This window comes from Parasteatoda tepidariorum, chromosome 5 (assembly GCF_982258835.1).
Source record: "Parasteatoda tepidariorum strain Cologne lab strain chromosome 5, Ptep-v5.0, whole genome shotgun sequence".
In the NCBI taxonomy this organism is placed as follows: Eukaryota; Metazoa; Arthropoda; class Arachnida; order Araneae; family Theridiidae; genus Parasteatoda; species Parasteatoda tepidariorum.
In genome coordinates, this window is record NC_141759.1 from 58,720,534 (window position 1) to 59,675,360 (window position 954,827).

The window sequence follows — 954,827 nt, forward strand, 5'->3', positions numbered from 1 at the left end:
TTCCAACTATTCGAATAAAAGGGGGAGGGGCCACTGTAAAAATCGTTCCAACCCTTCCAAGCCATGTTTTTGACAAATGATATCCATCCTCATTAAATGCACAAGGAAGTAAAGGGTTATGTTCTTCTAACTCTCTCAAGTGCTAAACTGCTATACAGCATTTAAAACAATAGGAATGTATCATTAAGGTATTTCCTCTCTCTCGTTGGTAGGCATTTTTAAAAAGGCATTACATTTTTCCTTTTCAAAATAATTTCTGATTTTTAAATACAAATAACAACAGTTATGTTTACTGTGTCATAATGAAAACTGAAATCATTTGGGTTTTCGCGAAGTCATTATTTCGCCATTAGCTAAATTACTGCTCACAAGCCTTGGGATCAAATTATACTTTAAGTTTTCTGTACAACTGCACATGAGGGTACAAATTGCTAACTTTTTTCAAAATTTCAATATCTGTAGAATTCTTATAAGCATAGAATGGGAACGGCTGCATGCATTGCATAAATTTAGTTGTCTAACTTGCATACTTTCATTTGATTTACTTTAAAATCTAACTATTAAAGATCATCAAAATAAAAAATAAATCAATACTCAAACTGTCTACATTAGGATTAGTTTTTAAAATATGTTTCATTGCAAATATCTTTATTGGACTATTGCTGATATGGAAAAAAAATGAAAGATTATGTAGATGGTAAATTATTTCTAGATTGAAAATATTATGCCAGAAAGGATATTAACCCATTAGTGCCTAGCGCTCTTCTAAAAAAACGTTTCCTTTTTAAAAAGAAGGAAAAAAGTGGTAGCACAAGTGTCTCATTTTTAGGATACTTTTGTTTTCAGAAACACATAGTTCTACCAACCCTAATATATTAATTATATTTCGAATTTATATTTTAATTTAATTATATTTTATTCATAATTTGATCTGAAGTCACCGCTTAGCGCTTTTCTTAAGCTAAAGTGGTAGGTAACAGTAAAAAATATCCACTTGGTGTAGATAAATATGCACAACCACTTTTTTACACCCATGTGTTTATCATAAATGGAACCTTTTTTGTGGCGGGGCAAATATGGGTTAATATGAAGAAGGAAATTTTTACAATAATTTTTGCGTATTTTTCTTACAACTTCTAAAGGAAGGAAACTCTCTTTCGAATTGAGTTTCCTTCTAAAGGAAGAAGTCCTTTATAGAGTTTAATGAATTCGTTTTTATATTATAGAGGTTAAAAAAATTATTGAGTTTGAAAAAAAAATTTCTAAACTCAAAAGTTGAAGAGACCACTAAAATAGTTCGAATTATTGTAAATTACTTTACAAGTTTTAATTTTAAGAGCGATGTTAATATACAAGTGAGTTCAGTGACCCGAAATATATATACACACTATCCTTTAAGATACAGTGCCTTGCTCCGAAAAAAAGGTGAATGCCTTAATAACTTTTGATTTATTGACTGGACTAGGAATCACTTTAAATAGTTCGAAAGTATGACCCAAAAAAAGCTTTTTACGCAAATAAAAAACTTATTTACGAAAAATATTTATTTCCATACATTTTTTTTAAATTAAATAATAATTTTTTATTAAATTTACGAATGGCCGAAAACAATTTAAATTGTAAGTTATACAAATGTTAACACCTAGTATGATATAAGCAATTTTAAATTTCAAAATTCAATGGAAATCGAAATAGTTTTTAGGAAGAAAAAAAATTTATGTACGACTACAGCGAAATGCGCAATAAGTGAAATTGACATTAAAAGGCCAAAACTTTCGACAGCTCTCCTGCTAAAATATCGGGACCACATTTCTAAGTTTATGACTGCTTTCGCATAGTTTGATGGTCGCGTTTCCAAATCCGTTGAAAAAGATTTATGTTTATTCAACAAAAAATCATTTTAGTGTCTGACTTAGCGATCTGAAATGTCGTCAGCACTAAATAATCGATATATTTTAAGTAAGGCTCTCGAAACCTTTAAAATTGATACTGAGAATGTGCAAATCCGATCATTAGCTAAAACATCATTAAAGGATTCATGATTTTTTTTATTTATTTTTTACCATCGAAACTCGTGATGAAATCGTCATTCATTTTCCTCCTCTCTACGACTTTTCTGTTTGTCTTGTCTAGAAAATATCCGTAATCTTTTTCATCATCCTCGACATCATTTTCCAATCTATTCTTATTTTTGTTCAATATTTTTAAATATTTGATTTGACCAGAAGTTTGGTTTTATTTTATATATAATGCAGGATAGAAGAAAGAAAAGAAGAACTGAAATTAAGAAAGTCCCCATATGTTCCAGTCAAACCAAAAGGTTAGCCCTTTCCCTTTTCTAATCATCTTCAATACTTTTCTTTTCTCTTTGTTTGTCATTCTTAAAACCTTCACTTTCCCTGTTCTATTCTCTCTTTTTTAAACACTTTTAAATGAATAACACGAAGATCTTTTTTTTTCCTCTTATTTTAATCATTCTAGATTTTTTTTCTCACTTTTCCACTTTTTTCTTTGCTTAACACCTTTAACTAAATATAATTATCCAAAAATTCATTATTTTTTATATTTACCATTCTCAATATTTTCCTTTTTCTATTCTTCGTTCTCTCTAAAACTTTAAAACAAATGCTTTTATCTAAAGTATAATCTTTCATATCATCAACCTCTCTATTTTTCAATTCATTTAAAATTTTTAAATGAGTGCCCCAACTAAGCATGTTGTAGTTTTTTATTTTATTATTCATTTATTTATTTCTAACATTTTTGATACGTTTTGCTTCCTCACAGAGAAAAAACCGCTTCTAGTACCATTTCCAGTAATAAAAAAAAAGACTTCTGGTATTAAAAACCAAAATATTATGTATCTAAACAGTTAATTTGGTAAATTTTCCGTTCAGATGGTAGCGGCTTACCGTAAATTCTGGTTTTCAAAATTATAGTTCTTATTACCACACATGTATTAAAAAATACAAACTGAAAAGGGAATTTAACCGAATAAATGGTTTTTATACCATGCTCTAAGGCAGAGGTCGCCAAAGTGGTCTATATAGACCCCCAGGGGTCTATTTAACAAAAGCGGGGGTCGATCTGAGACAGGGGGGCGAATCGGGGTCGATCCGAATCGGAAGAGTCGATTGTGGTTCGAAAAAAAAAAACAGTTCTCAATACGCAAATCACACATACCTAATTAAGTATGTAAAATTTGTGAATTTTTTTTTATAATTGACTCAATATCAGTTTCTTTATAAAACATGAATTAATAAACGTATATTTATTGGGGTGAAACAAGCATTTACGTACCACCGCGCAGTGGCACGAACTCAGCGCAGTTTATAAGTCATATGCATATGTGCGCTTGTCCAAATGTCACGTGTGACGAGCATTGACGTCACAAATGCAAATATCATACGCAGTTTCCGGTATCTTTGCAAACTGTGTTGAATATTTGCAGTGTCATTATTAAAACTTTTATAGTTTTGAATAATTAGTTATTGTTTCGATAAAACCATTCGTTTAGTTTAGATATCAATTTTAATTATCAATGCACAAAAAAGAAGGTAAGCATTAATAATATGGATTAGTACAGCCCGCGAAAAAACTATAGCACACTTTGTATTTTTTTACGAGAATTACAAAATTGACCAATTTTGACGAAAATTAAAATTGACCAAGTTTGAACCCAATATAGCGAACCTTGCAAAAAAACACCAGGCACACCCATCTCATTGATCAAGAAGCAGTAAATCTTTAGTTACTTTACTTATTATATCTACTTATACATAATTACTTATTATTTAATAATAGGGTATTTAAATTTCAATGTTAATATATTTTTCATAAAACTATTGTTACACAATGTACTATTACTTTAATAAATGTTTAAAATCATAAAATAAATGTACAAACACAGTATCTAATAGAGTTTTATTTTAATTAACAAAAAATTACTTTTGTGGGGGTCGATGGAGATTTCGAAATATTATATAGGGGTCGATGATCAAAAAAGTTTGGCGACCCCTGCTCTAAGGCATCATGATAAATTACCTAATTTCATTACTTATAATGAAACTATATTTTACTGTTGATTTTACCAAAATCATCACAAAAGACTTTCGGAAAAAATTATCAAAATTTTTGGTTTCCCCATAGAGCTAGAAACACTGTAAAGTTAACCATATTTTGGAAGTTTTGACTATACTTTTTTTCACGGAGAAGAGTCTTCATTTTTCTAGAACATTTTTAAATAATGGCCTTGTCCTTAAAGTTCTTATTTTTCCTTCTTTTATCTTTCTTAACCTCTATATCTTTCTCTTCTCCATTTGTCTTTCTTTTCCTTTTTAAAAACTTTTTTAAAAAATATCTTTGATTCAGACTTCAGTCACATTATCTCCATTTTCTCTATTCTATTTTTATATTATTAGACTCTTTGCAATGGCCATTGCCGTAAAAAATTTTTTATATTATCCTTGATATTTTATACTTCCTAATTGTTCTTTTTGTTTAATAATTATAATTAAACATCACCCACTAAAAGTTTTTCTTTATTGTTTTTAGCTTCTTCGCTATCTTCCTCATATCTAATCAACTTGTAGAGTGACATTTCGTAAAAACTTTCGTCTGAAAGTTTTTTTTCTATATTTTTTTTTTACTCTGATAGTTTTCTCAATTTTTTTATCTGAATAACCGTTCCTTGTATGGAGTGAAAAAACTTGGATATCAATAAGACAATACTGAACACTACAAAATCACACACTGTAATCATACATTGTAAAATAAATACCAACACAAATAATAAAGTGTAAAAAGTCCACTGTTTTCTTTTTATTCATTATTATTTGTTGATTTTCTCGGTGGCTTTACGTTATTAAAGTAATGATATTTAAAATTTACCTCAATCAAGCTACTTCCTCATGTGCTTATATCTTAGAGAGGCCGGAAAAAATATATCATAAAAATGTACAGTATTGGTGCAGCTGTATCAGTTTACTCATGAAATACTTTGTATCTCTATAATAGTATATTTGGTACCTATTAAAACTGCATCAACCCTAATGTCAGTATCGCGTAATACCGAAATTATCGTCATTTATGTCAATAATAGTATCAGGGGTCTGTCTAAGTTTTTCTGAAAGGTACCTATTTTGTGAAAATTTAGTCATAATTTGTGAAAAATTAAAAATTATATTAAAAAATCGATACAAAAACATGGTAAAAATATAGATTTATTGTTTCTTAAGGGATACAAAAATAAAATTTTACGAAAAAGCATTTTGTGAAACTACCGTTTTTCCTAAACTTGAATTTGTGAAACTACCGTTTTACCTAAAATTGAATTTGTGAAGGTACCGCTAAACGGTAGTAAATTCGGCCTGGACAGACCCCTGAGTATGGAAACTTTTTACAGTTCCCCTTACCGAATAAGTACATTTTTCCATTGATTTTGATTTTTAGTTCATAGCTTTTTTTTCAAGGGTACCTATTACCAAAGTTAACTAAGCATCATTCAGGTCAATAGTAGCTTGCTGTTTTCTTACGTTCTCTTAAGCGAATTAGTACTATTTTTTCCATTAATTTTGTTTTTCAATACAAAACTTTTTTGTATTTATTGAAATACAAAAAAGAAAAAATAATCAAGAATACAAGAGAGAAATAACATAAAAATAATCAAGAATACAAGAAAGAAAGAATAAATTGAATACAATCAACGGTAATTGCACCGTTGATTTTAAATTATTTAGTTTTTATTGAAACAAGTTTTAAACGCATGACTATAAACAAAAGAATCACGTGGTTTCAGATAGCCTTAGAAATACTAATTTGATCACGTAGTCTACCTATGCCACCACGATCACGTTTATCATTCAGATAACCCAGCATAAGGAATAAAAATAATTAGGTATTACAGAACACGCAATAAAAAAAATTTTTGATTTGAGCTATAAGCAAGCAAACTTTTTTTTAAATATTTGAAAAAACGGAAACCTCTAAAACTTATTTAAAACAATAATTTCCACTAAGCCAGTAAGAAAATTCTATTTTTAAATATCTCTAAATTAAAAGCATAATTAAAAATCAGGCTTCGCGAGTTGTTTACAATTATGCTCCTTCATATTCATGTTGAATGTAGCCTTTTTAGAATTCACGGTATACCCGCATACAATAAAAGACATAATTACTGAGTTTGTGAATAAATTTTATGATTGAATTGATAAATAATTAGGTGTTTCAAGTCACTAAATGTGTGTATTAACAAAAGTATAAAATATATACCCAAAAATATCTGATTGATTGATTAAATAATGGTTAAATTCTAAAAATTTAAACTAAAAGTAGTGATTATGGAATTGTTTGCATATAATATTTCAAATTTTAAACTAGCCAAAGTTTGCCACAATTCTTGCATCCTAAATTCTTTCTTATTTTTTCATAAACTATCGAGAAGTTTTACAAAACCATAAAACTTTTTCTTTAGTGCATTAACTTTAATTAGTTAAGTTAAAGTTCCTATTTTTGTGGAACATTCTTAAATATAAGATTGATCAAAACGGTTTTTTTTTTAAATTCCATACTTTACTTTTTACTCATTATTGCAAATCATTTAATAAGTTTTCATTTCGAATGATTTTTATTAGACAATCTCATAAATAAATCATTGCAACAAAAATTTTGTTTTCATAAAAACGCGCAGCATTTAATTTATCTTTATTTACAAAAACTAACTGCATAACTAATTCGATAGCTCAAGAAATTAAAAACTACATACGTATTCGGTAAAAATCTAATCAACATATTAACAAAACTTCGTAATTACTTATAAGAATCCAATACTTAGATATGAATTATGTACCTGATATGTAAGTAAATTTCGCACCTCAAAGAACAACGAAGAAAAAATAAAAACACCTTCAATCTATACGCCATTTGAAAAAACATGAAATGCCGACATGGTGAAAGGTGTTGCCAGATTTACTTTTTCCCCTTCGTCTGCCTGATCACAAGTCAATTTCGATATCGAAAGCAGATCCCTAGGCGAATGCTAACCGACAAATTAACACCGTATCTTATTTTTTGCGAGATTTTTTTTCTTTTTTACAGTTAGCTTTTTACCCGCTCTTTTGGTTTTCCGGAAGCCTCATTTATGCGGCAGACGACATTTGCATGATGTTCCGCGAGAGGAAATGAAAATGCCATCAGGTGTCGCTTCTTCTGCAACGCAAAGTTGTAGTTCTTTTTTACTCTTTTTTTTACTCTCCCCATCTTGTGCTTACTCTTTTTCACCATTTTTTCAAAGTAGGTTTTCTTTTTTTCGAGGGAAATGAAGAAAAAAAGTAGAAAAAAAAGAGCTATAAGCAAGCAACAAGCTACTCCCGAAATAAAATAAAAAAATAGTCTGCTTTTTGCTTGATTTCTTAAGAACTAAACTCAGTAGGTACTATTGATTTCTTCTTAGCGCCTTGTTCTTATTTAAGCAGTTTGTTTTCGCTTTTTAAATCTTATTTTGTTTTAGAAGAAGAGTAAAAAAGTCACTGAGTGAAGGAGGTAATAGAAAAACCAAAACTTTGAAGTCAATAACGTTTTAAAGTAACTACTTTAGAAGATTTTCCCCGTGGCTTGTCTTGACCTTTAAAAATGAATGGTGAAAAAAATATACGTTATATATGAAGGAAAAATAAAATTTTAAATATCTTTTTCATTTGTTTCTTTTAGCAATACGTTAAAAGTTTCATTATTTAATATTTAGACGTTTTTGGATTGCTTTTTCTCCATTTTAAGAGACCACAATTACTTCAACTGATATATTTAACAGTGTAAATTTAAAACAAAAACGAAAGGAAGAGAATTTTTAAAATTTTTTTGCTTCTTCATAAAAAGAAAGAATTCTCACTGTGTCGTGGCGGAAAGATTTAAGGCTCGCATTTTTTACAAAGTGCAGTATTGTTATGTGTTTTATTCAATAGAAATAAAAGAAAATTATATTTTATTAATAAGTGTTAAATTAAGCTTTCGAAATTTATAAACAGAATGTTTTGCAAATCAGTAGAACATAGTATTTTCTACCTTATTCCTCACGAGTTCGAACAGTTATCATTATTAATTATGTCATTATTTATTATATCATTATTAATTATATCATTATTAAGTATACACTTTTTTTAAATGTTCAAAAATGACAATTCAGGTTAGTAGATATTAACTCCATTGTTTGAGTTTAAACATACGTATGATTTTGTTTTTGTTTGCTAAAAAATAATAATTATAAGATAGTAAATTTTACGTGTCTTTGTGAGAGCTCTCACTGATTCATGGCGGATGGATTTAAGGCTTTTGTTTATAACATGATGCAATAGTGTTAAATAATGTGTTTTTTCCTACAAAAATAAATTATGTTTCATTAACACGTGCTAAATTAAGTTTCAGAAACTAATATACGAATGATAATTGGAAAAAGACTGGAATCTGACCAATTGAATATAATAACTTCCACCTCTGCTCGTAAGTAAATGAAAAAGGAATTTACTTTGGACCTATGAAATCGGGCTTTTAGGGTATTGCTCCTTGAAAATATTCACAAGTAAACACATTTGAAAGGCCATTTTTGGTAGTATATAAGTGTAAAATACTTAGTACCCCCACCAGAATGTGATTCTAAGCGCATGAATGTACAGCAACAGGAAGTATATTTAAAAAAATGATTTACGTCAAGCACAGAGAATAATTATCCATTATAAACAATATGAAAAAGTTATATTGTATCATAAGCAAAATATAAAGGAGGAATAATGAATAACATAAAAATAAATGTTTTTTACGTTAGTTTAAAAATACATAAAACAAAAATATCATATAAAAGCTTTTCCATTTGTTCCGAATCTGTCATTTATAGTTGTTTATTGCCATTTCTCTGATTTCATAATTTTATTTTTATTGCACTTAATATTTTGTTTCAAATATTTTAAATTAAGACAGAAGACAAAAATCAACACAAAACAAAAGCGTAATCTTGCGAGATTAACCTCTTTTGAGATTCACTGAGTCGCAAAATCGTTAGTTTCTTTCAGGGAAGCCCTTAAGCAAAACAGTTGTCGTATACAGAGAAAAATTAAGCGTAAACTTGATGCTATCAAACAAAAGCGATACATAAAATCTACGATACATAAAAGCGGGAGCATAAAAGTAAAGAACAAGGACCTAAAGACAAAAGTTAAGTGATGAAAATGAAACACTAGAATTCTGAAGGGACAAAAGAAGTGAACTTTTGGCCATATTGTGAATTTTATTTGCCTTAGAACTCAGATCTACCATCAAACTTTATTACCAGTCTCCACTTCGAAATGAACTTCCATTTAGCGATTAATACAGACACCTTCTAAGCCATTTATTCCATTGGAGTCCTTCGAGGCGCGAAATTCACGAAATTGCGAGTCCTCACGCCAAGCGGGAGCCTCACTTACAAGCAAGGCAGTCTATTAAAATAAGGAAGTTTTCTCAGCACCTAATTTAGCAACCGATAACACAGCTCCCGCACAGTGCTTACATCAAGATTCCTCTCAACTGTTTCTTTTTGTTCGAACATTTGTCTCTTGGCGGGAAAAATTATATTCCAGTTCTCTAAACTCGTGAAATATCAAGCACATGGGGAGAATCCTACTTCCCGCATAAATGCCACTTAGCAGCAAAGGCACGGCAAGCTGTGTGGCCGCCACCCTTCCCTATCCTTTTAATAGCCCTTTCTCTTAAAATATTCTACCATTATCTCAAGCCGCCATTATCAGCAGCGTTCCTGCCGTGCTTTTAGTATCCGCGGAATGGCAACAGCGTCAATGCCATTCTTCCCGCGCGCGCGAAAACCTTCGAAGCGCGCTGGCTGCCGTGGGGTTTTAAAGAGAAATAAATAATTTTAAACGCTCTACATTTGTTAACCGGCTATGTGAGTAGGTTTTGGGATTGTAGAAATTAAACGAGTTAAAGAAGTTCTTACAGAGACAACGTATGAACTGTAGTTATACACCATCTAGGAAAACTGTAGGTGCGCATCACTCATATGTATTTTTGTGACATGGCTAAGATGTTTAGCAAAAGATTTTGGAAGGGGGAGACACAATTTTGCTTTGTTTCTGGCAAAGCACCGAGTAGAACGATCTTTTCGTTTTATCAACTTTGTATTCTGCGTGAAGTCGTAACGTATGGAAGACGTTACAAACTGTCTGGACGTTAGATGAGATAATGTCACGACAGTTGATTGAATATCAACCCAGTTTTAATTGCTTTTTTGGCGACGGCGTGAATTGTCACGTTAAGTTGACGTTATCTTAAGCCTTGACTTGATGTACCCATCACTCTGCTGTCTTTTCATTTGTTTAAGAAGTCGGGGAATAGTATCTTTTAATTCCTTTTAAAATAGCTGGAACATTCCTGTGGTCGTCTTATGTTAAAATAAATTTAAAAATTCTTTGTAAACCTAACTTGCTGAAACATGTGTAAAACTTTTTACTGTTCTGTTCCGTTAAGCAACAAGTAACAATTTCAAAACGTGTTCATTAGCTGTTTCTTCCATCAAAGAAAAAAATATATGCAAAATATGTATGCCTATATGTTTACAGTTAAAATTCATACAAAATTAATTTATATATATTATCCAGTACGCTGAAGTTAATGCTTAAAATATATATGAACTCAAACTAAGTCTGATTGATTTGCTAACTTACATTTCGCATAACTCCTTAAACGCCAAGTAAATTTTTTTTAAAAAAGACAATTATTTGAATATTAAAATATCTTTAAAATTTCTACTTTATAAATACACTTAAAACAAGAAAAACTACTCTTTGACTCGTTATTTTAATGTTTTAAAGATAAAGTTAGTTTAATAAACATCAGACAATGCTACTACTTATATACAACGCTTGACAATCGCAAAGGAACAGTTACATCTTTTCGGAATAATTAATAATAGAAATTAACTGAAGAAACGAAACTTTAGGTAGATGCAATAAGCATTTTTTTATGCAAAATAGTATAGTCACCTCCAAATAGAAAAATAAGAAGATTTTTAAACAAAAAAGATGCTTCTTGGACGATTTCCAAATAGCCTCGAAAAATGGGTCTTCTACCAGAATGAAACAGATATGAGTACCTCAGTAAGATGTGTGATAACCCCTGGCACTAATACAGAAGGGCATCCCAGGCATTTTTATAAGATTTAGGTCCGGGGAATAGGCATGCCATTGCTTACGGACAATATCCTCACTTTTCAATGCATCCAATATCTCAGTGCTCCTGTGTGGCCGAGCATTGTCGTGCATAAATAGAATGTGTGAACGTACCACACCACTAAAAAGACGAACATGATCCAGAATAATTTATCTGCAATAGCGCTGCGATGTAACACTACCTTGAGCGAAGATGTGAAGCTGTGTTCTGCCACTGTGCATGGCACATCAGCAGACCTGGGCCATACCAATCACGTTTATAAAGATATTGTTGTACATAACGTGTTCCCCTTTCTCTTCACACTAACTGGTGGCCAGAACCACTTGTAACAGGGAAACGGCATTCGTCCCAGGACATTACTCTAGACTACTGGTGACCCCAACCCAAATGTTCTTTACTTCAACGTAATCTTTCCCGACGATGGCGTGGGTGAAGTGGGATGCATCGAACAGGCTTCTGTGCACTTGATTTAATCGCCGTGAAATGATTGTGGCTGTAATATGTGTACCGGTAACGGTTGCAAGGCCAGCTGCTATCTGCCGAGAAGTGACATTTTTGTTCTTTTTCGCAACTAGGAAAGCATATCTATCCTCTTGAGGTGTGGTGTTCCAACCACGACTATCGGCGTCCTTTTGCATAGCATTTCCACCTTCAGCGGCCCTTTTTTTATTCTGGAATGACACTTTTTTTACACTCCCATGACTGCGGCCACAGTGGTGACACTTTGACCTGCTTTAAATCCCCTAACTGCTCGTCCACGATTGTTAACACAATCTTGCTCACATTTTGCTCTTAATTATTGCAACACCACGCTGAATTTAACAGAAATGAGCTCAACAACTTACGGTGCTATTTTGATCTAACACCTAACAGCATGATTTTTCGAATGAATGAAGAGCTTGTATGCAGCGCCTGTTAGGCAGATAACGAGCCCTGCTCTACCACGCTTTCTGCAGTTGATTTTACAGCTATTGGGCTGCTGTCGGGAACACTAATTTACATAACTCAGTTGTTCCTTAGCAATTGTCAAGCAGTGTATATGAAACTTAATATAAGTACTTAGCATCTTTAACTCAATTTAAGTACAACCAGTTTGCTATCCTACTCAAACAAATTTCCTCTTACGTTATTCAAAGAAAGGAATAAGCTTGGAGGATTATTATTTTTTACGAATTCGTCCATGTAAGACATTACTAAAAAGTTCTATTGTTTTTAGTTAAATAGTATTATTAACAACAAAATCTTTTAAACAAGTATCTGAGAACTTTTTTGGGTATCTTGAAATCATTCAGACTATTCTAAAAAGAATTTTCTGAAAGAATAAAAATACAAAGTTTTCTTTTATTTGCCAAAAGTACCCTAAATCATTAATTCTTCTTACACGAAATTTTATAGAAAATGTATTATAAGTTTCTCTTATAAACTATACTAATTTGAATCGCAACTGTCTGAATAATTTGGATTCAACTTATTTTTGTTATTATAAATAGTAAAAAGAAACTTTGATATTTTAGTAAAAACTATTATTATGGCTAAACAAATGCTATAAAATACAAAATTGCCATAAATTACTACATTACTATAAAATACAAACTGCCATAAATTACCAACTGCTATAAATTACTAATTGCTATAAATTACTAATTACTAAAAATTCATAATTACTATAAATTAATAATCTCTAAATTAGTAGTAAACCACTATTATTTATTTAAGCACTATAATAATGAATTTTCTTACTATTGTGAAGACTGATTATATAGTGAAATTAGTACATATGATCATTCACATTAGTACATGCTTCCATTGTAAAATTCCAGTCTTGTCAATGTTTTAGATTAAAAAAGATACAGTAAAATGTACACATTTCTTTTATCAATATACTTTTATTAGAAATCAAAAGTCCTAATTGGTGTAAAAGCTTCCGAAAGGTCATTTACAGTGTAAATCACGAAAGATTTACTTACATGTTATCAAGAACTTTAATATGATTTGAAGGACTAATCATTGGCCGTTACTGAAAAGAAGAAATTTTGCATTCAGAATTATGTCTTATTGTTTATGGTTTCTTAAATAATTAGTGAATTATTAATCAGTAATTAAACAAATGTAAAATTGTTTCATTTCCCTCAAACTAAAGACTCATTTTTTTCCCTCCCAAATAATATGTTTTTTTTTATTCAATAAGGTTTTTTTCGTTCGTTTAAATAAGAAAAAAAACTAAAGCCTAAATTAAGTTCTTTTTTTTTTACTTTACAATTTTAAAATAAGTATACTGAGAACTAGTATGGAAAATAAAACTTTCTTTCTATTTTAATCACAATTAATCTGACATAAAATCCCTTACTTTAAAACTATCCTCGAATCTATTTTTCTGAATATCTAAAAAGAAGCTAAAGTGTTTATTAGTTGAAAACTGCGACGAAAAAGAAAATAAGCAAAAATTAAAAGATGGACGCGATTCGCATAATCTATGCATACGCACTTCAACACTTTTAATTCCTTCTATTTGAAAGAATATTTTTGAACAACTCTCTTAAACAATCTGAAGATTTCCAGAACAAACCGAAATAAGAGAAACGATACGAATTTTTCATCACAGTGACTGCTTTCAGAACCAGAAAAATATTTTTCCAGCCTCTTAATAATTAACAAAAATCTTCGTTCGCAAAGAATCAGTTTTCAACGAAATGAACTCATTCCCTTAACAAATTCTTCATTCTTTCTCCCATTTTTTTTAAAAACTTTCACTTTTCTCTCAATTTCTGTTCACACAGTTGAGTTAAGAAGGAAGGGAGAAGTGTTTGTTTATTTATAAAAACAAAAATGAATGAAGAGATTAGAGTCACACGCCTTACGCTTTAACCTTAACTTCTATATAATAAAAACAAAATACATAAATGCTTGAAATGTCGACAGAAGCAATAAGGTCCTCTCTTCTTTAACTTGAAGAGATGAAATTAGTGAAATTTTAAAAGGGAAGAAAAGATGAATTCGAGAAAAAAAAAATGGCGAAATAATTTTTAAATGAGAACGTCAAGTGAGAAAAGTTTTCTGGAGAGAAAAACCGAATCATATTTACTTGGAAAAGATTATTTAAATCAGCAGTCGAGTTGCCACGCTTGGAATACCGTATATCCTTTATTTAAAGGCATTAACGCTTAGAGGCTTGCATTACGTATGTGGTCACTCGACTTTTAATGAGTCTCTTTTGGGAATACGAGGGAATAATAGCTTTCGTATATAATGCTTTCATATCATTGTTGAGGAGTGTTCGTTTTTTGCCCGCAAACCCCCTTCTTTGGGGATTCGTTTCTTTGTTAAGAGTTAAAAGATTTTCGAAAAGATTATTGTTGGAGCATTGGAGTTTAATGTATGTCGTTTGCATTGAAAGCCGTGAATGTATTAAAATATCATTTTTATTTTTTGAAGTATTCATTTTTCCTTTCTTACGTACTTCGAAAATGAAAAATTCTTTTTTAAACAGACTGAAAATCATTGTTATGTAAGGTCGAAAGAAAAACAAATCTCCATTGAATTTTAAAGTTAATTAATTAATTAACGGTTCCCATTAGCATTTGTGATAAATTTGAAAGCGAAAAAAAATTAATTTGCATTAGAAATAGTTTAATGAATACATTCTAGATCAATAATTTTCGTCACAATCATTGAGAGCTAGATTAATAAATATTCAGACGGAAATGTCAATACTTAATTTCTTACAGAGAACAAAATAATTTTTCTAGAAACTTTCTTGACACATTAAATCATTTTCACTTTTAAAAGACTAATTTAAAACATAACCATCTTATTAGATTCTGTACTCATAAGTTTTTTTGATTTCTGAATAATATAAATGGCCTAAATTTTTTAATAATAGTAATTATTTAAGATTACTTGATTTACGAAAATTACTAGGTTATCTGCAAAAATCAAACAAGTCCAAATTTTTCTAAAAAGCTTCAATGCATTTTCTTTTATAGGCAATATATATATTTCATTTAGTGCAGAAACCAGGAACAGATGTAATATCATATTTTTAAGTCTGGTAAGTGTTGTGTAACAAACTACATTAGCCAATTGTACAATTTCATTGGTCTTTAAGCAACTACAACTTCATTGGTCTCTAACTAACAATGTATAAATCTGGACCTATCTTGTCCTTGTATCAGGCCCTTAAATGGATTTATCCGATGAAAAATTAAATTGGTGTTTCTGAAACAAACGAAAACGAGATAAATTAAATAAAAAGTCAATTATCTGTCTTTACATTATGTTAGAATATTATTACGTAGAAAAATGAATTAGCCCAATCAAATAAGACAGAAAAAACGATTAGAATTCCCAGGAACTAGGAATAATTTTGTTTCACTGTGGGCATCACGACTGATGATGGTGATGATGGTTCGAATCCCAGCAACGGCAGGTCGATAAGAATTCCGCACCTGCCTCGCACAGACCACAGTGCTGATGTAAAATATCCTCAGTGATAGACGGATCATAGGTTGCCGTCAGATTAACCATGAGAGGTTTTCAGGATTTTCCTCTCCATGCAGCGCAAATAAGGGTTAGTTCCATGAAGAAAAAAAGTTATGCCACGAAGGCAAACTTCTTATAATACTTGATCCAGGAGTTCCCTTGTATTCTAAATCGGGTTCAAAATTACGCGGCTATAGAGTAGAATATTGATAGTCGTAAATTCAAAATTGGGTTGGCTGTTCAACGATAGTGATAAAATAGTAATAATAAGAGTTTGCGACGGTTTCTGAGATGAGCTAAACCTGTAAGAACCGAAAACTAGATTTCAGTATTTTTTTTGTCAGTTTTTGCCATTTAAAATCTAAAATATGCATCGGTCAGAAATTTTCGAATGCACCAAAAATAAAGAGCTGTAAGTTCTGCAGCGAATGGTATCTGTAACATTGAATTTAATTAACTGGTTTGGACAGAATAAGAAGTCGCTAAATGCTTCACTTCTGATGGAAAAAAACATTCGTTAAAAGGTCGTCAAAGATACGAGAGTTTTAACTGGACTCAATACAATGTGATAATGAGCCCCCAAAGCTACTCACTAAAGATGATGTTGATAAAAAAATTTAGAACATCACTAATTTACTCCAATAAGCCAACAGAGCTGCAACTACAAGCTATAGGGCAAAAACGCAGTAAAACAGAATACACAAACTGTTCCAACGCACTCAACTTATTTTAGATCCCTCTAAATTGTAATCAATGCATCTCTGTACTTTCGGACATTCTAGACTGATTTCTCAGCTTCCTCAGAGAGATTTAAATTTTTCGAACACAACAAATTCATCAAAAGGAGGAAAACCTCTAATATCAACAGCATCCGCTCCAGAAAAAAAAAATTACATTTCCTAGTCGTTCCAAGTTCGCGAAATTAACTGAGATAATTTCTTGTTCTTTTTAAATTTAATCTGGGATACTTTTTAACGAATATTCATAAGAGACTACAGAGCATATAACTAATATATATATATATATATATATATATATATATATATATATATATATATGTATGTATAATCGCTAGGCTAAAATGGACTTGATAGCAAGCAAAGCATAAGCTCAGTAAGTGTGTGCTGCTTTATGAAACCCAACTAGATTCAAATTTTAAATTTAAAAGACATGAAATGATTCAAAGTAATTTTTTTTTTAAAAAATCCTTCAGAGCGACGATGCGTCATCGATTAAATTTATTGTGATTAATATTAGTTCCTATTCTAAATTTTTTTATAGTAATTTCTTTAATTGTTTTAGAAGTTTCTTACGTATGATCAATATCTGATTTATTATAAATGATTTCTCAGATTCGTAGCAATAAAAAGTGCTCGAACGCTACAAACAAATTAATCAAGGTAGAAAAAATTCTCTTATTTCAACAGCAGCCCTAAAAGGAGAAAAAATTCATTTTCTTAGTTTGTATCAGGTTCAAAAAGCGGAATAAACTACTATTTTATTTCTTTTTTTCTATCCCTTTTTCTTATCTGGCCTAAGAATGATAATATTTTTAAAATATTTAAATGATGTTTCCGAACATAATACTCGCGTTAATGTGTGATATTTCGGAAATATAATAGACGTGATAGATAGCGAAATATTGAGTATGAGTGTGTACCACTGATTTCATAATTTATTAAAATAAATAAATAAATAAAAAACTTTATTATGAATTTTCTAGTAGATTCCTATTAAGAAGAAAAGAGCTATTGAATGAACTCCATTTAGCTAATAAAGCTCCTATCATTAAATTTTGTGAAGACAAATTGTAATTTTTAAATTATTTCAGACGCCTCTGAATTGTTATCTATCTATCTCTTTAATATGTTTTTTGACATTCTTACAGACGATTTCTCAGTTTCAGAGCAATTAAAAGTTCTCGAACGTTACAAACAAATTCATCAAGAGGAAGAAGAAAAAAAAATCTCTAATATCAACAGCAGCCACAGTCGAAAAAAAAATATTTCAATTTCTTAGTTTGTATCAAGTTCGAGAAATGGAATAAGATAATTTTTTATTCCTTTTTTTCCTCCCTCTTTCATATCTAGCCTGGGGATGTTGTCATTTTTTATGAATATTCAAATGAGATTTCGGGTCTTGCTGCAATTTTTTCCAAGTCATCAGTTTTATTTTGTAGCTAATCATTCTTATTAGCTTTTTTCATTCGATTCCTTAATAAGGGCCATTTAGAGATTTTTATTTTTTCTCATTCTCTTTCTGCTTTTTTCATTAATCATTTTTAATCTATCTTAAGCCTTTTTGTTTCGTCTCAATTAAGCTCTCGTTTTTTGTGAAGTTGCTCAATACTAGATGGCGCTTTTTTTTTCTTTTAATCTCTTCTGCAGTGTCCGCGCTTCTTGCTAGATTAATATATATTTTTTTTCGCGTTGCCAGTTTCTTTGTTGAAAAGGAAATTCATCGTTTGCCCCGCGCTCCTGATGTTACATAGAAATGAATTTAACTTTTTGTCCCCTTTAAATGAATTTTTAATTCGACTCTGAAACAAACAAAAAAGTGACGTATGAGCCACAACCCGGAGGGGAAAGGAGAAGATATTTTTGTCTGCGGTTTCGTTTTCGGTTTAATTGGTATTATTTATTGATATTCCGCTAAAATGAATATGAATCTTGAAAGGACACTTTAGTGGAATAAAGATTAAATCAAAATTGATGTGATTTTGAATTCTAAGTACCAATGATTTATACTAATAAATATAAAGATTTTTTTTAAGCTATGATATCAGAAGCAGGGGAAAAAATCGTTTTCTATAATTTCTATTTAAACTTATATTTTATTGTAACTTTGATTGTAATTTATTTTGATTTTTTTGAAAAATTACGTATTTAATTTATTTTAATTTCGAGATTTTTCCGGCAATGGTGTCTAAAACTTGAAAAAAAAAACTTCTTTTTTTTAAAATTGCATTTTTTTTATCATGTTTTATATTGATTTTTACTTATATTTTATTTTATTTTGAATTTTACGAAAATTTCATTTTTAATTCAAATCAATTTCGAAATTCTTCTTTTTCTGTGGTATCTGGAACGAAAAAAGCCTGTCTTCCAAAAATTGCGTTTTAACTTAGATTTTTTTTTAACATTTTAATTATATTTTATGTTGGACCTGGATGGCAAAGTTGGTAGGGCGCTGGAGTCACGTTCGCGAGAATGAGAGTTCGAGTCCAGCCGGTAGAAGACGGTGCTGTTAATGCTGACTGGTGCATGTTAAATCAGTCGGGTCACAAGGTCGTCCATGTTCCCATAACAATTTATACCTCTGGGTGTACCGGATTGGAGATTGGTCGTTCTCTGGTTCAGGTCAAAATTACTATCTGAGGTTGAATGAATGGGTCAGCCCTATAAGCGGTCTGACGTATGGGCGTCGCAGAAGTCGAATTCTTGGCCATAGATGGCGCCACTGAAAATCAAGAACAATCCTCCCCTTAGTCTTAATGGCCTACGAGAACAAGAACATTAAATTTTTTTTAATTTTCCTGAAAATTACATTTCAGGTTATATTTCGCTCCATTTTTTATTTTTATTGTCGCACAGCAGCTACCCTAATTGGCTGTTGATGATAGACTGTTATTCATCAATGTGACACACTGTGATAATCCAAAGATAATAGAACAAATGCGAGCTATAGTTCACATTAATTTAGAGCAAAGAGAAAATAATGCTATTAATTATCCGGTCTCCTTACCACGCTCCCTAACCATCAGACCGTATGAGGACATTCCTTGCTTTGAATCTGCTAGGGGCATTACGTTAGAGTTAGTTTGTAACCACTACAGCACGATCGAGAAAAAACAATAAATCAGATTCTTATCCTTTATCAAATGGAATCCCATCCCAAGGCATAAAAGACGTAGACTCTACTCTCCAGTCTGTTTGGGCTGTTTTACATTTTAGGGTAAAATAGGTACATAAAAGGTTATATAGGTAAAATTGGTTTGCACACGTTATTCCGAAGAATTTGAGTAAAATGACGAGTAAAAGACAGGCATACGATGGAAATTTTTACCCAAAAAATATATTATTTAATATTTATTGTTACTAAGCATAATTGGCATAAAGAAATAACCTTAAAATTTCCTAGATAGTAAGGGCTATACATAGTTGCTATATTAAAGCAATAGAAAAAGTAAGCTTTCGCACGAAATGTGTGCCTGATAAGTTGCAGAAATCTTTTGTTTATTGTATGTTTTGAGAGCTTAAGTAGAATTTGCATATAATTACAAGTTTCTTATTGGAACCCTCTGGGCAATAGAAAAAGAGGAAGACCTAAAAATGCTCGGGGATAGCATGATTGTAAAATAATTGAAAACAATAGGAAAGACATGGAGTAAGGCAAAATATCTACATGTGCGTATGTAATTCTTCGAATCAAACTTATGTTTTCATAAAAGTCCAAAATCTGAGGAATATTGACATAATCAGGTGAATATTCAAGTATCTTTAACAACGTTCGCATTTTTAATTTTCGTTTCTTTTTTTAAAAAAATCAGAATAGAAAATAAGCTAATATCTCTATTTTCCTTTTACGATGTCTTAAAAGATTCTTAAATATTAATATATACCTGTTTAAATGAAAAATAATGACATTTAAACTAAATAAACATTTTACTATCGACAATCATTGATTTCAGCTTTACACATTGCATATTTCAAGTCACATACTTGTCAGAAATTATTTTAAAAAAACTGATAGTAAGAAAATCCAACTTTCTATTATATATCAAGCAAAGAAAAACAAAATACCCGTAACTACCACTATGACATGTTAAAACATGTACATCAAATTGTTAAAGATTTTAAGAGAAAGCCACGTTATGACAAGAAAAGTAAATAGTAGTTACAAATGTTTTATTTTATAGATAGAAATTAAATATTTTTACTACTCTTTTTATTTTTTACTCTTTTCCGGGCATATAGCAGCCCTGATACATAAATACTATTTATTTCTCATCTTAAAGATATTTTTAAAAAATGACTTTTAAGAAGAAAATTTTTTTTAAGAAAGTGAAAAGAAAACCAAATGTTTTAGTTTCTTTCTATATTAATAAAAATTATCACTCGAAACAATATATGCGGAAATAAACTTTGCTCTCGAACAAACAATCGAATTCACGTTTAAATGGTAAACGAAACTTGTAAGAAGGGAATTAAAAAAAAAACCAGAAAAATTCCTGGCGAATCAACCATCTGCTTAAAATGTGACAAATGGAACAAGCACCGGCGCTTAAAACCGTCAAAAATCCACTACTTATTCTAGTCCTTAATGAGGATTGGACAGGAGAGGTTGGTACTGAAACCTCGCGTGATCTCGCCACCCCGCGTGATCTCGCGTGATCGAGAGGACAACGAGGATGGGTCGTGGCCTTCCCATTAACAACCTCAAATGCAAGGTTCGAAAGATCACGCAGTCTTCGGGAACTATGCAACTGGTCAGCAGCTACATAAACAAGAATATTTACACATGGGGATGGATAGAGGAAGAAAAAAACTACCATAGGATGGAAGAGGGAGTCGCTAGGGATAATTAAGAATCAAAGTTGATAATTGAAGCAACAAGATCACTTCGCGTGAGTTAATTTGTGAAAGGATGGTATTGCTAGTGGAGAAACTAATAGCTTGGCGATTTTTAGTTTGTTATAAGGAGATATAAAAAGCGCCAGATCTTTAGTTGTTTATTTGCCAAAATTCTTCGTCGTGCGATACATTTCGAAGAACTTTTGTTTGTAAAGATGGCGCGTAATTTATATTTCGTTAATTATGGACGTGCCAGGGAGTAAAAATATTGTTTTACTGGCAAAGATATGGATTTCTGGCATGCAAACAGCTTTTGCTCCAGAGAGAAGAAATAAATGATGCTGAGAATTCGTATTCTGATTGGACATTTTTAAAAGTTTTGCAAAAAGGATTGGAACGCGTTCGTGCACGATTGTAATTAAGCTCGTATCGTCTTTTTATGCACCGCATCTTTTAAAATATAAACAATTCCTGCTTAGATTCGGTAATTTTTATGGTAACAGTTTATGAATATTACGTGTGAATTATAAATATTAAAAAATAAAATTGCGGAAAAAAAATTGAGGCGTAAAGCTGTGTGTGTATGAATTATTGTTTTAATTTTTTTTTCTCGGAAAGATAAACTTGAGCTAAGTTAATGTGTAGAATATTGATCATTAGAAATATTTGCATTATATATACATAACTAAGCTACGTATTTTTTTGTACTTCTCCTCCCTTTTTATACTTTAATTTACTTAAAATTTACGGTTTCATTTATTCATTTAAAATGATTTCATTTGAAGAAACCTATTATTTTGGTTTCATATTATAATCTCTTACATTTTAAATATGTTTCAACTTTGGTTTGTTTGTCAAACTTACTAACAAAATATTTTAAAATTTGTTTGAAACGCTAATTTAAAACTGTATTTGACAAGTCCGGTGCTTTAAAAAAATTATGAATCTGCTTATATACTGACATGACTGGTCATGGACAAAATTAATAAATTGTTTGTTGCAAATTTTTTATTCTGTAAAAGGTTCACTCCCGAAATAATTAATTTACTAGTGTAAAATCTAGTTTTATTAAATTCTATTATAAAGAAAATTATGGAAAAAAAACATATTTTATGTAGCTATTTGTTCTAATAATTATTTTTAAAATTTTGTCGGTATATTTTTAATGCTTTTTTTATTGTTTTTTTTAAATATTTCAGCTTTAAATTGCTGCTTAAAAGGGAATCATGACATATGATAAAAGTTTTTAACCTATTTTTAATACTTTATTATACTATTCCACAAAGTATTTTTTGATGAGGAAATTTTTATTCATTAATTTATTTATTTTACATAATCGAAAATAAAAATAAAAATTGAGTTCAATCTTGAAACATGATTTCGTGCTATTATATTTTCTACAACCCTAATCCCTAATGAAAAAAGTTAATTTTAAAAAATACAAAGAGAAAAACAAGAATCTCGGAAAGAAGTTCTTAATCAGACACATATAACCGAGCTACCCAGTAATCGAGAAAAGGAAAATACCAGTTCTCCCCTTTTTCCCTGCGCTTTTCTCTAAAAACATTTCATTACTTTTTCATTTTTTTCAAAAGTTCCATCCTTTGATGTGTCCGTAAGGGTTAAATTTCCAAATCTGAAACTATCTAAAATTATTCAAGGTAAAAAGTTTTGCTCATTTTGTTTCTGTAAAATTACAAATTATCAATCAATTTTCTGTAAATTTTACAGAAACTTTCCATTTTCAATTTTCTGTAATTTTACTGATAATTATTTTATATTTTATACATAAACATATTTTTAATAAATTATTGGCAGTAGATTTTCATGTATTATTACCAAAATTTTTTTTTCAGTGAAAGCTCTAAATTGAACCATATGTATCCGCCCAAATTAACCCATAATAAAGTACAAACATAGTTTTAAAAAAATTATTTGCTCCATAATATTGTTTAATTTCACTCCGTATCTAGTTTGTAAGCAAAATTACCCAATATTGAGATTTAGCGTAGGGATTGGAATATCGAAAGAAATTTGTAAAGCAGTTCGGGGTCACCGTGTGCCATATTTTATCACACTTTTGAAGGGTTCTGAGACAGGTCCTGGGTTCAATCCTCGGGCCAGGCAAGGTTGACTCAGCCTTTTATCCCTTCAGTGGGTCGATAAATGAGTACCAAGCATGCTTGGAAGCTAAAAACTGGGGGGTTCGCATAAGGCTGACCACCAAACCGGAGCATCTGCTCCTGCACCCCAGAGCCCAAGATCAAGAAAACTGAGATGGGCACAGTTGGCCTTGGCCCTCAGTAGACAGTCGCGCCGCTGAAGTTTTTTTTCTTTTTTTTTAAGGGTTCTGAGAGAACTACTTTTTGGAAAGACTACTATTTGTGATTGCAGGTTGTCTAACTTTCTTAAAAAGTTAATGTCATTTTTTCTAGAAAACAATCAAAAGGTTCAATCCTCTTCAATTGACATCCATGTAGATGCTATCGATATTTGCGTGAAATAAATATTGATATCCATGCATTAATAGTCGCTTAGCTCGAAAGCAAGCATTCAGCCCATTGATTAACCCATTGTAGTCCCATTTATTTTAATACCAGATTGAGAGAAAACGGCCAAATTAAAACCTGGCAGAAAATTTTTGAAAAGCGATATTTTTTTAATGTATTTTGTCTATTAGCTACCAAATTTAAATTTAATACTTATCTGCATAACATTTATATGATGGGACAGTTATCTTCTGAAATAGACTGATTGCAACATATTTTTGCCTCCACTTTTTTACCTATTTAAAATAAATGTGTCTCCACTTTTCATCATTTGACAAGTCTCACTCATCCAATGATGTCATTAGATTTGTCAAACGTTATTCTTAATATTTATTAATTCGTTAAATTAATCATGGATTTGCGGCGTAACTACCACTATGAATATTAAATGCCAATCCGCTAGTATATAAAACATGTTAACTTAGTTCTCTTCTTAGGTACCTTTTGTTAAATGAAGGCTGCTCGATTATATTCTCCCCTCAATGGTGACCTGCAGACGTCAATGGATGGTCCAGTTTAAACTGTTGATTTGCTTAAAATATAGCGATCAAAAAAAAAAATAATAATAATAATCGGTAAAGTAAGTAATACTTTCCCGGTCAATATACAAAAATAAAGAAAAAGGTTTATGAGCGAAAAATAAATAAATAATAAAACAGCATAAATCAACTAGTTGCATTTGTTCATCAAATTTTATCACAGATAAAATTCCGAAAGGGAAGCAATGTGGCAGAACTACCACTTTAAATATTAAATACCAATTCTCTAGTACAGTGTTGACCAAACTTATGAGTTTTGTGTACCCTTTCTAAATTTTTTGTAACTCTGTGTACCACTAATAAAAAAAATTACTGTATTTTTTACTATAAAGAAATTGCACAAAAGTTAAAAATCACAACTGGCTGTTGACACGACTAATTATTAACTGTTAACTCTGCAAAAAATAGCCAATCGAAAAATACGCATTCGTAAATTTTCATGACTAGCTCTGTTTTTAAATAAAATTACTTGAAATTTTCGCTTGTTACAATATATTTCGCATAAAAACACGTACCCCCGTTAGACTGTTCCCGTACCCCTGGGGGTACGGGTACCACTCTTTGGGAAACACTGCTCTAGTTTATAAGACGTATTAACTTGAGTCTATCTAGATGAACCTTTTGATAGATCTATCTGCTCTCAGATTTGTTGCTTATGCGAAAACATTATGCATTTTTAGTATTTATAATATTCCCTTTTGAACAATGTTCACAGGTACTCAAGAGACATTTTTCTAAATCCTCGTAATAATTGTTCAAAGAGAAGAAGGAGGAGACTGTAAAAGAAAAGCTTCAAATACGAGCCACCCTTTTCTATTGTTTTCTTCTCAACACTAATGGGTAAGCATAAAGAGTCACATCGTTAACTATCTTAACAACTCCACCTTCGAACACGTGATCACGGCCAATAGCACATCAGAGTTGGCCCAGTGCCGTCCCAAGCGATTGTGGCCATCATTAGGGCCGGCGCCACTTACAGAGCATCAAAGTTTGGTTCCTGACCATCGAAGCAGAACCCGAGACAACAAAAACAATAAAGTTACTTCTTTTTTAATACCTTGTTTTTCTTGTTCGATTGACTGGATTGTTTGGAGAAATTGTATTCTTTCTTTTCTTCATTTCCTGCAGTAATGGGGCAAGGGAGGGCGTTTTGATGTATGGACCAACAGCGACGCAAATTTGCGGGCGGTGCAGAAATTCCATAGAAAGACGGTGTTTTCGAATTCAGTTTAACAGTTAGTTGAGCTACTGTAATGCGTCTTTATAACCTATTTAGGCAGCCAGAGGGTTGAAACATTGACGGATTTTTTTTTTTTTTTTTTAAACCGAATAGCTGCTAACAACGCCCAGGTGACTTCTCTTGCATCTTTTATCTCCGTAATTCGGTATCAATTGCTGTGAAAGTGGATTCCATTGTATTTTGACGACGGGTCCACTTCAAATGGTGTCATTAGTTATAGATTATTTTTAAATCGTACTTGATGAGGGATGTCAGGGGAAAAAAACATTGGAATGTGGTATATTTATCGTTGGGTGATAAAGGAAATGATAGGTTTTCCAGAAATAAAATGAGCTGCTTTTTTCTATTTCCTTTATTTAGTAATGGTGCGCAAAACTTGTCCTTTCTTTTTAAAAGGAAGAGTCAAACGTGGAGAGAAAAAAATTACATAAAGCCTTGATGTTAAACAAAGAAATCTCTTAAATGTTGCATATCTTCTATTACTTGGTCCTTGAATTTGTTACAATGTTAGAATTTTTATTCTAAAATTACGGTAAAATAACCGAAAACAGTCTGTTCATCCAACTAACCGTAAATTTTACTATTCATACTGTTTTGTAACTGTTTACAACTAGTGTGGTTAAAAAATCGTGCATACAAAGCTATACTGGTTTTTATCCATTTTAACTAGCATAGTTTCAAAATCGTAAAAAGGAAATTGAACCGTACTTTTTAACTGGACTTTTCATTAGGTAATGAGCATCGGAGTTTGGTTGTGGTTCAGTTGTGTGTTTATCAAATGAATCATGAAAAGTGGTGTAAATAGTTTCCCCGTTGTTTCACCTATCGTAAGAGATGTGAAATACTAGACTTTTTTGTATTAAGCAGCTTTATGGTGCTGTAATTTACGCGTGAATTAAAATATCGTATTCTGATAGTCCAGGGTCATAAATTGGGGAGTGTAGGACTCTGGAAACTCTTCACGTGTTGAAGGAAATGGAAAAAATAGAGTGGTGTCAACTCTGGGTTTCGAACCTCCATTTTATCGGTCATGAGATTGACAGATTAGCCTTCTCTGGTATAATATGTAGTATGTACCCAGCTGTAAAGAACTAAGTGGTTTCATTTGGTGGGCACTTTTCCTGCGATAAAATTCTGGCTCTTTAACCATATTAGGTGAAAAGTTTTAACAAACGATTTTTCTCACAGTTAACAGTTTGAATACCACCTTACTTTTAATCATTTGACTTTTCTACTTGAATAGGGTATAATAAAAATTGAATAAATTATTATTTAACTCTAATTTCAGAGTTCTTCAGTTTAAAGTACTGAAAAATGCAATTCTTAAAAAACTTTGCAAAATAGACATAGTTCAAGTTAATTAGTTTGCAAACATAAGTAGTTAATTATTAATTGTTTAAACTTTTTTGTAATTAACCTAAACATATTTTTAGACCTTAGTTGTCACCATACGAAAGTGAAGGGGTGAGAATTCAGGACTAATAAGATCCCCTCATTGGGAGGTACTATTTTGCACAAGATGAAAGAAGCTTTGGCCTCTGGATGGTTGACCGTGTGAAGCTAAGCGCAGATGACTCTAGGGGTTAAAATTCGTTGTAAGACTTCCGGGTTATTACTTCCGATTGATTATTACGTCCAAACATGAGAAAGCTCGCCATCTAGTATTATTATACTTTTTTTTAATAACCGTAAATATACTTTTATATATTATATTTAATATCTATTATATATAATTCTCTTACGTGGCTCCCAAATTTTGGCTGTATTTCTTTTCCGCCGGTGGCAACGTTTGCTTTGTTTTGAAAACACCAAAGCATTCTGCCTTTTAATGATGTGTTTCTGATCTAATATATATAATTCTCTTACGGGGCTCCCAAATTTTGGATGAAGTACTTTGTACAACTAAATAAGATTCTTTTCACAACAGTTAAATATTTACTTTATTTTCTTCATTCATAGAGAAAACAGTCGGCAAAGAATTCTGTTAGGTTAAAAAACATTTCGCTAAAAAAATAACGAATTCTAAAAGAAATAAAAATAAACAACTTAAAAAATAAAAATGCTGTTGCCAGCCATGGAATTTTTGAAAGTTAACTTAGCAACATAAATCAAAATGACATAGAAGCGCAACTAGATCAAAATTATGATACCTGAGCACTTGACGTAGCAAATCCTTCAATTCTAAAAGTGTAGTATCGCCAAAAGCCCAAATTAACAATTGTGTTCTTAAAGAAATTCTATAAAAAGTTTTAAATAAACAACCTACTTCTACAACTGCTTCTTGAAGAACTTGGCTCATTGATTAAAAATATTGTTTTAATTTTACCGTACTAACTTTACTTCTACTTTCATTATTGCTATGACCCTCTTTCATTACATTTTACAACTTCATGCTAAATTTGAGGACTTTAAGTTGTTTTGTGGTTGAATACTGACAGAAATGTGTACATAAAAAAATAATATTTAGAGATTAAGAGTTGCCTCAGAAAAATTTGAATTGTTGACATTGAACTTAACAATGGAAACAATCGTTTTTGTGAAAAATTGAATTGTATTGTTGACATCAAAACTAAAAATATTGTGTTTCAACTCAACAATACTACCTTAATTTATACTTTAGAATTGCCTCGGAGAAATTTGAATTGTTAGCAATGACTTAAACAAAAAGTTTTATTTTAACTGACAAATACTATATTATAATTTTAACTTTTTCTATGACTATACTAATTTTCTTACTCTTTTCTTTGTTTTTTATACATTTTATATTTTTGTGATGAAATAAAAAACTTATAGCCTGCTTCTGAGCACTGATGAAAACACAAAATGATGGGCTTCGTCAACAATCAAAAATATATGCATTTATTTTACAAATTCCATATTATTAAGGTGGCGCCCTTCAGAGAATTAAAAATACAAAATTATCTTCATCAAAGCCGATGCTTTACATCCGACGTTCAGTGGCAGACTACTATTTCATATTGTTTTACAACACATGGCCTTAGCCCTCTGGTGGGAAAGACTTTAAAACAAAACTTACAACAGTTACTTTTCTCAACAACTGAAATTTAAAATAGTGTGATTAAGAAAAATATGTGAACTGCTTGCAATTTCAAATTAATATTGAAATGTAAAGGTTTAGAATTTTCTACAGTGAAAAGTTTTCGGAACTTCAGTATTCAAAAAAGTATACAAAAACTAGACGTTAAGAACGTATCCAATGAGCGAGCAAAGCGAGCATTGGATTGCGAAGCAATCCGAAATGAATTGCGAAAGTAGTTCCGGGGGTTGGTGAGCGCCAGCGAGCAGGGGGCGAAGCCTACTAGTATATATATATTTTAATAACAATTTTTGGGGTTTACGAGAGCTAATGTTCAACTTCGCAGCCTTGCAATTTTGAACCCAATCCAGAAAACTAAGGATCTCGAGGTTCATGTATTGGAAGAAATTTTAGCTTCGTGGAGGACTTTTTGTTGGAACTAACTCGCATTTGCATTACATGGAGAGGAAAACTGCGGAAACCGTCCACGGTTATCCTGACGGAAAAGGGACTCAAACCCATGATCCGTTTATCACTGAGGATATTTTATCTCAGCACTGTGGAGGGTGAAAACCGGATGCGGAATTCTTATAGACCAGCCATCGCTGGGATTCGAACCCGGTTCACCTTATTGGAAGGCGAATGCTCTATCCCCTTAGTCTTCACGCCTCTATTATTATACTTCATGTTTTTACAATATAACAGCTTCTTTCATTTTAAATATCAATGAAACAAACAACGAAAAAATTCGGGAGACTCCACAAGCATACAATGATGCAACTCAAAGAAATGAACGTATTTCTCACAAAAATAGCCAAATAAGGAAAAACTTTCAAAACATGTCAAACATTACATTTTATTTCCTCCTGTTCAAGTCGAATGTCCTACCAATCAGGCTATCCAAACACTGTTAGCATAGACGTCGCTAAAATCGTTGATTATTAAAATATTAAAAAAATGGCGGACAAAATTCTGTTTGAAGCATTGCTTTGATTTGTTTTCATGATATTATTAGTAGCTGCATTTGAGGGGGTCATTTGGCGGACACATTGAAGTATTTTTTTTGATCCGGCGACAGAGCTTTGCTATTAATCCAGACATAGAGTGGGTGTCAAAATTTCCAAAAAACATACGTATGGTAAAAAACATTTATCAAACATTTTTAATTTCATTTAAGGGATCCTTAATTTTACTTAAGCAACCCAAATTTAAAGGATCCTAATCTAGTTTTCTGTTCAGAGTATTGCATGTTAAAATTAACTATGTTACCTACATTTGAGGGATCCTACTTTCGATTACGGTCTCAATCATTACTTTAATTTGTATATGAGGTGGTCATTTGGCGGACACATTGAAAAAAAATTAAAAATTTTTTTGGTGTGAAGGAGAACTTTGATATTAATGTCAAAAGAAAGGGTGGGAGTAAAAATTTTTAAAAACTAACTAAACATTTACTAACATTTACTACATTTATAAATTTTTTAAAAGAAAAAAAAATTATTTTGCTTGTAACTCTATGCTATTAGCATACGTGTTGCTAAAATTGTTGATTATTATAATATGAGGCTAGTTAAAAATATCTCGTATTTAACGGATCCTACTTTTGATTTCGGTTTCAAGCTTTGGATTCATTTATTTACATAATATTTTTAATATCTATATTTGAAGGGTTTATTTGGCCCGGTGGCTGAGCGGTAGCGCTTCGCGCTGTCGTGCCACAGGTCCCTGGTTCGATCCTCGGGCCGGACAAGGTTGACTCAGCCTTTCATCCCTTCAGTGGGTCGATAAATGAGTACCAAGCATGCTTGGGGACTAAACACTGGGGGTTCCGCGTTCGGCTGACCACCTGACCGGAACATCTGCTCCTGCACCCCAGAGCCCAAGGCCAAGAAAACTGAGATGGGCACAGTAGGCCTTGGCCCTCTATGGGCTGTCGCGCCACTGAGTTTAGTTTAGTTTATTTGGCGAACACTTTAACATTTCTTTAAAAAAAATTTATCCGGAATAGAACTTTCATATTAATATCAAGACACGGGGAAGGCGTCGTAAAATCCAAAAATACATACATATACTGAAAACTATTTATAAAACATTGCTCAAAATTTTTTTTAAAGTGTTATTGACTCCCTGTATTATTATCATAGGTGTCGCTAAAATCGTTCATTATTAAAATATATAAAGCATAATAAAAATATCTGTGTAGTCTACATTTAACTGCTTTTACTTTTAACTCCAGTTTTAAGCATTGCATTCATTTGTTTACATAATATTGTTAATAGCTACATTTGAGGGGTTTATTTGGCGGACACTTTAACAGTTTTTCTAAACATTTTTTTCCAGAACAGTACTTTGATATTAATATCAAGGGACGGGGAAGGCGTCAAAATTTCCAAAAATACATACATATGCCGAAAAATATTTATAAAACATTGTTTAAAATTTTTTTTAAATGTTCTTCACTCGCTCTGTTATCAGCACAGGTGTCTACTAAAATCGTTGATTAGTAAAATATATAAGGCATTATAAAAAATGTCAGTGTAGTCTACATTTAATGGCTCCTACTTTTGATTCCAGTTTCAGGCATTGCCTTTATTTGTTTACAGAAAATTTTTAATAGCTACATTTGAGGGGCTTATTTGGCGGACACTTTAATAATTTTTTAAAATTTTTTTGTCCAGTACTTTGATATTAATATCAAGGGGCGGGGTAATAGATAGTAATATTTGAACGTGGGAAGTAGAGGCACAAGCGTAAGCAAACAGAATTTCTTTTGATACGTATATGTTAAGTGGATAATTTTTATTAATTTAAGTGAATGAAAACTGTTTTATGACAAGTAAAGACAATTATTGCGAAGCAATCATCGGGGTTGGTGTGCGGCAGCAAACAGGGGGTTTAGCCCCTATTTGTATGTGTGTGAGTGTTAAGAAAAACTTAAATAATAATGAATTTCTTACAACAATTGATTATGAAAAAACTCTGCATTTAAGCTGGAGTTAATAAAAAATTAAAATATGTTAATTATATATAATGTTAATTATATATATATGTTAATTATTAAATTATATATATCAATGATTATCAATGATATCAATGAATCTAAATTATAAAATTTAAATGTAATTACCAATAATATGATGCTGAGAATAAAAATCAACTCGCCAGTTGTAACCAACAGCTATTACTCTTTAGCGTGAGGAAGTTTTTCACTAAATCATATTAGTTATATTATGTTTAATGGTGATTTCAATATGTCTAAGCAATTATTGTGAAATTTGCTAACTGATATAATTAATAATTGATGCTAATATTTGAAAAGAGCTTACCTCAGTGAAGATTCAATCATAGTTTTTCAGTTTTGAAAATTAATATTAAGAGTCATGGAGTCAACTGTACAATTTCTTGAAGAAATCCAGCCTGAAAAGATTTATTTTTTCGTTTTACTTAAAAAAAAAAGAAAAAATTTTCCACTTAATTTAAAAAACAGTCAAAATATGTGAGAATAAGTTATGGTTGTTTTACTTACAATCCGCACTACTATCTGCCGTATGCATGCGAGTTCCATGCGTATACGAGTGATTGCTCCGACATTTCTCCGTAGATGCAGTGGGATCGAATCTCACTATATTCATGCTGTCTACCTCAAATTTTTGCTATTTGTTTTTCAAAAGAAAGAAGTTTTAAAGCCATTTTTAAACTCATAAAGGATGAATAAAACATATACCATAGCTTGATATATCTGAGTTTAGAATGTCTTTACTATAAAAATACGGTAATTTTCCCGGGACTTTTTTCTTCGAGCACAATTGTGCTTATACAGCATTTTAAATTTAAACGACCACCATTTTGTACAATTTAAGTTTTTATTATAAAACTGAATAATTCTCGCGAACAACACGTGATTCAATATGAATAAAAACAAGAGCGTGCACATGAAACGCAAGCCCCAATCATCAGTGACAAATTGTTAATATTTACCTGTTTAGAGACAAGCAAATGTTAAAACATTTGGTTAGCATTTTAAAAGGGCGTGAAGGGAAGTATACCTTCCACCTTCCTCATTAGTTTTTAAATTCAATTGGGAAGCAATTTTCCCTCCTATGGCTTGTGCGGTCAATTGCTGTAGTCTTTGCATACATGTTAAAAAGAAATCCAATGAATGGCTTTGTTTACATATATGTGTGTCACAGAAAGTGCGTCAAGAAAAGAGGACAACACTTGGGAGCTATTTTTTCTAGTGCGTTCTGCTCAATTGATCGTTTCTCATTAATATTATTTGTAGTTTGGTTAACACAGAATTCATAAAATCAGTTCTTTATAAGTCAATAAGTTCAATTCCTTACAGAAGGAAAAAGTTTGGACAAAATTTCTGCTTCTTTCTCGCTAAAACAAATGACCTTAAAAATCCAATTAATTTTAGGTAATAAGGAAAGGGAATATTTTTTTTATAAATCAATCTCGATTCCAAGGATATTTTAACATAACATTTCTAGAAAATTGGCGGTAAATTTCAATTTCTAGTACCAGTACTATGTGTCAGTTGTAAGTGGCCATCGTGACACTTGTAAATGAGATAAACTTTCCTTATTTAAATTCAATTTTCATAAAAGAGAAAAAAAGTATTTTGTTCTTAATACTTTAGGTTTCTGACTAGTGCAAAAATATGATTTTGGGCAAAATTTTCGAAATCCAGTTTATTACAAATTTAGAATCCCCTTAATCCTAGTTTTCTAAAAATAATTTACTTTTGTTTGTAATCCAATTATTTACTATGTTATATCAGTTTTTGTGTAAGGTGATAACAGTGGATACACTAAATTTTAAGTCCTTGAATCTGAAAATCAATGTTTTCACATTTTACACCACTTTTAAGTTAGATGTCTCATATTGTTTCTAAAATAATTGTCTAAAATTTTTTATGGATGCTTAGGATTCTAGCACACATGTTTTGAACTACAGAGTAAGAGAAAAATACAGAACTTCATGTTTCTTGCATGTTATTACGCAAAGATAAGTTCGGAAATTTTTAAAAATGTCCTTTTTTAACTATATTGATTCCTAACTCAGTAGTATACGCGCCGACTTTTAAGATAATAGTTCAAAACATGGCTGATAGCCTTCTAAATAAAATACTGAAAGGATTTTTTATTTTAGGCGATAAATAATTTTTTACAGTGTTTAGCGTATATGCAAAAAATTCCTTATTTTTACCTAAAAATGACCATTTATAAAAAAAGAATGATAATATAATAATATGGGCCGCGATGACTCAGGGGATAGAGCGTTCGCTTTCCGATGAGGCGAATCGGGTTCGAATCATACCGAAGGCTTGTCGATATGAATCCGCACCTGGCTTGCACCGACCACAGTGCTGACGTAAAATATCCTCAGTGCCCCTTTGCAATCAGGCTAACAGTGGGAAATTCTCGTGTTCTTCCTCTTCATGTAACGCATATACGGGTTAGTTCCATCAAAAAATCCTCCACGAAGACAAATTTCTCCCAATACTTGATCCAGGAGTTCCCCTGTCTTCTGGTCTGGGATTGGGTTCAAAATTATAAGGCTATTGAGTTGAACATTAGTAGTCGTAAACCCTAAAATTAGCTCGGCGATTGAACGACAGTTATAAAATAAAATAAAATTAAAGAATAATAATATATTCTTTTCTAGTTTTAAAACTTTTTTCAGATAATAAAACAAACTAATTCTTAAAAATTTTATATTAATATTTAAAAAAAACTTGTTGAAACTAGTCGGATACCTTAAGTCCAGCTCCTTTTTAAGTAAAAGGGAAATATTGTACTTAATTATTGTATGTAACTTTTCTTTCAATAACTTCAGATGTATAAAGTTGCAATCTGAGCAATATCAAAATGCTAGTCAATTTTGTTTATTATAAGGGAATATTTCTTAAACTAGAATACGAAGAACCATTCCAGGAATGATGAGCGCTAGAGAGTGGTAAACTTCAGAAGTTTATTTTGAAAAAATTAAGTCAAAGGTAGATACAAACATTTTAATAATTGAGTACTCCAAAATAATTATTTTCAAATAAAATATCAAAATATCGGGGCCTCGTAAAAAAACTGCGTTATCGTACACGAGTTACTGTTTTTAAATTGTAGCGAATTACCTGTATAACAGAAACTAATTTTAAGAACTTTTTTGTAACAAATTATTATTTAATAAAAAAAAAACAATTTATGTAAATGTCACGTACCTAAAATTCGTAAATTTGTTTTTCATAAACATTGTACGTTGCATATTCGAAAACTTAATTTCAATAACATTGAGCATTTTTGTTTTCTTTAGCAATTTTGTAATCATAAGTTTTAAAATTATTCATATTTTATTCGATGCCTCTGGAAAAAAAAAGTTAAGAATTTTTTTTATTAATTAATGCAGAGAGGTAAAGATTAATTTTTTAATTCTTCTCAGTCCAAAACATCTTTCTTATGCATAGATTATAATTAATTTCAAGCGCAGGACTTTATTTTTTTTTTCTCAAACTGCTAACTAATGCATTAATTTTTTCTTTCAAAAAAAAGTTTTTTTTAAAAAAAAAAATACTCATTTGTTGAAAATGGTAGGGCTGCTTCCATTTTTTCAGTAATTTTAATCTTATGCTTTGCCACCGTAAATTTTATACAACGCCAATAACCGTAACGTGCGAAACACAACGCTAAATTAACAAAAAGAAAAGAAAAAATTATAAAGCGTATAAAATCGCATTAATATTTAAAATGTTTATAATCTTGCGACAAGATATTTTAGTCTTAAGCCTACTTGATGAGCTTTATCAACAAAGGCAAGTATTTTCTAGAAAAAGAGAATTAGCAAATATTATAATCAAAATAAACCACTTTTTCTCGAGTTCTGTGACTACTAATCAGATTTCTGACTGGAAACACCGACGGTAGGGGGCGCGCCAACTTTCCTTAGAACCAGCTGTTGCCATTTTCTTTTTTGTAAAACTTGTTAATTAAAACGCTGAAAAAAAAAGGGCATCTACGCTTTCGTCTGGTAAAGGTACTGGTGAAAAAAGTGCAATTTTTATAACCTAATTTATGAATTCGTAATGTACAAAAAAAGATGCAAAAAAATAAAGCAGGGGTTAAAAAACAAGTTAAGTTTAAGAGGGGGACAAAAGTCTGTTTTTCATTTGGGATAAAAAGAGAGAACTGCATTAAAAGATAGCATCGAAGATATTTTTATACGGTCTAATGTTTAATTGCAGGTGGTGTCGTAAGTATACAATTACTTCGGCCGTGTCAGAGAAGAGAGAAAAAAAATGGCGAAAAAACAATAACCATAGAGGTAGGCGGTAAAAAGAAGCAGTGTGAAATAAAATTTTGCAAAAGCCATGATTTTTTAATTGCAGTGTCTTTTTTGCCCGAGCATGGTTTCATTTTTTTAATCTAACAGAAACAGTTAAAGATAAAAAATAAAAATTTATAAAAAAAAAAACCCTCAAATGATTAAAAAATGTAAAGACTCTCGTTAGAATGTTTTTGTTTATCTTTCCTTTCAACAAGATGAAATTACTATTGCATACCATAAAGAATAGTTTCTTTTTGTTGCGTATGATACTTTTTTTGGGAAAAATTAATTTAATTACTTAATTAAATTCTTACCCTAACAAGAAGTTTCATCTGATGTTTTCAATGATATATATTTACGTACACTAAAATGTGGGTTGCTTGCGTATGATTCATCTGTAAACAAAACTATGCCATTTTCTTTTTCTCATTTAGAGGAGCATTCATTATGACTTTTTCACTTTTGCTGATTCCAGTTTTTTAAATAAAACAACATTTTTAATTATTTATTTCAGAAAATTAATATATCCCAAAAAAGTAAATTAAGTTTTTTAATCATTTGTTACAAATTAAAATTAAGATTTCTTTTCTTTCCGTTTTAGCTCTTTATTTTATCATGCTGAAATAAATTTGACTTTTTATTTTAAAAGATACCTATAAAATAGTAGATTATATTTCAAAAAAATGTAATTTATAATAAATACAAGTAAAATTACAATACAAATGCAAAATTTTATTAAACATTAGTTTAATTTCTCAAACTTGAGCTTGATTCATACCTAACAAGAAGTTTTCATCTTATTTTTTCAATTAAATATATTTATGAACACTAAAATGTGGGTTGCTCGCGTACGATTCATCTGAAAACAAAACTATGCCTTTTTCTTTTTCTCATTTAGAGGAGCATTCATTATGACTTTTTCACTTTTGCTGATTTTATTTTTTCAAATAAAACAACATTTTTAATTATTTATTTCAGAAAATTAACATATCCCAAAAAGGTAAATTAAGTATTTTAATCATTTGTTACAAATTAAAATTAAGATTTCTTTTCTTTTCATCTTAGCTCTTTATTTCAACATACTGAAGTAAATTTTACTCTTAATTTTTAAAAAATACCTATAAAATAGTAGATAATATTTCAAAAAATTTAATTTAATAAAATACAAATAAAATTGTAATACAAATGAAAATTTTTGTTGAAAGATTAGTTTAATTTCTCAAGCTTGTGCTTTATTCTTACCAAACAACAAGTTTTCATCTTATTTTTTCAATTAAATGTAATACTAAAATGTGGGTTGCTTGCGTATGATTCAACTGTATACAAAACTATTTAATATATATTTTTTATTTTAGCAGAGCATTCATTGTGACTTTTTTGCTTTGGATGGTTTTTTTAAGGAATAAAACAAATTTATTTTCAATTTTAGAAAATTAATATGATCCCAAAAAGTAAGTTTTGTTAATCATTTGTTACAAAGTGAAATTAAGATTTCTTTTCCTTCTTTGTTTCTTTCCTGATTGATTTCGAATCCAGCCGGCTGAAGACTCCCGTATAGTGAATGGCGACGGTTTTTCGGCGGTTATAGTTGCGAATTACTGGAAAGTAAATTTAACCAAATAAATGGCTTTTATGCTATGCTCTAAGACTCTAAGGAATCATGGCAAAATTACCAAATTTTAAAGCATGTAATAAGACCATATTTTATTGTCGCATTTACCATAGTGTTTACCCAAGAGCTTTGGTAAAAATTATGGAGCTTTTTGGTGTATCCATAGAGCCAGAAACACGAGAAATTTTACCATATTCTAGTTAATTCGATCATACTTTTTTTCTTATTCTGTAGATTCCTACAATATTTAGAGTGGATGTATAATAACAACTCAAACAATTTGTATAATAACAAGTAAGCAAAGTTTATTTAATCGGCGCACTATTATAAGGTCTTGCATATTTGTTTAAATTGTTGTTAAGATGAAGCAGTTAAAATTAATTTTAATAATTAAATTTTATTAAATTAAAAATAAAATGATAATGCTTAAAATATGCTGTCACTTTATATATTCAACAAAGAAAATCACCCATTAAACTAAGTGAAGTTGTTATTTACGAGTGTATTAAGCTTTATTGTAAATTAAAATGAACAGATAATTAGGCAGATTAAGAGACCTATTTTCATTATTTACACATGACTTTATTTTCAAACTAAAATTAGCTCCATTTTGATTTTACTTGCTTTTTTAAACAATAGATTGAGCCACGATGGCTCAGGGGATAGAGCGCTCGCCGTCCAATGAGGCGAACCGGGTTCGAATCCCAGTCGATACGAATTCCGCATCTGGCTTGCACCGACCACAGTACTGACGTGAAATATCCTCAGTGGTAGACAGATCATGGGTTAAAGCCCCCTTGCTGTCAGGCTAACCGTGGGAGGTTCTCGTGGTCTTCTTCTCCGTGTAACGCAAATGCAGGTTAGCTCCATCAAAAAGTCCTCCTCGAAGACAAATTTCTCCCAATACTCGATCCAGGAGTTCCCTTGTCTTCTGGATTGGGTTCAAAATTACAAAGCTACGGAGTTGAACATTAGTAGTCGTAAACCAATAAAATTGGGCCGGCTGTTCAACGACGGTTATTAAAAAAATTAAAATGGATTAAATATTATTATTGTCAGCATTAACCTCATGACATATCCACACTAATTTCATATTATGTTTCGTTGTTGTTGTTGTTGTCGGCCATTTAGGCAGAGGGGATGCGATTCTTCATCTTTTCCAGTGGATCTATCTATGGCCAAGAATTTGACTTCTTCCACACCCATACGTCACACCCGTTTATAGAGTGGACCCATTCATACACCCATTTATTCATCCTCAGATCGTAATTTTGACCTGCACTAGAGAACGATCAATCTAAAATTCAATACCCTCAGAGGTACTACTTTGTTATGTGAACATGGAGGATTTCGTTACCCCACAGATTTAATGTGCAGCAGTCGCCATTTACAACACGGGGAGTCTATCGCGGGCTTTATACGAACTCCTGTTCTAACAAACGTGAGTCCAGCACCCTGTCAACCAGTCAATCCCGACCACATTATATTTTGTAAAAATATTATTAAAAACAATATGCATCAAAATTTGTTCTTGTATATTCAAAATAAAAACTTTCAAATTTCAATGAAAATTCAGTATACTATTGATATCTCGAAAACCTTGTTATGTCAAAAAGCTATTTATATATTGGTGGATATATAAAGGCTTTATATATTGGTGGATATATAAAGGCTTTAAATATTGGTGGATATATAAAGACTTTATATATTGGTGGATATATAAAGCCTTGGCATTATATATCCACCTAATGTTAATTTGAATTCCTATGTCGAAGTGTTTCTTCTTAAAACCTTGTTGTGACGAATTTTTTTCCAAATAAATTTTTTCGGGAAATTCCTAATATAGGCTCATTGCAAACCAATTCTTTTCTATTTAATGCATAATTATTTTTGTCTTACTTTTAAAAAAAAGTTATAATTGTTGTACTTAGACTTATAGTCTTGTAGTTATTCTAATGTTCCACGACTCTACCTTTTAAAGTAATATTTTAGAATATATTGTTCCACTTTTTAGAACATATTTAATTCTGAACTTGCTATAACGAAACTTCGCTATCTCGTCCCTTCGACTTGAGATATCGAGTGTATACTGAACAATACATATTTAAAATAATGATTCATAAGTTCTTTTTGTCAATATATAAAAATTGTATACGTCAATACGTAAAACATTAAACACCTCCCCCCTATCTGGACGAAATGCGAGAACGCATGTCAATAGATCTGTCATAAAAAGTTGGCAGAATAGAAGGAAAATTTACACGTTAACTAAGTAATCACTGTGCTTTTGGTTTATTTCAATAATTAATATAAAAATTAAAAACTAAATTTCCCAAAAATTTTGAAATTTCCGGAGAGGTTGTCTTTGCCTTACAAAGCTTCCTTGGTATGCATAGTTAAAAACAGTCAAAATAATGCTTACAACAAATTATAAATGTATTTGTTCGCATTTATATGCATAAATGTTCTAAGAATATCATTTTTAAGAGTAGTTAATACCATAATTATAATAATTACTATTTTATTATATTATTTTTAAAAAGTATGCAATTATAATTATAGGAGTTAGTATTTAATAATAGTATTTTGAAATATTATCAATGCCATAGTTGCCATACTAGTTGAAATTTTTTAATATTTTTTAAGACTTCGAAATAATAAAAGTTTTACATGTTTAAAAAAATAGACCAATTAGACGGCTGAGGCAGCTAATTTCTTTATAAAGTTTATTCATATATGGTATAGAAATGCTTTATAATTAAAAAATCCCGTCAAAGCAATATTTACAATAATGATTAATATGCATAAATAATAGTATAAAGGTACAATATATTATAAATAATTAATGATGTGTTTATAATAATTAATTCATAATTTATTTAATAGATTTTTTAATCGTACAACTGTAGTATTTAATTAATAATATTTTTTGTGAAATAATTAAAATATGATTATGATAATAATTTACAGCTTAATTGTTATTACTTAATTTTCTATTTGATATATTTCAATTGTAAAGAATTACTTACATCAATTAGTTATTAACAGGTATTTTTTAAATTGTTTCTTGATATGAAAATCATCATTAACTATTCTTCATGAAGGAATTTTTTCATAAAATTGTTTTTTTAATGGAGAAAAATTAATTTAAACTAAAATTAGCTGATAGATTTGACAGATTTTCTCAAATTCACTAAAATGCAGATTAAAGTAAAATGCTTGCTGAAGAAACATTTCCTAGGTGGACAGTGAATTGATTGAATATAAATAAATAAAAAATAAGTTCGTCTGGGCTTCTAAGATTTTTAATTTACCATATAATTTTAATTCAAGAACCAAAATTTAATTTTATGTCAATTTCGGGCTTTTCATGTGAATCCAAAATCCGAAACAATGCTCATTATTTCATTTCTTGAATATTTGAGATTTTCCCCTGGCATTATAACCATCCTCTATTGGCGCTAAAGTAAATTGCCAAAGCTATCAAAATCGTGCCAAAAGCAATCTGAAAACAAATTATTTTTAAATGAGTAGTTGTTTGTTCTTCCTCACCAAAAGTAAACATCATATATCTCAAATCACCCTATTAATTTTATTTGCTTTTCAATGCAATTATCAACCAAAGGTGTTTTTTTTTAACCATTCCACTTGTCGTCGAGATAGCTTAATAAAAATGTTTACTGTATGGCGTATTCTATGCAAGGTTGCATTTATTTTTCTCTATAAACTTGATCTCATCCTAACAGAAAAAAACTTTCGTCCTTACAGAATTAAAAAGACAAATAAATAAAAATTCCTTCAGAGTTCCTTTTTGGATGTTTTAATTTACTCTACCAGGTACAAAGTTGTTCTGAAAATCGCAGTTTTCCGTGCTATTTCCATAGCGAGCAATGACATCCCGTGAATTGCCTAAATGTGACCCGACATCTATGTGCATTGCTGCAGACGGACAGGTGGTAGAAAAGAGTCACGACATTACACCTTTTCACTTCACTTCCTTTTTTTCAGATTCTCTTTTTTTTTACCATATAATTTTTTTTTTCGTTTGCTAAACATTTCTTTTCAGGTAGGAAGATTTCGAACTTTCTCACGAGCACCAAAACCGCCTCGTCGTTCTATGATGCTCTAGAAAAGAACTCCATTTAACTTCACGAACTTATTCTAAATTATCGGGTGAGTTAAAATAGTTCTTATTCATCCCCCTCCTCCCTTATGTTCTTTTTGTTATCGTCTGCTTCGTTATTTTAAATCTATGGAAAACTGGCAGCATTTATACTCTTAATGCCATCAGACGATAAGTTTGAGAAAGAAAAAGAGAGCGAAACGATGAGCATTTATGATTTTGTCTATCAGATTGTTATCTAGGATTGCTATTATTATTTTGTTCATCATAATGTAGAATCTTGCACAATTTCTTTATTTGTTATTTTGATTCAATTTTGGAAAATAAATACTTTTGAATTGCTTTTTTTAAATTCTTTTACAGGTCATTAGAAGACATTTTCTTTCCTTTGAACAATTGTGAAAGAAATACACAATCACAAATATAATACGACTTATATTGGATCAAGTTTTTCCAGCTTATATTTCTGATAAAAATTATTTTTTGACAAGAGAAAAAATTTTTTTTACTGTTCTTTTAAAAAAAATTATTAGTATGATTAAAGTAAAATGAAAAAAATTAAATAATTATAGAATGAAAACAAAAGTAATGAAACTAAATGAAATAAAAAAAATATAGAATTTAAAAATCGAGTCAAAACAAATGTACTTATAATCTGAACAAATTTTTGAAAATTATGGATTTTGACTACGTATTACAAGTCTGCATATTATAGGTTTATTAAGCTTTTTTAGTTATTTATAATCTGAAACGATCTTTCACTAATTCCCTAAAATGCTGATCATTAATTAACAAATTTTATAATTCACAAAATTGCTGATTCATTAATCCACGTTCTTTCTTTCTCCTCTGATTTTCTACTAACTATATCAGGAATTATTTTTAGCAACTTTCACCATTGTTTCATGAACTTATAATATGATTGATGCAAACATAACATTAAAATTAGACATTTTTAAAAATAACCTCACGTAAAGTGAATTTAGTAAACAAGCATTTTAGAGCCTTGGTGGCTCAGGGAATAAAGCGTTCGCCTCCTAATGAGGTGAACCGGGTTCGAATCCCTGCGTTGGATGGGCGATGAGAATTCCGCTCTCGGTTCGCACCGACCACAGTGCTGACGTAAAACATCCCCAGAGGTAGACGGAACGTGGGTCAGAGTCTCCTTGCAGTCAGGCTAACCGTGCAATATTTTCGTGTTTTCTTACTCCATGTAGCGCAAATGTGGGTAAGTTCCAACAAAAAGTCCTCCATGAAGGTGAATTTCTCCCAATACGTGATCCAGGAGTTCCCTTGTCTTCTGGATTGAGTCAACATTGCAAGGCTACGGAGTCGAACATTAATAGTCGTAAATCCAAAATTTCGGGTCTGCTGTTCATTTACGGTTATAAAATAAAATATAATAAAATGAAACAAAATATTTGTTGCCCAGTGTAATTAATTAAAATATGCTGTTTCATGTTGGAAACAAATTCTTTTTTAAGGAAAATATCTTTTCTATTTATAAAAATTATAAAAAATTATATAAAATTATTAATTATTATTAATAAATTATTATTTATAATTGTTATTTATAATTGTTATTTATAATTAAAAAATTATATAAAATTATAAAAAATTATAAAAATTATAAAAAAATAATGAAACCGATTGCATATTTCAAAGCAGCGATGCAATAGTATTTAAGATCTGTTAAAAAAATCTCATGCAACAGAAGAAAAAAAGAAAAAAAATATTTTCCCAGTGGTGTCAATAAATTGACAGATCTTTCATCTTTATGATAAGTTTAATCCAATGATAATAACTATCTAACCAAAGAGGTAAAATAGATTTTACTTGTTTAATCCAAATAACTTATAAATAATAATCAAAACAATAATAGTTATTAGTTTTTTATAGTCATAGTAAATATAAGTATTCTATAGATAGTTGCACCTATGTAAATTAACCAATGAAGGAGCAATGAAGGCTCTACTTAGACAAGAGGTTAACTTATAAAGGAGTGATTCAATTGTTTTAGCAAATTTGGTACTTGATTATTACGATCATATTAAAGAGGTGATCAATTTAAGCGGAGAAATTATTATGGTGAAATTACGGCACTGCATAGTAATGACATTTCAGATGGAAAAAAAACCTTAATTATAAAAATAAAGATGTACGGCATTTAAATCATTCATTTGGTAATTTTTTTTATTCATATGATAACGATTAAACAGAAATTCTGGTTTTCCAAATTATAATTCTTTTTACAACATATTTAGTAAAAATACAAAACTACATAGTAAATTTACCCGAATAAATGGTTTTTATGTCTTTCTCTGAGGTATCATGAAAAAATTATCACATTTTATCCCTTTTAACCAATTTTTATCACATATTATAAAGCCATATTTTACTGTTAATTTTGCCAAGCTCATCACCTTTTTTAAAAATGCCCTTTTTGGTGTTCGCATAGAGCCAGAAACATAATAAATTTTACCATATTCTGGTAGTTTCAACTATACTTTTTACTCAGTGTATAAAGGTGGTTAACTAAACAGATTTCACTGTACTTGTCTTGTATTTACTACTTTTTTATATTTGTATACTTAGGCGAAATAAATAAGAAAATAAAACTATAGCTAAATCTAATTGGCGAAAAATAAATTATTAAAGAAACTGATCAATCAAAAAGATGTTATTACTACTAGATATAACTCTAAGTACAAATCTTTAAATGTAAAAGGCTAAATTCAAAAAGAAAAAAAAGACTGAAATTTAGATCATATTTTTGATAGATTCTAAGTTTAAAATAAAAATAAAACTCACGTTTAAAAAAAAACTTGTTTTATAATTGAAAAGGTTTAATATTTTGTTTAAAAACTCAAAAATCTACCAGCTCTGACAATCTTCTGGCTATATAATTCTCGTTAGTTTGTCTAAAATTGGTTTAATAGGTTTAAAAATGATAAGTTCGTGCATTAAGTTTTAACGTTTGTTTTCTTTCTTTCTTTTTTGTTGTTGTTGCCTCACTCATTCTTTTTGATAGTTCTAATTAAAAATTTCAAGCGGTTGAATTATATCTCTACAAAATTTGAAATTAATATTATTTTGCATATTCTAATCTATGTCTTATTGGTTAAAAATTATAAGAGTTCATGTAAGGAGCTTCAATACTATCCTCTTTTTTAATTTGTTTGTTTCATTTTCAATTTAACAAATGTAATTAAACATTTCAAATTGGTGAAATATCTGTGTTCAAAATTTAAATTCTTCATTATTATACATTTTCCATGAAATGCGTACGCGTTTCTTACAACACGTTTTCTCATATTTTGAAAAGCAAGTTTCTCATTTGTTTATTTTAAAATTTAAATGCTTCAAATATGATAGAGTATAGAGAACGTTATCATTAACTACCTGTTTGTGTATAAAATTAATTTCATTACAATTAATTATGGCATTTTGAGTAATGTCACAATTAAAAATGTAATAGGGAATTTCTGCTTAATTTTTTTTTGTAAGCTATAGTTTCAGTTTTCAAGAGGGTAAAAAAAACAAAATTTAATTTGTTCCTGGCCCAATATGATGGTGTTTTCAATACAAATGTAAACAAAAACAATCTCGAGCTCAATACCTGCTCTATTTCTGGTTAGAAAGTTTGCAACTGCTTACAACAGCTTATTCTTCGAGGCGATATTTTCAAACGGATAATTTCGTTTTCAATAAAAGAAGTAAATTAGATAATTCATGAGCTCAAATCTGCCGTATTTCGTAAGATATTAATGTTATTAAGTAATTCTGGTGAGTTTGAAGTGAAACTCTGTTTTAGTTATTTATGGATATATTGCTAAAAAAGGTGACATGGTTGCTAGATTTTGAATAACTCGCTTTTTTGGCAGTCCTGATTTGGCCACTTTCCATTTGTTTATTACTGTTTGCTCTTGTTGCAAGCTGTGCACCGTCTTACGTTAGTGTTAGCACCTTTAGCATTGCAAACAAAAGTATTTTCAGCATTGTAAACACAAGTATTAAGTAATCAAATACCACGTTTGCAAGAATCTCAAAACACAATGATCACTTTGTGAGTCAAATGGCTTTAAAATGTACCGGAAACAGTAACCCGGAAGTATACGCGGTATGGAGCTTGTAGCGTTCCCTAGTGTAGAAAACACCATTCATAAGATTTTAAATAAATAATGCATTAAAATGAGCATGAATATTTTTTTTTCTCTATTCTTTTAGAAATTTTGATATGTGCCTTTAGATTTGCTATAAGGATATATTATGCTTTAGATTTGCTGCATTTTTAGTATGGTCCTACATCGAATTACATTATAAAGCAAGTGTACAGTGACACCTTTTGACCACCTCCATCAGTTGATCACTATTCAATATTATATTAGAATTTTATTTTTCTTCATTCTATTAGAAATTTTCGACTGTGCTAGACATAATATTCTTCAAATTTGCTGCATTTGTAACATGGTACTACATCGAACCACGTCATAAAGCTAATTAAACTCCTGAAATTTGAATATGTGATCTAGTGACATCTGTTAAGTTGAGCTCCTCTAAGTTGATTTTAATGATCAAGTACCAAGCTTACTAAAATTATTAAATTACCTCTTCTTAAAATGATCACTTGTCTAAACTAAACTAAACTCAGTGGCACGACAGCCCATAGAGAGCCAAGGCCTACTGTGCCCATCTTAGTTTTCTTGACCTTGGACTCTGGGGTGCAGGAGCAGATATTCCGGTTAGGAGGTCAGCCGAACGCGGAACTCCCAATGTTTAGTTCCCAAGCATGCTTGGTACTCATTTATCAACCCTTTGAATGGATGAAAGGCTGAGTCAACCTTTCCCGGCCCAGGACCGGACACAAGAGCGCTACCACTCAGCCGCCAGACGTCGCTTGTCTAAACGGACCATCAAATTGTTGCCCCCCCCCCCCAAGTGGTCAACTTGCACAGGTTTCATTGCACCTTAAATCCCCTTTTCTTAAATTGACCACTTGTCTTAACTGACCATCGAATTGTTGATCCTCAAGTTGTTAACTTACACAGGTTTCCCTATACAGTAAAACCTGTGAAAGATTATCACTTCTCTGAGTTAATCACCTTTTTAATTTGATCTTAATGATCTAGCACAAAACTTGCTAAAATTATTAAATCATCTCTTCTTAAAGTGACTACTTGTCTAAGTGGACCATCAAATCGTTGCCCCTCAAATGGTAAACTTACACAGGTTTCATTGCATTGTGGTTCAACTCGAAAAAACGCATTTAAATTAATACATTATAAAGCTTGCAACTTACTTTCAAGATACTTCAGTATAACTTATTATTTCAATATCAGATTTCACTGCCTAGTGAAACCTTTGTAAGTTCACCATCTCTCTAAGTTGATCACCTTTTTAATTTGATCTTAATGATCTAGTACAAAACTTTCTGAAATTATAATTATCACCACTTCTTAAAATGACCACTTGTCTAAGTGAACCATCAAAATGTTGGCCCTTAAGTGGTCAAATTACACAGGTTTCATTGTACTACTAAGGTTCAGCTCGAAAAAAAGACGTTTTAACTTAATACATTATAAAGTTTGCAACTAACTTTCAATATATTTCAATGTAACTAATTATTTCAACTAATGAAACCTTTATAAGTTGACCACCTCTCTAAGTTGATCACCTTTTCAATTTGATCTTAAGGATCTAGCACCAAACTTGCTAAAATTATTAAATCACCTCTTCTTGAAATGACCACTAGTCTTAGTGGATCATCAAATTGTTGCCCCTCATGTGGTCAAGTTACACAGGTTTGATTGTACTACTATGGTTCAGCTCGAAAAAAACACGTTTTAACTTAATACATTTTAAAGCTTGAACGAACTTTCAATAAATTATTTCAAGGTACTGTTATTGCAATTCAATATTGTACCGGTTTATTTGAGAATATAAATAAATTTAAATATAAAATAAAAATCTCACCGCATTCTGCATTTTCGAATTTCATGGCTGAACTTATGAGTCTCCATCATGTTTCAAAATCATTTTGTTTAGCATGTGAAAAACTAATTATCAAGCCATGCAAACTAATTATTGCTTTACTCATGGACTACCGGAACTTAGACAAACATTCGGAAGTTAATTTGGTAAAAAGAGAAGAAGTCTCGTAAATATAAGTTGAAACTTAAAATGATTTTTCTCTTTGAAGAAAAGAATAATATTAAACTTGCGTTATGAATTTTAATTAGTTTTTGTTTAAAATAACAAAATTCTGTGTGGTAAACATTTAAAATATCATCACTGAAAATTTCAAAAAATTACACGTTAATTTTAGTAATATGAAAACAAAATGAAGTATCATTCATTTGGAAACTTATTTCATGCCAAGAAATTCTTAATTTGTATTCTAAAAATTCGCTTGCTGTGTATTTTTTAAATTGTTAATTAATTTCAAAAGCGAGCTTCTAAATTTTCGCAATGATATGTTATGAACCGGTATAAGCATAAATACATATCTTAAAAACCAATTTTCCTACGCACTTCCCTTAATGAGTTGCATACGAAATTTCTTTCGAACAGTTCGTTGCAAAGAAATCTTTTTCAGTAATCTAGAACTTCCTATTTTCCCCGCTGTTGCATTTTAAAAACAAAAGAAAGGAACAGAGAAATAGACTTCGGCAGGATTACGAGAAATTCTTAATTTCTTAAGCTCTCGAGTGGGCCCCGAAAGTATGCAAATGCCTAGATTCGAACAAATGAGAATACTTTTTGTTCTTTTTATTATTATTTTTTTGTTCCTTCCTTTAACCGTTTCGCCTTCCTTCAGTATTTAGTCGAGCTCACCGCTACGAAGAAGTTTGGCAGCACATGTCAGTAATTCACCAGAAATAAAAAAAAATGAAAGTAAAAAACAAAAAAATAGAACGTAGAGTGGTTTAAGTTAAAAGCAGAAGAAACAAAAGTAACCAAATAGAATGCTTCATAAGAAACGGCGAAGATGAAGAACAAAAACAATCTGTGTTTAGTTAATTTAAAGTTTGGCGCCGGTGTTCTTTCTAGATTCTGTTTTGAAAGTGAAAATTCTAGAAACAAACGATGCACAAAATTACCAATCTTTTCTTCCTACAGAAGCGAGAATGGAAAAATTCGAAAGAGAGAAAATATTTTTCCCTTAAAGAAAAGCAACAGTAAAAGTTTTAGTGGAATAAAGTGGTTTTAATACTCCCTATTTTGTTCGCCTTCCCAGCGTTTTTGCCCCTTTAAGCATTTTACGTATTATATCGTCTGCTCCATGAATATTCAGCAAATCTAGTCTGCACCTTTTACCTCCGCGTGACTGGCAACGGACGAAAACATTTAAAACACGAACCATTGCATGATGGACGCTAACTCCTGCGAGTTTTTCGCGATGTCCTCGAAATTTTGCGTTAATTATTCCATAAAAGTACTTATTTTTCCGCAAAAGTGTGGTGGATTTTTCATTCGGTGTAAACTAACAATTAACGTCGCTTCTCATGCTCTTTATTTTTGTTCCAAATTCGAAACGTGATGCTTGCTTTTCGAAATTATAAGTTTTTGCAAAAGAAGAAAGTGTATTTATTCCCATCCAGGAAAACCTTTAGAGTCTTTTCCCAAAGTAAAACAAATCCTGCACGCAGATGAAGATACAGAGAGACGTGATTTCAAATATACATGTCGTTATTTGCATACTTTGCAGCAGCAGCTCTCCGTCCTTTTTGCAATTGCACTACCATACAGGATGTGCGATTGCAGGAGTGCTACAACGCACGACTTGAAAGCAAAGATAGAATTGCTTTTTTTTCCCTCCTCTTCCTGACAACAGAGAGTTTTCTTAGAAAAATTCACTGAATATGAAAATAAAGTGGTGAATTAAATCACACCTGCTTTACTTTCATCAGAAAAAAAAAGATAATGAATGTTAAATAGTGGAAAAAAGTTTTAAATAAGGCATTCACAATACAGAACTCTTATAAAGATTAATTTCAAGAAGAAACCAAATAATGCACGTTTTGGGTCTTTCAAAGAAAACACATTTTAATTTTTAAGCACATTAAAATTTTATTTAACATACAAAGTATGCTTGTTCGCATACTTTGTGTTTCCCTATGGCAAACATTAATGTATGTAATATTATAAAATGCCTCATACGAATCTGTAAGTATGAAATTATAATTTAAAATAGCTATCCCTTATTAATTCTAAAGCGCAGAAGCTCTTTACTTCTCAAAAAGTGATAAATGTTCATCAGAGTTAATATGCAATCGTTCTTGGAAATAGCAATCATTAAAAAAAAGTTCCCTGGGTACTGCATGGCGTCATGATTCGAACAAATCAAGATGTTCAAATTTTTTTTTAAGTCCCCGTATTTAAGATCAGGACAAGCAGAAATGCGTAGTTTTTTTCTGGCTCCAGTCTCTTAAATAGCTGCTGGAGTAGTAAAGTGACTTATGCACGTTAAATTTATCGAGTCGCAAAAGTCCTCCATGTTCCCATAACAAATCAATACCTCTGAGGGTACTGGATTGGAGATCGATCGTTCTCTGATTCAGGTCAAAATTACGATCTGTGGGTGAATGAATGGATGTATGAATGGGTTCGCCCTATAAACGGGTGCGACGTATGGTGTGGTAGAAGTCGAATTCTTGACCATAGATGGCGCCACTTAAGAACAGGTAACGCACACTCTGCCTTAGATTTGCTCGGTTTCACCAAACAGGCTTGCCCGTGTGGTAAGTGGCATTAGAAACAACAACAGCAACAAATAGCTGATGTAAAAAGACGCCCGATCTACAACATCCTCAAAAGGGAAACTTCACCATAAAGTGTTAAATAAATAATGGATATGAAACCCAATTGTTTCTTGCATTTTCTCCAAATTACAGCGATTTCATGTCAAATATATTTTATAATTATTTGTAAAATGTTTACTGTTTGAAAGTCGCATATTAATGTTTAAAAAGGGGGGAAATAGAAAAACATCAAAATCTTTTTTTTCTTTCTTTCTTTATACTTCTTATGCGACTTCCAACAAGGTTGCGTTAAACGTTTAACGCTACATTTTTATAGGCCGGGAAATCACTTGGTAGGATCCAGTTTTCCCTCATTCATTTCCATATTGCTTTGGTTCTCACTAGCATAAAAAAAATAATAAAAGTCATAAAAGTATTGTTTTTCTACAAATATTTTTTTAGTTTGTTTTGATACACATATAATTTAATATGGTAGTATTTTTTATGCTCAAATTTAGTGGATAACAATTGCAAAAAAGGAGTGAAAACAATCCCAGGGACAATGCGACGGATTTAAGGTTATGTCAAGGTACGTCTCTTGTGAATATCAATTGATTGTTAAGTTTTTCTCTTCTGAAATTACATTATGACGCATTCGCATACATTATTAATACAAATACATTTTCCAGGGCGAGACGATGAGGCAACCACAAGCACTTCCACTGGTTGAAGAGGTCCAAGAGGGCACAATATTACCGTGATTACAGAGCACGGAAGCGAGCGGAGCAGGAAAAAGAGTCGTTGAATAGAACTAGTGATCTTTCTACGACTGCTGATTCTTCTACTATTAACGTCGCAGGTTGCGAAGTTTAACTTCTTCCGCGCGCAGGGACTCCACTCACTATTTTTTTTTTTTTTTTTGAACTGAGAGGAGGTAGAAGGTGTTTGTTATAAACACTTTGTTAGACTTCGCGCACGTTTCTGATTTTAACAAGACTTCTGAAAATCTAAATTAATGAGTATCATTACGGAGCGCTTTGTATGAGGTAGTTGAAATGTTTTAATGGGAGATTACCAAATATTTTAATACGTTAAAACAAGGTTTTTCAATATTCACTTTCACAAAATTTATTTATTATATCGTCTACGGACTCCTCTACGGAAAAATACCCGTATTATGAAATTTTCAAACTGCTTGAAAATCATAATTTTCCCCCCGAAAGAGGCAACTTTGGACGCTCGATGTTTTATCATCCGAACGCATGAAGCGTAATTGTGGAAAATTTTAAAAAAATGAGACGTTGACTGGATATTGCGCAGTTGAAATTCCAGGAACAATATAATGATAAGCCATACTTCCAATTTGTTCAGAAGAGCGCCTTTGATTAAATCGAACCCAGTATTTCGATATAAAAATATAATGCTTTAGCGTAATTTCTTTAAATCTGATTGAAATTATGGAAAGTTGTTGCCTACTTATATAAAAGCAACACAAAGAGAAAAATTGCTGCAAAAATGACACATTTTAAAAAATGTCTCTTATTACTATGTTGTCGCAAGGTCTTCGGTTAAAGATCGTGCAAATTTGCTGCTCAGTCAAAGAAAAAAATTTCAGCTAAAGATTATGTATCGTACAAATTTGCTGCGCCTTAAAAAGGTACTAAGTTGAACTATGAAGAGAAGTTGTACCAATCGAGTAAGAAAGAGAACTCCTCGTTGAAGGTTTTTAGGAAATATGCATGAAAACATGATTTAAAATATCGATAAGTGTTTCAGACTAAATTCAGATCAATTTCTATTCTAAAATTAAATTATTAAAATTTATAATTGAATTGAGCTGACCGGCCTGTGTATGGGCTAGGGAACTGCTCTTGCATCAGAAAGGTTCTGGGTTCAGGCATGGACGTTCTTTCCTTCTCTGTACTATCTGTCCTTACTTTGGGAGCAACGTCGGGCCACCTAATATGGTGCCCCTGAAAGAGTGGCCAACAAAGACCTAGCCTGTATGCCAACAATAGCCAATGTAGTGGCCAACAATGGCCTGTATGACCTAGATCATTATCCAGGTGGGCATTGGAGAAAAAAAAATAGTGCGTGGAGTCCCTTCGCGTGGAAGAAGCTAAACTTCGCAACGTTAATTGTAGAAGAATCAGCAGTCGTAGAAGGATCACTAGTTCTATTCAACGACTCTTTTTCCTGCTCCGCTCGCCTCCGTGCTCTGTAATCACAATAATATTGTGCATTTTTCCCTCTTGAACCATTGGAAGTGCTTGTGGTTGCATCAATAATTGTGTATTAATAATGTATGTGAATGCGTCATAATGTAATTTCAGAAGAGAAACAATCAATTGATATTCACAAGAGACGTACCTTGACATAACCTTAAATTCGTCGCATTGTCCGTGGGATTGTTTTCACTCATTTTTTTACAATTGTTATCCACTTAATTTGAAAATAAAAAATACTACCCTATTAAATTATATGTCTATCAAATCAAACTAAAAAAAATATTTATAGAAAAACAATGCTTTTATTATTTTTATGCTAGTGAGAACCAAAACAATATGGAAATGAATGAGGGAAAACTGGATCCTATCACGTGATTTCCCGGCCAATAAAAATGAAGCGTTAAACGTTTAACGCAACCTTTTTGGAAGTCGCATAAGAAGTATAACTTCAAAAAATAATTGAATTGAAAGTGAGGCTATTCTTTTTATTATAATGTAATATACATAATTGGAGACCTCAGGGGCAAAAAGTGATTACCCACATCCTAATAAAATTTCATTTATTTTCTGTAAATAATCATAACTAACAAAGCACTTCTTTCTGTTCAAGTCATTTTTAACGATTGCTAAACTATAAAGATAGCAGTAAGTCTTAAATATATTTCACGAAAATATAAATCATTCTTTTCTCTAAGCTACGAAACTGGAGAATATCCCTTTTTACCAAAACAGTCGTGCTAAGTTCTTATTCTTAAGATATGTAACGAGACTGCCGTTATATTCTAACAATTTTATTCGCTGAGGTAAACTTGTTATACGTTTTATATGCATCCTTAGTTGTTTCTTTAAACTGCAATCATTAATTTTAATCAAATAGCAAGTTAAATCAAAGCTAGTAAAAGTAATTATCTCCAGTAAATATTCTTGAACACTGCGAATAGCTACGTTTCATTTAAGTCCTATGAACTTGTTTACATGACGAATGTTACGAGTGCTTAATAAACCGTCGAAATGCCGTCATTAAAGCCAAGTATTTCTGAAAATTTTCTCAAGATTTATTACTTTTACACAAAACTTTTCACCATTTTCCATACTCCCCTATTAACCGACATAAAAGCATTCTTCTCCATTTCCCTAACTGGGTGGGGAATTTAAAAACGCGACCCTGCAACAGTCTCTTAATACAACAAACCAGAAAGCTGTTGCCACTAAATGTGAACGCAATCAAAGATTAATTTATTCCTATTACGTAAATATTTTAGTGTAATGTAGCGAAAGCATTTGCGGAACAATTAAGGGCCTTTAAAAAGCCCGCCGCCGAACGAACGATTAATTAATTTTTCGTCTGCAAGGAAACCAGAGAGTTTACGTTTCCGGTTAATTGTCGAATTAATTAATTAAGCCTCAATCTAAGAAGCCGAGGTGGTCCCCATCCCCTGCGATAATAAAACCGTTCTCTGCTGGGGGGGGGAGTAAAAGAGGGAAAGGAATCGCCGAATAAACGAATTAAGAGAACGCGAGGAAAGCTTCCGTAATCTGGCAACACAAATGAAACGAACGCTTTTAACGATTCTACTTCGTTTTAATCGTAATCGTGAATTTTTGTTCGTTCGCTCGAAACTTAAATGGTCCAAATCGTTTGGTGCCGATCGGCAGCTTTTCTCTTTTCTAACCCTCTTTATGCAGAAATTAAAACATAAAATGTTTTCTTTAATGTTTTGCTCTTTAATTGTAACGCAATGGTTGGATTATTTTGGCAAGAAAATGCATTAAAAGCATCGAGGATTTTGTGGAATTTTCTTCCGAAATCGTTTTCTCACCGTTTTATAAGAGTGCAGGAAAGACACTAATTAAAAGAGAAAACATGAATCTCGCGATCGTTAAAATAATCGCGGTAAACCATGCTTCGATGAATTTGATGTCGGCACGGAAAAGATTCTTCCCAATAAGAAACTTCAATTTGTATTCTAATTAATTCTTCACGAAGATTGCTTATTTGTGTTTACATTCCATCGTTACTGAAAACATTTGGGACTTGAGCTGCTCTTTTTCTTAGGTTGTTGCTGAAAGTACAATTTGCTTAATAAAGAAGCGAGCTCTTCCGCTGTAATAATGACGTTATAAATGCAACTGCATTAAATTTAGAACTTGTGGAATATCTTTAAAATGCTCTGTGTACTAAAATCTGTAAACTGCCATTGCTTCTTTAAAATACCGAGATTTAACTTAATCTTTCTTGATCCAAACGGACAGTTAAATTTTAAATAGAATAATTAAGAACGAACTTCAGTTTGTATAGCAAAAATAGAAACTTCTCCTTATTTCAATTTTTGCTCTAATTGTTTCTTATCCTAATAAAATGTATTGAACTATTAAATTCTACATATATAGCATAAAGTTAGAAATTGAGGAATATCTTTAAAATGCTCTGTGTACTAAAATCTGTAAACTACCATTGCTTCTTTAAAATACCGAGATATAACTTAATCTTTCTTGATCCAAAAATAAAAGTGAACGGACAATTAAATTTTAAATAGAATAATTAAGAACGAACTTCAGTTTGTATAGCAAAAATAGAAACTTCACATTATTTCAATTTTTGCTTAAATTATTTCTTATCCTAATAAAATGTATTGAACTATTAAATTCTACATATAATATTGCATAAAATTTAGAACTTGTGAAATATCTTTAAAATGCTCTATGTACTAAAATCCGTAAACTGTCATTGCTTCTTTAAAATACCGAGATTTAACTTAATCTTTCTTGATCCAAAAATAAAAGTGAAAGGACAATTAAATTTTAAATAGAATAATTAAGAACGAACTTCAGTTTGTATAGCAAAAATAGAAACTTCTCCTTATTTCAATTTTTGCTCTAATTGTTTCTTACCCTAATAAAATGTATTGAACTATTAAACTCTACGTATAATATTGCATATAGTTTAGAGCTTGTGAAATATCTTTAAAATGCTCTCTGTACTAAAATCCGTAAACTGCCATTGCTTCTTTAAAATACCGAGATTTAACTTAATCTTTCTTGATCCAAACGGACAGTTAAATTTTAAATAGAATAATTAAAAACGAACTTCAATTTGTATAGCAAAAATAGAAACTTCTCATTATTTCAATTTTTGCTCTAATTATTTCTTATCCTAATAAAATGTATTGAACTATTAAATTCTACATATATAGCATAAAGTTAGAAATTGAGGAATATCTTTAAAATGCTCTGTGTACTAAAATCTGTCAACTACCATTGCTTCCTTAAAATACCGAGATATAACTTAATCTTTCTTGATCCAAAAATAAAAGTGAACGGACAATTAAATTTTAAATAGAATAATTAAGAACGAACTTCAGTTTGTATAGCAAAAATAGAAACTTCACATTATTTCAATTTTTGCTTAAATTATTTCTTATCCTAATAAAATGTATTGAACTATTAAATTCTACATATAATATTGCATAAAATTTAGAACTTGTGAAATATCTTTAAAATGCTCTATGTACTAAAATCCGTAAACTGTCATTGCTTCTTTAAAATACCGAGATTTAACTTAATCTTTCTTGATCCAAAAGTAAAAGTGAACGGACAATTAAATTTTAAATAGAATAATTAAGAACGAACTTCAGTTTGTATAGCAAAAATAGAAACTTCACATTATTTCAATTTTTGCTTAAATTATTTCTTATCCTAATAAAATGTATTGAACTATTAAATTCTACATATAATATTGCATAAAATTTAGAACTTGTGAAATATCTTTAAAATGCTCTATGTACTAAAATCCGTAAACTGTCATTGCTTCTTTAAAATACCGAGATTTAACTTAATCTTTCTTGATCCAAAAATAAAAGTGAAAGGACAATTAAATTTTAAATAGAATAATTAAGAATGAACTTCAGTTTGTATAGCAAAAATAGAAACTTCTCCTTATTTCAATTTTTGCTCTAATTGTTTCTTACCCTAATAAAATGTATTGAACTATTAAACTCTACGTATAATATTGCATATAGTTTAGAGCTTGTGAAATATCTTTAAAATGCTCTCTGTACTAAAATCCGTAAACTGCCATTGCTTCTTTAAAATACCGAGATTTAACTTAATCTTTCTTGATCCAAACGGACAGTTAAATTTTAAATAGAATAATTAAAAACGAACTTCAATTTGTATAGCAAAAATAGAAACTTCTCATTATTTCAATTTTTGCTCTAATTATTTCTTATCCTAATAAAATGTATTGAACTATTAAATTCTACATATATAGCATAAAGTTAGAAATTGAGGAATATCTTTAAAATGCTCTGTGTACTAAAATCCGTAAACTACCATTGCTTCTTTAAAATACCGAGATATAACTTAATCTTTCTTGATCCAAAAATAAAAGTGAACGGACAATTAAATTTTAAATAGAATAATTAAGAACGAACTTCAGTTTGTATAGCAAAAATAGAAACTTCACATTATTTCAATTTTTGCTTAAATTATTTCTTATCCTAATAAAATGTATTGAACTATTAAATTCTACATGTAATATTGCATGAAATTTAGAACTTGTGAAATATCTTTAAAATGCTCTATGTACTAAAATCCGTAAACTGCCATTGCTTCTTTAAAATACCGAGATTTAACTTAATCTTTCTTGATCCAAAAATAAAAGTGAAAGGACAATTAAATTTTAAATAGAATAATTAAGAACGAACTTCAGTTTGTATAGCAAAAATAGAAACTTCTCATTATTTCAATTTTTGCTCTAATTATTTCCTATTCTAATAAAATTGATTGAACTAAATTCTATTTATAATATATCATAAAGTTTTTACTTCATTTTGTAATAATAATAAGAGGAAGAAACTTCAATTTTTAATAATATTTCTGTTAGTTCTGCACAAAATTTTTTATTTGTGTTTAATTATTGTTAAAAATATATGGACTACCGTTACTTTTTTTCTCTGTTGCAAAAAGTACAACTTGTTTAGTAAAAAAGTTAACATTTTCAGTGTAATGAAAACGTCATAATTGAAACTCTAATAAGATTGAAACTTGTGGAGTAACTTAAGAATTCTCTCAACACTGAAGCCTGTAAATCACGATAGCTTACTATAAGATTAAATAGAAGATAATAATAATACTAAGTAATAAGTAAAATATTAAGATTTTTCTTAAACTTTCTTGATCTCGAATGAAATTAATCATGTCATTAAACTTTAAGTAAAACAATTAGGAAGAAACTTTATTTGTCATAATACTAATAAGAAACTTCAATTTGTAATAATAATTCAAATAGGAGGAATGACATCCATGACATTTTTTAAAGAATATTACTATTGTTATATTTAGTGAGATGTGAAAGATTTAAATGAAAATAAATAACTTTTCATAGAAATGAGTCAAATAATACATGCTACTACACTTATTGAATCTCCAAGAGTATATTGAAGTTCATTCCCTCCAAAAAAAACTTTTATTTCTATTTATATGCGAATAGGTGAAAAATCAATGTTTTTAAGAGTTTAGATATTGACTTTCATTCGGTTATTCGAACGGCAGATGTGCTGGCCACTCTTTCAAGGGTCACCATATTAGATGAGCTGGCCGCTCTTTCAAGGGTCACCATATTAGATGAGCTGGCCACTCTTTCAAGGGTCACCATATTAGATGTGCTGCCCACTCTTGCAAGGTCACCATATTAGATGAGCTGGCCACTCTTTCAAGGTCACCATATTAGATGAGCTGGCCACTCTTTAAAGGGTCACCATATTAGATGAGCTGGCCACTCTTTCAAGGTCACCATATTAGATGTGCTGGCCACTCTTTCAAGGGTCACCATATTAGATGTGCTGCCCACTCTTGCAAGGGTCACCATATTATATGTGCTGGCCACTCTTTCAAGGGTCACCATATTAGATGTGCTGCCCACTCTTGCAAGGTCACCATATTAGATGAGCTGGCCACTCTTTCAAGGGTCACCATATTAGATGAGCTGGCCACTCTTTCAAGGGTCACCATATTAGATGAGCTGGCCACTCTTTCAAGGGTCACCATATTAGATGTGCTGGCCACTCTTTCAATGGTCACCATATTAGATGAGCTGGCCACTCTTTCAAGGTCACCATATTAGATGAGCTGGCCACTCTTTCAAGGTTCACCATATTAGATGAGCTGGCCACTCTTTCAAGGTTCACCATATTAGATGTGCTGACCACTCTTTCAAGGGTCACCATATTATATGTGCTGGCCATTCTCTCAAGGGTCACCTTATTAGATGTGCTGGCCACTCTTTCTAGGGTCACGATATTAAATGTGCTGACCACTCTTTCAAGGTCGATCACCATATTAGATGTGCTGGCCGCTCTTTCAAGGGCCACCATATTAGATGTGCTGTCCATTCTCTCAAGGGTCACCTTATTACATGTGCTAGCCACTCTTGCAAGGGTCACTATATTAGCTGTACTGGACACTCTTTCAAGGGTCGATCACCATGTTAGATGTGCTGACCACTCTCTCAAGGGTCACCATATTAGATGTGCTGGCCACTCTTTCTAGGGTCACTATATTAGATGTGCTAGCCACTATTTCAAGGTCGATCACCATGCTAGATATGCTGACCACTCTTCCAATTGTCACCATATTAGAAGTTTTCAGCCACTCTTTCAAGGGTCACCATATTAGATGTGCCAACGGTACCCTCACAGTAATAAGGCCAGATAACACAGAAAAGGAAGGGAGGAACATCCATGACTCAGATCGGGACCTTTCTGACGTGAGATCAACTCCCTAACCACCGTACGCCCTGGTTGGTGCAATTGAACCATAATCAATTACATTTGTTTCATTTCTTTTAATCAAATATAAAAGATAGGCGTTTATTTCTCTTAATCAAATATAAGAAGACCGGGATTGCGGGGTTGGTAGAGCACTGGGCCCATGTCCAAGAGGTCGTGGATTCGATCCCCGCTTGCCGAAGACTCCCCGTGTAGTAAATGGTGACTGATGCATGTTAAATCTGTCGAGTCTCAAAGCCCTCCACGTTCCCATAGCAAATCATACCTCTGGGGGTACTGATCCAGGAGTTTCCTTGTCTTCTGGATCGGTTCAAAATTACAAGGCTACGAAGTTGAACATTAATAGTCGTAAACCCAAAATTGGGTCATCTGTTCAACGATGGTTATAAAATATAAAATGAAATCAAATATAAGAGATAGGCGTTCGTTTCTTTTAATAAAATATAAAAGATGGGTGTTCATTTCCTTTAATCAAATATAAAAGATGGGTGTTCATTTTCTTTAATCAAATATAAAAGATAGGTGTTCATTTTCTTTAATCAAATATAAAAGATAGGTGTTCATTTCCTTTAATCAAACATGAAAGATAGCTGTTCATTTCGTTTAATCAAATATAAAAGATAGGTGCCATTTCTTTTAATCAAATATAAAAGATAGGTGTTCATTTCTTTTAATCAAATGTAAAAGATAGGTGTTCATTTCTTTTAATCAAATATAAAAGATAGGTGTTCATTTCTTTCAATCAAATGTAAAAGATAAGTGTTCACATCTTTTAATCAGAAGTAATGATAACTTCTCTCAGAAATGATTTTTATGATACACACAGTCTCACCCATGAAGACTATAAAAATTTCATACGATTCTTGTAGACCTGATAAATTTTGCTTGGCATTTTCTTATTATATCTTGCTCAGAAATATCTTTCCATTTTTATAAATTTCTTTCAAAATCAATAGCATCTGCTAGTGAAACAAATGTAGATTTGTCTTTACCAAGCAAGGATATTGTTTTAAACCAATTTTACCCTAGTCAAAATTTTGTAATAATATTTCATATATTAATGGAATTAAAATTCGTGGAAGAACTATTACTACTGCTATTTTTCTTCTGAATAGGAAAAAAAAAGTAAAGTTTAATAACGCTATGTAAAACTCTAGAACACTGTCAAAATCTAAAACTACGTGAAATTTACAACTACCTTTTATTGCAATTCCGTAGTGGACTGATCGTAAAGACACGGTTCCCAGTAGAGCACCGAAGACAAGCATCACTGGCTGCGGACCGTAAGCGGGTGGGTGACCACTTTGATCAGATTACATAGAGACCGAGGGTGCTCGGTATCGATTCTCGTTAAACTGTTTTATCGTAAAGTGCTCAACTTCAGACTACCAAAGAGGAGGAGCCATCCTCTGTGCAGAGGATCAAAATTGCAATGGCATGTCTTCGGATCATCCTCGGGGATGTTTCCCAAACCGTCGCCAATAGCCCATTGTGCAGCTCTAGTGTGACATAAATAAAATACCTAACTACCTACGTAATTACAATATTTTTTTCAATTAAAAGTACATTTGATCATCAATATTTTTTTGCTTGATTTCGCGAAAATTTGCTACCAAATAGAATTTGCAGACAAACGAAATGTTTTTGCTACCCTTGAAAAAAATTAGTAAGAAATTATTAATATCAAAAATAGTAATTAATTAATGATTATTATAAGTATTACGAGAAAAATTTACATAGATTCTATAAATAAAAAGAGTTTTTACTAAAAATATTTTTGTTTACCAACAAAATTTCAATTATTCTGATAAATTTAAAATAAATAAATAAATTGATATCGACCATGTAAATATGTTTTTAATTATTGCACATAGATGGAAATAAAATAAATTTTATCTTTTCCATTCCCATTTCACTCTCACATTTCACACTCTCATAACAAATATTTGCAATCAATTGAACGCAAATAAATGCCTAAAACAATCCCATCAAATTTAATTTTTTATTTTCAAACAAGAAATGAAGAGGGGGAAAAAAAGTGAACATAACCCACTTTTCTTCTCAACGCTTTCAAGACAAATTGAAGAATCCAATTTCTTTTGTTTGCTTCTTCATTTTCACTCCCCCCTTCCTTCAGGTAAGTGGGAGGAAGGGGGAGGAAGCTAATGATATAATTGCGGGCAGAAGGGCAATTGAGGGGGCGGGGCATATTCACGTCCCCCTTATCGGACCTTTATATCACTGCCTGACCCTATCCAGGGCATTACCTACCTACCTGTTTATCTATCTTTATTTATTTGCTTTTCACTATATTGGTTTTGAACTTATTTTTCCCTTCTTTAATACATACGTCTTTATTTTCCCTTCAATCTTTTTCTTTGGCGTTGAGATCTTCATTTGGCGATGCATTTTTGTTTTCATTTTTTTTGTTTTAATTTTTTATGTTCCTTTTTGCGCTACGGGCAGGAGTGACTAGGAAAAAATATTGATAGACAGATCATGACTTTTTTAAAATAAAAACTATAAGGAAATATTGGATCTTAAAAAAAGTTATGGAATCTAATCGTGTAATATTTTTATTACTATTTCTTTCTTCTTTTTTTTTATATGTACTTCCCTACAATTATGTAAGAGTTTAGTTTTTGGAATTTTTCAAATTTCTCAGAAAATATTTATTTTATAACTTTGGATAACGCGATTTCTCATACGTATCGATAAAGTTTAAAACTTTCGTAGTTTTGAGGTACCAGCAATAAATTACGAACGAAAAAACAGTGTTTTTAAACTATACCAAAATGTTTTTAAACTATATCCTATACCAAAAAATACAGCAGTAAGCTTTTTTAGCTTAAATGAATAACTTTAGTTATTACAGGCATTAACTGCACAAAACTGTCTAAACTTAGTTTAAATATTCAAGAAAATAGGAACATTTTTATAAGAACTGTTTTTTTTTTACCATACGTTTTCTTACTATTACTGTAGATCCTATCAGAATTTCCAATTTCCAATGTCCAATTAAATTTCTGTTATACGATTATGAAACCATGCTAGCTGTAAATGGTTAAAAAAATCGTATAGTTTTGTATTCGTGATTTTTTTAACCATGTTAGCTGTAAAATATTTCAAAACCGTAGCTTTAAAAAATTTTCATTATCGTAAACTTTACGGTTAATTGGATGTACAGAGATCTTCCGGTTATTTAACCGTAATTTTGGAAGGAAAATTCTAACAGTGCACAAATTTCATTTCATATCATTAAACAAAAATTAATAACAAACTATAATATCTTGAAATGATTGGCAACAATAGTAATTGTATTAAAGAACGAAAACAAGAGAAATAAAAGATGCCTTAATAGGGGATGATCTTAATGCTGGTGTCATTTTTAATGAATCTTGTTTAATTTTACAAAAAAAAAAAATTTTTTTGAAAAATTCCAAACCATTTAGAACTTTCTCTCAAAATTTGTATAAACTACTTAGAAAATTGCTGGCATAGTTTCTAAACCATAAACATAAACGAACATAGGAGCTCTATAGGTGCTGCGCCATTTAAAGTGAATGAGAGTATCGTATTTTAATAGTCTAGGGTCACCGATTGAAGAAAGCAGGTGTAGTATATCTACCACTACAAAAATACAATTCCAATTCATTAGTATATAAGAAATGTTAGTTAACTCGATTCTATGGTAGGGTACCTAAACATAGATGACGGTTGACATTATCGATAATTACGAGCCCCACATTGGTGACCCGAACGTGATGTAAACACGCCTACCTTGGTAGAGACGTCCACTACGATTTGAACACGCCTACCTCGATGGATGGCCCACATTGAACAGTTGACTTGTGACTGCGACATTATCCACCTCCTCGTGCTGTTGCTACTCAGTTTCGATCTCACATAACGTACAACGCATTCATTCGTCTGCTAATGGCAGCACAGGAGCGACGACGACCGTGAACTTAATACAGCTCTCACGATCAGCATTCAAAAAGTACGGTGATCTTAATACAGCTCTCTCGGCTTCTCGCAAAGCAGCAATGAATCAACTAGTGGTATCCGTTCATCGAATTCTATCACAAATATAATTCTGGTGGGGGAGTACTGTAGTGTATATCTACCACTACAAAAATATGATTCCAATTCCCTAGTATATAAGACATGTTAACTCGATTCCATGGAGGGGTAACTCAACATAGATTAAGGTTTACATTGTCGATAGCTACGAGCCCAACAGCAGGATAGTGGAAACTCTTCATGCATTGAAGGAATGGAAGAAATATTGTGGTATCAAGTCGATATTGTGGTATTAAGCTGGTCATGAGATTGATCTTTAGCCCTCTCAGCTACAGTGTAAACACAACTGCCCGGAAGAAATGTTTTTATAAGATGTGCCCAATTGGCGTGGATAGAATTCTGGTTTTTAAACCGTGTTAGGTAAAAACAATCAATAAAAGTTTTTCTCACAGTTAATAGTTTGAATATCATCTTTTTTTTAATGGCTATTTGACTGTTTTGGTTGAATATGGTAAAATAACAATTAAATAAATTGCTTTTTAACCATTTTTACCGAGAACTTTGTAACAGTGTATTTAAAATTGTACTCAAGGAAATTTCAGTTCATTATTCTTTTGTATTCTAGACGTATTTATTAATACGTCTTTAGGATAGAACTAAAAATATTTTGAAACTTAAAATCTTTGAAATTGTTGGCAAGTAAAAGAATACATTCATTTCATACTAAAGGGAAATCATTTTTGCGATTATCACAAAGTTCCTTATGTTGGCTGAGTTTGATACCTTAAATAATTATCTCTCACTTATGTAACAACGCTATTTTGGATATATTCTAAATTTTCAAAAGAACCCCACTCAAATATTATACATCGTCCACTCATTTTGATTCATATTACCGTCAAAGGACAAATTAAGTTCCAAGTTGTCAGTCACGTGACGCAACGTACAAATAGTATATATACATAGAGCTTTAATTTAATTCTTTGGAACATGGCCAAATCTTTTCTAGCGAAATAAATCTCTTAAAATCAGAAAAGCTTGGTCGAAGGAACACAAGACGACTCGGTTACAGTTACAAGACGCGGCAGCTTGAGTTATTCAAGAAACAGTATTCTTTAAAATTATTAATGCGCCACTTTTCTAAGTATGAAGGATTGCTCGCTAATTAACATAAGGTAGCCAAAAAGGTGTCATTCAAACAGTAGTGACATTGGTTAAGGCACATCAAGTGAGGTGCGTTTAAGGTTGAATGAGAATATGGGATTGTTTGACTTGAATAAGAATCGCCAAGAGGAGCCAGTTTCCTTGCATTTTAATAGATTTGTTAAAACGGGTTAAATGGAAAATATTGACATTAAATTTTTTGTTTTATATTTTATTATTAGTTTTTTTTTTAATTATTGTATATTGAGTGTAGTGTGACTACCACTTCAAAATTACAATTACAATTCACTAGTATATAAGACATGTTAACTCGTTTCTATGATGGGGTTGACATTTTCGGTAGCTTCTCTCCCCACATTGGTGACCTTCGGACGTGATTTGAACATGCTTAGCTTGACAGACTCTCTCACTTCGATATGAACACAATTTAAAACGGCAAAATTAAAAAAAAAATTTTTAAAAAAATTTAAAAAATCCTGTGAAAAAGTGTTTTTAAATTTTCATTTTTTTTTTAAATATTCAGGAGAATTTGCTTAGATTTTGAATTATGTAATTGAAAATTGCACTTTTTAACAGGGCTTAAAAATTTTTGCTCATTCAAATTTGTTCATTGAAATTAAACATTTTTTATTAGTTTTGTTTTTGTTGTTGTTGTGACTTATCCTCCAAATGCCTGACGAAGTCAGACGAGGTCCATCAGACAGTTGACCCTAAGGAAATCGAGTACCAAAAGGGGGGATGAGTATATGTCCTCTCTGGAAAGTCCCAAACTGTCCAGGATGTGTTATATTGTTATTAAATTGAATAATAAGTATAATGAAACGAGTACGAAAACAAATATAATTGAATTAGATAATGAATTGATATATCAAACTAGTCAACTTTCTATATTTGGCAAATAATGATAAAAAAAATAACCCCTTAGTTAAAGCATAACGTGTTAAGGATCACGACTAAAATACCCATATACATCAAAAACTTTCTTTTTCTCATTTATTTGAAATTGATCAATTACAACCGATAAGATCAATCTATCTCAATTTAAGAATGCCTCTGATTCATAATCATTAGCCAAGCCATAAAGTTATCCATGCAATTGTATCATCAGTCATTCTGATAATACAACATCGCCAGCCCTGTTCAGTTGAGGTTAACCCTAACATTGCAAGATCCGGCTTCTTAAAAGTTTCACCGAGCAAGGAAAGATACATTTTTAAAGGAGGTATTTTTTTTTTAAATTTTCGAACTGCTGTTTTTAGTTACATTCGATATGAATCACAAATTAAAAAGAACTTTCAAAAATATTTTAATAATTTGTAGTATTTTAGTGTGTGTTTATAGATCTAAATTTCATTAAATTTCGAACAACCCAAACAATGGAACTGAAACTTGAATAGTGAATGAAGAATAAATAATAATATTTTATCGAACTAAACTAACTTAACTAAAATGCAATGTTAGAAAAAACTAAAAAAGCGCCGTTTAAATATCACTTAGACATGTTTTTTTGCAAATCTGGATTTCTCGTCATAAAAAAATTAAATAAAAAACAAATAAATAAAACAAATAATAAAATAAAAAAGCAAGCTCCTATTCTTCCGTTAAAAAGTCAAAACATCCCCGCCCCTTTTCTTTCACTTGAACTTTGTCAATCTAAGTTTAGGGTGAAAATGAAAAGAACGAAGTAAATTTGCACCAATTTAATGAAAATTTAACTTTTAATTGATTTTATAAGATTATGTGTAACATACATCTTTTTTCTCTGGTTAAAACTGTCGTCATCTGAAAACGCCTTGAAGAAATTTATTTTTAACTTTTTCTTCTTCAAATGTAAGTTTTTTAAAGTGTAATTTTTTCTAAATGTTTTTTTCTTTCTCTTTTTGCATTTAAAATAATTTGGGAAAATAAGAAGTTTTTAGCTTTCTACATAAACGTCGTTGACATTAGTTTTTCCTTCCACCTCCCCCCCCTTCATCAAAAATGAGAAATCATTGATCTCATCACCCCCTTGGGTTCTGACGTACTATTTCAACGAGCCTAAACTAACAGAAGGCAAAATTATTTAAATAATTGAAAAGTAAAATAGATATTTTAATAAAAAATTTTAAAAAAATATATGTTTCTTAATGGAGAGAACATATAATTATAACAATTTAAGCGGAATTAAGTTAAATCTTTTCAAATTAAATGAATAAATTTTGTTTATCTTTTAGTGAGAATAAGATAATTTTGAGATTAATTTCAGATGATTAATTTAAGATAAAATTCTGGTTGTTTAGCCGTGTTAGGTGAAAGCAGTTAATAAACGGTTTTTCTCATAATTAACAGTTTGAATACCATCTTTTTTTATGGTTATTTCAATGTTTTGTTTGTATACTGCAAAATAACAATTAAATAAATTGTTAACTATCTACTTTTCTCGCGAAATTTCTAGCAGTTTGACTGAAATTTAACTGTTTTTGATTTGTTTCTGTAAGTCAATAAAAATAAGTGTTACGTGCATTTTCTTTATTCCCTTTTTTTTCTTTTAAGTGAGAAATTTTTTTTAAACAGCAGCTTAAACGATTTAAAAAGGAAAGAAGATGTTTAAAAGTATAAATAAAATTTTAACAATTGTTTTGGTAATATCGATGCAAAAAAAAAAATGCGAAATTTTAGTTAGAAATAATATTAAATTCGTATGTGTGTTTGCTAAGGCAGTGTTCTTCTTAAGAGTATTTAGAAAAGCTGCCCTATTTACCAGCCCTTTGATCACTATTTATATGCCCTCTTTGCCCTTTTTTGTAAAAATAAGCTGCCATATCTTAAAAACACTGATTTTTTTATTCATATTCCATTTTTAAGAAGGATTAATTACCTATTAAAATTATAGTTCGGCACAAAAATTATCTGTGCTTATAGGTTTAATTCTGATTACTATTGCAAATATTAACTTCGCACAGTGGGCCAGAAGACCTTGAATTTTGGCCAAAAGTCAAAAATTAAATTTCAACTAAAACATGTTTAGTCAGCTTTAATATCGCCCAAATTAAGTATTCATAATCATTCCAAACATTTTAGTTTACTTTTTGGACCGACGAGAGTGCAATGTAGTGAAAAATATGTTTAAAAATTTTTTTTTAAATATAACTTTTAAATTTATATTTCAGAAATATATATATATAAATTTCACCTTTCTGTTACATTTTTATCAGAGTAATTAGTCTGAAAATAAAGAATAATTTTTCAATTTGTTGAATTAGTTAATACTCTTGACAAACTTATAGTTTATATTTTATCATTTGACATTTTACAATGTTTGACTCACTTTCGAAACTTATCTCCAAAAAGTTCCACTAGGTAATTAGCTAAACTTTTTTTTGTTGTCTTCTTTGATGTTTCTTCTCTCGAAAAAACCTGCCCCATTTTGCCCATATTGCGAAAGTGGACTAAATATACCGAAAAACAAAAATTTTCTTTTTTTCATTTTTTCGCGTTATTTTGTATAGATATTCATATAAAATATTATTATTGTTCTAAATGAAGTTTATTTATTGTGAAAATTGCATCCTACTGTCTGAAATATTTGTTTTACACAATGGTTTCAATTTTTTTTTTATATAGATGGAGCTGTTTTTCAATTCCTTAATATCTTATGATAATGCGATGGAGGATATCGATTCTTCTAAACGAACTATGTTATGTTTATAGTGAAAATAAGTCATTAAATTTCGGATTTAAATATTAATTTTTGGATTTAGCATCATTTATAATTTATCGTATATAAATGTATTGAATAAATACGTTTCACAGGTGAGTTACAGGTGAAATGCATAGAAATGATGCAATATTTCCATTGGTAGATCTAAACAAACATGAACTCGGACTTGGAGGTTATAATTTTAAAACAAGAATTGGTTGATTTAGTCCACGGAAGATTCAGTTATGTGTCACAATGCACAAATTTAGTATTGAACTATATTACGGAAAAAAGAAATGTAGATATAAAGATGGTAGAGTCTGATGACTTAAGTAGATTAATGAAGTCTGTGAATACATTGTTATGCAAATTCAAACAAAAATGGGATGCATCAAAGACAGATTTCTGCTATATTTAATTATTTAAAGGTTCAATATTATTTTTTTATTTTTGCTCGCCATATTTCAGCCTCTCTTTTGCTTGTTTTTTGGGTATATTTAGTGTATTTCAAAATTTCAACTATGAATTCAATTAACCTGCACATAAAAACCCCTAAATACAAATTTTGAAACAAATTTTATCGAAATACTAATTTCGGCCACGAAACCTTGGATGCTGGCCCACTGTGCTTTGTAAGGATTATTCTCAACTGGTTAAATTTTTGAAAGTTTCTCTTTTTTCTCTCAAGGGGGTATATTTAAATGTTTTTTAATTGATTTTAAATTTAAAATTATTTTTTAAATAAATACCCTTTTTTATTAATAAAAAATGCACCTTTAAATATTCATCATCATATCTGGCTAGACAGCCCAGGGTGGACCAATGCCTTCCTTTGAATTCGAATCCACTTCTCTCTACTTTTGACACTTGTTCGCCAGTTTTTCTCCTTTAGAGTAAGGAAATCAGTCTCAACTAAATCCAGCCATCTCAGCCAGGGTCTACCTCTTTTCCTGTTCGTTAGGGGTTCGTGTAATAGGATTTTCTTTAAATTTGAGTCATCATTCCTTTTGAAACATTCCTTTAAATACTCATTTTCTAATAATTTTCGGTGCAAAATTATAGAAAGATTCTTTTAAACAGATTATCAAAAAAAAAAATTTAGTTTTTTTTTTTTTTTTTTTTTTTTTTGAAAAAAAAAATGAATTCACAAAGAATGTCCATTTTTTAGCATGCCTTTAATTATTATTTATAAGCTACAAATTTTTATCTTAATTAGATAATGAGTGAAAATTACTTTTTTAAATATACACATAAAAATACTATAAGAGGGTAACTTAAAAATTGTTGAGGATCAAATTCAGTTATTACATGATATTACACATTTTGATAAATGTGTAATATCAAAATGTATTGTGCAATTTAAAAAAAAAAACTTATGCATTTTTTACGATGCTAAGTGGGTGCTCTTTCAAAACTCAAAGTACCCTTTTCTGTGAGGAAGCACTCTGCAATTTTTATTCCTAGCGGGAGAACTCTGACTAAGGTATAATGTTTGAAACCAACTGCGATATGTTTTTGTGTGATGACAGATGAAATATACGGTGAATTTTAATTTGTCTTATAACTAACTCTGAACAGCTGACCCATTTTTGGGTTTACGACTATCAATGTTCAACTCCATAACTTTGTCATTTTGAACCCAATCTAGAATCCAGAAAAACACTTAGATCAAACATTCGGACAAAAAAAAATCTTTATTGAGGACTCTCTGATGGAAATAAGCCACATTTGAGATACATGTAGAAGAAAACCACGAAATCTCTTATAGGTTTTTTCGATGGCAATGGGATTCTAACACAGGATCCGACAACTACGGAGCATGTTTTAAGTCACCTCTGAAGCCTGTGCGAGCTGGGACTAAAGAGAACTGCGATTTGTTTTAATGTAATGGCAGATGAATACTACGTGGAATTTTATTATATTTTATAGCCATTGAGCAGCCGAATAATTTTTGGGTTTACGACTATCAACATTCAACTCCATAGTCTTGTTATTTTGAATCCTAACAAAACAAAAGGGAGCTCATAGATCAAGCACATGGATAAATTAGCCTTCGTGGAGATTTAGCTTCATAATTTCATAAGATATAAAAAATGGTTAAATAAGTAAAAATAATTGAGTTATCAAAATTCTTAAAATCTTAAATTTAATAATAAAATCAATAATCCGTATTTACCATATCAATGTAAATAAAATAATTTCATAAGATATCAGAAACGTGATGATAAAAGTCATTTTATGTCATCAAAATTCCTAAAAATTTCATTTTAAAAATAAAATCAATAATCAGTCTCAGTCATCTTAATAAGGATAAAATAATTTCACAAGATACTTGAAGTAATTAAAAAAATAATAATAATTTAATTATTAGAAATCTTAAAATTAGCTAAATCTAAGAATTAGCTTTGATTGAACTAAACAGCATTGGCGTTGCAAGTAGAAGAAAACCATGAAAACCTCCCAAGATAAGCCCGACAGCAAAAAAAATTATAACCCATGATCTGTCTCCCATTTTACGTCAGCACTCGGTACCAACCGGAAACAGAATTCATATCGACCAGCATTAACTGGGATTTGAACCGGGGTCACCTGGTTAGAAGGGTAGCACTTTATCATGTAGGCCATTACTGCTTATATGAAATACATACTAATATGAAATATCCTTGAACACTTAGCTTTGCAAAAGCATCTCCTGAATTGCATCAAAATAGTTGTCATCGCATTGTTTTATTTCATTTTTAAAATTAATCAGAACTGCAGAATGTTTCAGCAAATTTAGAGCCGTAACAAATTAGTTTGAATTTCACCTTAGATTATCATTATCTTGAGAAAGAAAAAAAAGAATTTAATAGGATTCTCAACTATAATTATATAACATATAACTACTATAATAATATGTTAACTAATCTTAGACATTTAATGCGAGTAAAATAGTTACACACTAGGAGGCTCCGCCCCCTGCTCGCTAACGCTCGCCAACCCCCGAGAATTGCTACGAAATCCTATGTGGTTCACGCCGTTAACCATGGCTCGCTGCGCTCGCTCGCCAATGAACACAATGTTCTAGCACAAAGACATAATATATTATCATCAAAGACACAGTATTGTACTTATGTAGAAGAATTCTACCAATGTTCTTATTGGCTTTTAAAAAAGTGTATTAGCTATTTAGATTGTACATGGTGAAAAAATCAAAACATTAGCTAAATAAGAAACATATTAGCAAAATAAATTATCAAATATTGCTTCACTAATATTCTGCATTTTAAAGCGTGAAAATTCAATGCGTAAAAAAACGCGAAATATAAAAAAAATTCAATGCATTCAATACAAACACTTAAACGTTTTTTAGACGTTTAGGTAGCTCCCAGTAGAAAAATATCAATTCAACAGCGGCCTTTTAAAGCATTCTCACTTCAATTAATTAATTAATTCCTAATTGAGTTTAAATTAAATATTGTCATGTTTTTAGTGCATGAATCAGAATTGAACAACCTGATAATGCTCACTCTGGTTATCTCACTACGTGCTCTTGCGCGCCGAATCCAATCAATTAAAAATGAAAACTGTTGCCAGCGCGAGAAAAGAAATATCATCGGTTTTATTGACACATACATACATACGTACGTATTAGCGTTTTATATAAAATAGATTGTATACTCGAAATATAAAAATTAAAAAAAATCTTATTATAAGGTGTTTTAATATTATGATATGAATATCTAGTTACTTTAAGGTGAATAAAATAAATTAATAATAAACACCGTACACTAGAAATGCTTAAGTTAGAAAAATCAATCATCGGAATCAGTCACAATCAATAATCTGCATCAGTCACCTCAATAGGTAAAAAATAATTTCATTATCAGAAATCTTAAAAGCTTAACTTTAATATATCAGTAATCTATGCGTATGTCGTCATCTCAATGGGAATAAATTATTTAATACGATATCAAAGAAGTTTAAATAAAGAAAGATAATTTTATCATCAGAAATCTTTAAAGCTTAAATTTAAGGATTTCCGATAATCAATAATGTATGCAATGTCTAGATAATACACTTTGATAAAATAAATAATCTGTGTCTATCGATCTAATGGCGATAAAATAATTTCATTTTTTTTTTCCAATGCCGACTTGGCTTGACATTTCGTCAGTTCAGTCTCATTAGGGTAGATTTGTTGGCCACTCTTTCAGGGGCACTACAATAGGTGGGCCAACGTTGCTCCCCCAACCTGCCGTGCCCAGGATTCAAACCGAGAATCTTTCTGATGCAAGGGCAGGTCCCTGATTCCTACATAGCCCGGTGGGCAATAAAATAAATTCCTAAGATATCAGAAAGGTGGTTATTGTTGAAAATGATATCAGAGAAATTATAATAAAGAAAAATAGTTTTATTTATAATGTTATTAGATATCTTAAATAATAAACTTTAATAATGATATCAATAATCTGCATCAGTCATCTCAATAGATACAGAAAAATTTCATAAGATGTCAAAAATTTTTAAGTAAGAAAAAATAATTGTGTTATCAGAATTCTTAAAAACTTAATTTAAATAATAAAATCAATAATCTGTCGGTCATCTCAAATGAGATAAAACAATTTTATAAGATATCTAAAATTTTTATATAAATGAAAATTATTTTAAAATCTCATCAGAATTCTTAAACACCTATCTTCAAGAATAAAATCAATAATTGGTCTCAACGATCTTAATGAGGATAAAACATTATCATCAGATATCAGAAACGTTTAAATAACAAGAATTCATTTTATTTAAAATGTTATCAGAATTCTGAAATACTAAACTTAAATAAAAAAAATCAATAATCTGCAATCAGTCTTGTCTATGGAGATAAAAATATTTCATAAGATATCCGAATTGTATAAGAAAGAAAATCATTTTATAGCATTATAAGAATTCTTAAAAGCGCAACTTAAACAATGAAATCAATGATACACTGATGTCTCAATAGAGAATAAAATAATTTCAAATTATCAGAAATATTTAAATAACAAGAATTCATTTTATTCAAAATGTTATCAGACTTCTTAAATACTAAACTTAAATAAAGAAATCAATATTCTGCAATCAAGTCATATCTATAGAAATAAAAAATTTCATAACATATCAGAATTGTGTGGAAAAGAAGAATCGCTTTATAGTATTATAAGAATTCTTAAAACCTCAACTTAGATAATGAAATCAATGATTCACTGATATCTCAATAGTGGATAAAATAATTTTAAATTATCAGAAACATTTAAACGACAAGAATTTATTTTATTTAAAATGTTATCAGAATTCTTAAATACTGAACATAAATAAAGAAATCAATAATCTGCAATCAGTCATATCTATAGAGATAAAAAAAATTTCAAAAGATATCAGAATTGTATAGGAAAGGAAAATCATTATATAATATTATAAGAATTCTGAAAAGCTCAACTTAAATAATGAAATTAATAATTCACTGTTAACTCAATAGGGGATAAAATAATTTTAAATGATCAGAAATGTTTAAATAACAAGAATTCATTTTATTCCAAATGTTTTCCGAATTCTTAAATACTAAACTGAAATAAAGAAATCTATAATCTGCAATCAGTCATATCTATAGAGATAAAAAATTTCATAACATATCACAATTGTATATGAAAGAAAAATCGTTTTATAGTATTATAGGAATTCTTAAAAGCTCAACTTAAATAATGAAACCGATGATACACTAATATCTCAATAGAGGATTAAATAATATCGAATGATCAGAAATGTTTAAATAACAAGAATTCATTTTATTCAAAATGTTATCCGAATTCTTAAACACTAAACTCAAATAAAGAAATCAATAATATGCAATCAGTCATATCTATAGAGATAGAAATATTTCAAAACATATCAGAATTGTACAGGAAAGAAAAATCGCTTTATAGTATTATATAACAGCTCAACTTAATCAATGATTCACTGATATCTCAATAGAGGATAAAATAATTTTAAATGATCAGAAATGTTTAAATGACAAGAATTCACTTTATTCAAAATGTTATCAGAATTCTTAAGTACTAAATATGAATAAAGAAATCAATAATCTGCTATCAGTCATGTCTATAGAGATAAAAAATTTCAAAACATATCAGAATTGTATAGGAAAGGAAAATCGTTTTATAGTATTATAAGAATTCTACTAGCTCAACTTAAATAACGAAATCAATGATTCACTGATATCTCAATAGAGGAAAAAATAATGTTAGATGATACCAAATATGTTTTTAGACTAAAAAAGAAACTTTTTATAATGTGATTAGATTTTTTTTAGAAAAATTTTTTATTCTAATAATGAAATTAATAAGCGTCAGTAATATTAATGTGAACGTAGCATATGCATATCATATGGCGTATTCTAGAATTATTTTTAAAAAAATCAAGAACAGGTGAAAAAAAATGACGAGCAAAATAAATTGTTTAAGCGGTTTTAATGATCCTTATAAATGCATTAAATTATCTTCCTTCTTCGCATTCAATTATTTAAAAACATACTAAATAATTGCATTTTGAAGTTACTTCCTACAAAGAGTAGGGTTAGCAGAATTATAAAAACTCGGCAGTTTCAATCATTTAGAGTTCTTAAAAGATATTTATGACATTCATTCTGTTGCAATTATTTACATTTTTTGAGCATTTATTGCTGCAGTTTTGGGAGAAAGAAATCTGCATTTCAAATGAAATTATTGTAATAAATGAATTTGAGGTTTAATGTGGGTTTTTATGAAATGGCATTTTTTTTTTCTTTCTACTTTCTTTTGAATAGAAACTGGGAGATTTTGGAGAAATATTTAAATTTCGGTGTTGAGTTATAGTGTGTATTTTTAATCTGAAAAAAATCGTAATTATCTTGAAAAATAAAAGTAAAAAATTCAAATAAAATATGAAAGAACCATTAATACATTAATATGAATACAAAGTTAATTAGATTTTGAAAAACTAGTATATTACCTAATACTTATTATTTCGTTGAATTTCGTTTTTTTTTTCTAATTATTTATTTTCTCTTGAATAGTTTTCTAGATTTGCGGCACTTTAGAAAATAAAATGAATTTGGAACGACCAAGAATCGAGTGAAATCGTTAAAAAAATATTTTTGAACTGTAGTCTTACAATAAAACAAAATATAATGTGTGTTATACATATTATAAATCATACAAATGTTAATACATGTGTGTTAAATGAAAAAATTATATATTTTCAGATGCAATTGCATTTCAATATTTTATAACAATATAGACATCATCATTAACAGGTAGATTTTTACTTTGTATTATTATATACTTTTAAGTTTAAATTTACAAGTATTTAAACACTTAAATATGAATATCTTTTATTGATTTTAACAGTATTTATAAAATTTTAAACTTATGTTTAAAGTGTGCAAAAATTTTATAATTTAAAAATTCAACTGAAACTTTTCAGTTACTTGTAATGATGAATATATGAATATAATAATTCATAAACAAAATAATATTCAAAATATCTTTTCATTTTATACTATTAAATGTCGCGAATTTCAAAGTGGATGAATTTCGAAACATTACGAATATTATTTTTTATTACAGCTGTAATACAATGATTTATAAAATACAAAATTTATACAGATATATTATAAATCAGAAAACTTTAATAATGATTTTGTGAACATAATTATTGCAAAATGTTTTTACTCCTTATTTAATATTAGATATTTTGAGTTTTAATTTACACAAATTTCAAATTATAAAAATACATATTTAAAGAAAATTATAACTAATAAATTATAAAACCTTTGCATTAGAAGTAAAAAGATATTTTAAAAATAAGAAAATTAACAAAGACTTAAATTATTTGTAATTTTAAAATGGTGAATTTAATCTTTACTAATAAGTCTTAATTGCATGTTATTAGCTACAATGAACTTAAACTCACGTGAGTTTTAATATAAAGAGATGAATACTTTTTACTGTAAGTTTCGACAATTTATATAACATATTAATATTAAAAGTTCGCAGACATTTTTTTTTAATAAACAGAAAGTTCGCTAGATTTTCAATTGTCTTTTACATTAAATTTTTCAAAATAATTATTGAAAACAGTTTTTTTTCTCAAAGTTAGAATTAACTCCAAGATATGCTGACGCTCAGAATTCTTGTACGAATTTTAGAATATAGATGGGCATGTACTTTTTAATTATCACTGTATGAAAGACTAAGGATGCATCAATACTAAAAGTAGAGAAATATTTCATAAACAAGAAACTCATTGGAAATTTAGTAATTTATGTTAAATTTACAGACGTCATCATAATAATTTCACGCATTTTTTTTTTCATATGTGATAGTTTCAACTTATATAAAGTAAAAATATAGCAATAGATTATATATTTTCAATTATGAATATATTAATGGGTTATGAACTATCTGTAATAATAATATTCTCTCATTTTACATATGAGAAAGAACTTTTGAAAACTACTGGGTCAATATTTTTGCAAATTCACCTTTGCCCATATCATTAGAAGCGATTTATTTAAATTTGCACGAATTTTAGAAAATGAATACATTTTAATTACTGCTATATAAACTATTTTAATTGTAGCTTATAAAAATATATATGATGAAATAAAGATGATAAATTTGGAGATATAAATATTACTAATCACAAAATAGTTTTTGCTTCATAGTACAGGAATTAGGCTTAAAAAGCAGGTGTATGTCTTTTACTCACGTATGATTTTTTATTAAAACTTAATGACTCATAAAATATATGCATAAGAAGTGTAAAGACTTTACAAAAAGAAAAATAGTACAGAATTTTAATGATTTTAAATTAATTAGATTGTTTTCATAATTTTAAATTGGCAACTTTGTTCATCGTCCTTTTTTTAGTAGGTTCATTTTATTTCAAATGCTTATTTACAGAGCTCTACTGTTGTAATCATGATATTTAAAGTATATTCTTTTAAAAACTAAATTTTTCTAAAATAATTTTATAGTTAATGAATGTCTTAAGGCCTTAATGAATAATAATGTCTTAATAAATAATTAATTATTAATAATGTTATTAATGTTAAGTAATTAATTATTATAATTATTATAATTAATTATAATTAATAATTAATGTTAAATAATTAATTATTATGATTAATTATAATTAATAATTATTGTTAAATAATTAATTATTATAATTATTATAATTAATTGTAATTAGTAATTAATGTTAAATAATTAATTATTATAATTATTATAATTAATTGTAATTAGTAATTAATGTTAAATAATTAATTATTAATTAATAATGTCTTAATAAATAATGTCTTATGTACATTATTTAGGCATGTATTTCATATACTATTAAAAATTGTGCCTCAAGCAATGCCGTATTAGTATTAATTGTACAAATTAATTAATGTAAATGAACAAACAGTTACCGACCAGGATAGCCTGCTTGGTAGGGCGCTGAACTCTCATTTGTGAGAACGGGAGGGAGTTTAAATCCAACAGGCCGAAGGTGTAGTAAATAGTGACTAGTGCACGTTAAATCTGTTGGGTCACAAAGCTCTCCATGTTCCCATAACAAATCAGTGCCTCTGGGGGTTACACTGAGGGATCCACTGAATTAGACATTGATCGTTCTCTGGTTCAGGTCAAAATTACAATCTGTGGATGAATGAATGGGTCCGCCCTATGAACGGGTGTCACGTATGGGTGTAGCAGAAGACGAATTCTTAGCCACTGACCGCGCCACTAGAAAACAAGGACAATCGCATCCCTACTACCCTTATGGCCGATAACAACAACAACAAACAGTCGTTACAAAATTTCAAAAAAAAAATTCTAAATATATTTAACTAAAAAATTAAGAGTAATATTTCTTTTTGTAGTTTTAAACAAATATTACTAAACAGCGTTACTTAAAATACTGAACTGTATCGGTCCTATGAAGATCTCATGCACATACATTACATCGAACGAAATTATACATTTCCTTTAAGTTTTTGCTACACAATCCAATTAAACAAATGACTGTATATATAATGACTTATTATTATTGAACGGTTTTATGTATTTATGTCTTATATAAATGATTAGTTTCTATTAGAAAATATTAAAAAAAAAGTGTTTAAAATATATTCCATTGTATAAGCAAACATTGAAATTTATAAATAACTCAATTAACAAAAATCATTTTTAAACTTGAATATATTTTCCGTTTTCCAAGGAATGTAATTTAATTGCTTTAACCATTTAATTAGAAATTAAATCTGAGATTAAGGAATGTAAATTAGTTTAATTACATTAATTACAAATTTCCCTCTGATATTCTCAAAACTATTAAAAGGGAATGTATAAATACTAAAAAATAATGATTAATACAATTATTCATTAACGATAATTTTTGATGTTTAAATTAAGTGCAGAAGAAGTATATATTCAGTAAAAAATCTAAAATTAATTTAAAATATATGATTAAAATTTGAAGATAATTACGCAAACTTGACAAATACTTTCCTAATTACCACAATCATTTTAATTACTCTTTATTATAATTAAACAGCGCGAAAGACTAATCAATACTTTCGCCATCTTTTCAAGAAATAGCTGAGTTTTAGAATATTTAAATTAACACTTTTTTTGCTTCCATGTAATTAAGTATTGTTTTTAAATAATCGGTGCATATAGATATTATCGCTACCTCGTAAATAAAAAAAAAAATAATGATCATATTTCTCACTTTACCTTTTTTGCTCACTTTTTTCATGGAAGAAAATTTCACATTCTAAAGAAGAAATTTCAGCGGCAAGTCAATAACTTCTTTAAATTTCGCAAAAATAAATTTAATAAACCTCCCGTTTTAAATCTCACGTTTAATCCATTCCGAGGATTAGCTTCTTAAATGTTTTACAACAAAAATTTTATCAATAAAAGTACCACCGAAGTAATTGATATTTAAGAAAAATCAATCCATTTCCATTTTTTAATCTCATCAAACTGAACAAAGCCTTCACAATAATTTTATAATATTAATTTATTGTGAATATTATTAATATTCACAATAAATTAAATACATATATTTAGTTGAATGTACTTAACTAAATGATTCTTCAAAAGATGAAATACTCAACCCACAGAGTTATGTCTTAAAGAAAGAAAGATATTCTTAATTGAAACTCTAGTTAGTTGTCCTTGAGATCCTTATCACGACGATTCTACGGTTTTCATTGAACTTGATTAAGCAAAATGAGACAACGAATTAAATAATGTACACTGTAAAAATTTCGGGATCAAATACTGTATAAACTACCTGCACTTTGGGTATGAAATAATATCCATATAACCATAAAATCCATATAACAGTAAAATACATTTTACTGTAAAATACATTTTACTGTAAAATCCATTGCTACCGTAAAATCCATCTTACCGTGAAATTCATTTTACCGTAAAATTCATTTTTACCGTAAAATTAATTTTTACCGTAAAATATTATACCGTGATTTTTGTAGTAATATTTATTTAGTAAGAAGAATTACGTGATTTCAATGTAATTACTACTGTAAAAATTATGGTATACCAGAGTTTTGATGGCAAAAAGCACCAAATTCCTGAAAAGCCGATACTTCTTACCGGAGTTTAATCCGGAATTTCTTACAGTGTGTAAATGGAAGTATAACTCATAAATGCCCTTAAAAATAAATTTTCATCTTTCAAAATGCTTAAAAATTAGTGTTTTGTGCCCACAAATTTTATATTTAGCGAATTATTAGATAAAAAAAATTCCTTACAAATGTTTTAAATATTTATGGAATTATTGCAATAACATGCCTTATGAATTTTTTATTAAAAAATAGGAAAATTATTTACAAAAAAATTCTAAATTTCGTTCTGACAAAAGTTTTGATTTTTGTAACCATATTAAAGCACATATAATATAGTCGAAATTTGTTAACATCGACTTCGGAAAGAGTTTTTAATTTTTTTTTACGTAATGAAAGCATTTTTTATTATTAAATATCTAAAAACGACCTTTGAACTATTTTTATGGACGTTAAGAAATATTTGCTTATTTCATATTATTTTGTTTAAAAAAATTACATAAACAAAAAATTCTTTTAACTTTATTTATAATTATTTTTTAAATTAATGAAAGCATTTTTTATTATTAAATATCTAAAAACGACCTCTGAACTACTTTCATGGATGTTAAGAAATATTTGCTTATTTCATATTATTTGGTTTTAAAAAAAATTACGTATACAAAAAATCCTTTTAACTTTATTTATAATTCTTTTTACGTAATGAAACATTTTTTATTATTAAATTTCTAAAAACGACCTCTGAACTATTTTCATGGACGTTAAGAAATATTTGCTTATTTCATATAATTTGGTTTATAAAAAAATTGCGTACACAAAAAATCCTTAAAAATAAGTTTTCTTCTTCTGAAAGACGTAAACACTCGAGAACTCAAAAATGAGCCACAAATTTGGGAATATTAAATATTAATTTGGGAATTAATTTATTTCAAAAGAAACTTTACAAACATTGTATAAACTTGTGGAATGATTGAAATTACTGAAACCACGACTATTTTACTTAATTTATTTGTAAGTTAATTTTGAAAACTTTAAGCTGCTTTTTAAAACTAACCATACGGATTTTATGACAACATTGAACAACACTTAAAATGTCGATGTTTGTTAACGTATTTTCAATAAGAAGTTTGTATTTATTTATATCCGAAATAAAAATATTATTCTATTGCTAAATATGAACAAAACGCGCTCTAAATTTAGAAAATATTAATTTATTTCATGCAATCTAAAGAAAAAAAAGGATATCGCTTTTGAGTTTTTGAAAGGAAAATCTTCCCTTAATTAGAAATAATTCTTTTCAGATCTTTTAAAATATACACTGAGAAGCGAAGAAGTATATAAAATTAAGAAAGATCTGTATGAATCTGTCTTGTAGAGAAAAATCTCTATGAATGATTTTTAACCGAAGTCTCTTTCTCATTGTGTTCTTATTTAAATGAAAAGAAAAAAAGAAAGCTGGAACTCTTCAACTTCTTTTTGTGCTCTCCTCGTTAAACGCTCAAGTTTTTGCATATAAAAAAGGAGAAAAGAAAAGGAAGAAGAAAACGAAACAGAAACAAAACTAACTTTTTCATCTGTTGTTGGCGACAGGAAGGTAGCGCCAAACAGAGCACAAACGCCTGTAAATCTGGCCAACCCGTAATGCAAAGCTTCGCCCCTTGATGAGCTGTCGGGGGAGGATATGGGTGAGGGTAGGAAGAGAGAGAGATGGAGAGGGGGGGAGCAAAACGAAAAGCGAGGGAGAAGACATAATTAGAGAGGCAGAACGCGCAGACGATAGTCCGGCAAGCACACGTAAACTCTTGCAACTGCGTCTTGAAGACCTAGCTCATCTGGAAACTGACAGAAGGTGCGAGGAAAAAGTTTCGTTTGGACGAAGAACGAAGGAACAACAGGTGAGAAAAGTTTTCTTCTTATTCGATATCGTTCGAATAACGGCGCCAATCGGAAATGAATCGACGAGGCGCGCGCCTATCACGTGGTAGAGTTCGGAGAAAGTCAATCGAAGCGCGCGCGCTGTTCAATCGGAAATGATTCGATTCGCTCGAGCGCATGTTCCACAACTTTTCTACCGGCCGCTTTCGGTTTCTGATCAGCCAGTTTTCGCTTTGCAGTTTGAATGAATATTTATTTTGAATCATTGCTTATTTTCTAGAATAATTAATTTATTTCGATGCTATTGGCTCTATGATTATGTTTAAATGCTATTGTCAATCTCTATAAATGTAATATACAAAGAAAATAGTCCTCTAAGCATTTTTAGTGGGTAAAAGAATCCTGCGAAATTAGTCTAATGGAGATTCAGATATCTATGGCTTTCATCAGCTCAAAATAAATAAAATTCTATCGATATTTACCTGTAAATTATTTATTAATCCCTTTTGTAACGGTATTTACTAGTAATATTTATTTACAATCCCTTCTTTATATTATTATCTGTAATTATGTTTCTAATTTAGTCCTCTAAGTGAAATTAGTGAAAATAGTTCTCTAAGCAATTCAAAGCATTTTTATTGGGGCAAAAGAATCCTGCGAAATTAGACTAATGGAGATTCAGATATCTATAGCTTTCATCAGCACAAAATTAATAAAATTCTATCGATATTTACCTGTAAATTATTTATTAATCCCTTTTATAACGGTATTTACTAGTAATGTTTATTTACAATCCCTTCTTTATATTATTATCTGTAATTATGTTTCTAATTTAGTCCTCTAAGTGAAATTAGTGAAAATAGTTCTCTAAGCAATTCAAAGCATTTTTATTGGGGCAAAAGAATCCTGCGAAATTAGACTAATGGAGATTCAGATATCTATAGCTTTCATCAGCACAAAATTAATAAAATTCTATCGATATTTACCTGTAAATTATTTATTAATCCCTTTTATAACGGTATTTACTAGTAATGTTTATTTACAATCCCTTCTTTATATTATTATCTGTAATTATGTTTCTAATTTAGTCCTCTAAGTGAAATTAGTGAAAATAGTTCTCTAAGCAATTCAAAGCATTTTTATTGGGGCAAAAGAATCCTGCGAAATTAGACTAATGGAGATTCAGATATCTATGGCTTTCATCAGCACAAAATTAATAAAATTCTATCGATATTTACCTGTAAATTATTTATTAATCCCTTTTATAACGGTATTTACTAGTAATGTTTATTTACAATCCCTTCTTTATATTATTATCTGTAATTATGTTTCTAATTTAGTCCTCTAAGTGAAATTAGTGAAAATAGTTCTCTAAGCAATTCAAAGCATTTTTATTGGGGCAAAAGAATCCTGCGAAATTAGACTAATGGAGATTCAGATATCTATGGCTTTCATCAGCACAAAATTAATAAAATTCTATCGATATTTACCTGTAAATTATTTATTAATCCCTTTTATAACGGTATTTACTAGTAATGTTTATTTACAATCCCTTCTTTATATTATTATCTGTAATTATGTTTCTAATTTAGTCCTCTAAGTGAAATTAGTGAAAATAGTTCTCTAAGCAATTCAAAGCATTTTTATTGGGCAAAAGAATCCTGCGAAATTAGACTAATGGAGATTCAGATATCTATGGCTTTCATCAGCACAAAATAAATAAAATTCTATCGATATTTACCTGTAAATTATTTATTAATTCCTTTTATAATGGTATTTACCAGTAATATTTATTCACAATTCCTTCTTTATATTATTATCGGTAATTATGTTTCTGATTTTGTGTATTATTCATAATTATAGGTGTAAAATTAAAAGTGTTATTCCTTTATTATATTATAAAACAATCTCATGATATTTCCCTTTTACAAAAGATTTTATGATTCAGATGTATTTTACAATTATTAAACGATTAATGAGCTTTATCTGTTTTTCATAAGTCTTATTAATTTTATAATAGTTTTTATGTGTATCTGTATTCAGTAAAAGTGTACGATTAAAGTAATGAATAAAAAAAAATAATTTAAACTTCTAAAGCAATACTAAGAATTAATTTATCGCACTATTGCTCTTTTTTTTTTTTTTCAAATAAACAAAATTAAAATAAGATTTATTTAAAAAAAAAAACAGTTTGTAGATAGAGTTGAAAAGGAAACATAAAACTTTATCTCAATAGAATTGGAAACAAAATTTGTGGAACCTAATCTGTAATATCACAACAAAAATATTCGGAGTTTTGTAATTAATTAATATTTAATTTTAATGTTACTATCGATTAAGCTCCCAAAACCAAAAATTATGGCGCCATCGTGGGGGCAGTGCGAAGTTAAATGTGAAGTTTATACGTAAAAATGTATACGTATGTTTCTTTGCAATTTGCTTTTTACTAATATATTAATAAACCTGTGCCTTATGCTTTAGAATTGCTCAAAAGCAGGTTAAAACAAATTCAAAATATTGATCAAGATTTTAAAATCTGAGAAATTGAGGAGATATTTAACATAGTTTTAAAGCATTTATTTGATATCTTTAAGTCGCAATAATATATTTATCATAATTCTATTTCTTTTCATTTAATTTAGTATCACGTAGAAAATGCTTTTTTTCTCTTCTTTTTTTTTGCGATTTAGAATAAATCTAAGTACAAAATGTCGCTTTTCTACTTGAAAAATAAATTAAACCGTGAAAAAATATTAATTTCCTTTTATAATCAATTAACAATGAACTTTTTCAGTCCTGGTTATTACTTAATTAAAACATTATCAATTTATATTTTATTTATATTTTATTCGATTTTTAATTTGCTATCACAAAAAGAACTTTTATTCAATCAAAATTCTCATCTAATGTAAACTCTTCAGTAGTATTTAAAATCTCCAATTTCATTTCCAAATGTGCATCAATTTTAGAGTAGATTTCCATAATCATGTACGCTTGGACACTTTTCAATTAAATTAAATATGCATAATTTAGTATTTGATTTTGTGACAGTGTAACTTTAATTTTATCATTTGTTTTATTGTATTTCTAGTTTACTTGTATAATTATTTCCATTATTTTACCTATGCCATTGTATTCTTAGTTTCATCGTATTATCAGTTTCACAAAATTATTAATTTTAGTGCATTATAAAATTTATTTTTTTACTATTGCTTTTTTGCTGTAAAATTGTACATTTCGCAAAATAAATTTAAAAAAACAACTTGATAACTTTTGCTCTAATGAATGGATTATCACATGCCAAGATGCAATCTAAAAGCGCCAATCTGAAATATTCTAATTAATTAACGCAGACGATGTTTTAATTTGCTATAAAGCACGATAAAATTCTTTGAAACATACTTTTTACGGATTGAATTGGATTTCTAGCTATTAAACCTCGCAATCTAGAAAATATGGCTCCCATAGTTTGATCAAGAGAACTGTCTAAATTTTGACCCTTAATGTTTATTTTACTTTTTGGTAATTTTGATAATTTTGGTAAAATTAACAATAAAATATGATTTTATTATTTGTTTGAAAATTTGGCAAATGTGGTATAATTTGGTAGCTTTATCATGATCCTTTAGAGCAGTGTTTCCGAAACTTATGGCTTTTGTGTACCCTTTCTAAATTTTTCGTAACGCTGTGTACCACTAATAAAAAAAATTGCACAAAAGTTAAAAATCACAACTGGCTGTTGACATCACTAATTATTAACTGTTAACTCTGCAAAAAATAGCCAATAGAAAAATACGTAATCGTAAATTTTCATGGTTAGCTTTGTTTTTAAATAAAAAATTTTGAAGTTTTCGTTTGTTTCAAAATATTTCGTATAAGAACGCGTACCCCCACTAAACTGTTCCCGTACCCCTGGGGGTACGCGTATCACACTTTGGGAAACACTGCCTTAGAGCATGACATAAAAACCATTTATTCGATTGAATTTACTTTTCAGTTTTGCATTTTTCACTAAATATGTGGTTATAAGAATAGTAACTTTTGAAATCAGAATTTTCAGCTAACTTTTAACACACGAACGGAAAAACTACTAAATGAATGGTTAAAATATAGTATATTTTGGGTTTTCTACAGGTTTTTTACTGTTACGCTAATTTTGCGGTAACCATATAGTACTGTAATTTTGCCAGAATATTTTTCTCCTTGTTGATAAAATTTAATGATTTTCTACAGACATTTACGGCATAAGTAAAGACTTTTGTATTTTTGTTCATTGTTGTAAAGTTTCACACAAAATCTGTATGATTATTAGATAGAAATATCTAAATGAAAGCTGTACCGGCTTGCTATTAATAAGAAAAATAAAAATTTTTGTTCTTTATTAACTATTTTGAAACTATTTAAAATCAAATTAAAACACAATTTTTCGATGAAAATTCTAGAACTTATTTAATTAATTAGTTTTTTTTAAATAGAAAATAAATTTTATGTTTACAGGTAGATGCAAACAATTATAACTTGTAAAATCACATTTCATTGACGTCCATATTTTAAATTTCAGAAAATTTTATAAAACGTTAAACACGGTTAAAATCTAATAAAAATTAATATATCTTTTAAAAATCATATAAATAATTTCTTTCAAGGTCAAATTCATATTAATATATACATTAGAGCTTAAATTAATGCTTAGAAAGTCATGCTATATTTTTTTATCAAACTTTTACTAATATTATGGAAAGTATAATGCTAAATTTCAATGTCAGTTTGCAATTAAAGTATATAAATTTGTCAATTCAAAACAAGTAAGTATTTATAATTACTCCAATAAATTCAAATTATTGTTTTTCTCACTAAATAGTATAGTAATTAATTCTTATTAAGATTGTATCAATTACTTTTATTTACAATAAATTTACTGTTATGTAAATATATAATTTTGTAATTGTAACTATGATTATAAGTATAAGCATAAAAACGTTTATAACGTTAATGTGTTTTTAAGGTATGAAGTTATGGCAAAAACGAAACCCAATCTACATCAACTTTTTTTCCTGAGATTTGTCATTAAGAAATTTTAATTTTATTTTATAATTATAATCAAATTCTAACTTATGGAAAGGAATAAAGAAAAGTAAAATAAAAACAAATATCTTTATAGAAACAATACAAATTACTTATGTCAATAGATACAGTCATATTACTAATTCAACACTATAAAGTTTCAATCTTATAAATAAAATTAAATATTATAGGTGCAATTTAAATTTATTTTAAAACTAATAGTAGTTTTGAATATATAAGATATATTTATTTATCGATAACGAAAAATTCAAAGATTGTCAAAAATAAACAACAAAATAAGGACGAATATTTATAATTTTAAATTCAAAAATTTATTTTTCAACACAACAAATCGTTAGATTAAATTGAATGAAATGTTTAGACAACTGTTTGAAAAATATTAGAAAAGTCGTTATAACCTAATGGTTGTTTTCAAATCAAATAAATTAGAAACTTTTCAAAACCCTATTTACAAGCAAGTATTATAAGGTAATCATAGTTTTTTTTTTCAATCGCACCATACCTAAAATATATTTAGTCTAAATAATTTATGCGTTTATTTTATTCTATAAATATTGTCTAAATAAATTTCACGTTCTTACAGAGGCTGTTTCTCTTAAAATTTATGAAAAAAGTCTTTATTTAAATTTTTCGCACGGTTTTTACAAAGAAGTATCATGGTCTATTTCAAATAGCTCGTTAAAACACTTATTTTAAGTCGAAAACAAACATACACTTTGAATTTATTTTTTTAGTTGTTTTCTAAATTCTTTACCTGAATATAATTGGTAAAACTTGGATTTACTATTTATGATGACTCTTAGGCAATATCACAACTCCACATTTATTTTTATTGCAATGAAAATACAAAGAAATTTTTTAAAATTATTTTATATTTTTTTTTGGTTTTTTACGTTTAGTTATATTTATGGTATATAATAATAAATTTTTCTTATCTTTTAAGTTGATAAATATGTTCTACTAGAAATTAATGGGATTATGATTAATGGGAGTTATACACGGAGAAAAAATTCTGCTAAAATTACTACACTGTATGGTATTGATCATTCTGATAAAAAAAAATTCTGTTAATAAAAACCACATTTACGATATTTAAATCCTTACATTTTAATGTTTTTAACGTTCATATGAAAACGGTTTACAAAAAATTCTGATTTTTAAAATTATAGTTCGTATTAGTAAGCATTTCGTAAACATTTATTCGTATTACATTTAGTAAAAATACAAAACTGAAAAGTAAATTTAACCGAAGAAATGGTTTTTTATTCCATGCTCTAAAACATAATGACAAAATTAACAAATTTTGAAACATTTGCCAAATTTTATTACATATTATAAACTAATATTTTATTGTTAATTTTACCGTAATTATTACCAAAGCGCTTTGGTATAAAACTATTGTGCTTTTTGGTGCTCTCATGTAACAAGAAGCACGGTAAATTTTACCATATTCTGTTTTTTTTAACCATGGTTTTTTGCCGCGTTGCAGTTACAATACTGATTAATCTATCATGCGTAAAACAGAAAAAAATAACTAACCATCCTTTGTTTTTGTTGATTATACTAATAAGTGACACGAAGGAAAACAAATCAACTTTTTTTGCTGATAATTTTTACTAAAAACACTGAGTAAAAAAAATCAAACAATGACTAACGTGACTTATAGTTGCAGTGATGGCTAATGTGCCATAAGAGAAACCGCAATAATATTACTATTACTATTATTAATATTAAGCTAATATTATTAATCAGTGCCCTTTATTTGCACTGCTTTGGAATTAAAATAATATATTTATTTCTTGAAATATGCTGTATTTGTAATAGTTCTTTCAGTGTAATTTCTTTTTATAAAAAATCTGCGAACAGTGAAACTATTTTGTTCAATACTTCAAGAAACTATTTTGTTAAATGGGAAACTATTTTGTTAAATTCTTCGATAATTTATACGTTTAGAAAATATTTTCCAGATCTTGACGATTTTTAACCCAATTTTATACAAAATACTATTATTTTTACTCGTAATGGAGAAATGGGAATCTATTTTGTTAAATGGGAAACTATTTTGTTAAATACTTCGATAATTTATACATTTCGAAAATATTTTCTAGGTGTTGACGATTTTTAACCCATTTTTTTACAGAATACTATTATTCCTAATCGTAATGGAACAAAAATTAACGAAATAAAAAATCATTTTATATATTAATATTCCTTTTTATGTATAATATATTATTATGTATATCTATATTTTATATATTAATTAAATAGTATTATGCAATTATAGCACATATTTATAATTTTGAATCATAAAATTTATTTTCTTTCTTTCTAAAAAATTAAGATGTAAAAATGCCTTATTAAGTTTCTGTTTACTTTTAGTTTTTTCTCTGTTTGCTAACCTTTCTAATACTTTTTTACAATACAAATAATCTATTATTAAAATTTCTGCTATACTTTGGGTGAAATTTGTTCGATATCTTAATACAAAAAAGAATGCTGGAAAAAAAAGATTTCATAAAACTTTACTTTTTATCTTTACGTTTGAAAATATATTATCTGTCTCGCTTATGTTTAGTAATATTAATTGTTTTTACATACTAACTAAACAATGATATGTAGTTATAGCATTAATTTTCAATTTTTTTTAAATTATAAAATTCATTTTATTATTTTTCAAAATGACAATTAAAACCTTTCTAATTCTGTTATTAAAAGAATGCCAAGAGTATTTATTCTTTAAATGTTTCTAAATGTTTCTCTCAAGTTACAATTTTATTTACACTGGTTATCATAAATTAAGGAAAATTCACAAAAATCGCGATAACTCAAGAAATTACACATGGAATTTTATGAAACTTACCCACAATATACAACACATAGTAAGGTATTAAACAACATAAAAAGAAATTATCAGACATTAATAGTAGTATAGAAATTAGCACATGTATAAAATAAACAAATTGGAAGTATCGGTTTGCAATAGAAAAAGTACCTTTAATATGGAATATGATTGCCTCTAGAAGCAATACAGCACAAACAGCGATGTGTGATGCTTTCAATTATGCGGTCTATCAGTTCAATAGGAAGTGAGAGCCATTGCTCTTGTAAAGCAGTTGCAAGCGTGGCAAGGGTCTGAGGGGGCGGATTGATGGCAGATACACGCCTCCCTAGAGCATCCCAAACGTGCTCGATAGGATTCAAGTCCGGGGATCGAGCTGGCCACTCCATGCGAGTAATTGTTTCCTGTTGAAGATAATCATCAACAATGCGAGCTCTGTGTGGTCTTGCATTATCGTCCTGTAACAGGAAGCAATCACCAATTGCCCCGGCATATGGGCGCACATAAGCATCAAGGATGTTGTCTCGATAAACCTGAGCATTCACGGTTCCCCTTGGAAAGACATGGAGGTATGTGCGCCCTCCTAAGGATATGCCTCCCCAAACACAGACACTGCCTCTTCCGTATGCATCTCTTTCACGGATGTTTGATGGATGATAACGGGTCCCAGGTTCTCTCCATATCAAATAACGTCTACTGTCACTTTCTAGACTAAACCTGGACTCATCCGTAAAGAGAACAGGCCTCCATTGATCTGACGTCCAGTGGACATGTTGTCGGGCCCACTGCAAACGGTCTCTCCTATGGCGTGATGTGAGCGGCACGCAAATGGCTGGTCGTCTCGCATACAGACCACCTTCGTGGAGCCTTCTGCGCACAGTTGACGTTGACACCAACCTTCCGGTGGCTGCAGCAAGAGAGGATCTAAGATGTGTCGGAGTAGCGGTTCTATTCCTGCGTGCACTTAATGTCAAATATCGGTCATCGGCACTGGTCGTAACAGTTGGCCGTCCTTGACTGAACCTCCTAGATGCCGAATCTGTGGTTTGAAATTGCCTCCAAAGTCTATGAACCACAGATGGACTCACATTTAGCCATCTGGCCACTTCTGATTGACTCTGCCCTGCCTCTAGTCTCCCGATGGCTCTCCATCGTAGTTCTTCAGGCAAATGATGCCTAGAGGTCATTATTACGAATTGGCTATCTCAGATTTTCAATGTCGCAATCACAGTAAAATTTGTGTGCTTTCTCTCAAACTTGGACTTTTATGCTCCAGGCAGATGACGTAAGCCGAGTGCAGCGCCACTAATTTGCATATTGCAATTTTACTCAGCTACTCTTAGTGGACAACATATGCAAATTTTGCACGGTTTGGCTTACTTTTGAAAGAGTTATCGCTATTTTTGTGATTTTTCCTTAATTTATGATAACCAGTGTATATATTTCTAAAATCTGTGAAGCAGTAATAAAATATGCGAAATTTCTAAAATGCACAAACTCTTAAAAACATTTCCAAAAAACTTGATAATTGTCAATCTAACTTTGCTATTGAATTAATGTTAGGATTAATTCAAATGAATGTTAGGGATATTATTTCGATTTGATATAATTTTTATCATTATTTCAAGGCTGTTGTTTACTTAAATTAAAACATTTAATTTATTAAAATATTTAATAAATATTAGACATCATCATGCAAATATGCCATTTATTTGCAAAGTTTTTCATAATAAACTTTTCTTCCTAATTATTAAAATCCCATTGACATTATATATATATATATGTATATAACGTCAAAATGTAGAGAAAACAAGGTAAAAATTACAGAACAATGAAAAAGGGGGGAAAAAAAGGAAAATAATAATACAAATAAAAATGACAAAAAACCGGAAAAAAGGGACAAAAAAGTTCTAAACATTTTAAAAAATCCGGAAAATAAAAGATATAATCTTTTCATCAGCTCACAAGATTATATCCACAAAAAAGAGTGCTTTCCAATATGGCATCAATATAGCCGAAGCAAAATATATCAATACAATAGTGTGAGACACTCAAAAAACTATTACAAAAAAATTACAACAAATAAAATAGAACACAATAAGTAAAAATATCACGTAAAAACCGAAAATAAAATATAAAAAATTGTTGTTTTATTGCTTCGTGTTTTTTTTGTTTTTATTTATTATGCTATATATATATATATATATATATATATATATATATATATATATATATATATAATATATGTATATAAATAAATGCCTTTCTTTTCATAATTTCTATTTTCAAAATCTAAGAGTATTTATTCTTTAAATGTTTCTAAATGTTTCTCTCAAGTTACAATTTTTTTTATATATTTCTAAAATCTGTAAAGCAGTAATAAAATTTGTGAAATTTGTAAAATGCACAAACTCTTAAAAACATTTCCAAAAAACTTGTTATAAAATGTTAGTTTTTCAATAATCTAAAAAAAAATTTTAAAAAAGATTTAAAAAAAAGAAGCTTTGACTTGAAGTTAAAACGTTTGCAAAATTATCTTTTCAGAGAAAATTATCTAAGTCGTTCCACAATTTTATCCTCATTTCTGACAAAAAAACACAAAAATATTCTACGATCATTACCGTGAACCGGCATAATAAACTTTTACAAAATCTTTATCTTCCACCCTGATCTAAGTCACGTCACGAAAAGATGATAATCAGAACTGGTCACCAATAATTTGTAGTCTTTCATTCGTTATCTCGCCTCCTCGGGGGCAGTTTATGGTACATCCCCATTAGTTCCTCATCACGCCCACTTATGGATCTTATCAGTCATGGATTTGATATTTCTATGCACAATCTTTTTTTCTTTATATATATATAAATATATTTAGAATTTTTGTCCATATTCTCCGGTGAAGTATAACTCGTGAGTTCTGGCAGTTATATCTAGATATTCACTTTATAATTATGTTACTTAACTATGCACAGACGAGGAATTGAACTTTAGAGCGTGTTACACCATAACATCGTTCAATTTTTGAAATTTTAGAGCTGGTAGAAGGTATTGGTAGAACCACAATATCGTTCAAAATTTGAAATTTTAGACTATAGGCCGGGATAGCCTGGTTGGTAGGGTGCTGGGCCCATGTCCAAGAGATCGTGGGTTCGATCCTCGCCGGCCGAAGACTCCCCGTGTAGTAAATGGTGACTGATGCACGTTAAATCTGTCGAGTCTCAAAGTCCTCCATGTTCCCATAACAAATCAATACCTCTGGGGTTACTGATCCAGGAGTTTCCTTGTCTTCTGGATAGGTTCAAAATTACAAGGCTACGGAGTTGAACATTAGTAGTCGTAAACCCATGAAATCGGGTCTGCTGTTCAACGACGGTTATAAAATAAAATAAAATTTTAGACTATGAGCCGCGATGGCGTAGGGGATAGAGCGTTCGCTTTTCAATGCGGCGAACCGAGTTCGAATCCCAGTCGCTACGAATTCCGCATCCGGCTTGCACCGACCACAGTGCTGACGTGAAATATCCTCAGTGGTAGACGGATCATGGGTAAGAATTCCTTTGCCGTCACGCTAACCGTGGGAGGTTCTCGTGGTCTATCTCTCCATGTAACACAAATGCGGGTTAGTTCCATCAAAAAATCCTCCACGAAGGCAAAATTTCTTCCAATACTTTATCCAGGAGTTCCCTTGTGTTCTGAATTGGTTTCAAAATTACAAGGCTACAGACTTGAACATTAGTAGTCGTAAACCCCTAAAAAAAGTTGGGTCGGCTGTTCAACGACGGTTATAAAATATAAAATAAAATTTTAGACTATGTGGCTGGGATAGCCTGGTTGGTAGGGCACTGAGCGCATGTCCAAGAGCTCGTGGGTTCGATCCCCTCTGGCCTAAAACTCCAAATGGTGACTGGTAAATGGTGACTGATGCACATTAAATCTGTCAAGTCGTAAAGTCCCCCATGTTCCCATAACAAATCAATACCTCTGGGAGTACTGATCTAGGAGTTTCCTTGTCTTCTGGATTGATTTAAAATTACAAGGCTATGGAGTTGAACATTAGTAGTCCAAAATTGGGTCTGCTGTTCAACGACGGATATAAAATAAAATATATAAAATTTTAGACTATGTTGAACCATACTATCGTTCAAGTTTTAAAATTTTAGAGCGTATTGAACCACAATATCGTTCAAATTTTGAAATTATTAAGCGTTTTGAACTATAACATCACTCTAATTTTGAAATTTTAAAGCGTTTTAAAGCATATTATAATACAAATTTTGAAATTTTATAGCGTAGTGAACCATAATATCGTTCAAATTTGTAATTTTTAGACCGTGTTTAAGAACAATATCGTTCAAACTTTAAAACATCTTGAATTATAATATCGCTCAAATCTTAAGAACGTGTTAAACCATAACAGCATTCATATAACCTTAATACGCTCAAATAACCTTGATGCTGCAACCTTAATATGGTGTTAGTCTTATACTAAACCATAGTTCTTCTTAAACTTGATTTCAAGATGTTAACTAGTTCAACTTGAACGGAATCATGGTCCAAATTAAAGTTTGTTAATCTACGTATGACTAATCTTATTAATCTTAATCGAAAACTTAATATAGTACTAATTTTGAACCAAAACAAACTATTTCTTAAATTTGATGTCAAGATGCTGTAGTTCAGCTTAAATGTGAACATTATCCAACTTAAAACCTTATTATGTGTTATTATGTCTAATAATATATTGTAATATTATTATTTACTTACTCCTCGGTTGTACAGTCTATGAAGAACCTTGGCCTCATTATTAGTACTATTTTATATATTTATTGATGCTTCTTATTATTGATACGATTTTATAAATTTATTGATACAATTTTATACATTTTTACACTTATTATAATTATTGATAATAATGATACTAATTAAGTTTTTCTAATCAGTCACAAATAAAAATTTAACATTATTATACGATATCCTAATCAAAAGGGTAATAAAATATAATCGATATTTTTTCATTTACGTGTAGCACGTTCTTAGTAAACACTGAATATAATTTTATTCATATTATTTGACGCACGATATCCATGTTAGAAATAAATAAGAAATAAAACTGACTGGATATTATTCCGCGCATGCGTTTTTCTGTCATAATCAATCTGCAATAATACTGAATTCATATTACCCGTTGCTTGATTTATGTGTTCATTATTCATATTGAATAAACTTAATAAACATTATTCAATGCACGAGTTCCATGTTTGTAATCGATATTATTTAAATCGATATCGATAATATTTGACACGTTCCATGTATGCATTAGAAAAAATAACATTTGTAACAATCGTAATCATAACTTTATTTTATGCATATGCATATGTAACATGTTTGTAATCGATATTAATTAAAATTTTATCGATATTATTTGATGCCTTCTATTTTTGTATTAATCAATAATTAAAAACTAAAATTATTAGACGTATGAGTTCCATATTTGAAATTAATTGCGATTATAACTTTATCGATATCACTTAACGTATATGTTCGTGTTAATAAGGATTATCGCGTTATCTATATTTTTCAACTAACGAGCTCTAAGTTTTTAACAAAATTGATTCAAACTCTATCAATAATATGCGGTGGGCGAGTTCCAGGTTTTGCGATCCGTAATCAATGATTAAAACTTTATTGATATTATTCAACGCAATGGAACTTTCAAAACAGAAATTGAGAAACGGAAATGTGAAATTAAAAGTAATTGCGATTATAACTTTATCGATATCATTTAACGTATATGTTCGTGTTAATAAGGATTATCGCGTTATCTATATTTTTCAACTAACGAGCTCTAAGTTTTTAACAAAATTGATTCAAACTCTATCAATAATATGCGGTGGGCGAGTTCCAGGTTTTGCGATCCATAATCAATGATTAAAACTTTATTGATATTATTCAACGCTATGGAACTTTCAAAACAGAAATTGAGAAACGGAAATGTAAAATTAAAATTAATTGCGATTATAACTTTATCGATATCATTTAACGTATATGTTCGTGTTAATAAGTATTATCGCGTTATCTATATTTTTCAACTAACGAGCTCTAAGTTTTTAACAAAATTGATTCAAACTCTATCAATAATATGCGGTGGGCGAGTTCCAGGTTTTGCGATCCGTAATCAATGATTAAAACTTTATTGATATTATTCAACGCAATGGAACTTTCAAAACAGAAATTGAGAAACGGAAATGTGAAATTAAAATTAATTGCGATTATAACTTTATCGATATCATTTAACGTATATGTTCGTGTTAATAAGGATTATCGCGTTATCTATATTTTTCAACTAACGAGCTCTAAGTTTTTAACAAAATTGATTCAAACTCTATCAATAATATGCGGTGGGCGAGTTCCAGGTTTTGCGATCCGTAATCAATGATTAAAACTTTATTGATATTATTCAACGCAATGGAACTTTCAAAACAGAAATTGAGAAACGGAAATGTAAAATTAAAATTAATTGCGATTATAACTTTATCGATATCATTTATCGTATATGTTCGTGTTAATAAGGATTATCGCGTTATCTATATTTTTCAACTAACGAGCTCTAAGTTTTTAACAAAATTGATTCAAACTCTATCAATAATATGCGGTGGGCGAGTTCCAGGTTTTGCGATCCGTAATCAATGATTAAAACTTTATTGATATTATTCAACGCAATGGAACTTTCAAAACAGAAATTGAGAAACGAAAATGTAAAATTAAAATTAATTGCGATTATAACTTTATCGATATCATTTAACGTATATGTTCGTGTTAATAAGGATTATCGCGTTATCAATATTATTCAACCAACGAGTTCTAAGTTTTTAACGATATTGATTCAAACTCTATCGATATTATGCGGTGGGCGAGTTCTATGTTTTACGATCCGTAATCAACAATGATTAAAACTTTATTGATATTATTCAACGCAATGGAACTTTCGGAACCGAAATTGAGAAACGGAAATGTAAAATTGAAATTATCAGAGGGGAATACTAATTCTTTCACTAATAAACAGTGAATTACAACATGTTGTCCAAAAGATAAAATCATTTCGACTTTCATTACCCTAAATAGCACAACTCCTCACCTTTGAACATCCAATACAATTGAAAGTGGGGATTTTGCCTCAGTTAACCGTAAGCAGGCACCAAAGAACAAAAGCAAATATGCATCACTATAACGGCTGGTACGTGTGGCGTTCAGGCTTCTTTAAGCATTAAATCGAACCTTCCCCCTTGGCCCACAAACGAGAGAGTTTTGATTTAAAATATGGCGCCTTGGGCAATAATGCACACTGGCTAATTCGCGGTCCATGGAGCATCTGATTTGTTGGCGTTAGCTTTTGTAAGTTACTGGCTTGTTCTCGGTAATTAGCTCTGCCTGTGACTCTTGGAATCGGTGGGGATTAAGGCTTGGAACGACTTTTCCTGGATGAAATGTTTCTTCTGATTGCGATTTATGCAACAAGGATGACACATGGACGTCTGATATCGACTTCGGGGAAGCATCTGAACGTCGAATCATTAAAATGGTCTCTATTTCATTTTCTAATTGCCGATTGCAGCGTGTCTGTATTGTTAATTTGTCTGATTAGGTCCCATCGAGATAATAGGTTTCGATCGTATGCAATTTTTTGTGAGTTGCTCATTGGTTTTTATGAAATGACTTCTGTACGCATATTAATAACGCTAAATTGGATAACGTTTATCATCTTCTTTCAGTTTACTTTTGAAGGATATTTATATAGATTTGTACTATTTATTCATCTTAATAAATAGAATTTCATGTTGTTTTTAAATAACCACTACTAATGAATGACAAAGAATTAAAAAATACAGCTCTAAATTCTCTTTTGTCCTTTATCTTAAAAATAATATTTGCTACTCTTTACTATAATAAATATTTTTAATGAAACTCATTCTTTATAACTTATCTAAGCTTTCTATTCAATTGTATCTGAGTGTATAAATCAACCCGTTGCGCAAGCCGACATTCAATTCTTGATTACAGAATAACAAACCAACCGCTAAAAAAAAAAAAAAAAAAAAAAAAAAAAAAAAAAAAAAAAAATATATATATATATATATATATATATATATATATATATATATATATATATATATATATATATATATATATATATATATATATATATATATATATATATATATATATATATATATATATATATATATATATATATTTATATATATATATATATATATATTATAAAATTATCAACAAAATTTCTTTCATTTAAAAAAATTCCCATTGTTCTCTTTGGATATGATGCAATTGCCCTTAAATAAAGATGCATAATGTAATTGAATCTGACACCAATGATTTTCTGGAATCATTGAATTTTGCTTCATGCTCTGTTTTAAAATAATGCGTTGTGTATTTTGAAATACTGTTAAATAAATTATTTCAAATTTTCTTAGCCTTAATTTCTTTAAATATAATTTAAAGTGTATTTTTTATAAAAAAAAAATATGAAGAAAGAAAATGGGAAATTAATTGTATAGGTAGAAATAGTTATTGAAACAGAGACACAGAGTTATTTATATCTGTCTCATTGCTTATAGTGCATTGATAATTTCCAATAATTACCGATCAACGAATGTCTGACTTTATTACGAGTATATAATTCGACCCCCTGATGCTTGTAAAATTTTGGGGGTTTGAAAAGACGACCGATATATACGGTAATTATTGCTAATGAATAAATTATTATTTTAAATTTTTAGCAAATGTTGAAATCCTTCTATTTTTTAAAAAATATGAATTTTTCCTAGATAATATCATTTGCATCCCATAAAAGAATCTTCGTTTTGTGTAACTTTTTATTTTGTCTTCTCACAAACTGCTTTTATTCTAAAATTGTAAAAACTATTTGTTTAATTTTGAAAAAAAAAAAAAAACAATCTTTGCGAGAACGTATAAAAAGGATAGCAAATCCTTCGCTCGAGCAAGCGGATGATAACAAATAAAAAATATATAAAGTTCATTTGTGACATTCCTTAAAATTAATTCCTTAGTGACCAAAATCCACTATTTCCGCATAAATTATTTTAAAATATTATTTTCTTTTTAATATTATATGATATGTTATTTATATTATTTAATTTACATTATATTATATAATTTATTTATATTGTAATATTATATGATATGTTATTCATATTATTTAATTTATATCAGATTATATAATTTATTTTATATTATAATATTATATGATAAGTTATTTCTATTATTTAATTTATATCATTTTATATAATTTATTTTATATTACAATATTATATGATATGTTATTTAAAATTATGTATTTGGCAACATGAACCACGTCTCCGGATTGAAAATGTAACCTTTTGTCTATTTAATTTTGACTTGTAAGCAGTTTTATTATAATATCCAAAAGAAAAGGGATAGGTTTGCTTAATTATTTATTATTTAAATAAGTGCAGTCCGTTGAAGGCCAAGGGGTCATGGAGGTTAAAACTCCACAATTTCGTGATCAACTGCATGTCAGTTCTTCACAATGACAGTTCGATTATTTATTAATCAATATTAATTAGTTAATTAATTAATGTGTGTACAGCTAATTCTTTGGTAAGCAGTACATTTTTATGACATTTTTTAAATCACTCATGCTATTAAATTTCGGTATTTCTTGACATTATAAATACTAATTATACTAATAATTATTATAATACTAATACTAATTATTATATTATACATTAATACTAATTATTATATTATAATACATTAAAATGCTAATTATAAAACAAAAGAAAAATGAAGCAGTATTTTGTTTTATTAATTTTCCATTTAATTACATGATAATTTCTTATATAACGAACCAAATATATTTGAAAAATATTACTTTGACATTAATGAATTAAGCACGTTTAAAAAAATACTATAAAAAAAAAAGCTGAAATTTTCATACATTTTTATAATCTTTAAAATAAAGAAAGATACCATTGATACAAAAAAAGCTCCACATTAAACTTAGGTTATTTATGCAAATTTCGCGAAATGAGCAACGCATTTCTTAGAGTATTTTCGCTTAATTTGACAACACTGGTCTTTTAAAGTTTAAAATTATTTTCTACGAAAAAGATAATATTCTATCCCGAGTTCCTGTTGGACCACCTGCGCAACGTCTTAAAACTTCTCTTAAATCTCAGTTTTAGTGTTCCCTATAGAGCAAGATCCGCGGTCACAGACAAAAGCGCTGAGTTAACTAGCCCCGTGTTTGAACAATACTAAGAACACACACTTCAAAACACCGCTATAAATTCTATGGGTCTTTTTATTGAAAAGCAGGCATGAAATTGGTACATGAGTCCATAAGACACATACCTACACCCTCACTCTCTTAGAAGATAGTTACGGTTAAGAAGAAAAAAAATCTGTATACCTTGGACACCTGCAGTGAAAAGCTCTTTAAAAAAAATAGGCGGTGCCTCGAAATGCAGACGATTTTGTTCGTCAGGCGAGAATTTTGAGACGGCTGTTCTTTTGTGTCGAATGAAGGCATATCATAAAGTTTGACTGCAATGCCGAAAGGTAATAAGGAAGACGGTGTTGAGGTGTTCTGTCTCTTCTGCTGTTCTTCAAATTTTTTAAACGCCTCTTGTGTTTGTCGATGGGTTAAAGTTTCATTTCTTTTAGGTGGTTTCTTAGAACAACGAAAAAAGGTCGTGTTATAAAAAGTCTTAAAATAAATATATTAACGTCATAAAATTTGAAAATATTGCAAAAGTGTAAAATTTTAATTGATGTAACTGCCTTTGTTAAACAATGAGTTTTGAAAGAAGATGTGTTACCCGCTGTTTTAAACTAAGTATTTCTTAAACATTATTTCTCTTTCTGACGAGGTAATAGCAAAGAAACCACTTTAAAATAATTAAAGTTTAAACATTCAGCAAAACAAATATTAATCCACCTTGTATATAAAAAAAATTTAAAACATATCAATCATATGTAACTGTGTTATGAGGAATTGCACTAAAAACTTATTTGGTCTTCATAAAAGAATATTATAAGAAAGAATGCGCAATAAAATTTTTAACGCTTTAGATATATTGACTAAAGTACTTTGAATAACAAAATAAAAAAAGTATAAAACTATAAAATTGGATGTTAAAATATAAAACTTAAGTTTTGAAACATTATTTTGAAGTATTCATTAAAGTTTTATTATATTAAAGTTAAATACATAATACCTTTCAAATATACCATCATCATAACCTTTAGTTTTACATAAACTTCATAAACTTACAAATATAAACGTAAACTTACTTATTCACATTATGAGTTTTGATGTAATTTAATAAACATTACGAGTAAAAATTTTTATGGTTCAACAAAAAATCCTTTATCGTAGATTTTTTTTATAAAATTTGTTGAGAAGTTTAACTTATGTTGATAATTCCTACCCTCAATTTCACCTAAATTCATTTTACTGTTAATAATAACAATAACAGAAATTTTATTTAAGATTTTAGAGAAGATTATTTATTATGATTATAAGATTTAATTTAACCAAAGCTCTAATACGATAATTTCCCACAAGTTTAGGTAAAATCATCAGCCCTATTTTTGTATAGAATTAGTTGAAATCTTAAGTAAAGCTCTCCTTGTATGCTAATAAATTTTATCACAAGTTCAATAAATTTTAATATTATAATTATTAAAAAGAAACTGAATTTTCACTAAATTAAATAAACATTTCATACATTAGTTTTAATTATTCATCGTATATATAATTTGTTTTAAATTTATAAAGTTATAAAAAATTTAATGTAAACACATTTCTCCGTTGTACTAAAGGAATTAATTTTAGCTTTAAATATTTTAATACTTAAAGAAATTAGAATGTTGGGGAAATTCAATACATATTTAATGGGATAATTTTTACAGGGTTATGTAAAATCATATGTTGTAGATTCTTCTTTGAAGTTTTTAGAGTTTAAAATTGATAAATCGAAACAATTCTTTTTCCTGTTTCATTTTATGCTAATGGCATCTCGACCTAGTTTTAAAAAAATTAATGTTATAACTATTATTAAGAAAAATTCTGATTATTCTGATTTAATTTTAATATCCTAATTTTTTAATAAAATCAATCATACCAGAAATTAAAAGAATATAACTCCTTCATTTTTAGATTTCAAAAAAGGCTATTTCTCAGTAAATATTATTCTTAAATGCATTTGCAAAGAATAGCGTGTTGATAAAATACATTAATGTATGCTAGAGAAAGAAAAATAATATGTATGTTTGTATATATGATATATATATAAACAAATGCACGACCAAAACATTTTACCAGTAGACTAAATTTATAGGACTTGCGAAAGAATTTTATGGTCGACTAAGGAACACGTCTTCTCTTTCCACCAATTCTGTCTACCGTAACGTCACCTTAAAACTGACATTTTTCCTTCTTTTTATAGGTAATCTTATGGTTTCTTATTTCAACAAGTGTCTTTTATCGTTATATCAGATCATGAACAACCGTTCCTCCCCTCAAAATGTATTTATTAGGAATGTCGAATATTGCAGACGATCGCGTTCTTTTCTTTAAAGCTACTGTCTAGCCTTATTGAATTCTTTCATAACAAACGATATTTTTATTACCTCAGACGATATTTTATCTGATAGAATAAAATATGATAATGGAGATAAAGAGAGTTGAGTTCTTTTTCAACATAAAGCCATAAAAAACCTGATTAATCTGTAAATCCATTATTAATGAAGGTGGATGCAGAGCTGAATACAAAATTGGTTTCTCTCATATTTTAGCAATTATTGCATTTCATTTGATGGAGTTTGAAAGTTATGTTTGTTATCATGCAAAATATTTTGAAACTTTAGAACATTTACTATATTTTTCATTATTATTCATGATTATTGTGATTTTCATTAAAGTAAAAGTGATCAGAACGCTTTTAGGAAAAAACTGTTCTTTAATTTGCCTTTTGTAAGTTGTTTATCTTGTAAAATTTGTATTTTATCTACTTTTTTAAGTAAGCGTAACTTTCTACTTATAAAAAAGACATTTAAAAAAAGACACACTTAAAAACCATAGTAAAGGAAAGTCAATACATTTTTAAATTAATGAACTGTGATGGAAAAAAAACGAATTTTATTTCGTTTTTACTTTTGGATTAAATTTGTGTATATTTCATACATATTAAAGTAATTTTAACCACATAGCTCTGATTTTTGTGGTTTATTTTTAAGTGATAAAATTTTATGAATGATGTTACGAATTTAATGCATTCGTATTTCGTACAGTGCGTTTGTTTTAGCATTTTTGGTTGAAAAATAACTGAAAACGTAAAAACTCTTCCAAGCAAACTAATATTAACTACTGAAGTAACTATTTTTTGAAGTAAAAAACACCACTTTCTTTCTACTTTCGAATATTTATATTGGAACATTTAATTATCACGTATCTTTGCTGAGGTCGGTAATTTTTTATTGCCATAAAAATTTCAATTTAATATTTATTAAAAGTTTTAATCCAAGTTATATCTTTCGAATTTGTTAATGTATTGTTGATTTGAACCATATTGCTCCTTAAGTTCGTTCGACCACTAGAAAACATGATTCAATTTACACTCTGGAAACCACACGAAACTATATTTCACCCTGAACATAAACATGATTCAATAAAACCCTTTATTGAGACAGACACAATGTATGAAATTTCTAGGAGCAAATGGTTAAATAACAATTTTTTTAATTGTTATTTTACCGTATTTAAACAAAACAGTCAAGTTATCAAAATGAGATGGTATTCAAACTGCTAACTGTGAGAAAACCCGTTTATTAAATGCCTTCACCTAATACGGTTAAAAAACAGAATTTTATCGCACCATCTGGGCCCGTCTAATGAAGCCACTTAATTCCTGGCAGCTGGGTACATATTAAAGCTGAGAAGGCTAATCTGGCAGTTTCAGGACCGATAGAACGGAGGTTCGAGTCCAAGCATTGACACGACAATATTTCCTCTATCCCCTGCAATACATGGAGAGTTTCCAATATCCCGCATTCCCAAATTTGAGTTTTGCACTCTCTAATGTCTCTAATGTCTTGCACTCTCTAATTCTAGTTACCTAAAGAAAAGCCCATCTGTAATGTTCAGATCATTTTTACGGTTTCAAAACCATGCTAGTTTAAAATGGTTAAAAAAACGTATATTTTGGTATTTATGATTTTATAACCATACTAGCTGTAAATGGCTTTAAAACCGTACGGATAAAAATGTTCTTTACTGTAAATTTTACAATTTAATTTTATAAATGGACTGCTGCATGTTTTTTTTACCATAATTTTAGAATGAAAATTCTAAAATGTAATAATTCTATGTGCTGATAATATGGTTCAATCTTGAAGCAATTTTTAGAAGAATGTAAAAGCAATTGCATATTACAGGGGTGGCCAATCTGCGACTCGCGAACCAACATGCGATTCTTTGAAGGATTATATGTGGCTCTCGATAAATGTACCTGAGTTCCCTATTCATTTTTGTGCTATTATATTTTAAAAAATTATTTTCGTTCCGTATGTATTTCAAAATGTCTTTTAAATTACTGAGAACAAATATGAAAGACTAAGTGCAACGTTGTTCAATTCAAGTTGAGTTTTCCATTTCCAATATAATTATGACACAAAAAGCATCTGGAGAATTATAATTAATAGAGATGCAAGAAGATCAAGCTCTACAATTAAAATATAAGGCGACGACAATTACTGAATTTTAGAAATTTGTAACAGAATCGAATTATCCTGAATTAAAAAAGGCTGCTTGTCGAATTATTTCAATATTCGAAACAACGTGCTTATGTGAATCATTTTATTCCACTTTAAAATTCGTGAAATCCAAACACCGATCAGTATTAACTAACCAGCATCTCAAGGAATTACTGAGAAGTGCTGTCACCAATTATTCACTAAATTTTAAAGAATTTTCAAGAGAAGTAAAATAAATGTATTTAATTTTAAATTCAATACGCATATTTTGTACTTTTACTTATATGTTTTCAGTAAATATAATTTAAGTAAACAAAAAATTGTAATACCTTTTTATCATACCTTTTAAATACGTATTTAATTGCTGCTCGCGAAAAATTTCAAATTTTAAAAAAATGACTCGACTATGTAGGAGCTTGGCCACCCCTGGCGTATTATTTAAAGTTACTCATTTTTCTTTGTAAAAATTTAAGATTAAATCAAACTTTACTATTATCACAGAAATTGAATTTACAGCCGTTCTCGTGTCCTTTCCATAAACTTAACATTTCAGATCACGTTTTATCAAAACGATATAGCATTTAGCTTCCACAACTCAAGAGTTTCTTAAAAGTTTATGATTTTTCATACCTTATCAGATTAACGTCGAAATGAAAAAATGTGGCATTTGACTTGTGCTAAAATATTAATGAAAAAGAAATGAAATATTTCATTTATTTCGCACGGATTCAGTTTGATCCCTAGATACTAAATGAAGGCAGATGAACTTTTCTAATAAAGATATTTCTTTACACGTTTTTGAGATGTTTATTAGACGCTTTTATAGCATAAATTATTGTAATTTATGTTTGATGACTTCTGATAATAAAGCATGGCAAATATTTCGCTTTATGAAATGCCTGATGAATATTCTTTATGCGTTTATCTCGTTTTTATGCGTGATACACCATCTCTATTTTATTGAAATAAAACGATTGAATTAGTTTAATGTACTTCGAACATTTTGTAAACAATCCTTGCAGTACATGTCAGTATCCAGTAGATTCTCTTTGCATTGTTGAAGTTAATGTTAGCATATGTTATTCTAAACACCTCAATAACAAATTATCCGCGGTACTTACGATACTATACGAATATGTAAGGGACAAAAATTAAATCACACTCTCACTTATGCAGTATTTGCTTATTATACTTACGTATTGTGTTACCCGTGGACTAACATTTGTTCAGGGTCAAAAGACGTTCCCTGTATGCCTAAAATGTAGTGCCCACCAGGCTTCACCAGATCATTTGCTATCCTGTATGGGACTGGAGAAAAATTTTATTTTGGAGGATCCGCAGATGGTGTTTGATTTTCTGTCGGTGAACGGTCTCCTGGACTTGGTCTAGCCTTGTTCTGGGCCAAGAGGAATAAGTACCACCACCACCACCACGTATTGTGTTAATTTTCGACTGTATAATTTTAAACCTCGAAATGCTTGAAATTCTGCTTATTTAAAAAGGCTGATGGCTGGAGGCGGCTGGTATACTATAAAAGTCTTCGGAAGTTGTCTGATATCAAATGTAAATGTCTTAATGCAAACCAGTGTATGATTCGTGAACATGCTGCAGGACTTGGGCTTTGTAGTCGAACAGACTTTTCAATTACACCCCAAAAATATTCGATAATAATATAGATGATCGAAATTTTCAGTCCAAACCAATTGTGAAAAAATTATAAAAAATCGCTTTGCCAGTCTGGGAAATTCCATCGCTGTTAAGATATAACGGATAGAACAGTGAAGTGGATAGAACTGGCTGCTCGGGGGCCGCATCCGGCCCTCGAAGCCCTTTTTGTGGCACGCCAACTAAAATATATTAGTTGCAATCTTTTTGCGGACAATTTTGGTAAAAAAAATCTATATGCGTTTGAAATACTTTTCTCGTTAATAAAAACCTAATTTCTTCGTTTCTGTAAAATTTATCATACCAACGATGCAAAAAAAGTTATTTCTCAGGTTTTGCATCCACGAAAATATTTATTCCAATACAAAAATAGTCGTGTATGTTGCTCTTTTTTACTTCATTTTTTTTTTTTTTTTTTGTATTTTGTGAATATAATTTAGCATATGTCTATCAGAAATTTTCTCGAAGAAATTCTCCGATTTAACTTTTTGAAATCACTCATTTCCGACGAAATATTTACACACGCATTTGTAAATTTTAAATTTAAAATGTAAATATCTATTCTCTGGTGGTTGCAGCAGACAAACCTCAATCTTGTCATTGAACATTTTGTGTGCTAAGTTTTAATACCAACCTTTTTAAAGTTTTATATCCTAACAATTAGATATCTGTTGCACATTAATTGTTTAATACATGGGTGCACATTAAAGTTATTGTAGGCAGAATTTTTTAATATGCAATTAAATATTTTTAAAAATCTACTTCTTATTTTAATTTGTAATTCAATACTTTTGTTTTGTACAACTTGGTAAGAATCTGACAGTAATATTTAATGTTCCTTCAAACGTAAAAGAGTCCTATAGAAAATTTTGATAAAGTTGTGGCCCGCCATTTGATTTGTGTTTTTAATTGTGGTCCCCGGCCTCACGTAAGTTGGAAATCCCTGGGATAGAAAGATAGCTATATTGATAAATGGATTGATCTTCCATTATAAGAAGTCCATGTCAATTGGGTAAGAACACGCACATTTAAAGACCTAACACCAGTTTGCGAAGTGTTTTATTAAAGCAATTGAATTCCGTTGCTTTGTAGTATCTATGCTACACTCGACTCTATCATAAGAAATCATGAAATCATTGAAGTCATTTAATTCCCAGCTTTCAGATTTGATTACGTCTATTTTTCTTGAATTCTTGAGTTTCGGGTCTTTTAATACCCATTTGATAGATAGATTGACCCCAATTCCTCTGGGATTTTTGAATTTCGCATCGATATTGTTCCATGTCAATACTATTCCTCATGAATTTAGCATCAATACGGTTTCGCGTTTGTTATCTGTTAATTCCCAGTTTTCAGATATAATTACTGATTAACTAGACTAGTCCTGACAACACACGGCCTACTTATATTTCCGTACGCTATGCCACTACCACCTGTATATTTGCACGCTTCTATCCCATGACTTTCGGTGTTTCAATGTATCTTTTATTTAACTAAGTTTATAACTATAATTAGTAATAGTTGCATTGAGTTATAGTTGAATAATTCGTAAAAATTCCTCATTAGACTTCTCGAAAGGAAAAATTTAAGTCTAACTTAAATGAAAATTATCTTCTTTGCTACTTGTAATCACTATAATAATTAAGTTACTTAATCTAAGAACGATTTCGTATAAGAAAAAAAAAGTTTCGTTCAATTTTTTAAAGAACTTTATACTAAGAAGAATCTGATATGGTTTATTAAGTCTCATATTTTTAAACATCTGAAGAAAAAAAACTAGCGTGACGGAGAATTTTCTTTTAATTTTTTGAAAGAATTCGATGTTTAGATTAATCTAATGATTAGTTTTAGTTTAATATTTAGATGAGTCCAAGAAATAAGCGTGTAAAAAAGATTTTACCTTTTTTTTAAAAAAGAAAGAAAAAAAACTTTTTATTTAATATAATGTTATGTATTATATTTAATATAATATTTATATAAGCCTAAAAATATTTATCAAATTATAAAATAGCTTTATATAATATATTGTTTTAATATAATATTTAGATGAATCAAACGAAAAGAATTCGTCAAATAAAGAATTTTTGCTTAATTACATACTTTGTTTAATACATTGAATCAGACATACCATATATATATATATATATATATATATATATATATATATATATATATATATATATATATATATATATTCATATGTCTTTAATTTTTCTTTGTTTTATCTTCATTTTGAACTTATATATATATATATATATATATATATATATATATATATATATATATATATATATATATATATATATATATATATATATATATATATATATATATATATATATATATATATATATATATATATATATATATATATATATATATATATATATATATATATATATATATATTGTATTGAGTTCAATATTCTTATCAACCAAGAAAAAAAATCTCGTAAGGAAAAAGTTTCGTCCAATTATTTATTCCAGTTAAACGGCGCCATTAACAGTGTTCTGGTACAGCTCCAAGATAAGATATACTAATAAACTATCTATTGCACAAATTTTGTAAACAATTCATGCATTCGCCTTCTCTAAAGCAGCGTTAACAACCAGTATTAAAACAAAGATAATGAACTGTTGATTAGAAATCCAGTTTAGCTAAATATAAAATTTCAAGCTTGGTTTATAAAATAATTTACACTTCCGTTTTTTATTGGAGAGAAATCAGATATTTGTATTTCCTTGTAGAATATTTCCTAGATTATATAATTAAAAATTGTCTGTAAAATTATTTTTAGATAATGTGAAGCTCGAGATGTTTATAAATATTAATGGAAATAATAAGTAATTTGTGACATAATTTAAAATTTAGAACAAAAAATAATAATCCTAGGAGAAAACAATGCTTTATTAGCATAAACTTTGCATAGTGAGATATAATATTTCAGTGTTAGTTAAACAAAAATAAATAAAATAATTTATTGTAGGCTATTTTCCCTTATTCTATTTTTTATGGAGAAAAAAAAAAGGGAAGCCTAAAATATAAATTTGCACATAAAATTACATGTCTGGTCGCACACGAATTAACTGTTCACTTTTTTTCTTCAAAAATCTCTTTCTTATTCCTGTCTTGTTGACACTATATACCTTCGAAACGTCACGTAAAACCCATCAAACATAGAAATGATCGTTCATGCCACTTTATTCATTCGCAATTCACCAGTTCCCGATGTATCACCCTGTGAGAGACAAACAGCTGGTATCATCTATTCCTAATAAATCCTATCAACTTTAATCAACTTTCCAGACAATGGAAAAAAGAATCATCGAGCAGTATTAAGATAAAAAGAAAAAGACCACCACCCTGTTTTCCAGCAGTAGAAAGAGAAAAGGAAAAAAAAATGGCGCAACCTGGCTCCGGAACCAAGCACGGAATCTAAATTATAGAAAAGAGCACGCACTTATGTTCCGATTATTGTTATTGCTATTGCCCAGCTAATTATCGGAATGCCACCAGATGGCGATGTTAGGAAAAGGGTTTCAGAGGAGTACATCTATAAGTTTTCTTGCTATCACACGCCAACTTCAGCTGATGCACGTACATTTGGCAAATTCCAATTGGCATCGAGGAATTCACGTAAGAGGCCCAAGTCGTCACGCTAAATGTAAAGTTTCTGATTGGTTGGAAAACGAAGTGTCACCTCCTCTTCCTAGTTACTTGAAGCAGAGGAACATTAATATAGATTTGGAACTTCTTAATGGACTTCTAGAGACAATAAAGCGTAATTTGCAGTGATTCGAAGAAGATTTTTAGGGTTGGGTCAAAGGTTTGGATTAATGATCTAAGAGCACCATTCAGAATTCAGAGTGGCCCAAAAAATACGACAGTCTTGTTGAGTTAAATCCTAATTCCTCAAAAAAAAAAAATAAAAGCAGATTACTAAGCAATAGACAAAGACATGAGCTTAAATAGGCAGGATGGACTTAGGAATGCATTTACCTCGTTAGATGAAACGAAATAACCATCTTAGGAAATCTTTCGTGATATTGAATCCGTTGAAATTCTTTTGTTTTAAGAGGAACAATCAATATAAAGATAAAAAGTTGGTAAAGAGCTCACCTAATGTTAGGTTCTATTTCCTGACTCTTGCAACAACCTATTATAATGTTTTTATTATATGTTTAAGAAAATAATGATAACTTTTTCGTTGGGTGATATAGACTGAAAGATATCACGTAAAAAACTGAAGTGTACATTTACCTATACGAGATTTTTACATACGATATTTTTTTTTTTTTTTTGATGAACATTGTGAACTATAAAAGTATTTATTATCGCAAACTATAGCAATTTAATAAAGATATTGTTTTTATTCTTAATCATATTTGTGTTACCATTAAACTTAGTTATCTTGATTTTTGCTTGATAACAAAACTACAGACAAAGAGATTAAAGACTAAATATATAAGCTACTTTAGAGTAATATCTTTCGGCTGTTTCAATAAATATTTATTACATATAACAATTCAAATGTAACACGCATGAGCATCCATATTCATAAAACATGGAACACAGTGTTAGAGCTAAATTATAGCGGAAAAACAGATTCACAAAGTTAACGTTTGCAAGTGTTGAAGTGACTAAAAAAAGCATTTAAAATTGCTTTTTTTTTCTTTCTTTTTATTGAAAAATGACTTAACAAAAGAGAAAAAAATTCTTTGACAAAAGACTGTTTAAATAAAATAAAAAGTAAAACATAGTATTAATATTTTTTGAGAGATATAATGTTACAAGTATTGATAGTTAATTTTTTTAATATAAATTAAAAGTAATGTGTTATTTATGGAAGTTGGGATCATCTTTAAAAGATTAATTTACCGTCAATTTGAGAAAATTTTAAAGTATTTCCCTAAATCTGCTCTATATTATTTGACATTAACTAGAAAATAGAAAACATAATTACTTTTTTAATTCATAGTCCATGAAATGGATGATTAGTTGCAGAGTAACACTGATATAAGTTCGGTTATCTAGGGTTAAAAAAAAAACGATGAATTTGTGGGGTTTTATTTTAAAAAATAAATTAAGAACAATTTTTATTTAACACAAAGCTATTCTCTTCTATCACTGATTAAGTCGTATCTATTCAAGCTCCCAAAACTTGTTATTTTAGTTTCTCTAAATAATGAAAAAAACAAACAAACAAACTGGAATTGCCATTTTATGCTGTCAATAGGTAGTATTTGTGGAGTCGAATAATTAGTTGAGTAACATACTTAGTTATGAATCGACTGTTTAGTTACCGAGTAACATTGATTTAAGTTCAGTTATCTAGGGTTAAAAGAAAATACTGAATACATAGAATTTAATATTTTTAAAAATAATAACAAGAATTTGTGTAAAAAAAAAAGTATTTTTAAGTAGTCCTTTAAGCCGTATTTATATTCAAGTGGTCGAAACTTTTTAATTTAGTTCCTTTGAGTTCTCATAGTTCCTTTAAAACAAATGAAGAAAAAATTATGCTGTCAATAGGTAATATTTGTGGAGTCAAATAATTAGTTGAGTAACATACTTATGTTATGAATCGAATGTTTTATAACCAAGTAACACTGATTTAAGTTCAGTTATCTAGGGTTAAAATAAATTCATAAAATTTAATATTTAAAAAAAAAATAATAATAACAAGAATTTATATTAAAATTGTGTATATTTCTGAATTTTTTCTTGAGCCATACTTATATTCAAGTGCCCAAAACTTTTTATTTTAGTTTCTCTAAATAATGAAAAAAATGATAATAACTGGAATAGCCATTTTATGCTGTCAATAGGTAATATTTGTGGAGTCGAATAATTAGTTGAGTAACATACTTAGTTATGAATCGAATGTTTAGTTGCAGAGTAACACTGATTTAAGTTCAGTTATCTGGGGTTAAAAAAATATTGAATGCATAGAATTTAATATATTTAAAAAAATAATAACAAGAATTTATGTAAAAAAATAATAATTTTTTTTAAGTATTCCTTTAAGCCGTATTTATATTCAAGTGATCGAAACTTTTTAATTTAGTTCCTTTGAGTTCTCATAGTTCCTTTAAAACAAATAAAGAAAAACATTATGCTGTCAGTAGGTAATATTTGTATAGTCGAATAATTAGTTGAGCAACATACTTAATTATGAATCGAATGTTTTATAACAAAGTAACACTGATTTAAGTCCAGTTATCTAGGGTTAAAATAAAAATTCATAAATTTTAATATTTAAAAAAATAATAATAACAAGAATTTATATTAAAATTGTGTATATTTTTGAATTTTATCTTATGCCATATTTATATTCAAGTGCCCGAAACTTTTTATTTTATTTTCCCTAAAGATAAATAAAGGGTGGGGGGGGGGGGAACGAAATCTTAAATAGCCCTTTTATACCGTCAATAGATAGTGTTTGTGGAAACGCTTAGAATTTTTAATGTCCCCTACCCTCACCCAACACATCTTCCTTTTCGATTCTTTTCAAGTTCCTTTGTCCGTTCAGGTAAGCGCTCTGTAATAATGAGCCATTTGCGCATTTTTCGAACAATACATTTACACGATAAGAATAATGCTGAAAAAAGGTGTATTCTAGCCCCTCGTGTGCGCTTTTACCTCAATGTCAAGAGAAGAGGTTAATTTGCTTTCTAGCTTCAAGCTCAGTATGGTATTTTCTCATTTTTATGTGTCGTTCAAAACCATCACTATCCCTTGAGAGAATAATTATTTTTTTAAAGGGATAATTTTCCAATTTTTTTCTTCCTTTTGTTGCTTTTACCGGTCCTTCTTTATGCAAAATAATCAATTGAAATATCGGCAGACATCATACGTTCTAATAATCATTAGTTCATTTAATCGATGGTTCGTTCATTAAATCGATTATATTCTTAATATAATCGATTTTTAAAATTAATTTCCCATTTGGAAAAAATTTATAAATAAAAATAGAAGCTTATTTAGCTTAATAAAAAGCTTTTCATTTAAAAATAAACATATTTAAGTAACTAAAATCTAATTTCAAATGAACTTTGAAATTTGAATAGTATTTAAAAATGCATGTTACAGAAAAATAAATTGCTTATTTCTATTTATTGATTAGCAAGTATTACCAATACATTAGATTGAATTGAACAATGAGAGATCATAACTGTTTTAATTTTTTTTATATAAGTCTGAGTATAGGTTGCGACGTTATAATAGTATTTCTATATTACTATTGTAATAAAAAATTGTCCAAAACTCATCTTAAGAGAAATTCGTACTTTAACTAAAAATGTAATAAATTATGTAAGAACAAATTTAAACAATCATAAACTAGATAGTTATACAAAATTATTGTCAACTTTGATGAATTCAGTTGTTACAGTTATGTAAAACTACTGACAAATTTAAATAAATTAGTAGTTATAGTAATGTTGCAAAATTATTTTTTATTTTATTTTATAACCGTCATTAAACAACCGACCTAATTGTGGGTGTATGACTACTAATGTTTAACTCCGCAGTCTTGTAATTTTGAACTTAATTCAGAAGACAAGGGAACTCCTGGATCAAGTATTGGGAGAAATTTGCCTTCGTGGAGGACTTTTTGATGGAACAAACCTGTATTTGCGTTCATGGAGAGTAAACCCACGAGAACCCCCACGGTTAGCCTGACGGTAAGAGGACTCTCACCCATAATTCGTGTACCACTGGGGATATTTTACGTCAGCACTGTGGTCAGTGCAAGCCGGATGGGGAATTCGTATTGACCACCAATTGATTCGGACCCGTTACGCCTCTATTATTAGGTTAACGCTCTATCCCCTGAGCCATCGCGGCTCATGCAAAATTATTGACAAATAAAATGATTTCGCCTGGAGTCAACAATTTCTTAGCATACTGGTATACTCTGTGCAAAAGAAAAACTATAAAAAACTAGGTGTCGATTGTTAAATGATTTTAATCCCATTTTATTTTATTTCATTTTGTTTTCAAGTTTTCTAAACCCAAACATTAATTCTACGCCGATAACTAATAATTAATTTTTGCTTTAACTTTATTTATTAGTTGAATACGTTATTGAATTACTCTAGAATCGTTAAATCATAATATGTTTTAAATTTGCAACAAACTTATTATGGTACCAAGTTAAACCGCATATCATGCAAATTAATCCCTCTCGAACTTGATTACATGATACTATAATTCAATTTGAACGGAAACGGTGTTCAATTTATTACCAGATTTAGCCAGTTCACACGATATTATGGTTCACAATATAGATATTATGGTTCAGCATAGAATCGAATGTATGTCATGTAGTTATAATTATGTAGTTTAGTTGATAGAATTTGTTTCAAAAGAAAATGACAAACATTTTTTTTTTTTTACCGACACTGATAATCTTTGCACGATACCTAAGCACGATGGATTATTGAGTAAAGTACTTTAGTATTAAAAAAAATCATACATTTATTTTCTCGGTCATTTGTACTGAGAAAAATTGCCTTTTTTCCGGACCGTAACCTCCTCCTATTCCTTTAAAAATATAATATCTTCTGCAATCTGTATTACATTTCTTGAATATAATAATTATAGATTTAAAATTGTGTTTCAATAGATATTGAATAAACCAACATTATAAATAGTTCATAAATGTCTAATTTACCTCTTACGGAATATGTATAATATTAACTTTAAATATATAAAGCAAAATTCATTTATTAATTTTCCTACTTCGCAACCTCTTTGATTTTAGAATTTCTTTCAGTTTATATTTTTCTTTGGGGGGGGGGTAATAGTATTGTCCAAATAGAAGGAAAAATACATTTATACTGAACTGTAAGAGAGTTTGTTTAAATAATTTTAAAATTAACTCGTTTTATGGTGTTAAAATATATAAACAATAATACTAGGTGATTATTTTCATTATTAAAAACAATTAATATGAAATGGACTAATTTTATTTGTAAAGGCAACACTGATAGGAGATGTATACATCTTTATATATAAGAAGAGAGTGGAATGATAACACATAGCCAATCACAGAAGACTTCTGGTTAGTAACGCACAAAACAACCAATCAAAATTGAGAACGCATGTGTGCGAAAAGGTAATAATTTTTAATAATGATGCTTGCTAAAATGTTACAACTAAACTTACCAGCTATAGCTGAGTGGCGATTTTTATTTTATTTTGGGTATGTCTAATTATGGTGTCACAGTATTCCATTGTTGTCCGTCCATTTCTATTGGCCTAAAAATCACGAGGTAGGATCCAGTTTTTCTTCATTCATTTCAATATTGTTTTGTTTATCATCAGCATAAAATTAACAAAAGTCGTAAGGGTATTGTTTTCTTTTAAATATTTTTGCATCCCTAATTTAAAGTTATTTTCCAGTACTGCTATTATTAGCGAAAATATTAAGTTATGGTTGTGAACTCATCGAATTTGCTTGAACAATGTTATAAGAATGTAAATGTCATTTTAAAAAATGATTACTTAGAAAAATCACTTCTGTTCACCAAGAGATCTAAATGTTTATAGTACTAATAGATAGTAATATTTGGACGTGGGAAGTAGAGGCACAAGCGTCAGCAAACAGAATTTCTTTTGATACGTATATGTTAAGTGAATAATTTTTATTAATTTAAGTGAATAAAAATTGTTTTCTGCCAAGAAAAGACAATTACTGCGAAGCAATCATCGGGGTTTGGTGAGCGGCAGCGAACAGGGGGCTTAGCCCCCTAGTACATGCATAAAGAGAGGGCAATTGCATTTTATCTCCCCGTTGAAAATATTTGTTATTTCCTTTTATTTGCAAGTCAAAATAAATCAAGTTAGATTTTTTTTAAAACGAAAAACAAATGTTTTTGCAAATAAGATTTGTTTATGCAATCGTTTAAATGCAGTCAAAACTTTTGCTATAGTAGAAAAAAATGAAATTTTTTTCCCCAATGTGTATTATCAATACTCTTGTTTTAAAAGAAAAACTAATTTTTTTTCTACTATTTTCTCTCCAACATACCTATCAAATCAGACGTTCGTATTCTTTTCTACTTAATAAAAAATAAAAAAAAAGTTGTTGAGAATTCTCTTATTACTCGTTTGGTGAAAAAAAAAAACTTTCCTTCTAAATTACATTCTACCCCCACCACTATGCTTGGGGCCAAACACACACTACTCAATCATTAGCTTTCTAAATAAATCGCAAGTTACGGGTATATCTCATTCGCCACTTTCGTATTTGCAGCAATTTAGCAAGCAAGCGTTGCTTTGTTCTTTTTCGAAATGCGATCGTTTGGTTGTTGAAAATCAAGCCATTAGCTGTTGCCAATAGTCGCGGGGAAAATAAATAAGTAAAAAGAAGGTGAAAGGAGATAACCTCGAGGTGGAGTGAGGGAGACTCGATGACATCTCCTCGTCGTCTGTGAGGGGAGACAAAAAAAAAATGAAATAAAACGACTAAATAAAAATAAAGAAATAAAGGAAAGTGAAGCTAGCATAAAATGTGATTCAAAAGAAAGAACAGTAAAAAAAAAGGGTCGAAAAAAACCGCAATTTCAGACAATCTTCGCAGATCGGAATTCAGAATGTTTTTGTTCCGTTGAAGATGGCAACATCAACATATAATGACACAAGTTTGGGAGATGGAAAATGGTAGATGTCGTGTTCTATGAGTCGCATTACGATCAAAATTGCTCTTCATTTCTTTTCTGTACTGAATAATAATCACCTCAGACAAACAAAAGTTTGACTTTTTTGTTCGCGTGTTTTTGTTCACTTTTTTGCAAAGTTCTATCGAAGAAGGTGATTTTATTACGGGAAGAAAGAAAAATATATATCCGAAAAGATTTCTTCAAATAATCAGATTCAGAATACATTTGCGATTCAAAAACAACAAACGTTTCCGTAAGTAATAACATGGATTGATTTTTGGTTTGTTTCTTTCAGAATTCAGAGAAGTGAGAGTAAAAATGTCTTGTAAATATATTATAAAAATTAGATTTTTTTTTTTGAAGTAAATGCAATAACGTTTTTATAATTCTTGTTCTTATAAATTTTGATAAAGGAAAGCATTTATCTAATATATGAATCACAATTAAATGACTTAAACCATAATTCATAATTTTTTTCAGCTATGGAACATTAAATCATAGACCATCTTCCGGCGGAACCCCAATTTTATTTATAAAGTGTATAAAATACATTTGTGGGCGTATTAACTAATAATATAAGAATTATATTTTTTAATAAAAAGAGGAAGAAATTTTTTTCCACATTAATAATTTTTTCCTCATTAATTATTTTATCATTAGTAATTTTAAATTAGGTTTATATCCGAAAGTTGAATTCTTACTTTTGTTGCAAATTCAATTAGTTCAGATTTTCCTTTTTTTTTTCTTTTTGTACATATGCACATGAATATGAAACAAATAAGCTGAGTAAATAGTTTCTGTTGGAATGAAAGCTAAAAAAAGAAATGTTTTAAATGGTCACCTACGCAACATATTTCTTCATTAACGAATTTAGTTATTTTCTTTTGAAACACAAGATAGGAGAAGCTAATGCAATTTTTCATAAATGTATGCTTTCTCCTTAATTTATTCAAAAAAAATTATTATTAGAAAAATTATACATTTTAATAATTTGTCATTTCTTTTTCATTGTCATTTTACTTTACAAAATAGTAGATTTTGTCAGAAATCTACTATTTTTAATCTAATGAAGTTGTAAATTAACTATCTGCGTAAGTTAGAGTCCTATTTCAAATAAGGTGAAAAAAAATATCGAAATTCTCATCACAGTCATAATAAATCAGAAAAAAAAACTTTATTTAATTATTTTTTTTACTACAATTTTTGCAGTAAAACAAAACGTTCATTCAAAGAAATATTGGTAAATTAGATTGAGACCAGTATTTTTTACTTGTCTTCTGTCTTTGATATAAATTACAATTATAATTAATAAACCTTTTCCCCGACATGAAGCATGAGTGAAAAAAAATACGACAAATGCTATTTCATATTCGTACTAAAATAAGCATTTTAAGTTGCTACTCAAAAACAACATTGAGCAAGTTATGATTATGAATAAGTTACAATGTTATATGTTAATAGGTGATTTACAAACACTCTATAGGGAAATTTCTTTGTGAAACCCCGATTTAACGAATTCGTGGGGACCAAAAATATTATTCGCTAAATCGGGGATAATTCGTAATATCGGGGCAAAATAAAAAAGCATTGACCAACCTTACGGAATATTCAAACGTCTCTAATAAGCAAATACACAAAATAAATAGAAATCCTACACTTTTTATTCAGGAACTTAAAATACAGCGAATGATTACGCGCTGATTGATTTGAAATTTTAAAGCATTTCGTGAGTAAGGTTTGCTTATTTCCTTGATTTCTTAGTTAAAAAAGTTCTTTTTCTGACGTCATGAAGAGAAGAAAATGCTCCTTCATTTACATCTTGCTGCATTAGGTAAGTTTTCACTGTTTCCAAACCGTGTAAAGCATCAGAAAAGTTTTAATGGAGATTCAATATCATCGTCTTCTGTGTCAGAGTCGCTCTTCATAGTTTCCTATAAATCTACTTCATTAATTTCATAAAATTCGCTAAATCGTGAAATTCAGTAAATACGGGTTCGTTAAACCGGGGTTCGACAGTATTTCCCCTGCGACATCTTTTCAATTCAAAGTCATGATTCATTTACACAAAATATTGATCATTGAAGAAGTTTATGCCTATAAATGTTTATTTAAATTGAAATATCTATCTTTTGTTCTTTCAAATTCGATTTTCATTGCGACCACTTTTTCATTTCAATTATTAATAAATAATATAAGCAACAGATATGTCATTGAGAAACTTTTATTCAAATAATATGCTTATAATTTAATATGTTTTATTTAAATTAATTTAGATATCTTTAATTTTGCTATTTTCTTAAAAGTTAAATCCAATTACAAAAACCTGTCATTTCAGTAGCTGCTGAATGATGTGTTCAATACATAGTTCATTGTGGAAGCTTTATGCAAGTAATATGCTTATAAATTTATATGTTTTATGCAAAATAATTTAGTTATATTTAGTGTTACTCTTATGTTAAATGTTGCAACAACCTATCATTTCAGTAACTTCTGAATAATATACACAGCATATAGTTCATTGAGGATGTTTTATGCAAATATTACTCATGTAATTTTTTTTTTTTTTTGTAAATTTAATTTAATTTGTATATCTTTTATTTTATGGAAAATTATCAATATCTTATATTTATCCATTAATATATCACTGATGAATTATTATAACATACAGCAAAAAAAAGTTCTGAAGCCATAGCTATTACATAAATTTAATTTTTTAGATTGCGTTGAAAAGTTGATATAAAATATTTAAAAATTAATTTTTAAGTTAGATTTTATTATTCTTAAGTCAAAATTATTATTCGAGAAAAAGAGTAAACTATAGTCGTTCTTTGCTGAACTTCATGATCTATTTTAAAGTATATTAATGTAATATCCTTAATGTTAATGTATGAATTACATACATACATGAATAAAAATAATTAATAAAACGAGAAAAGGGGAATTTTTTTTAAAATTAAGTCAGAACTGGAGAATGATTTTTTTAGAGTCTCAGCTATGTATACATCTTTAATTTTTTTTAATGATAAATTTAAGAATATTTGGCAATATTCTTTAAAAAAGAAAAACAAATCTAGATTTTTATTAAAAAAATCAGCGCAAAAGTACGGATACGTTTTTTACAAAAAGAAGAAAAAAAATCACATAAATTTTTAACTTATACCCCAATCAACAATTCACATGAATCTTCGAATATCTTTGATTAAATTCGCTTTTCCCTACAAAATCCCTCAGTTTTCCCTTTTTTTCTATCAAAACAAATAATCAAAAGAAATACACGATAAACAAAGCAACATGTTACTGTACTCAATCGAAAAGAGAGCTCAGGAAAAAAGAGGGGATAACAATAAGAACGATCTATTTATTTTAAAAGTATATTAATGTTATATCCTTAATGTAATTGTATGAATTATATACGTACATAAATAAAAATAATTTATAAAACGAGAAAAAGGGAATTTTTTTTAAAAATTAAGTCAGAACTGGAGAATGATTTTTTTAGAGTCCCAGCTACGTATACATCTTTAATTTTTTTATAATAAATTTAAGAATATTTGGCAATATTCTTTACAAAAAAAAAAAAAAAAAAAAGAAACCAAATCTGCAATTTTATTAAAGAAATCAGCATAAAACTACTGATACATTTTTTACAAAAAGAAAAAAAAATCCACATAAATTTTTAACTTATACCCCAATCAACAATTCACATGAATCTTCGAATATCTTTGATTAAATTCGCTTCTCCCTTTTTTTTCCATAAAAACAAATAATCAAAAGAAATATATGATAAACAAAGCAACATGTTACTGTACTCAATCGAAAAGAGAGCTCAGGAAAAAAGAGGGGGATAACAATAAGAACGAAAGAGGGAGTGATATGGGAGATAAAGTCATCCTTTTGCTTCATTGATTTCTTTTCTTTTTTTGTTTCGAGGGGTGAGAGGGGATTGTAATAATGCCCCAGTGATCCCATCATGTCTTCTGTCTTATGGTGGATTTACCTCCTTAGGGAAGGTGTACCACTGGGACAAAGACTATATACATATCCTTTCTTTACTTTTATTTGTTGATAAAAAAAGGTGGACATTTTTGGGGAAAAAATCACTTTTTTTAAATATTTCTTTTTATATTCATTCGATATTTTGTAATCTAATCATGTTCTGCTGCCCATCTATTGATATTTTAATTTAATGGTTTTTTAAACTAGCTGTAAAATGATTACTAATGTTGTGGATTAAACTAATTACAGAACTATTTCAGTATATACAGAACTATTATAAAAGTATTTTTGTATACATAATTGTTTACTTAAGTATGTATATTTTATTGTTTAGTTAAGTACGCTTGGATAATTGTTTAATTAAGTATGTATACATTATTAATTAATATAAATACATAAAAGCCTCTTTTCAAAGAAAATTGTAACACCAATAAAGTATGAATTTTTTGAGCGAAAAAAAAACATTTCAAATAATCTGTTAAACGAATGAATTAATGTGCATAGAAAGCGGACTGGTGTAGAAAGCGGACTGGATAGTAACTGGAATCAAAACTAGTCGAAATAACTAATGAATAAAGTTTAATGAATTAGTCCATTTATTTGGCTACTTTAATGTCATATTAAATATTTTCTTGCAATTAGAGCATTTGTTGTGTATTTGAAAATGTGTGTTTATCTTAAAAATTGTTTACTAATAACAAGCCCAGGTACAAAATTTATTAACTACACCATTAAATAAGTTAATGAGCTTCAAGTTTATAAGCTTCATTTCAAGTTTATTTAAACTTTGATATAAAAATATAACTGTTCAACTTTCAGTTGCTTAATTTTTGAATTTCGCTTTGAATAAAAACTTAATATGTACTAAAATACGGTTTGTAATCACATTATCCAATTTCACTAGTTTAATCTAAGACTTTATTAAAAAGTTTTGCATTTGCGCAAGTTAAATGCAAAATTAAATCATTTCAATTTAATGGCAAAATCATTCTTTTTACAACAAATAACTACTACAAATTAACTTTATTGAGCAAAACAAAAAATACATAAGTTCAAAAATAATTTCTAAAAAAGATATATTCTTCATCAAGAGGATGTAACCTGCCCAGTTGACTTAAATAAAAAACACAAAAATAATTCACAAAATAAACATAAAAAAAGCCATACAGAAAATTAAGAATCACCAAATATTTATACGCATTAAATCTATACAGCACACAAAATATATACATGAAAAGATTATATTTACATTATGATTTATTAAACCATGTGCATTTAATTTGATTCTCGTTTACAAAACTACTACAGAATTGCACTCAAATATAGTTCCAGTATTGCTTTTTACTCTCATAAATATATTTTATAAGATTTTATTTTTGAAAATAAAAATACAAATATGCACCAAGTACTGATTTTTGAGTTCTTATAATTTGCATAATTTTATATAAATATATCTTTTAAAATTGCACGCTACACTCAAAAAATTCTAGATAAAAACCATTAATGACTCTTTGTTCTAATAAAAAGTAATTAATTTTATCAAAGAGACATAAATACAGAAAAAAAACATTCATTTTCTCATTATAATCTAATTCGCTTTGTTTTAAAATTCACAACGAAAATTAAATTTCACAATTTTCATTTAAAAAGAGCTTTTTTTTTTCATACCTCGCAATAATACATATTTCCTTCCTCTCTCTCTCTTTTGTATTTCATCCCCGAAACGAAAAGGTTTTTTCAACCTTTCATCAACATTAGAATTAAATTCATTTAAAGAAGTGAAAAATTTAATACCTTTTAATATACTCCTGATTGTTTCAAAGCACCTTTCCATAATGGGTGGAAATTTCTCTAAATAATCTAAATTCCTTTCAAAGTCTTGTAATTTTTAATTACAATTTCGAAGATGACACAACTTCAAACGTATGCTAATTTTATTAATTTATAATTGTGTGAAGAAAAAAAAAAGATTAACGCACATGCATGTCGGCGTAACAAGTAATGTATGACTTTAATTATCAAGACATCATTTATTTACTATTTACTCAAGCTCTTAAAATATAATTGAATGTACTAATCATTGTTATTCCCCGTCTCGGGGAAAAATTTTATGTTTAACAGGAAAATATAAGATTCTTTTATTAATTTACTGCAATAGTTTTATACACGCGGTGTTGATTTCAGTACTGCATAAGCATTTGAATTCGGATGAATGTTTTCTGCGGCTTTTGAAAATGTTTCGGATTTCATTATAATTTGAAAATAATTCTTCGCATAAAAAAGCATTCAGTTTTTTGCGGAAAATGAAAACGCTGCTAATTTTTGATTTGTTAAACTATCGATGCGTGGATAATTTTGAATTTGGATTATATTTAAAAAGTAATGATTATTTAAAATAAAGAATGTGTTTAAAAACCAAAAAAAAGCTATATCATGATTTTGTAACATTTTTAAAACTATTTAAACCAGGTTTGTTAAAAAGTTAAAAAAAAATTTTTTTTTTGAAGTAGTAAAAAAAAGATTGAAATAATCAATACGAATAAAGAATGTGTATACATTTTGAAAACGTAAGAAATGCAGGTTTTAAGAAAAGTTATTATTAAATGATTTTAAACATTCACTCTTATTTTAAAGTGGTAGAAAAAATCAGTGTGATTGAAGAATAAGTATGCATTTTAAAAAAATAAAAAATATAGGCTTTTAAAAAAGCCATTTTGAAATAATTTTAAACATTCACTCTTATTTTAAAGTAGTAGAAGAATTTTCAAAATCAAGGCGATTGAAGAATAAGTATAAATTTTGAATTTGGATAAAATATATGCTTTAAAAAAAGCTATTTTGAAATAATTTTAAGCATTCACTCTATTTTAAAGTAGTAGAAGAATCTAGTTGATCAATACGATTGAAGAATCGAGATACATTTTGCAAAAATAAAAAAATTCATGTTTTTGAAAAACTATTATGAAATAATTTTAAGCTTTAACTCTTAAATTAATTTATCCAAGATTCTTTTTGTCTAATTACCGCTGTAGTTGATTTATTGAATTAGTAAATTTGTACGCATATTTGTAGATGGATTTCAAATTACATTCAGTACTTACGTATTTTAGATATTAAACTAATACTCTTCCGTTTTGCTTTTGAAATACAATTGTGTTTAAACTAGGAATCTAACTTAATGAACTTTAAATAGATCATGTTAAATTTTCAACTGTTAATTGGAAGCTATTAAAGTAAAACTTGTGCTCCATAAACCTTTTTAATATTTAAATCGATTGTTTTTTTTCCTTCCTTTTATTTTCTTTACATTAACTGTACAAAATCCTGAGGGGGATTGTCATGGAAAATACATGGTATATTTCTTTCTTTTTAGCTGTAGATATTTTGGATAAATTTAATTCACAAATGAAAATTTTATATTTCTATTTATAAGTAAATATACTTTATATTTTAGTGTAAAAATAAAAATAACTATTCATTTCGATTTTTTATAATTCTTCCAATAATTTTAAGCTTAAAAATGCTGAGGTTTAATAACAGCTTCAAATAAGTATTTTAGATATTTTCAATTATTAGATATTTCAACTTTCAATTTATAACTGTAATTAAAGTGTAAGACAAATACTGATAAGTATTTCTCGCTATTCTAATTCTAATAATCATTTCAACTTTAACGGATAATTCAACAATAACTTAGCCGAAGTATGTTCAAAACAGAAAATACTTCAAAAATACTACTTTTTTGGCTTCGAGTTGCATCTTTAAATTATTTTTTTGTTTGCCTATTTAGATCATTGGCAAAGCGTGCCCCCTCCCTTGGCGCTAGAATAAAGAGCAACCCTCGCTATCCGGACCAAGAGTCGCGTGAGTGTCCAGCCCTGGTCCATCCAGTGATTTCCCCGGGGTCAGATGTCCGGTTCTGCCACAGACATAGCCCCTAACGGCCGCTCTGGGAACCAGGGCACGACCACAATACCAGGGCGCCCGCTCGTTGCCCACCACTTCATAAACATTCTTCTGCCGCCCCCAAGTGTCTTCCTTTTCCGCCCTATCGCCTTACCAACTACCTGCGTATCTTCCCTTAATAGAAGGCTGATATCAGTGTTAGTGATTTGCGACTATGGGGTTAGTTCGCTGATATTGTTCCTTAATAACCTCGAAAAGGTTCGGCTGTCCAACCCAAATGGAAAAAGCAAAGATATATGCTCAATATTACTTTCTCTTGCCTCGTTTCCTTTGCAACTTTCTTTTGTAAGAAGAGTTGTAGCTTATATTTGGCTATCGAGTTAATATTAAAAATAATAATATCGTAAATGCAAACACGGATAGGAAAAAATCCAGTAGACTTTACGAAATAATATTAATTTTATGACAGTTGTTGCATAATAGAATAAATATTTCAAATATGAAGAATTTTAGGGATTTTTATGGAGAATTTTGGGGATTAATATTAAAAATAATAATATCATAAATGCAAACACGGATAGGAAAAAATCCAGTGCATTTTGCGAAATAATATAAATTTTCTGATAATTGTTGCATAATATACGAAATATTTTAAACATGGGAAATTTTAGGGATTTTTAGTGTCGTCAAAGTACAAAAACTTTATGACTATAAATTTTATTTTTTAATTGTGATTGACATTAAAGGAAATTGAAGTTAAATTTTTTTTATTACGTTAAATCATAATTTTGAATAATAATAGACAAGTAATTTATTATTGATAGTTAAAAGATTTTTTAATTAACTTGAAAAGGCGGTTCTAAATAAAAATGAGCTGGAAATTGAAGAACAAAAAAAAAGCTTCAAATTCATTATTTTAAATGAAGATCACTTCATTATATATTAGTAATACTTAGTTAAATATTCAAGCAAACTACGTGTAAAAATTCTATTTCAATCGGAAAAGGGGATTTATTTTTAGGAGACTTATTCAATTTTAGGGAATATTCTAAAATGTACAAAAAAGGATAATTTTTATAAGACTAATAGACTGGGAGAAACTGGTAAAATCCAGTAGACTACTGGTAAATCCAGTTGAGTTGGCAGCCATATAATATATATTTTTTAAACTCTAACACACATCTCTAAACATTTATTTAAGCAATCCTGATTATTGATAAATCTATATTACTTAAAGCGCATGCAATCATTACTCACATATTCACTGGTATTAAATTCATTAACTGTAATTTAATAAATATAACGCTTCTGAACATTATATTATATGTTTTTTTAAAAAACATGAATAATACAAAAAACCTAACTCATAAATAATAAAAATAGCTATTACATACATTTTTTCAAACTCTAGCGTAAATTTCTGAACATTTTTTTAAGTGATACTGATCATTTATAAATATATATTTTATTTTATAACCGTCGTTGAACAGCCAACCCAGTTTTGAGTTTATGCCTACCAAAATTCAACTCCTTAGCCTTGTAATTTATACAAGATCCAGAAGACAAAGGAACTCGTGGATCAAGTATTAGGTGAAATTTGCTTTCGTGGAGGACGTTTTGATGGAACTAATCCTCATATGCGTTACACGGAGAAGAAAACCACAAAAGCCTTTCGCGGTTAGCCTAATGGCAAAGGGGCTCTAAACCCCAATTCTACCTCTGAGGATATTTTACGTCAGCACTGTAGTTGGTGCAAGTCGGGTGCAGAATTTGTATTGACCAGTCATCCCTGGGATTCAAACTCGGGGTCACCTCATTGGGAGGCGAGCGATCCCTTGAGCAGCCACGACTCTATAAAGACATATATTCAATATATTATATATTACTATATATTACTAAAATCACATAAAATCGTTTTCACATAGTTTTATATATTTCTTGAACCTAAACTCATTTAATGTAATTGAATAAATATAATGTTTCAGAACTTCCTATTGTATATTTTAAAAAAATATTTGCATATACAAAAAAACGACAACTTGCTATTCATGAATAAATTGCTTTGCTTTATATTGTTAGTTTTGTCAAATATATGTTGTTCATAGCCGGAAAACAATATTGTTGTACTCAGTTTAATTTTCATTAAAATTTTTTCTTTTTCGAGTTCGATTTTCTTAATTTTTTTCTAATTTCTCAAAAACTCTTGTAGAGATTTCTGAATGGGCTTTTAACACGTGCATGGAATGCAATTCAAAAATCTGAGAATCAATCGAGCAATTTCAAGGTCTTTGACTTGATTTCTGAGACTGCAACTGTCAATACATACGCTTGCTCTCAGTGGCCCCCATCCCCCCCAAGCTCTTGGGCGCATTCTTATTTTATTTTATTTTATAACCGTCGTTGAACAGCCGACCCAATTTCATGGGTTTACGACTACTTACGTTCAACTCCGTAGCCTTGTAATTTTGAATCAATCCAGAAGACAAGGAAACTCCTGGATCAGTACCCCCAGAGGTATTGATTTGTTGTGGGAACATGGAGGACTTTGAGACTCGACAGATTTAACGTGCATCAGTCACCATTTACTACACGGGGAGTCTTCGGCCGACGAGGATCGAACCCACGACCTCTTGGATATGGGCCCAGCGCCCTACCGACCAGGCTATCCCGGCCTTGGGCGCATTCTTGGGCAAATTCTAAATCCCCCCTCCCAAACTATTTGTTTTATTTAGTGCCAAAATTCCTCCCAAGCTTTAAGTGGGCGCATCGTGCGCCCACCTTCCCCCCTGATGGGGGCCCCTGCCTGCTCTGTTGGTCGCGAAAATGTTACAAAAATTAATTAGGAGTTTTTGTGCATCACTGATAATAACTAATCATATGTATCAAATACGCCCAAAGGCACATATTAAAAAAAAAAAAAAAAAACACCTTTAGCCTCACAATTATACTATCTACCAATATGTATTTGGACACGTGTGATTGAGAAGAAAAACAAACTTTATTCATAATCAATAGTTGGTAGAGCCTCCACGAGAGGCAATTACAGCGTGAACCCTCCGGGGCATATTTTTAACAAGTCCTTGTGTGACGGCTAGTGGTATTTTCTTCCATTCGGCTTGTAGAAGACATGTAAGTTCCTTCAACGATTTTGGACGGATTGTACACCCCTTAATTCGGCGATCCATCGCGTCCCAGAGGTTCTCGATAGGGTTCAGGTCTGGGCTCTGGGCAGGCCAGTCCATTCGATTAACCCTATTGGCACCATACCAAGCTTTGGTGACCCTCGCAACATGACAACTGGCATTGTCGTCCTGGAAGTAACAGGGATCCACCCCGTAAAACTGCCACAACGTGGGAAGCACATTGTCATCCAAAATAGTGCAGTAGGCATCTTGCATGGGACTAATGCCGATGTTGTTCCCTACACGATATATACAGATGACGTATCTCAGGATCGCAGGTATAGTCATTTGCATAGGTGTCCAAATACTTATTGGTAGATAGTGTATCTGGTATCCGGACATCCACACATACGCCATGTTATGTGTTTGTCTTTCATAGTTTGGCCTGAGTCCCTTAGCTGCAGTGAAAAACATGTACTCTGAGATATATCTAGATATTCTGGACGATATTGCTCTCCCAACTCTATGACAATATTTCGGGGAGTGGGCCGGGATAGCCTGGTTGGTAGGTCACTGGGCCCATGTCCAAGAGGTTGTGGGTTCGATCCTCGCTGGCCGATGACTCCTCGTTGTATTAAATGGTGACTGATGCACGTTAAATCTGTCGAATCAAAAACTCCTCTATGTTCCCATAACAAATCATACCTCTAGAGGTACTGATCCAGGAGTTACCTTGTCTTCTGGATTGGTTCAAAATTGCAAGGCTACGGAGTCGAACATTAGTTGTCGTTAGCCCAAAACTGGATCGGCTGTTCAACGACGGTTGTAAAGTTAAATAAAAATTTTCGGGGAAGGCCCAATTCTCCTCTGACAGGATAATTGTTTTATTCGTTATGTTGTGAGGAAGCAGATGTTTGAAAACTAGTCTAGGCTTCTCAAATCCGTAATCTAAATTTTCTAGAACACTTTTGAGGTGAATTATAACTCAGATTCTAAATAGCCTGTCAAACCAATCATACTCCCTGTCAGAACTCAGTTTAACCGTCTGGAAGTCAATTTCTATGACTACCAGTCAAAAACTGATGAAAAGTCTCCCTAGATGTGTTCTGTCATTGATGCAAGAAGGGGAACAACATCACATGAATACATACCTCAGAATTCCCGGAGTTCGCACTACTGGGTATCTGGACATGTTTGGCATGATGGTGTATGTATCTTCTGCTTCACCTCTAGCTTATTTCGGCTGCCTGCCAGCTAGCGCCAAAAATCAGACAAGGTAGGAAAAACAATGCACTCTTTAGACTAAAAATGCTATGTACCTCAAACTGAACAAAAATGGAGTTTGGCCACTTTTCATAGTAGGTTTTTGGTTGATCATAAGCATAGCTTTCCAAAGTGCTGATCTTTGAACACTTTCAAACAAAAACAAATTTTTGCAACTTAACTCTTATTCTATTTGGAGTACAAATTAGTTCGGTCCGTTTTTTCGTGAACAAAAATGCATTTATTTCAGAACAAAAGTAATGAACAGATTAATCAAAGTATTGTCCATCGCTGGCTGCTACTTTTTCCCCACCTCTCAGGCAATTTTCGAATTCCATCTCGAAAAAATTTCTCGTCTTTTGAGGCGATCTAAGTTAGGAGCCAATTTTCGATTTCTGCAAAAGAAGTGAACTGGTGACCTGCCAAATCATGCTGCATCCGTCGGAACAGCCAGTAATCAGAAGGAGCAATGTCTAGCAAATACAGCGGGTGCGGTAAAACATCCCACTCGAGCGTTTCCAAATAATTTTTTACAACTTTTGCGACATCAGACCGAGCATTATTATACAGAAGAATAACTTTGCCATGTCTTTGCTCGTATTCCGGCCGTTTTTCCTGTGATGCATGGTTCAAACGAATCAATTGTAGCCCATACCGATCGCCCGTAATGGAATCACCAGGTTGTAGCAGCTCATAGTATACAACACTATTTACCATTCTTGAAACGTCGAAACCATTCCCAACATGATTTATCAGTTGGAGCATTGTCACCATAAACTTCCACAAGTATTCGATGCTCTCCAGCTGCACTTTTCTTCCAATTAAAGCAGAAACATAAAACCTCTCGCAAATGGTGCTTAGCTACTACAAAATTTGATATATTCAACAAAGTAAAAAACAGGGTTTTTGTATGAAACTCAAAGCGATATAAACTGGATATTATTGGCAGATATTTAACCTCTCTGAAGCCACCGAAACCAGCTGTCACTATGAAACATTCATAACAGCAGAGCCATCTCTTAAAAACGGACCGAGCTAATTTGTACTCTCAATAACTTAAACAATTATGAACATATTATAAAACTAACACCAAACTGTTATTAAAGAGCCATTTCCTTTTATTTCTTGGTCCTGTAATTATCGACATCAGTATCCTTATACATTTCTCATCGATATAAAGCTCATTTACCCTTTTAATTCACCTTAAGTTACAAACTTTTACAAGTCAAACTCATCTCGAAGAAGAACTTTGCAGATACAACAGGGGAAAGAACGCGCCTGAAGCTTGAATGAATGCGTTTAGTCATTGGTATCGAGGGAATTATACTTTAGAGACCCTGCAACTTCAATTTCTCCATTTTAAATTAATCTCTTATAGTGCACAGAACTTACACTTAATAGAGATATTCTCTGAAGCATTACGGGAAGCTAGTCGGAAGTTTTATTGGTTTGTTTTGAGGCTCGCTTTTGATTTCCACTCAATGGTTTTCCAATCGCCGAGCTTCGCATTTAATTGCTCATTCTTTACGAACTAAATTTTGTGATTCCAACGAATTTCTAATAAATAGGAGGCTCATTAGCTCCTTATTTGAAATTCTAATTTTAGATAAATTGAATATACTAAATTTAAATCTAGCGTTAAGAGAATAGACTTGTAAAATTTTGAGTTATGAATTGCATGTAATTAAAAAAAATTAATTATGGAAAGCCTATGAGAATAGATTTGTAAAATGTTTAGTTATTGACTGCATTTAATTAAAAAAGTTTAAATATTTTAAAACAACATAAAAACATTTTTTTTAATTGCTCATTCTTTACGAACTAAATTTTGCGATTCCAACGAATTTCTAATAAATTAGAGGCGCATTAGCTCCTTATTTGAAATTCTAATTTTAGATAAATTGAATATACTAAATTTAAATCTGGCGTTGTAAAACTTGTAAAATTTTGAGTTATGAATTGCATATAATTAAAAAAAAGTTTATTATGTAAAGTCTATGAGAATAGATTTGTAAAATTTTAAGTTATTGACTGCATTTAATTAAAAAAAAAATATTTTAAAACAACATGAAATATATTTGAATATATTGAAATATTTTATAATTAAAAAAAATTAATTATGTAAAGCCAATGAAAATAGACTTGTAAAATTTTAAGTTATTGACTGCATTTAATTAAAAAAAAAATTAATATTTTAAAACAGCATGAAATATTTTTGAATATACTGAAATATTTAATAATTATATACCGAAATTTTTATATGTACAAAAAACTTAAATATTACAATAATTAGAGAAATTTTTTCGGGATGTGGATCATTCTAAACATTTTTCAAAAACAATACATTTTTTTTAAATGTTTTTCAAAGCAGAAAAAGGAATAAATTTTTTCAATAAATTCATTAATAAAACAAAGAAAAAGTTTCAATTTGTATGCAAATTTTAATGGATGGGTAATCTGTCTACGTTGGTTGTAATAAGAATCGGTTTTTATAGGCTATGGTGATTGAAAAAACAGTTACTGTTTTTTGGCGTTGAGCTGCTTTTCTTTCCAAACTTTTATAATTAATTGGAAAAAAATAAATATGTTTTCTTTTATTTATATTTATTTTATTTTTGTATTATTTTTACTAAGTAAAAAAGGGGTTAGGAGGGGACAAGACTAAAAATTAAATCGCTATAAAGTAATAAAAGGTCTGTTTTCAGATAGAATAGCTCAAAAAAGAAAGCAACCAACTAATTTTTAAAAAAAATTTTTTTAACTGACTCGCCTTTTTTTTTTTAAGCATCTAAACTGTTTTCCAGTTTTTAAAATTAAAAATTTTGTTTAGAGGGTAAAAAAAAAACTAAAAAGTAAATAATAGTTGCAAAGGGGAACGAAGCTTTTTTTTTTTACTAACTTATGTCTTTTTTTCAGACAAAACAGGAATGATGTTAACTGATCTATAAAGATTTGGGTGGAAATTTGAAATAAAGAGAACTGATCTGGTATAAACCAAGCATTTTAAATGTTTTTATGTTATATTTAGTTTTCGAAATATATTTAAAAAGTAAAAAAATTATGTTCAGAAAATAAAATAAATCACTTAAAAAAAGAAGAGGAAAAATGCGAAAGGATATTCAAAAATTTATATATATATTAAGTGGTTAATGAGGGAAGGGAGCGGGTGGGTTTTCAACCAATATTTCTCAGTATTTATATTTTGTTTTTAAAACGTTTATTGAAAACAAAAATCTATGTTTGCGTTGAAAAAATTAGAAACAAATCAATAAAAAAAAGAGCGATGAGAAGACTATTTTTGAATAAAATCTCTCAAAGAGTAACAATGTTAAAGAAAAAAGTTTACATATTTGAAAACTAAATAGACAAATCTGGTTTTTAAACTAAGCGTAAAATAATATTGATTACCTGGATAGGATGTTTAAATTCAATTCAGGAGTAATATAATGCTCCTGATTATGCAACATAAAAGAATCAAAACATGATAAAAAAAAAATACATAATCCAGTTTTTCAAACCCTTTTTTTTTCTATAATAGCAAATTCAAATAATGGTTGAGGAAACAGCACTTTTTATCGTTTGAAAAAAAAAAAGCATTTTGCCTACAATCCTGTAGCTTACTATTTCGAGACTTGCGAATTTCAGAGAAAGTCAATTTAAACAACAAAAATTCTTTTTACAAGAAATTCTCTCTCCCTGCAACGTGAATACAAGCGACTTCACTCTCACTGCAGAAACATAATGGACTCACTGCACCCCGAAAACCTCAAGTAAATGCGTTTTTAAATTAAGGGAATTATTACTTCGGGCTCGGTGGCAACCTCACGAAAAACACCCCGTAAATTACTTTAAAACGATTGATCGTGGCACGTGCTTGATGTTGAGGGTTGAGGAATAGATTATTTCTCTTTTACGTCTCTTATTTTTACCTGAAAGTGTTCCTTGTAAGGTGGCACCCACAAGTATTTGCCAGAACACAAAGGTTTACTCGCCAAGCCTCAATTAACAGAAGGCATTGCATTGTGGTTTGGTATAGATGTGTTTGGATATATATATATATATTTGTGGTAAAAAAAACACTGGAATGAAGAAACATTAAGAGTAAGGAGTGCTTCAGACGTCAATGGATCCCGTGGGGGTCAGGATGGGGTCGTAGGGGACCGCCCTGAGATCCTATTGTTCGGCCACCGGGCAACTGAAGCTCTTCATTCTAAGTTTCTTGGCGATGAGACCCCTGAGAATAAGCCTTGGCTGAGAAAAAGAGAGAAATAGAAGAGATCTTTGAAATGTGATCCGGCAGTTTTATTTATTTACGGCCCTGGAGTGGCTTTTTGCTTTTGCTGAAGGAACGTGGTTTTAGGTTTTTGTCTCTGAAGATTTGCCTTAAAGAACGACAAAAATACGATGACCGTGTACTTTTTTTTTTCATGGAGAATGTGTTTTTATGATATGGTCGGTATAGTAAGATTTGATGATATTGCCCGTTTAGTTGGACAAGGTAGATAAGGAATTAATGCAAGAGGATTCGCTCCGAAACAAATGGTGAATAACGTTTGTTAAAGAAGAATAGCAAAACTGCATTACTATACAAATGTACTTAATCTGTTGATACTGCTCTACTTTCCAAAAGGGCGCAAAAGTTCCTGACTTCAATTATTTTTATTATCATCGAAGATTGTATGGTGGCAAACGAATTTTTTAAGGAGTAGATTCGAATTTAAATTAAACTTCCACCCTTTATTTAGCCTCTGTACTTCAAGATATTTTGTAACTATACACGACTGTTATTTTTTTTAGAGTAATGGTGTTTTTCTTATACTTAAACTGAATGCCCGATCTTATCATTAACTAATCACTTATCCGAAAACTGGAACAACTTCTCGTCAGCACTAGCGGATTGGGCAAGTACGGAATGGTTTTATCTGTGACCGTGTACATAGTTTTTTTGCAGTTAAGTTAGAAGTTCCACCTAACTTTGAACCTGCTCAGACGAAGTACTTGTTACAATCTCTGTGTTAGTTGATATGCTTTTATCAAACTTCTACGAAACGGGAAGAATTTCATTTACTTCAGACTTTACTTGAGCCTTGCTGCATATAAATATTGAATGTTCAGGACTACTCCAGAGCCAAACTTTAAATCCTTATTTTTCTAGCAGTGCGAGATACGATCTAACTGCAACCTCTCTAAGGATTATCTAAGAATAATTTGAAAGTTAAAAAATGTAATGTTTCTATTGTTCAAGCCCAATGTAGCCTAGACGATCAAAGCTGAAGGACATACATTTTAGATCACCAGTGTTTGGTTGCGTTAAAAACTAATTTGCTACGAAAGTACCTAATAAAAAACTTGTGTTTTAAGCAAGATATGTAAATCAATTGATATTGAATGTAAAGAATTACTGTACAGTCTATTTGATTATCATTTACAAAGTAAGGTAAACAAATTGTAAAGACCAATTCAAAATCTTCGTAGAACTGAACAGTGTTATCGCCAAATTAAAACCTACTTGTCTCAATCCGGTTTTAGTTATAAAACTAAATATTATCTTTATAATCATTTTATATATCATTTTAAATTAAAAAAAAAAAACTATTTTGTTTGCAGCACAATTCTCTATAGTTAAACAGTTTCAAATAATGTTCTGGACAGAGCTTACCAGTAAGTCCAACATATCAGCCACCTCCCTTCTTATTTACCGTAAAATCGAGATTCTAATTTGTGAGGAGGAGAAAAATCAGATTATTGAAAAGAATCCATAAGTTTTAAAAAAAGTGGAGTAGTTTCATCACTGGAAAAAATATGGCCAAAACTACCAGAATTCGATAAAATTACCATGTTTCTGGCTCTATGGGAACACTAAAAAACTCATTAATTTTTAACCAAGGCGCTTTAGCCATAATTTTGGTAAAATTAACAATGAAATATGGTTTTATAAAACGTGATAAATTGTGTTAAAATTTGGAAACCAGTTTTGAAAACCATAATTTCCAGTAAACCATTATATGAACGGAAAAATTACTGAATTAAGACTTAAATATAATATAGTTTGGTGTTATTAAGCAGAATTAGGTATTTTTTTTTCCAGAAATGCTATTACCATACAGTATGAAAATTCTATCAAAAAATTTTTCTTGTTATGTGACATAAATTTAAGTAACACAATTTTTATTCTAGTAATCTATTATTCCATGATTGTTGTCTCTAATGTATATCAATTTAGAAAGAAGGTACTTCGGAACGAATAGTTTAAACCTTTTAACTAGACTAGCTTTAAACCTTTTAACTTAACTAGAGAATTCCTTGGTAGAAACAGTTCTAACATGCGAAGCATAAGTTATAAATAAATTTACAAGGGTCTGTTTAGAAGAAATTTGGGTCTGTTAATGGACCCTTCACAAAATATTTTAACTTTAAAACGGACCCCTCACAAAATAATTTATCTTTTAATCGGACCTTTTACAAATTTTTTTATCTTCATTATTGTTTTGTTAATCGAATAAACCCTTCCCAGGAAGGAGGGAGGGTAGAAAGACAGATGTAAACGAACTAAATTTTGTCTTCGGCAGACGCTTCTTCCTTTATTCTTCCGAAATGAATATTCTGCGTTCAGCAGTACAGGTTAAATACCAAATATTTATATGGTGCATCGCTAATTTAGTAGCTGCAATTGCTGTTTATTTTTGAAAATTTCATTGTTTTAATTATAATTTTACAGTATTGAGCATAATCTTGTATGTCTTTACAATATAAAGACTCCTTGAAAAAGTTTTTTGCAATAACAGGACCCTATTTGCACAAATTCACAAAAGCGAACTCTGGTTGAAAGTATGTGGCTTAACGTTTATTTTATATTCATAAATGACGAGTAATTTTTTCACAATTTTACAAAAACGGATATTTCACAAAGTGTCTGGACAGACCCCTGGTTTATATAAATAAGTGAGCTCAAACCATGCTTTTTTATTCATTTATTAAACTCATTACTAATTAAATTATTTGATCCGCGTAACTCAATTTTCATATATCATTTAAGATTCTGAAATTCAATCCAGTGTTGAAACTTAATAATTGATATTTTCCTCATTTTCATCTGCCAGGTCTGAAAAATCGTCTTGAAGCAGACCCTGATTTGCCCCAATTCGTTACCGTGATTCGAACCGGATTCCTTACATTCTTCAGAGAAATTAACTGATGAAGAGGTAACTACTCGAAAATCCGTCCAATCGCAGATGGCGTCGTTTACGACGTGACGTCATCATTCCGCAAATGATGGCGCGGCCCCAAGGATTTATGAGATGATCTTTTAACTATACCATTATCGTTAGTGGTACCACCGCACCACAAAATGGCCATCGTTATGACAAGGACATCACAAAAGCCACCCACCAATTCTCCCCCCTCAGATCCTGAACACACTGTGTGAGTCGCGCATGTATTAATTAAACGCCTTTATTGCTCATTATGAACATTTTCGAAGAGATTTCGGGTGTGGGGGGGGGAATGGCAGGGAGTTTCCTTTTAAAAAGGGAATATCTTCACTGGAATAATTAAATCCCGAAGTTTTCATTTGGCTGCATTCTCTCTTGGATAAGACGTCTAGCTGATGATGCCAGCTATTCAATTTGGCGCCTGTGTTAGGTGATGACTAGCATATGTATTTTAAGTTCTAAATGACGACTCACTGATATTGCTACATGCATTGAGATGAATAATCGTCGCTTGGTAAATATCATTGTGTATATATTTTGTAAAGCTGCACTACATTAAGAACTAAATATAACTAACGCTTATAGAAGGATAGATATTTTAGGTGAATATAAATATATTAACGTTTTTATCGTCATAGATAGAAAATTGGACAGACAGTATTCTTTTTTTTAAAATTTGATAACGTTAAAAAAATAATTTAAAAATATGAAATATGCATCATTAGCTTTTATTGAATTTTTAAATTAAGTGTAAGGTTTCATACAAACTATATAATATAAAAAAGAATGGATAAGGGTGAATGTAACCAACTGGAACACTATTGGGAAATGAAGAACAAAATGATAGATGATTCTAAAGAAAGTATTGGTATCTCATGGCATAAGTATTGGTCACTAAGTATTGGTAAAGAAAGTATTGGATAGTGTGCTTTTGATTCAATATCGAAGAAATATAATGTTACAAAAAATATGCTAATTACAAGAGAATTTTGAGATATTTTCAAACAGTTTTAAATTAACGATTGTTACGGACTTGTGGCTAAAGAAACATTAAGTTCTAAAATTTAGTTATTAAACGAAGGCCTTATATTTTCATTCATCTGTTAGCTCTGAAGCACTTCAGGACACAAGCCTAATAACTTCTCTGTTGTATGACATTTGAAAATAACATGCAACATTTGAAAATGAAAGTAATGAATATCACAATTGAAATTAACATTCCATCAAACATTTTTAAACGTTTTTTGAAGATAGACTTCGATAACCTTTTAGATATTTTATGGCGGCTGATGCTGCATACGAGTATATCAAATGCTTATGACTTGTAAAAGTGTAAAAATAAGTATATCCTGCTGTGTCAGAAAAAATACTTTCATTTGCTTCTAAAAAGAGCCGCGATGGCTCAGGGGATAGAGCGTTCGCCTTCCAATGAGGTGAACCGGTTTCGAATCCTAGTCGATACGAATTCCGCATCCGACTTGCAACGACCACAGTGCTGACGTGAAATATCCTCAGTGGTAGACGGATCATGGGTTACAGTCCCCTTGCCGTCAGGTTAACCGTGAGAGATCCTAGTGGTCTTCCTCTCCATGCAACGCAAATGGAGTTAGCTCCATCTAAAAAGTCCTCCACGGAGGCAAAATTTCTCCCAATACTCGATCCAGGAGTTTCCTTGTCTTCTGGAGTGGGTTTAAAATTACAAGGCTACGGAGTTACATTAGTAGTCTTAAACCCATAAAATTGGGTCGGCTGTTCAACGACGGTTATAAAATAAAATAAAATATGCTTCTAAAAGGAACACGAATACAAGCAACAAAGCATAAGTTTTTTTAATCTTTTTGGTTAATTATCAAATTGAGAAAGATACGTCACCTGCTTTATTGGAAAACAGAATGATAATAAAATAACATTGTATTCCACGTGCGACTAATGGTACATGAGTCGAATGCTAATTGAATAATCCGGCATTTTACTGGCAGCAGCGATCATTTTGGCTTATTGGAAAAGTCTCCAATATTTTTTAATCGGCCAGATACTTATTGCACTAAGCCCGCATACCTTCAAGATAATTAGAAAATAGATCAGTCAGTGCTCTATCAGCCTATTTATTTGATGCTGATTTGGAGAATAATGAAATATTATTGTAAGTTGCTTCAGAAAAGGTTAGTTACAATAAGCCTAAACAAATTCAGACCTTCGCTCATTTCCTAATTAGCCTAAATATGCAGGCTAATTGCAATAAGACTAATAATATCAGACAGATTAGAAATTACTGAAGACTTTTCCAAGTATCCAAGTGCTTTGCAAAATTTCGGAGATATTTGAAAGAAGACAGATTTTTCAAGTACAATATTATATTAAGTACTTCTGACTTGTAGCACAGTGGAACAAGAATTTCATAACAGACTGCCAAAAGTGAACAAGTCAGTTATTGTAAAAATGAGATTATGATCATGTCCCTAAATTGTTTAAACTCCACTCACATTTAGTTTTTCGTGAAACAAAAGCTTATGACAATATATGTAGCAAATCCTGTGCCTATTATCAGGTGCCGAAAATAATTAAGACTTTCAGATAAAATCTTAGCAGCAAAAAATTGCTTGGTTCTAATTGTGTCTGGAAAATTAGAATTGTTCACTTTTATCAGTATATTAAGGATATCGTTTCTGAGACACAAAATAATACAAGCATCAGGATTTAACTATTCTATTAATTTTATTCAGTATTAACTTATAAAGGTAGGTAGATGCTTTATTTGTGTCGCACTAGAGGTGCATAATCGGCGTTGCTCCAAAATGGATGATCCGAGGACATGCCATCACAATTTTGAGCCTCTTAAGAGGAAATGACTTCCCGGTTCGGTAGCCTGATGACCTGCTTGAAATCGAGTACTTTACTATAGAACTGTTTAACGACAATGGATACCATGCACCCTTGGGCCCTACGCAGGCTGATTAAAGTGGTCCCCGACCCGCTTACTGTCCGCCGCCAGTGATGCTTGAATTCGATGTTCTAATGGGAACGGTGTCTTTACGATCAGCAGACCGCGGGACAAGTTAAAAGGGTATTTCATCATTTACACAAGTAATTAAGCAAGAAAAAAAAACAATGCATGGATTTTTGACTTTGGAAACCACGAGATAATATGTTCTGGTTTTTCGTCTTAGATTATTGAACAGAACTGTAATGATTTACCCCTTAAAGTATAACTTTTAAATTTACATAAGTTCTTCATTCATTCGCTTTGAATAGCAAACATAACTGCATAAAATTGTCAGAAATGACTAATGGAAGATTTAATTGCATTCCTTTCATAAAGAGAAATATAAAAACCTTTTGTATTAGTATGCTAAACAGTTGACAGTAATGTCTCTCATTGTCTCCCTTAGCAATGTTTCCAGTTCCGCCGATGACTCGACAAATGCATGCGTCTACTGGCGATTTTTTTTATCAAGTCCAATCACGTATTGTCGCTCGCCATATATGACACATGTGCTCAAAAATCCATCATAAAGTCGTATGGGGTATAGGTTAATGAGGTTTATTTAAAATTAATATTGGGAGCGCCAATTTAGATGATCGGACCCTGAGATAAACACGCCCAATTGACCGCTGATGTTTCCTTCTGGCATGCAGGTCACGCGTCAAAAAGTTGAATTGTCGTAGCCCAGTGTCCATTTTCATGAATAAGTAATGAAATGACAGTGAGTGGGTGATCGGAGTTTAGTTGATTTATTCCCTTTGGATAGGGACATTAAACACATTGTGAAAATATGAAATAAATTGTTTTCCCTTTAATTTCCCTACTGATTAGAATTAACAAAAGAAGGAAATAAAATCCACTATCAGTAAAATGTATTAGTTCTATGTGATTTCAAATATTTTTTGGGGGGGATCTTAGCTGAAAAAAGTTGCAAATGACATTTGCGAAAATGTTCTTGGGGAAAGACTTTACTTTAGTCGAATTCTACACTTAATCAAACTTATCTAGCCAAGTCCTTAAATTTCGAAGTTCGCAGTGGATTGAGGCATCTAAGTGACATCTTTAAATGGATTGGAAGGGACTACAATAAATTAGTTACAGTTTTAGAAAGATTCGCTTTTAGCTCATAATGAAGTGCCAAGAGTACGTACACACTGGCAGTTTAACTATTTCTCGCATATCCAACAATATCAGAATCTGACAGTCAGCAAAAACCATGCGAGCAATATTGCTTGATAAAAGAAAAAAGAAGAAGAAAAACAAGAGTGTAATATAGATTTTAATGAGAATTGAGGGTTTAAAGATTTCTCCAACCGAAAACATCCTGGCAAGAACTAAATGTATGACAAAAATCTTTTTGTTTTCTTTACCACACATAACCATAGCATCGTTGCTAGTTTACTCAAATTCATTATCAGATTCTTCCTCCGAATTAATAATTCTGAAATTATTTATTCCGCCATGAGTATTCTTACTTAAAATACTGAGTAGCAAGTTAAGTTCCAAAGCACATTCATTATCTGAGCATGTAGGAATGCACCTTAAAAAATTCTTTAACTACAATCAAAATTTCATACTTGGCACAGAGTTCTAACTAGGGACAGAAATTTATTTTTCATTCCTCGACGTTAGACTAACCTAGTCATTACATTTTGACAGCATATTTGTTAAAATAGTGTTAAATCGATAACCAAGTCATTAATTCTCTTGAAAATTTAATTCAATTGATACGAGGTTCTAACTAGTGACAAAATGGTATTAAGGTTCAAGAATCGACTCACCTAACGATTAATATCAGATTAAATTATCCTTCGAAACCGAGTTTTGAATTGATGACTGAGTCATTGATTTATTTCAAAATTTAAGACAAACTCCTAACTAGGAACAAGCCGGTACTTTACATTTTCTGTGTTTGATTAACGTTGGCATTAAAATATAACAACTTATTGCATTATTGCATGTTTGTTTAAAACAAAATGCTAAATTTATTAAAATCATTGATTTACTCTTAAATCTGTATTTTATAGAGAAAGGGTTCTAACTCGAAAGAAAATGATATTTTTCAAGTTTTGTGATTGTTTAACCTAAACAATCAATATTTCATCGGCAATTATATAGTCCTTCAAAATGGAGTTGGAATTGATAATTAGGACTTTGATTTAATTATTATTAAAAAAAATTTTTTTTTTATGGCTTAAAATAAATTTTGTTGTCCAAACAATAATATTATTCCAACAGATGTGTATCTTGATTATATGCTACGTCTCTTAAGTTATGTTTCATAGAAGTATATGTCACAGTTATAATGATAAAAACACTACTTTTTTTAAAAATATTAAAAACTAAATATTTCTCTCACCAGTCAATCCCCAACCATATCTGATCCCATGCGAGCAATAACAACATGCATAAACTAGGGGTTCTTTCCTTTTTATATAGAGATATATCTTATCAACTTTAAAATTTGGAACAATTAATTGCTAGCACGTCTTACACCAGTTTTTTAGTAATATCTTGTGCATTTCTGTGATTAATATCCATATTTATTTTCCCTCTGTCGGAACAATCAACTCTTGTGATCAATAGGGCAAAATTTAACTATTTTGTAATAAAAAGTTTTAACAGTTTAGTACGTAATTTTTAATAAAAAAAGTACTAACAGTGTGCATATTAGAATGAGTTTTAGAGCTGGAATATATGAAGCGACTATCTTAAAGGTGTTCGACGTAGATCAACTTTTTAAACGCCATTTTTAGTCTTTCTTTTTCTTTTTTTTTATTTTTTTATTTTATTTTTTTTTTTTTATTTATTTATTTTTTTTTTTGAAGCGTACAAGTTCAAAACCATTATATGTAACAGGGTGTCTCTTAAATGCTGCGACAAACTAAGTGAGTTTATCAGAATTAAAATTGCATAGAACCCCTGCCCGGAAATATCGCTGTACACCGTTAGGGGTGCCTCTCTATTATGACCAGTTCAGAAGCACACAAAGAAACAGTTCATGATTAGGGAAGTGCTCCTAGCGGCTTATGCCGACATTTCCGGGCATGAATCTCTTTGCAATTTCAGTTCTGATGATGTGCCCTAACTCTCCTAAAAGTATGTCGCTACATATATGTGACTCCCTGTTATTAATAATGTTTATAAGCTTGTGCTCTTCGACAAAAAATAAACTAAAAATATCATTTAAAAAACCTGGTGCTTGGAGAGAGAGAAATTAATTGAAAATTCAAAATCAGCGACTCAAAAGTATCTAAGATTTCTGAAAATATCGCATGCAACAGAAAACAAAAAATTTGTCCCCAGTGTTATGTTGTAGTTAATTTACGCCGCACTAGAGCTGCACGATGGGCTATTGGCGACGGTCTGGGAAACACCCCTGAGGATGATCCGAAGACATGCCGTCACAATTTTGATCCTCAGCAGAGGGGATGGCACCCCCGCTTCGGTAGCCCGACGACCTGCAAGCGAAGTCGAGCACTTTACGGTAGAACAGTTTAACGAGGACCAATACCGTACATCCTCGGTCCCTACGCAGACTGATCCAAGTGGTCACCCACCCGCTCACTGACCGTAGCCAGTGATGCTTGACTTCGGTGATCTGCTGGGAACCGTGTCTTTAGTCCACTGCGGGACCAGTGTTATGTTGAATTTCCATACATTTTTTAGCCAAATATTGCAGCTTTTTGTAAATTTTCTAATATTGAAAAACTGGATTACAACCGCTTTTCCTTTTCACAAAAATGTGGCTTCTCTTCTTAAGGACATTTTGTTCAATTTTCGTAATAATTACAGATGGACGAATATTTACCTAATAGTCATAAATAATCTTCAACTAATTCACATCAGTTGAAAAATAGCATATTATTTACTAGACGCATAGCCTAGAGCATATTGCTTACATATAACGACCTAGATTCCGAAAAATAGCCTCATAAATAAAAGAAGTATACTGTGAAAATAAAGACTTTATTGTTATTTGTAGGAACACATCCTTAACTGTAAACATATTATAAGAATACTTTCATAAAAACTGAATATTCCTCACACCATCGAATCCTCAACCATAGCAGGATCTGTCAGTCAGTCAGCAGAAACCATGTGAGAGATAGCCTCATAAAAACAACATCCCTGCATTAGGGATTTTTTCCCCCTCTTACAGGGACATTCCCAACTAACGAATCCAGATGACAAACGCCACGACCGCCTTGTGATGGTCAATTATCAGACCAAGTGCTTCCATTAACTTCTCCCGTTGACCATTATGACATTTTTTTGTTTTGTTTCTACGCTGACCAGAGGCATCTCTGTAATGAGAGTGTCACAGAGTGGGGGAATCTTGTAATTCATTGGTCAGTTCTCAATTTACTGCCCTGTCCGATAAAACATCATCAAGTATTCAGGGTAGGTTTGTTAAAATGTATGAGCTGGTTCAGGTATTGTGCGTGGGTGGAGAGGGTCATCGGGTGACAGGTGGGATATGGCTCGTGACAGTTGGAACGAATGTAAACGTGAAGGAAGGGTGGATGTAAAATTCATGTAAAAAATGGTTACTTATGCATTGTTGATGAACTCGCGCTGATGAATTGTAGTTCTTCAATATCTCTATGCTACTTTAATTATTAGATTTATTTATCCGTTTGTATTACGAATGCTGCGCTTACAAAAACGAATATTGGTTTTGTATTCACTTTCATTCTCTCAAAATATTTATGAAAATTTTCGAAATAGTATTTATATATATATATATATTTTGCTCCAAACTTTGTATGGATAATTTAATAATCCCTCCTGTATCTATTTAAATGCTTCAATAAAATATTCAAGCATTTTAATTTAAAGTTTTTTTTTAAATTTAATTATACTATTAAGTTATTCAGCGTTCAACTCTCTAAATAATGTTTGCAAGTTTCACAAGAAATGTTCCTGTAATAATAAGATATTAGTTTGCTATGTAATAATAATTATTAAAATTAAATTGTTCCAAAATACCTTATATTTATCACCAGTTAAAATAAATTTCTATAATTTTTTTTCTCCATAGAGGATGAAATCCATACCATACTGAAATTAGTTTAAAATGAAAATAAGAAGTGACGGAAAAACGGTAAATAAATTTTTATTAATTTATAATTTGAAAAAACTAAAATCTAGATTTTTAACTAAATAAACACGAAAAAATACTGCACTGTATTTTAAAGATATTTCTTGTAAAAAAATTCCATATTTCTGGTTAATAAAACCAAAATATACAGTATTTAAACTATTCATTTAGTAATCTGTCCGTTCATATGATAACAGTTTACTGGAAATACTGAATTTCAACATTGCAGTTCTTATTACAACGTATTTAGTAAAAAAATGCAAAACGGACTAGTAAATTTAACCGAATAAATGGTTTTTATGTTATGCTCTAAGGTTTTACGATAAAATTTCCAAATTTTAACTCATACAAAAAGAGGGGGAGATTTTGAGCAAGCAACCCTTCAATTTTCAAACACAAATAACTGAGTGTAAGCAACATATTTGGATAAAATAAATAAAGAAATAAATAAAACAGTGCCCTGGCAGTCCATTGAGGGCCAAGGCCTACTATTCCCATCCCAGTTTTCTGCAAACTATATATGTCCATGTAATACGAACATAACACGAAAACAATAAAAACGCTAAAGAATTATTTGCTTATATGCAATAAAATTGCCTGAAAAATATTTAAATATAATATCAGAGGATTGAAAAGAATTGCATTATTGCACATCTTATCATTATTAGAGGATAAACTGTTTGAGACGAAACGCGTTAAATAAAGTTTCGACTTAGCTTTTTTATACAATTTTCAAAGATATAACAAACAAAGAAAGAAGTTTATTTTTCTTCTATTAAATAACAATTTTGACAGCATTGCATTCTATAAATATTACTGCATTTAAAGAAATACTTTTAGTACATGAATAAAAACAAATTAATTTTTCTTTCTAACAATACATTTACAATTTTTATACAATTTTCAAAGATATCACAAATAAAGAAAGAAGTTTATTTTTCTGCTATTAAATAACAATTTTGACAACATTGCATTCCATAATTAATACTGCATTTAAGGAAATACTTTTAGTACATGAATAAAAACAAATTAATTTTTCTTTCTAGCAATTCATTTATAATTTTTATACAATTTTCAAAGATATAACAAGACCCGCAGTGGACTGATCGTTAAGACAGGGTTCCCAACAGATCACCGAAGTCAAGCATCACTGACTGCTGGCAGTGTGCGGGTGGGTGACCACTTGGATCAGTCTGCGTAGGGACCGAGGGTGTGCGGTATTGGTCCTCGTTAAACTGTGCTACCGTAAAGTGCTCGACTTCGCGTGCAGGTCGTCGGGCTACCGAAGCGGGGGTGCCATCCCCTCTGCAGAGGATCAAAATTGTGATGGCATGTCTTCGGATCATCCGCAGGGATGTTTCCCAGACCGTCGCCAATAGCCCATTGTGCAGCTCTAGTGCGACGTAAATGAACAACAACAACAACAATGATATAACAGATGAAGAAAGAAGTTTATTTTTCTGCTATTAAATAACAATTTTGACAACATTGCATTCTATACTTAATATTGCATTTAAAGAAATACTTTTATTATATGAATAAAAACAAATAAATTTTTTTCTAACAATACATTTGCAATTTTTATACAATTTTCAAAGATATAACAAATAAAGAAAGAAGTTTATTTTTCTGCTATTAAATAACAATTTTGACAACATTGCATTCTATAATTAATACTGCATTTAAGGAAATACTTTTAGTACATGAATAAAAACAAATTAATTTTTCTTTCTAACAATACATTTACAATTTTTATACAATTTTCAAAGATATAACAAATAAGAAAGAAGTTTATTTTTCTGTTATTAAATAACAATTTTGACAACATTGCATTCTATAATTAATACTGCATTTAAGGAAATACTTTTAGTATATGAATAAAAACAAATTAATTTTTTTTTCTAACAATGCATTTACAATTTTAGGTACAATTTTCAAAGATATAACAAATAAGGAAATAAGTTTATTTTTCTGCTATTAAATAGCAATTTTGACAACATTGCATTCTATAATTAATCCTGCATTTAAGGAAATACTTTTAGTATATGAATCAAAACAAATTAATTTTTCTCTCTAACAACACACTTTACAATTTTCAAAAATATAACAAATAAAGAAGGAAGTTTGTTTTTCTGCTATTAAATAACAATTTTGACAACATTGCATTCTATAATTAATCCTGCATTTAAGGAAATACTTTTAGTACATGAATAAAAACAAGTTAATTTTTTTCTCTAACAACACCGAATGATAGACAATGTAATTCGTTAAATAAATTAAAAGTAAGGCAAGCTGTTTTAAGCAGAATACACAACACCCTTTTCCATCTGTAGCAATTTCAAAATCCCTCATCCCTTAAACTTTATTAACCCAAGTTGCCAACTTTCCGTATTGTGTCCTGTGAGAACGATTGAGTAGCAATGCTCCCCCTGTTGTAAGGGTTGATCATTCAACCGTACCTACTCTAATAAAATTAAAGGGAAGGGTCGGTAGGGAGCCGTTGAGGGAAAATGTCGGCCAGAATGCATCCTTACGGCCCAATTATCGCATTTGCATTGACAGCGGACACTGACCAATACAGATTTGACTCATTCATTACTTGGATGAGAGGTAAAGTGGTGAGAGGGCTTGATTTAAAGCTTTGACAACTTGATTAATTTATTTAAATAATTTATTTCAGTAATTGATTTTAAATTATAATTCAAATATATTTTTGTAATGATTTTGAGTTCAAAGCAATTTTATGAGTTTTTAAAAAAATGTATTTAAATAAAAATTTGGTTTAAAGTTAATTATCTGTTTATAGTTATTTGTATCCTTTATAATTCTATTCCTGGCTTGTTAATTAGTTAAACTTAGCTTATTTATTATTATTTTTATTTTTCTCGGTTTATGCAAATTATTCGAAATTAATTATATTATTATCATTTAATCATATTATCATTAATAATAATAATATACTTTAAAAAATTATTATAATAATAATATTATAATTATATATATATATATATATATATATATATATATATATATATATATATATATATATATATATATATATATATATATATATATATATATATATATATATATATATATATATATATATGTATATTATGTTATATATAAGTTAGGGATATATATACATTATCCCAAACTTATTTAATTGAAATTGAATATTAAAATCTAATATTTTTTTCCTTAAAAAAATCAATATTTTTTTCTTAAGAATCATATGATAATATAATAGTAGTAACCAATTTAACAATTGAGAAAATAATATTTAAACCATTTAGCATGTTACAAAAAAATGATTGCAAAAAAAATAAGAATAGAAAGCAAAAAGAAACAATTTACTTTCCTACAACACACAGTTTCTAACTATTCTAATCAATAAGTTTTGTAAGTAAAACTACGCTAACATTTAACCTTCTGCTTACGGCTGGTACAAAAAAAAATGGACCAGAATGACGTGCTAAACGCCGTAAGCGAAAGGTTAAAAGGGTTCTGTGAGTTAGAACCTTTTTATAACCAGTGATGACTTTTGACGCCTCTGATTATATTTAGATCCAAACTATAATTTCAAAATTGTTCGGTTGCCTTTGTTAAATTACCAATGAAACAGAATGGTATTTTTGAAGAGAAAATATAATATTTCTATTAACAATATACTGAACAAACTATGAAAAAAAACAGGCATTTATAAAATAATGCATTAGTATTTCTTACAATAAAATAACAAAATAAAATAACTAAATCAAAATAAAATAACTAAATTCTTCAAGAAGTTTTCAAAATGATCATTTTCAACGTTTATAGCAATTCTTTTAAGTTTTCGTTTCGAAGTAAACTATAATTCGGCTTATTTTATTCATTTTCAGCTTATGTATATACACCAAAAACAAATTCATAACTAGACTAGATACAGCACAAGGACTGTAAATTTAACTTTTGGATGTAAAATTTAAATTGAGATTATTAATTGTAAAGCGATGAAAAATCTTCATTACTCAATATTTAAAAAATAGTATTTTATAGGTTATAACGTTTACATTTACCCTAGTAAATTAATTTATTAAGTCGGGGTTCCGCCAAAACAACTTATTTAGAGTCACATTTTTAGGGTTCCGTAGCCGAAAGAAATTGGGAACAGCTACACTAAACATTTAACAAGACATTGCCGAAAAGCAACCTAAAGAATGTATGAATGCGAATAGGGAGCGAACACAAACTCTCCCCTTTCCTGCAACTACCTTCTTTTGCAATTTAATGAAATGCCTCAAGGAAAAGCTACCTATACATTGACACGTGGGCTGTTGAGGAAAATCGAGTCAAATTTTAGGAACTTTCTCAAAATGATAGAATTTTTTTATGAAATACAGTATTGATCTTATAAATTATTATTCTTTTTCCACAGGAGGAATGGTAATAATAAGAATAATTTTTATATAAACAAAGTTATAATACTTCTCTTGGGAATTTTATACTGTTCTGTAAAATGTCAATTTTCTTTCAAAAGCATAACCAATATGTATTGTAAACATAGACATTCACTCTTAGAAAAATCGGTTCAATGCTTCATTCAAATACAAAATTTGAATAAAATCGGTGGAATAATTGCTGAGAAATCGAATTTTAAATGTACGGCTTTATTAAAAAAAATTTCGATTTCTCATTAACCATTCACTGGTGTCATGCAAATTTTGTATTTGTTCCTTAAAATAATTTGAAAATTTGTGTACCTTCAGTTCAAACTTTTTTCCACTAATATCAAATGAAATAATAAAAAAATTATAAATATTAAAAATTATTTTTTACATTATTATTATTAAAAATTATTTTGTAAGTGAATTTTATAATCGTGAGCTTAAACATTTTCGATGAGCTTAGGAAATTCTCGAGATATGGCGAAATGTCCAAAAAGTAAAATTAACATTAGAAACTTTGGATCATTGTCCGAACCAAAATTTTGGGACCATATTTCCCTGATTGAGGCTATTGGATGGTTAGAAATCTAAATCCGTCGGGAGAAAATGTGTTTTTATTCAAAGAAACTACGTTTTGTGTCTGATTTCGTACTTTAAAATATCTTCTGCTCTAATTAATTTCTACATTTGAGGTCACTACCCTGAACCATAAAGATTGAGTCCTAGTACTGGAAAATCCAATCATGAGATCAAAAGTTATTCAGAAAGATTCTTTTTTTAGATTTTTTTTATCGCACAGTACATTAAGTTCTACCTACACTCTCAGAATAGTCAGTTCCACGTTAAATCATTATATCTGTGCAAATTTGAACTATGATATCACTAAATCATTAAATTGCTGAACCATGGGTTCCATGCTATCTGAACCAAAACAATTTTGAATTTTTTTTTTTTTTTTTTTTTTTTTATAATGCTCCTCACACTATTGCATTGATATATTTTGCTTTGGCTATATTGATACAATATTAGAAAGCACTCCTTTTTACGGATATAATCGTGTGAGCTGATGAAAAGATTATATCTTTTATTTTCCAGATTTTCATTAATTTTTTTCCTTTTTTTCTGATTTTTTCTTCGGTTTCTTATTATTTTTATTTTTACTATTATTTTTCCTCCCCCCTTTTTTTTTCATTGTTCTGTAAATTTTTTCCATGTTTTCCATTTTGAACTTATTATATTATATAAGTTCTATTTACTTGCAGCTTATGCGCAGTAAATAAAACTTATTGTTTTTCTTTATTTTCTTCGTGTTTTTTATTCTTTTTATATTTATTTATTATGCTAGCTATATATATATATATATATATATATATATATATATATATATATATATATATATATATATATATATATATATATATATATATATATATATATATATATATATATATATATATATATGGAGAGAGAGAGAGAGAGATGGATATACAACAGATAGATCGAAAATAAATAGATAAATCGATAAAAGGCTTTGACTACTTCAGCTTCCCACTGAACATACCTTCTAAAATATTCACTAAACCACTGCTTCACACTGAACTAAACGTCGTTATACTTTAGTCTCTCACATCCCTAACCCTCTCCTCCATTCATTCTAATCATTAACCCAAATGACGAGTCAGCATTTGTTCGAATCTACAACAGAGGATTCGATGATTAACATTTCCGAAGGAGACTAAACAAACTCAGGGGTGTTCGGTCGTTGCCGATTTCCGGACGGACGGACCCTCCGATAATGGCGTTCGGATGACAAAAGGGGGAATCAAATAATGAGGGGGATGCCAATTCGTTCTCGTCCGAAGCGCCTTGTCCCCACACCTTTGTGCAACACCCTTAAATGAGAAGGTGGGCAAAATTCGAAGGAAGTTAAGCATTAACCCCTTCTAAGGGTAGCGCCGTGTATAATTGTAGCAATTAGTGATCAACCTCTCCTTTTCCCCCAAAACACCTCTTTTCAATTCTTCTTCGAAGGATTAGAAATCGGATGAGCACTCGTTTTCTAAAAGGGTTGTTCGCTGACTTTGAATCTGGGAGTAGGAGCAATTTTGGGACAATAACAAGAATTAGGAAATGTGGGTTCAATTTCGGTGTTCTGGTTGGAACGTTCGTATTGGAATCTTTGTGGTTCTACTAAGATAGAGTCAACAATTAGAACACTCTTTCAGAATTAAGTTTCGGAATTCTCAAGAATTGCTTAAATCGCTTGCGCATTATTTAGATACGATATTTGTACTGCAAATTATTTCTTGCTTTCAGTTATAGATTTTTTTTCTAAAAATATGAATTTTTATTTTCCTCTTTTAAATATTCTTTTCATCTTTCTTAAGGATATTATAATAGAATTCAGATAATCCTTTCTATTTACTGCATAAAAATAAGTTTTATTCCTTCTTTTTCTTCCTTCTATTTAAGCATTAACATTTAAAATTTTCAAACACCACTAATTTTATTCAATCTATAAAAATATTCCTTTTTTGGTTACATTTAATAAGTTTAATAGTGTAATCCCAGATTTACTTTAAATCTTTCGCTTTTGAAAATTTTAATTAGCTGATTCATAAAACAGTAATTATCTTTAATGAAAAATATTAGAGAACGGAACGAAACTAATCAAGAAACTAAACGAACTCAATTCTGCTACATATATTTTTATTGCTGCGTTCGTGTGTTCAAAATTACATGAGGAACATTTAGTGCCTTAAATTCACAAACTTCGTTGGTTGTTCAGTGATCATGATAAAATAAAAGATTCTATACCTTTATCCTTCTTTATTAAGAGGCATATCATATCAATAAATTACTATTGCCTTTCTTTGAATCCAAAAGGACTTGTAGCAATATAATGACAAGCCACAGTTACAATTTATTTTTATCAAAAAGCAACATGATTCTCGTGTAGGTACTGCGTTGTTTCATAATATTGCGGTGTTATCTTTCAGGAAATTCCGAATACTTGTGATGTATGTAACAGGAAACAGTATTAAGGGATAATTTGATATAAAAATGTCACCTTTCCATAAAATGTGGCTTATCACTATACTACCACAAGCCTTAGAATTATCATTATTTTAAATAGATGTAAACGCTCCCTCTGATATATTTATTTTATTCTTTATTAATCTGATATATTTATCTTGTTCAGTGATGATGATAAAATTAACTCAATCCTTCCTTATTCAGAAACAAAATTATTCTTGCTTTTCTTTGAAACCTAAAAGACTTGCAGCAATATAATGACGAGCCACGTTTTCAATTTGTTTGGAAGAACGTTTTTATTCAAGAGCACCATGATAACCGAGTGGGCAATACGTTGTTTCTTAGTATTATGCCTTTACCTTTGAGGGAATTTCGAAAACTACTAAAGTGTGAAACGGGAAACAATAAAGATACAATTTGATGTAAAATAACACCTTTCAAAGAGTGTGGCTTATCATTATCAGGGGTCTGTTGAGAAGGAATTTGGATCCGTTAACGGACCCTTCGCAAAATATCTTTTCATAAAAACGGACCCTTCACAAAATATTTCAACTTAAAAATGAACCCTTCACAAAATGATTTATCTTTTAATCGGACCCTTCACAAATTTTTTTATCTTCATTATTGTTTTGTTAATCGAATAAACTCTTCCCAGGAAGGGGGGGGGGAGAAAGACAGATGCAAACGAACTAAGTTTTGTCTTCAGCAGACGCTTCTTCCTTTATTCGTCCAAAATGAATATTCTGCGTTCATCACTGTAGGCTGAATACCAAATATTTGTACGTTGCATCTGGAATATAAGTAGCAGCAGCAATTGCTGTTTTTAAAATTTAATTTTTTTAATTATAATTTTATTGTGTTGAGCATAATATTGTATGTCTTTACAATTTAAGAACTCCTTGAAAAAGTTTTTTGCATAGAACGGACCCTATTTGCACAAATTCACAAAAGCCGAACCCTGGTTGAAAGAATGTGACTTAACGTTTATTTTATATTCACAAATTACGAGTAATTTTTACGCAATTTTACAAAAACGAACCTTTCACAAAATATCTGGATAGACCCCTGATTATACTTCCCCAAGCCTTTCAATTATGTTGTGTTTCAAAATATATGTAAATTCACCATCTGATATATATTTATTTTATTCTTACAAAAATAAATGTATCTATTATTAAAATTAATATATCTATTATAAATATATCTGAATAATTATTTTATTCTTACAAAAATAAGTATATCAGAAGAATTTCAGAATGTTGTATGTTTAACCGAAACTGTCATCTTTCCGAACTAAGTAATACTTCCCCAGTTTTCCATCCCGAATATTCCAAACTTGTGTCCTTTGGAATTATGACTGTTTAAGGGTAATGCGCATTTCGAAAATAATGATACCATTTCGCCTATTAAATGCATCACCATTAGATCTCCCCGACCGGTGTGACAGATGGGAATGGTAAACCAGCATTTACGGTGGAAAAGCAGTTCGGACACAACAAGCAATTATGTGGGGAATTGCTGGCAATTATTTCAATTACACCATGCATTACCAACACTCAAGCCTTCACTCCAACCTCAACTGTGGGTAGAGATCATAATTGGGGAAATTAATTAATACCGATATTCGTAATATCACCGTGCCTACAGTTCCCCCTTTCTCGTGAGGAAATGGTTGCATCACAGGAGTTGTAAGAATAATTAACAGAGCGAAATTGAATTAATTTCTGAAATTTCATTTCCCATATGAAAAAAATCTATTACGACGGTTATAATTAATTTCATTTGTCTTGTGGCGTAACAACCACTATAAATATTAAATATCAATTCACTAGTATATAACACATGTCAACTTGATTATATCTTGAGGTACCTTTTGATAGATGAAAGTTGACATAGTCGTAAATAAAATCTACAACTGTCTCGTTTTGATTTATTTTTTCTGGAAAATGTTCAATTTTTAAAAAAAACTTTTGGAGCGAGTTGAACAGTGGACAGTTGCCGAAATCGTACAACTTTTCACATTGAAATTTTAATCAGTCACGAATCTCAGACAATAACATTCGAAATATTTTAATAATGAAGTATACTAATGAATATAGAATGAATGAATGTTTTAATAATGAACTGTGGGTAGAGATCATAATTGGGGAAATTAATTAATACCGATATTCGTAATATCACCGTGTCTACAGTTTCATATTCACCCTTTCTCGTGAGGAAATGGTTGCATCACAGGAGTTGGAAGAATAATTAACAGAGCGAAATTAAATTAATTTCTGAAATTTCATTTCCCATATGAAAAAAATCTATTACGACGGTTATAATTAATCATTTGTCTCGTTTTGATTTTTTTTCTTTCGGAAAATGTTCAGTTTTTTAAAAAAAACTTTTGGAGCGAGTTGAACCCTGTTAGTGGACAGTTGCCGAAATCGTACAACTTTTCACATTTAATTTTTTATCTGTCACAAATCTCAGACAATAACATTCGAAATATTTTAATAATGAAGTACAGTTTTTGGCCATTAATATTATTTTTTAGGTAATAATATTTGTGCAGTCAGTAATTATAGCTCTTATTACCCAGTGCCAGATTACCCACTAAGCCATGGCCAGGGGCCCCCTTAAAATGGATTTTTTGAAAATAAATTTTAAAAAATTAAAAAAAGCAATGATTATTAAAAAAAATCAATTTCAAATATATATGTTATGATTATAAAATGTTATGATTATTTTTTAGTTCTAATTTAACAAAATAAAGTAAAATTTAATAAATTATTATTTATTTTAATTTTAAATACGCTTCCTTAAATAAAAAGATATATAATTAATTCTATATTTGAATAAATAAAATATGTACGATGAAAAAAAAATTTATCTAAGGGCCCCAGAAATTTGAATGGCCTAGGGCCCCGCGTGCGCTTAATCCGGCACTGTTATTACCACACACATACAGAGCTGTAAAGTAAATTTAACCAATTACATGGTTTTTATGCCATGCTCTAAAGTACGATAAAATTACCAAATTTCGTCACACATTAAAAAACTGTATTTTATTGTTAATTCTACTAAATTTGTTATAAACCCACTTCTATAAATGTACGGAGCGTTTTGGTGTTCCCATGGAAACACAGTAAATATTACCGTATTCTGGTAGATTTGACCAGACTTTTTCTTTTTTACTCAAAGTGAAAATAATTCATTTTGGCCGGAGTACAAGTTATACGATAAAGGAAATCGGTTGGCTAGTTCGTACCACCCGTCCCCAAAGTCATACTCATTTTGGAACACTCTAAGAATTTATCATCATTTTTCGTTTAAACTGCAAGACGAGATGGTGTAGGTGTGTTTGGTCTCCTGATTGTCAAGTAGATTTCTCGTATATTTCTCCAATTCAATTTCTCTTTTTCTTTCTAAGAGTTGAGAAATTTAGTACTAGGTGCAAGAAATTATTCTCATCCATTTTGCGACAGTTTGGTTCTAGTACAATTTAAATGACTTGGAAATTGATTTTTTTTCAGTAGTTGAAATTGATAAGTAGCTGTACACGAGGTGTGATTTGGGCAACTAGCCAACGTATTATTAACAAAGTGTTATTCCATTCTTCAAACAATAGTCAGCTAGCAAAGAAATTAGTAGAACATAACAGAATAAGTTAGTTAACAATTATATGATACTCTTAATAATCTGAACATTACTTTAGTTCTGCTTTATCCTTACACAGGTAGTTCATAAATTACATTGAAGACTGAAAATTAACACAAGTATAGAGTTCTTAAACTCTTCTACGCCCGGTTGAAAAGAGCTTCCCAATTTATCTATTCACCGGAGGGTTCTCAATTCAATGCTTTCTTAGAAATCGGCTGTGGTACGATTTGGGAGAAGAACGATTTAGGCAGCTTTTTTTTTGTAGTACTGCTTAAACTTAATAATGAGGTACTATGATATTTACGACGATACTATGGTACTACACTATACTAAAACAGAAAAGTAAGTCAATTTGCCATCTTAGGACGGTTGCAGTTAAGAGATATTTTTTTTTATGTTGTAGAATATAACAACTCTTAAAATTATAATTCCATAATTTTAGGAATTCTTAAGTTAACTTGAAAAAATACAATATCTAGCGAAAAATATCAGTTGAATAAATAATTCCTCGCTCCCCAAAAAAATTCCAAATGCATGAAATATATCAGAATGCTACGTACAAAATGTAATAAAATAAGTTAAAATAACTATTAAGAAACTTTCTAGTCGATTTCTTTCAGGTTTATAATTTTTACCTTTATTTCATTTCTTTTTTCGATTTTGCTTTACCATAATTATTGTTTGACAGCCTTAAAAATTCCAAAAAATATTTAATTTTTTTTATTTAAATAAAAGTTTAATTAAAATCAATCAAATTACTACATGTTTTGCCAAAATATTCATAAATTTCCATCTGGTGGGTAATATGTGGATAATATGTAATGTGATACATGCTAAAAATATAGTCTTGGTTGATATAATTTTGGGCTGGTATTTATATCTTTATATAAGATAATGATCGAAAATGGAACAAAATGTTTAAATTAAATTATAATGACATAAAAATGTTGCATTCCACATCTTGATTCCTTCCTGTTGTCCAAAAAATGTCCATAATACATTATTAAAACTTACAAAAAGAAAAGATATTTAGATAAAAATCAATAATTTTTTTTTAATATTCGATTTTCCCGCACTAAAAATAAATTTCAGAGTAAGAATTTTAATTAAATTTCTGACCACTCACAATAATTTTTTTGTTTTCTCAAAATCTTCCCTCAAACCTTATGAGCTGCACTACTTATTCACGCAAACAATAGAGACTTAAAAATTCAATCATTTTTTTTCAAATATTTTCCCATATTTCACAAATAAATTCGATTTTAATTAAAAATAATTCGATTTTAATTTTAAAAAAATCAGATAATTAACATACTCCCCCCCTACCAATGGCTTGTTTTCCCAAAAATGTCCAAGAAATGTCCTGACTTACTCATACATGGATTGCAGGAAAAGATCCTTTGTCCTGACATAATCCTCCTTTTAAATGCTCAAAAATCCTTTCTCTCCCTCCTCCCCCTAAAATAAATCACCTTTTCCCATCCCCTTTATTGCCTTAATGGAAAAATTCTATATCTAAACATCACTGCTGAATTTTTTTGCATACCGGACAAAGTCCGGATCCGGCACCTGGGACTGCGTTTAGTGAAGCGTGATCCGGGTTTTTATCCTGCATTTCATTCTTCGCGCGTGGCATGGAAATAATGAATCCTGGAAGGGGCCCGGATCGCCACGGATTCTTTCAATTACCTCTCTTTCTTTCCTATACCTTTTTTCTTCCCTATTATTATTATTTCTCGTGCCATATTCGAACGGTGGGGATGCAAAGGGGTGGGCGGCGAGTAATTTTATTCAAAACCAAGCGGTTGCGCTTTGCATATAAAAGGCGCGAGCGAAATTTTGTGTCGAAAAACCTGTTACGAGTAGACTTGTCACAAAAGAGAGACAAGTGGCTGGGAATAATAAATACCTTCGCATAAAAGGTCTCTGGCGATAAAAGTTTCATCGGGGAGACTCTATGGAAGATTTTCTTCCCAAAATTTCCCCATTAACTTCTTCCTTTCCTTCAACCTCTTTTATTTTATTTTTTTTTTATTTTATAAAAGTTTCATCCCCTGTCCCCCTTTTAGAAGAAAATACCAAAACCAATTCTCAATTCTCATCATACGGTATTGTCGTATCTTAAAGTTGGCGCGCCATAACAATTGCGGCGCATTCCTTGCTTATAACTCCGCCCGGACTTGGTAAATCCTTTTTTCAAGGCCTGCTCCCGGATAATGGATGACAGGAGTCTGATTTTTATCCATACGATTGAAACATTACCGGGTTAAGTCAACGCATTTGAATTTTTTTTTTCTTTCTATTTTGATAGCATCTAGAATCAAAATTTTAAAAAAATAATTAATAAAAATTTAAATTAATTAATAAAAATTGAAAACACAATAGGATTTTAGGTACTTGCAAAGCGAGAAGACGTGAACTAATTACGCTTAACCATGTGATTTAAATCATATTTAATTGGATACCTGTAAGCGATGTCAAGTGTGTGGGTCGAACCTGATTGGTTTCTAAACCAACAAATGCCGCGATTTACCTATGATGATGTCACTTGCAGGTATCCAATTGGGTATTTGCACTTTAAGAAAAAGAAGATCACGGATGCCCACACATGTGGCCTATGACGTTCATAAGCAAAAAGGCGTGTTAAAGTTGAGCTAAGTTTACCCACATAAGTTAGAATGTTAATTGAATTATTTTCGTTTCGGAGAGGCCAGTGCACAACGTCAAACTCATCCAGGCCTTGCTTCATTACTATTTTAAATTCTAGTTCTAACACTATTTTAAGTTATTCGATTTTGCTCTCTAAGAAAATAACTTCTGATGATTCTGGACATTGTCCAGTTTTTGCTTCAGGGCAATTTTAGGTCCTCACTTCTTGATTCTATCATGGCAAGAATATAACTGTTGATATCTCTATACTGTCTTAGCCTTGCTTCACTTCTTAATCATTTCCTAACTTCCTACGTCCACAGTGATAAAAATATAAAAGCAGATAGCACTAGGTACAAATGTTTGGTTGCAATTGTGTAAGTACTTGATCTTGCATAATTGGGGTGTATGGTAAACCCGTAAAGTAACAGTTTATGAAATTGAAGCTCCCCTAGAAGCGTATGACGACATTTCCTGAGATGAGTTCATGTGAAATTTTAATCCTGACTATTAGCTCTAATTCTCTTAAAAGTTTGTCGCAACATTTATGCAACCCTCTATTACAGTGTTTCCCAAACTTACGACTTTTGCGTACCCTTTCTAAATTTTTCGTTACGCTATGTACCACTATTAGAAAAATTTCTGTATTTTCTTAAAAAATTTTTACTTTTCATTTTTGTTACAAAATTTTCGGTAAAAAATTCTCAAATTTTTGTAAAAAATTCTGTGTTAGAGTGATAAAAACTATATTTTATAAAGAATAATCTAAATAAGTAGAATTTATAACAAACCTTTACTATAAAAAAATTGCACAAAAGTTAAAAATCAAAATTGGCTGTTGACACCACTAATTATTAACTGTTAACTCTGCAAAAATAGCCGTAAGAAAAATACGTAATCGCAAATTTTCATGGTTGCTTTTGATTTTAAATAAAAAAGAAAATTAAATTTTCGTTTGTTGCAAGATAATTCGCATAAGAACGCGTACCCCCACTAAACTGTTCCCGTACCCCTGGGGGTACGCGTACCACACTTTGGGAAACACTGCTCTATTATATAACGTTTTTAAGTAGGTACGTTTCAACTATAGAACCGGTTGCAGATTTGAAATCAACGATACGAAACTATCTAAGCTCTACAAAAAAATCTGATTCAGCAGAAAACAAAATTTAAAAAAATTGTTCTTCGATGTAATTTTGTCTTTGCCTTGCTGCACTATTAACTTAAGTCCTAGCTTTCTGAGTCAATCGAAATTAATATACACCGAAGAGCCATTAGATTATGACCACCCTCCATCTATGATAATGGGCTCGCCCAGGTTTTCATGGTTTCTCGCCCAGGAACAATGTTTTCATGGTACACATTAGAACCCATAATCCTCATACAACAATCCCTGACGTCGGTGAGCTACTTGAACATGGTTGCAGACCAGGTTCACCCATTCATGGCAACAGTTTTTCCTGCGGGGGATGGTGTTTACCAACAGGATAATGCACCATGTCATAAGGGTCGAATCGTCGAGCAACATTCCAGTGACTTTCAAGTCATGTCTTGGCCCCCAAATTCACCTGACCTTAATCCAATAGAGCATTTGTGGTCCTACTTGGAAAACCAAATTCTTGCTGTCACGCTACCCCTTCGCAATGTGAGGGAATTGCAGGACCAGTTGGTGAGAGCTTGGTACCAGATACCTCAGACTACCTATCAGCACCTTGTGGAATCAATGCCACGGCGGGTGCTAGCAGTTTTGAGGGCTGAAGGTGGTCCTACTTGTTATTAGCAGGGTGGTCATAATGTAATGGCTCTTCGGCGTATAACCACTGACAATTCTAAATATTTTCTTGACTTTACATCACTACTACTTTCAGTTTTAACTTTTTGATTCTATCGTGATAAAAATATAACGGCTGATAATCCTATGAGAGATACTCCATTAATTTTGCTTCACTGCAATCATAGAAAGAAGTCTAAAAAAGACTCAAGTCGTAACTTCTTGACCCGACTAATATTATTCGATACTGCATTGGTTTAGATTCAGTACTATTTTTTTTATTCTTAACTTCCTTCTTTAGTCCATTGTGACAAGAATGTAACTGCTGGTAAATCTAGATACTGTCTTGCATGTCCCATAATTCCCCTAGAATTTTTTAAATAACCTTCCCCCTTTACAGCGTGCATTCTCAAATCTCAAAATACTCACCCTGTGACTTAACGGTCGACGATAAATATAAAGCTGAGGTTTTCAAAAATGGGAAGTAATGAAAAACGGCAATGATTTTTAAACGCCTTCTCTCCCAGATAATTGAATTTGGGGGTTAAGTTTGTCTCAATACATGCATATTTTCTTCTGAGTATTTATCACGGGAGAACGGGGGGAAAAAGGGATTTTTTCCCATCTATTTCTCTTTTTTTTTCCCCTCTAAATAATATTGACTTTAAAATTAAATGCTTCAGATTGAATTACATTATTCAATTTCTTTTGCGTCAGGAGAAACTGCATCATCGCCGTTTAAAAGGAAGAAAATTGACCCGAGTAAAAAGAAGAAGAAAAAAAAATAGACTCTCTTTCGTGATTTATGAAAAAGTTTTCTGATTTTTTTCGTGTTACTTTTGATTCGCTATTCTTCTTTTGAATACGCTTAACAGCGATTTCTATTATTTTTGAACACAAAGAACGGCAATTTATTGGGGAAATATTTCTATTATTTATAGTGTAATAACATAAAGGTTTATAAAAAGAAAGCGATGGGAATTGTGTTTTATTTAAAATTTCTTGATTAATCGATGACAACGATTATTTAAAAAAAAATATATAATGTAAGGATTAATTTATGCAGATAAAAGAATAGATAAATTATTTTAAAAATAATTATTTTTATTCTTACTGCAAATAAAAAAATAATATTTTTATCATCAACAATTTAAAACAGTATTCTTAGAAAACAATAAAAACTGTAGTAATTTATTTTGCTATATTGTTCTTTGGTTCATTGATTATTATAACCATTTACAAATTACATAAAATAATGACAAAATCTATATTATACTAAAATGAAAGCACTGAAACTACTTTTAATATGTATGACGGTTATTTGTTAGAAAATTTCTTCATGAATTAAAACTTAATAAAAAATTTCGAAAAGGAAAGGGATAAAATCTTATTTTATGATTTTATAAACAGCTGATTACTATGATCACTAATAGCGGTATTAGTTTAAGAAGTAATTAATAAAGTACTGTAAGTTGTAAGTGGAAAAAGAAAAATATTTTTTTTTACTACACATTATAACAAAATATGCACAAAAAGTGTATGTTATGCTTTTGTTTAGTTTGATCATTGGTATTTTGTATTGATCCTCATAATTCAAAGTGTAAGTTCTTGAAATATAAGTAGAATAAATAATAAATTTAGTTATGATTAAATGTTGTAAGGAATATTGTATGGAAGAGAAGAAAAAAATGTCTAATGTTTTTCATTCTTTTTGCTAAAAGAGCGGAACAATTAATGTATAATTCCATAATTTATATTATTATAAAAATTCATAATAAAAAGCGGTAGAAAATGTTCTATATTTTTTTATTTCTTGAATAATTGTAATTTCAAGTAACAATTATTTTTTTAGAAGAACTACTAATGCAAAAGATGCTGTACCTGCTGTGTGTCAAAAAATATTTCCTAAAACATATAAATGCTTATAACTTAAAAAAACAATAAAAAGCCTTAAAAATTTTAATGATATATTTCATTTCTTTTTTCCCTGTATTGACTATTTTAATTAGAAAATAATTTTTTTTTAAAAATAAGTCATGCATAAATAATACCACACATTCATTTATAAAACATTCTTATGTTTTTACAAAAATTCTTCACGATTCCAATTTATAACTGTATTTATTCATAAAGTAACTAAAAGTTTTTATGAAAAAGGAAAGTTATTAAAGGTAAATATCTAATATTTAACATAAAAGATCCAATTATACTTAATTTCAAGGCTATTATATCAATCAATGGTTATAATCATTAACGTATATTAAAATAATTATATTTTTTTCAATGTATAAATATTTTTAAGGTATGTGTTAATGAGACAGAATTTATAAAATCCATATCAATAGTTTATGTTTTCAATTGCAATAAATAATTAAAACTAAATATCATTAATTAAAATGCATCTTTGTAAAATTGGCATTGCATGAAATGTATTAAACTGAGTTATTTACGGTTATTTGACTGTTTTGTTTAAATATGGTAAAATAGCAATTCAATAAATTATTATTTAACCATTTCTTCCGAGAAATTTCTAACAGTGTAAGGGTTTAGCAAATATAATAACAAAATTACATTAATATTAATTTGGTAAGCAGTAATATTAGTTTTTAAATTTAGTTTTAAAAAAAAATATTTTTTATTTTTTACAGGTTAATGTTTGTGTTATGTCATGCGCGCCGCCGATAGTAAAGGACCAGCTCCTCCTTCCCCGCCTCTTTTTTCCCAACTTCAAGCTAGTGAATCAGCTTCAGGTAAGAGAGTCAGTTTTTTAGAATTTTCAAAATTAAATTTGATTAAACATTTAAATTATTTAAAATTGCATTTATAAACATAACTTATATAACTTATATATTTAAAGTTAAAGTTTGATTATTTAAAAATAATTAAAAGTTGTTTCAAATTTGTGATAGTTGTTAACAATAAAGTTAATATTTCTGTTTCCAAACAATATACAGAGCCTGATTTAGAAATCCTGGGGCCTTGGCAGAGTACTGTTGGCGACCCATTGGTCAGCAAAATTTACATGTGCAAAATACTCTTTGACCTTTTCAAACGTAAATGATGATATACTAGGAAGCTTCGCCCCCTGCTCGCTGGTGCTCGCCAACCCCCGGAACTGCTTTCGCAGTTCATTTCGGATTTCTTCGCAATCCGATGCTCGCTTTACTCGCTCATTGGATACGTTCTTAACGTCTAGCTTTTGTATACTTTTTTGAACACTGAAGTTCCGAAAACTTTTCACTGTAGAAAATTCTAAACCTGTACATTTCAATATTAATTTGAAATTGCAAACAGTTCACATATTTTTCTTAATCACACTATTCTAAATTTCAGTTGTTGAGAAAAGTGACCGTTGTAAGTTTTGTTTTAAAGTCTTTCCCACAAAAGGGCTAAAGCCACGTATTGTAAAACAATATGAAATAGTAGTCTGCCACTGAACGCCGGATGTAAAGCATCGGCTTCGCTAAAGATAATTTTTTATTTTTAATTCTCTGAATGGCGCCACCCTAATATGGAATTTGTAAAATAAATGTATATATTTTTGATTGTTGATGAAGCCCATCATTCTGCTTTTTCATCAGTGTTCAGAATCAGAACAACTATAAGTTTTTTATCTTATCACAAAAATATAAAATGTATAAAAAACAAAGAGTAAGAATTGCTCTTCTGGAGTTTCATTAGAGCAGCTCTCTCTTCTTCGGAGATTGTTATAAACCGTACGTAGGTTATTAAGATTCATGAAATTTAACTTAAATATGAAATATTAAAACTGCATTCAACTCATAACTAATAATATAACAAAACGTGGAATAGTAAAGCGCTCAATTCAAAATAAAATAGCAATAGCATAACACTTCTCATTTCTGCCAATGAAAAGGAACTATTTCAGTACTCATAACCAACCAACCGTTTTTTTCTCGGTGACAATCGGAGATAGACATATGATGCTCACTACGTGCTCTTGCGCACCGAAGCCTATCAATTAAAACGTATTAGCGTTTTATATAACATGGATTAGCCATATGATGCTCACTACGTGCTCTTGCGCGCCGAATCCAATCAATTAAAAATGAAAACTGTTGCCAGCGCGAGAAAAGAAATATCATCGGTTTTATTGATACATACATACATACATACGTACGTATTAGCGTTTTATATAATATAGATTAGTAAATTTGTGTTTTTCTTTATTTAAATTTTGTTAACTCACAACTCTTTAAAAAAAACATACACAAATTTTAGGGCCACCTAGACATGCGGAGACACTTTCTCCGGGTCACTCTGGCCCTATGATAAATCATGTCCTGAAAATATGTAAAGAAAGGATATTTTATAGCAGTAAACTTTTCAAATATTAAGAGTAAAAGTATTTAAATAAAACTGAATTCTTAAAAAGCATCAAAAGTCCCTGCCCAATGTGATGGGTTTTAATTTTATACCAGGGTTCTTTTGAGCACTAAATGACACATCGTTGCTGAGCCACTATTATTATTATTATTGTTATTACTATTGTTGTTATTATTATTACCATCGTGAATTGGACAAAAAAAAAATCACGAAATCAATTTAAACGTATAAAAGTGTAATTCAAATTTATCGAAACTACAAGGTAAATATGCTAATTCTTTCTACACTAAATATTTGTTTCCAAAAATCACTAGTACCACTAAATGTGAAGAAATGGCAAAACCGAATAAAGTTTGACATCAAAAAATATTTTCAACTAAAAGCTATCAGCGAATTTCAAAGAACAATGAAAATTCTAATTATCTTGCGTATCTATATTCCATTCCTCATCTTTTTATGACATGCCAAGACACGCGTGCGAAGAGGTAGTTAATAAAAATCATTCACACGAAAGAAAGTGGGGGGGCAAAAAAAAAGTGCCGAATTCCCTAAAGAAAATTAATGAATAAATTAGGTGTGAACTGAACCGCAAAAACCAATATCTTCTTCCTTTATTTGAATTCTATAACTGAATTCTTAAAAAGCATCAAAAGTCCCTGCCCAATGTGATGGGTTTTAATTTTATACCAGGGTTCTTTTGAGCACTAAATGACACATCGTTGCTGAGCCACTATTATTATTATTATTGTTATTACTATTGTTGTTATTGTTATTACCATCGTGAATTGGACAAAAAAAAATCACGAAATCAATTTAAACGTATAAAAGTGTAATTCAAATTTATCGAAACTACAAGGTAAATATGCTAATTCTTTCTACACTAAATATTTGTTTCCAAAAATCACTAGTACCACTAAATGTGAAGAAATGGCAAAACCGAATAAAGTTTGACATCAAAAAATATTTTCAACTAAAAGCTATCAGCGAATTTCAAAGAACAATGAAAATTCTAATTATCTTGCGTATCTATATTCCATTCCTCATCTTTTTATGACATGCCAAGACACGCGTGCGAAGAGGTAGTTAATAAAAATCATTCACACGAAAGAAAGTGGGGGGGCAAAAAAAAGTGCCGAATTCCCTAAAGAAAATTAATGAATAAATTAGGTGTGAACTGAACCGCAAAAACCAATATCTTCTTCCTTTATTTGAATTCTATAACTGAATTCTTAAAAAGCATCAAAAGTCCCTGCCCAATGTGATGGGTTTTAATTTTATACCAGGGTTCTTTTGAGCACTAAATGACACATCGTTGCTGAGCCACTATTATTATTATTATTGTTATTACTATTGTTGTTATTGTTATTACCATCGTGAATTGGACAAAAAAAAATCACGAAATCAATTTAAACGTATAAAAGTGTAATTCAAATTTATCGAAACTACAAGGTAAATATGCTAATTCTTTCTACACTAAATATTTGTTTCCAAAAATCACTAGTACCACTAAATGTGAAGAAATGGCAAAACCGAATAAAGTTTGACATCAAAAAATATTTTCAACTAAAAGCTATCAGCGAATTTCAAAGAACAATGAAAATTCTAATTATCTTGCGTATCTATATTCCATTCCTCATCTTTTTATGACATGCCAAGACACGCGTGCGAAGAGGTAGTTAATAAAAATCATTCACACGAAAGAAAGTGGGGGGGCAAAAAAAAAGTGCCGAATTCCCTAAAGAAAATTAATGAATAAATTAGGTGTGAACTGAACCGCAAAAACCAATATCTTCTTCCTTTATTTGAATTCTATAACTGAATTCTTAAAAAGCATCAAAAGTCCCTGCCCAATGTGATGGGTTTTAATTTTATACCAGGGTTCTTTTGAGCACTAAATGACACATCGTTGCTGAGCCACTATTATTATTATTATTGTTATTACTATTGTTGTTATTGTTATTACCATCGTGAATTGGACAAAAAAAAAATCACGAAATCAATTTAAACGTATAAAAGTGTAATTCAAATTTATCGAAACTACAAGGTAAATATGCTAATTCTTTCTACACTAAATATTTGTTTCCAAAAATTACTAGTACCACTAAATGTGAAGAAATGGCAAAACCGAATAAAGTTTGACATCAAAAAATATTTTCAACTAAAAGCTATCAGCGAATTTCAAAGAACAATGAAAATTCTAATTATCTTGGGTATCTATATTCCATTCCTCATCTTTTTATGACATGCCAAGACACGCGTGCGAAGAGGTAGTTAATAAAAATCATTCACACGAAAGAAAGTGGGGGGCAAAAAAAAAGTGCCGAATTCCCTAAAGAAAATTAATGAATAAATTAGGTGTGAACTGAACCGCAAAAACCAATATCTTCTTCCTTTATTTGAAAGATAATAACCCTACGCCGAGCAATCGCATGCATAAATATAAATAAACAAAACGCATCGGCGTGATATGAAGGAAAAAAAATAGTTGAGGGAGGGAATGAAAGAATATAGGTATTTTGAAGATCTGGCCATAATAATTAGAGAGTGAGATTTGGTATAACAAGCGACCCCTTAACGACCGTCAAATTCAATGCTCACACCGCACCACACACTCTTCGCAAATAATAAGAAAATAATCATCGGGGAAACGCGTAGAAAAAGAGTTCGGTGAGGAAGAAGAAAACGTTTAATGCACACACCTGATGGTTTCCTGATCCAAATCTTCATTCATCACTTTAAGAGAGCAAAAAAAAAGAAGGAAGAAAAAAAATTAAGTAAATACATAAAAAAGTTCGAAAAAACAAACTTTTTCAACAGAGAGGAAATAAAAATGAATTTGCTTAACGGAGTACTACACGCCACCAATATGCATCAGTCTAATGAATTTTTTAAAAGAAAAATTTCAAAGATAAAAAAATAATAATAAAGGGAAAGATTTTTAATATACGATCGCAAGGGGAAGGGGAGTTTTTTTTATTTTTTATTCCTTTCTAGCATCCTTTATTTTTTTTATTTATTTACGGATGAACCCAGCGTGTAATTTGTTAATTCGGGACTTGCATGTTAAAGACTAATTTTCACTATCTTCGCAGTCATCTACAATTCTAAACTGTGAGAAAATTGCGGAAATTTTTCGGATTAGGAATAGGTGGGGGATGTTGGAAGGAAGAGAGTAAATACTGTAGATTGTTATGGACCTAGATAAGAAGTAGGGGGATAGAGATTATTTTTCAATTTGCATGGCTCTATCCTTTAAGAAGAAATCGGGTTCTCTTCTGCGAGGGAAATTTAACTTAAAAGTTTTTGCTTCCACTAAAAGATAGAAACAAATTACCTAAGGCGTCAAAAGTAAGCTCATTAATAACGTTTGTGTGCCTATAGTCTAACATACTTAATGCAAATTTCAGCAAGTTTTGAGTTTTTTCGGTTTGTTTTATTTAAAAAGTTTAGAGGGGAAAAAAGGGCATTTTTTATTGTTCATTAATGTTTAGGTTTAGCATCTTAAATTGTGTCGCTAAAGTTTGTGTAAAATTATACCATAATAAATTTAAAAAAATAATTATTTATAATTTATTTATTATAAACTTTTTCAAAGTCATTTAATTTATTATCCATATTTTAAAAATATAAATGAATATTATATATGGAATCAAGTTTAAGAAACATGATATCATAGTTCAACTTAACGCTTCCTTAAGAGTAGTAAATTTCAACTATATAAATTATCTACGTTTATGAACTTTGAATGGTGCAAAAATACTTATAAAACTTTTGTATTTAATCTTAAAAAGACACACATTTAGTGAAATTTTATATTCTTAATTTTGCTTTCAATTTATTGTTAAAAATGTAAAGTTCTTAAAGAAAATATGCCAAAATTTTATCATTTTTTATGGAACAAAATTAACAAAATGAATTTCACTTGTTAAGTGATTTTTCTTGTTTTATTTATAGCTTTTACATAATTTGAAAAAAAAATTAAAAAGAAAAAATTAGAAATAAAATGTTTACGAAATGTGAAGAAAAATATTTTTTTAACAGAAAAATGAAACAAATAAAAATGTTTTTCAAGTAATAACTTAAAAAATATTTACCATTTTTTTATAATAATTTTTTTTCGTTTCAATAATTATTTATTTCGTTTTTTAAAAATTTAAAGTTTTATACATAAAAAAAAGGAAAAACAAACTGATAGAATAAAGAAAAAAAAACTAAAGCATTTTTCCTTTCAAGTAAGAAAAAGTTGGTTAAAAATTTAAACAAAAAAGGAAAAACCATTACAAAAAGTACCTAAAGAATAATTACAAACTTTTATTTGTTTCTAGTTCAATGACGGAGTACTATTTTAACTATGAACTTTTTAAGCAATTAGGTTCGTAAAAGCGTAACGATTGAATGTTTTTCTCTTAACACTTCTCGTTTCTTCTTAATTTATTAAATTCCTTTTCTGCGTCTTAATCATTCAGGTGAAGCGACATTCAGTTTTTTTCGTTAAAAAAGAGGAAAAAAATTCAAAAATGTAAAGTATTTAGTGGCAAGAATTTTCTTCTGTTTGCCTTGTTATGCATTTACGTTTTACTGAGCAAATTGCAAGAAAATAAATTTAAGCAAAAAGAACGGAATTCAAAAGATCTTTGAAAGAAATTTTTTTTTCTTCTAACATCTAAAGTAAAAAAATCGGATATAATTAATATTTCTGTAAAAACCGCAAAATTGCTTTTTAAAAAGTTTTGTTTGATTTTTCTTATTGACTAAAAAGCTTTAACATTCTTTTTCTGTGAGGCTTTCTCATTAGAAACTAGTGTCCTAATAATGATTGCACAAATTTAAAAAGAATAACATTTATTTTTATTTTATTTTTTACTTGCTGAATTCTCTAACATTTTTCTGTACATTTATTCCTGTTAGTTTAAAAAAAATATAGTTATAACACAAAAAGATCCATAAATGTTGTTAATTATTTTTTTGAGCTGAACATTGATATTGTGCAAGTTAAAGGATTAAAAAACTATGCTTATGTAATACTTTAAATAAAAATGAAATTCTTCGAGTTATTTAATAAGATTAATTTTAATTTAAAGTTAATTGGAAATTCTCTATTTTTTTACAATTAGTCGAAGACTGTTTTGGCTATGCATGATTTATGTTTATACGCTTAAAAACATATTTTGCGAACATTTTTATGGCGATTAATTTAAATAGAAAATTCAGCGTAAAAAATAACGTAAAAAGAAATCAGTTAAAATCAAAGTTATAGCAAATTAATTTGAATTTTAGTTTTGCTTTTATAATAATTCTTGTAAAAGAAAGTTTACATTTTCTATCAGTCAATTTTTCACCGTAAAATTACCGTTTTGTTTTTGAAAAATATAGTTCTCATTACCATAGATTAAAAAATATAAAACAAAAAAATAAATTTGACCGAATAAATGGTTTTAGTTTTATCCTCTAAGGTTTCGTGATAAAATTGCCAAATCTAACAACATTTACTAAATTTTATCACAAATTATAAAATCATATTTTATCGTTAATTTTACCAAAATCGCTACCATAGCACTTCGGCGAAAATTATCAAGTTTTTCGGTGTTACTAGAGTCAGAAATACAGTAAATTTTACATTATTCTGGTAATTTTGACAATTCATTTTTTTTTTCTCTCAGTGAACGTTTGTTACAGTTTACTGACTTCTTAAAATTTTAACGACCTAGGAATGAGTCTTATATTCAATTCCCTTTATATTCTTTATATTATAGAATATAAAGGGAATTGAAGTAAAAAATAATTTTGCTTACAGCTAGAAGACAAAATATATTTTTTGTTTGGAAACTATTGATAGGTTTTATAAGAACCGTTTTTCCATATAGTGGTTTTTTCAGATATCACTTTTTCAAAATTGTCATAGGAATATTACGATTTGTGCAATAAATTATAAATTTTGAATAATATCAACAACAAAAAATATTTATAATTATTTTTTTAAACACATTCCATGAGTAAATTTTGTTAAACTATTTTTTTTTTTTTTTAAATTCTACTAAAATAATTATTGTTATCTTCTAGAGTTTTTAAATTGGATAGTTGCCAGGAAACAAATCAAAGAAAAAAGAGTCTTATTAGAATCTTCGAATGATTTAAAAAGAACAATATAATCAGCAAAAAGTACTCATACTAAACGGTAGTGGAGGGGGAAAAAAATGAAAAAAACACGCCTTAACTTTTTGGCATTTTGACATTTTTCTCTTCTTTTTCCACCCTTCTTCCCTCGACTCCTTCCTTTCCTCAAGAAGTCGTAGAAAAACAAATGAGACGAACTAATTAATTCGCAACTTCGTTAGCGTACCTACGACAGACGACAGAACGCAAACGAGTAGGGGTAAAAAAAACTACGTAATTCCAACAGTCCCATCGTCTGCTAATTGCAAGCACTTACCGTCGCCAGTGCTACAGAAATTATTTTGGCGTCCATTTCCCCCGATGCGACTGCCTGCCAGCTAAAAGGAAAACCTTTAAGGTTAATAAATCATGCTGAAGCACGGGCCCCGATCCACCACTTCATTAAATTTACATAATTAATTATGCGTAAAAATTAACGCTTTAATTCGTCCCGGGGATTCCCCGGACGATCCGATAGAGATCAATTAGTCATCGTGAGTGATTGTTCCAGGTGACATCCAGTTCTTTGTTTACATCCCTTGCTACACGTGTTATATTTGCCTGCGCTTCCCCTTCTCCAAGATGGATGGTTTATTACTGCTTTATCAGGCGATGACACCCAAGAGGGACTTAAGGTGCCTTTAACTTGCGTGAAATATGGGGATTTGGAAGGTTTTTGTTGTTTGACTTGTCGCCTTCTTCTTATCGAGTAGCCTTAACTTATCCAGTTACCTTGACAGCAGTTCCCTCGGAGAAGTGCTATTGCTTATTGATGTTTTTTCCTGTTCCAAGGAGTACTTACAATTAAGGTGCACTCGAAGTCATTCAAAGGAGATGTGAATGAGCAGTTATGACAGTTTTCTTCCATGTGTGCACTCGTTAATTTGGGCATAATTCATACAATTCACTCGGGACGATGTAATTAATGAGCTCTCTGTTGCCTCATCGGGAAAATGTGGTAAGAAGACAAATGTTCGAGTGTTTTGCCCCCCTTTTTTTTCTAATAACAGATTAAAGGTCCACTTTTGAAGCTCTATTGCTGCTGTTTGCCATTTTCATGTGAGAATTCATACTCCTCTAGATCGTTGAAACACATTTAAGTACGGTGATTATGAGTTCATGATACCAGCTTTAAGGGCTATTGATAACCGTCGTTGAACAGCTGACCCAATTTTGGGTTTACGACTACTAATCTTCAACTCTGTAGCCTTCTAATTTTGAACCCAATTCAGAAGACGAGGGAACTCCTGGATCAGGTATTTTATTTTATTTAATAACCGTCGTTCAACAGCCGACCCAATTTTTGGGTTTACGACTACTAATGTTCAACTCCGTAGCCTTGTAATTTTGAACCCAATCCAGAAGACCAGCAAACTCCTGTATTGGAAGAAATGTGCCTTCGTGGAGGACTTTCTGATGGAACTAACCCGCATTTGTGTTATATGGAGAGGGAAACGGTTAGCTTGGCGGCAAGGGGACTCTAACCCATTATCCGTTTACCACTGAGGATGTTTCTCGTCGGCACTGTGGTCGGTGCAACCTGGATGTGGAATTCGTATTCACCAGTCATCGCCGGGATCGAACCTCGGTTCACCTCATTGGAAAGCGAACGCTTTATCCCCTGAGCCATCGCAGCTCTAGATCAAGTATTGGGAGAAATTTACCTTCATGGAGGACTTTTTGATGGAACTAACCCGCATTTGCGTTACATGGAGAGGAAAATGGTTAGCCTGGCGGCAAGGGGATTCTAACCCATGATCCATCTGACACTCACGATAATTTACGTCGGCACTGTGATCGGTGCGAGCCGGGTGGGGGATTCGAATCGACCAGGCATTGCTGGGATTCGATCCCTGTTCACCTCATTGAACGACGAACGCTCTATCCCCTGAGCCACAGCGGCTCTTTAAGGGCTATTATTGAGCACCATAGCAATCATTTATAATTTCTGAACGTATGGGCACAAGTAATTTTTGGATGAAATACAGGGCAATCAAACACCTGTCCACTTCAGTTTTAATCTGCGCAATTGTCTGAATGTCACTACAAAAGCGTTTGGGGGGGAGTAATCCATTGGTCACCAGATCTTTCAATTTATTGAGACTTGATCATTTGATTGGGATATTTGAAGAATCTTGCTTGAATAACTCAAATAAAGATATCGCTTCTCAAACGAATGAACGTGTACGTTAAATACTTTCCACTTTCTAAAACAAACAATCACTTGACCATCGCTGTCAATCTGGTATTACTATTGTAGTGCGAAATTTTGGATGTTGTTGTAAACACTGTTTTTGCCAATAACGCTGTCAGTAAGCATTTTGTCTTTCCCCGTTTATCCGATACAATAAATTACAATTTCAACGATCCGTATCAATTGCATTACTAATTCGGAATCATTTTGTATTTTCATGATATTCCAATCAGTTGAAATCATTTACTTGACTCTGCTATTAGTCGCAATACTAAAAGAGGAAAACAGATGTAATGAAACATATTGAATGTTCTCTGAAATGTATCTCGTGTTACGGTAAAACAAGATAAGTTACATTTTTAAGTTAGTGTGAACTATAAGTTGTACATTTTTAAATTCCCTTTTCTGTGTGTAGGTTATTGTGAAAACCCGAAACCTACTGAATTTCAACATTCACTTAGTCTCTTTGATAAGTGTTTAAAATAGCTTTGAAAAGTGGGTGACATTATTGATTATCGGATTGGTGACTTTATTGGCGACATTGACCTTTGTCAAAGGTTATCATTATTCCACACTTATATCGGCGAATGACAAAACTCAGCAGATGGTAAATGTCAGAAAAATTTTTATTTTTTATTTCTCAACAATTACAAATACGGCTTTAGTGTATGTTAATTATCGTCATTTTCCAGTGTAAGTGAGAAATAATTTATCGAATTAACTAATTAAGTAACGAAATAATATAAAAATTATTTAATGAAACAAATAAACAATAATATAACAAATATTTTAATAGCTGATATATTTTAAAAAAAAAAAACTGAGCTACCAACTAAAGCATCTTATCCAGTATTTACGACCAGTGCATGATACTGCCGACATTTGCCGATGTTAGTGAAAAATAATGATAATTTGCTATTTTTTCGGACATTCACCCAAGTTACTTAGTGAATGTTGACTTTCATCGGAGACAGTCGACATCAGGGGTCTGTCCAGACATTTTGTGAAAAGTCCGTTTTTGTAAAATTGTGAAAAAATTACTCGTAATTTGTGAATATAAAATAAACGTTATCTCACATTCTTTCAACCAGGGTCCGCTTTTGTGAATTTGTGCAAATAGGGTGGTGCGTTATTGCAAAAAAAACTTTTTCAAGGAGTTTTTAAATTGTAAAGACATACAAGATTATGCTAAACACTGTAAAATTATAATTAAAGAAATTAAATTTTAAAAAATAAACAGCAATTGCTGCTACTAAATTAGCGATGCAACAGGTGCAAATATTAGGTATTTAGCCTATACTGCTGAATGCAGAATATTCATTTCGGACGAATAAAGGAAGAAGCGTCTGCCGAAGACAAAATTTAGTTCGTTTACATCTGTCTTTCTTCCCTCCCCCCTTCCTGGGAAGGGTTCATTCGATTAACAAAACAATAATGAAGATAAACAAATTTGTGAAGGGTTCGATTAAAAGATAAATTATTTTGTGAAGGGTCCGTTTTTAAGTAAAAATATTTTATGAAGGGCTCGTTTTTATGAAAAGATATTTTGTGAAGTGTCCGTTAACGGACCCAAATTTCTTCTAAACAAACCCTGGACATGCACTAATTTCACACATCAACAGTAAAGTAACTCGTAGCTCTATCCTTTATTAATCAGTATCAGTCTTCGTCAGGTTGTCAGATAAAACATACAGGGTAACAACCTTGGCGTTATATTATTAAAACCCTTGTAAGACATGAAATTGAAGTAAACACATAAAGGGCAACAAATTAAAATTTTAAGAAAGGGGGACAAAACGAAAGCGCTCTTGAAATTTTTACGCATCACTACTGAGGAAAGAAGGACTGAAAATAACACAACCCTCTTGATTCGGGAAAAAAGACAGGATCAAAAGGCAATTAATAGAAGCGCATCCAAGAAACTAAACGTGTTTTTATGTTTTCATTCCGCTTTGTTCATTCAGATTCGACAGATTTTGAATGCGTTCTTGTTTTCTCTAACTTAAATAATAATTTCTGAAAACTAGCGTAAATAATTTCGTTACTTCTTTTTTTTTTATAAAAATTCTAAAATGACAAATATTCTTAAATGTGCATTAAGGGCAGTTATTATGGAACTTCCCGCATAAAAGTGCATGGTTAATACACATAAAGCATTAAGTATTTAAATATTAAAGGGTTTGCTTAATCATTGTGTAAAAAATCTAATGCTACTGTTTTTCATTAATTTCACAGCTAGTACAAAAAAGTTTTCTACCTTTAAAATCACATACATCAAATCATATAATTTAAAACCATATACCTCAAGTCAGTATATAAGTCCTCTACCTCATTTTCCTTAAAATATTATTATTTAACTTCATATACATCAAATACTGACTTTTAAGTGAATCAAAATTTCTGAAAGGTTAATACGTCATTATTAGATCCACATCTGTTAATTAATCATTATTAGATCCACATATACAATTACTTCATATACATCACATGCTGACTTTTAAATGAATTAACAATTTCTGAATGGTTAATCCGTCATTATTAGATCCACATCTTCAAACTCAAATTTAAAAATTGCATGTTATCCCATATTTGAAAAACTGAATATCTAATACTACTTCATTTATTACTTTAATTTTACCTCTCGGTATATTATTTTTAATACATAAATATAAATAAGATGATTTTTTTAACCTTAAAAAGCAAAAAATATTGAGCCCAAACCGGATTTTAATTTTATAGAAAATGGAAAGTGCCATACGCACCTGCAAAACATAACTCCGCCCTAATTGCTCCATAAATTCCCGGTCTTTGTCGCGTAGAGGGTGTAAGCCAAGCACTTAAAAAAAATACAAAAATGTGAAATAAAATACAATAAAAATTTTCATCAAATACGGTTAAAAAGAGAAAAAAATATTAAATCTCCACTTTTGAAATGATATTACATCATTCGAAAATGTTCTCCAGGGAGGGAATACATTCGAAATAGAGGGAGTCTATTAAACAAATCGTGTAAAAACAGCGTGATTTCAATCTCGACGAACAAGACGAAAGCAAGGTACTGCTAAAGAAAAAAAGAAGAAAAAACATGGAGCTCAGGGCCAACGACTGGAATGAAAGCACAAGAGAACCTCATGATGGCTCAATTTTATCGTGGCCTATTCGGCTATGTGGCCACCCCCACACGTGCTCAATACTCAAATGATGTATTACTAGGCGGTAATCGTAACTATCGCCGTTTTATTGGAACATGGAAAGTAAACAAATAGCGGTCTTATCTTTATCATGACTTTCTTAAAGCCACTTTTTTTCCTCTAAAAAAATTCTAAGAATCTTTTAGTTTTAATTCATTTTTCTTTCTAAATATTTCTAACTCACATTTAAGCTATTCAATTATACTAAATTTTTAACAATATTTAAAAATCAAATACTCAAATGATGTATTAGTAGTCGGTAATCGTAACTATCACCATTTTATTGGAACATGGAAAGTAAACAACTAGCGGTCTTATCTTTATTATGACTTTCTTAAAGCGATTTTTTTTTCTTTGAAAAAAAAAATTCTAAGAATCTTTTAGTTTTAATTCAATTTTTTTAATGTTTTTAACTCACATTTAAGCTATTCAATTATACTGAATTTTTAATAATACATTAAAAATCAAATACTCAAATGATGTATTACTAGTCGGTAATCGTAACTATCTTACGTTTTATTGGAACATGGAAAGTAAACAAATACCGGTCTTATCTTTATCATGACTTACTTAAAGCGATTTTTTTTCCTTAAAAAAATAATTCTAAGAATCATTTAGTTTTAATTTTTTTTTTTTTTTTAAATATTTCTAACTCACATTTAAGCGATTCAAATATAGTAAATTTTTTATTATATTTAAAAATTAAAGCTAGAATAAAATACTAAAAAATCAGCGCAAATGACAATTTTTTTTATTAGAAAAGTGTTCGTAACCTAATGATTGCATAATTCAGGGTGCTTAGCTTTTTTAAAAAATGCTTAAAGGTGCTTATTTTCGATTTTCGTTTCTTAAAAGCCCTTAAAGGTGCTTTTTTCATTGGATGTTTTTAAAGAGTGCTTAATTTTCTCTTTTGCAAAATGAGATTTTTCCTTTACTACGCTGATTTTCGCTTCGAATTATGCAAAAAGAAAAGACGCAGTTCACATTGTTCTACTCTCCGTTTTCACATTAATTTGACCCCAATCTATTTCGGCTTATTGTCAATCCGTAGCGTATGAAAACGCCATTCATAATTTCATGATTTTTGACAATTGTCAAAAACAATGCTATATATATATATATATATATATATATATATATATATATATATATATATATATATATATATATATATATATATATATATATATATATATATATATATATATACACAACACAATATATATAGCATGTGAATCGATGTTCTGGAAACTTTGGAAGCAAAAGTGTGGAAATATAGTTTTTATTTTATTTCTGGCTATTATTGAAATATGGAAATAGAAATAAAAATTTAGTGCATAATACAAAATCTCGTGAAAACATAATCACGATAAAAGATATCCATTAAAAATTATCCTAAAATAATCCATTCCTTTAGAAACTTAAAATACACGGAGAAAACATTCTGTTAAAATTACCATAATATATAATAAAGACATTTTTAATTTAAAAAAAAACAACATAATTTTGGTTTATAAAATTAAATTATGCTGTATTTAAATCATTCGTTTAGAAATTCTTCAGTTGATATGGTAACGCTTTACCTGAAATTTAGGTTTTCAAACTTATAGTTCTTATTACACACATTTATTAAGTACGAAACTGAAAAGTAAATTTAACCGAATAAATGGCTTTTATGTCATCGCCAAGGTATCCTTGCCAAATTCTGTCGCATTCGCCAAATTTAATCACAGATTATGAGACCACATTTTATTTTAATTTTACCAAAATCATTACCAAATCACTTCGGTAATAGCTCAGCTTTTAAGTTTTCCCACAAAGCCAGAAACACGATAAATTTTTATCATATTTTGGTAATTTTGGTCATACATTTTTTTTTTCTCGGTGTACCAATATCATTAACTGCCTGCCACCCCATAGATTTCATCAGTTGTTTCAATAACGTTTCCCTAACTGATGTTCGCCCAAAAAGCAAATCGAAAAAGAAAGTTCATGACTTCGAAACACTCCATTATCGGTATAACAGCCGGATTTGACCTCGTGACCCTCTCACATGCAGCCCCTGTTCACTGTGCTGTAGTCCGTCTCCACTATTTATCTGAATTGTTCAGACGTCGTTTGAGATGTCTAAGCACAATATTTAAAAGAAAAGAAGAAGAAAAAGAAAATGGAATGATGTAACGCACGTTTATTCGGGGGTGGAGACACGAAACGATTGGGAGATATGAAACCCACGTTGATTGTTGGTCTACTCTACTCGAACCGCTGATTAATGGGTTTGATTCGTAGAATTGTTTTAAAGGGCGTTGTTTTGGGATAGATTGTTGAATCGAAATATATGTTAGTTAAGTTTTATTTTATAGAATTTTTAAAAAAAAGAAGAAATCGAAGCTTGATTACTTTAATTCAATTTCATAAATGGGTAAAAATCATTTGACCTTTTGCTTACGGCTGGTACAACATTTGGACCACATGTGATGGTACTATATGGTACACCGTAAGCCTACGGCTGGTTCAACATATCTTTTCTTTTCTTTTCTTCCAGACGTGGACACGTACCTAGGTTTGCAAAACCCTTAACCGTATAGTCCACGTCTGGACTACAGTCTAACTCGCACAATGCACAGCACATAAGCAAACAATTACAAAATGGTTCAACATATGGATCACATGTGATGGTACTATATGACAAGGCTCGAAAAAACTCAGAAATTTTACCCGTCCCCGAGGACGGCTTGTCCAACAATGCACCCGTCCTCATTTGAAACTAACCCGTGGCTTCTAAATAAATAAAAATACAATTTTCTCTTTTTTATTACAAACATTTATATAAATTGCACAATGAATTAGTAGTTACTAGGATTACATTATACAGTAATAAAAGAAATACTAGGTTACTAATAGTAACCTAGTATTTCTTTTATGAAATAATTTATTTATTTATGAAAATGGCCGTCCGCGCGGACGTCGGATTCGAGAAATTCGTTGCCCGCGAGGAATTTTTGACCGCCGAGGACGGGCGGTTTTTCGAGCCCTGCTATATGATACACTGTAAGCTTACGGCTGGTACAACATATGGACCACATGTGATGATACTATATGATACAACGTAAGCCTACGGCTGGTACAATACGGATCACATGAGATGGTAATATATGATACACCGTAAGCAAAGGGTTAATGTTCATGCTCAAACACGTCGAAATGAAAAGAAAAAATATTGACCTTCTTTTTTATATCTTCTAAAAAAATCTATAATTATTCTTTTGCGCCTTTACTTTATTTTAGTTTCTTTTACGCATATAGTGTAATATTACCTTTGAATTACACTTTTTTCTTTTTAGTAAATTTAAGTAATTACAAATATTTTCTTACAAATGGTAAATATTAAATTCTTACAAATATTTTGAGCTACTAACTACCATCGCCGTCTCTCCCTGGCTCCTATAAACGCTTTCTAAGAAAGTTTATAAGCTAGTTGGGATGTTGGAACTTTTCTAAAGCAGCGGTTCCGAAAAAGTGTTCCGCGAACCCTTCGGAACCCACGGGATCCTTGGAAGGGTCACAGGGGTTCTGGCAGTTAAGACTTTTTTAAAAACCTGTAGCGATATTTGTTTTATATCCAATCGATATTAATTTAGTATTTCGGTTATTTTTATGAAATTATTCAAGCAATATGGCAGTTAGTCAAAAGTTAAAAAGATGCTATTATTAAAGAAAAAAAAAAAGAAAAAACAATATTGCTCTAACAATAACAATATTTCTCCAGCAATAATTGATCTAGTATTTTCCATTCAAGAGAAATAACCAAATTCATGATTAACGGAATGTGTTTCTCTGGTTACCATTCTCAATGTTCATAAGAGTTTTCTTTTATTTTCATTTAAATAAAAACAGTAATTCGGCTTATTTCATTCATTTTATGTTTATGCCAAGCACCAAAAACAAATTCATAACTAGACTAGGTGCTTCTACCAGACTTGTGAATTCAACTTTCTGACATAACGCCTAGTTTGAGTTTCAGTAACCGAAATTTTAATGGGTGGCAGATTATATAAACAAATTTTTATTGGCATTTCAACGACTTGTTTTTCGATAGCAAAAAATAACTTGTAAAAGATTAAAACCTTGAAAAAACATAGTATTGGTGGAAAAAAAGGAGTTCAAAATAATCTACTTCATTTTGTGTTTTCGTTAATCACATTGTGTGCAAATAATTAATTTGACATAATTGTGCTGCAACCTATAACAATTTAAATTTGCATTTTGATACCAGCAATGACAAATACAAAATCAAAGAAATAATTACAAATATTCAAAGCATGGATGTGACAAGTTTGTTTCTCTTTTTTACGCGATATAGCAAAGATTAACTTTTTGTAATTTGTGGAAGGTTTTATAACAAATTGGAGCTGCACATAAGATTTCATTTGTATTTTACTTGCTTTCTTTTTTCGCTTCAGCTTTTAAAAGAAAACTATTTCTTTTAATATTCTGAAAGGGCCGTGGAGGCTTAGAGGATAGAGAGCTCTCCTCCCAATTAGGGGAACCGGGTTCGAATCCCAGACATGACTGCGATCCCAGACATGACTGACCCAACGGATTCCGCACCCGGCTCTCACCGACCACAGTGCTGACGTAAAATATCCTCAGTGGTAGATGGATCATGGGTAAGAGTCCCTTGCCGCCAAGCTTACCGTGGGAAGTTTTCATGGTCTTTCTCTCCGTGTAACGCAAGTGCGGGTTAGTTTCATAAAAAATTCTTCCCCGAAAGGCAAACATTTCTCTCAATACTTGATCCAGGAGTTTCCTTGTCGTCTGAATTGGGTTCAAAATTACAATTGTACAAAGTCGTCGTAAACTCAAAAGAACATGAGTCGGGTGTTCAGCGATGGTCGGTTATAAAATAAAATATTTCTTACAATGTGGTACAGATACTACAAGACTAATATAAAACTATGCTAACTTAAGCAGAGGTCTGTCCAGACATTTTGTGAAAGGTCCGTTTTTCGTGAAATCGTGAAAAAATTACTCACATTCTTTCAACCAGGGTCCGCTTTTATGAATTTGTGCAAATAGGGTCCGGTTATTGCAAAACGCCTCGGCACTGTAAAATTATAATAAAAAAATTAAATTTTCACAGCATTTGCTGCTTTTAAATTAGAGATGCAACATACAAATATTTGGTATTTAGCCTATACTGCTGAACGCAGAATATTCATTTCTGACGAATAATGGAAGAATCGTCTGCCGAAGACAAAACTTAATTCGTTTACATCCATCTTTCTTGTTTTCTGCCCTGGGAAGGGTTTATACGATTAACAAAACAATAATGAAGATAAACAAATTAGTGAAGGGTCCGATTAAAAGAAAAATCATTTTGTGAAGGGTCCGTTTTTAAGTTAAAATATGTTGTGAAGGGTCCATTTTTATGAATAGATATTTTGTGAAGGGTCCGTTAATGGACCGAAACTTCTTCTAAACAGACCCCTGTTAAGCGTAAGATTTTGCAGTAGAATTTTATTCATTTATTTGTTTTTTTAATTAACATGACTTGTAGTAGTGTTTCCTTAAAGATAATGTGTAAGAAAAAAAATTTAAAAAGTCTTAGTTTTCTACATTGGATGATTGAATCACATTTTTTCAAATGTGCCGAAACAAACAACACTAGCAAAATGACTCCACAAAACGATAAATCAGTTTGAATAGGGGGAAATTCCGATACGGGAAGGGGGGGTGTCTATGTTCCTCTACCATTTTTCCTCCTGCGGGCCGCCTTGGCGCCGCCCCTGGAATGTTGCGTGCATTCCTTTAACCCAATGAAACGAAGCGCAAATACCTAAAGTTTGAAGTCGCCGGGGCTATTGGTTCTCATGATCTATGTCTTTGCGCCGAACGCCGATCGAACTCATTCGAACGCGCACTCGCACCACACCCTTCGGAGCCGATCGGAGAAGGGGCGCAGCGGAGCAACAGGCGAGAAAAAGAGGTGTCCACTAGAAAGTGCGAGGAAAAGTGAGCTTGAGTTTCAGCAGCTATCCGGTTCAACGTCTTTTTTCGTCATTGTAAATTTAATGACTTTTTGTTGTTGCTCGAATTGTAAAATATTTTTTGATCAACAATAATATCACTTTTGTTGACTAATGTCTCCTAACTCTCCTAACTATGGTGAGGTGATTTCTGCACAAAATGCACAGAGATGCCAACTGCTCCAGACACGCCAAAATATTTAAAAAAAACGGTAAATAACTGAGTAAATTTTGCAAATATTGGAATTTTTTTGCTTGCTTTTTAAAAGGTATAGCATGACATATGTACTATAAAGTGGTGAATTAAAAATATAAATTTGCATTTTGATACCAGCAATGACGAATACAAAATCAAAGAAATAATTACAAATATTCAAAGTATGGAAGTGACGAGTTTGTTTCTCTTTTTAACGCTATGTTGCGAAGATTAACTTTTTGTAATTTGTGAAAGGTTTTAAAACAAATTGGAGCGGCGCATAAGATTTCATTTGTACTTTACTTACTTTTATTTTTTTTTGCACTAAAAAGTGGTGAATTATATAAGCCTACGAATTATTTAGAAATAGTGGTGGATAAAAATCTACTAAATTAAATTTATAAAACCAAGAATCACAATTGTTAAACTACCACTTTAAAATATATATTTGTTGTCCGGAGCAAATTGGAATGCATCATGCGCTTGTAAGTTTATTTTTTCTTCTTCTAAATTGGTAGTAAAAAAATTTGCTCATTTACTTGTTTTGCATATTATTTACTTACTCTTAAATCTAAATGTAATCCATGTGCCAAATATGCATTGCATGGAATACTATTCATTGAAACCTCCCTCATAAAGACTATTTATTTATTTATTCAGTTTTTTTTTTCTTTTTCTTTTTTTTGACACACTGAGCGAAATGTATAAAGACACATTGTTAGCAACGCGTTTACAAGTTTTTACCCGTATAGCTTAGGAAAAAGTTGCTTTATTGGAAAATTCACATTCCATAGAAGTCAAATAATAAATTCTATAATGGAATAAAAGAAAAAAGGACGTGAAATAAGTAAGAAAAAAAAAGCTAGGCAAACTTTGCGTTTGGCTTTTCTTCGTGGCAACAAATAAAATTTATCACTTTTAAAATCGACAATCCCTCCACCGAGCAGCTGAGCTATACTTCGTAAGTCTAGATCAGCGGTATCCAAAATGTATTCCGCGGGTAAGGACTATTTAAGATTCATAATTACATTTACTTAAATAACTGCATTTATATTCAAGCAATAATCCATAATTTATTTAATAAAAAGTGACACATTTAAAAAAAAAAAAATTTCAATAGCAATATCTTTGATAAACTATGAGAAGGATATGCATTTATAAAAAATTCCATAAGTATTTCTCATCGAGCCTGAATGGAAAAATTCAAATCAAAATAAAATAACCAAAATCAAGAATAAAGAATTACGTCTCTCTGATAATTATTCTCAACATTTATTACAGTTCTTTATTGAAAACCATACTAAGTTTATTTCGTTCGCTTTCATCATATTCATACACCAAGAATTAAAATATTTCATTCTACACGATAAATATTTTCAAAATAATTAGTATTTTTTTGTTACTATATTTACCAGTTGTTGATGAACTGTTTATAATATCGAAGTTCCTCAAAAAAAAAAAAAAAAAACTGGATTATTTTAGGGTTCCATAGTCGAAGAAAATTAGGAACTTGTAGATTCTGCTTGTGGAATTTATCTTCGGGTGAATGCGAGGTAAAGAATGTTTACCCTTTTTATTTGGCTTTGCCTTTTTATTCATTCTGTTTTTACATTAGACTCGCTGTATAGTCCCACTTAGTTCACGATCTTGTGTATTTCGTTTTGTTTAAACTTTGCGTAGGAACTCTTAGGCCATTCTGCCTGTTTCAGTCTGCGAGCAATTCAATTTTAATCTCCTCTAAATCCACCCATGGGAGCAAAATGAGCCATGAGAAGCGTATGAAAATGCTACTACTAAAATTTAACTATGAAATTTCTCTTTCTTTAAAGCTGGGCCCAAAACCACGAAGAAGTTTTGTTAGAGTGTTTTTTTATTTATTTATATCTTTATTTTTTTGCTTTCTTTTTTGTCCAATTGTAGACGTTCACTCGCTTAACTGGGTCAGCACTGAAATACTTCCGTCTGTTAAGAAATGACTTTGCACTCAATGTTAATCTACTGTATTGGAAATTTTGGAGTGTGTTTTGAACCATAATGTCATTCGAACCTTTAAGAACCTTAATATGATTAAAAGTTGAACCATATTATTCTATTTCTTAAAATTTATCATATGAAATCATCATCACAAAAATAGGGTTTCTCAAAATTGAGCAAAAATGCGTCAAAATACCTGCAAAATATAGTCGAATTTGAAGACTTCATGTTTTTAAAACTGAAACAGCATTTACTTATTCTTGAGCAAAATGCATTTTCTCAAAAGGGATGTGGAAAGAGAAATGTGTGAGAGAGCTGTAAGCTGACCGCCGGCAGGATTCGAACCAACGACTTCCGGGTTCGCTGAATGATGCTCTTACCACCATGTTGAATACCCCAGTCCAGAGAGAATTAGAAAGCTTTGTATACTGACCGTGGGAATGACACATCATGACATATTAGTATCCAATTTCAATGTTTCAAATGTGATTCCGAATGTTTAGTCAGGAGATCGGTAATTTTTGCTTATTTCGCCATATACTAAAAACTTTAAAGCGAATGGAATGTGTCGTTTTAGCGCCCACTATATAAAGCTTCCCAACTCCCCCTGGTCTGGGGCGTACAACTATGGTAGTTAGAGCATAGTACTCCAAAGTTCCTTGGTATAATCCTGCCGGCTCTCTGACACATTTCTCTCTCCACATCTTTTTTGAGACAATGCATTTTGCTCAAAAATAGGTAAACGCTGTTTTTGTTTTGAATGCATATTATTTTCAAATGCAACTCTATTTGTTTCAGAGCTTTTTCGGCACACTTTTTTATGATGATGGTTCAACTTAACTCGAAACTTTGCTCAATCTAAAGCTTTATTAAAATTAATGCAGCTTTGCCTTATAATATGGTTCATGCATGATATCGTTATTTTGGTTAAATACTGAACCGCCTTTCTCTTAGAGTGAAACTAAGCAAATAGGGACAAGGCTATAAAAACTCTATTTGTGCAAATCCACGTCTGGGATAGTTTCTTCATCAGCAATCCAAAAATTATCAATTTAAAAAACACAAGAAATTGTATCGATTTATTACACAGCGGAAAAAAAATTGAAGATCAAATGAAGTACACAAATCTAACAACTGATTTCATATTATTAACTAATTAGACAGATTATTAATGATAGATTGTTGAAGTGGAACACTAAGAGATCTACTCGACAGAATTTTTATTTCGTTAACTCCTGATACGAGGATGACCATAGCATGAACATGACCGAACTGCGCATAACCATTGTGTTATATGTATTAATAGATATGTAAGAGAGAAATTTACTCTGTGCATGGTCTTTAATACAAATTTTATGTCTGAACCAAAATGAAATTGTGATCAATCGGCTAAAATGAACATTATTAGAAATTTTGGAAGGTATTAAAAATCGTTCAAACTCGCTGCAATCTTAATATGAAGTTTAATTGAACCTTATTATAGTATTTTTTAAGAACTTCATTAAATGATATTAAGGTTCAACTTAAACGTGGAACCTTATTATATATCAAAGCTGCAATAATTTTTTTTGTAGAATAGATTAATTAAGATTATTTCGCTAAAAGGCAGTTATTAATTGCGATCTAAATTATTATTTTAGCAAAAGATGAAAAAAAAACTGTTAATCTAATGGTGGTCAATGCGATGATAGAAAAGAAAACATTCGAGAAACCTACCTCAAAAAAAATTTTTTTTTTTTTGCAAACTTTCAGCAAAATTGAAAACATTACCTTTGTTGCGCACTGATACATCAGAAGCTGTTTATAAATCATCTTTTTTCGTTGAAAAACTCCATTTTTGATGTTTTATAGGATACTTTCAGAGTAATTTAACTTAAAATTCTGAATATTTTCACTAATTTTTACTTCCCAACCAATATAATATCTAAATTCCATCCATTTTTTTCGAGTTCCGTTTTTCAATTTAGTTTCCGAGTCCAATTTTATTATTTTATACAATCTCTCATTTGAGAAATCTTCTAGATTTTACATCTTGAAAGATTTTTCATATTCGTCGTGACCTCTATCGTGTTCCAAAATGCTTTCTAAAAATCTGTACCAGAAAAAAACACCTTGCATACTATGGAATAATATTCTAATGCGATAATAAAATCTCATAAAACATATTTAAACTTATACGTTAATCATTAAGTAATATTTAACATATTATAATTCGATGTCATTTAATCCACTAGAGAAATACGAAAAAAAACTGCCTGTAAACTTTTTATTTTATTTGAGAAAAAAAAGAGATTTGTTAAAAGAGAAAATTATGGAGCGCAAAGTAAAATTTCAGAAAGCTATTAAATCCCAAAATTATGCGAGATTGCACAATGTAAAAAATGTAATGTAATATCTCTTCGAATATGATGTTGAACAACTAAAAAATTGTATGAAGAAAAGCTTTATTTTTGGTTAACATCAAATCAAGCTTTCACAGACAATTTAAGGGGTGTAATTTAAATCTGAACACTTATGGAATAAGCTTACACAAAACACTCGTCTCTAGATTGTTTATATTTGAATACAAGTCGACAAGAATTGGTAGAAGTCTCATATTAATCAAAACATAAGATCTCTGTTAAAATATATGCATGTATGTTTTTAGTTGTGTAATAAGTATAATTATATTCCAATTTTTAAATCTTTATGAACTAACTATACTAAGTGATTTTTATCATACATAATTTCTACCTGCTTACGTTCTGTTGAGCCTATTTCCTATTTGTCCTCTCTAAGTATTCCCTATTTGTCTTCTATTTGTATTCTCTCTATACTGCACGTATGTTTGATTTACGAATTAGTTTAATTTTGAAAATTTACGGTTCCTAATTAATACTTCTCATTCTAAATTTTCGAAATTAATGATTCTTACTTAGCATTATTGTAAAAATAAACTTTGCGGACACTTATCTTACTGTAAATATGATTTTTTGTGCTACTAAATACAAAAAAAAGAAGAAAGAAAGAAAGAAAGAAGAAAAAAGAGTGGTGGCGGCCTCTAAATAGTGTACAAGAACATTTTTTGTGGTGAGATACACGAAAACTTTTTACAGAGTAGAAAAAAAGGACTTCTACAATTCTACTTGGTTGTTATTTTGCAAAAATAAAACATATGCAATACTTTTTATGACATGAGAAAAATCGAAAAATAATTATGAAAATCCACCTTAGATTATTGATAGGTGTTGCAATTAGGTACTAGCAAAGCGAGAAGAAGTAAAGTGATTATGCCTAACCATGCGATTTTAGTCAGATTTAAATGAATACCTGTAAACAACGCGACGTCAGGCGTGTGTGTCGAACTTGATTGGCTACTGAATCGATAAATGCTAGGATTAACATATGATGACGTAACTTGCAGGTATCCAATTGGTAAAATCGAAAAGAAAGAAATACTTAATAGTAGATCTATTAATTTCCGTGTGCTTATTGTACATTTTTAGTAAGGTATATAAAATGAGAGTTTTTTCAAAAATGAGTTAAACACAAAATGAATTTTTATCGCTTCACACCAATTCCTGGCATATGCCTGTAAACATTGGGTATTCTATTTTTTCAAAAATGAAGTAAAAAAGTACGCACTTTTAGGGTCGCAAATGAGTATTTCAGTGAAAGTAAAACAAAACTGCTATCAAATTAAATGAATCTCTCATGAGAAAGGTGAAATCGAAAAAATCAAACACCTGTATAATTATGGACTATTCTACATAAAAAAAAAAAAGTTGAAAGCCTAAACTGAAGCTATGTAAATTCTAAAATCAAAACAATAATTTATCATAAAATCATGTCAGCTTCAAATTTAGGGGTTTGAAACTTTTTGGAACTTGCTTAATATGCAATATTAATCGCAATATAATTGCAGTCATATTTTTTAATTTGAAGTATGAGCGTAATTAATTTTTAATTATTATTCTTATTGATAGTAGCATATTATTATAAAAATGATTTTGTTTCAATTTTATCATAGTTCATTCAAATTATTATGTAAGAAAAAACAGTACCCAATTTAATATATATGCAATTAAGTGTGATTAATGAAGGGTCTGTAAATATGGTACTGTAATACAAGCAATATATGAAATAATAGGCGTGTAGCCTAAATTAGTATATGCTTCATTGAGTGTTTTAATATGGAAACATATTAAACAAAATTATAAGTCAAATACTCAAAATTTATCACTTTAATTGTAATGAATTCGACTATTCACTAATTGAATTAAACTGAGAGTGTAAAAAAAATAGAAGTAAAACAAAATTATTTGTTAAAAACAAAAAGTTTTCTAATAATCAAAATACAGAAGTAAATATCATGACTTCAATCACTTTGCTCCAAATCGATTGAATGGTTGGCGTATCCGAAAAATGCGTCAAGTAATTCTGATTAGCCGCCAAGTCAGCCAATCAAATCGAGAGCTCTATTTCCGAAGATGGCTTTGAGAAGAAAAAAATGAAAGGAAAACAATGAAAGGGGGTGGAAATCATCGGATATGAAGACACCGATCAGTTTCTTCCACGGCGATTTTCGCCTTGAATTACTAGGGTTGCCGGACGAATTCTTTTCTTATTAAAATAATGCTCTTCGCCAAACATACGCCAATAGCATTTTTTAGGATTAATAAGAAAAGTTTAAGAAAATAATATTAAGTAAACCTTTATAAAATTTTTAGTTCAAACATAATTTAGAATATCTATAAATTTAAAAACTCCATGTGATTATGTTTGTTTCGATTAAAAGTACAGAAGAATATCGAAACCATCTGTTAAAAAGAAGAATAAATAAATATTGCATATTATGCAGAAAAAAATAATAAATTTTTAATTCGTTCACCTACAAATTATAAATAAGACACTGTCAAAAATATGACTGAAATTGATCCATAATCAAATTGCCCAGAAAATTAAAACTTCATTATATAATGCCATACTTGTACTAAAATATAGTTCTGTTATTCAGATTAAGACCTTATTAAAGTAATATTTTTAAGATAATATTTTTCAAAATACCGATTCTGCAAGTAGTTAAGAACGCTCTATCCGCTGACCCCCCCCCCCCCCCCACGGCTATTATGGAATCAATTTTAAAACCGTCGTTGAACAACGGACCCAATTTTTGGGTTTGCAAATACTAATGTTGTAATTTTGAACAAAATCCAGAAGACAAGGGAACTCCTGTATTGGAAGAAATTTGCCTTCGTGGAGGACTTTTTTGATAGAACTAATTCGCATTTGCGTTACATGGAGCGGAAAACCATGAAAACCTCCCACGGTTAGCCTTACGGCAATGGGATTCTAAACCATGATCCGTCTACCATTGAGGATATTTTTATGTCAGGGCTGTGGTCGATGCAAGTCGGATGCGGAATTGGGATCAGAAAGTCATCGCTGGGATTCGAACCCGGCTCACCTTATTGGAAGCCGAACGCTCTATCCCCTGAACCATCTCGGCTCCTATCGAATCAATTAGTGAGAGAGGCGAGATGGAAAAAGAAAACCAATTAAGTTTCTAAGTTAAACAGAGAAGAATTGAAAGATGATTATGTGAATCGCCTCATCACGTTTCATCTGCCAAACAAACTGGTTTTGATGTTGATTCGATAGACTTTTTAGATAAAACTCAACTAATTTCGATGGCATTTTTCATAGTCAACAAGTGTTCTAAAAATATACATTAAGGGTATTCCTAAAAGAACACTCTGTATAAGAAAACGGTATAAATACGAAATGATGGTAATGTAGGGGAGCAAAATATCTTACTCAATTTTTTGAAAAGTTAAATTTATTAATTAGTTTTATTCAATAAGCATCCTAATATTAGTTTTGAAAAATAAGAAATTAAATTCTGTTTCAAAAATGTACACGCTCATATTTTTTTCCTTTATATAAATAATGTTAATAAAAAACAAATCTACGCATGTATGTATTCTATATACTGCTGTGTAACTGAAAAAAACAACATAAGTTCTTCACGGTAAATTTCGAGAAAAGTAGTTTGACAGCTATTTTCTTCCTATTGCTAATGCTATGAACGCTAAAACAGAATTTAGAAAAACAAATAAAACAAAATTTATTTTTTGAAAAACTCTTTTTGCATTATGTAACTTATCATACATAGACGTCAAATATATAAAAATCTCAATTCTGAATTTTTTGTCGCTTACGATGATTTTTCAATTGCATGGTAGTATAATTATGATTTTTGAAATTTTTTTTAAAAATCTATATGTTGATATTAGGATTACATCGGATCTATAATTCGTTTTGTGATAATAATATAAACATTGAAACTGTTCACCTCCATTAAGAATTTTTTTTTCCTTCTTATTTCATTCTCCTACATTTCAAGTCTATTTGTGGGGGTGTAAAAGAGTGTCCCCTTTCATCTACACCCTCAACAACGCATTATTCTACACTTGCAGAACAGAAATGACATTAGAACCTTCCTGCAGGAAAAGAGGGGTTACAAGGGGTAAGGGGGTCGGAAGAAACAAGGGGTTCTGCTAATAGTGGTCGTTGCCATTCCTCTCCCCTCTGCTCTCTATCTCTCCCACACTTTCACTCCCTTCTTCACTCTTTAAGGGATCACATTTGTTTTGGCGCCTGTAAAGTTCGCTCACCGGCAGAATAACACTGACAATTCGCCCTAGCGCGTGGAATCGACGCCCCCTCGCGGCCGTCGAAGTTGACTTTCGCGGGTGAATCCGAATTCTTGGTGCGTCGTTTCGACTTCTCCGCGCGGAAACTTTCTACGCTCTTCTGTCTGTCAACAGGTAAAGTTTTATATCATCCATTAGTTTTTATTTCATTCGATTAGTTCAGATAATTTATATTCGATTTTATTTACTCCTTAAAATGAAAAACATATTGATTGAAAGTAAAATGTTACATAAAGAAAAAAAATTGTGACATTTTCTATTTTTTACGAGGATTTTTCCGAGTGGACAAAACTGTTTTGCTTCAGTTTTTATTTCATGTTTCGAATTTATGTTTTCGACATGAAAAAAAATGTCATTTATTTATTTGTTTTGTTTATTTTCCCTCTTTAATCTTCAAATCTTTTTTTTTTCGCGTTTATTTATTTTTAGTTACGTATACTTTGTCATTCGTAGGAAGGGGAAAAAATGAATAAAGCACAAGTAAAGTACAGAAATGGGCATACTATAGTTTCAGTTCTCTAAACAAGAGCTTTAAGGCCCATTCCATAGTGACGTGTGTGACATTCGGAGTCACTTTACAATGTTTTACAATAAAAATACCCTCTCCTAAAATTGATGGGAAAAGCTTGTTAATATGGATTTGTTATGCATGAGTGACAGGACATTTTAGTGTAAAAAGCATTTAGTTTTAGTTTTTGCTTTAAATAGAAAACGACTTTAAAGTCATGTGACGTGTGTGACGATTTTGTAAGGAAAATTTTCAGGTTGATCTGCAAATTAAATTTTTTCTGTGATTTATATTCATATATAATATTTATTTTAATTTAAATGGGTAATAGATACTTCATATAATTTCTATCAATCACTGTTTTATTATTTCAAGTCATGCATATTTATTTAAAAAATAAAAATGCTTGTGACGTGTGTGACTTCAATTGTGACGTGTGTGACACTTGCAAATAGTTATAAAATTATTTATTATGAAACTTAGGCAATAGGAAAAACTTACAAATTAATTGAGTAAAATAGGTAAAATAAGGTTTAGCAGCATATTTTTAAATAAGAATATTGTAATTTATAGTTTCTCAAAGTAAAATTGTCCACGTGAAGTAGCTGGAATTGGAGGATCAAGTTTTCCAATTACATTGCCAAATGTATAGTGGGCAATGTCAGGGTTTCTTGGCCATTTCCAGTACTTTCCAGATCTAATCATACAAGAGACTTCAATTTCTTCTGTTTTTACAGTTTTCACTTCACCAGGATACTTTTCTGCGTCATAAGTCACAAGCACCCAATCTCCTTCATTGTAGGTTTCACATTCATTACTTCGTGCTGACTTAAGAAGTTTAATATTTCCTTCAGAGGAACATTCAATTACATGGACCTGTTTGATGCCTGTTACTTGAAGTACTTCTTCATTCCATAGTGACATTGAAATTGACTTTTCAGTAATTTCTGCTTGTGATATATAAAATACCTGAGTCTTTGGCATTAGTTCTGCAGCAACGTTAGCAAAATCTTGTGCACTCTGAACTACAATTGCTTTATCACAGCAACTCATAACCCGCTGCCGAACTAGAGATTTAGCAGAGCCACCAATTCCATCCACTATTCCTTTTCCATGTGAAGTGGCAAAATACTTCCATCGGAAAGGTCTAGAGTATTTAGCAGAGAGCACTTTTAGTAATTTTACCATAAAGCGATTCTTAAATTCGCTTGATGGCCCATCACTCCATATAACATCCACTTCCGGTTGAATTGAATCTTTTCTTTTCTCTAACTTTTCATACAAGTGGAGCAAGAAGCATGATATGGTATCTTTGTCCTTATTAAGTGCATCTGAACATATTAAGTATGTTTGACATTTACTATCATAGATGACTGCTGCTGTGAACAGTGTAACACTTGCTCTGCTCCACAATGCGGATTGTACTTCATGCTGATATTCTGCTGAATATGACATGGCAAAATCTATCTGCAAGACTCGTTTCCTTTTATCTTTTTGATCAGCTTGAAATTCACTTGCTTGAATTCTCTTAATATTTGTATGGTCTCGCATTTTACCAAAATCTTCCAATACTAAATCAATTAGCTGTTCTACACAGCCCTCTTCCAGTACTTTCTTTAGAACTGTCCTCTCTTCACATTTCTGTGTTTTCCAATTATACCACTGTACAGGTTTTTCCCTGTCAGATAGAACTTGTTCTGGAAACTTTCTGCCATCTTTGCACTCATTGCACTGGCCTTGCCAACAAAGTGAATTTTGTTCTGTATCACACAAGATACTTTGCCACCATTCGTTGCTGTAATTGATTTTCAAAGCCTTTAACTTAAGAATAAAGTTTTCATGAATCTTGCACTTACATTGATCTGCAGGTGTTTCATGCAAAAGCAAAACGTTTGGCGGTCTTAGGAAGCAGAACTTCGAAAATCCGACTTCCAGGTTATCTTTCTCCATTTTAAATAAACTATAGGCTTCTCTCAGATACATTGTTAAGTAATACTTCCTCAGCTTAACTTTCCTACCACTATTATATACAGTAATCTCATCATTCATTCCAGGCATAGTATACACAACATCACTACGAAAGTAAAAATTTTTAATTTGATTTACAGTTTCTTCTGCTAAGCTGTTGCCATGAAGTTGTGTTTCGAATTTATTGATTACTTTTAGTCCAACATATTTAGCAAGTCCATGTACAACTGCTTCACGCTTTCTGGGAGAAAAAGGAAGTGCTCTCACAGTTTTTTTAATAGCTTTTCCAAGTGCTTGAGGTTTTCTATAAGGAGATTTAGAAATGCTAATTTCTGTAGAATCATCATTTTTTACAACATCATCTTCATTCTTTTTAGCTCTACTTTTCCTCTTACGCATTGCTGCATTAAGCTTATGTGCTTTTTTTTGCTGTGCATTCATACCCTGTATCCTATTTTTTCTGATTGCTTCAATTCTTTTATTTTCTTTTGTCTGGTATTCAGGATCACTTGCTTTCTTTTTAGCTCTGGATTTTCTTTTTCTTTCTGCTGCTGACATTGGTTTCTTTTCATCCATGATTTTAAAACTCTCAAATTTAATCCAATTTCTTTAAAAGAATAAACTTTTAAAATATTTAATCAAAATCTTTAATTTGTATGTAGCTGGAGAATAATTTAAACATGTGCTCAGGTAAAATTAGAATTTCTAGTGAGTGTTCTAGTTAGTGTTGCCAGTTTTAAATTCATAATTTTCTGTTGCCAATTTTAAATTCATAATTTATATCCATTATTTATAAACATAATTTTGTGCAGCCATTTTCACAAATACTTTTTTAAAAGACAAAACTTTAAAAAATGTGAATGCAATAACTTTAAAGTAATTGCGAAATAGCTACTAGAAGTTGAGTGAGGGTGTTGCCATTTTTAAAAATAGTTGCCAAATGATGTAGGTTTATTAAATTTTAAAACTATTTTTCAGTATTCTCTGTTTTATATAAAATAATGTATTCTTGTAAGCTTTTTAAATTGAAAATCACACACACCACAATTTTCACACACGTCACAATGTGACGTGTGTGACATTTTAAAATTTAATTTTAAAGTGTAAAATATGTAACAAAATTAAAAGTCCTGATAGATTTAGCCATCTTGATGCACACTAATTTATAAACTAAGTTTTTTAGTTAATACTCACACACATTAATGTTTTATATTAACTTTTTAAAGTGAATGTGACGTGTGTGACTATCAAAAAGTGTTTTTCTTTTCCCACTGGTAAACATATTTAAAAAACTTTTTTTAATTAAATAGACCATGTGTTTTACCTTTGAAACATTCCATAACATTATTTTTTAACTCCAGTTTTAATCATTTTAATATATTTATCATCTTAAAGTAAAAAAAATGGTGACTGTTCAAATCATATTAGAAATCGTAAAACAAATAGTGTAATAAAATAGTAAATTTTAGTGTATTAATAAATTTTTTTGATCCAAATCATTAGCAAATTTGAAAAATTCAACTTTTTTTACATTAGAATGAGCCATTATTTTTATCAATTTGTTAGTTTGAAATTTTACCCCCTTGGTATAGCAAATCATGGAATGGGCCTTAAACGCTATTCAAACTCTGAGAAGATCACTTAGTTGCGCATGTGTTTAAAGGTGTTAAGACACTCATTTGGTGTTTAGACACTGAGGAAGTTTCTTGTTCAGAGAATCAAAACTGTAGTATGCCCATTCCTGTACTTCATTTTTGCTTTATTCATGTTGTTTTTTGCTATAGTCTACGTAGCACTAAATATACCCTATCCTTCTTTTCGATTGCTCACTCTTGTTGCATGCCATTTACGTTTTTCGGTTTTTGAATTGGGTAATCATTATTTTAATTATCATTAAACTGTATACAAAATAATGATTATTGGCTATATATTTTTACTTTCACTTACATTATGTTAATTCCAGAGAAAATAAGTATTTTTCATCTGAATTCTCCCCTGAAGCATGAATAATGAATTTTTATTTATTTTCGAAGCTAATTTCAAAATTAAATGTAATTTTTAATGCTAGTTCTTTATATATTTTATCTTTTAATTCTATGAATAAAAATGAAATCATATTTCATTCATTTAAAATTTCCCATAAAGTTACGCTCCTTACGTGATTCATGGCTTAAGGCTGATAGAATTCTCTTGACTGAATATTTTTTGTGTGGGGGTGGGGTGTTCTTACTTTGCTCTGATGAAGTTTTAATTATACTTTTGGAGTATTAAAATTTAGTTAAATATATTTTTAAGCATTTTCAAACAATAAAATAAATAGTTTCAGATTTCTCCCTTTGTCTCTTAAGAGCTGTTATGTAGATAGCTAGCAGATATATTTCGTTAAAAGAATTTCTCGATAATTATTACAGTATAATATTTTTTCCGTTTGTTTCATTAGTTTCCTTTATGTTTTAAATAAACTACTTTTAAATCATGAAAATTAATAATGTGTATAGAAATAGTTCTTTTTACAAACTGGAAGTCAATAATATTATTACAACTTTATTGTTTATTATTTTTTTAAAAAAAAAATATGGATAGTAAGTGCATTTTAGAATTTTAAATAAGTAACATATTCAAAAAGAATATCGTTTTTAAATCTGAGATACCGAGGCAAAGCGGATTATTAATTTTAAACAACCGTTTAGTTATTATTTATAATTAAGTTTTTTATTTCTTTGAAAACTAAATCTGGGATTTAATATTTATAATCAAATATGAGAAGAATTAAATTACATTATTATGTGGTTGTACTTGAAACATACGGCAAATTAACACGGCATCATGATTCAACCGGCACTAATATTTTAACAGTTATTCTTAGAACCAGTAATGTTTTCAGGCTAGAATAAAGTAATTTTGAAACAACTGTTTTGCCAATAAATAATTTAATAATATTATAAAATAGAGCCATAAGCGAAATGCGAATACTTAAAGAATTTTTATTTAGTGGATTTCATTGTATAAAAAATTCAGAAATTTGTTATCATTCATAACAAATTCAAAAAATAAGCAATAAAAAAACTTCTAGTATGAGTCTTATTCATTTGTTTAAGCAATTTATCTCAATTAAAATCAATACATGCTTATAAATAAATACTTTTTTATAAATCACTATTGGCACACGAAAACTATTTCTACTTATAATCATTTACCAAAATATTTAAATAGTCAACCCAAATGTAAAAAATTTTAATGAAGTATTTTCAAATATCTTTTTAAAAAATTATAAGTGGTTTATTCTGCTTTTTCTATTTTAATTTACAACAAAGAGAGTAATGTTACATTTATTGCGAAGCAACAATATTCTTTAATTACGAGTTAAATGAAATTTTTAAATATTGTTAACCACTTTTTTAAAACCAAACGGAATTCGAGTTAACAGACTCTAAAATGATATTACATGAGTTTTTGAAAACTAGTTTGAAACCGTTGCCATTAAACCATTGCGTGGAATTTGTGGTGTTTTAAGCATATTGTGGTGTTTTAAAGTATTTGGTTTAAATTTAGGCTATTTAGGTTTTAATATGTTACTACTTATAAAATGGATATGTTTAGTATGATATTATGACTATTAGAATAAGTAAAATAATTTCCGCTTTAAAATTTTTTTTTAAGGAAATGCACCAGAACAAGTAAATTAAGTTGAAATTTAAATTCAATTTATATCTTAAAATCTGATCATGACTCTTTTCTTTCAAGAAAATAAATTTCCTTTAAGCTAATTAGTAAAATGCAATTTCATTTGGTAAATTACAACAAAAAAATTACATTATTGTTTCTCAACTTGAATAATAGCTTAATAACGAAATTATTATTAAAACTTTATTTAAAGTTAGTTTCAAACAAACAAGGTTCCAATATAATTTTATGTTTTGAGCAACTTTTTTGAATATTTATTTTTTAAGCAACTTTTTTTAATCTTTATTTTCTTTATGATAACCATTTAAAAAAATAAAACATGCTTTGTTCTTCTGATTGAGGTTGCAGATTTAGGACTCAAAAATTTTAAAAAGTCCCCCCCCCCAAATCCGATAAGGAGCTTATAAGAATTATTTTCAACTCTACTTGTTTAATTAATATATTTATCCTATTCTATTAGGATATTTTTGTAGATAAATTACGCTGAAAAAATAATTAAAATCCAAAATTTAATCTTATTAACTTGTGAACCAATTTTTCCTTTTACTTGAGAAGTTCGTAATTAAACATCATTTAGTAATCTATTTCCTATTCATAATTTATAACAATAAATTTAAAACTCTACTTTAATACTTTAAAATCAACAATTAAAATTTTTTTATTTTTTTATCACTTTGAGTTAAGTGATCACGCAGCTCCTGCCTCAATCAGCTGGCGCAGCTCGCATTCATAGCTGAAAGTTGGGGGTCATGAGTTCGTTCCTGCCCACTAGAACTTGTTGCTGTTTTCGCAACAACATGCAGGTTAAATCTGTCGCATTTAAAGACTTTCTAATTGTACCGTATGAAAGTTTAGAGAGAAGTGTTAATAGCTCGGGTACAAATCATGTCGACTGAAATGATCAAAATTACTTTCCGTTCCACCATGGAAATTAAAAGTTTAACCGAGAAGAATAAGCTAGCTGTTTAGTCATTGCAGAGACTCGATATGTTATTGTTTGTTAGTGGAATTTATAATTTAAATAGCAGAAAAAATACCGTTTTTTAAAGACATTATGAAAATTAGATAATTCAAATTATTTGGGAATGCTAAATACTAATATATTTGTAAAATGCTAACATGCCGCATAAGAGATTTATGCATCCATAATTTCTATAAGAAATATATTAAACTAAAAAATTGATTTATAATTTCTATAAAAAATATATATCAAAAAAAGTGATTTAAGTTAGAAAAAAAAAGAATCACATGGTTTTATTAAAAGAAAAGAAAAACAGTACCGATCCTATAAAAATCAAGTTTTCAGAATTTTAAATTTGAACTCTCTCTTAATAATATAACCTAAAAACCATTTTTAACGGTAATAGTGTATGAATTTTGCAAAATTTGAAAACAAAATTTAACTTATCGCTTATAAGCACTTCATTAATATAGTGGTTTTAAAAACTCTAATAAAACATATTTTGCTTTCTTTTTATGTTTTACCTTTAATATATGGTCAATAATGGAATTGTTATCAAGCTTTCATGAGCAAAGTTATTATGCAAATCAATAACCACATCCTATTTATTTTAAGATGTCCTTCAAACTTTTAATCGTGCAATTTCAATAATTTTTAGAGAAATCCAAAGACATGAGTTAGCTGCGTTTTAATATTTGTTTTAATATTTTTGCTATAATACTATTTTTGGAAATAAGAAATATGTTCCACTTAGACTTAAATATTACATACAGATAAAAATCATTCTTCTTAATAAATTCATAAATATTTTTATTTGAAGGTTTACTGATAGTTCCAAACGATGTTTTCACTAGGAATTCAAAATAACTAAGAGGGTAACCTTAAGATGCGTTAAAGTCAACAAAAACAGTGACGATGAATTTACCCCCTCCAATTTTTATAGCTTCCGGGGTAAAAGTCAGAACATCCTGTGGGAAAATGTGAGATTTACGAATGGAAAATATGGGACATGTGAGAAAATCGACGACAGGAAAACAATTTATAGCAAACATGGCTGTTTTTCATGATTGCAAGGTGAATAATATACGACTTGTGAACTTTCCGATCGTCAGGTCATAAAAGGTGAAAAAATACTTTGTCTCATGTTACAACGTTTCTTCTTTTTGAATTGAATTGGCTTGGATTTAACAGAACAAAAATCAAGAATTTTATAGGATTTTTTTTTCTTCTATCATAATAAACAAATAACGGCATGCAACAAAAAATTTGCAACATGAAACTACTATGAAAAACTCGATATAACATGTGCAACAAATTATAATTTCGCTATTACGACAAATTTTCAAACAACCGTCAAAATACTAATATTAAAGATACAAAACTTGCGTGTCTTTAACGAGTTAAAAATGTAAGCCTTACAACGACAACAAAATGTTTAGGGAAATATAATTTTGTGTGGTTTAAGTGAACATTATTACAAGAAAAATTATACGAATTTGCAAAAACTTGATGGTCAAACGTTCTTGACGTAGTCTGCAGAATTGAGCGCAGTCTACTCTAGATGTCGAAAGAAAAGAAAAGCGGTACAAGAAGAAAAAAATTATGGTAAAATTACCCCACTGTATGGTAATGACATTTTTGTAAGAAAAAAAGAGCATAATTTTGGTATTAAAAACCGAAATATACGGTATTTAAACCATTCATTACATAATTTTTCCGTTCATATAGAATTACAGCAAATTCTGGTATTAAAAATTATAGTTCTTATTACAAAACACTTAGTAAAAAATACAAAAACTGAAAAGTAAATTTAACCGAATAAATGGTTTTTATGCCATGATGTTAGATATAATGATAAAATTCCCACTGTTACCAAAAACATTACCAAAGCGTTTCGGTAAAAATTACCGAGTCCTTTGGCATTTTATAGAACGAGAAACATGGTAGATTTTATCATATTCTGGTAGATTTAACTATAATTTTTTTATTAATGTAAATATGCTTATTACGCTTTTTAATCTTTCTAATGATATTTTAACGTTAACTACTTGTATTTGCTCATAATGACAAGCTTATTATAGCGACTATTCAATCTGATATTATGAATTGGTTTATAACAAACTTTTACAGTATATGAAATTTAGGAGTGTGTTGAACAACAGTAATGTAACCTTAATACGGTTCTTGTACATGATAAATTTAGTCAAATTTATTATGTGCAAATTTGTTCTTCTGGGCGGATTTACCCCGATAATATGGTACGATCTTTATGGAAACAGTGCTCAATTAAAAAACGTATAAATGATGCGGCAAATTTAAACGACTGTCAGGTTTAAATGTACGACACCATACGAATCACTATGATTTTAAGTACAGAAATATTTCGTAATATGTTTTACATAAAAGCGTAACTATGGATAAGAAAAAATATTTCATACTAAGTGTGGTCATGCCATTAGTATCGCCTTAAAAAATTTTATATACATTGTAATTTCAAAATAGGATTAAAGTATGAACTATAAGCAGAAATATTTTAAAATATTAACAGCTTTTTTATATACGCCGATTAAATATGAACAACTTGTCACAGACATCAAAAATTCTTAAGGTTTAGTTTTCTAATTTTGTCGTTGAAGCACTTTCTTAAAAAGCTTTTTAATTTTTTTTTCTTCTTTTTTTTGAGAATTCGTATTATTGATTAATTTTTTTTTTTTTGAGAATTGTTAGAGCATTTTTTTGAAAGAACAATTTTACATTTTTTTTATATACAAAGCATTATTTCTTAATCCCACATTTGGATAATTTTAATTTTTGTTAAAAATACAATGTTAATATTTGAATTATTTGCTTTTCTTAAGAAAAAAATTTTTTTTATGAAAAAAAGGAGCTTCAACAACTTTAAACTTTAAAGTTTCTAAACTTCTCGAATTGTCCTGAAAGTAAAACCTTTCAGATCTCAAGAATTTTTGCTAGTTAATTTCTGTTGAAAGGAAATAAAAATCAGTTTCTTTAATATACTGAATAATAAAATATCCCCTAAAAAATGTGGTTCCTTCTTCATCATCGCTTTTTTTTTTAGAGTAAGGGTACCGTAAAGGACTTAATTTTAAGTTATGTTATATTTTTGATTAGGTTATCTATTTAACTATAGAGCTATTATAATTAAATAACTCTACAACTAATCATATGTTCTATTAAGTGGTGCTTGTTGAAACTAGAAAACTCTTTAAATATGAAAAACTTTGACTAAAAACATTATTTTTCAAAAAGGGTGTTTTAAAGTTAACTAGTTTTAGAGACGATATTTATTCCTACGATATTTACGTAGAAAAAAATAAGGTAATACCGCGTATCTAAGATTCGAAGAACGTTGTTCAGCCTAGAAACTGCAGTTTAATCAAGATGTTCATTGTTTAGTAGTGTGCTTAATAAATAATTCCTAAAAAATCATGGATAGTCATACTTTTTTTTAAAATTACTTTTTTAGATAAAGTCAAATCACTCCGGAATACCTGTTAACTCTATGAGAAATTTAGATATGCTAGAATATTCTATTTAAAAATACTCTATTTTGTATGACAATGTAAGTAAATTATGCATGTAATTTACAAATGATGTAGTCATGTAGTTATCTTCTTCCTCAGCTGCACTACACTCTTTGATGGCCCAGTACAAACTCACATCAAGGGAAGGTGCCGAAACCTGGTTATACCCGATCTTACCCCGAGAGCAGAGGGTATCGAAACTTTACAAGACAGTGCTATTATTGAGCAAATTCCTAATTTTTTGTTAAGGGTTTGAATCTTAAGTGAACGTAAAATAAGTTTTAATAAAAATAATTTTCGCAACTGTAATGGTCTATATATAACTGAACTCAGTGGCGTGACAGCCCATAGAGGGCCAAGGCCTACTCAGTTTTCTTGACTTTGGGCTCTGGGATGCAGGAGCCGATGTTCCACTTAGTTGGTCAGCCTAACGTAGAACCCCCAGTGCTTAGTTCCCAAACGTGCTTGGTACTCATTTATCGACCCACTGAAGGGATGAAAGGCTGAGTCACCCTTGCCGGCCCGAGGATCGAACCCAGGACCTACTTTTCGCAACTGTAATGATCAATATATAAGACTAGTTTAGAAACTAAAGAATATTAGAGAGTTGACATAGCAAAGCAAACATTTCTACAAAGGTGCCATGAATTAATCAATAACGCGCCAATATGGTAGGTCTCTTTTTTTGACTAGTAAATTGTAATTCAGAATTTTTCAGCTAGATAACACAACTAATTTCGAGACAATTGAGGTACTTGTCTCACATTACTACTCAGTCTTTCCTATCAGTATTATTCATTTACAAAATAAAGTTTTACATAAAAAAATCAATGCGTTTTTACGCATTTTATTTTGAATTAACTTAAAATTTTAGAAATCTGTTTTCTAGGAAAATCGCTAACGTTGCTTAACGTTTAAGCAAAAAAATTACCTTTCAATTTAAAATACATAAAAACAATATGTTACCTCATATTTTATTTGTAAATTGAATGAAAATTTTAAAAAATACTTTTACTACAAAGTTTCTCAGAACAAAAAAGGAACAGGAACTATTTCTTTAAAATAATTTAACAATTAATGGTCAATTAGTTTAACAAAAACACAAAAATTATTTACTCTTGTGTTAGAAATGCCATAAGCACAAACGAGGCAAATGATTAGCAAGGTATCAATCATTAACAAATCATGAACTAAACAAGACAAATAATAAGTATTTAATCAATGAAAGGCGTTATTAAATTAACAACTATAGCACCCATTACTGCAGAATTAGCAACCATACTGTATTAAAACTCTTTATTATGTCATGTTTCAAATTAATTAGTAGTTTAAAGTTATAGAAACAATAAATACATGTTGGCTTCAAGTTCAGAAAATAGTTTGCTTGAAAAATATATTAAGAAAAACACAAAATCTATTTACTCTCAAGACAGAAATTCCACAAACACGAAAGAGATGAATAATAATCATTTAGTTAATCAAAAGCATTATTAAATTAAGAGAATTAGCAACCACAACTACATTGAAGCTCTTTATTGATTAATGAAGCAAAGAGCAATAAGGTAAATTTGTCAGATAATTGAAAGGAAAATGCATATGTAATTCGAAATGATACAACTCATTTTGCGGAAATAGCATTCATCAGACAATTTCCTATCAATCTCTGCATTATTTACCATAAACATTTCGCGTTCGTTATTGCAGACCTTTAAGGATGTTGTTACTCGAATCATTTCGCTCAGCAAACCCAATAATGTTATTAATTATTCGGCTTAATTTGATGTGGCATTTAATCGTTTTACCAAGGAAACGCTTGATAAGATTTGAAATTCATTTATCTAAGAAGCGTTTATTGTTTACTGAATGTTATTATGTCAGATTAATTACAATTCTCTGTTCTTTTAATAAAAAATTGAATTGAAATAAAAATTAAATACTAAATTAGATTTTTCCTACTTTTTTTATTGTAGTTACACAAAGAAAAAAAATTTTGGTAAAATTATCGTACTGTATAGTAATGACATTTCTGGTAAGGGAAAAAAACATAATTTTGGTTAATATATTCAAAATATATTGTATTTAAACCATTCATTTGGTAATTTGTTTTATTCATATGGTGAAGGTTAATATGGCTTTCGGATCAGAAATTGTTGCCATTTCGCTGCTCTCTAAGAGAAATATCCGCCAGTTTTTTTTCTTCATGCTTTAGGGTTATAGTGGAAACACTTTTTCTCTAGGCCTTTAATATTAAAGTAAAACTCCGTAATCATTTTTGTAAACGCCACAAGTTTACATTTACTATTTACTTTCAGTACAGCATAAACATTACGTGTAAAATAATTTGTAACTCAAAAAAGGCCATGAAATTATTTTATTTTACGTAAGAAATTAAAACTGAATACTTAATGTTTGCTCTTGAAAAGAATATGACCTTTTTGTCATTTTGTTTTTGAATTTTGATCGAAATTAAGTATATTCAGGCATTTTTTTATAACAGCATTCTACAGCAATAGTTTGTAGTCGTTGTTAAATTTTTTGAACAATAGCTTATATATTTTTATTAGAAAAGTATAAAACAAGGTTTTTTTGTTTATTTAATTTAGTCTTTATTATTTTAAGAGCTTTGGTAATGATTTTGACAAAATTAACAATAAAATATGGTTTTATAACATGTGATAAAATTTGGTAAATGTGGTAAAATTTGGTAATTTCATCGTGACACCTTAGAGCAAGACATAAAAACCATTTATTTGGTAAAAAGAAATTTCTCTTTGTATTTTTTACTAAATGTGTGGTAATAAGAACTAAAAGAAATCAAGAGAAACATAGACCAAGAAAAAATTCCTTTTCAATTTAAAAATAATGAATGCGTAAAAAATTATTTTTAAATTTTGTGTTTGAACATAATTATTGATCAAAAAAGTTAATTTCTCTGATAAAATTATTTTAATTTGTTTTCACCAAAAACAAGGAATTGCGTTATGCCGTAAGTTTTATCGTTAAATGCCCTAATGTTTCATCCCACTTTCGAAATTCAAATTTGAATTTATTTTTAAAACATAAATAATAAAATTTATTTTTGAAGCATTATAGTTAATGTTACTATTCATTTAAACTCCTTATCAAGCAAAAAAAAAATTTTTTTACCCTTAAAAAATGAAAAGTATAAATAAAAGTATGGCCCGAAGTTATGAAGGTTTTAATCAATAAGATATTTTAGATGATTCTAAACAATCACTATTATATCACAAATATTAACAATAAACTATAATAAAATCACTTAAAGTAGTGACTTCAATTTTAAAAAAGAAATCATCTGTTTTAAAACCAATAGTAATATTTTAAACGTAAATTATAAATCATATTTAGACTATTGCAGATATTCATATGAAAATAATGAAATACTTTTGAAATTCTTCAAACTACTTACTTGAATTAATATAATTTTAAGAGTAGCGCATATTTAGAAGAAAAAAAACATATTTGTTAATCACGAAGAAGTTTTTTACTAAACATCATTAATGGCTTTTACGAAACACGAATAAAATACTGAAACTCATGAAATAAATACAAGGCGAACATCAATTAACTAATACAAAAGCTTACCTTCAATTTATTTTCTTATTTTACTTATTTATCTTTATTTATAAGTCACTGGCAATTTATTTCTTATGATTAATATTTCGTTTGAAATGGGTTCTTGTAATTCGATTTTCAGTAATGTCTTGTAAGGTGAATTACCTTCCATCGAAAGTTCTTGTAATAAGCAAATAGAAAAAGTTATTTAGATTTATAATTTTCTCCCTGCGTTATTTGACTTCTGCTGTCATCTTTCTAAAAACCGTGGGAAATTAATTTCGCGACTCAAGTTGTTATTTCCGTTATTACCTGCAAACGATTTTTTTTTTATCAAAAGAAAAATTCATTATTGCTGATGGATTGCTATCGTCTGTTCCATTTCATTATTTCTTTTTCATTTGAAAAAAAAGAGATATTTTTTCATATTGCTGCTAAATTACTATCATTTTCATAGTATAAATCTAAATTACGAGAAATTTTGTGAGAAAATTGATTAAGATCATAATTAGAGTTTCCTCTGCTAAACAGAGCAATATTAAAAGTTTTATTTCTGTAATTAATTCAGGAATATGTTTTTTGAAAATCGTTTGATATCGTTCTTTTCTCAGACAGTTTATATCTTCATAAATATAAAAATAATATTAAAATTAAATTTTTAAAGAAATATGTTTTTGAGCATTAAAATTTACTCTAATAATTGGGAATTTAATGCATACTAATTTAATTTTGATTTTTTTCCTTATATTTCGTAATTTTCAGTGATTTCATATTAAATTGAATGTGTGCTATTTTAGATAAATTGCTATCGTCTGTTTCCTTTCATAATTTTTTTTTATTTAAAAATATTTTTTTCATGTTGACATATAGATATTATATTCATAAGCTGACTATCTCTCTTGCTATATTATGAAAATTTATTCAATAGTATCTCTACTTCATAAATTGATAAATATTGAACTTTTATTTTCTTAAATTTAGTTATATATTTTTAAACGCCGCTTGATATCGTTTTTTTCCTATTAGTTTGAAACTATATAGATCATATGTTAGTTGTAAAAAAATAAATAAAAAGCAACAATAAGTTTCTAACTTATAATTTTGGGTATTAAAGCAATTAAATTGAATTAAGCATTTCATTCAGTTTAATTTATTTAAATTTCAAACTATTTATTTCCTACGATTTCGTTATTTCAGATCATTTGATAATTAAAAAAATACGCACAATTTTGAACAAATTGCTGTCGGTTTCATTTATATATTTAAAAATTTTTTTTATTACTAATTGCCAATTTTATATCGTTAACCATTTATTCTTTTCCCAAACATAATGCATGCTTATTTCAGGATAATTTTAATTTTATTTCCTTTGAAATAGTCTCTTGAATAATAATTCTGATTTAATTTTTCCACTCATGTGGTAACGGTTAACCGAAAAATTCCGGTTTTCAAAATTATAGTTCTTATTACCACAGATTTAATAAAAAATACAAGACAGAAAAATAAATTTTACAGAGTGCCATGTCCTAAGGTGCCATGATAAAATTACCACATTTTCCAAATTTTATCACATGTTATAAAACCATATTTTTTCATTAATTTTACCAAAATCATTACCGAAGCATCCGATAAAAATTATCGAGATTTTTGGTGTTCCCATAGATCCAAAAACATGATAATTTTTACCATATTCTTGCAGTTTTGTCCATAATTTTTTTTCTCAGTGTGTTTTCTACTTTATTCATTTTTATGCGACGCTTTAATAGAAATCTTTGATTAAATTAAGGATCCAAAATGTAAATGGTATTTTTTAAAAAATTATATACTGCAGACTAGGATAAACAGACCTTAAGTATAAAATAAAAGCAACGAGATAATTGTTTCATGGTTTTCTTCTTAAGTAGTGAGTATCTGAGTTTCATTCCAAAAGTTGTGCAACAAGTATCCCAGTCTAAATAACCGTATGTTTTAGATAACTTTTTTAAGTATTTAAAATTCTAGAAAGCAATTTTTATGTAATTCTAATTCTAAGAAAAAAGTGTACCAGAATACAAAACTACCAGAATAAGATAAAATTTACCATTTATCTGGCTTAATGGAAAACCAAAAAGCACGGTAATTTTTACCAAAGCTCTTTTGTCATGACTTTCGGTAAAATTAACATTGAAATATGGTTTTATTATCATTCTTTTTGTCAGTAAATTTGGAAAATGTAAAATTTAATAAGTTTATTATACTTTAGAGCATGAAGTAACCATTTAATCGGTTAAATTTTCTTTTCAGTTTTTACTTTTACTAAATGTGGGAAGAACTGTAATTTTGAAAACCAGCATTCTTGGAATATCGTTATCATACGAACGGAAAAATTACCAAATGACTTATCATAAAACATCGTATTTTTGGTTTTATTTCCAGAATTATGGAATTTTTTTTAACCTAAAATGCCATTGTCATGCAGGTACGGTAATTTTACTAGAATATTTTCTTCGTGAACCCAAAATAAGAATGCCTAATTTCCTATACATGCATTTATAAAATGTAACATTAAAAGCAAGTGCAAAAACATCTTATTTAAATTAAATAATATTCTGTGAAACTCGGATACAAATTTAAGATGTTATGGATAAAACAAAAAAAGATTAAAAGTTAAGTTATTGGGTCTATGTTTTTGTTAAAATCTCACATAATTTATTTTTCCGAAAGAATACCGATTTTAGTTTTACCCTGAAACCGAATTTCTCTTTCATTAGAATTTTTCAAAATAATTTTAAACTCGACTGCATACTTTTTTCTAAAACAATATTATTTTAGCCTTTATAAACAACTGAAAGATACATAAACAGATTAAAATATACTTTAAAAAGTTTTCCTTTCATAGGAAGTAATTATTTCTATTAACTCTTCGTTACAAATTCTTTTGAGACTCATTTTGTTGTGAAAAAGACGTTGTGGCGATAATTTTTGCAGCCAAAATACACTTGAGAATTGAAAAGTGGGATGTTTGAATGCTTTTGAACCAAAAACAGCCAAAACAGTCATCTCCATTTCAGCCAACGCCAACCTACTGTTTCCGAACTTTAATATCATTATTATCTCCATTTTCCCAGTTACTTGTGATATCAGCGAAATAGAATTAGAAGAAAAAGAAAGTCCATTTAAGTAAACGGAAATGAACCGTATAAGAAAAAGGTTCTTGGTTCTATTCTAAACTCATAAAACGTTCTTTTTTTCCCCTCCTTTTGTTCTGTTTGAAGGTGACGATTTCCGCAGTTGATAAAAATACCATCCCCATTAAAGCAAAATCCTAATTGGCTTACAAAGACGCAGTCTTTTTTGTTGTAAATAATAAGATTATTGCTAAACACTTTTCAGATATGTTTTCTGAGAGCATCCACGTATAAGTTCTAGAATTTTTAAATATCTATTTGATACATTTTCAAAAAGTGTTTGAATAATTACTGAAGAAAAATTGCTCAGTGTGTTAAGCTGTAAAATAGATTCACACATTCGATGCGGATTTTTTTTTAATATAAATATCTAAATACATATTGAAACTAAAATATAGTTCTGAGACAGATTAATTGACTGCAGAAGTCAAAGGAAACATACAATTTTTTTAAAAAAAAACGGCTTAATATGAGACTGTTTGTTGAAAATTAAACAATTATGGAGTAATATTTTTATGTACGCAAACACATACATATAAGCATGAACTCTTTTTCTGCAAGTTTTCAATCGTAAAACTGTTTTTCGTTTGTCTAGAAAATACTAATTATGGTTTTATACCACACTCAGACAGATTTGTTATAAGCTATAGATTCACAAAAGTTAAAGTTAAGTTTAATAATTTTTTACACCCTATTAGAAGTAGTATACTCTTGGAAAAATCGGTTAAATGTTTAAATATAGTAGTGATACTTTAAACCATTTAACGATGCAAATTTTTTGCTGTATTAATAAGGTGTTAACTTGTACCATGTTCAAATGAACTATAAATACACCAGTTAAGTTGATCTGTCCCGTCTTGATAGTTATGGATAATTTACTCAACGTTAAATTATAATACGGTACAAACTTTGCGTAACCTGAATGAGGTACTACATTTAATCATGTTTCCTTTCTAGTTGAACCATTTAAGTTATCAATTTATTTTGACGAAATATTAATGATTAATAGCGTTTTTAAAAAGTTCTTAAAGGTGCTTATTTTTGATTTTCGTTTTTAAAAGCCCTTAAAGGCGCTGTTTCCATTGGATGTTTTTAAAAAGTGCTTAATTTTCCCTTTTCCAAATTGAGATTTTTCCTTTACCATGTTGATTTTCGCTACGAATTATGCAGAAAGACACTGTTCATATTGTTCTATTTAATGTTTTCACAATTAATTCAACCCCAATCTATTTCGGTGCACCGTCAGTCCGTTGCGTATGAAAACGCCATTCGATTTACGGGATTCAAAAATTTTGACAATTGTCAAAAACAATGCCAAAAGGCTTTTTTTTTTTTTTGGACGGTTAAAACCAGATAAAAACGTCAATTGTCAAAAACTTTCCCACCCTGCCTAATTATAATATTTTTTTAAAGTACTTAAAAATATTACTTGAGTGCTTGGAAAGTGCTTAAAAGGTGCTTATTTTCTGCTGTATAATTTGGCTACGCACCCTGTAACGTCAACGTATTATTAGACCGGTATTTCGGACCAAAATGGTGCAAGTTTGCTGCAATCTAAGAAAGGTCATAGTTTAAACTATGCTTCCGCTCAAGTTGAACCATAAATAACCAGTTAAGTTGAATTGTGCTAACTTGACCATTATGACAAATTAATCCGATGTTTAAACATAATACGATGCAAATTTCACGTAACTTCAATAAGGTATTAAATTGAACCCTGCTTCATCTCATGTTGAACCATAAATATCAAATTAAATTTTGTCAACTGGATAAAAATGAATTATCTTATCGTCAAATTATAATACCGGTGATTTGGACAACGGTGCAAATATGCTACAAATTTAAAAAGGTGTTAATTTGAACTATGCTTCCACTCCAGTTGAACCATAGATCAACTGACGAGTTAACTCAATGTTGAAACATAATACGATGCAAATTTCATGCTACCTCAATAAGGTTTTAAATTGAACCGTGCTTCATCTCAAGTTGAACTATAAATATACTTATTAAATTGATTATGTTGATGGGATAATGTTGATTAATAATCTTATCGTCGAATTACAATACAGGTAATTTGGACCAATGTACGGTGCAAATTTGATACACCTTAATAACGCCTTAACTTAGGCTATGTTTCCGTTCAGGATCAAATAAATCAACTGATCAAGTTCCATAACTATTGTAATCAAATTTAAAATGTACAGTCCGCAAAAAAAAAAACGAATCACCCTGAATAACTTTCGTTCTAATGATTGGATTTTCACGAACTAAGTGTCAATCTTAATGGTTCCTGGGGGTGACCTCAAATATGCTAATTAATTAGTGCTAACTATTAATTAAGTTACGAAATCAGACACAAAAACGCACTTTCTCTGAATAAACATACATTTTTTTTCACATATTTGGATTTTTAACCTTCAAAATATAGGGGGTAGCCGCAATCTGGGAAAAATGGTCCCCATAGTTTGGTCAGGAGAGCGATCCAAAGTTCGTTCCCCTTAATGTTAATTTAACTTTTTACGTTTTTTGTCATATTTTCAAAACTAATAAAGCAATTTAAATAAAATTGCACCCACTCATAAAACTCATTTACCCAAAGATAATTTCATGAAAAAAATAATTTTTAATGATTATTAATTATTTTTTATTATTTAATTAAAGAGAGGATGAAAAAATCTTGAATTATAAGGTATGAATTTTTTTATACCATATTAATCTACATATTTTTCAATTGAAAAATCTAAAGTTTCAACTGTTTTTATTTATTAGAAGCTGAGAAAAATTAAAATTAATTATTTTTAAAAAAATAATTTGGCGACAATAAAGAAATGATTAAATGGGACGATTAATATTAAAATGTGATAAACTTGCGAGGAACTTGACTTCGCGCGCGTGGTGTAAAATTTCATTCATATTTTTTTCGCTAATAATCGTTTGCTAATCTTTTAATTTTTATTGATTTCTAACTATAAAATACAATGTTTCCTTTTTAGTCGCTTAATAATTTATTTGCAATTTAGTAAAGAAATTTGAATAAAACATTTTGAATAAAAAACACTTTATTCAAGGAATGTCTAGTTTTATAAAATAGGATATGATATGATCTTCTGATAGAATATGATTATACACCAGATTGTGCTTATTTAATGTAATTATTTTTTATTTTTTTATTTTGTTTTTCAATAACTGATACAATTTCAATAATATACATACGTATGCATAGATTTGGAATAATATGTTTATCAATTTCTTGAATATATATTTTATAAATATTAATAAAAATACGTAGTCAACTTTTTTAAGTATCTCTCACAACATCACAAATTTCTCAACATCTTATAGAGTAAATTAACGAATGAAAGAACACTTAAGCTTAGCTTGCCTTTAAGAAAAAATCATAAAAATTTCAAAATTTGTAATTTTAGCTAAATGATGGTGTCGACATATTTGTTATTAAATACAAATTATGTAAAAAAAATTAGATAATTTAGATAATATTGCTTTAAGCTTTTGGTGGTTTAAATAATAAATAGTAAGATAACCAATAAGTAGTAAGATAACCAAGTGAAGGAACAGTTCCTACCAGTGAATAAACACTAAATTTTCCAGTGAATGAACACTTACTTAATTTAGAAAATGTTTGATGCTCGTTAGGAATCCATTGGCCACACAAATGTCTAAAAACAAGATTTTTCTCGGAATTACAACATATAACCACAGTTAACGCAGCAAATGTTACTTTTTTTCCGTCATGGAATGGAAAGTAAAATATGTTTGAATACATAATTTAAAAAAAAATGTCTTTCATTTTTTTTTCTCACAGTTTAATAGTCCGTTCTAAATTATGAATGTTTATCATTGCGTAATCCGATGATGCTTTTATTATTATTATAATTAGATCACTTTTTTGTTTATTCTTTTGGTGGCTTATTATTTTTGGTGGTTTATTTTGGTGGGTTTGGTGGTTAAGCTATTTTTTAATCTTTTTAAGTATTTTTTTTCTCTTCGTCATATTTTCTGCTTTAACTTTTTTTCAGCTCTTTCAATCTCTTTAAATTTTCGTTCCTTGTCTGAAGTTAATGCAAAAAAGTAATTTTTTTCTTTTGATTTAACCCTCCTCTTTTTTCCAAATTTTTGGCCAATGTAAATGTATCTTTCTTTTGATTTTCTAATACCATTTCTAGAATTCCTCACTGGATAATAAATGAGAAAAAGGTGTTTCAAAGTTTGAGTCAAATCCATCTCTCATTGACTTATATCTAGTGGGTCTTTAGCAGTACTTACCATTTACTTATGGAACCAATTGTTTTTGCAACTAACAATGCCTCAAGAGGACTTATATCAAAATCAGTTTTCAAGATACTTTCATTATCAATGTTCGTTGTATCAGTTTCAGTGCCAAAATTTGATTAACCAAATGTTCTTTTTGAAATAAATTCTTCAATATTGAGAAAAGCACAGGCTATTGGATATTTGGGAGATTAAACTTTTCTGTCGTCAATGTTCCTTTAAAAATTTGCAACATAACTTGTGAGATTTCCCTCTCAAGCTTCTGAAGAAATAGTGCATCGTAACTCTCGAAGCATGTATTTTGTTGATAAGTTGTCTTGCTCATTAACTCTTGGTGTCTGTTTTGCATGCATTTGTTAAAGGCAACGTTTTTTACATCGAATGGAAAAATATCGCATTTCATGAAAGCATTTTAATTTCATCAGTTGATGCCTCAAAATCTTATTTAAAAATGGATGTGAAATTTTCTCGACATATTGCTTTACAATTCTTTTAAGATCTAACGGGAGATTTCCCTGAATTGGGTAGAAAACTAAACTAGAAAATTTGTTTTGATGAACATAACTTGCTCAGTTTCAAATTAATATGAGATTTATACCTATCCAAAACAAGCAAAATAGGGAATTTGATAGCATTTTTAATTAGGCATGGGTAGAAACATTTGCAATATATTTGTAAAATGTTGCTGCGGTCATTGTTTCATTTCATGAATCGCTTTTTTGAATGAAATATATAGCAGGGACTGATTCTGTAATATCTCAAAGAATTCTTCAGTAAGGAAAAACTACCAATCGAGGTACTTTTTCTTTCCTAGGTACTTAAGAATATAAATCCTTATAATTTTTAGAGTCAAGGATTTTTCCAGTTTAAGGGCAGTATTCAACTCTTGTTTCGTTTGCATTGTAAATGCAATCACTTTCTAAAAGGATGCCAGGGCTACTTCATCTAAAGTTCTTAAAACCAGTATTTCGAATATTATTCTCTAAGGGAAGTTTTGCCTCTTGAAATTATCTTCACACTGCACTGAGTTATCGGTGGATGTCGGCTTAAAAAAAACTTCACCCATTTTTCACCTGGATGATTGTCTTTAAATGGATTTTTCCTACCAGTTCCTGTCTGGACGTTAAAGACCGCAATAAGATAATAACTTAGCTAATTATTAGCACAAAGGCCTGCAAAGAAATTTTCTATTCAAGCTTTTATTATTATATTTAGTCAGTGAACATAGCTTATTAAGGCGTCTAAGGTATGATGTAATAACTAATCACTACATTTATAACGATAAATAATTAACAAATATTATTATAATTCTTTAAATAAATTTAGCAATTAAATTTGCATTTTGAAATGAAATTGTTATAGGAACTATTCATACAACATTTAACTGAATTTAAGATATCCTCTATATCACAGAACTACTAATTATCCTTGTAAAATCATATTTCGCACATACTGTTCATTCACTGGGAAATCTATTCCCAGTGAAGAAACATGCCTGTTCCTTCACAGGTTAGAAGTTGTTTTTTGTACTTTTAACATAATTTTGATGTATAATATGACTAAAAGTACAGGAAAATTAAAACTTGTCTTTTATTTTCATTAACTTGAAAAAATCCCAATAAAGGAACACTTGTTTATTCATTGGTTTTTCATCGTTTGGTAATCCAGTTAATAAGCACCCCCTAATCTCAGTACTTGCTTATGTTATGATGCTTGAAATAAATACAACGTAACTTCAATAACCATATTTTGAATTCTATTTTTCACAATGAGAAAAAAAGCATTATATTACGCAATTAATTGTACTTTAAACGGATAACTACCACCACTGACCTTATAATTGTGTCAAAGAAACAAGGCGTTGACCAGATACTAACAAATTCAAAACTTTTTCCCGAGATGACTCTAAGACCAGGTAACTCAATGCATTGTTAGATGACTTCTTATTGTTATGTAGTATGCTACTGTTACCAATCAATCTAAATTAAAACTTTTAAAATCTTATTTCTAAAAAATATCTATGAAATGTTCATTCACTGGGGTGTGTTCCATCACTGGTTGGTTTACCCTATATCGTCTTAATCTTAAAAGAAATTTTCGGAAGTGTTTCACAAGTGTTTCGCAGAACTATTTTACCTATTATTTAAGTAAATTTTGACATTTTTAAGAATCTTATTCTTTACCCTTTTACATTTATTATTTCTTCATTAATATACTAATCAATTTTTTTAGTTCTTTAATTTAGGTTTTCTTTAAAGTAAAGTTCCTTTCTAAATTATAGTCAAGTTTTCTTGAAAAGAATTATTGTCTGCTAGCTAAGAATAAAATCTTGCAAAGAAATTAAAAACATTCCGCTGTTTAAAATTATTTAATGCAAAACAGCTGATTATTTACTAAGCATACTATTTTTTTTTGAAAAAAGAGTATAAATTATTCATTGTCTTTCTTTTGTTTCTCGTGACTTCAACATAGATTATCTAAAATATCGTTGATGTATTTTAAGTCACTACAAATAGTATAAAGATACCGAACATAAAAAGCTGTCGTATTCGTAGCCAAAATTTTTAAGTGTCTTAAAATATCTCAGTATCTTAAATGTCGTTCTAACATCTTAGTTGTGAAATTAAATTTTTAATTATCTGACCACGAGTGATTCACTTATTATTTCATTATATATTTTACTCTTTCTTTATGATATCAAGTAGATTTTTTTCCTAATAATATACTAAACTATTTTGTTTAATTTTTTACTTTAGCACGATTTCCAAGATATTATTGTAGTATAATTTGTTATCAGGAAAATGCCTTATTTTGTTAAGCAGGAAATACTAAAAATTGAAATTTGTAAGAAGATTCCGAAGCCGTGCCAATTTTAGAGTCATCTGATTTTAAAAAAATGCTATAAGAAATACGCAATTTCCGAACTCATTTTAATAAAAATAAATAAAAAACGTGGCAAGAAGGCGAACATACTTTTTACAGAATCTGTGAAAACTAATTTTTCCCATATTTCCTCAAAAGAGGATAAGAATGATATTGCTCTAAGAGACCTACTCAATAATTTCGCTATTTCCAGAATGAAATCTGTTTGATCGAAACATATTATTCCCTGAAAATTAAAACGAGGAAAAAATTAGCTTTTATTATTTATCTAAGCTTATTCCATTTATTTAATGATAGCGGTATTAAGGTTAAGAATATGCGATGGAAGCCCCGTTTACTATTATAATATAAATGCATTAAATCATGTAGCTTGAATAATTTATTTTAAGCAAATTATTTAATAATTTAAGCAAATAACGGCGTAAAAATAAACTCGATCAAAATACTCCGAAAGTATACCCTAAAATATATATAGAATAAACTTTGGCATCGATATACATAAAAAATACCTTTTCAAAACTTATTTTAATATCGAGTGAAAAATTTAATATGTTGTGTAACTAAATGGATAATCTCAAGAAACTGAATCGAAAGTATAAAAATTTCATTGATTTAAAAAAATAATAGATGATAATAAAAGTAGACATGTTTTGAGCGTCCAATAATGAAAGTCACAACTTATTCAAGCCTGACAAGTCTTGAGAATGGGCGATTATATTTGAACGCTCAAGGCATGTCGACTTTTACTTCCCTCTTCATACGTTTCGAAGTCAGTTGAGTTTTTATCGTCAATTATACTGTTTTACATTTGGGTCTTGATCATTATTTTGATAAGGATTTTCACTCGTTAAAGTAAACATATGCATTTTAATATTTAACAGGATTCATGTGGTCTTTAAAAACGTAAGAGCATCAATATTGTAAAAGTTATATTTAACTTAAAAATTCAAATTTCGAGTTAATAAAAGTAAATATTTTATCTTTTAAGTTTTTCAGTATCTTAAGGATCTTACTAGCTCTGTTTAAAAAGAGAGTATCAGATATAAATAAGAAAACATAAATAATCATAGTAGCAGTATTTGGTGGTAAATGTAGCTTATCGTAATTGAAGAATATGGTGTGCGACATTGTATGGTGAATTTGCGAACGTAAGTTTCAGAATGCATCGAAACACGAGGATGCAATTTGCTGATCATCTTTATCCAAAGAAAACCATGTAACCTAAATATCTAGCAGAATGAAGCGATTTTATAAACAACGAATCATACAATATGCAACATATTATTTCAATATCTTATTCATAAACATAACATATTTCAATGTCTTCAAAATGCGTTAAACATTCAGCAATTCCTTGAGTTATAGAAAAAAGAAATATCGTAAATTACAGAAAACCTTGTGAATGAGCATTAGAATTACTATATAATCTACATTTTATTTTTCAAGCATTTTTTTTCATCTTCAAACTTTTTTGCCTAGAAGACTCGATTAACCCTTTCACACTGACTGTCACAAATACGTGACAGCATAAAACAGTATTTTACCAAGGTAAAAAGATAAAACTGGTAAACAAAGTAATTCTTTAGCAGTTTATTTGTGGGCGGGGTTATAATTGTTTGATTTATTTAATTCACCATTACTTAGTTCAAAATAAAATTATTTAGTTATACTTTGAACTAGCATTGATTATATATATGATTAAACTAACAATAATTAAATTCAAGGCAGCGTAAGTCCGTGAAATTAGCAACGCCTGTATTTAAGCTACCATTTTTTATTTATTTACATCCTGATTCTGATTTTGTACGAATGCTTTCATGAATCACTGTCCCCAAGGGGTTAAAGCTGTAAAAATGATTATCCCTAAAATTTTGTATATAGCTGTAATAAATTTTGTCAATTTGATTTTAGTATGAAATACTCGAATAAATTTAGCAAAAACAGCATAATCTAAACAATATCAGATAAAAAGTTCATGCATTTAAATTCTAACAACTTAGAAAATCATAAATAATTTATAAATCGATTCAAATTTTCTTTTCAAAGGACATTAAATTTTTTTTTTGCTTTTTAGACAGAAATCAGCTTAAAAATTGTCTATTGCCTAGAAACTTCGAGAGATTTTCTATTAACAATGAATTAAACCTCTCTGAGCAATCACGAAACATTATTTCAATTTCTTTACAGTCATAGTATGGTTGCCTAGCAACCTAGTAAAATTAAGCATTCTTCTTTTGAATTAGTCAATGGGTTATCTTAAAATATTCATTTGTGCAGGCGACTTTTTTTGGCGGTTTTCTGGACTATCGCCAAATATATAAACCTTTATTGCTACCCAATTTACCACCCAATTTTTTTGAAATTTTGTCTACCCCCCCTAATTCAAGTGTCTAGATTCCAAATATGCAAAAAAAAATATATGTTTATTCAGAGAAAGTACGTTTTTGTGTCTGATTTCGTAACTTAATTAATAGTTAGCACTAATTAATTAGCATATTTGAGGTCACCCCCAAGAACCATTAAGATTGACACTTAGTTCGTGAAAATCCGATCATTAGAACGAAAGTTATTCAGGGTGATTCGTTTTTTTTTTTGCGGACTGTACAGTGCACCAAAAAAAAAACGGACCACCTGAATAACTTTAGACCTTATAACTAAATCTTCAAGGTTTTAAGACTTAATCTTAATGGCTCGAGGGGGTGATCTCAAATATGCTAATTAATTAGTGCAGACGATATTTTATGTTACGAAATCGAACACAAAAACGTATTTTCTCTAAATAAACATGCCTTCCTTTTTACAGATTCGGAATTCTGACCCCAAAAATATAGGGGACAGCAGCCATCTGGGAAATATAGTCCCCATAGTTTAGTCAGGTGAGCGATCCAAAGTTTGGACCTCATAATGGTAATTTTATTTTTTGCGTATTTCGCCGTGTCTCGAGAACTTTTAAGCAAATTTAAAAGAAATTACACACGATTATAAAATTCGTTTATCTAAAGATAACTCTATGCAAAAGAAAAATTTTAGTAAATATTTTTGTTATTATCTTATTTAATAGTAGTCAAAAAAATTTTGAATTGTAGCATTTGAATTATATACCATTTTTACATCACTTTAAAGTGCATAATTTTGCCTGGCAAATTACAGAGTTTGAGTGAAATCGGCTAAACAATTCCTGAGAAATAAATTTTAAAAAAGTCGTCATATTTAAAATTCGATTTCTCAGGAATTATTCCATTGATTTCGCTCAGATTTCGTATATTCCATGTAAAATTACATTCTTTAAACTGATGTAAAAAATCGCGTACCTTGCAGTTCCAAATATTTTTGACTATTATTAAATAAAATAATAAAAAAAATAAATAAATATTTACTAACATTTATTTTTTGCATGCAATTATCTTTGGATAAACACATTTTATAATTGTGTGCAAAATTAATTTTTTCAATTCGCTTAAAAAGTTTTCAAGACTAGGCAAAATACACAAAAAATTGAGTTAACATCATGGGGTTCAAACTTTAGATCGTCTCTTGACCAAACTATACAAATATATTTCCCAAATTGCGGCTACCCCCTATTCTTTTGGGGGTCAGAAATTTAAATTCATTGAAAAAAATGGTATGTTTAATCAGGGAAAGTACGTTTTTGTGTCTGATTTTGTAACTTAAAATAACGTTTGCCCTAATCAATTAGATTATTTGATTTTACCCCTCGAACGATTAAGTTTGAGTCTTTGAACGTGAAGATCCGATCATTAGATCAAATATTATTCAGGGTGGTCTGTTTCTTTTTTTCGATTCACTATACATTATGGTTCAACTTAACCAGATATTAAGGTTGCAGCAACTTTATGGATTTTAAGGTTTAATATGCTCAATTTCCTATACTGTGCTATGCGCGCTGATCTCAGTGCTGACGTAAAATATCCTCAGTGGTAGACGGATCATGGGTTAGGGTCCCCTTGCCGTCAAGCTGACCGTGGGAGGTTTTCATGGTTTTCCACTCCCGTGTAACGCAGATGCGGGTTAGCTCCATTAAAAAAGACCTCTACGAAGGTAAATTTCTCCCAATAATTGATCCAGGAGTTCCCTTGTCTTCTGGATTGGGTTCAAATTTACAAGGCTACCGAGTTGAACATTAGCAGTCGTATACCCCCAAAAAATGGGTCGGCTGTTTCCTCGACGGTTATAAATATACTGTGTAGTTTAGTTAGTTTAACCTCCTTTAGCCTTCTTAGCTGTGTGTTAGTTTTGTTAGTTTAACCTCCTTAGTTTTCTACTCCGTACTGAATGGAGCGAAATCGAGACCAATCTCGAAACCACCAAGAAAAAATTCCCAATTTAAAAAAAAATAATAAATGTCATTAATCTGTTTCATATTATCGTAAAGTTGAGGGGGGAAAAGACAACAAAACCTATTACACTTGACCCCTTCTCAGTAGGTTTAAAATCAACGAACTGCTTCTCACGAAGGGCGTTTCGAATTTCAAATAATAGTGAACCCTAACTGTGCCATCTTCTTCCAGAGTTATTATAATCCAACTTGATTGCGTAGGGGCGTCGAACTTCAAAATTCATACCTGACCATTTTTGAGATACATATATTAATCAAAATATTTATCTCTTAAATAAATTGTCGCATAAGTTAGGAGCCAATATAAAACAGAAATCTAAACTTTATATTTTAACTGTTGAACCTCTGTCATTGTTGGACAAAATAAATTATAAATTAGTTATCCTTTTTTGATATCTGCTTATAGTATTAAAAATATTGAGTATTCTAAAAAAAAAAAATAATATAACTCGTAACAATTTGAATGAGTTGGTTCAAAATTTACTCTTACACTTCACTTTTCACCCATAGTTTTTATTTCAGAACTTAAATTTCGATATTTTTTATTTTATTTTAATTTATGAAAGTTTTTCATAAGTTCTTTGTGGTAATCATGAATCCTTATGATAAATCCACCTATTAAATTGTAATTTAGAAGGGGGGGAAATAAGAAATAAAGTATTTACCGTAATTAAACTACATTTTTAAAAAAAATTGAAAATTAAACCTATCAAAGCAATCTAGATTCAACAATAGTTTCACAGCCAGGAAGCAAATTCTTCTCTTCCAGTGTGATTTCAGGTGAAGCTAGTTAGGGAATTTAACCCTCTTTCATTTTCACTACTTTTTAATAGTTTTTCAATCAGTTAATTTGAAGATAATATGAGACAAAAATTGAAACTTACTCTGGAGTTTCTTACCTTTTTCAGCATGAATCTTAAAAAGTACTCTAATTATCATATTACAGCTATTTATCTATCCATAGATACAAAAACGGAGGTTCTAAATAATTATTAAAAAAAAATTCAAACCGTGTTTTATATTAGCACCATATACTGTTCCACGTTAGCCTCCTTCACGTTGTCCACTTGTTTTTGATTGCCTGTAACAAATTACGCTACATAAAACACATTCTACGTTTTAATATCTGAAAATAACCGGACTTTTCAGAACAAAACCGTAAAGTTATTATTCAAGTGGTGTGCTTCAAAACTTCTTTAAGTCTAGAAAAAAATTCTGTATTATAAAAAGCCTCTAAAGTAATGATAAGGTTATTTAATGTTTTTTTAAATTTAAATTTTCATATTTTCAATTTTTGTGATCATTATGAATAGTGTAATGTATGCGTTATTCATAAAATACTCCCAAACCTTATTTTCTATTTCTATTAAACTGGCAGTAAGTATGCTTCACATTAAAGTCAAGATTTTTGATATTTGAGTAGCGCTTATCACAGTTTTTTACTAGATTTGAGTTGTTTTATAAACTTTTTACAGGCAGTTGTTTTGTTTTCTTTTTGAAAATAATTCTCTTATTGATTATTAATATTTCTACATTATCTACAACTACGTTAAAACTTTCTGTTATTTTACAGCTTTAGATAATTCTCAGCATGTTTACAGGAAAAGATATCAAGAAAGCCCAATGAGGTATGTATATTTTCTTCTTTTTTGATAAAATTTTTGACTTAATTTTGGACCATGTTGAAACACATTCATAGATTTTCAAACTTTTTATCCAATTGAAATGGGGAAAAAATTACAGAATGTTCCTATGATGCCGCACATCCTGTACACCTACAATTTTCTATTAAACCGAAAAAATTTCACTCTCATTTACATATTGAAAGAAACGAATATTTAATGTCATTGACGGAGGTAAAGCTGTATTGAAGTTTAAAAAAACCTGAAGAAGTCCATTTTTAAAGCTCTAAAAGAATCTATTTTTTTAACTTTGAAGAGGAGCATATTTAGAGAGAGTTAGTACTCAAAAATGTAGGGTTAGAATTTAGTAACTATCACAGAATTTGCTTGTCCTGTCATTGTCAGTGGATGGGATATATAAAGATTACTCATTTAACTTCAAACGCATAGGACTCTAGTGTATATTTTTCAGAATGGTTGATACATTATCAAAAAACCCAATGAACCAATTTACTTGAAATTATTTTCAAAATTTTGTGAATACATAATTTATGTGAGATCAAGTTGATAGTTTTTAAAAAAAAATATTATTATTTATACTACTATAATTTACTAATTTAAATAAAATCACACTATTGTTTTCAAATGATCATATCATGACGCATTTCAACATTTGCTTTTTTCATTTTACTTGATAAATTTAAAATTATAAAAATAAGATTTTATATGAATTTAATTTTTCAAATACTTTTGATTGTTCATGTCCTGCTCACATTCCTTTTAGGAACGTGTATAGAAAGCGCTTTATTTTAATTATTTTCTTTATAAGATCAAAATATATAATATATATATATATATATATATAAAACAATTAAAAACTATTCATTGATCAATAAAAAACAAAAACAATTTCATTTTATAACAGTGTATGAAATTCTTTTAAAAAATTTTATTAAAGAAAGCTGCAAAAGAGTAGTTTTAAAACCGACCTTAAGACTTTAGAATTATTAAGGACAATTCCTGTTCTGATCTACTCTTAATTAGTTTGGCCAAATGGATCAAATCAAGTCCATTTTCCATCAAATTCGGGATGTATGAATGTCAAAAATTGACCGAAATATTGCCCAAGTTGTTCAGATAATTTTTTATAGGATAAAACGATAATTTTTTAGAGAGGAAAGTTAATTAAATATTTGTGAATACCTCACGTTTTAATTCTTTAATTTCACCTCATGGTCAATTTTCGATCAAAAATAATATGAATTTAAGCTTCTTTAACATACTTTTTATTAAAAACCCTTGTTTTGTGTCCAAAAAAAACCGATGTCAGCATAATTGAAAGTTGTTCCATAAAGTGAAATTCGAATTATAAATATTCTTCATAATACAATGTCCTTCATTTCTTACAAATTATATTAATTTAACGTTAATTTTCGAAATCAAATTAATCTTAAACCAGAATTTTTTGTACCGATCTATTTTAAATATTAGTGTTAATGTAAATAAATAAGAGAAAACACACGTTTGTTAAATGAAAAACTATTTAAACCTTTTTTTAACCTTATTTAAATCCGTTTTTAATTTAAAAAAAAAACCTTTTATAGGGTGGAATCTTCAACAATGTCCGATCCCTCCTGCGGCCTTCACGTGAGTAATGCTCTAAATGCTCTTATTATTCTAATCTAAACGCTTTTTCGTTCTTTTTTTTTCTTCCATTGTTGGTTTCTTGAGATTGCTGAAAAGTGAATCGCAATGTCGGTTTTAAAAGTAGACTTTTTTTTCAAGTGTGAACTAGAAATCATTCATTTTCGACGTCATTTTTAAAATCATTAAGCATTATAGGTGAATCCAGAATAGAAATACAGAATGTAAAACGTAACATCTCAAATTTTATTTCAACATTCTATCAGTTCAAAACAGGATGAAGGGATCAAGAAAAAATTTGCACATATTATTATTCCAAAAAAAAAAAAAAAAAACTATAAATTATTAAATCTGAAACTATTTTTAGAAATAAATTATTAAGCATTACAAATATCAGGTTTACAGATTTAATTTTTTTAGTAATGCAAAATATACTCTTAACAATGGACTTTTTCAATAATAGAATTAGATCATTCTATTACTAAAATCTGCAGATTCTTAGCTTAACCCTTTATTGTTATTTACTAATAGCGCTAGATTTAGTTTGAAAAACATCACTATATATATATATATATATATATATATATATATATATATATATATATATATATATATATATATATATATATATATATATATATACAACAAAATAAATAAATACAAGAGAACACGAAGAAAGTTAAGAAAAACAATAAGTTTCATTTATTGCGCATAAGCTGCAAGTAAACTGAACTCATTAGATAACTTCAAAATGAAGCTAAAACATAGGAAAATTATAGACATGTGAAAAGGGGGGGGGAGATGATGATGGAAAAAAACTGATTTAAAAAAAATTGTTAATTTTAAAAAATTTCATCCTTTTTTTTAAATCAGTTGTTTGTTATTTTTTTTCATTATTATTCCCCCCCCCCTTTTTTTTTTCTTCATATGTCTATAATTTTCCTCTGTTTTATCTTCATTTTGAACTTATCTAATGAGTTCTGTTTACTTGCAGCTTATGCGCAATAAATGAAACTTATTGTTTTTCTTAACTTTCTTCGTGTTCTCTTGTATTTATTTATTTTGTTGTGTATATATATATATATATATATATATATATATATATATATATACTTTGAGTCTTTAATCATTTAATACAAACAGTTTATCGTCTTGAATGCCAAACGTAACCAGTGTTTATACTAGTTCTAAGTCATGCCATCTGAATAAGTGACTCTGCTTGATGCTTAATAGCATCTTAAAAAATATTCTTATGCATTTATTTCCAATTTAAGTTAAAATAATTTTTTTCTTTCAATCAGTGATATAGATTATTAATTAATGAGGACGTTGTCCAATCAGAGATTACTCTGTACTAATTAAAATATTAATATCAGGCTCAATTTTGATAACTTTGAGCTTTTTATCGATTTAAATACCATACTTAACCAGCCTCCATCCTTGGCCTAAGTTGTGTCATTTGACTAAGCGAAACTGTTTGATACTCAATTAAAGAACACATCACATTTTTAAAAATTGATTGAAGATTCAATTAGTCCTAATTTGATTAATTACTGGCAAAGTGTCTCAGGGGTTAGAGTGTTTGCCTTCCAATGAAGTAAACCGGGTTCGAATCCCAGAGAGGGTGGGTTGATACGAATTCCGCACTCATCTCGCACCAGCCCCAGTGATGGCGTAAAAATATCCTCAGTGTTAGACTGATCATGGTTAGAGCCCCCTTGCAGCAGGGCAAACCGTGGGAGGATTTCTTCTCCATGTAACGCAAATGAGGGTTAATTCCTATCAAAAAGGTCTACACTAAGGCAAATTTCTCCAAATACTTGATCTAGGAGTTCCTTTGTCTTCTGGAATGGGTTCAACATTACTAGGTTAGAGAGTTGAATATTAGTAGTCGTAAACCCAAAAATTGGTCGGCTGTTCAACGCCATAATAAAATAAAATTACAACAAAGAAAATTTTCATTAAAAGTGCACTGTACTTCGTGTAATAATTTCAAAACAAACAAAATCGTATAATGAACTCTAAAATTTAATGCACTTTTCCTACGTAAAACAGACAAAAATAAACTAAATAATATAATATGCATTGATAACTTCTTAAGAACTTAAGATTTTATTCAAACTAATGATAGTTTTCTTAAAACAGTGGTATTCTTCCGCCTTTAAGAAATCGATTAGCAGCCACGTGCATTTGAGGAAATTCTTTCTGTGCTATGCAATTGAAACCCATATTATCTGAATAACATATTCCTAAAATTTGAACAATAGATGAACTAGAAAAGGTAACTCCATACCTGGTAATGAATTTGTAACCAACTGAACAGATTTTTGCCTTTAGAATTTCCACCATTATTTTAATCGCGTGGGAACTTCAACCAACAATTACTGAAGGCCCGGAGAAGTACTTTAAAGGCAATAGTAATAAGCATAAGCAGAGAAGTGAAGTGAATTAAGTTCATTATTCCCATCATTCCATCGGAGAGGCCGGGCCATTACGATCGAATTCAGAGCCTTTTGCAGTTCTTTCCGTTAATGGCTTTTCTAAAATGATGCCGCGTAGGTCATCGCGTACCCACCACTGCTGTGAGCCATGAAATGGACTGAAAGGACCTTTGACCACTCAGAATGACCATCCAAAAGGAATGGACTTGTTGGAAAATGGGAGAAATGCTTAGATGTGGAAAATCTCACTCTCTTTCGGTTAGATATCATTTCATGGTTTTAGAGAACATTTGGTTGGTTGGAACTACCAAGCAATGGGGATACCTAAATTAACGTATGGAAATAACACTCCATCGCAGGTCTTGGGTAATTTAAAGAGAACGGTTGGGCATCTGCGTCAACGCTTTTAAAACCCATTTGTGGCTTCTGTAATCTATTTGTAAGTTTAGATAACAAGGATTCAACATGCTGCACTGATTCGGAATAGCCAATATCCGTCTTCCTAATTATTTGGCTTTGGAGATGCGCGTTTCAAATTTTCTTATCGTTTAAGATCTCAGTAGTAGTTAACAAATAAGCAATGATAGTATTTGCAAATATGTATTCAAATAGTTGCAATTGGCAAATAAGTATTCAAGAAGTTGTGTTCCACTAATGAATATTGTAATGGTGATATTTAGCGAATAAATACTCAATTTGTAGTGTTTTGGCAAAATGATACATAAAGATAGGAGATGAGATCTTCCTTTATTATTAATTGTCCCTGTCTTAACAAATTAGCATTCAAAGTCAATAATCTAGCAAACTGTTATCAGGAGTATTTAAAGTATGAGTCTTAGAAAATAATACTGCGTGCACTACTATCCATCATATCAAATGCACAGTTCTTAGAAATCTCCTTTGCTTTTAATATATTTATATTATTTAGCAAATAAATCATAATATTAATATGTAAACAGTAGCAGTATGTAAATAGTAAATTGCTAGTAAACGCAAACATGTAAATATTATGACAATGGTATTCATCAAATGATAATTTTAATAATACGTCACACTTAATTTTCAGTTTCAACTAGACTTATATTAATTATATATTTATATTAATATTTTACCCAACAAATATATTTATTAAATCAATCGGAACAGCATTGTAGTCCTAATTATTGCTTTCATTTGCTTAATATCCTCGTTCTAAGTAACTTAAATTACATCTTATATGAGGGTAGTGTTTTCTGATCAGATAAATAAATTTACATTAACATCAATGTGACAATAACAACAATAATAACAACAACAACGACAATAACAACAATATGTATTAATGCGTTTAAAATTGCCTTATTTTTCATCAGTTAATAGAAGCTGAATGAAACGCCCCCATTTCGGATCTCTTTTCAAAACATTCAAAAATGATTTAACGGCATTAAGACGGTATACCAACTTCATTCAATGTAGCAAAACATGGACATTATTATGCAAAAAAGTTTTTTATTTTATTTAAACTGCTTAACACGAAATGTAACATATATTTGTAAATTGATCCATTTTTTAAGATTGATTGTAAATAGATAGGTTCACGTCAATAAACACGTACGATAAAATTCACTATAAACTCTGCAGTTCGTTTTGCATTGTTTAGCGTAATTATATTATTTTTTCTTGATTGAAATTGGGTGGTAGTTGCCTAAAACAAGAAAGGATTTCATGAATACTTTTAAAATTGTCTTTTCAAAATGTAACATGAATTTTAATCTTAAGTTCCGAAACTGAAACGTATTTTTTTCAACTGTTATTGGTGGTAAATTTGAAATTTATATGCTTGTTGTGTTTCTAAATTTATGTTTCTGCTCGCATCAACATTTTCCATACACACAGTCTACATGTCACGTAATTTCGATTCTCTTTAAACTGTCAGATAAATTTGTCTGCTAACTATTTATCTTACAAACAAAAAAACATTCGGGTAAGACAAATATAATAAATGAGCTGAGAATACGCCTGGAATAGCTTTTATGATCTAAGTCAGAACCGTGAAAACTCTCTACCTCCCATTCCCAATTAAATATATGGTACATATTTATTGCCGAAAGTGACCAAGTCAATAATTGGAAAAAAGGAGAACATATGTCCAAATCATTTAAACACCTGTTTCCTATTGGGGAAGAAGCAGAAGCCAATATTCATTGCTGATACGCATGCGCCTATTAACATGGACCAAAAATAATCTTGTTAAATAAGGGTGTTTAATTCCAGTTGTACCTAGAATATTTCACATTTGACTTGGTCACTTTTGTAGTGGAAGAATGGTGCCTAGTATGCAATAGTTCCCATATTATAGGAGATCCCGGTTGTTGCTAATGAGACGGTGGGCTCAAACAAAAACAGTCAAAAACACATGTGAAGATTGTGCGAAGACAACGTGGAAGCAAGTTGTCTTCGCACAATCAAAACGCAATGATGTTTTAGAAGTTTTTCAAGTTGAAGTGTGTTATTAGTCAAATGCAAGTTATTTTTGTTATGCTTCATACATTCTTTTTGTCATTAAGTTGTCTATAAATGAACATGGATCGAGATTGTAATCAATTACAGCTTAAGTGTTTAACAAGCCTTGGTACTATCTTGATATTATGACACATTGAGATAGATCTTCCAAATTTTTGAGATTTGCTAATATTTATCTCTTGAAACACATTGAAATACTTAAGTTTTGTAAATTTGGCCGATTTCTAATGATTTAAACAGATCACATTTACATTAGATAAAATAATTAGAAACGTCATATTGATGACTATGCTTTAATCTTAATTGTAAAAAGTCTGTCTCATATTGGGTACCTTTCCTCTATACCTCTATACATTAATTGCTCCAATGTCATCTTTCAGTGACCTTCATCAGACCAAAACTGAAAATCCAATAACGTAACAATTGCATAATGTACAGAACATAGCCTCAACCATTAGCTGTCTAGATATTTTCCCCTTAATATCAAACACTTGCATAAGCATTGACGTATCGTTTACAATGAAAAAATTACTGCTTCGCTTGTAAGACCTTCAGTGGAAATAATAGGGTGTATATAGGATGTTGGTGAAAAGATTGAGAGTTATTTACTCTTTTACTTCCTTGCTGCAGCGTCGTTTATGCCCCTTCCCCCTCTACCAACGTTATCTGAGCCACGCGACACTTTTTGAGTTACGGCCCATCGAAAGTTGTGTGGACAAGGAGACTTTAGCAGACGATCGTAAAATTTCCGACATCAACCGGCCAACCATGGAGCTTTCCGAACCATTGGCTCTGGATCCATCGTAAAACGATAGCTCCGGAAGAAACAAAAAAAAAATTGAAGTTGGTTATTGAAGTGAAGGGGAGAGCCAACTACCTGTTAGGAAGACAGTGGGTTATCTGGTCAACACCGGTGACAGGTTGGCTTAAAAATACGAACTGGAGGGAGGTAGTCGGCACTGGATCACTCGCGTGGAAAGCGTCGTCCAACCAGCCAGAAAATTGCGCCAACGCCGCCGATGACGTCACGCGGGGCCTTATCTACCCGCTCAGGCCCTCTGGTGACCGTAATGAACACTTCAATTATTCCTTTCAGCGGTTTGCCCCCCTACCCTACCATCTTAGTCTTTGTTTGTAAGCTTTTCTATTCCCCCAACCTCTTGCAACTGTTCCCTATTATGCGCGCTAATCCTTTAGCTTTCTCTCTCTCTCTGATCTTCCTCGTCCACCCTCTATTTCCACCCCCAATCGTCTTTTCGAGAATGTTCTCTGCTGATTCTCTTTATTTCCCCCTCAAACCCCTTTCTCTAGTCGGCACCGGTATGTCGGCTACCGACTCCGTCAATAATTATGACCGGGTTGGCCAACATTAATTCCGGTATGCATACATGTGCAGCAGGGCCCCTGCCAGAAAGCGGAAGGAGAAACCTTTTCGTTTTACTCTTCTGTCTGTCCTTCTTCCTATCCGGGAGAAGAAAGTACGAAAGAGGGGGTAGCCGGATGGTCCGGGAGAGCGAGAGGGGTAGAGAGGACGAGGTTTATTGTTCGAGAGGTCTTCCTCATCGCTGTGGTATGTTCGCACATTGGTGGTGAATGATGTCGCAAGAATAACTTCCATACGTGAACGAGAATGTATAAATTCTTTTGGGTCCCTGGCTAAACAATGATTGGTCAGCAGACGCCGCTCAGGCTGGATGGCTTTTAATTGCATCGACATTCGGCTCTCATCTAGAAAGGGTGGGCGTCGAACGACCGCGATGGGTTTGTGGGGGGAAGGGGGATCAGATTGTTGTCTCGCTTCTTGATGACAAATGTCTTTTAAGATATTTTGTAATGAAGACGATACATTTGTCGTTACTGAGGGGATTTGATTTGGACCACGAAGTTAAATATCAGCAGCGTGTTGTTGAACTGTTATGGGTGATATTTTTCATTCATAAACTTTTAAAGATAACGCCGTATTTCTTTGTATCTACCAAAGCAAAAATTATCAAATTACATTCATTGTGCTAAGAACATTCCTGCTCAGTAAGCAGTAATTGTAGAAATTTTCCGCAAATTTAGTAGGGTTTCAAATCGAGCTGTTTTGCTGAGGTGATGCGGTTGATTACTTTCATTAGAATTTATTATTTATAATCTAATTTAGTTTTACAATAAAATGTATGGATTGTATTAATTACTTCAAGGCTGATTTAATTTCTATTATTATACTTTTTGAATGATTTAAGCATTTTCTGGTTCAATGGAATTTCCTCTAAAATCAACATCCTTTATATTATTTGTAAATAATAATAATCGACCTAATCTACGTATATGTGCAACAGCCGAGAAAGCTATAAGCTGCCATTCTCACGGCCGGCTGATCGGGGGGGGGGGGCTCTACTCCCAGTCTAGACATCCCTAAATTTTCTCCACTCCTTAATGCATGAGAGATAGCCTTCTTCTCCATTCCATTATAATATAGTAAAATATTGTAGCAAATTTTTAAAAAAAAAAAAAAAAACCTTTATGGCGAACTTTAAATTATTATGTTATTATTTCTATTCGCAACTTATTAAGTTTGTGTGTGATTAAAGCCATAATATTATTTATTTTAAAATCTTATAAGAAAGTATCTTACAGCAACACTCGTTTGAATATTTTAAGAAAAGACCAAGCAGAAATAGAAAATTTAAACTGAAATGATTGAAGTAAAAATCTCCTTTGTTCCCTCTAAGCAAGAACGCCTCAGGAACCTTATGGACATTTTTTGGATACTTTCTTTATATGCTTCTTTATATCCTGTTCATTCCGGTAAAGTTTTATTAGTATACCCTCATTTAAATCTTAGAAAGGAAGATTGTTCCTTTGAATTATATGCTCTTTTAAAAAAGAAGGAAATTGTAAAAAAGGTGAACTGTTTGATATGCACAGTTTCAGATTTATGCTAATCGGTCAATAGAGACGGGAGTACAATTATGCCTTTCATACAATACATTAAGATCTTTCTGATACTTCAATATCTAATCGAAACATTAAAGTGATATAATAACAAAGATTATCTTCTAATACAAAGTTGCCACTCTAGACAAGTAACAATTCTACAATTATTTTTTAAGGTAAATAAAAGTCTTCCCTAAAATCTTTTGCGGCACCAAGCAATTTTTAAATTCTACAATACAATGCATTTCTTGCAAAATTGCAAAGACGTTTTAATTAAAATTATATAGGTTTTAATGTTTATTGGCTATTATTGGTTTTAATGCTTTATTTTATAACGTTTTATACACTTTAATAAAATTAAAACATATCATGATAAAATTGCCAAATTTTATCACGTTTACCAAATTTATAACAGATTATAAAACCATATATGATTTTTAATTTTTCTGGATTCATTATCAAAGTGCACCAGAAAAAATTACCGACCTTTTTTGTGTTTACATAGAGCCAGAACCACGGTAAATTCTACCATATTCTGGCAGTCTTGGCCATACTTTTTTTTCAAGAATGTGATCCATTTTATTTATTTTTGTGAGAAAATTTAAAATAAAGCTTTATTGAAACTTGAAGCGGCAAAAATGCAAACGGTATTTTTTTAGGAGAATCGTTCTGAAAATAGCGAAGTTGAGAAATAGTTTGAAATTCTTATCTAGAGTAAAATTCTTTTAACCAAAGAAATACATTATAAATTTATATATTGTATTATTGCAAAATATCGATTCAAGCTTACGGATTCAATAAAATTCTCTTTAATGAATCTAATTGGTATAAATTGCATTTTTCTGACAAGTTTTAAAAGAAAGCTTTGATTAAATTAAGCGGCAAAACAGCAAGCGATATTTTTTAGAAGAATTTTTACGTTACTCTGAAAATGGCTAAATAAAAATATAAGGAAGAAAAAAAAATGGCTGAAAATTCTTCTCCAGCGTTCTTCTAAATTTCTCTCGTCATATAAACTAAAGACAGAATTGCATTCAAGACTGTTGTGTTATAAATTTTCAGTAAAAGCTGACACATCGTGCTTCGGGGTTATTCAAAAGAAAATGAAATATCTTAAAATCCATTTCCCAAACTACCCTTTTCAAAAGACACGAATCGAGTAAAAGTTTTAGACCCGAGACTAAAAATGGGCGACACGCATATGACCGTCTGAGTAAATGGCTTAAGCTTTACGCGCACATTCGGGACCTTCAATTTGCGAACTTCGAAAACAATTTTCTTTCTTAAATAACTGCGACGAATTCCGTATGTCAAATCATTTGTATCCGTCGCTCGGTAATTTTTTTTCTTCTTCGTGCCATTATATATGTTTCTTTAAATTCAGTTTCTTTTTTTAAGCGAGGCAAAATTTCCGAAATTCTTTCAATTTCGAAAATTTGGTTGAACTGGTTTTTCTGGCCACACAATTCAAATTTTTTTTTGAGATGTCTAGTATGGCTAAATAAACCTAAGCATTATGGTTTTATGCAGTTTTTTTTTCGAACAAATTTTGTTTGTTGTTTTTTCAATTATATTTATTGATTTTAAGGATAAATGAAAATTTCCCATGATAAAAAAAATTTTAAAAAGAGGCAGAATCAATATATATATATATATATATATACTGATTTGGATGATATTAAAAACAATTATAACATTAACGATGCATAAATATAAGTATTTCCCAAAAATCTAACATCTAAGAAATGCTTATTACTAAACTATACCTAATTATACTACCTGTTATTACTAAACTATACTATACCTAATTGTATTATTTTATTATTTTATCAAGGGAAAAAAAAACAAATAGAGGCAACATATTGCATGCCTAATACCTCAAATTGTGATTTAACGACGGTCTTGTGTTCTAAAACTGCTTTCGAAAGATGCTATCAAATTGAGTAATTATTCAACAGCAGTTTACTTGTGAAAATAACTAAAAAGGATTAAAATCTTATTTGGAATTTTCCCTCTCAGTCTTCACCCCTTCTACACTCGATTTCATCGAGGGAAAAATGTTCTTACAATAAAGTTTTAAAAGTGGAGCTTTTTTACCAATGACAATTCAAAGAATATTTGCAAAATAGTCTATAGCTTATTACTGTCTCTAAAAACGCATATTTAATGTCTTAAAAATAACAATATAACTTTCAAAACACAATGTAACGAAATTTAATCAAATTCAACTTTGAAAAAATTTTAAATCCAGTTTAAATTGCAATACATTATGAGTTCTGAATGAAGCTACAGTGTTTCTCGGGAGAAAATTGAAATATTCCAGTGCGTAATTTATTATTCAGCTTTTATTCAGAGACGATACTGGCTAACAGCCAGTAAATATTACTATGAGGTTAAAACTATTTGCATCAAAATGATTTGCTGGCATCATATAGCTTCAACCATCTATCGAGTAATATATATATTATAAGCCCCCTTCACAATATTATATATATATATTTGCATTGACTACGCTTAATATTTAATGCAAGTCAGGCGAATTCGGAGTATTGCCCGTAAATTCCTTAAGAGTAGATGGACATGTTAGAATTTTAGTGAATCGTAAATTAATTTTGAAGTTTTATGCAACGACCTCTTGATACAATGAGTCTGTTGAATTTCAAATGGGAGAAAAGCTTGTTTCATGAAGGATTCTTAAGTTTGAAATTTAAGAAAAGTTTAACATTGTGCTAATGCAAATCAAATTTAAACTTTTCAAATATTTAACAAACATTGTCATTTATACAATAAAGCTTTATTACTTTGTGAACTGAATATATTTTGAATATTTTATATTTTAAGGGGAGGGGGTGAAGTTTTGATTCATTTCGTACACTATACAGGATTTGAGTACCAAATGACATAAGAAGGACTATTTGATTATAGTTAAAGTTTGAAGATTTTGTATATATGTATATAATAACATACATATATGGCAATACTTTTAATTTCAATGATTCTAACAAAAGTAAGAGCTAAAAAGTACGTACTTTTGCTTATACTTGATTACTTTTTAAATTTAGTACTTTTGCTTGTTTTTTTGTCGCTTTTTTAGGAGAAAGGTATTTGTAACAAAAATATCGGGAAAAATCCTTACTTTTTTCTCGAATTTTCAGAAAAAATTTCTTAAAAATGAACCGATTTTTTTAAATTAAATATATTTTTTAAACTATTAATTTAATATATAATATATTGTCTTAAAAAACTAAGTTCTTTTTCATTTTTAATTATATTTAATTAATGAATTAATGTTCTGATTCTATATCATATGTATATACACATTTATATTAATTGTAAATATTTAATTAAAAGTAACTAAAATAAAAATTTTCCTTGTTGACCTAAGTAGGTATTGAAAAAATTTTACTTAAAATTATTCATAATTAATTCATCATAAAATTACTTGTTTATGATAAATTCGGTTTTCTAACCCCCAAAATGTAGGAAATAGCCGCAATCTGGGAAATATGGTCCCAATAGTTTGGTCAGGACAGCGGTCCTAAGTTTGAACCCCTAATGTTAATTTTGCTTAATATTAATAATACTTTTTGTGTGCTTCACCATATCTCTAGAAATTTTTGAGCGAAAAACTCATGCTCACAGTTATAAAATTCGTTTATCCAAAAACAATTATATGCAAAAAATAATAATTTTTAATAATTATTTATTATTTTTTAATATTTTATTGAATAACAATCGAAAAACAAAATGAATTGTAAGAAGAAGAAATTGCTTACACAATTTTAAAGAATGTAGTTTTTCTAAGGCAAAATTCAAAATTTGAACGAAAAAGGTTGAATAGTTCTTGAGAAATAGAATTTTAAATGAAGTCGGCATAACGCTTTATTAACTTTGCAATTTCCACAAAAAGTTCGATTTTCCACAACATCATTTTGGCACATCATTTCATGCATTGTAAAATTGCTAAAAGGCTTTGCTGCTTGTAAGAGTCGTATACGTAAAACATACTTTCTAAAATTGATTTGATATCAGCATTTGACTTAGAATGAGCAGCTAATATCCCATTAAATTCAGATAATGAGAACAATTATAATTTCAACAAAGTCTGCTTTGATTAAAATAAACTTATAAAATTTGTACATTTTATTACATACGAGGTAATTATTATATGCTTTCGTTTACTCTAAATATGAACGTGCTACTTATAGCGATATTTTTATGTTCATAAGTAGTAAGGAAAGTTTATTATACTTATATAGAAAATGTAAGTAATTTAATATCATACCTGATAGCGTTCGTATGTTAACTACTGTCATAAAATATAATAGTTGTAGGATTTTTCAATTGTTTTCTTCATCGGATCCTTTTGAAAAAAGTATAGAAATATTGTTTGAGAAATTATAAAAATTATTAAACTATATAAATGCATTAAAACAATAACGGATGCATGGAGAAAGAAAATTTGATAAAATTACCTTACTGTAAGGTAATGACATTTCTAATAAAAAAAAAGAATTTTGGTTAATAAAACCAAAATATACGGTATTTAAACCATTTATTTGGTAATTTTTTTCGTAATGGTAACGGTTTACCGGAAATACTGGTTTTCAAAATTGTAGTTCTTATTACCGCACATCTAGTAAAAAAAAAAATTTTAAAAATTAAATTAAATTTAACCGAATAGTTTTTATGCCATGCTCTAAGGCAGGGGTCGCCAAACTTTTTTGATCGTCGACCCCTATATAATTTTCGGAAATCTCCATCGACCCCCATAAGATAAATTTTCTGTTAATTGAAATAAAACTCTATCAGATACTGTGTCTGTACATTTATTTTATGAATTTAAGCATTTATTAAAGTAATAGTACATTGTGTAACAATAGTTTTATGAAAAATATATTATTGTTGAAGTTTAAATACCTTAATATTTATTAAATAATAAGTAATTATAAATAAGTAGAAATAATAAGCAAAGTAACTACAGATTTATTGCTTCTTAATCAATGAGATGGGTGTGCCTGGTGTTTTTTTGAAGGTTCTCTATATTGGGTTCAAAATTGGTCAATTTTAATCTTAAATCCCCTCGAAACTCCACATTTAATTTATTTCTTTACTTAGTTAAGATTGAATTTACGTGACTGAAACCGGCTTTGACCATATAGGAACTTGGAAATGCTAGCATGAATGACTGAGCTATTTTGTAAAGTTTTAGATAATTTTGCATTGTATTTATATTTGTCCAAAATTTGCTTATTGTTAAATTTTAAAAAAGCGTCTTTGCTTCAAGATCTTATAATAATTCAGCAAGCTTCTTGCAGGTTGATGTCCACATTTTCAATTTGAGCAGAAAATGGCACAATAATCCAATCAGGGATGTCAATGTTTTCCAAATCAACAAAGCACAGTTTAAAATCGTCGCTCAATTTTTGAAGATGTCCTGTATTCTTTCATTTCTAATTGTCGCAGATTTGAAAAATACTGATAATCCTTACGTAGCAATGAAAATCTAAATAAATTTAATTTTAGGAAGCCTAATGGTATTGTTTGAACTTCGATAATTGTTACATCTTTTCCCTGCAGCTTTGTTTGGACATCATTAAATTTTCCAAATAAGTCCTCTAAATAAAAAATATGGTTCTTATTGTTTTGGAGTTCGTCACTCAGATCAGGGTTTATTTCACTGAGAAATTCGGTCGAGGAGTCAAATAACTGAACGAGCCTTTGCAGGCATACACCTCTAGACAACCATCTAACTTTGGTGTGCAGAAGTAATTGATTAAATAACTCGTCGTTTTCCTCACAAAGTTTGGAAAATAATCTTGATTTAAGAGGTTGGACATTAATTTGATTGATACACTTCATACAAAACTGTAAAGCTTTATGTAACTCTGGACTCAGATATTTTGCTACTAAGTTGTTTCTATGCAACACACAATGAATAGTACGTATATCGGGCACTTTTTCTTTGAGAAATGTAGCAAAACCTCGGTAACGCCTTATCATAGCAGGTGCCCCATAATGTGGCTACCGCTATTATATTTTCAAGAAGAATTATTTAAATATTCGTGTAAACATCTAAAAATTGTCTCTCCTTTTCCATCTGTTTCAAAATATTTAGCAAATAAAAATTCATCAATGAATTGTCCTTTTATTTTTCTGAAATATCTAACGTACACCATAAGAATAGCAGAAACGCCAAAAACAGATTCATCAAGTTGAATAGAGAACTTGCAATTTTTTAGCTCTGAAACTACCGTATTATCTATTTCTTCAGCCATTTCGTCGATACGCCGTTTTACAGAATTTGTACTTAATGGCAATGACTTTAAAACATTAACGGAGTCTTTTTTCATTACATTCTCAATGACGTCTTTAATTGCAGGTATAACAATTTTTTCAGCGATTGTGTGTGGTTTCCCCCTCTTTGCTATATTAAGCAAAATCTTGTACGAAGCTATTAATCCTCCTTCAGTTTCAACTTCAGTAGACTGATTCATAAAACTTCTTAAGGAAAAATTCACATTTCGATCAACTATAAGTTTTTTGAAAAATTCAAGTAAATTTTTTTTTATCTGAGTGAACCCTAAAGATGATCTTTCATTTTTGACGGTTTCTTGTAGTCATTTCCAAAAGTTTTTCTCATCGAAGACACATAGAAATCGTTTCATTTGTTTGTTATAAATGATGTCTGATGCTAAGTCAATTATAAAAAAATTCACAAATTTTACATACTCAATTAGGTATGTGTGATTTGAGTATTAAGAACTGTTTCCCCCAATCGACCCTTCCGATTCGGATCGACCCCCTGGCTCAGATCGACCCCCGCTTTTGCTAAATAGACCCCTGGGGGTCTATATAGACCACTTTGGCGACCTCTGCTCTAAGGTGTCATGAAAAAATTAACAAATCTTTATCACTTATTATAAAACCATATTTCATTTTCAATTTTATAAAAATCATTACCAGAAAGCTTTGGTAAAAATTACCAAGCTTTTCGGTGCTCCCATTGAGCCATAAACGCCGTAAATTTTACCATATTCTGCTAGTTTTATCTGATGATACTTTTTTTCCCATTGTAGTTTATTGGAAAATAAATAACTTTACATTCTTCTGAAACTCTATAACTTATAAAGTATATAATTCATGAGTATCTAATTATAAATCACGTTTATAATTAGAAATAATTCTTAATTTAATTTAGTATGCATAACAGATCTGTTTATTTCCACATCAAATTCATAACAAATAAATATTTTACTTGAAACATCCGCTGCTGGAACATCCGTAAATCTCGCCCGAAATGCATTAATAACTTTACATCTCTATAACTTATATCTCTATATAACTCTATATCTCTATAACTTATAAAGTATATAATTCATGAATATCTAATTATAAATCACGTTTATAATTAGAAATAATTCTTAATTTAATTTAGCATGCATAACAGATCTGTTTATTTCCACATCAAATTCATAACAAATAAATATTTTACTTGAAACATCCGCTGCTGGAACATCCGTAAATCTCGCCCGAAATGCATTAATAACTTTACATCTCTATAACTTATATCTCTCTATAACTCTATATCTCTATAACTTATAAAGTATATAATTCAGGAATATCTAATTATAAATCATGCTTATAATTAGAAATAATTTTTAATTTAATTTAGCATGCATAACAGATTTGTTTATTTCCACATCAAATTCATAACAAATAAATATTTTACTTGAAACATCCGCAAATCTCGCCCGAAATGCATTAATAACTTTACATCTCTATAACTTATATCTCTCTATAACTCTATATCTCTATAACTTATAAAGTATATAATTCATGAATATCTAATTATAAATCGTGTTTATAATTAGAAATAATTCTTAATTTAATTTAGCATGCATAACAGATTTGTTTATTTCCACATCAAATTCATAACAAATAAATATTTTACTTGAAACATCCGTTGTTGGAACATCCGTAAATCTCGCCCGAAATGCATTAATTGAATCACTGGTTTGTTTCAAAACTCTGAGATGACGATGAATTCAATCAGCATAGCTTTAAAATTTTATCCCGAACAGCCATGATGTGATCCTTGCTTTACTGACCATAACTCCATAGATAAATTTTCGAGAACTTTGGACAGAAGACACGAAACTGGATTAAATCACTACCCTTTACCCTAATCAAGAGGAGGGGAGGGAAGAGGAAGATCCAGACATTCTGTCACTAATGTATTATCAAAGATTTTAATTCTGTGGCTAGAGGATGTTAGAGGAGAACGTTTTAATGAGTGCAGGGGAGAAATTTCCTTCCCCTTATTCATTTGCAAACGAATCCTCTTCGGCCCATCCTGGCAGATACCCCCCTACCAAACCTTCAACAGAAAAGAAGGGAGCATTTTCGGTCCAGAAGCGAACCCAACACGGTTCATTACATAAACAAACGACGTGAACCTGTGTAGCCGTGCGTGTGGAGAGAAATGAAGATACAACTGGAAGGGGGGAATGTTCGGTTGGGGTATAAAAATTGTTCTACTAAGGGAGAAGGGAGGAATGATTTCTATTGTTGAGGAGAGAGCCCTCTCTCCTGATCGCAACTCTTTGGTAACGTCGGCGTAATAATTCGCCATCATCTTGCCATGCTAACCTTCCACACGTATCAGAAGGAATAAATGAAGTAATTTTGGCAATGGGGCCGGCCTAATTAGAGAGTGTATCATGTGGTGGTGGCAGCCAGTAACCCTTTATTGCCCAAATTAATGGCCGGCCCTCGCCAGGGTTGGCATTGATGCGGTAGTTACAAGTGCTATTTCTTGATTAGTCTCAGCTTAATGCAGCCTAATGCAATTAGTATTCTAGTTCAAGCGTAAAGCCAAACGCTCGCTTTTACACTTTGTACTTCTTCCTTGCATACGTTCCTTGGGATTTTGTGTATGTGCGTTGGGCGATTATCTCTCTCTTTTACCGGATTGCGGAGAGACAGAAAAGGAGTTGAAGTATGGGTGGGTGCTAGAAGAAGAGCCTTTTATGCTCGGATTGATGCCAGATCCTCAACACAAAAATTAACTCTTCTTTCATACCTAGTTTTTATTCTTAGGTTTGCGGACGATAACGCTGGGTTTTCTGTTCTTATCTCTTTCGTCTAATTAAAAACGTCGTAAATTTGGTACTAAAATTATAAGTGTGTTTTCTGTTTAGGAAAGAAGAAAACAAGGTGAATTTTTTTTTCCCCGTAAGAGAAAGCCATTATACATTAGCGAAATCAGATATATAATGTTAGCTCTTAATCAGTATTGTGAAGGGATGATTTGCTGTTTTAATTTTGGCAACGAGCAAATGTAATTATAACTTATATTTTTGATGTTATTACAAAGTAAATTACGCAAGAAAACAAAACAAAAAAAAGATTATCTTGTATAGAACCTAAAAGAAAAATTTTCCCGTCTATTACGTTAGCTTGATTTAAGGGGTGAATAACTTTTAATGATGCTTCATTAAGTGCACCCAGAGTTTTGGAAATATTTATTGCACTTTTTAATCGGTTATACTGTATAAACTTTTAAAAAGAAACAAATTCACAATAAAATACACAAAAAGTGACATTTCACCATAAAATGTGGCTCTTTAAAAAATTATATTAATATAAAAAGGCTAAGATAAGTTCTGAAAAGCATTGGTACAAATATAAAAGTTGTTGCCCTAGTTCCGAAAATTTTTTTAAATGGCATTCATCCAATTAGCATTTCGTACATAAAGATTCATAACTTTTTCACGATATAAATTATCAGAGAAAAAGTTTTCACGCCTTTAAGATTTTAAAGAATTAAAATGCCAATGTCATGTCTCTCTGTTTTATTTTGATTTAGGTAACGAAATCAGTTTTTGAGTCAACCATTCTAGTCAAGGGTTTAATAGTGAAGCTAATCAATTCATTCAAATTGCTTAATTTAACTGTGGTTAGAAATAATTGATTGAAATCAACAATTCAAATCGTTTTCATTATGTAAAATTAAATGAAATATGGTAAAATTAATTCAATTATTGTATCCAGTTAATACAAATCAATCCGTCATAAACTTTAAGTCAATAATTTAAAGTTATTAATTCTAAAAAAAATATGTTAATTGGTTTTTTATAGAATCTAAGAAATTATTGAAATCAAAAAACAGTTTCCTTTTTCAAATGCTCCCCTAATGACCCCTATTATTTAGTAAACATTAATGCTAAGAAGGACGTATAAGTTTTCTAAAATATCTTATCCATATTAAGAAATAAAAATATCTTTTTCACTTTCTGTGGAGAAAAAAACACTGTTTAGTTTCCGTTAAATTCATTATAATAATTTTAAACAAATAATATAAAAAATTTTATTGATAGAATTAAGACTAAATTTTAAAGTTCTATTAAGATCTTTTTATAAAATTAAAATTTTCGACTTTGTTTCGTAATAGATACACCAAAATAGTCCGTTTATAGTTTAATCATAATTAAGCGAGGATTTAGGCCCTTGAAGTCTTACGTGGTCAACCTTTTTAAATCCTCTCTAAATCGTCCTCTATTACAGCTTTTCCAAACTGTTTTTTGTTATGGACCTCTAAGCGATCGAAATTCTGTAGACGAAGCACTGATTTAATAATTATCTTAATTTGCAATTATGAAAATATAACACAAAGAATTTTGATTAGTTTGAAAATGTATGATTTAAAGAATGACATTTTTTATTGTTTTCATAATTTACAATTGTGAAAATATAACTCAAAGAATTCTAATTAGTTTTAACATATATAATTTAAAGAATGGCACTTTGTATTGTTGGATTAATAAGAATTATAATTAATTGTTATATTAATGACTTAAAATTAGTTTCTATATCAGACAATCAAATTCGACAAGCATGTTAAATTCTGAATTTTTTTTTTTAATGACATTTTTAGTTTATTTTTTGTTGAAGTGTACAAGTTTAAATAAGTTATATAATAAGTTGAATAATTTTGCGAAAAACATCTATGAGAGCTAGTACACATCATCGAGATTCAAATTGCATAGAAAACATTCATGCCCGAAACTTTCATGCACTGTTTCCTCATTATGAACTGTTTCTTCGTGTGCTTCTGAATAGGTAATAATAAAAAAGCGCCAATAAGATATTTAGGGACATAGGTTCCAACGCAATTTTAATTATTAATGATCCGATTATGATCTTAGATCTCAATGGCTCAAGAGAGCCGCAATGGCTCAGAGGATAGAGCGTTCGCCTTCCAATGAGGCGAACCGGGTTTGAATCCCAGTCGATACGAATTCTGCATCCGGCTTCCACCGACCACAGTGCTGACGTGAAATATCCTCATATAGTAGACGGATCATGGATTAGAGTCCCCTTGCCGTCAGGCTAACCGTGGGAGGTTCTCGTTGTCTTCTTCTCCATGTAACGCAAATGCGGGTTTGCTCCATCACAAAGTCCTCCACGAAGGCGAAATTTCTCCCAATACTCGATCCAGGAGTTCCCTTGTCTTCTGGACTGGGTTCAAAATTACAAGGCTAAGGAGTTAAACGTTAGTAGTCGTAAACCCATAAAATTGGGTCGGATGTTCAGCGACGGTTATAAAATAATATAAAATAAAATAAAATGATTCAAGAGCCTAACCGTAAATGCTTTTTAATGCAAAAGATATTTTAAGTTACGAAATCAGACATAAAAACGTACTTGCTGTGAATAAGCATGCCTCTTTTTTAATGGATTAGGATTCCTGATCTTTAAAATATTGGGAGAGGAAGCCGCAATCTGGAAAATAAGGTCTCAATAGTTTAGTCATGAGAACGATCGAAAGTTTGAGTCCCTTAATGTTAATTTTATTTTTTGCGCATTCCGCTGTCTCAAGAAGTCATATTCCTAAACTCGCATTTCTCAAGTCCAACTCTTCCATTTATGAAACAAATGGTTTTATACTCAAGAAAAGACTTTATTAACAAAATGCAACCGCAAACATGCTTTCTCAAGAAAATCAAAACATCTGCTAAAAAAGTCTAAAGATCTAGCTAGACATCTTTGTCTTTCAAGGAAATTGCCTTCGCCTTTTTTACAATGCGATAAACTTGAGTGGGTAAGCGTTTTTCCTGCTAACCTAGAGTAGTGAAGGAAAAACAACTTTTACAGTTTTTGTCCTGTCACGTTAGTTGGAAAAAGTGAAATATGTATTGAATTGATTTACTCGAAAATGTAACTCTCAACTCAAGTTTTAAATACTTTGATTTTTTAAAATATATGCAATATCTGAGTTATAATAATTGAACTGAGCGATAAATCGTTACTTTCTGAGTGATAAATAGCTGGACAGCGTTATATTATGAACTTCACGAAATCCTAAGGCTAATTTTAGAAGAAACTATTATCAGTTCATCTTAAATGCATGAAAATCGAAAATCTTTATTTTTTATTAATTAATTTCTGTTCAAACCAAACAACAACAACAAAAAAATTGGAATTAAGTCTCTGAATCAGTATTTTAAAATTATGTATCTTCAATTTTATTACTTTTCGTTATAAACTTAACTATTACGTCATTTAAACTCATTTTGGATTTTGTAACCTAATCACAAAAATATTTTGAACTCTGCTGGATGTTTACATCTTTTGATAAGTTACTTCATTGAATTAAAAAGTTATTATTAAAAAAATATTTTCATTTTTATGCAATGACATAGGATTTTTTTTAAATTTAATACTTTTCATGAAGTCAATCTTATATCCCAATGCGTAATCGAAACTGTAGGTGGATACTTTTAATAGTTCTATTAACATTAGCAAACATTTCAACCATTATTTAAATTTTTACATTATTTTAACTTTATATTAATTTTACTTAACATTATTTTTTCATATTATTTTAGTTTTTTTTTCTTCTAATTATTGAACATTATAACATGATTTTACTTATGAAGATACATCCTTTGATATATGAAGTTTTAATCTAAGGCATTGTTGCAAAATTTTGTTAATTGCTGTTACAAAGTTTTGTTAATTGCTGTTACAAAGTTTTGCTAATTATTATTGTTAAATTTTATTTAAGTGTGGATAAAATTTAGTTTATTTTTACTCAACAAAAATCCCTTTTAAGTATAAATCTTCAGGAAAGTTTCTTTTTGCTCAATTTAAATTTTATAAGTAAGAACTTATTGTTATATTTTCTGAGTATTCGTGAATTTTAGAATATTTATTATATTACTTATCCGGATATCCTTGTACAAAGATAAAATGAGATTCAGACAAAAGTATTTGTTTATAAATCCCAGTCATTTTTCTAAAGCTAAATACCTTTTTAAATTTAAGACTTCGGGAAAGTTTCCTTTTCAAGCCATCAAACTTCAATCCTGAAACACAGTCGAAGAGCAGGAATCTGGGCTTCTATTGTAATGAATGAATCTTAAGAATTACTCTCCTTAGCTTTTCAAAAGGACAAACGATGTTGGCAATCCTTCGAAAAGATAGACACTTATAAACTTTAATTCATTTCTCGATTCCATTCTTCCCCCTACTTTCTCAGCCCGAATTCTCTTCCCCCTCTCCCAATTCCTGCAGAATGCCCCTACAGGGAATCTGGGAATTAAGGAATTAATACTCGCAGACTTTTCCCCCTTCTTTTCTGCATTTATAGAGTCCGCTGACAACTTCGAGGTCCCTTTGACTGGTTGAGATAAATTTTGTGCATTGTAACCAACCATTGCAACTAACCTTTTGATTCTAAGAAAGTATAGGGGCTTGAAGCAAAAGGGAACGTTTACTAAAAGGAGATTAAACCTTTTAGCATAAATCACCTTTTATTAAAAGGGGGACCCCACGCCTTTCTAGTGATGGCGACTTTCTTGGCGTTAATTGTTCTTAGTGACGCGAAAAATTTTAAACTACTTCCAATTTAATTAGTAGTAGACTGCTGGTTATGAGAGGTGAGAACTTTGGAAGGGGGGGGGGGCGACTTTTGAAGTTAGCTGGCTGTGTTATCGCCGCCAGTCAGTAGCTCCCTTCCCCCCCCCCCGTCTGTCTTGGACAGTTATAAACTCTTCCCGAATTAATAACTTACCTTCAGGTTATAGGTTACTCACTTGTTGCCAGATTCCAGTTCAAAAAGTCCTTTATTACTCGCGCTTTAGGTTGAGCCTGCTTCGGTACAAAAGAAAAGGTGAATAATAATTCGTCTTTTCAGCGTTATGCTAATCGAGATCAGAGTTGTTATCCGTAATTAAAATTAACTGTGACCGGAACTGGATGTGGTGCTTTTCAGAGTCGGTGATATTCTGGTAAAATTTGCCGGTTAGATCAAAAGCATATTTCCTTTTCATAAATCTTTTCATACACGTCAAATTTTACAGTAAATTCCAGGTACAAGAATTGGAATTACTCTTTTTTTTCATTTAATTAAGAGGACTTGCGCCGAAGTCCGAACTTATACTTGTTTATATGCTCTTTTTATTTAAATTGCATTTCATATTTTTTTAAATATGTGTTTTTAAATGCATGTTAGTTGGATACGATCTTTTCCTTAGATCCTTGAGAATAACTTGCCTCATTATTATTCCCTTAATAGAAATTATTTTACCAACTATGTACTTTTTACAAATCTTTAGGTCATGAACTTGAAATTTTTGTTATTAAAAAACTATTTTAAGAATTAAATGCTTAAAATAATCGTTATAAAATACCTTGTAAATTAAAAATTATATATTTGAGGAAAAAAAACTAGACGAAAATGCAACCTGATTGGGAAAACTCTGATAAATCAGTCTTTAAAATTTTCAATTTTCAATTTTGTCATTTTAATTCTCTAAGCTATCTTCCTTATTTAAAAGTAAGGAACTTAGTTATAAATTTAGCTTATTCTTAAATAATAACTCTCCTTGTAGTAAATGGTGATTGGTGCTCGTTAAATCTGTCTGGTTACAAAGTCCCCCATTTTCCCATAACAAGTCATGGCTCTGGGTGTACTGAATTGGAAATCGATCGTTCACTGATTCAAATCAAAATTTCGATCTGGGGACGAATGAATGGATGTGCGAATGTGAGCTCCCTGTAAACTGGTTGTGACGTATGTGTGTGGCAGAAGTCGAATTCTTGGCCTTAGAAAGGCACCACTTGAGAACAAAAAGAAGCGCACCCCCTTTTCCTTAATGGAATACGACAACAACAGCAACGAAGGTGGGTCACCGCTCTCCCTTTTAGATATTATTTCTGAAGCTCCAATTACAAGCAAAAATATAATTTAGTACTTTTTAATCATGAAAAAAAAAACAGTTTCATAGTTACTAAAAAATGATAATATCATATTGATGTATGATTTTGCATGTTAAAGAAATTAAAATTATGAATAACTATTTCTCTTAGATCTGCATAACTGCAAAACCATGTTTAGAACATTTTACCTTGAAAAACGATTGTGTTGAGAAAACGCTGGTGTTTCATACTTTATTTCATAACCATAAATAATTAAACAGGGTTCATACGCACCTGGAAAAAATTAAAAATGGTAGCAATATTAATATAATTTTTTTTATATATTATTTGGTTCTAGTTACCAGAATATATCCTTTTCTCTAAGTAAATATATACATAGATCCGAAGATGGTGGATATTATTTTGATATTTGAAGCTAATATAACAAAATTTAGTGGAAGCTATATAACTTTAATTTGATAGTGGAAGCTAATATAGCTTTATAACAAAATTGATACCAGTTAATAATTTTTTCCATGTGAGAACGAACCCAGTTAAAATGCTTCATATAATACTTTTCACTTATTTTAGCCTAAGTCAATACAAAATAATGAAAAAAAGTATGAAAAATATTTTCAGCGGCAAAGGGTTAATTTAAGTAGAAATCTATTCTTTATTATGTGGATTAATTTTAATGGAAGGCAAATGAATAGGAGTATAGTTCAGTTTCTCAAAACTACCACAATTTTAGTTTATCTAAATAGAAAGTTAATAAACAGTTTAAAGAAAAAGTTAAAGTGTAAATTTTTAATTTGATGCCATATTTCAGATGTGGGAAGTAGAATTATCTTAAAACTTTTTCACTAAAATGTATAAAATGTTTAATTAAAAAGTAAATAAAAAAACATTTATTTATAACAAAATTTATCTATTCCGCATCAAAAAAAAACGATAAAACTATTTTTCTCAACAAAAAAAAATTCGAGTTGGGGCTGGAGAAAATTTTACTTTTGGGATCTAGGTAAGTAGTATTATTGGTATTTAAACAATAAAGACACTTATATCACAATCCATAGTTTCATTTCTTTATCATATTTCCACAAATAATTAAATGATGAACGTCTAATAAAAATACAAAAAAAATTTGGAATAATCACTTTTAAAAATTTAACTCATTTTCGATTAAAAAATATTTTTAACATGATGAGGTTGAGCTTAATTTAACGCATATTAAAGTTATTCTGCTCTTTTGATTAGTTAACGCAAAACCTCAGCTTTCTTGATCCGAAATGGAAATCTGACATTTTTCTGGCCAGCAACTGATCCAGTTACCCTGGTATAAGGAACTTATAGCGTCTCTGTTGTGTTATTATATACAGCTGCATCAGGATATTTCTTGTGGACATCTTTGAAGGCATGAAAATAAACTTTTGAAGAAAATAACCCCATCCCGCTCATAAATATCCTTTGTTCCCAGTAGAAAAATATTACAAACGTTAACAATAACAAACAAACGTTTCAATAACAAACGTTTCTCAAGTGAAATGTTCGAGATTATCGATACCGATTGAAATACGTTTTCGAAACACCGATTGAATTCGAACAAATCAACTAGGGAGTAATTGAGAATTTAATGCTTTTTCGATGAATTATGAACCATTAAACTTTTGTGTGCGCGCCACTTTAAACTCACCCTATATTTTACACCTCCTAATATTTTTCACCAATAAAAATGACTTTCGATGTTTAACATTTTGGTGGACGTAGTCGGTTAGAACGAAACTAACAATATTAAGAGGGAAAGGTAGTGAGCTCAAGCTCGAATTCATAGCATGAACAAGCAACAATTCGTCAAGAATTAAAAAAAAATATTCCCTCTTCCTTTAGTATAAAATTAAAATTTGAAAAAGGTTTAAGGAATCAAGTGTCGACCATGACATTTAACCGGCATCGGAACACCGTTATCTGAGTTAAGTTATATTTTAACTCAGACGATGTTATCGATCATTTCAAAATATATCGAAATTTATTATTTGTCAGCCCCCCTCTTCATCCTGCTTGACTATTTAAAAAAAGAGGTTGAAAGGTTTTGATAGTATAAAAAAGAATTCATTCAAAGAAAAGATTTTTTTTTACATTATTGAATTACAAGGTATTTTGAATGAAAATGAATCAAAGTATTTTTTGTATTATTTTATAACGGTCATTAAACAGTTAATTTTGAGTTTATGACTACTAATGTCCTCTGTAGTGTTGTAATTTTCAAGCCAATTCAATGACAAGATATCTCCTGGATCAAGTATTGGGAGAAATTTGCGAATCGAACCCCGGTCACCTCATTAGGATGCGAGTGCTCTATCCCCTGAGCCACCACGGCTCCTTACAAAACGTTTTGTTTCTTTTGAATTAAAGCATGTGACTTGTTTGGCTGAGTTAAGTGAGCTGTTAAAAAGCTGTATAAAAAATCTGTTTAAGCTGTATAAAAATAAAAGAATGGGAAATAATGACCAAGATATGGATCACTTGAATTATATTCTCTTAAAACATTGATATGTCCCTCTTCTTTATCTTATTCAACCGTTTAAACGAAAATAATATACTTTTGAAAAATTAAAGAAATGTTAAAACAATTCCTGCCATGAAGACTTCGGCAAATAGAAAGAACTAATTAAAAGCTGCAATATTACGCAAATGAACCATTTGGAAAATAGATAACATTCATAGTAATGATTAACCAATAATCATAGAATAATTTTCAGTTTAATCATGATTGTTACTTATTGATAATGTAGTAAAAGGTAATCAATCATGCATGCAGTCCGCTTCTAAAGCAAATAAGAATTATATAATTGTTGATTATTGAACCTTGATATTCAATTTTATCTATTGTCCACTTCCAACAATTGATTGAGAAACATTCACATGATAAGCTTACCGGCGAATGAGCCATCCGCAAACAAATAAAAGCGATACTATTGTTGACCACTGACCATTGAAATAATCAGCTAATCAACCCAACTGTCGCCAAACTCCCACAATACGAGAAAAGTGAACAGCAAGCTGAATAACTGACGGATATAAATCAGTAGTTAATCTTGCACGTATCATTAGCGACCAATCTCCGCGCCAACATATATCAATCCGTCACCTCGGCGCTGAAAACAGGGATTGAATATGTGCGCCATGGCGCGCCACGGTCAGAATCCCGTAAATCCCTTCGCAGATTACGTACGATTCAGTGGACACGCGTCCGAATCACGAAGCTCACACAATACGGAGCTGACCACCTGCTAGATTAGCCACAAACAAGCGGTTTCGGACCTCCAGTTGGAGACCGCTGATAAGCGAAAGAGAGAACAGGAGGCGGTCATCCGACGATGGCCACAACATTAAGTAAGAGGCGCTCCAAACTGACCAGTGGTCATCCAACTAGGCTGACCGCAGTCGAACGGTTTATCTATCTTCCCCTTTCCCTATTCCCGATCATCACCCTAGTCATCATCATCATCAGCGAGAGGCAAGTGTGAAACAAGGGTTTGAAGTCGAAGGGGGGGAGGACGAAGGATTTTGAAGGGGGGGTCGGCGTTTCTCCCGTGTGTAGCGATGCGCAATCTAAAGTGGTGGTTGGAGATAGAGGCCCAAGATAGAGAAAGAGCGAGAAGTACAATGCGCCAGCGAGGAATTAATTACCATTAGCAGCGGAGGAGTCACAAGTGGGGGCGCTCCCTCTTTTCTGCTGGAAAAGTTTGAGAGTTAATAGTTATTACTGGGGAGTTATTAAGGCCCTTAATGAATATTCATGGCCGGGTCCGTATAAAAGCGTACATAAATCTGTAACGCATGAACTGTTCCAACAACAAGATCCTTGGCTGCCTCTAAACAATGCCAAATTAAAACCCATTTGCCTATAATGGAGCAGAAAGCGCTTGATTAATGGTAGTCTCGGTTGCGCGGGGGTAGTCCAGGAAGTTGGATTCACTCCCCACCCCCACCGCTTCGAAATTAATGACGCCTGCGACGCGCGTCAACCGGAGCGTGACGCGTCTGCGCGACGCCGGACACCCAGGTAAAGGTCGGCTTATTGTCGCCAAGATGGATGAAGAGCAACCCTTCGGTTACGCAAATCGGAGAGAGGGGAATTAGAGAGTCATCCTCTCTGTTACCGCAAGAAGGTCCAAACCGATTGTGGGACTGGACTTCATTTTCAAAAGCCCATCACCCTCCCACGCGATACCCCTATTCAAACTTCGCTCGTTGAATGGGCTTGGGGAAGGGGAGATTGTTCCAGAGTTTTTAGTCGCTGTGTGGCGCAACGGCGCTCAGGTGTGACCCTGAATAAGTTCTACATCTCATTTGTAGTTGACAGAATACTTAGTTGTTCGCTCATTGGCAGGCTCATTCTACGCGTTTTGTAAGAGTGAATAATATTAATGAAAACAAAACGACAGTTAAAAATTAATCATTGTTATTCATTCTTAGTATAATTGTTTTTAACATTCAACATTTATTCAACAAATAATTATTCATTTATTGAATGACTGTTGATAAATGAAATAATATACTCATTTATTAATTCAGTCATTAGACAATTGTTGATTCATCGTAGTTGTTTCATTAAGTAATTGTTCAGTCATCGAATAAGTTTAAAAAATCTGTATAAAGCTAATAAGGTTTACATCAAGATTACACAAAACTATTATTTATTTATTTATTACATTTTGATGAAATAAGCTTATTAATATCGTATTAAGAAATAGAGTAAACAAATGTTTGATTTATTCGTAAAATAAGTAATTAAAATATTAAAAGCTAATTAAACCTGATAGAAATATACCCCATCCTGTAATTCTTATATGCCTTATTATTGCATTATTCAATTTCAATGTCTGTAAATTTATCATTTGAAATTTTAACAATTTAAAACAAAGCGAAAAGTCTAAAAACTAATAGTTACCAATGGTCAATTAGACTGAAAATGTGTCAATAGATAGTTATTATTTCACATTCTAAAGTTATAATTAATTATCTTGTCCAGTTTTTCCTATAACCTCAATTCAAGTCTTTATAAAAGCATCAACACATCAGTTTTCAAATATTTCAAAACCGAATTCGTTTTCCCGTTTGTGTTTTTCTTTTTTTCCTTGCAATGATATGGAAGATGCAAATAAAAAACTTATTCAGTGTAGTTTGTTCAGCTACTTTACAGTCAACAGTTTTTTAAAAACAACAATTTATAAAGTTTTGCTACTACAAAACAACTGAAAAAATAACAAAATTTTCAACCACAGTTTCAAATTAGAAATTTTTTTAACCACTAATTAACATCTACACAAATTAATGCAAGGGCTAAATATAGAAGTATTTATTTTATTAATAAACTTTAAAACTGCTAATATTTTTTAAAATTTTGTTCATAAAAAGTTTATTTTCTTAATTAATAGGAGCTCATTAACTAATGAGAATTAAATGTATCCCGTACTGGATGTTTCTCAACCAAATTTAGAAGTGCAGAATTTAGAAATTTAGAATATGCATTCTTTCACACTTTAATTACAAATTAGAAAATCTTTTAATATTTTTGCTATTTTTTATTTATTTTAGTCACTAATTTTCTTCAATAATTATTCTGGTTCTGTTATATGTCAAGTACTATTAAATGTGTCTATAATAAATTCATATCAGCTGATTGAAATAACTGATTTGAATCAATCTTAAAACAGGCCGAGAAATCAATCTTTTACGCATCACCTGGTTTTAAATAGTTAAAGTTAGTTAATAGTATAGTTTCAATGATTTGAATCAGTGTTAAATTGGATTTTATTCAAAATACCATATTTGGTCCTGATTATCACCTACAAAATAAAAACAATACAAATTTAATTAAAATAAGTGATTTGAATCAGTGCTTAAACAGACCAATTAAAATCATTTGAAAAAAAAATAGCTTAAATAAGCACATAAGAATTCACGTTTTAAATCATTGCCATAACGAATAAATGAATTTTAGTGAAATTAACGTTTTCTTAATAAATGATACGAATCAACGATTATAATCAACACTTATGATGTTCTTTAAACTGTTAATTTAATATAATTATATGTGTTATATTTTTATTAAGCCTAATAAAAAAAATCTTTAGCTTTAGTCATGTACTAGAATTAGCAATTGTTTCTTCGTTTGTCCTCATTAAAGAAACGATGGATTCTAAAATTTCGTTTTTGTAATAATACCTAATCATCTGAGGTAATTAACCAGGGGTCTGTTTAGAAGAAATCTGGGTCCGTGAACGGACCCTTCACAAAATATCTTTTCATAAAAAAGGATCCTTCACAAAATATTTAAACTTAAAAATGGACCCTTCACAAAATGATTTTTCTTTGGGGGGGGGGGGGCAAGAAAGATGGATGTAAACGAACTAAATTTTGTCTTCGGCAGACGCTTCTTCCATTAGTCATCCGAAATGAATATTCTGCGTTCAGCAGTATAGGTTAAATACCAAATATTTGTAAGTTGAATCTCTAATTTAGTAGCAGCAATTGCTGTTTATTTTTGAAAACTTAATTTTTTTTATTATAATTTTACAGTGCTGATTTAATCTTGTATCTATTTACAATTTAAAAACTCCTTGAAAAAGTTTTTTGCAATAACCGGACCCTATTTGCGCGAATTCATAAAAGCAGGACCCTATTTGAGCAAATTCATAAAAGCAGGACCCTAGTTGAAAGAATGTGACTTAACGTTTATTTTATATTCACAAATTACGAGTAATTTTTTCACAACTTTACGAAAACAGGACCTTTCACAAAATGTCTGGACAGATCCCTGGTAACACAAACAGATAATTGCATTTTATACAATCATATTTGCTTCAAATTATATTTTTTAGCACAGAAAAAATATGCACTTTTTGTACGATACTAAAATTACAATAAGCGACCTAGGGTCACTAGCTCTACAGTAAACTATTTAATTCCTTTCTAAGGATGCTTTCCTTCAACCAGCAAACACAAATAAGTAATTCCATTATTTACCAATCGCATTGCCACAAAATGAAAATATCCTTTTTTCCTTCTGAGATTCTCTTACGCAGCAAAATGCACTTACTTGCCAATGAATTAGAAACCTATGAATTTTTTTTTCATTAAGTGCTCCCTAGAATCAAAATCTGTTTACACGGTAGATTAAGCATCATATTAGAATTAGAAACCTATGAATTTTTTTCATTAAGTGCTCCCTAGAATCAAAATCTGTTTACACGGTAGATTAAGCATCATTAAAATGCTTAAATAAGTAAGTTGTATGAGTGCATTTCACTATGAACGCAATAGAATTAAAAAAAAAAATACGACACATCTATCATCATTCGAAGAAGAGATAATTGTTGGTGCCTGTTCAGCAGGAGCGACAATTATGAAAGCAATAGAACTCTCTGAGTTCTCAAACTCAAAACCATATCAAGAGCAAAAGTAGTCATACAGTGTTCTCCTTAAGAGTTTTTAGAAGGACGGCCCATCATATCTAACCTTTGATCCCTATAAATGTGCCTTCTTTTGCTCTTTTTGTAAAAATAAGCCACCATCCTTTAAAGAAACACTGACTTTTATTCATATTCGATTTTTAAGAAAAATTTATTTACTGTTAAAATAATAATAACCAACAAAAATTATCTGTGTTTATAAGTTTAATTCTGATTACTACTATAAATATTTACTTTGTTATTTTCAACTGGTTAAATTTTCAAAAGTTTCTCTTTTTTCAAAGGGTACAGTAATAAATTTTTTAAGTGATTTTAAATTTTGAAATTATTTTTTTTAAATAAATACCTATTTTTTCTTTTTAGAAAATCACCTTTAAATGTTTATTTTCTAATAATTTTTAATATGAAAAAATCTTTTAAGCAGCCTATCAAAAAAAAAATTTTTTTTATTTTACTTTTTTTTGAAAAAAAAAATGTTTGCATAGATTATTCCTTAGCATGCCTTTAATTATTACTAATAAACTACAAATTTTTATCTTATTTAGATAATGAGTGGAAATTACTTTTTGAAATGTACACATAAAATAGTATAAGACGGTTACTTAAAAATTGTTAAGAATAAAATTAAGTTATTACATGATATTACACATTTCGATAAATTTTTATGGTGTTAAATCAGTGCCCTTTCAAAACCCAAAGTGCCCTTTTCTGTCAGGAAGCACCCTGCCCTCTTTTATTCTTAGGGAAAACTCTGGTCATATCAAAGTTTTTCAAGAATTGAAAACAGAAACCACATTTTTTATCTCGAAGGCGTAACTGAACAACTAACAACTAAACAAGACCGTGATCGACGTAGTCTTCGATGAAATGTATGGCAGAAAAAAGACTCTACTGTACTTTAGCTGCAAAATACCTCCCACCAAGGCTCTTTTTAACCGATTTCGGTTAAGTATTGCAGATACTGAGAATAAGTAGTCGGATTACTGCGAGGAAATATATAATTTCTCAAAATGCCAGATTCAATTGCAGTAATGTTGGTAAAGGCAACACTTACATCTGAGGACTGAAAATTGGTTATATTGACGAATGAAACTTGTAACGCCTTGTTTTGCACTGGTGGAAGGCGTCGAATTTGTCAAGAATCCCACAAAATCATGAATTCATCTTGCCTTGCTAGAACTGTGCACCGTTTTGGTGGGAGTGTCATATATATGAGGGAATGCTTATCTTGTATGGAAGTGGTGCCCTGGTGTTTCGCTATGGTAAACAAAATGCCATGCAATATCTAGCCTTTACTATCTCTAACATATCAAGTACAACTTGTTCAAATTAGTTCAATGAACTTTATTATAACTTCCAACACTTTTCCTCGCCCCCAACAATCACGGATTTTGATCTAATAGAAAATGTCTAAGACATGTTGGAGAGGCAAATACGAATGAAATCTCCTCGTCCGTTTGATTTGCATTATCTTTAAGTCCATTTAGTCAATACATTGCATTCTCTGGCATAAATGCACTCCAGAAGTTTGTAGAATCGACAACCTCGTGGATGCTGGCTGTTATTCGTAGAAAAATAATTCCAATAAAGCATTAATCTAAGGTTTCTAATTAATTGGCCAGTATGTGTATGTCATCAATCAAATGAAGATAAGGTATACTTTGTGCTACGCAAAGATGAAGTGAAAAACTAAAGCACAAAGAAATGCACAAAAATGAACATAATAGTTTCCATTCTGTAAACGAAAACCGCAGTTTTAAAACATTAACAAAAAATGTGTTTCTAGCTATTCCTAAACGTAAATAACACCAATCACAGTCACTATCAATAATTTAAGAAACTGTTAAATAAACTATTAGATTCTCATGCATATAGATTTCTCATCTAAATAACAAATACAAATAAGTAACTCTACTTTTTACCAACCGCATTGCTACAAACTGCAAACTTTTTATGTCCTCTAAAGATTTTTTTTTTTTGCTTTCATTTACACTCAAACCCCAAATATAAATAAATACTTGCTGTTATGGTCACGATCCAAAATTTAAGAAGCTGGGAAATAATTCCCATTCATTCTTCTAACTAACAAACGCAAATAATTAACTCCATTTTTTACCAATCGCATTGCCACAAACTCCAAATAAATAACCGCTTCGCTTTTAAGGGGAAACCATTCGCCTATGCAAATGAGAACTAATCCTCCCTTGATTGTTTCATTAACCCCTTTAGGATTGATTAAAAGGAGGGATAAAAGAACCGAAATCCACTTCTCTTCATAAAAGGGCCCCAATGAATTATGGGAATAGATGTTGCAAGACCAGAAATTAACATTTTCTCAATAGTGCGAATCTAATTGAATGCATCTCTGCCCGGTCATATAATTGAAAATGTTTGTCAACTTGAAATGGATAGAGTAGCTCTTCTCAGCTCATATCAAGATAGCTCATATTTTAGCGACGAAGAGGACTTCCTGTCATATTTTACACATACTTTGTTCGGTGTCAGTTACAGTTAGATGTAAAATAGTTGCTTGGATTAATTGCATTTCCATTATAGCTCATTGTGTGTAGTTTTTAATTAATATTTATTAAAAGTTATATTTTCGTGTGGATAAAATCTTTGATGAATACAATGCATTGGTGCGAGAACACTCCCTAAAAATGCAAGTTGTTATACATTTAAAAATATATATATAAAGTGTGTTATATTGACGCGTACACAAAGTGTTCGGTGTTAACCAACCTTAATATATTCAAATTATTAAAAAGCTATAAAAATCTGATTAATCATTATTAACAGAAATGGGGTTAAAAACTTCAAATCTAGTTAGATTGCCGGTTTATACTTGAAGATGTTTTGAATGATCATCTTTCCTCTCCTCTCAATTTCTATGGTCATTATTTTAAGCTTTAATAGGGTTTTTTCCCCCTTTACTTAAATATTATTTTCTGATCTGATTTATTTGTGAAAAAAAGCTGCAAAATGTATAATAAGGACCGTAATTATATAATATTCTGTATATGGTTTGAGTAAGAGAAGTAGAACACTTAAACTGGGGTTTTCTCAAAGTAGCGTTTTCCACTATCTTGGAGTCAACTTACTAAGACATTTAACACCACGTATGTAACTAATGAGAATTCTGTTGTACGTAGTTTTATTTTCATAGTTTTTTGGGGGAAATTAAACGCTAATATTTGGTTTCTAAGGCACTTTTTTAAAATATACCACCATTTTGTTTAAGAGCATATTAAGAAACTCCCGAACGGAATTAAACATCAGAAACATCAACCATAATGAAGTTATTGAATGTTCAGTAAATAAAATAATACGAAGTAATGAATTGAAGAGCTGAATATTTGAAGAGAAAACAAAGTATTTTTGAGAATAAATTGAGTTTAAGTTTATAGAATAGTTCCTATTTTAGTTTTATTTAACTATAAAACATCTATTTGCTTTATTCCAATGAAAGATCAATTTGGCAATCTTTGAGTATTTCTGGAACAGAAAGTGCAGTTGGTTAAAAATAGGCGATTAACAACGTAGAAAACCTTTCACCTTGCATCATATAACGAATGGCAATTTTCAAAGGTGGTTAGTTTGAATCAATGTTAGAAACATAAAACTAAATTATTAAATAATTCAAAAATAACAAGTTAATTTGCTATTTTTCAAATAACTCCAATAAGCAGTCCTACTTTATCGTGCAAAAGCATATTAAATTTTTCATTATTTCATTTCATTTTTTAAATTAAATCTAGTTCAAACTAATAGAAACTAATAGAATAATTAACAATACATTTATGTGTTTTTACTTATTTTCTTTAAAGCCAGTTTATAATACATGCTTTTTTTTCAACAAATTTGTTGTGTCCATGGTAGAGTTGAAATAATGTAAAAAAATTTAATACTTTTATTTTTTCAACCTTTGGGCGTATAAATTAAACATTATAACCTTAGAAACATTAGAAACATTATTTAAGAAACATTATTTTAGAAACATTATTTAAATGCTAGGTAAATTATGCAATTTTTACTATGTAATTACAATTACAATTTATTTGTTTTTTAATTACAATTTATTTGGTTTTGCAAATAAGAAATGAAGTTGTTACATATAATGGCCGTTTGTAGTAATATTATTTTAATTTGTCGTAAATTTTATTAAGAATGCAATTAACACAAACGCTTCTCTCTTATTCCGCTAAAAACAAATATAATTTTTATTTTCCTTAAATCCTAAAACCATATCTTATTTTCTTTACTTATAACAAACATTTTATTAGAATATAAAATAAATAAAGATTACATAAAAGCATTTGGTATGAGATAATTTAGAGGGGGGAGGGGGAAAAAGACGATATCCAGACGCACAAAAGTGTTTACTTGTTTGTGATCTTTTTAAGGACTTTTAAAACACCGATCCCATGCAATACCGTTTTAGCCATTATTCTTTATAATCTAAAAAGTGAAAAAAAGGGCAAATAAATAAATAATACCTCTTATATAAACTTCTTCCCCTAAGCTATCATATTTATTGCTTACGAAAAGCCTAGACACAATACTGGATGAAAACAAACCTTTTGAGATCCTTCTTTAATTTTTTATATTTATATATATAAAAAAAGAAGAAGAATCCTAAAGCCGTCTATCTCCAATGGCTATTATCTTCTTGAAAAGCATCTTATTGTTGAAACGTGGGCGAATTCGGTGTGAAGAGGTTTATGTTTTCTCTTGAAGAAGCGAGATCCGCTTTCAGAGTGTGAAGATCACTGACGTTTTCCCTTAGTTTTATCCAGATGACATGGTTTTTTGTTTGGATTTGACTGTTTGAGTGCTTTTGATTTAACTCTTCCCTCTCAAATATTATTGTTAAGGAAGGGTTACGGTTACGACTTCAATAGAAAGTTCACATGGGAAAGGGAGATTCTATGCAAAAGAGAAATTAACCTTTTGGCGCATAATCGAAAATGGCGCTTGACTGTTTCAAGTAGTGGAATGTGATGTAGAATTTACTGCAACCTTAATATGGTGCTAAATTGAACCATATTATCGTACTGTTTGAACTTTAATACTGCTATTATCAGGGGTCTGTTTAGAAGAAATTTAGGTTCGTTAACGGACCTTTCACAAAATATCTTTTCATAAAAACGGACCCTTCACAAAATGATTTATCTTTTAATCGGCCCCTTCACAAATTTGTTTATCTTCATTATTGTTTCGCTAATCGAATAAACCCTTCCCGGGGGTCGGGACAGAAAGATGGTTCGAAACGAACTAAGCTTTCCTAGTTTCCCTAAGTTTAAATTCTAAATGTAGTATTCTAATAAAATATTTCTATATTTACAAACATCGCGCTCACATTCTTATTGATATTAAATGATAATTTTTTTCGTAAATAAATTACTGATCAATTTATATTTATACATAAAATTAATTAATAGAATATTATGTAAATAAAAATTAATTTCTGGCAATTTTTTAAATTTAAATATTATAAACTTAAGAATTGTTTAAATTTACCTAATGCGTAGCACATTAAAAGTGATACATAACTAAGGTGTAATATTTAAAATATGTCAATCGAAATTATTAAAAATATGAGTGATTTTGTCTCCATTATTCGTCCGAAATGAATATTTTGTGTTGAGTAATATAGGCTAAATACCAAATATTTGCATGCTGCATCTCTAATTTAGTAGCAGCGATTGTTGAACGGAATCTTGTATCGATTTACAATTTAAAAACTTCTTAAAAAGGTTTCTAGCAATTTTTGAAATATTAGGACCCTATTTGAACAAATTCACAAAAGCAGAACCCTGGTTGCAAGAATGTGACTTAACACTTATTTTATATTCACAAATTATAAGTAGTTTTTTCACAATTTTACAAAAACAGGACCTTTCACAAAATGTCTGAACAGACCCCTGATTATTAAACAACTCTAACGGAAATACAGTTCAAACTAACAATTTATTAACGTTGTAGTAAACTTTCATTATATATGTTCAAAATAACTATATTTGGTTCAACGAGGAACCGATATTTCGGAAAATATAAAAACATTCGTTCAGTATTGAACTGCAAATTTTTCTGTAATGTCAGGTATTAAATTGAATCATGCAACTGATTAACATTGCCTGAAACAATATCATGATTCCTCGCGTTCAACAAGGTACACTTTAAAAAATTCCGGATCAAACTGTTGTAAAAAATACTCCCTGTGTATATCATCCATTTTACCATAAAATTTTCTACCATAATTTTTATTTAATAACAGGGATTCCGAAATTTTACTGTAAATATGATTGTAAAATTTAAGGCGAATTTTCAGAAAAATGGATTTTGCTGTAAAAAGTGCCAGCCGTAATTTAACCCGTAATTTTTACCGTAATTTAACCCGGAAATTTAAAGAAAACTCATTTTTAAATTAAAAATCAAAGCTATTTAGAATTTTGTAATTCTAAATAGTAAAATCTAATCTTGTTTTAATTTCTGTTAATATTTTTCCGTTTAATGCATTCGATTTAAACGACCCTTTCAAATGTTGTAGATTAGAAAAAGTAATGGTTACGACTTCAATAGCAAGTCTTATGAAAGGGAAATCCTATTAAAAAAGTATGTTTTTTGCTTCGTTTGCACGCAATCAAAAATGGCGCTTGTTTATTAACTCGGTTATAAAAATCGACTATATATTGAATTACAATATCAGTGCTATATCATGCAAGTTTTACTGCAATCTCGATAATTTGTTAAATTGAATCATTACGACATCGTGTAATCAAGTTCAAGAAAATTATCTCTCAAGATAATATTGCATTAAAATTTAAGCAATATTGTAGTTCCACACTTTCCAAAATTTTTAGCAATGTAAGAAGAAATGCTTAAATGAAAAATTAGAAATATTCAAAAGGCATGGTTTTGTTTGAGTTTGACACCTGAGAGCAATAGATTTAACTCTTCCTTTTCAAATATTGCAGGTTAAAAAAAAGTTACGGTAACGACTATAATACCTGGTTCTCGTGGGAAATTGAGAACGTATTCAAGAAATTTATTTTTTGCTTCGCTTGCACATCAACGTATTGGAAAACAATCGAAAATGGCACTTGCTTATTTACGCTTTTATAAAAATTATCTCAGTGTTAAACTCCATCAATAATACATCATGCATTTTTTTTAACATAAAAACATTTCAAATAGAACCATGTTTCCGTTCAAATTGAGCATCAGTATCTTGTAATCAAGTGTAAGCAAATAATAATTTTTAAGAATAATATGGTTTAACTCGACACCGTATTTTAAGTTTGCAACAAATGTTCAACGAAATTTTTAACTGTATGGAAGAAAATGGTCATGGAAAAAATCGAGATGCATTTATTCTCCTCTGAAAGTTATAAATCTTATTAAATTCTGTTTCATTTGTGAAAAAAAATTCAAGATTTCATTTAATAATTTTCATTTGCCTTTTTAAAAAAAACTTGATTTACATGAAATTAACATTTATTAATATGGTTACTAGTCGTTTAATAAATTACTAGTATTTATTAAATATAAATATTAATAAATATAAATATTAATAATATTTTTTAATATTAATATTTTGCTTTTAAGAACGATTTAGTTTTCTAGAATACTATAAATATTAGATTTGCCAATGGTTTATCACAGTTGCAAACGATATTTCTGAAACTAAGATTTTATTCGATTATCGTTTTTAGATGCATTATAAAATACAAAATTCTACTTTTAAAATGATTTAGTTAGCGACTATGTTATAAATATTAGATTTATTAATACAAAAACACAGTTGCAGGCGATATTTTCAAAAAAAAGATTTTATTCTATTATTGCTTTCAAGTGCATAAAAACAAAAGTAGTATCCGACACTAATTTATTCTTATTTTCTTTTATAATTTTGAAAAAAGTCATTGTGCTACTTTGACAAAAAAAAAAACACTTTTGTACTTCAAAATCTCTAAAGCCAAACGAAAAGTTCGATTATTTTTCTCACAGAACAACTACAACAGTTATGTAGAACTTCCAATCAATTAATCCAAAAAAAATAGACCACGGGGAAAGTCCCCACATCGTAGGGAACCACGTAAAGCAGTAAACTTCCCTATATCTATGCAAATTGGTTTTGTTTCGGTGGAAACTCGGTGTATAATATTGATATAAAACGCATCCCTTAGTAAAATCCATCGAAAGCATTGAGTGTTTTGTACATGCACCATTTACAAAAGAATGGAATATTTTACGTACAATTTCGTGTAAAGGCAAGTCTATTTATTGCTACTACTGTATTGTGAGGGACTATTATAATGGAAAAAATAAAGTTCGCTATTTTGTCCTAACATATATATATTCGATATTTATAGTCAATACTGTATACATTTATGGAAATTACCCTTGCTCAATTTTTTGAATCTTCGAGAAAGTCTGTATCGGTTTTTCCCCAACTCCAATAGAGCTATTGAGTCTTATACTATTTCTACAATCCAGTCGCTACGAACATTTCCTACTTTAAAATCGGAATATTTAAAGAAAATAGATTTTCAATTTTGAATTGGATAGCTTTAAAAGGAAATTTTTTTAAAAAAATTTCGAACGTCACTATTTAGAAACATTGTAAAATTATTAACAGTATGAAGTTTATTATTAGTTCTAAATCCTTTAAATTAACTTTAAAAAATTAATAACATTTTGTTTGATTTAATAAATTAAATTCAAATAAATGTTAAAACATAACATTTATTTAAGACAACAATATATTTAAGAAAAAATAATTATTTCCTAGTTTTTACACATATTTCTTTTTTTCTGGAGCGAGGCTAAAATATTTCATCAAAAAAATGTGTATCTCAAAGTTTTTTTTCACATTCTTACTAAGATTTAAACTTTCTTAAATACTATTTCATTCTTTGTAATCTAAAATGACAAAACGAATTTTGAAAGCTTAGAAGGTTAAATATAAACTCAGCGTTTTCGTCCTAAAAAAATTTTAAACAGATTTAGAAATTTGTGTTTACTTATATACATGAGTATTAACCATGAAAAAACCTATAGAGCATGAGACTTTTAAGATAATTTTCAATTTTTACAAAATCAAATACTTTTAAAGAATTCTAGTAAAAAATATTTTTTCAAGAAAAAGCCTTATCCAAAAGTTTTCCTAATAAAATATATCATAGAAAATTAACCGTAATACCACATGAACCATGTAAAAATAAATGAAATTCTAATGTCGATATTCTTCAACTTGATACCTTGCTAAAATTGCAGCAAATTTATTACGATTTAATGAGAATCCGTGTTTTTAATAGGGATTAGAGTATTTATGTTTCCAAATTTTTTTATTAAGAAATACAGCAAAAAGTCGTAAAGGAAAATTTTTATGATGTGATGCAACTGTTTGATAAAACCACTATATTGCATAGCCAATGGGTGAGGTCCGCGACATGGAGCTTTTGAAGCCCTCTCCAAATTCTATCAACTTTTGAATAGTGAAAAATCGTTTGACAGTTGCCTTCTCATAAATCGTTTGACAGTTGCCTTCTCATAAATCGTTTGAAAGTTGACTTTTCAAACAATCCAGTTACAGTTTTCACGTGAGGTCATTATCTTGTATTTAATAACAATTATTTTATCGATATTATACTTAATTATATCTTAAAAACAAACTACGATGAAAATTGTTAAGATTTGAAAAATAATCTATTATATATAATTCTCTTACGTGGTTCTCAAATTTTGGCTGTATTTCTTTTCCGCCGGTGGCAACGTTTGCTTTGTTTTGAAAACACCAAAGCATTCTGCCTTTTAATGATGTAAAATATACAGTCAGTGCAACGTTTAAAATATATTACGTACAAATGAAAAGTGTATTTTGAAAACATTTTGAAAACTCAGAACAAAATCGTTAAATTCTAACAAAAAGAGAAGAATGGTGTATGTCTACCCTTCCCCTGATATTAAAACCGATTAAATTTTTTTGACTATTTTCGGATGATAGTGAGCATCCAAAGACTCCAAATCAGAGAACTGACCCATTGTAAAAATTTAAGCTCGCAATTCGATATGCTCATGTTAACTTCTAAATTGTTGTGAATATATTGAAATGTAATATGCTACGATATTATTAATAGTGTAAAATTGTAGCGTATTTGAACAAATTTATTGTTTGCAATTTTTCATTTAGAGAAACACGTAGTAAATGTCGTATGGAGAAAGCTTTCCTATAATATTTTAAACCATAATACCTCATTTCTGACACAAAAATGAAACTTGTATGTCGATATGTTCATACTTTATACCGAATTGGAAGTGAATATATTCCGATTTAATGCGCTTCAATGTTTTTAATAGTGCAAAATTGTAGCATATTTCAACTTTGTTGCTATTTCAATTTAGCAAAATAGGAAAAAGTTCGTTTGGAGAGAATTTTCATACAACGATTATTACAGCCATTCAATGAAACCATAATCTCCCATAGCCAATGAAAAATAGATTAAACTAGCGCATCGATATGCTTAACTTCATGCCTAAGTTGCGCAAATTTATTACAATTTGATGCACACCAGTGTTTTTAATGGTACAAAGATGTAGCATATTTGAAACAATTTATAGTGAATGATTTTTCGTTGGAGATTGTCATTGCAGAAAAATCCATTGTGAGAAAGATTCTATATAAAAATGTGACTCCTTTTCAAGTTGAACCGTAATATCACAGATTTAACAAAAAAGATAAATAAATTTAACTTTCATGCCGATGCAACTGATTAAGATTTATAACTGTGTAAAATGTCAGATTATTTAAGAAAAAATTGTTAATTAATTTTTACTGTTCACTCTAATTTTATTCACACTATCAATTTACCTGAAACTTTTCTTTAGAACTGATTTTCCGTAGTAAAGTGAATAATTGAAAAATAATCTACGGCAAAAATTACATTCGCTTTACTACGTGAATGCTTTATTCATGATAATATACCCAATATAATAAAAAAATGTTATTTCTGAAAATTGAATGCATATATAGTAATAAAAATTTTCAGTCATCTAAAACTGAAGTACAAGATTAGATCCTTATCCCTATTTCACACACAGCTGAACAAAATTTCATATATATGCTATACAAATAAGCTTCATAACAATCTAGTATATTTTCTGCGGCAGAAGCATAACTGCTGGCGTTATCTTTATAAGTCCAGTTTCATTAACGAAAATGAACCGCGTGAAGTCATATGGAAGCTCATTTGCATAAATAGCTAGCGTCGTGCTCACCGCCGATTAGCGAATCGTACGAAAATGCGAGGCCCCCCAATTGATCCCCGAAGCCTCGTTCGAAAAATACTTATCGCCTTTATTGTTCGTATTTGGAGCTATAACTTCTTGATGCGATTATGAACCGAAGAAGGGAAATTGCTTGTTCCGGGAATTAGAGTATTGAGGATATCGTTCAGCAAAGATTATCCAGAGAAACTCTATAGATATATTTCTTTTCCATGAAAACTTCAGTTGGTGGATTCAAAATATCAAATATTTGAAGGATTTTTTTTTCTCAATATTTGTTGCTGTTAATTTGCATATTTTATTATGCTTATCAATTAAAAATTGCTTATCCAATTGTTGTAAGCATATTGTACGAAACAGAATTCAAAAATGTTTGCAAAACAGTATTCTAAAATGTTCTCAAAGAAATCTTCAACGATGCTTGCTAAAAAATATTCACTTTTTTTTTTAGTTAAACGGGATTTAAAAAAAGTTTATTAGAAAATTAAAATAAATTTTGCCAAAATCCATAGGAGTGACCTTACTACAGATGTCAGAAAAACGCAATTATTAATATCAAAATATAAAGGGTACATCGTGTTAAGTAGTACATAAAAATAAAATTCAGTAAATATGTTTATGAGACATTTTTTTAATCTATTAATTTCAACTGAGACAATCAATCAACTAATAAACGAAAAACAAACTGTGAAGGAATACAGGTATAAGCACAACTAATGAGGAAAATATTTATGGTTAAAAATTTAACCGAAACTAAGTCTGTAATACTATATAAACAAAACATGCTGAAAGAGCCGTTTCTTACTGAAAGGCAATGAATAAAATTGATGCATATTTGAAATAACTTATTTTTACTATTTTATTAATATATCATGCTTCTACAATTTTAGATATATTATATATTATCGCAGCTTATCTCTAGCTGTAATCTTTTTTGCTATTGGACTAACTATTTAAGATGATTTCTGTTTCTTATCTTCTGTTTCTTATATATTAATGAAACTGTTAAAAAACAGTTATAAAAATAGCATTTGTTCCTTGAAAAAAGTGCTAGACAGAGACACTAAATATTTAGCAGAAGTTTTCTCTAAAAATTTACATATTTTAATATCACTCAGAGAGAGTAATGGAATGCTGAATACCCCCGAAAAGCCACGAAATATTTAAATAATGATAAAATAAACTTTAAATAATTCATCAAAGACCTTACTAAAATGCACAGTAAAAAATTCTGGATCAAATTACGATATAAAGTATCGGCACTTTGGGTGCGTCATCCGTAGAATTCATTTTTACTGTAAAATACAATGCAGCAATTGTTACAGTAATATTTATTTAGAGTGATTCAGTGATAATGCTGTTATTATTACTGTAAAAATTACGGTACATCAGATTTCTTGTTCCGTTGCATGTTCCGCTGGAATTGGATTTTACAATAAAAAGTACCGGCACCTTGAGTGCCGGTACTTTTTACAATAATCTGATACGGAATTTCTTCATATTACAGTACACTGTCGAAACAGTGTCAAGACATGATTAAAGCTTCGAAATTTTATTAATAGATGGAATTCTAATTCTTTTAAAATAATATCAAGTTTAAACTTATTTTCAAATGAACTAACTTGTGAGGGAAAAATAAAGTAATGAAACTTTTAAATAAAAACTACCAAATGTATTGTAAAATAAAAAAATTTCTTCAAGGGCAGCAACGCAAAAATAATTTCTAAGTAGTGTTGATTGAGTGATGTGTCCATTCTGAAATACAAATATTAAACAGTATATAGATTATATTAAAAGTATTTTAAACTGTTTCCATCTGTATATCGTGTAAAATAAGTTAGCTTTTTCACAAAAACTGTAAGAGAAGCTTAATACGATATGCTTTTAATATCTTGCAGATATGCTTTGAATGAAGTTTTGGAAAAATATCTATTAAACTTTTACTCTAGGATGCATGAATTACGTATGTTGTTTATTGTGTAGTTGTGACATATATGTATAGGTAGTATGAAAGAATTCCTTATTCTAATTAAAGGTCGATTGGAGCAAGATATTTTACCTCGAAAAAATCCCTAAACTGATAGAAAAATGAGCACAAAAACAGAAATTCGTATAGTGAAACCAAAAACTAGTTCTATATTAAAAACTTTCTATCATATATGAAATGATTGCTCCAGTAGGCTTGGAATTAATAAGAATTTCTCCCATCTTTCTACTTTTTATTAATAACATGTGAAATCCTAAGATAAAGCATGCGAAATTGACGTATAATGACTAAAGTTAAGCTCAGTGACTGAGTAGTTAAAATCACGACTTAACTGCCTTTAAAAGCAAATCAAATGTATACTAAACTAATAAAAATATTGTGATTGGCAAAAAAACGCGTTTTATAATTACAATTATATAATTCTGAAAAATTACAAAATTTTGATAACCGTTATTGACTATAATTTAATGGATTAAAAATAATTAAATATATGTGTAAAACATAATTATATGTCAAACAATGTATGTAAAATATATCACAATTCATTATTCAGATTTTATTGACACATTTAATAAAATCTGCAATGGATCAGAATTTGTTTGAGACATTGTCCATCAGGGGTAGATATAAATAATTTTTCTGCGAGAAGTTTTAAAATTTTTGTATTATAGTTTAAAAAATGTAAAATTGCATTCACAAATCGTAATAAAAAATACTAATTATTTTATGATTTTTTTCTTCGTAAACTAATGATTACTATTTTTGCAATATTTTCTGATATGCATCAATCATATGTCTGTGATACAATCATGATGAAAAGCTTAAGCAATTTTAGAGTTTTGTTGCAATTTTTTTATTTGTTCAGACAGTATAATTATTTAGCATAATTATGTAGGTAATTTAATCAAATAAATATTTTATACATTAGGTTTTTTAAAAATAAATTTTCTTTTAGCGCAATTGTTACTGATCACAATTATTTGCTCAAAAAATTTATATTTCATTATATTGAACAAAAATAAGCATTAATATATATTAAAAAAATTAACAGATTGATGCTGATAGATTTTATAGATACATTTGATATAAGAGATACATGCCGATAGTATTAAATGATGTATCTAAAAAAAGTATCATTTTTATATTGTTTAGTAAAAATATTAACAATCTTCAGAACATCAAACACGATTTCTCATATCTAATAAAACAAGAATTATGCGCATAAAAAAGATGCTCTATCATATCCATTTTGTTAAAAAGAAAGAAAAAAAAAGACGTAGAAACAATAAAATCAAATTTATTTTATCAAAAATAAAGAAAGAAAGAGATATTTTCCGTTAAGAAACTTCTCCGTCCGTCAATGAAAAGGATAATATTAGAAAGATTACGGCATCATTTTGATAACTTTAATTTATATACTATTGTTTTTTAAATTAAATGAGCGTATTTCTCCCATAAATGGGCATCTGCATATTGATTGACGAATGCAATTATGCCACTCTTGTTTCCTTATATGCAATATATCTCTTGCGCACAAAAATGCATATGCAATTCAAATCATACGTTTTTGGGTGATAATATGGAATTGTTATGCTCTCTCTTACTGGTGAGTGGCTATTTTCGACTTGTGAATTATGCCTAAATAAAGCATTCCCGCAACAGCCCATAATGGGCAAAAAGAGTCATTAAGGTTAAGAAATAACCTGATCAAACTAAAACAAATTAAATGACTTAATATTTTCAATTTTTATGAATCTGAAAAGAACATATTCCTAAATTTTGCAGTTCATTTGTAATATTGTAGCTAAATTAGAAAGAGAGAGGGGGAAAAACAATAAATTGATTTCTGTATTTAAATTTACCAAAGAAAAAAAATTAAAATCAATAATTTAAATTCTTTAATATTTTCAATTTCTATAAATTTAGAAATAACAGTCTATCTAAACTTAATAACGTAAATAAATGAAAAAAATACATATATTTTTGTATTTCCATTCTCTGAAGTCGTGTATTGAATTTTCCTCTTTTCGACAGAGGGCAGCACTAGGAGAAGAATGTTTGGACGATGAGTGTGAAGATGAAGAGAAGATCAAAGATCATCCTGGACGTCGAGAAGAGGAGGAGCGGATGACGCAATCCCCCGACACGCTCCTTGGCTCCATCAATTTGCACATGGAACTCGCAACGAAGAAAAGAGAGGTGAGTGCTGCCATCTCCTAGACAATTTAGTAACTTATCAGTTGCAGAGTTGTTATTTACTCAATACTTTTTTTTGTGTCTTTTTTCTTGTATTTTTTTCTGTTAAATATTTATGCCACAAATGAATATCGTAAAAAATATATTACAATGCAATATACATTACAAATGAAATTATTAAATTACTTTTCCTTTCATTTGAATTTTTCTAAATTGTATATAACGATTTGGCAAAAACACAAATTTTTATACAACTTTAAATATAGTTACTAAGAAAGAAAGAGTAACGAAGTGTCTTATTCGTACTTTGAGTATTGATATGCGTTCACCTGAAAATATTTATATTATCAAAAACCTGAAAGTTTTAATTCGAAAAAAAATTGAATCTTTTGCGATGCGAGCTTTTAAAAACACAAAGATGAATGATGAATATTTGTAGTGTCTCCAAAATGTACCAATTTTTTAGATGTATCACTTTATTAATTTTTCAACTTAATTATCAACCTAATGTAGTTAAGTTTTTTTTTTTTTTTTCTTTCTAAAAAAGAAAATTTATATCTTTGAGCAGCTTGCTGTTAAATTGGATAAATGTGGTGGACAAAACTCACCTAGTTGATAAAATATTGAGAGAAAAAAATAAATAAAAGTATAAGTTTCGGTGATTATCCATTGTTACATAGTTAATATTTATTTATTATCATTTATTTATCTTAAAATTTTGAATGAATTTCGTTAACTTCCAGAACAGAACACGAAGAATAGATTACATATTTTAAGATATACTTATGATTTTTTTTAACTCATCTAACTTTAGCTATTTTCTGTAAACTGTAACTTTTATCTATACATTTTAATTTAATACTAATTAATTCATGAGTTTATTTTTCTACAAAAAACGTGTTTTGATCGAAATAGAATGAAGATATGTTTAACTATTCTAGAGAGCTTTATTAAATATCTTCTAACTTATATTAAATCACTAAATGTATATTTATATTAAATCATTAAATTCTATCAAGGACTGCTAAATTTAAATCCAATTTTTTTCTTACAGAAAATAAGAACAGTCAAAATTAAACAAGTGCCAAAAATTGATAATTAAATATAATATAAATTAAATATAATATAAATTAAATATAATATAAATTAAATATAATATAAATTAAATATAATATAAATTAAATATAATATAAATTAAATATAATATAAATTAATAACAATGTAAATTAAATATAATATAAACTAAATGTAATATAGATTTAACATAAAACTATTTCAAAAAGAGCTATCATTATTATGTGAGCAGAAACAGTTTCACTTATCACTAATTTCCTAGCTTCATTCATAGTTGAAATTTAATTATAACTATATGATACGAATAATTTTTTGCCGAATTTCTTTCAATACGAAAGTTTTTTTCCTATGTTTAATCTACTTTTGTACATTCTGACTTCTAATATGGTTATGACTTCCTTTTTTTTTTTAATGCATAAATTTGTTTCAGGTATCTCACCTTGTAGATGAGATGCAACGACTTCAATCAAGCATCAACAATTTGAAAGAAATTAGCACATCAAAAGTAAGATTCGTATATAACATTTCATTCTATGGTTTTTATAGGAAATTTCATTAGTTTTGTGATAATATACGCATTTGCGTTTTTTATAATAACAGTAGATTTATTATAACTTCCTTTGGAAATTTGAGCAAGATGCAATTTTCGTCATTGACTCACTTACGGGCCTTGAGGATGATGTTTATTTAAAATCATATAAAATGTTATTAATTTTAAAATTTTTAAGCTATGATCCCCCGCAAAGTAAATAACTATGATCAATGAATTTTATATTATTTGTTTTTAATTTAAAAATCCTGAGAGCTTTTTACTTTGAATGCTAAGTTTGACAGCTCAAATATTTTTTTTTACTACAATAATAAGCTTACAACAGAGCAACGATATACAGCCAAAGACCAAGTGTAAAACAAAAATCTAGGAAGCACAATTTTTCTATTAAAAGAATCGCAAAGTTTCAGAATCCTTAATTTAATTTACTCCTATTGGCAATGGCATCAATTTTATTTTATTTAGAAGAAAACTCAATTTCCTTTTTTAAAAAAATAGAAGTTTTAAAGAATTCCTTATGTTTTAGATATCTCAACTTCAAGACATGGTAACAGAAAAAGATAGAGTAATCAAGGATCTCGCTGAAAAGCTACTTCGTCAGCAAGATTACACCGATTTAAAAAGAGAACTACGGTAAGCTCTTCATAGAGCATCCACTTTTAAATAGTTTACACTGGGGAACAAGCTTTTTGTTGCATTTATATAAATATTATCTTGCCTAATTTATGGTGTGTTTATTTCAAATCTTGAATTAGTTTTGCTCTTAAGGCTACAGATTTTTTTGATGACATTTTTAGTCTATTTTTCGTCGACATGAATAGGTGTAAAAACGTTATATATAACAGGAGTACATTTCATCAAAAAAATATTAAAAATACCATTTAAAAAATCCATAGCTTGAAGAAAAAACCGATTGCAAGTTTAAAATCAGTGAAATGAAAGTTTCTAAAACCTGTTAAATCTCGAGCAACAGAAAACAAAAGAAAAATTGTTCCCCGGTGTTATTATTAATGAAAATTTCTAAATTTTCATCGTGCTAAATTTTTATTTAAATGTTTTTTATTCAGACTTTTAAAAGCTCTTGATATGGGAGGTTGGCAGGCTTGGGGCAATGATCAAGCTGAAGCAAATTCACCGACCAATGAGAAAACTCCTTCTGAACCAGCTGACACAAACGGAGCTAGAATGACACCTCCATCGGGTATGAAACACTTAAAAAATGTACTTTTGTTTTACACGCACTATTTGATAGATTGACTAACGCTAAATCATATTATTATTCAAGTTATTCCTACTAAGTAAGTAAGTTAAACAACATGAAAGAGTACAAATTACTGCATTAAGTAAGTTAAACAACATGAAAGAGTACAAATTTTGACTACATTGTTTCTACGTTTAAAAATACTTTAATATTACTTAGATTATTACGAGTTAAACAATTTTTTTAACGGTGCAACAAAAGAAATAGCCAATTCTACTTTTGTGCACTCAGATATTTGTTATTCCTTAAAAATGATTGAAAAATAATCATTGCACCATATCATATAAGGTTTCGGTTGAGATTTCTGCCATCACTTTTCTCCTTCTTACACTTAACTATATAATAATATGGCTCATTTTAAATGAAAATATAGATTAACACCACAATAAATTCAGCGACATTACGATACGAATGATGCAATTCGGCGAATACGATAAATGAAAAAATAAAAACACGTCAATAGTAAATTCGCAGAATTACTTTAAACCGTTATGATTCAATTTTGAATTGACTCTCCAGAAGATTGATTCTAATATTATTAATAACAAAAATATAATCTTTTCGTTCAATAATGCTTCATTTAAGTCTCAGCTAAACGTTTTAAATGATTCTTGATAGAAATATATATGAAAGTACATATCATAAATAAGTATGACAAGCTAATCAAATCTGATGCAAAATTACAGATGACGAAAGTGTTGGTGGTACTGAAGAACCAACCTCGGCATCCACTCCTCCCTCTGTGTCTTCAGTAGTCGATCAGGTGGATGTAGTATCAACAGAGCAATTGCAACGATGTCTTCGTATCAATGTTGACAGATTCTGCGGGGAGCCTCTGAATACACTCACCATATCAAGGTGCGTGCGCGAGCTGCTGAGTGTCAACAACATTGGACAAAGGCTATTTGCAAAGCTAGTCCTTGGGTTATCACAAGGTATAAATCATATTTGTTCATTTTGAAAAGTTATTCTGTTCACTGTTAGAAATTTCCCAGTAAAAATGGTTAAATAGCAATTTATTTAATTGTTATTTTACCATATTTAAACCAAAACACTCAAATAACTATTAAAAAGATGATATTCAAACTGTTAAGTATGAGAAAAAAACGTTTAATGATTGTTTTTTTCAATTACGGTTCAAAAACCGGAATTCTATCCGCGTCAACTTGGCCCACCTTATGAAGCCATTTTGTTCCATGCAGCTGGATACATACTGTAGCTAAAAGGGCCAATCGGTCAATAACTGGCTGAACAGGGGTTCGCATCCCTGCGTTGATGCCACAATGTTTCTTATTTTCTTTCAATACATGAAAATCTTCTAGTATCCTGTACTCTTCAATCGCTGACCCTAGACCAGCTCCTCCAATCTTTTTATCGTCGAGCAGCGGCCAACGTTTGATAATTTTATTGCGGCCCGTTAAAGGGAGGGGGAGGACATTGATATTTTAGATGGTTTTGATTTAATTGTATTTAAACATTCCTTCAAAACAAAATACAGATACATGCGCGGTATTGATGCGGCTTTAGATGACGTCTCTCACCTTCCAGTTAACCTCTCATCCACAGAAAGAGTAATAAATTCGAGGGAAATATACCACGATAAAAAAATGGAAATAATTTAATGTTCCCCGGATGGCCCAGTACCATTTGATCCAAGGATTGGTACCACTCCGGGGTGTATTAGAATACGAAACTGTCATTCACTCATAAATGGCGCAGCATCCACAACATTCCAATGACTATTTAAGTTATATTTTTATGGCTTAGAAACTATCTTAATTGTAAATGGTTACGAAACCGAATAGTTTTGTATTCGTGGTTTTTTAACCGTACCAGCTGTAAACAGTTTCAAAACCGTATAGGTAAAGAAAAGTTTTTAACTATAAACTTCATGGTTAATCGGATGGACAGTTATAGCCGGTTATTTTACCGTAATTTCAGAATGAAAATTCTAACAGTGTATTAGCTTGATGAAAATGCGTACTTTTAATAAAAATTCCCTAAAAAAATAAGGAAGCTTTCAAAATGACTAATCTAGTGCTCATAAATTTGTTTCAGGAACGGTGTCAGAGCTGTTATCGAAGCCAAAGCCATGGGACAAACTCACTGAAAAAGGAAGAGATTCCTATAGAAAAATGCATGCTTGGGCTTGCGATCAACACTGTGTCCTTCTGCTGAAGTCATTACTTCCTAAAAAAGGCAAAATTTCTATTCTTTATTCCTTTTGTTTTTGGTAGATATTTCAAGTTTTCTACTGGAAAACCCTTAGATTAAATATTAACTAACATAGCAACCTAAGACAGCAGACCATAAAGAATATGATGTAAGGAAAGTATTGTCAAAACAAACATTTTTTGAAAATATAATTGTAATAAAATTAAAAACAAAGTTGGATTTGATGCATGCAAGAGAAAATTTAGGAATTCAAAAATTACTCTAGAAATTTTTTAAGATAAAGTCATTCAAATTTTTTAATTTTTTATTTCTACTGTTTATTAATTTAACTAAATAATATTTTTTCTTTGGGGTCAAAAATATTTTCCGATGGTCTGAAATAAATGCTAGTTATTAATTTGATCTAATAGTTACTAAACACTAAAGCCATTATTTTTGTTTCACTCTATTTGAAGTCTATTTGCACTGTATTATTTTTTTTTTATCTAAATCAAAGAACTTTTTTCATATCCTTGATAATAGATATTGGACTAAACTTATAGTACAATCTTTTATCAATCTTAACACATTTTTGTATTTAGTATACGCTCCAGCTTAAGAATTTCATTACTTCCGAAAATATCTGATTAATTCCAGATTTCACTAATTTAATAATAAATGAAATTAATTCTGTACCGAAATCCTAACTATGTATTGAGTTAATTTTATCAAAATAAATTAATACCTCAGTTCAACTTACATTTACGGGATTATTTATTATCTCTCATAAAAGAAACCCTTTTTAAGAAATTTCCTGCAAATAACTCCATAAATTAATTTGTTTCTGTACATGTGTAACACGTAATAAAGATGAAATATTAGTATAGAGAAAAGTAAATTATTAATTTTGTACCTTTATCTCATGAACAATCATTTATGAAATGAATATCTAATCAGAAAACAAATAAGCGAACATTTATTTATTGCACGAACATTCAGAACTAGGAAAAACATATACTTATATGAAACATATGGTAAAATATTCATTCATTGTTTAAAAACTTCGTTTATATCAGCAAAAAAAAATTGCCTGAATCGAAGGAAACATTATGATTAGATTCTTAATTTAAGAAAGGACTATTTTTCGGAAAAGATATTATTTGTACTAAATTTATTTGATTTGTCATCGGAGTGATAAGAATTATAAGCTGAAACCGGCTATATTTTTATACAATTGCTACGCTTTTGTTTTCATTCACCGTCCATATATTCTGTCTTTAGAAGAGTTTCTCGAGCATTGATAATGAATAGAATTTAATTTTTAGGTCGAGATGGTTCATCAAAAGCTGAAAACGAAGACCGCAACCAACTCATCAACTCTGAATCTTGTCCTCCTCCTCAGTCTTCAACAGAGGACAACAATAACAATTCAGAAGTACCACTTCCATCTCATCCACAAACTCCGCATAAGGACGTGAGACACCACATGCATCACATGGGACATCATCCAATGTATGCAGATGTTATGAACGGGTCCAAAGCAGCCTTTTGTCATTACGGTCCAGAATTTCCTCCCGTAATGCTGGCTCACATATATCAAGAGGAACTCTTGAAGCTCATAAGTAATTAATATTAAAGTTACACTCAAATTATTTTTTGAAACAATTGTGTATCAGGTGTATATACACCGAAGAGCCATTACATTATGACCACCCTGTTAATAACATGTTGGACCACCTTTAGCCCTCAAAACTGCTAGCACCCGCCGTGGCACTGATTCCACAAGGTGCTGATAGGTAGTCTGAGGTATCTGGTACCAAGCGCTCTCCAGCTGGTCCTGCAATTCCCTCACATTGCGAGGGGGTAGCGTGGCAGCACGAATTTGGTTTTCCAAGTAAGACCACAAATGCTCTATTGGATTAAGGTCAGGTGAATTTGGGGACCAAGGCATGACTTGAAAGTCACTGGAATGTTCCTCAAACCAATCCATGTCGATTCGACCCTTATGACATGGTGCATTATCCTGTTGGTAAACACCATCCCCCGCAGGAAAACTGTTGCCATGAATGGGTGAACTATGTTCAAGTAGCTTACAGATGTCAGGGATTGTTCTATGAGGATTATGGGTCCTAATGTGCCCCATGAAAGCATTGTTCCTGGGCGAGAGACCATGAAAACCTGGGCGAGCCCATTGTTATAGATGGAGGGTGGTCATAATGTAATGACTCTTCGGTATATATATATATATATATATATATGCTTCACTTTCTTTAACTAAACAGCTTATTAATGACAAGCTTTATTTTTAAATTATATCAAATGGTTTTTTAACGGTTTAATTCGTAAAAGAGAGATTCAACAATTTCTGGTAGTGATATCTAGTTCCTGGTAGAATGTGATCCTCACTTTCACGTACGCATGCTCTACTTTTGCTCTTTAAAGAAAAAGTAATTGCTCAATTGTAAATGCTCTGAATAGAACATATATAAGTGAGCGTATGGAATGTTACTTGAAGAAAATAGTAAATCTCTCTAATGTATGACGGTCTTACATATAGTTTCTCCAAATTTACCCATCACTGAAACTTTCCGAGAACTAGCAATCGAACTCTTTTAAAAATATGAGAAGACTAATCCATTCCTCACCATATTAAAGAAATTGTTTATAGGCAAACGTATGAAGGATGGACAACCCGAAGAACAAGCAAAACAAGCACAAGATGAAATTCGACAAGCTCTAGCCATCTATCACAGGGAACTGACGTTATTAGCCACTCAAGGATCTCACCACCCTGATCCATCATGCCATTCATGTCCATTGCACCGGAGGCCCGATTGTGGTATTCCATATTGCCGAGACCAGCCATCTTGTTGCCTACCACATCCTCAACAGCAGAACACGCATGAAGTGAGTATATTTGTCACGTAATTTTAATTCAATACTAAATTTATTCGTTAGTTAATTGGTAAATTTCTTCATTTCCTCACTTAAAGGCTTATTAGTGAAAAGATAAATCTGTTCAATAATTACAGTACAGCATTGCTTTAATTTACAACAACCACTGCAACAATATTCATATTGTTTATTCTATTTGTGAATTTGAGCTTTGGATGCAATAGGTTTAAAACAGTAAAAAAAAAGAAAACTGTAGATCTTCAATTTTAAGTAAACCCCAACACGCCAACTGATAAAATTTAATTTAAATTTGCTAACATCTTAAAATGACTAATTTAATACAATACAATGACGTAAAAAAAACCCAGCTTTATTTCTTCGATAAATGTAGTTTATTTCACACTAGCTTTCCTTTCACTATGCAATTGAATAATTACAAAAGATTAGAAAAACACAATCTAAACTTCCAGAAATTATACTATTTGCGCCAGATTAAATTTTTCGCCAAAAATAAAATTTAGAATACAAAAGCAAGCGCACTTTTTTTCCGTAACTGAAATGCTTATATTATTCAAATGCCAATAAAAGTTTTCTGACTTATAGTGAAAATAAAAGTCATGAAATACCGTTTTTTTCTTTGTTCTTTTTATAAACGTTACATTTTCAGAACGTTTAGTTGTTACGTTTTTGGAAAAAGGTGTAGTTTTTATTTCTTTACCATATAAATACAAGTTTTGTATCCTAACAAATAGGACCGTCCATTTCTAGAAGTTCAAAAAGTTATTGCTTAAAGTGCTCTGTTTTATTCCACTCAAAGCCGTTTTTCAATGGTGGAAGACTGTCTTATCTATAAATATTTGACTTAAATTTCACGAAACTGACACAAAAAGATCAATAACGAATACTGATTTTTCTAAATTCAACTTTTTATTCCAGCATGGTAATTTCTTCTCATCGGATGCCATGAAGGTACTTTCTCCTTACTCAGGAGCTTCACCATTAATACCTCTGCCACCTGAAGGACAACAAACTTCGAACAGTGAGGAAACTTCGCCCTTACAGCGAATGCAGTCCATCACCAATTCATTGCTTAATCAAGCAGCGACACCTAGCTTCAGTACTTTACCTCAAAGACCGATGAAAGCAGTCTTACCTCCAATCACTCAACAGCAGTTTGACCACTATAACAATCTCAACACTGAAGACATAGTAAAAAGAGTTAGTATCTCTATTTGTCCAAAAGTCAACGTCACGAAAAAGTCTGTCATTTTATTAAATGCTAAATAATGTAGGGCAAAATTTATAGTCGACTAAATTAAGCAATGAGAGACAGGGCGAATAAATTAAGCAATTGGCGATTAAAAAACTGTCTGTAACTTGTTGTTTTTTTCACCCCATGTACATTTTATTATTATTTTTTTCATGAATATAGAATTATAAAGGATATTTTATAATATATAAAATCTATTCTAAAATAAATTAATTCTAAAATCATAATATTCTGAAAATTATAATGTTCTAAAAATCAATTTATTCTAAAAATTATAATATTCTGAGAATTACTTTACTCATAAAATTATAATATTCTAAAAATTAATTTAATTTTAATGCTTGTTTCTTAAAATTTTTCAGTTTGAAAAATTAACCTTGTAATGCTTACTATACTTTGAGTAAGATTTTCAAAACAAATGCCTTGCATTATTATGCTCAAATATGCTAATTAATAAGTGCAGACGATATTTTAAATTACGAAATCAGGCACAAGAACGTACTTTATCTGAATAAACATACCTTTTTTTTTCGACCGATTCAAATTTCTCATCCCCAAAATGCAGGATGTAACCGTAATCTCGAAAATCTAATAAATTGGGACCATATCTCCCCGATTGTGGCTATCCCCTATATTTTGGAGGTCAGAAATTCGAATCGGTCGGAAAAAAAGGTATGTTTATTCAGAAAAAGTACGTTTTTGAGCCTGATTTCGTAACTTAAAATATCGTCTGCACTTATTAATTAGCATATTTGAGGTCACCCCCTCAGGCCATTAAGATTGAATTATAGAACGTGAAGATCTGATCATTAGATCAAAAGTTATTCAGGGTGGTCCGTACATACATGCATACATATATATGTACAACAGTTTTTTTTTTTTTTTTTTTATCTTTTAAACATTTTAAGTTTTGAAAAAGCAGTCATATGTTTTGAAAAGCGACCGCTGTTTAAGATGCTACAGCTGGCCACTAGTCTGTAGCAAAATTTCCTAATTTTGCTCTAAACTATATAATCTTGAATATTAAAACAAAATTATTTCTTATAATCTTCCTGTATTACAGTTTAACTTTTAGAAAAGCGTTGGCAATTCTCTGATATTTTAATTGGTGGTTAATCGTGTACAAGGAAAAGAAAATAAATTAATTGATTAAAAAAAAAAAACAGGGCTCTTATTTCTCCTACTGTAAAAGTTTAAACATTCATTAACGTTCATTAACAAAGGAAAATCCGAATGAAATTTTTTAAAATTATCTATTTTAATGCACTGTGGTTTTTGATTCCGTCTCTAAAAATACAAGGGTGAATCCAGTAAAAATTAATACATTTAAGTCCTTTTAAAATGCAATAATTTATAATACACCATCAGGTAGATGTTAGATCAATTTTCAATTAAATTATATTTTTCCTTTCATTTGCTTTTGATCTTCCACCTATTTCAATTTTGCATTTCAATTCTTGAAGCTGTTAGAAGAACAAACGAACGGCAATGATTTTAGTTTACTAACAGAATAAATTTACAAAAAAATAAAATAAGGTGAAATGGCAAACATGTTTGTGACGCTGACTCTCGGTCATGTTTAAAGTCGCGCATTAGTTACAACTGTATGAATTACAACGCTTTAGATTATAATTTTTAAAGGGTATACTTATAAAACTTTCATGGTTACTAAATACTTGATAATTCGGTAATTGTAAATCGAGAAAAAAATGAAGTGATTAATGATTTAAACCAGATTTAATTGGATACCTGTAAGCAACGTGACGAGTATGTGTCGAATTTATGCCTGGATTTACCTACGATGACAACACTTTCAGGTATCCAATAGCAAAATCAGGAGTCTGTCCAGGGCAAATTTACTACTGTTTAGCGGTACCTTCACAAATTCAACTTTAGGAAAAACGGTAGTTACACAAATTCAACATTAGGAAAAACGATAATTTCACAAAATACTTTTAATAAAGCAAGTTCTACGATTCTCCTCTCCTCCTCTTAAAATTTTGTTTTTGTATGACCTAGTCGAAAATGTTCTCATAATGTAAAAAACTTTTAGTGTTAGTATTGTTAAATGCATGTTTTATTAAATTCAAGTTGAAATTCAACTATGAACAAAGGTTTTTTTTATAAATTTTTAAATTTGTATAAAATTTTAAACTGAAAATTTTACAATAGCAAAAGTATTTTTGAATATATGAGGAAAACGTATAGAATCTTATCAGTCATTAATGATTTTTATTTGTGATGACAATTCTTAAAAATATTTTCTTACTCTACCATTTTTGTGTTAATTTTTTAATATAATTTTTAATTTTCACAAATTATGTCTAAATTTTCACAAAATAAGTACCTCTCAAAAAAACCTAGACAGACCCCTGAAAATTGTGTTCTTTCTTACAAAAAGGTGCCAGAATTATTTGCATGTTTCTTATATTTTAAAGGACTAATTAACATACATCCAGAAAAGTTTGCTCACGTTATTAATTTTGTGATGTTCTCCTTCAAGGTGAAAGAACAATTATCCCAGTACTCTATCAGCCAGCGGTTGTTCGGGGAGAGTGTCTTGGGACTGTCACAGGGCTCCGTCTCCGACCTGTTGGCCCGGCCCAAGCCCTGGCACATGCTGACACAGAAAGGTAGAGAGCCCTTTATCCGAATGAAGATGTTTCTCGAAGACGAGAATGCCGTTCACAAATTAGTCGCCTCTCAGTATAAAATAGCTCCTGAAAGACTGATGAGAATGGGAGGCTATGGCGGCGTGCCTCTACCACCAGGTAAAACTATATGAAAGTTCATGTACTCAATTGAAACTAAAATATAAGTGAGACTAATTTTTTTTTTTAAACTTCTAGAACAGGGGTTTCCAACTTACATGAGGCCGGGGGCAGCAATTAAAAACACCAGTCAAATGGCGAGCCGCAACTTAATAAGAATTTTATATAGGATTCTTTTATGTTTCAAGGAACATTAAATATTACTGTCAGATTTTTATCAAATTGTACAAAACAAAAGTATTGAATTACAAATTAAAAGAAGAAGTATATTTTTACATGAGAAATAAATTTTTTTGCTTCGTTGGTATATTAAATTTCACAGAGGCGAAGAAATTAGTTTTTTTCAACGAAGAAAAGTACTTTACACCCATATAGAGTTTTTACGAAAATTGTCAGCAAAAAATGACTAATAATATATTTTAATTCCCGGGCCACAAAATAAGGCTTGGCTGGCCGGATGTGGCCCGAGGGACGCCAGTTGGTAACCACTGTTCTAGAAGGATCAATTTGATTTTTAGGAAATTAGGGATGAAGTAAAAATGACCTCGATTCCTTTTCATCCATTTAGTACGAACAAACATGTAAAAAAATTTTTAAAAAAAGTCCACTGAGAAAAACTCTGCGAGTTTTGAGAAAAACAAGTAATAGATCGTTCAGAAACGTTAACATTAACCCCTTGGGGACGGGTGATTCAGAAAAGCATTCGTACAAAATCAGAATCAAGTTGCAATTAAATAAAAAACGGTAACTTAAATGCAGTCTTTTCTAATTTGACAGACTTACTTTGCTTTGACTTTAATTATTGTTAGTTTAATCATATATATAATCAATGTTAGTTCAAAGTATAACTAAATAGTTTTATTTTGAACAAAGTAATGGTGAATTAAATAAATCAAAGAATTATAACTCCGCCCACAAATGAACTGCTAAAGAACTACTTTGATTACCAGTTTTATATTTTTACCCTGATTGATACGGTTTTATGCTGTCACATATTTGTGACAGTCGGCGCGAAAGGGTTAATAACCGTAAAGGCTCAAGCTTTAATGTTTTTTTTTTCTTGCTCACTCTTATTTTATTGCTAATCCTTGATCCCATCCTCGATTGTTTTTTGACCCAAGGAAAATTTTTAGCTCCTGGCAAAGACATAGCTTTATTAACCTTAACCGGAACCTTAAAATTTAAAAAATATGCGGGATTTTTTCACCCTCCTTCATCTTACGCTAAGTAATTGTCAGTTTGTCCTAAAGAGCTTTTTTTCCGTTTTAAGTATCGACTGTACTAAAGAAGCCAGAGGATATTGGAGCTATTTTTACTTCTCCTTTAATTACCAAAATTAAACTCAGATATAATATCAATTTCAAGGGAATTGATATTTTAATATATATAAAGTCTTTGCACCGTTAGACATGATATACCTATTTTATTTATCCTTAATATTAATAGTTTTATTAATAATTAATATTAATAATTTATCTTTAATATTATCTTTAAATTGCACATAGACGTTTTAAAACCACACAAATGAAATTAACCACTCAAAACCACACAAGTGAAATTTTCAAGTGAAATAAACTTTTTTTGTGTTAACACTGAGAGGAAAACTTCAAAACCTTCTACGGTAGGATCAAGGATGATAAGGAGCTCATATCCATTTATCATTTAGAACCAAAACAAGACGAGAACAGTTATGGTCAGAATTCGAACCTAGGTTACTGCAATGGGAATTGAACGCTCTATGCACCCATAGAGTGCTTTAAAATATATATGCGAGTAACAAAATTAATTCTATGTTTATTTTTTTACAGGATCAAACAGATTTAGCCCAGTAAGCTCTGCTGAACCAACTTATCCCAGCCATCGCCAAATCACTTCAAAACCATCCCATCCTTCATCTCCTCAGCCACCCTCTACACCTGAAAGTCCATCTGCACCTCTCACCGCTCACAGTCCATCCGGCAGTGCTGCCTTGCCATCAAGTGGAAATCTGAAGGGGTCCGGCATGCCTGGTCGAAGGGGCAGTCGCTGTCTTGCCCCCTATGTTCAACCGTCAGTTTATGAAATGGCTGCTGTCACCACAGATTTGGACACTCAGATCATAACTGCGAGGATTAAAGAAACTTTAACCGTCCACAATATTGGGCAAAAGGTCTGTGTTTATGCCTAATTTTGATCTGATTTGACTAATTACCTATGATTTACAATGCTATAATATTTTACTGTTATAACCAGAGGTCTACAAATCTCTGGCAACTGGTCGCCATGGCGCCAAAAGAAATTTTAGCTTGCGACCAATGCTACATTAAAATTTAACTAGAAAGCAAAAAGATATAACACTACTTTTTATTCCATAATACGTTGGCTCTTAATTGGTCCTGGCTCTTAGAACTTTAATATTTTTGTAAACCCCTTGTTATAACAAAAACTTATTATCCATTAATTAACATGCCATTTTTTTGAATAAAAAGTAATAAGTATATTTATTGATTGTGTTTTAGTTACGGGAGACTATTCCTTTGCTAAATTGTCTCTTAACTATGGTAAATTGGAGAAGTAAAATATGTAAAATATGTATTTGTATCAAGTCAGAAAAAATATTGATCGTTGAAAAATTACTATAAATGACCAATATTATTGTAAGTTGCACATTTGATACTTATAAGAGAAACTTACTCATATTGTTGGATTTTGTTGAGAGCAAATCAGACTGAAAGTCACGTAGAACAAACTGAAAACTTAACTTTTATTTTACATCAAAAGGAATCTAAAAACAATAAGATGTTGCCAGCACAGGAAACTCAAACTATCTAACTAATCTCAAACTCAAACCTCAACATCCTCCCCACCCTGGTCGACCTCGAGGGGGATGACCAGAGCTACCGGACGGGTTATATTGTGACCATTAACTCTCAGCTCACAGGATCTCATTTTTCCGTCTCGTCCTTCATGCAAGTTCACCACTCTAGCTTTCTTCCACATGTGACGTGGTCGGACATCTTCTTGTAGAAGTACAATATCGCCAATTCGGATGTTAATGATATTGTCCTGATTACGAACTTGATGAAATGACCGCAATTGAAGCAAATATTCCTTAGACCATTTTTTCCAAAAGCAGTCGAGTAAGTCCTGCTGCTGCTTGTAGAATTTTCTTAGCTTTGTGTTGTTATTTGGGCTGGATGGAATGGCCGTTAGTTTCCGTCCTGTCAAGAAATGGCTTGGTGTTAAGGCTGTGGAACTGTCATCTTCGTATATCAATGGTCGGCTGTTCAGAGCGGCTTCTATTCCAATGAGGGCCGTGGACAGACCTTCCTCGTCAAGAAGTGCTCGTCCGAGTACCTTTCGTAAACATCGCTTGACAACTCCGATTAGGCGTTCCCACCAGCCTCCCCACCAAGCCGCTCGTGGGGCGATAAATTTCCAAGTTATGCCATTTTGGGCATAGTATTGCTGAGTTTTAGCTGATGACAGAACTTGCCATAGCAGAATCAAGTCCTTATTTGCTGCATGAAAAGTGGTAGCATTGTCGGTATAGATTGTGTGTGGGAGTCCTCTGCGGCCAACAAAACGTTGTAGTGCCAAAAGAAATTTGTCTGTGGTAAGATCCGACACAAGTTCGATGTGTAATGCACGTGTTGTTGCGCAAGTAAATAGTGTTATGTAGGCTGTGTCTCTTGATTTCAAACATCGAATATTCACGGGTCCAGCAAAATCAATTCCTGTGGTAGTAAATGGAGCAGAAGGTACAACTCTTTCAGGAGGTAAAGGAGCTTCGATTTGTTTTCCGTATTTTGCTTTGGACAGCTTGCAAGGTAGGCATTTGTGAATAACTTGCTTTATAGCTTGACGTCCTCTTAAAATCCAGAAGGTTGAACGTAACTCGGACAGGATTATACGCACACCTAAGTGGTGGAGTCGTATGTGTGTATGCTGGATCAAAAGGTGGACAAAATAGTGTTTACCATCGAGCAATAAAGGGTGTCGAGTGTCAGATGAAATGTTTGAAAATTGCAGCCTTCCCCCAAGGCGTAAATAATTATCTTCGAGAAAGGGATTGAAACAGGAAATTTTGGATTTTTTCGGCAGGGGACGTTCAGCTTTTAAGGCATTTATTTCAGCTGAGAAACATTGATTCTGTACAGTCTGTATCCAATAGTTTTTAGCTTTCTCTATTTCATTACAATTCAATTCATGAGTTATGCGTTGCTGAGTGTTACAGTTGTATACAAAACGTAGTATCCAGGCAGTCACACGAAGAAGTTTCGTATAAGAACTATAACGTGATATGTCTATGATGGGTTCTGTAGTTGCAACGTAGGAGGATTGAAATTTGGTTTTTCGTGATTCAGCTTCAACTAAAGGCTGTGTACGTGTAGATAAAACTTTGATAGGCCAAGTTTCTGGATCATGTTTTAGCCATTTCGGGCCGTGCCACCAAGATTCTAAAATCGATAACTGTGATGGAAAGGTACCACGAGTAAGATGATTCGCTGGGTTATCTGTACCGGGACAGTGGCGCCATTGTGCTGAAGTAGTGTTTTGAAGGATTTCTGTTGTTCTGTTGCAGACAAATGTTTTCCACTGGTTGGGATTTCCCTTTATCCAACTTAAAGCTACAGTAGAATCGCTCCATAGTATGGCAGTGTGGGAATTCATGTTCGTTTCCCTGCAAAAGTATCGGAGTAGGCGTGCTCCTAGTAGTGCAGCTAACAATTCAAGTCTCGGAAGGGTGACCTTTTTGATTGGGGCTAGTTTATTTCGACTGCAAATGAGATGGATCTCTGTGGAAATATCATCTGCGTGACGCGCGTACAAGCAAGCACCATATGCACGTTCCGAAGCATCGCAAAACACATGTATGGTAACGTCGGAATTTTCGGAAAAGCCAATCCATCTTGGGATGCATATTTCATTCAGATAGTGTAATTCATTTATCCACTTGTGCCACTGCTGTGCTACAGATGGAGGTAATAGTTCATCCCACTGAATACCACTAAGCCATGTATCTTGAAACAATATCTTCACAACTACTGTAACTGGAGCAAACAAGCCTAGAGGATCGTAAAACTTTGACATCAACTTCAGTAGTAAGCGTTTTGTTACTGGTTCTTTACATGCTTGAACAATTTTTGTCTGCACATCAATTTGAAAAACATCACTGTTAGTATCCCATTTAACACCCAAGACTTGCGTAATGTCCTTAAACGAGACGTTTTCTTGTTTCCACATATCTTTCAAAATCTTAGAATTTGTAGTCCATTTGTCTAATGGTAGGCTAATAAGTGATGTAAGTTGCTGCAGTTCTTGGTAAAGAATCAGAGCTTCAGTATCCGTAGACGTTCCCGTAACAAAATCATCCATATAGGTGTTATTCTCAATGTGTCTAGTTGCTGTAGGATATGCTTGTTTGTGTTTTGTAGCTAATTCACGAAGAGAAGCTGCTAATAAAAATGGACTAGAGACGAGTCCAAATGGAAGGCGTGTGAATCGATAGGTTACAATGTTATCTTCAGTGCAGAGTTTCCCATCAGGAGTATATGTAGTATTGTACCAAATAAATCGTGTTGCATCTCTGTCTTCTTCTGCTAGAATCAGCTGCAGAAATGCTTGTCGCCCATCACTAGTGATTGCTATTTTAGAAAGTCTAAATCTCAACAGTGTGGCTAAGATATCGGGAAGAAGATTTGGTCCTACTTCAAGAGCGTCGTTCAAAGATGGGTGACCTGGAGAATGTGAAGATGCATCAAAAACTATACGCCACTTAGTTTCTCCATTTGTGATTTTCTTTACTGCGTGATGGGGCAAGTAAAATAAACGTTCTTCATTATGTGTTTCCGAGACAACTTCAACGTGTTTTTTATCAATGTAATCTTGCATGTGCTCAATATATTTTACTTTGAAGTCTGAATTTGCATGCATTTTCCTTGTTAAAGATTTAAATCGTTGAATTGCGACTTCATAATTGTTCGACGAAAGTTGAACTTCTGGTTTCCAAGGCAATTTTACAACTCTTCTACCATCGATGATTTCAAAAGATTGATGAAAGTTCGTTAAGAGTTCAGAGTTGTGAGGACTTATTTTTTCTTGTGTTGGTTGTATGCCAATGCTCTCTAAGTTCCAGAAATTTCGTACCACATTGTCTAATTCCTGAGTTGAAGTATCCACATCAACATTATGAACCGTTGAAATGAAGGAAACTGTTGCGTGTGATCGAGTTCCACTAAGTACCCAACCAAAACTTGATGGGACCAAGGCCAGAGAATCCGACAACCTGACTGGAGCTTCAGAATTCATAACAATCCAGTAGTAATCTGCACCGATTAAAATCTCAATTGGTAAGTTCGACAATGAATCATCTGGATCAGCAAGTTTCATTCGCTTGTTTTTAGCAAAAAGTGAAAGATCCGTTGATGAAGGTAGGTGTGATGCATATTTGTTGGAGCTTTCAAATGCAGTAACATTAACTTTAGATTTGTCCCAGATACTTGATAACTGAAATTTGACTTGTCTTCGCATGTAGCCAACATTAGCTGGGGATTCGAAGGCTTGAATGTCCAAATGTCTGGTTGAAATTACTGGAAGTTTTAAAGTATCCACAAGATTAGAAGAAACGAAACTAGATTGACTTCCACCATCCAAAAGACAACGTGTCAATTTTGTAATGCCAGTGGGCCCAGTTATGAAAACTCGTGCAGTTTGCAAATGAACGAAATTGGAAGGCGATACATCAATTTTGTTTGTAGATGTAGCCACAGGCTGCTCATTGGTTAGAGGTTTGCATATTGATGTATGGTGTTTTCTCTTGCATTTGGAACAGACAAATTTTTCTCTACGAGGGCAAATTTTTTTGGTATGTCCTCGGTTAGTGCACAAAAAACATCTATTACTAGTCTTCAATTTCTGTATGCGCGCGTCTATGTCCGTTACAACATTGCACTGTTGAGGCCAATGTCCGACAGTTTCACAGAAAGGACAAAAGGGTGACATTATTTTACTTTTGGTAACTGATTTAGAATTCACATTAAAATTTTCTAAGGAGGATTTAATAGGATAATCTGGAGCAAGTGAACCTTTAATATTACTTGCAGTAATTGATCCCTCGACCTCTTCTGATAAAAATTTCATTAATTTTGAAATATCGCTTTCACCAAAATTTTCACGTTTGGCATGTACAATCCAGTTACGACAGATTTCATGAGGAAAAGCACGAAGTATTTTAGGAGCCAAAATTCTTCCGTATGATTGAGTTTTTTCTCCTAAAGCATCCAAAGCCTGTATTCTTCGATTACAATCAATATATAACTCATTTATTGCTGCTGGAGAGTGATTTTTGACAGGTTTTAGGTTTTCTAAATAATCGAGATGAGCCTGTATTATTTTATCTTTATCGCCATATTTCGATTTCAAAATATTCTTTGTTGTTGCATATGTTTCTGCAGTTATATTAATTCCATCAACTATTCGTTTTGCTTCTCCATCTAAATATCCCCGCAAAAAAACATGCTTGCCAATCAGCGATAAACTTTCGTTTTTGTCGATACAGTTTTCAAAACGCTCCCAAAAACTATGGAATTCTTCAATTTCGCCGTAAAACATATTTATTTTTATTGTAGGCAACTTTACTGTAACATTTGAAGGCGAAGCTGAAAAATTATTTATATTGGCAGCTGTTGGCGATGTTTCAGAAATTGAATTCGTATTCCGATTCGCTGTTCTTTTGAAATTAAATAACGCCAAATGAGCATATTCTGTGTATCTTTCGCATTCTATTATATCTTCCTGATATTCTTCATCATTTAAAAAATTATGTATTTCATCGTCTGCCAAGGTTAATTCTTTAATTTTATCTTGTAAACGTTCAATGTTGTATTCCTTTTCAGTTTGTGTACTAGCAGCATCGTTCAATTTCGTCGTTAGTTTCGTAATGGCGGTACGTAGCGTTGTTCGTTTGCGTTTAAATATTACAAGTTTTTCACTACCGGTAGCCATTCCAATTCAGATTTTTGACGAAAGTAATTATAAAAGGTTCAGTATGACTTACCGAGTTATTTCGGCACCAAATGTTGGATTTTGTTGAGAGCAAATCAGACTGAAAGTCACGTAGAACAAACTGAAAACTTAACTTTTATTTTACATCAAAAGGAATCTAAAAACAATAAGATGTTGCCAGCACAGGAAACTCAAACTATCTAACTAATCTCGAACTCAAACCTCAACACATATATTGATAATAATTAAATACCATATAATCAGTTTCATTTTAACACATAATATTTTTACATAACATAATGTCATCTAATATTTTAATTATTTGTATGATTTTAAATTGTTTAAGAGATGCAGTTGTATTACTTTGAATTATTCACTTGATGTATTTATTATATCAAATCTTGATAGCTGAGGTACCTGCTATTTATTTCTATTATCTACAAAAGAACCATTTACAATTGGGTATAATATAAAAAAAACACAACTACTTCCACTTAGTAGGAATAACATTTACCATGACGCAATGCTAAATTCTATGCCACTATCCACATAAATGCCACTATCCACATAAATCAATTATTAATCAAAAATCGAATATCAATTACTTTTCTTTATAATGCAATAAAATCTGGCGAGCAGCTATTTAAACGATCAAACACTTCGTTTGTTTATTTGTGGCTTGAAGTTAGGCTCGCAGAAAATGCCGTTCATGGGTTAAATTTAGTAGGAATAACACAACCTGTGACGTAGGCTATAGTATACCCAATTATTGTAGAGTACTGTGAAAGAGGTGTTTAAATTATATTTAAAATGAGAAAAAATATTAAGTTTTGACTTTGCCTTAATAGATAAAAAATATATGTTAAATAATATTGTCCTGTAAAATAATTTTAATAAATTAAAAATATATTAATTAAAAATATATTAATTGAAAATACTATACTCGGTAGCTTAAATCTAAGTATGCATCATTTTCATTGACAACCACGTACAGGGGTGAAAGCGAGACGGAGAAGAGGAAAGGCTGGTAGTAAAACCATTTCAGTTATAGCAAGTTTTGGGGAGGAGTTTACTTATTCTTTTTTTAAATTGTTCAACAATATCTACTTTATCTTGGAAAAGAAGCAGTTTTATATATATGCCAGAATTATAAAAGAAATCTTGATAGTTACAGATATTTCATTTTTTTCGAAAAAAATGCTGGAATGAAATGTTATACGTACCAGGTTTTTCTCTTTTCCGTCTTTCTTTATAAGGGCTTTCACCCATGACCACGTAATAGCAGTAAAGAATATTCCTAGACATAAACTAAAAAAGGACCACCACTTTTTGTTTTTATCTGGAATGCGTTTATCCTTTTCGAGGAAATTTAGTGCTAATCTTATCATAATTTGGCATAATTTTACTCTGTCGATATGATAAAATGAATTTGATTACAAAAAATCAAGATTTTATTCTCTCCGTACAAGCTGTAGAAAAAAACCCGGTTTGTGTTGCAGGAAAGCTTACAAATCGAAAACAGAAGTTGGCTGGCGATCTACCGGTAAAAGGAAATTTTAGCTTTCATGAATTAAAATGTATAAACATTTTTCGTAGAAAAATATGAACTTATATGTGTATGCTAGTTAAAAATATTAAGGTAACAAAGGATTTAAATTTAACGAATAACTTTAAAAATAATATAAATTTTAATTAATTAACTTTTATCTGTAAGTTAAATCAAATTTTATGAAGATTCTATGGTTCTAAAAATAACCTTATTGTTTTTTTTTTATATAGTTGTTTGGTGAGGCTGTTCTGGGCCTGTCTCAAGGCTCTGTCAGTGAGCTGCTTTCAAAACCAAAGCCCTGGCACATGCTCAGCATCAAAGGCCGGGAACCTTTTATTCGAATGCAACTATGGTTGAACGATCCAACAAATGTTGAGAAGCTTCAAGCCATCAAGACAGAAAGACGCGAAGGTAGATAATTGACATGTCATTCAATAAATTTAGGATTACATTAAATTAGCAGTTAATTGTTCTTCATGATGCTATGCCATTTTAAGGAAGACGAGCGCATTTAATAAATTCAAAATAATTATAATTGCTACAGAATTTTTTCTGCAGTAAACTAATTCGTTAAGTTCTGTCCTTTTGAACCTCAAGATTATTTCAACGGTTAAAAAAAAAACCGGTGCAGCAACTTAAAATTTACAAGACAAAACATAATTCACTGTTTGCTCACTTACCATGTAAATACCCGGAAGCCATGCTTCGAAATAAAAAATATTTTAATAGTCAGAGGGGTAGGTACTTTATAGTTTGTAGTAGTGACTGAGAACGGAGGTTTACCCTCTTAATTGGAAATGGTTAAAGAAGTTGTAGTTAGAGTATATTTCCTTGAAATATAAGGCTTTTTTCTTTAAAAAATTGTAATTTCCCCCACCTTTGCAGAAAAAAAAACTTTCGTACTAAAATAAGCTGATTAAACTCTGTAAGGGTCTTTAGCAAACAGAGCTTTTTTTCTAGCATACGCTTAGAAATTTCAGTTCACACTTGTGATTTAAACTTTAAAATTAGGGCCAGAATTTTTATGATCCGAAAAATCTCTACAAGTGCTGTAGCAAAAAAATCCTCTCAAGTTGAAATAATTCTTTATAATTAATTAAGAATTTTAATCCAATCATTATTTCTTAACTAAATTTAGATGCTATTGTATTTAAAAGCGGACAATGCTAAAAAAAAAATTGCTCTAAATAACTCTTGATTTAATGATTGGATCTTTACGTTCTAGGTTTCAATTTAATGGTTTGAGGAAATTACCTCAAATATGCTCATTAATTAATGCAGATGATATTTTAAATTATGAAATCAGACACAAAATGTACTTTCTCTAAATAAACACACTTTTTTCCCCGGCAGATTTGGATTTTACTGATTAGAAAAGTCGTATTTTTGAAATTCAGTTTCCTAGAAACAATTCAACTAATTTCACTCAAATTTTTTATTTTTTCATGTAAAATATCAAGCTTTAAAATGCTGCAAAAAATTTTATACCTTATAATTCAAAATTTTCTTCACCATTCTTCAATAAGATAATAAAAATTATAAATATTTACTAAAAGTTATTTTTTGTATGAAATTATTTATGGGAAAACGAGTTTTATAATTGTGTGCAAAAATATTTTAATACGCGTAAAAAGTTCTCGAGATATAGCGAAATACGCAAAAAGCAAAATTAACATTAAGAGGTTCAAACTTTGGAGCACTCTACTGACTAAACTATTGGGACCATATTTCCCAGATGGTGGCTACCTTCTATATTACGGGGTCAAAAATTCAAATCCATTGAAAAAACGGTATGTTTATTCAGAGAAAGTACATTTTTTAGTCTGATTTCATAACTTAAAATATCGTATGTACTAATTAATGAGCATATTTGAAGTCATCCCCTTTGACCATAGGGATTGAGTCTTAGAACGTGAAGATCCGAACATTAGATCAAAAGTTATCCAGGGTGGTTCGGTTTATTTTCTTGCCGTGCTGTATATCAATCAGTATGCAACTATTATTAAAAATCTAAATAATAATTTCTGGTAAAAACAAGGTTGCCAGATGTTATCGAGAGTTACAGTATAACTGGGTGACGATAGGGAAAAACGTACGTGGTGTCAAAAATATGGGTATGACTAAATAAAATTAATATTATGTGGTTTTTTTTTCCATTTAAAATTCTAACATAACCAGTTGACATTAGTTGCGACGATTCACGGCTGATTTCACAACATTTAATTTTGAAATAGGTAGCGGGGAACGAAATGCAATGTTTCCCGCCTCACAAATAAATCAATGAAGTAATAGTTTGGTTATCAATTCTTCCTTTTTACCCTGATTGTCTCTGTCCCGTATAAAAATCAAAAATCTTAAAAATTTACATCGAGACCCCAAAAAATCATAAAATGTAAAAAATATCCTAGAATTTGTTCTCTCCTAGAAAATATCCTCTCAAAAAATGCCATTTAAATTTAAAAATGTTTCTTAAAAAGCAAAAAGAGTAAAAATAATGCAAAGGTCATCAAAATCCGGGTATTTACTTGTAACGTCGGGTCATTTTCTCTTCTGGTTAGAAACTGAAGTATTATACGTGAATAATAACCAAACCTATCTCTACTATTTTACTTAAACAGATGGTTTTTACATTAATGTATTTTGTCATACTAATTCTTCTAAATTTTCTCTCGTTATTGTTTCAAAATACGTATTTTAAATTTTCCAATCAGAAATGCACCAAAAAAACTTAATAATTTTCGCTAGTTAGATCTCAACATTTTTTTCATCTTTTTTTACGCTTTTTCTTTTCAGTTTTTTACTTTCGCCCAATTCAATTAGAATTAGGCTTTTTCTCTTGAATAATTATGTTTAATTAAGGACAGCTATTTGTTTGTTAAAAATTATGTTAGCGTCAAGCAAAGTTCAGTCACGAATTAAATAGGCAATAATTCAATTACTGGAGAGAAATTCTATCATGCTTCCCTTGAAATAGTTTACCGATGAGTTCGAAATTTATATTTATTCAGTTGGCTTATCGCCATCTGACACATCATGAGCTTTTTGCTTTCCATCTGAAATAGTATTTAAGTAAACAATCTAAAACGAAGTTCAGAATTACTGAGGAGATTGCTCATCACGATTTGATCGAAATATATATATATTTTTTATACATAGAGAGAGAAAACTTAATGTATAAAATCAAAACAAAAATAGAACTCTTTCAAATGCAAAACTCTTGATAAATAAATTGTAGGTTCGTGTTGTTTAATTTTTAAATATTATTAATACATCTCTTTCGAACTGTTTAAATTATACATGTCTTTTTAAAACTTAAAAGCTGTTCTTGAAACTGAAAAATTAGAACTTTATTCTCAAAATTTAAATGCGTTTCGTTTCTATTATTACACTATTATTTTTCTACGATTTTTTTCTAATACAATTAAAAACAAAATTTTATTTAAAAAAAAATTAATCTTTTGTGAGATTAAGTTAAACTTTATATTTTTATTTGCAGTTAGTTACACATTTAAAAACACTTTAATTTGATCTTAGAAAGTGTATAAATTAAATTAACATAATTTATTCTTTATACTGAACATAATATTTTGCTGCGAAATTAAGTTTTTTAAGTAGTTCAATTTATATATTGTTATTTGCGTCATTTATTATGTTGTTTTTAATTTTAATTATTTTCTAAACTTTCATTCAAATTTTAAATCAACGTTTGAAATTATCATGTTCATTCTGTAGATCGAATGTCCATGTTCATTTTGTAGTTAGCGGGAGTCGCTTAGTCTTGCATTTTACAAAAATAAAATGTGTACGTTACAAATATAACTCACGAAATCTTTTTTGTGAAAACCTGTTCTTAACTGTAGCTCCAATTTTTTACACTGAAACTCGGATGTCATATACATCATTGGACGTGAACCTTTCAACATATCAAATTTTAATTCTCCAATAGCACCTCTTCAGAATTGTAGAATGTTCCACATAGTCATTTTTTTATAACACGTTTTACAATTAATAGTTCCCGAATTAATTATCTAATCATATTTCCCGTACATTTTGCTATACATCAACGTAATTTCACGTTTTTAAGTGTGAAAGTTTTCGCGCAGTAAAAATGTATCGTATTGTTGAACAACTTAAACAACGGAGGCAAATCAGGTTTTTTTAATATGGTGAGAAACAACAAAAAAACTAGACAATACTAATTATTAAGATTGTTTTAGGCGGTTATGTTTTAAGCATTTATAAATTTCTATTTCATCTTGTTCTTGAATTTTTTTAAGTTTCATCAAACTCATTTGAACAGTTGTATTTCCCCACTTGTAACTCATCTACAATTCTTCTTCTATATGCTCTGGTATATTTAGATTTGTCATATCTATCATTTCTTTGCATTAGTTTATTTTTTTATCTCAATAGAAATGCATAATTCCAGTTATAATGTATAATTCAAATTTAACTTTCACAAATTACTTTAGCATCTATTAGTACAACATAATTTTTTTACCTATTAAATCAAGCTCATACAGCAAACTTTATTATTTCAGCCAATAAAAGGAGACGCAATGCTATGGATACAGACGGTCCATCTCCACTTTTACCTTGTGGAGAGCAGCCACCATATCCGATTGATCCGATATTCCTATATCCCTCATCTGCAAAGAAACCCCGAATCCTGTTTTCCGAGGAACAGAAGGAAGCTCTGAGATTAGCCTACAATTTGGATCCTTACCCAAGTACAGCAGTCATGGAATTTTTGTCTTCTGAGTTGGGCCTATCTATCCGCACTATCACCAACTGGTTCCATAATCACCGGATGAGACTGAAACAACAGAACCAAGAACCAGAACCACCTCCTTTTCCACCACCAGAAAATACTACTTCATTCGATCCCATCCGGTTCAGATTGTTACTTGGGCAGAGGTTGGCAGAAATGTGCAAGAACCAACAATCAACGGCGAATCAGCTGCTTCCTTATTTCTCAGAAGCTCAGAGGGTGTTCTGCCCTCCAGGATTGTCTGGAGTTCCTCCAATGATAGAAAAACCAGATTCAGACAATACTTTGGACTTGAGCGTATCAAGAGACCAATTTCCACCAAAAGAAGAAAAGATAGACAAAGTCGATGAAATGGATAAAAGAACACCTCCACCAAGAACGGCTTCATCCACACAAGCGACACACTCTCTGGCAATTGATCTAACCCCTTCTGCAGATAAAAGTTCTGCCACTTTTGATACCAGAATGTCACCTATAGTTTCTTCCTTTGAATACACCCGTTCTACGAGTGCGAAATCTTCATCATTAGACCTCAGTTATTCAACACTCCAAAGACTAGCAAACCAGGACATCCCTTCTAGTACAACTAATAATTCATCGCGTAATCCATCACCAGATATCGAGGCAATACTTCAGAGAACTGCAGCCAGACTTAATTTCACTTCTAGTTCAGTATCCACCGATTCACCTGTAGATTTACGCGATGAAAAACGGCCTAGTATTCCACCTCCATCAAGCAGTGGTAGTAGCAACCGTCGAAAACCTGCTGCACCGCAGTGGGTTGATCCAGGATTAGACTTATCTCCAGATAGTGATTTGTGTGGCTTTGACGACGACGATGATGATGATGAAGACAATGATGACATTTTGACCACTCAAGCGACTAGTGCAAATCAAGTTATCAATGGCGTTTGTATTCGCCAAACGAACTTCACGCCTCATCACTCTACAATGGACCCTGCATTGCGTCTAGAGTCAAATCAAATAGCTTTTTGTAGTTCGGTCAAAAAAGAAGACGATAAATCTCGCTTTGAAAGGGAACAAAATATTCGAAGACTAGAACGGGCTATATCTGAAAATGAAGCTGGTTGGGACGATATTAGTGACGATGATGACGATATATAAATTTGTTACATTTGTGATATTTGTTTTTTGAGTGATGTGAAATTGAATGCGCCATTGAGTGATATCAAACGGTGTTCAGTGCAACTGAGTAATAGTGATAGTGCACCAACTGCAGGAATGGATTGCATTAAATACTTGCTAACATTCAGATTTTAAGGGCTATGGAACGCTTCTAATAGCCTATATAAAATGTATACCCAAAACTTCCAGTTAAAAATATGACAGGGTTAAGCTTCGCATGCAGATCAAAATCATGGAAAATTTTACAGAAAATAGCATACAAATATAAACAATTCGATATGTAGAGTGCATTTATATATTGTTATCTAAATAATCACACTTTAAAATTAAGCCAATATTAACGTTTTATTCACATTATTTCTTCGAATGATAAAAACGTTTTATACGGATTGTTAATGTAGCATTAAAAAAACTTAACACTGCTACACTTCAGACAATACCGAAACGAGCAGTGAACATTTGACCAAACTTATAAGCTCAATCATAATGATCAAACATTTTGATCTAGAGGAATTTCTTTAGAAAGCTCTTTTTTCCTTATCGGAATTAGATATCATCCTGTACTTAATGTAAATACACAGCTTCAAGATGTTTTGTGGTGTTGATTTTCACTTTACGTTTTTCATAGTGGCGAGTATTAATTCTTTGTTGTTCGCCGAATCCTTACTCGACCCAAGAACGCGGCATTAGCTGTGATAACCGTTAAGCCTTCAAACCCAACTCAGAAAACGCATAGTTCATCTTCTTTGCATGCAGTATAAAATTAAAGGTTCATCTTATGGTGGTCTTTTGTGAGAAATGAAAAGAGAGACGGTCTTCAAATATTTGTATTATTTATTGTGTTTGTTGGCTTTTTGTAACACGTGCAATCATACATGTTTCATCTAATGAATCATTGTATCTCTATAGATTCGAATACCAAACGAAGTGAAGGAAAACTTATCTGTATTAAATTATAATTTCTATTTCAATTTACGAATTATTAAATTAAATTAAAACAAGTTATATTAAGGATGTTTAAGCTGTGTTTTAAGAAATATGCGTTTATAATTTAATTTTTTTAATTTGTTTATTTGATTAAAACGATTTAAAATACTTAAAAAAAAATTTTAATTAATATAAATGTAAAATTTTTGGATTAAAAACCGACTTATGCTAGTTCTTTTGCAAACCTTTTTTTCCCCCTCTTCACTATTTTTACAAATCATGTGTTTATTTGCCTATTCTCTAAATTCCTTTAATTTTCTGTAATCTAAATAGGTACTTAACAGGGGTTTTTTTTCCTCTTCTCAAAAAAATAATTAAGTTATTTAGTTTTATAAACAAAATAAATTTGTTCTAAACGTCTCTTAACTGACATGTATTTTTCCTTTTTTTATTAAAAAAATTTTTTTTTTGTTATTTATTCATTTTTGCGATCAGTGACAAATTAATTCAAGCGCTTTTCACTAAATTTAGCTCAGAATAATGTCAGAGATGCCAACTGCTCCGGACAGACCAAAATATTTAAAGAAACGGTAGATAACTACAAAGTAAATTATGCAAATATTTGACTATTTTTGCTTGTTTTTTAAAAGCATAGCATTACATTAGAACTAGAAAGTGGTGAATGATATAAGGCTACGAATTGTTTAGAAATAGTGGTGGATAAAAATCTACTAAATTGAATTTATTAAACCAAGAATCACAATTAACAAACTACCACTTTAAAATATATATTTGCTGTCCGGAGCAAGTTGGCATCTCTGTAATATCAAAACAGGCTTTTTTATTTATATAAAAACCAGAAATTTAAGAAGAAAAATTAAAACAATCATGCAGGATGATTCATTTATATGGCATTCATTGATGAAAAAGAATTTTCTTTTACTCGCGCAGCTTACTAACAGTTTTGTGAAAAACTTTTTATTACCTACGTATGCATTAATCTTAAACGTTTCATTACATTCATTTCTTAAAAAACATTTCATTTCTTAATCTTAAAATTATATAATGGAAAGCACATTCATTAAAACAGAATAACATTTTTAAAATTTATATGCTGTTTGAAATACATTTCAATTTTTTTAATCGAAATATGAAACATTAAAAAATTATTTTCCTGTCACAACCTGTTTATTTTAAAGAGATTTAACCATGTTCTTCGTTTAAATAATTTATTTCACCAAATAAATTATTTAAACGAGGTTCGTTCAATAAACTTTATTACTCTTTTACTCAAAAGAACTCTATTACAAGCAAAAATATGCAGCAACATAAAAAAAATACAAATTTTGTACTCACGATTGTGCATAGTTGTCACAAATACAGACACAATTGTCATACTGTGAGATCAATTTCCTAAAGCCTTCATGATTTTAAAAAAAAAGTCTAGAAAATTAAGGATTTTTACTTCTTCACAGTCAAGAAAAAAAATGTGGACAATAATGCAAGACTATACGAAGCTAGGGATCAGGTTTATAGCCTGAGTTGGATGGAATTTGCACACCCGACTTACAAACCCGATCTTGCCCTATCAAACTTGTCCCTCTGTTATGATTACGTCAGAGTTATTAAGAAGCTGTTTTCCATACAATGAATAAACGCAGCAGGTTGTGAAGAAATGAAAATCTTTAAATTATTCGACAATTTAACGGAACTTTTTACTTGGACGAACTTAACGAATCGGCAAGTGTATTAATGTCAGTAGCAACGATGCAACAAAAATACTATTTTTAGCTAATCTTCTTTTTTTTCTGTATTAAAGCTTTCCTGAAGGAAAAAAAAGAGTAAAGAAACTTTCGGTCTGAACCTGCACTTGTTTTTTATAGTTCCTAATCAAATTAAATTTACCTGGTAGTCCCTTAAGTTATTTAAATTTATTTGTAATAGTTAAAATGATACGTTATCCTCAGATTCGAACATAAGGACAACTCAATTTTAGAAACCCTTCCAAATTAGAAAAATCTTTTTCATCAATTTAATATTTTTTTGCGTTTAATTTAAATTCTATCTTATTTTTAAGAACATACTAGACTTGATGTTTTATATATTAAAAGATTTAAAAACGAAATTTTTATTTTTTTTAAAAATAATTTTGAATCAGTATGGTAAACTAATTATTATTATTATTATTATTATTGTAAGAGGAAATTTTTAAAAAAGTTATTTTTAAAAAGTAAGAAGCAGCTTCATCTGAAATTGATAACAAATTCTATTCTTTTTCATATATGATGGTTATAAAATCGGTTCTTGTGTTTCAAGTGTATTACTAGAACGTTTATCGAAATACCCAAAATGTCACACACATTTATTTCAAAGTGTAAGAAATAATTTTTTAAAAATCTATTTATGATTTCGTTGGAAAAAAAATTCTTTGTTTAGAAAATTGTGAAGTTTTTACGATTAAATTTTTTATTATTTTCTTTTGAAATTAAATGAAATACTAAAAGTTTTTTTATTAAAAATTTTAAATTAATTAATTCAAAATCGTGGCATAAATCATTTAAACTAAAATTGATGAGTAAGATGCATATTTAATGTGTCTGCTACTTTTTTAAATTTATATTTTATTTTATTTTTTTAATTATGCATTTATTTCTGTTTTTTATTTTTTTAATTTCTGTTTTTTATTTTTTTAATTATTTATTAATATTTTGAAACTTACGATTACAGTACAACAAGATCTACATTTTTACTCTAATAGTCTAACACTTTCTAATACTAAATTAGAGTTTCTAGTAATAAGGATCCAAACACCTGAAGTTATTTTACACACTCCTTTTATTTTATTATATATTACTTTCAAATATCATTTTAATAATAATTTGTTAAATTTATTTAATAAAACTTGGAAGTTTTTCGCAAAAACTAATGACTGTTTTGCTTCTTCTAAGCAAACAAAATTATCTTCTTCTATCTATCAAATTGTTAACATAAATGCATACCTCTAAGTGCAATACAAATAAAAATAAAGGCTAAAAAAATTAAGAATGTATTTTAATTATTTTACTTCTTATTTAAAAGAAAATAAGAACGTTGTATACGGTTTGTGTTTTACTGTTTTGTTTAAGTCTCTGTTAAAATTTATTTATTCATTGAAGTAGTTTATTGGATGTAAATAAATAAAATATGTTTTCTTGTCTGTTCTCATTTTGTGTTATACTTACAGCACAATAAAAATATTTATAAAATTCATAACAAAGATAGTACAATCAGTTATTTGTAGATTTAAGATATCCGATATAGGCACGGAGAAAACTTTCAGAACACTATGACTATCTCAATAAAGTTAATTTACCAAACTCAAACTACGTAATCAAAGTGTTCTGTAATAACCACCTTTCATGTAAACTTTTTCGGTTGGCAAGTTTCTGACAATTGACGGCCTAACCATCATGTCAAAAAAAACTTTTTGACATTGCTGATGACGACTGTCAAAAGCCCAATATTTTACTGTAAAAATAATTACTAGCCATTATAAATATGAAATATTTTAAACAAAAGTACATATAAAATTACAAATTATGAACAATTATGTTTTGGAATCATTTGAACTTTAAATCCTCCTTTTGCGATTAAATTCTTAAAAATTTTCTTTTGAAGATAAGTAAAATACTAAAAGTTTAATAAATGTTATAAATTAATTAATTCAAATATTTCAAAATCATGGCATAAATCGTTTAAACCAAAATTGATGTGAATGATGAATATTTAAGGTGTCCGTTGCTTTTTTCGGATTTTTTTATTTATTTTGAAACTTAAGTTTACAGTACAACAAGATCTGCCTTTTTATTCTAAATAGTACATTTTTACTCTACATACTTTTTGTTTTGACAATTACTGTCAAAAATCCAAATTTTTGTTTAGAAAATATTAAATAATTATAAATAAAAACACGCAAAATTAAGATTTATCCAATCTGATCATTTGTTTAATTCTTGAATATAAATATACAAAAGCAATCATCTTATGAAGAAAAGCGCTTAACAATTATGTGTAAAATAAATTTTCATTTATTCCCATTTTAACTCTTCATTTCCCCGAACCATGCGATTACAGAAAAACAACTTCAAACTCTCTGTTCTCCAAGTTTTTGTTTTTTTTCTTTTTCAGTTTTGAATGAATAAAACCGAAATTTGAAAACATTATTTTAGCATTATTTACGACAAGTCTTGAGAAAAAAAGTGAGTTAATGAATTACCAAACTCCCTCATCGACAATTTAGAGCAATTTGTAAAAGTTTAAGTCTGTGAAAACTAATCTGGAAGACCTAACAAAGAGTATGAACATGGAAATAACTTCAACGAACTTCACTATTCCATAACAGAAATAATTGAAGAATCTATGCTGGTAGATGTAGAGGATAGGGAAGTGTGTGCACAATGCTACAAATTTAATTAGTGATTCCGAATAGTACAGCATCTGTTGCAAGGTTATTTAGCCCCCAAACCGAATTAAAGCAAAATATCGTAACAGATCGATTGGTAAGCATTTGAGTAAACCTAATGAGAATAGCTAATGAAAAAGTAGATACAGAACGTTTTCCATATGATAATGCCGCAAAAATATTCAATGGTTTAGAAATTAGAAGATGTTAAAAATTTATTGTAATTAAAGAAATATTTTTTTTCCAAGTCTATTCGTGTTTCTTTAATTTTTAGAAATCTCACTTAACTTTTTGAAATCTCACCCTGTTTTTGAGAAAGGCTGAGAAATTCTCTCCCATTTTTTTCTGTAATGAAAACACTGATATATCCTATGTTGGAATAATAGGAAATTTATTCCAACAACTGTACTAAATAGTGTAAACCCTTGAAGTAATTTATTGAAAAATTTTTTTTAACTAATTTAAAAATGATTTAAAAAATTTTGTATTGTAAGGTATACAATTTTTTGCATCATTTAAAAGTATGTAATTTTATATGGCAAAATACAAAATTTAATCGAAATCGGTCGAATTGTTCCTGAGAAATGCAATTTCAATAAAGTGAGATATTTAAAACTTAATTTCTATTATAATAATAAATAACAACTCATAGTTATTACCTTCAATAAATATGAGTTAAAACTGAATAGTTATAATATAGCAAATGATATTGTTATTAAAGTATTGATAGTACCATAATTTTAGAAAAAAACAGTTAACAATTTCACTAGTTTTGGCGATATTTTTTATTCGTAACATATAGTATAAATCGCAACTTATAATGCAAATATTGTGCATGATTTAACATCTAATAAAATGTCCCCCAATGGTAGAAAAGAAACGTATTGTATTTTTAACAGTTTTCTTTTCTTCAGACTTCTACAGTTTATGAAACCGAACCTTGATATTTTTAGAATTCTTGTCAAAAATGAAATGTCAAATAAAGGACTGTAAGTTAATATTTAAAATGGAGAAAACAAAAACTCTAACAAATCATCGAAACTGGAAACATAAAAACCGGGTTGATTGCCGAATGAAACATGGAGAAGTTTAAGAGCAATTCCTATAAACACCTCCATACTTTATTTAACAAACAAACTTGTAAAATGTTTTGTCATCCCATCTTCTTGACTCGTCAGTTTTCTTCAGCGTTTTTGCTTCTCCTCACTTTGAATATTAATTTTCGACTGAAAATCTGCGTATGTTCTTATACTCGTTTATGATAGAAATTCTAAAATTATAGATCTAGAGCAGTCATCACGGAACACCTTGTATATAGATCTAAATACATTTCTATTCCAAGTGTTCTTATCAAATTGGAACTTGATGTAATTAGTACTTCAAAAAGTTTATCCTCGGTGTGAAAGTCACTCTTGACCTAAGATAAAATACACGATGTCCCGTTAAGAGAAAAATTAAAGTTTAATTCACCGAAACTTCTGAAAATTCTACGATTTAAAGGCTGTTAACTGATTCAATTTCAAACTGAGGGTATAGAAAATTAATTATGATTGTGCAATATCCTTTTAAGTTTTTAGTGCTTACATTTGTTTAAATAGCCTCTTTAAACTACTCTGGATACAAAAGCTCAAAAGAAAAGTTGAAATTAATGAAATGTAGAACTAAATATACACTGAACGAATAAAATTATTCTTCGTAACTTCAAAGCTGTCCAGAGCAAGTCCACTATTACATGCGGGATGATCTGAACTCATAATTTCACCTACAGCTTGTTATGCGGGCTTCATGTATTTTGATGTTTAAAGTTACTTCTTTTCTTCACATTTCATAGAAAGGAAGTTCAAGTGCAAAAACATTTTTAGAAAATTCAAGAGTATTTATTATATTATAGATTTTTCAAATGAAAAGTATTAATTTTCCAGTGGCACGTGCAGAACATTTTTGATCACTTGTCAGTTATAATTTTCAACTTGAAAGTATACTAATGACTAGGCCCGGATTTTGATGACATTTGCATTTTTGGACAGCATTTTTTGTCTTTTAGAGCATTTTTTTAGATTTATAGGGCATTTTTCTTTAAATTTTTGGGCGTATTTTGCATTTTAATGCATTTTTTAAAGTTTTTTGTTAATTTTTCCAATTTTTATTATTTTTTATCAATTTTCATTATTACACTGGCTTCCAAACAATGAAGAAAATCTATAGGATATTAACAGGTGAAGCAAAATCTTTTCAAATTGAAGAAGAATTGTCAGTAAGTAAGACCGTCTTTTTCAAGTACACGCCTATAACATCAGTAGACGTTGAAAGAAGCTTCTGCAGGAATGAAAATTTACTTTCAGACAAGAGACGCTCGTTTACATTTCAAATTATCGAAAAACATTTAATAATCCAATGTAATTCTGACATTTAGTAATATGATGAGATGGAAGTTGTTATATCCATTAAAGTTTCTATACAAAATAAAAATATTTTGGTGTCAATATATTTTCCTTTTTTTGTTATTTTAGGATATAAAACATATTTTTCAAACTTTAATGAGCGTAGAACAAGTATTGCATTGTTTTATATTTTTTAAATGACTCATAATAATTTTAAAGAGCTAAACATTTTTTTAATTCAATATTTTTACTTTATTTAAGGCATTTTTTGCCCAATTTTTGCATTTTTAAGGACATTACTTGAGATTTTTTAGGTCATCAAAATCCGGGCTCTACTAATGACAAACAAATTAGTCAAATAGTTCTTAAGAAATCAATTTCTTAGACAAGTGATAGATAATTTAAAATTCGATTTCTCAAAAACTATTTAACCAATTTCGTATTTTAACATATAAAATTACATTCTTTAAAATGATGTAAAAATATGCATACCTTACAATTCAAAAAATTTTCGACTGTTATCAAATAAATAGTTATTGAAAATTATATTTAGCATGAAATTATATTTGGATGAAAGAATTTTATAACTCAGTGCAAAAGTTTTTCAACTCGGCAAAAAAATTTCACATTTCTAAAGATCTGTCAAAATACGCAAAAAGTAAAATTTTACTTTGAGGGTACCCAACCCTCGATCACTGTCCTAACCAAACTATTGGGACCACATTTCTAAGATGTGGCTACCCCCTTTACTTTGAGGGTCAGAAATCCTAATCCGTAGAAAAAAAGATGGAAGGGGTTTCAGAGAAAGTACGTTTTTGTATCGGATTTTGCAACTTAAAATATCGTTCACACTAATCGATTAACCTATTTGAGATCATGGTTCATTAAGAGTATTAAGATTGATACTCAGAACGTGAAAATCCGATTAAAAAAATCAAGTTATTCAGGATGTACCATTTTATTTCGTATTACAGAATAAATATTTATTTTAAAATAAATATCATGATATACATTATTTTCTTAGAAAAAGTCTCTTTAGCGAAAATAAATATTTCACTGTAAAAAAAGTTTGCCCAAGATGATTATTTTAAAAGATTAGGAAAAAATTCCGCCATTTCATTTTAAGATTTTATTGTAAACTCTACCTGTTTCCTCTACTCTACTCTACCTCTTCCATAAATATCAATGTTAAAGATGAAGTTTTAATGTTGATTAATTTAGAATGTCGATTGAAATCCAAAACATTTCATCGAATTAGTCAATTATTACTATTTTTCTTAGAACAGGTGGTCCAGGAAGAATATTTTACTTTTGAGTTAGTTTTAAACTATGCAATCGCTTAGTGGTTGAAAAACCAGTCTTGTCCGGCATGAATATTTTTATTCATGCCGGAAAAGAGAATTAAAAGAGAAAATTTCAGTTATTTTATATTTTCAGTTAAATAAAATTGTCATGACACTTGAAATAAACTAATATTATGCATTTCAAAAAAAAAAAAATTTTATAATATATGAGAATCTTGTTTCTGCTTGCTAATATTTCAATCGATAAAAATTTTGTTATATGCAAAAAGAGTAAAATGATATAATAAAACTTTATATTAATGAAATGTGGATGCTTATTGTAGATATTGCTTTACATGATATGTTTATTTTTGTTCATACAATAAATAAATTAATTCACATTTATTAATTAAATTTAAGGAACATTTCTGCATACCCATTAAAATCTTATATTAAATAGGCATGCATTTCTTAAAAAATTAGTGTTTAAAATTTATGATCTCATTCCGGTGGATTAGAAAAATAAAGTATAATAAGGATAAAAGTTGATAATTTTTTGTACATTATAAGACACGAAAAGAATCCCTTGATTGTAAAATACAAATGATCATATCAATATTAAGACATGATCATTTGTATATTCTTATAGTATGTGTATTTACAATTCATGAAAATATGCACTCATTGACAAAAAAATTAGCGCACCAAGAAGGAGTCGTCAAAATGAAACGAAATTTTACGTACGTAATGACTACTTTGATATAAGTAAATTATTAGAAAATCAAAGATTATCGTTTTTCTTTGATTTTCTTATATACTTATACTTTTCTTATCTTTCTTGATATACTTATACAGTCAAACCCCGCTATAGTGAACACCCGGATATAGTGAACGAAAGTTTTGATTCCGTGCCTTGCCATACACGTATAGTGTTATTTTTTGTGGATATAGTGAACCAAAAAAGTGAGGAAGTTGGATATAAGGAACTTCTTTCTGTCTTCGACTGATTTTCTCTCTCATTTTTTTGTAATAATTTGGAAATTTCTGCTTCAAAATAAATACATATACCGATTTTTAAAACCATTTATAGAGGGTAATGTAGCGATAAGCATTTTTCCTGCTTGCTTCTTTTATCTCACTTTCCCTTGCCTAAACAAACCAAGCAGATGTTTCCAACCCAGGCAGATGATGCACCTGTAAGATGTAAGTGGGATCATTATGCATTTTCTGTCAGAGGGAATGAGTAATTATTCATTATTGGTTAAAGAGTTGGACACTAATATGTGTTGATAAGGCCCTCAATAATCAGAAAAATTGAAATAGATGCAATCAAGCTGATATTTGTAGGGAATATAAACTGTCCAAATCTGCAGTTTATAACATATGGAAAAATAGGCAATCAATATTTTCTGCTCATGAAAAAAATTTAGCTGGCAGAAAAAAGTTGAGAAAAGAGCAGATCAGAAGGACGTTGAAAAAGCATTGCTGAAGTGGTTCACAAATCGAAGAAGCCGCAATCTTCCAGTATCTGGACAAATGTCGATGAATTTGCTAAGCGATTTTATGAGGCTACTTTTATGTGCTCGAATGGCAGGTTAGATAGGTTTAAAAAGCGGAGATGGGAAGTGTTTCCATATCTGATGTTGAGGATTGCTCATCAGCTAAAGATTACTAATATTTATTTTGTACGCAAGACGAAGAGTAATGAAAAATAACACTTTTTTTGCTACTGCATAATATTTTTCAGTCATTTATTTAAATAATGTGTAATAAAAGGGTGGAGTTCGAGAACCATTAGTTAAATTGCATGCGTAACGGATATAGTGAACTCCCGGTTATAGTGAACCGAAATTTCAGTCCCTTGAAGGTTCACTATAGCGGGGTTTGACTGTATCAAAGTAGTCATTACGTTTGTAAAATTTCGTTTCATTTTGACGACTCCTTCTCGGTGCGCTAATTTTTTTGTCCATGAGTGTATATATAATTTCACTATGGTTCTGGAAATTTCTTTCATAAACTAAAGAGTTAATTTATAACTAGCTGAATAACCGTTCTTCGTACATGAGACAAAAAGCAAATGATCAATAAATCAGTAGGTATTTATCATCACTACGAAATCATGCACAAAACGGAAAAACAATTCCATTTTTTAATATTTATTATTTATTGCCCTTCCCAATGGTTTTATGCTATCAGACAAAGCAAATTATGTTTTGAGAAGTTCATCCCTCCAAAATAAAGATAATTATATTCAGTATTATTTGGCATAATGCTCTTGCTCGAGGTTAACAAAATTAAAAAAGCTCGATAGTCAAAAATAACCTTAATCAATAATTTTCTCTTATACATATTCCTTTTATGGGCCGTAAAAACACCAATTAGCATTACTATTCATTGCTAAAATTAATAAAGCATTATTGGCTTCAATAATGATAAGGGGATTTCTTATGATTCTTCTAGATGAAAAAAAAATACCTTTTCTCCATTAATTTAGTTTTTCAGTACATAACTTTTTTTTTTTTATTTCCATCTGTACCTACTATCAAAATTAGTTAAGTATCACTAGCGTCAATTACAATATGGCAATTTTTTACGGAGTATATACATGAATAAGTACCTTTCCTCCAATAATTTAGCATTTTAATAAATTATTTTCCATTTCAATTTGCACCTGTGACCAAAATTAGTAAATTATAATCCCAAAAAAATTAGTAGTGACACTAATATTTTTATAATATTTAGCAAACGAATTAACATCGATGCATATTTCGAATGCCGTAAAAAATCACCCAACTCTTATTGACTCCTATCATGCTTAATTGAATGCGGTATTAAATACTTCCGGTTTGCTGCTAACTTTGTTAATGAGAACCTATTATACCAAGGTGTATAATATAGGTTCTGTGTTAATAGATTTTTACCACCATCCGAAACGGCTAAGTACTCTAATATTACCATCCTACACATTCAGGGCATCTAACATACAAACTTTTTTTTTTTTTTTTAAATATTTTTTGCATATTTCAGAGCGGCTTCATACTATCAGATTTACCATAATCGGAGTTAGAAGTTCGGAGTTAATCATATCGTATCATCATCGGAGTTATGCATATTATACATATCGTATCATTTAAAATGTGGCATTCGAAATTTACCATAATTTTTCCATGGCTTGATAGATAACTTTCATTTTATTTCATCAGTTTTCGTTGCGTTTTTATAAATTAAGTTTCACTGCTCGAAACGAGTGATTCAGATCATTGATTTAAATCTAGTGATTTTAACTCTGTTTGAATTCAACTTATTCAAATCTCTATTCGAATTAAGTTATTCAAATCATTATTCGAATCAAGCGATTAAAATCAAATGAACGGAGGGCTCATCCATGAACGATAAAACTTATTCCCTGAGGGATCATATTCTATAGTATCAAAAACAATTACGATACAATTAAAGTTTCGATTACATAAAGACAAATAGAAATTTATTTACAGCTTTACATTTTAAATAGGTCCATGTAAAGAATCATATCGTAAAAGGAAATCTGGATTTAAATTCCATAGGTCTATAATAATAATAATAATTCGCTTATTCTGATTGATCAAAAATTGTCGCGTATAAATATTCTGAATATCGTTATTTAAAGTCAAAACTACATTATGCAAGAAAATTATTCACATTTTAATACTTCAAGTTCTATTTAAATGATTTTGCACAGACTTAACGTAAAAAATATCATTTATCTCTTTAATGCTTTATTTTGTTTATAATAATTTTAAAAAAACGCTTTTTATTTATCATGTTGATAAATTATAAGGTTTCTATGTGCTATCAATATATTTTCAATACTTTGTAATTAAAATTACATTTTAATTAAATTACTACTTATTACTGTTTAAGATTAATTCTAGTGCATTTCAACTCACTGTACGTTAATAAATTATTCTAAATGATTCAGCGTTAATATACACTCTACGTTAATAAATCATTCAAAATATTTTTAAAATAGAAAACAATATAACTGAAAATACCTGCTTAGTATGTCTTGTATCAAATTGATATATGGATTTGTAGATCTTCAGATGTAGAAGATTTTGATTTTAGGTCTTCCAATTAATTTGTTGGACAGAGACATACTCATTTGTTGATATCAATCAACAATAATTAGACACAAAATTAAAAAAATAATTCGACATTATTGTCAGAGAGTTTTTTTTCCCCATAGTTTTAACGCAATTTTTGACTTCAATCGAAGAAAATAAGTAAATAATTGACAAAATAATTCTCATAATATGGAGAATAACACATTTCGATCATTCTAAAACATAATTCGAGCTGAATCAAAGTTGAGTTTCACAAAAGGAAAAAGAAAATCGTCTGCTGTTTTATAATTATTATTTGTTGAGGAAATTAAAGTCTAAAATCGTTTTCTGTTTGCAAATTAATTTGTTGACTTTAAAAATTGCTTGTGTTCACATATTAAAAAATCGTCTGCTTGATTTTGTCATTTGCTTTTTTTCATAAAGAAAGTCGTCCCGCAGTGGACTGATCGTTAAGACACGGTTCCCAGCAGATCACCGAAGTCAAGCATCACTAGCTGCGGTCAGTGTGCGGGTGGGTGACCACTTGGATCAGTCTGCGTAGGGACCGAGGGTGTGCGGTATTGGTCCTCGTTAAACTGTGCTACCGTAAAGTGCTCGACTTCGCGCGCAGGTCGTCGGGCTACCGAAGCGGGGGTGCCAGCCCCTCCGCTGATTCGAAGAATTGTGATGGCATGTCTTCGGATCATCCTCCGGGATGTTTCCCAGACCGTCGCCCATAGCCCATTGTGCAGCTCTAGTGCGACGTAAATTAACAACAACAACATAAAGAAAGTCCACATTAAATTATTCAAAAAAAAAAAAAAAAACGACTATTAGTAATTTAAGCAAAAGATTTTTTTTTCTTTCCATTTAAGCTTTGAGATTGATCAAGAGAGTCTCAAAGCAGCGAATCCGAAGCATTGCTTTCGACCGAAATCAGTAAAAATGATTTGATGGAGACAGTAAAGAATATAGATTCCGTGCGTGCTCTATTTTTACCCCAAGCGAATTGTCCTGCGAAATAACATTCTTTTTTTCTTTTCTCATTTCTTTATTTCCCGTATTATTTATAACGGAGAGCGGCAAAGAGCAATAAAACCGAAAACATCTATGTCGAGCCACGAAGCAATGGCCTTATTATAGGGTGAACCAATAAGCCAAGCATGAATAAAATTCTAATAGTGATGTACTTGTACATCAAGAAGAAAAAGACATCCCATACCCACATATATGTGACCCATGACGTCAGCACCAACTAATCTTTACCAGTAAAATGGCGTATTAAAGTTGAGCTAAGTTTCTCTACATAGGTTACAATGTTTATTAGAAAGTTAATTAAATACAGAGCCGTACCGCACATCGAATAAGTTAAAATATATTTCTTTCTCGTCTACTTTTACTCAACTTCGAGGCATAATTAGTTTGTTTATGTGCCACATGGCTTCGTGCCTGTCTTTATGTCAAATCTCTGTGTAAATATATAGTGAAAAAATTGAAATCTTTGAGGAAGAATATAGACTGTGTTACCTAAGAGAATTCATACTTGATGGGCCTGGCTTACTCGAAATAGAATGGGAAGAACAGTTGCTAACGCAAACAAATACCACGCTTCAACAACCAATCAGGATCGAGATACCCACACTTGCATGTATCCCATTATGTTAGTGATAATTTTATAAGCATTCAAATTTCATTGCAATTCTACTACCGTCGTATTAGAATTATTTCACCATCGCATACAAGAACCATGATTCTATATAGAGGGTACTTCTATGTCTTCAAGTTTTGTTGTCGCCACCATAAGGGTGGATACTTAGCAAATATTTCATATATTTTTTTAAGAAATAATTGAATGCATTTAAAACTAGTTTCATACTAAAAAGTTAGTGCCAATTTGTTTTTTAAAAAAAACTATATAAGTCAGGAAATATTTATAGAAAATTTAAACAAAGAACTTGTTTTGCTCAATACACGCTAATTTATAACTATGAAAATCATAACCACAAAAGTAGACTTTTTGTTGATTTTTTATAATTTTTTGAACACTGAATTCGTTTGAAACTAGTCTCATATTAAAAAGTGATCATCAATTTGATAGAAAACAATCATCTATGTCAAAAAATATTTACATAATTATGCTAATTTCACGCTAATTACATGCACGCTAATTTCATAATATGAAAATTACTACAGCAAGAATCATTTCTTTGTGATTTCTTTCATATAAATTTTCCAAAGCGAAATTCATTTAAAACTAGTTTCTTACTAATTAGTGAGTAGCAATTTATTTTAAAGTATCCATATATGTCAAGAGCTATTTATAGACAATTTAATAAATGAACTTATTTGGTCCAATACACTGAAAGTTCAGAGTATGAAAATTGCTAATGCTAAGGTGGACAATTGGCAAATTTTTCGAAACTATTTTGATATTTTAACAGTGAGTAGTATTTATTGGTTTGAGAAAACACACTTAATGGTCAAGAGAACATTAAGTCACCTTTACATCCTGGAAAATCAAAACAGGGCGTAAAAAATGGTGCATGTTTCTGAATCTGCTTCTCATAACCGCAAGTAATGAAGTTTATTTTTTTCTTTAAATGTTGTCTTCAGTAACTTAGGAGAAATAACATTACCCTCTTAATAAGGTGACCAAGTTTCAATCGCAGCGGTGGCTTGTTGGTACGAATTCTGCTCCCAGTTTGAACCGACCCCAGTGCTGACTTAAAATATCCTCATTGGTAGATGGATCATGGGTTGCAATCCACTTGCCATCAAGCTAATCGAGGGAGGTTTTCCTCTCCATGTAACACAAATGCATGTTAGTTCCATTAAAAAGTCCTCCACGAATATTAGTTTCCCTAAATACTTGATCCAGGAGTTCCCTTGTGTTATGGGTTGGGTTCAAAATTACAAGACTGCCTCGTAAACTCAGAATTCGGTCAGCTATGAAAAATAATGGTGCATTCAGTGAATGAAACTAAATAAAAGTAGTTCAACATATACTTTTCGCATGACACTGAAATACGTGAAACATGCCACCTAGTGGTATGCATGCTATTGATTTGCCATTTCTGTTCTATGGCATCAAACAAATATTCAGAAAACATATACATTTGGCAAAAGAATGTATGCAATTATATTAGCAAAAAGATTTCATGAAAATGGCTCACTTCTTTATAGTGTGCAAACAGAAGGTATTGTTCTGCCAAACTTAGCCTTTTTTTTTCTTTTAACGAGAGGAAGAATAACAAAGTAAAATATAAATTCAACTAACAAACAATTTATGTAGAAACTTTGTTTGCATATGAATAATATTAAATAATAAAATGATCTTTAAGAAGCATAACTTTGATTTTATTTTAAACACTAGCTATGTTTAGTAAAATTTTAAAAATATTTTGTTGTCAGTTATTATCAGATAACTATAATCATTAAATTAACTAATTTCGCACACAAAAAATAATAATAATAATAACCAAAATTCTAACTCTCTTCTTCTTCAAAAAAAAAAGACGAGGAATAAGATTTTATAATCCATAAAATGCCATATAACTTCATCTTGATCCTCATTTTACATTAAATTCAGCATTACTTTCAACTAAAAATGTATGCATTTAGATTTGATTGATAAATCTTCAATAAAATTTTAAAAAATGTTAAGAAATTTATTAAAAAGTTACCAATACTTAAAAAAAAATACTTGATGTTTTGTGAAGAAAAAAATTAAATTAAAAAGAAAGAACAGTTTTAAAAAGGAGAATTTCACAATATATTTATAGTTTCTTTTATCACTTCATTTTATTGAGAGCTCTCATCTTTTCAAGGAATTTTTGAACTATTAAAATTCTATTTTTATTATATTTTTCATACTATTAAAAAATTAGGTTATATTTTTGTTTATTTATTGGAGTAATATATGGAGTTTGTTTTACAACTGCAAAAAATCTAAATTTAAAAACGGAAAAAATTAAAAGGAAAGGTTTCAATAGAAAAGAATTCTGAGGAATATGCACGTCTTGCAATTGAACTTTAAAATTTTATATTATCTACATAATTTACACAGATAAGGTTTCTTTTTTTTAAAGATATTTTCCTTCCAACCTGCGATAAACTGAGAAAAAAAGTAGAATTCAATATTAGACCTTAAAAACCATCTGCAATGTGCTATTAAAAAATGTCTATGCAATACATAGACATTACAGTAGAATTAAGATGAGACAGGCAGAGTCAATTGTAAAAATGAATAAAAACAGAGACAAGTAAAAAATCTGTCAATTCTGCTCATAATAACCATACAAGGCACAAAATTAATGGTGGCCCTCCAGAACAGTAATCGATGTAAAGGAATAGTATGCTGTTTTGTTTTCTCGACTTTCAGTTTCACATTTTAGTCTATTTAATTATCACTGAATAGCTTATTTCATCTTGTTATAAACATAACACATTCTCCCTGTTACCTTTTTGAACATTCAAAATTTATATTATCTATATCATTTATACAGATAAGGTTTGTTTTTTTTAAAGATATTTTCCTTTTAATCAGTGATAAACTGAGAAAAAAAAAGTAGAATTTAATATTAGACCTTAAAAACTATCTGCAATGTGCTATTAAAAACTGTCTATGCAATGTTTAGAATAGGATTAAGATGAGACAGATTATTTTTTGTTAATGGTAAAAATGAATAAAAACAGAGACAAGTAAAAAATATCAGACCAGTAAAAATGCATAGTAATATATTCTAGTCATTCAAATTTTCTTAATTTTTACCCCTATAGTTAAATATTGTAAAAAACAATATTGTTAAATACATCAGAGAGCAAAAAAAAGCAAGCAATCACTATAACACTATTCTTGTTCACCCAATAGAATCATTGAGGATGGCCACAAACATTTAAAAAATTCCGACTTTTCCAGCCTAATTTTATTGAATATCCCTGATTTTTGTAATCTGTGACAAAAATTTTATCATTAATTTTTCTGTTATATCTTGTTATGATAAAATATAATAAAAAATATTTATATTGGCGATTAGAATTGCATTAATTGTAAAATATTTACAAGTCCATTTCTTTAGGAAAAATCTTGGACTTTATTTTATCTTGGACTCAAAATTAATTCATTTTCCTAACTTTTTTATTATTTTATCTAAATTACCTGACATTTCTAAATTGAAAAAATTGCCCTATTTTTTTCCCGTTCTGTGGGCACTTTCATCATCACATACATTTAAATTTGATATAAAAGAGAAAAATATTTTAAAAAAAAACATCTTGTTAACAAATTCAAAATGAAAGCCCATCTTAAATAATAAATAATTACAAACAATTAGTATGAGAGAAATTAGGTTTTATTCAAAGTTTTCATTTATTTTTAAACATTAAAAACAAATGTTATGTAACTTTATAAATATCTTTTAAAAGAAACATAATGCTCTAAACAAAAAACAATCTATAGCATTACAAAAAAAAATAATAAATAACTGAAATATTTTACTTTAAAAAGACAGATACAATGTTTTTATAGCCCATTATATTACAATCAGAAATTTTTAAAAATGGTCAAAAGAATTTAAAATTATAAAAATATAAACTCTCAGGATAATTTAAAATAACATTTACTTATTAAAAATATTTTGAACTAAGTGCAAAATTCAAATATAATTTAGCATGTAAAATTTAAAAATAACAATGGACATATATATTTCAACACAATTTAATTATGGCACAAGATTCAATATAAATTTCAGTTTTTAAATAAAAGTTTCAATAATCAAACTCAATAGTTACTTTAATGCAATCAAATAATACATTTATTAATATATTTAAGACTCCTGAAAATTTTTAAACTACACATAAAAAAACAGAAAATGTATTGTCACACACTAACCAACGCAAAAATTTATATAAAAAAAAAGCATGAAAACCCAACAGATGTATTAATGAATGTATGTCTTTTTATTTCTTACAAATAATTTAATAGTTCTTAATTCTGACATTTAAATTAACAATTAACTTAATAACTTCTACCAAATAATGTAAAATTAATTGGTTTTCTATTACAACTGGGATTTATGCATTTTGTTTTAGGTTCTAATTTGGCTGGCTGCTTAAATGGTATACACAAGCTTTTAGCACCCATTGATGGAGCTCTAGGATCATCAATTTCTGCTGCAGATTTAGCAGCACTTTCTTTTTTAATGCTACCTTCACACTCTTTATCACCACAAAAAGGTGCCATGATAATACATTTCTGATTCAATTTTTTACACAAATCATTAAAATCGTAGGTTACAACAACATGCTCATCCATTTCTTTTTTAGCTTTGGCAAACATACAATCGTGAATATTATCCAAAAGTTCTTTAACTGAATGAGGAGCAGAATCCATTTTGAGAGTTATCTTTTCCCCTGTATCTCGCCTCACTGCCACAAACTGTTGTTTAGCCAGGTCCTTTGGTCCTATTTCAACTCTGATTGGTACACCTTTCAATTCCCAGTCATTGAACTTCCATCCCGGGGAATAATTGTCTCTAAAATCACCTTTAACTGCTATGCCGGCTGTTTGCAACGTTGCCATGAACTCTTTACATTTGGCTAATAATGTATCCTTGTTGGCCTGAGATAAAGAAGCAGTAATTCCACATGGGACTATAACAACCTGATGAAGAGCTACACGAGGAGGCAACACCAGTCCAGTGTTATCTGCATGAATCATTACCATAGCACCAATAGCACGGGTACTCAGTCCCCAGGAATTCTGGTAAACAAATTTCTTTTCATTGGTCTCAGGGTCCTCATACATTATTTCAAACATTTTTGAGAAATTCTGTCCTAAATGATGTGATGTACCTCCTTGAAGACCTCTACCACTAGCAGCTATATAACATTCAACAGTTGTTGTAAAATCAGCTCCTGCAAATTTTTCTTTCTCTGTTTTACGACCTTGGATGACTGGCACTGCTAACAGATGTTCATACACTTTAGTATAAAGCTCCAAAATATCAAGTACTTCTTTCTCTGCTTCATTTTGAGATGCGAAAGCAGTATGACCTTCTTGCCATAGGAATTCTCTAGTACGAATAAATGGTTGAGGATTTGAAAATTCCCATCTTACGACATTACACCACTGATTTACTTGCAATGGAAGATCTCTATGAGATCTAATCCATCTAGCAAAAGATGGGTACATTACTGTTTCACTAGTAGGCCTGATGGCAATTGGTTTTTCTAAATCAGATGAACCAGATTTTGTAACCCAAGCAACTTCTGGAGCAAAATCTGCAATGTGAGTTTTTTCTTTTTCTAATACATTCGAAGATACAAACATTGGAAAATAGCAATTGGTAACACCCATTGCCTTGATAGCAGCATCAAAAAACTTTTGAATTGCTTCCCATATGCTATATGCCCATGGACGAAGTACATAACAACCACTAACATCATAATATTCAATCATTTCTGATTTTGTCAAAACTTGAGAATACCAATCAGCTAAATTGTCTTCTTTTTTTACTTCTAATCCAAGTCTAGTAACTTTCTTTAAACCACCATCAGCTTCCTCTTTACTTTCAATTTTCTTAGGTGCTGGATTATTTTTCTGATTTTGTTTCTTTTGCTTTTCTACAGTTGAATCCTTCAATGGATTATTTGGTTTTTGATCTGGCTTCCAATCACTATTAGTAACAGCTTTAAATTCTTCTTTTAGTTTTAACAACTTTTTAACTTCAGTATCTATAACAGATTTTTCAGCCTTTTCAGTTTTCAGCTTTCTTACCAGATCACCTTGAGATCTTATTTGTTGATCAAGATTTGAAGCATCACATGAGGGTTTACCTAAATCATTACCTTCTTTACATGATTTACTATTTAAAGCATCCAATTTTACATCAGGCTTCCAATCCATATTAGAAACTTTCTTGAAGTCTTCCTTGAATTTTAGAAGTTTTTTAACTTCAGTGTCAATAATCGACTTATCAGCCTTTTCAATTTTAAGTTTCCTCACAACATCTCCTTGCGCTCTTATTTGTTTATCCAGCTCTAAAACATCATCAGCCCCGGTTGACGAACCACAGCCAGTACTAGTGTTACAGTCAGTAACACCAAGCTTTAAATCAGGCTTCCAATCCAGTTTTGAGCATGCTTTAAATTCTTCTTTTAATTTTAAAAGTTTCTTTACCGCAGTATCAATCACAGCTTTGTCAGCTTTTTCACTTTTTAGTTTTCTAACAAGATTGCCTTGATCTTTTATTTGCTGGTCAATACTTATAATGTCAGCGTTTCCAGATGAATTGCAGCTAACATTTGTGTTACTATCATCAGCATCAAGCTTCAAATCAGGTTTCCAATCAATATTAGAACAAGCCTTAAAATCTGTTTTCAGTTTTAAAAGTTTTTTTACCTCAGTGTCAATTGCTGCTTTATCTGCCTTTTGGCTTTTTAGCTTTCTTACAAGATCACCCTGATCTCTGATTTGTTGATCAAGTTCAAATACAGAGTTTGTACAATTACTGTTAGATTTCAAGACTGTATTGCCACTTACTGGGTTTTCCAATTTAATATCAGGCTTCCACTCCATGCCCATGCAATTTTTAAAATCTTCCTTTAACTTCATCAATATTTTGACTTCAGCACCAATGGTCTCTTTACTAGCTCCATCACTTTTGATTTTTCTAACTTTATCACCCTGCTCTTTTATTTTACTCAGCAATTCAACACCAGTTTGTATAATACCTTTCCCTTCGTCTTGAGGTGATCGTTCAAAATCCTTTCCTTTCATACTAATTATCTTTTCTTTCTCACTTTCCTCTTTGTACCATAAACGTTTTACAAGACTGGGCAGGGTTGAAGTATCCTTGGTTCCATCTGGAATCGAGAACAATACTACAGGCTTAGCAACACTTACATGTCTCAAAGTATCAGGATCATATGTTTCATCACATATAAAGAAACCCTTTCTCTGAATTTGAATTATATCGCCCTTTTTTAATTTTGCAAGATCAGGATCACCGAGCATATGTACAACTAGCTTAGTACTGTCATTTAAATATTTTTTAAAATCATCATCTTTACCTAAAACTGGTTTAGTGATAAGATGATTAAAATAAACACACATACATGGGGTCAAAGGAACATTTTCAGTATCAACAACCCATGTAACTTTAAGAGTCTTTTTATAGTCTTTATTTTCAAGATTCAACTCAGTAACAACCAGATTAATTGCTCCAGTAGAGCTTCTTTCTATACGCTTAATTAGGAGATTCCCCCAGTTAATGAAGGTGACGTTTTCTCCAATTTTCATAGCTTCTGCATCAAACCTATCAATCTTAAGTTTAGGTCCAACAAAGATAGTTTTTGTACCCAGTTCAGGGTTTTTTGGATGTTTAGCAACCTGCAATTCTTGATAAACAGCATTTTCAACAATAACAGACACAGCATTTACCTCAACAGCATTGTAGCGAGGAGATATTGGATCAATGACTTTCTTGTTAAAAGCCCAGATCTTGTCCCATTCCATCACTACTACAGAACGTGAAGAGCCTTGAGCAACGATAAATTGTTTCAAACCTTCAACTGTCATTCCTCTTCTTAGAACCCCACGGACAGTTGGCATTCTGGGATCATCCCAACCATCAACATATCCTTCATTAACAAACCAGGTAAGTTTTCTTTTAGACAAAACAGTATTTGTCATATTCAACCTAGAATACTCATAAATATGTAATTTTCTCAACTTCAAAGCATCAATAAACCAAAAAAATTGTTCATCCCGATCATGATATTCGGTGGTTCTCAAGGCATGAGTTACACCTTCTTTACTGTCAACAATTGGACAAGCGAAATCATAGGTTGGGTAAACTTTATATTTGTTGCCCGTTTTTGGATGAGGCATATCTTTACAACGATAAATAGTAGGATCTCGTAAACATCCATTATCAGATTTCATATCAATTTTAGCTCTGACACAACAAGTTTTCCCAAAAGCCGTACCTTTTTTCATTTCTTCCCACATACTCCAATTTTTGGCAACATCATTATTTCGATTTTTGGATTCCATTCTTTGTTCACGTTCATTTTTCATAGTCTCTGGATCTGTATCATCAACATAAGCCATGCCATTTTTAATTAAGGATTCACATTTTTCTAAGATATCATCAAAGTGGTCTGATGTATAAGTAAAGAAGTCTGGTTTGACTTGAAGTAATGCAACATCCTCCAAAATTACTTTTTCGAAATCTTCCTTCTCTTTCTCTGGATTAGTGTCATCAAATCTAAACACTAACTTTCCATTGAACATTGTTTGATAGTGAGCATTTAGAAGTGCAGCTTTGGCATGACCAATATGCAAGAAACCACTTGCTTCTGGTGGGAATCGTACCACAACTTTGCCCATTTCAGCGCCTGGCAAGTCAACGAATTTACCTTTATCTTCAGTCTTTTCTTTAGCATTAGTGACAGAAGTCATCGGAAACATTTTGAAATACTTCTGAAAGGCAGGCTGTTCACTTAAATATGAAAACCATCTCTTTACATTTGATGGTAGAGTATTATCAGCGATCATGCTATGAAACTGCTTATTGCTAAACAAAGTACTAGCAACACAGATATCGGCTAAGGTAATAGCATCTCCTACTAGAAAAGTTACCATTACTAACGAGCAATCCAGCTTTTGTACACAATCTTTGAATTCATTGACAGAATATTTTCGACTACAAGTTTCTAGCCAATGGTCAATTTCAGTTTTTTCCAATATAGTACTGCCATAAAGAGAAGGAGCAAACTGTCGTGCCAGAAATCGACAGATCGAATTCACAGATGTAAAATTTATCAACTCTGTAGATGGTTTTCGATGGATTTCTAATCCTATCACATTACCGTACTCAATGCTAGTCGCTCCTGAAGGTGTGAGTTCAGATGTAATAAGAATAGGAAGAGATGACACACTTTTAGTGCATGTAACTTTTATATTTTTTAGTTCCACCATGGTGGATTTTAGGAGTTGAAAATTCTGATAGCACTATAATCAACTCACCAGGTCAAATAATTTCTTACGAAAGCGATCGCTTTAAATTATCAAACTCCAACGTGTCAAAAACACCGAAAGTTGAATCAGAAAGCATGCAGAAGAAAAATAATTGACATCAAAATTATCTTGAGTTGAGAACGTCACTAGCTGATGCAATTCGCAATAATACTCCATCTGAAGTGAGTAAAATATGCGACGAGTTTCGAATGACAAAAGAAGACACATCTAGCACCCGTCTTTTGATAAATCGCAAATGGTGGGCAAATACATTTCTATAAAGTAAATTATTTGTCTTTCAAAATCAGTTTTTTAAACAGGAAAATTAGGTAAAAGTCAAAAGTTTAATTTGACTGGTTTCGGTTTCGATTTCTATATTTTCATTTGAATTTCATATAACTTTTGGCAACAAGCTGTATGTTGATTGATATCAGAAGCTTTCATCGTCGTGAGTTAAGAATTTATAAATATGTGTTGACGTTTAGGAATGAAGATATGGGGGATAGTTCACCATCTCCTTCAGGTAATAAATTGAAACTCATCAAATTATTTTATTTTCTCATTATACATTGTCTTGCCAAGTTTATGGGTTTCTAATTATGTTTATTCTTTTTAATTTAGCAGATGAATCTTCAAGTGTTTGTGCAGGATGCATGAATATCATCGACGATGATGAATTTTTAGAGGCGTTAAGCAATGAATGGCATGTAGATTGCTTTAGGTAAAACGTTAAGAAAGAAATTTATGTTCTATTTCACCACGAATTGCTTTTAGTTTACTCATTAATTTAAAATTTTAAAAAATTTCTCTCAATCTTGTGTATGACTTAGCTAAGATGTTTCTTAATTTCAGTGTAGGGGTATTATATTGATGTTTCCTTTAATCAGTGTTTTTAATATTATTAAGCAGATGTCATCATTTACTTTAAATCTAATGTCTCTAAATGTGCTGACTAATATCTAATTGATACTTTTTGTCACAACAATGTACTGGTACAAATAATCTAAAAGATTTTTTCCACTCTAAATATCAAAATTACAAGTAAATTAATACAGTTGATAAAACCTGTTAAATGTCTCATTTATTTTTTCAAATTAAGTTTTAGGTAAAGTGTATATATGTAATTTTTAGTTTAAAAATTATTGTCAAATCTCTAATTGCTAATCCATCTAATTTCTATAATAATTACTTTAGATTTAATAAAAATATCAATTATATTCCTTCAAATTAAGTATTTTAAATAATGCCAAACAATTCTTGAAATTTCAATTTTATTATGTAAGAAATCTGGAAGATTTCTATATCATGATCTACGCCAAATCTTAGCAAACTCCAGGCAGTGGTCCTCTAGGAATAAGACAAAAAAGCCTCACAGAAAGTGACTAGAGTGAAGAGTATAACTCATATCCTTTAGTATAGTATAACAGTATAGAATTATTTCATATTTTACTGTGTAACTAAAGTTTGAAATTATAAAATTGATATGAACTTTACTTCATGAATTTTTTTAATCAAATATTGAAATTTTTCAACAAAATAATGTGTATTAAGCTATTTTTTGAGCTTACAAATTAATTTTTAATAATAATTTACAAGTTAACGAGGAATTTTTGCTTATCGTTGTTTTTTTTTAAAAAAGTAAAATTAATTTATCTTAACTTAGTTATTTACTGTCTTCCTTTACTAACAGTGTTTTAACTTATTTCTTTTGAGGAACAATTTGTTCAGTTTATTTCCTAAAAATTCATTCTATTTCTATATTATAGTTTTTTTACTTTATCTTTTTAACTTTCTTTAGTATAATAATTACTTTTATTTTCATAGGTGCTCTGTTTGTGATATCTTGTTATCTAACTGGTATTTTGAAAAAGAGGGACTTTTGTTTTGCAAAGATGATTATTGGTCCAAGTACGGAGAGTCTTGCCAAGATTGCAATGCTGTTATTACGGGTCCAGTTATGGTAATGAATATTTATAATTATGTAACAGCTAATGTTTATTGCATTAGATTGATTCATTTTAATTCACATACTTTTGTGTTGAGATTTAATTTTATATGTTTTTAATAAATTCTACCTAAGAAAATTAGTTACTTTTTTAAAAAATGATTTTAAAGAATTAACAATTTTTTGATGTTACTTAGCCTTTTTTTTTTTTTTTTTTTTTTTTCATATATGCATCCTTATTAAAAATCAAACATATTTTTGGGCACAAAATACATATACTTGTCAATGAGAACACAAAATATGTATCACTGAAAAAATTGGTTTTTGGAGAAAGAGACAATTATCCCTTACTCTTCTCTTAATCAACAACAAAAAAGCTGTAATTTAGTTCTACTTACAATTTTGCTGTCAAAATTTTATATATTTGCTATATAGCAACTAGGGTTGGAGTTTTTGCCGGCGAAAAGGGTTTTTTGCCAGGACAGTGGCAAAAACTGGTAAAAACCGGCAAAAACCAAATTATCTAAATTGCTGATTAAATATTATTACAAAATACTTGAAACAAATTTAAATCAATCATTAGGAATAATAATTTTGATACATTACATGAAAAAATTATTTTTAACATATTAATAATTAATATAATGGTAATAATTTTTAAAAGATTGAAAGTTTGTGATCTCTTTTCATTTTAGAATCCTAAAATAAATGTTTTTTTACAAATAAATAAATATTATTATTTGCATAATATTATTATTTATTATAAAAAATTATTATTTGTACAATAATTAACTACACATGTTGATAGATATTTTATGTTTTGAGTTATAGTTATATTAATTTAAAATAAGTTCATTTCACTGGAAAAAAAAGAATAATCACAAATTTTCCAATCAATAATGTTTTAAACTACTAAAATGATATATTATTACATTATCATTTAATTATGGAATAATAATTTTGTTAATTTTTTTGTAATTATTTATATTTATAGTATGTATTTCAATTTTAGGAATAATTTTGTATCAAAAATGTGTTTTTGTCCTCTCATCTTGGAAAATATAGGTTTTTGCCACTTTTTGCCAATTTGCTTGGCAAAAACCTGTTTTTGCCAGGACGGTTTTTACCGGTATTTACCATGGTTTTTTCCACCTGTGGCAAAATCTTGCCAACCCTGATAGCAACCTTATTATATGAATTTCATATAGGTATGAATAATACCATTTCTTGAAACTTTTTCATGATCTTTCAAAATGTGGCATAAAATTTTCCAGGGTTATTGTTATGTATGCCAGGGTTATGCTGTTTCTGTAAAATATAAGTTGTAGTCAGTCCAAATCTTTTTCTAGAAGTATATTTTGGGGAGTGAAGTTTTATATTAATTATTTATTTTCAGTTTCTTAAAAATAAGCAATAATTAAGAATTGCATATCTATCATAATGTCTTATGAAAAACATTAAGTGAACAGTCTAAAGTTTTAAATTTATAACAAAATTGAATAAATCATATGTTTATGAATTTATAAAGTTGTTTTATGTGTAAAAATATCATTTAAAACATTTCCTTAGCAGTGTACGTCGTCTGTTTTATAACTTTAAGTATCTTTATTTTGCAATTGTCTGTTGGATTATAATGAAATTTTATAATTTGTTGTAATATTTCAACAAATTATAAAATTTCATCTCCTTCAATTTTTCCCCTTCTCCCCTTCAATTTTTACAAAGAAATATAATTTTTCATTAATTTTTTTATGAATATCCTCTTAAGTTAGCTCAGGATTTTTCAAAGGAATTAGGTTTAATTTAAAAAATATCAACTACAGCCAAATAAATAAACAACTGATGCATCAATGGCACTTTACTGATACACTTATAATAAAGATGGGCGTGTTTTACCAAGCTCCTACCTAAACTAATTACTAATCGATTAGTAATAATAACTTAATAATTGGTTAGTTTTGCCAATCACAAACCGATAAGTAATTATTAATTTCAATATGTTGTAAACATTGATGTTGTGAGCTAAATAACTAGTAATTCAAGGCAAGTAAATTTGTATTAATTAAATATATTTTTTGGCACATCGCGTGTTGATATTCACATATAGTCTTCTGGAATCATTTGATAACTGTTTCAAAAAATTTTACAGATTAATAATCTTTATGCCATTAATTGCCTTTTATTGTAATTGTGACATGATATCTATAAGTTTATAGTTTTGTCTGATATTTATGATTTTATTACAGTCTCTTGTTAAATTGCTCTGAAAAATATAAGTTTTAAAAGTGAAAAGAGTCACTTTCTCAAAAAAATTTGTGAGGCAAAACACCATCTAAAATATTTGTGACACTATAACAAATGTGTTTAATTTAAAGCAAAATTTTCTATTTTCAGGTTGCAGGTGATCATAAATTCCATCCAGAATGTTTCAAGTGTACCAATTGTGGTGGATTTATTGGCGATGGGGACTCATATGTTTTGGTGGAACGGTCAAAGTTATTTTGGTAAGTTTCATGAAAGTGATCATTTTATTAGTATTCTATATTATTTTTTATTCTTTTCTCAATGTGTTGCTTAAATTTTTCATTATATTAACAAATCATGCAATTTCAAATCTATAATTTAACTTATATTGTGGTTTATTTTTTGTTCTATATATCCATATAAACATACCGTATGTGCAGTAACTACCACCCTTAATATGTATTTTTCAATTTACAATGAGGAATGAAGTAAAAAAAAGTATACATAGTAATAGTTGCAATTTGATATTTAATGAATACAGGAACGAAAAAATTTATCAAAATCTGACTAAACAAGGTTGATGTTGGAAGAAATAGAGAGCAATTATTAAAAACAACTCTAATTTTCAATAGACAATTAAACTGGTTTTTCATGGCACCTTCATCTTTAATGATTAAACAGATTTTGATGGCTATTGTTTTTCTAATTTAGGACCCTTAAGGTGTATACTTTTTGACAAAAATTCTAAAAGTATATAATTAAGGACTGTCTTTACAAAACACCTTGTATTTGGTTGATATCCAGCTTAAGAATAATTTTTCTCCAGTTTCAATTCGTGTTTGTTGCTATGTTATTTGTTATTATAGAAAGTATAGTTTATATAATTAATACTTTTAAAAGAAAAGTTGGGGGAATTCAGCTTTCACAACTGTAAGGCATTGATATTGGTTTTAACTTAAGTTTGAACTATTATAAATGCATTTTCATGCTTAATTTCTAACGATAGCTCTTGTAAATATATAAGAAAGAGGAAATCTATTCTCCATTACTGAATAAGACAATCAGATAACATCTAGCTTGTTAAAATTATAAATATAAATAAAGTTTGTACTATAATGTTTTTTTTTTTTAAATATAATTACTTTATGAAATAAAAAAATTTTTCACGAATAACATCAATGTTATTTTTGAATTTTGTAAGGGAATTTATTAACTTTTATTTCTAGTGGTGGCTGTTATAAAAGACATATGCAGCCCATTGCTGAGCAATTCAGTCGCCTACCACACAGTATCCAGCTTGTTGAAATTCCCGTGAATGACAGCGGCTGTGAAAGAAAAATTAAGCTCTCTGTAAATAATCCAAAATGCTCAACAATCAGTGGGGTTCGATTAGGAGTTCATGTTGTAGAGTATGTATTAATTTATCTCTATTCATTTGTTTGTATATTTTTTTCAATATTCAAGCTTAAACAATTTTGAAAAATTAGTTTTTAATTATTCTCATTCATAATTTGATAAAGTAACAGGTTTTTATTTCAGATTGTTGTACCACTATAGGTGAGTATTTTTGTATAACGTATTTGAGATTTTATCTCTACTTGTAAAAAATTTTCCATTCTTTCCTAATTGCTAAAAATAACGATTTATTCCAGTGAGGTGAAGATAATATCTATTAATATATGAAAATTATATCAACCATGTACAGTGAAACCCCGATTTAACGTTTTCTGTCGGACTAACGATAAAAAACGCTCGAAGCGGAATAACGTAAAATCGGGGTTAAAAAAAATCTATGCATATTTTTAAAAATTGACACCTACCAGTTAAATTGATGGAAAAAATGAGTACTCTTTACTTGCTTTTCGTTTCTAGCTACAATTTCGTATACAGCTCATTCAATACTAAAAATTTTTTGCAAATTTTCTACTTGATTTACATTTGCAAGTAAAAATTGTTTTAGAGTTTTTATGCTTTGTATCGCTTGATCAGCTGTTGGCACGTCTTCTGTTATTTCATCGTCATCAGCACTATCGTCGGAATCAGGCATTAAATCTCTTATGAAAGGGATTTCTGAAGTAATGATATCTGTGTCACAGTCGATGTGATTATTAAATGTTATGCATCATCGACTTCCGGAAGGTCCTCAACTTCAGACACGCTACCTTCTTCCAAAACAACAGTGCTCTCCTCCTCCGATATTGAAAATCCTGCTTTATTGAATCCATTGATAATGCACTTTCGGTCGACACTGTCCCAAGCTGAAGATATCAAATTAAGAGCCTCAAGAACATTAATTTTCGCCTTAGAAGCATCCTGAAAGTAACCGGAATCAAGAAACATTAGAGATTTTCTAACCAGTTGCTTCCGGCAACTCTCTTTAAATGATCTTATAATTCCTAAAACCAGTGGTTGAAGTTTGCTCGTACAATTAGCTGGAAAAAACTCTATTCGCACGTTTTTCAATTTAAGGTTTAAATAAGCAGTGCATTGGTCTAGGAATAAAATTATGTTGCGCTTTTGAAAATTCATTTTCTTATCCAGTTTTCGAAGAAAATTTTTAAATAATGCTTGCGTCATCCATGCTTTTTTGTTTGAAGTGTAATCGGTAGGAAAACTTTTGATATTTTTGAAACACCGTGGTTTCTCTGCTCTACCGATCACAAGAGGCGTTAACTTTTGGCTTCCATCGGCATTTGCACAAAGCAAAACAACATTTTTGAAAGCTTTCCTCCATGGCAATTTTCACCTTTAATTGTCAATGTCTTGTTTGGCAATAGGTTGAAAATCAATCCCATTTCGTCCGCATTAAATATGTCACTTGGATTATAGCCCTTTAATAAATTTGGCAGAGTTTCTTATTTTCACTGTTACACAATTGTCATATCCACACTATCGGATTCGCAACAGATAGATTTGAAGCATAAATTGTTCCTTTTTTTTTAATCGATCGATCCAGCCGTTTAAAGCACTGAAGCCTTGGAGTTTAAGCCTTTCAGCAATTTCAAGCGCCTCTTCTCTCAGGATGGATCCATGTATAGGTATCTTTGCTGCTCTGGTTTCCTTGAACCAGTTCATTAAAATGTTTTCTAACTCATCGTACGAAGATGTTTTAAGGGTTTTTCTCTTCTTGGCTTATTTTCCGAGTATTTCAGCGTTTAGTTCAGGGTTCGTTGATTTAAATCAGCTTGATTTAAATCAGCTTGATTTAAATCACGATTTAAATCATGATTAAAATCAAATGATTTTTTTAAAAAAATCATTGATTTAAATCAACTAATTTATATATATATATATTATATTGATTTTAAAAGTTAAAAAACAGTGCTTTAAATATTGATACTTTTATTATTTTCTTTTCTTAGTTTTAAAATTTATTTTAAATAAATTGCTGCATTAATTAATTTTAGTTAACGAAATTACTTTCTTTCTTGGTGTGTGTTAAACACATTTGAAATTACATGTTTAAAAATCTTTTGATTCTTAACATTGAAAGTACAGATTAAAGTAAATATTTAATGCTGTCTTAATATAGACTTGCATAGCTGTAGAAAGTAAATAAACATGATTTTTTTTCAAAAAGAAAGAAAAGCAAATGTTAATTAAAATTCTACCTTTTGATTAAAAAAGCATGGAATTCAAATCTACATTATAGTTTATTGATGGAAATTTCTATGTTTCTAAAGCGCGAGGTAATATTAAAAAGAAATTACCTTAATATGCCAAAAATAGAAAGAAAAAAAAAAGAAGCTGAGTACAGATATTTTTTCCTGATATAGTGTCATTCTTCCCTTACAAAGTCTATTTGAAGCAGTAGGGTTTATTAACTGGTATTTTTTCTTCTTCTTATAATATGTTTACGGTATCTTTGAAATTATCAGATTTTCTTTTGTGAAAAAAAATCCAATGAGTACATAGATTTTTTTAAAATGTTTTTTAGCTTAACTTATGTATTTTGATATAGGATTAAAAATGAATATTTTAACATAAAAATTTATAGATTGAATATTTATTTTTTGATGAATGACAACATTTATAAACACAATCTGTTGCATTTATTTTGCCATTTTATAAATCATGAGGAGAAAAAAAAGAGATCACAATTTTAAATTTAAATTATGGTGGGCTAATTGAAACTTTGTGTTACTAGTTAAAGTAGTATTCTTTAAATTATCTATTTTATCTTGTCTTTTAATTTCAATCATGCCCTTGTATCAAAATGGTCGCTATGCATTATAATGGAAAATTATTTTAGTAAGTTAGAGCTTCTAAAATATTGTTATAATATAGTTTTAATATTAATTTAATTTTGATTAAACATTTATAAGGTTTTTTTAATCATAAATTAAAGCTCTTATAGTGTTTTTGAATAGAAATCAAAATAATCCGATTTTTTTGATTTTTTTTAAGAAAATCAAAAAAATCACGAACCCTGGTTTAGTTCTACTGAAGCTTCTTGCTTTAAAGTCATTTGCAAAGTTGAATAAGCAATACCCAAAGATTTGGCAAGATCAACTTTCTTTAGCTTTTTCGATGATTTCAGCCTTTTCGGCCAGAGAAAAGCATTTTCGTTTCAACATCTTCTTTCGAGAAAAGAACATGATGACTGAGGTTTTGAAGATGAGAAAAAATGCTATAGCCTTTAAACTCAAACAAAACTGACTGAAAATCTCTTTTGGTATGCTAGCACGGAAAAATGAGTAAAACCATTTCGAATAGAATAAAAAACTTTTTTTTGATCTGTTTGTAGAAAAACGCATCAAGCGGGATTTTCATAAAAGGGTTAACGCAAAATCCGGGATTTCTTAACATTATCAGTATAGGCAATTTTTACGGATCAGCAGAAAATGACGTAAGAAGCAGGATAATGTACGAAACGGACAACGTAAAATCGGAGTTCCACTGTATTTCCAAATCTAAGCACATCCATGTGAAAGCTAAAGAGTATGCTTTTTATTTAGAAATTCACTCAAAACTCATACATAAGCCGCTGCTTGGAAATAAAAATGTGCCCTCATCTATTGTAGTAATGGTAGATCCAGTAAAAAGTGAATGATGAGTAAAAAAAGCATGAACCTTCCTAATTCATTATTAGAAAATTAAAAAATAGTAGTATTTCTTTCAAGTTGTCCTTTTTGAAGTGTTTCTTTTTAAATTTTAATATTTCAATTTTTTAGCTATTATTTTAGATTTCGTATGTATATTTTACGATCTTTACTGATTATTGCTAATGCTTGACAAAAGGAGAAGTATTTCTTTTAGCGATGTTATCCTGGAATTTTTTTAAATAAAGGGAATCTGATTATAAGCCACTTTCCTACTTTATCTTTTGTAAATTTCCTAAAAAGTCTCATCTTATGTTCGAAAATATATGGTAATCTATTGGTTTATTCTAAACTTCGAGGTATCTTAAAATAAGCGTATTGTAAGTACCATTTATATAGATTAATAAAAGATCATCTTCCACTTTTGCTTACCATTATGACATCACATTTCCTGACAGTGCTAAGCCAAGCATACATTTTAATCATCATGTAAGGATTTTTGTCTTGATGGCATGTTTGGTTTTAAAATGAAAGAGCACTAACATATGAACTTTTATCGTTAGTTTTTTTTTCTCCCTCTGAGCTGAAACAATGAGGAAGTCTTGATGCAATAGTAATACATATAAAAATTTTTTTTAATATATTTTAAGTGCTGTTTCTTTTTTATTGAATTGTATGATAAAACTTTTAACATATACTTCTTATAAAGCAACCTACAAATTTTCCATCAACTCTTTCATTTAGTATTGATATGAGCCCAGATCTGATGTCAATTCACGTTGGAGATCGTATTCTCGAGGTCAATGGGGTGCCAGTCAAAAATCAAGCTTTAGAAGAAGTAAGAGGCTGTTACTTATAAAGTGTTAATCTGAGTTGTCCCATTTTCTTTTTAAATTACTTCAGATTTGTCATTTCTTCCAGATTGAGGAACTGATTAAAACTGCTAACAAGCCCTTGCAGCTGACCATTGAGCACGATCCCAATGTTATTCCTAAACATCCAGCCATTCCATATTCACATCAGCAAGTAACAAAAGAAAGACTGTACAAAAAAAGGGATGGAAGATCACGCCAACTTAAACGGGGTAGCAAAGAAAGATCTTCCTCTTTGCCAAGATTTCTTGCTTGGTGAGTAATATGCTTTTAAATCTGTGTCACATTAATTTTCCATATGTTCTGCCAACTTCTTCTAAAATTTAAAACATTTAATCGCAAATTTTTATTAGTCTTTGTGAATATATTGGCATAGATGTTATGAAAAAAAATCTATATGCATCTATTGATTAAAAAAAGAAAAGCTAAAATCAATACAGTTTTAAAGTATGAGTCAAAAGTTTACTTCTTCTTCTTGGGCACTACAGCCTATGACAGGCCAAGGCCGTCCCAATAAGTTTTTGCCATCTTGATCTATTCTGTGCCATGGCCTTCCAATTAGTTATTCCTATTATCTTTAGGTCCCTCTCAACTTCGTCCAATACCTCCTAGAAAAGAGTAGGCCTCTGCACGGGTTACCATAAATATCCTTTAGTAGTCCAAACGTAATGACATATTTCATATTTTCAGCCACTGCGCAGCTTAGTACCCCGAACGTAATGACGTCTTTCTTATTTTTTATCAACTGCGCAGTTAACTTCGTCACATCGGACTACTAATTTAATCCATGCTGAGACCTTACTTATTCTAGGAGGTGTTGCTTCGTCCTACTACCTAGTCAGTCGACGACCCTTTTTTCTTGTTCCTTCTGGTTTTAAAAAAGTTACTTTTTTTGTGGAGATTTGGTCTTCAGATCTATAAAGGTGTCCCAGCCATCAAATGTGATTGGCCTTAATAACATGAACTATGTCTGGTTGTTTATACTTTTTATATAAATAAAAAAAAAGTTTACTAGACTGTTTAAATATGCTTTTAAAGGGTTGAAAGATATCATTCAGGGCCTGCCTTCCCCTCTTCTTGAATAATATTGTTATTTAATGAACAACCCTTTTATAACTTACTCTTACTGAGTTTTATTTATTATTGTTATTATTTTGAATTCACTGCTCCTTTGAAAAAAATTTTCCTTTTGTCTGGCTAATGTAATGGAATATTACTTATAGAGCTCCTCCCATTAAGTGATATCAATATCAGTAACCAATGCTTCCTTAAAACACCTTTGATAAGTTTGATTTATTTATTTTTTATGAATTTTATTTTTCACAGTGTTACAAACTTTACCCATTTTAATATGATAATTTTTTAAATTTAAATATGTAGCAATATTTCTATTATTTATGTTTTTAACTCTACAGTGAACAATTATTTTTAGTACTCAATGAACAATTATTTTTAGTACTTTGTAGATATTTGCAATGAAAATATGTATTCAGGTTAAAATTAATGTGCAAGTTAAAATTAATATTTAATATACAGTGCCATTGTTGTGAACATAAGTTGATATTAAACGTAACGTAAATAAATAACAACATTAAAATATAGAACAAATTTTTTTGCATTTTGATTTAAATAATTTTTTTTACATTTATTTATTTATTATTATTATTTTTTATTTTTTTTGGAAGGATAAGAAAGATAAATTCGCTCTTTTTTTGCATGAATAAGGTAATTTTATAATTGGATTGCTTTTTATTGATATTATGTTTAATATCTGATATTTCTAATCTAATATAAAAAATAAAATAAATTATGCTATAGCATAATATATGTTTTTTTTTAAAATTTTTAGTGACTCATCTGCTTCCAATAAAAACTCGTATGATCTGAGTCGTACAAAGTCATTCCGTGTTGAGCCGAAGAATCACAGAATTTTTCGTGCTTCTGATCTAGTCCAGGGAAAACTCTTAGGAAAAGGGTTTTTCGGCCAAGTGTTTCAGGTAATCATATTTTTACAGTATATTATGAGGTTCAGCTTTTGAAATAGAAATATGACTATTCAAATATTTGAAGTAAAATTCTATTTCAAATAAGTACTCCAAAATCCTTTTTGCATAAGTGATTTCAGTGCTCATTAATGTAAACACTATTTTTTTTACGACATATGTCTAAAGAAATGTACTATTTTTACTGTAATATGTTTTAAAAAAAACTTTTTTTTAATGCTTTAAGATTTTGCAACCTGAGAGTTATTTATTATGTTGCTCTTAAAATTCTTAAGCCTAAATTTAAAGAAAATCTTTCAAAACTAGAAAGTTAATTAAATGTTCACTTTTTAAAGAAAATATCTTAGGTGGAGACAAGAACATGCCTATACTCTACCTAAGATACTGGAATTAAAGAAATACAAAATTTGGTTCCAATTATTTTATGAAAGTAACATTCTATGTTCTAAATAACATTCTATATCATCCATCTAGAACAGTGGTTGCCAAACCAACCATGGGGAGCTGCAAGTAGCTAATGGGGACATTTTCAGTAGGTAACATTATCACTCCTTTTGGCTAGCTTTGATGCTTCACTGTGTTGATGCATGAAATATTTATTTTTTGAATAGTAGTTTTTGATTGATAGCTCACAGTATTACTTAAAGAAACAATAGTTTAGCTCAGAAACTTCATTGATTTGGCAACCACTGATCTAGAGTTTTATGACTATTGCTTTTTTGAAAGAATACAAATTTCTGGTCCAAATGTCTCAAAAAAATTATACATTGAGTTTAATGGGGATTCGTTGTTTAATGTATAACTAATATCTTGTAATGTGTAGTTTTATTTTTATTAAATATGTTTCTAGTTTTAAAAAAAATATAAAACTTTAGAGTTCAATTAAAATATTTTATTTGTTCTACAAAGGAATTAAAATGCATGTTACAAGATTTTAGTTAGTCATATAAAATTAAAAAGAAATTTCACCAAATTCTGTTCACAATATCCTGGAATATTTTTATCATAAATTCATATCTTTTCTCCCTCAAAAACATGAAGATAAGGAAAATTTAACTTATGTTCCATGTTTCTCTCAACTCGAAGATACAAAATATGTTTGAATTTTCAAAAATCTTTCAATGGAGACTTTATAAATTTATATGAATCAGGTTTTTAAATAAAGCATTGTATACAACATTTTACATATGATAAAGGAGTGGCTCAAATTTTATGTTTTTGTAAAGTCAAAATTTATGTGAATAAATTATATTGAATCTTTGGTAGCAGAAATAATCAAATCACAAATTCCTCCCATGCTTATGAAAGTACATCACTATCCCCTTCTCTCCTTTGCTTTATATCTGATTTTCACTCTAGTAATTTAACATTCAGAATTTAATTTAAACAAAAAGATGCTTACACAAAACAAGATACACAAAACAAAACTCTATTCTTTTCAACTTTTTTTGTTTTTGTTATCCGAATCAAATTAGTTTGTATTTGCTGACTTTAGTGCCAAATTGAACGACTAATATTTTGTTGGTATGGAATGTTTCAAACATACCGCAACACTTTAAATTAACATGCAGTATTAAAAATAATTGAACCAGTTTTTTAAGCGTAAAAAATAATTGGGAGATATGTATGAAATCTCTATAATTCCACAAGAAGATTTCCATATTAGTGTATGCTATTAGAAATATCAGACATGCTTTAAAAGTGATATATTCCTAAGAACCTTTTGCAAATACTTTAATTTACAATGTAACTGTGGTTAAAAAATTCTGACCTCAAACTCATAGAAAAAAAAAATTTCCAGTTTTTTCCCCCCAAACTCAAATATGAAGCTTACCAGTTACCCAACTTAACTAATACGAATACCAAACTTATTGCAATTTTTTTTTTTTTAAATTTAAAAAAAAAATTTATAAAAGTGATTTTAATGTCTTTCATAAGCATTGTTCATGTACCCTTGTTAACCAAAACAAGAAAATCACAGCCCCCTGACCCTCCATTAGGTACTTACATAATATTCCAATAGAGTAAATATTATCGTAATTTTTTTTAAGGAACAGCTATATTCAAAAATGTGAGTATAATGTTGATGCACTTGCAGAAATCTTTTATGGGACTATTCTGTAATTTTTAACTTTTTTTTAAACTTAAATTTGTATTATTTTTTTAAGGATTCATACGGTTTTGTTAAAAAAAAGTAATTTTAAAACTATCTTGCTTTTTATCATTTTCTGGAAGAAACAAAAACTTATGCCATGTTTATAAGTATAACAATATAATTAAAAGAAATTTAGATTTAAGATTTCTAAATGTAACTTTCAAACTTTCACCAGACTGTAGGAATTATTACCACCCTTATTTACCACCATTAGGATGCATATACTGTTTTGGTTGAGAGCTGCAAAAAAATTTTCTTCGCTTTGGGACTTGCAATCAGTTTAGTTTTTATATCAGTTAAGGATAGATTAATTAAAACAATATCAATTTAATATGAAAATTTACTGAGAAGTTATGTTTCATATATTTTTAAATTGCAAGAATGATATCTGGAATTAGAATATTTTGAATTGGAAACTTAGAATAGAATTAAATGATAGCAGGTTGTCAACTTCTATGTAAAAATTAATTTCATTATCTTTTTACTGTATATAAATTACTTGCATCTTTAATTTTTAAATTAATTCTTTGATCTTCATTTATTCAAAATATCTTTTAGTAAAAACGTGTTTTTAGGGGAGTGTTAAAAGGCTGAAGACTTTAAATCTTTTTACATCTTGAATTAAAGTACCTCTATTATTTGCAATTGTAAAGTTATGCTTTTGATGTTCTTTTATATTTTTTTTAAAGTTTATCAAGATTTATTTTTGAAAAACAGCTGTAAAACCTCATATGTAGTGCTTTCCAATTAAATTTTGGTTGGAGGGCAGGGTCTCACTTGACCATTTAATATATATTTAGCCTCCTAACAGTAAGTTAAGCTCTCCTAACCCTTTATCATAAATTTCAATTTACTACCTCTTTTTTTTCCAACTATTTTATGTTCCTTTCATAAATAATAATTGTTGTTGTATTCTTTGACTTAGTTTTTCTAAAGCATCTGTTTCCTTATAAGGTGACCCACAAAGAAACGGGCGAAGTAATGGTTATGAAAGAACTTTATCGTGTTGATGAAGAAGCTCAAAAGAATTTTCTAAAAGAAGTAGCAGTACTTCGATCACTGTGCCATGAAAATGTACTCCATTTTATTGGTGTCTTATATAAAGACAAGAAATTGCACCTAGTCACAGAGTACATCAGTGGTGGTACATTAAAAGAAATTATTCATGATCTTAATCAAACTTTGCCATGGACTCAGCGAGTAAGCTTTGCTAGAGATATTGCATCTGGAATGGTAAGCCTACTTTGTTTTCTCTTTTGTATTTTGAAAACTCTTATGACTTAAATATAACTAATTTGTGTTATAAATTATTTTTTTTTGTAACTAAGGCAGCTAAAATTTTTGACTTTTTAGGGTAAGTAGGGTAAACAATGTGTTGATGTAACTTTTCGGATTTTAGCTGATTACTAGCTAAATTACTTTCCATTTTTTTAAAAAACATTTTCTGTTTAAATTTCATCAATTTCTTACTTTGTATCAGAGTTGGCCAAAAATGTAATCGATTACATTTTTTGATTACAGTAATCAATTACTTGTAATCATGATTACAATTTTCAAAAATTTTGATTACAGCTGTAATCATGATTACAATATTGATTACTGTAATCAATTACTTGTAATCGTGATTACAAAGTTTGATTACAGCTGTAATCATGATTACATAGTCGATTACAGTAATCAATTACTTGTAATCATGATTACAATTTTCAAAAATTTTTGATTACAGCTGTAATCATGATTACAATTTTGATTACAGTAATCAATTACTTGTAATCATGATTCCAAGTAATTGCGATTACAAGTAATCACAACAAAAACGATTACAAGTAATTATGATTACAAGTAATCAAAATATATGATTACATGTAATTTGATTACATGTATTTTGATTACATGTAATTATGATTACATGTAATCTAATTACACGATTACAAGACTATTGTATTCTTATAAATGATTATATTTTACAGTAGATAGTAGAATGTATTTTATAATGATACATTTTGCACGTATTAACATATACTGCATTTTGTACGTATTTGTATACATACAAATGAATGTAACTAAAATGTATGTACATATGATTTTATCTAGTGCATATGTTCAGACATTTTATTTTCACACACATGTACATACACTTATATTGTAGGTATAAAATATATGTACGTATGTATATAGATAATAATTACGTATGTATGTGCGAACAATGTAGACATGTACATTTATACACAATGAATATATGCATTTTATACAAATATTTGTGTATGTAAAATGTTTATCTATGTTCATGTACGCATGTATATACAAGTACTTGTGTTTGTACGAACATATATACATTGTCTGTACAATGTATGTCCCATGCATGTATGTGCAATTTATTTATGAACAGTATAATATATGTATGCATGTACAATATAGGTATATCTGTAGGATGTACAATATATGTATGTATACACGTACATGATATGCATGTCCAGTGTATTTATGTACATGTACATAATATGTTCATGCTCAATGTAAGTATCCAAATATGCATAATACATTTGTGTACGATTGTACGTACATTGGGCGTATTTATATTTTACATATATTCATACATACATTCGACATGCATAACGTACATACATACACACATTTGAGATGCATATATTGTACAGATGTATATACATATAGCGTACAGATGTATATTCATATATTGAACATATAATGAAATGAACATATAATGTTCATATAATGTACATATGCGTGTACATATACAGTACATATGTGCATAAATATATTGGGCATAATTCTTTCGTACAAATTTTACATGTGTACATGTATGCTATCCCTATCTATGCATATGGTGCAATGTATATATGTCCAATGAATGTATCCACACATGCACAATACACATATGTTCCATGTATGCATATCCATATGTACTATATATGCACGTACAATACATGAATGTATGTACATACATTGTACATGCGTACATACATTATACGTATACATATGTATATTACATTTATGTCTAAATATGTGTACAATGCAATAAATAAAATGCATGTAAGTTAACTTTTAATGACTCAAGCAAGTTAAATGACAAAATCAAACGATATTTAAATTTAGTTTTCAGCTTTAATTCTTCTATATCATTTTGAAATTCTCTGAATAAAAAATTATTTTCAGGTATTTTCATGAAATGTTTGACAATACAGATTTATTTTTTTTATAACATAATGCATGATTTATAGAAATTTTTTAAATGGTAAGAAAAACGGTAAATTTTATGAGTGGAATTAATATTTAGAAATTCCAAATAAAATTATCGTTTGCTTTCTAAAAAATATGAGGTCGAGTTTCATATGCCTTAGAATAAATTTTAATAACTTTACTCATATAAATTTTTTTAATGTATGCACAATGTATGTGTATATTGTAATTACGTATATTTAAATATACGCATGTATTTGTACATTACTTGTAATTATGTACATGTATACGTTGTATGCACATGCATACATTGTGCATCTAACTATTTTTTGTACATCCATGTATTACATGCGCATAAGTATTAACAAAGTATGTAGTTATACAAGTACATACGTAAGTTGTACATAAGTACGTACTTTGCGTGCACATATATGGTTGTACATGTAAATATGCATGTATACATGTACGCATTTTATTTACGCAACTATGTGCATATATTGTACCTTTAAGTAACATTCTTACATATTGTACGCAAATACGTACAATTTTATATACAAACGTACATTGTATATACGTGCTATTATCGTAAATTTATACAATATATGTACTTAAGTACATAAAAGCATGCAAACGCATAAACATTATTTTCATATACGTTCATACATACATTGTCTATGTATACAAAGATACAAAACATTGCCTTTTTGTAGAAACTAACATACATGCGTACATGTATCATAAATGCATAATTATATGTACTAAGCATATGCGCATTGCATTAAGTATATTACAATATAATTATGAATATTGTACGTACAAACAACGTTTGTGCATACATTGTATGTATAGGAATCGCAAATTGTACGTTCATGCGTGCGTACATTCTATGTACATAAAAATATGTAAACACATGAATACTTACATAAAAAATTTGACTATAGTATACAATCGTAATAACTTGTAATCGTATAGTTTGATTACAAGTAATCACAATTACATGTAATCAAATTACATGTAATCATGATTACATGTAATCATATATTTTGATTACTTGTAATCATAATTACTTGTAATCGTTTTTGTTATGATTACTTGTAATCGCAATTACTTGTAATCATGATTACAAGTAATTGATTACTGTAATCAAAATTGTAATCATGATTACAGCTGTAATCAAAATTTTTTGAAAGTTGTAATCACGATTACAAGTAATTGATTACTGTAATCAAAATTGTAATCATGATTACAGCTGTAATCAAAATTTTTTGAAAGTTGTAATCACGATTACAAGTAATTGATTACTTGTAATCGTGATTACAAGTAATTGATTACATAGCTGTAATTATCTGTAATCAATTACAGTTGTAATCGATTACTGTAATCAACGGCCAACTCTGCTTTGTATCATATATTTTTTAAGATGTATGACTGAAATATTAACTTTACTAACAAGTATGCTTTATTCATTTTTACAAACATAACACATAGCTTTATGCATGAAACTTAACATCATGATTCCTATATTACATATGCTATCAAAGTCAGTTTGCAAAATTATTAAATTCTAACTTTAGTCACCAAAATTGTGTTCAAAAAACAACATTGTTTTTAAATCTTGCTTATAGGAGAGTCCTCTATTTAAAACTATTAATTTAAACTGAAATATAGCTATTTTTAAGTGATCCCATAATGTAAGTGAAGATTTTAATGAAGGAAAATATAGTAAATGGTAATTTAAAGTCACTCAAATTCCTGATTTTTAAAAAAAATTCAATTATACATAGTCTAAAACTAAAATTCCATGTATTCTAAAGCTGATTTTAAAAAAGAAAAAATGATCACGTTTATGTCATTTAACAAGTTCTTTCTTTAAGTTTATTAAACAGGACCTTTTTTAAACATTTATTTGGTTTCTAATTGTTTTTAGGTTCCTGGAATAAATACTAATAACTACAAAATGTTCTATCCTATATTTCCATTAACAAATTAGCCTTGAATGTAATTTTTATGTATGTTAAATAGTTTTATGTTTTGTTTTAGGCATATCTCCATTCAATGAACATCATTCATCGAGATTTGAATTCAAACAACTGTCTAGTAAAAGAAGTATGGGTTTTATTTTTACTTGCATCTGCTCTTTATTTACACTTTTAATATATTTATCATATTTACAATTTATGAGTTATGCATTTTTGCATATAATTGTAACTCTTCCTAAGTATTACAATGTTTAATTTTTTTTTTGCTATATTTTTTTAACTGTTTTATAAAGATATGTTTTTAACAAGTTGTAAAAATCTATTGAAATTCATTTTTATTATGTTTATCATACTGACAGTTCAAGAAAGATAATTTAGATTAAGAAATATAATATTAGAATATTTAAATTTATGTAAATGTTGCATTTCATTCATACTATACAATATTATGTATTTTTACATTTAGTTTATATTTTTGATTAAGTTTCCATGAAAACGAAAGGTGGAAGCAACGCATCTATTACTTGATAATGTTTGAACCATTTTTTAATTAAACAATTCTAAAAAAAAGATTTTTACAATCAAGACAAAAAAAAATTTCAGATGTAGGAAGAAAATTTAATATTAAAATTATTAGATTTTTTAAATAAAAAGATATATTTTATGGACATACAACCTATTTTGAAATAGGGCCACTAAAAAGAAAATTTGATTTTCAAGAATGATATAAATTAAGTTTTTTATATCATTTGATAGCAACTTATATATTCTTCAGTTTAAAAAGAATTAAAACTTTGATGGACAAAATCAATTTTATTACTGACTTTTTTCCTTAAATAAATTATTTGCATCATTAATTTTTAAATATATATTTGAATCGCATTTGTTTTGGTTAAAAAAAATTATTTTCAGAGGAATTGAAATCACAGAGGATCTTTCGATGCATTAAATTTGTATCTTCACCCCTGCACACACACGCATACATATATATAAATTAGCACTAGTTTAAAATGGCTGCTTTTGACTCCTAGGTCACTGGTTGTACACCGTCTTTAAATATATGTTAATTGCGCATATTTTAAAACTTTAGTGAGTTTTGTCTAACTTCATTTAGCAAGGAGAAACGGGTGTGACGTGCGATGTGGCTGAAGACGGATTCTTGGCCCTAGATGGCGCCACTGAAAAACAAGAAACACACTCTCTGCCTTAAATTGCTCGGCTTCGCCAAGCAGGCTTGCTAATGTGGCAAGTGGCATTAGAAGCAACAACAGCAAGGAGAATAAATTTTTTTGTTTATTTAACATATGGGGCGTCCCCAAATTCACTTGTGGGCCACCCTGTTGTTGCAGAATTTTCCGAATAGGGCATTCCATTTTATCCTTCAAAGTGTGAGTAATCAAATACTTGTTGTTATAAACTTTAGACTTTAAAAAACCACAAAGAAATAAGTTCTATTGTATTGAATCGCATGACTTAATTGAGCCATACTGAAACACTAAAACAAGAAATTGCGCTACCAGAAGATAGCACAAAAGATGCCCAAAATTCTACCCAACAATGAAAACATGTTCTTTTGTGTAGCACTCCATTTTACATAACCCCGAACTATTCGAAATTTTTTTGGCACATATTTTACAAAATCAAATCTTACACAAATTTCTTATCACAATGTATTTTATTTGTAAGGGTTTTTTTTAATAGAGTAGTTATAAATTGATAACAAAATTATATTTTATTAATAAGTATCAAATTGTGTCTTGTAGGACAGAACTGCAGTAGTGGCTGATTTTGGTCTGGCTCGAATAATTTCTGACCATAATATTCATCACTCCTCTCGAAGATATGGAAAACGAAGTACTCCAAAAAAATATGAAAGGAAAAAGCGATATACTGTTGTAGGAAATCCTTATTGGATGGCGCCTGAAATGATGAAGGGGAAGAAGTATGATGAGAAAGTAGACATATTTTCTTTTGGAATTGTTTTATGTGAGGTAATTTTTTCCACAGCTTCTTTTTCAACATTTATTTTTTCATGCAGAACACTCATTAACTGATTCACAAATTCCCTTATCACAGAAATGATAGTTATGGTAAACAGGGAATATTAGCTCCTGTGTGCTTTTTTTTATGTATTTGTCATTGTTTATCGTAACTAGTCTAGTCTATGAGTCCGTACACTTTTTGAAAATCAAACACAGGAAGGGTGTTTATGCAGGCAAAAAAAAAATAATAATAATAATCCTATTTCACACATTCACATGGTTTTTCATTATATACATCATTAAATTTATTCTTTTTTTCATTAAATGCATTTTAATAAATGTATTACTTTTTTTTTTCAATAAATGTATTTTTCAAAAATGTGTATTTTTACAATTTGCCAATAGTTTAGTTTTAGTTATTTATTTTTTATTTGTCATTTTGTAAAAATAGTCAATTTGACTATTTCAGTTTATTAATAACATGAATACTTAACTTATTATGTTTAAAAAAGTTACCAAATATAAATGGTTTGGAATTGAATCTGATGAATGGTTTATTCATAAAAGTTTAAAATTTTAATGATCTACAGAACTGTTTCATATTAATTTGCATGAAAAGAAATACATTTTAATAAGGAAAAAAAAGGTGTTCCAATCAAAATTAAATTTAAAAAAAAATTGCATTTTCCCGCAAATTCTCTTTTTAATGTAGCTTTAAGTTTAATCTATTACCTGTTACATGAAAACATACCAAAATATATAAACTAATTTTTTTTCTCAATTTTCTTTACAGTTATTGTTCGAAATTGGATTCAGATAGGGTTAATATTGCTGTGTTCTAAAAATAAAGAAAGAGTTGTGTACAAAGCATATTATAAATTAAAATAGCTAAAATTTGTTGTTGAATTTTGATGATCGAAAAAAAAAATTTTTTTTTAGAACTTTAAGTTTGATTATTTGATGTAAACAGTAACAAAATTTTTAAACCAAAGTTTAATCTTGAAAACTTTAAAAGTATCATCTTATGTTTATGGGAGAATGTGTAAACAAGCTAAATTTTTCTTAGAAGTTTAATTTTTAAAATTGTATTTAAATTCCGTGTTATTTAACCAGTTATATTTTTCTGTGTTAATTTATATATATATAAAAATCAACCTAAAGTAACATGCAATAGTATCATTTTGTTTCTTTTTAGATCAGATGTAATATAATCTTCTAATTATGACACTACATTTTTAATAAATAAAGATGTCATATTTGAATTGTAGTAACATTTTATTTTCAATATATTCTTAGATTATTGGCAGAGTTTTGGCTGATCCTGACTATTTACCGAGGAGCCATGACTTTGGATTAAATACTGTAGTCTTCAAAGAAAAGTTTTGTGCCACATGTCCAGAAACATTCTACAACATTGCCTTTCTTTGCTGTGATTTGGACCCTGAAAAAAGGTATTCGAACTAAAAACATAATGCTATATTTTTCAATTTTGTACTGTCTAACTCATAAAGTGCACTCTGGGCTTTAAAGTCTTTTTTTTTTCTTCCAAAAACTTGTAACCATATTGAGAACTTATCAACTGCTCAAAAATATATTAACAATTTTGAGGAATCATATCTAAAAGAAATGTCTTAAAATTAAAGTATTAATTAAAATATATAATTAATTTAAAATATATATTTCTTGCAGCTTTATGAAAAATTGGTTTCTAGTATTTTTAATACTATGCTATTAAGTAAATATTATAAGTAAATTTTTTTAATATAATAATTAGATAGCGATATAAACCAAACAATATTTTCTTTGCTTTGTTTCTAAGAATGAAGCACATTTATTTTCTCTTAGTTTGGTGAATCTCAAAAAGACAATAAAATAAAATATTGAAAAATTTAATACAAGTTTAGTCCTCAAAAGGTTTAGTTGGCAAATAAAGTTTTTAAGTTATTTTTAATTTCTGCTGAATATAATTTTTCAATATCTTAAACAAATATTATTGTAAACCTTAATAATATAATTTGTCAAATATTATTTTTAAAATAGCCTAGGGTCTATGTAATTACAATATCCCTTTTTTCAACAAGTTGGACCAAAAAGCTCATTTATTTTTGATAATTAATTAAAATTCATATTAATAACACTCTAATGTTATCAACATAATAAAAAATGAATATTTTATTTGAAGGCCTCCATTTGAGCAACTTCAGCCTTGGTTTCAAGGTATGGTAATCCACTTTGCTGTTGGGGCTTCTTTACCGGAAGAAATGGTCAATGAGGTGCTTAATTATCGCCAAAGGAGTCCTACTTCATCTTCCTCAGAATCAACTCCTGAGGCTCTGGTCCACAGCACTACCTGTCCAAGTCTTCATGCTTTGAGCAAGCATGATGATAGCTCATTTGACTCCTGTAATGCAGTTACTTACGAGTTGTAGGTAAAATGCATTATAGTTTATAGTTTTAAAGTAAGTATCAGTGTATAATGATCTTTTGTAATAATTACCTACCAAATGTCCAAGAAATGACAAACGGTTTGAAAATTAGTTCATGCAAAAATGGAAGTAGATAGAACTGCTGTGTTATAGTAAGAAAGTAAGATATTTAGTTTCATTAAGTTTTTTAATTAGTTAAAAAATTTGTCAACAGAGGGCACCGATAAATAAGAAAACTTTTCAGACGAACTTTTCAAAATAAAAATTTTTTGCAGGAATTGTGTGCTCTGGTCGGAGAATAAAATTAACTGTTGTATGTGCTAATATTTCTGTCAGAAGGTCTAACATGCGGCATAAAACATTGTTTTGTAATTTTTTTAAAAGGATTTAATTTTTTTAATAGGCTTTGTTAATCTTTAAAATTTATCGTAAGAATAATTTCCTAATTTTCTTAAAATGAACAGAGAATGTTTTCTGATTTTTGATAAGTTCAGTTCAAACTGCAAAATTGCTTAGGGGCTGAAAAGCAGTAATACTTTCTGTTACATTTAAATACTTTAATAAAAAGAAATAAACAGAGACTTTCTGATATTTTAAATGTTTAGTTTAATTGTCATAAAATTTGAGATTGTTTATATTTTACATTTTCATGAATGCCAAAATGAAAATGTATGTTAATATTTTATTTGGTAAAAATTTGCCTAATTACAAAGAAAGACAAAGTTATAGAGTAAACATTAAATGAAGTTATTTATTTATGGAATGTAAATGAAAATATTGGTTGTTCATGATATTTTCTTTTGTATTTAATCTTCATTAAATTTAATCAGCATTTCTGTGTGTTCATTAAAATCTCATATTATATTTACTTGGACTGCTTAAAAAATGAAGGTTTCATTTTGATTATTATTTTGCAAATTTACTGCGAATAAAGAATTCATGCATTTAAAAATACAAATGAACATATTTTGTGCTACAAGATAAGTACATTTCATTTTACAAATGTATACAATGCTTCTTGAAATTCCATTTTTTATCTTTAAAGCAAATTATAATTTAATTATAAAGCAATTTATAATTTAAAACTAATCACATAACAAATTTTGTGTTACAAAAAATCATTTCAGTAAATTTATCATTATACACTTAAAAGGCAGAAAAATTACTGAAATAGTTATTTGCATAACCATTTCTTTAACTAATCTTTTTGGTTATAACCAAGCAATATTTTTTTCAGCATATACTAAAACGTTATGTTATATTTAATGTAAATAATTCTGCATGTATAATAAAATTTTTAAAAAAAACACTTATTTCCAGGTGGGATAGTAGATCTTTTTATTGTAAATAAGAACTTTTTTTACACTTTTGATGGTATTTTCATTTGTTTCATATGTTATTTTTATTTATTTCTCAGGTGACTGACTTGAAGAAATCTGATAATCTTAGTGTTATTTTTTCCTCAAACGTGAATCTCATTGTATAAATTCTTCTCAGTATAATTTTTATGCTGTAAATGTAGCATTTATTGTTTTGTTTTTAAAAAGACAAGGATTACATTATTGCAGTATTTTGTTATCCAATGTTTTAGTATTTTCCATTTACACAATCACTAATATGAACATTCCCAGCTCTATTCGAATCGACCAAGAACGATGTGATATATTCTTTCAAATTTTTCTTTTTGGTCATTCTAAATTTTATGACATCATATAAATAATCATTAAAAACACTAAAGAGAATGAAAATATTTTTACTACACCCTTTCCCTATTATCAAAAATTATTTGAGGTTTGAATAAATTTAGATTCACATTTCATTTATTTTCCCCTTAGAAATCAACTACAGCATCAATTATTGTGTAAAATACTATCTGTCTAACTGAAGAACTCCCTCGCTAGTCATTTTAAAGAACTGTCAGTGTCTTCAGTTACGAAGAGAAACAGATTAAAATAGGAATGTGGGTTAAACATTTAGAACAGATTTTGACTTGGTTGATCAAGAGAAGTATCAAAAGCTCCCCACTTTGAAATGCATTTTGCTTTGTCTTCTTAATATCAGTCAGCTTCAAACTCTGTGCGGGATGTTCTCCGGATAGACAGACAGTATATTACTGATCTTAAAAATAAATAAAATAGGAAAAATAGATCAAAGCACGCGGCTTGCTATGCTCTCCTTACAAAAGGAAGGATATATTTTCACCAAATTTTAAAAAATTGGTTACAATGGTTGTTAAGAGATGACATTGGTAACTGAGAAATACTACAGAATAATTTTTTTAATTTTAGGATAAAACTAACTGATGGAATGGAAGTAACTGTTGGTAAAAAAAAACATTATATAGTTTTTACAGCCAATAATGCCATCTGTTGACGAACTTTGTAACTAGTTTTTGCTCTTGGTGAAAAATAAAGCCTGACATTCTAATATAATTATTAAAAGTAAATATTACTTATAACATTACTTTCAGAAATAATAATTTCCAATTTTTTTTTTTAATAAAACATCCATTTTACTTATCTAAAAAAATTTGTATACTTTGAAGGAGTAATTCTCAGCACAAATTTTCTGAAGTCATTAATTTTATATTTTTAATGTTATTAGTAAATATTTTTGTTGTACTGTTTGTCTACGATAGGTACTCTGACAGACATTCGTCTGGAGGGGTGGCGGTGACTATGGTAACGAGGTATGATTATTTCAAGTAGGGGTGCGGGTCCCTCTTTAAGACTGGTTTTGGCGCGAGAAAATGAGACCTCTTTCTTCGGTCTATTGTGTTAGCTTTAGAGTGAAGAGAAATAAGTATTCGCACCTGAAACATCGTTTTGATCGTTCGATTTCCTCTTTTTTAAAAGAGTCAAAATTTTAATAGCGGTAGCACCCAAAATTTGATATCATAATTTTTACATTTTTTGTTGTTTTTTAAAAAGTATATATTATACAAAACAAGAACCCAAAACGATTTTTTTTAATTAATTTATTTTACAAGATATTAACAATTAAATTTCAAAGCTTTTTTTAATTAAAAAATAAATATCTAAGGATAGAATGAGTGGATATTAAAAAAATGTATCTCATTTTACGCGGAAATAATTAAAGTTTTTGATAAAATAATTATAATAAAACAAATGTTTAAAAAATTTAATTTTTCTTGCAAAATCAAGTTGTAAGATGAAAAACAAAAATGTTGTTAATGTCGTACAAAGTTCAAACAAAACCCATTTTAAAGTAAATTTTATTCTGAACAAAATGACTTTTCAGAAAAAATGGATCGCAATTCCACAAAAAGTTATAGCTTTTTTCGCGAAAAGCTGCACCGCGACGCGCTCTGCCACTCCACTCTGCTGATCGCTCAATCGCGCTGTATCAGTTGATTTGGAGGGAATTTAAAAGCCTCAACTAAAGTTTCACAAAATAACAAACATTATATTAAATAATAAATTTATATTTTTAGGTGAATAATATTATGAATAATTAGTTATTTATAATTTACTTACATAATTTTTTGAGTTCAGACTTGGAACTAGAAGAATATATTTTATTTACAATTATTTTATCAAAAACTTCAAGAGCTTCCGCATAAAATGAGATAAAAATTTTTAAAATCCATTTATTCTATCCTTAGATATTTATTTTTTTAATTAAAAAGAGCTTTAAAATTTAATTGTTAAGATCTTGTAAAATAAATTAAGTAAAAAAAAATCGTTTTGGGCTATAGTTTTTTGTAATACATACTTTTAAAAAAATGTAAAAATTATGATATCAAAGTTTGGGTGTAACCGCTATTAAAATTTTGATTCAATGACTAATTAAAATTGTTATTTCTATGTAATGATTGATAAATAGGATATGTATGGAAATAGTATAAAATTGTTTAAAGCAAGCTCAATGTTTTATTAATAAATAACTCATCTCTAAATTTATCATACATAGTAAATTGGTTATTAAGAAAGAAAAAAATAAATTTGCTAATAAAAAACTGTTAGAATTATTTTTTTAATAAATAATGAGAAAAACTATGCAGGTTACATTAAAATAAAAATAAAAAAACGTAATTTAAGCGCACAAAAAAACTTAGATAATTTCAGATGGTTTGATGGGTGTAGATAAAAATCATCGTTGATAGTTTTAGATTTCATCCTATATGCAGTAACTTGCTTTCAGTTTTTAAAAAAAGGAAAATATAAATAATAAAAACAAAGGTATATTTAATATTTTTTCAGCACAGATAACGTGAACTATTTCTATTTTCAGCAAAAGTTTTATCTCCTTTTAAAATCAGAGTTAATAAGTTTAAGCACTTCACATTTTCCAGAAAACTCAAGTAATAAAAGAAATTAACTGCTTTAAAAAATGTGCAAGTTTAGAAATTAAACCATCTAACAATCAATGAACATTCATAATAAATATCGTAAAATTAAAAAAAACTGTACTACCCTTAATGTCAGAATTTATTCACTTTTTTCCTTTGTATTTAAAAAATAACAACCAATTGAGTAGAGCGAATCATTTCAAGTAAGAAAGAAATATCCATGCGAATCTTAAAAAAGTTATTGAATCAGATTAAATAAGTCTCCTACTGGTGGCTGAGTCAGCCAATCTGGTATACTTCCCATACATGCAATCATCGAAGCTACCCTCCCTAAAATGCCCTCTTCTTGTTTCCATAGCACCAGACTGTCGCAGACTTTGTGGCCGTCAGAGTACCTATCGTAGACAAACAGTATATGTTTTCTGCTAGTTGGTTTTTCTTCTCTTATTAAACCAGGTTGTTGATCAAAAAATGTAAAACAAAACATTATTTCATAAGAATTTCTCAATATGTATATTATGCAAACATAATGAGTACTAGTATATTTTAATTTTTAAAAAAGTTAAAATGTTTTCTAGGTTTTAAACATATTATCCCTTTCAAAAAAAAGTCAAGAGCTTATAATTTCTTAAAGTACAGTACCCTTATCAAATAATTGTTCGGGACAAAATAAAAACATAGGTTTAAACTTCTAGAAATTAATGTGTTCTTAAAATAGAGCATTAATAGTAGATCAACCTCAAATAAAAACTTTGCTCTTGAAAGAGTCAATAAAGTTTAACTACAGTAATTTAAATATTGGTGCTTTTTTTTATTACATTTCACTACAAATGTACATAAATTGCTATGAGATGGTAAAGTTGCTTTCATTATTATTTGAATTTTATAGCTGTATATTTTTTATAGAAATTAGTACAAACTATAAGTTTAGCATTGTTATTGTACATAAATTTTACAATCAAAAAAATTTCTGGTCAAATTAGGTTTTTTTATTTATTTTTTAATAACTTTATTTGTTGCTTTGTTTACTTAAAAGTAAAATAGTTTGTATTCATTGTTTTTTATTTGAAGATCTTATTGAATATATACGTACCAACTAGTTAGCTTTTCTTTGTTACCTCTTATTAAATGAAATTTATGCACTCTATTTAAGGCATGTGTTGGTTACTAGTAGTAAAATATTTAGGATTTTTTAAATGTAGGTTATGCCTATTTCTATGTCTTGTTTATAAAATCTATAATTCTAGTGCCTATAATGAGATGTATTTAGAATTTTCATCAGCTGATTTAAGAATAAAATCTAAACATTCTTTTCTATTCCTATTAAAGCAATAGCTTTAAACAATATTTTCTTACACTGCTGTACATTATTTATTACAGTACAAGTAAATCAGTAGTTATAAATTAGGTATTAAAATACTCAAATGCTGTTTGTTATGACCATTTGATCCTTTTAGTTTTCTTTTTAAACCAATAATTAGTATGTTATTATCCTAGTGTTTTAATGTTTTTGTCTTCTAGGTAGCTAAAACTAATAAATTTTATGTACCTTACTGCCTTTTGAATGTACTTTTCTTAGAAAAAGCTAATTTTTAGTTATTTATTGTTATAATTTTTCCTCAGTTTTATGACTTAAACTAAACTAAAATAGTGAAAATAAGTAAATTTTAAATAAAATATCATAAGAGTCAGAAAATTAATGTATTTGCGATACCTATGAGTGCCGTATATTTTTCGATAAAAAATATCCCCGTAATTTTTTTTGAATTGTTTAGACCCAATTCTAACAGCAGTTATAAATGTTTTGTGATGTATTTTATGTTTAAAAATAAATCATAATTGATAAATTATTGACGAATCAAAAATCAATGAAATTTGATAAAATTTGTCCAAAAATATCAGGTTTTTTTTTATAGTTTTTGTAGACACTTTGAAGTTTTTTTAAATCTGTATGCTAAAATCGATACTTTGTTCACTTCAATCATCACTTATGAGTTTAGTTTGCCCTTTCGCGAAAATATATTCAATAGTATTGATTTTATTGCCCATGTAGTGTATTTAAGCATGAGATTTAGTATGGATATTTGACAAGCATTTTCAAATAAATAATGCACTATACTGGTAATATGTGATAAATCATTAAGAGTTTTATTTTGTTTGCTTTATGGTTTTACCAAAATGTTATTATTTTGCTCAATGTATTCTATTTCTTTATTCTATTTTGCTATTTCTTTATTCTATTTTGCTATTTCTTTATTCTATTTTGCTATTTCTTTATTCTATTTTGCTATTTCTTCATTCTATTTTGCTATTTCTTTAATCAACTCATATAAATGAATAAGAAAAGTTCAAAAACAAAAAAAAAAAATTATTTTTACTGTTATGCATAAATGTGTGTTCTCTCTACATTATTTCATAATAAGTTTCATTGATTACAAAAAACCAAATTAATTTTTATATTCGCCTTGATTTTGTTCATCTTGCAATATATCTGCATAAATTATTCAAACTTTTATAAGCAAAAGGCAGTTGGGTATTAAAAGTGCATATTCTTTTTTTAAAAAAATCAAAATGTTAATTATTTTTATTTTGCTATCTGATTTATTAAAGCATTTATTCATGACGTTTTTGTAAAAATTATAAAATGTCTTCCTTATGTTATTGTTGAAACAAGTGAAGTGCCATTATATTTTATTATATGTTATTAATTTGAATTGTTATTTTTATGTTGCGCATTGTTAGAAAGGTAGACACTAAGTGATTCGGTTTTATTTTACTCAATGTATATATATTTGTAGTTTTGATATTAAGGATTTATTTTGCATTTAATTGAAAAGAGCTATAAACCTATTTGTTAGTTAGCTATTGGAATTTTTTTTTATTTTTAAATACAGATCATTGAAACAATTTAAAGAATTTAAAGTTCTTCATTAGTGTGAATTTTAATATTTAGTGATAAAAAGCTCATAATAGTAAAATTAATAACAACGAAAGGCGATGAACAAAGTCTTGACAGTGAAAAAGCTTTTTTAATGTCATTATACTATTGACTCCTTGACCAAATTTATATAATTTATTCTAATTGGAACTAATTATTATGAATCTTACCTGACATCTAGAAAATATTGACCTTCTCTGCTGAATGTCAACTATCACATTGTTTTATATATTTGATATTAATTTGTTTGTTGATATTTTAATATGTATTCAATATTTTAATATCTGAATTGAATAGATTGGGAAAAACTCTGAATGCCGAGCTCTGAATGCCTGTTTCCTCCTCTGTCGATTCAATTGGAATATTTATAAAAGTGTTCTGTATTGTTTAACAAAAACTTTTCTCAAACAAATAGCTAAGCTTTCTGTAAACAATCATGAGAATAACATAAAATCATGATGCTGAACATTCAATTTAAAAAATAATTGAAAAGCAATTGTTGGTTTCCTGGTCCATAATCATAGTTTAATCATAACCAGACTAGTCTTTAACCAAAATGAAAAGCATATTGGTTGTTCTCATATCGTAAATTTCTGAAGTTAAACTGATTATTTCTGCTATTTGTATATATTATTTCATCGACTTATTCTAATTTAACTGATGTTTGTCTACACCATAAGTTTCATTTATATGACAATTAAGATCTGACTCATTAAGCAGTATATCTTAGCTTATAATTTTCTTTTTCTTCTATGATTATTGATTTTTGTTTATGCTCAGTCTTCATTCATGCGAAGTTTATGTTCACCTTGTTATTCTAATCACCATAACTTAAATCCTTTTATGTTCTGCAATAAAATCCAAGTCATAATTAGCCTTGAAAGCTCGTTTTTTACAAAGGAAAGTTTGACTTCATATGCTTAGGATAACCTTATGCATAATTAAGTGCCATAGTTTGGAATACTCCGATGTTGAAACAAGTCCAGCTTCTCTAAAGCTGTTGAATATTTTTTTTTTTTTTTTAAATTCTTTTCTCACCTGCAATGAATTACTATTGACTTTCTGCAAGACACATTAAATGTATTTTATTTAAACATTTAACTGTTTATCTGAATTTAGAGCCTGTCATTTATATTTATTTTTACAGAGTGTTTTGTAATAACCGCCTTTAATATATGTTTTCAGGATCCTCTATGATTAAAAAGTATGCACATTGAGAGTCTCAAAATATTAAATGAAGATAATAGGAAAACGTTTTTAAAATCTAATAAATAACTACTGAGGTAGAGAGCGGAAAACATAGCCATAGTTACATCAGGCATTAAAACTGGTTTTAAAATTTTTTATTCTTTCTGGCTAGTAATTCAATAAATTGCGACAGCGTTTTTGTTTCTTTCTCAATTAAGCAACACTTTGCAGCACATAATGTGCATACTTTTTTATATAAAGGATTCTAAAAATATATGTTAAGGGTGATGATTAGGAAAAACTCTGTGTGTATTTTTTTTTTTTTTTTTTAATTTTCTAAATCGTTCATGAAAAAGTTTTAGTCAATTTTTAAGCAATTTTCCTATATGCAGCTGGTTTAAAATCTATTTCTTACTTATTTACCTATTGTTAAGTTATGTTATATTTATCAGTTTGTTACAAAGTGGTTATAGCACATCAAAAAAAAATTTTTTTTCAAAGCAATTTTTTTTCTTGTAAGCTGGTGATCTATGATCCATCGAACAATATGTGTTATGGACTGAGATTTGTGCCTGCCATATATATATATATATATTAGATATGAAAATGCACAGAGTTGGATTTTCGTCTTATTGTTTTTATGAATATTAATACTGAATATGTGTGTTATTTTTATTTGTTAAAAGTATTTGTATTATCGTTATGTTTGAAATTTCAACTCAGATATAATAAATAAAACTTTTTTTTATAAACAATAATGTCTGTTTATTTCTATATTTTTATGCTGTTAAAAAAAAGTTGAAAGCTCATCTCTTTCAAAAGACATAAAGGGGAATATTTGTAGTGATAGAAAGTATATCTCCTATTTTATTACAAAAGTGATACAATTTGCATTTTTTGTTTTAAATGTGACAAGATAATTACTGATTTACCCATAAGCAGATCTGGATTACCCATTAAGCCATGCCCAGGGGCCCCCAATGATCAAGGGCCCCCTTAGAATGGATTTTTTTAAATTAAATTTTAAAAAATTTAGAAAAACAATGATTTTTCAAAATGTTATGATTATATTTTAGTTCTAATTTAATAAAATAAAGTAAAATTTAAGTTATTATTATTTATTTTAAATAAGCTTTCTTAAATGAAAAGATATATAAGTACTTTTATATTTGAATAAATAAAAAATATAGGAGAAAAAAATTTAATCTCAAGGGCCCCAAAAATTTGAATGGCCTGCGGCCCCTCGTACGCTTAATCCGGCCCTTCCCATAAGCGCATTTAGACATTTTTTTTAGGGTTAATACCATAATTTTACTTTCAGATATAGAGTAATGTAGTGTTAAATTTATCTGGAAAACAAAATCAGCGATTATCATGGAATTTAGGTAATAGGAGTTGTAGAAGTTGCCATTAGTTTTAAGCGATGTTGATTGGTCGATTTCCAATTCTTCACTATCTTATTCCAGAGGGATACAGGGCTGCAATTATAAATTAAGCATCATAAACTGCTTAAATGAATAATCAAATCATGATAAAAAAAAATGTTTTATTTTGGAAAAATATGGTTGTAGTTTATTTACGTCAAGGGATGAGATTTTTTCGCTTTTGTCTCTCGAATTTCAGAATTTTTATCCAAAAACTCCGCTTTTCTGAAATTTTCGGGGGCTTTTTTTTTAAATAAATATTCCGCTTTTTCTGAAAATTCAGTCGTTGAAAAAAAATAATTATTTATTTCTGGTTTTCAAAGATAAACAGAAAATTCAAACTACGTATAATTGCCTACCCTTCCGCATGTTTACTTATTTTAACGGTTTTTTACGCGCGGACAAGAAGATTTTCTGCATTTTTACCCGTCCGCTTGATAGCTCGTAATTTCTTAATCCAGACGTCGCTGCATTTTAATATCAAACATCGATTTTCGTATTAACCTGATTTAAAAGTTGCGATTCTTATTCACGCGATTTCAATATCGTTCATTGCAATTCTTATTTACGAGATTTAAAAATCTATTATCGCGATTTGTATTTACGCTTTTTTAAAATCTATGTACCTATTCGTAGTTAACGCGAGTTTAAAATCCAATGTCGTGATTCGTTTTTGCGATTGTAACATCAAACATCGATTTTCGTATTTACACGTGATTTAAGAATTTGGCTTTCGATTCCTATTCACGCGATTTAGAAATTGTGCATCGTGATTCGTATTTACGCGATCTGAAAATTACGCATCATGATTTGTATTTTTACATTTTTGAAATCCAATATTGAGTTTCAAATTCACGTGATTTCAAAATTCAATATCGTGATTCATATTCACGCGATTTTAAAATCCAAGATCGCTATTTGTATTCTCTTGATTTTAAAATCCTTCATCGCGATTCTTATAAGAAGTAAGTTTTTTTCTTGAATTAGTTACTATAAGACAGTTTTTCTATCAACGATTATTGGTATATATAGGCATTACAGCATCAGCGAAACTGTATGAGAATATGTTACTGATATTTTTACTATAAATCACGTAAGATTTACTCGCGTTAAAATTCAGCTTTTTTGCCTTTTTGCCAATCTCATCCCTGTACGTCGCACTAGAGCAGCTCAATGGGCTATTGGCGACGGTCTGGGAAACGTCCCTGAGGATGATCCGAAGACATGCCTACAATTTTGATCCTCTGCAGAGAGAATGGCACCCTCGCTTCGGTAACCCAACGACCTGCACGCGAAGTCAAGCACTCTACGGTAGGACAGTTTAACAGGGACCAATACCGCACACCCTCGGTCCCTACGCAGATTGATCAAAGTGATCACCCACCCGCACACCAACTGCAAAATATGGAGCTTCAAAGTAAAGAGAAATCTTCAATCTTTATGTAGATATAGTCCCGCAGTGAACTGATCGTTAAGACACGGTTCCCAGCAGATCACCGAAGTCAAGCATCACTGGCTACGGTCAGTGTGCGGGTGGGTAACCACTTGGATCAGTCTGCATAGGGACCGAGGGTGTGCGGTATTGGTCCTCGTTAAACTGTGCTACCGTAAAGTGCTCGACTTCGCGTGCAGGTCGTCGGGCTACCGAAGCGGAGGCGCCACCCCCTCTCCAGAGGATCAAAATTGTGATGGCATGTCTTCGGATTATCCTCCGGGATGTTTCCCAGACCGTCACCAATAGCTCATTTGTGCAGCTCTAGTGCGACGTAAATTAAAAACAACAACAACAATAATGTAGATATAAATTGTTAAAAATAATAAATTTTGAAATGCTCTGAAGTTTGTGCTGCAAGGTTAAGTAAGCCCAACAGGTCACCTCCGTCCAATCAAAAATGCGAGAGTCGCGTTTACGTTAAAGTAGTTTCCAGCAAGAAAAGTTAAGGAATCCGTTGACTATTGCTTGATTTAATTTATTTGCAAGGCTCTTTTTTCTTACGCATTCAAATGTGTTAGCGGAAAAGAAATTAAATTAAAGCAAAACACTTAACCACCATGTGATCAAAATTGTGATGGCATGTCTTCGGATCATCCTCAGAGATGTTTCCCAGATCGTCGCGTCCATAGCCCATTGTGTAGCTTTAGTGCGACGTCAATGAACAACAACACCAATTCCTCTTGGATTTTCAGCTGCATAGCGCGTTTTTCCACTGGAAGTTTTGTTTTTAATTGCTTAAATTACTGGGCTATGACGCTACAAATTGAGGTCTTGAGGAGAAGAGGTATTGATGGTAAGTTAACTATTCTTTGAAAGTATTTTTGCTTCATTATTTTATTTCTGCTCCAATCATTGAACATGAACTACGTGAGTCTATTTTCCGCAAGTCAAGAATTTAGAATTTAATTGGTATCAGTTCTCGTTAAATTGTTCGACCCTAAAGAGTTCGACTTCGCATGCAGGTCTTCGGGCTACGAAAGCGGAGGAGTCATCTCCTATGCAGAGGATCAAAATTGTGATAACATGTTTTCTGAGCATCCTTGGGAATATTTGCCAGACCGTCGCCAATAGCACACTCTCCTCCAGATCAAAAGTTTGGGGCTGTCCGCTGCTACAGTAGCAAGCGAGAGCACAATTCGAATGGGGGTTGCAATGGAGGAATGAAGAAGTCGAATGATTTATTCATGTTGACCTATGCCGAGATCAAGACAAAAATATTCACCCCACACCCCATAGATCCACACCCCTATTCGAAGGGGTGTGGGGTGAATATTCCCGCCACAACGCGAGTCTGTTGTCTGGAGGATTTCTTCTGAAAAGACGAAATTTAACTGGGGTCTCTATCTTTTAAGGAATTGGTAACTAATTTTAAACCATAGTTTCTACTACAGAATGGCAACAAGGAAATGATAACGTCGGATCAATGGGCTTTTCGCATTGTGATTGGCTGTTGACTATCACTCATGGTTGCAAGAATTTGGGAAGTTATCGCGTTTATTGTGAATTAAAATAAAAATTTCAATAATTTTGTGCACGCCTGTCTGTGTTCTCGCGTAATCTCGTATTTGGTGTGATGAAACAATTGGTTCATTGATGGATTGTGTTTACATTTATTTCGTAAACAGACACTGGAAAAGAGGAGATTTGTGTTTAAAAAAGAAATTAGGCGAAAATGTTTTCGAATTTTTAGATATTTATAAATGTAACAATAAAAATGAATGTTTTCTTTGCTATGTTTATTATTTGTTTTTAAATAAAAGTATGTCATTTTGATATTAAGAGTATGTTCTTAATACTTTGCTCTTAATACTTTTAAATTAAGTATTCTCTTATAAAAGCTTAGCTGCAATATTTATATAATTTTCTTACATTCTGTTGTAAGGAAAAGAAAATTCGGATCTAAATTAAAAGAATAATTATGCCATGTAATGTCTAATCATCCTATGCATATTTCCTAACATTTGTACTTAATTATTAAGCATTATAAATTGTAACATAAAAAATAATTCTGGAGTAAAGTTCAAATTGATGTTTAAGTGTTTATATATTATGTTTATTCGACATTAAAAGTGTTTCTACTTCTAACATTTTATAAATGAATTTGTAACCCGCAGTTTTAATAAAATAAAATTATCGCTAGTTAATAAAACTATGGCAAGAGAAAAATTATCGGTAAAATTTTTATGTGGTTATCAATTATTATATATTTATTTGGAAGTAATGAAAAGTAATAATATATTTGTGAATCTAAGCACATCATGATAAGCAATAATATTGAAATGATAAAAATTCTGTGGAAATAACAATAATATTGGAAATGAAAAAAATTCATGTTACATGAAATTTATTTTCGAATAGTTGACTACTTACTTTCATGATGATAGATTAGATTTTTGATTACATATTATTTACTGCTGTGTATTAAGAGTTAGGTCAAATGTGCATCAAGTGGCAGTATAAAAATGTTGCTTTTTTTAAACTTACCACTGCTTTATTAGAAAAACAATTTTGTAGCAATCAAATAATAAATATATAAAAATCTATATTTGAAGCATATAAGAGTAAAATTTTTTATTTTTTGATTTAGAAACTATCAATCAAAAAGATCCTTTAAAATTTGAATTATATTTATATAATAAGTAGAAAGAAATATTAGCAAAGGAAAAATTTCATAATAAGTCATTGAACAATATATCAATCACTTTTGAACTGACCCCCCTACTATTTTAATGAAATTTGATGGAACATGCACACATGATAAAGTAAACAATTCGAACAGTTTTTAATTTGAAATTTGTCCAAGTTATAAACACTTGAAAAAATAAAATTTTCACTGAAAAAACCACTAACTTGCATACATATAAATAACTGTATTTTTTTTTACTTAAAAAAAGTTACTTTAAGAACTTTTATTTTATAAGTTACTTTTTTTTTACTTTAGAAGAAAGTAAATGGTGTTTAAAAAAAGATTTGAAACACCATTGCAATAAACCTTTCATTTGATACCTTATATGACTTTCTAAGGCTAGGTCAACTTTCAAAGCAACCTGATTTGACCTGTGATATGTGGTCTCAAAGAATTATGAAAGAAATATTTTTTTTTAACTACAACATTCTTCTACACCTTTCAAATTTGTAGCATAGAAATTGAAATTTAAAAAAAAAAAAAAAGCATTAATTATTGCAAACCAAAATTTTTATTAATTGAAAGTGGTATGCTGTACAACTTTTTTCCCCTTTAAGACATTTCATACAATATACATGGAAAACTGAGTAAAAAGCCTAAAATTCTTAAACCAATATATAAATCAATGATCATTCATACCAAAAGTAGTATTTATCCCATACTTTTGTCTCCTAAAATGTATCGAAAATAACATTTTTATTTTTAGCAAGTGTATTATATTTTTCTTATTAAAAAATGGTTTACCTTTTGATATGCAAAAAATATGTGAAATAGTTACAAGATATGAATAACATTTATTTCATAGAAAATATTTTTTTAAATTATGATTATTAACTCTGTTACAATATGTTATGAACAGAATTAGTAATTTTTTAAACATATAAGCATTATAAAATTTTGTGAAATAGTTAGGAATGATGTAGTGCTATTTTTTTGTTAATTATTTTTATCTCATTAGACGGTATGAAAAAATCTTAACCTGTTGTTGTTAGTACTTCAACCTTCTAAATGATCTGTGATTTATTTACTTTCAATATCAAAGGCTTCTGTGGGTACGAGTATGACAGTGAGGGTCCATGAGGCTGTAGAAAACGTATCTTAACTTCTTCGTAGTTTATATTTACATCTAAAATACATCGTATCCACCATTGGCTGTACTGCAAAATTACAACATACCCTCTAATATCTTCTAAGAGCAGTTCTAAAGGATGTAACACCACTGACTGGATCTTACTTTCAGATGAATTTTAATACATTTTCGTTTTAATTGATGTGTGGCTTTCGTGTCTGTTTTCATATATTTTTTTGTGTACTGGAGATTGTGTGGCTTTTCAAAAAAGTGTCTATATTTCTCACAATCATAATATGATTTTATAATACACAAAATTTGTTTATTGAACACAATATTAAAAAGTGTAAATAATTTACTCTAATTTTTATTTCATCAAAGTTTTTTTTAAAATTTTTTATAGGATTGTTTTGTGTTGAATGAATATCTAATTTAAATTGGTCTAAATGTTGCTAGCATATAGATATATATATATATATATATATAGATTTTTTTTTCTGAAAAAGTTATGTATGAATGCTGAAACATGAAGGAAGAAATTTTTTTTACAGTACAACTATCGTTTTATGTTGAAAGGGCATTTATTTTTTATGCTTTGTTTAGAAACATAAAGAGACCAAAGAACATCTTAAGGGATTGTGGATCTCATTTTAAATCAGCTTAAGTAAATAGAATTAAATTGTTTTTTATTATTTGAATTAACAGTATTTGTTTATGCTTACATGGTTACTGCTACTTTATAGCCTAAAATAATAATTTCTTGTTTTGTAATCAAATGGAGAAGTGTATTATTTCTTCTTAGTCTAAATCAACTACAGTTTAAATGGTCATAAAAAGTATATTTAATTCTTAATTTATTTACCATTTGTATCAATGTTAATGTACTCAAAGTTTGGTATGAAATAAAACCTAATATAAAAAAGAAGCTGCTTTTGTACATAGTCTTAAAAAAAAGCTACAAGTAAAGTAAAGTTTCATTTTTTCATAACATGTTACACATATATAATTTTTTTTTTCATTTTTTTATCATAGCTAAAATAAATTTTCATAAATTTAATACAGAAAATGAGATTTGTTAAATATTTAGTTAATTTTTTACTCATGAAAAAAAAAATATATATATAATTTTTATTTTATTTGCATGTATAGAATTGGCCTTTTATGTATAATCTGCACTAAGGCTCTTTCTCATTCTGTTTAGCAGTTTTGGAATTTTGACATTTTTTTCAAAATAATTATTGAATATAGCTTTTTTTATTTTATTTATTTTTGTCATTTCTTAGATGACCCTTTGACTATCCTTGAGCTGCAACCCGCAAACAGTAAGCCTATACTTATCCCCATGATTCATGCATAGAATAAAAAGGCATACCCCATTAATTTAACAGTACTTTTTATTATTTATTTTTAATTGTTTATTTGTAAAATCGCTGTTTGAACTCTAATGCACCATTGAAAAAGATTTTCCTTAGAGCATGAGTGGTGAGTTTTCATTGCTTATTACTAAGGAAAATAGTGAGGTTAACTGGTAATCAATAAATAATGTTTCAATTTTGATTTGCTACGTTTTATATATGGATTAATTGTATTTGAAGAGAAGTGTGCTTAGGATAAAGCTCAAACTGGACTGACTCTTTCTAGATGAAATTTCAGTTATAGTTTAATGACAGCATTACCAGAATCGACTACACTGTTCCAAACATCAATGATATTAAAGAAAGCTCATCAATATTTGCAACATGCCTGATAAACCTAGTATGAAACACAAGGATAAAAGCAGCAGAATTTTATTTATTTACTTTTTTTTTTTCCAGAGTGCCTTCGACATTCTAAATGCTCCTCAATATCGTTTGAACACTAAGTTGTTCTTTTTTTCGTAAAATCTATGCAACTTTTTACAATAGCTCATTCTAAAGAGCGGTCGAAAATATGAGCACAAATGCTATGGCAATTCGCATTTCCGTCGTATCTATGAAGTTAAATTCAAGAATTTAAAAATATTTTCACATTACAGTAAATTTTATTTGTCCAAAACTAATGTTGAAGTTCCTTTAAGAATTAAAGATTATTTGTATTTTATTCATTAATGATTATAAAAAGAAGTGTATTTTAAAAGGTATGAAACATTTTATATCATTCTTAACATCATAATTTTGAAGAGACGTAGTAATTACAAGAAGTTAAAAAATGATATTTTTAAATTTTAGGTATTAGAAAAGCTATTTATCTTATTAAAATTTAAATTTGATTGTGAAAATTACCTAATTAATAATCACGTAAAATACTGTATATCATACAGGGTGTTCTGTAATTACATCTAACACGTTGTGAAAGCTGCAAATTGATATTTCATAAAGGAGAAAAAATGACAACTTCATCGTATCAGTTAAATTAATTGGTAAATAGGCGGTATGAAAAATAGAAAACCAGTTTGAATGGCCGATGACACACGAACGTGTTAAGTTTTAATCGCCTTCTAAGTTTTGTTTTCTCTAGTAATCACAAGTTTTTAGTCAATCCCACCTTCATCAGTCGTGATTCATTAAATTTTGATTTTTTTTTCCTTGCCTAAATATTAATTTATGACCCTTAATGTGTGTACTCGTTTTTTTACTTAAATTTCATCAAGGATTTTAAAAATATACATTAAGGTTGAACTTTATGAAATGCCCTGTTTAAGTTGAAACCTTTTATTGTTTTTAAATGAAATTATTACGACAACCAGTTTCGACAACAATGATTGTAATAGAATGATTTGAATGCAGTCATCCAACTCCATCCAAACTCAAATATGTTATGCAGTTTAAGTAATGATATTTAAAAGCTTTAAATCTGACTCTCAAAAAAAAAAAAAAAAAAAATCGGGATATTACTGAAAAATATTGTGATTGGAGCGCGTGGTTTTTATTTTATTTCATAATCGTCGTTCAACAGCCGACCCAATTTTGGGTTTACTGTTACCAATGTTCAACAACGTCGCCTTGTAATTTTGTACCCAATCCAGAAGACAAGGGAACTCTTGGATCAAGTGTTGTGAAATTTTTTTTATTGAAACTAACCCGCGTTTGCGTTACACGAAGAAAAAAACCACGAAATCCTATAATCCGTCTACCGTGGAGGATATTTTGCATCAGCACTGTAGTAGGTGCAAGCCGGGTGCGGAATTCGTATCGACCAGCCATTATTGGGATTCGAATCTGGTTCACCTCATTCGGAGGCGAATACTCTTTCCCTTGGTTCCATCTTCACTGAGTATTAACTCTACAGGATGTTCCAATTTTATTGATTGGTACCAATTTTATTGTTTTGTCTAAATTTAGTCATCTTCTAAATGTAAATAGCAATTCGATCGTAATTTAAGGAAATAAACGGTTTTTTTTCTCTTAATCCGCAATGATTAATGAGAAGCAACCATGAGGGTTGATCAGCAACGTTAACAAGGGGCGGAACTTTCCAGTTTTTAATTATAAAATTACAAAACTACGGAGTTGAACATTAGTGGTCGTAAACCCAAAAATTGGATCAGCTGTTCTACGACGGATATAAAATAAAATAAAATCTATCTATTATAGGCCTGGATAGTAGGGCACTGAACCCATGCCCAAGAGTTCGTGGGTTCATCCACAGCCGGCCGAAGACTGCCCGTGTAGTAAATGGTGACTGATGCAAGTTAAATCTATCGAGTTGCAAAGTCGTCCATGTTCCTATAACAAATCAATACCTCTGAGGGTACTGAAACAAAAATTTCCTTGTCTTCTGAATTTGTTCAAAATTACAAGGTTACTGAGTTGAACATTAGGAGTCGTAAACCTAAAATTGGGTCGGCTGTTCAACGATGGTTATAAAACAAAATCTTTATTTTAAATAAGGCGAGTGAAAAAGTCTTTCTCACAGTTCAAATAAGGGGAAAAATCAAAACTGTTACTCGAGTAACCAAAAGTAGATTACAAGACAGGATGTGAATATTAAAGTGCAAGAGCGTTTAATTTAGAATAGTAAATTAAGAAAAAGACTTCGACAAAGGAATAACATAAAAAGATTAGTTGAAGCGCGTTATGTTACACACACACATATATATAGGGAGGGGGGAGAGACTCCCCCCACTCTATAGGTACTGCCGCGGTCATAATTTTACTTCTTATAATCTTAGCTTAACTAAATTACGCCGAAGGAAAAAAATGTAGCTTTAACTTAAACTAAACTCAGTGGCGCGACAGCCCCTAGGGGGCCAAGGCCTACTGGGCCCATCTCAGTTTTCTTGACATTGGGCTCTGGGGTACAGGAGCAGATGTTCCAGTTAGGTGGTCAGCCGAACGCGGAACCCCAAGTGTTTAGTTCCCAAGCATGCTTGGTACTCATTTGTCTACCCACTTAAGGGATGAAAGGCTGAGTCAACCTTGCCCGGCCTGAGGATCGAACCCAGGACCGGTGGCACGGGAGCGCAAAGCACTACCACTCAGCCACCGGGCGTCTAGCTTTAACTTAAGATAATTTAAAATCTGTTCTCCTATTTATATCCAATTATGTTAGAGGCTATGTGTCCTTTTCGCTCGCACTCACTTGTTTTTTCCTATATTTTAAAAACATGAATGTAATTATAAATGGATGCAGAATTTAACAGAGTATTTATAGTTTGTCTAAGCTAAGAACTCCCCCCGCCACATGGTCTGAGGCCGTCTGCTGCTATGGATACAAGAATAGCGTATTCCAGGGAAGGTAGCTAGCCGACCGGCCTGTGGAGGGGTTAGGGAACTGCCTTTGCACCAGAAAGGTTCTGGGATCGAATCCCGGGCAAGGCATGGATGTTCTTTTCTTCTCTGTACTATCTGTCCTTACTGTGGGAGCAACGTTGGCCCACCTAATATGGTGCCCTTGTAAGAGAGGCCAACAAATCTGCCCTGTTAATGTCCGAATTGACGAACAATGTTAACACAGGAGGGCATTGGGGGGGAGGGAAGGTAGCTTCTCTTCACTCTAGGGCTAACACGATAGACTGGAAAAAAAGTCCTCTTACTCTCGCTGAATCTTAGCCAAAATCTGTCCTAAGCAATGACCCCACATCCCTTGAAATAGTTAGACCTCGTTACCATAGTCACCGCCAAGGGTCTTGACAAATGGCTAGGCGAGTTTTTACTTTAGACAAACTATACATTAACTAGTTCATTAAACATTTTTTTAGAAAAAATTGCACGTTGAGACATAAAGGTTTGCCACCCCTGGACTAAACCATCCGACAGAGAGCAATGAAATTTGGCATACTAATAGTTCGTCGCACGAAGGTTACTGTTCACATTAAAACATTATATTACAAACCGTTCGAGCGAAAAACGGATTGGAACTTTCTTGCGTCATGTCCACTTAATTACATGTCGGATAATCGAATAACAAGCTTACACGAATGGAACCAAATCATTTTGTATGCAACTAATGTTAAACTTCCCCGTTTAAACTGACATTCTTTGTTTTTTGTCCCCGCCTAATTGCATGAAGAAGAGGTACTGAAATGAAAAAAATTTGTTTATTTTGGAGAAATGCTTCACTAACTAAAATGAAATTTTCGTTTTTCAGTTAAGATAAGGATACAATAGGTGGTCACTTCAAAAGGGTCCTGTTCATTAGTTGGTCTAAACAGGTGTTAGGGGTAAAATTGAAAAAAAAAAATCTAATCTTGCTGCTAGTTATACATTGAAGTGAGCGACGAGTGTTTTACCCCTCTTTGAATTATAGTTTGTTTACGGTAAGAACTCCCCCCGCCACTAAATCTGAGGCCGTCTGCTGCTAAGGAAACAAGAATAGCGAATTTCAGGGAGGGTAGCTTCTCTTTACTTTAGGGCAGTGTTTCCCAAACTTATGACTTTTGTGTACCCTTTCTAAATTTTTCGTAATGCTGTGTACCACTAATAAAAAAATGAGTGTATTTTTTACTATAAAAAAAATTGCACAAAAGTTAAAAATCACAACTGGCTGTTGACACCACTAATTATTAACTGCAAACTCCGCAAAAAATAGCAAATAGAAAAATACGTAATCGTAAATTTTCATGGCTAGCTTTGTTTTTAAATAAGTTTGTTTGAAATTTTCGTTTATTGCAAGATATTTCGCATAAGGACGCGTACCCTCGCTAAACTGTTCCCGTACCCCTGGGGGTACGCGTACCACACTTTGGGAAACACTGCTTTAGGGCAATATGAAGAAAAATGATTCCCTTTCTCTCCCCCACCCGAGACAAAATATATCCTAAATAGTGACCCACACCCCTATTTGAAATAGTTATACCTTGTTACCATATTCACCCCCACAAGTCCAGACGAATAGGGGAGTTCTTACTTTAGACAAATTGTACTTACTTACACATCATTTAGAATTTTAAAAAGGTACAGAGTGATTTGTTTTGTAGTCAAGATTTGTGGTCCCCTCCTGGTGCGCTATTAGCTTTCATAAGAAAAAATTTCAAAAACGTAACAAATCAGTATACAGTGTGTCTTTCTCTTAAGTAAGAATAATTATTGCTTAATCCAGAGAATAACTCTGAGAATGATTGCAAGTTCAGCAAGAAAAGGATGGATTTGAATTAATAGAGGGGGGGGGGCAATGAATCTGGGAAACGATATATTAAAAAAAATTCCAAACTAAAACAGCTCATTAATTTGGAAATTCTCAAGACAAGGTTAGAAAAAAAAAATTTAAAATAAATAATCTGACTATACGTTTGAGAGGAATACGCAATTATTCATGAAAGTCTTAATAGAAACTGAAAGGGAAAATCTAATTTTGATAAATTGACGAATTAAACGGGTATAAAAATAGTCTTCAATTATAGATTTTTTCGGAAGGGATCAAATAATATTTTAGTACCTATATATTATACTATTCACTAATATTGATTTATTTTTATATAACTTTAAATGACATTTATATTTTATGATCATGATTTTATGTCTAACACAGATACTATTAGTCAAAATTCTTTATTGATCATAAAACTAAGTTTATTTAATCAAAACACTATAATTTGCATTAAATACCATTAAAAATAAAATTTCGCAGAAATTTAGGATAGAATATTGCACTATCCTTTTAATTGAATAACCCGCTCAATTGCATAGATTTGGCTGGAACTGATGATATTCCTTTAAGCGGGGTTGACTGGTTAAGCCTTAGCCGTTGTTTCCTCAAAAATCTTAAAGATAACATCATTGATACTTTATAGCTCTATTTAATAACAATAAAAAAGAGTTATTGCTTGTACTTTATTTAGTTTTTTTTCTCGCTACGTCATAATTTCAATCAACAACAGTTCCGCAATTGACTGATTGTTGACACGTTCTCAGCAGATCACCGAAGTCGAGCATAACTGGTTGCTGTCAGCGTGCAGGTGAAAAACTACTTGGATCAATCTGTGAAGGGACCGAGGGTGTGAGGTATTGTTTCTCGTTAAAATGTTATACGTAAGTACTTGACTTCACGCGCATGTCGTCGGTCTATCGAAGTGAAGGGAGCCTCACCTCGGCAGAGTTCAAAATTGTGATGGCATGTCTTCAGATGATTGTCAGGAATGTTTACCAGACCGTTACCAATAGCCCATTGAGCAGCTTTAGTGCGACGTAAACAACAACAATGAAAAAAAAAATTTACGTGGTAGCACTATGTCACCAAATTATCTCTGAAGTTATCTGAAATCACGTATTTAATTTGTCACGTCTGTCAAAATGTGTTTCGGTATAAGTAAATAATTTAAAAACAGCGGTAATTAAAATTAAAAAAAAATTCTTTTGCAATGAAAGGCAAAATTAATGGGAAAGTGGTACTAATTTGCTTAGGAAAAACGTAGAAAATTACTTCAGTTTTATTAACAGCTGTCCCTCTTTTCTTTTTCTCTGGCCTTTTAATTCCTAGTAAGAATATATATATTTTTTTGGTATTCTCTCTTTAAAAATAAAAAGTCAAACAGCTGATAAAAAATATTTGTTAGATTACGGAATTATATATTTTACTGAAATATAAAATTCAAAATAATTAGTTTGGAAAAATCTTTTTTTGATTCATATTCAAAAATGTATTAATGATTTTGTAAATTAAAGAAGTTTCAATTATAAATAACTATTTCGCTAAGATTTAAATAACTGCATATTAGTTAAATTGTTTGGAAGTGAACCGCGTTTGAAATATTTGACTTTTTATGCAGGAAAAGACATGGTGTTTCACGTTATATTTCATCTCACCAAATATTATTAAACTTCTAAATTTATTTCTCACCTATCCTGACATGAATAAATACAAAGAAATAATGAAAAAAAATATATTTAATGAAAATTCTGAGTCAAAGTGTTAATGCTGATGCTCAGTTCATTTAAGTAATGTAATAGATGCATATTGAAATACTAAAAAGTAAGCCATTATGTTACAAAAAGCAACATTTATGGAGTTCAGGTACTTATTCGTATAGATTAATCGTAAACAAGCGCCATACTATTATTGTCGCCAATGATGCTTAATTAATATGGGTAATTCCTATTATATAAATTAAAAAAATTACTTATTTACAAAAATTCCAAGTTAATGGTTAATTTCGATATTATGACTAGTAATGTTGAATACAGTTAATCTCAATTTTAATGGGCTGAACAACAAAAAACAGGTTTTGTTATGTTTTTGCTTATTAATTTTGTCAGTATATACCGTTCAGTTTTGTCCACGATTTCATTGGGTTGTTCAGTACCGAGTTATTGTTTTTTTGATTTTATTAATCCTGTTCGAAGAGTGGATATTTAGCTAGTTGAAAATAAAAAAAAGTTGAATTACCGTTCGTTAAAAATAAGTTAACTAACGCTTTTCGTTTTTTTTTTTAAAATATGGCGGGAAAATTTATTGAATTTCGTTCCGGTTTTTTGGTTTTCCTGCTTTCTGATTTCCGGATAACGGGTTCTGTACTGTATAAGTTTATCCTAAAATAGAAATATTTTTTTTAATAGAGTAATAGAAATTTTTTTAATAGAAATAATTTAAGTATTCATATGCATGTGCTGCTTACCTGTATTCATACAATTATCAATGATTTAAAATTTATTCGCAGAATTTATATGCAGTCATTCTGAATTTAATTTTGTAACAAGAGCAAACAAACTTTTTGGTTTATTGAATTGTTTTTATCACTTTAATTAATTGCATTAGCTACAAGAAGATTGGAATTTGAATAAAATATTCAAAAACATTTATTATTCTTACATTTTTAATAAACTCAACTACAGCATATCTACAACCCATCAACTAAACAAAAATTATAAATCTGAACACATGCTTGCAGCAGAAAATAATTTTACAGAAATTCTATAGACTTATAACAAATTTAAAGGCACTAAACTTAGTGAATTTGGTAAGTACTGCATAAACAAAACCTTAAATAGCTTCTGATCTAGTTATTATATCTTCACACACGAGAACTCAATCTCAATGGTTTAAAAAGGTGACTAGCAAATAAGCTAATTACTTAGTGCAGTTGATATTTTAATTAATGAAAACAGAACATACTACTTTATCTGAATTAACATACCTTTGGATACCTAATAGGGTGACCTGGGGTAATTCCTGATCAAAAAATGCAAACATCTGTTTTGTGAAAAAACTATTCAAAATAGAATTTTAATATTTACTGGAAATTTGAGGCTATATGGGATGAGTCCTATGCTACCTTCTTTTGTTTAAAAATCTAATTAGAATTTAAAAGATTTTAAATTTTTAGTGATAAGGAATTACCCCTTCTCTTGATCATTTCTGGGGTAATTACTGATCACCAGTTTTTATAGTAAATGGGCTGTTTAAAAATAATTATACAATGGTAATTAACAAATAAGACATTAAGATCAAACAAATAAACCAAAAAGATATTTTTAAGCAGCTATTAAAACGTTTTATTTAAAAGCCGGAATAAAGATTAACACTTCAGCTCTGGCAGCAGCTCTCACACTGAAATTTTCATTTTCAATCTTTAAAAGAAATTTGCCATTTTTGCTTTCTAGAAGCTTAGTATCCTTTTTAGGACTATAATTTCTCACCATATTTATATTAGGTTAATTTATCAACTTAAAAATTATTCTAACAATGTACACACATAAAAATAAGATAGAAGAAAGGTAAGACAAGCTAGAAATGGTGCATATCAGAACATATTTGTCTTGTATGCAGCTAAAAACAAATTTTGTGATTATAGTTAAAATATATTTTATAGTCCTAAACGCTTTTCGTTTATTTTTATGAATTTAAAAAATATACAATTATATTTAATACATATAGCAAAATCAATGACTGAAATGTTATCTTGTTACGGTACAGAGATATTCTTCAAACTAAATGAGACTCTGCATAAACCATTGTAGAAAATCAAGTCCTGGTAAATATATCTCACAGAAAAGCTTTAAGCAGACAATGCTGTGAGACCATTCCCCGGGACAAACATGAATCATCAGCAGAATCCAGGCAAAAGCTAGAAGAGAACAAGTTGCTTCAAATTAATATTGTAATCAAGATACCTTGTTAAGATTTCAACCAATGGTTAAGTATATAGATAAAAGCACAACTCTTCAAATTGTGAATCTAATAAAGGATTGCATACATTAGTTTGAATCAATTTGAATTACAGAGTGAAAGAACTTTTAGCACAGAAGTATAAGTTTTAAGTTATAAGCACAGATTAACAGAAATTTTTTTATTACTATTAAATCTGGCATATCCATCTTTTTCCACGCATATGGCATACTTGTGACACTTTCAGAGTGGTCTCACAACTCTTTTGGGAGGAAGCATCACTCAAACTCATACTCGGGGATTTGACACATCTGTCACTTTAAAATCAAGACATAAAAAAGGAGTGTAAATTCAGGGTTTGAAAAAACCCGGGGATTTTTGAAAAAACCCAACCCACCTGGGTTTTATTGAAAAAACCCGGGGAAAATTGGGTTTTATTTGAAAAAACCCGGGGAAAATTGGGTTTTTTCATTTAGTGCTCATAAATTTGACTGTGAAAATATTTTTATTTATTAAATAGAGTTGTATAAGTAAACACTAAAATTTCATCTGACTTTTACCTGTAATAAAATTAAACTGGAATAAATATTTAATGGTCTTCCATGTTTTTATAATACGATTAACAGAAAGTGAAATTAAAATTACGTATAATTATAAAGAGTATCAGTTATTTGCCCCTTTTTTTCAAATATTTAGATAAATATATGCATTTTTAGATACATTTTAACTGTATAGTTTCAAAAGACAAATTAATCTTAAAATTATAAAAAAAGCATATATAAAAAGTTATAGCTTATCTTTTTAAAATCAGAAAATAAAACTTTAAATTTGTTTATTGTTGTTTAATGTATCACTTAATAGAAATTTTTGTTTGTTTGCTTTCATTATTTTAAACATGATTAAAAGAAACAAAATAAATTGTATTCAATTAAAAATAATATTTAAAATCTTAAAAATAATATTTAAAATAATATTTAAAAAATCTTAAAAGTAATATTTTAATTTTTAACTGTTTTTTAATTGTGATAAACTTTCTCCAAATAGTTAAAAATTGTCAGCAGATGTTAAGAGTTAACTTAAAAAAAAAGGTCCAATTTTTTCCTTTATTATTATTATCATACAACAGATTCAAAGGGTCTACATTTCTCTCTTAGATGGTGATACACTTTTACGAGTTTTGTAGCTTTATCTATTTCGAAGTTTACTCTGCACCAAACCGAAACTTGAAAAGTGTCTTTCGATAGAGACAGAGGATGCTGGTGCTGAGTTCAAATAAAAAAGAATTGTCAGAAATTTTGTGGAAGCTAGGAATTTTATTTATTTATTTACTTATTTTTTTTGCCATAATTTTCCACTATTTTTTGCACTCAAGCATCATTGATTTTGGAAAGTATTCAGGATCAGAAATTTTGAATGCCATAACAAGTGGCAGAAATTCTGGATGATGCTTAGAAAGACAGTTTTCTGCTAATTGGTCTTGTTCATCATTTAAAAATTGTCCCCTTGTTTCGGGATCCAGGATGCATATGCTAATAAATGAAGTGGCTGAACAGCCTGATTGAATCTTTTTACAAAATGTTTTTGGGGTTCTAATTCATCACACGATAGTAAGTTAATTCATATTTCAACAGCTTCTGAAATTGAAATGTTTTCTGATTGAAGCTTTTTTAAAGCTTAAGTAACAATTGATATCTGTTTTTCCCAATTGATAGTTTATTGGTAAAGCCCAACATTATTTAATATTTTTGACATATTATTATTAGATTCATTTTGATGTTCAAGAACAATCTCTTCATATTTATGGTAATTATTGGCAAAAGTTTTTACGTGCTCATAATATGAATTCCACCTAGTGTCATTGGGTCATCAAGCAGTTTTTTTCATTTTCCCATCCATGTGCTTGATGCACATTTCTAAAATATTTGTTAGCTTCAACGATGTGTCCAATGATAGTATTAGGAGCTACTTCTTTTTGAATCAAATTTAAAAAAACCAATTAGTAAAAAAACACCAAGTGGGTTTTTTCAAAGTGGGCCCACTTGGGGAACCCTGGTTATATGTATTTTATATTAAGTTTAAATAACGCATTATCACTACCTATTTGAATCTTCTTTATTGTTAAGTGCATTATGTTTCATAATTTTTTAAATTAGGAATTATAAAATATAAATGCAGTAATATAAAAGGAACAAGTTTATTAATCTTTTTGTTTTCACACACATTTATTTACTATATTTATTAAGCATATGGATATTACCTATTATAAAATTATAATCTGTAAATATTTATAATCAGTAAAAACTAAAATTTCATCTGACTTGAGTTAAATAAAAAACTGAAATAAATATTTAATAGTCTTACATGTTCTTATAATAAGGTTAATAGAAAGTGAAATTAAAACTACGAATAATTATAAAGAGTATCAGTTACTCGTCCCATTTGTTTTCAAATAATTAACCCTAGGAAAATAATTTCATTTTTAGATAAATAATTTTAAAAAGTTCTCTTATAAAAAGTTTTAGCTTTTTTTTTAAAGCCAGAAAATAAAACTGTTTAAATTTGTTAATGTATCACTTGGTAAAAAAAGAAAAAAAATTTTCTTTTCAATTTTTTTAAACATATGAATTAATAATAATAATAACCTGTTTATTAATATATAAAGCATGCAACTATATTTGAAAAATTGATCTTTTCAGAGTATATTATTTAAATTTTTATTTGATTTAATATCATTGAAATATTACTTTTTGAAAAAACCCACTTGAAGTTTTCAATAGTAGATACCTACTATAAAATTACATGCAGATTCCAGTTTCTTTTACTTACTAATATTAAAAACTTAATCATATAAATCTTGACAAATTTGTGCTGCACTATAAATTATATAAAAGTAAATGCAAAACAATAAGTTTTAGTAAAAAAAAAATTTTTTTGTTGAAAAAACCCACTTATCGTTCCAAGTGGGTTTTTTCAAAGTGGGCCCGCCCAATAAAACCCGGGCGGGTTTTTTCAAAGTGGGCCCACTTGGCGAACCCTGTGTAAATTATTGCAACATTAGCTTTGTTGCTCGATTTTTTCTTTTTGCAGATCCCCAATTTAGTCAGGTTACTTACATCTGAAAGAGAGGGAAAGTGTCTGATTAACATTATTTAATATTTCTATTGCAGCATCAATCAGGGTTTACATATGAAGACTAATGGCTTTAAGAACAAGACAATCACAGGACATTACATCACAGCATTTAATAGTTAGTCACAGCACAGATTTTATTATATTTTCTTTACACAACATAAATGACCCCACAGCCAATTGTTCAGTTGGTGTGTGCACTGTTGAGTCACCGTTTACCCTAGAGACAGCCACGTAGGCTTCTTAAAGGCACGAGTCCATGATGGATCATGGAATGTGCATGTTGTGTTATCCCCACGCTGACTTTTAATGATGAGCCAGTACATGTTGATGTGTTTGTCCATTGTTCAGGTTTGATTGCACTGTTCCCAGTTTTTTAGTATCTAATCATCTAAATTCTGTCGACATCACCAGTTCCTTAATGAATATTATTTTCTAAACCTTTTACAAGAATAAAAAATAAAATCATAAATTAATTTTCTAAACTTATTAGTATCTAGATCAAACATTAAATTAGTTTTTATTTAGAATGCAATAAATGCCACTGATAAAAACAAAAGTAATAAATATTTTTGAAATAATCAAAGTAAAAGAATATATATTATTAATAAAAGAGGAATATACTAACTGGTAGGGCACTGTCTTTTCCTTAACCACGGTGTGATTAAAGACAAATACTGATAAACATTAAAAGATCATTTAATTCATTCTGACTTTAATTATTTTATTAATACTGTAATAATTTATAAACAGAGCTGTACTAACAGTAAACAATCCATACTATAACAATACAGTTGGGGAAAAAAAACTCACAACGATTAAGGTATAATGCCACTGTTAAAAATAAACAATTCTCCGAATAATCAAAACATTATAGTAATAAAAGAGAAAGATACTAACTGAGACACTCATATTAGCTTCTGTTAAGTCTAGATCTCATTTAAGCTAACAAAGAATAGAATTAGATCAATCTCCGTGCAATCTAAAATTTTTTATAATCTCTTTTAGTGTTGAACATATATCCATTGCTATTTAGAAATAGCAATTGGCATTATTCATTAGTGTTATTAGCATTATTCATTTAGTATATTTTACCAAAGGCATTTAAAGTGGAAGAGTATTTATAATTCAGGTACAATGCTCTAAACAATCTTCCCTCTGTCCTTTAAGGGTAGAACCAGAATCATTGAGAGAGAGAACTAGTCATAAAATATTCTATTGCATCTAAAAAATTTTCTGCATTGTGTAAAGTAGCACAGATAAGAATATTAGAAAAAAACACTCTCTACTGAATATTTTTCTTTACAGCATCATAGTACTAAATCTGTTCAAGTACTGTCAGGGATCTGTCCAGACATTCTGTAAAAGGTCCGTATTTGTAAAAGTGGAAAAAAATTACTTGTAATTTGTGAATATAAAATAAACGTTAAGTCACATTCTTTCAACCAGGGTCCTACTTTTGTGAATTTGTGCAAATAGGGTCTGTTATTGCAAAAAAAAAAACTTTTTCAAGGAGTTTTTAAATTGTAAAGACTTACAAGATTATGTCCAACACTGTAAAATTATAATTAAAAAAATTAAAATTTAAAAAATAAACAGCTATTGCTGCTACTAAATTAGAGATGCAACATACAAATATTTGGTATTTTGCCTATACTGCTGAACGCAGAATATTCATTTCGGACGAATAAAGGAAGAAGTGTCTGCCGAAGACAAAATTTATTTAGATTACATCTGTCGTTCCCCCCCCCCCGGAAGGGCTTATTCGACTAACAAAACAATAATGAAGATAAACGAATTTGTGAAGGGTCTGAGTAAAGGATAAATTATTTTGTGAAATGTCCGTTTTTATGAAAAGATATTTTGTGAATAGTTCGTTAACGGACCCAAATCTCTTCTAAACAGATATCTGACTGTGACTACTCTTTCTTATTTGTATGGGATGAGTTCTGGTTATCTGGCTAAATGTCAAGACAAGATTACAATATTTTTATATTATTAGTATATAAAGTTGTGTATAAATACACTTCTTTTTTTAGCAACTTTGCTATGCATTCTTCAAAGATGTTTGCCAGTTGAATATGGCCCTGGCAGTTTAAATGTATGTGATCTTAACCAATACATTCATCCACAGATAAAGCTGATTCACAGAACATTAGCCCAAGTAAAATTCACAAAGTTTTAATTACTTCATTGAATCGCTTTATAGTGACGTTTTCAAGATTAACAAAATGTTGATGCATACGCTGATCTTTCAGCAAGAGAAATTTCTAAACTCTTCGTTCGAGAAAAACAACTCAGAAATATTTCTGTATTGTGATCTGCCGTGCCAACTACAATCGCCAAGGTGCTAAACAGATTTTAAACTTGCAAATTTAATAACAAAAAAAAAAAAAAAAACATGTAGATAGTTGTCCGGGGGTGGTTACAAGTTATACCTTCTGAGTTCCCTTCTCTTTTTATTAGTTCCTGGCGGCTGGCTACCCAGAATTATTCTTCCACAGATAACCAAACAAAATCTCCCTAATAACCCCACAAATTTTATTAACCACACAAGCCAGTTTTTTAAAGTTGGGCATTGTACCCAATTGCACATCATTAGTTCCTTTATTATTAAGAAAAGCAAAATAAATTATTATTTTATAGCACAACCATAAGTAATATTAATAAAAAAATAAATAAGTATCTGAATTAGAATAGTTACACAAGATACTAACAATGCCAACAAATGGTTTAGATACATAATCATTAAATATGTAAATAAATTACATTTCAACTTACCAACATGAATTAAGACAAAAACACAATCGTCCCTTCACAACTGCACACTTAATTTGTCCACACCGATTCCAGGGTGTGCAAATATCGATATCCCATTTTCATTCAGCATTTAAGTAATTAGCCAAATACTTCTCCAAGGAATCACCTAGTAAAAAAGTATTTTATGAAGAGAAAGAAGAAATATGAAAAGTTTGCTTTACATTGTCCACGTAAACTGTCAAAAATCTTAGGGTAATGAAAAAAATACAATTATAGATATAGTTTGAGAAGTTAAATAATTGAAAAAATTCAATTTCATATTAATATCCAATAAAGATAACTTAAATTTAAGATAACTTGCTAATCTGAATTATCTTCTAATTTATTATAGTATTTGTATTATATATTTTAAATAAAACAAATTATTGAGTACAAATTGTTTTGCACATATTGTGATACACCTATAGAATAAAAAATTTTTTTGAAAGTATGCATGCTCATAATTTATTCAATAGTTAAGACAACCTAAAAGAATAATAATGAATGCAGTAACTGTGAATGAAAATGATAAATATTATCTAAATTTGTTCCATTTCTCTCAGAATTTTTTTTTAGATTAGTTTACAATAAAATTGAAACAAATTATTTTAGACATGATCAAAACCCTCTTCACTATTTTTAAGAAAATTCAATATTAATCTTTCTGTAAATAATAAATTTTAATTAGCAATATATTTCATAGATAAAAAAGATACCTCTGTATTATGTCACTAAAATAAACATAAATCAAGTAATTCAACTAAATGAAATTTCATTACTAAACTGCTTCACACAATTTCGGCAGATCAAACAAAGGATTTCTAAGGAAGCAGAGAAAAACTTTGATAAATGAATTTTTATAACGATTTTCTTAAAATACATACATTTTACAAACTATTTACTTTAAAATCTAACGCGTGGTATTCACAGATATTTAATAAAATTCATTAATCTTTTTAAAAATTTCATGTAATTTTTTTATATACTGCTATGAAACGTACACTAATATTATAAATCTTTAATTAATAAGAATTACCTGTAATTAAAACTTTTATGATGATAAAATATGAAATCCCGCGCAGCCAAATACAGAAAATGGCTTCCTCTAACAATAGCTTTTGTTTAAACAACGCCAATTGCTTTGGCGAAAAAGTTTGGTCACACAATCAATATAGGGTTATAAGAAGATTGATGGATAAAAGCTAGCGTCAAGCTCACTCCGCCCAGTTACCAATTCCTAAATTGACCAAATATCATTTAACTGCACTATTTTTATTGAAAAAACAAAGTAAGCTAGAAGCTTAAATGATATGTAGTATACTATTTAGTAAGCTATAAGCTAAAATAATTTTTAGGATATATTCCTTACGACCTATCTTCCTACCCATCCTGAATAATAAACAAATTGAAGAAAATTGGCGCGAGTGTTTAGAAGTGAAACATGTCTGTTGAACATTATAGCTTTAATTTTCTAGAGGAAATTTATGTTTTTATGATTGATATTTTCTTGCTTTTAAATATTTAATGAATATTACCCCTTTATTATAAAATGGATTCGTATTTTGATATTGAAGCTGTTAATAATTTGGGGACTTTGAATTCATTTGGGGCTTCATTTACTTCTCTTAAATTAATTGCACACCCTCATTTTCACTCAAATAAATTTTTATATGTTTTCTTCGCTAGTACGAGTCAGATTACTTGCTATAAACTTTTTGATAAAAAGCCAATTTTGAGTTCCGAACATAGTTCAAAAGAAAATATTCATAATTCATCACTGGCTACATTTTTACATTTTCAGGTAACTATTTTTTATTGATTTTTTTTAACTCTATTTTTTTAAAATTTGTGTTGTTTATTTCAAATTTCTTCTACGATTATAATGTTTTTTAAACTAAACATAAAGTTTTAAGTTATCTAATAGTTAAAGTTATAAGTGTTTGTTATAATAATTCTCCCATGGGTAAATTTTCACATTGGTGCCTGCCTCTTAATAATCGCGAAGTCTTAGTTACGGGATTACTTTTCTTAATTCTTCCATTTGTCATTGTCTTATTCTAATATACTGCACACAGTGGATTTTTGAACCTTTGGAAGTCATTTACTAGTACAGTAGGGAACCGATTATCCGGAACGATCGGGACCATCGCTATTCCGGATGACTGATTCTTCCGGTTTTCTGAATCGCTACAAAAAGCGGTTTTTTTATTGTTAAACCCAACTAAAATTAGAAAAATATTTAGAAATAATCTTAAAAAGAAGAAAAAACGATGAAGTAATACACTAATGTTTATTTCTAAAATGATGGTAAGGTAAACATCTTTCAAAAAAGAAAGAAAAATCCTAAAATCTTATGAATAAAAATATTTTTTTTTTTAAATAGCGGGAAAATTTGTCGAATTTCGTTCGGGTTTTTCGGTTTTTTTATTTGCGGATAACGGGTTCTGTACTGTATAATAACTAATATTATAATCGTATAATAATAGAATAATAATGTTATTGTTTTCGTATGTTTGTTTTAGGCAGAGGTATGCGATTGTTCAATAGAATAATAATATAATAGTATAATAACTATAATTATAGTATAATAACTAGTAGGTGTTATTTACTAGTATGATTAAGCAGTATAAGCACTTTGGTTTGCTATATATATTGTATTACTATATCTTAGCTTCTGAATTAATTCTTTTTTTCATTTTAAAAGTAAGTAAATAAAAGCATTTTACGATTGTTAAATAAGAATGACAGCATTGTGGTGTTAGTGAGAGTTTTTTAAATTTTGCTTAGCCTGTATTAATACATTAGGATTTCATCATTACAAGCCACAAAATGCACTTTAATGAAACTATTCAACTTGTTAGCTTGTTTTAATTTCTATATTTTCAGATTTATGTAAAAGTGTTTACATAAACATAACCTTAATGATTTAACATAATAATTATTAATTTGTTCTTATCTTTTTTTCTTTTTTATTATCAAATCATAGCTTGATTCATTAATTTCAGCTTTGTATCTTGTTATCTCATGTTTCAAAGACCATCTCCAATATTGTGCAGCTTTAATACGATCTAAATAAAGTACCTACCTATAGTGCAGCTGACAGGAGAACTCCTCCAGACACCCGTCTCGCGTTGTGGCTGGTACTATGGTTACGAGGAAAGGTCACTTCGAATAGGGCTGTGGGGTGAATAGTTTTGTCTTAATCTGAGCTATAGGTCGTCATGAGTAAACCAATCGACACCTTCTTTCCTCCATTTCACTCCCATTAGAAATGTGCTCTCGCTTGTTACCATAGCAGCAGACAGCCCCAGACTTTCAGTCTGGAGGAGTTCTCCTTAAGGCCGCACTATACCTGTCATCTCCTCTGTTAACTGTAATTTTAACAGAATTATCTTTATATCTCTTCTGTTAGTTAATTGTAATTTTAGATTTAAAAAGTCACAGTTGTGTGACTATTACTTTAATCATGAGCCTTGAGTTCTTTAACATTGATATTTAATGTTTGTTAAATTTAATAATTTATTTATTGTTAAATTGTGGTACAAATATTCACACTCATAATTTTTTTATCCTGTTGTAGCAAACATTACGCTTTTGTGTACCTCTTTTGGATATAACTTCAACTAATGATGATGTCTGGGCTATAGGAAATAACTGCCTTTTGTCTATTCGGTAAAAATTCAGATTTAAATGTTTGTTTTAAAAATTAAATTGTTCCTCAATTGAATGTCTATTTATCTTTAAATTGGCACAACTTCTAATACTTAAATTTAATAAGTTGTTTTTAAACTGGCATTATATTTTGAAAATAATATTTTTTAAAACTGCTTTTATAGTAGATGCTAGTTTTTTGTATGTTTTAATTCGTTTCTAATTCTCATGTTGCTTAGTTTAGTTTTTTTTCTTTCTTCCTTAAAGAGCTTTCTTAAGTTTAATCTATTTTCTACCAAAAATATTTGCGCAAATTAGCAAAGTGTAGTTAAATAAAAGACTAAATAATATTCCCCCCCCCCCCATAGGAACGTTTTTGAGAATAAGAATTCCGTTCAAACTGATGATTGCATGGAACCATCTATGAAAAGAGAATATCCTTTTTATGGCTTTGAAACACTCGTGAGTGCAAACAGTTTTCAAGAGCACATTTTCCAAAAGAACTTTTACTGCTTCAAGTGTGATTTAATTGAGAATAGTATTTTAGTATGTCATGAAAATACAGAGCTATCTTCATGGCAAATTGTCTTAGTCATTAACAGTTCTACTTCTACACGGAATAATTTGGAATGTATTAAACTTTTGAGCTTTCCTTCATCATATTCAAGTGAAAATGCATTGTGGGGAAGTATGTATATTTAATTATTATTATACTTAAGTATTGTGTATCTGATTTTTAAAAACTATTTAAAGAGATTAGAAGGAAGATAGAATTGAATTGTATTGTTTGCTGAGGGAACAAGGTTTAATTCTTACTGATTTTTGCAATTAGAAATATTTTTTTTTCAGGCATAAGAGGGGGAGAAGAACAAAAGTCTTAAAATGCCTGTTAATTGTTAAGATTTATACATAACTCATGATTAAAGAGAATAAAGTAATACTTTAGTAAAACATCTAAATTATTTAGAAACATTAGTAAGAAAAGGTGAGACATTTAACATAGCATTTTCCAGATATGGAGTAAATTCTAAGAGCTTAATATTTCCACCATAGTTCATAGTTCTTAGGAATAAAAAGGAGTAGGGCGCTTTGAGTTTTGTATACTTAACATTGAAAAAATTTATCAAAATGTGTAATATAAGTGAATTTTATGTTAAACAATTTTTAACGTATCCAAAAACAATTTTTATTTTTAACCTATGAGAATAATTCTAACAGAGTAAATATTTGTAATAGTAATTAAACATATAAACATAAGATAATTTTAGCAATATGTATTTATTGTTTATTTAAGAACACAGAACAAATTTTTTTTAAAAATGGAATTTGAATAAAAAGGCAGTGTTTGTAAGGGATGGATGCTTACCTTAACAAGAAGGGCAAAGAGGACACATTTATTGGGATGAAAGGGCAAGCAGTGTGGGCTGCCCTTCAAAAAAACGTTAAAGGAGAATACTGCATAGTTATTAATATTATCAGTAATTTTTTGAAATTTTCAAATAAATCATGTTGTTTTCATTGCAATAACTTTTTAAAAATACTTTAAGTAAGTAAAGTTTGTATTTTATTTAAAAGAAATTATTTAACAAAGAAGAAAAAATTCATTTGATTTTATAAAATTCCTAAATAAACTAGTGCTTGTGCTAAAAAAATTGATATCAAAGTATATTGAAATAGTAATAATTTATAATTATAATTTGTAAATTGCCCTTCACAACAAAAAAATTTCAACTTTTTTATTTATTTGATTAGACTATTTCCTCTGGGCTGTCTGAATAAAAAAAATCTTAGAACTTTACATGTATTGTTATTAGTCAACAAAATTCATGCTGAAATGAATATTTTACATGTTCTAACATCTTTTCTAATTGCATATTAATGAAAGCATTTTAAATATACCAATCAATTAATCTAATAAACTAAAAGGAAATTGATAACATAGTTGCTTACATCAACACTCTTTTTTTTCAGTATGAATAAGTATTATTAGCAGAGAAGTATAATTAGCAAAGAAGTATTAGGCATTGCTAACAAAGAAGTAAATTAATAAATATTAATTAAATAAATTAAGAACATTATTATTAACTAAGAAGCATTACATTATTTAACACTCAGCAAGTGGATGCTCTTCAATATTTTATTTTTAAAATGATGATATAAACTTTTATCTTTGCTATTTTTGTGCACAGCTTTAACTTTATGAGATTAACTTTATGAGATTAACTTAAAAAAAAAAAATTAGTATAACTTTAGGAGTAAAAGAGAATAAGCTAACTTTGGTTCTTATTTGTTTTCATTGTTAAATTCTATAACATTTAGGTCTTATTATATATTATCAATTTTCCTTTTTTCTCATCCCTTTTGGCGCATATTTATTAACCTAGTTTAGTATCTTGGGGATTTTTGTCAAAATTCAAGCGGTGCTTAATATATATTTTAAATATTTCAAATGGAATATTACAATTCTCGGTTGTACCCTGGGCAGTATAATTTTTGTTCCTCCTTATTTATGATGATATTTTAAAATCTGTTTTAAACTAATATATTTAATCTAATTTTTAAGCACTGGTATTTATAGTGATTTTTTAAAAATCTATTTTAAGCTAATACAATGTTACATCTTGATCAAAGAATTGTGTTATATCTTTATTTATTTTTCAAGGTAACAAAGAAAGAGTTGGGAAACCAGAAGTCTTATTTTCTGATTCCAAGCATCCTTTATGGAAAAATATTTGTGATTCGAAGACCAGATCACTTTCAAACTATGTGGTCTTAATAGCACAACCAGATGGAACCATTCTTTATTCTTTGTGTTCATGGGCCTGTCAAAGGAAAGAATTCAAACAAGTATCTTCATTACAAAAATTGTGCAAACTGGAGGAGCCTATTTTATGCTTTTATTTCAGGGAAAACATTGTAAAATCCATAAGTAATTCCTTTTGATTTATATATTTTTATATTCATTTGAATCTGTCACCCTTTTAGTTTTTTAATGTTTTATCTGAGTTAGAGCTTTGTAAACTATAGATAACATACCTAGCTGAGGTCTTGAAATGAAATTTTTAGATAAAGAAATTTTTTTGATAGAATAACAGCGAAAAATTAAACTAGGGTAGTTCTGATAGCTTTGTCGGAAAAAAAGCTCTGGTCGGGACAAAAATTTCATATAGATAAATATCGGTTGATTAAAAGTTCAATGGTTTTGACGAAAAGTCAGTAAAAAGACAAAAAAAGATTCATAAAATGGGATTTTATCTACGAAATTTATGTTTTGAAAAAAATATTTCCTCTTAGTTGTAAAATTTTAGTGCTTAGCTTGCATCAAAGCTCTCTTTCTGAAAGTTGTCTTATTTCTTTTTAAAATTTTACTTTAAAGTCTCCTTTGCTTTGAAATTTTTTTTTTCAATGCAAAGGATTTTTTTTGAAAAAAATTTTGAATTTTTGAAAATTGTTTTTTTTTTTTTTTTTATAATTTTTTTTCTTATCTGTTTTAACCCTTTGCTTACGGTGTGCTATGCTGTACCATCACCTGTGATCCACATGTTGTACCAGCCGTAAGCAAAAGGTTGAAGTTTTGTGTTGAAGATATTTAAGACTGATTGCATTCAAAAATTTATAATTTTTCCTTTTATTGAAATGGGAAAATTCTAGAAAACCAACAGGGACTGAAAATATTATTTTGTGTTATTTTCATTGTAACTTTTTCATTGAGTTAAAAATGTATAAAATTTATGTTTTTGGAAATTGAGAGTTTGATTGATGCAATTTAGGCAAATGGGTCAAACTAGTTTCAGTAAGAATGTTAAGTTTCTAAAAATAATAAATTAAATATGCATATTTTTTTGTTAAGATTTTATTCTGTTTTCTAAAAATATATCTGTTACAGAATAATTTGAAATATTGATCAAAGAATTATTATTAAATAAAAAATTATGACATCATGAGAAAACTATAAACTGATTTGTTTGAAAAGTCAACATTCAAATGTTTGTTTACATTTAAATTTTTAAAGTTAAAATAATTTGGAGTGTGTTCCATTAACTCCATGCTAAAAAACTGATTCAATGTTTCTCCCATATGCAGTGTTTCCACGATTACATATTACAGGAAAAAACAGAACTGTTTTACTCTGCTCGAAATAACAAATTCAACCTTCTATATTCAAAACAACCAAGGTCTACTGTACTCAGAAATAATTTAGTAGTTTTTTTTCTTCTGTTGAGTACTCCCCTTTATTGTTTTCAAAATTTAATTATTAACTAAATAAGTTCTAATTAAGTCTATATGCTTATTTTTTTAGGATCAAGTTTCATGATTATAATTGGAGAAAAGGGTAAATTACTTTTAGTAACATCAGAAAAACTGCCCAGTGATGCTGATTCGAATCAACTTGTAAATGGTCTATGTATTTTATCTTGGCAACTGCCTTCATCTGTTCAGAGTTTCATCATTTTGGATGATTGCATAATTTATTGTTCATTTAAAGGAGAAGTATGGATAACTAAGTTTTATGCAAATGATTCTCAGGAAGATGGTATTGGGAATCAGTGCATAAAAATTACAAATAGAGCATCTGATTTTAAAAATATATGCAGCCTGTCTTTGATTAACAAAGAAGATGGTGAGAATAATTTAAAGATTTAAAATTATTTGTGCATATATTTAAAATTTTTATAATTTATTTTGATTTTTACATATCTTAATTTATTTGGACTCTGATGTTGTTTATAAGGGTGTTTTTACCCTTCCGAAACAGATATTTTTTCACAAATTTCTTCTAAAGTTGTTGCATTTTTTTTTAAACTTACTAAATCGTCTTCAAAAATTCTAGTTTTGCTCCTAAAACTAATTTTTGCTGAAAAAGATATTAAGATTTTATGGTTTTATTATTGATGAATTTTATTATTATGATAAAGTTTTTTTCTAGTTTATTAAATTTATAGTTCCAAATGACACTAAAAGTAGTAAAACTGTCATAAAAACTATTCCAAAAGTGCAAAATTTAAGTTGAAAAAACTTTTTTTTTATTAAAATTTTTCCCTGAATCACTTTAAAAGAATGGTTAGTCTTGCTTCTAAAATTAATTTTGGTTGAAAAAAGATATGATTTTAAGCAATTATGTAGGATAAGTTTTTTTTTTCTTTTTTGGTTTATCTCATTTGTACTTCTGAACAATTTCATGAGTATGGAAACTGACACAAAAACTATTCCAAAAATGCAAATTTTAAGTTAAAAACGTTAATTGCTTAAAAATTTTTCTGAAACGCTTTAAAAGAACCATAACATATTACTAGGTTTTGAAATTTCTTGTATTCAGATCTTGGTTTCCCTTAATATCTGATAACAGCATTAAAACATATGGGAGAGTGGCGTACAACCATGTATTTCCATTGGGAGGAAATTAGTTCTGTTTTCTAGCAGACAAACTCTGAATTACACGTTACTAGCTCAGAAGAAAGACCTATCATTTTAATTACCGTTGTTAATTAATTCACAGCATCTGTGAAGATAAGTTTGTTTTACTATGTGAACTCTAATGTTCTCTTGTTTTTAAGCTATCCTTATTTATTGGTCATAAGAGTCATAAAAATTGTTTTCAATCCAACTTATTTACTAAAGATTAATACCCTGACAAACAATAAGAATTTTGTCCAATAGTAGCACTGTTCTGTTTTGTTTCGATAGCCTCTGTGCTATGGCAGTGGAGACAGGGCAGTGGAGGAGGAGAAAACAATTATACATCCAAAGCTAAACAAAAGTTTTATGGCCCTAACAAAAAAATTTGTTGCACGCTTTTTCTTCAAGCACGAAAAGCCTTATTTTTATATTTTGTAGAATTTTTGAGGATCCTTTGTGCAAAATTGTAGTTTTTATATAGATATAAAAAAATTCTTTGCAATTTTCTTTTTAAAAAAAACACGTATTAATAAGCAATATTTGTTGTAAGGAATTTTGGTTAGGCCCACAACAGGCCCCAGGATAATTGTTTCAGGACATAATCTTCTTAATTTGTCCTTTAAAATAGAAATGTCAGCTACTTTTTCACTTAAGTTCTAGCGTTTCTAATTTTCCTTTAGTGTTTACATGTGTATCCGGTTTTACTTTACTAGTAGAGTAGGACTGGGTGATTTGACTTTTTCTAGAAAATAGTCATTTATAAAAAAATGATTTATCAGTCTCATGATTTTTTTGAAACGTCTTCAATGATTTTTTAGGAATGATATATTGTACACAACTAAACAATGAGTATCCGTTTTTAGTTTGACTAAACAATGAATATCAGTTTTTAGGTTGAACAGTTTAGTTCCAACAAGCTTTTGAATCTTAGCTACCAGATATTACACCACATATTAAGTAGTGTTAAAAATCATGCAGGGATAGTTTAATTACATATTAATTATACATTCATAGAGTTATAAAAGAAGTTATCTGGACAAGTTTTTTTTTATTAATTTTTTATTAAATTTCATAAAATTTAATTTATTTTCATTTTGTTATTTAAATGAGAGCATAAATATTTGTTTTATAACAAAAATAATCTTATCCTTTTCAGCGATTATCTTTTTAAAATCTTTTATATCTATCATAGAACAGAATCTTCTATCATATAACAGAATTGTCCAAAATTTAAAATATATTATTTATTTTTATTATTGAGTCTGTACCTTTAGATTATTGTCTCCTATAATTAGAGATTAATTTGAATACATTTTCTTGTTATTTAAAGATAACTATTTTAATTGCAGGGCTTTTCATAATGGTTACAAACACTGGTAATATGTATTTGATGAAGTATTCAAATAAAACAAGCCTTCTTAACAATAGATCACTGCCTGTTTTGATGAATGGAATATTGGAACAGAGTATGTTGTTGAAGGATTTAGCATCAGTGAAACATTCCCAAAGTCGATTATTTGTTGCATTATCAACATTTGCTAATATAAAATTTGGAGGTAAACTGTTTTTTAAATACCCTAAATTAATTTAAAGTTAATTCATATTTAACTATACGAAATCATGCTTTTCAGAAGTATGTAATTAGAATTATATTTTAATGTCATTGTTTTCTTTTAAGAGTAAGTTGAATTGAAGAAAAATAATTACATTTGTTTCATATTTTAGTTACACACATACTATGTATGTAACATACATACACATGCAATCAAAAATCTTTTAAAAGGGGGGTTTCCATGGTCCTTAAAAACTGCTTAATTTTTATTTTGGAAAATAAGGACCCTTAAAAGTATTTAATTTTGGTACAAGGTTTTTAAAAGTTCTTAATTTTTCAGCTTCAGTATAGTTGATAGGAACAATTTTTCAGATGAATTTTTTAAAACAAAAATTGCTCTTTTATTACCTAGAATTAGACCATGCATCGAGGGTAGAGCATTTTAGAGAGAGAAGAAGGGATGTGTGTGAGGGGGCTACAAGCAAGAGGAAGAAAGCGTGTCCTTTCATTAATATATTCTGCCTGGAATGGTACTCTCAGAGGAGAGTGAAGCATTCTAAAAGGAAATAATAGAGTTTGGACAAGGAATTAACTGCACAGGGAAGAGATAGTGCGTTTTGGGGGGGGGGCAGTTCTAAGGTACCTAAGTAAAAGACCCACACTGACCTTCAAAATCGATAGAATTCAAGAAATTCAGATCTACTGGTAACCCATCTGCTTATAAGGAACGAAGTAAAACCATAAGAAAAGAAGTACCAGAAAAATTTTTTGAACTAGAATCCATAATGAAAACTATTTTTTCAAAACATTTTGAAGAATTCAATAAATTTGTATAATATTTCAATGTGTAATAAGTAACTGTAAATTTATATAAAGCAGTAACATTTTTAAAAATTAATAATTTCACTAAAAATTAAACAGATTTGTAATAAACAGGGTTTGAAAAATCCTGGGTCACCTAGGTTTTTTTTATTTTTTTTTATCAAAAACCTAAGGTTTATAGAGTTTTTGATGAAAACCCTAAGTTTTTTCAAAAATACTTTAAATTTTTATTCCTGAGTTCTAAATAAGAATGCATGATTTGCTCCTGACAAGAAAGTTAAATAATTCATAACTATTTATAACTTGTTTTGTTGCAGTGTAAATTTTTTTTTAGAACTTTTAGATTGTTATGCTATTATTTTTATTTCTTAAGGATAAGCAGAATGTTACATAAAACTAACTTTAAATTACTCGATTAAAAGATCCCAAACTTTTTGTTAATAATGTCTATTATAAAATTCAAACTTAGATTTCAATTATAATTTTATTATCATTTAAATATCACGTTATTAACATTGTCACTTAATAAACTGTTTTTTTTTTTTATATTAAACTTTTGCTTGCTTTAAAATTAATTCATGTTTTTTTGCCAGATTATTTAGTAATATTATGTAAAGTTAATTCCTAATAACAGTTTTGGCTGGAAATAATTTTATGTTAAACACAATATGAAAATAAACATAAGTATAAAAATATAGTTATAAAAGTAAACATCACACATTTGCTGTTTAATAATAATTTCAAATTGGTTAAGTTATGTACCATTTTCAACATATTTTTCATGAAATGTTTCAATATTTTTTTAGTAAACGTTTCCTGATAAGATATTACAGGATTACTTTATAATAAAAGAATAGCACTTTCAGTTTTAAACTGTTAATTTGCGATATAAATAAAATATTAAATCATAATAATAGTAGAGAATAATATTAAGAATGATAGAGGATGATAAAGAAATTTCTGAACAATGATTGTTTGTTGGTGTAATTTAAACAGTATTTTTCACCTCTTGCTTGCCATAATTTAAAGAGTCTTTACTAAGCTTATTTTTCCTCAACGGTTATCCCATACTCGTCATTGTAAAAAAAAAAAAAAGAGTTATTCTTAAGCATTTATAAGAAATCAAACATGGATGCAATTAGACAGTTCAGTTCTGCTCACTAAAGTTATCTTACATAGGTGGTATGCATGAATCTTGTTTCAGCATTCACAATGGGTGGCAATTCTTAATTCAACTTCGGTCACTTCTCATTTTATTCAATTAGAAGAAATTGCTTGTGTGTGCGTTAAAGAAGTATCTTGTGCATGTGTTTGACCAACATTTATTGATTTTATTTTTACCTTTTTAAGTTCTGAGTTTTTTTAAGTGGCCACCTCCTAACATTGGCCGCAAAGACTCAGTCCCATAAGAGTCTGTGGTTTGCAGGTTTTTCTGTTTATATGTCTAAGAAGCTATTAAGATTGAAAGAAAACTGAAATTTACACAAAATTATTAAATTTTATTAAATGTGTAAAAACTGCAAGTACGTTGAACCTCCTTAAACTAAGGTATTTACTCAAAGAGAACAAGAAAAGGACTCATAAGACAAAAAATTAAAACTTAACAAAAAGAAAAACTATTTAAAAAGATTTTTTCTCCAAAAAAAAAAAAAGACAAAACTAAAAATTCATAAAAAATTATAAAAATTAATAAATTAAAAATTAACTGCGAAAATATATGATTTCTTTTTAATATATTTTTTACCATTTGCTAAATTATTATTTCTTGTAATTCATTATTATTTTAAATAATTTTTTTGTTTTTGCCTTTTGTTTAATTATACAAATATATATGTTATATATATTATTTTTTCGTATTCAAACCAATAATGTTGAAATATTGGAGCATTAAATAGAAATTATTGTAATCTTATTAATAGAAACACGCCTTATTCTACACTATCTGGCCATTAATGACCGGACACTTCTCATTTCGGATACATGAGGTGCTAGTATCAAGTCAGTAGGGCGTAGGGCCGCTACGCGCCCGAATCACAGCTTTAACCCTTCTAGGAAGGCTATCCACTAGGTGTTGGTACACGGCGGCAGGTATTGCCCGCCATTCCTCCTGTAACATGTTGAAGAGTTGAGTGGTGGTTTTGGGGCGTTGTAGTCTGGCCCTCAACTGGCGCTCCAACTCATCCCAAAGATGCTCAATTGGATTGATGTCGGGACTTTGGGATGGTCAGTCAAGTTCTTGCACCCCCATTTCATCAAACCAGTCCGTGATGGCATGTGCTTTATGAATGGCAGCGTTATTGTGTTGAAACACAAACGGGCCATTACCGAACTGTTGCCACTGGGTGGGAAGCGCCGAATTGTCCAGGATGTCTCTATATCCTTCTGCGTTCAGGGTTCCACGCACTAACACCAAGGGTTCAAGGCCAAACCATGAGAAACAGGACCACACCATAATTCCTCCACCGCCGAACTTCACAGTGGTGACAATGCACTCCTGTAGGTACCGCTCTCCGGGCATTCGCCAGGTCCACACCCGTCCATCAGAGTGCTACAACATGTAGCGCGACTCATCACTCCACATGACGCTTTTCCATTGCTCTACTGTCCACTGGCGACGTGCTCTGCAACACTGAAATCGGTGGCGGGCGTTTGATGGAGAGATGTTTGGCTTATGTGCTGCTGCTCGTCCATGGAATCCTTGCGCAATCAGCTCCCGACGAATGGTACGTGTACTGGCAACACTGCCAGATACAGCCCGGATGCTGGTAGCGACAGTGTTCAACGACATTTGTCGGTTTGCCTTCACTACACGTCGAAGAGATCGTCGATCCTTGTCGGACATTATTTTGGGCTTGCCGGGTCGGGACTGCGGTTTTATCACTCCCTCTCGTTCCCATTTCAACACTAGGGCTGGGCAATGTCAGAATTTCGATATTGTGGTATATTGTGAGCTTCATATCACGATATTATGATATACCGCGGTAATTAAATTGTTATGTATATTATAAATGCTAAGACTATTTTGCAATTAAAAATTAATGTGTTTAAAGAGCATCATTTAAAAAAAATGGGGTACTTATCCTATATTAGCTCGCAGCATAATTATCCCATGGAATCAACTAATTATAAAACATCATTATTTTAAAACAGAAAAATTTTATTAATATAAACATCAATTACTAATATGAACATCAACACAATTATAAACATCAAAACAGTTATAAACATCAACACAATTATAAACATCAACAATTATAAATATCAACACAATTATAAACATCACAAGGAGATCCGACAATCTCGGATATTTTTTAAATCAGAAACACGCTATTCTCAAAATGAAACCAAAATCAGTAACTAAGTATACCATGGAGGGTTGATATAACGCGCGGGTGTTTGAAATCCGATATCGCCAATACCACGGATATGACGCATGCGCTTTAAAGTCAAATGATACCACAATATATTGTAGGAGAAATTTCTAGCTGCCGAGAGGAGGTATCGTAAATATTACGAGCAAGCCTTTGAGTTCTTCACCCCTAAATCAATCACGTGCCATACCGCCACTTCCTCGCCGCCGGTCGGCCGAAGATATTGGATAGCGGTGAGTACCGAGAGGTGCAGGCATACCGAAGTTCAATAACTCGGTATTGCCGAAGAATATACTTCCGAATATCATTACCGCGGTATCAAAGAAATACCGGTAAATGACGGTATTTCGGTATATTGCCCAGGCCTATTCAACACGACGTCACCAACTGTTGACCGATGTATCTGAAACTTGTCGGAGATGGCACGTATGGAATGACCAAATCGGTGGGAGCCTATGATCATGTCCTTATCAGCCTCATTCAGCTCTCGCCGTCCACTCATTTTCACTGTTAACGCTCGCATGGCCGTCGCCTGCTTGCGAATGGTCTTTCCCCCTCCACAGGTTGCGTATTTATTCCACCAGGACGAGTCCACCTGCCTTTCAAGGGGTGTCCGGTCATTAATGGCTAGATAGTGTATACTTATATCCAATACTTGTGCCTATCCAATACTTATTCTATACTAATGTAAAAGATGGGCTGTTCAACATTGGTACTTAAAACGTTGGTACTTTATTTGTATATTTTGAACTCATTTAATCTGCTTTATAAATTTTCATTAAAAATATTATTGAATTGTAACTTCTTCAAAACTAATCAATAATTTTTACTATATAATTGATAATTATTAAAATCTTTTGTACAAAATTATTTTTTAAAGTACATATATATTTTTTAATTGTAGTAAGTGTTTTTATTTATTTAAATCTGCATGTTTAAAAATATGAAATTATTGTGGAACACCATTATTAGTTACTAAATTTATACACAGATAGATTTAAGGGCCGTTCAAAAAGTACGCACACGAAAATGGAGAAATTTTAACCAGCTTCCCCCTTTGTATATTACCGTACATAAGGTCTTACCCCTCCCCCCCCTTAGAATACACACATTTTATTAGTCAGCCCCCTTTTTTCATAAAAATTATGTGACATTTTGCGAGACAACTTTTTTTGAAAACCGATTTACTCATTCTAACAAGTGGTCGGCGTGTGAAAAAAAATACAAGAGCAAACATATGTATAATACATGTGTAGGAAAAAGTCAAATTTGAATTTGGTGTATGCTTATAATGCACGTACTTTGTATAATACCTCCTCCACTCTCCATCATACAAAACCGTAGAAAATAGCAAATCCCCCCCCCCCTTCGTGATGTACATATTTTTTGAACGGCCCCTTAAGTGCTTAACTCATAGTTGCCAAATAAAATAAGTTTTTCACATACTTAAAGAAATTAACTAATTATATCAAATATATAATTTGTATTAACGTATAATAATAAGCTTTATAAATTATTAAAAATTGCATGGGAATCCCATCATTGGATCAAAAGTTTATTTTTGTTTTCTTGACTATCTGTGCATTAATAAAGGCATGATTCTATATGATATGTTTGTAATCTTTTATAGCAATTAATAAACTTCGTTTGGATTGTAAAATAACTGAAGTAGAAGACTTTTCAAAAAAGTTATTAATAAATATAAACTTGGATGGATTACAGCACTTAAACCTGGATACCGAGCTTTGGATGATTTCTACATCAATCTTCAGCAATTTTCAGACAGATTCAGCAATTGTTACAAAATGTTCACCTTTAGTATTAGGTAATTTATTTATATATATATATATATATATATATATATATATATATATATATATATATATATATATATATATATATATATATATATATATATATATATATATATATATATATATATATATATATATATTAACAAATCACTTGCAGTTATTTTTGACAACACGATTAAATTTTTCTCACTTTCTTTTCAGGCCAAACTTTGCATCTTGAAGTCTTAGAATCCAATTTTTGTCCATCTTACAGCTCTCTTTTTCCTTTATACCTTGAAGTCGGTCTAATTCTAAGAGTGCCAAAAAGTTTTATGTCCATTGACTGCTTTACCGACATAGTAAAAAAATTACCTCTTTATATCAAGACTAATACTGCTATATTGACTGAATTATATTTATTAAAAAATAAGTCTAAAATGCTCCAAAATTCAAGGCTCAAGAATGCCCAAAATATAAACATTTTACAAGAAATATCAAATAATAATGCCAGAAATCCTTTATATAAAAAAGAAAATCATGTTCCTGAAGTATTTATTCCAATTTTCAATAAATACACTTATTGTCTCTTAGAATCTACAGCTGAAGAGTTTGTTAAAAATCTAAATAAAGGTATGGTAATATTATTTTATTAAAATATCATGTTTTGATTAAATAATTTATAATTATAAATGTTTTGATTAAAATTTCTCTTATCCTAATTTGTTATAAATGAGAAGTAATATACTATGCTAAACTAAATATTGAATCACTTAAAAATTATGTTTTTCTATTTGTTAAGTATGTATAGGTTCATAATACAATTGCTACAAAGATAGTAGTATAGGCATAGATCTTTAATTGCTCTATGATAAATTTACATTGAATTTTTATATTTCCTGTTTATAATACGACTTGACTAGGGAAACGTTACTATTTCCTTTTTTATCAAGATTTTTGCTACCCTAAATAGTTACTAAATCCAAGATTGAGAAAGATAATAAAATATTTTATTATAAGTATATTAGTTTTACTATATGTATAGATTAAATCTAAGTAGTTTCATTATGTAAAATGATGTATGTAGAACATAAGTTTTAGAGTTTATTTTATGTAGAAGTTGAAGATTTCTTTTACATTATTTAGGATAATTAAGTTGAAATTTGATTTCTTACATACATGTTCTTTTAGGTCTGAAAATGTCTAAGTTTAGTTGAACAATTCATTTGTAAAGTTGCATTTCTTTATGAAGAAATAACGATCCAGTCAATATTTTGATTGTTTCCCTTTTATTGGTATCTGTGCGACTGTAAATTTAACGACCTGAAAGGAACAGTTCTGCCAGTTCTGAGGGTTAACAAGTATTGGTGTGCTAGGGCATTATCTGTAACTTAAATATTAGGAATTTCTTTAGAACAAAAAATTCAAAATTTTCAGCCTGTCATATTTTAAAACAATTTTAAGAATTATTATCGATAATGTTTTAAACAATTAAAATATTAGTTAAAAGTATTAGAATTTAAATTCGTCTTCTGACAAATTTTGATCCCTAAGGAATGGCTGGACCTTACTAATCATAGAATCATTTTGATATTTTCTTTTAAAAATTTTTTTTAAAATCTCATATTGCTGTTTCTTTCTGAAATCCTATTTTTAAGATTAATTTATAAAAATAATGCTTTAAAAAGTAATATTAATTTAATACATTTGGAAATCTTTTAGAGGTAGGATTGGAGGAGTCCATTTTCCAGGCAATTTTGGAGAGAGGCTCTTTATCACCAAACAGCGATGGTAATAACTTACTGTGTCGAGATCAGTCTGTTTCGTTGTCTGTGTTCCAAATAGAAAAAATAGTTAACATTAATATTACTACTGAATCTATGACTATATTGGGTTTGAAAACAGCAATTGCAGAACTTCTCCTAAGCAATCAAGTCAGTATATTTTGCATAATTTCTTCTAGTTTAAATAACTAAATTCAGTAACTTTAGAATAAAAAGTTATAATTTGAGTTACATCATGCTCCCAAAATTAGACAATAATTAAAAAATTGTTGAGAGTGCAAAGTAAAAAAGGAATGCTTAAATACTTTTTGATCCAATGTCTTTTTTCCTATTTCTGCCAAAGGTATTTTGAGTTATGATGTCGGGCAAAAAAAATTAAATTTTTTGATATAAGCAATTTATTTTATTTTATAACCATTGTTGAACAGCCGACCCAATTTTGGGTTTATGACAACTAATGTTCAACTCCGTAGCCTTGTAATTTTGAGCCAATCCAGAAGACAAGGAAACTCCTGGAGGTATGGTTTGCTACAGGAACATGGAGGACTTGACTCGACAGATTTAACATGCATCAGTCACCATTTACTACACGTGAAGTCTTCGAATGGCGGACATTGAACCCACAGCCTCTTGAATGTGGGCTCAGTGCCTTACCAATCGGGCTATATCGGCCCCAAACGTTTTGTTGGTAACAGATTTGGCTACTTTTTTTGGCTACTTTTAAATTAAATTATAAATAACTCTTAAGAATTATATTTTTCATGAAATTATCATCGCTTTACAATTCTGTGTAATTTTTTTTAAAATTTTGTTAGTTAGCTTCTGAGATAAATTGCAAAAATGGTGAAATTAACATTAAGGGGTTCAAACTTTTGAATGCAATCCTGAACTAACTATTTCTACCATATTTTCCCGATTATTATTACTCCCATATATTTAAAAGTTAAAAATCCAAAATGGTAAAAAGAAAAAAAAGGTATGCTCATTGAAAGAGAAAATTTTTGTGCCTAATTTTGAAATTTAAAATATTATGTGTACTTATTAATTCGCAATCAATTCCTAAAAACATGGCAATGTTAAAACATGGAAATCTGATCAATACATTAAAAGTCATCTAAAAGTTCCATTTTGGTACATGCATTTTCACTGTCAAATGAACAAAACTTTATGTTCATTAGTTATAAAATTAGCTGATAAGTTTATAATTATCAAGTTATTAAATAAATTTATTTATACTTTATTCCATTAATTAAGCGCAAATATTTATCCTTTTGCAGCCTAAATCACTCTATGAAGCTTCCAACTGTGTTAGTATACCTGCTAGTATTTTAAAGAAGTGTGAGGTGGGTATATTTTGTTTTATTACATCTATTTTTAATTATGAACTAGGTAGCAGAAACTCATCAGTATGGCAGCCGGTGTTGCAAATTATATTACATTTCAGATTTTTTTAAAAAAAGGAGAAAAATTTTTGCAACTTATTTTCAGAACATATCTAAACTTATTCCCAATCAAAATTTTAAAGCTGAGCTTGAAATAATTCTGTAAAAGAAAAATAATAAAAGAAATAAAGCAGTACATATTAAAAAGAAACTTAAGAAATAATATTTAGTTCTGAATTTTTAAAACCATTCTTATTGCACTGATTACACCAGTCTTTCTAAATTACATCAATCTGGTTATTAATTTCATATGAATTTTTATGAAAAAGATATGATAAAGTTATCGCTCGTACTGTTCTTTATCATATTTTCCATTACAAATTAAAGTTATAAATCAATTGTTTTGAAATGAATAAAGAGTGTAAATGTCTTTTGTTTATACTAGTTAAACTATTATGTATGCAGCAACAGTATTAGTTATTCAGAATGACTCCATAAGGTCTGTATTCTATAATTTGCTTTATAGCGGTAAGGGAATTATATAGGCTGGGATAGCCTGGTCGGTAGGGCGCTGGGCCCATGTCCGAGAGTTCGAAACCCGCCGGGCGAAGACTCTCCGTGTAGTTGGTGACTGATGCACGTTAAAATTCTGTTGAGTCGCAAAGTCCTCCATGTTCCCATAACAAATCAATACCTCTGGGGGTACTGGTTCGATACAGATCGATAGTTCTCTGATTCAGGTCAAAATTACGATCTGTGGATGAATAAATGGATGTATGAATGGGTCCGCCTTATAAACACTTGTGACATATGATGCGGCAGAAGTCGAATTCTTGGCCATAGATGGCGCCACTAAAAAATAAAAATCTCACACTCTGCCTTAAATTTGCTCGGTTTCACCAAGCAGGCTTGCCCGTGTGGCAAGTGGCATTAGAAACAACCAACCAGGGGAATTATAACAGTGATTGGAACTTCAAAAATATTTTTTTCCAAGTATTTGTGTTTTAAATTTAGAATTTAAGTGACCATAATTCTGAATTATTAAAGTCAGAGGAATAAATAGTACAACAATTAGCAAAATGAAATGAATTCTTTTTATATCAAAATGATATCATTATTGTAATTTTTATTATGCTTTCTATTTTTTAAGAATATTTTTATATTAAATTTAGCCTATTTTTTTATATTATGGCATCATTGAATGCCTTAGCTCGTAAATGCAGTAAGACAGCATGACTCTATTATGTGCCACACAGCAATGTTAAACACATAGAATTTAAAATCTGTCTCTTCATCTTGAGACGATTCTCAGTGTATGCGAATGTGTGTATTTTACGCCCACTTAATGCACAAGTTATTTCTTTCAGAAATTCACAGTATTCCTTTATCGTAATATAAAATAATCTTATGATATTACCTTATTATGGAGCATTTTATGGTAAAGAAATATATTATTACTATTTAACAATTGTTAAACAGCAAATTAATTATCAAGTTAAATGTATTTTTATAATAAATTTTTTGAGAAATCGTGTTTAGTCAACACATACAATTAATGTAAAAAATACAAAATAACTATTTAAAATTCTAAACAGCAATATTAATAAACAATACAAAACAATTTTTTACATTATTGCTCAGTATTCCATCACTTTTTATAGAAACCAAGAATTTTTTAAAAAAAATTCTGAAGTTACAAGGGTAAATGAGCAAAATTAAAATTTAATTTTATCCCAATCAATAGAATTAAAAACTAAATTTGTCATAACATATCTATGTTGATAAAAGAAATGTTTTTGAATTTTTTTTAATGTAACAATCTGTTGAGCCTTAAGAAACAAAAATGATTCCAAAGCAATTCTGAGAGTAGATGAGTAAAGTGAGCAGGAAGTTGAGCCTCCAATGTAATACATAAAAAGTCACATTATTTTTTTTTAATAATTCATCATTAACTTTAAGAGTTATGATTTGAAAAAAGAAATATTAATGATACATTTTTGTTTTTATAGGAGTTATCAAAAGAGTTAAGAAGTATGTATGGGCAAAATGTCAATGCTAATGATTTTCTAGGAAGAATTTTCAAAATATATTGTAAATTAAGAAAAGAAATTTCAGAAAAATTGCCCTTGTGATCTATGAACATATGCTAATATATACATAATATATTTTTCTGGTAAAAACAGTGTTACAATAATTAAAAAATATATTTAGAAGATTTAAGCTGATTTTACAATCAAAATTTACAATAAAATATATTTATTTAATGAATGCATTTAAAATTGTTTGATGTTTCAAATCGATGCATGTAAAAAGGAACTTCATTAGTGAAGCAGTTGTAATAAAATTTTTGTGTGTGTGTATATGCTATTAATACAATGCGTATTTTATTCTATGAGGTATAAAATACAGCATGTATTCTATTCTATATAAAAAGTAAATTATTCTTTGGTTAATTTATAACTAATTAGTTAAAACCTTTTTATGAATTTATTTTATACGAGTCATTAAAAGTGATAAATTATGAACTTTTTAAATCTGTTACAATTTAACTTCTCTGATAATATTTGTTGTTAAAGCAATTTTATTGTAAATTAAAATTGTGCCATGTATATAAAAGGTTTTTAAGTTATTAAATCTTAAAAACTGATTTTTTAGTTAAGAAAAAGGCATACAATGATTTACTGTTTTGTGGCTTTTCTGCATAAGTTATTCAGTTCTACTGCTCAAATCACAAATTAAGAATTTTATTAATATGGATAATTTCTATGATTCAATGTCATTTGGAAATTGAAAAAATATGTAAAAAATTTATTTTAAAATATAAAATATTTAGTTACAATAAAATCTCATGTTTTTTTATTAATTATTCATCATTAATCTTTTCAGAATGTAAATTAAATTATTAAATGTTATTATGAGATTTGACAAAGTAGAAATTTTCATTTCTGGAAGTATATTCTGAGGAAAATATTTTAGGTTTTAAATTTCAGACAGCTATATTTTCAGTTTTTTTAAAAATTTATTTTTCTTAAATAATGTCTTAAAACTCGTTATAAATATTTTGTGCTTTAAACTATCTATAAAATGTTAATGTTATAAAGAAAAATATTTTAAGTTTCTTATACATTCAAGAAAAAGTATTTTTAGGCAGATAATGAATGATGACAAATCGTTAAAACAACCCTATACTGTTAAATTCTTATTATACAAGACTTAATCTTACTACACTTTGGTTACTAAATAGCAATTTAAACTGTCTCCAAAACGTTTCATCGTTGTTACCTGATTGCTATTACTTTTATGGATCTTGTTCAATTAAACAGCTCAATCAGTCTAATTCAATTACTGTTAGCTGCAACAAATCTAGTTGCTACAAAATGGCACTTATTTTTCCCATGCTATGTATCGTTATTTATAAAACATAAGTGCTTCTTAATAATGACAACTATTTAATCTAAAAAAAAAAAAGTAATAAAAATCTTAAAAATAAATTCTGCAAATATGAGCAAAAGTTATAGAAAATTTATTAAATATTTTTCAACATAAAATATATAAATCTTTGCAAACAATTTCAAGTTATTGTTTTATTCTAACATGTTTGTCTGCATAACAACTTTTTTCCTGCTTGAAGCACATTACTATCCAATTTAACTGAAAGAAAGAAAAAAAAAGTAAAAACACCAGATATTAATTAAAATATATTCATAAAAAGAAACATCAAAACTCTACTCACATAGTTTATGCTGTCCTTTCATAGGAATTTTCAATTTCAATTCTTGCGGATTTTCACAAATAAATACATAGGGTGAAGCACTCTCACCTTCAGGAAACTACATAAGAAAAGAAACGCTTTGCATTCAAAATAAGTCAATTATATCTCCAATAAAAATGCATTTATATTGCATTTTTTAAAAAGAATTTAACAAAATAAAAAAATATTTTTCTATTTACAGATGTTTGCTTTTAACATTTTTTAAACGCAACACCAATCAGATTCTTTATTATTAAAAAAAGCTGTAGAGTAGAATTTCTCAGCATCTAAGCCATTCTTAAATGTTGATAGCTTCTACTCGTTCAGGACAAAAACTGAAATGTTACTGTCAAGAATAGTCTTTTTAGAGGGGAGGGAAGGACTTTGAAAAACTCAAATGAAATATGAATATTATAAAATATTTCTGAAGGAATAAATAAGTTCTTTTAAAAATAAATTAAACAAATCAATGTGGTGATGGGATAGCCTGGTTGGTAGGGCAATGGGCGCATGTCCAAAAGGTCAAAAGTTCAATCCCCGCCAGCTGAGCACTCCCCGTGTAGTAAATAATGACAAGTGCACGTTAAATCTGTTGGGGCACAAAGTCCACCATATTTCCATAACAAATATCTCTGAGGGTACTAAATTGGAGATCGATAGTTCTCTATTTCAGATAAAAATTTACGATATTTGGATGAATGAATGGGTCTACCCCATAAACGGGCAGTAATTTGTGTGTGTGAATGAAGTCGTATTCTTTGCCATAGATGGCACCACTGAAAAACAAGAAAAGCACCCTCTGCCTTAAATTTGCTTGGTTTCACCAAGAAGGCTTGCTGGTATTGGCAAGTGGTATTAGAAACAACAACAAAACAATGTATTACATTACTTGATTTTTATATTCTTCTTGGGGTAAACAATCCACAACATCTACACAGCCTAGTAAACATCCTGTAGGATATGTTTGAGGAAAGGCACAGTAACCTGTAAAAAAGAATTTTTTTTTTACAGGAATTAAAAAAAATATACTATTAAAATGCTAATTACTGTTAAGCAAAAATTAATGTTTAATTTCATTTATCGTTCATTTAAGTTATTTTTTTTATTGGTTACTTGAGCTGCAATAACACAGTAAAGACATTGAGCTGTAATAGTGAAGAATTCCAAATTCTTATCCCCAAGGCAGCTTGGAACCTACTCAGCTTCATATCAATGGGTATAAGATTGTCCAGAAAGCAAAGACTGCTATGGAGCACAATGCTAACGAAATGTCTTTGATCATGTTATCGGTCACTAAATTGTGGAGTCTTATGCATATCCGTCCGGCATTGTTTGTACTGCCATTAACTAAATCCAGGCATTTTTTGATAATTATTTACTGCAATATACAAATGGCAAACTTTTGTTATTTGCCTAAGGTGATTTATCCCCTTCCCTCTCATTCCCGCTTAAATGACGGGTTCAGGTTTCGCCCTCTATTTCTCGCTTCCGTGATATTGACAGGCTGGAGTGTTCAGTAGTAACGCGCCAATAAGAATAAAACTAATTTATTTCTTTTGACCGGAAAACATTTTATTTCTCATTTTATACACCAGATGGCAGTACCAGGATATTTTTAAGGTAATTGTAGATAGTTTATTTTAAACTAGATGTCAGCACTAATCAAATACAAATACAAAAAAATAGGCACTTTTATGACAGTTTTCTTGAAAATTAACCGATCGTTTAGGAGTTATTGACGATTTTCGTCATGCAAGCGGATATGTTTTAACCTCCATGGCCCTTTAGACCAGCAATTTTATTTTGGCCATGGAACCTTAAATCATCGACTTTCATATTGTCGTAATCCCAACTTATAAAATGTATCATCAGCAGTGAATGTATTAACCAAAAAGACTACAAATTAATTTGGATATATTTAGTGTGAAGAATCAAACTTCTTTATTGCATATTTACAGTTAGGTTATACGTCAGGGTTACGCCATCGACTTCCATTTGGCGTATCCCTAACTTATAAAGTTTATCATCTACAGTGAATATATTAATCAAAAGGACTACAAATTAACTTTGATACATTTAATGTGAAGAATCAATCTTAATGAATACAATTAATGCTTAATGAATTACAATTAGGTTATATGTCAGGCCATTGAATCCAAAGGTCTGTAGCGGCTTCTAGTTTTGAATTTGCTTTTGGCATATGACGGGCCAGGTTAAGGTTGTAATAAGTTAAGGGTGAATAAAATAAGCTGAATTACCGTTTTCGAAAACAAATTGTTATAAACTAAGAGAACAGTTATCAGATAAACATAAATCTTTATTTTTGAATTTAGTTAGTTTGAATTTGTAAATATGTATGCAATATTTGTAAATGCATATCTTTTTCATAATTAACTTAATGTATTGCTATTAGAAACTAAAAATAGGTTTTTTAAATTTTACTATTATTTTTGGCATTTTACATAAGTTCATAAAAAAAAAACAAATTAATAAATAAGTTATGGATTACTGGTTGGATACAAATATAATATTTTACAAATTAATTACTGGTTATGAAAAATAGAAGTTCTAACTTTTAAAATCCCTGTCACCTCACCACAGAACCCTAGGGCTCCACAGAACACCTTTTGAAAACCACACCCCATAGACCAACAATGGGCTGTTGCAAGAATACTTTTTGTTTTTTTTTCAGTATTATTTTATGTGTTTGCTTAAATTAAAAAAATATAAAAATAGTTAAAATCCTAAAAAAAATAGTTGTAAATGTTTTTTATTATAGCTTGGTATATTAAGTACAAAAGAAAGAATTTTTATTGAATGTCCCCAATTAAAACTAAATCCCCTAAATTTTTTTATTTATTTCCAAAGCACTAAATAGCATGATTATGTTCTTAGAAAGTACCTACAAGCAACAATGGTTATTTTCTTTTATTTGTAACTGTTGCATTTAATTTCTTTCACACTTAACTTTTAATGTGCATTTTCTTACTACCCAGTTCCAAATTGTTAATTACATCATGTAATTAATATGTTATTTTAATAAGTGAGTTACATAAGAGGTTTGGGACAACTTTTAAAATTATATTCAGTACTGGTCTTAAGCTTGTTTATTGTTTATCCATGAAAAGATTCTTAATCATAGAATTTTGAAAACAAGGCATGACAATTATGGATCTTAGCAATGTCAACTTTCAGTTGCTATAACAAATAAAAAAAATTTAAATTTTGTTTCAAGACAAAACTATCACCAATAAAATATCTCCCCAACCTTGTCGCCTTGAGTAAAAGGTCTCAATATCTGTTATTTCTTCTTTGATGGGAACTTTTCCAGCAGCATGTATCCACAGACGCCCTCTATAACTGGTATACCACACTCTTCCTTCATGCCTAGAAATAAACAATTAATTGGCTTAACTTATTTATATACAGCTAGACTATCTGGAAGATAAAACAATGACAAGATCACTCCAAGTTTAATTTTATGAGAGCAATAAAACATTTTATTATAGGATCACTTCAAAAGAAAATGTGGGGGCCGGGATAGCCTGGTCGGAAGGGTGCTGGGCCCATGTCCGAGAGTTCGAACCCCGCCGGCCGTAGACTCCCCGTGTAGTTGGTGACTGATGCATGTTAAAATTCTGTCGAGTCGCAAAGTCCTCCATGTTCCCATAACAAATCAATACCTCTGGGGTACTGGATTGGAGAAGTCGAATTCTTGGCCATAGATGGCGCCACTGAAAAACAAGAATTGCAGACTATGCCTCAAATTAGCTTGGTTTCACCAAACAGGGTTGCCCCTGTGGCAAGTGGCATTAGAACCAACCAACCAGAAAATGTGCTTATAAAACAGACTTGTTAAAAAAAAAAAAGAAAATGACCAAGTCAATCTTATTTCCATATTTGATACTAAAAATTAACAAATATGCTAACGAAATTGGCCTTCAAACAGAAGCATAGAAATCAACTCTGAAAAGATCGAAGAGGTTGATTCTTTTGTTTATCTCGGAGCTATTGTTGATAAACAGGATGGAAGTAAGGATGTTTCTCAGAGAATCAGACAAGCTAGATCCTGTTTTAGAGGTCTGTACAAATTTTGGAGAGCCTCAAATATAAAATTAAAAACAAAAGTAAAAGTCTATAAGGCTGCCGTGCGTTCCATTCTTCTGTATGGTGCCAAATGCTGGAGTCCCGCGGAAATCAGAAAAGAAAAGCTTTTCAAAATAGATGCTTAAAAATAATACTAAAAATCTTGTGTATTATAACAAATAAAGACCTTTTAACAAAAGCTAATATCCAATCTGTTGATAAAGAAACTTTTAAACGAAGATAGAGATGGCTCGCCCATATACTAAGAACAGATAGAAACAATCCTGCAAATGTTGCAAGCTCATGGGCGCCTGACGGAAAAAGAAAAAAGAGGGAGACCGGGACTAACATGGCAAAGATGCATTAAGGAAGATCTTAGTAGAGCAGAATTAACTGGATGGGAAGAAGGACGTTGCCAGGCCAAAGACGAGTGTGTGGAGAAAAAAACTCGAAGCCTTATGTGCCAGTTCGGCACAAAGAAAATAAGTTAATAGATATTACTGATAGTTTCTTTTAATATAAACTTAATAATAATATAACAATTTATACAGTTTTAAATAATAGAGAAAAATACACATTACATATTTTAAAATCTTTTAACAAATCCTAAAGAAAATATTTCAGAAAAAAGAATAATACTAACTATAAACTAGTAAAATTTTAAATTTGTATTACAAAACAGAGGAGTAAAATGAAAATAAAATATTTTAATCTTAGAATTTGACAATTGATACAAAAGAAAAAAAAAACCCTTTGAAATAAAACATCAAAGTTTAAAATCAGTTTAAAACTGATGAAATAAAAATAAAAATAGCAAAGTAGAAACACTAATGAATTATAGAAACAAATTAAAAATATATTTTGTACTTCTTGATTCCAGCAGTCAACAATGATGCATGAGGCTGATGCATACTGAGGCACATCCCTTCATCTGACATTTCTTGTAGCTCTTTATCTTGAATTCTTAATTTAGAACGTTTGTCGACACCTTCATCTATAGGAACTGCTTCATAATAATCCCGATGACGTTTATCCTCGATAAACTAAAAAAAAATTTTGTTTAAAAAAAAACTTTTAATGTAAATAGCGAATCAATTATAGGAAATCAAAACCTCTATGACCAAGGTTATATTTATCCTGATTCGTAACTTTTTAACTGACCTTTACTTAATTTTTTACCTTCATACTTTCGGAATTTTACTAGAAGATGGTGACTGGGTGAATGATAAAAAAAAATTCAATTTCTCTATAATAATCTCAACAAAGAGAGAATGTTCTTACAAGGGAATAACTCAAAGGAAAAGTGACTCTACATAAGACATCCTATACATACCTTCGCCAGAATTTTAAAATTGAAGGGGAAAAAAATGTGTAAAAAAATTATCATACAACTTTTATTTCTTTGATGATTGCAGCTGAAAACATTAATTCATTATTGTCACAGCCAGTAATAAAAATTAAAGCGACATGTTTTTAGCTAAAATATTTTTATAGCAACGAAAATTCCTATAAAAGAATTTTTAGTGATATAAATCTTCCAAAATATATTGAGCTAAGAATTTTAATACTTTTTTTTATTTTTAGATGTTTTATAAAAAAGGCATAAAAGTAAAAATAAAAAAGAAAGAATACATTTTAGATTATAAAATAAGGCTGAAAAAGATAAAATAATTAAAAAAGAAAACATTTTATTCTTGGAAATCATAATATTTTGTTTTAAATATCTTTTTTCTTTTCTTTGTCTCAACATAAAATTTTTAGAAAAGCATTTTTTAAAAAGTTATATTAATACATAATGGACGCCATAGCATTAAAAAAAAAAGCAATTTAAAATTTGTTAACAGTGACAATAGCAAGAATACGGGGGAACTGGAATTTCCTTTCGAAAAATTAACATATTGGAAATACTTTTTTATGTATATATATATATGAATGACTGAAATGCTATCAACATGCATACCAAGTTAAAACAATAATTTGCTATCAATATTTGTTTACCGTAAATTTTACAACACTATTTCAAGTTTTACCAGAATAGAGAAGATAAGTATTTTTTTAAAAGAAAAAAAAAATAGTTCAGTGGAAAATTGTCCGAAACAAAACATTTTGTTATGTAAAAAATAATTCTGTATCAGATTTTAAAAATGTACTATTATATTAACAATATTTTGAAACAGGTAATTCAGAGAGTCTTAAAATATTCTTAAATTTTTACCTAATATAAGCAGTAATTAACAAAAATAAACAAGAATCATTGAAAATATTTTTTTTAAATGACAAGCGTGAAAAATTACAGTATTTTAGTGTACCCTCATAAAAAAGATACACATTTCTTTAAAATTAAAATAAAAGATTATTTTAGCTGGTTATCTTAGTAACTAAAAAGGGTGATATATTAAAATATTCTCTTGGTCTTGAAAGAACTTGATATTTACAGCTATAACTAGAACACATTTTAACTTCATGATCTTGACATTTAAATACAATTATATCAGATTTCAGAAATTTTTTCTTATACTAAAAATATTCAGAAATTAATTGAGTTGACACTTTTTTTGATAATGTAATGTAAATGTTTATAATGTAAGGAAATGTAAAATATTCTGAATTGAAATAATTTTTTTTTTTTTAAAAATGCAAAAAGGTGCAAACTTTATTCGGTAAGAAGTCACAACATTTTTATAAAAAAGGCTATCAAAACAATTTTGCAATTTACTAATCTTTGATAAAATATACCTTAACATTAAATTAAAAACACATAAAAAGAACTATTCAAAAGGAATACTATTATTTTTTAATCCTCTAGCTTACGTATATTTAGGTAGATGAAAATATATATACAAAACAAAAAGAATACACTAAAATCCATTAAATTCCGTATCAGAATCAGATTCTCAGCAAAGTTCTGCTCAGTTATCGGAAGGTCCAGACATGCATCATCCTCACTTTTGATGTCTTCTTCCTTATTTGTGTTATCACAGACTAAATGACCTTCACTCTCATAGATATTGTTACTGATGCAATATTTTTTAAAAGATAAAATTACGACAAGGAAAGGTATATGCTTTTTTTACCCACTGTGCAACCATTACTAGATCTTTTCGTTACTATAAGAGAGTGGGTATATTTTAATTTCCAAGCATTGCATGCCTTATTTATTTTTTAACATTGGCTTATATATATATGTATATGTGCTCCTCACACTATTGTATTGATATATTTTGCTTTGGCTATGTTGATACAATATCAGAAAGCACTCTTTTTTGAGGATATAATCGTGTGGGCTGATGAAAAGATTATATCTTTTATTTTCCGGATTTTTCAAAAAAAAAAATTATAAATTTTTCTTATTTTTCCCTCAGTTGTTTGTTATTCTTTTATTATTGTTTTTCTTTCCCCCCTTTTTTCATATGTCTGTAATTTTCCTTCGTTTTATCTTCATTTTGAACTTATCTTATGAGTTCTGTTTACTTGCAGCTTATGTGCAATAAATGAAACTTATTATTTTCTTAATTTTCTTCTTGTTTTTTTGTATTTATTTTGCTATATTGTATATATATATTATATACACGAGTTTTGAATTTTTGACGAATTTCAAGATAAAAAGTGCACTCTTCGACTTAGATGAGTTAAAATTCAGAAATATACGGCATATATTTTTTCTTCTTCAAAAATACATTTTAATTTCGATATTTCTAGTTTAATTTTCATTATTTTTTTTTAGTTTAATATTTGACCAAAAATATATTTTTGTCAAATTTATTTAAGACATTTAGTTTTATATTTTTTAGTTTAATGTTTCGATTTTATTATTTCCTTAAAATTAGTTTTTATTGATGACAGATGTATTACTAAGATCTCCAGTACATATATATTATTAAATCGTATCTTTAGGTGTAATAACAATATTTAGATTTTCCATGTAAGAAGTTTTTAGCATCATATATTTTTTCAAATATTTTTTTATTTGCTTTTTTATCTTTTGGGGTAAATGTTAATTCTACTTTATTGTATAACTATTTATTTATATACATGAGTGAATACAAATCTATGTCTGAATCAAAATGTAAATTATGTCTAAATCAAAATGTTTTTGAGTAGCGAAAAAAATTTTTTAAGCAGTTATGATCAAAATGTTGTGTCATTGAAATGTATTTCCCAGCGTTAACAAATTTAAATGAGAAAAATTATAAAATTTATTAATTAAAATCTTTCAGATTTAATTTATTTAAAAAAAAAATTTGTTTCCCAGAGGTAAATTATTTTTTGTTAACTATTTTGATGGTATAAAAAGATTAGATTAACTATAAGATCGTCATAATCACCTAAAAGACTTTAAGCAGATAAAATTTTGGAAAACTGTTTCACATTTAAAATGATAATATATAATTACTATTCATAAAATGATACGTATTTCAAAATAATAAAATGAGTAAAAGTTTATGACCCTTGGCATTGGCCGCTACCTAAGAAAAGTTGGCACGTTCTGTTGGAAACAATTCAGTATATGGTGATAGTGAATCAGAAATATTAAAAGATGCTACAGTATCAGGAGATCCATCAGAAAAGGAAAATGACTAAACAGAAAAACTTTAGCGAAACGTAAAATCAAATAAAAAAGCAAAGATAAGGACATTGTAAGATTTAACTGCTTTATGAATAAATACATATTATACAACTTTTAAGATATCAGTACAGTTAGTCATTTGACTGAAATGTTAAAAAAATAATTGATATTCAATTTCCAATATTCCAAAAGTTTCGGTCTCACTTTGAGTTTGTAACATATAGGTTTGACTGTATATTAGAATCGGATTTTAACAATTCTCCAGTCAAATACTCCTAAAAATATTATTATACTTATTTGTAATTAATATATATACTAGAAAATTATGAATATATGATTCAGTAACTTACAACAGGTTGAATATTCGAAGGCAAATCTGAAAAGTCATGTTCTTGGAATTCAAATATACTTGTATCAGATTTTAATAAATCATCTGGATCAATACTTAAATCTGGTATATCTTCAACTACTTTTCTTCCAGCGAAATCGAAAGTGAAAGCGTTATTTCGGCGACTATGCATTTTATCATGCATTTCCTCCTTTTTCTTATTTAATATTTTTCTTTCTTTTTCAGAAAGCCACTGTGAATTCACATGAAAATAATCATTTTCATCATCAATAACTTTAGTTCTTCTCTCTCTGAAATTGAGGATATAGGAAATTGAGGAATTGAAGGAATAGATTGAAAAAAAACAGCACATACAGTGTTTTTGCTAGAAAATTTTTGGATTATTTTCTCATAAATCTATTTTTTAAAGCATTTTAAATCTTTTTTTAAAGTAAATTATGTCATACATACACCTCATATATGTCTAAATATAGTTTTTTAGAAATCATGTTGTGAAAATGTATATATAGGACGTGTTTCATTTTGTGATATTTTATTATCAACGTTAAGTTCGATAAATTAAAACAATACATATAATATGACAGTTTAATAAGAAAAAGCAAAAAATTTATAACTAAAAAGAAAACATGAATAGTAAAATATATGTTACATATAAAAGCAAAAATAACCTAGCTTTTTCCTAAAACCTTTTAACAAGTTTGATAAATTTAAAGAATAGCCGTGATGGCTCGGAAGTTAAGGCACTGAGCTATTGTTGAAAAAAAAATGGAGATTAATACCCAGTGGTGGCTTGAAGTTTACATAGCTTTAGATTGATGTGTACAAGTTGGTCTGGGAAATAAAGGTTGGTTGTGCACATTATCGACTACATTCTCAACATCATGCTGTTTATCACATGATTATGGAATCTTAATCACCATGATCCCTGACGGGTTGTTGCAAGAATACTTTAGATTTAAAGAATGATCAATATTCTTACATTCTTAAATTTGAAAATTCTAATTACTAAACTCTGTGGCAGAATTTTTTTGAGCTACCTGCAACAAAACTCTCTAGCACTAATATCTTTCTGCAAGACACTTTTAATAATAACAAACATATATGCTATTAATTTAAAATTTATAAAAAAGCGCTGTGTATACAAAGAAAAAGCCATAATATATATTTTTTTAATTGCTCATGTAATAATTTTTTATTCTAATATTGTAGGTGATATTCTTGCATTCTGTTGGGGGGCAGGAACGCACAAATCATTTCCTTCTTCGCATTTTGTAAATAATTAACACAGTAAAAAAATAATTAAAAATCATGGAATCCGTAGTAGTAATTGCTGTAAAAAAAATCGAAGACGAAATCACGTGAATCGGACTCCTCAAAAGAATTTTTTTGAGCTATCTGCAACAAAACTCTCTAGCACTAATATCTTTCTGCAAGATACTTTTAATAATAACAAACATATATGCTACTAATTTAAAATTTATAAAAAAGCGCTGTGTATACAAAGAAAAAGCCCATAATATATATTTTTTTAATTGCACATGTAATAATTTTTTATTCTAATATTGTAGGTGATATTCTTGCATTTCGTTGGGGGACGGGAACGCACAAATCATTTCTTTCTTCGCCTTTTGTAAATAATTAACACAGTAAAAAAATAATTAAAAATCATGGAATCCGCAGTAGTAATTGCAGAAAAAAAGATCAAAGACGAAATCATGTGAATCGAGCTCCTGAAATGCGAATTTCGTATCGAGATTAGGTTGTTGTAATAAATAATGTTGTATAAAAAATATCGGACTTAAAAACTATGGGGTAATAGCAATAAATGCCAAAAATTCGATAGAATTATTGCCTGAAAATGTAAATACTCAAATGCACGATTCGAATTTCCCATATTGTTTGAAATCTATTACGATATTTAAAATCTACGAGAAAATCAATATCAATAACTGCTGAAAATACAATCGAAACATTGCATCGATTTACTATCGGAGTAAATTGAGAGCATGAAAAAGTGATTATCTAAATGCATGATATGAATATTCCGTGTAAATTTCTGCAGAAAAGAAAAGAAATGTTTTTTTTTGCTTTCCAAAATAAAAAATTTTCTGTAAGAACTCAATAACGTTCTGCGACAATATCGCCGTGATTTTGCCGCAGGGTTACTAAATAATTGTGTTTTTAAAGAGAGTATTATAAAAAAAAATTTTAAATTACACATTTATATTGTAACACATCTTACAAACACTCATATATAAATATATTAAAGAAAATTGCTACAATTAACCCGACCTGCCTTTGGGGTGAGTTAAGCAGAACCTTGATCTCTATATTTTTAAAAGTCATTGAAGAATCATGGCTATGATATCACAAAAGGATTTCTTAATAACAATAGTGATTTTTTTTTAAAAATTAGTTTTGGTATTAAAAGTTTTAAAACTTTATTTTCTATTTCAATCATTTGGAAAAATGCAAAATGTCTTCACATTTCTAATTGGGTATAATATGAAAAAAACACAACTACTTCGATTTAGTAGGAACAACATATGACGCAATGCTAAACGAATGGAATTTAGTTGTTGTTTATTTAGTTATTGTTATTAGTAGTTGTTGTTATTTGTTTTAGTTGTTGTTGTTTATTTAGTTGTATTTAGTTTCAATAACTTTTCTTTATAATGCAATAAAATCTGGCGAGCAGCTATTTAAACGATCGAACACTTCGTTTGTTTATTTGTGGCTTGAAGTTAGGCTCGCAGAAAATGCCGTTCATGGGTTAAATTTAGTAGGAACAACACAACCTGTGACGTAGGCTATATTATACCCAATTATAAAAATGAAAATCATAATATTAAATAATAAGATAAATTTAAACATTTTGATTATTATGAAGATGATTATATTAGCAGGGTTTTTTAAACCTAAAACTTCTTTCTTCTAAAGCAGAGGTCGCCAAAGTGGTCTATATAGACCCCCCAGGTGTCTATTTAACATAATTGGGGGTCAATCTGAGCCAGGGGGTCGATCCAAATCCGAAGGGTCGAAGAAAAAACAGTTCTTAATATGTAAATCCCAAATATCTAATTGAGTATGTAAAATTTGTGAATTTTTTTTATAATTAACTTAATAGCAGTTTCTTTATAGAACATAAATTAATAAACGCATCATCAAAAATGTGGACATCAACCTGCAAGATGAGTTTGCTGAATTATTATCGGATCTTGAAGTAAAGACGCTTTTTAAAAATTTAACAATAAGTAAATTTTGAACAAATATAAATGTAATGCAAAAATATGTAGAACTTTATGAAATAGCTCAGCCTTTTTATGGGAGCTTTTCCAAGTTCCTATATAGTTGAAGCCGGTGTCAGTCACGTAAGTTCAATCTTAACTAAGTACAGATATAAATTAAATGTGGAGTTATGAGGGGATTTAAAATTAAAATTGACCAATTTTGAACCCAATATAGCGAACCTTGCAAAAAAACACCAGGCACACTCATCTCATTGGTTAAGAAGCAATAAATCTGTAGTTACTTTACTTATTATTTCTACTTATTTATAATTACTTATTATTTAATAAATATTAAGGTATTTAAATTTCAACATTAATATATTTTTCATAAAACTATTGTTACACAATGTACTATTACTTTAATAAATGTTTAAATCATGAAATAAATGTGCAAACACAGTATCTAATAGAGTTTTATCTTAATAAACGGAAAATTACTTTTATGGGGGTCGATGGAGATTTCGAAAAATTATATAGGGGTCGATGATGAAAAAAGTTTGGCTACCCATGTTCTAAAGGCTTAGGGCCAGATACATCAGGGATATATATAAATTATAAGATAATCGAAAACTTGAAACAAAATAATAATAATAACATGAGAGTTTAAATTGTTATATATGAGAGTTATAAATTGTCTGTTTTAATGAATGATATTTAAAAACAAAATCATAATTGTTTGGGTTAAAAAGTTAAATTGTCATAAATGTAGGGATCTTAAGGCAATTTTTTAAGCCAACATAACAATGGGATCAGGATATAAAACACAACAGAAAATAGAATAGCATCTTAAGGAAAAAGAGAAAACTGTCAAGAAAATGAAAAAAGGAACATAGTTAAAGAAAATGTATTGCATTTTTGCAACTTAGTACATTAAAAATCAGTAAGAAAAAAAAAAGAAAATCTGAAAAATTAGGAACTTTAAGATAGAAACAGAAAATGTATAAATACTACTGGTACTTTTCTATTTTGCTGGTGCGAGCATTTCAGCATTTTAAAATTTTATTTTATTTCTTTAAGTTTTTTTTTTAAGCTAACGAAACCAAAAAAAATTACATTTACATAAATCCGGTGACTTTTCATTGTCAACTTTATTGCTCACGCTGGCGAAATAGAAAAGTACCATGCTACTTTATGCATTATTTTAAAGGGCAACTTTTTGGACGTGCTAAATATTTGTTTATCTAATGTGTATGGACCTCATTTAGTTCATCTTAAAAAATAGTTGAGCTGTATTTACTTTTCTTGAATTGGCAATTTCTACCCAGGGCATTTAATCACTTCTTTTAAGTAAAAAGAGGGAGGTTTCAGTTTAACAAAACAGAGATTTTAGAAAGTATTTTTGAGTAGCTGTGAGATAGGTGTAGCTGTAAGGTATACAAATTTATATTTTTACATGACACAATATCTTCTTTAAGGAGCTAATAACCAAGAAATATATTTTGTAGTATATAAAGCTTTTATGTAGTATTCTGAAGTACAACTATAAAAAGTACCAGATAAAATTGAAAAAGATAATGAAAACTATACATACGCATTACGGTCATATTCAATTAGTTTGTCTCGATGTTGAATAGCACTTTGAAGTTTAGAGTCCAATTTAACATTCATATCAATAGTCTCATTGTTTGAATCTGTACTCATTAATTTATTATAGAGTTTGAAGCTTTGTTTACTCTGACGTGCAATTATTTCTTGTTCTCCTCTAGTGCAAACCTTAAAAAAAATTAATAAAGATAACATTTAGTAATAATATATATATAGACAGATAACAAAAACATTAATATGGCAATATTCTTTTTCAGAATGTACTCTTAAAACCAGTATGAATTAAAAAAGTACGAGAATCTCCGGTAGCTTAAAATTTTAACTAATAATTGTTTTAAAACATCAGCTTGGGAAGAAAGTTCGAACTAGGTTAACGGAACTTTGATATCTTAGTTTTTTTTAACCCTTTCGCTCCTAATGGGTCACATACGTCCCAAGCAAATTTCAAAAAACTCGTTTGGGACAGAAAACCTTCCCTGTCTAATGGGAGACTTTCCCACCCGTGCTGCCAATATTTTTGAAGGTATTTTCATTCACAGAACATAGATGGCGCTACCGTGCATAATGCTGTCCTACTCATAGTTTATACTACCAAAATTTTTCCGTTGTAAAAAATAAACTCGTCGCGGAAGGGTTAAAAGCTTTAGAGCTGATTTGTTACCAGTATGCTTCTGCTTTTTGGTGATTTTTTTACTGCCAACCAGTTTTGGCATATTTCCATTGGTGCCAATTTCAAGACATCCCAGATTGGAATCAAATATTGCAGTCCAACAAAATTTTCATTTATCAAAATGTTATCATTGTAACTGAGAAAAAAAAAAAAAAACTTCATTGCACTGATAAAGGAGTACCAAAACTTTTATCATGCACTACATGTATATGTGCAAGCATGTCATATTGCTGTAATAAATCAACAGAATCTTTGCATTTTAGTAGAACTCAAAATAACACAAACATGTGACAGAATGAAAGAAATACTGAAATGGTTTAAAGAAGCCAAGTTGTCAACATATTTTAAGATATTAATGCACAATTACACAAAAAGATACTGAAAATTCACATGTCTGATAACATGTTTTAAGCATGCAGTTAGCAAAAATGGAATGCCCGTTCAATGCATGCTACGATTAAATAAAATTTCCCATTTCTAATTTGTGTTTTTAGATCTTCTTTACATGAGCCCTCCTTGCACCTTGTGGTGAAAAGTAGAACTAATTTTTAAAAGCAAATTTCTTTTCTCATAATCCATATATACGAAGTTTCATTGATATTTGTCCATGAAAATTGAGTGTGTATTGGTTTAAATAGAGTAACTTTTATAATGGTTATATTCAACATTGCATTATCATATTCTACAGGGCTTATTTTGAAAAATGGTATAGTTGTTTGATTATTTGTCAGTTATTGTTATGTGTGGGATAACGTAAAATTCAGGGTAACAAAAAATAGAAGTATATTTTTTAAAAATTGACACTCACGAGATGAACTACCAGAAAAAATGTGTAATCTTAGGCAGTGGCGTACGCAGAATTTTTTCAAAGGGGGTGTTCAGAATTTTCTGAAACTACTAAAAGAAATTCGAGTCTGTAATAAAGCACTATTATTTCCCTAATTTAGACAGCTAGACAATTTTGACTTTTTATTTAAACAACATTGTTCAGTTAAATTTTGATTTGATTTTTTAAGTTTAAGAACATAATGTAATATCTTCTGAAAAAAGTCCAATGTCATATGGGTGGGAAGTAACACTTTGAGGGCCACTTTCACATTCATCAGATTTTGTTATGCTAGAAACGTTTTCTTCAACGGAAGTATCACTTTTCTGTACAACAGAAAAACTTACATTGGTACTAGATGCTGTCACCTCACTAAGTTCAGGTCGTGATTTTTTCTCAAAGTAATAAAAAATTGTTAAATTCTTGCCTTTTGACATCCTAAAGATCCAAGAACAACAAATATATATATATATATATATATATATATATATATATATATATATATATATATAAAAGTAGGCATAAGGCACATAAAAATAGTCTTAAAAAATAATAATTCGCATAATTTTTACTAAAATTTTAATTTTTGCCATTTTGTCTGAGCTCAAGGGGGGTGTTTAAACCCCTCCCTTGCATACGCCACTGATCTTAGGATGGTTTTTTACTTTTAGATACAATTTCAACAGGCTATTTACTTTTAGATACAAAAAAACAAAAACAAATTCAGAGCTTCCAGAACATTTATTTTTGATTGAGAAGAATCTTGCATGCTACCAGAAACTAGAAAAAGGAACATCTACCAAATCAGTAAATGTAAAGTCTACCAAATCAGTAAATGCAAATGTAAAGTTCTTTAAATTATTGGATAATTTCAAGATTCAAAGTCTGAAGTTTGTTAAAAAATTCCACTAACAAATTTTACAATTTAAGCTTCCATACTTCCACCTACCCACCCTTTTTGTGCTTTGTCCATTCCACAACCATTCTCATTTAGACCTAAGGGGGAAAATCCCTCTCACCGACCAAGGGACAATAAGATTGAATAGAAGAATTTCAGAAAATCTACAAACAGCTAATAAAGTCTCGTTTTTTTAGGAAGAAAAAAGAAGACCCGGGTAAAGTTAATGTGAAGGAAAAAATTATTTCCATCTGTTAGAAGAACACACTAAGAGGGGTAACTTTTAAAAAAAAAATCATTTATAAATAAATAAATAAAAAAAGCATAACATCAGATTTAACATTATTTATATAGGCAATTTTCCCAGACCAGCAGATAACGACATAGCAGAAAATTACACGGGGATATTTCCATATCGTGACCTGTCACACCATCTACAATCGCCAAGGTGCCAAATAGATTTTAAACTTGCAAATTTTTTTTGTAAAAAAAAAACCTGTAGATATTTGTCTGGGGGTGGCTACGAGTTATATCTTTTAAGATGTTTCCTATCTGTGATGTTTTTTTTTTTTTTTTTTTTAGTTTCCCAGGAGCCACTGCCCGAAAGTATGCCCAGACTTGGCAATTATTCTGCCACAGATCACGATACCGAAGTCTCGCCAATTACATAGTCCCCCTCAATATTTCAGTCAAATAAAGACAATTTTCATAAACCATTGATTTAAATTTTTCAAAGTTATAAACAAGAAGAAAAAAAAGAGATATCTTTTTAATATGCAAAATTTAGGAACTACAAATTTTCTGAGCATTCTAATTTTGTCCTCCTGAAAAATTTAAACCATGGGGCAGTCTTTGCAATAAGTAGTGTGGTTGCCAATATAAAAATTAAACACAATATTTGTATGAAAATTTCTTGCATTTACCAAATGTTTACAAGTGAAACAAGGACCAGATCCTTCCTGCTCGCAAACAATACGGCCGCACTTCAGGCAGTTATTTATTAAATTGTGCCTAGAAGCTTCACATGTGCATGGTCTCCTGCCAGGAAGAAGATATTTATCCTGGGCTAAATCAGATGCACTCAAAGGAACAAATTTTGAACTTTTTCCTGATTTCCTCATGATCTATTTTCAAAACTGAAAAGTAATTTACAACAATTAAAATAAATGATGTTAAAGCAGGAATGGTCAATTATTTTTGAGTAATAACCTAATAAATTGAATTTGTTAAAAAATAAATTTATTTAAGACTAAAATCAATCATAGTCTGCAAAAAGCATTCAGAGAAAAAAAACTTAATCACATAATCTGAAAAACGATACAAAACGCCTCCATAAACTTCCTATAAATTTATATGATTTATTCTCACTTCTTTCATTATTTACATTTTACAATGTTTAAAGTAGCAGATGTAGATACCTGTTACTCACACACTAGTACCCGTTCTTAATTTTTACTAGTTATAAAAAGGAAATTTTTTTTTTACTGTTTTACCTTTTCTTGATCCCTATTGGTTACAAGATGTAAAAGTTCCTACAGCGACTGCGCAAAGTGCTATTGCTCCGCCTATCACATGAATTTGCATCTGTCAACAAATACAACATGGCAACATTGTAAGCGTGATTAGAAACAAGCACGTGTCATCGGTTATCATATCGTTTAAATTGAGAGGTATTTATTTAAATTAAGATGTTGCAATTAAGAAGTGTTTTGTTATATCATTATTTAGTTGTTGAATATCATTTAAACTAATTTATTAATGTGAAAAATTCTTGATCATACTGACTCAATTTACAATTTATTTTACATTATTGATGTAATTATAATAAAATAAGTACCTATAAATAATCTTAACGATGTACTTATTTAGAATACATGTTTTAATAAAGCATATAAATTTAACATGCTCATGAAACTAGGAATGTTATGAGGAGTTGAATCAAAATTTTTATACATAAGATGTATAAATCATAATATATTGTATTTACACATGCATTAAACTGCTTTTATGATAAAATTTGCTAATTATAATAAAATCAAAATTAATTAATTTGGCAAATGTTATAAATTATTATAAAATTAGATTATTTTCTTATACCTGGGTATTTCCTTTAGCTCACAGTGTAAGTGTTATTTTGCAAAATCTTTTAAAAACTATTAGTGCCATGTCCATTCAAAAATTAATCTAAATTAAATAAAGTAACCCTCTGTTTGATATTAGATTCTTTGAAATAACAGTCTATGTAGTATCATCCTTGTTTTTTTTTTTTTTTTAAAGGAGATTGTCAGAAAATTTTATGATACATTTTCTAAATATGAACTGTAAATTTGTTGATATATTGAGAAAAAAATAGTTATAACCTTAATTTAAATGAAGTTATGCAAATAAATAAACTTCCAAAAGGCAAGTTTAATTATAAATGTACTTTTTAGTTTTTTTTATTATGTTGCTGATTCAAAAATATTAAGTGAAGGCTCATTTCTTAATTTAAGTCCAACCTTAATTAAGTAAACAATAACAATCTCCAGCTTTTTTTTAAGAAAAATAACATATATTAAAAAGAATTGTGTTGTATATTCTTAGGATTTATATTAATATCATAAAAATGTTATTTAAAGTTCATTTTTAGTATAAAGCTGTGATTTGTGTCTTAATGGGAGTTAAAAAGTTTATATAAAAAAAAAAAAAAATTACCTTATATATTATATATAAAACATATCTCAAAATAGGAACAACTTATCAATCAGACTCTGAACTTATATTTAAAAGAGATTCTTTTAATCTCATGTTTGTTTTTACCTTTAATTAATTGATTTCTATATTGATTGAGGAGAATTCTCTCTATTTGTCTGAAATATTGAAGACATTAAGACAATTTTAATTATTTAGGGGGACATAAACAATTAAAAGACTAAGGCTACCAAGGCATCTTTAAATTTATAAAATCTTTTTTGAAATGAGGCATAAACCCTTTCCTTATGTTATTTATTACTTAAAAGGTCGATTACAAAGAAATTTATTTAATAGAATATCATTTATAGACGGTTCAACTAAGAAAGCTAATGCTAGTGTAGTATCTGGTATTTAATGGTAGCTAAACATACCTAGTATTTAATACCTGTTAGTTTTTATCTCTTATGGAGCTGGAGCTGAGATAAGAGAACTAGAACTATTCATAAAATTAATTTTTTAGATAATCAATAATAATTAACTGTAGACGCTAACATATTATAGTTATGTTATGAGTTATTATAGAAAATTTTCAAAACATAAAAAAATTTTTATCCTTCAAAATTATTTAAAATTTTTTTTTTTTTTTTTTAAAGAATTTCTTATGTTGAAATAAAGTTGTTATTTATTTTGAAACCACATTTTTGTTATTAATTATAATTATTTCTTTTTCGAATATTTTGTTTTAAAGATGATAAGAAACAAAAGTGGTTATTTATTGTCTGCGGCTGTTTTCTCAACTCACCTCTTCGCGGCTATTCTTGATGAATGAAAGAACTGTTTAATTTAGGAGTGACTTCTTTGTTATGATTAATTTGTTACATTACGATTATATTTTCTAAAACTGTGGGGATTTGATGTGAGAGTGCTCTCTCTTTTTCGTAAAGAGATGCAGCATTCGGCGAAAATGACTCTTTTCACCTAGGCTTTTTACTAAAAATGAAGGAGATGGTTGGGGGATGTTGTGTATGCTCTGACGAGCGTGGTTGGGCTGAAAACCCCCTTGTTTATTGTGATGGCCAAGGTTGTAATGTTGCTGTTCATCAAGGTTAGTGTAATCAATAATTAGCTTTATTGCAATATAGATTAGGTTTTAAAAAACATTATAGTTTGTGGTATTTCCATTAGATAATTAGTTATGCACAAGGGCAAACCTGCTGTCGCCATCTACTTGGAGGGGAAGGGGGGGAATGTTTATGAAAAATTTGATAACTATAAATAAAGCTTTAAGTGGATTTTTATTAGTTAATTTCTGTTAAATGGGAGATTCGTTAAGAGAAAACGAACATTCATCTTTAATATTTAATTTTTTGAACATGTAGATCACACGAAATTTAGAGGTGAAATTTTTCTCCACAACTTAAAATTTAATTTTGTGTTTTCATTTAGATTGTTTATTATTTTATTGTTATAAGATTAATTAGTTTTTTTTCTTCATGAAAAATCCATCAAATACGTTTTTCAAGAACAATATTTCCTGTTAAATGGGAGATTCCTTAGGAGAAAACGAACATTCATCTTTAATATTTAATGCATATTTAATATTTTGAACATGTAGATCTCACAAAATTTAGAGGGGAAATTTTTCCCCACAACTTAAAATTTAAATTTGTGTTTTCATTTAGGATTGTTTATTATTTTATTGTTATAAATTAATAAGTTTTTTTTTTCTTCATGAAAAACCCATCAAATACGTTTTTCAAGAACAATATTTTCTGATAAATGAGAGATTCCTTAGGAGAAAACGAACATTCCTCTTTAATATTTAATGCATATTTAATATTTTGAACATGTAGATCACACCAAATTTAGAGGGGAAATTTTTCCCCACAACTTAAAATTTAAATTTGTGTTTTCATTTAGGATTGTTTATTATTTTATTGTTATAAATGAATAAGTTTTTTTTTTCGTGAAAAACCCATCAAATTCGTTTTTCCAGAACAATATTTTGTGTTAAATGGGAGATTCCTTAGGAGAAAACGAACATTCATCTTTATTATTTAATGCATATTTAATTTTTTGAACAGATAGATCTAACGAAATTTAGAAGTTCAATTTTTTTTCCACAACTTAAAATTTAATTTTATGTTTTCATTTAAAATTTAAAAATAACCCTTTTTTTATTTTATTGTTACATGATTAATAAGTTTTATATTTCATTAAATACCCATCAAATATGCTATCACTATTTCAGAGGTCCCCTACAAATTAAAAAGGGTCAAATTCAGTTTAATGTGCAGTTTAGTGTATTTTTTACCAATTAAATGACTATAGTTATAAGCTTAGAAAAGGACTAATTCAGTGTGAAATATTATTTTTTTTAAATGCTAAAGTGGTACATAATTAAAAATACCTTTTCAAATATATAAAGGAATCTAGAAGAACCTGATTTAAAAGTTATTGTTACAAATATTTGAAATAATTCAAAGATTTTAAATGTTCGAATTTATTATTTATTAGAAATTAATTATCGTTTACTCTATAATTATGCTATGATTAGAGAACTAAGAATTTTTTTTTTCACTGTTCTTAACTGAAATGGAAATGTTATGTTGAAGATTCTAAAGAAGAATGTCTAATTGCAATCTTTTGGTTAAGCTAAAATAAAATGGATAAGCTACACTTAAAAAATAAAATTAAAAAGCATTATAGGAAGTCAAAATATTTCTAAAGTCTTACAAAAAATATTTTGCATGAAAAATTAATAATTTTTAATAGATAACAATAAAGTTATGATGCATCTTTTTTTTCTATGAAGAATTAATTAATTTCCATATGTTCTTAAGCAGTAACTATATTTCAACATTTTAAATCAATCCGGGGTCTGTCCGGGCTAAATTTACTACCATTTAGTGGTACCTTCTCAAATTGAACTGTAGGAAAAGCGATAGTTTCTTGAAATACTTTTTCTTAAAATTTTATTTTTTTATCCCATAAGAAACGATAAATCCATATTTTTGTGCTGATTTTTTAGTATTTTTAATTTTCACAAATTATGTCTAAATTATCACAAAATAGCTACCTCTCGGAAAAACCTAGACAGACCCCTGTCAATGATTTTATACCTTGAATTTTATTTCTTTAAAAAATTAGGAATTTAAAAAATTAAAAATTTGCTACCGTAAAGATTCTAAAAACAAAAATTTAAATTTTTTTTAAACAGACCCTTATGATGGTTTTATGCAAACTGATTGGAATTAAAGAAAAAATTGCCACCTTTTTTTTAAAAAAAATGTTGAGAAAAGAATTGAATTAGATATCTATTTTAGATAGATATAGATATTAATCGTCAGACTTAGATAAAAAGAGAAACTTTCTACTAATACAATATCTCAAATACCTCTGCAAGATAACTTGTAATCCGTTATGGTGAAATTTGTTTGAAAATCACAGATTTGCTTTAAAAATATTTTAATTATAAAACTCCTTGTTAATATTTACCACAGGGAGTTTTGATTTTAAAAAAAATCTGAAAGTAGAAATTCAAAAATGTTATATGCAAAAGCACTTTTTAAATAATTCATAAGTAACTGAAATTTGCAGAAGAAAAATATAATGCAAATGTTATCAACAGTTCAATAAAAATATCGATGGAAGGTTTTATTTATTTACTTAAATTGTGTGAGTTCAAATCTCGATTTAAGATTTATAAATCGCATGAATACTAGTATCAATATTTGGTTTTAAAACTGTGTGAATATGAATCTCAATGTTTGAATTTAAAATCATGCGAATATGAATTCTGCTGATTTTTGATATAGAATTGTGAAAATACAAAACATGCTGTGCGATCTTAAATCATGTAAATATGAATGGCGATGATGGATTATAAATCATGAATGTAATTTGACTTTGCGTGGGTGTACAACCTTTTTGACTGAAGGGCCACTTGACTAACAAAGGTCCACACGCATATTTAAAAACGTTGATGGAATATATAGTAATATTTATTTAAGCATCAATGTTCTGAGCGTTAACTTTTTTTATCAGTAAACTTAGTAACATATTTGAAGAGAATGTTCATGAATGTAATTTGACTTTGCATGGGTGTACAACCTTTTTGACTGAAGGGCCACTTGAATAACAAAGTTCCACACGCATATTTAGAAACGTTGACGGAATGTATAGTAATATTTATTTAAGCATCATAGTTCTGAGCGTTAACTTTTTTTATCAGTAAACTTAGTAACATATTTGAAGAAAATGTTCATGAATGTAATTTGACTTTGCATGGGTGTACAACCTTTTTGACTGAATGGCCACTTGAATAACAAAGGTCCACACGCATATTTAGAAACGCTGACGGAATATATAGTAATATTTATTTAAGCATCATAGTTCTGAGCGTTAACTTTTTTTATCAGTAAACTTAGTAACATATTTGAAGAAAATGTTGACGTATGCCTGTTTAGGCAGTGCGATTGTTCTTGTTTTCCAGTGTTTAAAACTTTAAAAAAACTGTTAGTTCTAAGAATTCAGAATGATTTTTATGTACCATTTTTGCTATTTTTTTGTTTTTAATGTAACACTTTTTAACAGAGCGTTTCAGATAAACTATTCGTTTATTATAACTTTTTTTCTATCAACATTTTGTTCTGGAAAAAAGAGTTCTAGGTAAGTCAAATGTTCTTAGAATTTAAGCTGAATAGATTTTTGAAGCATTTGATTCAATCTCATGATTCACAGTTAAGTCATTAATTAAGTCATGTAATTCGATCTAGTAATCAAATTACTTGAACAGAATTAAGATCCAAATCACTTGATTTGAAACAAAACATTCCTTGATCCAAAACATTCTACTCAAATTACTGATCTGAATCCAAATCGAATAATTCAGATCAGGAATCCGAATCGCTTCATGGGAATAACTGGTCTGAAACCCTTGATTTGAATTGCTTGATTATCGGTGTTGTGAACTACTTGCTTCAAATAGTGTTCTAAATCGCATGATTCGAATCATTGATCTAAATCGCTAGATTTGAATATTGATCTAAATTATGTAAATCGAATTAGTGTTCCTAATCAATTCCTAAGAATCAGTGATCCGAAACGCATGATTTAAATCGATTGTCTCAAATATTGTTCTGAATCGCATGATTCGAATCAGTGATCTGAATCACTTTATTCGAATAATGATATGAAATTCATGATTTGAATCACTTGATTCTAATATTGATCTAATTCACACGATTTGAATCAGTGATCTAAATCACTTCCTGGGAGTAGATGATCCAAGACACGTGACTTGAATGGCTTGATTTGAATTAGTGATCTGAATCACTTCATAAGAATCAGTTATCTGAAATACTTAATAAGAACCAGTGATTCGAATAGCTTGGTTCAATTATTGATTCGAATAGCATGATTCGAATAATGATCTGAAGTGCATGATTCGAATTAGTGATCTGAATCATTTGATTCAAATGGTAATCTAAATTGTATGACACAAATCAGAGATGCAAATCGCATGATATGAATCAGTGATCCGAATCACTTCATAAGAATCAATGATCCAAATCGCTAGATATGTATCACTGATCTGAAATCTCAATCTCTTGATTCGAATAGTGACATGATTCGAATCCCTGATTTGAATCACTTGATTCGTATAGTGATCCAAATCATATGACATGAATCACATAATTTGAATCAGTGTTCTGAAACGCTTCATGAGAATCAGTGATCCGAAACAGAATGGATTAATCCACGGTTTAAACCATCCTGTCCAAAACCCCTTTGTCCAAAACTGTCTTAAACTGTCCAGAACCCTTTTACTCAAATTATGTCACAATTTTTTCTGAACAATATTTAAGAGGTAAAATAAACATAGAACTAATAACATATTGATAATTAAATATACTAGAGAATATATGTTTTTAAAAGTATAATGTTTTATTAATATTGTTTGACTCTTCAATTTAAACAAAGGAAGATTAATCAGTAATCAAGTTTAATTGGTCCTCTCATTCAATAGTACATAACTGAAGTTTGACCTTGCCATACAGGTTAAAATATTAGGGACTAAGTGCTTGGTTCGTCATAAACAGGTTTATTTATTTATAGTACTATTCAAGAATGCTTTTATTTCATTCATGTTCAATTCTTTTAGCATAGGGGTGATACATCACCAGTGTCAGTAACTGAAACTGATGTTATGCCCTTCAAAACTGTTAATGCATTTTTCAGTTATTTTGTATTTTCAATTTAAACTAATGTATTTATATTTAAAAGCAATTTTTTTTTTAAATAGATGTCTTTTTTATCATCCCGTGATGCAGAAATAATCAAATTTTTTTAAATAAATATTGTGAAAAATAAAAGTTTAATTTTTGAACAAATTTATTATTTTTTTTAAAGAAAAATTATTATTTTTAATATTGCCATATTTATCCTTATGCAAAAATATTATTTATCAGTATTAAAAGCATAGTTATATTTAAAGGATTAGGTATTCACTTTTGTTGTTCACTGAATTGTGGAGCTTCAAAAATTTTAAACCTTTTCCTATTATATTATATTATTTTCTTTTAATAAGTTATAGTAAATTGTATAAAAAATATCAAATATTTATTGATACATGTAATTATTATGTGTACAATGGTTACACCTATAGAATTTTTACCTTTTACCAAAGTTCAAGGTTTTGGACACTTTAAGACAGTTTAGGACAGTATTACCCAGTTTAGGACAGTTTTACCCAGTTTAGGACAGTAAAACCCAGTTTAAGACAGTAAAACCCACGTGTCCTGTCCAAAACCAGTTTAGGACGTCCAAAACCCCAACCCTGGCGCTAAGGATGCTTAATTAATTGTGGTAATAATATCCTTATATAGGTGCTAAAGCAAAAAAAAATTTTTGCTGCCCTCCAAAAAGGTTATGAATCAGAAGTTTCAGAGAATTTATATAAAAAAATGTACCACTATTCATAAACAATTAGACTAAAATGTGTTAGTATTAAAAAAGCCATTTGAAGGAACTACAAAAGCAATTCCGAGGATTGGTGAATGCAGCGAGCAGGGTCTCATCTTAATATTTTTTGCACTATATTTGTATTAAAATTAAAAAGATAATTTTGAACCCTCCCTTCAACAGAAAGGCAAATACGAGGGATAATTATAATAATCATGCTTTTCTAAAGACAATAAAATGATATTAAAGCATATGAATACTGCCGGAAATTGTGAATCAATCATTTTTATCAAATTTATTATTGAACCACACACTGATTTGAAGCAGTTAGTGATTGGAATCAACAGGAGGTTCGAGTCAGTAAATGATTTGAATCACCTAAGTAGACTGATTCTATTGATTCAAATCACTTTGATGATTCGTTTTGCCCAACTCTAATAGTTACCCTCTAAGTTGTATCTACATGTATAAGAAAAGTGTTTTAAAACGGAAAAAACTAAATAAAAACCGAAACAAAAATTGTTCTTAATTTTTAAACAAAAAATTTTATGCTAAAAATCTCAAATTAACTTTTCAAATTTCTGCATTTTTTAGAAAAAAGTGACCATAAAAGAATAATGTTCATTAGAAACGCTCTTTAAAAAATTCTGTGTTGTAATCAAAAGGTTAATAAATTTTTTTTCTTCTCAGTTCTGAAATATAACTTTAACTTTGAGAATCATAGTTTTCTGTGTTACTGATTATTTGTCTTACCATATGAGAAAAAGTGATAATAAAAGAATGAAAATTATTAGAAACACCCCGTTAAAATGGTGCTCTATAATTAAAACAAAAAATAGCAAAAACGAAAAAAAGCAACAGCAAAGTGTACAATCCTTAAAACAAAACAGTATTGAATAAATGACGAAATTGACTTGCCTAAATGTAATTTTAAAAAAATGAAATCAACAGAACAAAATTCATGTTTTAGTATAAAGTACAAATCTAGTTTCAAAATGTGTATATATATATTTTTTTTTCAGAATATAAATTAACAGGTTTTCAACTATTTCTAATCAAAACTATTTCTAATAATGTATAGGGGTGCACAAACTTTTTGAGTGAATGGGCTACTTGCACAGCAGGTAGGATAAGAAATGGCCGCACACATAATTATACACATTAATGACAAATAACAAAATTTTTATTTAAGCATAAACTCCAATTTTTTTTATTAGTAAACCTGGAATTAATCAGTAATATTTTTAAAAAATTAAATACTTTTAATTATTAAAATTCATTTGAAAATCAAAAAAATTAATACTTTTTTTTTTTAAAAAGGAAATTTTTCTTTTTATCAAAGTTGATAAATTAAAAAAAATATAAAAATTGGATAAAAGAAAAAGGTTTTTTTGTCATATCACTTAGTTCAAAATTCATTTTAAAATAAATTCAAACTTTAAAAAAAAAATTTAATCCGCTCAGATTTAAAATATAAGAACTAAATCAATAAATACATATTTTGATTAGTAATATAAATTCAAATTAAATATTTTAATTCAGGAAAATTTATAGGGTTTAAACAAAAACCAAGAATAAAATAAAACCATAAACCAAAATAAGATTCATTATTTATTTCGTATTATACATCAAACATTATTTCTATTTCTTGAATTATTAGTGGTTTCATGAAATTTAATTAGGAAAACTTTTCTTTTTCGTTTTTTTTTTCCCTGTAAAAAATCACCGAAGTTACAAAAAATGTTTTAAAAAAATTACAAACAGTGAGCAGCTTAAAAATCGATGTTTTCTGACACCTCTCGAATTCTTCACGTTGCAGTTACATTGTATTAAAATATTGAAAATCTGTTTTACATTGTTTTAAAATATCCGAATATATGGCTCTAATTGCCAGAAGAATAAATTAGATTGATGATGAAATTCGACACAAAATTCTATCAAAAAGTGATAATGCGCTCGTCAAAATCAAGGGCAAAAAAAACTTGAATTACGATAAAATCAGCACAAACAAAGTGTGTCAAGAAGTAATTTAAATCAAAAAATCAAGTAAATCAAAAAGTAAAAGCCTTATTTAAATTTGCATATTGTAGTAAAATTTAGATTTTTTAAAACCAAGTGGAAATGACAACCAAAAAAATAAGTGAAAAGCGACTTGTATTTACGAGAAATCGATATGAACAAAGCGTGTCACAAAGTGATTATTTAAATGCGTCGTAATGATCTATAAGTAAAAATTTGGCATTTTCAAATCACATGGAAAAGTGTAGCAAAAACTGACTTTCAAAAAAAAGTTTATTAAAAAAATCATTTTGTTTTATGATGAAATAGGCGTAAATAAAGAAAGTTAAAAAGGACGCAATGAAAATGTATAAAATATTAAATGCACAATTTAAAACTTACAAGTTGTTGTTATTTCGTGTTAAATGTATCAGAATTTTAAAAACCACATAATGAAATTTATAAACAAACTAGATAAAGAAGGATAAAGAATCACTTGGATTTAAGATGAAATTGGCAAAAGTAAAGCAAGACAAAAAGTGAATATTCGAAATTCGTGTATCTTAATATCATATTAAAAGTATTGTTTTTTTTTTTAAAAAAAGGCATGCCAAATTCCCTAGCAATTATGGTGGAAAAAGTAATTGATCTATGATAGAATAATAGAACGTAGATCTATAATAGTATCTATGTAAATTGAGCTCGTCAAAAAGTGGCAACTCAAATGTGCGATTCAAAATTTTTTTAGATTGTGTTTGACAGCCGAGATTCTCGCAGAATATCATATTTGTCATGTCAACAATAAAAGAGAAACGAAGTTTCTGAATAAATGAGTTTATTTAAAAACATTAGTAATAAAGAATGTCACAAACAGAGTGACGAAAAGAAAGAATACAAAATGATCTGCTTCTACAGAAGCTTAAATACAGATAGCAGGTGACGTCAAGATCCACGCAAGAACGACCAACAGCAAATGAAAATAAACTGGCCGATCCCCGCAGACCATGACGTCACCGACGCAAGTTGAATGCATGAGATCGACGACGGAAAATCGAACCTCATACCTTTTAACTTCTATTATTTGTCTAACATGCGGCCCCCTCTCATGCCTTCAACTTTTACAAAAAAACACACATATACAGTTTATCAAAATCCTCAATAAACTAAAGAAATATTTAATTTCCTTAAACTAATACTTAAGCTGTTTCAGTCCTGAAACCACCCAAAAGATTAAACTTTCACAAATACTTTTGAACAAAAATTTTCCACTTCTAATTTTGTTAAAGGTTTTGTAAAAATATCCGCTAAATTAAATTAACTCCTAACGTGCTTTACAGCAAAAAATTTATCATAAATTAAATTTCTTAAAAAATGATACCTTACGTCGATGTGTTTCGTTCGACTATTTTCAATAGGTGAATGAGAAAAATCAATTGCAGATTGATTGTCACTAAATATAATACAATCACTTAAATTTATGTCCTCTAAATTTAATTCTCTACACTCATCTATTATTCGCTTGATCCACATTACCTCTTTGGCAGCGTCAGATAAAGTCACATATTCTGATTCCATTGTAGATAGACTCACACATTTTTGTTTGAAAGTTTTCCAGAATATCGGAGTTTTATCTAAAAACAATATTATACCACCTACTGATATTCTGTCATCCCTGTTAGTAGCGAAATCTGAGTCACAGTAACAATTAACATTTAATTCTTCAATATTTGACAATTTGAAGAAATAATCTTGAGTATTTTGATCATAACCTAATAATCTTAATAAAGTATTCCAGTGTTTTAAACCTGGGTTTTCTTGAAATTGTGATAATATATTTACCGCATAGGATATATCCGGTCTTGTGCGATGAGCTATATAAGCCAAACAACCCAAAATGCTCCGAAACGGCAATTTCGCCATTTCATCCACTTCGTTTTTAGAAGATGGACAGTCAGCTTTTGATAATAAGTTACCCTTAGTAATCGGCAACGATGACAAAGGAAATTTAAAGCTAGAAAACATTTTACAAACTTTTTGGATGTAACTCTTTTGATGTATTAACATCTCACCATCCTTTTGAACAAATTCAACACCTAACAACTTACGAGTATTACCCAAAATTTTTAAATCAAAATTATCACCTAAAAGTTTAATAACACTATCTACTTCATTTTTTGTTTTAGCAAAAATAATTATGTCATCTACATGAATTATAAGAATTACATTTTTATATACATATGTACAATTACACCACTTCAATCTTAAAAACTTTAAATTTTCAAGTGTATTATCCAGTTCAAAAAACCACTCTCGACCACTTTGCTTGAGTCCATAAATAGCTTTCTTTAAATGACAGACGTGGTCTTGTTTATTTAAATGAACAAAACCTTGAGGTTGATACATAAATACATCCTCATTCAAATTTGCGTAAAGGTAAGCACACTTTATATCTAATTGGGAATGATACCATCCTAGCATACAAACTAATATTGTGAAAAACATTCTTACAAGAACAAAATTAACCACAGGACTAAATACTTCATCATAACTTTCACCTCTTATTTGTTTAAATCCTTGGGCAACTAAACGTGCTTTGTATCTTACAATTTCCCCCTTCTCATTTACTTTAGTTGTATAAACCCAACGGCTTCCCAAAATTCTTTTATTTTTAGGAGTTGGTACCAAATCCCAAACTTTTCTTTCTTTCATAGTAGTAATCTCGTCAGACATAGCTAATTCCCAATTTTTAATTTGTGGGGATTTTAAACAGTCTTTATAACTTTTAGGAATTTTTATTTCAATATGATTTGCTTCATGTTTTATATTATGATTAACCTGAAAATTTGAAACTTTACCCGAAAAAGCATTTTTCCCACTGAAATTAAATAAATCCTTATCATACTTAATATTATTGCTGTTGCAATAATTTTCTACATCTTTATAGGATCTTAATCTCATATTTACTCCTTCAATGTTATAATAAATATCAGTTCGACTATTATCTGGACGGGGTACAGCTTTTCTAATCCATGAAATGTTTTTACACGGAATTAAATCGGGTTTTAAGCTTGAATTACCTATGTCTTCATCTGAAGAACTTCCGCCCAAATCGGGACGTTCCGGTATAAAACTAGCAAAATTGCGTTTAATGAATTTGGTGCCCAGTACAGCTTCCACACCAATTACACTTTCGTCAAAACGAACATTTATTGTTTCTACAAGTTTCCTTTCGTTTTTAATCCAAATTCTATAACCCTTCGTATGCATTGCATATCCTAACATAATCCCTTATTTAGCTCTCATTTGAAATTTATTACGCAACTGTTTTGGTTGACCCACAAATGCTAAACAACCAAATGTTTTCAAATGAGTGACTGATGGCTTTCTTCCACTATACAATTCAAAGGGAGTTTTAATTTGGTTTTTATGACAAATTCTATTAAAAGTGTAAGTAAAACATAGTAAAGCTTCAGCCCAAAACGCATCTCCTATTTTACTAGATTTTAGCATTGCTTTTACATTATCTAAGGCAGTTAAATTATAGCGTTCACTAACACCGTTTTGCTCTGGCGTATAAGCGTTAGTACGCTCAGCTCTTATACCTTCATTCTCAAGAAAATCACTAAATTCTTTATGGCAAAATTCCATGCCATTATCAGTTCTAACATTTACAATTTTACAGTTTAAAAATCTTTCAGTTCGCTTTTGAAATCTTATGAAACAATAAAAAACATCAGATTTCCTTTTAATGGGAAAAGTAGTAACTTTTCTCGAAAAATCGTCAGTGATAGAAAGAAAGTACCGACTTCCACCATGTGAAATGACTGGCATTGGACCACATACGTCCACATGTAAAAGTTCCAAAGGTTTCTTAGACCTTATACTTAAAATTGGTTTAAACGAAATTCTTTTAGATTTAGCTAATTTATATTCTATACAATTATTGTCTAAAAAATTGAGATTAGGTAATCCTTTCACACTAGAATTTTTACTTGTTTGAATTATATAATCACAATTTATGTGGCAGTACCTTAAATGCCAGATGTCTAAATCATTTGTCTGAACAGATACGTTAAACAATTGTTCATTCGCGTCACTAACACTTCTGTCAATAACTAAATCTTTATCAGGCTTTGTATAGGCATTAGGTTTAAAATAATACAAGCCATTAAATCTTTTACAATAGAAAATCTTCTCATTTACCCGATTATACACAGAAATACAATTTTTGACACCCACAAAATAACCTCCAGCTTTCTCTATTACAGAACCAGAAATAAGATTTCTTCTAAGTTTAGGAGAATACATGACATTTTGTAAAGTTACTCTGTGCATTTTACCATTTAACTTATTAAAAAATTGCACCTTTCCAATACCTAAAATTGGGCTCTCAATGTCACCTATGGCTAAAGACATAGAAGCATTTTCTACAGTTTCATATTCAAAGAATAAATCCAAATTATTACAAAAATGTGTTGAAGCGGCAGTGTCAAAAAGCCAACTTTCTTTTTCAATTTCATGACTCACATTGCCAACATTTGCTTCAACAATATAAAGACTATTATCTAAAACATTTGTAGTTACATTACAATAAGAATTATCACTTGCATTTTGTTTAAATTTACTCTTTATACTCTTTGAATTACACCTTAATTTTTGCTTACAATCTGATATTAAATGACCATATTTGTTACAACGATAACAAGGTCCTATCTTAGATTTATCACAACTAGTTTTGGATTTAGACTTAATATTAGCAGATTCTAAATTTCCCTTACTATTAGAAGAACCAGATTTAAACTTATTAGTTATGCTTAACTTTTCATTAAAACTTGAATTAACATTATAAGCAATATCACTAACATTATTTAAATCAAAATTAAGTTGCTTAAGTCTACTCTCCTCCAAAAGTAATTCGTCTAAAATGTTCTTAAATTTAAATTTAGTGTCCTCCCATCTATAAATAATCTGAACTATACCTTGAAAGTCCTTGGGTAAGTATCTTATAAGTTGGAATCCTTGGTATAGGTCGTCGACAGGATGTCCTGCTTCTTTCAATTGAGAAACCAGGTTCTTTAATCTTGCAGCGAATATTCCAACCTCTTCTCCTGGGGTGTATTTCAGGTCGAAGAACTGGTCTAGGAGTTGAATAACTCTCGCTCTCGTAGTCGGCTCAAAATGTTGTTTTAAAATTTCCCAAGCTTCAGCACCATCCATTGTCGCCGAGATCAGACTTCGGTATTCAGGTTCCACACTAAGAAATATTGACGTGTACGCTTTGTCCCGTCTCCAGAGGTATTCTTGACTTTCTTTTCGACTTGCTTTTGAAGGTAGGGCAGGCTCAGTTTTGGAGATAAAACTCCACACTCCTCGGTCCATGAGGATTACTTTCATATTTTCTTTCCACGTACTCCAATTTGACGAATTTAGGAAATCTATATGCAGGTTCGAAGATTCCATGATGAAGCAATTATGACTTAAAGGTTCTTTAAAAGCAAAAGGGAGTATCGCTGCTCGTTCTATACTAGTTACCAAACTTCGTAATCTGTAGCAGTAGCCATCAAATTTGGATGTGCCGACTTAAAATTCCGGTCTAAAATTCTTTAAATAAATTCTTACTGTTAGTTTTGTCAACTGGAGAAAAATTCTTTAGAAGCATCATATTTTCTTAAATGTGGTATTATTTTTCAAATCAACAGCACCTTGAAGTACTCCATAGCAAACTTATGATTTAAGCTGACGATTCACTTTGCAAATTTGGCGGGCGGGAGCGGCCCCCATCTTTAAGATTCTCCATTTGAAGTTGAGAAAGACTCGGCTAAATCCAGGCTAATGCAAAACTAGATATTCAGGACGATAGAACATGAATCCCGGTTATGCCATAAACTCGGCCCATAACCTTGACAGCCGAGATTCTCGCAGAATATCATATTTGTCATGTCAACAATAAAAGAGAAACGAAGTTTCTGAATAAATGAGTTTATTTAAAAACATTAGTAATAAAGAATGTCACAAACAGAGTGACGAAAAGAAAGAATACAAAATGATCTGCTTCTACAGAAGCTTAAATACAGATAGCAGGTGACATCAAGATCCACGCAAGAACGACCAACAGCAAATGAAAATAAACTGGCCGATCCCCGCAGACCATGACGTCGCGACGCAAGTTGAATGCATGAGATCGACGACGGAAAATCGAACCTCATACCTTTTAACTTCTATTATTTGTCTAACAGTGTTCAGAAGCTTTTGTGGACCGCACGTCAACAGTCTAATCTAAGTTCCCAACAAAAAATAAGCTGTTGAAAAATACTTTTCCAAAAAGTTCTTTGCCAAACGTTTAGCAAAAGGGCCAAATATTCATTTCATTTCTACTACAAACTGTTTCTTTTTTTTTTTTTTTTTTTTTTTTTACTTTACGTACGACACTACTTTAAAAAAAAAAAAACCTTTACTACTAATTACAAAAAAAAGGCAATACAGTAGTTTTGCTACTGGTAGCATGTTACTTATGAAAATGTCCGCTTAAAAGTTATGATTACTTACGTTAGATAGTTTTTGATGTAAGTATTACTAAATATTTGTTATCTTTTTAAGCTACTAGTGAAATAGTGATAGTGAAAAAATTTTGTCCATTTGGTTGCTAATTCACTATTTGACGCAGTGATTTTATCGTTTCCGATTCAACGATTTTGTCCTTAAATTTTTCAGCAAATATCCTATCTGATTTTCACTTTTTAAAATTTTTGTTGTTGTTGTTATAAACGATATTATTTATCCCAAAACGTGAATCTCTAATCGTTTATTTAATTAACCCCTTTTTGATCCGCCCAATTTGCAGGATTTTTTCATTATTGCATGTGGTTTTATCTACAAACCGTTTTTAGTAATTGCTATAGATTTCGTGGTTTTTATTAATTTTTTTATGAAATGACCACTCCCATTATGAGAATAAGGAGAAATATGTAATTTTTTTCATTGTATATTTATGAGAAAAACTTCTCATCAATATTCTTTTATATATTCATGAGAAAAATTTCATTAAATAAATTTATTTTTCCTTTTAAAAATTTTATAAACGTTACTTTTTGACATAAAAATGACAGTTTTTTAATTCTCTTCTATGTACAAGAAAAACTAAGTACAGTACAGAACCCGTTATCCGGAAAACCAAAAAACCGGAACGAAATTTGATACATTTTCCCGCCATTTAAAAAAAAAAATTTTTTTTCCCCCTCATAAGATTTTAGGATTTTTCTTTCTTTTTAGAAAGATGTTTGCCTTACCATCATTTTGGAAATAATCATTAGTGTATTACTTCATTGTTTTTTTTTTTTTTTTAAGATTATTTCCAAAATGTATTTTTTTTAGTTGGGTTTAACAATAAAAAAAAACGGATTTTTGTAGTGATTCAGAAAACCGGAAAAATCAGTTATCCGGAATAGCAATGGTCCCGATTGTTCCGGATAATCGGTTCCCTACTGTACTAAAAAACAAAACATCTGCACAATGAGGAAAAAAAATTCAGATAATTTCTTCGTCCTGCAATCACATGCCTACAGCATTAAATAGTGTTCTCATTGAAGCTATAAATACTAAATTCCAGGTGATGTAAGCTTTTAGTTTATATATAATGAGATGATGATATTTCTGGATCAATACTCGTTCAATCCAAAAGTTCATCAAGTTGCCAAACGCCTCTACCTAGTTCTTGTAATTTTGATAAAATTAAAATAAATATCTATACTGACATCAAGTGGGAAAAATTAGTTGCCATATTAGGGTAGGTACACCGGTACATATTTAGGAATCTTCCCTTAACAATTATAATGAATTTGTGATCATGTGACTTTTTGCAAATATTTAAAAGCCTAAAGCCTATGTGATTTAAAGAAGTCATATTATTGTAAATGCTTTCAATTAGTTTTTAATTTTAAAATTCATTATTTTAAAATAACTAAAAAATATGCCAAAATAAAAATATCTTTTGCCAAGTAGATAAACACTTTTTTTTATTTAAAATAGTTAGCTATTGTGGTTGTTAGATACATTTTTCTTTGCATATTGTTTAAAAGATTTAAATGAACTTATTTTTATTGCAGCCTGTTATGGAATAGTGCAAGTGCCAACAGGACCTTGGTTTTGTAGAAAATGTGAATCTCAAGAAAGAAGCGCTAGAGTTGTAAGTCTTATTCTTTGTATTATCTGTATGCATACTTTATTTTACGAATAATTTAATGAATTCAGAATAAAATTTTATTAATATTAATAACCCCGTGGCAGAATAGCGGTGACACGGCAAAATTGTTGCAGAACGTTAGAGAGTTTTTGCAGAAAGATTTTAGTCCCATTTGCATGATTTTACAGTCTATCTTTATTTTAGAATTCATGAATTTTACGATTTTTAATTTATGTACAAGTTTTAATTTACTATCTTTTAATTTATTTATGAATTTTAAATTTTGTAATGATTTACAAAATTAGAAATGGTAGGGTATTTTTCCACCTACAAAATGCGAAAAAATGCCAATAATATTACAATTAAAAAATTATTACTTTTACAATTAAAATTTTCTATATGTTTTTATTCTATACTATCTTCTGTAAACACAACGTTTCTGTTACTTTAATTTTGTAATTGTTATAATTAAAGGTATCTTAAACAAAAATATATTACTAATGCTAGGGAAGTTTGTCGTAGAAAGCCCGAAAAAATTCTGCCACAGGGATTATGGTAGTCCTTTATGACTTATATTCTAGGTTTTGTATGTTTTATTTATGTAGTGTTAATGGTGCATTTTTTTTTGTTATTCAATGAATATAACTAGTTATTGAAATTTTCTGCATTTTAAAATATATATATTATATGGAGTTAAAAGTTTTTTAAAGTTATTTCTTAATAATTTCTTGTTAATTTTTATAAAAATTACTTGCCTCTCTTTATTTATTGCTTTTTGTTTTTAATTATAATTTCTTTTTAATTTTTATTTTAATGTTTTCTTATATGTATGTTTAATTTGACTCGTGCTTTGCTTTAATTGCTTGGTAAATTTTTTTTTATTAGTTTATACTTTATTTTTTTATTACTTCATATTTAACATGAACTCAATATGTATGTACAAGAAATTTAAATATAATCATTTAAATTTTAATATTTATATATAGTAATGAATAAGTTCTGATAATTAATTAACCTAATGGACATATTTAATGACTTTTGTATGTCAGAAAAAAGTGATTAATCTTTTAAACAAATCCAAATATATTATAAATTTTTTTCTTCCTTTTTTTATGTAAAATTATATCTCATATTTTTTTAAAAATAATTTCCCCTTAAATAAATTTTTTGTCTTTTATTTATTTTTATTTATTGTCTAAATTTTAGTTTGCGCCTTCGGATTTGTACTGCTAAATTGCTGTCAAGAAAAATAAAGGTGGAATTTAAAAAGAATAATCAGAAAAGGGAGAGAAATATTCAAAATCATTTACAGACTTCCTCAATACACTGGCTCTACATATCTCAACGGCTGATTTTTTGTTGTGTTGCTCTGATTCCTGTTATCTGTGTACAAATGACAGTAAATTTTGATGTTGCTATTCAATCATGAGAAATAAAAGAAAGGTAAAATTTTGAAAAAAAAAATGCAGTACAATTAAATAAATGTTGTTTGAATCACAAAACACATTGTAGGCAAATTTAGGTTAAATATTTCTTCGTTTGTAATGTAGGGTGTATTTTTGCAAATTGAATTCATAATTGCCTTACTACTGTATCGTGCTGTTATTAGTATTACTGAACTGAGTATTGTTTTTCTATATTGTAATATTTTGTATGATTTTAATGCCATTGAGTTTTTCCCTTTTTCTAGAGATGTGAACTTTGTCCTTCGAAGGATGGTGCGCTAAAACGAACAGACAGTGGAGGTATATTTCATTATAAATATTGTTAAACGTAATGCTTTTATGAATCCTATTTATTGTTCTTAAAAACATATAAATAAGTAACATTTAACTTTTTCTAGTCTCTCTGACATTTAAATCTAAAGTAGAGGATATAATTATAAAAAAATGGTTTATAGAAAACTTTTATAAGCTGCTCTATAATTATTTTTTTGTTGTTCTTTTAATTTAATTCAGTTGTCTGCAATGCAATTCAGTAAGATCCTCTTATAATGATCCTAAATTTTACAAGATTTGGTATTCAACAAGAAAAATAGTATTTTTTCTAGTAAAGTACGTGCAATTTTAGCAAACAATTTTTTTAACCTTTTTTTTTAGTATTCCAACGAGGCAAATAATTATTTTAAAAAAAATGGAGTACAATGTTAAATCCTTTCCAGTGACTTAAGGAATAAACTTAGCTTATAACACTGACATGTACTACTCGTCAGTTACGCTTGTGTGTTATTACAAAAATACTGTTTTTTGAAAACTACAGAAATTACAGATATTGAAAAATTTAATGCCTAAAGTGTTTTATGGTGAAAATTAAATGAAGCAATATCAGATAAATATGTTGTCGTTTGTTAATAAAGAATTTGTAAAGTAATTCCTATAGGTTGTTTTTTATAATTAAATCTTATGTATTAAAAATTTGTGCACTGGAAATAAATTCTGATTTTGAGAGCATTTTGAGATTTTTTTATTGAAAACAAAACTTGTTCTTTTTTTTTTTTTTTTTTTTTTTAAAAGCTTGTTAAATAAGGTTTGACAAATAAGCAAAGGGGGCAGAAATTTATATTTAAAAATATAAATGTAAATTTTTACTGTTTTCACCAATGTTTATGATTTAAACCGCTAGGTTTCAATCTTTCATAATTTCTTTCATTTGCATTTTTTTTTTGTAAGATCTTTTACCGTACTGCTTTTTCGGACACCTGTTTAACAGTCAGCTTTTATGGTTCGATCTTCGTTTACTTCAGGGGAGTTGTGGGAGAAAAATTAATGGCTCTGCACCTTTTTTTCATGGACTTATACTTAGAAAATTTAATTTTCTTTTGTACAGGAAAGATTACAATTAAACCTTGAATTCAGTTTATGGTTAACAATTAAAAAGAAAAAGGGCATATTCAGTTTTATAATGAAAGTAACAGATCAAGCCTATGCTTAAAGAAACTTTTATGTTTAAATCTAAACTATATTTCTTTGGTTGAATCACAGTTTTTAAATTTTTATAGGTTGGGCTCATGTTGTTTGCGCGCTCTACATACCCGAAGTACGTTTTGGAAATGTCACAACGATGGAGCCTATTATTTTACAGTTGGTCCCTCAAGATAGATATAACAAGGTAATATATTTTAACTTTTAATGCAATTGATATGCTCTGTTCCTTAATATGTGTCTACACACCCAGTTTTCAAAATCAGGTATCTGTTAATAGTGAACACAATATTAGTGCAGTATCAATTCTTTTGTTATAATATTATTTCTTGTAAATACAAGAATGAATTTATGACATTGTTTTTATAAAATCGTGATGAATGTTTTATTGGCAAAAATTATTACATGTCTTGATTATTGTGCTGGTGTAGCTAAAATTGTGATGCTTGCATGTATGTGTATGAAATATATACATTTTTATGCATTATATATTTTTATTTAGACTGCTTGATTTTGCTTAATATAATTTATACTCACATATATTGCATATGTGTTTATGTAAATTTGACTTTCATAACTTATGGCAGTGGATTAATTTTCCTGTTTAGATACTAGATTCCCGATTATCAGTGGTTTCCAATGACACTATAACCTCAATTAATTCAATTAACTAGTCCAAAATGTCGTCAGCATATTTTATATGCTCATTTTTTAAAAAAAAACGTAGTTGACACTTTATAATAAAACTTCGTCCTCAGTAAAAATATAACTGGATCTAAATATATAACTGGAAACGAATCTAAAATATATAACTGGAAATGAAATTTCCTATTAGAAAAATATTTTATAGATTTTCATTCCAATGAAATATTCTGCAATACAAATTCTATTAAAAAAATATTGCACCGGTCATTCTTTCTAACTACCACTTAGGCAAAAATTTGTGAGACAATATTATGCATAAATAATTTAGCTTTTAAAAATTGCATCTCCCATATTTTTTACATCTTAGATTTTGCCCTGGCATCAGACCACAGATAACCATGAGTATAATGCATGTATGTATTGTTTGACTCAAAAAGGAGAAAAACAGAATTTTTAGTCATTAAGGATTTCTCTCTCTTTTAGTTGTGTTATATTTGTGAAGACCAAGGTAAGGAGTCGAAAGCATGCGTTGGAGCCTGCATGCAATGTAATAAATCTGGCTGTAAGCAATATTTTCATGTCACCTGGTAAGTTATTTTTTATTTACTTATTTCAAATTTGATATTTTGCCACCTTTTATTTTTTAATGGTAGGGAAAAAAATTATTAAATGTCTAATCACTTATCAGCATATAACTGTATCTCGGTAAGCTCTACATTCTTATGTTCTCGGTATCTATCTTAGGGTTGTCACTGGCGAGTATTAGAGATGTTTTTCGACCTTGGTAATCTTTAGCGACTTTTGAGCAAAAAACGTTAATAACATCGATTTTTTATTTTTTAAAAAAGTGTCAGCATTTTGAAGATTTAGATTTAATACTCATATATTGAGGTATTTTATAATCAGCAGTGGCTCTTTTTTTTGGGGGGGGCTTTTTCGTTATTTTGAATTTTGGGGGGGGGGAAGGGTCTTGTTTTTATCTACAAAAACGTAAAGCAAATTTTTCTTCTTTTTTGTTGCAGTCTGCATGGCAGATTTTTGTTTTCTATGGTGATAGCCTTTGATGTCGAATATATGAGTATTTCTAATAATCACCGCTTTTACAGAATTGTTTTATTTGATATTCAATGTTTCTTGGGTCTATGAATATGTTGTATTCACTTAATTATCCTCAATATTTAACTACACATTATTTTTATTAATCTACCCCTTTTATTCATATTTTTCCTAATAAGATTTCAAGATAAGATTATTGTAGGACAAGAAAATAAAAAAAAATTTACATTTAATTTTAAATTAATTTTTTTTTTTTATAGTTGTTTTTTGTTTTCCTTATTTTCTTAACTAAATTTGTACCTTTTTATGTATGGTATTATTTTCAGTTCAGTGAATATATTATTTAAAGATAGAATTGTCTAAAAAAATAAAAATATTACTACATGGTAAAATTTTAATTTTAAAAAATATTAATTTAAAAATCCTTACTTATTTGCTAAAAGTTTTTTAATCTGTCAATTTTTCTTGGCACATTTCTTATTGCCAATGTATTTGTTAGTAATTTTTAATTCATTTTCTTTTATGAAAAATTCGATATTAAATTAACAAAAACTTTTTAACTCTAAATTTATGTTCTTAGTAAAGCTTTTAACAGAATCTTTTAAAGTAAACAGAATTCTGTAAAGGTATCAAAATGTGGAAAATACTTTTTAACATTTATGTTTGAAAATTGACAAGTTTTATTTTTTGAAAGAAATACCCTGTAATTAGAAATGCATTCTGAAATGTTCATGATTTTTTTCATTATTTTCAAATTAAATATTGGAAAAGTGTTAAAATCACTGACCACTTCATCAAATTTTTTAAAATTTTATAGAATTAATCTTGATTTGAAAATGAAAATTCTTAGTAGGAAAATTCTTAGCTGTGCACCTTTGCTTCAAAGGTAATTTAAAAATCATTGAAATAAGGCAATTTTTTTAAGACTTTGATAGTAAAAACACCAATGAGTAATAATTAAAAAAAAATCAGCATATATGTGATGTACATTTTTACGTGACCTGAAAGCCGCAAGAAACCTGTATTTTGCACAACTTTCAATGTAATTAACTGCCTTTACAAAATTTAGACTAAATTTGAATTAGAAATATGAAATTTACCAGAAAAGAAACCTTAAATGAGCAGAAAGAAAATTGATTCAGAGATCTATGGTTATTGATTCATTTTTTATATGATGTGGCTCTAAATGTAGAGGTTTTTACCTGAATAATTGAATGCAGAAGTAATTATGAAAAAGCTGTTAATTTAAAAAAAAAAAGTGATTTAAGCCTAATATAAATACCTGAAGTTAATGCCCTACCCCGAATTGAACTCTCAAGGTCTCCTTAATTTACTGATGGGTAGAAGCAAAACTTACTTGTATACATCTTGGCTAAAGATAATGATGTTTCTGATATAATTTTTTTTATGTTGAATCAGATGAAATCACATCCAAGTCGTTATATCTAATAGCAAATAAGTTATTTAAAGTTTAATATAGAAACAGAGCAAGTTTTGACTTATTAATATTTACTGTTCTGGTATTGCTATTCAGGCAATTAAGGTATGGATTTCAATGTATTTTTTGTCCAATAGGTTTAAATTGTTACTGAACTGAACTATTCCTATCAATCCTCATTAAAACACATGTTTAATAATTTTACGTAAATAACATATCCTGAAAATTTCAACAAAATCAGAAATCTCAAATATCCAACTCTGTTTGACTTTAAAAAAAAAAACTTACTTTCAATATTACTTATTGTGTTTTAGTTATTATAATGATGAAATTAGGTGTGGTTTGAGTTGAATGGTATAGTTGAATAATTGAAAATTGTGATGAAAACTGGATAATGAAAATGACAGTTGAAAATGAAAACTATTATTTAGTATTTCTAGAGCTTTTTATAAAATATAATAAAAATGGAATAATTAGTTTAAATGAATTAGAATTTGATTAAGAATGATTTAAAAAAATAAGCATTTTTATAAAATATAATAAAAATTTAATAATTAGTTTAAATGAATTAGAATTTGATTAAGAATGATTAAAAAAAATAAGCGTTTTTATAAAATATAATAAAATTTGAATAATTAGTTTAAATGAATTAGAATTTGATTAAGAATGATTAAAAAAATAAGCGTTTTTATAAAATGTAATGAAAATTTAATAATTAGTTTAAATGAATTAGAATTTGATTAAGAATGATTAAAAAAATAAGCGTTTTTATAAAATATGTATAATAAAAATTTAATAATTAATTTAAATGAATTAGAATTTGATTAAGAATGATTAAAAAAATAAGCGTTTTTATAAAATATAATAAAAATTGAATAATTAGTTTAAATGAATTAGAATTTGATTAAGAATGATTAAAAAAATAAGTTTAAGAAATTTTAAAAGCTAAGAAATATGTAATACCTATTGTGGCATCACAGTTATACTATGTTTCAATCTAATTACTATGATTAATTTCAGTGCTCAAGCAGCTGGGCTGTTGTGTGAGGAAGCTGGGAACTATGAAGATAATGTGAAATATTGTGGATATTGTATATACCATTATCAGAAGCTGGTAAGTAGCCAACCTGTTAATTGCCGGTTAAAATTGGTAAGTATAGCTGTAACTTTAATAATTTATTTTGTCTCAAGATTCCATTCCAGTTAGTTGGATAGATTAAAAAAAAAATTCTTTTTTTTTAAAAGTAGAAATTGAAAAGTTGGTTTATGTCCCTGGAATAAATAGCTCATGTTATGTTTATAACAAAAATATGCTTGTAATAGCTAAGACCAAACATACTCATGATTATTTTAAAAGTAATTTTTTGGCTTGGTTTTATTTATTAACACATTACTCTAGAAATATTAGTAAAGGAAATAATTTTGAAAAAGCAAATCTTTTATTTCTAATGTTATGAAATCAAAATTGCATCCTTAAATGTCATCCTTAATGTTATATTAAATTCTTATGTTATCGTTATTTTGCTGAGATACACCTTGGCGTTTATGATTTTATACCTTAAATTTTAGTACCTGTGCCATATTTAATTGGTTGGCCTATCTAATGATTTATTTTCCCTTTTCGCTCTCGAAATTGAAAATTCTATTTTGTTGAATAATTATGAATCTTCAAAATTTTATTATCTGAATCTTCAAAATTTTATTATTATTCTTTTCCTTTTTATCTTTTGTGGCAATATATCTGGATTTATCATACTCTAAAGAATTAACAATGTAAGTAAAAAGCAGATGGCAAGAATGTGGCATAGTGCATGGCACATTCGTCCCCCACAAAAGCAATCGAGGAATGCCCTCCCCCCCCAAAAAAAAAAGAGCTCAGGAATCCCTGTCTCTTTTAAGGATCAGTGAAAGTACAAATCCCATTCAGCCTATCTCTGCAGAATTATGATATTAATATGCAAGCAATTTTGTTCTTTGACGATTTAATTAATTTACCAAAAAAGAAAAAAAGAGAGAGGGAATGTAGTTATACGAAAAAATAAGTTTACCCTGAACTCAATTATTTTTGATAATGTGGCTAATAAAGTTTAAAAAAATATTTAGTTTAATTTTTCTAAATAAAATCTGTTAAAAATGCCTTACTGATTTATTAACTGGAATGGATTCTTAAAAGGTGGTGGAAAGCTTCCGGCATTGAGGAAAATAATCCTCTCTAATTCTTTATTTTACAATTCATTCTTTATTTTATTGTATGATGGATGGTGTTTCAATTTCAAAGAGTTCACAAACATTTTAAACTAATCAACTCCATATCCTTTTATAAAGCCCATTGCTTATCTTAAGAAAAGATTGCGTTCAAGGGCTACCCTGTCCAGTACAGATTATTTTGGTCCCACATGCCCTATGATCTTGATTATGTCCCAATAAAAGAAATGCTTTCTTAGTGCGGATTTCATTGTAAATACACATCATTTCACAATTTATCTTACCATTTTCACTTATTAAAATTTTGATATTTTTTATATGTTTTTGCCGTGCTGATTTCATACTATGTATTTGAATAATTACTTTTTGACGTGCTAGATGCCATTATGCATCCATGTGGTTTTGTTGATCTTTTATCTTGCATCTATTGCTGCAGATTTCGACTTGAATTTTAAAACACATGATTTTTTTTATGCTTTGTCATTTAAAAGCTTCTATCATTAGTCGTTAAAATGTTATTTAATTTGACCCGCTCAATTTGCACCAATTATATTAAATCCATGTGGTTTTGTCACCACATAAATCTGCTCGCTCTAAATGAAATGAATAAAATAGCCCAATAGTATAATTGAACAATGAGCTTAGATCACACTCTTTTCTTGAAAATGCTATCCATGCTTTGTTTTACTCTAAATTTGTTTTTGCAAAGCTTTTCACTAATTGTTATTTCATTAGTTTAGATTGTTTTTCATAAATAAAATTTACTGTGTTTATAAACAATAATACTTATTTAATATAGTTTTATTTTCATTGTAGGGTAAAAATTATCTCTAGTTTTTAATTGCTATATTTTTAATAGCTGCTAAATTACATTCAATAATTTATGAAGAGAAGAATACCACTGGTCTTGTAAATTGTTAAAAAAAATTTTATTAATGTGTAAAAAGCAAGATCTTTTTGGTAAACAATTAAGTAAACAAAATAATTTTTATTATTTTTTCTAAAATTAGTTTTTTTGGCATGATAACCTGTTTTTGACATGTCAAGTGTCAAATTCATGTTAAAATTTTAGAAAATCTTTAGTAAAGGCTAAGGATAGGAAAAATCATAAATGGAAGAAAGAGCATAAAATTTAATAATAATAATTTAATAAATGTTTAAAATTATAGTTAATACTTTAATAAATTAAGTAAGTAGAAAAATGAATGCTTTGAAATCAATGCAAATTTTAAAATAAGAATAAGTTTTAAAATTCCTTATAAACAGTATGAATTATGAAAAATCATTAATTATACTGATAAGGTAACACAGAAATATATTTTGTTATTAAGTATTGTGCATTTACAATTTGTTAAGCTCTATATATTTAAGTATTTTAATTTTCTATAATAATTAACATATTAAGGCAATATAATTTCTATTAAAAAAAGACCAATTTTATTTTGTTTCTTAAATGTAAGAAAATAATTACAGTTGGATCCTATAACTGATAACAACAAAACCCCTACAATATAAATTTAAGAGGGAAAAAATGTCTGATGTTTTTAACAATAGATCTAAATTAAATAAGAAAATAATTTTGTTATTTTATTTTCTTTATTTGTTAACTGTGTATGAAAATTTAAATTGAAATAATTTTTTTGCTGCAATATGGAATTAATGGATTCCTGGTTAATTTTGATTAGTCAGTTCATTGTCCTACATTTTAAAGAGAATTCAGGGTGCTAAGCTTTTTTAAAAAGTGCTTAAAGGTGCTTATTTTTGATTTATGTTTTTTATTCGGGATTTGTAAAAAGTGCTTAATTTTCTATCTTAGATATTTTTCCTTTCCCGTGTCGCTTGTCGTTCTAAATTACAAAAAAAAAAAAAATTCTTACTTTTTCACAAATTTCACTGCAATATTTATCAGAAACTAGTTATTTTATTATGTAAAGTTTTTGAAAATGTTTTTGAGTTTTATTGATTTTATGTTTATAAATTAAGAACTTTAAACAATAGAAATTTTTTTTTTATCTTTGCACTTATGAGCTGCACCTAATTATGAATTTTTTTTTTTTTGGAAAGTGATTAAAAATATTTTTTGAGTCCTTAAAAAGTACTTAAAAGGTGCTTATTTTTTATTGAAAAATCTGGCTACACACCCTGGAATTTCTAAAGAGCCTGGTTAATTTATGTTTTCTGAGTTGTGAACTAAATACCTCAGAAGACATTTTATTCAAAATAAATAATAAAATATGATAATACAAGAAATAGATTTAAAATAGTTTTAATTACCTAATCTATTGGTTTCTAGTCTTCGTTTCCAAAATGATGCTGTAGGGATTTTATACTAAAACACATTTAAAACATTAATTTAATGAAATTGTTGGTTTTATATAGCAAAACAGATTTAAACTTATTTTTTTATTAGACAATTATAATATTTATTAAAAGAAAATTTTTGTTTCAGCGGAAGGATAGCCATATTAAAATAATACCAGCTTTTAAGCCGATCCCTGCCGACAATGCTACTCCTGAACCTAGTCCTGAAAAACTGTCTCCTGGTTATTTAAAAGAGAAAGGTCGTGCCAAGAGTGAAAGAAGGGCAAAACAGGCAGCATATGCTAGTAATTCAGTTGTGAGCAATAGTGACTTGTCTAACTCTGTGAACATTGATCAGGACTTGAGTGATAGCAGTGCAAGCACTATCAGCAATACTAGTTTAAACAATGGAACTGTGCTTGTTGCACCAGAGTGTAGCAAATCTGAGTCTAAGTTCAAAAAGGGTGACATTATTCATTCCAATAGTAATAGTTGCAATAGTAAAATGAATAATATTAATTTAAAAGACTCAACCTCTACACCATCTCAAAGTCCTGCTTACGGGAGCCCTAAACCTGGAAAGAAAAAATCCAAGGATTCGAGTATATCCGGTTTGAGCAAGAAAAGTCCACCAAATCATAAAGATTGTATTGTTGAAGTGACTGATATTAGTTCTACTCCTTCTTTTACTAGCATGTATGAAACATTCATTGCTAAAGAAGCAGAAAATAATCAGTCAACTTCTGAGAAAAAAAGGAGTGCAGATTGTTCAGATGAGCCAGAGAAAAAGAAATCAAAACATTCCAGGTAAATTATATAACTTTAGGTATATTCTTTCTTTATAATACATATGTAACACATTTCCTTAATAACTACTACAAAAAAAAAAATTCATCTATTGCATATATAGTTTGTCTATAAAAAGATCTCTCCTCACCGCAAAGTCTAAGACCATTTGTTGCTTTGGAAACAAGAAATAGCATATTTCAAAGAGGGGGGCTTCTCTTTTCCCTGATTCCCTTTCTCTTGCCTCTCCAAACCAAAACCTTATTTAAATATCAGTGTTTTCACTACAGCGCGAGAACGCGAGAATCTCTTATATTTTTTTATATTCTCGCATTAAAAAATTATTACCGCGAGAAATTCGCGCATTTTATAAGCCAATTTCAAAATTTGCGAATTTCTCGCATTTTGAAAAAAAATTCTCATTTGCGCCACTTAGAATAAAATCCGTTTCACTTTTCTTCCTGGATCTTTTATTATTTTCAACATCTGCCCCATTATCTAGCTTCCCTATTTACCAGTATTGTTCAGAACTTTTAAGAACAACAGCACACCATCCTTCCGAACCACAGAACCTCTTTCAGAACGCATTTCTCTGCAACCACGTGTTTACCGTAGGTAAGGTTTCTTCATGTAAGACGTTCAAATTTCTTGCTCGTTAATGTAAGATGGACAAATACCTTATAAAGCCAATATCTTCTACTCCGAAACGGACAAATGAAAATGAAACAAATGTGGGTAGAAACGATCAACACGAAATAAATACGTATTTGAGCAACCTAATGAGAATAGCTGATGAAAAAGTAGATGTAGAACATTTTCCATATGATGATGCAGCAAAAATATTCAATGTTTTAAAAATTAGAAGATGTTAAAAATGCATTATAATTAAAGAAATGATTTCTTTGCGTTTTTTTTTTTTTAATTTTTGAAATCTCACCCTGTTTTTGAGAAAGGGTGAGAAATTCTCACCCACTTTTTTTCTGAGATGAAAACACTGAATATTGACTTAACATTCCGACTTGAAATAGTTGAACCTTGTAACCGTAGTCACCACCACTGCTTCAGAATGGCATGGAGAATTTTTTACATAGACAGATTATAGTCTTCTAATTAAGATGTCGACGTTCTCTGTTTTCAATAGTTGTCCTCAGAAATTGACTTTAAATCCTAATATACATTCTCAAATTGTCCAAAAATATCTTGTTTTTTTATGCATTGAAATATATATATATTAAAAAAATCAGAAATGTGCATGTTTTATTGAATAAGATAATTTTGTTTTTCAGAGAATACTATCAAAAGGCGAAAAAATATCCTATATATATCAAAACTGCTTAATAATAATATCGACCTTGATAAAGATGGTTCTGTATCTGTATTTTTGAAGGAAAAAAAAGTTTTGTTGCGCATGTAAATTAAAATTTTCCATAAATATATGAATGTCCTAGGATCATAAAATTATTTGAGAACACTCCGCTGATTTATCCTCAAATCATGGTTTAGAAATCTGGTCACCGCTAAGACTTAATCCATGGTTACCTAACATGTGCGCTCACTTGAGGGCAATGAAGAGTTTTAGAGGTGCTAGTATGTTTATTGGTTATTCATGGGTGCTAGTGTTTTTAGAGGGTTGTTCTTAAACTATAGTTGAAATAGGCATTGAGTACTTATTAAAAGTCAGATTTTTGTTTGTTTGGTATAGAAAATTTATTTGCACTTATAACTCAGTAAATAATATTAGTTATTAATTCAGTTATATAATTAAAACTATGCCTTAAAAAATGTACCTACATGGTTGTATTTTACTGTACTCACTTTGATTTTAATGTTGAACTGCACTATAGTTTTTGGATTAATTTGAAATTTTTATACTTTAGTGATTCCCTAAATTTTGCCTAAAATACTGTTTTATTCTTTAATTTAATTAAACTTGCATTAAAAATTCTGAAATTTATTATTTGTTAACTTTAAAATATTTAAAAATTTGCTCACTTTTCTCACACTACAGAGTTCTCCCTAAGAATAAAAATGGTTAACACTGTAAAAATTTATCAAAATGTGTAATATTATGTAATAACTGAATTGGATCCTCATCATTTTTTAAATTACCCTCTTATACTGTTTTATGTGTGTATTTCAAAAAGTAATTCTCACTCATTATCAAAAAGAGAGAAAAATGTGTAGTTAATAAAGTATAATTAAAAGCACGCTAAATGTCAATCAGTGAGCACAAATTTGTTTCAAAGAAAGTAGATTAAAAAAGAAATGATTGTTCATAAATTTGAAATCTTTTTTTCTGTAATTAAAATTTGAAATTATAAGAAAATAAAGATTTAAAAATGCTTTTTTTTTAAAAAAAAGAAAAGGTAGTTGATAAATATTTTTTAAATTTAAAATCCTTTTAAAAATTCATTAATATATCCCATGTAGAAAGGAAAACTTATAAAAAATTTTACCAGTTGTGAATAATCCTGACAAAATAAATATTTGTAATAGTAATCAGAATTAAACCTATCAACACAGATAATTTTATCAGTGTGTAATTATTATTTAAACAATGAATTAATTTTTTTAGTAAATGGAACAAAGGAGGAACGGTAACAAATCGGTGAATTAGTAAATTAGTTTAAGCAAGAAAATTTTTTAAACCTATGATATTTGGTAAGGCAGAGAAGAAGATTGCAGTTTTATTACTATTGATGTTTTTTAAAATTAATGTTATAACTGTATTTCTTAATTTTCCGAAGGCAATATTCTAAATTTTAATTTTAAATTTGTGTATTTTCTGAGACATATTACTGAAGTGGTTCTTACATATTTTTAATAACTTCTAACTTAATAAATTGGAAGTTGCTTAATTTTACATTAAATAAATTAATTTTCATTTGGTAATCAGGAAGGAATTAAATGTTCGCAATATTTATTTTAAAGGAGTAAGTCAAAGAAAGAACAGTCTCTGAAAAGTCTTATCGAAGCAAATATTCCTCCAGAGAAAACAAATCCCCATATTCCCATTGTGAGGATTAAGAGAAAATTTAATCATGATACTTCAACAAGTGTGCACTCAGTTGAGGAAGTGTAAGTAAATCTTTTTCTTGATTTTATCTTTACTTTTAATTGCTTTTTAGAATTTTTGTTTGACATTGTAAAGTGATATCTGCGTTCTTTTGGGTTTGGTTAGTAGAAAAAAGATCTTTTTAAGAAAGTTTTATTATTCAAATACTAAATAGAATTTTATATTTAATATTTATTTTAAATTAATTTTTCAAGTAAGCAGTTAGATTTGATAAATAAATAATGATTAAAGTTCTTGAAGTTATTATCTTTTACTAATTTGTTTAAATATTTGTTAACCTCTTAAAGCACAATTTTTTTCCGGAAAAACTGGTAACAAATTATAGGAGTTTTTTTTTTAACAGAAAATAAATATATAGGTATAGTGAAAGTTATTTTTTGTAATCAGTTGTGGGGAGTGACTAGGGAGCGGGGGTTGGTGTAAAATTTATATAAAAAAAAATTTGTACAACAAAGTTTAAACAATTTGATTATAGTTTTATTTCGAATTTCAAAGTATTAAAATCAAATTAAATCAACTCAAGAGATTATCTCTGAAACTTTTTATTTAATAAATTAGAATATTCAAAACCGTCGGAGTCACTCATCATCCGAAACTTTTTCAAAACAAACATTTACTAAAAATTAATTTATGGTTAACTGTTTACTATTATGATGTTTAACCCAATAAAAATGGATATATTACCTTTCCCACACCAAACAATTGCTTATAACAAAAAATTCCTAACAAACTTATATTTCTATTCATGAAAATGCACCATGTGGTTTACACAAGAAAAATGCTACATGGTGGTGTCATCTATGGTAAATACATTTAATTATAATCTAGCCTATTCATTTTTACTAGAACGGATCTCATTAGGAATAAACAACATTCAAAATAAACTAACACAAGATACAAGATTGCTCATGTGAAACTTTGCCAGTAACTTTTGCCCATGTCAGACATGGGCAAGTGCGTTAAGGGGTTAAAAGTCTGTCAATTCCTAAGCTGACAATCTAAATTATTTAGTTTAGGTTGAAATTATTTAAAAGTTATTTTAAAAAATAACTAAGGAATTTTTTTAAAAGAAAATTTCATTCTCTAAAACTAGAAAAATAAAAAAATCATTATCATTTAAAAAAAAAAAAAGAAGAAAGAAATACTGTTGAAAGTGAGCAATTATTTGTGTTATCTATTGAAATGTTTTGGAAAGAAATAAAGTTTTACTTTACTGACTTGTGCTTTGATACTAGTATATCAACAAAGTAATAATGAAAATTATTTCTAGTTCTATTGATGAACCTAAAAGTTATGAAGCAATAATTGCTAAAACTGAGCCGGAGCCTGAACCTGAAGTGCGAGAAAGAACTCCTAGCCCTAAGCCAACTTGTTCAAAACAGCTTCCTGATGATCAAATTGAAGGTGAAGGTCTTCCATTTATTGATGCACCTATAAATAATATTGGTATAAAAAGTAAGTAGCACTAAATGTTAAAATATTTGAATTTTTTAAATGTTTAAATTGTAAATCAGTGAACTGTAAACTTTAGGTCTTTCTTGTTTCTTGTCCGCAATCTTCTATTAACTTGCAACAGAGTATATCAGTTGTGTACAGGCCCCCAATGTATATGATCAAGACTAAGAAGCAACAGTGCAAGGAAAACAACATCGCTGTCACAAATAGAAAGTCAACTGTTCTCTGTGGTCCATCCATCAAACTAGGCATAATCGTATCCAGGTTGATGTTATTTTCAAGATAGCATGTTCAAAACATGTCCGAAGGTCACCAATATGGCACAAGTCTTATCGTTAACGTCAACCTTCATGTATTAAAAGGTTCAACGAGTTAGAATCGAGTTGGCGCGTCTTATATACAAGTGAATTGGAATTGTATTGTTGTAGTGGTAATTACACTAGACTTTCTAAAGTTCATTTTATTAACTTAACACCAAGAGATTCATTGTTATTTGTTATCCATCTGTAAGGCTTTTTTTTTTTTTTTTTTTTAAATAGGACTTGCCTGAAGGGCTGCATAAAATCAAGTGTTTTCTGTGGGATTACTGTGTTATATCATTGATGAACAAAAATTTTTGAATAAAATTATATTTATGTAGCATTAAAACATTTTTTTACTGTAACACAACAGCACTATCTCAAAATAAATGAATTGAGAGTTTGAGAAACTGGGAAAAAGAAAAGCTCTGAATCAATGAAAGGAAGAGAAATTTTCTCAGTGATCAGTTAGGAAGCAGCAAAATCTTTAAAATTGTGATCTTGATACAAAATTCCAATCACTCAACTTGCCAAAATGCCTAATCATCATACACAATTGCATCAGAAATAAGTGAATCACTTTTAATGGAAGGAGTTTCATTTACTGGTTTCATTATGGACTGTTTCTTCTGTAATCAGTTGTCTCTTTATTTTCATGGTATTTAATATATCAGTGTTAAAGATTCATACATATAGATATTAAAGTTGTTGCTATAGATATTTAGTGTATTATTAGTTCAGTAATTTTACATAAATTGTTTTTATAGATAAAGCTGTTATGCTAGAGAAAAATTTCTTTTTAATAAATTTATACTGGTTATCTCTAAAATTCCGTAAAACACTGGAACTTTCTCTACACAGTGTGTGACTCTATATTCTACAGTCTGCTTGTACAGAGGAAAAGGTTTTTTTTTAAAAAAAAATTAAACAATTTTTTAATATCTGGAATTAGGCCATGCTTTTAACCAAATTTCCTTCACGAAATTTCTTTGCAATCTCGCCATTGGTAATCAAATATATTTATAACTGGCAAGTTTGTTTTATCTTTTGAAATTTGTTGTTCTATATATGCCGTTTTTTGCTTCAGAGGATGTTAAACAATTTTCTTATTGTATGCATGCTGCTAAATTCCTCGCCATTGGCGATCAAGTACTTCAAACTGGCAAGTTAGTTGCATCTTTTGAAATTTTTAGTTCCAGATTAATGTCTATGTGCTTAAATTATTACCTCTGTGCACCCGAGGAAGTATTTTGAAATCTGCAAGAAAGTGCGTTTTCCCTCTATTTAGAACAAAAGATGCTGAATCACACCCAAAATCATTGCTTCAGAGAGCTTTGATACCTTGAGACAACCATATTTTTGATTTAATAACATTATTATTTCATTAAAAATGTTTAAGTTTATACATTCGTTTATGATTTTGTTCGCCGAAAATATTTATATATTGCATATGACAAAGAAGTATTGTCTATATATATATTTCTCTTACACGGCACCAAATAAAAGCCTCATTACAACTCCCCGAATGGCAACGTTAGAAAATCGACCAATGATTGCTGCTAAAAATGTCACATGGCAAATCTAAATGAGGTGGCTCAACATATAGCGCTTTTAAAAACGGAAACAATAACCAGAGTGAGCATTATCACGTTGTTCAATTCAGATTCATGCCCTAAAAACATGATAATATTTCATTTAAACTCAATTAGGAATTAATTAATTAATTGAAGTGAGAATGCTTTAAAAGGCCGCTGTTGAATTGATATTTTTCTACTGGGAGCTACTTAAACGTCTAAAAAACGTCTAAGTGTTTGTATTGAATGCATTGAATTTTTTTATATTTCGCGTTTGTTTATGCATAGAATTTTCACGCTTTAACATGCAGAATATTAGTGAAGCTGCTAGGGCTTTTAAACGTAATGAAAGAAAACGTGTTCGAAGAGCCCAAGAAAGTGTTGAGGAATGTTATGGAAGACGTAGATTGCAGAGATCAAGTGCAATAATAACTGTTCAAGATGTAACAATAGATGTCGATATTGGCTCAATGACGGAACAATGTAGTTATTGTAATGCTTACTTCTGGGCCAAGGAAGGAAATTCTTCTGGCAAATATACGAAATGCTGCCACGATGGAAAAATTAGTTTGCCTACACTAATTTTAATTGCCATGCATTTTAATTTATTGTATGTAAAACATCCTTAATTTGTTCTAAAATGTTTTGTACTTTATCACAAATGTTAATTAATATAGAAATTGATTTCAATAATGCTGATCACCAAAAAATATTTCATTTGGCGATAAAGCAAATTTTTGTGTTCTTGAAAGAAGTTTTGAGGGTTATTATCTCACCAGGAAAAGTTATGGTTTAAAGTTTATCTTTTTAAATAACAAAATTTTTTTCTAAAACTTTGAATTTCTAGCATTAACTAATTTATTATACACATTTAGTTGAATTTAGGTGAGTAACTGCAATATTTGATAATTTATTTTGCTAATATGTTTCTCATTTAGCTAATGTTTTGATTTTTTTACCATGTTCAATCTAAATAGCTAATATACTTTTTTAAAAGCCAATAAGAACATTGATAGAATTCTTCTACATAAGTACAATAGTATATCTTTGATGATAAAATACTATGTCTTCGATGATAATATACTATGTCTTTGTGCTAGAACATTGTGTTCATTGGCGAGCGAGAGCCATGGTTCACGGCGTGAGCCACATAGGATTGCGTAGCAATTCTCGGGGGTTGGCGAGCGTTAGCGAGAAGGGGGCGGAGCCTCCTAGTATTATATATTGCATATGACATTATAAATTGCAAATCTTAAGTATTGAAATTTCATGCTCTGGTATAAGTATTTTATTATGATGTATTTTCAATTTTTGATTTTTTTTTTTCAAACTGTAGTGGAGCATCCTTACCAAGAGAATCTTGATGTTCCTTCAGAAACTTTTACAATGCCAATGCCAGATACTCTAAATCTGATGGACAGAATGACTAAGCAAATGCAAAATTCAGATTTTTCTGAAGAAAGGTAAACATGTGATTTAATTTTTTACAAACATTTTATTAACACAATGGCTGTTAATTGGCATGCTGTTATAGCTTTGTGTGACTTTAATTTTAATCATATGTTTTTGTTTATTTAAAGTTTAAAACCTCCTTCTACACTAGAGGAGCTGTTAGAAAAACAGTGGGTTCAAACTTCCAATTTTCTTCTTGGACAGGCTCAACATTTTGACAGTAAGTCTAACTAATCTTTTAATAACGTGTGATGTATCTAAAACTTTAAACTCGTTGAAATTCAATGAATATGATAGAACCTCGATTGATCGTTTCTCACGGGACCATTTGAGCAATAGATATGAGAAAACGATTAATGTAGGTCAACATAAAATATCAAGTAATGACTTGAAAACGCCTGAGAAATAATAAAGCCATAATGGTTTTAATTAATAATTTTACAAATACAAAAACTTTTAAATAAAGAAAATTATGTACTAGCTGCAAAAATGACTCAAAACAAAGGTGAATTAACAAATTTTTTAATTTTAATTTATAGAAATTTTGATTTTATCACTTTTATTCTCTGCCTAAACAATAAATATTTGACATTAGTAACAGGTAAGTGTTAATTTTCTGTAAGTTCGAGTGAATATATAATGTTCCTTATGGTTTCAAATCCTTCGAGGCTTTCCGCAAATGGGACTGGTTGTGTTTCCTTTTCACCATTTTCATCAGGATCATTTCATACCTTAGCTTCAGCTGGAACGATGGACAGAGATTAAGTTGTATTTGTATTACAGTAATAATTGACTTTTTTTAAAAAAAAAAAAAATTTCTTAGCCATAACAATCATATTTTTATATCTTACAGTTGCGTCCATGATATCATGCCTTTATGAAATAAAAAATGAAAATATGAAGATGGAAAAGCAAATATCTGACTTAGTTAATCGCCGAGATTCATTGCTTGCAATAAATGCGCGTCTGAAAGTGCTTCCTGGTACAGAGAATGCTGCAAGTTGTAGTAATTTGCCATACTCTGCACTTAATGTAATGCATGCCAAACCAGTCTCTCCAAGTAATGTTCATCATGCAACAGCTGGCTATTCTGGTTACATGTCCTATGATAATGGGATGGTCCATAGTACACAGGTATTTACTTGTTTTGACTAAATTATTAGAATTTTGTTTTTTGTCAATTTGAGTTCGTTAAAATGGTAAATCTTTGAACAACAGCGGTAGTATGATTAGTGTAAATGGGACTTATGTTAAAAGACATTCATGTTTGGAGTTAGTAACAAGTTGTTTGTTTAATAAATAAAAATGAAAAGATCTTACACAGAATTTAAAAAAAAGAAAAAAGAAGAAGAATCTAGGAATTTAAGTTATTGAAGAATTATCTCGAGCTATTATTTTATCAGGGCTGATTGTGCTCCAGAAAAAATCTGGATTTTTCGCTAACAGTGATCCGGAAGTTTCCGGAGATCGAAGGTCCAGACATTTCAAAAAATCATTGATCACAGAAGTTTTGGGAAATCAAATTTTTAAAGGTGGAACTTAAAAACACAATTTATTTTATTTGTTTTAAGGGAGAGCCAGAGAGATATTTTATAAGCTTATATTCATGATTAATATTCATTTTTTATCAGTAAACAGTTGTTATAATCATAAACTCAAGAAAGAAAGACAAATTCGTAAATTTTAATCACTTCTCCAGATCATCATAGGTATGTGTAAATAGTATAGGTATGTGTAGTATTTTAAATATATTTTAAGTAAACTAAGAAATATTGAGAAAAAGGGGGGGAAAACCTTGTTTAAATTTTTTTCAATTTAAACTTTTTTTTTTTACTCGAGAAATTTTCCAGAATTTTGATTTGGGCTCACAATCACCCCTGTTTTATAATCAACAGGGATCAAAAGGGCAACGAACATCATAATAGATTTATTTATCAGAAATAATACAAGATATTTCTCTAATATCAACTGTCAACTAAGCTAAAAAAGAAGTTTTAATGGTCGTCACTATGTTTCATGCAGGTTGCTTAAAGATTTTATGGTCCTTAATTTAAACTAAACAAAGAAAATCATATTTTAAATATTTTATTAATTAAAACTTGAATGTTCAAATTTTATTAAAACTTGATTTTGCGGAAAATTAATGTTAGTGTTTACAGAAAAGCTTTTGAAATATGTGTAATAATATTCTGGAAAATGTAAGTTTTAACACCTAGTTACATTTAAACATTGATTGCACAAATATCTGATACTATAGGAGAAATAATAATTTATTGTTGTCATTCAGCTGTTTAGAAAATACTTTATTTTTTTTTTTTTTTTTTTTTTTTTTTTTTTAATTTTAAGTAGTATACCTGTAATCAGTGATAATCATTTGGAGAAAGGTGTGACATAAGTAAAAATATTAATATTTTATTTATGGACTTGAATTTGTTTATTTTAGGATTATGGTTGCCATAAAAGTCCTATTCCTGGCCATAGTCCTGTGGCAACCGTTGGATCTAGTAGTTTACCTCTTACACCAAGTCCAATACCTTGTAGTCCCATTCCAAAATCAGATGTTTATCCTCATGTAAGTGTTAATAAAAATATTGAAGATAATTGTTTGAATTAGTGTCTTTTCTAAAGAATGGTTTATTTATGTTTCTGTTCTTTGTAAACATAACATTTAAAAAAAAATTCTCCCTTTTTTTTTTTAATAAGTTCTCCCTCGCTAGGTTTACTAAGTATTAAGGCTATTTTTTGAAGATTAAAAAAAATAAAATAAATAAATGTCAGTAAAGCTTAAGTTAAGACTTAAGTAAGTTCTTAGCCTAACTTGAGAAAAATATTACAGTACAGGACCCGTGATCTGGAAATCGGAAAACCAAAAAACCGGAACGAAATTCAAAAAATTTTCCCGCCATTTTTAAAATTTTTTTTTTTTCCTCATAAGATTTTAGGATTTTTCTTTCTTTTTTGAAAGATGTTTACCTTACCATCATTTTGGAAATAATCATTAGTGTATTACTTCATCGTTTTTTCTTCTTATTAAGCTTATTTTCAAATATATATATTTTTTTTAGTTGGGTTTAACAATAAAAAAAACGGCTTTTTGTAGCGATTCAGAAAACCGGAAAAATCAGTTATCCGGAATAGCGATGGTCCCGATCGTTCCGGATAATCGGTTCCCTACTGTAGTAGACTTAAATTAAAACATTTTGAAAATTGAAAATAATTATAAACTTTTTTTTTTTCTTCAAAAAAAGTCACCAATTTGGCAAGCATGAACTATTTCCTATAACATACTTATGTTATAGGAAATAGTTCATGTTCTTATGAAGGAAAAAAAATCAATATTAAACCAATCAATATTCTCGACGAATCTCGAAATCAATATTCTCGACGAATATACATGGGACGCGAAAGAAGAATAAACCCGACCTTACTCAAATAGAAACACACAAGCAATAAATATTATGATATAACTTTTCCTGCATACCCCTTTCCCCTCCTCCGAAATTGGTAATACCTTCATTGCAAACACTTTCAAGGTCATTTTACTGCATTCACAAGTCGGGGGTGTTGTTCTATTTATAGCAGCGCAATGCAAAGCATTGTACTTCGGGATAGCGTATATATACGCCTGCGGCAGTTAACGCATCGTCTGCCCGAGACATATGTATACGCCCGCTGCAGTAAGGGGTTAATTAATCTAAAAAGGTTAATTTTATTTTAAAAATAATATGCGCTAACGAAATACTAAAACAACAAATTAGTTATGCATTTGTATGTATTAGCATATTGTATTTTTAAAACATGCTAACTTAAATTTTTTTTTTAAAAATAGCTGTCTGCTTACAATCATGATTCTAGTCCCCTCAGCCATGTTCCCATAGTGACCAGTGCTACATCACAACCTGGTCATTTATATGGTCCATCTGCTACAATCTCTAATCCATTGCTCATGCCTGATGCTAGTTCATATAACTCTTTAGCCTGCCATAATGGTACTGCTGATGACATCAGTTTGTCATTGATGCAGCAGGTTAGTAACATCTGCTAATTTTTTTCTTCATATTTTAGAATTGCATTATTTGCTTAATGAGTGCTCAAAGAAAAAAAGAACATGTGCTAATGACTAATTTTATTGCAGCTTATTTATCTTTTTTCTTGGTTTTTACTATTTTTGTTGCTTTTTCTAAACTTTTTTTTTTTGTTAGAATGATGATGAACCTTCAACTGCAGTTTACCAAACTATATCACCGCCCTTCAGCAATCCTGAAATTACAAACTCTCCTCATGCCTCAGATCATCCAGTTTGTAACAACATTGTATTTCATCAGAATTTTGAAAACGCTCTTCAGAATGCCAACAACAGCATGGAAGAAGACAGATGACTACGGTTATGTTACTAATGATGTGGACGCATTGTACAGGCTGTTTTACGATTAGTATTTAGACATCTAAAAATCAATATTGAATATTTGTAGATCACTCCTTTTGGGTTTGCTTTTCTTTATTATCTTATAATTTTAAATAGTTATTATGTAATAATAGCAATTAATAGCTTCTATTTTTTGCCATTTATGTTTTATTTGCAAAGATATCTACTACAGGGTGTGTAGCGTTTTTAAAAAGTGCTTTAAGGTACTTATTTTTGATTTACCTAATTTAAAAGCCCTTAAAGGTACTTTTTTTTTATTCGGTGTTTGTAAAAAGTGCTTAATTTTCTATCTTTTGAAAAGAGATTTTCTTTCTTTGTCATATCGTTTGTCGTTCTAAATTACAAAAAATTCATGATTTTCACAATTTTCTCTGCAATATTTATCAGAAACTTGTTATTTTATCATGATTACGTAAATGTTTTGAAAATATTTTTGAATTTTGTTGATTTTATGTTTATAAATTAAGAACTTTAAACAATAGAAAATTATAATAAGTTTTATTACTACACAGATCTGTATTATGAATTTTTTAGGAAAATAATTAAAAATATTTTTTGAGTGCTTTTAAAAAGTACTTAAAAGGTGCTTATTTTTTGTTGAAAAATCTGGCTACGCACCTTGTTCTACAGGTTTTATGGAATTTAATTTCGACTCTAAAAATACAGAAAGTTTTATGAATCATACAAATCCAATATCTATTTTTTTCCTACAATTTATGAATGACTGTTTACATTTGACAAATTAAAAGATGGTCTATATTTTTTTCTAGATTTATATTTGAAGAATTATTTTATTAATTTGAACAATCTTAATATGAATGTTTTATTTATAATTTAATATTTTGAACCAAAGCTATCCTTGTTATTACAGTAGAAGAGATCCGCAACTAAATATATATGCATACATTATAAATTAATGTATGTATGTTTAATTAACAAATGCTTTCAAATTAAATTGTCTTGTTTTTTCCTTGCCAAGTAATGGGTGATACTATTAACAGGAAGGGAATGAAATAGTAGAGAGCTTTCACTATTTCATTCATATTTAGTTTGTTTTAAACTCCTGAAATTGAAATTATTGAAACTTACATTTATTTTACTATCCCGGTGCTTTGCTTCCCACGTTTGATTTAATTACTTAGTAATTATGTTAAAAAATTTTCAATTATTATGATTTCAGTTCTAACTGTTTTTCCCATTACTTGTAATTTATTGGAAATTGATCATTAAGTTTACTAGATTGTTTCATTTGAAATTAGTTAATATTATAGAACAATGAAAACATTAGAATATGGAGTTAAAAGGTATTAAAATATTACAGTCATAAACTCTGGAGTTCAACTAGCTTGAATTTTGGACATTTTATGCATTTGAAGTTTTTAATTGTTTTGTAGATTTAAAAAAAAAAGAGGAAAAAAATTTCGAAACTTTCAAGTATTAAATATTTCTTTGATTTTTTGTAAAAACTGGACGGGCCAGACTTTATCTAAATTAATAGCAAATTAATTTTAAAAAAAGTATTTAGCCTTTTAGAAAACTAATCATTTTACTTTCTGTTATCAACTTTTACTGCTTATTTTTTAATTTGAGAGTTATTATATCTTTCCAATAAATAAATAAAATGGTAACTTAGCTCAATTGTTAAAAATACTGAATTGTCTGAAGATAATTTTAGTTTCACATTAAAATGTAGCAATAAAATTTTTAGTGCCAAATGTTTATTTCATTTTTCTAAGTGAAACCAAATTCTGCATCAAACTCAAGTATTGAACAAGTTAGCAATTGAATTTCTTATTGTAAACTAACTTAGTGGGCAAAAAACTTCTTATCTTATTTTTGGGAAATGATTAATTTCTGACCTTAATTAATGGAGTGATCTTCTCTTATTCATATTGTAGATTTCTGTGTATAAATATTGGTTAGGTTGTGACTTGCTTAAGCTTGTTTTAATGAAAAAGTTTTATGGACTTGTTAATATCTCCATGAGAAATGTAAATTCTTATAATGGTAAATCAGTTTAGTGAATTGCTATTGTGTAAATTAGTGTAGATATCAAGTACTGTGTTTGTTATTATTTGTTAAAAAAAACTACAGAATTTAAAGTTTTCGAACAATTTCATATAAAAAAAAAAAATTTGCTTTTAAAGATATGTTTAGCATTACCTAAAATTTAATTTTTTGCAAACTAAAAAATATGTATATAAATGTATATTTGTTTTAAATATTTTTAATAAATTAAAATAACATGTTGTTAAACTGTTACAGTTCTTACCAGACTTGTATAAAAGCTTGTTAAAATACTGTTTTAAGTTTGAACTCTTCACAAATTTTAGGTTGCAAGTATAATCTGTATTATATTTTATTTTAATCTTTCTTTTGTACATAAAGAAAATTGTAGTTCAATTAGTAATTTAACAATTTCCATATGCTAATTTTTTTAAGTAGTTTATTTTCAAATATATGCGTTCTTAAAATTAAAACCACAGAAAATATTTAACATTTATTATTTAAATTACGTAATAAAATACAAATATCATGTAACATACTAAAAATTAATCACAATTAATTAATCATTTATTTATTATTATATTTAACATTAGTGTTTTGAGTATTAAAAGCATCTATTACACTGATTTCTTGAATCTTTTTCTTAATAATTTGATCCTATTTACTATTAATAGATCAAATGTGTCTAGTTTTTAGATATCATGTTAAGAAGTGTTTGCCAGCAATTATCAACAAGTTTATTGCAATTTAAAATAAAAAGTAATTTATAATCGTATGAATAGTAATTTTAAATTTTTTTATTATATGGGAGCTAGTTTGTAGAGTATGTAAGATTATTAGAAAAAATCTTAACATGTTTCTATATCATTGTTCCTGAAATACATATTTATTAAATTGCAGAAGTAAGTCTAGGGGTCTGTTTAGGTTATTCTGAGAGGTACCTTGTGAGGTATTTTGTGAAAATTTAGACATAATTTGTGAAAAATTGAAATTTATATTAAAAAGTCAACATAAAAATATGGATTTATCATTTCTTACAGGATAAGAAAATAAAATTTTAAGAAAAAGTATTTTGTGAAACTACCGTTTTTCGTAAAGCTGAATTTGTGAAGGTAAACGGTAGTAAATATGGCCTGGACAGACCCCTGAAGTCTATCTCTTATTTAGGTTAAATTTTTAAGTTGTTGTATTATTACTATTGCTTTGTGCCATTACAGTGTTAGGTTATACAAATTTTTATCTAAAATGTATGTCTCAGAAATTTTAATTGATATTATTAGAAGTGTTACTTTGTCTCATCGAAATCTGGGGAAATTGCATTCATAGTTTTTGAAAGATTGTATGCAGGGTAAATTTTTGTACATCAATGCTTTTTCAAAAAAATATGAGTTATTTTCAAGCAAAATTTAATAATGCTGTACAAATCACACCGGTCACAAATTGGTTGATAATATAAATTTTAGATGCAGGAGCCATGTTTTGGCTTTACCAAGCCTAAAACCAGGTAAAAATCAAAATAACTAAATTAAAATTCAAGTAACTTGGTTATTATCAAACCAACTAGATTTAAACTTAAGTAACTGGTTTAAATTCAGAATAGCAAGTTTAAAATTAGAAATAACTAAGAAGTAAAGTACTATAAGATTTGGATAAGGCGGTAATAATCAACATAGATTTCGTATAAATTTGTTTAATATGAATTAGTTGCAGTAGCTAAAATATTTATTAAGAATATTATTTATTAAGTATACTGAATTTATATCTTCCACAAAGGGAAAGAAAAAAAAAACCTAAATAAAACTGAAATAGTAAAAAATTTATTTAATGTACCACATTAAAAAAATTGGACTAGAATTTCATTGAAGCAATAAAAATTAAATTATTAACTTTTTTTTTTAGATTTTTATATTTACATCACAAAATATTCTCATTATAACTTGTGACTTTATTTTGAGATTAAAAATTTGTGTTTGCTCAGTTTTCATATAGTAGAAAGGAAAAAAAATCTGATAGGAACTATAATTAAAAAAAGTACTGTTTAGCGTGAATAAATTAACTCTCTATTAACTAGTAATTTGATATTTCATATCCTTAGAATAATAACTTTGCATCCTATTTTTAAACAGCGTAATCTCAAAGTTAAAATTTCGAAACATTCATTCTTTCAAATACTATCAATCAAATGAAACCAAATGTTTTTGTTTATTGCTGATGTTTAATTCAATAATCAAATTTATTCAAAAGTGTTGGTATTGCATACCTTGTTGATGCTAATAACTCTGCTTATGGATCAAAATGCTATTTTAGCTTAGCTTTTTTTTTTAAATATTTTAATCCAATGAGCATTATACTTGTAATTAATTCTAAACCCTCATCATGTAATATATAACACAACAGTATTTTCTCCAATTTTAACAGTCACATTTTTTATACACTTGTGAAACCATGACTTTTAAACTAGGGCAATAAAAGAGCTCATTCGTAAACACTGCCTGTTATTTTATATGCATAACAGAATTAATTGTTGCCCTGTAATGGTCTCTTAGCTGTAAAATTACCTGTAATTACATGTTTACAGCAAATCTTAAGGTGTTCATTTACAGTTTATGCCTTATACACTTGTATTGTTTTACTACCGTTTTCTACACTAAGACCAAAAACACTGCCAGTTTTGTATAATCTGTGTTATTTTTTTCCTTGTTCAGGGAATGAGTTGTTTTTGTTTTCTGCTGATAATCGATTCCCATTGTCAATTGGAATTTTCAGCGTGTAATTATTAGTCAAATAAGTAGTCACGTGGAGTCCTAATTTACAAATGTTGTGTATTTATTTTATTTATCCTTATTTAAACTATCTGTCATGTATCATTTGTTTTTTTAACTACTAATGTATAATCTTTTTTTTTTTTTTTTTTAATTGTTGTAGTTCTAACTTAATTTTTGACAAGCGTGCTTTTTCTACTCCAAAATTGTATTATTTGAACTTTTTTTTAAGGTATCTTCATGGTGTAACAGGTGCAAAAAAAAATTTTTTTTTTTTTGCATCAGTGTACTGTATAGTTATTGTGAGAACTGCTTCCGGTTGAAAGGCTGTGGTTGTCTTTAGCTATGGAAGCAAGAATAAATCTGTTTCTAATGAGGGGGCGTTGAAGAAATACCATGACTCTCCTCATTTAATCAAGTATGAAATGGTTAACTCAACACCCCTACTTGAAATTACTTATCTTCATAGCCACAGTAACAGCCATTATGAAGAAGTTCTCCCGATAGTCGGCCAGTGAAAATTTTCTTGTGTGATGATTGCTCAGAGATTTTTTTGAAAAATGTATAAAAGCTACTTTCTGATTACGTAAGTCTAAAAGGTTTAAACATAAAGTGGATAATACATTTCCAGCTATTCTTATAGCTGTAGACTACTGGGTTTTGCCATTTTCTCTAAATCTCCTTGTTTACATGATTTATCCTAATCTTTGTGTATTTTAAAAAGTTTATGAATAAGAAATCAATCAAAATAGATTTTTCGCTTACTTTGGTACTGCTAAATAATGAAATAAGCATCATTTACAGTAATAATTCAAAGCTTTTAGTTATTTCAAATCAAATAAGGAATATGTTATAACCCTTGCAGCAGAATGTTTTCAGGCTTTCTGCGACAAACCTCTCTAGTACTAATATCTTTTTGCAAAATACTTTAATATTAATTGTTACTAATTTAAAGTGACAAAAACGTTGTGTTTACAAAAAAAAGCAATTTTATTTGGATAAAATAAGTTGTTCAAATTTTTTTTTTTTTAATATTATGAGCGATATTCTTTAAAGGGCAAAAACGCAATAATTATTCCCTTTTCCGCATTTTGTAAATCATCGTAACATTATAAAAATCGTCAAATCCGTTACAGAAACTGCCGAAGATAAAAGATCGACGACAAAATTAATCGAATCGGTCTCTTTAAAAAGGGGTTACTAAAATTCGTGTTTTGTTTCGAGATTTGGTTGCTGTAATAATCATCGTACTAAAAGCATCGAATTTACAAACCAAGTGAAAGTCCAATATCAATAACTGTCGAAAATACAACCAAAACACTATGGATTTACTGCATTATTTGCGTAAATTGTGATTTGCACCAGAAAGTGATTATTTAAATGCGCAATTACATGCAGAAATAATATGAACTCAGAAATAACTGGAATTTTAAAAACCCCGTGGAATTCGGTAGCGCTAGCAATAACTCCCCAAAAAAAATTTGGAATTGTCGCAATAAAAAAGTAAATTATCAAATAAGTGATGTCGAGTTTCACGTGTAATAAAATCGTTTAAAATAACATCGAGGATTTTTTTTTTAAAAATTGGAAATTTGTAGCAATAACGATCCAAAGAATGATTAAGTATGGATAAACAATGATAACGGTGCAAATCAGGAGTGTTAAGGATTGATTTCTTTGTGTGCCGTAATAATATTCGATATAATAATTTATATAATAATAACTATATATAATATTCAATGTAATAATAATTTATATAATAATAATATTTAATAATAATAACAATATAATAATTTTTCAAAAAAAAAAACGAATCAGTAATAGTATCCGAGCAATACTACACACCGAATTTTTTATTAAAAAAATAAATAAAAGTAAAAATTTGTAGCAATAATTGCTGGGGGAAAAAAAAAAGATCAAAACACTACATATGTTATTTCTTAAATGAAAATAGAAAAATCGCGTGCATTTCTTTCCCACTAAGATTTTTAAAAAATGCTATGCTGTTTAGCAAAATTTTTTTCTTTGAAATTAAGCTATCAACTAGATTCTGGCTCACACTAAAATGCGTTTGCAACAAACCGGTGAAATTTCATTAAAAAATTAGCTTAATTACGTATCGTTACTCTAGCTAAAAATCAAGTTTTTTTAAACAGTATTTCAGTTGAGAATGGCATTATAACTCTGAAATTTTAAACATATACTTTTAAAATTGTACTCTATGGAAAAAAAAAAAAAATCTTTGTATGTGTTTCGCTAGGGAGACCCCTTAAATCTACGTTATTTGTTACCATGTTTTCCTCGCGGAAAAATAATATTAAATATTTAATTTTTGAATCTTCAGATTCTCCTTCAGGAATTTATTTATAAATTAATAAAATTCTGAAACAGGAAAATATGGTACCAAAAATGTTAAAGTGACCATTAAATAATTTCTTTTTTTTCTTTCGGAGAAGCAAATGTAATAGAAGTTGTACTATATAGAGAAAAGTTAAAATATTCACTATGTTTAACTTATGTTAATTCATAGAAAACATTTGTAAATAAAGTTTTTATTGTTATATTTTGTTTTTTTTATTTGAAATGCTTATTTCATCACCTTACATTCACGTAGATATTGTTTTAAACATAGTCAAAAATAGCAGTTTTAAGATAATTATACATTTATTCGCAATCACTATTCAGTTAGGCTTTGTATAATATCCTTGATGTTTAACTATTTTTTATTCAAAAAAAATTTCGTATAAAACCGACAAGTCTTGATTCAATAAGGAAAAGGGTGCTGCAATCATCCTAAGACAGGGTTGAAACAAAACCAGGATTTTTTAATTAAGAAAAGCCCAAGCCTGGTGGGTTTAATTGGGTGTTATTTTTAAGAGGGGCAATACATAGTACATCTTAAAGGTTATGAAATAATTTTGTTACGAAATCTATAACAGCATTCAGTCTTAATATTGGAAGATATGTTAAACATAAAATTAATTTTAATGAACTAACAAGCAAATAAATTCATGCTACAGCTTCATATAATTTATTAGATAGGAACTAGTCTAAAAAATTTCTCATTTTCAATGAATTTATTTTAAACTGTTATATAAATATTTAAAAATATATTAGGGGGACCGGAAAGAAATGTCAATTCGGTGCATTTGATATTAAGATTTTATTTTTAATCACTAATACGAATATTTAATGCTCCAAAACGACATTACTTTTCAGTCCCCATAATAGTTTGATGATAACTGCATAAAAGTTAGTCCTTTCAGAAAAACAACTAGTCCACATTCCAACCCTGTAGCTCTTTTAATAGGCTCAAAATGAGATGGTCTTTAACATTTAGTTATCAGTCACACTTGCTGAACCTGCTTGCTTGGGCAGCTATTGTTCTCAAAAAAGTATGTTGAAGTTTATAGATATTTAGAGTGAATAAGAACCAGAAAAGCTTATTATCTTCTTATAGGATGAATATTATACTTTTTATGTCATTGAGATTAAATTCTAGTACTATTCAAAGTGTTCCAATTTTGTTATTAAAATATTCTTTAAAATTTCAGAAATATATTATTTTAGGTCGGCAACTTTAGAAAGTAATTAAGATTATTAACTTAAAAAAGGTAGAATTTGAGAAAAATATGGACAATCATAATAGCAATTAGTAATAAGAAAAAAAGGGGGGCTGACAAACCAACTCTGTTTATTTCTATAAACAAAAATTAAAAATAGGTTATATTGGTAGGTAGACCGCTCTCTTTTAAGATATCAAGAATGCAAGGCGTAAAAGTTTTAATAGTTGTCTTCAAACTGCATAACATTATAATCATAGCAATTTATCAAAATTATTAGATAATTTTCAGAAACAATTTGCCCGCCCTTGTATCAGAACTTAAAACGACTTAGTTTCTACGTTCTATTTTTTCATCAATTCAGTTGAATTATATAAATGGACGCATTAAGAAGTATAAGGCATTTATTGTTTACCTATCTTTATCACTTGTGCATTGCTTGTATGCAGGATTGATAGATTTCAAATAGTTTTGACTGTGTAAGTCATTTCAAGAACAATCGGTGATAAAATTCAAAAGAATATTTGTATAATCACATCAAAATTACATTATTTTGATAAATAATATTATATTGTACAGTATACTCTTGATATTTCCAAGTTGAAGGGACACTGAAAAAATGTCTAGACAATAAGTTCTAAAAAGTAGAAAAATGTATTCTAAAAATAAAGCGACGATACATGAGTATAACTAGTACAGGGCTGATTGTGCTCCAGATTTTTTGCTAACAGTGATCCGGAAGTTTCCGGAGATCGAAGGTCCAGACGTTTCAAAAAATCATTCATCACAGAAGTTTCCGGAAATCAAATTTTCAAAGGTGGACCTTAAAAACAGTTTATTTTATTTGTTTGTAAGGGAGAGCCAGAGAGATACTTTATAAGCTTATATTCATTTTTTTTATCTGTAAATAGTTGTTATAATCATAAACTCAAGAAAGAAAGAAATATTTGTGAACTTAAATTACTTCTCCAGGTCATCATAGGTATGTGTAAAAGTTAAAATATATTTTAATTAAACTAAGAAATATTGAGAAAAAGGAAAGAAAAAAAAACTTCTTTAAAATTTTTCAATTTAAACCGTTTTTTTAAATTTTTTAACTGAAGAAATTTTCCGGAATTTTGACTTGGGCTCACAACCACCCCTGCTAGTAATAAATATTGATAGTTGACTATAGGTCTAAATACAACAATCATAATTTTATTTTTTAAAGTAAGACGAAAATAATGATAGCTTAATTATTTTTCCGAAAAAAATTTCATTTTCTATTCCAAAATTTTTTTTGACATAACTATGTTTTGAAAAACTATTCGACATAGGAATCCAAATTAACATTAGGAAAACATGCCAAGGAGAAAAATATGTTTTTGACATAACTAGGTTTCCGAGATATCGGGAGTAAACTGTATCTTGTGCTTGGAAAATATATGAGGTTGTAAAGTGTGGAATTCTCTATTTTCATTACTTTTGCAATCAAACAGATATAGTTTATTTTTCAACTAAATTTATAAAATTGACAAATATAATTAAGTTTCTCTATATTAACTTAATCTAGTAACATATAAGAGAACTTAACTGCAATTGAAGTAACAATACATCAAAGCAATAAATTCTCAACTGAACTGGCACAGGAAAATTAGTTTATGATATTTAATGTTTGTGCTATAAATAGGGTTAAAAGTGTTCAGGTATTTACCTGCAATTAATAAGAATGAACCTAATTTTCAAATTCTTCCAGTTTTATGTATGCACATGAACCCAATATGTGTCCCGAAATCTTTATTTTTATATCCAATTTCACTTATTTCTTCAAAAGAAAGCATCTTATATTTTCTAACACTCGATCAGTTGTTGGAGATACTCCCCTTCCTCGGAGGTTTTCAGGTTTAGACATCTAAGAATTTATTATAGATGATGAAGATTGAACAAAATCTGTGTTCCTCCCTTCCTTAAAAACTCAAACGGCAAAAAATATTAATAACAAAATTAAGATTTTTTGGTAAAGGACACCTAGATATTTTTAAGTAGGTGGCTAAATAGATTTTTACGAGATTTTGTGAAGGAGATGAACACTAGATATCTCTAAAAACATACTGATTCTCCTTTTTTTGCATTTAACAGTGTGCATAGCGTTTTTAAAAAGTGCTTATTTTCGAATTTCGTTTTTCAAAAACCCTTAAAGGTGCTTTTTTCATTAGGTGTTTTTAAAAAGTGCATAATTTTCCCTTTTACAAAATGAAATTTTTCATTCACCATGTCGATTTTCGCTACGAATCATGCAAAAAGACACAGTTCACATTGTCTTATTCAATGTTTTTTAAATTCATTCAACCCCAATCTATTTCGGCATATTGTGTGTAAAAACGCCATGACGAATGGCGTGTAAAAACGCCATTCGTTTTACACGATTCAAAATTTCACGATTTTTGACAATTGTCAAAAACAACGCTAAAAGTTTTTTTTTTTGGACATGGCTGTTAAGAGCGTCAATAGTCGAAAACTTTCCAACCCTGCCTAATTATGATATTTCTTTAAAGTGCTTAAAATTATTTTTTTTTGAATAATTTGGCTATGCACCCTGAATTGAAGTATTTGAAGGACAGATATTAGACAATATCAAAAAATTAAGACCACTAAAAAGAAAAACAATTTATTGAATGTACAATCAATATAGTTTTCTTCCTTAAGTGCACACTTCACAGAACTTGCCATGCACATTAGTTAAGAATAAATTTTTACACGTTTACACACACTCACAAATATGTCAAAAAAATGAAATTAAACGAATAATTTAACAAATGGAACAATAACAGGTTTGGACCAATTAATACTAAAAATCATCTCGGATAGATAAAGAAAAAAAGGGGGGGGGGAATTACAAAATAATTAATTTTTAAAAGATAAAATTTTCTAGTATGATTTCTTTAAAAAAAAATCCTTAATTTATTTTTGCTACTTAGCATCATAGATATATATATATATATGTCCTTATTGCAAACTACAGACAGCTTCGTCATTTCAGTGGGTTTGCTTTTTTCCTTGACACATGGAGTTGATGAAGCACTGTAGGAGTATGCATCTCCGAAACAGTCCTTGTTTTTTTTTAAAAAAGATATCAAACAAAAGGACTAATGCTAAATTTGCCTGTTACAAAAAGTCCTAAATAACAGCCAATTCATCTTCATTTTTCAACCATCTTCTTTTGGCGGCGTAAACCAACCTAGATAAAATGAAAGAATTTTCACTATAAAATTAACAGTCTATCACAAATAAATTGATCAATAATTCATACAATAATACTTTGGGAGCCGCGATGGCTCAAGGGATAGAGCGTTTGCCTTCCATAGAGGCGAACTGGGTTCGAATCCCAGTCAATACGAATTCCACATCCGGCTTGCACCGACCACAGTGCAGCCCTGAAATATCCTCAGTGGTAGACGGATCATGGGTTAGAGTCCCCTTGTCGTCAGGCTAGGTTCTCGTAGTCTTCCTCTCCATGCAACGCAAATGCGGGTTAGTTCTATCAAAATGTCCTCCACAAAGGCAAATTTGTCCCAATACTCGATCCAGGAGTTCCCTTGTTTTCTGGATTGGGTTCAAAATTACAAGGCTACGGAGTTGAACATTAGTAGTCGTAAACCCATAAAATTGGGTCGGCTGTTCAACGACAGTTATAAAATAAAAATAATACTTTGGCTCAGGAGATAGAGTGCTTGTCTTGCAATGAGGTGGACTGGGTTTGAATTCCAGCAATAGTGATATGAATTCCGCATGCACCGAAAATTTTGTCGGAATGCAAATTATCGATTTGCAGAAGAATCACATGCCTGTATCAATTATGTAAGAATCTAAGTTGTATGAATATAAATCTTAGAAAATTCAATATCGTAAAAATAACCATAATCTTTTTTGTTAATTTTGAAATTTATTGCTCACCTATACAATAAAAAAACAGGTTTTTAATTTTATATTTTTTAAACTAAAATTAAATTCATGTAATTATGAATATATCTGTATTAATAATGCACCAGTTCATTTCTAAATAAGAATGAAGAAATTGAGATAACTCCCTTAATAAATCAGAATGCTCTTAATCTGAGCTAACAGAAATTATCAAAAACAAAAGCTATAATGTATAAAAACTTCAAATGCTTGAAAAATAAACTATCTTTTACTTCTGGAGGCATTTCTAATCAACCGTAGTATTTTTCTTAGGCAACTGTTTAAAGAACAACGTGCATGTCACAAAAAACATTTCACAAACCTACACATGACCAAGCACTTATCCATATTTTTAGCAGGAATGTCATATAATTTTCACCCTGGTCAGATGACGAGGACAGCGTCTGAGGTTCCTAAGCTCCAAACTTCCACACCACTTTCAGCAACAACAGATTTAACATATGCTCGCGCCTTTCATTGACACACTGAGTCCTCAAGATATTGGGAAGCAAGAGAACTTTTAAGGCAATGACTTCTTTCTTTGTTCTCCTACGCACATTTGTATTCGTTATTTATTTCATCTTTCTATATCTACCTTTTTGCCTTGCCATTGGAAAAATAAAAAAAACATATGCCTTGCTGCATATTCGCACGGTTTAGTCATCCGCTGGGATCAGGGTCACACTCCCTAGTTCTCCAATGGCAGAGGCAATAATGCCTTTTCTGACCAATGCTAACGTCTTCATCGATGCTTAAAACATTACAACTACATTTTAATGACTCAGCAATGCATTCATCATGATTTTTTGTCTTTTTCCTGAAATTTCTCTTTTTCAGTCTCTGAACAGATGAAAAAACTAAATTTTTTCTAAAAATATCAAAACTGTAAAACAACTCTTATAAATTTATGATTTTTTTCTTCTTCTTCAGTAGAAAGAACTATCCATTTCTAAAGATGGATGTTGAAAAAAATGAATTCAAAACTAAAAATGAAGATCGAATGGGATACTTGAATCAAAAGTTTGGTCAAAAAAATACAGACTCACAAATGAGGAAAACAACTAATCTATTCAATGGTTTGCATTTGGCAACATTGCAATTGAGGTTGCTAAATGAGCGGCCACAATTTCTCATTTATATGTACCTGCCCTGTAATTCATGACAAAACAGCTGAAGGACCTCACATAGTTAGTCCTTCATTCCTTACTTACATAATTTTTGAACTGAAAAGATATTTTAAAGACATTTCTGCAAAAAAAGAAGAAAAAAAAATTCACCAATAGTCAAAAAAAAAAAAAATAATAATAATGAAGTCACAGATAAAATACAGTCATTTTGCAACCAATCTTATTACATGGATGAAAATGTAGCATTTAACTTACCATTCTTCTCATGAATTTGTACTAGAGATTTAAAGGACTGTTGCGCTCTTGCTAGACTGTATTGACTCTGCTAAAAAAGCAAATTAATCTTTAAATACAAGTTACGCTATAAATTGTTACTTTTTTTGCATTCTCACAAACACTACATCAATAAAAACAATATTTTAAATGTTCCGAAGCAACATTAAAACCTATAGTGAAATATTTACCTTGTTTGCTCCAAACTGAATGCGCGCTTTTCCTTTTACTAAAGTGGCAGCAATTTGGAGAATTATAGCTTCAACAGTGTAGGCACTACTCCAACCCTAAAATTTTTCACAATTTACTCATTTGTAAAGTACAACAATAGACCAATGATAAAAAAACAAAAAACATAAGTATGCAATAGTTTTTAGTACCAAATCTTAAAAACTGAAACTAACTTCTTGGAACTTAGATTTTGAAAATGCAACTCTCTATATTGCCAATTTAAAAAAAAAAAAAAAAAAAAACTAGATCAAAATATTTAAATAAATGATCATTTTATGAAAAAAATTCATCAATTCTTGTAATATATTATTAGATTTACATAGTAAATCAGTCTTAAAGTTTGAAACAAATGCTGATTCAATATATATTTTGTCCACTTACTTAATGCAAGGTAAATCTGTCAATTTTTTCAATATTTTGTGTATGCTTAGTTCAAAGCTAAATTGCTTATTCTAATGAATATATACTTGCATAAATCTTCTTCAATGGTCTGATAGCTAAGGATGGGCTCTAGCCTTCTCAAAACTATTCTTTCAGGCCACTTTCAACCCTGAATAACCATTTATTCTATGCACAAAAAAAATCTATTTCTTCAAAGCATAATTACTGAAAATCAATAACATGGGAAATAACGTATCCTAACAGAATTTCACTTTATGCACGAAAAATTGCATTAATTTAATTATTGCTTCGATGTTTAATAAAAAAGAGGAAAATATACATTTAGAGGAGGTCAAATTTTAAATTTAGCATAGACGGAGTAATTACAAAATGTTATGAAAGACTTATTAAAAAATTCCTAACCTACTGTAACCTATCTAGATACACTTTATTAGACAAAATTCTAATTCTTAAGTTAGATAATTTATGAGGTGTGAAGTTATTTTAACTTCTTCAGAGTACTTTACTTGTAATAGGGTAAAAATTACAAATAAATTACCTTTTATTTCATAAACCCAGCACATAAAAAGGTGTACTCTGATTTACAATTTAAGAAAGATTTCCTACTGCACAACTTTAGTGATAGAAGGGCTCTTTCATACAAAGTAAAATAATTACCTGTTTTGTGAGCAATTCCATGCAAATAGCACCACCTCCGAGAACATATCCACCTGTAATCATTGGGTGAACGACTCTAATAAATGGAGGCTCAAATGGATATGCTTCCTGTAAAATAATGGTCATGACTTTAAATATATATTTTATAATTCACCAATTAAAACCAATGTAGTGATTTTTTTTTTTTTTTTTTTTTTTTTTTTAGAGAACAGAGCATAAGGTATATTTTAAAAGAAAAATTTGTGAAAAATTATCTGTATGCTTACTCATTTTGTGACAAGTGAAAAATCTACTCATAATTCTGTGAATTGCATACTCGCCAACATTGGCAAAATAAAATAATGAAGATTTTACTAGCGACATTTTTTAGGCTATGAGTTAAGTTTTGATACATTATACATAATTATGTAAGTCAAAAAGAGAAATTCAAAATTGAAAATAACATAAGCACCGAACATAACATTTACCGAAGTAAAAAAATATGTATATAAATCTTTATCTAAAGAAGATTTTTTTAAAACCATTATTTATAATTACTTAAACTATAAATACTCAACTTACTGCAGTACTGGCAATAGCCCATCTGTTGAGGAATAAGATAGGTATTCTTGCCTTCAGTGGATATATTAAAGGCAATTTTTTTTAAAATTTCTTCAACAAACACAGAGAAATTTGAGAATATAAAGTAAGCAGGAGCAGTTTTAGGTTCAAAATGAAGAATTTAAAGCATGATTGGGTCTGATTTTTAAAAGAAAAGTTTTGGGGAGGGAATATTTGTAAAATACTTTGTGAATGATTCATTTTTTTTGTTGATATTATGTGAAGGGTACATTTCAAAGATAAAATTTTTTATTACGAGTCTGTTAATGGATCAAAATTTCTCCTGATCAATTTAACTTAAAGCTGGGTAAATACAACAACACAACTTTTGATTGTATTTTTTGGTTTCTAAGCTAAGCAAAGTAGACCAATATAACAATCAGGCATTTAATTGATGGAAGATATCTGAATTTGTTTTAATAGTTAAATTTTTATTTATTTTTATATAGAAAATAAATAAAAGACTCAGTTTTACGCACAAAAGCAACACTTATAAAATTTAAAGAGAGAAAGAAATTTTTTTCCCTTATTAGCACATAAAAGAATATGTAAATTGAAAAAATTTAGATATTCCTCTTTTTACGTACTTTAAAAGCAGTGAAATTCACGGCAATGACGGAAAAAGATGGATGATGAAATCGAACGAATCAAGTAAGCACGCAGAAAAAAAAAAAATTCATTATATGTACGTTTCGAAACAGACCTGTTGCAATAAATAATTTTGTATTAAAAATAACGAGATTTTAAAAAATATACGATAATCATCAGTGATAACTGTTGAAAAATGTATTGAAAAAAAAAAAAAAAAAAAAAACACGATAGAATTAACGATTCAAATAGTGAATACACAAGCAGGTTCAAGATTTAAATTCCCCGCATCATAATATAATATTATCAGGACTTTCAAGAATCATGTGAAAATCATCAGCAATAACTACCAAAAAAGCTTTGTTCAAAACACTGCATGGGTTTTGTGCAAATCAAGAGCATCAAAAAATAATTATTCAAATCTGCGATTCAAGTTTTGCGTGTCGTAATAATACCTGAATTTCGAAGACCATAAAAAAATCAATCGAATTATCTGCAAAAGAAAAAAAGATCGTAAGTGGTTACGGAAATGCAAGGAGAAGTGACATTTAATGTGATTTTCAAGATTGTAATATCACATTAAAATTTTTTACCTACTTGTAGCCAAATAATAAAAAAAAAAGAGGACAAATATATCACAGTAATTAAATAATTCTGTTACAAAATTTGCAACAAAATTGCTACTCATTAAAGTTATTTAGTTTTTTAAAAAGAGAGAAAAAAAACACATTTTTTTTGCTAATGATCTTTAAAATGCTTGCCCTTTCGGAATTACTTCTTAAATTATCAATTTTATACTTTTGTATTTGCTTCAATAGCTAATTAATTCTAGCCGAAGTTACGGAATTCTTTTTTGTCTCATGTTTCCGAAGTTATGGTTTTTCCTAACAAATCTGGCTAAATAAAAGTAAACGCAGGTGAACCATGAAAAAAAGTTCGTGTGGGGTAAGGGCGGAATAAATGTCTTGCAACTAAAATATAAATTTTAAATTAGTGGAGCACTGAGGAAATTTCATAGGAAAAAAATTATTGATTCGCAGAATTTCGCGAAATAGGGAAGAATCACGTGCCTGAACAATACTAGACCATCATAATTACAAAAAATTGATAGGCTGCAGGCCTAACATCTAAAATCAGAATAAAAAGTAAGCATATGATATGGCTTGGGCTTATTAGACTTGAGTGCACCATGGGATAATTAGTCTCTGAAAGTAATACAACAGCTGATAAAAAAATGCGTCACCACTTAACTTTGTAAATTAAGTAAAATTTTGTAAATTAAGACACACTATAGTATATTCTTTTATAATCAAATGTAGGCTTTACCTTTTCCATCAGGGCTTGAATGAGTAAATGTCTACGCTAACAGCCAATTAATGTCTCAAAAACTGGGATTTAGAAGTACCGTCATTCGGGGCTATTTTGTGCAGCGGGGGCTACTTTGTGCAAATTCGAATTTGGCATTTTTCAAGTGCTGCTGTTCAGTACTATGTTTATTTCACGTTAAAAATGTGTGGAATTTGAAGATAGAAGTCTCTTCTATTACTACAAAAAAAATTTCGAATTTTAAAACAATCTCAGAGTGTGTTTCGTTCATCCAATGTCAAAAACTTTCCGAGGACGTCGGATGTCGAAAAGTGTGCGTGGAAACTTTAGCTGTGAAATGCAAAGACGTTGATAAAACAATTGTCGCAAGTGAAATTTTTTTTATTTATATAATAATAAACAATTATATCATGTTAGCGTTAAAAAAATTTGAAAATTAATAACAAATAAACGGAAAATGAAAAAAAAAAAAACACTTTGGGGCTACTTTGTGCAAAGTTTCATTCGTTTTTTATTTCGACAGAAAAATGGTCAGACGTTATAAAAAAATACCTGGAACGAGAAACTACCATGATTACACTTTAGAAAAGCTGCAACAATGTTTGCAAGCAGTTGCTGGTGGTATGTCGATTGCAGAAGCTTCTCGGAAGTACAAAATCCACAGAAATACTATCTCTAATAAAATTCACAAGAAACACGTGAAACTTGATGGTAAACTATTATTTTTCTTCTACAAAGCTTTTTCTAATGAATAAGTCAAACGATTTAACACATAAAAATATATTTTATAGGACATCAGGTGATTTTGACAGAAACTGAAGAGCAAGTTCTGTCATGTTCATTCAAGGATGTTATGTTCAAATTTAACAATTATGAATATGTAATAATTATTATTTTTAAAATTTCATCCATTTCTATGTTTAAAAATGTATATGGTTTCCTTTTGTTTAAACTCAAATGTTTTGAAATAAACTTTCTTTTAAAGAAAAAATTCTTCAGAAAAAATGTTTTTTTAGCGCTGAAAATTATTTTCAAACTAATATCTTTACACATCTTGATGTTTTTGTCTTTAAAAATGTCAACAATTAACTTTTCTAAAAATTTTATATCAATACGTATTTTACTAAAAACATGATTATTAAACTGAATTCCTATCGCTGCACAAAGTAGCCCCATTTGGGGGCTACTTTGTGCAAGGTATGTTTTGACTTATTATTCGTAAATATTACATACAAATAATGTCAATATTGATCAAATTCACTCGTCTGAGTCCAGTTATGAATATAATATCAATAAATTTTACTATAGTTTGAATTAACATAGTTTTTTTACGTGTCAAAGTTCAAAAACTGCGAAATCCTGCACAAAGTAGCCCTGAATGACGGTAGCAATTGAAATTTGCATTTACAAATATCAAGTGAATATAACTAAACTTGTAACTAGCATAAAAAAGTTAAATTGAAGTTCCAATATAGAAATCAGTTCAAATGCAATTTCAACCTGTTTAGGTCAGAACTCACGACATTTTTTCCCCCTTTCTATTTTACGGCTGGTGTGTTCCCCCTTAGAAATTCTATGCATCAGGGAGAGAAGGTACAACGGAAAAACGATCTATAGTGCCCACCAGATAATTAATATTCAATTGATTGGAATTCATATTCAAATGATATTATGAATTAAAACAGATTAGAGAAATAGTTTGAAAAATAAAGAAAATCTCACTTTGAAAAGAATGTTTAACAAAATACAGTCTTTTCCTTCTTTGTCTTTGAGGTGTGTTAGGTCATTATGAAGAGGACTGTCAGGATCAACTTTAAGAAGTTTTACATTCCATTCATATAGACTATCATTGACAAGCTCTACAGTAAATACGCCTAAAATTAAAATAAATAAATTAAATACATACATAAAATAAGGATATAATTTAAACTGACATCTTAAATCAAAATTTATTCTGAAAAAATAAAATACAGCGATCCCTCGTTTTTCCCGGCTAATAGGGACCAGAACCTTCCGCGAAAGCTGAAGAACCGCGAAGTAGGATTTGCCCCTAAGAATTTTCATGTATGTGGTTACACGAATGTTTTAAATATGTAAACAGTATTTATACTTTACACATTTAAGACAAAAATTACAATATACATATTTACTTAAACATGTCAATGCTAATTAATAAGGTTAATTACAAAACCTAATAGAGTAATAAACATTAATCAACCAATCACACGCCTTTATGAAAGTATATGTACTCTGAGTCAACTCATCTCTTTGTTTGACATGCAGGGATCCTACACTCTCGTGCATCAACATGAAACAACGCTCCTTTCATCAATGTAGTTGCCGACATGGCTGTATGTATTTTTCATTTTTATTTTCTGATGAATATTTTGGAAAAACCCGCAAAGCACTGAAGCTGCAAAACATGAAGAGTGAAGTGGCGAGGGAACACTGTACTATAATTTTAAATTTATTTCAAGTACAGATTTTTTTTCTCAGCCAAGTCTTAAATTGTAACAGTTTTACCTTTTTTTGCTGAAGCACTCTTGCTTTTGAAAGCACTGAAGCTGCAAAACATGAAGAGTGAAGTGGCGAGGGAACACTGTACTATAATTTTAAATTTATTTCAAGTACAGATTTTTTTTCTCAGCCAAGTCTTAAATTGTAACAGTTTTACCTTTTTTTAAAAAGTGATTCAAGGATATTCAAAACTAATTCAAGGAATTAAATCATAAGAAATTTACGTTTTTAAATGACCTATTGGATCTGAGGTGTTGCATAAACAGGCTATTGACATAAGGAATAATATTTAAATATTTTTAAAACATATACAAGGAGATTCACATAAATTTCAAACAAAACCTTTTTTAAAGCTTTCAGAACGATACACCTCTCGAAGCTCTTTCATTAAACGGTCTGTTGCTTGTACAGATCCTGAAACAGAACCTCTGAGGTAATCTTGGCGTTGGTTTTGGCGCAGCCTCTCTAGGGTAGCTGTGTGTTCACTACTGATTCCTTCATCTTTATTTTTTTCTGGACTGCAAAGTGAAAAAAATAATTTTTATCTGAATTTTATCTTTTACTCTAAAAAAGGAGCACCCTCGTAGTCAAATTATTCAAAAAAAAATTTTTAAGCACTTTTCAAGCGCTAAAAAAAATTTTTAAGCACTTAAAAAAAAAAATCATAATTAGGCAGGGTCGGAAAGTTTTTGACAATTGGCAGTTTTATCTTGTTTTAACCGTTACGTCAAAAAAAAAAAAAAAACCTTATGGCATTGTTTTTGACAATTGTCAAAAATCATGAATTTCGAGTCAGGTAAAACTAATGGCATTTTCATACGCTACGGACTGACAATACACTGAAATAGATTGGGGTTGAATAAATTGAGAAAACGTTGGATAGAACAATTTGAACAGTGGCTTTTTGCATAATTCCAAGCAAAAATCAACATGGTAAAGGGAAAATCTCATTTTGAAAAAGGGAAAATTAAGCAGTTTTTAAAAACATCCAATGAAAAAAGCACCTTTAAGGGCTTTTAAAGAACGAAAATAAGCACCTTTAAGTACTTTTAAAAAATGCTACGCACCTGTATTAAGACATGATAAAGCATTACAAAATAATAGCAAGAAATACAAAATGTATATAAATACACAATTTAATAAATTATTATCCACTATATTTAGTTTACCGCATAATTCAAATAAGAAACAGTCAGCCAATACAAATTAATGACATTTTTTTTTATTAATAACTTTTCACATTTTTATCTTTTTTATCATTACATGATAAGTCTCTTAAAAGTCAAATGTGATACGGCTTAAAAAAAATCACTTCACTTAGATTAACAAACTGAAACTAAAAACAAATGATATTCTAAAACCCATAAAAATTGAAAATGAATAATAGTCATCGAAGCCCTATTATATAGCTATATTTACCATGCTATTTTCAATGAGCTTCATTTTTAGAATTATAATAAAGACTGAATACTTTTAGATAAAAGATTTAGAAATTAAAACTATCAGTAATGAAGTCAAAGTTTTTTGATGAAAATCTTTGCAATATTTTCTAATAAATGTCAAATAAACTTTTAACATAAAAATACTGTCTGAATCTATTAATTTTTAGATAATTTTGTAAGGCAATAAATATAAATCAGTATATCACTTTATTGATAAAAATTTAACCAAACTCTAACATCAGAAAATGTTATTCGAAAGTCGAGTATTTGCGAAAAAAATGAAAACTTTCAAATACCACTAAGATAGATCCAGCCTTTTTTCCTTACTTTTTGAATAAAATTATCAGCTCTTAGATTACCATGATATTGTACTGAAATGCACACAGGGGTTTGTTTAGAAGAAATTTGGGTCTGTTAACGGATCCTTCACAAATATCTTTTCATAAAATATTTTAACTTAAAAACGGACCCTTCACAAAATGACTTATCTTTTAATCGGACCCTTCACAAATTTGTTTATCTTCATTATTGTTTTGTTAATCAAATAAAACCTTCCCAGGGGGGAAAAGAAGAAAGACGATGTAAACGAATTAAGTTTTGTCTTCGACAGACACTTCTCCCATCATTCGTTTAAAATTAATATTCTGCTTTCAGCAGTATAGGCTAAGTACCAAATACATCTATGTTGCATCTCTAATTTAGTAGCAGCAATTGCTGTTTATTTTTGAAAATTTAATTTTTTTGTATTATAATTTTACAGTGTTGAGCATAATCTTGTATCTATTTACAATTTAAAAACTCCTTGACGAAGTTTTTTGCAATAACAGGACCCTATTTGCACTAATTCATAAAAGCAGGACCCTGTTTGAAAGAATGTGACTTGACGTTTATTTTATATTCACAAATTACGAGTAATTTTTTTACAATTTTACAAAAACAGGATCTTTTACAACATGTCTGGACAGACCCCTGACACAGATCTAAAACAGAGGGCTGATGAAGATTCTCTCAGAACATCTAATTGTTTTCCTACATCAACCAGAGAAATTTAATAAATTTCTGAATATTCAAAAATAATAGACTTGAAAATTACCTAGTATCTTCTTCCATCTCAATATGAATGTCATCATCTATTTCTTCTTCGTCTTCAGAATTACTATCCACTATTTCATCCTCACTAACCTAAAACATTAAACATATTTATTAATGTCTAACAAAAACACTTTAAAAGAAAAAGAAAGAAAAAAAAGAAAAGTAATTATAACCCAACTTTAATTACCAATTTTGAGGAAGTAGCTATAGGTGAGCAGAAATACACAGCCTATAGAACATGGACAAAAAGAATAACAAGGCTGCCAAACTTCTACCCCTTTTGGAAGAATTTCTTCTAGTGGTAGTTAAGTTTTTAGGCTTTAATGTATTATTCTTTCTTTTATAAATTTAATTTTAAGTTATTTTTTTCACCACTACTTGTAAATTATTCGAAAGTTTATATAAAAAGCCACTTTGCTCCAACTCTTTCATAGTTAGGCTTATAAAATTTTGGCAAAATTATCAAATATTCTGTAAGTTTTAGTTTTTAAGTTGTTTACCACTCGATAAAATATTTTTCAAAAAGCATAGTAGTCAGCGGGCACGGAATAGCAGTCGATGAAGCCTTTTCAAAGTGTCTTTAACAGTCTCAAATATCAATACAAATACAAAAAAAAAAAAAATTACCAAAAAATCTAGTTTTTTTTATTTTTACTCGTGCATTGTAATAGTAATTTACGAATACCTAGTTTCTAACCTTTCTTAAAGTAGTCGATTGCCAATGGGTTTACAAAGCATTTAATATTTATTAACGACTAAAAACGAAAGAAAAAAAAAGTTTTACAAAGCATAAAGATTTGAAATTAAAAAAAAATCACACAAAAATTCCAATAGCAATCATCATAGTAAATTTGAAATTGTAATCAGAGTTCTTCCTAGGAATAAAAAAGGGGCTTACTCACAGAGAAAGGCACTCATTTAACACTCATTTTTAAGGGATGGCATCTTATTTTTGCAAAAAAGGCAAGGAGGGTGCATTCATAGGGAACAAAGGGCAGGAGGGGCGTGTCCCCCTTCCAAAAACGCTTAGGGAGAACACTGCTGTAATAATAACAAATTTTCTCTGTCTGAATAATAGTTAAACTTAAGGCTAAATATGAAAACAAATTCACCCTTATAAAGTACACGATAAGAAAATTTCAGCTTTTACTTTTAAAAACAATCAAGAGCGATAAACATTATAGGATAGAACAGATATTTCATTTCTATTACTTTGTTAAAATTTGTGAATAGTCCCTCAGTTCAACCGATCAAATTTTTGCAATTTCTGAATTTCTCATTATAAGATGGAAATAAGGCGAAAAAGAGCAGAACTCTCCAGGTTTGGAAAAATGGCACGCCTGCTTATAGAATCTAAATGATGTGGAATTTATTTATAAAGATAAGATTTTATAAATGAAAGAAAATGAAATTTATAAAGATCTCATTAAAAAAAGTTAACTGATCTGCAATGTTAAAACAAACACAATTGTAACATTTTTATAACTCTAACTAAACATTTGTCTCAAAATATATCAAAGATTCAAGAACAGAAGATTTATTTTATATATATATATATATATATATATATATATTCTATTTGTAAAGAAGGTTATGCAGTAATAAGCTTCTTTAAATGATTAGGTTAATCAAAATATGTAAAGTTTGTTCAAAATATGTCTAATTTGTTTTTATAATGTTGAAATGTAAATATTTTCCATAATTTGTTCTTCTCTGTAAATATTTTTTCTTTAAGAAGTTGAAGATAAAAAAGCTCCATTTGAGGATTTATTTTGTAGACTAGCATGAAAAAAATTGAGATTTTTTAAGCTCTGGCAATCAATATTAACCAATTATAGAATTAATAAGAAAATTATTTCATAATATTAACTAGAAATAAAAAAGAAAAAAACATAAATAAGTCTAACACATACCTATTATGACACATCTAATTAAATTACTACACAACTTTCAACTAAACAAAAAAGTTGGTAAAATTTTTTGTAGTTACAATATTGTTCATAAAATCAAATGAATTTAATGCAACCTACTTGTGCAACAACTGTAGGCTGAAGATGATTTAACTCCACAGGTTCTTGTAAATTATGCAATCTGCATAATTCACTAACAAGCAGCTTAACTTGCTGTGGAACCTATAAATAATAATGAAATTATTAAAGAAACAAAATTACATGTGAGAAATTATATTCAATTATCCTTTAAGGAACAGTAACTATAAATTAACTGGATGGTCAAGAGATTTCCATTTGACCACCCACATTAAAGTGAAATCTGTTAAATGCAGCTATTATTATAATTATAAATAAGATAGTTTTTTAAATGTTAAAAAAAAAAAAAAAAACTCACCAAATTATCACGACCTGACGTATTTATTAATATCTGAACTGCATTCGTTATACATGGTTCTTCAGTTTCAGCAAACCAGACAGGTGGTGTTGAAGGGTAAGTTTCCTAAAAATTACAAAAGCTTACATGTTATTTACAAATCATCAATTGCAAAAACTTGAGTAGAGCAACAAAACTACTAATTTTTAAATTAAATATGTAAACCTCTGTAAAATCCAATCAACTTAAATAAAACAGACACCAAAAAATAAGTAAAATCCAATGAAGCTCAATAAATAAACCACATACAATCCATACGACTTAAAAACTTTTTAATAAAAAAAATAAATAAATTAAAAAAAAACTTAACAGTTGCTTGAGTGACTTGATTGCCTGCGGTCACAATTCATGATTATTACAGTTTACAAATTCAGTTTCTCTGGAACCTTTAGTCTCCTTCGAGATTTACTACATTTCGGTAGGTGTTAGATGTTTGAGTCATTAAACTGCCTCGATTCCTCAGAATGATCCATGACTATGTTCTACAAATATGGAAGACCATTTGAGGTGGGGATCTCCAATAAGTATACTCTTTGTATTGGACGAGGTAGTTCATTAGTCGATGTCTATACTTTAACTAGACGACTTCTCTGTCTCTCCCGAGAATCGGTTGCAAAATCCATTCTAAAGGCCAGTCCATAGCGTACTACTATTTGAGACAGACCAAATTTTACACTGTGGTGTAAAATTTGGTGCCCCAGCCCTGGTGGCCGGGAGAAAAGTGTTGCTCCTAGGAGACTCCTCAATTCAATTGATACTAAACTGAAAATAGCCAAAACACTTCAAAACTACTTTTTTGTAAATGCATGCTTAGGGGAAAGTAGTTAAAATGGGTGTAAATGAAAATTGAAATGAGTCAGATGACTGTTGTGTTTTTTTTTATAAGATGATTGTTCTTGTATTTTTATTTTCAACAATTGTTGTATTTTTATTTTCAACAACCGAATACGGGTGATACGGCAGTCAACGTGTTTAAAAATAGTCGGAATCTTTAAAAAAATAATCAATGGTTGCTTCAGGCTTATCTTTACAATACTGCTCTAGTCTAAGTAATCAAAAATTAACTACAGCCTATTTCTTTTCTTAAAGACAACAAAACACCATCGACATTTTCCATCCCCTCTTATTCATTGCTCATTTTCTCCTCTCCAATAATAAAATGAATTTTGATTTGAAGATTTCCATGAAAAAATAATTAATCATAAAAAATAGTTTAAATTTGCCTTTGGCCAAGACTTTTAAAATTTAGCTAATTTGTTGGCTACTAATTTTATGTCTTTAGCGCGAGCCCTGTATGTTGTTCACAAGTCATAGTTCTGAGGTTCTCCAGAATGGTAGATGTTCAGTACCATAAACATGCATTAGTTCTTTGGAAGTTGCTACTGTTTAGAGGTAGCTGTTATCGGAAGTTTTAGCGTTTATACCTCAAGTTTAAAAAATTTATAAGTAGTTCGAATAAATACTTTCCTTGAAATGCAGCTTCGTGACATTTGCATTTACTCTAATTTTCAATAACTTTCAGAAGTTATAGAAATTTTTAAAAATTAAAAACTCTAGTGTTACAATAGGCATGACATACTTTGTCATGCCAGCCAGTCATTTTTTATTAAAAAAAAGAAATTTAAAAAATAAATAAGAGTTTGATTAAGTGTAAATGACACGAAGAGTTATTTTAACAAAAATCGTAAGCAGAGGCATCCATAGAGCTTCTCCTCTACATTATATGTGTTGATCAAAACTTCGATAATGATATGAATCTTGCTGGACAATGCTCTCAGTAAGAGAAGTTGGGTTAGGATTAGAGATATCATTCCAAAACAACTTGCCTTCTCAGGCACCAGGCAAAATCTGAATCCTATACTTGGCTAGTTTCTGTACATAGTAAAAATTAAATTAATACCTAGCCTATTATTGGATATATTATTCCAAATATATTGTTGGATTAAACATACTCCAAAATTGCACACATAGCAAGAGAAAAGAATTTATAATGAAGAAGAAAAGACTGACAATAAATCCCAAATTGACTGACAATAAATCCAAAATTCTTAAAAACTACTAGATTCAATCAAAAAATATCAAACTCAATAGATAAAAAAAATTTGATAACTGTTTCAAACCCCAAATATTGATCACTAATATGTATCTAAGCAGCTATTAGAATGAATAAGTATTAGTGTATATACCTCAAGTTAAAAAAAATTTATAAGTAGTTCTAATAATTTTTTTGAAATAGTGCTTCGTGACAATTACTCCAATTTTCAGTAACTTTCATAGTTATAGAAATTTTTAAAAACTCTAGTGTTACAGTAGGCGTAATATACTGTGTCATGTCTGTAATAGTCATTTTTAATTTATTTAAAAAATAAAAGAATAAAAAATAAATAAGAGTTGGAGTAAGTGTAAATGACTTATTTTAGCTATTGATTTTGCAACTATATACATGTTTTCTTATAGAAGGATATACATTCATATAGAAATATTGTAATATACTTATTGAAAATAGTGATACTTACTTTTATCATTATAGCTTGATTTGCAAAGGATTCAAAATTTTTGCACTTCCTAATTGTTAGAAATAAACAAACAAAAAAGCTTGGAACTATTAATAAATTCAAGAGCTAAAAAGAAGAATTTAGAATTTCTTGAATATTAGAAATAAGCTAAACAAGACTTTCAAAACTTGTAACTACTAACAAACTCTAAGTCAAGAATGACTTGACATTCTTCAGTAATGCAATGTGCCAAACAAAATGATGCTTGGAAATGTTGAAATTTTTCTTTAGTATCCTAATAATTTACTTCAAATAGTATGTTTTGATATAATCATGTTGGGAAAATGCAAAAATCTGTTCTTAAATATCCATTAACAACTTTTTTTCTAATTTTATTGCCCAAAAATGAATTAATTTTAAATTATAAGCAGTTAAACTCAAATAAAAATACAGTTTTACCAAATCTATGGGTTTTTAACATTTTTGACAGAGGTTTTTTTGACATGACGGTAAAAACCATGTATAAATCGGTAAAAACCGTCATGTGCCAAAAACTTGGCAACCTTGACTATTGGATATATTATTCCAAATATATATTGATGGATTAAACTTACTTCGAAATTGCACACATAGCAGGAGAAAAGAATTAATAATAGAGAAGAACAGACTGGCAATAACTCCCAAAAGAATTCTTAAAAACTACAAGATTCATTCAAAAATGGCAAACTCAATAAATAAAAAACATTTGATAGGGTGACCCGGGGTAATTCACGATCACTCTGTTTCTGGGGTAAATAATGATCACCTAAGTTTTATTTTAAAAAAATTATTTTTTTTTTTAAATTTGAGACATGGACAAGGATGCTTGTACACTTTACTAAAGTATAACTACATTAACTTAATAATAATGTTTTGTTTAATCTAACAAAATAAGTATCTTTTAAACTGCTTTCTGTATTTTCCATTTCAAAGATGGGTTTCAAAATGTGCACATTTCTGCAAAGATCCCCCTCCTTCTCTTAATAATAAATATTTTGAGTCACTTTCTTTTTCTTTGATATAAAAGTAGTGTAAGCTTTTGTTTAATTGTTTCACATCTGCTGTAAACATTATAATTGATTATAGGAAACTATATCAAATGTTGCCCCCTACATATGGGATAATTATTGATCACTGGGGTAATTCCTGATCATTGTCATTTCTTCTTATAAATAGTATATAAAATAGCTTAACAGTTGGGCTGAAAAGTTCGTAGGCTGACACATAGATGGGGCTACTATTATTAAAAACATATGATTTTTAGTTAGTTCTAACCTTCGAAAGACATGTGTATAAATTTGACAGCTGTCGGACTAACAGTTTGTGAGATATAGTATTTTTAGTGAAGCAACTTTTGTTAGTTTAAAAACAATGGATAAAAAGGAATTTCGCGTGTTTATAAAGCATTGCTTTCTAGAGAAAAAAAATGCTCTTGAAGCCAAGACATGGCTTGAGAAACATTATTCGAACTCTGTACCAGGAAAATCAACCATTGAGAAGTGGTTTGCTAAGTTTAAACGAATCGAAATGAACACTATAACGACACCGTGGACGCCCCAAAGAGGCTGTTAGCGACGAAAATATCAAAAAAGTCCGCAAAATAATTTTAGATTACCGTAAAGTGAAGTTGATCAAAATATCTGAGACCCTAAAGATATCAAAGGAAAGTGTTAGACATATCGTGAATGAATATTTGGGTATGAGAAAGCTCTAGGCAAAGTGGGTGCCGCACGAGCTCACAATTGACCAAAAACAACAATGAATTAATGATTCTGAGCTGTGTTTGAAGCTGTTTAATCGTAATAAATCTGAATTTATGTGGCGATATATGACAATGGGTGAAACATGGCTCCATAATTTCACACCGGAGTCCAATCGACCGTCAGCGAGTGAACTGCACGAGATGAACCAACTCCAAAGCTTGGAAAGATGCAAAAGTCAGCAGGCAAAGTTATGGCCTCAGTATTTTAGAATGCTCATGGTTTAATATTCATTGACTATCTTGAAAAAGGAACAACCATCAACATCGACTATTATATAGCATTATTGGAGCGTTTGAACTACGAAATCGCAGAAAAACGGGCCCATTTGAAGAAGAGAGTGCTGTTTCATCAAGACAATGCACCATGTCACAAGTCAATGAAAATGATGGCAAAATTATATAAATTGGTATTCGAATTGCTTCCACATCCACGGTATTCTCCAGATCTGGTCCCCAGCGACTTTTTCCTGTTCTCAGACCTCAAGAGAATGCTCGCTGGAAAGAAATTTAGCGCCGATGAAGAAGTAGTCACCGAAACTAAGCCCTATTTTGAGGCTAAAGACAAATCGTAGTACAAAAATGGTATCAAAATAATATATATGACCGCTATAATCGTTGTATCGCCCTTGAAGGAAACTATATTGAATAATAAAATGAAATTTTATCAAAAAAATTTTTTTTTCTATGTTAGCCTACGAACTTTTCAGCCCACCTGTTATAAATAGCTAATTGTCTTTTCTTAAATAACAGTTCATATTTATTAAGTGGAACAACTATAAAATATATTTTAACTGTTATCACAAAATTTGTTTTTAACTGTATTCAAGACTGTATTCTGATTTGCACCATTTCTGGTTTGTCTTACCTTGCTTCTATCTTAATTTTATGTGTGTACATTGTTAGAATAATTTTTAAGTTCATAAATTAGCCTAGTATAAATATGGTGAGAAAATATAAGCCTAAAAAGGATACTAAGCTTCTAGAAAACAAAATTAGTGAATTTCTTTTAATGATTGAAAATTTCAGTGTGAGAGCTGTTGACATACCTTACTTAACTTTACACTTTCCCTTAATCAAGTTAAAAAATCCAGCAAAAGTAACCCATGTGGGAACTCTTATATTTCAGAAGAACATGAGAATGAGTTGGCTGATTGCCTAAAATGTATGGCACGATGCAAAGATTTTTGAAAATTTAAAGTGTTAATCGTTCTTTTTGCTTTTAAATAAATCGTTTTATTAGCTGCTTAAACATATCTTTTTGGTTTATTTGTTTGATCTTGATGTCTTATTTGTTAATTACCATTATATAATTATTTTTAAACATCCCCTTTACAATAAAAACTGGTGATCAGTAATTACCCCAGAAGTGATCAGGAATTACCCCAGAAATGATCAAGACCTGGGGTAATTCCTGATCACTAAAAAATTAAAATCTTTTAAATTCTAATTAGATTTTCAAACCAAAGAAGGTGGCATAGGACTCATCTCATATAGCCTCAAACTTCCAGTAAATATTAAAATTCTATTTTGAATAGTTTTTTCACAAAATATATGTTTGCATTTTTTGATCAGGAATTACCCCAGGTCACCCTAACTGTTTCAAAGCCCAAATATTGTTCACTAATATGTATCTAAACATTATAGAATAAAAGAATATTATTAAATTCTTCTTTTGATTTTTGTGGAATTAAATATCATTGGACTATGACTTATAATTGAAACTTCACTATCAAAATTGCTATCTGAAAACAGAGAGAGTGGTATTTGTTGAGAGTGGTATAGAGTTCAATTTTAAATCTAGTCCATGATTTTTAGGAGAAAAAACTATCAACTAAATCTGACAGGAACAAGAATTTCATATTAGTCAAGAAATCACACATTAGAACCCTAAACAGTGTATCAACAACTCAATTTATTTCATTCCTGAAAAAATGCTTAAATAAAAGTGGTATTTAAAAGAATGCTATACTGCTGAAAAAGTCCTTCATGCATGGCAAATTCTATATCAACTATACTAGTTATTCAAAAATTTGAAGTTTAGAAAAAAAACAAGAGTTCAGGAACTTTCAATATGAATTCAAAAAATGATGTTTGTTCATTAAAAAAGTTTCCTTTTGGCATGTAATTTAAAGAAAAAAAAGGCATGTCAAATTTATATTTTCCAAGTATTAGTTTGAAGCTGTAATGTAAAAAGTGATAAGGATACTTGTTTTTAAATTATTAGCAAAGGCATAGCATGAGGTGGGAACACCTTTCTTTTCAGAAAACTTTTCGTTATATAGATGTTTATTTCACATAGTTTTTTATTTTATTTTATAACCTTCGTTAAACAGCTGACCCAATTTTGGGTTTATAACTACGAATGTTCAACTCCAAAGCCTTATAATTTTGAACCCAATCTAGAAGACAAGGAAACTCCTGGATCAGTACGCCCAAGAGGTATGATTTGTTATGGGAACATTGAGGACTTAGTGACACGACACATTTAACGTGCAGCAGTCACCATTTACTACATGGGTAGTCTATGGCAGATGGGGATCAAACCCACGACCTCTTGGACATGGGCCCAGTGCCCTACCAACCAGGCTATCCATGCTTTTAAATAATTGTATACATAAAAGTTAAAATTTTTCCTAAACACAAAAAGTGCTCCCCCCTCAAGCTACGTCAATGAATACTAAGTCTAGTGCAGTGTTTCCCAAAGTGTGGTACGCGTACCACCAGGGGTACGGGAACAGTTCAGCGGGGGTAAGCATTCTTATGCGAAATATCTTGCAACAAACAAAAATTTCAAAACATTTGAATTAAAAACAAAGCTAGCCATGAAAATGTACGATTACATATTTTTCTATTGGCTATTTTGCAGAGTTAACAGGTAATAATTAGTGGTGTCAACAGCCAGTTGTGATTTTTGACTTTTGTGTAGTTTTTTTATAGTAAAAAATACATTCATTTTTTAATTAATGGTACACAGCATTATGAAAAACTAAGAAAGGGTACACAAAAGTCATAAGTTTGGGAAACACTGGTCTAGTGTAATACCACAACCAAAGACAAAACAGGATAAAATAATTCAAAAATCTTCTTTTAAATAGATTAGGTGAAGAATAGTTAACAAAGGATGGCAACACACTGAAGTCTAAAACAAGTATGAAAAACATCTTTCCATTGTTATATAATTTTAGAGCAAAGCTATAATATAAACAATGCAATAAAATAAGCAACTTTATCAATTTTGCCAACATTATTCGTCGAAATGTAAAATTTTTATTAATTTCTTATTACTCAATAATCTTAAGTTTTTTAAAAAATAAAAAAAAGATTTGAAATTCATATTCATTGATTTCAGTAATATCGTTAATACCGATCAATAGATCTTCGGGGATATTGTCTGCTAATAAAATTTTCCTTAATTCCCAGATGAGACAATAAAATTTTTCCAAGGACTAACTTTGTAAATATTATTCCAAACAATCAACTAACATCACAAGTAAACTCGCCCGTACCTTATTAGGTCGTGATTATGAAATCATAAAAACTGGCCTACTTAAAATATATATATCAAACATAAACATATAACAAAGGATTAAAATGGCATTTATTATTTGATCATTTCAGTACAAACATAGATACTCAGGATTTATAGAAAGAAAAAAAAATTGCGATGCAAACAATTTTTCCGAATATTTCACAAGAGAACTTTAGAAATATAATTTTTCACCATATGGCTTAAATAAGTATTTTATTCGTAAAAATGAAAGCAACTGACCCAATTAAGATAAGAAAAGTAAAATAATTAAAACTTTTTGCGATAGAAAAAATATCAAAATTATTTGCCAGACTTACTGTAATGTTTGCATGAATGTCATACTTTTTCCCGTTGCGGGATATAAATCTGCATGTTAATTCATCTACTGAAGCTGCAGTTATTTGGAACAATTCGTGTCCTTTTGGGAAAAGAGTCTCTAAAGTTTTAATGTCCTGTTTTAAATTATTCAGACACGCCATATCTACAAATTTTCACTAATAGAAAACAGAAAATTCATTGGGTTAACTATACAAAAAAAAAGTTAACAATGAAAGCAAGAAAAAGTGGACATTTCACAAATACTTATACTAAATAGCAGAAATATCGGAATGTGCACATATTTAACATATGCAAACAACAGTTTCAATCATTTATAAATCCAATTTATAAGCTGCACAATTAGAAAAACAACATTTCTATATCTACAATATGGCGGCGCACACAACAATTTCGACAGAGCATGCGCCAAATCGTCATTTAGTAAACAATAAAACTTTTCTTCTTGGTTCCAGTAATATGAATGTAATTTTTATAATTATTTTTTCTCAGAAAATGACCCAGAACAATGCTTCAAACTCGTAAAAAAATAAGTATAAAGTGTGAGCGTACTTAATTAACACAATCTCACTTGAAAAATAAAATTAATCTGTATTTCATAAATAAATTATTGACAGTTTGATATTTTTTGCAACCGCGCTTTCTTGTCCTTTTAATTCTATTTATTTATTTTTTGACAGTCAACAGTTCGGCTGGTTTTTTACAGAACTCAATTTTTATAAATATTATATTTAATTAAATATTTGATTTGAATTGATTTCCGTTCATTATTGTTTGAAATGCACGATACTGATACAATTGAGGCTATTGAAAGTCGCATAAAAAGCTTAGAAGACCTCGTATATGGAAATTCAGCTCCAGATTCTGAGAATAAAGTATGTAATTTTTTACTTAGTGTTTAAATTTAAATCAAACAATGTTCAACAAGTTAAGTTTCAAAGACATTTCTATGTTTGCAATTTTTTCTTTTAATGCTAATATTCATGTTCTAACTTCTGAAATGGACTTAAATAAATTCAATCTTTTGAATCTTTACAATGCATGAATAATATTGTTGTATCCTTATGAATTCGTGAATATGAGAATGGAATAATGTATAATATAATTGGAAATAATGTGAGATTTGAAAAACACAACATTAAGCTTTAATAGGAAAAGAAACAAATTGAGAGTACAACATAACAGATGATCTAAAGAAGGGGAATTCTCCCCCACCCCCAGGTGGGATATTTCCGTATTGTGATCTGTCGCGCCAACTACAATCGCCAAGGAGCCAAATAGAATTTAAACTGGAAAATTTTTTTTAAAAAAAAGACATGTAGATGTTTGTTGTGGGGTGGCTATGAATTATATCTTTCCAGTTGGTCCTTTCCTGTGATGTTTTTCTTAGTTTCTTGCTGGCCACTGCCCGGAAGTTTCCAAGACTTAGCGATTATTCTGCCACATATCACGATACGGAAATCTCCCCATGGTGGTGACATAAAAGTTTAATATTAATGATAATCTCTAGGTATTCTATTGCACTCAAAGTCCCATCTTGAGACACTTGAACATGCACCTCCCTCAGTGGAGTGGGAGGGGATATCTGTTGTGCCAACTAAAATTGCCACGGTGACAAATAGATTTTAAGCTTGAAAATTTTTTAAAAAAAAATATGTGTATGTTTTGCCCGGGGGTTGCTACGGTTATTCTGCCGCAGATCACGTTACGGAAATCTACCCTGTGGGAGCGTTGAAAATAACCTTCATTTGCTTCGGAATTCAAATCTGAAGAATTGCTTGGAATATTTAATGAGGGTACTTGTATAGAATTTAGCTGGTTAATGTGGCGCTTATGAATATGTCCTCTGAATCCAATTTGACAATGTAATGGTGCGATCCAGTCTGCGAGTTACAATTCCGTCTTTCCACACTTCGGAATTGTATTGATACATATACACTTGAACTCTCTCCCCCACTTGGAATGAACACACATACGTAGTAAAAACTTTTCACTTATGAAAATGATTTGGAAAAATAGCATTTAATTGTGTCCGAAACTTTCCGTATAGGTTTAGTTGAGCTGGAGAGTTTCCTCAAGTAAGTGTAGAACAATAGCAATAAAGAATTCTGTGCACTTTCTCTTATAAACTTCCTGATTCCCTGGATATTGATTCTAGTTGATGTTTGAAAATTTAAACATTTCATTGTACTAAGGCTTTTATGGCAGGTGCGATGAAGCATTGGAAAATACTGTACTTGGAGTTATATACATGGTACCTGCGCTCCTGGAAAGTCATGAAAATTCATGGAAAGTCATAAATTTCAGTATTAAAAAAATTTTGTCATGATTTTTACTATTTTTAAAAAAAAATCGTGGAAAGTCATGGATTTAGGTTGCTGAAAAATCTAATTTTTAAAATGAAATCCCCCCCTCCTCAATTTCATCCTGCTCCAAGTACCTGAATTCCTAACAAAATCACTACTAGCAGTCATATTTTATTAGAATATAAAATGTCTTAATCGTGTTCTTTAAAAATTATGGTGTTCTTTCAAAAAATGAACGAAAAAACTTAATTTCTGGAGCGAATTATCTTTTAAACTTCTGTGATTTAAGAATTTTTATTATTTATTAATTTTTTTATCAATTTAAATTTCAAGCCGAAGCAAGCCAATCATTGGCGAATTTTTTTTTAATTTCGAAATGAGAATAGACAAATAAGGAGTATTTCTTTCCTTTTCTGATGAACAAGAAAAGTATCTTATGCTTATAATTCTGCAGAAAAAAAATTTTGATTTTGTATTTTTTTCCCCAGCTATTTTATTGCTTCAACTCTTTCTTTACTCTATTTTTTAAATTTGAAATCTATAAATATGAAGATGTAGAGTATAACAGTTTTGGTTATAATTATCATTTCAGTTATTATAATGCTTTTTTAAATTTATTGTTACATTTGGAGAAAATAGTAACTTCTTTAAGTCATGAAAAATTCCTGGAATTACTCATGGAAAATTATGAAAAGTCATGAATTTGAAAATCTAAAATGTAGCAGATACACTGGATTCACCACTTGTAAAGATAATTTCATTGTTAGAAACCATTATATTCTAGGGAAATCCATGAAAAGAAAAGATGTCATTTAAAAATTGATACTAGAAATATAGATTTAGCATCAACGCACAATAAAAAATTATAGAAATTAACTTAATCTATATAAATTCTTTCCTAGTTATATTCTGGATCATCCAAGGGTGTATAGCAACTTTTGGTGAATTTTTTCGAAATTTAATACAGTCCTTGCAAATTTTTACAATATTTTCAATAACTCCCATATTACAATTTAATCAACAACATATTTGTTAAGTTGAATTAATGAATGTTGAGTTTAATAGATTAAGATGCAGTTTTAGGAACAATAATAAAAAAGTCAAGGTGACGAAATGACTTGTTGTAATAAACTAAATAATAACAAAGAAAGAAGAAATGTCAATGGGAGGTATTCCAAGATTATAGGACACATGCTCATCTGAAAAAAGCAACTCCTTTGAAGGGTTTGTGTTTATTAAAATTAGTTAATTAATTTCCGGAAGAAAATTCTTTAATATAAGTAGACTGATTATTTGAAGAAAAAAAAATCCATAGTTATTTTGATTCTTTATTTTTAGTGTGTGGAAACTTTAATGAATGTTCAAAACAAGTTACAGTCTGCTGTCACTGGAAGAGAAAAGATAACTACAGTATTTTCTAAATGTAAGAGTTACTATTCAGTGTTTTTTTAAATATTTACTTTCTCCAACTATTAGAGTAACCAGATGTCCTAAAAGTGATGGGTTATTTGAAAAGCAGTTTAAAGAAAAATAAAAGAAGATAGAAATTTAGAGTTTGTTATGTTCTGTTTAGTCCTTTCTCTCTATTTTTGTTAAGTCCTTTACTCCATTTTTGTTAAATCCTTTACTCCATTTTTGTTAAGTTCTTTCTTTACTACTAATACCTCTACAAATATAGGTACCTCTTCTGGCTGGAAGAATTCAAATCTCTTTTTCTTGTCACACTATTCTAATTTAAATACTTTGAACGGCATCTATTAATTTTAATTTTAGACTGTCTTGTTGATGCAAATGGTGATTATTTTGGAAATTTTCCATTACAGTGCCATCTATTGACAAACTCTGTAACTTATTTTGATACTTTGTGAGAAATTCTGATTATCCAAGCACAACACATTAAAATGTGCATTTCTATCTCTTTTCATTTTTTCTTTCATTGATTTTTCACATTGTCATCATTTTTGGGACACAGTATTGACCTAGCAGATAAGCTTTTACTATAAGATAGCTTTCGATAATATTGCAGCCCCTAAAATGTTGCTTATATTTAATAATTTTTTATTTTGTATTAATTAAAATCAATATTTTAGTGGATGATCTGGAAAAATATTTAAATCCAGATTTTAAAGAGAATGTGACTTTAACTGACCCAGTAAAAACGAATTTGGTTCTTCTAGGTGAGTTTGCATCTGCTTTGTTCTAATTATATTTAGTGAATATTACTAAACATGTTTTAAAGTGAAATTTTTTTTAACTTATTTATTTGCAAAAATATTTAATGTAAAAAAAATTAAAAGTTGCAATAAAGTATACCAAGTTTTATTTATTTATATTCTTCAAAAGTTTTGAAAATAAATGTTTGAAATACACTGAAAATACACACATTATATGTGATAAAAAATGCTGTGAGAAAAAATAAAAACATTTGCCACCTATGACATTTTATTAAAATTCTTTGATCCTATTTCTGTTGTTAAGTTTCTGTTCCAATATATCTAAAAATTTTATGTCTGTGGTATTTTGGTAGATAATTCAGATGACCCCTGTGGCAGAATCGCAGCGACATTGTTACAGACCATTACAGAGTTCTTGCAGAAAGTTTTCGTTTCTACAGAAATTAACACATAAAATTTGATTCATACATTAAGATAATCAATAACTTTTTGGCTCTTTCAATTTACGTAGATAGTTTCTTATGTTTTGATTGCATTTTTGGCAATTATTGATCTTGATTTTTACGTGGTTTTTAAATATCTCGATATATTTCAAACAATATGAGAAATTCGAATCGAGCATTTGTGTATTTACTTTTTAAGACCATGATTCTATCCATTTTTTGGCTGTTGTTGCTATTGGTTTCTCCATAGATTTTAAATCCAATATTTTTTGTACAATATTGTTTATTACACCAACTCAATCTCGAAATGAAACACAATTAAGTAATCCCTTTTTGAGGAATCTGATTCGCGTGATTTTGTCGCCGATCTTTTTATCGGCAATTACTGCTATGAATATCATGATTTTTAATTGTTTTTTTTATTGTGTTCATTATTTACAAAATACGAAGTAGAAAATAATGAATGAGTTTGTCCCCCCCCCTAAGAAAATGCGAGAATATCAGAATAATACATTATATTAATATTAGAATAAAAAATTGTTACATGTTTAATTTTAAAAAAAATTGTATATAGTTTGTTTTTTTGTAAACACAGCGCTTTTGTTATTTTGAATTAGTAACATATATGCTTGTTATTAGTGAAATGTAAATTATATTAATATAATAAATATAAATAAAGTACTAAAATAAAAAATATCTTGCAGAAAGATATTACTGCTAGAGTTTTGTCGCAGAGAACTCGACAAAAATTCTGCCACAGGGCAGACGACTGAGAACATTACTACATTTTATTCAAAAAGATATTTTTTTCCTTTAAGGAACTTTTAAATTATTAAATAATCATCTAAATATAACATTTTCTTACTTTTATTTTGAAAATCCTAATGTGGTTTATTCAAGAGAATTGATTATATAACTGAAGCTATGTTTTCATGAATTTTCTTTTTAATTTAAGTGTTGAAAAAGATGTCTTAAGAATGTTTCTTCTTTTTTACTACAAATTTATTACTTTTTCTCCATATTCTTTTCTAGAGGAAGATAGAATAAGGAATGCAGTGGATTCTTTACAAACAGTGAAAGAATTAATGCAGTATTTAGATAGTGAGCACATCAAAGGTATAACATGTTTTTGTATGACATAAGTCATTTTAAATGTATACTAATATACTGTATGTCTATTATTATACATTAAATTACACTGGTGGACAAAATTAAGAGATGGAGGACATTTTCTGAAATATCTCAAAAAATACTGAATATAAATAAATGAAATTTGGTATGGATATAGCTTATTCCATGTCAATAAAGTATGCAAAACAAAAATGAAAGTGCCATTCACTGGCAAGACCTATTGCCAATAAATCCAATGTAGTCTGAACTTAAGGATAAAAGATGACAATAAAAGTGAGGCTTGTACAGTGTGTGTTGCCTCTAGTATTGTGTGTGGTCACCCCTGACAGACAGACAGCATGAACGAGTATGCATGCTGTTAATAAGGGAGTTAAGGATGACTTGTGGAAGACCCTCCCATTCTTCCACCAGAGCAATTTTTAACTCCAGAATGGTTCTGGGGGAGGTTGGCGCATCGCAATAGTTCTCCCAAGAGCATCCCAAGCATGTTCAATAGGATTCAGGTCAGGGGATTTGGCTGGCCAATCCATTCGTTGAATATCCTCGCTTTCCAGATACTCATCAACCATGAAAAGCCCTATGTAGTCGCACATTGTCGTCCATAAAAATGAACTCAGGGCCAACAGCGCCCCTGAAAAGACTCACATAGGGCTCTAGGACCTCCTGCCTGTACCTCTGGGCATTCACGGAACCATTGTCAAACACATGGAGCGGTGTGCGGGTATCTTGCATGTGTGAATGAATGTTCGAAAATGCTTTCCATCTCTTAATTTTGTCCACCAGTGTATATTGTAAATTTATATTACATTATACATTTATATTCCATATTACAAATGTATCGTAGTAAACTGATAATAATAAGCATTTTTTTTTTAAAAAAGATTTATTGTAAGATAAAAGGTCTTTCTAGGAATTTAGAAAAATGCTTTAAAAGGTGCTTTAATAATATACCTTATAATATTGAACTCAAAAGTTAGTAAATATCAAAGTACCCAGATTTTTGCACAGGTTCTAACAATTCAGGCGTTTTTGTTGAAGCTACATTTTTCATATTGAATGAACTCATAATTTTATATAATCTGCACCTATTGACAACAAATTTAGGATGTATTATTTTAATTTCATTTTTACGGAAAAAAGAGAGCATTTTACTTGCTTAGTTTATTTATTAAAATTGGTTTTCTTACAATAAGTGCTTAAAAAATTCCTACATGCTTCCTGAACTATTCATTTAGATAAACTATTCTCTTTGCAAACTATTCACATTTGTTTTTCATCCTCAGTTTTAAAAATTGCAGCTTTATCCTTATCGATTAAAAAGAAAAGCATTACCAAACATAAGCTGTATTATCACATTTCTTTCTTCTTTTTTTAAAAATCTTTTAAAGAAATGAACTTTTTCAGTTCACTACTTTATTAAAAATAGACTTTCTTCCAACTTTTGATTTATAAAACTACTTTATTATTTAAAAATTTCCCCAACTAAAGTAGTCTTACCTTTTGATGAAGACATATTTTCATGTTCCATATTAAATATAAAATTCTGTTTCATTTTTCATCTTACCTTTAAAAAATCTTGTACATTTGTTATAATGTGAGATTTTATTTATTACTTAAATTATTGCTATTTAGTCAATCAAATATATGAAATTTTTTATGTATGAAATGATAATAATGAGATACAGTATCAATATGAATAGTGTATAATAATTATAATTTCTTTTTTACAGTTTGAATATTTTATTCATTCTGGTATAAATTGATAAATAGAAATTGAGCATTATTAACACATTGTTTCTATTCTTGTAACAATTTTACGTCAAGTTTATTTTCAAAAACATATTTAGTGATATAAAATTAACTAATATTAAAATATTCATTTATCCCTGAATTGTTAAAACTGAAAGTTAATACTAATGCTCTTTTTTAAATTAAAAAATAAATAAATGAAAATGTGCGAAAATCTTTTTTGTCATAAAAGTTGAAACTTTCTGTTGTAATAATTTCTAAATTTTCTTACTTGCAGTTGTACCATCTCTTTGTCCTAAACTATATGAAGTGAGTCAGATTCAAATTAAATTGCAAGTAAGTTTGATTGTTCCTTTATTTTATTTTACTTTTAATAGGTAAAATTCTCATGTTGCTAAGTTTATTTTACTCATTTTTCATAAAGTTTTTTTTCTTTTATTTGATGTTTACCAAATGATAATGTTACTATTAAATAGTGAGTTAATTTCTTATTTATCTAGAAGTAATTACAATTATTATTATTTTTTATTTTTGCTTGATTATGAAAACTTAAGTTAGTATTTGATACAAGTTAGAATTATTAAAACTAAACTCAGCAACCCATAGTTAGAATTATTATTTTCTTTATATTTGATATGTATTTTCCTTTATATCTAATACATTTTTTATTATATGTACTGTTTGTTCATACATAATATAACTTCTTTTAAGTATGTTAGCAATAAAACTACTGTCAAAGAGGTCATATGTTATGATTGTTGTATCTTAGACATATAAATTTAAATACACAGTGCAGTGTACCATGGTGTTCAGTCAAGTTGGAAGGATTAAAAATCTAAATACTTTCCTTTCTGTTTTTAATAGCTATTTTGCTAAGTGTTTTTTTAAAACAATTTAAAGAATGCCTTAAAACCAATATTCAAAAAAGGTGCTGTTCATTTATAAAGTGTAAAGGTCACTGGTCATACTTTATTCCTGCATGAATCAGCAAAAGTAGAAAAAAATTTATTTAACATAAACCTAATTTTGCTTTTCAGCAATAGGAACACTTAAACTCATATTGTTAGTAGTAACATGCTTAAGTTTAATAAAAAGCACGCCTATATTTTTGTTATTTTCAACTTTTTGCACAGATCAGGGTTGAAGATTCTAATAAAGATGCATGCAAAATTTCTAACTAAGGAGTTTAGAGAGTCGTAGGAGTCAATAATTGTGCTTAAAGTTAAGTAAACAATATTGTTTAAAGCAACAATTTGACCATGGCTCCAGTTGGGCTCAATATAATCCTATAACAACAGGCACCAATATTGGGATGTCTAGATTTTTTAATATTGGTCCTAGAATGGTCTATATAGGGACTATATTGACTAAATAATGAATGTAAAATATCAGGTGAATATGACAATTTTATATAGGGCTGATAATGTTTGTTAAGTGGCTGTAAAATATTGGATGAATCGACAATGCTATATAGAGACAATATCGGAATAATAATGGCCCTTTGAATCCGTATTGAGCCAAGATTCACGAATGCGGTCCAATGAAGGCCCATGATGTTTTGCTGCTAGGGATGTATCAATACAAAACTCTTTAAAGTCATCTAACTTTAGCTTTTTTCATCAGATCAGTTTGTATTTTTTTGTAAAAGTAATTTAAAATGTATCAATATAAAGAAATAGATCTTATTTATATTAAATGTTCTTTGACTTTTTATTTAGGAACATGCTGGTGAGCTGACCAAGGAAACTAAACAACTCATTGCAAATTATGATGATCTTGTATCCTTGATTTATTAATGCATTGCTGAAAAAGTATTATTTGCATATATTTGTAGGATAAAAAAATAAGTTTGAAAATTGTCAAATAACTAGCAAAATATATGTAGGACCAAAAAGTGAAGCTAGACATGTTTAATATTTTTTAAAAGCTATCCAATGCTGAACTTGATCTTTCATCTCATCCCCCTCTGGAGGGCAATTTTGATATCTAAACACCTATTTTTTATTGCAGATTCGGATTTTCCTGAAAAAAGTGACCCTGTTTGACATGTAGGTTTATGCATTTTGCTTCAAAGATGATGCTGTAACCAAGTACATACTGTTTAAAATTGCAGTAACTTGAGACCCATCAGATAGAAAATAAAAAGAAATAAAACTAAAAATGTTTCAGTATTTTTTTCAAAAAAAGAAAGAAAAAAATTTATAAAAAATCTTTTTTAACTTATCTATTTTATTATGTAAGTTTATGCATTTTACTTCAGAGATGACGCTGCAACCGAAAAATTAAATAGGGTTCAGACTGTTAGAATATGCAATAAATGGTGTTTGGTGCATGTTAAATCTGTCGAGTCACAGAGTCTTCCATGTTCCAGTAACATATACCTTTGGGGGTACTGAATTAGAGACTGATCATTTTCCGATTCAGGTTAAAATTACGATCAGTGGATGTATGAATGGGTCAATGTACCAATGGCTGAAGTGGCATTCTTGGCCATCGATGGCACCACTGAAAAACAAGAAACACACTCTCTGCCTTAAAATTGCTTGGTTTGACCAAGGAGGCTTGCTGGTATTGGCAAGTGGCATTGGAAACAACACTCTATCTGTAGGTCGCAATTCCCTAAACTGTGTTTATATGTAGGTATTCTAGTTGATCTTCATATTTTCACTTAAAATTGCGCTTATGGATTTATATTAGCTGTAGGAACTTACACTGATTGTTAATATCATACTAATCTTTGGCTTTATGTGTATCAATAAAATTTTTTTTTACCTTAACTGATATAAACCAATATTTAATTGCTTTGTTCTTAACTCAGTTAGGTTTTATCTCTGTCAAAACAGTTTATTTTGTGGGATTCTATTCTGTCTAAGATAGAAAAAGAAAAGCTGCCTAAAAAGAAGATTCTAACATAATTTAATACTTAACGTAAGTTGGCATTTTGAGTTTATTTTTCCACTCAATGATAAAGCAAAAGTATGAAGTTTTGAATATATGTTTAATAAAAAGTTTTAACTAAAACTGTGCTGAAATTTATCATATTTTTGGTAATCAATTTAATTGCTTGACAAAAGAATATGGCCGAATGTTTGAATATATAACGAAAATTTTGGTACTTTTCCATTAACTGGGTGCAACTGATATTCTTACCATTATTTTCTCTATTTAAAAAAAAATTGGCTGTCACCATAAGATAAATAGTTTAATTTCTTTGCACTCAGCTAAAGGAAAAGGACATAAATTTTCCATCTGTAGTATTTACAAATAGTAGAATGAAAAAAATTGCTGTATGTATACAAAGTATTGTTTTATCAGGTTTCAAGTTTGCAGTTTATTCACTTAATAGTGTGGTTACTTTCAACTCTATTTCTCATTTTGATTAAAAAATTATCACTCTTTTTTTTTAACCCCTTGTTCTTTAAATTAAAAAAAAATTACTTTATTATTTAATAAAAAAAATTTACAACATTCAAGAGAAGAGATTGGATTAATGTAACTTCCTATAAATGAGCTTTGAGTGCAAATGAACAGAAAAATAAATTTTTTAGGTTCTTATCCAAGAAAGCTTAAGAGCGTCATTGTAATGATTATGTAGTTTTTAAATGACCTGAAGTAGTAAAATAATAATTTACCAAGAATAGTGTTTAAAAAAAGTGCTTTGTTTCTACAAAATAAATTCTAACACTGAAACAACTGTGTGGAAAAAGAGGAAACATCCTTTTAAAAGAGCCCTAGGCACAATTGTGTTAAATTAATGATGTGAGACATTGATACATTAGGGTAAAAAAATCCACTAAAAATCAATTTCAATAAAAATGTGCGTTCTAAAAAAACTCCAACATTCCCAGTTTTCAACTGCCCAAATGTCGCTGAATCTCACCAATAGTTACAAACCTATAATTACTTCTTTTTTCTATGTGACTCAAATATTATGATCACCTTCTACAGGGCTGATTGTGCTTAGGAAAAAAATCCGGATTTTTCGCTATCCGTGATCCGGAAGTTTCCGGAGATCGAAGGTTCAGATGTTTCAAAAAATCATTGATCACAAAAGTTTCCGGAAATCTAATTTTCAAAGGTGGAACTTAAAAACACAGTTTATTTTATTTGTTTGTAAGGGAGAGCCAGAGAGATACTTTATAAGCTTATATTCATTTTTTATCAGTAAATAATTGTTATAATCATAAACTCAAGAAAGACATATTTGTAAATTTAAATTACTTCTCCAGGTCATCATAAGTATGTGCAAATGGTATAGGTATGTGTAAAATTTTAAATATATTTTAAGTAAATTAAGAAATATTGAGAAAAAGGAAAAAACTTTGTTTAACTTTTTTTTTTTTTTTAACTCAAGAAATTTTGCGGAATTTTGACTTGGGCTCACAATCACCCCTGATTCTATATCAACATATGTATTTTTGAAAAACCAGATTAAGTACGCTATTACATTTTTACTAAAGGCGCCCTTAAGGAAGTTAGATGACACTTGTCAGCTAAGTCGTACTGCAATCAAAAATTTATAAGATTTTTTACGTAAATAATTTGCGTGCTGATAAGTGTAATCTTTCACATATATTAATGATTTACATTGAATTGAAATGTTTCTCAAAAGGATAATTCTAAAATTTATTGAAACTGGGATACAATTTTTAATTTTCAGTACCATGATATTTTCTCTGGTAAAATTTAATAGTATTTATCGTTAGTCTTTAATGTAACTAACAATGCTCAAATCTTAATTTTAACTCTAAATTGTCTTAATAAGATTTGAATTCAGGTAGTTAAATGTAAAAATATTCAATGATTATATAATTTAAAATATGAAAGTAATTTTGTTTTAGTTTAATTTCTTTCATTAATAAAATATATTTTCTTCCTTTTCATTAGGTATGCACAGCACATTCAAGGGTGAAAATAATATTTTTATTTGTATTGTAGTTAATTATATGTTGATTTGTTTATGATTCATGTTTTATATTATAAATAAAATTTTACTCTAAGCACCATTTTTATTTCTTAGTTGATGATGCATTTTCAATTGTTCATATCTTATTCTAAAATGATATAGGCAAGCAATTATATATTAACTATTATAAACTGCTTTAATGAAGAAACAAATATAAAAAATAATAAAAATATTTTAATCTTCATTTTTAATATATGTATATTTTACTACACAATAAACTTTGAAAATGCCCTAGAGCAGGGGTGGCGAACCTTTATACACCAACGTGCTATTTTCTCTAAAAAAAAATTGCTTAATGAGGTCATAGACGTGCCGTCTATACTATATATATGCCGTCTATAAATAATATTACTAAATATACTATCAACTCAAAACTCTTTATTTACATTGGAAAAAAAATACATTTTGCAATGTCTCAGTTATACACGTAATTCAACTTAGAGTAACATCAGTGTGACTTCTGTTGTTGCAGATTAGATGACCAAAAACTTATATTAGGTTGTAAGATGTTAGTTTAAGCAGGACTGTTGATTTTTTTGCTAGTTATTTATTGTTAGCTTGTTTTTTACGGTTATTAATTGTTTTTTTTTTTTTTTTTAGTATTTTTTATTAATAATTGTTTTGTTTGTTTTTTGTGAATTTTGATTTGTTACTCATGCTTCATAGCATAACATTTGTGTAATAACAATTCATAGTGTAACAACAATTGTGATCGGTGGAGTTCCCAAAATATTGTGCCTTTGGTTCGCCATCCCTGCCCTAGAGGGTGTCGCTGCAAAGCCCAGCCCTACATGACATCTCCATCCATCAAAAAATCAATTATGTAACTGAAGAATACATTTGAATAGTTTTCATCAAGGAAAGTGAAGGAATTCATGTATTGGCTATTAATTGACTGCCAAGGCTCCTCTTCTCAATACACATTCAAATATGTTGGCAGAGAAGATAGTGTGAGAGATTATTACAAGTTATTTTAATGAACTCAAAACATTTAGCAACCATATAATGCTTTTCAAATTCTATACAAATGTGTCAGGCAGAGAGTAGAGAGAATCTCTAAAAATAGATTTTATTCTGAAGTCAAGGTTATGGTATAAAAAAAAAACGGATTATATTAATGATTTTTATTTACTGAGAAAAAGATTAGATAGGATAGTAATTTAGTTTTTTGGATGTTAGAAGAAATAGTATATTTTTGCATTGACAACATCACAAAAAGAAATTTCCTTTATTTACCTGGTCTTTTTCATCCAGAAATTTATGTATTCAGTTTTTGGCAAAATAATTTTTTTTATAAAATCAAAATCTTTTAAGTTGTTCACAAACACTCAGAAAAAAAAATTAACGATTCAAATGGTATAGATTTTATTAATAAATTTTCAGTTTTACTATATTTCAATGTATAAAATATATTTTAAAACGCTTATACTTGCCATACAAGTTGAAAACAAACATTCTTATAGAAAAATGTTAGTAAAAGACCATTTTTTTTTTTGGAAAAAATATCAAGAGTCTCAGAAATTTTAAACTAAAATTCATTTTTCTTGATTTTTTGGCTATTTAATTACATTTTAAAATTGATAAAGTTCCCTGAATTTTCTCAGTTCTGTGGTCACCTTGTCATGAAAACATTTTTTGGCAATTAACTCTGTAATTTTTTACAAAAAATAATTCAAAATTCAGTAGAACTTTCAGAGGCATAGAATAATAATATGTATAACTTTTGCAATCACCTGATACTTGTGTTTAGGATTTACACTTGGCTTTAACAAGACTTTGTTCCTCTTAAAAAAATTTTGACATTGGCAAATGTAATTCCTCTATAAATTATAAAATTTCCTTATCATAGTTTTAATACTATAGCCGTAAAATTTAAAATCGCAAACACTGTATTGTATGGAAGAGAAACAATCACAATAAAATATCTCACTTTTATTTCACATCTACAAATAGCATTATAAAAATAATTCACAATCAACATAAATGAAAATTTGCTTTAGCTTTTTCAGTTTTTCCCTTAAAAATTATATATAGCAGCACAAAGTATAAGTTGAAAAAAAAGAACATTTCTCTAAAAAATATGGCTTCCTAATTTGACACTAAAATGTGGAAACGTTTTATTTTTACAGGGTTAGTTAAATTTACTCATAATTAGAATCTTCCATTGTTTTTATCAGTAATGGAGGCCTGAAAATTTTTTATGAGATTTTAAACAAATTTATCCATACTTTTCTTATAAAAATATATATGTAACAAAAACATAAACACTGACTAGTATTTTTCACAACAATGTAACAAAAATGATAAAAGTAATTATATTACATAATTTTGAAATATTTAAAATACAATCAATTTATCAAAGCAATTTATAAAAAAAATATATAATAATTTGTGCACTTATTAAAGTTGTGACAATAATTGAGAAATTAAGTAACCATTCATAACTTTTTGCTGACTTCGATTTCAAAAGTCTAAATAATTTTTACTTCTAGTTAGCATGATTGAGTTCTATATACAAAATTAATTCACAATATTTAATATAAAAATAATGCAAGCTTTAAATACTCTAATGAGAAAAATATGAAATGCTAAAAGTGCTCGGAATGAAGATATAAAGCAAATGATAAGAACAAATAGCAATAAGTGTTGGAATGAATAAACAACTTTAATAAGTAAAGAACTTTCTGGGAAAACATGTTATGAGACATTTTGTAAACACTCAATTTTTCAGCTTTAAAAGCATGTTATTATCAAATGAAAGCATACAGGATTAACTTTTTTGCCAAATCTTTATTATAATTAAATAAATAAATAAAAAAAGAAGGTTCCTGGTGTTTCTGTACAATTTAAAATGAGTAAAATTCGAAAACTGATAATCTGAAACTGTTTTAACATGTTTTTCCCCTCATTAAGCTCTATAAAATGATTACGAATGAATTTCGTATATGGTTAAAGATGAATTTAAAAATTCTTGTTTAGAAGTTGCACTTATGACTTTATAAATGGAATACAAACAAAACAAAAAATAAAGCTATCATTAAAAAGATATTAAGCTAAGTAGTTTTATAAGTTAAAAGGCTCTATTCAAAAGGAGGACAATAGCACCATTTTTCTAAACGAGATTGAGGAAAGGCTATAATTTAATTTAATTCTAAAATATCTATTAATTTTGCATCCATTATGCACACATTTTCTTATCATTAGTGTTCTGGTAATTTATCTAAATATTTCAAAACACAACTATTAATATTTTTTATTCTTAATATTTTAGCAATTGATCTAAATAATTTAAAATCTAAATTTTATTTAAATAATTTCTTCCTTAGGGTATTTTTCCCACTATCTCCACTTTCTAAATTTTTTTCCTTTTTCTTTTTTTCTTTCTTCTTTTTCTCTTTCTTTTCCTTTTTTTCCTTCTTATCTTTACCTTTATTTTTCTCTTTTAGTTCAGCTGCAATTGGTAAGTCACCTGTTAGGAAAGTAATAAACAATCTCATACAAAAAGCACCAAAACCCAGCAGCCACAACCAGTAAGAAACAGAGTAAAAACTAACATAAGAATGAAATGAAAGCATGCATAATAACAGTAGAAGTGTGTAACAAAAAGGTTAATAAATATTTAGGTATTTCAACCAAAAATTTTAAAATAAATTATTAGAAAACAAAACAGACACTTATATTTCCTCCTGGGTGTATTCTATAAAACTATTGGAAATTCTTTTTGTTGATAAAGTAGATTTTCTTGAGGATATATTTTGTTCAGTTCCTTAAAATCATATAATTTACTTGAAATAGCAACTTCAGAAGTCAGTAAATGAAACATTAAGAAAGGCATTTAAAGCTTTGCAATAGGAGCCCAAATATTAATGTTCTTACAGTAGAAAAAAATGTAAATATAATTAAAGTAGAAATTTTATGTATTTACTCTGCTACTGAAGTAAAAAATGAATTTTGATATTTCATAAATTGAATTTTTTAATGTCAATATCCTTTTAAATATACAATATTTAACTATTAGATTCAATTTCCTTATAAAATTAATTTTTTCTACCATGTGAAAAAACAATGCGGAAGCAGTAAAAATAATAATTATAGAAAATGAGGATTAGAAATTGAAGATGATACTTGTGAGTTTAAGGTGTTAATAAAAGTAAAAAGCTTTTTCCCATCTAACCATGCACTGCATATCATTCTTGAATAAAAATAAGATGTGTACATACCATTTTTTATTTCAATTTGCTCCTGGACACTGACATCTTCTTCCATTTCCCTAAAAGACAGATAAATCTTATTATGTTTATATAATTTTAGATAACAAAACAAAAAAAAATTTTTTTAAATTCTTTTGGTGTTCACAAACTACCAGGGATGTGCCTAGGGTCTAAGCGTCCGAAAGTAAAACACAATGTCATTAGCTGTAATTTTAAATGTCGGGCACCACAAACCATTGCAAATTCAGTAGAGAAATTTCTACTAATTACATTACAACCTTATAAAAATAATACTAACATAAAATGTATCAAAATCTCCCACTTTTAAAATTTAAAAGAGAGTAATAAACAGATTTTTTGCAGTCCTAGAGGTTCACTCCCAAAGCCCTGGCCCTAAGCATGAAAGCAGATGGCATTTAAAATTAGAAAAAAATCTGTTAAAATTAAAAATCCAAAAATGTATAATAATGGCTATCCACATACTAAATACTTTTTTTCATAAATTTTTATATGCAAAGTTTTGATAAGTTTTAAAGCACTTTAAATCATTTCACATACTTAAAGGAAAACATAAAAACAAACACGAAGCATTTACTACATAAATTCTAAAAATTTTATATTCCAAAAAATATCACATATTAAGGTTTTTTTAATCTTCTAATCCTCATGCTCTCAATACCAATATAAAAAGCTGTATTTGCCAATTCCCGTACAATCAACACTAGTAGACATTATAGTCAAGCTTTTACTCTTATAAGAAAAATTCACTTAAAAATTAAAAAATTTTATTAATAGGGGTGCAAAACCTGCGACACACCGACTCCTGATATGTGGCCCGCTAGAGCTCCTGAACACCATGAAATTTTTTTTCTTCTTTTAAATGTCGAAAAATTTTAATAGTACATTTGAGTCGTCACTTATCCATATACTTATGAGTCATCACTTATTGACACCCTTTATTCATGCTAATTTCATCGTAAATTTTAGCTTTTTTAAAAATATTTTTTGCTATTTTGATGTTTTAGTACGTGATTTTGATATTACTTACTTTAACTACAATGATATTAAGACACAAGAATTTCGAATTGCGCATTGAAATAATCACTTTTAGATACTATTTATTTGTGCATATTTCATCGTAATTATAAGTTATTTTTTCGGTACTTAGTGCCATGCATTGGAACGAGGAATTAGAATCCCGGTATTTTAGTACAATGTAACAGCAACATGAAAAATTCGCAAACTGAAGGAAAACACGAATTTTTAAATTGTTCAATGTTTCTAATTCATTTTGTTTCAATTTTTTTTGTAGTTCAAGTGATTTTTTGAGGAAAAAACTGAATAAGTTTGCAATTAAAAATTCCTAAAACCTCTAATAATTCAAGAAATAGAAATATCATAATATCTGAAATATAATACCAAATAAATATTGAATCTTATTTTGCAGTAAATTGATTTTGTTTTTATTTAAACACTATAAATTTTCTTTAATGGAAAAACTTTTTTTTTACACTTTCATTCTGTAAGCATTACAGTTTTTGTTGTTTTTAGAATTCGTAATTTCCCCCCAATATATATATATACACTTTTTTTAGATGAATTAATTATTGATAAAAAAAATTTTAGAAAAAATATTAGTTTTTTTCCTTTTTGAATGAATAGCAATAATTAAAAGAATTTATTTATCTGTAAATATATTACTAAGTTTTTTTTATAAAAAATATTTAGTGCTTAGATCATTAATGTTTAAATAAATATCATATTTGCCACAAACACGGCTAAATATGTGTCTAGCCTTTGTAACTGTGGTAACTATGTAACTTGCTGCGCAAGTGGCCCTTCACTTAAAAAGGTTCTTGCACCCCTAATTTAATGTGATAACTTTTTAAAAAAAATCAAAATGCATTTATACTGTTTGGAGTGATAGAATAGTATAATGTTGAGATTCTGACAATTATGTTTGCATAAATTACAAGAGAAGCCTCAATACATTTCAAACAAAGATTTCGTATAAGGAAGTATAGTCTGGAATGCTTTTAGTAATTAAAGAAAACTTTGCATTTCTTTCAAGTCAAAGAATTTACTTTTTATATTTTATTTTAAACAACCAAAAAGTTATCAGATGAGTTTTTAGAAGAATTTGTAAACAAAACAAAATATTCATGAATAACAATGTTGTTCCAAGCTCTCTTAATAAAAACTGTCAGCAGATGGCGCTGAGAAAAAATAATAACTCTTTTCCCCCACAAAATTTTCAAATTAATTGTTAGTTGGAATGGAACTCAAGATGTGGCTTGCAGCAATAAAATGTTATTATTACAGGTTTAGACCCGATCACGAAGTCCAATCCTGTCTTTTATGCAGCAGAAATGAAATAGTAGTTAATCCAATATATTACATTTTAATGTATTTTAAAATAAAATAATAAAAGGTTACATGAAATAAGAACATATCTCGCTGACGATCGAGAGAGAGAAAAATATCAGATGAACAACATCTCGTGAACGAACTTGTTTATATCAAAAAAGAAACTACTGTTCACTTCCGTTCAAAGTTCGGAAGTAGAAATTGAAGTAGCAGTCTCAATCTCACAACTGCGTCAGGGGGCAGTTGTCGTTTTTGAGTTTGACTCAGCAGTGAGGATACTGCAGTACCCCCCTCCTAGTGCAACGTTACTTGAATCGTGCAGGGAAACGTACTTTACGTCCCGATCGTGTATGCTTAGCCTTGTCCTCTGTTTTTTCAACATTTGTTGTTGTTGGCTCAGTAACTTCCGGAGGTGGGCTAGGATGGTAGATCACAGGCTCTGGTTCTGACTCTGGAATGTTCAAGATGTAGGCTGGCTTTAGTCTGTCTATAGTCACAAACTTGGATTTGTTGCCAACTTGAACTTTATATACTTTGTCTGTTCTTTCCAGTACCTCGAAGGGTCCATCGTAAGCTGGCTTAAGTGGCGGTTGAACAGCATTGTGTCGGATGAAAACTTGCTTGCACGATTTGAGGTCGGTCGAGATGAATGTTCGGCTCTTAGTGTCATGATTCTTGGTTGGTGAAGGGGACAATTTTGCCATATTTTCTTTCAGGCGCTGCACAAATTCACTGGCATTGAAATCCTTTGGTGTTGGCATTAGAAATTCTCCCGGCAACTTCAAGGCAGTTCCGTAAACCAGTTCAGCTGTTGTAGCCTTTATGGATTCCCGGAATGCAGAACGCATTCCCAATAATACTGTGGGTAAGACCTCTGTCCAACGATCAGTTAGATGAGCTTTTAATGAGGCTTTCAATGTACGGTGCCAATTTTCAATCAAGCCATTAGAAATGGGGTGATATGCCGTCGTATGGATGTGTTTAATGCCTAATAATGTCATTAATGATTTGAATAGTTGACATTCAAATTGTTTACCCTGATCTGTTGTCACTATTTTAGGAATGCCAAATCGGGCGATCCAATTTTCGTATAACGCACTAGCTACTGTTTCGGCCGAAATGTCTGGAATTGGACGAGCCTCACCTGGGGTACCTTTTCATAGATGACGGTTGACATGGTCTGTAACAACTTTCCCCACATTGATACGGTGATCTTAATACAGCTCTCCCGACTCAACCGCACAAAACAGCAATGAATCAACTAGTGACATCCATTCATCGAATTCTATCATAGCTATAATTCTGGTGGGGGAGTACTGTAGCGTATCTACCACTACAAAATTACAACAACATTTCACTAGTATATAAGACATGTTAACTCGACTCTATGTTGGGGTACCTTTTCATAAATGAAGGTTGACATGGTCTGTAACTCCACCCCCCACATTATCATTCACAGGGGTCTGTCTAGGTTTTTCTGAGAGGTACTTATTTTGTGAAAATTCAGACATAATTTGTGAAAAATTATATTTAAAAATCAACACAAAAATATGGATTTATCGTTTCGTAAGGGATACAAAAATAAAATTTTAAGAAAAAGTATTTTGTGAAACTACCGTTTTTCCTAAAGTTGAATTTGTGAAACTACTGCTTTACCTAAAATAGAATTTGTGAAAGTACCGCTAAACAGTAGTAAATTCGGCCTGGACAGACCCCTGATTCATCACGTTTTTAATTAACGTAATTCATGTATCATTTCATTTTATATATTAATCATCATTAATACATTGTAGATTATCAATAATAAATGTTTATTCAGATTTAAATAAGATGTCAGTAATACTAAAGCCTCATCATAATATTTATCTACAGAAAAAAAACATGATTGTCCATAGAAAAAGGTAAGTGAAACTTACCATTACCTTTATCTCAGATATTAATTAACAAGAATAAATTAGTTTAAATAAATGTATAAAAACACAAAATTACCAGCGTTAAAAGCTGATTTATTGCCCATTAAAACTATAGAGATAGACCACTCAACCCCATAATTCAATCTTTAGGCTATAGAAAATGTTTTTGAACATTCAGTTACTCAAATGTTTAATGTTGTAATCTTAAATAGTTTAGAAATCTTAAATGCTTGAGAATCTTTACTACAAATTTAACAGAAAAACTTGAGACTCTTTGCAAAGAAAAATCAAAATTCATTTTGTAAATATTTCAAGGCTTTAATTAGAACTAGGGTTTAAGATTTGAGTCATAATTTAAACCTTTTACTGTGAGGTTATAGTTTCCAGAAACGAATTTCTGACTCTTTTATTATTTTTATCATGAAATATGATTGATAAACAAATATTGTTAGGTATAGTTAATTGTAAAATAATTTAAAATTTTAGAGAATATTAATAAAAGCAATTTATTTACTTGAATTAGGGAAAGGCTTTCATTTCATGGATACCTAAAATATTCAATATCCACTAACTATGTTAATGACAATCAAACTTATTCCCTCTTTAGTTCTTTACCAGAATGTATTTATCATCAAAAAAATACTTCTGACTGAAAATTACGTAAGCATATGCACAAAATATGGGCATGCTACATGATTTTGTATATTTATTCATTACTGGGGGATTCCACATTCTGATCGCTATCACTTGTCAACAACTAGAACACACAGACCTTCTTTTTTTTTTGCTCATTTCATCTTAACCTTGTTTATATTAGCTTTTATACTTTATTTTAAATAAACTAGAGACTACACTTTAATTATGTGTAAAATAAATCCACGATTTTAATTTTAAAAGTAATGAAAACAAATTCAACCAACCTCCTCCTATCCATCTCAATGCTGTCAATTATAGAGTTCCTTTGGTCAACAATATCAGTAAGTTCATAAATAAGTTCTTCTTCTCTAGCCTTTTCTTCTTCAGTTTTCTCTGATAAAAAAAACAAGCAATGTATTGAGTAATATTATTTGGATGATTTAATTTAAAACAATATAGTTTGTAAGCATTCAAAAAAACAAAATTGTGTTCAGTTTTATCTAAGTAACAATAAAAAAGCAGATATTCAAGAAATTTTAGTTAATATTTTTATTTTTTACAATTTGATTATTCCAAAGAACTTATTTTCAAGTACTAAATCTTTTGGTACTTATTTTCTTTAATTTTTAAAAAACCTGTTAAAATCATTGTCGTCATGCAAGTCTACTTGGTCCTAAGTAAAATATGTATTTTTGAGAACAATTATGACAGGAAGGAATAAACATTACAAGCACACGCAAAATCAAAAGATAAGATTAAAGATAATATTTATAAATTTTAAATTGACTAACAAAGTAGGAAAATGTATACACCATTCGGTTAAATATTGATCTGAAATTAAATAATTTCGGAATTAAAAAAATGGAAATTAACATAGAATAAAGTCTTCAGAATTTTTCTTTTTAATCCACTTTGCATTAGTAATTTATACAATCAAAGATAAATGTTTCAATGGAACAAGTAACATAGATAAAAATTATCTTCTAATATCATAGATAAAAAATCTTCTAAGCAATAAGAAAATAGTAACTCATTAAATAAAAAGTCATTAAGACTTTCATTTTTTAATTTCATAACAAACAGTAAGTCTTAAAAGTAATTATGCACTTAACATGATATTCCTTTTAAAAACTGCAATTTCACTTCTTTTTGTTCTCGCACAGTAGAAAAACTTTAAAAATAGGATTCAAGCAAGCATTTCATTTTTAAAAAATATATAACTATATAAAAACTAAACTTGGTGGTGCGACAGCTCATAGAGGGCCAAGGCCTGCTGTGCCCATCTCAGTTTTATGACCTTGGGCTCTGGGGTGCAGGAGCAGATGTTCTGGTTAGGTGGTCAGTCGAAAGCGGAACCCCCAGTGTCTAGTTCCCAAGCAAGCTTGGTACTCATTTATTGACCCACTGAAGGGATGAAAGGCTGAGTCAACCTTGCCCGGCCCGAGGTATATATATATATATATTTAAACATCATGAATAATGATTAGTTCTTTTATACAAAAGGTTTTAAGTTAAGAAATTTCTCCAGCATATAGACAAACTACATGGTTTCAAAGAAAATAACCATGATTGTTCAAAACTAGGTAACAATTTTAAAATATTAAGTTTAAAGAGGAAGGTTTGATCCAAACTAGCTGCATATTTTGATCATATCTTAAATCTTCACCATGCCTTAAAATTTTGTTACAACAAAACACAACAAAATAAGAAATAAAAAAATAACAATTATATTACAATTCAATATACTTTTATAATAGTAAAAAAATTAAATGTTAATAGAATGTATTAAACATAACAGTGATTAGATTTAATATTCAAATCGAAGAAAAATATATAATTATTGAGTAAAACTTCCTACCACTTTCAGGCTTAGCCATTAACTCTCGTATTTGTTTTTCTAATTCTTCCTGCTGCTCTTCTAAGCGTTGAGACCGTTTTCTACAAAGAAAAAAAACCATTGACATTTTAAATTCAAATTAAATAAATGTAAAAAGAGCTGACATCTGAAAATGATAGTTCAGCAAACAATAAAAATTTAAATAACATACATATACATAAGTTCAGCTTGACGACGGAAAAGAGCATTTTTCTGGTTTACTAATTCAAATAATTGCATAATATTTTCTTCTTCTTCAACAGAAGGTTCCTCATCTGAAGTAAAAAATTAATAATCAAAATAAAAATTAATTAAGAATGTTCATTACACTGTTCATTTCAATAAAATAGTAATAAGAAGAAAAAAACAATAAAAATTTGGAGAGTAATAATAATCAAATTGCTTTTATGATTCATAATTTAAAACCAAGTACACAAAAACAAACAATAAAAAAATGCAAATATGCACTTTAATTATTTTGCAGCAAATTTAAGTATTTATATTTAAATATGAATGGGAATTTCTCACAGCTAATCATAATATGCATTTCAGCAAGTTTTATGTAATAATTAGACTTAACGCAACTTTACAAAATATGTTTAGTTTATTATTTGGGTATATATTTTTCTTTCATAATCAAATATAGTCTTTTAACTAAAGAACACCTCCCACCAGAAAATCTTGGTTTGTCTGCTGCTATGGAAACAAGAAAGAGTGCATTTTAGAGAGAGGAGCTTTTGATATTTCTTTTGTTGACCCCAGTGAAAACGTTTCCTACAAGTTTACCCACACCCCAACTGGAAGTAATACAACCTCATAACCGCAGTCGATGACAAATCTACAGGTGACTGGTAAGGAGAGTTCTTTACATATACAGACTAGGTATATTGGATATTTTCATATCTAGATACCTTTTGTACATTTCTTTAGCGTTTTTTGCACATTTTGTGAAAAATCTTTTTGGGTAAAATGTTTTATCGTTATATGTTCTAAAATCAAAAATATTAGACAAATAATAAAGAGGTAGGGTAAACCAACCAGTGAAGGAACACTACCCAGTGAAGGAGCATTTCATATATACTGATTAAAAATAAGAATTTGAAAGTTTTTCTTTAGATTGATTGGTAACAATAGCTTTCTGCCAAACAATAGGAAGTCATCTAGCAATGATTTGGATTACCTGGTCAAATAGACTTCTTTGGAAAAAAATCTGAATTTGTTATTATCTCTGCAACACCTTGTTTCTTTGAAAAAATTATAAGTTGAGTGTTTGTATTTATATGTTTGAAGTGGAATTAAATGCATGCACTAGTTTTATTTTTCTCACTGTGAAAAAGAGAATTCAAAATATAGTTATTAAAGTTACGTTTTTTTTTTAAAGCATAGCATAATTAAGTACTGAGATAAGGGGGTGTTTATTCACTGGATCACCAAACGATGAAAAACCAGTGAAGAAACAAGTGTTCCTTTACTGTTTTTTTTTCTAAGTTAATGAAAATAAAAGATAAACTTTAATTTTCTTGTACCTTTAGTGATGTTCCGCATCAAAAGTATGTTAAAAATATGAAAAACAACTTCTAACCTATTTATTCTATAGATTTCCCAGTGAATTAACAGTATGTGTTAATATGTTGACACTTTAATTTTCAACTCATGATTACAAAAAAAAGTTAACATTTTCCAAGTATTTATATGTTATAATTTGAAGAATAGGCTTGTTTTTAAATATTTGTATGGCTTATAAACTCATAAAGAGCATTAAAAAATAACCAAAATTAAGTGTTCCTTTACTGGGTATTCATTCACTGGTAAGAGCTGTTCCTTCACTTGGTCTTCTTACTACTTGTTATTTGAACCTCTAAAACTTTAAAACAATATTATGTAAGTTCTCTACAATTTTTTTACATAATTTGCAATTAGTAACAAATATGTTGACACTGTCATTTAACTAAAATTATGAATTTTGAAATTAATATGATTTTTTAAAAGGCAAGTGAAGCGTAAGTGTTCCTTCACTGGTTTGTTTACCCTATATAGCCTGTTTGTTTTTTAAAGTAATACCATTTGGGAATAATAGCAAAATTTAATAATATTGAATAAAATCTTCTTAGAACCACTTCTAAAGGCTTTCTTTCTACTTGGTCAAAGTAGCCATGTGAAGATTAAATATCGAAATATATTTTATTTAGAAAAGTTGCTTAACCTCAATTCTCCACTATGCAAAATGATTATTTTTTGAAAAGATGATACATTAATAAAGTCATAGTCATCACCAAAGTCAATAATAATATTAACAGTTTTTCTTTGATTTTTCTCTTAAATTTATCACTATGCACCTTGAAATTCTACTTTAAAATATGTTGTGGTGATTTAAAACACACAACGATAACACATAAACCATCAAGCTACTTTAATTTTGAAAATCATTATACTTAATAACATATTATGATTATTATACTATGTTATGAAGTATATATATATATATATTATCTGTACTTATATCCCAAGGATGTTGACTATTGAGATTCAATTTAGAAAGTTAATTATTTAAGTATTTATTTGTACCAGTCACAGTGCGATCAAGCTTTATTGACTCATTCATCAAACGCTTATGTAAAAACGGAACATCTTACCTTTATCTCTATCTCTAATTAAAAGCTCTATTTGCCGGCCTTGAGTTTCAAGATCTCTTTGTTTTGCTTCAATTTCTTTCATTTCACGCAATATTTCTTTAAGTGGAATTTTCTTTTTCTAAAAAAAAAGTTTATCTAACATTAGAAATATTAATAAAGCTTATTATAAACAACAAACATGAGAGTACAACGGTGCCCTGAACCTATTCTACTGCAACAAGCATTCAGTACAGGTAAAAAGATGCACAAATAATAACATGAAAGTTGATAACAGAGCTGCTTAGTTACACCAACATTTAGAGTTTAACATTTGGTATGTATATAACGCTCAATTTACCCCATTTTTTATACAGGGTTTCCTTTTTTGGACAATTTAAATTGAAAAACTTTAAAACTAATGTCTTTTTAACCATTTAATTGTAAAATAATTTGTTTTTAAAATATGAAATCTAATAATCAACTAAATATTCTGAACTATCTAAAATAATGTCCTTGCCACATGAGGAAAATAATGAAGCTTATCCAGGGGTCTGTCCAGGCCGAATTTGCTACCGTTTAGCGGTACCTTCACAAATTCAATTTTAGGTAAGACGGTAGTTTCACAAATTCAACTTTAGGAAAAACGATAGTTTCACAAAATACTTTTTCTTAAAATGTTATTTTTATATCCCTTAAGAAATGATAAATCTATATTTTTACCATGTTTTTGTGTTGACTTTTTAATATAATTTTTCACAAATTATGTCAAAATTTTCACAAAAAAGGTACCTTTCAGAAAAGCCTAGACAGACCCCTTTTATCAAATGAAGAAAAATAAAAAATACAGATTTTTAAAAAAAAAATTTGGTTACAAAGTTTTTTTTAGCTATATAATTTTAGTTATAAATTTTTTTAATTCCTTCAGACACCTTTAAAGTACTCTCCTTTAGATGTAATACACTTATCAAGTCTTTTTTCCCACTGTTTTGCGAAACTATTTAATTGCCTTAACAAAATTAAAACGCTCCCTTTCTTTTATGCTTTGTCATTCTCGGAAAGAGGAAAAAGTAGTATAGGGCAAATACCGAGGGTGGAGGATGACAGTTCACATCTGAAAGGTTCATTTAGCGTTTAGTGGAAACATGCCTCATTTGCAAATCACAAGCTCCAACTAACGCCTGTCTCTCCTGAAATCTGGTCAATTGTGAAACGACAATCCTCTTTGATTTTTTAGTTATTTTTTTCCTCATTTGTGGAATTTGCCCAGAACAAGCATGATCTTCAAACACTCATTTCACTGCATGCCAAAAGCACCAGAACATTTGTGTGCATGCAGGGGTGATTGTGAGCCTAAATCAAAATTCCAAAAAATTTCTTGAGAAAAAAAAAAAAAAAAACAGTTTAAATTGGAAAAAAATTTAACAAGGTTTTTTTTCCCCCTTTTCTCAATATTTCTTAGTATACCTAAAATATATTTAAAATTCTACACATACCTATGATGACCTGGAGAAGTAATTACAATTTACAAATATGTTTTTCTTTCTTGAGTTTATGATTATAACAAGTATTTACTGATAAAAAATTTATATTAATCATGAATATAAGCTTATAAAGTATCTCTCTGGCTCTCCCTTACAAACAAATAAAATAAACTGTGTTTTTTAGTTCCACCTTTGAAAATTTGATTTCCGGAAACTTCTGTGATCAATGATTTTTGCGAAACGTCTGGACCTTCGATCTCCGGAAACTTCCAGATCACTGTTAGCGAAAAATCCGGAAATCCATATTTTTTCCGGAGCACAATCAGCCCTGGGCTAATAGTATCCTCTTTAATAGCCCAGCATTTCATAAGCTTCCGCTGCCAATTTTTCAAACAGAAAAGTTTTAAACACATTCTTTGTTCGTTTAAATCTGCCGAAACAACTGCGCAAGCGGAACAATATAACAGAAAGAGAAACACAACGCTATACCTAAACGTTGACCTACTAATTGACGCCATTTGCACAGCTGCTTCGTGACAGTCTCTACTAACCCCATCAAGCAGAAGAACTCCCAACTGTGTCTACAAATGGAAGCACACTTCGATTTTTTGTAGGTCCCTCCTCATAAATAGTAAATCGAATGGAAAATGTGATTCAATAGTTTTATGAAAGAAGAGATTTATGTTACATGTATGGTAAAAATCTTAATAGGAGTAAAAAAAAAAAAATTATTTTGTGGTTAGCAATGTTTTGATCAGTTTGAAAAGGCTTTGACAAATACACAAGCATGAAGGTAGAAAACATAGACTTCCCATTAAAAAATGCCATATTAACAGTTAGGAGTGTTCAACTTTTGTTTGTAAACCATTATAAAATGAGATTTTTCAAATGAATAGTCCAACTTAAAAACATATAAAAAAAACTATTTAACCACGTAAAATCTCTTAAAAAAATTTAAATCTATTAAAAATCTATAATAATATATAGATAAATTAAAATTATTAGTAGTTTAAACTTTGCAAATAGGCTATTTTATCAGTATCTTGAGTTTAAACAACATTTTGAAAATAATAACTAGAAATAAAATAGATCTCAAAATTCTAAGTTCTTACATCTTTTCGCATTGGAATTGGTACAGGAGGGGCAGGTCTTTTTCGTCGCTTGGATTCTTTGGCAGCGGAGTCCGACTTATTATCCTCTTCTTTAGGCTGAGGTTGTTTCCTAGTGGGTGACACACCATTTTGCCTAGGAGATGGCGTAGGTGGTGGAGGAGGAGCTGGTTTACTTTTTCTGAGTTTAGGTGAAGGAGTCTCAAGACCTCTTCTACTTACAGATGGAGACGGCTTTAAGGAGCTATCAGGAGAGTCATTATTGGGGAAGATGTCACTAAGTTTAGGAGGTTGTGGTGCTTTCCTCTTTTTAGTTGTCCCTCTAAGTGATCCGGTTGGAGATGAAATTGTTCCAAAAGGTGAATTATTTTGAGATCTATATGGCCTAGGCGATGGTGTGTTTGCTGTAAGTGAACTTTCAGCTTCTTCTTCATCTGATGCAAATGGATTCTTTGACTCATCATAGTTATCAGCACACACCCCTTCAAATACTTTACGTGGCTTTTCTTCTTCATCATCACCAAAAGGATTCAAATCATCTGGATATTCTTCTTCCTCATTTTCCTCCTCGTCACCAAAAGGATTTAAATCATCTGGGTAAGTTTCTTCTTCTTGGTCTTTGGGAACAAGCTGCTTTACAGGTGCATCTTCTTTCTCCTTTTTCTCTATAACAGTGCTTTTGGGGAACGAAGGTTCAGATTTTCTTATGGAGATTTTAATTTCTTTTGGCGGCAAATCTAGCTTCTTGGATTCAATACTGTGTCTTATTGATGGAATAGGAGATATTTTGGTAGTAGTAGAACTCATAGTCATATTTGTTTGCTCATTAATTGTTGAAACAGGATCTTTATTGTCAGTTTTCGAAATAAGATTAAGTGAAACACTACTTCTTAATTCAGAATTTTTATCAAGCGAAAGTGCTTTGCTCCTAACAGTTGCATCACTTCTTTCATTTGAAAGCATGCTAGATGAATTGCTGTCAGTTATGTCATCAGACTTCTGTTTGACTTGCAAGTTGGAATAACTAAGAGGACGAGTCAAAGACTTGTTATAAGATGGTCTGATGTGTGCGATTTCATTCGATTTAATGTGATCTGTAGAAGGGGAAAGAGGTGTCGTAGGCAAACTAGATGATTCTGAATTTACACTGGTATTTATAGTCGGAATAGTAAGTTTCAAAGGCTGAATATTAGTTTGAAAAATATCACGCGAAGATTTTAATGGACTCTTGTATTCCCCTATTGAACTTTTATAAATAACATTTTTGTCCAAATCCTTAGGTAAAGTTTTCAAAGGACTGATACTATTGCTAACCAAAGAAAGAGTAGGATCTGAAAGAGGAACTTCATTGGAAGAGACATTATCACAGACTGATTTGGTTTCAATTGAATTTGAGTCATTTGTGAATTCTGTTTCTGTCGAACTATGATCTGCATGTATAGTATCTATTTCAGTAGCCTTCATAATTGTTTTGTCTTCATTTGATTTTTCACTATTATCTGGAGTAACAGTAGATAACTTTGACAGTCTAACACTGGGTTTTGGAGATTGATTTAAAGAAGTATTTAAATATGACAGTGATTTTGGTGTTGGTGACTTTCTGAGGTTGGTTGGTGAAGTCGGCTCTAAAGATGGTGGGGAGTCTGCTTTAGATACTTTACTGGATTCAAAAACACTAATTTTGTCCTTCACTGTGAAAAAAAATATACCAATAAATAAAAGTTAATGGTTAATAAAAATTTCTAAAACCAAAATACATCATTTAAAGTCGATAACACATTAATAAAAAAAAAAAAACTTAGTCTAGGAGCAGGCAAGTAAAATTCCTGTAAGGCTATTCCCAATGCATTTAAATGGAATTAATTCTTTTAAATTGAAATTCACATTAAGACATATTAAAACTAAAGATCAAAATTTGTGAAAATGACACAAAACATCGAGGCATCAGAAACTTTACTTTGCAAACAACAAATGTCACCTCTAGCAACAATTACAAACTAATGTTTTAGTTTATTAGAACATGACTTTTGAAAACTAGTTATTATATATCTTCCTTTCGTATCTTCATATACAAAATTCTGCGATTCAATTCTAACATAATTAATTATAAACAAAATGTATATTTTAGACATAGCCATAAATTGTGTATGAAGTCAAAAATATTTAAGGAGCTTAGTGATTTTTTATAATGTAATAACATCAGATAAAATTTATTACAAAACCTCTTTTTTTTCCTCATAAGCAGGCTCTCAACATATTTTAGCAGAGTTGGGTTTTTGACGTCAAAAAGTGGTTTTTGACATGACAAGGGTATAATACTGGTTTAAACCGTCAAAAACTGAAGTTTGCAAGAAAGTATATAAACTTCAGAACTACTAACAGTTGTCATGCATTATATTGAAATTTAATTATACTATAGGTAATCAGCAGGTTTTAAAATATTTTTTAATTAAAATTAAGGTAAAATAACAGATTTAAAATCTCAGAAATTTATATTCAAATGCATGTGCAGAAAAATTTAGCACAAATTTTTTTAAATATTTATATTTTGAAAAAAAAAACTTTTTTTTTTTGATACTTAAGAAAATTAAAAGCTTATTACTATGCATTTTTGACATATAAGGAACATATAACTAATATTTATAAGAAACTTACAAGTTATGTTGTATAAATACAAACTTGATACAAGTGTATAAAATTTTTTTTTAATGTTATACCGAATATCTTTATTATCCAGTATGTTAATTTGAATTTAAAAGTAGTTATACTTGTGAATAATGATAAATATAATTCATATTGTTTATTATATTTATTTATAATTATTACACTTATGTATTATTATTATTAAAACAATTATATATTATTATTATTAAAACAATGTTATATTATTATTAAAACAATTTTTACCACTTAATTTTTTTTTCTCCACTTGTATTAAGAATACAAATAATGCATATCTTGAAAGCAAGAAGTAATTATTCAACAGCTGAATATTTAGATATTCAACAAAACTATATAGTATTCAGCAAAATGAAATTCACAAGTATTTGGATAAACTAAATTTTCAGCATAGTAAATGAATAGGCTGAATATACTGTAAATCGACACTAACTACTCTGTGTATTTAACAGAAAGCACTTAAATTTGCATTGTCTTATGTTAAAAAGATTATTAAGAAGATTTAAAAGAATATTAAAAAGATTTTTCTTTAAAAGATGTCTAATGTACAAAACTGCTAATGTTTATCTTTAAAAATGTCTAATTTTTAGTATAATCTATACTATACACTAAATTTGGTAATAAATAAATTTCTTAATAATATCACTGCAGATTTTCAATAACACATGAAAATGAATACATAATATTACAAAAGATGTGAGCTTTCAAAAGTACAAGATTTTGGTTACTATTCAAAATATAAGTGTTTCTTCAAAATTTTAAATTTATTTTTTCTAGAACATATTTAGAAACACTATCCTTTATAAAAAAATATATAAATTTTATGTATTAATTCAATTTCACATATGAATATAGGTTTTTGACATTTTTGACAGTGAGGTTTTTGACGTGACGGTTTAAACCGTCAAAAACTGTCACATGTCAAAAACCTGCCAACCCTGTATTTTAGCCAACAAAAAAAGGAAAAGTGGACTACTTGTAAGTGAAAAGAGGACCATTCATAGTTATACTCAATTACCACAATCAGTTATTTAATTAGTCTTCCTTATGAAAATCTTAAAAAAATCATTAAACAGAATTTATTTAGTGCAGGATCTTTTTAACAAGTATTTACAGTAAGTTTCTTAAGTTAGCCATTAACTTCGATGTGCAAGTTTTCAAACCTTATTCTAAATTATTTATTTACCTTATTCATAAAGATTCAAAAATGTAAAAATTACATAGGTGAAAAATTAATTAAAATACTGGTTAGAAAATATCATCACATAAGAATCAATCTTTAACCAAGATTATGTAATAGTAATTTCAAAATTTCTTTGATTAAATAATTAAAAAAAAAAAAAAGAGTTTCAATAACTTTTGAGTAAAAATAGTCTTAAAACAACTGCCGAAAGTAAATTAGTACATGGTTTCGCAATCCACCTTTTTTGAAAAATCTGGTTCTTGAATTGTTATTTTCCATTGTTTTTTAAAACGATAATAAAGTTAATAAAAAATTTTGATGATTTGTCACTGCAATTGCTAATGTGTATTAGATAAATGAACGCCTCAAATTTTACTTTTTAAAAATCTCATAATTAAGAAAATAGTGATCCCTTTTTTAATATTACATTTAGTAATTATTTTTATAAATGCATTTAGTAATCCCACTTTAATAAGTTTTCAAAATGTCATTAATTATGGAACTCAATCAGAATTATTTCTTGTTAAGACCAAATCTGAAAGCTTAATATCCTATTTAAAATTGTAATTTGTTTAATATTTTTTAAACGGAACCTAACATTTTCAATTGAAGAGTTTTTCAAATTTAAAATACACCTAAAAAAATTTTTTTTTAATAAAACAATTTGTGAACCCCTCAGAGTTTCATTAAATTTTTATGATAATGGAATTGTTAATTGGATTAAATTCATCTTTTAATTTATAGAAATCAATTAAAATTTTTGAAACAACTAATATCTATCACGGAAGAATTCTTATCTTCCAAAATAAGTATTAAATTCAATATTAAATAAGTACGTGAACCAATTCACTCTTATAAAATTTCATGTTAGAAAAATTTAATTAAGTCATTTGAAATCTTGAGTCTTCAAAATTCAGAAACAACAAATCGGGTGGAATAGATTATATACTTAAATCACTTTAGAGCACTTTATGGATGGACCTTAAGTTTAATCAATGAGATATTTTCAGTTTTAAAATTGTTAATTAAATCTTGTGACGGGAAACGGGCATGAAATCTGGCATGCCTATTCTTATCTCTATTAAATCTAATGAATAAAAGGGACAAGAAAAGTTTTAAGTGATAAAGCTTTGTAGTTGCTGGCCTTCCTAAACTCACATGAGAATATTAAAAGTATGATCTCAAAGTTCAAGAATAACAACACTGATCTATAGATACAATAAATAGTGTACTAACATCATTGGCTTTCTAACAATATGAACAATTGGGAGAAAGTTTGAAACACAAAGTTAGAGAGCATCACAATTAGATCATATTAGAAAAATTTCCATAAACTGATTTTCAAATCATTCCAAAGAGGACTAAGGGGATCAAACATTAAAAAAAAGGACTATAACCAGGGGTCTGTCCAGGCCGTATTTACTACCGTTTAACGGTAGCTTAACAAATTCAGCTTTAGGTCACAAGATACTTTTTCTTAAAATTTTATTTTTGTTTCTTTTAAGAAACGATAAATCCATATTTTAACCATATTTTTGTGTTGATTTTTTAATATAATTTTTAATTTTTCACAAATTAAGTCTAAATTTTCACAAAATAGGTACCTCTCAGAAAAACCTAGACAGACCCCTGATAACGGACTTCACTTTAATAAATGGACATTGGAGGGAAAAGACGACTATTTGGAAGAACTGCATTAAAAGCTACCCCTGCAAAATTGAAGTGAGGAATTAAACAATCGACTAAAAAAAATATACAGTAGAGAACCGATTATCCGGAACGATCGGGACCATCGCGATTCCGGATAACTGATTTTTCCGGTTTTCTGAATCGCTGCAAAATGCCGTTCTTTTAATGTTTATAAAAAGAAACTAAAAAATTATTTTGAAATAGTTTTAGAAATAATAAAAAATTATAAATAATAATACACTTAAGCTTAAATAAGGAAAGAAATTATGAAATAAAAATTATATACAGGCTTATTATGTTATTATTAACATTAATGACATATATAAGCTATTTGTGCTCATGTGAGATTCGTCTACAAACGGCTTTTGATCCGCCCTCTAAATCAGTTTTTTCGTCAACTCGATACGCCGTACGCTCTAAATAACAAAATGGGCTCAAAATCTTGCAGGAAGGAAAAAAATTTTTTAATGGAACAAAATTAATTTCCGGTTCCGAATTTCATTCCGGTTATCTGGTTTTCCGATTTCCGGATAAGAGGTTCTGCACGGTACATTCATTTTTTGCTAATTGGTTGGGTTGTTTTCATGGAAAACAAATTAGATTTCCTCATCTGTTTTAATGGGAAAAAATCATAGAGAAGAAATTAAGCAAACGCTTACTCTACTTAATGCTAAAAAGGTCAAAAAATATACTATCATGATATAAATTAATGACAAATAGATCTTACAATATAAAAAAATAAATTAAGAAAAAATCTAAGATCTAAAAATGAAATAAAGATCAATAAAATAAAAATCTTAAAATATAAAACTGCATAACAGTCCATACATCATAAATTTTTTGAAACAGTAATGGAAATATTGAAATGTCATATGCACCTGATATTCCATTTCTTGGAAGTTCATTCTCTAATGAACTTGGCGTTTTGTTGGTGAGGGAGAATTTGGTGCTTGAATCTGATTTATTTAAACTTCGTTGCAAAAAGTTTGCTCGAGCTTGGGTCACTGATTCAGACAATGGAGATTTAGTTACAACATTGTTCTGTATATTATGTAAAGGCTCTGAAACAGAATTCATAGAAACATCACATTTTTCTTCAAGTGAACTATGCGATTCCGTATCGTCTGTCTCCATGCTGCTCAATTTGTCTTCCGGCAGACACACAGTACATTCATATTTTCCTGGAGTATCACTTTCAATATATGCACCAGGATTCAGTAAAGCTTTACATTTAAAGCATCTAAAGCAAGCTGTATGATAAAGCTTATTATCCACAATGAGCCTTTCAAGAATGAAAACCCGATTGTTGCAGACTTGGCAAACCTCAACTCGTCTATTAGTAAGTTTTGGTTCTGCAGCTAATACCTGGAGAGAAAAAAATATTTATTTAGCAAATGATTAAATTTTAACATTCTTTTTGAGCAAATGAAACCTTCTACCAATAAATTTTAGAAATCATTAAAACAAAAACTATAATAAATTACTATTTTGGGTCAGTTAATGATTGATTTTAAACCTCTCTCCTTACTCACAGTATTATATTTAATGAAGGATTTCATTATTATCTTTTAATGATATTGTTTTGAATGAGTTAGCAAATACCGTTTTTACTTAGTCACATCCCTCCAATAATTTTTTGTGGAAGTTATCACATTAAGCCTGTGATATGATTTCATAAAATCTTCATAATATCAATATTTTTTAATTATTTGCATTAAAAAAATATTTTGCATTTAAGCAAACAGGAATAAATACATTTATTATGAAATAGAGTAAATAAATAAATACATATAAATAAGGAAGAAAAAAATTTAAGGTGATAATATACCACACTAATGACTCCATTTCAATATGAAACTTGAAAAAAATATTAACATGATTAATACACTAATTTTACAACCTTAATAAGACCATTATACACCTAGACAATTTTCTTATTGGGATCATTACAAAAAAAAAAAAAAAAAAAAAAAAAAAAAAAATCTTTTTAAATAATGTATGAAAAATCTGAAATCATGCAATATAATGAAGGAATTGTGAATTGAATATGCATAGTCATCAAAAAAGAAAGAAAAAAAAATTGAATATTATTTACTATAATTATCAAATTTTCAGGAATGAGGGTGTTGACTAAATGGTTCGAAATACAATAATAGAAAATGCTCCTTTTTCTGGCAAACTATTTTTGATTATTTAATTTAACAATGCTCAAAATATTGGTTTCAGGTACAAAATATTTCCCCAGCGCTTTAAACTTTATCATTTTAAATACAATCAAAAATTAATCAGTTGAATATCTGCTGACAAATTATAACTAAAAATAAAAATTATAAAAACTTGTTAGGTAATTCACACATATAAAATCATTTTGATGAAATTATAGGTTAACTTGAACCTCATTAACCTTTAGCTCAGGGCTGGTACAACATGTGGAACACATGTGACGATACAAACATGGTATACCGTAAGAAAAGGGTTAATACTTTAATGAATTTAAATTAATCCAATTAAAAATGAATACAAGCAGATTGTAGTAATTACCCATTTTTTTAAAGTATTTAGAATGGATAAAATTTAAATACATACATATATTTTTTGTTATAAGATCAATTTTTAAAAAACAACATACCTTTGAGGGTCGTGCAGAAATATTGTTAGTTTGCAACCTTTTAAAACCGGATCGCACTGTGAACAGAGAAAATAATAAAGATTAAGCGATAGGAAATGATAAAAACATTCATAAAAAAACTTAAAAATTATTAGGATTCATCAAGTAGAACCTACACTTGAAATATTGAAGAAAGTTTTTGGAAATAATATATACAAATCTTCATAAAACAAAAATATACACAACAATAACTTAGTTTTAACGCATACGTACTTACACAGAAGATAATTAACCTAAGTGAAACAAAAATCTAACTTCCTCTAAGAATACAATTTTTTCAAATATACTCTACGTAAAGTAATATGATAGCTTAGAGATTTTTCCCCTTCTCTTATTGGCAGGGATAACTTTAAAATAAAAATATATATTATTAAAAATTTATTATCAGCAATTTATAACTAAGTGACCATTTTTGAGGAAAATTTATAATTTAAAAAAAATCCTTTCTCACAACACACAGGTAGGTTTTTCTCTACATAACAGTGATCCCAAGTAAAGTTATCCACCAAAAAGTTATTGCACCAGTTATTCTAAAGAAAGTTTCCTATAAATTATATATAAATACTAGGAGGCTTCGCCCCCTGCTCGCTTGCGCTCGCCAACCCCCGGAACTGCTCTTGCAGTTCATTTCGGATTGCTTCGCAATCCGATGCTCGCTCATTGGATACGTTCTTAACGTCTAGCTTTTGTATACTTTTTTGAACACTGAAGTTCAGAAAACTTTTCACTGTAGAAAATTCTAAACCTGTGCATTTCAATATTAATTTGAAATTGCAAACAGTTCACATATTTTCTTAATCACACTATTCTAAATTTCAGCTGTTGCGAAAAGTAACTGTTGTAAGTTTTGTTTCAAAGTCTTTCCCACCAGAGGGTTAAAACCATGTGCTGTAAAACAATATGAAATAGTACTGAACGCCGGATGTAAAGCATCGGCTTCGATGAAGATTATTTTGTGAGAATTTTTTTGATAATTCGGAGAGAATTCACCAGATTAGACATATGATGCTCATTATGTGCTCTTGTGCGCCGAAGTCTATCAATTAAAACGTATTAGCGTTTTATATAATATAGATTAGCCATATGATGCTCACTACGTGCTCTTGCGCGCCGAAGCCCATCAATTAAAAATGAAAACTGTTGCCAACGCGAGAAAAGAAATATCATTGGTTTTATTGATGCATACATATTAGCGTTTTATATAATATAGATTGTATTGTACTGTTGAGACTTGAGTATTAAGCTAAGCTTTTTAGCATTAAAGATTCTATTATATTAAAGCCGAAACAAAATAAAATAGCAAAAAATGCGCACTTCTCATCTATCTGGAAAATATAATATTTCAAGACTGATACAGAAAAAAATTGAATAAATATTGAATTTTTTAAAAAATAAAAAACAAATTTCATACTTTTATTTTGATTTTCAAAACAATTATGCAGTTGGGATAAATAAGTAATTATGCTCAAGCGATCTGGCCTTGAAAATTGAACCATGTCTTCTGCATCTAAAAGAGCTGGTACTCCAAGTTGCTTTTCTGCAACACTAAAAGCCTATAAGTAAAAATCAAAGTTTAATGGCACAAGAGTCTGAATCAAGTACACTGCACTGCATCTAAATTAAACAATCACGCACTCAAGGCAACAAAATCAAACATTATAAATATGGTTCACACCAGCAATAAAAATTCAGCGGTCCAGTAAGACCACCTAGAGTTTATAAATTTAGTAGTCTAAAAACTTAACATAGTAGACAAACTTGAAAAAATAAATCAAACTTTACAATCCATTACAATTACAATAAATTCATGTTACGGTAAACATTAAAAATTATTAATTATACGAAATTTGATGCAAAAAAATATTTTTGTTACTATTTTGCAACTTCTAAACATATTTCAAAGCGATCATACGCTGAATCATACTCAAAATCAATTCGCCAAAATCATACGCATTAGTGAAATATTTGTCACGAATGCCTATAATTTTAGCGACATGGTAGGACATTGGCGACAATTGTTGTCTTAGAGGCATAAACTCTAACTATAAACTACGTTCAATGAAAATCAAATGGAAAAAGGAATAAAAAAAGTATATTTGTGAACAGAAAACAGTGTGTATTTACAGTAGAAAACTCAAAAACTACAAGTAAATATGACTAAACTTATTTTGACTGCTTGAAATATTTTATCAGTTAAAATATTTATCTTCAAAAATTCTTTTTTTTATTCAGACATATAAAAAAAATACACAAAATTGAACTATTAATAAAAAATATATTTAATTACTATAGTAACTAGACTTAAATATCAACTTACCAATTGATTGTTTTCCAATATATTTTCTTTTGAAAGTGAATCAATATCACTGAAATTAAAATTAAGAAAGAACAAATTTCAGTAAAATAAAAGAATAATTATAATAAGATAGTTATAATAAGATAATTCTAAAAAGATAATGAATTGAGTAAGATAATTCTGAAAATAAAAAACTTAAATTTCACTAAATTACAGTTAATGTGTATTTAAATGAAAAATAAAAGCAAATATTTAAAAAAATAGTAATTTTTGAACTGAATGCACCTTTCAGTTTCAAGAACAGAATTTAATTATTTACAAACTCTCTATGATTGCATAATACTAGAGTTATTATTTTTTTAAAAAAGGTCAGTTTTTAATGCTCACTGACTGAAAAAGCATAAAACACATTTAAACATTAAACACCAAAAAATTTAAAGATGATGGTATTATTGTTAGTCTAAAAACAATAGGAAATAGGGACCTCAAAACATTACAACAGACCAGTTTAAAATGGTGTTAACTGTTTAATAATTAAAAATAGATGAGCTGAAATTTAATTATAGCCTTAGATTTTTGATACAGTAAATAGATAATGTCAGTATGTTTAATGTTCGACTTACTCCAGGCATTGACTTTTTTCTCCATTTCATACATTTTTAAATATATATGCATAAAATGTCGGTAGGTATGCATTGTTTCCATAGCACTTTCTTTTTTCAAATGATCTTTCAAATGATTTTATTCAGACAGTGAGTGCCCAAATAATTAAAAAATATCTTTAACCTAGTATGTTTTAAGGGAAATAAAGAATTTGTAAAGCAAATTTTAATACAGAAATTTTATAATTTCTATTAACTAATAGAAAATTATATTACGAAGATGATTTAGACAGCAACAGTGCAATTTTTTCAAACATTTCTTATTAACTTTAAAGTCGTTTTTGCTTTTTTTTTTAAATTTTTTTAGTGCCTTTTCTATTTCACATCTGCTTTAATGGTTTTTACTTGAAACACCATTAAAGCAGATGTGAATAGCTAGTATCTTTCTCCTGCCATCCTTAAAATAAAAAATATCATTAGCTTATGCATATACTTTATTACTGGTTATGTTTAAGAAAATAAAATGCCAATCATTTTTAAATTTTTATACGAGTTTCATACATATATATATATATATATATATACGTATACATTGAGAATAAACCGTATTAAGGGTACCTTAAAAATAAACCCCTTTAGATGCTTAACTTATTTATATTTTAAAGAAGAAAAAAAAATTCTTCTTTATGCTATGCAGTGCCTGAACCAATCAGCCATGCGCTATCTTGCTGACCAATAAAAAAAGTTCAAAAAACCAGAAAGGGAAGCATCCCCATAGTCAATATCTTTCAATTTGGTGCACATTAAGAGATGTTATCCACCACATAAAGAGCATGAGGCAGAGGCTATTTTAAAGAAATAGTAAACCATAATAGTGTTTCAATAACAACTTTTAAATATGAAAGACAAAAACCTTTATTGATTTATAAATTATACAGGATGCATAAAAATTAAAAACTCTAGTTCAAAAGAATTTTTTTAATTGCTAGCTCCAAATGTATAAGCATAAAAAAGCTGTAAAATATGTCTTTTCTTCTTTTATGAGCTATATTAAAGCTAATTTTTAAAATTTGCACCACTTACAAACGATTACCGTTACTAAAAAAAGTCTTGTATTCAATAATAAAAAATTTTAAAAAAATTAAACAGAAAATATTTGCAAAAAAATTCACCGTTTATAAAAACACTTGCCCAAAATAAAAGCGTTTTAGTTAACATTCCACTTTAAAATGTTTATTTCTAATAGGACAAGGCATTTTTAAATAATTTTTGGGTTACATATAGGAACGTTATAGTTCTGCAAATTTTTGAAGTCAATTTCAATACATTTCCTACAGAAAATATGAATACATTAAATCACGACAGCTTTGCTTTATATGGAACGATTTGCAACTCTATTATAAAAAGGGTGAAGAAAAAAATTCTTTATGTTTTAAAAAAAAGGTTTGAAGTATCAGAAAGTAACATACATGAGATCAGGACGATAATGATGAATAATGGCACAAAATGCAAGTCCATCTCTAAAAGAAACAGACATATCACGAACATTAACATCTCTGTAACCTTTTGTTACATTCTTTGCCCAAGTTTCTAAGGCTTTTATAAGGCCTTTTCCTTGATTATCCATGTTTTCTTGATTATCTTTCTGTAACCTATAACAATTAAAATAGATTTTGTTAATTAATACAACATTGATGGCAAATCACTACATTAGCATAAAAATTTATGTAATATACTTTTGAAATGAATATGAAAGTAATTGGTTAATAAATTGAAAAGCTTAGTGGAATAACATTTGAAGCATACATTTTGGAAGCATTTGAATTTATGGGAAAAAGAATATGTTGTGGTCAGCTATAAATATAAAACATGCATTAATTGAATTCTGAAATTTTCAAAAAGATTATTATCAAAGGATAAATATGCTTTGTTAACAGCTTCCTATTATTTCCATACACTCTAAAATAGGGGTGCTTCTAAACACAATTTTTCTTATTTATTTATAAACATTTTCATGAAAAACAAAATGTAGAAAATTTTAAAACTTTTGAGTCATCACTTTTTGATGTGCTCAATTTGCACAGATTCTATTGTAAATCTACGTTGTTTCTCGATCGCTTTTCAATGGTTATTGCTATAAAATTCTGCATAGCTTTTTTTTTAAAGGAGAAAGAAAAAAAAACTTTTATACGATATTATGAAGTGCGCATTTGGAGTTTGAGTAATCACTCTTCGATTCGTTTTATTTTTGCTGATTTCATCGTGAATCCAAGTGATGTTTCGTTTTTTTTCCTTTCTTTTCATTTATAAATCAAATATATGTTTTTTTTAATAATCCCGGTACATTTATTATGTTATTACGACTAGTGAGCGCATTATAATAAAATTATATAACTTATATATATAACTCATATAATATATATGATTAATATGTATAACACGTGAGCGCATTTAATTTAATTTTATTTCATAACCGGCAGCCGACCCAATTCCGGGTTTACAACTACCAATGTTCAACTCCGTAGCCTTGTAATTTTAAACCAAATCTAGAAAACAAGGGAACTCCTGGATCGAATATTAGGTGAAATTTGCCTTCGTGGAGGTTTTTTTTTATGGAACTAACACGCATTTGCGTTACAAGGAGAGGAAAACCACGAAGGTTAGCAACCACTACTCTCAAAAAGGTTAGCAACCACTACTCTCTAAAGCCTACTGTTTCAAATTTGCTAATTTCTATACTGTCAATTAACAGTTCTTCCACTAAGTTTTTCAGTAATTAACAAGCTAATGGAAAACGTACTAAATCCTCAACATTGTGCACTGCATACTTATTGTATTTATAAGAGCAAAAATATAAATCATACTCCCCACACAAAGGATTTTTTTTATAGAATGTCTGTTGAATGCACGTGCAATCAGAAACAACAAGAAACTTCATAGTTAACAAAGAAATATTAATAATGAAATATGAAATGAAATTTACATTTTGTCACAGAAATTTTCTTATAAAACAATTAATTAAAAAAAGTCCTAAGTTTTTTCCCTATATTTAAAAGAAATATTAATTTAAGAACTTTATTCATGCATAAAAAAATAAAAAATCTATCATATTTTCAGTTGAATGTTCCGGAGGGGGATTTAGTGGGTAAAAAAGTAACATTTGATTTGAACGTTTTAAAAAAAAATTGAAAACCAGAATTTAGATCCAAGTTTTTTGTAATTTAGTCTTAAAATAAGCCTTTTCTGAATTCGCACAATTGTAACAACTGTATATATTTAAATTCTAAAGTTGTTCTGGAAACAGTTTAGTCTCAAAGAGTGTAATTTTAAATAGAATCCTTTTAAAACACGTTACACTACATTTTAGGATTTAAAAAAAAAAAAATAAATAAAAATAAAAATCTATTTTTAGTCGTCTTCTTTTTGACAGCAGAGCAACTCTTAGTTTAGGCTGCATTTTCATTGCTGAGCAATATTTTACCTGATCGTGTTATTTCCCAGAATAGACGGTCCCGATTGTAGGATTTGACATGTAGAAATTTTTTCATCGTTTAGGCCAGTGTTTCCCAAAGTGTGGTACGCGTACCCCCAGGGGTACGGGAACAGTCTAACAGGGGTACGCGTTCTTATGCGAAATATCTTGCAACAAACGAACATTTCAAAAAGTTTTATTTAAAAGCAAAGCTAGCCATGAAAATTTACGAGTAAATATTTCTCTATTGGCTATTTTTTGCTGTGTTAACATTCAATAATTAGTGGTGACGACAACCAGTTGTGATTTTTAACTTCTGTGGGAAAAAAATTTTTTATCATAGCAAAAATAATATTCTCCAAATAAACTTATTAACAAAACTTTGTACCAAAAAAGAAAGAAAAAAAAATACATTCATTTTTTATTAGTGGTACACAGCGTTGCGAAAAATTTAGTAAGGGTACACAAAAGTCATAAGTTTGGGTAACACTGGTTTAGGCCAACAAACCCGCATAACTTGAAGAAAAATTGAATGCACTATCAACGAAATTCAGCCACATTTATGGAAAATAGTTATGAAAATTTAGACAAAGGAGTTCGATTGTGCTTGCAAAACCACGGTGTCAATTTACCTATATGAATCAATAAAAAAATTCCTAATTTTTAATCAAAAAGCTGCGTTTTATAACAAAATTACTTCTCGTGTGAATTTTGATAGATTCTTTTAAAAGACAAAGAGTGATACATAAAACTCACACCTTAATTCATGTATAACTCTTAAAAGAATTCTCTTTAAAAAAAACAAGCTTAATTTTAGCTTTTAAATTACAAACTTAACAGAGTATACTTTCTTTAGAAAGAAATTTATCTAATTCTATTTACTTAATATAAAATTCCTATCTCCTTCAAATATTTCTTGTTTTTAAAATCAAATTTATCGAACCATGACTACAAAGAAACGAGAATATATTTTGCATTTTTAATTATTCGTATAGATATTTCCAGACCATTTTTTTCGAATCAATTGAACAATAGAAAAAATAGCAAATAAGAATTTAGCAACTGGGTTTATGTAGTGGGGGGAAAAAAACGGCATTGAGTTCAACCTCTCTGAGTTCAAACATCTCTCCGCATGAAAATTCAACTCAAATATAAACTCCACCAAAACGAAACAACAAATCTAAATCGAAACAAAAACAAAACCAGAAATAGTCAGCGGGCGGAAATTCTTGACCTAAAAAATACCTAAGACCGCTAGTTTTTTATTATAGAAGCAAACGGAAAATAAAGGCAGGAAATGAGATCATACTTCTTGTCTATTATATTTTGGAATATAAACCAGTTCTACACACGCCTTCTAATATTCTTTCATTATATTATTTCTTCTATGTCTATCATTCGCCTTGAATAAAAGAACCCTCATGCGTAGTATTCCATTGTGCAGATCATCAGAGAAAAAGACCGACGACGCATGTAATGTATTGTGTCATGACTTGCACCCATAAAATGAATCTGAAAGTGACTCTTGACAGTTAGTTGGAAAGTTATTCGTTTTTATCCTGTGAAGAAAATTTTCTTTAATCAGGGATAATGCTAATTAGTTGTCTCCAAGATGTTGTTAGATTGGATTTTGATAATGAATAAAAAAGTTTTTTTTTTCGTTCGAATTTTCAAGGTTAAATCGTTATTGGGCAATATAAGAAAAATCAAACTTAAAATTTGAATTAATTTGTTATCTCAAAATAAAACGGATAATTAATTGAAATGTCATAGTTTAGATTTATTTATTTATTTTTAAACAACAGATTGAAAAATTTCACGATGGAAGATTTAAAAAAACATTATAAGTAAAAACAGTGCGACGTGTGAAAATTAATGTAAAAATGCACATTTAAAAAAATATATATATACAAAACTAAAAATATTTATATTTATCTATAATAATAATAAACTCTGATGAGAAGTTCATAAAATCATGTTCGGACTTAATATATTACTTTTTTCGAAAACTGTTAATAGATAATGATGAATAATATAAAAGGAAATATCGCTGAGAAATGTATAAAGGAAAAAGGTTGCTGAGAATTACTGAAATTTATTAGATTTGCAGCTTTCGGCACACTGATTTTCAAATGTTCATTAGTATAAGTTTAAATAAGATTCAAATGCTTCTCAACGCGCATTTCGCTGGACGCTTGGTCACATCGGCAGCAACTAATGGCAAGCAGATGATATTTTAGTGTCTCACAGAGCTATCAATTTAGTTTAAACCAATAATTCGATTTAAAAAAGGTAGAATCAAATTATTACCGAATATATCGATGTATAAGTCGATTTAAACAATGTGGAACATTCTTTGATCATTATATATCGATGCATCATAAGCAATGAGATAGATATGTGCAAATTTACCTTTACAAATTACCCCTTTAGAAAACTATTTTTAACATGTTATTTGCAACTAATTTTGCATTTTCTCTCATCATACTTCCGATAAAAATAAAGTTTTTTTTTAAGAAATACTTTAAATTATGCTCAGAAAAAAATTAAGAATAAAAAAAGTCAAGACAATTTATTCAAGAATTTTAAGAAAAATATAACACAGTGGAAACTTTTAAAACGTACCATAAAGTTACAAATTTAAAGATTCCAGATCATCATTTGTGTCGAATTCATTAACGTTAGCAGAGTTGTCATACCGATCACACTCTACAATTGATCCTCATCTGCCGAGTCTCACAAAAAAACCGCTTTCAATGCAATCCAAAAAATTCGAAATTCCACATTTTTTAATAATTTACAATAACATTCGAATCTACATTTTGCCATGCGTCTAGTATCATTTGACTTATGACGTCTTAGAAATAATAATGGACTTATTGACAGCGGTCGAATTAAACACCCGACATAACAGAAATTTACCATCTCGTAATCAAAAATTTTGGGACTTTGTACACCGGGATATAATGTATTAGTGCAAAATTCGTGGCTGATGCTTAGAAAAAAAAGATTGTCAAACAAGTCCGTTTAGTGTTTTATTAAGACCTAAATAAAAACACTAAACATTGTTGATTCGTCAAAGAAAACATTTAACAAATCAGCACTTGAAGGATACTTTGAGAATTGCAGCTATAAAATATTTCACCTGATATTGATGTCAATGAAAGTTAAATCAGTTATATCAAACTTTACATTAAGAATAAAATGTTTTTTTTTCCCTTTTGCTCTGAAATACTGAAGTTATTTAGAATATCAGTACAATCACATTTTTGTCAGATTCAAGTATAAAATAAACTTATTTTACTTTAAATTTAATTTAATTTTTAACAAAATACCAAATGTTAGATTTCATTAAACATGGTAATCTACCTTAGCTAACTTATTTGTCTAGATTAGCAAGGACATGTGGGTTCCGAAATGATCATGATCAGATGATCAAGATAAAATAACTAGTTTCTGATAAAGAACTTTTTTTCTTGTTATTATTAACCACCAGAAAAACAATTTACGTAGAATTTTAAACACATTCAATAATGAGTTGTTGATTAGTTAAATTATAATTTAAAAGAAGTTATCGGGTGTATTTTTGTGGATTTAAATAAAAACTATTTATAAAATCGTATTCAAAACAAAATATTAACAAGATTAATATTTTTGATCATATTGAGAGAAAAAGAAATGAGTAAATTAAGAAAACTTCATAAATTCAATTAATGCAAATTAGTCAATGGCCCCAAGTAAAATTTGTTACATGATTCAGTATTTCTTTAATGAAACGATTAAAAAAAATTTCAATAATTTTGAAAAGTAAATTTAATAAGTATTGAGGTAAACATTTTTGTCAAAAGTACTATATGGACCCTACATTCATAATATTTAACTAATCAGAGATAATTGAATTTTTCATTTCAATCATTAAGAGACGAATAAAAATTTTACTGAATTTGCTAAATGTTAAAATAGAAAAAAGTTTCTCACTTCAAACTTTTTTTTAAAATCCTGCCTCTGAATATAGAAATTTTAGTTTAATGGAGTTATTCCAATGCCAGGATATGCCAGGGCTCGAAAAACCATCCGTCCTCGGCGGTCAAAAATTCCTTGCGGACAACGAATTTCTCGAATCCGACGTCCGCGCGGACGGCCATTTTCCCGTTAATGTTGGTGATACATTTTCACTTTTTATTATCTTACAAGAGTCTAGCGCCTCACTCCTAAAATGACTCTAATCTAGAAATACAGCAACATACTGCGCATGGTGGAATTGATGTTTTCTCTGTCTCCCGTACTGCAGCGGTTGAAAGGGACTTTTCAGCAATGAACTCACAAAAAAAAAGAAAAAAAAAAAAAAGAAAAAAAAAACATTGCGTACTGGTCTTAAATAAGAAGCGTTAAACGCAATTATGAACATCTACCTAAATGTAAAACCCCTTTCAGATTTTTGTGCAGAAACCTATGTAAATCATTAGCTTGATTGTGGAACTGGCAAACTTCATATTTGATTCATTTAAAAAACGCAGTACTCTCGGATAAATTGACATTCCAGATAACTTAACATTTGTCATTTAAATTATTTCATAAAAGAAATAAATTATTTCATAAAGGAAATAAATTATTTTATAAAAGAAATACTAGGTTCGTATTAGTAACCTGGTATTCCTTTTATTACTGTATAATGCAATCCTAGTATTTGTAATAATAGTGACTACTAATTCATTGTGCAATTTATATAAATGTTTGTAATAAATAAGAGAAAATTATATTTTTATTTATTTAGAAACGACGGGTTAGTTTCAAAGGAGGACGGGTACATTGTTGGACAAGCCGTCCTCGGGGACAGGTAAAATTTTTGAGTTTTTTCGAGCCCTGGGATATGCAGCAAGGTTTACGCTAAATCTGACGCGACTGAAAGGCCTCTTGTAGGTTGTAGCGCAGAAGTTTGGGACCTTGCTAAAAGAAAAAAGTGTTAGGTGCTTAGCAATGGTTGGTGATGTTTAGGGTATGCGGTAAAATCAGGTTACACTAGATAGGTTCGCAAGTTATAAAAAGCAATACTAACAAGCATTATACAGTAATTAGGGCAAGCATGTCTAACCGAGAGTCAAGGCCCCTCAGTAGGTTTGTGACGTCATCCTCGGTAGGGGCGGATTAAGCGTACGCGGGGCCCTTGGCCATTCAAATTTTTGGGGCCTATAGATTAAATATTTTTCGCGTTTTTTTTTTATTTATTCAAATATAAAAGTATTAATATATCATTTCATTTAAGAAAGCATATTTAAAATTAAAATAAATAATAAATTAAATTTTACTTTATTTTATTAAATTAGAACTAAAAAATAATCATAACATTTTGAAAAAATCATTGTTTTACTTAATTTATTTTCAAAAAATCCATTAAATCCAATGGCCCTAATCATTGGGGGCCCCAGGCCATGGCCTAGTCTGGCCCAATGGGTAATCCGGCCCTGATCCTCGGAAGTGTTAGCGAACCATAAGATAACGCGGTATTCCGATTTGCATTAAAAGAAAAGTATAATAAATAGTTTAAACTTTTGAGCGAAGTAAAATATTTTTGCTTTAGCTAATTTAATAGCACTTGAATATTTTTAAGGTTGAATTTTTAGCTTTCTATTGGAATAAATCAGGGTTGGCAAGTTTTTGACACATGACGGTTTTTACCGTCATGTCAAAAACGTCAAAAACCCATAGTTTTGGTAAAACTGTATTAATTCTTTACTAATTCAACTAAATTAATTCATTTTAGGCAATAAAATTAGAAAAAAAGTTGTTAAAAGATATTTAAGAACGAATTCCTGCATTTTCCCAGCATGATTATATCAAAACATACTATTTGAAGTAAAATATTAGGATACTAAACAAAATTTTCAACATTTCCAGGCATCATTTCGTTTGGCATATTACATTACTGAAGAATATCAAGTCATTCTTGATTTAGAGTTTGTTAGTAGCTACAAGTTTTGAAAGTTTTGTTTAGCTTATTTCTAATATTTAAGAAATGCCAAATTTTAAATTCTTCTTTTTAGTTCTTGAATTTATTAATAGTTCCAAGCTTTTTTGTTTGTTTGTTTATTTCTAACAATTAAGAAGAGCAAAATTTTGAATCCTTTGCAAATCAAGCTATAATGATAAAAAAAAGTATCACTATTTTCAATAAGTATATTTCTATATGAATGTATATCCTTCTATAAGAATACATGTATATAGTTGCAAAATCAATAGCAATCATTTACAACATTCATTTATTCAATCATTTACAAAGGCAATTATGTGAAAATAATATATTGTCGGCTATATGCCATAAATTAAAGAAATCAGTAGGTTTTTGACAGTTTTTACCGGTAAAAACACGGTTTTTACCACTGTCATGTCAAAAACCAGTTTTTGACGGCAAAAACCCAACCCTGGAATAAATCAATGTTATTCGTCACGTTAGAACTTAATAAAATAAACATAGGACTATTTGATAAAAATAAGAAATGATACATTTTAAAAAAGAAACATATACGAGACAAATGAAAATATGTTATAACATGGCAGAAAAGAGACTAAGAAATTATAATTTTATTAGCATATTCATAAAATTTTTATTCTTAAAATAAGTTCTAAAGAATTCTTTCAGAATCGTATCATATACATTAAAATTCCAAGTGGAAATAATCTAAATATAAACAGTGCAATTATTTACAAATAAACAACGATATAATATTAAAATGGGACAAAATAATTTAGCTCAGTAATGATTATAAAGTAATACTAATAAATAAATTATAAGTAATTAACAAAATATTTCGATCCTTAAGATTGTAAAACTTTAAAATAGCATTTATTATTTTCAAAAATAAATATACCTTTTTTATTTTTTGTTGATTATTATAAAAAAGTAAAGTATTTCTATCATATAAATTTTTTGATGACAGTCTTTCTTATAGATTTGTTAAAAAAAAATAGAGAATAGAATTCCAAAATAGAGATTCCTTTAGAAAATTATTAGTATAATATTCTGGAGCAGAAATTGTTCAATAATTAAAAAAAATTACGCACTGTAAAAAAAAGAAAGAAAATATTGAATATTTTTTATGAATTGCATTTGAAATTGTCTGCAAGCTTTTGTTAAATCGTAATACTTTAAAAAAAAAAACAATTAAGATAGAAAAAATATAAAAGCTTATATTAAAATCATTTTTCCTGTTACTCAATAAGATATATCTCATTAATTAATATATTTTATATAAGATACATTTTAATGAATGTGTATGCATATGTTTAAACTTATATATTATTGTTTTAAAGCTTGCTTACATAAACTCTTCCAGATAAACATAAAAATGAGAATAAATTAAGAATAGCACATTTAATCTGGAGCAAACTCAAAATTTATTCATAAGCCATCATCGTTAAGAATAAATAAACTTTAAGCGCCAATCAACATTGTTATTAATTTTTCTTTCTTTTAAAAATATAACTAAAGCTTTTTACACTAGTTTTTAAACAATAAAAATTTTAACTCTTTAATGACATCTGATATATATATATATATATATATATATATATATATATATATATATATATATATATGGGCATTTAAATAAGACAAATGGTGTTTAAATTTGTTTTATTTCACGTCTAAAAGATTTGCAAAAATACGAATGCTCTTGTTGCTAGTTTTATTTTCTAGTATTAGCTAACAATAAACAATACCTAAAACATTATAATTCTTAAATACAACTTATTACATTATATAATTAAAAAGCATAAGCTTTTTAACTACATAATGAATTTTCTTTACAATAATATAAAGTCTGCGAAAACGAATATTAAAACATAAAAGATAAATAACACTTACTCGACTATTAACAGTTAGTTGATAACTGTTTCGTTTAATGTAATAATCCAATTACGCTTTATTTCCTCACGTTTCGGAAATTTAAAAACTGATACTTCAGGCCCATTTTTGTAGTTCCCTTTACGTTTTGGAACTACGCATGCATATGGTATTGTTAAAATTTGTAAGATAATGTTATTTATATTTTTGATATAGATGGTTTATAACGACATATCCGACGGACAAACGGGACTGTTGTGCAATGAATGACAAATATTTGAAATTGGCCGCTAATCGCTTATCAGCATACATCAGTACACCACTGTATGTGACGTCACTAAAAGAACTTGGTGATCTCAACGGCCTTATTTCTGGGTGGTTATGGTCTAACGCTATACTATGCATGATAAATTAACTGCCTTTCTAAAAGAAAGTATTTAAAATTAATTAACTGAAGATGAGAGTTAAGTAATTAAGGTGATTAATTTTTAAAGTTTTCACTCGATATTATCAGTTGGGTTAACTATTGCCAGCAAGGCCAAAACAAATCTGTGACGCCCGCCTGAAACCGGAGTTTTCAGTTAAAATCTCTGATAATTAAAAAAAACAAAATTATTTCAATTGAGTCAACACAGCGATCGAAAACAAAAATAAGAATAATGTGAGTGACACCTTGATTTTGCTTTGAAATCGAAGGTTTTAACATATAACGTATATTTTTATATTTGTTTTCTCATTGGTGACCGTGAAATGTTGATAAAAATACAAGCTATCAAAAAGGAGATAAAGGGTTCAGATAACATCCTTTTATTTATTAGCTTTCAAATAGCGATTGCAAACAAATTCAAAATTCAGAACAGGAGTTTTCAGTTGCTGAAAGCTGGAATCATGATCCTAAATATCTTAATACATAGATAATATTTTATTTACACGATTTTGCGTTCATATTCCGAAATACAGCTGTTGCATGCTTTTAGAACGCATTTAGAAATTTAAATAAAAATCATAACTAATGAGATGGCGGCTAATTCCATATGAACACATTTTGCAGGATAGATAGATTTATAAAATATTTTCATTTATAAAATATTATTGAAAAATTCTTACATAGTTATGAAGAAAAAAAAAACTAAAAATTTAATACGCCAAAAGCATATATGCAAAACAGAAAAGTTTAAGCATTTTCACAACTGATGTTGCTTTTAAGATACAGAAATGCGGCGGTTTTTCATAGTATTAATATTTAAGCTTGGCGCAGTACAAAATTTGTTCAATCTCATCCTATATTGAGCATTTTTAAACAAGCACGGCAACGTTGCTTTTCTGTTCAATAACTTTTTCATATGATTTTTCCGCTTATTTGTAAACAAACAAATTTTTTTTTAGTTTCTATGTTAGTTGTGTTTGCATTTTGAATTTGTTCAAATATTTTAAAATTAATGAGGATTACTGCTTTTGAATCAATGCATAAAGGATTCGTTTCGTCAGAAAATTAGATAATAGGGAGATTTCGCACTTTTACGTTAGCTTCCGTAGTTACGTATTTTTACGTTACGTTAGCGTAATTTACGTTACAAAGGCAAAGCTACAAGCACATTGTTTAAAGATGTTAAATGTTATTTTCTGTTTAAACCTGTCTTCAAACTAAAAACATAAGAATATGGAACGCGAATTAGAAGAATCTCTTATTTTCACTTACGTAAGTTTGGCATTTTTTCACGGGCGCATGCGCATCTCACCAGAATTGACATATTGAAATTTTACTCTGGGGAGCGCACGGATGCAAACGCAAATTTGCGAAATCTCTCTAATAATAACTTCAATGTATTTTTTTCCTCATCTAAGATAATTTGAATTAAAGACACTTTATTTAATAGCGAAATAAAAGATAAAGACGTATTTTCAACTTGAGATGATCTTACGAATCCATTTCATTGACTTAAATATAGATATAACTTAACAAACAAGAGCTAAAATAAGCATTAGATTCACTATCTCGGCTAATGGTAAACGAAAACTGCATACTTAAAGTTAGCTGACTGAATGGACTTTCGAATGGAATAACTGAACTTTTTTTATACACAGTATATAAGTAATTAAAAAAAAGAATAATAAACCCAATACCGACAAACGACAAAAATCTAATTCTAATAGTTCCGAGTTGCTTTTAAGAATTTTATCATCGAAAAAATTAAGAAAATACTAAACAAAATAATATTTATGAGGAAAAAAAATGAATTCTGAACTCATCCTTTCATCAAATTGGCAGATTTAATTCCTCACACATAGTTGAAAAAGACCTGCATGTCGGAAGCAGACGAAAACAATACGAAGCTTTGTTTTGAAAGGTAATTCAACTCGCCGCAACATCCTGCACGTTTAAGGGTCACTTTTTTTCCATACACGTTAGCTAATTTAGACGGGTATGAAATGAATAATTAACAGGGTGTTGATGAAACTCAACTCAAAATCGAACAGAAATGTCTGAAAAATAAAATACTGTCGATTACTACAGAGCGTCTCAATTCAGTTTGATTTATATAATGTAATTGTAGTATAAGGTGACCAGATTTATAAACCATGATTTGGGGTGCGTCCATGCAAAAATTTTACGATATGAGAACATCAATTGGAAAATATTAATTTACACGTGCACACAAAGATTTTTTTTTCTTTTTAAATTGCTAATTAATATCGAGCGCATCACCATTTTTATCACATTTGATTTCAATGCGAAGCAATTTTTAAATATCATATAATAATCTGCATTTGAAATCACGAAAAATGAATAAATACATGATAATTTGAAGATAAGTATGGCGTTTTCACCTGTTAGTTTAAGCGTGGTGCCATTTTTATTTTATTTTTTTTGCTTTGCGTTTTTATTCTTTATAAGACAAACTATCGCGCTTACGAAAAAGAAAGGAAAAAAAAGAGATGATGCGCATTTTTGATTTTCATGTTATTTCACATTTCATAAAAAAATACATGTTTACGGAGAAATTCCAGAATATTTGAAGACATCTTAAAATTAAGCGACATTTTCTGATCTCAAAAAGTTTGAAACTTTTACTTTTAACTCATCAATGCTTATTCGAGGATTCAAACTGTATAGAAACACGAGAAATTCGTGTTTCGATACAGTTTGAAAGTTTTGGGGGACAAAAACTTTCAAATTCTTAGCAATCAATGAAATTCGAAAACTGTACTCAAGACTTTAGGACGTCTGGTCACCTTAAGAATGATTAAGGTCACCTGTTTAGAAGAAATTTGGGTCCGTTAACGGACCCTTCACAAAATATCTTTTCATAAAAACGGACCCTTCACAAAATATTTTAACTTAAAAACGGACCCTTCACAAAATGATTTTTTTTTAATCGGACCCTTCACAAATTTGTTTATCTTCATTATAATTTTGTTAATCGAATAAACCCTTTCCAGGGCAGAAAACAAGAAAGATGGATATAAACGAATTAAGTTTTGTCTTCGGCAGACGATTCTTTCATTATTCGTCTGAAATGAATATTCTGCGTTCAGCAGTATAGGCCAAATATTTGTAGGCCAAATACCAAATATTTGTATGTTGCATCGCTAATTTAGAAACAGCAATTGTTGTTTATTTTTTAAAATTTAATTTTTTTAATTATAATTTTACAGTATTGCATGAGCATAATCTCGTATGTCTTTACAATTCAAAAACTCCTTGAAAAAGTTTTTTTTGCAATAACGGACCCTATTTGCACAAATTCATAAAAGCGGACCCTGGTTGAAAGAATGTGAGTAATTTTTTCACAATTTCACGAAAAACGGACCTTTCACAAAATGTCTGGACATACCCCTGTTAATATAAAGTAACACTAGAATGCCATTCAACAATAAAAGTCAGCTAAATACGGAAATTAGGAAATCCTTAATCATTTAATTTAACTTAGCGAATTTAAGTCTATAGGTACTGAAGAGAGTAAAATGTATATAAAACAATTAAATTACGAAAAAATTCTAAAATGAATGCAAATTAGAAGCAAACAAGTTTATTAATTACAACTATGTTGCTGAAAGAATTCAAATTTTAAAAGATAGTATTGATATCAGGCAGAATCAGATATTACATATTTAAGTTTCTTTAATGCATTTTTAATATTCCATACATTAAAGCATTAACAATATTAAATGAAAAAATTAAATAATTAAAATTCTTCCAGTGCTTTAAAAAAATTTATTTAACCAAGAAAAGAACAAGTAAAAAAGCAAACCAGGGCTGAGTTAATTACTTAAAAAAAATTAAACGGGTTTTTCAGCAATATCTGGAAATAATAAAAGACAAAATATAAAATTTTTGGGCTGTTTATTATACATCAGCCATTAAATAATAGCTTAGATAAATTTTTAATATTTACCTTTTTGATAAAAAAAAGTTTCACGATTTCAGTAGTTTCTATCAGGTATTCAATAACTTTATACTTTGATGCATTCAACAATGCTGTAATTCAGTAGTAAAACTAAAAATATGTTAAAATCTAAGCGAATTCTTAGAGTCGCTAACTTTAAAAAATTCATTTATTGCGTCGCTAATTATCATAACATTTCAGCACTTGTTATGAAACACTTCTTTTTTTACAATTTTTAAAATCGATTCCGACTTCTTAAAATAATTTTATTAAGTCCTTATATTTCAAAAATACATTGGCACTCCGCACCAACTTTTATTAAAAACACACAAATCAATTAAAACTGATGGTAGAAAATTTACAGTGATTAAAATCGTAAAATGCCGAAAATTTAGTAGAAACGCCGTAAAGTGTGAAATAACTCTTAATTTAAATGCTTCGTAAATTGATCGAGAATAATGCGAAAGATAAAAGTATAGAAACAATTGTTCATACGTAGCATTCAGATTTGTGACGCGCTAAGAATGGTTCACAGATAAGTATTCGAAATTAGTTAAATAGTAACTCATTTTATTCAAGAAAGATTTTTTCCCCCCGATTATTAATAAAAACCTTGTAATTAACTCTCAATAACTAAGAAATATTTTTTAATAGTGAGTTTTGGATTTGAGGAGAAGTGGATCAAATTAAACTTCCATTTTTAAAATTTTATCATTCCAAGCTGTTGTTAAGAAGTTGGAGAGTAAATATAATACATATCCAGAGCTAGAATGTTGATGATAAATGCATCTTTTTCTTATTATTTTTCACTTTTTAGAGTTCTTTATTTTCTACTTTTTTTTTAATGATTTTAATGAATTTTGAATATTTCTTTTCCTTTCAAGAGCTTTTTGTTAGTGATCCTTTATAAATTGGTGTACAGTGAGAAAATAAAAAAGATATCCTCCTGAATAACTTTCTTTCTAATGATTGTATTTTCACGTACTAAAGGGCCCATTTTAATGGTTCCTGGGGGTGACTTTAAAAAAGTTAATTAATTAGTGCTAACTATTAATTAAGTTACGAAATATGACACAAAAATGTACCTTCTCTGAATAAACATAAACGTTGTTTTTTTTCTTCTTTTTTTTTACATATTTACTCAAATGAGTTTCCTGGTGCTCAAAATAGGGGATAGACAAAATTTCGAAAAGAGCAGATCATAAATTTGGGTGGGGGGTGCTTTATATATTTGGCGGAAGTGCCAAAAAACAGCCCAGAAAAGTCGCTGTTGTAAATGAGTAATTTAAAATAACCTTAAACAAATTCAAGAGAGCAATACCTAATTTTATTCCTTTGCTAAGCCACCAAGTTTAGATAAATGAAAATGAAATAATGTTTTGTAATTGCTCGAGATGTTTATTAATTAATAGTTAATAAAAAAAGGTCTCGAAATTTCTAGGCAATTGATATTTTTTTCAGCTGATTTCTGACCATAAAGCGAAGATTTTTTTTTCTTTTCAATCTCCTTTGAAAAGAAAATTTGAACCAATTTATAAATTAATTACGATTTTTCAAGCTTTCAGAATTTCAACACATGAACTTACTTCACTTATAAAAGGATTTCATACTAAAATCAAATTTACATAACTTATTATAATTACATACAAAATTTTAGAAATAATCTTTTTTACAGCTTGATCCAGTCTTCTAGGCAAAAAAATTTAAAGAAACAAAAGAAAAAAGAAAAAAAAGTGTCAGAAAAAAATTTAGAAAGGCATGGTACTATCACAAGGTTTACTTGTGATAGTACTATGAAAAGAAAATAGATCGTATGCTTTTTTTTAGCTGCAAATAAGATGCAAAATTATTTCCCTACGGAAAACGCAGAAGAACTTGAAAAGACTATCCAGAACATTGGTAAATCATTCCGAAACGGAACGCGCACAACATTTGAAGAACAATTTCACAATAATTTCTTCCTTTCCATTATCAACAAACTTGCAACAGATAACTTCCGATTTCGTGATCACATACTGTTAAAGATGTGCGTATTAAGGTAAAATACATTTGTTTTGTCTTCAATTCATTATAAATTAAAGGGAAGTTATTTAATTCCACATTGCTCAAAACGTGCAGAACTGTAATAGTTATAGAATATTCTTCTTTATAGATTAGTATATATTTCTGTATCTATATAATACGGAGAACAACAATAAAGAATGATCCGAATTACTTGAAATAACATCATTTGTGTTGATAATTAAAAAATTATTATCGTTTCTAAGGGAAGTATTTTTTAATTTTGAATGCTTAATTTCAAATAGAATTCCGCTATTTTGTTTCTAAGTAAAATAAGTTCATTGCGTTTAAGTTATGAAATTCATTCGATCCAAAATTTGGACCCCTAAATGTAAATTTTACTTTTTGCATATTTCGCGATATTCCGAGAACTTTTTAAACGTATTGAAACAATTTCACCCAAAATTAAAAAATTTGTTTCTCCAAAGATAAATCCATACAAAAAAGAAATTTCAGTAAATATTTATTTTTTATTATTTTATTTAATAAAAGTGAAAAAAAATTTGAATATTTTACATAATTTTCAATCGTTTAATTTTTTTTGGCAAAATACAAAATTTGAGACAAACGAATTTTAAAAAAATTCTATTTCTCAGGTATTCTATAATTCTAATTCAATTCTATTCAACCAATTTTTCTCAAAGTGATTATTTTGCCATGCAAAATTACATATTTTTAATTGATGTTAAAATTATATACTATAAAATAATAAAAAAATTCGATTATTATTAAATAAAATGATGAAAATTAATAAATATATACTAGTACTAAAAAATGATAAGTATGTGCTAAGTTTTTTTAATTCTCTTAAAAAGTTCTCACGATACGACGAAATACACAAATATAATTAAGAGATCCAAACTTTGGATCGCTCTCCTGACCAAGTTAAAGGGGCCATAGTTCACAGATTACAGCTGCCCCTAGGACTAAAGTGGCTATTTTGGGGGTCAGAAACCAGAATTTGTTGAAAACAAGGTATGTTTATTCAGAGAAAGTACATTTTTGTGTCTGATTTCCTAACTTAAAATATCGTCTGCACTAATTAATTTGCATATTTGAGGCACCCCCTCGAACCTTTAAGAATGAGTCCTAGAACATGAAAATCCGATCATTTGATCAAAAGTTATTCAGGGTGGTTTGTTTTTTTACTTTGCGCCATGAACACAATTTTTACGGTTCTTCTTGCTGAAAATGTTTGATTCAATTTTATATCTAAAAAAACACTTCATATTACGAGTGTGATATTATGTGATATTACAATGCTATTGTGAAGTAATTGTGAATTGTGCAATTGTGAAGATAGCAACTAAAATTATTAAATAATCATTTTATCTTTATCAAGTATTTATTTACATTTTATTTTACTGATAAATGCCATATTTATTTTAATTATCTCATTTTTTACTAAATTTATAAATACAAGTTATGATTTACTACGGTAATATTTATTTTCGCAAAAAAAGCTAATATAAAACACGTTTTTTTTTTTTTTTTTTTTTTTTTTTTTTTTTTTTTTTTTTTTTTAAGGTAATTTTCGACGGTATTTAGAGGCTCAATTTTAGCATTTTTTAAGAATTTTTAAATAATAAAGATAGTAGCCAAACTTATAACATAACTATTAAGTCTCTGCAGTATCACAACACAAGATCAGCAGTCCAAAACTGATCAGTTACTGTTGGTTTGCAGAACTGATCTGATTATGAGTCGGGGGGGGGGGGGAGGTTAAACACTAAGTTTTTCATTTAACAGGAAGCCTATTACAGAGATGCCAACTTGCTCCGGACAGCAAATAAATATTTTCGACGGGTAGTTTATTAATGTGTGAATCTTGGTTGAATAAATTAAATTTATTAGGTTTTTATCCACCCTATTTCTAAATAATTAAAAGCTTAAATAATTCGCCATTTTTTATTTATTTATTTATTTATTTTTTACATTAAAGTCATGCGACACCGTTTAAAAAGTAAACCAAATTAGTCAAATATTTGCAAATTTTGGTATGTAGTTATTTACCGTTTTTTAAATTATTATGGCGCGTCCGGAGCAGTTGGCATCTCTGCTACTAATCGAAAATAATAAGAAATAATGGGTAACTAAACAGTAGATTAAAAAAAAAAAATCTGTTATTCCTTCGTGGATGTGTATTCTAAATCAGTTGAGGAGAATCCAATTGAATTTTAACTATTTTAAAATTCCCCTGACTAATGCATTTTCGAAAAGATAGCAGATGCATTTATTTTATTTATTTGTTTTCATTATTATTATTGCTTATAATTTTCTTTCATTCCGGTCTGCCACACAATAAGATGCTTCTAAAATCTTTGATTTCAAATTTTGAATTTTCAAACTTTGAATGCATTTTGATAAACCGGCAGACTAACAGTAATAGTCTTGTTTCTGGCTACAAATTATATTCATAAAATATAAAAAATAATAATAATAGTTTCCGTTTGTGATGAGACCTCTTGCCATTTTAACTTGTACATTTCTTAAAGCATTCCTCCCAGTTTTGGGAGCGTTAGTGCGTCACCAGGGGTGTGTTTATAAGAAATTTGGGTCCGTTAACGGACCCTTCACAAAATATCTTTTAATAAAAACGGACCCTTCACAAAATATTTTAACTTAAAAACAGACCCTTCACAAAATATTTAACTTTTAATCGGACTCTTCACAAATTTGTTTATCTTCATTATTGTTTCGTTAATCAAATAAACCCTTTCCAGGAAGGGGGAGGAGGAAGAAAGACAGATGTAAACGAACTAAATTTTGCCTTCCGCAGACGCTTCTTCCTTTAATCGTCCGAAATGAATATTCTGCGTTCAGCAGTATAGGCTTAAAATACCAAATATTTATATGTTGCATCGCTAATTTAGTAGCTGCAATTGCTGTTGATTTTTTAAAATTTAATTTCTTTAATTCTAATTTTACAATGTTGAGCATAATCTTGTATGTCTTTACAATTTAAAAACTCATTGAAAAAGTTTTAATGCAATAACGGACCCTATTTGCACAAATTCCTAAAAGCAGGATCCTGGTTGAAAGAATGTGAGTAATTTTTTCACAATTTCACAAAAACCGGACCTTTCGCAAAATGTCTGGACAGACCCCTGGTCACTGTCAACAAAGGAACTTAATAACAACAAACACCGCAACGCATAAAACTCGGAGTTGCAGAAATTTCATGTTGCGCTCGATTTGGGATACTCAAAACGATATTTTGAGAGCAAATATTTTAGGTTTCTCTCGTTTAGGTTTCGAAACCCAACCGCCTGAAACCCACTTATTCCTTACGTCATTTTCTAGTGTCTGTACCAAATAACATTTTTTATCCCTTCATATGTAAAATAATTAATGTTTAACGCACTTAATTAGAATCGAACACTTTTACCGAAAAATTGATAGTACACTGAATATAAACAGTAACAAACTTCTTAAAACCAGTAGAAATTTGAAACAAATTGAAATGAAATTTTCGGTTTTTTTCAAATTTATAAAAAAAAAAATTATACCTTTAATGATTAAAAAGACAGAATTTTGATTAAGGCAAGAAAAAGAATGAGATATTGCATGGAAGGTTTACAACACTCATAGTAACGCGTACAAGAGAGCCAAGCTGTTTTTTTTTTTTTTTTTTTTTTATTTCGCCAGCTACAAGTATAACTATATTCATTGGCGTGCTTTCTAAGCTTAGACATAAAAATCAATTGAAAATAATAACTTCATGCTTAAAATTTTTTCATAAAGTAAATTTAAATGATTTTCATGACCTTTTGGATAAAATACTACGTAACCTGCAAGTGACGTAGAGTGGGTATCTTGATTCTGATAGATTGTGGAAACGCGGTATTTGTTTACATTAACAATTGTTCTTTCCCTTCTTTTTCGAGTAAGCCAAGCCCGTCAAGTATCTATCCTCTTAAAGGTCACATTCTATACTCTTTCACAAAGATTTCAATTCTTTCACTATATATTTATAACTTAACACCAAGACAGGTACGAAGCCATATAAAACACAAGCAACCTAATTATACATCGAAGTTGCCAGGTACGCAAAACAAAAATATATTACGGTTACAATAAAATATAAAAATAATAAATCTAAGTTAAGTAAGCGATGTAAACGAGAAAGAATTATACTAACAGTCTCTAAAAAAGCTTTTTAAATATTTAATTTTAAGGCACTAAACGTCCCATAAGTTTGAACTCTCAATATTTATAAACTAATTATTTAAGAAAAATGTTTTTTGGCTTTTTAAGACGAAAGCTAATCACATTTGACAACCACAACTGTAATCAATTGTACTTTAAAACAATTGTTAGACGATATCTAAACCATCAGATCATTACAGAATAAAATAAATAATAAACGGGATAATGATTATCTATCACAGAAGAAAAGCCCCCAAAAAATTAAAATAATGACTATTGTTTTTTATCACTATCATTTTATTGCACTTCACGTGGATTGTACTTAAAACGTTCGCCGCTTTAATATAACAAAACAAAATTTCTTTACATAAGACTACTTACGAACGATTATACAACCTTTCCTAGAGAAAACAAAGGAGAGGGGGTAACAGGAGAGCATGATAATAATAACTCTAATTTTTTATATTAATTGATTATAACTTACTTATCATTTCTTGGTGTATAAAGATTATCAACATATTTAAACATTAAAAGACATAGTAAATGCAATAATTTAGACGTATAATGTATGATTTTTTGGATATTTAAATATGTGAAGGTCATTATCATATAAAGAACGGTAAAAAGGTATTACAAAAAATTAATATTATAGGTTTTCATTGTTATTATTTGCAGCAAACGTGTTAACGTTTTCATTTCACCAAAATTAGCTAAATCGTGTTTTCTGATGCATTCGTTAGATTGGATAACTGATCTTGACTCATTGAAGACTAACTCGTTTTTAATTTACTTTGCAAAAAAACTCCATGTATCAATTTTTAAGTCTCCTAACAGTCACTATTTACATTAGAAGTAAATATTTCCAAATTAAAAATACTTTTCAAGAACAAAATATACATTCCCATACAAAATATATAACAAAGATCAAAATAAACGCACAATACTTTTCTGAAAACGTAATTTTACTATATTAAAATTTATTATTAATAAGTAAAAAAAAATAATGATTTTTAATTTTTTTCTTAACTTGACTTAACTTATTTGAACACCTCAATGACGATTTTTATTTATGATAATGGCAAATGATTTTATATAAACAAGGGTTAGCCAAAATTATTTTTTTTTAAAAATATTAAAAAAAAGAATCGGATTTAAATCGGATTTCTTTATTATTTAAAACAGTTTTTTTTACATATATTTTTAATATTTACCATCCAAATTATCTGATAAAATTATATAACAATACCTAAAGCAGGGGTCTGTCCAGACATTTTGTGAAAGGTCCGTTTTTCGTGAAATTGTGAAAAAATTACTCACATTCTTTCAACCAGGGTCCGCTTTTATAAATTTGTGCAAATAGGGTCCGTTATAGCAAAAAAAAAAAAAATTTTCAAGGAGTTTTTAAATTGTATAGACATACAAGATTATGCTCAACACTGCAAAATTGTAATTAAAGAAATTAAATTTTAAAAATAAACAACAATTGCTCCTTCTAAATTAGAGATGCAACATACAAATATTTGGTATTTAGCCTATACTGCTGAACGCAGAATATTAATTTCGGACGAATAATGGAAGAATCGTCTGCCGAAGACAAAACTTAATTCGTTTACATCCATCTTTCTTGTTTTCTGCCCTGGAAAGGGTTTATTCGATTAACAAAATAATAATGAAGATAAACAAATTTGTGAAGGGTCCGATTAAAAGAAAAATCATTTTGTGAAGTTCATGTTTTTAAGTTAAAATATTTTGTGAAGGGTCCGTTTTTATGAAAAGATATTTTGTGAAGGGTCCGTTAACGGACCCAAATTTCTTCTAAACAGACCCCTGCCTAAAGTCAATGTTATTTTCGTTCAAGCTTAACATTCTAAAATTTTAAAGACAGGTAGATTATTATTCAATTAGATATCCAAAGAAAAATAAATTAATTTAGATCAGAAATAATTGAAAAAAAAAATACTGTAAGTTTCCGTGGGTAGAACAAATTTTTCTTTAATATTGAAACATACTAACTATGTACTTAATAAGCTATAAAAGAACTTGAATTCAAATGAACATAAAACTAAATGGGTACAGTTCAAATATGTTTATTATGAGCAAATAATTTTAAATAGAGCTAATAGAAAAATAATAGTTTAGCAGTTTCCCACCACTCTTACTAACTTTTAGTCTCTAATTTCATTTATAGTCTAATTTGAAATAGTATAATAATTTCCATACATTCCTGTTTCATTATTTCTTCGGACAAAATCTTCATTTAAAAAGTTCAAACTCTAACTGAATGATATAAACAATTAAAAAAAAAATCATTTTACTAATTGCACAGTTAGAACGAAAATAGAAAGAAATAACATGAAAAGGGGATATTGATATTGGGAGGGAATAATATTGGATATTGAAATATTACGAAAGATTAAAATGGAAAATCAACACTAGCCACAAATATAATAAAATTGTTAATTCATTTTCCTAAAGAACATTAATATTTTAAAAGATTTTTTACCAGTTTAAAACATATTTTCAAATAAAGTAAAATATAATAAAAAAAATTATTAAAAAAAAAGGAATTCCGAAATTAAGAATTGTACATTTATCTAAATATTATTTTTAATATATTCTGACACACTTTTTGAAATCATGCAGAAAATTGCAGATGTTCTTCTAGGAATATAAGAAATTCCTAGAAGAATGCACAAAAGTTGTAAGTGGACCCTAAAATAATGGTTTTTTAGAAGGAAATTCAAGGGGAATATTCTAGTTTTCCACAATATACATGACATAAATAGAATTAACAAGATTTTTTTAGCATCAATTTAAATTGTAGGAGCATGTGTGCCACTGATACCATCTCTTCCAACCACTGGTGAGAAAAAAAAATCACTTTCAAAAAAAAAATCTTTATACAGAGTTTTGCCTAGGAATAAAAATGGCCAGAGTGCTTCCTCACAGAATAGGGCACTTTGAGTTTTAAAAGCTCACTTAACATCGTAAAAATGTATCAAAATGAATAATATCATGTAATAAATGAAATTAATCCTCAATAATTAAGTAGCCGTCATTTTATGTGTATATTTCAAAAAGTAATTTTCACTCATTATCTAAATAAGAGAAAAATTAGTAGCTCATAAATAATAATTAAAGGCATGCTAAGAAACAATCTCACTGCATACATTTTTTTTCTTCAAAAAAAATTTTCTTTTTTTATTAACAGCTTTTAAGCTGTTTATCAAAATCTTTTAGAAAAGATTTTTTCATTAATTTATACTGGAAATTATTAGAAAATAAAAATTGTAAGGTGCATTTAAAAAAAAGTATTTATATAAAAATTATTTTAAAATTTAAAATCACTTAAAAAAATTATTTATATACCCCTTTGAAAAAAAGAGAAACTTGTAAAAATTTAACCAGCTGAGAATAATGCTAACAACGTAAGTATTTGCAACAGTAATCAGAATTTATCAAATAAACACAGATAATTTTAAAAATCCTATAATCATTTGTATACAGCATATGCGAATTATTGTATTCAAAAAGCTTAATACTAAGATAAACTATTGAGATATACGTACTGCATCAAACTCATGGTAAAACATCTTGCTTTATCACATAATCAAAAGAATAAAAATAAGTGCTACTAGAAAATATGCCTGATGTCAAAATAAAAAGGAGAAAACAAAAATGAAGAAAAGTCAGTGAAGAATCTTAACATGTGAAGTAAGTTTTGTCTTCGACTGATGCTTCTTCCTTTATACGTCTGAAATCAATATTCTGTGTTCAGCAGTATAGGCTAAATACCATTATATTTGTATGTTGCATTGTTTAGTAGCAGCTATTGCTGTTTATTTTCGAAAATTTAAATTTTTTTAATTATAATTTTACAGTGTTGAGCATAATCTTGTATCTATTTAAAATTTAAAAACTCCTTGAAAAAGTTTTCTGCAATAACAGGACCCTATTTGCACAAATTCTCAAAAGCAGGCCTGGATGAAAGAATGTGACTTAGCGTTTATTTTAGATTCACAAATTACGAGTAGTTTATTCACAATTTTACAAAAACATGACCTTTTACAAACTGTCTGGACACATCCCTGGGCAATTCTCATTATACTTTTCTTTAAAAAATCAGTAGCTTGTTTTGGATATGTTTATTCAATGTAGGAATGTAACATAGAATAATCTGACTAAATAGCAACATTTTTCTCTTAAAAAACATTAATACACATTATTATTTATATATAAGTTTAGACCTTTAGACTGAAAAATAATCAAAACTTAGATAGATTATTGGTATGGAGTAAAAGGAAAAAACTATAGTTATCCATTAAAAATATTTAAGGTAAAAAAAACTCACTAAAAGCTATAAGAAAAATTTAAGGTTATGTAGTTGAAATTAATAGGAAGAAAGAAATAGAAATTCTCTTCATTCTTAAATCAAAATCCTAATTTGAAAAATAATATTTTCCGGAAAAAAAGTATCTAGAAATCGTTAAAAGAAATAGTCTATCAGACACTTTTTAAAAAACACTGTGTGATCAAAACACCATAAAAATGTGCTGACATTAGAAATTCTCTTTAAAAATTGCTCTCATAATAAAAAAGCTGATAAAAAAGGTATTAAAAAAAGCAAAAGATAAACTGAAAAAAAAATTGTTCTGAATCCTTAAAATATAATATTAATGTTGAAAATCAGTTTTCTATGTTACCAGTTATCTGGCTTATACAGAAAAAAGTGACATTATAAAAATCAAATCTACTAGAAAAGCTTCTTTAAATGCTGTGCTGTATACAAAAAAATTGTGCAGAAACGAGACAACTTTCTCAATTCTTAAAACAAAAAGTGTGAAAAAACCACAAAACTAACTAGCCTGAAGACAGTTTAAAAAATCAGCAGTACTAAAGTTCGTTATATTTTCATTTGTTATTATATATTTTCGTCAAAACATTAGTTATATATTCATATGTGTCAGTTGTTCCTTGTGATCATTCACCAGTTGTTCCTTGTGATCATTCATCTGGTGTTGCACAACCAGGTTCTGTATTGGTTTTGACAATAAATGTTGTTTTATTTTCATTGATACTGATGATAAGACCAATTTTTTTAGCCTCAGCCTGAAGAGCACTAAATGCTTCAATAACAGATAATCTTGATCCGCAAATAATATCAAGATTGTCAGCAAATGCCAACACTTGAATAGATTTGGTGCATAAAATGCCATTAGTTGATATATTCGCATGTTTGATGACTATTCCTAATGCATTAATAAAAAGCAGGTATGATAGGGTTTCACCTTTCTCAAAACCTCTATTAATAATAAAAATAAAAAAAACTTAATGATTACTGTATTTCATAATATATATAGCGCATATAATTTTGCTGATTTAATAAAATATATAATTGACAAATAATTATATACATAAAAACCTATATTACAGATAAATAAATAAAGAGTCAAATGCACATTATTTATTTCAAGATCATCACCCAATATTTCACATTCTTAATCAGGGTGCGTAACCAGATTTTTCATCAAAAAATAAGCACCTTTTAAGTACTTTTTAAGCACTCAAAAAATATTTTCGATCACTTTCTGAAGATAAAAAAATCATAACTAGGATCTGTGCAGTAACAAAAATTATTTTTTTCTATCCTTTTAAAGTTCTTAATTTATAAACATAAAATCGATAAAATTCGAAAACATTTTCATAATCATGATAAAATAACTAGTTTCTGATAAATATTGCAGAGAAAATTATAAAAATCATGAATTTTTTGTAATTTAGAACAACAATTGATAGGGCAAAGAAAAAATCTCTTCTATAAAGATAAAAAATTAAGCACTTTTTACAAACACTAAATAAAAAAAGCACCTTTAAGGGCTTTAAAAAACGTTAATCAAAAATAAGCACCTTTAAGCACTTTTTAAAAACGCTACGCACCCTGTTAATATAATTTTTTTAATTTGATATAGAACAAGAAATATAGAACAAATTACATAAGAATTTTTTTTAATTTCAGAATTCAACATGAATACAACTTAATAGATTTAAAAATAAATTTATTTTAATGATAATTATATTTTTTTTTATTAAATATCGATTACAATAGTTAAAAATCTATTTTTAAGGCATAACAAGGTTTTAGTAAGGAATTTAAAAACGCAGACTAAAATAAAAACAGTAAACAAACTTCACAGAGGAATTTATATGGATCTTAATAGAGTTTTAAAAAAATTCACACAGTGTTTTATTTGATTTTACGTAATAAAACTATTTCAAGGAATATACAAATTTCTCAAATTCAGTCCGAAACAGGATCAGAGAAGCTAAAATTTAAGCGGACGCGAAAACAAAACATTTCTTTTTCAGAATAATTTAAAAAATAAGAAAAAATAATAAACAACTCGACATTTAGGTTTTAAAATAAATAGCAAATTCATAAGAACTAACCTTAGTGAATCAGACTCAGGAGATCATATTTTTTATTCCAAACTGATGAGATGAAATCACTAAGAAAAATAATTATTTAATCATTTCGAAATTCCTAAGATCGATTAAGGATAAACTCAATAAGTTGAAGGAAGAAAATATTTTCACAAAAAATATGCTGATTCCTTTTACTTCTATTTATTACTTTCATTGAACTTAATGCTTTGAAATTTCTAAAAAATTTGCAGACGAAATATTTCGTTGTTGACACACCAACCAGTGTGATTGAAAAGAAAATATTCGGCTCCCTTTGAACAGTTACATATAGTTATGTAATCATTAGCGTAACTGTGATGCGTAATATTTGTTTCAGCTACTAGATGGCGATAAAACTCAGAATAATTGGTTTGCTAAATTCGAATATGCGTTGAAATTAATAACTAAACTAATTTATATGATAAATAATGGATTTGAGAATGCTTAATGGAATCAGAAGCACTCCCTTTTCTTCCAGAAAGCATATTTCTGTCTCGTTTCGCAACTTGTCAATAGATGCTCCAGAAAAATCGAATAGAAAAAAAAAGAGAGATCGTTCTTTCTGCATGTGATACACGCACCTACGAGAAAAAAGTATTCTGATTGGGTAGGGTTTTGTCAGAGTATCTTTTTCACCAATTAGGTTTCTCACTCTCCGTCAGCTGAAATCGCAGTTGCGCGAATCATTTGCAATGAGATTGACTCTTTAGTATGATACTTGAAATTCTGCCCATGAAATTCAGATCTCTTTGGAAATGAAGGAGAAAACATTTTCTCGAAATTTCTACTGTTAATTCAAAATAAATGAAGTACCTAAAGATGAAATAATTTAATACAAGGAAACGATCTTTTTATTGCAATTACAGTCAGGGGAGAAATTTGAAATTATAAGATCTATAAATACTCAATCTAATAAAGAATTTTTAGAATCAAACATAAGTTTTAAACAAAATCTATTAAAACATTTTCGAAAGAAAAAAAAACGATTCTTGAATACTTTTTCTTTTAAATCCATAATTTCAAGAAATAACAATATTAAAAATACCGATAAGAAATTTTAAAAATTGATCTTTTACAGACCAAAACATAAAAAATTCGCATATCGCTAACCCAAGGGGAAATTTTTATAAATTTTTTCTTCGGGAGATGTATTTGAACCATTTGAAACGGGTGTCATTTTAAAATATTAGTATTCTTTGTCATATTTTCCAAAAATAAGTATAACTTCAAGCATTTGTATAGAATTTAATACGAAGAAAAGAATATTTTTTTTGTGCAAAACTAGCTCAGTATGGAACACATGTTGTGCCAACCTAAGTGGTAAATAATTGATAAATTTTATATAAATGTTTGCATCATGCCATACATTTGAAACTTGTTTCAAATTAAAATATGGACGCCATATTCTCCCAATATACTTAAACATGCCTAACATTATTAACATAAATTTTTCAAAGAAAAACGTTATTTATAGCTCACAACATTTAAAGCTCAAAGTATATATGGTGCTACCCTGAAAGGGGGCATTTTGTGAATTTTTTACAAATTTATTTTGAGCCGTATGATGAATTTGGAATTTGTTTCATATTTAAACATGAGTGAGATATTTCTTGTCCCATAAACACCCATATGTGTCTAAAAATCTTTCAATTTTTTTTTTAAATTATACGATCCAAAACTTGCAAAGTTTATGGAGTGGTAAAATATAGGTAATTTGTAAGTCTTTTTTTTTTTTTTTTTTTTTTTGTTGAAAGTTATAGCATTATGAAAAGGGTTTCAAATTACAATTTCAGCGTAATATTATATGCTAATATGTATCTTGAAATATTTATCGGAAACTTCTCTTCTGCCTCAAAAAGCTTCTTTTCCCAAGAAAAAATCTTTTTCTGTTCGAAATTTGCTGGGTATAGTTAGTATATAATACTTAACATTAAGGGGGACGTTTAGTAATTTTTTGACCACTTGATACATTTAAAACTGATTTCATACTAAATTATGATTATTTATTATTTCCCAAAAATGCCCACTTATATTTCTAAATTTGAACACCACTTTTTAAAAAAATTTCATACTTTTTCTAGATCACCAGACCAAATGCGTCGAAAGATAAATACATTGAGAGCTGAAGTATATAGAAAATATATATGTTCTAAATATATAGATTTTGCGAAACGAATTTGTTAAATTTATTTCTAAAGTGTTCTTTGCATCATTTAAAGTTACGACACGTATTAAAAAACTTAGAAAAAAAGATCCTTGCTTTTCAGCTGCTCTTTTTGGAAAACGATAAACGTCGAGCCTAATTGTGCTGCGCTATTTTAAAGATTTAAAATGTAAAAATTATTTATGTTTCAAGAATATTGGTCTTCACAATGTGAGTCTGATTATCCACGATTAAAAGTTATCCTTTTCAATATTAAAAGTTTAATATTATTTTAATGAAAGAACTCTTTTTTTATATATAAAAAAGGAATAAATTCGAATTCAAAGCGTGGAATTCCTTTTTAAGGAAGGACCCTCATAGAAAATATTTGCATCCTAAAAATTAGGTTTTTTGGTTCAAATTTGTAAAATATTTTAAACTGTATCTTGAAGCATTAAAGATTTGGGCATTTAAGAAAAAAGTTTTTCTTTTTGGATGGAGTTACAGCTGAAATAAGAGGAGTAAGACACAACTTTAAAGAATAACTCGAAAAGAAAGTATTGAAGTCTTAAAAATTCAACACTAAAATTGCATCCGCATTTTCTTAAAAGAAAGAAATGAAATCGATATTCAACTCTAAATAGAACTCTAGATTGAATGTGTTTGCACCAGTTTCTGGTGCAAACACAGCCGATTGCTGGTGCTTTTATTAGTGTTTCGAAGGTTACTCACAGCATTCGATTCACCTAAAGATGCACAAGCAGTTTTATTGCATGCAGTTTCCAAACATTCGTACTTGCGAGAGAAAAAAAAATCGGAAGAAAGAATATTATCTTATTTTATTTTTTCGCTTCACCGATACTGTTACAAATAACAAGATTTTCAGAATACGATCGAAATAAAAAATAGAATAATTTGTTGCATCAGTATTATTTGAACACCCTGAAGTTTGTTTTGTCGGGTGTGTTCTTAACGCACCCATCTACCCATTTATTTTGAAAAATATGTGCAAAGGGTGGTGATTATCGAACCCCTCTCCTTTTCTGAAATAAAAATTAAATTAATTGGAGAAATCACTTTAACTCTATGACTTAACTTTAACTTTATGACTCATATTACTAGAATATGATAACATATCACATACTTATGATAACATATTACTAAAATAAAGTATTTTATTCGCGATCGCAACACTCGAATACGCCATCTGGGGAGAGACCGGTTTCATGCCTTTAGCCCTTCTCCCTTCCCTCTCCTCCTCTTTTCAGTTGTATAGGAATGTACTACGATAATTTCCCTTTTCTTAATATTTTTCCTTTTTATTTAATAATAATATTTTTTAAAATTTCTATGATACTTTTCTTTAGAACTATGTTTAATGTAGTTTTCAGTTCCATATAGTTTTTCAAGTTAAAAGATTTTAATCTATGTGAAAATCAAGAGAGAAACTAATGTACTTCCTTCCTCTATGACTTTCCACACGCTAATGGGGAAAGCATGTGAAGTGTTGCCATAGGAAAAGAGTTCTGCTCTACGCCACCTGCAGCCCATTTCGATCGCCAATTATATTTTATATGTATTTCATAAAGAAAGTGAGTAATATTTCAAATTTTCATTTTCAGTGACTATCAATTGAGTTTATCAAGAAAAGATAAAAAGGTTACTATTAAGAGGGAAAAAAGTTTTTTTTTTTCACAAAAATCAAAAATTTAAAATGATGCATGTAAAAATTCTCATAAAAAGAAAAAATTAAAAGAATAGAAAAGAATTTATTATTTTCATCTATTTTCAGTAGTCTTCATCAGATTCGATATTTTTTCTGTGCCTATGAGATTTTTCTTTCCTTTTTCTTCCTGATTTATTACTTCCACCTTTCTTTTTAGGGTTAAGAGTCTTCTTTTTCTTTGGTTTGGTTCTTGTTTCTCTCATTTCTTTGACCTTATCTTTTCTCTTTTTCTTCCGAGATTTCTTGCCAGATCCACCTCTCTCAGCGTCTTGTGACTTATCCTTAGAAGATTTTTTTCGAATTCTAAAAAAATAATATAATCCCCCTACAAGTATAAGTGACACGATTATGCAAACAATGATGACTAATACCACTGTTTGGGACGTATTTTCATATTCGGTGCTTTGTGCTGCACCAGCAGATTTGCTATCCAAAACTCTAACGAGGATCGCATTTGTTGTCCATTCTTTTGAAGCCCTCTGTAAATCAATGTCCTGTTCAATTACTTTGCAAACCCATACACCATTATCTGCTGGAGAACTTTCGTCAATCACCAACTCAGAAACATCCACCGGATTTGCATCTCTAAATTGTTTGCGTAATTGTGTGTTATGATACCACTGAATGGCCATTTTTGCTTTAAAGAATTTGGACAGCCTTTCAGCTTTGCATGGCAGGGTGAAGGATTCTCCCTCAGCCACTTCCACATCTGCTTCATCATTCTCAACGGCTAGTGTGTATACAGCTGTGAATAAAGGAGCGTTCGGATTTAGTTGGACCTCACAATACCATACACCATTATCTTCGGGTGATGCTTCCGCAATCACCATATTCTTAGTATCGTGCATTATACCGGTTCGTTTCTCGTCGGGCTTATAGATATTTTTATTATGATGCCAGAGTGACTTTGCATTCCTGTAATATGAACTTATATGACTTCTTAAAGAGCCTTGGCAATCCAAAGTCACCTTATCACCTTTCTGCACCTGAAAAAAATCAATAAAACAAAATTTTCAATTAATGCCTGCATTAATCAGTAAAAACATGTCTGTATTTATTTGAAATACAAAATGCAATTATCAGAAGTTGATATACATTATTATGCAATACTATAAACCATTGGCACCACAGGGGCCCAATTTTTGAGGGAAACGAAATTTAAATATACAGTTACAATAGATTCCTAATATAAGAAAAAAAAATCTTACTTATGCTAAATATTTTTTTATTTTATTTCTTTCTTGATTTTGAATTTGATGAATTTTATTCGAAAAATGTTCATGAAAATTTTCTTTATTTGTCTGTCATATTGAGGGAGACTATCACAAATTTCTAATTATTTGTGGGTGCTTATGTCCACCGTTCCTCCCCCTCCAACGATGCCCCTTTTCCTGTTAATGCAAATATTTTTCAATCAAAGGAGTTGAATCTTTTGACTACACTGAGAGTTAGATCTTTTATGAAGGGAAGCTGACTCATAGCCGCCATATTTGGCCCAATTTCTCTGTCTACCGCTATTGAGTGAAAAATAACCTTACTTCGCTATCTATCAAGTTATTGGAATCTTAATAATATCACCAAATTTTACCTTTTCGTTTATTCACTGTAAATAAAGGCATGACCATTTAGGTGCTCTAATGAGAACTAATCTCGTGCTTGTTAGCTAGTACATATTGCTTATTCTAATTTGATTATATATAGTTAATATTAGTATGCTAACAGTAATTATATTTACGTAAAGATTATTATTAAGAAAATTATTTACAGATACCTATTTTCAACTTCATCGCCACTCTTCATGTAACATTACATACCAAAAATAGGCAAATTTGTTTATGTTTTTACAACCAACATTCGATTAATCTTCCTAAGAAAATAGGATGAGATTTTTAATATTATGTAGGATTATGTAATTACAGCTGAAAATATTATTTGAATTCTATACACCTATTTAACATTTTTTGAAGTAACCTCTAGAGCGAAATAGCACTTCTGTACTCAGTTGTTAAGGTTTCGCAAACAATTTTTAGAGAACTCTTTTGTAATGCTTTTCAATTCTATTGCTTTAGAAATCTTTAAATTTTGTCCATTAGTCAAATTTTTCAATTACTGAGATTGAGGAAATGAGTCGAATATCTTAAAAACTTTTTCTTGTTTTTTTGACAGGTCCCGCAGTGAACTGATCGTTAAGACACGGTTCCCAGCAGATCACCGAAGTCAAGCATCACTGGCTGTGGTCAGTGTGCGGGTGGGTGACCACTTGGATCAGTCTGTGTAGGGACCGAGGTTGTGCGGTATTGGTCCTCGTTAAACTGTGCTATCGCAAAGTGCTCGACTTCGCGCGCATGTCGTCGGGCTACCGAAGCGGGGGTGCCATCCCCTCTGCAGAAGATCAAAATTGTGATGGCATGTCTTCGGATCATCCTCCGGGATGTTTCCCAGACCGTCGCCAATAGCCCATTGTGAAGCTTTAGTGCGACGTAAATTAACAACAATAACTACAACAACTTTTTCTTGTTTTTGACAGCCTGATTGGTGGAATATTTTTACTCGCGAAAAATTAGCCAATCAGGTTCTCATTCGCGTACGAAAATTCGCATCCAGTGAGAATGGCCCTTAGGGATGCATATCCCTGGATCGCTTATGCAGTATTACCTGGTAACTGCGAGAGTCCAATTCAATTTGTCTATTTGCCATTTTGAGAAGTTCTGGTGGTGTGCCTTCAGGGCAAGGTGTTTCGGCGCAAGGTTGCGTTTCTAAACTTGGGCCTTCACAACCTGATTTACGATCAATGCATTGCCTGATGCGTCTTGCCGTTCCTCCGCCACAAGTAACCGGACAGTCCCAATCTGTCCATCTTGTCCATCCTGTTGTGTCTCTTTTTTTAAAGTGTCCTGAAATAAATAAACTTTTTAAACCAGGAATAACGTTAAAACTACAATTTATTAACTACTGCCATAGTGCAGCAGTGTAAGTCGCACATAAAGCTATTAAATTAAAACACATTCACGTGGACTATAAAGACAAATTAACTGCGTTGATGACAATGCTGATATAGTGCAACTTGTGCATTTAGATGGTCCACTAGACAACACACTAACAACAATTTGATGGTCCACTTAGGAAAGCGATTGACTTATAAATTGGGGAATTCAATTATTTTTATTAGTATGGTAGGTACACGATTAATAACTTAACATGATATTAACTTGGACAATTGATTAACATTCAGATGTGGTCAACTTAACAAGCTTCGCTGTATATAGCCCTCGATTCATATAAATAGTTCAGACTTTAAAATCTTTAAACTGTGCTTTTTAATGAGTTACTTTAAGATCAGACTACCATTGTATCCAATTTTAACTCAGCTAATTTTTTAAAACCTACTTTCTCTTATTTTAATGGCCTATTATACTAATATTTTAAATAAGAAAAATTCATCAATAGGCAATGTTATAATAATTTCCAAATACAAAAGTGGATTCTGGTTTACGAGACGGCTGGTTTTTCATCTGGAATTAAAATATGATTCTAGTTAGTAGCTACTGAAACGTGTGGTGCAGCAGTATTGAACTTTTTCTTACACTGTTAAAAATTTCTTTCCAAAATTACGGTAAAAGGAACGGCAGCAGTCTGTCCATCCGATTAACCGTAAAGTTTACGGTTGAGAAAAGTTATTTACCTTTACGGATTTTATACTGTTTACAACAAACACGGTTAAAAAACAATGTTAACAAAACTAAACGGTTGTACAACTGTATACACCTAATACAGTTAATTAACCAGGTCTAAAGAATTTAATTGCTTTATAACCGTATAGTTTAGTATTGTTTAATAACAGTAAATATAAAAGTCTATGGTTTAGAAACTATTTACAACATCTCGGGCTAAAGAGATAACTATCATTTATAACAATAAAATAGAATAATTGTTTCATATGGAATGTCACTGAATATGTATGGAATCTTTACGATTTATTTTCTAATTGGAACTAATAGAGGTAAAAAAAATTAACATTAAGCCGTTTATAAATTTTTGAGACTAAAACATTGAATTACGATCAGAAGATGCAAACAGCTTATTAAAACTGTTTAGTAAATTGTTAACTCTATAATATTAGTGACCAAGATTTCAGAAAACAGATTAGGTGCTGAAATAGTTTAAGTTTTTCTAAGAAATATGAAAATAGTTCGCAGCTATAAAATTACACTGGCGGAGAAACTTAATAAATTTAATGGTAACCTAAGGCCTGTCGGGTGACCATTTTCTTAACATTGCTTGTCTACCTGAATAGGAACTACACAACAACAGGGTCCTTATTGCTGTATTATGTATAAATTAATACATGTGTTTTTTTTACAGATATTATTCTATTCTTATAAATGATATTTGAAAACTTTCCTACGCTCCCCTGTATGCTTTCCTCTTTTCTTTGGGGTTGAGGGTGGAGAAGAATAGAATATTTTCAATTCTTGTACGTGAGGCATTGTTTGACGTGTATTTTTTTTTACGTTGAAACCAAGGAAACAGAGTTCGAAATGATAGGATAAATACTTCAGCAGTTATAATGGTTTTGCATACAAAAAGTACAATGTTTGTTTTTTACCCGTTGACGCGTCTGATGTTTCGATTCAGCCAAGTGTAGAATTGCTTCCTTGGAATTTTTCATGCTGAATATAATAAAACCAAACACAAGTAAAAAGGGCAAATAATTCAGTAGATGTAAGGTTTTTAATGTATAAAAATTACTATTTGCAATTATTTCAATTTACACAGTTTACATTGCTATCTAGACTAATAAGGTATCGTTTCCCATGTAGACCTTAACGGTGAATCGAATGATTCCAATCACGGGAAATCAAACAAATAGTTCTGAATTTATAAAGGTTGTTATGTACAAAAAATACCATTTCTTACTACTTTTGACTTGTACTTTGTATGATCAAAGCCATTATAACTTCTATCTATTTAGTTTACCGATTTGTCTTTGATCTCCGTCATCTCAGCATAAAATATTATATAAAGAAAAATGCCTTACTTGCCAAGATAGAAATTAGATCACTATGTCATATGTGTAAAATTAGAAGACGAAAATAATATTTTTTTTACGCATCAAAAACCCTTGAATCTTCTAAACTGTTCGGCGCATTGACTTGCATTTGGTTTCACTCCTTTCAGCATGAAAAAAAAATACACGAAAAGCAAGTCTTTATCAATCTAGATAAAAATGTCAGATGCGTAAATATGTACTAGTCATACATTGTAGTTTTGAATATTAAACCAGTATTTGTCCTATTGTCTGGTAATCTCATTAAATTCAGCGTGTAAAAATATACTGTCTCGCTTCTAATGTCACGCTTGCGTATATCGACTTAGGGGTCATTCAGTTCTATCCTAAAACACACCCATCTCTCAAGCTGTTTTATTCACTGCGGGATATCGTCCCTCTAATTCCTTTATAAGTTCTTTGATGACACTTATTGGGTTTTTGTAAGATGTCCCATGCAGACTTTGAAAAATGTTCTCAAATTACAGACACACTTCCATCCATGCTGCTGACGGACAATTAATCCGATCTTAGATAAGAGATTTATCCATTCGGTATTGATTCCCTGTTGTTGGATGAACTGAGAAGATGGTACTCCTAATTTTGAATCAATATTTTTAAGGCGAAATGCTTTGTAACCAGCAATATAATTTAGTCCTGGTGAATTGATCATTTTTTTTCCCAAATTAAGATCAATATCCCAAGACATAGGAATGGAGTTAGTTCAGTCATGCATTATATCTCCAATGTTGTCTAGAATTTCATTATTTTCGGCAACTATATTTTTTGTTGTGTATTTTTTAGACGCTTTTTCTAACAATTCCGCAGTTAAATAACAACCTATTTCTGAATTTTTTTATTTCTGTACATACTTTTGACAAAAGATTAGGTAGCTTACCTGCAATTAACAAGTGTTTAAGTTAGAGCTTGTTAGATCGAAAGCTCCGTTCTTGAAGTAAAAGTTCAAGCTTTGCGCCACCGTTACGTCACAGGCGAAAATCGGAGGTTTGATGCGGCGAGAGTTTCTTCAAAGGAGTGAACCAGCCCTGCTATTCTATTGGGGCACCCTTCTCTCACCCTTCAAAAACAGGGGGAAGAGTACTTTGGCGAGACGGGGAGTTTTCTAGTCCTACGTTAGTTAGTCTAGTTAGTCCTACGTCATCAACGACGTCACTAGCTCTCCCCGTTCCAAACAAAGTTTCGAACGGAGCAAACAATATGGCGTTTCTCATGTAGTTAAAAGTGGGTCAACTAAATCTTTGAATTTATTAATATAGAGTCGAATTGAACCACTGAAAGGGCAAGAAAAAGTGTTGCATATATTAATATTACGTTAATCTCTTTTTATGATATTAATTGGAGTAGCTTATTAATTGTAAATGATTATGAAAACTTTTTGTATGTATGATTGGGAGAATTAGTATTTAATATTTACCATATAAATTGTAGTTATAATCTGGAAATCGGAAATTTGTGAATCTTATTATTTGAAAAATGTTATTTCTAATTTATGTTTAATTTTTCTTAAAATATGTATATTATATTAAATAATTTTTTTTTTATAATATTGAGACAACTTATTAATTGTAAATAATAATGAAAATTTAAAAACAAATTAAAAAGTTATGTAAGGAGCATGAATAAAGTCAGATAAGTTAGTGAAAATTATAAAGCATTTAAGATACACGTTTTTAAAATAGTAAATTTACCAATAAATTTGAGCTAAAATGATAGGAAGTAAAAAAAAAAAAATATTATGTAAACAAGATCTTAACACGGACGTTGACAGATCTTAAAACATATTTACAACCAAATTATGAAATAAATTTGGATGACTTGAATATTACGTTCACTGTAACAAATAAAATATTACTATGAAGGTAATTTAAAAAATTTTGATTTAGACTGTTAAATGCAAATTTTATTCTCTAAAAAGTGATAACAGTAACATTTGCCAAATATAAAAGCTGTATAACTAAATATGTATACATGCATTAAAGAGTTAAGTTTCTAAATTAAAAAATTTCATAAAAATTTGAATTATATTTATTTGAAATGCATGCGAAATTAATATTATTATATAAGTAAAATTTAAACACCTATGTAAATACATAGATTAATAAATATGAATGTTAAATAAAAGTTTTTGTATGGGATAAGTATGTTTTAAAGAATTCTAAAAAATTCATGTTGCACTTTCTTATCGAATAAAATAGGAATCTGAGATTTTAAGATAAATTCATATATAACACCTACAAAAATTGTTCCTCTCGCATTTTAAAATGAAAATTAAAAAAAATTTTAAAATAATTTAGCTATTCTATATATTAAAATTCTGGAAACTAAACATAGTATTGACCCTTTTAACATAACACTACACTGCACTATCATAACACTACACATTAACATAGCACTACACTAGTAACGTTAAGAATAATCTAATATTAATTATCTAATAATAAGGTATCTTAATTTTCTCAAAAAATTAATGCATAAAATTATTGTTAAAAACTATTTAATGATGATGTTGACAAATATAACAAGAAAAAATCTCAAGTCAAAATAAATCTCAGTTTAAACTAAAACTCTGTGCACATTTAACAATAAGTTAGTAACATAATTTATTCCTATTTAGTAGTTAAAAACTAAAGCTAGTGAGAATTAGCAGCAATAATCAGAAAATCTTAAGCAAACAAAGTTTACAATAACTACAAATTTAATCATCAGACTTAATTAAATAAACAGACATTAGTATTGATAAATACAATCTAATTATAGATTAAAAATTACAAAACGTTTTTAAAAACAATGCATGCCTATCCATAACTAAAGAAAAAAATTAGATGTAGATAAAGAATATGTAACAAATTCTAAATAAAATAAGACATTATTATAAACATGAAACAAGAGTTAAAAATATTGACGCTTAAATTTTTATACATCAAAATTAAAGATAACTTGACCATTTTGAAACTTTTTTTATAGCATTTAATGCACTTAACTCGTAAAACCTACTGATACCCCGTATAAAGAAAACTACATAAATTAGGAATAAGTCTCTTAAAAGCGCTAAATAATTTTATTTATGTCAATAAACAACTAAAAATCTTGCCGTCTTAAATTAACATAGGAAATGCCATTTAAATGGATCGTTCAACAGAATGTTTGGAACGGAGATTGGAAGGACGCGTCGTTTGACGTCATGAAATACGTCATCACTGTCCCTGTCTATTCTTTTGTAAAGAGATTAAATGCTGTCCCAGTAAATCTGCCCCAAGATCCTACCCCTCATATTACCGCCTGGGAATAATTACAGCTTTAGTCCTCACTCCCTCATTCCTGTCCTAGCCTAGATGCTCTTGAGGAGTTGCTAGGTAAGATGAGCTATCGCTTTTACATTTCTTACACTTCAAGGAATGCAGTTTCAGTCATTTTTAAAAAATAACCATAATAAGTAAAGAGTATAAGGAGTAATAGAGTAGAGTAAAATAAAGAGTTTATTAAAAAATAAAATAAGATTATAAACAGAGTCCTATTGAAAAATCTACTTTTTCTTTTCTTTTGTGCAGATTCATTTGTGCAGATTCATTTATTTATTTATTCATAATTTTGAATATTATTGAGAAGAAAATATAAGTACCTATCTAAATTCGGTTATAAATTAATAATAATTCTTATAAATTTATTTCACAAACACTAGAAGGTGAATTAACTTATAATTTAGATCTAGAGGAAGATAATCTTTTAAAGAAAAAAAAGAAAAAAACTGAATTCGTATTATTTACAAGAAGTACAATATATCGCAGGGAGGGAAATAAATTTTCGTAGAGAGAGAAATAAATTTCGAAAAAAACATTTCTAATTGTGTTTTCAAAATTTTAAACGAAGGTAATATATATAATAAAATTATAAAATGTCTGAGTATATAATTTATAATTACATAAATGAGGTTTCATCGTTTATTAAATTTTTTTGTATTTTTAACAGATTAAAGATAAATTCAGATGCATCTATTTAAATAGATGTAGAACTTATAAATGAATGAACTTATAAATAAATATTGAACTGATAAATTTGAACTTATAAATAAATATTTAATGTTTCCAGGCGATTATAGATGTCAGCATCAGTTATCAAAGAACAGCCTCACCTTAATTTGAATTGTTTATTTTTGATAACAGATGGCTGCACTATTTTTGTTTACTGCGATGTCTTCTGGAGTTTATAAGGGCACCAGAAATAAGATTAAAATAACACTCTAGTTATGCGAATTAGGTAACAATCAACAGAAAAAGCATACAACAATCATAAATTTAACAACAGAACAAAAAATAACATCACTACATTGAAAAATGTTTTCCTTTTCTGCTGTTCATTTTTTTTCTCCTTTCAGGAATTTTTTTTATATTCTTTTTTTTTTTTTTAAACGTTATTTATCGGTATATTTACTTAATTTGTTATTAATTATTGCCCTTTTATTTTATTTTTTAATAATTTTTTTTGTGATTTGTTTTTCGCTTTATTTAAAAAACAACAAAAAAAATTTTCTCTTAAAAAGAGAACATTTCTACTCGAGTTCTTTACCTTCAAATTTTTTAAAGAAATAAGGAAGCGGAGAGGGGCTAGTGTAAATATCAGAATAATGTTAACAGTTGGAATTAAAACTGTTAATTTTTTTACTCAAAATTTTTCTAACAATTTTGGCAGATTTACATAACGGTTTTATACCTTTCGACGATATTTTATTAAGATATCGAAGTATTACTTCAGTTTCGAGTTTAAATGAGATATAGAGAAAGAATAACGGATAAAATCGATATTCGTGAGTTGATTACCACTTTTTTCAAGGAAAAAATGGTTTGAAATGATCAGAAATGGCTTGAAAAATGTTATAAGGTACCAGTTGCTTTTGAAATATGGTGGTGGTTTGTTAAGCGTAACGGGGTCGTAAGGATACTATATGATGCTGAATGCTCAGGGCTTTAGAATGAGCTGGCTGCACCAGTCTCCTCTCCCCCAAAAATCCTTAAAATTGTAATATGTGTGTAAAGTGAAATTATAGGAAGTATTTTATCACCTTAAGAATAAGAATGTTGCAATATTTTGCAAGAATAAAATTGTTTCCAATTGGGCTTTGGTAATTCATTCCTCCTGAAGAAAAACAATAGTTTGTTGATGTTTCTATTTTTACGGTGACACAATGCCATGGATTTAGATCTTAATTGATACTCTCCTTACCGTATTCTCCAGATTTGTCTCCTAGCAACAATTACTAGCGACGTCCGGTGGCTGAGCGGTAGCGCTTCGCTCTGTCGTGCCACAGGTCCTTGGTTCAGGTCCTTGCCACAGGTCCGGGCAAGGTTGACTCTGCCTTTCATCCGTTCAGTGGGTCGATAAATGAGTTCCAAGCATGCTTGGAAACCTGACCGGAAGATCTGCTCCTGCACCCCAGAGCCCAAGGTCAAGAAAACTGAAATGGGTACAGTAGGCCTTGGCCCTCTACTAGGGCTGTCGCGCTGGTGAGTTTAGTTTTAACTATTATTAGCTCGCAAGGCTACTTTAGGACTGTGGTTCTTAATTTTTTGCGACTATGGAATCCAGTCATCAAACTCCTTACGGCGGTACCTCGACTATCGAATAATATAAAGACAATTGTGAACGTATTGATCTTCGAAAGACTTTATTCGGAATTAAAAATTATGTCAGAAATAGAAAAAGAAGGTCAGCTAGCAAAGACCACAGTGCTGACGTAAAATATCCTCAGAGGTAGGCGGATTATGGGTTAGAATCCCCTTCCCGACAGTGGGAGATATTCACAGTTTTCCTCTCCATGTAACGGAAATGTCTGCTGGTCCCATCAAAAAAGGCCTCAACAAAAACAAATTTCTTTCAATTCTTGATTCAGGCTTTCGCTTGTCTTTTGGATTGGGCTCAAATTTGCAAGGATGCGGCTTTGAACTTCGGTAATTATAAACTCAAAAACTCGTAAACTCGTCGCTGTTCAACGACGGTTTTAAAATAATTTTTAAAAAAAGATGGAAATTTTTCATTCTTTTATGAGAATTATATTTTTAAAATATGTTTTAATGTCTGAAAGTTAAATTCTCAATGTCAAAACTATGTCTACCCTAGCAATGAATTTGTTTTTGGTATATATGTAACCCGGGAAATAAATAAAATAAACCAAATTAGGATTTTATTGGAAATGGAATCTCAAATAAAATAAAATAGATAAATAAATAAAAATGTTCAAAATGGTTACCAGGGAAACATGTTTTTTCTTTTAACCAAATTTATTTTATTATGTTAAGAAAAGCTTAATGGGGAAATGCTGTTCCAATTTTTTTTATAAACATTTGTGCTTTTTTACAATTTATTCAATTATCTACATTATTATTATATGCTTTTATAAAATTATCTACATATTTTCTAAAAAATTACTATTTAGTTTCTATAGTCACTTTCCTTTAAATAATTTTATATATGTGACAGAGATACCTACATAAATTAATGGATGACTGCTGGGATCAAAACATAAATAACGTTTAAAAAATCAGTGCTGGTTAAAAAAAAAAGTCCAAACCGTGGGACCTGTTGCTATGGGGAAATATATTTGATGCATATGACAAACACCATATAGTTTTTTTTCCTGCTTTTTGTTTTTTTTTGCAGTTTGTCCGTTCTTTAAATGAAGTATTTAAATGCTGGAGATTTTTTGTAATTCATGTATCACTCGTAAAGGAGGCCATGTTGACAAATAAAGTCTATATTGCATTAAAAGAAAAAAACAAAACAATAACATCCTAGAAAAGGGATGACAAACCCATAGCACGCGTGCCATTTATGGCATGAGACATAATATTTTGGGCACGCCACCGATTACAATTGTTATTACACTGCGAATTGTTATTACACAAATATTAAATTCACAAAAACTAGCAAAATAATAAAAAAATTAGCAATTAATGCTAAAAAAAACAATTAATAACCATAAAAAACAAGCTAATAATAAATAACTGGCATTAAATTAACCGTCCTTCTTAAACTAACATCTTACAACCTAATATAAGTTATTTGTCATCTAATCTGCAACAACAGAAGTTACACTGATGTTACTTTAAGTTGTTTCAAGACAAGGCAAAATGTATATTTTCTTCAATGTAAATAAAGAGTTTTGAGTTGATAATATTTAGTATTAATAATTTTCCCAATAATCACGAAGTCAAAATCGTTCGACGGCACGTCTATGACCTCATTCAACAATTTTTTAGAGAAAATGGCACGTTGGTGTATAAAGGTTTCGCTTTTCAACTTAAAGCAATTCTAATAGGGTAAATACACCGAAGATTTATTACTATTTTTAGTGAATATATCCTTTTTCTCGTTTTCTTGATGGCACAGGAAAACTACTCAATAATTACCAAGGGGTAAGTAACAAAAATATATTTAAATAGTTAACATGATTAATACGGTACAATGGTAGACAATGCTACTACTACATTACAATGTAGATGTTCTTGCTTTTTTTACAAAATCTTAGTTTGCAGTTACGGTTACAATCTAATGATAAACTCCGCCATCTATCGGTGGTTCAATAACATGTATTTCTACAAAAGGTTCGCCACCCCTGTCCTATAACCTTCCCACACTACAGCGTTAGATTTATTACATAAAAACATCACAAACGTTGAATTTACTTGCCTATTCTTTTATATCGGTATCTAATCCCATTTGTATCCATTATCTCATGTGCAACGATCAATAGTATCAAAACATAAACTGAATGCATATTTAATTTCTTTGTAGGAATCCATGATATTTTATAAACTTCGCATTATTTTTTTCAAAGGTTAAATTTAATTGAATCGCAATATATTGCGATTCAACATTGTCGTCGTTGTAGCTAACAATAACATCATTCGATCTAGTTTAATAACAATGTCACTAGTCGCAGTCATCATTGTTGACTTGGTCATGGTGTATTGTTCTGTTAACTAATTCGCCAAAGGTAAGTGTGATAAGAATTTGTGAATAGAATTAGTTAAACAACATCATGATAGTTATCGTGAAATGTCAAATCAGTGTATACTTTAATTTTGGATTGTATGAAGCGTAAAATAGAGGTTAAAATAAACGCAAAGTAGCGTAGGTAGCAAATGATGATTTCCGTTTGCAGTTCAACTTCTTTCCATTTTATTCCGCTCGATTTTAATTTTTTTCCTCAGTTTGTTATGTTTGTAAAATAGAAATTTAAATAGTTTGTAGATAAATTTTGCCTCAGACAATTCTATTCTATTCTAGATTAATTATTACTTTAGGTATCTGTACTGGAGTCCCTGACCAAATTATTAGACGCACTATAAGATTCTATGTAAAATCTTAACTATCAGGTGATACTATAACAGCTTTATTGTTTTTACGTAGCTGAAACCGGTTTGCACTTATTTAAGTTATTGTGTCAATTGGTTAACATTGTAATGAAATACTTTAAAAATAAATACGATTAAGAGGTATATGAAAAATCTCCTGAATAAAAATCCATTACATGTATATTTAAATATAAAAGTACTGTATATAAACTCGTGCAAAACACGTAATTATTTAAAAAAAAACTACAGTGCGTCTATTAATTTCGTCTAATTATTATGATATAATAATATAATACTTGATATAATAAATATTCTATATTTATATAATATATCGTCTAATTTATCCAATTGTCGAATTTATATTATATATCGTCTAATTTAACCAATTGATACACGAACGTAAACAAGTACAAACCGGTTTCAGTCGCGTAAATAGAATAAAATTGTATGGTATCAACTGATAATTAAGATTTTGCATAGAATCTAACAGTGCGTCTAATAATTTGGCCAGGAACTGTATTTACACGAAAAATAAAATTAATCATGAAAATAAAGGGTTAAGTAGAAGAATCGAGGCCCCCATTGGTTTGGCATTTAACGTCAATCGCCAAACCAATAAAAATCGTTCAAAAATTTCAATTGGATTGAAATTATATTGTTGGTTTTGGGCTCGCACCATTGATATAAATTAAAATGCAGACGATTCTGTTTTGAAAATATTTTAAAGATTTATAAAATATTTAAATTTATTTATAATTTATTTATAGTTTATTAATAATTTATTAATATTTATTCTTCAAACATTTATTAAAATTGCAGGTACGATGAAAGTACTATTACTATCACCGAACATTCACCGTTGTCGCCGAAACATTCGAAATTCGACTGTGATATAGCAAAAATAATTCATTTCTGGTGCTTTTATTCCTCCTCGTGTTTTTTTTCCCTTCAAATAATGAACTCTTAAAATTATTTTCAAAAAGAAATTTGTACAATGCCGTCACATTATCATCTCGAAGGCTACTGCTTTTCAACCACTACCTTTTATTTAATTACAGACAGCTTCTATTATGCTTTATGTCTATAGGCAGAAAATACTTGTTTTGTGCATCAATACAGCAAAAAATCAAAATAAAATAAGTTTTTTTGTCGCATAATAAAAGGAGTAACAGCCACAAATTGGCTCATTATTTGAACAATACGATGCTATATTCATTGCTATAATTAAAGGAAACAAAGGTTACTGAGATTTCTTTCAATTATTTATTTTTTTCGTTGATTCATTTATGGGCTTGTCACTCGCAATAATCCCAATTAGATTATAATACGAAGCGAACAACTTCGTTATGAAAAAATACGATTGCTTTTTCAAAAAGAACAGTTGTTATGGAAGTAATCTTATTGAGTTTTGCTCTAATTTTAATGTGTCATTTGACCTTAATATTAATGTGAATAACTGCTGTATTATGCATGAAAAAAATCAACGATTTGAAACAGTTTATGCTTAAACAAAACTGAAATGTTATTTTTTACAGCTGTGAAAGAGTCGTTTTATAATAATCGTTTGGTGGAAATTCTTGTATTTTTTCTAAGTAAAAAAAGGGAAGAAAAATTATCGTTTTCGTTTAATTCCGTTCCTACGTTAATTTCATTTATCGTTATCGTTTCGTTTTTATTCTAACAAATCGTTTGCTTAATTTTGAAAATTGATTATCAGAGATGAATTGAATCTAGCGTTTTTTGGAAGAAAAAAATACCTTAATTGATTTTGGCGTTATAAATCGTACACAATACAACGTTTGATCAATTTCAAAAACTGATTACTAGGAACAAGTTAAAACTAGCGTTTTACAAAGAAAGTTGTTTAAACTTTCTGTTACAATCAGATTAAAATTGGAATAAGATAGAACAGTGGTTCCCAACCTTTTGTGGACCATCGCCCCCCTCTTGGGGTTGGCTGACACACATCGCCCCTTTCTCTTTTTGCTCAAAAAACCATTCATTGTAGCCTGTGAGCAACCAAACACTGAAAATATGCTATGTTATTTTATTTTAATTTAAATTGTAATGCAAATAAGGAGGCACATTTATCCCGCCATTTTAATTAATTAAAAAAATTTTGCATCTTATTTTTTCAAAAAGAAATGATATTTGAAACGGAATAATTAAAACAAAAGTACATTTCTTTAAATTTATATTTTAATGTAATCAAGAAAAAGTTAAAACGTTAACAGCTAAAATTTGAGAAAAAAAATGAAGAGGGAGAAAGTACATTTTTACCACTTCAATGACTGCCCTGTGCTTGGTGTATTTCAAGTTAAAGCTTGGATATCAGGTTTTATGCTCATCAAATTTAAACGCGGGTCTCCTTTGAAGCAAATGTCCAACCTATCTCTTTGCCTTGTGAGCAGCTGGAAGACAAAACTAAATCCTCTCTCCACTAAATATGTTGACGGGAACGAGATGAGAAGCGGCTCAGTTTGTTTCCACAATTGTGGATAAGTGCCCATAAGCTTTACCCAAGCTAACACGTAACCGTATTTTTTAAAGACGACTTTAGCCTCACAGTCATACTTCAAATCTAAAATCTTAGTCTACAAAGAGGAAGTGAGCTTATCCACAACTTCAAAAGAGAAAGGATCGAAAATCCAATCCGGAATTTCTAATTTCATCAAATCCTTAAATCTTGATTCCATAACTGATCAAGGTGATCAGTAAAAATTAAGATTTTGTTTTCGAGAATCTCGATATCTGCCATTGAACACTTTTTAAGAGTTGGAAATTGCATTAGCTCTTTGCGACCAATGTTTGACTTGTAGATATCAAATTTGGCGATGAATGAAGATATGATTCCCTTAGCCTTGATAATGTTCATTTTATTTCCTTGAAGTTTTGCGTTGATTTCCTTCATTTTTTCAAAACTATGAGTGAGATACTCAGTTTCCAACTTGCGTTGCTTCAAACTCTCACTTAAAACAGGATCAGTGGTGTCGCGAAACTCAGTAACCGAATCCAGCAATTGGAAGAAACGGCTCAGTTTCCTTTTGAAAGCCATCTCACAGCTGTATGTAGGAGCAAGAACTCGAAATCTTCATCATTTTCATGGCAAAGTTCTCGGAACAAACGGTTATTAGGAGAATTAGCTTTTATTTTATTGATTCCAGAAATAATCAATTTTTCGCAGCCAAAAGTTGACGATGAATGACATAATGAATGGTGAGATAACTTCCGGTACTTCTTTTTTAAGGTGACCCAGAAACCCAGTATGACAACCAGACATGGTTGGAGCACCATCTGTTGCACAAGCACTTAAATTTGTGAGGGGAATTTTTTTTACCTCAAAATAATCTTTGACCAATTTAAAAATCGACGATCCTTTTGTATCTGTGTACAAAGTTCTTGTAAACAACATTTCCTCGTTAATTTCCTTACTCTTATTTATGAATCTCACGTAAGCTAAAACAGCTTTGTTATCTATCACAGTTGATTCATCAATCTGAAACGCAAATTTACCTTCTTTCAGAAATTTGATGAGTTTTGATTCAACGTCGGCGGCCATCTCATCAATACGCCAGGAAACAGTATTATTGCTCAGAGGAACAGAGTGACTTATCAGATTTCCGCCTGCGATACCAAAACGTATGACGAAAACGATCCTGCACATGATTTTTTTTTAATTTTTAACTATCATAATTCTTTGTCTACACCAGAACCATAGGTTTCATATATATTTTCAATTTCAATCTCAAATAGCTTTTATTATTAATATTATTAGCAATTTTTAACTTTTGAGTACTCGTCGCCCCCTGATCTCCCTCCTAAGGATTATCGCCCCCTTGAAAAGCTCTATCGCCCCCTTTGGGGCGATCGCCCCCAGGTTGGGAACCACTGAGATAGAATATGATTATACTCTTTGTAAATGGTTATGCGATTTCCCCACTCTTCTCTCCTTTTTTTTTAACCCTCTCCGTTACTGAAAATCTTGCAATCGAACATGCAAACTTTCTCTACTTCTATCTACTTAGCTTTAAAATATCTACTTAGCCCTATCTACTTAGCTCTAATTGACAAAATTCTTTCTCGACTTCTATCTAACAAGCTGAAATTCTTTTTCGAATTTTTTATTACTGGAAATTTTTTTAAAATTATTTTTTCAATTAATATTCTTGCTAACTATTCCTCAAGATGGAATCAACCTTTATGTCGAATAATCGGGGTCGACATGGGTCATTTTATTGAATTTTTTTACTAAATAACTAAGGACTAATAAGAGGCGTGATGGCAAAGTTAAGCAAAGACAATAGTTTAGTCACGGCGATGCTGTTATTGTAATAAAGGATTGAGGTTTAATCACTGATGTCATGTTGCAGCTCTCCTATCTTCAGATCGTCTGGTAAGTAAAAGCGACCGATGCGCGAAGTTGATCTTATTACCTCTATCTTGGTGTTAGTCTCGAAATTGGAGAGCCTTAAACTCCATTTTCCTTTCGGCTGATTAATGGCAATCGAAAGATTGCTTTATAATCTAAAAGTTAAAAATAATACTTCAAAGCTATATTCATATAAGTTTTGTTTATAAGAAAAGTATTTTTACTGATGTCTTTTGTTTTATTTATTTTTATTTAAATGACATTCTTAAATCCATTAACGTTATTTCTATAGACGTAATTATCAGGAAATAAAAAAAAATGCCCAAACAAAAAACAATATACTTCTGTAAAATAGTAGACGTTGTAGCTGTTCCATTACGTCTATCTTCATGTTTCAGTGAGATTTTCGGAAGACTTTTATCATAATGCTTAAAATAATTCTACCGTGTCGCAGAAATGAATAAAATATTACTGAATCACAGTAAGACGAGTTTACAGAGAAAGGAAAATGCGCATACTAATGTTTTATTAATGAGGGAAGTTGATTACGCAATGCTGGTTTTGAAATATACTGAAGTAATATTTTTAAAAATATAAGCACGCACAGAGAAATATCTCCGTCTTTTAAGAAAAAAAATTTGGGCTTAATTGTTTTGAAGATAAAAATTTTGACACTCACGTTTGCTATTTTAAAAAAAAACAATATCTTAGTTCTAATTGTGATTAATGCAAGAAGACTAGCATTAAGCCACATATATAAGTGGCTCGTGTTACAAAAACATCTTTATCCATATATTTGAAGCTTAATGAAAGAACAACTTACGCTTGAATTTAGCCACATATATACATAGCTTATGTTATTCGAGTATTTTTGTCCCTATATTTGTACCTTAATACAAGAATAACCAAGGCGTGTCTTAAGCCACATATATACGTGACTTATGTTATTCGAGCATTTTTGTCCCTATATTTGTACCTTAATACAAGAATAAATAAGGCGTGTATTAAGTCACACATATACGTGGCTAATGTAACAAACACATCTTTGTCCACAAGCTTAATGTAAGAACAATTAATGCTTTCATTGAGCCACATATATTCGTGGCATATGTTACAAGAAAATAGTTGTCCTTTGTCTATAACTTTATAGCTTAATGCAAGAACAACTAACGCTTGAATGAAGCTACATATATATGTGGCTCATGTTACAAAGACAACTTAGTCCATATATTTGTAGCTTAATGAAAGAAAAACTAGCGCTTTCATTGAGCCACATATATTCGTGGCATATGTTTTAAGAAAATCTTTGTCCTTTGTCCATAACTTTGTAGCTTAATGCAAGAATAACTAACGTTTGAATCAAGCCACATATATATGTGGCTCATGTTACAAAAACATCTTTATCCATATATTTGAGGCTTAATGAAAGAACAACTTACGGTTGAATTTTGCCACATGTATACATGGCTTATGTTATTCGAGCATTTTTGTCCCTATATTTGTACCTTAATACAAGAATAATTAAGGCGTGTATTAAGTCACATATATTCGTGGCTTATGTTACAAACACATCTTTGTCCACAAGCTTAATGCAAGAGTAACTAATGCTTTCATTGAGCCACATATATTCGTGGCATATGTTACAAGAAAATAGTTGTCCTTTGTCTATAACTTTATAGCTTAATGCAAGAACAACTAACGCTTGAATGAAGCTACATATATATGTGGCTCATGTTACAAAGACAACTTAGTCCATATATTTGTAGCTTAATGAAAGAAAAACTAAGGCTTTCATTGAGCCACATATATTCGTGGCATATGTTTTAAGAAAATCTTTGTCCTTTGTCCATAACTTTGTAGCTTAATGCAAGAATAACTAACGTTTGAATCAAGCCACATATATATGTGGCTCATGTTACAGAAACATCTTTATCCATATATTTGAGGCTTAATGAAAGAACAACTTACGGTTGAATTTTGCCACATGTATACATGGCTTATGTTATTCGAGCATTTTTGTCCCTATATTTGTACCTTAATACAAGAATAATTAAGGCGTGTATTAAGTCACATATATTCGTGGCTTATGTTACAAACACATCTTTGTCCACAAGCTTAATGCAAAGAATAACTAATGCTTTCATTGAGCCACATATATTCGTGGCATATGTTACAAGAAAATAGTTGTCCTTTGTCTATAACTTTATAGCTTAATGCAAGAACAACTAACGCTTGAATGAAGCTACATATATATGTGGCTCATGTTACAAAGACAACTTAGTCCATATATTTGTAGCTTAATGAAAGAAAAACTAACGCTTTCATTGAGCCACATATATTCGTGGCATATGTTTTAAGAAAATCTTTGTCCTTTGTCCATAACTTTGTAGCTTAATGCAAGAATAACTAACGTTTGAATCAAGCCACATATATATGTGGCTCATGTTACAGAAACATCTTTATCCATATATTTGAGGCTTAATGAAAGAACAACTTACGGTTGAATTTTGCCACATGTATACATGGCTTATGTTATTCGAGCATTTTTGTCCCTATATTTGTATCTTAATACAAGAATAATTAAGGCGTGTATTAAGTCACATATATTCGTGGCTTATGTTACAAACACATCTTTGTCCACAAGCTTAATGCAAGAATAACTAATGCTTTCATTGAGCCACATATATTCGTGGCATATGTTACAAGAAAATAGTTGTCCTTTGTCTATAACTTTATAGCTTAATGCAAGAACAACTAACGCTTGAATGAAGCTACATATATATGTGGCTCATGTTACAAAGACAACTTAGTCCATATATTTGTAGCTTAATGAAAGAAAAACTAACGCTTTCATTGAGCCACATATATTCGTGGCATATGTTTTAAGAAAATCTTTGTCCTTTGTCCATAACTTTGTAGCTTAATGCAAGAATAACTAGCGTTTGAATCAAGCCACATATATATGTGGCTCATATTACAGAAACATCTTTGTCTATATATATATTTGAAGCTTAATGAAAGAAAAACTTACGATTGAATTTAGCCACATATATACATGGCTTATGTTATTCGAGCATTTTTGTTCCTATATTTGTACCTTAATACAATAATTAAGGCGTGTATTAAGTCACATATATTCGTGGCTTATGTTACAAACACATCTTTGTCCACAAGCTTAATGCAAGAATAACTAATGCTTTCATTGAGCCACATATATTCGTGGCATATGTTACAAGAAAATAGTTGTCCTTTGTCTGTAACTTTATAGTTTAATGCAAGAACAACAAACGCTTGAATCGAGCTACATATATATGTGGCTCATGTTACAAAGACAGCTTAGTCCATATATTTGTAGCTTAATGAAAGAAAAACTAACGCTTTCATTAAGCCACATATATTCGGGGCATATGTTTCATGAAGATATTTGTCCTTTGTCCATAACTTTGTAGCTTAATGCGAAAATAACTAACGTTTGAATCAAGCCACATATATACACCGAAGAGCCATTACATTATGACCACCCTGCTAATAACATGTAGGACCACCTTTAGCCCTCAAAACTGCTAGCACCCGCAGTGGCATTGATTCCACAAGGTGCTGATAGGTAGTCTGATGTATCTGGTACCAAGCGCTCACCAACTGGTCCTGCAATTCCCTCACATTGCGAGTGGGTAGCGTGGTAGCACGAATTTGGTTTCCCAAGTAGGACCACAAATGCTCTATTGGATTAAGGTCAGCGGAATTTGGGGGACAAGACATGACTTGAAAGTCACTGGAATCTTCCTCGAAAAAAATCCATGATGATTCGACCCTTATGATATGGTGCATTATCCTGTTGGTAAACACCCTCCCCCGCAGGAAAAACTGTTGCCATGAATGGGTGAACCTGGTCTGCAACTATGTTCGAGTAGCTTGCAGACGTCAGGGATTGTTCTATGAGGATTATGGGTCCTAATCTGCCCCATGAAAACATTGTTCCTGTACGAGAAACCATGAAAACCTGGGTGAACCCATTGTTATAGATGGAGGGTGGTCATAATGTAATGACTCTTCGATGTATGTGGCTCATGTTACAAAAACATCTTTGTCTATATATATTTGAAGTTTAATGAAAGAGCAACTTACGCTTGAATATAACCACATATATACATGGCTTATGCTACTAGAACATTTTAGTTCCTACATTGTACTTTAATACAAAAATAACCAAGGCTGGCAATAAGCCAGATATATACCTGGCTTATGTTATAAAAACATCTTCGTCCATATATTTGTAGCTTAATGCAAGAACAAATAACGCTTGAATCAAACCACATATATACGTGGCTTATGTTACACGAACATCTTTGTTCATTACTGTGTAGTCTAACATAAGAAAAACTAACGCTTGCGTCAGGGCACAAATAATGCAAGAATATATGCATCCATATATCGTACAACACAGATTCATGGATAATGGAGACTGAGTTTGTATTAATATGTGTACATTTGGGGTATAATGCAAGAAAACCAATGTCAAATTTTCATTTGAAACAGTTAGTGAAGATATCGAAATCAAATAATTAATTTTGAAAATTACAAGTTGATCTGTCCATGTTACCGTTGAAGTTCGAAAGCCATTAATACGCACAATACCAATCTAATCTGCATATTAACTAGGCTAATTCATTAAAGTGCAAAATCAAGAGTTTTTTTTACCATAAATGCAGATTATCTAGGTAGTTTGAAGATTACCTAGATAATTTGAGAAATGAAACAATTTTTTGTCACTTTAATAGTTCACCCTAGTTTATCTGCCCAGTAGTTAGAACTGATTTCTACCAGAGGTAACATATACGTGACTTAAATTACAAAAACATCTTTGTCCATATATATGTAGTAAAATGAATCTTGTATTAAAGCATAGATAATGCAAAAATATATGCGTACATGTATCATATACCATAGATTTATGGCAAAAATGGGGACACTTGTCATTGCATCTGTACACTCAAGTATAATGCAAGAATAATCACTATAAAAACTTTGTTTGGAATAGTTACTTAAGAAATCGAAATCGATTAGTTAGTTTTGAAAGGTACAAGTTGCTCTGTATATGTTGTATATCTCTGTATACATGAGGTAAGAGATGTTGAGTGCTGGTTCAGTTACAACTAAAGTTCGAAAGTCATTGCGTACATTACCTAACTAATTTGCATATTAACTAGGCTAATTCATTAAAGTGCAGAATCAAGAGTCTTCCGCAATTTATCTAGGTAGTGTACGCCTTTAACGTTTACGTATCGTAAAAGTTTCAAAATTTGTGTCTGTCATTCTAACAACTAATTTGTTGTTTGTTTCGTTATATTTATTGACTTGATTTTTTTAGATATTAAAAAAAAATAAATGACACTAAACGTATTAATTTCCTGGATTGTAATAATATTTTATAAACCACTAGATATTTCGCATTATATTTTTTTTAAACTCAATTGATGATTGATTCCATCAATAATGTGTTGGCTTCTTCATTGTAGTTACTTGATCTTTCAAATTGCGAAAAATAAATAAATAAAATATGTTAATTTAAGCGTGAAACGTTGCTGTTGCTCCAGCAGAGACCTTATTTTTCACTTTATATTTATTTTTTATTTTTTAATAACCGTTGTTGAACAGCCAACCCAATTTCATGGATTTACGACTACTAATGTTCAACTCCGTAGCCTTGTAATTTTGAACCCAATCCAGAAGACAAAGGAGCTCCTGGATCGAGTATTGGGAGAAATTTGCCTTCGTGGAGGACTTTTTGATGGAACTAACCAGCATTTGCGTTACACGGATAGGAAGACCACGAGAGCCTCCCACGGTTAGCCTGACGGCAAGGGGACTCTAACCCCTGATTCGTCTATCACTGAGGATATTTCCCGTCATCACTGTGGTCGGTGCAAGCCGGATGCGGTACAAGAGATCGTGACCATGTACAAGAGGTTTTGGGTTCGATCCCCGCTGGCCGAAGACTCCCCGTGTAGTAAACGGTGACTTGATGCAAGTTAAATCTGTCGAGTCGCAAAGATCTCCACATTCCCATAACAAATGATACCTCTGGGGGTACTGACCCAGGAGTTTCCTTGTCTTCAGGATTGGTTCAAAATTCCAAGGGCTGTTCAACGACGGTTATATATATATATATATATATATATATATATATATATATATATATATATATATATATATATATATATATATATATATATATATATATATATATATATATATATATACATATATATATATATATACACATATATATATATATATATACACACATATATATATATATATATATATATATATATATATATATATATATATATATATATATATATATATATATATATATATATATATATATATATACATATATATATATATATATATATATATATATATATATATATATATATACAAGATGGAAAATGGAGACGCTTGTCTTCGCATTAACATGTGTACATTTGAAGCATAATGCAAGAAAATCAATGTCAAAACTTTGTTTGAAACAGTTATTTAAGAAATAGGCTTGCTAGTTTTGAAAGGTACAAGTTGCAGTCTATGCACTACTACGTCTCTATCAATGTTATGTGGGTCCAATGACTTTAAATTTTGATTTAATTGCTTTTAACTGATGATCTTAAACTGGAATTGCGGTATATCTGCATAATTTCACTACTGCTTGAGAATCAGCAATAAAATACCACATTTGCGAGACCGTTTACAAATGTGTGAACTGCAAATAAGCCTCTAAAATTGAAAGCCCCAATATTATCGATTTTTACATATAGCATTATGCTGAATTCTATTATTTAGGCAATGTTTTGCTACTTTTCACTACGCTAACAATGGTAATAAAATCGGATAAGTATTGTTTAAGAGCATAATCTTTTAAATCTAAAAAATCCATTATGCATATTACTACTGCTGATCTGTTACGTGATATGATTATCTAAATTAATGGTTCGGAAAATACCGAAAAAAGTCAAACTTTAAAGGCAGGACAAGGCTATTATTTTTACTTTAAGAACTTTACTTTTTAAAAAGTTAGAATAAATTAAAAGTATGATCTTAATTTTTTGACAATTATTATCGAAAATAGTCAATGGTTTAATGCATGGTTACCCAAAGTGTGGTGCGCGCACCCCCAGGGGTACGGGAACAGTTTAGCGGGGGTACGCGTTCTCATGCGAAATATCTTTCAACAAACGAAAATTTCAAAAAAATTTATTTAAAAACAAAGCTAGCCATGAAAATTTACGATTACGTATTTTTCTATTGGCTATTTCTGCAGAGTTAACAGTTAATAATTAGTGGTGTCAACAACCAGTTGTGATTTTTAGCTTTTGTGAAATTTTTTTATAGTAAAAATTTCGCTCATTTTTTTATTAGAGGTACTCAGCGTTTCGAAAAATTTAGAAAGGGTACACAAAAGGCATAAGTTTAGGAAACACTAGTTTAATGGACGAGAGTTACCCAACTTCTTCTCATGCCTGATTTTTAAATATTTCAACATAAGTTAAACTGCAAAGTTTTAGACATAGAAACTAAAAATTTGCGCTAGTAAAGATGTGCCTAATGTGCTTGGACAAATTATAAGAAGAAGATAAATTCAGTTGTAAATTGGGATTGCTAGGTGATTCATGAAGATTTTACCCCAAGATTCTGTATAGCACCCTGTATTTTATTGATAATTTTTGTGAAATATATTGGGACTTCTATAATGTATCGATGCTTTTGCGTATCAGGCAAAATCAAGTCGCAACATCTTGACAGCATTTCTTATACTTACGAATACAATTGGTTGCATAAGGGCCGGGATAGCCTGGTCGGTAGGAAGCTGGGCCCATGTCCGAGAGTTCGAACCCCGCCGGCCGAAGACTCCCCGTGTAGTAAATGGTGACTGGGGCACGTTAAATCTGTCGAGTCGCAAAGTCCTCCATGTTCCCATAACAAATCAATACCTCTGGGGGTTCTGGATTGGAGATCGATCGTTCTCTGATTCAGGTCAAAATTACGATCTGTGAATAAATGAATGGATGTATGAATGGGTCCGCCATTTTAAAAGGGTGCGACGTATGGAGTGTCAGAAGTTGAATTCTTGACCATAGATGGCGCCACTGGAAAACAAGAACAATCGCACCCCCTCTGCCTAAACAGGCATACGTCAACAACAACATTGAATACTATTTAAACCAAGCTCATAGTGGCCGGGAAAGCCTGGTTGGCAGGGCGCTGGACTCACGTTTGTGAGAGCTGGAGTTCGAATCCAGTCAGCCAAAGACACTCCATGCTGTAAATGGTTGCTGGTGCACGCTAAATCTGTCGGATCACAAAGTCCTCCCTGTTCAAATAACAAATTATACCTTTGGGGATACTGAATTGGAGATAGATCATTCTCTGGTTCAGGTTAAAATTACGACCTGTGGACGAATGAATGGATGTATGAATGGGTTCGCCCTATGAACGGGTGTGGCAGGAGTCGAATTCTCGGCAATAGATGGCGTCACTGGACAGCAAGAACAATCGCACCCTTTGCCTTAACGGCCAGCGACAACAGCAACAGCCAAGTTCATGGTTATTTATCCAACTTTAACAGTGCATACATTGGTTTTGAATGCAGCAAGTTTTTAAAACGAGCTAAAATAGCTCAACGGCTAAGTGAACATTTCTAGCTAATAGACATATTTTCTTACTAAACTATTAAAATAAATCGCAATTTTTTAGTTTAGCTCCTCGTTTAACACAAAAAAGTTCATACGGAAAAATTCTTTGCGATAGCGAGATAATCGTGATGTTTTACGTAATAGCTCCCTCGTCTTTTGAGTTCAGTTCAAAGTTAAAAATTTACTAAAGATTTAAAATTAAGTTTAAAGCACTATATTTTAAAGCTAAACTGTGAATACATTCGAAACAAGTAGTAGTAGTACTTTATTTGTGTTGCAGTAGAGCTGCACAATGGGCTATTGGCGACGGTCTTGGAAACATCCTTGAGGATGATCCGAAGACATGCCATCGAAATTTTGATCTTCTGCAAAGGGGCTGAAAGATCTGAAGTTTGGTATTTTATGGTAGAATAGGTTAACGAGGATCGATACCAAGTTACAGTTCCTCGGTCCCTTTGCAGGGTGATCAAAGGGGTCACCCACCCGCTCACTGACAGCAGCCAGTGATGCTTAGCTTTGGTGATCGACTGGGAACAGTGTTTTACGATTTAATCAACTGTGGGACCATCTGAAGCGAGATTATTGTTTTGTGAAAACCATGAAAATAGTTGCTTGCTTGCTTTCGTATGCCTGTTTAGGCAGAGGGTTGCGATTGTTCTTGCTTTACAGTGGCGCCATCTATGACCAAGAATTCGACTTCTGCCACACCATACGTCACACCCGTTTACAGGACGGACCCATTCATGCATCCATTCATTCATCACAGATCGTAATTTTGAAATGAATCAGAGAACGATCGATCTCCAATCCAGTTCCGCCAGAGGTATTGATTTGTTATGGGAACATGGAGGACTTTGCGACTCGATAGATTTAACGTGCATCCGTCACCATTTACTACACTTCGGCCGGCGGGGTTCGAACCCGCGAGTAAGAACTAAACTAAAATAATTTTCCCGTTATAGGAATGCAGATTTTATATTTGAAAACACTTTAACCTATTTTTTTCAAACGTAGATATAGGTGTTGCGCAAAAAAAAAAAAAAATCATTACTTTTTGAAATTTTAAGGGCGTATAAAACATATTCATAAATTTTCCTAACTTTTTTTTATGTAAAAAGTCGATACAATTTATGAATGTTTAATGTATTTATATTTTAATCGAAATATAAAGCATGCAATAAAAATTGCGGTTCTGATTTTATAATTTTAAATAATATTTGTATTTCTGAGGAAAAATATTTTTGTTAGGGGAAAAAATGCTCACGGTATACTTCCATCTGTTACACAAAGCACTTTTTTTTAAACAAATAATTTTTAAATAAGAAAAAGTAATAAAAAGAAATCCTGTCTTGAAATTGATAAATAAAGCTAAATTTGAACGTACAGAAAAATTTTAGAGTAGAACTTAAGAGCAGTAATTAATTCACTAACACAGTTTTTCACAATTCAGATGCATTTCAGAACTTTACGTACTATTAGAAAAAAAAAAAACATTTTCTATTTCTTATAATAAATATGCGAATATTTATCAAAATTGAATCGAATCCAGAACAAATCTTTAAAGATAAATAACTGTAATTTTAATTGAAACAAAGATATTTTTGTTGGATATATAAATACTTAATTTACATAATACGCATAAATTTAATATAATATAAAGTTTCAAACGAGGAAGTGATTTGGATCATCCGGCATGCATTTCATGCAGTGTTATTTATAATAATGCAATTTTCATTTAGAATATACTTGATAATCTCTATTCTTTGAATAAAACTGTATATATTTTGTATTTTTGTCCAATGGAGGCTACTTAAATATGTTAAATCTCAAATATCTTCGAGTTTTACTAACTTTCATCTACAGCATCTTCTTACAACAAAATATTTCCAACATCTTCATCATTACCTTTTGCTCTTCTACAAAAAACCCTTAGGCTTCGGCAAACGCATACCTGCGCGTCTTTACAACCAATCAAAAACCTTCTCTCTCAACTCACCTGTCTTTCTACCTCGGAAGCCAATAGCAACTCTTCTTAAATAACATTCTTTTGCAAATTCAACCTGTTGACGTTAACAAACTTATTTTCTCCCAAATGGTTTCTGAATCGCGGCTCGATTCTTCTGCAGGACCAGTTGTTTGGATTTACGCTCTGTGTAAATTTTTTTGAGGTGTAAATATTTGTTGTGATATGTATGGTGCGCGCATGTGTGTAGCTGTTTTGGTGTGTCTTAGGTGATAATCATATTGGAATTGTACAAAATCGTGGTGCTACCCTGTTAAACTTGAGTGGATTTTTATTTTAAAAGTGTGCAGCGTTTAATATGTAAGGTAAGTAATTGTTTATGTCGGCTTTGTTAAAAGTAAGATGGCCTATTTTGTAAATAAGAATTTATGCGGGTGGTATACTTGGAAATATTGAAACAGGTGTTAAAGCATTGGCCATTCTTAAGATTTGTTTTTCATTGAAATAATGTGTCATATTCTTATCAAAACGCATACATATATAAATAAATAATTATGTAAATATCATACTGAATTGTTTAAAGGATTCGTTATTTATATTCTAACTTAGAAAATGAAAATAGAATGTTCAATCAAATATCTTAGATTTGATATTTAGAAAATGGTCAATAAGAATTGCTTTTTTTTCTTTTTCTCAGCAATTTATAGAATATTTTAGGTGAACTAAAAGTATTAAATGCTATAAGGATTAGCCAGGTCCCAGTATGGATATTTACCGTTCGATTTTCCTTTGAAAATTCTTAATAGAATATTAAGGAAAATTCTTGTGAATAGAAATTTAACTGCACTTGATTAGTTTAATGTTTTATCTATTTCGTATTTTATTAAATTCGATGTTTCACATATAGCAAAAATTTTGATTTTCGTTACACAATGTGATAAATAATACATTGTATACGTTCAATAAATCAATAATTGTTTATTTGTATTTTGGTCTGGAGTTTGTAATGAGTTAACAAACGTGCAGGTTGTGTACGAGCAGAATTAATTTTTTTTAAAATTTTTTATTTATTTATTTTTTTTATTTATTTAGAAACGACATGATTTGAGTGCTTTTTTTTCGTAACTAAGTTCTTGATTTTTTTTCTCCTTTCATTGGATAGATTATATTTCTCACTAGTACTTGTATTTCAACATTATGAAACTGAATATTTTTTACAAAATTATATATTTTCAAAACATTGGATCCACACAAACTTATATACATGAGCTTTGAAACGCCCTGCGCATAAGTGATTCGATAAAGAACTTGGAGCAATAAAGTTTAGAAAGGATTAGAATTACACAACCGAAATTTTTTTTTTTTTCTGAATTAAAAAGAACACGTTTTTTCAAAAAAAGTTTTTTAACAAAATTTTATTTTAAAAACTTTGTGATATTTTGATTAAAAAATATATATTTATCCAAAGTATTTTTTAAAAAAATTATAAATAACCTTATTTTAGTCATCTAATATAAATCAAAATATTTTTATAAGCTAAGTTTGCTTATAATTTAGTTAAGTCTTTTTAGATTTTATTTAGCTAATAATATTTTTAATTTGACTAAAATTTTTTAAAAGTAGCACAATTGTATATGAATTATTTCTCCATATATTGCTCTAATGTGATTACTTTAATGTTTTGAAAAGCGATGAAATAATTTTTTATCCATCAGACCTAAATTGCTTTGCACATTTGTTTATCGTTTAAAATGATTTAAAGTCTTAAATGTGCTGAAATAGAACTCTAGTCAAAAGAATCTAGTAAATTGTAACCTTAATGAGTGCATGATGTGCGCTTCTTTCGTTCTGTTTCATTCAGTTTTTGATTAATTTTCAGTTCATTTTCATTCAGTTTTCATTCAGTTTCCTAAGTGTAAAATATGTTGAAAAAAATTGACCCAATTAGTTATGGAAGGAAATGTAAAATGAACATTTTTTCCTCTTAAAAAATTGAAATTATAGTAACCTTGAATGTCAGTCAATAATTTTGAGATGTTACATATTTGAGAACCTACGCAAGTTTCACAGGTCAACCAAAACTTTCATTCAACCAGCTGAAATAAATAAATGAAAAAAAAAGCAAACCTCAAAATTATTCTTTTTTATTTTACGTATCGTTGAATTTACAATTGTGAGTTTAAGAACGTAATGTCTTAAGTCTGCTCAGTGTAGTCCTATATACATTCTCCCATTAAGTTTTTCAAATTTTAAGACATCTTGTTGATTTTTTAGAGCTCATTTTACGAAATTCCCTAAAACTATGGATTTACGCGTTTTTCCACTAAACTTTTTTATTTTTACGTAGCTTGCTGGTGTTTCTTTTATTGGCTCATTGAGCTGCGCGATGGCTCAGGGGATAGAGCATTCGCCTTCTAATGAAGCGAACCAGGTTCGAATCCCAGTCGATACGAATTCCACATCCGGCTTGCACCGACCACAGTGCTGATGTGAAATATCCTCAGTGGTAGATGGATCATGGGTCAGAGTCGCTTGCCGTCCAGCTAACCGTGGGAGGTTCTCGTGGTCTTCTTCTCCATGTAGCGCAAAAGCGTGTTAGCTCCATCAAAAAGTCCTCCATGAAGGCAAATTTCCTCCAATACTCGATCCAGGAGTTCCCTTGTCTTCCGCGTTGGGTTTAAAATTGCAAGCCTACGGAGTTTAACATTAGTAGTCGTAAACCCATAAAATTGGGTCGACTGTTCAACGACGGTTAAAATATAAAATATTAAATATTAGCTCATTGAAATTCTATAAAAATATCACTTATCATTTTCCTCCATTAAGATTTTAAATTTTTAAAACGGTTAGTTAACGTTTCTATTGCTCAGTTTTTAATTTTTTTTTTTATTTACTAAAAATATCCTTTAGCATGTTCTCTCAAATAAACATTTCCATTTTTATACCAGCTTCTTGACGTTAATATAGCTAATTTTCTGAAATTTGCTAAAAGTATCAGTTTACACGTTTTTCCTTTTTAAGCTTTTTCAATTTTTAAAACAGTTTACGTTTATAATTCTCAAATTTTTTTTTAAATTCCTTGAAAATATCACTTAGCACGATCTCTTAATAAACATTTCCATTTTTAAACCAGCTTGTTGACCTTTCAATAGCCGATTTTCAGAAATTCCTTAAAAGTATCGCATTACATTCTTCCCTTTTAGCTTTTTCATTTTTTTCCGCAGCTTATTGACGTTACTAATGTTCATTTTCTGAAATTCTCTAAAAATGTAACTTAACATCATCTTCCACTAAACTTTTCAATTGTTAACAGTGATTACTGGAAATATCTTCCGCATTCAGAAATATACGAAAAACTTACCTTGAAATTTCAGGTCATGGTTATTTCATTTTCCTGTTTCAAAAGGGATGTGGGGAATATAAATTTTTATTTTTCCTCCCTTCTACTTTACCTTAAAAGATCACTTACCTTTTTAAAATTATGACATCACAGTGAGGTCATTTATTTACAACGCATGACGTTTGGTGAGTCATTCTAGTTTCACTAGATAGAGAATTAAAGATTCGTTTAAAGTTTATTTCGTTTTTTCTCGTGTGTTTTTGAAAATAAAAGCATTAATTTTATTATTGCTTTAGCGTTAAATCTGTTTAGAACTATCAATATTCTCATACTTTCAAAATATTTTTTGTAAGGCTTCTTTGTAGATTATTTTTGTGCCGATTTCATATATATTTTTGAATTATCGATATTCTCAGACTTTCAAAATATATCTATATTTTTGTAGATTTTTGTTTATTTTATTTATAATTTAGAATTATCTAGAATCTCAAACTTTCAAAATACTTTTTTTCTTTGGAATATTTCTTTGGATCTTCAAATTTTTCTGAAGTTTTCGTCCATTTCATACATAAATTTTAATTAGAAAAATGAAATATTTTTTGTTTACCAGCAATGCTTCTAATATACTGGCAATGTTATCATGGATTATTATGCACGGCTTGCCACAAACAATTTTTCATTTCAGAAAAAATAAATTCTAAGCCTGTTTTTCTTAACACTAAATTGCCCAAGGAAGTCATTTTGACTGCTTTTTAATTTCAATTAGAAAAACAATGATGCATATAATGACACAATTTCTTAGAATTTAGTGACTTTATAATTATTTTTATTGTTGATATTTACTAATAACTTGTTATATAATTGAAAATAATATCAAAAATATTAAAAATTAGTTTTAATTTTTTTTTTATACATTAGTTATTCTTTCACAATGCAGTTATTTTGACTGCTTTTGGGCAATATAGGTATTTCAGTCTTTCTAGTGTTAAACACCTATTTTAAAATTAATCTATAAGGTTTAATAATAATAAAAAATTAAGGTTTTGTAAAATTAATCTATATGAATTTATTATTTTAAAACTAATAGAGAAAATTTTGGAGATTGTTAAGAAAGCAGTGTTTGAATTTTCCTAAATATTCTCGTTTGTAAGATCATGAAGTTAGTACAGTTATGAAGGCAGTACTAGCAATTCAGAAACAAAGCCCTATTTTAGATCATATTTCAAATTTTATTTGTGAATTTCGGGCGTTAATGACATTTTTGAGAACAAAAATAATGATTATAGTGTACTTATTTTGGCAAGAAAATATATAGACAAATAATATAATAATCTGCTAACTTAAAAAGGTTCTTATTTTGACAAAAATACATGCTGTCACATCTTTTTATATACTTCAAGTGTGAAATTTGTGGATGACTTCTAAGTTTTGATGGTCTTTTAAAAATATCTCAACAGTTTCACATCGGTCAATTTTTTTTTTCAAAATTTATGCGCTTGTAAGCAATTAAATGATAAGCTACTTATTCAATTTTCTTATGAGAGATTGTTTGTATAACACTACTAAGAGGGCAATACGATGTTTTATGCTGTTATCAAGCGGAGTTTCCAGGAACTTATTAAGTACTTATCTGGAAATAATACTAAGAGACAATTTAATGTAAATATGCTACTTTTGAAATGGGAGGACTTATAATTTTATTGCCCCATGGCAAAAATTCAAGGAGTGAAAATATTGCTCTCAGAGAATTACATTACAGAGGCTCACTCACTCTACAAAAATGTAACTGCGAATGTCCTAAATTAGGCCGACCGGCCTGTGTAGGGGTCAGGGAACTGGCCTTGCACCAGAAAGGTTCTAGATTCAAATCCCGGACAAGGCATCGATGTTCTTTCCTTCTCAGTACTATCTGTCCTTACAGTGGGAACTACGTGGGCACACTTAATATGGTGTCTTTTAAAGAGTGTCCAACAAAACTGCCTTTCAGATATCTGTACGAGGTCGTTCTCCAGGTGAACATTGGAAAAAAAATTTCCCAAATTAGAGAATGTACTTCTTAAAAGAAATACTTCTTAAATATAATTATTTCTCTCAGACAAAAGAAGATGTCGTGATTAAATGCATTCGGTGATATACGTTGAAACAAATAATTTTGTTCATTATCGCGTTGATGATCTTCGCCGTTAAATATGTGCATTCACAACTAGTTTTGTGGTAAATGTCCGAACTATTTATCATAGATCATTGCTTAGTGTTTATCGGGCAATGGTCCAGAATATTAAATATAAGTGTAGAAAATATCGGATAATGTGATTAATGTCCTTATTTTTTTGTCATATTGACCAGAGGACGTGGCTATCAATAATAATAACCAGATTAATTGAAATAGTTAAGCAGGAATGTGTAAACCATTGACTGATATTCCAAACACTGACGTTTATTTTAAGGTTAAGGACAATTGTCCGGTATTCCTCTCATTAATGTTGCTCTAATCTATTCTAATCATATATCAATAACATAAAATTAAATTTCGATTTACTCCTTGGGCGGCTGACGTTCACCAGATTTTGAGCTTGCATGTAAGCATATGTATGTCTCATATGCCTATAAAGCAATATAGGATGGGCCAGGTATTCTATCACTGGTATTTTCTCTAATCCACCCTAATGGGATATTATTAATATCAAATAAATTAATATCAAATCAGTTGTAACAAATATTTCGGACATTCACCAAAGTGACTATGCGAATTTTGATACTCTCCGTCGACTGCTGACATTCACCAAAGTGACTATGTGAATTTTGATACTCTCCGTAGAATGCTAACATTCACCAGATTTCGGAATTACGTCTGAGCATATGCATGTCTTATATGCATACAAAGCAATGCAGGTTGGGCCAGGTATTCTATCACTGGTATTTTCTCTAATCCACCCTAATGGGATATTATTAACATCAAATAAATTAATATCAAATCAGTTGTAACAAATATTTCGGACATTCACCAAAGTGACTATGCGAATTTTGATACTCTCCGTCGACTGCTGACATTCACGAAAGTGACTATGTGAATTTTGATACTTTCCGTAGAATGCTTTCATTCACATAAGTGACTACTTTCGTTCACCAGATTTCGGACTTAGCCTGAGCATATGCAACACGCCTTATATGTATACAAAGCAATGAGAATTGACCCTGGAATCCTATCACTGATATTTTTCGTAATCCATCCTAATGAGATATTAACGTGTTCATACACGTTCGAAAGATTTGTCCGAAATATAACAAATATTTTGGACATTCACCAGACTATGCGAATTTCGACATTCTCCGTAGAATGCTGACATTCACCTAAGTGACTACTTTCGTTTACCTGATTTCGGAATTACGCCTGGGCATATACGACACGTCTCATATACAAAGCAATACGAGTAGTTTCAGGCATCGGTAGTGGTCTTAACAATACATGCATTCATTTGAATGCATTTGCAAAATAATACGCTTCATAATGTTCACCAAGCATTTGCAAAATGCATCGCCAAAATCTTTGCAATTTATCAGCGAGGTAAATCGCGTCTGTTTCCTCTAGATCTTCAAGGTCCCAGGGACCGTCTCAGCAATCGTTTCGGATGTGAAATGTTCATCCAGCCGTAGATTATGCTGCGTTTTTCGTTTCCTTTTTTGACTTCTTTACCCATCTTTTTCTTAATTTTTTTTCATTATCATCCATGACCCCTTTCATTTTTAGTTTTTTTTTTCATTTTTGTTATTCTTTAGCATTTTAGCGAGGAAAATGCTTTCGGTCCTCTATTAGCGTGCTCATTGTAAAGTGAAAGCATATTTTTTTTTTTTCTTTCTTCCTTCCTTTCTCAAGTATAATTTTGGCAAACAATTTGTTTGTTGTGCTTTTTTATTATTATTTTGTTTTTTGGTATTCCTGTCTTTGAACTCGAGTCGAAATTGTTTTGGTTGTCAGTCATTAAAACTTTTCCTTCGTTTGGTTTTTTATTGTTTTAAGAACTTTTGAAGGACTTTATCCCAAATTTAAATGTAAGAATAATTTTTTTTTAGTGCTTTCTAAACAATACTTTCAGGTTTTCAATAAGTACCGGTATGTTTTTGTTAGATTTATGTAAGCATGCTTTCTAAATTGCTTTGGCGTTGAAATCTTTTAATTGCTATTGTGATATGTAAGTAAACAATATTATAAAATAGCATGATTAAAAAATTACCCGTGTTTTTGGCCCTGCTCTTTTATTTTTAATTGCTATTGCGTTATGCAAGTAAACAATATTATAAAATAGCATGATTAAAAAATTACACTTGTTTTTGGCCCTCTTCAGGTTCACGTTCCGAATTTATATCTATATCCCCCAAAATAGGGCGGCATAATAGATGCTTTAATAGATAACATTTTGGTTTAGATTTCTCTATATTTCTGATAAATCATCTGTATTTGCTTATATATTTTAGTATAAATAGATACAATAAATAGTATATTTGAAATATTATATAAATATTATATTATTATATTTAAATATTATATAAATATTATATTATTATATTTAAATATTATATAAATATTATATTATTATATTTAAATATTATATAAATATTATATTACAGTACAGAACCCGTTATCCGGAAATCAGAAAACCGGAAAACCGGAGCAAAATTCGATAAATTTTCCCGATATTTAAAAAAAAAATTTTTTTTTTCCTCGTAAGATTTTAGGATTTTTTCTTTCTTTTTTGAAATGTTACCATCATTTTGGAAATAATCATTAGTGTATTACTTCATCGTTTTTTCTTCTTTTTAAGATTATTTCCAAATATATATATTTTTTTAGTTGGGTTAAACAATAAAAAAACGGCTTTTTGTAGCGATTCAGAAAACCGGAAAAATCAGTTATCCGGAATAGCGGTGGTCCCGATCGTTCCGGATAATCTGTTCCCTACTGTATTATATTTAAATATTATATAAATATTATAGATTTAAATATTATTTATAATAGTATTAAATAGTATATTTCATTAACTCAGGGCGCGGAATTTTTCTCGCCTTTGGCTACCGAATGTATAGAGCTGGCGAGAATTTTTTTTCTTCAAAAATGTTCTGTTTGAAATGAAACTTCCACACATGTTTTTCCTGAAGTTTTCATTTATGTACAAAATCTAGGAAAAAATATCAACACGCAACTATATCAAACCGAAAAAGAAAAGAAAAAAAGAAAAAAAAAACTCTTAAATTCGCTAGACAGATTTAATCGGAATTTCTAAATGTACTCACCTCGTAACATATTTTAACATTGACATATGCAGTTTAATGGCGAAAGACAGCGGTATACAAACCGGTATACAAAGACAGCGGTGTGCAAATATTGAGTTAAAAGTCAAGGTAGTATTTTCGATATTTTTCTTGTTATTTAATTACTTTAAATTATATCTGGATGACATTGGAATCATTGAAACCTTATGGTAACCTTATTTTAAATTATTATTTTACAATGAATATGTATCAATTTTTTTAAAAATCTTTTTATGGCTTGGTCGCCAAAAACGAATTCATACTGCATTTATCACCATTTTAAAAATTATTTATATTTTTCGCGAAAAAGTGTGGCGAGAAAAACTTTTTAGTATTGTTAATACTACTTTACTACTGAAAGTGATTTGACACTAAGTTTTCTAGACTTACCTGCACCCACTTTTCAGTAAACTTCACATTTAATGTATGCGTGAGAGAATTTGTCATGAAGAGTTTCGCCCTTGCTATAGCTCCTCAATTCTTCCTGGAAATTCAATTTCAAAATTATATAAGAGAAGTTCAAGTAATAGTGTATGAAGGTAAATCAGAATTTCAAATATTGTCCACTGAGCCGCGATGGCTCAGGGGATTGAGCGTTCGCCTTCCAATGAGGCGAACCGAGTTCGAATGCCAGTCGATATGAATTCCGCATCCGGCCTGCATCGACCACAGTGCTGACGTGAAATATCCTCAGTGGTAGATGGTTAGAGTCCCCTTGCAGCCAGGCTAACCGTGGGAGGTTCTCGTAGTCTTCCTCTCCATGAAACGCAAATGCGGGTTAGCTCCATCAAAAGTCCTCCACGAAGGCAAATTTCCTCCAATACTCGATCCAGGAGTCCCCCCCCCTTTTCTTCTGGATTGGGTTCAAAATTACAAGTCTACGGAGTTGAACATTAGTAGTCGTAAACCCATAAAATTGGGTGGGCTGTTCAACGACGGTTATAAAATAAAATAAAATATTCACCACTGAGCCGTGGATGCTCAGAGGATAGAGCTCTTACCTCCCAATGAGATGAACTGGGTTCGAATCCCGGCTCGCACCGACCACAGTGCTGACGTAAAAGTATCCTCAGTAGGAGGCGAATCATGGGTTAGAGTCCCCTTGCAATCAGTCTAACTGTGGGAGTTTTTCGTCGTTTTCCTTTCCATGTAACGCAAATGCTGGTTAATTCCATCAAAAAGTCCTCCATGAAACTAAATTTCATACAAGACTTGATCCAGGAGTTCTCTTGTCTTCTGTATTGGGTTCAAAATTACAAGGCTGCGAAGTTGAATATTAGCAGTCGTAAACTCAAAATTGGGTCGGCTGTTATAAAATAGAATAAACTGTTGTCCACTTTAAAACATATCGAGTAATTTTTTGTTTAATTCTATATTCTCCAGCTTCAAAATCATTTAAATCCTCTCACTTAAGTGTTCTAGGTTTCTCATTTTCTCCTCAACTTTCAATTTTTAAAATTGCTTATGTAGGTGTCTAAGAATTTGCCATGAAGAGTTTCTCCCACGTCATAGCGTCCTCTTAATTCTACCTGGAAAATTCAGTTTCAAAATTATGTAAGTTAAGTTGAAGTAATAATGGATAAAAGTAAATTCAAATATTGTCCAATATTGAATTTCAAATATTGTCCACTTCAAAACACACAAAATAATTTTTTACTTTATTCAATATTCTCTCTCGTTTTCTTTTCGAATCATTCATCCTGTGTATCCAGTAGAGGGTGGAGTGTGGGCGCATGCGTCATATCCTCAGCATATACGCAATGAAGCATGTCAAAAGAAAAAGAATATTTTTATTGTTTTCATTTCTTTTTCGAAAGGAGACTGCATGTAATGAGGGACGCCTGTCGGTCAGGTAGGCGGGGGGCAGAGTCCTTTCAACTTTTATGAGCGTGTTAATATCGTTACAGACTTATAGATACTGGGAAAGTGTTCCACCAATTTTAACGAATTACTTTTTGAGAAAGTGAAATTGTTTTTTTTAGTTTCTAAGTGTACAGTAGTACAAGAAATATAAAGGAATATTAGTTTGAATGATTTACTTTTACTAATGAATAACTTTTTGTCTAATGATCTGGCTGCGGAGTCCTTTCAACTTTCAACAGCGTGGTCAGGTCTGGATTAAGCGTACGAGGAACCATAGGCCATTCAAATTTTTGGGGCCCTTAGATTAATTTTTTTTTCTTGTATGTTTTTTATTTATTCAAATATAAATGTATTTATATATCTTTTTTATTAAGAAAGCAGCAATGGGCTTTTAACAGAAAAAGATGAACAAGAAAAATCATAGTGGCCGAGAGGGGTGAATCATTTACCCTGATTTTTTCTCTTTTCGTTGGCAACTTTAAGTTATATGTTTCAAATATCTTTTGTTTCTTCTCATTCACGTCTGGCAAGTCTGTGCAATCTGGAAAATGGGTGCTTGTTATTGTGCGCTTGAAACATGTCTACTGTTATTTTAAATTTTCATATATTTGAAGCAAGTGAAGTTTTTAATGAAGTAATATACTAATTAGTTAAATGCTACTTATGAGACGCAAAAATTATTTTACTAAATCAAAATTCTTCCATCTTTTTGCAACTTACAGAAGGCTTTCGGTTATCCAGTTTTCTGTGCTATTCGGTTTAAAACGCGTAAGTGGTCGTCAGCGCATTTCGATTCTTCCGAAATATAAGTTTTTATAGTTTAATAATAAGTTTTGAGATAATTAACGCTATCTAGAAAATGAGGTCGCAGGAGTGGGAACAGTGGTTAAAAATTAACTCTTTAGTGTCATTTAAACTTTCTCGTCATATTTTCATAACTATTCAAGCAAATAAAAATAATTCGTTCGTTTATTTATGACATTAGTTTATTCAAAGGCAACTACTTACAAAAAATATTGTATGGATGTTCTTATTTTATTTAATTTTACGAATCTCTTTTCAAATACCCTTGGTATACAGTTTTAGTTATGTAACTGTAATGATTGTAATTTTTAATGTGACAAAATGGAAAACTTGAGAGAAACTTGATCATGAAAACATTTAAAAATGTGACACTTTTGAAATTTTATTGTTCAACTAATAGATGACTATATTTTTATCTATTTAAAAAAAATAAAACACTCAAAGTATTGTATTTTAGATAGAATTCCAAATTCTCAAAATGTATAGTAAAATAAAATAAAAATAGCATTTAAATTTTCTATTATTTATTTATTGAAAAAGTTGCAAAGTAAAACAACTAAGAAATAGTTCATGAAAATCACAGGTTTTAAACTATTGAAAAAGAAAAGAATTTTATACCTATGTAGTAATAGCAATAAATAATGTATGGTACAATAAAATAAAAATTTCAAAAATTATGTTTTTCAAGTTGTGTTTTTAAACTTGAAACGTTGTTTTTTATAGAACAAAAAATTTCTTCAGTTGCGTATTATTATTAATTCTTCGTTTCCATTTTTAAGAATGCTTGCTCCGTTTTATGGAGAGTTACATATTGTTTCCCAGTTTTATTTAAAGTTTAATTCCATTAATAGTTTTAGCTCAGAGAGTTCTGAAATTAAAACTTAAAATTTTTTTAAAATATTATTTTTTAAATATCTTTCCGTGCATAAACTTTTTAACAACAAAAAAAAAAGACATTTGGGTATAAAAATGCTGTTTTTTAATATTTATCATTCTTTATATGAGAAATTTTTTCTACAACAAATAAATAGTTTTTGCTATTCTTAAGAATTAAAAAAAAAGACGTTATTTCTATTTAAAATAGCTATTTCCTTCTTTAGAAAATTTAATCTCGTTTCACTAACTGTAAATTTATTTTTACACCATAAATAAAGAATATAATTTTCAACGACATTAACCCGAATGTAAAATACTATTTTTTTCTCCTTAAATTCAATAAGAATTTCTTTGAACTTGAAAGAATGCTTTTGCTGGAGGATATCCTCGTACTCAGCGACTTCTTTAAAGAATCGTCAAGAATCTAGAAATCGTCTGCCTCTTTAACTCATTCGTCATTTTCTACTCTCATTAAGTTTGAACTAGCTGTGTGGCAATGGCGAGTTTTTCCTAGACATGCCAGAAGCAGCATCATGAACTTGGCTGGGTCATACATCATAGTGGGTCATACATGGATATGCTTAAAAGATTTGTTTCAGGAAATTCTGCATTATTGTGAAAGATATCGATAATCAAGTCAAAGCGTAGATGGTATTTTGATCCACTGCGAAAAAGTATCAAATTTTGAGATTATATGAATCATTAATCGACCAATAAGGAAAAGTTGATAATTTTAGTGCATTTTGCACATCTAACATCATGAGAATTAGAATTTAATAAATTAGACAGCATTTTATACAATTTTATCACTTAAGAAATACTATTTTATGATTTTTTTTCTATTTGTATACCCTCACAGACTTATGTAGGTGTAAAGATATAATTGGTTTTATTCTTGTTGATTGGAATTTTTAATTCCAGTGAAATATTAGTTGAAAGGTCAAAATTTTGATACAAGTAACCTTTTTTTGACAATTTTATGGTAAATAAGTATCTTATTATTTGAGTCTGGTGGATTTTGTTTCATGACCGACCTGAAAAGTGAAGATTTGCACCAATAAAAATATATTTCAATATGTAATAAACTTCCTTACATTAAAATTTGGGTCCGTTAACGGACCCTTCACAAAATATCTTTTCATAAAAACGGACCCTTCACAAAATGATTTTTCTTTTAATCGGACCCTTCACAAATTTGTTTATCTTCATTATTATTTTGTTAATCGAATAAACCCTTTCCAGGGCAGAAAACTAGAAATATGGATGTAAACGAATTAAGTTTTGTCTTCGGCAGACGATTCTGCCATTATTCGTCCAAAATTAATATTCTGCGTTCAACAGTATAGGCTAAATACCAAATATTTGTATGTTGCACCTATAATTTAAAAGCAGCAATTGTTATTTATTTTTCAAAATTTAATTTTTTTTAATTTTAATTTTACAATGTTGAGCATAATCTTGTATGTCTTACAATTTAAAAACTCCTTGAAAAAGTTTTTTTTTTGTTGAAATAACGGACCCTATTTGCACGAATTCATAAAAGCGGACCCTAGTGGAAAGAATGTGAGTAATTTTTTCACAATTTCACGAAAAATGGACCTTTTACAAAATGTCTGGACAGACCCCTGATAACAAAAGAACTTTGAGTTTCATTAATTTAAATTTTTTAAAAATATGTTATGGCATTTATGATTGTTTTAAGTTACATATTTCCAAGTAAAAAGCTCATTTACAAGTATACTTTAGTATACAAATAGTACAAGTAGTAGTATTACAAGCTTTACAAGTATAGATTTTCTGAAGATTAATTTTCTTCAGGTAACAAAATGTCCTGGGACATGGATTCTCAAAGCGATTTTCTCGAAGGACGCGTAAAATATTTCGGTGTTTTATCGCGGATCGGTTGATTGATTATTGGCATACTTTTTACGTATACGAAATTGTGACAATGTAATAATTTTTTTAACAGTTTGTTTCTCTCTTCGATGAAAGTATGTTAAGCCTAAATCTATTTAAATATGCATAAAATTTACATTAATCTTAACGCAAATTTTAATCCCCGGACTGACGATTAACAGTGACAGATCTCTCGAAACAACCTTTTTATTTTTGGATTGGAATTAGTTTACCACCATTCGATTTCGTTATACTGAGTTTGTAATAAAGTTTGTCTGATAGTCGCTTGAGGAAAATTCAAGGAATTCAATATTTAAAAGATAACCTTTAACATTTTCTCGTTTATATCACCATTCGATTTCGTTATACTGAGTTTGTAATAAAGTTTGTCTGATAGTCGCTTGAGGAAAATTCAAGGAATTCAATATTTAAAAGATAACCTTTAACATTTGCTCGTTTATATCACCATTCGATTTCGTTATACTGAGTTTGTAATAAAGTTTGTCTGATAGTCGCTTGAGGAAAATTCAAGGAATTCAATATTTAAAAGATAACCTTTAACATTTGCTCGTTTATATCACCATTCGATTTCGTTATACTGAGTTTGTAATAAAGTTTGTCTGATAGTTGCTTGAGGAAAATTCAAGGAATTCAATATTTAAAAGATAACCTTTAACATTTGCTCGTTTATATCACCATTCGATTTCGTTATACTAAGTTTGTAATAAAGTTTGTCTGATAGTTGCTTGAGGAAAATTCAAGGAATTCAATATTTAAAAGATAACCTTTAACATTTGTTCGTTTATATCACCATTCGATTTCGTTATACTGAGTTTGTAATAAAGTTTGCCTGATAGTTGCTTGAGGAAAATTCAAGGAATTCAATATTTAAAAGATAACCTTTAACATTTGCTCGTTTATATCACCATTCGATTTCGTTATACTGAGTTTGAAATAAAGTTTGTCTGATAGTCGCTTGAGGAAAATTCAAGGAATTCAATATTTAAAAGATAACCTTTAACATTTTCTCGTAGAAAATATGAAAGCAGAATTTTACAATCGTAATGTAAGAACAGCTGAAATATTCTTCCAAAGTTTTTTATTCACTTTTCGTTAAAAAAAGGCTTAATATGCTAAGTCTAATTAGTGATGCCGAAATTTCAGAAGTTCAAAGGTTAGAGGTAGAGGTAAAGGTGTCATGTTAGTAGGGCATTTAACCGAAAGTAAGTCTGGGTGTTGTTTTCGTAACTTGCCCAATAAAGGCATCCCACGATTGAAGCTTCCCACAGCCGTTTCAACACCCATAGCTTATGTTCTTCACCTTTAAGGTACGCAGAATTTGATGTCATCAAGGCACACAATATCATTCTGTTTTTAAAATCATTTGCGCCTTTGTTAAACTACTTTTACATCAATTTATTTGTTACATATTTCACCTGAGTGTAATAACGTGTAAGGGTTGCTGATTAGAAAGCTAAGAGAAATTGCGACATGGATAAGGCTATGAGTACCTTTTTAATATTCTCCGAGGATAGCTATGCATTTTGCATCTCAAGGTTTTATCGTGTAAAAGAATTATAGTCTATTTCGTTTTTTGAAGGAAACCTAAGTTTCTGGGAGGAAAATATATGTTACTGAATTATATTGTTATTGGATAAAATATATAGTATGCAATTCTAAATTTATTAATGAACATTAGGAGGATTAAAAAATCACCATCTAATTTTTATACAAAATAAAATTTAAAAGAAACATAAAAGCAACACGTTATATAGCTGTTGCCTTGATATGTGGCACTTGGTGCTATAACAGTTTATATAGGTAACACATGGTGTTGTAATAGCTCGTATAGACAGCATATAGTGTTGCAACAACTTCTTTATATAGCAGCTTGTACGTACAACATATGGTACTGTAACAGCTTGTATAGGCAGCATACGGTGTAGCAAAAGCTTGTATACACAACAGACGGAAGTGTAACAACTTTTATATACAACAGATTGTATGGGCAACATGTTGTGTTGCAACAGTTTATATAGGGCAGCACATGATGTCACATCTGCTTGTATAGGCAGCACATGATGTTGAAATAGCTTGTATTTGTGTATGCAATACATGAGCAGTTTATGTGACAATTGTGCAGTTTTTTTACGGGTTAATTAATGCGTATTTTCACATTAGGTGCAGTATAGCAGATTCCAGTTTTGATGTTCTTTATCTCAAATTTAGTCAATGACTCGTGCGTTTGTCAACAGTTTCCTCTTTCTTATGCCCTTATAAAAATTTATCTTCGGGTAAATATTGGTTGGAAGACTTCCAGTCATGCTAGCGACCTTTTATTTGGCGTACTTTCTTTCCGCCCTTCTGTCACAGCATCAGATTTAGTTTATGATAATGATTGGTTTCGTTTCTTTGATTTAGTTATGTTGTTTGTGTGTAGCACAGTATAGCCACTCTCGGTTCTCGAGAGATTGAACTTATATAAACTTTAATTTTTATGTGTTATTGGGTTTTTTTCATACAGATGGAAAATTTTCTGTTGCGCAAAAGCAACATAATCTTGTTTTTGATATTATTGTGAATCAAAGTTGATCGGATAATTTACATTCACTCCGTTTCAAGTCGGTTCTTTTCTTTATTTCATGGAATTGTTCGTATGTATCTTGTAATCTGATTTTTCTCGCTTTACATTGATAAAAAGTCTCTGTTACTTCCGTTTTTGGGTTTTACAAATCTGTTCCCTGCTTAATAAAAAATATTCTCATTAGAACTTGATTTTTTTTTTTAAAAAATTATGAAAATCTGAACCTAAAAAATTATGAACCTGGCGGATCAGTACGATCCGCCAGGTTTAGAAACACTGCTTAATTCACTCAAATATATATGTTTTTTCTCGAATTTCTTCTATTTGAAAATTCAATAATTTGTTCAAATAGCTATTGAGGATTATTCTTCTTTGTTTATCGTACGTTCATCCGGCGTAATGTCGTGGGAGTGGCTTCTGTAGCTTTGTTTGATCATGGTGTGTCTTAAAAGTAGGCATGATTTCCAACTTTGTTGTTTTGTTTGCAGAAAGCAGCTGTATCATTTAAGTCAATATTAACAGCTTAATGTGTGAGAAGTGCAGAATTCGAAAATATTGGCGGATTTTCTTTTCCGTTATTATCAGAGTTTTGAATACATTTGAATAAATCTAATATTTAAACAAAGCGGTATTTTTTTAATTTCTATTTTATCATGAATCACCATGAGTTAGCTGACGAAGGAATGTTTTGTTTGAGCATAGTTTATAAGTTAAAATAGGATTGGTGATATATTTTTTTGAATAGGATATGTAATGATTTACTATAATGCCATTAAATGTGGATTTCGCCTTTGAAAAGTTATATAACAAAAATGTTTACTTTCAAAAAAGGAAAATTCAGAAAAATTCTATCAAGTAACAAAATCGTAGTTTCGTCACGAAAACTACGAAATCTTGTGCATGCTTATAAGTCTTTTTATGTAAATTATAAAGAAACATTTGTTATGCAATTTAAAGTGCATTTGAATCCAGTTTCGTTAAGGTTTTAGTAGCACCTACAGTATTTACCTTGTCTTTTTTTTTGGCTTGCTTGCAACTTTGAAAAAAAAAATTATCTAAACATTTCTTTTCTTTAAATTATCAGCATTTTAATTTGTCATTGAAATGATAAGTGGATATTTTAATTTTTAGCAATAAGTTAAAAATGGAAGGTATATTTCTATACCCGATGATCTAAAAGAGGTTGAAAAAATAGTAACAAGATTTTTGTAAAACAGATAAATAGCTATTAAAAAAAGAGAACTAAACTGTAACGAATTGCAAAAGCGTTTTTTTCCTTCTTTTTTCTGAGAATTGACGTCGACCTGCGACCACCTATAATTACCAGATTCTGAATTTAAATTTTTATGGAACATATTCAAGACTTTGTTACAGTTTAGCTTTTTTTTTTTTAAATAACTAGTTTTTAAATTTAACCATATTTTCACTATACCTAATGCTCTCGTGATTAATTTACTAACATAGAAATTAATAATTTCGAATTTAATTTATAATGTTCATTTACCAGTGTTCTGAGTGAGTTAAAATTCTATTTTCGAACAGTTATTTTCGGTACATTTACTAGTATTTTGACATAGTTTGCTATTTTACAGATAAATAATTGATTGGCATCAATTCATTACCATGAAAGTTTTTTCCGTTGTCAAGTACCCGTACTTAAATAAAAAAAATTGACTAGTTTTATTTTTGATCGTCTGCGAAAAAGACTTTATGGTTCGAAGAACTGTCCGCCCCCGTCCTTGTGTGTCAGACGACTTAAATATTGTGTAAATGCGATGGGAAATCGGAAGAAAATTTGACTCATCAGATGGCAACGCATTTTGCCATTGAACGTAACTGCGTCCTTGCTGTAGTCATCTGGAAAACTAGTTTTTTTAGAACGTCTCACATTTATGTCCCATTTAATAGATCGAAACTGCATCGTTTGACGAATCAACCAGCGGTAAATGTGTTTGCATTTAAAATGCCAATCCGACTGTGACCTTGATATTTATCTGCCTTTACTACTCATTTCAAGAATGACATTTTATATATTTTATACATTATACACGTATATTATATCGCTTTTAATAATTAAATAATAGTTTAAAGATTTTTCTTTAAATACTATCTTCATATGCACTGTGGACCAGAAGACCATGATCTTTGGCCAAAAGTCAAAAATTAAATTTTCAACTAAAATATGTGTAGGCAGTTTTAATGTAGCCCAAATTAAGTACTCATAATCATTCCAAATATTATAATTTTTTCTTTTGGACCGACGCGAGTACAATGTAATGAAAAATATGTTAAAAAATTATTTTTTTAAATGTAACTTTTAAATTTTTATTACAGAAATATATATATATATATAGGAATTTCACCTTACTGTTACATTTTTATCAGAATAATAAGTCTGAAATTATAGTACAATTTTTCAATTTGTTGGATTTGCTAATACTCTTGGCAAACTTATAGTTTATATCTTATCATTTGATATTTTACAATGTTTGAATGACTTTCGAAACTTAGTTCCAAAAAGTTCCACAAGGTAATTAGCTTAACTTTTTTGTTGTTTTTTTCTTTGCTGTTTCTTCTTTCGAAAAAATCTGCCCCATTTTGCCCGTATTGCAAAGGTGGACTAAATATACTGAAAAACAAAAAATATACTTCTTTTCATGTTTTCGTTATTTGTAATATTACTTCGGAAATATAATTTGCTTTTCATTTTTAATATAAAATTACGAAAATTATTACAGTTTCATTGCTATAATTAATTATTTAAACGTATTATATTATTTTTTTAATTTTTTCTCGCCATATTTCGGCTGCCATTTTGTTTTTCTGGGTATTTTTAGTATATTTTAAAATTTCAACTATGAATTCAATTTACCTGCACATAAAAACCCCCAAATTTTGAAACAAATTTTATCGAAATACTAATTTTGGCCACGAAATGGATGCTGGCCTACAGTGATATGGTATGACTCGTTTTTGTGAATAGTACGCTACAGTTAACGCTTATTTGTATAACCTCCTCTTACAACGATATTTCTACTATTATGACCGATTCCGTATTGTATTCCTTAGCTGTTATTTTAGAGCTCATTAGAGCTTCCGCATTGAACCGTTCATTTCAATATTGTGACAGAAATTTAATTCCATTTTATTTGATTCCAGTTAATATCAATTTGAAAGTGTCAACATGTTTTTAGCTTTCAAAACAAAATGGCTCATTAAACAGATTTTAGACCAATTCCGTATTCTATTTCTTACATGTTATTTTAACGCTCCTTAAAATGTCCGCATTGAACGGCTCGTTCCAATACAGTGACTGAAATTCTATTCCATTTTTTTAAAATTCCCGTTCGTTAATTTGTTTACATTTAAAATGTCAATCTGATTGTGACTTTGATATTTATCTGCTTTTACTACTCGTTTCAAAAATGACATTTCATGTATTTTGTATATTGTACATGTATATTATATACTTTTAATAATAGAATAATATTACAGTTAAAAGGCTGTTCTTCGAATACTATGTAGTCTTATGGCATAACTTGTTTTTGTGAATAGTATGCTGTAGTCAATGCTCATTTGTACAGCCTCTTCTCGTTTGCATTATAATAACCAATACATAATTTCCGTATTCTATTTCATGGACGTAATATAATCTTAACTCTCATTATAACGTCCGCATTGAATCGATCATTCCAATACAACGATTGAAATTTTATTCCATTTTTACCTGTGAGCATAAATTTAAAAGTGTAAATATGTCTTTCGTTTTCAAAACTAAATGCTTCCAATGAACAAATGTGTCATTTGATCTTGAAAAAGCTTCATAGAAATAATTTAAACCAGTATTTCGTTGTTGGTTGATAACGCACATTAAGTTTGAAATATCTTTTTGAATAAAAGAAAAAAGACGACCGTTCCATCCGAGATTCCTTTCCCAGGTAAGCGAGAGAAGAATTTTTTTAGTAATTGATGGTATTTTTCAAGCACTCCCGATATAACGATCCCTTGTTATAACGATTATTTTTGTTAAAAGGAAACAGGTGAGCCGCGATGGCTCAGGGGATAGAGCGTTGACCTTCCAATGAGGCGAACCGGGTTCGAATCCCAGTCGATACGAATTTCACATCCGGCTTGCACCGACCACAGTGCTGACGTGAAATATCCTCAGTGGTAGACGGATCATGGGTTAGACTCCCCTTGCCGTCAGGCTAACCATGGGAGGTTCTCCTCTCCATGTAACGCAAATGTGGGTTTAGCTCCATCAAAAAGTCCTCCACGAAGGCAAATTTCTCCCAATACTCGATTCAGGCCATTCCCTTGTCTTCTGGATTGGGTTCAAAATTACAAGGCTACGGAGTCGAACATTAGTAGTCGTAAACCCATGAAATTGGGTCGGCTGTTCAACGACGGTTATAAAATAAAATAAAAGAGGAAACAGGTCGATGTATCGAGCATAGAATGCATTTTTATGACAGATGTTAATAATTCATAATTATGAGGTTAAGTTTCCCCTCCCCCCATTTTTAGCTTATTATGAAAATATCGTAAATGTCAATATCAAGAAAAGTCAGACTTCAGTGAAAATGGAATGCATAATTTTTTAGTGTTTAAATAAATATTCCAATGCTGCATAAAAATGCACGAAAATTGAGACATTTTCAATCAAATTAAAAAAAATCTCACCAGATTGGCGATTTTATTATAAGCGTTAACAATCTTTAAAATTATTTAGCTGTTAGACCATTTTAAAGTCCAGACAACTTTTCAGCGAGATACTATAATTTAAAATTAATGATATTTCCTTTTTTAAGTTTCAAGTTAAGTTTAAGTTAAGTTTAATTTAGTTAAGCACTCAAGTTGAGGCTAATATAATGCTTCCTTGCATAACCTTAAGCGTTTTCGAAATGTCATTTAATATGTTCTTCTACGGAACTCTCATCCATTATAAGCATAAACCTACAGCTAAATTAATACCGTTTCGGATAGCTGAATCAGTTATTCTGAACTTTAAAAGGCTCGAATTACAAAATAATTTCTGCGAATTTGCTTTTAATACAAAAGAGGAACCTTGTTGCACTGAACAATAGACAGGTAGGAATTAGAACGCACTCAGAGAGCAGATGGTAATCAGTTAATCAAAACAAAATGGCGCACGGTCATTATTCCATTAAACGGAAACTGAACATTCTGAAAATCAGCGAGCCGTTGCAGTGATAGGAGAGAGAGAGAGAGAGTGAGTGAGCTGCAAAAACTAACTTTAATTGAAATGTTTTTTTAATTTTCTGTTATATGACCTACAATTTCCGACGTGATCAGGTGGGTAAAGTTAGAAGAGGTAACGGATTCTCATATACATTAAAAGGTTATGTTTGAATTAAAGACTCCCCGTTGGTATGTTCTGTGCTGCTAACTATATAAGTGTGTACATTTGCAGAAATGCAAAGACAAACTCGCAGTGGATGTGCTGTATAACCATCCATTACTATTGTACTCCATTGACATTTGCTTGTGCAAATATAATACTTAATTTGCTTTTTGTTTCATGAGATACGTTTTTTTCCCTAATTAAAAAAGAAAATTAATATTTTTTTTTAAAATTTCCATAGGATTATTTATATATCAGGGGTCTGTTTAGAAGAAATTTGGGTCCGGTAACACAAAATATCTTTTCATGAAAACGGACCCTTCACAAAATAATTTATCTTAAAATCGGACCCTTCATAAATTTGTTTATCTTCATTATTGTTTTGTTTATCGAATAAACGCTTCCCCCCCGGGGGGGGGGCAGAAAGACGGTTCGAAACGAACAAGTTTTCCAAGTTTCCCTAAGTTTAAATTCCAAATGTAGTATTCTAAGAAAATATTTCTATATTTACAAGCATCGTGTGCTCATTCTTATTAATATTAATATTAATTTGTAAATAAATAATTGATCAATTTATAGTTATTCATAACATTAATTAATAGAATATTATGTAAATAAATATTAATTTCTGGTAATTTTTTAAATAAAGTATTATAAACTGAAGAATTGTTTAAATTTACTTAATGCGTAACGCATTAAAAGTGATACATAACTAAGTTGTAATATTTAAAATATGTCAATTGAAATTATTAAAACTGTGAGTGGTTTTGTTTCCATTATTCGTCCGAAATGAATATTCTGCGTTGAGCAGTATAGGCTAAATACCAAATATTTGTATGTTGCATCTCTAATTTAGTAACAGCAATTGTTGAACAGAATCTTGTATCTATTTACAATTTAAAAACTTCTTGAAAAGGTTTTTAGCAATTTTTACAATAACAGGACTCTATATATAGAGTCCTGTTATTGTAAAAATTGCTAATATAATAAGTCTATATATAGAGATTCACAAAAGGACCTGGGTTGAAAGAATGACCAGAAGCTTTTGGCAATATAATTGAACCCCAACTTTCGACGGATATTTTGCAAAGATATTTGAAAGTAACATGCTTATTCTGGAACATATGCGATTCTACAACAGAACCATTATATCACTTACAGAAAATATTAACCGTGTCAACTGAAATTGTAAGCTATTCGTTATCTTTACTTAGTTTCTTTGCATATAATTAATTACACGTTCCGTTAAGCTTTTGACAGGGTATCTGCGCACCTAGAAAGTCATGAAAAATCGTGGAAATTCATGAATTTCGGTATTAAACAAAATTTGTCATGAAATATCATGATTTTAACTACTTTTTAAAATAAAAATCGTGGAAAGTCATGGATTTAGGTCGCCGAAAATCTAATTTTTAAAATGGAATTTGCCCCCCCCCCTCCAATATCAGGGTGTTCGGAATATCTGAACTTGTAACGAAATCCCCACTCACAGTCATATTTTACTAAAGCATAAAATGTTTTTATCATGTTCTTCACAAATTATGGTGTTCTTTAAAAAAAATGAAAGAAAAAACATCTTTTAAACTTCTTGATTTCATAATTTTTATTGTTATTTATTTATTTTTTATTTCATCAATTTAAAATTCTAGTTGAAGCAAGCCAGTCATTGGCGAATCTTTTTTAAAATTCAGAAATGAGAACAGAAAAAATCAGGAGTATTTCTTTCCTTTCCGATGAACAAGAAAAGTATCTTAAAAATACAATTCTGCAGGAAAAAAGAAGAAGAAAAAATTTGCTTTTGTATTTTTTTCAGTTATTTTATTGCTTCAACTCTTTCTTTACTCTATTTTTCAAATTTAAAATCTATAAATAGGAAGATGCAGAGTATAACAGTTTTGGTTATACCTATCATTTCAATTAATGTTATTATAATGCTTTTTTTAAAAATTTATTGCGTTTTTGTCGGAGGAAATAGTAACTTCATTGAAACATGAAAAATTCTTGGAATTAGTCATGAAAAGTCATGGATTTGAAAATCTAAAATGTAGCAGATACCCTGTTTAGATTCCGTTAAGAGAAATGAGTTATTGCTATTAATTACTCATGCCTCTTTAGTTCACAAATGAGTGTCTTCCGTCTTACTTTTTATCATCCAAATCAGTAATCTCGAATGATTGTATTCAGCTTCTAAACAATTAAGAATCGAATTAGCAGCTAATCATTTCTTATCACGATCGACGGAAGTGTTTTAATGACTTACTAAGTTTTTTATCGTTAATGCTTAGACGAATTTTAACACTTCAATGTTTTATCCGGAGCACTGCAAATTTTTTAAAAAGTTAATTATAGTTTAATAGAGAATAATTGAACAATGAAGTTGGTTAATAAGACTAGTTGATACTATCAAAGAAATTATGGGACATAATGGAACAATTTACTCACTTCAGTGTCCGAGCTAATTTATAAATGTAATTTTGATGCTATTAATAAATATGCGTTGCATCGTTAATTAACAACAAATTCTGAAAATGGAACACATTTTTTGAATATATATAAATAAACTCGAAGTGTTAGATGTATACCAAACTACTGATAATAGATCCAAAGATTAGCTTTAGCTTAGACTCTCAACCATCGTCTACGGTCCAGACGCTGCCCGCCTCCCACTTGTGAGCCATGAACCATGGGTTGGGAACCACTGATAGATCTGATTTGACACAGGTTCGATTCCAGTTTTCTTTACCTCCAAACATGACTATCATCAATAACTTTGAATCTGAGTTAATACTCGTTTTATAAATACAACTGCCGTATTTTCGTTTTTATCGTTTTCGGCTCATTATGGATCTATGCTAAAAGCTGACGACGTTTTAGATCATTCAAAAATATTAAGTTCTTTGAAATTTCACTTTAATGCTTAGAACAGGCAACATAAAAAATATGCTCAGTTTTCAGCATGCATGTTCTTAAAAAATAGTTTCAGATCAAATGAGCCGGGATAGCCTGGTTGGTAGGGTGTTGGGCTCACGAGAGCATGAGTTCGAATCCCGTCTGCCGAAGAATGCCCGTATGTTAAATGGTGATTGGTGCATGCTAAATCTTTCGAGGCCACAAAGTCCTCCAAGTTCCCACGACAAATCAATATCTCTGGGGTTACTCAATTGAAGATTGATCGTTTTATGATTCAGGTCAAAATTACGATCTGTACATGAATGAATGGGTCCCCCTGTTAAGCGCTGTGACGTGTGTGTGTGTGTGGATGTAGTCGTATTCTTGGCCATAGATAGCTCCACTGAAAAGCACCCCCTGCCTTAAAAATTCGCTTAGATTCCCTTATCAGGTTTGCTGATATTGTCAAGTGACATTAGTAACAACAGAACAAAAGCTGCATGATATCAAAATCAAAACTGTAACTTGGTGCTTCACATATTAAATGGCTTTGTTTTAAGTGGATCGACGGTTAGTCTCATTGCTAATAGGGATAAATATTAAAAAATTTGGGGATTTTCTTTAAATAACTCAAATGCCGGTCAGTTGCGCCAAAATGTGAGTCGTTGTCAAATGTCCCTGTGCAGTAAAAACTGTTAAGTTAACCACCTTCGTCAGTAGATCACCGATATCTAAGTTGAACATCAATCTGCCAAAACAAATTGCATTTTTATAAATTGAACACTTGTCAAGGTAGTCCAAACTGCATTTGAGATAGCAGTGTCCCTCTGAAACTGGGCCAAGATTACGGTATTAAACATCAACAAACTCTTGTCTGCTTTTGGTTAGACTGTTTAATTACTTGATATAAAATAATCAAAGTAAGAACAAAAAATTTTTTTAAAACTTAAACGGTTTAAAAAATCAGTTTAATCAATTGGTTTTCTTCTAAGCAGATTATTGAAAAACTTAATCTACTTTTTCAAATTAGGAGTTACTATTAAAATCAAATTTTCTCCGAGAGCTTGGTTTTCGGGAAATAGCAAGATTCAGAACTCGCATAGCATCCTGTTTATTAAGAGAGCGCTATACCGCGGGAAAAACTTTTCATCTCTTTCACTTCCATAAGTAATTTAAATTTTACAGTATGGAAAAAGTGAGTTCAGACAAGCCTAGAGTAAGCCACGTAGTTTCAAATACAGAAAAGAAATTTTCAAAATATCTAAATGAAAACAAGAATGAGAAGATGACTTAAAAATACGCAGGGGGAAGTTCTCTTTCTAATTCGTTTGAATTTTGATATTTAAAATTTTTTTTTCCATCATAAATTGGAACTTCTTGGCTTACTTTAGGCTTGCCTAAGCTCACTTTTTCATACTTTAAATTTTAAAGCAGTTATGGAGGGGAAATAGAATTTAGGAGAAAAAGTTTCCCCTTAGGGTATGGTATCCTCTCAAAGCACGTATGTTCTGTTTTCACGTTCTGAAGCAAAGAAATATTATTGTGTAATAACAGTATTGCCCGGAACATACGAATGCACTTGATGCTCTGGGAAAGTAGTAAATCTAATGACTTAATAGTGTCATATAATGTCATAAATCTTCCACAATACCATAATTCTTATCATAATGGCATAATTCTTATCATAATGGCATAATTCTTATCATAATGGCATAATTCTTATCATAATGGCATAATTCTGATCATAATGGCATAATTCTGATCATAATGGCATAATTCTTATCATAACGGCATAATTCTGATCATAATGGCATAATTCTTATCATAATGGCATAATTCTTATCATAATGGCATAATTCTTATCATAATGGCATAATTCTTATCATAATGGCATAATTCTTATCATAATGGCATAATTCTGATCATAATGGCATAATTCTTATCATAATGGCATAATTCTTATCATAATGGCATAATTCTGATCATAATGGCATAATTCTGATCATAATAGCATAATTCTTATCATAATGGCATAATTCTTATCATAATGGCATAATTCTTATCACGATGCCATAATTGTAACCATAATACATAATTCTGCCTCAATAATGTCATAATTTTGCCACGATAATGTCATAATTTTGCCACGATAATGTCATAATTTTGCCACGATAATGTCATAATTTTGCCACGATAATGTCATAATTTTGCCACAATGTCATAATTCTAATCATAATGATGCCATAATTCTGTCACAATATCATAATTCTTATCATAATGTCATAATTCAAATTATAATGTTATAATTGTGCCACAATAATGTCGCAATTTTTATATTAATTTTAAAATTATAATCATAATGATGCCATATTTAAGTCATATAATTCTGCCATAATACGTTTCACTTCTTTACGTTTCGGAAATCAAATTTGATAGTTCGTGTCAGGTATTTTGAGAGATCTGCATAAAAATCAATTTTATAACATGAAATCAAGCACTTGTATCTTTGATAAAAATAAATAAAAATTGATGGAAGTAGTGAAATGTAATAATTCCTTTGAGGTACTTCCTCTTTCTTCCTGCTTATAATTTTTTTTTGTAAAACTTGGAATAAAGCATTTATTTAAGATGAAAATAATAATAAAAAAAAATGTGACCCTGTTTGAAAATTCTTATTGCGTTCATGAGTTACTTAACCTGTTGACTTTCAAAATGGGGTAATAAATTTTGTATACTGCTTGCCCAGCTCTGATCTCAATGAATACCCTAGACCAGGGGTCCCCAACCCTATGCCCGCGGGCACCATGGCGCCCTTCGAACGGTTTAGATGCGCCCGCTACTTGTGCCCAACAATAAAATATTTCCGTTTTCAATTTTCCCATAAAATGTTATGTAATTTGTTTTGCTTTCTCAATATGGATGATAAACCTAACCAAAATAGAAATCGCCAAAAAAAGGATCTCCATTCCCACAGATATAAGCACAAAGCAAAATATAGCTGACCACTCGCGAATTGAATATATGAACTCTTATACTTAGTATGTTTTTCAAGCAATTTCGTAATAATTAATTTTAATCAAGGATATTAATACGAATTATATTCATATGTTAAATCAAATTTTTTGTGCATTACATGCAGAGTATATTATTTCCTATGTCTACCAACTATAAATTTATCTTGAAAAAATAAATGGTGCCCGCCACTCGACCGATATTCTGGTATTTGCTCTTAGGTACAAAAAGGTTGGGGACCCCTGCCCTAGACTATGACTTTTGACCGAAAATTATTAACATTTACATAATCTTTATTCCACTTAATTGTATGCATCATAATAGGAGACGAATTACTTGCATCCATTTTGTAAAAGAAGATCTTAATTGCACGGAACATTTTTATCCTTGACTATTATACAAAAGATTAATTTAATTCCCGTGATTATGTAACAACCATTTCATTATACTGAGTCGATTAAAGTTTATTGTAATACAGCGCCTTTGAGCTATAACTTTGTTTATCTTCTTAACTGTAAAATTATCTTGTAAAGATAATTTTCTAATTATGTATCATTTTATTCATTACTCTATTTACTTTTAAAATGATTTAATATTTTGCATAAATAGAACTTTTGAATAATTAATTAAAGAGTGAGTATAATTATAAACAGCTTTAAATCTAAATTCATCTTTAAAAATTGCTAAATTAAATCAACGCTTATTTAATTCAAAACAGTTGGTTCTTTCTTTGCATTAGATGCTTAACGAATCTTCGTACTTTAATTTCTTTCTGTGCAAAGCAACAAATATCTGAAATTAGTACCAGTATTAAAATCTCTAATTTCTCTTTCTCTTTCCTTATTTTCTTATTATAGTTTCATCCAGTAAGCTCTTTAATTACAATAAATATTGCATTTTTTATACAACACGATATTATTTGATGTAGTTCGTATTTGATGCAGCTCGTCTTATTTGATGCAGCTCGTCTTATTTGATGCAGCTCAACTTATTTAATGCAGTTCGTATTATTTGATATTGCTCGTATTATTTGAAATTAATTGATACAGCTCGTGTTTTTTGATACCTATTTTATACACCTTGTATTATTTGATATCGCTAGTAATATTTGGTATTGATACATCTTGTATTTGATATTGTTTGATGCAGCTCGTATTATTTGATATTATTTGATACAGCTGCTTTTATTTGATGAAACACGTATCATTTGATATTATTTGATGAAACACGTATTTGATATTATTTGATGAAACACGTATTTGATATTATTTTATGTAACTCGTGCCCTTAATCTCTTTTTTTTTTTTTTAAAATCTTATTGTTTCGAAGTGATATTTTCAACAACTTACCTGGATACATTAGAAGGAAAGAATGGAAATATTTATTTTGAATTTTTTTTAAATTTTGGTTTGTATATATATTAAGTATTAGAACGTAATATTAATTAAGCAAGGAATATTTTTTTTTCAAATTTGCGAACGAATTCTATAGGAACTCTTCAAATAACGATTTTTTAATAAAATGTTTTAAATTATTTTGTAACTTCGTTTGCTCTAAAACGGTCTTTAAAAATAAGCAATTCAAGGAATAGAATAAGCATCAGCAAAATGTTAATAAAAAAATAATTTACAAGTAATATCCAAAACGTATTTGGAAGTAAAATATTAAACAATTGCTTGATCAGTTTTTTGTGTAATATATTCCGCAGAAACATATAGATTTATAGAAAACATTTATGCAAAATATCAAGTAAATAAGATAAATAGTTAAGCTGTCCCATTTAAAAATAAGAAATAATCGCTTTTAGAAATACAAAAGGATAATCAGACAGGGCATGGTACGTCGCCTTCGTAATTTTTTTATAGATTATCACAACATTTTTAACACTAGATTGCCCAAGGAAGTCATTTTGACTGCTTTTTAATTTCAATGACAAAAACAATGATGTATATAATGACGCAATTTCTTAGAATTTTGTGACTTTTATAATTATTTTTACTGTTGATATTTACTAATAACTTGTTATACAACTGAAAATAATATTAAAAATTAATTTTTAACAAATTTTTTTATACATTAGTTATTCTTTCACAATGCAGTCATTTTGACTGCTTTTGGGCAATATAGCTATTTCATTCTTTCTAGTGTTAATTCAAGTAAAAATCAAGTTAAGACAGTTTCCAAGGAATAAAAAGAAATTTTTAAATTTTTTTAATGTCGTTAGAGTCTAAATTTATGAAAGTCACAATTGATTTTTAAAAAAAACTCTGATAAACATTTTAGCACACATTAGAGAAAGCAAAATTCAGTTCTCCATGTTTAAGAAAACACGATGGTACGCTGTTAGAAAAGTTGATTAATTTTCTAGATGGTTCAAAAAGTAGATTTTCAAAGAAAAAAGTTACCTCATTCATAGTCGCCTTGCTACATGTCTGAAATATTTGTAGATCAAATTTTTATATTTACTTATTAGGTATTTTAATATTTAGTTAATGTTGATAATATCCGATAAATCAGGCGACACATCAGATTGGGTCATACTGGGCAGCGGCCCAACATTTCCCTGCCATATTATTATTTCAGCCATTATTAATAATAAATATCTTTTTGTTAATATGATTAATCACATTTCCCGGTATATACTTGTCCAGTATTCCTATTACATCATATTCTTACATTCCTATTGTATTCCTATAGAATTGATTTGTTAAATGCAAATGCCCTGTTATACACTAAATGACGAAATTTCGAACATTCACCAAAATGACACTATGTGAATGTTGATATTAATCGGATCTTACCGACATTCACTAATTTCGGTATTTCCCTGTTTTTGAAACTAAAAAAGATTTCATAGCTGATTTTTTTAAATTCATAAATTGCAAATTATTCTAGTTATTATTCCAGTTATTGCCATATTATTATTATTAGCTATTGCCATATTATTATTATTCCTGTTATTATCATATTATTATTCCCGTTATTGCCATATTATTATTATTCCAGTTACTGCAGTATTATTATTCCAGTTAGTGCCGCATTATTATTAATCCAGTTAGTGCCATATTATTATTCCAGTTATTGCCACATTATTATTATTCCAGCTATTGCCATATTATTATTATTCCAGTTATTGTTATATTATATTATTTTAGTTAGTGCCATATTATTATTCCAGTTAGTGCCATATTATTACTCCAGTTATTTCAGCTATTATTAATAAACAACTTTTAGTAAATATGATTAATCACATTTCCCGGTATATATTTGCCCAGTATTCCTATAGCATCGTATTCTTACATTCCTATTGTATTCCTATAGAATTGATTTGTTAAATGCCAATACCCCGGTTATTCACTAAATGACTATATGAATGTTGATATTAATCGGATCTAACCGACATTCACTAATTTCAGTATTTCACTGCTCTTGAAACTAAAAAAAACGATTTTACAGCTAAATTTCTTAAATTCATGAAATGCCAATTATTCTAGTTATTGCCATATTATTATTCCCGTAATTGCCTTATTACTATTATTTCCGTTATTGCCATATAATTATTATTCCAGTTAATTCCATATTATTCCAGTTATTGCCATATTATTATTCCAGTTATTGCCATATTATTATTATTATTCCAGTTATTGCCATATTATTATTATTTCAGTCATTGCCATATTATTATTATTCCAGTTATTTCAGCAATTATTATTGATAAACAACTTTTAATAAATATGATTAATCACATTTCCCGGTACTTGCCCAGTATTCCTATTGCATCGTATTCTTGCATTCCTATAGAATTGACTTGTTAAATTCCAATGCCCCCGGTATACACTAAATGACGAAATTCCGAAAATTCACCAAAGTTGGATGTTGATTATTAATCGGATCTTACCGACATTCACTAATTTCGGTATTTCACTGTTCTTGAAACTAAAAAAAATAGAAGATTTTGCAGCTGATTTTTCTTAAATTCATGAAATGCCAATGAACATGTTCTTCCTCAAAACTCTTTCATTCCAAGAATATAATCTGCGGATATGGAATGTGGGTGTTGCAAGAATCAAATCAGAATTCTCCAGTAACAGTGAAAAGGAAGAAGGCTAGATGATTGTTACCTTGTCTTTACAACAGCTATTTAGAAAACTCTGTGTGGCTTTCGTTAGACGCCTTCCTCAATGACATAATACCTTTTGACCCCGCTGTTAAAGCTTGAAAAATGGGCGTTTTCTATGAGGGAAGAAAAATGTAGGAAAGCTCTTAGGTAGATTTAATTTTGTATCCGATTGAGACGAACAATGAACCGGTGACACTTGCTGAGAACAAATGTTTTACCACCCATTTTATTATATTATTAGATAAGATGTTTTTAGTTGGAAGTAGTATTAATTATTTAATTCATATTTCATTCATTTTTGGGTTGGATATCGAATTTTTTTGACGTGTCTAAAGCAAGAATCTTGAATTTATAAATTTTTTTAAGTAATTAAAATATTTTAGATTTGGTTTTAAGGCAGAAATTTTTCCAAATCTTATTGTGCTTAGTTTTGAATTTCTTTAAATACGCAAAAAACAGCTCTAAATAATTTTTAATGTGAATAACAAAATGGGCCATAAAAACTGAGTTCAATTCCTTAAAGAAATTTTAATAATGCTTCAGAATTCATAAGAAATAAACATAGCAGAATCACAAACAGTGCGCCAACACAGGTTCTATTTTTTAATTAACAAAAATAAACTCGTTCGTATAAAACCTGTGGGATTCAAAACATTAAATTTTCCAGAAGAACTGTTGAGTTTATGATGGACATTGTTTCTTTAAAGAAACGCAAAACATTTTCTTAAATTTAAAAGTTTGGGAAATGAATTGTTTTTATCCATTTCGTTAAACTTCTGAATTTGAATCAGATTTTGAAGACAAAAGTCTGATTTACGTAAATTTTGACCACAGAATAAACCGTGACTAAGCCTCATCCTAATACTACAAAAATTGAATTTTTTTTAAGAAATTTAATAGATTCGCCTCTGGTAGTTAAATTTAGCTTTAATTGTTTAAAGAAATTTTAATATTTAAGCTTCATTTTTTGTATTTTTAACATAGTTAAATTTTATTTTTTAAGTAAGAAAATGGTTAGATATCGATATTTTTTGGTTGTTTACAAAAGTTCCCAGTCTTTTTTTAAATTTTTTTTTAATTTGCTTTTTATTTATCTATTTTTTCATAGTTGTGATCTAAAATTAAGGGTCAGAGTCAGATTTATTTGACCCATGATTCATTTGAAAAACAACAATATTAATTACAAACTATTTTAAATAATAGTTAAAAGTAAGATTCCCAACATTTTTTTAAGCAACAATATATTATGGAACAAATATGATATTGATAATACGAATTTTAAATTTTAATTACTTTATTTCATATTAGCTGATTTTAAAAAACCAAATGCGGTTCAAGTTATTTTAAATTTCTGATCCTTTGCTTTGTAATTTATCCGCGACCTGCTTGTAAAACAAAATTCTGCCTGCTGTGGTAATTACTATCTTTTTTAATTATTAATAGTATATTGCTCATAAGATTTTTTCCCAATATACTTTGTTTGTAGTTACCTTATGTTAAAAGCGATGAACTAGATAATTTATTTGAAAACGACAATAAATTAAAAAGCGATAACCATTGATCTAGTTACGCGACTGATGTTTTTTCTGTTTTGTTCTTTGGTATGATGTTCTTTTTTGTTAGCACTATTATGTTTAAAATAATTAAAAGTTGTTAAGTTTTTTAACGTTGGTATTGGCAGTTTTTAAAAAAAATAGAGTTGTGTTTTAATCAGTTCTAGTTTGTGTTTAAACACCTAACGATATTTTCGTCTGCGTGATATTACATTTTACGATATTCTATTTGCGAGTGAACTCTATCATGTGATACTATTATTTAATTTTCTTTAAATATAGTACTTTGTCTCACTATACTTTCTCAGTGAATATTCATATTTAACGATATTTTGATTACGATATTTTATTTAAGCGAGATTCTATTTCATGATTTATGGCGTGCTACTGAAATAACTTTAAAAAAAATATTTGTTAGTGTTTTGTCATTTGATAACTACGCGCTATTTTGTGTTACGATGCTTTGTCTACGGTTAGTTATTTATCACGATATTTTGAGCTCGGGATATTCCGTTTCACGTAATATTTTATTAGAGCGTGATTCTGTCTTACAATATTCGGCTAAATACGGGAATAGTTTCTTTTAATGCTATTAGTATTTTGTCGATAAGGATTTTTTGACACGTTACTTTGATTTATATATCACTATATTTTGATTGCAAGATATTTTGTTAAACGATATTTTATTTGAATGAGATTGTCATGCATGATGTGGCATGCAAGAAAAATAAATTTTTTTTTATTACAAGCTGTTTTGCATTTCGCCTATAACTGTTTTTTTTTTTTTTTTTTTTTTTTTTTTTTTTTTTTTTTTTGACACTATACCTTATCTGAGAATGTTTATATTCCGCAATATTTCACCGAGTGAGATTCTTTTTAACGCTGCTTTGTTTTTGCGAGATTCCGTACTGTGATGAACGGTAATTACACATGTTTTTATTAGTTTTGTCCATTAGAGACTTTACATCACTTTATTTGTGATTAATTATATTTCACGATAATGTGACAGCATGAAATTCTGTTTTTCAATATTTTAGTTGTGTAAGATTCTGTCCAGCTATGTTTTACCAGATATTACTGCTTTTTTCATGATGTTGAAGATTATTTGTTTATTGACAAAATGCTCTAAATGCCAATTATAAAAGACATTATAAAACGTATGCAGAATACGTTCTCCATTTATACTTAGTCATTCGCAAACGTTTCGTGGCACAACAATCGCTTCTTATTGTTACCACAAAATTTTTCAAGTAATTTAGAATTTGCGATGGATGTGGATTTAATTCTATATATATTACACTATGAAACTTATCTAGAATTAAATCCACTTTGTGTAGATGGTATGAAATAAATGACTTTTTAGAATGCAAAATTTAAACAAATTTTATCACCTTCAAATATTTAATCAAAAACTGTATTTGTTTAAAAATTAATCACCCAGAATTATCGTTTTCTTACTTAACTTGTTTTCCTTGGTGGCAACCAGTGAAGGTGAGCTTGAACTGGAATGACTCGACCTCTTTCTTAACTTCGGAATTTCAAGCCGGCATTCTTTAGAATTCATTAATGTTTAGATTTATTTCTTATTTGTCTTCTTTCCATTCCGTTACAAGAAAAACTTTCTAAAAGTACATACTTCTACTCCTCGCAGATCTTTTGAGTTAGAACCCGGTTTTAAAGATTGTTAAGATAGGATTGCCATATTGTTCTTTACCTAAATATAAGAATACGAAAAACTAACAATGGATTAGAGTCTAGACGAATAATATGGCGGTGATGGAAATATTTCTTATTTATTTGATATTTCCTGTTGAGTAATAATTATAAATCAAAGAATTGTTTCTTTGTAGACTTTAAATACTTCAAGGTTTAATTATCTGATTACAGGTTTTGAAGGTTCTTCTTTAAGAAATTACGTAAACAATTGAAAAGTTGTAGTCTTACATTGTAAGAAAGTTTTATGTTTAATTTTAAGGTAAATTTCAAAATGTCCAATTTTCGAAGGATGCATATGAAAATTTTATTTTATTATGCAATTGTTATCTGTATTTTTTAACTTCTTCATGTCCTTCGTCTGTGTGGACTTTTAGTTTCTAATAATTATTAAATTTAATTATAAAGAGAATAAGGAATCTTTAAACAAAAGAAATTAGAATATTATGCTTTGGCTGCTTTGATAATGTTATTTTCAATGTATACTGCTCGAAATAAAATACGGACCACCCGGAATAACTTTTGATTTAATGATCTGATCTTTACGCTTTATAACTCTATCTTAATAGCTCGAAAGGGTGATCTCAAATATGCCAATTAATTTGTGCAGACGATATTTCAATTTACGAAATCAGACACAATTACATACTTTCTCTGATTGAACATACATTTATTTCGACAGATTCAGATTTCCGACCCCCAAAATATAGTGGGTAGCCGCAATTTGGGACATATGGTCTCCATAGTTTGATCAAGAGAGCGATCCAAAGTTTGGGCCCCTTAATGTTAATTTTAATTTTTGCTTTATTTCTCCATATCTCGAGAACTTTTCAAGAGAATTGAAAAAATTTTGCAGACAATTATAAAATTCGTTTGTCCAAACATAATTTCATGCATAAAAAAATTTTAGTAAATATTTATTATTTATTGTTTTATTTAGTAAGAGTCGAACAAATTTGGATTGTAAGGTATACAATTTTTTACATTATTTTAAAGTATATAATTTTACATGCAAAATAAAGAATTTGAGCGAAATCGATGCAATAGTCCCTGAGAAATTAAATTTTAAAAAAGTCTTTTATTTAAAATTCAATTTCTCAGGACTATTCGGCCGAATTCGCTCAAATTCTGTATTTTGCTAAAAAAAATTTTTTTTTTTGCATGGGGTTATCTTTGGACAAACTAATTTTAGAATTGTGTGTAAAAGTGTTTTCACTTCGCTTAAAAAGTTTTCGAGATCTGACGAAATAATAAAAAAGTAAGACTAATATTATGGGGTCAAAACTTCGGATATCTTAACCAAACTATGGGAACCATATTTCCCAAATTGCCCTATATTTTGGGGGTCAGAAATCCGAATCCGTCAAAAAATGGTATGTTTATTCAGAGAAAGTACGTTTTTGTGTCTGATTTTGCAACTTAAAATATCATCTGCACTAATTAATCAGAATATTTGAGGTCACCCCCTTGAACCATAAACTTTGAGTTCTAGAACGTGAAGATCCGATCATTAGATCGAAAGTTTTTCAGCGTGGTTAATTTTTTTTGGCGCACTACTACAGTTAGAGATGCACAAACACGAAACGAAAATCACGAAATAACGCAAGAATAAATTTTAGTATTTTTTAATTACAAAAAGCAGTTTAATGGTTACGAAAAAATATGTTAGATTATCAGAAGTGTATTAGTACTAAAATATAAAATTCAAAAGAAGTAGTTTGAAATTTTTTCCCCTTTCATATTCAAAAAATTTTTAATAATTCATTTTGTAAATTAAGGAAATTTCGATATTGAATAATTCTTCCTTTTAGATCTAAAAAGCTGCAAATAAGAGCTAATTTGAAAAATTGTTTGGAAGTGAGCCGTGTATGGAAAATTTACCTTCTTAACGCAGAAAAACACACCGGTGTTTCATGGTGTATTTTATAACCATAAATTATTAAAATGCTAAATATAATAGTTTAGCTGCCATGGCTCAGGTAATAGAGCGTTCACCTTCTAATGAAGTGAATCGGGTTCGAATCTCAGCGACACCTGGTCGATACGAATACGAATCCTTTTTCGGTTCGCACCGACCACAGTGCTGACGCTAAATATCCTCAGAGGTAGACGAATTATGGGTTAGTCTCTTTGCCGGCAAGCTTATCGTGGGAAGTTCTCGTGGTCTTCCTCTCCATGTGACGCAAATGCGGGTTAGATCCATCAAAAAGTCCTCCCCAAAGGTAAATTTCTCTCAATACTTGATCCAGAAGTTCCCTTGTCTTCTGGATTGGGTTTAAAATTACAAGGTTACGGAGTTGAACATTAGTAGTCGTAAACCCGAAAAATTGGGACTGCTGCTCAACGACGGTTATAAAATAAAATACAATAATTTTCACTAATTTTGATCCAAATTAATAAAAAATATTTAAAAAAGTATGAAAAAATATGTTTAATGAAAATTCTGCGTCAAAGATTGAAATTGAAGGAGTTATTTTGAGTTTTCAAATTTCTTTAAAGATAATTAAGCCTTGCACTGTGCATCATACGCGCATTTATTTGCATATAATGTATCTTATTAACTATTCAGATTTAAAAAAAATTGCGGTATTGCTTCTTCAAAGTACATACTTTTTCTTTTCATTGATATTTTGAATTGGAAGTAGGTTTAAAATATTGTTAAGAAAAGATTACCATTACCATATTGTTTTTTTTATTTGAATATAAGAATACGGAAATCCTAACAATGGATGTTAGTCCAGACATATATGACAGTGATGAAAATATTTGTCATTTATTAAGTACGTCCTGTTGAGTAATAATTACAAATAAAATAATCCCTTATTCTCAGTGTTGTAAAATTTCAAGTTTTTATAATTTTATGACAATTCGAAGGCCTTTTTATTTTAGGAAGTATGATTACATTGTCGAAAATCTAATCCCTTAGACTTGTACTGTGATGAATCATTTTTTTTTATATATTGAAAAGAACAAAATTTCTAAGAAAATTCCAATTTTTGTAGTTTTAAGGTAAAGGTCAGTCAAGTTTTATTCTATGGTCACAATTTACGTAAACCAGACTTTTGACTTCAAAATCGATTCAAATTCAGAAGTTTAACGAAAGAGATAAAAACAACTCTTTTCCCAAACTTTTAAATTTAAGAAAATGTTTTGCGTTTTTTTTAAAGAAACAATGTTCATAATAAACTCAACAGTTTTTCTGGAAAATTTAATGTTTTAGATCACGCAGGTTTTATACGAACGAGTTTATCTATTTTTGTTAATTGAAAAATGGAACCTGTGTTGGTGCATCGTTTGTGATTCTGCTGTGTTTACTTCTTCCGAATTCTAAAGCATCATAAAATTTTTTTTAAGGAATTGAACTCAGTTTTTTTTGTCTATTTTGTTATTCGTATTAAAAATAAAGCACATAAGGAAAATAAGGAAATAAAGCACAATAAGGTTTGGAAAGATTTCTGCCTTAATTTAAGGATATAATTAATCTACGATCTTCTCATGTGGTCATTTCTATTCTATTTATGATTTTAATTTTAATTTTCTGATGCTTTCAGTCATAATTTTTAAACCTTATTCTCCATTTTTAGAGGCCATCAGCTCATTTATACAGCAATGATTCTATATATATGATCGATATATCTATTTATGACCAAGAATAATTGCTTCATCTATGTTTTTATATAAATTATGATCTATTTACTCATGATTTTAGCTATAATAGTCTTTCAACCATATCTTTCTTTTCTTTTCTGTGATCATTTATAATCCACCTAGCCACTTAGCTACGATCTTCTGAACTTTATTCAGCAATGATCTTCATGAGTATATAATTCGTTAAGATGATCATTTCTTCTTCTCTATTCCTTCAATTCATTCATCAATACTCATACTTTCATTTTTGATATTCTTATGCTTCAAATCGTAATTGTCTAGTTTTTCTAATCTGTGCATTCTTAGTTTCTTTATGTATCATCTTTTCATATTTTCAGCCATGTTTAACTTAACTATAGATTTAGATAATGAGCAAGGATAATTGCTTCATCTACGACCTTATCATTGTTGCATGTTTGTTCAGCTTTTGACATTAGTCATGATTTTTCTCATGCTTTTAACCATTATTTTCTCCTTCATCGAGCTAGCTGATAGCTGATTATTTTTCTAGTTTTCTTAGCAATGGCATTCTAAAATTTTCTATAATTAATTTCATAATCATATGTTTAGCGAAAATGCTTATTTTATCTTTGCATTAAGCCATCTATATGCTTCTCATGTTTTCAGTTTTATATTCTTATGATTTTAGCCGCAATTTTTCGATTCTCTTAGCTAAGATTTCTAAGTTTTTTTAATTACCATCTTAATTTTTCTAAAATTTTCAACAATTAACTTTATAATCAAATGTTTAGTAAAAATACTTATTGTATATTTGCATTAAGGCATCGATATTCTTTTCATTGTTTTAGTTTTATATTCTTATGATTTTAGCCGCAATTTTCCAATTCTCTTAGCTATGATTTCTAAGTTTTTTTTAATTACTATCTTAATTTATTTTTTCAGTTATGATTCACATAACTATAGATTCATATAATGAGCAAGGAAAATTGTTTCACCTACGACCTTATCATTGTTACAGGTTTGTTCAGCTGTTGATAATACTCAGGAATTTTCTCATGCTTTTAACCATCATTTTCTTTTTCCAGCTAGCTGATCGCTGGTTTTTTTTTCTAGTTTTCTTAGCAGTGGCATTCTAAAATTTTCAATAATTAACTTTATAATAATTAACTTCATAATCATATGTTTAACGAAAATGCTTATTTTCTTTTCTAATTAAGTCATAAATATTCTTCTCATGGTTTTAATTTTATATTCTAATGTATTTAGTCGCAATTTTCCGATTCTTTTAGCTGTGATTTCTAAGCTTAAGTACCATCTTAATAAATTTTTTCAGCTATGACTAACATAACTATAGATTTAGATTATGAGGAAGGATGATTGCTTCATTCTCCAATTTCACCATTCCTTCCCATTTGGTCTACTCTTTAAGTCATAATTTAATCACTTTAGTTACAATCGTTGATTATTATTAGCTACTATCATTTGTTATTATCAGCAATAATCATCATGACTATAGATTTTTTTCTGTGAGCAAGGATAATATTTTTTTCGTGACATCTGTTTCAAGATTTTAGTTTTGTTCTTTCCCTACTTACTGACGTAATTTTAGCGTCCTCATAATTTTGTCTTTTTAAATAAAATTTTTTCTCATTTCAATTAATGATCTTCATTGTGATTAATTTATTCACAGTAAGTGTAAAACCATATCTCAAAGATCTCATCCTTTGAACTACGATTATTTAATTATTTAACCACTTGACGCAGATGAGACACCAATGTCTCTTTTATATATTTCTTTCTGGCACTCTAATTACAACTAAAAATATATTTTGGTATTTTTGAACTATAAAACACAGTCTAATAGTTACTTAAACAAAGTCTGTTAGATTATCGGAATTAAATCTGCACTAAAATATAAAATCCAAAAAAAAAAAAAAAAAAAAAAGGTTTAAAATTTTTTTTCTTTCACATTAAAAAATGTATCATTAAATGATTTTGTGAATGAAATAAATTTCAATTATGAATAACTGAATAAACTTAAAAATTATTGTTTGGAAGGGAGACGTGCTTGGAAGATTTTATCTTTAAGACAGAAAAAGACACCGAGGTTTCATGTTGCATTTCATAACTATAAATTACTAAAATGCTAAATGTAATATTTTTCACTTATTTCTACCTATAATAATTCAAAATAAGGGAAAAAGTATGAAAAATATGTTTAATAAAAATTCTGCGTCAAAGGCTAAACTGCCTTAGTATCTTTTAAGGCATTTAACATAAATTAAAAAGGGCGTTCATGCTGTTCATGATTACTTTAAAGCATGACATCATTTAAAAAAAGATTAAATAAAATTAATAAACCAATACATTTAGAAAAATATATGTTAACTTTTAAATATCTAATAAAATAAATGAAAAATAAATCTGAGCAAAATTTAAGTTTCCTGCCTTGGTAAACTACAATTCGGGCCGGAAATAGTTAGCATGCCGTCTGCTTAAAATTCCCACTGTAAAGAAATTTATACACCACATATTGCTTTAAACAGGCAAAATACTTTCTACCACTTTCACTGTCCGTGCCAAGGTGAAATTTTATTGTTTTACTTTTCATTTAGTAAAACTGCTCATGGATGAACTGCAATAGGGCATTTCTTAACTTTCATAAACTTCTCGTTTCTGAAGTTGCATATTAAATTGTTTTATAAATTTAACCACTTTATTAATCTCTTTTTAAATGCCGCTTACGTCACAGCTGTTTTTTATTTTACCACGCCTTACTGAACGCAGTTTCGTGTCTTTTGGTTCAATGCAAAGCTGGCGATCAAAATTTTTACCACTTTTTAACAGGTTAAAAATTTCATATTTGCACTGGATGAAAATATAAGTTTTAACAGTTTCTTGTTCTCAACCAGTAGAAGTTATTACAGATTTATCAACAAATAGGTTTTATCTCTTTACTTGTCAAAAGTTTTGATCACATTCCGACACGTTAGAGTGTTATAACTTCAACTGGAGTTCTAAACTGGGTGAAAATAAGTTTAAACCGTTTCTTGACAATGACGATCGGAATCGATTGCTATTTTATCACTAAATACCACTCATTATAGCCACTTCAATGATGTCATTTTAAGTACCGCTTACGTTACTTCCCCTTTTTTTGAAGTTATACTTCTTATGCGACTTCCAACAAGGAAGCGTTAAACGGTTAACGCTAAATTTTTATTGGCCGGGAAATCACGTGGTAGGATCCGGTTTTCCCTCATTCATTTCCATATTGTTTTGGTTCTCACTAACATAAAAATAATAAGTCATAAAACTTCTGTTTTTCTATAAATATTTTTTTAGTTTGTTTTGATACACATATAATTTATTAGGGAGCAGGAAAAAGAGTCGTTGAATAGAACTAGTGATCCTTCTACGACTGCTGATTCTTCTACAATTAACGTCGCAGGTTACGAAGTTTAATTTCTTCTGCGCGGAGGTACTCCACGCACTTTTATTTTAATTTTACCGTGTCTTAATGAACTCACTGTCATGCCCTTTGGATGTAGGCAAAGCTGGCGTCTAAAATTTTTACCACTTTCCAACTGGTTAGAGAGTTTAAATTTGTACTGGTTGAAAATATCTGTTTCAATCGCTTCCTGTCCCCCAATAAGTGGAAATTATTTCCACTATATCGAAAAATTGATTTTATTTCTTCACTTTTCGGAAGTTTCGATCACATTCCGAGAAGTTATAGAGCTAAAGGTGAAAATATGTTTTTTTTTATAGGTGAAAATATGTTTAAGCAGTTTGTTGACTGTAACAAGCAGAAGCTATTGCTATTTTATCACTTAATCGAACTCATGACAAATTGAAATTTCTACCACTTTCCGACAGGTTAGAGAGTTCAAATTTGTACTGGATGAAAACAGAAGTTTTAATAGTTTCTTGTCCCCATCAAGAGGTAGATATTAACGATTTATCTCCAAATGGAATTTATTACCAATCGAAAACGAAAAACGCTTTAATTTACCAACTAATAAATCCTTTTCCTAAAATTCACCTACGTTTTTCAAAAGTGATACATACCTCCCCCCTTTCTTTTTTGTTTTGAGGTGTGACGAAAATTAAAATTGTTTTCTCCTTTTATCCACTTGAAAAAGCATGTTTATCTTTTTATAAATTTTATTACATATTTTTTTTTTAATATTATCTTTCTATTCGCAAAGTAACATGTCTATGAACATTTTGTTTAATTCTTTAGAGGGCGTAAAATAGGCCGTTTATTGATTCTTCACACATCTACCTTTACTTAACGACCTATATTCTACCAGTTAGTCAGTTCAAAAATTCTACGCGTGAAAAACTTGTTTAGATCAATTGTGCAGTATAAATCGTTTGCTTTTAACTCCTACTGATTAATTTATTTTGACCTTCCATAGAATAGTGAATATTTTTTGTTACTTTCTCTGGGTATTGTTGACAATTGAGATTTATAGTAGGTTAAGTAGTGTTTGTTGAAACTCGTGAAATGTAAATAAATTTTTAAAAGTTTATACAAAACGTTTGCTACTTTTTTTTAAAAATAATAATTTGGGTAAGTGCAAACGATATTTATATTTTAAATTCTAATATCACGTCAAACATTAAATTTTCCTAAATTAATTATTGAGCTAAAGTAAGCAAACTTCAAAGTAAAACTAGATAAAGCGTTGTAAACAAAAGTAGTGTTTGTTGAAATTCGTGAAATGTAAACAAATTGTAAAAGTTTATACAAAACGTTTGCTACTTTTTTTTAAAAAATAAGTTGGAAAAGTGCAAACGATATTTATATTTTAAATTCTGATATCACGTCAAATATTCGCGATCGCAACGAACTATAGGGGGCGTTGTTGTATGAGACGCTTACCTGCGATTTCCATATGAACCGTCATTCAGTTACTCTGGAGACGTCGTTAATGTAGCGTTTAGCATTGCAACGTTCCTTCTTTAATGTGGCTTATTAAATTTAAAAAAGAAAAATGCTTGATCTTCTTTCTTGTACAACCGAAAACAAAATGGTATCTCTTTTTATTAGAGAAGGAATATCCAAAACACATCGGAAAAATATTTGTACATTAACAGAAAAAAATATGTATATTCTTATAAGAGTTAAAACCTAATGCCCGAGAAATAGTATTACTAAATTTAATGATATAACATGAAAGGTTCATTTAAACTTTACATTCTATAGTTTTAAGAATCATATTAGTTCAAAAATTAAAATGAACAAAAAGTATACATAAGCCTCATAATTTTATGAAATTTATATTTGTAAACAACGTTTTTTGACAACAATTTTTATCAAAAAATTTCAAGTTTCAATAAAAATCATTATTTAGAAACTAAGAAACGTAAAATAAAGAATGCTGACGAAACAAAAACAAAAAAAAACAATTCTTTTTTGTCGCCATTTTTAGTGCTACGAATATTCGTCTTTGGGATTTGCCAAAAACAAAACAAGATGCAATTTTATTTTTTCAGGAGGGAAATATTTTACCGAAAAAACGAAAATGTACCAATTCCCACAACATAAAACTTTATCTTGGCAAACGTACGTTTTGGAAATGTTATTTCATTTGGAATCTTATTCATCAGAGTTCATATGGCGATATGATTGTTTTGAATCTATGCTAAACTCTATATCGGCTCATTTTCCACCGAAATCCAATTAACTATTTTGATTTTAAATAAAGTGTTTTATTTTATGAACTGTCGCAAAAATTTTAAGTGTAGATTGGCGGCACTTAAAAACCGCCAAATCTGTAGCGGCGGTGGCGTTAATACATCGTAAGTACCGAATTTTTATTCCATACTTTTCTGAATCATATTATTTCAAATATTGGAATATACAAGAAGTATACATAAACACATAATGTTATACCATTTAATTTTTCAAAAGTATTTTGAGAACAATTTTTATCAAAAAATTATAAACTAGAAAACGGAAAATAAAGAATTCTTAGGATAAAAAAAACGATTTTAAGAATTATTAACATTGAAATAAAAACTTTCATATTGTTTCTTTTTTTATTATTCTTATAGTTCTTAATCAGACGTAAAAAACCATTCTGTACAGAACCATCATCAAATGAAAAAAAAATATTTACAAGCAAATTTTTTATTGTAAAAATCATTGCACTTACCTGATTTATGATTCCCGGAGAATTCCAAAATGATAAGTTCCTTGTTTGAAAACTTTATTCTCAAATAATAGATACATAGTTTATACCTTCATTACTTTTAGATAACATACTACACAGCAAAATTTTATAATTGATATGAATTTGAATATGTAGCTAAAAACAGAATAGCTGAATTCTAGTTGAACTTATTCTTTCAAAATTAAAAAAAACTTACCAAGAAAACGATTTAAATTAATTAAGAATCAGCACAAATGGCACTATTTCAAGTAACTTGGATAATTTTTTATTGTTGTTTTCCGAATTATATGGATACAGAAATATATACTATTCTATAACGAAGAAGAATATGCTATAACTAATACAATTCTGTATGTTCTGAATTCATATTTATTCACTGGAATGACGAAAGCAATGTTGACTTCACTTTAATTCGTAATGAATTGAAGACAGAAGAAATGCATTTTACCTTAATACACACATCTGTAACAGTATCCGAAATCGGAAGTCATCAGTTGCAAGTTTGTTGATAATAGAAATTAAAAATAATTGAGGAATTTTTCTTCAAATGTTTGGCGTGTTCTGTTCCTGAAAGATTTACTAATATTCTGGAGATTTTTTTCAAGTTCTTCGGCCTTTTCCTTAGGGAAATTTTGTTTCTTATTTGCTGCTAAAAAATGGCGTCTGATTCAGTCAATGACTTTGATGGAACTAAATGAAAACGTGATAAATTAATGTCCGATATTTACAGGCTCCCGCTAGACGGCGTACTCGAGCGTTGCGATCGCGAATTAAATTTTCCTATATTAATTATTAAGCTAGCGCAAGCAAACTTCAAAGTAAAACCAGATAAAACGTTTGCAACATTCTTTCTTAAATAATTTGGAAAGTGCAAGCGATGTTTTATTTTAAATTCGAATATCACGTTTCCTGTCAATAAAGAATAATCGTAGAATATTTGGTCAGCTTTATTTACAATCCACTGTACGACAACAGTTTTATTCCGAAACAATAGGACACATGGAACATTCCTGCTGCCCTAGTAAATAAACGACACATTCGTATTACGAATTGCTCGTAAATTCAGAGAACAATAGTGTTCTAGTGACTCGCGCTGTAGAGGAAGGAAATGGCAATCTTTTTTTTTTTTTTTTTAGTGTGATCCTTTTCACTATCACTTTCTCTAACATTTAGATCAAGGAAAGTTATTGATAGAAAAAATATAATACCGCACCAAATGTAGGTTTATTAGTCTTACGCGAGTTTTACGAGCATTAATTATTTAAACAAGATAAATAATTTGGTTGTTATTATTTGTAATCTAAAAGGTAAACATTCTAATTTTTGTTGCAGTTACGAACTTTAGTTAACCAGAAACCAAGAAACCTAGTTAACTCTCTCTAGACGAACTCTGGTTAAAATCTATAATTTTTATCTTTAACAGGACGTCGGTAAGCTTTTAGCTCTGGAGATAGCTAAAAAATGTATTTTTAAGAAAATGAATACAGCTAAAAATGACAGATATAAAATGATAGCTCGAAGTAAGGAAATGGACACTGCACAAAACATACCTTTTCAATGATCAACCCAAATTTAAACAACTAATCCAGAATTTTTACCTTTTTTTACTTCTTCTGAATCGAAAGCATATTAGAGACGTAACTTTTTTGATGAGCCGGGAAAGCCTGGTCGGTGGTGCGCTGAGCCCATGTCCGAGAGTTCGTGGGTTCGAACCCCACAGGCCGAAGACTCCCCGTGTAGTAAATGGTGACTGATGCACGTTAAATCTGTCGAGTCGCCAAGTCCTTCATGTTCCCATAACAAATCAATACCTCTGGAGGTACTGGATTGGAGATCGATCGTTCTCTGATTCAGGTCAAAATTACGATCTAGGGATGAATGAAGGGATGTATGAATGGGTCCGCCCTTTAAACGAGTGTGACGTATGGTGTGGCAGAAGTCAAATTCTTGGCCATAAATGGCGCCACTAGAAAACAAGAGCAATCGCACCCCTCTGCCTAAACAGGCATACGAAAGCAAGCAAGCGACATTTCTGATGATCTCTTCGTATTTTGATCAGTAGTCGGAAGGAGTGCACTACAAGTAGAGAAACTACTGTAGTCGCTATTTTTTTTCGCAGTTTGTAGTGTATTATGCTACTTTTTTTAAAAAAAGTAGTGTAGTGATTTGTGCGTTACAAAAAGAAAACAGTTGTTTGTAACGATTCTTGGCAACTACTTTTAGCGTCATTTTAGTAAAGAAACACGGCTGCAACGCAATTAATTTTTCGAATTTGACCAGGTCTTCGCGGGTCCGCCAACGGATTAAATGAAATTGACCCTGTGGCTGCAACTAAGCGTTAACAAGAATTACGTATTTTAGAATCACGTATAACTAATATTTATGTAGACCATTACAAAAAATAAATAGTTAATCAGTTTGGTCACACTTCTACATGTGAATGCATTCTCGTGAAACATTGTTATTTCAGAGGAAGGGAATGACTCAACGTAATTAACTTCTTAAAGGAAATAAAAAAGAATTAAACAATTAAAAATTTTCAAGTAATTGATATATTCGCTTTTCTTAAACTAAATATTCGCTGTCGAGGAAGGCTTAAAAAATTGAAGATTAAATGAATAAATTCGAAAAAAAAAAATCTTTTGGAATAACAAACTGGCTCATGTAATAAATATTTCTTAATTCGCTTACATTTAATGTAAGCTTGTCTCCTTAACACTAGATTGCCTAAGGAAGTCATTTTGACTGCTTTTTAATTTCAGTTAGAAAAACAATGATGTATATAATAACACAATTTCTTAGAATTTTGTGACTTTTATAGTTATTTTTATTGTTGATATTTATTAATAATTTGTTATATAACTGTAAATAATATAAAAAATATTAAAAATTAATTTTAAACAAATTTCTTTACACATTATTTATTATTTTACAATCCAGTCATTTTGACTGCTTTTGGGCAATATAGGTATATACTAATTTTCAGTCTTTCTAGTGTTAAAGTATCGAAGTAGTTACTACAATTCCATATAATTTGTAGTCACTACATTAAAAAGAGTAGTAGTAGTTGCAGAAAACTACAAAAATAATATAGTTTTTCCGAGCACTGATTTTATTCTTTAAATGATTAAATGGTATCTAAAAATCGAAATGCTTGCAACGTAAACTTACTACCCATATTAGTACCCATGGCAGACTGTAGAAAAGAGCTGCTAAGTATTTTTAAAAGATACTTAGTTAAAAAAATTATTAGGTACTTTATGCAAATGGATGATAGAACATAATTTATTTGGCTGTCCTGGATAGCCTCGTTGGCAAGGCGTTGGATTCACTTTCGTGAGAGCAGGAGTTCGAATCTAGCCGGCCGAAGACTCCCCGTGAAGTAAATGGTGACTGGTGCACGCTAAATATGTCGGGTCACAAAGTGCTCCATGTGCCCATAACAAATTATACCTCTGGGGTTACTGAATTGGAGATTGATCGTTTTCGGTTCAGGTTAAAAATACGATTTGTAGATGAATAAATGGGTCTGCCCTATAAACGGGTGCGACGTATGGGTGTGAGAGAAGTTGAATTCTTGGCCATAGATGGCGCCCCTGGGAAACAAGAACAATCGCATCCCTTGTCTAAATGATCCACGACAGCAACAGTTCATTCGTTAATTCTTTGAAGAAAAAAAATAGGAGAAGTATTCACAAAAATATTTTGAAAAACGGAATCAAAAGATATGTAATGAAACTACTTTCATTTTCTTAATGAGGCAATTAATTTTTTAAATAAGAATTTTGAGTTATTTTCGTTTTATTGAATACGCCTTTTCAGTTGGCTTTTTTTTAGCTGTGTCCATTTTTAAAATGGAAATTTTGAGCTATGCTTATTTTCTTAAATGCGCATTTTAAGCTGCATTCATTTTCTTAAACGCGCATTTTGAGATAAATTCTAGAATAAATAGGTAACTGACAGGCAGCTCTATTGTATACTATGTAAATGGTATAGTTATGTCTGAAATTCCACTTCACAGCACTCAAATTTCATTTAGGGTTACTCTATACTTGATGATGGCAATATTTAGTTTTAATTGTTTCCTTACCGCTACAAGTAAAATGTGCATTACCTGTTAATATTTTTGTTTATCACTAAAAAGTCGTTAATCAAATAAGCTTTAATCTAAATTTCTGCCCTTTTTCCATTAGCTGTAGGGCTGAAACTTCTGGAACTGGTTACTCTGTCTGATGCTAATACAAGTTGAAATTTAATCGAATTTCTTCCAATTACTAATTTCTTCGGGCTGATTTTTTTCTACTTTTCGACATAACACAAAACTAAAACAATAAAAATAATAAAATAAACATTTTAAAATCAGGTTTTATAAGCTGACTGAAAAGTAGAGAAGAATTTTATTTTGTCAGATATGAAACGAAAGAAAAGTAGGGCACATCACTTTCATAAATAACATCTATCATAGCCGAAAACCTCCCTCGCGTTTCTTGAAAGTGACGTGTCCTACGTTTTTCGTTTTAAATCTGACAAAAATAAAATTACATTTTCTTTTTTAGAAAGTTTAATTTTTCTGTTCATAAAAATTAGATGCATTGCTTTCAAAATGTTCGCAAATTTAATTCCCACGATAAATTATTTCCACCATTTATCTAACATATAGTTTTAAGGAAACGAATGCTCAGAAAAATTAGAAGCATTGTTTTTAAAATGTTCACAAATTTAATTCACACGATAAATTATTTCCCCCATTTATCTATCATATAGTTTTAAGGAAACGAATGCTCAGAAAAATTAGAAGCATTGTTTTTAAAATGTTCACAAATTTAATTCACACGATAAATTATTTCCCCCATTTATCTATCATATAGTTTTAAGGAAACGAATGCTCAGAAAAATTAGAAGCATTGTTTTTAAAATGTTCACAAATTTAATTCACACGATAAATTATTTCCCCCATTTATCTATCATATAGTTTTAAGGAAACGAATGCTCAGAAAAATTAGAAGCATTGTTTTTAAAATGTTCACAAATTTAATTCACACGATAAATTATTTCCCCCATTTATCTATCATATAGTTTTAAGGAAACGAATGCTCAGAAAAATTAGAAGCATTGTTTTTAAAATGTTCACAAATTTAATTCACACGATAAATTATTTCCCCCATTTATCTATCATATAGTTTTAAGGAAACGAATGCTCAGAAAAATTAGAAGCATTGTTTTTAAAATGTTCACAAATTTAATTCACACGATAAATTATTTCCCCCATTTATCTATCATATAGTTTTAAGGAAACGAATGCTCAGAAAAATTAGAAGCATTGTTTTTAAAATGTTCACAAATTTAATTCACACGATAAATTATTTCCCCCATTTATCTATCATATAGTTTTAAGGAAACGAATGCTCAGAAAAATTAGAAGCATTGTTTTTAAAATGTTCACAAATTTAATTCACACGATAAATTATTTCCCCCATTTATCTATCATATAGTTTTAAGGAAACGAATGCTCAGAAAAATTAGAAGCATTGCTTTTAAAATGTTCACAAATTTAATTCACACGATAAATTATTTCCCCCATTTATCTATCATATAGTTTTAAGGAAACGAATGCTCAGAAAAATTAGAAGCATTGTTTTTAAAATGTTCACAAATTTAATTCACACGATAAATTATTTCCCCCATTTATCTATCATATAGTTTTAAGGAAACGAATGCTCAGAAAAATTAGAAGCATTGTTTTTAAAATGTTCACAAATTTAATTCACACGATAAATTATTTCCCCCATTTATCTATCATATAGTTTTAAGGAAACGAATGCTCAGAAAAATTAGAAGCATTGTTTTTAAAATGTTCACAAATTTAATTCACACGATAAATTATTTCCCCCATTTATCTATCATATAGTTTTAAGGAAACGAATGCTCAGAAAAATTAGAAGCATTGTTTTTAAAATGTTCACAAATTTAATTCACACGATAAATTATTTCCCCCATTTATCTATCATATAGTTTTAAGGAAACGAATGCTCAGAAAAATTAGAAGCATTGTTTTTAAAATGTTCACAAATTTAATCCACACGATAAATTATTTCCACCATTTATCTATCACATAGTTTTAAGGAAACGAATGTTCAGAAAAACTAGATGCATTGCTCTTAAAATGTTCACAAATTTAATTCGCACGTTAAATTCTTTCCACCATTTATCTATCAGATAGTTTTAAGGAAACGAAAGTCCAGAAAAATTAGAAGCATTGCTTTTAAAATGTTCACAAATTTAATTCACACGATAAATTATTTCCCCCATTTATCTATCAAATACATCCCATTAGTCTATCATATACATACCATACCTTAAATTTAAGGAAAAGAATGCTCAGAAAAATTAGATGCATTGCTTTTGAAATGTTCACAAATTTAATTCACACGATAAATTATTTCCACCACTTATTTATCATATAGTTTTAAGGAAACGAATGCTCAGAAAAATTAGAAGCATTGCTTTTATAATATTCACAAATATTTAATTCACGCCATAAATTATTTCCACCATTTAACTTTTAAAATGCTATGCAAAGTAGAGAAAAAACTGATCTGGTCAGTCGAAAAAACTAAAGAATAAGTTTGATTACTAGTTATAGTGACAGATATTTCAACAGTCAGTTATTGTGAAAGAAATTGTTTTATTATCATACATATTTATGGCATTTCTTTTCTCTGATTCAATTTAGGTTATTTATTTCAAGTCTTTGTTGCAACTTTGAGTAAACATATTATTGTATTTCAAAACAAGTAAAAGTGAAATATTACTTTTTTTGCTATTATTCTATTTCCTTCTTTATTACGGATTATTTTTAAAATATCGAACTTTTATTTATTTATAACATCTTATTTAAGATGTTTGTCGGTATCTAATCAAAATTCTAGGATTGAAATAATAATTTTTTTTTCTTTATAGGGTAATTTACAATTGTGTAGTAATGACGATTAAATAAAAGTTCTAAATTTATAGCTAACAATAAAAAATAATAAATATCACTAATAAGTTATCAAGCGAAAAATGTAAATACATAAATCTACTTAAAAAAAAAACTTCAAAAATTCTTACAAATTTATCTTAGATCATTATGTCTTTGTCGTTAGACAGTTAGTTTTTGACAAAAAATGGCAATTGTATTTTTGAGTGTGTTTCTATTTTTGTTTCTAAATTTTTCATTTAATTATTTGCTGTGTTTAATTTATTTTTAAAACTTTTCTTAATGTGAAAATTAGACTAATGAAGAATTTAAAAATAAGCACACAAAAAATTGAAAGATTATGATAAATTATTCAAATAGGATTTCAACTGATCATAGATATTGCAAATTGTTAAAAAGCGCATATTTTTTTCAAATGAGGATATGTATTTAAGTTCTTTTTACGATTGCAGATCAAAGAAGAGCTAATATCTGTTTTAGTATGAAGAACATAAATGTACACGAAAAGATCTATAATAACATTAAGATCTATAATAACGAGATATCTTCAATTGCTGAGCACTGTTGGAATCTTAAGCATAAATTCCGTTTCGACAATGTCAAAATTATTTCAACTCCAGTCTCATCAAGTCATCTTGCTACCCTGGAATCTTATTTTATTCCTATAAATGCTGATTCCGTTGTTTACGACTAACGACATTAGTTTCTCACTACCTCTTTATAGCACGTGGAAAAGTATTTTGCCCTGACTTGCTCTTCTCGGCCACAGTGGGTTTACTTGTTCTGTTTTTCATCTTTTTTCTGTCTCTAAATTTGTATGTTTTTTTTTTTTTTTAAAGGTTTGCTTCTAAGTTTCATTTTTCCTCTTTTCATTGGCAACTTTACGTTTACTATTTCAAATCACTTTTGTTTCTTCTCTTTCACACCTGGCAAGTCTTGAAAATAGGCGCCTGATTTTGAGAGCTTAAAGCACTTGGACTGTCATTAGTTTCTAATCAAGTAATATTCTGACCAATCATACAAATTAAATTTAAACAGGAACATGAATTTATTAAATGGGAGCGATTCGTAAAAGAATGGTAACTTCTGATCTCCTTAATAATAACGCACAGCATTTAAAAAGTAAAATTTGCCGAAATAATGTAAAACGAGGTTAATGCTAAGTTAGTTTTACTTATAAATTATTATATGATATTTTTCTTTTAACAGTAAAATGTATTTTTTAAAAAAACGGTATTTATCCCCCATTTAGTGTCACCGGTATAAAAGCGTCATTGTGCCGTAATATCTAATATCATGGACAATATTATATATGAGTATTTGCATTTATTGTACAACTTGAATAGTGAAGTGCATTGAGCAACGATTATATGTATATAGTAAAAGTGTGCTTAAGTAAGATTGTTCTTGATATTTATTTAGAAATTCTTTAACTTTTTGTCAAATTTAAAACTATTCCAAAGTGCCGAAGAAATATAGGATTCACTTTCCTTCATAGAGCAAGAGTATTGTTAATTAATGCAGATTATGGACGGATTTTTTTAATTTAATGTATGTTTATCATTTTTAACACAACTGAGGAATGTTGATGTCATCATTTATCAATAAATGACAAATTATTTTCTGTCAATTCCAACAAAAGTCACTTTGAGGAAAAGTATAAAATTTGATTTACAGTGCAGTGGCATGGTATAGCATTATAGATCATAGACAAAATTATTTGACATTCATTGTATGTCCAGAATTTTTGTCTTAACTGTTACATATATTGAGCAATCATCAAAAAAAGCTGATTTTTTTGCCGCCTAGATTTATCTATCTATAACTGACGCATTTGTCATTTTTTGCTAATATACGCCAAGGTTTTCGCTAAGTCTTGCCGAAGAAAAATATAAGACTCGCTCCACAGGACTACTTATGTTGTAGATTCTGCGTAAAAATGCATTGTAATTTACTTATAATTTTTCACCTAACTGTGAAATGCATCTTGATACCATCATTAGATCTACCTCTAAATTATGGCAATTGTAATTTTCACAAATTTAGACGAAAGTTGCATTTCAGGCATCTATAATGTATCTTGTTACCATCATTAGATCTACCTCTAAATTATGGCAATTGCCATTTTCACAAATTTAGACGAAAGTTGAATTTCAGGCATATATAATGCATCTTGTTACCATCATTAGATCTACCTCTAAATTATGGCAATTGCCATTCTCACAAATTTAGACGAAAGTTGCATTTTAGGCATCTATAATGCATCTTGCTACCTTCATTAGATCTACCTCTAAATTATGACAATTACCATTTTCACAAATTTAGACGAAAGTTGAATTTCAGGGCCATGATATTTGACATATTATAAATCATGGGAAAAAAAGTATATTGTCATTTAATGTATGTTCAGCATTTTTTATTTGAACTGTCAAACGCAGCGATCAGGTAAAAGCTGATCTTCTTCCTTTTATAAATCTATCTATAAATGTGGGCAACTGCCATTTTTTAAACTAGAGTACAAATACTCGTGGTGAAGAGAAAGAAGATTCGCTCCATCGAGTTAGTTCATAACAAGGAACTGTTAACCATCACCGGACAGTCATATCAGGATCGCCCATCTTCCAAAGTCCAGAGAGTTGGCCGAAAAAATGACTTTTGCAGACAGAGGCCAAATCACATCCGTATTGTAAGTGACCAGTGAAGTGTGAAGTGCGGGTATATTATGGAACGTAAAAAGGTGGAATTTTTATTTTTTTATTCCAATGAATGACCCATATCCATCAGCTGCGTGTGGACGTTGGTTGACCTTCAATAAGTATGACGCATTCCGTTTTAATGCATGCATTCAGCTTTAATGTGTTTTTATGCAGATTTCGATTGCCTTGTAATTGGATTAATTGACAAAAAAAATGGGTGTTTAGTAACTTTCCGTGATCATTTCAATGTTTGTCATTCGTTAATGAGAAACCGACTTGGCTTTCGTATTTAAATAAAAATTTAATTTTGGAAATTAGCCATAACAAAATGAATTTTATTTAATTCTAATTTAGATTCGTTAAGATTCGCTAGATTTAGATTAAATTAGATTAAAACTGATTTGAATTTTATTATTGTAAGCAGAATATCGTTTTAATAATTACATTTTCTCCTTAATGTTAATAATGTAAACTTTGAAAAGTTGATTCTTAAAGGTAATATATTTTTTTATTATTAATTGAATTAATTCTCATCAAGTGAGCCAGTTTTTATATCAATTATTAACCAGATTTTTAAGAGTCATAGAAATTGAAAGAACTGAAAATGAAGCGAAAACAAGACTCAATTATATAAATTTGTTACCAGTGCTGTTCGCAGGGATCTGTCCAGACATTTTGTGAAAGGTCCGTTTTTCGTGAAATTTTGAAAAAATTATTCACATTCTTTCAACCAGGGTCCGCTTTTATGAATTTGTGCAAATAGGGTCCGTTATTGCAAAAAAAAAAAAAACTTTTTCAAGGAGTTTTTAAATTGTAAAGACATACAAGATTATGCTCAACACTGCAAAATTATAATTAAAAAATTATATTTTAAAAAATAAACAACAATTGCTGCTTCTAAATTAAAGATGCAACATACAAATATTTGGTATTTAGCCTATACTGCTGAACGCAGCATATTCATTTCGGACGAATAATGGAAGAATCGTCTGCCGAAGACAAAACTTAATTCGTTTACATCCATCTTTCTTATTTTCTGCCCTAGAAAGGGTTTATTTGATTAACAAAATAATAATGAAGATAAACAAATTTGTGAAGGGTCCGATTAAAAGAAAAATCATTTTGTGAAGGATCCGTTTTTAAGTTAAAATATTTTGTGAAGGGTCCGTTTTTATGAAAAGATATTTTGTGAAGGGTCCGTTAACGGACCCAAATTTCTTCTAAACAGACTCCTGGTTCGTTATTATGTAAGGAAAATGAATCAGTTTAAAACATCAGGCCTTCTAAGTGTTTAAGTGATGGATTGGCCCAAACCATTTGAAAATTTTCATTTAATACCGCCATAATCTAGAGTGATATATGTATAAAAAAAGAGAGAAAAAACCCCTGCTATCTTAAAGGGTTTACAAAATGACATGCATTTCATAACCAGCATTTTGCTTTTTAAAATTTAGATTAAATGCACACTTCAATATATTTTGTTTGTTTATAACTGCTTCAATATGTTGGTTTAATTATTATTTAATTTCTTCACCGATTTAACGTTCTAAACAGATATATTCGCTAGTGATACTTCTGAATTCTCGTATCACGTTAACCAGTAATAATTCAAAGAAACAAAACTCTTTTTGCTTTTTCCCCTTCCATTCAAAGGGATACTTGCAAGTGACGTAGTGTGGGTATGTCACTCCTGATTGGTTGTTTTAACGTAACATTTGTTTACGTCAGCAGCTGCTCTTTCCATTTTATTTCGAATAAGCTAAGACCGTCAGGTATCAATTCTCTTAAGTGACGTTAAAACCGTGTGTCTGGCGCAGCATGTCCTCTCTGGACCTTGCGCCATTAAAACTTACATTCAATTCAATTCACTCTTAAGTGACGCATTCTATATTCTTACACAAAGATTCTTTCACAAGAATTTATATTCTTTCACTATATATTTCTTTACTTAACGCAAAGATAGAAATGAAGCCACGTAGAACATAAGCAAACTAATTATGTATTAAAGCTGCCAAGTACACAAAACAAAAATATTACAGTTACAATAAAATACATAAGTAAAAAATTTAAGTTAAGTGAAAGGTATAGACCAGAAAAGAGTTATATTTCAACGAATTCGATGTGCGATACCGCGGCGAATTCGACATACATACGAATATTCTACTCAAGTAGTCAAACAAGCGCCACCAATACGGTTGACGCGGCCCGATCATAAATTTTGCTGGTGACGCTGCAGTCAACGTGTAGTCAACGTGCAGTCAACGTGTAGAGGTCTTCAACAATTTTGTAGAAGGCCTCTTTATACAAAATTGTCGTTTTTATGCATATATAAAGAAATTCTCAGCAACTTTTTTAAAAAAACTAATTAATAAATACCATATTTTTTTATAAGAAATTTTGGTTTTATCCTTAGTAATCCCGGCTCAGGTACAATTGTTTTTCCCCCCTCCCCCTTGAGTATAGTATCGATTACATCACATGCATAATTTTCTTAAATTGTCATAATATAGAAATGTTTGTTACTTTTTCTCTGAAATTCTAGTACTTCGAAATTTCTCATAGTTAACATATGTTCCCGGTTTTACCCCACTAGTAGGCTAAGATCGGGCAATTTTACTTTTTCTATAATTTTTTTTTTTATAAAACCCAGAAGTATATCTGTTACCGTTAAAGTATATATAGTGCAGTTATTTCATAGAATACCTAGTTATTCCATGAAATAACTGATCGTGTCCGTTAAAGTGTGTAATATGTTATTAATTTGACACTTTAACTAGTTATTCTATGAAATAACTAGGTATTCTATAAATTAACTAATGAGAGACAGTTAAAGTGTAAAATAAACAATTTATCTAAAATGAAATAACTAGGTATTCTATAAATAAACTAATGATAGACAATTAAAATGAAAAAGAAGCAATTTATCTAATTTATGCAGCGTATAAATGGTATTTATGGAAACGCACTAGAAAATCATTTGTTACAACAAGGATTACTAAAATGACACTTGGAATTACAAAGAACATTATTTCTAAAAGAAAAACATTTTTTGTTGAATAGTTCATAAATGCAGTAGGGGTGGAAGGTAAATGTATTTGTCGTGCGAGATATATGGTTATGATATAGATTATTTTACACTTTAACGGGCTGCAGATCGTTATTCTATGTAATAACTAGTTAAACCGTGAAATACAAGAGAGTTTTACACTTTAACGGACACGATCAGTTATTTCATGGAATAACTAGGTATTCTATAAAATAACGGATTTCATACTTTAACGGTACATATCAATGGTTTTTCAAGAAAAGATTTATTGTACACAACTAAATAATATTGTATACAACCAAAAATTCTTGATTAAATCTAACAGTTTCTATAGGTCGAACAGTTTAACTTTATTAGGCCTTCGAATTTAAGCTCTCCGGTTTAGTTTTGCCTAGATAATTCCCGAATATTCAGATTGATATGAATTGCGGTACAGACGCTGGTTGAATATTGCATTTGATATTTATTCATCATTGATGCTTAATACATTATCATTTTTCAAGCTATGTAATTAATGAATTTATCAGTAATTGTAATTAATCTTAAATTATTCATAGCATTATTATAATTTCTATGATACCGTTTAAATTCATTAAAATCATGATTTAAAATTCTCCATAGCTGAAGGATGACTGACTGTTTTTCTTTTTCGAATAATTTACTTACTCTTAATGATCAAGGTGAGTCATGTCGCAAATACCTATCTTTTTTAGCAATCAATCACTTGTTGCCAGCATAAAAAAATTAATTACTAAAATACAAAATTGATTTTCTCTGTTTATTCATAATAGTAGCATGATCATAGACAGCTTCAGGTATAGGTGCGGCGACAAGAGCATCATTAATCAAAACAAATTCATCGAGATTAGTGCGTTAGATGACATTGAATTATTTTGGTACATTTCCCTTGATCTGACGGATTTTTCATATTTGCTGATGTAAAATCTAAAATATAAACATTTATATATGAGTTTTAACATTGTTGGTCATTTCTTTCATACTAAGTATTTTTTATTTTTAAAAAAAATCATGCTTACTCATCGGAAGACGCATTTATTTTTTGGACTCGAGCTCATGGCAAAAATTGAACTTAGATTCTTGATTCAATAGTTTTCATTTTATTTTACAATCGGCGTTGAACAGCCGACCTGATTACGACTACCAATGTTCAACTCCATAGCCTTGTAACTTTGAACTTGACCTGGAAGACAAGGGAACTACTGGATCAAGCTATTTGAATGAACTAGCCTTCACGAAGGACTTCTTGATGAAACTAATGAAAATTTGCGTTAAATGGAGAGGAAAATCACGAACCCCCACGGTTAGTCGTACGCCTAAGGGATTCTAACCCTTGATCCGTCTGCCACTGGGGATATTTTACATCAGTACTGTGGTCGATGTGAGCTGGAGGCAGAATTCGTATCAACCAGCTGCAGCTGGGATTCGAGCCTGGTTCGTCTCAACGGGAAGTGAACTCTCTATACCTTGATCCACCGCGACTGTGATTTAGTAGTCTGATTTCTCCCAGTCTTCTATATAGATCACCACCACGGGGTCCACGACCCTGATTCAAATGAATTATCTTTCTAATTTTTTAATTTGTAGCATAAATAGTGTTTTTTTTTTAAAAAAAATTGCCTTTGTAGAGTTTTTAAGTTCTCTATTGTAAGTTCTCTAAGTACTGTATTGAACTTTTGTTCGAATCCGAGCGAATATTTTTACGTTTTATGTATTATTTTTGTTATAAAATTGTTTTTAAATTACTATGTTCCCAGATTATAGTGGTTAGAGTTTTCGTATTTGGTTGGCACTTTTCCATTTTATTTAGTAGATTTAACATTTTAATTTTTTGAGATAACTTCGTGGCATCTTTAAGGTTTTGCTTTGTTCATTTCTGGTTCATAAATTTTATTACTTTTGATATATTGAATTTGATTTTATATTTTATGCATTTTTCCAAATGATTTGGGACAGGATGTCTCTTGATTAAGTCCTGTATTGCATTCATGTCTTTTGTTCTATTTCAATTAAATTGTAATAGAACAAAATATTATATGTAATATTTTGATAATTTTTTTTGTTTTTGTGAAATCTTTCTGTCTTTACAAAACTTAATACTAAAGTTACTGTCGAAGTTCGAATGTAGAGATTATCTTGTGTATGTAGTCTATCACATAATTGTTTTGGTCAACGTCAGAAATAGATTTTAAATATCATTATGTTTTACTTATACCAGTAATATCAACTTTAAGCTGGTATTTGTTGTGAATGTTGTTTAAAAAAATTTTAGTCATTATTTTATTTACTATGCAGTTGTAGTTTAAATGTCGTCATTTGTTTTAGATGAGAAATATTGATATTTAAGAAAATTATTTTTTCTCAACATTCATTGCTAGTGTGTGTCTTATGTCGAAATATTTCTGGTGTAACTGAAAATTATTGATATTTAAGAAAACTGTTCTCAACATTCACTGTTAGTGCTAACTAAATATCGGCATTTTCAACTGCAGGCGAGAATTGTTGATATTTAAGAATATTTTTTCTTCTCCTCATTCACTGGTAGTGCGTTTTGAATGTCGTCATTTTTGATGTAAGTTAGAAAGATTGATGGAAAGAAAATTTTCAGTATTCTCTGTTAAGGCATGTTGAATGAATGTAGACATTTTCTGGTATAATTAAAATATGACATTTAATACATAGATATTTTGAACATCACAAAGTTTATATGACTTAACAGTTATTGGGCAAAATGCCTGTCGTCAATTTCGGTTTTCATAACACTACGCAATTCGGTACATGACGATATACAATATATTATCGAAAATTCGTCTTTAAGTAAGTGGTGTGTTAATATATAAATTCTAATAATGATTTTTACCAGACCACGATAGTAAGTACCATGGTCTGATCCAATAACTGTTGGTAGCACGTGGTAAGTACCATGGTAGTAAGTGGTAGTAAGTAAGTAAGTGGTAGTATCATGGTCTTACGACTGATCTCAATCCAGAAGTAAATAGTGGAGAAGAAAATTTGAACTAAAATTTTATTTCCAATCAGTTGGAAATTTGTTAAATCTGCATTTTCATGAAATTTCCGCTTAGAATGTGGAATTTTCATAAAATATAAATTAGCATGTTTATTTTGACTGAAATTGATAAATTTTATTATTAATGAGGAGAATGATTCTAATTGTGCTTCATTTCTTTTTTAGGTGTTTCGTAAAACTGCTTTACCATGGATATTTCTTGGTATTCCTATAACATGGCTAGTCCAGGCTTAAGTGTGCATATTGTGATGTAAAATAAAATGCACTTTCTAGGATTGCGCGTAATTTATTTTTAGTTGATAGGAAAGCAAGCTTCAAAATGGAGGATTATCAGGAGGTAAGGAAAACTATTTCACGCACTGTTACTTACTAAAAATAAACATTTAAATTATTTTATGTGGAATTAAAAACAAAAACCAAATAATATCTATAGTTAAACTTTAATTAATGATTGCTTGTATATTCCATACTTCTTTTCTGACGAAATTAGATGGAAAGATTCTAAAATTATATCAGCAATCAGCGAATTTAGCAATTTATTGTTCAGACTGTTCGCGCCAACACACATTTCAAGTAAATTGCCATTTGACAGGTCCTGGTATATAGGCCGTGAGGCAGGTCCGATCATCATGATTTTCAACTACGTTTACCGGGCAAAACAGTTTAGTCCATATATACTCCATAGTATAAAGTATCAAAAATGTAATAAAAAATATATTTATTGAAATTTCTAGACCAGAAAACCTCTTTAATGCAGGCGAAGGTGTTTTGAAAAAGACACCACTAACAAGAGTGGTCCTCACTTGCTCTTGATGAATCTCTGATTGCAACTACAGTAGAGTCCTGATTATCCGAGTTAATGTGGACCACGACTAACTCGGATAACTGAAAAACTCGGTTAAAACGAAGAGTATAAAAAAAAAAGAGTTGGTATAAATGTAATATATTTAAGAAATATAAAATTTATACGAGTATACCACACATAATTCCTATTATTATTTAAAAGCTTATTTGAAAAAACTTAAAAAGTATACTTTGCAAGAATTAAAGAGTTTTTACTTAAAAAAAGTCCTTAATCGTTTTTTGTTTTACATAACTTTGGTGCTTTTCTGCAGCAATGTTTCGCCGTTTTTTAGGGATAACAGGAAGGCTGGTGTCGCCTCTTTTTGTTGTTCTATGTATTCAGTAGCATTTTCGACAGCTTTAAGTTCATCTGTGTGAGAGATTTTTATATGTTGATTTTCATCGTCACTGTCTTCATCATCTTCGCTAGGTTCATTTTCATTATTGACGATATTAACGATAATTTCATGGGATAGAGTTGTTAGATTTTGTTTTCCCGAGTGTTTGGAAGATACAATTCAGATTTATTTTTCGGCGGTATTTTTAAAAATAAACTAGAACAAAAAAATCCATAAAATATTTGATAGCTCGGTTAAAGAGGAAACTCGGATTATCGGGACTCTACTGTAATTTTTAAACGAAGGATTTTGTTGAACTTTTTTCCCCATTACTATAAAAACGAAATCATTATACGAATAGTTACTTACTTTCCTTTTTTCCTTTGTGTGGCTAAATGGTCACGGCAAATCCTCAAATTTTAGTGCAAGAAAACTACATTAAAATGACTTTTATTGCAACGTTTTTTTTCCGTCTCTGTTAGATCTCTCATAGCAAATTTTAGGACTTTCAATTGATTGTTGGACAAAATTCTTTGCAAGACTTTCATGATTAGGAAAAAAAAACTAGTTCGAACTTTCCTTTCATGTATAATGATTTATCTAAACATTATAAATCCTTGTAATTATAAAATATAGAGACTTCTTTTTTTGTGAAGTTTCGATTTGCAATTGATTGGGAGGTTTTATTACTATGTTTGGTGAAAATTGATGAAGTTGATACCTATAAGTTTAATCTGGTACTTTTACCGGCAAATTTCAATTGCTTTATTTTAATGCAACTTTGTCGGTGAAGTATTTAAGCAAGTAAATTTTTATCACTGATGACCAATATCTCTGTTCTTCTACATATGGTTTCAAAAAAATATTTTTTAAATTTGTGCTTTTTTCCACTGAAAATTTTTTTTAAGAGAAAACTCTAGGAAAAGTAACCAGCATTTTCCTTGTGAAGGAATTTTCCAAGATACTAATATCCCGCAGTATTTCACATTGTCTTCGAAAGCATGATGTTTAGGTCAAGAAATGAGATTATTGATTCTCACGGCTAAATATCGTTTGAAAAATTACCTCTAAACATGTAAAACATCTTAGGTAAATATGATGCATAGCTATTGAAGAAAGAAAAAAAACGTTCACATTTTCCAATCTATGCTATCGATATCAGTAATTCATGAACATAATACAAATATCGATATGAGAGAGAGTAATGATTACTTCTCAATGAAAAAGCATGATTTGTAGCAGATTGCAAAGGTCCTTGAAGACAATTTTTTATGAAGATTAAGTAAAGGTGAATGACAACTCTGCAAAACATCCCCCAGGGACCTCGTTTGACTGGTCCTCTCACATCTTTGCTTCTTTTTTCTAAACTTCAAAACATATTACACATCCTCATTAGCTCCGGGCTATTATACCATTCAAGATTCTTTGGAATCTAGTTTTGCCTTGGTTTTTTTTTTCTTCTTCCATTCACTTCCGATCATAACCTTCAGAAGTGAAAATAAATATATTAATTCCCCTTTCTTCCGCACTTCTCGTTAGGGTCTCGCTGTTTTTTGGTACTTTTTCAACTTTTTAACGAGATGCTTTTGCTTCTCAAAAGGTATAATGCTTCTTAAAGATGTACTTATTGGTTAAATTGCTTTTTTATGACTTGGATGTGAACTTTTAATTGCGGTCTACACACTTTGCGTGTTATAACGCCAAACTGTGATGTCATTAATTTTTTTTTTCTACTTTCATAATTTTTATTAGAATTTTTTTCTTCTTCTTAACACCTTGTGTATCTTATAGTAGTTCATTTATTGCTTTTAATAAATCTATATAAAAATCAATGATGTTTAGATGATTATGCAGTATTAGTAACAATAAAATTGTAGAACGGGTTTTCTTTTATGGATATTTTAAATATCGATATAACTATCTTATTATAGTGGGGCTCAAACTATTGAAATTTCTAAGAACCACCTAGTGTTTGCTGTGGTATTTTCTGTTTTGCTGTCATCTTATACTTTTTTGGAATTCAATCATGTGACACAACACCTATGCTAGTAATTTAGTTCTGAGCGTTCGCGAATGAATTTGGATATACTTTAAACTGTTAAGTATGTCAATAATCAGTAAAATTTGGATATGATTTTTTGCTTAAGGAAGAGAAGTATTGGCTATTGGTTGTAATTAGTTTCGGCTTATACACGCATTACCTTAGCAGTGGCTTTTGAGAAACTAGGCTTAACTTACTTTTTGTCGATGCATAAAATTTCTGCCTGAAGCTTCAATGTCGATTACCTTTAAAATCTTTAAAAAAAAAAGAAAAACATTTTTTAAAAAGGGTTACGAGTCATTTTTATGCACAATACTTTAAGAAGTACAATATTCTATAAAACATAACTAATCGTAATCTCACAATAGCTAGTGGTTGGCTAGGATGCTGGTAAAGGCTCTATAGTTTTGAGACTAAGGTCATGAACTTAGACAATTTTGTCTGCGTTTCAGAATGCCAACACTTAATGATGTGAGTCCTATTATTTGCATAATGATTAAATGTACAATTTTTGTTTCACTTTGTTGAAGAAGAAATTGTTGTCGGTATAAATCTTGACACTGATTTTGGCTACACTCAATGGGTTGATTTCAAAAATGCTGAACGGTTTTCTCACTCAATTTTATTTTTGGAGATTCAGTATAATGGATAAATTGCAAAATATGCAATATATAATAATTTTTACGCTGCCTAGCATTTTAAAATAATTTATTATGTTTAGGAATGCTGATTTCTAATACGAAGATGATCATAATGGAAATGAACAAACCAAATATTTTTGAAATCAGCTTCTAAATTCCAAACAAGAAGAAATTTTTTTTTTGTGTTTTGGACATTGAATATTTCACGTTTTACATACATTCGATATTTAAAGTCGAACTTACACACTGGTGAGCTAATAGAAATGATTTACATATTTGAAACCAGTACGCTAAATACAGCCAAAATTAGTGATCACAGATACGAAAATTGTATGTTTCTTGGTGTATTTATCTAAACAGATTCCTCATTTCATAAAAGCCTTTGAATTTTTTAAAAGTAATATAGAATTAAATATGTTTAGAAAGCCCTCACTATGGCAATATTTAGTATGATTTTTCTAAGCTGAAGCTGTCAGCCGCATTATCAAGGGAAAGGGTAGAAATTATTTTAATAATCAAAATAATTTCTAAGCTGAAACTGTCAGTCGCATTATCAAGGGAAAGGGTAAAAATTATTTTAATAATCAAAATAAATTTTTCTTGTACACTGATTCTTAAAATTGTGTTTTGCTGTTGCAAATTATAAAATGCATAACTATAAATATTGTTCTTTAGACTAAATCGCATAAAACAAGATTTAGCGGTAGATCATAGAAGAAAAAAGTTTTGTTAAAATCGATTAACAGCTTCGCGTTTTTTTGTCAGAAGTTTATACATTTATAATCATAAGCGAAAAACAAGACACACAGTATAAAATCTCAATAAAACATACTTATGAACAAAGAAAAGATTCGATATTTTTCAATATATTATATAATTTCAGCACATTTGATCATTACTGTACATTTCATCATTTCAGAATATCCAGAATTTATTTGCGATAAAATATCGCGATTGTGTTATTTCTGAAATATTATATTATGAATCATGAATGTGTGTTTTTCTGTTACGTAACTAAAAACATTCTTTTAATGAAGACAAAACAAGATTTATTAGTACGTTATAAGAGAAAAATGAAGGAAAATAATTCACAACTTTCTGAGAGTTTAGCCAGAAATTTTTAAATTTATAATCAGGAGCGAAAAAGAATAAAATGTATGGAATTTGCACGAAAGAAAATGCTTTACAAGGGAAAAAAAGATCAGTTTTTTTTCTTCACTTTAATACATTTTATCATTTCAGTAAATTTCAGCATTTCAGAATATTCAGAATTTATTTGCGAGAAAGTATTGCGCTTGTATATTTTTTTCCCTGAAATACTTAATCTCGAATTTGTGTAATGTAACTAAAAAATATTCTTCTAACGAAGACAAAACCTTGCACAACAAAATTTAACAGCACATTAACAAAGAAGAAAAAAAAACTAATCACAACTTTCTGACATTTTTGCTAGAAATTTAAAATTCTATAATTAGAGGCGAAAAACAGGAAGTACGGCATGAAATCTCCATTAAAAATGAAATTACGAGGAAAATTGGCATTTTTCATTTAAGTGTTTTTAATGATTTCAGCACATTTGATAATTTCAGCACGTTTCATTATTTCTGACTTTTCGGAATATATTTGCGAAAAGATATTGCGATAGTGTTCTTCTAAAATACAGAATCTTGAATTTGTGTTTTGCCGTGATATAGCTAAAAAAAATTTTTTTTGATGAAGATCCACACAAGATTTAACAATAAGTTATAAAAGAAAAAGAAAGAAAACAAATCACTATTTTCTGAGATTTTTGCCAGAAATCTGCAATTCTATAATTAGAATAATTCTATAATCTCAATATATATATATATACATATATATATATATATATTTACGACCGAAAAAGATTTTTGCATCTTCAATTCAATATATTTTTATCATTTCAGCACATCTTATTATTTCCGAATATTCGGAATTTATTTGCAAAAAAATATTGCGATTGTGTTTTTTCTTGCGTGCAAATACTGTTGACTCTGAAGGTTGATCAGAGCAGAATATATACACCCATTACGTAAATATTCTCATAATTTGGTGAGAAATTTCTATCTGTAATGGTAATTTTTCACAAGCACCATTTGCGTGTGTTCGTAACATTCGAATGTTTAGATGAAGCATTTGCTTCAAGCTGGTTGTTGCCAATTTCAATGCCCTATCGCGTGATCTTTGAAATTAAACTAAAAATTGTATTATGCATTGTCGGAATGCAACAAAATTTTAAAATTTGCGGAAACAAAGTTCCAATTATTTAGAGAAAGTATGCGAGCGTTCAAAAATGTCTAATTTATATGCGTTTTTACGTGATGTTTTTTTTTTTCATAAATATTAATGCTAATTTAAAATTCTACATTCAATACTAAACATTTGAAAGACGTCCATTTCTAAAGGCTTCATAAGTCTTTTTTTTTCTTTTCGTACGAAAAATGTTTAAATTTCCCTTAGTCCATGTGATATCGATGTAGTACGTTAGGAAATATGTATTGTACGTCGAAGATAGATATTGTTACATTAAAGATAGATATTGTTACATTGAAGATAAGTTTTTGCACCGTTTCCTACTTTCATTCTGTTCTCAAATTTTTCCGCAATTCAATAAAATCACAAAAAAAATGGATTCTGCACTAAAAATTATTCTACATTTAAACTTTCCAGAAACTGACTCTTAATCTTTGTTGAAAAACAAATGCAGCTTCAAATCCGAATTTTGTTAAAAAAAATGGGGGGAAATTTGAAAAAAATGTGAAATTTTTTCCTCTGTTTCTTGCGGCTTTCTAGCTGCTAGCAAAGGAACAGAGAAAAGCAAATGTAACATTGAACGAGGTAAGGTTTAAGCTTTGAGCTTGAGAAAAGTGTAAATTAAATAGTTGAGAAAATTTATGCATTATTTAACAGACTTCTGCTTTCATAAGTAAAGCTTTAAAATGGTTTTTAAGAATAAGGAGATTGCAATGAAAGTTAATTGTACAACTTGTTATTTAATTAAGTAAAAATAGCGTAACTTGCTTATTAAGTTATGCGTACTGAGTAAAATGTGAAGTTAAACGTTTAGATTAACTTATTAATTCATTTAAAAGTACGGCGCAAATTTTCATTATAACTTAAAATTGGGATAAAATTTAAAAAAAAAAATTCCAGATAAAAAAGAAATTATAACATATTTTAGACACATTTTCTTATTTTCAGAGCTTTCGTTTAAAATTAATGGTGTTATGCATTGCCACAATAAGGGATTTTATATTAATCCCCTTTGCTGAGGTTAATTTAATTTGTAAGAAATATCACTATCTGCAATATCTTTTACCCAAAAACGGACCAAACAATAACCCAGATTTCCTTATTTCTTGTATCAGCCGAACGTCAACAATTCACTATGATTTTGGATTTTTGTTTCATATAAAGCTTTAAATGGAACCCCATACAAAATATTTTATTTAAAAAAAATGAATAAATATTTTAAAGTATTATGATGACTCTAATTATCTAGTACAAAGTATTTACAAGAGTTTTTTTTTATACTCTATGCAACAGATTGCAAGTGTCTGATTAGCAGCATATAGCGTGATCAGATTGCATCCAATTCCAATATTCTACTCTCATAAACAGTTCAATGTGATTGATCCAAGGTCATTCACTGAATATTTTGATCACTGCCTTCATAAATTACCTTCCTTTTTATTCTAGACCTGTTATAGTATGTAGGCTATATGTCGGCTACGAGAGCAGTGATCTTTTTTTAAAAACCAAATAGTGTCGTGGTAATATTTAGGAATGATTAAGTTAAAGATTTTTAATACTAAGTTCATCACTTCAGCAAGTATTTTAGTTTTCAGTTTAAAAAACATGATAGATAAATTTATAATAGATAATTAACCACGTCCTGGATAATTAAACACCCATCGTAAGTTAAGGCCTGCACTAGTTATATGTACCCCAAGACGCCATTTTATAACCGTCGTTGAACAGTCGACTCAATTTCGGGTTTACGACTACTTATGCTCAACTTCGTAGCCTTGTAATTTTGAACCAAGAGATAAGGGAACTCCTGGATCAAGTATTGAAATAAATTTGCATTCGTGGAAGACTTTTTGATGGAACTAATGCGCATTAGCGTTACATGGAGAGGGAAAATCACGAAAATCCCCCACGTTTAGAGGATTTGAACCCGGGTTACCTCACTGGAAGGCGAACCCTCTATCCCAGTGGTTACCAACTGACGGTCCGCTGGCCGCATCCTGCCCGCGAAGCCTTTTTTTGTGGTCCGTGATCTAAAATATATTAGTGGTCGTTTTTTTGCGAACAATTTTCGTGAAAAATCTGTATGAGATTAAAATACTTTTCTTTCGTTTAAAAAAACCTAATTTCTTCATTTCTGTGAAATTTCAACATACCAACGGTGCAGAATCCAAGAATATATTTAGTCAAATACAAAAATAATCGTGTATATTGCTGTTTTTTATTTCGTTTTTTTGGATTTTGTGAATATAATTTAGCATGTGCGTATCAGAAATTTTCTCGAAGAAATTCCCTCATTAGACTTTTTGAAACCGCTCATTTTGAACGAAATTATTTACATTTGTAAATTTTTAAACGCATAAAAGAGGGAATGAATATCATGTTTTATTTAAATTCCTTGAATTGAATATCGCATGAGCGGAAAAGAAGAAAAAAAAAAGCAGTTTAGTTTTAATGTAAAATATGAGAATAATTTAGATAGAGATAATTTTAACAACCGAACCATTTTTTCAATTTTTAGTTTATTTTGTTGAATTTAATGAGAAAAAATACTGCTAAAATAAATAAAGCTAATACTGCTTGTCTTTGAGAGGAAAATTGCATTTGCTATTTATTTATATTGTTCAAATAGTTTAAATATTTTTTTAAATATAGGACTTTATTGGAAATCAATCCATACAATTCAGGCAACATCTACAAAGAGCGAGATTATGAGAAAGATAAATACATGAACAGCCTAAATTAAATAAATACTCGAAATTTTCAAAATCTAGAAAAGCTACTAATTTATGAATAAATGATTTCCTCATAGGCAAGTATTTGATTGGATAATCGTTATTTAACGTAAGTTATTATTTTGGGAATAGATATTTTTGTCGGTTAAAGATAATAACTACACATAAAAATGCAATAATTTTATATGATAAACTTCTAATAAAAATATTTGCAAACATTTAGAATTAGTGCCATTTAGAAAGTTTGATATTAGCCATTTTATTTATTAATCAGTTTAAGACATTTAAGTGAATGTAGGTTTCATCTACCGTAAAAATTAATTTATTTTTTAAAAAATTAAATTATGAATTAAATTTTTACAGGCATTTGTTTATGCTGCGATTCAGTAGCCAATCATATTCGACCGACACGCATGACGTGGTTTACAGGCATCCAATTAAATCTGATCCGAAAACTGATTCAGTGCAATAATAGACAAAGCCTTAATAGCTGTTACGTTAACACGTCAAGAACAACCACGTGATTTGGGAGATGTTCTTTTCGAGGTGCAAGTACCCAATGCAATAATTATTTCCAAAGTATAATTTGTTAAATAAAACATTTCTCTATTTTCACCCATTTTAATCAATAATAAAAAGCTTAAAATTAAAAACAAATAGCAAACGGTTATTTTAAAAAAAATAGTTGTAGCTTAAAATCGTTTGCTCAAATAATTATTCTTTTACTTGATCTTCACAAAGTCTTAAAATATAATCAAATAAGGTACTAAATATAAAAACACTGTTTCTATGAAATAAATTAAGTTCTTTAATAAAATAAAAACACGCCATTTCAATTAATTCTAGTAAAAAATATGTTACAGAAATAATATTTAAGCTGTGTGAAATTTGAATTTTTTTTTTATAATTATATTCTTTACAGAAAATGTAAAACAAGAGATATATTGTTTAACACTGTGAGATGGGAAAACATTCCAAATTTTTATTTAATACTGGCATAGATTTATTTATTATTGTAATATTTAACTAATTACGGAAAATTCTATTGACTCTAAAGATTAATGTTTTGTGTTCAATTATTTTCACATTTTTTTTTTATAGTCTGATAATCTAGAAGTTTCCTTTTTTTATCTTGCTTGATTATCGTTCGCATTAACCGATTGGTGAATGATGTATATAATCGTTTAAGCATAGTTGAGTGATACAATTTTCGTTTAAGCCGGATATGCCTTCTCTATTGGATAGGCCTGGTTGAGTAAAAAAACATCGCTAATATTTCCCTTTTACAGTTCTATTCATTTGACTGAACGTTGCTGGAATCTTTTATATTCTGAATAAAAAGGTTTTTCTTTGTAAAAGTCACAATGTTTTTTTTCTTCCATTCGCTACTTAACCCAATAACGCTATATTTATTCTGAAGTAAATCTTTTATGTAATGATAAGCAAACAATTGAAAGGCTGAGTAAAATAACACGTTAAGACTGTTGTCACTTAATTTTAAAGTATTTTAAGACTGAACTCATTTTTTTCCTCACAAAAAGCATGTTAATGAAGGCTTTCAAATTTACAGCATCTTATCTGTTTCTCAAGTATAAAATGTTACATTTAGAATATCTTACATTCTATTTCTTCAAAATTCATAACGTTTCATCTATCACTGTAGAATAAATTATTACATTTATAATTTCTTTTTGTTGCTGTAGAATAAATTGCTACATTTGGAACATCTTGTCTATTGTTGAGGAATAAATTGTTGCTTTCGGTACATCCTATAACCTATTGCAGTGGAATAAATTTGTTCAATATATATAACTAGTGGGCTGCGCCCCCTGCTCGCTAACGCTCGCCAACCCCCGAAAATTGCTACGCAATCTTATACGGTTTGCTTCGCTCGCTACTAACTTAGGTACATTGCAAATGCGCAAAATTCTAAGAATTCAAAACAATCATTCAAATCCATATAACAACTTTAAAAAAAAAAAAAATTACAACTTTTTAGTAAATACTAAGTCATTAAAATAAATTTGAATTCAAGTAAATGACATGTAATTCGTTAAACCTATTAGAAATGTGCTATAGTATATAATCTTAAGATAAAATTTCTAAAACTGATATCTCTTAAAAAAGGTTAAAATTTTGGCTATAATTAAGTCTATTAAAAATTTAAATAAGTGAATTGCAATGGAAAAACCTGCATAAACAAATAAATTCCAGTAAAACAAATAAATTCGTGATATAAATCAAAAATCGTCAAATAAATTCATAATATATAAATTCGTGAAAAAAAGCGCTTTCGACAAAATAGTAAAATAAAGATCTAACGACAAAGACTACTCATTTCTGCCTAGCTTATGCTCTCTCTGGTTATTTCAGTTTCAGTTTTTAAAAGCGCTATATGTTGAGCCACCTCAACCAGATTTGGCATGTGGCATTTTTAGCCGCAATCATTGGTCGATTTTCTAGCGTTGCCATTTGGGGAGTTGTAATGAGACTTTTTTTGTCGCCGTGTTAGAGAAATATATATATAGATGTTAAATAACGCATACATCCAGGCACTCTTAGGGGTACTGAAAGTTGTTCTTTATAATATCGTTTTTTCAAGAAGTACTTTTTTTTCACTTTTAAATTACTGTTGAGAATTACAAACTCTTATCTGTGAATGAAATTTTTTTTTGAATGAAATAAGGGATACATTTGAATGAAATAATATTTTGAAAGAAATGTTGTATTAAAACATGGCTATTTTAAAATGCAGTATTTCTCCTCACAATATTTGCCGAAGTCTCATTCGCATCAATATATAAGGCAAGTCGAAATACTTTTTGGATCACAAATTATTCTGGAACATTAGAAAGAAGTTGTATTACTTATGAAAACTGATTTATACGCAGTTCTTATAAACTTCGAGAATAATTTTTTTTAATTATGAGTTAACTGTTTTAGCGTTTGAATTTAAAGTAAAGTTTAAGTATAACAATAGTATGAAATGGAAAAAAAAATGGGCCATTAAATCCTTATTTGCTAAACTCATTCAACAGTGAATAGAGATGCGTGCTAAATCAACACATTTATTTATTATATATAATTAAGATCTACTAATTGACAAGGAAGTAAAAAAAACAAAACAATTTTGATAAATTTTAAGATGTTTATTTGCTAATAATTTTGTTTTGTTTCCATCATGAGGTCTAGAGGTTTTCATTTCTAGAAAGTTTGGTTAAATAGATAAGTTTTCGGTTTATGACAAGCTTGTTCAAACTGTGTTGCCAAGATGCCCACCCCCTTGTTCGCTTGGATCACCAACCCCTGTGGTTGTTTTTTCATTCATCATTAAAGATCAAGAGGGAAGAATGGTTTATGTTCATTTTTTTTATACAAAAATTACGATTGGAGTGCCATTATTTGGAGAATGACTAAATTTTTGCAAATCAATAACACAGAAAATCGGCACCCTCTCCGAAAGTTATTACTCAGAGAAGATGGGCCGTGCTATGGAAAAACAGTTCCTATCCGTGCGCAAATTCGCTTTTTCTCAGGATCAGCTTTAATGGACATAAATCGTGTTGTTGTTTCTAATGCCACTTGCCACGCGGTCAAGCCTGCTTGGTGAAACCGAGCAAATTTAAGGCAGAGTGTGGGTTTCTTGTTTTTCAGTGGCGCCATCTATGGCCAAGGATTCGACTTCTGCCACACCATACGTCGCACCCGTTTATAGGGCGGGCCCATTCATTCATCCACAGATCGTAATTTTGACCTGAATCAGAGAACGATCGATCTCCAATCCAGTACCCCCAGAGGTTTTGATTTGTTATGGGAACACGGAGGACTTTTGCCACTCGACAGATTTAACGTGCATCAGTCACTTTACTACGCGGGGAGTCTTCGGCCGGCGGGGTTCGAACCCACGAACTCTCGGACATGGGCCAAGCGCCCTACCGACCAGGCTATCCGGGCGACATAAATCGTTTCTCTTATTTGTTCTTCGTTAACATTTTCGGGACGGGCAAGTCATAAATATATTCGCATGGAATAAAACAGGATAGAAAATAAAAAAATCGGTAGCTTAAGTTTGGGCATGGCTAATTTGACAACCTTATTTTTGCTTTCATTTTAAATCTAATACACCCAATCCACGTCTGTTAAAAGTGTAACTGTATAATTTTCAATTTGAACTAAATCTTGGTGATATAAAGAAAGAAAACAATTACTACCCCGCCCACAAATAAACTGCTATAAAAATAGTGTGGCAACCAATTTTATCCTTTTTACCGTGATTGTAGCCACCCCGAGAATGCATATATAACTCGCCCGTCTCGAAGAGGTTAAGTTTTTTTCTTAAGCGTCGATAAAAAAATCATTTTGTTTAGAAAATATATTATAATAATTTTATGTCAGCACATTTTATATATTAATATGTTGATCTTAACAATATGAAAAGATAGCTGGATCTGAAAAATATAATACCCAATGCAATAGTTATTTCCATAGAATAATTTGTTAAATAAAACATTTCTTTATTTTTGCCCATTTTAATCAATAATAAAAAGCCTAAAATTAAAAAAAAAAAGCAAACGGTTATTTAAAAAAAATAGTTGTAGCTTAAAATCGTTTGTTCAAATAATTATTCTTTTACTCAATCTAAAATTTTAAATGATATCAAATAATTATTCTTTTACTCAATCTAAAGTTTTAAATGATATCAAATAATTATTCTTTTACTCAATCTAAAGCTCAAATAATTATTCTTTTACTCAATCTAACGTTTTAAATGATATCAAATAATTATTCTTTTACTCAATCTAACGTTTTAAATGATATCAAATAATTATTCTTTTACTCAATCTAAAGCTCAAATAACTATTCTTTTACTCAATCTAAAGTTTTAATGAAATAATCAAATGTGTTTGAAAAAAAACACATTAAACTTAGGAACATAGAATATGCGACGCAATAAACAGTAATAAATTCGAACTAATTTTATATGTTAACAATAAATAACGATAACCTTATATGTCAGTTCACATGGGAAGCTGCTTTTACCTCTCATCCGTCTTTATATGTTTCAAATTTTCGATATTTTTGTTAAAATTACACCTAGCAACAACTAATCTCTTTCTTTTTTTTGTAGATTCATTTTTTTTGTTGTAACTTTTGATATCAAGTCAAGCACGAGCTTATAAAATGTGAATTGAGAGAAAGATACATTTTTCTTTAACACTGGATAAATAACTATTTAAAGATAAATTGCAATAATTTAAGAACAAATAGGAATTGCGAAAAAAAAAACCTCTGGTATTTATAATACAAAATGGCCTTAAGAGCATGTCAAATTTCAACTCTGTAGTTCCATGACGGCGGACAGTAGATCGTCCAATACGGTAATTTTTACTCTTAAGTTTAACTGTTAATAGCCTCGAATTTATAATCGAATCTTATTTTTTTTATTCCATTGAACTTCAGGTACGTTTTTTCTAATCCCCTTCGTAATTTCAAATTTTTAAGTCGTATAGATTTTGTGCTTCAAAGCAAAAGGTAATATAAAGCAATAACAATTTTTAAAAAAAGTCGCAAGAAAAGATTTTAAAATTGTAATAACTTCGAATAAATTGGAATTTCGAAAAAAATCTCTTATGTTTATAAATAAATATGGCCTTTTCAACATGCCAAATTTCAACTCTGTCCTGTGACTTGAAGAGCTGCACATGTGGTAATTTTTCCAACAAGTTTAATAGTTAATAATTCTGTAAAAAATTATCGAATGCTAATTTTTTTTATTTCGTCTAATTCCTGTATGCATCTTAATAATTTCAAGTTTTTTAGTCTCTTCGTTTTTGCACAGTAAAACGAAATGCAACGTTAGGGTAGAACACCCAAAACAGTGATGACGTAGGCGGCCTTGCGATTTTTGAATATAGAGAGGTAATAATTTTATCGCGACATGCGTATAAGGTTTATTTCCAGTAAAAAATTTAGAGTTTGAAATTAGGGAAATATTTTAATGATCAAAAAGGTATTTTAAAGGTGAACTTTTGGATCATAATAGAAAGAGTCGAAGCACATGTTGTATGTTATTTTACTCAATTTGAGTAAATAGGTTTAAAATGTGTAGAAACATAAAATAATTATCTGAGTACATTAATTTTCTATGGTTGTAGGAAAAATAGCAAATTTTTGGTTTCATTAACCTCCTTCCCATCTTTTCTCTTGCGTAGTTTATAAAGCATCATTAAAACTAAACTTGAAGCTCTAAATTATTTTACACCATAAAGCATTATATTAATAAAAAAATCCAGCATAGTTTGTTTACACGAATTATATGCTTTTAACTCCCTATTTCTGCCCAACTTATTCAGCTCAGTGGATTTTATATCTTTGTTGCCAATGCGAGAAAAGAAATTACTTAGATTTTGTGGTCACATGCAGTTCCTGGCCAAATTATGAGACGCACTGTAAGATTCTATGAAAAATCTTAATTATCAGGTGATACTATGCAGCATTGTATTTACGCGACCGAAACCGGTTTGCACTTGCTTACGTTCGAGTATCAATGGGTTAAGTTAGACGATGTATAATATAAATTCGACGATTGGATTAATTAGACAATATATTATATAAATATAGAATATTTATTATATCACGTATTATATTGGGGTACTTTTATATTTAAACATACATGCATTGGATTTTTGCTCTGAAGATTTTTTTTATGTACTTCCTATTTGTATTTATTTTTAACGTATTGCATTATACAATGTTAACAAATTGATACACGAACATAAGCAAGTGCAAACCGGTTTCAGTTGCGTAAAAACAATAAAACTGTATATTATTCCTGATAATTAAGATTTTACATAGAATCTTATAGTGCGTCTAATTATTTAACTAGGAACTGTACATACCTTTAAGTTTTCTTTTATAATATTGATTAACACGTTCACGCCGGGGTGACCCACCGGTGGGTCACGCTAGATTGTCTCATCTTGACACCGCACCGGAGTGAAAACTGGTAACAATAAATTTCATTTTTTGTTTTTTTCCCGGGAATAATAAAAATCCATAACTACCAATTGTTTTTAACCGATGCAATTTTTATATTGAATTGCTTCTTCGCCATGATTAATTTCCTTACAGTGAATCGTTATTGTTGAGAATAGATTAACTCTTCCCGAATATTATCTAATATTGAAATAATTCTTCTACCAGTATTTTCTCTTTTCCCGTATCAATATTTTCACTTTTCCCGGCGTGAACGTGTTAAATACCAGAGATCTGCTGTTGTATAGAAATTTTTTCTTCTAAAAGTGGCTTTTGCGGGAAAGGCGTTTAACTTTATTGTAAGCAGTTTTACACGTATTTTTAAATAAAATCTTTTCTATTGGATTAGTATAAATTTCTTCTTCAAGAAATCCCCAAACCGCAGTTGAACGTTGTCAGATCCTCGAACCCTGTTGGAAATCTTCGTGGAATCGTTTTCGGATTACTAATAAATCAAAACTTCCTGTTGGAGGTTAATTCGCACACCTCTTTAATTTCCACTCCATCTAGTTCACGAAATCGTGCGAATAGTTTCGATATTATCCTTTAAAGTTCTTTGTCTTTATTTTGATTGGAATGTGGCGACCTTGATGCATGTTTTACTCAAGGAAATGATGTTTTTAATAAAAAGAATACAGACGAATACTTTCTGTATATAGCTAGCAAACAATTTGTTTAAAAATTTAGGTTGAATATGTATTTGGGGCAGTGGTCAAACATTTAGTAAAAATAATTATATAAATAAGATACTACATAGATATGAGTGTAACATAGCTCAATTTTGTGGCACAGTTGTTTTGAATAATATTACTCAAACTGTGACTGTCACTATCTAATTTTCACAATTTCATCGTGGAAAATATGATATAAGCAAAATTGTGAAATTATATCATAGAGCAACCAAACATCAGTTTTTCAAACAGTTTACTTTCTTATTTAAGTACTTTTTGTCATAATACTATCTATATTTTATCTTTATTATTTCTGAACTTATTGCCTTCAATTTTTTCTTAACTTTTATTTAAATTTATCCACTTAGCTAGCATAATGGAAGAAAATAAACCTTTTAGTTTTAAATTTTTTTAATGACAATATATTTTTTACCAATTCGTTTTGTATTTCACTATTTTGATTATTGATAGACTATAATTATTATTGTTTGGTAAAGTAAACTCTCACGAACTCAGCTCATTTTAGTATCATGCATTCTCTGTACCTAATTTAAGATGATCTTTAACTTCGTGGCGTGCAGCGACGTGGTGGCGTGGATGCAACTACAACAGGCATCCAATATAACTAAAGAGAAAATCTATTCCACTAAACCTTTAAATCTATTACTAGTATTTTTACTACAAAACTAAATTTAGCAGATGAGCATTTGGCTCTAGCAAAATATTTTATGCAATTAAGAAATGAATTTAAAAAAAGAAATAATGATTAATTTTTTTATAAGATTTAATTACAAATATTATTTACATTTAAGAAATATTTAAGAATATTTCGGGGTTAAAAATAAAAAATTTATTATGGGATAATTTCCAGTCACATTCACATAAAAATGAACTTTTACTTTACTTTGAAACTTTACTTACTTTACTTTTACTTTACTTACTTTACTTTAAATGAACCTTTACTTTTAAAAGACATATAAATAGATACCCCCCCCCCCCTTTTCAGGGGTATTCAATCGAGTTTACCCCGGGCAATTAGATATAGCCTATGGCAAGGACTCCTTTTGCCATTCATTTAAAGCGGTGGTGGGGACTATGATAGTTTTAACTTTTAAATAGGGGTGTTGGGTCAATATGTAGGACAAATTTTGGTCAGAGAAGAAATCGGAGGAGAGAGAAGCTCCCCTCTTTGAGATGCGCTACTTCTTGTTTCCATAGTAGCAGGTGGCCGTATACTTTGTGGCGAGGGGAGTTCTTTCTATAGACAAACTATACCATTTTACAAGCTACTGATTTAATTTTTATTCAGTCTAACTCAATCAAACTTAATTCCTTAACAATCAGTTAATTTTCAAGAAAACTGTCATAAAAGTGCCTGTTTTGCCGACTACACGTATTTGGTTAGTGCTGACATCTAGTTCAAAATAAACTAACTATCTACAATTAACTTAAAAATATCCTGGTACTGCCATCTAGTGTGCAAAATTAGAAATAAAATGTTTTCTAGGCAAAAGAAATGAATTAGTTTTATTCTTATTGGCGCGTTACAACTGAATACTCCAGCCCGTCAATATCACGGGAGCGAGAAATAGAGGGCGAAACCTCGCCCCGTCATTTTCAAGGGAGCGAGAAGGAAGGGGTTAACTAACCCAATCTAACTAGCGCTACTTCTTGTTTCCATACTTTGCGTCGAGGGGAGTTCTTTCTATAGACAAACTATACCATTTTACACTCTACTGATTTAATTTTTTATTCAGTCTAACCCAATCTAACTTAAATATTTTTTATCTTTTATTAGGGAGATTTGGTATGGTTCGATCCTGGCATAGGGTACCTTTTGCCCGGAGAAGTGGCGGATTTCTCCAAACCTGCTCAAGTCATCACTGTACAAGCCCTCATCAGTGGAAAAGTGAGAATTTTTATGATTCCAATTAATTAATTTAATTATAATTTAAGTTCGTAATGTAAATAACTGTCACTAATAGTATTGTATGCCGCAAAAGTATTAAAAGCTTTAACATTTTTATTCCAAAAAGATAAAATTAAATTTTTTTATCATCAGTAAGTTTTGATTGATTGACGCAGAATTTTGATTAAACGTATTTTTCATACTTTTTTTTCTTAATTTTGTATTACTTTAGGTCAAAATTAGTGAATTAGATTGTTTTTAGTATTCGAAAATATCTAAGAATATTTTTGCTTGTAATTAGAGCGTCAGAAAAAAATTTATATAAAAGAAACACTGTACCCTTTGAATCAAAAGATTTACATTTTGACCAAAATATAAAATTAAATTTATTTTTTAACTGTAAATTTTGAATGTTTTGTAGTTAACACGTTGAATGCCATGGGGGTCACCGATGAACGACACTGAGTTAGTTTGCAATGACACGGGGAATCACCGGTGACCGGCAAAGCCAAGATTATTAAAAACACATAATTCGAGTAAATTTTAATTTTTTTAAATCTTATTATCGTTACTAAAATGGTTTAAAGAAATAAATGCAATTTAGAACACAAAAAAATAGTTTTATTTATATACACAGAGATACAAACTTGCTCCGGACAGCGAATAATCATTTTCAAGTGGTAGTTTATTAATTGTGATTCTTGGTTCAATAAATTAAATTTAATAGAATTTTATCCACCACTATTTCTAAACAATTCGTAGGCTTATATAATTCACCACTTTTATTAGAAGTGTCATGCTAAGCCTTTTAAAAAACTAGCAAAATCTGTCTAATATTTGCAAATTTAGTTGGTAGTTATTTACCGTTTGGCCATACGGGCAAGCCATGTGAAATTAGCGTGGCATTCAACGTGTTAACAGAAGAATTTGTATTTTTTGATACGATTGGTTTTTTAAAAAAATAATTAATTCGAACTTTAAAAACATATTATAAATAACGCTAACTTGTAATTTTTTATTTGCTATTTGGTTAATAATTTGTTGCAACGAATAATTCTTAAATTTCTTGTACTTGATTTTTAAAAATTTTAAAGAAATTATGCGTTAGGCTAATTAAAAAACACGCTTTTTAATTTGATTTCATCATTTTCAGTGCTATTAAAAATGTTGTTGCATCGATTGTATTTAATTTTATCATATGCGAGCGCTAATTAACAAGGTGAATTTAAACTTTTTTAATTTTTTTTTTTGTTACAATGCTTTTTATGTTTAAATTTCTGAATCTTTAGTATAATATATTTGATTGCTAGATTTAAATATTCATATAGTGGTTTGAGCAAGTGAAATATCGGCCTTTAGTATATTTGGCGTAATGATAATTTTTACATTTACATTAATACGAACGAAAGTATTGTTGATTCCTTGCAAATTTAAATGTCTGAAAGAATTTTAAAAAGAAACTTAAAATAGATGTTCCTGGTAATTAGATTATTTGACATGTTTTTAAATCTAAAAATTATACAAATGAAAACGATGTTGATTTCTTGGAAATCAAATTTTTTGATATATTTTTTAAATAAACAGAAAGTTATGTTCTTGAAAAATAAGCAATTATACAAAATTATTTTAACGTTAATTTGTTTGTTTTTTTATGAAATTTTTAAATATAGAAAATTAGTATGAAAAAAAAAGATATTTATTTATAGAATTATTTTATGATAAATTTTTAAATCTAGAGATAAATATACGAAGGTAATAATGCAAAGATTCAAGTTTGATTTTATGCAAATTTGATGTTTTTCATAATTTTAAATTATTTATAAAATCATATGAAGAAAAAAGGTGTTCATAATTTAAATTAATTGAATTTTTATATAATTTAAGCACAGAAAATTCGATGAATAAAAGTTCTGTTTATTTTTTGCACATTTGACTTTCTGAAGAAAATTTTTAAATGTACATGCAATTTATTTTCCAGCCACAAAATTTCACTCTTCACAATCTAGAAAGTGTGCGAAAGCGACAAGATTTAGGTGCAAATGGATTCGAAGACATGATCGAGCTTATGTAAGAACATTTTTTAAACTTTCTTTAAATTTTTTAGATTGGGAAATGTGAATTACTTATTTGTGAAATAGCATTCCTTTACTTCATGTTAAATTAGTAAATACTTATTCTTTATGAGATGCATAGGTCAAATTATTACAAGCATGCTCTATAACAGAAAATATTTAACAATAAGGAGAAATAATGTTAATGTTACAGCATCTGAATCATATCTAAACTAGTCAATACAATACTGCACAAAGCGCCATATCTGGGAAGTATTAACAATGTGGTATTTCTTATTTATTCCCTTTCGCGACGAGTGTTTTTAATTTTTTATTTTATACAACAGAACAATTTTGGTTGCATAAACAATAAGTAGGGCACACTAGAATGCTAAAACTAAGATGTTATATTTTCAGGAAAATTTTAAACACTGATTTAGGACAGGGACATATATGTCCCATCAGTCCTGACAACTGGGACATATGAGTCCTAGTAGTCTTTAGTTAGTAATTTTGTAAAGAAAACCAATGATCACACAGGACTGTTGGGACAATGTGCTCCCACTATCCAAGACGAGAGAAGTCCCGATAGTAAAAACGGAAGAAAAACTTTGCCACTTACCAGTTTATTGGAGATAATCCGTTTCGTGAGTAACTTCTCTAACCTTAGATTTATAGATCAATCAAAATTTAATCGAAAATAGGCAGTATTTTAGAAAACTAAACAATTCACGTTCGTACAGTTTGGAATGAGCTGCTACAACACTTCAAAAACGCACAAATTGCATTATGTACAGTAGTGCCATCTATGTTCTGTGTATGAAAGTACCTTAAAAATATTGGCAGGACTGGTGGGAAAGTCTGCCATTAGACAGAGAAACGTTTCTGTCCCAAAAGATCTTTTTGAAATTTGCTTGGGACGTATGCGTCCCGTTAGGCACGAAAGGGTTAAGCTTGATTATACGATATTATGGTTCCATTTGAGCGAAAACACAGTTCAGTTTAACAACTTATTAAAGTAACAGCAAATTTGCAGTGTATCATGGTTCAAGCTTTTGATAAGGTTTGATCTGATAGGGAAGGAACTGATTTTTCTGTGATTATACGTCTATGTTCTATTGTTTATTTATGTTTTTGAGAAAAGGCTTACAAGTACGCAAGATACATAAAAATGGGAGGGAAAACGAAGTTTGTTTTCGTAAAATTTAACCATGACACTTCCTTTTAAAAGTTTATTTTGGTTCAAATTATGTATTAGTTTTTAATTCGTGCCACTAATTAAATTATTTTAATGCATTTTCAGTGACCTCAACGAGGCATCTCTACTATGGAATCTTAAAATTCGCTATGACAAAGAAATGATATATGTAAGTATCTGCCAAGCGCTTTTTTAATGTAACATTAATTCCATTTTTTTTAATAAATGCCATTGTTGTCCTATCAAATTACATCCAAGTTTGTGCTATGACATTTCCAATTGTCTAGAAATACACAACTCACTCCCCAAAAATGTCATGAAAGCAAACACAATTGTTATTCAGTTTCCGTCGTCTGAAACAGACGAATTTAATATCCGGAAGTACAAGATAATAGTGAGTGTTAGATTTAACACTTGGTCATCAACGGTCCAATTATTATTTTGGTTCGCGTGTCTAAGATATCACGACCACTTAATTTTGGGATCTAGTTTTTCTTCCACACCTTAACCTTTGTTCTTTTTTTTATTTGTTGCGTGGCATGTGAGAACAAGGAAAAGTTTCGTTGCTTGATATTGGCATCATCAAGCTCATTTGTCTGTCCAATTAAAAAATCCGCGTTTTGTCTTTTGATGAGTATTGAAACAGAGTACTACGGCGAGTAGTGTCATTCTTTATTTTTGTTAATTTTTTTGTAGGGCTGTTTAATTTTGTTTGTCATTATGAGTCATCGATTTTTTTCGTTACATTGAATGACATTGGAGTTCTTGATGTATTTGTGTCTCTCTCTCTCTTTAAATTTATTTCTTTTCATCTGAACCAAAAAGTCTAACACATCAAAACTAGCCACAATTAAAAAGCATGAGCATATTTTACACATAAAAGAAAATTAGGGGCGATTTTGTAAACATTTTTGTAATTATGTAAGCATTTTTGGATTACATAATCACAAAAATGCTTACACAACTGTCCCTAATTTTTGTTAGTAATTATGTAAGCATATTGTTTATTATGTAAGCTTTTTTGACTTACATAATCTCGAAAATGCTTACACAACTGCCCCTAATTTTTGCTTGTAATTATGTAAGCATATTGCTTATTACGTAAGCAGTTTTTGGCCAATATGGATTCTCCCTTTATCTGCAAAAATAAGCAAATTACAAACGTTTCCTGTACATTCGTAGAAATGTCTTTTTACACTCCCCCCTTTATTTTTGCTTTAACCTTAACTATAATCTTAATTTTGGGATAAAATTCAAATTAAAAGATTTTAAATTCAAATAAAAAAATTTCTAAAAATTTTTTAGACTAATTCTCTTCCGGAATTTTTTGTGTTCAAAACTATTGACTTCTAAATCTCTTTGAAGAAATTAACTTTCAACTTTCTTTTTCATTCAAAATTTGAAATTTTTCCTCTTAAATTTTTTTCAAATTTTTTATTTTTTTATATAAATTTAAAAAAAAAATTAATAAAAAAAATATGGGGATTTTAATGTCCCATGTAACATATTTCTCATACCCCTTCCCCCTTGTCAGGAAATACAAGCAAATCACAAACCCAATCCTCTCATTAAGTACTTACGTAATACTTAAACAGCCCTATATGTACTTTTTCTCTATATCCCATACTAATTTCTTTAAAATTTATATGTACTTTATTTTGTTACCTTGATTTAATAATCTCTGCTTTAAAAGTAATACTATAATTGAATACTTTATTTACGGTATTAAAAAAACATTTTATTGAAAAGAGTTGTAATGGAGAAATTATTGAAATACTTTTCCATCTGACAGATTTTTCAGTAAATTTAAGATTGTGTAGAGCATTATATTGTCTTTACCATGTTCTTCAGTAACAATTTTTCATTAAATACTGGTGTTTTAATTTTTTAACTACTGAACTACGAATTTTTTTTTTGATTGTCATCGAAAGTACTTTTCGCGTATCATTAATCACTATCGAGTAAATTGAGTTTGTTTTCAGCAGAAAAACGTACTTTTTAACAATTCTCGAAGATCTACTTCAAGTGGTCGAAGGCAACCTTTTTTCACCCCCTGCTTCGCTGCACCGGTACCTGTCCGTAGAACACACGGTACCGGATAGGGGAACATAAAATTATTTTCATTTTATTTACTGTGATATATTTCTCTCGGGCTTATAAGACTTCTATAGACGAGAAATTGACCTGGATCTGAGAGACGTCACCTAAAGTTGCCCCAATACCGCGCATGAAATTGTATTTAATTATGAAGGCATGTTTAAATACAATTAAATTAAATTTATTTAAATCAAAACAATCTAAACGTCCCTCCCTTTCATCTAGCCTTAGTAAAATTATCAAACGTTGTCAGCTCTTCGGCGATAAAAAGGTTGAGGAGCACTGGTCTAAGGTAAATTTTAATCTATCCATCAAATTTCCCCCCCTAACTAATGGATTTGTTATGGATATTCGCCCATGCAATTCAACATTCTATAACAGTCTTGTAACAAACAATACAGCGACTAATATTTACAATACTTTCTTCGCACAATTCCAGAGCAATATGAGATGCAGTTTCTGTGATGTACAGCGTTAATTTGCTTTTTATTATACTGCTTACTTTTTCCGTTATTTTCCTTGTTCTAACATTTTAGACATACATTTTGTACCAAATTAATTTCTATTGTTAGTTACAGTTGATTTTTCAAACGATAATAAAGACGCGAATTTCATTAGAGAATCAGCCTTTTCACAAAAATTTTATTAATTTTTTTAGATACCTATATCTACCCATAATGAAATTTTTGTTCATGCAAACTAAATTTTTATTACGGAATTATTATTTTTTTTCAATTTTTTTTATTAAAAACTATTTTAATTATCTGAAATCGTAATCCTGCCTGGGTCTTTTTAACACAAAAATATTGTAATTTATTTTAGTTTTTATGTCTACAAATCTTTTTACTGGTAATATTATAATAAATAGGGTGATATTATTTTAATTTTGTTATAATAATAATAAAGCAAATTAAAATTATTTATTTTTCATGCACCTATACAGTTAAAAGCCGGAAAAAATGAGGCAAAATACACTGGGCGGAGACTTTTGCATGTCGCGTAAATTTTTATAAAAGACCATTCTTGATATATTTGATTTATATTTAAATTTTTTTTCCAGACATATACGGGTAGTATTCTAGTTGCAGTCAATCCCTACAAGATGTTCGATATTTATGGATTAGAAATGGTGAAAAAATATGAAGGACAAATTTTGGGCACCCTACCTCCGTAAGTTTTAGTACTTTTATGCTATTTGTTTTTGTTTTTAAGCATTGAAATGTTTAGTTGTTTTTGATTTAAATAACTTATGTGCATGAATTTAAGTAACGTCATTAATGCTGTTTAAATAATTTTTATTCCATTACCATTACCACAGATGTCTCATAACTGAAAAACATGAAAAATTAAACAAAATAGGAATTTGGAAATTGTCATTTTTTTATTTTCTGCCAACAAAAATTCTCTCTTTAATTCAATGAAAAATTTATTAACTTCCTTCTAATCTCTATATTTGAACTTAGTATTTTATTAGTAACGTTTAAATTTTAGACGTATTTTTGAGTCTTTAAACAATATCAAAGTTAGTTCAGTAGACGTAGAGTGTATATATGTTCTACTGATGTTTAGTCAATATTTCGTTTAGTGATGTTAAGTGAGAAAAATGCGAAAAGACTTTTCAATGTAGCTCGTCTTAACTATTTTTGTTATTAAAATGTATTTGTGTTTTTTATTAACTAATTGCAAATAATAAATGTTTAAAAATGTATCAAATTCTATGGATTTTTATCAAGCGTAGGATTTTAGGCAGAGGATTCATACCATGATTATTTTAAATCAAATTTAATCAAATTTAATTAAATTAAATATTGGTCATCACGATTTATTAATTCTTTCAGATTCTAATCTTAACAATCATAAAAAACTTAATGATGTTTTAAAATGCTGAAAAGTATAATCAAACTATGATTAAGTGCAATATAGTTTGGCCATTGGAGTAAAATCATAAATATTTAAATAAGGAAAATGTCTCAATGTCAAGGTTAAAAAAATGAACTTAAAAACGTTTTTGAAGTTTTTTACCAGAATGCATTAAATAAATTTATCCAACTTCCTCAAGTAAACTTTAGTATCTTCTGAAGCAGTTATAATTTGTTAAAGAAATGAAAAACTGTTTATTAACATTTTCCTTCAAAGAAATATTCTAAATTTGGCATCGAATAAATAAATTTAAAATGAAAAAAATCCAACGGTATCTTTATTGATTTGTTTGCAGATTGTTATGATATGTATTATATTCTACAGCAGAACTAAATTTGAAATTGAAATGTGCATAAACAGATAAGAGATTTCACAGTTATAGAATCGTTTGCTCAAACGATTGCATTCTTTTAAAAAATTTTAAGTACAATTATTTTAATGAAAACGATAATTTTATTGAATCGCTTTTTCAGTTCAAAAATTATTGCGTTCTTTTAAAAATTTCAAAGTATAATTTTATAGTAAAAACTGTCCAGCATTTATAGAATTTCTTTCTCAAGTAATTGAGTTTGTTTTTCTGAATTTTTCGCATAACATTTTTAAAATTCTTATATAGATCGAATCATTTTCTCAAATGATGGGTTTTTCCACATTTAAATGAAGAATCTTAGAATGTTTTTTTTTTAATAAAACATACTATAATTTATAATAAAATATAATTTGAATTACATAAAGAATCTTTTCGGGTAGCATCATTTTACAGTAATATTTTGTACATTTTTACTGGGTATGTGAGCAAATTTCTCACAGAAGAAACGAATGCATATTTTCCCCATATCCTTAATAGATGACATCCTCCAAAAAATGTTCAGTTGATTTTCTTTACTTTGTAATAAGTGTATCAAACTCTTGAAAATTAACATATTTGTAACTTGAGGTGAATATGTAAGTTATTGAGATGAATATGTAAGTTATTTCCTTTAATATACAACCTTGATCGCATATTTTATTCATAAATTACAAATAAAATGCTATCTAGGTTGTTATCTAGGTAACTTTAGGGTAACTAGTCTAATCATATGCGGCTTTATAAGTTTCCAACTCTTGTAATTTCAATACTAATATAAGAAAATTAATTCCATGATATACTTATATTTAATAAGATGGAATAATAAAAATTTGATTATTGTTATCTAGGTTAATAACTTTAAAGATAACAGCCATAAGGTGACAAATCTAATCATATGCGTCTCCATGCGTTTTTAATTCTCACAATTTCAATACTAGTGTAACCAAAGTAATTCAATGATATATATTTAATAAAAATGAGACTTGATAATGTTAATAAATTATTGAAATTTAAATGTTGAATTATATCAAATTCAAACATTTGTGAGTGATTTTTGTTAAACATTTCTTGCATTCCTTTAATTTTAAAATGGCGTTGTGGACAACTGTTGATTTATCTAACAATTGAATATTTAAATAATTGAATATAATAAGTGAATTTTTAAATAATTGAATATAATAATTGAATTTTTAAATAATTGAATATAATAATTGAATTTTTAAATAGTTGAATATAATAATTGAATTTTTAAATAATAAAATATAATAATTGAATTTTGATTGTCTATAGTTGAATTTTCCTTCTAAATAGGATTTTTTAAATATCAAATGTGAAAACAAACAAAATAATATATTTTTTAAACAAATATTTGGATTAATGACCGACTTATCTTGTGTTCTACCATATTCTAATGAAATTAAATATTAACCACATGAATTACAAATGAAATATTGACTCTTTTTCTCATTGTAAATTTCGGGAAATTCTATAAAATTTTTGTTAAGCAATTTATTACAAATTAAAATTTTATTTACATTATTTCTAAAAATCATACAACATTATTAAATGTGCAATAAATTCATTTTTTATGGTTAAATAATTGAAAAATAATGAAAGAAAAAATTTAACAATTTCTCTTTCAAATTTTATGTTTCAAAAAGTTTTGAAATTGTTATTTTGATATTTATTTCAAATAAATTAGTTTTATTAATGTTTATACATCTAGGTTGTAAAAAAGTTAATTGCATAGTACTACATATTAAACAAAGTAAAATGATGTTAGATAATTATAAAATGCAATGCTTGAAAAGTATAATTTGTCAAAAGAAATAACAAAGTAATATCCGGAAAGTATAATTTGTTAAAAATTAATGCCTGAATAAGGAAATAGCAGAAAAGTACAATGTGTTACAATTCATGCCTAAGGAAAGTAATATCAGAAATGCATATTTTGTCAAAAGTATTTACAGTATGAAGTAATATATGAAAAGTGCAATTTGTCAAAAATGATATCTGATTACAAAAGCTAGTCCAATTTTTCTGAAATAAAGTTCAGGCATGCTGTTAGGTACTTTTTTTAAACTGGTACTAAACCAATGTTGTTGTTCTTAAGAGAGTAATTAAATTCACAATCTATCAAAAGACATATAATTGTTTTTAGAATCCTCAGTATGTTTTGAATTCTAGGGTTTGTCCTGAAAGTAATGACAGTGATTGATTAAGATAGACTTATTGAACCTTTTTTTTTCTAAACATACTTAAGGGTATACAAAAATAGGCTGTTGTGAATCGATACAGTGTTTTCAATGGTTTGGCCATTAAAATTTTTTTTGTCCACCATAGTTTTTTTAATGTCCACCACAGTTTTTTTAATGTCCACCACCGTCATGATCTTCATCACTCTCGTTAAAGTTGCTTTAATCCAGCAGATGAAGGGAAATACTACTCAACAAAGTTTAAAAAAAATAGTGAACAATTTGCAATGGTGTTCTTATCTGAAGTCAGAATTTTCATTATTTATTATTAAATAGTGTTCGTCTTCAAATATTGCTGTATTAAATGGGGTTGACAATTTTTTCACCACATTTACGTTAATCTTAGTCAAATGGTCTACTAATGGTGATTTTTTGAAATTTAGCTATACAAGTTTATCATGTTTTGTTATAAATTAAACCTGTATGATTTACTTTCCTCAATCGTTATCATATTTTGACATTATAACCTTCGATTTTGATAATTAAAATAGAACATTTCTAGCATTTTCATTAGCATCAATAGGGAAAAAGAAACTGAATTTTTTAAAATGTTACTTCAGATTTGCAATAGGCATTCAATATTGCAAAAAAACCAACCTATCCAGTAAAACCCGGCGAGTTTTACTGGGTAAAACCCACTCAGAAAAACCCAGTAAAACCCATCCTAAAGTGGGTTTTACTGGGGTTTTCGAAAATTGATTTCTTTTTTATCCTCAGTTATATTAAAGAGCTATTCTATTGAAATATATATGCAGTCTAGCCTAAAAAAATGAGCCTATAGTGAAAAAACTGTGTTTGGAGACTGGACAATCACCTTGCTGGCTAGATATGACTATGGCCATTGATTAGTGAGTGCCTTTGATTCGCTTTCGACGCAAAAAAATTATTTCTTCAAATATTTTTTAAGATTAAAAAATAAGTAAAAGTAATCTTGTGTTAAAATAAGTTTCAAATGTGCGATGTATGTGAGTACATATATCATTTTGCATCGTGATGTTAGAAGAAACGTTTTTTAGATTTTTTGCACCAATTTATTTGTATCAATCACACTTTAATTACCTGTATGTTAAGTCAATTCATAAAATTAAACTTAATTATTGATATTAAAATAAGCTTTTTTAAAATAAGGTACTTATCCCTGCCCTCTCTTTTGAAAAAAACCCACAATGAAACATGAAAAACCCAGAAAAGCCCAATGAAACCCAGAAAAATCTACCCGGGTTGGGTTCTTCAAGAAAATTCAGGGTTTTTTGCAACCCTGGTAGTTGCTTTCTTCAGTCGATAGCGAAGAATATCAAGATTATTCAGTTTATTGCGTTGTTAAGCAAACTAATTAAATTAAAGAGAAGATGCAGAATAAAAATGCCGGATCTAATCGTACCTTACTTTATGCATTATAGGTATTTTGTTTTTTTCCACCGACTCTTTTGGCAATTGATTGAAATGTTTTGAAATATTACTTATCATTAATGTACAAAGAATTGCACCAAGAATTTCAGAAGCAATATTTTATCAGCAATAGAGTTAGAGGTTTTCGAATATAATTGCCGGATTTTGTAGAAACGCTTCTCATGTTGCGTCTGTTTTACTCAACTTGGCATTGTTGCCGATCACAAAATTTCTGAAGTTCTAATTGCCGGATTTTGTAGAAACGTTTCTCATATTACGTCTATTTTATTCAACTGCGCATTGTTGCCGATTGCTATGCACAAAATTTCTGAACTTCTAATTGCCGGATTTTGTAGAAAAGTTTTTCATGTTGCGTCTATTTTACTCAACTGCTCATTGTTGCCGACTGCTTTACACAAAATTTATGAAATTCAAATTGTCGGATTTTGTAGAAACGTTTTTTATGTTGCGTCTATTTTACTCAACTGCGCATTGTTGCTGATTGCTTTACACAAAATTTCTGAAGTCATACGCTGACATTGTTTCCAGAAATAATGCTACTAGAAACACAGCTTTCATTTTCTTTGAGTAAACGTAAAATTAGGATTTAATATTTTTATATCCTGTTTAATTTTTTGTTACCAAATATCCCCTTAATTACTTTTAAATTCTGTTCATTGTCTAAATCGCTCAGAGAATACAAATGTTTCGTCAAGTTTCACTGATTCATTCGAAGCGTGACTTCAACGTACAGTTTACTTAAATATGAAATGACAGAACACGATATGATAATGCCGAATATATAAGAACACAAAACCCTTCATGCGTGGGAAAAAATGAAAATGGCTGACATAAAGTTATGCGACAAATGCAAAAAACTTCCACGCGCTTTTTGTTCTCTTCGAAAATCGCTTTTATTGGCTTGTATTTTTCCTTCTGTTGTTTTGGGAGAGAGTTCTTCACGCCTTATTCTGGTCAGTTAATCAAAGAGGTCAGTAAGAAATGCGAGTACTTTCTTTGTCCCATGCCGCATTGACACAAACGATACCGTATGCTAAATCATCCGGTGATTTTACTGAAGGTAAAGATGATACTGTATGTGAACGTATAGGTGCTTTTATGAATTTTGGAACTATCTTGTGAACTTTATATGGATTACGTGGTTTTAGATATCTTAATCTGAAGTGTCTTTTTCTTTAACTAACCAGGTATTGTTTGAGTTCAATAATTCTTTCGTTACCAGTAATTGCTCATGATTGTGAACAATTTAGAATGCATGCTATGTTAATTACAGGATTCTTTTTCATACTTAAAATTATATAATTGTTTTGGTACTTTATTGGCCTGTGGTATCGTTAGGCTAATTCTTCAGTAATATTCAATATAGAGATGTTTTGTAAACGTTTTGATGCTTTTGTGAATTAATGAACTTATTTATAAATTCTATTACTTTATATGGATATTATTACAGATTTTAGGAATGTTTATAATACTTGTAAATATTCATTTATTTTATATTTAATAATAAACCGAATGTATAGAGCTTACAGTTGATAACACTAGAAAATGTGCCATATAATGTCAATGTATTAGGGGGAAATACTTCGAAATTTACTTAATTTTCTAAGGAAAAATAGCAGGCAATTTATGTTAGTTTTCGAAATTAAATCCAAGATAAAAAGAAAAGGAATCCTGTGATTAACAGTGAAAATTGCATGAACATCTTTTCATACACTTATTATGCTAATTACATTATATGAATTTCCTGATATAACTTAATTTACCTTATAATAATTTAATGTACATAGTATGGTCAATTCTCCGATCTACTATTTAATGAACAGATGAATTTTGAAAACGTTTGTCTCTGTGAATTACAGAACTTATTCATGAATTCTATTAGTTTATTTGAATTTCGATGCAGATCGCTTTTTTTGTGAATTATAGAACTTGATCATAAACTCTATAAGTTTATTTGAATTTCGATGCAGATTTTTGGGGATATTATTCTTATGCGTTTGAGTAATTATTTCTTTTAAATTTTCCTTATAGCCAAAAGTATTAAGTCCCGGCTCATAATGTAGCCTTTTTTCATTTTCAAATCTTTGCCCGAAAGTAGCTTTTCAATGTTATTATAAAGATTGTTTGAGTTTTTACTAATTTATTAAATTCAGCTAATAATTTGGTAAAGAACGCTTTTTTTAATATCTTGCATAATTTTTAGATTTTAAAGCTCTCCGGTATTATATTGCCTCGCAATAATTTTATAAATTTTTAAACCTTTTGAAAAATTCGAAAATATGACCTCAAAACATTTTTGTCTTAATTAAATCTGAATTAAAATAAAAATTTTAATTCAGGGTTTTTCGACTATTTCCTATGGTATTAAGTATTGATCCACAAAATATTATTAATAAATTTTGATTTCGATATTTATGGCTTGAGGTAGTTCTCTTTCATCTATGCAATTTAACTTTTACATTACAACTATCTTTTAGCAGTTTACTGTCTTTGGAATGCATTTGGTTATTGCTGTTAGTAATTAGTATCTGTAAGTGTTACTACCATCATTGGCGATTACTTTGAAAAGTAGTTACCACAATAAGAAAGTTTATTCGAGTTATTTTTTTAAAAGAAAAATGCTGTAAGGAGTTTTTAAATTTTGTTTCTGATTATTGCGTTTATCGTCGCATTAATAATAAAAATAGATAATACTACGTGTTTTTATTAAGAAATTTAAATAATCTTTAAAAAATTGTTGCATATTTTGTTAAGCACAATTTTAATTACCTTTTTTTAAAATAATTCTATTGACAAAAATAGTTAAAATGCGATTCAATTATACAATGCGATAAAAAAAATGATGTAAGGAATTTTTAATTTTATTGCTTAATTTTGTATCTGATTATAGCGTTTATCGTTGCGCTATTAACAAAAATAGATATCACTATGTGTTTTAATTAAGAAAGTTAAATAAACCGTAAAAATTTGTTGCATATCTTGTTAAGCATAATTTTAATTACCTTTTTTTTAAAATTATAATTCTGCTGACAAAAATAGTAAAAATGCGATTCAATTATACAATGTGATTCAATAAAGCAATTTAAGTATGTTATGCGAAAAGTTTGTGGTCGTATATATTTTTATTCGTGGTAAAAAATTTGAGTTAATATACTGAGTTAATATTGAGTTATTTTGAGTTAATATACTGAGTTAATACAGCGTCGTATATTTTTTTATTCGTGGTAAAAAATTTGAGTTAATATACTTATACAATATACTTTGAGTTAATATACTTACTTTGAGTTAATATACTGAGTTAATATTGAGTTATTTTGAGTTAATATACTGAATTAATATTGAGTACAGCGTCGTATATTTGTTAATTCGTGGTAAATATTTGAGTTAATATACTTATACAATATACTTTGAGTTAATATACTGAGTTAATATTGAGTTGATATACTTATAAAACTGACTTTCTTTTCTTAGGCATTTATTTGCAATTGGGAGCTCAGCATATGGCAAAATGAGCAAAGATAACGAAAATCAAGTTGTTGTTATCAGGTAAGGAATATCAGTTTTTAATTTTTAAATGTTTCACTAGCTTTCATCACCCGATTTTTTTTTAAAAATCTTTCAAACAATTCTAAAATCATAAATGTTACATAAAATAACAGAATAGAGTAAACATATTTCCTGCAACCCTGATTCTTTTTTAAATAATTTATATATTTATTTTGGTTGATTGTAGTCATTAAGAAAACTAATTATGGCTGTCATTATTATTAATAAGAAATCATAATTATAACATAAAGCAATAATAATAATATTAATTATTACCCTTTTTTCCGAATAATTTTTTTACTCTTAGTTCTTACATAAGTGTTAAAAAAGAAATTTGGTATCAGTTTTATCTTTCAATATTTAAGGTGTTTTTAATTAAAAATGTTCCTTTGTGACAAATTTCAGTGATAATTTAGCTTATTTTGTTACATTTAATCTTAGCCTTACTCCCATATCATTCACTCTCTATATAGTTTTATTTTGAAATTATAAAGGAAAACAAAAACATATTATTCATGTTATTTCCGCTTCTGATATTCATTAATTATAAGGAAATTGGTTGACAATCGACATTAAGATTAAGATATAGCGCACTTCAGACATTCTTTATTTTCAAATTGTCAATTTAATTCTTTGAAATAAACCATAAACTAAATAAATTTTTCTAAACTATGCAGAAACAACTCGCGTATCATTTCTGCCACAATTTGCTTTTAAAAATAGATCTACTGTTCTAAGAAATACTTAGTATCTTTCAGGCATTCTTTAATACGTGACTGCTTTTTAATTGCATTGACAACTTTTCTTAATTGTTCGCGATCAAATGGGGCCAATTTGTGATCGTTTTTTTCCTTCTACCATCTAGCGGCGAAAGCGGGGCGGGGAAGACAGAAAGTACGAAGCTGATAATGCAGTATCTTGCAGCCGTGAACAAGTCGCCAAGTAACTTAATTACAGAACAAATTTTGGAAGCCAATCCATTGTTGGAGTCATTTGGAAATGCCAAAACAGTCAGAAACGATAATTCCAGTAGATTTGGAAAATATATGGAAGTGCATTTTAAAGAGTAAGTATTTTAAATAATAAATTCAATAAAATTAATAATAAATTAATTAATAGAATTATTAAATAATTTCATTAATTATAATTAATAAAATTAATAATTCTTTTAATAAAGGTAAAAAGATTAATAATAAAGGCATCTATTTGCATAATTTTTTCAAACTTTCGGAATGTTTTTAAAATTTAAAATATTTTTGAGAGATACTTTCTTTTGACAAATGTAGTTATGTGTATGAGTAATGCACCACGATGGTTACGTGGTTAAAAGCAATGAGCTGTCACTATAAGGAACTGGGGTTCGATCCTCAACGGTGGCTTGAAGTTCTCCCATCTTCAGATAGATCGGTATCAGTTTCTTCGGAAAGTAAAAACTGTTTTTGCTCACTTCTGATCATGTTACAATCACGCCGTTGATCACGGATTTTTGGAGCCTTAACCTCTGACCCCCATGGCCGTAAATGCTTTACTTTTTTAGATATGTGTAAAATTTTGAACTATATTAACTAATGTTTAAACCAAATACTATTTTTCATATTTTTACTGCTTAGGATATATGGATGGCTTCGGAGATAATTGAAAATTGCTCACTAAGTTAATTATTTGTTTTTAAATATTTTTTTTTTATCTTATCTGAATATTATTAGTCTTTTGGCATATGAACCATAACTTCTTTTTTTTCATCAATTTTTTCATTATTTTTTGATTTAAAACTTTAATAAGCTTATAGGAAGTTTTTGTTAACTTAATTTATTGGAGAACACCTCCAAAAATTTAAATCCCATCATTTTGAGAGTCTTGTATTTTTAAAGCGTTCCAATTAAACGTTCTCAAAAGGATAAGTATTTAAAGACTTTTCTATGACCCTTAATGACGTATACATTAGTTCTTGATGCAGTGTTTTAAGATTATCATTTGTTAGTTTAATATCTGTTAGTTTCCTTCAAGGCTAAAATTATTAATAACGTTTTAAACTTTCCTCAAACTTTTGAAGTTTCGAAATCTTGCTGAAGATATTATTATAAATAAATATTATAAATAAATATTATAAATAAATATTATAAATAAATATTATAAATAAATATTATAAATAAATATTATAACTTCAATTATTGTTGACATTGTACCGACCAATTCTCATCACACTTGATTGCAAAATCATTTCAATGCAAACTAATTGTGTCCATAACTTTATCGTTTAGTACTAGTGTTTCCGTATTACAGGAATCAATATGTTGCCCACACGTAATCGCGAAAGCAATTCGAAAGCCACATTTTTCAAATTGTTCAGTAGAGCAATATGACGAAAAACGAATAAGCATATGGTAAAAAGTACGTTATCCTGAACTTTCATGTAGGTTGCAAGATACATCTGCGAACAGTGTTGTATCTAGAGGAAATTACGGATATTTCTAATTACCTACCTTGAAACAATGCTAAGGAACAGTTTGATGTAAACCTGTTACTTTTCGAAAAAGTACGGCTTATTACTATATATTTTCAAGTGTTTATATTATTTCCAATCAATTACCAAATCTTTTTTCATTTTGATTCATTTTATTTCTTGTGTTATTCGATAACGTTATACATAACCGTTAGGCAAACATAAATAGTCCAAATAAAAACTTATTTTCCTGTATCTTCATTTTAATTAACTTTGTGTTAAACTATATATTTTTTAATTTTTGAGAAATTTTTAGATTAAGAATAAAAGCATATTTTAAAATTTTATGATCTTAATTTCAGTGGTGTAATAACGGGAGCAAGGAGTACAGAGTACCTACTAGAAAAGTCTCGAATAGTTACTCAGGTAACATTTTATGATATTTTAGTTTTATTTTACTGTTAAAATGAGTTTTAATATCACAGGAATGCCGAAAAATGACAAAAACTAGTTTTCTGAACGATAAAGCTAGACTACAATTAATTGAAATTCATTTCTTTTTTATATCTTTAGATTTTTCAGGATAATTTTACTAGTTTGAAATTTTGCATCTGATTGATGTAGTTTTTACCAAATATTTGACATATTTTCTTTATCTAGATTGACTGTATTTAGGTTAATGATATTTTTTGATAGCATTTTAAAATTGGTTTTTACTTTTTCGATTTTCAAACGTAACTTTTCTCATTTCGTTCTTTTAAAATTTGCAGTTGCTTAAATTAGTTCAATGTTTTTTTTTTTTTTTTTTTTGCTCACTTTTTGGAGGAAGAGAAGAATTTCTTGATCAAGTATCTCAAAGTTTCAAATCGAACATTATGCAGTTTTTTTAATATGATTAATTATTTAAGTAGCCATACTTTAGTATCTTGTTATGTACAATTATTTAATATGATAAATTATTTTTGTGTCTTGTTTTGTATAACTTTAATGAAATTTTTATATAATCAAAAAACTAAAACTGAAGGTTTAACAAAATTATTTAAATTGTCCTACTTAAATTTAGACCGCCAATGCATGCTTTCTTTCAGATATATTAAATAAAAAATATAAAAAAGTTGATTTTTTAATTTTTGCTGACATTTGTGCTGAAAATTCGTAATCTTTTCCCCACCAGATTCAGCAATAAGCATAATATACTGAATTATCACATTAATTTATTTATTAAAATTTTAGTATTTGATATGATATAGTCAAATCTTCGAAAAAGTCTTAAGGCTTACCAAATGTCTTAAATAAATGTATAGTTATTTTATATATACTACTCAAAATATTTACTTATATTTTTTTCTGATTGCTTTTATTTCTTGTTATTTTAGGCTTCTGATGAAAGAAATTATCACGTTTTTTACGAAATGCTTAGTGGGTTATCGGATTCAGAGAAAGAAAAATATGGTTTGCAAAGTGCCGATAACTACTTCTATCTCAATCAGGTAAATTTTTTCAAAAAAAATATCTACATTCGTTGGCATAATGCCAGTTAGTTCATAAGATTCTAATTATTCTAACTCCACTTTATACTTTCATAATTGTGGTATCATTAGTAAATTGCTCATATGAAAGTGATTTATTTTAAATTAAAAATTTTGTGTATGAAACTTTTTTACAAGTTGTAAGCTTCGTATCAAAGAGACTTATATGATATATAATTATTGTTTAGAAAAATGCTATTTTAAAATGTTTTTCTTTTGTTTATAGGGTGGATGTTTTAAGATCAAGCCAAAAGATGATGCCGAAGACTTCCGCGCTCTATTAGCAGCTATGCAGGTCTTAAGCTTCACATCCGAAGAACAAGATACCATATTCCGCATACTTGCATCTGTACTTCATTTAGGAAACATTTATTTCCACAGAAAACAAGTATGACTAATTTTCGATATTTTTATGTAACGTATTAATACTTAAAATTTTAATATTAACTAACAGATATAAAAACAATCACTGGTATGTTACCAAGGGTTTTACTTTATGCGTAAATCCGATTTAGATTTAGAAGTTTTGTAAAAAGCAAGTAGCGACAGCGAAGACAGAAATCTAGGGATTTCTGTCTTCCATGGTGGCAACTACTTTACATCAAAGTAGTGTTGTGAAACACCATGTTTAACTGTTTGATCTAGTGTTCCACTGCATAAATGTTCTTTGACTCTACTTGGTGTAAAATAGGCGCCACCATTTTTGTTATTTAATAACAACAAAATTTGTAACTACAGTAAGATAAGATACACGTAAGAGTCGATAAAATTATTTTTATTATACAATTTCAAGTAAAAATCATTAATTTGGAATGCACAGATCATTATACTTAAAATAAAAATAGCTGGTAATTTAAATATCCACGCAGCACAAAATTAATAGAATGCAAAAGACTAATTTCAACTAAACTAAACAAAGCAAAACGTAAGCGGATTGAAATTACACATTGCCGACCAGACTGTGCAGTGGCTGACTTCCCACCAGGAAGGTCCTGGGTTCGAATCCCGGACAGGGTATGGATGTTTTTTCATTCTCTTTACTATCTGTCCTTACCAGTAAAGAGAATGGGAGCGTAACGTATGGAAGCAACGTTAGTCCACCTAGTATGGTGCCTCTGAAAGAGTGACCAACAAATCTGCCTTACTTATACCTGAAAGACGAATGTCAATCGGGTGGGCATTGGAAGAAAAAAAAAAGAAATTAGGCATTATAAAACCAGTTAATGCAATTCTCAGTGATTTAAAAATTAAAATATAATCATCTTTACTACGCAACTAAAAATATACCTACACATTTAACGGTGAATTTTTGTTGATGAATATCAGCGATGGAAATGACTAACTTTCTCTGGCTCATTGCAGATTGTAAACAAACTACTAGCGATATTCTATAGTTTGTCTAAGGTAAGAACTCCTCCCGTCACAAAGTCGGAGGCTGCCTGGTGCTATGGAAACAAGAATGGCGCATTTTAGGGAGGGTGGCTTTACTTTAGGACTAACACAATAGACCGAAAAAAGAGATTCCCTATCTCTCGCCGACCCGAGCCGAAACCAATCCAAAACAGTAACCCCGCACCCCTACTTGAAATAGTCATACCTCATTACTATAGTCACCGCCACAGGTCTAGACGGAGATCTGGAGGTGTACTTATTTTAGACAAACTATACTTAGTATTTCTTGATATTCAAACGGCACCAACAATGATTTTTCTTTCGGAAAGCAAAGCGTGAACGTTTAGTGTTAGATTATTTAATTTAAATGTCTAAACTTAAATTGCACCCTTTAAGTAGAATCTGAATGCTCGATTTGGTGTTAGCAAAGTATTATTCTATCACATATTTTTTTAGTTTGTTTAATATCATATTCGGAGAGATATTGCACCACAATTTTTACAATGCATAAAAGTATTTATATTGGGTTATATATATGTTTTAAGTTAGTGTATTGTGTTGTTTTTTAGTTGAAACATGGTCAAGAAGGAGTTGAGATAGGCAGTGATGCAGAAATTAGATGGGCATCCCACTTACTTCAGCTATCTTTAGATGGAATTTTGCGAGCGATGACAACAAAAACAACGGTACACTCTATTTTTCTATCATACAAATAAATTTACTTTAAATGGATGTACAGTATGTAAGAAGAATATTGTATCTATCAATTTAAAATATTTATCGGAATAAATTACGCATAAATTAAAAATGCTATCATAACTACTGATTTTGCAATTTGAAAATGCAGAATGTTGATATAAGGCAAATAAGTTAAGCTTGACTATAAGACCATGAAAAACAGTCTGCTGTAAAATGTACCCAGACTTGAAAAAAAAAAAAATGCCAATGTTGTCCGTTTTTTTTCCTACTTTCTTATTTATAGTCGGCATTTTTTTCGGGTCAATTTAAAGCCAGATTTATTGATGATTCATTCGGAAGCTCGAGTAATTTTCGTTCATCAATCATTGCACAGCTTTCCAAAATTTCAAATGCTTTATCTACAGTACAATATATATTAGTCATTTTAAAGCTTAAACATCCTTTCGAGTAGTCGTCTTTTTTTCTTCTATAAAGCTTGTCGATATTTATATATGAACTCGGAACTAGAGTAGAAAACGCGAAAATATTAAATAGTCGACCTGATAAAATATAACAATTAACAATGCCTAACAAAAAATATATTATGCAAGATCTTCACATATTTAGCTCCTAAATTCTTCAGCAGTGTTCTCACAAATTTTCAAAACGCTCCAAACAAAGACTTATTTAAACAGAAATTAAAGGAATTTTTAATTACTATTAATGAAATTGAGAACTTTTTACTTTATTTTTTCACCTTGTATGTTTTACAAAATATATAGAGACAGTAAATTTTTACTTATTAAACGACATCTTGTTTATGTGCATTTTACTTTTGTATATACAGTTTTCTGTGTGTTTTTTTATTTTATTTTTCTTGCGTGGATTTATTATTAATAGTTTTTATGGTTACCATTACGAGCTATGTGATCCCGTGTAAAGAAACAATCAGACATGAAATATTACCTGTCTGATTGCTTCTTTCCCTTTTGAATAATAATAATAATAAGAATACTGAATTAGTAGATCAGGCACAATCCACAATTGCCGAATTCTGGATCGTGTTAAACCATAATACCGTTAGAAATCGTTACAATGTACCAACCATGTTATTGTACTTCTGAACTGTAATACATTTTATAATGTTTCAACTTTATTCGAAGCGTGGTTAAACAAATATTTTATTAAGGTTGCAGAATATTTACTCCGCTTTATGGTTAAAGGTAGTGATTTTATGGTTCAACGTTAATTTTTCGGGAATGTAAATACTTCAACATGTTTTTTTGTTTTTTATTATTCACGTTCAAAGTCAGTTTTGTGACTCTTACATTTAAAATGTTAAATTTCTGAGTTAAAAATCATATTAAAACAGAAGTAGAGTATCAAAAAGTTTTGATAAATTTTATTATTATTATTCACGTTCAAAGTCAGTTTTGTGACGCTTACATTTAAAATGTTAAATTTCTGACTTAAAGATCATATTGAAACAGAAGTAGAGTATCAAAAGGTTTTGATAATCGTTTCTGCATTGATAAAATAAGTGTGGTCAAAATATCTTAATACGGTAAGATTTAGCGTGTTTTTGGCTCTATGGGAACACCAAAAAGCTCAGTAGTTTTTACCAAAGCGCTTTGGTAATGACTTTCGTAAAATTGGCAATAAAATAGGCTTTTATAATATGCGGTAAAATATGGTGCGGCAAAATATGCTAATTTTATCAAGATATCTTAGAACACTCATTTATTCGGTTATATTTACTTTTCGGTTTTGTACTTTTTTACTAAATGTGTTAAAAATGTCTTGGAGCCGCGATGGCTCAGGGGATAGAGCGTTCGCCTTGGGTGAACCGGGGTTCGATCCCGGCAATAGCAGGTCGATACGAATTCCGCATCCACCTTGCACCGACCACAGTGCTGACGTGAAATATCCTCAGTGGTAGACGGATATGGGGTTAGAGTCCCCTTGCCGTCTGGCTAACCGTAGGTGGTTCTCGTGGTCTTCCTCTCCTAGTAACGCAAATGCGGGTTAGCTCCATCAAAAAGTCCTACACGAAGGCAAATTTCTCCCAATACTCGATCCAGGCGATCCCTTGTCTTCTGGATTGGGTTCAAAATTACAAGGCTATGAAGTTGAACATTAATAGTCATAAACCCATGAAATTTAGTAGGCTGTTCATCGACGGTTATAAAATAAAAAATAAATGTGTGGTACTGCTAACTATAATTCTTAAAACCAGAATTTCCGGTAAACCGTTATCATATGAACGGAAAATAACTGAATAAATGGTTCAAGTAACGTATATTTTGGTTTTATTAACCAGAATTATGTTTTTTTAAAACAGAAATGTCATTACCACACAGTTCGCTAATTTTACTAGAATTGTTTCATCATGTGTAGTTTCTCAAACTGCCTTAAAACTTGATAACCTGGGTCGTGTAAGAGCAATTAACTATGCTTCTTTCAATCAAATGCAATAGTTGCACATTATCAGAAAATAATTTTGCCCACTATGTACATCAGACGTAACATTATTTCTTGAACTTTAATAAAAATATTGCTTTGATCATTTTTAGGAATTATTCGTAGAATTTTAGTTAATTTCATTAATCTAATTTGAATTTATTATTCTTTCAGGAAGCCAGAAATGAACGAGTCGTCACTCCTTTGAATATTGATCAAGCATTAGATGCTAGGTAAGATATTTTATTAAAAATTGCAAGAAAAACTTCCTGTTACTAAGATTATTGTATAAATTCGATTCTCTAAAACAATTTTATGGAGTTAAAACAAAGCGTGAAAATCTTTTAAATACTTGCTTAAAGTTTTAGAAGAGATTTAATTAAAGGCATTAAAAATATGTGTAATTGTATTTTCAGAGGTGCCAACTATTACGATTCATCGATTTTGTAGTCAAGATTACGGTCTTATAATTGAATAAGAAATATTACGGTTTTTGAGAATTTCCTTAATTTGTTAAAAATAAGTTTTATTTCATTAACTACATAAGAGTCATGAAATTTTGTTTACAGTGAATATTCGAATTTTTTTTATTTTATCTAATAGAAAATTCATGCATAGTGTTATTGATATTAAACATATAAGTATCCATATATAATTAAGTAGTAAAAACACATTGAAAGTGCGCTAATTAGAATTTTGTTTACGTTAAGTGTATTATTCTACTTCTGATTACGGATAACTAGTTTAGAAAGTTGCCATCTTTGTATTTTGATAATGTTGAGAAAACTAATGAAAATTTTATCTAAAAAATTAGAAAGCAAAAAAAAAAAAAAAAAAAAAAACTGGCCGTCGGTAAATTTACTGGTATGAAAAAGGGTAAACCTAATAAGAGATGGATTAACTCCATGAAGGAAAAAGATCTTAAAATTATGGTCATTACATAATGGAAGAAAACTAGCGTCTGATCCTACCAACTGGAAACGACTTTGTAGTCTTGCTAACGGCGAAAAATAATAAATGAATAAATAAATAGATATTAAAGTTGAAAGTAAGAAATGATCAAATTAATATCACTTGTAGCTTCTGAAAAATGCAATTTTTGCAAAATTTTATATAATGAAATATTTTGTATGAAAATTACTCTGAAATATTAATAAAAATCTAATTTCTATAAACTAATTAATAACATAGAATGAAACACACAAAGTATTCTCAGAATAACTTGCCAAGTAATTTTTCAATATTTGTTGAAAAGGAACTCATCACCTGATTAGTTGAAGTCAAAACACAAATGAATATTCATTAGAAAAATCCGAATAAGCAGCAATTGTTATTGATTTTTAATATTTAAGCTGGAAAAAAAAACCTTGCAATTCACGTTTTATTTTGAAGGATTAAAAAAAGAATATGTAATCCCAAATCATTTAAAAAGGGAGTATCGTCCTGAATTGGATTTAAAATCAATATATTTTGATATGTAAGTCAGTTTGTGCTTTACAATTATAAATTTTATCGAAAATTTGACTGTTTCCTTTAAATATGTACATAACAAGTTGTGTATGGTCAAACTATATTCAAAAATAGAGCATGCTAATTACATTTTCTCTTTTTTAATTATAGAGATGCTATTGCTAAAGCTCTATACTCCAGTTTGTTCTCTTGGCTAGTACAAAGAGTCAACAATATTGTGTTCAAAGGACCTAGGAAGACCTCTATAGCGATTCTCGATATATTTGGGTTTGAGGTATGAATTGTTTATTGTATGTAATTTTTATAAATTTTCAAAAGGTATTATGTAACTCTATTTCTAATTTACTTCTTTTTTTTAAAACAGATGTACTCTTAAAACTATGTAATATTATAGTTTAGAAATATTTGTTAAAATTGAAAAATGATGCTATGTTTAAAATTGACGATTTCATAGTTAATAAATTTTTTGTTATACATTGCAGTTTAAGTTTACTCAAAGTTAAAACAAAATGCAAACTACTATAAAAGTAAATAATACAGTAACGTTCCGCAACGACTTTAGAATTAAAAAAATATTACTTTTCATATTTTTAATAAAGGATTACTGATACCTTATCAAATCTTTTAAAGAAGTAATAGATAAGACAATAGTTCTATTTATCGCTCGGTTCAAGAACTCATCAGAATTTGAAGAAATTTTTTTTTCACAGCATGGTGAATTTGCCCCGGTTTACGGTATCCGTAAATCAAGGCAACTTTGTCAGATTGGAAAAATATAGCTGTTGAAACCTTTCTTAGGATCTGAATAAAGGTTTAAAAACCTTTTTTATTTCCTCCTTAAGAAGCTCATCAGAACTAAAAAAAATAATCATTTTGCAAAACATGGCTAAGTTTCCCCGATTTATCAGTGCATTACTTGGAACAAGTTCTTTAATGGCAATAAAAGAATAACGGAAACAATAATTTAAATTTTTTTAGACTTAATGAACTTGTTTGAGCTCTAAAAATTATATTTTCAAAACGCGGAGAATTAGCTTCGATTTATGGTATTTCTTTTTCTTCAGTCACGTTTATTCTTGTTTCAAATTACCATTGACATAAGTAGTAAATCTAAATAGCTCTATAATCAGTTTGATAACTCTATAAACATTTCTCAATCACTAATATTTTTGTTACTTGTAACTGTATTCTTTTTTTCCCCTTGCGACTTTAGTGAAAACACCAAACTTAGTTTAAGATATCGTTAGATTTTTCTAAGTAGAGAAAACGTATATTCGCTTACATTTTGAGGCCGCACAGCTAATTCCAGATCTTATGACAGTTAGCTATAGATTAGATTCAATCTTAAAAATGAAATTAATTTTTAAGATGGATACTTTTTAGGTTAATTTAAGAACGCAATAATTTGTGCTATCAACATTAACTTCTGATTTTCATTTTCAAACTAGGACTTCAAAGAAAACAGTTTCGAGCAACTTTGTATAAATTATGCCAACGAAACATTGCAGTACTATTTCAATAAACACGTGTTCAAGTTGGAGCAACAAGAGTATGCCAAAGAAAGAATCGAATGGCAACCTATAAACTATCAAGACAACCAACCTGTGCTCAATCTTATAGCCAAGAAACCAGTTGGCATTCTTCCACTTTTAGACGATGAAAGCAACTTTCCTAAGGTAATTTCATGACTATATAATATGCAAAATAAAATAAAAAATCCGTTTTGGTTTGCATTATTTGTTTAATATGTTCTATTTCCGTTAAAATTTTTTGGTGCTCCTCATACAACTGTATTGATATATTTTTGCTTTGGCTGCATTAATACAATATTAGAAAGCACTATGGTGTGTGTGTAATACTCATATATGCGCATCGCGATGGCTCAGGGGATAGAGCGTTCGCCTTTCAATGAGGCGAACCGGGTACGAATCCCAGTTGATACGAATTCCGTATCCGGCTTGCACCGATCGCAGTGCTGACGTGAAATATCCTCAGTGGTAGATGTATCATGGGTTAGAGTCCCCTTGCCATCAGGCTAACCGTGGGAGGTTTTCGTGATCTTCCCCCTCCATGTAACGCAAATGTGGGTTAGCTCCATCAAAAAGTCTTCCACGAAGGCAAATTTCTCCCAATACTTGATCCAGGAGTTCTCTTGTCTTCTGGATTGGGTTCAAAATTACAAGGCTACGGAGTTGAACATTAGTAGTCGTAAACCCATCAAATTGGGTCTGCTGTTCAACAACGGTTATAAAATGAAATAATCAGGTTTAGAGCAGCGATGGCTCAGGGAATAGAGCGTTCGCCTTCCAATGAGGTGAACCGGGCTCGAATCCCGACGATGGCTGGGATACGAATTCCGCATCCGGCTTGCACCGACCGCAGTGCTGACGTGAAATATCCTCAGTGGTAGACGGATTATGGGTTAGAGTCCCTTTGCCGTCAGGCTAACAGTGGGAGGTTCTCGTAGTCTTCCTCTCCATGCAACGCAAATGCGGGTTAGTTCCATCAAAAATTCCCCCACGAAGGCAAATTTCTCCCAATACGTGATCCAGGAGTTCCCTTGTCATCGGGATTAGGTTCTAAATTTCAAGGCTACGGAGTTGAACATTAATAGTCGTAAACCAAAAATTGGGTCGGCTGTTCAACGACAGTTATAAAAAAAAAATAATAATCAGGTTTAAAAATAAATGAAACTTGGCTGGCAAAAAAGATTTTTGGTGAATGATTATGTTATTAATAGAATTTTTAGAAAGTCTCCATTAAAAATTTTAAATTTACCAAATCTGTTACTTTATTTTTTGTAAAACTATCTCACTGTAACAGTTTTATGATGATAGGTTGAGATTATTATAAAATCGAATCATAGTTATAAAATCAGCAAATAAGAGCTTTTTTTCCCTAAATTTTATTTTATCTTTATAATTTCGGAACAGAATGTAATCATTATTGCTTCTTAGTCTGGTTTCCGTTCAAAAACATTCAAAGATTGGTATTTTAGCTCTCAGTGCTATGTAGTTAGATAGCAGGTTAACGACTATAGTCTTATTAATCTCATGTACAAAAAGATATGAAAACATTTAAATTTGAATAATATTTTTTTTACCCTAGCTGTGGAGAATTCAGAGATTCATACTATGTCTAATGCAGTTTCATTGAAGGAAATTCAAAACTTCTACTTAAATATATAAAGCGTCATTTAAATATAGATTTTAAAATCGTGTGGTTTAAAAATAACGAACAATTACAGAAGTACGGAAGTCGAAAGTGAGTATTTTGCTGCATAAGAAACCAGATAATTTATTCAAAAAGTTTTAAAATTAGTTACAAATCTTGTTCGGGTATAGCTTTTCTAATTAGGAAAAACTGTGAGCCCTCATTTTCAAAATTACCATCAATTGCAAAGACAACGCGGTATAGAGAACAAATGTTTTAGATTCCATGCATATTTCAGATAAATTGGTCTTATACATTGATTAATAATTTTTTAGCAGCACCATCTACTGACTAAATTAAATACTAACCTTGATATTTCTTGCGAATCCATTTTTCTATTTTCTAAGCAGGTGGCGCAGTTGGTTTATCGTCGGCCTTCTGAGCCCAAGTCTGCGGGTTCGATCCCCGGCCCAGACACCGGATTTTCGGGATGCAAAATATCCTCAGCTGCCATGTCGTATGATTATGCGGCATGTAAAAGATCCCTGGAGAGCCTTATTGGCTCTTGGCATTTCCTGCAAAATTAAAATTCCTATTGCACTTTAGCATCCAAATAGAGTCTCGGTGCTGCCATCTAGTGTGGCAGAAACTAGACGTCCAAATTAACATGATCAATGGTATCTCACCCATTGTGGTGGTCCTGAAAGAGTGGACACCAGCTCTGGAGAACGCACTAGGTTTGCTCATTGGCAAGACCGATTGTGCAACTCATTGGAAATAAAAAAAATTCTAAGCATAATTTTACTAACCGTAAGTTTCCAACCCCTTCCGCTTTTTCTTATAATGGATTATTATTTAAAATCGTCAGTAATTGTTAGTTACACATGGAGAACTGGTACATATTTCTATTCTAACTCCATAAACTCTCGGATGTTTCGCGGTATAAAGGTTTTTATGATTGGTGCGTGAAAGATATCGTGTAGCAATACGACTTATAATTATTTTTAATTATTTTTTTCACAGGCAACTGATCTGTCTTTCTTAGAGAAGTGCCATTATAACCATGCTCTCAATGAGCTGTACAGTCGTCCTAGAATGTCTTCCATGGAATTCGGTGTGAAACACTATGCTGGTCAAGTGTGGTATTCAGTGGATGGCTTTCTGGACAAAAATAGAGACACGCTCAGGAATGTTGTTGTGGAATTGCTAATCAGTAGTAAACTTCCTGTAAGTAGTATATTTTTTTCGTTTTCTTTAACTAAATTTTGGTTTGCAATGTATGATTGTATAATGTTGTTATACTCCATTTGTTACATACTTTTGGTACTGAAATGTGCAAGTAGTATACGCTTTCGTAGGCGTGAACTTGAAATTTAATAGATGAATATGAAATTTAATAGAAAAATGTGAATGTGCAACTGAATAGGAAATTGTGCAACTGAATATGAAAATGGGCAACTGAGTAGGAAAATGGGCAACTGAGTAGGAAAATGGGCAACTGAATAGGAAAATGGGCAACTGAATAGGAAAATGGGCAACTGAATAGGAAAATGGGCAACTGAATAGGAAAATGGGCAACTGAATAGGAAAATGTGCATCCGAATAGGAAAATGCGAATATGAAACTATATATATTCTACGACATTAGTGGTGTCAACTAAAAATAACAGTAAATTTTTAGAACATTTGTTTATAGGACAGAGCTAGCACATTTTTGTTAGCAACCAATGCTTAAAAATCGGGAGAATATTTGAATTGTTGAATACATAAAATGGCTTCATATTTCGAGAAATCTAAAATGAGAACTTTTTTCTAATTTTACTATCAGCGCAAAAAGTCTTAAGAAATTGTGTTGATGGTGTAATACCTAAACCCATAAACGTAATTTTTTTAGCCTTTATAGAAAAAGCAGAAAATAGTTTTTAAGTTTGTTAATAATTATTACAATGTTAAAAAATGAGAAAAATTTGAACTCGTACGTACTTTCTGTAGGAAATGTTTTTAAGTTTGCTTTCTAATTTTACACTCGAGATTTATTATGGCATTATTCACCATTTGTTCTTCAGTAAGAATTTATCTTTTTGTTCTATGTATAAAATCTGCATTAAATTAATTTAAATCTTTTGCTTTTAAGAAGATAACACTAATTTTAAATTTTATTTTTTAATATTGTAGCATTTTGTAGATAATGTTGATTTATTATAATTGTAAGTTTCAACATTTTAAAGCAATTTTTCTGCACTTAAGGAAGGTCAAATAACCCTACTTATAATTTTCTTTCATAACTCCTTACTTAATTTTTGTCTTTATATTGAACAATGTATCTAGTATTTATATAAATTTCTTTAAAAATATTTTATCCTACATACAGCAGTTCCATCATTTCCAAATAACTTTTTAATTATTTTTTTCCTTCTAAATTGTGAATTACCTTTTGAAAAGAATAAAAACAACGGTAATAAAAATCGATTAAAAATGTTGTGTTAAAATTATGAAATGTTTACCACTAAATCAAAAATAATAATTAATTAAAGCTGGAGCTTTCTTTTAACATGAATTAATTATATTTTGATCTTCTTAAGAATTATTTTTTTTTACAGTGCATCTCGATTGAATTTTAATAATTATAATATTGATAGTGGTGCCATCTCGCAATTTTAATCTGAACTATGTAAATCAATTTTTTGTCTACAATCGATGATAAATTTTATTTTCTAATGAAATATTTCTTTTTCTCTGTCTCATTGAAAATTAAATTTATGTATTGCGTTTGTATGCAAGAAGTGTATATTACTTTTTCAGTAAAATAGAAAATATTACCTTTATGTTTCTGTTTGAAATAGTTTTAATAAATGTATTCGACAAAGTTTGCTTTTTTAACCATTGCACCTGTTTATTTCGTGAAAATCCAATAATTAGATCAAAATTTAGGGTGATTGTTTAATCTCAGCATGCAGTAGAAGTATATAGTAACCATTGAGTAGTTCTTTATTCGGAAATGATTCCCCGGGACAATTTTGACGAGAATATACGAATATACTCTGGGGACGAGAATATGCGATATTTGGAATAAAGTTTTCATATCAATTGTTAATTAATTAACTATTTATTAATGGTACGAAGAACAAAGCATAAAATGTTCTTAAAAATATGAAAAAGCACGTCAAATTAAAGATGCAGAATTTGCAAAATATTACAGGATGAAAAAAAAAAAAAAGAAATTTTGCGCATTTTGCCTTTTTTACAAAAGTTAAATTAATGCAGGTTTTCGATATCTTTGAAGAAAAATTTATTTTATAGTTACTGTAAATAATTTACACCTTTCATTTTGAATGAAAACATCGAAAGAGTTAAATTTTTTGACTTTTTGAATTAACACCTTTACATTTCGGAATTTTAACGTTATATTTCTTCCTTTTTTCAAAGTTATTAAAATTAGTTTGAAAAACTTTTATCATTATAGTTCCTACCTTAATTACGTAGGTTTGTCTAATCAATCTTTGAATGTAATGTGGCTTCAAGGGCCGCAGGTTTTTCAGGTGTACCTATCTCTATGTGTATGCAAAAATATCCTCTTTCATTGATTTTAATTCTTGAGGAGTTAAATATTTCTTTTAATGACTATAAGTAGATTAATTATTCTAAAATGTTGATATTTAAACCTGTTCTCCGTATTCGAATTAATATTTATATACCTGAAAAAGATTTTAATAACCGTGGACACAAGTAAGGGAAAGTACATTGAATTATTTTATATTCTAATTAAATTTCACTTCTGAAATTCTTCAAACATAATCCGATTTCATGAAACTTTCTTTATTTTAGTTGATTTCCTGCTTTGCTTTTAATAAATTCGTTCTACAGAGCGCAAAAAAATAAAAAAAAATAAATAAATAAATAAAAAATCCTAATACTCTGTTTTGATGTCTAATGATCGGATTTTCAGGTAATCTTAATCTTAATTCACTTAATATTAATGGCTCACATGGTGACTTCAAACATGAGATGACGATATTTTAAGTTACAAAATCTGACACAAAAACTTTTTTTTTTTAAAAGAAAAATAAATATGCCTTATATGAATTTCAGAAATATTAATTTAAAAATACATTTCTCGGGAACTATTCGATCAATTTCTCTCAAATTTTGTATTTTGCAAGATAAAATTACATTCTTCGAAATGACTTAAAAATTTATATACCTTACAATTCAAATTATTTTCGACCATTACAAAATAAAATAATAATAAATAATTATAAAAATTATTTTTTTGCACCTAATTATCGTTGGATAAACGACTTTAATAATTGAATGCATAAGTTTTCGATTAGCTTGAAAAATTCTCTAGATATGGCAAAATACGCAAAGTGAAATTAACATTAAGGGGTCGTTTTCCAGATCTAACTATTGGGGACAGATTTCCCTGACTGCGGCTACCCCTTATATTTTAAAGTAGGTAATTTTTCTACTGCCCCTTAATAATTGATGTCATTTTGCGCACTATACAGTTTGAATGCCAAATTTTAACACTTGAAACTATTTTCTTCCTAAAAAAGAAAAAATTAATCAAATTATCACACATAAAAATTTTTTAGCATTGAAGTAATAGGCATTTCTTCGAACATTTTTGGTTTTAAGACATGTAAGCATTTTTGCAGTTCGTTTTTGTTAATTCTTTTTTTTTTCTGAGTGTTAATATAATGTGCCTTTCCCTGTACAATACAAGTCTCAAGTTAAGAACCATCAGCAATTTTTTTCTCTATTTATCGAAAATAATTTTTTTATTATTAATTAATTTTGAGGCCAATAATTCTTAAAAGGCTAAAAAATTTCATTAATTTTTTTGGACATTTTCATGCATTTGAAAAATAATTTGAAAGAAAAACCAGCAAATAATTTTCTAACTTTATGCCGGAAATGATTTTCGGAAAAAGTAATTTAATCATCGGTCATTGTTCCATCGTAGAAGCGTTAAAATTACTGTCATTTTACGTTTCTCTAGCGTTGACTTAAAACCAGACTTCTTGTGCACGCAATGTATTGTTTGACATGCAAAAATTGTAACTTTTAAAATTGGGTTATTTAAAAGTATATTTTTGAGGATTTCGAAACGCAGCATTCTTATTTTATTGCTATTTAAGAAACAATAGTTCGGCTCAAATTGTAAATAATTGTGTTTTAGCTACAATAATATCAAATGCAATGTGATTATAACAGCTCATATCGCTCATGGGCTGCAATGGTGGCACAACTAAAAAAAACAGGTGTAAATATGAAAATACACATTCTTTCAGCAGCAATACTAGTACAACTCATAATTCAACTTGAAGGTAATCTTCGTTTAAGCAAACTAAAGCATTTCCTATACATTTTCCTTAGCAATGAAAACTTTAAACCTACTTATCTCAAAACATGATTTTTTGAGTTGTGCCGCTATTGCAGTCCATGAGCGATATATTTGTATAAGCTGGTTAAGAACATAAAACTTTTTTATCGTCTGATAAATTCATTTTTTATTGGTTCTGCAAGCAATTGTTATTGCATGGTAACTTTATTGTAATTTTCTTAATCATAAATGTCAATCTTTTATATTTTTTTTTGCACTTAAAATTTTTTAAAGAAAATTTTAATGTGTGCGAACTTTAAAATTCCATTCTTGATTCCCTTTAGGAAGAATTATTTTCATTCATATGAACACGCGTTCATTCAATAACACGAGGCAACTAATAAATCTTTCCTCTATTCGTTTTCATTTTTGTGTCAGACTTAGTTAATAATACTGTTTTTTTCATATTACATACCCTCCAACGTATGAGGATTTTGAAAATAATTTTTTCTAGTGGTAGCGAACCAAAGTAGAAATTTTTAAAGCAAGTGGATCTCTCATAAAACTTTTATCAGAACTTAAGAATCTAGCCATATAGCCTGCACTTTTATAAGTAATAGTGGACAAGTTACGCTAAAATTAATATTTTTAAAATATTAAGACATTAATTTTGCTACCGTCTGAAAAGAAGATTTCTGAAACTACGGAAATTCCGTAGCAGTTGGAGCCATTAATGGAGCCCTCAGCAATGCTCCATTAATGGAGCAGTTGGAGCCCTCGTGCCATTAACTTCTACGTTTAATCCAAAAAATTTTTAATTTTAAGAATCTAAATAAAAGTCATGATATCCATTTTACTTAATTACAATTTAAAATCCTTCAAACTTTATAAATAACTGTTTTTAATTTCCTGTGGTGATCTCCTTGTTTATGATCACAACAATTTAAAGCATTATCTCAATACAGGATCATATTTAAAATTAGAGCAAAGGTGGCCTGAACTTAAGTTCTTGGGAAAGGTAATTCTCACTTGATCGAATGAAATTCCAATTTTACGGAATTTCTTATTTTTATTTTTTATTTATTTATTTATTATTTTTTTTTTGCACTGTGTTATTCTATCCTACCTTTCTGCTAATTCAACGAATAAAGTTTTTTGCAATTTAAAATTCGCTATGAGAACGCTCTTTTTCAGTTGTAGGGACTAAAACGGTTTTCGTTACTCAGCAGTTTGTTTTAACGGGAATGTTTTTTCCCCCTTCTTTTTACTTAATCAAAGTGTGCCTTTTGTATTGTTGTATTGATTAACAGGGTGCGTAGCGTTGTAAAAAAAAGTGCTTAAAGATGCTTATTTTCGATTTCTAAAAGCCATTAAGGGTGCTTTTTTCATTGGGTGTTTTTAAAAAGTGCTTAATTTTCTCTTTTTCTCATTGAGATTTTTCCTTTACCATGTTGATTTTCGCTTCGAATTATGCAAAAACAGTTCACATTCAACGTTTTCACAATTAATTCAACCCCAATCTATTTCGGTGTATTGACAGTCCGTAGCGTATGAAAACGCCATTCGTTTTACATGATTCAAAATTTCACGATTTTTGACAGCTGTCAAAAACAATGCCAAAAGTTTTTTTTTTTTTTTTTTTTGACATGACGGTTAAAACATGATAAAACCGTCAATTGTCATAAGCCTTCCTACCCAGCCTAATTATGATATTTTTTTAAAGTGCTTAAAATTTTTTTTAGTGCTTGAAAAGTGCTTATTTTTTGTTGAACAATTTGGCTACGTACCTTGATTAAATAATAAAGGCTTTTTTATTCCGTTTGCAAATAGACAACTGACAAAATTTTTCGAATTTAAATGTGTGAAAATAAATTTTAACTTCGATTCTCGGCTCTCCTGGACTAATTAGACTCTTCAACTCAATATTTCCTCTCTTTGAAATCGGAATAAATGCATAAATGAGCAATAAAAAGAATTTTTTTTAGATAAGAACTGTAATTTTAGTTGAAAATTTTCATGATATTGATGTGACATACAATATTTGAATGTTGTTTATTTTCAACAGTTACTAGAGTCATTGAAGCATGCAAATTTTACTGAGTAAAAACAAACACGTCAGAACTTTGCCAGTCTATTTTAAGTCTAGACGTTAATGAAAAACTGCTACTTAGAAAGTAAATTACGCCACCTTTACATTTAGTGGACTTATCTTTCTAAGGCTGAAAGCAATCTTTTTTGTAATAGTTATTTTTTCTTTTTAAGAAAATTGTTTGCTTTTGAGTGGAAGGGAGTGTTTTTTATTACATCAGATTGTTCTAAATTTATGCTTGCGACTGTTGATATATAAAAAAATTTTTTTTCATTGTGACAAAAAGGAAAACATTTTTTTAATCATTTTAAAGCAACATTTTTGTTGTTTTGGACCTTATATACGCTCGGATATGTACATCTATATTTTTAATAAATGAAACAGATTTATAAATACAATACAAAATAAAAAAAAAAACTAACGTTGAAAAGGAAGTTTTACTTTATAATTTTTCATCTGTTGATTAGCGTCTAAGTTAAGATTGATATGTATCTGATACAAATGAAATATTATTTTTTTGTATCTGAAACTCAGTTGCATCAGTATTCGTTTATAACTGATTCCAAAAAACAAACAAATTGGTGTTTACCTATCTCTAGTCCTGTCATAAAACAAACAGATCAACGGGCAGCCTGTGAGTTGCGCCCTAAGTGGCAAATTCACTTTTTCTTCCAATTTAATTGCGTTTATATCACGAAACTGAATTCAATCCATAAAAAATATTAATTCCCTTTTTTTCTTACTGAATTGCTTTTGTATCATCAAACTTAATACAATCCATCAAAAATATTACTCCACTTTTACTTCCAACTGAATTGCTTTTGCATCATCAAACTGAATTAAATCCATGAAAAATATTACTCTATTTTACTTCCAACTGAATTGCTTTTGCATCATCAAACTGAATTAAATCCATGAAAAATATTACTCCACTTTTACTTCCAACTGAATTACGTTTGTATCATCAAACTGAATTCAAGCCTTGAAAAAATATTAATTCATTTTTTCTTATTGCATTTCGTTTGTATTACCTAACTGATTTCAATCCATGAAAAATATTAGTTCACTTCTACCTCCAACTGAATTGCGTTTGCATCATCAAACTGAATTCAATCCATGAAAAATATTAATTCACTTCTACCTCCAACTGAATTGCGTTTGCATCATCAAACTGAATTCAATCCATGAAAAATATTAATTCACTTCTACCTCCAACTGAATTGCGTTTGTATCATCAAACTGATTTCAATCCATGAAAAATATTAATTCACTTCTACCTCCAACTGAATTGCGTTTGTATCATCAAACTGATTTCAATCCACGAAAAATATTAATTCACTTCTACCTCCAACTGAATTGCGTTTGTATCATCAAACTGAATTCAATCCATGAAAAATGATAATTGGATGGATTGCGTCCTTTCTTTCCCACTTCCATGAATGGATGCAAATCACTGAATCCAGGCTAATGTATACATTTTCCATTCACAACATCAGTTAAATTATTATAATCATGATCAATACATTCTTTATTAAGCTAATCTTTTTACAGAGGTTTTTTAATATTAAGCCTCAGTCCATTTTTTTAAAGCGAAACTATATTTTTCAACCACGAATCCGGAAATTTTCAAACACTTAACCAACTTAAAAACTACATGTTATTGATTCAAAAAGTATTAAATGGAAAATTAAATCTCTATGTCGTGAATTATAATTGTTAAATTTGATTTTGTAATTTTGTTTTGTGATGTTATTTATACTTATTTAATAATTTTTACTGTCTTGTCATTACATTTTTTTCACAAAAAGTCATAGTTAAGAAAATGTAGATCCCTATGATAAAATATTTTTCATTAATTGGTAACATTTTTCATGCTTTTTCAAATGCCATTTTTACAGATAGTGTCACTCTTGTCCTGATGCATTTGCTGCACACAAGTGTTTTGATTATTCTTAAGATCAACTGGCATATCTAGTTATGTAATGCATTCCTTTCCAAGTAGATTTTCAATTTTAATCCCTCGTGCATGATCTTAATTGGTATTCTAAGCGACAAACAACTGCTGAACTGTCCTAAGTAATTTGTCGTAATGAAATTTCAAGGTCACATTCTTCTTTTTTTCATCTGGCACCCCAGGGTCAATCTAACCTTTAACTTCATTTTGGATACACTTTAAATCATCTCACATGCTACTATATAGCATCAAGATAGTGATTTCTTTGTTTTTTTCCTTCTTTTTACCCTTGCACTGCGTCATGTGTTGTAGATATTGATTAAAGAAAAAACTCGCTTATTGCTTAAAGGTTACCGAAAAGTGGTTAAAGAACTTGTTATTTGAAAAAGAAACATGGATTGGCTTTTTCAAATTATCTTTTCCGATTACGGATGAATTAATATTAAGAAGAAAAAAAAAGATTTAAAAAAATTAAAATTTGTTCCCTTACAAGAAATATAATTCCCTCTCAAGGAAGTCGAAAATTTTAAATCCTTTCCAAGGAAATGAAATATTGAATAAAAATCGCTGATATCCACTATTTTAAATTTAGACCACTGTCATTTATAAATTTTGTTCCTTTCTAGATTTTAAAATTTCTTAGTGCTTATTATAATTTAAGAATAGTTTTGCTTAAAAAGTTTCGGTGTTTATTAAAAAAAGATATTTCTTTGAATGAGAAATCGAAAACTGTTTTGGATATTTTAGATTTAGTTTATCATTTTTTGCCTTTAGTCTCATGGTTCTTTCTTAAATCTCAAAGTAACATACTTGATTTTTTCCCCAATAAATCCTGCCTTGTGCGGTCTCTCTGTACAGAGGGCATAAATATTTCTTATCATGGACAAATAATAAGTAGTCTGATTAGGTTGACCATGAAAAACATGCCTACGTTCTATTTAAAAAAACAGTCCATGAGTTTGTTCAAATACTGAGAAAAAGAATTATACATAAGAAAAATATACAAAAAACCTCCATTTTGAGTCTTTACTAAGGGAATATTTTTGTCATCTAAGTTTGGTACACAAATGAATAAAAATGATGTAAATACGCATAATGAATTGGCATTTCCTTGGTTGATGTATCCAATAATTGCGTATTAATTGCCCATAGAAGTCCAGTAATTGTCTTCATTACATTATTTTTATAACGATTTTGAGTCTTGAGAGATATAAGATATGAATTTGTCCTGATGAATTGATATTACTGGAAGGTTGTACCTTTAAACGAGTTCATTCGTTGGTGTACTTGTTACAGATAGAATGTAAAATTGTGTTTAGTCAGTGTTATTGAGTCACAGTAACAATTGTTTATTTTAATTACAGAATTTACGAACGTAAACCCATAACGATTGCTAGTTGTCTTTAACGAGCCAACCTCAGTTTCTATGATTGGGCTGGTGACCCAACTATTGAAACATTATCTAGTCTAACATTTTGTGAGCAGTATAAAAAAAAGCTATAGTATCTGATTTAGTAAAAGCATATTAGGAGTAATAAAATTTAGTTTATTTTTCTAGATCGATGTAAACTAAAAAAACTCGAAGAGTAAGAAGCCATTCGGAAAAAATGGTGTTATTATACTCTCTCTCCAGTCACACAGGTTCATAATACTTGTAAACATTTTTCTGATTTATATTAGGGTAATTGACAAAAATAATTGACACAATGATAACAACTTTACTCTAAATGCTATATGTATTCTTTAAGTATACGAAAGAATATAGTCAAACAAAGTTGGCTACTTTATGGGCATTTAGGTGCCTGAAACCTACATTTATTAAATATTCTTTTATCTAGTTTTATTTTTGTTGAAAGTTTTAACAGTTATTAGAGGCGTGGGTGTCCTTTTTAACTTATTATGTAATTTTATTATTGGACTCATATGTTATATTATGTTTTATTGTTGCAGATGATATCCAAGATGTTTCAGGAGTTGCGAGATACTGCAGAAGCTGCTAAGACTATCAGCAAAAGCAATGGCCGCTTTGTTACCATGAAGCCGAGAACGCCAACTGTGGGTGCAAGATTTCACGATTCTTTGCAATCTCTTGTTGACACTATGGCTAAGTGAGTAAATAACGACATTTCCTCTTCGAACAGATATTTTAAAAAAAATTTTGAAAAATGGTTTTTTAAAAACATTTATAAGAACTCAAATTAATTAGTGTTGGAATTTCTATTAAACCCTATCGCGTCGACTGTCACTTAATAACGTAACGTGACTACATGAAACGTTATCAATCAAGGCAAAAAAGATAAAACTGGTAACCAAATTAATTCTTTAGCAATTTTGTTAGTGATTGGAGGTTATAAAAGTTTGATTTATTCAATTCACTACTACTTAGTTCAAAATAAAAACTGTTTGGTTACACTTAGAACTAAGATAACTAGACTAACAGTGATTAAAATAAAAGCAAAATAAGTCTGTCAATAGTAATGTCCACATTTATATGAGCTACCACTTTTTATTTTTTCTCATCCTGATTCTGATTTCATACGAATGCTTTCATGAATCGCCGGTTCCAAAGGGGTTAAACAAAAACCTAATTTAAAAATGCTTATTTCATTTTGTAATAACTAATTAGTTGTAAAAATATTATGTCACATAAATTTTTTTAATATGTCACCAACTGTATGACTCTAGAATGGTAATAGAATTTTAAAGTTAATAAAATGAATTTTTTAATGCTCATTGACTTCGTGATAAAGTTGTTAACAAAAGTCTGATATTTTAATCTTCATAAAAAGCGAAAAAAATAAAACAAGATTTTTTTCTTATTTGCTGTAAGTTAATGGTCTGACTTTAATATTCTAATTCGTATACGTAATTACGACTTCCCGAACATTAAAATGTTCGTATACTTATTATACTTCTCACGTGCTTCAAAAACTTCAAGGGCTTATTCGGAAAGCTTGATTAAAACTATGATTAAACTACAAACGGAAAACTTGATGAACTACGATTAAAGAAATCTCAAGAAATGCGCATTCTTCTATGTCTTCTAACCGGTATAATTTTTACCATTCGTAATTCATCAATATTTGTATGTGTTTTAATGACTCAAACGAAATCTATTCATTTTAGTTCAAAAGTGCCTTAGAATTGGATTTGTTATTTTCAAAATTGATTGCTGAAACGGGGACGTTGTAGTGCATATTTTTTTTTAAAGAATTTTGTGATGTCTTACAGCTGGAGAATCTAATGATTTTACAAATTTTTTTGCGTTAACTTAATAAGTCGTACTAGTTAACTTGCGTTACGTTTTGCGCTAATATTAAATTACTTTGAGAAAAGTGGTTTAATGTTTGCTCTGTATGGCGGATTCCAACTCTTACAGCATTAATCTGTACATTCCGTCTAATTCATATAGTTAAAAATGTCCTTTGCCATTATTCCACATCTTTGGATTAGTTTCATTCCTGATGGGAATTGTGTTGTGTTGCAGGTGTCATCCTTGGTTTGTACGTTGCATTAAACCAAACAACGAGAAAGCACCTATGAAATTTGACATGCTCATAGTCCTGGAGCAGCTGCGGTACTCCGGTATGTTAGAAACAATAAGCATCAGGAAAACTGGATACCCAATTCGAATGAAGTTCCAACAGTTTGCTGAAAGGTAAGTCACTGTTTTTTGTTACTTTTATCTCCTTAAGAGGTTATATCTTATTTAAATAATCTAATAAATAATAATTAAAAATTATTTTTTACATGGAATTATCTTATAAGCGAATTTTATATTTGCGTGCAAAAATTTATGAATTAGTAAAAAAAAAAAATTCTAAAGATATGAGATATGTAATATATCCTATCATATTCTTACACGCGTTTCTCTGACATGTCTACATCTTGCTGATGAAATGTACCTGTCAGTAAAGCCGTATAACCGAGTCGAGGTTTGGGTAACCGAGTGTCGGGCAAGTGACCAATTCCCTTCTACTTAACACTGTATGCGGTTGCAGCAAGCTTCAACGCTATGGTTCAACGAACCAATATTAGGGTTGGATATTGAACCATTTTTAAATATTGAAGTTTTACCAAAACGCTATAATGAATTATTTGAAAAAGTGACTTATAAAGTCCTGCAATAATTGTAAAAATTATTATTTTTAATTTTAAAGCAAAAATTTTTTTTATTTCGTTGAAAAAAATTTCTATATTTCATTTATGATTGGAACAAGATTGTTTTATGAATTAAGCTGTTTAAACATCTGTGAATATAGTTTTAAAAGATATTGCCTGCATTAACAGAGAATATTGAAAATTTCATTTCCATAAATATCAATATTTCTATAACTTACATCAGGGAATGACGACATTCAAAACGCACTACCAGTGAATGATGAGGAGAAAAAATATTCTGAAATATCAACAATTTTCGCCTGCAGTTGAAAATGCCGATATTTAGTTAGCACTAACAGTGAATGATGTGAATTGTTTTTCCTTAAAAAACAATATTTCAAACTCACATCAGGAATTTTCGACATTTAACACGCACTAACAGTGAATGCTGAGAACATTTTTTATTTCTCAAATATCAATAATTTCAACTATGAGCAGAAAAATTTCGCCATGCAGCACGCACTAGCAATGAATGTTGAGAAAAAATAATTTTCTTATCCTTAATTATCCCTTGTGCCACAAAATGTCAACATTCAGCATGCACTAACAATGAATTTTGAGAAAAATTATTTTTCTGAAATATCAATATTTCTCATCTACAACAAATATAGACATTTAACTTGCAAGCTGTGCAGCAAATTAAATAATGACTACAAAATTTCTTAATCAACATTCACTGCAAATACCAGCTTAAAGTCGATATTACTGGTATAAGTAAGGCATAATGATATTAAATACTGTTTAGACGTTTCTAAATATAGTTTCAAAAACAGTATTGCCTTAAGCTTAAACGTCCAGACGTGTGACTGACATAGTAATCATCGCAATCATAAACATGCATTCTTTTTTTTTCTTCATATGTCGCTTGCTTTCGTGAAGCTGGTATAGCATTTTCAGGTCGTTGAGAGTTCACATCTTAAAAAAGTAACTTTATGACTGACACTTTGACTTTGTTTCAAACAAACACAGCCATTCCGTTTTTCTCAAGATTTTCGTTCGAAAAAGAATCGAATAAGATGCCAACACGAAAGGGCTGTAAATGGTTTTTTTCAATGTAATTTCGTTTGGATATATCGATGTGAAAAACGTAAGTTCTATTTTTGAAATATTATTAAATATTTTAAATTTAAAGATTTATTCCAAAAATGTTAAAAGTCTTTACTTTTTGATGAAATTTTTATGGGCAATCAGATTCTTATTTTGACACTATCATGAACAATTTTTTTTTATTTTTAAGTGAGCTATTTGTAGCTATCTAATTTTTGTGCGAGCCATTTTTGTTGAACAGTTAAAAAAATGGTATTTTAAACTACAGTTATACTGTAGTTTTCTTTTACAGTTGAAACTTTCTCTGGGGACACTTTAAATATTACGTAAGCATGTTTTGGCAAATTTGAACTCTTTCTCTGCCCGTTGTCAGTAAAAATAAGCGAATCACAAAGCGCACTCCACTGCTTACGCAAGAAAGTTGCAACATACTTTATCCTTTGCTTTAACTTGGACTTAATCTGTAACAATCTAATTTTGGATTAAATTCAGACAAAAGCAGTAACTTAAAGTCAGGAGTGCTGTCCAAATTTTGAATCCCTTAATCTTAATTTTTGCGTATTTCTCTGTATCTGCAGAACATAAGCGAAATGAAAAATTTTTCACACGCAATTCAAAATTTATCCAAAAGTAATTCCATGCAAAATATAAATTTCAATAAAGTTGTATTATTTCTTTAAAATTTTATTTCATAGTTGAAGAAAATTCAAAATGCATAGTAAGCGCATTTTAATATCATTTTTAAGGATGCAATTTTGAGTGACAAATTACGAAGTTTGAGCGAGATTGGTTAAATAGTTCCTGAGAAATCAAATTTTAAAAATACGACTTTTTCAAACATATATAGTTTATCTTCACATTAAAAATTTCTAAATTTTACTCTTTATAGGGCCATGAGAAGTATAATTCTCACCTTATTATATGCAACAGTATATACAACATGTATTTAAAACATTATATACGGCAGTTTATGATAATATACAACAGTAAAGTGTCGTGATGGCTCAGGAGCGTTCGCCTTCCAATGAGGTGAACCGGGTTCGAATCCTATTGATACGAATCCGCATCCGGCTTGCACCGACCACAGTGATGACATAAAATATCTTCAGTGGTAGACGGATCAGGGGTTAGAATGATTTTGCCTTCGGGCTAACTGTAAAAGGGCTTCATTGTTTTCCTTTCCACGAAACCCAAATGCTGGTCAGTATCATGGGTTAGAGTCCCTTTGCCGTCTGGCTAACCGTGGGAGGCTGTCTTGGTCTTCTCCATGAATGAACGCAAATGAACGAAGGCAAATTTCTCCTAATACTTGATCCAGGAGTTCCCTTGTCTTCTAAATTGGGTTCAAAATTACAAGGTTACGGAGTTGGGGGACGAGGTTAAGCTAGTTATTAGTAGTTGTAAACCTAAAAATTGGATCGGCTGTTCAACGACGGTTATAAAATACAACAGTAAAGGTTACAAGGGGTCAATGAGAAACGCCAATACTTGAGAGCTATTTCCTCGTGTCCGTTATGTGTTCTTTCATTAGTTAATTTCTCACCGAGTTTATTTGTAGTTATAAACAAAGAGCTTTAAATTTGTGGCAAATTCTTTACACTAGATAAATTTTTTAAATCCCTCAAACCTATTAAAAATGGTCTTAAAAATCAAATTAATTTTAGATAATAAACTAAAAGAATTTCTTTTTACAAATCAATTGCAATTCAAGAAATGTTTTAAAAAATGGCCCTATAAAGAGTTAAAATAGGAGTCAAAAAGTGGTAGTAATGAATACTAACAAACATTGACGCAAATTAAATTATCTAATGTGTGCAAAAATAGAAAAAAAAAAACAGAATCCTCCTTTTTTTCCGAAATAAAAAAGAAATCAGTTGAATTAATGGAAATTGAAAGAGAAGAAAATGAGCAATATGCTCTGATCTTCAACCATGCGTTGTCAGTATGACCCACTTAACTCAGTGTCTTTTCACGTCTGTTTACACAGTTAGCTGTCATGGTCAAAAGCGAATTCCATCAAGACGTTTTTAGCTGGCTATTTCTTTACCCTGCATCTGTTTTGATTTAAAGAATCGTTTTCAGTTTCGATTTTATACAATTGGTGGATAAATTTATATTCTTGGATAATAAGATTACGGATGTACTTCTAAAGGAGGTAAAGTTTTTTGCTTTTAGATTTATTTTAAACTTTTGAACGTATATTTATAATTTAAGTTTGTTTACTTTTTGGAATCATTTTGGGAACTGATGCTTTTCCTTCTGTTCGTCTGACAGTGGGACGTAAAATTTATAGATATCGAAATGAAATTTTCTGTATTTTTAAAATCTTTTATCTGTAATGTTTAAGAATGCTTTAATTATAAATAATTATAAATGCAAGATCTGCACAGAGTTTTACGCAGCGAATACTTTATGTAAAACACAGTTGTTGTATAAATTCATATCTATCTTATTATTTGATATTATGTGAACGTAAAAGGCTAAGAGATTTTATTAAATTTTTCAGAAGAAAAATAATAATAATTATGTGAAGGACATTAAGGTCAAACAACATGTAATATATATTTTTTAAAGTAAAATAAATTTGAAATATAGAATAATAAAGCAATATTTAATAACATCATAATAATATAAAAGACCAAATATTAAAATAATGAAATCAGTAATAAAATAAAAAGCTTGTTAAAGTAAAAAATAATTAAGAAATGATAGAAACTATTACGATTTGAAAATTTGAATTTCTTTCTAAAACTACATATTGTGCATTATACTTAAAAGCATAGGTTTTTTAAAAAATAGTTGCATGTAAATGGGTATATAAAACTGTATTTCTTTTATTTTTAAGATTTTAAAGATTTTCTTTCATTTTTAAGGTTATTATAATTTTGCTTAACCTTATGATAATATGGAACTTATAATGATGATTTAAAGTATTTGTTTAATAACCAAAAAACTATGTTTGAATATCGACATACATTTGATATTAAAAGAGCATAAATTACTTGGAGGACTAGTTCTAAATTGTATAGTCCAGTTTCAAATGTTAATGAAATTTTGTAAACTTATTCTCACAATATTTTAACATAACCATTGAAAAATCGGCCACTTCATTTTGTATTTAATCATTAACTATTATAACGGTTTAATATAAAGAAAAGCTCATTCAAATGGAGATTTAAATACGCAAGTCTTTAATCCTTTTAAAAAAATTTAATTTTCTCAAACCTTAAACTAAAAATTTTATAAAAACTCACAGCATGTCATTGAAAAATGCAGTTTATGAAATATTTGATCTTAATTATAATTAAATAAACCTTTAACGCAAAATATATTTTGCGTTAAAGGTTTTCTAACAAGTCTGGCAGTAAAAAAAACCGTATGCCGAATAAAATAAATATTATTGAATACCTAAAAATATCAAAACAACTCGACTGTGAAGCACAGTGTTATGATAAGGTTTAATTAATATTATTCGAAATTCGTTAATTATTTATTTTTTTATCTACGCGTGTTAGTTAATTTTATGCATTATTTAACACAAGCTAATTTCTTATCTAAATGTATTATTAAATTGTGCAAAAATAAACATTAAAATTATTTATACCCCTAGAAAAAGATTAGTAGCAACTAACCTAAATATGTTTAAGAAAATATTTACATTTCATGGATATTTAGAATAAAAAATAACTATAGTTTTAGGAAATATTCTAAAAACCTATTCAGCTAATGAAAGAATATTCAGACCTTCTTCTCTGTTAAATAAGTAAAATCAATATTTATTTAAGCACAATAAAGGATGCATTTTAAAGTTTTGTTAAGAGGTTGATCTCTCTATTTAGGTAATTAAATCTGCATTTTAATGAAAAAAATATTTATTTAAAAAATAAGCATACAACTTAGATTTTATTACTAAGTATTTATTAGATTATAAATAAACAGTGAAGAAAATTTATTATTTATTGTATCTTATCTCTTTAAGTATGCTATGCTTATTTCATATAGCCGTTAAAATATGTCATAAATGTTTTCCTTAAATTCGAAAACAACCACAAAAATTGTGTCAATGGAATAAAATTTGATATTCTAATGCCACAATTCTACATCTCCAAACGATATCAAAAATTAATATTGCATTCACATATTATACTTTCAAAATTATACTATTTCGCCTTGATTTAAGTCGAAAATGGTTCCACTAAAAGAGTGTCCAAGATAGAAATACCGCCAAATTCAGTGGTGTAGAACAAGATGTAATCGAATTTTTTTTTTTCGAGGATGGTCCGAACGATAATTTATGTTTCTCCCCACGAGTAAATTCAGCCATCTATCTACTACTAAGAGGTTATCACAGAAATTGGACACGCTGCTTGAATCTTCTGATGAACTTGATTTATGTATTTTTTGCCATAATTTGCAAACGCAAATGTTTTTATTGAGTTTTAAGGTACTTTATAATACACGGTACAAGCATAAACCCAATTTTGTTACGTGTTTGGGCGTGAAGAAAGATTTTTCTAATATTGATTGATGTTGAGCTTTCAACATATAAGCTTTGGAGAATATGCTTTCGTTTTCATAAAACTAAGATTTATTATCAAAGTTTTTTTATGTTTTCTTTAAGTTGCATTTCAACACACATGATTGGTCGCTTTCTCGAAACTTTTTGATGTTTTTCGGAAATTTAGCAAATTGGACTCATTTTCATCCAATTTAAAGATTATCGAACATAATAATAGTCGAAGTAAAATTCAAAAAATAAAATACGAAGCATCGGTATATCGTTAAAGGTTAACCTTGAAAAAATATACCTTTTTTCACTCTTTGCTTAATATTCTTATGATGCCATGTCATTTCAATATCTTTTCTTAATATTTGTAGATAAAAATATAGTACATCGTAAAAAATTTATATCAAAAGTCCATGAAACTTTTTCGCTTTTGACGAAACCGTTTCCGTTTATATAATCTGAGCGAGCACTTCGTCATAGTGACGAAATAAGTTTTGTAACTGTTTGTTTATTAGAATATTAAGTTGCATGATTCTTTTATCATGATATCCTAGAGCTTATTTTAAAAACCATTTATTCTGAGCGAACATTTCGTCATAGTGATTCTTTTATTATGATATGCTAGAGCTTATTTTAAAAACCATTTATTCTGAGCGAACATTTCGTCATAGTGAAGAAATAAGTTTTGTAACTGTTTATTAGAGTATTAAGTTGCTGATTCTTTTATCATGCTATCCTAGAGCTTAGTATAAAAACCACTTATTCGGTTAAATTTACTTTTCAGTTTTGTATTTTTTTTACTAAGTGTGTGGTAATAAGAACTGTAATTTTGTGAATCAGAATTTCAAGTAAACCATTGCCTTATTAACGGAAAAAGTACCAAATAAATGGCTTAAATACCGTATATTTTGGTTTTTATACCAGAATTATGGTTCTTTTTTTACCGTGGTTAAATTTTTTTCCTTTTGTGAAATTACATAAAATGCTGATTTTCACAGTTGTTAATTTTTCATACTTGGTAGCAAAATTGTGTAAAAGATACACCACACTAAATCCTGGTTCATTTCAGGCTCTGCCGCTCTGTTGCATATATCCGCAACTCTTTTAAAAATTGCTCATTTGCAACTAATCTAAAATACAAAATGATCAGTCAACTAATATACACTCCTGTATTTCTAATTGCGTTGTCCCAGCACTTGACCGTGAATGCAATCGGGGTTAATTTCACCATCTTTTGGTTACAATACATAATTTACACCTCCAATTCCACCGCCGAAATGAACCAATCAACTAAAACGTCACTCAAGCAGGAACAAGCTCAGTCACGTTGTTGGTGATAAGTTGATTTGCTGATAACAGAACTTGTGAGACAAACTGGTCTTAGCTCTTGAGGGATATTAATTCGCATTAGCGAAATTTCGATTCTAAATTGTTGTTCTGGATTCCAAAATGGTATGACAAATGCCTGCTTGAAGAGATTAAAATGTTTTTTTTCTTCCTTAAATGGTGTTTAAGGGCTTTTACGAAAGCGATTATAGGAATGAAAATTCACTTTCGTCGATTAATCTTGAATAAATCAGCATAACTTACTTCCCGTTTTTCTTTTTGTGTGGATTTCGATAAAAGGAAAATATTCTATGTAAATATTTGCAAGAAGTGTGGTTAAATTTTGTTTGTAATTGAATTTGCCTCTAATAAAATTCCAAAATTCATGTAAATGGATTTAAATTAAACATAACAGTGTAAATTTCTTGAACTTAAAAATAATAATGAAACAAATGAATAAATGCGTGATACATAAAATATATTTTCTGATAAAATTATTGTGAAAATAAATTTTGTTTGTCGCATATTTATAAAACCTAAAAATACCATTTTTACTATTGTTTTCCCAGTTATACATTAAATTTACTTGATTTAAAAAACACATTTAACAAAAACGTTTGCTTCAGTGTAAATGCAAGATTTATCAATTGTTTATTAATTTATAATATATTTATAAATTTTTAATATTATATAAATTGATCAGCTAGGTGATATCACGGTGCTGATATAGCTTTCGAAATAATGTAATTTTAATTCCATTACACAATAAAGAGTTTTATAAAACGCTTTGAATTCAGAAATCTTTATCGGTATCAGACATTTTCAGGCAATTTGAATATTTTTTTCTCACCTTCTCTTAATTCAAACAGTTGCATAAAATATATTTTCTACATCACTAGTTATTTATATATTATATTATCGTTATTAGCTTGCATGTCGAGGTAGTAAGTTTTACACAAATAGGTATTTTAAAATATTTATTCGCGGCAATTTTTTTCGAACCAGAAATTTCTTTTTAATACAAATAACCAAAGACCGCTAAGTACTTACAGTTTTTTTTGTAGTTCATTATTCATATATTATTTTGCAGTTCATCAATTCGTGGTAATCAACATCCTTGATAGCAAATCTGTAAGCAAGAATGCATGTTTAAAGTCTCATTTGCATTTTAAGCTAGAATTTTTCAAAAGAACGAATCCTATCTTGTTTTTGAACTTTAATCTTCAGATGCTTTTAAGAAACTTTTATTAAAAAAAAAAAGGAGCTGTGTATAAGAGTAAAATTTTTTTTAATGATGCTGGGTTATAACCTAACTCACAAGTATGGATTATGGTTTGAATGAGCATTATAAAAACATCCTTTTTTCCCCACCCAAATTTGAAATCTAATCATATGATTGTGAAAAAAGTTAAAAATGACATTCGAGACGGGATATTATGTAATGTTAATAAAACTGGTAAAACTAAAAACTATTATGCATTGCTAAAATATTTTGAGCAAGTTAAACCATAATATTGTTCAAAGTTGCTGGATCTTCAATACGTTGTCAATTAGAACATTTATCGCCTAAATTAAAACATCTGAAACTTGATTACTCGACGTTTTGGTTCAATTTAAACGGAAAAAAAAGTTTCAAGTTGGAATGAAAACATGGTTTGGCTCGAACGAAAACGAGGTTTAACTTGAATCAAAACATGTTTCGATTTGAATGGGAACAAAGTTCATCTTGAACGGAAACAAGGTTCACCTTGAAAAGGAATATGTTCAACTTGAAAAGGAATATGTTCAACTTGAAAAGGAATATGTTCAACTTGAAAAGGAATATGTTCAACTTGAAAAGGAATATTTCAACTTGAAAAGGAATATTTCAACTTGAAAAAGAAATATGTTCAACTTGAAAAAGAAATATGTTCAACTTGAAAAAGAAATATGTTCAACTTGAAAAAGAAATATGTTCAACTTGAAAAAGAAATATGTTCAACTTGAAAAAGAAATATGTTCAACTTGAAAAAGAAATATGTTCAACTTGAAAAAGAAATATGTTCAACTTGAAAAAGAAATATGTTCAACTTGAAAATGAATATGTTCAACTTGAAAGGGAATAGGTTCATCTTGAAAAGAAATATGTTCAACTTGAAAAGAAGTGCAACTTGAAAATGAGCATGTTCAATTTGAAAAAGAAATATGTTCAATTTGAAAAAGAAATATGTTCAACTTGAAAAAGAAATATGTTCAACTTGAAAAAGAAATATGTTCAACTTGAAAATGAATATGTTCAACTTGAAAGGGAATAGGTTCATCTTGAAAAGAAATATGTTCAACTTGAAAAGAAGTGCAACTTGAAAATGAGCATGTTCAACTTGAAAATGAGCATGTTCAACTTGAAAATGAGCATGTTCAACTTGAAAATGAGCATGTTCAACTTGAAAATGAATCTGTTCAACTTGAAAATGAATCTGTTCAACTTGAAAATGAATCTGTTCAACTTGAAAATGAATCTGTTCAACTTGAAAATGAATCTGTTCAACTTGAAAATGAATCTGTTCAACTTGAAAATGAATCCGTTCAACTTGAAAATGAATCTGTTCAACGCGAATAGGAACATGTTCAATTTGAATTGAACTACCTGCTATATTGTAAAATAATATGGCACAGGGAACTAATATTATAATTGAACTTAAAATCAATCTTTCGGAAAATGTAATCAAATAGTTCCGGAACTTCATGTTCTACATTTTGTTAAACATCTTGGTAAGAGATTCAGAATATACGTTTTGAAATATAATTAATACAATCAACTTTGTTGACTTTCTTACATTTCTCTGAAAACAGGATAACCAAATGATTTCATTGTAATAAATCTCTTTTAAAAAAACATTTATTTTACATTTCGCAATAATGATGCACTCACTTATTGAAAAAGACATCACGATACTAGCTTGATTTATTGCAGATTTCATACTTTTAACTTGATTTTATTACCTTAACAAACTATTCCTCATGTTCCAATTCTTTTCTACGACAACACATTTTTAAATGATATAAAGGTTCGTAAATTTAACTATACTTTCAGTATCCAGACAAAAGAAAAATGAGGTAAGTGAAAATCGAAACGGTTTGAACGGCTACGGTTCGTGAAGTTATGCCAGTTTTTTTTTCTTTCTTCCTCGGCATGGTTTGTGGAGCGTGGTAACTTGGAAAGACAAGTGCCAGATAGAGATCTCTAGGTGACAGGAAAAAGGGTGGCTAATTGGCTCTGTTTCCTTTTTGTTTCAAATCTTTTGTCCAGATCATCTTAAAACGAAACAGAAAATGTGCAAGTTTTCTTTGTTTGAACTTAGTAATTAGAAATTAATTTCTGCATCTGGTGTCAGCTGATTTTTTTTTGATAAGAGCAAATTACTTTATTTTGCGATGCGCACCAAAAATACGTGGTGTTCGCTTTGATCTTTATGATAAGCAAAGTGTTTGAAGGAATAATCAAGTTCAGAAAGTTATTGATCCAAAATAAGATATTCGACAATTATAAACATATTTTTTTCTTTCAATTTTTCTTTTCTTTATTTACTGTTTAGAAAATGCATGTTGTATAGTATTACTATATATTCTAAGTTATTATAATATTACAAAAAGTACTGTTAATTTTTCTTTTGTTCGCATTAATATTTTTTGCAATATGTTGTATGGTATTTTGATAAAAAAATTAAGTTCAATTTCGTTTAGCACTTTAAATTTCTATGATATTTAAAAACCATAGATGACTTATGAAAAAAGTCTATTGTGCTCACCACAAAAATGTGCTCATAATATTAAAATTATTTTGATTTTGCATTAAAGCTAATATAAAGGATGAACTAATATTCTTGTATTGCATTGTATTGGATTTTTATGAGTGTTTGATAAAACGAAAGCCGCGATAATCCAAAATTGCACTTTTAAAAGAATCGTTTAAGTGTTGAATCATAATATCGTGCAAAGTTGCTTTAACCACAACAGATGCAGGGTTAAATTTAATCACATTTTTGTTCGAATCGAGCCTGCTATCGTGTTATTAAGCCTCAGATGATGTAATTGACTCGATAATATGGTTCAATTTTCCACCGTATTAAAGTTGCAGAATATTTGCACGATATCATGCACTAATGTACTCCAGAATTTTTGAGTGTATTTCAGGTCAACTGTATTATTGAAAATAACACTTAACAACTTAAGCATCAATGCAGTGGCTTATTCAAATGCACGTAAGGAATGGTCACTCAATTTTGATTGCTACCCACTGTACTATTGCTCGTGTATCTTTAATGTAACGAATGAATAATTGCGTATCATTACAATTGTATATCATAATTGTAAAGAATGAACTATTTTTCGTTCAAATCGTGTTATCAAGCCTCTAGCCTTCAAGGCACGTTTTACTCAGTATTAAGGTTGCCGAAAATTTGCTCAATATTACGCCTTAAATTAAGGCGTGATATTGAGCTTTGATTGGGAGTGCATTAATAATGCACTCCCAATTTTTTAATGGTGTATTTCAGTGAACTTATATTTAAGAAAAATTACACTTAACTATTTAACATTCAATGCAATTGTTGGTTTAAATACATATAAAGAATGGTCCACTGTTCTCAGTCTTCATTGCTACCCAAGAATCACTGAGCTATTGTTTGCGTACCATGTGAAAAATCGGCTCAAAAGTTGAACCGGTTGAGTTCTGAGATCGGTACCTAGTGCAATGTAAGTTTGCTTCAACCTTCAAAAGTTTTAAAATTGAACCGTGTCACCGTTCAAGTTGATCCAAGTATCGTATATTCAAGCTTAGGAAAGTTCAATTTCTACCATATTATGGTTACACCTATCACCCTATTAAAGTACATTTGAGAGATATTGTAGTACAACATGGTCCAAAATTTTGAGCAGTGTCTGAGGGAGTTTCCTGTAGTTTAAATTGCAATAAATTCATTGGAAATACATATTTTTTAACAGACAAAAAAATACAAAGTATTTTTCTGTAATTCTGAATAATCGAAAAAATTTATTATTTTATTTTTAATATTTTTCGAGAAATAGATAGAAACTGAAAAATAAATAAATAAATGAACAAACAAATAAAATAAATATAATAAAATTAAAATTAAAAATTTATAAATTTAAATTTTATAATTTAAAAAATAAAACGGCGGTATATGCTAATTCACGATTTGAGGAGGCACAAAATGATTTAAAACTGCATGTATAAATTTTGATATCTTTATGAACTATGGAATCTTAAAAATGTATTTTAGCTCTTAAATACAATTAAAATGTTGAAAACATTAGATCTGCGTCTATAAGATATTTTTGTTAACAAAAACTTCTTCAGTTAATGTAACAAAAATATCAAAACTAATAACTTGTTTTTATGTACAGGTATCGATGCATAGTACCAGGTAGATTACCCCGTGGTTCACCATCCAGAGATGTATGTCGAGTCATTCTTGACAAAATACCAGGATCCAAGGACCAGTACCAACTAGGAAGCTCAAAGGTAAAATATATATAATCTAATGCGAAATCATCATTATCATTTTTCAGATAACTCTTCTCTAGTTTAAAAAGATTTTGAATCAGGCCATTCTTTTAAGTTATTTAGCATTAATAAAGTTTATTTGTGCATATATTTGATTCAATTTATACCATTTTAAAGAAATCAAAACGTAACACAAATAACGATAACTCTTAAAAAAATGGGGGCTATGTGCTGAAAATTGAAAAAATTTTTAAGCTTAAAACTAAGAGGAGTTTTTCATCTGATAGGAATACTTTCTCCAGTTCTACAATAGCTCAAGAATATGAATTTGAAAATAATTAAACGGAAAAATTTGATGGGTGCATCGGTGTGGCGGGTACTATGGTTACGAGAAAAGGACACTTCAAATAGGGGTGTGGGTTGAATAGTTTTGTCTTAATCTCATCATAGTACTCTCTAAAAATAGTTTAAAAACAGTAGTAAAAATAGTTTAAAGAGCACTGAGACAAAAATTTATTTTTTTCAAAAGGACCAGAATATGATAAAATGTACTGTATTTCTGGCTCTATGGGAATGCTAAAAAGATCAGTAATTTTTACCGAAGTGCTTTGTTAATGATTTTGGTAAAATTAACATTAAAACAGGATTTTTCTAATGTATGGTAAAATGTAGTAAAAGTAAAAGTTTGATAGTTTTATCATAATACCTTAGAGTATGACATTGATTAGGTTGACTTTCTTTTCAGTTTTGAATTTTGAACTGAATATGTGGTAATGGGAACTGTAATTTTGAAAATCTGAATTTCCTGTAAGCAGTTACCATATATTTTAGTTTCATTAACCTAAATTTGTAGTTTTGTTTTAACCAGAATTGTTATTATCTTTCAGTTGAAGGTAATTTTACTAAAATTTCTTTCTGCTTGCAAACATTTCAGACAATTTGCACTCGGAAAAAATAAAATCAATGGAATTTTTTATTCATAATTTCAAAAAATTCAAAATTCCTGCTTTTTTTTTCCCTACACGAAAGCAGAATTTTATTTTCACGTATTCCTAAATGAGTAGATTTTTAGTAATTTCTCAAGAACGGACCGTTAACAAAAATATCGCTGGTTAGTATAATACATTAGTGAGTGATAATGCACGAGTTTTCTTTTATTACCTTTCAAAGTTTTCTCAAAAAATAGCTCTTTATTCTTATAGCTCTTTATTTATTATAGCTCTTATCTGATTGTTGAACTCTTAAATGGTAAAAATCTGACAAATTTTTATCATACATTTTGTCCTAAACTTCGATATTGTTTGATTTCCTTAAACTGAATATGGAATAAAACATAAGCTTCGCGCAGTATAGCCGTGTCCGACCCTTAATATGTTAATATTTAAAGTTTATATGTTATGTGTTAATATTATATGTTAATATTTATATGTTAATATTTCTTCTAAATTGAGTATTTATTTTTGCAGGTATTTTTAAGAGAGTCGTTGGAGCAAGCCCTGGAGAAAGAAAGAGTTAACATCCTTAGAGGGTCAGTGGTCACCATCCAGAGATATGTCCGAGGATATCAAGCTAGAAAGAAATATAAGAGTATGCGGCGCGGCGCAGTCAAAATACAAACTGCATACAGGGCCTGGACCGCCAGGTATGCAAATTATCTAATAACTCTGATTAACTGGACTAATTTACTTGTTTACTTGCAAAATTGGTAAATAAATATCTATATATAATTAAAACTATATCGAATTAGTAAACGAATATTTCAAATTCGTTAAAACTGTATCAAATTAGTAAATGAATATTTCAAATTCATTTAAATTATATCAAATTAGTAAATGAATATTTCAAATTGATTAAAACTGTATCAAATTAGTAAATGAATATTTCAAATTGATTAAAACTGTATCAAATTAGTAAATGAATATTTCAAATTCATTAAAGCTATATCGAATTTGTTTTAATAAATGCTAATGTAAACTGCTATATAACTGTATCAAATTGCTGTAACTGTAAAACTACTAATTTAACTGCTGTTTAAATCTCTAAAATTTCTTTAACTAACTGCTAATGTAAACAATTATTTCACTAAATATCATATTGCTTTAACTAACTGCTTATGTAGAGTACTATTTTACTAATCAAATTTCTTTAACTGCTAATGTTGACTAGTAAACCATGAAAAATTGTTTTAACTCACTGCTAATATACACTATTATTTAGCTATCAAAATAATGACTAATTGCCAATGTAGACTACTATTTAACAATTTAAAATTGCTTTAACTGCTAACGTTATTTAAATATACCAAATTTCTTTAACTAACTGTTAATGTAGACTACTATTTAACTATCAAATTGCAATAACTCACTGCTAATGTAGACTACTATTTAACTATATCAAATTGCTTTAACTGCTAATGTATTTAGCTGTATAAAATTGCCTTAACTCACAGCTAATGTAGACTACTATTTAACTACATGAATTGTTTTAACTGCTAATGTAAACGATTAAACTTTGTAGAATTAATTTATCTCACTGCTTAAGTAAACTGATATTTAATTATCTCAAACTGTCTTATTTTTCAGACGGCGATACCAGACTGTGCGGAAGGGAATTATTAGAACACAAGCCAATTATCGCATGATAAGGCAGAAAAGAGAATATGATAAGGTGAGTTTTCTGAATTTCATTAGTTTTTAAAAACTAGGCTTAAGTAAATGCAACTTAAAGAATGTTCCTGTCGTTAAACTCTTTTTAACGCTTAAAAAAACACAGAAGATTAAATACAACGAATTCATGATATATGCAGTGATTATAATGATGCTAACTACAAATTAAAAGTTAGTCAAACCAAAAATACTGGTTGTTCAGGAGACATTATTATTATTGCACCAGAAATGTCTTCATACATGGCTATGGGCACTTACCCATTGTGAACTGCTGCTTCATGTGCTTCTGAACAGGTTATAATACGAAATCGCCCCTAGCTCCACACGTTGACATTTCCGACATGAATTCTTAAGCAATTTTAATGCTGATAATGTACCCTAACTTCCCTAGAAGTCTATCGCAACATTTATACGACCTCCTGTTACACAAAACGTGTTAAAACTCGTACATTTTTTAACACGTTGAGCGCCACGTCAGCCATCGGTGGCTGACACTGGACTTTCCATTTAGGCAGCGTCAACCACCGGTGGCTGACACTTAAATTACATTTAGGCTGCGTCAACCACCAGTGGCTGACACTGAAATTACATTTAGGCTGCGTCTGCCACAGCTTACTGACACTGACCTTTCACATAGGCCGCGAAAAACAGCTGGCTGACAGCGTGTAACATGATATAGAACTATGAAATTTACACTCTCTTATGGAATTGCAGAAAATTTATTCAAAATTTGCTTAATTATTGTGATTCTTGGTTTAATAAGTTCAATTTAGTTGATTTTTATCCACCACCATTTTTAAACAATTCGTAGGCTTATATAATTCACCACTTTTGTCAGATATGTCATGATAAACCTTCTAAAAAAATAGCAAAATCCGTCTAATATTTTCAAATTTAGTTTGCAGTTATTTACCGTGGACAGATGGGCAAGTCATGTAAAATTAGCGTGGCGTTCAACGTGTCAAAAAAATCTGTAGTTTAAAGTGCAAAATTCCATTGCAAATTTCAGAATCGAAACCCTCACTCCATTAGCATTTGTGCAAATACAAGAAAAAATTTGTTCCCCAGTGTTATGAATTAAAGATGACAAACGTTTAAATGAGTCTAGGTTATCAGCATTCTGTTCTATAATCAAGCAGATATTGAATATCTTAACGATTTCTTTATATTTCAGATCAAAGCCATTCTCGCAAGAAAACGGGAAGCTGATCGAATAGCTATAGAACGTGTAAAAGAACGAGCCAATCGTGAAGAACAAGAAAGAACATCCAGGGCTGTTGCAGGAGTTAACCATCTTGAGATACCAGCTGAACTTGCTTTTATATTCAGTAAACTGGATGGTATGTTTCAAAAACTTTTTTTCTTTAAAAAAGAGAAATTAAAGTACCATTAAATTCCTAAGAGTTTGAAATGTATTTTTCTTTTCTAGAATGGCAATGCGTCCACAGCGATCGAAATGTCATGAAGGTTGTTGGCGAGATAGCTAAATCCATATTACCAGAATATCGCCTTCCTTCTGACATAGATCAATATGCTTTTACAAAGTTTACTAATGTCTACTTTAAAGCCCACATCTGGGGAATGAAACGGGAGCCAATTAAAACGCCATTTTTAGCCAAGACTAATGAATCGGACTACCAGTGTTCTTTAGCCTTGTTTAAATTGGTAAGTGAATACTGTATACATTGATTAGATATTCTATAGATATATTTTGTTTCTATAGATATTAATTGTATATTACAAATTAATAGCAAAATACAATATTTTTTAAAATAACTTTGGGATTTATTAACACAAATGTAACAGGAATCAAGCGAATTATGGAAGAGATTAACATATTTAAATGATATTTTGGTAAATTTGAGGTAGTTTTAAAATTGCACTACACCGCGGGAGACACTTATCATGGAAAATTTCTTTTCATTTGCATGAGTAATTTAAAATTTGAAGAATCTAAAAAGTTAGTTTAGGTAAATCTAGAGTAAACCATTAAGTTTCAAATGCTAATTTTTTTTAAATTTCTTAAAATGCAAACAAATTATGGCAGGAAAACTCAGGATTACGCAAAGTAATCCTGTAACGATTTGTTTGCATTTTAATATTTTGAAATATTTTTCAGCATTTGAAATTTCATGGTTTAGTTTAGGGTTATCGGAACCCAGTTTTCTCTTATTGCACTTTAAATTTCAAAATACTAAGAAATAGAATTTGCCTTAAAAAATTTATCCCATGCTATCCTGCAGTAAAATATTTTCTGTTAAGCTTTATATCATAAATCTCTACTCAAGATTGTGAAATTACTTTAGGTAAAAACAATGAAACATTTTATCAATATGAGGTTCTGTCCACGTCTTTGCAAAAGTCAATCATGCTGAAACTTTATCTCTGTAATGCTCACTAACTCTATTGCTAACAAATTATTTTCTATTATAACAATAGTTTTATTTAAAGATTAATTATATTAAATAAAGTTAAAACGCATAAACATATTCTTAAATTCAATTGGTTTTTTTCTTCTTCAAAATCGTATTTAATGCTTTAATTTATTGATCTCGTCATTTAATTTTATAAAAGGCGTTGAAGAGCCGACCCAATTTTCGGGTTTACGACTTCTAATGTTCTACTACGTAATCTTGTAATTTTGAACCCGACCGAGAAGACAAGGGAACTCCTCGATCAAGCATTGTGACTTTTTGGTGCATCAAGCTTTTTGGTGGAACTAACCCGCATTTGCGTTGCATGGAGAGAGGAAACAACGAAACTATACCACAGTTAGCCCGATGGTAAGGGGATTCTAACCAATGATCAGCCTATGACTGGGCATTTTTTATGTCAGCCCTGTGGTAGGTACTAGTCGGGATCAGAATTCCCATCAACTAGCTACAGCTGGTATTAGAACCTGGGTCTCCTCATTGGGAGGTGAATACTTTATCTCGTCATTTTCTTTTATAACAGTCGTTGAACAGCCGACCCAATTTTATGGGTTTACGACTGTTCAACTCCGTAGCCTTGTAATTTTGAACCCAATCCAGAAGACAAGGACATCCTGGATCGAGTATTGGGAGAAATTTGCCTTCGTGGAGGACTTTTTGGTGGAACTAACCCGCATTTGCTTTACATGGAGAGGAAGACCACGAGAACCACCCGCGGTTAGCCTGACGGCAAGGGGACTCTAACCCATGATCCGTCTACCACTGAGGATATACCGCATGATCCGTCAGCACTGTGGTCGGTGCAAGCCGGATGCGGAGTTCGTATCGACTGGGATTCGAACTAGGTTCGCCTCATTGGTAGGCGAACGCTCTATCCCCTGAGCCATCGCGGCTCTGAACTCGTCATTTGTGATTGTCTGCTTTTTTTCCTGAGTTAATAATAGAAAAATAATCTCTCATAATCTTTAAAAATTTCTGTTTTATTTCAGAAATGGCCCAATAAAGGAATATTTGGAAGTGTGAAATGTTTGATTTTATGACTTAATTTATTTCTTGATTTAGTGTTCAGCATAAACATAATTGCGTAACTATATTTTTTATTTTATTTCTGGAACAATTTATATCTGTCTACTTGGGTTTAAACTTATTGGAATCTGGAAACCATACGGATGAGTAATCAAGCAAAAATGAGAAATGTAATAATTCATATACACGCATACAAATTTATTTTTTTCTTTGTTTTATTGAGATGAATGTAAACAGATAATGATGTTATAAATAGTACACTCTCAGAATATTTGTCTAAACGTTGAACCATAACATAAGCGCTTTGAATCATACTATTTAGCAAATTTGCTGCAATTTTTATACGGTTTCGAATTGAACCGCTTAACCATTCAGGTTAAAATATTGAATCGTGTAATGAAATTTAAGAATGATTTATTTGCTCATGATATGGTTTGTCTTGGCCCAGTATTAAAGTTGAATCAAATATGAATGATGTTATGGCTCAACGTGAGGTACTATTTCCAACAGTTGAAAGAAATTAAAATTTATTCAAACTTCATTACTCTTTCTGTAAACAAAATACCAATGGAAAAGTAAGTTTTGAGGAGGTTACGTTTTTACAATGTTAAATAATATACTGCGGCTTAATATTTATTAATAATCAAGATGTATGCGGCTTAATATGTAAGAACAATCAATACATATACTATTTAATGTGTAACAACAATAATAATATGTGGCTTAATATGTAATAACAGTCAATATATGATCTGTAATAACAATCATTATGACTTTAGTTTAATATGCAATAACAATCAATGTCAAAATTTCATCAAAGATTATGCTTAGGAAATCCATTAAGAAATTTCCTAAATTTTACAAAGAAAAACACCGCAGCCAATCTCCAAACGAGATTCATCAGAAAATCTTTGAAGGATTAACATAAAAATAGTATGGTTCAATATTTTCTTTTTAGAAATTTAAAAAAATTTGTCCCAAATATCTTGAAATACTGACATAGGAAATGTTTGCTTCAGGACACAGATTAAATCATTATATAACAGTAATGAATTTGCTGATAAGACATTACAACTTCTGCGCGAATGCCTCACAGTTTTTAATCATTTATTTCCAGATTCTTCGATTTATGAATGACAATAACCTGAACGGTAAGAAGGAGCGGATTTTGGGTGATTACATCGTCCAACAAGGTCTATTGAATGAAGCGATGAGAGATGAGATTATCTGCCAACTTTGCAATCAAACGTGGAAGAACGATAATGATGCTAATAATGAAAGAGCTTGGATTCTTATGGCTAATTGTCTAAGTTGCTTCACACCATCGAAACACCTCTACAAATATTTGCTCAAGTAAGTTGCATTTCAAACACTACAACTCGTGCTGGTTTGACAAGAAGTATGCTCTGACAGTTGATAATTTTGTTTGGACAAAATTCTAAATAGAGATGTTTGAGATGGCATCACTGCTACGGCATTATTTGCTGCGGGTCAACTATCAATGATCAATCTATGCCAGGGGTGACCAAACTCCTTAATAGTCGAGCCATTTTTCAAAATTTTTAATTTTTTGCGAGCCGCAATTAAATACGTTTTTAAAAGGTATGTAAAAAAAGTATTTTTTTTTTTACATAAATTATATTTATTGAAAACAAGTAAGTAAAAGTACAAAATATGTGTAGTGAATTTAAATATTAAAAATTAAACGGATTTATTTTACTTTTCTTCATAATTCTTTAAAATTTGGTGAATAATTGGTGACAGCACTTCCCAGTAATTCTTCGCAGTATGTCCTTTTTTGGACCTTGTGCCACTAAACCCCACATTCAATTCAATTCAATTCCCAGTAATTCTTTGAGATGCTGGTTAGTTAATACTGATCGGTGTTTGGATTTCTTGAATTATAAAGTGGAATAAAATGATTCACATAAGTACGTTGTTCCGAATATTGAAATAATTCGACTAGCAGCCTTTTTTAATTCGGGATACTTCGATTCTGGTACAAATTTCCAAAATTTAATAATCGACGTCAACTTATATTTTAATTGTAGAGTTTGATCTTCTTGCATCTCTATTAATTCTAATTCTTCAGATTCTTAGTCTTTCATATTTGTTCTCAGTAATTTGAAAGATATTTTGAAACACATACGGAACGATAATAGTTTTTTAATAGCACAAAAATGAAAAGGAAACTCTGGTACATTTATCGAGAGCCACAAATAATCCTTCAAGGAGCAGCTGCATGTGGCTCGCTGCCGCAGGTTGGCCACCATTTTTTGTCTCGTTAACTTTTTGTCACAACTAGAGGAAAAATTACTTGTTGATTGTGTTTTAATTATGTTGAAGATCTTCAATAAAAAACCATACTCAATTAGGATACAAAATACAATGAGAATTTAATTTTTTTTCTTCTAACAAGCGTTTCAGTTGGAAATGAAATAATGTGAAACCTTAGTAGTTACCCTTAACAGCCACAGTATTATGACTTCTGTGAGTTAAGTCATCTAGTTCAATTCCAGAGTTGTTTTTCGTAGGAATAGATCATAGTTTATGAAAATAGCGTTTTCGTTCGTAGTTCTTAATAACGTCTCAGTCATAAAACCTGAATAAGAAAAGTAATATGATTGAAAATTAAAGACATACTGCTTTATTGCAGATTATTTAAGACATTCATAATTATGCTTAATCTTTAGTTTAAGATCGCTTATCTGTAAACCACCTGCATTGATCATGGAAAAATTATCTTAGGCAATCAAACAGGTTTTGATGTTTTCAGCATGAACTCCTTCAGCATCGATTCTTTAGATTTCAGCATTTCTCTCTCTTAAATATTAATTTTCGATTTTTATAGTGTATACTTTTTCTATTTATTTTGACAAGTGCAAACCAAAAAGGGGGGAGGGGGGAGAACGATTTATGTTCATGAAAGTTGAATCTGAGTAAAAACGAATTTCGAAGCAGACATGGGCCGTTTTTATCCAACATGGCCCATTTTTACTATGCAATAACTGTAACGAAGAACTGATTTTCCACTTTATTGATTTATCAAAAGTAAGTAATTCTCAAAATGCAACAGAAAACGATCAAATTGTCATTTTTGTGAAAAACGGACATAAGCCATTCTTCCTCCTTGATATTCAATTATTCTAAAAACACATATTAGGGTTAATCATAACGGAACATCGTGCATTTAAAACAATACAAAAAATTTATTAAAAAAATGAAATAATTATTAATCACCGTTTTATTTGTTTTGTTTGGTAAAAAACATGCTTTTCCTATCCATGTGTTTTTTGTTCTATTTATTATTCCATTCTATAGCTTGAATCCGCTTAATCTATATGATAATTTTCAATTAATCTACATGATATGAGAATGGAACAAAAATCGTAGCGCTGCACTGGGTGACTAACATGTATACACAGCCGTTTCCAGCTTGCAGGTGCTGCAGCTTTTGTCTCCGGAAATTCTCGTGTCTGTGTTAGAAATAATTCTCTACAAGGATTCGAGAATGATAATTTTCTTCATGAACGTTAAAGGTTGTTTTGTATTTTTGTATTATGCAGAGAGAGACTCACCTAATTGATTCATTGATTGTTTGTGAACAGGTACGTGTCCGACCACGCTCATGACGGATACAAGGCACATTGCCAAAGAAAACTCCTGCAGGGTCAAAAGCTTGATCCAGAAGGTCGAAGGACTTATCCACCTAGTCTTTTGGAATGGAAGTCTAACACCCGCAGGACGAATATGGCTCTGGAAGCTAAGTTTTCTGACGGTGAGTTTCATTTTGTGCATTTGATTTATCCTAATACAGTTTAAACCCGCTATAATGAACTATGGATATAGAGAACACTCTGTTGTAGTGAATGTTTTTAGTTATTCCGTCCGAAACGTTATTTTACTAATGTTTCACCCGATAATAGCAGAGATGCCAACTGCTCCGGACACGCCAAAATAATAAAGAAAGAAAAGGTAAATAACTTCATGGTAAATTTTGCCAATATTTAACTATTTTTGCTTGCTTCTTAAAAGGTAGAGCATGACTTAAGTGCTGTAAGTTGGTGAATTATATAAGTCTACGAATTATATAGAAATAGTGGTGGATAAAAATCTACTAAATTGAATTTATTAAACCAAGAATCACAATTGATAAACTACCACTTTAAAATATATATTTGCTGCCCGGAGCAAGTTGGCATCTCTGTAATCGTAAGCAGCTGAGAAATATTATTTGTTTCGTTTATAGTCAGCTAAAATTTCTCTATAGCAGTTATTTATGTAAATTATACAAACTGTTCAGTCTATGCATGCGATAAGTTCAGAAGTATATAATTATGACTTTTAAATATAAATGAAGTAATACACATTATAAAGGAGTGTTTAAAATGAGTTATTTCATTAAATTTAATATAGCGAATGTTTCCACAAACAGAAAAAGCGAATTAGTTGCGCAGAATTTCCAACTTCTAATTGTAGCTTTCGCCCAAAATGGTGGAAATCAAATAAATAAACATCTTAAAAAATCGCTATAAGAAGACTACGACTTCGTTATATGGAGAATATTTTGAACGTTATATAACGTTCGAAGTAAAAATTTCATTATGGGAAGAAATTCCCAGTAAGGAAACTTTATTAGAATGGGATATTTAGTTAGTAAATAATTTATAATGGATATTAGGAGTTGTAATCATCTGTTCTAATAATACTACTGAGTAGTATTTGAAAAAGTGAACCATCATTTATATTAGATTTATTGCTGCGTGCTTCCTCAAATAGTTCATTAAAGCGGGTCAAACTGTACATTGCTGTAAATTTCGGTGCGAGTTGAACTAAATTATTTAGCAAATTTCATTCAACTTATGGATCTAAATGAAAGCACATTATCTGACTTCATGGACTTGAACGCATGATTACTTAAGCTCAACTTAAATACAAACAAATTTCCATTTCCATTTTACTCACAAAGTTCCACAAATTTGAAAAATTGTTTTAAGTGCCAATGGTTGAATGTTGAACTGATTTTTTTGATATAATAGTAAATGTTATTGTAGCGTTTGTTTTGCAAATTTAGGATTAATACTTTGATGTTGAGTTCATGTTTTGTTGTCTCTGGTTTGACTATATTTATGTAACGTGCAAACAAATTTTATTTATATGCTTCAGTGTAAAAGATCCAGCATAGCTCTTTTTTGAAAAATTACGACATTCACAATCATAAATAGAATGCGTTTAAATGTGTTGCTTGGAATTTTTAGGCTAATTTATTAACTGTATTTGATAATTCTGATTTCAGTAAAGAACATCTCCATATTTGAAATCCTTATTTACTGTCAGAAATTTTACTGCCTTAATATCGTTCGAGCTTTCTGTAATCATATAATAGATTAAAGTGGAAAAACGATTTGCGTCCATTTTCCAAAAAAAAAATTACACTTGGATTACTACTGTTACATTTTGAGGAGTATTAAGTTTTGTAAGATTTTTTCCGAGAGTTATTACACAGTGAAAGTGTGCCTTGATGTAGATAAACGGTTCCTGTCGGCATTGTAATTTGTTTTTTTAGACTCGGCTTTCATGGACATAAATAGTTTCACCCCCGTCCTTGACCATACTTGATTGTACGATACTATGGTTAAACTTGAACGGAATAGCTGAAAGTACTCATACTTAAGTATACATTTTGAACTAATTATTTTAAGACTGCAACTAGATAGTTAAAAAATAGTTGAAGGTGTTTGTTTCTAACAAATAACAGAGTTCAATTATCACAGGCTTTTAGCTTCAGACTCTGGTTAAATTTTTCTGATTTAATTTTAAACTGGCAGAAAACACCTCTCTTTAAAAAAAAAAAAAAATAAAAAAATAAAAAAAAAAAAATAAAAAAATTCGCAAAAAAATCTGAACTATATTTCCACTTCCAGGCCTTATTTTTGGCAACAATTTTTAGTTCAAGATTTTGATATTAAGACATAACATAATTCAATTCAAAATTACGTCGTTGTAACAGTATACGAGAGAATTGAAAGATTTTAAATTGTTAAGAGTTAAAAAGAATGTTATATCTTTATTAAATTAAAATATTTGAAATAATACACAAAAATTAAAAGCAAATTTAGGAAAATTTCGTTCGCCGATTTTAAATTAATTCGTTTAATTGCTTTTCATTTTTAACTATTTTTATATTTTATTTTTTTAAACTTTTTAATTCTCTAAATATATTAAATTCTTCGAATTCTCTAAATATTTCACATAAGTTTTCACGTTTAGAATAAAATTGTCTACATAGTTTTGCTACCATTAAACGTATTAATATTTCCGAGACTATTACCGAACTAATGAAATTTTAATGACCCTTATTGCAGGTAATCAAGTTTAAAGCAAAGTTAGTTAAATTGAGAAAATCAGAATAATTATCTTCAAATACTAGTTGCCAGTCCTCGAGGAAGGCAAATTTCTCCTAATACTCGATCCAGGAGTTCCCTTGTCTTCTGGAATAGATTCAAAACGACCCTTTCATGTGATTCTATGGCACCCTTCACACTTTTGTTTGCCTCCTGGTTCCTTATATTGTATTTTTACTTTTTTAGTTTCAAAATACTACAAACATGGTTTTTTGCACTTAAAATTTCCAACTGCAGTCTCTCATTTTATATAGAGCTCGCGTTGTTTCAATGGATAGACGTAGTTTCCTTGACCCAGAGTTGTTCCAGTGATTTTTTTGTTGTTGTTAATTTTTACTCCAAACTTAATTTGTTCACTCGTCAGACACTCGTAAGACAACATCGTTTTATCTGTTTGCCTGGAGTACGTATTGTCGCTTATGTTTGACGCATTATAACCAATTCAATACGCAATGTCAGTTACGTTTGGAGCATTATAACCGATTCGTTAATGCAATATCGTTGATGTCTGGTGCATTACAACCGATTTAATATGTCATCTCGTCTATGTTTAGTGGATTATAACCGTTTCAATTTGTAATGTCAGTTACATTTTTGGCACATTATAACAGATTCCATATCGTTCATGTTTGGAGCATTATAATCGATTTAATATGTCATGTCGCTTATGTTTAACGCTTTATAGCCGATTCAATACGTAACAACAGTTATTTGGCACTTTATAACTGATTTAATATGTAATATCATTGATGTTTGGTGCATCATAACCTATTTAATATGTCATGTTGCTAACTCATTATAACCGATTCAGTACGTAATAACAGTTATTTGGCTCATTATAACCGATTCAGTACGTAACATTTCTTACGTTTGGATTATTATAACTGATTCAGGACTCAATATTGCTTAGATTTGGAGCAATATAACAGATTCAGGACTCAATATTGCTTAGGTTTGGAGCAATATAAATGATTCCATCTCGTAAGGCAATAGCCCTTATTTCAACTCTGATTGGGAGCATCTTAAATACATTAGAAAATTTAAAATGCATAAAAAAAATATTTCTTCAAGCATCCATGCCGAACGGATTGAGATTTTATTTGAACGGTTATTAGAGTTGAAGGTTAAAATTGTTCCTTACACCAGCATTCTAAATTCCAGAACACTAGCTCAAACAGTTCTGGACTTATAAGATAGAGACACACACGCAGAACTCTTCTTTTCATTACTATTGATATTTAATTCTTTCAATATTCTTTCAAACAGTTCTGGACTTATAAGATAGAGACACACACGCAGAACTCTTCTTTTCATTACTATTGATATTTAATTATTTCAATATTCTTTCAAACAGTTCTGGACTTATAAGATAGAGACACACACGCAGAACTCTTCTTTTCATTACTATTGATATTTAATTCTTTCAATATTCTTTCAAACAGTTCTGGACTTATAAGATAGAGACACACACGCAGAACTCTTCTTTTCATTACTATTGATATTTAATTCTTTCAATATTCTTTCAAACAGTTCTGGACTTATAAGATAGAGACACACACGCAGAACTCTTCTTTTCATTACTATTGATATTTAATTCTTTTAATATACGATAGTCATGAAAGTAGTAAGATAAACAGAATCGAATGTTATGTCCATTTTTTATAAAACATGATCACTGTGTATTGTAGTACTCTTTTTTCATGTTGAGGAAAAACTAATAATTCCAATGCTTCTCTCAAATATTGCAGCCGTTAGTCACGCAATGTTTAACCATGAACTCGAGCAGAAATGTGAATGACTCATCCCAGTGTTTATAATATGTATTAATATTTTTTTGTGTTATTTTTCTGTTTTAGGCGGCAGTATGTACGGCCCTGTGGAGTCTCTCACCACTGGAGAAGAATTTGCAGCCTCTTTGCTTAAAGCCAGGTGAGATTGCACATCTACCTGAACTACTCACTTATTTGTTGCCAAATAATGATTATGTTTTGTATATTTGCAATTTAAACCAAACATGTTATTTCGCATTTCGTGGTACCATGTCGCTAAATAAATATTTTGGAGGATGTACTTTATGTAACAGCAAAACAACAATGATTATTACTTCCGAAAATTGTACTTCTGAATATTTGCAATTTAAACAAAGCTTATTGTTTTCTTTTTTGTGCTGTTCGTTATTTCGTTTTCGTGATTTTTTTTCCCGTTGCATCATGAAGTTCAGTGAACATTTTTGTTGAATATATATTATTTAATAACAAAACAACAACGTTTTTTACTTTCGAAAATTGTACTTCCATGTATTAAAAATAAACAAAGCTTGTTATTTTCGTTGTACAAGTTCAGTAATTATTTGCAATCCGAATATTTTTGGCAATTTGAACAAAGCTTATTTCCGTTTTTCGTGATTTTTTTCTTCTTTTTTAGTTGTGCAATTCGTTATTTCGTTTTCGTGATTTTTTTTTTCGTTGTATCATGAAGTTCAGTGAACATTTTTGGTGAATATATATTATTTAATAGCAAAACAACAACGTTTTTACTTTCGAAAATTGTACTTCCATGTATTAAAAATAAACAAAGCTTGTTACTTTCGTTGTATAATGTCAGTAATTATTTGCAATCCGAATATTTTTTGCAATTTGAACAAAACTTGTTATTTCCGTTTTTCGTGATTTTTTTTTAGTTGTACTATTCGTTATTTCGTTTTCGTGATTTTTTTTTCCTTTTTACCCATGAAGTTCAGTGAACATTTTTGGTGAATCTATATTATTTTACAGCAAAACAACAACGTTTTTTACTTTCGAAAATAGTACTTCCATGTATTAAAAATAAACAAAGCTTGTTATTTTCGTTGTACAAGTTCAGTAAATATTTGCAATCCGAATATTTTTTGCAATTTAAACAAAGAATATTTTTTGCTATTTAAAAGACTTATGATCGTTTTAAATATTTTGACTCCTTTATTGTAAATAATAATGAACCATTTTCAGTTCTTTTAGTTACACACAGTTTGACTTTTTATGTGAATAAAATATAATGGAAAAAAATGACATATAGTACTTTGCATGAATGAAGATATTTCATTATCAGGTTCAAACTTCAAATGCGCCATAGACTCTTTCTCCATGCATGTTCCACTTCTAATCAAAACGTGAAAAAAATAACTACAAAATAACATTAAATGAAAAGATTTTTAAATAAGTCTAACGTCAGACAATAAACTTAAAAAATATAATTGTTTTTGTAAACCGCCACCAATAATTAAGAGTGCGATATCATGCAAGAGATTGAACTAGCAACGTTGTTTTGAAATTTACTTATAAGAGAAATAAACCTATTCAAAAACATTACTTGTGGAAAAATTGAGATTTTTTTTCTTGTCCTCCAAATACCATTAATTGTCTGATAAGAGCGCCTTCTGTCAACAATGCCATGGCGATTATCTTTTCCAAAAGAATAAAATATTTTAATCGGTGTGCTTAACCTTCCATATTCGTAAATTAATATCGAAGCCTTTTATAGCTTCAGTAATATTTTGTTTAACTGATTTATAACTTTTGTGAGTATACTTTGCCACTGTTTGTCTTTAACAGCTTTATTTTCCTATTTAAAGTTTTTATGTTTAGTTTAATGTTTATTTGCAATCATAAAATATTTTAAGTCTTATCGGTATGAAAGAGATAAGATTTTTTAACTTATCACTTTGCAGATTATTCTTCTATAGTAACTTTATAATTGTTTTATTTTGGCTTTGGTAATTCAAATCTTTAATTTACGTAATAGGGGTGTTAATAATTAAGTAGTTAAAAAGGTAAAAAAAAAAAAATACTTAAAAATTTCGAATCTTGTTAAACTATGATATTGTTTAAATATGCTGTAAAGGTAACATGGTAAAAAGTTGAGGCATATAATCGTACTTTATAAACTTGAATACGAGATACTACGGCTCAAATTGAATGGAAATAGGGTTCAATTTATCACCTTATTTAGGTTGTGGTGAAATCGAACCGTATTATGGTTTGAAATAAAGATATTGCTGTTCAACCATTGACCCTATTTTACTGAACGTGTAAGCAGGTATTTTTTTTTTTATCATGACAGAAAATAATTTTTATTGTAAAAGTAATCGTAAAAGTATTGTAAAAGTAAATTTTTATTTTAAAAGTAATTGTAAAGTAAAGATTAAATCAAATAGCGCAATAGTGGGAGTGAGATAAGAACAAAATTACTGTCAGTATTTTTATCGATAAACAGTTGTCCGAATTGCGTGGGAGCAATTAACTGGGCGTTGGAGTATATATTTTTTAAATATTAGATAAATAATCTTATTTTCAGTCAGCGAACTGAAATTAAAATTTCCTAAACATTTGAAATAATTTGAAATTTAATTTAATAAAAATTTTTATTTTGTTTAGTGCCAAACGTAATTTAATCTCCGAATTATGAATTGTTATAACTAATTTTTCTATTTCAAAACATAACGTCATCAATTTATATCTCTTATTTTATCCAAACAACTATATTTGATCTTACAATTGAAATAGTCCAAATTTTAGTATTGAATTAGATTTATCAATTCGTGTACTTGATTTTGTTTACAACTACAATATTTCAGTTTTATAAATGTTATAACTAACATAACATCGAGAAATCATGTTATGCTCCTGCTTGTAATACCCCAATTATTATATTTTAACAATTTTCAAGCTCATAACATGAATTTCTGTTAAAGTTTGAGTTTTAATTATGTTTATTTTCTTAAAAAATGTTAATAATTCGTAAAAATTTATACTTTGATTAGAATGCCTGAAATTTTGCTAAGAAATGTAGCTAAATGAAATTCAAATCAAAAATGGCGTTTTTTGAGTTCAAATTATGAAATTATTAAGGAAATTGATTTTATTATTTAAAAATAATTGTTTAAAAATTGTTTCTTAAATATAAAAATTTGTTTAGTTTTTATATGCATATAAACATGAGTATATATAAATATAATCATTCAAAGTAATTGTAATTATTTTTCTAATTTAAAATATGAAATTAATCGCAAAAAAAAACTCGAAGAAACTTGTAATATTTAAAAAAAAAGAAAATTTGATATACTGAATGTGAATTAATTAACGTTAATCCCCTTTGACACACCATATTAACAAAGAAACAAGATATCTAAGTTGCGACTGTTACAATTCCAGCTTTTGGAAATAATTGCGCAGCAAAATCGATCAGTTATTTTTCATTCCTACTGTAGTTAGCTACAATTCTGTTCAAATTCGCATTGAAATAGCTCTGACTCTACAATAATTACTGTATATAAACTCCATTTCAAGATATTGGTTCATCTAAAAACGGATTTAAAAAAAACTGTTAAATTGCAACGACATTTATCAAATTTATAAAATTATTGACTATGCAAAAATTAGTATGAAACTTGAACTATGTCACAAGTCAACATCTAATTATCATACCTGTGTTTTAAAAAATTTTTAACAGCTTAAATTGTTAATAATTATAACTGATTTGTTACAATTTTTTTTCAATGCGTGGCTGTTTTAACCCCACATATTTGAATTCCTGAGACATTGCTTTCTTAACACGAGATAGTTTTAATCAATACATTTGTATTCCAGATGCATTGATTTTTCTTTTATGCAATACAGTGTTAATCCAATATATTTCTACACAGGAGGCACTAATTTTTTTTAACTCGACGTAGTTTTAATCCAATATATTAGTATTTCTGAAGCATTGATTTTTTTTGGTACAATATAGTATTAATCCAATATATTTGTTTACAAGAGGCACTAATTTTTTTAATGCGATGTAGTTTTAATCCAATATATTTGTATTCCAGAAGCATTGATTTTTTTTGGTACAATATAGTGTTAATTCAATATATTTGTATAGAAGAGGCACTAACTTTTGTATTGCGACGTAGTTTTAATATAATATATTTGTATTCCAGAGGCATTGATGATTGCTTTGGTTGGAGTGTAGATCTCGAGGATGATGGGGACTTTTACGAACTCAATGGATTTGATTACGTTTTGGACTTAGTGGCAGAAACTGAAGTCCCACCAGCTTTTCCAGTCTGCAAATCCTTTTTCCTCGTATCCGCCAACAAAGCTAAAAAGAGTGTTCCTTCTAGTAACATTTGGGCTGCATCGTAAGTTATTTGAATTATCTTTGAATGTCATATTGTTAAATACTTCTCTAACAAAATAAGGTTTGCCTTGATTTAAACAATATATCCAAATAGTTTTTTGAATGAATTAAATCCCCGAAAAATTAATGCATGATTGTTGAAACTGTCATTTAAATTCATAGAATAAATTAGTCATATAGCCTCATTGTCACAATGATTAAAACATTGAGCTGTTGTTGTGAAATATCAGTGTCTTACTCCCGATGGGAGCTTGAAGTCGACCTGTCTTCAGATGGATGGGTACCGAAATAAAAGCTGCCGTTGCACGATGTCGAACTCTTTGTCACTACCATGTTGCTGGTTGTTGAAATTGTGGAGCATTAAAATCCATGAACCCTTATTAAATAATTTTATTACTGATTATTAAATAATTTATTGCCTTTATTAACTGATCAGGGGTCTGTTTAGAAGAAATTTGGATCCGTTAACGGACCCTTCACAAAATATCTTTTCATAAAAACGGACCCTTCACAAAATAATCTATTTTTTAATCGGACCCTTCACAAATTTGTTTATCTTCATTATTGCTTTGTTAGTCGAATAAACCCTTCCCAGGAAAGGGGGGGGGAAGAAAGACAGATGTAAACGAACTAAATTTTATCTTCGGCAGATGCTTCTTCCTTTATTCGTCCGAAATGAATATACTACGTTCAGCAGTATAGGCTAAATACCAAATATTTGTATGTTGCATCGCTAATTCAGTAGCTGCAATTGCTGTTTATTTTTTTTAATTTAATTTTTTTAATTATAGTTTTACAGTTTTAAGCATAATCTTGTATCTATTTGCAATTTAAAAACTCCTTGAAAAAGTTTTTTTGCAATAACGGACCCTATTTGCACAAATTCACAAAAGTGGACCCTGGTTGAAAGAATGTGACTTAACGTATATTTTATATTCACAAATTACGAGTCATTTTTTCACAATTTTACAAAAACGGACCTTTCACAAAATGTATAGACAGACCCCTGCTTATAAATACCTTATGAAATGAAGCAAACATTAGATAAGTTGAAGAAAATTCAAAATCTTATGTATATTCTAGAAACAGTAACCGTAACATTTGCTCATTTGTAGAATTGTACTGTTGCAGCATTTTCTTAGTGCCAATCTATAAACATTCCTTATTTCATAAAATATGATTTTTTATTGTGAGAGACTAGATAACAATAAGTGACAGCTCCACCTGTCGCGGAGGTAAAGAATCAGTGTCATTTTTATTAAAAGATCAGCTAAAAAAAAAAAAGATAATTCAGACAATGCTCGATGCAGTATCTTTTTAGAAGTAGTTTTGGATATCGGAATTATTTATTTCTTTTCAATCTCTTTCACAGACCTCACAATCCAGAACGTATTAATACGTTTGAAATGGAAATAGATGAATCACCTCCAGCTCCAATACGGTATAGACAACCTGTAAAGTCTAGATCGATTGACGATATAACTCGTGCCGACCAGCATTCATCTCACGAATATGGTAACTTTTTTTATTTTCAATGTGTATATTCTTTTGATTTCTACAAATTTTAAATTGCAATCATTAATATTGTTATTATGACAAAATATGTAATTATGTCGTAATTATGACAAAATATGTAATTATGACAAAATATGTAATTATGACAAAATATGTAATTATGACAAAATATGTAATTATGACATAATTATGTAATTATGACAAAATATGTAATTATGACATAATTATGTAATTATGACAAAATATGTAATTATGACATAATTATGTAATTATGACAAAATATGTAATTATGACATAATTATGTAATTATGACAAAATATGTAATTATGACATAATTATGTAATTATGACAAAATTAAATTTAATAGCTTGTGTGTTTCATATAAATTAAAGTTCTCTCCGCTTTAACAAAATGGGCCTTTATATTTTTACAATTAATTCTTAAACATTTTTATAGCATAATTATTATCCTACAAATAAACATAAAACAGTGAATCAGTCAATGCTGGTTATTATCATAATTTGAGTTTAAAAAAATATTAATTTATAAGCAAATGCTCAAATAACATGCACATAAAAAATCGAATTGAAATATACGAAACATAAATACTCTGTATACAATTTCAAAACTTTCATATCACCTGACCATGAACAGGACTATCCTGAACTTGACTATCTGAAACTATAACTATCAAATCGCTTGAACTCTATTTCTAAAATGAAACATTGCATTTTTGTGTACTTTTAGGCTATGACTTTTATCTTTATGAACTATTCATACATTCACGTTGCATGATTTTCACGTGAAAGAATAAATAAAAACATAGTAAAGGTTTGTACTTTTTATCAAAAAAGTACATTTTAGTACCTTCGAGAAAGCATCATGATAACAAAAACTTTTATCAACTGCGTATGTACTTATGTTCCTTACTATGTTTTATTTATTATGTTTTATTTATTAACTATGTTTTGCTTATTATGTTTTATTTATTAACTATGTTTTATTTATTTATTCCTTTATATGAGCAAATTTTGCTGAAAATAATTAGGTAAATAAATTTACTAAAATAGTGAGAGAAACAATGCCCTTTAAAATCTCGGTTTACCACTGTAACTTTTATGCGGATATTTCGAAAAAAAGTGATAGAGCAGAAACAATATCATTTACGCCGTTGCACAATCTTTTAAGAACATTATGTAAGTTTCTTAATATTAATTAGCGCAGTATATATTCTGAACTTATGAATATCTTTCCAATATGTTACACAGACTCTTAGTGAGTAGGAACTGCTGTCTCAGTTCAACGTTCTCCAATAGTTGCTAGCTTTCTTTGTGCTCCATTATGCCCCACAGTGGACTGATAGTAAAGACACGGTTCCCAGTAGAACACCGAAGTCAAGCTTCACTGGCTGCGGTCAGTTAGCGGGTGGGTGGCCACTTTGATATCAGCCTGAGTAGGGACCGAGGGTGCGCGGGTATAAGTCCTCGTTCTACCGTAAAGTGATGACTTCGTGCACAGGTCGTCTGGCTACCAAAGCAGGGGAATCATTCCCTCTGCAGAGAATTAAAATTGCGATGACATGTCTTCGGATCATCCTCAGGGATGTTTTCCAGACCATCGCCAATAGCCTATTGTGCAGCTCTAGTGCGACGTAAATAAAGTACCTACCTTGTGCTCTATTATATTATAAAACAATTTATTTTCTCAAGGTAATTAAATCCTAACTAATATATTTTCATTTCGATATAGTGAGAGAAAGAAGAAAGGAACGTCTTCGAGCCACTTCACATGAAAGATTACTGGACGATTCGCCCAGATTAGATCTTCCACTATCAAAAACCAGTGCATTGAATGATCGCTATTTTGAAAATGGCAAGACGACACGATCCGACTTAATCATTGACGATCCGTACAGCAGATCTAGAGCAGAACCAGTATCATCATCTGTAATCGGACTTTCCAAAAGCAGACTTAACGATCGGTACACTGAACGGGAATTGCAAGGACTGTCCGAAACGAGCAAACTCAACAAACGCTATCTTGCCACCAAATCGAACAACACGTCTACGCAGCCCAGGTCAGATGTTACGGAAGAACTTCATCACGCGAAAACTGTCCAGAGTCCACCTCCACAATCTGCTGCTTGGCAAGATGAGCTTGGTTTGGCATCTTCTGCTCTTAACGATAGGTATTTCTCTCGCCAAGAGATGTTGAAGAACACCAAAACTGATGCTAGTGATGCCGGCAGTAGATTGGATGGAAGTATAGGAAATGACAGAGCTTCAAGTCTTAATGATTCTGGAAAACTGAATGGCCACTCTCCTGATCTCAATGGCAGTAGTCATATGAGGCCGGCTAGTTCTTCCTCCCAGGTATTCTTCTTGTTTTAAGTTGTGATCAGTTCCGTTGTTGCATGATTTAAACGCATTCATTATAAAATTTAGATTCTGAAAAGCTGTTGCCTTTAATGTAGATACCGTTTTTTGCTTCGTAATTCACAATGTGTTTTGTAATAACCATGTTTAATAAATGCCGTTGTAAATATAGTGAAAAAAGCTTAACATAAAGGGTCGCAGATTAACCGATAAAGCTCTCCAAACTGAGTAATTCTGATCGCATAATCTTGGGCTAAAGCATCATGACCGGATATTTTCGATACCAGTTAGCCTGATTGAAAATGTTTCTATAAAAGAGTAAAAAATGCGATTTAATTTTCAGAAATTGGGTGCAACGCTGCAATGGCTAATATTAAAGTAAAAAAGGACAAAAAATTTTTTTAACTTTAACCAATCATTATTAGAAATGATAAAAAAAATGCAGGATTATTATCATCAAACATCAAAAATTAGCATGTCTAAACTGAATGTATTCTTTCTGTACGAACCATCTGTAAACTTAATCCTCGAATAAAATATTTCAAAAGAATTTAAATTTTTCTTTTGATGGTGTCTACTTCAGAGTTGGTCATAGATTTTTCTTTTTCATTTAAATGCTAGATTGCGAATTCTCAAGCATTAAGTTGTAATTTTAGCAAGGATTCTCAAAATTTACATTAAAGGCAATCATTATAGAACAGGGGTTTCCAACTGGCGGCCCGCGAAGCCTTTTTTTGTGGCCCGCGAACTAAAATATATTAGTTGTCATTTTTTACGGACAGTTTTCGTAAAAAATCTATATAGGTTTAAAATACTTTTCTCGTTCATAAAAACCTAATTTCTTCCTTTCTGTGAAATTTAACATACCAACGGTGCAAAGAAATTTATTTTTCAGGTTTTGCATCCAAGAAAATATTTATTCAAATACAAAAATAATCGTGGGTGTTGCTCTTTTTTATTTCATTTTTTTGTTTGTATTTTGTTAATATAACTTAGCATATGCGTATCAGAAATTTTCTCGAAGAAATTCCTATATTTAACTTTTTGAAACCATTCATTTTGGACGAAAATATTTTCACACACATTTGTAAATTTTAAATTTAAATATCTATTCTCCGGTGGTTGCAGCAGACAAACCTCAATTCAATATTTTGTGTGCTACGTAAGTTTTAATACCTTAACAATTAGATATCTGTTGCACATTAATTGTTTAATACACAGGTGCACATTAAGTTATTGTAGCCCGAATTTTTATTATTTATATAATATTTTTAAAAATATTATTAATAACAAATAAATATTTTTAAAAATCCACTTCTTATTTTAATTTGTAATTCGATACATTTGTTTCATACAACTTAATAAAATTCTGACAGTAATATTTAATGTTCCTTCAAACATAAAAGAGTCCTACAAAAAATTTTGATAAAGTTGCGGCCCGCCATTTGATTTGTGCTTTTAATTGTGGCTCCCGGCCGCATGCAAGTTGGAAACCCTTGTTATAGAATACTCTATATGATTTGCTTACTCGTTTTGATTTATCCATGGTAAACTGTACCAATAATCCTACAAATCATACTTACCTGATCTAGTAAAGTATTTTATTTAAATACTCCGAAACACTCAGGTTGTTACTCAATGCCTTTTATCCACTGAAACCTGCAAAATTTAAAGACTTAAAATAAGTTCATTTTGTATAGTTGTAAGTAGGTCAAAAGAAATAAAATTAGACCTACCCCTAAGAAATCTCAGTTTTTCTTTGTAAAATTGTAGCGCTGATCACGAGATTATATCTTTTCGTTGTTATGTAAATTTTTAATATTTTTTAACTTTTCTTTTTCTCATCTTTGCATTTTTTTTTTTTTTGTATTTCTGATCATTTTTCTTTTTTAGATTTATTTTTAACCAACATGAATATTCATTTATATTATGTAATTTATGATAATATATTAAACTATTCTTATCTTTCAAAAACCTAGCACTGCATTAATTATTTCAATCAATATTCAAACAACTTTATTTATATTTAGGCTGCAAGTGATGTCATTGAATTCCCAGAGTTCGATTTCCCCGAAAATGGCGACGAAGATGGCGAACCTGATGACTTCTTACCAGATCCTGATGGCTCTCGTTGTAGTAGAACTACAGAATCAACTCGTTACGTAAAATATGGTGGAAAACAACAAGCTGTTAAAGGCCTTTCTCATTCTACAAAGGCACACATAGATCGAAATAGAGATGACTATAGTAGTGTAGGAGGGCCAAAGAGTTCTGCTATGTCCGATACATCAGAAGCTCCATCATTAGCCTCCCATGTGAAAAATGTTCGAATTCCCTCCCACACATCTGATCTTGACCAGTACCTGGATGATCTATTCAACCCTGTTCTGGATGGTAACCTAGATGAACTAAGTGATGCTAGGTAAATTGGTTTAGTATACCTAATATTTTTTTTAAGATTTAAATAAGATCCTAATAAGTCCTATTTTCGACAAAGTCTTGATTATATTATTTGTTATGGATTTCCATAAAAATTTCTCTCAACATTGTCTTTAAAATGGCAATTCAGATCCCGTGAGGTCAACGTTTTACCAGTAGCTTCGTTCTATAAAGTTATGGTTTAGCGAAAAGCCAAGAAGGAGAAATAAAACAAAGTGGATAAAAACTAGTGAGCAACAGTAGGTGGTTTTCCGTAATGTAAGAAATAACTGAATTGCTACTTGTAATCGGAAACTTGCAACTCGAAAAGAAGTAAATTGATTATGCCTAACCACGTGATTTAAATTTCATTTAATTGGATGTTTGTGTGTGTCGAAACGGATTGCCTTCTGAATCGACAAATGTCACAATTTACCAACGATGGATATCACTTGCAGGTAACCAATTATTCCATACGCTATGGTTTGGTCACCCCTGATTTAAACAATCGAACTTGATCTAACTATCAAACGTACTTCAAGTGAAACTCAGTACTACTTTTGATTATTCTTTAATTTTCAGTATTTCTTGATATATTTAGATCTGTATTCATATTTTTAAAAAAAATATAAATTGGTTTATTACAATATACAGGGTGGTCCCGAATTCATGGTACAAACTTTAATAGTAGGTACAGGACATTGTAACAATGATTTATTGTATAGGAATGTATAGTCGCAAGTGACGCGGTGAGGCGTAAACAGGCGAAATAACGGCCGAAAGGAAAAACAAAGATTTTATTGAAAGCGTTGTTGACAAGTGTCATGTTTACAGTAAGTGTTCAAAATTGCGTCCACCAGAAGCGATACATGCTTGACAGCGTCGGTGGAGCGATTGGCGTACACGTTCAAAGATGCCTGGTATTTCACGCACACCTGCAGCAGCTACAGATATGCGAGCGACGAGATCCTCATCTGAGTCAACTGGAGTCTCATAAACAAGATGCTTTAGATGTCCCCATAAAAAGTAATCGAGGCTCGATAAATCGAGAGATCGGGGTGGCCAAGGGATTGGTCCACCACGCCCAATCCATCGAGCACCAAACGTGGCATTCAAGTAATTCCGCACATCAATGCTGAAGTGTGCTGGCGCCCCATCGTGCTGAAACCACATGCGGTTACGAATGGCGATCGGAACATCATGCAGCAGTTGTGGTAACACTTCTTTCAGAAAAATAAGATAGCTTCCGCCACTGAGTCGCGTGGGTAGTAAGAATGGGCCAATCAAAAAGTCGTTCACAATACCAGCCCACACATTAATACAGAAACGTTGTTGAAACGCATGTGGACGCGTTGTATGCGGATTATCGGTTGCCCACACATGGGAATTGTGCGCATTAAAGACACCCTCGCGTGAAAATGTCGCTTCATCTGTAAATAGCACATCACCTACGAAATCCGGCTGCAACGCACATTGCTGCATCACCCACAGGCAGAAGTTCACGCGGAGAGGATAATCTGCCGGATTCAACGCTTGTACTTTCTGAAAATGGAAGGGGTGTAAGCGATTTTCGTTTAACACTCTGCATACAGTCTGATGACTCACACCTACGTCACGCGCAAAAGTTCTTGTGCTTGACTTGGGCCTATCAGCCACAATGTTCTTCCAGCCTTGGAGTGCGTACAGCTCTTAATCGACCAGCGTCATGTCTGTTGACGTCGAACGCACCTGTTTCACAAAGTTGACGATGTAACCGTTGAAAAATTCTATGATCCGGCATTTGTCGATCAGGATACTCCGCGCGATACATTCGTAACGCAGCTCTGCCGTTACCATTTGCACGGCCGTACATGTAATGCATGTCTGCTTTTTCTGCATACGTAAAGTCACCCATCGTCTACGGCAGCACAATTGTGAATGGCGCTTTTCCCTGCTGCGATGCTTCATTTTCAACGGCGACTAGACATCTACTGCCCTCTACCGGCAATGATACCAACCGATCACTCCATTTCTCTTTCCCTTTATTTCCCCTGTTTACGCCTCACCGCGTCACTTGCGACTATACATTCCTATACAATAAATCATTGTTACAATGTCTTGTACCTACCATTAAAGTTTGTACCATGAATTCGGGACCACCCTGTATAATTTACAATTTATTTTCTAATTATAATTTAAATCTCCTCATTTCAAATAAAAAGTAGTATTTTTTCTCCTTTGGTCTAAATAGAGGCATACTGGTTAAACATAGGTATACTGACAAACTATAATGAGCCAAATACGATCATATTGACGAAATGGGAATATTTGATTACACGTTATCTTATTTGCGTCAAATGTACTTAGTTACAAGTAAAAATATGTGGACAAAATTGTGTCACCAATTTCTCTCATTAAATATTTTTCTTCTATTATGATTTTAGGTCATTATCAGCGTCTATCAAAGGAGGTCCAAGACCAAACACGATGCCAGTCCACAAAAGATACTCAGTCGAATCGGATCCTTCGTACCATATGTTGGATGAGCTGTTGCCAGAACCGCAAATTGATGCTTTTAAAGATCTTACTAATCCTAACAAACTTGCCAAGGCTTTAAAAGGCGGTGGACAGGCTGTGACTGGTGGAGGAGTTGATACTCAGGTAAAGGCTCAAACGTTTCTGCAATGGCGTAAAAATAAAATAAAAACTGTGTTTAGCAATAAGAAAATATTAATTTTAAAAAAGTTAAAAACATTTTGAAAAAAATATAGCTTTTTTTAAGTATATTTAGTTTATTTAACGAGAGAGTTGTATATTTTATGCTAAAATAAAACAAGTCACTTTAATATTCATAAAATAACATTTTGGTAGATAAGTGTAAGTCTATAAACAAAAGAAAATCACTTATTGTAATAATAAACAAGCGTTTCATAATATTCCATGTTTGATAAAGATTCATGCTGTTCCTTGTTTCTCTTAGACCCTTCCGATTTTTCTGCTATGCTGAGAAATGTTGCTTATAATTAGAAACAAAAAAAAGTCAACAAATTCAAAGTCAACTAGCAACTTTTTACTGGGGATGAGCTTTTGGTGCTACTTGGGAGAAGCTCTTTAAAACTGTGTCCCCTGATAGCTCTTTAGGGCTATTGGGGTTTCGTTGTTTCAGGCTACTGACTGGACATGACTTTCTGCACAAGCATTTACACTGTATTGGACGGGCTGACTCTCCAGACTGTATTTTGTGTGGGCAACTTTTTGCCATGATTGGCGGATATCTCTGGGACTATTCTGCCCCTCCTAGAGGCACCTCCATCCCTGGATGTGCCTCTTTTTTTGTATTGGGTGGCAAGACTTTTTATACTTGATAAAGCAATTATAAGTATGTAATTATGAAGATGGAAATCAGGTGTGGTTACTGTTGGAATTGGTAGAATTGACTAATTGAAGATAGTGATGAAAACAGGATAATGAAAATAACAATTGAACGCAAAAACTGGATAATAATTATAATGAAGCTTTTATTTAGAAGTATTTGTAGATCTCGAGGTACAAAATTATATTTTTATCCATAATTATAAGTTAAGTAAATTTTGCATAATATTAAGAAGAACAGGCCATGGGAGATAAATCCCCCATGACCTGCCTAATCAAGAGCCAAATTAAAAAAGTAACTGAATTGTTCCCAACAGACTGTTAGAAACATGAGAAGAGATCCATGGTTGGTGATTCATCGAAAAATAACATAGCCAAAAATAAAGCCAACTCCCCATAATCAATATTAGGTTTGAAAAATACCTTGGCGATCGCGAATGGCCAACAAGACTGTGAGAATTATTACAACCATGTAACTGAAGCAGATTTGTGGTAAGAAATTTAAGAGTTAAAAAGATATAAATAGATTTTTATTTTAAGGGAATTAATGAGTCTACGTTAGTACTGAAATAAAAAGTTAGCCGTTGCATTGATCGATAAGAAAAGAAAAAATATTTTAGGTTCGCTTTAAATAAAAATTAACTAATTGATTTAATTTAATTGCAACTCGATTAAGAATGATTAAAAAAATAAAGTTTAAGCAATTAAAGAAATTTTAAAAGCTGGGAAATATGTAATGTCTATTGTAGCATCACAGTAATTTCAAAATAATAATGGTCTGTGTTCAATAGATATTCATGCAGTAAAAGAAATGCTTTATGTCTAATAAACTTTTCCGAAAATATTTCAAGATTGTGATTATTTGGGGTGGTAAGCTGCTTATTAGTTAAATCATCCTACTTATCTTACACTATTTTAAAGTAGCATAATTTTTGTAACTTATTTTACATTGTTTTCATTTCTAAGCTCTTAATTTGCTTTTAACTTTTTAGCAAAGAACATCGAACGGGATTCATTCTCAAAGTATGACTCCAAACTTATCAACTCCTTCTCCTGCGCTTCCCGGAGGGATGAATTCATCAGCTTCATCAACTACTGGAGCTTCTGGAAATTTACCTCTCTATAATCTCTCTGGTATGTCATGATGTATTTATTGCTAGCATAGCCAACGATTAAACACCGTTACATTAGAGCGTTTGAGCTAAGAAATTTTCCTTCATAACCTTTTACTTACGGCTGGTACAATAAGTGGACCAGAATGGTTTCATCATGTTAAGCTCCGTAAGGAAAAGGTTAATCAATAGGCCTTGATTAAATCCTCAAAATAATACTCCCATGCGAAAAACAATGTTGTTATTCTGTTACTGATAATGTTAGAGTTGAAACTTTTTATCAGAAAAAAATCTAATTTACTATTTTAGAAAGTGTACATAATGAAAAATTATCAATGATCATCAAAAATTATCAAACGAAACTTAAATTAGCATACCAAAGATTCATTAAGTCTAATATAAAAAGAGACATAGCATAGACATTGGCGAAAAGCCACCGCCTAATATATATAAACATTACATCATGCCCATGTTTTTATTTTATTTTATAACCGTCGTTGAACAGCCGATCAAATTTTATGGGCTTACGACTGCTAATGTTCAACTCCGTAGCCTTGTAATTTTGAACCCAATCCGGAAGACAAGGGAACTCCTGGATCGAGTATTGGGAGAAATTTGCCTTAGTGGAGAACTTTTTGATGGAGCTAACCCACATTTTCGTTACATGGAGAGGAAGACCACGAGAACCTCCCACGGTTAGCCTGACGGCAAGGGGACTTTAACCCATGATCCGATTACCACCGATGATATTTCCCGTCAGTACTGTGGTCGGTGCAAGCCGGATGCGGAATTCGTATCGACTGGGATTCAAACCCGGTTCGCCGTATTGGAAGGCAAAAGCTCTGTGTTTGGAAGTAACCCATGTTTATCCATGTTTGGAAGTAACATAAATAATAGACCTACTTAATTTCAGTCTTTTAACTCTTTTTTTTTCCTCTCAAATAAGGTTAATATTTTCAAGGGTTGGCACTTTCTTCTAAATAAAAACCCTATCCTTACCTTTTTGTTCATACTTCGTCTGAAGAATGTCATTCTATAGAATGCGTATATATTTTATACAATTCCTAGGTAAAATATATAAGAATTCTCAAATTTCATACCTTGCCTTAAAACGTCAGGCATTGTATAAAATGGCTGGATATTCTAGAATGCTGGTGTTTTATATATTATCGGTAACATATTTACCATTCTTTTTATTCCTTGTTTTATATATTATCGGTAGCATATTTACTATTCTTTTTATCCCTTGTTTTATATATTTTTTTCACATTTTCAGGAATGACTGTTCCAATGGTAGACGCTTCCCAATTAATTCAGCAGCAACTGTTGCAACAACAAATGATCCAGGTAAGCAATACAAGCAGTTCTCAATAGCTAGAACTTTCTCACTTGGACATATCCTTTCTTTTAAGACTTTTTAGTGAAATGACAATCATTGGGACACAATTTTATAACAGCACTGCATGACTTTTAAGCTCTCTTCTGACACTTATAATCTCTAATTCTAATCCTCACTTTACTTACCCTAACTTATTGTATTAATGCTTCTGTTAATAAAAATATTAAAATTGGTGTTGGTGTCTTATCTCTCTCAATATTCTTTGCGTTCTATTAACACTAATTACTACATAATTTGTCTTACTGAACTTTTTTTAATTTTAGTTTTTATTTGTATATTGGAATGACAAGTTAGATTAAATGAATCATGAAAATTTGAGAGGTTTATATTATGCTGAAGGACTTGAGGGTAATATAATAATAAGCCATTATTTCAAATTGAGCAGACAAGTTTTTTTTATTAAAAAAAGCAAAATTTCCATTTTTGTAAAAAAAAAAAAAAAATGTGTATTGTGCTATAGTGAAGTTAAAATTTTTAAACTTGTGAGAAGCCTATCTAAAAGCAATGGTAAGAAAATATTTGATGTAAAGATGTCACCTTTACGGCAGGTAGGGAGCATAATGATTAAAAATTAAATAATAATCTTTGTTAGAACGTCATCGTATGCCGCTAGAGATGCTTCTCTATTATAGACTGGCTGGCCGTTCATGCGCTTTTGAACTGGTACATTTTTACATAAATATTATTAATTTTGTATTTAATAAAAACTTTCAAATATTGCTTTCAAGTAACCCTATATTTTATCGTTTTATCGCAGTTTTGGTGACTAATGTGAGGAAGTCGCCAATTTGATCGCCAAATTAGTAATGTACAATATCGCTGTTTCTCAGGCTATTTAAATACAATGTTAGACGATAATTATTAGAAAACATAAATTTTAAGTTATTTAGTTGAAAGGAAGTACCGACTAAAATCGCAATAACAGCCAGCCCATAATAGGAAAGCGTCTATAGTGGCGTACAATAACATTTACATCCGTGAGTTGCTGTTTCATTCTAAATCCATGTGATTTACCCTACTCTAGTAAATTACTACGAATATTAAAAAATTGTTGAGTCTCCACCGTTTTTTTTGTGTTCAACTTAAAAGTTTGAAATTATAATGATTTGTAGAAAATTGTACAGGGAGTAAGAAGGGATAAAAAAATAATATTTCATAATTATTTCGAAGATTACATACTGTTAAACTTGACATAAAAAATAACATTAGCCCAATCTGCAGGATACAGGAATGCAGCTAACTACAGAACTGAAATTTGGCGTAGTGAAAAGGCCATATATCTGGGTTTTTTTCGAAATTTCAATTCGTTCGAAAGTCATTACAATTTTAAAAGCCTTTGCTGAAATTTTTTTTTAAACTTTTTTTTTGCTTACGTTACATTTTGCTTCGTGGCGCACAAACTATAAGACTTAAAACTTTAAAATTACAATGGGTTGTTGAAAAATGTACCAGGAGCATGACGAAATAAGAAGAATTAACATTCGACTCTTAGTTCAAAAATTATTATTAACTGTTAAATTTGTAATTTGCTTGGTCGTGATGCAGCCCGCAGAAGTGCATTTATGGAGTTAAAACGTGATGTGATGTGATAATGAACCCATTTTTATTTGAGAACTTAACGAGAATTTTGTTTCCAAATTCTAATTTGCCCGAATTATTTAAGTGTTTTTTCGTCAATTTTTTAAATTTTTGTTTTAAATATTGACTATATTTTTCCCATTGTTGTTCACATTTATTTTTCCTTCACAAGATCTTCATTTTTTTATAAGCTCCATTTTAAATAAATTGAGAGTAGCAAAATAAGCGAAATAAAAAAGAAAAAGATTTTAAAAAAATATATTATATGTGACCAGATATAAATCTTAGCGTTTTTATTAAAATTTTTAAAAATAAGAAGAAATGAATATTGCTAAAAACAGTTCCTTATTTAGTTTGTTATAAATTTAGTCAATGAGTAAAATTACTTTTTTCATTTATTTCTTTGTAATGAGTGACGCAATCTGTATTCTTTAGGTCAGTTTTTCAAGTGCAGATGATTATTCTTTAAATCTAGGTAATTTTCTATTTCGCAACGGTTTACATGTAAACAAAATGTTCTTAAGTAGAGCTACAATAGTTGTATCTATTCGAAAATAAAATGTTTTGTGCTTTTGTAGAAAATACCGATGTTTAAAAAAAGATGAGGACAAAAATAATAGTCTGCGAGCCGAGCCTCCTTATATCTATAACAAACGTAATTCGATGAGTTTAATGATGAGTTAATTCGATGAGTTTAGTGATTCGATGAGATATCTACAAATATTTCAACTAAATTTAGGGGTTAAGAATCAACTTAAAGGGAAAGATAAATGTACCGTTTCTTCTGAGCAGATTAGTATGTATTATAGTGTAAAATACTACGCATAATATATATACAGAGAAAAAAATATTAGCTATTAAAATTTGAATGTCAAAATTACGAATTTGTTAAAATTCGTGGGCAAAAAAAAGTGAAACTGAATTTCAATTTTTTATTTACTTTATATATATATATATATATATATATATATATATATATATATATATATATATATATAAACATTTGACTTTGAATGAGCTTTGAGCTGCCGAATGTATAAATAAAAGCCATAGAAAAATATTATTGTACTATTGGAGTGCTAAACATTTTGAGTTAATTTATTTTATGTAAAAGGCAGTATTGTAATGTGTATGATTTATGGCGTCTATCAAGATTAGTATTAACATTATTAAAAAAAAAATATTTTTTAAACTTTTTGGTCTAATACTTTCTTTAAAAATTTCGTGATGTAGGGAGAATATAATTAATCAAATTTATTTAAACTAACTCTATCTTCAGACATTCTATAAAAATAAGATGAAATTATTTCTTTAAACTTACTCAACCTTCGAAATAGTGATAGAACTAACTAACTAACAAGAAATAAATTAAAAGGTATCTTGATGTATTATTTATTCCGATAGAAAAAGTAAAAAAAAAAAAAAAACGATTATGCACAGGGATTCCAGAACTAACACAGGAAAAGCACTGAGAAGTATGCAAAATTTATAATCCAATTAAAAACTCTCTTAAAATATATAGGGTACTGAAAAAATATTATTTATTTTAAGGCTAATTAAATTGCTGGCTATTTCCTCAAAAGATTAATTGTCTTAAGTAAAAACAATTGTGCTGGACTTTGAGACGAAGCGGCGTAGAAGAAAGATGTACTACGACTTCTGTTACCTGTTCAAAACCTAAACTGTACAGGACATTTAGACTATAGTTTATCTACAGTGTCCGGAGCAGTTAAAAAAAAATGCAATTTTTAAAGTTTTAAAGCTAACCATACAGTGCTAATCAGCTGCGGCCCCCACCCGGGAGTTATTATCCTCACGTTAAGTAAAATATCTTTAATGATAGACGGATCATGGGTTAGTCTCAATGCCATCAGGCTAACCGTGGAAGTTTTCGTGGTTTTCCTCTCCATGTAACGCAAATGCGGGTTAGTTCCATCAAAAAGTCCTCCACGAAGGCAAATTCCTCCAAATACTTGATCCAGGAGTTCCCTTATCTTCTGGATTGGGTTTGTGGGGATAGTAGTTACAGACCATGTCAACCGTCATCTATGAAAAGGTACCCCGACATAGAGTCGAGTTAACATGTCTTATGTACTAGTGAATTGTAGTTGTAATTTTGTAGTGGTAGATACACTACAGTACTCCCCCACTAGAATTATATCTGTGATAGAATTCGATGAATGAATACTACTAGTTGATTCATTGCTGTTTTTGTGAGAAGCCGGGAGAGCTGTATTAAGATCACCGTATTTTTTGAGTGCTGAATGTGAGAGGTGTATTAACTTCACGGTCGTAGTCGCTCCTATGTTGCCGTTAGCAGTCGAGTAATCACAAGTATGCAAGCCGACGTTGTGTGTGATCGAGACGAGACTGAGTAGCAGCAGTGCGAGGAGGTGGATTTTGTCGCAGTCACAAGTAGCAAGTCAACTGTTCAATGTGGATCACTCATCGAAGTTGGCGTGTTCATATCGAAGTAGGCGTTACTGCCAACGTAGGCGTGTTCACATCACGTCCGGAGGTCACCAATGTGGGGAGAGTAGTTACAGACCATGTCAACCGTCATCTATGAAAAGGTACCCCGACATAGAGTCGAGTTAACATGTCTTATGTACTAGTGAATTGTAGTTGTAATTTTGTAGTGGTAGATACACTACAGTTTCAAAATTTCAAGGCTACGGAGTTGAACATTAGTAGTCGCAAACCCAAAAAATTTGGTCGACTGTTCAACGACGGTTATAAAATAAAATAAAATATTTATGCTGAATTTCTGGCAATATTTTAACTAACAGTATTTTAACTGACTATTGTTTCAACAGTAATTTTTGTCTACAAGAAATTTTATATACAACTTATGAGCTGTATTTTCTTTTTCAGTTTTCATTAAATTTTCAGGGTTCTTTGTAAAATAATTTTCAGTACAAAAATGTGTAATAAAAATATAAATACATTAATCATTGCGAAATCTAAGAAATGGGGAAAAATTTTTTTTACTCGTTATCAAGTTCTATTGCTAAAAGGGCTAGCTTTATTGCATACTAATAGTTCATTGCATACTAATTCTTGTTTTAGCTTACTAATTTTCAAGTTTTTTTAAAAGTAATTATTTGGGCGTTGCGCAAAATTAACATAATGTTGGCGTTTAATAATATATAGGTTTGCTTCATGAATACCTTGCTTATAGAAAAACTTCTTTTAACTGTATTTTACGCTTGAATTGATGTAAAACAACTCATTTCGCTAAAATTTAAATGAATAATAAAATAAATAGTTGGTTTTATACTTTTGAACTATTAGCCGCCATATTTTACAAAATGCAGAGGGAAAACAATTCAAATAAAATTACCATGCTGTATAGTAAAGACATTTCTGATCAAGAAAAAAAAAAAACTTTTGATATTGAAACCTAACCTATGGTATTCAAATCATTTAATTAATAAATTTTTTGATCATTTGGTAATGGTTTACCCGAAATTCTATCTAATTCTTATTACCACACATTTAAAAAGTAAATTTGACCAAAGAAATGGATTTTATACTTTGTTCTAAAGTATCATGAAAAAAATTACTAAATTTTATTATATTTACCAAATTTTATCACTTACTATAAAAGAATATTTTCTTGTTAATTCTGCTTAAATCAATGCCAAAGTACGTCAATGAAAATTACCGATGTTTGGTGTTCCCATAGAGCTTGAAACACTGTAAATTTTATCAGATTCTGGTAGTTTTGACCATACTTTTTATTTCAGTGTGTGATAATACATTAACAAAAAAAAATGTTCTTTTCAAAATTGTTAAAATTAGATTTATACTCTAAATTGCGCGAAATTCTCCAGATTATTTTACTTACTTTCTTTTGAAAAATATTGTATCAAATTTTTTACAGACTTTACACCAGATTCAAAAATAAGCGCGGCTTCAACATATTTAGATATTAGGTTTCTCAAAATCTCTTTAAAAAAACAAGATAAGGAAAACTTTCAAAAATAAGTTGTTTTGGAAAAGTCTTATATTTTGAACTTAATGTATCCTCCTTGCTTTCTAAGATCTATGTTTACTGTTTTTAAAAAAAAATTGCTTCAAAGCCAGAAACCATGCTAGCAGGAATGGTGTGTGGAATACTAAGTATCTTCTACCATCCGGAACGTTTCTTTGCTTTTAGCTCTCATTGCGTGTTCACCGCCAAAAATCGCTCAATTAGCTCTAAACGGATATAAAGAGAAACAATTCTTTGTGTGGGAAATATTCAAGCAACTGCAAGCACTGTAATTGATTAGACCGAGCACGAAAAGTTTTTCAACCTCTACAAATAGTCAGAGAAGTACCATCATACTAAAATTCAGCAATTACTTTTTTTTACAAAATATTATGAGTATTTTTTAAATTTTATTCGATTTTTTTAAACATTTTGGAGCGTGTTGAACTATAATATTGTTAGAATTTTCCGTAGCCTTAATTTGGAACGATATTATCGAACTTCTCAAACATAATTACATGATAATATTGTTTAACTTAAATGGAAACAACGTTTAACGCAGCACTCTAATAACGTTGCACCAAATTTGAACCAAGTTATGGTTCAAAATACTGAAATTATGGTTCATAGTTGAACTACGTTTTCAAAGAGTCTATTAAGTCGTCTATAGTGCGACGTTCAGGAGAACTCCTCCAGACATCAGTTTCGCGTCGTGGCGGGTACCATGGTTACGAGGAAAAGTCACTTTGAATAGGGGTGTAGGGTGAATAGCTTTGTCTTAATCTTTGCTTAGGTCAGCAGGAGTAAACCAATAGAGACCTTCATTCATCCATTGCACCCCCATTAGAAATGTGCTCTAGCTTGTAAACATGCAGCAGACAACCCCAGACTTATAGTCTGGAGGAGTTCTCCTCAAAGCCGCACTATAGTTGCAAAACATGTCAAGGGGAGTCGGTACCAATGTTACTGAAACTGATTAATTTCCTCGTACCTTTTCCCAGCATCTGAACAAGATATTGCCTCAGTTTTTTTTTCACACACATGTTAACACTGTGATAACTTAATACATATCTTTGGCAGAAATTGTTTTAAAAATTATGAATTGAAAATTTTTAATTTTTTAAAAATGTTTAATCTTTTTTGAGAAAAACAATTCATAACTCAAAGTATTCCTGTTAAAATATTATTCCAGCATACAACTGATATAATTTCAAACAAGCCCAAAAAAATTCAAAGCGATATCATAAGTAGTTTCTTAACAAAGGTACATCGAAAAATGTCAGTTTTAACATTGATATATGTTCTACCGACTTCCCTTCTCTAAGGACCATCGATTTTTTTAATAAAGTGGGGATCACTTTTGTAACCAAAGTTATTAAGTTTGTAACCCTATTTTTTATACTTTTATTTTACAACATTCGTTAAACAGGCGACCCAATTTTGAGTTTAGGACTACCAATGTTTAACTCCATAGCCTCCGGAGTTCGAACCCAAACCAGAAAACAAGGGAACTCCTGGATCAAGTATTGGGAGGAATTTGCTTTCATGGAGGACTTCTTGATGGAACAAACCCGCATTTGCGTTACATGGAGAGGAAAACCACGATAACTCCCACGGTCAGTCTGATGGCATGGAGACTCTAACCCATGATCCGTCTATCATACAGGATATTTTACGTCAGCACTATGGTTGCGAGCCGGATACGGAATTCGTATCGAACAGCCATCTCTGGGATTCGGACCCGGGTCACTTTATTGGGAGGCGAATGCTCTATTCCCTGAGCCACCACGACTATAGTTTCCTGACAGAAATCTTTTAAAGAAAACAACTCAGACTTATTTTCTGTCTAGTGCAGAGTCTGTAACAGAAATAATTTTGACTTAAAATTCACGATGGACCAGAATCTCGCTCGTGGTCAAAATCCTTAAATACTAAAATACTGTTTATAAACATCAATAATAAATGCATTGTTTTCTTATACAGAACCATCCGTTTATAAATGCATGAATGAGTCTAATTGAAAAAAATTTAGTTAATTTTAAATAATTATGTAAAAAAACCTTATATGGGTGATTCTTTTTAAACATGACAATTCGGACCATAAAATTTCTTCAAATTTAAAGTCTTCAAAATAATCTAAAATTTTTTTTGTATGCTTCTTTAATTACACTTATTAATATGTTGCAAACAGCAGTGTAGTTTATTGACATTTGTTCGAGGAGAGAAAAAAATAGAAATTCACCAAATCTTGAATGCCAGGAAAATGACATATTAGCTTAGAACTTTAAAAAACAGTCATTTTAAGTTAATAGTAAGTAACTCAACTTAAGCCTTTATGTTAGATGGACCATAAATTGCTTAAATTAATTCTTTTTATCCGCTGTAGAAAAAATTAAAAACAATTTTGTTGCTGATATGTACAGAATAAAATTGTGCATAATAATCAATCGTTGAATAAATAAATAACTTTGATTACATTCAATCTTATTAAAATCATGCATTAAATTGGTATTAAATTAATATTTGCTTTTCCTCTTTACATTAGCAGTTAAAGAAAATTCTGGTAACACTTCAATGTCCTAGCATTCATAAGCCAGGAAAATGACATCCAGGATAATGACAAATTCGCCATTTTATAGCATATAACTTTAATTTAATATTTTGGCCTAAGACGTTTATATTCTGCAGAAAACAACAGGATTTCTTAAAATAACTCAGATAAATCTATGTCGTTTATGTTATCAATGTTTTCAAGAAGCCAGGAAAATGACAACACAAAAACCTACTCACCTTGAAAAAATTTTTGAAATAGATTTTGAACCAGAAAATTTGTTCCTTATTCATGCAACAAGACATGTCCATATAGGAGGGCATCTAATCAATCTAATAACATAAGATATTAATCACTGACTCTGTCTATTTTGGTTATAAACCACTAAATAAAAGTAGCCAGGAAAATGACAGATTTTCTTGGAACAATCAAATTATTGACAGAAAAAATTATTTTAAACAAAATTTTTGTAAATAATACCCTCTATGTATATTCTAGAAATGCTTACACCGGTTGAGATAAAAAAAATTAGATATTGAAAAATTTATGGTAAGTTTTGAAGGTAGTTATTATTGGAAACGTTGTTTGTAACATGCCAGAAACATGAAATTTTGAAGTTCAATTAAATTTTTTAACAGTGCAAAACAGACAATGCTAGTGCAAAGTCATTTTAAAATGCTAACAGCAATGCTATTTATAAATTTTTTTAAAATGAAGTTCTTTCAGTATTATAGTATTAGATCTTGGAGCAAGGGACAGTGAATTGTCATATTTCGTGAGAATCACCCATTTATTAATTGAGGGTACGTTAGTTTGTATCTGAAGAGAAATTTGATCCTAAAAATAGAAATAATAGGCTCGAAATTTAAAATCCAAATGCGTAATTAGTAAAATATAAATGAAAGTTTTTGAATATTACAAAGAAATATCTTAAACAAAAAGTTAAATTTTCGTCTATTTGTCATTTGGATATTTGTCATTGATTAAGTTTTTTTGTAGCATTAAAGTGGATAATATAAGTTATAAAATGATTTTGTAAGTTTTATTTGATACTTAGACTTGGAATGGATTTTAGTATGAGAAACATTTTAGGTGAAAAATTTTTTAAAAATAATTCTGAAATCGGAATTTATGACTGAAATGAATGTTTAAATAAATAATGCTTTAAAACAAACAAAAACAAAAAAAAGAATATGACCACAAAAAGTGTTGCAATGAAAATTTAAGACTGAAAAATGTTTAGCGAGAAGAATAGATTACGGAAGCAGAATTTAAGACTAAAATGAAAGTTGTAAGTAGAATTTAAAACTGTAAAATGAAAAAAATTCTTTCCTTGTGTTAAAAAACAATAAAAATAATAGGGGAATCGGTAAATTAAATAGCTAATGCAAGTTATTGGCCTTAAACAGTTTTTCTCATGTGACTAGTCGGACTAAGTTTCATGTAAAATGTTATTTTCTGTCCTCTTAATAATAGTAAAATATTTAAGTATTAACCTGTTGAATAAAGTGTTTGTAAGAAAAAGTTGTGAAAACAAATTTTTGAGAAGGCTTTTTGTACATTTAAGAATTTAAAAGAAGTTTTTCTTTCTGGATTAAAAAAAAAAAGAATTTGATATTTGAAGATCATATACAATTAACTTCTTTAAAAACAGTGATACAGCAAATATTTACAAGTTTACGGAAATATCATTTTAAAATGTTTATCTAGTACTTTTTTGGGTACTTATAGATTATAATATTTAACATAATTCTTAACTCCTTAACGGATCGAGAGAAATCCTTTATGGCAAATTCTCTTCCAACTGCGTCAGCAATTCGAATTTTAAAACATAGAAACAGTGGTTCAGATTACCCAAAAGTAAACTATGAAGCTTCAAATATTGAAATATATCAGGTAATTAGATATATATATATCAGATAATACAAATCAGATAATGTTGCAAATATCAAATAATATTGCAAATCAGATATTGTTGCAAATATCAAATAATGTTGTAAATCAGATAATGTTGCAAATGTACCAGAGAATGTTGTAAATCAGATAATGTTGCAAATGTACCAGAGAATGTTGCAAATATATCAAATAATGTTGCAAATCAGATAATGTTGCAAATGTACCAGAGAATGTTGCAAATATATCAAATAATGTTGCAAATCAAATAATGTTGCAAATATATCAAATAATAGCTAGATAATTTCTCTTTACAACAGCGGCTAGACATAATTAGTTTGCAATTTTATTTTTTGAAAAAAGGAATTTCAGTACTTGATTTTCTAAACTATTTTTTTTTTCTGTACGATTAATTACTATTGTTGTCAAAAGAAAATTTGCTATGAAGAGTTTCACATGCAGTATAGCGTTATCTTAAGTTCATTGATATTCTTGTTCTTCAATTTATCACATGAAAAAACATTGTGGGAAACTGCCAAATGTAGTCAAAACCCAGTTTTGAAAAAAAGAATTCAGTTAAATAGATTTTCCTAAAAAACCGCAGATACAAATATTTGCCTCTTATATAATCTGATAGAAAAGAAAGTATTTACGGTTAAGGTGAGATTTACGGTAAAATGCGTGTTAAAATTTATGGCAATGTTTTAACGTTATCTTTCTTTTTAGTTGAGATAAAGTAATTCACATTATCAAAACTCACGTTTTTATATCAGAAATGCCTTTATTATGCATTGTAAATCTAAAATGCGTATCGTAACATCGGGAAAAAAAGAAAGTTTGCGAACGGTTTTAATTGTTTTCTTTAGAATTCGTCGAAATTTTTAATTTTATCATATTTAAATTATTCTTCAGAAAATTTACGCAATTCGGTAATTATAAATCATATATAAATAAAGTATTCCTAGGATAAGAAAATTGTAAGCCTTTGCAAACATCCAACAACACTTAAATATCTAATAATTCAATATGTTAACCCTAAACTCAGTCTATGATGAAGGTTTTCAATGCTCCCTGTCACACAAACTTATTTCGAATTATAGAATTGTTGATTATGAACCATCTTTCCGTCATATAAAAATGAAGCATTCAAAAATTAAGAAAGTATCATAAGCACACATTAAACGTCAATGTTACATTAACACCACATTACTGTAACATTGCCACATTAAATATTTCTACGAAATCTTTAATATCTGATTATTCAATATCTTAACCCTGAAATACTTAAAGTGTGGTACGCGTACCCCCAAGGGTACGGGAACAGTTTAGCGGGGGTACGCGTTCTTATGCGAAATATCTTGCAACAAACGAAAATTTCAAAAACTTTTATTTAAAAACAAAGCTAGCCATGAAAATTTACGATTGCGTATTTTTCTATTGGCTATTTTTTGCAAAGTTAACAGTTAATAACAGTGGTGTCAATAGCCAGTTTTGATGTTTAACTTTTGTGCAATTTTTTTTTATAGTAAAGAATGCATTCATTCTTTTTATTAGTGGTACACAGCGTTACGACAAATTTGGAAAGGGTACACAAAAGTCATAAGTTTGAGTAACACTGGTCTAAGATGAGGATTTTTAGTTTTTTCTGCCGTTCTGGTTCGACTTATTTTAAAATAAGAAAATGGTCATAACGGAAAAATACCTTTTTTTTGTCTGATTACAAGATCAATTTTAGAATAAAATGAAATGCTGTATAGAATTACCCAGTTAATAATTAATAATTTAGTTAATTATTTAGCTTATTAACCTTATAATAAGACATTCAGTTTTTTCTTTGAATTACCAAATGAAATTACGTTTATAGTAACGTTTAGAGTTTAAATGTTTATTTTTTAATACAAACAATAAAATATTTTGCATCAAAATAATTCCGGCAATAAACTAATTTGCCTCGACGCTATAACTATTAAATGAATTTAAAAATGAAAGATAATAAATTTAATTATGAATTCTTAAAAAATATTTATTAGTTTGATAAAAAGTAAAAAACTTATTTTTATAGAAAAATCTAAAAGTAAACTCAAAAATCGTAATGAAAATAAAATGATAAATAAAAGTACTTTATTAATAATACTATAGTATAACAAATTTTTTTTAGTATTAAAAATGTTTGTTTTAGCTTCCAGATTTAAGGACTTTTTTAGTTTGAATTTTTTTATGTTAAATTTGTAATTTTTTATTTTAATTATTTATTATTACTTATTAATTTTAATTATTAATTATTGATATTATTTTAATTATTAATTTTATTTACTAATTTTTTATTTAATTTATTTATTAATTTTTTATTTAATTTATTTATTAATTGTTAAATTTATAATTTTTTTATTATTTATTAATGTCTATTAGTTCAAAGAATATTTTCAAATATTATTTCCAAAAAATATTTTGAAATATTGCATTGTTTTTTAAACACATAAATATAAATATGTTATACACAAAGGTTTAAAATTTTCTAACTTTATCATTTTACAAGACAATTGTAAACTGTTTACCTCACAATTCCATCTAAGTAAATATGAATGAAATAAAAAATATGCCAAAGAATACCGCACAATTTTATTTCGGACAAATAAATTTTTAAACTTTATTTTATTTAAAAATAAACTAGTGATTAAGTTAATAGCTACAGCTAACAATTTAAAAACATTGACGTACAATATCCTTAAGGAATTTTGTGTAAAATGTTTAATTATAGTAGCGTACATTTTTCGCGTACATTCGTACATTTCGGAATTTTGAAGAAGATTAAAAAATAAAAAACAGTAGCGTGGTTTTTTTCTTAATGATTCTTGAATATGTAACTAACAGTAGCGTAAATATTTCTAAAGGAATTCTTAAGAAGATTTAATAAACAGTAGCGTACATTTGTCTTAATTCTGAACATGTTTAAAACCTGTAGCCTGTATTTTTCTTGAATATCGACAACTAAAATTACCGTAAAATATTTTGTTTTTATCTTTGACATAAAGTAACTGCAATTTGTTTGTGTCCTAAATATAAATTTCCGCCAAAAACATTTTCTGTCCTCAGGGAGATGAGGAGAATTAGAACCCATCGGGCTAACAGCATTCCAACTAATAATGCACCCGTAACGATTGAAGTTAATCGTTCTTAAAAACTTATTCCACTCTCCGCAAATGACTTAAAAACATCCTTTTTGTGTATTTTGTTTAAATTTTGAAAACAAATGCACTCGATTCATTATTAGTTATTATTAAAAAATCTAATATATTTGGAACTATGGGTAAGTGTTAAATTTTTCAGATATTGGTAAGGGTTTCAAATATTGGGATAATTAAATTAATTTATAATTTTCGTTAGATAATTCGTTATAATTTAAAATACTTAGTCATTAGAATTTATGAGCAGTTAGGTTTTTTAAATGCTGCATGAAATCTCCTTTAAAATCCCATTTTTCTTGATCTCTTATTAAGAATAATAAAATTTTTCTTTAATTTTTTTAATTCATTGTGTTCCTAAATACATTTGTAAATGTTTTTTTCCCAAGAAAAGATATGTAAATGCAATCAATGTGCGTTTTTTTCCATGCAAAATGAATGGAAATCTATTGAACGGAAATTTATAAAATAATGAATGGAATGGATTTTTTTATCATAATTTAAGTACGTGAAATGAAATGTGAGATTTGAAAACTTAGAAACAAAATATGAACACTAAAACATGTTTGATCAAAAATATTTTAGTCAAAATTATTATTAATTAAAACAATTTAAGGCATATTTTTTATAAACAAAAACTCTAATTTAGTGAAAACAGTTAATATTTAATTTCTAACAATTTCCGCCGTTATTAATTAAATTGATTTTTCCTCCCTTTCCGACTACTAAAGAATCATTTAAACAGTTATTTATATTATAACAGTTATTATAACAGTTATTAGTTGTATAACAGTTGTTTTAACAGTTTCAGGTATTTAACCAAAATACTAGACAAAAAATTACAAAGTATAGAGCTGTAAATTAGAAGTATTTTTGGAATTTGAAAATTTTCGTTAAAAAGAATTTGAGTTTTATATCATTATATTATATTGAAAAATTTTAAGGTCATTTTTTAGTCAAATATATCATAATATTCATCTAAACTTCTGAAATATTGTTTAGATTATGATTTATGGGTCATACTCCATAATGTGTGATCATGAAAAAATAGTTTTTCTTTGTGAAATGTTAATGTGTTTTTAAAGGAATTTTTTTTCTTTTTAGCTTCAGCAAAGAGCTTTTTTAGCATCAGCTGTTCAGCAAAATTTACAAATTCAACAGCATTTAATGCAACAAAATCAAGCCTTACAGCATCTACTGCAGAACAACTCTGTGAGTACTTTGTATAACTTAGTTCTTCATGTTTTAAAAAATATTACATAATGTCTTTAACAAAAGTAAAAAAAACTTGTGTCGGTTGAAAAGTTCTGCATTTTTTTTTAATGAATTTAAAATAATCTACTTCTGAAATATGTATAAAGAAAAATGTCCTTATGTATTAAAATTTCTTCTTCTTACATTTAATTTTATCAATATATGAGACTTAAACAAGAGTACAATCTAAGTCTGTTAAATAGTTCTGCAATTTTTTAAGTAAAATTAAAATAGTTCGCTTTTCAAATGTGTAGTGAAGGATTTTAAAATAGATAACAAAATTCAAAGAAAAAAATTACGGTAAGTCAAAAACTTAATCTAAAACGTTTAGCATAATGTCTCATTTTTGGAAAACAATGCGATTTGAATTGTCAAATACAAATTTCATTAATAAAACGTTTGCGTAAGTAAATAAATTGCGCAACAAAAATAAGGATTCAATAATTTATTTACTCGTAAAAAAAACTTCATTTATACGCATTTAAGCAATAAAATTTTTCAATTGAAATTAATGAAAACACTTTCTATTTTATTTAGTCTTTTCATAAATTAAAAAAATTATGAATTTTATTTTTGTTGCAACAATTGTTTTCTGAATTATCAGGCCATGAAATAAATAAAATTTAAAAAAAAACTACTCTTAGCTTTTTTTTTCGTCTGCACTGTAAAAAATTCCAGATCAAATTACAATTAAAAGTTCCGGCCTTTTTACCGCAACATGTCTGGTAACACAATGTTACGGTAAAATCCATTTTTACCGCTACAGGTAGTAATTTTACTGTATTTATTACAGTAAAAATTATGGAACTAAAAATCTGACAAACCGTAATTTTTACAGTAGCAATTTCAGTAAAATCACTGAATCACTATAATTGAATAAATATTTCTGTAAAAATTGCGGAATAATATTTTACGGTAATAATAGATTTTACAGTAAAATGGATTTTACTGATGATGAACCGAAAGTGTACTTTATATCATTATTTGATCCTGAATTTTTTGCAGTTTCGAAGCAGCAATTTCTAAATAAATAAATAAAAGTATCTGGCAAAAAATAATCAAAGCAAATGACAAAAATTAAAAGAACCCTTTCCAGGTTACTTAAAAAAATTAAAATGTATCAAATCAATTGCGAGAGAAATTATTTTTTATTAATCCTCTTTATAATATGCCTTATAAAAAGAATATGCCTTATTAAAAAGAAAGCTTTTAATAATTATCTTTCTCATAATATTTATTAATCCTTTTTATATATTAATGATGTGTATTTTCATAGTTATATTTTTTAGATCATTATTTATATTATTATTGTTATTTATTGTTGGGCAATTCATAAAAAACTTTTAACTTTATACATTTTTTAATAAAATTGTGTTTGTTTGTTTGTTATTAGATGAGTCCGGCATCTCCTGCTCCAGGACCTTCTCTGTTAGCTGAAGCGCCATCTCTTCAGTTCGGTGGGGCTATGTCGCCAACATTGGCTCCACTTCCACCAATAATAACTAATTCCAGCCTTACACCTTCCCTACTACAAACTGCAGAATTCCCTGGCCTTTCTTTTCAACAAGCATCTATATTTTCACCCCCAAAAGACGGAACAGACGGCTTTCAGTCTGTGCCTCTCAAGGCCTCCAATAGGCCATCCTCACCTGTGCAGAGAACGATTTTTCCAAAGCCCAACCTGCCCCACGAGGTAAGGGATCTGCTATTATTGTCTGGTTTCTTAATAATAGGGAAGAAGATTTTTTTTATATTTTGGTTTAGAATGGAATTTTTTAACCCGTGGTTTTAGTTGCTTTGTAGTATAATAGCTGCTGAAAAGGGATGAAACCTATTCTTCGAGAAATTTCTTTTAATGTGCGTTATTATGAACAAAGCAAATTTTCAAAAATTATGGAGCATCTAATGTCCATTTCGAATTAAATTCTTAGCTACATTCTAACTTTATCAACAAATATCATAAATTTTAAATGAAATGATTAAAAATAAAAAAGGCACATGCTTTTTTTATTTGAACTAGTTAAAAAAAGTCGTGTTTAGCTTTTACGATACAAATATTCACGAAAAGTCGTTAATTAATACCAAATAATGATTAATGCATAATAATAAGTAATTAATAGGGGAATAAGTCTTTCATATTCCCGATTCTTTAGTTATTATTCGAAGCATTCTGAAACATAATTTTTGGTTTAAATCCCTTTGCTATTTTTATTCTTTTTTTTTACTTCTTCACCTTCATTATTAGTAGTATTATCCAACTCTTAACAAAAGATTTAATCATTAAATACAATATAATTGAAAAGAACTGTCTGAACTTTAAGCTAAAATGTCAAAGAAATTATAAAACTTTTTTCTTAATTAAGGTTTGAAAGGTTTTTTGCCAAAAAATTAAAAGGTCCAGTTCAAGTATCTTTCCCCTGGGGCAAAGTCATGATTTTTCACAGTACAATGAGCAACAAAATTAGCAGACTACCCTGAATAACTTTTGATCGAATGATTGGATCTTCACGTTCTAGGACTCAATGTTAATGGTTCGAAAAAACTAACTTTAAATATGCCAATTAATTAGTGCGGACGATATTTTAGGTTACGAAATACGAAGTCAAAATGCACTTTCTGTGAATAAACATACCTTTTCTTCGACATTAGGATTTCCGTTTACCCCCTCCCTCCAAATATAGGGGGTAGCCACAATCTGGCCAATATGGTTCAATAATTAGGTCAGTTTGGACCCCTTAATATTACAAATTATAAAATTCATTTATTCGAAGGTAAAATTCCATGCAAAATATAACTGTTTGTAAATATTTTATTTTTTATTTCATAATAGTCGGAAAACTTTTGAATTGTAAGGTATGCAGTTTTTTATATCATTTTAAAGAAGGCAATTTTATAGGGCAAAATATAAAATTTGAACGAAATCGGTTGAATAGTTCCTGAGAAATCGAAGTTTGAAAAAGTCATGTTTTAAAATTCGATTTCTCAAGAAATATTTCGAACGATTTCGCACAAATTTTGAATTTCGCAATTTAAATTTCTTAAAGTTATGTAAAAATTGTATACCATGAGAGTCAAAAGTTTCTTGACTATTAAATAAAATAGTAAATTTATTAAAAGTTAGATTTCGCATGGAATTATCGTTAGGTAAATGAATTTTATAATTGTGTACAAAACATCCAACATTTTCCATTGCGCGTTCATGGTTTTTGGTATGTCAACAAACGCCCATCATTCCATGATGAAAAATGCTACGTTAATACTAGGATGGTTAACCATCAAGAGAAGCTTGACTCCCATGGACCAACAATCCATGATAATCCGTGATGGTTTATGATGGTTTCAACTATACATCTCCATGATGGTTTAATAGGAATTCTAGTTGGTGTTCAGGAATATACCATCAAAACAATTTGGCATTTTTTATGTTGAACCATTATAAACCAGTCCGAATTTGGGATGATGGTTGTTCATGATCGTTCCAGCATTTGATTTCTAAGATAATATGATGGAAATTCGTGATGGTTCTACACGAACAAACCAGCAAAACAAGTTGCTGTTCTTATGCTGGACCATTATAAGTCAATTAGTCCGAATTCCTACATTGAGGTGATGGTTACTTATGTTAGTTACCCTCAAAAAATATAATTGTTCATGATGAAATTATTGATGGTTACCATCAAGATTATGTTGGCCAATGGAAAACTATCGAAAATTCTGACTTGGGTAGTTTTTCAATACTTAAACAACGTAAAGCTTTAAACTTCTTCCACAGTTTAAAATACTTATAACCTTAACAGAGAAGCTCACGTGTTCTAGACGGTGGATAAATATTTTCAAGTAATAGTCTTTTTATGTATGATTCTTGGGTTAGTAAATTCGATTAATAGGATATTTATTCACCACTCCTACTACATAATTCAAAAGCTTATGTGATACACCTTTTTGTTACAGGTAAGTCGTGTTGAACCTTTCAAAAAGTTGGCAAAATTAACCGAAAATCTGCACATTTTAGTTTGTAGTTCTCTACCGTTTTTTAAAATATTTTGCCGAATTCGGAGCAGTTGGCATCTCTTCCTTAAAATTAGGTTACTAAGTCTAATGTAGCAGATTTTAAAATGTTACAAAAATATGTAAACGTACTATTTAATAGGAAATTATGGACAAATAATTTTTTCGGAAAACAGGGAGGAAGTAGAATAACTTTTTTTTTGTCTAACGAGGACATCAAAAAGCACACTTTATGGCAATGACTTAAAAATATTGATACGTGCATTGTAAAACTGATATTTTTTTTGGCGTTCGATTTAAGAAGTTGGAAACCTTGAATAATTTTTCCCCCTGGCATTTGAATTAAAAGTTTTCAAATGTTTGGAAAATTTATAATATGTATTATCTTCTTCCTACGAGGTGAACCGGATTCGAATCCCAGTCGATACGAATTCCGCATCCGGCTTGCACTGACCACAGTGCTGACTTGAAATATCTTCAATGGTAGACGGATCATGGGTTAGATTACCTTTGCCGTCAGGCTAACAGTGGGAGGTTACCGTGGTCCTCTCTGTGTAACGCCAATGTGGGTTAGTTCCATCAACAAGTCCACCACGAAGACAAATTTCTCCCAATACCTTATCCAGGAGTTTCCTTGTCTTCTGGATTCTGTTCAAAATTACAAGGCTACGGAGATGAACATTAGTAGTCGTAAACCCAAACATTGGGTTGACTGTTCAACGACGGTTATAATATGTATTGTCTTTTAGTCTTATTGACTCTTCGACTAGTAATGAAGTTTTCATAATAATAACTCCAAAGTTATATAATAGCTGCATTTGTCCATTATAATAAATTTTTTTATGTATACATTAAACTAGCATTTAACCGCATAAATGCCGTAACATCTGTTAATGTTTTGCAGGTTTTCAGTGATGTGCTGAGCGAACTACGAAGTAAAGCAGGTGGAAGTGACAGCACACCTCAAACTGCACCACGATCACACAGAATGGTTGGTGCACCTCCTCCCCCGCCACCACCTCCTCCTCCACCCCCACCACCACCGCCACCCATGTCACCGGACAGTCAGGCGAAATACCAGGACATGTATGGACGGGCAAAAACAGTACGGATAGGAAAATGGCGGTGGCCGCCACCACGTGACGACGGAGCACCCCCGGTTAGTTTTTTAGAATTTAAACAATCCAAACAGAAAAAAGACAAGTCCGGAGCTGATGTCACCGATGGGGGTGTGGATTTTCCGGAAATCTCGAACTTGGAATCAGTGATGTCATTCGGAGCAGGTGCAGAAACTTCCACGCCGCTGACACAGGTATACTTATGATTTTGAATTAATCATGCTTTGTTCAAATGGTTTTAATATTTAATAGCGGTCTTTACATTTAGATTTCTTAAACGCATGTAAATGTGACTGCTCATATGCAGTAATTAAATGAAGCCTTGCCGACCGGCCTGTGTAGGGGGCAGGGAACTGTCCTTGCATCAGAAAGGTCCTGGGTTCGAATCCCGGGCAAGGCATGGATGTTTCTTTCTCTCTGTGTGTTCTACGTTTTTTCTCCTTTGTATGAATGTGACCCGCCCTATAAACGAGTTGTGGTTGTGTGAAAGGCGTGGCAGAAGTCGAATTCCTGACCATAGATGGCGCCACGGAAAAACAGGAACAATCGCATCCCCACTGCCTAAACAGGCATGCGACAAAAAAAATGAAGCCTTTACATAACGTTCAAAGTTAAAAAATAAAAAGTAAATTGTGTTGAACTCTAGAAACTTAAAATGCATCGCGAGAAGCTTAAGTAAAAATGGTTATTTGCATACTACCAAGTATGCATTAGTACCAAGTATGTATTGTCACAGTCATTATCATGGCCATTACCTGTTGAATACCATTGCCTCTTTCTATCATTACATGTTTTTATTTTGGTTCTATTCTAGTATTAATTAGGATATTCTAGTTTTACTAAGAATTACTATTCTAGTTTTACTAAGGATTACTATTCTAGTTTTACTAAGGATTACTATTTTAGTTTTACTAAGGATTACTATTCTAGTTTCATTATGGATATTCCTGTTTTACTAAGAAATTGCGTTTTTCAGCATTTCTTAGCAATTGATAAGAAATACTTTTAAAAACGCAATAAAATTCCATATCTTTAAACTCTAAGCAAATTTATTGCTTTCCTTTCTAACTTTCAAATACTAATTCTGAATGTCACTGAGAGTCAAATATAAACGACAGTCTGATTTTAGCAACACATGAAAATAGTCATTTGTCAATGTTCTAATTGGCCAATCATGTGTATCAGTCCTCAGTGGCAACTTTTCTAGAACAAAAGATAATTTTTTTTAAATTCATTTTGTTTATGATATCAAAAATTTTTTGTTTTCAGGCAATACTAAATTAACAAAATACATTTTTTTTATCAAAGTTTTTTCTTTAACGTTATTATACAGTTGCATAATAGTTTGTTTGAGCATCAGAAACATTGGCGATTGACTAACAGATGAAATTAGTTAAACAGAAGAAAAAAAATTATTAAGAAAAAAGAGTCGTAGCGGAAGAATGATTAGCCACCAACCAGAATTCATTTTAGATTTATTTTGTTTATTTATTTTTCGATTATTTTTTTTCTCTCCTTTTTCTAAATAGCTCGCTCAAGTTTATTGTCTTAACGACTATTTTAAACTTGGCAAATGTGCAAGATGTCTATAATTCAGCAATTATAGATTTTGGAATGAGAGCGACTATTTAAAATCGAGTTAAAATGTGACCATGTTTCGGGAATCACAATGGAATTTGTTTATATTTAGTGAATTATATTAAGAATTTGATTACATTTGGTGAATCGCGATGAGATTTATTTATACTTTGTGTATAGCAAATAAATTTTGTTCACCTTTATTGATTTGCAGTAGAGTTGTTTAAATTATAGAATTCAGATCAGATGGAATTTGTCCTCATTAAGTGAATTATTAAATTTCGCAACTTTTACATTTCAGTCACCACAGCATAATCAAGTATCCGTCCAAGATCGCAACAAGAAAAACCTAAACCTCGAAGAACTTAAAGAAGAGGACTCGGATATCACCAGAGCTTTTGAAGGAAACGACAAACCAATTCCAGGAAGCATTGGCAAAGTAAAAATCAGTTCCGAAATGAGAGCCAAATTAGAACAACTCACTATGGACCACAGTGTTCGATCAACGAATAAAAAAGAGACCAGGTAGGTCACTTCCTTTTCGTTAGTACACTATGCACTAAAAAATTACCACGACACCAATAACAGAAACTTCTCCCTTTCCGTCTAATTCCACAATTCATAAAAGGCATGTTAGAATAGAATTCGCGCATTCTTTTTACCAAAATGAATCAGTCTCTGGCCTAGGTATGAAAGATTCCTTCACTTTTGTGAACTAATTTTGAGATAAGTTTTAAGATGATAATAAAGAAGTTTGTTACAGCAAATTTGCATCGGGCACAATTTTTTCCCTTTTTGATAGTTGCATTCATCGTTAACTACTTCAGAACAAGATAAAGTTTGATTGAACATTGATTTTTTTAAACATACTGTACATTATATGCACTAAAACCCCGAACTTTTCTCCATTTTAACACGTCAGTGAAAGAAATTATCTTTTCTTTTTTTTTCAATAGTAAAATTGCATCGATTCTGCGTTTTGGCCAAAAATGCTAGAAGGATCAGTAATATTTTACAGAACAAATAGATTACATTTAAATTAATTTTCTTTACATTGAAAGGGATTTACTTGCTTAAAAAATTTACTTTACGAGCATAATTTAAATGTTTTCCTCAAAATAATTTTATTTTTTTAAAAAATAAAGTCAGGTCATTTATTATTTTCCTTCAAAAATTCTTTTATAGATGTTAGATTAAATATTAATGAAAATACTTTATGGTTCTTATACAATAGTTTATTGAAACTTTTACTCTATATAGCACCCAATGTATTTCTTCATTATTCTTTTGCAGGGCAAAAGTTTACCCCGTTGATGATGATTCTCAGCAAGACCAACAAGAAGTCAAAAAATTATCTGAAAGCAGAAAGATGCTTTTGGAACAAAAGCTACGGGGCAGCGGTGACTACATGGACGGCGCCGCCACTCGATCCAGAGCTGATCGCTACCCAGAATTGCCTTACGATCCAGATTTACCTCAAGATTTTCGATCTCGAGGAAGCAGCCGAGAAGATCGCCAGCAGTTTGTGGTCGAAAATCTTGTCAAGTCCCAAGTGCAAAGAATGGAAAGAGCTAGTCGCGAAATTAGAGATCTAAGAGAAGAGCTGGGTCATCCCATGAGTGCAGTTCTTCCATCAAGAACTAGCACTCAACAAGCTGCAGACTATTTATCAGCCCAATCTTCGAAGTATTTCGGACCACATTCATCGTTAATGAATGATCACTCCAGCCAAAACTCTTCTAGAAGTCTTCTGTACGAAGAAAGTTTGGCTAGCTCATCAAGAAATGGCTACAGGGACGAAATGAGATTGTTTGGCAATTCCAGGGGTCATCCTCCACCCCCTGTTGGTCCTATTGGAAGCAGACTGCACCATCCACCATCGGTGACTGCATCCTCTAGTTATTATGCGCCAAGCACAATTGTTGTACCTAAACACAGGGAACCGCCGGCTCCTATTTCACCGCCAAAATTGTCGCATGATAGATTATCTGCTGATAAAATTGAGTGTAAGTTCTAGAACTTTTTTTATGACACTTATATTTTTGTTTGTTTTGTGGCAGGTGTGTTATGAAATATTAACGTCAAATTGATTTTGGTGTCTTTTATAGTTGAAGAAAGCTCGGAGTTCCTGAAACCAATTGATACTGCGCCGCCAACCGTGATGGATACTCCGGAGCAAAGAACATTGGAAAGCATTAAAACTAAACAGTTTCCGCCTAGTACAGCTGCTTCGTTTTGTTACAGCAAAGTTTCTTGGCAATTAAGAATCAGAAAAGAGGTAAATAAAGAAGATTTACATCTATGTAGTTAATTCTGTTTTCAGAGTTCGAAAACAATTTCGGGTTATGTACTTTTGAAAAACATTTTCAGCGTCTTTCTATTCTGTTTTCGTCTGTTTGCAGCAAAATAAATTTTAAAACATTCTGAAGACAGAAAAAAGTACTGTATTAAATTATCTACGCAAAATTACTAACGGTATAGTTTTATTGATTTAAATTTTTGTGTAAAAATCCAAAGCTTTCTAGAATTTATAATGCGCTAGTTTTTTTTAAAATCCAGTGACCTTTATATCGTGTGTGTTTTTTTCTTAAAAAAAAAATTGGGATATCAAAGGATTTTATCAGATGAAGATCAAATTGCTTGCCCTGTCAAAGTTTAGAAAAGAACTTGAATATAAAAAAATACTTATATACAAAAAGGCGAAAAGGAAAAGCCTTTAATACAATGTATTAGTAGTTGAAATAACTACCCTCAGCTTCAAAATTATGAAGTTGTTACCTTTTAAGTTTGAAAATAATGAAACTCAAAACTTAAAAAACATACAAGAAATATCAAACATTAGATCACGTTACATAGACATTTTGTCTAATTTAAAACATAGATTTCTATCAACCACCTATTTTATTTATCTGCTTATTTTTATTTTTTAAAAATATAATCGTGACGTAAAAAAAAAGAAAATTATAATAATATTAAACAATTTCAATTACTTACACTCAGTGACTTTATATAGGTAACTTTTTATCATCTGTGACTTCGAAATAGAAAAAATATGGTACTAAAAATGTGGTGATGCAATTATAAAATTTATTTTGAATGATATGAATTTTTAATGAGTAGAATAGTTTTAAAACTCAATGAATGATTTTTTCCAATGTATATTGGAAAATGTATTACATTTTGCATTAGAAGACTTTTGCAGCATTAGAAGACTTATTTTTCTTATTCATCTGTAATTTTTTTAATGGGCTGAGATGTTTTTGTTACAAAATAAATATTCAATAGAAAAGCACGTATATTATAGCTTCTAAATTATTTATTAACATGAAAGCCTACAGCAATGTAATTAGCTGGTAACTCAATACCCAGAAATTTAAAATAATTGAATTTTTAGTCTAAAAGTGCATTGTGTAAGTAAATAATAACTGCTAAAAATTAATTTTGGATTTGTTTTTATAAGGTATTTTCTCCGCTTGAGAAATTAGACAATCCAATATCCCTGCACCTTGTTTTCTGCCAAATTGTGAAAGATGTGTCATCTCCTGCTTGCATTAGAATGAACCGAGAAGAAAAGAGAAAACTGCAGCAGCTTATTGGTATTGATACAGTTTATTTATTTTTTGAATAATAAACCACTTTTTTAAAAATTTTGTTGGGTAAAATCCTAAAATAGTCCACCCCTTGGCGACTTTTTGAAATCTCGCCAAGTTGGTGATTATAACTGGGATCAACGATGTTTTTCGATTAATAAGGAAATAAAAAAAAAAAACAATTTAAATTATTACAAATTAAAATTGTTTTACAAAAACACCGCACAGAGTCTCGGTGGGTCAGAGGATAGAGCCTTCGCCTTCTAATGAGGCGAACCGGGTTCGAATTCCGCATCCGGCTTGCACCGACCACAGTGCTGACGTGAAATATCCTCAGCGGTGGACAGATCATGGGCTAGAGTACCCTTGCAGTTAGGCAAACCATTGGAGGTTCTCGTGGTCTTCCTCTCCATGTAACGCAAAGGCGGGTCAACTCCATCAAAAAGTCCTCCATGAAGTCAAATTTCTCCCAATGCTCGATCCAGGATTTCCCTTGTCTTCTGTATTGGATTCAAAATTACGAGGCTACGGGGTTGAACATTAGTAGTCGTAAACCCATAAAATTGGGTAAGCTGTTCAACATTTTTTTTCGTACAATTTAAAAAAATTTTATCCAAAAATCCAAGCAAAAAGTAACTTTTAATAAATTTTTGTTATTTCATTAAATGATAGTCGAAGAAATTCTAATTTGTAAATTATAATTTTTTTTAAACATAATTTCAAAAAATTTAATTTTACATGGTGAAATCAGTCGAACTGTTTATTAAACCGAATTTTGAAAATACAACTTTTTACAAGTTATTAAGGGATTTGCGCATTGTATATCATTCATAGTTATTTTAGTTTATTTAATTAGTTAATTATTACCTTGATTTCCTTTCGCTTTAACTAGCCGTATATCCCGTAGTATAAGTTGACCCTTTATTTTTGCAAACTAAGGTAAACAACGTTAAAGAGCACAAAAAATTATTAAAAGCAGACAGCTGTTTCGGATGCTCAAAGGGCAACCTTCATCAGTGCAACAGAAAGAAATAAGACTTTATTTTTGATAACGAGAAATCAAATTTCTGCTCTTATTGGTGTATAACTCAACCGCTAAAAAAAAAAGAAAATTTGAAAATTTCTAAGATTAAAAAACATACAAAAATTACTAAGTCTACAAAATCTTCCATTCAATCCATTGCAGACACTCTGTATGATGACACTGCTAACGTTACTGATTTCGACAAACATGATGATCTGGAATTTTCTAATTTGTAGTTAAATGTTGTATTTTAAGTTTTCATCATGTTATATTTTTAGAAGTGCTCTTGAATAAGTTACCTTAACTTTTCTTATTCTCGATTTATTTTTTTGAGCGTAATTCAAAGTACTGTTTCTAAAAAGCCTCGATATGTAAAGAAAGTTTGATACGAGTAAATGAGAAATTAATTGTTAGTAAGTAGTTTTTTAAAGGGATAAATTGATGCAGAGTTATTCATATCTATCTCATTGTGTAGAATCCATCGATACTTCACGATCTACGAATGTCCAACTGCATTATCCGGTGTATAAGTTGACCCTCTGATTTTCTTTAAATTTTTAACGTTTGAAAAGTCGACTCATACACCGGGATATACGGATAGAACAGGGGTAGCTTTCTTTGAGAGATTGTGGAAGGCGATGGGAATTTTTGTAAATTGTTTATTTTGTTGTATAGTACGACGGTTATAATATAAAATGAAATCATTTCAAACAGTTTTTATAATTAAGTTATTCATGCGAGATTCGCCTAATCTGATTAATGATATATTATTTTTCAGATGGCTACGGTGTAACATCATCCACTCTTCATTCGAACAACATAAAGCTTACCATGAAGAGGAATGTGGTCGATGTCGCCAAAGACTACCCCAATTATTTTTCAAGACTTTTCCCAATATCAGTAAGTTCTTTAACCCCTTCCTTCTCGCTCCGGTAAAAATGACGGAGTGAGGTTTCACCCTCTATTTCTCGTTCCCGTGATATTTCCGGGATGGAGTGTTCAGTAGTAGTGCGCCAAAAAGAATAAAACTAAATCACTTCTTTTGCTCATTTTGCACATCAGATTGCAGTACTAAGATATTTTTAAGGTAATTGTAGATAGTTAGTTTATTTTAAACTAGATGTCAGCACTAGTCAAATATGCGTAATTGTGATATGTGATAAAAAAATAAGCACTTTTATGACCGCTTTCTTGAAAATTAACCGAAATTAGAAATTAACCGAAAAAAAATTAGCAAAAAGAAGAAAGATGCACGACATTAACACTAGAAAGACTGAAACGTCAAAATGACTGGATTGTGAATGAATAAATAAATTTGTTTAAAATTAATTTTTAATATTTTTTATATTATTTACAGTTATAAAGCAAGTTATTAGTAAATATAACAATAAAAAAATAATATGTTGTACAAAAAGTCACAAAATTCTAAGAAATTGCGTCATTACATACATCATTGTTTTTCTAATTGAAAATAAAGAGCAGTCAAAATGACTTCCTTGGGCAACTAGTGTTAAAAAAAAATTTGTTTTAAAGTTATACAAAGTTTTGTTGCAAGACTAACATCTAATCTATATTCAAGCTTTAACCTTATAGTTTGCGGTTTCACAGTGTCAACGGTTCCTAAATGCGTTTTCTTTCTGCGTTTTTGACATCGGTGGTTCATAACCAGTCTTTGGCATTACTCCATGAAACGAACTGACTTGGAGTAAGATCTGGGGATATTGGTGGCCATGCGATTTTGAGTAAACCACTTATTACCAGCACGCCCAAAACATTGTTTATGAAATACTGAGGCTGAAAACACAGAATGAACTTGAGTGCATTTGTGTAGCACATTGAACCCATTAACAGTGTGAAATTTCAAAATATGAGGAATGAGCTTTTATTACAAATTAGCTGTTTGTCATGCCCCAAACGGGTCGCAATGAACATTTGTGACTGAAAAAAGAAAACGAATTATTAGTAGTATATTTTTTAGAGTAATACTTATCTACTGACAAGTATTACACTGAAAAACTTCACTTGTTTCAAAAGCTAAAGTGGAAAAAGTCGATATGTTTCAAGCGTTTAAAAATGTTTAGATTTTTAACCTTAATTTTTAAAGAAAATGAAGTTTTTTTATTGACTAGTACATCATTCAGTATCAGTTTCTTTATATTATTCATTTTATTATACGTAATAGTGTCGAAAATATAAATTTTTAATCCCTGTATGTCAATACAATGGGATAGATCTTTCAGATTTTTTTTTGTTTGAAAACTAAATATCATTCAGTTTAGAATCTGATAGTGGTCTTTATATTACAATTTATAGACTATACTACTCAAAATCTTGCTAAACCTGAAAGGACCTTGGTGATTTCCAGGATTAACTGCTTATCAAATAAAACATAGAATTTTATACAATTAACGAACTTCTCCAATTTTTTTTAATTCTTTATGTTGTAAGAAAGGAATAGCTATATATTGTGTATTATAACAAAGTATACAACAAGAAGTAACAACGTAAAGTAACAAGCATTTATATTTCAGGGAGGTAGAAATCTACCAAACGTACAAATGTTGGGTGTGTCGCATTCTGGAATGCGATTGGTGCGAAGAGAACGTGACGCAATTTGTGATTACCTCAGAGTATTAGATACCATCAGGTGAGAAGACAAACAATCACTTATATGATTCAATTTATTTTGTCAATCATTTTTCTATTGCTTTTGTCGGTTTCTTTCAATCTTCTATAGACTATAAATCAGAATAGAATATTCTACTTAACTGCGTCTGAAATTTCTAAACACTTCCTTTGTTTCAAATTTTTACCAGTCTGATTTTGTTGAAAAGCACTACTTACGTTTCAATACTAATAAATCTCATCGGGAATTTTTTATTTTTATAAAACTTCTCCTTAGTTTATCACCTTGGATGATTCCTTTTTTATGTATGCATATTTGCCAATTTTCCCGGTCTTTAATTTTTGGCTAAATTTTTACGAAACACCAACATACAATCACAATTTCATTGGCTTTACCCCTATCACTAGGAAAATACCTCTTTGAAAAGTGTAAACGTTCGCAGGTGTGTATATGTAATAAATTTAACAAAGGTCTGTCCAGATATTTTGTAAAAGGTCCACGGTGAAGTTTGTAAATTGTGCAAAAATTATTCATAATTTGTGAATATAAAATAAACGTTAAGTCACATTCCTTCAACCAGGATCCTGCTTTTATGAATTTGTGCAAATAGGGTCCGGTTATTGCAAAAAAAAATTTAAGGAGTTTTTAAATTGTAAAGAAATACGAAATTATGCTCAGCACTGTAAAATCATAATAAAAAAACTAAATTTTCAAAAATAAACAGCAATTGCTGCTTCTAAATTAGAGATGCAACATGCAAATATTTGGTATTTAGCCTATACTGCTGAGCGCAGAATATTCATTTCGTACGAATAATGGAAAAGGCGTCTATCGAAGACAAAACTTAAGATCTTTTACATCCATCTTTCATGTTTTCCCCCCTGGGAAGGGTTTATTCGATTAGCAAAACAATAATGAAGATAAACAAATTTGTGAAGGGTCCGATTAAAAGAAAAATCATTTTGTGAAGGGTCCGTTTTTAAGTTAAAATATTTTGTAAAGGGTCCGCTTATATGAAAAGATATTTTGTGAAGGATCCGTTAACGGACCCAAATTTCTTCTAGACAGACCCCTGTTTAAGGCAACATGCATTTTCATATCATTGAGATAAACTCAAATGCGAGGATCTATGTAAAGCTAATCCACTACCTGCCCTGCAAAGAGGGAAAAATTACAAAAATTACTGTGGTTTGACTAATGATGACAATGATATTTTATTCGTCAATCACTAAATCTAACAGAGGTAATGAAAATTAAACAGTTTGAATTAACAAAACCGCACCAGAAATTAAAATTGAGTTCCTTGCATATGAAGTCTAAATTATATCACCAAGCAAGTAAATTGAACCTAATATTGTGTAAGAAAAACAAATCACTTTGTGTCAAGACAAAACTTATTTATCCAATTTGTTATCTTAGATATCTTAGCAATCTTATTTGCAATTAATTTGCTATTAAATACTATCACTGAAAGTTAATTGCACTATCACTGGCTGCCACATACTATCACTGGCTATGAAAATTAAACAATAGAAATTCACCAAAGAACACTGTAAATTTAGAATTGATTTCCTTGCAATTGAAATCTAGATTATCTCACTCGATCTAGTAAATTGAACTTAATACTGTGTGAGAAAAACAAATCACTTAAATGATAAAAGAGACCAATCTTAGTTTTCAATTTGTTATCTTAGCTATTTCGTCAATCAACTCTGTTATCTTAGATAACTCATAAATCTTATTTGCTAATTAATATTAAAACTAATTTTCTTTTTTTAAAACAATAGGGTTAGGTCTCTTTTACTTTTAAAGTAATAGAAATACATTCGTGTCCAAACAGAATTAGCAAATAAGACCTTATATGCAAGACGAATTTTAGATTTGGCACAAAATTAAAGTTGCGCCTTCTTTTTCTCCGAAAGTTCGGTAGATGAGTTTGTGCTTGCCGTAATCATGATACCTGAGGGTTTTTTTTTTATAACTTTATGCTAAATTGCATTAAAAAAAATTAATACGCATTTAAGATAATACAATTTCAATTCATAATAAGGGTGCGTAGCGTTTTTAAAAAGTGCTTAAAGGTGCTTATTTTCTATTTTTATTTTTTAAAAGCCCTTAAAGGCGCTTTTTTCATTGAGTGTTTTTAAAAAGTGCTTACATTTCCCTTTTTCAATATGAGATTTTTCTTTCCTTATGTTGATTTTCGCTTCGAATTATGCAAAAAGACGCAGTTCACATTGTTCTATTCAACGTTTTCACAATTAATTCAACCCCAATATATTTCTTCGTATTGTCAGTCCGTAGCCTATGAAAACGCCATTCGTTTTACATGATTCAAAATGTAATGATTTTTGACAATTGTCGAAAACAATGTCAAAAGTTTTTTCTTTTTTTTGCATGATGGTTAAAACAAGATAGAACCGTCAATTGTCAAAAACTTTCCAACCCCATCTAATTATGATATTTTTTAAAGTGCATAAAAATATTTTTGAGTGCTTGAAAAGTGCTTAAAAGGTGCTTATTTTTTGTTGAATAATTTGGCTACGCACCCTGATAATTATTAATTTAATATGCAGAATGGGATATATTAAAATACATAGAATTATATTTTTCATATGCAAGTGAAACTGATTCAAAAATACGTTGTAAAATAAAAATACCGTAACAGAACTACCATGCCGCATAAACTAGAGTTTAACGATCTCAATGAGGCCCTAGTTTTCTTTCCACCTTTTTTTTAATGTTTTGTGACTTTAGAATCAATTAATAACAACGTTCGATCCGCTAGTCTAGGGTACACGATGTTATGTTTGGCGCACTATAGTCTACTTTTGCGCCATAGAAATATTTTACCCATTCAATTTCTCAATAGAATTTCCACCGAAGTATGCGGATCTTGCTTACTTTTTATTTTAATGTAAAGTTATCGAACTAATTTATCAACTGTTATCCATATCGAATAATATAGCAAACACTTTGAAATGTCAATCTACTTGTAGCAAAAACACTGACTCTTAGAAACTAAGGCATGTAAAAAATATAAATCTCTTATCAATATCTCAGTTTTAAAAACAAGAACAAGATTGCAAACTGAGCTTGTAACTCCTATTATTATGCTAAACTTCATTGATTGTCGTCCAATGAGTATTGGCATCACTGTGAAGTATGTGATATATCATTATTTTTAGAATTAATTTAATTTTAAACATTTGATAATTGCTTCATTATTTATGTCAAATAAAATCGATAGTTGATATTTATAGTTTTTTACTAAGGTATAAAGTTTTGAGATTTAACCAAGAATTTTCTTTAATTTAAAGATATGAATTATTTAACCAACTATTTAATTAATGAATATCTGTTAACAGAAATGAACAAAAGCTAGTTTTAACTAATTAAGTTCTTTTTTGCAACTTTCAATTATTTTCTCAGTTTTATTATTTAAATGAATTGTACTTTTATTGTTTTATAAACGTATTGTATTATAATTGAAGTGTGTTGCAAAAATATCAGTGTTTATGCTACTCTTATGCTGTAAAGATTCAGGAGTTTAGATTAACAAAGTAATAAAAAAAGCCTAGCTTTCTTAACCGCTACTTTAAAAGAAATTAAAATTTGAAATAAATTATTATTATTTTTACAAATTATTTTTATTCTTAAAGATATGTCTTCGTTTAATAAATGTGCAGGAGTTGTTATACGAGATGTATTATTAAATGCAAATCCAAAACTTATTAGCATATTGTTTCTGCAAGCTTTGACTATAGATCAATACTTTTTCAATAAACTTCTGTATTTTTACCCTGCATGATTACATGTCTAAAGGTCTTGTTTAAATAAATAGTACTCCACTGAAAATATATAGCCTTAATGAGTGTATTTTCCCCTATATTTTCAGATTTTTGATTGCTATATGTTCTGATCCTCTGTTCGGTAACAATACATAGAAATAAGCTGAAGATGTATTAGTTTTAATATAAGACAGATATTATTTGAAACTATGAATTAACAACTAACTCTAAATTACCCATTATTCTTATTTGAAAGTATGAATTAACTAGTTATATGCATTCTATATATGAACATGACTGTTCAAGAGCAAATAGTGCGCACGCGCCGTTATTGCATGCGTTGCTATGGCGACTGCTGCTGTCTATTTAATAATTTTTTGAGATTTTTTTAAAAATTTATAATACATTTATTAAATTATTTTTGAAATTTATTACTGAAACATGGGGCCAGAGAAATACTACGAAATATTTCTCAAGTTGTGAATAAAAGATAATTTCATCATTTAAACGATGTTTTTATTTCTGTTGTTTTAATCAAGAGAAATAAATTCTAACCTACAGTCCAATGACTACTCTCACTATATATGAAAATGAAAAGGTAGTGAACTCCATTTTTTAATAAGTAGAATTGAAGTACTACTCAAATATGCCCTTCGATATAATCTCTTTAAAATTTTTAAATAAATTACTTTACCCTGCAATACAGAGATGAATTTTTTTTTTAAAATATTGTTGTTTACTAAGTATCGCAAAATTTTTGTTTTAGAAAGTATGTATCATAGATACAATCTTTTAAATTAAATATCGAACTTACGATGAAGATAGAAAACGATAGTGCATCGATTACTATGAACAACGATAAATATCAAATACAATTATGTCACGAGTATTAGCTTTAACTATAACTGAAATCGTGATAAAACGATGATATTATAACTGTTGATGAATTTAATTTGAGTGACGAAAATATTTCTCGATGTAAAACTTTCGTTAAATATCGATGTTTCACGACGATATATCGTGATGATAAGTTGAAGTTCTGATATCCCTTCTGATATTCCCCTTAATAAAGTTATTACTTTATTAAAAAAAACGTGAAACTGTTTTAACACATACAGAAGATTAATAGCAGTAAAATGGTGTCATCAAACTTAGAGATCAAACCTTAAAAGTCAGTTAGAGTCAGTCAGAAGTCAGTCTTAGAGATCAAAACTTAGAAACTTCAAAACTTAGAAATCAGTTTGCTATAAACATAGAATAGACATGGAAACAAAATAAGCATCTTACCTTACAATAATTTGAGAGGACAGTAAAATACAAGTTTTATTACGATTGCTTACAAATTAAAAAAAAAAAACCTTTAATGGTCATTCACCCAGGAAAACCTTCCCATTCACATCAAGGCAACAATCGATATGATGCGGGATATATTAGAATAATTAACACAAATTGGAACGCAGCAGCATCAAAAACACATTTCATGAGTATACCACAACAAACCCGCAATGCGTACACATAAAGAAATCTGAGTATTTCCTTGGCATTTTTTGAACGTGTCAAGTTAGCTTAAACTGTGATTGAACATACAAACAACTCTAAATAAGAGGGACTTTACGAATGAATTCGAATGTTGTTGTTTTCGGACATTGCACTTGTACAAGGTTTATATGTCATAGGAATATTTATGATCAGAGAATGATAGAATTAAACGAAGTAAATTGTAATAATTGGAAATTATATTCAGATAGATTAAGAAAACTTCGATCGTAAGTATAAAAAGATTTTAAAATGTGTTTAGAACGGCATTAAATTTACGTGCACTATATACATTTCTTTATAAATTTTTCTTTACAAAATACTAGTTAAAAATACGGTAAATAGTATTTAACTTAATATTATGTTTATATTTTTGCTAAAAAAGCTTTCCGCGCTTTGTTGGATTAAAGGTTCAATTTTTTATTTTCTTTTTCCTGATGTTTCAATGATAGAGATTGTTTGACAGCACAATACCATTAAAAAAAGGTTTTGCTTTAAATAAACAAAATAGAGCTTGATAATTTTTAGAATTTTCATGTATTTGTCCTCAAAAATTTAAAATAATTAAATCGCGTAGTTTTTGATCTTGAGCGAGTAATTTAAAATAGCACATTTTTCAGTTATTATATCTATTTTTTTCAAATTTAATTTTATTACAGTTCAAAGTAATAAAAATGGATTTAGAAGATGCTGAAAATTGCTTTGAACGTAAATTACGCAAAAACAAAGATATTTATCAAAACTCTTAAAGCAGACAAATGAATAATGTTTAGCTACCTTTCAAAAATGCTGATTGCAGAATTGTGTTAGTAATATTTTAAAAAATTAAGAATTTAAAATATTTCACTCTTTATATTTAAAATTCTGATTGGGTGATAGCCTTGTATCAATAAAAATTAAACATTTTGTGTAAATCAAATAAAGAGGATCATATTTAGAATGGCTTTAGCACTGAAACACTACAGCGATATTCATATTATAAACTTTTACTTATTCTTCTTTAATTTCTTTTTGTGTATTCTATTTGATACTGGTTTTGATATAGAAAAAAAAATCTACAACTTACATCACTTATCAATCATTTACGAATGTAGAATTTTGAATCGTACTTATCTGCGTCTGGTGAGGCAGGCTCTAATGCATTTGACTTGTTGAATACTTTGTATTGTGATTAAAGATATCTTCACTTAACAGTGTTACACGTTGTTTGAGCAATATTTCAAAGTTAACAAAGAATAAAGTCGATTTATATTTGTGTAATTCTGTTCCAGTTTCGAAGATATTGCCGAAGTGAGCGTGCCCAGGAGCAGTACAATCCAAATACTGCTTCGAAATGGCGGATGGATGACACTTTATTCTCATAAGGTATGTTTTGTTTAGAACAATAAACAACTTTAACTTTGTCTTGTCACTATCTTGTTTTACATTATAACCAGCATTGAACTGACGATATATTTTCGAGTTTGTGGTTATTAACGTTCCAGGGAGTTCCTGGATAAAGCACTGCACCAAACGTTAGACTTTTTGACGAAATTATCTCACATTTGCCTTACATCGAGACCAGAATCAAAACTTCCAACTGTTTGTCCGATGGTAATTGGATTTTAACCCATGATCCGTCTATCATTAGCTATATTTTACGTTGTTAGCCAGAAGCAGAATTCGAATCAAGCAGTCATGACCGGGATTCGAACTTTCTTCGTCTCAGTGGAAAGGTGAACGTTCTTTCCTCTGAGCCATCGCAGTTTGCCAAACTAATCAGATATATTGCAAATATTCAATGCTTTAATTAAGAAGCAGTTATGCTTTTCGTAGCTTCTGAAACAAATGATACTTCGAATTCGGCATTCTCTGAAATAAGGTACTATAAAATATCGCTGGTTTTAATCACTTTTGGCAAAGTTCATCGATTAAAATACTTAATTCGGTAAGTTATCGATTAGCACGCATATACCTTTTGCCATCTTATTAATTACTCTAGTTGCAGCAATTCTTAATGGTGAAATGATATTTGAAAACGCTTTGGGCTGGTACACTTCACAAATTCTGAATGGAAATGTTCGACTGACTTTATACTAAAGAATTTGTTCTATGGTTCACGTTTAAAACTTTCGTCATTAAAAAGTAAACAAACTATAATTTTCAAAAATTTGGAATTTTCCACAATTGCGAAATAACAATTTTGTTAAAAAAAAAAACAATCTGATCTATTTCAATTTAAATTCGGCAAAAATGAGTATTTTTAAAATGCAGTCATGTAAATCAAAATTACTATCATTTGGAGATGAGGCTTACACGGAAAAAGAAATATTGCAATTTATCTACTTTTAAAAGCATCCAGTTCAAAGTTTCTACGATCGTAATTTCCAACTTATAAAACATAGAATTTAGGGCTTATAAAGTATTCTTTAATGTGTAAATTTGCAAATTTGTTCCATTAAAATTATTTCAAAAGTTATAGATTTTTATTAATTTGCATGTAACCATGCTCTTCGAGAAAAACTGTAAATATTTGAGCACTTCAGTCAATTACTATTAAAAAATAATAGCAATATATATTTTTGTAATCGTTTAGTGTAATTATCTTCTTCGTATACCTCTGTAAATTATTAATAACAGCTATAAATTATATGTGTTTAAAATTATTTGCTTATCTTGCTAATAGAATGTTTTAAATTATTTTTGTAGCAGAACTGAATTATTTAAAAACTATCATATAAATTTTTAAACGTGAAATATTACCCCAAGTAAAAAACGGGGACCATGGCTATAATTGATGCAAATACAGTTTTATAGACATTTTAGACTCACGGTGAAGTTTTTAAAAATGTTTTACCCCGTTTAGGTCTAATTTATAAAAAGAATAAGAATTCGGATTAAAAAAATTTTGTTTATTATAATTTATAAAAGATAAATTCATGCCTTTTTTTTATTAATTTGCTTTTACTAATAACCTAATGGTTGGTGATCAAAATTCGAATATGTGATAGCATTTGCCAACATTTCCCTCTACTATGCATTATGTAATTGTGCAATAAACCGCTATTGCATAATTTTAATAATATTGCGAATCGTTTTTTATAGCACTGATGTATGTCATGATTATTTGTTTATTCTTTGCAGGCTGAAAAAATTCGAAACATGGTTGAACGCTTCTGTGTTGAAGCTGCGCAAGTGAGTTTTTCAAATTTATGAGTTTTTTTATTTCATTGATTTTTTAATTTTATTAGTTTTTAATTTTAATTTCATAATTTTATAAATATTTTTTAAAATGTTATTAATTTTTGAATTTTATTAATTTTTAATGTTAATTTTTGAGTTTTATTAATTTTTGAATTTTATAGATATTTTTTAAAATGCTATTTTTCAATTTTATTAATTTTTAATATTAATTTTTGAGTTTTATTAATTTTTGAATTTTATTAGCTTTTCATTTTTTAATTTTATTAATTTTTAATGTTAATTTTAGGTTTTTAACTTAATTAATTTTATAATTTTCCTTAATTTTTGAATTTTATTAATTTGTAATTTTATTAATTTTTAATATTATTAATTTTAAGTTTTTTACTTCATTAATTTTATAATTTTCATTAATTTTATAATTTTTTTTAATTTTATAATTCTTTCTTAAATTTCAAAATATATAGTTTTAAGTATGTGGGCTATTCAAAAAAATATCTGGTGAAATTTAATAGTGGGGATAGAAGTGACCAAAATAAACAATGTATCTTTTGTCGTAAAGTGTATAGAAATGAAGCGTTTAAGCGCCATTAGATGGCGCTGATCACAGGTGTTGATGTCATCTTGGAGTAAAGCTATCGTTTTTCGATGGAACTTTATTCCTGATCTTAGAATATCACTTGTTCAAATTAATTAGAATATTTAAGGTCTACTCCTTGAACCATTAAAATTGCATCTTAATACACAAAAATCTAATAATGAGATCAAAAGCTATTCAATTGATATTTTTTTTTAAAATCGCTGTTTATATATCACAGTACACATACTAGAATCGATAAGATAACTCGGAAGAAATTAAATATCACAAAATTTGTGCGACATTCGCATTGTGCACAATTTGTGCTAAACATTCTTTTTTCTTATTTAAATTCTATTTAAATTGTAACAGATCCCTATCTTTTGTCCCCTACTAATTAGGTGAATAAGCAATCAAATCCTAAATCAGAGACTATTTTGTTAATTGAAATAGTTATAATCTTACATTTTACCTGAAACATTATATTTACATTACATTTACGTTACATTTATATTATATTTACATTACATTTATATAACATTTACATAACATTTATATCACATTTACGTTACATTTATATTACATTTACGTTACATGTAGATTACATTTTACTTTAAAAAAATCTGATTCAGAAATCTTGGATTCTCAACTTGACTACCATTGACCTTTGCACGCGCTGCAGATTAATACACATACTAATGACTGAGAACTACTATATTAGAATATAAGGAAAATAAAATTGTTTTTAACTGCATGTTTTAATTTAGTCTAGTTGTTTCACAATTAAAAAGTTAATTTAAGTGCTAAAATGATTTTTTTTTTTTATATTCCAGGGTGGTCACGAATATGTTAGAGCAGTCGCTGATTACGTCACGAGAGAGGCAACTCTTCTCAGTTTCAGAGAGAATGACATCATACGAGTTGTTAAAAACAGAAATTTGCATTTGGACAAAGGTAAGTCCCTTTTTCTTTCTTTATTCTATTTTATTCCGTTTTTTTTTAAATTCTTTAGACTGGATTTATAATTCTGCTTGATTTTGCGATCTAGAGTATCTTATGAAGATTAAATATTATGCAGCGCAGCCGGCTCATATGACATTATAAACTCTTGATTGAATCAATTAATTATTTCGTTCATGAGTCTGATTAGTTTAGACTTAGTTTGTGATATCATTAAACGCAATAAAAATGGTCCGGTGGTTTCGATCACATTGCATTGAAAAAGCGTTGAACGTAGGAAAAATTAAAAATTTATGTAAAATATCTCTTTCCTTTTATTTCTTTTTATTAATTTTTTAAACGTTACTATATGATCTTAGAAAAGAAATAAATAGTAAATTATAAAAGAAATAAGTAAGATTAGATAAGATTAAGAGTTATTTTTTTACGCATAAAATTTCAGATTTCAGTAAGCAAAAAAAAATTTTTTTTGTTGCTAAATCTGCTTAAGGCCATGAGTTTGATCCTGACGGTCGTCAGAACAACATGCTGATTAACATATGCAGTTAGGTGCATGTTAAATCTGCTGTGGTTGAAAGTTCTCTAATTGGTTGTGGTGCGGAAGTTTAGAGATGGGCGACCACCTCAGGCACTGTCCACGTCGTCTGAATGGAGTTAAAACTACGAGAATCCCTATGATCATGGCTTGGTAATGTGAGTACATAATAATAAGAATAGCTATTTCTGGATCCTGTATTATCTGCCGTTAATCTTTTCTTAATAGAATAAAAAGTGCTCTGCCATATTTTTCCTGTATATTGATGATTAATATAAGATTTTTAATTTAAATAATTTCGTTTTTTTTAAAGGAATAAATATATATAAAAATATATATAAACAATAGATATAAGAAATTTAAGAAAATAACTTTTTATCTATATTTGTTTTCAATTAATTTATATAAAAAAAACTTTTTTTTTCAACTAAAGAGAAATTCTAAAGAGCAAATTTTGCAACTTGAACATTTAGTCTTATAAAATTTCAAAGTTTAAAAAATAATTTCTAACTTCCTTCACAGCTGCCATTTTGAAAATATCGAACTTCTAACCAATAAATATCAGCATTTTCAAAATCTAAATTGTGATAAATAATTATAATTTTTATCATTGATTTCATAAATGTGATTTATTATTATTAATAGTAAATTTCTTGTGCGTTTTCCTTTTTAAAAAAATGGAAAATTTAAATAAAATTCAAAAAATTTAATCCCTTTTTTATTAAAAAATATAATTAATGTTCAATGCGCTTTTCGTTCGATAAAGTAAAAAAATAAGATAACGTAAAATTTTTACAATTTTTAAAATTAATCTAAATAAAAAAATTTGAATAGCTCATCTCGAATGCATTGTATTTCGTGAATAGGTTTTTTATCAATAGGTGTAAATGTGTTTCTTAATCTATTACACGATTTTCCAACTTTCGTATCAAACGCTAACACACATTCCAAGACTAACACACAACTGACGAAAACAAAATATCGCAACAAACTAGATAATATGCCAAATTCTACGATCGTTTATTTTTTTTATCCATATTTATTCTTTCTTATGTTTACTATGTCAGACATAGTTTCCAGCATCATAACTCTCTTTATGTTTACATTCAGTTTAGTTCCATTTTTCTTCATTATTTTGTATTGATTTAGGTCAAAATAAATGAAAAATATTATATTCAGCTCTTTAATAATTGCTAATGTCAACAATTTTACGATTTGTTAATAATTAGTTGTTTGGTCATGAGATACATAACCATAACAGCTACTTTTTCTGCTTTTAAGGTAAAGTCGCCCTAACACGACTTCCTTCCAAACAATAATTTTTCAAATTTGCACTTATTTGCAGTCATTTAGATTTCAGCGGAAAACAGTTATTTATAATTGAAATTTCTGTAATTTAGGAAATAAATTAGTGATAAATTTTCAAAATTAATGAAAGCAAAACATTTTTTCCAAATACTTTTTTTGGATTTTATATTTTAGTGCAAATATAGTTCCGATGTCCTCGCAGATTTTTTTGCGAGTAATTATTATATTTGACTATTTCTTATGATCAAAAAATACCAAAATATATTTTTGCTTGTAATTAAAGCATTGAAAAAAGATATAAAATAGATACCAGTGTTCCATCTGCATCAAAAGGGTTAAATTGAGCTTTACGCTAGCTAATATCGTTGCTATTATCTTTTGAATACTAGGAAAAAATCAAAATCGCCTGCAGTTTGATTTATTACAGTGGCTGACGCTAATCCAATGAGGAGATTCCATTTTTCAATTTCATTCTTTCCTGATAGACAGAATTAAAATTTTTGATCGAATTTTAAGATCTCATGCTAAAATTTATCATCTCACTCATTTTTCTAATATTTACGACGAGAGCGCAAACGGTTCCGGAGTTATAAAAGAGACACACAAACTCGAAGCTCTTTCTTTTATTATTGACGATTATCTATTGACGATTATGAATATCGTCATCTTTCCACAATACGCTTGTAATTTTTTTTTTTTTTTTTTTTTTAGTTTTCTAAAAATAGCTTGAAAATTTGTCACTAATTTTAGATAATAAATAGCCTTGAAGCATTTTTTGTAAACATTTTACGCAGCTTGATATGTGAATCTTTACAAGTGCCACTTAAACTACGTGTGTTCAAACAAGTTCTAACGCAAGTTCTAAAATGACTAATAAGCTAACTTTCACAGCTTGAATCGTGCAAACATAAATGTATCTACTAAACGTGAGAATTTTGGTAAATGGATTTCTCGGAAAATTTTGACTTTTTTGAAACTGCATGAATCCAAATTTTTTATTAACAAAGTGAATTATAAATATATTCGTATTAAAAACTGTTTTATATTTATTTATATTTTTTTTTAATTCAGAACAATAAATTTTAAAAATCATTCTTAATAAAAAGGGAAATTTCAAACTTTTTCGTAGTAAAAATTTGAATGCATAATTTAATGTTTACATTATATTAATAATCATATTACGTAATTACTTTTTTGATCCCATGCCCTTTACGAAAAGCACTTTAAGAAAAATGGGAAAACCTTTCTTAATGAAAATAGATTTCATTGACTGATAGCTTTTACCTAATCTTGGTAATTTGAATAACATTCATTAAAAATAAAAATATTTTCTATTATATATATTTTGTTATAATATTTGCTTCAATTTGAGCATTTTTCTTCGAATAAAATTACCATTTTCCAAAGTAGTTAAGAAAAAATAAAAATGGATAAGATAATATATTTTAGGATAAAATTAAACAAATACTAATGTAGGCTAAAATACGACGAACAGTTTCCAATCAAACTGAAATCATGAAGTCATGAAATCAAACTGAAAATCATATACCGACATATTTAAAGAACTTGAAAGAACCAAATAAGTGATATTTTTAAGGGAATTAGATTTAAAAAAAAGTGGTTGAATAAATAAGGCGATGTTTAATGTAACTAAACTGTTTTTGCTTTCACTTAAATTTTAACATAACTAATTACATCAGTTTTCAGTATGCTTGCATGATTTTTATTTCAAATTAGGTCGTGGTATATAAATAAAAACAAAGAAATATTTGTCCCACTTTCCAATAAATTGGTAATAAAATAGTTCAGATGCAACTTTTTTTTCCGTTCTGAAAATGTCACTAACCTGTTCCACTAAGTTTTTCAATTAATATAGCTAAAATAATTTCAATTTTTTAATTTGATGTTATGTGTTATCTTCAGTGGCTTTATGTTATTGAAGTTAGCAAAACGCGTTGTTTGTAATTCATACCATTGAATAAAGATGAAATGTATTTAACATCTCTTAGCATGATGCTATTGCTCACGGCCGATTCATGATAGTTGAAATTCCCCTTAAAAGTAATTAATTCCAAAGTATGGGTATTAAAACTGCTTGGTGCAGTTTTAAAAATCACCAAATATATCAATATAATATTTTATACCTATATAAGTATATCTGGTACTTATTATATAACCCTTCAAAATTTGAGTTTATACATATTTGTCAGTGGCGGCCAACTAAATCCAAATTTTTTTTCTTTTAAAAATGTGCATTCGAACTTCATAAGGATTTTGGAACCTGACCATTTCTCTATCTCACTTTTAATTTACTGTTAAAATATTTATAAGTAGTGGTGGAAAAAATTTCTTTTATTTCTAATTCCTTAAAATATTTTCTAAAACTGCCGAAAACCCGTTGTAGAATTCTTATCAAAACCGATTCGCCAATTACCATAATACCAGTAGTACATATTACCATAAGTGATACATATGAATTAAGCGTCATCTGTGAGTGGGAATTTTTTAGGGTTTTCTTAAATAAATTTACCATTAGAGCATCAGCTGCGGCAATCTCATACTATTAAACTAGGCAGAAGTGAGTAGTCTTTGTCGATAGATCTCTATTTTAGTATTTTGTCGAAAGCGCTTTTTTTCACGAATTTATTTGACGATTTTTGATTTATATCACGAATTATACTATAGTACATTTCTAATAGGTTTAACGAATTACATTTCATTTATTTGAATTCAAATTTATTTTAATGACTTAGTATTTACTAAAAAGATGCAATTTTTTTTAAAAAAGCTTTTATATGGATTTGAATTCTTAGAGTTTTGTGCATCTGCAATGTACGTAAGTTAGTAGCGAGCGAAGTGAGCTTGGCTTGCGAAGCAAACCATATAAGATTGCGTAGCAATTTTCGGGGGTTGGCGAGCGTTAGCGAGCATGCTGCGCAGTTCACTAGTTGACTATATTAACAATCATCGGATCAAGTTGTTGGATTTCGTTTCCCTGAGTGTTTGGAAGATAAAATTCAGTTTTTTTTACGGCGGTAGTCTTAAAAAATAAACTAGAACAAAAATATCCTTGAAGTATTTGATAGCTCGGTTAAAACGGAAACTCGGATAATCGGGACTCTACTTGTGTATTTATAGATAGCACTGAAGAACAAATTTTTCTTATTTAAAGAAAAAGTAAAACTGAGTTTACGAAAACAGGAATATCAATACCAAATAAAAACAACTTCAAATATTGAAAGAAAAGTATTATCAAAAAAAGGCCAAATATTTATTTTTAAATGTTAAAACATTTTAGCAATATCGTGACCTGTTTTGTGTTATACATTCTACAACAGAGTAAGCTTAAAAAAAGTTTTGTATTTTATAGTTTCTCCATTAGCTGATAGCAATTCATAAAAACATTTAAATATTTGCTCTTTAAGTGTAATTTTTAAAAAACTTATTAAAACTTTTGTTGTAACTGTTATTTATATCCATCTCAAAAACTCAATTTCTCGTATCTAGATTAATCGGACGTTATAAACAAAAGTTCAAAATCCTTTTAAAATCGCAAACTTCTTTTTCGATTTTCATTGAAATTACTCTCAATTTAAATTCAAAAAGCTACTTTTCAGGTCACTATAATAAACTAAATTTGATTATTAATCTATTTTGTGTTATTTTGCTCTCTTAATGCTTCATACTTGACCGCCAAAACGGCTTTTAGAGGTCAGCTGTTCTCACTTCGTTAACTAGATTAAGTTCTCTTTTATCTGTTTTTTTTTTATTTATTTATTTATTTATTTTTTTTTATCCTAAGCCATCCATTCTCTTTATTTTGTCAAAGAAAAAAAGCACTTTACCTAAGCGATTAGAATTGCTATTAAGTACTTTTTAATTCGGGTATATATTTAAAGAATTTATTAAATTGAAGAGGTAGGGTTGCAAATTTCAATGTATTCTCTCTATTTTTTGGAAATGGAGCATATTTAGGTGTTTCCGTAGCGTCAATGGAGGTGTTTTGTTCCTTTCGGCTGGATGATTTTTTTGATTGGATCTTTTGATAGTAAATCCATTGCCAAAATTGATTCCAATAAGTTCAAATAATATGTTTTATTTGGGTGTAGCTTTTACCCGACGACCGTAGGAGTTATCTATTCAATTTCATTTTTATTTCATAACCGTCGTTGAACAGCCGACCGAATTTTTAGCTTACGGCTACCAATGTTCAACTCCGTAGCCTCGTAATTTTGAACCCAATTCAGAAGACAAGGAAGCGTCTAGATCAAGTATTGGGAGAAATTTTCCTTCGTGGAGAACTTTTTGATGGAACTAATCCGCATTTGCGTTACATGAAGAAGGAAACCGCGAAGAACTCCCGCGGTTAGCCTAACGGTAAGGGGACTTTAACCCATGATCCATCTACCACTGAGGATATTTCACGTCAGTACTGTGGTCGGTGCAAGCCGGATTCGGAATTCGTATCGACTGGGATTCGAACCCGGTTCGCCGCATTGGAAGGCGAACGCTCTATGTTTGGAAGTAACCCATGTTTGGAAGTACCATAAATAATAAGCCTACTACATTTTAGACTTTTAAATCTTTTTTTTTTCTTTCAAAATAAGTTTAATATTTTTAAGTGTGCACACTTTCTTCTAATTAAAAACCATATACTTACCTTTTTGTTCAATTTTATTTTTATTTTATAACCGTCGTTGAACAACCGATCGCATTTGCAGTTTACGACTACCTATGTTCAACTCCGTAGCCTCGTAATTTTGGACCCAATCCAGAAGACAAGGGAGCTCCTGGATCAAGTATTGGGAGAAATTTGCCTTCGTGGAGGACTTTTTGATGGAACTAATCCGCATTTGCGTTACACGTAGAAGGAAACCACGAAGAACCTCCCACGGTTAGTCTGACGGCAAGGGGACTCTAACCCATGATCCGTCTACCACTGAGGATATTTTACGTTAGCACTGTGGTCGGTGAGAGCTGGGTTCGGAATTCGAATAAACCAGCCTTTGCAGGGATTCGAATCCGGTTTACCTCATTGGGAGGCGAACGCTATATCCCCTGAGCTATTCAATTTTATTTTATTTTATGACCGCCGTTGAACAGCCGACCCAATTTTTGGGCTTACGACTACTAATGTTCAACGCCGTAGTCTTGTAATTTTGAACCAATCCAGAAGACAAGGAAACTCCTGGATCAGTACCCCCAGAGGTTTTGGAAGACTTTGAGACTCGACAGATCCAACGTGCATCAGTCACCACTTACGACACGGGGAGTCTTCGACCGGCTGGGACCGAACCCACGAACTCTTGGAACCCGGCACCCCACCGACCTGGCTATCCCTGCCTAGTAGCGACAATTTATCAGAATTATTGTTGCACCGCGCCAGTGGACCTGCTGCAATGGGAGTATTAGTTGATTATATAGTTGATTATGGCAGTAAATGGAAATCATTTGTCATAATTGGATGTTAATCTGTCAAACCATCGTTACTTTGGTTAGGTAATGGGTTTGGTAATTACCAATATTTTCTAGTGGTTCCATCATGGTGTTGTTCATCGCCAGTAAACTATTGAATTTGAAAAATTAGTATCATGAGAAACAAACTTATCTAATTTGGCTTACTGCTTTAGAACAAGATTAGAAACTTATGTTAGCGCTAGGAGCTATTCAATTAATGTAAAATGCCGCAAACGCATTTTATTTTCACAAAACTGTGGCTTTCCTTCATTCTTCGCCATTTTAATTATCAGCCTAGAGGGCGCTGTTTAATGATGGACAAAACGTAACATGACAGCCACGAGTAACTGTTACAAACTCACACCATTTATAAAAATAGCACATTATTCGCTAAAAATCATTATTTAATATGACGACAAGGCTTTCGAAAAACAGTTTTAAAATAATGGATAAATAATAGCTAGCTTCCGTCACAAGATACGAGATCCTGAAACTATCCATTAAGTTGAATCCATGAATCCATTAAGTTATTCCTTTCTCTGAACTTCCTTTGCCTTATGTATGAGAGCCAGTAAGCAGTTCGATTTTATTTTCCCTGTTTGGTTCGGAGTATATTTCAGCTCAACGCATATCAAGAAGTTCGAAGAACATGTCGATTTAAAGCATTTTATTAGGACAAAAAAAGTTACCATAAAGGAAATATTGTTTCATTTTAACCCTCGATAGGATTCTGCGTATTAGAAATGTTGAATAACTCGTCAGGGAAGTGTGTTATAAGATTGACCTTAACATTCTAAAGCGACACCGGGCTTTCCATATATATTACCATAAAACGATTTCCAGTGAAGATGGTAATTTCTTTAATTCTGCCCAGGAGCGTTTTCATCTTATGCCAAGGTCAAGACCTCAAACATATCCTGTTTTGAATACACTATTTTACACTCTTGGAATGAATTGAGAGGGGTTTCGCTTTCATTTTATTTATGTAATAATGTCTGCAATCGGAAAGTTAATCTCCCTATTCCAGAATATTATATTTTAGGAGTTTATTCGCAAACTCAAGTAAAATCATTCGTTTTAGTGTTTTTATTTTTTTATTTATTTTATAACCGCCGTTAAACAGCCGACCCAATTTTGGATTAACGACTATTAATCTTCAACTCCGTAGCCTTGTAAATTTGAACCTAATACAGAAGACAAGGGAACTCCTGGATCAAGTATTGAGAGAAATTTGCCTTCGTGGAGGACTTTTTGATGGAATTAACCCGCATTTACGTTACATGAAGAGGAAGACCGTAAGACCGTGAGAACTTCCCACGGTTAGCCTGACGGCAAGAGGACTCTAACCCATGATCCGTCTGTAATGATCGGCCTGAAGAAAAATTAGTTTTTAATTTATTTTCTTATTGCACAGTTTTCAAACTTTTGCGCCCGTTAGCTGCAATTTTAATTGCATATTACAGCCTTTCCCATTTTTTTCGGCTTCCTGAATAGTCAACATTCTTCGGACGAAAATCCACATTTACAACTGAAGTATATAACTGAAGTATTGTGAACCTATTAACATTAAAAATATTGCTTTATTTTTAAAATATTTCATAAGAACTAAATTTTTTGTTGCATTTATACAACTAATGATCTCGCCTAATTCGTCTGTGTGGTTTTCAAATCCGATATTAGTTTTGCTTCTAAAGCAACAGATTTTTTGTAAATAGAATTTTAAGTTTTTTTTTTTTTAGTCGAAATGTGCAAATTTAAAAATATTATATATTTTACAGGGGTCGCATAAATGTTGCGGCAAACTTCTAGGAGGGTTAGGGTACATCATCAGGGTTTAAATTGCATAAGAACCCGTGCAAGGAAAATGCCGTTATATGCAGCTAGGGGTACTACCCTACTAAGACCTCCTCTGAAGCACACGAAGAAACAATTCATATTTTAGGAATTTCCCCATGCGGCGAAGACATTTCCTAGCTTGTTTTTTCTATATACAATTATTATGCTATACAATTATCATACTGTACAATTATTATGCTTAGTGGCTGGGTGGCGCAGTTGGTTTGTCGTCGGCCTTCTGAGCCCAAGCCTGCGGGATCGATCCCCGGCCCAGACACCGAAATTTCGGGATGCAGAAAATCCTCAGCGGCCATGTCGTATGATTATGCGGCATGTGAAAGATCCCTGGAGTGCCTTATTGGCTCTTGGCATTTCCGGCAAAATTAAATTCCTAGTGCACTTTAGCATCCAAATAGAGTCTCGGTGCTGCCATCTAGTGTGGCAGAAACTAGACATCCAAATTAACATAACCAACGATATCTCACCCATTGTGGTGGTTCTGAAAGAGTGGATACCACCTCTGGAGAACGCACTAGGTCTGGTCATCGGCAAGACCGATTGTACAGCTCATTGGAAGAAAAAAAATTATTATGCTAACCCTTTCAGAAGTTTGTTGCAACATTCATGCGACCCCCTGTTACACATGTAACAGAAATCTCATGTAACAGAAAAAAATGCTCTCCAGCGTTATTCAAAGTAATAACTGCGAATACCGATATAGTTCAACATTTCCTTTTTAAATTTTTCTATTTATTAACATTTTACGCTTTAGTTCTCGCCAACCTAACAATGCTAATAATCCTTATTACGGATTTTTTCGTGTCCGGTCGCAGAGTGACGCATATCCGGTCAATCTTTTATCACGATCTTTAAACGGGCCTCTCCTGTCCTATTAAAGGAGTCACGGTTCCAAGAACAAAAATAACAGGTAAGTTTAGAACTTTTTTTTTGATGACGGTGGATTTACCGAAGAAACAAAGCATTAAACGAATAATATCTTAGATTTCCTCTGCCTTTGTTCTTACTTTTCTTTAATAGAACAAAAAAGGGTAAATTGGTTCTGCGTCTTTGTTTAATGTCATTACCTTTCGAGTTAAAATCTTCTGATTCATGCTTCGTGAGGTGTAATGAGTCAGTTTAGAAAAAATTCTTGCATTCTAATGATTTGATTTTTATTGTTAAAATTGTATTTAGGAATGTTTTATTTTTGGTTCATTATGTTACAGGTTTATGAAATGTAGGTTACTATTATAAACAAAACTATGAATCATAAAAAAAAAAGTAAAATCGGACAGTTATATTTTGTAGTTTTTATTCATTTATGGCATGAACAATGCAAATGAAAATTATGGATCAAGGTAGCAAGAATACATATTTTTAGATTTCTTGTCTAAAATGAAGTAAAAAAAAGACATGATATATCGGTAATATTATCATTATTTAAGCAAAAATAAAGAATATCATTAATTATTATTTAAGTAAAAAAAAACATGTCTTTCATAACATGTCTTTAAAAGTGGCTGCTTTAAATCCTTTAGATCAGGGCTGTCCAACTGGCGGCCCGCGGGCCGCATCTAGCCCGCCAGCACATATTGTGCTGCCCGCCAATTTCTTATTCAGGCTGATCACCCTCAGTTTTCCCATTAAAATATAAGCAAATTGTTTTATAATCCTTCTGTTCCATTGTTTTATAATTAATAATTCAACTATTAATTGTTATTGTATAAGAGGTAAGAGGTTATTGTTCAACTTTTTCAAACTGCGGCCCGTCAGGTGATCAGTGACCGGAATTCTGGCCCGTGGGCTCTTTGCAGTTGGACAGCCCTGCTTTAGATCAATGTATTAAAATAAAAATGATTTTAAAAGTTAAAAAAAATTAAAATTGTTAAGTATTATTCCTATAAAATGCAGGTGCTACAGTGAAAAACTGTATTTCTTCTATATTATTCTTGTTCTTATTCTTGTTCTTTTAACTTATTTGTTCCTTAAATTGAACGATATCTTAATTTTTTTTAACTGTCACATTATGCTTCATTGGGTGCAAAGCATGAAGTAGAATCAATGATCTAAAAAAGTTTTATCTACGATTAGTATAAAAATGTGGTTTGGGAACTAAAGGTCAGCCAGTAGTCCAAAAAGTTTCTGTGAATAAGTTTAAAATGCTCTAATTATTAATCTTGTTTGAAAAAGAAAACTTTAAAGGAATTCTATCGGAAATATTAACATGTTACAAAAAAAAACTTCATGTTTGTGATTATCTTTGCTTGATTTATCTTCAAAAGAAGGAAAATATATATGTTTAAATATATATTTATTTGAGATAATGTTTAATGTTGCAATAATTTAATTTAAAAAAGTAATCTTTGCTATATAAAACCCTGATGGAAATAATAAAAAAAAATTATCAAAAATATTTTCCTTGTTGCAACAAATTCTGCGTATTTGATTTCTTAATATAATTCACATTTTTTTTTTTTTAATGTTATGCTTGTAACACATTAAGTAAATTTTTACTGGTTTTTTCTAACACTTTGAAGAGATAAACACAAAAAATAAAGCAGTTATTTTAATGGTTCGAAAATAGTTTTATTAATTTGAAATTCTCGAACGGAATTATATTAAAATCAGAATGATTTCTGTATTAAAATTTCCTACGAAATCCGAAAAGAATTTTTGCAGTAAAATTAGAATACTGTATAACTCAAAAAATAATTTACTTTTACATACATCAGCACTAATACTGTGATGGGAAATTAGTTAATCTAAAAAAAGAAAAAATGTTTAACCTATAAATTTTTTAACGGTTCACTTTTGTACCGTTGTACATTGTTTACTTTTGTACTTGTACTAATCATCATCAAAATTAAAATAATTTATGTGATTAAAACAATAAACTTCAATAAAAAAATGCATTTTGTCAGTAACAATGAAAATTAAATCAGTGAGCTTTTATGAATAAAAACAAAACAGTCAGCGATAAGTTGCAACTTCATTAAATATCGTTTGCTACGCTGAGTTCAAGTTACCTTTTATTTGTACCCGTTCCCCTTTTCATGGTCGCAAGCACTGAACAAAAAAACAGGTGGAAAGGTTGGAAAACACTCCGGTCTGAGTTCGGCAAGTTATTTGTTGTCATTTGTTGTTTCGTCTTTAGCGGAATATGGTGGTGGTTTCGTTTTCTCCTTCGAAATGACCGTAACCGTGAAAGTAACATGATGGAATACTCAAAAATGAAATATTCTTCATTTGATGATTTGCTTCTTCCTTTTCATCAAAATCGTTTGCGACCTAGCAGCTGTGTTAGTGAAAGGGTTTCTTGTGTGAAAGAATTCATCCAAGGTAATGAAATGAAATAAAATATTTATATTTATTTATTTTTCTTTAGTTAGATTTTTCTAATTTTAAAGAAATAACCCTTTTTTGCGATAAAAATTTAAAGTAAAATTTTTTTTTTACTATTCCCCGAAAAATGATTACTTTTTTTAACCAATTAAGTTAAATTAAATAAAGCGTAAAATAGTAATAAAATGAAACAAAAATCAAGAAACGTTTTCTTTTATTCTGTAGTTATTAATTTTGTAAATTTTGAAATTTTATTATTCAGTAAGAAAATTAGTATCAGAAATAAAAGTTCTTTCCACGACAACAAAAATTAGTATCAGAAATAAAAGTTCTTTACACGACAACAATTTCTCGCCCGAACCAATGAAATTAAAAATAATAGTTAAGAATAAAATATGTAATGAAATGGAAAAAAAAAAACATCAATCTTTTTATATTATTTTATCTTTATTTCCTCTTAAGGTTTCGAATATTGTTTTGTATTTTAAGGAAATAGACATGCATGTCTGTTAAAAAAAATTAGTGATTTAAGGATATTAAAAAAAAATACTCCTTTTTCGGTTTACTTTAAGTAATTTCCGAATTCAAACCAACAAAGTACATAACAATAAGAAAAGAATTAAAAAGTAATGAAGTAAACAATAAAAATGAAATACGCTTTTTTCTTTATTTCGACTCTTTTTCAAAATACTGTAATTTTTTTTCTTAAATAGCATACTGATGCTCATCTCAATTACATTTTTATTTAATGTATCGCATACTTTGTCTTCGTTTATGGTTTATTAAAATTAACTAATGTTACATTATAATGTAATAATAATGACATTAAAAATATTCGATAACATACTGCAAACTCTCGTCACTATGAAATATTTTCGTGCACTTGCGCTAATAATTTTATTAATTCTGATATGTTAGTTTATTACATTAATATTTGTAAAAAGGAGCTTTAAAATAAATAATTTATTAAATAGATTTGTATAATTCACATTGCTTAATTACGAAATAAAAATAATTTACGAAGTAGTTTTGATTTATGGTGCATGTAATTATGAAAAAATTAATTTACTAAGTAGCTTTGTATTATTGAAGTACGTGAAATTAATAAAAAATATTAATTAATAATATATGTTTCTACCATGCACTATTTATAAATATGAAGAAAAAAAATCTGCGAGGAAAAGTTTTTATCCTAATAAATTACATAGATTTATCGTAAATTACTGTTTATGAGTATTTTTAATGCTTCTACTAGCATTACCATGTGTTTGAAAACCAAACCAAACTTACAACTGAACCAAACATACGTGAAATTTAAAGTGATGTAAGATAAACAAACTATTAGAATTACAAAGTGATTGCACGTGTACCATCATTGCTCATGCTCATTTGTACAATTCTTCCCTTTTGTTGCAATTTTCACGCACGTTAGTGTATAATAAAATCCAAAATCTGTCTAAATGCATCACCAATACCTAACCACCACCAATAACCTAAATACATCAAACTAACAATAGATTTTCATTGATTAAAGAAATTGTCAATAAAGTTATTTACTTTACTTTTTTTAAAAAAAAAACAGATAATTTATTTTTATACTTCAAATCCCTTTTAAGATAGCTTTTTCCTATAAGTATGAGATATGTTAAAAATCTGTATTCGCTTGTATATTCATATTTTATATTTATTCATATTTAATTCATATATTTTATGCATGAGTTAAATTTATATTTTTAAATTTCTACCCTCAAAATCTTTGCTAAAGAGAAAATGGTATTAGATAATTTTAAAGCATTTTCTAAATTTGTAAGTGCGATTAGTATTATTAAAATTATTATTTTGAACATATGACTTAATAAAGTTTTCACTTTTTAGTCTCTTTTAATGATAACTCTCTCTAAACAATTTTCGCTCAGTGACCCGGAACTCTTCAACTTCATGACCTACTAAAATGCGAATGTCGTGTAGCTAAAATTAAACTTTTATTTTCATGTTCGTCATTTATAATAATTATATAAAACCATTTAACCTGATAAAAATCGAAATGAATTTACGAAAATTTCATTTGTTTTTACAATAATAATAAATCTCAAATTCATAAAGTTATTTTTGTTAATATAATTAGAGAGTTTAAATCAGTTTTAGATCAGTTTATTCAGGAAGCTGTGGATTAAAAGATTTCATTAAGAATTTTATGTTCTATATAGCTACAACAACTTAAAACTCGAACGACATAAAAAAAAAAAAAAAAAAACGAAAACGGAAAATAAAACCCGAAAATTTGAGTGCCTGCATTTAACAGTTTTAGTTAAATACTTATTGCTATTGTTATGAAAGTTGTTTTTCATATGGAAAAGAGGACCTAATTCCAGAAATTAATTCGAGCTGCTAATTTTTTTAAATTAAATATTACTTTCAAAAAACTTGTTTTGCATTTTAAAAATTTTATAAAAACAGAAATCTCGCAACCTAAATATTTCCATCATAATGTCCTAAATTTATATTATGCGCCTTATACCGCGGTTTAATTAATTAAAGATTATTTTTAATTCCAAAGAAAATTTTTATTTTAGTCTCATAGAAAGAAATTAGAAAACTCATAAATAAAACAAATGTGTTTTTTAATTTATTTTTAAGACACGATATTTCAGTTACTTGACCCAGTATCGAATCTTGACCATCATGCTGAGAAAACAACAATTGCCGTGTTTTGCGACAATTATTTTTAGCTGACAAATTTACTCTCATTTTGATTTATTTCCTTCAGAATGCGACGTGCGTGTAATTTTTTTGAATTGCTAATTAATTTCACTATTATTTCCTGTCTGCTTCTGCTTTTCCCATGTTAGTCGGAACAGGAAGAAAAAACTGAAGTTAAAAATCAGTCTCGTTCCGTGAGATCTTTAATTAGTTTAAGGATAATTTAGATTTAGCCTACTTACATCTAACTAAAATTATACCTGAATCTATTTAGATCTTTATTTATTTTACTCAACTGTAGTTGGAGTTAAAAAGTCATCGCTCACATATCAACAAAGATTATTTAATTGCTGCTATAAGCAAGTATGCACTCTCAGAAATATATATAATTCTCACTTTTGACGATTCAGAAATCCTTGAGAAGTATTTCGTTAATTTTAAGAATCATTTCGTCACGAAATCATGCGATTTATGACTAAACGCGAACTCTAAAAAATGTGATCATCTTTCCTCAACACGAAATCTCATCGTAGTGCATTGTTTGAGATTGTTAATTAGAATGAAACTAGAATAAAAACTGGACAATCGAAAATAAAGTGATGAATTAAGCCTACCGGCTACTGTGGTGGTCAAAGAGTTAGCCTTGTAGTAGGAAGATCCGGTGTTCGAACCTTGTTTTAGGCATGGGCGTGATTTATATCTCTGTTCTATATGTCTTTGTTGTGTAGTTACTCACGTTTAAGTGATTATTAAAAAAGTTAGATATATTAGGTTAGGTTTCATTATTATTATTATTGTTAATATTATTATTATTGAAAAAAAGTAGAACGACGAAATATTTGTTTATTTCGACGAAATTCGTTTCCTCGAAGAAGTGGCGGTAGTTATTTCCTCACTTTGACGAAATATTCGCTTGGAGCATATGCAAGGAACGGTTTCGTCAAAAACTGAGAAAGTTTCGTGAGGTACATTTTTTACACGGTTCTCGTCTAATTAAATTAATTGCAAAATTTCTCGTTTAAGTAATCTTGATGATTGAATATTAATCATGACGAAGTCTGTATCAGTAATTAATTGTATTAGCTGCCGGAATTTTCGAGAATATTAATAATAACGAAATTAATATCAGTAATTAATTATAAATCCATCGTCTGAAAATCAGTATCAATAATTAATTGCGAATCCAAAAAAACGTGTTTATTTAGAAGTACTCCGTTTGAGTTGGAATATTCAGATTCTCATATCAGCAGCGTGAGACTTATTATAATTTAAGACTTATTATAATAATTTGAGACTTATTATACATTATTTTTAAAACAATTTTTTGAATCTTTGTCAAAAATTAAGTGAAAAGGGCATTTGCGTTGGGAATAGCATATTAAATTTAAACGAGGAAAAACACAATATTACCAAAATCTAGTGAATATGTAGAATATTACAAAATTTAAAAAATGTTGCCACTTAAATTCTCTATTGTTTGTTTTTAGAATATTTGTCAAAAATTAAATGAAAAAGAAATTTGCGTTGGGAATAGCATATTAAATTCAGACCAGGAAAAACAAAATATTACCAAAATCTAGCGATTATGTAAAATAATACAAGATACAAAAAATAAAGTTTTTTTTCTTCTTCATACCTTGATAAGCTTTCGTGCCCCCATGCTCACTAGTGAATGATCAAACATCGAAAGTGTTTTGATTTTTTTTTTCTTGCTTAAATACGAATTTGTGTCATCTTTAGTATTTTACTTCAGTGAGAATTGAAAAAATTAAGGGCGGTCCTTATGAACACCCCGAATAGTTTCTTTTAAGCTACAAAATAACATATATAAACTGAATAAATTAGTGTTATAAAGAAGACAGAAATGCTCCTTAAAAGTGCCACAAAGCACTGATCGGAAAATAAATTCTTTATGTGTTCTAGAACACATAAAAGCGTTTTTGATAGCGTCTTCACGCTACAAACAAGAATAGCAAAACAAGGAATCAGCTGCAGACTACCGGCATAAACGTCAAAACTACGTCAATAGTCTGAATAAAATTTTACGATTCTCATATAAATAATTCAGTAAAACTCTCGATGTTAATTCACAGCCTACAATTGTTGCCAATGTTTTTGAGGCTGTGATTCTTCGATAGTATAGATAAAAATAATAAAAAAAGGATTTGTAAACAAAATACATTTTCCAAGAGAGTTTAAAATACACATGTCACACCAAGAACGAAAAATGTGAGCATCACACATCTGTGTTGGTAAAATTTTTTATTGTGATATTCATCGGAGAAAATGGTTAGTTAGCAACTCTGTCAAATTAAAAATGAAGAATTCTGTTTGTATCCGTTCCATAAAATGATTGAAACTAATGATATATTCTGGCAAAAAGTTCTAGTAAAAACTTGAGCGCTATAGTTGGTCGAAATTTCCTTAGACGGTAAAATTTTGTAGCTGTCAGAAAATGTTTGGCACTTGTACTGTGGAACCTGTATAAGTCGACTACTTGAAGTGCATTGTTTTTGCAGCCAACTTAAACAGGTGGTCAACTTTTGCAGGATTATTGTTACGTTACAGAGCAAATTTTTTTCATCTCATTTTTCATATCATTTTATATTCTCATTTCTATACATTACCAAACGAAATAATGATGAATGTAATTAAATTTCTTAACATAAAGTGAAGAAAGGGTCAACTTTATGCTTTATGTGAATAAAGCTAAGCAATTGTATTGCTACAAAAACAACTTTTAAGGTTATTATTACAGAACGCATTCCGGTGAACTATGTGATCAACTTTCGCAGGGCACATTTTTTTCATCTCATTTTTCATATTTTATTTTCTTAGCAATCGAAATAAGGATGAATGTTAATAAATTTCTTAACATAAAGAGAAAAAAGATCAACTTTATGCTATATGCGACTAAAGCTAAACAACTGCAATGCTACATAAACGCAATTGCTACAATCTCAGTTCTATCATCACCACTCATGAGTGTTCCAGCACTTGACGAAAGAGGGAAGCACAAAAACTCAGTAGAAAATTGCAAACAACAACTAAAGAGACCTCATTAGTCTACCCTTTTTTTTCTTGATGTAACTTGTTTGTAATTTTCTTCTGTATCTCTGCGTCTCCCTCTTTGATTCTGTGTTTAGAACTGTTGAAGGTTCTTCATAATAGATCATAAATTGCAGTATGTCCATAAACCTCTGTTTGTGATTTCCACATTGTTTAGTTCTACGCTTAGTGTGTTTATATAATCAAAATTCACATCTATATTTTTAATATACAAGTCACAGTTTAAAAAGAAATCGATTTTAAATATTCACACAGTGATATTATTATTTGATTAATGCGAAACGTCTCCTATTTTAGTGGCAAAAACACGGCGAATTTATTGTCCAAAATTTTTTTAAATAATTTTCACGTCAAATCAGAAAATAATAATTCTTGTTCGTGCTACAATCTAAGGAATGTATTTGAATAATTCATAAACGAAGATCGAAAGATTAAATTGTTAAGCGCGAAGTGTTCGCACTGAAATTACGACGTCTCTTTATATTATATGACGTCCAAAAAAATTTCTGGGATAAATACGTAAAGCTAATGCTTTTCAACGACCTTGTAGATGGGAAGGTCATATTCGTATATCTAGAGTGGGAAATCAGCTCTAAAATGTTTATTTATGTTTAATTATTTGTTCACAAACAATGTGACTTTATTTTCCAACCAAAATTGGTTCAATTTTGCACGCTGAATTTTTATTGAATGAACTCATAAACTTTGTGTGTAGTTATAAAAATATATAGATATATTTTTTTTTTGTATATTTAAGTGATGATTTCAACATATTTTTTTAATCTTCAAAGGAGTTTTATAGAAGAAAATAATTTTAGTATTAATAAGCAAGCGTTTTGCATTAAATATATTTTCAGATTATTCAATTACATAGTATGATTATTATATGTTTTGCAAAGCAAATTTAGAGTGAAATTATAGTAATTAAAAGCTGTTATTTATTGTTATAAATATTGTTAAGTTAATTTCAACATATTTTAATTTTTTAAAATCAGAACCGTTCTGCTTGTATGAAATTAATGTTGATTTGCGCAAAATTAATTTAGAGTGAAATTTAAGTAATTAAAAGCTGTTGTTTAATGTTATAAATATTGTAAAGCTAACTTCAACGAATTTGTATTCTTTAGGTCATAATCGTTATGCTTAAATGAAATTAATGTTGCAATAAATGCAAGTGCAGACATGCATTAACATAAATTTTGAGAAGCAATTGTGAAATAGGTTAATTTTTGCAAATTATGGGAAATAAAATTTAAATTTTTTAAAAAAAATATTAAATTGAAAAGGACAATTTAATCATTCTTTAAACTAATATTATTTATTGTTAATTTATAAACTAATATGCCTATGAGGAGCCTCCAGATAAAAAAATAAAAGGCGCGGCATTATCTAATTCCTATGACTAAAATATATCGATTAGTGAACCCCAAGGCGCATTTTACAAAATTATCGAATCGTATATAGCAATTATACACAGTCCAGTCTCATTAATGTGACCAACAGTCAAAAGCCAGAATAACCACCTTTGGCAGAGCGGACCGCTACGAGACGTGCAGGAAGAAAGTCAATTAGGTTTCTGAAAGTGTTCACTGGGATGTTGAGCCATGCCGACTCCAGTGCCGTGGCCAGCTGCGCTAAATTACGCGGTTGAGGATCCATGGCACGAACAACCCGATCGAGGTGTTCCCACAGATTCTCGATTGGGTTTAAATCCGGTGAGTTTGCCGGCCAGGGGAGTACAGTAAATTCATCCTGGTGCTTTTCGAACCACGCACATGCACTGCGAGCTGTATGACACCTCGCATTGTCCTGGTGATAGATGCCATCATTCTGAGGAAAACTCATTCTTATGTAGGGGTGGACATGGTCCGCATGGACAGATACGTACTTGTACTGATCCATCGTGGCTTCCACAATGATGAGTGCACCCAGCGAATGCCAGAAAAGCATTCCCCAAACCATAACGCTCCCTCTTCCAGCCTGCAGCCTTCCGGCAATTGTTGCAGGGTGTTGCTTTCAGACGTTTCACGCCGTATACGCCAACGTCCATCTGTCCCATGGAGCATAAAATGTGATTCATCGGAAAAAGCCACCTGTTGCCACTCTGTGGACGTCTAGTTGCGGTACTGGAGTGCAAATTCCAGCCTTCGTCACCGATGAACAGCAGTCAGTATAGGTGCATTAACCAGGCGTCTGCTGCGGAGGCTCATGCGCAGCAACGTTCGCTGAACAGTTGTTGAGGATACACTCTTGGTAGCCCCTTGGTTCATCTGGACGGTCAGTTGCTCAACAATTGCACGTCTATTCGTCTGAACGCATCTCCGTAGCCTTCATTCGCCTCTGCCATCTTTGGCCCGTGGTGCACCACATGTGCCACGCCGCTCGTTTTGTATAGTGCCATTTTGCCATGCACGGTATACTTTTACCACGGCGGTACGCGAACAGTTCACAAAATCAGTTGTTTCCGAAATTCTTCCACCCTTGGCCCGAAAGCCAATAATCATGCCCTTTTGGACGTCAGATAAATCGCTACATTTCTGCATTGTGCCAACGACTGAAATGCTTTTCGATGCCTTAGGATATCCAATATATACACTACACTGTAATGTGCTGCCACCTACACTCTGTGATTGGTTATTTCACTTTGACGTCGAAAGTAGGTGGTGGTCACATTAATGTGACTGGACTGTGTATAATATGTTCGTGCGTTTGTATACTTCTTTAAACCTTGTGCCAATAAACTTAGCATTTAATTCATTTCTATAGGTGCATTTGAAATAGCAATCTAGCAAATTGAAATAGCAATTGTCTAGCAATTCATTAGATTGTTCTATTATCTAACAATTGTTAATGTCTAGCAATTCAGTTAGATTGTCCGTTGGTGCAAATTCATTCAATTGACTGATGATGTTTCTATATTAGATTTCTAACTAGAATGTGTCTATAAAATTCTTAATGCTAGAAGATGAATGAAATGAAAGATTGTTTTAAAATTATTTTTTTTGTTCTTTTTTTAGGTTGGTTATATGGTGTCCTCGATAATGGAGATTCCGGTATTTTCCCTTGTGAATATGTTGCGCCTTTGGGAAAACAAGAAGCAAAACGTGGACAGAGAAGAGAGGTACCGTATTCTTCCTTATTTCTTTTTGTTCTTTTGAAAAAAAAATACTTCTGAAAAGAATATAAGTATTTCCCATAGCTAAAGACAGTTATCTCGTGCAAATTTTAAAAAGGTGATACTTTGCTATGTTGCACTGTGGACCAGATCATGATCTTTGACCAAAAGTGGAAAATTAAATTTTCAACTAAAATATGTGTAGGCAGTTTTAATATAACCCAAATTAAGTATTCATAATCATTCCAAACATTATAATTTACTTTTTGAACCGACTAGAGTACAATGTAATGAAAAATATGTTTAAAATTTTTTTTTTAAATGTAACTTTTAAATTTTTATTTCTGAAATATATATAGGAATTTCACCTTACTGTTACATTTTTATCAGAGTAATTAGTCTTAAATTATAGTACAATTTTTCAATTTGTTGGATTAGTTAATACTCTTGACAAACTTATAGTTTATATCTTATTTGACATTTTACAATGTTTGAATGAGTTTCGAAACTTAGTTCTAAAAAGTTCCACAAGGTAATTAGCTAAACTTTTTTGTTGTTGTCTTCTTTGATGTTTCTTCTTTCGAAAAAACCTGCCCCATTTTGCCCGTATTGCAAAGGTGGACTAAATATACCGAAAAACAAAAATAATGTTTTTTTTTTCATGCTTTCGCGCTATTTTGTAATTAATTCGTGTTATTTTGTAATATTACTTCGGAAATATAACTTGCTTTTCCTTTTTAATATGAAATTACGAAAATTATTATATTTTCATTGCTATATCTAATTATTTAAATTTACTATATATATCTATTTTTGCTCACCATATTTCAGCCGCCATTTTGTTTTTTTGGGTATTTTTAGTGTATTTCAAAATTTCAACTATGAATTCAATTTACCTGCACATAAAAACCCCTAAATAAAAAACCCCAAATTTTGAAACAAATTTTATCGAAATACTAATTTTGGCCTCGAAACCTTGGATGCTGCCCACTGTGTATTGTAACTATGAATAAAGGTTCAACTCTCAATAAGCAACGATATAAAATAAGCACTGTAACTAGTAATTTTATATTATTACTATTTACTACTTAATAAAGGTAATTCTTATAGAAGGGTTAGAAAAGTACCAGACTTGTGTTTCACAATTTTGTATAGTCAAAATACTATTGATATTTACTTCCCAAAGCATTTTGTACCCACAAAATGCTTTGGTAAGTAATATAATTTAAGTAGATAAATCAATACAAATTCCGAAACTGGCTTACACCGACCGCAGTGCTGACGCAAAACATCCTCAGTGGTAAACGGATCATAGAGCCCCTCTGCCGTCAGGGTTATCGTGGGAGGTTTTCGTGATTTTTATATCTATGTAACGCAAATGCGGGTTAGTTCCATCAATAAATCTTTTACGAATGGCGGTTTGTTCCAATGCTTGATCTAGGAGTTCGCTTGTCTTCTGGGTTGCGTTCAAAATGACATGGCTACGGAGTTGAGCATTGATAGTCATAAACTGAGAATCGAGGTCGGCTGTTCAATGCCAGAAATATAAAACAAAATAAATTCTTAACACTCATTTAAACTGTTCTCGTCATAACATTTATACTCTTGGTGTTTTAATTTGCTACCAAAGGACGTGTTTTTTTTTTCAGTTACTCGTCGATATTTAAAACCATGTTAAAAATAAATTTAGATTTCCCTTTAAGTTTTTTTCTTCAAAACTGTCACTTCAGTACCTTCTTCCACTAAGTTCTTCAAATGTATCCAATAAAGAATAAGATGCTCATCGTCTGCCTTTTCCCAAACGTATTTGGAAAATTCTTCCCCTCTTGAAAGCACTTAAAGATTGTAAAAGCCTTCATCCACTGTAATCTGGGAAACGTAAGGACTTGGCAAGGAAATAAATACTTTACAGTTAATTAAACCTAAAATAAGAAATCTTTCTTCAAGAGAATTTGTTTTTCAAAACTGACATTTAGTACCTTCTTCCACTATGTTCTTCAAACACAACGGCAAGTAAACAGAATTAAGCATAAACAGTTAATTAGAACCAAAATAAGAAATATTTCTTCAAGAGAATTTGTTTTTCAAAACTGACATTTAGTACCTTCTTCCACTATGTTCTTCAAACACAACGGCAAGTAAACAGAATTAGGCATAAACAGGTAATTAAAACTAAAATAAGGATTCTTTCTTCGCGCGAATTTGTTTTTCAAAACTGACATTTAGCACCTTCTTCCACAATGTTAAACACAACGGCAAGTAAACAGATTTTAGCAAAAACAGTTAATTAAAACTAAAACAAGAAATCTTTCTTCAAGATAATTTGTTTTTCAAAACTGACATTTAGTTCTTTCTTCCACTATGTTCTTCAAACACAACGGCAAGTAAACAGAATTAAGCATAAACAGTTAATTAAAACTAAAATAAGAAATGTTTCTTCAAGAGAATTTGTTTTTCAAAACTGACATTTATTAGTACCTTCTCCCACTATGTTCTTCAAACACAACGGCAAGTAAACAGAATTAAGCATAAACAGTTAAATTAAAACTAAAATAAGAAGTCTTTCTTCAAGAGAATTTGTTTTTCAGAACTGACATTTATTAGTACCTTCTCCCACTATGTTCTTCAAACACAACGGCAAGTAAACAGACTCAAGCATAAACAGCAAAAATAAGTAAATTAAGTCAATAATCTGTTATATTATTTAAAAGCTAATTGCATCTCGTAAATGGAACCCTTCAAATGAAGCGAAGCATAGTTATGAGAATCACCTGGTCAAACACGGTTTAAGAAATTTGAATGTTTTTTTATGTAAGCATTATTTTTTGTGAATAACACCTGATGTTTGACGTCGAATGATATTTTTTGTACAAATATTGCGTCAAAAAATCATTGTTTATTATTATGTAATATAAGAAATCGTTACCAAATGTCTTTAAATGTTAGTTGTATCATTTGTTTCATTGTGTTTTTTTTGAAATCGTTATTCTTTAAAATAGTAATTATTCGATTACTTTTTTTTTAGTTAGCAATTTGCTGCAATCGTAACATTTCATAATAGCATAGTTCTCTTTAAAGCGTAATGAACAAACTGATTGACATTATTTAACAACAATGAAAGCAATTCTTTATTTTTTTATTAATATTTTTTTCGAAAAGAAAGATGTTATGAAAATTAAATGGAGAGAGTCTCTAAAATAAATGAACATTTCCCATTTTTTTTAAAATTTGCTGATAGTTAATTTAAATTGTGTTTTTGAAAACACCATTCTGTAATAGCCTAGTAATGAAGTATAGTATACAAATTAATGAATAAAAATATAATTTTTTATTCTAAAAAACCTGTTATTGGAAATATTTAATGCTAGATGCTTACAAGTATTTGTAAGAAATTTGTTAAAAACAATTTTTAGTTTTACCAATCTTGCTAACTATTAACCAATCTTGCTAACTATTATTCAAAAAGTGGCTCTGTATGTCCTTTTTTCTTAGGAAGAAGTTTAGAATTGAAAATTAAAAAACTATTTCAAAAAACAGCTTTTATAGAATCGTTTTCCTAAGCATGTGTGTTCCATTTCTCTGTGATTCTTTTTACTTTCTTTTGAATAAAATAAAGCGTTTGGACACATTTTTTGAGTTACAAATAGTTCAGCAAAATATTATAAAATGTTAAAGTTTTACAAAGTTTCATAAAAGTGATAAAGTAAAGCAAAGTAAACAAATATTTAAAAATTTATAGCTGAAGAACTACTGTATAGAACCCGAGTAAAGTTGGTAGCTAAAAATGTTAGACAACACTTAATATACAGTGAACATTTTATGAGAAATTAAACTAATTTCACTGAATAATGTAAATTTAGAAAGAATCTTTAATTCTAAACGAAAAATTAAGCTTTAAGGTGAAAAACATTGTTTCAAGAAATGATTTTAATTCTTCTGAATACTAAATTAGTTAAGAATTAAGTTTGAATTTTTAAAGTAAATTGTAAACCTTGTAAAAAAAAAAATTTTTTTTCAAAATTTCTGTGCATCTGTTTAAAATGCTTTTGACTTATAGTCTTATAATAGCTCTTGTTCAAACTGAATCAAAGTAACATTTAAATATTAGGGGGACTGAAAAGTAATGTCGTTTCGGCGCATTATTATTTGTTAGTGTTAAGAACCAATTCATTTTCTTTCTCGATTCATTTTCGAACCTGCATTGAAAGGTTGTTGATAACGAGGGTGAATACATTATTGTTTAAAAATAAAGTCTTGATAACGAATATCAAAACGGTATTACTTTCCAGTCCCCCTATTAGTACGATTATTTAATTCAGCTTAGCACTGTATTAAAGTTGCAGTATATTTGAACGATAGCCTAAGTTCCTCACTTTCGAATTTCTAACAGTGCACATTTCTAAACTAATCAAACGAACCCAAAAATAACCAGCAAAACTAGATAGTGTTTTATTTTTCTTTCAGATGGAGACCTTGGTACAATCGAAAAACCACTTACCAAAGCACAGGCGAGGCCCACACATGGATGATATTTCCTCATATCCTGACAGTCATATGAACGGCACTTTGGATGGGAGGAGGGAAAATGATAATCCAGCATGGGTAGAATCTAAAGCGGTATGTATATCTATTTATGCGCATGCATCAATTTTTATTCGATTATTTTGGTAAAGTGCACAATTCATTATGACCACTTTTTAGATTTTTTAGAAATGAGCTATTGGCTCACTGTGTAAGCGCCAATAATAATAATAATAATGTAGAATAAAAAATAAAATAAAAATCGAGGCATGCTTTAGAACGTTTAATGTGCACGGTACTCTGAACACAATACATCTAAACACCGTTGCTGACCAAGTACAAATTTTTTCCGACCATTATTAAATGCAATAAATAAGAAACAATAAACATTTATTAAAAGTTATATTTCGCCCGGAATTATCTTTGGATAAACAAATTTTATAATTGTACGCGAAAAAATTTTCAATTCGTTTAAAAAGTTCCCGAGATATGGTGAAATACGCAAAAAATAAAATTAACAATACGGGGTTCAAACTTTGGATCGCTGTCCGGACCAAACTATTGGGACTATGTTTTCTAGAGTGCGGCTACTCCCTTTATTTTGAGGGTCAAAAATCCAAAACCGTTGGGAAAAAAGGTATGTTTATTCCGAGAAAATACTTTTCTGTGTCTGATTTCGTAACTTGAAACACCGTCTGCACTAATTATCATATTTGAGGTAATCCCTTTAAACCATTAAAAATGAGTTCTAGAATGTGAAGAATCAATCATTATATTAAAAGTTATGTAGGGTGATCCGTTTATTTTTTTGGTGCATGTACTCTCCTCGCTGTCCTCGTTTTGTTGCGTTGGCCCCCGCAATCCCCAGATCTCAATCCTATTGAGTATTTCTGGTACAAAATTGCGTATTAGCATCTAGATTCACTACTACCCAGTCTCAAATCATTGAGAATTTTTATTCTTGGAAATTATTGCGTATTTTTGAAAATCACTAGAAACTACGATCTAATTGATTGGCCACTGAGTGACTTTCTTAGCACACTCAATATTCGATTCTTCATTAAATTGTCGATAATTTCATAACACTGTCAATAGTTTCGTATTATTTTCAGTTTAATCTACAAAAATGTATGTTTTTTTTTTTAAATACATAAATTTCTGATGACTTGTATTCCAGTTTTAAAATAATTAAAATATTTCAACTATGAAAAAAATGTCTGTTTTCATTAATTTTTAATTAGTTTAGAAAAGAATCCAATACTAGAAAGGTCCTTAAATAAATTATTAGAATTTTTCATAATATGGAATGATCCAAAAAATCTAGGTCCGGCCTTTCTTGCTTTGTTTTTATAGCCTATAATTAATTGTAAAAATGGAAAATATGGTACTTCTCTAACTTTTAAATCAAATCACACTCTTGATACTAATTAAGTAAAATTCCAAATCATTTATTCATTTTGGTACAAACATTTTAAGATTAGTATTAGATATCTGTGTACCAACTGTCCTGGTTCTCGATTTACTGTTTTTGAATAATGGAGAAGAGCTGACATGTTGGAGAGTTTTTCTGATGTTTTCAAAGGTCGGTTTGTATTTTATCCAAGCCGATATTTTTTCATTTATATTCTTGTCACTTTCTTCCAACTCCATATCTAGCGCAAATAGTTTGGCGTCACTCCTAACCTTTGAAAATATAAATTTGCTTTATTGAAACTTACATTCATTATTACATTCAGTGTTAGTATAAAGGTTGCCTAAATGAAAAGTGAACCAGCATGACAGCATCATGAATGCAATGATTATATCAGAGTCTTCAATTCTTAAATTAGAGAAAGATGAGCGCACCTCAAATTGATTACTCAGTTCTCAAGAGAGCATTTTTGGTGAATGCAAAGTCAAGCTGAGATCGATGCTTTCAGGAGAAAATAACGCGCCGTTGTTCGATTTTTAGAGATGGAAGGTAAATGTAAAGAGAAAATTTCATGTGCTATTTGTGGCGTATAATGTCTATGACAAATTGCCTTAAACAAACAGATGGTGTAAAAGTTACTCTAAAGAGCACATCAACATTAGATCTGCCAAGACACTCGGGACAAACTATCACCATGATCTCTAATGAATTCATTGCTGCTGTTGATAAAATGATAACTGGAGAACAATGAGTTACTACTCGTGTAATCTATGCAGAACCTCAAGTGAATGAACGGTGAAGATGAATTTCACGGCAGACTACCGTTCACTTATCATTTGGGAAACTTTTATAACAACACAGGGTCACTGTCATTAAACAAAAGTCTGCGGAAGATCTCAGCAAATTTTTATTCTAAGACATCGACGTTAGAAATGAGACGGACTCAGCTAGAAGTCCAGACGATCTGGGCAATTTGAAGTTGTTTTCGGGCTTTGTTTGCAGCATTGAAGTAGATTTTCACTTTTGTTATTTTATGCAAGTGTGTAGAGATTAATTAGTTACACAAAGAGAAGTTTGCGATTTGCTTATTTTTTTCTGAGAAAGGGAGAAGTATATTGAAAATTCTTAAATAAGACCCTGATTTCTTTTTGATTTTTAAATTCCTAATAAAATGTGAAATTATTTGGAGTTTTGGGGAAAATTTACATTTTGAAGAAAAAAAATCTTGATGGGGGAATTGTTAGAGATTTGCTTATTTTTGCTGACAAAGAAAAAGATGCATCAAAAATATACAAAGTAGTAAATTTTTTGACACGGAGATAGCCATTCAATGATAAACTTATTACCAGATTTGAATTTGATTTACAAACATCATTTTTGGTACATAATTTTTTTTCCATAAGATTTTGCGCTGTGGTATATTAATTTGATTTCTAATAGACATCAGTACAACTTTTCATTGTCGCAGCGAGACAGTTTTGTACAACGTAACAGTTGAAACCTGTCAGTGAGACATTTTATTTAAGATATTTCGCTGCCTGGTTGCATGGTGGTGAGAGGTGTCGCCAACTATAACTTATAGTTGCATGGTGGTGAGTGGTGTCGCCAACTATAACTTATAGTTGCATGGTGGTGAGTAGTGTCGCCAACTATAACTTATCGTTGAATGGTGGTGAGAGGAGTAGCCAACTATAACTTATCGTTGAATGGTGGTGAGAGGTGTCGCCAACTATAACTTATCGTTGAATGGTGGTGAGAAGTGTCGCCAACTATAACTTATCGTTGAATGGTGGTGAGAGGTGTCGCCAACTATAACTCAGGCTGTAGATAAGATTCTCCGAGCTAACTGATGAGTGACGGATCAGCTTGCATTTTCTCCGCTAGTGATTCGGCATCCACTCAACAGCAATGTTGCCGGAAATTTCATATGTGGAAAATTCGCAGCCCAATTAGGAGGTTAGGGAGTGTGATGCGGAGAACAGGTGATTACAACCACCAAGTACTTTCCGATGGAAATTTTTTTAACGCATTGAACGTATGTGTATTTTCTTCAGATCGTTTTTAAGAATCTTTTGCCAAACACTGAAAAAAATTAGCGCAGCTGTAATGCGACGGTATTAAGAACCAAAATCAAATTATAAATTATTTAAGGAACCTGAATAAAGAGTTTTTGTTATTGTATACAGGCGTAATGTATCGGCTTTCGCCTCGCAAGAGATGATCCAGGTTCGAATTCCAACGATGGCTTGTTAATACTAATTCTTCACCCGGCTCGCTCCCACCACAAATCTGAGGTAAAATATCCTCAGTGGTAGACGGATCATGGGTTAAAATCCTCTTGATTTCAGGTTAAGCATTGGTGGTTTCCATTTAACGGAAATGTTGGTTAGTTTCTTCAGAAAGTCTTCCACGAGGGCTAGTTTTAATGCTTGATCTAGGAGTTCCCTTGTCTTCTGGGTAGGCTTCAAAATTACATGGCTACAGAGTTACAAAAGCATTCATTGTCGTAAACTCGGAATTAGGTCGGCTGTTTAACACCAGTTATAAAATAAAATATTCTTTAAGTAGTATTTAATACTGTTTTGAGGTTTCCGTTTATAATTTTTTAAAAGAAGTTAAAAAGAGTTACAGGTATTTTCATACGTTACTGAAAGCAGTTGTATACAATTATTTTGTGAGAGGCACTCTAAAATATTTTGGTCCCACTATGTTTCTGGAATTCTGAAATCCCATTCTGAAGCTTTGAGAAAAACGTACCACGTAACGTTTTAAATTTGCCCAGAGGTCCTCGCTTCAGATATATGCGAAGTATAAACATAGAATATTAGTTGTTTCTACTTTTCTTTGCACAAAGGGCTTTTACTGAGAACCCCCAGTATTATGTTAAAAGCTTTCAGCTGTTGCTACATTCCCTGAAGCAAAATTCCTAAATTGAGTAACAATGTCACTTAGCACCTTCTATTAAGTTTTTAAATTTTCTTTATTTTATTCAGGTCTAAACAGTATTGTTTCTGACATCTTGATGCATACTTTTTATTAAGGAACTGTATCAACGATCGATGGTACAACGAATCAAATAGATCAGTATCTCTGTATACGATCTTACCTCTTTTTGATGATCTGATATCAACTGGTCTATGGTTGCAGTCGGTGTTTTACTTTCTTTTATTGCACACGGCATACCAGGAAGTACTTCTGTGACGCAATTGCTCATAAAACTGTGCTCCAAAGCTTCTGCAGCACTGATCCGAAGTGTGGGTTGCATTTGCAAAAATAAACCCATGAAGGTGATTAGCTCCGAAATTTTGATTTCAGAAACTTTGCAGTTGGGATAAGTTGCGCTTAGAAAGGATGTCACATATTTTTTGCTTGCAAAGCATTCCATATAGTCTTTCACAGCTTCGATACTACCTGCTTTGGAATTCCGTACTGTTAAATTATAATATCCTTTCCCTATGAACATGTAAGCCAATAACAAACCTAAAGAATTTAAAATAAGCATTTGAGTAGTTTGCCTCTTTTCAAAAAGGAAACAAATAATTTTTTAAGTAATGATCTATTTCTCACTTTTATTATTTTCTTAAGCAACTGAGACTTCAATTTTTGTAAGAGGCGATATGTGCTCCAGTAAAGCGTCTGTTATCGAGAAATTATTCAGTGAACTCTGAATCTTGAAATCATTCTGATGCCTTTTAACACTGACAAAATGTAGGTACTACTTCTTCCAAGAATTGAACTTTCTGGATATTTTCTAAGCTGTTCAAAACTGTGTCAGGTATGAACTTACTGAAAGGTTTCCCATTGCGATTCTGGAGCACTTATCAGCTTTTACGAGAATCGGAGCTACTCAAAATTATGTCAAATATTATGAACTTACTGAAAAAATATATCACGGTTACAATGAAGTACAAAAATAATAAATCTAAGTTAAGTAAAAAGAATTATACTTTAGCTAATATAATGTGTGACACGGTATTGTATTTAATTAACTTCATACTGATTAACGTTCTAACTTATGTGGAGAAACTTAGCTCGATCCATTTTGTTTATAAGCGATCAGCTGGTGCTGGCGTCATCGGTCACATGTGTGGGTATCCTTGATGTTCTTCTTGAAATGCAATTACCCAATTGCAGTAAATACCTTCTGTTGAGAAATTTTTAAACTACCCTAGTTTTCTAACTTGAGACTGTTATTGACAAATTCGGCTTTTCAAAAATGTATAATTATTCCATTCGAGATTAATCATGTGTTTTTATGATGGATTAAAGTTGTAAGTTCAGTAAATAAATTTAAAAAAACAAAACAAATTTTTTTAAAAAACTAGTTTTTAACTAATGGTTTGTACATTAATTTGGCCATATGCGCACCCCTTTATCTCTTAAATAAAATATTATTTTTAATGCATGAAGCTTTTTTTACGTCTTAATGTAATTTACATCTTTGTAAGTTTAAATTCAACTCAGAAGACAATGGTACTAGGTCAAATATAGGGAAAATCTTTCATTGATAAAACTCACACTATACACAGTAAAAACAATAAACGTAACTTACCACAAGACCAAAGGTCAACTGGCATAGGTGCTACCTTTATCTTTTTAGTAGTAAGCAACTCTGGTGGTCTTAAAGACCGAGGAAGTGGGCAAAACCTTTTTGCTTCTTCTGCATAGGTTAAACCTGAGAAATCTGCCACCGTCACCCTGCTGTCAGATGCCACGAAGATATTCTCCGCTCTTATATCCAAATGGCAAAGATTCCGTTCATGAAGATAAGCCAATCCTGAGAAGACTTGGCGAGCAAATAAGCGACACTTTTCAGGTGCAAATGGATCGTTTCTGAATGGTTTCTTTTGTAGAAATAAAAAAAGATTCGTGTCCATAATTTCCGTGATAAAAATCACCGCTCCTTCCACGTTTAGTATGGTTTCTAACAAACGGAGGATGTTTTGGTGATTTAGTTTGGGCCACTCTCTAACTTCAAGCATGTTGACAAACCTGTAAAGAGAAAAAATTAATTTCGAACTTCTTGGAATGTTTTTTATACATAAAATCAATTCAAATTTTAAAGAAACAGCTTAAACTTGAAAATTCACTTGCAATTCCTTTGCAAATTGTTTTTATGAAAATCATTCAAATTTCAAGTATCAGCTTAAGATTCAAAACATATAAATTTATGTAATAAACTAGCTGTACACTGCGTGCGCTGCAACGCTTTCAGTCTTAGTTGTATTTAGTTGTTGTTAATTTACGTCGCACTAGAGCTGCACAATGGGCTATTGGCGACGGTCTGGGAAACATCCCGGAAGATGATCCGAAGACATGCCATCACAATTTTGATCCTCTGCGGAGGGGATTGCATCTCCGCTTCGGTAGTCCGACGACCTGCACGCGAAGTCGAGCACTTTACGGTAGCACAGTTTAACGAAGACCAATACCGCACACCCTCGGTTCCTACGCAGACTGATCCAAGTGGTCACCCACCCGCACACTGACCGTAGCCAGTGATGCTTGACTTCGGCGATCTGTTGGGAACCGTGTCTTAACGATCAGTCCCCTGCGGGACTTAGTTGTATTTAGAGGAAACTTTGTTTTTTTGAAATGAAAATAATTTACATAATTTCAATGTGAAAAAGCATTTGACAATTTTACGGTTTGTTGTAAACTCATTTATTCAAGTGCTTTTGAATGCACAAAGTTTTTTGTCTTACCGCTCGGAACTTGTACGAATAAATTTGGCTTTTCGGCACTTCAGCAGGCCACATAGAGCTGTTCATGGAAGAAGCATGGATTTTTTAGATATAGATTATAACAGTTTAGATATACAAGCAAGGCAACTAGTCCATCCCATCACTTTTAAATTAGTTAATATGTAACTCTGTACACGTTTGTTTTCACGCAAGCAACATATGTAACAAGTTTGTTTTCATATACAAGCAACGTAACTAAACAATCTCGTCTTTTTTAAATTACTTGATAGGTAACACGTTTGTTTCAATATGCAAGCAACGCAACTAATCCATCCCATCTCTTTTAAATTAGTTGATATGTGACACTGTACACGTTTGTTTTCATGTGAAAGGAACATAACGAATCCACCTCATAGCTTTTAAATTAGTTGACAAGTAACACTGTACACGTTTGTTTTCATATGAAAGGAACATAACGAATCCACCTCATAGCTTTTAAATTAGTTGACAAGTAACACTGTACACGTTTGTTTTCATATGAAAGGAACATAACGAATCCACCTCATAGCTTTTAAATTAGTTGACAAGTAACACTGTACACGTTTGTTTTCATATGAAAAGAACATAACGAATCCACCTCATAGCTTTCAAATTAGTTGACAAGTAACACTGTACACGTTTGTTTTCATATGAAAGGAACATAACTAATCCACCTCATAGCTTTTAAATTAGTTGACAAGTAACACTGTACACGTTTGTTTTCAGGAACATAACGAATCCACCTCATAGCTTTTAAATTAGTTGATATGTTACACTGTACACGTTTGTTTTCATGTGAAAGGAACATAACGAATCCACCTCATAGCTTTCAAATGAGTTGATAAGTAACACTGTACGCGTTTGTTTTCATATGAAAGGAACATGACTAAATCACCTCATAGCTTTTGAATTAGTTGATAAGTAACACTGTACGCGTTTGTTTTCATATGAAAGCAATGTAACTAATCCCATATCTTTTAAATTAGTTGATATGTAACACTGTACAAGTTTGTCTTCCTATACAAGCAACGGGAACTAAGACATCCTATATCTTTATTAAATTTGTCGATATGTAACATGTTTGTCTTCGCATACAAGCAACGGTAACTAAGACATCCTATCTTTTTTAACTTTGTTGATATGTAACTCTGTACACGTTTGTTTTCATATACAATCAACGTAACTAATCCATCCCCTCTCTTTTTAATTCATTTTATTTCTGAGGCACCCAAGAGTTTGATTTTTATTGGACTAAAAAAATAGTACTCTAAGCACTTAACTATTTAAGCCTTAAAAAATTATTTATTTAATAGAAATAAAATTAAAATACCTGTTTTCAACTATCTTTGCTGCTTTAATGACTCGGTCAGCGCTAACTACTTTATAAACCAAGCCATAAGTTCCCTTTCCTAATACATCCTGACTTTCGTAACCTTTAAGTTTGAGATATGATGTGGCTGATTTAATTGTATCTGACATTTTTATAATTTTTTTACAGCATTGACAAAAAGTATCTATGTCCTAAATTGTTTTTTTTTTAATCTTACTGCTAAATTTTTAAAAGCTGCTTTAAAATTTTAATAAACAAATTTCCTGAACTAATATAAAAACAATGGCAAAAGTGACGTAGATATTTTAATTGTTTGAAAGAACTTAAAATTTAGCAATGTTTGTTGTTCTAAACAATCGTTTAAAAAAAAGTAATGAAACATTGTTACTTCATTCTATTATCTTCAACATAATATTAAAAGAAATTATTTTTCATAAGAAAGAAAATAACACAGTAGTTACTTTTAATACACAGTAATTAGTTTAGTTCGGCAGCATATCAAATTTAACATCAACGATGAGTTTCTGAAATATGTCATTTTGTTTAAAAATACATTTTTATTCATGAACTGTTTGAAAATTGAATAAAATCAAAAAATTCTGACTGAAGCATTCAAAAGCTCAGAGTAATATTGCGCCGTTTATAAGCAATATAAATATTTGAAAATTAGTTGAAAATAGCCCAAGTAATTATCAATTGTATCCCATATAATTCATTTATTACAATAGAAGTTGTATTACTATTTTAAAAAAAAAAAAAAAGAGGACATTTTCTAAATCTCAGCTATTTTTCAAGTCGAATCAGAGTTTGACTTTTAAAGTTTCCAGTATTATTCCAGTATTTATTAAATTAAATAACAAACGTAGAAAAAAAATTGACGATTTAACTATAATTTTCATTAAATTATGTGTCAAAAAATTTAAAAACTAAGGCAGCCTGCATAAAAAAAAAGTTTATTTCCTTGTCTTCTGGATTGGTTCAAAATTGCAAGGCTATGGAGTTGAACATTAGCAGTCGTAAACCCAAAATTGGGTCTGATGTTGAAGGACGGATATTTTAAAAAATATTAGCAGGCGCTAACGTTCTGGGTCACATGTGTGAGTATTCCTGATCTTCTTCTTGAAGTGCAAGTACCCAATTGCCGATTTTCACCCTGTCGGATACTTTAAAATATAAGAATCGATTTTCGATCTTATCCATTATCCTTATCGATTCGATCTTATCGATTATCCTTTGATAATTCGATAAAATCGATTTATCAATGGATATACAATAACATATCTTTTATAAATAATTTATATTTGTTTGATTTCTGTATGAAAATAAAACAAACACCTAATTTTATTGTACCGATATACTTCCGTGAAAGAAGTATCACATCAAGAACAATAAGTTACATTTCCTCAACTTATTGTTCATTTAACTTTCCCTTAACATCCTAGTTCTGGCATATTTACCATAACTTAAATCATACGCCGAGGAGTTACTGTTCCGCTTGATTTATACTGCTCAATTTCGTTGCATGCTTTTTCCCTTGTTAGAAAATTAATTGATGTAAATTGGTTAATGTTAAGTGTACATAAACAATCATTTTTCTGTCAACTAAATAAAATATTGAAAGTTCTCATTATTAGCATTTATGGCTTTATTTCCTTTCACTAATCCCTGTCAAATTTTCATGTTTTGTTGTTCTTATTATCGGCTTAGATTGTTCTGGCGCTGCAATAAAATCTAATAAGATAAGATTTAAGAACATATAAAATTCATTTATTCAGCAGATTGGATTTATTCAGGCAAATTTAATTCATTATAAATAAAGGTTGAGAACTAATATCGGAATTACTTCTTGTCCTCTTTCCTTCTTTGTTCTTTTATTTTTCTTGAAGTTTTAACTTCATATTTATAATATTACATAATTTTGAACAGATAATATCGTTTGAGTTTTGTGCAGAATAATCGTTTTCGATATTCAATCTTATCCATTCAAATTAAATGGAAAAGCTTATTTGCTGATTTTTTATTGGTTCGAAAAATTGAGAAAAGTAAAACGATTATTATTGATGGATTTCAATATTTACGACAGTTTTGATTGGGTTAAATCTAACTTCAACTTCGGATTGACTTTTTCTTGTCAATGAAATATTTTTAAATACTATATTTGCTATTTAATTCTTTGTGTTTTCTATGTTTTAAATATTTGATATCTACTCGCATGTTACCTATAATTAACTCGTTTTTGACGAGGAATCTAAAAATAAAAATGTATAGTTGCATGTATGTTATATTTTTAAAATTGATATACTGTATGTTTTAATTAAAATATCGTTTGGCATTTTTCAAGCAATTAAAATCGTTTAAATAGACATTGAAAAACAAAAAAGGGATTTATTCAGATATGGAAAAAAATTCTACAGTGAAAAGTTCATAGAAAAAACGATGCGCTGTTTTTCTTAAAATTCATTTGACTACTCTTTGGTATAATCACAACAATTTTCACAAAAATTAAATTATGAAAAGAAAACTTGCTTTAAGTTTCTAATTAAAAATGGTCCTTTCAGTATTTAAAATTTCAACTCAATGGTTGTATCTCGGTAGATCGCCAAACATATTTTTTTTTCATTCTTAACAGTTAAGAGTTCTCTAACCAATAATCGAATTTGGAATCTTTATATTCCATCGAATTCCGTGCACATTTTTTACACGGTTTCCATGTTTTATAGATTGTACGCAGTAAAACAAAATGTAACGTGAATCAAAAAAGCTGGAAAAATTTGGAAAAGAAAAGCACTACTTTCAAAGCAATAACTTTCGTGCAAATTTGAATTTCAGAAAACTCTCACTTTAAGTTCATAAGCAAAAATGTCCTTCCGGCATGTCGAATTTCCATTCTTTAGTTAAATTCCTGCCGCCTGTAGAGCGGTCTATATGGTATTTTTTTCAACAAGTTTAGCAGTTAATAAACTAATTATGGATTATTCATTTTTTTTTTGTTCCTTCGATCACCTCGTACATTTTTTTCACACCTTCGTAATTTCAAGTTCGAAATTCTTACAGCTTTTGCGCAGCGAAACAAAATGTAACGTTTAGTTAAATGCCGAAGACAGTCCTTCGATCTCCTTGTACGTTTTTTACACACCTTCGTAATTCAAGTTCAAAATTCTTACAGCTTTTGCGCAGCAAAACAAAATGTAACGTTAAGTTGTAAATGTAACGTAAGTAACGTTAAGTAAATGTAACGTAAGATTTTTTATTAGTAAAGAAGGATGAAATTCAAAAAAAAAAGAAAATTATACACCCAAACACTCTTACTTGTCTTGCAGTTAAGAAAAGTTTAATGTCATCCCAGATTGGGAACAGATGAGGCAAATATTGTTCGAAACAATACAGAAAATAGAAATTTCTTTTGTAAAAATACTAGGCAATTATAAATTTAAGAGAATTTGCGGTTTGTAAAAAAAAATTATCTTAAATCTATTATGTTAATTAAATCTATTTGGGAATAATCTAAAAATTGCAGAAGGATCTAACAATGAGGTTAACACAGTAGGATTAAGAATTTCTTAACCAGTGCGATTAATCTTTAACTACTTTATGTGAAAAAGATCATCAAAACCGGTTATAGTGTTTCGAATTCCGCAAAAGCATAAAAGCGCACATTCAGTAATTATTCCGTTACGCTTGCTTTAATCCTTTTTCATTCGATTTCAATCACAATAATCTTCTTTTCCTACTTTTTCTGGAACAGGACAACTTTGATGTTGGCGAAGGACGGCATGAGGTCAATCAATCGCCACAGCCAGCCAATGACGCCAAATCACTTCTGCAATTTGCCTTGTTCAACTTCAGAGAAAGCTTAGACAAGTAAGTAAACTTTCTTCGTAATTATTTTTTTCTACATTTCCTTCCTCATATTTTCATTCAAACCGGCTGTCAATGGTGTCATTTAAAATTATTAGCACGCAAAATTATCGCAAATGAACTGTATTCCACAGAATTGCGTAGTGCGTTGGCGCAGATTATGTTTAAATGTTAGGATTAAGGAAAAATGTGGACTGTAATTTCTTGGTTTAGAAAAAAAGGATATTTCACTCCTAAGTAGGTGTTATTTTTTAAATCATATTGCAAAATATTTTTATTGCTTTATTTTATTACTTAGATAGGTCAAAAAGCTGACATGTTATGTTTTTATTTTTTTACTGTATTTACAAAACATACTTGATTTAATTTCCTTTTATAAAATAAAACGAAAATTTAAGTAATATTTTTTTATAACAAATTAATTATTAATACTCATAATTAAATTTTTTTCGGTTATTTACTCAATAAATCAATATAAAACAAATTACAATTGACATTAATTTTCTCGAATTTCTCTGACATTGCTATAAACATTTGCAATAATAAATTGCGTTGTAAATTACATACTGTGTTTAACATAATAAAATATCTGTTTTTTTACTTTCTGAAAAAAAGATTTCATCTCGCTTTTTATTAAGGTAAAAGTTACTTGAAATTGCTTTTATTATTATTAGCATTTTTTATTTTTTATTTTGTGTAAGATATGCTGTTTTGAAATTGTCTGCTGAATTAAATTGTTTTGGAAATCATTTTTCCACTTTGTGTAAATTTACAGAATTTTCTGTCTTTGAATTGAATTAGCACAATTTCGTGAATAATTGAAATAAAAATTTGAAATAATGCAATAAGAGCATTTTTTTAAAAATAAATCACTCATTTTTTTTTACAGAAAATAATTTTATTTTTAAAATTTTCAAGAAAGTTTTTTTTTTTACGAAAATATTGATTGTGAAAATTATAACTCATCAAGTACTTAATTACTTTAATTGTACTGATATTCATTATATTTATTGATCAAAATACCGATGTTTTGTCGGTGTTAATAAGAAAGGAATTTGGAAACAAGTTTATAAATGCAGTTTGTTTTTATATTGGTTAGTTTTAGAATTTGTTGAATTAATTCTAGTTTCGAGGATATTACAAGGTTTATTATTGCCTAAAACGAAGTATATAAAATTTTTCTTGTGACATTTTTTTATACAACCAAATACATAATGAGGCATTTGTGATGTGTTTCTACCATTTATTTATTCCTTAAAAACCGTTTTAGTACAGCGAAAACCATTTTGGTTGATTAAAAACCATTTCGGTTTTGATTAAAAAAAAAATTAAAAAAATCATTTTGGTACCTAAAAAAACTTTCAGTTCATAAAAAACAATTTTAGTTCATAAAAAAGAGTATGTATAATTAATTTGCAAGCAAATTTCTTATACATCAAAACAGAATCTCTTCTTGTTAAAAAAATTGCATTGTAACTGTTAATTATTGTTGCATTTTTAATTCAACTAATTAATCCATTCAATTTTAAGAAAATAATTTATAAAACTGAAGTTTAATTCGAAAAAATGTCACCTAATTTAAATTGTTATTTGACTGATAATTACGATGGCTATTATCAAAAAGTTGATAATACAATTCAATGTTTTAATTCCTATTGAAGATACTAATTTTCTAAAAATTAACAAACGATATAAAATATTAAAGAAAAATGGCAGAAAATAAAAATAAACCTTTTCTGTCTAGGAACTAGGTAATTTCTTCTCGCCAAAATTTGAAATTATTTGCGAATTTCGTCAATGCTTGGTGCTACAGAAAATCTTAATTTATACGTTATCGAAGTAATCGACATTTGCAGCAATAGCGTGGTGCTGTTAGTAGATAAATTAATTCTTTATAAAATCGTGGGAAGGATATTTCCCAGCGAATTAAATAACTTTTAAATGTCGGTGGGAAGCTATTTTCACACTCATGATATTTGTTGATAACTTCAGAATTAAAGTCAGAAAAAAAATTTTCAATCAAAAAAACTTTGCTTACATAAATGAAGAGCTTGATGAAGCAGATAAGTGACATTTTCAGGGGTCAACAAACGATATTAATAAGAAAAAACTACATAAAGTAGTCTCATTAATATGGGTATGTTTAATGCAACAAAATTGCTTTTGTAACACTTTTCTGTTGACATACCTAATCCACATAAGTTTTGAGTATGCGAGGTAATGAGCTAGTGGTCAATAAATGAGTCAAACGAGATAGTGGTAAATAAAATCAGGTGAAGAATTATTAGCCCACCTTCTAATAAATCTGCACTAATATAGTATCTGTACTAAAATAAATCTATGTGCACGCCTATCTGTGACGTACATATTTACAGCGATAAAGCGTATGACACCATGTGAGCCGTCATGAGCTTTTAAGCTTATGTCAACTCACACGCTTGATATTTTAATTCTTTCTTGCCAACGGGAAAATGAGGACTTTCTTTGTCGCCGTGTTCGAGAAATATATACACTGGTAAGTACTTATTTTGGAATTTAACAGCGATATTTTGTCCTCGTGATATTTTTTATACGCAAAATTTTGCCCCTTAATATTCTGACAACGCTATTTTGTCCGAATACACATTTTTATGAAAATCAAGTTTGGAGAAAATAAATAAAAAGAACGAGTATATTACCCATAGCTCTATTAATTCAGATGAGCAGATTTTTATAAAAATCTGCAAAAAAGGAGAGAGAACAATTCAATCACTCAGTAAAAAGAAGTTTAAAAAAAAAATCGACGGAAGAATGAAATGAATAAAGAGCAGAAAATAGTGTCAATCAAATTAGTTGAGATTTTAGGAGAAACTTCACTGTAAATCCTATCATAAAATCAAAAGTTATTGAGAATAATTATTTTTTCTTTAACTACGCACACGATAAAGCATTGCTACGAAGCACTACGGATAACGACACTAGTTTGATAACATAAATTATTATTTTCAAGTATCGTTTCCCAATAATCCTAAATTAATTAAAAATAATAATCTTAATTTAAATAATTTTCCTTGCAGATATGAAATGTTACGGACGCGTGATGGTTCTATAAGAGGTTCCATCAAACTAATAGAGAGCTTAAAAACCAAAAAGAAAAAGGGAAAAAAAGATAAAGACACATCAGATTGGACGTGGAAAGAGCTTGCAGATATGGTTAAATATACTAAGGTAAGTTGCGTCCATTTTTATATTAATGTATGCGTCCATACAGAATTATACCAATATATAAATGATTTTAACCATATGTGTGTGATGTATGATCCCCTCTGCAGAGGATCAAATTTGTGATGGCATGTCTTCGGATCATCCTCAGGGATGTTTCCCAGACCGTCGCCAATAGCCCATTATGCAGCTCTAGTGCGACGTAAATGAACTACTACTATGATGTATGATTATACTCGCACATAATGCCTACATGTTAGACTGGGGAACGCATTTTTGTTGCATTTTTACAAATATTTGATCTTGCCAAATTCGGGTGTGGAAATTTCAAATCTGAAATTAGTTTTACTTCCAAAACTACAGATTTTTTTTTAAAAAAAAAATGGCATTGTTTGTCTATTTTTTAATTGAAATGTACAAGATTAAGAAAGTTATAAATAACAGAGGGTCACATAGATATTGTGACAAACTTCTAGATGAGTTAGGGGACATCATCAGGAACCCATTATCCGAAAGGTCGTCGTTCGCGGCTAAGGGCGCTTCACCTATTATGACTTGTTTGGAAGCGTACGAAGAAACAGTTCATAATAGAGGAAGCTCCCCTAGTGGCGTATGACTATATTTTCGGGCATTGGGTCCTATGCAATTGTAATCCAGATCATATGCCTCAACTCCCCCAGAAGAGTGTCGCAACATCGGTGTGATCTCCCGATATATACAACTTTTTTAAAATTGTATATTTCCTAAAAATGTCATTTTAGAAAAAATTGTAACTTGGAGCAAGAAACCGATCGCAGATTTGAAATCGACGTTATGAAAGTATGTAAGATACGTTTTAAAAAAAAAAATCTCATGAAAAAAAAGCAACAAAAAAAATGTATCCAGTGATATTTATGTGCCACTTTGAATATTAAAATGTAATTTTTTGTGCCATGAAAAAGTTTATGTAATCTGTTCATTACTATCAATTAGAGTTTCTTTATTTTTTTTTAGTCTCCTTTAATGGCTTCTTTGCTCAAATTTGAAGCACCTGAGCTTAACAAGTTAGCTTTAGAATGTTTTATCGGTAAGTAAAATACGATATTTTATTAACTTTACGCAGTTAAGTTATTCAATTATTCACGGCTATTGTATCTCCAAAAATGGAGGAAAAAAAATCACAAACATATTACTTTTATTACACTATTTTGCATATTAAAGTTTTTAATCGTTTTTATTTTTCTGTAGCTATTATGAGGTACATGGGAGATTATCCTATGACAAAAAATCAATCAGAAGTCGACTGTGTGTATACAATATTAGTAGTAAGTACTCTATTAATTATTAGTATTCTACTGATTTGTATTATTGGAGTATTTGAAGTTGTACGTTTATTCAAACAAATACTGTAAAAACGTATTGTAAAAACATGTATTGTAAAATATAGTAAAAACATTGTAAAATTGTATTGCAAAATATTGTAAAAACATGTTGTAAAAACGGGAGAAAATTTAGTCTAATCGAAAAACTATTGTAGTTACCTAATTTTTTGAAATTGATGTTTCCAACAATGCTTTATTTGACTTGAAACTTATGTATAGATTTCATAATGAAGTATAATCGATTTGCTTTATGTTTTTAATGTTTTATTCGTAAATGTTATTTTGTTTTTTAACAGACTTGCCATAAATATCCTCAACTTAGGGATGAAGTATATTGTCAACTTATGAAGCAAACTACAAACAACAAAAGTCCTAAACCGTAAGTTGTTTATTTTTGTATCGCTTTGAACAATTTTCTTTTTAAATTGCTAAATAAATTTTTATAAGTGATTATTTTTATGCAATAATTTATTATAATAGTTCTTTGTGCAAATTGTGTTAGTATCTTTCAAACAAACAATCATTTATTTCATTCGTCCATAGCAAGATCTATTATTTCATTCGTCCATAGCAAGATCTATTAATACTTGCAAATGACTTTCTATTATGTAAGAAATATGTATTTTTCAAAATAAATTTATCACAGTTATTTTACTGTGACAAAGCTATTTGTACAAAATATCGGTACATTTTATCCCCAATGGTACTAAAATGAACTAAGTATTAATAAGTCAAAATTGCATTTTGCTAATAAGTTAATACTTTTATTATTATGTAGTTTAATTATGTAGTTTCCATTTTTTAAATAATAGCGCATTAATTTTTAAATTTTTTTTTGCCACTTTCAAAGTACACAGCAATCAGTACCCAATCACGTACCTGGATCTAATGTAGCTTTTTTATTGTTATAACCATGTATCTTAGTATGGTGAAAGCTGTATTTTTGTAATAATTCTCTTAAAAAATTCTTAAGTACATTTATTACATGGGAAACAAATATATGTATAATTAAAATGGGTATTATTCAAAGCTTTCTCCTAAGGAAAATAAGGTTTTAGTACTTAAAACTTTATTGTTATAACCATGCATTTTTGTAATGATTCTTTAAAACAAAAATTAAGTACATTTATTACATGGGAAGCAAACATATGTATTATTAATATGGGTATTATTCGAAGCTATTTCCTAAAAAAAAAAAAGTTTCAGTGCCTAAAAATTCGCGTGACGAAATAAATTTTATTCTATTTCATATGATGGCAGAGCCTTCAAATAAGTAATATCGTAAAATATCTATATATGCATATTTTAAAAAAATTTGGAAAATTAATGTCTTTACATTAAAGATTTGTTTCGTTCATTGAATAGGATTTTTTTCGTGCATTGAAATAGATTCACAATTTTCTTGAATAATTATGCGAGAAATTGTAACCATGTATCTTAGTATGGTGAAAGCTGTATTTTTGTAATGATTCTTTTTTTATTAAAATTAAGTACATTTACTACGTGGGAAACAAATATATGTATGATTAAAATGGGTATTATTCGAAGCTCCTTCATAAAAAAAAATTTTTTTTTAGTGCCTAAAAATTCTCATGACAAAATGAATTTTATTCTATTTCATATGATGGCAGAGCCTTCCAATAAATAATATCATAAAATATCTATGTATACATATGTAAAAAAAATTTGGAAAATTAATGTCTTTCCATTAAAGATATTTTTCGTTCTTTTAAGCATTGAAATAGATTCACATATTTCTTGAATAATTATGCAAAGAATTAGCCTTTTCCTTATTAAAGTAGCATTAGCGCTGAAATTCAAAAAAGTTCTTGGTGTTGAATCCTGTCAAATTATGATTGTTTAACTAGTACTTTTACTTCATATTCATGTATCTAATTATTTATTTTTTGAAATCTCATTATTTACGTTTCAGAGACAGTTGTCAACGTGGATGGCGCCTGTTTTCTATAGTTGCTGCCTACTTTGAATGTTCTGATGCCTTGAAGCAATACCTGTTCAAATATTTAGAAACGGCCGCTTATGACAAACGTCGAGCTTATCATGGTACATCATCTGCATATTACCTTGTCCTTCTTCGTGCCTATTACTCACCTAGTTCTTATTTATGTCTTTTTGATTTGACGATATTGACTTCACGATATTTGTGTTTAAACACTGCTTAGTTACACTTGTGTAATCGATGTTAATAAAAAAAAGCTGTTCATTTATATCAAAGGGAAACACCCATTGTGAAACTTTTAAATAATTTAACTTTTTAATCATAATTTGACAGTTTTGAGACCATTTTTCCGAAAGCATGAACTGAGACTTCTATAAACAAAAAAAGAGATTACATTTTGTAGTGACGCTCTTATGGATGAAATAATGAGGTTTCACATCTTCTCATGTTCACTTACGCATATTCTGAATTGGATGTGTTTGAGCAGTTGTTTCAGAACATGGATCTACTAGAAAATGCATCGAGGGACCAAGATTGGGGTGTCTAGATTTTGATCAATAGATCTAGATAGGTTTAGACCTACCTTAAGTCTTATCCTATATCTAACTATAACTAATTAGTATTTAAAATATAGGCTGTGTATTAGCAGTTACTTTAGAACATGGTTCTACTAGAAAATGCACCGAGATTGAAGTGTCTAGATTTTGCTTCAAAATATCTAGATAGGTTCAGACCTACCTTAGGTTCTATATATATATATAAAGTTCAAAATGTAGAGAAGACAAGGGAAAAATTACAGAACAATGAAAAAAGGGGGGGAAAGAAAATAATAATAAAAATAAAAAAAAAATCGGAATTTTTTTTTTTTTTTTTAAATCTGGAAAATAAAAGATCTAATCTTTTCATCAGCTCACACGATTATATCCACAAAAAAAAGAGTTACTTATTGTGTTCTTACTTTGTGTTCTATTTTATTTGTTGTAATTTTTTTGTAAAATTTTTTGAGTGCTTCTCACACTATTGTATTGATATATTTTGCTTTAGCTATATTGATGCAATATTAGAAAGCACTCTTTTTTGCGAATATAATCGTGTGAGCTGATGAAAAGATTATATCTTTTATTTTCCGGATTTTTAAAAAAATTGTGTTCTTTTTTTCGTTTATTTTTTCTTCCAGTTTTTTGTTATTTTTATTATTATTATTTCTTTTTTTCCCTTTTTTCACTGTCAAGCTTTAATAGTTTTTGATTGATTGATCTACTATGTCTGATTTTAAAACCACCTTTAAACCTTTCCGGCACAGTGTCTGGTCCACTCATTCCAAAAATATTACAAACAACAAGAAATGATAAACTGTGTATTTGCTTCTAAATAGCTGCTAATTTTTAACAACAACAATTGAAACATCTTGGGGCTTAAGAGCATCCCTTAACTTACCATCCATGATCTACGACCATGCATTCTAATGGTTGCAGTTACTACTGTGCTGTCAGACCAAAAAATCCTCTAATGTCTTCTGCAGGAAAAGGTTAAATTTTTAAACAATTTTGTTGGAGGCCGCCATTAACGCATTTATTTAACAGAAGTAAAACCACTGTGTAACAGAAATAGCATTGTTAAAAAAAATAGAACAGATTTTAATACATAATCTTAGCAGCAGTTTTCCATTTAATAAGAAACAGCACGTTTGTAAAAGAAGTTATTGAAATATATCTTAATTATTTACAGGAACTGCTATGGTGTGCTTGCAAAATTTAAGAAAAACTTTCAAATATGGCGGACGCAAAAATGTACCTAGTATAGAAGAAATATCAGCTATATCAGTGAGTATTGATTATTATTTTTTTTTAGTATTATTTTCATTATTATTAGTAGGATTATTATTTTCAAGTAAAATACTGAAATAATATGAATTTGTCCATTTTAATTTCTGTTCTAAAAATTAATTTGTTTGCCTCAAGGGGCAGAAAAGGGATTCTACGTCCCTGTCAACATATGAAAACTCCCTGAATGCAATCTTCCTTATTTATTAAGAAAATGATTACTATTTTTGAAAACTTTTTTTTCTTCATTTTATTCATTGAAATGTGTTTATAGAACCTAGTTATCAAATTTTAAAGTTGTAAGTAATTCGAAAACTTTTTTGAAGTTCAAAGCTTTTTAAAGTTAAAAATACTTACTATGAAATTTAAATCTTGGTAACTATGTTAAATATATTACATTTCTAAAAGTAAAATGAAACTAAAAGTTTTTAAAAATATATTTACTAATCTCTGGTTTTAAATAATTCTCTTACGGTTAACATGAAAGAATTGGAATCCTTTTTTACGCTAGAACCCTTAAAGGTATACAGTTTATCAATAGTCCGTACTATAGATTTCTAATTCTTTTTAAAAATTTAGTCTGTATTTGTTATAATTATTTATCAAAAACGGAAACATTTTTTATTAATGATAATGAAAAACGTTAAGTTAACGTTATTTCCTGTAGTTAAGGAAATGGAGAATTCTCTCTTCCATAGAATTTAAAATCATTATCTTTGAGCAAAAATGAAACTTGAATATATTTTGAAAACTACCTGGACAGTAAAATGATTGATAGCGATTAAAAATGATAGGCTAGTAAGGGTTTTGAACTTGAGACTTTAGGATTGGAAGATTTACACTTTTCTGTTACGTCAATGGACTTGTACGTTTAACGAAATAACTGGGTTTTTTTCCCTATTATTATCATTATTGCAGAATAAATAATATTTTAGGGAGCGGAACTATACGTAAGAGCTATTTAAGCAGTCCAAAAAATAAATGGCACTTGAATTCAACATCCTTTAACCTAAAGAAAGTTTTATTTGATATCAAAGTGTTATGTAGTTTTTATTTTATGTCGATTTAGTGGTCTATAAATCTGCAGTAGCACAGACATTAAATCCAATAATTTATTATTGGGAAGGTGTGACGAAAGAAAATAAAAAATAAAAACTTTAAGCCTAAATCTTATGAGTACCATGTCCTTCGATCTAAATTTAAGTTTTAAATCATCTTGCATTAATTATTAAAAAGTTACTTTTCCCAAAAGGCTTTAATTATCTGAAATCAACTTTTTTTCTTTCAACGTTTATGAATTTCTATTTTTAACGTTCTTTTGACATCAATAATTAGAAAACCGCAATTTGAATTTAGCGTAAAAAATAATACAGAACTTTAATTTAGAAACACTATTAATCGTGCGAATTTAAAATCAATTTCATTCTTCAGGTGAATTATTCATATTGTAGGGGAGAGTGGGGTCAATTGTAACAGGTTACGATTGTAACAGAGCAAAAATTTCGAGTGTCGGGTTCTAGATTTGGTTCCTAGGTGGCGCACAAGGTGTATTTAATAAATCTACATGTACACCCCTGATGGCAATCATTTTTATGTACTTTTGAAAGAGTTAGATCACAAAAGATATTTTCACGCCACGCAAGTACTTTTTTTGGTATTAGAATATTATATTGTAACAAAGTAATTTTGTTTAAACAAATAAAAATTAGTAACCGAATATGTAAGTGGACACCTTAATTAACATTTCAATAAAAAAAAGATTAGTTTTGCTAATTAACTAGCATTGTTTTTAACAAATGAAGCTGAAATGGCGTCTTGGGGACAATTGCAACAATAAGTAAAGGGACGATTGTAACAGCTGAAAATAAATAATTTTACGTTTACAAACCATTACTTAACTCTTTAAGAACCACCAATAGTTTCCTATACCATTTATATTATGTTGCATGTGCATTATTTTATTTGTCACCTTTCACAGCATAAATTTAAATTTTTAATCCCTTAAAGTTAGAATCTTAACCCTTTAGGTCTCTGCTCATTATTATTTTTACTCCTAAAATATCACTACTATTTTAATCAATAAAGAAATATATCACAACTATGATACTATGTATAATTAACTATGTTTTAGTTGAATTTATGAACTGTTACAATTGACCCCGTAAGTGGGGACAATTGTAACAAGTGCTCGACTGTCAAAAATTGTTAATAACTAATATAATAACATTTAAAATTAGGTATTTATTTTTTTTCTAGTAGAGGATAGTCTACTTTACTCGTCTGTCAATTAATACTAATAATATATTGGATTTTTTGTTAGTTAAAAATAGTTAAGTAAAAAATGTTACAATTGACCCCACTCTCCCCTACAGTTAAGAGCCGTGGTTGGCTCAGGGGATATAGAGCTCGCCTCCCAATGAGGTGACTCTGGTTCGAATCCCAGCGATGGCTAGTAGATACGAATTCCGCACCCCTCTCGCACCGATAGCAGTCCTGACGAAAAATATCCTCAGTGGTAGACTGAGTTAGGTAGAGGTTTTAGATTCCCTTTGCCGTCAAGCTGAACGTGCGTGATTTTCTTCTCCATGCAACTCAAATGCGGATTAGTTCCATCGAAAAGTCTTCCACGAAGGCTAATTTCTCTCAATACTTGATCCAGGAGTTCTCTTGTCTTTTGGATTGGGTTCAAGGTTCAAAATTATAAGGCTGTGGAGTTGAGCATAGATTGGTATTGGTAAACTCAAAATTGGGTCGGCTGTTCAACGACAGTTTTGAAATAAAATATTGTACAGCTCATATTGTAATTTTCATCGTTTTCCTTTTTTCAGGCTGGAAGGAATTCGAAACGTCAAATATATCGACTTCCTGGTGGTACAGAACGAGTCATCAACACGAAATCTACGACAGTTGTTCAAGATATCATCGAAGAAATTTGTACCATTTTGAACGTTCGTAATCAACTGGAGATGGAAGAATTTTCATTATACTGTATAGTAGAAGGAGGTAAGTTCATTTAAATATGATTTTACTGTCGAACATTTTTCAAAAAACTTTTAATACACTTAATGCGCCTTCAACGGCACAATAAACTGCACCAAAGTTTCAATTAAGACTCATTCTCTTCTCACGGTTGAATCATAAACCTTTCAGGTAAGGATTAGTGTTATATTATACATTTTTATAAATGTAAGTAGGCAATGCTCTTAAACCTTATGGGAAATGGCTGTTATTTACTCATGATATGCAATGCCATACATTTTTATAAATACAAGTTGACAGTAACATCTCAAGATGCCTCTACCCTCGCCATCTTTGATTTTAGGTCAAATTTAGGGTCAGGCCCTGCGGAAGAAAGGTTCTGGGTTCGAATCCCGGGCAAGGCATGGAGGTTCTTTCATTCTCTGTACTATCTATCCCCACTGTGTGTGCAACGTTGGCCCACTTAATATGGTGCCCCTTTAAAATTTGACTAACAAATCTGCCCTTCAGATGCTTATATGACGAAATGTCGGTCTCCAATTGGGCATTGGATGAAAAAAAATCATATCGCTGTAAAGGATGAAATGAAATTCGGGTGGTGTAAACATACGGTTTAAAAGAAATATATGGGACGAATGTATGTTTTCTGCTATGGTTGCAAAAAGTCTCAATTTTCTGCTGTGGAAGAGGCATTTACACAAATGAAACTGTACTTTTTCTTCTTTAAAATTCCCTCGGAGCTAAACATTTGTAATGATATTTTTTTTGTTGCAATATTTCACTTCTACATTATTCTCTCCACTGATTTGATATTTTTCTATCAGTTGATTGATATTTAATTGTTAAAGAAGCTGTTACCTTCTATTGCTGCTAAATTCTTTTTGTTTTCAGAACTGTTAAAAATGTATTTTTCCCCACCGTATTTAAAATGTTTTTTCTTTTTCAATCTAGATCCTTACACAATGCCCCTGAACAGAGAGGAATACATCTTGGACGTGACGACAGAATTGCTCAAAAATGGTCAAGTGTTTTACTTGATATTCTGTCGGTCCGTTTGGTATTACCCTCTGAGGCTGGACAATCATTTGTACATTGAAGTCATATTTAATCAAGTCGCACCCGATTACTTAGAAGGTTTGCTCTTAGTCATGCCAGGAGAACGAGTCAAAGAACAGAATGTGGTAAGAAATTTAATTTATTATAAGTTACCAAAGTAACATTAATACCAAGGTTATTATAAGTTATCAAAGTAACTACAAAAAATGATTAATTTCATTTTCAGGTTCATTTGTGCGTTTCATATTTGCTTGAACGCTATCAGAATACTTTTTAATGAAATATGAAACTCAAATCAGAAATCCTAAGTTCAAGCATGTGAATAATATCCTGTACACTTAATTAATTTAGTAGAACATCTCTTTTGTTAAAACGCAGAATGATCAAAGGTGCGATTCCTAAGAAAGATATTTCTAGAAACAAACTGCAGTACCGAATGCCTTTCCAATTTTAATAATAATAAAAAAATGTATTTAGTGAAAAAAAAATGGCAATCCGCATTTATAACAAAATTTTGAGAAAATATAAGTACACCTTATACAGTTAAAATTCATATTTTTTAGTCATGCATCTGAGATTTCATATTTACTAATTTCTGTGCATCTTCAGTTTATCTATGCACAGGGCCGGATTAACCTATAGGCACACTAGGCACGTGCCTAGGGCCTACGAAATTCAGGGGCGTACGAAAAACTTGGGAGAAAAAAATTTGTTGACAAAAATAATTTAGCTTTAAGAGCAAGTGTATTTTGAGCAAAATTATGAAGATACAAATAAAAAAATAATATTTTTCGGTTATAAATTATTTTGCAGAATCTTATGATCTAATATATTACTTTTTTGCCTACCTTGCAAATTTATCTATAAATAATTTCAAAAGATTTACTTTTGACAATGTTAATTTCCTTCACTTAGTTATCATAGTAGTATCAGTATCATGAAAACTATGAAGCTATTTGTAGTATGAATATTTCTTGTAATTAATCTCACTATCAATTTCACTTTTTTCTTTGCTGGTTTGTTGTATTGTTGACGTGAAGTGTTTACATAGTTATCGATCGAACTAATCATAATGGTATCATCGATATCAACTGCAATATCGGCAGTATGTCGGTATTGCAGATAAAGTTCGATAAACAAATTTGTAAATTAAAATCCATATTAATAAAAATGTTTAAAAAAAAATATGCAAGAAAATTTTAGCATATATTTTGAAAAGAGGGGAGGAGTGGGGGAAGGAGGGGAGGACCCAAAAACGGCTATGTCTAGGGCCTACGAAAGGTGTAATCCGGCTCTGTATATGCACTATAGCTTTTTGAAATTATAATCGATAAAGCAATAGATTCAATTTGCTTATCATCAACTAATATGTGAAGAAAAAAAATTTCATTCTTACAAAATGCATTAGAACAGTAAGTAATGCATAGTTTTACTCTTTGACAGGCGGATATCTCAAAAGTTGCTGCTTTGTTGCACAGAGCTGCTGATATGGAACATACTCCTGCCAAGTAAGTTGAGATTCTTTTTGAACAATACATTTATTTATCTTATAGTTTTAATAATGCAACTGAACCACTCTTTTTTTTTTTATTTGTTTCCTAAGGGAGGAAGTTAAGTATCTTTTACCTAAACCGATTCTGGGAGTCCGTGACATAAGACCAGCTCAATGGGTTGAATATGTTCAACAAAACTGGCCTCAAATGACTGCACTCACTACAACAGAAGCTAAAGCTCAATGCCTAGGTAAGAATAACTTGTATATTCAAAACAACTGCAGTTATAATTTTTAAATTCCACAAGCCTTCACAACTTCAGGCGTCCTTCATGACCCTTCAAGCTTTCCAATAACAACGCAGTAACATCTTTCTTCTTGTAATTTGTTCTTTTGTCCTTACAAACATGCTTTTTATTTTTCTCACTTTAGGAGATATAAAAAATCGAATCTTTGTGGGAGAGCATACCTACAGCACAACATACGTTTTATCTTTCTTAGTTCATGAGATTTTGTAAAGATTGCTTGTGGTGCCACTATAGGCATTACATATTTCCTAGCTTTTAAAATTTCTTTTTTTAAATCATTCTTAACCGAACTTTAAATTAAATCAAACCAATTATTTAACTTTTATTAAATTTTATAAAAAACGAATGTAAAATATTTTATTCTTTTCTTAACACTAGGTTTACGGGACGCGTCATTTTGACGCATTTCGAATTTTATAAGGAAAATTACAAAACCCGTTTGCATTTTTATTTTATCTCTTGCAATAACTTTTACCCATTGATCGAGGTAAATATATATTGAAGTGTATTTTCTTCAAAAGCGTTGAAATATTGAAATTTTCTTTGTGGTGTACCTATCTCTACGGATATGCGTCAATTTGACGCAATCGTAATTTATACAAAATTTTGAGTAAACATACAAACATCACATCAATAATAAATAGGAATGTACCGACAATACTTCGATCCGTTATCCGATATCTCAAATGAAACAAGCGATAAACAACTGTTGCCGATAATCAATAATAGAAAGATAGATTTTGAAGGTTTCGGTTGATTAGTCCGAGTATTGAAAAATAAAATGCTATAATATTTCATAAATACAAATTTTCATTTTTCTCATATTTTCATTTTTTTTTCTTATAGTATATAATTACATTGCTTTCTAAGTGCAGAGATGCTAATTGCTCTGGACATGCCGAAATAAGTAAAAAAAAAAAAAAAAAAAAAAGCGGTAAATAACTAAGTAAATTTTGCAAATATGAAGTGGTGAATTATATAAACCTACGAATTATTTAGAAATAGTGGTGGATAAAAATCTACTAAATTGAATTTATTAAACCAAGAATCACAATTGATAAACTACCACTTTAAAATATATATTTGTTGTCCAGAGAAAGTTGGCATCTCTGTAAGTGCGTCAAATTGACGCGTGTTCGTAGAGATAGGTATATAAAAAACGTCCGTAAACCTAGTGTTAACAATCAATTTAACGGCCAACTTTTTATTTCAATACTAATGTAAGACTCATTAATTCATTGTCGATTCGCTTTCGCCAGATTATTTTCAAATTTAATATTGATTACGGGGTGTTTGGCTTTGTTATCTTTCAATAAATCACCAACCATGGATCTCTTCCCAAGCTCCTAACTGTCTGTTGGGAACATTTCAATCACTTTTTAATTTGGCATTTGATTAGGCTGGTCATGGGGGATTTATCTCCTATGGCCTGTCCTTATTTATATTATTAGGCAAAATTTATTACTTAACTTAGAAAGTCTTATTATGGATAAAATATAACTTTGTATCTCGAGCTCTAGAAATTCTAAATAAGTTTTATTATAATTATGATTCAGTTTTCATCTTCAAATGTGATTTTTATTATCATGTTTTTATCACAATCTTCAATTAGTCAATTATACAACTCCAACCTAATTTCGTCCTTACATTGCTAATTCATATTTTGTAAATATTTCTTGAATCTTTGTATGTGAGCTTACCTGCAACACAGCATGGATTTTATTTTCCTCAGTTCAAGAAAATTTGTAAATATTGCTTGAATCTTTGTGAGTGAGCTTACCTGCAACACAACAGTTTTTATTTTTCTCAGTTCAAGAAATATTGTAAATTGCTCTCACTGAATCTTTGTACGTGAACTCATTTACAACACAAAATGGCTGTTATCTTCCCGAATTCGAAAGATTTTGTAAATTGCTCTCATACTGAAACTCAGTGAGTTCACCTGCAACGCATGTACATAATTTTTTATCTTCCTCTGTTGAATTGTACATTGCTCTCTCACTGAATCTTTGCGAGTGAGCTTACCTGCAACACAACATGGTTTTTATTTTCCTTCAGTTTAAGAGATTTTGTAACTTTCTCTCATTGAATCTCTGTCATTGAGCTTTTCTACAACACAAGTACACGATTTTAATCTTTCTCAAATCTCTAGACTTCATATAAATTATTTCCATCAAATTTTTGTGAATCCAGCACACAAACTGATAAACAAGGTTTTGATTTTCCCCAATACAATAGATAAATTAAATTGTTTTCTTATCGAATCTTTATTTTTATGAGCTTCTCTAAAAGATATTACTTTATTTGTTGTTTAATTTGATTATGAAAGGCGCACTTATTGTGAAATTATGCTAACAATCTGAATTTATTAGTAATTTTATCTTAAGTTTAATATGTTTTTAAAAAATGTTTTGTTTTACAGATTCAATGTTATTCAAGGAAATGTTTTAGAATTTTTAAATTCAAACATGTGGTGTTTGAATTATGTATCTGTGAATCTAATTTTTTTTTTTTTTAAATTTTGTTTACTTCTTTAAAAATACTTTGTTTAACTTAATTTTTTTTTTTTTACGAATTCAGTCAGAATTATAAATTTTTACAAATAGATTTTTGCATTTTAATCTATGTTTTATTTATTTTTGGTAAAATTTCGCAATTACTATTAAAACCAATTTTTAAAAAAATGTTTTTATTTAATGTTACCAAAAACCCTAAGTTATAACTTTATTTTCTAGACATCCTGCAAAAATGGCCACTATTTGGTTCCTGTTTCTTTATTGTCAAGGTAATTAACAATTTTACATCTTTTCTCATATCTCTTATTCATGTTTGTAACATATTTTACAACTATTTTCTTATTTTTAAATTTCATTCAAATGCATGTTTTCATCTGAGAGCTTTATTGATAAAAAAAAATTATTCTTTTTATAAACTACAAAATTTGTTAAGACTAAATTTAAAAAAAAAAAATTTTAGTATTTCATACACAATTTTTAGTACATTAATCGTGAAAGCTTATTGTTTTTAACAAATCAGATAATATATATAACAGTGCAAAATTTTTCTTAACAGTGGATAAGAGGAGACTCTTTACCTGTTGATCACATTCTAGCTCTTAATAAGGAGGGTGTCCATTTCTTGGAAGTAGTCACTCATGTAAGTAGTATTCAAACTACCCATATTTTTCTTAACAATTTCAGCAACTACTATTTAAAAATTTTCCTTATTTTACAAACCGCTATTTCAACATTCGAAATTTTGTAATGTCTGTTATGGTATATATATCTGTATGGATGGTGTTTTCAATATCAATGTAAACAATAACAATCTAGAGCTCAGTACCTGCTCTAGTTCCGGTTAGAAAGTTTGCTACTGCTTATTCTGCCAGGAGATATTTTCAAACGGATAATTTTGTTTTCAATAAAAGAAATAAGTTAGATAATTTCTGAGCTCAAATTTGCCGTATTTCATGAGATATTAATGTTATTAAGTAATTTTGGTGAGTTTGAAGTGAAAATTTGTTTTAGTTATTTATAGATATATTGTTAAAAAAGGTGACATGGTTGATAGATTTTGAATAACTCGCTTGTTTGGCAGTCCTGATTTGGCCTCTTTCCATTTCTTTATTACTGTTTGTTCTTGTTGCAAGCTGTGCACCATCTCGCGTTAGTGTTAGCACCTTTAGCATTGTAAACACAAGTATTGTTAGCATTGTAAAAAAAAAGTAATAATTAATCAAATACCACGTATGCAAGAATCTCAAAACACGATGATCACGTTGTGTGCCAAATAGCTTTAAAATACACCGGAAACAGTAACCCGGATCTTTTTATGTCATTATCTCTGCTATAAAACTTCATCCTAATTAATTATTCAAATCGAAACACTTACTCATACTTTTAAAAAGCCACATCCTGTTCCTAAATCTATTTTTGGCTCAAGTAGGCATAATTATAAGAGAAGACATTTTTCCCTTTAATCTTCGCGGGAATCACTCAACCTATTTCATAAACCAATAGTAATTTCTAAGATTTCCCTCTTTTTCCTAAATAGAGACATTTTCGGACTTTTTTTTGCAAGATTTTCCCTACCAGAAAGACTGATCGTCGATGGAGTTAACTTCACTTTTCGCTCGTCATCCATTTGAGAATGATCAAATAAACTAATTTTGCTTTCATTAAAATCCTGTGTCTGTTTTCCTGCTCGGTCCGACTGCATCATTTTACACATATTTTAATTTTTAAAGTCTTTGCGTGGCATCCCTACCGCAGGTTGGCTATCACTATTTATATAGTGTTCTTTACACAAGTAAAAATTTTCAAATACGCAATTCTAAAAATATATATTAAGAGCAGTGATTGTGTAACATATTGTATTGCCAGCTATGGGGTGCCATGCATTAAATAAGTTTATATTTGTTTAAAAATTCTTATGGCGGCATGAACATGTAAAGAAAGCAAATTCAATATATTTAAGGTGGCAATATTAAACGGAATTGTTAGAGGTTCTCTTCTTTTGAATAATATTGTACTCTTCATATTGCAGGAAACCGTGTGGAAATATCCCTTTTCAGAAGTCATTTCAACAAGAAAAGTAAGGGCGGAAGATGGCACTTTGTTCTTAGACATGAAGTGTGGTAACCTGATGGTACAGAAAATAACACGAATCCAGACTGACCAGGTAAGTGAAGTAAAAATTAAATGCATCGACAACCTTTTATCCCTGTACACTCTAAACATTAACTGTATATAAGTTTTTATGAAAAAGATATTAATGTAATGTAACACGCAGGTCTTATGATTCTCAATTCTAAATCATTGTATAATTTGTTAGCTTTTCTTTTTTAATGCAAAAACTAAAATCTGAATTCTTAGTTGAGCCTTCAATTTGGAATTTTATATAGTCTTGAGGCAAAAATTACATTCAAAATTATGAAACTTTTTTAGTTTGTAAAAAAAAATTATTTTGATGAAAACCGAAATAGATCGAAAACATAAATATCCATGAACTATGTTAATGATAGTTTAATGGCACAAACATCAAATATGTATTCTGCGTGTAGTGTTTAAGTTGTGCTGAATTTTTATTCATAAATTCTGCTGTAACTAGTCGTGTTTTGGTATCGCCTTATTAGTGTCAAAAATAGAAATTTTATCTTAAACCTTATGACTTTTTAACTGTGGTATTTTTTTGATTTTAAATTTATAAAAAAAATGGTCTTTTTATGTTTATTGTATTATAAACTCCAACACTAAGATACAAAACACTTCCTCGAGGTAGAATTTGAGTAATTTGGCTGTATCTTAAGGATGTTCATAAATTTTTTTTTTTTTAAATTGACGTTCCCCAAGTTGCAAACCTTTACAAAAAAAAAACAATTTTTTAAATGGATGTTTTAAAATACTTAAGTTAAAAAAAATGTTGAAGAGAAACATAGAATTAAATGACTGGCTTGAGGAAATAATTTTTTCCAACGTAAATTCCAGAAACTTTAAACTGTTTCTGGAATTTTATTGCCAACATGCAAATAATGGTGTTTTTCATCTAAAACGCTTTCTGATCGAGTTAAGAATGTGACTTATCATTACAGTCCTCTAAGATTTTTATATATAGAATGATTCCACAATCTTCGGACAAACTTGAAGGGATAGTTTATTATATAGAAAAGTTGTACTTTTTGTATAGGTATGTAGATTCTAAAATGATGTGCTAAGGCATGAATGCAAAAAAAAAATAATAACAGAAGAGGAAAAACGCGTAAACCTAAAGAATTGCCGGGAAGTGCTTCAAATGTTCAAACACTTACAGAAATATAAACTACAGCTGTGATTGGCTGGCAATGCAGTGCTGAGTTGCAGTCCCATGCATCAAAAAATGCCATTTGGACCCCGTGAATTATGCACAGTGAAAAACCCTGTATCACCGTTGGTGATTGTAATTTTGAATATTTATTGTGAAGTATTACTGCATTGAAGTACTTAAAGTTAATTTTGTAAATCAACATATTTTTCCTTAAAGCAGGAACTCAAAAAACTACACTTAACTATGCGCCATTTCTATGAAAAAAATACCCTACCTAAATTTAATCTGTCCCTCCAAGTTTGTTCCAAGGTCGTAGTATTATATTATGTATTGTAATTTTTTTCTTTCAGGCTCATGAAGTATCAAGGCTGATTCGTCAGTACATTAACATAGAACAAAAGCATAGAGGTGTTACAAACGGAGACGCCCCGCATGATTTAACCTTATCACGTCACGTAGACAAGTGAAACTATTTTAAAAAGAAAGCAGTGCTTTTACACTCATAAAAATGACAATATATTGTACAAGATAACCAATCAAAGTAGCAAGTCAGATATTCTGAACGAACTTTAAAGACAAAAATCAAAAGTGTTCAAGTGCACGAACAAACATTTGTTTGAATTTTTGGATTGGTGTGTTAAAGATACAAAGTAGAAATGAATCGCTCTCTAAGAAATTTTTCTTGAAAAAGGAACGTTGATTTGATCAAGTGAGACTATTTTTAAAAAGTCTAACATTCCTAAATCGAGAATTTATTTTTGATGAAGAATAAATTGGACAGTTTGGTTCCCAAGTGCCAAATGGAACAATAGTGTGATGAAAAGTGAGAAAATTATTAATTAGTTAAAAGAAACATTAATTTTCAAATGGTGATTTAATAACTTCTTTGTCTAAACATAGGTATTTAAAATCATGTATATTAAGATTTATGCATTGTCATTTGCTTTTACCTCTACATTTTTCTTCCATGCAGCTCTCTTTTTTATGTAATGTATATTTATAAATATTTTTCTGAGAGAAAAATTGACAAGATTTTTTTTTGTCTAAGTTCTAAAATGTGTTCTTATTTCATTAAGTTTTATCTTCGACTGTCAATAATAAATATTTTATTTCCTATGATTTTGCTTTATATTACTTATTCAAAATTATAGATAACAGCTAAATATATGGATTATGTCCTCTTTCACCAGAATTTTTTATAATCAAATTTCTTAGGACGGGCAAATTTATGTTTAGCAGATATATTAAAGGCATAGATTCTTTAGACTTGTATAATTTTCCTTATAAATTCTAATTACTGTATCCAGGGGATGAGTTTGGTGAATGTTATGCAGATAACACTTTTTTTTTAAACATTATAAAAATATCAGGTATTCGTGGAAGAATATATCCGCAGAATATTACCAACGTTTTAATAAAATATAAAGAGGTGCGATTTTATATTTAAATTGTGAGAATATAAATATCAGTGTGCGATTTTTAAACTGCGTGAATAAATATTGCAATGTGTACTATTAAATAACGTGAATTCAAATCGCAATGCCGAATTTTTTTTAAAAAAGTGAGAATATGTAAAGCGATGACTAATTTTAAATCATGTTTACATAGAAGAAAAGGGAGTCTTTTTGGGAGGGGAAAGAACTCGAAAAAGCGAAATTCCGCCTAAAAGCAGAAAGAATAGATGTCTCAAATCTGGAGTTGACGTATAACTCATATCAAATAGAAGCAAAAATTTCTGCAATGTGGTTCGGATATATGAAAGAGAAAAAAATCATGATAGTGAGCAATGTTCTATTAAATCATTCCAACTTTGTGATATGATTTGATTCCAAGACGCCAGAAGTGGATTTTAGCTGCCATATACAATTGGAAACTGACACAAAAATGTCATTTACCAAAATAAATATTGTTTAATTAAATATGACTAAAATATTTCCTGGAGACTTGAGTTGCTTTAGAACAATCAAAATTAGTCTTGTAAGGGTATTGTATTATATTTCTTAAGATCTATTTTAAATAATTAGAAATCAAATTTAAAAAATGAACATTTTATTATATAGGGTGGCACAAAAATACTATAATTCATAATATGTATCTAATGACATATGTATCTAATTCATAATTATGTTTCTAATTTACTTGAACTTGGTAATATAACAATGACAACTTTAAATAGCTTAACATTTAGAGCAATAAAATTTCACCAAGTAATATGCTTAAAAAGTTAAACCATGTCATATTATATATATACAATTATAATTAGTGACGGTCAGACTCGAAGATTTTTCATTTAGTGAAATAGACTATTTAAAACGAACATCATAAAATCTACAATAAAAATACATTTGAGTAACAACTAGTTAAAATCAAATGAAAAAAATACAAGTGAACACCTAATAATGTGATGAGAAAAATAAATTAAAATTATAGATCAAATGCAGTATGTGCTCTTCTTCATGAAAATAATACATCTGCATATTAAAGGTAAAAGGCACTGTCACAAATATTAAATTTTTTCAGGAACACCCGTAGAATTATTCTTTTACGCTTTTGATTGCGATATAGTGATTTTTACAACAGACTCTTACAATAGTTTATACCTCTGAAAAATGAAATGGTAAAACCTTAATTTTAGTTACAAAATAGATATAGGGCCTTTTACCTTTGATACAAAAATACATTCAAACTACATAGAAAATATAAGAGTATCTCTATAGAAAGTATGGATTTAAATTCTCTCAAATATATTTCACTTTGTATCACATCAATAATATTTACAAATAAATAAAAGTAGCCTTATTATTTTGACCAATAGAAATGGCCGTATTTTGTCCTATCACCCAGGCAATGTTTGTACATTATTCACATTAAATAAACTGGAAAAAAAAGTTAATACATTTTGAAACTTATAAGAAAATCAAATTTGTAAAGAAAATCATCAGCAACACAAAATTAAAAATCGTAAGCTCAATAGAAATATAAATTCACAAAAATTCTGATATATTTGATACCTTATGGTTATAATTATTTTTCTTCACTTTCAAGACATATTTTAAAATTTTTTTTGGACACACAAAAACTTGGAATATATTTAACACTTTTTAATAAATTTTCTTTATATTATTTAAATATCAAAAGTCCATCTCTAATTAAGTGCACTTTTTACAAATTTTATGTTTTTTTTAAAAATCTTTATTAACTTTTCTAGTTGTATCACAAAGATTTATGCAACAATTTTAAGACATTTTCAAATTTAAATTCTACTTGAACTCATCAGGCAGTTAAAATAAATATTTTGTGGACGGTTTGTCTTTTAAAAAAATGAAGAATAAAAGGAAAAATAAATGCAGTCACAAAAAGTTTACACAGTGCTACAAAAATTAAAAACGTGCATTTAACTAGCTACAAAAAGGTGAATGCACAGTAAAAAGATAAAAGCTCACTAAAAACAAAGTTACGGTCGATAACTCGTGTTTGCAATCTCATATATGAAGTGAAAAGAAACTTTGTAATCTTATAAGACAGACTACAAGCCTAACAAGATAATTACATGAAATGCAATGAACTTATAATTTGGCGGGGGTTAATCAAAATTAATAAGACCCTCAAAGTACACCACTGATATATGAATCACAGAAAGTAAAAGCCGCATTCCGATAAGGTGCGAACTCGATATCAATACACTGTTCTTAATCGGCTAAGTTCTTCGATATGGACTGAGAAGATTCGAAAAAATTGGGATCATAGTCAAACTTGCTATCTTTAAATAATAAGAGGGATGGTGAGCCTAACAAGACATTACATAAAATTATAATTTGGCTAACACAATACTTTGTGTTCTAAGTATCTCAGAGTACACTACTGGTATGTGCATCACATGAAGTAAAAGCCTCATTTTGATAAGGAGCAAACCTGATTCCAACGCACTGCTCTTCGTTAGCAATGTTCTTCGAAATGGACTGAGACTGTTGGGGTGAGTTGGGTTCGCAGGCAGAATCGCTGGCTACAGTTCTTGAAGTGTCTGGTGGACGGTAAGTGTACCATGCCATCGAAAATAAGATGCAAGAAAGAATTTTCACCAGGCAAACAATACTCAGGATGTTGGAGCTCATTTTTTCATTATTGTAGAACAAGCAAGAGCCTTTGTCATTATCGCAGGAGTCCTGCCACAGAATACAGCTTTTGTCGATTAACCATCCAAAAAATATGGGAGCAGGGATTGTACCTATAAATATTTAAGACACTTTGACACGTGCTGAAATTTTATAAATATGGGACATGCTCATAAAAATTATACATCAACCAGGAATAACTAAATATAACCAGGGATAATATTTATCAAAAACGTTTGCCAAGTCAGGATTACAATTTCATTTTATTTAATAACCAGCGTTGAACAGCCCACCCAATTCTGAGTGTATGAATATTGATGCTTAACCTCTTTAGCCTTATAATTTTGAACCCAACCCAAAAGACAAGGGGGCTTCTGGATTAAGCATTGGGATAAACTAGCCTTCAACGAAGACTTTTTGATGGAACTAACTCACATTTGGAGAGAGAAACTACAAAAACCTCCTACGGTTAGTACAACTGCAAGGGGATTCTGACCCATGATCTGTCCTACCACTGAGGATATTTTACATCAGCACTGTGGTTGGTACGAGCCAGAAGCAGAGATCGTATCAGCAAATCACTGCTGGGATTCGAACCTGGTTTACCTTATTGGAAGGTGAACAATATCCCCTGAGCCACTGCAGCTCCAAGATCACAATTTAAAAATACAAAAACAAATTCTAACGACTCATTGTCAGTATTCACATATATCTGCTCAGTATTACTTGCACCATCACTTGCCGAATGCCAGCATTTATTTATTGCTAATAAATTATTAACAGCAATAAACAAATTTCAAAATTTCATTAGTCAGCAACAGGTGATACTATGAAATGAGGAATTTTCTTTATGCAGACTGACAACTGTTAAGGTGCTTCAAAAGTAAATTAGACATTACTTTGTAGGTTTCTCATAAACTTTGTGCATAGCGTTTTTAAAAGTGCTTATTTTGATATTCGTTTTTTAAAAGTCCTTTAATATGCTTCTTTCATTGGTTGTTTTTAAAAAGTGCTTAATTATCCCTTTTCAAAAGTGAGAATTTTTTCTTCTTTACCATGTCGATTTTCGTCACGTATTATGTAAAAGCTTGTTTTTCAAATTGTTCTATAAAAAATTTTTACAATTCATTCAACCAAATTCTATTTTGGCGTACCGTCCGTCCGTAACATATGATAGCGCCTACAATGTTACATATTTGCTTAAATACTCAAGAATCTGCATGTGCGTCGACTGAGCTGGGTGCGGTGAGATTCTTGCACTCTTACATGCAACTCTGCTGCATTTTGCAAGATATTCTCAATTTCAGGCTTCATTTCCCACCCTCTGATATGGAACCGAAAAATCTCTTGATTATTTTACAATAGCCAATATAATCGAGAAAAGAGTTCTTTGTCAGAAACTAGTTATCATGATCACGTAAAGTCATTGAAAATTATTTTGCATTTTGTTTATGTATATACTGCTTAAAAGGTGCTTATTTTTTGTCAAAAGATTTGACTACGCACCCAGATAAATATATCAGTTTTCTGGAATACATTATTTTAAAAAGAGTTTAAAAATTTTTCGAAATCTTAACTATTCAGAGAAATCTATAAAAAGGTTTGTAGAAAATTTGAAGGTGAGAGACAGAAAAAAATTGAAAAGGAAGTGGCAACTGATGATACTTTACATGCAATGTAGGTAATGAAAACTAAACTAACAAAATTACAGCAAAAATGAAACATACCAAGAAGTCGAACAGCCATCCACTGTATACCTAAGCCAAATGATTTTTGTGACTCAGCAACACATCTACAACATAGAAAAAAATATACATTTGTTAATATTACTAATTGAATTTAAAACTAACAAAGCCGCAGGTCACGAGAGGATTAAACTAGTACTACTCATGATGCATGCTATATTTATATATTTTACGATTAAGAAAATAAATACTTATAACAAAGCTTTCCCTCAGTTCATAATAATACATTTTAATATTACTGCATGAAGCTATTAACTTTACTCAATTATTGAAGACCGATGCAAGTTGATTTCCCTTCCTTTTATCAGCATGATTTCGCAAAGCAGGTTTCTAAAAATGAGCAGTTCTTTGTAAAGTTTTAAATTTTGCACACATTTATATCATTAACTTGATATCAATAACATAATTAAAATTGTATATTTTATAGGAAAACATTTGTGCATAGGCAGGAGTCTGTCTAGGACAAATTTACTACCGTTTAGCCGTACCTTCACAAATTCAACAATAGGAAAAAGGGTAGTTTCACAAAATACTTTTAAAAAGGCAAGTTCTAAGATTCCCTCCTCCCCCAAGCCTCTTAAAATTTGTATTTCCGTAAAAATGATAAGCCCCGGGTTAATTACGCATTTTGATTTGCAATAGAACCCTTCCGTGGATTGCTACTATGATTGCTTTGCCGAGGAAAAAGAGCTCTATGAATACGTAGCATGTGTTTGGTCAGATAGTGCGGTGTGGTATGCCTAACCGGTCGCTTACACTATATTATAGAGAACTTTTTTTCCGCAGAGTTTCTTAAAATGAAATGACGAGACTGTCCCTCTGTAAAGTTTACAGGAAGTCGAAGCATGTGTTTGGTCAGATAGTGCGGTGTGGTATGCCTAACCGGTCGCTTACACTATATTATAGAGAACTTTTTTTCCGCAGAGTTTCTTAAAATGAAATGACGAGACTGTCCCTCTGTAAAGTTTACAGGAAGTCGAAATTCGAACTATTATTTTAAACATAATTCCAATTTAATTCTAATAGACTTTTTTTTTTATGACACATTTTTTTTTTCTCTGTGAAACTCTTTTCTGTATGATAAATACACTAATAATAAATACACTAAATTAATAATAAATTAATAATTAATTAGTGTATTTATTAAATTCAAGATGAAATTTGACTCTGGACAATGATTATTATGGATTTTTAAATTTGGACACAATTTTAAGCCCAAAATTTTACAATAGCAAAATTGTTTTTGAACATGTGGAAGAAATATATATAGAAGTTTACCAGTCATAAATGTTTTTTATTTGTAGAGACAATTTTTAAAATTTTTTTATTTTATTTTACCATGTTTTTGTGCTGATTTTTTAACATAATTTTTAATTTTCACAAATTATGTCTAAATTTTCACAAAATAGGTATCTCTTAAAAAAACCTAGATAGACAGAGATGCCAAATGCTCCGGACAAGCCAAAATAATTCATATAACGGTGAATAACTTCTAAATTTTGAAAATATTTAATGATCTTTGCTTACTTTTTAAAAGGTTTAGCATGGATTAACTATAACAAAGTGGCGAATTCTGCAAGCCCTCGAACTATTAAGAAATAGTGGTGGATAAAAACCCTAAAATATTGAATTTATTAAACTAAGAATCACAATTAATGAACTACCATTCAAAAATATTTATTCACTGTCCGGAGCAAGTTGGCATCTCTGGATAGATCCCTGATAGGTTTCCTGCCTTAAAAGATTGCCTATAAAATTCTTCACAATGATTTCAGTTAGTCCCTCCTTATATTTTTCAAATCTTCAGACCTGATGAATTCAAGTCTTTCGTAACAACAATTTTACCTTAGTCTCAGTTGGACTCAGAATTGGCTCAATATGAACATCCACCAAGGGACCAATATGGGGATGTCTAGATTTTTAATATTGGTCCTATATAGGGCCAATATTGGCCTATATACCGCCAATATAGGGTTAATATTGGCTGAATAATGAATCTAAAATATTGGGTGGATCCGACAGCTCTACATAGGTTGTAAAGTGGCAGTAATTAGATAAAAAGCTATAGAGGAAGTTTTTCTTAATAAAATCTGGCCAAATTAATTCAGGAAAAAAACCCAGTTTTTTGGAACCTTATTAGGCAGGGTGCTTGAATATGTCTAAAAAGTTTAAAAACTTTTAAATAAAAAAAAAACTTAACGTGAATAATTAAAAGTATTTAAATTAGAAAACTTTCTCACCGTAAAGTGGCCGACAAAGAAGGCATGCTGACCAAAAACGTGAAGAACATACAAAGAAATATAACACCCAGAAATAATGGACCATGAGTACAATTATTATCACATTTCTCCCGAGTTGCTTGGACAACATACTCAGTTCCACGAAATGTCATATTCATCCCTCCGTGTTCAATGCACGAACAAGATCCATAGGCCTAAAATTAGAATAAGCAGATAATGTAGAAGCATTTTAAAATTTTTTATTTTTTTAACAAAAAGAAAAAAAACATTTCAAACTTACACACTAACTACAAAAGAAATAAACTTTTTTTTATTAACGAATATTTAAAATGTACGAATAGTACATAAACTCTGATTAGGATGTTGCCTCATTCCGAAAAGTAACAAAATAGAAAGTAAACTATTCATGCTAAAACTTTTGATTGTAAACACTACACTTCAAATTTCAAACTCAATTGAATCACTTTTCAAAAATTTAAATTAGTTACGAAATTTGATATAATATATATATATATATATATATATATATTGAGTAGCTTTTATGTTAGGAAAATTCTTTATTTTGAAATGCCCCTCATAAAGGGATGCGACATGAATTTTACATTTATTTCATCAAAATTTATAGTATTTCTAAATATGTTCTGCTTATATATAACAAGACAAAAAAGAATTAAAAATAGAGAACTTAACAAAGAAGATTTTTAAAAATAAGAAAAAAAGTTTTGCTAAAAGTTTTTTAAACATATATTTTTATTTATATATAGAAGATAATTTAAACCTTTCAAAAATAATGGAATAAAATATGAAATAAAATAAATCAATAAAATCGTAACTGTTAAGAAATCAGCAGTGTGTTTAAAGAGGTAAACCTCTTTACACAGTTTTTAAATCAACCACTTTAAATTTTGAAAAATTAAGATAAGATAAATCGCATTTTAGATGTTCCTTATTTGGTTAAAATTATTATGGTTTCATTAAACTAAAACTTTGATTCAAATTTTTCAGCCTTGCAAAGTACATAATAGTTAATGATGCATACAAAATCAATATAATCAAACTTTAATAGCAAATTTAAATTTTAAGGCCAAATTTTTCTTTTTTAAAATACTATTCAAAAATTTTATACATCCCCAGGAATTTCATGATCACTCTACAAAAAAACATGTTTTTGTATTTTATGAAGACAAAAACATTAAAACATTTTTTTTTTTTTTGAAAAAAACAAATAAATAAAAAAGGACAATTTGCAAATTGGAAAAAAAATTTCCACTCTAATCCAAGCCCTTAAAAAAGTATCAAATGTTACAACAGGGAGTAAAATAAAATAAACTCAGACTTAAAGACACTTATAATAGAAACTAAAAATATGTTAATCTTGATAAACATTATATTAAATCATTTCACTCAAATATATTTATAATACTAAATAAAATAATGGCTGTAAATAATAAATTTATCACAAATTGGATACCAATGAACTCAAGAAATCACAAATTGGACACCAATGAACTCACACCATGAACCAGCGAAAGACCCAAAAATAGATTTTTAGATCTAAGCAAACAAAATTTAAACATAGAAACTTAAAGCTAAGAACAGAAAGGTTCAGAACCACATTGTTCAGCAAGCCAAAATGCTTAGTCTGTAGAGCTATAAAAGAATTGTAATTATTTATATGATAGAGTAAAAAGAGAGATTAATCTGAAGAAAAAAAATTTGATAACAAAAAATTTTACCTCATTCATAAATATTTCTAAGCATGACTCGAATTTTTTTATGGAAAAAATTATAGTCTAAACCTGGAAAAAGTAGTCTGTTATTTGGGACTACCTATGGTTGTCCCAAATGGTATGGGATACATAACCTTTATTAAATAGAAATATTTATCGGGCAATAAAAAAGTAGTCTTCTCCCATAATTATTTTTGATTTATTAACTACCTTAAAGTCAATAAGTTTTCAAAATAGTTAGTTTTATCTCAGAACTTATATGTTTTCTTTTAAAAGGAAAAAAACTGATTATGCTCCAGTTTCTTAAACAAATTGGTCCAGTTTCTATAAACAGAGCTAGAAGATTGGTCAGGGTTGGTTGATGGAGATATATCCGGCCTGAGATGGTCGACAATGCACCAACAAATTCTAAAATATTTTACTTTCACAAACTAAATCAATAAAATATCACTTATGCTTTTTGTTTCTTAAAAAAATTAAAAATTATAAATAGTATTTTACTTAGTAAAATACTACTTTGAGCTTAAGTTTTATTTTTTGTAGCTGGATATATATCTAGCATAGCTCTAACCAAATGCTTAGCACTGTTTTTCAGGGCTTTATTTTCTACAGCTGGAACAGAGATGACTAACTCTCTGGCATTACAGTCCATGTTGGACCATGGCCTCACTAACAATTTTGCTCCAAAGTCGCCTGTCTCTAGCTCTTTGTTTCCAGTTTTGCACTTTTAGAGTCTTAAGGTCTTTTTTCACCTTGTCAAACCATCTCTTGACCGGCTCATCCCTTTCCTTTGGCCTTGGTACTGCCCCTTGAATATCTTTGTAGTGTCGCTGTTTTCCTCCTAGCCATTGAATTCTCTTTGCTTTTACATAACTTATTATATCTTTTTCTTTAAATAGTCTCGCAATTTCAAAATTGTACCGCCTTCTCTACAGATCACCCTCTCTGACAGGTCCAAAAATAGTTCTAAGAATTTTTCTTTCCCAGGTAATCAGCATTTTTTCTTGTTTCTGGGTTAGAGTTCACATTTCTGATCCATAGATAACGGTTGGTCTGATTATAGTTTTATAAACCTGAAGCTTTGTTTTCCTTGTTATTACTTTTGATGTTAGCAATCTCTTAAGGATCTTAGGAGGGGACAGAAGAAACTCCGATCAGTCCAAATTCACTCACCTTCATGGAACTGGCACCCAAAAAGAAAAAAGAAGACAATGTTTCCTGGCTCGTAACCCCCAAACATTACTGGTACCAGAGCACCCGTCCAGGAGGTGCACTCAACATTCGGTGCAACTACAAGGACCAGTGGCCACCTTAAATCTCTTTCCTTTGAGGGTAGTGTGTAAAAATCTTCCCAAACTGCCCCAAGTGCCACAACATGCATGCTTCTCCCCAACATATCCTGGACTGTCTTGAACTGGACAAGAGGGACATTCTAGAAAACCCACTTTTGGTGGCCGACTTCCTCCGGGTCATTAATTTCATGGACATTGTTTAGCCCTGCTAATTTTGGGGATTAGGAAGAAGAAATCTTTGCTTAATCTCTGGTATAATATCATTGTATTGAGTGACAACTGAACCCAAGTACTTAAATTCCCTAACTCTTTCAAATTTTGTCATTTCATTGATTTGGATAGATGTCAGGTGTATTTTTTCTTGACTAATAGAACTCAGCTGGTAGCCCTCTCTCCAAACTTTAACACCAAAAACTAAAGAGCGGAATTTCAGCACTGATAGTCTTACTCAATTACTTGATGGAATTCAGGCTGATTCTCTAGTCGTTATGTCAGGATCAAATTGACAACCTCGGCTCTTGACTAGCAATATGAGCAAAGCCCCAATAGTCAAAAAGCTATCAGGGGTCTGTCCACGTTGAATTTACTACCGTTTAGCGGTACCTTCACAAATTCAATTTTAGGAAAAACGGTAGTTTCACAAATTCCACTTTAGGAAAAACGGTAGTTTCACAAAGTACTTTTTCTTAAAATTTTATTTTTGTATCCTTAAGAAACGATAAATCTATATTTTTACTATGTTTTTGTGTTGATTTTTTAATATCATTTTTAATTTTTCACATATTATGTCTAAATTTTCACAAAATAGGTACCTCTCAGTAAAACCTAGACAGACCCCTGGCTATAATATTCCACTAAGCTATGTGAGTCAAAAATATAATACAAAATTTTAGGGAAAAAATTCTGGATAATTATTAAGCCTTGAATCCAAAAGTCCAGTCGGAACTTAATAAAAAGAACTGGGAAAGCACTTAAAGAATGAAAAATTACCTTTCTCTCATTTTCTTGATAAACCGTCTGACAGCCAGCAAAACAAGGAGAAAAGTAAATTGTGTTATCTGCACCACAAATTGGATCATAGTTATGATCAGAACAAGTACAGTCAGAATTGCAATCAGACAAAAATTTTGAGCCCATGGTTCTGTAAAATAAATAATTTATTTTAAAAAAACAAAATACATAAGTAAAATTAATTGTTGAAATTAAATATTCAAAATCATAAACAAGATCACAGAGCATCTAAAAACAGAATTATATCTTTTGTTCTGCAACGAGAATTATGATATCGACAAATAATCTGCGAGTACCATCAAAAATAACAAGTTAAATTAACGCAATATATTATATTGTAATACCATCTTTGAACATCTGATCCAATTTTGTTGGGTTTATGACTACCAATGTTCAATTCTGCAGCCTTTGCAATTTTGAACTCTACCCAAAAGACAAGGGAACTCCTGCATCAAGCATTATGAAGAACTAGTCTTCATGGAAGAGTTTTTGATGGAACTAACTCGCATTTGCGTTACATGGAAAAGGAAAACCTCCCACGGTTAGCCTGACGGCAAGGGGACTCTAACCCATGACCCGTCTACCACTGAGGATATTTTTCGTTATCACTGTGGTCAATGCAAGCAGGGTGTGGAATTCATATCAACCAGCCATCACTTTATCCAATGAGACCCCACGGCTCTTTACACAATAGAAAATTACCTTTTAATTATGTTAAGACAGGGTTGCCACTCAAATCTGGAAAAAAAATTCACTGTGTTTTCCCTGTACATATTATACACAATATATTAAGAGGAAATAACAATTACTGCGCTCTTGTGTGAGCTATATAGGGCTAACTATATTTATTAGTTTTAATCAGTGGGAAAATAGCTGAACATAATTAATGCTATAGTAAGTGAAATAGTTTAGTATAGCTGAAATACCATGGCTAAATATCTCACAGATTACACTTTGAGTCGTCACCATTTTTTAAAAGACAAGAATAAGAAACAAAATTCCCATTATTTTCCCAGTTTGTAAAGAAAAAATCAAAATTCCCTGCATTTTCCCTGTTTAGTTGTTTTTAAATTCCCTGCATTTTCCAGGTTTTCCCTGTTCTCCTTGTGGAGTGGCAACCCTGAAAGAGTCCTGGGGACTCAGGGGATAGAGCACTCTGCTGTCTCCTCATAAAATAGAAAAGAATTAATTAAATATTAAATTAAATATATAATTGAAACAAAAATTATTCACATTAATTATTACCGCATAAAAATTTCTATCAGCACATGAACATAAACGAATCTGCAGGGAACTAACAGTTAACAGGGAAGTAAGTGGATATGCAGTTTAGCTGTAGATATAAAGTTGTTCCGCAGGAATTTTCTTTTTGAACAGTTTATGCTTTAGCGATAGAATAGTACCAAAAATTCAAAAGCAACTCTGACTGACATCTTTTAAGCTTATTGCAATGAGCCTAGCTACATTTAGGCTATTTAGGAAGTATATCATTTAGTTTAGGTTGTTTGCAATGAGCCTAAAAGAGTATTGAGGGCAGGTTCACAAGAATAAGTCTAGAGCACACTTTCTAATTTATTCTAATATATCTTCTAATATATAATTTTCTAAGAATGTCAGAATAACTAGAAAATGATAGGAGATATTACAAATTACCCTGTAGCATTGTTAAACGCCAGATTTTACAATTCACCTATGTCAATGTAATTTTTCGTTTTTTCACAGTAATCTATTCAAGTGACTGAAAATGTACAGATAATCCCTCTGAATAATGAAACACAAGACAAACTTGTGATAAATTAGACTATTCTCTCTCCAATGTGTTCTCAAAGATAGAAAAAAAAATGATTTTTTGTTAGCATGAAACCCAGCAGATTAAAGTTTTTAGTTTGAGAAAACACTGAATGCTCTCTTAGAAGAATAAAATTACACAAAAACAATTTAATACAACACAATCTAATGTACTAAGAAATGCAACTTACTCATCTGAAATATTGACATTTACTCCAGCAAATTTTGAATCTGGGCAATGCAGAATAAATATGAAAGAGAAAGCTAAGCAGATCAGACAAAATGCAATGCACATCCTAATGATACTGGCACACTTCATTTTAAATCTCTTAACAAGGTAACCTCCGAGAAGATTACCGCCTCCAGCACCAGGTATTGTCACCGAACCTAAAGCAATAAACGACAGTAAAAAATATATCTTTCATGTCTAACTACAGTTTACTAACTTAAAAGAAAAATATGCATGAACGCTATTAATTTTTATGTTATTGATTTTACGGTTTATAAAATTATGAAATAATGAGTTGAAGATTATGATTGCAAAGCTACTTTGCTTTGAATAATTTCGCTTTAAATAAGAGGTTTTCAAACTTTCCGCATCAAACCACTTGCATTTATGCTATAATGCATTTTTCTTTCTGTTTTGTAGTTGCACATTTTAATAAAACTTTGTTACCTAAAAAGTAATATGTTAGAACATAAAAAAAGTATGAAATTCAAAATCTATATATATATTTCTCTTACACGGCGACAAAAAAAAGCCTCATTACAACTCCCCGAATGGCAATGCTAGAAAATCGACCAATGATTGCCGCTAAAAATGTCACATGCCAAATTTAGCTGAGATGGTTCAACATATAGCGCTTTTAAAAACATATATTGAAATAACCAGAGAGAGCAAATGCTAGGCAGAAGTCAGTAGTCTTTGTCGATAGATCTATTTTAGTATTTTGTCGAAAGCGCTTTTTTTCTCGAATTTATATATTACGAATTTATTTGACGATTTTTGATTTATATCACAAATTAATTTGTTTTAATAGAATTTACTTGTTTATGCAGGTTTTTCCATTGCAATTCACTTATTTAAATTTTTAATAGACTTAATTATAGCAAAAATTTTAACCTTTTTAAAGAGATATCAGTTTTAGAAATTTTATCTTAAGATTTTATACTATAGCACATTTCTAATAGGTTTAACGTATTACATGTCATTTATTTGAATTCAAATTTATTTTAATGACTTAGTATTTGCTAAAAAGATGTAATTTTTTTTTTTTTTGAAAAAAGAGTTGTTATATGGATTTGAATGATTGTTTTGAATTCTTAGAATTTTGTGTATTTGCAATGTACTAAATTAGTAGAGAGCAAAGCGAGCTTGGTTTGCGAAGCAAATCATATAAAATTGCGTAGCACTTTTCGGGGGTTCGCAAGCGTCAGCGAGCAGGGGTACAGCCCACTAGTAAAATTAATTTTTCTGAACAGTTTTTGCTACTTGCTTCCTAATCTAAACATTATGGCTCATTGTATTTATCTATATATTTAAAAAAAAATTTCTAATTTAAAATTTAAATAAAATTATTCAAATTTACATTCTACAGTTTATGCTTGATAAAGTGGCCCGTGGTCCAAACAAGAATGAGCAAAATAAAGTGAGAGTACTATATTGTGACTAGATAAATTTGTGCAAATATTTACTTATATTTCATGAATACTGTATTCAATTTGGCAAAAACATGCTACATTTTAAACAGAATGATGAAACTGATTAATATACAGTTTTTTTAAGTCAATACAATGAAAGTATTGTTTAATATTGCTTTATTGAAATGAATGGTTCAGTTTCAACATTCTATGGGTTAAAATAATACTGTTTTTATGGGACAGCAAACTGGACTTCAGGTATCGGTCGTTATAATAGTTGAACCATACTAATGGGTAGTGTGTGTGTATATATATATACAGTCAAACCCTGTTAACGCGAAATCGCTTATCACGAAATTTCGCTTAACGCGAAATAATTGTTAGGTCCCGTCGATCGAGTCTGAAGAATAGTGTTAATTAATTCTTTTAACGCGAAACCCAAATCGCAAAATACCGCTTAAGACGAAAAGAATTTTTTTCACTCCAAGTCAAAATTTCTTCTTTTACAAGAGTTTGGAATTAGTGTTTTGAAATTTCTACTCCTACCCTCGAATCGAGGTCCCATCCTTCCATAATTATCTCTTTTGATTGGTTGCTGCTATTCTGTTTCGGAATGTTCTTTGCACGTGCGTGGAAGGGGGTGGAAAGTAGTGCATAAGCACACATGATCGTGGTAGAGTCCGACTGTCAGTTGCCCTTGAAATTTCGTAAAAATGAGTCGAAAACAGCAATCCTTGTCCTTAGAGACTAAACAAAAAATTTTGAATGAAGTTTGTGATGGAATATTAAAGAAAACAGAGATCGCGACGAAATATGGAATTCCCAACAGCACGCTATCTACGATTATAAAAAATCGTGAAAAAATTGAAGTCGCATATGCTATCAATCAATTTGAGCCAGCTAGAAAGCGAATGAGAACAGGGGGAAATGAGGAGATCGAAGTAGCGCTTTTGCGATGGGTGCGTGAAGCAAGGAGTCAGAATCTGCCTTTAACGGGTCATGTATTGCAAGAAAAAGCAAAAGTTTTTGCGGATGCTCTCGGCGTGACAAATTTCGCATCTTCAAACGGTTGGTTAACACGATTCAAAAAGCGTCATGGAATTGTGTGTCATAAAATCTGTGGCGAAGAAGCAACTGTAGATAAGGAGACTGTGGAATCATTTTTGTCTGAAAAGTGGCCTGCTCTTAGGAAAAATTACGCACCACGTGACATTTTCAATGCTGATGAAACGGGACTCTTTTTCAAAGCATTGCCCTCCCGTACATTGAGCATTAAAGGAGAAAAATGCTCCGGCGGAAAATGCTCTAAAGAGAATTACTGTTTTGGTCGCTTGTAATATGGATGGGACCGAAAAATTGCCCTTGTTTGTCGTAGGTAAATCAGCGAACCCACGTTGTTTTAAGAACTTAAAAACTTTACCCGTTGTATATGCTTCAAATAAGAAAGCCTGGATGAATAAAATGCTTTTTAAGAAATGGTTAACAGACTTGGACAGGAAACTATTTCGGGAAAAAAGAAATATTTGTTTGATGCTTGACAATTGTAGTGCTCATAATGATATTCACGGACTAAAAGCGATTAAATGTGTTTTTTTACCTCCTAACACCACAGCAAAACTTCAGCCGTGCGATCAAGGTATCATTCATAGCTTGAAGGTGCAATACAGAAAAGAAATGGTACGCAAGATGATCCATTGCTTTGATAATAAAATTACATTTTCTGTAAATCTATTAGACCCAATGAGATACTTAAAATGTGCTTGGAACAATGTTTCTTCTGAAACAATTATAAACAGTTTCAAGTGCGGTGGGTTCACAGATGGAAAAGAAATGAATCTTCAAGAAATAAGTGAAGCAGAACCAGAAACGTTGACTAATTTGATCGAAGAAGCGGAAAAACGCGGGATTCTATCAGCCCCTTTGTTCAAAGACTACACCACTATAGACGAAGATTTGCTAACATCGGATATAACCACCGATCAAGACATAATCGCTGAACTATCGGCGAAAAATGATGATGTCGACATGGATACAACTGATGAAGAGTCCGATATTGAACAAGAAAATCCAGTTACTTTAAATGAGGCGACATGTGCAATGAAAGTAATTAATCGTTTCCTCATGCAACAAGAAAATGCTATGGATGCATTAGATAACTTAGAACATATAAATGACTTTATTAATAAGTGTTATCTTAAGAAATTAAAACAGAAGTCAATAACTGACTTTTTTCAACCTTGATTCCGTAACGGATAAATAAATTTGTAATTTGGCGTTCAATTCACTTCATTATTTCTTCTCCAAATTTCAAGTTATTTTTAAATGTTCATTGTTTTTAGTATTTTTAATTTTATGTTAAATTCACTTAAATTTGCAATATGTCTTCATTAGTAACTTTTAAGAACTGTAATATATAAGTAATTGTTTAGTAGTTCAATAATTGTTGACTAGATGCCGCCACTACTTAAACGGTTAACACGAAATTCGGTTAACACGAAAAATTTCGGTGGTCCTGACGATTTCGTGTTAACGGGGTTTGACTGTATATATATATATATATATACACTTACATTTAGAGTGAGATAAAATAACTAAAATTATACATTATGGCCAAAATTAGCAAAACTAAAGCAATCAACTTCAAACTAATAAAACCATTATTTGTTTAATTTTAAGTAGCCATACAATACAATAAGCAATTTTTATTTTGAAGGCCCTGTGCTGCATTATGATCGCATATAATTTAAATTGAGAGAAGAAAAGCAAATGTGTGGGGGGGGAACTCTTTGGAATCTACTTCAGTTGATCAAAGTAATCAGACTAAAAAGGTTTGAACAATCGAGGTACAACTATAAAGTACATACAGAGTCATAATCAAATTATAAGGTGTGGAAAATAATTTGGACAAAAAAATTTTTTTCATTTACTTACCAACAATAAAAGCAGCAAAACTAGCTTGGTAACTGAATTGTGATTCAATTAATTTAGGCAAGAATGTTGCTAGACCAGCAAGTAAAATACCTAAACAGATATATTTAAATTAAACACAGATGAGCAAAAAAAAATTATAAATAGAAAAAGATAACATATTTGTAAAGATTTCCTTAAGCAATATTTGATAACATCAATTAAGATGCAAAACTTCCGATAATCTGAGTTCGTAATGTAAATCCACACATGGTCTAGTACTTATTAGACACAAATCTGTAAAGCATTGTCTTCAAATTTTCAAAATTTACGCAAACGTGTAGAATATAGTACATACATTACATTGAGTTCGAGAGCATATTTTATAACAGGGAAAAAAGCAGAAGTTAATCTCAGTTAGTAAAAAGCATTATAGACTTGCATCAAATATGTGGATTTATGAAGAAAAAGTAACACTATGAATCAAAGCACAATAACTTTACACTTTAATATTAATGTTATTGAAAGAAACTTCTTACAATGTACCCCTTGAATGAGTAAGTCCTTTAAACTAAACTTTTGAGACTTAGAAATTTTAGCAATAATGTTTCATTTTGATTAACTACATTCACATAGAATTAAAAATCACCAAAAAGTAAAACAATTTTTTAAAAAAAAAACCTACAATACTTAAAAAAAAAAGAATAAAATTCATACAATACCTTCACTTGCACCTGCTAGACTTAGGAATACAAATGTTGGGTTTGTAATCAAAAGTTTCAATGAAGAAGGTAAATCCGAGAAACTGGATCCAAAATCTACTCGAGCCGCATCGCTTTCCTGAAGTTTTTGATGCATTTCACTGATTTTACCAGCTTTCACTTTATCTGTAGCTAAAAATTTATAATTTATTTATAAATACCATGTAAAACACTTCATTACAAATTACTATAACTAAATTATTGCCACATAAAATACATCTAAACAAATCATATAAGGTGATTTGTATGTGTTTTTTTCTTTTTCTGCAACAAATTGTTTTAATAATGAATTACACGAAAAACTTGTTTTATAAGAAAGCAATTTCATTCTATTTGGAACTGAATTCAATTTTGACTCATTAAAAAGTAAAATAACTTAACTGTCAACTCTAAATTTGATTTGAGAATTTAAAACTTTAATGCAATCTTACAACACAAATCCGTTTTTGCTTGTTATTCGCAGCCTAAAAAATAGATAATGCAGGTGCGGGTACTAAACAAGTTTGATTGTTAAAAAAAAACTATAAAATTAAGTTTTTCCTTTTAAAACAACAAATTTAGTTAAAAACTAAACTAATTTAGTTTTCAAACAGAACAGAAATTATGCATATTACAATATAAATAATATGTCTAATGAAATATTTGATTTTTGCTCTCTTAATTTAAAAAAAAAAGTTTAAAACTTACATGGTAATGTTTTAGGAAAAGCAAGAACAGGTATAGCAATAAGCAATCCTAAAACTGCTGCAAACACAAAGCCTATCCACCAGGCTCCAACCCAAACAGTACTTGATGGTGATAAACCTAACCTAAAATATAAAAAGAAAAGATTTTATTCAAAAAAATAAAATAAATACATAGATACAAATTTTTAAAATATAAAAAACATTGGTACAAATCAAAAACATACTGCAAAGAAACAATGTATATAATTGAGACAAATTTTAAAACCCAGCTCAGTTGGTGAATTTTCAGAACTAATAGAAAAATACCTTGCAAAGAAAACTAGTAAAAACAGATAAAATATTTTTGGTGTTTGAGGAAAGAACAGGTAGGAAGGAACTTTATTTACGTTGCACTAGAGCTGCACATTTGGCTATTGGCTACTGTCTGGGAAGCGCCCCTGAGGATGATCCGAAGGCATGCCATCACAATTTTGATCCTCTGCAGAGGAGATGGCTCCCTACTTTGGTAGCCCGACGACCGAGGAAAGAACAGAGATATAATTATTTCATAGCCAAAAATTAGCTTTGTAGGATGCTAGTGTAAATATAGTTAGAGCAGGTAAGTATTTTTTCTACAACTAAAAACAAGCAACCTAAATGAGAGCTCATCACATAATTGTCAGACAGGATAAACTTAGTAAAAAAACATGTAAAGTTAGACTTTATAAACACTTGAATTTCTAAGTTTAAAAACAAGTTGTTGATTGTAAGCATAGAATATCAACTCACTCTCGAAACTTCTCAAATGAGGTGGGTTTTTAAGAGAAAAATATGCAAATAAAAAATAAAAAATCTTTATTTGAATTGCAGTAACAATAAACATGCTTTTATTAATTTTAAGAAATTTAATAAATGAAATCCTCAGCACTTACTCATTAGCATCAATGCCAAAATCGACATATAATCTCAACATTTGTCCGCCAAGAAGATATCCCAAAGCAGGTCCGATAATAGCCATGGTGTAAAAAATGCCTAGTATCATAATAAAAACTTATTATTTATATAGATAACAAAGTGTAAAATTTTGTTGAGAGAATTCACTAAAACACAGACTATCATAAAATTTAATTGTTTTAATGATTTTTAAACTTGGCAAGATTTATTTTAAAGTAAATTTCTGAAAAATGTAAAACTGTATATTTCTTTAAGGAAAACATAAAACACAAACTAGATTTCAAACTAATGAACAATATTTTATTTTTGAAACTTCAACATTGGCTTTTATCTTTTTCTTCATTTCTTTTGTATATTTATTTATATTTAATCGCTAAAATACAGACTGATACGAAAACACCCTAGTAGTCGCAACTTGATTTCCAGTTAAAACATTTAAAATACACGGATTGATTATTCTTAGCAAAATAATAATCAAAAGCTTAGTTGAAACTAATACTAATTATCTTTACGTTAGGAAGGATGTATAAATATTTTCCTGTTGCGGATCAAGCAAATAGTTTACAAGACAATGTAAAACTTTTCAAATTCTATAAAAAGTATGTATATTTTTTTTACAGTCATTGCTAGTAAAACTATATTATACAATTCATTGAAAAGCGATGCTTTGCTGCGTTAAATGTTTTACTCTCTTAAGAACCAAACCTTTTTATTAGAGATTAACAAATGGCAATATAAGCAAGATTAAAAAAAGCATAATTTAAAAAGTTGTGGAGCACTAGTTTGCAATATGGAAGATTCAGATAATTCAATGATCTTGAAACTAATTAAAATTATGAGGTTTTTATCAAACCACTGAACTAGTATCAAACTCTACTGTGAATATTAATGGTTTGAAATGATGTAGTAATCAGTTTCAAATCATTATAAACCTGATTCAAATTATTTAACAGATTAAATAACACTCAATATTGGTTGCTTTAAATTAGAATTCCTTTTACTTAAATTTCATGATAGGTAATAAAAAGTTGCTAAATTTCAAGAACAACAATATTCTTTATATCATTTTTAGAAAAGCATTAAAAAATTCTTAAAATTTTAATGGAATAATATGTATAAAATTTCTGTATTTCTGTTTGTTTAATAGCAATTATTTTTTGTAAATTAATTCCAGATTTTCTATTCAAAAACTTAAATTAACTTCACATACAAAAACAATTTAAGCTATTTTTCTTAAAAAAAAAAAAGAAAATATATAACTTTATAAAAAACCCATTTAAATACCAACAAGATTAGAATACAAAAATTATAATAAATGGAATTGGTTAACTAGTTTGAATCGCAATATTAGTTTACCAAATTACCCTTTAATGATTTGATTTACCCAACTTGAACCTTAACTCTAGTGGCCCAAGATCACAGATATTATCTCAATACAAGACTCTCATATTACACCGCCTAAAAGTAATCTTTAGTTTGCAGGAGTCTGCCTAGGTTTTTCTGAGAGGTACCTATTTTGTGACAATTCAGACATAATTTGTGAAAATTAAAAATTATATTAAAAAATCAACACAAAAATATGGATTTATAGTTTCTTACGGGATACAAAAATAAAATTTTAAGAAAAATTATTTTTTCCTTAAGTTAAATTTGTGAAGGTACTGCTAAACGGTAGTAAATTTGACCTGGACAGACCCCTGGTTTGTATACACTCATAGCTTGCGAGCCTTAGAAGCATTTTTTTCCTCTGCTGGTTCTAAAGGGGTTAATACACAGTAAAATTCAGAAACTGCATAAAAATAAATATATAATAGCAAACATGCAAAATATATGATATATAATAGCAACAAAAATATATAACAGAGTATAAATATATAATAAAATATCACAGACCTAAATACATTGATGACATTTTAGTAGAGACATTTTCTTCCAGATAAGTGCATCCTAAAGTATACAATGGAACAGCACCAGCTCCATGCAACAATTGGCCAATGAAAAATATATATTTATAGCTTGATAGAGAAGATTCTGCTACAGAACAGACTGCTGTATAATTAGCACTTTGAAGTCCAGAATGGCAATGGAAATCCTGCTCTTGGCTAAACGTATAAGTACCAGCGAGAAAATATGGCAAGGAAAACACTAAAGATCCGAATGACAAAAGAATAAGTCCACTTCCTAAAAAAAATGGTTTGCTGCGTGTGCCACCTAAATATGTAATAGGAATTAAACAAAGAAATGATGCTATATCGTAAGAGCCGGCTATAAAGCCAGTTTCAGTACTTTTTAACTCGTATCTTTTTTCTATTGTCGTAATGACTACATTTATAAAACCGTTTACAATAAGTCCTTGAAGAGCTCCTGCCCAACATATCCAGAAGAGGAACCACCGAGGAGTTCTGCAATTCTGTAAACACAATGGACGGAAATTGGCCCAGCCACACAATTTGTCTGTTCCAGTGAAACTGTCTGATAGTTCACTCACGGAATTGATAGAGCCATTTGCTTTTGAAGTGGTATCTTCGAAAGCAATATCACCCTTTACCAAAAATAGTTGGCTTTTACTAGAAGATATTGAATATGCACAGGCTTTATCACTTTCAGGAGATAATCCTGAATCATTGGCACCCGTCATTTTTGTACTATGTTAATTTCACGGCCATAAGATCTTTAATCAGTCATTGACCTAAAAAAAAAATTTTAAAATATTTAGTTTACAAATAGTATTTGACAAAAATGATTAACAGAAACAGAAATATTTCCTTATCAGTACCTAAAATGTAATAAAAAATTTACATTTTTAGCGACTCTAGGGAGAAGTGACATGCGAGAAACTAAAGGTGACAAACTCATATTTCCTCGAGTAATACAGGGTGTGTATAAAGTAACGAACCTATTTTGATGTTTAATAACTCATAAAATAATAAAGATAGATTTAAATTAATAACATAAATGGTTGCATAGACTAAAAAAGTTTCATGACCCTTGCAAATGAACTTCCACATGTGCCCCTTCGTCGCACGGAGAATATCAAGTGGATAGTCAATTTCACGCCAGGTAGTGGCAAGCATGTCGGCATCCACAGAGGCTATTGCGGTTGTAATTCTGGCTTTTAGGTCATCAATGTTCGACACGATCTTATTGTAAACATTGTTCTTTATAAATCCCCCCCCCAAAAAAGTCCAGCAGTGTTATATCAGGTGATCTGAGTGGTCAAGGAATTGGACTTCCTCGCCCAATTCATCTTCCTAAAAAATGGTTATTCAAAGAACTACGAACGATGATACCCCAATGAGGTGGTGCACCATCTTGTTGAAAAAAGACATGTGGGTGAAGCTCTTCTAGTTGTGGAAACACGAAGTTTTCCAACATGTCTAATTATACGACTGATGAGACCGTCTTTTCTATAAAAAAGAAAGGCCCAATGACTCGGTCGTGCATTAGTCCACACCACACATTAACCATTGGGGAATCTATTTATCTCACGGTATTCATGGGTTTTTTTCCCCCATATGCGCATATTAAGGCAATTAACAATGCCAGAAACATGAAAGGATGCTTCGTCGGAGAACATTTTGCGCTTCAGAAAATCTGCACCATCTTCTATCCTTCCTACCATATCTGTTGTAAACCTCTAAAAAAGAAGGGGGCACACGTGGAAGTTCATTGACAAGGGTCATGAAACTTTTTGAGTCTATCTAACCATTTATGTTATTAATTTTAATCTATCTTTATTATTTTATGAGCTATTAAACATCAAAATGGGTCCGGGACTTTATAAACACCCTGTATAATATCAGGGGTCTGTTTAAAATAAATTTGGGTCTGTTAACGGACCCTTCACAAAATATTGATTTCGGCTGATTTTTTTTCTTCATTTTTTGGTAATTTGTAATTTTGAAATTTTTAGAGATAATACATATAACTATTTTTAAAACCATTTACAGAGTGGAATGTAGCCGTAAGCATTTTTTTCTTGTTTGCTTCTTTTATTTCAATTTCCCATCCCTAAGTTTTTCACAAGCAAGACAAAGAGCAATAAAAAATAAAATTTAACACATTTTTTGTTACTACATATTGCTTTTTAGTCATTTTTGTATTTCATTGCATTAGTAATTTATGAAAATAATGTGTAATAAAAGGGAGGAGCTCAGAACCACTAGTTAAAATTGTTTGTGGTATGGATATAGTGAACTTCCGGTTATAGTGAACCGAAATTTCGGTCCCTTGAAGGCTCACTATAGCCACTCAAACCGTGCTATAGTGAACCTTCAAGGGACCGAAATTTCGGTTCACTATAGCAGGGTTTGAATGAGTATAATGCATATTTCAATTTATATGGAACACAAATTGACTTTTGGTTTTTTCGCTCAAATCTAGTCTTCATCACACACATGAAAATCCAAATGAAATAGACTGGTCATGATACTAGAATGAACAAAGAATTATCATCAACACAAAAAAAATTTTTGACGAAGCACACAGAAATGAGAGCTAAAGGCTGACCCAACCTCAAATGGGTTCACAGCCAAGAATGAGATTTCACCGTCCTGAGAGGGAATAATTGGAAAACCATGGCCAACAAAAGAGCTACCAGGAAGAAAATTTTACAGAAGGATAGGGACCACCGAGCTGTTTTGCAATTGAAGATAGAATTAAGATAGTTTATAATAACTAAATGTTTATGCTTTCTAAAATAGGGTGTGTAGCCAAATTTTTCAATAAAAAATAAGCACCTTTTAAGCACTAAAAAATATTTTTAAGCACTTTAAAAAAATATATAATTAGGCAGGGTTGGCAAGTTTTCGACAATTGACGATTTTATCCAGATTTAACAGTCATGTCAAAAAAAAAACTTTAGTTTTGTTAGTTTTGCAGGCATAGTTTTTGACAATTGTCAAAAATCATGAATAAATTTTGAAATCATAGAACGAATGGCGTTTTCATATGCTAAAGACTGACGGTACGCCGAAATAGATTGGGGTTGAATTGTGAAAACATTGGAATGAATGGAACAATATTGACAGCGTCTTTTGGCAAGGTGGCGAAAATAAAGGGAAAATTAAGCACTTTTTGAAAAACACCCAATGAAAAAAGCACCTTTAAGCACTTTTTAAAAATGCTACGCACCCTGTATAAGAATAATAGAAGTAATTCTTTGATATTAAACATATCTTCTTTAGGAAAATACAAGCATTTCAGTACATTCCCTCACATAAGAAAACTAGTAATAACACTAGGTTTGAAAACTAGTAAAAGGACATGAAAGTAACTCCATAGCTGCCAACTTGTATGGTTGTTGAGAAAGATTTTAAAGTGGTAGTCTTTTAATAGTTAAGGTATTAAAATTTATCTAAAATTTAAACTATTTCACTAACACGAGTTAGAAAAATTGCCTAACTAGTATATCTTATTTACATAGGTATGAATTATTCATTTGTCGTAGTAAGTATAATAATTTAAGATTTAATTTTCAAAATTAGGATTTTAACATTAAAAAATAAATATTACAATCTCTAGGAGAAAAAAAATTCTCAATGGCCGTTAATTCGACATCCATGTAACTTTAAAGGGTTAATAATAATGTTTCCACTATAATAAAAATACTGCTGCGAAAAAGATTTAAAAAATACATATATATATATGAAAAACACATAAAACGTGAGTTTTACACGAAAGCAAATTGACTATAATGCAATTCTATTGGAATATTAAAGAACAACATATTGAGCAAAACTAATTCAAAGTTAAATTGGGTGACGATAAAAAACTATTGAATTAAAATTCTAATAGAAAATGTACACACAATTTCGATAAAGATGGTTCAGTACATTTAATAGAAAAATGTTACCAAAGATTAATTCTATCTCACTAACACAAAATTAGGTAAACGCAAAATCCCTTTTTTCGAAGCTAAAAAAATGGCCGACTTTCATACTAACACGAAATTCATTATTTCACGAATTAGGCAAACAAAGCAGAGTGGGAAAACACTATTAAATACAAAATATTAATGAAACGTAAACATTTCATTCTTACCAAACAAAGTTTGACAGATTGACATTCCCGCGTCATTAAACTACGGCCGTCGCTGTCAGGATGCAGGAACGATTTGTTTACTTTCTCTCGATTCGAGCTGAACTAGATCTCTTATTCAATTGGAACTTGAAAATTTTTCATCCGCGTTTTGGCTAGTTGCGGTGTTTTCATTGCCAAAAATATTAAATATTCATGAAAAAAATTAGACAAAATGCATATAAATAATCTTTTAATATTCTGTCAATGTTTCTACGGTTTGTCGGGCTACCGAAGCGGGGGTGCCATCCCCTCTGCAGAGGATCAAAATTGTGATGGTATGTCTTCGGATCATCCTCAGGGATGTTTCCCAGACCGTCGCCAATAGCCCATTGTGCAGCTCTAGTGCGACGTAAATGAACAACAACAACAACAACAAGTCAATGTTTCTACGTGACAAATATTCTGTCGCGCCGCAAGCGTAAGGGCCCGTCCAAGCAAAAAAGTATACAAAATAAATTAGATTTTCACAGCTCATCGGGAAACTTCGACTCTCAATGTTTCGAAAATCCAAGAAACACCCTTTTTGTATACTGGGAAAAGTTGGTGGGTTCTGATCTAAATTATAAGTCCTCCCTTAAAATTGATCAGTTTGAATAACAACTAATTATATTACTAAATAATAATAACTAAAAATAAGAACTAATAATTACAAATTAGAGTTAAAAATTAGGTATAATTAAACTGCATTAACTATTGAGTGAAGTTTTATTAGAACTTGAATTGAACACATTGGCTTTTTTTAATTGAGAGTAATTAAAGAAAATCTAAGTAACTAGAGAGAATAAAAATTATACTTTCTCGTGGTAGTTTTACATTCATAATTTTAAAACTTGGAGGAGAAAAAAGTGTTTAGTGATAAAAATTCTATGGAGCTGTAAGAGACTGTCGGCAAATCTTTTTAATTAAGATTTGTATGAAAAATTCGTCTCATTTATTAAAACTTTTTTATTGTTTAATTCTTAATTTGGTTTAATGATAATGTTTCTACATTTCAAATTATTTTAACATTCGATAGAAAACTCTTTTATTGACCATTAAAATTAGATTCAGAACATTTAAAATATTATTTCTGGCTTATTTATAAAAAAATATTTATTTTTGCGTTGAGATACTTAATTTTATGAACAAGAAATACTTAGAAAAGATATCATTAAAAAATTATTTATTATTACGATGGAAGATTAAGTTTGTTTTCTATCTCAATCTGAAATTTGTGTTAACGATTAGCATTTTTTAGTATTTGTATAAAAGGGGAAAAAACGGAAAGTAAGGATAGAATTAATGACAAAGTTTTCTAATTAATTTAAAGAAAAAGTGTAATCAATCATCCTTATCATTCATCGATTAACATCAAATTCTGAACATTTTGAAATCTTGTTTCTTTTCTAATTGTGAATGTGATTTATTTTTAAGTAAAGTTCTTTAAAGTAAAAGATTCGGTCACCCCCCCCCCCATCCTCTTTTTTTTAAAAATCAGAATCACAAATTTAATTCCTCGTTTGAATTAAAGAAAAAATAGAGATAATACTAAATTATGCGAATTAAAATTTAAAAAAAATCAGAGTATCATATCGTCTGTATTGAATTCATATTAAAGTTAAATTCTGCACAATTCCGAATCGTTCTGTTTTTCTTTTTCTTTTTTTTTAAAATCATAAGTGCAGATATTTATTTTTGCGTTGAGTAACCCTATCGGGTCCCTTAGTTCAACGAATTACAGAAAATTTAAAAAGTGACCTTCAAAAAATTGTCAATTGAATTAAAAATAAATAATTAAAGATTAGAGTTTTTATCTAAATTCTAAATTTGTTTTTATAATTAGCATTTTTTTAACTTTTGAATTTAAAATAAAATCGAAAAATATAAAGGGGATGGAATTAATGTCAACTTGTTCACACTAATAAAAATAAAGAAATAAAAATAAATAAAAAATGAATAAAAAAAGAGTAATTTTTCTGGTTTAAAAATTATGTAATGCCTTACATAGGACTAATGAAAAGACTGCAGACAGTATAATGATAAACCAAACTATTTCCAAAAGTGATATTTTACATCGAACTGCTCCTTAGTATTGTTCTCAGATAGACACTTTACAAATCTGTATAATTTTTATTAAACAATTGTACAATACACAGGAACGGTGGGATTGCATGAGAGAACAAAATAAAATTGAAAGGTGACATAAGAATAACAAAGTTTCATCATGCAATCAAACAGGTTTTGATGTTTTCATCCCATTTTCCTCACTATTGATACCATAGATTTCGGGATCATTTTTATTTCTCCCAAGCTTAAATATTTTTTTTACTTCATTTTTGACAAGGGCTCTGAACATTAATTGCATTAGGTATGGTCATTATCAAACACCCTGTATATTAACAATGTCAAATAATATTTTGTTATGAATGGGACATACGTTATTTTGTCCATACAACGAAGAAAAAAGTAATTTAATGTAACAACAGCTAGAATATAAGCTAAGAACAAATTAATTTATTTGTAAGTTTTCAATTTCTGCAAAGACATATTCGGAGACGCCATGAAAAGTAGTCAGCAATAATAGTAATAATGCAGTAAAAAGTGCATTCTTTTTTTTCTTCTATAGTTTAAACTGTTGTTATCTCATACTGTGCAATCTCATTTTGTGGAAATAAATTTAGAAACATTTCAATATCTATGTATATATACAACAAGTGTTTTTTTTTTTTTTTTAATTTTACCTTTTTTTATAAACAGAGTCAAAGCCATGAATTGATTTGCTGATGAAGAACAGAAAACTTTCAACAATTAAAAGAGGCTGACATTTTTTATTAGCATTATTTAGTCGCTTTAAATTAAAAAGAGTCTTCGTGCACAAGGCACAATGCATAGTTCGATCCTCATAGTTAAATGAATTTTGAATTTCTACTAGTGCATGCTCTTTTAGGTTTTTAGTAAGTACTTTGGTTTTTAAGTACTGCAAGCATAAACAAAAAACATAAGGTCAAACAAATTTTTTTTACCCTAAATTGCATTTGCAGTCGCCTGCTTTAGATATTAATACAAATAATTGCAAATACATTTTCAAACATTTTAAGAAGCTGAAATTGATAATGTTACGTTAAAAAAATATTTTTAGACTATAACAGACAGGCTATTTAAAACTTGAATTTTTTAAACGTATTTTGTTTTTATTACATTTTAAAACACATGAATAGTAGGAATTTGTGTTCTAAGTTCAAGTAAATGTGTAAACCCCATCACATTTTGTTAAGTGAGGCATAAATAGCAAAATAAAGAAGTCAATATAGATTATTTATTTATTTAAATTTATTAAATAAGAAGACTGAACAAAGTCACGGGACAAAATTTATTGCGGGTTCTTTCTTCAAAGCACAAAATCTCATTTTCTTATTTTGTAGAATTTTTGAAGACCTTTTATATAAAATAGTAGTTTTTATATAGATGTAAATTATTTCTTTGCAATTTTCTTTAAAAAAAAATTTATTAATAATCACTATACTTTTTTGTAAGGAGTTTTGGTCGGGCAATCAGCAGTCACGGGCACAGGACAATTGTTAAATAAAATCAAAAATCTATTTTTGTCTAAAAAAATTCAGAAAACGAAGAACTCTTAGCTGTTTTTAAACAATGCAAAAACTATTTCTTAAATTGTTGATAATCAATTTCTCTCGGTACAAGTTTATGTGGATTACGTATGCAAACAGATCCTTTTGAGCTCAAAATAATCGAGTATAATTTCTCGCAATTCTAAAAGGAAATAAATGTTTCCAAATACCCACTCCGAATGTTTCCAAATATAAATACGAATGTCGCAACAAGTCAGGTTTGAGATCAATGTACCCGATAAAGAAAATGAAAAATTAAAACTTACATTATAACTTCCTTATTTTAAAAAGGAAAATGCGAGAAAATCCCACCAAAAAACAGCGAGAATTTCTCGAACTTGAAACTGAGAAGGCGGAAAAACTAGCCTGGATAATCTTCGTAACGAGGTTAGGAGCTCAACTGAATGATGAGGCAGTTATATTTTTATTGATATTTCTTTATTTCTAGAAGAACAAACACTTGTTCAGCAAGTTTGGCGATAACCTTTAAGTTCGAATGAATTAGATGTCAAATGGAATTTGTATATTGGGTGCACTCGAACCTAAGTAATAGCTCTTCATTCTTTATTAAATATAGCATTTTTTTCTAAACCGCTTTTCTTTACAGTTTAGAATATTAAAATATCTATTGGTTGCTTTTTCTGCCTTTTTTTCTTTTAAGATAATTTAGGGAAAGTAAAAAATAACTTTTTAATATTTTTAGAAGTCTTTTCACTTTTTATAATCGTCTGCTTTAAATAACACAACAGTTCGTTTCACTTGACTTCAACACCAATTAATTCAATAGCTAGGTTTTTCAGTCTGTCTCAATTATAAGGTTTGGCCATTTTTTTCGAACCGTTTACTCAGCTCAAATTAGAATGTTGAAACGTTGATTGGTTCCAGTGCAATTTTAATTTTTAGCAAGCAAGTCTAGAGTGAAAATGAAAGTACTTTTTTTTTCTTTCTAATCCACGATTGTTTGCTCTACGTAATGTAATCATTTGTTTCACTCATCTTTGACGCCAATAAAATTGAATAATCAGATAGAAGCTTTAAAGAATCGTAAAAATAAGCAATGTTTCATGGATTTTTGGGGAAAAAAACATCATGACATAATTCTTGCTAGAAGAAGATTAAACAAGAGTTTTATCGAAATAATTCATTTACAATTTGTGGCAATTTAAATATTCAGTTTAAATTGTTAAACCTGTGCGAAGGAAACTTAATCTAAAATAAAATTCACTATTGTTTTAGCTAGTAAAGTAAGATTGAGAATACCTCATATGAAAATTTAAAGCACCTTAAGTAATGTTCATGATGTGTTTTCTTACAAAAAATAAGTTTAAAACATTTCTTTCCTTAAATTTGCGTAAATTTTGAATCGAGGCACAATAACAAATAATTTTTTATTAAATAACGAAATTTTTTGCCGGATTCTGGACTTATGCCCGTTTATTTCACTTGCAATTATATAAGCATTTGATTTATATCCAATTTTTGTTCAAAAAATTATTAACTATTACTAAGTTAGCGCAGTAATTAACACGTTGAATGACATGGGGGTCACCGGTGACAGACACTGAGTTTGTTAGTAGCGTCACGGGAGTCACCGCGGTGACCGGTGAAGCCAAGATTATTAAAAACACTTAATTCGAGTAAATTTTTCAATGCTTTTATTATTTTTTTTAATATTATTATCGTAACTAAAATGATTTGAAGAAATTAATGCAATACATACTGAGAAAATCATTTTGGCCAGACGAGCAAGTCATGTAAAATTAGCGTGGCATTCATCGTGCTAACGTAGCAGTAATCTTCATTTTCACTAATCCTCTAATTGGGTATAATGGTATTAGATGTTTATAGTATAGTAAGATAACAAAGCATTTCAAATTCTTCCGATTAAATTAAATAAATTTAAATAAATTCATAAACTTTTCCTTTGCTACTTAAATTTTACCTTGTGCAGCTACCTTGTTCCTCACCTCCTAAGCATTGACCCTGCTTAACCATCATACTAAATTAATATTTGAATAAAGTGATTAAAAAGACTCGAAATTGTTTCTTTACAGCAGAAGAAAATTTACAATGTAATTTTGTAGGGCGTTAAAATCCCAATGACGCACTCCAGGTTCGAATCCCAGCAGTAGTTAATTATTTCAAATTCTATTCCTGGCTCTCACCGACCACAGTGCTGAAATCCTCAAAAAAATCCTCAGTGGTAAACTGATCATGGATTAGAATCTATCTAGTTTAGGTAGTTTTCCTCTCCATATAACGCAAATGCGGGTTAATTCCATCGAAAAGTCTTCTACGAAAGCTAGTGTGTACCAATGCTTGATCTAGAAGTTCCCTTGTCTTTTTGGTTGGGTTCAAAACTACAAGGTTACGAAGTTGAACATTGATAGTCGTAAACTCAGAAATTGGGTAGGCTCTGTTCAACGCCGTTTACGAAATAAGGTAAAATATAATTTTGTAGACCCGTAGTGGCTCTTGGGATAGAATGTTCTCCCAATGAAGTGACCCAGGTTCAAATTCTAGCAGTGGTTGGTTTGTACGAATACTGTTTCAGGCTCGTACCGATCACAGTGCAGACGTAAAATATCCTCAGTGGTATACTGATAAGGAGGTTAGAACCCCTTGCTTTTCGCGTTTTTCCTCTCCAGGTAACGCAAATGCGAGTTAATTCCACCAGAAAGTCTTCTATGAAGGCTAGTTTGTCCCAATGCTTGATCCAAGAGTTCCCTTGTCTTCTGGGATGGATTCAAAATTACAAGGCCACGGAGTTGAACATTAATAGTCTCTAACTCAGAATTGGTTCGATGTGTAACAACGGTTATAAAAAATAACAATAATAACTTTAAAAGTTTCGAACGTGAAGAAACGTAAAAACGTATTGCTAAAAAATTTAAAATTTAATAGAATAGGAGCCCCGATCCTTTGACACACTGTGGTCGTAAACTTTATCAGGGGTCTCTGTCCAGACATTTTGTGAAAGGTCCTGTTTTTCTAAAATTATTATGAAAAAAATTACTCGTAATTTGTGAATATAAAATAAACGTTAAGTCACATTCTTTCAACCAGGGTCCTGCCTTTATGAATTTATGCAAATAGGGTCCTGTTATTGCAAAAATCTTTTTCAAGGAGTTTTTAAATTGTAAATAGATACAAGATTATGCTCAGCACTTTAATATTATAATAATACAAAATATTTTCAAAAATAAACAGCAATTGCTGCTTCTAAATTAGAGATGCAACATACAAATATTTGGTATTTAGCCTACACTGCTGAATGCAGAATATTCATTTCGGACGAATAATGGAAGAAGCGTCTGCCGAAGACAAAACGTAATTCGTTTACATCCATTATTCTTTTTTTTTTTTTCACCTCTGGGAAGGGTTTATTCGATTAACAAAACAATAATGAAGATAAACAAATTTGTGAAAGTCCGACTAAAAGAAAAATGATTTTGTAATGGGTCCGTTTTTTAAGTTAATATACTTTGTGAAGAGAACGATTAAAAGAAAAATGATTTTGTAATGGGTCCGTTTTTAAGTTAATATACTTTGTGAAGGGTCCGACTAAAAGAAAAATGATTTTGTAATGGGTCCGTTTTTTAAGTTAATATACTTTGTGAAGAGAACGATTAAAAGAAAAATGATTTTGTAATGGGTCCGTTTTTAAGTTAATATACTTTGTGAAGGGTCCGACTAAAAGAAAAATGATTTTGTAATGGGTCCGTTTTTTAAGTTAATATACTTTGTGAAGAGAACGATTAAAAGAAAAATGATTTTGTAATGGGTCCGTTTTTAAGTTAATATACTTTGTGAAGGGTCCGATTAAAAGAAAAATCATTTTGTAATGGGTCCGTTTTTAAGTTAATATACTTTGTGAAGGGTCCGACTAAAAGAAAAATGATTTTGTAATGGGTCCGTTTTTAAGTTAATATACTTTGTGAAGGGTCTGATTAAAAGAAAAATCATTTTGTAATGGGTCCGTTTTTAAGTTAATATACTTTGTGAAGGGTCCGACTAAAAGAAAAATGATTTTGTAATGGGTCCGTTTTTTAAGTTAATATACTTTGTGAAGAGAACGATTAAAAGAAAAATGATTTTGTAATGGGTCCGTTTTTAAGTTAATATACTTTGTGAAGGGTCCGCTTTTATGAAAAGATATTATGTGAAGGGTCCGTTAAAGGACCCAAATTTCTTCTAAACAGATCCATGTTTATAACTATCATTTCTTTAAAACTTATAACTCAGTTTGTCTCATCTTTCCGTTGCTGAAGAGAAAAAAAAAATAACGTCCTCGGTTGTTCGACAATTTACACACAAACACACTAACAGTTCATATAATATTCATGTATTATATATGCATAACTAAATATATAAATTTGAATATGTGTAACGCAAACGTCTAATCAATTTTTGTAAAAAAATATTTTTAATCACATTAAGCTAATTTAAAGGCATGTTAGGACTATCGTTTAAAGGCAGTAAAAATGTCACAAAATTAATGCAATAAATATATTTTTGTTTAACAAAGAAAAGTTACAATATAACTTTTCGAATCGTTTTTATGTCTAGAACATTACTTCCGCAATCTGAATATTAGGTATCTGAATATTAGATACTTGAACACGCAAACCTAAAACAAAGCTTATGCGTGATCCAAACACATCGTTTTAAATTATCCTCATAAATTTCCCCAAACATTTAAACTTTATTAATCACCTTCTGCTTTGTTTTTGCTACAATTAAAATGACATGCAAATATCTAACTACAATAAGAACAATGCTCGAATTAAAATTATAGAGTAATAATAATAATAAGTATATTATTCTGCCATTTAATGGTTAAAGTTATTAACTGAAAACGAGTTATTTAAAATTAATGTCGCAATTTATTTATAATTTGAAGGTAGCTTTTGACATTTTGTTGTTGTTCAGTGTTGTTAATTCAGGCTACCGGTGGATCTCACAAATTTATAACAGTGATGGTTAATTTGCTTCATTACTATAAGTAACATTTTTCTTTAATTACCCTTTTTTGGGGGGAAGAACATTTTTTATAGTTATTTTTGGGATTAAGATGGATTTATACGAAGAAATTTATTTAGATCATTACCTGAAACTAATTTGATATATAAGATCATTATTTTTCATGATAAGGCTTCATGGATATTCGAAATTTTACCTAACATAAGAAATTGGCCATAAACTCAAATTTCTATACTTATAAATTTACTTTTATAACAGTTGTTGAACAGAAGAGCCAATTTTTGGTTTACTACCTACTAACGTTCAACTCCTTGTAATTATCCTCACTAGCCTTGTAATTTTGAACCCGATCCGAAAGACAAGAGAACTCCTGAATTGGGAGAAATTCGCCTTCGCGGAGGACTTTTTGATGGAACTAACTCGTATTTGCGTAATATTAAGAGGAAAATCTTCAAAATCTCCCACGGCTAGCCTAACGGCAAAGGGACTCTAACCCATGATCAGTTAGTTTATCACTGAGAATATTTTGCGGAGATTGTGGTCGGTGCGAGCCAGGTGCGGAATTCTAAAATTAATGAATTTGGGAGTATACTTCCCATGGTTTTATAAAAAATTCCGATGTCACTTTAGTATTTAGAGTCCAGACTACATGCAGACTTGTGTGCTCACTACAAAATATGGCTTGTAAGCCTTTATGAACTTGTAGAACAAATTAAAAAGAGAGGCATCACAAAGATACATCCAGGGTTTCGGCGGTATTTGAACCTGCTACCTCTACGCTAATAAGCGGTTGGCGGAATGGTATGACTACTCGACCTATCTCAATGTTAACGAGGTGTTCTACTTTTCTTCACCAACACAATTTAGATTCACCCTCAATAGTTTACAAAGGTGTTTTATTTTCTGTGTAGTTTAAAAAATGATAAAGCATTCCCGCAGCAGTCTGCAGTAGTTCGGGGTGGGGAAGTTCATAGAAATTACGAGGACACTAACGCTATAGTTTGTCTGTGTAAAGAACTCCCCTAGCCATTCGTCTGGAGTAGTGGAGGTGACAATGGTTACGAGATTTAACTATTTTAAGTTGGTGATAGTTTTTTCTATAAACGATAAATCCCAGAAGAGTTTAGAGAAAAGTTAGATTAGGTTAACCCAAAGTTTAAAAAAAGTTTCAGATGCTGAAAAAAAAGTTTTCAAAATATCAAAATTCTGAAAATTTTTTTCGACATTTGAAACTTCATTGTTTGCTCTCAATTTACCTGTACTAACTTTTCATTAAGATTTAAATTACTTTTGTAGGAGAAAGAGAATTTGCAAGGAAAAGTTTTGCTTGCGTTATAGTGCCTTCTTATTATTACACAAAATTTCGTGATTCCACAATTCTTATTATTCTACAATTTCCGCAAACTGCATTTAAGAAATAGTAACATTTTATATTTGTGTTACATGCGCTTTATGCTGTTTTATTTTTAAAATTCTCTTTGCCAAGAAAATTAGTGCGGCATGCCAGTTGCTAGACAAATATTTTGTCTATTCCAAAGCAATAATTAGATCGTAATTACACAAAACATACCGACAAAAACATGGGAGGTAAGCTATTATCATAAAATCTTACGGAAACTGTTTAGTCTATAGGTAAGTTGCATACAAAACGATTTTTTTTTTCTTTTTGCAAGTTGATGTCGTAAATATAGAGTGAATATAAATAAAACTTGAAATGGCGGGAAGTTTATTATGACTCACAAGAAAGAATAATTATTATTAACGTTACATTTCATGAATGATCATTATTAGTTTTGGAACACTAAAGGGTGTCCTAGTAGGAATTTAATCGCCCTCTGATTTCATCTTGACTTATACCGAAAGGTTTACATGACCGATGCTTTTTAAAAAATTACAAGTAAATTTTTGATTAAATATCGTGATCATTTTTCTACCTCTAATTTTAAAAATCAAAATCAGTTTCTTTTTCTTATTCAATATTAGATTTTAGAATTATTAATATATTTTGTAGTCTATAAATTTTGGTAGTTACAAATATTTAATTTCAAACAAGCTAGAACGGTTTTGTTATCAGCTTTTTCTGGATTACAAGCAGGCATAATTTTTATTTTCAGAAATAACGTAATTTTGGTGATAACCAGCATCCACAGCATTCGTTTTCTGAATATCGTGTTGACAATGTCGGTCGACATTCTACAACGTTTGTAAATGCTGAGAGATATCGATCGACATTCCCTAACGTTTTTTACAATATCGAACAGTATCTTTTTTGTGATATGGAATATACGTTATAAAAGGGGTCCATTTTTATATTGTACAATATTTCGCTACAATATCGTACAATTTTCGAAGCTGAGTTTGTACGATATCGTTTTTGAGATATGTGCTACTTGAGTATATGGCCCAAACTTTCGTCTAATCTCTTGCATAGATTATTGAATAATATTTTCAAGATTGCGACCTTTATATTTTGAGGGTTAAGAATTCGAATCCACTGAAAAAACGGTATGTTTATTCATAGAAAGTTTTGAGTCTGATTTCGTTACTTAAAATATCGTTTGTACTAATCAATTGGCATATTTAAGATTTGGCCCTCGAACTATTAAGGTCGTTTTTCGAAGGCTCTGCCGCAGTATGAAATTATGCTTTTTGTGAGTAATATGCTATTTTTATAACTGCTGAGAATTTGCAACTGTTACTTATGACTTTTAGGTCAGGTTTAGCCTCCAGCGCGGTGTCTACGTTTAGGTTGAAAATGGCGCAAAACGTCAATATGGAGAAAAGTCGCAGTTTTATGAAAATGAAAAGCAGTGGTGGTCTAATTTTTCAATATTTAAAAACTTACTCCCATGCTGCATTATTTAGGCTCATAAAAATTTGCAAAAACTGAGAATATGGCAGTGATTTTGGTAATCTTAATCTAGGTGGGAAAATGTCTCCAAATTGGCGATGTTTAAAAAAGCTTACTAATTTTTAAAATAGTTAAGACATTGGTTTATTCGAAAGCCCAGATAATTCTTCACGGCCAGATTACAGTATAGTTCAAAATCATCGCATTGCTTCAAGTGTAAAGTGCTTAAACGATGATTTTTTTTTTATTTCAGCTTCGAAAAACACAGTTAAGAATGATTCCTAACAAATGAGAAATCCGTTTGATCAAAATGTTTTCGCATTTTTTTTCGCATCACTGTAAAATACTAAACATTTTACTGCTCACATCCTGCCGCATCAGTGAACATTTCACTCTAAAAACAATAAGCATAACTTTAACAACCATTAGAAAAATAACTTACTCATTCGAAAAGCGACTCGTCATGCTTTTATTTCGAATTAATAACAAGTGATGTCAACAATATTTTTCCTTCGGTGTTTTACAGAGAGAGATAATGCATAGACAACTACATCGCCATATAAATATGACCATTAATTTAATGACTTGTTGACGCATGTAGAAATTGACATTGACAACAAACACTAAGTATCAGGTTAGATTTTGTAACTAATATACTAAAAAAAATATCCCATCATATTTAATCAAAAACCTCCAACTAATTTTTAATTCAGCTGTTTCCTCTTAATTAGAAATTAAAATAAATCAGCATGAAATTTATTGAAAAAGCAAATAAATCAGGGTAATTCTTTTTATCAAAAACACAATCTAAATTTTAATAGCGTATATGCGAGTTCTGAAAAAACTGGAGGGAAATATGATTGAGATGAAAAACCGTTATACAACAGAAAATCAATACTAGTTTTTCTAGGAAATCAATGGAAGTTATTAATATACCGATAAGACAATGTAACATTTTAAACTTCTTTGTTGACTTTAAGATTTAATCAGTAACAGCTAAAATAATCCGTATGACGAGTAAAGACGTTATTTTTTTGAACTTGAAAAATAAATAAATACATTTTTCGTGAAACTAAAGCTGCCGAAAAATATAACTTTTTCAACCATAGTCCTTGGAAAAAAAAAAAAAAAAAAAAAAAAAACGTTATTGCTACCATTTTTCACCATTTTTTCTAGGTTCCAATATACGAGATTTTCTACAATAACTACTCTAAATATATAGATTTAGAATTCATGTCAAAAATCAAGGAAAGGAAATTTCAGGGGACAGTGTTAAAATTTAATCGAAGGAAAAAACTCTACCGAAATCTAACGAATTAATAGCGTAATTGAAAACATCAAACGAAATACGACAGGAAAACGTGGAGTATTAGTAACACCCCCAAGTTTCACCAGACAAAGAAACAGGTTTTTATGTTTTAGTACCAGTCTTCTTCAGTAGCGATCCGTTATAACGTTTGTGCTTCTTAAATATTAAATTGCAAATCCAGTTGAGTATACAACTTAGTATCCTATTATTTGGCAAGGATTCTGAAAATCAGCATTAAGTGTGATGATTAACCCATTAATGCCCAGGCACAAATAGTGATCTATATATGAAAAAAGTGGTAGTTCATATTTGTTTGAAGAAAATGGATATTTTTTTCTTCTACCTACCACTTAAGCTTAAGGATGCAATGATTTGGGCAGTGATTTCAGGACCAAAAGAAAAATATTTGTATTATAAATATTTTTATTTGGAACTACTATCTTGTTTCTACAGACTAAATCTTAAAAATGAAATACGTATGCTACCAATTTTTTTGTTTTGTTGCAAAAATGAACAGTCCTTTTAAAATGACGTTAGGCACAACTGGAGTAAGAAACACGAAGCATATACCTTTTTAAACTATATTAATAATTTTAAGAACTTATTGGAAAAAGCAGTTAACCAATTATTATTTTTTTGACAGAAGTATGATTTTCCGAGGGAAGTTTTTATCTTAGTCTTATTTACATATGTAACATTCATTTATAGTGCTAAATATATAGAGAATAGTATATTTATAGGAAAAAGTGACACTATTTCAGTATTTTTCGAATGGATTAACAAGGAATTTGGCAGCAAATTATCAACAAACAAACCTTGAAAAACTCTCACTCATGATAGGAGAAATAAAAGCAACTTAGGAGAAAATGAATAAACTTGAAACAGCAGCTTACGTTAGGGAAAAATGTCGATTCTCTTAAGAATCAATAATTATAAAATAGAAAGAAAATTGCCCTTAAATGGCTTCACCATACAATTGTTTCAGGTTGTTTAGTGTTTCGGACACGATGCTCCGTTCAGAAAAAAAAATTAAATTCATTAACAAAGTTGAGTAGTTGAGATGAAAATAATAATTATATTTTCTTCATGCAACTTTTTCAGTATATTATTATTACTAGCTAAATACTCTTTCTTCGTACAGATTAAAAAAAAATCAATACATTGGTAGTGATTAACACTACGAAATCGTGCGCAAAACTTAAACACATATATACTGACACAATTAATTTAGTTAAAACAAATCTAGTTTTATTTATTTATTGTTACCTGTTGCTCTACTTGATGACTTTACGTTATTAGATTAAGCAACAGACGTTTTTAGAAGTTCATCCCATCAAAATAAAGATGAACGATATTCACTGTCATTTGGAGTAATGCGAGGCAAACTCCTGATAGTTAATATTATCAAAATTAACAATTTTCTCCGGTGCTTATCCTATTCGATGGGCAGTAAAAAAAAACCTATTTCTACAATTCCTATTTTAGGTATCGTGGAACCTATATTAGTATATATAGTACATATTAAGGCAGAATCAATGAATATAATATCAGTAATTCGAAAAATCTTATTTTTCGTACAATTACTTTTAAATAAGAAATAAAAAGGAGCTCATCAGCAATCTTTCATATGTGTGCAGACACTTACAATATTAAGTGTTAAATCCCAAATGTTAAATGTGCATCTCACATATTTGCACAAAACTGATGACAACTTTTTCATAAAAACTGGCATGGTTCAGCGGAGACAGATTATGTCTATATATGAAAAAATTATGGAGATAGTACATTAGTTGTATTTTCTAGTTTACAGCTCTATTTGCCCGAGATATCCTGATTGGCAGGGAGCTGGACTTCCACTTGTGAGAACGGGAGTTGGAATCTAGCCGGCCGAAGACTCCGTGTAGTAAATGGTGACTGGTGCACGTTAAATCTGTTGGGTCTCAAAGTCCCCCAAGTTCCCATAACAAATCAAAACCACTGGGGGTACTGAATTGGAGATTGATCGTTCTCTGGTTCAGGTCAAAATTACGATCTGTGGACGATCGAATGGATGCATGAATGGATCCGCCCTATAAACGGGTGTGACGTATGGGTGTGGCGGAAGTCGAATTTCCAGCCATAGATCGCGCCACTGGGAGACAAGAACAATTGCACTCCCTCTGACGTAATGGCTGGCGACAACAACTTGGAGATAGATGGTTAAATTTTATTTCGCTCCCTGCCCACGGTGATTGCATTGTTGCCCCAAATTATGCTTTGGTAAAGGTTTGGTTTTCATCATCAATGAAAAATCATGCATTAAAGCAAGCATATGCTGCACAGAAAAACCATTAAAAATTCTCCTTCTTAAAAGAGTCAAATAAATCTTTTTCCAATAATTTTATGCGTTTTGTATTCACAGGTATACTAAAAACATAAAAATTGAGCGAAGTAACAAAAGCGGGGAACTTATAAACTTTAAAGTTCATTTACTCAAAGTCACTAAAATTTCACTTACCTGCTTCTTCCACTAAGCTCTTCATTTATTGTAGCCATACCGCTAAAAAGCATACTAACAATGAAACATCCCTTAATCTCTTTTTCCACCAGCAGCATCATCGAAAATCAGTACGAGATTTACCACATATGTAACGTTTTTTACTGCGTAATTTGATCTTGAAGTAACATGTTAATTATGTCGAAACAGAAACATAACTATTTGTAAGTATGACGTTAACTATAACGATATTCTCTGCATAGAATGGTGTCAAATCAAGTTTGATTACGGCAGGTATAAATTATTTTTATTATTAAATTTCTCAAGAGATTGAAGAACAAAGGCGCTTTTCTAAGAGTTGTTGCATTTTTGATGAACATAAAACAGTTATGATATTCAGGCATATCATTTAGAATAATAGAAACGTAAAAGTAAAATATTTACTTTATTGTACAATAAATGCATCTTCTAGAAACAAATGCGCATTTGTGTATAAAGTTAAGGAGCAATTTTTTCACCTTATTATATATTTAACGTCGCCTTTACTAAATGTACTTTTTTTCATACCTTTTTTATACAATACACACATAATATAAAAATGGAAACATTAAAAATATTTGCGTAAGACCAAAGAATATATATGAATTATGAGAAGAAAAAAAGGAAGGAATATTCTACCTATTTTCTATAACAAATATTTAAATTAGATTTAAAGTTTTGGAGCAATTCGCAAATTATAGTGAGGAACAGTTTTTTTTCTTTTGTTGCATGAGCTTTTTTTTAACTGGTCTGAGATACTTTCTTATTACTGATTTCAAATCTGCAATCTGCTTCTCTCTCCAAGCTGCAGTTTTTTTTAATGAGTCATTCTTTGTCTATTTTTGTTGAAAAATGTTCCGAAGTCTGTTAAAAATGTTTTACGTAACAGGGGGTCGCATCACTGTTACGACAAACTTTTAGAAGCATCAAGATTAAAATTGCATACGAATACAAAATCGGAAATGTCGCCATATGCCAACAGGGACGCATTCCTATTGTGAACTGCTTGTGTGTGCTCTTTTACAAGCACCCCTAGCAGCGTACAATGACATTTCAGGGCATGGTTTCCAAAGCAATTTTAATCCTGGTGATGTGCCCTAACTCCTTCAGAAGTTTGTTGCAACATTTATGCCTTGTCATATATGACGTTTTTAAACTTTCGCATTTCGACAAAAAAAAAATAGACTAAAATTGTCATTTAAAAAAACTGTAGCTTTAAGAAGTTCTCTAAACAAGAACTTTCTCATTGTCTAAACACATAATGACAGTAGGAAAGTAACGGGACAAACATGTTGCAAAGGGGAAGAAAGTGATTTAATTGAATTAAAAGTCTTACTTTTTGAAAAAAGTTTATAGAAATGTTGGCTCTTTGTAGCTTTATTTGTAGTCTAAGATTCGAAAGATTAAGCTACAGAGTACCGGTTCCCAAAAGGCGTTCCGCGGAACCCTGACATTACTAGATGGGCCACAGAGTTATTATCAATTAGGGTTTCATAGCTGAAAAAATTGAGAGCCGTTACTATAGACTAACACAGTCTTAAGTTTAGATATCCAGCATCTAATTCTACTATATTTTTTTAGAATAATTAATGCTTTAAGAAGGTAAGAAAGAAATTTTTGGTTTCAGATCTGTATATTTTCAGGGAAGTGACGCAATAAGACAAATAACTAGATTTTTTCATCACTAATGGTCAGCTCCAAAAAATATTTCAAGATTGAATTATCATCTAAATGAGGATAGGGTACACTTTGCGCTACCTATGAAACAAAATAACGTGAAAAAGACACAGAAATGGACATACTATAGTTTCAGTTCTATAAACAAGAACTTTCCTCCGTGTCTAAACACGAAATGACAGTAGGAAAGCCACGAAACAAACACGTTCCAAAGAGGAAAAAAAGTGATTCAATTCAATTATAAATCTTACTTTTCGGAGAAAAAAAAAAGCCATATAAACGTTGGGCCTTAGTTGGTTCATTCGTAGTCAAGTAAAAAGATTTAGCTGTAGACTTACACTATTTTAAGTTTAAATATCCAGTATCTAGGGCTAATGCATTTTTATAGAATAATTAATGCATAGGAAGATAAGAAAGACACTTTTAACTACAGACCTGAACATTTTAAGAAAAGTGACGTAATAAGATAAATAACCTGAGTTTTCTTCTTTTTTTTCATTCTTTTTCTTTGGAAGTTCTCCAACAATATCGTTTTTCTCTCTCCTACAGAGTGAAAATCTTAAAGCCCTTCAAAATCTATTCGCCGGATTAAATTTGAAGAGACATGCTGTCGTCACGTTGGAAATTTTAATTTCTCAACGTGAGCTCAAAAATTCTCAGGTTTCGTACATATTATGAGACCAGTTTGGAATGTAATGAAGAAAATAATGATTAACCTTTGATTTCTTAAACATTTTTCCTTGATTTTATTTTCCCCTAATAAAAAAAATATTTGATCGACGTTTGATTTAAAAGCTCCCTCAAATATCAAACAACGAAAGCTAAAATTACCCAGCATAAGTTTCTAAATTTTGTCAGAATGGTCATAAATTTTTTAATTCATGGAAATTTTTTATCCGTGTAACTAAAAATATAAGTACTATTGCTTATTAATAAAAATAATTTACATCACAATGTTTATATATAAGTTTCTACTTTTCGTAATAGTTATGAGCAGTGTCCGAAATTTTTTAAGCTTCCATTAAAACTACAAGTATACTATTGCTTATTAATAAAAATAAAACACTGCGGGGAGTGAGTTGTTTTCGACAATGTCAACTTTCGTCTATGTAAAGGTACCCCTATATAGAATCGAGTTATATGTGTTATGTACTAGTGAATTGGAATTGTATTTTTTGTAGTGATATATACAATACAGTACTCCCCCACCAGAATTTTATCTGTGATAGAATTCGATGAACGGACATCACTAGTTAATTCATTGCTGTTTTGTGACAAGCCGGGAGAGCTGTATTAAGTTCACCGTACTTTTGAGTGCTGAACGTGAGAGCTGTATTAAGTTCACCGTACTTTTTAGTGCTGAACGTGAGAGCTGTACTAAGTTCACGGTCGTTATCGCTCCTATGTTACCATTAGCAGTCGAGTGTATACAGGTCGACGTTGTGTGTGATCGAAACTGAGTAGCAACAACTTGAGGCGGTGGATAATGTTGCAGTCACAAGAAGCAAGTCAGCTGTTCAATGTGGATCATGCATCTTAATAGGCGTGTTCAAATCGAAGTGGGAGTTTCTGTCAAGGTAGGCGTGTTCACATCGCTCCCGAAGGTCACCAACGTGGGGAGAGAAGTCATCAACAATGTCAACCTTAATCTATGAAAATGTGCCCCTATACTGAATCGAGTTAACATGTCTCATATACTAGTGAATTGGAATTGTATTTTTTGTAGTGGTAGATACACTACAATCACATTACAATATTTATATATTATAAGTTTCTACATTTTGTTATAGTGATAATAGGTACATTTTGTTACGATTTCAGCCATTATTTGTTAAGCTTATTCTATTATACAAATAAATTAAATTATATTCATTTACATTATTCTGCATTTTGCATAAAATTATTTACGTTACAGTTATTTACGTTAATGTATATTTCGCATAAAAAATAATTTACATTAATTTGTATACAAAATTTTTTCATTTTTTTTCACCAAAAAGATAAAACTGTAAGTACAATTGATTGCTAATAAAAATAAATTACATTACATTTATTTACATTAATTTGAATTTTTCATAAAAAAATAATTTACATTAATTTGAATTTTTTTTTTTCATCCGCTGAATTAACTTCATTTTTGAGTGATATTAGCTTAGCAACATGACAGTCTCCAATTAAATAAAAGTATGGAATATTTTGCTTAGATTCAACCAACTGGAATTCAATAGGAAATTATTTAGTAAATTATCATTTCTCCCGATATGTACTACTTTAAGGATAACCACTGCTGATGGGCTCTTCTAAGCGTACCATCACTTTAAAACGCAAGAATGTAAATAAATTTAAATATAATGCTCAGATTGAAAAATCAACACGTAATAAATACTTACAAAATTTTTCGAAATTTATTCTGTATTGTATTTGTATTAAAAATATTTAAAAAAAATAATACTAGTACTCTAGAAAGACGATAAGTTTTCAAAGCTACTTTCCACTTTTTTATTTTCTTAGTAATCCTTAAATCTCGATTGATTCTTACGATTGTATTCAATATTTGTTATTGGAGAAAGAAGAATGCATGATACTGAAAATCGTAGTTTTTTTTCAATGCATAGGTATTTCGCTGAAGTTCGATTTTTTTTCTCTCTCTCTCATTTTCGTTGCTTTAATACCAAATAACACTTTCTTTTCGATTTAATTGTTTCTCAGCTTTTTAAAAATTTACTACAACTTTCGAAAATTGTTTATGATTACCAGAACTCTTAACACATAAACGTTAAATGGCATATGAATAATTAAATTTATAACATTTCATTTAATTTTAATATTAATCTATTAATTTACTTTAGAAAAAGAACTGAGATTAATATGATTTTACTTTTAGTATGTGAGTTTTCAAATTATAAATACATAATAGTAAAAAAAAATCAAAGTTTTCTTAATCATAAAAAAAAAAGTTCGATTGCAAAATAACTATTGAGCGCAGAGGTACCATCTTTGCAAAACTAAATTTGTATTACCCCTTTAATACAGGAATGTACTTAGAAGTTTCGCTTGCATCAAGTATAAAAAAGCTCAAAACCCGAATACTGACAAATGAATTATTTTCTTTTTAATATTATTTTAGAGAATCGAGGACATTTTTATAATTCATGAATTTACTTGGATTTCTGGAAGAGTTTCCACATCATTAAAAACAATAACTCTATGGTTAATGATCTTATTGCTTCAAAATATTTTTCAAATATTTGGAAATCACAAGCTTTTTTTAACCATTTAATGTCAATTTCATATTGCCACCTTGTAACTGTATAAATATTTCCGTCAACCTTCGCCTATTTATTACCTTTTCTGCTTTGCCATCCTTGTTATTTGTCCTACCACCTTTAGCACCTTTGTGAGACCGAAACATGTTTAGGTTTTTATTCAATTTTACTATTTGTTATAAAAATTATTTGTTTTTGCTAAATTTCAATTTTATAACAAGTTATTACTCTCGTTATTTTACTCGGACATTTGTGAAGTAGGCTTTAAATTTATTTGTATTATTTCGATTATGTATTTGTATTTGAGTAAAACTAAAAACAACGAGAATGAAGGTCAACTAAAAATACAGAAATGGACATACTATAGTTTCGGTTCTATACTATAGCTTCGTTTGCTTTAAACTATAACTATTATTTTCCTACTCTACTATACTTTATATATACTATACTTCATATATACTATACTTCTTACATACTAGACTTCATACACACTATACTTATACTATAACTTCTATACGTATACTATAGTTATACTTATTTTTATACTATAGCCTCTTTCATACTATACTTATATAGCTGTTTAGTTTATACTAAATTATAGCTACATACACTATACTTTATACATATTATAGCTTCGTGTGATACTATAGCTTCGGGTTATTTTCTAGGTAGCATAGAAAATGAATTGTTTAACCGAAACTAGAGTATGTATACATTTTTTTTTATTTGTGCTTCATTCAAATTATTTTTTTACTTTAACACAAAGTAAATCTCATTCTTATTTGAATTATAATCTAGTTACTTCAATCTTGGAAATAGTTTTAATCAAAACCAATCACTAAGTATAACCTTGGATATTCTATATTTGAATCTGAAATCATGAAACTTATTTTTCAAAAACTAAAAATTTCTCTAATACGATGAAAATACCCATCTAGTTTAAAACATGAATTAAAAACCACTCTTCGAACATCTGTTTATAATCAAGCCATCACAATTGTTGCTAAGTGGGCCAGAAGGCAACACAATAACGAAGAGACATTCAATTGGCGTTAATGCATATCATAATTTAAAATTACAATTAAAGCACGCACTAAGGCAGTGTCATTTCGTCAAGATTCACCTCATAAAACCCAGCCCTTGAAAGGACTGAAATTGATTGTCACAATGTCACAAAGAAGAGAAAATGCAGTCAACCGGAAATCAAGGTCCACCGGCGCGGATCAATGCTTACGATTCCAGTATTATTTCTGATATGGCAACATTCATAAAGTAACAACACTATTACTTTCATTGGATGATTCGATACAAAGTAATTGGTTCAATCCATTTACGGATAATAGCCGTCCATAAAGTTCGATTTTAATAAACTAGACGCGTCTATTCTTGTTCTGTGTCGATAAAGGAACAGAGATCGAAGTGATCGACACCCAGTCCCTGGAGTAAGACGGAAAATCGATAGCAGAATATTTTGTATGGCTTTAAACGTATTAAATGTTAACGAATTTACTAAATTCTAATTTTATTAGACTTTTTGCAATGAAACAGTAATTTTAATAATTTCTTAAATAATAAGTTTGCTTTTTCAGTAATTAAAAGTTCTAATTATTAAATGTAAATATTAGATTCTATTACTAATTCATTTCTCAAATATTATAAAGTGTTAATAAAAAAAAAACAGTTATAAAATATTAAATCTGTAATGTCAGAGTGGAAACGGATAGTCAAACGGATGAAGGATAGTGGGAAAAGGATAGTAAAATGAAACGGATAGTGGACTTTTTTAATATTTGATGACAATATTGTACGGAAGTATCCATATTAGATACTTGATGATTCATTATATCCGGAGTTAGTTTTAAAATTAGAAAATAATGACATTGCACTTAGAATTTTGTTTATCCGTTTTCTAGGCAGTGATAAAAGAAAAACTTTTCATAAAACGCAAAAAGCAAATAATAAAAAAAGATAAGTTTTATTACAAAGCTATGGAAACGACGCTAAAATGCCATTAAGTAGAACAATTTCTTATCGGCGGTAATAAAAATCACGATTTTTATTTTAGTTCTTTTTCTCCACATAATTATAGATTCAAAAAGTCATACGTATTTTATAGATTGTTATGTAACTTCCAGTGTACGTATTTAATAGAATTATTATGTAATCCAGTTACCAATATTTATCTAATACTTAAGAAATGGGCCAACTACGTGATATACATGAATAATTTTTTTTTCTCCAATTATTTACAAAATTGTACATTAGTCGTATTTGTTAGTTTACAGCTCTATTTGGCCGGAATAGCCTGGTTGGCAGGGCGCTGGACGCACGCTCGTGAAAACAAGAGTTTGCACGTTAAATCTGTCAGTCCACAAAGTCCTCCACGTTCCCATAACATATTATAACTCTGGTGTTACTGAATTGGAGATTGATCGTTCTCTGATTCAGGTCAAAATTGCGATCTGTGGATGAATGAAAGGATGGATGTATGATTAGGTTCACCCTATAAACGGGTGCAACGCATGGGTGAGGTGTAAGTCGAATTCTTGGTCATAGATGGCGCCACTGGAAAACAAGGACAATTGCTCCCCCTTGCCTTACGCCTACGACAACAACGATAGCTCCATTTAATCAAAACCAAGTTTCAATAGGATTTTATCACAAGATTTTTAATTAATTAAATGTCTTCGCTTCATTTAGTAAGGTAAGCTAAAATAAAAGAAATGGGGATAAAAGTGAGCGAGGTCTACAAATCAGTATTTTAAAAGCAATCTGATGGAACTATAAATTCATTTTACAGTTACGCTTTTGAAATCTGTTTCAACAAACCTAAATAATGTCCTAACGGTTATTTAAGTAAATAAAAAGAAATTATATACTAAATTGTCAATTCATCGGAAAAATAAATTTTATTGTGATAAATCTTGACTACGATATCATAAAACGATCAATAACATTTTCCGTTCCGAATAATACTGAGCATAATTACTTTATGGATTGATTGAACTTCTAAAAATGTATTTTGCTTATTATAATAATGTTAAGTCGCTGGTAATGGCAATAAATATTCATAATAAAAGAGTAATTATTTTAGTTTTGTCGTTGTTTTCAGTTTTGTGCATTTGCACCTTCGAAAGACGGGTATTCAAGTAGTATTCATATAAATTATTTGAAGTACAAGATGGTGTAGTTTCGAGAAATTAATTACATGAAAGCGCCCAATGGCACATGGCCAGTTTGTTTTAATTTCTTAAATACGACTTTTAAAAGGGCTGGGCGTTGTCTAGGAATATGTAAACATTGTTGAAAAACCATTAGCATAACTATTCTCGCCTCAAATTGGCAGAGAAAAATAGAGAACCGAAAAAAAAAATTCATAAGAGCATATTACGCAACGAAAATAGTTGTTTCAATTTTTTTTAATAATATATATTGTTAAAAAGCATGGCAGTGACGCTTTTTTCCAGTGGGCACGCCTTTATAATTACGAAGCATGGAAATTAAAAGAAATTACATCATGCAAGTTACACTGACTTTTTTTTTGTTTTGCTTAAAAGTTGGAATTGGGGAAAAAATCTTAGTTTTTTTTAAAAAAATTTAATTTATTTATTGATAAAGCTCGTTAAACCTTTTTTTTTAAAGTTAAGTTTATTAAGTATCGAAGTTCGTTTAACCAGGGACTGATTATAGCCTAGGCCCAATAGGCGTGGGCGTAGGGCCCACAACTTTTGAGGGGCTTCAAAAATTAGCAAAAAGTGTAATGAAAGGTGGGCTAGCTATGTGTTAAATAAAAAATAATTACAGCTTACAATAAAAAATAATTCAGCTAATTAGTGACTTATAGCAAAAATCACTGATTTCATTTGTTTGTGGTAACCAAACTACTTTTATTTTGACATAACATTGTTCTGTTGTTTTATATTTTGCTTTAATTTATAGATACGTGAACTTTATTTTAGAAAAATAATCTTCAATTGTCTGCTTTCAAAATTTCTTAGAATGTTTCTCTTGAATCATGCAGTTCAGTAGATTCTTTTTCATTATTAGGACTACTCTTTAATTTAATTTCAAAATATTTTGTCAGGGGCCCAGAAAATTGGGTGGGCCTTGGGCCTGAATTTGTCTTGATCGCTCCCTGCGTTTAACATTTAATAAGGCGAACTCATAATTTGTAAGCATGAGAAAAGCGTCTTTACAAAAAAAATGGTACCACGTTAGATCAAGTTACGTGGATATTTTATTTATTTAGCTACTAATTTACTTAAAATATTAATTGCTCGACTTAATAGAAAATTAATTAACTAAATAAGTATTTTAATACCTTTTTGGTATGTACGAAAAATGGCCATGCTTGCCCAAGATATACATTTGCATGCAAAAGAAAAATGGCCATGGTCAAAGAAAAAATTCCATAGCCAACGGAATTAAATTACCGGTCTTAATTTCTTTTACAAATAAGGATATTTAAAATCAAATAATAATGCTTAAAATGTGAGTGACAAAAATCTAAAAGCACCTACTTACCGAATTAATATGATACATTGTTATGTCATGAATATGAGCATCCCTTAGAAACATTTCTCTTAATATATATATAGTTGAACATATGTAATTGTTCAAATTATATCGATATATTATGATAGATAGTCTTGACGACGCTGTTTTGTGCTTTATCATTGGACAAAAAAATCACAAGATCATATATAAACAAGATCTTGATATCTTTCGTAGCCATCAACATAAAATGAATAAAAAAAAATTTCAGTATTTACCTGTAAATAATTTTTCTTATATTCATTAGTTATCTCCTTTTAATATTATTCTTTGGTATTTTATGTTATTTTTTAAATTAAATCAAATTAAAGGTTTATTAAAACTTAAAATTGATGTTCGCTTTCTTTTGATAGAAAAGTAATCTTGTGATATTACCTTATTAAGCAACATTTTACAACTTTTAAACGGTAAATTATGTTTCCTTTTTTAACAAGTTACATTTACTTTTATAATAAATTTTACACGAAACTGTGTTCAGTCAACGTATAATTAAAAAAATAAATAACTTATTGTATTATAGCTATATTACTTACACGACTAGAAATATTTAACATTTTTTTTTTATAATAACGAAATATCAAATAAAATTTTAAAAAAAAAAACAAGTTTGTGAGTGAAGCTGTAATAGTATGAGTAATAGAGAACAATAATTAGGATTCGATTTTGTTTTAATTAAATCAAAAACCAAATTCTGCAAAACCAAATCTGATAAATAAAATAGGATCTGCTAATTTATTCATTTTTGCTCAGCAGCCCAAAAAAGGCCAGGGCCATTCCCACGAGTTATTTCTTTTGGAGTTTATCAAATGCACGTTTGTTTCAAATTTCCTTCCTTTTAATGTCTTAAAATCTTAATCAGGGTCTTTTAATGTAGTGATTTTAATCGACAAGAAACAAAAAAGCTTACGAAAAATCTTGGGAGTTGGTGAGCGAATTGAGCAGGACGTAGTGACCACAAGAAAAAAAATAAGCGAATTTTAAAAAAATAAATAATAATTTACAACCTTGTTTTCACTCAAAATAACTCTTCAAGGTTTCATATTTTAATATCAGTGTTTTTATTCAAAGAAAAATCTATACAAAGGCTGAGAAGCACGATATGTTGAGTAGGAAGTAGTTTAAAATTCAAAACCTTCTTCCGATAGTCGTTTTATTATTCCTTACACTTTTCCACAATGGATATAAAACAAGTTGCTTTACGACATTCAAGAACACGTTGTCCATATTTTCCCCCAACGTCCTTAAATATGAATAAAAAGAAGCAACAAGAAATCTCCACTTGGTATTCAAATTGATGAAGATTTGTGTCGCTAATAGTAAGTATCACGCAAAGCATACTCGACAATAGAATTAGAGGCCTGTTTAAGCTTCCGTCGACGCAACTGGCAAGAGTATAAAGTCTAAAAATAATATAATAATAATTGGCTAGCAAAAGCATGAATAAAAGTTAAAATATTAAAAAAATAACAGGCTTGCAAAAGCATGAATAAAATAAAATAAACACATAAAGAGATAAACAAAAAAAATAAAAGCAGACGATAAAATTAGAAGACTTTTTGTAGAACATAAAGTTGTGGGTTTCTTTATATATTAGTTTTGTTTTGGAATTTTAGTTTTCATATTTATGTTACGGGCTTTTCTAGTTTGTTTTATAATATTTTAACTATTCCGTTACGGGTACTTTATATTTGCCACTGTTTGTGAATAAAAGTTTTTTTATAAGAAACAGAACTATTATTTATATAGCTTGATACGTTACAAGGGACTTTAAATTTAAACATCTAAAGTCACTCAACAACCTTTTTTAAAATAATTTTACGGAGAAAATATGATTATTAATGCTAATTTTCACATAAAAATTTTAAATGGAATAAACGAATCTAGATTGAACGAATGTTCTTCCGCTTAGAATGAAAGCAAACCTCATATTTAACTAATAATAAATCCCAAACTAACGAATTATTCCAACTGCCGAATGTAAGTTTGGGTTAGAGAAACATTAGATAATTTTTAGAATCACTAACTGTATTCATCTTGGCCGAAACGTAAAAGGATAGACTTCAACAATTAAGTCACAAAGTGACTATAGACTGCTTATTTGTTGAATCGGATAAGTGCAAGTCCAGAAGATATGAAGTGATTATGCCTAACCATTTGATTTAAATCAGACTTATTTGGATGACTGTAAGCGACGTCATGTGTGTCTGTCGAACCTGTGTGTCTTCTGAAACGACAAATGCCATGATTTACCTACGATGACAACACTTACAGGTATCCAATTGAAATAATAGCATTTTTGGTTTGTCGATATGTTGGTTGGTTTAAACATCCAAAAGATTCTGATGCAGAAATCGATAATAAAACTAGAATATAAACTCTTACTTTTTAGGATGTTTTACATTATTTCTAAATTATGAAAATATACTTAATGCAGCAAAATGTAAGTGACATTCCCACCATAAAATCGATAAAAAAAAATTCGATTCCTGGTTCAATGAAATTGGTTAATATTACTTAGTAAATACTTTAAAATTTCAAATTAAGTGAAGAAATTTTTTGCTCCGTTCTTAACTTTTGATAAAAAATTGGAGTAATTTTGAATCTTGGATATTTTTATATTGTTACTTATAAGAGTGAATACACAGAAATTTTTTATTTTTGTTTTAGTTCTCGATACTACGAATAATCCTGCTTTAAAGAATAAAATTGCCAGTCCCGATGAAGTCGTAGTTCAACAATATATTAAGATTGCTACAAAAATAAAAAAATTTACTTTATGCACTATATTATTTCTTCTGAGGGTGGATCGGAAGTCACCACCATGAATTTTTAAGAACATTTTTATGAATTATGAAAATTTTATGAGCTAGGTTCAGTAACCTTGAGCATGTATAATTATTAAAGCGCGTACCATAAAGGCTGTCCTAGATATATATCTTAAGAATTCTTAAGAACGAAAAATATTAGGGCACCAGGAGAAAAAAAATAAAAACGTTTAGAATATCTGACAAATCACTATTAAGAAAGGTGGTTGCACAGAATAACAAAACCAGTTCGAATCTCAGATGAAACTGCTTGGTGGTGTATTTAATGTTCCTCTCCTCCGGCAAACAAACGAATTTCGATGTTCTGTATTTATTCGCTTTTCTTAACAGTGATTTTTAAGAATTCGATGCATTTTTGCCTTTTTTCTTTGAGGGGCAGAAAACTTTAATCAAAAAATTTAGTCAAGAAAAGACTAGAGAATTGTGGTCATGTATATCCACAATGAAGCGATTGGGGGAGGAGGGCACAATATTTACATTTTCTAAAATAAAAAGTGATTCATTAAAAACCATTTTGTAAAGAGATAAAAACTATTTCAATTTAAGTAGTTCATTTTATTGTAAAAAATAATCACTATAATGAGAAAACATAAATAATTTGAAGACATAACGGAGAAAAAATTTAGTGTTAACACTAGACCACTAACAATAAAACTTTAACATGGGGTTCGTAAGATTTCACTGATAATGAGGGAAGTGTTCAATGACAGCATATTTTGTGTCCTTAAGCAAATTCTACACAATTTACAGTAAGAGAAGTTATTATCCTTTTACACGGATTTTATTACTGCCTTTTATACAGATAACGGGTACTGCTTTGCCACGCCCTCTCACAAGTCAAAGTTTTTGATGGTTTTCCATTGATGGCCCGACATAATCTTGATGGTAACCATCAATAATTCCATCATAAACCATTATATTTTATGATGGTGACCATCATAAGTAACCAATACCCAATGTAGGAATTCAGACTGATTTATGATGGTCCAACCTAAGACTAATAACTTGTTTTGATGGTTTGTTCATGTTGAACCATCAAAAATTTCCATCATAGTTTCTTGGAAATTAAGTGTTGGAACGATTATGAACAACCATTCCCCCAATGTAAGAATTAGGACTGATTTTTAATGGGCAAACATAAAAAAAAATTGTTTTAATGGTGTATTCCTGCTGAACCAACAATAATTATTATTAAACCATCATGGAAATGCATTGTTGTACCTTTATGGACCGTCACGAATTTCCATCATAGTATCGCAGAAATCAAATGTTGGAATGATCATGAACAATCATCATCCCAATGTAGGAATTTGGACTGATTTAGGAAAGTCCAACATAGAAAACCAAATTGTTACGATGATATATTCCTGAGAACCTACAAATATTTCCATTTTGCCATCATGGATATGTGTAGTTGAAACCATCAGGGACCATCATGTATTGTTGGTCCATGTGAATCAAACTTCACTTGATGGTTAATCATCATGGTATTAAAGTATCATTTTCCATGGAAGTTTGTAGGCATATCAAAAACCATGAACGCATAATGAAAATGTTGGATGTTGGTGGCCATCAAATGATATTGAATCATCATGAATAGCACTGAAACCAACACAAACCATCAAAATGTTTTGATGGAACCATCAAGAATTTTAACTTGGGCAACGCTTGATTGCTATTGGTCGGCTGTCAAGAGCGTCTAGAGCTTATGGACAAAACGTAATATTTGCATCAACTTTGTTCCAAATCTAAACATGACCAGTTTGTGGTGTGGTTGCGTGTCCTTTTCACACAAAAAAAAAAGCAAGCAGAGCTCGTTACGTTACAGTTCTGGTTGAATCTCTTTACTTTGGAATATAAACAAAGGTTTACATGAATATTTACCGTGAAAGATTGCTCATTATACGTCGTCCATTCTTAATCCTCGTTGTCTCACATTGGACGTAAGACGCGGTTCCTAGTAGATCACCGAAGTTAAGAATCATCAACTGTGGTTCGTGAACGGGTGGATGATCACTTGAAGTCAAGTAAGAGATTGATGAAGCCTGTGAAGAGATTGATGGTGTATGCAGGGCCCGACTTTGCCTGATTCGGGCCCGGGGGGGAAACTTCTTTGGGGGCCGGGCCCTCCTCTGTTTCACTACTTCAGTAATGCAGAACCGAACTTTATGGAGGTTTTAAAATTTTCACCCCATTATAGATAACAAGAAAATTGATTAGAACCTAGAATAGCTATAAAGTCTACCCGTTCCTTTTCCGATGGCCAGATAAAATATCGTTCTGTCCATTTTATTGATTTTCTGAAAATTCTATGCCGAATGCAGTTTTCTGATTGTTAACTTTCTCATCTAGCTGTGAAAAATTCATATCCTTGCTGACATAAGGGCAGAATTCAGATAAGTTTCTGATTGTCTCAATTAAGCCAATCAGAAACCAGTATTTTTGTAAACATATGGATTTTACGATACTTAAAAATACAGGCTTTTGATTGGCCAAATTTGCCCATCGAATTTGGGAAAATTTAACTGAATTTTGCCCTAGAAAGCCCTGCATTTTCGAAACTTAGAATGTGCTCATACGATAGATAAATAAAAAAGCTAACATAAAACAGACGGATTTTACACTCTACTGATATTTTATTATACTGATATTAAAAAATGTTCATTAAAGAAGGAAACGTAAAATAAATTTTCTATGCGATGTGGGGGCCCGGGGCAAAGAAAAAGAGCGAAAGGGGAAAGATCAAGACATGGTACTAGTCTTCTCCCCAGATGGCGTATTCGAGTGCTGCTTATTATTAATTATTCACAATCGCAACTAAAATTACATAATATAAAAATTATTTTCTGACACTAACTTTCAGGCTATTAATAAACCTACCATTGCCTTTTCTTGTAACTTATCAACTGTTCTGAATATTAAAAATTATTCATACGTAACAAGAAGCGCATTAGAATTAATAGGAAAATTTGGGTGGGGCACATACACTTTTTTTTCAAACATTAGCTTAAGAGAAAAATGTAAAAAATTGTTAAAAACCTCTTCCTGGAAACTGGAATTGGATTCACGAAAACACACTTCCCAGACCACGCAAACTACTTAGATTTCGTGCTAGAATTTCTTTTTTAAATTCTGGGGGAAAAGCTTGTCAGAAAAATTATCGGACTTAATTGAGTTGGTCATATAGAAATTTTTCGATAAAAAAACTATAATACAAAGTTATGCCGAATTATATCTCTTTAAAATAAATAAACTAAAATAATGGTTAGAAAACACATTTACTTATAAAATTTTTTAAAAGCTTTTAAATTAATTTTTTTTTTTTTTTTAAATATACTTAATAATAATTGAAGCTGTTTTTACTCTTCTAAAAAAGCATGGAATATTCAAAATACAGGAAAGAAAACATTAAAAAAATCTTTTTTAATTTCTTTTGAAAGTTTTGATTTTCTATAACTCTCTATATAATGCCTGGTCGATTTTTACAGTAAAGCAGTGAAATGTGACAAAGCAAAGTTAAATGAAATTTTTAGATAAGAATTTCTTACAGAAAATATAACAAACAGCCAATTGGCAGCCTTTTCCCCATCAGATTATCCCAGAAACATTGTAAATAATGTACATAGTTTCCTTTCCATTTTCTATTACCATATAATTTGCTATTCAGGTATATCAGACTGGTGTAACCGGGGAACAACCCACCAGAAGCTGCAGGGAAGATAGGTCCACCGTTCGTGCACCAATATTATATTTATTCTATATTTATATTTTATGCCGTTCATAGTCATGTCCTAATCTCTATGAATCATATCAAATCCTTGTGAGAGCCTACCGGGGCTGGTACTGAGTTACAAGTACAAATCTAAGACTACTGAATGTTCAGTTTAACAATATTTCACAACAAGATACTATGTACCCGGCTCTAATGAAATTTCTCATCATGTGGAAGTAATTAATGGATATTATCATTGATAGTTGTATTTAATAAGTTGGCAAGGGTATTCTACAATCTTTATAAAAGAGAAATTTTCTGATTACTTTACATAACTTGAATTATCCTGTACAGTTACAGAGATATATATAAATATATATAGCATAATAAATAAAAACAAAAGAAGATGAAGAAAATTAAGAAAAACAATAAGTTTTATTTATTGCGCATAAGCTGCAAGTAAATAGAACTCATAAAATAAGTTCAAAATGTAGAGAAAACGAGGGAAAAATTACAGAACAATGAAAAAAGGGGAAAAAAAGAAAAATAATAGTAAAAAGAACAAAAAACCGGAAAAAAAGAAACATTTTTTTAAAAAAAATCCGGAAAATATAATTATTTTCCGGATTTTTTAAATTTTTTTCCGGTTTTTTGTCATTTTTATTATTATTTTTCTTTTTTCCCGCTTTTTTCATTGTTCTGTAATTTTTCCCTATATGTTGAGAATTATATATATATATATATATATATATATATATATATATATATATATATATATATCGGGGGTAAGGGTGAATTACAGAATATCGAAGATGAACAAGGGTTTTATAAAGAAAAACTATGTATATATATAAACCTGGAAAGATATATTGAAAATAAAATATAATACTTCAACTAATTCTCAACATAAAACCCACCGGAAATATAAGACTTGCCATACATATTTTTTGCAATTCAGTATCTAGACCACGTGTTCCATCTGGAAAAAGAGTCAGCGAGTAACAGCTGTATGCACGTTACTGTGTACGACTGTTACAACGCAGCGAGTTAACGACTAGAGGTTCAGAGCAAGAGGGAGGTGATGCTAAAAGCTATTGCTGTTTTATGACAATGCTCCCCCTCAAACGACGAATTTCACAAATAATCCGCTTCAGAAGTTTAACTGGAAGGTGTTTGACCATCCACGTTATAGTCCGGATCTTAACCCAACGACTTCCACCGGTTCTTACACATGAAGAAATTCCTTTCCGAACTTTTCTTTCCCACAAACGAAAACTTGCTGAGGGCAGTTACTTAACTGTATGGCAGGCGTTACAAATGGTTCGATTATGGTGAGAAGTAACGAGAGTATTGATGTTCATTCCGATATAAGTCTTTCCATGTAATTATGTTTTTTTTTTTTTTAAGTATTTTTATGGTTTGAGGGTAACTAACTTTTCGGATGATCATCATTATATAGTTTTTGTTGTGTTTGTAAACTTCAGTAACTACATGATAAACATCTACAATTGAGATATTTTTCATTTAATATTCTTTGTAGACTTGTACTGCAGAAAAAAGGAAGTTGGCGGAGCAATTCATTGTTTCTTGTTACTCTTAAGAGGACACTATACCAAGGGATTACTTTGCATGGCAAATTCTGTTTCACTTCTGTTTTTCAAAACTTAAATTATGGGGAAAAAAAATAAGTTCAGGTAAAATCAGAGAAAGCTATAGTTTCATGCTGAAAAAATTTTTTTTTTCTTCAAAATATCAAAAATGCAAACAATTTATAGCAGAATTACTTCCCCACTGTGTGATTTTAAGTGTGCATAATTTGTGTGCAATCAGACATTTTGAAAACAAATTTTCAGCATTTAAAGCCTCATGCTTGTTATTATGTTTTATTTATGCTGTAAATTTATATTATTAATGAAGCTGAAACAAAGTTTGCCTTAAGAGTTTCTCCTCTATAGCGTCTTCTTCAGGCACTTATTTTTTTTTATTTAGCTATTTTAAATTTAATTCGGAAAAGGTAGAATTAGAAATAGTTGCACTTTATTAAGTAACCAATAGATATAATTAATAAAGCAAGTGTTTTTTGAAATAGCAACAGCAATGTTCCTTTTTAAGACTGCTCTGACTACAATAATAAATAACAATAATTGTTATTTTTAATAATTGTTGTAATAATTGTTTTTTCTTTTAAAAATATTTTAATTCAAATTGAGAAATAAAAATACAAGCACATTTTATATATATAGCTTCAAACTTATGCTGCTTTAAGAAAAGGTTTTACAAAGTGGAAATAAACAATGGATTTTCTAAAAGTAAGCTACTTTACAAATTACTAAGTGTTACTATGAAAAATAATAGATCTTATATACAAATCTTTCAATTGATGATTTGTCATGATGTGTTCGATACTTTAAATACCACGATTTACACATAAATGTTGCTACCACTATCAACCATAAAAAAAACTTTTTCTTCAACAATGGTAAAATAATAACCGTAATAAATATATTATCTTATATCTTCTGAGATAAAAAAAAATTATTATAAATTCCTAATACAACACTTATTTAAACTTCATAAATTATCGAATTTCGCTAAAAATATCGTCTGTGAAAACGATTTATAAACATGAAAAGAAAAAAAAAAAGATTAATTATTATAATTTGAAATATTTAGAGCCCAAGTGATGACTTTATGAAATAAATAATAAAAGTAATACTTACCAATTTTTTTCTGTAAATTAAACCCCGAAGTTAGGAGGAAAAAAAAAATATTTCAAGTACGAAGCAAATTAGTATTTCAGTCGCGAAAACGATAAAAATTAATATTCTAAAGTTACAAGTAAAGTATGTAAATTAATATTCTCCCACTTCCACAAGGGACAGTAGAACACTAATCATAAATACACAGCAAAAGTATCTCACTCATTTTTTAAAGAACACAAACTGAGCTACTACGACAACGGAGTTTTTATGCTCACTCGCTAAACTTATAACCACCGCCAATTCTCCCTTTGCTCTTGGTTGAATGTGACAGGTGAACTCAGAACGCACACAGGAGGAAGTCATTTCATTCTAGCCGCCCTGGCGGATAACGGGAGAGAATCTGATAACAATAACAGCAGAATAAAAAAAAAGGTAATGTTTGTAGGTTGGTAAACTTGAAGTGTGACACGTTTCCTGAATATCGCCAATTGTCGCTTTCAAAATTCAACTGTCAAATATTGGGAAAATTATAAAACTTCTATTTTAATTCATTCTATGATGAGATAAATTACACCAAACTGTGAATAAAGTGAAGTTTTTTTTATGTGTTCGTATATAATGGAATTATTTTTCGACATAACATAAAAAGATAAATATTTTAACACCGTTTATCAATGTTGTTGTTGGATTCTTATTGACTAATAAATTGTATGACAGGATTCTTAATTAACAAAGATCCAAATTTCTTTGTCATCGGAATAAAATTAATAAAAAATATAAGTGTATCTGTAAAATATTTAATTATCCTTTATTTAACGGTATTTACGAGTATTATTCAGTCCTGCAGTGGACTGATCGTTAAGACACGGTTCCCAGCAGATCACCAAAGTCAAGCATCACAGGCTGCGCTCAGTGTGCGGGTGGGTGAACACTTGGATCAGTCTGCGTTGGGACCGAGGGTGTGCGGTATTGGTCCTCGTTAAACTGCTCTAGCGTAAAGTGCTCGACTTCGTGTACAAGTCGTTGGGCTACTGAAGTGGGGGTGCCATCCCCTCTGCAGAGGATCAAAATTGTGATGACATGTCTTCGGATCATCCTCAGGGATGTTTCCCAGACCGTCGCCAATAGCTCATTGTGCAGTTCTAGTACGACGTAAATGAACTACAACAACAAGTATTATTTATTTATCACAGTTTCTTACTATTATTATAATTTTGATTATTATGCTAAATTTAAAGGCTTGAATTTAAGAACGGTGTTTCCTTGCTATAAAATTAATCAAATGATATTACTTTATTACATAACATTTTACGATAAATATGTCTAAAACAATGTCTTATTAACCATCTTAGAGCTATTAAACAGTAAATAAGGGAAAGTCGTTAGAAGTTAGAGTTATAAACAATTGCAAAGAATAATCTAATTTTTTGTAAGAATTATTTTATTTTATGACCAGCGTTGACAACCGACTCAATTCTGAATTTACGATTATCAATGTTCAACTCCATAGCCTTGTAATTTTGAGCACAACCCAAAAGACAAAGTAACTCTTGGATCAAGCATAGGACAAACTAGCCTTGGTGGAAGACTCTTTGATGGAACTAACCCGCATTTGCGTTACATTGAGAGGAAAATCACGAAAACCTTCAATTGTGAGGGGATTCATCTACCACTGAAGATATTTTATGTCATAACTGAGGTCGGTGCGAACCGGGAGCAGAGTTCATATCAATCACCCACAGCTGTGACCTTTGTAGGCGAACGCTCTATCCCCCTGAACCATTGCGGCTCTGGAAGAAATATTGTAAGATAAACTTTATATGAGCTTAAGATTAACTTTAGATTTATATATAAAACCTAAATTATATATCGCTCTCATTAAGGTTAATATAAACGTATTATATTTGTTTATATCAATTAGATATTTTTTTAAAAAATTACTAATCACTTTAGCCATAAAAAAAGCACTATGCTATAGGTTCAGATGTAAATAATATTTATATTACTAATGTAGAGCCTCCAAATATTTGAGGCTGTTGCGAATCATTATTATTTTTTGTAGTAGCGATATAAAGCAGAATTTTTTTCGTTGAAACAAAAAAGTATTTAAAAAATATATTATATATATTAGGACTTAAGCACTCGCCTATATGACCTTATATGTATCTGTTTAAATTACGTGTGTTTCGTTGAACAAAAACTTTTAACTCTCAGTTACTAAAATATAAATATATTACCAATTACCATTGCTACCATTAAGAGAAATATTTTCTGAAACTATAGAGAATCCGTAGTAATTCAACAGCTATTGAAAGAAAGGCCTCAGCACGGATCAATTCAGTAGTCCGACGTAACGAACATAAACTGCGCAGTGGAGGAAATAATAAGATGTCGCAACGTTGAGGCTACTAAGATAGGCAGTGGGGTTAATACAAAAGATGTCTTTACGTTTGGACTATTAAAGGGTCAAATTTCTTGTTTACGGTAACCCCTGTTGAAGCCTTCTCTCCTTTAGGAGGTATTGAGTAGTTAGAGTTTCTACTAATGTATTATTGCAAATGTAATGTACTTGTAAAAACCACCTTGTTACTGTAGAATAAATAATATTAATGAAACACTTCTACCGATAATCAAAGCTCTGACCACTTTCCAAGTAACTAGAGTGCTTTTTTCTGGATGACAACACAAGTTTCTAATAATTTCTAGTTAACTACTAGTAGAATTTATTACTTATCTCAGCACAGGGGATTTGATTCCAATATAAAATATAGCTCTTTCAGATTACCTGGAGAAAACACATTCTAATCAGAATATTTTTCTGGGTGACAATACAAGTTTTGATCGTTTTTCGTCCGCTACAAGTGGAACTTATCGCGATATTATCGCCAAAGGGAATTAATGGTCCAACAAAATTTTGAGTGCATTCCACTGACTAGAAAAGAATATTTCAACTAAAGCAGTGGCTTCCAATTTTTTTTTCGGTTCCGGAACCGAAATGATCGACCTACTTTTGGCGGAACCTTGACTTTCTAAATATAATTCAGTAGCAATTACGTGAACACACTAACAAATTTTTTGAAAGTAATTACTGTTAAGAATGAAGTTTCTGCTCGTCCTATCAAAAATAGACTGAAAATTAATATTTCTGTCCGGCAGTTGAATTCAAAGACTTGAAGCAACATCGAATTTAGTACTCAATTTGTTTTTGGTGTATATGTTACGGTTAAACATTTCAAGTACCACTCCTCTAGAGTACGAGTCCTCTGCACTAATTACTTTCTGGCAGCTACAAGCACAAGTTGTTGCCAAAGGGAATTTATCATTGTAAATAAAAATTTTGAGTGCATTCGGCTAGCTAGAACGCATAAAATTACAGATCTGAAGAACGTGTTTCCTGATTGCTATAAAAACAGAAATTATCTTAAGATAATATCTATCGCCAATCAAAAATTAGAAAGATATGCAACCTACGTATTTTTTTTATTGATGTGGTTAAAATAGAAGTATTTTCATAATAAACACAGTTTTCAAATTTTTTTATTATATTTTATTTCTAGCCTCTGGAGGGAGCTATCAGAATTTAGTAAATTTGTAGGTAATTAGGGAGATTTCACAAATTTATGATGTCTTTCGTACGCAAGATTTCAAGCAATTCGCATGCACCCTTAAAAAAATATCAAACATAAGTAAGCGTGAAATAAGAGGTTTTGCAAAAATCCGTAAGCTAAAAACGTTAATGTAGTGGAATATCATTTAAATTTTGACCACAAAATCACAACAATAATCTACAATGGATATAAACTATCTCTTCAAAGGCTTGGCATACGATTCAAGATGCTTCGCTCTACGTAAAACAGAGGTTCCGTGAGCAGATTACGTAACCTTCCCTTATAATAAAATTTCTTTCTTACTATTAGAATAGTTGGTTTCTTAAATTTGATTTAAAATAATAATTTTTAATCACCATGATATTCAAAACTCAAAGGCATAAATAAAAATATATAATTATTGTAGCATTTTTAAGTTTTGGCAAAATTTTAAAATGAAACTGTTTTTATAGTTATCTAAAATCAAATCGTAGATAAAAATTTTCTCCCCCCTTAACCCTTTGCTGCAGAATTTTTATTGAACATATTTTTCATAATTTTGTAGTAGTTTAAGTCAAAATAAGGGGAAAATATTGTATTTGGCACTTAAATAATTTATGGTTGTGAAATACAGCACGAAACACCAGTGTCTTTTTCTGAGTAAAAAATAAAATCTTCTAAACATGGCTCATTTCCAAATAGTAATTTATCAAATTTGCATTTCTTTAGATTTAAGAGAAACAGTTATTCAGCATTGAAATTTTTTTAATTTACCAAATCAATTATTGATAAATTTTTGAATGTGAATGAAATTTTTTTTTCTTAAATTACCTTTTTTGGATTTTATATTTTAGTACAAATATAATTCCAATAATCTAACAGGTTAATTTTTGACTTAAGTTAATTTTTGGGTTAAGACTGTTGTTTTTTAATTAAAAAATACCAAACTATACGTTTGCTTGTAATTAGAAAGTCAGAAAAAAAATATATACAAAATGGACACCAGTATCTAATTAACATACTGTTGATATATAGGTACAAATGTTCAGTTAGGAAGTTATTATTTTTCAAAAATAAAATGGTAGACAACAGACGAAAATATTTGTTTAGTTATAAATAATAAATATCGGAATACTGCTTGCTTTTTCGACATTTTGTACTTATCTTTTAATTATTTATATATTAAGGTGGTCAATATTCTATTTGGGCCGGGATAGCCTGGTTGGTAGGGTGCTGGGCCCATGTCCGAGAGTTCCAACCCCACCGGCCGAAGACTCCCCGTGTAGTAAAGTGACTGATGCACGTTAAATTGTCGAGTCACAAAAGTCCCCCATGTTCCCATAACAAATCAGTACCTCTGGGGGTACTGGATTGGAGATTGATCGTTCTCTGACTCAGGCCAAAATTACGATCTGTGGATGAATAAATAGATGTATGAATGGGTCCGCCCTATAAACGGGTGCGACGTATGGTGTGGCAGAAGTCGAATTCTTGGCCATAGATGGCGCCACTGAATAACAAGAAACGCACACTCTGCCTTAAATTTGCTCGGTTTCACCAAGCAGGCTTGCCCATGTGGAACAGAAAAACAAGAAACGCACACTCTGCCTTAAATTTGCTCGGTTTCACCAAGCAGACATGGCCATGTGGCAAGTGGTAGTATATTTATATACTATGTAAAATTCACATAATAAAATGGTATTTAAACTTATAAAGATGTATTTTTACTTTGTATTAATAATAATGAAGAAAACCATTAACGATCAACCCTTATGTTCAAACTTCTCACAAAATTTTAAGTTGTAGTTCAAGAGCAATTAAGTTTAGCAGATTTATCTATTTTCTTGACGGTTAATAACAGGATGATTATCGATATTTATTTATATACACAGCTGCCAACTTCCCACGGTTTTTGGGAGAATTTTTTCTAATGGTAGCCAAGTATATGTTTTAATGTATGATTCTTTTTTTTTGTAACTTTGATTAAAAATTATTTCTCACAGCATTACATGTAAATAATTCAAAAGTTCATATGAAAACAGTTCACAGATGAAGGCTTTCCGCTTAGTTTTTTCAGATTTGATACTCATTCCAATATTTTAAATATTCCTGGAATAAAATTTGTGAAAGTAAAAATAAAAACCATTAAACATTCAAGGGACAAAGTTTTTTCAATTGTCTCCACAAAAACAAAAACTGATGTAAAAATACTATATTAAAAAAAGGAACAAAAGTATTAATTGAAAAAAATGATATAATAAATTCATAGAATTACACACTTGACTAAACACATTAAACCATTTTCTAAGAAAAAAGTTTCTTTGTTACGAAATACATTTTTAATAAGAATACTATTGACAAAAATCTCTCATTATGTGAACTAAATTGCAAAGACATAAAGGAGAACAAAATATTAAATAATATTTTAAATTCTTCTTTATTAACAAAAGACCACACAAAATATATAAATAAACTTTTTAAGATTTAATTATAAAAAATATCACAACTAACAATAATTCTTTTGTCCAAAATCTTATTTAAAGAGAATCTTTGGATGAAGGCTTTCCTCTTTGTTTTTTCAGATCTGACACCCATTCCAATACCATAGGATTTTGAAATATACCTGGAATAAAACAAAAACCATGCATTATCCAAATGACATAAAGTTTGCTTCATTGTTCCCACAAAAAAAAAAGAACTATTGGGAAAATCCTGAATTAAATTTGAAGAAAAAAAATGGTTAATTAAAAATATTTGATAAAAATAAAGTCTCAGCATTACATACTTGATTGAATAATTTTAGAAACCATTTTCTAAGAAAAAACTTTTTTTGTTGTTGTTGCGAAATCCACGTTTTAAATGGGTGAACAGCTGACCCAATTCTGAGTTCAAAACTACCACAGTTCAACTTGGTAGCATTTAATTTTGACTTAATCCAGAAGACAAGGGAACTCCTGAAACAAGCATTGGTGCAAATTATTCTTTGTGAAGGACTCGTTGATGGAACCAATCCACCTTTGTGTTACATGGAGAGGAGAACCAAAAACGTTTAGTTCGACATCAAGAGGATTTTAATCTATGATCTGTAAAATGAGGATATTTTATGTCAGCACTGTGGTCCACGAGAGCAGAATTTGTATCGACCAGCCATTGTTGGGATTTGAACCTGAGCCACTTTATGAAATAACGTGGCTCAGTATGAAATAACGCTGCAAGTACCTACTGTATATCTGTAAGAGGGGACCATACCCCAGATTAACCCATTTTGTAAAAGTTTATTCTGCAACCACTGTTTCATACCTTACGACTCCAATGAGTGTTGCGCACGATCACGTGTATGCGTTACAATTGTTGAATGGTTATTTGTTTCGTATTGTATCAATGTATGTACACATCAAATCACATTAAAATTGGTCCAATAGTTCCAGAGAAAATCGACCAAGTTTGCAAATTCTCTTAATTTCTTACACCAGAGTAGCTACACGTATTTAGGCTATAACCACAATTAATTATATAAGATATAACCACCGTATATGGCCTATATTCAATTATTTGAATATTCATACTCATAAAAAAATAGCCTTAACTTTTCTTATTACAATTAAACTAGTTTCAGATCTACTTGCTGTCTATAGATAAGTGACTCGATGAAAACGTTTTTAGCTCTTTAAGTATTTACACGCATATTTACTTGCTCTATCTGAACTCTATCATAAACTCTATCTGAAACAGACATTATATAAAGTGGAACTTAGTCTAAAACAGAAAATTGTAAAAGTCTTAGAAAACCCTATGGTTAATAACAGGAATTTAATTTGCATAAGCAAGAATTTAAATAGCTCAAAAAAAAAAAAAAAAAAGGTAAAAGAAGAAATCAAGAGTTATGAAAATTTGTTTTAGACAAATTTGTTTTGCGCAATTACCCTTATTTATTTTTAAATGAGTGTTCACAAATTTATGCGGAATATTGACATATTTCAGTGAATATCTTAATTGAACAATATGAATATAATGAAGACTGGGATGGTAAAATTAATATTTAAGATTTAAAAGAAAATGGAGACACTGGTGACATTGAGAGTTGCTAAGAAGCTGAAAGGGTGCTAAACAATTTCAAACTTTTTCTATTTTAGATAAAACAGAAATAGTGTTCATTACGGCAGAATTTTAATATGCAACTGAAGTTCTGCTGTAAATAGGAAACACAAGTAAACATCATTTAAGGATTTCATCTAAATTAAAATATTTATTGCTACAAATCCAGAAAATGTATCTCTCATTGTGTTAATTGTAAATAAACATATAACTTAGTAATAAGTAAAGCTGTAATTATTTTTACTTTGAATCTTTACTTTAAGTTTTATTTAATTACCTTAGTAGAATGGAGTCCTAATCTTTAAGTTATATAAAAACAAATAAAGGGGAAAAAGCGTTCTTACAAAGAGTGAAAGTGAAAACTGCCTAAAGCAGAGATTTTGTTTAGCACTGATTGATGGTTTTAGAGTTCACTATACAAGAAAATTTTAATAGCTAATCCCCTGAAACTCTTTATTACAATCAGTCAATAACCATTGAATCCACATTTTTATGTTACTAAATAAAATGTTTTTTTTTTCTATTTTTTTCAGGAACAAGATTTTTGTAATATTTAAAAAGTAATGAATTTAAGCACGATTAACGGCGCCTAGGGGCAAACTCATTCTCGGCGCCCATAATGTTGAAACAATGTGACTCGATAACTTCTACATTTTCATTTGATTTGGTTGAAAATGTAACAGTGTATGATACAATTGTAGTTTCTATTACACTTAAATATTTTTAATTAGGCTTATTGGTTTTGATTGAATGATAAGTGCTTATTTTAAAGGCATTGTTTCAACCAATATATTGTCAATTTGTATTAATTAAAACAAATAAATAAAACTGTGTGAAAAGAAAACATACAATAATAATAAACATCCTGTCAAATTATTAGGTAAATTGAATAAAAATTGGAAGTTAAGGGTCTCCCAATTAGCAAATTAAATTGGGGCTATTTAAAAGAGAAAAGCATTTTATCCTAAAATTCATTTATCATAAAGTTGGTGCCCTTATGAGGCTATACCACAGGGTAGATATTCCCTCTCACTCACTGCTAGCTACACCACTAGATTTAAATAAAATATATAAATAAATAAAATAGTCTCATCAGCAGGAAAACAAAATTACTGCTCTTCAAAGTTTTGATCAGGCCCATAGTTACATACACGGTTGAAACTAAGGACAATGACTGAAGGTGATAAGGAAATTTTAGTGGTTTTCGAAAGAAAAGTACTGTGAAGCATTTAGAGAGCTGTAAAGTGCAATGATATTTGGAAAGAGAGAACAAATTCAAAACTTTATAGGATCTACAAAGAGCAGACATAATAAAATGTATATCAGTTCACAGACTAAAATGGGCAGGGCACCTGATTAGAAAGAATGATGATCAGGCTACCAAAAAGATCTTCAATGCAAAACCATCTGGAGCCCGAAAAACGGGAAGACCAAAGATCCGTTGGCTCGACTGCTCAGACAAAAATGTAAGACTTCTCAAAGTTATAAACTGGAAGAGGTTGAGAGAGAGTTAAAAAAATAAACACTTTGCCAATTTTTGTTTTGCTAAATCATATTATTGAAATCTGAAATTGGCGCTTATTATAGGGATGTGTATATTTATTTAAGTATATCCATTGCCATTGTTCTGTGATTATAAAACATAACAGAAGAATTTCCGTTACACTTCAGAGGAAAATAATACAAAACTCTAGAATTTATTTCACATTTTTGGTTTTAGAAAATCAGGAGATAAATTCAGGAAATAAAGTTAAAACCGTGTTTTTAAAAATAATATTTTATTACCTTCTGTGCTATTGAAAAACTGTTGCAGGTCTAGAGAATTGTTTGACTCTTTTTCATATTCATACGCTTGAAGAATCATATCAAACTTATCTAAATCATGTACAAATTTAGATTCTGCAGTTTCCTTTTCTTCATATTCCTGAAATCAAGATAATTTATTTAACAAAGTGTTAAGAAAATTAGCATGAGTAGATTTCCCCCAACTTACATCTCTTAAAGATTTACACGGTGCTGACAAAATGTTACAAATTTACAATAATTCAAGATTTTAATAGTTATACCGAATAAAACATTTAGAGTGTTTAAATCATCAAGAAATTTAGAAGTATCAACGTTGTCATATTTAGAAAGAAACCAATCCTTTATCAACTTAGTTATATTAGAAGCCTTGATAATTTTATATATAGTGTATAAAACTATGGGCAAGATAGTATAAAAATAAATTTCAGAACATACCAGGGTGCGCAGCCAGATTCTTAAACAAAAAATAAGCACCTTTTAAGCACTCAAAAAGGATTTTTAATCACTTTACAAAAAAAAAATCATAATTAGGATCTGTGCAGCAATAAAAATTATTTTTTCTATCGTTTAAAATTCTTAATTTCTAAACATAAAATCAATAAAATTAAAAAACATTTTCAAAAACTTTTCATAATCATAATAAAACAACTAGTTTCTGATAAATATTGCAGAGAAAATTTTGAAAAGCATGCATTTTTTGTAATTTAGAACGACAATTGACACGGCAAAGAAAAAAAATTTTTCTCTCCAAAAGATAGAAAGTTAAGCCCTTTTTACAAACCCCATATAAAAAAAGCACTTTGAAGGGCTTTTAAATAACGTAAATCAAAAATAAGCATCTTTAAGCACTTTTCAACACACCCTGTATACTTATTATAATAAGAAACTTCCTTAATATAACAGATTAATTTTATTACATAAAATGCATTGTGATTTCAGAAGCAATATTATACTTTTGGGAACAATATATTTCAAAAACCAAAATTCAAAATATATACTATTAAGAAACTAAGCTTATTAACCTTAATAGGTGCTGTGTATGGTAATGACAATTTACAGCTAAAAAATGCATCAGTAATACGTCAGAGTTTTGAATGCTTAATACTTATTAACAATTAGACTCGATAGACATAAATTATGACCAAATCATATCATTTATTGCTTTCAATAAAGAAATAAGAAATAGAAAATGAGAATGAAATAGAGAACTTTAAGAAAGAGAAAATATTTAGAAATTAAAAGCAAAAAAAGTGTAATAAACCTGCAAAAGTAGAACATACATAACACAGTACCTAAAATATTAAAGAAAACTGCTTGAATAAGTTTTAAAATAATGATATGCTTACAGTACATTGATATCAAATAAATTGAATAAATACATAAAATAAATTTAATTTTTATGAAAACTTTTATTTTAAGCATTTTATTAGTTATGCATAAAAATTTATTAAAATTTAAAAGTAAACATGAATAACAATAATAAATATTTAAAAATGCAATTAACAACAGATTATAACATTATAAAGTTGCTTTACAATTTAAGTTATGTTGCTTAAAGTAGACTATAAACTTAATATTAAAAAACTACTTTTTAGGAAATGAATTTAAATGAATTTTTAAGTTTACCGTAATAGATTATGAGATCTTTTGTGACTAAAATAAATTGTTTTTGTAAATTCTTAGATACAATAGTTTTAATATGTATATATAAAACATACCATAAACAAGCTCAAGAATTCAGCTCCTACTTCTTCACCAACAAGAGATGACAATCTCTTCATAGCAGCCTAAAATCAATTAGAATACCATTAAACATAGAATTAAAACGAAGAGTTAATAAAAATTAAGTTAAAGATACCTGATAATGAAATAAATTTAGACATTGGTTGCAACAATCCAAGAATTGACTGCATTAAATTTGTCTATCCACTGGCCTAAATTGCTAAATTAAGTTTTGCTTGCATACACAGGGTTGCCACAGAAAAAAACGAACAAAATAGTTGCTTTTAGTAGCCTAAAGCATGAAAATAGTAGCCAAAAACTAGGAAAATAATTGCTTAAATAAGAACAAAAATTCATCAAAAATATCACTAAAATTTTGTTGATGAATTAATATACAGGGTGTTTCAAAATTATCTTTACAACTTTAAAAATTCATAACTTCGAACATAAACAAGATATTTATATTCTGTCTCTTGCATGTATTACTGCAACAAATAAAGTTTTTTTTTCAATAGGCTGAAAAGTTTTAAGTGAGGATGTGGACACCACAACAGAAAGCTCAATGCGTCTCATGGCCGTATTCGCTCCACATTTTCTGGACTTGTGCTGGGTCATCCGGCTCCACTTTTATGCAATACTGCTCCGGTGCTCATGAAGCTTGTGTGCCATGCACGGATGGAGGGTCTGGATGGTGGGTCTCTTTGGAAATTTGTCCTGAAGTTCCGTTGAACCTGTGTATCTGATTTCGTCTCTATGAACCATGAGACACATTGAGCTTTCTGTTGTGGTGTCCACATCCTCACTTATAACTTTTCAGCCTATTGAGAAAAAAACTTTATTAGTTGCAGTAATACACAAAAGACAGAATATAAATATCTTGTTTATGTTCGAAGTTATGAATTTTAGAAGTTGTAAAGATAATTTTGGAACACCCTGTATATATATGTGTGTATGTATGTATATATATATATATATATATATATATATATATATATATATATATATATATAAACTATTATTATTTTTTTAATCATGCGGAATTTCGTAGTAATAATCACTGAGAATGAAATAGACTTACAATGGAGTCTGTGCAGATTGAACGAATTAAAAAGTGAAGACTCAAATTTGCAATTCAAAAATTTCGAAATTTCTTAAGAAAAAAAAAAAAAAAAAGAGTTCAGTGTATTCGGAAACTATCTTGTGGGGTGCAAATTTTGCACCCAATTTATGCTTACAAAAAAAAAACATTGCTAGGAGTTCAGAAAAGTCTCCTTTTCCTGAAAATAGTCGCTTTTTCAGCCAAGAAAAGTTGTCATAGTCGCCTCATGCCAAAAAAGTTGCAAATAGTTGCATTTTAGTCGCCTGTGGCAACCCTGCATACAGAATAATTGTTGTTTTAACTCTTGAGGTGTTTGTAGGGTAAATCACAATCTCCTTCCATTGCTGGTCTTAGTAGTAGGATACGTAGAAAGAATGACCAATAACTATCTGAATAAAAGACTGCCTGATAAAACACAGTACTGTAAAACTGACTTGGTCAAATCATGCTGTCTTCAGGTGAATCCATGAAATAGATTTGTGTCATGATATTGAAACTGTGAGTATTAACCAGATAGTAATTTACATACAACTATTGTATGGCCTAAGTATGTTATCATGCCAGAACTTAAAAAATATTGACATTGGCAACTTAGAACACAAATGCAACACTGCCAATAATGTTTCATGAGTTCTACAGTGAATACTAGAACAAACTATTATCATTTTGTGAGTTATGAATCAAAATTTGGAATGGCAACACCGAACCACCTTGATTTTTGTGAATCGAAAACACAAACTGTAATTGTCGATAACAGCTTCCATTATTGACATGATTAGAGATTATGTGTTCTATATATAGCCTAGTTCTTTTGATTTTAGTGCAAAATAAATAGTTCTAACTTCTTCTGGTTCTGAGACGTAAATATGTCTCATGTCTAGGACTGGGCGATATTAGAAATTATATATCGTGATATATCGTCAGTTTTGCATCGCGATATAGCGATGTATCGCGATATAGTATTTTTGAATTTCATTTACTTTAAGGCACAGAAAGTCAGATTTCTATCAAGACTTCATACGCATATTGATTTAAATCAATTTATAAATTTGAAAATATATATGTTTTGCTAAAGAAAGATATTAAATAAATTGACTAAGATGTACAAATCTTACTTAAAATATTTACTGAAAAAATGTGTGTAGATACAGAATGAAATATTTGCACTTCTTTATCGTTTATAAGGTATAAGCAGTCTTAATTTAAGTTAACCCCTAAAACACCCTTAATGAAAAAAAATATTGCTATTAAACAAAAGCTGATTTTAAAATTTCAAAATATATTTTAATTAAAATAAAAGTTAGATTGACTAAAAGCCGAAGTTTAAAATTAAAAATGTTGGAATTTTAAACTATAAAGTAAACATAAGATTTGTAATAATTTCTTAAAATTTTCGTTCTCTGAAAGATTTCTCAGTTTAAAAATAAAAAGGGAATTTTATAAAGATATCTAGCAGAAATTATTGAAAGAAAATTTAAAAAATTAAAAAAAAAGTTTGTTTTAAGTGTATAATGAATTTCTTAACAAAGTGTTAAAAATATTTTTTTTTTAAAAAAAGAAACTTTTTTTAACAAATCAATATTTGCTTGTACTATTATGCGTAAATAATTACAGAATTATTAAGTTCGATCGTAATGCTCAAATTCTTAATGAAGAAGTAAACACAAGTTTTGTTATATTTTCTAAAAATGATCACGCAAATAACAAAAGATTTCTTAGTTTAAAAATAAATAAAAGTGAAATTTATCAATATATTTACCTAACAGCATAGGAACAAAATTTAAAAAATAAGTTCCTTAAAAAATTATTTGTATGCTTAAAACAAAGAGCTAAATAAATTTTAGAAAAAAAATGCTTCTTAAACACTATTTTTATTATTATTTCATATAAATAATTAAATTAAATTAAATAATGACCGAATTATGAACGAAAAACAAAGTAAGGCAAAGTTTCTTAATTAAATTCTTAAAAATAAAAACAAAAGAATTGTGATATTCGGTAATATATTTAGCTAATTAACTAATAATATAAAACGAAAATTAAAAAAAAATAATGATTTTACTCTCTAATAAAACAAAGTAGTAATTGATAAAAAAAAAAGAAATGAATAAAATTCGCAAACTTTTCAAATTCTTTTGAACAAATAAAGTTTATTGACTTATGTCCAAAAAATAAGTTTTGTTTTAACTTTATTTCTAAAAATAAAAACAACTCAAGATTTATAAATTTAAAATCAGTAATAGAAGCCCATTAAATTATTAAAAGTTTTATCCGAAAGGTTTTTAATAAATTAAAAGAAAGTAAAAAAATAACCTAACAAATTTATTTACTTTGTAATTTAATATCTTATGGATGCCTTAAATTAGATTTCCGATAATTTTCACATTTAAAAATATAAAAAAAGTTTTGTCAGAAAATAAATAAAAAACTTACCTAATTAATGAAGAAACTTTTCTTTATAAATTCTTTTCAATAATAGATTGCGTTCAGAACAAGGTTACGACGGCGATCACGAAGTTAATCCCATTGAAAATAATCTACAAGAAACGATTTCAAATCGCGAAGGTGCGAAAACGAACATGTGATATAACGATATAAGGTCTCAAAAGTGATTCTGATTCTACCGCTCATCAGTCAAGGCCGTCTCAACATAACGAGACAAAATATTGTCTTCCACAGCGCGAGTTGGCATCGGAATGTAAGAGAAAGTCCTTGCGTGTATCGCTATATCGTCTTCTTCACTCGACGGTTCTGATGCATCGCTTGGAATGAAAGTTGCTGTATCGGTTTGCCGATATAGGCGTTAAATCGATATGTCGCGATATATCGATTTATAGCCCAGTCCTACTCATGTCACATGCTAAATTTCATTACTAGCTCAGTTACAAGTTAAGAAATTAGAGAGAATAGTTAAATATTTGCAATAATTTTTAAAAACAAAAACAAGATTGTTTAAGAACAGGGATTTTTGTTTAACTTAAAATTTTTTTTAAAATTAAAATAAAACAAAGATCAATGATAAACATATACTTCATATATTTTCAACACAATTAGATGAGTTTGTACCACTTTTTGTCACATGCTAAATTTTATGACAACTCAGTTTCAAGCAAAGATATTTGTGAGAATAGTTAAAAATTTGCAGTAGTTTTTACAGATAATTTTTTATTATTTTTTTATTTTAGAACAGCGATTTATGTTCAATTTAAAACACGCAACATAAACGTTAGTATTAAAATAAAATAGAGATCAATGATTAACATATATTTTGAATGTAATTAAGTAAGTTTGTACCATATTTTTGGTAGGAAAAAAATAGCATGAATTTATGCACATGCATATAAATTTATGGTGATTAGCTTTATTAATATGAAATGTTGTTAATAAATTTTTAATATATTCATTAAATTTTTTTGAACAACAATTCCTTTAGTCTGAATCAAATGATAAATATTTTTAACTAAGAATAATGTAAAACAGAAACCATACCACTTCTCGTGAATGTTTCTCTTCCGCACTAACACCACAAAAAGGTGTGATATCACCAACAATGCATTCTGCCATATCATGAACAAGACACATTTTTATGCACCTAAAGAGCATTAGAGTACATGAGAAAATACTTAAAAAAAAACATAGCAGCATAATAAAACAATTATGATCCAGTAACCAAAAATATATATTTCATATTTGGATAAATATATGGTAATTGTTATTAGATACTCTCACTTAAAATGGTGTTTACTATAATTAGGATATTAAATTCATAATTTTAACATGACATTAGCACACAAAAACTTTAAATAGCGCATTTGAGTCTTCACTTTATCACTCACAGCTCACATCGATTCCATAGTAAATATAGGTAGTCTTTTGATCATTAAAATTGTTGCTACGAATTTTCATTCGGAGTTTTAAAATCCTGATATCTTTCATTGCTTAGTTATAACCAATTTTTTACTATTATTTATGATTATAACTATTATTTATGATATTTTTTAAAATACCGATATTATTACAACATGAACATTTGATTAATTTGTCTCTAATGCAGTGAATTCACTGTTTGTTAGATTTTTCGGCAATTATTGCTACCAGCAATTATTTCCACATAGTTTTTTTCATTTGATTATTTCAACAAGTGACAACCGTTTTAAATTCTTAATCACTTTTTGACACGCTCAATTAACACCAACCAGGGTTCCCACTCTATGATGAGATTAAAATTCAAGGACTTTCCAGGACTTTTCAAGGACCTCAACAAAATTTTTCAAGGACCTTAATCTAAGACCAATTTTAAAAATTATTCTCTTCTATTTTACTAGAAGCAACAATGCTTGTTGTGGCAATAATTAATTTCAAATATAATACCTAAATGCTTTGCCTATATAGAGAGAAGAGAGTATATGTATTATGGACTAAAATTTATATTTTTTTAAAAACAACCCTACTGGTTTTACAGATTAATTCACAAAATCATTTTCAGCACAATCTATCACTAATGGTAATGAGGTGTTAATGGTGAAATCCTTTAATCCTGTGTATTTCCATGTGAAGGCTGCATGAAAGACAGAGCTAAATCTTAGGTATTCCATAACCCCCTCCTCTCCTCGATTAAGCATCGTTTCTGAAATTATTCATCCATAATTTACACAACCTTCTCTAAATGTTATGCAGCAACAATTCTTTCTGAAAATAAAAATTAGAAGGAACATATCCCATTTTCACCATGTTTAAAAGCATTATTCGTTATGTGTAATCCACAACTGCCAATGAATATGACCTGGTGGGAATATTTCTCTTTTAATTCACACTGAAGCTTCTAATAGAATTTCCAATTGACATAGGGTTCATTCATGGATAATTGAAGTATTTTAGAGAGTTTTTAACCATCATCCATGCATTTGTAAAAAGAGGACTGTGATATAACGTATAATTTTTCCTCCTTTTCCCTTCTTCACTCAGATACTTCCCAAAATCACAATTGGCCAAATAAATGATAACCAGTTAACAACACAAATATTTATTAACAAAGGAAAAAAAATGAAGTTTGAAGAAAATTAATATAACCAATCCACCTAAACAATTCGCTTCTGCTTTTTTCCTCCTTTTCCCTTCTTCATTCAGGTACTTCCCAAATTCACAATTCTTAATTGTTTTTCATAAACAGAATATGATAAATCTCATACCTTGATTTATGCTCTGGTTCTCGAAAGAGAGCGTGCTGTGATATAACGTATAATTTTTCCTCCTTTTCCCTTCTTCACTCAGATACTTCCCAAAATCACAATTGGCCAAATAAATGGTAACCAGTTAACAACACAAATATTTATTAACAAAGGAAAAAAAAATGAAGTTTGAAGAAAATTACTATAACCAATCCACCTAAACAATTCGCTTCCGCTCTCCATCAGAGCGTTCCCTCCTCTGTCTTTTTACAACATCTACCTTGATGACAGCGCCATCCCAACATGGAGGCATGACAAGGACAAAATATTTTCTGCAGTTCCATGACCCATAAATTGGGAGGTAAGATACTTAGTGCAAACTTTATTATCAATTCCTTACAATAATGTCCATCTGCTTAGATTGTAGAGACTGATTTAACGTCTCATCAAAGAGTACAGTGTAGCAATCAACATTCTTCAGCTCATTTATAAGAATCCCTTTGAAGTATAGTGCCAATCCAAAGGAGCCCAAATAGGCTCACTTTGTGGCACTACAAAAAAATTGTCTCGCTATACAGCTATCAGCAAACATTTTGGAGAACAATTTACTAATCCCTTCACAGGAGTTACATGAATAATTACTAGTGATGCACTTCAGACTCCAGAGAATTTCAGCATCAAGCACATTCCTTTTGACCAGATAAGAAGACAATGTTACCTCGGCCACTAAAGTTTCTGCTTCACATGGGGCACACGATGTTGAAGGAGTATTTACACCAGATGAATTAGATGTTGATGTCTTTGGAAAAAGAGAACTCAGGGCATGAGACTGCTTTTTTGTTTTACCTTTCTTTGATGTGTGATTTCAGAGCAGATTCTTCCATTTTCGCGATATCGATCTCCTTCATGCATAATCGGCACTTGGCTCTGAACTTCTTTTCGGGCATCGATAAAATCCATTCTTAATAAGCTTGATTATCCATCCATTGGGGATTAAAATAGCACTTCCCAGGCATAACTAGTCTAAACTACATAACACAAATACAAAGCCGTGCCTTTGCGAATACGCTTTACAATAAAGTTTTGAAATGACGCAAACGTAAGGACAAGTGCGGATGGTAAAACGGCAAATTTATTGAAAACTACAAGGTACATATTGTTATGAAATTCGAGAGTATTCCAGTTTCGATAAGAAAAAAGAAGATCTAAGCATATGCGACAGAAGATGAAGCGGAGTCTCGCCCCGAACGCATTGATTGTTTGCTGTGCTCCGCGCGCTTGGCAGACACCAAGACGCTACGCCCGGTTAGAAACGGTGGCGTTAAAAACCACATGAGAGAGCTCGGGAACAAAACAGAAAGAACGAGAAATATCCGCGGGTGTTTTATAAAAAGGGCCTCCAGCAGTATTGGACAAATTCAAGGACCTATCAAGTTTTTCAAGGACCTAAGACGTTTTTCAAGCACTTTCAAGGACCTAAATTTAGCAAAAAAAAATTCAAGGACTTTCAAGGACTCTCAAGGACCGTGGGAACCCTGATCATAGATGTGGTGTTTTGATATTTTTTTTTACAGTTATTGATACTAATTTACACATGGTTTTTAAAGATCTCAATATATTTTAAACATATTTTATATTTATTCCTGATATATTTTGTATAACATGTGAATTTCAAATCATGTATTAGAGTACTTATTTTTTGATGCAATGATCTTATCGCTTCTTTCTTAAGATTTTTCCGCAATTATTGCAATTAATTTCCACAAAGTTTTTAATATAATATATATTTAATACAATATTATTTATTACAACAAGTGAATCTCTAAATGAAACCATGAGTTAGAGTGACTCCTTTTAGGAAAGTCTGATTAGCAAGAATTTGTTGTTGATCTTTTTTTCAGTAGTTACTGCAACGGATTTCTTCCAGTTTTAATGTCTCTTTTTAATGCGATGACGATTTACAAAATGCAAAAAAGGAAATAAGTAGTGCTATTTTTTCATCCTGTCAAAACAGGAGAATATCACCCATAATATTAGAATATGTATTCTTTTATATGTAGATTATAAAAAAAAATTCTTACATTGACAATTAAAAAAATTATATACAGTTTTATTCTATACGTAAAGGTCTTTTTTTTTTTTTTTTTTTGTAAATAAAGTCCTTTTGTTGCTTTAAATTAATACTATATATATTTGTTACTATCAAAAATGTCTGTCAGAAAGACATTAGTGTAAGGGAGAATTGTCGCAGAAAGTTCAAACAAAAATTCAAAATTCTGCCATATGCCTTATAGGTATCAACAGCCCTGTTTGGTTTCGCTGATTAGCTGCAAATATATAGATCATACTATATTCGGCAAATAAAGAAAATGGAAGCAGATTAATTTATAATAAAATAGGTAACTGGCAAAAGTTATAGTGAGCTCTTACTTATTTCTGTCAAGATTTGAAGAAATCTGATCACCTAAAAGAAATGCCATCACACTCATCCTATACATATGTCCAGCAATCGTCTCACAATCTGGAACATTAGAGCGCACCCAACCAGTTCTTTTAATGTGCTAAAGGCAAGGAATGCATTTAATTAATTTTCTGTCTCCTACAGTTTTTAGATAACAACAATTCCTAATTAATAGCTGTGCGTAATAAAAGAAAACTGCTTATATTGTAAACAGCTTATACAGTAAAAGTTCAACTATGTGGAATGCGTGGGAATTGACAAATTCTGGATACTTGAACTTGAGTATCAAAAATCTAAATTTTTAATATTGTATTTTATTTTTAGAAAGAAATGCTACACCATAATGAAAAAAAAAAAAAATCAACACTGATGGAAAAATTGTGATAAAGGGAGTTAAGTTAAAATAATTCAGTGCATAATGCGTAATAAAAAAAAACTGAGGGTAGCACTTTTTCTTACCTGTACTGTACTGCAGTTCATTTTACGTCGCACTAGAGCTGCACAATGGGTCATTGGTGACGGTCTGGGAAACATCCCTGAGGATGATTTGAAGACATGCCATCACAATTTTGATCCTCTGCAAAGGAGATGGCGCCCCCGCTTCGGTAGCCCGACGACCTGCATGCGAAGTCGAGCACTTTACTGTAGAACAGTTTAACAAGGACCATTACCGCACACCCTCGGTCCCTACGCAGACTGATTCAAGTGGTCACCCACCCGCACAATGACCGCAGCCAGTGATGCTTGGCTTTGGTGATCTGCTGGGAACCGTGTCTTAACACTGCGGTACCTTTTTCTTACCTGAATGATTACATATAACTGTGAAAAATATAAATCTTTGTTGTAAGAAATAAAAAATTCTAAAACCACTCACTAAGCACTAATTTGTTTATTGTGTAAAGTAGCAGATTTGTGTTCGTATGATTTAAATTGAAGAGTTCAAAAACAGGTAATTTACATTGGATTTTAAATGGCCAGTTTTTAGATTCAGTGAGTCCTATAAAACTAAATATTTATTAATTTCACTTCCTATACTTTATTAAAGAAAAAATAACAAACATTGTTAATAATCTAAAAAGTTCAGCTTAAAAAAAAGTTTCTTATGGATCAAACTGAAAGCAAGATTTAGGGTGACCTGGGGTAATTCCTGATCAAAAAATGCAAACATCTATTTTGTGAAAAAACTATTCAAGATAGAATTTCAATATTTTCTGGAAGTTTGAGGCTATATGAGATGAGTCCTATGCTACCTTCTTTTGTTTGAAAATCTAATTAGAATTTAAAGGATTTTAAATTTTTAGTGATCAAGAATTACCCCTTCTCTTGATCAATTCTGGGGTAAATCCTGATCATTTCTGGGGTAATTACTGATCACCAGTTTTTATAGTAAATGGGCTGTTTAAAAATAATTATACAATGGTAATTAACAAATAAGACATTAAGATCAAACAAATAAACCAAAAAGATATGTTTACGCAGCTAATAAAACTGTTTATTTAAAATCAGGAATAAAGATTAACACTTCAGCTCTGGCAGCAGCTCTCACACTGAAATTTTCATTTTCAATCATTAAAAGAAATTCACTATTTTTGCTTTCTAGAAGCTTAGTATCCTTTTTAAGCTTATAATTTCTCACCATATTTATATTAGGTTAATTTATCAACTATAAAATTATTCTAACAATGTACACACATAAATTTAAGATAGAAGCAAGGTAAGACATGCTAGAAATGGTGCATATCAGAACACATTTTTCTTGTATACAGTTAAAAACAAATTTTATGATTATAGTTAAAATATATTTTATAGTTGTTCCACTTAATAAATATGAACTGTTATTTAAGAAAAGGCAATTGACTATTTATTAGCTATTTTTTATACTATTTATAAGAAGAAATGACAATGATCAGGAATTACCCCAGTGATCAATAATTACCCCATCTGTAGGGGGCAACATTTGATATAGTTTCCTATAATCAATTATAATGTTTACAGTAAATGTGAAATAATTAAGCAAACGCCTACACTATTTTTATATCAAAGAAAAAGAAAGTAACTCAAAATATTTATTATTAAGAGAAGGAGGGGGATCTTTGCAGAAATGTGCACATTTTGAAACCCATCTTTGAAATGGAAAATACAGAAAGCATTTTAAAAGATACTTATTTTGTTAGATTAAACAAAAAACTGTTATTAAGTAAAAGTAGTTATACTTTAGTAAAGTGAACAAGCATTCTTGTCCATGTCTCAAATTTAAAAAAAATATTATTTTTTTAAATAAAACTCAGGTGATCATTATTTACCCCAGAAACAGAGTGATCGTGAATTACCCCGGGTCACCCTAATGCAGATAATTTTGATTTATTTTTATTCATAGTTTCTGGTACATGCAGAAAACGTCATAAAAAACAAGTAAGAGCATTCAGAAAATGAAATATCACAAGGTACAATTGATCAATTTAGCATTATGATTGAAACATTTAAAATCAGCAAATCAAATATGTATATATTTTTTTTATTTTAAAAAGGTAAGAATGCTGTTCTCTTCAGAAAAAATTTAATCTATTATCTAAAACAATGTTTTATCCTCTTTCAGAATTGCAAACATTTGTTTATAAAACGCAGCATGATGTGTGGTATGATAAAATGTGATACTTTGTGAGAAAAGAAAAGATAAATGGCAACAATAGTGAGAAGAAAATGTGATCCCATTTATGGACAGCCTTTTATTGCATATGCGTAAATTTTGAGATATTTTATATTATGATTCAATTATAATTCTGTAAGAAAATGATTAATTAAATAAAGCTATGTTATTTTAGATTATTCTGATGAAAGATCATGAGAAATGTTCACTTTTTTGTAAATATATATAGATAAAAATTAATTTAATATGTTGTGTATATACAGTCATGTTGTAGTCAAGATTTCTAATTTAATTAGATATATCATCAGTAACATTAGTGGAAAATAATGTACATTTGAGAACTAAATATTAATAAGCCTATAATTTCTTAAAAATCAAAATTTTATTCAAATTATTATAAATTGACAATTGAATTTTGATAGCATTTAAATACATAATTGATTATAAAATTTGACTACTAGATATAATTTTAATTTGATGCATTTTCCAAAAAAAAAAAAGTATAACAGAAATTAAAAGCTGATAAAAATATGTAATAAGCATTAAAATTGAATGGAGAAAATAGTAAGCATCTAAAAAATTTTTAAATTAAAAGACATTTTTATTCAAGTTTTTGAAATTTAAAGAGATAAAAATAATAAAACAATTTATAAATTTTACCTTTAGTTTTCCAACCAACATTAAAAAATCCAAGACGCTTCTATTGGAACTTAGCGAAGATTCAGCCATCTATAATTGGTAGAAAAAATATTTCAATTCAAATTTGATATTTTAATTAAAATAAAAAATGCAAACTTTTTTTGTTGGGGTAAAAAAGTACATAGATCAATAAAGTTTAAAAGTACATGGTTGAGAAGCATGGTACAGAGGCAAGTTACACCACTATATTTTTTTAAATTTAATTTAATAAATGTGGTGAGAGCATATGCGAGAGTTATCACCAAATATGAAAATCAGACCTTTGCCAATATTCCATTAGCATAACTCTAGCACAATTAAATTATTTGAGCAGCCAATAGCATGTAATAGGCTATTGATTCTGATATGAAGTCAATTTCATTAAAAATTGAAACTTCCAATTAGTCAATTAATTACTTATCAGTAGAAACATAATTTACTCTCTAAAAAATATTATCAATTTTCTCGATCTTTCAAAAATGTTGTACAACAATTTATACCTAACTATGTTGATAATTATTATAATATAAAAGCATCAGTAAATGACAAAAAGTTACTGTATAATTAAATCTGTGGGAAAAAATGTACTTCAAAATGAATAGGATACATGGTAGTATTGTTCTAAATAAAGGTTCCCAACTATTTTGTAAGAAACAGAAGCAAATAAAATCGTAAAAAATAAAAGTTTATATAATAATTTTAGAACGTGCGTTTTTTATGAACTGTTAATTTATTGACTTTTCTTTTTTCCAATTAAACATCAGTAGAAAGTAAATATGTAAGATTAAAAAATTCATTAATTTTAATAAAAATTGACATTATAGTTCTTTTAAAAATATAATGTGTCTTTCGAATGAAGAAATAATAATAATAAATGAAAAAAACAAACAGGCAAGAACATTCATTTGAATTTCTTTAAATATTTTGTTACATTCAATAAAATATTAAAATTTATTATATATATATATACCAAGGACTAATATAGTCCCTGCCTTTACATCTATGATATATACATTTTTTAGCTGTTTTATTTCTTCGTTTGGTTCTCGTTGGTTATTTCTATGGTTATTTCTTCGTCTCGAAAACGCTGTTCGAAAAAATGTTCGAAAAATTTAAAAAAATATTGATAGATTGTTTAATCAACCAAAGCTGAAGTTCAATCAATCATGAAAAGTAACAGATACAAAATATCAGTTGTACTTTAAAAAATTATTGACATTGGAATTAATCACTAACTTTAACTTTCACTTAAACAATTTCTAGGGTCATGTAAATAAACAATTAGTACAACTACATTAGAAGATTGATGATTTTCATTTAAAAATTTTTTAACTACCACCACCCCTAACTGAAATTTAAAGAATTTTATTGATCATCACTGCAGGGGGATTAGCAATACCGTCATGGCAAATTCTGAAACGAATGAACCTCGTAGAAGAAACGTCGATTCTAGTAGTTCCCAGTCTAATAATCCCGAAGATTTAAACGTGTTTATTCCAACATATCCTTATAAATCAAGTTCAGAATATGCTACAGCTGTTAATCAATGGCTGTGGCAGTGCTACAATTGGCAATGTATGACAATAACATTACCCTATATTATTTCACAAACTGCGTGTCGTTTGCCAAATAGTAATGCAGACGGTACAACTGACTTCAATCGAAACTTTCCGAATACTTTTTTCCCTAATCAGAATTTATCGCTCTTGCAATCAAATCGTCAAAATATTGCATTTCAAAACCAAACTAATAATTCAGGGGCTGCACATTCAACAGGTATGTAATGTTTGATTTTAAGTGTTGTTTTATTTTCGATAAATGAAAACGCAATTCGTTTCTTTTCAAAGCTGTTGATATTATTTATGATATTTTATGTTTCTCCTACTAAGTTTGCATCTAAGTTTATGCGTTTATGTAGAATTAATCTCAATTCAAAATTGCAGTTTGAAATTATAAAATTATCACATAAATTATATGTTATTAGATCAGAAAATTAATTTAGGGTTATACAACGGGGATATTTCCGTATCGTGATCTGTGGCAGAATAATCGCCAAGTTTTGGAAACTTACGGGTAGTGGCCCGCAAGAAACTAAAAAAAAAAAAAAATCACAGAAAGGGACCAGCTCGAAAAGTATAACTCGTAGCCACTTCCGGGCAAACACCGACATGCTGTTTTGAAAAAATTTGCAAGTTTAAAATCTATTTGGCACCTTGGCGATTGTAGTTGGCGCGACAGATAACGATACGGAAATATCCCCACAAATATACAAACTATACCTGTCTCATTCTAACAAACTTAATGCACATTACATAGTTTTTAAAAAACTAATTCTAAGTTTTGAAAAATGCTTACAAATAGTAAATTTATATTTAAAAAGAAATTGCTGCTACACTTTATTCAAGAGCATTTAAAAGAAGTCAATGTCAGTTATAATATTAATGCTATCAAGAATGATTAGAAATTAAAAGGGTCCTTTAAACTTTTTAGGGGAGATTTCCGTATCATGATCTGTGGCAGAATAATCGCCAAGTCTTGGAAACTTGCGGGCAGTGGCCCGCGAGAAACTAAAATAAACATCACAGAAAGGGACCAACTCGAAAGGTATAACTCGTAGCCACCCCCGGGCAAACATCTATGTGTTTTCTTTAAAAAATTTGCAAGTTTAAAATCTATTTGTCACCTAGGCAATTGTAGTTGGTGCTACAGATCACGATACGGAAATATCCCCCTTTTTTAAGCATATCAAAACAAATAATAAAGCTATTGGCAATTTAATGTTTCAATGAATAATACATAAACTAAACAATAAAAAATTTCTTACCATGCTGTTAGAAATAAAAGTTATAATAAATAAGCAATGTAAATATTATACTGAAATTGATTATTAGGAAAGATTTCTATAATGGAATGTGTTTAAGGAGGATATTTCTTTATTAGTACTTGTTTGCGGCAACTGTATTTATCACGGCACCAAAGAGATTTTAAACCAGGGCTCGTGATTTTTTTGATTTTTTTTAGAAAAAATCAAAAAGTCAGATTTTTTTGATTTAAATCGGATTTTTTTGATTTAAATCAGATTTTTTTGATTTTTATTCAAATACACTATAAGAACTTTGATTTATGACAAAAAAAGCTTTATAAATGTTTAATTAAAATTAAATTAATATTAAAATTATATTATAAGAATATTTTAGAAGCTCTAACTACCTAAAACAATTTTTCATTATAGTACATAGCTTTGAATGCATAGCAACTATTTCGAAACAAATGCATGATTGAAATTTAAAGACTAGATGAAATAGAGAATTTAAGGAATACTTTAACTATAAAACAAAGTTTCAATTACCAAATCATAATTTTAATTTAAAATTGTCATTTCCTTTTTTTCTCTCTCTTGATTTTTAAAATGACTAAATAAATGTAACAGATTGTGTTTATTAATGCAGTCATTCATCAAAAAATAAATAAATATTTAATCTATATATTTTTATATTAAAATATTTGTTTTTAATCCTATATCAAAACAGATAAGCTAAAAAAAATCTATATACTCATTGAAATTTTTTTTTCACAAAATTTCTTTATAAAAAATCTGATAATGTCAAAGATACTGTAAACATATGAGAAAAAAATACTTAAATGTTTACTTTAATCTGTACTTTCAATCTCAAGAGTCAAGAGTTTTAAAGATGTAATTTCGATTGTGTTAGAATTTAACACATACCAAGAAAGAAAGTAATTTTGTTAACTAAAATTAATTAATGCAGCAATTTATTTAAAATAAATTTTAAAACTAAGAAAAGAAATAATAAAAGTATCAATAATTTAAAACACTGTTTTTTAACTTTTTAAATCAATATATACATAAAAAAAATTTGTTGATTTAAATCAATGATTTTTTTAAAAAAATCATTTGATTTAAATCAACAAACCCTGTTTTAAACTTGCAAAAGTTTTTTAAAAAAAACAGAAGGCTGAGAGAGGTGTCTAGAGTTGCTCGAGTTGGTAACCTTCTGTGATGTTTTATCTAGTTTTTTGAAGGCCATTGCCTGGAAGTTGCTTAAAACTGCCTAAATTGGTTTAGTTTTGGGCCAGGTACTGATATAGAATTGCCTACAAAAAAGTTGGAAAACTTTAGGGATAATCAACTGCACGAGAGACGTAAAAAAAATTATTGAAATTTCTATCCCATCTTTTTATTTATTATTTACCAATTAAGAGTGTCACCTTAATATAAAATATTATTTATTTTGTCTAATATTTTGTGTTGTCATTGTGCATGTTGTTACTTAGTGTTGGCAATGATCTTTTTTTTTACTTTTTTATTTGTTCTAGGAACAGTATATTTGGTTCCATCCCTTTTTAAAAGACTAGCTGCTGAAGTAATTGATTTTTGCATCTTGCTGCTGTTTAAAGTCCTTATTACTTACATTCTTGTAGATTTCTTTGACTTAGTGTGAGTTTTTTGAATTTGTTATATTTATATTAATGTTAATAAAGTTAAAGTTATTAAAAATGTCTAAATAAGTTATTTGTTTAAATATTTGCCCTAATTCTTTTTATACTGTCAGATGACTATATCCAACTATTTTAATTAAAATTCAAATGTATATCTTTGAAATTTGTTTAAGGTTAAAAAAAATGATTCATAACTATGGGGTATAATTTTATTTAACTATTGATCTTGTATTAGTCTAAGTAGCGCTCTACAAGTAAAAAAACTATTAATATCACTACTTTTTTCATAGTTTGTAGTGTAATGTGGTGCTTTTTAAAAGAAGTACTGAATATAAAAGAAAATAGTTTGTAGCAATTCCTGGCAACTACTTTTTATGTTAGTTTTGTAAAAAAGTAAGGTCCAAACATTACTAATCTTTTAAATTTGCTTGATAAAAATCTTTGCAGGTTTGTCAATCGACACAATGAGATTGCCTCTGTGGCAGATGAGTAAGAATTATCTTTTTAAAATTAATATTTAAATTAGCCATTACAAATGATTGCTAATTAATTATTTTGGCTATACTTTTAAATGTGATTATACACTCTTGAAACATTAATGCTATTACAATTGATAGGAGCATATTTTCTCGATAATTTTTGTTATACTTTATTTCTTTGAGTAAAGAGAAAAGCATTCAACAAATTAAAATTGCAAATATTTGATAATTTCTTAGCATTTCTTAAATTTAACATTCACTGTCGGGTAAGGCATATAAAATTGAAATTATAAGATCAAATTTATAAAAAAATGGTTTAGAATTACACACTGGCCCATCTAAATATGAATAAATGTTTCTTATTAATTCTTCATGGATGAATAAGCCAATTTCTGATTTAAAACTTTGTTGAACATGGGTTTAATTTAAGTTTTCAGAAAATATCATCTCTTAAAAGTTATATAACAGTGACTACATTTTGAAATTAGTTTATAACCTCTACATTAAAAAAAAAAAGTAGTTTTAGTAAACTACATTTCTAATAAAGTAGTTTTTCTGCCCACTGCTTGATCTTTTTATGAATATCTTTTACATAAATAAATGAAGTGGTCATTAACATTGCATAGAGTGTATAGAAATTCAATATTTTAAAAGATCATAACACTAAAAGATGTTATTAAATGAAAATGGTGTGCTGTATAATCTCAAAATATATTTCTGATTTAGGAATTTGGACAAATATGATTTAGACATCATAAAAAATGAAAAAGTTGATTACCAACGAGCAATGGAAGTTACTTCTGAAATTTTAGCCCTTGAAGTTATTCATAGATTTGTAGTATGCATTTTTGAAGTAAGTGTTATTTTTCCTTAATCTTAAATTCATAGGTAAATTGTGATTGATTATTTTCATTTTTGTATTAAAAATATAATATACTATAAAATATAAATTAAGTATATATAGTTTTGTATAAAATACTGACTTTGTGTTGAATAATGGAATTAAATGAAAATACTGATTATCATTTAATACAATTAATCTATTATTTTATAGTTAAGAAGAACAATAATATTTGTTTCAAAAATTGTTAAAACTGTAGTATGATCTTTATTAAATGTTACATTGTAATTTAAAATAGTGTAAATAAATACTGGCTGCTTGAAATTTCCCTCCTATTTCTGATATGTATTTGCAGGTCTCTCGTGAAATACGCAAATACGCTTGGCATTGCAATTGGGATCCAAGTTTTCGAAATTTTTGACGTCCCACAGACTCGAAAGTTTTGACACAGTTGCTTCCTAATTTATAAATTTGTATGAAGAAAAAAAACCTGCTATTAATAAATGGCACCTTATAAATCTTAATTGCAAATTCTCTGATAATATACAGATTTATTTGTAAAAATATAATACATAAAAATTACACCTAGATTTTTGTTATTTTAATTTTTTTTGATAAAGATTCTAAATGTCAGTATTTAATATTTATGGTTGGTATTAAAAAAAAATTCCATTTTGAGGAGGAAAAAACAAACAAACTAGAAACGAGGTGAGTTACTAATGTTTTTAGTGGTTACCAAATATTTTAGCTGGCTTCCAACATTTTTTAACTTCTTAAAGTCCTGTGTTGTATAGTCGATTATTAGCATTTAAAATGTTGAGAATTTTACTTTGTAAAGTAAGTTTTTTTGCAATTAGGTACGTCTTATGCTTATAACATCAATTATAATCAAATGCGGGAAAAAATGTGAAATGCTAATGTGAACAATACTATTTGTTTATATCTATAACATGTATTAAAATCTTCTATTGAACATGTAATTTAAATTTTAAATTTACAGATTTGTAAAAATTTGGTAAAAACATTATAATTCTGTTTTATATCTATCTTCAAATTGTTAAAACTTTGTTAATTCCGAAAAGTAAAGTTTTTGTTACAGACAGCAATAATTTGAGGCTTTTAAATTTTACATTTATATAATCAAATGTTTTTGGGTATAATGATGCAACATCTAGAAAGATTTTTGTAACTAAGCATTTAAGTTTTATGATTTTAGGCTTTATTCATCCATAAAGGCATACTGGGTCATGGAGGTGCCACACCAGGTAAAACTTTGATGCATCTTAGAGTAGTTTCCTGTGAAACAGTTGTTCCTTTGGATGCAAATATGGTTAGAGTTTACCCAGCCAAAGATTTAGGATTGACATGGTTAGTGCAATTTTAGATATCTTTAATTTAATTGGTTATTTGTAGGCTATTATGATTATTATTATTTTTTACGTCACACGATGATAAGACTGGGATAGCCTGGTCGGTAGGGCGCTGGGCCCGTGTCCGAGAGTTCATGGGTTCGAACCTCGCCGGCCGAAGACTCCCCGTGTAGTAAAGTGACTGATGCACGTTAACTCTGTCGAGCCACAAAAGTCCTCCATGTTCCCATAACAAATCAATACCTCTGAGGGTACTGAATCGGTGATCGATCGTTCTCTGATTCAGGTCAAAATTACGATCTATGGATGTATGAATGGGTCCGCCCTATAAACAGGTGCGACGTATGGTGTGGCAGAAGTCGAATTCTTGGCCATAGATGGTGCCACTGGAAAACAAGAACAATCGCACCCCTCTGCCTAAACAGGCATACGTCAACAACAACGTCACATGATTTTCAGTATTGCAACTCATTGTCTTTGTATGACAAAGTGCTTATTTCAAATATATGTAATAGGAAAGGCATTATAATAGTTTTACAATAATATACTTAACTCACACAAGTACATTATCATTACAGAAAATAAATATTTGTTCAAGATCTTTATTATATATAGTTAATATGAAGTATTATTTGTAAACTCCTGAAAGTATTATATGTATATATAAAAATGCTAATGCGTACAACCTGTAGCAGAAAACCTCCATCTTGGCTGCTGACATTGCAGATTACTTCAGCATCTGCAGATTATTTTTCATCTAACTTTTATTCTTCTTCCTTAAAAGCAAACAACCAAACTGGGAAAAATTGCTGAGGCTCATTTTTGATTCATCTCAAACTTCTTTTTATTAAACTTAAAGCATCAAATTAAAAGAATATTGCAAAGAACAGAAAGTAAAAATGTTATTTTTCTGTTATTTGATTACCGATTTTACTGTATTGGGATTTATTCCATTCTTTTAGAATCATTGTATGAAATTCAATTTAAATTTAACATGGAGTATTTATGCATAATTTTTAGGAACCTTATATTTGCTAATTATGCTGCATGTTTATTACATTAAGCTGAATTAACCTCTGACTGCTTTGAGGTTGCAGTCAAATTTAGATTTAGATGAAAATATTGCTGCTGATTTACTTCATAAATTCTGCAACTGAACGCTTACATATATATTTTAAAATTTAAATTACAAATATTAAATATAAATACTAGTTTTGTTTTTTTAATAAAACATATTGTCATACACTATTATCATGTAATTTGTAAATTTATTGATAAAGATTTTAAAAAGTAAACTTGTATCAAAATGTCTTCTTCTACGTTTTATTAATGGAAGTAGAATTTTGAAATTATTTTTTATGTCTCACTAATGATTCGTTTGTTAAATTATTATTGCAAATGGTATAAATGATGCGTTAATGATTTAAGGGTTTGTATGTTAATAAGAGTAATTTTTCTACAAATTACTATTTTATTCAGCATGCCTATTTTTCTGTTCAACCTCATTTATCTTTTTTCGCATATATTTGCACATTTAGAAAATTTCATTACATGTGTGGTTTGTATTATACATGACAATAAAAATAGTTATTTGTAAATGAAAATAATTAATTGTTAAACTTATTGAAACTTTTTTTTAGCATTCTGATATATTTTAATTTTTAAACTTGAAATATTTTATTATATCAGATTGCGTAAAGTAAATTTTATGTGTTTAAATGATTAATGAAGTTAGTTGGCCTTATATATTATTTGAAAAAAGTCTTCTCTTTTAAACTTTTGTCCAAACATTTTTGAACTGTCATACTTCCTATATTTTTACCTTGTTATTTTCTTGTAGTGTGATGAAGTTTTACCAAATGCTAAGCTTTTGATATTATTTGTCTTGCTCACATTCTTTTCTTACTGCTGTATTAACCTCTTGTTTCATTACAATATCTTTTTTTTGTTTTGCTTTAGGGCACTATTGCGATCTTTTATCAAGAATTTTTCATTGGCATTTGTTTTCCCAATCTGTGCCACCATGTACTTTTTTCAATACAACCGTACAGCATATGACCATATATGTGGCAGTATGGTTGTGGAAGACATACCCGTGCGAGCAAACAGAAATTAGAAATTATTTTATTTCCCTCCTTTTGTACATACACATTATAATTACTTTATTTTTTGTTTATTATTTAGTTATTTTTTTTAAACAAAGTTTATTTCCATTTTAAGAATATTAATGCTTATGATTGTGTTTCATAAAAGAAATTATACTATTATTCAATTACTTTTCACTAAAATTATGTTTTCTTTTTACAAAATACTAAATGATTTTGACTATAAGCACCATAAATGTATGCTTATAATTGCTCATCTCATTAATTATTTGTAAACTTACAAATATCTTTCACATTTTGCGTCTTTCATCTAAAAATTATTACTGTACAATTGTAATGTAATACAAATACAGCCTCTTACTGTTATCACCACTTTCATGTGTCGTTTGCTGACTTACCACATGTTATCTCATTTTCCTCTACAAATACAAATTTTCTGCAGTTTAAAGATTTAGTTTTCAAAGTGTAAATTTTATGATTGTATTCTAGGGCACTTAAGTTGATCATAATGTGCAAAATTTTATCAAATGTTGTAAAGTAATTTTGATAATTTTATAATTAAAAAGTTAATTAAGAACTCAAAAATTGGTCTTTGTCTTGTATCAGAATGAGTCAATATCTATCTTCACTTGAAATTTCATTGCTATAAGTGCCATCATTTGTTCATATATTGTCAAGATGACAGACATGCTCAAACCATCTTGTTATATTATATGTTTAGAAAAATCATTTAACTTTTTCATTTTTTTTAACAATAGTTGCTGTACAAAATACTATGTATTACTACACTTGTACCTTCACTTTTTGACTAATTTTTATAAGTAAATTTTTAAAATTATAAATGATGTATCTAAACAGCAAACATAAAAACTATTCTGTGCAAAATAATTAATTTTTAAAATTATAAATTTAAAAATTATGTTTGAAATAGAAATCTGTATTAAAGTATTACCATGATGCTTTTAAGAGATGAAAAGTGTTTTTTGATAAAATCAAAAATAGCAAAACTTTTTTTTTCTTTTAAAATATTAATTTATTTTAGAAATGTCTACACATTGAAATGTTTTAAAATTTTTCAATATATTAATGTGTTGTAGAATATTATTTCATTTCAAATATAAAAAAGAGCAATAATTTAATATACTTACTAAGTTATACATTCGTCACCTGAAAGGCTTTTTCAAAAAGCAGAGATACAATATGTATCAATAGAAATGTAGTATTTTATTACACATTTCTGTTGGTTTTTACTGTGATTATTTGGCATATTTTATTGAGTTTGATTTAAGTTGTACATATTTAATGTAAACTTATGAGAGTACTTTTCAATTAAAAAAAACTGCATTACTGTCTACTTAGTAACACACTTATGCATATCACACATATGTTTCTAAAATAAAAAAGCACTAATTTATATTACTTATTAAGTTATAAATTTGTCACGTAGGAGGCCTTTTAAAAAAAATAGAGATATAATATGTAAAAAGGAATGTAATATTTTATTGCACATTTCAGTTGGTTTTCACTGTGGTTACTGATTATTAGGCATATTTTATTAAATTTGGTTTAATTAGGACATATTTAAATTTGCAAATTTATGTGAGTATTTTTCAATGAAAGTACAGCTTTTCCTACTTCGTAATAATAGCATATTATTAACACATATGTACAACTTGTATATTTTTATTGTGGCTTATCTTTATTTCACAATATACTCCGGCTATGAAAGATCAACAAAACTATTGAAGTTAGATTTTGACATATTTCTTAATTTTTCACCTTTATCTGTTCAGTTTCAATAAAATATATAATAAATGTTGATTGTAAAACATCACACTAATTTTAAAAAATAAAGTCAAAATATGGGGAAAAATTAAAATTAGGTAATTTAGTGAAGCATGAATTAGTTAATTTGCCAATTTATGTTTATTGAAAGCTTGAACTAAAGAAAAAATGTAAAATCTACTCTGATGTAAAACCTTAGAAAATTTAGGTTTATCTATTTTAATTTATTTGAGGTTAAAAATAATTTTATTTAAAATTTTTGCGCTATAAAACATATATGAACTTGCTTATATAATTTTATAAAAACCAATGTTATGTAAAGTTTTATAATAGTCTGTTGTAAAAACTTTATATATATATATATATATATATACAATATACAGTCTATGCTCTTTAGTACGACCACCCATTAGTGTGATCCTTCCATTATAACAGCTGAAATTACTGGAATGACTGGAAATTTATGCTCAGTATTAAAAGAAGTAATTTTAAAAAATTTAATTGCATTTTTAACCTTATATGTATTATATTAAATAATACTTAATGACATAAAAAAAACTGTTTATTTGTTAGTTTCATAATTTTATTTAAAGTGTAGCATGTTTTTGACAAATAAACCGTATATTTATGAAATATAAGTGAATATTTGCACACATTTTATGTATTCACGTTATAGCTACTTCACTTTTTAACATCCGTTTTTGTTTGGACCGCAGCGATTGTGGTATTGAGCGTTAACTATGCATATATATTGAAACTTTGTGCCAGTTTCTCGTATTAAAAACTTCAACAACTTGAAATTTTAATATGTTTCAAAAGATTTTAATTATGTAATAAGTATCTCATGATTATTATTTGAGTGATAAAATGTTCTGACAAATCAATAGCAACTCTTTTATTTTTCTTTATGTTGTTTGCATAATTCACTTGCTTACCTGTTTGTAATATTATGTAATTTTAAGGTTATTTCTTATGAAATGAACTTTTTATTAACTTATACTTTTCAATTACAGTTTCTTAACCCACTGGTGGTTAAGGAAATTGGGAGAATCTTTCTCCCCTATACACTATTCCTCTATCCATTAACATGGAAAAACCGGTTTTGCTATGCAGAGAAGACTGCAGTTTAAAATGCGACCTTTTACTTGTAGAACCGTCAGTGGGTTAAGATAAGTATAACAATGATGAACTGTTTGCAGTCATGTTAAGTTTATTCATAGTTTATCATGCTTTTTAGTTGACTGTTTCATACTGTTGTCAATTTTTATTGAATATCCCTAGAATAGAAAAATCAACAAAAGTGATAAAAAATTCAAAATTGAGATTTTTATATATTTGGTATCTATGCTACATATTGCCAAAAATCTTTCTGAAAAAGAAATTTTATTCTATCAATTTTCTGAAGTTCTATTTTAGCTGTCATACCATTCGCAATAGAAGGAAAATAGTGGTCGCTTTTCTTGAAACCTTTCGTTAAGCACTTACGTTGTTTTTTCAACTGCGCGGCAGTATTGTGGAAGATAATTATTAAAATATCATTTTTTAAGAAGGTAAAACACTTATACAATGAAGCACGATTTGTAAAATATTATTTTGAATTATGCGTACTTTCAAAGCTTCTTAACTAAAGTGCAACATTGTTTAATACTATAAGATAAGTGTGTTTTCTTTACCTGGTAGTGCAGAGAACAGTAAAAGCAACTAAGATACTGAAACAGTAAAAAACAATTTGAATGCCTAAAAGGTTAATGAGTAGCATTATTGTTTGCAAAATCATTGTTGATAATTTGAAAAACGTTACCATTTGTTGTTGTTAAAGACAAAAGTTTTATTTTTCTAAATTCACATTCTAAAAACGGAATGACGTGAGGCCTCGCCTACCCTATAGTATCGACGTGTCTCTTACTGGTTTTTAAACACTTAGATTAATTTTTTTAATTGGCAGTTAAAACATTCTTTACTCCAATAACGCCATATTTTAACTTATCGACAAAATACGTTGTAATTCAAGCAGAAGTGTATTAATATATTTTGTTTAAAAATAATTTAAGAAAGATCGTGTGTAAGAATTGTTTAACAAAATAGTTCATTTCATAAGGAACAATCCAATTGTTTAAGAATAAGTCTTGTATATATTTTTGTTTATTTATTTGTACATTTATATAAATAGATATAAAGTATGTTATTCATGAATAAAAGTTATTTTATGTAATGGTCTTTTTTTCTTACATTTATGAATATTATTCTTAAGTTAGTAAATTCAAACAGATGTTGTTACAAATTTGAGTCATGTTATGTATGAATTCCGATTGTTCAGTGATGTCACAAGCTTCATAAATAATCATTAAGGTAAAATTAATATAGTTTTATTAGTAATATATAATTACAATTAAGTATATTCATCTACTGACAACACATAATAAAATTAAAACTTAGTAATTAAAATATGTTAAACATCTACTGATTAAAGAATTAAATATTATTTTAATGTAATTTTTTTCAACTTTATTTTTTAGTACTAACAACTTTATTGTGAGACAACTTTACTTTTTAGTACTAATTTTGTTGAGAAGAATCACCTTAATGAAATTAGCGTTTGCTATTTGCTTCCCCTTACTTATTTCTATAATTATTTCACATTTATTCAGTACTTAAACAAATATAAAAAAGAATTTCTGGCTTTAATTTCAAAATGAAATCCAAATTTAAAGTAAAATCCTAAAATGTAGAAAATTGAGCATTAACTTATGTACTAATTTTTAAGCATACTTTTTAAATAACTGATATGACTTACTAATTATAATGCCACTCAAAATATGCAACAAAATCGTCTGGGGACATTGGATTGAAACTAGAGTGAGAATATTTTTCATCAATAAATAGCTTGTTGTCATGGTACTGCTTATTGTGATGAGCGTTCATTATAAAGATTATTTATATAGCGATCAATATCCTTTCGCCATGTATGTTTCTTTGTAAATTGTTTATAGTGACATTAAACTTAAGTAGAATTTTACTTTTCATATCAACAAGATACTTAAAGCTGCCGTTCAAATTCGGTGGTTAATGCATAAGAGCAAATCTAAGTAGCGTTTTTACTGTATTTATTATTAAAGTAAAATATATGCGTATAGGATATTATTAACTAATATTTACTGCATAGCTTAATTATAAAATTTTATGCTTTGTTTGTCGGAGAGATTAGTCCTTTTAAATATTTTATAGCTATATCTAACAAAATTGAATCTTGTTATAAACTATTACCCATGAAAAAGAAGACCAAAACACAATCAAAAGAAGTTGTTAGCAATTCGTAAAAATTATCATCTAGTATAGAAAAAATTTCTAAGGATTCTGAATTTTAAAAATCAAGATAGTATTTCCCAGAAAGGACTATCACTCGTATAATTTGATAATAAATTTGTAATTTATTTGCAAATGCTCTAAAGAGCCAGTAAAGCTGGTTGAACGCACTCATATGCAAAATTCAGGTACCGTCGTTGAACAGCCGACGCAATTTTAGGATTTACGATTACTAATGTTCAACTCAGTAGGCTTGCAATTTTAAACCCAATCCAGTTTGCCTTCGTGGTTGACTTTTTGATGGAATTAATCTGCATTGCATGGAGAGGAAAACCTTACACGGTTAGCTTGACGGCAAGGGGACTCTAACCCATGATCCGTCTACAACTGCGGATATTTTACGTCAGCACTGTCGTCGGTGCGGGCCGTGTGCAGAATTCGTATCGACCAGCCATCGCTGGGATTCGAACCCGGTTCACCTCAATGGAAGGCGAATGCTCTATCCCCTAAGCCAGCGCGGCTCTAGAGATGATATTAGCCAATTTTCTTATATCGACTCCTGCTGCTACATTGGCAGGTTATCCAGATTTAAAAATACTTTAAAACGTTGCATTAGTTTATCCAAAGATTGTTAGACACAAAAAATAAATGTCAGTAACTATTTATTTCATTTAATAATAGTCGAAAATTTTTGAATTACAAGGTATGCAATTTTTTGCATAATTTTAGAATATCTAATTTTATATAGAAAAATAAAAAAAAAATTGAGCTAAATCGGTTGAATAGTTAAAAATGTCGTATATTTAAAATTCGATTTTTCAGGTTCTATTTCGTACAAATTTTGTATTTTGCCATGTGAAATTAGATATTTTACAATGATGTCAGAAATTGCCTACCTTGCAATTCAAGATTTTTTCGCCTATTATTAAGTAAAATAATTAAAAATAGTAAATATTTACTGAAATTTATTTTTTGCATGGAATTAACTTTGGATAAGCAAATTTTATGTGTGAAAATTGTTTTTTCATTTACTTAAAAAGTTCTTTAGATATAGTGAAATACGCAAAACAAAAATTAACATTAGGGATCCAAACTTTGGATCGTTCTACTGGCCAAACTATTGGGACCGTACTTCCCAGATGGTGACTTCCTCTATATTATGGGGGACAGAAATCTAAAAACTCTTGAAGGAAAGGTATGTTTATTCAGAGAATGTTTTGTTTTTTGTCTGATTTTGTAATTTAAGACATCGTCTGCACCAATTAATAAGCATATTCGAAGTCACACCTTGAACCATAAAGAATGAGTGGCGCACTGTATAATCTTTTCGAAAATTATTACGGATTTAAATTTTGAGGGGCGTTGGTAATTGTAAAGCGTGTGAAATATTGCACAGACTTAAATTAATATGACACTCTTGAAAAAAAGGTATGTTTATTCAGAGAATGTTCTTTGTCTGATTTTTAAGACATCGTCTGCACCAATTAATAAGCATATTCGAGGTCACACCTTGAACCATAAAGATTGAGTCCTAAGAAAGTGAAGATTCGACCATTAGGTCAAAAATTATTCAGGATAGTCCATTTTTTTTGTTTGTTTTCGTGGGAGCACTGAATGATCCTTTCGACAATTACCACGGATTTAAATTCTGAGGGGCGTTGGCATTTGTAAGCTTGTGAAATATTGCACAGACTTACATTAATATGGCCTCTTGGAACAGAATGTCCACTCATGTACCGTTGTTGAATGTATGACACAAAACTTTATGCCTCACCTGAGCAGCCCAACTTCCATATCAATCTTTTTGGTTCTTCAGTATCAGTATATATTTACATAAAAAAATGGTTATTTAATTAAAGTTTGCTAGATTTTTTTCATGTTATATTATAAAGAAAGTGTTAAACACTTCACTTAAATCCGTGTTAAAGTTATAAAATTTTCAAAAAATGTTCGAATTTAAATTCAAATTATCTGCTTATCTTTTAATTTAATGATTAGATTTTCCAGTAAGATTTTAATTATTGCGTACAGATGATTTTTTGGTATCCAACTGGTTTCAACAGATTTTTTCTTTCTTTTAAAGATGGCTTAATTAAAATTTTAGGTAAGCTGGGTTCCTAAAATTGTATAAAGTAAAGTTTAAAAATATATAAAATATTTTTCAAAATGAAAGCAAATCTGAGCTTAAAAACTAAAAAAACTTCATGATACGCTAGCAGCTCTACAACAAATTGTAATGCATGCATTTCAAAATAAATTTTTTTCTTGATCGATAACGAGATTACCTGAGTCTTAAACTAAAATTTTAAAAATAATTTAAAAAAAAAAAGCAGACAAAAAAAAATTGAACTAAAATTCATTGTTTAATATCGAATTTTTAAAGAAAAAATGTACATTTTCTTACTTTTCAAACTTAGACCTCAGCTCTTAGCTTAAAAATTTCTACATTCTACATACATAATATTATACAAAATCTACGTACGAAATTTTAATGAATTCTATGCTAAATTATTTTTGTCACGCGTGTAAGCGTAAGAAATCTTCTTAAAATCAACGTTCTTCAGAAAACGCTTTAAAAGGCAAGAAAATTCTAAAA

At 29.6% G+C, this 954,827-nt stretch overlaps 15 protein-coding genes and 1 long non-coding RNA gene across 43 annotated transcripts; 7 read left to right on the forward strand and 9 right to left on the reverse strand.

Moving 5' to 3' along the window:
* The first annotated feature begins 81,624 nt into the window (after window positions 1–81,624).
* Window positions 81,625–297,150, forward strand: LOC107438880 (homeobox protein cut). Of its 3 annotated transcripts, XM_071185700.2 has the most exons (18): window positions 81,698–81,830; window positions 144,409–144,471; window positions 162,645–162,746; window positions 221,288–221,342; window positions 222,941–222,983; window positions 268,841–269,005; window positions 270,507–270,581; window positions 271,153–271,259; window positions 271,694–271,827; window positions 272,574–272,822; window positions 273,946–274,086; window positions 275,367–275,663; window positions 276,710–276,948; window positions 277,873–278,154; window positions 280,710–280,977; window positions 282,786–283,126; window positions 290,743–290,923; window positions 295,054–297,150. In XM_071185700.2, the coding sequence occupies exons 3-18, from the start codon at window positions 162,665–162,667 to the stop codon at window positions 296,406–296,408; spliced, it is 4,014 nt and encodes a 1,337-aa protein (XP_071041801.2). In that variant the 5' UTR covers window positions 81,698–81,830; window positions 144,409–144,471; window positions 162,645–162,664; the 3' UTR covers window positions 296,409–297,150. The 3 variants fall into 3 exon arrangements, with proteins under 3 accessions (XP_071041800.2, XP_071041801.2, XP_071041802.2); XM_071185699.2 differs by lacking the exon at window positions 144,409–144,471 and having other exon boundaries at window positions 81,625–81,830; XM_071185701.2 differs by lacking the exons at window positions 81,698–81,830; window positions 144,409–144,471; window positions 162,645–162,746 and adding an exon at window positions 190,669–190,889.
* A 17,726-nt stretch (window positions 297,151–314,876) lies between these two features.
* GluProRS (Glutamyl-prolyl-tRNA synthetase) lies at window positions 314,877–320,760 on the reverse strand. The gene has a single exon (XM_016051284.4). The coding sequence runs from the start codon at window positions 320,525–320,527 to the stop codon at window positions 315,560–315,562; it is 4,968 nt and encodes a 1,655-aa protein (XP_015906770.3). The 5' UTR covers window positions 320,528–320,760; the 3' UTR covers window positions 314,877–315,559.
* A 183-nt stretch (window positions 320,761–320,943) lies between these two features.
* On the forward strand, window positions 320,944–346,547 carry LIMK1 (LIM domain kinase 1). 4 transcript variants are annotated; one of them, XM_087164012.1, is made up of 15 exons: window positions 320,944–321,089; window positions 321,188–321,287; window positions 322,391–322,526; window positions 324,906–325,015; window positions 325,982–326,164; window positions 326,295–326,312; window positions 330,542–330,635; window positions 330,719–330,924; window positions 332,519–332,666; window positions 335,782–336,060; window positions 340,066–340,131; window positions 341,768–341,995; window positions 343,283–343,437; window positions 344,169–344,445; window positions 345,830–346,547. In XM_087164012.1, exons 1-14 carry the CDS (start codon window positions 320,984–320,986, stop codon window positions 344,413–344,415), a joined length of 2,076 nt encoding a protein of 691 aa, XP_087020138.1. In that variant the 5' UTR covers window positions 320,944–320,983; the 3' UTR covers window positions 344,416–344,445; window positions 345,830–346,547. The 4 variants fall into 4 exon arrangements, with proteins under 4 accessions (XP_087020138.1, XP_087020140.1, XP_087020139.1 ...); XM_087164013.1 differs by having other exon boundaries at window positions 320,951–321,089; window positions 321,191–321,287; XM_087164014.1 differs by lacking the exon at window positions 326,295–326,312.
* A 26,725-nt stretch (window positions 346,548–373,272) lies between these two features.
* Window positions 373,273–377,148, reverse strand: LOC147809404 (uncharacterized). Its single transcript, XR_015433736.1, has 3 exons — window positions 377,010–377,148; window positions 375,956–376,100; window positions 373,273–373,615 (listed from the first exon to the last, which is right to left on the reverse strand). It is a non-coding gene; the product is annotated as an uncharacterized LOC147809404 (long non-coding RNA).
* Window positions 377,149–377,368: 220 nt separating this feature from the next.
* LOC107438876 (uncharacterized) lies at window positions 377,369–398,566 on the forward strand. 3 transcript variants are annotated; one of them, XM_043042494.3, is made up of 11 exons: window positions 377,369–377,774; window positions 379,554–379,645; window positions 379,993–380,312; window positions 382,287–382,553; window positions 383,925–384,245; window positions 386,371–386,577; window positions 392,397–392,591; window positions 392,782–393,189; window positions 394,279–394,490; window positions 395,618–395,683; window positions 397,732–398,566. In XM_043042494.3, exons 1-11 carry the CDS (start codon window positions 377,523–377,525, stop codon window positions 397,852–397,854), a joined length of 2,463 nt encoding a protein of 820 aa, XP_042898428.2. In that variant the 5' UTR covers window positions 377,369–377,522; the 3' UTR covers window positions 397,855–398,566. The 3 variants fall into 3 exon arrangements, with proteins under 3 accessions (XP_042898428.2, XP_087020151.1, XP_042898431.2); XM_087164025.1 differs by lacking the exon at window positions 392,782–393,189; XM_043042497.3 differs by lacking the exon at window positions 395,618–395,683 and having other exon boundaries at window positions 397,732–398,093.
* A 658-nt stretch (window positions 398,567–399,224) lies between these two features.
* On the reverse strand, window positions 399,225–418,817 carry LOC107438875 (activating signal cointegrator 1). 4 transcript variants are annotated; one of them, XM_087164026.1, is made up of 9 exons: window positions 418,504–418,817; window positions 416,628–416,840; window positions 413,297–413,478; window positions 408,477–408,765; window positions 404,427–404,602; window positions 402,742–402,860; window positions 400,363–400,457; window positions 399,456–399,552; window positions 399,225–399,373 (listed from the first exon to the last, which is right to left on the reverse strand). In XM_087164026.1, the coding sequence occupies exons 2-9, from the start codon at window positions 416,823–416,825 to the stop codon at window positions 399,312–399,314; spliced, it is 1,218 nt and encodes a 405-aa protein (XP_087020152.1). In that variant the 5' UTR covers window positions 416,826–416,840; window positions 418,504–418,817; the 3' UTR covers window positions 399,225–399,311. The 4 variants fall into 4 exon arrangements, with proteins under 4 accessions (XP_087020152.1, XP_042898437.2, XP_042898436.2 ...); XM_043042503.3 differs by lacking the exon at window positions 418,504–418,817 and adding an exon at window positions 417,073–417,154; XM_043042502.2 differs by lacking the exon at window positions 418,504–418,817 and adding an exon at window positions 417,007–417,145.
* On the forward strand, window positions 417,242–460,019 carry LOC107438219 (uncharacterized). Of its 9 annotated transcripts, none has more exons than XM_087164020.1 (16): window positions 417,242–417,374; window positions 435,444–435,523; window positions 436,727–436,963; window positions 437,211–437,265; window positions 438,519–438,628; window positions 439,570–439,673; window positions 442,601–442,730; window positions 446,235–446,893; window positions 449,804–449,950; window positions 451,219–451,403; window positions 454,613–454,739; window positions 454,857–454,948; window positions 455,582–455,862; window positions 457,172–457,300; window positions 458,558–458,755; window positions 458,931–460,019. In XM_087164020.1, exons 3-16 carry the CDS (start codon window positions 436,946–436,948, stop codon window positions 459,105–459,107), a joined length of 2,412 nt encoding a protein of 803 aa, XP_087020146.1. In that variant the 5' UTR covers window positions 417,242–417,374; window positions 435,444–435,523; window positions 436,727–436,945; the 3' UTR covers window positions 459,108–460,019. The 9 variants fall into 9 exon arrangements, with proteins under 9 accessions (XP_087020146.1, XP_087020148.1, XP_087020149.1 ...); XM_087164022.1 differs by having other exon boundaries at window positions 442,601–442,694; XM_087164019.1 differs by lacking the exon at window positions 417,242–417,374 and adding an exon at window positions 419,178–419,482.
* Window positions 460,020–470,117: 10,098 nt separating this feature from the next.
* LOC107455317 (ubiquitin-conjugating enzyme E2 Q1) lies at window positions 470,118–492,658 on the reverse strand. 2 transcript variants are annotated; one of them, XM_087164027.1, is made up of 10 exons: window positions 492,208–492,658; window positions 484,027–484,131; window positions 483,711–483,812; window positions 481,682–481,770; window positions 479,489–479,664; window positions 478,352–478,503; window positions 474,116–474,223; window positions 473,017–473,112; window positions 472,808–472,877; window positions 470,118–470,703 (listed from the first exon to the last, which is right to left on the reverse strand). In XM_087164027.1, the coding sequence occupies exons 1-10, from the start codon at window positions 492,367–492,369 to the stop codon at window positions 470,672–470,674; spliced, it is 1,092 nt and encodes a 363-aa protein (XP_087020153.1). In that variant the 5' UTR covers window positions 492,370–492,658; the 3' UTR covers window positions 470,118–470,671. The 2 variants fall into 2 exon arrangements, with proteins under 2 accessions (XP_087020153.1, XP_087020154.1); XM_087164028.1 differs by having other exon boundaries at window positions 472,808–472,874; window positions 492,208–492,651.
* A 149-nt stretch (window positions 492,659–492,807) lies between these two features.
* Window positions 492,808–505,035, forward strand: DCTN3-p24 (Dynactin 3, p24 subunit). Its single transcript, XM_043042511.3, has 8 exons — window positions 492,808–493,101; window positions 495,871–495,955; window positions 496,623–496,709; window positions 498,182–498,265; window positions 500,307–500,365; window positions 501,748–501,807; window positions 502,852–502,957; window positions 504,917–505,035. Exons 1-7 carry the CDS (start codon window positions 493,006–493,008, stop codon window positions 502,942–502,944), a joined length of 564 nt encoding a protein of 187 aa, XP_042898445.1. The 5' UTR covers window positions 492,808–493,005; the 3' UTR covers window positions 502,945–502,957; window positions 504,917–505,035.
* A 1,871-nt stretch (window positions 505,036–506,906) lies between these two features.
* Window positions 506,907–560,973, reverse strand: MICAL-like (protein). 3 transcript variants are annotated; one of them, XM_087164016.1, is made up of 13 exons: window positions 560,675–560,973; window positions 533,787–533,969; window positions 531,737–531,785; window positions 530,831–530,972; window positions 529,381–529,436; window positions 527,630–528,116; window positions 521,204–522,891; window positions 518,632–518,749; window positions 516,171–516,273; window positions 515,981–516,060; window positions 514,407–514,515; window positions 509,216–509,265; window positions 506,907–508,446 (listed from the first exon to the last, which is right to left on the reverse strand). In XM_087164016.1, the coding sequence occupies exons 2-13, from the start codon at window positions 533,942–533,944 to the stop codon at window positions 508,298–508,300; spliced, it is 3,189 nt and encodes a 1,062-aa protein (XP_087020142.1). In that variant the 5' UTR covers window positions 533,945–533,969; window positions 560,675–560,973; the 3' UTR covers window positions 506,907–508,297. The 3 variants fall into 3 exon arrangements, with proteins under 3 accessions (XP_087020142.1, XP_015905936.3, XP_015905934.3); XM_016050450.4 differs by having other exon boundaries at window positions 506,907–508,464; XM_016050448.4 differs by lacking the exon at window positions 560,675–560,973 and adding an exon at window positions 543,651–543,774 and having other exon boundaries at window positions 506,907–508,464.
* A 3,612-nt stretch (window positions 560,974–564,585) lies between these two features.
* On the reverse strand, window positions 564,586–602,093 carry LOC107438217 (uncharacterized). Its single transcript, XM_087162793.1, has 4 exons — window positions 602,037–602,093; window positions 598,879–599,002; window positions 567,214–567,452; window positions 564,586–565,544 (listed from the first exon to the last, which is right to left on the reverse strand). The coding sequence occupies exons 1-4, from the start codon at window positions 602,091–602,093 to the stop codon at window positions 564,621–564,623; spliced, it is 1,344 nt and encodes a 447-aa protein (XP_087018919.1). The 3' UTR covers window positions 564,586–564,620.
* Window positions 593,118–854,814, forward strand: Myo10A (unconventional myosin 10A). Its single transcript, XM_087164029.1, has 62 exons — window positions 593,118–593,364; window positions 654,048–654,219; window positions 672,253–672,363; window positions 674,342–674,430; window positions 675,718–675,781; window positions 678,770–678,879; window positions 687,115–687,189; window positions 688,055–688,255; window positions 689,995–690,058; window positions 691,009–691,122; window positions 691,388–691,549; window positions 693,123–693,239; window positions 695,866–695,924; window positions 697,312–697,435; window positions 698,610–698,837; window positions 701,338–701,541; window positions 711,633–711,790; window positions 713,170–713,340; window positions 726,130–726,247; window positions 727,696–727,871; window positions 728,812–728,896; window positions 730,070–730,235; window positions 730,325–730,560; window positions 733,471–733,706; window positions 735,962–736,131; window positions 740,614–740,686; window positions 744,717–744,917; window positions 746,289–746,431; window positions 748,181–748,803; window positions 750,837–751,228; window positions 753,648–753,864; window positions 755,568–755,709; window positions 756,964–757,034; window positions 771,371–771,478; window positions 772,914–773,213; window positions 776,433–776,840; window positions 778,526–778,749; window positions 779,518–780,230; window positions 780,333–780,502; window positions 781,685–781,820; window positions 783,617–783,738; window positions 785,370–785,485; window positions 792,063–792,156; window positions 793,915–793,965; window positions 795,382–795,502; window positions 816,773–816,876; window positions 821,335–821,487; window positions 833,601–833,716; window positions 836,770–836,920; window positions 837,908–837,980; window positions 838,142–838,218; window positions 838,572–838,654; window positions 840,209–840,339; window positions 841,964–842,058; window positions 844,887–845,061; window positions 845,989–846,218; window positions 847,537–847,601; window positions 847,697–847,836; window positions 850,629–850,678; window positions 850,966–851,049; window positions 852,439–852,573; window positions 854,046–854,814. Exons 2-62 carry the CDS (start codon window positions 654,202–654,204, stop codon window positions 854,160–854,162), a joined length of 9,660 nt encoding a protein of 3,219 aa, XP_087020155.1. The 5' UTR covers window positions 593,118–593,364; window positions 654,048–654,201; the 3' UTR covers window positions 854,163–854,814.
* LOC139426460 (uncharacterized) lies at window positions 822,827–830,057 on the reverse strand. The gene is made up of 4 exons (XM_071185446.2): window positions 829,856–830,057; window positions 827,355–827,794; window positions 825,909–826,282; window positions 822,827–823,074 (listed from the first exon to the last, which is right to left on the reverse strand). The coding sequence occupies exons 1-4, from the start codon at window positions 830,002–830,004 to the stop codon at window positions 822,844–822,846; spliced, it is 1,194 nt and encodes a 397-aa protein (XP_071041547.1). The 5' UTR covers window positions 830,005–830,057; the 3' UTR covers window positions 822,827–822,843.
* Window positions 854,815–855,727: 913 nt separating the features above from the next.
* Window positions 855,728–914,985, reverse strand: LOC107437086 (solute carrier organic anion transporter family member 4A1). Of its 5 annotated transcripts, XM_087164030.1 has the most exons (12): window positions 880,997–881,026; window positions 880,584–880,820; window positions 876,435–877,230; window positions 874,520–874,619; window positions 873,610–873,731; window positions 872,884–873,054; window positions 872,186–872,275; window positions 867,805–868,000; window positions 865,805–865,955; window positions 861,793–861,986; window positions 859,535–859,599; window positions 855,728–857,920 (listed from the first exon to the last, which is right to left on the reverse strand). In XM_087164030.1, exons 3-12 carry the CDS (start codon window positions 877,177–877,179, stop codon window positions 857,544–857,546), a joined length of 2,211 nt encoding a protein of 736 aa, XP_087020156.1. In that variant the 5' UTR covers window positions 877,180–877,230; window positions 880,584–880,820; window positions 880,997–881,026; the 3' UTR covers window positions 855,728–857,543. The 5 variants fall into 5 exon arrangements, with proteins under 5 accessions (XP_087020156.1, XP_087020157.1, XP_087020160.1 ...); XM_087164031.1 differs by lacking the exons at window positions 880,584–880,820; window positions 880,997–881,026 and adding an exon at window positions 914,643–914,985; XM_087164034.1 differs by lacking the exons at window positions 880,584–880,820; window positions 880,997–881,026 and adding an exon at window positions 885,951–886,040.
* A 5,644-nt stretch (window positions 914,986–920,629) lies between these two features.
* On the reverse strand, window positions 920,630–939,420 carry LOC107437088 (5'-deoxynucleotidase HDDC2). 3 transcript variants are annotated; one of them, XM_087164036.1, is made up of 7 exons: window positions 939,287–939,420; window positions 937,870–937,938; window positions 934,532–934,662; window positions 930,423–930,525; window positions 925,831–925,899; window positions 924,092–924,230; window positions 920,630–920,834 (listed from the first exon to the last, which is right to left on the reverse strand). In XM_087164036.1, the coding sequence occupies exons 1-7, from the start codon at window positions 939,290–939,292 to the stop codon at window positions 920,749–920,751; spliced, it is 603 nt and encodes a 200-aa protein (XP_087020162.1). In that variant the 5' UTR covers window positions 939,293–939,420; the 3' UTR covers window positions 920,630–920,748. The 3 variants fall into 3 exon arrangements, with proteins under 3 accessions (XP_087020162.1, XP_087020163.1, XP_087020164.1); XM_087164037.1 differs by lacking the exon at window positions 939,287–939,420 and adding an exon at window positions 938,858–939,117; XM_087164038.1 differs by lacking the exon at window positions 939,287–939,420 and adding an exon at window positions 938,901–939,036.
* Window positions 939,291–948,013, forward strand: LOC107437087 (protein FAM8A1). Its single transcript, XM_043046311.3, has 5 exons — window positions 939,291–939,663; window positions 942,226–942,346; window positions 943,554–943,680; window positions 944,885–945,036; window positions 946,998–948,013. The coding sequence occupies exons 1-5, from the start codon at window positions 939,291–939,293 to the stop codon at window positions 947,152–947,154; spliced, it is 930 nt and encodes a 309-aa protein (XP_042902245.1). The 3' UTR covers window positions 947,155–948,013.
* The last annotated feature ends 6,814 nt before the right edge of the window (window positions 948,014–954,827 follow it).

Excerpts from the sequence above, each read along its gene's own strand:
- Myo10A (XM_087164029.1), top strand. Across the intron at positions 693,240-695,865 it reads CGATGACAACAAAAACAACG|GAAGCCAGAAATGAACGAGT; the intron begins GTACACTCTATT and ends TTATTCTTTCAG. Across the intron at positions 733,707-735,961 it reads CTCTACAAATATTTGCTCAA|GTACGTGTCCGACCACGCTC; the intron begins GTAAGTTGCATT and ends GTTTGTGAACAG.
- LOC107438217 (XM_087162793.1), bottom strand. The coding sequence starts at position 602,093 with ATGACAAATTCTCTCACGCATACATTAAATGTGAAGTTTACTGAAAAG. Across the intron at positions 567,453-598,878 it reads GAACGTCAGCCGCCCAAGGA|GACACTTTAAAAAAAGAGAC; the intron begins GTAAATCGAAAT and ends TATTTATTTCAG. Across the intron at positions 565,545-567,213 it reads TGGACTCTCGCAGTTACCAG|GTGCAGAAAGGTGATAAGGT; the intron begins GTAATACTGCAT and ends GATTTTTTTCAG.
- LOC107438219 (XM_087164017.1), top strand. The coding sequence starts at position 419,374 with ATGAAGGAGATGGTTGGGGGATGTTGTGTATGCTCTGACGAGCGTGGT. Across the intron at positions 451,404-454,612 it reads AAATAATATTGGTATAAAAA|TGGAGCATCCTTACCAAGAG; the intron begins GTAAGTAGCACT and ends TTCAAACTGTAG. Across the intron at positions 458,756-458,930 it reads GTTTGTCATTGATGCAGCAG|AATGATGATGAACCTTCAAC; the intron begins GTTAGTAACATC and ends TTTTTTTGTTAG.
- LOC107438880 (XM_071185699.2), top strand. The coding sequence starts at position 162,665 with ATGCGCGCCGCCGATAGTAAAGGACCAGCTCCTCCTTCCCCGCCTCTT. Across the intron at positions 272,823-273,945 it reads AGTCCTTGGGTTATCACAAG|GAACGGTGTCAGAGCTGTTA; the intron begins GTATAAATCATA and ends AATTTGTTTCAG. Across the intron at positions 275,664-276,709 it reads GGAACTCTTGAAGCTCATAA|GCAAACGTATGAAGGATGGA; the intron begins GTAATTAATATT and ends AATTGTTTATAG.
- MICAL-like (XM_016050450.4), bottom strand. The coding sequence starts at position 533,944 with ATGGATAATCAAGGAAAAGGCCTTATAAAAGCCTTAGAAACTTGGGCA. Across the intron at positions 518,750-521,203 it reads CAATTCCAATGCGAAAAGAT|AAAAAGAAAATTCCACTTAA; the intron begins GTAAGAACTTAG and ends CTTTTTTTTTAG. Across the intron at positions 509,266-514,406 it reads ATTGAGATGGATAGGAGGAG|GGAAATGGAAGAAGATGTCA; the intron begins GTTGGTTGAATT and ends TCTGTCTTTTAG.
- LOC107438876 (XM_043042494.3), top strand. The coding sequence starts at position 377,523 with ATGGATTCGTATTTTGATATTGAAGCTGTTAATAATTTGGGGACTTTG. Across the intron at positions 380,313-382,286 it reads TGAAAATGCATTGTGGGGAA|GTAACAAAGAAAGAGTTGGG; the intron begins GTATGTATATTT and ends TTATTTTTCAAG. Across the intron at positions 382,554-383,924 it reads AAACATTGTAAAATCCATAA|GATCAAGTTTCATGATTATA; the intron begins GTAATTCCTTTT and ends TTATTTTTTTAG.
- LOC107437087 (XM_043046311.3), top strand. The coding sequence starts at position 939,291 with ATGGCAAATTCTGAAACGAATGAACCTCGTAGAAGAAACGTCGATTCT. Across the intron at positions 942,347-943,553 it reads GTAGATTTCTTTGACTTAGT|GAATTTGGACAAATATGATT; the intron begins GTGAGTTTTTTG and ends TTTCTGATTTAG. Across the intron at positions 945,037-946,997 it reads AAAGATTTAGGATTGACATG|GGCACTATTGCGATCTTTTA; the intron begins GTTAGTGCAATT and ends GTTTTGCTTTAG.
- LOC107437086 (XM_087164031.1), bottom strand. The coding sequence starts at position 877,179 with ATGACGGGTGCCAATGATTCAGGATTATCTCCTGAAAGTGATAAAGCC. Across the intron at positions 868,001-872,185 it reads TTTTGCTGCTTTTATTGTTG|GTTCGGTGACAATACCTGGT; the intron begins GTAAGTAAATGA and ends TTATTGCTTTAG. Across the intron at positions 859,600-861,792 it reads TCTTTGTCGGCCACTTTACG|ATGTGTTGCTGAGTCACAAA; the intron begins GTGAGAAAGTTT and ends TCTATGTTGTAG.
- LIMK1 (XM_087164012.1), top strand. The coding sequence starts at position 320,984 with ATGTTGATTGATATCAGAAGCTTTCATCGTCGTGAGTTAAGAATTTAT. Across the intron at positions 322,527-324,905 it reads TTATTACGGGTCCAGTTATG|GTTGCAGGTGATCATAAATT; the intron begins GTAATGAATATT and ends TTCTATTTTCAG. Across the intron at positions 332,667-335,781 it reads TTTTCGGCCAAGTGTTTCAG|GTGACCCACAAAGAAACGGG; the intron begins GTAATCATATTT and ends TTTCCTTATAAG.
- GluProRS (XM_016051284.4), bottom strand. The coding sequence starts at position 320,527 with ATGGTGGAACTAAAAAATATAAAAGTTACATGCACTAAAAGTGTGTCA.
- LOC107455317 (XM_087164027.1), bottom strand. The coding sequence starts at position 492,369 with ATGGCGTGTCTGAATAATTTAAAACAGGACATTAAAACTTTAGAGACT. Across the intron at positions 481,771-483,710 it reads AGCCTACAGTTGTTGCACAA|GTTAGTGAGGATGAAATAGT; the intron begins GTAGGTTGCATT and ends TTAATGTTTTAG. Across the intron at positions 472,878-473,016 it reads TTCAGTTTGGAGCAAACAAG|CAGAGTCAATACAGTCTAGC; the intron begins GTAAATATTTCA and ends TTGCTTTTTTAG.
- DCTN3-p24 (XM_043042511.3), top strand. The coding sequence starts at position 493,006 with ATGCACGATACTGATACAATTGAGGCTATTGAAAGTCGCATAAAAAGC. Across the intron at positions 498,266-500,306 it reads AGATAGTGAGCACATCAAAG|TTGTACCATCTCTTTGTCCT; the intron begins GTATAACATGTT and ends TCTTACTTGCAG. Across the intron at positions 500,366-501,747 it reads AGATTCAAATTAAATTGCAA|GAACATGCTGGTGAGCTGAC; the intron begins GTAAGTTTGATT and ends CTTTTTATTTAG.
- LOC107437088 (XM_087164036.1), bottom strand. Across the intron at positions 934,663-937,869 it reads TGTTGGTTGGAAAACTAAAG|CACATTAAAAGAACTGGTTG; the intron begins GTAAAATTTATA and ends CCTTGCCTTTAG. Across the intron at positions 925,900-930,422 it reads AGAAACATTCACGAGAAGTG|GCTGCTATGAAGAGATTGTC; the intron begins GTATGGTTTCTG and ends AATTGATTTTAG.
- LOC139426460 (XM_071185446.2), bottom strand. The coding sequence starts at position 830,004 with ATGTCAGATACAATTAAATCAGCCACATCATATCTCAAACTTAAAGGT. Across the intron at positions 826,283-827,354 it reads AGTTGACCTTTGGTCTTGTG|GTTTGTTATTGGCTTACATG; the intron begins GTAAGTTACGTT and ends TAAATTCTTTAG. Across the intron at positions 823,075-825,908 it reads TATCAGATCATCAAAAAGAG|GTTAGGAGTGACGCCAAACT; the intron begins GTAAGATCGTAT and ends ATATTTTCAAAG.
- LOC107438875 (XM_087164026.1), bottom strand. The coding sequence starts at position 416,825 with ATGAGGAAATCAGGAAAAAGTTCAAAATTTGTTCCTTTGAGTGCATCT. Across the intron at positions 413,479-416,627 it reads GTTTCACTTGTAAACATTTG|GTTTGCACTAGAGGAGAACA; the intron begins GTAAATGCAAGA and ends ATTTTTTTTAAG. Across the intron at positions 404,603-408,476 it reads CTTCGAATATTCAACCTGTT|TTTATCGAGGATAAACGTCA; the intron begins GTAAGTTACTGA and ends ATTTTTTTTTAG.